Consider the following 1153433-nt stretch of genomic DNA (forward strand, 5'->3'; position numbering starts at 1 on the left):
CTTTTTGATTATCTCATGTGTCAATGGGTTCCAAAAATTTGTGGGTGGGGATTCATACTAAACTTATTTTTTATAATAATAAACTTATTTTACTTCCTTGACCCACAAACTTCTTGCAAGACTGCTTAAGCAAACGTTCATCAAAGGGACAACCAGGTCTCCCTAGGGAGCACAACTGGAGCAGGAATATGCCGTTCTCATAAAACAATGCCTACTGTGTGTAAACATGGGAATATTCGATGCCTGCACCCTAGCGGCTGCCCTCAGTGCCCATCGGGGCACCTCTCGGAGCACACCGCGCAGGCGCCACGCCTGGCCCCGCCTCCTGCACGTGCTGACGCGTCCAGGGGGCGCTACAGCCCTCTCCGGGTTCCTGAAGTTTCCACCGGACGACCGTGAGGGAAGTCCGTGGATCCAGATTCCAGCAGCAAAGAGCGGTCCTCAAGGTTTGTGAGAGGGATTGGGTGAGTAGAGGGGAGGGTGGTGTGTAAGCTAGCAGGGCCAGGTGAATCTAGGGTGTGGGTGTGTGGCAGGGTGGGGGGAAAGAATGTTAAGTTCAGGAAGTTTCAGCTGAGGCACACAGTTGCATGTGGTAAAGATTTTCTTGGGGGAGAGGAGGAGGACTAATTCCCACACATCCTCCCCATGCATATTCCACCCCACTACACCCCCCAGGTCCCGTGGGTCGTTGAGCTAGGAGCAACAAGGCCAAGGCTCGCAGCTGGGGGGAGGCCCAAGCGCCTGGAGGAGAAGCCCCTTCCCACCCCCACCTCACCCCATCCCCACCCCCACCTCACCCCATCCCCACCCCCACCTCATCCCCACCCCCACCTCACCCCATCACATCCCTCTCCCACCCCATCCCCACCCCACCTCACCCCATCACATCCCTCTCCCACCCCATCCCCACCCCCACCCCATCCCCACCCCCACCCCATCCCCACCCCCACCTCACCCCATCACATCCCTCTCCCACCTCACCCCATCCCCACCCCATCCCCACCCCCACCTCACCCCATCCCCACCCCCACCTCATCCCCACCCCCACCCCCACCTCACCCCATCACATCCCTCTCCCACCCCATCCCCACCCCCACCCCATCCCCACCCCCACCTCACCCCATCACATCCCTCTCCCACCTCACCCCATCCCCACCCCCACCCACACCTCACCCCCATCCCCACCCTCAGCTCACCCTCTCCCTATCCCCCACCTCACCCTCACCCTACCCTACCCCACACCCACCCTCACCTCATCCCCATCCCACCCCACCCCCACCTCAGCCACACGCCTACACACACAGCACCCCTCCTCACTCCCACCCCACCCACCCCCGCCGACCTCCGTGAGCCGCCCGTCTCAAGCGGCGGGAGGCGGAACTCACCAAGCGTCGTCGAATGTTCCCTGCGCCTCGTTCGTTCGTTCGTTCCAGGCGGCGGCCGCCCCGCCGGGGCTTTCTGACGCGGGCGGGCGCGCAGCTTCCCCGAGGCGCCGCCCGCCTCGCGTCCCGCCGGCTCCCGAACGCCGCCCAGTGCCTGAGGGCCCGCGGGGCCGGTGGGCGAGGGGCAGCCCGTGGGCGAGGGGCAGCCCGTGGGCGAGGGGCAGCCCGTGGGCGAGGGGCAGCCCGTGGGCGAGGGGCAGCCCGTGCGCTCGGACCATGCCGCCGGCGCCGGCCTCCCGCGGTCTCGCTGCAGCAGCCGGTGGACGTCGGGGCGCTCCGGTGGGTGAGCGTGGCCCCGCGGCGTGGGGCTGTGGCGGGGGTGCTCGAGGGGAGGATGCTCGCCGCGTGTGCGGGTCCCGGCGCTGTGGCCGTTGTAGGGGTCCGAGCGGAGGCTTTTGCGGGACTGCTCGCCCTGTCTTGAGTCGGCTGCGGAAGCTTCGAGAACCGCGTCAGGTCCTCGACTGGGGTCTGCGGACCGGCGGGTAGCGTCGAACGGGTGGCTTCCCGGAGCCCGTCCTTCCCCAGCCGCCTGTTCTCTGGGCAGGCTCGTCTTTTCCCACGCCTGTGCTTGAACTTGGAATGCTGCGTCTGAGGTACCTGGCCGCATGGAGGATAGGTGGTATCTGGGACTGTGGGGGGAAATGTGCAGTCCTAATGTTACGGAAAGTGGAAGGGTGACGGCTGTTTAGAAACTCCAAGGTTGGCTAAGATCAAGTGTAGAAACTCCAAGGTTCTGACAGGTACCGGCGGTCTCTGTCCAAGTTCTGGGTGTTCGTGTTTTACATGGGCTCCAAGTTGGGTGTGAAACGTCGGGACACTGTAAAGTGAATGATTTGGGGGGTGACAGATGAGTTTCAAATTTCCTTTTTGACAACTATTTCTGTTGCGTAGAGGAATTAGAAGCGCTCGTTTTCTTAAAATACTGTGGTGGACAAAGTAAGGTAGACAAAATCCTGTCGGTCTTACTGTCCATATATTTAAAAATCTGAACCTTGCTTGATAAAGATGAGAGTACCTGTGTTAAATACTCGGAATTTCCTTTTCGAAACAAACAAAAAGAAGTAGATAGAAAATTCATGGAAGTACTCAGAAAATACGGAACTGTGTGTAGAGGTCTTGATAAGGATAGTATAGCATTATTAAACTTTATCCCCAGTACCTAGTGATAATTTGGATATATATCTTAGCCATATTTTTTTTGAAGTTTAGTACATTAGAAGTGTTTACACAGCCGGTGAAATGTTATAACAATGCTTATATACAGATGGCTGACACCTGAAGATCACTTTTTCGCTCAGTACTTGGGTTACATGGGTACTTTTTAATTAGGAAGTTCACATTTTGCTATACTGAAAGGTGAGATGTTGTGGCTGGATTGTAAAATGTTCCAAGTTAGGGAACACAGTCACTGTTTTCACTACCTAGAGTTTATTTTTAGAAAATTGATAACTTTTGGTAAATATGCTACTTTATTCTGTTTTTTTGCTGAGTTTCTGTTATTTCACCTTGCCTTGGTGAAGGATTAGTTAAGGGATTTGAAGTACTTGCATGGATTTTTTTTTTTAAGATGTGATGGAATCTATTTAACTCTGCAATCCCTGAATATGTTGTGAAGTTGGAATTAGTTTTCCTCTAAATATACAAATATTGTACCGCAGAGGGAAAGTAGCCTTACCTTTCTGACATTCATATTTTGTTACTTTATCAAAAATAACCTTTTAGTTCAATTCAGACAGAGCACCAGAGTTTCATGCTCGATTTGAAGTTTGTGAAAGTGATGCTGTAGATTGATTTTCATGTTAGAAAGCGGTGAGGTGCAGATGGGCAGAGCTTTCCCTCCTGCGGACTTTCTCCCCACATGCACCGGAAGAGCTGGGGTGAGCCAGGCTAAAGCAGGGGACACAGAACTCAGGCTGTCCCTTAGAGGTGTCAGAGACCCAACTAATTGAACCATAACTTGCTACCTCTGAGGGTGCACATCAACAAAAAGCTGGAATCAAGAGCATAGCTGGAAACCAGGGACTCCCAAACCAAATCCAGATTGCAGTATCCCACGCCTTGACTTAGTGGCTAAACCAAATGCCTAGGGTAATTTATTTTTGCTTTTAATGTTTTAGCAAGTTAGCTTAGTAATGGGGTTAGATTATCAGAGATTAATTTTAGGGGAATGGCTATGTTTTACAAAGTGAGGTAAAGTTACATAGTAAACCAGGCAGTAATCCCAAAATTTTCAGCACACATACAAATTAAATTTGATGATACTTTAATGAGCAACTTTACCTATAAAGATAGTCCCCATAGTCTGGTGGTAATTCTATATCCTTGGAATGTGTGAACTGCATATTAGGCAGTCTTTGTAATTACTGCCCCTTAAACCTAATACTAACTACTCCTGAGGGACGTCTGTCACTAATCACAGCACCTGAGACTTGAGCAGAACTGCAGCCACTGCTTTCACCAGCACAGCTGCAACTCGGTCCGTGCTGAAACAATTAAATTACCTGGACTTGAGTTTTGCTTTGCGTGGCTTTGTTAGTGTCTGTAATACACTAGATATGTAAAATATACTTTGATTTTGCTTGCGTTCTCTAAGAGGCTTAACTTCTGTAACTCTATTTGAGAATTTTAGAGGATGCTGATCAGATAGAAAAAAATTGATGATCTGAGTATCTGGCTTGTCAGGACATCAATGTGAAACTGTAGGCTCACTTTTGTATGCCTTAAGAGAAGCAGTTATTTGGTTAATGAAGATAGAATTTCATTTCTTTTTCACTTTGGTAGGTATGCGTATGTTAGCATTGGTACATTTATGGAATGAAGAGGAAGATTCTGTGGCAGGAGGAGAATGAGTAAATGTCATTTTTAGTGTTAAATCAACAGAAACTGTTGTCATTCTCTTGTCTGGAGATTGTAAACTTGGGAGTACAGACTTCAGAGATTGTGGGCAAAGAAAAGTGCGGTCCTTTTTTTTTTTTTTTTTAAGATGGCCTTAGCTACGGTGGCCGGGCCATGCCAAAGTCAGGACCCAGGAGATTGGTCTGCATTCTCTATGTAGGGGCAGGAGCCCAAACACTTTGCCCATCTCTGGGTGCTTTTGCCAGCAAAGAGCTGGATTAGAAGTGGGGCAGCCAGGACCCAAACAGGTGCGCACCTGAGCTGCCACTGCTGCAGGACAGTGCTTTACCTGCTGTGCCACAATTCCCAATCCATGACACGTTTTCTCACCCATCATAGGGGTCATGGTCTACGCTTCTGTGATGGAAAAACAGGTTCATGTGAGGAAAAACATGACATATTCCTTAATTCTGACTTGAACATGACTTGAGGATTTTCAGAGAGGGAGACCCAAAGGGTCCAGCAAAAACTTCCTGCTTAGGTTCACTGAAGAATGTACAGCCATTTGGAAATGCTAATAAGCAAAGGGGCATGATATAATGAGAATAGACTGAGGGAAGAAATCCAGCAAGACCTGTCTTGGTCGCAATGCACAGTATTTCTTCTCTGCATATACTAGTCAGACGAATCTGGAGTTGGTCTTTAAGGTGGATGCGGAGAGGGGATGGTGCTTCTAGGTTTTATGGCTTGTTTTTGAGAAGAAGATTCTAGTTTTTGTGACGCACTTGACTGGAGAAGAATTCTGATTTCTGTGACACGTCTAGGTGAGAAGAGAAGGTGAGGGACAAGAGCAGAGTACAGGATTGGCAGACTGCTTCTTAGGCTACTTCTGAAGCCTTCCAAGTCCCCTTTAGTTCAGAGAACTCACCATGGCCCTATTGCAAAAGGTGTGGATTGTATTCATTTATGTTGAGGAAAAGGTGTGTTACTGCAAGTTCTCTTAAATATTATGATACCCCTCCCACCAGAAATGAATTTAGCAGTAATAACATTGATAGTTGTTTTTAGAGGAGCACATTTTAGTTTCATACCAGAATAGCTGTATAGTAGCAAAGCAGGACTCAAAACACAGATTTGTGGTTGCCTGTCTAGTTCTTCCATTATTCCTTATCTGTTGGTCCTTGCAGAGACACTCTTGATAGCACTGTGTTCTCTACCCTGTGGTTTAAAAATGAAGCCTTAGACAAGGTTTCCAGCTCAAACTAATGCATGGTGTTAGCAAGAACTATGAGCAAAAAATTCTTCTCTAAAGGAAAGATATGGACAAGTGCTTCTTAAGTGAGTATTGAAGAAAACATTGCCATTTTATGTGGCTGATACAACAGAACAAATTTCAGAATGGAGAAAGGTTGTTTTTTTTTTTTTTTGGCTAGTATAATTAAAGTAGGGTAGTGTTGGTTAGGGAAGTCTATAAACCCGTAGAGCTTAACTTTTACGTCTTGTGCTCTGTGTATTGTATGAAGTCACATTTAGCCAAGTAATAGGTAACAGCGTAAGTGAAGAGTGAAAGAAAATTTTAGGCAAAGCCTCCATGAACCCATCTTTTCCATTGTGTGTGTGGTTGGAGGGAGATCTTTCAAGCCATTCCAGTCAATTTTAAGCTAGTGTCTTTCTGTATTTTAGTGCTTTCATGTGTGAACTGGGGAAAGAGCAGAACCTACTTGGACTTAGCATTCTGCTGCTACATCAGTGCCTTTCAAAACTGTTCTAATCAATTAAGTCTAATATTTGTAGGTTTTCCAAATTAATAATGGCCCATCTGGTCAATTACTAATGCAAGTACTTTATACATGCCTATTCTTTATATATGCCTATTCCTCTCTGAGGATTTATTTTGTTTATGTGAAAGACAGAGTTAGGGAAAGACAGAACTCTTTTCCACTGATTCACTCCCCTAAGTGACTACAACAGCAAGGGTTAAAGCCAGAAAAGCCTGGAAGTGCACCCAGGTCTCCCATGTAGATGGCAGGTCTAAGTACTCAGACCATCTTCCACTGCTTTCCCAGGTGCACTGGCTGGGAGCTGAGTTGGAAGTGGAGCATCTGGGACTTGAACGGGCACTCTTGTAGGATGCCAGCAGCGTTTCAGGCATGAGCCTTTGTGCCACCTTGCTATCCTTGCTTGTTCTTTCATAAGGCAAACACAGTAAAGGGGACTTGGAAATTCAACAAATATTAAAAACTGAAAAGAATAGAAATGTTAATAAACTGTACCTGTTAAAAATTTACACCACCGTTTGAATAAACATGCACTAATAATAACTGATGCTTACATGGCACTTAATGGGTTAATCATTGTTTTGTCTCCCGTGTGTTAATTCAGTTAGGCAACATAACAAGACAGGGTGAATTAACATACTAAATAGTTACTCTTATTTTCCACCATTGTATGAAGGAAAAAATCAAAGAATAGAGTTTTAGATAACTGATCCAAAGTTATTAAAGAACAGACTGAATTTGGGATTAGGAAGACTGAGTTCACCAAAATGCCACCAAACATACTGATTCTTATCTATGGCAAGTACTTTTCTATTAAGGATAAACTATCTGAACTGTTTAGATAGATCTGTATTAAAGGACTGATGTTTCCTTGCTACAAATTTGTTGAGTCTGGAAATCATTCTGGTTATTTAGTTAAGCATTATAATAATAAAATTTCCATAATTAATATTTATTCTAATAATTATTCTATTATTTAGTCACCTTTAATGGGACTCTCTAAAAGTAAGACTAAAATTTTTGGTCTGCAAAACTAATAATATCACAAGAGTCGAAGAAAATACTTCTAGTTCATATCTGTATTCAAGAAGTTATGACCAGTACTTCAATTATTTTTTTGCCATGGATTCCATAATGTTTGTATTTGGCCTGCATGTTTCTTTGGCATTTGATGTCTCTAGTTGGTCTAATTTCTGTAATCGCCATAAGGTTTATTTTAGACACTGCATGATTAAACTGCATCTGAAGACTTTGAGAAGTCTGTTTTCTGTTAATGATAGATAGAATGTTTTTAAAGATTTATTTACTTTTATTGCAAAATCAGATATACAGAGAGGAGGAGAGAGATAGGAAGATCTTCTGTCCATTGATTCACTCCCCAAGTGATTGCAATGGCTGGAGCTGAGCCAGTCTGAAGCCAGGATCCAGGAGCTTCTTCCGGGTCTCCCACATGGGTGCAGGAACCCAAGGCTTTGAGCCGTCCCCGACTGCCTTCCCAGGCCACAAGCAGAGAGCTGGATGGGAAGCGGGGCTGCCGGGATTAGAACCAACGCCTACATGGGATCCCTGCACATTCAAGGCGAGGACTTTAACTGCTATGCTATCACACCAGGCCCAATGGAGAGAGTCTTAAAATGAACATAATGTTCAAAAATAGACAAAATATATTGAAATTTATTCTTAACAAGAAAATTAGTAAACATGCACGTTATTAACTTGTTACTGATATAAAAAAAGATTGGTAGTTAGCTTTTTGTCTCTCAATCTTTTCTGGGTTTGGTTTTTTAAAAGATTTATTTATTTGAAAGGTACAGTCACAAAGAGAGGAGAGACAAATAAACATCTTTAATCTGTTGATTCACTCTGCAAATGGCCAGGAGCTCCAGCTGGATGTCCTGTATGGGTGGCAGGGGTCCAGCTGCTTGGGCTGTCCTCTGCTGTTTTTTCCAGGCCAGTTCAGGGAGCTGAACCAGAAATAGAAACAGCTAGAACTCAGACCAGTGCTGATACAGGATAGCATCCTTGCAAGCATCAGCTTTATTGCTATGCCATGTTACTGGCCCCTGTGTTTAGGTTTTAACCAGGAAATAACCCTGTAGTGGAAAAAAAACATTGTTCCAGTGTCACTCAGTCCTAGTTAAAAATCTGTCAATTTTAGTTAGAAATTTACTGTCTAGTTATTTTTTCCCTTGTTAATTAAGACAAATTGTGTGGATTTTTCAGTGTTAATTTCAGAAATTACTTTGTTGAAGGATATATCTTTTGCAAGGATTAAATAAGATACCCTTATTATTATTTTGCCGTTCCAAGAGATGGATGTTATTAATTTCCCCTAAAAATGGTGTCATTATCTTTAATCATCTGATTATTCCTCTGTATTTCCCTTATGTCTTTAAAAGTCTCATAACCATGTAGATTAGTGACTAATCTTATCCCTGTGCATTTGCAATAATGCCTGACTCTTTGCATGTACTTTTTGTATGTGTAGTAGATAATGCACAGTTTGGGGCTGTGGTGATTGATCGATTGATTGATTTCTCATCTTTCACTGCCTGGCAACACAATTCACTCACGTTTTACACCTTCCTAGCAACACGTCTAATTTCCAGGACCTTGGACAGCTATTACCTCTCTGTTTATAAGCTCTTTAGGGAAGATAAGAGGCTTTAAACTGGCAACCTGGTGACTCAGTTCTTTCCTGTGTTTTAACTGTTATTATAATACAGTGAAGTATTTGTTATAACTAGTACTTGTACTCAAAACAACATGATTTATAGAAAGGTAGGTAGTTCAAGTAATACCACTCATTGTGGAATCTGCAAATTATCCTTTACTAGTTTACTCTAGGTACAGTGGTCCTATTATAGTAAAATCATTCACAACTTGTGTATTAGAGAAGATTTTTTTTAAAAGAACTAGAATTGAAGTATTGACTCAATGAAGAGTTAAGCTGTTTTCTCACCTTTGTCTGTAGCCAGATGACCTAGGCCTCATTGTGGAACTTGATATATTTTTACCACAGCTCCTAGACTCCAAAGGGAAGGAAACCAAGAGAGACCTAACCCTTTGGGGCCCCTTAACTTTAATTATTCCCCTGATGAAAAGCAGCTGGACTGAAAATACTCTTTCACATAACATACGCTCTTGGGACAGTCTTTTAAGCTTGTAAATTACTTTTAACTTTATTCTCATTTGGTTATGTATAATTAGAGGTAGGATTCTCCTTGAACCTTGAGGAGAGTCTGCCCCACATTTTTAGAGAAATCCATCAATATAGTAATGTTCATTAAAACAAAATTAGCACTTTCGTTTTTTAAAGGCAGGAAATTCAATTTTTTCATTTTGAATTGTTTGTTTCTGTTTCCTTTGAGAGTGGTTGAAAAGCGCTCTGAGCTAATAGTTTACCCACTGAATGCCCACAAAGGCCAGGAGTGGACAAGGCCAAAGCCAGGAGTCCAGGATTTAGTCCTTCTCTCCTGAATGAGTGACATCACCAGTGTCTGCCAGGCTGAGTACAGCAGGAGGCTGGGATCAGGAGCAGAGTTATGAGAGGAAGCTAGAGTCACCACAAAATCATGGAAATCTTTGGGTATAAGATATTGCTTCTCGTTTGGGAAATACTGCATGTTGAATGTTGATTCAACATAGGCAACTACACACAGGCTATTGTGATGAAAGTTAAACCACTTAATTTAAAAGTATTAACCTTCCCTTGACTGTTCTCTTTGCCCTAACGGCAAAAGACAAAATCTGTGTAAAAAATACAAAAGCCTTGAGAAATGTATTGGCAACCATAAGAGTTCTCCTTCCTATGAAATCAAAATTTTATCTTGCCTGGACAACTATATTGTTACTTTTCAAAATATAATCCCTCTCCTAGCAACATCACATGAGAATTTTTTAGAAATAAAAATTACTAGAATTCATTCTCTGGAGCTGGGACCCAGTAATCTGTATTTGATAGATAAGTTGATTGATTTAAAAGGCAGAGTTAAAAAGAGGAAGAGAAAAGAGAAATGTTTCCACCCTGTGATTCACACCTCAAAAGGCTGCATCCGTCAGGACTGCACCAAGAGCCAAAAACTCCATCCTGTTCTGTGGTGTGGGTAGCAGGGACTGAAGTGCTTTGGCCATTCTCTGCTGCCTTCCCAAGTGAATTAGCAGGAAGCTGATACAGAAGTGGGACAGACAGGGCTTAAACCAGCACCCAGTGGGGAATGGCAGCATCTCAGGCATTCATAATGTGGAACCTGGTAATCTGCATTTTAATAAATCCTTTCAGAGACTCTGGTAATATACTAGATGGTTGGGATGGGGCTCGAAGCTTTGCCTGTAAAGTTTCTGTGTGATACTGATGTTGCTGGTCTAGGGAATCACTGCTGTTAGTTCACTAAACCAGAAATGGGTGGTGTCGTAAGTATGTTGGGTTCTACTGCTTGCATAGCCCATGATCTCTAATTAGAAATCATAGTATGTACCTGGATAATAAACTTTCTGGATAATACAGTTTTCCTAGCTTTGTTTCATTCCACATTCTGGAGCTGTTAAGATATTCTCTTTCAATATATACTCTAATTTTTAGAAGATTTCTAAAAGAAAAACTAGCTCAAAACTCATGTACATTACTGAATTTAAGTATTTCATTTGAGATAGGCAGAAGAGGGAGAGAGAGCTTTCCATCCACTAGTGCACTTTCAAATGCCATGCCTGGATGTCTTCCACCTAACTCCTGCCACACTGTAATCTCTGCTTCTCTGCATCTTTTCCTTTTAATCCTATGTAATTTTCTAATATAATTTCACACTTAAACCTATGCTGCTTATTTGAAGTTGGCACTGCCTTTTTAGCTTTTGTTGTCCTATACAAATTTCTGAATAATGAAAAATTGATAGTTACTGTAAATCTTTTCTCACAGCTATAGTTTTTTTAGTTTTGTCACTTTAATTCTTGTTATCTGACACATTCTTCAGAATTTTCACTGGATAGTTCACCTATGAAAACACATTTTCTTAACAAAATAATTAGTACTGTACATTGTATATTTAAAACTAGTAGATATAATCAGTATTCTAAAATTGATGTAAGTTCAATATTGTATAGTTTTACTCTAAAGCTAATTATAATAGTGTATTGAGGTTTGAACTGAGTATCATTATTTAATTAATGTTATAAATGTTTCCATGGTGCATATGAAGAGACTTAAGGTTTAAATGACCATAAATTAAAACCTAGATTTTGGATAACATCATGATTTAAAATCCAGACTTGGGTATCATGACAGTCCAGACTTGAAAAAGAACTTACCAGTTTGGTAACTGTAGGCAAATTACTTAATCCTGCTGGATCTATTTTCGCATCTGAAAATGAGAATAGTAATACCAGCCTGTGCAGATAAAATAAGTTACTGTATGAAGTAGTTATGTAGTATATAGTAGCTTGTCTCCTGTTGTCTAATGATTGGTAATTAAAATTTTGCCAGCCCCAAAAGGACAAATATCATATGTTCTCTCTGATGTAAGGCAAACCAGCATGCACAATACAAGATCAGTAGATAAATAGGTAAATATGCATGTATAGAACAGATAATAGAGACTATCATACTGGAAAGTGAAGATACGTTGTAGTATGCATATATCTCTACTTCTGAATAGAAGATGGTCTCTGTGAAACTGATAAATATATATTGATAATAGGATATTGGATTTTCTGTCATTTTCTATACCTGCAAAGTCAGGATACAGCTAAATAGCAGAATGATGGACTTGTGACTGTTTTTGAAGGACTATCTTATTGTAATCTTATAACAGAAATCAGTGGATGGATGAGAAATGGAGACAGCCTGTGGAATTGTATCATGAAAAAAAAGTGAAAAAATTGGTGTCAATGTTTCTTAGTTTGGGTCTGGTTTTCTGGTTTGTTTTGCTGAATGAAAAGACTATAACAAGCTCTATTTGGGAGTAGGGGTGTATGCATTCTGCAATGTATCTTCACTTCTCAGTATGATAATCTTATTATATAGTTTCTCTAGATGAATATATGTGCATGCATTTTTACCTATTGCTGAGGTGTCACAGCATCATTTCTTCTCCCTAAGGCTGCTTGAATTGCAAGGAGAAATATATTGAAGGGAGGAAAAAGAGGAGGAAAATGAGGGAAAAGGAATGGAACAAAAGAAAAAATGAGAGAGTGTAAGAGAGTGGGGATTGAGATATGAACTAAGCAGACATCTCCCAACCAATGAAACAGGCATCAAAGGGCAAAAATGAGAGGGGAAACAGTGAAGGGAGTGAACAATAGAGGTAATTCTGTAGGAAGGAGGTTCTGACCCTAATTCTCTACCTTTTTTTATTTTTTGTAGCTATTCCTTTATCCTTTTTCATGAATGGAGTGAGTCCTGATGTCATCTGTATAATGCTAGATACTGTTGAAAAGTGGTGAGTATTTCAAGCAGTGAGCTACTGCTTCTGCCGTAATACTGCATTGATTTTTTAAACTTACTTTATAAATAATTTTGGAAATATGATAAAGAAGATTGTGTTTTATCACAAATTGAAATACTGTTAAAGTGTATAAACATTAATCATTGATAGTAAATATTTATTTAATTGTGGTTTTGTCCATTGAGTCATCTATAATAAAATACCATAAATTGGCTAACTTGTAAACAATGTAAATTTACATCTCCTGGTTCTAAAAGCCGTCAGGTCCAAGGTCAAGTAACTGGTAAGGGCTGTCTCTGTTTCCCTCCCAGGAGAAGGGGCTGCCTGGCTCCCTTGTGCCTGTTTGTGAGGGTACTAACCATCATACTAATCACTCTCTAAAGGCTCCAGCTCTTAATACCATCATGTTGATAAATTAGGTTTGCATGCTTGAATTTGAGGGTGCACAGTCAGACCATTGCAGAAATTTACTGTATAAAGCCCTATATCTTGTGCTAGAAATAGGAAAAAGGGAAGATTATATATTCCGGTGGAGAAGTTGGGCCCTTATGCAAGTGATCTTAATGACTTGAACCTTTAATAACTAACTTGAAATGTTACATTGATATGCAAGTATGGCTTAAAATGTTTGTGACTTGCAAAGCTTGAAATTCAGATGTTGAAACTATCAGAAGTTTTTAAACAGATGAGAAGGGATTTAAAGTAAAGTGTAAGATACAGATTTTTCAAAGAACAATTTGTAGTTCTTATAAATGACAATAACAATCATTGAAATTTGAAGAGCTGGGCCTAGCACGGTGGCCTAGCAGCTGAAGTCCTCGCCTTGAACACGCCAGGATCCCATATGGGCATTGGTTCTAATCCCAGCAGTTCCACTTCCCATCCAGCTCCCTGCTGTGGCCTGGGAAAGCAGTCGAGGACTGCCCAAAGCCTTGGGACCCTGCACCCACATGGGAGACCTGGAGGAAGTTCCTGGCTCTGGCTCCTGGCTTCGGATCAGCACAGCACTGGCTGTTGCGGTCACTTGGGGAGTGAATCATCGGATGGAAGATCTTCCTCTCTGTCTCTCCTCCTCTCTATATATCTGGCTTTCCAATAAAAATAAATGCATGTTTTAAAAAAAGAAGAAGAAATTTGAAGAGGTTAGACTAGCAGCAAGTAGGACCTGGGTGAAGAATTGGTAATCCAGATATGACATGAACATCATGATGCAATTATTAGATAAGAAAGATGTTTAAATAAGGGAGTTAGTGAATAATAAAATTTTGAGCATAGATAATCAAAAGTTCTATATTAACATAAGGCAATGATGTAACAATATTTGATGATTCAGTTGTTGAGAATTCATATAAATTTTAAAACACACCAGATCTTACATATAATTTCATGGAATACTTAGTTCCAAATGTCATCATGAAAGTGCAGATACCAGTGATAATGAGATTTTGAAAGCAACCAGATAATAGCTTACCCATAAATTAAGGACATATTAAATATATTATTTTTTAATTTTAAGCTCTTTATTTGAAAGGCAGAGTTAAGAAGAGAGTGAAAGGGAGATCTATCTTCTGGTTCACTTCCCAGGTAGCCAGGCCCAAGAGCCTGCAGCTCCATCCTGGTCTCCCATGTGGTAGCAGGTCTCAACCACTTGAGCCATGTACTACTGCTTCCCAGACTCCCAGGGAGTTGGGTTGGAAGAACAGCTGGGACTTTCATATGGAAGGCAGGCATCACAAGTGGCAGGTTATAAACGCCCTAAGCCACAGCACTGTTCCCTGGAGGTGATTTGTTGACAAACAGTGGATGGTGATACAGAGTGAAAATTATATCCTCCGTGCTTAGATAGCATAGTGGTCAATCTACAATTTTCAAACCAGGAAAATCCAAATAATACATTTTTCTAAAATAGAATTTATTATGCCAATGTGTCAAAGCTTTAAAACATTCCATTTAAAATCAGGGACAAGACTAAGACGGCTGCCTTTATTATTTGTATTCAACTGTACTAAATGTAAAAGAGAAATGGTATAAAAATTCAGGAAGAAATAAATTATAAATTATTACATATTTATTATTTAATTCTGTGGGATGTTATTGGCACCCCCATCTGCAGATGCTCTCAAGTCCCTTATTTTAAAATGATGTATTATTCATCCACATGGGACCCACATACATCCTGTATACTTTAATCATCTCTGGATTACTTGTAATACTTCATACTGTGAAAATACTCCACCAGTAGTTCGTGTGCTTGACAGTTTAGGGAATAATGGCAAGGGAAAAAGTAGATTACAAACAAAGCTGTAACATTTAAACTCTGTAATTGATTAAATTCACAGGCCCACAGATACAAAGGGCCAGCTGTATTCCTTCCTTACTCATACAGGATATATTTGTTTATGAAGACTTTACCAGAACTTACTAAGTGCTTAAAGTGATTACTGTTTACTCAGTGTTCATGGAGTATCAGTGTACCCACTGGATAAGTGCATTCAATCTGGTGCCAAGTTCCCTGGCTCTGAGTTTCAGAGTCAACACTACTTTGGTGTGTATTCTTGGCTTTGTTTAGTTTCTCTGTACTTAGGTTTTCTAACTTAAAATAAGGGTATCTTATAGGGATATTAGGACTGATCTAGATTAGTACATCTGAAACACTTAAAATTATGTTATATGTTAACCATTTTTTCTTTTCAATACATTTAAAATGCATTAGTAAATAAAATAAAACTTTGAAAGATATACTACAAATAGTAATATAAAGCAAAATACTTCATAATTTACTCTTTTAAAATTCTCATGGAAAGAAAGAAGTGATATAGATCAATAGAGAACTATACCATATTCCCAGGTAGTAGAATAATGTTATTTCTTCAAAAATTGATCTCAAGATTCAATGAAGTTTCAGCCAAAATCTAAACAAGATTAGGACAGGCTTGATTTAAAATCTGTTATGGTAAAACAAGATTCTTTTTATTTCAATTTTTCCAAATATTCTTCTAATTAGATCAAGTTTTATTACAGTAGAATGTTGGTGAAGAGATGCAGACTGAAGAGCTAAGAATTTATGCATGTATGCAAGGTTAAATGTTGTCATCACACACACACACACACACAAAACAGGAAATGTTACTGAAATAAACGTGAGCACACTTGGGTACTTGAAAACTTGAGCTTTCTTAATGTGAATTTGAGAGAGTGCAAAGAAATAAAAGGCAAAAGTGTAGAAGGTTTAGGAAAGAATAACAGGATAGTACCTTTATGTCATGGGAGACAATTACTTATTAAAATTGATCAAAATTGGGCCCGGCGGCGTGGCCTAGCGGCTAAAGTCCTCGCCTTGAACGCGCCTGGGATCCCATATGGGCACAGTTTCTGGTCCCGGCAGCTCCACTTCCCATCCAGCTCCCTGCTTGTGGCCTGGGAAAGCAGTCGAGGACGGCCCAAAGCTTTGGGACCCTGCACCCGCGTGGGAGACCCAGAAGAGGCTCCTGGTTGCCGGCTTCGTATCGGCGCAGCACCGGCCGTTGCGGCTCACTTGGGGAGTGGGTCGTCGGATGGAAGATCTTCCTCTCTGTCTCTCCTCTCTGTATATCTGACTTTGTGGTAAAATAAATAAATCTTTAAAAAAAATTTTTTTAAAAAATTGATCAAAATTGAAAAAGCACAAAATACAAAATAAAATGTTCATAATTTTTACATCAAATATTTCTGATTTAAAACTGAAAAGACAAATTTACTGAGTGAGGGAAGTTACTTGTAACAAGTATAATTGGCAAAAATATTATACCTGATAAAACAATTTCTTTCAAAACAATAAACAGGTTCATGGGGGAAAAGAAAACAAAATCACTAACAAAATTCACAGATGTGAAAGTACAAATAGCTGATAAATGTACCCAGCAGATGATCCATCTCATCAGAAATTGGGGAAATGTAAACTACTCGAAAGGAATGATTATATTCAACTATCAACTTGGCAGAAAGTGAATTATGTTGACATAAGTATTGGTAACAACATGGAACTCAGGCTGTGGGTGACATAGCCAGTAGACCCACCACCTGCAATGCTAGCATCCCGTATGAGCACCAGTTCAAGTCGTAGCTGTTCCACTTTTGATCTTGCTCCCCACTAATGAACATGGGAAAGAAGAAGATGGCCTGAGTGTACGGACCCCTGCACTCAGTGTGGGAGTCCCAAATTAAATGCCTGGCTTTGACGTGGCCTAGTTCCCATTACTATGGCCATTTGGATAGTGTACCAGTAGATGGGAGACCTCTACCCATTTCTGTATCATCTACCTTTCAAATAAATAAATCTTTTAAAAATATGGAACCGCTGGCACTTTTGTGCATTCCTGATGGTAGCACATAATAAAAGATGCAAAAATTAGGTTATGGGACTGGTTTATGGAGTAGCACTACAATGCTAGTGTCCTGGCTGCTCTATTTCCAACCCAGCTTCCTGCTGATGGCCTGGGGAAAGCAGGGGAATATGGCCCAAGTGCTTGAACCCAGCTACCCATGTGGGAAGCTTAGAAAAAGAACCTCCTTGCTGCAGGCTTTGGTCTGGCCCACACCCGGCCATTACGGTCATCTAGGGAGTAAACACACAGGTGGTAAATCTGCCTCCCCCTCTTGCTTTGTTTAACTGACTTTTTAAAAAAAGATTTATTTTATTTTTTTGGAAAGTCAGATACACAGAGAGGAGGAGATACAGAGAGGAAGATTTCCGCTGATGATTCACTCCCCAAGTGGCTGCAGCAGCCAGAGCCAATCTGAAGCCAGGCACCCGGAGCTTCCTCCAGGTCTCCAGCACGGGTGCAGGGTCCCAAGGACTTGGACCATCCTCGACTGCTTTCCCAGGCCACAAGCAGGGAGCTGGATGGGAAGCAGGGCTGCCGGGATTAGAACCAGTGCCCATATGGGATCCTGGCGTGTTCAAGGCAAGGACTTTAGCCACTAGACTACCATGCTGGCATTGTTTAACTGACTTTTAAATATAACAAATATTTTTGAAGATTTATTTATTTTTTAAAGATTATTTCTTTTTATTACAAAATCAGATATACAGAGAGGAGGAGAGACAGAGAGGAAGCTCTTCCGTCCGATGATTCACTCCCCAAGTGACTGCAATGGCCAGTGCTGCACCGATCCGAAGCCGGGAACCTGGAACCTCTTCCGGGTCTCCCACGTGGGTACAGGGTCCCAAAGCTTTGGGCCGTCCTCAGCTGCATTCCCAGTCCACAAGCAGGGAGCTGGATGGGAAGTGAAGCTGCCAGGATTAGAACCGGCACCCTTATGAGATCCTGGCGTGTTCAAAGCGAGGACTTAAGCCGCTAGGCCGCGCCACCAGGCCCAGATTTATTTATTTTTATTGGAAAAGTAGCCATATGGATAATAGGAGGGACAGAGAGAAAGATCATCCACTGATTTGTTCAATCCCCAAGTGGCCGCAGTCGCTGAAGCTGGGCTAATACTAAGCCAGGAGTCAGGAGCTTCTTCCAGGTTTCCCGCATGGGTGCATGCTCCCGGCTTTGAACCATCCTCTACTGCCTTCCCAGGGCACAAGCAGGGAGCTGGATGGTAAGTAGAATAGCTGGGACTCAAACCGACAGCTATATGAGATCCTGGGGTATGCAAGATGAGGATTTAGCAGCTGAGCCATTGTGCCAAGCCCAATAAATCTTTTTGAAAACTTGGTCATAAAACTACTGTTTTTATACAGAAGTAAGATGCTATAAACAAAATTAAACACAAAATATTATAATACATATGCATATGACAGACAAAAATAATGTTTCTGTACACATAAAGTCTTTACAAGTTATTAAGATACTCCCCAGCTGTAGACAGTAGCCTAGGTTGCATTGCATCTGGGCAGTTGTTACACTGCTGGAAGGAAAGCAGCCAATAGCTGGAGGGCATCCTGGGCCTGTTAATGCCAACATTGTGTAAACTGTATCAATGTGCCAGCATAGTCACTTTTTATAATCTATTTTTAAAAATACATTTGGGGGTGTAGGGCAGATACCAGCATGCCAACAGACAGTCTGGGGCCTGTACATGAGTAGGTGTGACCCTTGAGTAGGCAGGCAGGGAGGGCCCAAGGCTGGCACTGCACACCACTAGAGGACCCAGCATGGAAGGCAGTGGATTGCTCAGGGAAGCAGGTCTGGAGAAGTGTAGGAGGAAGGATTGCTGAGGGAGAATGTGACAGGTCAGGAGTGACTTCTGGGGGACTTCCGCCAACCTGGTTATTGTACTTACACGTTTACAAGGGGGCTGAGACTAGGTGGGTTAGAGAAAGGAAACCAGAGGACCTTTTGGAGCCAAACCGGTGCACCCACCCAAGTGGGAGACCTAAGCCGGACCTGTTGGTATCAACCACCACCTATGAGCACACACAAAAGCCATAGCTGGGGGCCCTGCCTGGCAGGGTTCGACCTCTGTATCTGCTAATGAGTGTTGGGGCAGGGACTGGACCATATTAGGCTGGGCCATGAGACTAACCAGCATGAGAGAAAACTGGGTCTGGGAGCAGATTGTGTGAGGGATTGTGGGCTCACCTCTGCACGACTGCCATACCAGCTGGTTTGCTCAAGGCCTGTGAGTGTTGACAGGCTATGCTAACCATGACCATGAAACTCACTGACATGCATGGGTGCTGAGGTTGGAAACAGACAAGACTGATCCAGTCCGTGGCAAAAATTGGGTGTGGAGTGGGCCAGGCTGCAACATCTACTAGCACACTGAGACTGTGGGGCAGACTGTGCCAGGTAAGGGCCTAAAACCCGCTGGCATTCGTGAGATCTGTGTCTGGGAGTGGGCCTGGTGGGGGAACTTGGGGAACTCCCCTGGTGGGCTGTTGCTCGTACTTGTGAGCATGAGAGTCAGGGCTGGGTGTGTTGGTCAGGCAGAGCTGCTTCACTTGTCGGCAGGTTGACTCTGGGGTAGGGTGGGAGAGTGGAGGCCAGGTAGCATTAGGCCAGCTGTAGCATACTGGCCTGTTGGAGTGTGGATCATGCTGGGCTAGACTAGGCTATCACACAAACTGGTTTGCATGAAAGCCAGGGATGGGAGCAGGCTGGGCAGAGCTAGTCTGCAGCACCCACCAGCGAGAGCTGACTGAAGGCAGGCCAGGCTAGGCTGCAGCATCCGATATTAAAGGCCAAGCTGAGTGATGGGTTATGTCAAAATGGATTAGAACAACCACTGGCATGTGCAAGATCTGTGGCAGGGAACAAGCTTGGTCAGGGAGCTAAGGGGACACGTCTGCTTGGCTGTAGTTGTCACTGGTGAGCACGAGAGCTAGACCAGGGCCACAAAGTGTGCTGAAGATTATTTCAGTATCCCTCAGCATGGGTGTGAACTGGTACTGAGGTGTGCCAGACTGTGCTAAACTCCAGCACCTACTGGTGCTCACAAGAGCCAGGGTGGGTGTAGGACAGGCTGTGTTAAGTCTCTATATCCCCTGAACATGCAAGAGCTGAGCCTGGGGGTGGGCCAGGCAGGGCTGGGCTGTAGCACTCAACAGTAAGAGCCAGAATGAGTATGGGCCTGCCAGGACAGGAAGTAGGCAAAATCAGGCTGGCCAAGGACCCATCTGTGTGTGTGAGAGATCTGCTACTGGGAGGTGACCTGATAAAGGAGCATGGGGAACTCCTCTGTTAGGATGTAGTCCCTGCAGTTGAGCACAAGAACCAAGGCTGAGAGTAGGCCAGACCAGGCCAGGTTACAATACCCTCTAGCATACATGTGGGTCAGGATTGGGAGCAGGCCAGGCTTGACAAGTTCATAGAACCCACCAGCAGATCAGAGAACCAGGACAGGGTGCAGGACAGGCTGGGTTGGGCCTCAACACCAGCCAGTTCACGTTAGGGCCAGGACTGAGGTCTGTCCAGGCTGTAGCACTCGCTGTTGGATGCTGAGGTTAGGCAAGCCTTACCAGTCTGGACCACAGCTCCCACCAGCACATGTAAGACCTGGGATATGGGGGGCCAGACTCTGCTACTGGGCCACTGCTCCTGCTGGTGAGTATAAGACCTGGCATTTGGAGCAGACCAGGCTGGGCAGGGCTAACACCCATTGGCTTGCATGTGAGCTGGGTTGGGGGAGTCAGGCTGGGCTAAGTAACCATATCCACTGGTGCATGCTTGATCCAGAGTAAGTGCTGGTGGTTGGGCCTTGCCGCAGTATCAACTGGCAAATGCTGGGACTGGGGACAAAACTTGTCAGACTAGACCATAGAATCACCTGGCGAATGCATGATCCAGTGCTGGGCATAGGCCCAGTGGGGAAACTGTAGACACCTTTATGATGGGCTGCCACACCCACTGGTAAGCATGAGAACTGGGGCTGGGGGACAGGCCTGCTTGGACAAGCAGTGGCACCCACTGGCATGAGTGTAGGTTGGGCAGTGGTCATTTGGGTTGAGCTAGGCTCCATTGCCCATTGATGTGTATTAAGAGCTGAGTGGACTGTGGGACAGATTGGACCAGTCTGCCGCACAAAGCAGCATGCCTAGGATCCAGGGCTGGGGGTAGACATGGTGAGGGTTATTGAAGGTTGCTCTGACTAGGCTAAAGTGTTCCTACTGGTATACAAGGGGGCAGAGTATGTGGTCTGCAGGGTTGGACTGTGTTGCATCATCCATTGGTTTGTTTAAGAGATGGGGCTGAGGACCGAACTGATGCAGTTACTGCAACCATCAGAGTGTATGTAGGCTGATGTGGGTGATGGACTGAGCTAGATTCCACCTTAGTTGGTACACACAGGAGTCAGGTGGGTCACCTCTTGCAGAGCTTCTTTGGTGACCCCCAAACTGGGTAACTGAACTCAAAACTCCAACCACAGTGAACATCACAGGCTATGTGGTCTAACTGTAGAGTGCATGTGTCAGAACTGAGCCTCTTCATTGCTGAATATGGTACGATGGATGTCATGTCCAGATGCTCTTGGGGAACATGACAACCAGTTCATTGAGGCCTGCAATGGAATTGTAGTACCATAAAGGGCAAAACAAATTGAACAGCTCTCCTGGTCAAAGGTTTGACAGTATCTGGGTGACTTGAGACTCTGAGGTGGACTATGTCAGCCAATGGACCTTGGAAGGGATCCTTAACCTTGGAGCAACAAAATCAACAGCATCTCAGAACTATCAAAACCATTTAAGCAATTTCCGCAGAACATGCTGCTCTTCGGGGAACCTGAGATGACATCAAGTGGCTATCTCCCATTCCTGGGTACTGATGCATTTGGATTGCTGGGAGTGGCCTTCTCCACTTTTCTACCTACTTTCCTCTCCACTTTCCTCACGTACCAGAAGAAAAAAGGAGAAAGAAGGCAGTTGTCTCTTCTACTTTCCCTCTTTCCTCGACCCTCCCCACCCTGCTTGGCGATCCATGGGCATGCATCCCTTTCAAATATGTAAATATCATCAAAAATGAAATGAATAGATTATTAGTAAATCAATTTTTAAAAGATGCTATCTTCCTTGTAAAAAGGAAAAGGGGGGCTGGCATGATGACTCAATAACTAAATCCTCACCTTGCAAGCATCAGGATCTTGTATGGGTGCCATTTTGTGTTCTGGATGCTCCATTTTCCATCCAACTCCCTGCTTGTGGCCTAATAGGGCAGTAGAGAATGACCCAAAGCCTTGGGACCCTGCACCTGTCTGGGGGACCCAAAAGAAGCTTCTGGCTTCAGATTGGTTTAGCTGTGGGCATTTCAGCCATTTGGGAATGAACCAGAGGTTTGAAGAGCCTTATGTCTGTGTGTCTGCTTCTCTGTAAATCTGTTTTCCAATAAAAAAAATAAATAGATCTTAAAAAAAAAAGAAACGTTTTGACAGTAACACAGAGAGAATTTTAAAAAAGGATAAGTTAACAGCAAATGATTCACAGATAAATGGCTAAAATTCAGTAATAATAAAAAGTGCAAATAACAACATGAAGTTTTGTTTTTTTCCAAGTTTGAAGATACTATATTTGATGATTTAAAGACAATGCGTCTAAGCATAAATTAGTGCAAGTAGTAGTAATAAACAGATGAGAATAATGAATTATGAAAGTACCACTTTGCAAATAGCTGTGAGGTCAGAATTATGATGTCATAGAAGTCTGTTTTAAACTGTATTACTTCAAGGGAAGATTTGCATTTCTAATATCAAACACAAAGAGTGAAAGTAAATTATGAGCCAGAAGTCTACACATGGGAGTAAGGAACTGATGCGGATATTTATAATGATCTTGAAGATTACTGTTTAGGTAAAGTAACAGGGTAGAAATGAAAGTAAACTAAGAGAGAGTACAAATGAGCTAGAAAAGAATGAATATGAACTTAGTAAGTTTTATTTATTTTTTTAATGATAAAGTTCACATTTGCTTAGTGCTGTTGGAAAGAAACCAAGAAGCTGAGTGATGAAATTCAGAATTATCTGTTACAACAGTTAGTGTAGGAGAAAGAGCTCTGAAATGGAAATGATGAGACCCATACTTATTTATTCGGACACTGATACGTAAATTACTTCACAATGAAAGGGTTGGCAGGCTTTTTCTGTAGGGACATAGATACTACATTTTTTTTTTTTTTTATCTGTGGACCACCAACTGAGTTTTCTTGGTTAGTAGCCATAGATAACAGGGAATGCCTAGGCGTGGCTTAGTTCGTTCTACTCAGTAAATGGAGTACACTGAAATTTGAACTTCACATAATTAAATTATATAAATCATTCTTTTTTAGTCATTTCAAAACGTAAAAACTGCTACTAACCAATCAGATCTGCCAAAATGCTACATAGTCCATTGGATATGACCAGCAAGCTATAGAATCTGATACATAAAATGGAAGGCTGGGCTGCAGTACGTTTCTTTTCTGCATTGTGTAGTCTTGAGAAATTCTTGTAGACTTAATTTAGCTAAGCCTGTATGTTTATCATGTAAAGTCTGAGTTATGTTGAGCAGAAGTTGTTCTGTCCCAGTCATTTAGAACTCTGCAGAACTTAGAATTTTGTGTTTGTGATTAAAGTTCCAAGAATATTTCTTATGTAACAGAAATTCTTCTGAGATTACAAGAGGAATGAATTTTTCCTGTGACTAAACTATAATGATAATTTTTCAGTCTTTTTAAATAGAAATAGTTTGTTAAAACTGGAGTATATTTTTTAATAGAAAGTGTTACTTGGCGCAAATAAAAGGAAATTGAAACCAAAAAAAGGAATAACAGAATGGCGATATCTGCTAGAAGACCTTGAAACTTACTTCTTTTTATTTAAAAGGAAGATTAGTAAACATTTAGCAGTGCTAAAAGGTAAATGGAAAAAACCATTTATGTGCAAAATTTATATAACTAATGCTTTGTATTTTTCAATTTACCTAGAATTACTTCATATTAAGAAGCTTGTCACAACTGATTATAGAATTTTATTAAGGGAATGCTGGAATTTCTTACGTTGACTTGAAAACAGTTGTTTCTAAAGTTTCTGATAATAATCAGATAAAACTCCATTTTTTAAATTTTAGTAATATGTAACCAAGTGGTCTCAAGTGCTTGAGTTTTTAAATTCTAGGAATATTCCTAGGAAATTCGCTATAAATATTCTCTTAAAATAGACCTTGGGGAAGTTAACTCTGCTTTGACATAAAATTTGGTTTTCTTTGCTACTATTTTCTGCAAAATATATTATTACTGTTTTCCTAAATATTAGGAACAAAATTAGTGAATTTCAGAAATGTTTCTTTGTATATTCTACTACAGAAATATAAGATGCCATATGGTTGAAATCATCCAGCTTTCCTGAATATAGAATAATAAATGATATAATTTATGATTGAAGACAAAAATGAGGATTGTCTCAGCAATTAGCTCTAAATGAAATCTTTTCATATTAAGTCTCTACTTTTTATGCTATTGTAGATAAAGTCTTCTTGGTAACAAAGTTATTCTGAAGTAACTGGGTTCTCCTCTTCCACCTCCTATAGTGCCACATGAACAGGGCAGTCTTGACAGTTTTCTCAGGAAGCTGTTAGGCAGCACCCCACTACTGTCTGCTTGTGTGGCTGGATGAAAGGAGAGCTGAATTTCTATTTGTATCTGGAGATCTATTCATTCCCGCTTCTGGTTCATATTTGGCTATGAGATTTCAAGATCGCCTTACATGAAAGGTAGATAAGAACGATAGATTGAAAAAATCCTTTGTGAGCATTAGGTAAAATCTTAGCCTTTGTGACCATTCTGTAGAATGTTGTCATTGTGATGTGATATTTAAACTAAGGAGTTAACAGCTGTCCAGAAGTCCATGAACTATATTCTGAAATGGTATGAGAAATGCCACTGGCATGTATATCAGAGCTCTATAGACAGCTCTCCTTTGGTGCAGTTTGAAATCTATTGAGAAGTTAAGAATTGTTTTGTGAAAAATGAGGAAAAATGGGGTTGTAGGGAGAAGGCAGGAAGAAAAAAGGAAAGCAGAGGAATATCTTTGTTAACTGCCAGTGTAAGTAGTGTATGATAACTTAATTTGTAAAATGGTGTTTGGAGCAAAAGTTGATGGGTAATTGTTGTTGCCCATTAACTGTAGGAATAGTCGTATAGTTGGTTATTCCCAGGTTTTTCTTAAATCCAGAGATGCTGATTAGTTACACAACTGTATAGAAACAATACTAAATTATTGCCAAGTACTTTTTAAAAAATTTGTGAAAACTGTTAGTGACTGGAATTTGAGCTTTCAGGAACACGAATTTTTGGTGACTTAATTACAAGCACATAAATTACAAGGAAAAGGTCTGTTAACTAGAAAAGTGTTAAGATTATCTTTAAAAATAAAATTGTGGATTCATTTTCTATTTTGGGTTATCTGGAAAACTGAGTTGAAACCTACTGATAATGTGACCAAGGATTATTTTTTATGTGGTTCCCTTTAAGAACCTCTGTCATTGATTTTTTTTACATTAATAACCTTTTTACTTAAAAATTTGGATTGGTTTTAGGCCACCCTCAAAATGGAAATGAATGGGACTGCTAAAACCAAGAAACCTTGGAAAATGAACTCAACCGGTGAACCTTTATCACTTAATGGTATAGAAGCCAATCCTTTAAAAAAATTTACCATTCCCAAGATCAGGAAGACAACTGAGAAAGGTAAAAATTATGTGAACAATGGGATATTTATAAATAACTAACATTGTACTTCTGTGATTCTTAGTTTATGTTCCTCTTCTATTTTGACTCTTGTAAAATTAGATTGCGTTTTTAATCCTTTAAATGTACACATGTACTTCTGGTCTTGCACAAAACGGAAGTTCTTGTATGTGTCTCAGTATGTCATAGAATCCCTAAACATTAGAGGTGTAACAAAGAAGACTTTTCAAACATGAGAAAACAATAAGTCACCCATGAAACCTGGGATTGGTTTATGACCAGTAAGTTGCCCAGATTTTGTCTCCTTCTTATCTCAGACTGTATGCTCATAATACTAAATGATGCAGAGCCTTTCCACCCATTATTACAGAAAAGACCTGCTGTCTCTGCCAAATAACTGAGAGGAGCAGCCTATAAAGACAGAAATGTGGCTGATATTAATCACCCTGCTCTTGCAAAACATGGAGGTGGGAAGAGAGAAGCGGAGACATGGCCCCAGCAAATCAAAGGCAAAATTCAGGGCAGAGAATTGTGCTTTTGTTTTTTCTTCTCCCTGCTGGGGTAATGTGTAAGGAAGCCAAGTGGAGAGCATGAACTGCAGCAGGTACCCAACAGCAACAAGGTCCCCTGGCACTGATAACCAAGTAGGGAACATAGGTTTCTGCCATGACACAGCAATAATGTGATCCCCTCCTTGCCTGTCTCCAGTCCCTGTATGGTCTGTAGATTTCCATACCATTCTGGTGCTGAGTTGCCTCTTCCCACCAGGGGTAGAATCAGCAAACACAGTTAAGAACCTGGATTTGACCCCACACAGCAGGAACAAGACGTCTTTCCCCTACCACAAAGACAGTGAAGATTCCCCTCCTAAATGCTAGTGGAGACTGGAGAAACGGACTTCTGCCTCTCTGCAGAGTGGCAGGATTGCACCTAGGTGTAAATGGAAATCCAGGACTTCAGCACTGCTGGTAGTATTGAGCGTTGTCACTTCCCTACCAGCAGTTCTCTGCAGCAACAGTTCCTCCTACCAGGACAGTTTTAGTAACAGCTCGCTGAAACTCAAGATATTAAGTACAGTCCAGATTCTCAGGTTCCAAACTGATCAGAAGCTAGTAAAAATCACCACAAACATGAAAAATCTCAAATAAGATTCAATATTTGTATTTTTAAACAAAAGAATTATTTTCTTTTTTAAAAAAAATTTTAAAGATTTCTTTTTTAAAGATTTATTTATTTTTATTTGAAAGTCAGATAAACAGAGAGGAGGAAAGACAAGAGAAGGACATCTTCTGTCTGATGATTCACTCCCCAAGTGAGCACAATGGCCAGAGCTGAGCCGATCCGAAGCAAGAAGCCAGAAGCTTCTTCCAGGTTTCCCGCACGAGTGCAGGGTCCCAAGGCTTTGGGCCATCCTCAACTGCTTTCCCAGGCCACAAGCAGGGAGCTGGATGGGAAGCAGAGCTGCCAGGATTAGAACCGGCTCCCATATGGGATCCCACAACACCCATTAGGCTGTTGTGCCAGATCCTAAAAAATTTTATTTTCTTTGGAAGCCAAGAGCTTCTTTTGGATATCCCAGGCAGGTGGAGGATCCTAAGGCATTGGGCCATCTTCTACTGCTTTCTGAGGCCACAATCAGGGACTTGGATGGGAAGCGCAGCAGCGGGGACACAAACTGGCACCCATATCAGATGCCAGCACTTGCAGGGGGAGGATTAGCTAATTGCAATTATGTTGGGCCTAATACTCAATATTTGACAACACCAAGATAACAAAGGAATTAAAATTGGATCACAAAGCTTTTTTGTTTTTGTTTTTATATATTTTACTTGATGAGAGAGTTCAGAGAGAGGGAGAGACACAGAGATCATCGTTGCTGATTAACTCCGCAGATGATCACAATGGCCAAAAAGTTAGACTGATCAGAAGCTGGGAGCCCAGAGCTCTTCCCAGTACCTCAAGTGGGTTGAGGGCCCAAGAACTTGAACCATCCTCTGCTGTTTTTCCATGCCATTAGCAAGGAGCTGGATCAGAAGTGGAGCAGCCAGGATTCAAACTGGTGCCTGTGTGGAATGCCGGTGGCAGAGGCTGCGTGCAGTCTACCCTGCTACACTGATGGCTCTGGCCCCCAGATGACGTTTCTAGGGCAGCTCTCACAAGGATCTTTGGACAAACAATCACACTCTTGTAATAAACAGAAAACAAAAAAATGCTTCTAAGAAATGAAATATTTAATATGAAGACCAAATAAATATTTAAAACTAAAGATAATTGAAATTAAAGCTTAGTAAGGCAAAAATTCACAGAAACACAAGGAGAAATAGATAAATCCACTATAACATGCATAGTTGGAACACATACTTATTAGAAATAGACATTCACAATCCACAATAGCACAGACATGGAAACAATTTAGATACTCAATGAAGAAGGACTGGATAAAGACAACTGGTACATCTACTCCATGGAATACTACTCAGCTATTAAAAAGAATGAAATTTTACCATTTGCAACTAAATAGTTCCAAAAGGACAAATATCATATATTCGCTCCAATATAAGACAGCCGGCATCCAAAATACAAAACAAAAAGATTTAAAGGTAAATAAACATACACTTGTAATCTCACAAATTAGGGAAGTCATGGAGACCAGAGTAACAGGAATCAAAGAAAATTAACAGAATGCATATATACTGCTGAATAAAAATAGTCCCCCAGTGGAACTTATATCTAGAGCAAAATATTAGACATTCTACCATTGCTTAAACCAACAATGTCAACGTCATGACCCATGTAAAGAGCAGAATGCTGGAGTCCAGATTACACCTGATGGACTATTCTAATATAAACACAGGGGCAGAGCATGGGATTGGGGCAGGGAGGAATCCCTATACTACAAAGTTGTAAAACAGAAAATAAGAATTAAAAAGGAAAAAATAGTCATAAAGAATAAATTTATAAATCAAATTGGTTTAAAAAAACACAACAGCAGACAGAAAATCATGAAAGTTGAACCAGTGGAGGTGTTTATGGTGTTGTCTGTTCCACTGTTAAGTCAGTCCTTGCAGATTGATGTGGTGGATGGTCTACTACTGTGGACTTCATCTTCAGCATCATCCCATTCCTGGTGCACTGCAGTGGCTCAGTGGCTAAACTCCCACCTTGCATGTGCCGGGATCGCTCATGGGCGCCGGTTCATGTACAAGGTACCCCTCTTCCCATCTAGCTCACTCCTTATGGCCTGGGAAAGCAGTGGAGTATGACCCAAAGCCATGGGAGACCTGAAAGAAGCTCCTAGCTCCTGGTTTTGGATCAACTCAGCTCCAGACATCATGGCCGCTTTCGGAGTGAACCAGCAGATGCTCCAACCAGCAGAGCCAGTAATGTGGAGAGGGAGAGGGCCTGGGGATGAAGCACCAATAGGAGAACAGTGATGGTAGAAGTCTGTGAAGTCTCGCTTTATTGCTCCTTCACCTCTCCTTACATACTCCACCCCCCCCACACACACATCCTCATTTAGCAGGATATTGGATACAGATGAGTCAATTAGTCTAGGTGTTTTTAGCCATAAGCCCAGTTCCTGTTCCTGCCCAGGCTAATGAACACTAATCAACTCCTTAGCCCACAACAAGAAGACAGAAGATCTTTCTCTCTGCCTTTCCTCCTCTCTGTAGAGTTGCTTTTCCAACATAAATAAATAAAATAAAAATGAAAATAAAACAATAAAAATAATCAAAAAATCCCATTCCTTGCTAAAACAGATTTTCCATTTATAAATGACAGATTTATTTAAGGAAATCTTAAATTTTATTGAAGTATCAATGATTACACTATTCTTCTAACCAAATTTTATCATCAGTTTGATATATGTCCTTGCTCCAATTTTAGTAGAATTCATATTGCTTTATTTCAGATCTTTTTTAACCTTGTTAGTGTCTCAAACCTAGTTCCTGTCTAGAATGTATAATAAATAAGCAAGATTTTATTCTGATGCAAACATTTCTGAAATCTGTGCAGGTTTTTTTGGTAATACACATTTTCTTGGACTTTTTTAAGATCCCCAGTGTAGTAGACTGTCAACTTGAATTTCCTGGTTAAAGCTTCATAGTTATGAACCAAATTATAATAACATTCTGTATTTTGTAAATAAAGGAAATATCTTTGCAGCCCTATGGGATTGCTTTTTATCTTAAAAGTTCATATGCATACTATTGTGTAATAGTATAATACAATATAATAGTATAATATATATAACAAATTATAGCATAATCAAAATGCATTTTAAATATATTCAAATAACTTACAGGAGAATAGAAAAACTGTATAAAGAGAAAAGCAAAACATATCAAATATCAGTAATAAAACCCAACATAGCACCACTTAAATGTAACAGTCATAAAACATATTTTAAAGAATTGAAAACATATCGAGTGTTTTCTGATGACATGTCAGAAGAAAATTAATAGAAAGAAGCAGTGAGTTTCCCATTTTTTTCCACTTAGAAAATAAGCCATGTGTTTCTTAATATTCTCAAGAGCTTTAAGGCAGATAAATACCTATACTGAGTAAAAATGAAAATGCATCATAAAAAATTTGAGAAACAGTAGAACATTGCTAACAAGGAAATGATTGTGGTACAAACCGGGAAGAGTTGCAGGTCTCTACTGTAATCTGCCACCTTAAAATACAAAAGAAATGAACAAACACCAGAAAAAGATTAACAAGATAAGTCCCAAAGGAAAAGATAAAAGGAACCTCAGTGAAATAATAATGCAGGTTGTTTGAAAAGGTGAAGAAAAGTGACACATTTCTTGCATGGACAACATAGGAAAACAAAACAGTACAAGCCATAAATTTTCCACTATCAAGAACATGCTTTACCACTTCTGGTTGGAAGGGTAGGAAAATACTTTGAACGAATATTCAAGCCTAAACTTGAATATTTAGATGAAATGGATTATTATGTTGAAAAGTACAAACTACCAAGTGAGGAGGTTACGATTGTTATGGAGAATTTACATGTTAAGTCGTCATCTTTGAGGCTTGAGTTCATTGTTGCTGAGTTGGCAATGTAGTAATCCAGAAAAAGACACAAAATTCTTAATTTGTTAGGCCTCATAAAAAAAGTTTTTTGGTTTTTTTTTTTTATTATTATTACAAAGTCAGATATACAGAAAAGAGGAGAGACAGACAGGAAGATCTTCCGTCCGATGATTCACTCCCCAAGTGAGCCACAACGGCCGGTGCTGCGCTGATACGAAGCCGGCAACCAGGATCCTCTTCCGGGTCTCCCACGCAGGTGCAGGGTTCCCAAAGCTTTGGGCCATCCTCGACTGCTTTCCCAGGCCACAAGCAGGGAGCTGGATGGGAAGTGGAGCTACCGGGATTAGAACCGGCAACCATATGGGATCCCAGGCGTGTTCAAGGCGAGGACTTTAGCTGCTAGGCCACGCCGCCGGGCCCCATTAAAAAAAAAAAAAAAGTTAAATGTTTATAGTGCCTCATGGGACTAGAGAAGATGAGAAGCAGTTAAATCAAGTTGGATTAATGAGATGCTGCCTGATTGAAAACAGCAGACAGGCAGCATTGTTATGAGACAGAATACTAAAGAAACATAACAGCATTACCTAGATTAGAAAATGAAGCTCTTTTTGCCTAGGGTTTGCCTAGCTCATTTTAGACAATGATACTATTGGAAGAAATGTTGACCTTGCAGGAAAATTGGTTCTACAGATTAGGTTTGTGACGAAGATTTTAAATGCCTGAGGAGACCTCTACACAAATGTCAGATTAAACTGTATAATGTAAAAGGCATTTGGGTTGTTAAGGGTTCAGTTGCTCACTAGAACCTCTTTCCCCTAAGAACAGTAGTTCAATACTCACTAACTCAGTGTTTACTGTGATCCTTTAAAATAAAATGTCACAAATAACAGAAATTTACTGTATTGCTCCCCAACTTAGACTCATCTTCCCCAAGGGACCTTTTTAAAATCATTTTATGCATATGGCCAAAATAACGTGCCTTAAAATAGCTCATTATCCTGAGAAAGCTTCCTCCTACTCAGGCCTCTGTATTAGCCATTGACAAAGATGTTCTGGTGTCTGCAAAGCAAAATAACTATCATTTTCTAGTTTGTAAATTGTCTCTTTGCTTGGGAAATACAAGAAATATTCATGTGTTAACTTTTGTAATGATATGCATTGTAGAATTGGTATATATTTTAAGTTGAAAACAAGTGATTGAATCCTAGGACTCTTTGATATCTATGTCAACTTTTAAGGACTTTAACAGGTATGTGGAGTGAAAATATGAGTAATGTTTTGTTCATGAAAATTTTAAGTACTCGATATACTGTGTTTTGTTTCAGAATCATTACTGCCACTGCGCAGATTACATTGTAGTGTCATTTTACACACAAGTAACTACTTTCCTCTTTATCTTTCTTATCTCTAGTTTACTTGTCACCTTGCTGCACCAATACTAGAGAGTACAGTTTCATACATGATACTCTTAACCAGTGCAGGCTTGATCTGAAGTGTAATCTACAGTTGTCCTGGCAGTTTGGGGATACAAAACTTGTTCACAATGAGGATCTGGAAAAAAAATTTACTGCTAAGAGGTAAGCTACCATGCATGACCTGACAAGTTTGAGATTTTCTTTATTTTACTATGGAGTCTTCCATTTGAGATTTAGTATTACCAAGAAAATAAATAGAAATAATTATTTTGTTGCCTTCTTGTAGCTCTTTTACTATCAAAAAGGTGAGTAAAAAATTATATTAGTAAGTTTTCTGGTAAGATTTCAATCTCAATAAATTTTTTAAGACATACATAAGTACATTCATTGAGCAGCCATTTTGTAGATCCTTGACCTCCTGAATAATTTAAAGCAGCAGGTAAAATATTTACAAAGTCACTTTTTTTTTCTTGCCCCAACCTAAATTAAGGAATTTAGTTGGTTTTTATTTTAAGATTTGTTTTTATTTACTTGAAAGAGTTACAAGGACAGAGATCTTTTATCTGCTGGTTTACTCCTGAAATGTTAGGACGCAATAAGAGTTGGACCAGATCAAAACCAGGCACTTCCTGTGGTTGGGTGAAGGACCTAATCACTTGAAGCATCTGAGACTCCAGCAAGTACCCGTAAGAGATGCCATGTTGCAGGAAGCAGCTTATTCTACTGTGTCACAATGCCATTTTACTTGTATTAAAAGTGTATTTTTGGGCCTGGATTGGTAGCTTAGCGGCTAAACTCCTCGACTTGCACACGCTGGGATCCCAAATGGGCGCCACCAATTCTTATCCCAGCAGCCCCACTTCCCATCCAGCTCCTGATTGTGACTGGGAAAGCTTAGCTCTGGCCATTGCAACTACTTGGGGAGTGAAACAGCAGACAGAAGATCTTCCTCCCTGTCTCTCCTTCTCTATAAATCTGACTTTCCAATAAAAATTAAAAATAAAAAAAGCTTAATAAAAAGATTTATTTTTTTCTTTTTATTGGGAAGGCGGATTTACAAAGGAAAGACAGAAAGATCTTCCATCCACGAGTTCAGTTCCCAAATGCCTACAATTGTTTTCCCATGCCATATGCTGGGAGATGGATGGGAAGTAGAGCAGCCAGGATACAAACCAACAACCATTTGGAATGCCAGTGCCTGAAGGTGGAGGATTAGCCATGGTCCTGGCTCAAGAAAGATGCTTTAATTTAGGAGGATTTTACCTGGTTTTTTCCAGTTGTTCCCATAAGACCTTTCTTTCTGGGTTGCTTTTCCTATTTTGGACAGTTTTGAAGTTATTTCTTTACCTTTATGTTATGTTTAATCGGAAGGAGTAATATGCAAAAATTCCTAGTATAAACTTTTTATTTTCATAGACTAGATCTTGTATGAGTTCAGTTTAGGTTTGTGTTTTTCACTTTTTCTATCATTTTTTGCTGTTCCGCTTACAGCCTAATTATAGCTTACTGAGCGCACGTTTTGAGTCTTTTGGGGCTTGTTTAGGGTTTGGTTTGTTTGAAAATCAGTTCTTCTTGACTTAGATATGCTGTTTACTTAGTATCAGTTTGGAAATTGGAAATTTGTGAGCATGAAAAAATTAGCTGAGGCATAATTTTGTTCCTCAAACCACAACTTTTTTAACCTGCCTTTTTTAAATTATTTTTATTTTGATGATTTTTACATAGTTGATTAGGGTAATTAAGGTCAAGGGCTACAGGAAGGTGGATGAGGTCACTATTTCCACATTCTCTTTTGTTCCTTCCTGTATCTGAGGGAAGCGGGGAGACAAGGAGAGAAGCCACACCCAGCCTCCCAAACATCTCTGCATCCTGAGATGGAGGACAGCCACCTGACACCACCCCAGGGTCCCCAATGTGAGGCATGCTCTGAGGGTCCTTCTCAAGAGGTTTCGGTAGTTCAGCAGTTCCGAATTACTGCCACTCCAAGTACAATGAAATCTCTCCAGACTCCACTGGCTGACATAGTCCACCTTAGAGTCTCTGTTTGCCCAGTTATTCATTGCCAACAGTTGGCTGGGGCAGTTGATCAATTTGTTCTGTCCTCCATCCTCTGTTGTGGTGCCAGGTGTCCTCTGTAGGCTCCGGTGTACTGCCATATCCTCCATGTGCACCTGGATATGCTGTCTACTGCTCTAAGTCACTGAGGAGGCCCAGCTTATGCACTCCATGGTTAGACCACAGGACCTGCAATTATCTCTGTGGTTGGGGTTCTGAGTTAAGCAATTCAGTTAAGGGGATCTCCAAAGAAACTTCATCTGAGGTAATCCCAGGTCTGATTCTTGTGTGTGCTTGCCAAATACAGGGTCTGACACAGTCCATAACCCCAATCAGCTTATGTACATGCTGGTGGTTGCAATTGCTGGGTCAGTTCTGCCCAGCAGAACTTTTACACAGACCAATTGGTGTTGCAGCCCAGGATGATCCTGCCATCCACATACACTTGGCCTTCATGTACACTAGTGGGAGCTGCAGCCTAGTCGGAGTGACCTGCAACAACCTCCACCAGGCCCGCCCCCTGCCCTGGTTCCCATGCTTGCCAGTATGTACAACAGCCTGGTCCTGTCTGTCCCACATCCTACTTAGCTCTGATATGTGTCAATGGGCATTGAAACCTAGTTCAGCCCAACCAGCTCCACTATCCAGCCCACAGACGTGCAGATGAGTGCCACTCTCTGTCTAGTCATGTGTAGTCATGTCTGCCCCACTCCTGGTTCTCATGCTCACCAGTAAGAGTGACAACCCAGCAGGGAGGTGCCCACTCTTTCCCTGCTGGGCCCCATTCTGGATCTTGTACTCTCCAGATGGTTCTAATATTTAACTTGACAGAATATACCTCCTGTGCCAGCATCTTCCAGTTGATGCTGCAGCAAAGCCCAACCAGCCCACACTTACTCTGACTTAGGCATGCACTGGTAGAAACAGTCAACCCAGCCTGGCTTTCCCCTAATCCAGCCCACAAGAGGCCAATAGGTGTTGTAGCCCTGCCCAGCCTGGTCTGCCCCCATCCCAACTCACACTCTCTGGTGGGAGTGATGGTCCAGCAGGGAAGCCCTCCACAGCCGCCCTACCAGCTTCCCTCCCTCCCCACCTGGGTCTTATGTGTGCTGGTTAGGTACTGCGGCCCAGTCTGGTATGCCCATCTCACCTTGGCATTTGCCAGTGGGTGTTGTAGCCTGGCTGGCCGGCCCACCCCCAGTTCCAACTCACGCTGGTGGGGGCTACAGCCTAGCCCACCCCAGCTGGCCCCCAGGCCTGCCCTCATGTGAACTGGCTTGTGTTGTGACCCAGTCCGGCCCAACCTACACTCCATTCTGATGCCAGTGGTTTGACGTGATTTGCCAGCAGGTGATGTGAACTGGCCCAGCCTGGTTCACCCCCAGCCTGCACCAAATGTATGCCAGTGGGTACTGTTCCTTGGCCTGCTCTGGGCTGCTCTCTACCGTGGTTCTTGCACTCACCTGCTGGGACTGTGTCGCAACAGAGGAGTTGCCCAAGCTCCTCCGTCTGAACCTGTCCTAATGCCAAATCTCATGCACACTGATGTGCCCATGGTCCAGCCCTACTTAGTCCACTTCCTGTCCTAACGAAACAGTGACCTTTCCTGACTGGCCTTCACCCATTCCAATTTTGACTGTTAGACATTACAGCCCAACTAAGCCTGATCACACCCAGACACAACTCACACATGGCTCAGCAGGGGCAGAGACCTAGCTCAGCCCATCCTACACCTACCCTGGTTCTCAGCAACATCAATGGGTGTTGGAATCTAGCCCAGTCTGGCATACCCCACACCCAGCCCACACTTGTGCCAAGGAAGACCACAGCCATGCCCAGACTAGACAGCAGCCCCCATTCTGACCTTCACACTCACCAGTTCCCACAGCTCAGCCAGGGCATCCCCCTTTGCTCCACAACCAGGCCTGTTGCCAGCCATATATCTTGCTCTTGCCATTGGTTGCTCTGACCCAGCTTTGGATAGTCCCTCACCTGTCCTGGCCTTTGCCTTTGAATGCTGTAGCCTGGCCTGACCTGGTCTGCCCCCAGTTCTGACTCTCGCTGGCAGGTGCTAGAACCTGGCCCTGCTCAAACCACAACTTTTCAGTGACAACAGAATGGATTGAGTGTATCCTCTCAGTTTTAGGCTGAAGAACAGTTTGTTCAAAAAATGAGTTTCTGGCACTGCTTTTTTATTTCACTTCTTTTAGACATTTAAAATTTCATCCTTCAAATTAGTTACCTATCCTTAATAGTACTATTAAAATATTGCAATAACTACGCAGTGGTAAAGGACATGTTGCAGTAGTCAGTTTGCATTTGTTATCTGTCCACTTCATTTATTTTTATTGGAAAGTCAGACTTACAGAGAGATTTACAAAGAGAAGGAGAGCCAGAGAGAGAGCTTTCATCCACAGGTCATGCCCCAAGTGGCCACAAAGTTCTGAGCTTAGCTGATCTGATACTAGGAGCCAAGAGCGTATTCCGGGTCTCCCATGCAGGTGCGGGGTCCCAAGGCTTTGGCCCGTCCTCGACTGCTTTCCCCAGGCCACAAGCAGGGAGCTGGATGGGAAGTTTGGCAGCTGGGATATGAACCAGCGCCCATATGGGATCCCAGTGCATGCAAGTTACTGATTTGTGTGTGTGTGTTGGTTTTGTAGTTACTGATTTGTGTGTGTGTTGGTTTTGTTGGTTTTTCTTATTAATGTATAAAGTTACTGATTTGTGTGTGTGTGTTGGTTTTGTAGTCTGCACTTTTACAAAATTTGTTTATCAAGTTTGGTAGGCTGTTAGTGAAATCTGCAGGTGTTCTTGAATATAAAATCGTATCTGTAGTCAAGAATGACTTGACTTCCTCCCTGTTTATTTGTATGCCTCATTACTTCATTCTCCACCCATTTGCTCTGGCTGAGATCCCTTGTACTGTGAAAGTGGTAAACGTGAACATTTCTACTCTTGTTCTAGACACAAGAGACGTCCAGCCCACGAATCATGTAAGGCCCATGAAATCATTTGGTCTGGTCCTGCCAAGGCGATCAGAGGCTGGACTTGAAATTCAAGAAATCTTAAGAGTTTAGCAGGCTAATCTTTTCTTGTTTTTCTATGATTTACTTACTTGTTTTCAGTTAAAAGGCATATTCTTAAAAAGAGGCGAGACAGAGAGGTCTGCCATCCTCTAGTTCACTCCTGAAATGGCTGTAACGACCAGAGCTGAGCCAGTCCACAGGCAGAAGCTTCTTTTGGATCTCAAATGTGGACGTAAGGTCCAAAGAACTTGGGTTATCTTCCACCACTTTCTCAGGCCATGAGCAGGAAACTGGATCAAAAGTAGGGCAACTGGAACTCAAACCAGTGACCATATGAGGTGCCAGTGCTTGCCCCTATAGCTTTAGCTTATATTGCCATCATGCATACCCTAACAGGTTGATAACTTTGTATGGCTGGAAAATTATGCTGTGAATATGAAAATTGACTTTGGCATAAAAAGGGTTCTCCACTGACGTAGAAAAAAATTATTTTGAGCCTTTCTGCGTTCAGTATAATGTTGACTGTGGGTTGATACAGCTTTTGTAATGTTGATATATATTCCCTCTGTATCTAATTTGTTCAAAATTTATATCATGAAGGGATATTGAATTTTATTGAATGCTTTTTCTACTGTGTAAATAATCATGGCTTTTTGTTCTTTATGCTGTTGTATTTCATCTACTTATGACATGTATTGAACCATCCTTGCATCTGTGGGATAAATCCCACTTGACTATCATGAGATTTTTGTTGAGCTGTTGGTCTCAGTTTCTATCATTTTGTTCAGAATTTTTGCATCTAGATTCACCAGGAATATTGAGATGCAGATTTGTTGTTGTTGTTGTTATCATAACATGTGTGATTTTAGTATTAGATTATGCTGACCTTGTAGAATGAGTTTGGAAGAAGTCTTTGCCCTCCTATTTTTTGCAGTCATTTGAGAGTTAGTATTAGCTCTTCCTTTAAAACCTTGGGGAATTCAACAGTAAAACTGTCTGGTTCTGGGCATTTCTTTGTTGGGAGATTTTTCATTACGACTTCAGTATTATTACTACATGTCGTTCTGTAAACTTTTTTTTTTTTTAAGATTTATTTTATTTTTATTACAAAGCCAGATATACTGAGAGGAGGAGAGATAGAGAGGAAGTGGAGCTGCTGGGATAAGAACCAGCGGCCATATGGGATCAAGGCGAGGACCTTAGCCACTAGGCCACGCTGCCAAGCCCGTTCTGTAAACTTTTTAATGTGTTCATGGTTCAGTTTTGGCAGGTTATAAATTTCTACAAATTTATTCACTCTGCACTTCAAAATTTGTCGCCACATCGTTGATCATAATATTCCACATTATTGTCCATGATATCTTCTACTAACATTTTAGACTTTCGTATTGTTAATTTTAGTTTCTGCTTTTCCATACCTAGGTCTATTTCAATTTTGTTTTTGCTGGTTAGTCTAGGTGTTTGTTGATTTTGCATATTCTTTTAAGAAAACAGCTCCTTGTTTTTCTTTTCTCAACTTTTTTCCTCCATTTTTATTTCTTTGATGTTTGTTATCCCTTTGCTTCCACTGAGTTGGGTTTGGTTTTCTTCTTTATTCTTACTTCCTTAAGATGTGTAATTTGATTTATCACTTGAAATCATTCCCTTGTTATTGGCTGTTTATTCCTGTAAACTTCCATGTTAGTAATGATTCATTATATCCCATAGGGTTTGCATGTTGTTTTTCCATTTTCATTTATTTCAGGAAATGTTTTAACTTGAGTTTTTATTTCCTCAGACACATTTCTTGTTCAGTAACATCTTTTTCCATCTCAATGCAACTGAATAATTTCCTGAGGTTTTTTGTTGTTGTTGTTGTTGTTGTTGTTGTTGATTTCTAGTTTATTCATGTGGTCAGAAAAGATATGTAATATGATTGAATTTCTTTGGATTCGTTGAAGCTTGGTTTTGTTTTTAAGATTTATTTGAATAGCAGTATGACAAAGGGTGGGAGACATGAAGGAGAGGAAAGGAGGGTGAAAAACAGAAAAGATCTTGCATTCTTTGGTTTGCTCCCCCAAATGGCTACAATAGGTAGGACTGGGCCATACTGAAGCCAGAGCCTGGAATCCATATGCAGCTGGCACGTAGGTGTCTGGGGCCCAAGCACTTGAGCAATCACTCAGTGTTTTTCCAGGTGCAATACCAGGGAGTTGAATTGAAAGCAGAGTAGCCAGAACATGACCTGTTGTTCTGATCTAGAATGTGGGCATTACAGATAAGTTTAACCTGCTGTACTTTAACACCAACCCTGACAGATTTTTCTTTATGTTCTAATATAATCTATCTCATAGATTGTTCCGTGTACTAATGCAGAATAATGTACATACATTATTATAGGTTGAATAGTCTGTGTCTATTAGAGCTGTTTAGTCTGTAGTATACTTCCCTCTAATGTTTCTTTGTTGACCTTTTCGCTGATTACCAAAATCGAGGCATTGAAGCCTCTTAGAATTAATGTGTTAGAATCTGTTTCTCCCTTTAAAGCTATTGGTTCAGCTTTATAAAGTTAGGTTCTCCAGTATTAGGTGACCTCATCACTTTTACAGTTTTTATAGTTCCTTTTCTCTGATTTGTATAGCTACTACTAATAATTTTTGGATGTCCATTGGCATAGAATATCTTTTTCTTTCCATCTTCTCACTTTCAGTTCATGTGTGCCTTTACTGGGGAAGTGATTTTGTTGTAGGTTGTGTATTGTTGTTATCTTGTCATTTTTTAGGCCAGTCTTTATCTTTGAATTGATGAATTTAATCCATTTGCACTTAGATTGCTGTGTTGCAAATTTACTTCTGTTATTGCCTTATTTCTCTTTTGCTTATTTTGAGTATCTTTCTTCCCTTCATTGTTTATCTGTTTGGTTAGGTAGTTTTATATATTGATAAGATTTAATTTTTGTACCTATGTTCTTCTGCTGGACTTTATACTTTCACATGTATTCATTATGATAGTTTTGCTTTTGTTTCTAGTGCTGGACTAGCTTAAGCATTGCTTACAGGGCCAGGTTGGTCATTCTGAATTTCCTTGTTTGTTTGTTTGTTTGTTTTGTTCTGTTTTGTTTTTTTATAGGTAGGTACTTTTTCTTTTGAAATTGCTAACCATGTCAGCCTATCCCTGTCTGGCCTGTAAGGTTTCTGATAAGAAATCTGTTAGACGGCCCAGTACAATGGCTCAGTTAGCTAATCCCCAAGCACCAGGATCCCATATGGGTGCAGGTTCATGTTCCATGCTCCATTTCCCATCCAGCTCCCTGGTTGTGGCCTGGGAAAGCAGTGGAAGATGGCCCAAAGCCCTGGGACCCTGCTCTCGTGTTGGAGACTTGGAGGATGGTTCTGGCTCCTGGCTTCAGACCACCCTGGCTCCAGCTGCTGCAGGCTGTGTCTCTCCTTCTCTCTGTAAATCTGCCTTTCAAATTACATAAATATAATTTTTTAAAAGAAAAAACAGAGCCAGGCACAATAACCTAGTGGCTAAATCCTCGCCTTGGGACTGCCAGGATCCCGTATGAGCACCAGTTTGTGTCCCAACTGCCACACTTCCATCCCACTCCCTGCAGTTGCAGCTGCTTGGGGAGTGAGCCAGGAAATGGAAGACATGTCCCTCATTTACTGGATCTGGAGTTAGATGTAGTGATTAGATGAAGCTTTGGATTTCTTCCCTTTTTGTGAAGTGAACTGAATGTACTTTGTATTAGCATGAGAATTTTATAAAGTATCTATGTTGAAAGAAGGGAATATATAAATAAGGCTTAGCTGGATAAGTGAACTGTAGTAAACTGCAGTATCTCTGACAATTCTGTCTATGTAAGTGATGTAAACCATTTTTTTCCATTTCCCTTGCTTTATTGGTTTACTGACATAAAGTACTAGTCCATATAGTTCAGTAGAACACAAATTGGTATTTTCTTGGAAGTTTTAGAAAGTAATTTATGTCATGTAATGTTTGTCCCTTAGTAGCTGTGAGCAAGAAAGAAGCCTTTGGCTGGTCTCTCTTAACACCCTGACAAGGGCCAGCCATGGAATAAAAGATGTAGACAGTAAAATAGAAAATCAGAAACAAATAGGAAAAAACACTTTTAAGTTCTAAATACCATTAAGGGACTGAGTAAATGCACAGTCTGTTCCCCAAAGATGCCTACATCCATTCTCCAGAATCTTTGCATATGTTAACTTACATATCAAAAAAGACTACATATGTAACTCGAAGCCACAGACTGCACTAGGTTTTTCCTTACCACAGTGAAATACCTAAGGTAGGTAACTTACTAAGAGAAAAGGTTTTATTTGATTCCCATTTTTGGAGGTTCCAAGTAAAATGGTGTAATGTGAGCTTTAACAAATATTCTGTGGCAGTTAAGTATGAACAGAGGAAAGGTCACACAGAAAGCAAAGACTACCCAAACACAGGCTATTGTAATAACCTGCTCATAAGAATTACCTTCCAAGTCCAACACAATTTAGTGGCTAAATCCTTGCCCTGCACATGCCAGGATCCCCTGTGGGCACTAGTTCATGTCCCAGCTGCTCCACTTCCCGTCCAGCTCCCTGATTGTGGCCTGGGAAAAGCAGCAGGATGGCCCAAACTTGGGACCCTGCACCTGCATGGGAGACCTATAAGAAGCTCCTGGCTCCTGACTTCAAATTGGCTCCAGATGTTGTGGTCACTTGGGGAGTGAACCAGTGGATGGAAGATCTTTCTCTCTGACTCTCCTCCTTTCTGTTTATCTGTCTTGCCAATAAAAATTAATAAATCTTTTAAAAAGACAAATAATCTGATGAACTTGAAAACTGATGAGTTATCTTTCAAGCTCTCCAGAGAAATTGCCGCATATTTTTATTTTCTAAAAATCCTGAATAATTTAATTTTTTAACTTGAGATACCACTAATAGCTAAATACATATTTGTATTTTTTTCCCAGTTGAACCTAGGAATAAAATATTTCTGTGTTTGATTTACTCACCTATGTATTGATTCCATATTTTATGCAGATTACCTTGGAACCTGTTCTAGGTGATATAATTAAGTTTCAGTAGGGAGATAGTATGGTAGCACAAAGTTAACTGAAAGTTCAAGATCTTCGGAAAGATGTACAAGCTCTAAGTCCTATTTCTACCACTAATTGTGCTGTACCATAATTTCTTGATAATTTTATAATTTCTTGATTTATTTACTGAATATGAAAATAAATAATAGTTTATAATATATTGACCAAAATGAGAAACCCACAGACAAGATTATAAATAGAAATCTCAAAACCTAAATACTGGGCTGATTTTACTGTTTCTAATCCAGAAATTTAAAAGCTGTAGGTTTGCAGCACACCTCCCACTGGGTTAAGTGAAGGACGAGTGTGATGGGCAGAGCCGGGAAGGGCTGCAATACTCAGTGGTTCCAATGGAGGTCGGGGCTGAGAATAGAACCAACCCAGTGGTTGCAACCACCAGCTGATGGGGTGATGGACTGTGGCGGGCACTGTGCTTACCTAGTACATGTAGGAGCCTGGACTGGGAACACCTCAAAGTTTCTTTGGGGATTCCCTTGATCAAAATGCAGGAATCAAAGCATTAACCAAGAAAAGATGGAAGATGGAGTAGATCAATCAACTACCTCAGCTATATGTTGGCAGCGAAATACTGGACAAGGGGAAACTCTATGATGGACTGTGTCAATCAGTGGACTCTGCACCAGCCTCATCGTACCTGGATTGTTGCTGATGATATGTTGGACCTTCTAATTGATCGGGAAGACACTCTGCTTGCTCTGCCTTCAAACCTGAGAGGGCCTCCCTAAGAGGCCGTTGAACTTGACTGGACAATAGGATGCTGGACTCTATGTATGGTATATGCTTGCAATGAGGGAATCCCAACGGAACTTGAGCTGTGATTATGCATCAAGATGAAGGAATCCACCATGGGGGGAGGGTTTGGGGTGAAGGGGGAGAATCCCAGTACCTATGAAATTGTGTCATGTAATACAATGTAATTAATGAATAAATGAGTAGGAAAAAAAGCTATAGGTTTGGGCGCTGCATAGTAGCCTAGTGACCAAAGTCCTCACCTTGGCACGCCAGAGTTCCCATTTGGGCACGGTTCGTTCCCGGCTGCTCCACTTCCCAGCCAGCTCCCTGCTTGTGGCCTGGGAAAGCAGTCGAGGACAGCCCAAGGTCTTGGGACCCTGTATCCATGTGGGAGATCTGTAAGAAGCTCGTGGCTCCTGGCTTCAGTTTGGCTCAGCTGTGACCATCGTGGCTGCTTGAGAAGTGAACCAGCAGATGGAAGATCTTTCTCTCTGTCTCTTGTCCACTCTGTAAATTTATCTTTCCAATAAAAATAAATAAATCTTTTTTTTAAAGTACATGTTTGACATGTAATTTTCACTAGTATTGCTGTATGGAACATGGAAAAAATAAATTGGCAATGTGGTTAAACCACCACCTAGCACACCAGCATCCTGTTTTGTAGTCCCGGTTAGAGCCCTTGCTGTTCCACCTACAATCCAGATTCCTTCTAATGTGCACACTGGGAGAAAGAGGTAATGACTCAAGTTTTTGGGTCCCTTCTACCAATATGTGAGGCTCAGACTGAGCTCTTTGGCTCCTAATTGCAGCCTCTCTTAGCACTGGCTAATGTGGGCAACTGGGATGTGAACCAGCACATGGAAGATCTCTGTCTCTCCCTTTCAAAAAGTGAAATGAAAATAAACATTTTAAAAGATTAGAAGCTGTCTGGCTTAGTAATAAAGATGATAATTAGAACATCCACGTACTATATTAGAGTACCTGGGTTGGAACCCTAGCTCTGGATCCTGATTATAGTTTCCTGTTATCTGTACACCCTGGGAGCTAATGGTAGTAGTTGGGTTCCTACTGCCCACATGAGATACTTGGTTGAGTTCTCATCTCCTGCCTTCAGCCTCAGGATTCAGCCCAACCTCAGCCATTATGTGCCATTGTGATAGGAACCAGCAGATGGGAGCACCGTATTGGTGTATGTTTGTGTGAGTGCACACATGCATATGTATCTGTCTGTGAAATAATTTTTTCAACATGGGAAAGAATTTCTGAAAAATTATTTTTAATTTTTTAATGTAGGTAATATAAGTATGCTCTGAACATAGACTCTTGATACTACTAAGGTTTCTTTATAGAGTTATCTTGTATATGCTAGTTCTTTGTAAACTCATCTGATACACAAGTTTACTCAGGTTCACTTTACCTGTTGCCTCTGAAATGGATGTCTTGAGACAGAAAAGTTCTGTCCTTTTACATTCATAAACCCTAGTATCTAAATAATGTTGGAAAGCACAGTTTTTATAAAGTCAGAGGTAGTAATGAAAGCTAGTTTTATATTGGTCATTTTAAGTTCTAAATCATATTTTGGTTTAAATTTTTTCAAATGTAATTCTGAAAACATTGATTGAAATTTTTAAAAATATTTACAGATTTTATTGCCAATTTTAAAGATTCCAGAGCATATTTCTTGCTTTAATTTACAATGGTTTTTTGTTGTCTTGAGTCAGACTTTTTATTACGTTTTTTAGATCCCCCCCCAAAAAAAAATCCCAGTTGAGCAATCAAAAAATAAAAATGAGGGAGTGAGGAATATTATAATCCTGTCATGACATTAAACTGTAACAGTCAACCTAAAGATCTTAGGTGTTCACAGGATCTGTGATGCTTAGTTAAAAACAAGAGCCAGAAAATGCTGCTGTTTTTGATCAAAGATTGACAAAAATTGGCCTGATCATTGTGTTTGCTTCTGTTGCTCTATACTTGTGCTCCTGTGTATTGTTAACAGTCACTGTTGAAAATGAATCAATTATCAGTATGCATATGTGCCTGGTACATGTAATGCAAATTGTGTGGCAAGTGCTCTAGGAAAGAAAATTTAGAAATAGACAGTTTTCCTGGTAGTACTGCAAGCATTCTTTTACTAGGCTCTGTAGGTTCTAATTGCCAAAAATGATTTGGACTCACATTGTGGATACATGATGTCTGAACCTGTTAGATTACTTGATTTGCCAGATGATACTTCAACTACTACTGAACAAACCATGTAGATAGAACACCCCAGCTACTCTACCACTGTGGAGCAGAGATTTATATTTTATGTGTTTAAATGGATCTTACCAGGAAAGTACTAGAATTAGGAGTGTCAGATAGGAGCTTATTTCTTCACCCATTTTCTAGATCCCTGAGAAATGGACAATATTCCTAGTAAATGATCATACACAAATACATAAATACATAGTTAGGACATCCATGATCTTTCCTCCATGGTAAGTTAGCAAGAATTTGAGCTTGGGAACCTGACAGGCAAGAGTTAATACATGCAGTTCCTACTCTGTTGCTTTGTTTCTTTGGCAAGTATTATCTTTTTGTCCCCTGCTTTTTAAAATACACATATCAACAGTTTTAATAACTTCTTGGGCAGTTGAAACTTTGTTGAAAATGAAAAAAGCTGCAGACCTTGTGATGGGTACATTAACAGCTTTCAAGAAATGTTAGCTCTTTATTTTTACTGACTTGTATAGGCTATGGCAAACAAATCTTGACTGATCTTAGATTTGTGCTTACCATGTCAGAGTATTTACTGTTCTTAATATTACCATATGTTTTATTGCTTTCTAATTGTGATGAGCTGAGATATTTACTTTCTCCTTAAAACTACTGTTGGTATTCTCTTTAAATTATATACCTTATTTGTCTCGTTTTAGGTCGGAAATGAGAGAGAATGGAAGGCATGGCAGAGAACTTGAGGAACATTTCTGTTTTTTGGCACTTCCTCACAGTGATGTCACAGAGATATATCGGAATGGAATAAGTACCAGATCATCAACGTTGAAGATTCTAGGAAATCCTCTTCTTGGAATTTACATGTTTAGACATGTTGACATTGCCTTGAATTATGCTCATAGTCGAAACATTACTGTAGAAAACATTGTAATGTTCAAGGTGAGTAATAGTTACTATATGGACAGTTTGTTTTAAATTAACATGAATCTATTTTCTTTATAATATGGTTTCTAAATTATATTAAGTTCATTATTGTCATCATCGTTCAAAGTTCTCCCCTATTTACTTCAGTTTGCAACACAGGCAAAGCTCCCAAATAAGCAATGTCAGCCTTTATCATCTTTGTCTTCTTAAAGTATGTATTTTTCTGTCCTAATTGACACTCCTTTATTTCTCTGTTTGGCTTATACCATAATTAAAACCATAGAGTTTTAAGCTCTCTCCTGTGCAACGTTGTATTACAGTCATTTGGCTTAAGCTAAAATTGTGAAGCTCTTCCCATTCAGTTTAATAGTGTTGTGCCTTCATTGTTTATTGATTTTGATAATTGTGCTACTCTCAACAAGGATGTGAACTTCAGAGACACCTGGGTACTGGAAACAGGGCCTCTGAAACGTGTGTGTGTGAAAGAGAGAGAAACAGAGAGAAAAAGAGACAGAGGGCAGGGAGTAGGGGGCAGAAAGAGAAAGCACTGGTTTAAAAACAGCTGACATGTAATACCCAACAACAGTGCATCATCAAGCTTAGTGTACATTCTTTCTCTAAATTACAAGAAAGTGAAATTTTTTGTTTTTTTGTGTTTTTTAATATTTATTTAATTTTTTGTTGAAAAGTCAGATATACAGAGAGGAGGAGAGACAGAGAGGAAGATTTTCCATCCATTGATTCCCTCCTCAAGCAGCCACAACGGCTGGAGCTGAGCTGATCTAAAGCCAGGAGCCCCCAAGCCTCTTCTGGGTCTCCCATGTGGGTGCAGGGTCCCAAGGCTTTGGGCCGTCCTCAACTGCTTTCCCAGGCCACAAGCAGGGAGCTGGCTGGGAAGCAGGGCTGCCAGGATTAGAATCGGCTCCCGTATGATATCCCAGTGCGTGCAAGACGGGAACATTAGCCACTAAGCTATCGCGCTGGGCCCTAAAGTGAATTTTTATTTTGCTTTTTTTTTTCTCAAGGTATTTTAGTTTTTTTTTCATGTCACAGTTCTATAGTCACAGGGATTATTCCCTATATCCCCCATTCTATCTCACTGTCTCCCTCCATATAATTACAGTAGTATAGTCCTCTCATTTGCTTTATTTCTTAGAGCCTTACAGTTGTTGTACCTCAAACAGTGTTGTTTTGACTTTTAAATAAGTGCGTTGATCTGCTAAACTTAACAGTAGTATTGGTGGCTTTATGTAAAATATGTGTTCTTTTTAAAATGCGTATTCTTGTGTTATTCATTACACTTTGTTCCAGCTTTTCTTTTGCCAATTATTCTCATGATTTCAATTTTCTAAAAGTTTTTGGTTGTTTTCGCTGTATACAAAAGTTCTAACATAAAGCAAAATAAATTTGTAATGATTTCTTGGAATTCGTTGTTAGAAAAGAATTTCACTTTGTGACTAGGTGAATGTTTTATTTCTTACTATGATTTTTCATTGTATTTTTAATAATTAACTATTTAACTTGTTTGATATTTTGTACAAATTAAGAGTGGAATTAAATTTTTTGTCCCATACCATTCTTTGAATAATAGATTCTTCCTTCACTAATATTTTAGTAATTTAATTTGTATGCTGTACTTTATTATATGTGGGTTCCTGGGTGTTTTAATTTTGTTACAGTTTTTATTTTTTCCTTAGCCTTTTCTTAAATGTTAAATAAATGTTTTAACATCTGCAATTCTAATTCACCTCTCCTGTTCTGTCATTCTCTGTAACCTAAATTAAAAAAAATGTGAGCTATTGTTTGTATAATCTGGAAGGTAAGCTTTTGAACTAAAACTCATTTGTAAAAGATTTTCTGAAACCTGTTAAATCATCACATTCATCTAGGACATGGATCATCTTTCCATTTATATTTCTGCCCTTTTTGAACAGCCATACTTTTCTATTTAAAGAGTGATTTTGAAAGTATTTTGATATATTCTTATATTTTTAAGGTTCTGTTTGGAAAAGTAAAGAAAATCCAACCTTCGGTGGATAAAAGCAAAGTTTCTTTAGATCCTTCTCCTAACTTTGATTGTCATATGTCAAGAAATGCACCTTCTCTGAAAGATACTCTTGAACTCCAAGCTTACAGTTCAGTGGTATGTTGACAGTCATGGTTCATTTGATTATTTGAAAGGCATACACGTCACATTATGTAATGCAAGAATTTGAAAGCACAATAAGGTGACTGTTGTTAAAAACAATGTGTTGCATAATTCAAAACAGCCTCACCATAAATAATGATAATTATGTTTTTGAAATATACATATTTTGCGCTTCATAAATATATAGTTATGATTTATCAGTTAAAATAACACTAACCTAAAAACAGCATATTGGGTATTTAACCTAGAAGTTAAGATACATGTATCCCCCATTGGAGTACCTGGGTTTGATTCCTGACTCTAGCTTCCTGCCAGCACAGACCCTAAGAGGCAACAATGATAGCTCAGATACTGGGTTCCTACCACCCCCAATGAGACAAACACTGTTACATTTTCATTTTCTAGTTTCAGCGATGCCCACTGCTGCCATCTGGGAAGAGAAGCTGAAGGTGGGAGGGATCCCTCTCTCACTTTTTTTCTTTCAAATAAATTAATCTTTAAGGACACAAAGCTGTATGTTATTGATCCTTTGTAAAAGGAGAAAAATGTTTTATGCTTTAGCCATTAAGTGAAGTAATAGTCTTTTGTTTTAAAAATCATTTGAGAGATGGGGGGGAAAGGGGGAGGAAGGAAGGAAGGAAGTACAAAGAATAGAAGGGACAGAAAGGAGGCACTCTGAGCTGGCGTTATGACACAGAAGGCAAATCTCACCTGCAATGGCAACACCTCAAATGAGTGCTGGTCAGCATTCTGGCTGCTCCACTCCCAACCCAGCTCCTTAATAAGCTGGAAAACTCAGGAGATGGCCCAGGTGTTTGAATCCCTGGTACCCACCTGGGGAGTCAAGAAGAAACTCCTTGTTTCAGCCTGGCACAATACTAGCTGTTGCAGCCTCTGGAAGTGAATCAGTGAATAGAAGATCTCTTCACTCTGTTTATTCCTCTCTGTCTCTGTAACTGTGACTTACAAAATAGATCTTTAGGAAGTGAGGAGTAAAGAAAGAAGAGGAAAAAATAAAGAAATTGCTGTGGTTCATGCCTCATATGACTGTAACTGGCAGAATTGGGCTGTACCAACGCTGGGAGTGGGGAACTCAATCCAATTCCACAGAAGTAGCAGGAGTCCATTACTTGAGCCATCGCTGCTGCCTCTCGGGGTGTATGCAGACAGGATGATGGAGTGAGGAGCCAAAGATACATACTAAGCCGAGGGACACTGTTACGGAATGCAAGCATCTAACCGGTGTCTTAACCCCTAGGCCTAATACCTGCTGCAGTTCTGTGAAATCTTGATTAGATACTTTGTGAATCTGTAGAATTTTTAATAGTTTTATCTATAATCATGGAACATTAAATGAAAATGAATCTTCTATAAAGAAGTGTGTATGTGCTCCTGTATGTAAAATGTATTAAGCAATTTTTATATTCCTAGTTAATTTTCCCATAAATAAAACATAATGTGGTTCAGATTTGAAAACTTTTGTACTTTTTTTTAAAGATTTATTTATTTTTATTACGAAGTCAAATATACAGAGGAGGAGAGACAGAGATCTTCTGTCCGCTGATTCACTCCCCAAGTGGCTGCAACGGCCAGAACTGAGCTAATCCAAAGCCAGGAGCCCGGAGCCTCTTCTGGGTCTCCCACGTGGTTGTAGGGTCCCAAGACTTTGGGCCGAATTTTTTCACTTCCAGTGGAGAACTGTTTCTTAACAACAAATTGGGTCTGCTTTTGAGAACAGTAGTAACCTATCAAGAAAAAAAATATGGTATGAATGCAACAAGGTGGAGGAATCCACCATGGGGGCGGTTTGGGGAGGGGTGGGGGGAATCCCAGTGCCTATAAAACTGTGTCACATAATGCAATGTAATCAATAATAAAAAAAAGAAAAAAATATGGTTTGGAAAAATGAATTTTATATATCACCACAAATATTAACATTGAGAAAGACAGAGGGAGAAGATGCATTCAGTAAATAACATTGTGCAGTTTGTTTTTAAACTATGAGCTTATTCTAGTATTACATCAAAATTAATCAGCCTATATTTGATCTTTTTTTTTTTTTTGCTTATCTTCCAGGTTTACTTCTATGAATACAATCTTTTTTCAAAGCCAGTAGATAAACCTAGGCAGTGTCTTCCATATGCAGTAGTAACAGTAAAATTTATTGGCCAGAGAGTAGATAATGGACACCTTATGACATCTTTGCGAGCCTTTTCGGCAGGATTGCCTAAGAGGACTGGTAAGAGACCGACATTATTCTACTTCAATTGCATTTGTACTGGTTTTAAATTTCTGAATGTTATCCAATGCACTTGTATTCTGAACAAAATAGTTCTTAATTACTTCTTTTCCATTTTGTATATCTAGAATCATACTGTAGCTATTCCTGTGACTTTTGCTCAGTATTTGTGTGATTTTTCCATATTGATATGTTTAACTGTAGTTTATTTTCGTAGGTAGGTGATGGATGGTTGAAAGTATAAATGGAGAGGATTTCATTATGTCACTGGACATTATTCTGTGGATATTTGAGCACTTTACAATTTTCTCATTCTAAATGTTTTTAAACATTTATGCAAGAATCTCAGTGCATACATGCAAGAGTTCTATAAAGTATATATTAATACTGTGTATGTGCAAATTAAATAGGGTGTCAAGTGGCTTTTTTTCAAAGCATAATATATGTTGGCAAGTATGTAGAGTTATAAAATCTGGTACAACAATAAAAATAAATCTTTAAATTTTTTTTTGTATTGGAAAAGCAGATATACAGAGAGAAGGACATAGAGAAAGATCTTCCATCTGCTAGTTCACTGTCCAATTGACCGCAATGGCCAGAGCTGAGCTGATCCAAAGCCAGGAGCCAGGAGCTTCCTCCCAGTTTCCAATGCAGGTGCAGGATCACAAGGCATTGGGCCATCAGCTACAGCTTTTCTAGGCCACAAGCAGGGAGCTGGAAGGAAAATTGAGCTGCTGGGACACAAGCCAGCACCCATATTTACAGTTTACGAACATAATGGGGCCCAGCATGGTAGACCTACCAGGTCTCACATGAACTGGGCAGGAACCCAGCTACTTGAGCTGCTTCAGGTCTGCATTGACAAGAAGCTTGAATCAGCATCTACAGCTGGAAATCAAATCCATACACTCTGATATACGATAAAAATGTCTCAACTGGCATCCTACCGCTAGGCCAAAAACCTAAAACTTAAGTAATACCTCTCTGAGGTTTTGTTTTATTTATTGTTGATAATGTATCAGTTCAGTGGCTTTTAGCACATGAACAGATTGTCAGCAACCAGCACCACAATTTTACAATCCTAAAGCATTTTAAAGAAACTCTGGACCCAGCACAGTAACCTAGTGGCTAAATCCGTACCTTGCATGCTCCAGGATCCTATATGGGTGCTGGTTCATATCCTGACTACTCCACCTCCCTTCTAGCTCCCTGCTTGTGGCCTGGGAAAGCAATCGAGGACAGCCCAAGACCTTGGGAGCATGCATCCACATGGGAGACCCAGAAGAGGCTTTGGGCTCCTGGCTTCAGATCAGCTCAGCTCTGGCCATTACGGCCACTTGGGGAATGAACTAGCGGTTGGAAGATCTTCCTCTCTGTCTCTCCTCTCTGTAAACCTGACTTTCCAATAAAAAATAAATACATCTTCAGGAAAAAAAAAAAAACCTCCGTATCCTCTAAAAGCTGTCTTATTATTTCCTTTCATGGCACCCATTTCTAAGCAGTCATTTAATCTGTTCAGCTGTGTTAATAAGCTTTTAATTACCTTAAAATGCCTGAGGAGAGCAACTTAGGAGAGAAAGTTTGTTTTGACTGATAGTTTGGAGATTCACAGTTCATGATCAGGTGGTCAGTTCCACTCTTCTAATCTCTGATTGGAACTCCATGGCAGCGTCTCTTCAGAGATGATTACGTGAAAACGCAGGATATAGAGACACAGAAAATGTGCTCCTCCTCCATGCCCATGTATGTTTCTTTATATAGCATTCATGATTTAGTCATAAGGCTCCACCTAACAGTCTGATTCAGTTTGCTCACTTCCCAAGGATTCTTCATACATAGTAATTAGATTGGATGTTCACCCTTAATCCGTAAGACTTAGATATTTAAATATACGTATTAATTTGGGCAACTAAAATTTATTTAAACCATTATATCTGGACATTTCATGTGAGTGAAATAATCTACTTTGTTGCCTCTTGTGTGTTACAGTGTTTTGGCAGTTTATCCGTATTTTACTGTGTATCAGCACTTCAGTATTTTTCATGAAATAATATTCCATTGTGCACATGTACCACATTGTGTTTACTGTTTAAACAGTTGATGGACAGCTTCATTGTTTCCATCTTTGGGCAGTTACAAATAACTCTGAGAATGATTATTTACAAGTTTTCATATGCATGTGTGTTTTCATTGTCTTGAATGTATTGTACCTAGGAATAGAATTACTGGGTCAAATGATAATCAAATAAGGAGGTACTAGACTGTTTTCAGAAGGGACTATACCAGTTACATTGACAACAGTAGTGTCAGAGAATTAGAATTTCTCCACAACTCTGACCTTTTGACCATAGTCATCCATTTCAGTATGAAGTAAAGTCTCTAAGGTGTAAGTTTTATGTTGTCCATTGTAACTGTGTACAGATACAGATTTTTATATTGATCTTGCTGAATTCATTACTCTAGTATTTTTGGTAGATTTTTGTGTGCTTCTATATTTAAAATCATATCAATAGGGTGACTTGGTTTTGCTTTTTCCTGTCCAGTTTGGGTGCTTTTTATTTATTTATTTATTTATTTTTGCCTAATTGCTATGGTTACTACCTCCAGTAGAACATTTAAGTGGTGAAAGCAGGCATTCTTGCTCTTACCCTAGAACTTCACGGCAATATAGTCATACTTTCATCACCCCCTAAAATATCAGTTGTGGGATTTATTTTAGATGACCTCTATCATGTTGAGGAAGTGCCTTTCTGATCCTAATTTATTGTTTATTTGAAAAGATATTGTATTTTGTCAAAATATTTTTCTCTCTTGTGGTGAATGTGGGGTTCTGGTGTGAATGACATTGCTTTTCAGATGTTAAGGGGAAAAATTTGCATTCCTAACCTGAGATACACACACACACACACATATACGCACATATACCACTCTATTAGTGGTATATTTATTTATTTTCTGTTTCCGGTATCATTTTGCACCAATGTGGTTAATGATTTTGAGCCCATTTTCATGATAATTAACTCATCTATAGTTTACTTGTAATGTCTTTGATTTGGTGTTAGTTGGAAATAGGTTCTCATAGAATGTGTTAGGAAATGGGCTTTTTTTTTTTTTAGCAAAGTTTGTGAAGAATTGGTATTCATTTTTAAAGCTTTTGATATATTTTATTCATGAAACCATCCGGGGCCTGGGTTTTTTATTTTAATTAGTGTTTTGTGATTACTAATTCAGTTTCTTTGCTGATTATAGCCTTTTACAGATTTTCTACTTTTTATTGATTTGATATTAGTAATTTGTGTTTTTGTAAGAGTTCATTTCTCTCCACTTACCTAATTTATTGATATACAATTGTTCAAAGTACTCCTTTATAGTTCTTTTTGTCTCTGTAAAGTTACCTTTTTGTATGCAAGTCTACTGATTTGAGACCTTTTTTCTTGATGTAGTTGAAGGTTTATTATTTTTTTTCTAACAAACTACTTTCTTTTTTAAGATTTATTTACTTTTCCGGAAAGAACTACAGAGAGGAGGAGATATAGGTCTTCTTCCATCCATTGGTTCACTTCCTAAATAGCCATGGGAACTTCTTCCAGATCTCCCACATGGGTTCAGAGGTCCAAGCACTTGAGCCATCCTGCTGCTTTCCCAGTTCATGAACAATGAACTGGATTGGAAGTGGAACAGCCAGGACACAAGCATATCCATGTACGATGCCAGTGCCACAGATAGAGGCAGGGCCAAAATGCTTTTATTACTATTTAACTCGGCTATTATTTTTTTTCCATTCATGTTTTCTAATAGCAACTATATTTTTTAGTGTCTAAGATAGAATTTCATGTTGAATCATTTATATTTTGTTTTGTTATGCATTCTTTTTGCTTTTTCTGCTGAGAATATTTTAATCACCATTTGAATATGAGGGGAGAATCAAGGTGGTGGAATAGGGTAAGGATGCATTTAAACACATGCAGAAACATTAGCCAGAGTGAGCAGAGAGGTCACATTCCAGGAAATAGGAGAGGACAGAATGATGGCAGAGAAGCACTGGAGACTGACGCACATGGAAAAGCAACAGCACAAACAACAGTACTAGGTACCCCAGCAGATTTCAGCCAATGGCAATCTAACCTTTGCCTGCAGCTCCCCCAGCAGCCAGGTGGGAAGGGGAGTTCACTAGGGGCTCAGGAAAGGAACTGAGACAAAGAACTGCCCATTGTGTTGGTTTGTTTGCTTTGACCAGAAGCAGACAGAGCAGCAGATCCCAAACAGGCTGTGAGGGAACAGGGTAAATTTCACAGCCAGAATGTCCACAACAGCCACTTTGGGTGCCTTTTTGTGCAGGGAGGCAAAGGTTACAGGAAAGGAATGCGCATATACTGAGCTGGGAGCTAATTAATGTCTGGCTCAATGCATTACAAACATGTGGCATCCGATAAATTCCACCCAAAGTAGGTCTGGGTAGCCCCCAGACCTAATGGCCAACAGATCCAGAACTCAATGAGTGGCACATCAGGTACCATTTTGTACAGTGTAGTAAAGGCTTTGAGACTGCAGGGGCAACAGTGAGCTGCACAGGTGCCGCACTGGGAATGAGCTCACTGAGCTAGCTCAGAGCATTACACTGGTCCCACATCAAAAACAATACCAACTTTGACATCTTACGACTCAAAATAGGTCCATGTGGCCCTCAGATATAATGGCCAGCAGATTCTGGAAAGATCAGCACTAACAACAACCTAGCTATTTAGAGCGTTGGTGTCTCCCTAATCCTGGGAATTGCTCATACCAGAAATGGGAGAAAGGTTGTTCAGACAACGGTGCAGTCTCAGCACGGGAACACAGGAGGTAGAGAGTGTTGAGCCAAGAGCCAGGGCTCAGAGATTGCGGTGGAAGTCTAACACAAGAGCCAAGATCTAAAACTTGCTGGAGTGAGTAGCACAAGTGATTCAAAGACCCGTGTACCAACCATAATAAGTAAAACAGAACTGTAGACCTGTGGGTGACACAGCTTAGAAACCTGCCCTGAGGAGAATTTGCTAACCAAAAGTATAATGACCAAGAGCAAAAGAAGAGGCAAAGGCACAATGAATATTACTGAAGACTCCCCTGCAAAGAAGCAAAAGCCCTTGCCAACCTCAGAGTTAACAGAGGAGTACATCGAGAAAATGGGGGATGCAGAATTCAGAAAACTTACTATTAACCTTCTTATCAACTATGAGAAACACATACAGGAATTCAAGGAATTTAAGGAGTATGTCACATAGGAAATAGCAACACTGAAACAAAATCAAGATAAATTATTGGAAATGAATGATGCAATCAAGCAATTTAAAAATTCAGTGGAAAGTCTCAATAATAGGCGGAAGGAGGCAGAAGAAACAATCTCAGACTTGGAAGATATTTATTGTCACAATGGGGAAACAATCAAAAAGCCGGAAGTAGAGCTGGGTCAAGCTAAAAAAAAATTAAAGAATTAAGAGACACTCCAGCAATAGCACTCCTAGGAATATATCCAGAACAATTGTTTTATGAGAAACCAACATGCACTCCTATGTTCATAGCAGCACAATCAGTAATTGCAAAAACATGGAAGCAACCAAAATGCCCATCAACAGAGGACTGGATAAGAAAGCTATGGTTCATCTACTCCATGGAATACTACTCAGCTATTAAAAAAAACAAAATGCAGTTCTTTGTGGCCAAATGGGCCAAACTGGAAACCATAATGCTAAGGGAAATGAGCCAATCCCAAAAGGTTAAATACCACATGTTTGCCTTAATTTAAGATGATATGATGTTATGTATAACATGTTATGTTATGTTATGTTATGAATGTTATATGTTGTGTATAAACTAAAATTGAAATGTAAGTGAGGTGGTCACAGAAGGTGGCTAGGAACTCGCATTTACTTTTAACATATTGGTTACTCATTACTATGTCAATTAATTCCATAATGATGTAAATTTTTGCTGATGGTATGTTGGAGCTTTCAATTGACTGGGATGATACTCTGCTGGCTCTGTCTTCAGACCAGAAAGGGTATACCTAAGAAGCCGTTGAGCTCTATGTTTGGTATACGCTTGCAATGGGGGAATCTCAACTGAACTTGAGCTGTGGTTATGCAACAAGGTGGAGGAATCCACCATGGTGGGAGGGTTTGGGGAGGGGTGGGGAGAACCCAAGTACCTATGAAACTGTGTCACATAATACAATGTAATTAATGAATTAAAAATAATAAACAATAATAAAAAAGAATTAAGAGACACTACTAAAAGGCAAAATATAAAAGTTATGAGAGTTCCAGAAGGCACAGAAGGAGAAGCTGGGTTTTAAAATGTATTTAATGAAATAATAAAGGAAAACGTCCCTAATCTGGAGAAAGAATTGAGAAATAATATCCAGGAGTGGCACAGAAGTCTCAACAGAGTTAACCAAAAGCAATCTTCACCACGGCACACAATAATCAAGCTCTCTTCAGTCAAATATAAGGAAAAGATCCTTAAATGTGCACAGGAAAAAAAATCAATTGACCTATAGAGGAATGGCAATTAAATTCACAGGAGACCTCTCACAGGAAACGCTACAGGCCAGAAGAGAATGGAGCAACATATTCCAGATTCTAAAATCAAAAAATTGTCAGCCCAGAATAACATACCCAGCAAAGCTTTCGTCTTTGAAAATGAAATAAAATCTTCCACAATAAAGTTTTAAAATGTGCCTTTTCAAGACCTGCCCTACAAATGATGTTTAAATATGTTCTCTTGACAGAGAAGACGAATAGCACCCGTCAAAACCAAAGGCAAATGTGAAGAACATCCCAGTAAAAGAACAACAGAAGACTAAATCAGTGAACAACCCACTGCTAAAATAACAGGACCAAATTACCACCTATCCATATTACTTCTGAATGTAAATGGGCTTAAACGCATCAGTCAGATGCCATAGGTTATTAGACTAGTTTAAAAAACAAAACCCATCTATTGCCTGCAGAAGACACATCTCACCAACAAAGATCAGTGGAAACTATATCTCATGGATTTTGATGTTTTTATTTTTAGTTTCATTTCTTCAAAACAGTATTTTTTCTTATTAAATTCTTTACTAACTGATAGATCATACAGTAGCATCATTTTATGCAGAAGGTTCTTGATTTTAGAAGGTTCTTGATTTTTTTTCATCAACTATACATTAGTCATTCAGTAGTATGATATCTAACTTCATGTTATTTTTAATTCCTTTTTTCTTCCTGTTGTTGATTTTGTTTTGTAGCTTTTATTTAAGGAGATTTATAGTAACTGTGTAATGGAGACTATCATATCCAGATGTGAGGATACAATGCAGTATACATCTCTACTTCCAAATCAGAGATGAACTCCCAATGAAGCTGTTTACTATCTTGACAATAGGATGTTGGACTCTCTGCCATTGTCCATTGCCTGCAATGATGGACTTATGACTGTTTATGAAGAACTATACTATTGTAATAATACAGGGGAACTCAGTGGGGAGAGGGGGGATTTCATGAGAGGATAAGGATAGCTTATGGAATTATCAGATGGTAATAAGAAATGACAAAAACATAGTATAAACTTTGACTTAAAATTATTCATGAGGTGTGGGTGTTTGGCACAGCTATTAAGGTATGTTCCAGGATGCTTGCATTCAGGTTTATCGTGCTTAGGTTTCAGTCAAGGCTTTACTTCCAATTCTAGCTCAATGGGAGACAGCAGATGATGGCTCAAGGTCTCAGGACTTATCCTGTCATGTAGCAGCCCAGATTGAGTTCTGGGGTTCAAGCTATCACAGGCATTTAGAAAGTGAACCAGAGGTGAAAAATACCGTTTTCCCACACTCTGTCTTCATTTAAATAAAATGAAAATAATCTTAAGTAAAATCAGATTATTCAATGATACTTAATTTGTATTAATGGAGTTGTTTATAAACTTTTTTTCATGTTTTTATTGTTTCGCAGAAAGACCATGTTCTCTGAATAACTGTACGGTGGCCAAAAGAATTGGAAAAGGAAAAGATGCTACTGTCATCTTTGAGCATTTCAGGAAACCTGCAGATCCATTTGTGCAGGAGAACTGTTCATGTAATCCAGTAAATTCAGAGAAAAATCTTTCCAACTCAAATATTACTAATTCTTATGGAAATACACAAAATGGAAGCATTCCCATACTTGAAACAAATAGTGTACAGACAGAGCATGATTTCGCAGAAATTAGAGGCACTACTCAAGTAAATGTACATGATTCAGATCCCTCATCTATGTACAGTGATAACAGAGAAAATGTCAATGGTGACCTTTTGTTAAATTTGACGTATCTTAAAAGTATTTTAAGTGGTATCTCTACCACTCTTCCCATTCATAACAATACTGGCTCCAGCACAGTTATTACTTCAAAACTCATCAAAGATCCAAGATTGACGAAGAGAGAAGAAAACCTAGGAAAACAGAAAACTGCTGCAGGTTTTAGTGACATTTTGCCAATTGAGAAGAGTTTGGGTTGTGTTAATTCAGAAACAAGTCTGTCAACTGTGCCAACAAATTCTACCATCTCATCTGAAGTTGTGTCTGGTGATCATGCTGTTGCTACTAATTGTTTGGCTATCCCATGCTTCAGATTTTCTTTTGATGAAACACAATCTCAGATTCACCACATGGACTCTGAGAACTACCATTGTGTTACTCCCAGTAAAGCTACCACGGCAGAATCATGGAAGGACCAACTTCTTCCAGTTTCCTGCCCAATTTTTCTGTCAGATGTAGTTTCAGACATGGGCAATCAAAAGCACAGTGAGGAAAAAGCCCAGAGTGCCCAACAGAGAAGCAGCATTGAATTTTCAATTGAACAAGACAATCAGGCATATGAGTCAATGAACCCTTATGCAGAAGAACCTGGTGCTCAGATCTATGAAAAATCACAGTCTTCAGATTTGAAAACTGACTACCAGAGTGGTCACCAATTACCTATAGTTTTTCCACCCCAAAAGAAAGCAAGCACAGATGAATACATTCAAAATATTGGAAAGTTGAGAAGCTTCACTGAATCAGAAGACAATTTCAATCAAGGAGAAAAGCATTCTTTCTGGAAAGAAATTAACTGTGTTTCTAATGGAACCAAAATCAATCCCATAGATAATTACATTTCATTAAACCAAAATTGCAAAGAGACTGACTGTCTTAATTCTGTTGGGGAAAACTGTGGCAATGTGATCATTTCTCAAGAGTTAGACATACCAAAATTTCTCACATCTACTACAAAGGATACAGTTAAACTAGATCATCTGACTTTAGAATCACAAAGTAATCTTACTCCAAGTGTAGAGTGTGCTTCACAGAAACTTCCTCATCACTCTATGAAGTATGATGATGGCATTCACACAAGTTTTCCTCTAACTCAAAAGCTAATGGAATTGAATTTGGTAAAAACAAATCAAAATTGTGTTAGTATTATGAGTGATGATTTACAGGAAGTAGAAGACATTGCCCAAGACAAAAAAGAACTCGTTGATGGAGTTATTTCAACTAATGGCATTGAAATAGTTCATGATTATTCACATTGCAACGTAAATAGAGAACACATGGGTTTGCATGAAGAAACTGAAAATACATCGGTGTCATTAGAGAACATTCAGAAAGACTTTGAACTAACTCCTCGTGTTGAAGATCAAAGTCAGGATAACACTCTTTTTGGTAATGCACAGTTGAACATTGATACATACCTGAATATTAACTGTGGAGAACAGAGAGACAATGATAAAGAAAATAAAAATGAGGATAAAAAGGAAGATAGTGCATCATTTCCAGGAAACAACATAGAGAATGTATGTGTAGACAAAAAACAGAGTTTTCTTACAAACAATGACTGGACCAATATAGATGAAAAGAGAAACAATGAAAATGGCAACAAAGTAGAAATGTCTAGTACCGAAGGACTTTCTTCTACATTTAACTTGATTTGGAGAGAAACATATGTACCAACAAAAACTACATTAAATGATACCGACATAAAGCAAAAGGATACTGAAAATACTGGAAGAAACATAGAGCATTTGGGTTCTCCAGCACTTCAAGAAATTACAGGTTCTTCAGTGTGTGTGGCCTCCAGTGCCACCACAAATGTAGCTGTTACTACTGTGCCTGTGTTGGACACAAATCATGACCATCAAAGAGACCAGCTTAAAAAAACATATTCTGAGAACGCAGATGGTTGTGAATTTGACATAGATAAAAAGCTACAAGATTCATTTCATCACTCAAAAAATGAAAATTCAATTCTTCCAAATTTCGATTTGGAAAATGAGATTGAGTTAGAATCAGAATCAGGTGAGAATAGTAAACTTGGGTCAGAATATGATGATGATACTTTTACGTTTCAGCAAGATGCACAAAGCCATAGGAATGTGCTTTATGAAGAATTTGAGGCCTCATACAAAGCTCTGAAATCTCGAATTGATTGGGAAGGTTTATTAGGAAATAGTACTGGGGAAATAGAAGCAATGGAAAACAGTGCAAGAAGGGAGAAGCGTGATCAGCATTACTGTAAGGAGACTAATTGTATTCATTTCCCCTCACAAAAACACAAAATAGAGATGCTCAACCCAAGTTTTGTTCCAGATCTAAAAGTTAGAATTACTAACATATTTAAGCTAGGGTTGAGCCACACAGCTGACTCCTTTGTGTTTGAAGATAACTTTTACAAATCTCCAACTAATTCCCCAAAACAAGAAATAAATAAGAAGGGGGAAATTCCAAAAACTGAAATTTATTCCCAGCCTTCTGGTGAAAATTCAGATTCTCCTGGTAAAGATAAATCTGGTACCATAAGGCAAGAATCAGGACTGCAGAATAAATCTGAAGGCTCCCTTTCATCTGATCTGAGTGCTGATACGCATGTGAGTCTCATATCTGAAAGACATAATAGCAACTCTTCAGTTATTGAAACTTCTGATGTCACAGTAGTAAATTATGAAAGTGAATGTTCCTATAAAAAATCAAAAACTGATTGTAATGAGACAAAAAATGAGGACATGAAAAGAAGAAATGGCAAAAGAAAGCAACACTCATCTTTTAAAGATCAGAACGTAACACATAAAGATTCCAGACAGCATGAAATTTGTCAGAAGAGGAGGCGGCTGGCTGGTGAAGATTCATCTGAATGTTTTTCTTCATTATCCCAAGGACGGATTAAAACATTTTCACTGACAGAAAAGCACATTAGGAATGTCCTGAATATTCTAAACAGCGAAGCATCCCTATGCAAAAGCAAACGTCTTTCCAAAAAACTTGATAGAGCTGTTCTTCACTTAAAAAAAGCTCATAGAAGAGTTCACACATCTTTACAGCTGATAACTAAGGTGGGAGAACAAACAAAGAGTCCATTACCTAAAGCATATGCAATAATATGCAATAGTTTCTGGGAAAGTTGTGATCTACAAGGTTATACTCCTGTGCCTGAAAGAAGATATGGTTCAACTAAGCATTTGCTGTCAAAAAGGAAACACAAAAAACAGGAAGAGAAAAAAGCTATAGAATTTAATATTAATAACTCAGTAAGCAGTGTGTCAAAGCATAAGTCTTACAAAACAAATGGAGAAAGAGTCACAAAGTACCTTTCCAGGAAAAGTATGAGCAGTGTCTCCAGAAGCCACACCACTATTCATGTGACAGAGTTTCGTAATCAGAAACATCGCAAGTCGAAGTTCCCTCTATGTTCTGCAGCCCAAAGTGTAAGTCAATCAGCATGTATTAATAACAGTGTGAGAAATCCTTTTTCATCAGAACTTCAGCCCTTTTCTGAAAAAACCACATATTTGTTTTCCTCAGACCATCAGGATGATGATCTAACTGAACAAGAGAATCTTATTGACATAAAATTTTTATCTAATATTAGTGAATATGAAAATGTTACAAACCATTCACCACCTAATAATGATGCCACAAAAGAAAAAGAAAAATTTGAAACTAACAAAGGAATAAATGAATGTAATTCAGTATCATTAAGTCACATGCAAGAAAACAACACAGACAAAAATAATGGTGAAACTTGTGTAGCTCACACAAAGGTGGAAGCTGACATACTTATTTCAGTCTTAAAATCAAATGTGGAGCAGGTTTTGAATGACACCTGCAAACAAGATAACCTTATTTTATCTGGTTGTGAAACAAGCCTGAAAGTAAATTTTCCTGTAGAACAGTGTCCTGCACCTTTCAAGAGTTCCAAACCAACATGTATCACAGATGATTTCCTTATGGATCCATTAAACTTAACTCTGATAGCAAGCAAAAATCACAATATTCCTCAATTGTTAGCAATTACTCCAGTAATAGAAGCTGATGAATATTCCAAGTCTCATGCAACATCTGTGACTACTTCACACTGTCAGCAGGAATGTGGTGGAAAGGAGCTTGTAAAGTCAGGACGCTGTTCTTCGAGTGAGTGCTTCCATACAGATGGGAATGAAGCGAATGTTACTGAGAATTCTGAGTCGGGCCTAACATCAGCTACTGAAGAAAGTAAAAATCACAGGGGAAATATAATGAAGAAACTATCATCCAGTGATAGTTCTCTGCTCTTAAAAGATAATAACGAAGACTCTTTGAGACAATGTATTACAGAGAGAGACATTCAGGACAGAAAAACATGTGAAGTGGAACAGGCAGAAAAAGCAAAAAATTCACTTTACAAGAGAAGAATGACTAAAAGGTCAACTGTGGAGACTGAGTATCAAAATCAAAAGAGTAATATTTTAGAAGAATCCCACTTAAATGAGGAGATAACTAAAACTGACTTGCTTAGTTCTCATTCAAGCATTCAAAATATTACCGTACAAGCAGTTTGTGTGAATGACACCGTCCGTAAACAACTAAAACGAAAGAGAGAGGAGGACAACGAAGTTAGAAGTAATGACCACATTCATTCTGACTGTATTTCCCAACCAGGCAGTATAGACATTAATCATATGCCTGTTTCAATTGCCCACTCTGAAGCCTCTAAACTTGTCACTCATCAGACAAATCTTACGTCATGCATAGGTGGCATAAAAAAAAGAGAATGCTCAGTTAGTTATCTGGCTCCAATAGCTGAGCTCTCTCAGATTTTGCAGAGGGCAGATAAAGCAACATCTTTGCAAGTTCTCCAAGAAGAAACTAAGGTTTGTCAAAATATGCTCCCTTTATTTGTCAAGGCTTTTGAAAAAAAGCAAGATTGTTCACTTGAACAAATCCTCATTTCAAGAGAATTCTTAGTGGAACAAAACCTATGGAATAATTGCAAATACAAGTTAAAACCAGGTGCTGTTGACACTTTGGTAGAACTTCAAATGATGATGGAAACTATTCAATTCATTGAAAACAAAAAAAGACTTTTAGAAGGTGAAGTGACATTCAGAAGCTTACTTTGGTATGATGATACATTATACAGTGAGTTGCTTGGTAAACCACATGGTTATCAACAACAGTCCAGTTTCTATCCTGGTTTCCAAGGAAGATTAAAGTACAATGCTTTCTGTGAGTTGCAGAGTTACCATAATCAATTAGTTGAACTGGTCGCTGATACGAAAAGGAAAAATAATTCATATTATGCATTCTTAAAATGCAAACGACAAATCAGTGAATGTGAAGCCATAATGAAGCGTTGTTCTGATTGTTTTGACTTTTTTCTGTCTGTTCCGTTGACCTGTGGAGTTAATTTTGGTGATAGCTTAGGAGATTTAGAAAATGTAAGAAAGAATACTTTAAGGTTGATCAGTGTGTATGAGGACTCTCCCAAAGTTGATTTGTACCCAGAAAAACAAGACCATTTATGGATTGTCATAGAAATGATCTCCTCAAAAGTTAATTTTATTAAGAGCAATGAGGCAGTAAGTATTAAAATATCTCTTTTTGGTCTGGAACATATCTTTTTTGATGCTGCAAAGAATCTTGTTTGGAAAGAAAGGAAACAGTCTTCCAGCAAAAAGTTCTCAGAGATAAATGAAGTGAATCAGTGTGCTTTTTCTAAGCTGCAGAAGATATGTGATACCTTATGTGAAGATTTAAGCAGTGAACAACAAACTTCCAGTATGCAGCTTGAGGAGGGTACTGTGATGGCTTCCAGAAAGACAGATGAGGTAATAGACAGAGCAACAGTTAACATAGAGAACTGTAGGTTTAACAATAATTTGCTGTCATGCCTAGGTATTTCTTGTGTTGGTGAAATATTGGATCAAGCTGAATTTGCAGACTTCAGTAAATTGCAGGAACTCACTCTGAGATGTACAGATCACTTAGAAATGTTAAAAAAGTACTTTCAGATGACTCAACAAGAAAACACAGATAGTATCTTGGTTACAGAAGAAAATGTTCTGGATATACTAAAAAGTCACAAGCAGGGCACTGTAATTTTAAAATCTGAAGCCATTGAAACATATATTGAAATTGTCATGCTCTCAGAGACAATTCATTTTCTTAAAAATTCAGTTGCAAAGAAACTAGGCAAGCAGAGGTTCCGAGGTATGCTTTGGTTTGATTTGTCACTTCTTCCTGAACTGATTCATTGCCAAGAAAACATGGCTGCTTTCTCATTTCTTCGAGGTAACCCAGCAGATTGTCTTTGGGAAGTATTAGAGACTGACATTTCTGAAGTTAAAAAAGATCTGGATATTATCCACAAGTATAGTGAAGCTGTTAATTGCTCTTATGCTTTTCATTTATTCTCAAGAGAACTGGAAGAACTTACAGAAATAAAAAGTCTTGTGGAGAAGTCTGAATATTCCATTTCCACCTACATAGACTTTGTGCCGTACATAGCATCTGTAAACTATGGAAACAGTATGACAGAATTAGAATGCAACTATAGTCAGTTTTCTGCACTATTGAAAAATGTAATGGCTGCCCCACAGAAAGATTTGGGGAAAATGGCCCATATTATGAAAGTCATGAAAACGATTGAACATTTGAAGATTATTTGTGTTAAAAATGCAGAATTAACCAATTCCTTTACCCTGTGCCAAATGCTAAATAATAGAAGGAATATTCCCAAACTGAATAGAAATGGAAATACACAACCTGTTGAAAGTAACATTATTTCCTGTACTCCAATTAAAATGCCTTCAGTTTCAGAATGCGAAACTAAAAATGTCTCAAATTCCTCCAAAAAGCGATGTATCACTGTAGAAAGTTGTGAAGACTCCCAGGAAAAAGAGAAAAACACTGCTGTTTCCAGTTGTAAAAAGCAAAAGGTATGAATGTTTTAATACAATGTGTAAGTGCTCTTTTTGAGAATAGGTTTACTGTTTAAGCAAACAAGTAGTTTGCAGAATTATGAAACAGAAAGGCTTTAAATGCTGCCTTAAAATTAATTTAATAACAAAAATTTATTTTAGCTATAAAATTATGTGTGCTTCTATATTTATATGACATAACTTGCAGCATTCAGCTTTGTCTTTTATTTATATGAAAGGTGGAGGGTGAGGGAGAAAAAGGTCTCTGGCTACTGATCAGCTTCTCGGAAGCCTGTACTAGGACAAAGCCAGGGCCCAGGATCTCCATTTCTATATGATTATGAAGCAGTTGGAAGAAACCCTATGATTATGTTTTATCAAGTTTAACATGGCATTATGTATTTGGCATTGCTTTGTGGATTCTGCAAGTACTATTTTTTATCACAAAAGTTACAATAAATGAAGTATTATTTTCTTCAATGGTCAGAAAACTAAGGCATAGAAAGACTCAATTACTTCCCCAAGGTCAAAGAGATTGGTAGAGCCTAGAGCTAAAACCAATGAGTCTAGCTCCATAGCCCATATTAACAAGTGTTCTGCTTTGAGAGTCTTCTATTACAACTTTTCAAGAATTTCTGAATTCAGAAGTACAGAAATGGAAACCTGTATGCAGAATGAAAAGTAGGATTCATTCTTTGCACTGTGTGAAACTGTTTCTAGTGAAACTGGTTCTGCAGACTTGGAGTGTAATCACCATCCATTGTACTGTTACTTATGGAGAAATACTTCCAGCTGTTTGACATCGTTACAAAATACAACAGGAACACAAGTTGTGTACCACAACATGTAAGACAATAGGAGGTAGCTCAAAGTAGTTCTGTCACTATCAAACAGAGAGAAGACCCAGGTTGAGTTCTCGGCTCTTGGCTTAGGGCTGACCCAGCCTCAGCTGCTACAGGCATTTAGGAAATGAGATAGCAGAGGCAACATATTCATTCTCTCAGTCAGTCTCTCAGTTATTTGTGCTCTCATACTCTGTCTCAGAAAAAGTAATAAGTAAATGAGAGGGATGGTTAAAAATGGTGTAGATGCTGAGAAGAAAAGAAAGATTAGGAAATGTGTGGATTCCATGGAAAAGCAGCAAATCTCTGCTTTACAAGAAGCAGCACTGCCAGATGGTTAAACATGAAGAGGCTATTTCAGTTGCAGAAAATAAACCCAGTGCTTGTTTAATAACTTTTTTTTTCAGAATTGAGTTTAAATTTAAAATTATTTTAGCAGGCAAGAGCAAGCTAAGGATGGAAACAGTTGTTTCAGATTATAGACTGTTAAGCATAAGCCTATGGATTTTGAACTTCATTCTTTACATAATGAAGTGTAATGTCATATGAAGTAAGTTTTCTTTATTTGAAAGATAAGGTCCTTGCATTACACATGCCGGCATCCATATGGGACTGGTTCTAGTCCTGGCAGCCCCGCTTCCCATCCAGTTCCCTTCCAGTGGTCTGGAAAAGCAGTCTAGGACGGCCCAAGGCCTTGGAACCCTGCACCCGTGTGGGAGCCCCTGTGGGCTGTAGGCTCCTGGCTTTGGATGTGCAGCTCTAGCAATTGCAGCCACTTAGGGAATGAATCAGTGGATGGAAAATCTTCCTGTTTGTCCTCCTCTCTATATCTGGGTTTGCAATAAAAATAAATCTTAAAAAAAAATTTGGAAAAAGATATGAGGACAAGGAAATAAGGATTTTTTAATCCAACCATACTTGAAAATGAGAAATCCAGGAAAGTCATTTATTGAGGGGGAGTGGGGTTGGATGTGGAGAGGTCATAGTAAGAGATCATCATTAATTGTAGATAAAGACAAAACAAGTGGTTTAAAATGTCTGATTTTAAAATAGTATTTATATTTGTCATCACCATTACAGATTTTATATCTTTCAAATAGGTTAACATGAAAGATGATGCAAAAATCAACAGAGAGAAGACAACAGGCAAGCATCCGAGGTAAGAGTTGCCAAGAGCTCTGTCTGAAGAAAAACTATCTAAAAATGGACAATTATTAAGGAAGATAAAACAAATTCTTACTAATTTTGTTGAGTAATATGTGTAAGTTAGTAGATGAACTAAGGCAGTAAAAGAAATTTGACATCTTCAGTTCAGCCTAAGGAATTTGAATTGAATTCTATAAGTACTAATGGCATGTGAAATGTGTTTTTTTAGTGATTTATAAAAGGTAAAAGTGGTTCTCTGTACAGTGAAAAGTTAGCCAAAGCCTGGAAGTGTTATGGTTTTGCAGAATAAGAAAGGAAATTCATATTTAATGTGTGCTACTTAGTAATAAATTATAGGACTAGCCACTGGTTTATTACAAAGAATGTAGAAGAATAGGACATGAATATATTTGATACTTGAGTAGATTTTACAACCTAGCCAAGTTTCAAAATTGCCAGTTTATACAAATTATTGGGAACATTAAGTAGTATATTTTTGCAAACATACATATATTTTATGAGTGCAGACTTTTCATAAAAGGATATTTTAATACTGCAAAATAAGTATTTCTTTAAACTTAGCAAATTATTTTTTTAAAAACTAACCACATTGTTTCCATTATGTGTATCTTTTCCATTTGGACACGAAGTAGTGTCACTGGACTTGATGAACCTCTCTTGTTTCACCTCTGTAAAACTTTCAGTTTTATAACTAGCTTCATTTAATTCATTTTCTGAAAGGAATTTTTATTTTGTATAAAATGAACAAATAAGCAATCTCATTTTGTCTTGATTTTTCTTCCCTTAAAAGAACATTTTTTGGGACTAGTATTGAGGTACAGTGAGTACAGCCACTAACACACACCAGAATTCCATATGAATGCCTCCTGGCTATTCCACTTCTGCTGCAGCTCCCTGGTAATGCCCCTGGAAAATCTGCAGAGGATGATCAAAGTGTTTGAGCCTCTGTACCCAGACGGAAGATCCAGAAGAAGCTCCTGGCTTCAGTCTGCCCCAGTCCTGTCCATTGCAGCTCTTTGGAGAATAAATCAGCACGTGGAAGACTTTTTTTCTCTCTCTCTCTCCCCCTCTTCCCTCCCTTCCTCCATCCTCCTAGCCTTCCCCCCTTCGTCTCTCCCTTTGTCTCTCTAACTCTGCCTTTCAAATAATAAAATATTTAAAGAAGTTTTTACAATGTTTCTAGAATCCTTCTCACACATTTGAGTCTGAACAATTGTATGATGGCATAAAAATGAATAGGCTGCTAGAGGGATAATATAAACCACTTCCATAAGCATCTTTACTTACTCCTTGCTTCTCAGAGAATCAAACTGTTAGACTCATGTAGCACTGAAAATCTAATTTTATGTTGAAAAAGGATACTATCTTCACAGAAGTGTCCTCTAAACACAGAAGGGATAGAGCATCCAGGAGGTTGCAAATCTGTAAGGTAAAGATCATTTACCTGTCATTGTAAATATGGTAAAGTCAAAATGTTTAATACCTAAGGATTTTATTTATTTGAAAAGGAAGAGTTCCACAGAGAGAATGCTATGGAAGATAGGTGGAGGATAGAGAGTTCTGGATCCACTGTTCACTTCCCAAATGGCCACAGCAGCCAGGCTGGGCCAGGCAAAGCCAGAGGCCAGAACTACTTCAGGGTCTCTCAGGTCAGTGCAGGGACCCAAGGACTTGAGTCATGCTTCTCTCCTTTCCCAGACACATTAGCAGAGAGCTGGATAAAAGTGTAGCAACCAGGACTCGAATCAACACCCACAGAAGATGCCCATGCTGCAGTAGGCAGCTTAACTCACTGCCCCACAACATAAGGCCCAAACTTATACTTTCTGGAAACTTAAAGTATTATATGTTAATGGGTGACTGCTGGTAATCAAATGGCTTTTGAGGAGGCTGAGATCAGTGAAATACAGAATTTTAATTTCCTAATAGTAACATTCAAATTCCTTGCCAAGGATGAGTTTCTCTTGACTATGGATAAGTAAAACTTTTTAATTCTGAACATGCTCTTTTCCATCTGTAAAAGAACTTGAGTAAGTGCCAACAAATGATTATTACCTGCTGTAATATTTTATATTACTCATGTCATCAGGTTATTTGAGGGACCTGTATTAGCTGGTTCTAAACATTCCCTCAATGAATACATTTTACCTTACTTAAGACTGTTTAGGTAAGAATCTCAAATATATTAAACAGATAAAATATTTTGGAGGTTCACTTCTCCTGTCTCCAAAGAAAATGTTTGGAGATTTGTGAGTTAGAAACTACATAGAACTATCAAATAGTGTTAGTTTCCAGCTTTTAAAACCCTCTATCAGGAAATTGTCAGTGTACAAAATAAGTTACAATTTTGAAAGTAAATTTGAAATGTGTAATGTTAAATCTTTTTCAAGGAAAGCATTTAAATTCAAAGTAAGGGAGTAAAATTGGGGACATGTCCTACTTATATACTGCCAGGAAAATGAGAAAACTGTAATCTTAAGGACTTTCCTCCTGAACAGAAATTTCACATACACATTTCTGTTAAAATTTTGTGATTGTGTATACTTAAAGTTGTTATGTATGTGTGTGTTGTATTTATATTTAGGATTGCAGAATCTCATCCCAAAAGTGAAAGACAAACAGGGTCAAGTTTATCTGACAGCCAGAGAAGCAAACATGTACCTCCAGAAAAGGTCAACATGCAGAGGTCACCAGCTGGCTCACTTTCACCTCTGAAGAACCAAAACGAGAATTGCACAGCAACGTCAGCAAGAGGAACAGATTTAATGAATACATCTTTGGATGCTTCGGAACACTTGACTGAGCAACAGGGAAGCCTAAATGAAGTAAAGAGTTCCACTGCTGCCAAAACACAAAGTGATATGAAGGAATGTGCTGCTTTTGCGATTTGTGAGCAAAAGAATGGAGATGGCACATCTTTGAAAGACCACGAACTACCACCTCAGAAATTCCTAAAAGATTCCCCAAATCCTGCACATAAATCTTGTCTCTCAAACATAAAACCAGGAACGAATGATTCTCTTGAGCCTCATGCATCAGTGCATGCGAAGCCTTTTGTAGAGTCTGATATCCATAGCAATCCAGAAGTGAATGACTCTATCTTTGAATCTCAAGGTATAGAAATAATAAACACACCTATTAAAAGTTCTACATGTACCAACTCTTCGCAACTCGCCTGTACACAGGACAAAATTCCTGTTCTGCAAATAAGTAAAAGAAAGCCTGCAAAAATTAAGTCAGAAGGAAGATATCTTAGAGATACAGTGCATGCCAGAGCCATACCTTTTGGAGCATCTGGGGATGTTACACGTGACGTGAATAAAAGAGCAGAGTGCTTTTTTTCTGAGCCGCAGAATGATGAGAATGCCAGAGTCCCAGCTCAGCATGCTACCACAGATTGGAATGAACTTCCGCAGTCAGCATGCACCCCGGCGTATAATTCTTCTGAGCATTTTGGAATTTCATATCCATATTATGCTTGGTGTGTGTATCACTATAGCAGCAGTAGCAGTACCATCACTCAGACATATCAAGGGATAACATCTTACCAAGTACAGCCAACTCCTGGGATGTTCACTACAGTAGCAAATACTGTCCAGAGCACACATTCTCAACATTTTAGTTGTTTTGCTGGGACACAAGCAAATGGTTTAATGCCAGTGGGTGGCTATTTATCTCAAATGCCTATTTCTCATAATTTTCAGCAGCCTGTTTTTTCACAGTATGCTTCTCATCAGCCATTGCCACAAGCTACATACCTGTACCCTCCTAATACACATGTGCATCCAGAAGTTCCTTGGAATTTTGGTGAGTTTCACAAGCTTGAATATGTCATCGAATTCGTATTTTTAACTTTGTGCATTTATATTATATGGAATTCACAATAGATTGTGATACATGTATCTTTCATTATTCTATATACGCTTTTAGAATTGTTTATGTGTCAGGAAGAGTTGAATTGTATTATTTTGGTGGAAATTTAGTCAACGATTAAGGAGAAACTAATATCATTATATCCTGCTTAAGGAAATAGCTAAGTAAATCATAGTTAATCTATATAGTGAAACATAATGCAACTATTAAAGGATTTTTAGTTTTTAATGACATAATACTTTAAAAATTTTTTATTTTTACTAGAAAGGCAGATATACAGAGGAAAGACAGAGATCTTCCATCTGCTGGTTCACTCCCCACATGGCTGCAAGGGAGATGAGCTGTTCCGAGACCAGAAGCCAGGAACCTCCTCCAGGTCTCTCACCAAGGCATTGGGCTGTGCTCTACTGCTCTCCTAGGCCACAAGCAGGGAGCTGGATGGGAAGTAAAATGGCACACATTTGGAATCCCAGGGCATGCAAGGCAAGGACTTTTGTCACTAGGCTAGCAGGCCAGGCCTGACAAAACACTTTTAAAAGCTATATCCTCTCTGTAATTCTTACAAATAAATATTTTAAAATGTCCTGTTAACTTATTTACGAAAGTGAGTAGAAAATACAAAGATTAAATATATCAGCATTGTAATTTGATTACCTCCAGTTGATTGTTTAGTTTTGTTTTGTACAGTTTTTTCTGTATTCTATACAGTGAAATACACATTATTTTGATGATTGGAAGGGAAAGTAAAGTTAAAAAGCAAGGTAGCTGGCCGGCGGCGTGGCCTAGCGGCTAAAATCCTCGCCTTGAACGCGCCCAGGATCCCATATGGGCACCGGTTCTAATCTCGGCAACTCCACTTCCCATCCAGCTCCACGCTTGTGGCTTGGGAAAGCAGTCGAGGACGGCCCAAAGTCTTGGGACCCTGCACCCACGTGGGAGACCCTCCCGGCTTCGGATCAGCACAGCACCAGCCGTTGCGGTCACTTGGGGAGTGAATCATCAGACAGAAGATCTTCCTCTCTGTCTCTCCTCTTCTCTGTATATCTGACTCTGTAACAAAATAAATAAATCTTAAAAAAAAAAAAAAAAGATGAAGGTACTTAATGGTGGGTACCTAATAAGTAGCCTAGTGGTTAGGTACCAGTGAAAGCACTGTGGCCCAAATCCAAGTGCCACAGGTCCTCACCCTTGCTGATGCCAGAGGCAGTGTGGTGGCTCAAGCAGTGGGTTCCTGCCACCCACACGAGAGACCTGGATTGAGTTTTAGGCTCTTGAATTTGGCTTTGCCCACCCCAACAATTACAGGCATCTAGGGAGTAAACCAGTGGTTAGAGCATTTTTCCTCACCAACCCCCCACACAAGCTTTCCCTTCCTCCACCTCCCTCCCTTTCTTTCCCTCTCACCACCTCCCACCCAGTCCTTTCCATCTGCCTCTCAAATAAATAAATGTTAAGGGAAAACGGTGACAACTCCTTTGACCCACTTCATCTGTTGCAAGTAAAGTGCTGTATGCCCTGTTCCATCTAGTTCCCAAAAAGATGACTAAGCTGAGGAAGGGACTCCTCAGAGAGCCTTAAATAACTTGGGATCTGACAGCAAGGTTTGCCTATGACTTAAACTCTAGTTCTTTCCACTGTACCATTATACACCGTTGATCTGCATCATTCATTTGTCTCCAATTTTTGTTTTTTGTTTTTTTTTCTTTCAGCTCCGTGGCAACAAGAACCATTTCATCCAAGACACTAAAAGTAGTCTTCTGTCAACTGAAATAAAGGAGATTTAAGAAGTTTTTAAGTATTTTTGCTTATATATTTTTATTGTTAACATTTTAAGTGTAGGTAAATGTGGTAGAAAATATGCAGCTCTTTATAAAATTATAAATGTAACAGTATATTGCATACATAACAGGAAATCAAATACTAACATCTGAAACACTAAAATTACTTACATGTAATATAAGGGGAGTTAATGTAACATTTAAAATGAAGCATTTGATGGTTGTAAAATATTTAAAATCACAATTTTGTTCTGTTACTTTTTTGTTTGTGGTGCTGTGTCATTTGGTGTGAAATAGGAATTATTTTCTTGAATTGGTCATCAAACCAACAACTTTCTTCATCGTTTATTCATGTAATTTATAATTCTGTCAGGCATGGTTAATTATTTCAATTTTAAGATTTTACAATTTTTGCTTGTAAAATGTTTTAAGTAAAAGAATTGATTTTCATATTTTTGGTGCTTCCTTGAGTTGATTTTTTGTTGTTTTTTATGGTGGAAGCAGTTTTAGTTCCGTGTATTGGAACTAAACACTTTTATTGTCCTGTTCCTCAACAGCTTTCCTCACCAGATTATTCCTGCAATCAGTTATTTTATTTCACAATTTAAGTAGTCCTTTTAATGATTTTATAGCATTTTAGTTGGAAATTTTTTTTGTAGTTGCATTGCAATAACTTTTAAAATGCAGCGTAAATACTAAGTTTTTAATGCCCTGGTGTTTTTTTTCTTTTTATATACTCAGCAAAAGTTATTACACAGGTCAACATAATAAAGTGTGAAACTACAGCTTTTATGATTCCAGTCAGAAAGTTTTGAGAATAGAAGAGGCCTTTTTTTTAAGCACTGGTTAGTCTTAAAACCTGAAAAGAGATTTGCTTTGACTGAAAAGCTAGCAAAGCCTCCATGTTTTTATGTCAGCTGATATGTTGTTACCTGGCACAGACCTCCAGAAAATGGAGTACTGCCCGTTTGATGTAAAGTAACTTTCAATTTAGGGAAAACATTAATAAACTCCCCAGAGTAAGGCTCTTCAGTTACATTAACCAAAGTGAATGCAGTTCAGGATGCTTCGTTAACTTTCAGATCTTTTACAAAAAAGGAAAATATTGTCACTAAAGGAATTTGAAAAACAAGAATTGAAGCAATATTAAAATAACTTGTAGAAGGTGGTTTTATTCATGTACAGTCAAAATCAGAACTGAACTGGTATGAGAGCATTGGTATTAACTGTTACTCAAAAAATTACTTTATCTCAGCTGCTTGATTTATGTTTGGTTATGGACAGGTGTTACAAAATTTATTAAGAACTTCTATGATGTAAACCAAAAATTAGACATTCTAATGAAGAATTCTTTGCCTTCAAATTTTGTTAGCATTCTTTCTGATACTTTTATTTGTTAGGTTTTAATGTATTCAGAATAAAAATTTTAAATATTTGATTTCATTTAAACATTCTGACAACATGAAAAATTTGTATTTCCTTTTTCTTTGAATATTTTTTACTCTAAAAATGGAACAAATTAAAATTGAGCAGACCTTTTAAGCAACAGTGTAAATATTGTTTTGGAAATTAAAGAATTATCTAAACAAATTGCATTTCTCTTCATTTCAGAGGTTCCCGCCTCTTTTTCTTCATTTCAGAGGTTCCCGTCTCTTTTTTTTTTTTTTGGTTTCTTGAGGAATGGGAATGTTTAGGAATGGTGCTTACCTTATACACACTCATTGCACAAAAGGAAAGCACACAAACCAAACTTGACTGGCTAACTAGACTGCTGAGGCACCCTTCTGTTCCAACTGGCTTGACCTTCACCTCCATGCTTCTTTTTCTCATTACTTTTAGAAACTTCATTGGTGTCTGCAGTTCATATAACAAAGTGAAGATACGTTTTAAAATTATTAAAATGACAAATTTTAGTGTTTTACTGCACTCACCAAAGAAATTGTTTGGAAAGGTTTATGTAGTAGAAAATGGCAGTAAACCTTGTATTTCAGATATCTGTTTATGTAGAAAGCACAACAGTATATTCATATAGGGTTGAAAGGCACTTGCTAAATAGGCTTGAAATTATCAACAGGATCAGTGAAAGAGGAAGGGAAGTGGGATAGAATATGGGGGTCAAGAGCATAGGCTCTGGAGTCAGGCTGCTTGGCTGCTTTCCTCAGCCCAAGTGGCCTCCAGCCAGTCATCCTCATCTCAGTGAGCAGAACACAATAGCAGCACTAAGTGTAATGGGTTGTTAAGGAAATCAGTAATAATCTGAGCTTTAGAATACCAACTGACTACTGTGACATAAGAACTTGGTACTTTTAGGGGTGGCATAATGCTTCAGTTGGCTAATCCTCTACCTGCAGGTGCCAGCATCCCCTATGGGTGCTGGTTTGTGTCCAAGCTGCTCCACTTCCATCTAGCTCCCTGCTTATGTCCTAGGAAAGCAGCTCTCCTTAGACCTCAAATCCTTGGGCCGCTGCAGCCACATAGGTGAGCGACATGAAAGCAGCTCCTGGCTCCTGGCTCCTGACTCCTGGCTCCTGGCTTTTAATCACAACTCCAGCTGCTGTGGCCATTTCGGGAGTGAACCAGTGGATGGAAGATCTGTCTCCTCTGTTTAAATTTGCCTTTCCAATAAATAAATATTTAAAAAAGACATTTGATACTCCTGTAAAATAGAGCCCATGAGCAACAAAAACCCAAGTCATTAACTACATAAAATGCCTGAAACTAACCAGAAGAAAATTGAGATGATGATTATGAAAAATATATGAGAAACACTCAGTTCACATATAAAATACCCTAACTGCGGTGAACAGCGGGGTGTGTGCTGTGAGCAGCTGTGTGTGTGCTGTGGCTAAGCAAAGGGTGGAGATTCTAATGCCTCTTTTGGGGGTCACTGTTTTTCAGTCCTACCTCCACTGCCAATTCCAATTTTCTGCTAATGCATACCCAGGGAGGCAGCAGTGATAATGCAAGCATTTTGGTCCCTGCCACCCATGTGAGAGACCCAGTTGGGTTCTAGGCCCCTGACTTGAGCTTGCACCAGCTCTGGCTGATAACAGACATGTAGGAAGTGAACTGGTAATAGACTACTCTTCTTTTTCTTTCTGCTTTTCAAATAAAATGAGGTATTATGTGCCTGGCATGGCAGGCTAGTGGCTAAAGTCCTCACCCTGCATGCGCCAGGATCCTGTATGGGATCCCGGCTGCTCCACTTCCCTTCCAGCTCCCTGTTTGTGGCCTAGGAAAGCAGTTGAAAATGGCTCAAAGCCTTAAGGCCCTACACCGGCATTGGAAACTCAGAAGAAGCTCCTGGCTCCTGGCTTCAGATCAGCTCAGCTCCAGCCATTGAGGCCACATGGGGCGTGAACCAGCAGATGGAAGATCATTTTCTCCATCTCTCCTAGTTATAAATCTAGCTTTCCAATAAAAGATATCTTTAAAATGTAATTTTAACAAAAAAATTATTTTTGAATATATGAACACAGGCCGGGGCATTAGCTCAATGGTACGGCATCCCCTATGGGCACCAGTTCTAATCCTGGCAGCCCCACTTTCCATCCAGCTCCCTGCCTGTGACCTGGGAAAGCAGTAGAGGATAGCTCAAAGCCTTGGGACCCTTGGAACTCTTCTGAAAGACTAAGAAGAGGTTCCTAGCTTCTGGCTTCAGATCAGCTCAGCACCATCCATTGCAGCTATTTGGTGAACCAGCAAATAGAAGATCTTTCTGTCCTTTTGTAAATTTGCCCTTCCAGTAAGAATAAATCTTTAAATATATACATATATATGAGAACAAGCAAATTCCTTATGAACAGTGTTTAACCTCTGTTCATCCAAAATTTTCAGTTACAATTTGGTCAAAGCTTAAAATGAATAGTTTCTGGTTGAATCAGTTGGGCATGTGTTTAAATGTAAATAATTTTTTTTTACTTTTTAAATTTTTTTTACATTTTAATTTTTCTCATGATGACACTGGAAGAAGGAATGCCAGAACTCTTGATCTGGCTCACAGTGCCATCAGGACCCCAGTTGGAGTGATCTTTCTTTCTTGATCATCCCTAAGATTTTTGATTCATCCTTTTTCTGGTAACCTCAACATAACTGTTCATCTCCAGCAGTAAGCTCCAGGCAAAAGCATTTTAGCTTTAAAACCGCTCCTGTGAAGGCCCTGTTTAGCTGCTTCTCCCTACATCCCTTCACTAGAAGTGTACCATGTGCCCACTCCCAGGTGGTTTTGTAGAGCCCAAATTTAACTCCAACAAAAAAAGGGTCAATAGAATGCCTGCAGGCAGAAGACCTTGTGAGATAAGGAGCAGCAGAAGACCTTGCAAGATAGAGAGCTAGGAGCCGTTGGGTACTTTCCAAGAGCTAGGAACAGTAAGCTTCAGTTTCCCAAGTTTCCATTTTTACAAAAGAAAGATAAGTTTCCATTTCTCAGACATTGAGTCATTCTTGAAGACTACTTTGAGCAAGGGCAGCTCCTGTACCAATCATAGCCTTGTGTAACTTAAAGGTGCCAATGAGATCCCTGTAACTATGCATCTGCTTCTGTAACCCCGCTTCCTGCTTCCCATATCCTATAAAAAGTCCCAGCTTGTGCGGCTCGGCGCGACTCCCTGCTAAAACGCGCGGGAGCGTCCACAAACCCGTGTGAAATAAACCTTGCCTCATGCGTGATTGCATCTCTTGGTCTCCTGTCTCGTGTCTGCCGGAGGGCTCCGTTCGTCCGGGGGTGAGGGGCCCCTGGCCCCTGCCCACTCGGGTTTAACATTTTCTCAAGAATATTTTTCACTCCCATCGCAGTTGTTTAAAAATCAAAACATACTGGTTCAGCAACTAGAAATTTTTGCTCTGATGATAGTTGGAATTTAAAATGTGATGTTGGCACAAGAGTTTGACACAGTGGTTAAGACGCTGCTTGGAGCACCCACATCTCCTGTCAGAGTACCTGAGTTTGAACCCCGGCTCCACGGCCCATTCTAGGTTCCTGCTGGTGAGCACCCTACCAGGCAGCGGGTAACGGCTCAAGTGCATGCAGTCCTGCCACTCGTGGGGAAGAGCTGGGTGGGCTGCGGGCTCCCGGCTTTGGCCAGGCTCACTCCTCTTGCTCTCACTCTTTTTCATCGCTCCCCTCTATGCCTTTCAAACAAATTGAGGTAAATAAAAATGTTAAATAATATCAACATCATAAAGCATAAATTAACTTTTAAGAGAAGCAGCAAATATTGAAGCTTCCTCAGATATATAAATCCTGAACATAGAAAACAGCTGTTTAGGGTATTTACTGTAAGTTCACCTGCTTTCTTACAAATTCTGCTGTTTTCCTGAAATTTTCCCAATAAATATTTATTGAAGCACCTACCCTCCAAAGTGCTATACTATATTGTGGTCAAGAAATTTGTAGTCTATTAAGAAAAAAAGCCATACAAATTACTAAATGAGAAACTATCTGGTAGGACATTTTAAAATGTGCAGGTATGAGTTCATTTGGTTTTAAAGAGGAAGGTCTTAATTTAAAGAAAAAAAAAGATGGTGCTAACGTTTGTGAAGTTTGAAGCTTTGATCTACTTGGAGGAGGAATAAACATATTTCATGTGGATGTAAAGCATGAGTTACATCATAAGACCAAGAATGTGTGGGGTAATAGAACAATAACTGTCAGTAAAATATATTACACCACTGCTTGGGAAAAGCTTCAGTTCCTCCCTGCAGGATTCATGTGTCCTGATGAGGGTGGTGAGAGGTGGGCCCGGTTGGAGCAGCTCTCAGACTGTTAATGGTGTGACCCATGTGGTTTTCAGGTGACTCCAGTTAACTCCTGTATGGCTGCGTCGTTAGGAAAGATCAAGCCCGATTATCCCTGCTCTTGGGCCTTCTGGCTCCCCGTGATGTCTCCCTCTGTCCCACTACGTGAGGCAGCCTCCCAAGGTCAGCATTGTGGCTGGGGGTGGAGCTGCTGCCTGTGACATCAGCATCATGTATCAAAGAGTTCTTGGTGGGGCTGGAGTCCTAATTGCTCCTCTTCAGATCCAGCTCCCTGGTCATGGATCTGGGAAAGCAGAGAAAGTCGGCCCAAGTGCTTGAGTCCCTGTCACTTGATCATGAGCCTGGGAACGCAGCAAAAGATGGCTCAGCTCTTCGGGCCTCTGCCACGCACATCAGAGACTTGGAAGAAGCTCCTCTCCGGCCTGGCCCAGCCGTGGCCATTGCAGCCAGCTGGGACGTGAACCAGTGGATGGGAGATTTGCACACCCCCTCTCTTTCAAACTAAGTATAATTTTTTGAAAATTTCAGTTCCAATGCTACGTTTCTAAAGCACTCTGAAACTTCTCCCCAGGGAGAGAGAAAGGGGTCAACACCCGAATCCCACACTGTACTACAGAAACAGACCTTTCAGACCGCTAAGCTTCACAACCTGTGGAAGGTTGACCTTACTAACAAAGGGAAGAAGCTGATGTTTGGGGAGATGTAGGACTGGCCAGTCCAGGAACACCTGCCCTCTAGCCCAGGATGTCACCTCCCTCTGGGCTTCAGCCCAGCAATGAGAAGTACTATGGGAGGGAGTGTGGTTGGTTAGCATGTGCCCTGCGAGGTACCTGGCAGTCAGCCGCGGCTCCGTGAATCTGTGTTGGATAAACAAACCATTACCAACTCTGTAACATGGCTGTTAAAACTGTCAAGAATGCTGGAGCTGGGAAGGGCCTAGATTAGCACACAAAACAATCTTCTTCCCACTGTTGCAAGAGAGCATTCGAAGATATCAGATCCCACCATGAAATTCAAGGCTAGAAAATAATCATTCATAAATATTGAATGTTGGCTGTAGAGGAGTGGTAGACTCTGGGGAGGAAAAAAACTGTCCAGAGCGCTGAAAAGGCACCCTGGAAACTCAGAGTGAGGACGAAGTTCCTCTGGGTCCTGGGTAGGAGAGAAGGCGAGGGGCCAGAGGCGCCACCGTTGGCTGCCTGGGCCGTTTTCTCCGCCGAGCCACGCGGGGGCGCTGCTCCGCCCTCGCCGGCCTTGGCCCAGCGGCGACGCCCGCTCACCGCTTCCCGGCGGAAATGCCCGGCCGATGACGGAAACCCTCAGGGAGGGGAGAGAAAGGGCGAGAGAGAGAGAGAGAGGAGAGAGAGTGAGAGTGAGAGAGAGAGAGAGAGAAGGTTCGGCGGAACCGGGAAAGCGAGGCAGCGAACAGCCACCGGCCGGCGGAGCTGCGCCCTTGAGGGCCCGCGTCACGCCACCCGCTTCCCTCGCAGGCTGCCCCGGCGGGCGGAGGGCTGCCCGTCGTCGAGGCCGCGCGCCCGGAGCCGGCCGCTGGCCTTGGGCGGGGTGCGGGGCCTCGGCGACTCGTTGCCGTCCCGCCGGGGGCTGCGGCGGCTGAGGGCGGCGGCTCCCGGGGCGGGGCCGGGGGCGGGCGGGGCGGGGGAAGGGGGCGCGGGCCGCCATGGACGACAAGACGTTCACCAAGGAGCTGGACCAGTGGGTGGAGCAGCTGAACGAGTGTAAACAGCTCAACGAGAACCAAGTGCGGACGCTGTGTGAAAAGGTCGGAGCCGCCCGGGTGGTGAGGGGAGAGAGAGGGAGGCGGGGAGGGACGCGGGCCGCCCGTGGGGACGGTTCGGAGCCCGGCGAGGACGCGGGGCGTGCAGGTGGCCATCGCCTGACCGGGAGGGAGGTTCCGAGTGGGGAGACCCGTGTGGGGGATGGGGGACGGGGTGACCCGCCGAAACCTCGGCGAACACGCCGAGCGTGTTAACGAACTTGTCCGTGTTTCGCCTTTTACCGAATCCTCCTAGGTGGTGCTGGGGGCGGGAGTGATGGCAGGTGGGTTTTTTGTTTTTGTTTTTGTTTTGATACAGAGGCCCCGGGAGGGTACCTAGCCCGGGGGGTCGGGGCGACTTCTTGCCAGCCAGAGGTGACTGGAGGAGCTCGGTGCGAAGTGGGCTCGAGGTCACGGAAGAAGCGCATGGTCAAAGAAACCTGCACGTGGGTTTACACCGAAGCACGTCTGAGTGCCGTGCTGTGCATTGCCGTACAGGATAGCGCTTTTCAGAAAGGTCTGCTGGACCTGCTTCTTTCCCTTCCCTCCCCCACCCCCAGCCTCCCCAAACGGGAATAAAATCGGCCGGCGCTGAATTGGATTAAGTCGTTCCTGCTGCTTGCGATCTTAGCTCGCTGAATTCTGTAGTTGTGCTTTTCTGAACTGTGGGATTCCCGTCTGGCTATGTGACTGACTGCAGAGCCTCCGGTTTCTCCCCATTCATCTTGGGCCTGTGGACTACATCATTTTCATGTGTTTTTACGTTGAGAAGTCCCCCCTTTGAAGTCACGTTTGAAGTTGTCCTGCCCGTGTTTGCCAACTAGGGTGCCCCAGAAATGCACTGGAGAAGCAGCGACTTTTATTTGTTTGTTTTTAAGATTGAAAGAGTTCCAGAGAGGAAGAGACAGAGATCTTGCACCTGCTGGGTTGCTCCCTGAACGGTGGAGCAGTCTGGAGTTCCCAGGTCTCCCGTGTGGCTGCAGGGTCCCTAGCACTTGCTCCATCTGCTTCTTTCCCAGGTGCACCAGCAGGGAGCTGCACAGGAAGACAGTTTGAGACCTGGCTGTTTCAAACTGCAGTGTGGCAGGCTGTGACTGTACCCACCAGGGCCCCAGTGGGTAATAAAATTATGCAAGTTCAGTGTGGAGGAGGGATAGCCAGTGGTTTTAGCAAGTTTTATATTGTCCAGAGACTTCATTAAGTAACTACTTGTTAATATAGGGAAATTTATTTCTGCAGATAGGAGTACCACAGAAAGAATGTTTTTCTCCTCCTGAAGCCAACTGTTTGCCTGTAACTTCAGCCAGCATTCATTTTTCTCATGATAACTTGTAGTTTCATGGATCTTACAATGTATGTTTTACTTGTCTCTCAAAGTTTAGCATCAGGTAGCTAATATTGAAATAAGCTGAGTCAGCTAACCTCACAGTTTTAATATTATAGACAAAGTGATATTTGAAGCCGTTTTTTCCTCTGACTCTTTACTAATTTAAAAGATGCTTTCCTAGCAGAGGCTGCTGTACCAGCATGTTTAAATGTTACACTCATCTTAATCACCCCAGGAAGCTTTCTGTTTGTCAAAAGAAAGAATTTTTATTCCAGCTCCTAAAAAGAAGTTGGAGCTACTTGGGATCTTATTTAGATTTTACTTATTTCTTACCTGTTAAATCATTTATTGTAGTTGTCCATAAATGAATTTGAATGTGGGATTTATCAGCTTATCTGTGCTTTCTATCCCATTTGATGGAACAGAGCAGAGAGGAGAGTGTACCCTGCAGCGTTCTGTTTAGCTGCCCTGCTCTGGCAGCGGTGACGAACCCCGGAGAGCGAGGGCCAGCTGTAACCTAGACTCTGTCTCTAGCCCCCTGTTTCCATCGTATATCACTGCCCGTCGTTATTGTGCATAGCAGGGACAGGCTTCCATCTTCGTGGATGCTAGCTGCTTTGTCTGCACTTGACTTCCTAGCTGCAAGGCAGGGATCTTACTTACTCATCCCTTGAATTTATTGTGGTAAGGTAGTACCCGTGTGGGGCTGGTGGTGTGGTGTGCAGGGTTAGGCTGGCATCCCATGTCCGCACTGGTTGCTTGGGCCTTCTGCCATTGACCTGACCCAGCTCAACCTTTGCAGGCATTTGGGGAATGAGCCTGTGGATGGGAGGTCTCTGTTTCTCTGTCACTCAGATCTTTTTTTTACAAAATACCCATGTTAAGTCCTGAGAAAGAGCACTCAGTGAATATTAAATGAGGAAAAGCTAAAATATGTGTGTTCAATGTCTTCTCATTTTGTTTAGGAAAGAAGTTTTAAATACACGATGATAGCACTTTTGTGATGAATCCAAGTGGACTGTGTATGTAGTGGCTATGGGCTCAGTTGGCTAATCCTCTATCTCCAAGGAGCTGCTGTCCCGGCAGCTCCACTTCCCATCCAGTTTCCCGCTTGTTGCCTGCGAAGGCAGAAAGCCTTGGGAGACCCGGAAGAAGATCCTGGCTTCAGGCTTTGGATCAGTCGGATCACCTCTGGCCTTTGGCAGCAACTTGGGGAGTGAACCAACAAGCGGGAGATCTTTCTCTCTGTATCTCCTTCTCTCCATAAATCTGATTTTCCAAGAAGAGCAAATAGAAATCCAGACTAGCAGTAACTATTGCTGATGATTATTAAGTAGACTTTGTTAAATCACATCAGCATTTCTGTATGTGATCTGTAAAATTACAGGCATTGGTAGATAAACTGAAAAAGTTTATACCTTTTTATTCAGTAGTTTTATTTGTGGTATGTGCTTTTTATTCTGATACGAAGATCTTGAAGCAATTTTTTTCTTCAGAATAAATGAGATGAATGATTTGAGAAATGAAGTTTTTTGAAAAGAAAGCAAAATGCCAAAAATTTAAGATAAAGTAGCATTCAATTTTCATAAATTCTATTTTCTGAATTTATTTTTTCTAAACAAGTGTTATTAAAACTATATACAATGTAGTATGTGCTTCATTTCTTTGTATTAAAAAGGTCAATTGGGCCCGGCGTGGTGGCCAAGTGGCTAAATCCTTGCCTTGAACTCGCCGGGATCCCATATGGGTGCTGTTTCTAATCCTGGCAGCTCCACTTCCCATCCAGCTCCCTGCTTGTGGCCTGGGAAAGCAGTCGAGGACGGCCCAAAGCCTTGGGACACTGTACCCGTGAGGGAGACCCAGAAGAGGCTCCTGGCTTCTGGCTTCAGATCGGCTCAGCTCTGGCTGTTGCAGCCACTTGGAGTGCTGGACAGATCTTCCTCTCTATATTTGCTTTTGCAATAAAATAAATAATTTTTTTAAAGTGGGTGCATGATTCTATCCCAGCCACTCCAGCTTGGGTTGCAAATGGCTTAGACAGCAGCCCACGCCACTGTACCACAACTCCTGCCTTTCCATTTTTAATGTGATTTTTAAAAATATTTTATTTGAAAGGCAGTGACAGAGATCTTCCATCTGCTGGTTCGCTCTCCAAAATGATCACAAGAGCTGGATCTAGGCCAAACAGACATCAGGAGCTAGCAGCTCCGTCTGAGCCTCCCCCGTGGGTGATGAGGGCACAGGAAGTTGCAGTTTCTCCAGGCGCATTAGCAGGAAGCTGGACCATAAACAGCCAGCACTCCAGTATAGGGTGTTGATATCGTAAGCAGCAAATGAGCCTGTAGTACGGCACCGGCGTCTCCGTGGGTTTTTTCATTTTCAAACCTGGCTTTTATTTATTTGAGAGAGTTAGAGCTAGAAGCTCCATCCAGGCCTTTGATACAGGTGACAGAGGCCCAGGCACTAGGGCCGTGTTCCATTAACAGGGAGTTGAATCAGAAGTGGAACAGCCAGGATTAGAAGCAGTGCTCATGTGGATTGCATGGGGAAGCGACTTACCGCACTATGCTACAACAGCAGTGCCTCTTCCACAAACTTTGAAACCCCCTCATATTAATCTTCTAGGATTTTTAGCTTCATTTAATCTCATCTGTTCCAGGTAACACTTTACTCCGGCTTGCTTTAGTTGAGTTTGCCTAGAGAGTGAGAGTGAACCTGTATTGTCTTACAGTAGATCTTTTATGTGTAATTAGAGGGGAAGGGAATAATTTGTGTGCTGATTCTGTTCAACCCAAATACTGTAGCCTTTTGGTTACTGTTTATTTGTTTTAGCACTAAGCACCAGCACAAACATAGAATGTCCCTTTTGGAAGGTGGGGATACTCTGTATTTGTGCATTCTGCATTCCTGAAACTGGGGCAGAAGAGAAAGAAAATTCTTTGTTCTTCCTATTATATGGGAATGTCATTCCCTTAGCTTCATTGTTTTCAACTCTTTCTGATGGATATGATTTTACTGCAGCAAGAAAGCGTATCTTTAATAGGTGAGAGGAAATTGAGTTTGAATGTGTAGGTAGGCATTCAGCAATGCGTGTAGCAGTAGCGACTTACTGCCTGGGTAGATCTCCGCCAGGTGACAGCATCATCACAGTGCACTCGGAGGCTTTAAACTTGGTTTTATCTGTACCCCAGAGATAATTAAACTTTGTGTTAGGTCACACTAAACATTCAGATGTTCGGTCTCGTGGTTAAGATGCACCCATGCCATATTTGCCAGGCTTTGTCTCGGCAGGGAGTGACTAGCATATGGAAGCTCTGCCTCCCTGCCTCTGGGGAGGGGAAGACCCTCATGAGAATCACACACAGAATCATGGACTGTGTAGAGTGAATGTAGCCGTCCTGAGGCTTAGAGTCTAGACTCCAAGTACTCTGAGTACCTACCCAGCTAGCCCTCAGAAGCGCTGGGCACAGTCTGTGATGCTCCTCCCTGGTGGATAGCACTTCACATATCGTAACTGAGGCCAAAGTAAGTGCATTCAATCTGACTGCCTTGGGAGAGGAGTCTTGGAAGTTTGTGTGTGGGTCCCTTAGAGCTTTTCCAGTACACTTTTTCGTTTTGTGATGGTTTTGCTTCGTGTTCTGTTAAATCATAACCATGAGTTGGACTATATCCTGAGTTCTATGAGTCTTCTTGGTAAATCACTTTAGTTGGAGATGGTCTTAGGAATCCCTGACATACAAGAATTTTCACATTGAGGGCCCAGTGTTGTGGCACAGCAAGCTAATACGCTGCTTGTAATGCCAGCATCCCAAAAGAATGCCAGTTCAGATCCCAGCTTCTCCCATTTTGATCTTGCTCCCTGCTAGTCGTTTTTTTCTTAGTTTATGAGTCAGTGTAAGTGTCAGTTTGTCCCCATCATGATTTTCTGTTTACCTTGTCACAGACTCTGAAACTAGATAAATGGCTCATTGTAGTTTTGCCCATAGAAAGTAAACATACCTCTTACTGAGGAGGTCCATTCATATTGCTTTGGCTTCTTCTTGTTGTTAAGATTTGTTTAGTTGAAGACAGAGTTACAGAGTGAAAAAGTGACAAATAGCTTTTCTGTCTGCTGGGGCACTGCAAAGCCAGGAGCTTTATCTGGTCTCCCACATGAGTGCAGAGGCCCAGGGGCTTGGGCCATCTTCTGCTTCTTTCCCGGGACCATTAGCAGGGACCCCCTCCTGTGCCCATATGGGATGCCAGTGCCACAGGCAGCAGCTTTACTTGCTATCCCACAGTGCCAGCCCCCTGTACACTTTCTTAATATCATACTTTAGGGACCTTTTTTTTTTTAAGATTTATTTTATTTTCATTACAAAGTCAGATATACAGAGAGGAGGAGAGACAGAGAGGAAGATCTTCCGTCCAATGATTCACTCCCCAAGTGACTGCAACGGCCGGTGCGCGCCGATCTGAAGCAAGAAGCCAGGAACCTCTTCCAGGTCTCCCACACGAATGCAGAAACCCAAGGCTTTGAGCCGTCCTCGTCTGCTTTCCCAGGCCACAAGCGTGGAGCTGGATGGGAAGTGGAGCTACTGGGATTAGAACTGGCGCCCATATGGGATCCCGGTGAGTTCAGGTCAGGGCAAGGACTTTAGCTGCTAGGCCACGCCGCCGGGCCCTAGGGGCCTTTTTTGTGTGTTTGCATTTTCTTTCCTGTTGGTAGTTATTAGATACATGAGCTGTTAAAAAGTTTGAGTTTATTGGGCCCAGCGTGGTGGCCTAGTGGTTAAAGTCCTCGCCTTGCATGCCCAGGAAGTAGAATTGTCATGAGCCTAGTAAACAGCTTCCTTATTTCTCTTAAGTGTGTACCTAGGAATGAAATTCTTGGGTGGTTCGGTAACTTTAATTTTGAGGGAGTATTCATCAGCTGATTGATTTCCCCCATATGGCTGCAACAGCTAGGACTGAGGTAAGCTAAGCCCAAGATGAGAACCAGGGACTCATTCCAGGTCTCCCACGTGGCTGGCAGGAACCCAGGCACTACAGAATGAAAAATAGCCATTATTTTTTTTTAAATATGTTTACTTGGAAGACAAATGGCCATAACAGCCAGAACTGAACTGTTTTGAAGCTAGGAGCCAGGAACTTCCGTGTCACCCTCATTGGTGCAGGGGTCCCAAGGCCATGGGCCATCGGCCATCATCCTTTGCCATCTTCCAGGTCATTAGCAGGAAACTGGATCAGAAGTAGAGCAGCCAGGACACAAACCAGTGCCCATATGGGTGGAAGATTAGCACACTGTGCCACCACACCCCCCCCCCCCAAATGATCATCTTAACCACTAGGCTAAATACCTGCCCTGTGTTAAGTTTAATTCTGTTAGAAGGGAGTGAATGAAAGCTGGGTTGGATGTGGAAAAGCCGGGACTCCGGCGAGGCTCTTCGATATGGAATGTGAGTGTCCCAGGCAGCAACTTAACATGCTCACCCCATGTTTAGCTTCTTGAGGGACAGCCGGGTTACTTCCACTAGTGGCTTGCACCATTTTACATTCCCACCGGTACTGTAGGAGGGTTCCAGTTTCTCAACAGCCCTGGAAACTCTTCTGTCTTTCATTAAAAACTGTTGTAGTAAAGTGGTATCTCATTGTGGCTTTTATTTAAACTTCTGCAAATGACACTTCACATGTTTTTCCCCCCAGATTTACAGAAAATAAATAAGTTTGTGATAGAATTTGTAAGCTCTTTTATTTTTCAAACAGGCTAAGGAAATTTTAACAAAAGAATCAAATGTGCAAGAGGTTCGTTGTCCTGTTACTGTCTGTGGAGATGTGCACGGTCAGTTCCATGACCTTATGGAACTCTTTAGGATTGGTGGGAAGTCACCAGATACAAACTACCTGTTCATGGGAGACTACGTTGACAGAGGTTATTACTCCGTGGAGACTGTGACCCTTCTTGTAGCATTAAAGGTATGATTAATGGAATTCAGTTTTGCTTTTTTGTTTTACTTTTCAGTCTGTTTATAAGCCAGGAAATAATTGCAGTATTGAATGTCATATCTAGTATCTTATAATTCTGTTTCTGGCCCCTTTAAAATAGTTGGTTTTATGTCTTTTAAAGAGAGAGGGGTGAAAATAATACACTGACCTTGTCCTGTCTGCTGCTGTGTCATCCTCTTGAGTATTCCATAGCTTATGTCTTGGAACCATGTTTGACTTAGACATGTGTTCTTCATATTGAGTCACTAAACGAGTCTTTGTTATTGCTTCAGAATATCTGCTGTTCCAGTCTTTGTGGTTTCACTACACCGCACAATCATACTTCACATCTCAATTGCTACATTAACTGGGTAACTGATATCTCTACCCTGATGATCTGATCTTTCCAAACCTCCCTTGTCTACACTGCCGATCATATCAGTCTACTCCCCGAACTGGCAGTTATTCGTGTTGCCTGTAAATGGAACTCAAGCTCCGTGTCTGGCCCTCTGTCCCCTGAATTTGCCTGTCGGGGTGCGTTACCTGGCATCCTTTACCTCAGACATCTCTGTGAGATTAGTCCCTGAGCAGCAGAGGCCAGGTATTGCACTAGGTTGGGCTTGGCGCCTGCTCCATCGCCCCGAGCTTAGTGCTGCATGCACACTAGATGCTCAGTGAGCCCACATGTGTGCATGTGGTGCATGGAAAGGGAGATCATAGAGATGAACCCAGCTTTGGCAAGACCCCGAAGTTGCAGAAGAAACAGGAACTTAACCTATACAAGAGTTTGTCTCAGGTTCAAACTACTGAGAAACAGCTTCCATTCAGCAGTAAAAAGTGATCATTGAGTTACGCTTCTTATTAATCATTTTTGTTACCTTCCTTATTGTTAATCAGATACAAACCTAGTTAAAGATTCGAATAATACTCGTTTGATTTAATGAGGGATGATGGGGAAAAAGTTCAAAGGTTAGCAAAACCTGGTTATGAATGAAAAATATTTTTACAATGAAAAAATTAAACATAATTAAACATTAAATTTATCAGTGGACACAAAGGGTCATTTAAAGAAACATGTCAGGTTGACGTGCCTAGTTAACATGATACTATTAAAAAATATCCTTTGGATTTCTTTTCCTTTTCTTCCAGGTGCGTTACCCAGAACGCATTACAATATTGAGAGGAAATCATGAAAGTCGGCAGATTACCCAGGTGTATGGCTTTTATGATGAATGTCTACGGAAGTATGGAAATGCCAATGTGTGGAAATATTTCACAGATCTATTTGATTATCTTCCTCTTACAGCTTTAGTAGATGGACAGGTGTGTATGTGTGTGCTTAGATTTTGCAGGGGAGGGCTTAATGTGGGTGGAAAGATTACGATTAATAACATAGGGGCTGACATTTATATGAGTTGTTTCTGTGTTTCTTTGGATTTTTCTGCCTCTTTTTTAATTGTAATGTTATGAGCAGGCTTTGTGGGACAGCAGAGTAAGCTGTCATGTTGGGTGACTTAATCCCATTCCATGTGGGAGTGCCTGGTTTGTGTCCTGGCTGCTGTACTTTTCTGCTCCAGTTTCTTGCTAATGTGCTTGGGAGTCAGCAGATGATGGTCTGCATAACTTGGTGGCTGCCATCCATGTGGTAGACTTAGCTGAATGGCTTTCAAGGCATTTCAGATAAGTGGATAAATTTTATGCACATTTGAAACATTTCCCTGTCGTTACATACAAATGTGAGTGTGTTAACCAAAGAATATGTTAATATATTTAAAAATCTATGACAAGATCTTTAAGATCCTGATGTACAAGTACTACTAAAACAAGATGTTAGTTTAAAACTATGTCCACACATGTTCACAGTGTCCGCTAGTTACCGTTATAAGTTTTTCATTCCTGTTCTACGGTAGTTATATTACAGTATGTTTTATACCTTCTTCCCTAAAGTAATGCTTTGTTTCTACTTGTGACAAATATTGTTAACATACTCTAAAAATTAAATTTGAAAGAAAAAGTTATGTGGATATTCTGTGGTATCACTGTAAGCATGAATTGACTTCAGTTTAAGTAAAACATGATAAAATTATGGATGCAGTGTAGTTGAGTGTGTGATGCAACTGCAGTTTAGTTATGACCTTTTGTAATTTTTCTTCCTTCTGTCCTCTCTTCAGTTTAAATGATCACAAATCCAGGGCTCGTCTAGACCAAAGCAAGGGTTCTGGAGGTTCATCTTGCTCTACCATGTGGGTGGCAGGGACGCGTGTACTTGGACCATCACCCACTGCCTTCACAGGCACATGAATTAGCTGGAAGCTGTGCAGGAAGTGGAGCAGCCAGGGTTCAAACCAGCTGTTCCATATCAGATGCCAGTATTGCATGTGGTGGCCCTGCTCACTGTGCTATAATCCTGATTCCTTCTGTAATCTCAACATTGAGCGTTTTCCCAGCCAGGGTTTTGGACACTGCAGTGGTCAGTTTCAAAAGTTAATACTTGGGCCCAGTGCAGTGGCCTAGAGGCTAAGGTCCACACCTTGAACTCGTTGGGATCCCATATGGGCGCCAGTTCTAATCCCGGAAGCCCCGCTCCCTGCTTTTGGACTGGGAAAGCAATCAAGGATGGCCCAAAGCTTTGGGATCCTGCACCTGCATGGGAGACCCAGAGGAACCTCTGGGCTCCTGGCTTTGGATTGGCTCAGCTCTGGCCGTTGTGGTCACTTGGGGAGTGAATCATCAAACAGAAGATCTTGCTCTCTGTATGTCTGACTTTGCAATAAAAATAAATCTTTTTTTTTTTTAAGTTAATACTTTACCTGAACTTAATAAAATAAAAAAAAAACCCTGAATTTTAAAGTTTACTTAAGGTGTTTCGATTTTTTAAAACAACATAGTCTTCATTGAAATTAGTGGGCAGTTGTTTTAGAAAGTCTTCAGTGTTTGTGGATTCAATTTTTCAAATCAGTGTTAGTTGAGCTTTTGTGTAATTCCCAACTCTGTCTATCTAACTGGTCATCTTCTGTGGGCCTCTGATCTTTCCTGTTGCAAACTTTTAAGGGCTAGAACATACAAACACATACTATTGGTGACATGTTATTGAATATAAAATGAAACTGTTACTGGAGCAGGCATCATGGTGCAGATGGTTAAACTACTGCTTGAGATTTCCGCCTCCCATGTTGGAGAGCCTGGGATGAAGTACTAGCTGCTCCACTCCTAGTTCAGGGTCCTGCACACCCTGAGAGGCAGCAAGGGTTGGCTCAAGTAATGGCATCTGTGCCACCCATTCAGGAGATGTTGGAGTTCCTGTCTTTGGCCTAACTCTGGCTGTTGCAGGCATTGGAGAGTGAACCAGTGGAAAGAGAATCAACCCGTTTTTATCTAAAAGGCACACATACACCCAGAATTTATTTTGAAGGTCAGAGTTAACAGAGAGAGAGGGAGCGCTCTCCCCAGTTACATCAGCCACACCCAGGCCAGGCTGAAGCCAGGAGCTTCATGCAGATCTCTGGGTGGCAGGGTCCCAGGTTATTCGGCTTCCAGTGCTTACCTAGGTACATTAGCAGGGAGTGGAGCAGCCAGGACACAAACTGATACCCTTATGGGTGTCAGATTCAGTGATTTTACCCACTACGCCACAATACATCCACATCCTCACCTAGTCCTCTAAAAATGTTACTGAAAAATAAATGCAGTAGACAAAGTTTATCTGGCAGAAAAGAACAAGAGGACATAAAACACTAGGAATTAATTTTATCAGCTAATTCTACTTGACTTTTAAGGCTATGCCTCGTACAACTCCCAGTACCAGAGAAGTAATGGTAAAAGCAGAACCATTTAGAAAAAAATTCTATATTCATGATTTAAAACTCAGTTGTTAATATAGTAATATTAAGTGGATAAAGTTACACTGAATCTGCTTACCTGTAGAACATTAAAAAACCTCAAAAATTCAGGAGTATACTGAATAAACTTACATTCTCTTGTTCAGAATCCTCAGGACATAGGTATCAAAAATAGAAGGTTGTGAAGCACAGACACACTTGCATGACCTAGTTTTTGTTTAAGAATTTTAGCCAATGCATTAAGCAGTGAAAATAATTAAAAGGTATAATTATTAAGAAAAAATATAAAATGTTTCTTCCAATGATACTGCATACTCAAAATCTGAAAAAAAGCAAGAGACTACTGTATCCAATAACAGGAATCAGAACCAGTAGAATGTTTGCCATAAGAGAAACAAAATGTCATACATGAGCAGTGGCCACAGGCAGTGCAGTAGACTGTCACAGTCATGGGGCTCCTGGTGATACAGTCATTGCATGTGTTTGTGTAGTATAACATGGTAATTTGATACACAGGTATAATATGTAGTGGTCAAGCCAGTGTAATTATCTTTAAATGTCTCTCTCCTAGTTCTTAGTAAATATAAACTACTTGTCCTACTTGGCTACAGAACACTGGAACTCATTTCTCCTACCTAATTGTGTTTTGGTACCCGTTATCCACCCCCACCCCAGTTCCTTCAGCCTTCTTTCACCCAATTCCTTCATTGATAGCAAGTAATAAAACAAGTTTTGTTTTTTAATTGGTGAACAGATATTCTGCCTGCATGGTGGCCTTTCTCCGTCCATAGATACACTGGATCATATAAGAGCTCTGGATCGTTTACAAGAAGTTCCACACGAGGTAAACTTTGTTGAAAAAAATATAGACACATGAGGGGAAAACCATTATTTGTTAACTAACTGTTAGGAATTTATACTTTATTTTCTTGGCCAGGGCCCCATGTGTGATCTGTTGTGGTCTGATCCAGATGATCGTGGTGGCTGGGGTATTTCACCACGTGGTGCTGGCTACACTTTTGGACAAGACATTTCTGAAACATTTAACCATGCCAATGGTCTCACACTGGTCTCACGTGCTCACCAGCTTGTGATGGAGGTAGGTGCTTTCTCACAAGAACATCTTCATGCTGGATTAGTCCGTATGTCTGTAATAGGTTTCAAGATTGAAGCTATAACAATTACTCCCTCTTTTTACCAAGTAACAGGGGGGAAATGCTGATTTTACCTAGGAAGAAAGTATCCAGAGCAGAGGTCTTTTTTAGAATTAAGACTTAGAGAAAAGGCAAAAAAGCACCCCTAAAATATATCACAATCTAGAGGTAAGAGACAGAAAACAGTATAGTGTTGTATCAAGTAAGTAATTATTAAAATAAAACTAATAATAGAGACCAGAACAGGCGCTAAGACAGGTCATTTGAAATCAGGTCATTGTTAATGGAAATTGAGTCACAGTTGGGTATCACACAAGGCAATTTAGATGTCAGTGTTTTCATGGAGAATTATTTGTAATATTTAGGTTAGTTCTTCTAATTTATCTATGTTAATATTGTACTTTCATGATGAAAATGAATTTTTTTTAATGCTGCAGGGATACAATTGGTGTCATGATCGGAATGTGGTTACCATTTTCAGCGCACCTAATTACTGTTATCGTTGTGGAAACCAGGCTGCTATCATGGAATTAGATGACACTTTAAAATATTCCTTGTAAGTAACTTTAAATTTTAATTGTTATAACCACTGGAATTTCTTAATGGAAGATGTAAATAGAGGTAGAAGATTACTGCTTCCAGAATGGCCGAATGAGAACATTGGCAAACCTCCCCACAAAAACCATTTGACTACATACATATGTTTTGGGGAATTACCCCAGGGAAATACAGCAAATGGATAGACAGTTCTTCCAGAAAGCCTAGTAGTGATAGTCAGACCTTGCTCCAACTGCCTATTCCTAATCCTTCTTACAGAGACTGTATCAGGCATTCTGTTCTGGGTGGGTATGATCAGAGAATGGGGGTGTCTCCTTCCCCACCTCACGACGTAAAGCTGTAGTTCCATATTGGATCCCAGGCACTAGCCTGTCTTCACTTGGCTACTGGTAGCTTCTTAAAGCTCTGTTCCTGAGGGACAGTGTCAGTGATCCAGCCACACCCCTTTCACTGACCTGGCTACAAGGGTACATGCTCCATTTCAGATACAGTCACGGCAGGAAATTGCTGAATTCTCATTCTTACCCTAATGCCTGCTCATAGAACAGAGGGTGTCTGAAAGTAGGTCGCCCGAGTTCTGCTGAGAGAGAGGCCAAAGAGGTTCCTTAACTCTGCAGGAGGGAATTGACCTTGCTTACAGAACAGAGCAGAGACTTCCAAGCCTGAGTACTTTGTTGAGAGCCATGATGTAGACCAGCTAAAAGGAAAAGACCATAGCAACCATTTTAGTAGCAACAAGAAGTTCAACTCATAAAGCCAAGGAAAAACCTGTCTAACCAGAGGCTCCAAAATTGGAAAATAGTCTTTCCAGATGTAATTACTTAAAATGAAGTTATATGTAGTTAGAGTGGGTCCTAAATCCAGCAATTATCATTCTGAGAGGAAAAGAAACACACAGTAAAGAATGCCACTTAAAGACAGATTGGAGCCCTGCGAAGCTGAGGATTGCTCAAGCCACCAGAAGTAACGGAGACAAGGAAGGACTCTTCTACAGCCTGCAAAGGGAACATGGCCCGGTGAACAGCTTGATTTCAAATTTGTATCCTCCAGAATGCTGAAAATAAATTCCTGTCATTCAGTCCATGCAATTTATGGTAATTGCCAACAGCAGCCCTAGGAAACTGATAAATATGAATCATCAAACAGCATAGCCCTCACTGTACTGCTCATGTTAAACACAACCTGTGATGAAACACAGTTTCAGTGAGCTGCTCTGACTCAGCAGCAACTCCTAGCAACTAGGTTACTAGAGCACACTCCGCTTTGCCGATGTGGAAGGGCGGGCATGCTCAGGGCTAAATGGAGACAAGTTGTTGGTCCCTGGCTGAATAGCAAACTGAAAAGCAAGCTCCTTCAACTCTCCTAGCAATCCCCACACGCCGTATCAGTAGATGGAGCATCACATCACAGGCCAGGGTGCACTCAGTTCCTCTGCTGTCTTCAGCTTCCTGCTAATGTAAACCCTGCCAGGACAACAGGAGATGGCCCAGGTACTTGGACACATTTCACTCATGTGAAAGATTAATTTCCTAGCTCCTGGCTTTCACGTGGCCCATCCCTGGCTGTTGTAGGCATTTGGGCAGTGAATTAGAGGAAGAAAGGGTTGTTTCACTTTGTCTGTCAGTAAAACTAAAGATTGCTAAGTAAAGCTAAAGATTCTTTTAAGCAAGTTAGAAGAAATCCAATTCCAGCTAAAGAAGCTACTCCCCCGGTTGCTGATACATTTCAGAGTTACTTTAGCCAAGTCATTAGAAAATAGTAAATTACTCAAAAAACCAACAAGATCAGTGTTCATGTAGATCAGTAGTCAGAATTAATAATGTCCAGTTTTTCAACATTAAATCATAACATCCGGAATACGAACCATTGTGATATGTACACAAGAACAAAGAAGCATACAGTGGAAACCACTTGTGCATGGAACAGCTAGACAGAAGACCAAGGAAATAGAAAACGTGGCAACACTGTAGCATAAATACCCAGCTCTACAAACAGCAGCAAAATACACAGTATCAGTGCCCCTTGTGAGTATAGATACAAAAAGCTTCAATGAAGTACTAGCAAATTCAGCAATGCATAGGGAGGGTTATACCATAACCAAGTGGAATTTGTCCCAGGAATGTAGTTATTTTAAGACATGAAAAGTCAGTGTGGCATATTAATATTAAAAAAGCAAAACAAAACAATCACATGGTCTCACCAGAGGCAAAAGTCGCTTGATAAAGCCTAATACCTTTTCATAATAGGAATACTTCACAAATTAATCAGTGGAAACTGTTGAACCTGATGAAAGATGTCTGTGAAATACCTCACCGATCATTTCATACTTAGGAAAAGCAAATTGCTTTCCACATAAAATCAAGAACAAGAGTAGCATGTGCATTCGCATTAATTCCACTCATCTGATAATAGTATCACGAATCTTGTGCTGGACACCAGACCATACATTTTATGTGCTTAAATGCTTAACACCCTTCTGAAGCATTGTACTGACTTGGCTCAGTTTGTTTTGGCAGCAGTGACAACAAATCAGGACCTTTCCTGTGACAACGTCGTCTTTATCAGTGATTGGCTTGCTTGCTTGTCCAGTTGGTCCTTTAGCTGTTTGTTTTTTACCACTTACAGCCTTCAGTTTGATCCGGCACCTCGTCGTGGAGAGCCTCATGTTACCCGGCGCACCCCAGACTACTTCCTGTAAATTCCTCCTGGGGAAACCTGCCTTTCTTTGTGGAAGTATACCTGGCTTTTTAAAGATATATATACATATAAATATATATATATTTAAAAGCAAGCAAAACAACAGTAATCTCTGTGTTTCTGTAACAAATTGGGATCTGTCTTGGCATTAAACCACATCATGGACCAAAATGTGCCATACTAATGATGAGCGTTTAGCACAATTGGAGACTGAAGTTTAGTACACTACGTTCTAGATTGGTCAGTCTGACAGTTTTCCTGCTGTATTTGTGGTAACCATTTTTCTCTGGACTATTCACGCAAAAAAGGTAACTAATTTGCTTCATCTCCTTTTGAGCTTTTGGGGGAAGTTTAGTTATAGTGTTTTACTGGCATGGATTAATAGAGTTGGAGTTTTATTTTTTAAAAGTCCACAAGCTAATACCTAATTAACCCAATACCTTTTATTTTATTGAAATGTGTAATTAACTGAAGAAACAGTCTTCTTGGGAGTATGTTGTCATAACATTTAAAGAAATTTCCCTTCACTTAAGCTGTTTTATGTTGATCTGCATATTTCTGTATATTTGTCACAACAATGCTTGCATCCTGTTTGGTGTACTGAGCAAATAAACTTTCCATTTTAAACAAAAGTATTGATTTACTGTGTTGTACAGTAAATGTAAGTGTTACTGCTTTGAACATGTGTAAAATTTGTTCTCTTGTAATATACAATTTATTGAGTTTGTTTGAAATGTAGTGGCAGAGGGCTCCATCTCCGGGTCCATTTCCCGAATGCCTGCAGTGGCCAGGGTGGCAAAGCTGGGAGCACGGACCCCAGTCTTGGTCCCAACTGCTTGAACAGTTAGCACTGCCTCCCCTGCCCAGCTTAGCAGGAGGCTAGACAAGAGCCAAAGCTTAGGAATCAAACCCAAGAATTCTGATGTCACACACAGGCATTCCAGTACTCATCTCTGTTGAGGAAATTTCAATTTCTTGGTAGAGGACTTAATTTCAGAAGAAATTTAAATTAACTGATACTACATAGTCTATGAAAAACCCGTTTTGAACAGATAAAAAATAAATAAAGTAAATAATATTTAAAAAAAAAAAACCGTTTTGGGCGCAAGTGTTTGGCATAGTTGTTAAGGGTCTGCTCAGGATACCAGCCTCCCTAATTGAAGTGCCTGTTTGAGTCCCGGCTACTGCGCTTTCATCCCAGTTCCCTGCTGATGGAGCCTGGGATGTCTGGACCACTTAAGCCTCTGCCAACTATGCAGGAAACACAGACTGAATTCCGTACTCCTGGATTCATCACGGCCCAATCTGGTACTGTGAGCATTAAGGAGTGAATAGGTTTATGGAAGATCTGTCTTTCAAATAAAAATGACAATTTTTTTTTTAATTTTTATTTTTTAAAGATGTATTTTTTTATTGGAAAATCAGATTTATGGAGAGCAGAAACAGAATGATCTTTAATCCACTGGTTTACTTTTCAAGTGGCCACAATAATCGGAACTGAGCTGATGCAAAGCAAGGAGCTTCTTCTGGGTCTCCCACGTGGGTGCAGGGTCCCAAGTCTTTGGGCCGTCCTCAACTGCTTTCCCAGACCACAAGCAGGGAGCAGGAGGGTAAGTGGGGCCGCTGGGATTAGAAATGGCACCTGTATGGGATCCTGGCGCCTTCAAGGTGAGGACTTTAGCCAGTAGGCTACTTCTCTAGGCCCAATATTGTGCTTATGTACAGTAGCCATACTGTGTGTGTATGTGTGTATATGTATGTATATTGGGTTGTGGGACATACTAGTCCAGTCTGCTGCACATACCAGCATGCACAGGAACTGGGGCTGTGGGTTGGCCTGGTGGGGATTATTGGGGGTCATTCTGACTAGGCTGCAGTTCTCGCTGATGTGAATGAGGGCCAAGTGTGTGGTGGGCAGGGTTAGACTGAGCGGCAGTATCCATTGGTTTGTGTATGCGATAGGGCTGAGGACAAATTACCAGGTGACTGCAACCAGCAGTATGTGTGTAGATACATGGGTGACAGACTGAGCCAGACCCCACACTGGCTGGCACACAAAGGAGTCAAGTAGGGGTCACCTCTGGCAAGGTTTCTTTGGGGCCTCCCCCAAATGCATCACTGGACTCAGAACTCCAACCACAATGCATATCACAGAAATCTGTGGTCTGATTGTGGAGTGCACAAGTCAGAACTGGGTCTCTTCAGTTGTTGAAGATGGTGCAATGGACGGCATGCCCAGATGCTCTTGGGGAATGTGACAACCAGTTCATTGAGGCCTGCAGATGACTTCTAGTACCATGGAGGGCAGAACAAATGGACCTTGGAAGGATTTCCTCAACCTTGGAGCAACGAAATCAACAGCATCTCAGAACTTTCGAAACCACTTAACTAGTATCTTCAGAACAAGCTCCACGTTAGGATGACATCAGATGGCCTTCCCCCATTCCTGAGTATTGATGCTGCCGAGTTGCTGCTGGGAGTGGCCCTCTCCTCTTCTCTCCCGTTTCCCCAGATACCAGAAGGAAAAAAAACTGGAGGTGGTTGTCTCTCCCCTCCCCCCTTGACCCTCTTCAGCCTCCTCAGTGGTGCATATCAGCTTGCATCCCTCTCAACTACATAAACATAAATAAAATGAATTTATTATTAATAAATAAAATTGTATTTAAAAGAGTGACAGGCAGGGAGGGTGATCTTCCATCAAATATTGTTCCCCAAATGGAGACAATAGGCTGGCCCAGGGTCTCCCACATGGCTGCTTTCCCAAACACTGGGGCCGTCTTCTGCTGCTTTCCCAGATGTGTTAGCAGGGAACTGGATCAGAAGTAGAGCAGCTGAGACTGGTGCTCCTATGTGGGATCCCACTGCTTGAAGCGTAGCTTAATCTTCCGCACCATGACACAGGCCCGACGTTTTTGGACTTACTAGAAATTGGGGCCAGTGCCATGGTATAGAAGGTTAAGCATCTTCTTGTATTACTGGTATCCCATATCAGCGCATGTTTGAGTCCTGGCTGCTCCACTTCCAACCCAGCTCCCTGTTAATGTGTCTGGAAAGATAGCAAAAGATGGCCTGAGTGCTTGGGCCCCTGTACCTGTGTAGGAGATCCGGGACAAGCTCCAGCTCCTGACTCCAGATCAGTGCAGCTCCCACTGTTGCAGCCATTTGGGGAGTAAACCAGCAAATGGAAGATCCCTTTGTCTCTGTCTCTCTAGAACTCTGCCTTTCAAATGAAAATAAGTAAATCTTCTTAAAAAATTACTTCAATTTTTTTTAATGTTTCTAAAAAAAGTCATGTTTCCAAAAATACTTGGGCTTCTATACCCACATGGAAGAAGCTCCAGACTCCTGGCTTCGGCCTGGCCCAGCCCCAGCTGTTGGGTGCATCTGGGGAATCAACCAGCAGATGGAAGATGTCTCTGTCTTCCCCCCTCAGTGTAACTTGCCTTTCAAACAAATCTTTAAAGTGAGGGGAAACGGGGGGCCCGGCACAATAGCCTAGTGGCTAAATCCTCACCTTGCATACTAGGATCCCATATGGCCACTGGTTCATATCCAGGCTGTTCCATTTTCCATCCAGCAACCTGATTGTGGCCTGGGAAAGCAGTTGAGGATGGCCCAAAGCCTTCGAACCCTGCACCAAAGGAGGCTCCTGGCTCCTGGCTCCTGGCTTTGTATTGGCTCAGCCCTGGCCATTGCAGTTGCTTAGGGAATGAATCATCAGATGGAAGATCTTGCTCTCTGTCTCCTTCTCTCTGCATTTCCAAGATAAATAAATAAATAAAAAGTCATGTCTGTGGATACAGTTTTTTTCTTTTCTAATCTGTGACTTTGTACATGTTTCCTGCTGCTGCAAGTAGGACAGGTATTATTTCCCATTAGCTTCAAGTTGCTGTGATTTTTGTTTTGAGATTTACTTCTTACCACATCTTTTAAGATTTATTTGAAAGTCAGTGTTAGAGGAAGAAAAAAATTATTTTTCCATACATGGTTTCACTATTTAAATGGCCATAAAGGCCAGAGCTGACTGGGCCAAGTGAAAGCCAGGAGTTCCACTGGAGTCCCTCTGGGGCAGGGCCCAAGTGCTTGAGCTGCTTCATCGGCTACTTTCCAGGGCAAGTTACCAGGGGTCTGCATCGGAAGTGGAGAGGCCCAGCTCTAGCCAGAGCAGCTGGGACACGAAGCAGAGCTCTGCTTGTCTCATCATGCCCCTCACCTCTTTGTTTTATTTATTTATTTATTTATTTATTTATTTATTTATGTTGAAAAGGCAGAATTACAGAGAGAAGGAGAGACACAGAGGAAGATCTTCCATCCACTGGTTCACTCACCAAATGGCCACTACAGCCAGAGCTGAGCTGATCCAAAATAGGAACCAGGAGCTTCTTCCGAGTCTCCCGCACGGGTGCAAGGTCACAAGGTTTGGGGCAGTCCTCTACTGCTTTCCCAGGCCATAAGGAGGGAGCTAGTTGGGAAGAGAAGCAGCCGGGACACGAACCGATACCTACATAGAATACCAAAACTTGCAGGTAGAGGATTAAGCCAGTTAAGCCATCATGCCAGCCCCTTTACTTCATTCACTGTTTGTGGTACACATTTTCAATTCCAGGTTAACACTACATCACCTCACATATGGGATTGGAGCCTTGAAACAGCCCACTTACCCAACTGTGAGTGATTGTGGTCACTTGGATTTTGTTATTGTTGTTACTGATTTATTTATTTTTATTGGAAAGGCAAATTTAAAGGAAGGAGAAAGAGAAAGATTTTCCATCTGCTGGTTTACTCTCCAAGTGGCTGTAACTGCTGGAGCTGAGCCAATCCAAAGCCAGGAGCCAAGAGCTTCTTCCAGGTCTCCCAGGCAGGTGGAGGGTCCCAAGGTTTTGGCCCATCTTCTACAGCTTTCACAGGTCACAAATAGGGAGCTAGATTGGAATTGGAACAGCTGGGACACAAACTGGTGCCCATACAGAATTCCAGCACATGCAAGGCAAAGATTAGGTAATGGAGCCATTGCGATAAATGAGTCATTCTGTATCTGTAATAAATGTATACGTTACTACTTTTGTTTGATCAGAAGATTCTCATAGAGATTTAAATAAGAAAACCTTGTTTACTTACATGAAAACATTTGGTGGATATATCCACTCTTCCTTGAGAAGGAACGAGGAAGAGTGAAGAGAGGGAGGGAGAGAGCGAGAGTGACAGCCAGTGCCCCCAAGAAAAACCCACCCTCCTGTTGTAAATGTCTTAACACTGGCTGGACTGAGCCAGGTTCCCCCAGAATTGTCAGAAACTGTGAGCCACCTGGCTGTCTTCCCAGGGTCTGCATCATCAGGAACTTGCGTCCAGGAGCCAGAACCGGGAGACAACCTCGAATACTTGGTGTACGACCTGGACCTGCACACCAGCGTCTTACTCGCTAGTCCCACATGCTGGGAGTTCCTGCTGCCGTCAGCTTCCAACACTGGCGTTGGCGGGTAGAGAAGAGCATTTCTTCAGGGTCTAACCGGCTGCAGCCTGTTCCTGCGGGCTGGTCTCCTGAGCTCTCAGCCCAGGAGGGTCCCTTTTGTGTAAATACAGCCACTCTGGCTCAGGCTGGTCCTCCTCCTCCTCCTCCTCCGTTGCTCCGTTGCTCTGTTGTAAGGGTGCCTCTGCCTTGGGGCTGGGAATTTGTGCTCCACCCTACTCCTGGCAGGTTTTGCTTCTGCTGCTCCAGGGTGTGGTGCTCTGCTGTTGCAGTCTTCAAAGTCTTCATTCTATGAGGAAAAGGTTTCCGTTTTCATGATGCCTTAATGATAAGTCGCCAGTCATGCTCCAAACTGAGGTAGAGGCCTATGCTTGGCTTTTAAAAGTGTGAAAACTTAGTGCAGGCAGATACAGGCATCCCATAAGAACACCTGTTGAGGTGCCCGCTGGCTGCTCCACATCTGGTCCAGTTCCCTGGTAATACACTTAGCAGTAGAAGATGGCGCCGGTGCTTTGGTCCCTGCCAACCACGTGGTGGATCCAGAAGAAGCTCCTGGCTCCTGCTTTCAGCTTGGCCATTTGGGGAGTGAGCTAGGATCTCTCTGTGCAACTCTTTCAAATAAATAAATACACTTGTCTCTAAAAACATAAATGAAAATCTTAACTCATGCAACAGCTCCCTTTTCTCCCATGTTTGGCTAGGAGGAGGACAGTTCTGCATTTGGTCTTTCCATCTTTGGCACCCAGCTTGCAGGCTTAACTTTGCAGATTCAGCTTGCCAGCGTTCACAGTTCTGAGTGTGTGTTTCCCCCAGCTGCTCCCTGTGGACAGGGAGGACAGCAGGGACAATTTTTTGTAGCTTTTTTTTACATCTTAGATGGAAATCCCAAAATGTGCATAACTGAGAACTTGCTATTCTTAGGACCTTAATTATCATTGTCAAAACAATTTACCGATCAGTTGCTTTTTCCCTTCAAAAAGGACATTTCACCAATTCTGATCATGTAACATTTTCCTTTACAAAAGAGTTCTCAGGGCTCAGTGTAATGTCTCAGCTGGCTAACCCTCTACTTCCTAGAAGCTGGTGTCCTGGCTGCTCTACTTCCCATCCAGCTTCCTGCTTGTGGCCTGGGAAAGTAGTCAGGGATGGCCCAGGGCTTTGGGACCCTGTTCCCGCATGGGAGACCCGGAAGAAGCTTCTGGTTCCTGGCTTCGGATCAGCTCAGCTCTAGCTGTTGCAGCCACTTGGGGAGTGAACCAGCAAATGGAAGATCTTCCGCTCTGTATCTCCTTTTTTGTAAATCTGCCTTTCAAATAAAAATAATATTTTTTAAAAAGCTCTTTTTTTTTTTGTCTCACAACAAAATAACATTTAGTGCCCTAGCCTAAATGATTTCACAGTATCCTTCTAATGATGGACAGTTATTGCATTACTCCATGCAGATGACTGGAGAGTGGTTGGCCCATAGACACAAGTCAGGGCACTACGGCACGATAGAGATTGCAAAGCCAAATTCCCTAGGTCAGAATCCCCGGCTTGAGGCCGGGGTGCTGCTGAGCTCATCCAGCTGCTGGGGCTGCCCCTTGATCTTTCCATCACGTTCTCTCTGGAATGTTCTTTGAAGGCAAGTCTACAGCTTCATGTGTGTGGCTTTCACATTTTCAATTTCACTCCTTTGCTGCAGCATATTCTTAAACAGCAGCACGCGGGCTCAAAGGGGCCATGGCCAACAACAGCTCAGGTTTCTGCAGTCTAATTCCCCTCCTGGGTCAGTTAGCTTCCCAACTCAGTTATCTTTGGGCAAGCTGGGTGGCGTCTCTGAACACTTCCTCATGGAAGAAAACAGAAGAGTAGAGAGCAACTCAGGCACCCATCACTTCACTTTATCATTTACTTGGTCTTATCCCTTCACCTGTGGCCCTCATGCCAGACTGAAAAAGTACATTTCGGGGCCCAGGATCCCATATGGTCGTCGGTTCTAATCCCAGAAGCCCTGCTTCCTATAAAAGGGAGAGTTTTTCTTAGAAGGCTTGGGGTAGGCTTCGGACATGACTCTCATTCACCCTGTATGTGCTGGCAGGCTTCTTCTCCTTCAGGCACCTGGCCAGTGCCGGGAGGAGAACAAAGTCTGTATGTTTTTAGAAAAAGATAAGACACTGGTGCACATCCCCGCCCGGACCCGGGGCGAGGTCACGCTGCCAGCTGAGGTATGTAAATTTTTGGCATTAAGCCACCTTTGTCCGAATTAGCCTAAAAGCCCCACAACCGCGCAGTAGGAGAGCTCTCTCCTCTCTCCCAGGAGGCTGTCCGGTTGCAGAGAACGACTGAAACAACCCCGTGATGTCGAAGGGGATGATGTGCTGGGTTCTCCCCTTCACTCCGGTGATGTATAGAATGCCTGGGAATCTTTGATCTTGCTTCTCTATAACTTTCCCGTGAGTTAAGGGGGATGCTGTGCTGAGTTCTCCCCTTCACTCCGGTGATGTGCGGTATGCTTGAGAATCTTTGCTCTCATCTCTCTACATTTACTTTTCGCTATTCTTTTGTGCTTAATGTTTAATAAACATTTAAGTTTATATGTACTGGAACGGCTCATGGACATTTCTCCTCTAACGAATCCAACCCTCAAAACATTAAAGACCATGCACGGCTCCAGCCAAAATTATATTGCTGGGACACTTTCCATCCAGCTCCCTGCTTGTGGCCTTGAAAAGCAGTCCAGGACGGCCCAAAGCTTGCGACCCTGTACCCGTGTGGGAGACCCAGAAGCGCTCCTGGCTCCTGGCTTTGGATCGGCTCAGCTCCAGCCGTTGTGGCCGCTTGGAGAGTGAACCATCAGATAGAAGATCTTTCTCTCTCTCTCCTCCTCTCTGTATATCCACCTTTCCAATAAAAATAACTAAATCTCTAAAAAAAAAACCACACACACATTTCAGCCATAGTTTTTATCACATTGTGCTGTACATGGGGAGATCAAAGAGTTCATGGGAGACCTATTTAAAACTATGTTGGGGGCAAAAAGAGTTTGAAATGCATGCTTATCAGGGATCTTAAAATGGTCACAAGGTGCAGGTGGTCAGTGTAGTAATGACACCACTATCAGAGTAGCTATTGAGTTACTTGGCTCTGCCTTTCTGCTCATGCTCTCTTCCAGGCAGAGATGATGGCTCAAAAAAATTGGGTTTCTGCCACCCACACGGGAAACCTGGGTTAAGTTCCTGCCTCCTGGCTTCAAACCAAGGCCAGCCCTGCCATTGCAGGCATTAGAGTAAGCCAGCAGATGGCAGATCTTTCACTCGCTCTCTGCTGGCAACATAGATTTCAAGCATTTATTTAGTTAAACCAAAAGGAACTTTTTTCTTGGGGGGAGGAGGGTGTGGAGAAAGAGCACCACCTGCTGGTTCATTCCCAAAGGCCTGCAGGGCCCAGTGCAGCAGCCTAGTGGCTAAAGGCCTTGCCTTGAACGCACCAGGATCCCATATGGGCGCTGGTTTTAGTCCTGGTGGCCCCGCTTCCCATCTAGCTCCTGCCAGTGGCCAGGGAAAGCAGTCGAGGTGGCCCAAAGCCTTGCGACCCTGTACCCACGTGCAAGACCTGGAAGAGAAGTTCCTGGTTTCTGGCTTCGGAACAGCTCAGCTCCACCCGTTGCCGCCACTTGGGGAGTGTACCATTGGATGAAAGATCTTCTTCTCTGTCTCTCCTCCTCTCTATATATCTGCCTTTCCAATAAAAATAAATGAATCTTTAAAAAAAAAAGGCCAATAGCCAGGCCTTGCCAGCAACTGGGAATGCCATCCAGGAATCCAGGCTACCCATGGGTATCAGGGATTGCCTTGACAGGACACTGGTGGCTGGAGCTGAATTCGCATCCAACCCAGGCACTCCACGCATATTTTTAAAAATTACTTATTTGAAAACCAGAGACACACACACAGAGTCATCTTCCTTCCAATGGTTTATTCCCAAACGCCCAGGCAGGGCTGAGCCAGGCTGAAGCCAGGAACTTTGTCTGGGTTCCACCCGAGCGTGGCAGAAACCCAAGCACTTGCCCATCGCCCACTCCTCCCAGGGAGCACATTAGCAGGAAGCTGGATCGGGAATGCCGCGTTGCCAGGGTTCTGTTCATTTTATTTTCCTGCAAATATTCTGAGCTAGCCTCACATATCCTCAGAGATACTCTCTCGCTCGCTGTTAACCACAATGCCATTATCACAGAAACATGTAAGAATCCCTTAATCATTTCTCATGTTTATCGACTGAGAATCTATAGCATGAAGGCATCCAAGGAAGGCCAGAGCAACAGTATTGCCTTTGTCACCAAGGGAACAATGCAGCACCTATTTTTAGTCTACTTGTGCATGCAACTGATCACTTTCTCTTTGTGTTAAAGAAAAATGCCAGTGTTACCATGCCAAGAAATGTCATCGTCGTCTTTTTTTTTTTTTTTTTTTTTTTTTTGCTGTAAACTAGAGGCTTAGGAGAGACCCTTTCATTCTTGATAATAAATTTTAGTTGTTTTCAGTGTATGAGACAATGACCGAGGCAAGAGAGGGAAAGATCATTCATGCGTTGGTTCACTCCTCAAATGCCAGCAATTGCCAGGGCTGGGCCAGGACCTCCATCCTGGTGTCTCAGTTGGGTGTGGCAGGACCCAGGTAACTACGTCACTGCCAGCTGCCTCGCACGGTGCGCGCTAGCAGGAAGCAGCCATCAGGAGCAGTGCCAAAAATGGGTTCCGAACACTCCAGTCCAGGTGCAGGCATCCCATGTGGCGTCTCACCCAGCTCGCCAAATGCCTGCCCTGAAGGAGACCTCTTGCACCACTGATTACAGGTCAAGCCATTCTTGAAAGTTTAGCTACTTACAAGATTGGGTTTTTGAAGGTAATAAGCATTTTTTGGACTTCAAACCATTAGAAAACTGTGTGGATGTGTGAGCTGGAAGCAGAGCCGCTGAATGTCTGCATTCACAGCAGGTCCTCACTGCCTTTCTTCTCCTTGAGAAAGAACAGTGCAATAGTACTGCATCTTTGAAAGGGGCCAAATTAAATGGTATCCTTGGGATCTTGTACCTGCGTGGGAGACTGGGAGGAAGCTCTTGGCTCCTGCAGCTACTTGGGGAGTGAACCAGCAGATGGAAGATCTTTCTGTCTCTCCTCTCTGTAAATCTGACTTTCCAATAAAAATAAATCTTTTTTTAAAATGCTGGATAAAAAAAGACAAAACCAACAACCACAAAAGGATATCAGCAGACACACCTTAGCACTTAGCCAGTTAAGGCGAAGGCATTCCTCAGGACCTCTGGGTGTGTGGCCAAGTGGGGATCAGAGAGCGTGGACCATGTCTGTGGCCTGGCAGCATGCAGGAGGCAGTAACCTGGCCAGGAGCTGCAGGATTACCACAAGCTCACGCACAGGCCTGCAGGCAGAAAGCTCCGTGCACAGCCTTGGCACTTGGTCCTTTGTTAACAACCCAGTCTCCACCAGAGCCTGTGAAGTCAGGGCAGAAGGACCCAGGGAACCAGGCCTGGCATGCTGGCCTTCATAATCTGAGCAGGCACAAGTCAGCCTGCTGGTCCCACTTACGGAGTCTAGTGCTTGTGGGCAGGGGCACGCGGGGCGTGGACCCTGGGCAGACACTGCCTGCTCCCGTGTTCTCTGCCCCAGTGACTCAGGTCGCTTTCCTGAAACACACCCATATTCCCAGGAAGCACTGGAGCTAACCACCTCGATGCAGTTTCACCCCCTTTTCACAGGCGCTCAACCACCCGGCTAAGAATTCTGTAATCTTTTGAGGCATTGTTGTTTGCCCTTGTGAGATGGATTTCACAACTGATGTGAGCTGTGTCAGGAGCTAGTGCTGCTGACAGTGTCTTGATGAGTGGACCTTTAACAAAAGACACACAGGAGTACAACTAAGCCTGTGCCATTTCTGGACACCTTATTGTGTGCCTAACTGTTGCTCCGGAGTCTGGCCCAGGCACGTAGCATGCCTTCTGGGAAAGGTCTTGATAAGTATCCTAAAAATAAATGAAAGTGATGGGAGTATGAGCTGAAAATGCTATGGCTATAAATACACAGTTACTGTGACCTTAAAGGCTAGCGTGTCTTTGTAATTTCTTTGGAACATAGGAAATGTAGCTGTTTTAGCTACTTTCATAATTTTTGGCTAGAGGAATTAAATGATGCTTTTTTTAATTTTAGAGAGATGCTTTTAATTATTTTTTTGTGGGATTGTAGAGCCTGTAGTTGTAGGGGTATTTAATATTTGAAACTTTGTCTTGGATCTTCATGTTTTTCCCTTGTGACATATTTTCTCCCATTAAGTGATTGATAAGTTGTAGAAGTAGAAATGTAGTAGGAATGTATTACTGATTAGTAGGTAATTGCATATGCCTTTGCCTTGGAGTCCTGGCTTGGTTTTCTTAATGATCTACAATTGCATCCCCACTTCCTTGTTTTATTTTTTTCATTCAAGCTATACAGAGAGGGACTTAACATCTGTGAACTTCACGGACCAAAGCTTAGAACTCAATCCAGCTTGCTAAAGTGGGTGGCAGGGACCAAACAAGTCTTTGAGCCATCCCTGCTGCCCCCCAGGGTCTGCCTCAGTAGGCACTGGAGTCAGCAGCTGGAGCAGTAGCCAGGCCTGCCTACGTGAGACACTGGTTTCCTAACTGGCATTTCAACCACTAAGCATCTGCCCCGACACTGTCCTCTCACCTCACAAATCCTGAGGATCAACACTGGAAGACCATCTTCCTGGGCCACTGCCCCTTTGGAGGCCTCATGGAGGCACACTCACAATTACCGGCCACAGCTGCAGCCCCTGAGTTAGTCATGTTCATTTCTGAGTGCTGACATTATTTATTTGTTTGTTTGTTTGTTTCATTTGATGACACAGTTTCATAGGCTCTGGGATTCCCCCAACCCTTCCCCAAACCTTCCCCCCATACTGAATTCCTCCATATTGTTACAGTAGAGTATTGATGTTATTCAGTATCAGAATATCCTTGGACCACAGGGCTTGGCCTTAAGGAATTATGTATCTCCAAACACAAATAAATAGCTAAGAGCCCAGCACAGTAGTCTAGTGGCTAAATTCTTGCCTTGCACGCCTTGGGATCCCATATGGGCACCAGTTCATGTCCCCACTGTTCCACTTCCATCTGGTTGTCTGCCTGGGAAAGCAATGGAGGACAGCCCAAAGCCTTGGGACCCTGCCCCTGTGTAACAGACCCAGAAGAAGCTTCTGGCTCCTGGCTTCAGATGGGCTCAGCTCTGGCCATTGCAGTTACTTGGGGAGTGAACCAGCAGATGAAAGATCTTTCTGTCTTTCCTCTCTCCAAATCTGTCTTTCCAGCAAAAGTAAATCTTTTTTAAAAATTAATAAATAGCTAATAACATGATGTGAAACCAATTTTGGGGTTAGCATTACGGTGCAGTCAGTAAAGTTTCTGCCTGCAATGCCAGCATTCCACAGGGATGCCAGTTTCTGTCCTGACTGTTCCACTCCCAATCCAGCTCCCTACTAACGCACCTGGAAAAGCAGTGGAGGACGGCCCAAGCACTTGGGTCCCTGCACCCACATGGGAAGACCCTGCTAAGGCTGCTGGCTGCAGCCTGCCCAGCACTGCCCACCCCAACCACCCGGGAATTGAAGCTCTTGTGAATTTCTCCTTCTCTGTATGTAACTCTTTCAAAATAAATTCTAAAATCTTTTTTAAAATGACAAGATAAATGTTACTCTAAAAGTATATATAAGAGAAGTAAAAATGGGCAGGTCACAGACGAATCAGGTGAGCAGAATTCAGACAGACCATGAGAAAAAGAAAAAGCAGAATTAAGTTAACAGCTGTTCCTACCACACTTGGATTTTGAACTTGGTGTTACAGGGCTTGAATACATTACCCATTTATAAGCAGGAAGAGGAAATGTGTGTGTTTTAATGCTTTCTTTTCATTAAAGAAAATACTGATTCACGGAGACCTTTTCAATGCCACAGCTTCATATGGGCAAAAATCAAGTCAACTGCGGTCATCATTGTAGAAACCGCCACACATATGAACCAAAGGCGTCACAGCTACAGAGAGTGTCGGACCTTCTGTAAGACGGACAATTCCCGCGAAGAGGCTGAGGCGTTTGACTGATCCGGCAGTCACTGCCTGGCCACAGGGGCTGGGGACGCTGGAAAGAGCCCAGGACCCTGTGCTTCAACACTGAGAAGTGTCAGCTGGGCCACCTCCCTGAGTAGGGGCCTCGGTACAGACACGGCCCGGGAAGGAGACGGAGGACACACAGCGACCCTTTTCTAATCCTTTATGTTGACGGATCCCATCCCCACGGGCAGCCCCGGCCACCTGAGGCTCGGACAAGCAGAGGCCCGATGTCTGCGGGGTTCCTTTCTTGTTTCGGGAGGCGCAGCGTCAGCGGTTTCTCGGAGAGCAGGGGCGGCTGGGTTTCCCCCTAGTTGCTCTGTTCCTTCTCTTCCACGTTGAGCATGGTGTCGGTACTTATCCCCGCGTCCTCCAGGGACCAGCCTCCCACCACTTCCAGGGACTTCCTGGGAAAGGAAGTGGACAGGCCGTACAGAGATGTGTGGTAGCCGACTCTCACCATCCAGTCCAGCAAGACCTAGAAGACACAGGCTGGGTCAGCAGCGAACGCAGTGTGCGTGGTGCGCCTCTGCGCCCGCACCCTCCCCGGCTCGGCTCTGGAGGGCAGCGTACAGGGAAGGCGCGTGCCAGGAGATCCTCCAGGCGCAGCACAGGGCCAGGCAGCAGGAGGCGCCTCGTTAGGAAAGCTCCAACCATAGAAAGCAATGGAGCGTTCCTGCAGTGAGTTGAGAACCACAGTTTGGCACTTAGGAAAGTATTCAGGGAGAAGTCCCTCAGGAACCTTGTCAGCACACAGCCTGCCTTAGCACGGCCTCATGGCCACCATCCTGTTCTTTCTCTTTCTTTTTCTCACTTATTTGTGAAGCAGGGGGAGGAACAGAGGCGGCAGTGCTCCCACCTGCGGGTTAGCGCCACATGCCTGAGAGAGCTGGGATGCGGCTGAGGTCACAGCCAAAAGCCAGGAACCCAATGCGGGTCTCCCAGGTGGGGACCAGGTCACTAACTCAAGCTCTCGCTGTTTCCCAGGGCTGCCGTGAGCAGCAGGCCGGAGGAGGAGCAGGAGGCAGGTAGCAAGTCCACGCAAGACAGGAGCAGCAGGGCTGCCCAGATTAGAATAGTGTCCATATGGGATTCTGGCGTGTGCAAGCTAAGGACGTTAGCCGCTAGGCTACTGCACAGGCCCCAACCAACTTTATTAACCAGTTGTAAGAATCCATTTTAGGGGCCTGGCGCAGTGGCTTAGTGGCTAAAGTCCTTGCCTTGAATGCTCCGGGATCTCATATGGACGCCATTTCTAATCCCAGCAGCCCCGCTTCCCATCCAGCTCCTTGCTTACAGCCTGGGAAAGCAGTCGAGGACGGCCCAAAGACTTGGGACCCTGCACCCATATGGGAGACCTGGAGGAAGTTCCTGGCTCCTGACTTCGGATCGGCGCCGTTGTGGCCACTTAGGGAATGAATCATCAGACGGAAGATTTCCTCTGTCTCTCCTCCTCTCTGTATATCTGACTTTGTGATAAAAATAAAATAAATCTTTCTTTTAAAAATATTTTTATTTTGAATTTTGAATTATGTGGTACATTTTTGGATAGGCTGAGATTCCCCCTCCCCCTCCCGCCAAACTCCCACAGCGGCACTATGGTGTTGTGGGTAAAGCTGCTGCGTGAGACACCAGAATCTCCTATAGACTCGGGTTTGAGTCTTTACTGCTCACTTCCAATCTAGCATGCCCGCTAATGGGAAGACGGGGGAAGACAGCAGAGGACGGCCCAAGTCACCGCGTCCCTCTACCCATGTGGGGGGCGTGCAGGAGACTCTCAGCTCCTAGCTTCAGCCTGACCTACCCCTGGCCATGGCAACCATTTGGGAGTAAATCAGAGGATGTAAGATCTTTGTCTCTCCAGCTTTCAAATTAATTAATTAATTAATTAAAATCATGATAACAATCCACCAGGATAACAGGTACAGAGCCGACACTGGTTGCTTCCTGTGGGTTTAACAGCACAGTACTACCAAACTGTGAACATGTAATCAAGGACAACAAGCAGAACACATGACGAGAGCAACTGGACAGCACTGGAGTGCAGAGGTCCCCGATCAGGAAAGCCCAGCCAGCCCGTGACCCAGGCGTGTGGCATGCAGAGCACACGCCTGCATCCTGCGTCCTCCTCGGATGTGCGTGTCAGGGACACACTGCAGTGTACGAACCACTGCCACGCTCTGCAAACGCCTTTCTCCCAGCAGGAGCAGCCTCACCTACCTGCGCACTGCAGGACTTAAGGAACCTCCTCCGCAGGACACTCCCACTCGGACACCGGAGCGCCACAGTTACCACCTGTGGGATAAAAATAACTCCACTTAGAATCCCAATCAGTTGATCTTTGCAATTCCACCATTACGCCGTCATGGAACTGTCTGTAATCACACATGCAGAACTATAGAAATAACTCCAAAGTGGAGGAGGTCCCATTGAAAATTCATCCTGAACACCAAAGTAAGAAACGGAAAAATGGGGCACGGCCTGGTAGCCTTGTGGCTAAAGTCCTCGCCTTGCACGTGCCAGGATCCCATATGGGCACTGGTTCTAATTCCGGCAGCCCCGTTTCCCATCCAGCTCCCTGCTTGTGGCCTGGGAAAGCAGTTGAGGACGGCCCAATGCCTTGGGACCCTGCACCCGCGTGGGAGACCTGGAAGAGGTTCCAAGTTCCTGCTCCAGGCTTCAGATGGATGCAGCTGTGGCCGTTGCAGCTACTTGGGGAATGAAACAGCAGACCCAAGATCTTCCTCTGTCTTTCCTCCTCTCTGTATATGACTTTCCAATAAAAATAAATAAATCTTAAAAAAAAAAAAAAAAGAAGCGGAAAAATGGATATTGGCCTCCTGACCACCTGCTGATACACTGCAGAGCATGACACCAAGATGAAATGATAAATTACTAACTGATTCTGATGTTCAGCATTTACCCAACAGGAAACCCTTCCCCATAGCTAACAGGGTCCTGAACTGTCCTGAGAGTCCTGCAGACCTCACAAAGACAGCTGCAGTAGCTGCAGTAGCTCATGGAGGCACTGGCATTGGTGGTGTAGCACGTTAAAGTGTCACCGAGACACTGGCATCCCATTTGACCAGGGTTCAAGTCCTAGATGATGCCCTTCCCATCCAGCTCCCTAACGATGCACCCAGGAGAGCAGAGAGGATGGCCCAAGTACCTGGGTCCCTGGTGCCCATGGGGGAGACCCACATGGAGTTCCTTACTCCTAGCTTTGGCCTGCCCCAGTCCTAGCTATTGTAGCCATTTGGGGAGTAAACCAGCAGACGGAAGATCTCTCTGTCCTTCCCTCTCTATAATTCTTTCAAATACATAAATAAATGTTATTTTTAAAAAGTCCATGGAAGGGACCTGGAGGAAGCTCTGGCTGCTGGGTTTGGATCAGCTCAGCTCCAGCCATTGCGGCTGCTTGGGGAGTTAATCAACGGACAGATCTTCCTCTCTGTCTCTTCTCCTTTCTGTATAAATATGACTTTGCAATAAAAATAAATAAAGTCTTTTTTAAAAAAAAAAAAGTCCATGGAAAACCATGAATTCAAACCTTCCTTCTTTACCAAAATAAATTTATACTTAATTTTTTTTTTTATCTGAGAGGTAGAGTGTAGACAAAAACATATAAAGAGGACTTCCCAGAGGCCTGTGTGGTTGACGCTGGGAGCCAGGGGCACAACCCAAGGCCCCCAGCTGGGTGGCGAGGCCTGAATTACCCGAGCCATCATCACAGTCTCCCAGGATCTGCATTAGTAGGAATGTGGAGTCAAGAGCCGGAGTCCAGTGTAAAACTCGGGTACTCTAAAGTAGGATGCAGGACACCTGGTCCTTTAACTGGATTCCTTTTTTCCACAAACTTTGTGAAGTACCTTCAGATAGAGAGAGAGAGAAATCCTCCATCCAATGGTTCACTCCCCAAATGCCTGCAACAGCCAGGGCTCGGTCAGGTCTCAGTCTCCAAAACGAGTGGCAGGAACCCAGGTCCCTGAGCCACTACTTGATGCCACCCAGGATGCATCCACAGAAGCGGGACAGGAAGCAGAGGAGCCAGAACTCAGACCAGCACCATGACAGGCAATGCAGGTGTCCCATGGGGTAGTGTGCCTCACTGCACCACCACATCCGCTCTGATATATGACATTCCTAGAATATAACTTCTACCAAACAGAAGTTTTATAATACATTATAAAATATATCACTTATTTTTAAAAAAATTATGTTTTCCATTTAGTTTTGTTTAAGCTACAATGATTAGCAGAATTAAAGGCAACTGCCAGGGTTAGAGTTGTGACATAGCTGGTTTAGCCACTGCTGTTCCATGTTCCCATCAGTGCTGGTGAGAGCCCCAGCTGCTCTGCTTCCAATCCAGCTCCCCGCCAATGCTCCTGGCAGTGCTGTGGAGAACGACCCCTGCCACGCACGTGGGAGACCCCAAAGCAGTATGAGGCTCCTGCTTTCAGCTTGCCTCAGCCCTGGCCATTGTGAACTTGACGAAAGTGAACCAGTGAACAGAAGATCTCTCCTTTTCTGTCTCTCCCTCTCTCTCCTCCCTCTCTCACTCCGCCTTTCAAATATATATATATATAAATGCAGTGAATTTTTTAAAAAGATTTATTCATTTTTATTGGAAAGGTGGATATACAGAAAGGAGGAGAGACAGAGAGGAAGAGCTTCCGTCCGATGATTCAATCCCCAAGTGACCGCAATGACTTGGAGATGAGCCCATCCGAAGCCAGGAGCCTCTTCCAGGTCTCCCACGGAGGTAGAGGGTCCCAAGGCTGTCCTCGACTGCTTTCCCAGGCCGCAAGTAGGAAGCTGGATGGGAAGCGGGACTGCTGGGATTAGAACTGGTGTCCATATGGGATGCTGGTGAGGATTTTAGACACTGGGCCACGGCACCGGGCCCTACAGTGAATGATTTTAACTATAATGTAAATACTAGAAGGAAATCAATTATCCCTGTTTAAAACATGACAAAAATCCTGCCACTCTGTATGCTCTGAGGGTTGGCTATGCAATTGCTCCCCATGCAGACAGCAGCCAAGGGCCAGGCCAGGGGTCAGAAATTTCATCAGGGTCTGCCACATGGAGCAGGGGCCTAAGCACTTGGATCATCTTCTGGTACTTTTCCAGTACCATCAGCAGAGAGCTGGGTTTAAACTGGAATAGTAGGGACATAAACAGGTGCCCATATGGGATGCTGGCATTGCCGGCAATGGCTTAATATGCTACATGACAGTGCTGGCTCCTAGTTCTAATCATCTTGAAAACAAATGCTAGTCCGTTCTCCTAGCAATACAGAATTATAAAGATGGACCATTAGTCTGTAAGTGAGGCAACGTTTAGTAGGTTTCATATTAATAAGAAAATAGAGAATTTTCTGAAAATACTAATTTCCAGTATTTCTAAACATGAACTTATTCTTTTATATATGTACTCATGAAAGTTGTATGGTTGAGGGTTTTAAATAAATTTGTGATAGCAGCAGTCTTACATGTTTCATGATAATATAATGGTTATGATATCAGAACAAAACTATATTGATAAAATAGGAAATAGTGTTTTTCAGAAACCCAGACACAATATAAATAAATAATTTACAAAAATAACATCCCCTGGACCTAGCGCAATAGTCTAATGGCTAAAGTTCTCACTTTGCAACCATTGGGATCCCATATAGGTGCCAGATCGTGTTCTGGATGCCCCACTTCCCATCCAGCTCTCTGCTTGAGGCCTGGGAAAGCAGTAGAGGATGGCCCATTGGGGCCCTGCACCCACATGGGAGACCCAGAAAGAAGCTCCTGGCTCTTGGCTTCAGATCAGCTTAGCTCGGGCCGTTGTAGCCACCTGGGAAGTGAACCAGTGGAAAGATTTCTCTGTCTGTATCTTCTTCTCTCTGTATACCTGCCTTTCTAATAAAATAAATAAACTAACCTTTAAAAAAATTACATCGCCACATTGTGGCTGACTATAGCATATCACACTACCTTATCTACGTATATCTCCTTGTCATTTTGAAAGTGCCTTTCTTAGTAAAGATTTATTTTATTTACCTGAAAGAGTTGCAGAGACAGAGAAGGGGAGAGAAAGAGAGAATTTTCTATCGGCTGGTTTACTTCCCAAATGGCCACAATGGCCAGGGCCAACCTGGGCTAAAGCCAGGAGCCCAGAACTGAGCCCCATGTACAGGAGACACAGCACTTGGCGTGTCCTCCACTGTTCTTCCCACACATCAGCAGGTAGCTGGATTGGCTTTACGGGCAGCGGCTTAACCCATCGTGCCACCACAAAGTACTTTTGTTAGGATGATAAGCTGGAAGCTGGCTGCAAAGGTTACACTTCCCAAACAGAATGCTACTCCTACTTTGTTGTTGTTGTTTCTATGCTTTTCTTTTTTAAATATTTATTTATTTTTATTGGAAAGTCAGATTTACAGAGAAAAGGAGAAACAGAAAAATCCTCTACCTGCTGGTTCACTCCCTAAGTGGCCGCAACAACAGCCAGAGCTGAGTGAATCCAAAGCCAGGAGCTTGGAGCTTCTTCCCAGGTGTTCCCTGTGGGTGCAGGGTCCAAGGCCTTACGCTGTCGCCTACTGCTCTCCCAGGTCACAAGCAGGGAGCTTGGAAGGGAAGTGAAACACCTGGGATATGAACCAGCACCTAGATGGGATCCCAGCGCATACAGGGCAAGGAGTTAGCCACTAGACTATTGCACTGGGCCCTCTATGTTTTTTAATCTTTACATTATTGTAAAAAAAAATTGCTACAATGGAGGCAGAGATAGATGGCCAGGCCTGGGAGATCAGCACATCAAAAGTAAGATAACAAGGCTGAGAGCAAGAAAATTATGGAAAAGATACAATGGGGCATTTGAAGCCATCCAACTCTGTGAATGGTTAGTGGGCAACTTATGCATAGAAGCCTATGAGCAGTGGCGACTGTACAGAGGGTTCCGGTAGTTTCTAAACATTCCATTCTTAGTTTCTCTCAATTAGCACAGAAGAGAATGAGCAGTGAATGTACCAAGAAGCACCACTTACATATTAATGATGTTCATTACAAGACTTCATTATGTGATACAGACATTGCTTGTACCAACTAATTCAGTATCTAGAACTTATAGAGGGCAAATATTTGAGGTGTATCATTTTTGAGGTGGTAATATTTACTGTAGATCTACTGGCATTATTTGACAAAAACAAAGCAGACAGAATCAGTCGGAGAAGGGAAAAGGCGGTGGGATGAGCACTGCTTACGCAGTGACTAAGGGCAGAGGACCAGTGAGAGCCCAGAGCCTGGGATTTAATCCTGGTCCTGCCAGCAGGGCCTGGAGCCCTCGTCCCCCTGTGGCATTGGCCTCAAGAGAACAGATGGAAGGAGACTGCTCTGAGGCTGGCTCCAGCTGCACAATGCCACTCTTCTCACACACACTGAGAAGAGCCTTAACACAGTATGCCAGCTACCAAGCCTGGGGAAGGTGGCAAGGCAGCATCGTTACTAATAAGTAATGATGCTCATAAATACCACCAGGAGGACAGCAGTGCCAGCCGGCGATGTCACCAGCCTTGGCTGCAGTCACTTCTTCACCATTCAGGGTCACATACCCAGCCGCTCTGCAGGGAAACAGTCCTTTCCCATCACTGCTATAATTCCAAAGGATTCGCTGACACTCGTATCTGTACTCCATAGACCTTTGGTAATCACATTGTGTATTGCAAAGCCAGGGCAAATTCATAAAAGGCATTTCCTGTCAAGCCTGTGCCATATGTAATGAATTCCTGTATTATACAATGGTTGTCATGGATACCAACCCAGCACCTAATGAGAAGTGAGCATCGCGACAGGACACAAAGAGGGAATCAGAAGTCTTATCTACTTCTGCATGATTTTCAGATTTTCCTCAGAGAGTCCAAGCCCTGGTCGTAAATTTTACAGATGAGTTATATTTTTAAAAAAATGAGATAACAAAAATGAGACCCTCCTTCTGGTGGTAGCATTTGATGGGGTGGTTAAGCTACTGGGATCCCTGCATCCCGCATTAGAGCTTCTGGATTCAAGTCCCATCTCCTCTTTTGATTCCAGCTCCCTGCCAATCTGCATCCTGGGAGGCAGCAGTTACCGGCCCAAGGGCTTGGGTCCCTGGCACCTTGTAGGAGCTGCATATTGAGTTCCGGGCTCCTGGCTTTGAGCTGGTCAGTCCCAGCTATTGTAGGCATTTGGCTGGGGAACCAGCACTTGGAAGATGTGTGTCTCCATCTTTCAAATAAGTAAAGAGAAATAAGTGTTTTTTAAAACTAAAGAAAAAGGAAACCCTCCCAGCTGTTTACATGGCTGCCACACAACGAATCTGAGTGTAACAGTATAGTAGCTACAGAGCCCAAGAACCTGAAGGCCACGTGGTCTCTCCTGGGTCACTGTCTGGATGACTTCCTGGCCCTGCAGACAGGTGTTCTCCGCCCAGCAGCTATCTGGGAACAGACTAACAAAGCATCTTGGGAGGAAGGCAGCCCAGGGCAGAGGCCCAAGGTAAACCATCTACGAGACAGCTCACAGCCTTCACGTGGTGGGCAATTTGAAGTCATCGCCCTGTATTCATTTTGTTGAGGTAAGCACCACATCTGCTGTGTGCAATCTTACCTTGGCCTGAGGCAGTGAGCGAGGAAGCTCTCAGAGACAGCAGGTGGCAGGAATCCGAAGCAGGAGCCCGCAGAAGGATGGGACAGGACAAACACCCAGGACAAGACCCGGTCACGGTGCCACTACAGGAGTGCTGATGCTCTTCCTGTCTATGTCCACGTACAGACAGGATACGTACGCCCGATGTTAAACAAAGAAAGCACGGGATAGATGTAGATTTTCAAAGAACAACAAAAAAAACCAAGCTTACTTCTTCAGCTGTTGCAGAAGGTTCTTCAGGTAGATCAGGAACCTAAAGAAAAGCAAGCACTGGTGATTGGAAGGGCAACATTTTTACAGAGCAAAAGATGCTGTACGTAGAGTTTAGGCACACTGAAGCTTAACGAAACCTGTTCTCTCAATATATTTGTAGAGTTAAAGTAGGGGCTGCTGCTGCGATGCACCTAGCCACACTTCCAATGCCAGCACCCTGCAGGGGTGCCAGGAGCAGTCCAGCTGCCCCATTCCCAATCATACGAGTCATAAAATGGGATTTGAGATGGCAGCTACACAATTAAAAATTTTTTATTTTATGATATTTAAACCTAGTTGATGAGAGTGCTTCAAATCCACAGGAAATGAGACAAAAAGATAAAGTTAGGCCTGGGGATTTAACCTAGTAATTAAGACACCAGTTAGAATGCCTGAGTCAGCACCTGGAGTGGTGGCCTCATGGCTAAATCCTTGCTTTGCATACACCAGGATCCCATTTGGGTACTGGTTCATGTCTTGGCTGCTCCACTTCCCATCCAGCTCCCTGCTTGTAACCTGGGAAAGCACTCAAAGACGACCTAAAATCTTGGGACTCTGTACCCACGCGGGAGACCAGGAAGAGGCTTCTGGCTTTTGATCAGCTCAGCTCCGGCCATTGCCACCACTTGGGGAGTGAATCAGTGGATGGAAGCCCTTCTTCTCTGTCTCTCCTCTTCTCTGTATATCTGACTTTCCATTAAAAATAAATAAATTTGGGCCTGGCAGCATGGCCTAGCGGCTAGAGTCCTCACCTTGCACGCACCAAGATCCCATATGGGCGCCGGTTCTAGTCCCGGCGGCCACACTTCCCATCCAGCTCCATGCTTGTGGCCTGGGAAAGCAGTTGAGGATGGCCCAGAGTACTGGGACCCTGCACCTGTGTGGGAGACCCGGAAGAGATTCCTGGTTCCCGGCTTCGGATGGGCTCATCTCCAAGTCATTGCGGCCACTTGGGGAGTGAATCATCGGACGGAAGATCTTCCTCTCTATCTCTCCTCCTCTCTGTATATCTGACTTTGTAATAAAATAAATAAATCTTTAATAAATAAATAAATAAATAAATAAATCTTTAAAAAAAGACCTTCAAGGTGTCTAAGTTCATACACTTTATCTCTTCAATATGAACACAGTGTTTTTCTTCATTGGCACTCCTAGGAGACTGGGAAGCAGCTATTCACTTTGATTACTGTTCTCACTTATTTGCATTTCCCTATTTCTGTTAATTTATTAGAAACCAGATGTTTAGCTCCATTTTCTCTTATTAAAACCACTGTAGGATTCAGAAGCTGTGGCACGGTAGCTTAAGTCACCACTTGCAATGTCAACGTAACACATCACAGTGTCGGTTCAAGTTCTAGTCAGTCTGCTTCTGATCTTGCTCCCTGCTGCTGCTCCTGGGAAGGCAACAGAAGACAGCCCACGTGCTTGGGCTCCCGCGCCTGTGTCTACATGGGAGACCTGGAAGAAGCTCTGGGCTCCTGGCTTGGACTTGGTTGAGATCTGGCTGCAGCAGATTCATTTGGGGACAGAATCAGCATTTGGAAAATCTCTCCATCTCTGCCTCTCCCTTCCAAATAAATAAACGCTTGAAATAAAATGGAACAGAACAAAAACATAAAACCCCTTATTATGAACATCATCATCTCTAGGGATCCCTTTGTACTTAAATACCTCAGACTATTTATTCTAGAACACTTAAACAAAAGCTAATTGCATTTATTAAATAACGTTTTCCTGACTGTGAGAGGCAGCAATGATGGTTCAAGCAATAGGATCCCTGTTACTCATGGGGGAAGACTAGGAGTGAGCACCCCTGGCTCTAGTCTCGGCTGGGGCCTGTTCCAGGGGGGAACTCAATCTCTCTGTCCATCTGCCTGTGTCTGCCTGTGAGAGAGACCAGAAAAGCACAATAAGAATGTCTTCCTTGAGTATCAAAACTATATGTGTCAACCAACATTTTTCAGCAGGAGCAAGTGCTACCAACCAAAAACTAAGGAACTTGCATTGAGTCTATACAGTGTACTCTTGGTTTGTGAAATGCTAATGGTTCAGGAACCTGCTTAGCCCTCTCAAGCTCTGCTCTGGGAGCAGGGCATCTCCACTGGAAATGTCCACACACAGGGATGGGACAGCCTCCCTGCCTTGCCGGACCGTCAGAACAGAGGTCTCTGGTCCAACCTTTGTCAGCCCCAAGCTAAAACCCACACAGGGATTAAAGAGTGCAAAGAGACGCAGGACTAATAAACCTGGGCACTATTCCAAAGTGACTGATGGCTACTCTCCAAGGGCTAGTGAGGAAAATTACACCCTTAAGTTAATTACAGGAAGCAGCCTCTTGCAAAACAGAGCTTAATAACATCTTAAATCCCCTAACAGGCACACTGCCCTGAGTACACATTACATTTTCCCTTTCTACATAACAGCACTTCCTCAAAAAAGAATTCTTCTCTAACCATGCTATTATTTATCGTCACAGCTCCCCTTTAAGATTGGTTTCCAAGATTAATATAAAGCATTTTATTTACTACTAAGCATTACCAGGAAAACTAAAATACTAAGCCTCATTCCTAGTGAAGCAGCTCACTCTGGAAGGCAGTGGAGTTTAAGCCCCTGGGTTAAAAGGCAGCCCCCCGCACCTCACCAAGCTGCTTGCCACCTGACTCTATTCCGACTGAGCCACAGACCTCCTCCTGTGGCTGCGGAGCGGCAGGCGGTGGAACTGTCCTCAGAGGCTCGCACAGGTTGCGTCTCCTCGCTGCTTCTCTGCCTGGTGTTTCTGAAGACGTGTGACTTGCATTGTCGAGCACCAAATCTTCATCACCCTGCTCAGAAACAGACAACCTCTGAGACAGATGCTCTCTGCCAACCTCATTCTACTCATGACGGCCACTTCTTTTGCCCTGCTGGTATTTCAGTAGAAAACGGGTGAGCCACGATGAAAGGCAGGACATTAAAGCATTGTCTCTTTGGACAAGAAAACGGTGGTTTTTGTGTTGCCCAGAAACTCCCCTCGCTCTGCTCTGGGAATCCTTCCCTGATAGGAAAATGGTTGCTCAGGGCCCTGCCCCTGGCAGTGACCCCCCAGTCTCTCAGTAGAGGGAGAAAGGCAGGGGGGGTATGAAGGACAGCCCTTCCAGCTTGCAGCAGATGAAGCAAGAGACAGCATGGGTTTGGTGTCAACATTTTCAAGGTTCCAAATTCAAACTCTCATCTGCCATTTTGATGAATTGCTCCAGGAGGCAAAGGCTTTGATTCCAGGGTATAATAAGCAGTACTGCAATAATCACATTAGTATTAGCTACTACCACTTTCTTGTTAACAAAATAATTAACCAAATGTCAGTTCTCAGACACAAAGACCCCTGTACTCACAGAGTTAACCAACTGCCAGCTGAAAATACATTTTGAAACAAGAGTGTGTTCACTTTTATTTTTGGACATCATTCCTCATATGATGTACTATAACAATTACTTACATAGCATTTACATTGCATTAGGTCTAGTAGATAATGTAGGGATGATTTAAATTCTATGGGGGAGGTCAGCATGATGGCACAGCGGGTAGAGCAGCTGCCTACAATCCTAGCATCCTGTCTGGGCACTGGCTGCTCCAGTCATGATCCAGCTTCCTGTTCATGGCAGTGGGAAATGGCCTGAGTGCTTACAAGACCCAGGCTAAGCTCCTGGCTCATCTGCTTCCAATATGGCTTACTTCTCAGGAGTATGGAAAGGCACGAGATGATGGCTCAAGCAATGAGGACCCCGCAACCCATGGGAGAGTGGCAAATGTGGACAAGGGGTCCTGGCATCGGCCTCACCCAGCCCTCGCTGTTGTGGGTATTTCAGCAATGAACCAGCAGGTGGAAGGCCTCGCTCTGTCTCTCGTTCTCTGTCACTCTGCCTTTCAAATACATAAATAAATAAATCCTAAAAGCAAAACAAAAATAAGCCAAAGATGTGAGCTTAAAGTCTGCGGGCCTTCAGGAAAGATCAGCTTTTCCTCACAGAAGAAAACAGGGATTTCAGACACACAGCCAGCATGTCTGCTAACCCCAAGTTTGCGTCCACTGCTCAACTTCCAGGTTTCCCCCATCATTTGATAAAAACGCTCTTGTAGTTTTTTCAGCTTCATTTCTTGTCGAGGTTTTAAAACATTCTCCACATATCTGCTAGCCTGTTAAAATGAAAAAGAATAAAGTAGGTGTTAGTATGATACTTTAATGTTTATACAAATTTGCACTCCCTATAAAGCTGTAAATTTCAGGTAAGAAGTTTTCACACTAATTCAGTTTTGCCAGAAGTGTGGCTTCCTCCATTTCTGCCTTGCTTGTGTGTAAAGCAAACATGTATGTGACACAAACAAAAGCTACAGTTCTTCACCCAATGATTATATAGTAGTGTGCTGTGTACCCTTTATGTGTATTTTATATTTTATTATCAGTTTAATTATCTTTCTAAAAAAAGAATTTACTTATTTTTACTGGAAAGACAGATTGTATTTATAGAGAAGGAGAAGAGACAGAGAGGAAGATCTTCCATCCACTGATTCGGTCCCCACGTGGCCACAACGGCTGGAGCTGAGCCAATCTGAAGCCAGGAGCTTCTTCCGGGTTTCCCACGCAAGTGCAGAGTCCCAAGGCGTTTGGAGATTCTCAACTGCTTTCCCAGGCCACAGCAGGGAGCTGGATGGGAAGTGGGACATCAGGGACAGGAACCAACACCCATAAGAGATTCCAGTGCATTCAAAGTGAGGATTTAGCCATTGAGCCATGTGTTAGACCCAGTTTAATGATCTCTATGTGATACAACATGATAACTCAAGGAAGACAGTGAAGAATGATTGGATTAAATCAAGTTAGTCAGCATTTAGCTCCCTAACCATTTACAGATGTTTCTTTGATAAGCACTTCATATTTGCGCATGTTTATGAAACACACTCTGCTAGTTCAATAGGCACATACAAGTGCTGACCAAATCAGAGTAAATGATGGTTTCATCTCCTCTTGATTACTTTGTGTCTGCTTAGAGCCTTCCTGCTCCAATGTTTTCCTAGACTAAGCAGTGGTTAGTTGGGTCACAGCACCGCTGCCCACCATGCTGTGGGACAGGAAAACTTACTCCTCTCATCTGACAGTGCCAACACCCACCCTTTCAGCCTCTGGTCTCCACTAGTCTAGTCTACATTGCCATCAAGTTCTTTTTCTAGCTGGCAGTCTTCGTCTTTCCGTGTCTGAGTTGCTTTGTTTATTAACATGATGCCCTTCAGGATCATCTATTTTGCTACACGTACTAAAAAACTTTGGGCCCGATGCAGTAGCCTAGCAGTTAAAGTCCTTGCCTTGCATGTGCCAAGATACCATATGGGCAACAGTTCTAGTCCTGGCAGCCCTGCTTCCCATCCAGCTCCCTGCCTGTAGCCTGGGAAAGTAGTCAAGGACGGCCCAAAGCCTTGGGACCCTGCCCATCTGGGAGATCTGGAGGAAGTTCCTGGCTCCTGGCTTTGGATCAGTGCAGCACCAGCCGTTTCAATCACTTGGGGAGTGAATCATCGGACAGAAGATCTTCCTCTCTGTCTCTCCTCTCTGTATATCTGACTTTGCACTAAATAAATCTTAGAAAAAAAAGTGAGAATAGACATTTTACCAAAGATACATAAATGGCAAATAAGCACACCAAAAGAAGCTTAAAATGTTAGTCATTAGAGAATTGCAAATCCAATCATGAGAAACTACTTAGCAATCTTAACAGGAGGGAGGGGCCAGCTCAATGGGCTAATCTGGCTGATCCTCAGTGTGTAAGCATCAGCATCCCAAGGACGCAAGGGGCACAGGTGCATGTCCGGCTGCCCCCCTTCCCATCCAGCTCCCTGTTTATGCCCCGGGAAAGCTGTGGAGAATGGCCCAAGTCCTCAGGCCAGCCTGAGCTCAAGTGGGAGACCCAGAGGAAGCTCCTTGCTTCTGACTTTGGATCAGCTCAGCTCCGGCCACTGCTGCCAGTTGGGCAGTGAGCCAGCGGGTGGAGGATGTTTATCTATCTCTCCTCTTTTGGCCTTCTTAATAAAAAAATAAATCAATCTTGGGGGTACTGCCTACAATGCTAGCATCTCACGTAAGCCCTGGTTTGAGCTCCTCCATTTCTGACCCAGATCCTTGCTAATGCACCTGGGAAAGCAGTGGAAGAAGGCCCAAGTGCTTGGGCCTCCGCACTCAGGTGGGAGACCTGCACGGAGTCCGAGGCTCCTGATCCAGCCTGGCCCTGCCCCAGAGGTTGCAACCATTTGGGGTGTAAATCAGATGAAAGATCTCTCTGTCTGTTTTTCTCTGACTTGTACCCTCCACCATCACCCCACCTTTCAAATAAGTAAATGAAAGCAATCATTTTCTTTTAAAATAATTAAGGTATATAAAATGATGTAAAACTAGGGAAATAATTTCAGCAGTTCCTCAAAAAAGCTAACCACAGAATTATCATGACTCATCAGTTCCACTGATACCAAAATATTAGAAACAGGCACTCAGGGTGAGCACTTGGCCTGCAGGTTCAGGCGTGGGTGGGAAGGCTGGCATCCCCTAAGGAGCGACTAAGTTCAAGACCCAACTCTGCTTCCCAATTCCAGAGGCAGCAGGGAACAGCTCCAGGACTCATCACAGATGTGGCTTGAGTTTGTGGCTTCTGGTTTCTGTCCTGCCCACTCCAACCACTGTGGGCACGTGGGGAGCGAACAGAGTATGGGAGCTCCCTTGTTAGACTCTCAAATAATGAAATAATTTAAACAAATGGTATTCAGTACTCACATGCAAACATCCACAGCTCTTCAGGGATATTCGCAAAAGCTATTAACTAAAAGGCAGATACAACTGATTTATCTGTCAACAAATGAACAGATCCAACTTTGGTATATTCATGCAACAGTCATTTATTCAAAGGAAGGAAGGCCAGGTACAAGCTACAGCAGGCATGAACCTGGTAAACGTGACGCCAAATGAAAGGAGCTGGACTTGGACAGGTCATTTTTGTACAAACCCATTTATAGGAGACATCCACAACGGGTAAATCCACAAGCAGAAAGCAGACTGGTGACTGCCAGAGGCTGGGAGACGGGTAGGTGGAAGTGACTATCTAAGGGTTATGGGGTTTTTTAGGGGGTGATGAACAACATTGTGGAAATAGAGAGTGGTGATCAATACACAACCCTGTGCAGTGCTAATGCCACTGAACTGTCGACTCTAACATGGCTGATTTTACACTCTACGGAGTTCATTGCCATCATAATTATAAGCAACCCTGGAACAGGCACAGAAGCCTCAGACCTTAATTTTAAATGGCCCAGATGTCTCCGTATTTCTTCCCTCTAAAAAAGCCACGCTGTACCTTTTCTCCCTGCGCCTCTTGTTGCTGTTTTCGAACAAATTTTTGCCTCTTCTCATTCTCTTCTTCTTCTATGGGATGAAAAAACATAAAAGTGTGTTTTAATCTCCAAGTACCAATGAGTCAAAAGCTCAGTGTTCTCAGAAAAAGTCTACATTTCAACATTGTGGGAAAGACAAGAAGACAAACAAAAAGAGAGGATTCTTTTTTTCAAGTAATGCAAATGAAATACAGGCAAAAGCAAAGAAATACACAAGAAAAATCTACTATAGGGCCCAGCATGGTAGCCTAGTGGCTAAAGTCCTTGGTGTGCACGCACCAAGATCCCATATGGACATTGGTTCTAATCCCGGCAGCCCCGCTTCCCATCCAGCTCCTTGTTTGTGGCCTGGGAAAGCAGTCGAGAATAGCCCAAAGCGTTGGGACCCTGTGCCTGCATGGGAGACCCAGAAAAGGCTCCTGGCTCCTGGCTCCTGGCTTTGGATTGGCACAGCTCCAGCCATTGCGGCTGCTTGGGGAGTGAATCACTGGACGGAATATCTTCCTCTCTGTCTCTCCTCCTCTCTGTATATCTGATTTTGCAATAAAAATAAATAAATGTTCAAAAAAGAATCTACTACAAAATGTCTGTTTTTTCTTTTAATTGAAGTCCAAAAACTATTGAGGAGTCTGAAGGGGTGGTGGAACCTGGAAGTCACGTTGAGGCTGAAGGAAATCCGAAGTCTGCGCCCAGGACCTTCATCCTGCCGCATCCCCGAAAGGAAAATGTCTGTTCTGAAACAAACATTCTCTGTCGTGCACCAATGTTCTAAGTAATGGCTTTAATAAGGAGGTTTCAGAAAGTTCTGAGTGAGGGGAGAGGGACTGCACTTCTGGGCCTGTCAGGGCTGAGGCAGCTCCAAGGCATACCATAGAAGCCGACCGCTGTGTGCGAAGCAGGGAATGCCACACTCCACACAGGACAGAGCTGTCCCATGACTCCAACAGGACAACAAAAGCAGCATGCCTACCCCAAAGGGGGGATGCGCTTAGCAGCTATAGGCCGCTACCTAGTGCCTAGCAAGAGAAAGGATTTTGCTGTAATACAGAGCTGGTTTTACACTGGGTATAATAAACATTGCTTTGGTATCTGGCTTGATCCCTCAAATACTATTTGAAGCATGAATTTTGTAGTCCTGCAATACACACAAAATGGCTCATATGTATTAACAAACAAGTCAGAAACTAATTATTCCTTCTGGAATAATCCATCCTTTAGAAAACACACATACACACACACAGTTTGAACTTGAAAAGGAACATGGACTCATGCCCATAATTTTAGCTCTATGGCAGTAAATGCTCCTATTTCTTCAGTTTGCTATGGCAGTAAATATTTATATTCCCTCAAGTTTATAAAACAAAGATTAAGGCAATAGAGCACAGTGAAAAATGGGAAGGACCAGTTGCCCAATAACTTGCTTCTGGCTGGGTTAGATTCAGTGATATTAAAATGCTTTCCAAACTCTAAACCAAAGAATATACGTTTTTTTTTCTATACATGGGAAATTTGGGTTGAGTTCCTGGCTCCTGGCTCCAGCACTGGCACAGCCCCAGCCACTGTAGACATTTAGGGAGGGAACCAGTGGATGGGAGCTGCTATTTCAATCTGCTTCTCAAATAAAAATAAGCAACCAGGACAAAAGTTGCAATAATTACTCCTCCTTGAAATTAAACATCACAAATCGGTGGCAAAATAGTTCTTAAGGGGCAAAGTTCTGGACTATAAGAAAGAAAGTTGAGCATAAAAATATGAGGGTAGTATAAATATTCAGCTTACCTTTCAAACAAACTTGAGAAGATTTAAGTGAGTTAAACCATGAGGTAGTCACAGAAATAATTAAAGTAAGAAGAGCAAGCAGAAAGAAAATCCGGCCACACAACAAAAGGAAATCTTTAATTCCTTAAAAAGAAAAGAAAAAAATTAAAATTAAACACATTTTTGTTTATGCTAAAAATAAATAAAAACACATCAAAAGGTTATTTTTACTAGAAAAGTAATAGAAGTTAAGAAACTAGGATAGTATTGTGGTATTGTGGATAAAGCTGACACCTGTAATGCCAGGATGTCTCATGGGCACAGACCAAGTCCTGGTTTCTCACTTCTGACCCAGTTTCCTGCTAATATACCTGGGAAAGCAGCAGCGGATTGCCCAAGTATCTGGGTCCCAGCACCCATGTGGGATACCCTGAATAAGCTCCTGGCTTTGGACCAGCCCAGCTCTGCCCATTATATCATGTAGGAAGTGAGGTACCAGGAAGATGTATGTCTCTCCCTTTCTGTCAGTACACCTTTCAAATAAACAAATATTTCAAAAGTAAATTCAAAAATAAATAAAGATACAGTACAGATGAAAGAAGAGGTCTGGGAGTCCCATTTTATCCCAGGGAATCCAATTAGGAGTTCCCCTGAGAATATTCCAATCTATAAGCATTATTCCAGACATAACCCAGTAGCTGTCACACTGTGAGGCATGGTTTGTAAACCAGACTTAAAATACTGGTTGAAAGCCCACCATCAAGAGATCCAGGCAAGCATGACCAGCTCATGACAGTAGATTCCAGCAGAAAGGATAAGGGAAAATTTCACTAACTACACGGAGATGCTGCTAGGGGCTAAGTGGCATTTTCTAGAATCCTTGGCCTGGACGGCACATGGAACAAATAAAAACAAATTACATGTGTACCCTGTCCTGTAGAAGCGTGTTTTCCTGCGATCAGAGCTGCCTGGGGCAGAGTATATCTGCAATTCTCAGACAGAAGCTTCTCACAGAGCAGTAACTCAAATGTTAGTGTAAAGAGATTCTAGCCAAGCAGTAGGGGCTGCCCCAAAAGGAAGGGAACAAGTGAATTTCAGAACACATGAGCCATGAGCTTGAATTTAACATTTCAGTGTAACACCTAGACCCAGATCTTGCTGCATTTCAACAGTGAGGGTAATAGGTTTCTGCAGGATCTTAGTAAATTTTCTAAAAGCATTCTACCAGGCCTGGCACAATGGCTCAGTGGCTAAATCCTCGCCTTGCACATGCCAGGATCCCATATGAGCACTGGTTTGCATCCTGTGTGCTCCACTTCCATCCAGCTCCCTGCCTGTGGCCTGGGAAAGCAGTATGAGGACAGCCCAAGGCCTTGGGACTCTGCACCTGAGTGGGAGACCCAAAGAAGCTCCTGGCTCTTGGCTTCAGATCGGCTCAGCTCTGGCTGTTGCAGCCGTCTGGGGAGTGGATCATCGGACGGAAGATCTTCCTCTCTGTATCTCCTTCTTTCTGGGTAAATCTGCCTTTCCCATAAAAATAAATAAACCTTTAAAAGGGGGGAAAAAAAGCATTTTACCTTCTTTTTATCATTTCAGGCAACATTTCTGGGCCCCCAACTCCATCTCAGGCAGAGCAAAGAGAGCAGTTACACAACTACTTTCATCCTGGTCTCTAACTTCAAAACTGAGTTTGAGGAAGACAGACATGTAAAATGAACTCCTGAAGCTCAACCTCGCCACTATTTACCTTTCAGTTTTCCTTTTTACCAGCAGCACAATACATCAGGAGCCACCCAGAAATCCTTCCTTTCCCCTGACTGCAAATGCAAACCTTCAACAAATTCTGCCATCAACATCCAGGCTAGGGCAATAGCTCAACAGGCTAATCCTCCACCATGTGGTGCCAGCATCCCTATGGGTGCTAGTTCATGTCCCGGCTGCTCCACTTCCCATCCAACTCTCAGCTTATAGCCTGGGAAAGTAACAGAGGATGTCTTGAGCCCTTGGGATGCTGCATCTATGTGGGAGACCCAAAAGAAGCTCCTGGCTTTAGATCAACTCAGCTCAGCTTTGGCTCGTGTAGCTATTTAAGGTGTGAATCAGTGGATGAAAACCTTCTTTTTGTAAATCTGCCTTTGAAATAAAAATAAATCGTAGGAAAAAAACCTTTAATGTCATTAATATCTAAATCCGTCCACATGTCACAGGCTGTGTTGTCATCTGCCTCCAGGATATGGCCACTCCTGCCTACTCTGAAAGCCTCCCTTGCCCAGCTGCTTCCATTATACATGGCTCCCTCCTCCCAAAACATTCTCCACATGGTACCCTAAAACCCTGGGGGAAGGGATGGCGCAATGGCTCAACTGGCTAATCCTATCCATACAAGCACCAGGATACCATAAGGGCACCAGTTCGTATCCTGGCTGTTCCACCTCTCATCCAGCTTCTTTCCTGTGGCCTGGGGAGGGCAGCAAAGGACGGTCCAAAGCCTTGGGACCCTGCACCCACATGGGAGACTTAGAAGAAGCTCTGGGCTCCTGGCTTGATTGGCTGAGCTCTGGCTGTTGCGGCCTCTTGGGGAGTGAATAAACGGACAGAAGATCTACCTCTCTGTATATCTGACTTTACAAAAAAAAATTCATAAATCTTTAAAAAAAAATTCTTTAGGAAGGGGCAGGTATTAGCGCTCAGCCAGTGGGACTACCACAGCCCACAGCCCATGCCACAAGGCGTGGAATCCAGTTCACCTACTTCCGGTCCAACTGTGACAATTAGATGGGCTAATAGGTATCAGGGCCACCTCTCTGTTGGAATAAGAAAAGGGGGAGTCTCTTTAAAAGTGTACCAGAAGCTTGGTTCTGCCCAGAAGGCACTTTAGGAAAGACAGTCATTCCATCCTTCCAAGTCACACCCTTCTCATGGCTTTTGGTTTATCAAGAGCAAGCTATACAGTATTACCACTGTAGCCTTTTTTTTTTTTAAGATTTATTTTTTCATTACAAAGTCAGATATACAGAGAGGAGGAGAGACAGAGAGGAAGCTCTTCCGTCCGATGATTCACTTCCCAAGTGACTGCCAGCGGCCGGTGCTGCACCGATCCAAAGCCGGGAACCAGGAACCTCTTCCAGGTCTCCCACGTGGGTGCAGGGTCCCAAAGCTTTGGGCCGTCCTCGACTGCTTTCCCAGGCCACAAGCAGGGAGCTGGATGGGAAGTGGAGCTGTCGGGATCAGAACCGGCGCCGATATGGGATCCCGTGGCGTTCAAGGCAAGGACTTTAGCTGCTAGGCCACTCCGCTGGGCCCCACTGTAGCCTTCTACAGGCTTTGTCCCTGCCCTCTTGGTGATTGCTAGCCACTGTTCTGCTCAAAAGACACCACTTCCACCATCTTCTCTGATCTTTCCCTCTTGAAAATCCCCTCATGCTATGCAGGGTTCCATCTTACACATCTTGCTTTGCACACTGAAACTGTCCACATGAAAATTCTTCTTTGGTGTGATAAGAACTAAGGTTCCTTTCATAGTTTCCCTTGAAGTTCCCTGCAGCACCACTTCCTACTACGGCGCATCCTTAGAGGTGCCCCTGATGGCTCCCGTGCTTGGTTGGGTCACGGTCGCCACCTTGAAGGACCTGCACGGAGCTCCCGAGGTCTGGCTTCAGCCTAGCCGAGCTCAGGCTGTTGGAGGTACTTGGGAAGTGAATCAAAGGGTTGCCAAACATCCCAAACTGGTTGGAGGCATTGTTGTGGAACCCCAAACTGAATCTGCACACCTAATAATGTGCAGAAAGCCAGTCACTGACATCGGCATGGTGGAAAAGTAGGTCTTTTAAGATTTATTTTTTATTGGAAAGGTAGAGTTACAGAGAGGAAAGACAAGTTTTGAGGGTTCACTCTTCAAGTGGTCCCAACAGCCAGAGCTGAGCTGATCCAAAGCCAGGAGCCAGGAGCCTCCTCTGGGTCTCCCATGTGGGTGCAGGGTCTCAAGGCTTTGGGCCGTCCTCTACTTCTTCCCAGGCCACAAGCAGGAAGCTGGATGAGACATTAACAGGTGCCCAAACAAGATCCTGGTGTTTGATGGGTATTTAGGCATTGAGCCATTGCACTGGGTCTTAGGGCAGAGCAAGGAGCCAAGCAGGTTCTTATAGACAGACAACTGGGGCTGAGAGGTAGATAAGCACAGGCTAGGATGGTCTGGAGGGCTCCAGCCCTTGCTGGTGGAGTGACTACCTGCAGGATTTCTCTGCAGACAATACAGGACATTAAAGTTCTCATCCACTGGAGAAGCAAATGACTCCATGGGATTCACTCCCTAAGTCAGAGAACTCCTTTTCATAAAGGGCAGGAAGGAAGGCCCGGCAGCATGGCCTAGCGGCTAAAGTCCTCGCCTTGAAAGCCCCGGGATCCCATATGGACGCCGGTTCTAATCCTGGCAGCTCCACTTCCCATCCAGCTCCCTGCCTGTGGCCTGGGAAAGCAGTTGAGGACGGCCCAAAGCTTTGGGACCCTGCACCCGCGTGGAAGACCTGGAAGAGGTTCCAAGTTCCTGGCTTCGGATAGGCGCAGCACCGGCCCGTTGCGGCTCACTTGGGAAGTGAATCATCGGACCGAAGATCTTCCTCTCTGTCTCTCCTCCTCTCTGTATATCTGACTTTGTAATAAAAATAAATAAATCTTTTTTTTAAAAAAGGGCAGGAAGGACACCTGGGGCTAGGCCGAAGGGCATGGGTCTGGCTGTACTTGGTTGCAAGAGAATTAACTTTGTTACTCTGCCTTTCAAACGAGGGAATAAATACTTAAAAGTCTTTCGGAAAGGTCACTTAACCATCCCAGCTCTGTTTCCTCAACTCTACAAATCAAAATATGTAAGTCTCCACCCTTTATGGTTGCAGACTCCTAAGCATCAGCTGGCGGCTGGTGTAAAACAGGTGTTCAATACAGGAACTTCCAGACTCTTCCGGGTCTTCATCCTTTTCTTCCAGATCGTCACAACCCCGCCCCCCCGCCCGCTGGAATATCCTTCCCCTTCCCGGTCCCTCATCACTCCCGCCCCCACGATGGGCGGTTTATCATGTAAATCTCGGCCCATATTCTTTAGGAGATCTTCATTCTAGAACTTCTAGATTCTCTTTTATTACGCTTTGAAAATACTGCCTTCGATCGTCACCGCGGTGCCGGCTCGTGATTCCCCCCGGCTCAGATCTGTCAAAAGACATCAGATGCGGTAAGGAACCTCGGGCCGGAAGAGGCAGGCTGGCACGTTGCAGCCTGGGAATTGTAGTTCGAGCCGCTGAGAAGCGTCGCGGCAAGTACATGCAATGGCAGGGCTGGACAACACCGAGAAGAGAAAATCGCACTCACCTAGGCCGGGGATCCCACGCCGCAGTTCCAGCCACAAGATGGGAAGAGCAGAGAGGATGAAAATGCCCAGCACACCGCGAGACGCCATGGCAACGGAAGCCCGACAAGTTAGGGAGTTAATCCCGCCCCTTCCGTCCACGCGCTTCTGGGAAGGTGGAATGGAACCCTTCCTGAGGGGGCGAGGTCGGGCAGACCCCAGGAGGGTCTTTGGGCAGCTTGTGAGCTCAGTCTGTGGCCCTGTTTGAGTACAAGTCTGCTGCCTGCTTCACATAATGTCCACCAGAGCGTGGGCTCCAGGGCGGAGGGGACACGGGACACCCTTGGCCTTAGGGTCCTGCGGAGTGTGTGAGAAGGAGGCAAGGGGCGAGGCAGCGTGCAGGGGCGATTTGTGCTGTGAGGAGGCAGGCTGGCGGTGGGCTCCCGGGTCCGGGCCGCCCAGCGCTTCGCTTTTGTGCCTCTTGCTTGCTAACCCCTTGGGCGGCCTCTGGATCCGGTAGGAAGTCGACTCAGAAGCCGGGCCTGCCCCCTCTTCCCCCTACTACACACCCCGGAAGACTGAAGACCCCTCCCTGTCCTTCATCGTCTGTGACCTCGTCACCATCCCGCAACTCCCCACCTGCAATTCTGTTTGGCGACTAGAGGTCCTTGGGGCTTAGCTTTACAAGTTAAAAATTCTCTTTTCTAACCCATTGGTCAGTAGACCCACTTTCTTAAGTTTAATTCAACTAACATGTTTATTGAGGCCAGCCCCCTCACCCGTGTATCTGGTAACGTGGATTCAATTATGCGTTCAATTTGGATTTGTCTTCAAGAAACTCAGCTTGCTGGAAAAGACTGCCCTGTAAACAGGTAAATGCAATATGAGCACAGCCTAAGTGTGGTGAGAGGATATATACAGGCCGTCTGGGGGCTGGACTTACCCCTGGTTCCTGTTGCTGGTGTACATCCTATGTCTGTGACACACGAGAACAGGAAGTTCCACGGTTCTCACACTTGATATGATTTCCTCCTCTAAGTGTTTGTTTGTTTGTTTGTTTGTCTCCTCCCTGGTTCTCTGCCTTACCAGAGTGTAATCTGTTGATAGAGCCAGTGAATCTCTGCCTGAAACATAGACTAGGAGATCCCAACCACTGGAGCCTTGTTGATTGTAGGCTCTTATCTGCAGTTGCCATGTGCCACCAAAGGCCGTGAGAATAGCCTGCTCATATAACTTCAGCCGGCTTTCTTACTGCTTTAAAGGAGGCTTGTACTCTGATAAAAATCATTGTAGTTTCTCAGAGCAGAAGTCTTGGGAAATATTGATAGGATTCTATAGTGTGGGTTGGAAGGAGTTAAGATAGGTTGCTTTTGCCCTCTCCACTATGGGGCTTTCACTAGGTCTGGACAAAGTTCATGTTACAATAGTTGGAATTTATACACCAGACAAGGTGAAGGAATTGAAGGCAGGTTTGGCTCTGTATGGATGGAAGGAAGGTTTCCCAAAGTAATCAGTGCAACTTCTCAGTGCTTAAGAAGAAGTATTATTGCCAAACAACTTATTATTTGGATAAATGGATTTTCAGTAAGCTTATGAAGCTGACGATGAAGGGATGTATTGAGTTACAGCCTATCTTCATGGGCAATAAATTTTTGGATTAGTAAAGGATTGAGCTCTTTAAAAAATGGAAAAAACATTTATTTGAAAGGCAGAGTTATACAGAGACAGACAGAATCTTCTATCCACCGGTTCACTTTCCAAATGGCATCACAAATTCACATCAGTGAACGCCAGGAATCGAGATCTTCATCTGGCTTTCCTGTATGGATTCAAGGGCCCAAGGACTTGGGTCATCTTCTGGTGCTTTCTCAGGTGTATTAACAGGGAGCTGGAGGGGAAGTAGTGGGACTAGAACCAGAGCCTCTATAGGATGCTGGCGCAATACCAGTTACACCACAGGCCTGGCCCCAAAGATTTGCTCTTGGTGGTGATAAGTAAGCTATGAGCTAGATTTCTGTGTGTTCTTAATCAAATCTTACGAGCACCTCTTGAGTGTGAGTTATGATATCTTAAAAAGCTGGAGTTTATTTTAACCCATTCTCTGAACAAACATTTTTTAATTATTTGACAAGTGATGCCACCTGCTTTACATGTAAAGACAGGTGAGCCAGCAGAGCTCAAATAATTATTTGAGCCAACAGAGCTGCCCTCCACAGTCTGCATTATCAGTGAGCTGGAGTTGGGAGTGGAGCTGGGACTTTCACCCAGGCATTGATATGGGCTGTGGTCACACACACTGCCCCACCAGGCTACTATTTTATGGCTACAGACAACCTCCCTCCCGTCCTGTCCCTTACCGCCAACCCCCAAGCAACCACTTGCCTGTTCTCTATCTCCTTTCCCTTCCAATTTTATTGAGATATAATTGACAAGATCCATCTCTTTAATTTTGTCATTTTAGACTATTGTATTAGCAGAATCATAAGGAGTGGCTTTTGTTCTCAACATGATCTCAAGACGCATACAGGCTGTTACATGAGTCAATATTCATTCCTTTTTATTGCTGAATAGCGTTCCTTGTTATAATTAGCCATCTACCTGTGAAGGACGTGGGCTGGTTCCAGAACATCCTGTTACAAATGAAGCTACTATGAACATTTGTGCACAAGTGTTTATGTGAACCTAAGTTTACATTTCCTTAGGATAAATGCTCAACAATGCAATTATTGCATCATAGTAAGCATGTGTATAGTTTTTAAGAAATTGCTCTGTTTTTTCAGAGTGGTTATATCATCTTTTTTTTTTAAGATTTATTATTATTGGAAAGTCGGATATACAGAGGAGGAGAGACAGAGAGGAAGATCTTCCATCCGATGATTCACTCCCCAAGTGAGCCGCAACGGGCCGGTGCGCGCCGATCCGATGCCGGGAACCAGGAACCTCTTCCAGGTCTCCCACGCGGGTGCAGGGTCCCAAAGCTTTGGGCCGTCCTCAACTGCTTTCCCAGGCCACAAGCAGGGAGCTGGATGGGAAGTGGAGCTGCCAGGATTAGAACCGGCGCCCATATGGGGTCCCGGGGCTTTCAAGGCGAGGACTTTAGCCACTAGGCCACACCGCCGGGCCCATATCATCTTTAAAAAAAAAAAAGATTTATTTTTATTGGAAAGCTAGATTTACAGAGAGACAGAAAGCTCTCCCATCCATTGAATCAGTCCCCAGTCGACTGCAACACTCGGAGCAGAGTCAATGCAAAGTCAGGAACTAGGAGATTCTTCTAGGTCTCCCATATAGGTGCAGGGATCTAAGACTTGAATCATTCTCCACTGCTTTCCCAGACAATAAGCAGGGAGCTGAATGGAAGTGGGGTAGCCGAGACATGGAACCAGCACCCGTATGAGGTGCTGGCACTTAAAGGTGGAACATTAGCCAGTTGAGCCATCACACTGACCCCTGTAATTATTGTTTTCCATGTTCTATCTAAAAGGAAAAGAAAAAAAAACAAAAAACAAAAAACAACCATCCTTTGCCAGGCCCAGCAGCTAGACTAGTAGCTGGAATCTTTACCTTGCACACACTGGGATCCTATATGGGTGCCAGTTCGTGTTCTGGCTTCTCTACTTTCCTTCTAGCTCCCTGCTTGTGGCCTGGGAAAGCAGTCGAGGACGGCCCAAAGCCTTGGGACCCTGCACCCGCGTGAGACACCTGGAAGAGGATCCTTGCTCCGGCTTTGGATTGGCTCAGCTCCGGTTGTTGTGGTTTCTGGGGAGTGAACCAGCAGGAGGAAGATCTTTCTCTCTGTCTCTCCTTTTCTCTGTAAATCTGGCTTTCCAATAAAAATGAAATTATAAAGAAAAGAAAAGGCTCTGCCTCACTGCCTTAAAAAAAAAAAAGGAAAGAAAAACTGCCCATCCTGAGGCAAAAAAATAACAACAGGGCCCAGCGTGACCTGTATTTGCTAAAGTCCTCAACTTGCTTGGGCCAGGATCCCATATGGGTTCCAGTTCGTATCCCAGTGACCCATTTCCCATCCAGCTCCTCGCTTGTGGTCTGGGAAAGTAGTGGAGGACGGCCCATGGGATTGGGACTCTGAACCTATGTGGGAGACCCAGAAGAGGCTCCTGGCTCCTGGCTTCAGATTGGCTCAGCTCCAGCCATTGTGGCCACTTGGGGAGTGAATTATCAGACAGATCCTCCTCTCTGTCTCTCTTCCTCTCTGTATATCTGCCTTTCCAATAAGAAAAAAAATCAGTCTTTTAAAAAAAGACAAAAACAAACCCCCAAACACAGCTATTTATAACTGGTGAACTATCAAAACCACTTGAGCAAGAATCTCGGAGCATGCCCCACATCCGGGACTTGGGGTGGGTGGGAAACTGGGTGGGGCTTCTCCCTCAATATCCCCCTTTACCTCAGATACATGAAGGAAACAATATGGAAATAATAGTCTTGCTCACTTTCCTATAACCCTTGAACCTTTTTACCCTAATTACGTAAAGATTGTCAAAAAATTAAAAACAAACCCCAAAACAACAACCTACCATTATTCCACAAACTGTATATCTAGCTTTTATATTTACTTTTAAAAATTCTTCTTTGTAGTTTCTTCCTCTCCCCTAATAGCTACATAAAAAAAATTCACTCTCCATGAGACTGTTGGATGTATCCTGACAATAGAAATCTGGATTGTCTGCCATTGTCTGTACTGGCAATGTCAGGACACACTTAAATAGCAAATGGTGTACTTGTGACTGCTTATGAAGGACTATATACTATTGTAATAATATGTGAGAAGTCAATTGGGAGGATTTGGGGAGGGAGTAAGGGAAGTTCATGAGCCTATGGAATTGTATCATAAACTTAAAATAGAACGGAAGAATTTAAAAATAAATTTTAAAAAATTTCAGGAGGAGACAGAGAAAAACAAGTATATATTTCTGTTTGTTGGTTCACTCCGCCAACGCTGGCTCTTTAATATGGGATATGGACGTCCCTCATGGCCGTGGAACTGATGCATCCAATTTCCACCCCTCAGGAAGAATTTCGAATGGATGAATGCAACCTTGTGATTTAATAGGGAAAGTTTTGTGCATTTACAGATTAATATTTTCATGTCCTCTAACACTTTAATTTACATATCAGTGTTCTTCAGCTTCTTGTGTTCACCCACTGCCCCATTATATGTATAAATTAAGTAAAAGATCAACTATTCATGAGTGTAAACTGTTCAGAAGCCTCCAGAGTGGCATCGTGTTCATCAACCCCAGAGAACTTGCCTTCCTCAGACCTCTTACCACTCAATCTGTTCTCCATTTATTGCAGTTTCTTTTTAAAAAAATTATTTATTTGAAAGGCAGAGTTACAGAGAGGGAGGGAGAGACAAAAAGAGAGATTTACATTGCTTTAAAGATTTACAACTTTTTGTTATCAGAAAGGGAAATTTTTTCAAAAAATCTTTATTTTTTGTTGGGAAGGCAGAGATACAGAGAGAAGGAGAGACAGAGAAAAAGATATTCAATCTGCTGGTTTACTCCCAAAGTAGCCACAGAGGCCAGAGCTGAGTTGATCATTAGCCAGGAGCCAGGAACTTCTTCCAGGTCCTCCACAAAGGTGCAGAGTCTCTAGACTTTGGACCAGCCTTGACTGCTTTCCCAGGCCACGAGCAGAGAGCTGGATGGGAAGTGGAGAAGCTGGGATACGAACCAGCACCCATATGGGATCCTGTTGTGTGCAAGGCGAGGACTCCAGCTGCTAAACTACCACGCCGGGCTGAGCCTAACATTTAAATCAATGAAACAAGTATTTTTAACTTCATATGTTTGAGAGAGGGAGTAAGAGAGAAAGAGAGAGGGGTTAGCTCCATGTGCGAGGTCTCTCTCCAAGCACCCACAGAGGGGAGCTGTGTCAGTCAGGGGCTGATGCATCCCAGAGAAGGCATAGTGATGGCTCAGCTAATTGGGTCTTAGCTACCCAAGTAGTAGATCTAGGTGAGCTCCTTGCTGCTGACATCAGCAGGAAGCTGGAATTGGGAGCTGAGCTGGGACTTGAACCCAGGCACTTCAATGTGGGATATAGGTATCATAACTGTTACACCAGATACTTGCCCCTAAGCCAGTGATGTTTTGAGTAAGGAGATGGCTGCCCATAATGCAGCATGCCTCACCAAAACAACTGAGGGCCTAAACAGTAAAAGAGATCAGCTTCCTGAAGTAAGAGTGGATTCTCCAACAGATGGTTCCAGGACCATATCTGCTGCCCCGATTCCTCAGCCTCCTGACCCACGCTACAGATTTCAGACTTGCCAGTTTCCATGGTTGCACAAGCCAGTTAAAATAACTCTCAGGCCCCACGCAGTAGCCTAGTGGCTAAATCTTTGCCTTGCATGCACCAAAATCCCATATGGGCACAAGTTTGTGTCCTATCTGCTCCAATTCCCATCTAGCTTGTGACCTGGCAAGACAGTAGAGGACGGCCCAAAGCCAGGGACCCTGCACCCGTGTGGGAGACCTGGAAGCAGCTACTGGCTCCTGGCTTTAGATCAGCTCAACTCTGGCTGTTGTGGCCACTTAGGGAGTGTCTCTTTCTGTATCTCCTTCTCTCTTTAAATCTGGCTTTCCAATAAAAATAAATAAATGTTTTAAAACAATAAACTCTTTCACTGGCCTGGTGCAATAGCCTATTGGCTAAGTCCTTGCCTTGCATACACCAGGATCCCATATGGGTGCCAGTTCATGTTCCTGGCTGCTCTGCTCCCTGCTTGTGCCTGGGAAAGCGGTCAAGGATGGCCCAAAACCTTGGGACCCTGCACCCAAGTCAGAGACCTGGAAGAAACCCCTTACTCCTGTCTTTACATTGGCTAAGTTCTGGCCATTGAGGCCACTTGGGGAGTGAATGAATGGAGGGATGATCTTTCTCCCTGTGTCTTCTTCTCTCTGTGAATCGGCCTTCCCAATAAAAATATAAAAAATAAATCTTAAAATGATTGTTCTCTCTCTCTTAATCCTGAGTAATACTGAGAGAGTGTAAAAGAAACCACCATAATATCTTCAGATACTAATGAAAACCATGGAGGCAAAATGGTAAAGTAATAAACAATGTAATGGAAGGGGGTACTTTTGTTTTTTTAGATTTTATTTATTTTTATTGGAAAATCAGATATACAGAGAGGAGGAGAGAGAGAAAGGAAGATGTTCCATCCGATGAGTCACTCCTCAAGTGGCTACAACGACTGGAGCTGAGCCGATCAGAAGCCAGGAGCAAGGACTCTCCCCACCTCCATTTGGTTGCAGGGTCCCAAAGCTTTAGGCCGTCCTTGACTGATTTCCCAGGCCACAAGCAGGGAGCTGGATGGGAAGTGGGTTTAGTACCGCCGCCCATATGGGATCCTGGTGTGTTCAAGGCGAGGACTTTAGCTGCTAGGCTATCGTGCCGGGCCCAAAGGGGGAACATTTGAGGTTATTTTAGATTTGTGGTTTTTAAAATGAGGTCCTATCTGTCGATGTAGCCAAACTCTTAACCTTCATGCCTTTGATATTCACTCTTATCAGTTCCCAATATCCCTTTCTTAGCTTGCTTTCTTCTGTCACAATTAAGTCATGAAGTGACAGGAACGACACAAGAGGAAGAGACCCTGGACTGCAGACTGGAATTGCCTTTTTGGCTGGCATCTCCATGGCAGCTTCTATTCACAGAGCTTTCAAGGAACACCTAATCCCTGATTGAAGAAACAAATACCCAGCCTCCCCTTACCCCACACAGATTGGAGCCCACCTTAGCCATTGCAGAGGAAACATACTGGCCCTGGCCACTAACCCTTCATCAAAGAAGTGCTTGACCTACTGTGAACCCACCAGAGGCCCACATACAAGCTGATCACACTCTGCTAATCCCCAACCTTGAACTCATTAAGATTCTCTGCCTTGGGCCCGGTGGCGTGGCCTAGTGGCTAAAGTCCTCACCTTGAACATGCCGGGATCCCATATGGGTGCCAGTTGTAATCCCGGTAGCTCCATTTCCCATCCAGCTCCCTGCTTGTGGCCTGGGAAAGCAGTCGAGGACGGCCCAATGCTTTGGGATCCTCTACCCATGTGGGAGACCTGGAGGAAGTTCCTGGCTCCTGGCTTCGGATTGGCATAGCACCGGCGCTGGCAGTCACTTAGGGAGTGAATCATCGGACGGAAGATCTTCCTCTCTATCTCTCCTCCTCTCTGTATATCTGACTTTGTAATAAAAATAAATAAATCTTAAAAAAGATTCTCTGCCTTACCTTCCAGAAGCTTAATTTTATCTTCCTTTCTCCTTGTTCTGCACTGTGAAGTAATTGGTTGGTTGGTTTGTTTGTTTTTGTTTTCCTGTCACCATGGTGTGACTGGTTAGCTATGTACCAGGTGAACAGATCCAGTTTGTGGATTCTGTCCCAAATTTTAGGGGTATAAGATAAAATGGTAACCACCGAGGCACGACAGGCCTGAGTCGATGTCTTGTCCACTGTATAGTGAACAGCCTGGCCAGCAGGCACCATGCGAGTGGTCTAGTGGCTTGGTGAATGCCTTCTGCTTGGTAACTGTTGAGCGGATGTACTGGCCTAAGGTACTTTTTAGGTAGGAAACACTAGGCCTACATTTGGCTTGGAATTTGGAGCTTTGTCCGTTTGTGGCCATCTCTGCATGACAGTGTGAGGTAACAGCTCTTGTGTTAACTTGGACTTACCTGGCAGCTACAAAGAGACTGCTACTTTTAAGAAATTGCTTTGCTGGGCCCAGCACGATAGCGTAGTGGTTAAAGTCCTCACCTTGAACGTGCCGGGATCCCATATGGGCACCAGTTATAATCCCCGCAGCCCTGCTTCCCATCCAGCTCCCTGCCTGTGGCCTGGAAAAGCAGTCGAGGACGGTCCAAAGCCTTGGGACCCTGCAACCACATGCAAGACCTGGAGGAAGTTCCTGGCTCCTGGCTCCAGATTGGCACAGTACTGGCCGTTGCGGTCACTTGGGGAGTGAATCATCGGATGGAAGATCTTCCTCTGTCTCTCCTCCTCTCTGTATATCTGACTTGGCAATAAAAATAAGTAGATCTTTTAAAAGAAAAAAAAAATAAAAGGAAATTGCTTTGCAACTTGACAAACTGGTTTTTGTAACTTGGTTCTGGCTGAGTGATCCTCAAAGCTACTTTGGCTCTCTCTTTGCCTCTCTGATAAGTTTTTCCATAGATTATCCTTTAAAACAAAACAAAAAGATTTTTAAAAATTTATTTGAAAAATAGTTACAGATTGAGAGACAGAGTCTTTGATTTGCTGCTTCGCTACCCGTAAATAGCTCCAAATAGCCAGAGCTGGGCCACACTGAGGCCAGGAGCCTGTGACTCCATCCGGGACTCACAGGTGGGTGAGAGGAGCCCAAGCACTTGAGCCAGCCTCCACTGTCCTCCCAGGTACATTAGCAGGAAGCTGGATAGGAAATGAAGCAGCCAGGGCTCCAACCAGAGCCCACATGGGAATCCGGCATCACGGGTTGGGACTTAAGTTACTGTGCCATAATGCTGGTCTATTTTCCGTAGAGTCTGACTAGCCTCTCGGGTGTTGTGGGTTTTGGAAAGTTGGTGCTTTGGGCCGGAGGGTGGCCGGCAAGAGATGAGGAGTAACAGGTCCCAGAGGCAGGGCTGACCATGGTTGTAGAGGTGCCCTTCAATAAGCCTGAGGCTCATGTCAAGTGTACTCTGCTATTTGTTATTTGTCTAGGAGAACCAGTGATTTGTGTTGTCGCTGTTGTGTTTGTAATTGTTGTAGAGAACTTTTCTGTGTGGTTTTGCATTTGTTATGTTATCTCTCAGGGCTGTTGTTGTGGAATAGTAGAAGCCACTGCCTGTAATATGAGCAGCCCTTATGGGCATGGGTTCAAGCCCCAGGTATTCTGCTTCCAATCCAGTTCTCTGTTAATGCGCATGGGAAAGCAGTGGAAGATAGCCCAAATGCTTGGGCCCCTGCACCCATGTGGAAGACCTGGATAAAACTCCTGGCTCCTGGCTCCTGGCTTTGGCCTGACAGAGCTCTGGCTAGTGCAGTTATTTGAGGAGATACATCCCTCTATCTTCTTGCTCTGCCTTCAAAACACATAAATCCAAACTTAAAAAAAAAATAAGTATGAAAGATAAATGTTTTTTTCTCCCTAACCCAAAACCATCCATGAATTCATGGATTCTTGACTTCTTAAATTCTATACAAAGCATTGAATCTGTTAGTGTTTTTATAAATTGTTGGTGTAAGACAGTTCAAACGCTCTTATTACATTTTCATGAAAAATTACTACAAGTTGGAAATAATTTTAATTAATATCTGGTAAGTAAAATTAGAAAACAAACAGCAAAAGAAACTCTTTATGTCCGAAAATAAGACATGGTTCTGGTAAGTGAAGCTGTGGGACATGAGAGATGGGTTTGGGTTAAGGAGAAAAAAATCATGTTTGTCCTAAATAAAATGATTAATGTTCCCAAAGAAGAAAGAGGCACAGTTTCAGACAAAAGATTGAGGGAATATGAGAATCTTGTGTGAGGTTAGGCAGGCTGAGAGTAGAATGGAATTATTTAGGGTTTCCTAAAAGTTGAGTATTAATATCAAGAGCACACTGACACAAAGTTAAAAGTAGTGATCTGTTGGTAAAACGTGCAGGATGTTTTGATATTTGGTTTTGGAATCTGGTTACTTCCCATCTACTGAACTGTTGTTTCTCCTTTTTGATTTGTGTTTGGTTACTCTTTCTCAAGCTAGACTTGCAGGGAAGGAGACCATCTAGGTCATGGGCTATATAAGGCTGGCAAAATCATGTGGACAGGCCCTGCCAAGCCAACCACAGGCGAGACTCAATGCAGGAGAACTACAGCAGCTGAATTGTTTTAAGCTGATAATACTGAATGGCCTGCAGATGCTCTAAGTGTCCAGATGGCAGTTCTGGGTTCTAGAGAGTTCCTGGGAGCTCTTTTCTCCTCCATAGCTCTGACTGTTAATGACCTGACACTAAAAACGTAAAAATCTAGGATAACAGGCTAATTGGATTTTTAAACTTCTGCCTTTTCTTGATGTATGTAATTATTTAAGTCCTGGGAGGGTTTCAAGTTTTATTCTATTGGACATTTTGGGTAATTGATCAAAGAACGAGCAATGTGTTTTGTGTGCTCTACTGTCATCGTTTGGTTCTGGTTGGTTGAGAAAATGCGAATCTTAAATTTGCCTTGGGTATCTGTTATTTTGAAATATTTCAGGTCATTTTATACTTCTGATTAAATCTGGCCTATCATTCTTAAAAACTCTGAATGGATGATTATCATTTCACAAAATTCTGGGATCCTATCTTGATGAAATTTTTTGAATTTCTGACATTTTGAATAGTCCTTTTCATGTTCATATATTTTTAAATGACATCTTACTTTTTTCAAAAAATTTTTAAAAGATTTTATTTATTATTATTGTAAAGTCAGATATACAGAGAGGAGGAGAGACAGACAGGGAGATCTTCCATGCGTTGATTCACTCCCCAGGTGACCACAACAGCCGGAGCTGAGCTGATCCGAAGCCAAGAGCCAGCAGCTCCTGTATCTCACACACAGGTAAAGGGTCCCAAGGCTTGGGGCTGTCCTAGACTGCCCTCCCAGGCCACAGCAGGGAGGGAACTGGATGGCAAGCGCGGCTGCAGGGATTAAAACAGGTGCCATATGGGATCCTACCCCTATGGGATTCAAGGTGAGGACTTTAGCTGCTAGGCTATCGCGCCAGGCCCATGTTCAGATTCCTAAAAATGTATTTATTTATAAGCAGGATTACAAAGTGAGAGGGAGAGGTCTTCCATCTGCTGGTTTACTCCCCAAATGGCTGCACTGGCCAGGGCTGAGTCAGATGGAAGCTAGGAGCCAGGAATGTAAACGAGGGCTGCCATGTGGGTAGCAGCAACCAAGGTCATGGTCCATCTTCCACTGCTTTTCCAGGCTCGTGAGCAGAGAGCTGGATCAGAAGTAGAGCAGTCCTTAGGGGATAACCACACAGCAGGCAGCAGCTTAATTTGCTGTGCCACTGGGCTGGCCCCTATGTTCAGAATTCTAGCCCACAGGTTTTGGCTTTGTGATTTTGAGTTGGGCCCATGGAAATCTTCAAGGAATGTATTTTATCTCTTTAGACACAATTACTTAATTGGATTGTATAGAATATATTGCCAGGATATAAAATGATGTAAAAGTTATGCTTATAAAGATCTGTTGATATGATAATATTCTAGAAATTACATGAAATTTAGAGAGATTTGGTATTTCTGGTGGGACTTTATACCTGACTCATAATTTAATTTTATTTTATTTTTGATGATGTTTACATCATTGGGAGGAAGGGTTGAGGCTTAAGGGAAAATAGCTGAGACCATTGTTTCCACATTTTCTTTTTCTTCTTCCTGTATCTTGGAGAAGCCACACCCAGCCTCCCAGGTGCCTCATTAGCTGGGGGTGAGGAATGGATGGCCACCCGATGTCATTCCAGGGGTGCTAACCTTGCAGGCAGGAGCTAAATGTGCTATGCCACAACACCAGCCCCAGGATGGAATACTTTTGTAAGTGAAAACAGTGTCCTCTCATAAGTTGCTGAATTGTCATCCAAATGTAAATTGTGATTTCATGTCTATTCTCATCCACAATCATTATAAATGTCCCTGGAACATTTACAGTCAGAAAAGATGCTAAAAAATATATAAATACAGGTTTCTGACCGAAGTTCAGTAGACAAACCAAAACTTCCTAGAACTCTGAATTAAAAATAACAGTCATGAAACTGCTACTAGAGCTCAGACTGGACAAAGATTACACAATCAACTGGTAAAATCGGTGGGGTTGTCTTTTACTGAAAACATTTTTTAATATTTTTTTAAAAAAGATTTATTTATTTTATTGGAAAAGTAGATTAACAGAGAGAAGGGGAAAAAAAAACAAAGATCTTCCATTCACTGGTTCACTCCCCAAGTGGCTGCAATGGCCCAAGATGAGCCAATCCAAAGCCAGGAGCCAGGAGCGTCTTCTGGGTCTCCCAAGCGGGTGCAGGGTCCCCAGGTCTTAAGCCATCCTCTACTGTTTTTCTAGGCCATAAGCAGGGAGCTGAATGGGAAGTGGAGCAGCCAGGACACGAATCTGAGCCCATGTGGGATGCTGGCGGTTGCAAGGTGAGGATTTAGCCATTGAGTCATTATGATGGGCCCTTCTTAACAGATGTTAAAACTTAAAAGATTTGAAACTATATTTCAAAAAACGTAAGTGCCCTTGGGAGTTTTCTGAATCTGGATGCCTTCCTGGTTAATCAGCATTTTTTACTGTGCTTATGCAAACAGTCAGCGATGATAGGCCTGCTATTGGAGCATGACTGTTCACTGTTTTTTTAAGATACAAACTTGCATTACTGTATTCTTGTTGGTTTTAGACTACCTGCCTGTCAGAATCCTGCTGAAATACAATGCCCAGTCAGGTAGTGCCAACTCAGCACTTTGCCCATAGAGCTAGGAAAGCTAAACTTGACACTGAATCCCAGGTGACACTTAGGCCAAGAAACCTTCCTTCTAAAACCCCCCTGTGGCTCAGGAATGACTGGCAAGATTTATGACACCGACTCTGAGTTGTCAATCATTTCACACCTGCTGTGGGTCCAGATCAGGCCAGGACAAGTTAATCGTAGCAATGAGGGACAAGCAGCACCTACTCACAGAATGACTGATCAGCAACGTCTTCAGAGTAAGATGAATGTTCAAGGTAAATTGGGGCCACTGGGGTCCACCCTAAGCTAAAATACTTAGAGCTGAAGGGTATTGAGAAGGGATTCTTCTATATGATTAAGTGATCATAACTATCTTAAAAGACTCCATGACAGCCACAAGCACTGGACAGGGCCATAATTTCAAGATGCGCTAACTAGCTAGCTATGATATCACCATGCTCACACCATATCCCAGGACCTGTGTCTGGTACCCACACTGGCTAGAGTTGCCAGACCTGACAAAATCCTCCAACTGCATTGCACTCATAAACCAGGGATTAGGATTACGATTGAGAGTCCTGCCTAAAAAAAATAAATAAACTGTCAAATGGTGTTTTTTGGGGAAAAATGTGGACATTGGCATCCAAAGGTGCCCGACTTGTTTGAACAGCAGCCACTTGTGATGGGCTGCAGAAGACAAAGCAGGTCACGTGGGTATCCCACCTCACTAGGAGCTGCCTTTCGTGGGACCACAGGGACTTCCAACCATCTGGGGGAACACCACGTCCAACACCCAGTAACCACAATAATACAGTAAAAATGGTCTCCACTTCAAATCTAGCGACCTTGTGTCTAGATCCCTCAGAAGTGAGGCATGACAGCTTATGGGTTATTGAACAGGATATTCCAGTGTCCCTTTAGAGATTCCAGATCCAGAGTTCTTCATAGATGGAAACACTTTTATGGATTAGGGAAATGAAAATGCTAAATACTGAGCAGCGACCATTTGAGACACTTGCAAAGGGAGAACATCACCATCAGGTACATGGGCCCAAGAGGCTCAAGTCAGAAGCCTCCTCCATTTGGTATGCCTTAGGAGAGGTAAGAGAAGGAACAGTCACCGTAAGTATGCTTTTCCTCTAGGTCATGCCTGCAGGGCTGTTTGGAAGGAAACAAGATTGTCCTCCTTAAATACTAAGGTTCATCCGCTGAGGAAAGCAGTCCTCCAAACCACATGACTTCAAACACCCTCCCAGCCAAACAGGGAAATTTGTGCCTTCTATACAACAGGATGTATTAACAGCTCTGGAAACATTTTTTGTAGCTCTCTAAGATATGCCCACCCAGATTCATGCTGCATCTGAAGCCACACCGAGCCTTGATCAGTAGTTCTAAGCCCTGGTTTGGCACTGAAAGTCCCTGGGGACAAAATGCTAATCCTCCTTGCATTCTGGCTGTAGGGATATCAGCAAATTGTTGCACTGAGAGTTGTTATGAAATCAGGAAAGACCTATGTTGGACCTAGCTCTTCTATAACCTTGCTCTGCATGTCTTTGTATATAGGGATTCAGCCCTCTCCCACTTCCTAGTGGTTAGTCATGGTGAGCTTGCTGCTTGGTCATGATGAGGCAGGCAGTCCCAACCTGGGCTAGATGATTTGTATTGCAAGGGCTTGCAGCCTGGCACGACACAAATTCAAGGCACTAATGCTTGTTTAGGGAGCTGGTAGTTGTCGATACCCTAATGTCCATGGCTTGGGAAGATAACACTTAAAAATATTTTTTCCCTTATTTATTCAAAAGACGGTGACAGGCAGAAAAATCTTTCAGTGACTGGTTCATTCCCCAAATGGCTGCCAAGGGCAGGAGTTGGGTCAGGTCTGCCAGAAGCCAGGAACTCCATCCCAGTGGTATAGTGGGTGGCAGGGGCACAGGCAGGCACAGGGCTTTCTTCCACTGCCTTCCCAAGAGCATTTGAAGGCAGCCGCTGGGGTTCCAACTTGAAGTCCAAGATTTATTATTTTTATTGGAAAGGCAGGTATACACAGAGAAGGAAACACACAAAGATCCTCCTTCTGCTCGTTCACTTCCCAAGTAGCCACAAACGCCAGAGCTGAGCCGATTCCAAGCCAGGAGCCCGGAGCTCCTTCCAAGTCTCCCCTGGGGGTGCAGAGTCCCAAGGCTTTGGGCTGTCCTCTACTGTTTTCCCAGGCCACAAGCAAGGAGCTGAATGGGAACCTGCGCTCATATGGGCTCCTGGCGGTTGACAGGCAAAGATTTAGCCACTAGGCTATCCCGCCGGTCCCCACTCTTACTCTTTTTGCAGACCACAGAAGTCGTTCATTTGTTCAACCCACTATTTCAACGTTTCTTTAAGGCCCAGCTTAAGGCGGGGCAGTTGTACTTAGAACTTTACTTTCCGGAATCCTGTCCCTAAGAGAAAACGATGAGGTCCAGGAATGAGCCTTGCAGGTGACACTTCCTCCCACCCCATACAAATCGGAAATAAACTCCTGAAAATAACCGGGAACAAATCTCCCTTCTTCCAGAAGCAGGCTCCCAGGCAAACGCCCACTCTCTGGAGAGGCTACGAATAACAAGATGGGGTACCCGTCCACTCCCACCTCACCCCACGCGCCTCCAGAAACCTCGGTCCGACCCAGTGCCGCGCGGGTTTCGGGGCGGAGGCGGCCCAGGGCTCCTAAGCGGCGGCAGGTGCGGTTCGCTCGTGGCAGGCCAACAGGGAAGCGGCCCCGCCTCTCGGCGCGCGCCGCCTGGCCACGGGGAGCCCCAGCCCCGAGCGCGCGGCCCTGTCCCCTCCCCCTGCCGGAGGGTGCTTAGTCATTGTGAGGCTGCGCTAGCTCGGGGTCCGCGCCCCCGGTCGCCGACGGGATCCGCCCCCGGCCGCCACTTCCGCGTGCATGGCCCCGCTGCCCTGGGCCCTGAGCGCGCGCACGGGGCCCGGCTGCCAGTGCTGGGCGCGCGCCTGCTCTCTCCGCCCGCTGCCTTTAAGTGGACCCGCCGCCTGGGCCCTGCGCACCTTCACCAGAGCCATGGCGTGCACCCCACGGGAGCGGCGTCCGCCGCCCGCCGGCGTCACCTCCTACGACTACCTGGTGATCGGGGGCGGCTCGGGCGGCTTGGCCAGCGCCCGCAGGGCGGCCGAGCTCGGCGCCAGGGCCGCGGTAGTGGAGAGCCACAAGCTGGGAGGCACTTGCGTAAGTACCAGATCCCTTCCTGGCGCTGCTTCTCATGCCTCGGGTTCTGCAGCGCACATCCCGCAGCCTCACTTTCTGCGGGCCTCTCCTGGTGGAGACTTTCCCCACCGCTGTCCTACGCAGCTGGGTTGCATGGGCTTTCGGCGCTGCGTCCTCTGCCTGCCCAGCCGGCGTCTGAGGCCAGAAGCCCACCAGGCGATACAGGCCTGGGTCGGTCAGCACAGGTGCAGTATGCAGAAAGGTATGGCTGGCTAAATGTCGCAGAACGCACCGGCATCGTCAACTCTCCACGTAGGGAAGTGATGCATGTCGTGCTTGATCGCGTGAAATTGCATGTGGGAAAATTTGCCGGAGAGTGGCGGTGAGGGATGTAGATTCCCTGACTGTCCTTCCATGCACCCACGAGGATTTATTGCAGTACTTTTCAACCTTGGCTGAACGGTCAAAATCACCCCAGGAGGTAAAAGTTCAACTTGGTGCTATCAACCCTGGAGTAGTTAAGAAATGGCAAGCGATGTGAATTGCAGTGTGGCCCTGGGATTTTGCTTTTACTTACCTTCAGGTAGATTTCTATGTATCGATTTAAAAGGAGAGACTTAGAGAAAGGGCTCGGGGAAGAGAGAGTGTGAACGTTTCCATCAGTTTGGAGCTCCATCTAGGTCTCCCACGTAGGTGACAAGGACACAGGTACCTGGGCCATCCTGCACCACCTACCCAGGACCATTCACGGAGCTGGATGGGAAGCCTAGCCCCTGGAATTCAACGTTGGATACCTGCACCACAGGTGGCTGCTTAAGCCACTGCACCACTACACTGGCTCAGAATGAGGGTTGTAAGTCTTGATGCTGAAAAATGCTAATGTTTATACTCAGATTTGTTCGGTGGTTAAAAAAGAAATTGTTAGGCAGAGAATTTCTGTCTATTGGTTCACCCCCTAACCCCAACGCCCACCACATCAGCGGCTAGGGGAGGTCAAACCCGGAAGATAGGAACTCCATCTGGCTCTCCCACATGGTTGATAGGAACCCAGTTACACGAGCCTTCACTCCTCTGTATTCGCAAGGGAGTGAGGGGCTGTAGGCCAGTTGTCCCAGCTGCATGCTTGGATGTGGCGCGTGGGTGTCTGCACTGGGGAACTCAGCCTCTACAGCAGTGCCTGTCCCCCCTTGAATTCCCCTCTTCACAATGTGACACAAAGGCTGTCCTCCCCCAGCTTTGATCTTTGCCTTGTAGCTGAGGTTGTAGGGGAAACACAGAATATCAGAGAAAGAGCAGGCCTAATTTAGATTTGCTCAAGGACTGCAGGGTATCCCCTGTGTAAGGTGACTTCCAGGCAGGTCCAGGGAAAATGGGGACTTGCCAAAACAAGACATTGTCTTGATTCGTTTCCATTGCTTGCGTTGAGGCAGACAGAAACATTTGTTAAGATGAGAGTCCCTTCTCTCAAGGAGTGGACTGTTTCTTTGAGGAGACAAAATATGGACCGTTAACAAGAGAGAATGGTCTTCAACCGCCAGTGGTACAAACCACTTAAGTAGGGCCAGTGTTGCGGCTCAGCAGGCTAATGTTCCATCTTCAAGTACTAGCATTTCATATGAGTGGTGGTTCATGTCCTAGCTGCCCTGCTTCCTGTCCAGCTCTCTCCTTGTGGCCTGGGAAAGCAGCAGAGGATAACCCAAAACCTTGGGACCCTCCCATGTGGGAGACCCAGAAAAGGCTCTTGGGTTTGGGTCGGCTTAGCTCTGGCCATTGCAGCCTTTTGGGGAGTGAACTGGAAGATGTAAGATCTTTTATTTCTTCTCTCCATAAATCTGCCTCTGCAATGAAAATAAACAACTCTTGGAAAAAAAAAGAAAAAGACAACCACTAACGTAGCTCAGAGCAAAGCTGAATTTTTCTGTCGGCCCCGGAGATTTAAGGTTTCATAGAGCAGATAGTACCTTTCTGAACTTCGGATGTCATGAAATTGAATCTGATTGGAGCAAAGGGTGTCTCTTCAAGAAGTGGGAAATAGGAACCAGCAGCTAGATTGGGGTTACAGAAAAGCATGGGGGTGGGAAGTCAGTCAATGACATATCACAGTGCCTGGTTTTGGATCCTGGCGCTGTCCCCAATTCCCACTTACTGTTGAATGCCCTGGGAAGCACTGGGTTATATATGTGGGAGACCCATACTGGGTTTTTATTATTTATGAAGATATCCTTCTTGTTAAAAATGATAGAAAGTGAAATGTTTTATCAGTGGTTATTATGCTTTTTAAAAATGTGCAAGGTGATGTTAATATTCTCTTTTTAAAAGATTTATTTATTTGAAAGAATCACAGAAAGGGAGGGGGAGAGACACACAGATCTTCCATCCACTGGTTAGTGCCTAAATGACCATAATGGCCTGGTTTGTGCCAGGCCGAAGCCAGGTGCTGGAAGCTTCTCCCAGGTCAACCACTTGGGTAGTAGGGCCCCAAACCCATGAGTCTCCTTGCACTGCTTTCCCTGGTGCATTTACAGGGAGCTGGATCAGAGGTGGAGCAGCCGGGTCATCAACTGGCACCCACATGGGATCCTGGCGGTTGCAAGATGAAGACTTAACCACTAGGCTGTCGTGCCAGGCCCTCTATTATTTTTATTATTATTGTTATTATTATTATTATTTTAATAAAACTCTTGGCCTTCCAGGAGTGTCTGTCTGTCATACCCACTTGCTCGGGCTCTCTGGCTCCTTGTAGAACTCCCTTTTCTAGTGAGTTTTCTCTTCCTGTGATGTGAGAAGAACAGATGCTTATCTGGGAGACAAATGTAGATTCTCTCCAGAAAATGGACACGTGTGGGTGGTGGGGCACTGGGGAGCTGAAAGGCTTTGATGAAGACAGGAAAGGGGGCCTCCTGTGGGGTGTGTGTTGGAAGAGGAAGGGGCTCAGAGCTTGCTCACTGTCTGCCCGGGTTCCAGTTCTTACTTCTGATTCCTGCTTCCCACTAATGTGCATTCTGGGAGGTAGCAAGTGCTGGCCCAGGTAGCAGGCTCCTGCCACCCACAGGGGAGACCCAGATTGAGGTCTAGGCTCTTGGATTTGTGTTTCAAGATTTCTCGCTGCTTGGTGCTCCACCTCTGGCTGTTCTAGGCATTTGGGAACTGAATCCGCAGGTCAAAGATTGCTTTGTGTCTGTGTGTCTTTCAAATACATAAAAATAAATCTAAAAATTTTTAGTGGCAAGTCACACGTCAATGGCAGATTACTGCACAGTCTGCCTGAGGCTGGGATGGAGTGTGGCCTCTGGGAGTCTGGTGTGTGCCGTGTGGGACTTTCCCAGGCAGACCTTGGACAGGATGGCTTCAGCAGTGGCTCTTCCTAACCTCCTGCCCCTTTGCCCTGGGGCCTGCAGGGGCAAGTGTGCCCATGTTCCTGATGCGTGTTCTGATTCTCCGATAAACCTTGCCAGCTTCCTGTCAGTGGGTGAGCTGCTCTCGCCCAGGAGGGGTTGAAGAGTGAGGGTGGGCAGTGACAGACTGTCCTGGACTGGGCTGCACAGTGCTGGCTGGACAGCCCCGTGGGACCTGGCGAGGTGTTAGAGAGATGTCTGGGAACCGGGCTGCTTGCTGGATTATTGTTGATCTAAGCTGCACGCAGTGACTCAGCAAGGATTCAAGCATAACCTGGCTGGGGGTGATGGCGTGTACTTTGGTATTATAGTGTTTGCATCTCGATAAGGCTGAACACGCTCTTGTGTCTTTCACTTAAAGGAGCTCAGTTCAACCTGTTCCTTCAGCTTCAGCCGGTATCTTAGGACCTCAGGAAGTCACCCTAATTTGATTTGTGGGTTTAGAATTTCATAAAATGGCATCCACTTCCTTCGGACCAAATAAGGGTTTGATCATGCAGGATGCATTTAGGTAGAATATGTAAGCAGCGACTTGAAGACTGTCATCCTGCATCCAGCACCACTTTAAATACCTGTTCATCTGGTACTACCTTAGATGCCCTAGATCACGGTCCCCTTAAGACCCACTCACCTGAGTAAGCTTTGCACTGTTTAGATTTGAACTGTATTCTCCAGCCCAATGCAATAGCCTACTGGCTGAAGTCCTCACCTTGCATGCCCTGGATTCCATATGGGTGTGGGTTTGTATCCCAGCTGTTCTACTTCCCATCCAGCTCCCTGTCTGTGGCCTGAAAAAGCAGTCAAGGATGACTCCAAAGCCTTGGAACCCTGTACCTGTGTGGGAGACCCAGAAGAAGCTCCTGGTCCTGGCTCCTGGCTTTGGATCAGCTCAGCTCCAGCCATTGCGGCCACTTGGGGAGCAAACCAGTGGATGGGATATCTTTCTGTCTCTCCTTCTTTCTGGTAGATCTGGCTTTCCAATAAAAATAAAAAGCCTTTCAAAAATATATATTAAAACAATAAATAAACTTTGTTTCCACCAATCTGCTGTATTTCATGATGGCCTTACTGACTGATCACCTGAGGCATTTCTCCCTATTGGGCACGGACAGTGGCATGTGCCAGTCCCAAGACCCCACACTCCCAATACTCATCTCTTGGCTAAATTGGTGCCTTTTCACTTTGTTCTGTCTCTGCCCAGTGGCTGCCTCTCCCGCTGAAATAAAGGCGTCACATGTGGTTTGCTGATTATATCTGACATCTAGGTCTTGTGGAGAAAATAGCTAACAGAATAGGCAAACACTATGGTGCACTTTACCTTTGATTTATGTAGTTGATTGTTTCATTTGTTTTTGTACTGGTGTCAATGATACTGCCGCCTTAAAAAAATTATCTATTGTTTTGAAATTCAGAGTTAGAGAAGCTCACTGTTCACTCCCCAAATGGTCACAACAGCTACAGGCCAAGCTGAGCTGATCTGAAGCCAAAAGCTACAAGCTTCTTCCAGGTCTCCAATGTGGGTGCAGGGTCCCGAGGACTTGAGCCATCCTGCATTGCTTTTCCAGGCCACAAGCAGGAAGCTGGATGGGAAATGAAGCAACCTGGGCGGGAATTGTTCCCCATATGGGATGCAGCCACCACAGGTGGAAGATTAGCCTGTTACAAAACTACATGGGCTGTAATGTGTGTTAAAAACCCGCTAAATTTCTGAGTCCATAAAGAAAAACTGTTTCTAAATCCCTCAATAGTTTCTATTTTTGTTTTTTTAATTTTGCAAAATGTACTTCAAAAAAAGCACAGAGAATATTTCTGGTTCAATTAGTCATGGTTAGTAGCCATTCATTCACTGAGTTCACAGAAAATTAAACAAGCAGATATTTACTTTGGGGTGAAGCGGGTTAATCCACTGCTTGGGCTGTGCACTTCGCATGTCAGAGCACCTGCAAAGAAGACAGAGGAAGGAAACTGTAGGCAACCATGGTCGAGGGTGGCTGGAGGAAGCCAGAGTAAGAACGTTGGGTCACTGTTTCATAAGCACAGCGACGTCCTCGGCAGGAGCATGCGTACGTTCCCACCCTCCTGCCAGCATGGGCAATGTGAGGTTTTTACGTTGTCACCTAACACACACTAACACACATTCGCCAAGTCTCTAATTATCCCCCTACCCAAAGGTCCCTTAGTCTCAGGTCAGAGGGCACATCCTGAGACCATGGGACTTGCTTACTCTGTGGTCCCTGGATGGAGTAGGAGAAGAACGAGAGAGGAGGTTGTCTCCCAGGTGAGGGTGGCATTAGAGCGGTGCCGCGCTCCCTCTAGCTGGAGCTAGGAGCACCCAAGACAGGGTCTCGTTCCTCAACCAGCTAGCTGAGAGCAACCTGCCTGCTCAGCTGAGCCCCTTTTTATACTCACCGGGGCTTTGTCTCCAGCTTCTCTTGTATCTTCCCCCTCACAGATTAGTGAGTGGGGCTAAACATGATCCTGTGTTACACACCTTACAAGCCAATCCTAGTTCACCAAACAAGTCCTCACAAGCCTGTTAACACCACTCCTTACTCTAAGTTACACACATTTCACATGCAAGTTAAACATGTCAGTTAATATTGCACACATTTGGAGGGGAGTGCTACATTCAGAGGTTTTTTTTTTATGTTTTATTATCTCATCACAGTGACTCAGCGCACCTCTAATCCCTTCAAAGAGGTATCAGAGGTCAGGGGAGGAGTCAAGGGCTTCCTTCCAACCCTTGCCCCGGGGCCCTGGCATGTGCTGCCCATTGCACAGCCGTGTGGAGGCCCTGCTGTCATAAGGCCACAGCTTTCGCCTCTGTTTTGGATATCTGGCCCAAGACCCTTCATCTTAGGGGTTAGTAGGGATTCTGCTGCTACCCCACGAGTGGGCATCAGGTATGGCTCCAGGTCTCCCTCAGCTAGCCCAGTAAGTTCATGGAAGGCAGGGACTAGGTCCATGGCGCTTTACTTGGCACAATGCTTGGCACAAATGGGTGCTTAGTGCTCCTGAGGGAATAGATGGTTGGCAGGTAGAAAAGCCAGACATTTCTAAAAGTTAATCCATGAGACTGGCATTGTGAAGCCGTGGGTAAAACTACCACCTGCAACACCAGCATCCCTCATGGGTGCTGAGTCTAGTCCAGGCTGCTCCACATCCAGTCAAGCTCCCTGCTAACATGCCGGGGAAAGCAGCGGAATGTGGCTCAAAGTGCTTGGGTTCCTGTTACCCGTGTGGGAAACTGATGGAACTCCTGGCTTTAGCCTGGCCCAGCCTGGTTGTTGCAACCATCTGGGGAGTGAATTAGCAGGTAGAATCTGTCTCTTACTTCCTCTTACCCCTGTTTCTCCCTTTCAAGTAAATAAGTTTTGTTTTGAGTAAGTGCCAGTAGGCTTTTCAAATCATGGCACTTTAAGCTGCTGCGTCCCAATTCCCATGGTGCTGCCTCAGGTCCCACTTCTCCATCAGGCAATCCGACTGAGTCTGGTCCTAACGCTACAGCATCCCCGAGCCTGCGGCCATGAAGCCAGTGAGGGCTAAGACACCTAGAAAACCCTTATGAAAGAAGGCAGCTGCCTGAATAGGCAAGTGCTGGAGGAAAAGGAAAAACAGCCAGTAGCTGGCGGGCATTTGGTCCTGGTTAATGCCAAATCTGTGTTAACTTTACCAGTGTGGCAGCAAAAAAAAGAAGTAAAAAAGCAACTCAAGTTAGTCATAGCCCTGGCACCAGTACATGTCAGACCATCTTGGCCTTTAGAAGGAGCATTTTCTGACTTTTTAAAAAAGATTTATTTATTTTTATTGGAAAGGCAGATTTACAGAGAGAAGGAGAGATAAAGATCTTCCATCCATGGTTCACTCCCCAAGTGGCTGAAAAATAAAATAGTTTGCTGAAAATAAAATAGTTTGGCCAAATGGGTTGTGCTCACTAATACTATTTACGGTCAATCTGCGGAGTTATGGGTTACCTATCTGATATAAGGAAAGAATGTGATTTAGATAATCTTTTACCTTCTTTAAAAAGGTTTTTCCTAGTAAGTCTATTTTTTGTTAAGAGGTGGAAGCAGAGGGTTCCCTTCTGCTGGTTCACTTCCTGAACACCTGTAACAGCTGGAACTGGACCAGGCCAAAGCCAGGAGCCTCAGTGCAGGCTCTGGGGTGGGTGACCGGGACCCCATACCCAGGTGCCTGAACCATTATGTGCTTGCAAGTGTGCACATCAACAGAAAGCTGGATGGGAAGCAGGATGAACAGAAATCAAACCAGGCGCTGGCAGGGCTTGCGAGTGTCCCAAACAGTGGCAGCTGTGGCTCCACTCATTCGCACCGTAGAACAGCTCTTTTGAAAAGAAACTGTGGAAAGTAATCAATAGGGAATGAGCTGGCGTGACCACAAAATGCTATGTAAGGACGCCCTCTGAAGCTTGTTACACGGCTTCCTGAGTGGCACTGCTCACTCTCCTTACCTCAATGAAGAGTTCTGTTCCTAAGAACCTGGTGAGCTTCGGTTTGATAAAACCTTGCAACCACCCACATTACCCATAGGCTGAGAGTCCTATTTCTGACCTATCGCCGGGACTAAAACTTGGCAGCCTGAATCACACTAACTGCTTTGGCCCACAAGGATGATGTCAGTTTCTAGTTGTTTGTTCAAAGTGGGTGTCTTGGGTGTTGTATCCAGAATCCACAGTAAATTTCACAGAAATGTTTGTTGAAATAGCAGTTTAAGAGATCTGATTGTTTTTGTTCTGCCTCATCATGTAAGGGAAATAATGTCCTGTTTTTTTTTTTTCCAATCTATACTAGAACCCTAAAGGTCTAGTTCACTGCGACATACAATTCAAGACCTTTCTTGATGCTTAGAGCCGATTTCTTTCCAGCTTGTTTGATAATTTGAGTTTAATATTCTCACAATATTTATTTTCTGTCCCTCCTCCAGGTGAATGTTGGATGTGTACCCAAAAAGGTAGAGTTTTCATTTTTCTTTCCCTCCACATTTGTTTTTCATATTTGACAAATCATTAAAGAATGTTTATAAGTGTATTAGTTAAAATTCTTTTTGCCATAAATAACTGAGAATTCATCTAAAAGTGGTTTATGCAGTAGGGTGATTTTTCTTGGTGCTTTTTAATATTCCTGATATTGGCTCAGCCCTTAAGAAGATCTGACAGGGCCCTAGCTTTGCCCAGTTCTCCATCCTGCCATCCTAGGTGTGCAGTTAGTGGGAAGCTCCAGGTAGGGTGTCTGCAGGTCCTGCAGGTGGCTTGCAGTCCCCCTGGCCAGGGTTGAGCTATCCTGGCAGGGGAGACTGGACGAGCAAGTGGCCTTTTCAGCCAGGAAGAAGGGGGGGGGGATGGGATTGCTGGGGTGATAAGCACAGAAATATCAGCTCCTGGATGCTAAGCACGTCACCCGGACCCAAGAAATTCATCCTGAACATTCCCAGGCACTGAGTTCTCATAGTGATGAGGTCCCAGTGCTAGGCAGGCACTGTGCAGAGGGTAAACCAGGAATAGGACACAGTGATCTGAAGCTGCTCATGGCCATGCAGGAACAAAGACCCCCAAAGTACCTGTTGATGGCGTGGAAGTGAAGCACCATCGTGTACACAGGGGGACTTTTTCTCAAGGGAGGTCCAGCCTGTGTGCTGACCTGAGCAGGTGGCAGGTGACTGCTGGCAGTGGGTGGATGCTCCTGTCTTACCCTGGTGAGTAACTCTGCAGGGTGTCGCCTGTGAGCGTCTCCCACCATCTAACAAACAAGTCAGTGTGGGATACCATGGTGCTGTGTTTATTAGTGTGACAGTCAATTTGTGGTATTGATAAGTCTTTCATATGAATCAAGAATTCAGACTAAGTGGTTGATTCCATGTTACATGGTTTCATCTGGAATAAAGAAATCTCACCCGAGTCATCAGTTGATTCAGCCAGGCCTGAAGAGTGAAAAGGACCAAGAAAGATTCCTAGGCTCTTCAGAGTCTTGAGTTTGTTTGACAAATAAAGCAGCTTGTCATTTGGAGTTCTCCATTGTGATTCAGATGTAGCTATCTTGATCTGTTGGCACAAAAGGCCTCGAAGGCTGTTAGGCTGTGTGCTATGAGGGAAGGACTCTTTTTTTTTTTTCTGGATGACTAATTACACATGTCCTTGGCAAGGCTTGTTCCTTGTGAATGCATGGAGGGAATTTGTTCTCTTAACAGTTTGAGCCCGGCTGTATCTAATAGCTCCCCTCAAAGCCCCTGCCTATGAAAGTGACCTGTGCAATGCCATCTGCTGAGCCTGAATCCAAGCAGGCTAGGCTCAGAGCAATGGAAAACCTAACACATGAATCATATGATGGTGAAAGTCAATTTTGCTGCACTTCAGCAGCCTTGTGCTACAGTATGTCTGTCAGATCTCTGGGCCTCTTCCCTGAATGTGTATAGTTCTGGGTTTCAGTTCAGGGTCAGTGTTGCAGTCTGCAGCTGCACACACAGTCACCAGTTTTCATGATTTCTGTCTTCCCCGGGCCTGTCTTGGGTGCTGTTCTGCAGGTGATGTGGAACACGGCCATGCACTCAGAGTTCATGCACGATCATGTTGATTACGGCTTCCAGAGCTGCGAGGGCAAGTTCAACTGGCGGTGAGTGAGTGCTCAGAGGGGTCACTGGCCAATATTGATAGTTTTCTTCCATAACTAAGTAAGCCGTATGCCTTTTCCAGGAGGCAGGTAGAGGTATATTATCGCTTGGAATCCACACAGTGAAAAAGTTGTCATTTAACCAGTTTGAAGTGTACAATTCAGTGGCATGAAATACAGTCATAGTGCTGTTCAGCCCACATCACTGTCCATTTGCAGAACTTTCCCACCAATTAAAGAGTAGCTCCTCATTTTTCCCCTCCCACTAGCTTTGAATACCTCCATTCTACTCTTTCTCCCTGAATTTGATTACTCTGGGTGCTTCCTTCTTAGTCTTGTTGTTGCTAAGAAAGCTGGAGCCAGGAGCCTCACCCAGGCATTCCAATAGGCAATGCAGGCATTTTGGCATCTTTACTAGGTTAATCACCTGCTCTAGGATTGCACTTTTTTCTTTTAGATTGATTTATTTTTATTGGAAATGTAGATTTTACAGAGAGGAGAGACAAAGATCTTTCATCTGCTGGATCCCCTGCTAATGGCCACAATGGCTGGAGCTGAGCTGATCTAAAGCCAGGAGTCAGAAGCTTCTTCTGGGTCCCCCACTTGGGTACAGGGTCCCAAGGCTTTGGGCCATCCTCCATTGCTTTCCTAGGCCACAAGAAGGAAATTAGATAGGAAGTGGAGCAGCCAGAACACGAACTGGTGCCCATATAGGATCTGGCACTGCTGGTGGAAGGTTAGGCTGTTGAGCCACTGCACCAACCTTGTCACTTTTAGTGTGGTTTGTTTCTGTTAGCATAACATGCTCCAGGACTTCATTATAAAGTGCCAGTGTCCCACATTTGTTTATCTGCCCTTCTGTCAGGCTCCTGAGTGCCTCCACCTTTTAGCTACCATAAATATTGTAGCTACAAACATCAGTGCACAGACACCTGTTCAAGTGCCTGCTTTTGCTTCTGCACCTGGAGGTTGGATTGCTTCCTATGATAGCTCTAGGTTGAGCTTTTTAATAAACTATCATAAAATTTTTGAAGCTCTCCATTTTTCAAAGAATCATAGCAAGCTCCTTCATTTATTCCACAAGTATTTGTCAGGTGGGCACCACGTACTAAGCACCTTGTCAAAGCGGTCCTCCTGTTTGTTCTACTGAAGAGTTTTCTGTGCCATGGCCATCAGCCATCATCCAAGAGCTCCCAGCAGAGTGACAGAAGGATTTGCAGGATGTCGGGGGCAGGTGGCTACCAGGGAAGGGATGAGGGTCTTTCTAGATGTTCCCTTGCTCAATTTCTGCTGGCATTCAGTGATTCTGCTAGGGATATCTGGGATCACCCACCCTCACTCCTAGCCTAAGGAGCAAAATCCTGTGGCTGAGCACTGACTCCAGTTTCCTCACAGGGTCATAAAGGAGAAGCGGGATGCCTACGTGAGCCGCCTGAACACCATCTATCAGAACAACCTCACCAAGGTACGAGTGTGGGCTGAGTCTTGAACTTTAAGAAGCAGCTGTTGACCACTGAACTGCATAGCCAAGTTTGTGTGGCCCCACAGAAACGTTGTCGGTGGTTCTGCCTTGTCGCTTCAGTAGTTACGGTTGCAGTTAATGACTGTGCAAGGGCTTCTGCTCTCCCAGAGCCAGGCTGTTTTCCTGCAGTGTAAGCCACCTGCGTGTCAAAATCCACAGAGCAGGTCTAGCCTGCTGGTGGCAGCTTGTGGCCCTCTAGCTGTCTTCAGGCCTCAGACACTAAAGACTGCACGGTGCAGCCAGGGGCCAGTTTGTTGGTTAGAATCAGGGGCACTAGGAGGGGGCATTGGGCCTAATGGTGAAGATAGCCACGTCCCCACATAGGTGTGCCTGGGTTTGAGACCCAGCCTGTTTCCAGCTTCCTGCTAAGGCGCACCCCGGGAGGCAGTGGTTGAGTTCCTGGTTTGGCATTCATTTGCTCAGAACAGCCTCTGTGTTGACTAGACCTGCACAGAAGAGCAGAGTAGGATCCAGATGAATGGTTTTGCGCATAAATCCAGTCAAGAAGAGCAAGTGGAGGTTTACCTACAGCAGACAGCTGTGGTGCTTCGCGCGCTGGCAGCTTTTGTCACCTTAGTGCCTAGTGCCGTACCCTCCCTACCCAGAACCACACTGACGGATGGCGTGTTGTCCATGTCTCTTTCTCTCCGATTTTCTAGACAGGTTCTGTCCCACTTTACTTTGTCTTTACAGTTTCTAAGATATCTATCTCCATAGCTTACGTTATAACAGGTCAGTTGGCTTTTGATGATATTGCAGCCAGCACAACCTTACGTAATCCAGTTTGTAGGGTGAGTTACTTCTACAGTTCGCTAACTTCATAGACTTGTATCTTGGCACTTACCATTCATTGGATGGGTGTTGGAGGATATTTTCTGATTCTAAACCCGCATCTGGGAGCAAAAGTTTTAGGGACTTACAATGCTGCATTCACTGATGGCAAGGGACTTCAAAGGCTGCCACACGTGCACACTCAGGGCCAGTACTGTGGTATAGCAGCTTAAGCTGCTACCTGAACTGCCAACATCTCATAGAGGCACTGGTTCAAGTTCTGGCTGCACCACTTGTGATCCAACTCCCTGCTAATGGTCTGGAAAAGCAGTGGATGATATGATATGATCCAAGTGTGGGCTTCTGTACCCACATAGGAGATCCAGATAAAGCTCCCAGCTCCAGGCTTCAGCCTGGCTCAGCCCTGCCATTTCAGCCATTTGAGAAGTAACCCAGCTGATGGTAGCTCTTTCTCTCTCTCTGTTTCTGCCTCTGTCTCTCTCTAACTCTGGTGGACAAACTGTGTATGGGAAGGGAACGTTGCATCTTCTATGCTAGAAACCAAAAATAAAAATTCGGTCATTTCTTCCCTCGGACTGTTTTCTGTACTGTCGTCATTCTACCCACAGGCCTTTTGTCTGGCACCATACAGGAAATCATAACCTCCCGAAGCAAGGTTGTTCTGGAAGATTGTGGCTTTTGGCGTCGATCTTGACTCAGTTTATTGAAGCCAGGCACCTGCAGGAACAGGCCCAAGGGGGTGGTTGAGAGAGAGATAACTCAATTGAGAAGCAAGTCTGTTCTGAGATGTCAAAGCATTCCATTCCACAGTCCTCAGGGGATTCCATTATCCTTGCACCTTGTCCGTGTTGGCGTGCCAATGCACATTTCTTGGCTGGCAGACACCTGCTGGCAGTCTCCAAAACTGAGGTCATGGCACCAAGGATGCCAGTTAGAGCAGATCATAATCTGAGTTCCCAATCTGTAAATCAGAATTTTTTGATGTTGATGCTTTTCACGTTGTGATAATCAAAACAGGAGCCAGGCATCCTCCTTCATCTACCAGAGTATTTCTCTTTTGCCTCTACTCTTAAAAAAGTTATTTTTTTCAATAATTTATCTGAAAGGCAGAGTTACAGAGACGAGGAGGAAGACACAGATCTTGCATCTGCTGCTTCACTCCCCATGTGGCCAACTGGCCAGCCATGGTGGGGCCAAGCTGAAGTCAGGCCCTAAATCCATCCTAGGGTCTCTCATGGGTAATGGGGGCCCAAGCACTAAGGTCACCGCTGCTGCTTTCTCAGGAACATTGAGAGGGAGCTGGATTGGAAGTGGAGCAGCTAGGGCTTAAACTGGTGCTCCTGTGAGATGGCTGTGTTTCAGGCAGCAATGAATGCACTGTGCTGTAGCACCATCCCCTAGCTGTTTACTGGAGAGCCAGAGAGATCATTCCCGTTTGCCAGCTTCACTCTCATGTGCCTGTAATGGTCCCGAGGGGCCCAATCCAGGATCTGGAAACTCAGGCCAGGTCTTCCCATGTGTACTACCCATCCGTTATGGCTGCTCCCAGGACCTGAATGAGCGGGAAGCAGAGATGAGCAGGTGGCATTAGGACTCCAGCCCAGGCACACTGGTTGGGGATACATGCATCTTCCCTGGAGTCTTCACTTCCTGGTCTATTACCCTTCCCTACTTCGTCATGTGCATGTCAGTCTTGGCCCCTCCTCCAGACACATCACTTTCCTCCACTGCAAGTGTAGAAGACTTTCTCCCTCAACTCTGGGGTCCAAGATGTCATCTTTTCCCTTGTGCAGGTGACTTACATGTATTTTTGGAGGTCTCAGTTTTGTTCCAGAATGGTACCTTTATTTCTCATAGTGTCTGTTGGTGACCCCAACCTGAGGATCAGGGACCAGTCCATAGTTCTGCTTTAACTCAAGCAGCAGAGCCCAAATATCAGAAATCATAATCTTCAGTAGAGGTGTAGGGGGCTGGCATTGGGCACAGTGGGTTAAGCCACTGCCCGTGCAGTGCCAGTGAGACCCTTCTGATCCAGCTCCCTGCTAACACACCTGGGAAGGCAGCAGAGCATGGCCCCAGTACTTGGGTCTATGCCATCCCTGAGAGAGACCTGGGTAGCATTCCAGGCTGTGGCTGTTGAAGCCATTTCGGGTATGAGCATATTCAACAGAGAAATGAAATAGCTGATGAGTTGCCACAGGTGTTTTTAAGAACGGACTAATGTTGTCCTGATTCCTTCTCCAGTCCCATATAGATATCATCCATGGCTACGCAGCATTCACCAATGACCCTGAACCCACAGTAGAGGTCAATGGCAAAAAATACACTGCCCGTCATATCCTGATCGCCACGGGGGGTGTGCCCTCGGTTCCGCACGAGAGCCAGATCCCTGGTGAGTCTCTCAGATCCTAAGAAGCGCCGCTGCACAACAGCCAGAGCGTTGACTGGTGGTTTCTAGTGTACACACCAATGCTGGGAGGTCTACCCCTTCACCTTTCTCTCTTGAGAAAGACTGTGGCAGAAGGCCTGTGGGCCCTAGCTGCAGTTGGCCAAGTGGCAGCTATTGAGAGGGCAAGAAGGATATTCCCTGCAGCCCCATGGTCAGAAGTCCTGCAGGTAACAGGAAGAAAAATCAGCCGAGGGCCTCAGTCCTCCTCAGCCTGGCAGAGATGATTTCCACCTTCAGTTGGCCAGTGGGTGTTGGTTTTTGTTTTTTTGGTTTTTTTTAAGAATCATTCTGCATTTAATGTTTAAGGAAAAAAAATCTGTAAATATGCAACATAATTGGCTGTGCCAGGAAGCTTTCCTTACTTGCATATTTTTCTTGCTGTAGATTATAGAAAATTAAAGCAGCAAGGAGTCTCACACAGGATCATGTCTACCTTTTCATGCTTTCATCCCTGTGGGCCTAAGCCCCGGGGGTGAGTCATGAACCAGTGAGCTTATTTTCCCAAAGCAAACACCATCCATGTCTTTCCCCCCAGCCGGAAGACAAGGGTTCTGAGGGTGGGGAACGTGGTTTGTATATCCTTTGTATTCTCATGGATTGGATTTTATTTCTTTTTAAATATTCCATAGCAATTTTTTAAAAAGTTTTATTTCAAAAACTTTTTAAAAATAAACTTTTTTTAAAGATTTATTTATTTTTATTGCAAAATCAGATATATGGAGAGGAGGAGAGACAGAGAGGAAGATCTTCTGTCTGTTGATTCACTCCTCAAGCGGCTGTAATCCGCTTGCTGTGTCGATCCTAAGCCAGGAGCCCAGGCCCTCTTCCAGGTCTCCCATGCAGGTGCAGGGTCCCAAGGCTTTGGGCCGTCCTCGACTGCCCTCCCAAGCCACAAGCAGGGAGCTAGATGGGAAGCGGGGCTGCTGTGATTAGACCCAGTGCCCATAAGGGATCCCGGCGCATTTAAAGGTGAGGATTTTAGCCACTAGGCTACCACGCCAGGCCCATAAAAATAACTTTTTAAAGCAGATGGAAGACCTTTCTCTCTGACTCTCCTGTCTGTAAATCTGATTTTCCAATAAAAGTAAATCTAAAAAAAAAGTTTAATTTGAAAGCCAAATTTAAGAAGAGAAGCAGAGTGAGAGAGATTTCATCCATTGGTTCACTCCCCAAGTGATCACAAAGGCCAGAGCTGAGCCAATGTGAAGTCAGGAGCCAAGAGCTTCTTCCCATCCTCCCACACAGGTGCAGGGTCCCAAGGACTTGGGCCATCCTGAACTGCCTTCCCAAGTGTATTAGCAGGGAATTAAATCAAAAGTGAAGGAGCCAAATCTTGAACCAGTGCCCATGTGGAATGTTGGCACTATACTCAATGACCTCGCGCCGGCCCCTCGAGACATTTACAACCAGTCTCTGCCACCTCTGAAATGAGGACATGGCATGTAATTAGGGGGCTGGGAGTAGGTCACGTGCAGATGTTCAGTAACTGATGAGCTACGGGATGAGGGACGACCTAGGCTCAGTTAGTGGCAGAAGGTGTTATTTTTATGAACAAGGAAATTTGAGAATGTGGTTTGAAGTTTGAGTTCTTTATTAGGGCTGAATGTCCCTAATCTGAAGTTAAAAACCTGAAATACTTCAAAACCTAGAACTTTCTGAGCACCACAGTGGCCAGGGCTAGACCAGCCTGTACCCAGGGCCTGGAACTCCATCAGGGTCTTATACGTGGGTGACAGGGGTCCGGGTGTTTGGACTCGCTTCACTGCTTCCTCAGGTGCGTTAGCTAGATTGCAGGCAGAGCAGCCAGAAATCGAGCTGGTTTTCAGTGTCACGGGCAGTGACTTGACCCACCATACCACAACTGGCCCTTTTTTTTGGTTTTTGTTTTTAAGATTTTTTGTTGTTGTTTATTTGGAAGGCAGTTTCAGAGAGAAAGGGAGGTCAGGGAGAGTGAGCTTCCCTCTACTGCTTCCTGTCTAAATGACCATCATAGTCTGGGCCAGGCCAAAGCCAGGAGCCTAGAACTCCTTCTGGGTCTTCAGCATAGATGACAAGGACCCAGGTACCTAGGTCATCTTCTGCTGCTTTCCCAGGCATGTTAGCAGGATAAGTAGAGCAGCAGGGACTTGAACTGACGCCCATCTAGGATGCCAAAATTGTCAGCAGAGGCTTGACTTGCTACACCACAATGAAAGCCTGTCAAGGAATTATCTAAAATTGTGTAAGATTATCTTCAAGCTTTGTATATGTGGTATACACAAAATGCAAGTGAATTCATGCTTAAGCTTCAGTACTTTCCTTAAAATAACTTCATTATGGGGACCCAGCTCAATGGCTCCACTAGCTAATCCTCCCCCTGTAAGTGCCAGCATCCCATATAGGTACTAGTTCTGTCCCACTTGCTCTACTTCCCATCTAGCGCCCTGCTTGTGGTCTGGGAAAGCAGTGGAGGATGACCCAAAGCCTTGGGACCCTGCAGCTGTGTGGGAGACATGGAAGAAGCTCCTGGCTCCTGGTTTTGGATCAACTCAGCTCCAGCCATTGTGGCCATTTGGGGAATGAACCCAGCAGATGGAAGGTCCTTTTCTCTCTCCTTCTCTGTGTAAATCTGCTTTTTCAGTAAAAATAAATAGAACTTTTTTAAAAAGAAAAAGCTTCATTTTTATATGTAAATATCCCAAAATCCAGAAAAAAAATTGGAAACACTTGTGTTTCCAACCATTCTAGATACAAGATCTGCAGCCTACATTGAATTGGAGGCAGAGTAGAATTGTGTGGTGCAACAGTTGGAAATGCGGAACCAGAACTTTGGATAGTGGGGGTGGAGGGATGTCACACACCTGGAGTATGCACTTGGAGGTTTTCCACAAGGAGGCTTGAAGCCTGGAAGGATAAAGCAGAGAGGGGAGGGCGCACTGGGGGGATCCCCCGCCACTGGGCAAGGCAGGGCCAGTGCAGAGGGTTCCCCAAAACCGAGGCATGTGGGGGTTACTCGGCTGGCACTGCTCATCCCTTGTCAAAGCACAGGGTGCACTGGCTGACAGAGCGTGCGCTTGTTGCATAAAAAGTGAGCGTTTAGCAAGGGAGAGGCCAGTCTTGTGTGATCTGTTTGCGTTTTTCTACACAGGCGCCAACCTGGGGATCACCAGTGATGGATTTTTTCAGTTGGAAGAGCTGCCCAGGTGAGCCGAGCTGCTTGTTCATCCTGCCGCAGTCTCCTCATGGTGCTGCATCTCCTGCCCTTCCTTAAGTTATTTCTCCCAGCTCTGACCTTTCCATGACCTTGGGCATCTCAGCCATGTGTGGGCTCCTCAGTAGACCTCTCCGATCTTTTATGCTGTGGTTTAGGGGCCACTGCAGAGTGTTTGCTTTTTTAAAAGTCTTTATTATTATTACTATTATTCATTTATTTGAAAGTCAGAGTTCAAAAAGAGTCAGAGAGAGGTCTTCCATCCATGGTTCACTCCTCAAATGGTCACATCAGCTAGTGCTGGGCTCTAGCTGGGCTGATTTGAACTGGGAGCCAGAAACTTCTGGGTTTCCCATTTAGGTGCAACGGTCCATCTACTTGGGCCATCCTCTGCTTTCTGAGGCGCATTAACAGGGAGCTGGTGTGGAGGTAGAGCCATCTGGGTCTGGACCCAATGCCCCTTTGGGATGCCAGTGCTGCAGGTGGCAGATTTAAATGCTGTACTACAGCGTCAGCCACTCTGTGATGGTTTTTAAGCCAAATTGAAATACCCAGGGCAGATTTTAGGAGTGGGTAGTATGGCCCTGAAACTGTCTTCTGTCCAGTATGATAGGGTATCAGTCAGTGATATGTCCAAAGTAGCTGAGCCTGTGTTGTTCAAAGTGGTGGGTGATCACTGTCATCTGGGTACCCTCCTGCTGTAGGCTGGGGTTCTTAGAGGGAGAAAAAGAGAATGAGGACCATGGTTGCTCTGCTTGGAAGGTGCTGTACTGTAGGTTGGCTAGGCTGGGGGGACGCTCCCCTCCTCCATGGTGAGCGATGAGCCCTAGGAACAGGAGGAGGACTGAAGGCCGGAGCTGTCCCTCTCCCCCGCCCCGGTCTCCTCCCAACGTGTTGCTCACGTTTGCTCTTCCCCATGCTGTTTGAGGTCCTAACCCTGTGTTTTTGCAAGGGTGTTCAGGGAGGGAGACATAATCCATGGTTCTGGTGTTCCCTGGCTGTACCCAGGGCCCAGCCAGCTAGCAGAGCCGAGAAAGGCTGCCCAGCGCATGCACACCACCAGGGGAATTGTCCCACGAAGACGGGAAGAGCAGGGGGGCGTCTTCCGACTTGAGAGAGGTTTACTATCAGTCTGACAGCCTACCTTGCCCCCTGCCCTGTTGGGAGGGTTGATGATGTAACACACGTGGGCCAGCATCAAGGAATGGGATCCTGACCCTTCATGTTCAGCCAACACGTTTCTACCTAAACACACCCTGGCAGCACGCTCCTGGTAGGTTTCTTCCCGTTTGATGTTCTTAAGTTATTTGTCGAACGTTGGTGCATAATTAGCTTAATGTGAATGTAGGTATGTCATAGAGCAAAGAGAGTGGAATGTGGGGCAATGAATGAACAATCAGTAGGTGATTTTTCTTAAAATTTTCTTACTTATTTGAAAGTAAAATATCTATAGATATCTATATATAGAGAGATATGTATAGATATATATATGTATGTGTATATATATCTATGTGTGTGTGTATATATATGTATAGATAGAGAGCGCACACAAGAGATCTTCCATCCACTGGTACATGAGCAAGGAGGTGGATTAGAAGGGCAGTGTTCAGGACTCACACTGGCACTCATATGGGCTGCTGATGGCACAGCAAAGGTTTTACCTACTCCAGTACAGTGCCGGCCCCAATAGGTGATTTTTCTTTTCTTGTCAGACTCCTTCCTCATTGTTGCAGTGTGGCTGCATAAGCAGATAATGAGGGAAAGGGTGAGTTCGGTGGGCGGGGTGCCATGAGCTGGGCACCACGAGCTGGGCACCATGTGATTCCCTTTGAGCCCCAGAGCGCCTCTGACTGGTGGAGGGTGCCGTTGACCTCAGTGTTGCCAGCAGTTCCGAGGACCCGGATGGGGCAAGAAGAGGCGTCTTCTGGGCATGGCAGAGGGGAAGGTCATTGCGGTGGACATTTTGTGGTCAGTGATGTGGTGAGAGCACCCCGATGGAGCTGAGGGGTAACAGGGCTCTCTGCCGTTCTCTAGAAGCCACAGCGTTCAGTGCTGGGTTTCTGGGTGCCCCCTCTGTCTGCCTGCTCCCTGGAACGCTTCCTGACCTGACTCCCTGGGGGACTCCCCCTCAGCAGTTCCTCTTGGGCATGAAAACATTCAGGCTTTGCAGAACATCACCCCACTTCTGCCTGTGGCAGTGTGTGAACAGAACTGGAATGAAAGGTGACATGCAATTGAGAAAACAAGAAATGAGACAAACATCAAAATAAAGACTATAAAAGTGGGGCAGGCAGAGGGAACCCCCCGTCTCTGAGGAAGGAGGTCGACCTATAGGGTTCACTGCCTCAACCTTTTATTGAACTGCTCCAGGAGTCAAATTGCAGGAACTGAGGTGGCACAGTTGTGTATAGCCATGCTCACTAGTTGATGCTTGATGAACAGAAAGCAACACTGTGGGGCTTGGCGGCGTGGCCTAGTGGCTAAGGTCCTCGCCTTGAGCCCATATGGCCGCTGGTTCTAATCCCGGCAGCTCCACTTCCTCTCTGTCTCTCCTCCTTCAGTATATCTGACTTTGTAATAAAAATAAAATAAATCTTAAAAAAAAAAAAACACTGTGACGCAAGCACAGGAGTCAAGGATATCTTTTTTTTTTCCTAAAGATTTATTTATTTTTATTGCAAAGTCAGATATACAGAGAGGAGAGACAGAGAAAAAGATCTTCCGTCTGATGATTTATTCCTCAGGTGACCTAATGGCTGGTACTGCACTGATCTGAAGCCAGGAGCCAGGAGCTCTTCCAGGTCTCCCACACAGGTGCAGGGTCCCAAGGCTTTGGACCGTCAACTGCTTTCCCAGGCCACAAGCAGGGAGCTGGATGGGAAGCGGGGCCACTGGGATTAGAACCGCGACCATATGGGATCCCAACGTGTTCAAGGCAAGGACTTTAGCCACTAGGCCACCGCATCAGGCCCAGTCAAGGATATCTTAAAACATACAGTTCTTTGGCTTTGGACCATGGTCCAATTGCGAGCCCTCACCTACAGGCTTTGACCTCGGTCTTGGACTTTCGTCCACTCATGGAGTTTGATCTCCATCTCTGGCACCAGAAGTCTGTAAAGTCAAGATTCCAGGCACAGTGTGTCTGCTCTTCCTTATCAAGGCACACTGTTGGGTTTGGCCAACTGCCATAGCACTCCCTTCTCAGGGGATCTTCAGGGGTGTGCTCTGAGGCCCTGGGCCAGTGTGGAAGCAAACCCCACTTCAGGGACAGAATCCTCTTCACTTTCTACTCAAATCTTACTGCAAGGGGAGGATCTGGTGGCTAAAATGTACTCCATGAGTTTTATCTGTGTGCACACTAGCCTGCAGGTTGGAATGGTTGGCTCTGGTGGCCCTCTGGGCGATGTCGCACAAGTTGACAGAGCTGATTGAGGGGACACACCAAGCACAGGAGCAGGAAGCTGCTGGGCACCGCTGTCCTGGTTTGAGTTTTAGGCACAACCTTCATCACAGCCACACCTCTGGTTTCAAAAGTGTGTGTTTCTGCTCAGGAGAAATGAGGCCAAGGCAACCCTAAAATAACACATATCTCCTCTCTACAAAGACAAGTTTTCCGCTTCAAATGGCATCCCAGAGAAGACTCTAGGGGAATGGTAACCTGCTAACATTTGACAGCTAGCTTAAGTCACCAAGGTAGCAGTGTCAGTGTCCCAGGTGTGACAGACCCTGTGGCGATGGAAGACGCTAGCTGCAGTGAGATGAGCCCCAGGCTGCAGGGATGCACCCACACTGCCTTCTTGACTCGGGGCATCTGAAAGGGCTCCAAGAGGAGTCCACATAACAGTGTGAGCGTGTGCTTTTCCCCAGGCGGAGCGTCATTGTGGGTGCCGGTTACATTGCTGTGGAGATCGCCGGAATCTTCTCAGCCCTGGGTTCCAAGACGTCACTGATGATCCGGCAGGATAAGGTAAATTCCATCCTTGGTCCCTCTCTGTCCTGCGTGCTAACTGACTTCTTTTTAAAACTGAGGGGGGATCTCTTATGATGTTATCATTACCTACCGAATCGAAAAGCAGGTCAGCTGGGTTGTTCTACCAAGGGGTGCGTCTGAGTCCAATGTGTCCCCTCCCAGCAGCTAGGAGATAAGTTTTGAAGTGATCAAACCAGCTAGTGTTTTCATAGATGGTTTATCAGCTACCCTAATACAGAGCAAGTATGCCTACATACAAATACTAAACATACTGTCAGGTTAATTTCGTCTCTTAAAAAAGCAAGTTTTATAGGCTCAGCATTATGACTCAATGGCTAAATCCTCACCTTGCAAGTGCCAGGATTCCATATGGGTATCAGTTTGTATCCTCGCTGCTCCACTTCCCATCCAGCACCCTGCTTGTGGCCTAGGAAAGCAGTAAAGGATGGCCCAAAGCCTTGGAACCCTGAACCCATGTGGGAGACCCAGAAGAAGGTATTGGCTCCTGGCTTCAGATTGGCTTAGCTCTGAACGTTTGGCCATTTGGACAGTGAGTTAGTGAATGGAAGACTTCTCTCCCTCTTTCTGTAAATCTGATCTGCCTTTCCAATAGAAATAAATATTTTTAAAAATAATTTTATTTCTTTTTATTGGGAAGGCAGAGTTACAGAGCTGAGCTAACGTGAAGTGAGGAGACAGAAGTTTTCTCTGGGTCGCCCACATGAGTATAGGGGCCCAAGGCTTGGACCATGCTCCACTACCTGCCCGGGCCATAAGCAGGGAACTGGATGGAAAGTGGAGCAGCTGGGACATAAACTGTTGCATCCACTCAACCCCTAAAACAGAATGTTACATTCACCAGTGACAGTCACAACAAAGTTTTGTTATAAATGACAGGCAAGGCAACCAACTGACCGACCTACCCATCGGCCAGCCGGGACCAACACCCCTTATCAGAGTGCAGCCCCGAACAGTACAATTACAAAGTTTTTATACGGGGCAGTTGGCCACAGCTTCAAGGGGCGGGGCACAATTTACAACAGCTCGAGAGGTGAGTGAGGAATGATTACATATTCCTTGCTTATCTCAGCTTGCCAGCCCCTGCCTGCTCTCCTCAGGTCTGGGCTCCAACCTTGGCGTCACCTGTGACAAGCAGACCCCAATCTTGAATTATCTATGGGTTAATAAGGCTGGGGCCTTGATTTATGGGGATTGGGGCCATTCACTCTAAAGGTTGTGTTGGCCATTAGGCCTGTAAACTTACACAGTTTGTTAGCCAAGCAAGTAAAGCAGAAGTTACAAAAGCAAGAAGAACTGCAGTTAGCAATGAGCCATGTTTACTCCATTTTGACTTCAACTCTACAAAACCAGCGCCCATATGGGATCCTGTTTCTTGCAGGCAGAGAAATTAACCAGTTGATTATTGCATTGTAGTCTGTAAATGCTTATTCCATTGCACTGACCCCAGGGTAGTTTTTTAATGGTGGAACCCAATTCCCCATGAGCAGGTAGTATTGAATTGTTAGCACTCAATGGAAAAGCTTCACTGATTCTTTGTGTTAAAAGGAATTTTAAAGATGAACCACTTGAATTTTATTTGAGAGGCAAGAGAGAGAGAGAGAGCTCCTGTCTGCTAGTTTACTCCCCAAAGGCCACAACAGCTGGGACTTGAGCAGGCTAAATCTGGGAGCCGGGAACTCCATGCAGGACTTTCATGTGGGTGCCAGGAACCTAATGACTTGAGCCATCATCTGCTGCCTCCCAGGGCCGGCACCTTAGCAGGAAGCTAGAATCAGAGTGGAGCCAGGACTTCCACCCAGGGACTCCAGCATGTGATGTAGTTGTCCGAGCAGGATCTTTACCACTAAGCTACATGCCTGCCCCTTTGGACTTCATTTTGTAAATGAAGCAATGCAAACCCAAGTGAGGTTTTGTGGCTGCTGTAGTCAAAACCAGGAAATTACATTGTGGCATAGCGACATAAGTCGTAGCTTTCATAGCTACCCTCCTATATGGGAGCACCATGGAGAATCCCAGCTGCTCTACACCCAACGCAGCATCCTACTTGCGTGGTTCCTGGGAGAGACCAGCAACAGATGGCTCAGGTGCTTGGGCCATTGATACCCATATGGGAGACCTGGATGAAGTTCCAGGCTCCTAGCTGTAACCTGGCTCAGCCCCAACCATTACAGCCACTTGGGAATGAACCAGTAGATGAAAGAGCTCTACCTGTGTCCTGCCCTCCCACTTCTCTGTGTGTCTGTGTGTGTGTGTGTGTGTGACTCTGCCTTTCAAATAAACAAATAATTCTTTAAAAAAGAGTCACCTGAAAGTTCATGGAATGTATATTATGAGAAAAAAAAATGCATGGATTTCAAGCTTTTTTCCGCCAAAACTTTTTTAAGTTAAAAAAAATTTTTTTTTGAATGTGCTAGAGTTCCCATCCACTGCTTCATGCTGCAGATACCTGTGATGGACACACAGTCAGAGGGTGGAGCCAGGAACTTCATGTAGGTCTCTTGCATGGGAAACAGGGACCTAACATATGAACCATCACAGCTGCCCCCCCAGGGTCTGCATTGGCAGGATGCTAGAATCAGGAGCCAAGGACAAGGAATCAAACCTAGGCACTGGGGGCTAGCACTGTGACCTAATGTGTAAATCCACCGCCAACAGTGCCAGCATCCCATATGGATGTTGGTTCAAGTCCCAGCTGCTCCACTTCCCATCCAGCTCCCTGCTAAATGAGTCTGGGAAAGCAGCAGTTAATGGTCCAACTTCTTTGGCTCCTATGCCCATGTGGGAGATCCAGAAGAAGCTCTTGACTTTGGCCTGTACTTACCCTGACCATTGTGGCCATTTAGGGGGTGAACCAACAGCTGGAAGACACCCCTCCCCAACAACTCTTTCTCCGTAGCTGCCTTTCAAATTTAAAACAAAATAATAAAAAACAAAAACAAAAATAGGCACTCCAATCTCGGACATGAGCATGCTAAGCACTGTTTTTTGGTGGTGGTGGTTTGCTTGTATTATGTGGGTGAATGTGTGTGTGTTTTGTTTGGTTGGTTTTGTTTTGTTTTTACAATTTGGTTATTTGAAAGGCAAAATTACAGAGAGGGAGAAATAGAGAGATCTTCCATAGATTGGTTACTTCCCACATGGCCACCATAGCCTGGGCTGGCCTAGGCCAAAGCCAGGCACTTCTTCTGGGTCTGCCACATGGGTATAGAGGCCCAAGCACTTGGGCCATTTTCTGTTGCTTTCCCAGGTGCGTTAACAGGCAAATGAACTAGAAGTGGAGCAGGCAGGACTCTGACCTGGTGCCCAAGTGAGATGCTGGCCTTGCAGGCGGCAACTTAATCCACTCTCTTGTTTTAAAATTTTTATCCACTAAAGCCTTTGAAATTTTTTTGTTTTATTTATTTGAAAAGAGGGGCAAGAAAAGAGTTCTTCCTTCCCCTCGTTTGCTCCCAAATGCCCACTGGCCAGGCTAAGCCACACCAGAGCAAGAAGTAGAAAGTCCTTCGAGGTCTCCATGTGGATAACAGGGACCCAAATACTTGGGTCCTCACCTGCTGCCTCTTAGGGTGCAAACTAGTAGCAAGCTGGTATGTGAATGTGTTGGCAACGCCCATGTCGCCGCGTACCCCGAGCCGAGCAGAGGGACTAAGGTTACAAAAAGACAACACAAGACAACATGCAGTGGATCATTCTTGTAAAGAGAATGCCATTTATTTGAGGTTAGCCTGCCACTTTTATAGTCTGCCTGGTTCCTACCAGTACTATCCCAAAGCTCAAGCAACTCCTAAGCTCCCCCGAGGGCATCTTAAAAAAAGGGGAAGCATGGAAGAGGAACTTGCAGTCAAGCCAGGGGCTAAATGTATCAGGCCAAGATTGCCCATTCTGTTACCCCTTAGAAACAAGCTAAGCTGTGGAGTTAACCCTTGGGAGACTGGGGCCTACATGAATGGAGCTGGGACTGGTACCCAGGCAGTCTGATATGAGAGAGTGGACATTCCAATTGGCGTATTAATCACTATGTCCAAGACCTGGCCCAAAACTTGTGGAGCCTGGCACAGTGGCAAGCCAAGCCAAGCTTCCACCTGGGATGCCAACATCTCATATGGGAGACAGTTTAAGTCCTGGCTGTTTCACTTTCCAACTAGCCCCCTGCTTATGGCCTGGGAAAGCAGCAGAGGGTGGTTCAAGTCCTTTGGTCCCTGCACCCACATGCGAAACCCAGAAGAAGCTCCAGGTTCCCAGCTTCAGGTTGGTCCCACTGCAGCCATTGCAGTCACTTGGGGAGTGAACCAGTATATGGAAAACTTCTTTCTGCCTCTCCTCTCTCTGTAAAATTTGCATTTCAAATAAAAGTAAATAAATCTTTAAAAAGAACAAACCCTTACCTTGTAATTCCATTTGCATGAACATTTTGAAATTTCCCGGTGTGTCTTGTTGATGAGGCCTCAGCGGCACCGCATTAGAGCTTTCAGAATTGTGAATGCTGGCCCAAGGGTCTGGTCCTGCCGCTGACTGGCTCCAGGAAACATGTGACTCTAGCAGACCACATCATGCCATGAGCAGGGACAGGATTGGTCAGACTCCTGCGCCCTTGATTGCTGTGACTCCAGTGCTTACCTGAGCAAATGACAGGAGACGGGAGATGCTGGCAGTCCTTGTTGGTGTGGGCTCCCAGGAACTGTGTCCTTGACTTTGAAATGTGTCCTGTCATTGACACCCAGGAGATTTTCATTCTGAACAGAGTTCTCCATCGGAAAATGTTCTGTTGCTTTGCTGGACTATCCCCCACAAATAGGGGATGGCCAGCCTGAACTTAGGAAGTCAGCATGTTGCAGTAGTGTGTCTGGAGCATGGCTGGCTCCTGTGCTTAGAAAGTGGGCCTGTTTGCAGTGAGCCACACAGAGGCCTGCTACCTCTCCAGTTCTCTCCCAGCACAAGAGATAACTCCTGCCTCTTCGTTCAGTCCGTTCTAGAACTGCTGTGTGGATTTCTTACAGCTTCTTGCCTTAACACCCTGCCCGGGGTGTGCTGCATGTGGGCTGTCAAAGTCCTGACAGGCTGTGCTGTATGTCCGGCTCCATAAAGAGGTTTTTGATCTAGGTTGTAAAAGTGGGACATGACTTTTCCCCCCTGAAGTTCCACGAAAGAGAAGCAAGCCACAGAAAGAGGTGATAACAGAGACCAGGGGTGCCAGTCCCTTTGACTCTAAAGCAGGAGTTGATGAAGTCACGTGTGTACTGTAGACATGAGTGGCAGTGTCGGGAAGTGAGGCATTTCTGAGAACTCTCCCGTGGCTTAGGGAGAGGGTAGTTCCGACTGAGCACCTGGCTAGTCTATGATCAGCTGTGCCTCGTTTCTCACTGCCTTCCCCTCGGCTGCCCTTTGTGCACAGGTGCTGAGGAATTTTGATTCTCTCATCAGTTCCAACTGTACTGAAGAGCTGGAGAATGCCGGCATAGAAGTCCTCAAGTACTGCCAGGTACGTGGGCCATGTCCAGGACACCATGCAGTCTTCCTTCCTCCCTTTGTGGCCTCCTCCAGCAATGATGGAGATGCAACGCCTGGGTCTACCCCAGGCAGTGCCTCCTGCTTCCTAGTGTTTCCTCCTCTTTCTCCTAAGCTGTATTCCACTTGATTATGTGAAGGAAATCAAGACGTAAGATTAGAAACCTGTGAGTTGGTGCTGTTCTGTAGCAGGTTAAGCCTCCACTATAGCACCGACATCCCATGGGGTACCAGTTCATGTCCCAGCTGCTCCACTTCCGATCCAGCTCCCTGCTAATGCTCCTGGGTACGCGGCAGAAGATAGCCCAAGTGCATCCACAGGGAGACCCAGCAGCTCCTTGCTTTGACCTGGCCCAAACCCTGGCCACTGCAGCTGTTTGGGCTGTGAACCAGCAGTGGGAAGATCTTTCTCTGCCTTTCCTTCTCTAACTCTGCCTTTCTAGCAAATCAATCATGTTTTAAAAAATTAAAAACCTGGTAGTGAATTTAGAATTTAAGCTTTGATTTTTGTGCTCAGATGCCTTGTTGCATGACCTTACTTTTTTTGCATTTTTATTTATTTTAAGGAAATGTAGACTCTAAAATATTTTTTTTTAACTGAATGAAGAGAGAGTTGCCTTCTGCTAGTTCATTCTTTGCAGATGCCTGCCATGGCTGATATGAGCCAGGCCAAAGCTAAGAGGAACATGAGCCAGTTCTCCAACAAGAGTGGCAGGAACCCAGCCACCTGAACTACTACCAGTGCCTCTCAGGATGTGTGCATTATCAGGAAGCTGGAGACAGGAGCCCAAGCCAGGTCTTGAACTCATGCCTCCAATAGGGGGTGCAGGTGTACTTACCCCTCAGCTAGATGCCCACTCCAGAATCTATATGTAAAATACTCCTATTTGAGCTTGGCAGATGGAATTTCAGTGTACTCTAACTCCTCAGTAAATCACTTAAGTTTCCTAAGAAATGGAGCAAGAATTAGCCTTCTGAAACTATTTCCCCTACAACTTGGTTCAACATAAACTTCCTGAAGCACAAGGATAAATATGACCATAGGTTGTGAAGGCAATGTTGCAAGACTAGTGGTTGGGGTATAGTCAGAATCACCATAGGGAGCCCTATACAGTGGCTCAGTGGCTAAATCCTCGCCTTGAATCTGCTGGAATCCCATATGAGCACTGGTTCATGTTCCAGCTGCTTCACTTCCCACCCAGCTCCCTGTTTGTGGCCCAAGAAGGCAGTTGAAGACAGTCCAAAGCCTTCGGCCTCTGCACGGGCACGTCCTGGCTTTGGATCAGCTCAGTTCTGGCTGTTGTGGCCACTTGGGAAGTGAGCCAGCAGGTGGAATATCTTTCTCTCTGTCTCTCTTCTCTGTAAATCTAACTTTCTAATAAAAAGAAATCTTAAAAAAAAAGAAAAAAAAAGGAATCACCATAGGACTTTCACTGAATTCCCAAGCTTGTCCTTACTCCACTCATTTCCATGAAAAATGGCCAGGGAGAGACAAGTGGTTACTGCTGGGAAGTTACTGCTGGGAGGTTTCCTGGCGATGCTGCTGCTGTGTTTATATGGATTTCATTAAGTTCTATTCAGATATTTATGGAGCACACTTTAAAAGAACTGGATTGAGAATCAAGATGGCGAAATAAGGTGAGAACATGTTTAATCAGATGGAAACTTTAGCCAGGGTGAAGCAGAGAGGGCACATTCTAGGAAATAGGAGAAGACAGGCCAATGGCAGAGGGCACTTGGAGACTAATGGACACGGGAAAGCAGTGAAAACAACAGGGTGGTGTTGCAGTGACCAGACATTGCAGTAGCGTTCAACGAGTGGCGATCTGAACTGCACCTGCAGCTGGAACTCCACCATCAACCAGGTTGGGGAAGGGGAGTTCACTGGGAACTCAGAAAGTAAACCCAAAGAACTGCCCATTCTGCTGGTTTGTTTGATTTGACCAGGAAAATAAATAAAGCAGCAGATTCCAAAGAGGTGGTACAGGAATAGGGTGAATTTCACAGCCCAAACCTCCAAAAGAGCCAAACTGGGTACCATAATGTATAGGGAGACAAAGACTAATGGACAGGACTGCACATGCATGAAGCTGGGAGTGAACTCATTTCTGGCTCAGTGGATTGCAATGACAGGGTATCCTACACGTTCTTCATAAAATAACTCTGGGTGGCCCTCAGACCTAATGGCCAGCAGATCAAGAACTCCATGAGTGACACATCAGGCATCATTTTGTACAGTGTGGTAAAGGCTTTGAGACTGCAGGGACAACAGTGAGCTGCACATGCACTGACCTGGGGAGTGAGTTCATTGAGCTCAGTGCATTGTACTGACCCACATCGAAAAATAATACCACGTCTATCATCATATGGGTCAAAATAGGTCCGTGTTGCCCTCAGACCTAATGACCAGCAGGTTCCCGGCAAGATCAGTACCACCAGCCTTGCTATTTAGGACACCTGGTGTCTCCCAAATCCTTGGAACTGCGAATTAGAAGTAGGAGAAACAGTGTGCAGACAACGGTGCAACAACAGCATGGGATCACAGAAGGTGGAGAGTGGTGAGCCAGGAGCTGGGGCTATGGAGACCGTGGGAAAAATCTAACATAAAAGCCCAAATCTGAAACTCGCTGGAGTGAGTGGCACAAGTGACTGCAAACAAAGAACAGTGTACTAACCACAACAAGTAGACCTGTGGGTGACACAGCTTAGAAACCTGCCCTAAAGAGAAGAATTTGCGAACCAGAAGTATAATGATCAAGAGCAAAAGAAGAGGCAAAGGCACAATGAATATTACTGAAGACTCCCCTGCAAAGGAGCAAAAGCCTTTTCCAACCTCAGAGTTAACTGAGGACTACATTGAGAAAATGGGGGATACAGAACTCAAAACACTTGCTGTAAATCTTCTTATCAACAATGAGAAGCACATGCAGGAATTTAAAGACTTCATCACACAGGAAATAGCAACACTGAAATAAAATCAAACTGAATTATTGGAAATAAAGGACACGATAGGCCAGGAACCTGGAACTCAAATTTAGGTCTTCCACGTGGGTAGCAGGGGCCCAAGTGTATGAGCCCTCACTCCCTTCCAGGGTTTGCATTAGCAGGGAGCTGGAGCTGGAAGGAGAGCCAGGCTCAAACTCGCTGAAAATACTTTTTTTTTTTTTTTTTTTTAAGCAGAATCCTTATGAAGACAGCAGCTGACATTCCTGGCTGTAAGCTGGGTGGAAGATCGGGGGCGACCCAGGAAGCAGGCTTGGCCCAGGGAATTCTAGGGTCAGCCCAACTGGGATCATAGTGTGAATGGCCATGTCAGCATACAGAATGCAGTGGGCATTTTTTTTTTAACATTTAAGTTGTAATTTCCTGTGTCTGTCACACATTTGTAACGATTTTTTTTTTTTTTTTTTTGGCCACCAGGTTAAGGAAGTTAAACAGACTTCCTCCGGCTTGGAAATCTCCACAGTCACTGCGGTTCCTGGTCGGAAACCCACCTCAGCTGTCATTCCAGATGTTGACTGCCTGCTCTGGGCCATTGGGCGGGACCCAAATTCTAGGGGCCTGAATTTAAAGAACGTGGTAAGCTGGTGCAGTCTGCTCCCAACCTTCTTGTATCCAACTGCCCTGTGTTTGCCCATCACCCCTCCGCACACGCACACCCAAAACTTGGATGGGTTTTGGCAGATGCTTTTCTCCTTATTTTCTATATCCAGTCAGTTGTGAAATCCCATTAGCACTTCCTTTGAAATGACAACACCTTAATATGGAGCCCTTCCACCTCTGATCTAGTTCTCTCAATGCTGTGAGTCTGGGGACGCTTGGGTAGCTACCCCTCTCTCAACCCAGCATTGCTTATAGACAGTTAACATTCCTACTTTTCCTTTTCCATTTTGAAATGAAGCCTGATAAAGTAGCCTGGGATGAGGTACCCAGAGTTTGAGCCTTCATTACGTAGCTTGCCAGTTACAATGGCCTTGAACAAGCAGCTTAGTTTCTTTTTTTTTTTTTTTTAAGATTTATTTATTTTATCACAAAGTCAGTTACACAGAGAGGAAGAGAGACAGAGAGGAAGATCTTCCGTCCGATGATTCACTCCCCAAGTGAGCCCCAATGGCCGGTGCTGCGCCAATCCGAAGCCAGGAACCTGGAACCTCTTCCGGGTCTCCCACGCAGGTGTAGGGTCCCAATGCATTGGGCTGTCCTCAACTGCTTTCCCAGGCCACAAGCAGGGAGGTGGATGGGAAGTGGAGCTGCTGGAATTAGAACCGGCACCCATATGGGATCCCTGGTGTGTTCAAGGTGAGGACTTTAGCCACTAGGCCACGCCACCGGGCCCCAAACAGCTTAGTTTCTTGAAGGTTGTGAAGGTAAAAAGAGTCTATGAGAAAATGAGGGCAGAGTAATGAGCCTTGGACCTTGGCTTTTAGGATGAACACGATGAATGTTAACCTGCTGAGGGTGGCCGTCACAGCGGTCTCTGCTGCTCTACTGCTCTGGGGATACTAACTGGATGTTCTGTGTTTCAAGCTGGTGTATGATGGAGGGGGTGGAGTCTCTGTGAGCAGTGTGAGCCATGCAGTTGTGTTGTGATGTGGACACTGTTTTTCATTTCTGTAACATGCTGGTTTTTTGGGGTTTTTTTTGTTTGTTTTTTGCATTTTAAAGAGTGAAATATCTAGGGAGATATGTGGCTTGCCTTTAATCCTACAGGTCAGTGAAATTTAGTGAAACTGCTTGTCTGTGTTCATATCAACAAAACCAAGGCACTCAGCTTCTCAGCTTTCAGTAGCTGTTTTGCCGTCGTGCATGTATAGGCCTTGGTAGGTCTAGTTTTTAACCATATTTGTGGCCTTTTTCAAGAATGAGACAAAAAGATTTTCAGTGCCCTTTGATGTTAAGGTGTATTTGCATTGTGCAAACCGAATGGCAGCTGTGTGCTGGGGCCTGTCCACACCTGATTCTAATGTGGCTTTGCCTGGCCAGCAGCTTGAGGAGAGCAGGCGCTGAAGTATGCCGACTCGTTCATCAGGCTGGGACCTGGGTGGTAGGGAGTGTGTCCATTTTCCTGCTGTTTCCCAGTGACTGGATTCAGTAATAGATATATTACTTTTAGTATCTATATAAGAGCTCAAATATATGTTAATAAATACTGGTTCATAATGTTTCCTAGCCATTAAGCGATAAAACTGGGATTTGAACTCTGATTCGTCTGGCTCCAAAGGTGGTACTTTTTTCTTTTGAAAAATTAATTCATTAATTGGGCCTGGTGCAGTAGCCTAGTAGCTAAAGTCCTTGCCTTGCATGAACCAGGATCCCATATGGGCACTGGTTCGTGTTCTGGCTGATCCACTTCCCTTCCAGCTCCCTACTTGGGGCTGGGAAAGCAGTGGAGGATGGCCCAAAGCCTTGGGACCCTGCACCCACATGGGAGATCCAAAAGAAAGGTTCCTGGCTTCAAACTGGTTCAGCTCTGGCTGTTGTGGCCAGTTGGGAAGTGAACCAGCGTGTGGAAGATTTTTCTCTCTTTTTCCTCCTCTCTGTAAAACCTGCCTTTCCAATAAAAATAAATCACCCGGACATGCCTGGGTGCGGCCTGCTTCCTTCTGGGGTGAGTACGCCGAGGGGGGAGGCCTCCGTGACTGGGCATGTCCGGGACCCACCCAACACCCTCATTGGGTGGTGGGTGAACGGGATTGGGGAGGGGCGCAACCTCGGGCCTGCAGGATTTAACTTCCGGCTGCCAGAGGCGAGCCGAGGGCTGCGGGAGAGGACGTCTAGCTCGGATCCCGAACCCAGTCCGCCATGTGCCCATGGCTCATGGCGGGCTGGGGCCGGGCAGGCTGTGCCTGCTGGCCGCCCGGCCGGGGAGCTCTGGGGTATTGGACATCTGAATCGCTGCTGAGATAGCCCTAGAGTGACCCCACTGTTTCTGGGATCTGAGTCAATCCTAAAGATTCCCAATGCCAGTAACTCTTCCTTTGAAGAACTTCCAATCCCTTAACAATGCTGAGCTTTGAACACCTATCAAGTAAAAGATAAGCTCCGGCTTGTGTAGCAGGCTGGCACCTAATGGTCCTCGGAGCAACCACGTGCAGGTGTGTGATTTACAGCTAGGAACGGTCCCAATCTGGGAAGCCACAGCTGGGATGAGGTTCCCACCAAGGGGTGTATGTGCTGGAATGGGGGCTGCGTTCTATCTAGGAAACAGTTGCAGTCACCCGAGGCACTAGTGTGGGCTGGGATTGGATGCACCAGGCCGGTTCAGATCCCAGCACCATCTGGTGTTATGGAGAAACAGGGTAGATGTGGGACTGACTAGGCTGGGTCTCAATCCCCTTCTGAGCCATGTGTGAGCTGTATGTGGGTATGGACGAGCCATGGCTGGGCTGAAACATCCAACAACAAGAGTCAGAATGAGGTGAAAGCCAGCCAGGAAAAGCCACTGTTCCTGCTAGGACAGGAGGTGAACTGAGTAGGGTTGGCTCAAGAACCCCCTGGCAAGCGCAAAATCTGGCATTGGGAGGGGTTCTGATGGAGGAGCCTGGGCAACTCCTCTGGCAGGACACAGTCCCTGCAGGTAAGCGCGAGAAGCATGATTGGAAACAGCCCAGAATAGGCCATGGAAAGTTTCCCACTGGCATGCATTCGGCATGGGTCAGGAGCAGGCCAGGCTGAATCAGTTCATGTCATCCTCTGGCAAATCCGATCACCAGAACAGAGTGTGGAATGGGCTGGGTTTGGTTGCGACAAAACCAGTACACATTCTGGAACGCCAGGGCGTGGTTGCCTGTACTGGATATGAATGCAACACCCATCCAGCACAAGTGAGATCCAGGAAGGGAGGGGCAGAGCTGGCGGGGGGGTTAAGGGGCTGGTCCCCTCGCTGGACAACCACTCCCACTGGAGAGTGTTGGCTGGGATAGAGACAGACACGACTAAGCAAGGCTACAACACCTGTGCGCTGCATGTGGACAAGATCAGGGCCACAGCATCAGCTGGCAGAAGCGGGCACTGGGGACTAATTCTGTCGAGTCAAATCACAGGACCACCTAAAGAGTGCATAAACCGGGACAGAGAGACCTGGGAGGGAAAAAGTGGGTTCCCCCTTCCTGGGTCACTATTCCCGTGGGAGGGCATGAAAACTAGGACGGGGGCTGGGATGGCTAGACAGAGGCACTCAACAACATCTGTGAGGGCTGGATGGTTGAGTCGATTAGATAGAACTAAGCTTTAATACCCATTGACAAGTACCAGAGCCAAATGGGATGGGGGACAGACTGGTCTTCTGCTACACAAATTGGCAAACCAGGGTAGGGGGCAGGCTTGGCGGGGGTTATTGTGGGTCGCCCCGACTAGGCTGCAGCTCCCACTGGTTGATGTAAGGGCCGAACCAGACTGGACTGCAACACCCATTGGTTCCAGTGCAACTCGGGACTGAAAACAGAACCAACACAGCAATTGCAACCACCAGCTGATCAGGGTGATGGACTGTGCCGGGCCCTGTGCTTGCTAGAACATACAAGAATCTGGTCTGGGAATACCTCAAAGTATCTTTGGAGATCTCCCCACTTGAACTGCTGGACTCAGAATTCTAACCAAGAAAAGACAGAAGACAGAATAGGACAATCATTCATCTCAGCTACATGTTGGCAGCGAAATATGGGACAAATGGAGACTTCATGATGGACCATATCAATCAGTGGACCACCTCATCGAGCGAAACTGGCAGTGACTCATAACTGGAGAACTATTCACTCCACTTGAGCACATATCTCAGAGCATGCCCCACATATGGGACTTGGGGTGGGCGGGAAACCGGGTGGGGCTTCTCCCTCAATACCCCCTTTTACCTCAGATACATGATGGAAACAATATGGACATAATAGCATTGCCCACCTCCCTATCCCCCTGAACCTTTTTTTTTTTTTCCTTCTCTTTCTTGATTTTCCTTCAACTATAGTTAACTATGTAAAGATTGTCAACAACAATACAATAAAATGGATTATACATAAAAAAAAAAAAAAAAAAAAAAACAAATTCATTGCTTTTCATTCGACATGAAAGGCAGACACACACACACACACACAGTGACCTCCCAGACACTGATTCCTTCCCCTAATGCCCAGAATAGCCAGGGCCGAACCCCAGAACTCCCTCCAGGCCTGCCACGCGTGCTGCCGTCTGCTGCTTCCCAGGGCTGGGTTGGGAGGCAGAGCAGCCAGGCCTGAAGCCAGCACGCTGTCTGCGACGCAGGCACCCCGGGAGTGGCTTACCCACTGGGCTGTGCACTTGTCGTGTCTACTGCGTGCCTGCCTTCACACACTGCATTACGTGCTGCTGTGACCTGAGACGCAGGCGCCTGCGCTGTCATTTCCTGTCAGAGGCTTGATGGGGCCTCCTTTTGCATTTTCAGGGGATTCAGACCGATGACAAGGGTCACATCATAGTGGATGAGTTCCAGAACACCAGCATCAAAGGCATCTACGCAGTCGGCGATGTGTGTGGGAAAGCCCTTCTGACCCCAGGTAGGAGGGGCGCTGCGTGTGACATAAACTGTAAAGCGTGACCCAGTCGGCTCTACCTGGACAAAGTAGAGGGATGTGTGTCTTCAGGGTAGCAAAGTGTCGGTTTGCTGCCTGGCACTTTCTGAGTAATACTCCATTCTACTTAAAATGTTTTGTGTAGACGAAAAGCTCTGTCCAGTTGACATGATGCCCCTCTGACAAACGGTATGTTGGACTAGGTTTGTGTATAGTATAGTAAGAGGGAAAACGGAGGTTTTGGAAGAAGCAAGTGAGGCTGATGTTCTTGGGTGACTGTATGGTCCTGACACAGCCGCAGTAGACTCCCTGCCCTCCCCAGTCCAGTCCGTGCCCAGTTAGGCTCCGTCCCACCTCCGGCAGTAATGTCACATCATCTGCTCTCCACCTGGGAGACCTCCCCTGCCTTCTCCAAATGTTCTGGGATCTTACCCCAGGGAGGAAGCCCACCCAAAGCCCTTTAGCTCCTTCAGGAAGTTCTCTGTCTCTATTTTAGAATTAATTATGTAGTTAAATAAAAATTTTATGTATTTATGATATATGACATGTTTAGAAGTAGTTGTATATTGCAGAATGGCTAAATCAAGCTCATTAGTAGCTACCTTACCTGATGCATTTCTGTTTTGATGAGAAAACTTAGAATCTACTTTTTTAGTAATTTTTAAGAATACCAAATGTTCTCGTTGACTATAGTCACCATGTTGTATAATAGATCTCTTGAACTTGTCATGTCTAATGCAAGTTTTGTATCCTTTGACAAGAAATGATTTTAAAAGCTAAGTAGCAAGTTAAAGTTATGCCAAAGCAAATTTATGTGTCCTACTGACCATCTTATTTGGAGGAAAGACTGACATCTTGTAATTAATAAAAGTAGTAACTTGCTTTTATTAAACTCAGATTTGTTTGTTTATAAAAAGAGCTATTAGGAATACAAATGCTAAAGAATAATTTGTAAAAGACTTATTTATCTTGAAGATAAGTTACAGAGAGAGGGATAGACGAGAAAGATTGATCTCGTATATGCTGATTCACTACACTAGATGGCCACAGAGGTCAGGGTTGGGCCAGGCCAAAACCTAAACTCCATCCAGGTCACGCACATGGGTGGCAGGAGCCCAAGCGCTTGGGTCATCCTCTGCTGCTTTCCCAGGCCACAAACGGGGGCTGAACGGGGAGTGGAGCAGCTGGGATTGTAACTCGTACTCCTACAAGGGTTACTGGTATCACAGACGGTGGCTTAACCCACAGTGTTACGACACTGGCCCCAGGAGAATAAACTTTTGAGTAAAAACACAGACAGATCTTACTGAGAAGTAACTCGGGTTATAAAGTTGAATTGAAGATGTTCGAAATGGATATAGTTTGTTGCATAAAAATGCTATCAAAAAGCTAATATCCCCATTAAGTAGATGAACTGCCAAATGACTGGGAACTGGTGAAGGCATTTTTTTCTTTCTTCCCTTTTTTTGGGAGAAAGGGGGTCATAATACAATGTGCAGAGTTCCCATATGCCAGTAGTTTGAATTGTTCACTAACGCACTCATACATGTCTTTATTATATTGCGTTTACTATTGTGAGATCAACATAAAACTTGATCAGAACTGGCTTTTGTGTCAAAATAATAGGGAATAGGGTAGTTTTGTGACTTTATGAACTTGAAGATAAACTCCAATTTTAAACATCTCTGTAGTTGCAATAGCTGCTGGCCGAAAACTTGCCCATAGACTCTTCGAATGCAAAAAGGATTCCAAATTGGACTATGACAACATCCCCACTGTGGTCTTCAGCCACCCTCCCATTGGCACAGTGGGACTCACGGAAGGTAGGTATTTAAAGCTGAATGTTGTTTAAGATTTTTTTAAGGTTTTTTTTTTTTTACATTTATTTAAAGGGCAGAGAAAAATCTTTTATCTACTGGTTCATTTCCCAACTGCCCAGAACAGCCAGGGCTGGGCCAGGCTGAAACCAGGAGCCCAGAATGCCCTCAGACTCTCCCACTTTTGGTGGCAGGGACCCAAGCACCTGAGCCATTATCTGCTGCCTCCTGGGGTGGGCATTCACAGACCAGATGGGAACCAGAGGAGCTGGCATGTGCCCCAAGCACTCTGAGAGAGCATGCAGGGACCCCAGGTGACATCTTACCCACTGTGCCTGGCACCCAGCCCTGAAGGGCATGTATGGCTGCCTCCTCTGGGTCTCTGGCAGTGACTGAGTCTGCCTCAGGCCCTGAGTGGCACTCCATCTCAAGCTGTCTCCGAGCACCGGTCCAAGTTGTTTGCTAACTGCTGATACTCTAAGAATACCGGCTCTTTCTCAAATACCACTGTCATCTCTTGATACTTTTTTTAGCCTTTTATTTAAACGCATTTCAAACTCTGAATAAGTTGCAAAAGTAGTTCAGAGGACTCCTGTATGCCCTAACACCTTTCCTTTATTGTTTTCCCACTCAGCATACACACGTCACCTGCATGTGTATTCTTGATCACATGTTGTCTGGCAGCTAGGCTGATCTCTTTGATAATCAGTGTGGCCTTGACAATTTCAGTTGTTACAATATTATCTAAACCGTAAGCCTTATGCAGACTTGGCCAAATGTCTTAAATAGTGTCATTGTTTGCTTTTTTTTTTTAAGATTTATTTTTTTTTATTACAAAGTCAGATATACAGAGAGGAGGAGAGACAGAGAGGAAGATCTTCCGTGTGATGATTCACTCCCCAAGTGACTGCAACTGTGCCAATCCGAAGCCGGGAACCAGGAACCTCTTCCGATTCTCCCACGCGGGTGCAGGGTCCCAATGCATTGGGCCGTCCTCAACTGCTTTCCCAGGCTACAAGCAGGGAACTGGATGGGAAGTGGAGCTGCCAGGATTAGAACTGGCGCCCATATGGGATCCCAGGGCATTCAAGGCGAGGAATGTAGCCACTAGGCCACGCTGCTGGGCCCTGTGTCATTGTTTTCAACATTTCCTTTCAAGTCCAGATTGTCTTCCAGGTTACTGTACTATGTTTAGTTTTCATATTTTGTTGGTGTCTCTTTAATTTACAGACAAAATTCCATTTTTTAAGATATTTATTAATTAATTTAAGATATTTTTAAATTAATTTATTAAAGATTTATTTATTTTTATTGGAAGGTCAGATATGCAGAGAAGAGAAGAGACAGAAAGAAAGATTTTTCCATCTGCTGGTTCACTCCCTAAGTGGCTGCAATGGCCAGGGCTGAGCTGATCCAAAGCCAGGAGCCGGGAGCTGCTTCTGGGTCTCCTATGCAGATAGATGCAAGACCCAAGGCTTTGGGCCATCCTCTACTGCTTTTCCAAGCTACAAGCAGGGAACTGAATGGGAAGTGGAGCAGTCAAGACATGAACTGGCACCCATTATGGGATCCCGGCACATGCAAGGTATGGATTTTAGCCACTAGGTTACCACAGCAGGCTCTCTTTACTTATTTTAACAGCAGAGTTACAAAGAGAGGAGGCAAGACCAAGATAGATAATAGCCTTCTATTTGCTGATTCATTCCCCAGATGGCCACAGTGGCTGGTTCTGGGCTGGCTGAAATCAAGAGCCAGGAGCTTCTTCCAGGGACCCAGGGCCTTGGGCCATCTTCAGCTGCTGTTCCAAGTACATTAGCAAGGAGCTGGATAAGAAGTGGGGCACTGGGACCAGCACATCAGACTAATCCTCCACACTGTGGTGCCAATATCCCATATGGGCACCGAGTTCTGTTCTGGCTACTCCACTTCTAATCAAGCTCTCTGCTTATGGCTGGGAAAGCAGTGCAAAATGGCTCAAGTCCTTGGGCTTCTGTACTGACATTGGAGACTCAAAAGAAGCTCCTGGCTCCTTGCTTCAGATCAGCTCGGCTCTGGCCATTGTAGCTACTTGGGGAGTGAATCAGTGAGTGGATGGAAGATTTCTCGATCTTTACTTCTCTCTCTGTAAAATCTTTCAAAGAAAATAAATAAATCTTAAAAAAAAAAAGTGAAATACCTAGGACTAGAACTAGCGGTCCTGTGGTATGTTGGCATTGCAGGAGTAGGCTTAACATGCTGTACCACAATGCTGACCCCAACCCTTTTAATTAAATGACATAGGGATTTATTTTCTATAATGTCTCTCATTTGCATATCATCTGACATTTTCTTGTGATTTGATTCTGGTCATCTTTTTTTCTAATTGTTTTGTTGTTTTGATGGATGCTTTTTAAAAAATTTATGTTTTAGATGAGGCCATTGCTAAATATGGAAAAGAAAATGTGAAGACCTATTCTACCTCCTTTACCCCAATGTATCACGCGGTCACCACCAGGAAAACAAAATGTGTGATGAAAATGGTTTGTGCCAACAAGGAGGAGAAGGTAGGTGGCTCTTCAGCCATGCTGTCAACGTTGGCAGTGATGGTGGGGTGGACAAGGAGGAGACCAAGCAGTTAAAGCTTCTCACCCCACTGGACACCAAATATTTTTCTTAAAAGAATTTGTTTTCATGTGAAAGGCAGAGTTATAGAGAGAAGGAGAAACAGAGAGTCTTCCATCCACAACAGTCGGAATTGGGCTGGTCTGTAGCTGGGAGCCAGAACTGGGTTTTCTATGTGGAAACAGGGGAGCAAGAACTTGGACTATCCTCTGCTGCTTTTCTAGGCCTTTAACAGGGAGCTGGATTAGAAATAGAGAACAGTTAAAGAAAACAGAAACAACAACCAAAAGAAGTAAAAGCAGATTGGTTGTTTCTAAGTTACTTTCTTTGTAAGGCCTGACACTGAACGATAGGGAAATAACGGATTAAGTTCATAATAAGTAATTTCAAACAACTTCTGTGTATAAGATGAAGTCAGTGGGAATTTATATTATTATGCCAACTGAAATTATTCTGGAATGTTGAAAGGCAGAGACACAAAGATGTGGACAGTGAGATAGCTCCTGTCTGCTGGTTTACTACTCAGATGCTTGTAGTAGACCAGGGCTGGGCACAAGCCAAGAGCCAGAAATTCAGTCCAGATCTCCCACACAGATGAACAGAGCTCTGTTACTTCAGCCTACTTCCCTGCCTTTTAGGGTCTGCTTTGGCAGGGAACTGGAGTCAGAAGCCAGAGCTCAAGCTAGAATGCAAACCTTGACCGTGCAAAATAGAATGTGGATGTCTTAAACACAAAACGAAATGGCCACTCCTTTACCAGTGCTCAGTGTAACTGTCTAGATTGTTTTTATGGCTTTGTTTTCTATTCTGCTACAAATCTTCATTTTGTGTTTTCAGAGGCAGCTGGGAAAAAGGGACTGACCAGTCCCCACAGCTGTCTTCTCCAGCTTTGCTTTGCAGTGGAATGTCTACCCTTGGATGTACTTGTGGAAAACATGTCAGTGGTTTTTAGGGTTGGTCAGGGAAACCTTGCTGAAGAATGTAATTTGAAACAAACACTTGTTTGCCCTTAATGTGTGTAGGCCAGCAGTTGTGTGTAAGAGGCACCAAGCACCTCCTTGGTGCCAGTCTGCATGCTTGGTCCTGGCACTGGGGCAAGGAAGAGGAGCAGGAAAGGTCCCCTGTGCAAAAGGGAAACTGTAGTTGTCTGGCCTTCCACAAAGTGTTATATCACAGCTCGTCCAGAACCGCAAAGGAGGGATGGCTGTACTGAGACCACACATGAGGGAGAATTTACCTTGGTTGGAAGACACAGGTGTGTGGCTTTAACACAGAGACAGACAGCTTCTGAGCCAAGAAGGCTAGAGGTGGACGGCAAGGCAGGCCTCTGTGCAGGGCCACGGAGCTGTGTTAGGCCATGTTTGAGATTCAGTAGGTAAGGTTCTTAGGGCCTTTCACATGTTACATGTCTGTCACCACTGCCCACATGATGAAGACTGACCCTTTAGAACCATACCCCTTCTCTCGCAGGTGGTTGGGATCCACATGCAAGGAATCGGGTGTGACGAGATGCTGCAGGGCTTCGCCGTTGCTGTCAAGATGGGAGCCACCAAGGCCGACTTCGACAACACGGTGGCCATCCATCCTACCTCTGCAGAGGAGCTGGTCACTCTCCGCTGAGCAGCCAGGCCAGCATACATGCCCAAGTGAACCAAATCTTTCTGTTGACAGACTGTCCTGGTTTTGTGTCTGTATTTTCTTTTTTAAATCAGGAGCTTCTGATAGTGGAATTTGGGGGGCATAGATCATAGAATTTGTCAATGTAATTAGAAATGTGTTGTTTCATACAGGATTGGTTTTTATTCGATCATCTCTCACAATAATGAAGTTTCAAGTTTTTATTTCGTTTTGTTTATTTTTTTAACAAAGAGTTCTGTGCTGGTTTGTTTTATTTCAGCCTCATCCCAGGTATAAAAACTATGTGAAGTACAATCACGTTAATGTACTTGAGTAATTATAACTTGCTAATTTTTCCAGAGGAAGATGACACCATTCCCGATGTAAGTAATGCAAGGGCACACAGACTCTTGATATGAGTTGGAAACCAGTACTAGGTTCTGCGTATTTTCACAAGGCTGCTTTGAGAATGCTCTTACCCTAAGAGCACACAGCTTGAGAACTGCCACGTAATTTTCTCCTTTCGTTTTGTATGACTTCCGGTGGATTGTGTAATTTTTAGGAGATGAAATGCATCAAACTTGGGAAAGATCTGAGGAGCTGGTCCCCCCAAAAAGGGGGACATTTTAAGTGGTTTCTGCTCCCAAAAGGTGGTGGATTCAAGATTCTAAAAAGCTTTCCCTCTGCTGAGAGTTCACAGTTCAGTGAGCAATTTCAGTATTTTGATATATCTTTTTTATTTTGCTGAAAATGATTCCAAATATTTGAAAATAAAACCACAGCCTTTCCTTCTTATGAAATGGGTTAGTATTAACTAAACTGGTACCAGTTTTTTTTTTTAAAGGTTTTATTATTATTGGAAAGCCGGATATACAGAGAGGAGGAGAGACAGAGAGGAAGATCTTCCATCCGATGTTTCACTCCCCAAGTGAGCCACAACGGTCGGTGTGCGCCGATCCGAAGCCGGAAACCAGGAACCTCTTCCGGGTCTCGCACGCCAGCTAGGCCACGCCACCGGGCCCGGTACCAGTTTATTTTTGAAGAATAATCTTCTCAGGAGGATCAGATGCCCACATATGTGGGGGAGGAAAGAAACATCTCTTAAAAATCAAGACCAGGGCCCGGCGCCATGGCCTAGCGGCTAAAGTCCTCGCCTTGAAAGCCCTGGGATCCCATATGGGCGCCGGTTCTAATCCCGGCAGCTCCACTTCCCATCCAGCTCCCTGCTTGTGGCCTGGGAAAGCAGTCGAGGACGGCCCAAAGCTTTGGGATCCTGCACCCGCTTGGGAGACCCGGAAGAGGTTCCTAGTTCCCGTTTTCAGATTGGCACAGCACCGGCCATTGCAGTCACTTGGGGAGTGAATCATCGGATGGAAGATTTTCCTCTCTCTCTCTCCTCCTCTCTGTATATCTGACTTTGTAATAAAAATGAATAAATCTTTAAAAAAAAGAATCAAGACCAGAGGGCCCGATGGCATGGCCTAGCGGCTAAATTCCTCGTCTTGAATGCGCTGGGATCCCATATGGGCGCCGGTTCTAATCCCGGCAGCTCCACTTCCCATCCAGCTCCCTGCTTGTGGCCTGGGAAAGCAGTCAAAGATGACCCAAAGCCTTGGGATCCTGCACCCGCATGGGAGACCCTCCCAGCTTCAGATCGGCACAGCACCGACCGTTGCAGTCACTTGGGGAGTGAATCATTGGACGGAAGATCTTCCTCTCTGTCTCTCCTCCTCTCTGTATATCTGCCTTTCCAATAAAAATAAACAAATCTTTTAAAAAAAAATCAAGACCGGAGCTGGGAAAGAAGCACTTAGCAGATCAGTCATTGAGTGGAGGGAATGTTAGAGTCCGGGCCAAAGCCCCCGGACCTCAGGGTGCGAGCTAGTCAACCCCCAGAGAATGACAAAGAGTCTTGCTGGTAATGCAAACAGCAAACAGAGTTTATTGCGCCAGCATGCTGGAGTCAGACCGCACTTGGGGCACGCAGGCCAGCCAAGCCGGGCGGTCGGACCCCGAACAGCCCAAGACAGTAGCTTATATAGGCCCTTTGGGGCTGGGAAATACATCAAAAGTAACAACCTTAGACATGTTCATTATTTTATGGCCTTCAGGCACAGGGAGCCTGTTCCGTTCCCATACCCACTATCTTTATGGCTCATCCCATTCTCACACCCTTATCTTCCTCCTGTTCTTAGGACCGGAGAAGAACTGTGCCCTTGCCTTCACAAAGTTGCAAGGCAGCAAAGAACAGATTTATCGCTAAAGCGGAATCCTCCCAAAGTCCAGGCACCTCCTGGCCTAGCAAAGTAGCAGTTTTCTTTAGCACAAGGGAATCTCACACTGCCCAAAAAAACATACTGTTTTAGCATACTAATATACTATCATAGCATTAACCTATACTCCAGCACGAACAGACTAGAAACCTTCTAGGTTCTTAGCACGTTATTTCCCTTGGCCTTTAACAAGGCAGGCTGGTTAGAAATTTCTGTCATTTTCATTAGTGACACCATGCTACTGGATTCTTTCACTTAGGCTTTACAGAATTTCCAGTCTGTCATGGGCAGTTGCTGTGCCAACTTCTGAGGTAGGCCCAGTGCCAGTCAAAGAAAAGAAAAAAATCTCACCTTAGTAACCAGGGAATAGGATCCCCAAACCTGGATATGGACTGAGGTAGCCATTCTTTTCCCGAAAGGTAGTGGACCAAGGTTCTGGGTTCCACTGTCCACTCTCGCAGGTCCCAAACTTGGGGAGTGCCATGTCAGGAAAAGGGAAGGTCTCTGCAAATCTCATTCATTCAACACACACGGTTATATTTAGACAACATGTATTCTTTTGTAGACACTGAAAAAAATTTTTTTTGAAAGGCAGAAAAAGAATGAGATATATCCCACAGATGAGTCCATACCAGATATTTGCAAGAGGCAGGACTGGGCCAAGGACCCTACTTTAGCCATCAGCTGCTATCTCCCAGGGTACCTGCTACCAGGAACCTGGAACAGAGACCAGAAACAAACACTCTAACACGAACCGTACACATCCCAAGTGTGACTTGACTGCTGTGCCAAATGCCTACCCCCACTGTATGATCTTGATCTTGGGTACCCTTTGTGCTGCCTGACTATTGTCATGTGAAAGTAACCTCACCCACGTACCAGTCTACATTCACATTGGTCAGATTGGCACTTTCATTGAGTTTCTGTGGCCTAACAGCAAAACTCAGAGAAATATAAAGCTAGATGAGGCAGCCCATTGTATGTTGTACATAAACACATATAGCACATGTATATTATAGGTGTTCAGTAGGTATTTATTGAAGGAAAGACATAACTCTCCTATAGTCTAGAATGAGAGAAGAGCTTTCTATACAAATAAGGTGGTTAAGCACAGATTCGGTCATAATGGGACATTTGCCAGAGTGAAATGAGCACTATTGGTAATTAAGACAGTAGACAGGTATAAATGCTTGTCTCAAACAAATGGGACATTGCTGACCTAGCTACACACTTGTAGGGAAGAAGGAGGTACAAATTCAGAGGAGATGTAAGTTCCCAGTAGTTGGGGAATCTTCAACAAGCAGGAGCAAGCCAGGTGTGAGTTCTATAGAGGAGATCTGAGCAGCCAGAAAGCACAGTGAAGGCAGGATTGGACAAATTACTGTTTTCTTATACAACAGACTATCTGAAACAGTAGTGGGAGTCTCATGATATTGTGGGTCACACATAGGCTCAGCTTGGTGATTCTTTGGTTGCTGTCAACAGGGATGGTCTGCTCAACTGCAGATGGACTGATCCGGAGAGATTGAAAGCCATTTACTTTTTTATCTGAAAGGTAGAGTTACAGAAAAATGGAGAGATAGCAAGGCAGGGGATCTTCCATCTACCAGTTCACCCCCTAAATGTCTATGATGCTCAGGGCCTGGCCAAAGTCAGGAGCTTCTTCTTGGTCTCCCACATGGCTTCAGGGTTCCAAGCCCTTGGGCCATCATCTGCTGTTTTCCCAGTCACATAATCCGGGGGCTTGATTGGGAGGAGTCAGGCATGAACCGGTGACCACATAAGATGTCAGTGCTGCAGGTGGACTGTCACCCAGGATGCCGGCATGGTAGTTAGGCCTTACATGGAGACTCAGAACCCACAAGGTTCTAAGAATCCCAGGCACATGCCACACCCTTATGATCTAACCTTGGCAGTTCTAGCTAGAACATTCCTTCTGTCCCATGATATTGGTGTAGGTCACTAAAGCCAGCTCAGATGGAACAGAAAATGAATTCAACTTCACCTTTCAAGGGAAAGAAGGTAAAGACTTTAAAGCTATCTTTAACTGCCTATTCCTGGCAATTTGATTTTACAAAACTTGACTTACAACATCACCTCTGGGCCCAGCATGGTAGCCTAGCAGCCAAAGTCCTCACCTTCCATGCACCAGGATCCCGTATGGGGATCTTCTCCTCTTCAGGGAGAGCCATCTGGTTTACCCAAAGTTCACCAAGTAAAGTACTCATCCATCCAAAAACACCCACCAAGGTAACACAAGATTAGTTATTATAAGTTTTCTTGTCAGTGTGGCACCTTTACACATCCTAAATCACATTTGTCATTCAAGTAAAGAAAGTACAAGGTCATACTTTAACTGAACATGATACAGTTTCCTGCATACAACTAAAGATAAACCCTTTCCCTAGAAGAAGATGATGCAAAGTTTGTGGTTAATGTTTACTCTTCTTCCTATCCAATGATTGAAACTCTGATGTAAAGGTGGTGATACCAAAATACTGTGCTTACAGCTTAGTGCAGTTTATGTTATGTGGTAAGTAGGCAAGTGAAGGGGAAAGCAGATGATGCCTATGTCATGTGCACGCACAGTCACAATAAGGAAATACGGCAGAGTGCTTGTTTCTGTAACTGGTCACAAAGCTGCAATTAGCCACCTTCTTCCACTACCACAGTCCCTGTGCTTTCCATAAGAGGCTCAGCTCACCTTGGTTCTTGATGTGATAGGTGACCCGCATATTCCTGAAAGCATCTGTGCCTTCAGTAGTCCTGCTTAAGCTCAGTTGGGGTTGTATACAGCCTTTCCAGCAGGGCATGGTTACACCAAGAAATACCATCAGGAATCTCCTAACTTCCAGACATACTCACCTTAACTTCCACTGTAGAATAACAGTTCAACTTCCTGTTGGCAGTCAGGGACAATCACCCCAGCCAACAGCATAGTCCCTGTTTTGTCTGTTTTGTCACAGACGTAAACAGCCCAAACCATCCAAGAGGGCAGCGGATCTTCCACTTCAGTGGAATCATTGTTGGGATAAGTTGCCAACAATTGGAACCAAGACTTCAGGGTTCATAAAATTCAAGACCTCGGGAACAAGAAGCATGAGTTCTGTCAGTGGGTCTCTTAGACTAGTACTGAGTGCTGCCACTCATTTCATTGCATGGCTGTGATGGAACAGAACCATATTCTGGATGCTGATTAAGCGCATAAAGAGCCTCCTGGAGAAGCGTGCCCCACCCCTCCAATGTATTATCAGGCACTGTCATTAAGTCTTCAAAAGGCAGTCGCCCTTCTTTTCTTGCAGAGCCTTCTCTTGCTGGGCTGCTATCAAAGCCAGCAGCTTTTCAGTTCACATGGTAAATGAGCTGGAGTAATGCATTCAGATGGAGACTATTTCCTCCAAAGTTTTGTGGTTTTTTAAAGATTTATTTATTTTTATTGGAAAGTCAGATATACTAAGATGAAGATAGAGAGAGAGGAGGATCTTCCACCCATGATTCACTTCGCAAATGGCCGCAATAGCCAGAGCTGAGCCAATCTGGAGCAAGGAGCCTTTTCTGGTCTCCCACATGGATGCAGGGTCCCAAGGCTTTGGGCTGTCCTTGACTGCCTTCCCAGGCCACAAGCAGGAAACTGGATGGGAAGCGGGGCTGCTGGGATTAGAACCGGTGCCCATATGAGATGCTGGTGCCTGCAAGATGAGAACTTGAGCAGCTAGGCTACTGTGTTCGGCCCCCATCTGCTGCATCTTTGCCGTTTCCTGCTCAACCTGTGAGCGGGAGCTCGTTCCTCAGAGCTGAACGCATTCCACTGCCCTTCCCCTGCACCGCAAAAGCAAACTCTGTCCTTGTGCCCAAGCATTTTGATTCTATTTCCTACACCTGTCACAGCTGGACTTGTACTCTGCATCTTTGGGAAGCTCTTTCCTCTACTTGCTTCTGAACTCCTTGAAGACGGAAACTGGTCTTAGCCACTTTGGTATGTGTTTGTTTATCCTCTCATTCAAGACAGAAGAGAGGATCCCTGAATAATTGTGGAATTAAAAAAAAAAAGCAACGATTCAAAGGCCAGTGATGACTGGAATGGAGCCATGCCGAAGCCAAGAGCCAGGAGGAACTCCACCCAGCTTTCCCACGTGGTTGGCTGGGGTTCAATGTCTCACTCCCAAGGTGCACATTAGCAGGATGGTGGAATGTGGAGAGGAGTTGGGACTCAAATCCTGATACTTTGATATGAGATGTGGGCATCTCAAGTGATAAGCTAAACGTCTGCCCCCAAATGAACATTTTTTTGACAGGTTGGAGTAATTTTAAATAAGTATAGTCTATGTAGCTGAGTAGGTGCAAGGGTTCTGTATAAAGCAGACATACATGTTCCCGAATTTGGCCTGCACCAGACTGGATTGTTGCGGGAGGTGACCCTGAGGGCAACTGCCACAAAGCCTCCAGTATTGCCACTGGGCTGTAAAGGTTGAAGCCCTGACAGTGTAAAGGCTTCCCTTGGGCACAGATTGCTTTAAAGGACATCACTTTCCAGATTCTCAAATCCCTTACATATTCTGAGCACACAGCTTGGCTTGAGGTGGAAGACTCAGGTCTGCAGCCCCCTCTGTGGTAGTCTTCTGGTTCTGAATAGGAGTGGGTGTGTTCCGTCACCCCTGGACACCCCCGTCTATATCCTCCCCCACATAAAAGGACAGTTCACAAGTTGGTGTCAAGTATAAGGGTCAGGAGGCCTCTTTTAATAAATAAACTGCTATGATCCTTCCCCAGCCCAGAGGAGACAGTCTGTTGTGATAAGTAGGCTAATGTTCCCCCCGAAGTCGCCAGAGCTTATGAGTGCTGCCTTAGTGGCAGAAGTGGCTAAAGAGATCGACATGGGCAGAGAATTGTTCAAGTGTGTCTAATGCCTTTGTAAGGTTCTTAGAAGCAGAAGAGACGAGCAGAGGACCAATGCCACATGGATGAGGTGAGAGGAAGACTTGATAGGCAGTGCTGGCTTCGGATGTAGACTCCAGAAGGAAAGTCAAGGAATTGGCTCCACCCACAGAGCTTCTAGAAGGAGCACAGCCCTGCTGATACCTTGATTTTAGCCAAGGAGACCTATGTGGGGCTTCCCACTTCCCTTACCATTGCCTGCAGCAGTGGTGAGGGTTTAAGAGGGGACAATGTGCAAGGTAAAGACTGTGAAAGCAGGTGGTCAGAGGGAAGTCCCCTTCTTTGAGGAGAGGTTATCCTAGAAGGCCGCTGCCTTAATCTTTTATTGAACTGCCTGGAGAATCCAATAGGAATTGATGTCGCACAAATGAAGATAGATATGTCCCATACTGATGTCAATCAGCCAATGCTTGATAATCAGGAAGCAACATGACCCAGAAGTCAGTGTGTGACTGTCTCAAGGATGTCTTAAAGCACACAATGTGGCCTTGGTCATTGCCATCTGTGGATCTTCACCTGCACGCCTTGACCTTGGTCTTGGACTTTGCCTACTCGCAGACCTTTGCCTGCAGAGTTTGACCTCAATCTTTGGCACCAGCTGTCAGTGAACTCAAGATTCCAGACACAATCTGCCTTACTCCTCTTGATCAAGTTATGCTGTTACTTTACAAGCTGCCTGCAGCACCCTGCGTGTGAAATAACAGTTATGTTGTCTTAAAGCATCAAATGTGTGTAGTTTGTTATAGAAACAACATGAACCAAATACACGCATGGTATATGCATCTAACATGATGTTAGAAATAAGACAATTTGATGTGGGCAGGGAGTACATTCATTTCCAAGCCAGATTGTGTCTCCTGCAGAAATTAAGTGGAAACTAATGAGAACAATTTATTTTAAAGTGAGGGAATAAACATATAGGCCTGTGTGAGTGTAGCTCACCCCATACTGAGAAAGACCTATCATGAATAGGCCAAAGGAGAATCTATGCTGAGAGGAATATATATTAAGTTATGAATATGTTGAATCTGAGTGGCTGTGGACTATTCAAAAGAGGGATTAAAATTCAGCACCTAGGGACTGACGTGGCAGTATGTCAAACTAATCTTCTGCCTGCAGTGCTGGCATCCCATATAGGTGCCTGTTTGAGTCCCAACTGTTCCACTTCTGATCCACCTCCCTGTCTGTTGTCTAGGAAAGCAGCAGAGCATGGCCCAAGCCATTAGGTTCCTGCACCCATATGGAAGACCTGGATGAAGCTTCTGGCTTCTGGCTTTGGATCAGCTCAGCTCTGGCCATGGCAGTCATTTAGAGAGTGAATCAACAATGGGAAAATCTCTCGCTCGCTCGCTCTCTGTGCATCTCCCCTTTTCCCCTATAAATCTACCTCTCAGATAAAAATAAATAAATCTTTTTTCAAAAGTCAGCAACTATTTTAGTTGGATGTGGACATTTAAGTGTTATAATAGTAGACGAGATAGTCGCAGGTAAGTTAATCTGATGATACACACTTCTAATGAGATTTTTAATAACTTCTTCCTAAATGAAATCTGCTTTTCCCAACCTAATTTAATAACAATTTTAAAACTAGGCTCATACTTTATTAAGTCTATCTACACATCCCATGCAATAATGAGTTAGATTACATAGCTGCAGTAGCAAGTAGTGCAACTTTTGTGAACCTGTTGGGTAACATGCCTGTGCCTTCTTCATAAGTGCACAATTTAGTTTCTGGGAGCAAAGTTTGAAAGTTTTCTAGTAAATGGACCCCTAGTCACCAGAATTTGTTGGACAGTGAACATGGGATAAGGGAAGCCAGTCCATGATGACAGCCTCTGCTTCAACAAGAACGACAGCTAGAGCCACCTGGCACCATGCTGCCAGGGACCACGGCTCTTATTTCCCAAGATACCGTGCAGTAGTAAAGTGAAGATGAAATGAAGCATGAAAATATTTTGTTTTGTACAATATCCCATCTTTCATATTCTAAAATGAAAATGTTGGACCCAGCAAGATGGCTCAATGGTACTGGGATTCCATATGGGTGCTGGTTCATATCCCAGCTGCTTCACTTCCCATCCAGCTCCCTCTTGTGGCCCGGTAAGGCAGTAGAGGATGGTTCAAAGTCTTGGGCCCTAGCATCTGCATGGGAGACCCGGAAGAAGCTCCTGGCTTCTAGCTTCAAATCCACTCAGTGCCAGCTTTTACAACCATTTGAGGAGTGAACCAGTAGATGGAGGGTCTTTCTCTCCATCTCTCATTCTCTCCATAAATCTGATATGCCTTTTCTTTTTCTTTTTTTTTTTTTTAAAGATTTATTCATTTTATTACAGCCAGATATACACAGAGGAGGAGAGACAGAGAGGAAGATCTTCCATCCGATGATTCACTCCCCAAGTGAGCCGCAACGGGCCGATGCACGCCGATCCGAAGCCAGGAACCTGGAACCTCTTCCAGGTCTCCCACGCGGGTGCAGGGTCCCAATGCACTGGGCCGTCCTCAACTGCTTTCCCAGGCCACAAGCAGGGAGCTGGATGGGAAGTGGAGCTGCCGGGACTAGAACCAGCGCCCACATGGGATCCCGGCGCCTCCAAGGCAAGGACTTCAGCCGCTAGGCCATGGTGCCAGGCCCAATATGCCTTTTCAATAAAAATGAATCAATCTTTAAAATAAAATGAAAATGTCCAATTTGAATTTTACAATTTATTGCCTGACCCTTTTTATTTACTTTTTTTTTTTTTTCATTTTATTTGAAAGACAGACTGAAGGTAAACATACAGAGATCTTCCATTTGCTGCTTCGCTACACAAACTTCCACAACAACCAGGGCTGGGCGAGGCCGACATCAGGAGCGCAGACTCTGTATGGTCTTCTCTAGGCACAGCTGTCACCTGCTACTTAATACGATGCACTTTAGTAGGAAGCTGGATTGGAAGCTGAATAGCTGGGACTCAAGCCAGGCACAATGATGCAGGCGTTCTAAGTGGAGACGCAAGCATTGTACCACCTGTCCATCTCCTCCCCCCCACCGCCCAAGTCATATTTTGGTTGTTTTATTTTTTATGTTACTAAATAGTACTAATGTCTGGCACTATGTTAGGTCCTGTGAGCTAGGGTGGGAATTTGGACTTGACCACCTGCCGTTCAGTTGACTTCCACTGCTATGGTAGTTCCAACTGCAGAGGCAGACAGACCTGGATGAGGACCCTGACTCCTGCTGATCCTGACACTTAGTCTTGTCTGTACATCCTTGGAAAAGCTCTAGAATATTTCTCTGCCTGTGCTTCTTCTTTTGTTGAACATTCTTACCTACCTCAAACCATTGGGGAGGATACCGTGAGAAAATCCTAACAAAATCACTATTATTCAAATTAAATATTAAAATCTTTGCTGTCCGTGTCATTCACAGTGGTAGAAAAGTTAGTATGAAATTGCTATTATCTTGTCTTTATATTAGCTATGTGGAAAAATTAAGCTTTAGCGTATTACTTTTTCCTGCTGGAAAGTTAGTAGTACCAGCTAGTTAATCATTAAAGAATGTCAAGTGTTTACTTTGCGAAGAGCAGCAGGCTAAGTACTAAGTATTGAGTTTATGGAGCGTGTCTGTCACTTCCTGTCTGTGAAGTACTGAGCAGAGGAACCAGCCTAACAATCCAGGAATTGCCAGGCTATCCAGGAATAACTCACAAGAATGGCTGGGTTGGACTGTACAATCAGCAGAGTGGAGGAGGAATATGTTTTTACTCAACATTTATTAAATCCAAAATAGGATACCATGTTTTCTGGAAAATCATGCCTTTTTTATTTTTCTTGAAAACAGAGGTATTAATATCACAGGGTGAGGGATTCACAATGATGATCATTAACATGGGGAAAGGAGCATGTATGGTCATTTATGTTAGGATTTAAAAAAAAAAAGATTTATTGGAAAGGCAAATTTACAGAAATGAGGAGAGACAGAGAGAAAGACCTTCTGTCCGTTGGTTCATCCCTAAGTGGCCACAAAGCCAGGGCTGAGCCAGAAGCCAGAAGCCAGGAGCTTCTTTCAAGATCTTCCACGTGAGTGCAGGGTCCCAAGGCTTTGGGCCGTCCTCAACTGCTTTTCCAGGCCACAAGCAGGGAGCAGATGGAAAGCAGGGCTGCCAGGATTAGAACCTGTGCCCATATGGAATTCCGGTGGATGCTAGGTGAGGATTTTAGCTTCTAGGCCATGGTGCTGGGCTCTATGGTAGGATTTTGAGGAGCAATATTCATAACTCGATATCCAACAATACACTATCTATGCATTTGGCCATTGTGTCTTTCAAATGGGTTCCAGGAAGTTAATCAGGTAGGGTTATCTGATGGCAAGCCACAGAAATCAAGTCTGGCCCAGGCACTGACTGCCAGGAGAGTAGCAGGAGCAGCTTTTAGAAGGGAGGTTAAGATGAAGTTGGGGAAGAAGATAAACTGAGACACAGCAAAAGATCTCTGCTTGGGGACTCTAAGACTGTCTCAGGTGTGATTTGGCACCAACTGGTGAAGTTCCTGGGTGCATCTGGGCTGCCATTCCCAGTCCTAGGAAAATATCAGATTGGCTAAGCCTGGCTCACATCAGGGGCCAGTGATCAGAGGAGCAGTACCCTCAGAGTAGAATCAGTTGTCTAAGTGGCCAAGAAGGTACTATTACCAGAAGAAGAGGGTAGAAAGATGCTGAGCAGGTGATACTGTCAGACACCCTCCAGGGCAGTTTTGGGGCTGCTGGCAATTTCCCACTCAGAAGGGCAGTGGTCTGTCCCACCGTTCCCCACCCCCAGTCCCTCCTCCTGGAAGATGCCCTGCTCTTCGCTCCCCATTCCCTGGCCCTCCAACAAGCCTGCACTGCTGACTCAAAAAGCTAGACATCCCAAGCTTTGTCCTTGCAAAGAGGGGTATTCTGATTGAGAAATGCATTCTTGGTTCTAAAAACCAGATCTTACTCTCCTGAATGCAGAACAAGCGGAGAGTGAGCAAAAAAAATTTGAGGATTGGAGGTATGTGTGCAGATGTGGTGGGGCTGCTGGTCCCAGCAGGCAAACCAACTTCTCGCAGAGGACTTTCGGGGTCAGCCTCTTACTGCGGATTTAAAATGACCCGTGTGTCTTTCTTGCCTGTAAGGAAGATGAGACATGGAACACAGCCTTGCTCAAGGACTGCTACTCTTCAGTGCCCCTGAGGCTTGAGGGGTGCACAAGATCTTAATGGAGAGTTAAGATTGATTGGTTTATAAATCAGGAAGAGAGGCAAATAAAAAGAGGCAGAGAGCTGCTACCTGCTGGCTTACTTCACCAACACCCAGGGTTGGAACACTGAAATCTGGGAACTAGGAACTCAACCCAGATCTCCCACGTGGGTGGCAAGGACCCAAGAATTTGAGCCATCCCTCATTGACTCCAAAGGTACACATTAGCAGGAAACTGGATCACAAACTCTGCTAAGGTACTCAAGCATCTTAATTAAACTTTCAATGAGGTCCAGGAAACAAAGAGGGGTTGCTACTGCGGTAGTTACAAGCAAAGGACCAAGGAACGGAGGACAGAATCTTACCAGCAGCAAAATCTGGCCGCACATGGAGACAAAACCCTGGGACTGAGAGAGAGAGAGATGTTCCTGCCTTTGAACTCTAAGTTAGGAATTCCTGTTGTGACTGTAGGTAGAAACTATGGAAGGCTTTAGGGAGCAACTGTGTGTGCAAGCGAAGCTGTGGTGCCCAAGATGATGAAGCCGAGCCACAGCTGACCACCGCTGCTTGGTCAGACAGGAGTAAACAGATGCTTTTTCTTAAACAAGTGAGCACCACCTTTCTTTTTTTTAAGATTTATTTATTTTTATTGCAAAGTCAGATATATAAAGAGGAGGAGAGACAGAGAAGAAGATCTTATCTGATGGTTCACTCCCCAAGCAGCCGCAATGGCTGGAGCTGAGCCAATCCAAAGCCAGGAGACAGGAGCTTCTTCCAGGTCTCCTGCACAGGTGCAGGGTCCCAAGGCTTTGGGCCATCCTGGACTGCTTTTCAAGGCCACAGGCAGGGAGCTGGATGGGAAGCTGGGCTGCCGGGATTAGAACCTGTGCCCACATGGGATCCTGGTGCATTCAAGGCGAGGACCCTAAGCGCTATGCTATCATGCCAGGCTCACGAGCACCATCTTGTGGGCAGCCATTGGAAGCAAAAATTCGTGACCTCAAATGTGTGTATCTCTAAGAAAGTCCACTATATAGGACTAGAGCCACATCAATGGATCAGAACATAACCAAATGGTTGTGTTTGGTGTAGTGGTTAAAACTCCCACAGCCAACATCAGAGTGTCCGATTTTAACTTTTAGTTCTGTTTCTGTTTCCAGCTTTGTTCTAGTGAGTACCCTGGGGTGCCAGCACCTGATGGTGTAAGTAACTGGGTGCCTATCATCCATGTGGGAGCCCTGGGTTGAGTTTCAGTCTCCTGGCATTGGCCTGGCACGGCTCTAGCTATGGAAAGTGAACCAGTGGATTGAGGTATCTCTCTCACCCCATCCAGTTTCTGCCTTTCCAATAAACCAAAAATAAATACATGTTTTTAAATAACTGAATAAAGGAATATAAGATTTAACAAATGAAAATGGAGGGGTAGTTGGCCAGCTCTTTAGTAAAGAAAAATTCTATTCCATACCTTATATCAACATTAATTCCACATTAATTAATATCTGAAACAGGAACTATGGAGGTAGTTCTAGGAAGGTCTTTCTGAACAGGAAATCATGGACAAAAATCATAAATAACGGGTGTTGGTTCGACAACAAAGAAGATTACACATTTTTCTGTATTGTAAAGACAGAGGGGCAGAAATAAATACATGATAGAGATCTTCCATCTGCTGGTCACTTCCCAAATCCTGGCAACAGCCACGGCCGAGCCAGGCTAAACCAGGAGTCCAGAATCAATCTGGATTTCCTACATGGGTAGCAAGGACCCCAACTTGAGTTATCACCTGTTGCCTCCTGGGGCATGCATTAGCAGGGAGCTGGAACTAACAGAGCAGCCAGGATTGGGATCAACCACTTTGATGGGGATCTCCAGCAACAAATTTATGCTGTGCCGACTCTGACAGCACAGAAGCATAAACCTTCCAGAGAGGCGAGCTGGTTTATTCCTTTTTTCTTTTGAAGATTTATTTGTTTTTATTGGAAAGTCAGATATACAGAGAGGAGGAAAGACAGAGAGGAAGATCTTCTGTCTGCTGATTCACTCTCTAAGTGGCTGCAATGGCTGGAGCTGAGCCGATTTGAAGCCAGGAGCCAGGAGCCTCTTCCAAGTCTCCTGCACAGGTGCAGGATTCCAAGGCTTTGGGCTGTCCTAGATTGCCTTCCTGGGCCACAAGTAGGGAGCCGAATGAGAAGCAGGGTTGCTGGGCCTAGAACCTGTGGCCATATGGGATCCTTGTGAATGCAAGGTGAGGACCTTAACCGCTAGGCTACCGTGCCGGGCCCTGCCCTGCTCATTTCATCATGCCACTTTTCACAAGTGCATGAGCCTTGCTTACAACCCCTCTCTGTTGGGACTGGAGTGGTGTTGTAGTAGGTTAATCCTAAACCGGTGACTCTTGTATCCCATCTGGGCGCTGATTGTCCAGCTGGTGTTCACAGCTGTTGCACTTCCCCTCCAGCTTCCTGTTTATGGCCGGGCAAAGCAATGGAGGACGACCCAAAGCCTTGGGATCCTGCACCTGTGTGGGAGACCTGGAGGAGGCTCTGGCTCCTGGCTTTGGATCAACTTTTAAAGATTTATTTATGTTTATTGGAAAGACAGATACTGAGAGAAGGAGAGACAGGAAGGTCTTGTCTGCTGGCTCACTCCCCAAGTGGCTGCAACGGGCAGTTTAGCTGATCCAAAGCGAGGAGCTTCTTACGGATCTCTCATGCAGGTGCCGGTCCCAAGGCTTTGTTCTGTCCTCGACTGCCTTCCTGGACCACAAGCAGGGAGCTGCATGGGAAGTGGACCAGCCACTTGGCGCTCATATGGGATCCCGGTGCATGCAAGGCAAGATTTTACCACTAGGCTATTGCCTTGGGACCAATAAATTTTAAACAAGCAACAAAAATAATGCCAAACTGTCATCTAAAGAAAAAAGTTATAACAATTATCACCTTCGGGCTTCATTTCCAAGTTTTGAATGCAATTTCGTATCTCATTTAATTTCCATCCCAGCTGGAGGTACCCATCATCGTGGCACAACGGCTGTCCTCATCTCCTATGCCAGAAAGTGAGTTGAGGAGTAACCAGCAGTAGTTAAAGGCCTGCGCTGGAGTCGTGATGCACTGGCCACGCAGCTGCCCTCAATTTTAAGAGCAGGCAAGCACAGCTGCAAGTGTAAGCAAGGCTAGTCGCTTCTGTTTTGTGCGCTGTTTCACTTCCAACCTCTGCAATCCTTTTCTGTCCCAGTTCACAGGTGCGCGGATGTTGGGAGCACGGAGGCTGCCTTCGCCCTGGGTCAGCCTCCTCTGCAACCAGGCGTTTCATTCCCCAGAGCCTTAAGGGCTGCGCCCCGCCCCGCCCCGCCCCGCCCCGCCCCGCCCCAGCCGCCTTCCTGTTGGCATGGAGACCCGACGCGCCCGCCTGCTGGCTCCGCCCCCGCCGTTCCGCTCGCGGGGTACGTGATGACGCACGCGCATTGGGGGCAGCAGAGGCGCCGCGGTGCCTGCCGGGACGGGTCGTGGTCGTCCCGTCAGGAAGTGGCGGGCGGAGAGGAGTCGCGGCCGAGACGGCGGCCGCTGGTCTCCGAGCGCGGGAGACCCCGACCCGGTGCGGGTCTGCGACGGGTCGCTGAGGTGAGAGCCACGTCGGCCGGGGGAGGGACGCGAGCCCCAGCCTGTGGCTCCCGAGACCGAGCCGCGCCTCTCCCCGCGAGGGTCTTCACTTGGTGGGGCTGGAGGCGCCGCGGTCGCAGCCTGATGGAAACCCTCCGACACGCTAACCCTTGGGAGCCTCAAGGCCGGAGGTTGCTCGGCTTAAACTTTGGGGTGAGAAAGAGGGAAAAACAGTCGGGTAACAGCTGGTGCACCTCCGTGGCCGCCCGAAACTGGGGCCGAGCGAGGTCGGGGTGTGTGTGTATGTGTATAGCGCGGCGTCTGGCCAGCTAAAGGGCTGTGATTTCTGTTTTTAAATTGCTCGCACCCGGACCGGCTGCTCAGCTGTTTGTGGTCTTTAATGCTGGTAGTTTTTCTCGGGGTAGTTCACGGCATGAACTCCGTGGTCCCCATGTCCAAGGCGCGGGGCGCCCCTAAGGCTGGGGCAGGGAGAGGGGCGAAAGAGGGAAAGCAGGGGTTGAGGTAGCTCGGATGGGGTGCGAAGTTTTGAATTGTTTACCTCCCAGTTTCTCTCTGTGGAGGCACCCGTCGGGACCGCGGTGTTGGGTTTGTGTCTGGGTTTCAATGTAAAATGCGGATGGTGTTGGCGTCCTTGTGTTGCCTGCGTGATTCGGTTTGGAGATGTCGAACTCGGGACCGACGGAGACGGGCTTGGGGAAAAAGATGGGAAAGTTAGGCGGGGCGGACACGGAGCTGTGAAGCTGGAGGTGTGGGCGCCCAACCTCCTCCGTCTACACACAGGTCGCCTTTGTCTGCTGAGTTGAGGGAGCCTCCCAGGTGTGGTTGAAGGAGTCAGTATATTGGAATCTTGTTTGGGATTTCACATACTAGAATAGAAGGGCTGTCGTCTGTCCTCCCTCCCGTAGTCCCAGCAACCCCAGACGGTGGAGCATTTGAGTTTTGATGAGTGTGGCGTCTTTATTTACATGGTGAAGTTCTTTTTGAAAGCCTGGATGAACTACCTGTTGGTGTGAAGAAGAAGCTGAGTGTTTCCTGATAGAAAAGTTTGCAATTCTTCTCCCCGCTTGTGACTCCCACCTTCCTGATGTCCTCGCCAAGGATAGGTTTTTTTTGTTTTTGTTTTTCTTTTTTTTGCAGAAATCTAATAGTATACCAAAGTAGCATTTTTATATGGCTTTAAAAAATCTGTGGGACCAGTGTTGTGGCGTAGTGAGTTAAGCCATCACCTACCGCCTCAGCTGCTCCACTTGCAATCTAGTGAAAGATGGGCTAAGAGCTTGGGTCCCTGCACCCACCCTCCTGGCGTCTGCCTGCTCCGTACTGGCCTTTTGGGAAGTGAACTGTCGGCTGGAAGGTCTGTCTCTCGGTAACACTGCTTATTAGCTTTTCCATTTCACATTTCCTTTTTTTTTTTTTAAGATTTTATTTATTTGTTTATTTTTATTGGAAAGTCAGATATACAGAGAAGAAGATCTTCCATCCGATGATTCACTCCCCAAGTAACTGCAATTGCTGGAGCTAGGCTGATCCGAAGCCAGGAGCCAGGAGCCTCTTCTGGGTCTCACGTGGGTGCAGGGTCCCAAAGCTTTGGGCTGTCCTCAGCTGCTTTCCCAGGCCACAAGCAAGGAGCAGGAAGGGAGTGGGACTGCCCTGCCGGGATTAGAACCGGTGCCTACCTGGGATCCTGGTGCGAGCAAGGCAATGACTTTGGCCACTAGGCTACCACACTGGGCCCCCATTTAACATTTTCTCATTTTCTTCTTACAGTGGGCTGGATGTAGGCAGCATTTGTCCTCACTTATCAAGTTGATTTAGAGAGGTTTTATGAATTAATTGCCTAATCCTGTGATTGTTAGCAATCAAAACAGAAGACAGGTGCTTGGGTTTTACTACAATGATGACTCTTAAGTTCACTGATTGTTTCTTACCAAAGCCATGTAAGTATTTCCAAATTATTTTTCAGTGATGTTTGTTTACCTTTATTTGAAAGGCAGAGTTAGAAGGGGAGACTGATCTTCCATCTGCTGGCTTACTTCCTGAGTGACCACAGCCGTCTATTTGGAAGGCAGGAGCTAGAATCCTTTTTTTTTTTTTTTTTTTTAGATTTATTTATTTTTACTGGAAAGGCAGATATACAGAGAGGAGGAAAGACAGAGAGGAAGATCTTCTGTACAGTGGTTCACTCCCCAAGCGGCCGCAATGGCTGGAGCTGAGTCGATCTGAAGCCAGGAGGCAGGAGCTTCTTCCAGGTCTCCCGCGCGGATGCAGGGTCCCAAGGCTTTTGGGCAGTCCTTGATTGCTTTTCCAGGCCTCAGGCAGGGAGCTGGATGGGAAGAGGAGATGTTGGGGTTAGAACTGGCGCCCATATGGGATCCCGGTGCGTTCAAGGCTATGAATTTAACTTCTATCATGCTGGGCCCGTCCTTTTTTTTTTTTTTTTTTTTTTTTAAGATTTATTTATTTTTATTGCAAACTCCGATACATAGAGAGGAGGAAAGACAGAGGAAGATGTTCCACTGATCCAAAGCCAGGATCCAGGAGCTCTTCTGGGTCTCCTTCGCAGGTGCAGAGTCCCAAGGTTTGGGACTGTCCTCGACTGCTTTCCCAGGCCACAAGCAAGGAGTTGAATGGGAAGCAGGTCTTCCGGGTTTAGAACCTGCGCCCATATGGGATCCTGGCAGGTTCGAGGCAAGGACTTTAGCCACTAGGCCACTGCTGGGCCCAGGAGCCCCCTCTTGATCTTCCACGTGGTGCAGGGGCCCAAGGGTCTGGACCTTCCTCTGCTGCCCTCCCAGACCATTAGCAGTGAGCTGGGTCAGAAGTGGAGCCGCTGGAACTTGAACCATCGCCCATGTGAGCTGCCTCTTGGCACTGTAGACGGAGGCCTAGCCATCTATGCCGTGGTGCTGGCCTCAGTATTTCTAGTTCTTAGCACTCCCGTTCACATTCATTTATTCATTTTTGTTTGTTTGTTTGTTTTTAATCTATTTTATTGTATTGTTGTTGACAATCTTTACATAGTTAATTACGGTTAAAGAAAAAAAAAGGTTCAGGGGGTATAGGGAAGTGGGTAATACTATTATGTCCATATTGTTTCCATCATGTATCTTAGGTAAAGGGGGATATTGAGGGAGAAGCCCCACCCGTTTTCCCACCCACCCCAAGTCCCGGATGTGGGTCATGCTCTGAGATATTTGCTCAAGTGGTTTTAATAGTTCTCCAGTTATGAATCGCTGCCAGTTTCGCTCGATGAGGTCGTCCACTGATTGATATGGTCCATCATAAAGTCTTCGTTTGCCCCATATTTCGCTGCCAACATATAGCTGAGATGAATGATTGACCTGTTCTGTCTTCTGTCTTTTCTTGGCTAGAGTTCTGAGTCCAGCAGTTCGATTGGGGAGATCTCCAAAGAAACCTTGAGGTATTCCCAGACCAGATTCTTGCATGTTCTAGCAAGCGCAGGGCCCGGCACAGTCCATCACCCCGATCAGCTGGTGGTTGCAATTGCTGGGTTGGTTCTGTTTTCAGTCCCGAGTTGCACTGGATCCAATGGGTGTTGCAGTCCAGTCTGGTTCGGCCCTTACACAAACCAGTGGGAACTGCAGCCTAGTCAGGGCGACCCACAATAACCCCCACCAGGCCCGCCCCCTGCCCTGGTTTGCCAGTATGTGTAGCAGTAGACCAGTCTGTCCCCATCTCATTTGGCTCTTGTACTTGTCAATGGGTATTAAAGCTTAGTTCCATCTAACCAACTCAACCATCCAGCCCTCATGGATGTTGTTGAGTGCCTCTGTATCTAGCCACCCCAGCCCCCGTCCTAGTTTTCATGCCCTCCCACGGGAATAGTGACCCAAGAAGGGGGAACCCACTTTTTCCCTCCCAGGTCTCTCTGTCCCTCATGTGGTGCGCTTTACAAGCTGTGCTGCAGCACTCACCCCTATCCATTGTTTTTAAAGCAAAGTGCTCAATATTTCATCTCAAATCTAAGCTTCTGGAAGGCAAGGATTTACCTTCCAGAATCTTTCAAAGCTTGGTGCACAGTGCCTTGCAAGCAGAAGACATCTGATAAGGACTTGTGGACCCAGTGAGGACAGAGCAATCTACTGGTGTTTTTTCTATTCATTGTTGATTTAGCGAATGATAAGATCTGTGCTTCAAGGCTTTCGGAGTGTGTCCTACATAGGGACGTTTCACTCGTGACACATCACCCATTCGGCAGTGTCCATAAGATGTTAAAAATTCCTTTTGCTTAGTAATGGCAAATGTCACAGAGCAATGCTACGCCTGTGTGTGGTAGTACTGACCTAAAGACATTTGTGTTGCCGGTTGTATAAAAATGACAGATGCAATTATGTATGGTGTATAATCCTCAATTATGTGTGCTGTTTGTATCTTCTGTTGTTATTCATATCATTTTACTTAAAATCTGAAATTTTGCTGACTTGGAAAACTCCCAGCCACTGCTCACTCCCTAGTGCTCATTCTGGGTCTCCCACGTGGGTGGCGGGGCTCCAGCTCTCGGCCGGCTTGTGCTGCTCTCCCAGGTGCGGTATCAAGGAGCTGGAATGAGGAATAAAGAGCTCAGTCAGGCCCGATGCCCTTGCCTATCACTTTAAAGTGTTTTTTCTAAAAAGTTGACTGTGGGAGCTGTAGCACAGTGTGTTTCAGCTTGTTGCCTGTGGTGCCTGCATCCCATATCAGAGCAATGGTTCAGATCCTGGCCGCTTTGCTTCCAGTGCAGCTCCTTAATGCTCCTGGGAAAACAACACAGGATGGCCCAAGTAGTTGGGCACACATTGGGCGACCCATATAGAGTCTCGAGCTCCTCACTTTGACCTGGCTTAGCTCTGGCTGTTGTGGCTGCTTGGGGAGTGAACCAGTGGATGATAGGTAGATCTCTACTCCACATGTATGTTTAACTTTCATCTGTCTATTGATCGATCCACCCATCCATCCATGCATATAAACATTTACTGCTGTAACTTTAATTATGTATGATTACTTTAAAATTTACTGTATGTGTTGGGCCCGGCGGTGTGGCCTAGCGGCTAAAGTTCTCGCCTTGAAAGCCCCGGGATCCCATATGGGCGCCGGTTCTAATCCCGGCAGCTCCACTTCCCATCCAGCTCCCTGCTTGTGGCCTGGGAAAGCAGTTGAGGATGGCTCAGTGCATTGGGACACTGCAACCGCGTGGGAGACCTGGAAGAGGTTCCAGGTTCCTGGCTTCGAATCGGCGCGCATCGGCCCGTTGCGGCTCACTTGGGGAGTGAGTCATCGGACGGAAGATCTTCCTCTCTGTCTCTCCTCCTCTGTGTATATCTGGCTGTAATAAAATGAATAAATCTTTTAAAAAATTTACTGTATGTGGTCATTTTTCGATTCAGTTATTGTGTGTAGCTGTTGTCAACATTTTTACTAAATTAGTAAATTAAATTACTAAATACCTAATTTGAAAGGCAGAGTTATGGTGAGGAACAAACAGATCTTCTATCTGCGAGTTCACTCCCCTAGTGGCTTAGCCTGGAATTGCATCTGGTAATCTCATGTGGATGAAAGGGGCCCAGGTATTTGGTCCATGCTCTGCTGCTTTCCCTGGCACATTACAGAGCTGGATCAGAAGTGGACTAGCTGGTGTGCTGGCATTGCAAGTGATGACTTAACCTACTGTCCCACAATGCCAGCCCCCACTAGGTATTTTTTTTTAATAAGTGAATAAGTACAAGTACTAGAGAACTAGTAATTTTATTTGGGAAGTAAATTGTGACTTGGCATATGGCTTTGGGTGAATTGAATCTGTCTTAATGGTGTTTATTCTTTGCAGCATTATGGATCCAAGCCTTTTGAGAGAACGGGAACTGTTCAGAAAACGAGCTCTTACTACTCCCGTGGTAGAGAAACGCTCAGTATCCTCTGAGTCATCGTCATCATCGAAGAAGAAAAAAGCAAAGGTAGAACATGGAGGATCATCAGCTTCCAAACAAAATTCTGGTTAGTAGAATTGTTTAGGGCTCTTCAGGGTTCAGTTTCTTTTTCTTTTTCTTTTCTTTTGTTTTTGCAAAGATTTACTTATTTGAAAGGTAATGTGAGAGGTAGGGAGAGACAGAATCTTCCATCTGTTGGTTCACTTCCCATGTGGCTCGATGTTGGAGCGGGTTAGGCTGAAGCCAGCAGTGCAGGACTAGGGGTTTCCTGTGTGGATGGTAGGGATCCAAGCACTGGGGCCCTCCTTCACTGCCTTTTCGAGGAGCTGGGTCACAGGCTGGAGCAGGGGGGCTCCAGCCAGTACGGGATGCTGACATCCCAGGCTATGGCTCAGCCCACTTTCATAATAGTTCCAATCCCCCTCCCCCAGCTTTTATTTTTCAAGAAGGCATTAGTAATGACAGGTTCATTTTTCAGCTCAGTTTTTTTTTTGGGGGGGGGTGGATATTTTGTTAAATATTAAGGATGGGATGATAAGTTCTTTAAGTATTAGTAGTCCCGTATTGCAGTTTAAATTTGGATTAATATTTGTTAAGGGCTGGGCATTAACGTTAATAAAAGGCCTGGTTCAAGTCCCTGGCGTTTCTACCCAAGTCTAGCTTCTGCACGTGCTAGGGGCAGCCTGTAACGCCTCAGTCCCTTGGAGGCCTTGATGAGAGTCTCGGCCGCTGGTCTCAGCCTGGGTGAGCCTGGCTGCCTGCAGGCATTTACTGAAGCAACAGATGAAACAATCTGTCTTCCTGCCTTTCAAATCAAAGGAAAATCTAAAAACTATTAAAAAATGCCTTAATTGAGATTTAATGTATATGTTCTATCGTTCACTCATTTGAAGTGTGCGGTTCACTTGTTTTTAGTGATGGTTGTGCAGCTTTTCCTACAGTTTGTCATCACCATTCGCAGTGAGTGAGCGCACTTCAGCCGCAGATGAGCAATCTTTTTCTGCTTGTTTATTTGCCTTTTCTGGACATTCCCTGTAAATGGCATTATGTAATAGCTTGTCTTTTGTCTGGCTTTCTCATGGAGCGTGTTGAGTGTCATCCGTGCTATAGTTTGCATCAGTACTTCATTGCTAGAATAGTTTGATACGAATGTAGTACAGTTTACTTACTCATTTGTTGTCTAATGGACATTTGGGTTATTTCCACTTTTTGGCCATTTTGCATAGTATTGCTGTGATTTTTGTGTAATTACTTGGGAGGCTACGAAAGGGGCTGATGTAGTGTGGTAGGTAATGCTGCAGCCTGTGAAGCCAGTGTGCCATCTGAGTGCTGGGTTGGTAATAGGCTGGCTGTTCTAGCTCGCTGCTGATGGCCTGGAAAAGCGGGGAAGATGAGTCATGTTTGGACCTGCAGCCCACATGGGAGATGCCATAATGCCAAAAGACCATTATGGCCATTTGAAAGTGAACTGTTGGATAGAAGATTTCTGTCTCCCTTCCTTTGTCCTTTCCCTACTCCTTTTTCTTTCATTTTCTTTTTTGTTTCTTTAAACATATTTATAGGAAAGGCAGATTTAAAGAGAGGAGAGACAGAGAGAGATCTTCCATCTACTGCTTTACTCCCCAGGTGACTACAGTGGCTGGAACTGAGTTAATCCTGAGTTAGGAATCAGAAGCTTCTTTGGGGTTTCCCACGCGGGTGCAGGACCCACCCCAAGGCTTTGGGTCATGCTCCACTGCTTTCCCAGGCCACAAGCAGGGAGTTGGATCAGAAATGGAGCTGGAACACGAACTGGCACCTGGATGGGATGCTGGCGTTTGCAGGTGGAGGATTAGCTAGTCGAGCCATTGCACCTGATTGCCCTCCACTCCCTGCTTTTCATATACATATATATTTTTTTAAGAAACCACAAAAATGACTATCATTTTATGATCTCAACAGCAGTATTTGTTGGTTTCAGTTTTTCCCAGGTTGGAGCCGGCTTCCAGTCAATTTCTTTTGTCACTTGTGTTCATAATAGCAAGTGTAAGAAATCTTTGCTGATCCTTGTTTTCTTCTAAGAATTTCATAGTTTTAATTCATTATATTTAAATTCATTTACCTTTAGATCTCCTGTGTGTCTGAGATGGGTTTTATTTATGATTTAACCTAAGGTCTAAACTATTCTTTCGTATGGTTATTTAGTTGTTCTGTTGCTACTTTTTTGAAAGACTATCTCTTCCCCATTGAATCACATTGACATCTTATCAGATGCCAATTGGTCATAAGAGAATTTATTTCTGAAATCTGTTTGGTTCTGTTGACTTTGACTTGTGTGTCTCTCCTGACAGCAGTGCCACACACTCTTGACTAAAGGTGGCAGCTTAACTTGCCACCCACAGTGCTGGCATCTTGATTTTTACATGCTAAAATATTTGCATTTTCAGAATGAATCCATTTTAGTTATGATATGTGATTCTTATTTGTTGCGATACAATAAACTGTTACAGCTGTTGGCTGATTTTGTGTTAAGATTTTTTTTTCAGACTATTTATGAAGAGCATGGTCCGCAGCTTTGTGTGACATCTAATAATTTTAGTCCCATAAAATGATTTGTGATGTGTACTCTATTTTGTGAAGATGTTTGTAAAGGTTTTTGTTTAAATGTTGGATAAGAATTCATTGTAAGTCTATTTAGATATCTACGTCTTACTTATTTTTAAAGATTTATTCTATTGGAAAGGCAGATATACAGAGAAGGAGAGACAAAGATCTTCCATCCAATAGCTTACCATGCTGGGCCCAGATTTCTGCATCTCGAGTTAATTTTCGTTTTTCTTGTCTTTTTGGGAGTTTATCATTGTCTACATTGTGTAGAGTTTTTCAGTTTCCCAAAGTATTCCCTTATAATCCTTTGGATATGTTTGTTTATTTGGAAGAGTTTGAGAAGGGGGAGTGGGAGGGAGGGAGGGAGAGGCTGGCTGGAGCTCACCGGTGCCAGTGAATGAATCAGTTTTGTATTTAGTGGTTCATGTCTTCAATGTCCACAACAGGCTGAAGCCAAGAACCCGTAATTTCTTTCACTTGGGTGCAAGGATCCAAGCACTTGGACCATCTTCTGCTTTCCCAGGCCAGTAATGGAGCTGGATAAGAAATGGAGCAGCTGGGACACCAACTGGCACCTATTTGGCATGTCAACGGCTTTATTCACCACTCCACAATCTGGCCCTGAAGTTTGTTTTCTCTATTTTTCTTGGTTAGCATAGCTGAAGGTTTGTCAATTTTGTTTTGAAAGCACCGGCTTTCAAATAACCAAGGTTTGATTTGTCTACCTTTTTCCTTATTTTTAAAATTTGAAAACCAGGGTCCAGCACGATAGCCTAGCGGCTAAGTGCTTGCCTTGCACATGCTGGAATCCCATATGGGTGCCAGTTCATATCCCGGTGGCCACATTTCCCATCTAGCTCCCTGCTTGTGGTTTGGGAAAGCAGTTGAGGACGGCCCAAACCTTTGGTACCCTGCACCCACGCTGGGAATCTGGAAGAGGCTCCAGACAGGCTCAGCTCCAGCTGTTGCAGCCGCTTGGGGACTGAATCAGTGGACAGAAGATCTTCCTCTCTCTCCCTCCTCTCTGTATAATGACTGCCCAATAAAAATAAATGTTAAAAAAGATTTGAAAGCCAGAGTGATGGATTGAGAGAGAGAGAGAGAGAGACTTTCTGTGTTTTCATCCACTGGTTCACTTCCCAGATGGCCGCAGTAGCCTGGCTGTACCAGATCACGTCAGGATCCTAGAACTCCCCTCAGGTCTCCCAGATTGGTGCAAGGGTCCATGTGCTTGGGCCATGTTAGGCTGTTTTCTCAGTTTAGTTAGCAGGTAGCTGGATTAGAAGCAAAGCAGCCAGAACTTGAATCCCTGCTCTGGTATATGGCATGCTGACATCATGGATTAAGTGGTGACTTATTCCATTGTGTCAGACACTGGCCTCTAGACTGTTGTGTGTGTGTGTGTTTTTTATATGTATATATATATAAAGACTTACGTATTTGAAAGGCAGAATTGCAGAGACGTCTTCCATGTGTCGATTCACTCTCCAGATGGTTGCAGTGGCTGGGACTGGCCAGGCCAAAGCTAGGAGCCAGTAGTTTGTTCCAGGTTCCCACAAGGGTTCAGGGAGTCCAGGTGCTTAGGCCATGCTTTGCCAGGCCATTAGCAGGGAGTTCTGTTGGAAGTGGAGCCTGTCTGGGCCGGTGGCACTGCCGATGGTGGCTTATGTAGTTGTGCCACAGTGCTGACCCTGACAAGCTTTCAACAATGTAAATTTAGCTTAATTAGTAGCAGAACTTATTTTACCTATAGCATTTTGTGAGATATCCTTGAAGCTACTTGAATAACTGATGTTAAGGCAAAGCTGATTTATCAAAGTAGTCCTGTATCATTCATATCAGTATGTGCATTCAAGTTCATCTCTCATTCCAGTGAAATTTACATCGAATGAAAGCTTAGACATAATTTTCAGAACTAGTTTTAGGTCTAGTTTCCTTTATCTTAAGAACCTGTTGGCTTTTTGTAGTGTTGACTTCAAGTGGGGAATTTTATGTGCATTAAGTAGCAAGAAGAACCTGCTAAGGCCTTGCTTCTCTATTGGGAACAGTGAGGACAGCGTAAGCTGTGTCATGGCAGCATCTTGAAGCAACAGAGGCTGTTTTTCTGTCAGCTTGTTGGTATAGGCCTATTATCCGCTGCCTATTCACAGTGTATGGCCGGTTTACAAGGAGAAGGGGGGCTTTGTTATTCACGAATAAGGAATCGGGAAAAATGTCCCGCCTGCTTTGCTGTTTAGGAGGTTGGCAAAGCTTTTTAAGTGAGATAGGAGAAAGCTGGTGATACAGAGATGCCTGCAGGGCAGATCATGTTTAGAAAGGCTTTGAGTCCTCCCTTTTGTGCCCATGTCCAGGCCATGTGACTGGCGCTCCCTGCTCTGAGTTCCCTCTGTGCATGTGTGCTCATGTCTTCATGAAAACAGACTTAAAATGATCAGATCCATTGGTAAGGCATAAAGTGGGGAGCCATTCAGAAAAAGAATGGGAGTGCATAACCAAGTGTTGGGAGTGTTCAGTGGAGATCTGGTGTGAGGGCAGTGTGATACCCACAGGTTTGTCATTATCGACAGTTTTTAGCTCATTCTCGTCATTTGAAACTAGCTTGAATATGGTTGTTGATGTATTGAGTGGTTTTGCTTTCCCTACCAGAGGACAGAAGAACTTCAAAATCTTACACTGGCAGTTAAAGGATGTAATCTGGAAGTGACAGACATCACTTGCTGTTAGAGCTGATTGGTTCCAACTGATCACGAGCTCATACCCGACCCTGAGGACTCCTCAGCTCGGTCTTCCCTAGTGCTGCTTATGAGGAGGACTGGGTGTAACTGTTAGCACTGGAGTTTAGGTCACTACTCTTGGATTGCCAAATTGGCTTCTTACCAGGGCTCCTGCTTTAGATCTTCTCCGATCGGTTCTTCATACAGCACATAGTGCTTTTTCTGGTCTGATCACATCGACTCACCTTGTGAGGCAAGGACTTTGGCTGCTAGGCTACTGTGCTGGGCCCCATAGCACAGTTTTTAAAGTTTAATTTTATTTTTTACTTCTTTGAAAAGCAAAGAGCATTATCTTTAAGCTTCTGTTTATTCCCCAAATGCCTGCAGTAGCCAGGGCTGATCCACTGTGAAGCCAGAAGCCTAGAACTCCATGCGGGTCACATGGGTGGCAGGACTGGAGTCCTTGGACCATCATCCCTTGCCTCCCAGGTGCATCGGGAAGCTGTATTGGAAGTGCAGGTGGTACTGAACCATGTGTCCAAGGTGCTGGGTTACCTGACTGCATCCCAACAGCCAGCCTCGCTCTGGCTCACTCTGGCAAACCTGTAGGGTTCATTATTGTAAAAGCGTGATAACCTGTTTGTAATTGCCTCCCCAGTGTCTGACCTGCTGTCTTGGTATTCAAAATTATTTTTTGTATGGCTAAATAAATTACATGGTAGGATGGGAAAATTTGGGAAGTATGCATTATCAAGAATTCTAGTTATTAAAAGACTACTTCCCATCCGTGGTAAGCCAAGTTTTGAAGTGAAGTTTTTTTCTTTTCTTAAGATGTATTTATTTACTTGGAAGACAGAACTCTTCCAACTGTTAGTTCACTCTCCAATAGCCACAACAGCCAGGGCTAGGTCAGACTGAAGCCAGGAGCCTGAAATTCCTTAGGATCTTCATCTGGATGACAGAAGCCCAAGCAGTTGAGCCATCTTCTGCTTTCTGAGGGCATTAACAGTGAGTTGGATTGAAAGTAGAGCATTAGGGCCCAGCATAGTAAGTAGCCTAGCAGCTAAAGTCCTCTCACGCGCTGGGATCCCATGTGAGTACCAGTTCATATCCTGGTGGCCCCACTTCCCATCCAGCTCCCCGCTTGTGGCCTGGGAAAGCAGTTGAGGATGGCCAAAGCCTTGGGACCCTGCACCCACGTGAGGGACCCAGAAGAGGCTCCTGGCTCCTGGCTTTGGATCAGCTCAGCTGCAGCTGTTGTGACCACTTAGGGAGTGACTTAGCAAATGGAGATCTTCTTCTCTGTCTCTCCTCCTCTCTGTATATATCTGACTTTCCAGTGAAAAATAAAATCTCAGAAAAGTAGAGCATTAGGCCTGATGTAATGGCTTGATTGGCTAATTCTCTGCCTTCAAGTGCCAGCATCCCATATGGGTGCTGGTTCCTGTTCTGGCTGCTCTATTTTTTTTCCCTGAGTCTCCCACGTGGGTGCAGGGTCCCAAGTCTTTGGGCTGTCCTTGACTGCTTTCTCAGACCACAAGCAGGGAGCTGGATGGGAAATGGGACCACGGGGATTAGAACCCATGCTCATGGGATCCCAGGGCATGGGAAGTGGGGACTTTAGCTGTTAGGCTATTGTACCAGGCCCAAAATTTTGTGCTTTAAAGTTGGTTACTCTTTTTTTTCTAATGTTGACGAAACATAAATGAGTAAATGGTGGAAAAGTGATTTCAGACTGACAAATATTTTTCTTTAAATTGAGTGTGATGGATTTCTGTTTCTCTTGCTTTACCACATTGTTAATTATTGCACATTCTACAATTTGTTACTTTCCCACACAACACTGTCATATACTGGCTATTCTAGTTTTTCTATAATTAATGTTAGAATTAACTGTGTAATTGTCTGAAAAAAATTTATATTCTGAATTTACATTCTTAGTATACTAAATTTTCAGTGACTTTTAAAAATGTTGTTTATGGTGAGGGGCATGCACGTACATTGTATTCACTAGTTCATGTCCCAGATGCCTGCAGCGGCTGGACTGGCCTGAGAATTAAGCCAGGAGCCAGCAGCACATTGTGACTGTCCCAAGAAAGGAAACAGGAACCCAGCTACTTGATCCATCATCGCTGTCTCCTAGGATTCATTTTAACAGGTACAAAGATGTGCAACGTGAACGTCCTGATGGCTTAATTGCTGCTCTGAGTACCTGTTCTGTTAGCTATCCATCAAGTCTGTGTGTCACATTTAGTTTAAGGCTCTGTTATTTCTGATTTTTTGTTTTTAGTAATGCTGTCACAAACATCTTTTCACCTTGGGCCTGCCATGGTAGCCTAGTGGCAAAAGTCCTTGCCTTGCATATGGCACCGTATATTGGTGCCAGTTTGTATCCCGGCTGCTCCACTACCTTTCCAGCTCCCTGTGTGGGACTTTGGGAAAGCCCAAAGCCTTGGGACCCTATGCCTATGTGGGAGACCTGGAGGAAGCTCCTGGCTCCTGGCTCCTGGCTTTGGATCACTGTTGCTGCCACTTGAGGGCAGGGAGAGTGAACCAGTGGATGGAAGATCTTTCTGTATCCTCTGTAAATCTGACTTTACAATTAAAAAAAATATATATATATGTGTGTGTGTTTATGTATATATATATATATAATCTTTGTGCCTAGAGTTTTTCTTTTTAACTAATTTTTCATGATAAATTCCCAGATATGGTGTTTCTGGCTTAAGGTAGTGTAATAATTTAAGAGTGTGCTTTGGTGTGTTACAAAGCGATATTAAGGCTGTAAATTGTATTTATCCAGACGTTAGAATTCAAAGCAACTAAAAATGCCACATTTCTTAACTGGTGGTGAGTGGTTTGATCCATTGAAACGGGGTGTGACAGTAACTTTTAGTTTCAAAATTAGCTGAGCCTTTCTGGAGCTTACGTTTCTTATTAAACAGTGATTAAATGTTATGAGATTTTTATGGAGATACATTTATTGTAGCTGTCTTGGATATTTAAGACTTTTATGTAAAACTTAATGGATTAAGAGCAAAAAGAATACATATATGTGTATATATAACATATGTCTGTAACGTTACCTTTATATAAATTATCTTCAGTATACTGGAAAATACTGATTTTAATAAATGGGACTTTCTATGTATGTGGGATTTGGTTTTAGACACAAATAGTAGGGCTGGCAACATGGCATGGTAGATTAAGCCTCCGTCTGTGGAATCTGCAGAGTATATGGTGCTGGCTCGAGTCCTGACTGCTCCTCTACTGATCCAGCTCTTTTCTAATCTGCCAAGCAAAGCACCAAAAGATGGCCCGTTCTTGTGCCCCTGCATTCATAGGGGAGACTTGGAAGAACCTTCAGGCTCCTGGCTTTGCACCTGCCCAACTCTGGCTGTTGTAGCGATTTGGGGATGAAAATTCTCTCTTCTGTCTTTGTGGCTCTGCCTTTCCAGTTGGAGAAGGAGAGATAAAGATCTTCATCTGATGGTTTACTCCCCAAATGGCTACAAGAACTGGGACCGAATGGATCCAGGAGTCTCTTCAGGTCTTCCATGTTGGTGCCAGGTCCCAAGGCTTTGGGCCATCCTCCGCTGCCTTCCTAGGCTGTAAGCAGGGAGCTGGGTGGGGAGTTTAATAGCCAGGACACAAACCACCCATACAGTATGCTGGTGCTTGAAAGTTGAAGACTAGTCTATTGAGCTATAGCACTAGCCCCCAAAATAAATGTCTTTATATTTTTAGGGCACAAATAGCATTTTTGTTGCAAAAAAAACCCTTTAAGATATAAACTGTTATCATTCACCTTGTGTTTGCAGTTTACCTTTTGCTGATCATTATTCTAGAATTCGCTTATCCGGTTTTGAAGTGTTGTATTAAATAGATTGGTAGATTCACATTTATGGAGTTTTACTTAATATTTAATGAAAGGAATACACACAAAAAGTGCACATTTCACTTGGGTTTTCCTTCCACTCGAAACCTTTTGAGTGTTCAGTGTCAGATCAGTTTTGTAGTGGCGTCCGTTTCCCAGAAGCCGTCAAGGCTGTGTTCAAAGGCTGGGCTCAGCTTCAGCAGGCGGTCACACTACTTCCGTTTCCCTCTTCCTGATGTTATTCATCATGCTCCTGAGAGGGTTAGGTTCGTGTTTGAAATCTTTGACGGTTTTGTTTTTTGCACAGCAGCAGCAGTCAAGTACTTCATAAAGGAAAGCTAGCACCACCAAAGACACTACTGTAAATATAAATAACAGCAGGATAACAAAGCAGGCAGTGTTCCAGTTATCATGGAAAGGGTAGATCTTCTGAACTTGAAAGCCAAGATACTGATAAACAGAGGTAGTGGTTTCGTTCCAGTGGCTGGATGCCATTTTTAGAGATTCCACTTCTTGTTTTGTTTTTTTAAATCTGTTAAGAAAGAAAGAATGAATCTGCCACCAACTTACAGATTTGCCCATTCAGATCAGAGTAAGACTATTCTATATAGTCTATCAACATTGTGCCTGGATGGTATTTAAGTTTCTTTATATATCTATGCCAATGTTCTCTATAAACCATACGCTAATTTTTAATGTAACTTTTTTGTTGGATAAATATCTGTGCTTAAGAGTTGTACATGGAGGGGCTGGCACAGTGGCATACCAGGCTGATCCTCCACCTGCTAGCACTGGCATTCTAGATGGGTACTTGTTTGTGTCCTGGCTGTTCTATTTATTCAGCTCTCTACTTACGACCTGAGAGAACAGCGAGGATGGCTTAAGTCCTTGGACACCTGTACCCACTTGGCTCCCAGCTCCCTACTGGCCCAGCCGAGGGATCCGGGAATTCAGGACTAGTCTCCTACAAGGGTGGGAGGGTCCCAGGTATTTTGAGTCGTCACTGCATGCTCCCAGGATGTTTATTAGCAGGAAGTTGAAATTAAGAGTAAAGTGAGATTTGAACTCGGGCACTTTGATACAGGATTGGAACATGTCAACTACTAGGTCTAAGAGCCACCTGCTCAATTGTAGCAGTTTTAAGTAAAATCAAAAGTTCACCCACAGTTTTTTCTCCCTAACATAACCACTTCCTTTTTTTTCCTCCCCTTTTTGTTTTGCTCTGGAAACTGGCTCTGTAAATCCAGAACTGCTACTGGATTGAAATGATCACTGTGCGCTTTAATTATGAGGAGGCTTGTTTTTATTGACTTTAAAAGCAGAGAAATTATAAAAACTAATAATGTAAGCCGTATTTTCAAAAGTAAATATTTAAATTATTAGGAAGCTGGTTTACAGAATCTTGTATTTTGCTGATTTTGAGTTTGAAGTTAACTGCTTTAAACTTTTTCAAGTTTTCTTCGCTCTAGAAACATAAATAAATAGACAGGAAGAGGCAGTCAGGAAGGCAGACACGCAGCCCTGTTCAGTTATTGGAGGTTGCTTGTCCCCATCCAGATGAGGCATTCTGATCAACCTCATGTGGCTGTACAGTTGAATCAATTAACTGTTGCTTGTTTCTATACACGTATCTTGGGTCACCCGGAGACTAATAGCAGTGATTATGGTCGTGGGAATGGAGGACAGGGGGGACACAGGAGGGATGTGTGTGGACATGACATACACTGTCACTATTTTGGTTTCTGGAATACTTGAGTTTACTTAGATGTTTAAAACCAAAATAAATATCTATCTAGAAGCCTTTGGCTGTTGAAAGTATTTGTGTTATATATCTAATACGTTCGAGTGTTCTGTATTACTTTTACACCATCAAAGTTAAAACAATGGGGGTGGGTGGGTGCTGTGCGTGGAGCTGGACTGCTCTGTGGAGTGCTTACGTCCCATGTCAGGTGCCAGTTACTCTGCTACTGATCGGCTCTTGGCTAATTTGTCCCAGAAGCAGAGGTGATGGCTCAGCTACTTGAGTTCCTGCCATCCTTGTGGGAGATCCTGATGGAGTCCTGGCTCATGGCTTTGGGCTCTGGACTGGCCCAGCACTTGCTGGCCACTTGAGGTGTGAGGCAAGGCTGAAAATCTCTGTCTTGACCCTTCTGTTAACTCGGCCTTCAAATAAATGCTTAAAAAATTATAACTAGGGGGCCCGGCGGCGTGGCCTAGCGGCTAAAGTCCTTGCCTTGAACACAACAGGATCACATATGGGCGCCGGTTCTAATCCCGGCAGCTCCACTTCCCATCCAGCTCCCTGCTTGTAGCCTGGAAAAGCAGTTGAGGATGGCCCAATGCTTTGGAATCCTGCACCCAAATGTGGGAGACCTAGAGAAGGTTCCTGGCTCCTGGCTTCGGATTGGCACAGCACTGGCCGTTGCACTCACTTGGGAGTGAGTCATCGCACGGAGGATCTTCCTCTGTCTCTCTCCTCCTCTCTGTGTATCTGACTTTGTAATAAAAATAAATCTTTTTAAAAATTATAACTAGGCAGTGACTGTTGGATTATAGAACAAGCATTTTCTTCAGATGGTACTTTAGTAGTTATACTTGGCAGAAGTGACTTTGAATAGCAGTGAAAGATACCTCCAGAAACTTTGCTGGAACACCAGAGCAGTTTAAGAAAGTGCAGGATATTCACAAAGTTTTCCTGGAAAAATGCATGTTGTGGTAAAACTTTATGTGGATTCCAAAACTGCTTTACATCAAAATGAACTCCACTTTCCACAAATTGAATCGATTTTGTATTTGTTGGGTTTATATTGGAAATGAAAAATTTTTATATCAAAGTTAGCTTTTTATTCCACTTTGTTTCACAGTAAATTTTAAAATGTATTTGCTTATTCCACAAATTAAAGTAATCTTATTTATGTCAGGTTTGTGTTGTTACCCCTTGATGTTGTATTGGCTGCTGATGAGCAGCTCAAACATCCATGCTTTCCTTAGCTTCTTGACCTACTTGGAACAAAGTCAACTCTGTAATTTCGAGTCATTTTCCTCCTAAAATTTACTGTGATGTATCTTTCAAAATGAGGTAGAAGGCTAGTCATTTTTTTGTGCTAGGTTAAAGACTAAATCTATGATAGGTTAGTCATAATGTGACAGGAAAAAAGTGTACCACTAGAATCTTTTTGTATTCTGAGACTTTGTTTTTAAAATTAAAGTATAAGTTTATGTCAAAAAGATACTTTTTAGGGCCCCTTGCAGTAGCCTAGTGGCTAAAGTGTTTGCCTTGCACATGACGGGATCTCATGTAGGTGTTGGTTCTAATCCCGGCGGCCCTGCTTCCCATCCAGCTCCCTGCTTGTGGCCTGGGAAAGCAGTTGAGGACGGCCTAAAGCTTTGGGAGCCTGCACCTGCGTGAGAGACCTGCAAGAGGCTCCGGACTTCGGATCAGCACAGCTCTGGCCGATGTAGCTGCTTGGGGAGTGAGTCATCGGACGGAAGATCTTCCTGTCTTTCTCCTCTATGTATATCTGACTTTCCAATAATAATTAAAAAAAAAAAGCAAAGACAAGATAAAGGAACATTAAGGCACACTTTTCTGAATGCTTCCTTCTAAGCTTTCATTGTTCTGTCATTCTTTTAAATAAAAATAAGATACGTATGTTTTTTTTTTTTTAAAGTGAACCATTATTGTGGCTTTGTGGGTTAAACTACTGCTTGTGACACCAGTATCAGAGTTGGAGTCCCATCAGCTCACCACTTCTGATCCAGTTCACTTAGCAGTGCTTGGGAAAGCAGTTGATGATCCAAACATGTCAATATGGGAGACCAGATGGAGTTCCTGGCTCCTGGTTTTCATCTGGCCCAGCCTTGCTGCTTGCGGCCATCTGGGGAGTATACCCGAGGGTGGGAGTATCTTTCTCATTGTCACTCTGTCTCTAAAATAAATATGTATTTTTTTTTTAAGTAAAATTTCAGTGTAGAAAAGGGGCATCTCAAAGTAAATAACATGATTTTTAAGTATATGTTTTAGAATAATTCATGTGTTTGTTTTTTTTTTAATACTTCCTTCATTTTGAAAGGGCTCAGTAGACTATGGGCATGGGATTTAGAACTCTTGTGGAACTTTGGATTTCCAGATCAGAATAAAATTACGTATTTGTTTTGCATTTGTTTTGGATTGAATCCTTTGGTACCTTTAAGTGTATCACTGCGCGATACTGTCAGTCAATAACCAGATGACAGGCAGCTTCTCTGGGTCCCGTGCTGGAGCTCTGGGGTAGAACAGGCCTCGCGTTTGGTGAGACAGCAGCGAACCTCGGTTTGTGCTCACTCACAGTAGTCGCATTGTGAGTAAAATGTAGGCTGATGATAGTGTTGAAACAGGGTGAAGGGAAGGAATTCTTCTTGCAGTTTACCTCAATTTTTATTTGTAAGTTAACTTATTTGTCAACATTATTGCATCTGAGGTGTGTGTGTGTTGTATGTGTGGGGGTAGCGGGGTGGGCTACAGTACTTTGTAGGCAAGCAGGCATGGTTTCTAGGTAATTAAATCCATTGTGCTGAACCAGAGAATTCTAGTATCTTGTTACAACCTCCATGGGCTTTGCAAACGGTTATTTTTCTCATGTTAGCTGAATGCTAAGAAATAAAATTAGGAAGGAAAAAAACCCCAGACTTAAAAGAAACAACAAAAACCCAGACCTTTAAAAACTAGATAAATTTACTGGTAAGATAAATCTGAATTCTTCATATTGGTTTATATGATAAATATACTGGAGTTCTAGCTTTCTCTTAAAATAATGGTATTTTTATGCTTTAACACTGCAAAACTAGAAATTTTGTCAGCAATTGATATTAAATCTTAATAGACAATAGGGGACTACTGTGAAACATGAAGACCATCTAATTCTCTAGAAAGATACAGTACCTCTTCCCTTAACCAGTTCTTCTTAGGACATTTCCTTTCAAAATGTTGTTTAAATAAGATTGATCATGTATTTATCTTGAGGACCAGATAAGAATAAATTCACCATTTTAATATTTTTGAGGTTTATTAAAAAAGGAAGGTAATTTGAAAAGGATTTCCTTTAATAGCCTGGCTTGCTATTGTAATATAAATTTCATTGTGAGGAATTATTTTAATTAAAGCATTAGGACTTGGTTGTAGTAATAATGGCAGTCCACATAATTATATCCTTTATGGTCCTTTTTTTTCCTGCAAAAATAAATCATGATTACAATACTTTTGGCATTTTTCTGCATCTGAACTGCAAGTCCAATAGTTTTGACCTATTTTCTCAAATTTATTAGAATGTGGTAAGCTTTCTTGTACTCCTTTTAACCAGGCAGTATAATTTACACACAGAATCAGAAAGCGTTAGTACAGTATTTTTTTTTAGTCTGGATTTTTTCCTAAGAAAAATCCTTTAATACAGACGAAACTGATTAAATGAAATTCCTCAGAGAAAATGAATTTTGTAACAAGTAAACATCAAATGCTTTTGGTTATTCTTTCTCTGAGTATTGATACATTCATTTCATATAAAACAATGAATTTTCCTCTAAGGCACAGATAATAAGGGTGCTTTTCAGATAGCACAAAGCAGTCTTCATATTTTCATAATAAAATCCCTCCAGACAATAAAATGAACACAGTGCCATTTTTTGGTCTTTAGTAGTAACAAAGGTTTCTGGTTGATTTTCATGGTAAAATATTTTCATACTGCATTATAAGGACATGTACTGTTAAATAAAAAAGATCATTTAAGCCTACCTCTTGCGTGAGAGCCTGCTGTTGAAGCGATGGTATCCTCTGTTTGGAATGCAGTCTAGCGCACAGCCAAGATGGAGCTGAGCTTCTATTGGTTGAACCACAATGCAGCTGACAGTTTCTTTATGCTCATTTGCATTAAGATTAAGTCCTGCCACCCTGAAGAGTAAATCATTCATAAACTTGAATAGAGCCGTCTGTATATTAGCTGTCAAGCCTTTTCCTTAATTTTTTTTGTGCCTAATTTAAATTCTTAAATGGGAATTTCTGAGTTGCTAGCAAATTGATCTGTTTCACTATCCATTTCAGATCTTTGTGTGAGTCTTTCAGTGCTGGGGCTAGAAGGTAATGTCAGGGGAGGTAGTAAACTAGGAAACAAATAGTCTAGGTTTACCAGCTTGGTGTTTCTTCTAGGAAGTGTACATAATGTCTCATTAATGAGGTTTTTTTTTCTTACGTTCCTTATAGAAATCTTGATCCTATTGATTTAGGGAGAAAAGGAGTAATTTATTTTTTTTCAGCTCTGAACGTTGTGAGGGTTGGTTTAAGGTGTATGTACTATCTACATTGAAAAGCAGTCGCATTTATTTTTTAGAAAATATTTATTTGAATGGCATAGTGATTGAGATCTTTTATCCAGTGGTTTGTTCCCCAAATGCCTGCAGCATCCTCCCCTGGACCAGGCCTAAGCTGGGAGCCTAGAACTCCAGCTGCGTGTCCCACATGGGTGTTGGGCTCAGTTTCTTAAGGCACCTCCTCTCTCTCAGGATCTGCATTAGCAAGAAGCTGCTGGAGCCAGGAATTGAATGCAGGCACCCTGTTGTGGGATATTGTAGGTGACTTAATGGCCAGGATAAATCCCCACTCTCATAAACTTACTTTGTAAACTTTTGTGTAGAATAGTGTGCTGTTTTCTAGGGTTAAAAAGGAGTATGTGAAAATATCCTTATTACATTTGTTCTCGCAACACACAATATTTTAATGTTTACTGTACTTGATCAAGATCAATTTTGGTACTGGAGACTCCTTGACAGGCCAGCATGTGTATGGATCATAGTTGATCATTTCTATGGTGTTCCTAACAGGTTGTTATCTTTTCATAGTTTTGCCAGTTAGTTTTTTTATACAAGTAGTGTAGCATGAGCTTACGATTTTTCTAAAATTAGAAAAGAACTTACTTAAAAGATCAGATTGAAAAGATTTTTCATCTGCTGATTCCATCTCCGAATGCAAACAGCAGCCAGGGGAGGAGCAGGCTGAGGTGAGGAGCCGTGAAGTCCGTCCAGGTTTCCCTGTGGGTGGCAGGGACCCAGCGCTTTGTGCCGTCGCCCGATTCCTACAGGGTCTTGGTTGAGAAAGCTGGAATTGGGAGTAGAGTTGAGACTCACACTCAGCTCTGATACAAGATGTAGGTGTGGTGGCTTTTTTTTTTTTTTAAACAATTTGTAGTGCTTAACCACTATGCCAAACATGGGGCCCATCTTCCTTACTTTAATCAGGGAAGCATTAAGTGTGCTTTTGTGAATTTCTGTATTGTGACATGGTTGCCAGTGTCAGATGAAATACAGAAAGGATTTGCAGCTGGATTTGAATTTGTATTGTGCCAGTTACTACCCTTTTCTTGTGGTCAACGAGGATAATAATACCTTTTCAAATAAGATGTTTTGGAGGGATTGAATGTGAATATCATTTTAGTAGTGTTGGACAGATATTCAGTAAATGTTGCTATTCAGTAACATTTAGTAATTGTTAAAATTATTATTACAAGTGTCCTAACTCCTTGGGAACACACACAGAAAGAATTCTCTTTCTTTTTGAAAGTATTTATCTATTTGTAAGTCAGGATTACAGAGGAGGAGAGAGAGAGATCATCCATTTACTGATCCATTTTCCAAATGGCTGCAACAGCGGGAGCCAGGCCTATCAGAAGCCAGGAGCTTGCAGTTCTCCCATGTGGGTCCAGGGGTTCAAGCTCTGCTCTGGGCTATTCTCCACTGCTTTTTCAGGTCATTAGCAGGGAGTTGGGCTGAAATGGAGCAGCTGGGACTTGAACTGGCACAGCAGGCAGAAGCTTAGCTAACCACCCCAGGGTGCTGGCTCTGTAAAGCATTCTTTTTTTTTTTTTTTAAAGATGTATTTTTATTTGAAAGTTAGATTTACAGAGAGAAGGAGCAGAGACAGAGAAAAAGATCCTATATCTGCTAGTTCAATCCCCATGTAGCCACAATGGTCAAAGCCCATCTGAAGCTAGGAGCCTGGAGCCTCTTTTGGGTCTCCCACGTGGGTGCAAGGTTCCAAGGCTTTGGACTGTCCTCTATTGCTTTCCCAGGCCACAAACAGGGAGCTGGATGGGAAGTGCAGTAGCAGGGGGTTAGAACCGGCACCCATATGGGATCCCTGCGTGTGCAAGGTGAGAATTTAGCCATTGAACCATTGTGCTGGGCCCCTTATAAAGCATTCTTAACATTATTTTGAGGAGCATAATAGACTTTAATATAGCAAGTTTTTGTCAGAATTACCACCAAGGAGTTTTTTGAAAAGAAAACTACACAGAGATTTATTTTTGTCTCAAACATGCTCGTAAAGACTTTTCTCTCATCCCAGAGGAATATCATGTTGCCATCTAGGAGCTGTTCTTCTGGATCCCTGACAGCCGGTACATTGGACTTGTGGTTGTTCTAATGCAATCTTTTGTTTAAATTATTACTGGCCTGTGCCAGAATTTGACCTGCCTCCTCGCCTTTAATTTAACCTCTCTGTGGATCAGCCACATGGGAACTTAGCAGTTTCTGTGATCGGATGCCTTGGTAGAAGAATGTATACTTTGGGAATGTTTTTTAAAGTATGATAATTTTTTATTTTTTTTTTGCTATTTTTGCCAGTGTCCCTGAATGTATTTATGATGTAATAATGGCATTAGGAATTCTGCCTGTAAATATGCAACAAAATCGGGCATGTTCTGAAATAAATGATTGTTGCTGTAAATTTTCTCTAACTTTTGGGGAGGATGGAGGTTTTTTTTTTTTTAAGATTTATTTCATTTTAATTGAAAAGGGAGATTTACAGAGAGAAGGAGACAGAGATATTAAGATCTTCCATCTGCTGGTCCACCCCTCAAATGGCCACAAAGCTGATTCAAAGCCAGGAGCCAGGAGCTTGGAGTAGAGCAGCTGGGCCATGAACTGGCCCCCATGTGGGATCCCAGCACTTGAAGGAGGAGAATTAGCCATTGAGCCACTGTGTCAGGCCAGAAGGAGGTTTTCTTAAAGTGAATGAGCAATGCTTTTTTATTTTTTTTTTAAAGATTTATTTATTTTTATTGGTAAGACAGATTTTACAGAGAGGAGAGACAGAGAAAGATCTTCTGTCTACTGGTTCACACCCCAGATGGGTACAGTGCCTGGAGCTGAGCCCATCCAAAGCTAGGAGCCATGAGTTTCTTCTGGGTCTCCCACATAGGCTTAGCGTCTCAGAGCCCCCAGGTCACACTCTGCTGCTTTCCCTGGCTATAAGCAGGGAGCTGGATAAGAGGTAGAGCAGTTGGGACATGAATTGGCACTGGTGCCTATATGGCATCCTGGCGATTTGGAGGTTGAGACTTAGCCAACTGAGTCTGGCTAAGCCAACTGCGTTCTGGCTCTTTTTTTTTTTTTTTTTTTTAAATAATTTGTGTTATTCCTAGTTTATTTTACAAACTTTGCAAGTTTAAAGAAATTACTGAATAATTTTCTGCATGTTCCATTAAACTTGGTATAATAGGGGATGAATTTGAAGTTTTTAATCCCTCAGAAGTGATGTACTGATTTCATTTAAAAACTCTTACTAGAGAAGCCTTGGGGATTAAACTGAGGTTTATATTCATACTTTGTCTGATCATGGGTGTGTGATAGTGTTGAGGAATCCAGTAGAGTTAAAATAGGACTGAGATAACGATACTTATAAGACTTATAGTTTAGCAGTTTTATTTACAATTTTTTAATTTTTTTTTTTTGAAGATTTATTTATTTATTGGAAAGGCGGATATACAGAGAGGAGGAGAGACAGAGAGGAAAATCTTCTGTCTGATGGTTTACTCCCCAAGTGGCTGCAACTGCTAGAGCTGAGCCAATCTGAAGCCAGGAGCCTGAAGCTCTTTTGGGTCTCCCACGCCGGTGCAGGGTCCCAAGGCTTTGGGTCGTCCTTGACTGCTTTCCCAGGCCACAGGCAGAGAGCTGGATGGGAAGTGGAGCTGCCGGGATTAGAACTGGTGCCCATATGGGATCCTGTTGCGTGCAAGGCAAGGACTTTAACCACTATGCTATCACGCTGGGCCCATTTTTTTTTTTTAATTCTTAGTGAAAGTATTGATAATACTAAAAAATGTTGGTACTTTTTGAAAAGATTCATTTGAAAGGATGAGTTAGATGATGGGGTTGGGGATGGGAGGAGAGTTTCTCCATCTGCTGGATTCCTCATAAAATGGCTGCAACAGCTGGAACTGAGATAGGCTGAGGCAAGAGCCTGGAATGCTGTTGGAGTCTCCCTGGTGGTTGGCAGGGACCCAAGCAGTTTGGCCATCTTCTGTTATTTTCCCAGGTGCATCACCAGGGAGCTGGATGAGAAGTAGGTCAGCCGGGATTCAAGCCAGTGTTCATATGTGATGTTGGCGTTGTAGGCTGTGGCTTAACTTGCTGTACTATGACATCTCAAGTTTTTATTTTTCAATGGAATTTAAAAAAATTTATTTTTGATTTGAAAGGCAGATTTACAAGAGAGAGTGAGAGAGACAGACAGAGCTCCCATCCAATGGTTCACTCCCCAAATGGCCACACTTGCCAGAGCTGAGCTGATTTGATCCAGAAGTCTCTTCTGGGTCTCCCATGTGGGCACAGGGTTCCAAGAACTTGAGTCTTGTCCACTGCCCTGCCAGGCCACAGACAGAGACCTGGAGTGGAAGTTTAGCAGCTGGGAAATGAACTGACACCCGTGTGGGATGCCAGTACAGCAAGGCAGGGGATTAGCCTGTTGAGCCACCATGCCAGCCCTGCTTGTTCACTGGAATTTCAAAGAATAGAATTTATTAGATGAAAAAGTCAAACAAGAAACACTTTACCAGAGTTAAAGTAATCTTAGCTGCTTAAAAGTCCTGATTATGTGTATTAAATTCTTAAAGTTGTTTTTTTGAACTTTATTCCCAGATCATAGCAATGGATCATTTAACTTCAAAGCTCTGTCTGGAAGCTCTGGATATAAGTTTGGTGTTCTTGCTAAGATTGTTAATTACATGAAGGTAAGTACTTTGCTTAAATAACAGTAATTCCCTCTCTCTTTTTTTTTTTTTTGGCTGAAAAAGAGAATCCCATTTTGTATACATACATCAAAATTTATTGAACTGAAAATTGTATGTGCAGTTCATAAGTTGATTTTGTCAGTAACACTAAAGGAAATGTAGCTTTTCAAGTGTTTTGTGTTATTTTTGTGTTCTTGCAAGTCATGTAGGTGTAGATGCACAAGTTACGCTAATCATTTCACTTAACAGAAGTGTGTCAGACAGATACCTTACCTTTTTTATTTTTGAAGTTTTATTTATTTGAAATTAGTGATGGGCAGGGGGTGAAGGAGAGAGAGAGAGCCGGGCTGAAGCCAGCTGCTTGGTACTCCATCCATGTTTCCTGCATGGTTGGCAGCAGCCCAACTACTTGTGCCATCTTGTGCTGCTGTGCCAGGGGCTTGGGAAGTGGAGCAATTGGGACTTGAATTGGCAAGGCCATTGGCATCTTTTTTTTTTCTTTAAAGATTTAGTTATTTTTTATTAGAAAGGCAGATATACAGAGGAGAAGAGACAGGAAGATCTTCCATCCGTTGAGTCACTCCCCAAGTGACTGCAACGGCCGGTGCTGTGCCGATCCAAAGCCAGGAGCAAGGAGCCTCTTCTGGGTCTCCCACACTGGTGCGGGGTTCCAAGGCTTTGAGCCATCCTCGACTGCTTTCCCAGGCCACAAGCAGGGAGCTGGGTGGGAAGCAGAGCCACTGGGATTAGAACCGGCGCCCATATGGGGATCATGGCACATTCAAAGTGAGGACTTTGGCTATTTAGCTACCGCGCTGGGCCTGGTCGTTGGCAACTTAATTGGCCGTGCCACAGGGCTGGCCCTGATATCTTACCTTAATTCATCCATGTGATAACAAATGATTTTTCAGAATATTGTTACATTAGTGTAAGAAGTGGAAAGTGCGTAGTTTAGGCAGATACTTGTGATATCTTCTCTGTGACCTGAAGGAGAAAATGAGATAATTTCTGATGGTCTTAGAAAAACATTGATTTAGAGAAAAATAGTATCCAGGACGTGATGAAAGAGTGTTTTTTGAACACTTCATTCTTTTTTGAGATTTGTTTATTATGTAGGAGCTACAGAGAAGATACGTAGAGAAATTTTCTGTCTGTCGGCTCACTCCCCAAATGGCTGCAATGACTAGGGCTGGCCCAGGCTGGAGCCAGGAGCTTGGTTTGTGTCTCCCACCCTGAATGCAAGGACCCAAGTTTTGGCCATTCTTTGCAGCTTTCCTAGGTGCGTTCTTAGCAAGCTGGATTGGAAATGTAGCAGCCAGGACTCAAACCAGCACTTACTGCATGCAACCCTGCTACACCACAGTGCTGTCCCCTGAACACTCTGTTTTGATGATTCAAGATTTTTTTAAACTTTGAGTTTTATTTTATGTCTGAATTTTATTTATGAATAAGATGGATAAATGAATTAAATCTTCCTCTTTTGGGCTGGCATTGTGGTTCAGTCAGTTAAGCTGTTACCTGCAGTGCTGGCATCTCATGGTGGTACACTGACTCCAATGAGTCAGAGCTACTCGGCCTGAGTCACATCCTTGCTAATACACCTGGGAAAGTGGGTGAGATGGACCAAGTACTTGGGACCCTGCACAGCACCTGGCAGACTGGACGGAACACAGCTGTTTCGGGGGTGAACCAGTGGAGGCAAGAGTTCCTCTGTGTGTGTCTTCTTTTCTCTGTCATTCTGTCTTCCAGCTAAATAAAGTAAATCTGAAAAATTAGAGACTAAAGTAATTTGTCCTTTCATCAGTCACATTTATTTGCTAGTTGTATCTTGTTTGAAATATAAAGCAGACTTCAGGCTACAATAAGACTTGTTCTGTAATTTAAGAGATTTTGTGCCTGGTAATACCTGAATTTGGAGGTTTGTATGTGATTTCTGTTGTAAATATTAGTTGATAATTTTACTTGATGAGTTAAAAAATGTAAGATGGTTTAATATTTGAAAATAAATTTGAAAGTAATAGTAAGAGGAAATAAAAATACCACAATAGATAAAAAGTTTATGGTAAAATTTTATATCCACTTGTGATAAAACTTGTAAATTAATGGTACAAAGTTCCCTAGTCCATTTTACTCTCAAATGAAAGAGTCTATTTTTAGCTTTTTATATCATACCATAGAGGAACTCTTATTTATTTATTTATTTTTAAGGATTTAGGAAACCTGGGGCCTGATATGATAGCCTATTTGTTAAATCCTCACCTTAAATCTGCCTGGATCTCATATGGGTGCTAATTTATATCCCGGCTAATCAACCTCCCACCCAGCTCCCTGCTTGTGGCCTGGGAAAGCAGTCGAGGATGGCTCAAAGCCTTGGGACCCTGCACCCGCGTGGGAGACCCAGAAGAGCTCCTGGCTCCTGGCTATGGATCAGCTCAGCTCTGGCCGTTGTGGTCATTTAGGCAGTGAACCAGAGGACAGAAGATCTCTATCTCTTCTCTGTATATCTGCCCTTCCAATAAAAATAAATAAATAAATCTTAAAAAATATTTTAGGAAACCCTTATAATAAAGTTGTTAAAATTCCAGCTCGTGTGTGTGAAACACAATTAGTGATTTATGGGTGTAAGTCAGTAATCGTTAGCAATGTTCTTTACAGTAGAAAAGGATGTATTGCAATTTTGTTTCTTGGTCTCTTTTTTTTTTCCTTTTGATTGTTCCTTTTCCCAGAATGGTTATCAATTTTAGCATAAAGTCAGTAATATAGATTGAGTAAACTTCAGGTTTCATTTTTATTTTTTGTAAAGATTTATTTAATTTATTTGAAAAGCAAGAGTGACAGGGAGAAACAGTCCTAAATTACTGTGACAGCTAGGGCTGGGCCGGGCTGAGGCCAGGAACCCAGAATTTGAGGTCCTTCAGGAGGGTTGCAGGAGCCAACCACATGCCTGGACCATCATTGCCGGATCCAAAAGAAGAGCAGTTGGAACTTGACCTTTTACTTTGATATGTGATTCTGGCCCCATCTTTTTTTTTTTTGAATCTTCCAAAGATTTACTTGTTTTTGAAAAGTAGAGTGACAGAGGAGACACAGAAAGATCTTCCAGCTGCTGGATCACTCCCTAAATGGCTGCAGTGGCCAGGGCTGGCCAGATGGAAGCCAAAAGTCAGGAACTCCATCTGGGTGTCTCATGCGGTTAACGAAGACTCAGGTGCTTGGGTCATCTTCTGCCGCTTTTGCAGGCACATTAGGAAGGAACTGGATCAGAAGCAGAGCCTCTGGGACTTGAACCGGGTGCTCCTGTGAGCTGCTTGCATCACAGGTGGCAGCAGCTTAACCTAGCATACGGCAGTGCTGGCTCCTAGGAATTTTTGTTTTGTTTTGTTTTGTTTTCTTTCCGTTTAAATTTTCTTTTTGATTTCCTTACCAGAGTAGGCACTCTATTTGTAGTTGTACCCAGATGAGCATTAGATTGTAGGAGTTTTTTTGTATAACCCAGGTTCACATTTGATTTGAAAGAAAGGAAAAATACTGTTAAATTTTAATACAGGTGGTGACAGTATTCCAGACTTGATGATATCCTTTACTCTTTTTTTTTTTTTTTTTTTTTTAAAGATTTATTCATTTTATTACAGCCAGATATACACAGAGGAGGAGAGACAGAGAGGAAGATCTTCCGTCCGATGATTCACTCCCCAAGTGAGCCGCAACGGGCCGATGCGCGCCGATCCGATGCCGGGAACCTGGAACCTCTTCCGGGTCTCCCATGCAGGTGCAGTGTCCCAAAGCATTGGGCCGTCCTCAACTGCTTTCCCAGGCCACAAGCAGGGAGCTGGATGGGAAGTGGAGCTGCCGGGATTAGAACCGGCGCCCATATGGGATCCCGGGGCTTTCAAGGTGAGGACTTTAGCCGCTAGGCCACGCCGCCGGGCCCGATATCCTTTACTCTTTTTAAGTATAACATTCCTGATCTTTTAAAGATTTATTTATTTTTATTGGAAAGTCATATTTATAGAGGAGACACAGAAAGAAAGATCTTCCATCTACTGGTTCACTCCCCAAGTGGCTGCAATCGCTGGAGCTGAGCTGATCCAAAGCTAGGAGTCTGGAGCTTCCGGGTCTCCCACGCGGGTGCAGGGTCCCAAGGCTTCAGGCTGTCCTTGACTGCTTTCGCAGGCCACAGGCAGGGAGCTGGATGGGAAGCAGAGCACATGGGGTATGAACCAGCACCCATGTAGGATCCAGGTGCGTGCAAGGCAAGGACTTCAGCTGCTAGGTTACTGCACCGGCTCTGATATCCTTCACTCTTCAGTCCAAACAGCATTAAAGAAGTTCCTTCCCTGTATGCTTTTTTCAGAAAGTTTTCCTTTGAAATCCAAAATTCTTGTCCCTTGAGAGCAAGCTATTTCTTCTGACCTCATTTAACTGGTCCGTAATATTTAAAAGAAAAGGCTCACTCCTGCAGTCACCCTTGGTTTTAAAGTACTGACTGAAGTATTGCCTGCTGTTTTCTTGAAAATACTCCTGTAATTCACCTTACAGCTTACTTGTTCTGCGAAGAACACTTTCTTCACTAAGCCGCTGGATTTCTGTATACCACAAGAGATTTGTGTGCTCCATTGCACTGGTGTTTGTTTAGTAAAGCGAGTCGTTTTTGTAGTACCATTGAAGACAATTTTCAATTCATTTTCAAGGGTTTTTGGTGCTATAGTCTCTGAAGAAGACCGTTTTGTGACAACATTGAATCACGAATGGCAGAGGGTGCTACAGGGTATAACAGTGATCTAGGCAGAGTGCTTACTTTAAAAAAAAAAAAGATTTATTTATTTTTATTGGAAAGTCAGATATACAGAGAGGAAGGTCTTTCGTCTGAAGAAGACAGGTCTGATGGTTCACTCTCCAAGCAGCCGCAACGGCCAGAGCTGAGCCATTCTGAAGCCAGGAGCCTCTTCCAGATCTCCCACTCGGATGCAGGGTCCCAAGGCTTTGGGCCGTCCTCAACTGCTTTCCCAGGCCACAAGCAGGGAGCAGGATGGGAAGCAGGGCTTCCGGGATTAGAACCAGCAACCATATGGGATCCCAGCATGTTCAAGGCGAGGACTTTAACTACTATGCCACGGTGCTGGGCCCAGTACTTGCCTTTCTAACAAAGCCACTCCTGGGATAACTGATCAGCCACTAATCAATTCATGAATGGATTAATTCAGTCACCTCCTAATGGTCCCACTTCTTAATACCTCACACTGGGAATTAAACTTCAACAAAAGTTTCCAGAGCAGATGCCAATAGGCTCTAAGAAACTTGTTTTCAGATGGGAAGATACCATGCTAAGTATGCCCTGCCCTTTGCTTGTTTGTGTTAATTCTTTGTGCAGAGAAGGTTTTCTGTGATTGACTATCATTTAGAACTTGACAGGATTATGACATTCATGTGTTGGTTTGTCAGCCTGCATGGACAAAGTGTTGTCTGTGTTTTTTTTTTTTTTTTAAGATTTGTTTTTTATTGGAAAGATAGTTTTATGGAGAAGAGAGACAGAAAGATTTTAGATCTGCTGGTTTGCTCCCTGAGTGACCGCTGTAGTTGGACCTGAGCTGATCTGAAACTGGGAGCCAGGATCCCAGGTCTCCCACGTAGGTGCAGAGTCCGAAGGCTTTGGGCCGTCCTTGGCTTTCCCAGGCCACAAGCAGGGAGCTAGAAAAGAGGTGGATCAGCCAGGACAGGGATCGGTGCCCATGTGGGATCTAGGCGCCTTCAAGGTGAAGATTTAACCACTAAGCTATTGTGCTGGGCTCTTTTTCTTAGTTTATTACACGTCATTAGTCTCATGACGTGGAATGTGTTTGCTGTTTGGGAGTAGAGTCTTTATATGCTGGTGGTGGTAAATTCTCAGTAGCTGAATGATCTCTGCTCCTTCTCCCTTTGCTAGGCAGTAAATTCTACTAATAATGTGCTTCCCAGGGTGGATATTTGGCCTGGTGGTTAAGATGCCTTATTGAGTGGTTAATCCCATGCTAGTGTTCCTGGCCTGAAGCCCAGTTCTGGTTTCTGACTCATGCATACCCTGGTGATGGCTTGAGTGGTTGGATTCTTGCCATCTGTTGGAAGGCCTCGATTGAGTTCCTGCCTCTAGTCTTCATCCCTTAGGCTGAGTGGAAGCTTACTCTTTGCTACTCCTTCCCTCACCACTGTTCTCCCTCCTTCTGGGTCTCTTAAGTAAATAAATAAAATCTAAAACTTCATTCAACAAGCAGACAAAACAAGAGCACATGTTTGACTCAGTGGTTAAGATGCTGCTTGGTACGCCTGCATCTCATGTTCAGAGTGGCTGGACTCTTGGCTCTGCTTCCAATTCTAGCTTCCTGCTAATGCGCACACTGGGAGGCAGCAGGGGAACGGCCCGAGCACTTGGGTTCCAACCCCTCTTTGGAAGAGCTGGCCCGAGTTGCAGGCTCATGGCTTCAAACTAGGCCAGTCCAGTCTGCTGTTGCAGGCATTTGGGAAATGAAATGGTGGGGAAGATGTGTTTCTCTGCCTTTTGAATAAAGTAAAAATACTTTATTCAAAAAAAAAAAAGTTAAACAACAATACTAATGCTGTAATTTGAGATTCTGTTAAATGCCTTGATATATTTATTGGCTGATTTTTTTTTTTTTTTCAGTTTCTGGAGCTGTTGTAAGTTGTTTGCAATAGGTGATACACAGTTGATTTAGAGGATTCAGCCCATTTAAAACGCATAATAGTTTTTTAGGTTTGGGGCTGGTGTTTGAAGCATGATGAGTTTAGCTGCCTAACCCACCACCTACAGTGCCCACATCCCGTATGGGTGTCTGAGTCCTGGCTGCTCCAACTCAAATAGAGCTCCCTGCTAATGTTTTGGGGAGACCGTGGAGAATGGCCCAAGTTCTTGGGCCTTTGCATCCATGTGGGCTATCTAGAGGAAGCTCAGGACTCCTGTCTTTGGCCTCAGCCTCACTGTTGTGGCCTTTTGGGGAATGAATCAGTTGATGGAGGATTTCTCCCTCTGTCACTCCTTTTCTTTAGAGATTTGGGCGTTCAAATAAAATCTTTAAAAATTTTCCTTCATAGTGGTAGCTATTGTTTTATATTCTCCCACATATTGTGCCCCCACCCCCCCCCTTTTTTTTTTTAAGATCTACGTATTTTTAGAGACACTGAAGAGGCTGGAGGTGAGGGATGGAAAAAGCAGATATGTTTGATCTGTTGATTCACTCCCTAGTGGCAAAGAACCAGAAACTCCTTCCTGGTCTCCCAGATAGGAAGCAGGGGTGCAATACTTGGGTCAGTTTTCACTGTCTTCCCAGATGGGTTAGTAGCTTGAAAGCAGAATAGCTGGTTCTTGGGTGGGCACTCCATTATGGGATGCCAATGTCACAAGCAGTGGCTTACTGTACCTACTCTGTTAAAACACAATCCCAGGGCCTGGTGCAATAGCCTAGCGGCTAAAGTCCTTGCCTTGAACATGCAAGGATCCCGTATGGGTGCCAGTTCTAACCCCTACTGCTCCACTTCCCGGTGGCCCCATTTCCCATCCAGCTCCCTGCTTGTGGCCTGGGAAAGCAGTTGGGGACAGCCCAAAGCCTTGGGACCCTGCACTCACGTGGGAGACCTGCAAGAGGCTTCGGGGTCCTGACTTTGGATCAGCTCAATTCTGGCCACTGAGGTCACTTGTGGAGTGAATCATCAGATGGAACATCTTTCTTTCTATCTGTCCTCCTCTCTGTATATCTGACTTTGCAATAAAAATAAATAAAGATTGGGCCCGGCGTTGTGGCCTAGTGGTTAAAGTCCTCGCCTTGAATGCACCAGGGCCCCATATGGGCACTGTTTCTAATCCTGGCGGCCTCGCTTCCCATCCAGCTCCCTGCCTGTGACCTGGGAAAGCCGTTGAGGACGGCCCAAAGCCTTGGGACCCTGCGCCCGCATGGCTCAGCTTCAGCCATTGCAGTCACTTGGGGAGTGAACCACCAGATGGAAGATCTTCCTCTTTGTCTCTCCTCTCTGTATATGTGCCTTTCCAATAAAAATAAATAAATCTTTAAAAAATAAATCTTTAAAAAATATCAGTCCCAGTTTGTATTTCTTGCTACGCTGATGTAGTAAAATGGCTTACAAGATTGTAGTTCCCTATTACTAGCTCATCAGTCCAGATTTGGAGTCTTCTTCCATCACAAATCTCATCTTTGAAAGTCACGTTGGATGTTGTTGAAACAGATGCTTGGGAGAAGTGTTTGGTGCAGGGACATCCACATGCCGTATCAGAGTGCCTGGGTTGAAGTCCAGCTCTGTTGTCTATTCCAGCTTCCTGCTGATGTGTGTCCCAACAGGCAGTGGTGATGGTTCAAGTTGTTGGTGCCTGCCACCTATGTACAAATCCCTGAGTGAATTGGGAGCTCCTGGCTTCAGTCTCGTTTGACCCCAGCTGCTGTGGGTATTTGGAGGAATGGGAGATGTGTGTCTCTCTTCCTTTCAAGTGCGTTTTAAGAAATGCTCATGAATTGTTAAGCCAAGATAGTAACAGAGAGAAAGTTACCAAGAAATGAAGTTTGCTTGTGTTAATACGTGATTCATGCTTTGTCACATCCACAGCAGCAGCGCAGATGATGCCTGGTGTGTGAAGATGATGTGGATCATTGCACGTGTTCTCAGATTTCCAGTTAGACCAGTAGAGCTTGTTTGTCACTGGAGTCAGCACTGTGTAAAGGGAGGTTGGGGTGCAATTTAGAAGAGTTTATGACGTTAATATCCTTCCATGCTCCCATTTGGGAGGTGCATTGTTTACCAGTTATGAAAGGCCTCCCCTATGTTGTATCAAAAAAATGACAGTGGCCTTGGCAATGTGAACATGCAGCTATTTGTGCGTTGCCACTGCTACTGAAAGACTTCTAATGAAATTGTTATTGCCTGTTAACTGTAAGATTTGTATTGTGTGGTATGTGAAAGTAAAAAGGATCTGTTTCTTGAAATCATGATTTCCTGTTTAAGCCTAGGACTTTTTGGAATGTTATTTGAGATGTCATGAAGAGTTTATAATGAAAACATGATACTTCCAGTAAAGAAGCAAGTGCTTTTTTTTTTCCTAAGATTTATTTTTATTGGGAAGGCGGATATACAGAGAGGAGGAGAGACAGAGAGGAAGATCGTTCTTCCGATGATTTACTCCCCAAGTGGCCGCAACGGCTGGAGCTGAGCCAATCCAAAGCCAGGAGCAAGGAGCTGTTCCGGGTCTCCCACGTGGGTGCAGGGTCCCAAGGCTTTGAGCCGTCCTCAACTGCTTTCCCAGGCCACAAGCAGGGAGCTGGATGGGAAGTGGGGCCACCGGGATTAGAACCGGCGCCCATATGGGATCCCAGCACGTGAGAGGCAGGCAAGGACTTTAACCACTAGGCCACGGTGCTAAGCCCAGCAGTTGCTTTTACATTAGGTTGGAGAAAGACCCGGAAGTCTAAGTGTCACAGCTTCTGTACTCTGAGTCCTATCTAGTGCAGTAAGATAAGAAAAAATAAGTGGAAAGGAAGAAGTAAAAGTATAAATGATTGAATTAAGGGCATAGAGCAGCCACAAGACTGTAGCTGTTGGAATTAGTTAAGTGTGAAGGGTCTTCAGAAAGCTCATGTAAAACCCAGGTTATGGAAAACCCATAGATTTCAAAGTTTGTTCATCTCCAGATAAACTTAATCTCTTCATTTTTTCCTTTTTTTTTTTTTTTTTTTTTGCTTTTGTGTTTCTTAATCTCTCTTTTTAAAAGATTTTATTTTTATTGGAAAGTCAGGTATACAGAGAAGAGGAGAGGGAGAGGAAGATCTTCCATCCATTGATCGACTCCCCAAGTGATCGCAATGGCCGGAACTGTGCCAATCTGGAGCTAGGAGCCTGGAGCCTCCTCTGGTTCTCCCATGCAGATGCAGGGTCCCAAGGCTTTGGGCTGTCCTAGATTGCCTTCCCAGGCCATGAGCAGGGAGCTGGATGGGAAGTGGGACTTCCGGGATTAGAACCGGTGCCCATATGAGATCCTGAACTTGCAAGGCGAGGACTTGAGCCACTAGGCTATCATGCCTGGCCCTTAAACTTAATCTCTTATTGCTATTTTGTATGAACTGTTTGAAGTATATTTGTATCTTTTACAAGGTCACCAAATGCAAAGTTATTTTAGGAAAATCAATTTCTACAAATTCCAACAAAATGGAACAAGAATACAAAATGCAGTAATATCCAGGAAAAATTTAACAATGATGTCTAATAGGTCTTCACTGTAAACTAAATAATGTTTAATGAATGAGTGTTGTGTAATCTCTTTAGGTGCTTTTCTGTTTTTCATATTTGTTCTTTAATAACGAGGAAGAAGTAATTGTTTAATTTCTCTTGCTCTTCGGGCATTTTATTGTAGCCTTTTCCTTGACAGTTGGCTGTGCATCTGTCCCTCTTTTGTAGGTTGGTGGAAGAGATTAGGGTTTTCATAGATTATTGCTTCTGTCTTTGAGCTTGTGATTCTAAAAATCTCTTTTATTTTGACTACATAAGAATAATAATGAAGATAGGATTAGTGCTTTTTTTTCCCCTTGAGCTGTATGTATTCTTACATTTTCAAATTAAGTTGGTCATTTGTTGTATATTTGATTAAAGGGGGATATCTTCATCTTCTTGATTGATAATTTAAATGGCTACAAAGACTGTGCTGGGTCAGGCTGAAGCCAGGAGGCAGGATCTTCTTGCTTGTATTCCCATATGGGTAGCAGGAGCCCAAGCACTTGGTGATTTAATGGGGAGCTGCATTGTAAGTGAAACAGCTGGGGCACAAACCAGAACTGAGAAGGAAGCTGACAATGGAGGTGGCTGTTTTGCCTGATACATCAGGCTGTTAGAGCAAGGGATAGGGAGAGAAGTCTTGAATCTTCTGGTTCACTCTAAATGGCCACAACAACTGGGGATGAGTCAGGCTGAAGCCAGCAATCAGGAACTTCATCCAAGTCTCCCACATGAGTGGCAGGAGACTAAGCACTTGGGCCATCATCTGCTGCTTTCCCAGGTGCATGAGGAACTGGATTGGAAATAGAGTGGCTAGACCTTGAGCTGATGCCCATGTGAGATGCTGGTGTTTAACCTGTTATGCCACAATGTAGACCCCCCCCCCCCCCCCCCAGATTTTTAGTGTGAAGGAAGCAGGAAAATTGTAAGTTATCTAGCAGATTTGAAACATCTGTCTTTTTGTGGAAAGAAAGTTACGGAGCCAGAAATGTTACATAGAGGGTGAAGCTGCTGCCTGCATGCTGTTGGAGTTGTAGCTGCTTCACTTGTGAATGCAACTCCCTGCTAGTGTGCTTGGGAGAGTAGCAGAGGATGGCTCTACGTCCTTGTGCCCCTGCACACGTGTGGGAGACCTGGAAGAGGCTCTTTGCTTTAGACCAGCACAGCTCTGAAGGATATGGCCATTATGGCCGATTAGGGAGTGAACCAGGAGGTGGAGAATCAGTCTCTCTAAGTCTGCTTTTTAAGTAAATAAATAAATCTGCAAAAAAAAATTTCCTAAGTCAGCTTAAGTAATCATTCTTTAGCTGTAGTGAAAGTACAAAATTACATTTTAAAGACCTTAGCTTTTTTTTTTAATGCAACACGATTTGTGAGATAGTGAATTAATCACGGCTTACTGCAGAATGCTGGAAGTGAAAAGTGGGTAAAGATTGGGTTGACAGTCCAATGTCCTTTGTCGTGTGGGTTTCCCAGTTTGCCCTCAAGCATCAAATGGGGTTACATGACATGAAGCTGAAGAATGTACTGATATCAGCCCATCTTAGTGAAGTGTAATATTTGATGGGATTTTAGCTTAAAAATTTGTTAACGCTTCTAAAGAGTCACCCAGATTGATTTTTGTATCCTTGGAGTGTCCAGACCACTTCAGAGACCAATATGCTGTATTACAGCTGTTCCTTAGCCTTTTGCCTCTGTGTTGTAACCTTTTTAAAATTGTTACATTTTATTTTAATATTTATTGCAAAAGTGAGGAGTTGCAGACTCACACAGGCATCTGATTAGGTTGGAGAGGGTAGGGTTTTGGGGGAAAATTGATGAGATTAATGTTTCAGTTCTCCTTCACATCTGTGAGGGGAGGGGCGGTGGGGAGGAAGGGGGAGAGAAAGTATGCTGCTCCTTGCCGTCAGAGATAGTGTAGTCCTTCCCAAAGATCCAGTCCCATATGGTCTGCCCTTTCATTTATTCTGATTGAATTTGCCCTCCTGACACTACTATAGCATTACTTTCATAGATGAATGAAAAAGTAGCAGTAGTTTGCATTTCATCTTGGTATGGGGCAGGGGGAAGGAATAGGCCCCTGGCTGCTGATTGCTTAGGGCCAGTTATCAGAGACAAGGTGATGCAGGAAAATCGAATTTATTCAGGTCTTTTCATGGAAAAGCAGACACTCCTGATTACTAGGAGGATTTTTTTAGAGGAGGAAAGTAGAGTGGGAAGGTTAGGAGAAGTAGCTATATAACTTATTATCAAGCTTTAAAGTGGTGGGTTGGGGATGACCTGGGTGGAAGGCTTGGCTGTTTACAGTGGTGGCAGTGAACTCCTCCTCAGGTGGTGATCCACCCTTGCCTTTGGCCATGATGGGCCCAAATTCCTCCTTACCTGAGGTCTGTAGTTTGAGTAGTTTCCTTACACTTAGTCCCTGGAACTATGAGGCAAGCACTATTTGTTGAATCATGTGTGGATCTGATAAGACAGTCACCAGTTGTTTGTTTAAATAGGATTTATGTATACTTCTCTTTGGGTCATTTCTCTCTTAGGGTATTCAGAGTTCTTGAAACAATAGGATTAACTATTTGCAAATATGGATTATTTATATTTTTAAAGATTTATTTACTTTTATTGGCAAGACAGATATACAGAGAGGAGGAGAGACAGAGGAAGATCTTCCGTCCGATGATTCACTCCCCAAGTGACTGCAACGGCCAGAGCTGAGCTGATCTGAAGCCAGGAGCCAGGAGCTCTTCCGGGTCTCCCACGCGGGTGCAGGATCCCAAGGCTTTGGGCCGTCCTTAATTGCCTTCCCAGGCCACAAGCAGGGAGCTGGATGGGAAGCAGGGCCCCCGGGATCAGAACTGGTTACCATATGGGATCCCAGTGTGTGCAAGGCGAGGACCCTAACCACTAGGCCACCGCGTCGGACCCTATGAATTATATTTTTACCCTTGTTTATAATTCAATCTTTATGGAACCAGTTCTGAAATTTATTTAATTGCATTATAGTTCTTCAATACTATAGTTTTACTGCCTTTTAAAGTTCACATTTACACTCCTGAAATACTTGTTTATTGGCATTTTTTGTTCTGTGCATTCATGCATTTAAAGCTCCTCCAATGATTTCTTCCTCAATAGACACGACATCAGCGAGGAGACACACATCCTCTAACGTTAGAAGAAATTTTGGATGAAACCCAGCATTTAGATATTGGACTGAAGCAGAAACAATGGTTAATGACCGAGGTGAGGAAAAGCTAAAAATGTTATAAAAATAATTGGTTGATTTTACAAAAGATGTTTTTTAATATTGAAATTTATTGTGCCTTTTTTTCTTAGAAGAGTTGATATAATGCTTCAGTTTATATTTTAAAGTTTTTTAAATTAATTTGAGAGAGACGGAAGAGTCAGAGAAACTATCAAGTTCAGTCTACAAAAGGCTGTGTTGACCCAGAACTGAAGTCGGGAATAACTGAAGGGCAAGAACCCAGTTGCTTGAGCCATTACCTCTGCATCCCAGATGGAAGATTTCTCTGTCTGTGTAACTCTGGCTTTCAAATAAAACAAAAACGTTGTTGAATACTGTGTGTGATGATTATTATTTTTTTAATGTGAGCATTGTGCTGATGGTGGTGTTCAGGACTTTACATCCTCTGGTGGGTCTTCACAAGATAGTTTTAATTGGCCTCTGCATTGGGTAGTGTTATAGTTAAAATATTGAGAATTTGATAAGCAGTTTTGTTTTTATTAATATATCCAAATTGTATCATGGTTACAGGCATTAGTCAACAATCCCAAAATCGAAGTAGTAGATGGGAAATATGCCTTCAAGCCAAAGTATGACATAAAAGATAAGAAGGCCCTCCTGAGGCTCCTAGATCAGCATGACCAGCGAGGATTAGGAGGAATTCTCTTAGAAGACATAGAAGAAGCACTGCCAAATTCCCAGAAAGCTGTCAAGGTAATCTGTTTTCTTTCTCTTAATAAGCAGTTTGAATTAGTGTCTTGGTTTTGGGGCCAATGTTATGATATAGAAGGTTGTACCACCTGTGATGCAAGCATCTCATATAGGCATTTGTTCACGTACTTGCTGCTCTACTTCCTACCAAGCTCTTTGCTAGTAGCTTGGGAAAAAAACCAGCAGAAAGTGGCTCCAGTCCTGGGCTCCTGCCCCCACACAGGAGGCCTTCACGAAGCTCTTAGTGTCAGCCTGGTCCTGCCCTGGTTGTTGTGAGCATATGGAGATTGAAAGAGTAGATGAAAGACATCTTTCCCTGTTCCTCTGTAATTCTGACTTTCAAGTGAATAAAAGTGTTAAAAATTATGTTCTGGTTTTAAACATTTTTAACATAATTTTTAAAGATTTTTGAAGTATCCTTCATGTATGCCTGGGTAGTGGTGAGCCTCTTTCTGAAGAGGTTATGAGAGCATATAGCCTTTCTTATTTTCAGGTAGGAGTTATTTCCAAATTATTTGAAACTCTGAATTCTTTATTCTGTTTTTAAAAAAATGAAGCTGTGTTTTATCCTAAGTAATTTCTCAGTTAAATCTCATCTGTATAACCTTTTCAGTTATTGGTGGAGGTGGAAGCTATCAATGTCATTTTTTTAAAATTACACTTACTTTGAATGACTAGCAAGGAACACAGAAGATTATGCAAAAGTGAGAAAATTAGAATGAAGAAAACCTGTGACTATTCCAGATTATTCATCTCTTAGTAACTGTTACCTGGGAATTGTCTGGTAATAAAATCAATTGCCAGTACACTCTATTAGGCTGCTCAGCATTTGTGATGTGATGTTTTAATTTTAATTGTTGTATTGAGAGAATCAAGATGGACTCCCAATGGAAACTGTTTACTATATCTTACAATAGGATGCTGGACTCTGCTGTTGTCCATGCCCGCAGTGATGGACATATGACTGTCTATGAAGAACCCTACTTTAGTAATAATGTAGAGGAAATCAGTGGGTTGTGGGAGGAGATTTGGGGAGAGGGTAAGGAAAATCCTGGGGCTCATGGAACTGTGCCATAAAATGATAATTTTAAAAAGTTTAAAAAAAAAAAGATCTTTCTGAGGACAGGACAGAAATTGTATGAGAGATTTGTGTCAGCTTTATGCTTATACTGATGTTAGTAGTATTTTTTTGTATTAGATAGATACCTGCAATAAATATGGTTCCGTAATTGAAAAAAAGAAAACAACCTTTTCCTACATACATTATGTTTCTAAGAAATTTTTTTTGCCATTTTGTGTAGTAAGCCAAATAAATGGTACTTCTAAATCTGTTAAAAAAAATTGTTGTGTTAATCATGTACTTTTTAGAATTCTTTTTAGAAACTAAAAAGATGTAGCAAATTTTAAGAGCCTAATCATTTTTTAAGTTTATAATTCATCAGTGATAAGCATTTATATTGTGATGCAGAAAATCTCCAAACCTTTTTTGCTTTTACAAAACAAACTCTGTACCCCTCATACAGCTAGTCCCTTCCTTCCCTTCCTACAGTCTCTGGAAATCACCATTCTATTTGAGTTTGACTACTACAGATACTTTTATTAATCTTAGTGGAATTATCTTGTGTTTGGCAGCATAATGTCTTGAAGGTTTCAGCAATGTTATAGTGTATGTTGGGATTTCTCCTCTCCCCCCCTTTTTTTTAAGCTGAGTAATATTCCATTTTGTGTATATGCCATATTTTGTCTATTCATCTTATAGGTGGACATTTCGGTTGCTTTTACTGCTTCGGTAGTAATGCTGCTGCCAACATGAATGTATAGATATCTCTGAAGATTCAGTTAGTTATTTGAAAATCCAAGAGAGAGGGAGAGACTTATGATCCATGCACTGGGTTACTCCCCAGATAGCCATAGTGACTAGGACTGGGTGCAGTGAAAGAAAACTAGTGACTTTCTTCTTGTGTATCTTCTGGAAGGATTATGTAGTGCTTTGGTTGAAACAGTAAGAAAACTGAAGGATACAGCCTGGTGTTTGTCATAGCTGGTTAAGTCTCTGCCTGTTAGGACAGTGTCCTGGCTGCTGCACTTTCCATCCAGCTCCTTGCTAATGTTACTGGGAAAGCAGTGGGACATGGCCTAGGTACGTGGGCCCTGCTCCAATGTGGAAGAACTGGATGAAGCTTCTGGCTTTGACCTGTTTGGGAGTGAGCCTGGGAATGGGTAATGCTCTGTGTCTGCTTTTCTCTTCATTCTGCTTTTCAAAAAAGTAAATAAATCTTTTAAAAAGAGAGAAGATGGTTGTTTAGTTACTGTTGTGTCATACTTTTAAAAAGGTGACTTAATTCTTTCAATTTTTTAAAAACTCTTTAAGCTATTTTAAAGTATAATTGAAAATAATTGATATGTAAGTACCAAAATGTTTCAAGGTAGAGATAAAAGTAAGAACACTAAAATCCCATAGTGTATCTTAAATTTAGTAAGCATCTTTGTAATTTGCAGTGTATCTGAATAGTAGTTGCAGTAGAGATTAAGGTTTATTTATTTGAGAGGCGGAGGCACAGCTCCCATCTGCTGCTGGTTCACTGTAGCTGCTTGGGGCCAGGCAGGAATGGCATCCAGGTTGCCAGCATCGGGGAGGCAGGAACCCAGCCATATTGAGCTGTCCTCTCTGCCTCTCAGGGTCTTTATTCTGCATCAGCAGGAAACTGGAACCCAGAGGTGAAGCCTGGAAGGAACCCCCATACTCTGCTTAGTGAGTGTGGGATGTGGGTATCCCAGCTGCTGGATGCAGCATATGGTGCAAATTTTCTTCTGTTAAAAAAAAGGGGGGGAGGGAATAGAAAAAATCCAAACTTCAATTATTTGAAAATTGAAAAATTGAGGTTGTGTTCCTACAGACCCTTATGGAACCCTGAGGTCCTGTGCAGCAAGTGAAGTCTTTATCTTCCTGCTTTAACTCTTTTTTTTTTTTTTTTTTTAAAATCTTTCAGGCTTTAGGGGACCAGATACTTTTTGTAAATCGCCCTGATAAGAAGAAGATACTTTTCTTCAATGACAAAAGCTGTCAGTTTTCGGTGGATGAAGGTGAGCCTTTCTGTGTAGAAACGTTAGTTAGCTTACAAGTATGTTACTTTAGGATGATAGCATTTCTAATTTGCTGCTTTTTCTTTTTTTTTTACAGCATTATCTCCTCTTAGAGGCAGTGTCCCCTGCATCTAATTTGAAATATTGATTAGAAATATTTTAGGGTGATTGTATTTGCAGTCATAGTATAGTAGTTAAATTTATGATTCCGTTTGTACAAAATAGGGGTTTATTTCTTTATCAGCTTTGCAAATGTACCATCATATCCTGATACGAAAACTTGATGCATGACAGTAGATAGAATAGGCTTGTGTTGGTGAATGGTGTTCTGATTATGTAGGAATCTTGCAGTTCTCAGTCTGGGTAAGAAAGGAGTAATTTTTTTCTTTCCAGCATTTATAGAGTTGAATGCTAAGCTGTGTGCTGTCTCCTACTAAGTGTGTGATGACTGTGTTACAGGTTTTGGTTTTAAAGACTTGATCAGTATTTGTCATGAAAAATGTTAGTAGTTTCCTGATGAGAAATTTGTTTATTCAGGTAGTTTAGTGCAAGGATAAGCAAATACAGTAGTAATTTACTGTACATTTATGTTTTTTTAAATTTAATATTTATTATGAAGGTGAAGATAGGGGGAGAGGTAGGTGAGCTAGATTATTCGGTTTTCCCTCCTGTGTCCTTTGGGGTGGGGAAGAAAGTGCACCACTCTTTGCTGTCATACTGCACTGTCACCCAGGATGGAGATGGTGGTTTGCATTGCATTTCAGGCCTTGATGTGGGGAAGACTGTTCCAACTATGTTATTTAAGTGATCATGATTGTTCTGAGAAGTTCATTACACCAGAGGTGAGGAATTCTTTCTAAGGCCTGTTGACTATCCTTATCTACTTCAGTGTGCCCTCAGACCCAGGTATTTGTAATAGAGCCTGGCCTGCAATGTTGTTCAGCTTGTCCTCCTTTTTATCTTTTGGTGAAGTACTCGAAGTTTTTTGTTGGCTCAGTGGAGCTGGCTGGCTTTCATGTTCATCTGGGTATGGTCTTTGTTCTTTTTTTTCTATATTGGACGGGTAATGTGCTGACATCTAACAGGTCGGGAGGGTAGCACATGTTATCACACAGCCATGTGTCAACCCAGTCATCCTGCTTATGAACAACAGAGGATCTTTTCTTTTTTTAAGATTTATTTGAAAAAATGGTTTATTTAGTTTTCATTGGAAAGACATTTACAGAAAGGAGAGAAAAATCTTCAATCTTCAATTCCAATTCTTTTTTTCTCCTGTGTCTAGGATGGGAAGGAGGATGTTGAAATATATCAGCACCCTTGGGATTGGGGGGCCATCATCTGATGATGTCTTAGAGACCCTGATGTGAGGAGAAGAAGAGTGTCCCAGAGCTGTTACTTGAGTGGTTTTGATAGTTCTTAGGTGTCATTGGCTTTGTTTCATCAGGGTTGAGAAAATATTTCCAAGGTCTGTTGGCTGCCAGAGTCCACCTTAGTGCATCCATAGGCCCAGGGACATGTTAAAAAGCTTGGCTGGGAGTGTGGTCCAACTGTTCTGTTTCTCATTTTCTGAGGAGGCATTCAACAACGTCCCTCTGATATCCCAGATGAGCTGGCTGTCATGTCCCCCATGTGTATCTAAAAGTGTTGTCCACTTCACAGGCATCAGTCCTGACACATGCACTGCAGGGTCGGACCACATACATTGTCGTTTTCTGCATGGCCGGGGTTTGAGTCAAACCATGTAGTTGGGGTGTGCCCCCAGAAATCTCGTCTGGGATGACCTCAGACTTGACTCTTGTGTGTGCCAGCCATTGCAGAATCAGGTTTGATCCATCTCCTGCACCAGCCAACACATACTGGTGGGTGCAGCTGCCTGGTCAGTTCTGCCTATAACCCTATCTTTCACACTAACTGATGTGCGCAGTGGCCCAGCCCAGCTCAGCCTGCCACAAGCCCTGTGTTCACACACCAGCAGGTGCTGTGACCTAGTTGGGGCGATCCCCAATAATGTCTCACCAGGCCCGCCCCCAGCCTTCTTCACATATCTTTAAAAAAAAAAAAAGAAGAAATAGAATATGCTGGCACACTGGTACAGTTAACAGGGTTAGCTTTAACCAGGTCCAGAACGCCCACCAGCCTTAGCTACTTATCTCCCAGCAGTGTAACACTTACCTGTGTACAAAGGCAGCCTCGGCTGGGGATACAGTAATCTTTAGCTTTTCTTGTAAATGTTTCATGGCTATGTATTATCAGGCTTGTGATGCTAATGCTTTGGGCTTTCATTGGCTTAAAGTGACTTTGGTGACCATAATTTTTTTTTGGGTGGCCATAATTTGTTTCAGGAAACACACTATTGTGTTTTTTTGTGGAAATCCTGATTTAGTACCTTGAGTTAGTTGGTTCTCAGTAAATGTTTATTAATTTCAGTTCCTCTGTGTTCCTTTTTCTAATAATTTTTTGATAAGATTTATCTATTTTTATTGGAAAGGCAGATATACAGAGAAAAGGAGAGACAGAGAGAAAGATCTTCCATCCACTGATTCACTCCTTAAGTGGCTGCAACGGCTGGAGCTGAGCTGATCTGAACCAGAAGCCTGGAGCCTCTCCTGGGTCTCTCATGTGGGTGCAGGGTCCCAAGGCTTTGGGCCTCCCTCAACTGCTTTCCTAGGTTACAAGCAGGGAGCTGGATGGGAAGTGGGACTGCCGGAATTAGAACTGGTGCATGTAAGGCGAGGACTTAAGTCTGTAGGCTTCTAGGCCAGGCCCTAAATTTTTTTCTTTTTCAAGCAAGTCATAAGCCTTTTCTGTATATGGTAGTAGTAGGTGCCTATTGAAAAGTTTGAGGTGTACTATTCAGCAAATTTGTATTGCTTTTAGTATCCTATACTAGATATTTTGCTTTTTTCTTTTAAAACATGAAAGATTTTTCTAAGTTCATTTTAATCCTCTACTGTTGATTTTTTTTTACTCTTATCTCTGTTCCAGCACCTCTCTCCCTTCTCTTGATATACTACTCTTAGTTTTGATTCTGTAGTTTAGCACAGCACCTTTAATAGAAAACCTTTAAATATCCTCAGATGTTAGTGTAAGTCTGCTCGGGAGGTGGCAGCATAACGCAGCACATCTGCTTAGAGTGCAGTGTGGACCTGGAAACTCTTCATAGTATTCCGTTGGAACACTTTGGGATACACGTTGCATTCCTGATCCTCACACCAAGTCATTCTCATTTTCTCGGTCTCTTTGTTGTGCTTCTTGTGAATACTGTAGTTCTAACTTCACCCACTTTTGTTCTGTTTGTGTATCCTTCACCCATGCTTCTGTTTCCTTAACATTGCCCACGGAGTGTGTCATTTTGTATGGTCTTTGTTGGTCTCAGCTTTTCTCCATTTCCGTATAACTTGGCTGATAGGGACAAAATGAGAATCTTTACTATCCTTGCTGCCCCTGCTCCCCAATTTTAAGATGTCACATATTAAAGATATTCTACGTATTCTTGTGTTAAAGCAGCCATACAAATCAGGAGGATGTTTATATAATGATTCTGGATTGATCCTTGTTATTGAATTATTTAATACATGGTGAAGTATGTTATTAAATTTATTGTGCCAGCTTATGCTTACACTCCTGGAATGACCTTTGTTTCATTATATATGTTTCTTTTTTCTTTAAAGATTTATTTATTTTATTGGGAAGTCAGATTTATAGAGAGAAAGAGAAACAGATCTTTTGCTGGTTCACTCCTCAGGTGGCTGTAATGGCCAGAGCTGAGCTGATTTGAAGCCAGGAGCCAGGAGCCAGGACCAGGAGCTTCTTTCAGGTCTCCATGTGGATGCAGGGTCCCAAATCTTTGGGCGTCCTTGACTGCTTTCCAAGACCACAAACAGGGAGCTGGATAGGAAGTGGAGCAGCTGGGATTAGAACTGGTGCCCACATGGGATCCCAGTGCGTGCAAGGCAAGGACTTAGCTGCTAGGCTACCGACCAGGTCCGGCTTTATGTGTTTCTAAAATAGATTCTTCATGCTAATTTATTTAAGGGTTTTTGTTTTTGTACAGTTTTCCTTTTTGTATGCTTTGTTTAGTTTTTTTTGTTTTGTTTTAAGTAGATTTTTAAAATTTCATTTTGTTGATGATGTTATATAGTTGATTAGGGTGGGAAGAGTTGAGATTTAGAGGAAAGTGGGTAAGAGCATTGTCTCCACATTTTCCTTCTTCCTCTATCTGGGGGAAGGGAGGGAGATAAAGGGAGAAGCCATACATAGCCTCCCAACCACCTCAGCACCTCGGGATAGGGAATGGTCACCCAGTATTATCCCAGGGTCCCTGGTGTGGAACATGCTCTGAAGGTTCTGCTCAAGTGGTTTCGATAGCTTGATAGTTCTGAAATGCTGTCAGTCTCACTGATCCAAGGATGAGGAAATTCTTCCAGGGTCTGTTGGCTGACACAGTACACTTTAGAGTCTTCATTCATCCAGATGTTTACTGCCAACAGCTTGGCTGGGGGAGTTGACCAATTTGTTCTGCTCTCCTTTCCCTATGGTACCAGATGTCCTGCACAGGCTCCAGTGGACTGCCATGTCCTCCATATACATCTGGGTATGCTGTCTACTGCTCCACCTAAGTCACTGAGGAGGCCCAGCTTTGACATTCTTCACAGTCAGACCACAGATTCTGCGATTCTCCCCATTGTTGGAGTTCTTGGTCCAGCAGTTCAGTCACGTGGATCCCCAAAGAAACCGCTTCTGAAGTGATCCCAGACCTGAGTCTTGTGTATTCCTGCCAGTATGGAGTCTAGATCTGTCCGTCACCTGCATCAGCCTACGCACACACTGATAGTTGCAGTTGCTGGGTCAATTCTGTCTACAGCTCTGTCTCTTATGTAAACCAATGGATGCTGTGGCCCAGCCCAACCTGTCCACCACACACTTGGCCCTCATGTATACCAGCGAGAGCTGCAGCCTAGTCGAAGCAACCGCCTCCCCTCAATAAGGCATTGAGACATTGCCCCCAGCCCTGGTTCCTGTGCTTGCCAGTATGTGCAGCAATTGGTCCAGTTTGTTCCACATCCCATTCAGCTCTCGTACACATCAGTGAATGTTGAAGCCTAGTTCAGTGCAACCAACCCACCCCACTATTCAGCCCACACTAATACTGGCAGTTGCCACCACCTGTCTGCCAGACCCACCCCCAGCACTGGTTCTCATTCTCACCAGTGAGAGTTGCAGCCCATCAAAGAGGTGCCCACGTTTTCCCTACTGAACCCACTCCCAGTCCTGAATCTTGCACTCTTCAGATGGTTCTGCAGGCTAGCTTGACAGGATTTGCCTCTACTCCCACAACTTGCCAGCTGATGCTGCAGCAAAGCCCAGCCAGCCTGCACTTACTCTGGCCACGAATACACCAGTGGGTTCAGTCGGTTAGCCCTGGCTCTCCTCCTAACCCAGCTTACATGCAGGCCAGCAGGTGTTGTAGCCCTGCCTGACCTGATCTGCCTCTGTTCTTAGTTCTCACACTCACCAGTGGCAACAGTGGCCCAGCAACGGAGTCCCCCACAGTCCTCATACAGGGCTCACACCTATCACCTGGGTCTTAATGTGTGCTCTTGGGTGCTGTGGCCTAGTCTGGCATGGCCTTCCTCACCTTGGCAATTGTCTGAGTGCTGTAGCCTTGCCTGGCCCGGTCTGCCCTCTTTTCCGGCTCATGCTCATGGGTGCTGCAGCTTGGTTTAGTGCAGCCAACCCTCAGTCCCTGCCCTAATGTTAACTAGCTGTTGTTACGGTTTGATCTGGCCTCTCTGCACCCTGTCCTGGTTCTCATACCTGCCAGTGGGTGTTATGAACTGGCCCATCTTGACCTGACCCACATGTATGCTGGCAGACCTCGTCTGCACTGCTGTCAGTCTTGGTTCTTGCCCTTACCTGGTGGGATTGCAACCTGACAGAGGAGTTTCCCAAATTCCTCTATCAGGTCTCCTCCTAGTGGCAGATGTTGTGCACTCTGGTGGTCCTTGGCCCAGCCTGACTTGGTCCACCTCCTGTCCTGGCAGAAACAGTGACCTTGCCCAGCAAGCCCACACCCATTCCGGTTCTTACTGTTGGTTGCTATAGCCCAGCCATACCTGGTCTACATCTAGACACATCTCTCGCAGGGTTCACTGGGAGCAGAGACCTAACCCGGCCTGTTCTGTACTCACCCTGGCTGACACAAGCACCAGAGGGTGCTGGAGTGTAGTCCAGTCTGGCACACCCCAGGTTCAGTCCACACCCGTGCTCAGGCACACTGCAGTTATATCTAGCCCAGATCACTGCCCCCATTCCAGCTCTCGTGCTCACCAGTAGGAGTCACAGACCAGCTAGGGTGTTCCCTTAACTTTCTTTTTTTTTTTTTTTTTTTTTTTTTTTTTTAAGATTTATTTTATTTTTATTACAAAGTCGGATATACTGAGAGGAGGAGAGACAGAGAGGAAGTGGAGCTGCCGGGACTAGAACCAGCGGCCATATGGGATCAAGGCAAGGACCTTAGCCACTAGGCCACGCTGCCAAGCCCTCCCTTAACTTTCAATCAGGCATGCCAGTGGTTGCTCTGATCCAGCTTGGCATAGCCCATCTTCTGTCTTGACTTTAGCCATCTTATAGCTTGATCTGTTCCAGCGCCATCCCAGCTCTTGCTGGCGGGTGCTACAGCCTAGCCCTGCCAAGTTTGATCTGATCCCTGGCTCATGCAAACCGATAGGTGTGATAGTCTAGCCTGGCATGACCCATACTCCAGGCTGGCTCCTATACATGCCAGTGGACTAAGGCTGGCCCAGTCCTGCCTGGTCCACCCCTCCAGAATCACATCACACTCTTGCTGGCCCGATCAGCACCCAGGCCTGAACCACTTTCTCATCAGCGGGAGTGATGACCCACTAGGGGAGTTTCCCAAGTTTGCCCACCAGGCCCACTCCTAGACTGAGGTTGCACATGTGCCAGCAGGTGCTAGGCCCTTAGCTAGCATAGTCTGCTCCCTCCATCCTGGCCTTTGTATGAGCCAGTGGGGGTTGTGACCCAGCCCACCCCACGCCCTATTTTTTTGGTGCACTTGAGGATGCTGCAGCCTGGACCTGCCCAGCCTGTTCCCAGCCCCAGTACTCATGAGTGTTAGGTGGTTCTGTGGTCATGCCTAGCTCAGTCTGTCATTATCCCCGGCTCTTATTAAAAAAAAAAAAAAAAAGATTTATTTTTTTATTGGAAAGGCAGACTTACAGAGAGAAGGAGAGCCAGAGAGAAAGATCTTCCATCCTCTGGTTCACTCCCCGAGTGGCTGCAGTGGTCGAAGATGAGCCAATCCATAGCTAGGAGCTTCTTAAGGGGCTCAGCTCTAGCTGTTGTGGCCGCTTGGGGAGTGAACCACTGGACGGAAGATCTTCCTCTCTGTATATCTGCCTTTCTTAAAAAAAAAAAAAAAAAAGATTTATTTATTTTTTTGGAAAGTAAAATTTACAGAGAAAAGGAGAGACATAAAGATCTTTGATCTACTGATTCATTCCCTAAGTGGCCGCAACAGCCAAAGCTAAGCTGATGCCAATCCGGAGCCAGGAGCTTCTTTCAGGTCTCCCACGTGGTTGCAGGGTCCCCAGGCTTTGGCTTGTCCTTGACTGCTTTCCCAGGCCACAAGCAGGGAGCTGGATGGAAAGTGGAGCAGCCCGGATTCAAACAGCCACTTGTGCATGCAAGACGAGGACTTTAGCCACCAGGCTACCGGGCTGGACATAGTGTGTGTCTGTTTTTGTTTTTACAGCATGTGCTGTGTTAGGTCATCTCCTGTGTACTGTTACTTTGTTTACTTCAGCTGAGCAGTGCTGGAGAAAACAGTAAAATTTCCAGCAGATTTTATTCTTGTTGATTTATCTCAGTATTTCCTGCAGTTACTGGTTAATATACTCTAGTGCAGTTTTTAATTTATAAATGTTATTTGTAGTCATATTTTAAGGATCAGATGTGTAGTCATCTGGGTCTTTATTATTTGAAGTTCAACTTTGTCACAAATTAGTGAAACTGCTTTCCTTTCTTTTGAAATATTTGACCTTTACTTTGTGCCTATATCTTTTCTTTCAGTTGTTTCTTTGTAGATAACATAGAATTGGCTTTTAAATTTATTTTGTCTTTTAAAAAGATGTTTACTTATTTGAAAATTGGGGAGAGTGAAAGAGAGAAAAGGAGGGAGAAAGCCAGTATTGGATTGAGTCAAAACCAGGAGCCAGGCACACTATCTGGTTCTTTGTTCCATGTGGTGGTTGTGACCCACGCACTGGAGTCATTATCTGCTGCTTGCTGGGTGTGTTAGCAGGTGGCTGGATCAGAAGCCAAGTAGCTGGAACTTAGACCCGTCCTTTGATATGTAATGCCATTGTCCCAAACAGTAGTTTAATGCACTGCACCAAGATGCTGGCGCTATTGATTAACTTTTTAAAACAACTGTGTTCTTTTATGTTGTCTTTATTGTTTAGTGTTCTGTTACTTGTTTGAAAATTGTGTAATTCACTTTTATTCTTATTCTCTACAGTCTTTTTACTTCTTAACACTTCCTTTTAATACTTATTGTGAGTCTATTTATTTCAAGTTTAAAAAAAAAAGGCAAACAACAAATCTCGAAAGGCAGAGGTGGGGCCAGGGTGGGGGCCAGAGAGCGCGAGCCAGGGTAGAATTTGTGGAGAGGGAGATGATCTTCCCTTTCTGTTTGCCTGCCTGGCTAGGGCTGGGCCAGGCTGAGCACAGGCTCCTGCAATTCCATCCGGGTCTCCTTACGTAGGTTGTGGGGTCTGAGACTTCAGCATGTTCCACTGTTGCCCAGGTGCATCAGCAGAGATGGGTATCTATCTGTAGGTCGGGGCCGTCAGGACTCACTGACACCTGCATGGGATGTTAGTGGCCGATTAACTCACTGTACCGCAATGCTGGCCCCTCAATAAATATTTGAGAGGGGAACTGAGAGAACACCTCCAAAATTTAAAAAATGTTATAGTATATGTAAAATTCTAGGAGGGATATAAATGAACTGATGCTGTACTTGTGTAGCAATGGGAAAATGGATCGATTTCGGAGACAACATGAAAAGATGAATGAGTTAAGGCCCAATTAAGGTGAAGCCAGCCTTTCAAGGTATATCTGAGTAATCCACATGTATTCATTAAGACACTATATGCATTTCATAATTCTTCTGCATCAAAATGAGATTCCATTATCATGTTTTCTTGAACTCCCTGTCATCCACTTGTATGAGTCACCATGAGTGTGACAGCTACAAGGTGGCTAGTACAGGTTTGGTGTGTTGGCAGCTTATATACCATAACTGTTGTTTGTCTTGAATAGTGCAGAAATCTTGTGGAAATAAAAAAATATAAAATGCAATTTATGGTTGATTTCTAAAGATAAAAAATTCTATATTCTATGCAGAATATAATTATATTTCCTAGAAAATTCTGTATGTATTCAAACAGTGCAAAACAGACTTTGCTTGGTAGGCTGTTATTGTAAATTAATGTTTTTATCAGTGTGGTGTTACAGAAAAGATGGTGGAGGCTAAACAAGATTGTTTTAGAAAAAAAAAAGAGAGGGTAAGAAGAAATTAAAGCAAGATCAAGCCCCTCCCTCTGCTGGTTCTTTCTCTGAATGGCCGCAGCTGAGGCTGGGAATCTGAAACTCAGTGAGTGACCAGGGCCCAACCACTTGAGCCATCTTGTCTTAATCCAGGAAGCTGGACTCGGAAGCTGATGCAGGCACGGAGATACGGCATGCATGGTCATTCTGGCCAGCAGCCTTACACCTAAGCAGGGTTTTCAACTTGGTGGTTTTGACATTGGGGCTGAAGTTTCCAGGATGAGGGTTGACTATGCATTGTGGGATGGGTATCCAACATCTTTGGGGTGGTTTGGGTGCCAGTAGGACAGCGTCCCCACAGTGTGACAACCAGGCTTATGTCTGGACATATCTGTCCCTTGGAGGACAGGCTTGCCTTGGTTGAGAACTGGTTTAAAGATACAATTTATCTTTATAATAAACAGAAAATGAGATGTTTTATCTTCAAGTTCCATTTTATTGTCACTTGACACTCGGTGCTGCAAGGAATATCAACATGAGTAAGGTTTTAGTAGGCTGAGGGGGTGGAATATTTTCTTCTTGGGTCTGGTATGATTGCCTGGTGGCTAAATACTTGTCTTTCAAGCACCAGGAATATGGACTCTGGTTCATGCCTCAGCCACAGCACTTCCCACTCAGCTCCCTGCTTGTGGCCTGGGAAAGCAGTAAAGGACAGCCCAAAGCCTTGGGACCCTGCACTCATGTGGGAGACCCGGAAGAGCTCCTGGTTTCTGGCTTCAGATTGGCTCAGCTCTGCCCATTGGGGTCACTTGGGGAGTGAACCAGCAGATGGAAGATCTTTCTGCTTTTATCTCTATAAAATTTACCTTTGCAATAATAATGACAAATCTTAATAAAAATATTTTCAGCTTATGGTGGGTTTATTCGTATGTCACCTAATAACAAATCAAGGAGCATCTGTCTGGTATAACATGTTGGATAGTGTGTATTTGGTGTTCTTGTGGTGCTGTAGAGCACTGGAGGGAAAGCAGCCTTTTACAGGCATCTGAAAGATAAGCCAGTGAAGTGTCTGTACTATATAAATTACTAATTTAGAAACAGAGTGAGTCCTGTTCATGAAGTCCGGGGAAGACACACTGAAAATGGGTTGTTTTTTAACATTGTTTTTCTCAGAGTGCTCTGATTGTAATGTGGAACATTTTTGCTTTTGCTCACTAGGTGGCGGTCTTCACCATAGAAATGTTGAATGAGCAAACTCTGGCATGCAGATGTATTCTTGACTCATTAAAGTACTTATTCTAGAATGAGTTGTAGGGAGAGCGTTTATTGTACTTATCTTTTTTAAACATTTATTCATTTTTATTGCAAAGTCAGAATTACAAGGAGAAGGAGAGGCAGAGAGAAGCATCTTCTGTCCGCTGGTTCACTCCCCAAGTAGCTGCAGCAGTCAAGAGTTGAGCTGATCCAAACCAGGAACCAGGAGCTTCTTCCAGGTTTCCCATGCAGGTGCAGGGTCCCAAGGCTTTGGGCTGTCCTCAACTGCTTTCCCAGGCCACAAGCAGGGAGCTGGGTGGGAAGTGGAGCATCCGGAACACAAGCTGGCGCTCATATGGGAACCCGGCATGTACAAGGTGAGGATTTTAGCCACTAGGCTATGGTGTCAGGCCCATGTCAATTTATTTTTTTTAATTAAATAGAGACGTAATGATGGAGTGATTGGAAAAATTACAGAGAGGGGGAGGGAGGCAGAGAGAGAGAGAGAGAGAGACCGGTCTTCTGCTTGCTGCTTCATTCGCCAAATGACCACAGAGTCCAGAGCCGGGTCAGTTCAAAACTGGGAGGCAGAAACTTCCCCCAGGTCTCTCATGTGGGTCCAGGGACCCAAAGTCTTGGGCCATCCACTGCTGCTTCCCCAGGCCACAAGCAAAGAGCTAATTAGGAAGTGGGGCAGCTGAGACGCACACTGGTACCCCTATGGGATGCGGGCACTACAGGATTAGCCCAAGCCGCTGTGCTGGCGCCATGGTTAATTGTTTTGAACTATCTTGAGCTGTCACCTTCTACCACCCAGGGTGTACATTGGCAGGAAGCTGGAGTCAGGAATTGACTTGGGGTTCAAACCCAGACACTCAGGTATAGGATGCAGGCACTCCAGGCAGTGTCTTTAACCACTACACCAAATGCCTGATCAGGCATACATTTTGAGATAATAATTTTTTTGCTCTGTTAGAGTTTGAGTTACATCTGTTTGTTTGTTTGTTTGTTTGTTTCTTTCTTTCTCTTTTTCTCTCTTTCTTTCCTTTTTTCTTGTCTTGTCTTTCTTTTCTTTCACTATTGGAAGGGCATATTTACAGAGAAAGATCTTCCATCTGCTGGTTCACTCTTCAAGTGGTCGCAGTGGCTAGACCTGAGCCAATCTGAAGCCAGGAGCCAGGATCCTCCTCTGGACACTTGGGTGCAGGGTCCTAAGGCTTTGGGCTGTCTTTGACTGCTTTTCCTGGGCACAAACAGGGAGCTGGATGGGAAGTGGAGCACCTAGGACATACAGGATTAGTGCTTATGTGGGATCTCAGTGCTTGAGGGGAAGGATTAGCTACTTGAGTTGCTGCACTGGGCCCAAGAGTTAAGTCTATTGGGGAGTTTTTTTTCCCTCTGCATCTGTAGCAATTAGAACTAGTCACTACCTCCTAAAATGCAGACAGATGAGAACTTGTCTTTTTTTATTTAGAATGGAGAAAATTTGAAAAAGCGTAGTTCATATCCCTGTTCTGCCCCCACCCCCATCCCCACCCCCAAGCACAGACGCTGGAAATCTGCGGAAGTTGTTGCAGTGACACCTAGTCCAAAATTCAGTGAGAAATGGCAATCTTGTGAGAAGATGGGACAGGCTCAGTGAACACCAGTGAGAAGAGCTAAGTTAGAATTTGTAGTGAGCTAAGCGCTTAGCATGGAGTGGCCTGCAAGTGTAGATCTCCTGCGGAGACTGCAGACACAGGGAAGTTTGCACTCACTTGGGGACCTTATCCCCAGGTGTTGCTGGATGCTTACGAACAAGGTTGGGCCTAAGGTCAGGTACTGAGTGTCCTGCACGACAGGCTGGAGAGAACAGTAGATAGTTAGGGAAAGAGAGGAAGCTCTGTCGGAATCTACCTGCCCTCTTCTTTGAGACAGAATTCTTAAGCCACTATGAAAGAGAAGTTAATGAAAATCTTCGTTGCGCCTACAACCTCAGCAGAGAATGTAGGAGCCCTGAGAAGGCAACGTCCTGGACACCATTGGCGCTGGGTGTTTGCCTAAGACCAGGGCTTAATCAGAGTGTCAGAGGATACTTGCCCCTGCACCCACTGCACAAAGCCAGCACCTGCGGAGTTCTGAGAGTGCTGCAGAGGCATGGAGGCAGACACCTGAGATGCAGCAACCAGACAGTGGGTAAAGCCCTCAAACCCCAGCCTGCTTCTTGCTGCACTAGATAAGGCTAGGGGAGCTTGAAGCTGGTGGTGCTTTGTGGTAACCATAGCAGCCACAAATTCCAGACCTTACTCAAATGCTGACAATAGGTTGACTCAACCTCTACACGCTAAGGATTTGGCAGAGGAAAGGCGTGTCCACTTCCAGGCATAAAAGCTATTTAGTTCCAGCTGTCCTACAAAGGATATCCTGTTTTCAGAAAAAAAAAAAATAGACATAAAAAGAAGCAAAGAAAAACAATATACTATTGAGATATGACATTAACAGAACCAAATCCTTAGGACACAGTTGCTAAAACCACCAGATGTGGAGTTTAAAATAATGAATTAAAATATTAAGGTCTCTAGTAGAAAAAGACAGACAACATGCATGATCAGTTAACAGTATTTCAGCTGAGAAAGGCTATAGGAAAAGTAAATGAAAATCCTCAGAGTGAAAAAGCAAAATAACAGTGATGAAGAATGCCTTCATTCAGTAAACTCATCAGTAAACCTGTAGCCAAGAGAAGATCTGTTGCTTGGATCTGTGAATACAAATTATCCTGAAATGTAAAGGGAAAAAAGATGTGGAAACTAAACTAAGTAGCTTCTGCAAGCCATGGGATGATAACTAGTGGTCTGGGTGTGTACCTGACGTCTCAGATGAAAGGAGGGCACTTGTGATGTTTTCAGGGTGGGCATTGTAGTGCCAGGGGAACCTCTCATCCCATTTCACTAATCCGGCTCCTGCTAATGCACATCCTGGGAAGTAGCAGGTGATGGTTCAAGTGCTTGAATCCCTGCCATCGCTGGCCTGACCCAGCCTTGGTTGGGAAGTGGACAGTCGTTTGATGTCGCCTTAGAGATCCTGGAGAGTGATCAGCAGATGGAAGCGCACTTCTCTCTCTCTCTCTCTCTCTCTCTCTCTCTCTCTCTCTCTCTCTCTCTCTGTTACTCTGCCTTTCCAATAAATAAAGTAGCTACACTTGAAGGGAAAATAGTCCTGCATTGGAGAGCCTTGGTTTTATACTTGCATCTGCTTCTGACTCCAGCTTCCTGCTAATGCAAACCCTGGGAGGCAACAGTGATGGTTCAATAGTTGGGTCCCTGCCATTCATGGGATTATAGTACAGATACGTTGATTAAATATGCTTTGGAAATGTTTTCTTCCATTCTTTGATTTAAAAAATTTAATTTTGATGAAATCCAGTTTCTTTTTTTTTTTTCTTTTACCTATGCTTTGGTGTAATAAATGATTGCTTAATTAAAGGTCACAAAGATTTATTCCAGTTTTTTCTTTCAAGAGTTAGTTTTAGTGATTGTATTTAGATCTTTATTTTTAAGTATCACTATGTATTAAATGTAGATCCAGTGTTCATTCTTTGGAAAGTTAAATGAATTAATGAATAAAAATATACATTCACTATAATATATTAGAAATGACCTAATCATCTAACCCTTAGCATTTTCTTAACTCGAAATTTATGTGTATTTATCTCTACTTTCTTTGTAAACAACAAAAAGTAGAAACATCTGTTTCTTTTTTTTAATTTTAAATTTATCTTTAATATTGTCTACATAGCTGAGAGTGACAAACGCCCATGTGAGCCTCTGATGATTAGGCTGGGTATGGTTGAGTGGGTGATATAAATGTTTCAGTTCTTATTTTTTTCCTTCCTCTTGTGTCTGCAAGTGGAAGGTAGGGAATGTGGAAAGGAGGCCTGTTCCTTGCTGTCCAACTGCATTAGCACAAGGAGAAGTAGACAGTCATTTGATAACACCTTAGAGATCCTGATGTGGGGAAGAATGTTTAGAGAGTGCTGCTTCAGTGGTCTTAATAGTTCTGAGATGTTGTTGGTTTCGTTGTACCGGGGTTGAGAAAGTTTCCCATGGTCCATTGGTAACCAAGTCTACCTTTAGTGCATCCACAGGCCCAAACACTTGCTGCGGAACTTGGCCAAGAGAGTTGTTCAATCTTTCCTGCTTCCATTCTCTGGCATTCAGTGTCCTCTGATGTTCTAAATGAGCTGGCTGTTGGGTCCCACATGTGCTTTTGGCCATGGTGTCCACTGTGTGGACATCAGCACCTGAGGAGACCCAGGCCTGATACATGTGTTACAAGTATCTTGTGATTTTCCCTGTGCCTGGGGTTTGAGTCAAGCAGTCTAGTTGGGGAGTTCTCCAAGAAACCAAGTCCTCAGACTTGACTCCTTTGTGTGTGCCACCCAGTGCAGGATCAGGTTCAGTCCATCACCTGCACTAGCCAGTGTGTGTATCAGCGGGTATAGCTGCCTGGTCAGTTCTGCCCCCAGCTGCCTCTCGCAAAAAGTGTAGGGTGATATGGCCTAGCCCAGGCTGCTACAGGCCCGGTTCTCACACACATTAGAATGTGTTGTGGCCACCTTGGGGCAACTCCCAAACCCTACCCCCCAGCCTGTCCCCAGCCCTGTTTTTGTGTGCTTTGGCCTGCCTCAAGTCCTGTGCTTCCTTGCCTATCGGTGCCGCTACCTGGCCCCGCTCCCAGTTCCAGCTCTTAGCAGCAGATGCTCCAGCCTTGCCTGCCCCTCAGCTCCAGCTTTCACGTGAACTGCTATGTGTTGCAGCCCAACCCTGTCTGTAAGCTATCATGACTTGCTCACGTGCTAACAGGTGCTGCGGACTGGCCCGGTTTGGCCTGGCTCATCCTCGGCTCACACGATTAATAGTAGGAGAGTGTCCAAAGTTCCCCTACCAGTTCCACTTTCAGCCCCAGATCTCACATGTGCCTGTAGGTGCTGTGGTCTAACCTAGCCCTGCCTGCCTCTGGACCTAGTTCTTGAGTGCACCTGTGGGTGCTGCAGCCTGGCCCAGTCTGTCCTGCTCTGAGCCCTTGATCTTGTGAGTATCTGTAAGTTCTGCAGTCTTGCCTGGTTTGGCCCACCTCCAGCCTCAGTTCTTATACACACCAGTGGGTGCTACAGTCTTGCAAGCACAAGTCGACAAATCCCCCACAGAATCCGCCTTCTGCTCCAGTTCTCTCACGTGCCTGTGGGGGCTGTGGTCCAACCTGACATAGCCCGTCCCCTGCCCTGACTTTGGTCAGTGGGACCTGTGACCTAGCCATGCTAGGCCTGTCCCACAACTCCAGCTTTTAGCATGTGCTGGCTGCTGGTGGGCAGTGCTACCTAGCTTAGCCCAGGTCTCCTGTATGGGCAGGCTTGGCCTGACTCAGACATGCCCTCCGGATTCTCCTTTCTGAACTACCCTGTGTCAGCTCCCTTAATTACCTGTGTGTATAGTGGCCTGGTCCATGAAAGCCCTCAGAAGTCATTCCACACCTCTCAGAATGACCCCAGTATGTGGCTAGATCCCTTTCCCAGGCCATCTGCAGCCCCCCACGCCATGCAGCCCAGCACGATCTGTTTGTGAGATTCAACCTGGCGCTCCCCTCAGCTCAGGAGCAAAGGAACAAAGTGGGAGGGACCTTGTGTTGCAGCTTGCTTAGCTGCCATGTGAGATGGCTGCATTATGTAGTGGAGTGTCCAGTTCAATTCCTGCCTGTTTCCAGTCCAGCTTCCTGTTGATGCACATCCTAAGAGAGCAGGTGATGGCTGAGGTGCTTGAGTCCCCGCCACCCATGTAGGAGACCCGGATGGTATGTTTTGGTTCTTAGGTTTTGTGACCAACCCTGGCAGACATTTGGGGAGTAGTGAACCAGTGCATAAAAGATATGCATCTCCAACTTTCTCAGCTCCCTTCTCAAAAGGGAAAAATAAAAAGGCTATACTTAATGAACGAATCCAGATGTAAAGGGTACTTAATGAACGAATCCAGATGATATATAAATATATGTATTTGTGGGATTCTTTCTTACCATGCCTATTTTATTTTTATCTTCTACCCATTGTTTACTCCCCAAACATCTGCAGCAGCCAGTTTTGGGTTAGGTCAAAGCCAGGAGCCAGAAGCTCCACCTGGGTCTCCCAAGTGGGAGGCAGAAATCTAGTGACTTGAGCCATCATTTGCTCACTCCCGCGTGTGTGTTAGGGAGCGGATTTGGATGGAGGAGCTGGGACTGGAACCTACCTAGGTACTCTGGTATAGGGGACCAGCATCCCTACCAGTGTGGTAATTGTTTCTCTACAACTCCTGTCCTAAAAATATTATTGAGAAACAGAGTATAAGAGAGAGAGGTGCGAGATGATACCCTGTTGTGATTTTAATTTGCGTTTCCCTACTATGAACATATTTCATATCTCTATTAGTTTTTTTTTTTTAAATAAATGTCATATTGCGTTCTTTGCTCAATTTTTAGTTAGGTGGGTTTGTGTGTGTTATGTGTTTCTTGTATGTTTCAGGTATTAACCCCATTCAGTCTGCAGGTTGTGTGTTGACTGCTGCTTTTGCTGTGCAGAATCTTTTTGGTTTGATTTAATCCTATATGTGAAATGTTGGTTTTATTGTCTGTGTGATTGTAGTCAAATCCAAAAAAATCTTGGCCAGACCAGTGTCATGAAGTTTGTTCCCTATATTTCTGTCTAGTGCAAATTTTCCACATCTTACAGGGTTACGTTATGACGACCCAACATAAATTGAACGTATCTTTTATCAGAAGTGCATTTAATCTGCTTTCCCTGCCAAGTATGTAGGTTGGGAACACAGCCCTCCGTTGTGTATGGTTGGTTTTCCTTGTGGTCACTAGACTGTCTAGAACTTGCAACTCAGTCCTGCTGTCCAACATCATAGGAGAGTGGGAGGAGCAGGGCAAGATCAAAACTCAGTGTGCTGTTTCTGCTGAGTGTGTTTCAGTTTCATGTATCCTAAGGCCCCCAAATCTCAGGTCAGGAAAGGTATTTTTATGTTCAGGTCTTAGCTTTAAATCTTTAATTCTTTAAAAAAAAAGATTTATTTATTTTTCTTGGAAAATCAGATTTACAGAGAGAAGGAGAGAAAGATCTGCGGTTCATTTCCCAACAGCTGGAGCTGAGCTGATCAGAAGCCAGGAGCCTCTTCTGAGTCTCCCACGCGGGTGCAGGGTCCCAAGGCTTTGGGTCATCCTTCACTGCTTTCCCAGGCCACAAGCAGGGAGCTGGATGGGAAGTGGGGCAACCTGGACACCAGCTGAAACCCATATGGGATGCTGGTGCTTTCAGGTGGAGGATTAGGCGATTGAGCCATCACAATGGTCTGTTTAATCCATTTGGAAGTATTTTAATGTGGTATAGGATAAGGGTCTAATATCACTTTTCTGCATGTGGATATTCAGTTTTCTAGTCCCTTTTATTGAAAAGAACCTGTGACTAGAAATGGGCAGGTTTGTTTAAGGTCACCGTATTCCATAAGTTGTGTGTGTATGTGTGTGTGAATGTGAGTCCCATGCTGGTTTTTTTTTTTTAAAGATTTTATTATTATTATTGGAAAGCCGGATATACAGAGAGGAGGAGAGACAGAGAGGAAGATCTTCCATCCGATGTTTCACTCCCCAAGTGAGCCGCAACGGCCGGTGCGCGCCTATCTGATGCCGGGAACCTGGAACCTCCTCCAGGCCCCCCACGCGGGTGCAGAGTCCCAAAGCCCTGGGCCGTCCTCGACTGCCTTCCCAGGCCACAAGCAGGGAGCTGGATGGGAAGTGGAGCTGCCAGGACTAGAACCGGCGCCCATATGGGTTCCCGGTGTGTTCAAGGTGAGGACCTTAGCCGCTAGGCCACGCCGCCGGGCCCTCCCATGCTGTTTTAATTATGGCTTTGTAATGTAGTTTGAAGTGAGTGTGGTACTTCCAGCCTTGTTCTTTTTTGCCTAAGATTAGTCCATTTTCCACTGCTAATAATAAAATATTAGATTGGGAAAGTTATATGAAAAAGAGGCTAACTTTGGTTTCACAGTTGTGGTTGAGATAGAGTGACACAGTTCTGTATCACATGACAGGAAATGCTGTGGCAGAAAGATCCAGCTACATTGGCTTCCATAAGCTGACCTACACTGGAGGATAACAAATTGACCTGTGACTTCATGATCACATGAATAGACGAGGAAGGACATAGTCACCTTTTGAAGGCCTAACCATAATCTCGCTTTTTAATATTTCATAGTCGGGCTAATTCAACCTGAGTTTTGGAGGAGCCAAACCAAACACATAACCATGGTAATCACTTTTTTGCCTGTCACCCACTTTTGTGGTTCATGAATTTTATGTTTTTTTTTTATACTACTGAGAAAAATGACATTGGAATTTTGATAGGTTGAATTGGGTCTGTAGATTGCTTTAGTTAGTGTGGCGAATAGTGCAGAGTGGTGATTTTTCCAGTTCTAAATCCAGATCTCGAGATAGTCTGCTGACCTCAAGATTCCTGACTGCATATCCGTGTCCCTGTCACCATCTGTGTAACACATTCATAGCTCCTGGGGGTGAAGATGTGGACATGTCGGAAGCGGAGTTTTTCTCTCTGTCACCGAAGACATCATTTTAATAGCATCTGAAATTTTAGATTACTGCTTTAGAGGATAATATAAATTTCATGATGTTCTGTGGAATATTCTATTTTCTGAAACTGCAGAATGAATAATAAAGGGTAAAGGAAGCAGGTTAACAAGGAATCGTAAGTATGTTATTAGTAATTATGATTCTTCTCAAGATTATTATTTAAAATGTTACATTAAAAGAAAATTACTTGGGCCCAGTGTGGTAGTCTAGGGCTGAGGTCCTCGCTTTGCATGCGCCAGAATCCCATGTAGGCACCGGTTCTAATCCCAGCAGCCCAGCTTCCCATCCAGCTCCCTGCTTGTGACCCGGGCAAGCAGTCCAGGACGGCCCAAAGCCTTGGGACCCTGCACCCACATGGGAGATGCGGAAGAGGCTCCGGGATCCTGGCTTCAGATTGGCTCAGCTCCTGCTGTTGTGGCTGGTTAGGGAGTGAATCAGCAGATGGAAGATCTTCTTCTCTGTCTCTCCTTCTCTCCATATATCTGACTTTACACTAAAAATAAAAATAAATAAAAACCTTAAAAAGAAAAAGAAAATTATTCTAGTAATATAAATACTTTTGCACATTAAATTTTTTCTCAAGAATTATATACAGCAGATTTATTTTTATTTTTGTCAAGAACTATATAAGGAGGCCCTCCCCTCAGCCTCACTTTGCATGCACCAGGATTCCATATGGGTGCCAGTTCGTGTCCTGGTTGCTTCACTTCCCATCCAGCTCCCTGCTTGGGGCCTAGGGAAACAGTAGAGGACAACCCAAAGCCTTGGGACCCTGAACCAGCATGGGAGACCCAGAAGAGAAGCTCCTGGTTCCAGATCAGTTCAGTTCTGGCCATTACAGCCACTTGGGGAGTGAACCGGTGGATGGAAGATCTTTCTCTTTGTCTCTCCTTCTCTCTGTAAATCTGACTTTCCAATACAAACAAAACAAATCTTACAACAGCAGCAGAGAGGGCAAAATATCTTCCAGCTTACTGCTTGTAGCCTGTGAAAACAGGTCCTAAAGCATTGGGCCGTCCTCGACTGCTTTCCCAGGGCACAAGCAGGGAGCTGGATGGGAAGTGGGGCTGTCGGGATTAGAATCAGTGTCCATATGGGATCCTAGTGTGTTCAAGGTGAGGACTTGAGCTGCTACACTAACCAGCTGGGCTCTTTCTTAAGTATTTTATACTGCCTTTATTAAAAGATGTTGGCATTCAGAAATAGGAAATGATGGATATTTGATGTTGCTGATGAGAATAATAGAGAATAGAAATTGCTTTTCCTTTGCAGGCATTATAACCCTGCTTTACTTATTTTAGTTCACTTAATCTCCACTGTTCTGTGAGCAGATAGTATTTGTATTGATTCCTGTAGCTGTGGAACATGAGGCTGATAAGCTGTCATTGGCTTCACACCCAGCTCCAGTCTGCAGCCCACTGTTCTATCGTTTTGCCTGAGGAACTATTACAATAACCCAAACCAAACACCATTGTTTACTTCTTCAAGATTTATTTGTTTCTTTGAAAGGCAGAGTCTTCCTTCTGCTGGTTCATTCTCCAGGTGGTTGCAGTGGCCAAAATTGGCCCAATCTGAAGCAAGCCAGGCACTTTCTCTGGGTTTCCCACATGGATGCAAGGATGTAAATTGTTGTGCCTTCCTCTGTTGCTTTCCCAGGCATGTTAGCAGGGAGCTGGATTGGAAATAGGGCATCCAAGGTTTGAAATGGTACCAGTGTGGGATGCTTTTTCGACACATGGCAGCTTTACCTGCTATGCCACAGCATCAGGCCCCTAAAGGCTATTAAAAATAACAGATCACAGGCCCAGCACCATGGCCTAGCGGCTAAAGTCCTCACCATGAACGTGCCGGGATCCCATATGGGTGCTGGTTCTAATCCCGGCGGTTCCACTTCCCTTCCAGCTCCCTGCTTGTGGCCTGGGAAAGCAGTTGAGGATGGCCCAAAGCTTTGGGACCCTGCACCCACGTGGGAGACCTGGAAGAGGTTCCTGGTTCCTGACTTCAGATCAGTACAGCACCAGCCATTGCGCTCACTTGGGGAGTGAATCATCGGATGGAAGATCTTCCTCTGTGTCTCTCCTCCCCTATGTATATCTGACTTTGTAATAAAAAAAATAAATAAATCTTTAAAAAAAAATAGCAGATCATGGCCCGGCTCAGTAGCCTAGTGCTTAAGTATTTGCCATGTGAGTGCCGGTTCGTGTTCTGGTGGCTCTGCTTCCCATCCAGCTTCCTGATTGTGTGCTGAGAAAGCAGTTGAGGACAGCCCAAAGCCTTGGGACCCTGCACCCACCTGTGGGAGACCCAGAAGAGGCTCGAGGCTCCTGGCTCCTGGCTTCAGATCAGCTCAGCTCCAGCTGTTGCAGCCACTTGGAGAGTAAATCAACGGACAGAAGATCTTCCTCTCTCTGTTTATCTGACTTACCAATTAAAATAAAATAAAAAAAAGCATCAGTACTGTTCTTAAGTGTAATGGTAAAAAGAAGGAGAGTACACTTAATGACGGGAAGAGACAAAGGACATGGCAACTGAATTCAATGTTGGACCCTGAAGTGTATCTGGAAATAAGAAAAGGATGCAGGTGGTCCAGTGAAAGCCGAATAGGATATATTGATTCTTCATAGCATTATATCATGGTTAATAAGCTTTAGTCATAAAATTATGTGCGTCATTAGCATCAGGGGAAGTTGGATAAAGGGTATAAAGAAATTATGTACTAATCCAGCTTTTTTGATAATATAAAATTATTTTAAATTAAGTTTAAAAATATAAAAAAATTATTAGGCCTGATGTGGTGCAGAGTATAAATTACTGCAGAAATACGCAGTATCCCATTTGAGTGCTGGTTTGAGTTAACACAGTTAAATGTTGCCTGCAGTGTATTCACATGAAGTCTCAGTGTGTGATATCAAGAACCTCCAGCATACCTATGTAAATTAAAAAACTTCTTAGGAAGGGATATTTGGGATTTCAGTAAATTTGTGTCCAGATTGAAATCTTTATGCTATTTTTACATTTGATGCTCAACAGCCAAAGCCTAGAAATTGTATCAGTGACCAACTTTCCAGCTGTTTGGGGCATCATTTATCTCATGCAGTATATATTTTTTAAAAAGAAACAAAGAAAACAAAAAGCCTAATATAGAACTGGGTGGCTGTTACCTTTATGGTTTCTTTAAGGATAGAATTGACAAGCTAAGGGAAAATGAAGAGAGGAGAGGCCGGGTGTCCCTGGTGAGAGTCTGTGATAGGAGGACGGGGTGCATTGGGAACTGTTAAGGCAGGAGGTCCCAGTGAACTTGTGACATACTAGGGAGGGCTGTTCTCTCCCCACCATCCCCCTCTCTTTTCTCCCTAACTGAGTTCATAGGTCTTAAGGTTTTAGTGTCACAAGGGTTTTGTTAGAGAATAGATGCTGGGGCAGGCATGTGGCGTGGTGGTTAAGAGGCCGCTTGCGGTATTTAAGTGCTTGGTTTGAGCTCTGGCTCTATTCCTGATTCTAGCTTTCTGCTGATGTGTGCCCTGGGAATCAACAGGTAGCTGGGTCTCTGCTGCCCGCATGGGAGAGTGGGCGAGTTGGATTCCTGGCCCTGCCTGCTGTGGGCATTTGGGTAGTGAATCAGTTGATAGGAAATCTCTGTCTCTGCTGTTGAGATGTAAAATAAAAGAAAATGGGTACTAGTGTTGTCGCCCCAGTGGGTTAACCTTCCAGTTGTGGTGCCGGTATCCCAGATAGGTGCTGATCCAGCTTCCTGCTACATGTACCTGGGAAAGCAGCAGAGGATAGCCCAGGTTTTTGGTCCTATGCACCCATGTGGTGGGAGACCTGGATGGAGCTAGAAGATCCTTCATACCCTTGTACCTTTCCAATAGATCAATAAATCTGGCAGAAGTGGGGGTAAGGAGGAGAGAGAGAGGAGAGGGAAGGAAGGGAGGGAGGGAGGGAGGCAGGCAGGCAGGCAGGCAGGCAGGGAGGGAGGGAGGGAAGAGTGAAATCTGGTTGCTAGGATCTGTCTCTAGGAGCAAGCTTAAGATGCAAGTGACTGGTTTTGGACATGTTCCAGTTGTGATCTTTTAGTTGGAAAAAATAAAATGGGGACATAAGCCAAAGTTGGCTTAGTTTTATGGGAATGGAAGGTTGAGACTGTTTCTGTCTCAGCTTTCCTTGCTTTTCATACTTCAATGTCCAGTTCTCAAGTTGATTTTGAAAGTCTTTTGCAAATAGACTGTTAACAGCGTCTTATTTCCATATAAACTTGGTTCCCTGTTTCCCTCTGTGTTTCAGTAGTTATTATCAGTGGGAGAGGAAATGGAGTAAATTGAGCTCAGAGAACTTGAGGAGGCATTTTAGCTGCTTTTAACGCAAGATGGAAGGAACTGAGTTTTGGAATCGAAGTGTTGACTGCCTTTCTTCCCCAGGAAAGCAGGGAGGCCTCGGTGACATCGCCTTTCCCTTGCTGGCCCCTAAAATAGATTGCTCTGCGCTGATGCCGTTCTATTCCCAGGCCCTTCTGCTGCGCAGTGTCCAGCACTGGAATGTTCTTGCCTCACTGCTTTGTTTTTCTAATGAAATCTCAGATGTGCTAAGATAGACCCAGAGGAGATAATAATGAAGCCTGGATTTTGATCACTAGGATACAGTAGTTGGTAAAAATGGGTTGTAAAATAACTACTCTCTTGTTGGTGCAGAATTTCAGAAACTCTGGAGGAGTGTCACTGTGGATTCAATGGATGAAGAGAAAATTGAAGAATATCTGAAGCGACAGGGTATTTCTTCCATGCAGGAATCTGGACCAAAGAAAGTGGTGTGTATTCTCTAGAAAAGCCGTTTAATCTCCCTCTTCCTCTGAACCGTTAACCTGCTTCCTGTTCCTTCTGAGGAGCGGGTCGTCCTTCCCCCCGTGGTTATGCTCCTGGCTGCTGCTCCCCGAGGCTGGCCTCCCGTCCTCTGCTGTTTTCAAGTGCCAGCCATTCTTTGACCTTTAACTCTCTTTGCATACTCCTCCCACTTTCTATGAGGAAACTGATCTTTATCTGCTAGGTCTGCTGGAATTCAGATTTGTTCCCCACACTCCTAGTTCTACAAGCTTGGTGATCTTGGTGAAGATCTGGTCCCGTTGAATTGTCTGCATTGATTTTCAGGTCCTCTGGAAATCAGATATTTTTGTCTTTTTCATCTCTGGAATTTTGCTCATCAGAGACCTTAGTGACAACTTGAAAGTTGCCTCCTTCTGGCTAATCACAGTCTGTGTAGTCCGAGAACAAAGCCAGCACAGGGCGTGATCCACAACCACATTGATGTGGCTGCACTGCCTCTCAGGGCCTAGGCCCCCTCACACATTGTAGATTGATTTTGTCGCTTTGGTGGGGTATGTGTTTGTTGAATGAATATTTGAAACTCGGAAACGGAAGATTTATTGCCAGCAGTCTTTCCATGGAGTGATGCAGTTGCAGCCTCATGAATTCCTATCACTAGCATAATCCGTCAGTAGCATACTGTGTTAAAATGGCATTTCAGAAATGTATTCTGAACCATTTCCTCTTTTATACTGTAAAACACCTTCAGTATGATGTTTGAAATAGAGCCACATGAGCACGGTGGTGCCCAAACCAGCTTGGCTTTGAGCTAGTCAGGCTTGTCATTTGGCCATTTCTTTGAGGACGTAGAATGATGAGGAGTCTCTGGCGAGTCTGGCAGGGGCTGGAGCCATGAGAAGGAGGGCACAACAACAGATGCCACCATCTTGCCAGGCCCACTGTTGAGTTCCTTTCATTTGTGACTGGTGTTAATAGTTTAAATATATAGAACAGAAGAGACAGTAACCTTAAAAGTTCTCCTATGTCCATCCACCACTCAAATTTGCCATATCTCAGTAGTTTGTCATATGTACTTCTGGTTTTTTAAAAACTGGTGATAGTGAATGTATCTGTAAGCCTAGACCAGGTACAGATTTTCACTGACTCCTACCTAAACCTAGCTGGCAGGTTTTTGTGCAGCCTACTCATTTCCAGGGAGGTTTGCATTGTGTCTCAGGCTAACGGAAAGTACCTGTGTGGCTTCAGGTGGGGGTGGGGGTGGGGGTGGGTGTATGCGGTACTGAGCTGCATTACAGGCAGGTAGCTCTAGACCCTGCATCCCCTGCTGTGGGGTTCTGGGCACCCCAACCCTCGGAGTAGCTGTGGTTTCTAACTGTTTTTACCTTTTCTTGTAGGCTCCCATTCAGAGAAGGAAAAAGCCTGCCTCACAGAAAAAACGACGGTTTAAGACTCATAACGAGCACTTGGCTGGAGTGCTGAAAGATTACTCTGACGTTACTCCTGGGAAATAGGGATGGATTTGTTCTGAACAAAGAGTTACAGATACACAATCAAGATCTGTCTTGTCAACGCTTGGGCTCTGAAGACTCACTGTCTTCCGTTCTGCTGCTTAGGGCTGAGGAGAAGATCAGCTCAGTTTACAGAACAGGTGCAGACTTACCAACCTCAAACTCAAGCTTACCGGGTAGGCTAAAGAAAATGTGACGTTTCCTGTAACCGTTATGTCCTGGGAGGAAGACACTTGGCGTGGCATGTAGGTGTCTTTGCTATTTGTCTCTACTTCCACATGGTTCCTGGTTCCATTTTTTTCTTGTTTGTTACTGTAGAGCAGGTTGGCAGATAGTCCTGAATGCAATATTTGTTTATTCCAAAAGACATATTTATAATAAAATCATTGTAGAAGGGTTTCAAAGATGTGAGTGAATTCTGCTTAATTCTTCTGGTAATGGAGTTGGTAGGAAGCAGTGTGGCCTGACTTCTAGGGGGCTATCTGGGTTTCCTAAACTCTGTACTGTGTGCTCAGGATGTGGGTCTCACAGTCGGAACACAAGTTAAGCAGCAAAGATGCACTCACTGCTATTGTTCATGGCTCCTTCCAAAACTATAGCCTCATGGGTAACAGACATCATGCCCTCACCCCATCTTGAATAAACCTGGTGGAAATGTCCTCTGTTGTCCTGACTCTTCTCTGCTGTGAGGCCGTATCACAAATGTGTGGGTTCTTAAGAGTTAGGATGACTTACAAGAAATGGATGTGGCCATTTGTGCCTTCTGTGGCAAACCACTTTTGGATAATTTGCTGAGGTATTTTGCATTTATTTTTTTTTAGGCCTCACATCACAGAAAAAGCTTGCTTCTCAAGTTTGCAGTTAGGGTGCCCTCCGTACATGTTGAACCACCTTGGTTTAGTTCCTGGCTTCAGCTTCCTGCTAATGCAGACCTTGGGAGACAGTGGGAATGGCTCAAGAAGGTTGGGTTTGTGCCAGCTGACATGGATGGGGTTGGATTGAATTCCCAGTTGCTGGCTCTGGCCTGGCCTGGCCTGGCCTGGACATTGTAGCCTTTTAGGGAGTAAATTGGCAGATAGACTTTCTGCAGTAGTAACCTCCTTTCTATTTCCAGATGCCAAAACATGGAATGAGAGGTTATAAAACTGAGGGGCTTATGGTAATTTAGAACACAGGAAACTCAGATTTCCAAAGGATTTCTTTTTTTTAACTAAGGATCTTTCTAATGTGTTACTGCAAAAAAGTGAGTTTTCCTCTGAAAAAAAAAAAGGCTAAAGCTAGTTTTATCTCAAAACAGATGTCTACCTTAATAGTTTTAATTATTTATTTTTAAATAGAGTGTGAGCACATGCTCCTATCCACTGGTTCACTACCCTGATGCCCACAATGATCAGGGCTGGGCTGGGCTGGGCCAGGAACCAGGAATTCAGTGCTGGTTTCCCAGGGACTCGGCCACTTTTCCATCACCACTGCATCCCAGGAAGCTAGAGTCGGGAGCTGGAATATCAGACCCAGGCACTCCAGTACAGAATGTGGGGATCTGCCTGCCCTCAGGTGAGTACTTGAGTGGTGCCTGCACTGGATCCTGCTTTGTGAACCAGGCCTGGAGACCTCCAACACTGCCCTTATTTTGCAGATAGACCTCAGGGCCTCCATCTCAGGCTCTAAGAGAAGTTGCTTTCCTGCCCAGTGGGTATTATTAGTGACTTTTCCAGGGAAGCCTAAGCTTACCAGGTCTCCACGGACAGAACTGATAAAGGACGTGTCTTGCTTATTTGTGACACAGGGAAACTCCATAGCTTTTCCTTGTTTGTTTGCATTTTCTTGTGTTCAGGATTACCCCCTTTGGCTACTGCAGGTAAGGCATTACCTCCTTCAGATTGTGTTGTCTGGTGACTTGTGTGGGGATGCAGTCAGCTTCTCTAAAATACCGCCCCAGGAGCCTAGTTGTGATCTGCAGTCATAATGAAATGACTCTCTTAGCAGCTCTCCTGGATGTCTGGAAACATTTACCAGAAATTCAAAGTTGAAGTTGGGTTCTTACCTCTGCCCGTTCCTGCTGGGTCTGCAGCCATTTAGAGGTGAGTGGGAACGGGCATGGCTGGGGTGAGGTAAAAGGCCACGACAGTTGGTAGTGCATTTGATCTATAATTCATCACAATCATGGGAGGCTTTTAGAGCCTAGGGGAGAGAAATGTACTTGAGCTGAGGCAGAGCGTAAAAAATGAACATTTGGCTGTTGCTGTCACAGCCTGTTAAGTGCATCCAGATGATGGGCATTCCCTGGGAACAGAGCAGCACTCGATACCTGCCTAGCAGAGCATTAGCGGAACGGCCGTGCAAGAGCACTCGTTCGTGCTGCCCCAGTGTTTACAGGAAGAACTGGAAGTCAGCTCTGCCTAGCTTCTGTGAGCTGTTTGAAGTCATATAGTAGGGGCCAGCATGTGGACTTCTCAGATCCCTGTGGATCTCCTCAGCTGCTGTTTTACTTTGAAATGCATTCTTTCAGGGAGAATATGGGGATATCTTGAGGTCTGTGTTATCCAGTAGATGCAAGCATTGTGCTTGGATGACACGGAGGACTCTGGTGACACACCAAGCTTCCTGTGGAGCAACTCAATGCCCAGCGTGTGCCCTGTGGTGTGGTCCTGGGACATGGTGGGGTCTGTGGCAGGCAGGGTGGTGGCAGAGGCCTTTCCTGCCCACGTGTGGGGCAATTTGTGCTGGAAACGCAGAGTATGATTTAGAAATGAAGGGGCGTCTTCCCTCAGAAAAGGATTTCCAGCAGAGATAACGTGGCCTGTCACTGTTGAGGTGATTGGCCAATACCACTGTGAGACTGGTGAAAACTCTATGACTACTTTTTTTTTTTACATTTTATTATTATTATCATTTTATGATACAATTCTATAGGCTCCTGTCATTTCCTTTATCCCCTCCCCAATTCCCTCTCCCCCACCTAGTTCCTCTATATCATTACTAAAATATAGTTCTTCATACACAGTCATATGTCCATCATTGTGGGACATGGACAGTGGCAGAGAGTCCAGCATGCTGTTGTCAAGATATAGTGAACAGTTTCATTGTAAGTCCATCTTTGTCTGGAAGTAGAAATGCATACTACATTGTATCCTCACATCTGGATGTTAGTCTCCATTTCACAGCTACTGTACATCTCCTTAAATGCAGTCAAGATTCAAAATCAACAATAGAAAGAAAAATAGAAATTTACAATGCCATGAAGTTAAATGACATGTTACTAGATATGACAGTCTCCATTACACAGCTACTGTACATCCCCTTAAATGAAAAGCCACAAAACAAAATCAACATCAGGGAGAAAAAAGAAATTAACAACACCATGAAGTTAAATAACATGCTGCTAAATGACTAACGTGTAGCTGAAGAAATGAAAATCAAGAACCTTCTTGAAGAAAATGATGCCACTGCATGATCTACGAGTCAGTGAGTGATTTAATCAGAAGAAACTGTTTTGAAGAGATGAAACTGACAGAAAACACAAAACCCATGCAATATAGTTTCCGCTGATTTTTGTTGGTGAAGTGTGTCTCTTCTAGATAATAAATAGATGGGTTTTGTTTTTTAATCCAGTCTATTAATCTATGACGTTTGATTTAGCTTAAGTCATTTACATTCAGGGTTAATATGTATGGATGGTACTTTGGTCCTGTCATTTTAGGAATGGGTTGTTCACTGGTTTAGTCTTCTATTGTCATTTTACTGAGATGTTCTTCCCATTTGCGTTTGGTTTTGGTAGGTGCTATTCCTCTTCTCTGTCAAGAGAACATCTTGAAGTATCATTTGTAGGACAGATTTGGAAGAGGCAAATTCTTTTAACTTTTCCTGACTGGAAGAATTTTATTTCATTTTCAAAGGCAAAAGAAAGCTTTGCTGGATATGTTATCTTAGGCCGAAAATTTTTTTCTTTTAGAATCTAGAATATGTCACTCCATTCTCTTCTTGCCTATAGAGTTTCCTGTGAGAGGTCTCCTGTGAGTTTAATTGGCATTCCTTTATATGTCAACTGATTTTTTTCACATGCACATTTTTTTTTCAAAGATTTATTCATTTTATTACAGCCAGATATACACAGAGGAGGAGAGACAGAGAGGAAGATCCTCCCTCTGATGTTTCACTCCCCAAGTGAGCCGCAACGGGCCGATGCGCGCTGATCCGAAGCCGGGAACCAGGAACCTCTTCCGGGTCTCCCATGCAGGTGCAGGGTCCCAAAGCTTTGGGCCGTCCTCGACTGCTTTCCCAGGCCACAAGCAGGGAGCCGGATGGGAAGTGGAGCTGCCGGGATTAGAACCGGCGCCCATATGGGATCCCGGGGCTTTCAAGGCGAGGACTTTAGCCGCTAGGCCACGGTGCCGGGCCCTCACATGCACATTTAAGGATCTTTTCCTTATGTTCAATTGAAGAGAGCTTGATGATCATGTGTCTTGGTGAAGATCACTTTTGATCAAGCATGTTGGGAGTTCTGTGCCCCTCCTGGATCTTCTTTTCCAGTTCTTTCTGTAGATTAGGGAAATTTTCCTTTGTTATTTCATTAAATATATTTGTAAAACCAGTTTCTCTTTCTGCACCTTCTGGGACTCCCATAAGTCTTAGATTTGGCCTCTTAATAGTGTCTTTCAGTTCTTGAATACTGTTTTTGGCTTGATCCAGCTCTGCTTCCAGCTTTTTGTTTGCTTCCCCCTAATGACAGGAAATATCTTCCAATTCTGAGATTCTTCCTTCTGCTTGTTTGATTCTATTTTGGAGACTCTCCATTGTACTTTTAATTTGTTTCACTGTGTTCTTAATTTGTGATATATCAGCCTTGATTTGCTTTATTGCTTCCTTAAATTCTTTGAACTTGTGTATGTGCTTCTTCTTGTTGATCAGAAGCTTTAAAATGAGTTTTATGAATTCTGTGTGCCCCATTTTCTCGATGTCTTCCTCAGTTAACTCTGAGGTTGGCATAGGGTTTTGCTCTTTTGCAGGGGAGTTTTCGGTAATATTCATTATGCTTGTCTCTTCTTTTGCTCTTGGTCATTGTACTTCTGGTTAGCAGAGTCTTCTCCTTGGGGCAGGTTTCTAAGCTGTGTCACCCACAGGTCTACAATGCGATTTTACTTATTGCAGTTGGTACACAACTCTTTGCTTGCAGCCACTTGTGCCATAACCTCCAGCAAGTTCCAGGTCTGGGTTCTTATGTTAGATTTCCACCGTGGTCTCCACAGCCCCAGCTCCTGGCTCACCACTCTCCACCTCCTGTGATACCGTGCTGAGTCTGCACCGTTGTCTCTGCAGCCTTTCTCCCACTTTCAGTTGGAGCAGGTCCCAGGATTAGAGAGACACCAGGTGTCCTATATACTTAGGTTGTTGGTGGCGCTGATCTTGTAGGAACCTGTTGGACATTAGGTCTGGGTGCCACACGGACCTATTTTGACCCGTACGATGCCACAGTCGGTATTGTTTTCCTGCGGGACCAGTGCAATCCATGGAACTCAGTGAGTTCTCGCGAGCTCAGCACATGTGCAGTTCACTGTTGTCCCCTGCAGTCCTAAAGCTATTGCCACAGTGTACAAAATGGCTGTACAAAATGGCGCCTGACATACCACTACTAGAGTTCTGGATCTGCCTCCCATCAGGTCTTAGGACTACCCAGACTTGTCTTGGGTGGAACCTGTAGAATGCCACATTGCTGCAGTTCACTGAGTCAGAAATGAGCTCACTCCCAGCTCAGTGTATGCTCTGTCCTTTCCCTTGCCTTTGCCTCCTTACGCAAAATGGCACCCAATTCAGCTCTAGGGGGCTGACTGGGCTATGAAATCCACCCTGTTCTTGCACTGTCCATCTGGGATCTGCTGTTCTGTCTCTGCTCCTGGTCAAATCAAACGGACCAGCAGGACAGACAGTTCTTTGTCTGGGCTCACCTCCCAAGCTCCCAGTGAAAGTCCCTTCCCACCTGGTTGCTGGTGGAGTTCAGCGCCATTAGCTGAATGCCGTTGGAGTATCAGTCACTGCAACACCATACTGCTGTGTCCGCTGCTTTCCTGTGTCTGTCAGTCTCCAGGTACCCCTCAGCTGTTGTTCTGTCCTTTCCTATTTCCTGGAATGTGTCCTGTCTGCTTCATCCTGATTAAATGTTTTTCCGTCCGTTTAAACGTGTCCTTACCCTGTTCCGCCATCTTGATTCTCCTCAACTCTATGACTTCTGGTAGCCATTCTCTGCAGCCCCCAACTTCCTGGGATATTTAGTGCAGACTTCTCTGATTATTGTTATTATTTAATTTGAACCCTCTTTTGTTGTATATAGGCTTCTTCCTCAGAAGACAGGTTTTGGTTGAAGTTGAACACCTGGCCTGATCAAGTTCTAATTGGGTATTAATGAGGATGGTGTAAGAATTGCACTTAATATTTCTCCATGGACAGCTAGAACCAAGGGACCTATTTTTTCTCTATCCTCAGGAGTGAGACTGTATGTGTGAGAATGGAAGGCTACACAGTTTTGTTTCTGCTCACCTGGGAAATTATGGATCATATGTGTGAGCCCCTCAGCCCCTCCTCCCCAGCTGCAGTAAGGCGGGGACCAGTGCAGTGTAAATTGCTGAGGTGGAAGCAGGAGCATTTGTGGGTGTCTCAGGACAGCTGCAGCTAGGGGGTCAGTGAGAGGAAGCGGTCTTCTGGTATACTGGCATCTCTGGGACAGAGCTAGACAGCAGAGCCAGTACCACCGCAGGTTCTGTAACAGTGGCAGATAGAAGTTTGTGGTAGTTGAAGAACTGTTGGGGCAGGAGGGAGCTTAATCAAATTGCCGACTAGGTAGTCAGTAGCCCAGTGTTAGTGGAGCTGTTTGAAGAGTTGTGTTTCAGTATACCTCACATTGTTCAGCCTTCTAAGAATGTTGCAGAATGTCACAAGACAACATGTTAGGATGCTGATGAGTTGTGTCATATGGTGATGCCTGGGTGAGGGAGCCCTTTTCACCACTGGGTGACAGTTGCATGAAACATGGAATATATGCCTTTGTTCTAAACACTCAGAAACGACCAGTTGATTCCTAAGTCTGCTTGTCACAGGCACTGAGAATTCTTGTGTACTGAATGGAGAATTTAGTTGTGCCTCTGTCATCTTAAGAATGTTTCTTAGGGCTCGGCAGCGTGGCCTAGTGGCTAAGGTCCTCGCCTTGATCCCATATGGCTGCTGGTTCTAATCCCGGCAGCTCCACTTCTTCTCTGTCTCCTCCTCCTCTCAGTATATCTGACTTTGTAATAAAAATAAAAAAAAAAAATAAATAAATCTTTAAAAAAAAAAAAAAGAATGTTTCTTAGGGCCTGGCATAGTGGCCTAGTGGCTAAAGCCCTCGCCTTGTGTGCACCTGGATCCCATGTGGGTGCCAGTTTATATCCTGGCTGCTCCACTTGCCACCAACTCCCTGCTTGTGGCCTGGGAAAGCAGTTGAGTTTGCCCCAAAGCATTGGAACCATGCAGCTGCATTGGAGATCCGGAAGAAACTCCTGGCCCCTGGCTTCAGATCAGCTCAGCTCTGGCTGTTGTGGCCACTTGGGGAGTGCACCAGCGGATGGAGTCTTTCTCTCTGTAAATCTGACTTTCCAAAAAATATATATAAATAAGGTTTTTTTTTAATAATTTTTTTAGGCTTCATTACACAAGTACCAATGCTATGTTGGGGGCTTGGAGGGACTTCCGGGATGCTGCAGTAGTAATTTTGAGTTAGTCCATGGAAGCAGGGCTGGTATCACACAGGCACTGGGTCCAGGGACGGAAGCTTGGATAAATGGAGGCGTCACTGGGTTTTACTTTGATTATCTGAAAGGTAGAAAATGACAGATGTTCCATCCACCTGTTCATTCCAAAATTGCCTCCAACAGCTTGGGGCTAGTTAGGCCAAAACCAGGAGCACAGAAGTCAACCCAGATCTTCTGCGTGGGTGTCAGGGACCCAAGCACTGTGGGCTATCTTCCCACTGTCTCCCCAATGCTGTACATTTTCAGGGATCTTGATGGAAAGCAGAGGCAGGACTCAAACCCATGCACTCCAAGGTGAGCTGTGCCAAGTGACCCAGGAGGTAAACTTTGACTCTAAGGATTTGGTAAACTGACTCTAAGGATTTTAAGGTTTTATACCCAGATTTCTTTAACTGTAATTACATTGCAGAGGTGGAATGCAGTTTCTTAATTACATTGGTTCTGTCTTTGCAAGTAGTTCATTTTGTCATGACCCGAGGTGATAGATGGCTTGGTTGCCATCTTTCGGAGCCCACAAATTGGGACACGTTGTATGGAACAGATTGGCCTTTTTGTATATCAAATTCCTGGTTCTAAAGGAAGCGCTGTACACATTCAACAGGTAAGTATTATACTGTAACACAGCTCACGTTCACCTGGCTTGTTAGTGGGAAGCACACACTAGGTTGGTGTCACCCAAGGCGTCTCTTGCATGTCACTGATGCCCCTGAGTTTGGGAATGACTGGAGGAACAAGGTTCCAAACTGGGATCAAATGAATAATTCACACTTACGGAATTGAAGTTTGTTCCTAGATAATTGTACTAAAGTATACCAGAAAAAGCCAAAAAATCACAATACTTAACAGGAAATTGTTCTGAAATATGCACTAAAGGGGAAATGAAAGCATTTCCAAGTCAGTTGCACCTCATAAATTAGGCCAAATACAAGTCCAATTTAAAATGGGGAAAAATAAAATCATGGATGTGACTATTGAGCCAGAGACCAGCAGGGATGGGAATGTGGCCAGGGTGTGTTGGTGGAAATGGACACTCACAGAGCCCTGCTTGACGTGGTGTTGAGGCCCACAGCTAGATGCCTTGAGCAGCTGCATGTTTCCTCAGGTAGCCATCAGTCCGAGGGCATTACAAGACCATGACTGTGACCAGCTTGGCGGGGGTTGGGGGGAATGCAAGATCCCAGCCACAGAGCATGTGACTCCAGTCAGTGCCCAGCAGGAACGTGAGCTCCGTGCAGCCGTAGCCGTGGCCGTGACTTGGCAATGGGCAGTCTGCTCAGGCTCCTCTGCTGAGGGAGGACAGGTTGGGGGAGTGCACATAGATGCTGTTATCTTGGCAGTCATTTATCACAGGAAACATTTCTTTTCCATCAGCAGAATGTTCCAAGTGCCACTTTACTAGAATTAAGATTTTTCGCTACAACTTGTAGGCGGTGGTGGATGTAGCAGCGAGCTCTGTACAGAGGCTTAGCAGAAGGGTATGCAACTCCACCCGAAACTCCTGTGGCGTCTGAGCAACCACCAAGTAAGTGCCTGCTGTCATACAGAGGGGTCTGTCACCCTTTGTTACTGTGGCTCTGTGCATTAGCCCAGGAGTGAATGCTTAGCTCTGCCAAAGCCTGAAATGGAAGGAAGTCAGCCAGTCCCCAGTGTACATTGTGGGACGCCCTTGACTGACCCTGCAGAAAAGAATTTGCCACGCAGTGGTACAACTGGAATAAGCACTTTATTTCTTTTAAAAATGACAATAAAAAAAAGTACCTTTTACCAGTTTAGAAAAGCACAATAGACCATGAAGTGGCTGTTTTCCTTAGGAATAATACAGGACTCTCCCCAAGATCTCAGTGGTTCCTGGGATACCTGAGCGGGCCTGTCAGAGCCCCCAGGGGCTGCCTGTCCTTCCTTAAGAAAGGTTTCCTTGCTTCTGGCCTGGTTTTGTTTGTTTTTGGCAAAGACCTTTAAAAGCTTCTTAACATCCTTTACTTCTAATGAAAGATAATGAAACAACCCCACACCAACTCTATAATCATTAAAGCATAGAAGTTTTCAACACAACGTGAGCATATCAGTAAGGAGGCTTGTGATCATATTTAACTATGTCAGCAGTCGAACATTCTTAGAGCATTATAGTTGTACACGTGGCTTTGGTTGGGGCGGGGGGGGGGGGTGGCCATGTTCTCATGGGACATGGCAGCACAGCACAAGAGGCACTCCTGCTCCAAGGAGGTCCCAGAGCAAGCTCAGCAAGTGCTCATACCACAGCCCCCGACAGCTTGGTCTCTACTTGCTGGGCACAGGGCATCTCTGGGCAGCAGGCCCCATTGAGGATAGGTGCTGGTGGGCCCATCAGGCACCAAGACTTAGGACCCCGGCTCAGACTGATGGTTTGCAAAATCCCATTGGAGATTCGTGCTGCCCGCAGGGCTGCTCTCCCAAACCACGATGTCCTCCCAAACGAGACGGGACTAAGGGAGGTGAGTTATACAGGAGGGTCACACACACAACAAAATGCAAAAGCTGGCACTTGGCACACAGTTTGGGTGATGCATCTGGGGCTGCCAGGGCTTTCTGAACCCACGCTGTGGACAGGAGTTCTCCCCATTACCCGGCTGCGAGTACACTGGACGGCAGAGGCCCCCGGCGGCTCCCGATTGCCTTGCATGGACATCCTAGCTAGAGGGCTGGGATTAGAGGGAGAGACTTCACACTGCAGAAGCAGTTCCTAACACCTAACATAGCGTCACTAAGCTACCCTGGACTCCAGCCAGGCAACAGGGTCCTAAACATATCCACAACACAACACTGGACATTTTGCTAATATTTAGAAGCATGCCTCAAACATGCAGCTTATTTCAGAGGGAAAAAATAGATATTCTTAATTATAAGCATTCAGAAAGTCAAGCACAAAAACTGTGATCCAACCAGTGTGAGATCATCCATCTGGTCATACGTAAAAGGTTTGGTATAAAAATACTCACTTTCTTGGTTACTGTTGACTTCTTTTACGTTGCGTTTGAAAATACCTCAACTGTACAGAAATGAATGTCAGACCATGCATTCACAGGTAACACACTATTTCTTAGAGTTATACAGTGTAAAAGAGTAAAACATTTTTTATTATATTTTTTTTCTTCAAGAAAAACAGATGTGTGATAGAGGCTGTGGCAAAGTCTTGACGGGCTCAGTACTGGGCAAGGTCTCTTGAAGCCTGAAAGAAAGAAACTCCGTGAGGAGAGTGGATCTCAGGGCCGCGGGCGGCTCTCCTGGCTGCGTCGCTGTGGGTAAGAGGAAACCCGGGGGACTTGAGAAAGGAAAAGTTTATTTTGGTGCAAAAGATTGTGAAACCCAAGCATAGAAGGGGTCTTTAGAAGGTTAATGGGAAAAGCATGAGGTTTCATGGGGTTTTTTTTTGGCACCAAAATAAACTTACATTTTGTTTTCCACAAACTTTTTTAAAAAGATTTATTTATTTTTATTGGAAAGGCAGGTTTTACAGAGAGAAGCGGAGACAGAGGAAGATCTTCCATCTGTTGATTCACTTCCCAAGCGGCCTCAATGGTCAGAGCTTCGCCTATCTGAAGCCAGGAGCTTCTTCCGGGTCTCCCATGCAGGTCCCAAGGCTTTGGGCCATTGTCCACTGCTTTCCCAGGCCACAAGCAGAGCTGCCAGGAATAGAACCAGTGCCCATATGGGATCATGGCACATGCAAGGTGAGGACTTTAGCCACTAGGCTACAGAGCCAGGCCCAATTCCACAAAGTTTTAAAATCACCATTCCCTGATATTGTAAGGAAAGGCTTCTAATTTATTTTCTTTTGTGGCAGGAAAAAAAATGACTCTGAGGGTATCATTGAAGTCCTTCAATGGAACTGGGCTGAGATTTCCTTAAACACAGCTCAGTTCATTGCCTCGGTTTGTTGAATTGCAGTAAAGGATGTACTATAAAACATCTAGTACTCTGTCAATCCCTGTTTTTTTCTCCAGCTCCTAAACCCCTTGTTTTCCTGACATCCTGCCCAGATTTCAGACTCGACGTTACATGTAGTTGTAGCAAAGGTAAGTAAGCATGTAGAACTCTGTATAGTTTCTTCCCTGTGCAAATAAACCTTTCCCTATAAAGACTGTAATAACCCATGTGATTCTGCAAAGTCAAACTCACCTAGGGGAAATGTACGTTTAGCAGTGAATCTCCAAATTTGAGTCCTTCCTTCAGGCGAATCCTCAAATACAGCTACCTGGCTGCTGTTACACAAACTGCCCTCCAGTACAGTGCTGGCTGCCTGTGGGGCTGAACTGTGTGATTCCTGCATGATAGTATAAACACATAGAAACAGCCACAGCCTAAAAGTTCTGGGCCCCAGTGTAAGGATCATCCCTGCAGGATGGAGCAGCTCAGCGGCTAGCCTGAGGTGTTAATAAAGCGTGTCTGATGATGCCCACCGCAGAGAGAGGCCAGACTGAATGTTTCCACTTGGGTTGCCTGAGGCCTGACGCCAGGCACCCTCTCTGTGACCAGCTGCTCCCTGTACTTGCTCGGGGTCTTTGGCAGGGAACCTGGCTCTGCTGCTTCCTTTGCCTCCCCGGGGCATCCATCACACAGTGGAGGCCGCCAGGCTCAGTGCGCAGGGCCTCTTGGCAGTGTCCATCTGCTGCACCCGATCTGCCCCTGGGTGTGAGCAGCCTGACACAAAACAGTGACTATGCCCCAGGGTGACAGGGGACAGGTTTGCAGAAGCTGCAAGCAAAGCCTCATGCCTCAGGTGACCATACCTGTGAACTTGAGCGCATGCTCGTTCTGGCCACCGGGTCCTTCAGTGGGTGTGGATTGCTGACATGGAGCCACCTCCATGCACCTGGCTCTGTGCCGCACACGGCTTGCTCGCTCAGATGCCCCCCACTGCCAGCACCTCCTGACTCAGGCTGCTCCAGGCAGTAACGGCCACTACACCTCCTCCTGCACAAACGTCTAATGGCTCCCCAGTCCCCACTGCCTAATGCAGCCTTCTAGCCTCTCAAAAGCCGGGGTGCACCCACGAGTGCATGAGATATACTGGAGCTGACTGCAGGTGCTTCTCTGGCTTTCGCTGTCCTTGTCCTCTCCAAAACCAACTACCTTCTTCAGCCCCAGAAGTCATCCCTTGCACACAGAGCAACAGTCCAGATGTCTGGATTGCAGGTCAAATGAAATGGGTGGGGGGAGAACCTGAAAATGTAAGTGGTCAGTGCTGTGACCCGAGAGCCAGGAAGCTGCCTGGGTATACCTGGGTGGCCACCAGCCTGAAGGTACCTTGAGCACACCCAGTTCCGCTTATCAGGGCGGGAAGTAGCCCAGCCTGACAGGCCAGACTGCTCCCTTCTCCTGGACCTTGGGTAGGAAGGGTCTCCCTAGTTGGGCTGATCAGAAAGGCTGCTGCTTTTTTCTAAGTAAAAACTAAAACCTGAGAGGGTGGGGGAGAGGAGGGAGCCTGCAGTCCCTGGAGTTCTACGTAAGTACCATGTAAACGCAATTCTCACATGGGAAAAGAATGCATTCCAAGAGCCATAACCGTTCCCAGACTGAACAAAAGGTCAGAGTGTGGCTATTTCAGTCCCTGTAAACAAGGAAAAGTGTTAGCTGGAAATGGGGTTCAAACCCTGGAATGCATTCACAAGGACATTTTAAAGAGCATCCAAAGACACCCGTCAACACGGAGCACCGCAGTGGGCCAGGGAGGCCTTCCCCGCATGGGGCCAGCTGGGACATGCAAGAGCCACTGCTGGGAAGGTGGGGACCAGGCCTTGTTTTGGGCCATGCTGGCCTGGTTCCAAGTCATGGAAGATGTCCCTGAGGCTTCATGGTATGCTGTGGGAGTCTGCAGTGCCTGACGTCACGTGGGCACCCAGGTGCTTACTGGTGACATGGCTGCTCTGCTCCTCAAGCAAGGCAGATTGTCCAGGTGACCCAAAACAATGTGCTTGCTCTGTCCCAGCCCATGGCTTAACCTCGTTACCAAAGTTGTCTTCCTCAAGGCCCTCCTTGACATTCATTCCCTTTCACCAAAAGTCAGGGGGGGACCTGGTGCAGTAGCCTAGCGGCTAAAGTCCTCCCCTTGAAAGCCCCGGGATCCCATATGGGCACCGGTTCTAATCCCAGCAGCCCCACTTCCCATCCAGCTCCCCACTTGTGGCCTGGGAAAGCAGTGGAGGATGGCCCAAAACCTTGGGACCCTGTACCCGTGTGGGAGACTTGGAAGAGGCTCTGGTCTCCTGCCTTCAGATTGGCACAGCTCTGGCTGTTGGGGCCATGTGGGGAGTGAATCATGGGACAGAAGATCTTCCTCTCTATATATCTGACTTTCCAATAAAAATAAATATTTAAGAGGGAGCAGTCGCCTCCATCCAAATGCAGATAAGCACAGTGCATGACCAAGGATCGTCCACCTTTACAGCTGTACACTGGCACTCATCTGTGATCACACAACGGGGGAGCAGACATGAAGGCTGCTGTATCCCTGGCTGCGGAGTCCACCTGCTAATTCTGTGTAGCACCGGCCCAGCCCAGCTCTCCTATTCTGAGAGCCCATCAGGTTCACACTGACTCAGGTCCTGGCGACTGGGGGCCACGCTGGACTCACTGAAGTCTGTGCTCGGCTTGCTTGCCACCACCTCTTCACTGCTCAATGAAGGGCGTGGGGGTAACTACCATCCCTGTCTTCCTCCAGTCTAGGAGGCTCTTCCAGTGCATGGACTGGGCTGGTGTGCCTGAGCCTTGCGTGGCTGATACTACAGCTGCTTTCCCACACTCCCCATTCACACTGCCTGACATGCTGCTTTCCAGAAACCTGCATGTGTGGCTTGGAAGTGGTTTTTAAGTTTCCCCAAACTCTGTTTCTTGAAGTTTTACTGTGGGGCCAGTGTCGTGGGAAGCCAGCTTCCCATATGGGTGCTGCATCATGTCTAATCCAGCTCCCTGCCTTATGGCCTGGCAAAGCAGCAAAGATGGCCCAAGACTTTGGGTCCCTGCACCCACATGAGAGACCTGGAAGCAGCCCCTGGCTGTGGCCTGGCTGCTATCTGGGGAGTGAACCAGCAGATGGAAGATCTCTGTTTCTTCCTTTTTCTGTAACTGCCTTTCAAATATTTTCACTCTGATAATATCGAATGCACACAAATAGCATAAACACCCAAACCCATGCTGTTCCTGACCAGGTGGGCTATGAGGGCGTGCCACACTGGCCACGGTGCACACTTCTGAGGACAAGCAGAGGCAAGCACTGTTCTCGGTGTGCTGCTGCTTGAGCCCCAAATGCAGCCACGACCTGGTTGGCTGGAACTGTCTGCTCCTCTGTCCCGAGCAGGAATCCTGCCCTAATTTCTGACTCATCTGTACTGGGCCCTCACGCAGATGAAATTCGCCACCTTATTTGGGCTGAGACACAAACTGCTGTTTGCCTGGCCCTGGCATTCTCTGCTTGCAGCTGGGCCTCCCAGAGACTCACAGAAGGCCACAGGCTCACCCTACTCTAAGGGGACCACAGCCAACAGGACATATCACCAAAGTGCTGTCCGCCCAAATGCCCCAGGAGTGGTGCACTGGGGGCCCTGGGAGTCCCACAAACTCAGTCCTGTGCAGGGAGAAATACTCCGTTTGTGATGAGGCCCACATAGCAGTCTCCCACTCGGCCATCAAGAAAGGGCTGTGCCCAAATCACAATCAGATGAATGAGATGGGGAGCAGACCACCTCTGAAATAGCTTCTCAACAGAGCTGTTCATCTCCCAATAAGGGTGCTGGGATGGGAAGGGACGAGCTGCTGGTTGCTGGGAGGCAGCTTCCATTACCTTCCTGGTTGACCAGATGCACAGCTTCCAGGCTTTCCTGGGAGGGTCCCAGGGAAACGTACCTGTCACTAGCCTGGGATGGCCTGCACTGGAGGATCTTGCTGGTGGGCATCAGAAGGAGCTGTCATGACGTCACCTGGCCAGGGGCTGCTCCCAGATTTCCCAGGTGTCACTGGCAGGGGTTTGTTATGCTCAAGCCAGGGCCCTGCTGCCTCACCAGAAGGCTTGTTGTGCAGTGAACTTTGGAACTCACCAGTACGCTCCAGTTTCGCAGAACAGCTGGAGCACAGGAGCCACCATGGAAGATTGCACTAATACCCACAAGACAGATTGCAGCCGCCATCACACACCTGGGAACTAGAGCGGAGAGAGAGCACGCCTGTTAGTGTGGTAGCCTCCACAGCAGAGCACTTCGCTCTGTGGGCACAGAGCTGACAGCCAGAGCTGGAGGGATCCAGGCCCTCCGCCACTGAGGCCCAGCTTTCGCCTGCCTGGGATGGTGTTTGGCACAGGAGTTCAGATGCTGCTTGTGAAGCCGGCCTTATTGTGCAACAAGGCAAGCCACAAGTTAGGACGCTTGGAATACCTGTAGGCAGGTCTCACCTCTTCTGACTTAACTCCCTGCTAATGCTTCGGGAAACAGAGTGACAGCTCCAGAGCCTGGGTCCCTGCCAGCCACACAGGAGACCCCGACAGATCTCTGAGCTATTGGTTCCAGCCTGCCCCAGGCCTGGCTGCCACAAGCATTTGGGGGAGTGAATCAGTGAATCTTTTTCTCCCTGTTGCTCCACCTTTCAAGGACATAAAAATAAGATAACACAGCTAGGATGCCCACAGCCCTTATTGCAATGCCTGGGACTGAGTCAGTTCTACTTCTGATCCAGCTTTTGTTAGTGTTTTAATGAATTATCTATTAATTTGAAAGGCAGAAATGGGGAAAGACAAAGACCTTCCATTTGCTGGTTAAACTCCCCAAATGGCCACAGTGACCAGAGGTGGGCTGGTCCAAAACCAGGAGTCAGGAACTGCACCCACCAGGGTGCAGGGGCCCATGGATTTGGGCCATGTGCTGCTGCTCTCCCAGGTGCATTAGCAGTGCTGGATTCAAAGTGGAGCACCCAGGACCACTGTCTGTATAGGATGCCGACACCACAGGTGGTACCTTTACCAGCTGTTGACCCAGTTTCTTCCTAATGTACACCTTGGGTGAAGTTCCTCGCTCCTGGCTTTAGTTTGTCCCAGCAATTTGGAACAAACTCGAGGATGTAAGATTCTATCTGCCTTTCAAATAAGTAATAACACAAACAAAACCAAAAACACTTTTTTAAAGGAAAACAATTACTTAAGAAGGAATGACCTTGTATTTGGAACTAGGAGTGGAACTGAGGACTGAGTGGAGTGAGCAAAGGGCGACTCTGAGCGCTGGATGGGAGGCTGGACCCAGAGACAGGCACTGGCCATGCTCCCAGGCTGCCTGGCCCACCGTACAGGTGCTCACGCCCTGCGGCCCCGTGACTGTCCAGAAGCCCCCCAGAGGAAGGCACATGAGCCTTCTCCATCCCCCAGTAATAGTATGGGGACCCTGTGCTGCCACACGCACCAATGACTGGAGCTTGCTGTAAGCTGTTTCTGGAGAACAAAACCCCTGCGGCATAACATGTGTGAGCATAGCCCAGAGTCCCTGGGGTCTGAGCACGTGGGAAGACTGGAGGTGCAGGGGCCAGCGAGGCATCCATTTTTCATATTCCCCCTGCCGGGATGGATGCCTCCCAGGACAGCAGTGGTCCTCACGGACGCTGGGCCCTGCTCTGTGCTGCTATCCCTCCAGCACCCACTGTGGCTGCACAGCCTCTGCTCCTCCACCTCCACCCCACTCACCCCAGCCCTGCAGGCACAGAGGTGTCACCCCCAGACCCTCCCAGTGAGTCTGTGTGCCTTCCCAGCATGTCCCTCTCAACAAAAACAAAACAGCTTTACCCAAAACAAGAATTGATGTGGTTCACAATAGAGGTGCCACCGCCCCATCCCACCACTGATCCTTGCAGGTGCCTTAATGTGGCTCCCTGGTCCACTGATGTTAATTACTGTTACCAAGCATCTGTCAACTCAGCTCCACTGTGTTTCTGTCCCAATTGAGAGGCTGACCTTCACAGAGCAAAGGGGAACAGCAAGTCCGTCGTGAGCACTTGGCCTGGTCTCTGGGCACAGTGCAGCATGAGAACACAATACTTGGGACTCCAGAAGGCAGAGACAGTGGCAGGAGCCACAGCAGCTATCTGGGATGACATGAAGACCCTGAGCCTCTCCCACCCCCTGGGGTCCCCCTTTAGGACAAGTCTGCTGGAGGGACCCTTAAGCTCACAGCCAAAGATGGGCGAGACTGTTGCTCTCCAGGCAAAAAACAGGGAACCAACAGTTCTAGACACTTCAGTGTTGCCACTCACCCCACCCTTCTAAGTCTGCGGCTGTAAGGACATGTGGTCACAATCCATGGCCAGGGAGAGGAAGAGGTGGAGAGCCACGAGTGCCATGGTGGTAGGGGCCTCCCCAGGTCTTTAGGACAAACTGACTTTGGGCTCACAAGTCCATTAGCTCATTGGCACCACTGTGTCCAATGCAAATTTACATTTCCCCAGATTACATCACCTGTTAGCTAGCTGTCCTGGAAAGGATTTGATCCAAGAGACTAGCAGGCCGGAGCCACACTCAGCTGGTTCAGCTCAAGACAGGATGAGAAGCTACCCCCTGCTCCTTCTGACCACACCCCAGTGTGGGAGGAGTCTGTCCCCGGTCCTGTGTGGTTCAAAGAAGTGCATCACCGGCAGGTCACAGGACACAGTTTGGGGTAGGTGCTTTTAAGGGTGAGGTGGCTGCCAGCCCTGCATCTCTGGCTGAGAGGCAGCCCACCAGGAGACACTGGCAGCTAGACTGATGGGAGGAGGCCTGTGGCTCTGAATAGAGCCTCCACAGCTACCTCAAGATGACCCACCTTCCCTTGGGCCCCTGCCACCCTCTGGTAACCTCTAGGCCAACGTGAAGGTTCCCCCATCTCTGCAGCTTCCCTGGCACCCTGTGCTGCAGTGGCTTTGACTGCCAGGTCTACACCACGAGCCATCAGGGCCACATGGACTTCAGAGCTCAGGGTGTTCTCAGGGCAGCCACCTCTAGCTCTACCCCTCCCAGCCTCTGTGGGCCCAGGCGGGATGTCATATAGCTGGGGTAGGTGTTTAGAGTGAGGGCTACACAAACAGGAGAGGGAAGGCAGGGCTGGGCCTGGCCTAGGCGATGATGGAATCGAAGCATGGATCAGCTTCCACATTGACGCTCACCAGGAGGAAATGGCCCTGGAGCAGGACCTGGCAGAGCCTTGACAACACCCCAAATCCTAGAGATGGTATCCCAGGGCAGGTTGAATTCTCTGAGAAAGCAAACTTTTGCATTTTACACAATGATAAATCGTGAAAACACTCTCATGGATGGGTGGCTAAGTATCCATTCTAAAGACACTTAAAATACGACTGCCAGGGCCCCGCGCCATGGCCTAGTGGCTAAAGTCCTCACCTTAAATGCGCCAGGATCCCATATGGCACCAGTTCTAATCACGGTGACCCCACTTCCCATCCAGCTCCCTGCTTGTAGCCTGGGAATACAGTGGAGGACGGCCCAAAGCCTTGGGATCCTGCACCCACATGGGAGACCTGGAAGAGCTCCAGGTTTCTGGCTTCGGATTGGTGCAGCTCCAGCCATGGCAGCCACTTGGGGAGTGAACCAGCGGACGAAAGATCTTCCTCTGTCTCTCCTCCTCTCTGTATATCTGACTTTGCAATAAAAACAAATCTGTAAATAAAATATGACTGCCATTGGCTAACGCTGGTGCTTCAATTCCAAAGGATACCTGCATATACATCTCACAGTAAGGAACAAATTCAAGTATCTCTAAGGAAAGAACCTGCCACACAGGCTATGATAACCACTTGTTTCCATTGTGGCTAAAAGTATAGGACACGGCTTCTGAATGCATGCTTCTTGTCTTTTAAGACTTTGGGAAAATAACAGATTCCGCAGTCCCACACACCTGAAAGGAACTCCACATACCACAGCTTCCTGCTTGGGAACATTTGTGACATGTGTGGCGTAATAAATGGGGAATCTTGCAGTAACTAGGACCATGACCCCTTAGATTCTGCCTGTAGTTATCCAAAGCCCTACCATGAGGCAAGCCGAGTCTGGGGTCAGGGGGTATCAGACACAATTCTGATTGCTAGAAGTTGATGGCTGATGTCGGAAAGTGCACAGCATGTCAGCCTTCAACCTCTTTCTCAGTGCCACCCGAGCCAGAATGCCAACCAGCCAGCTTCTCAGGCTGCCAGATGGGGTAATGCAGCTGCTGCTAAGCAGCCCTCCCCACTTTAAAGATTTATTTGAAAGGCAGAGTTACACAATGAGATCTTCCAACCATTGGCCCACACCCTACATGACAACAAGAGCCAGGATTGTGCCAGACTGAAGCCAGGCACCCAAGGATGAAAACCACCCTGTGCTGCTCTCTCAGGCACAGAGCGGGGAGAGGGCTTGGAATTGGGCAGTGTTCGGAGTCCAGGCTGCTCCAATTCTGCTCCCTGCACGCACATGGGAGACCTGCATGAAGCGCCTGCCTTTGGCCTGGCCCCACCCTGGCCACTGTAGCCATTTGGAGAGTGAACCAGCAGGTTTTCTGGAAGACCTCTATTTCTGCCTTTTAGATAATCTTTAAACTTTTTAACTTTGGGTGGTCCTTGTCCCCAGTTCATACACCAAACTGAGTTCAGAATAACAGTGTTTGGTTCTTAATAGAATTTCAGTCAAAATACCGATGGACAGAGCCATTTGGAAAAAAAAAAGGCTCTATGAAGCAAAATGAGGCCTAAAGTGGCTCACAGATATGAATTAGGATACTGAGTCCCTTCAAGGGTAGGCTGCTGGAAGCAATGCATTGCTTTCACTATAAAAAAAATCAGTCAGATATGTGTGAACGCAAGGGATGTTAATCTAACACACCTCTAAGACCCACAACAGAAACTACCAGTATGTGGAAGATCTCTCTTGTGCTTATGTAAAGCTGGGTGGTTTCTGCTTGAGGAAGGTTTTAGTTTAATGTTGGCAGCAGGTGAACCACAAAGTCAGAAAAAAGTCTGACCTCTTCTGGAAACCAGCATGCCCCAGTCTCCGATGCAGAGGCACACGCCGGCCATGGGGAAATTCCTCTGAGCTCTGCCAAGGCCAGCCATCAGCGAGGAGCATGAAACGTGGGAGCACAAGGGAGGAGGGCAGGTGCAAGCAGGTTCCCTGCCCCTTCCCAGTTGAGACCAGTTACTCACACAGTATTCAGCAGAACTGACGGGACTTCCAGCCCTGAGAAGTAGCCTCGGAGGGAGGGAGCCAGCGCATCTGCAAAGACAGGTGGGCAGAAGCTGTGAGCCAGGAGCCTTAGGGAACATCAAGGCCGCCTCCCGAGAGCTCCCACACACCCAGATGAATACAGGGGCGCCTCTTTGCAAGGTCCATGGGGGTCAGGCCACTTGATGTGCTGGACCAATGGATTCCCTTCTCCAGACTCACCTTGGGAGAGGCTGCCTGCTGGTTTTCAGAGCAGGATGTGGATACATGTGCCTTCTTGGCAGCACTCCTGACCCTTTGCCCACTGTACCCTGGCCAAGACTACTGAGACTACCACTCATCTTTTAGAAAAAGGGTGTGGCTTCTCAGCATTGTGAGCCCTTGCCTCACTGCGTTGAGCAGAGACCTGCATCTCTCCTAGATTTGCTCAGTGGGAGGCCTGCCCCCCATACAAGCATGTTGGTGAGGGACAGAGTGCACCTGCCAATAGTGGGGAGTGGTGGCTTGACCTTCAGACCAAGATGAGACACCCATGTTCCACTGCTCCTCTTTCACTGGGCGGATGCCCCTACCTGCACAAAGATGAGCAGCCCAAGGGCAGAGAGCTAGCGACACCTTAGTGGGGCAGTGGGCACAGGGGAGGGCTGCAGGGCCCCCAGGATGCATGTGGACGAGTCATCCCCTCCCCCAAAGTTGCCATGGACAATGTGGAGAGGAGGTCCGTGAGGCCACTCGGAGCCCACAGGCTTTGCAAGAATACAAGGAAAGGCTCAGAGCCCACCTATTTTCCAAGTAGGCAAATGGGCTGCCATCTAGGTATTCTAGAGCCCAATGGGCCACGCCTGGGAAAGAGGCTAGGACCAAGCTCTGTGAGATGCTCTGCCTTGACCAGGAGAGCTGGCATCTCCAGAGAACGGGCCCTTGAGAAAGCTCCCATGGCCTGCCTGACCTTTGGCCCTGGTCCATACGCACAAGTCCTTGCCATTTCTTTCCACCCTTTGGGCCTCTGCAGCGAATGCAGTGCAGGGTGGAATGTGGCCCGCATTTGGGAAATGAGGCTTAAACAGACCAAGGACTTCAGTTGAGCTTCTGTCTCTACCAGAAATCCACCGGAGGCCTTTGGTGTACCATGTCTCCTCCAGGAACCACGTTGGCTGTCACGATGGCCTGTGGGGTTTTCCCTACTCACGGGAGTTGGGGAGTCAGAAATGCACAGTCCTCTGGGAACTGAGGGGCTGGGTGGTGCACATGACCAAGTGAACAAGAGAGGAGAGCTGTGGGGTGCAGAGGGGAGTAGAGGAGAAAGGAGATACAGGAAGAACGAAACATGTACCTACCCATGACTACGGCTTTGTGCATCTGATCCACTTGCTCACTAAGCACAGAGCGGGGTTGGAGCTGCCTTCCTGAGACAGGTGGTAAAGGATGGGCCAGGGGCACAGAGCTCCTGGGGCTGATGGGGGACTGAGCACCTAAACACACAGCAGTGGGGAAAAGGGGGAATGGGGCTGTGTGCACCAGGGTCAGGGTGGAGCGCAGGTGTGGCGGTGGGTGGGGCCCTGGGCGCTGAGCGCTGGCCAGGCCAAGCCACGATGGTGTGGAGAGGAGACACAGGAGGAGGGTGGCCGAATGGAAAGGTGAGCTGAGAGGTGGGGGAGCTGGGCAGCTCCCTGGCCACACCCAGGCCACCTGCTGGCAGGTACCTAGAGCCCAGGCAGCCCAGATAGCTCCCAAACATCACACCAGTGTGCTTGGCAGCTGGGTGTCGGCAGCCCCCAGGGCTCCCTCCCTTGCCTTCCAGCCCCAGCAGGAGGGCTCCGGCCATACCTCTTACCAGGCAGCTGGCCCAAGGCAAGGAGCCACTCTGTGCTAAGCTGTCGAGGAGAGGACTGCTCTCTTGACTGCTTTGGGCTGGTTAAACCACAGGAACCCAGAGGTCCGTCCGTGGCCATGGTACTCAGCAGGAGTTACGTCTACTTATTTGAACCATGTTAGTAAAGGCTGCCCTTTAAGGCAACAGTCCTCCACATTTCCTTATCCCGTCTCTAGAAAAACACCCAGTGTGCCGTGTCTGCTCATACACACATACATACACACACACATGCATGCGCACACCAACATCTCATACAATGCCAGGGGCTTCCCTTCTACTGTGGTTCATTCATGGTATGGAAGGCCAGGATTTGGTGTGCCTAAGAGGCTGAGGCATGGCAAGGGGACACCCAGATTCCTGGCTCAGCTCATGATGGATCAGAGCTGAGAGACAACCACAGTAGGCTGGGGCCTGCATGGGTACTTTCTAGGGAGCAGCTGTGTGCACCCAAATTCAGGTTGACCTCAGCACCAGACTCCAGAACCAACCCATTCCTCTTGGAACACAAACAACAGCCACTTGAACCACAGGCCTTTTGTTTTAGTGACAGCAACGCCATCTCAGAAGAAAAGGATTAATCTGTTCTTAAGATACAGATTCTTAAGCAGGTTTCCACCACTATGGCCAGAAGGGAGCCCTGAGTCCCCCGGACCTATGGAGAGACTCATACGAGTTTGTAACAACTCTGCTCCCCGATTCACACCTGACCCAGCATGGCACATGCTGGTCTGAACAACAGCCCCCTCTCCCCATGTTTGATAAAGCAGACACCAAGCACCAGGAGCTTGCTGCCCAGCTCAGCCATCCCCAAACCTCTCCATCTCTGAAGCTGGCACACCCAGGGCATGAAATACAACTAGCAGCCTTTGCTGTTAGCCTGATAACCAGGACTCCTTGCTCGGGGCAACAAAATGAGCCAGTATTATCTAGGCCAAAATGTCAAGACGATGAAGGTGACCTGGGCCACTTCAGCCACACCAACCCCCTGGAAGAAGTGAGCTGTGTACTCCACAGGGGTGCGGTACTTGTTGGAGCTCCCCTTTGGGGTCTGGGCAGAGACAAAGGCCACGTGCTCTGTCCTGGAGGTGATTCTCTCTCTGGGCCATCAGCCTTCTCTTCTGCATGGCCCCAGGCACTGCACAGCTCCTGGCTCCCACGCAGGCATGTGGAATGTGCTGGAGACAGCCCCAGAACTCCTCAACACGCACTTGGGTCAGGGGTGGGGGGTGCGGCCAAGCGTGTGTAACACCCTATGTCAGATGGAGTCCATGGTGACTGTTCACCATCCATATTTAATTCTGCCAGTCTGTTAATTTTTAACCATGTTTGCTAACAAGGACCATTAGAGGTCTCCAGGAGCTGGGATCAGTGAAGCGAGCAGACCTCTGTGGCACAGTGTGGGAGGCTGCAAGTTGGGGCGACCCACTTTCCCGACGTGTCACTGGGTGCTGGCTGGCCCCATCAGCAACACAGCTTCTGAATAAAACATCATCTCGCAGCAGAGTTGGCGTCCCCTTTTTCTCCCTGTCACAATGGGTTTTCTTCAAAGGAAAATAAGTTCACTTCCTCCTCTTAGGAAGGCTGTGCTAATTCTAAAGTTTCTTTGCAGTCCAGGTACTGTTTCCAAGGCTGTCAGGCTTCATGGATTTGGGGGTGGCACCTGTACCAGGCTCTGACTGTTGATAAGTTTGGGGAGGAGGGACAATAGACACAACGATCTTAGGGTTCTGACCTCATCCAAAGGGGTGCACATTGGGAAACTGGGGGAAACAGCCCTCGGGTGAAAGGACAGCTGACCCACCCTACCCTGTAGCAGACTCCAAAGCCCAGCTGCTCACCTGACCCCAGACCCGGCTACTGCGATCAACAGGGAAATAGTCCTTGGGATCGGGGACCAGCCAGGGCCGCATCCCAGGGCACTGACCTAGGCTTCTAAAGGACACCTGCTGCCTACAGCTGCCCACTTTGGCCAGGTGTTACACTGTTGTGCTTCAACAGCAGTAGCACCAACTGTCCCTTCCTACTGTGACTGAACCATTTGAGGCTGCTTCTTGGGTTGCAAATGTGTTGAGGCTCCTCCTGAGGGGCTCCCTGGATTCTCACAGGCCACCAGGATCATGAGGAGCAGGGTTAGGGGTAGAGATGAATGAGAGAGGCAGTTGGCCAGCCTGAGGGGAACCTCCGGGTCTTGATCCAGACTGCAGAGAGGAGACTCTCCAAGGGCAATTGGAACCCATTTCTGGGAAGGAGATGGGGTGGAATCCTAGCAGGGGGGGGGCGGCGTTTATGGGAAGGAAGCAAGCAAGCAAGCATGGGAAAAAGGAGGGAGGTGTGGGTTGGATGACTGGGATTTCAGTAAGTTCCCATTCCTAACGCACTTTCACATAGCCGGGGGTTTGACTGGCTGCAGCTGCTGGAGGGAGATCTCCCCGAGGGTACAAACCTCACAGAAGCAACAGTGTGGGTGCAAGCTGCAGAGGCCACTAGCTAGAGGTCAGGTTCAGCCCTCGCTCCTTCTTTCCAGCCCCTGCTCCTCACCCTGGCTTCCAAACTGCCTCCCCCAGCTGCCCACTACTGCCATCCCCTAGCAGTAACAACTCCCCTAGCAGTGATGTCCATCCCCTAGCAGTGACAACTCTGGGCAGACAGTAGGCATGAAGCCCACATAAGCCCCATAGCAGGAGTCAACTTGTGCTGGCACCCTGTTCTTCCAGGGCCGCCACCTCCTTCCTGGAAACTCACACACTCCCCAAAAGGCCCCTTGGAAGAGCTGTTTCCTCTCTCTTCCATTTAAATGTTTACTTAGCACCCTTGCTGAATGGCAGATGCTTTGAAGCCTTCTGCATGAGGAATTATTGACCCCATTTTCCTTAAGCCCACAGGGCTTACAGAACTTTCTTGGCCCCAGGCTGCACAGCTGGTACATGGCAGAGTCCATCCTGCATGCCTGGTCCACAACTTCCCCCACCTCAGGGCTGGCTCTGGCTTCAGGGACAAGCAGCTCATCCCAGTGCTAGTGGAAAGGTCTCTGCAGCCACCCACCTGCCCCAGCCTCCTGCAAGAGCCACGTCAAGAAGCTTCAAGAAAGGGCAACCAGAAGCAAGGCCAGGCCAGGGATGTCACTTCCAGGATCCCACCCTAGGAGCTGTGGGAATGGAAGGCAAGATCGAGGCCATGGGATTAGTTCATCCACAGCCAGAAATGATGCCAAACCCTCTTTTTGGAACTGGGGCTCCCACTTTGTCACAGGCCAGCCCTGGGAAAACCAGGTCACAGGACCAGGAAGCCAGGGTGACTGTGAACTCCGCCCATCCCGCTGAGGTGCCTGAGCCACTGCCTGAGGGAGGGAACCCACCAGCTAGTTCACAGTCACTATGACAAAGGCCAACCAAACAGCACATCCCACTGTGGTGGGGCAGGAGGCCTTGGCAGACTCAGAATACATGGCCCACAGCACGCCATAGCAGAAACCCTCAAGTCAAGTCTTCTTCAGTCTCTACATTCCCTGCAGGGCATACTCTGAGATCCGAAACGTTAATGCAGTTTGGATTTTAAACACTGTGGAGGTGTCCAGTTATCAGGGAAGATAGCCTAGTGTGCACACACATGTGCACATGCCCACCGTTGGCCAAGGCCTCCTTTCCCGCAGTCCGGCTCTGTATTGGTGTTGGAGCTCGTCTTCTGCATGCTTTCTTTTCCCACACGATGTGGAGGCACAGGGAAAGTGTCCCATGTGAGGCCCTCAGAACTGCTGTCACTCAGGGCTGCCAAGGCTGCTGGAGAAGACACAGGAGCAAGACCTTGGCTCTCGGACGTCCTCCCACTTACCTGCCCTGGAGGGCCTCGACTCTAGAGGTGGCATCCTTCTGGAGGTGTGGTCAGCGTGCTCTTCCTGATGTCTTCTTCCACCCCAGAAAGTGAGCCCAGATAACATGTGAGGACGGGGGATGGTAGGAACCGCGGTGTAACATCGGCCCGAGCTGCTGGGCATGCAACCCATAGTGACTCGCTCCTTCCGTTCTGTCTGTTCCAGAACCGGGTGACTTTGGTGGCTCCTGAAAACTCTGAATGGCCCAGAAATCGGCCTTCCATCACACACGGGGGGATTTTTCTGAACAAAAGCTGGTGCTGGGGCTGAAGTTCCTGCTACCACAGTCCAGTGCTTTGCCACAAGTTGAACTTGTGCAGCTGGGAAATGGGGGAGGCCCCCCACCCCAGTTCCTGAGTGAAGCTGGGGCCCACCTACCTACAACTGCAGCCCGACTTCCTGCCTCCCAGGGTTCCCCCTTCCATGGGTTGCAGGTGACTCCACTCCTGGTCAATGTCGGTGACCCACAGGGGGCTGCAGGCGCAATCTTCCAGTGGCTCAGGAGTTCAAGGTGACTCTCACAGCAGCAGCAGACCTCCGCCCTGCTGGTGGGCCTCCCCAAATCTCCGCCAAATGAACACGTTCCATGCACCACCAGGAAAACAAACGCTGCAGTCGGCTTCAGATAGTTTTCACTCTGAGTACAACTTTTATTGAAATCTCTCAAAGGTGGCCAAGAAAGTTTTTTTTTTTTTTTCTTCGCAAAGTATTTTTTTTTTGGAAGGGGTGGGGTGGGGTGGTTGGGGAAATGCCGTGGGGAGGGGGGATCACTAACAGATTCAACATGGGAGCTCCCTCTGCTGGTCTGCGGTGGGCTGGTATGTTACAAACACATTCCCAGAGACAAATCTAATTTGCTGGAGAAGTGGACAAAACACAGGAGTGTTGGGCTTTGCCTCAGGAGAGAAACACTAGAAGAAAAAAAAAATCCAGGTCTCAAAACAGAGCACAATATTGCCGAGAAAAGCAAGAAATCATTTCAAAGCGTCTCCAAAAGACATAGGATTTCCAAAACATAAAAACCACCAACGAGCCACTATTGGGGGGGTAGCATTCTTCCTCTGGGGAAGGGGGGGTTCCCCGCTCTGCTCTACTTGAAAGTTGGTTTCCTTAGCCTTCCTGGTGATGATTAAGTGCTGAGTTCCTTGGCATGGCCTCCAAGTCTCTTCTTACGGGAGAGGTCCAAGGAGCCTGTCCAGCATCCCATCAAAAAATTAATGTTTTGGTGAGCCAGCACCTCTGAGTGGCAGGAGCCAGGCCTGGGAGTCGGGTGACCTGGCTCTGGTCACCGTGGAGCCACAAGCAGGTATTGGAAGAGGAATCACCCTTCTGTCTTCGCGAGTACGTTTCCTGCCCTGCAATGCCTCTCTGATGGTTCACTCTATGATTTGCACAGAATGGACAACATCAAAGTTGAAATAATCATGTCTGTCCACGAATTATGAGGGAGTGGCCTTGAGCACATGGTCAGGGGGACTGCTGGTACCAGACGAGAGTTCCACCAAATCTAGAGCTGACGTGGCAAAGCCAAGCACGTGCCAGGTTGGAAAAGTCTCCAGGTCAAAGAAGAACTCCCAGAGTGGGGAGCTGCCCAGGGCAGTGGATCACATCAACCGGCTGTGGACACCCCATGCATGGCCCCGACTCTCTAGATCTTAAGATGGTGCAGGTACGGGGGTTCTGATCTCACCACAGCACCCCTTCAATCACTACATGGAAGAAGCAAGGGCAGCTGCTGTGGTTACCATGGCCCTCTTTCCCAGGATTCCAGTTGGTGTCCACTCTCGTTTAGCCAGGGTAACGCTCTGTCCTAGTTAACCATGGATATTCGTGAGACTCAGGCAGCCTGTACCGTTTCAGAGTGTTTCACAACACAGGCCTCAACTGCCAACGGATCTAAGTGTGGGCAGTGCATTGAGATCTCCTGTGCATCTCCTATGGATAAGGCAGAGGGATGCACACAGATGGGGGCTCTTGTGGTTTCCCCATGTCACCTGCAGCACACTGCAAATGCAGTGGGGACCCAGCAGGAGACAGACACCCCTAGATGACAACGTTGGCTCCCTGTCCCTCCCGCAACGCCTGCCCGTTGTTATCCAGGATGCCCATGAACTCGAGAGGTGGGGGGAAGGAAAATCAAAAGGTCCAGTGAACCTCGTCCCGCACCAAGCACCCTCACCACCACTACCTATGTTGACTTCGCCACTTGGCCACTTTCTGTCTCCTAGGGCCAGGGGAGTATTGAGGGCTTGCACCAGCTCTGCCCAGGCCTCCTTCCCCCTGCCCGCAGCTGGGGGCGGCATCTAGCTGCCTCCATCAACATGGAGAGCATCAAGTCGGAAGGAAGAATTTTCTAGAAAGCTGTTTATTCCATCCAGCCTTACAAATACGCACTAAGAAAAACCAACAAAGCATCCCCCCAGCCCTCATCCCGCCACCTGCCTAGCTCAACAATGGACCATTCACACAGGCAGTTAGGACCGAGGAAACATATCAGGCTGTGCATCTGCTCCTGAGCATCCCTCTCCGCAGGCCAAGGAACAAGTGGTTATTTGCAAAGATGAACACTAACATGGATGAGCTACTACGGGGCCATGAAAAGTGGAGCTAGGAGAAACCCTGACCCCCGAGGGGAGAGGAAGTGTCCGCCAGTGGATGGTAATCTGTACAGAGACCTGGGCGTTTGTTTACAAACCTCAGGCTATTCTTAACCAAGAAAGAGAGGACTCTGCCTCACCCTGTCATCATATTCTAGACAATGTGCTATGTCTTTTTCGCCGGGGCTTCCTACAACTAGGCAGTGGACACCCATGATCTTTCCTGTAAAATACGGGTGACACAATTGCAGTAACCCCCACCCTGGAAGCACCCCATTTGGCCACACACACACACACACCCATCAACACAGCAGCACACATAGGCACACACGACTCTGGCCACACGACCAGGCACACATGGTGCCACCCTTCCCTGGCTGGCTGGCTGGCTGGCGAGGGCAATGCCGCCCCCGCAGGTCTCGTGTGTGTGTGCCATGAGGGTGAGATCATGAAGGCAGGGAGAGGTGCTTGTTTGGGGGCAGACATCAGGCAGTGGGTGATCATTGCTTTTACATGGTCCTCGTCAGTCCCGGGTGGTAGTGTCAGCTTTGATGGAGAGAGGGGTCGTTAATCTCTCGAAGGTGGCTCTGTTAGCTGGAGGTGTTAGTGGTACGGTGTGCTCTGAGGGACTGGGTTGGAGCGGACTGGTGCCGGAGGGAGTGAAGTCGTGGCCAATGGGGATAAATTACCTGGGCATGCAGTGAAGCGGGATAGGTGAAAGCAGGAGGAGGAAGAGCAGGCGCTAACTCCGCTGGGTACAGAGGGTACGGGGCCCACACTTCAGGGCTACTGGGGTAAAGTGCAGGCACTGTGAGCTCATCTGCAAGAAAAGAATAAGGGGAGAGTTAGTGGGTACCACGCGGCTGGATTCCGATCAGAAAACACAACACCCCACAGTCCCTGGCACCAACTTAGGACGTCAGCCGCCGTGCTCCTCTCGGGCTTCGACAACCTGCCTCCCCGGTACCCCCATTCACAACTCAAAGGATATGGGATTGGAACACATAAACTTGGGGGGAGAGGAGAAGAAAGCAGTGAGCATCTTTCTGCTGCCTGTCCAGCCTGCTGGTGTCTTCCAAAGGCAGTAGGAGTTTGCTGCACAAACCAAAACGTGGCTCTCTCTGGAGGAAAAAGAGCGAGCATTTGGGAGGACAGCAGCTGCCCTGCTGGGCTATTGGGCCAGCAGAATCCTCGGTCTGTTCTGTCGAATGGAGCAATAGGGGAGTGTTTCCTGCTCGGCTTTTAGGAGTCCAAGGCCAAAAACCCTGTGGCCACAGGTGCGATTAGGGTGTGGAAAATTCAAAGAAGGGAAGGAGAACTCCAGGATCTGTGTTCCAGTTTAGTAGTGTTTGGGGTGCTACTGACACAGACTGAATTTTCCAGGGAGATGAATGAGCCACAATGCCGACCCCTGGAGTGCATCCTGCTCCTGCCGCTCCAGCTATGGTCAGGTCCAGCTGCAGTCAGAGGGCACAAGACCAGGATGACTGGGAAAATTCACCATGAGGAAGAGGCAGCTTCTCCGTGACAGTCGAAGTGACACCAGTCAAGAGCTATGAATGTGCATCGCGTGCAGCGGGCCATCTCAAGATCTGCTTTTACCACCTGTCAAAATCTGAAACTCAAGATCCCATCCGGGACTGCCAGGAGTCAGAAGGAGGTAACCCAAACCAAGCCACTAATAACCCGCAGGCTCAGGACTTCCCAGAAGCCTGTGGTGCCCGTGACCCAGGGATGACAGGGCCACCCTGCTCCTCCCCACCCTCGCCATCTAACTAGCCACCCCAGGCCTGCGGTCGCCTTCAACTCAGGTTCTCTGCAGGGTTTTGTATAAGGGAAGGGGCAAGCTGCTATGTGGGGAATCCCAGGATGGCGCGAAACCTGTAGGCGTGTGCCCCCCACCGATCTGTGTGTGTGTAGGATGGCACGACCAGGTCACAGGAGTGAGTACCAGGCTGGTGGAATGGACCAACAGCAAGCAGGAATCAAGGGTGTCCACACCACCTACTTGAGTTTCTAGGCTGCAGCCCAGGGTTTAAGAGGGCTGCAGGGTTAAGAGAATGCTTCAGAGCCTTCCTACCCCCACCGTGTGTGTGTGTGTGTGTGTGTGCGCGCGCGTGTGTGTGTGTGTGTGTGTGTCCATGTCCTGCTATGACGAAATCATCCAATTCCCATTAGAGAAACTCGGTGGGAGCCCGGCTAGTGGAAACTTAACTGCTGCCAGAATCAGTGTCATGGGTTTTAAGCAGACCCCCATTCTCAGGCATGGCAAGCTATTATTGTTGTTGTTATTTTAGCTACCAGACTATTTTAAGACATTCTGAAACCTTTCCCTTTTTTTTTCCTCCCTTTAAAAACAAAGTCAAGAGAGTCTCAAACCCCCAGCACACTCATCTCTTCTAGCCCACGGCTGTGGGTCCCTGCTGGGGTGGACAGCACACCTTCAATGACACACCTTCAGAGGGGACCCAAGTGACCTGTTGTCTAGCAGTGGGCCACCTGCATAGAAGGAACTGGCTACTTGTAAGGGTTGCATCTGCCTCCCCTGTGGAGGCTTCCTTTAAGAATTCTTGTAAAACAAGAGGAGTGTCCATCAGGATATCTGGCCCGAAAGACATCAATAACAGATAAAACTTTAGAGCAGGCTTTCATCTCAGCCTGAGGGGTGAGCTCGGTCACTTCTAGTCCTTCTCATTGCTTATCCTAAAGTAATACTTCCCATTAAGTTTCTGATGTTCAGAGAAAATTCACTCACTAACACCTGCACAAAGCCCAGTCCAGCAGAAATTTGCTTCAGAACCTCCCAAACACCAAGCTGCTCAAGTGAGAGCTGCTGAGTAACAAAACAGTAGGTAATAAAACAGGGGTCTCAAAGAGATTAGGGTGAGAGTACAAGTAGGAAATCCCTTGGCATAGTGTATTTTTAAGTTATTTGTGTATTTGAGAGGAAGGGATGGGGGAAAAGGAAGGAGGCAAGACAGGGAGTACTTCCATTAGTATTTTATTCCTCAAATACCCACAGTGGCCATGAGTGTTGGCCAGATGGAAACCAGTAGCCAGGAACCCAATTCGGGTCTCCCTGGTGAGTGGCACCTTTTATCTTCTAGGCCATGCACTGGCAGGAAGCTGGAGCCAGGAGCCACAGCAGGGTGTGGAACCTCAGAGCTATGCTGGGGGAGGTGGGCTGCCTGTTTTTCTCCCAGCTTCACCCAGAGGGGCTGAGCAGGTCGGGGCTGTTGGCCAGGCACAGGCCTACCTTTCAGTCAGTGGCTGAAAACTCTCCTAACGCGCACACGCGCGCACACACACTCTCTCTCACACTCTCAAATCTTTGTGGTCATTGGTGTGCACTTGAGATTAAGGAGGTACAGTGACCACAGCCGGACACTGCACACAAGACAGAAAGAATGGGCAGGGCGCAGAGGAAGGCTGAGAAAAGCGGGTCGGGGAGGGCTGCTGGGGGAAGAATGGGAGTCCGGGAGGGAATCTTTTTGACAAAAGGGCACTTGACCACCCAGAGTGAGGCAGGTCCCAGAGCAGGCAGCATGGATCAAAGGAGGCCCAGGCGTTTCTGTCTGGGCCTAATCCCACCCTCCAGAGGCTCGGTAAATCCCTTCCCACAGCACTGGAAGGGCTGCATCCTAGCTCCTTTTGCACCTTAGGAAGATAATTGTTGTCCAGGGCACCAATATACATCTGAATAGGGCTTTTTCTTGACAGCCAGAAGTGCTCAAATTGTGCTCTGAAAAAATAACCCAGGACTGGAAGCTCCCGCCTCCACCCTCAGATTTCAGCCTGCAGGGAGCTGGGCAGATGCTCTAAGAGCACACCACAATAGAGGTGAAGACACAGAACTCCCAGCAACAAGCCTGGAGATGGAGTGACAAATTCTCAGTGACCCATAAACCTGACGGTAGCTGAGAACAAAAGGAATCCAAGTGAAGTGTCCACGTTGTCTCCTAGAACGCACAGGATGGAAATATTCCACAACAACCTCCGATGCCAGACATACTCCTAAGCCACGTCTGTCCCTCCTTGGCCCCCGTCAATGAGGTGGCCCTGTACTGTGATGTCCTTCACAGCCACCCTTTCACTCTGGTCCTGCTCAGTCTGTCCACTCCCTGGGACCTTGATCATCACTCCTGGATCACTGGAAAGGCCCCAAGAGGCCCCCTGAGAACAGTATGGGAGCACGGCAAGTCACGCTGCTGCCCCCGACAGCGGCATCCCTCATGGCCCTGGTTTCAGTTCTGCCCACCCTACTTCTGATCCAGCTCCTGGGAAAGTAGCCAAGGATGGTCCAGAGAGATGCTTGAGTCCCCGAAAGGAGCTCCTGGCTCCGGCCTGGCCCAGCCCTGGTCCTTGTGGTTATTTGGGTAAAGAATCAGTGGATGGAAGACCCCTCTCTCTCTCCTTCTCTCCAACTCTGCTATTTATGTCACCATCCCACGCACCCTCTGATTGCTTTCTGCATCCTGGAGTCTGCATGCCACACCTGTCAGCCGCCATGGGAGTTGGCCCTTGGACATCCCTGCAGCACCAACTCTCCCCTAGCCTCCCTGGTGATCTGGGATCAGTCTCTGCTGTGGCTTGACCATACCTGCTCCTCTCCACCTCCAGGCAGCCCAGGGCCACACACTGGTCCCTCTGTTGTTCTGGACAAGGGTCTCCTTCCTCTCGCCCTGACCCAGTACCTCAGGAGTCCTGTAGGGTCCTAGCTTCACCCCTTCCTTGTGTGTGTGTGTGCTCAAGATTTATTTCTTTTTATTGGAAAGGTACAGAAAGAGGAGGGGAGACAGAGAGGAAGATTTTCTGTCTGCTCATTCACTCCCCAAGTGGTCACGACGGCTGGAGCTGCCCCATCCGAAGTGAGGAGCCAGGAGTTTCTTCCAGGTCTCCTGCACAGGTGCAGGGTCCCAAGGCTTTGGGCCATTCTTGACTGCTTTTCCAGGCCACAAGCAGGGAGCTGGATGGGAAGCAGGACCGCCGGGATTACAACTGATGCCCATATGGGATCCCAGCACATGCAAGGTAAGGACTTTAGCTGCTAGGCTATCATGCTGGGCCCGTCACCTCTTCCTTTCAACACAGCCTTCCTTCTCTGCACACCACTGTACTGCACCTGCCCAATCACGAGAGTTCCTTCCCAGACTGCTTAAAAAAAAAAAAAAAAAAAGCGGAGAGTGGGGTGTCTAATTCCACCCTGCCTGTAGAGGAACAACCAAATTGTGAGTTAACTCTGTGAGGGAGGGAGACAAAGGCACCCACAGTCGGCCCAGCACCTGAAGCTGACCAGGAGCCCAGGTCTCCCAGCTCAGAGCTGCTACCACACAGCAAACACCTGTGCTTCCTTGGCTGGGAGCCTCACAGAACCCCTAGAACGCAAACTTCTAGCTTTTTACACACTCAACTTCCTACCATAAACTCAGGAACAGTCTTCCAGGACAGCCTGTCAGGTGAATGAAGTGTCCGTTTAGGGAAAACCAGCAGTTCCAACACAAAACACCCAAACATAATGAAAAATTCCATTTTTTTACATAGAAAGAAAAAAAAATTGACTTTGAAACAACAAAACAATCTGTGATTCTATTAGCAGGCGATTCAAAAGAAGTGGCTGGGACAGGCCTGCTATGTACACTTTCAAGGGCAGCTTCAGGGGCCCTCTGAAGGCTTACCCTATTAGGCTGCAGTCTTCTGCAATGAGGGGTAGCAGTGTAAGCCAAGCACTCGGTGGGCTTACAATGGCTGGCATCCCACATCAGAGGGTCAAGTCCTCATTGTTCGGCTTCTGATCCAGCTCCCTGGTGATGCGACTGCCATGGAGGTAGAGGAAGACCCAAGTAGTAGGGCTCCTTCTATCCACATGGAAGACCGGGGTAAGCCCCTGGTTCCCGGCACTTGTCTGGTTCAACTCTGGCTTTTGATGGCTGCCCAGGGCACTGGAGATGAGGGACTGGTCTACACTGGACCCGGCATGTCTCCCAGGCTTCTGCATGGAACAGGAGGGGCCACATGGAGCCAGTTACATCACTGACCTGGCGGGATTCCAGTTGATCAATGGCACACCTGAATGGACATTCCTTACATAGGTGGGGCACAGACAGCCCCTTTGTCTGCCCATGTGTCCAGGAGTATAAAACTGCTCAACACGTATCTCAGCTGCCCTTTTTGCCTCCCTCTTCTTTCCCCTCTGCGCGAAGGGGGCCCAGGAGCGGATTTTTCAATAAAGCTTCCATTACAACGCTGAACAACTTGCTGATATTATTCCACCAGCGGGCGGGCGGGCAGTGGTCATCATCTAACAGCTTTTGTGGCCATTTGAGGAGTGAACCAGTAGAGCAAAGATTCTGTCTCCATGTAACTCCGTCTTTCAAATAAATAAATAAATAAATACATTTTTAAAGAATTATTTATTTGAAAGGCAGAGACAGTGAGTCCTCCCCTTTTGCTGCTTCATTCCCCAACAGTCACCAGGTGTTGGGAGCGGGGAGCAGGCCACGTGTTACCCGCGGGTGTCTGCTGAGGAGCTGCCCCTGCTGACCAGCGCTTCCAGGCCCTGGCCTCTTAGATGAAAACACTTAATCCCTGCCGTTCTGAGCCACCTGCTCCACACTCCTGGAACACGAATACAAGGTGTAGCACTCAGTAGCAAGCAAGCCTGTGTGTAGGTTCCCATGCATTCCACCTGCTCCCATCAGACCCGGATCCCTTCCTGGGCCTCAGTGACTCATTTTGGTTAATTCATAAACCTATAGCCTTGACTTCTACTCAAGACCCCTGAACATCCTAAAGTAAACTCAACTCACCTAGCAGTGACCTCACTCGTAAACAAATCCCTGTACCTTCCAATACTGACCTCTATCCCATTTTACATTTGGGTTGAACGCCCCCTTGTAGGGAGGCCAAGCAAATGCCAAGTCCAAAGAGCAACAGAGTAACAGCCTCTAGCATGGACTGAGCACATCCGGTCTGCGTGCCAAGGCTCCGCGCAGCAGGTGTCAACAGCCAGCCCACTCACAGCTCCAGCAAGCAAGGTAAAGGAGTGCCCAGCAGGCGGCAGCCCCAGGGTGTGCACGCAGTGAAGGTCTTCTCACGTTCGCACTTCCCAAGAGAGGGTTTCCATTTAGCGATGATGAAGATGTGACCTATTTCTCCCTCGTTTTCTCTCCATCCCACCTTCTCGTGCCCCAATGCCAGCTCTCACCTATGTGGTCTGATCAGCTGCCCTCACTTCCTTCTCCTTGTGGAGCTAGTTCTCTTACTGAAGCCCGAGAAGGGCCAACACCGACACAACAATAAGGATGGCAAAGAAATCCCACAGCACAATGGCCTTCAGTGGCTTGGTCCAGTCACCTCCTCTTGAGCTGAGGGTTTTCTGCCTCGCCTTCCTCCCCCAGCCAGGTCCTACTCTTCCGGCTCAGCCATATGATGCCAGGAAGGGCGTGAGCGACCAAGCAATTACTGCTCTGAGAGCTGTGGGGAGCCCTGAGCAAAGCAGGAAGAAAGCATGCCTCTGGGGAGGCCAGTCACCTAACCCCATTCCTCACTATGGGCTATTTCCGGCCCTTTCCTTCCTGTAGCATGCAGCTGCAGCAACCAGGGTCATCCCAGTTCTCGTGGTGAGTTCTTTCCCAGCATGGGGGCATTACGCATGCACGGGATTTATCAGCCTCCCTGTGAGCCAGGGTCAGATGCACAGCTCTTTGGAGAAGGCGCCACATCTGTACCACAGGACCAGCCTCAGTGGTGTAGTAGGCTAATCTGCCCGCAGCACCAGCATCCCGTATGGGTACCAGCTCATGTCCCGGTTGCTCCACCTCCAGTTCAGCTCCCTGCTTGTGGCCTGGGAAAGCAGCAGAGGCTGGCCCAAAGCATTGGGACCCTGCATCCACATGGGAGACCTGGAAAAACACTTGGTTCCTGATCAGCTTAGCTCTGGCCATTGTGGCCACTTGGGGAGTGAACCAGCAGATGGAAGATCTCAAATAATAAATCTTTTAAATTAAATTACTGGGGAATGGAACGAAGATAAATTTATTTTGGTGTAGAAAATCTTCTAAATCTATATATAGTCATAAGAAATGCCAATGATTTGTGGTTTACTGAGAACATGAAAGGAAGTATAAAGTTAGGAAAATAAATAATTGCTAACATTTGCAATTGTATCCCCTCCTAACATAGTACAAGCTATACACTATACAGAAGTCATAATTGTTAGTAAGTGTTGTGTTGGCAATAAATCTTGCAATGCATTTCATTTCAGATAAATTCTAAAGAGTGAGTATTTGTGAAATTAAAAAAGATTTATTTACTTCAAAAATCAGATGAGGGCTGGTGCTGTGGCTCAACTGGTCTAGTTGCATTTGGGTGCTGGTTCATGTCCCAGCTGCCCCACTTTCCTTCCAGCTCAATGGTAATTAATGCCCTGGGGAAAAAGTGGAAGTTGGCCCAGGTCCTTGGGTTCCTGCACCCATGTGGGACACTCAGAAGCAGCTTCCCGGTCGTGGCTTCAGATGGGCTCAGCTCCAGTCATTGCAGCCATTTGGAGAGCGAACTAACCAATGGAAGATCTTTCTGTTTCTGTCTCTCCTCTCCATAAATCTACCTTTCCAATAAGTAAATAAACAAACAGGTTTTAATAGAGAAAAGAAGAAGAAAAGCAGAGAAATAGAAGGATCATCCATCTACTGGGTCACTCCTCAAATGTCTGGAGTTAGCCAGGGCTGGGCCAGGCCCAGCGTAGGAGTCTGCAATTCTATCTTGGCTTCCTATCTGGGTAGCAGGGAACCAAGTTACTGAGCCACCCCTGCTGCCTCCCAGGGTGCACCGAGGCAGCAAGCTACACTGGAATGAGAACAGCTGGGACCTGACTTGGCATCTGATATAAGATGCAGGAACCAGAGGCCACACAAGGTGAGCACTAAGAATCTCAAGGTATCAAGGTATCTACTGTGTTGAAACATTGTTCTGATGTATGGATGAAATAGTCACATATTTCTGGGGGGAAAAAAGGCATTTAGCATCCCTGAGTCCGCAGGTTTGAGACCTTGGCACCTGCCTCCAGCTACCTGCCAGGGCAGGCCTGCACTGCAAGTCCAGCTCTCAGCCCACCCCCAGAGCCAGCTAGTGTAGGAACTTGGAATATTATGGACGGGGCCGCCATCTCTCACACTCTTAAGTAAATACTGTAAAAAGCTAAACAAAACTGCAGTTTTGTAAAAGCAACTGAAGTGTCTGCGTCAGTGAACCTGTCTTGGAGAGTTAATGATGCTGAACTGCTGCCCTTCTGGTCGGAGCTGGGACAGGTGCTGCCTGGAGCGTCTTCTCTCAGGCATGTCTCGTCCTCTCGTGAAAACTCAACATCCTTTCCCAGAGCTCCCCTGCAAGCCAGTGTGTACCCTCCTCATAGCACCTAATCCATTCGACTAAAACTGCCGATAGGACACAGAAGGCGGACAACGCAATCTGCTCAATTTAACTGACAGCAGGAGCCTGCAAGTTACAGTGAGCAAGAGCATGCCAACTCAAGAACAGTATAATCACCTCAAAGATCTACAGGTCAGCACGTTCTTTGCCTTGTAAGAAAATGTCAGCTTAATTTGCAAAGGTTTCAGCCTCCACGAAAAAAGCAGAAACTTAAAGAACTTGCCACGGGTACCAAGCTCTACAAACATTGAGATGGACCTAGTAAACTGATGAATCAGGACCCCAAAATATATTCCAGAATACAAATAATACAAATCCAGATGCAGGCGCAAGTGCAGAAACACATAGTGTTCATGGGCAGAATTTCTGGCTCAAGTGGTGTCTGAAAATGGAGTTCAGAGTCTGACCCATTTGCCTCTGTTAGGGCTCTGCAACTCTATACGCTATTTCTTTGGGGTCACCAATGGTGCTCCCTGGATGAACATGGGCTCCTTGTTTCCAATGTAATACACTCAGAAATGTCAAGAACAGTCTCACGTTGTTGGCAGAGCACACCTGCCAGCCGGCAGAGCATTGGGAGAGGAGAGGTCAGCAGGTCACATGGACAAACTGGCAGAACCTGCCAACCCCACTGCCACGTTGCTCTGGGGCTGTTGGGTGTTACACAGAGCCAGGTTCATAATCCACTGCTGACGAAGTGCTCCTGATATTAGTGCCACATCAAGACGTTCCAGAGGGGCCTGGCGTGGTAGCCTAGTGGCTAAATCCTTGCCTTTCATGTGCTGGTTCATGTTCGGACAGCCCTGCATCCCATCCAGTTCCCTACTTGTGGCCTGGGAAAGCAGTCAAGGATAGCCCAAAGCCTTGGGACCCTGCACCTGCATGGGAGATCTGGAAGACACTCCTGGGTCAGGACTTCAAATCAGCTCAGCTCCGGCCGTTGTGGCCACTTGGGGAGTGAAAAAGAGGATGAAAAATCTTCCTCTCTGTCTCCACCTCTGCGTGTCTGACTTTCCAATAAAAATAATAAATAGGGCCCAGTGTGGTAGCCTAGTGCTAAACTCCTTGCCTTGCAGGTGCCGGGATCCCATATGGACACCAGTTGTAATCCCAGCGGCCCCACGTCCCATCCAGCTCCCTGCTTGTGGCCTGGGAAAGCAGTCGAGGACAGCCCAAATCCTTGGGACCCTGCACCCACGTGGGAGACCCGGAAGAGCTCCTGGCTTTGGATCAGGACAGCTCTCGCTGTTGTGGCCACTTTGGGAATGAATCAATGGACGGAAGATCTTTCTGTCTCCCCTTCTCTCTGTATATTTGCCTTTCCAATAAACAGAAATAAACCTTAAATAAATAAAATGAAGCTATATATAAAAAAAGATGGTGTGGAGAGCACACTTTTTGAAGCTCAAGACCCATCTTCATGGCAGCAACAACAACAAAAACAGCCTGCACGTCAATTCTCTAACATGTGGGATGCTGAGGAGCCCCTCCCACCACTGACATGGAAGTAGTGTCACAGCTGACGAAGACCCACCAGAGTAGAACAGCATTATTTTTAACAGAAGCCTAGTTTACAAGTTTTAGGCTTTAGCTGACCTGATGCAGCCAGGGCAGGCTGCTGCTGTACCTTGCTCTGTGCCACCAAGCTTTTATATCTCTAAAATAGTCATGGAAGTCCGACTCAGAAGCTTCTGTCGCCATCTCAAAACTGCTCTGCTGGGCTCTCAGGCTCTTGGAGGACTGGCTCTACGGTGCCACTGCAGAATTCCACCGAGGGTTGTGGGAGAAACACCTGTTCTTAGAGGGATGAATCCCAAGGCTGCAGGAGGATCAACTTACAGGTGGTCTCCAGATAAGAGAAACAGAAACTCAACCAACTTCTACAATAAAATGCAGCTCAGCAGCAGCAGCAGACAAAAAAAAAGCCCACAGGGTGCTAACATATTGATTTCAATTCTACCTCACTTTGTCAGTGCATTCACTAGCCACGGACTCATGGAGCCCCTGATGAATGCAGGGTGAATGCCAGCATCTTTGCTTTTCTCAGAGCACACTGGATTCAATGATGCTAAACCTTGGAATATGGCATCCCATACCTCCGTTATCACAGCCCCGGAGTGAATCCTGGCTGCTCTCTTTTTGATCTGGCTCCCTGCCAGTGCACCTGGGAAGATGGTCCAAGTGCTTGGGCCCCCGCCTCCTTTGCAGGAGACCTGGAGAGGGGTCTGGGCTCCTGGTTTTGGCCTGGCCCAATCTCGCTGCTGTTACAACCATGTGCGGAATGAACTGGTAGGCAAAACATCTCTTTAATATTTTCTAAGAAAATTTAGATTTGACAAGGAATCTGATTTTCTCAAAAGGTCTATTCTGTTATTGACAAAGGTGGTGTCGATTCATGGTCCAACTGCTCCACTTCCAATCCAGCTCTCTACTAAAAGCCTGGGAAAAGCAGTGGAGGATGGCCCTAGCGCTGGGTCCCCTGCACCCATGTGGGAAAGCTGGAAGAAGCTCCTGGCTCCTGGCTTTGGTCCGGCTCAGCTATGGCTGTTGCAGTCATTTGGGGAGTGAACTAGTAGATGGAACACCTCTCTGTCTTCTATGCTGCCTTTGAAATCAATCAATCTTAAAAAGAACACAACTAGCCAAGTGCTTTTCTACTCTGTTATTCTTCACTCCTGGGGCTGGAGCATGGTTGGCATGTTTGCCTGGGTTACCGCAGCTGCTCCAGGCCATTCAGTCCTCCACAGCCTCAACTTCACAAAAAAACAGAAGATATAACTGAAAGTTTAAAAACCACCTTGGCCAAAGCCTGGGTTTTAATTATGCGGGAGGTTAACAGTTACACTTGTTGACTTTCCCGGGAGATAAATAATGACCATTTGGCACAAACTGACGTAAACCACCATCCCCTCTGGCCCTCATTCCTAGTGACTGCCACAGAGGAGAGCAGGGCATCCTAACCCGGGGGGAAACGCACTGAAACACCCAACAGAATGGAAGCAGCTGAGGCTGAGCTAGGGGAAGTGGGAGAACGGTGGGGGAACTCTTCCCCCAATTAACCATTGCAAAACCAAGCAAATGTGCACACAAGGCTTGGCGGGGAGTTTGATGGCTCTGGCAGGACTTCTGGCCTGCGGAGGGGGATCCACACATTGTTATCTCCTAGGCCCAGCACCAAAACACTGTCGAGTAGGAGGCGCATGTCCAAGACAATTTAGGGCACAGGGAGTGAGTCCCCCAGGAGCCCAGAACTAGCAGTTGCTTAGGCACGAGATACTCTTTAAAGACTTATATGAAAGGCAGAGTGATGGAGAGACCTTGTGAAGGCGGTCATGGCCAGGATGTGTGTGAGTTCTGCTATGTTGTTGGTTTCTTCCAGGGAAAATGTCATCAAGGGAGGAGAAGGATGGCAAAAAGAGGAAGAGTAAGAACAGTGGCAGAGCTTTGCCTAGGGGCTACTATAGGAACAAAATGAGATGAGCAAAGGGCTTAGGAAACTCACAGATCCAGTGTCACCATTCTCCTGAGTGCTGGAAAGGTGTGCATTTTACACATTCTTTTTTGCTCATTCTAGTTTCTCACCTACTATCATGATAATGATCATGTCTAACTTTTCTTGTTGAACTTGACCAGAAAATAAAATAAACACACCAAAGTATGATGGGATTATAACAGCCATTTGAGGATGAAGGGAAAGACAGCACCTCCTCTTGCGTGGACGTATATGGCCTCAAGGGAAACAGCACACAGGCAGAAACAAGTACCCTTCCTAGATGAAGGGATAAACAAAACGGGGTTTATCCTGGGGTCAGTGCAGTGGCATAGCAAGCAATTCCTCGGCCTGTGGCGCTGTCACGCCGTATGGGTGATGGTTCAATTCCTGGCTGCCCTGTTTCCAATCCAACTCCTTGCTTGTGACTTGGGAAAACAGCAGAGGATGGCCCAAAGCCTTGAGACCTTGCATCCACATGGGAGACCTGGAAGAGACTCCTGGCTCTTAGCTTTGGACCAGCCCAATTGTATCAGCGGATAGAAGATAATTTTTAGCATTTCCCTCTTGAACTCTTTCAACTAAAATAAATAAGTCTTGCATAAAAAAACGGAGATTTATCCAGACAGCAGATTGCCAGTTGACCATCAAAAAGATGGTGCTTTTAACATCTGCCACACCGCACAGGCGATTATACAAGTACAAAAAGCAGACACAAAGGGACAAATTTGTACAATGCCATTTTTAAAAGAATCAGGGAAAGATAAATTAATTAAGACATAAAGTAGATTAAAGGCTACATTGAGTTGAGGGCAGGAGGAGATGGGGAACTATTGCTTAATGACCGAGTTTTACTCTGAAGTGATGAAAATATTTTGGAAATAGATAGTTGTCATGGTTGCAAACATTCTGAATGTAATTAATGTCACTGCCTTGTACGCTTAAAAATGGCAAACCTTGTCATGTATTGTAGCTCACTTTAGAAATTAATAGGATACCAGGGTCGGGATGGTGGCATAGCTTGCTAATCTTCCACCTGCAGAACTGGCATCTCATATGGTGCTGCTCCATTTCCAATTCTTCTCCCTGCTAATGGCCTGGGAGAGCAGCAGAGGATGGTCGATGTCCTTGGGCCCCTGTACTCAATGTAGGAGACCTGGAAGAAGCTCCTGGCTCCTGGCTTCGGATCAGGTCAGCTCTGGCTGCTGTGGATCATTTGGAGAGTAAACCAACAGATGGAAGATCTCTCGTCTCTCCCTCTCTCTGTGTAACTTTGACTTTCAAATAAAAATAAATCAATCCTTAAAAAAATAGGACACCAAAAAAATACTGAATTTTCACTTCACATAAGTGTACTGTTCAGCACATAAATTATACATCAACAGAGCTACCGAAACAAACAAAAAAAATCTCCTCAGGCTGTGTGCCCACCCAGACGCGGCTTTCCATCCCAGAAGGCAGCTCTCACACATGTGAACATGATAAACACATCCAACAACAGAGTTCATAGACCCAAAGTCTATAGCTGGAGGCACCCATACAAAAACAAAGCCTAGACTCAGAATACTCGGACTAACATCAGTTGCTATTCTCCTCTTTCTCATCCCCATCTTACAGCATCCCACTCTGGAAGATGCCTGAAGGTCAGACAAGCACTACTCACTGACCTGAGGCCTCACCAGTTCTCACCTGTGTGGAAGCTCTGCGGACACCTTGGGTGAGTGGGGGCTCTCGGACACACACACACAAACGCAGATCTCTCCCTAATGTGTCTCAGGAAAAAAAAAAAAAAAAAAAACAACACTTGGCTCTGCCCCTGGTCTCGTGCTTTTGACGGGCAGAGCCACACAGTTCGGCAGGCAGCCAGACGACGCGGTGCACAACACCCTGTAGCAGAGGCTGCCGGGGCACCTTGGCCCACTAAAACACAGCCAGCATCTTCAGGCACGCCACTGCACCTCCGATGCAATGACAGCAGCGAAGGAACAGACCACCCTTTTCTGACACTCTTGTTGGAGCTAAACCTGCCCCGTTCCTCCTCCCCTTTTCTCTAGTCTCTCACTTGCTGCCCACACGCTGGGTTCCTTCCAAGCCATCCTCCTCTCCCCTGGGAAGGGTCCCCGAGATGGGTCGGAGAGCTAATGGGAGGCGCGCGTGTGCACACACACACACACAAACACACACCCCTACAGCAGGGACTAGTGCGGGGCAGTGGCTGTGGGCCAATTTGCCACTGCTGGGATGCTGCTTTACAAATGCCTTCAGGGCAGGAGAAAACTGTTTTACAAAGTTGTATGCTACAGAGGACTGCAGGATAGGCAGCCCGGGTGTGAACAGAGCCCATACAGAGGAAGGTAAGGCTGCCAGGGGCAGCTGGGGCCCGGCAGCCCAGCAGGGCCCACCTGCAGGTGGGCAGGCTGCGGAGGCTGGCTCTGCCCCCAAGGGTTGGCAGGGATGGGTCTGGAAGTCCATATGGAAAGAGTTGCTTTTCTCTGGGTGTGCACGCCTGCTTCCTACACTAAAGTAGCTTGGATGGAAAGCCAGGCCCAGAGGGGTCGATGGTGTTACAGATAAAGAAGTGGCCCTGTCTTGGCAGCCTGTGGGGGGCTTCCTGGGTCGCCGTGGGAACCACTCGCTGGCAGGAGTGTGTGTCCCTCCTTCTCTGTGTCCCTCCTTTTCTCCATGCCCCTGGGTGGGAAAATCCCCCAAGTCAGGCTCTGTCTCCTTGCTCTCTGCTGCATATGGCTATACTTGCTTAGCTCCAGCTATCTTCTGGATGCAACGTCTTTCCTAGCTGCAAAGAGAGTTTCTGGCACTTTTATTTTCTTTGCAAATCCATCACACATCTCCAAGCTGCCCTTGAACCAGGGAAAACCGGCTATGGTGTCTGGATAGAAGTCTTTCTTCCCACCCAACTTTTCAATTTGTTCTCCTTGCCTAGACTGTCATTTGCTGACACCCAAGGTAGCTGCAGAAACTCCTGAGTGGGTCTGCTCAGGCCTTCGCAGCCTGGAGAGGCTTCAGCACTGAGTCCCCACATTTCATCTCAGCAGATGCTCTGCCCGCCTTCTAGAACACTGCATTGTGGGGCACCAGTTCCCAGACATCAAGATGATGCAGGGCTATCAGGTGAACACAGGCCAGGCATGTTCCTCTATGCCCTGGGAGACAGAATTAGGTCTTGTGAAGGCTCAAGCTCTACAAATTTGGGTCAGTTAGTAGCCAAAGTGGGTCGATGCTTTATTAATGTATGAAGTATTCTTTATCTAGGATGCATGTGACACTATACTAAGGCTGGTCTTATTTCTCAATGAGCTGCAAAATGAACAAGTAACTGGCTAATTCCCTCATGGATTCCCTTATGGATAAGAAAGACAATTATGCCAGGGTTGGAGAGGGAAAAAAATGCAAATAAAAGGCAAGCACCAGCAGCTAGCCTGAAAAAGGAGTGGAATTGATGGCCAGGAAACAGGCACCCCGTGCAAGCAGCACATGATGACCTTCAAGAGGCGCCCCCAAACTGAGCCTTGTTCGAGGACAGCTTTGGAGAGAGCTGTGGCTGAGCACAAAGGCAGAGATGGAAAAACCTGACAGGCGTGCGTGCAACAGTTAGCAGGTGAGACTCGAGCCAAGAGAGCGGAGAAACAGCATGCCAAGTTTGCCCTGTCTAGCCAAAGAGTCACACCCATGGCATGCTTCCTGCAAGTGAAGAACACCTACTTCTTGCACTGTTTGAATTCAACAGCAAAGTGTGAGAAGCGAAGTGCCAGGGTAGCCAGGTCAGCCAGGCCAGCCAGGCCAGCTAGGGGAGTCCCAACCAGCAGCAGGTAGAACAACACCTGGGTGGTGCCTGCCACCAGTACCTGGCTGGGTCTGAAGGCCAGTGCTCAGAACATACCCTTTACTGCACCATTACTCCCCCGTTTAAAGATTTATTTGTTTATCTACTTATGAAAGGCAAAGTTAGAGAGAAGGGAAGGGGGAAGATCAAGAACTTACATCCACTGGCTCACTCTCAAAGTGGCCACAATGACCAGAGCTGAGCCAAACCGAAGCCAGGAACTTCCTCTGGGTCTCCCACACGGGTGCAGGGTCCCAAGGCTTTGGGCCATGCTCTGCTGCTTTCTCAGCCCACAGGTTGGGAGCTGGATGGGAAGTGGAGCAGCCAGGATACGAGCCAGTGCCCATCACATATCCCTTTCCATTTCAGGATTTAGCTTTATCTCTGGTCCTGTCCAGGAGTTTCCATCCTTCTGGCGTTAAAATCTCATGACTGACTGACCGAAAAGAATCACACAATTCCTTCCAGAAACCAGCAATAAGGCTCCTCCGGTTTCCATTTCAGCCCCTGAAAGCAGTGACTGTAGCTGCAGCATGAAGTCCCACACCTGATGGCTCGCATTATGCCTCCAGGATGTCAACACAGCTTGAAGCAGTGAATTCGGAAAGGTCATCATCTACAGGTGCTTGCCATATCACGTAGCACTTAAAATACATTCGTGGGGAAGAAAAACAAAGATTTCTAAGGTTTCTACATACAGATCACCCCAGATTCCTTCTCCTGGGGAGAGGAGAAAGAAGGGTCAAGTGGAAAAGTGATTATATGATGTAAAGCATTTTTAAGAATCACACAGCTTCCTGTTTGTGCAGCTCAACTGGCATTTGTTGCTATCAGAGTGTAGGTCTCGGGAGAGGCCAGGATATTTTAGACTTGAAGAAAAGTTCACTTGGACTTAAACTTGAAGTGGCAGACTGCTAATTACTAAATTTAACTTCTGCTCAAAATTGCTGCATTAAAAACACAGCTCAACCTTTGTATATCTATAAGCCAAAAGTCCAGCTAAATGGCTATTTTAGGAAAAGAACTTCAGAGAGTTTGAGAATCGTTTGTTACCCAATAAAATGGCTTTGGGAATAATTTGCTGACAGGGTTTATCAAACACATCTAGATTAACTTTCTTCATAAATATATCCAATGATAAATTAAGAGAAAAGTGTTAGGAAAAAAAAAAGGGTATGTTTGGGTGAAATGACAGATTAAACACGGAACATTCCCACAGGATTCCAGCTTTGGTCTTTTTCAAAGATAGCACTAATCATGATCTTTAAGGGACAGTAAGGGAAGTTGCTACAGAAATGTAGTATAACTGGCAAAGTTTAAAAGATGTGGCTAAGTATATGCTGCGAGAAATACATAAGATGAGAATGAATTAGGAGATTGTAGGAGACAGAAGCAAAACTTATACACTTGAGTTCTTGGTGCTGTCAGTACATGCGCTATGTTGGGCAAACTGCAAATCTCCGTGAACCTCAGACATCCCCTGCTTGCACCAGCAAATGAAAATGTGGCGACTTCAACACATGGTTATTGGCTATGTAAATGAATACAATCTTCACACAATTCTACTGCGTGAATGTTAGAAACACATTAAAATAGCCAAAAGACAAATAGAAAAAGGAATGGGCACAAAGCAGATCTCAACTTGCAAGGGTTATCAACACGAAAAGGACAAGTTCCAATTATGTGCCTTCTGATGGATACATTACTCAGTATAAAGCAGTTTTGCAAAAGAATAATAATAATAAAATTTGCTTCTGACCAAGATTTTATAATTACTAACTTACGGAAAATTTAGAAATAGGACATGATAAACAATCCAAAAGAAAAAAAAAAACCACAATCAACATCCTCTGCACTACAGAGAATTATGACCAACAATCCGAGTGTGGCAGCAAACTGCAAAGGAAAAAGGAGAGAGTCAGAAGGAACAACCTTCTAGGAGACTCGAGAACACAAGGACACACACACACACACACAGGATGGATTTGTGCCTGGATTCAATCAAATTTAAAATTACAGTTAAGATCTTTCTGTGTTTGAATATATTAGTAATGTTTCACATGTCTCCAGGAATTTAGGAAACCTTCATTACAAACAGCAAGACAATCACCCATTTATAAACCTTCCTATCTTGCCTGTTGTCTTAGTTGTTCACCAAGGGTGTCACGATAGTCGCCAACGATCTGTGAGGGTTAGTATAAAACCCCAGTGGATAGCTGAAAGCATACACTCACTGCGCTGATTCCCCCTTCTCACACCCAGGGTACACCTGGAAGGCTGCATTAGGCACCCGAGATGACAACTATACTAAAACAGAGTAGTAGTACGCACACACAGTAACAAAAGCGCATGTGGATGTGGTTTCCCTTTTCAGGTCTTCCTGAACCAGATACACCGTTCCTCTGGCAACCTGGGAGGTCGTGTGGCTTATGGGGTGACACTCAGTGGGATGAATGAAGTGACACTGTGACTTCATATAAAGATAACGTAAACACACACAGGCAGTACATAACAGGTGGGACGATGGAAGACCAAGGGATCACTGCCTTTAGGGATGGAGGGGGAGCTAGCGGGGAAGCATGGCTGTAGATCTCATCATGCTGCTCAGAATGACAGGCAAGGCAGATACCAGCAAGATTCTGGTTGATTCTAAGTAATGGAAAAATCTCAGAAAACAAGATCCTGGAAGGAGAGAGGCATGCTAACATATACACATGAAACCATCACCACCAACAGTACCAATGTGTTTCTTATTCATTAGTTCCAAACTGTTGAACAAGCCTATATATTTACGATGTTTTCAAATACGTATATGCCGAGAAATATTGGCATTACCTCACATATTTGACTTTTTGTGAAGAACACTTCAAATCTATTCTCACAGCTATTTCCAAGTGTCCAACACATTGCTATTAACTATAGTCACAGTGCTGAACTACAGATCTTTGCAAGTTCTTCTTCCTAACGGAAATTTGTACATCTCTCCAACACCTGCCACCAACACAATCCTCTTGTCTCTAAGCGAACTTTAAGTATAGAGAATTGGATGTGCCCTGTGGTGCATGGGGGTTAGAACATAGCTTAGAATTCCTGCATCGCACATGGGGGGATCAGGTTAGAGACCTGGCTACTCTGCTTGTGAGCCCATTTCCTGCTGATGGCAACCAGTGATGACTCCAATACCTCAGTCCCTGTTACCAACACAACAGCTAACAGAGGGCTGGTACCCGGCTTTTGGCCTGGCCCAGCATTAATTGTTGTAGACACGTGAGGAGTGAATCAAATGGACGAGTCATTATTCTCTCTGTGTCAGTCCTGTCACTTTTTCAAATACATCAATCTTATACCAATACATCAAATATAAATCAGAATCCCAGTCTGAATCTCATCTGCATTCCCATGATCATTGTAATATCATAATAATCACAAGATGAGAGGCAACCTAAATGTTCAGCAGCAGATGAATGGATACTGGAATTGTGCTGTCTGCACCAGAATGGAAGATACAATATTATGTTCAGTAAAATAAGCCACACTGATCCCACAAAGCAGTTTTGAGTAAGACATCACCATTGATTGAGGGAGAGAGCCCTCCTACGTCCCCATCTTCACAGCAGGCACTATAATTGTTGATGAAATTCATCTACTCTCCACAAACACAAGATGAGAGAATCAAGTAAGTTCAACCAGAGGCTAAAGTGCACTAGTCGGTTTTTTTTTTTTTTTGGGGGGGGGGGAGGTCAGTGAACCCAAACAGATCTGTAATGTCATGATTCTAAAATGCCATCAAATACCCAATCATATAAAGAAACAACTAAAGGGCTTGTGCAAACAGAGAGAAAATGTCAAACAAACCCAATGATGTCACCGAATGTCTTCCTGTCTGCATAGCCCCCTTTCAAGAACCAAGGTCAGGTGTTAAACAAGCAGAGAAGACAAGACATGTTCCAGGAATAGTCTCTCAATGGCACATGGCTACAAAGTTAACATTTCACACTAATCTAAATATTTAACTTTCTGCCCCCTTGAGCTTATTTTAAAGTATTTAGTCAGTATGTCCGCTCAGTCTACGTTATGTTTACTTTATACCCAAAGACACTCTTTTTATGAGAATAATTTGTTAGTTTTTCAAAATTTGATGAACATGCTGGCTATAACATGTCTCGCCTTCCCACTTCTGACTTCACTGAGGGGAAATTACTTGGTATGGAAAACCAGTTTCCATTACTCCTCTGCTGATACAACCCCAAAAATAAGAGGACCTGGGGCAGAGCGCATCTATTCAGCAATCTCGATGATACCCTACAGTATCAAGAACAGTAATTCTTAACAATCTGACAACTTGCCTCATTTCTGAAAATCTTGCCCCCATCTTCTCTGTGGATGGAAGAGTTGGTTTTAACCTGATAAGCAGCCAAAGACATGTGCTGTACTTTTGGCAATGCTGGGCCATGCTGGGCCATGCCGGGTACCTGGTGAAGCACATTAAAACTGGCCTTAGTGCACACATGATGTACATGGCCAGGCTCTGTCCACTGAGGTGACTTCGCTGTTGCTAAGATACCATCCCTGCCTTGGCCCTGGGCAAGCAGAAAGGAGAGTAATAATTTGTACTACTACTTTTTCAATATTCAAAAACAAGGAAAGGGAATGAATAAACAACTGAAAAGTTAACAACTGTACCCTTCCCCATACACATATAATGGAAATAACCAGATACCAATCTCTTGAGCTGAAAATTTGCAATAAAAGGGAAATAATGAAGCATGCATCCCACTTTCTTAGGGGATGCTGGCAGCTGCAGGCAGAGGATTAGCCAATTGAGCCATCATCCAGCCCCAGGAATGACACAGTCTGAAACTCACCATTTTGCAGCTGCTACTGGATTACTAAGGAAAAGACCAATGAAGCATTGAAGGGAGGTTGGCAGCCAGCTTGCCATGGAGGGATTTCCCATTACCATCTGGACCCCGGGGATCCATTCTAGCACCAGCAAGTGTAGAGAAAGGCCCAAGTTGCTTACTCCATCAAAGGATGCCTTAGGAAAGACATACCACTTGTGGAGATGCATTCTCAGCCCAAAACCGCACACTCAAATTTAGCCCAATTTTTCTCACTGGATTAAGTCACTGAACTGACAGAATGACACAGGAACAAGTCAAAGGGTGCAAAAAGGAAGAATACAAACAGATGCAGAAGGAAGGCTTTTTCCCAGAAGGTTGAGAGTTTCTCAGCAAACCAAAGAGCCTCCAAAAAAAAGAGGAGGAGGAGAAAGAGACTGCATAGATTACAGCACACTTAAGACACACAAACAAATGCAACGCTTGGACCTCCCTGAGAGGCCACAGGCAAACAGGCCATTTAAAAGGCAACGGTGAAGCCTTGGTAAACTACCTACCATGAATACAGACCTCTGGGATTGACTGTTGCAGTGTCTATATGCTAGCTTCCTCAAACATAGATGATGAGCAAGGCAAAGGGTGAAACACGCCCCTCCCTGCCAAACAGAACTGAATCGCCAACCACAGAGATGCCCACCTCCTCCACAGCACGACTTTAAGAACCATTTCCTGGGCCCGGCGGCGTGGCCTAGCGGCTAAAGTCCTCGCCTTGAAAGCCCCGGGATCCCATATGGGCGCCGGTTCTAATCCCGGCAGCTCCATTTCCCATCCAGCTCCCTGCTTGTGGCCTGGGAAAGCAGTTGAGGACGGCCCAATGCATTGGGACACTGCACCCGCGTGGGAGACCCGGAAGAGGTTCCAGGTTCCCGGCTTCGGATCGGCACAGCAATAGCCGTTGTGGCTCACTTGGGGAGTGAGTCATCGGACGGAAGATCTTCCTCTCTGTCTCTCCTCTGTATATATCTGGCTGTAATAAAATGAATAAATCTTTAAAAAAAAAAAAAAGAACCATTTCCTTTGGTAAACTTGACAATCAGGCAGATTGGGTTGACAGATCACCGCCATCCCAGGTGAGTTCTGGGGCTCACGGAATGTATTCCCCAGCAACGCTCGCGATGCAAACACACCTCATCTTCTTCCTCCAAAATAGAAGAGGTTCTGAATACAGGCTTTCTGATTTAGCCAGACTCAGGCTTCTGGGAGGGACACACAGGTAGGCAGCATCTGTGGAGAAGTCCTTCCTGTGCTGACCAAGTGTGTGTATGTGTGTCTATGAGAACCAGGAAGTCCCTTATTCTCCATATCATTTTATCCATTCGTCACATGAAGGAAATTCTGCCTTACTCAGCTGTCATAGGGTATGGGCACCTGTCAAATGGCTCAGTGAAAGGACAACTTCAAAAAATCATACTTCTAGCCAACTGCCTAAAGCTAACATCCTGAAACCCACCACAGCCACATTAGGCACGGAAGCACAGCAGGGATGGGGCTGGTACCGTGGCTTAGTGGTGAAAGCCACTGCCGATGATACAGCCTCCCATACAGGTGCTGGTTTCAGTGCTAGCTACTCAACTTCCAATCCAGCTCCCTGCTCATGCACCTGGGAAAGCAGCAGAGGATGGTTCTAGTACTTGGGCCGCTGTACCCACATTGGGGACCTAAAAGGTGCACCTGGCTCCTGACCGGTCCAGCTCTGGCCATTACAGCCTTTTGGGGAGTGAGCCAGAGGATGGAAGATCTATCTTTCCCCCTGTCTCTCACTGTAACAGTGTTTTTCGAATTCATACATAAACCTAATTTTCAAAAAGTTCAACAGAGAACATCCAAGTCTGGCCACCACATTTCTTTCAGCATTGCGAGACCATGCATGAGCAGAAACAGGACACAGCAAACCTGTGCCTGGAACTCCCACCTTCAAAATCGAACATAACAAACGTATGTGGCTTCAAGTCAAAAGAAAGAAGTGATCAAACAGAGCCCCTCCTAAAGCCAGAAACAGCCTCCAGCTCCCACCAAAGAGCACAGAAAGCCGATATGCTCTCCTGTATGCTAAAGTATTCTGTTTGCTAATTCTGAAACTGTTTGTCTCAAGTGGCAAAGGCAGCATGCACATGAGATGTGTTCATAGTGGAGGGAAGAACTGGCGACGGTTTCCTCCATTCCCACTGGATCCCCCAGATTCAGCTTAACACCCGGGCCAGGTGGTGTCACTTTCTGTTTCTCTGCACTCTTCAGCTTCACTATGCCATGTGGTCTTTTGTGACTACTTTCCTTCTATACTTTGGCTTCTGATCCTTTTAAAGGGTACCACGTCAGATCCTCTGCAGTCTTTCTCATCTTCAGCTAAGGGGTTAACAGGTCCCCACCAGACAGGCCTCTTCCACATGCCTCCAGTAATCATCACCCTTGCAGACTTCAGTCCTTAGACTGCATTCCATCAGAGGCCCCCTCCCACTGCCACCAGTTAACACTGGGAGCAGCACTGATGGTGCCTCATTCAGCTTTTAATCTCTCATCTCCCTCAAATGTTTGCTAAACTCAAGACAGAAAATTAGAACAGGAACTCACCACAACTTCCTGTATAGCATTGTTAATGTTTGACCAGCTTGGTCTCCTTGACCTTCAGAGGGGTATTTAATGCAAATAGAGACAGGCACTCCCCCATCTTCAGCCACTAATTAACTTGCTCTGTGTACTGGGCAACACTGTGCCTTCTCATCTCCCAGCACAGCTAAGACACACACACAGTGCAGAATGAACAGGGTAGTGACAACGGAGCTGGGCTTGCAGCCATGGTCAGGCATGAGCATTGCACCCATGCCTGACCACTGTCTACCTCCTTTACTCTGCAGGTAACCACTGCTGTACCTTCCTTCAGGCACAGAGCCTGGGCAACATACCTGCCACTGTGGGGACCTGCTGCGCAGATGCCGATACACAGAAATGAAGCCTAGGGCTGAAAGTAAGATTAGCTGCCAATAAACAACCTGGAATGTACCATCCCACTCACAAACATCTCTGCGGATCTATGAAGCTAATCAACTCAGATTGGTAAAATGCTCAGCTCAGAGTAGCTAACAACTTTCTGCAATTTCTAAAACCCAAAGATACTATGTCAAATCAAGCTTTTTTAAATCAAAGAACACAAGGAAAAGCACATGTGTTTATTTTGTACAGCCCTGGGCACTTGGCCTAATGGTCACGTTGTCCTCAACGAACTCCGAGCCTTGCAGTAAAGCTCTGAATGACTAACACCAGACATACAACCTATTCCAAATCTCTCCCAGACATCTAACTTCAAATGGCATTAAGAGGAAAGGATTTTAAACTGTGTGGCTCACAACACCTTTACAACTGTAAGAGCCTTTAAGGACACCAAAGAACTTTCGTTTATGTGGGTTATGGCAATTATTATTCACCAAATTGAAAGTTAAAAATGCTTATGAATTCAGAGCAGGAGTTTGGCATACTGGTAAAGTCACCATTTGGGAAACTCATATCCCATTACCAGAGTGCTTGGTTCAAGTCCCTGCTGCTCTGCTTCCAATCCAGTTTGCTACTACTGCAGACCCTGGGAAGCAGGCAATGATGGCTCAAGTACATGGGTCTCTGCCACCCACATGGGAGACATGATTTTTTTTTTTTTAAGATTTATTTTTATTACAAAGTCAGATATACTGAGAGGAGGAGAGACAGAGAGGAAGTGGAGCTGCCGGGATTAGAACCAGCAGCCATATGGGATCAAGGCGAGGACCTTAGCCACTAGGCCACGCTGCCGAGCCCCGGGAGACATGATTTTGACCTGGCTCAGCCCAGGCTTTTAAGAGCATTTGGTGGAGTAAACTACATGAAGACCTCTCTCTCTCTGCCTTGCAAATAAAATGAAAATAAATGTTATAAAACAGTGTTTATTAATTCATTTAAAAAGTCCTATTATGCAGGGTAGCCAACTGGCTAAAGTCCTCGCCTTGTATGTGCTGGGATCCATATGGGTACCATATGGGTACCTGTTCATATCCCGGCTGCTCCACTTCCCATCCAGCTCCCTGCTTGTGGCCTGGGAAAGCAGTCAAGGAGGACCCTGCACCTGCGTGGGAGACCCGAAAGAAGCTCCTGGCTCTTGGCTTTGGATTGGCTCAGCTCTGGCCATTGCAGCCACTTGGGGAGTAAAGCAGAGGATGGATGCAAGATTTTTCTGTCTCTCCTCCTCTCCGTATATCTTAACAATAATAATAATAATTCTTCTTCAAAAAGTCCTATTATGTATGAATGTAAAGAGTAGGTATTTTAATGACAAATGAGACATCCTAAAACAAAAAAGATAAAACCTCTGATCTGTACCTTTGCAAATCTCTCTAGTAAGTGGCAATAGGTAACAACTGAATCCTTGTATCTGCTACTTTTTAACCGGTTCTCTGTTAACAGCATGCTGGTGTCACAACTGGCATCTTCACCTGCAATACCTAATGGCTGGCGCTTCCTCAGGCACTGCATCAAACCCAAATTGTACAAGTCTGCTCAGAAGCTGACTCATGCTAACAGACAAAAAGTTTTCCAAAAAAAATTTTTTTTTTTGCTTGGAAACCTCAAATCTTATTATTGGCAACAAATAAACTGCTACTTTGTACTCAAGAGAAAGTCTGTTAAATACTCAAGCCTGGATAACCACAGCCTACCAAACTATCAAGCAACAATGGCACAAGGCAGTGGCTCTCTCCACAACTACAGGAGGGCCTGACACACCCACCCTGCCGTCACACCAAATCGGTAACATACCAGAACTGAGACGGAAGAGGTTTTAACTTGCTCATCAAGAACATTCCTGGAAAAATTGGCCTATTTTGACTCCCAAACACAGACAAGGAAGCAGTAAAGGAATCCAATGATTACCACTGCATTTTTGCATCCTGCATTATGAGGCCAGTGTTTGTGCCCAACACTACAAGGTCAGAGAGCAAACTCTTCCCGTGAGAAAAGTTGAGCCATCCTATCCAAGGAAACCAGCTGTTTACTTGGGGATTACAAGTGGAGAGAGACAGCCAGGGGGAAGGAACAGGGCACCTGCCTGGGATACCCAAGCACAGAAAGAAAGGAAGAATGAGCAGGTGAGGCGGCCACGTGCCCTCAGAGAGTAACGCTTCTGCTGCGTGCTACTTCTGGACCAACTCGGTACAATACCCCTTCATTCCTTCTTTCACTTCTTTGCAGAGGAAGTGAACAGTCTGAGTTTACACAACACAGGTTAGGGCGGTTGTCTGCATTGCACCAGAATTATGGGATTTGCAGGAGATCTGAATTCTTAAGTCATCTGTTTATGGCTGATCCAAGGCTTGAAAAAGAGAAACACAGAGCCGTGCCATAGCCACATTAATTAAACATTATCCACTAAATCATGATGCAAATTATATCAATGGGATCAGCTGAATTGATCTAAACCGTGTTGCACTGGTTTTACTCTCACATAAAACAAGCTACATCTATAGTTGACCAGCTCCATTGCCTATTACTGCTACTGTTTTAAAAGGACTTATCTATTTATTTGAAAGACAGAGTGACAGACACACAGAAAGAGAAACGGAAATCTTTCACCTCCTGCTACACTCTCCAGATGGCAACAATGGCTGGGGCTGGGCCAGGTGGAAGTCAAACCTTTGGCTCATCTTCCACTACTAACCCTGCTGCATTAGCAGGAAGACGGTTAGGAAATGGAGCAGCTGGGACTTGAACTGGCACCCAACAGTGGCAGGGGCTTAATTTGTGCCTTAGCACCAGTACTTGCCTAATATTATTTTAACATATTGTTAAGCTATTAAAATTACAGAAATTAAGCAAACTCTAGAATAGTTAGTTTGCAGGACTGAAAGGAGGATTTCACTTGTTTTCTACACTGTTACAGTGAGACCCAGGTAAACACTAGCTTAGGTATCTAGCAATCCTTGCCTTTGCTGGTGTCTGAGTCCTGTTTTCATTTCTCAGAATGTCTGGGGGCCTTCAGACCTGGCTGTCTTATGCCTATGCAGTGTCAAGCACATGTCCCCAACTTCTGAGAACAAGTCCTCCCCTCAGATGCATGGGCTGAGGTGGGTGGGTGGCCAGAGAACGCCTCCCAAGCCGTTCCGCCATTGCAAGTCTAACCACATTGCCTGGAAAACCTGCACAGGGCTGAAGCTGCGTAGCTTCCCTTTGACCACGTCAGGGACAGAAACCTCCCTATAGCTGCAGTGGCCTCTGTCACGTTGGGTCAGCCAGCTGAGCACCACTGCAGGCACAGCAGCACACGGAAGTCCATCTCTCCTGTCCCTGCCTGTCTCCCAACTCCTGCTCTCTGCTCTCCACCACTTCCCCACTTCCCACAGCCCCAGCAGGGGCAGGACGTGTCCAGCCCACAGACAACCTGTGAAATCAAATTGGGTTGGGTTCTGTCAAAGTAACTACAGGTGGGACTTGGAACTCAATACATCTACAGCAGGTTTTTTTTTTTTTAAGATTTATTTACATTTTGTTGGAAAGGAGAATTACACGGAGCAGATAGTTTACTCCCCAAATGGCCGCGATGGCTACAGGTGAATTAATCCAAAGCCAGGAACCAGGAGCTTCTTCCAGGCCTTCCATGCAGGTGCAGTGTCGTAAGGTTTTGGGCCATCCTCTGCTACTTTCCCAGGCTCTAAGCAGGGAACGGAGTCAGAAGTGGAGCAGCTGGGACTCGAACTGGCACCTATATGTTATGTCAGTGCCCATAGGCAGAGGATTAACCAATTGAGCCATCATGCCATCTCTGGCAAGTTCATTTTTAACTTGGTTCCGCCTGCCCCCAGCCCTAACAGCTCTCTGTGGTCACTTTCTGTCACAACCTCTTCTTCCCACTTGAGCCCTTCCCATCAAAACCCCTTATTCCCAGGACTTAGGACACAAGCAAAAGGGTGTGAAAAATGACTGGTGATCTTTCCACCACCTCTTCCCCCTACCTGGGGAGATGTGGCAATGGTACCCTCCCACTCCGCCACCACACTTCTTCCAGGTGCCAGCAGAAGACCCTTCAGGGCAGGTTGATTCTTAAGTAACCACCTCTCACTCGCTTCCTCTCCACCCAGACAAATCTGACTGTCCTGTTCCTGCCTTGCCCAGAGCAAACAGAGGGAGGTTTCTGTTCCACACGCCACGACCAGGCTCAACACTCTCCATGCCCTCCTAGCAGTTCATCCTGCAGAAATTCTTCAGGGTGGCGCCTGGGACCCCCATGCGAAATACATACCACCTGCACTTTGCCTAAAAGAGACATCCTGTTCTCAGTATCCATTCTGCACAGAAGTGTTCACGTGGGGAGAAATGATGCCTACGCGGTATGGTTTCATGACCACAACCAAACTAAATCAAACAGTCGCACTACTGGGTGCCTTGACAGGCAAGCACAGGTGTACAGAGATGTTCCCAGGATACACAAAAGGCCCTTACTGGTGGTTATCTCTAGATGCAAGGGACACTGGTCACTTTCCACCTGTGGCCTCACTTTTTTTTTTTTTTAAGATTTATTTATTTTTATTGGAAAGTCAGATATACAGAGAGGAGGAGAGACAGAGAGGAAGATCTTCTGTCCGATGACTCACTCCCCAAGTGAGCCACAACGGCTATTGCTGTGCCGATCTGAAGCCGAGAACCAGGAACCTCCTCCAGGTCTCCCATGCAGGTGCAGGGTCCCAAGGCTTTGGGCCGTCCTCAGCTGCTTTCCCAGGCCACAAGCAGGGAGCTGGATGGGAAGTGGAGTCGCCGGGACTAGAACCGGCGCCCATATGGGACCCCGGGGCGCTCAAGGCGAGGACCTTAGCCGCTAGGCCACGCCGCCAGGCCCGTGGCCTCACTCTTTAAAAGTTGTATTGCATACCTGAAAGGCAGAGTTTATGTGGGGTGGAGGGAGACTGGGATAGGGAAAGAATGTGTGCATGATTCCATGTGCTGGATTGATCCCTAAAATGGCCACAAGGAAGCCAGGAGACTGGATCTTCATCCTGGTTTCCCAAGGAGTGGCCGGGACGCAATCTCTGTGGCTACTCTCCATGGCTCTCTCCATCGTATTAGCAGGGAGCAGGATCAGAAGAGAAGCAGACAAGACTCGAACCAGTGCTCCACTACAGAATGCTGGAATGGCAAGTGGCAGCTTCAATGCTGCACCACAACCTGCCAGATGCCACAGTCTGTCTTTCACAATAATAAAGTGGGTAGGACATAAGCGCTTCTGCAAAGGGCATTGAAAACACAATTTTAGAAGGCTCTGGAGAGAGTTCAGGGAAAGGAAGATACAGCCTGTTTCTCCACTGTGGACATCCAGATTGCAATCACGTGGTAATCACACCCACCTTCCGATTTATTCTCTTAAGGGGGACTAAATCATTTCTCTCTCTAAATCAGAGACCCAACTTTCTATCAGGTAATCCCTCATTCTTCAACTTCCTTCCTTCCTTTTTTAAATTGTAGGACCAGATCATGCTTTTAAATATGTATCTGAAAGGCAAATTAAGAGAGGTCAGAGCTAGGAGACAGGAACTCCATCTGGTCTCCCGTGTAGGTGGTAGGTATTGGGCCATTTTTTGTGGCCTGCCAGACATATAAGCATGAAGCTGCATTAGAAGTACCAGGGTTAGGGGTATGGGGCAGGGTGGGAGGATGGTCCAAGCCTCTAACTCTCCACTTGCAAGCACCAGGATCTATGTGGGTGCTGGTTTATGTCCCAGCAGCTCCACTTCCCATCCAGCTCCCTGCTTGTGGCCTGGGAGTGCAGTGGAGGACAGCCCCAAGGCCTTGGGACCCTGCAGTCACATGGGTGGCATTGAGGAGGCTTGGGGCTCCTGATGTAAGCAAGGCTCAGCTCCGGTCATTGTGGCCATTTGGGGAGTAACCAATGGATAGAAGATCTTTTTGTCTCTCCTTCTCTGTTTAGATTTGACTTTTTAATAAATAAATCTAAAAAAAGAAAAAAATTTTAGAAGCAGAGGTGGGACTTGATGTTCAAGCACCTCAACACAATCGGTGGGATAAGCACACAATGCCTGCCACAGAACCATGACCCTTAATCCAGCTTTAACATACAAAGCAAGAACAGCTTTTTACCGTTTCTCTCAAAACTAAAGGTAAAAAAATCGCTTGTCAATTCCTCATGAAGCTTTTGGGACTTACCTATTTATTCCCTTTATGCTAGTTTCACAGAAAGTATGTCTCCAGAATAGTGTACAAATGAGGCATTAGGGTCTCAAACCTCAAAAACCAGGGCCATATAACTTACTGCGCCTCTCACTTATGCTCATTCCTATTTGAACAACTTGAAACAACCCCAAAGTGAACTGATACATGTTCTCATCTTGGCTACTGGTGACACTTGTTATAGAACTAAAATACGTGAACAGTTGAAAGTCACCGGCTGTATGCCCCATTTATGGCAACTCAGATCACAACAGCAACAGTATGGAATTCACCCTGATGTCCACCAATTGATGACTGAATAAAAAAAATGAATTATGCATGTATGACGAAATATCACTCAGCCACCAAACGGGAATGACATTCTGGCATCTGCAACGAAGCAGATGCACCTGCACATGCCAGAATCAGTGAAACAAGCCAGACCCAGACAGGCAAAGAGTATGGATACAGAGAATATAAAAACTGTGTGGACACCATATCATTTGATGTTTATCATAAATATTGCTTTACTGACTATTTCATGTAAATGACAAAATACTCTTCCTTTTCCACATTAAAAAAGGTAAATGAAGGGGACTCGTGAGAACTCAGGGCAACAGTCATATATCACTCTTAATTTGGCTGCTAGCTATGGATGTGCTCAGAAGACAAAAACCTATTTATACGCACACTTACACATATTTCTTGGTATATATACTTGACACCATTAAAATGTCTACCTTTTTTAAAACAATGGGTCCCAGTTGTTCTTGAACTGTCAACCTCCAAAATTCACACCTTGATGATGTTAGCTTGCCTCAGGCATTGCATTACAGTCATGAAAAGTTGACAAATACAACTGGTCATTTCAATTTTCGAAGACTTTTTAAAAACAAATTGGAGAGAGGGACAAAGCAACTGCCACCTGCTAGTTCACTTCCCTAACTGTCTGTAAATATGGGGGGCTGGGCCAAAGCCAGGAGCCCAGAAGTCAATCTGGGTCTTCTGTGTGGCTGGCAGGGACCCAAGGACTCACCTTAGCACCTATCTCGGCGGGAAGCTGGAATTAGCTTTTGCATTAGCTAAGTGATGTCCTTGCAAGCTCACTGGCTAGCTCCTTCAAGGGCCTTTCTGGAGGCCAGGATCTTTTGAGACAGAAGGCAGAACACTCAACTGTGGACAGTGAGGGTCAACATCGGACAAGCGGGAAATTCCTGGCCTGTGGCAGGCAAACAAGGAAGTGGTGTGATTATTCACCAAAGGGGTATGTGCTCACCAGGTATTTGAGAGCACGGACCCAGTGGAGCATAATTTTTTGTTCAGAAGGGAGAAGAGGTACACAGAATGGGGGAAGGGAGAAGGGAGGGATGGAGTGGGAAGGGGGAAGCAGGGATGAAGTGGGAAGGGGGAACAGAGTGGGTTGTGCAGCAAGCGGAGATCTGTCTTACAATGCAGCGGTACACTGGCGAGGCTCAAACATAACCACATGTCAGAATCGCCCATGCAGCTTTGAAGACTCCAAGAGCCCAATTCGTGGCCCAGTCCCTGGCCCGGGATCAAAAGATTGGCCCCTTACAAAGTCAGGGTTGCTGGGGGTGGATGAGCTACAGGAATCCGGAACCCTGCAAACTTCTGGAGCCCTTTAGCAGATACTCTGCAACGTGAGAACTGCAAGCCAAGGATCTGTACCCGCTGAGGGGAGGCTCTGGGGAGTGCTGCTTATCTCCACCTTTAAGACCAAGTGCTGCCACAACAGGTGAACAAACTGATCGTTAGTGAAATGTGCATGATAACGAAACGCACCAACCTAGAAAGCCTAAACAGATATGCCCTACTGCATCACAATCGGTACACCCTCCCTCACACTTCCTGGGATTGAGACCAAATGTAAGCACACAGACAAATCCGCAGCGTCCTCCAAACATTTCACCAAACATTCCACGCTGAGTCTGCAGGAGCTAAACTTACAGACGCAGAAACATGGCAGGCCTCTCAGTTCTGAGGGAAAAAGGCACCCAAGCACCGGGTTAACAATCTTTGGGTGCTGGGTGTACTCTTCGCTAACTTTTGCACATCAGTCATCAAATCTCCCCAACTGGGTGGGCCTGATTCGACCGTGGCATTCTTATAGCAGAGAAATTAGACACACCCAGAGGTTAAGGACCAAAGTCAGGGAACTGGGAAATGACAAGTGGCGATTTAAACCCAGGTTCTCCCATCAGAAAGCCAGAGTGTTTTTAACAACGGAAATTTACGTCACCTACCTTCCAGAGGTTCGAAGGTTTTCTTTCTCCTCTCTCTGTGTGTCCTCAACATGACGTCTTTCCTGGAGTCACCCATACCTGGTGTCCGTTTTAGGTTTTACAGGGACATTCCTCATGCTAGATTAGGTCCCTGCACTAGCAGCCTCATTTGAACTTCACCTCTTAAAAATCCGATCTCCAGGGTCCCATGTGGTAGCATAGTGGCTACAGTCTGCGCCGTGCATGTGCTAGGATTCCATATGGGCAGCGGTTCATGTCCCAGCTGCTTCACTTTCCATCCAGCTCCCTGCTTGTGGCCCAAAAGCCTTGGGACCCTGCACCTGCATGGGAGACCCAGAGAAGGTTCCTGGCTTTGAAATTGGCTCAGCTCCAGCCATTGCAGTCACTTGGGGAGTGAACCAGCAGATGGAAGATCTTTCTGTCTCTCCTTTTCTGTAAATCTGCCTTACTAATAAAAATAAATAAATATTAACAAACAAACAAAAAAATCTGACCTCCAAACAGATAATCTAGTGGTACCTGGTTGGGATTTCAACATATGAGTTTTAGGGAACACAAGTCTATACTACTTGCTAAAGGAGTAAACTCAAATGTTCTAGGCCTTCCTCAATTTTTTTGATTGTCATACTGCTAATCAGATTAGAAAACTCAGGCCACAATATCTATCAGGGTTTCTGACACTTAGAATCCTCACATAATAGATGATAACATTTATATTGGGGAAGTGGTGACGCAGGCTATGGCATCTTACAGGCTAAGAGGCGGGGGCCAGCAGGGGGAATATGGGGGGTTCCCTTGCTGGATAGCTACTCCCACTGGACTGCATGAGCTGGGATGGGGGTAGACCAGACTAAGCACAGCTACAACACCTATGGGCCTCATGTGGACTAGATCAGGGAAAAGCCAGGCTGGAATGATTGTTCCTACTGGTGCAAACTACAGTTAGAGTGGGTGAGGGTTGTTTGGGCTTAGCTGCAGCATCAGCTGGCAGAAGCTGGCACTGGGGATTAATTCTGTCAAGTTAAACCACAGAGCCACCTGGAGAGTGCATAATCGGGAGTGGGAATGGCCTGAGAGGAAAATAGTGGGCTCCTCCCTCTTGGGTTACCACTCCCACAGGAGGGCATGAAAACTAGATCAGGGGCTGGGGTAGCTAGACAGAGAGGCACCGAACAACATCCACTGGGGTGCATAGTGGAGCTGGTTAGATGGAACTAGGCTTTAATACCCATTGACATGTATCAGAGCCAAATGGGATGTGGGACAGACTGGACTAGTCTGCTATACATACTGGCAAACCAGGGTAGGGGGGCGGGCCTGGTGGGGGTTATTGTGGGTTGCTCCGACTAGGCTGCAGTTCCCACTGGTTTGTGTGAGGGCCAAGTGTGTGCTGGGCAGAACCAGACTGGACTGCAACACCCATTGGTTCCAGTGGAAGACAGGGCTGAAAACAGAACCAACCCAGCAATTGAAACCACCAGCTGATCAGGGCAATGGATTGTGACGGGCCCTGTACTTGCTAGAACATACAAGAATCAGACAAAGTTTCTTTGGGGATCTCCCCAATTGAACTGCTGGACTCAGAACCCTAACCAAGAAAAGACACAGGACAGAACAAGTCAATCAACCACCTCAACTATATGTTGGCAGTGAAAAACTGGGCAAATGGAGACTCTATATGATGGACTATGTCAATCAGTGGATTTTTCAACGACCTCATTGTGCTTGAATGGCGAGACTGGCAGCAATTCATAACTGGAGAACTATCGAAACCATTTGAGCAAGACCTTCGGAGCATGCCCCACCTCAGGGACCTGGGGAGGGTGGGAGACTGGGTGGGGCTTCTCCCTTAAAATCTCCCTTTACCTCAGATATATGAAGGCAACAATATGGAAATAATAGTCTTACCCATTTTCCTGTAGTCCTTGAACCTTTCTACCCTAACTAACTATGTAAAGATTGTCAAAAATATAATTTAAAAAATGATGTTTACATAGTCAATCAGGGTAGGAAGGAACTAGGGTTAGGGAGAAGTGGGTGGGATCATTGTTTCCAAGTTTTCTATATCTTCTTCCCATTTCTGGGGACAGGGGAGAGATAAAGGCCTAAGCCATAGCCAACCTCCCTACCATCCCAGCACCCAAGCATGGAGAAAGACCACCTGATAACAACCTGGTCACAATGGCAAACCAAGATCTTAACCACCTTCTGCACCATTAAGGAGGTGTCTCCCTGGTCATTTCCCCACGTCTCTTACTAAAAGCTTTCTCAATTCCCTTCAAACTTCATAACATACAGAAGAGGTGAAGTTCAAATTAACCAAAATCTAGCTCAAATGGGCAGAAGGAACTATTGTCCAGGAACTACATCTCAATTTCCTTCATCCATTCTGCTACCTTGTAAACACACCTGGCTGTAGACCCACAGTGATGACACCTCAGAAGAGCAACACCTGTTTCACATAATAGGACTGAAGGCTTTACAAAAATGGCACTGCACCGTACACATACCTAGGACAAGGCATGCTTCCAAGCTGTTTCATCGCCAATGAAGCCCAATGATATGGCTGTGCTAGGTCTCTACACAGTCACCTGATGAAAACTTTATTTGCAATTTACAGGCGAGCACAGCAAGGCTAGACGTGTCTCCCTCAAGGTGGAAGTTTGCGAATGACCCACAGAGCCAGAAGCCACCCTGCTATCTCTTTTGGCCTCCCCACAAGAGGCTACCATGTTCCTGGCACTCTCACCTTTGTGCATGGCACAGAGCAGGTGCCAGGTAGAAGCAGCAGGATGATCTGGGAGACACTTAGCTGTAGAACTCCTTTGTTATGGTGCCGAGCCACCCTGGCACCTGAAGAGCATCCACTCCCAGGGCCAAGTGCAGTGACGGCATCCGTGGGGCTTCCTGCCTTCTCCAGCGTCTTGCACCCTGGCTGTTCACTGAAGATCAGCGGGGGTTTACTGAGAGTTCAAGATCAGTCAGATCACACAACATTCCTCCTTTTGTGACAGCAGACAGTGCTCCTCAGTCACTGCCAGATGAGGGACATCAGCAAGAAGGGGTGAGTGGCAGTGTAAGAACTCTGGTGGGCCTGGCACACATACTGGCAGGGCAGGTAAAGTTGTTGCCTCTGGTGCCGGGATCCCATATGGACACCAGTTCAAGTCCTGGCTGCTCTACCTTCGATCCAGATCTTTGCTCAGATGCCCAGCAAAGCTGTGGGAGGTCCTAGCCCACTAGGACCCTTTCTGAAGGGATGTGGGAGTCCTGGATGAAGTTCCTGGCTCCTGGCTTCAGATGAGCTCAGCTCTGGTGATTACAGTCATTTGCAGAGTGAGCCAGCAGATTTCAAATGTCCCCGTCACTCTAACGCGGCATTTCAAGGATATCTTCATTTGTATGTATACATATATCATTTCTTTTCCTACTCCCTTTCCTTTCCTTTCCTTTCTCCTTTCCTTTCCTTTCTTTTCCTTCTTTTCAAAAACAAAAACAAACCCCTCCTTCCCTTGTGGCCTTCCTTCCAAGTTTTTTCAATTCCAGAATCCCATGCTTCAATCAGAGTCCCCACCTGCAAGGTGTCTAAACTAACCACCTTGGGTACCAAACACGGGCACCGCACATCCGGACTTGCCAATCAAGACCCATCACAGTGCTAGCTTGCAGTGTACTTCCAGCAAAACCACTCATCTATGCCTGTGACAGGAAATTTCACAATTCCCAGGAGGAAGGGAAGACAGCTAGTAAGGAAGCTCTGAGTGACCGCCCCTACCCCCACCCCCACCACATCATCAAATGGAGGAGGACTGTAATCACAGAGATCAGGAGGGAGACCCCGAAAGACAAGACCGAAATACTGCGACCAACTACATGCCACTCGGGCTTCCCAGGATGCCCCGCTCCACTGACCACTCAGGGCTGAGGGGGCAAATGAAGAGCTCCTTGATCAGTGATTCCAAGGCCAACGCTGAGGTCTGCACACTTAGCTGAAGCAGCTCATTCAGGTTTGGCATTTCAGCCGATTAACTTAAAACAGGAAGCCCTGAATTTCTGTAAAGCTTTGCTAAGTGTTTGTTTACCAGGATTGATTGTTCAACTGTATGCATTCTTTGTGCATGATTACTTTTCCCTTGAGAGTTATAGCTAAACTGTTCTCAAAAACAGCACTTTGAGACTGACACTTTCACTCCTCCCATAACCCGTATTGATTTGGAAGGCAAAACAACAGCGAAATCTTCTGCCTGTTGGTGCCCTCCCCAGATGCACACAGTGCATGTCAGGGATCCAAGCACTTGGGCCATCTTCCATTGCTTTCTCAAGTGCATGAGCAGGGAGCTGGATTGAAAGTGGAGCAGCTGGGATTCGAACCAGCACTGCTATTGGATGCCAGTGCTGCAGGCTGTGGCCTTATCCACCGTGCCAACGAGTCAGCCCTGCCTCTTTCACTTTCAGTCACATACTTTTCCAAACACACATAACTGATGCCTCTGAGCAAAGGGAGGAAAGTAAAGCCTGAGAACCAGAGTAAAGGACTCATCTATTGTAAAGCCAACAGAGGCTATGCACAGCGCTTGGCGTCACACCCAGGAAGCCTACCACCCAGTGAGAGGCAAGTTCTGGCTTCTGTCCCAGCTGAACCAGGAGGAAGCAGCAGCTTCTTCATGGAGTGGAAATGGAGACACGCTTAGCGGCCAGCTCCCAGCCCATGCTGTCATCTCACTTCCAGTCCGGAACAGCCCTGGTTTCTCCCAGTTCTCCGCCCCTGCCCGGAAATCGCAGAGGAATGACTTACATGGCTCTCTGGCAATGAACTGAGGTACAGTGTTGGGCACGGGAGCACTGGGGTTTGGCGTCCCTACGAGTTTGTTCTTGGCCATCTTCGTGTTTGCCTTTGCAAACTCTAGTCGTAGTGTTTGCGGTATTTCAGGGTCGAAGCGGATGCCCTTTGGAAGAAAGAACAAAATGCAAGATGTGACTGTGATGCTTTCATTTCCTCCGCACTGAGCTGGAATGGCAACAGAATAAACACACCCAGATATTCTGGCCTGTCAGTGAAAAAAAAGGAGGTCACCAAGCGCCCTCATTCTCACTACAGTCAGGGAAAATCCACAACACATTACGCCCATGAAAACCAAGGGGCTTTAGCTTACTTCACTGCAAACTAATGAGGGCGATTTTCAAAACTAACTCTTATTCTTAGGGGTGTGTTGGGGGTGGTTTGGACCTTTCTGGTTCAACTTTCAAATTCCGGGCCAGCAAATTCCTAGCACTAGAAACTTGAAATATTCAGATCAAATGGCCACCAATGAGAATGAAAATTGTGACTGGGATACAAAGAACATAAAACACTTGGCATCACTGGAGCCTGACACCAGAAATCCCAGGAGGCCTTGAGCTACGCCCAGCGCCGTAACACGGCAACCTGTGCCATCGTCCATGTGGTGAGTCTTACTCCCCATGCATAGAGAACCAGCTTCCACCCGCCCAGCTTCCCAATCACAGTTCATTGTAAAGGTAACCTAAGCACCAAGTGTTTGGCGGGAGACAGAAATTAACCAGCTTGAAGATTTCAGTGTAACCAATATTCTTTCATTCCAGTTAGCTTGTGAATGTTAGGAAAACTAAACTCCTTGATTCCGTCAAGTTCTGACTTTGATTACAATTGGCTTGCTAGCTACATAGAGAAACAAGGATTATACAGGCCAAAGAACAAGGTCAATTACCCTCGATCCTATTCTTGCAGTTCACATAAAACATAATTAATCACTAGCACTGTCGAGGACAAGATTTGGTTGCAGCACGTCAAGCCCTCTGCTGCCTGTGTTGCTGGCATCTCTTGTCAGATCACAGTTCAAGTCCCAGCTGCCTGATCCAGCTCCTTGCTATTGCCCATGGGAAAGCAGGACAGTGTAGGCCCTTGGGTCCCCGTCACCCATGAGGGAGATTCAGATGGGAGTTCCAAGTTTCTAGACACTGCCTTGGCCCAGACCTGACTGTTGTGACCACACAGGGGAGTGAACCAATAGATGAATGGTCTCTGCCTTTGAACTTCACAGGCTGAGCATGTGAGAGGCTGTGAATGGATGCTAAGAGCAATGAGAAAGCAGTCAGAGGTGAGGAAGGCAAGGCAAGAGAAGGGCTGCCCAGCCTCTCTCCGGGTGCCTGATTCATGCCTCCAGAGATGGAACCACAGAAGAGTGCACTTGCTTGGGGGAACACAAGAGGAAATGTTTCGAGGAGATGCTGGGGAAGCCCTGCCGCCTTCTCCACACAGACGTTTCGCAGGGAGGAGACAGAGCTGGCCTAGGATGCAGCGGCAGCAGTCCCTGCCCACGGCCACGGATGGGCACCTCCTCATGCGGAGCCCTCTTCCTAATAAGGAGCTGGGAGCTGTACCGAGCAGCCCCTGGCCATCACCTCGAGGTCCTCCGGGGAAAGGCTTGTGCCTGCGCTCCATTCTCCGACCCACAGAGGCCTCGGTGGCATGCAACTCCACCTGCCGGCTGGGGAATACACCACTTTCCAAGACCAGGACCCACCTGTCCGGCAGCTGCGCATCCAGGAGCCTGGCTGTGGTCCCCCAGAACACCCAGCCTCACCCAGTAAGGTCACAAGTCTGCCATGCCACAACCTATTTGAAGCTCCACACCCAAGCTCCCCTCCTACAGAATCCGGGTTGACGGGTTGCATCCACAAACAAGCTGAACCGAACCCCCAACTCCCCTTCTTACACCCCTCATCTTCTTTGAGCTAAAATAACATCAACTTTATTTTCCAAAGCAAGGATCCAGCATCCCTGTTTTAACAAAGAAGAAGAAAAGAAAACAAAACAAAACAAAAAAAACCCTCAGAAGTTAAAATGACCTAATTTGTTTGGCAGCTTATTCATAGGCAGAGGCTTAGATTGCAAGCCACATTCCTCTAGCATCTTTAACAGCAATACCATATTTGGTAATCAATATCCTGAGCAGCTAAGTTTCAGTCCACAGAGATTAGTGAAGCCAAAAACAGTTTAAATGTTAAAGGAGGAGGAGGTGGGGGAAGAAGAAGAGAGAGCAGTTACATGGGAAGGGAGAACACCAGAAAGAAAATCAGAGAGAGAGATGAATAAGAGATTGGAAACAGTCAGGTGCGGGGTATGCCTTGTGCTTTTAATTAAAGCCTAAAAAGATGCTTCTCTGGCTACACCGTGTTCACGTGAAATGTTGTCAGGATATGAGTACCAAGCGAAAGCCTGGCACCGTTGGTCCCTCTCACAGAGAAGAGCCTTCCTCTTGCAAGTGTCGCACTGACACGGAGGAGAAGGGCCCTTTCCGCATATCAAGACAACGTTCATTCGAGGAGAGTCAGGTTTTTGTTAGCTAGCAACACTGACTGTCAACAGCATCAAGCCAACTCAGGCTCTGCGCTCCCCACCTGGGGCAAATACTTGGAGGGGAAGGTTCGAGAGTTTAGGGCTGGCTGGCTGCTGGGAGAGCAGTTCAACAGGTGGCAGTGCAGGAAAGGTCTCAGCAAGTTTGTGTGGGACAGGATAGGGAGGTGTATGCTGCAGGTGAGAGGCAAGGGCCAGGAGAAGGCCACCGCACAGGCAGGGGTGAGGAAAGGCCTTGAAGGGCCCAGGGGTGGGCTGTCTGGCTGCACCGAGAGCCCCTGGGAGACCTGCTCAAGGATGGTTGGAACCACCCTCCAAAATGCAGCTTGAAGAACCTGCAGTTCTCACAAGTTTCCAGGCAATGCTGATGCTGCCTGGGCAGGGGCCACAAGGAGGGAGCCCTGTTACTGGCAGATTAGCAGTATGGGCATTAGGAAGGAGGAACTTAGAGCTGTTGGGGTGGGGCTTTCATCCTGCTGGTCCTTCGAGAGGCAGGGCATGGGGGTGTTCATGCTACATGCCTACCCGTTTCATCAGTTACTTTGTGTGGGCCAGAAGCCACTCAAAGTGATGACACATGTTTTCTCCTCTGGGAGAATCAACCTTGACCGTCCAGAGAAAACAGGGATGGTCAGTGCTTAGTCAACTTCTTCCCACCCAGCTTCCCGCGAGGGAGAAGGCCTCCAAGCACCCATCACTGGGCTCATCAGAGCACCCTGCTGGCTACTGGAATCTTCTGTCTTGGGTACAAGTCTGCCAGCTAGCTCAGGGTCTTTACAAATGGCCAGCCCATCAGTCTTGGACAATGAGTTTCAGGGGCAACAGAATCATTCATTTACAGGGTGAAAAAATGGTGGAAAATGAGGCAGATCTATGCATATTTACTTAAAAAACCATAATGCTCATGCCTATACCAGGGTTCTTTTTTAATTTAACCATGTGTCATAGCACGGATAGGACAGGTACAGTTCCCTAAGTCTAGAAAATATAAAAGGTCATCTCGACGCACCCAATGTGTTAATGGTGATGACCTTGATGAGGGGAAAGGGGACACAGCAAGCACACATCTCTACAATTTTGCCTGAAATTTTTACGATTACATATAATTTTAATAATCTCTTATGTATTAACTTGAAAGTAGAGTGACACAGTATGAAAGAGAGAGAGAGAATCTCCCATCTGTTGGTTCACTACTCAGATGGCCACAACAGCTGAGGCTGGGCTGGCCACAGAGAGGAGCCTGGAACTGTCTGCGCCTTCCATCTGGATGGCAAAGTACTTGAGCTATCACCAGACGCCTCCCATGAGGCACCTTAGTAGGAAGGTGGATCAGAAGTGGATTGATTTGGGCTGGTGCAGTAGCTCAACAGGCTAATCCTCCACCTGTGAGGGCTGGCATGCCCTATGGGCACTGGTTCATGTGCCGGATGTTCTACTTCCCATCCAGCTCCCTGCTTGTGGCCTTGAAAAGCAACGGAGGACAGCCCAAGGCCTTGGGATCCTGCACCTGCATGGGACACCAGAAACAAGCTCCTAGCTGTGGTCAATGGGGCCACTTGGGGAATGAACCGTTGGATGGAGGATCTTTCTCTCTGTCTCTCCTTCTCTCTGTATATCTGCCTTTCCAGTAAGAGGGAAAGAAAAACCTTAAAAACAAAACAAAACCTGGGGAGTGGAGACTATCCTAGACATTTACATATGGGAAGTTGGTGTCCCATTAGTGACTTAACCCTCTGTACCACAGCACCCCCTTTACTTCCTAAAGTCCTAATTGATGCCAATAGAGATTAAAAGTTAGAACAAAAATGATTTTCTACGGAGAGGTAGCAAGCAAGACCAGTGGTAGAAAAGATACCCCAGCAGCCAGCCAGCTGTGTTTGTCTTTTGGCAATAACATCAAAGGTACAGACAAGTTGCAGGCTCTTTCTATTACACATACAGAGCTGCCTGCCCTTGTAACTCGTGGTGGTCGATCATAAGGATGCTGCCTCCTTACCCTCTTCTTCAGCTGGCTTCCCCAAATCCAGGACATCTCTGTGTATTCCTGTTCTATGATCCAACCCAGAATCACACACAGCATTACAGTTGCCACATCTGGTTAGTCTCCTTTAATGTGGAAAATTTTTTTTAGTCCTTGTCTTTTGTGACCCTGGCATTTGAGAAGAGTACAGGCTATTTATTCCTCAGAATGTCCCTCAATTTGATTCTATCTAAGGTTAGGCATTTTTGGCAGGAATATTACAGCAGAAATTCTGTGTTCTGTTTGGCATGTCCTATTGGAAGGCACACATGACTTCTGTCCTCTGACTAGCGACAAATTTTCATTTTCAAACCAGCATGTGTTATCACAGAGGACTCTTTAAGATGATGTGAACTAGGGCCTGGCATGGAAACCTCACCTTGTATGCATCGGGATCCCATATGGGTGCCAGTTCATGTCCCAGCTGCCCTGCTTGTGCCCTGGGAAAACAGGAGAGGACTGCCCAAAGCCTTGGGACTCTGCACCTGTGTGGGAGACCCAGAAGCAGCCCCTGGCTTTGGATCAGCTCAGCTCTGGCTGTTGGGGCCAACTGGGGAGTGAACTAGTGGATGGAAAATCTTTCTTTGTCTCCTTTCTCTCTGTAAATCTGCCTTTCCAATAAAAGTAAGTAAATCTTTAAAAAAAGATGATATGAATACCTTCTCATCAAATCTACTCTTCTTGACACACATGAATGATTCTCATTATCACAGCTGCAACATGGTCCCCAGAGCATCCCTCTTACATACATCACTCTTCTACTTCGTGGAAAAGCTTTCACTTCTCCCCTGCTCGCTTACTCATTGATTATTCATACACATCAGTCTTGCGATTTATAATTCAGTACTATCATTACTGTCAGCTCGCCTTATCCCTGATTTCCAAATCCATGGATCCAACCAACTGCACTGAGAAAATTAAACCACTGCACCTACAGGGAACAAGTACATTCTTTTCTTCTCCTTATGACCTAATCACAATGATTTACACTGTGGTAGGTATTACTGTGAATGCTCGAAAAATGATATAAAATATATGCAAGGAGGAGGTGGCTGACCCTCATGGTTGGGACTACAGCTCACATCCGGGTGCCTGGGCTCAAGTCCCAGTTCCCTCCTGTTTCAGTTTCTTGCCTGTGTAGATGCTGGGGAGGCAATGGCGACAGTTCAAGGTTTGTGCCACCCATTGGCGGACCTGTAGTGACTTAGTACCCCCCAAGTTGTAGGAATCTCAGGAAAGTACCAGTGCATTGGAGCTTTCTGTCTCTCTCAAGTAAATGAAGGACACAGTAGGATGTGCAATGCAAACATCACACACCTTTTTACATCACGGGACCCTCAGGGACCCTAGAAAGGATCCCCCACAGGGCAGAAGGACAAGTGCACTCTGGTGTTCAGACTGTATCATAGAGACTATGCACATACAGGTACATACAAATGCTCAAATTCCTATTTATTTCTCTGGATCATTTAGGTATAATGTATTTAGATACTGAAGTTCACACTGATAGTACCTATTCCAGGCCACAGCCAATGGCTGGTGTGTAGCTTCTTAGGTTATCTTAGATGCTACAAATTGCCAAACTCTCATTGTCCACTACATTAATTTAACCTGCAGAATAGAAGAACGCAATTAAATAGTTTCATATTTGTTAGCCAACACCATTACACAAAATATACATAGTAACTGAAATTCAATACGTCCTTATAGTTCTTGTCACTAGAATAAAGATGAGCCAAAATGAATAGTGGAGAATTTGGGGGGTTCCTTCCCCCCATTCCTCCTCTCAGGGACTGTGTTATTCATTTGAAGTACAGTTTGAGTCACTGATTTCTTCGTATTCAGTTTTGGGTCTCTCACTATCTTGCAGTTTCAATTTTATCTATTACATAGTATCCAGTGAAAAGGTTTCATCATTTCTAACGTGTTTCCATCACCCCATTCACCAATCTGTCTACGCCCATTCACCAATCTGTCTACCCATTTGTTAGCATATTTTAGTGTGGACACAAACACTGAAGAATAGCTATCTGAAATCCTCCCTCTTCCCCCACTTGCTTTGACTTTCTGAAATACTGCTGCTCTTCAAGGATGATTCTAAATAACTGAAGGCTTTTAGTAACATTTATTATAGCTATTTTGAAATTTCATTTAACTTTTCATGGATATGTGGAAACTTAAAAATGAAGATGGTAGGGGCCTGGCACAGCAGCCTAGAGGTTGGAGTTCTCGCCTTGCATGCACTGGGATCCCATATGGGTTCCAGTTCTAATCCCGGTGGCCCCGTTTTCATCCAGCTCCCAGCTCCCTGCTTGTGGCCTGGGAAAGCAGTCAAGGATAGCTCAAAGCCTTGGGACCCTGTACCCGCTTGGGAGTTCCAGAGAAAGCTTCCGACTCCCTGCTTTGGACCAGTTCTGCTCTGGCCATTGCTGCCACTTGGGAAGTGAATCAACAGACGCAAGATCTTCCTATCTGTCTCTCTGTATGTCTGACTTCCCAATTAAATAAATCTTAAAAAAAAAATGAAGATGGTAAAAAGAAGTGGAGCTACACATGCTGTACAGAACCCCACTACAAAACAAAGTCAGGTGAACTCCTATGCTGGAGCTGGGATGCACACTCCCCAGGCTGGGTGGTTTGGTGCCTCCCTCATCCTGGTGAACTGGTAGTTTGACAGTCTCAACATGGGCAAACGCCAACCTCAAGGCACACTGCTCCGTGAGGCGAAAGCACATGATAGACACATCTTTTCTCCTTGACAGTAGAGTTTCACTTTACTGTCCATGGGCTCAGCTCTCTTTTGAAACACAGCCGTGTCATTTCCTTCTTCCAGTGAGACAGAAGGCCATCTCCTAGTGAAAAGGCCCTGAGTGTCACTCAGCCCACTCAGACCTGGTGACCAAGCGGATCTAGTACACGCATACCGAACTAGGTGACAGCATCATAGGTTTTTTTTCCCTTCAGGAGAATAAAAATAGTCAAGCAGCAGCAATACCCTAAGAGGCCACCTAGCAGGTTGCCAAGAATTTCCTGGTTGTCTTCCTTCATGGCTAACCTCATAGGAAAATCTACTTCAGCTTGAAGGAACGCACAGGCCTAGTCACTCCAGCCCAACCAGCTGTTCACAACGCAAAGGAGAAACAAACGTGAAGCCTGAAGCCTTCAACCAGCTCGCTCTGACCTCCTAATACCCAAGGACACAGCTCCATCATCAGAAAGTAGCCAGGTCACAACCGTACGGCAAGCCACCTGCCTTTGTGATCACCTGCTTAGCTCTTCCCCAGTTCTCAATCTACTGATCACTATAAAGGTGTGATGACCTCAACAGAATTCCTCATGCCAAGGTCAGACATGGCCTAGGTCATCAGAGATGACCTTGTTTTATCTGACCCTTTCCCACCCCTACCTTATCTCTGTTTCTGGTTGTTAGCTATCTATTCGGCCTTTCCCAAGCAGATTCCTCTGTAAATACACAGAATTCCCTCACAATCTCTCCATCTCGGATCTCCACCATGTGGGAGCTGAGCTATAATTGAGCCTGTGTCACAAGTTTTTTTAACCTCCCCCCGCCTTTTTTTACAGCAAGGCCTAGCAAGTGGGACACCACTGTAGGGTTTGGGGTTACTGCAGGTCGGCGAGTTTTTTTCCCACTCCTCTAAACTACCAAGAATCAATGGAGAGAGCTAACCAAACACCGCCTATTACCATTAGCTGTGGGGCATCCTCACGAAGGCATGTAAGGGCAGAAGCAACCCAACTGCCAGGGGTCCTGAAGAGGATGATCTGCTTACTGGAATGCATGGGTGAGAGAGTGGGCAGCTCTGCAAGACACTTCTGCTCAAGTGCTCAGATGTAAACTCAACGGCTCTTGAGTCAAAAGCCACCTGAATCTCTAAGCAACCATTTCCCACAAGAAACACACAGCACTGGGCCTGGCGGCGTGGCCTAGCGGCTAAAGTCGTCGCCTTGAACGCCCGGGGATCCCATATGGGCGCCGGTTCTAGGTTCTAATCGCGGCAGCTCCACTTCCCATCCAGCTCCCTGCTTGTGGCCTGGGAAAGCAGTTGAGGACGGCCCAAAGCACTGGGACCCTGCACCCGCGTGGGAGACCTGGAAGAGGTTCCTGGTTCCTGCCTTCGGATCGGCGGGCACCGGCCCGTTGCGGCTCACTTGGGGAGTGAATCATCGGGCGGAAGATCTTCCTCTCTTTCTCTCCTCCTCTCTGTATATCTGACTTTGTAATAAAAATAAATCTTTAAAAAAAAAAGAAAAAAAAGAAACACACAGTACTCCAATACCGTTTCCCTCCCTTATGGCTGACCAAGATGGGTCACCAACACGTTAGCTGAGAAAATGGCTTCTATCACCCAGTCTTCACGAGTGTTAAACTGCAAAACCTGGCAGCCCAAGCTGTAGATGAAGAAATACTAGAACGTCTCAAAAATTTGAGTCCTTCACCACTAAGCAATCAAATACCGAGGTCTATTTTATCTAGGAACGACACTCATAATGAGCTGCTTTAATGTTAGCTGGAAAAGCAATGGTGTATTTACAAAGCTGATGAACGATGGCAGGAGATTACAGATCCTTTAAATTACAACTCCGAAATACAGTTCACACACAATAATACACACCCTTTCTAAAACAGCACCTTCCAATGCTTCCTAGTATCATCACAGAATTGTGCAACAACATTTTAAGTTGAAATCTTCTCAAAATGAAACTTACTCTCACTGGTAGTTCCTCCCCGTCTCTCTATCCTTCTCCCTTTTAATCACTAACTCACATTTAATCTGAATTTCTTTACATATTCTGGGGATTAAATAAAAATGAAATCATACAACACAAGGCCTTTTGTGACAAGCGTCCTTTACCTAATATGTTAAAAAGATTTATTTTTATTGGAAAGGCAGACTTATAGAGAGAACAAACAGTGAAAGATCTTTCATCCAATGCTGGTTCACTCTCCAAATGGTCACAATGGCTGGAGCTGAGCCAAGTCAGAGCCAGGAGCCAGGAGCCTCTTCCAGGTCTTCCATGCTGGTGCAGGGTCCCAAGGTTTTGAGCCGTCCTCGACTGCTTTCCCAGGCCACAAGCAGGGAGCTGGATGGCAAGTGGGGCCACCGGGATTAGAACTGGTGCCCACAAGGCAAGAAATTTAGCCACTAGGCTACTGCACTAGGCCCAGGTTTTTTTTTAAGTTGGTATGAATGTCACATATAAGCTTTTGTGTGCATATATGTTGTCAATTTTCAGAATTGGAACTGCTGGATCCTAAGGTATTTAATGCCACTTGTGTGGCGGAATGGGGGTGGGGATAGAAATGTGCTTAATTTCTTAAGCAGCTGTATCATTTCATTCCTAATACTAATATACGAGAAGTTCACTTTCGCCAAATCTTTGTCATGCACTTATTCTTTTCTGTTATTTTTATTTTAGCCACCCTAATGGGTGTGAAGTGATATCTTGTTGTGGCTTTTCTTTACAACTCTGGCTGCTCTTCAATTCTGAAACATTTTGTAAAGAGGACCAAGCATGTGGAGACAGAACCAACCCAGCAATTGCAACTACCAGTGTGTATGTAGGCTGTTTTGGGTGAAAGACTGTGCCCAGCCCTATATTGGCAAACACACACAAGAATCAGGTCTGGGATGGCCTCAGATGAGGTTTCTTGGGCAATTCTCTACCAACTCAACTGCGGGATTCAGAACCTCAACCATGGAGAGAATTGCAGGTTCCATGGGCTGACTGTGGAGTGCAAGTGTCAGAGCTGGGCCTCCTCAGTGGCTCAGACAGAGCACAGGACAGCATATCCAAATGTACATGGAGAATATGGCAGTACATCGGAGCAGAGGACAGAACAAACTGATCAACTACCCCAGCCAATCATTGGCAGTGAAGACGCAGACACTAAAGTGGACCATAGCAGCCAGCGGATTTGGGAGAGATCTCATTGTGATTGGAGTGGCGGGATCGCAAGCAATTCAGGACTGCTGAACTATCAAAACCTCTTGAGAAATTCATGGTGTTATAAATTTCTATTTTTCTTCCTGTTGTTGATTTTGTATTGTGGCTTTTCACTTAAGAGGGATGTGTGGCGACTGTGTAATGGAGACTATCATGTCCGGATGTGAGGACACAGTGCAGTGTGCATCTCTACTTCCAGGTCAAAGATGGACTCCTAATGAAACTATTAGCTGTATCTTGACAATGGGAGGCTGGGCTTTCTGCCACTGTCCATGCCCGCAATGATGGACATGTGACTGTTTATGAAGAGCTATACTATAGTAATAATATAAGGGAATTTGGTGGACAGGGAGGGGATTTGAGGATGAGGCAGAAGAAATGATAGATAGATAGACAGACAGACAGACAGACCAAGCATGAAAGCCTTCTGCTGTCCTTAAAGAGCATTTTGGTTACAAAAAAGGGGACTATCAAGGGATGGCTAATCTCTCAGCAATACAGAAGGAAACAAGGTTGAAAGAACTGATATGCCTTTCAACAGTTAAAAAAAATAAAGATGCTAGTTAGACATAAGTAGCTCCCTGAAAATTACTGGAAGACATGTCATTTCCATCAGGAATCAGGAATATTCTGAGGACTCGCAGGAACTGAAATACATCTGCAGGTTTCTGAGTACTGGCCCTCATGAAACAGATTAGAAACAGACACTAAGCAAGGTATACTCAAGTTTCCCCCACGCCTGCTCCTGGGTCTGGGAAAACAATTGTTCCATTCAGCCTGAGCCTTCAAGGACTCCGTGGTGCGCAGAGTACACAAAGGGGCCTCTGGGTATCGTGGTACAGTGGAGGTGACTCTAGCCATTGGAGGCAGAGGCTTGGACTAAGTGAGCAGTGGGGCCGCAAGGCAGAAACATGAATGATGGTGTGACAAGAGGAGGAATCGGGAAGGGAGGTGGGAGACCAAAGCCACCATTTCCAAAATGGCTGCTAACACACTATTTCTGGACGTGAAGGAATTGAAACGTTCTAAAATTGATAACTACACCATCGTCAAGTTCTCAGATGGGTTAGAAGCAGAGCGTTATTGCAACAAGCGGCAACTGACAGGATTCTAGCACTGTCCCTTCTGGAGAGATAGGCTTCTCTGTCCTACTGTTGCCATTTCAACCTTCAGAGTATCTGGAAGTACCTAGGCGGGCATGCAGTTCTATGGTGTTAGACTGTATTGGCAGGACAGGCTGACAGTAAGGTTGTACGGCACACATGGCGGTCCCTTAGAATCTAACTGCCTTCCCTACACATTTAGAAATGAAGTCTCTTGAAAAGCAAGCAGCCTGCCAACATTTCCAGTTAACTACGGGGCGGCTCCACATCAGAATTCAATTTTCTGAATCCCCGACGGGGGATGTGCCTGCATGAGGACAAGACAATTCTGTCAAGTTCATGATTTTACAAAGACGACATTGTTTTCACATAAGAATCGAGCCTGTTGTTCAGTTTCCAGTGTGCTAAGCCTTAGGTAGATGTGGCTTCCAACAAAGAATGAACAAGGGAGCGGAAGAATCCGTCAGATGTAAACTGTATTTCATACTTTTCCTAAATAAGGACATCGCTCCCAGAAACATTGGGACTGTTAGTACAACAGCCTGGGCTGCTGGGCCTCTGCCCATTGAGAAACAACACTGGGCCCATTACGTCTTGTTCTTTTTCTTACTCCAGCTTCTTTCAAGTGCTTGCCCTGACTTTACCTTAGAATCATCTGATTTAATGCTCGGGAAACTCCTCGAGTAATTCAGGGTCATGTGTTGGTAGGACAGTTAGGTAAGACGTCAAGAATGCGTTCCCTCTCCCAGAATTCTCTATGGCCACAGAGCCATACATGTCTGGTGGATGCCAGGTTCTGAACTGAGGTATAACTCCTTGTTCTAGAAAGCACTGTATGGTAAAAATATTTTGTATTCCACTTTCCTGGTTTATGGCACACAAATTTTTAAAAATCTGCTTTATTATTTTCAAATCAGATGCTGCATCAGACAAAATGAAATAGTCTTACAGGTTTTTTTTTTTTAAGTACAGAAGACATTTCCTTACCTAGTCTAGAGTATTTCCCCAGGCTTAGCCCTAATCTTAAACCCATGAAATTTCTCCCCTGCTAGTATCTGTGACAAAGTTAGGTTTGAGGGTTGCAGAATCTGCTTGGTTACCACAGAGAGGCCCTGCCTCATCCAGCCTTAGTTGCAGGCTTCAGGCACAAACTGTAAACTGACAGCAGGGGGAGAATGTATTTGCTATGTTTAAAAAACAGGCAACATCTCATTTGTGCAGACATCCAGAATAGTTAAAGGAACTGGAAGAAGGATGGTATCGGTTGATCAGCCCTCTTCTACATGCTGACATGAAGTGGAAAAGACATTGTGGGAAAGCCAGCTGTCCAGAAGTACACCACTTGCTGTTAGTCACAAACACATATTTAAAAAAAGTTAGTGAAAGGACTTTTTAAATCCATGTCACTTTTTCATAATATGTATTTTTCTATGAACTTTTTGGAAATACCTTCAAATGGTGACAATTGCACAGGAGATACTCCAAGGTGATCTCCACTTTGTGGAAGCCCCAAGAGTCTTAAGTTGCGGGGATCTGGAATATGGACTGTGGACTGACTCCCTGGCTTCAGCATGCCTCTGCCTGACTTTGGATATGCAGCCTGCGGCTCAGTTCCTTCAGCCAGAAAGTGGAAAGAAAAGTGGTGCACACCTAATGGGGGTGGACAGTAAAGATGAACTGGGTTCTTGTGAACGGCTGGAGGGCACTGGGCATAGGATATGCATTAATCCTGGTGGCTGGTGCTTGCCAGCTAGGAATCACCTCTCCAAGGAGGAACTGATCGGGCCGTCTTCCCCTTCACCTTTTGAGAGAGATGTCTCCCATTCGGATGAGAATCACATTCAGTTCTGTGAATCCAACAAATGGGAAGGGACAGCCTCAGAGGACACATTCATTTCACAGCCGTCATTTCCATATATCCTGCCTCTCTCACTCCATTTCTGCTGGCCAGTTTCAGGCAGCTTCACTGGCTCGCTCTTGGAAGTGGGGGCTTTTTTGCAGGAATTGCCTAAAACTGCAGCACCTTCATAGGAGAACCAGGCAAACACACTGGGCAGGCGTCTGGGTCTCCACCCGACTTGCTCCTTCATGTCAGCCACATAAATTTCCACGAATGCACACTTGCTTTCTGTGAGCCAACCACCACTGTGTACATAACCAGGTCTCCGGAGAATCTGCTTTGTATAGGACGACTATAAAGTCATGACAGGGCCTTTGAAGCAGCTATGAACTCAATCCTTAACATGTCAACAGAATCAAAGACAGGCCGAGTTTATTTTTGAGAAGGGTTGAGAGGGCATGACGGCTTGAACTTCTGCCACTGTGTTCTTCAACTACCCTGAAAGGAATGATGGAAAGACCTGGGCCCTGATCATGATAGAAAGGGTTAGATAGCCGAGCCAAGCACAGGCAGCTATCCACCAGGGCAGTATTTCAGAGTGACGCTTTGAGATAGAAGATATCAGAGGGAAAGAAACACAGGCCCAAGTGCAGACGATGCTGCCTTACTCAGGATTCCTGATGTTCATGTTTCCAGCGTTGAGGACTTCAAAGGTAAACGGGGGGTCAACCGCGCAAGGGAGGACAAAGTCATCTCTTGGAACTCATCCTGGATAACTGCCACCCAGCTGGCTTTCTCCTCTTGTGGTTCACAGTTGGGAGAACACAATGAGCCAAGGGCTTCATTCCATCTTTTGTTTTAGCATAGAATGTCTTTCACTCCCGTCAACTGCGCCACACAAATGTCAGTCACAGGAAGTGGACTCGGGCACTTCAAGTTAGTCAAGTGGCTGACTGTGCAGGTCTTAGGGTGGCAGGGGGCAAACCTATGAACAGACTTGCACCTGGTTATGGTTGGGCTGAGAAACTAGACATCAGACCTCTGAAATGGCTACCGTCAGGATCACTTTTTTAGGAAACTAACAATGAGGGTCTGCCCCATCATGTACTTCCTTGTACCTGGCGTTAAGAGTGTCACAGCAGACATTTCAGAGGCTAATTACAGCCCAAAGAGAGAATGGAAGTTGCACTCTTGTCGATGTGACCTTGAAAATGATTTCGAGACAATGTGGTTCCTCTCTATAAAACTCATGTCATAGGCTTAAATCATCGAGTCTCGAACCCAGGAAAAAGCAACAATAAAACCAACGAACAAAGATATCAAACCCTTGTCCTGGGCCATTTGATAGCACTGAATCAGGTGAGTTTTAAAAAATACATGCATTTCATCACATAGCAATCCTGATGGAAAAGCAATGGTGCTCAAGTGTGAATTTATCATAACTGACAACCAAAAATGTAGCTTATGTTTTATTTGCTAATTATAACAAACGAAAACCACTTCATTTACAAAGGCAAAATATGCTGACACATATTGTTTAAAGTCACAACCCAGGACCACTTTGGGAAGGGTAGGCTTAGAAATATCAGCTCACAGCCCCTGAACAGCTCTGGTCTACTAACAAAGGAGTATCCTCAAATCCAAAGTATTGCTTTAAAGAGGGGATGAGTCCTCCAAGGAAAAGACAACAGGCAATTAGATTCGTCTTCTACATACAAAAAAGCAGATGGACCTGTTTCTTTGTCTACATACACAGTGCAAATCCCAGGTCATGAACACAGTTTTCAATGAAAGTGCTTTAGGAACTTACAAGGTGCACTGAATAACTAACACCATGCCTAGTAAGAGTATGTGAACCCTACAAACTCATTGAGTGAGTCTTGGTCCATGTAACACAGGCTACTTGCGAGGTAGGCAAGGAGAGAGAACGCAGGAAACGTGCTCTCTGACCTGCGCCCGCAGTGCTCGCTAGGTCATTTGAGGACCCAGCTAAAAACTTCATAAATGCCTTCAGGATCATTCCACACAGGTTTACCCTGAGCTTTTATTAGCGGCTGGTGTAGAAGAGAGTAGGGGAGGAGGAGAGAAAAACAGCACTGACATAAACAAACTCTACAATTGAAAGAAGACAGTTGCCTGAATTTTCCAAAATCTTTCTGAAAAGACTTCCATTTAAAGATGAGACACAGACAACATGCTTCCCGGTATATTTTTACAGCCCTGTTGTTTCTCTCTCTCTCTCTGTCTCTTTTCCCCAGCAGTGAACTCCCCATCCCCAAAAGGATCCAGCCACATCTCCCAGTGTACACACCACCAACTCCGGGGAACACTCATGAAGCCAAATGCTGTGAGGAGGAAAGCATGTACATTCTAGCTGCTGTCAAGCTAAAAAAAAAACTGAAAAAGGACAGTGATTTAGAAGGAAAAGGCTGTATTTCCTTTTAAATATTATCATCTTTTTTTAATAAGTCATAGGCTTCTAACCTTGACATCGCTCATGATAAAGATGAATTCTCAGGCCAGAACCATGGCACAGTAGGCCAAAGTTCTTTCTTGCTCTCTTTGTAAATCTGCCTTTCAAATAAAAATAAATAAATCCTTTTCAAAATTTTATTTTCCTTTTACTTGAAAGGCAGAGAGGGACAGAGAAGGATCCTTCATCCACTGGAAGGCATTGTAAGATAAAACCAAAAGACAGACAATATCTCCCTCTCCCTCTGTGTCTAGCTCTCCTCTTTGTTATCTCTGCTTTTGAAATAAAAACAAACCTTAAGAAAAAAAAAAGTTCCATCAAATATTAATACATCTGTATTGGTGCCTAGAGCCATGTCTCATATCACTCACAGTGAATTCTTCTATGGAGGAGAGAATCTCTGATTTTAATGGACAGCTGCCATTGATGGTTCGCACTGCTTGTCAGGTTAACTGAAAGAGGACAGGGAATGGAAATGGAGTTTCCGCACCCTGCCCTTCCTAGCTCCTCTGGCACCATTCAAAGTAGTTGAATGGCATGAAAAGTGCACCCTCCCCCTCCTGCCTTCTGCACCATTCACAACAACTGGCAGCGCAGAAATTACCCCGGAGGCTCCGGGCACCTGGCCCCTCCTGCCTCCTAGCATACTAGGAAAACTTTGGGCTCTGGTAACTCCTTACGTGCCTGGGGCTTTACTTCTACTGTGTGGTTCTCAATCTGATTAGAGGGTGAGAGCCTAAAATCCCCCGACTTTGGTGGCTCTGTGCAGTGGCTCCTGGAGTGCAGCCAGAGCTGCTGTCACCAAGCTTGGGAAATAAAGACTCCTCCTAACATCCTACATTCAGGTCCAGTGTGGCCTCTCTCTCTCTCTCCACAACATGATGAACCCAGTAAAAACACAGAAATAAAGACAGAATCTACTCCTTAGGTCTAGCTTTTTTTTTTCTTTAAACTAGTTTTTAAAAAACCTTCTAACATAGCCCATCAGATGGCTCACAGTGCCTTCCAATCCAGAATTGGGGGCTTAGGAATGGGTTAGTGGAAAAGAATGTAAACAGTCAAATCCAACCTGCAGAAGTTCACTGTGAAGGACTTCCTGTGCTGCATAGGAAGCCAAAGCACAGGGAGGGACAATTTCCCCGACCCCCAGAGTGACTCAAAACGATGCTCTGACTGCTGTCTAAGGCATCAGCCCAAGACATTCACTGTGATCTCTCCAGGCTGAGGCTCTCCTACAAAGTCTCACTGGTTGCTAAGACAGACAAGTCTAATGACTGGGTGTGTGTGCGTGCGTGTGTGTGTGCACCAGGACACCACCACGCACCATTAACAACGCAGAAGAGCTTACAGGCTTGAGGATATTCTGCTAACACTGCAACTCCAGATAAGCAGGATGAACTGACTTAGTGTTCATTATCAATTAACGTTCAGAAATTCTCTGAACCCAAGGATGTTTGGAATTCTTAAGAGAAACAAGTTTGGCACTAGTCTTACAAAGAGGGAATTTTAGGGGCCTAGTCTAGCAGAGTTAAGCTACCCGCTTGCTGCTCTTTCAAGTTCTAGCTGCTCCACTTCCAATCCTGCTTCCCACTAGTGCAACAGAAAAACAGCAGCTGGCCCAAGTCCTGGGGCGCCTGCTGTGCCCAGGAAAGCTGAGCTCTTTGATCTAGCAGTAGTTGTTACAGCTATGCAAGGAGTAAACCAGTGAATGGCAGACCTCTAGTTCCCCCCAAGTCTATTTATATTTTAAAGTCAAATTTACAGAGAATGAGAAACATCTTGCAACTATCTGCTGGTTCACTCTCCAAATGAATGCAATAACTGGAGTTGTGCCAACCAGAAGCCAGGAACTTCTTTCAAGTCTACCACATGGGTGCAAGGGGCCAAGTCTTTGTGCCATTTTCTGTTTTATCAGGCCACAAGCAGGGAGCTGGATGCGAAGTAGAGCAGCTGGGATGCAAACTGGAGCCCATATGGGATTGTCGTGCTTGCAGGGGCAATATCTTCCATTTGAGCTGGCTTTTAAAAACAAAAACAAACATTTTTGTTGGTGTTGAAAAGTGGATGATGGTAATAACGAGCAATCATATCCACCTCAGGGACACTGGGTGTTCTTACCCTTTGAGTAGATGGTCACCCACAGCACACGAATGGGGGAGGAGAATGGCAAATGAGCCTTCAAGAAGACCCTCAGGTCAATAAGAGGAAAGACTTGGACTTAGAGCAGGAGTCCGCCACTTCTTTTTTTTTTTTTTTTAAAGATTTATTCATTTTATTATAGCCAGATATACACAGAGGAGGAGAGACAGAGAGGAAGATCCTCCGTCCAATGATTCACTCCCCAAGTGAGCCGCAACGGCTATTGCTGTGCCGATCCGAAGCCAGGAACCTGGAACCTCTTCCGGGTCTCCCACGCGGGTGCAGGGTCCCAATGCATTGGGCTGTCCTCTAATGCTTTCCCAGGCCACAAGCAGGGAGCTGGATGGGAAGTGGAGCTGCCGGGATTAGAACCGGCGCCCATATGGGATCCCAGGGCTTTCGAGGCGAGGACTTTTAGCCGCTAGGCCATGCCGCTGGGCCCTCCGCCACTTATTGCTCTGCTCTCAGCCTCCCCTTCAGACAGGTGCAAACTCATCAACATCAGGTGCTATGCACATGAACCTTGCCTACCCTGACACAGCAAATCCAGCACACAATCTATTTTTACTACGTGTCAATTAGTCAATTCAAAATTTTTAACAGTAGTGTTAAGTTTACCTTCAGATTTTGGTGAGCACCCTTATAGATAAATCGAGACACGAGTGTGAAGTGTTGCAAATTCCAAAAGTTTGCTGCTAGTCACCTAGCCTATTTTGAAACATAAAAACTTTCCTATAAGTTTTGTCACTCACCTGCTTAGCATCCTAAGACTTGTCAACAGTCTAACATCTCCCATAACTTGGTTGGTTGCCTATTTTAGATGTATTTCTATGACTGGCAACCTTAAAAAATTCTTTTTGGCTTTTTGATCCAAGTTGTCTTTTGGGGGACATCACTATATTTTGACATCCAAGTTTTCAAAGTGTGTATAGAAATAATGTTTTAACACCTGATCCTTTATTGTATATTTCAGAACATAACATGAACTACATCCTATCTAAACTTCTCATATGCCATAACATGCTTCAACATTTAGGTTTTTTCTCCATGCATTTAATCATTCAATTTTGATGTCTTCTGTATCACAGATGAATGCAAAAGTGGTTTAGAAACTTGAAAATACAGGACCATTGATCACCAGGTTTACAACAGGAATTTTTGGCCCAACCATTTTTTTTTCTGTGATTTATTTCCATCTTAAAACATTACTCTGAGCCTGGCACAGTAGCATAGTGGCTAAAATTCCTCACCTTGCACGCACCAACATCCCATTTGGGAACCAATTAGTGTCCTGAATGCTCCACTTCCCATCCAGCTCCCTGCTTGTGGCTTGGGAAAGCAACAGAGCATAGCCTAAAGCCTTGGGACGCTGCACCTGCATGAGAGACCTGAAAGCAGCTCTTGGCTCTTGGCTTTGGATCGCCTCAGATCTGGCTATTGTGACTATTTGGGGAGTGAACCAGCAGATGGAAGATCTTTCTCTCAGTCTTTCCTCCAATCTATATCTGCCTTTCCAACAAATGAATGAATCAGTGAATAAATGCCCCGCGTGTTTACTCAATTGGCAAATCCTCCAACTTCAAGTGTGGGGTGCTATATGGGCATTGGTTCAAGTCCCAGCAGCTCCACTTCCTAGCCAGCTCCCTGCTTATAGCTTGAGAAAGCAGCAAAGCACGGCCCAATGGCCCAATGTTTTGGGACCCTGCACCCATGTGGGAGACCCAGAAGTTCTTGGTTCCTGGCTCTGAATTGACCCAGCTCCAGCCATTGTGGCTATTTGGAGAGTGAACCAGTTGATGGAACATCTGTCTCTCTCTCTCTGTAAGTGTGCCTTTCTAATACAAAACATTAAGTAAATCTCTAAAAAAAAAAAAAAAATTAAAAAATAAACTAACAAAAATCATTACCTTGAAAACTCAAAAGTGTGCAACAGCCTGGAAAGAAAACAATGTTACATCCTTTGGGGGCAGTATCCAAGTGTTCAAGTCATCACTTAATTTCTTCTAAATGTCCTCTTTTGCAAGTGGTGCTGTGGTACAACAACTGAAGCTGCTGTGTGCAAGGCCAGCATCCCATATGTGTTCTGATTCGAGTTCCAGGTGCTCCACTATATATCCAGCTTTTCATCTGTGGGCCTAAGAAAGCAGTGGAATATGGCTCAAGGTTGTGGGTTCTTTCCAGTAAAGTGGGGCAAGCCCAGATGAAGCTCCTGGCTCTTGGCTTCACCCTGACCCAACTCAGGTCTTGAGGCCATCAGGAAGTAAGCCAATAGACTGAAGACCCTATCTCCTTCATCTCTGTTCCTCTGCCATTCAAGTAAACAAAATACATCTTTCTTTTAGAAAAAAAAAAGGGGGGGTGCTGGAGGGAGGAGCAGACACATCAACTGGCATGCATATAGGATGCTGGCTGTGCCTCAACACTGTTCCCTTGTAACTGCATCTGAATTGGTGGTTACAACACCTACACCAATCCTAAGGTTTGAAATTTTGTCAGTGTGTTACAACTGCAGAGTAAGACCAAGGACTTGACTTTAAAGATCAAAGGTTCATCCCACCTGTAGGCGATAACAATCATCCGGTGCAAAGTAAAAACACAGCCAAGGCTGAAACCCTCCTGGGCTGCCCTCCACAAGGAATTGAATGGCCGAGAGAGCCAAGATCTTCTGGTTCTATTAGTAGCCTGGCATCTTAACGATGGACGCACTAGCCAATCACCCCATGCGTTTCACGTTTTACAACCTCCAATTGATTCTATCTACTACTTATGTTTACAAGGCAGATACAATCAGAGGCTCCAGATTTCCTGACATACCTGAAGAGTCGTGGAAACAGAGTAAGGCCAAATGAAACAAGCATTTTTCAAGTGGAGGCAAGGGAAGCTGAAGTAAGTAGATCACCCCCCCCCCATGAAAATTCTAGAAGTAGTATAGCAGAGCCGTGCAACACCCAATGAAATGTTTTATCTGGAGAAGAACAGTGCGAGCCAGAACTATCCACAGCCTAGTCACTGGAATAGTTTGTGCGTGGGAAACTATGGTGCTTCCTGCCCATTTCCCTGGGGGACGCAATGATGATTCTGTTTGTCTCCATTCGCTGCTGCTTTCCATTTGCACTAGTGTTGTGTTTTCCAGTTTGCTGTCTGTATTATGCTCAGTCAACCTGACCCTCCCTTTAGGCACTTGACTAGTGACTAACTACACAACACAACTTGTAACATAGGTTATATACCACCTAGGAAGTTTTTATTATCATCTTTCTTTGAGAGGCAGACAGTTTGGAAGAACGTCACAGACAGCTTTCATCTATGCATCCCCAGATGCATAAAACACCTATGACTGCCAAGTCAGGCGAAAGCCAAGAGCCCGACCTCCACCTGGGTCTCCCACTTGGTTGGCAGGCACACAAGGAGTGGAACCATCACTGCTGTCTTCCTGAGTCTGCACTGGCAGCAAGAAGAACAGGAAGGGCAAGAGCCAGGAATGGCACCAGGCACTGCCTTGAGATTTCAGCATCCTAACAGGAGGCTCAGGCACTGCACCAGTACCCCATACCTAAGGTGCCATAAAAACCCCCAAAGCCCAAGGGCTATCTTAAATGACTGAAGACAGATTGAAGAAGTGGACACTCACACATGGTACCCTTGTTAGGAGTGTCTGTTTTCCAATAGTACTAGGGTGGTGGTCTCTCTCGAGTACTGTCTGCTTAAGCACTTTTTCATGGCACCTCTATACTGGCGTAGGCCTCATTACCAATGTAGTGACGTCAAATGGTTCCCTTAAAACTCTGCAAGCCCAGAGCAAACCGTTATAAACAGACTGAACAGATAAACACGAGTTCAGGCTCATGATCTCATCTGGCAGTCTTGCACGTTTCCCATCCAAAAGTCCCAGCTGGGATCCGGCTAATTGGACCTCTTCAACCACTTCAGAGCAGCGAGCGAGGAGAAACTTAGCAGAGAAAAATTTCAAAACTGATAAGAAACACATCGACACGGTGCCTAGCGGGGCTAGGCCATCTGGAGACATGCGCGTGTGAAAAATGATGTTTGGTAGACATAATTCACCTAGCGTACAAGCTGTACAAATATTAAGATCAAAATGCCTGACTCACACAAGCTGTCAGGGAAATGTGCATTAAAGCAAGCACAGATTGTCCTCCAGGCAGCTAGCTGGTGAACCAAACCAAAATGTCCGAGGCTGGCCTGTTCTGGTCTACCCGCTCCCTGGAGCGTTTTGACAGTAAGGTGGTGGGTCTGTCTTTGGGTGAAGAGAGCATGTAATTATACTGTAAAGGAACTCGAGAGCATTTGCAAGTGCTTTTGGCTAGTTCGCTTCCCTTCAATGTCTCTGGTTTACAGAGGAGGAACCCAGCACAGGCTCACGAAGCAACGCACAACTGCTCAGAAAACGCCACCCTTGGAGAGCATGGCTGTTAAATCTAACTGAAATTACACTCAAGCCTGCAATTGCCATGGTCTAAGGGAACTGTACCATCTATTCTGAATGCCAGGAATTTAGGGGAACTTTAAAAAAAAAAAGCTTTCCTGATCATACCACTGCTTTTACAGCCTGACGCTCATATACTTTCTACACCAGCTTCGTAAACTCATCCTCAACACTGTCTTTATCACAAAGCACTGTTGAATCAATTTGATCCATCACTAACAAATGACTTTGCACCTTCAGTTTCTCAGTGTTGCCATGTTATGAAAGCTCTTTCAATTGCAAGTCTGAAGGCTGGCCCTCCTGCTCTTCAAAACCAAAGTGTTCTTCATCTTTTCATTCCAAACTGTAAACCTCAAGAAAATACCTTTCCTTCATGACTTATTTCATTATTATGCCAAGGGCTAGGCTCCCTCCCTTCACTCTGTTATTTATTAATAGGTAAAACAAACTATTTCAAAAGTAACACAGTCCCCATTAATCTGAATCAGAATAGCAAGGAAAAAATATTCTTTCAATCTCAATTGAAAGAAACATTTCAGAAAATCAAATCTACCACTGAAATCAGGCACAATTTCTTGTATCAGGTGCAGGTGTGCCGGTTACAGGTGGATGAAGCTGCTGTTCATGCCGTCTGTATCCTACAAGGCACAGTCAGTTCAAGTCTTGACTTCTGTGCTTTCAACCCAGTGCCTTGCTAGTGCACCTGGGCATGCAGCAGCGGATGGCCCAAGGGTTCAGGCCCCTTTCACCAATGTGGGAGGCCTTCACATTGGCCCAAGCCTTTGAGATCAAAAAGAGACTGAACCAGCAGATCAAAGCTTGTCTGGCTTTCAAATAAAATAAATCTCTTTAAAAATAATAAAGATGTAGGCCTGGTGCGCTAGCCTAGTGGCTAAAGTGCTCACCCTGCATGTGCCGGGATCTCATATGGGCACAAGGTCGTGTCTGGCTGCTCCACTTCCCATCCAGCTCCCTGCTTGGGGCCTGGAAAGGCAGTAGAGGACAGCCCCAACTTGTGGGACTGGCACACACACGGGAGACCTGGAACAAGTTCCAGGCTCCTGGCTTTTGACTGACTCAGCTCTGGCCATTGTGGCCACTTGGGCAGTGAACCAGTGGATGGAAAATTTTTGTCTCTCCTTCTCTCTATAAATCTAATAAAAATATATATGTAATAATAATAAAGCTGTTACCAAGCACTCAATAACTACTTCAGAACAATTAGACTAGTTATAATTTTAAAAGATGGTAACAAGTATGGTAAAGATACAGAAAAACCGGAACCATTAAACATGGCTACTTGAGAACGTTAAATGGTGCAAGCACAATGGACAACAACTGGATAGTTGTTTAAAAAGCTCAAGGGGGCAGGAGACACGACACAGCAGTTTAAGCCAACATCAGCAATGCAGCCATGCCATATAAATATTGGTTCAAGTCCCTGCATCCCCTTGATAATGAGCCTGGGAAAGCAGCAGACTATGGCTCACATGGGAGACCAGGATGGAGTTCCAGGTTCCTCGCTTCAGCCCACGCCAGTCCGGGCCACTGCAGCAATTTTGGGAGTGACTCAGCAAATCAAGATGTATCTCCCTAGCTCTTCCTCTCTATAACTTTCCACATTTTTAAATTACAAACAAAAAAAATTATTTTTATTTGAAAGGCAGATTTATACAGAAGAGGAGAGTAAGATCTTTCATCTGCTGGTTCATTCCCCTAAATAACCACAACAGCTGGGGGTGGGCCAGGCTAAAGCCAGGAGTCAGGCACTTCTTCCAGCTCTCTCATTGTGGGTGCAGCGGCCCAAGGACTTGGGCCATCCTTCACTGCTTTTCCAGGCACATTAGCACGGAGGTGGATGAAAAGTGGAGCATCCAGGACCGAATCAGCACCATACAGGATGCCAGCACTGCAGGTAGAGGCTTTCCTTGATAAACCATAAGTGGTGAACTCAACTTTGCTTTTCAATTAATTTTGTTCAAAGAAAAGGCTAACTATATTTACCATACAATCCAAAACTTCTATGTCTAAGTGTACACTCAAAAGATTTGAGAAAAAGGACTGAGATAGGTACCTCTGTGGCAACGCCCACTGCAGTGTCAGGTACAACAGCTCAAAGGCAGAAACAGCCCAAGTGCTCACCAATGGCCAAAATGTATGTCCACGCAATTAGACACTACTCAGTCACAGACAGAAATTACACTCCGATAAATGTCACAGTGTGGATGAACCTCAAAAATCATCATGCCACGAGAAGTTAGAAACACAAGGAAAGCCTTATCAACACTGAGGACAGGAAAAAAACAGACTGCAGGCTACTGAGGCGATAAGCAAGAGAGAACGGGGTGGTGCCGCTTCACGACCCTACAATTTCTGCTTATGTAAATCAAAAAGGGTTGGAAACAGCGGTGACAGTTATTTAACAACCAGTACCAATGAAATGCACATCATACAACTGCTGCTCTCACGGAATTGTGATATATGTATCTTATCACAATTTTTTAAAATACTGTACATACCTAAAAAGCCTTTGGGCTTTCTTTACACGTTAGAAATGGATGAACTGCATGTATACAAACAAAGCTTTAAATAAGACACTGACTTTGGAAGGTACTGATAATTTAAGATCGCTTAGGTCAGCAAGAACTTCAGGGTAAAGCACGTTACGTGCACTAGTCGAAAGCAACAATTCTTTGTGAAGGTAATTCGCATGAATTTATATAACTTGATTCAATCAGATTTCTCTACGATGGAGATAACTTATTTTTGGGTCTAAGATAAAATCAAGCCCAACCATAATTATTTAAAATCAGATAAGGAGGGGTGACGAATCAAACAGCATTTAACAAAATCTTTTCCAGTACTGTGGGTGAGTGCTTTCCAAACACCCTGATGAAGACAATTTCCATGTGCTGTTGTCTGAAGTTAGCTTCAACCTAGCACATGCATTAAAACACGATTTCTGCTGGGCAACCATGACGATTTTGGGGTCCTCAAGATGTCTGGAAATGTCCCCAAAGTGGCATTTTTCTGCAACTGTTCAGGGTCTGTGCTTCTCCACAAAGCAGAATATTGACTAACCCAGCCCAGCCCAAACAGTGTTACATTTGATTTACCTTCCAGAAGTGCCAAGAAACCCCTGAACTCAGATGACAGCTTTATGTTTTCAGCCCCTCCTCCCACTGGCATGGAAATGAAAGAACTGGCAGTACAGACGTACAAATATGTTTGAAGGCACACCAAGAGATCGGATGCCTTGTTACCCGGTTAAAGAATGCATGTGGTTCCTAATCATGTGGATTAATGGCACCACAGATAACACAGAGCGAAGTCTGGGTTCGGCTTATTCTTAACCTAATTTGGGAGTTTCACTATAAAAACTAAACCGTGCTGCATTTACTTTACAAGGTCTGAGCAACGTCAGGAAAACAAGCTCAGTGCTATCACCAACTTCAATCTGGGCATGTTTTTCCATAAAGTTATCAAACAGACCTGGGCACAGCCCCAAAATGAAAGAAAAAAAATCCACTTTAATGATTAAAACTGATAACCGAATAAGCCAGTAACCAAGACAGAGGAACCCTGATCAGAGAAGCAGCTCCACACATGGAGAGGTGGCCTTAGAACTTTGTGAAATCTGCATGCAGCGATTTACTGCAGTGGGACTTTCAAGTTGCTCAACAGTGGAAAAGCAACAAAACATTACAACACTCAAGTCTTTGGAAAGGAATGCAAGCAACAGCTTTCAAGAGACGCCTGGTGTTATAACGGCTAGAAGCATCCTATGTTTGTAACTTATCCATTAGAAAATATGACCACGAGAAGGTCAAACCCGTTGGGTCAGAAGAAACAAATACAAATTTCATGATTAAATATATTACCTTGAACAGGGAGGTGCAGGGGTGCAAGGGGCGGGGGGCGGCGGTGGCGCAATTCCTGCAAAGCAAAGAAAGCCCGCTCCTTGCTCGTACACCACACTTCACTGTGGTCACAGTGAGTTACACAGACTGCTGCTGTAGCCTGGAGAAATGGAAGACCGCACCGGAAACAAAGCATCTTGCCTGAAACGGATGAGGGTGACACAGCTGGCTTCCTTGCAGCAGGCTCCCAGATGTGGCTGCTGTAAGCCCTCCACCAGCCAACTGAACCACACACAGAACTCTCTAGGTCTGTTTCTGCAATGGGAACATTAGCAGCAGTCCTGAAGCTGGCAACTCCGCTATTTTCTGGGCAAAAGTCAAGAAAGACACTCTAGCCAGAAGCTCAGGAAACTCTCTCCTCCGCACACAACTTGCCCGCGCAGGAGAAAGCCCAGGTTAAACCGTGAGGAGTTCCCTCCCAATCCCTGCCCCTCATACACAAACCGAACAAGGGCTGTTTTAGTTACAGCAAGAACTGTATTAATGTGAGCTTGCTGCCAGTGCAGGCAGGCGAAGCGAAAAGCAGGCGGACTAGCAATTCCGGCAGCGGGCACAGGGGCACACGAGCTTAAACACCTTGGCGGGTAATGAGAACCCCTGGATACTGGGAACATTCAAGTTTGTTGTCTTCTGTACAGTATGGCAAGGATGCAGTTTGTGAGTGGTACCATTTAAACACTTTCAAAGGCATTACTTTCAGGACCTGGGGCACCAAAAACAAGAAAAGACAAAACCACCTTGCCCCTAAGGAATGAGGGAATATTGCTTTGTGAGACCAGAGGTCATTCTAAAAGGCCTATTGTTCTCAGAGAGTGAGCCTGTGACAGCTTTATTCTCATGGCAGGAATAAAGCAAGGCTTCATTAAAACAAGGAAAGAACACAGGGAGCTTTACCTAGTGAGACAGGAAGGGATCTGGCATAGGTTTGCATTGAAAAAGATGCCCACGCAGCTAAAACAACATAGAACACTGCACATGCAAACTCCAGCTGAATGGGTAAGAGAAACTTGGGGTCTTATTCATGAGATATGAGAATCGACAATGCATGCTTCAGTGCACTGCTGGGGGTCTGGCTAACATTTTGTCTTGTCGCACAGGAACAGAATGAGTGTGCCAGCAATGGTTTATCCAAATCCAGGAAAAACTCTGGGCCCTGTGGAGCTCTGGGTGTCCTAAAACATTTCGGTATGTTTTACATGAAAACTGAAGAATAATGATTCAACTGAGTTTTTGGTTTCAACAGTGTGTCACAGTAACACCATCACATCACATCAAAGACTCAGATGCAGGCTTTTTTCCATTGGGCCTCAAAGTCATCAGAATAACCAACTCAAGGGGCAGCTGGCAGGTGCACCTGCAGGTGCCACAGTTGAACCAAGTACCCAGAAACCTGCGCGGCACCACTTGGGTTATGACCTCTCAGGTGGTTTCTCTGCACTGCCTTAGTGAACACTTACTTCTGCCTGGAGCGTGTCAGAGCCTGACTCCACCGAGACTGCTAACCTGTCCTCAGCACCAGGAACTGCACTCTGCTTCCTCATTCCTTCCCTGAGTTCATGCTCTTCGGTGCTTTGTTTTTCAACAAGGTGGAATGATTACTAAGACCATGCTGATGAAAACCTCAAAACCGGAAGACAGGCAAAAAGCCTACAAACCAAACGCAATTGACCAGCCTCACTCCTCATGACAGATTATAACTTATAATGTTACAACGCAGAATGGCTTTTGGGGAAACCATACATGCCAATCTTTAATCAGTCACAAAGACTATTACCTGATTTTTTTTTTAGGGCCATATAACTCAAAGGAAAAGTCCATGAAACCAGAAAAATCAAGACCTTAATCTAGGCTGGATGTGGACACTCAGAGGAAGACAATAGCTTAGGCAGACCTGGAGCCCACACTCTGCTCTGAGATGCAAAATCAAGGTCATAGACCACTGTGGTGACAGGTGGGATTCAGACACTTGTTGCATTTTCAATGCAGGCCCACAAAAAGGGAAATGTTATTTAATAATGTACACATCTGACCCAGATCCTTGGAACAAAGCTCTTTAGAGGTCTGAACAGAGGACCCCCTTCCTGTAACACTTCAGAGTCACTTTGTTCCATTTCTTTTCTAGAAGGTTCTACGCTCCCCTCCCCCCACCTCATCAGCAAACTCCCTTAATCACATAATTAGTGCATACTCACATTCAAAGCATTCTTTGCGGCTTCTGCTTCTGAGCGACTGTCAAAACTGACAAAACCTACAGGCTGAGAGGAAAGAGAGAAAGAGAGGACATGAGGGGGAAAGAAATCAGGGGCTGTCCCTTTTTGTGAGCCGAGAGTGACGTCAAACCCCAGAGCCGAGATATTGAAAATGACCACAGGCAATGGGCAGGTGTAAGAAAGCCAGTCCCCAAGAACCAGGATGGAGTGGCTTAGCCAAATCTCTACCAAGTATCAAAGGGATGGTGAGGGTGGTTCTTCAGGGGGCACAGCCAGGAGAATCATAAAACAAATCGAGAAGTGCTCGCAAGGTGAGTAGCAGTGAACGAGGGAGGAGAGGAAGCCTGGGTCGGAGAGGCTCTACTTTCCTAAGTCAAATTCACTGTACCTCCGTTTTCTTCATCTTTTAAAATGGAAAGAGAACCCAGTCACCTTTTGGGACACTGTAAGTGCAAGGAATACAATGACACAATGACAAAAGCCCGGCCCTCTCACTGCATGATAAATGGTAACATTTCCACCTCAAATCCCCTTCTACAGATACATCCTGTAATTAGGCCTCTAGACCACAAGGTTGCCAGCAGATGGAGGTCACCATCCCTTTGTGGACTCTTCTCTTTGAGGGCAGAAGCCTGCCTGCAAAGTAGCTTCATTCTGATGAACCCTGGAGAGATGGTGAGTGACTGAGGAGAGTATGTCAAGTGTTCAGCTTACTTAAACACAACAGGGGTGGGCGCCATGGCATAGCAGGTTAGACCACAGCCTACAGCACTGACATCCCACAGGACACCGGTTCCATTCCCAGCTGCTCCACTTCCAATCCAGCCCCGAGCCTATGCTTGGGAAAGCAGCAGATGATGGCTGAAGCCCTTAGGTCTCTGCACCCACGTGGGACACCCAGAAGCTCCTGGCTTCAGAATGCTTCAGCACTGGCCATTGTGGTCATGTGGGGAGTAAGCCAGAGACTGAGGGAATCTGTCTCCCTTTCTCTCTCCATAAAATCTACCTTTCAAATAAAAATAAATATTTTTTATTTCTTAAAGAAGGAAAACAGAAAGAAAAAGGAAAGGAAAAGCTATCTCCACTGCCTACCAAGTCCATTTCAGCACTTTCTCTGCTCTGCCCTGTTTTAGACTTGGGACTTGGCCTCTGGTTATTAGGGCTTTGACGGCACGATTTTTCACTAGCCACCAGCTGGTAGTCATTTAGATTGTAACGTTCACCTATTTAATATCACAACAAGGAACAGTAAGAAGAACTGGGAATAGAAATGAATTTGGATAACAACCCATCATTTTGTTTGAAACAAGAAATCCACCTGCTTCTGCTGGGACAGCCTCAAACATCATAGGCGGCAAAAAGGAAAGCCAGCATCATTTTTCTATGAATACCTAACAGGGGTTCACCCTTCATTTTAAAGCAACAAGCAAAAAAATCAAACACTAACTGTAATTTTAAAATATGCCCAGCCACTGTGACACTGCTAAAGAAAGTCAAAGTGTGTTCATTTCTATCGAAGTTCAAAATCCTTACCTGTTTAGATGTGAGCTTTATAAGAGATCCCTCATAGCCCTGAAAAGAAAGAGAAACCAAGTTTTAGATTAAAAAAAAAAGTACTGGGAGATGGGGGGAAAGCAACTGTAATACCATCTCGTAATTATTGGCTACCAAGCTCTCCTCACACGTTTCCAAAGTTAGCTGGGGGCAAGCAGCTCCTAACCCCGCCCTGACACACAGGCCGCGCTGAGCGTCCAAGGCCAGCCCTGACACTCCCCTTTGCCTTTCTCATATTCTTCCATGACATTACGCAGGAGAACAGGAGTGCGTGTGTCAACAACAGGTCTTCGTTTCTTAGTCTAGGTAAATGATGGGGATTTTAGAAAATGACAAGAGGAGAAAGGACATGGGATAACAAACAGGAAGGTGGGAGCCGGCCGGATTCAGTGACACCCAGGCTGGCAAATGATGACAAAGAATACCAAGAACACAGGAGGCACGGTTGCATTCTTGCCACCGGAGCAGGTGCAGCAGCCAGTGACCATGCACTGCGTTTGTTTTGGGTGTGTATGTGTTGTGCACCCACCACAGCAGCCGGTCTTACACAGTGGCTTCTGGCCTCCAGAGAGGGACCTGTGCCCTATGTAACTTCCTTGGTGTTTTTTTTTAAACTTCCAGCTTACTTCCTTAAAGAAGTAGGGAATCACTCAGTCTCGGTCATTTTCTCTCTCCAAACCTAGCAGGGCCTCAGCATCAAGGGAGCTGAAGTGTGTTTCTGAAAAATAATCAACATCTGTTGGCTGGAACTGATGGATAACCCCGGGAAGGGGGGTAGACAAACACCACTTGACGTGATTGACCACTGCATACGTCAGCCCGCAGGCAGATTTGTAGGCAAGGGTCACTGTGCAGTGACTTTAATTCAGAAAAGGTTATTAGGAATGCAGCAGGGTCCTGCCTTCGGCATTGAGGTTTCTGGGCAGGAGGCTGGAATTGATTCACTCACATCTCCCTAGCAGAGGCCAGCGCCGTTACCAGTTACCTACAATAAACATACTGCCTAAGTGGCCTTGGGCTCTGCCAGCCACAGTCACAATGATTCACAGCTCTGCTGCTTCTTTTTCTCAAGGTGTTGTCTTTTTAAAAAGATCTGGAGACTCTCAACCCGGAAGGCCTCGATGGTAAGGGAGCATGCTGTTCTCAGATGAGACGCTTAGTGGTAATGAACACAGAGGTGCCGTCAGGTGCTTTGTGTTTGAGTTCTGGACCCATCTTTTATGATGAGTGTAAACTTGGGCATGATTTAGACAGTTGCTCCAAGTGTTATTTCCTTAATTTTTTTTTTAATAAAGGGAAGGGGGGCTAACCCACTTCAAAGGACTGTGATGATCAATGAGATCATCCCTACTAGGGCGGGAGGCTGGTTGGCTACATGGCTTGTCATCGTTGATGGATTTTGTCTGTTGCACTGACAAAGTCCTCATCCATCCTGTGCAGAGAGCTGCCCCCTTTGTGCAACTGCAGCCCTGCCGAAGGAACTGACGCCGGCCCAAAAGCTGCCACCTGATCCACCATACTCTTCCTTTCCCACTTCCTCTAAACGCAGCGGATTATTCCTTATCTCCCCCAGTGAGGTTATCAGTTTCATTCCCTTAAGGGGACAGCTATCAACGTAGCTGCAGCCATCGTGGCGTGGCCTTTCTTGGTACAGGCTTCCCATCAAGTGTTAGCAGGAAGAGCTGCTCCCCCATTCTGCTTCCTCATCTCCAATGCAAATGTTGGCATCTGTCACATCCTAGTGCTGCCCCAGTCAGGATCCTGTCTGTGAACCCATCTTGTCTTGCCCACCGAGGTCCTGCTACCACCAGGATGGATCCTGTGGCAGAAATCAGGGGTGCCGGTCATGTCATCATTGAGGCAGCCATAGGTTAGACACTGCTGCTTGACCTAGCCACACTGATCTACTCAGACTGCCTGGCCACAGGTCCCAAACTCATGACTCTGCCATCCATGCCCATATTCTGAGCAGCTCTAGCTTTCTCTTACTCCTGAAGGCTTCTTCATGGATAGCTGTGTTTTTCTTTTCTCATTTTGTCTGTTTTTAATTCCTGCTTTGCCCAATTTCTTGTTAAGGTTCAATTCCTGTAACATCAAATATCTTTACAGTGATTTTATTCTAAAATAAGCAGCAACTGTGTTTGAGACTCCTTTAGATGGCAGAACATGCTATCCTCAGCCAGATGAGGCTATCTTTGATATTTTATTTTACTTTAGAACTCATGACATTCTCGTGCTGGAAAAAATACTAGTGGGCAGATTCTTAACCTGGATTATAGGTTGTTTATGCCTAAAATTTCAGAAGCACTCTTGGAACCAACAAGTCAGACACTTAGGGATTGGGGCTGACTTATTGCATATGAACTTGAAGCACACAGAAAAGACTTCATAACTTTGTATCTGTATGTAGCACTTCAATCCCCAGGTGCAGCTGGACAAATGGGCTGTTCTAGAGTTGATAATACATCAGCTAGCAGTGGTATGGCTACGTAGCGCATCACCTGTTAAGAGGCAGTTTCAACCCATCATCCTAAATGGCAATGTACCATGCTCAATGGGAACGCACCTTAGAACCCAGTTGTTAATTCTCCTTTACTCCCTAAAAGTTGGAAAGCATTATTCTATCAGGATGCTTACTCTAACAGTTTACTTCATTCCTTCACAAAGCCTCTATGAAGCCAGAAAACATCTAGTCTTTTTGCCTCCTTTAACAATGTCTTAAAATACAGAAATGGTACCTTGAATGGTCTGAAAAGCAGGTAGAGTTCTCGAGGTTTAATATCCAGAGGCAGACCACTGACAAACAGCGTTCGGACCTGAAAAAATAAACTTAGGTGAGCAAGGCTGTGGACCATGTGAAGTATGGTTTTCACCCAGACTCTCCCAATATCCGTGCTCCCACCAAATTCAGGCTCTTTCCTTGGCATGGAATACTGTAGTGTTCAGATGCTGCTGAAACAAATTCTGCAAGTGTTTCTGCAGTTGACTTCACAGACTCATCTTGCCTCTCCCAGGTGGTCATCTCCCAGTTCCAGGGACAGGCGGAAGGAAGGAGAGGGGAGGCTCCACGGCATGCCAATGTTAGCTCAACTAAAAAATGTTGAGGGGGACAGAGACTCTTACCAGTCATCTGCCCTGACAATACAACCACACAACGTGCTCCAAAAATAAAATCAGGACAACTGCTTTCTCCTGTTGGCCTTATCACTGCTTTCCTTCCTGGGCATGAATCATGACAAAATAGAAGCGAAAGCAAAATCAAACGTATCTAAGCAAAGCCAAAAAAAAAAAGATGCCACAATCCACCTGTTCTGTTCCGAAACTGCCATTATCTCGCACTGCGTTGTTCCTCTATGGCACAACCGACCAACACACGCGGTCATGACTACCCTGAGCAAGGCTCCCTGCTGGCTGCCACAGGCAGGGGTCACTGCAGACAGGCAGTGCCAGGCCCAAGGTACAAACTACATGCCCAGTGTCCACTCGGTGACAGAATGTGGCTCACCACTGCTGCCTGAGACACAGGATAGACACTGATATCTGAATAGGATACTTCAAGGTTCGGTAGGATTTTTACCCCCATAGGGCAAAAAAAAAGGACAGGTGGAGCAGGTGAGAACAGCACAGACCAGGCAGCGGAGCAAGGAATAGCACAGTGCATTATGGGAACAGGGTGTGCCAGGCAGCACCACGGGCTCAGGGTAAAACCCTATTTAACTCCCCAGGCCAGGGAATGTAGTGATGCCGATTCCAGTGGCAAGCAAACGCCACCGGGTTCACATCATCACATGTTCTATTCCTCCGAATTCAGGCCGAGTTCCTCATCAGAGGTCCTCTTACTATACAAATTTCATCGATTAACCAGGCATAATTTATTCTCACTGAGAATTTTAAAAATTCATAGTATCTTCCATTGGTGCTGTGAGGATGCACAAACCCGCAAACGCGGCCCTTTCATTAATCCATGGTAACACGTTATGTCCTTCGCGTGAAGATGCTAGATGATCTCATTGTTTATTTAAACAAGGGTATCTCAAAATGTGTGTGGAGGAGCAAGCCTTCACCAGAGCAGTTTTGAAGTTCATGTTCCACAGGGAGGGCCCTTGGATTTTAAATGGGTTTGAAATCCAGGCAGGGTTATTCCGGAACATACATTTTCCATGAAATTTCGCAAAGTCCTGCACATGCATGGAAGTCAACCCTCTTACCAATAGTGTGTTGATTTCTGCTACGGTCAGATTATGTAGTTAGATACTTCTATACACTTGAAAGGTGCACTGAGAAAGACACGAAGGCCTTCCAAATGCCCACCAATAGCCAGTGCTGGGCCAGACACAAGCCAGGGGCCGGGAACCCCAGCCAGGCCTCTCACACGCACAGCAAGAACACAAGCACTTGAGCCATCATGTGCTGTCTCCCAAGACGGTCTAGCGGGGCCTGCCAAGCCACGGTCCGATCTGCTGCAGCAGAACATTCTCCCCCAAACTGGACTTGCTGCTGCATCAAAATCAATGCATCCTTTATGTCCATTTTTCATTAACTTTTTTTGGAGGTATCTTCACATTTTAAGTGCCACTGAGGTATAACTGATATACAATAAAGTATACATCTTAAAAATAGACCACTGAGATAAGTCAGCACCTCCAATGCCTGCTTGGGCCCTCCAGGATTTCCTGCCATCCCCAGGCCATCACAGAAGTGCCATCTCTCATTGCAGGCCAGCAAGTACACTCTAAAGCTTCATACAGACCCTAGGGTGCGTAGTATTTTGGTTGGGATTCATTCATGTTGGTATGAAGCAAAATCTACGGCATCAGTGTCACCGAATGTAGCAATAGTCTATTCCTCTTTGAATTGAATAATATGTTGTTGGCATCGATATGTAAGTTTATCTATTTACTTACTTGAAGTACATGTGGAGTGGTCCAGTTTCAGTACAGAATGGAAAATGTCTGTCACCTGACTTGCAGATATAATACAATACATTAGGCAAACAGGATGTTAGGAAGAGGGAATTAGAGGGAGGCCGCCCTGTAACTTAGGTGATACCCGGGAGGACTGTACAACCCATAGTATTCAGCCAATGAGAGACAGGGGAGGGGCTGTGTGCTTAGATACATGTTATTTGCTGTAACCACTCTGGGTGTGCTTGCTCAGTCACCCCATCTTGCAAGACTGATAATAAAAAAATGTCCCTTTCACAGCACTTTCTGAGTCTGAGTCAATCTCTTGAATGGACAAGAGAGGAAAATCCTTACACTTAAGGACGGGTCTGTGATCTCTGTGCCTGCACAGGGAGGGCTCCAGCAGCAGGGGGGAAGATGTGTGCTCTCCAATGTCAGGTGGCCTATTCTGCTGGGGAGCCCATCTCCCAACAGGAACCATGGAAAGGCTCGAAGTTATTATTTGGAAGACGGCGGAGGCAACACAGAAAAGAAAGGGCAGGCCCTGCAGCAACCTGGTGCAGGAAAACTGGATGGCGAGTACTGCCCTGGTGCCTGGCTATCTTCTGAAATCAAGTATGTCTGTGACTGAGATGTATCCTGGATATGAAATGAGTGCAGAGTCTGTGTCCGTGGGCACAAATGTGGGATTTCAGAGAGCCCAATAATGAAGGCAATCAATAAATCTGCACTTGGGTCATCAAATCTCTTTAAGGCATTTGAAATTCAACAGGAAAAAGAGGAGATTTCCCCACTTGGCTTTTCAACAGACTCAGCTCAATTGTAAAAACACTCTGCACTGGCCCCAGAGAACCCAGTGGGATTTTCAAAGTTAATTTTGTTCATGAAGGGCTGGTATGACATCACAAAGATATGATAAGAAATTAATGAGTGGAATGAAAATCAATGAAGGAACTACTAAGGGAAGCTCAGAGAGTTCTGGTGAGAAGACACCAGGTACAGTGAAGTTGCCTGCACTAAAACACACACACACACACACACACACACACACACACACACACACACACACGGATCTCAGAAAGTTTTGCGGACTGATATTCTACAACACCAGACTAGGGTCAGGCTACATCTCAGGAAGCCCCATTAAGTGACAGGATGACACTGTTCATGGATGGTTCATCCTGAGTACCAGTAGAGAAAAGAAACTGGTATGTGAGGAATTACTAAAGTGAGTTCTGGAAAGCCTCTGGCTTCCAAAAGTGGAGAGTTCATGTGTTAAATGTTCATCAAAAGAGCAAATCCTGTGAAAGTTATAAGAAACAAACCTGCAGATGAACTTGCTAAGCCAGCCTCCCCTGGCAGAAGAACGACTCATTCGGATCCCACACATCCCTAGACTAATGCTAAGACTCAGGTTTACTACAGAGCAAAGAGAGTTAACTACAGGCCACTCAGACTAGTCAGGGGGTGCTCGTCGATAGGAGAGAAATGAGTAAAGCCAGGATGAGGGAATTAATGTACCTATCACATGCGATGCAATACTTCGAGACTATGGGTGTGTGGAAACCTATACCACTGTGGTCCAAATATCTAGACACCCTATAAAATGTCAGAAGATGAATGCAGGAGGAAGACCTTCTAGACGAAGACTAATTCAAGAAGAGGAAACAGATTTGCTAAATTAGACTCAGAAACTAAATACTTTGGATCAATCGCTTCCCCATAGAATTCCCCTAGGGTTAGAATGACAAGGGAGGTGGGACTGTCCTCATATAAAGTGTTACATGGGCTCCCTTCCTTAAGTAGGACTACAGCTCTCCCAATCTTGGAAATCAAAGGTCAGGTTCTGAGGAACTATGTACCGGCCAGATCATCCCAAAGGTAACTGGTCTCCTTTCCAGCTTCTGGTTTATCAATTTCAGCCCAGTGACCTGTGTTGATCAAGATGTGGGAGAAAAGTAAGAAGACCGGTACTAAGTGCTCCTCGCTACCAAGCCGTGGGAACAACAAGCATGGGCCTCTGTAACCCTGCCTAAAGGGCCAGTGAAAAAACAAAACACTGAACCCGATGGGAAGGGAATCAGTGGGAAGTGTGGGACTCATCTAAGGGATCCTTAACGCTCACTAAAAAGAACTGTAGTCCCTTCCCTGGAACTTCCACTACCAGAACAGAGGACACAGAACTCAGCTAGGGGAGATGGGATGGACCACTGGAAAGAGAACCCGTGTATCCAATATACCCTGGACGCCCTCTGAAAAAGGTTGTTAGGAAAATGCTGCATTCCAAGTAATGCTGCTCCTGATAAAATCATCACAAAAGCATTACAGGAGCTAATTACTACAGCCAACAAAGTGGCAGAGAATGCTGGAACTTAGGATCCTTTCCCAGGCTGGCTAAAGAGGCATTCTGAAAAATGGAAGGGTATGGTAGCTTCGATCCTCACCTCTCATAATCATGGCTGGAGTCTTAAACCAAACCAGAAGAGAGAAATGATTCCTGAACAAAAATAAGCAAAAATGGGATTAAATGGTATAAAATCCAAATGAAGAAGGATTTTTAAGAAAATGTCTGGTGGTCCATTTTCAACAGAGTGGAAAATTACTGCTAACCAATTTGCAGGTACAACAAAACTCATTAGGTAAACAAGATGCTATGGAATTAGCAACTCACACACACACACATAAAAATTAAAGGACAGGGAAGAAAGGAGAGTTACTTTGTAATTTTGGGACCATTACATGCCTCATGGTGCTCAGCCAATAAGGAAAAGAGGTGGTACCTGTGGGCTAGGATATAAATAGCTTGCTGTACCTGCCCCAGGTTTGCCTGCATTCTCACCGGACACGCCAGCTTGCAAGACTGTCAATAAACTCTTGCTCTCACTGCACTGTTTATTTCACGTGGACAGGTGCAGACATTGTCCACATTGGCAGACATTTAAAAGATTCTCCTTTTGGACTTTGTATAGGTCATTTATTTTTTTCTATACTTACTTTCCTAAATACCAGAAAGAAAAATGACTAGGTAACATAGGCGTAAGCTTAATCTTTAAAACAATTGCCATTTAGCTTCTGGTCTTAGGACTCAGAGACGGTAAATGTTCACTGTGCACTTGAAACAACCGTGCTGCTGTTGCACGGAGTGATCGCAGAGTACCAGTCGGCTCTGCTACCCCCGTTTTGTTTTACTTTTCCACCCCTCCATGGTTCCCGCAGGTAAAAGGAACATGAATTGAGCAGGATTATGAAATTTGAATTGCTGAATCTGCCAAATCCACGTTCACGTGTGAGTGTCTTCCCATAACTCAGAATGTTTACAGCATCTTTCCAAGTTAACTATTTTGGCTAGGGCATGAATCCCATCACCCGCCTATGCATGGAGATTCTGCTGGGTTGCTGTAACAACCCTGACATGGTGGCAGGTGCTACTTGGATTACAGATTTCCACAAAAATCATGTAGTCAGAAGATGCTGTGTTATAATCATTGGTACAGCTTAAATTTCACGAACAGGGATTTCAGGAGTTAATCTAGGAAATAAACAAACTGTCACTGAACAATAGCACTCTTTCGCAAAGGACCTCACCAACTTGTAAGGCAAGCAATTTATCAACAAAAGAACTAGAAACTTCGGGGATTGTCAACAAAAGATTACTATACATCCAATAAAGATGACGGCTCAAGGGCAAACAGGACGTACTGTTCGGCTGAATTCTGTAACAGTCAACATACCTATGTACTTGGAGAGGGAGAAAATGTTATGTAAGTTATACACAGACATCTTTATATTTACACAGCTTAGTCCTAATGGTGTTACAAGAAGATTTTTACAATAAAAATTTAATCAGTTTATTCCTATTTTCTTTCTTCCTATAGTAAGCCTATATTGGATATTAAGTTTATTTTGTTAGGCTGAGCAATGCCTCATTTATTACTTTCCTTAGGAAACAAGGGAAAAAGTCAATATTTAAAACACTATCAATTGTAGACTTCATAGAGGAAATTCTTTCTTAGGTAAATAGTGCAGAAGGAGAAGTGAGATTCTTATCTCTGAGGCTCAGTAAGGAACTGTGAACCCAGGGGGAATCCAGCTCTGCTCGGGCTCAAGTGTGCCACTCAGCCCAGGAGCCAAGGCTGCTGCAAGCACCTGCGAGGCTTATCGGATTGTACGTAACTAAGACCTTCGGCGTCTCATGTTAACGTGGAAAAGATTGAAACTTCCTAGGATCCTGAAGCCCACACGAGCTCAGCAACACAGTTCGTCTCACTTTAGAGATCTTTGCTGTTCTGATAAACACACAGACTGAAAGGGGGAAATAATTCCTGAATATTTAGGTTATCCATCTGAGTCCAACCCAAGGTCATTTAAATCCACTGGAATTCTTTTCCAGGTTTCCTCAGACCAGAAAACTTAAGCAACTTTAAAAAAAATCATGGAAAAAATAACTTTCTAAAGACTGATACTTTTCTGTGGCACCTGGACATCTAAAAACACTGCCATTACCGCTACACTTTTCATCTAAGCTATTAAACAGAAATGCACTCTGGATATAAAATCACAAAGGCAAGAGGCTTGCCTGCAAGGAGCTTACTGCCCCCGAACAAATGTGGACATGTAAACCACCCTCTGTGATAACATGACTAACTCATTCACAAAACCAGCCCACGAGGACTCCAAGTAACACCAAGTGTGAGAGACACATAAATATGTTTTCAAATACCAGTAAAAACTGGTCTTTCCCAAGATAACAAATAAATGACACTGACCGGGAGGCTTAGTCATTCTCTAGGTGGCCCTAATTTACCGACAGAGTTTGGGGACATAGGTGCACCTGACAGCGTGCCTTTAGCCCACACAGATATTTATCAAACCCTTGAGGGGACCCATTTCTTGGTCAAGGACACAATATGTCTTATCGAATCACACGAGATGCTAATGCCGAAAAGCTCCATCCCAGAGGACCTGATGGGACTGAATGTGACTGATAGCTTAGCCATTATCTGGTGCTACTGTGGAAGCCACAGTCAGATCATGGACCAAATGGGTCATCCTTCAAACAAGATATTTCTTTGAAAAGCAGAGTTGTGGTGGGTGTTGGGGAGACAGAGATAAATAGATAAATCAATCTTGTGTCTGCTGGTTCACTCCCAAATGGCTGCAATGGCTAGGGCTGGGTCAGGCTGAAGCCAGGAACCTGAAACTCTTATCAGGGTCTCCCTATGGGTGGCATGGTTCCAAGGACTTGATCCATCTGCTGCTGCTTTCCCAGGTCATTAGCAGGGAGGGAGCTTAATGGGAAGTAGAACAGCTGGAACTCAAACTGTTACCCATGTGGGATGCCTGTACTGCAGGTGTCAGCTTAACCCACCACTGGCTCCAAGGACACTGGTTCTTACATGGTCCTGCCAGTTCCCAGCAGGAAAGACAACACTGCACTTCCATGACTTGCTTTGTATTTAATAAACTCCGATAAGAAGTCATATTAGTTCTGAGCTTCCCTGGGGAGAAAGGTCAAAACAGGCTTCAGGGCCCAGCTGCGTGGCCTAGCGGCTACAGTCCTCGCCTTGAAAGCCCCGGGATCCCATATGGGCGCCGGTTCTAATCCCGGCAGCTCCACTTCCCATCCAGCTCCCTGCTTGTGGCCTGGGAGAGCAGTTGAGGACGGCCCAATGCATTGTGACCCTGCACCTGCGTGGGAGACCCGGAAGAGGTTCCTCGTTCCCGGCTTCGGATCGGCGCGCACCGGCCCGTTGCGGCTCACTTGGGGAGTGAATCATCGGACAGAAGATCTTCCTCTCTGTCTCTCCTCCTCTCTGTATATCTGACTTTGTAATAAAATAAATAAATCTTCAAAAAAAAATTCTTTAAAAAAAACAGGCTTCAACACGGCTTTATCAACATAAGTCATCTAGACGCGACAATAATAAGAAAAATGTCTAATTCAGTCTCCAGCTAGCAGTCTTGGTTCCTCCTGCGAGCACACACATACAGTGTCCCAACACTGGGCAGTTTCTGCTTCAAAGTTTTAGTTAGACAATGGTTTCAGGAATTTGCTTTATGAGCTGGTCTCATGAGGCTCCTCTTAAATCAGGTAACAGGAAAAGACCATGTGTCCTTTGTTTAATGACTCATAACTTTTCATAATTATTGTGGAATAAAGCACTTGGTAGTGTGTCTATATTCACTTAGCCACCCACCAGCTCTCTCTGCATATATCTACATCCTTCTATGTGCAAAAGAAGATTTCCAAAGTATTGCTATGTTTGAATCACTTTTGGAACAGTCACACTTTGTAACACATCAGAAAATCCAGATGATCTGTCTAAAGGCAGTTGAGTTCAGGAAGCCCTTTCTTCCTGGGGTGTGTAGTACAGCCATAGGCACAGACTGCACTTCACTTCTCTGTAGAGCTCTGTAGGTTCTGTTGGATACCCACAGGAGGTTCTGAGTGCTTGTCAACAGATCTGGTGATGAAATGGGAAACAAAGGGAAAGGACTACACTTCCCTGGTCAGTCATAGAGCTTCAGTGCAACTACTACAATATCCGGAATATGGCAAAGGAGCAGCAGAGGAATGTTCCAGGAGATAGAAATTAAGAAATGGAAAAAGACCAGTTCTATGGCAGAGTGGGCAAAGTTGGCATTCCATTGGTATGCCAGTTCGTGCTCCAGCTGCTCCACTTTGGACCCAGCTCCTTGTTAATGCACTTGGGGAAAGCAGCAGCAGCTGGCCCGTGTGCCTGGGCCTTGGCCACCCAAGTGTGATGAAGTTCCTGGTTTCTCCCTGGCCCAACCCTGTCATTGTAGCCATCTGCAGAGTGACCCAGCTAATGATAACATTTGTCTCTCATGTTCTCTCTCTGTAACTCAAACAAACAAATAAATCTCTCTCCAAAAAAAAATTGGTAGAAAGGAGACCAAAAAACTAATCAGGATCAAAGAAAAGATAAACACTAAAGATTTTTTTAAAAATCCCCAAAACAGAAAGAAACCACACAAAAATTCAGTAATATACAGATCCATTAACAAAGATAAAGTGATCAAAATAATTCCCTCACGATAATGTAAGTATACTTACACATAAGTAACTTGAATTTAAACAAAGGTAAACTAATAGTTAATAAAGTTTTTGAAATACTCAAACTCACTTGCACAATTAAGAGTGAGTCAGAGACATCTGGTGCCACGGAACTCGGTTCCTGATTGGTCAGTGAAAGGACCCATATTTCCATTTGAGATCTTTCAACATTTTTGCATTTGTATGTCCTCAAGCGGAAAACAAGTAACTGAAAGAATGTATGCCAGATAGCTTATGTGTGAAATAGCAGGGAAGAAGGTGGAATCAGAGAAATTTCATTTGACATATTCATACAGTATGGCCTTCAAACATCTAGACACATATACTGCTTCTTTTAGGACAAAGAGAACAGGCCTAGTCCCCAAACACATCTTTGCGCAAATAAGCCTTTTGTCCTGCCAGTCTAATCTGTCCTGAGACGTTTCTCTTTTTCCTGCCAGTCTTACTCTATTAGGGACAAACCTGATCCAGCAAAAACGTTTGTGTCATTTGTTTCATGTTTCAATTCTCACTACAAATCAATGTTGCTCAGGACTCATCGCTTAGAGAAAATAATTTAACCAAATAAGGTTACAACTAACTCTAAGGTGAGGCCGTGGGGGAAAGGCTCACACTGGTTTCGGTCCAAGGGTACTTAGCGGCCACCTGCCTTCCCAAGATGGGAACACAGGCAGGCTCACTCTGCAACTGTCTACTGAGACCACAGAATAAAGACTTGGCATTTGGGACTAAGAATTTAAAAAGAGCTCTGGCTATCCAAGAGGCAAATTCCAGAGTGCTGGGGCAGCATCAGACCTTGTGTATGAAGTGCTATACATCGGTTAAATTAAGGGTGGATTCTGTCAGTTGAGACATGACATCCAATTGCCAAGACTGTACCTTGCTGAAAACTGCTGATCATCTATCTCATTTCCAGCAAAGCCTCTGCTGGGTCCATACAAGTTTCCCATTCATGTCTTGACATCATGAAAATAGATTACCATGACTTCTAATGTGGTCTGCCAGGCATTTAACTCTGGCTGCCAACTCAGCAGAAACCTACCAACCTTTGGTCAAGCTCCGATTTCTTGTTGGCACCAGCTGTGAGATGGAGCAGGTAAGTGGTCAGGTTCTTTCTTTCAAACCATGCCCACATACTGAGCCCCAAGGCTCGTTCTTGCGCCTCAGCAGTTAAGTTCCTGGAGCATTCTGGGTTGCTACAGATACCAAGGACTGACTCATGACAGGATAAAAAGTTCATAAAGCTACACTGTCGTTACAGTGCTCCAGGTTTGTTTTAGTTTTTAATCAGCAATTTTTCTTTCTAAAAGAAAAAGCCACAAAGGTGGCTGCAGTGAATGCCTTCTTAGTCTTAGAGGATCTGCTGGTCATACTGGTAGGCTGATCCAATCTGTAGAATAACAAAATCCATATCCTGATTTAGAAACTGTAGAAACCAGGATCGTTTGCCAAGGGGCCTAGTAAGGTTCCAGTGCAATCAGAAGGAGGAAGAAGGTGTGTAAGGATGGTGACCGCTAATATACATAGAGAACAGGGACCGTAGGTTAGTACCGAGTAGCCCCAGCCGTTGTGTGCTATTTCTGGGGAGCCTATCCCAATAAGATCCAATGGCAACTTAAAACCAGATCATTTCATAATCTCATTCTGAAAGCATGTTTCCAAACCAAACTCCAAATCAGGCCATTCTCACGTCCGTTACACATTCAAAATATATTGGAACTATCATTCATAGATAAGACGCATGTCTGGCATGGGCCACACAGCCTCGTTGTGAGACACAAAGGAAAGTGTAACTACCAGAGGCAAATCAAGAATTTGAGATCTGATAATGTCTAGATAGGAAGATTAGATGATTTCGCATGTACATGTCAGAATGTAATCTCATTATTAGAAAACTGACTGAGGGCTGCCAAATACAAAATACAGCTGTCAAGTCCCCAGGAATTAACAACAAGCTCCTTATAAAGGCCGGAAGTTTTCTCTCTTGACTCTGCTCCTGTCCTGTCCTGGCTTCCTTTAGTTCTTTCACCCATCTTGGACAGCTTGCTCCATTTCAGAGCTGGAATCTCACTCTTTACTCAACTACACAGCCAAGCCATTAAGTCTTAAAATATCCACATGACTTCAAGGTATCATAGGCAGAGGTTTGCATGCTAATCCCCTCAGCTGCACTTGCCCTTATGACATCAAGCTTATAGCGTATGGTGAAGTTCACGGTTGGGAAGCTCACAATGCAGACTTTCCCACAGAGAGGGACAAAATGAAATATCAGGAGGAAATACAAAAAAAGATATGATCAAAATTCCTTTGCCTTTCTCTTTCCTGCATAGTGTGGATGACTGCTATTTTACAAAGAAAAAGGGCATGCCAACTCCCTCCAGCTACACAAAGAAAACGAACCCAGACAGCACACAGTTCTTGATGACGACTTAAAAACACCAAGAGAAAAACAAGAACTTAGACATGGAAAGAGGATTTTCCCACCACTGCTCAATGCTGCTAAAGTCAGCAACGGACAGATTTCAGTCCAGAGCCAACTTCAGTTTGCCCTGCAACCTGAACTCCACCTGCGATCCACCATCCTAACAACGTCTGGAAAGGTTTGTCCTGGGAAACTCTTGCTGGAAATTCTCTGGGGTCAGGTCGGCTCACCTTCCAACAGATTCTGTCGCCCCAGAGAGCATCGCAACACAGGAGCTGGTGAGGAAGTGCCCGTGCAGTGGATTCAGTGAACAAACACAAGTACTCTGAGCAGGAATGGGGCATAAACAAGGGACCGCCATCCACGGCTACCTAGATGCTAACAGATACACACAAAGAAACAGTAACACCCCTGTCACTTTTTAAATGCATTGAAGTGGTTCAGTGCTCAAGGTAGATGGCTTGAATTTTTTTAATTAATTAAAAAGTCACAATGGAACCATGATGCGGGAGTTCCAAGGCTGGTTCTGGAACTTACTACCTGTATGCCTCAACCCTGAACTGCATTTCCTCATCCCAGAACATGCTCACACTCTTGCACGCTCCTTCCCACTGCAAGAGGTGCAGCAAGATACAACTTCTCTTCTGCACGGGCTTCCTTTCCTAACTCACTTCTACTGAGAAGAAAGTGGCAGAAGTGTCTGCTCTGGGACCACCCACTCTGAGAAGAACAAGCTTCCATGTTGCGGGGTTCCTCTGGGGAAAGGCTCCAAGCAAGGAACCTGGGTATCTAGCCAAAAGCCCCTTTGAAGCAAAACTCCCCAGCCCTTGCTAAGAATGACTTGCCCACTTCTTTCTCTCTATCTCCTCCTCTGTGTATCAGCCTTTCCAATTTAAAAGAGTGCCCAATGCAATAGCCTAGTGACTAAATCCTTGCTGTGCATCCCATATGGGTGCTGGTTCATGTCCCAGCTGCTCCATTTCCCTTCCAGTTCCCTGCTTGTGGCTTGGGAAAGCAGTTGAGGATGGCTCAAAGGACTTGGGACCCTGCACCCATGTGGGAGACCGGGAAGAGGCTCCTGGTTCCTGTGTTCGGATTGGCTCAGATCTGGCCGTTGAGGCCCCTTGGGGAGTAAACCAGCGGATAGAAGATCTTTCTCTCTGTCTCTGCCTTTCCAATAAAAATAAACATGCCTTAATAAAGAAAAAAATATTGTCTTGCTTAAAACCTTGACCCTAGCCTAGATTCACCTCCTGGCTAGGCTGCTCCTAGGTTCCTGACCCTAGGAAAGTATAAAATAATGCATATGTCTTCAGGTGCTAAATTTGGGGCTAACTCTGCATCACTGTTGCAACAATTAAATGAGTTATACATGGAATGTAGGCAGCCTTTAGGGCTTGGGGCTACACAAAGGGCTCAGTAAATGTTATCTGCATGAAGGTGACTTGAGACATTCATACACCAAAGGCAATCCTAAAATCAGCTGCACGACAGTCATGCAACTGCCATTGGCTTAAAGTGGGCAAAGCGAAGAGTGGGTCTTAAATGGAGAGAGCAGGTAAGAGTACCTGTAACACTGTGTGTGAGACACACATCTCTTCCTTCTCATCTTTCCATCTTCTGAGACAGCAAGAGGCAAACCCCATTCTGGCCAGTATCCACCCTTCAGTTGCTCATACACACCCTCCTAAACACCTTTCCTCTTTGAACCATCTCATCTCATAAAACAATACAATGCCAACACTAGCAAAGACACAGAAAGAGAAATGACATACACAAGCATTACTGGTGAGAATGCAAAAAAAAAAAAAAAAAGAAAAGTCTAGAAAATGGTTTGGCAGGTTCTTATCAAAATCATTGCAATCAAGATACAAGAACTAGCAACTGTGTTCTGGGGCACCGATCCCAGAAATGAAGACATCACATTTACATATAAATGTTCTGAGAGGTTTTATTTCCCACAGAGAAGAACACAAAGCAACTTACAGGCTCTTCCATGAGTGAATGATTAAATTCTCTGGTTTATTCCTACCATGGCATATTACACAGCTATAAACAAACAAGCTCAAGGGTCTGCGTTGTGGGACAGCGGATAGAGTAACGTCCTGCGATGCCAGAATCCCATATGAGGACTGGCTGCTCCACTTCTAATCCAGCTTCTTGCTAATGTCACTGGGAAAGCAACTGAAGAGGGAACTCGTGTTTGGGACCCCAACCGTCTATAGGGAGACCTGGAAGAAGCTCCTGGCTTTATCCTGGCCCAGCCCTGGCCATTGTGAATTTGGAGAGTGAACCAGTGGACAGAGATCTCTGTCCTTCCTAACCTGCTTCTCTGTTTACTCTGCTTTTCAAATTATATTCACAGAGAGAGAGAATTATGTAAAATATATAAACACATAAAATACATTTTTGTAAAAATAAGCCTCGGTAACATCAAGGGCATTATGCTTAGCCAAAGAAAGTCCACCTCTAAAGTCTAGAGAATGTGCTTAACTCCATTTATCTAACATTCCTGAAATGACAAAAAGGAGGAAAGGAAAGCCCAAGTACAGCTTTCAGAGTGGTCATGTACAAGCAGGCATTGAGTAGCAGCAAGAAAGAGTGCCGGATAACCCCAGGGATCCTGTCCTGGTAAGCAGTTCTGTAACCTGAACATGGTGACACACACACAGCAGAAACTAGGCACAGTGACACAAAGGCAGGGAATGGTTAATAGCCAACTTCTTGTGATATTGTGCAGTAATCTTATAAGACAACATCATTGAGGAAAGCAAGATTACATGGAATAGAATCAGTGGATTCTGCAACGACCTCATCATGCTTGGAGTGGTGAGAGTAGCAGCAATTGAGAACTGTTGAACTATCAAAATCACTTGAGCAAGACCCTCGGAGCATGACCCACATCTGGGACCTGGGGTGGGTGGGAGACTGGGTGGGGCTTCTCCCTTAAAATCCCCTTTTACATCAGATATATGAAGGAAACAATATGGAACTAACTGTCTTACCCATTTTCCTGTAGCACTTAAACCTTTTTACCCTAATTATGTAAAGATTGTCAAAAATAAATTTTAAAAAAAGATTACATGGAGTTTCTACTATGTCTTAGACCTATGTGAAGCTATGATAATTTCGAATTAAAAAAGGTTAAAATCTAAGCGTACATAAAGGACCCAATGAAACAACCATGACTTTAAAAATTCTATGTCAAAATAATTTAAGCTTTCCCAGGCCATGAGCAGCTAGCTGGATAGAAGCAGAGGAGCCAGATATGAACTGGTGCCCATAAGGGATGGTGGTACCTCAGACTCACACCTACCCTACAATTTGCAATTTTGCTAACTTCCTTAAACACCTCCTTATTACAATGTAATTTAGCTATCTTCTACTTTAATTCATATCTGTATCTCAATCCAAATAGAACTCATGCAATACAGAAAGTAAAGCAGCAAAAAATCTAAACTTCATACATCTTTGGAACTGATACAGGGAGGCCCATGGGAGACAGGTGCGTGTGGGCTCCATGTCAGGGCATCAGGGATCTAGGCTCCTCCTCCGAACCCATTCCTGCGGGAAAATTTCGTATTTGTTTGCATTTGAATACCACATAGCTGTGATACCAAGTTTTACAACACAACCTATTCTGAGTCAGCTACTTCCTCCAATTCACAAACTAGCTGACTTTTCATACTTCAAGGCACGGTGCTTACAGGGAGTACTTCAGTGCATGCTCAGCTTCCACTCCACAAGTTGAGATCTTCTCCTCACTTTGCCAGCTTCAGGACACACTCAAAACATCATTAGGCTATAAGGGATATATCCCAGTGCACTGCAGAAATTGCTCTCAGCAGAAGATGTATTTGATCAACATGATAGTGACCTAAAACTATGCTTGCCATAAATCAATATTTTTATAATTTCTCACCTGGATATGAAATTATGTGAGGGGCACACAGTTCTACGGAGACTTGACCTGACTTACAAGCAGCAATAAACAAATCAGCAGAGCATCACAAACTCAGAAAGCAAGAAATGGTGCAGTTCAAGTGAACAGGAGCACACAGGTTGTTAAACAGATCTAAAATACTTTCAGTAAGGTCCAGAGAGAGGCTTAACCTGGGTTCCCATAGCACTGTGTACATTTTCCAAGACAGACATGGACGACAAAGGCCATTCAATTAGTTTGATGGTTTAAATAAGCTTCTGCTTCAAACAAGCTGTTCGGAGCTTTTTTCTTTGCATCCCAGTTTCCTTCCATTTAAAGCATGAGTCTCCCAAACTCCAACCCCCAAAGGTATAATGAAAAGGAAAGGTTATGTTGAAAGCATACTGGGGTCACCGGACGCCAGTCAAAAAGACCTAGTTCTGGCCACCAAAAACTTCTCCGTATAGTCATTTTGCATTACTTCTCCACGAAACATGAAAACTGTGTATTTCTAGCTGTGGTTTGTGACATCTTAAGCCACAGAGCAGAAGAACTGGGCATAGGGTCGCCTGTGTAAAGCAAGGAAAATGGGCCACAGTGATGGAGGCGCAGCCAGCTCACCACAGACACTGGGACCCAAAAACCACAAATAAACCAGTTTGACTCTTGCTATCCCTTGTGAAAGAGCTGCTTAATGGAGCACAGAGCTTAAGCATGCAAACCCAACTGAGCTCCAAGGTCCACCAGCTGAATGGCCTCAGACAAGCTATTAACAAATGGAAACCTCAGTTGTTTTATCTGCAAAATGCGAAAAACAGTAAAGCCTGCCTCTCTGAGGGTGGCTAACATGACCAGTGTACCAAACATCTGTAAACAAAAACAAAAATTCTTTTTATAAAAAGGGTCTGATACCAAGAAAACACGGTACAAGGTTTTATTAAATAAGTAAAATAAATGTAATTCCCCAATCACTATCTTGTGGCAGTTTCTGTTGGCAAGAATAAGGAGAAAAACATTAAGAATGAAAACTTTCAAACTCTAAAACTCAGGATCTCATCTAGCCAGTTAAAAGATATTTGCAAAAGTTACCCATAATAAATAAATAGCTCTTCAGACGCTTTTTTTTATCACCTCCATCCCAGGCTCCACGGACCTAGAATTCCTCGCCAAGGTTTAACAAGCGAGTTACGTATTTGTAACTGAAAATGTATGTAAGGAAGACAAGCAACCATTTTAGGCATGCTCCATCACTTCCAGTTCATGAATGTCAAGGAGTTTACGAAGAAGTTTCCAAAACTTCCCTCTCCCACTGAGAAAAAGAAAATTCTCTAAACAGTCAGAACCTCAGGGCATGTGGGAGATCTTTGTGAGTGGACATGACCCAGCCTGTCAATACTCGTTCTCTCTGGAACCTGGTATGCCACCAGCACTGGCCAGAGCACACGATGTGAAGGCAAAACAGCCCTCAGTGCCAGAGGGACCAAATAAAGAGCCAATCAACATCCTAACTATGCAGGTCCAGTGCGGCAAAGCGTCTCCATCTGCCTTCCAATTGGCTGCATCCAAGGCATTCATTCAGGTGTTATTTAGGTAGATCTGAGTGGGCAGAATGTTAAACACAGGAGAATTCTAAATGAGTACAGGGTATATATCAAACTACTGCCTTTTAGAGTCATGATTTTTTTAAGTTTTAGTGTGGTTAATACCATACAGCACTGACAATAATCTTTTGTGCTGATAACTGGATTGAGTAAAAAGTATTATGCATCCAGCTAAGTTGAAAATAAACCCATAACCTCAACCTTGCAGTGTCCCAATTTAAGCAGTGCTTGGACAAACGGCTCAGAATTCTCTTGCTGCACAGTTTTGTAGGATTTTATCACCCCACACCCTGTCTGAACAAGTTAATCTCTGTGAGAGTCAGAATTTCTCAACTTGAGACATCTTAGGTGGCAAAACCCAAAGATGTTAAGAAAAAAAATATAGCTGATACATACACACATAAGCAAAGACAACAACACCTGGACCTGACATTTTATTAAAATTCAAAAATACTGCTTTGTTCATCTTCAAACAGCACAGCTAACCTGCATCCGTCTCTCTTTCAACAATATCAAAATAAAGCTCTCAAGCCCCTGGCCTACACGGCCTTCCCGCGCAGGACAAGGTCACCCCTAACAGTCTTCTGCATTATTTACTTCTGAAAAGGGCTCTCTTCCACCCTCAGAAGCGTACATTAAACTCTCCATTTTTCTCCCAGAACGCAACTTTCCCCAACTGCTCCAATTCATTCTTCCCACCTTTTGTGTTGTCCTGCTTATACCACAGTTAGGAGTGCCTCTTCTCTGACTCCGACACCAGTTCAGTCTTTTCCCTTAAGTTATTAAAAACTCCTTCAGAACAGCCTCCATCTCAACAACCAGCCACTGTAACTTTGAATTAGGGATCGAAGCTTCCGTGCAGTTCCGTTGACCCAAAGTGAAAAAGGCTTTAACTAATGCTAAACGAATGGTTTAGATGCAGAGGAGGCTTCCTTTATACCCATCAAAACAAGAATTTAAACCCATGAAATGGCTTGTAAAGAAGAAATCTGAGAACCCAAGCCAGCTAGCACTATCTAATTAACCACAGATTCAGTTACAGATTCAAGGCTCTATAAAACAGCACCCTACAACATCTGGTAACTTATCTTGTTCTCTTAATATTCAGCACAAGAGGGTTAGCCTAACTCTAGAACTCAACCCTAAACGTCTCTTTCCTAGAGCCAGCTCCCTTCCGCAAGAATGCCACCTGAACCAACTAACTGCAAAGAAAAGAAAGCATTAACCATTTTTCCAAATGACAACAATGACTCATCCCTGAGGTTAAAGCCCATTCAAGAATTAAACACAAATCATCACAGAAAAACCTCTCCACAATTTCCTCCTTTTTCTTCCAACTCTTCCTCCTGCTCAAAGTTTCACTATCTTGGATCTTATTTCCTCTATGTGGGGAATGGATACAACACTTGCCCGGGACAGGACATTTTCAAAAGCACAAAACAGAAAAGTATGAAATAACTTGTTACTCCAGTGTTGTGAAGTCTTGAACAACTTCTGTTCGGCAACACTTTACTCATCCGTGTTTCTGATTTCTGATCTCTAAGGCTATACCAGGAAACCTGAGCTGCCTCTTTATTGCTTTCACGGCAAAGCATGTTCAAGAAAATAAATGCGAAGATACGGTGAGTTCCAAAAAATATAATTAGAAAAGTAAATTGCTGGGGGGAAATATCACACAATTTAGTGTTTTAAAAACATGGTCAATCACAAGAATGTCCACAGTGTGTGTTTAAAAAAAAATATTGCTAAGGTTCTCCCCCAGAAACTCCAGTCCAGTTGATACGGGGACAAGGCTTACACGTGGACATTTCCAACGAGCAACAAGTGATTTTCCTAACCAGCACATCGGGAAACACACAACACACTTCTGAATCCACAGGAAGGTTGTCTATAGCTTTACAGAAGAATATGCAAGGGTGGGCTTGTGGACCAGCAGATGGTCATGGATTACAACGCCTGCATCCCACACTGCAGTGCCCAGCCTGGGCCCCACCTTTGCGTTCTCATTCCTGCCTCCTGGATGCAGACCCCAGGAAGCAGTCGTGATGGCTCAAGAAATGGGGTTCCAGATTCCCCACTTCGACCTGGTCCGGACCTGGCCATTACAGGCAACTGGAGATGAAATCAGAAGGTAGGACAAACTGGTGTGTCTGTCTCCGCCTCTCAGCCAACGTAAAGAAAAAATTAAACTTTTTAAAAAATACAAACAGCATTCGATGAGACTAATTTGCTGCATCTACAGCGTTTCTCAGTGCCCTGCTGCTCAGTGCCATTGGGTCTACTGCAGAGCTGAGACAGCTGCAGTGCGCTGCGCTGGCCTGTGTGTGCAGCCCGAGTCTCACACACACAGGTGGGGCAGAGGCAGCGATGACCTTGTGCAATTATGCAAGAGGAAGTCGCTACAGCTGTGCTCTGGCCAGCACTACCACGACCTTTCACTGTTGTTTTGTACTGACATAATGTAGAAAAGGAGTAATGCTTCGGAGACACTCCCTGGATTTCTGAGAAGCTATGTATGTGAGCTAGCTCTCTCGCTCACTCACTCACTCGCTCTCTCTCTCTCCCTCCCTCCCTCCTTCCTTCTGTGTGTGTGTGTGTGTGTGTGTGTGTGTGTGTGTGTGTGTATTTAAGAAGTAAACTGAGAAGCAGATCTGCTAATGAACTGCCAACAATCAATTAATGAGCTTACTATTTGTAAGGAATTGTAAAGCTATTTGCTTCAACCTGACTGTGTCTATTATGCTTGGTTTTATTAATTAATTACAAGGCGGATCCAGCGTGCGGCCCGTTTCTATACTTTTGACTAGCTGCCAAGTCCACAGAGCATATTAGCCAGACCATACAAGGATAGGTGCCCAAATTCAACATGTGGTAGGAACATGGAACAATGTATATGATGGTTATTTAAAACGAGAAGTACTGGTCTCCATTCCTGATGTTCTGATTCAGTGAGATAGGCTCCTGCAATCCATGATTTGAACAAGATCTCTCCATGACAATGACACGGACCCACAGGACCCGCTCTTACATACAATTTGATTAGCAATCAAATTCACTATCTCATTTACACCAGTTTGAGATTCCTAGGAAGGACAGTAACTCACTTTTTTTTTAAAGATTTATTTATTTTATTGGAAAGGCAGATGTACAGAGAGGAGGACAGACAGAGAGGAAGATCTCCCCAAGTGTCCGCAGCAGCCAGTGCTGCGCCAATCCGGAGCCAGGAGCCAGGAACTTCTTTCCAGGTCTCCCACACAGGTCCAGGGTCCCAAGGCTTTGGACCATCCTTGACTGCTTTCCCAGGCCACAAGCAGGGAGCTGGATGGGAAGTGGAGCTGCCGGGATTTGAACTGGTGCCCATTTGGGATCCCGGCGTGTTCAAGGCAAGGACCTTAACCACTACGCTATAGTGCCGGGCCCAGTAACTCACTTCTTGCTCTAAAATTTAGGAGCTGCTGACATTTTAGGAAGAAAACTCCAAAGGAAAGACTTCGAAAGTTTTGATGAGTACACAAAAAGTTTCTATTAGGAATGAAGCACATAGTTTTCACACAAATCATTTCAGTCTACCCTCAGTGGACAAAGGCAGCCTCCCACATTCCCCCTGCCATCATGGTTTTGTGCTAACACTGGCTGTCTTGGCACAGCCCCTGCTGTAGAGACCACTACAAACAATTCAGGGACTGGCAGGCATCTAAGGACCTCACAGATGTCAACAGGGGGAGGGAATGGCAGAGACATAACCAAAGTAGTAAGAGAAGCATCATCCCTCTGCATTCACAGTTTAGGAGAGGACGTGTGAGAGAGCAGAGGTGTTGGGAGAGTTAAGAATACAGCCGCAGGGCCCAGCGGCATGGCCTAGCAGCTACAGTCCTCGCCTTAAACGCCCCGGGATCCCATATGGGTGCCGGTTCTAATCCCGGCAGCTCCACTTCCCATCCAGCTCCCTGCTTGTGGCCTGGGAGAGCAGTTGAGGACAGCCCAAAGCCTTGGGACCCTGTACCTGCTTTCGCTCTACAACTGCCATCTCTAAATGTGATGACTATCTGAGGCTGCCTAAGGTAATACTGTCACTAAAATAATGATGGACAAGAAAGAAACACACAGATACCATGGGGTTCCAGGCTAATGGCAATTTCTGGACTAACATTGATAATTAACAATTTGATTTTTCCCAAGTGAATTTCAGGTCTACTTCAATGTGTTCACAAAGCCTGGGATGAAACTTTCAGTTTCTCACCCTTCATCCCTCACAGTGTATCCATCACCAACAGCCCAGCTCCTCCTGGGAAGCCTCAGGAAAACACAGTTCTGCCTGTAAAATAGCCCCATTCACACTCCCAGGGAGCTTCAAATGGCAAGAGGGGTTCGCAAAAGAAGAGATGATAATCCATAGCAAGCAGAGTCTCAACTCAGTGCAAGCGCAAAGTGGTCTGGCTTTGCCGGACTGGCAACCTACTCCATGACACATGATCACATGCAACCCAATGAAAAATGAAGGACATCTCAGCAAAGCCTCATGCAAACAGACCCTGTGGCAATGGCTGAAGTCACCCCTGATTCGCAATTATTACTCTTTGGCATAAAGTTCATGAGAAAAAGAATACTTAGGACACAATTCAGAGTTTAGCTTGGGGAGTTGCGCGCGCACGCACACACACAGACACACATACACACACACATACACACACACACAAACACACACTGAGCAGTAGGGCACTGGATTGGCAGGTGTCAGCTTGATGACCTCCCGATGGCTCCTGACCTGTGAAATGTTGCGGCCATCTGCCTGTTCTATAACATAGCTAGTACTGAAAAAGAAAAAGAAAAATAGAGTGTGTTGGGGCACCCAGGCCAGGGCAAGATTCCAGAAAGAAAACATTTCTATTAGCATTCAAGGGATTAAACAGTCCTCCCCTCAGGGCTTATAAGGCAGCCCACTCAGAGAAAGAATCAAGAGTCTTGCTAGTTAGCATGTTTGTTGATTATTCTCTGCTCTTTTTCACATACACCTGACTTGCCTCTTTCATAAATGCCTAAAAAGTAACTTCATTCTGAGGTTTAATTTTTAAATAAGACTTTCCTTTAGTTAACAACATTTCCTTTTTACTGCTTCCAGGTGATAGAAAAAAAAAAATCAAACCAAAAGCATCAAGTAGACTAATTGCTGTATTCATCTGTGTTATTATAAATGATGGTGCCAGCTTTTAATTCTGGAAACATGTACAACTTCCATCCACTCATGTATCATATACTGCAAGACAGGAATTGGGGACTGAAAGCCTGAACTGGTTGGAAGCTTCAGTTGGCTCATGACACGGAAGCGCCCAGTTGGCACATGCGTGGGCAGGCCTGGGTTACTCCTTTTCACATCCTCCAGCCCCTACCCAAAGCGATCTCCTCAAAGTGACCTCCCAGGGTGTCTGTTGCGACCTCCAAGTCCAGTTTTGCATAGAAAGAGCAAAAGCTGATAGGTCACATTAAAATAAATAAATAAATAACGAGTTCCAGCAGTCTAAAGCCAAATCCACCTAGCCGGGAACACCAAACCAAGGTGGTTCCTTTCTCAGTTCGTTTCAAGCTAAACTGCTTAATTATTAATTCTTAGGAATTAGCATACAAGAGGCTCCAGGGCTTTTATGACTGTCTACTGTAGAAGGACATGACGACCCTGGAAGGTCAGCAAGCACAGGATTACAACTGATTGGATAATATTTGTGTGAGAACAACCGAATGGATACCTTTTGTAGAACTGATTGGAGATCATTTGTATGAGAACAGTTGAGTGGACAGCATGTGAATGAGAACACTTGGTAGAATATACAAAACAAAAGGAGTTCCAAACAAAAGTATAGAAACAGTTGGTGGGTTTGTTGATAAGCTCAATACTTCCTCCCTTATCCCGTATGACTCTCAGTGTATAAAGCCTGATGCCACTAATAAACTTCGGCTTTTGACCATCAGTCAGAGCCCACGCGTGTTATTATCAGCTCCGTGCACCAAGTCCATCGCTGCGGGACAGCGACAGTCTACTTTCAGGCAAATACTAAAATGCTGGTTAGTCAGTGTTCCTTGACTTGACACTGTCTAGAGGCAACAGTCTAAAATTCAACATTCTCCTATCCCCTCACTTTTAAGAGGAAGGTTATTTAAGAGAAAGGAAACGGTGCATTAATTTATTTTGATGTAACCTGCCTTCCATCTGTGTCCCCAGTAATACCTCCGTTTGTTTAAAAGAAGGATAAACTGTTCTTTAAAAAGGTTCAGAGCCCTGCTTCTAAACAGGACATCCTAGTTGACTTGAAATGTAACTAAAAAGTAAATGGTCATTTCTCATGATTTTCTGTTGAAATCAAATGCTAACCCATAAAACCGTAGAATCTGGCCCGGCAGTTCATTGTTTCTGAAACAATGGAAAAGTACTCTGAAAGACAACATGCATGAACGGTTTTCAGAAGCAGAAAACCCTCGCACCTGGCCTCACAGCAATGTTCCTCTAGTGAACCATCCCAAGGCCTCCCTTGCAGTGTAAGGTGGAGGTGACAGAGCTGCCTTCTGTGTCCAAACAGCAGGAGGTGGGATGAGAAAGAGGACCCTCCCCACCCCACCACCAAGAACTGGGGAGAGAAGTGGGTGGGACTTGACCAAGGTGTTCTATCAGAATATGGAATAGTGTTCTAGCATTTTAACCAAGAAAATTGTTCCTTTTCAGGTTTTCACTTGTATTTCTCTCCTTCATTCGCAATTACATTCACAAAGTATTTAAATATTTACATGCCAGAGCTGTGGCTGTGGTTCGAAGCTACTATCTCTTGGGATGTGCACATCACTTCTCAGAGTGCTGTTCTGAGTTCTGGCTCTGCTCCATTTCAGATCCAGCAACCTGCTAAAACTGCACAGGGAGAGCCAGGACAGATGGGCCAAGTAGTTAGGACCTTTTCACTCTTGTGGGAGACCAGGATGGAGTCCCAGGCTCCTGGTCCATACTTACCTGGTTCAAGACATTTGGGGAGTAAACAAGTGGATGGAAGATCATTCCTCCCACCCCAGACCTCAATGCATCACACTGCTTTCAAATAAATCCTTAAAAAAAATTACATTCTCAAAAGCCTGAGAAGTTCCTTTGTTCACACCACTGTTTCCTAGCTTTGAAAGATATTGTGGCAGATGACCAAATTTCTAAGCCTCACTTTAACTTCCAAGGGCTGGGCAGGCAGGTTGTCCAGGATGAAGGGAAACGAAAAAGTTCCTCCCTGTGTGTATAAGTGAATCACTTGGACAAAGAGGAGAGGAGCAGCAGCAAAGAACACACAATACTTGTCAAAGAAACCCTACCAAGCACTTTACCACATGCCTTCTTCACGTAACCCTAATTCCAACTAGACAAATGAGATCCTATCTCTGTCCTCACTTTATAAAGGAAGAAAACAGGCTGAAGAAACAACCAGCTCAAAGTTGCAAAACTGGAAGGTGACAAGATCAGGCTTCGAACCTGGAACAAACCCAGACTCAGAGCTGTCAACCATTAGACCCATTCTACTCATCACTAAAGATTCCTCTGCTTTTCATATAAAGTGGGGTGGGGGGACATTTTTAAAGAGAAAATAATGCCAACACATCTACAAACAGACCATATGTTATTTACTTCTTCAATGCTACTCTCTGGATTTTTAACAGTGAGCACTGCAGTTTTAAGCCATCTATCTCAGTTTGGGTGGCTCACCCTTTGTATCAGAACCCCTTCACTTTTAACAGCCTACACAATCTTAACAGAGAAAACTTAGTAACATAGCAAGGCCAGGCCACAGATTGTTGAAGAGGACAAATGCACTAAGAGGCTTCAGAAATCTCCTGTTTATATCAGGAGCTGTGCCTAATTCATCATTTGCAAAAAATGTAATCACAAATGAAATATGTGACAGTTATATTAACAGTATTGTTTAAAAACTCCCAAATAAACACTATATAGAATTTTTTTAAATGAAGTAAATCCATATGGTTGATATAGAAAGTCTAAAATTTATTATAAGAGGGGAAAAAAACACATGCAACCTTGAGTATTCATGCAATACAATTTTAAAGTTGAATGAAAGTTGAGGAAGAATTTCAGCTTCTACTTGTTACTGAACTTTTGCTATCATGTTTTATTTTTTAAAATAAGAAAAGTCTAAATACAAAAATGTAAAGTCTAAACTGAGAATCAGATCTTATTTTTCACAGATTACAGACTGGAAGAAAATATATATACATATTTTTAAAGACTTATTTATTATTGCAAAATCAGATATACAGAGAGGAGGAGAGACAAAGATCTTCCGTCCGATGATTCATTCCCCAAGTGACTGCAACGGCCGGTCCCGCATCAATCCAAACCCAGGATCTCTTCCAGGTCTCCCACGTGGGTACAGCCTCCCAAGGCTTTGGACCATCCTCGACTGCTTTCCCAGGCCACAAGCAGGGAGCTGGATGGGAAGCGGGGCTGCCGGGATTAAAACTGGTGCCCATATGGGATCCTAGTACATTCAAGGCAAAGACTTGAACATATTTTTGTAGCAACTGCCCATTGTCTCCATTCTCTAGTCTTCCCGTTTTACACAGCAATAGATTTGAGCTGGGCACATGGTTTTTCACACTTCGGAAGTGATGCCTGGGGCCCGGGCACTATAGCATAGTGGTTAAAGTTCTCGCCTTGCACGCACCGGGATCCCATATGGGCACCAGTTCAAATCCCGGCAGCTCCACTTCCCATCCAGCTCCCTGCTTGTGGCCTGGGAAAGCAGTCGAGGATGGCCCAAAGCCTTGGGACCCTGCATCCACATGGGAGACCTGGAAAGAAGTTCCTGGCTCCTGACATTGGATTGGCTCAGCTCCAGCCATTGTGCTCACTTGGGGAGTGAATCATTGGACGGAAGATTTTCCTCTCTGTCTCTCCTCCTCTCTGTATATCTGACTTTCCAATGAAAATAAATAAATCTTAAAAAAGTGATGCCTGACACTTTGGTTGTGCTGGAAAGGGAGCCCGCCTTTCGTACCTCCTACTGTCCACACATGACCACAGTGACTGCAGCAGCCATCTGAGGTCCTGAGATAAGTGATGAGGCCAGCCTGCTGCTCTTCAGAGTCGATGAGAGAGGAACAAATGCTAGGTGTAGGCCACATTACGTTATTTTCCTACTGCTGCAGCATTGGCTGCACAGGTGTGCACACATGAGGCTACTGGATTGTTATAATTAAATACTGTCTCATTTTAAGAGCGAAGCTTATTATAACTGATGATTGAAAAATCAGCCTTATTATATTAAGCCTTAAAATAGAGAACAGTAGAACTTACATCTTAGCCTCGCAACCCTCTTGGATTTTTGAGTAGCAAGTTTGAAGAACAGCCTCACCTATGATGGCTAGACCGAATTCTTACTTCCTAAAGGTATAAAATACAAGATGGAAAATATCCTTAGATGGCAAAAATCAAATGTACTAAATGACCCAATTTCCTTCACTGCACCAACACAACAAAGAAGAATTAGAGAAAAATCACTGGCCATAATAAATCATAAAATCATCTTCAAAATTGACATCCCCCCAGGGAGAACAAAGTCTTACTAGAGATCAACTAAGAAACAAGGTCAACTTCAAGAAGGTGATGTTTGGGCAACTTTAAAAAAAAAAAAAACGAGTTGTAATTTTATGTTAAAGATTTATTCATTTTATTACAGCCAGATATACACAGAGGAGGAGAGACAGAGAGGAAGATCTTCCGTCCAATGATTCACTCCCCAAGTGAGCCGCAACGGGCCGGTGCTGTGCCGATCCGAAGCCGGGAACCTGGAACCTCTTCCAGGTCTCCCACGCTGGTCCAGGGTCCCAATGCATTGGGCCGTCCTCGACTGCTTTCCCAGGCCACAAGCAGGGAGCTGGATGGGAAGTGGAGCTGCCAGGATTAGAACCAGCGCCCATATGGGATCCCGGGGCCTTCAAGATGAGAACTTTAGCCGCTAGGCCACGCCGCCGGGCCCTACAACTCGCTTTTAGTGTATCAGATTGGTATATATTAGGGAAATTCTTGAATAATCAAACTAAAATGATAAACAGAGAATCATTTACTTTAGGAATTAATGTGATACAGACCTAGGGTAAAAGTGAAAGTCAGTTTAGAGTAGACAGGAACTTTCCAGATACCTAGTTTGTCTTTCTTGTCCACGTCTGTTTTGTATACAGAAGGACTCACGATTTCCCTTTAAATCTTACTTCTCCCTCCGCTAAACCCTGCATCCACCATATGGTTTTCCTTTTCAAACGAACACATTGTTCTGCTCGGATATATGCACATCATCCTTTCAGTGAGGCCTTAACTGGGTCAATCATGTGTCAGGTGAGAGGATGAAAATCAAGAGGTCTAATTATCTTCATTAAGGGCTACACTACATTTTCAGTGGATTTTAAAGAGTCATGGGATAGAATGTTCCAGATCAGTGGACTGTGAAGCCAACCAAAGCATGAGTTCACTGAAAACATCTCCCCTACGGTTCTAAATTTACACAGTTCCTTTCTTTGGTAAGCAATGATAAAATCTTTGGAGCAAGTTGCTTAAAACTTATGAATTTTGTACACCATCAGATGTTCCAGAGATGATCCACTGGTAGCAGAGTGAATCAAAGATCAAGAGTACGCAAGGTGACTTTCCATTCTCAAAATGTGCTTAAGACGAGGTGCAAATCAAGCACAAGTCACAAGTTAACAACAAAGGAAAACATCTTAGAAATTCCTCTAAATCTCGCGTGTAGGTATAATCTTTCAGAAATTGTTCTTGGATAGTGATCCAGTTGGCTAAGCAAGATAGAGTTAAGGGGAACACGGAACTTTTCTGTTCCACCTTCTTGGCTTGCTTTTAAGCAGAGACCTAAAATCCAAATGATACCGTTACATGAAAAATCACACACTGATAGTTATGTCTACTTTAAACTTTGTTTAACTATTCTTTCAACTAATGGCAAGATGAAAGTCACAGAGCATAGGAAGAATTCTATCTTGGACATAACATTTATACGGTCCATGCTGTATGGCAGGCACAGTTCAAACGCTCCTACTTGCACACCTCCAGTCCACAGTTCCAAATCTAAACACTCCGAAAGCCAGACAGTATGTCTGAGGCAGGGTTGCAGGTGTGCAAACTCACTGACGACAAACTTGACCCGAAGACATGTGAAACTACTTGTAATTTTAATTTCTCCTAGTATGATTGCAGAAAATGCTAATGTTTATTAATAGGTACTTAGCCACCACCATAATATCTATAGGTATTATCTATAGGTTATGTAGCACTAGTTTTTAGAATCTGAGAAGTTCTGAAGGACATTGGTCCCCAGGATCTTGCGTAAGTATTGATCTGTTGCAACAATCTCATGGGATGAAATAGTTTTGCAAATGAGGAACCTGAGGGTTTAGGAATCTAATATCACAGCAGCTAGGAAATGTTAACAGCAGGTGAATCTGAACTTGAGCAGAACGCTGAGCTCCCAACCATCTATAAGCACCACACTTCCTTTCTACATGATGAGATCTTTACACTCAATGTTCTACTCATAATTACTGAAAATCCTAAATGCAAGGCACCTAGTTCAAAAAATTCTTTATAACCTGAGGCTTTGCAGAAGGTATTCTATGCTTCAAGGGGAAACCGGTCTAGGGGAGGAGCTTCAGAGCTTGAAGACTACTCCATCACAGCGGCTGCGGATGGACATGCAGCCCAAGAACACTGGAAGCACTTGTACTGTTCATCCACCATGCAAGCTTGTTTCAGAGATCAATATCAAAACCACGACCTTAACACAAGCCTTCACACCCACAGACAGAACTAATGGCCAAGTTTTTCTATAGCCCCTCAAGCCTAATTCAATCTCTAATGTTACCCAGAATGCCACTCTCTGACCTTCCCCTCGGCCCCTCCAAGCCATGGGACGACTTTTGAATGGGTTTCCTCCAGGTGTTCTGTCTCAAGGTGTCCTCCCACTTCCAACCCTGAGCCGCAGCACAATGGCGGCCACAAGTGAGGCTGCAAGCCCCACCAGGGCAACTTCAGGCCGGCTCCTGGGTCAGCCCCATGCAGCAGCAGGCAGGTGGGAACCCCAGAAGAGGAGGGAAGTCCTACCGTGAGCAAAACAGGAAGCATTCCAGGAAGACTGCCGGGTGGGGGTGGGGGTGCGGGAATGTAAATGGAAAAGGCTGCACCAGCAGGGGAAGCTTTACAGAAGACAAAGTGCTACACAGAGGCAATCCTAGCCAGGGGTGGGTGGGTTGAGGGAGGAGTGGGAGAAAACAAGGAAAGCCAGAAAGGAAGACTGCTGAGGCAGCAAAAGGAAAAATGGAGTGTGAAGAATTTGAAACGTTTTGTGCCATTTCTTGGCTTAATTTTTGCCCGTACCAGAGGAAACACTTGACCAAAAGGTCACTACAGGTTCCTAGGCTGAAAAAAACGTTGATTCTCTGACAAGTGTATGTAGTCCAGAGGAGGCAGGCTGCAAAATCATCTCTGAGCAGATTCTAACAGAATATGCGAATGAAAAATGACACAGTCATTCAAATTTACAAGTCAGACTTCCTATTTTTCCAATTTAAATTAAAGGAAACTTGTGCACATTGTAGTGAGGCAGGCAGCTAGGTCCAGGTTAGGAGCTTGGAAGCCACCCCCCACCAACGCCACCTAGGTGGTCCCTCCCGCCCACCTGTGACTCTCACTTGGCATCTGAGAGGAGCAGAACTGCATTGTGTAACAATGCCCCTCTCAAGCCTTTGCTCATGATAGGGAGCGGCTCCCTCTCCTGGTTGTGTGTTCCATCTCTGGCACTCCGACTCTTGGCCTCCCCAGCACCTGCTTGCTCTCTGGCTTCCTGTGGACAGACTCTGAGGACACTGAGCATGGCCCCTGTGTGTCTGTATTCCCTACCCTCTGTGCACTGCTTGGGCAGGACAGTGAAGATAGCAATGCTAAGATGTTTTGTATTTCTAATGTGTGTGCTATCAGGAGTTCCAGGAGGGGTGAGGCCTAGCAGTAATGGAATGTGGGCAGAGAAGCCAGGAAAGGTGAATGTCTGGAGCTTTGTAAGTATGCCCAGGTTATTCGTTGCATTCTCTCTTAGGATAGTTTACACTGCTGGGGAAGCTGGGACGTAGGTCTTCAGTTTAACGGATGGACCTCTTGTGGTTATGATTGGCTGGACTGCCATGTGGACTTGTGATTTGCTATTTCTAGTGGGCTCTGTTATCACCAAGCTGGTTAATAACGACTGCTTAATAAACGTTAGACATGTCTAGCATGATCTTGCTCGCACCCCGCAACACATTTCTAGACTCCCAACCAGAGAAGAAAGTTGGCAGCGTGTAGGAAGAAACGAAGGGGGCAATCCTCCCTGAGTGTATGGCCTCTGGTGATCATCCCAATGATGGGCAGGAGGCATCCTAGGGTACTGCTCACCTGTTACCTGCAAACTCTGACATCAGTAATGCTTGCCCCACAATCTGTTGTATGGCACTTTCTTTTTTTTCCAAATTGGAGATCTGCAATTTTAGTTGCCACAATTTTTCACTACTTTTTAAACCGCTATGAAAAATCTTACAGACTGTGCTGAACCTACTGTCAGTCCCCAAAGTTTTTAAAAGCAAACAAAAAGGGCAAAATCTTCAGTTTTGCAGATGGCACATGAATCTCACAAGTATTGGAACGCCATGATCACATAACAATACTAAGTAACAATCATAACTTTAAAAAAATACAAGTGTTGGCAAGGATGTGAAAAAAAACTGGAATTCCTAGGGACCACTGGTGGGAATAGGAAATGGAATAGCTGCTACAGAAAGCAATAGGGTATTTGACAAAATACTAATTACTACATAGTGCGTTGATCTCACTGCTCGAGACATATTCAGAAGAACTGAAAGCCAAGCTCTCTACTAGTGTAACTGTATATCCGTAATCATAGCAGCTTGGTTTGCAACAGCGAGGAGACGGAAGCAACCCAAACATGAATGAATAAACACAAGCGAATATTAGTCAGCCTTTAAAAAGGGAGGAAATTTTGACACATCACGGATGTACCTTGAGGAATATTAGGTTAACTCAAAGCAGCCCAATAAAGAAAGAACTTCTGTTGGAGGCATCTAGAGAAATTCATAGATTCACAGTAATTCCTAGAACAGAAGTAGAGTCTTGGTAGTATGTGGCTGGGCGTGTGATACAGATGGATATAGTTTGTTTCCCACAATGTGAAAATTCTAGAAATCTTGCACAATAATGATCATGCATACACTAAGTTACAATTAAAAATGGCTGGGCCTGGCACAGTAGCCTAGTGCCTAAAGTCTTTGCCTTGCATGTGTCAGGATCCCATATGTGTGCCAGTTCGTTTCCCAGCTGCTTCACTTCCCATCCAGCTCCCTGCTTGTGGCCTGGAAAGGCAGTTGAGGACGGCCCAAAGTCCTGGGACCCTGCACCTGTGTGGGAGACCTGAAGAAGCTCCTAGCTCCTGGCTTCAGATCAGCTCAACTCCAGTCACTGCGGCCACTTGGGGAGTGAACCAGCAGAGAAGATCTTTCTTTTGGTCTTTCCTTCTCCCTGTATATCTGCCTTTCCAATTAAAATAAATGCTTTAAAAATGGTGGAAAAGTGTCTACGTTTTATGTTGTTGCCATAATTATTTCTGTTTGTCATAACAAGATCAATTATAAAGGTAAAGTTTTTCCTTGTAGGCTGTAGAGAACCACCTTTGGAATGTCAATGATCTTCTTGCAACTCTGACCCATACAGCGCAGATGCAGCCTACTGAAGGTTCTCCGGTGCTGAAGTCCCTTGTAAACATCACCTTACCCTGAAAAAGGACTCTCAAGGAGTCAGGTTTTGCTTTATGAGCAATTTCTTTTTTTTTTCTTTGCTTCTTTGAAACTGCCCATTTGACGCCTGCAACTCAGCTGTGAGGTCAGCCAGGAAATATGGAAGAAAGAGAACAAACACATCCCTTCTTCTGGCTTTGATTATAGAGGCTGGCTTTTCCATGCTGCTGGGGTGCCGGGAGGAATTTGGGGGCCGTGGGTAAGACACCACCTAGGATGCCTGCAGCCCACAGGGCGGGCCTGAGTCCTGGCGCCACTTCCCATCCAGCTTCCTGCTCGGGCGCGTCCCCAGAGGCACCAGGTGCCAGCTACACTGCTTGGCTCCCTGCCAGGCTCCAGGCTTCTGCCTGGCTCAGCCCTTGCTGTCCACAGGAAGTGAACCAGCAAAATTCAGCACGCAGCGCCCTCTTGCTTGCTCGTTTGCTCGCGCGCCCATGCACGCTCGCTCACTCTCTCTCTCTGCCTTTAAGTAAATAAACATTTAAAAATAAAAACATCCTGTAAATGGCATTTGGAGCTTCTATTGTTTTCTTTAGCCCTTGCAATAATTCCCACCATCACTTCCTGGTTCCATTCACCATCGGTTGCCTTGGCTGCTTAAGGAAGACAGAGGAGAAAAAAAATCCACTTTTCCTTTGTATCTGATATAAAGGTTACAATGACCATCCTAAACTTGGAAAGTGAGCTCAGTGCTCTCACAAAGTAAATTATTGAGAACACCCTATTGGTTAGCTGTCAATTTTACAAAAAGCCACCAAGCTATTTACCAGCAGCAGTAAGATGGGAATGGATGGTAATAAACCCCTACAACTCTGCCTTAGCACACACACATCATGTCGTTCCCTAAGTAAAAACAGATTCTTCCGTTTAAAAAAAAAGAACACACACAGCTCAACACAAAACTATACTAAAGTGAACTTGTTTTTCCAAACGGCAAGTACTGATAAGATCAATTTAAAGTTTTGCCCTATAATTCTGACATCTCTAGGTCACATTGCTCCCCATAACCACAAGGAAATATAAACATTTAAAGGCTTACTACTTATTCAGTTACACTCAGGAAATTTATTAAGTGCCCGTGAGCAAGGACCTTGATAGTAGAAAATCCAATCCTAAGAATTCTTCAACATATAGTTTAAAAACACAAGCAAACCATAACTCCGCTGAAGGATGGAAGGGTTCCAGAAAACTGTGGTCTACCGTGCAATACCAGCCTTGGAGAAAGAATGAAACATGGTGTCAGGGGATGTAGTCCAGGGGATATTAGCAAAAGGTAAAGCAAGGTGATACTGTCAACCTATTCTGTCTAGAACAGGCGAGTACAAAAATTCCACTTGAACACTGGCAGAGATAAGCCACAACTGAGCAAGAGCAATCAAAGCGTATTTAAGAAATTGGAAACTGTAACATACAAAAATGATTGAAAATAGACATGGTTAGCCTGAAAGAGGATGTGGGAGGAGAATCTGACACCATCTTTGAAATACTTTTAGAGCTGACCTACAAGTGTAGATTCTTCAACAAGGCAGAAATTTTTACCAAGCATGGAAGTCACGGCAACTAGAAATATATAACCATTGGAACTGTTTGAAGGAAAATGGGCTAAATTGGAGAGTATGAAGTTTACAGGGAAAAAATGCAATGAAAAGAGAAGCTAAGTGGGTGGCATTTAGTCTAGTGGTTAAGGGACCAGTTAAGAAGGCCACATGGCACGTGTGTGGGCTGGATAGTGGGGCTGGTTGGGCTGAACTAGGCTCCAGTGCCCATTGACAAGTTTGAGAGTTAAAGAGAATATGGGACAAACTGGACCAGTCTACTGTACATATCGGCAGGCGCGGGAACCAGAACTGGGGGTAGGGCTGCTGGGGGTTACCGTAGGTCGCTCCAACTAGGTTGCAGTTCCCACTGGTTTTCATGAAGACTAAGTGTGTGGTGGGCAGGATCAGGATGGCTTCAACACCCATCAGTTCGTGTAAAAGAGACAGGGCTGGAGACAGGACTGACCCAGCAATTGCAACCACCAGTATGTGCATAAGCTGATTGGGGTGACGAGTATGCCGCATCCTGTATTGGCAAGCACACACGAGAATCAGGTCTGGGATCACCTCAGATTAAGTTTCTTTGGGAATTACTCCAACTGAATTGCTGGACTCAGAACCCTGACCATGGAGAGAATTGCAGGTTCCATGGGCTGACTGTGGAGTGCAAGTGTCAGAGCTGGGCCTCCTCAGTGGCTTAGATGGAGCAGTGGACAGCATGTCCAAGTGCACATGGAGGACATAGCAGTACATTGGAACCTACAGAAGACACCTGGTACCATAATAGAAGATGGAGGTCAGAACAAACTGATCAACTGCCCCAGCCAAGAGTTGACAGTGAATACCTGGGCAAACAGACTCTAAAGTGGACTATGTCAACCAGTGGATTCTGGAGAGATTTCATCGTGCTTGGAGTGGCAAGATCGGCAGCAATTCAGAACTGATGAACTACCATAACTTCTTGAACAGTGCCCTCGGAGCATGCCCCACATCGGGAACCCCGGGGTGGTTTGAGTGACTATCCCCCATCCCATGGAGCGGAGGCGGTTGGGAGGCTAGATGTGGTTTTTCCCTTTATCTCCCCCTTTCCCTAGATGCAGGAAGGAAACAAGATTGTGGAAATAATGGTCTCACCCACCTTCCTGTAGCCCTCGACCCTTTGTACCCTAATCACCAATGTAAAAAGCCATCAAAAAAGTTGTTTTGTAACTCTAACTTAGAAAATCAGTTATTAAAACAAAATCAGCCCTCATTCTACCTCAGAGTACCCAACTACATCTCCTGACTCTAAATGCAGATCCAGGAGGCCCAGAGAGGAGGGCTCAGGTGTGTGGGTTCCTGTCACCCATGTGGGAGACCTGGATTGAGTTCCTGTAGCTTCAGCAGTCCCGTCCAGACCTCTTGGGCACATGGAGATGGCACCAGTGAGAGGCAGCACCCTCTCAGTCGATCTCTAGCTATGCCCCCTCCCCCAAAGCAAGCAGTGAGATTTTTGTGTCACCAAAGAAAAAATGAAATTCATACACAGCTTTTTTCATGACACATACTGTCCCAAAGGCCTGTCCTAGAAGGCTCTTGATATCAGGAAATGTTTAAAAGCACAAGGCCAAAGTAGCTAGTTTAAAAAGGGAGACACAGAAGAGAGAGATCTCCCATCCGCAGGTTAACCGACCCCACCCCCCAACTGACTCCAACAGCTGGAGCCAAGTCAAGTTCAAACCAGGAGCCCAGAACCTCTGAACTCTGTCACCGCCTCCCACGGGGTGGCAGGGAGGGTGCAATCAAGCCACCACCTGCTTCCCGGGATGCAAGGGCAGGAAGTTGACTGCAAGAGAAGGGAGCAGTGCCTGAACTGTCACTCCCCTATGGGCTGCAAGTGTTTGCAGGGTGGCCTCACCACTGTGCCACAACAGCTGCCCTACTTCTTCTTTTTTAAGTACAGGACTGCCTCACAGCAGTCACTGCCTTGGCTTACAATCATCAGAAAGGAATGACTACCAGTAACTTTACTTTCAAAATAACTCCTCTTTGGAAGTCATCACTTAGATAACATATGCATACAATAATGAGAGACCCAAGAACCAGGATACTTGGAAGGTTCTGTGGTGAAGCTGGTAATGCGAACAAGAAGACCTACCATTCCAGGAATTCATGTGCAAGGCAATTCATCAGATCCTATGAATATAGCAGAAGCATTCCAACAATTCTGCCACAGCAGGAATAAACACCGCTGCCTTCCAGCTAAAGACAACAGGGTTCATTCTGTTCCAAGACAAAGTCTCAAAAGTACCAAGCGTGGACTTTTTTTTATTTTTATTGGAAAGTAGATATACAGAGAGGAGGAGAGACAGAGTAAGATCTTCCGTCCGATGATTCACTCTCCAAGCGTTGACCCAAAGCCGGGAGCCAGGAGCTCTTCCAGAGGCCCAAGGCTTTGGGCCGTCCTCGACTACTTTCCCAGGTCACAAGCAGGGAGCTGGATGGGAAGCGGGGCCGCCAAGATTAGAACCAGCGCCCATATGGGATCCCGGCAGGTTCAAGGCACGGACTTTAGCCACTAGGCCACTGCACCGGCCCCTGTGGACCTGTCTTAACTCCAAAGCCTGTTGTCTCTCTGGAGTGCTACTCTACACAATGTCTTCCGGTCTCTCAAATTGCCAATTCTCCAGGAGGGAGGTCGTGAGGTTGACTGTGAGGAGGATGGGTTTTGGTGGTAGATTAACCCAGGGTGCGGAAACCCTAGTGCCATCACTTGCTGGTTCTGAATAATTAAGACACAAAGGATGAATTTTAAGAATTTATGTCTTGTGGAATTACAGTGATTCATTAATTGTTGTCCTTAAAAATGCAGCATACAATTTTTGGATGGAACCTCATGAATTATTTCAAACTCTAACATAAGAAGCCTAGAAAGAGAAAACTTAGTCACCTCCTTGCCCCACCCCAACACAAGATACTTGAAAATGCAACATGGAGAACTGCTACATTTTGCCTCCCTTGTGGGTGTTTATCTTGTTCCACGATTAAGTGGCCATTGGAAGAGTAAGGTTTTCTCAAAGCTTCTGGAAAGTCATCTTAAATTAGGTTCCAGCAAGAAATGGAATCTCTTCAGTAATGACTCTTGTTTTCTTTGAAAGTTCATGCTTGGGTCAGCCAAGTTTTAAATGGTAAAATTATATTGCTGTGTTGTTAGTCAGGTTTGGGGGTAGGAAGGGGGTGAGGCCGCAGGCTATTCAGATCACTGTAGGAAGGCTTATCTGGTTTCCATACAAAAAGGTCTGTTCTTAGCCAAAAGGCATCATCATTTTAGAACAGTGGAAGCTGGCAATGGGTTTCTCTAGAAAGTTCACACAGGGAGAGTTCTGAAAAATCTAATTCTCTGAGTAAAAGCTGGTTCCAGAATTTGTGTGTTCTTAGGGCTAAAAGAGTTTTCTTTTGTTATCCTCCAATGTTGCAATTTAGGCAGACAGAACAAAATTGTGTAATCACTTTTTTTTTCCATTTGCTTAATTATTTGTCTTCTGCCTTGTTCTAACAAAAACAAAGCAGTGAGTAATAACAATAAATTTAAACTATTGCTGACTTATGAATAATCCAGAAACTTTGATTTCATTACATCGACTTACGGCTCCTAATTTTATATAAACCAGCACAGCACATTATTACCACAGCCTAGCTGACTTTAATATAATCATCTTCCTTTAGCACAAGCACCTTCATGGATGAAGGTAAGCAATGGCTGTAATAGGACAGCCAAATGGACGAATGATACAAGTGAAAACAACAATTCCCAAGAGAGGCAAGCGGTCCAGCTAGCAGTGGAGATGCTGGGGAAAGATCCTGGCATCTTGAGATTGGAGCAGTAGCTTAGTGGTTGAAGTCCTCACCTTGCACACGCTGGGATCCCATATGGGCGCCGGTTCTAACACCAGCATCCCGGCTTCCCTTCCAGCTCCCTGCTCATGGCCTGGGAAAGCAGTCGAGCACAGCCCAATGCCTGGGAACCCTGTATCCACGTGGGAGACCCGGAATAGGCTTCTGGCTCCCGGCTTTGGATCAGCTCCACTCTGGCCTTTGCAGCCACTTGGGGAGTGAACCAGTGGATGGAAGATCTTCGTCTCTGTATATCTGACTTTCCAATAAAAATAGTATTAAAAAAACAAATAAATGAAAAGATCCTAGTGTCCTACATCAGAAGGCAGAGCTTTCATCCGCACCTCCTGCTCCAGAACCCAGCTTCCTGCTAACACAGACCCTGCGAGGCAGTGGGGAGGGCCCAAGTCACTGGGTTCCTAGTAACTAGCTCTGGGCTCTAGCTTCTTTTTAGCCCCAGCACCAAGGGAGCAAACCCTAAGAGGGAGTATTTTTTTTTCCTTCTCTGCCTCTTGAAACAACACCAAAAAAGGTTTTTTTAATCCTTATAAGTAATAATTCTCCAGAGATAAAAGCATTCAAGTTAGGCAACGTGGGCATCAGCATCCACAAGAGAGCCAGAAGGAACAGCTGTGTGATCACTATTGTAGGAGACCCAGATGAAGATTTCACGCAAAGTGGAAAAATAAAATGCAGGGAGAAGTCGTCTGCAGCTTTCCATTTAACATGACACAGCACCAACTCATCAGACCATGGCGCGAAAACATTAGTTTTCTACAGCAAAGTCACTCCATTTAAGCACCTGTGGTGTTACTTCAAACTTACATTAGTAAGAGATCAGATCAAAACAAAAATGTGTTTTGGAAAGTAAAATTAAACTCTTCCTTAAGAGCTTAAGCAGTGACAAGTTATACTGATAAGTATTGTTATTGAAGAAGGGAAGAGATGTGAGAGTGAGTGTGTGTGTGTGTGTGTGTGTGTGTGTGTGTGTGTGTTGGCACTGGGTCCAAGTCAGGGAATCCTTCCTTTGAAATTGCAGCTGGAGGTTCAGGTGGTACTGCTCCTGCGCTCACTAGTTCAGCCACATTTGCACTACCTGTGTCCCTCAAGGGAGAGCTGGGTTCAATCCTCAGATCCAGCTCCCTACTGATGCTCACCCAGGGAGTGACAGCCTGCCACGAACATGGAAGAAGTGGAGTGAACTCCTAGTGCTCAACTTGAGCCTGGCTTAGTCTCAGTCACAGGAGGCATTTGAGGAGTAAACCAACTGGGAACTAGTTCTCTATCTTTACACCTTTCAAATAAATGTTTATTTTTTTTATTATTGGGTTGGCGTTTTACTCTGCTGAGACTGAAATGGGAAGAGGGTTTGGGGCTAAGACTGCAGCACACTGAGTTAAGCTGTGGCTTGGGACCCCTGGATCCCATACTGGAGGCCAGTTCAAGTCCTAACTCCTCCACGTCCCTTCCAGTCTCCTGCTACTGTGACTAGGAAGCAAGGAGCAGGTGATGGTCCAAATACTTGGGTTCCTGTTACCCAGGTGGGAGACCTAGATGGGACTTGTTGCATTTGGCTTCAGCCTGGCCTAGTTCCAGCTATTGGCAAGACCTGGGGAGCAAACTAGTAAATGAAAGCTGAATGATTTATAAGAAATTTATTTCTTATAGTTCTAGAGCATAGGAAGTCCAAGGCCAAGGGACTACATGCGAGAAGGACTCTTGGCAGAGTCCCAAGGTGACCTAGGTCATCACATGGCCAGACTCAACCAGCACACCAGGGCGAGCCATTCCCTGAATAAAACCTGAATCTACCAGTGGCCAAATCCTTCCATGAAAAGAGCTTTCATGACTGAATCACCTGCCAAGGGTATCATCGACACGTGATTTTGGGGATTCAGTGCCCACACATCCTAGCCCCAACACGGAAGCCATAGCACCTAACTAGGTGCCAACCCTATGCCAAACAAGAAAATCAAGGATTCATATGCCAGCTTTCTCTACTTGAATAAGCTAGGCCAGCTACACTGACTGCTGAGCTATGCGTAGAATAATGTATAATTTCCAATGAAACTGTTACCAAACCACACCTTTTTCTTCCATTTCCTTCAAGAAAATGCAGAGCAACCAAAACTATACAAGCATAAATTTCAAAACAGCTTTAATTTTATGTTAAAAAAATCAATCACATGCAGTGATAATTCTTGATTCTCCTGTCATTGTATGTCCTACTTTTGTCATTCTCACCAAATAAGAGGTCTAATTCTAAATTCTAGTAGTTTTGTAAATGTCCCAGCGTACAGCAGGCACTTTAGTAAATCCTCTTGGGGAAAAAAAATGAACTATAAGAGACAGCAATTTTTAAAATTCACAGCACTTTAAAATTCAGTAAAAATTTGGTTTTCTTAAGATCTGAAAAATGCACCAAAATTATTATTATAAAGCTGCATCTTTTCTCTCAGCTCACAGATAGACCAGAATCAGGATAGCTAAGTGTCCAGTAGTATCATTGTCTCTGAAACTGGCAAAATCACTCCTAGGGCAAAGCTGCATCACCTGCCGTGCATCCCACATGGATGCCAGTTCCTGCCCCTGCTACTCCACTTCCCATCCAGCTCCCTGCTTATGACCTGGGAAAGCAGAAGATGGCCGAAGTGCTTGGGTGTTGGAACCCACATGGGAGATCCCGAAGGAGCACCTGGCTTCAGCTTCGCCCAGCCCTGGCTGGTGGGGCCATCAGATCATTACTTAAATGAACAAGCAGATGGAAGATTTTTCTAATTCTGCCTTCCAGTAAAAAAACAAATCTTTAAAAAAAAAAAAAAAAAGGCACATAGGTGCCTTCAGATTACTTAAGAAAACTGCGGCTACCGCCAGTACCCCAAGTCGTTAGAGTTTGGATATTTTACTACTAAATTACTACTGTTTAATTTCTTCCAAAGCATTGTTCTTTCATTTTGAAAATAATTATTCACTTTAAAAAATAATTAACAAGTCACAAACTGACCTACATTTTGAAAGAAGACAACAGCAAATTACAGCATTTTTAGAAACACTTGAAGGTAACTGTAATTGGTGCAGGCCGATGGTATTACAAACTGTATATATAGACACCAAGAAGCCAAGAGGCAAAAGGAAATGGCTGCAAGGAAGTTGATAAAAGGGACCTTGCAGGATGACGTGACAACCTGTTATAATGGGTTACTCTTGGGATTACAAAAGAAGATGACACACTGTTCCTGAATTTCCCTATGAAAACTCAGGGGGCCTGGAGGAGTGGTTACAGCAGTCATTAGCTTACATGCACTGGTGTTTTGTGTGTGTGTGTGTGTGTGTGTGTGTGTGTGTTTTTAAGGGAAAACCAAATCTCTTTCCAGCAAGCTTGAATTTCATCACTTTCAATTTCAGCAACATTCAGTTACAAAGGCACAAAGGAGATATGGCCCCTGGGGACTCCAAGAAAGCTTGTGCTGAAGTTGTGTGCTTGCAGACAGACACTTGCCCTGCACACAGAGAAGACAGAGGACCAGAGCCAGCGACCTGACCACGCACATGACCATGCACGTGACCACACTCTCCTCACCCCCCCACTCACCACCTCTTTGGCCCTCAGTTTCCCCATTCGTAAAGAGAGAGGAGACTGGGCTGGGAGTCCCTCTGCTTCTCAAAACAGATGAGGACATTTATAAACCAACATTTATAACCAACATTTATAAACCAACATTTCAACCAAACTACGAGGACCCCTTCCCAAACACCTTCTTCTCTGATCACCTCTGATCTGTCTGAGAAGCAGCAGGGAACATTTGTGACTTTTTTCTTTTTGAAGACTTATTTTACAGAGAGAGAGAGAGAGATCTTCCATCTGCTGCTTCATTCCCCAGATGGCCACAATGACCTGGGCTGAGTTGAAACCAGGAACCCAAGGTTCCTGAATCAAGGGCCCAAAGACATAGGCCATTTTCTGGGCTGCTTCCCCAGGCAAATTAACAGGGAGTTGGACGGAAAGAGCAGCAGCAGGAGAGTCTTAATAGGGGACCCTAAGGGATGCCAGGATCACAGGCAGAGGTTTAATCCAATATGCCACAACACCAGGCCCACAGTCATGATTTTTCTCCTGGATTACTATAGGATTGAATGGAGCTGATAAAAACCACACACACACACCCCACACACTCTGCGCCTTGCTTGCTGGGGCTATTCTGAATAATGTTTTGCAAAAAAAGTAAAGAAAAAAAGAACAGGTTTATAATGCATTCAATGGTAACATCAAGCTAGTGCAAACAGGATTTCTCACCCATTAAAAAAAAATAACTTTCTTGTCCCATAGTATCTACTTCTAAATGGTTCACACATGACGGCTCGCTTCAAAATAAGAGTTAGTGGTGGATCACAGAGAAGGTGCCACCAAGCCTTTCTGGGAGCTTTACAAATTTGCCTTCATTTGCTCTGTGAAGGAAGTTAAACTTGGGGAAAACAAGCAGAACTGACAGCAATGTTCCTTCTAACTATGCTGATTCTTTTTTTAGATTTATTTATTTTTATTGGAAAGGCAGATATACAGAGAGGAGGAGAGACAGAGAGGAAGATCTTCCGTCCAATGATTCACTCCCCAAGCGGCCACAACGGCTGGAGCTGAGTCAATCCGAAGTCAGGGGCCTGGAGCTTGTTCTGGGTCTCCCATGCGTGTGCAGGGTCCCAAAGCTTTGGACCATCCTCGACTGCTTTCCCAGGCCACAGGCAGGGAGCTGGATTAGAACTGGCGCCCATATGGGATCCCAGGGCGTTTCAGGCAAGGACTTTAACCACTACGCTATCACGCCGAGCCAAAACTATGCTGATTTCTAAAGAGTTTCTCATCACTCAATACTAAGAGTGCTCGGGACTATTACGAGCATCCCACATCAGAGTGGGGAGTACTGGCTGCTCCATTTCCCTCCAGCTTTCTGCTAATGCAGCTGATGGCTCAAGTCCTTGGGTGCCTGTCACCGGCCTATGAGACCTGGGATGGAGTTCCTAGCTCCTAGCTTTGGTTTGGCCCAATCCTGGCTGTTCTGACAATTTGGAGAGTGAGCCAGCAGAATACAGAGATCCATCGCTGTCATTATGCTTTTACAATAAATAAATAAATCTTAAAGATCCTGGGGCATGTGTTGTGAGGCAGCAAGTTAAGTCACCACCTGTAGCATTAGCCATCTGCTGTAGACAATGGTTCAAATCCCAGGTGCTCCACTCCCAAACTCACACATAGGAGATGAAGTAGAAGTCATTTACCCAAAGCTACAAAGCAAAGATCTGAGTCCCGGCATCCTAACCCCATGCCTCACTTGTTTTAACTCTGGATGGTCACCCCACCGCCCACCTGACACCGCATTCAGGTGATCAAAGATGATTAAGAGAAGCACTTGGTTTACAGACTGCAGAGGCGGCCAAACACATAAAAACTAATTACAACATGCCATGCGGGCCTCATTGAGGCTTTTAGAATTGCTATGGAAACCAAGAGGCGGCCAGGGAGGTTGCCAGGGCAGCCTGGTGGAAGACTGAAAGATGAGCAGGCATTCCTTAGGGTGAAGGGCGGAAGGGCACTCCAGGTGGGGAACAGGTGGGGCCAAGGAGTGAGCTACCAAAGGCAGCAAGGCAGAGAAGGGGGACACTTAGCTGATGGAGTCAGAAGGGGAAGTATTCCTTTCCCTTTTGGAACTCACGTCTCCTGGGTCAAAAGACTTTATAAAAATCCACATCATGCATCCTGCTAGGAAAGGTGCAAGCAAAAATATTAAGCCCAGAGTTTGCAATTTTATGATGATGCAAAAGTGATACCTTCAGAAGACAGTGTTCTTCAAAACTTAGATTTTAATCCTTCTCCCAATCATCTCTCAGGATTCTGGGCACGTGTAGGTCCTAGGTGTGTGCAGGTGGGTAGTGCACTGTGTTGTTAAGCCAAAAGGGACTGTGGGCTAGATATAATCAGTATCTTTTTACCCTACAGTGGGCTTATGAGAGCAGGGCAATCCAGAAGGAGGTTGGCATACAGAACGGAACAGAGGAGAAGCAGGGTTCAGGAGAGACTTGTCATGTCCTTCGAAGCCCTCAGACCACTGAAGAGGTTATGAACAAAACTGTGTGTGTGTGCATACCTGAGTGCAGGTACAGATGCATGTAACTTGTGTACGTTCTGGGGACTGTGCCTATAAGGTTTCACCAGAATTTCCAAATGATCAATGAATCCCTCAATTCACCTCTGCCAAAAAGCAGAACAAATGCACACACACACATTAATAACCAAAGCTCCTAAGCTGGCCAGAAGCCAGATCTCTTAGCAACTTGTAACACCTGGAAAAACCCAAAGACATAGCAAGCAAAAGAGAAAAACAAAACATGGCCAGCTAAAGAAGTCCTCTCCTTGGGGACTTATCTGAAGGGATGACAAATACTTTGACCTGAGCCTGTTAAACAGGCCTTTCAGATCTGAGATTGCCATGTCTGCCTACCTTTCCTTGGGTTCTATCACGCAAGCCAAGCCTGCCACCTGCACAGGACCCCAAATGTTTGCGATGTGCTGATAAGCTGTGCACTCCTCCAGTGAGTCATCTAATAGTCTTACAGAAGTCTTCCCTCTACACAGTGCGAGCAGCAGGAAATGCAGGAAGCTGGAGCGGCAGGGCAGACACTTCTTTAAACTGATATTTTAAAAGAAAAAACTAAACCATGGCAATGAAATTCACTTTAATTCTTTACCCCAAGATTAAAAGGATGACTGCTCCCCCAGGGAAAATAATCTTGCAGGCGTCTGGATGCAAGAAACCAGCTAACTTCTCTCCACCCTGCCCTGCTACATTACATCACCAACATTTCAACATCTCCTCGCTCTACCGCAGCCTTCCTTAGTGCTGCCATGGCCAGAGTGGTGCAAGAATCGAGAGAACCATTAAGTAACTTTTGGGGGATTCCAAGGAGGAAAGAGGCCTCAAGGCGAGGCCTGAGAGGAACAGAAGGAGAACAAACCCACGTCCATCCCTGTGACCAGCAGCAGGCTGGGTTCAATTGACAAATGGTTCATCGCTATACCTCAATACATCACTCTAAGAATTCAATGTGTGTGGCTTAGTAAGCTAAGTCTCCACCTACAGCACCAGCATCCAATATGGGCAGCAGTTCAAATCCTGACTGCTCCACTTCCAATCCTGTTCCCCGTTAACGGCCTGGAAAAGCAGCAGATGACTCAAGTCCTTGGGGTCCCTGCACCCGCATGGCTGACTTGGAAGAAGTTCCTGGTTCCCAGCTTTGAACCATTTCAGCTGCAGCCTTTGTGGCCATTAGGGAGTGAAGCAACAGATGGAAAATCTGTCTCTCCTCTAACTTAACCTTTCCAATCAAATAATAATAATAATAATAATAAATCTTTAAAAAGAGTTGACCACAGTGTTTGAGGGTTCAGGAAGAAAGCTGAGATTGTTGTACACAGAAGATACACACATTAATCACAGATGCATGCCCAGATGAGGAACTAGGACCCGGGTGATTTACATGACACATAGTAGGCCACAAGGACTGAGGGATTCGATGTATATCTTTGGAAGGAAGTCAGAAATTCCGCAGAAGCAATAACAGGTAAAGAGACCATGTAGAAAAATAGGCTGATGCTAATGTTGTATTTTCACTGGACCAATAAAACACATTTAAGTCAGAAGGTTTGGAAACAGGGGCACTGACACGATAGCCTAGTGGCTGAAGTTCTCGCCTAGCATGTGTCAGGATCCCATATGGCTACTCCACTTCCCATCCAGCTCCCTACTTATGACCTGGGAAAGCAGTTGAGGACAGCCCAAAGTTTTGGGACCCTGCGCCTGCTTGGGAGACCCGGAAGAAGCTCCTGGCTCCAGATCGACTCAGTTCTGGCCATTGTGGCTACTTGGGAAGTGAACCAGCAGATGGAAGATCTTTCCCTCTGTCTCTCCTCTCCGTAAATCTAACTTTCCAATAAAAATAAATCTCAAAAAAAACCACAAAAGTTTGGAAACAGAATAGCTACTGAGCACTAGTTGATTTTACCGTACTTAGAGGTCAGCGTGAACTAAGTTGCTGTTCTACATCAGAGTCTGCCCAACCCCCATGCCACTACATCTCTCTCTATCCTCACAACTGTACCAGGCAGAAACCATCCTCAGCCCCTTCCAACAGATGAAGGACCTGAGATGGAGCCAACAAGTGGAGCAGAACCTCATCGGGAATTCAAAATCATCATGAACCCGAAGGAACTGATGATGAGATTTCTGATTATCATACGCGCTGGGGTATATGCACCGATTTCTATGTAACCTGCCCTTATTCCAGCCTCAGTGTTACACACTTTCAAATAATAATCATAATACTAGCCACAGATTTCCATTTGAGTATATTAGTTAAATCTGGCATCGTTGTGTAGCGAGGCTAAGTCTCTATCTGCAGTGCGATCATTTGATACGAGTCCAACTGCTCCACTTAGAACCCAGCTCCCTGCCTGTGGCCTGGGAAAGCAGTCAAGGATGGCCCAAAGCCTTGCGCCCCTGCACCCATGTGGGAGAGCCCCCCTCCCCCCCCAAAAAAAGCCCCTGGCTCCTAGCTTCAAATTAGCTCAGCTCTGACTGTTGTGGCTGTGTGGGGAGTGAACCAGCGTATCCTTCTGTCAATTTGCCTTTCCAATAGAAATAAATAGTAAGCAAAACGTTTTAAAATGAATTGTTTAGTTTTATTTGAAAGGCAGAATTTTAGAGAGAGAGATGACACTTCCATCTGTTGGTTCACTGCATAAATGGCCACAAAGGCAGGAGCTGAACCAGTTTGAAGTGAGCAGCCAGGAGCTTTTGGGTCCCTCATGTGGATGCAGGGTCCTCAGGCTTTGGGCCGTCCTCTGCTGCTTTCCCAGGCCACAAGCAGGGAGCTGGATGGGAAGTGGAGTAGCTGGGACAAGAACTGGCACCCATATGGAATGCTAGCGCATCAGGGAGAAGATTGGCAAATTGAGCTATTGCTCCAGCCCACTACATCAATCTTTTTAAAAATCCTAATGTGACTCCATCTCTTTAATAACGGCTGAAATCCGTGTATAATTCCATGTAGCTTTTATTCCGAATGTAGACAGGGAGACCCAGCTTCAGAGAAATTAAATCACTTGTCCAAAACACTGCAAAAAACGGGGGACAGGAAATCATGCTATTGAATCCACAGCTGGCCACACTCCAAAGTCCACTGTGCTAGGAGGGCATTAAATGCCCACGCCAAGTCTCTGAAAGTGGACCCACGCTGAACTTGGCCATCATGTCTCTTCTTCCCCAAGATACTCCTTCTCTCTTCTCAACAGACCCCACTCCTGAAAAACTAAGATATTCCCTTTCCTGCCTCACCCCCTGACATCCTTGTTCCTAATGGACACTAGTGGGCTTGCCATGTTAGCCCACGTGGAGGACCACCTAAGGGGGAAGAAGGCATGGAAGGGAAGCAGCCCTTTGCCCCCACTTCAGTGCCTCCCTGCATTCCCCATCACACAGCCCTGCCCTCTGTCCCCTGGAGGTAGCTAGGCAACCAGGTCCAGCACACACTAAGAGGAAAGAGGTGCCAAGCCCTGTCAGACAGGTCTTCAAAGGAAAGCAGAACTGGTAGCCTATAAATATCCACAAGGTGATACAAAGAGATAAGGGGCAAATACTACAAATGTTTCCGAGTCTCCATCTGCAGCTGCAGTAAGAATTACAAGAACCCTGGTGAGTCACTTGCAGATAGAACTGGTAGGCTGGGCTGCGAAGCCAGATAGCCAAAGCTGTGCTACCCCCATGGCAAAGCAAGCAGGCAGGTTATGTGAGGCATAGCAACTCCGCTAGCCAAACAGCACTGGAGCCAAGGCATAAACTCCGTGAGAAAAAGGGGCTTCCGAAAGCCAGTGAAAAAAGTGGAATGAGAACTAGGCTAGGATCCAGCTCCCTGCTTGTGGCCTGGGAAAGCAGTCGAGGACGGCCCAAAGCCTTGGGATCCTGCACCCATGTGGGAGACCCGGGAGAAGTTCCTGGTTCCTGGCTTCGGATCAGTGCGCACCGGCCCATTGCGGCTCACTTGGGGAGTGAATCATTGGACGGAAGATCTTCCTCTCTGTCTCTCCTCCTCTGTGTATATCTGACTTTGTAATAAAAATAAATCTTTAAAAAAACAAAAAAAGAAAAGAACTAGGCTAGGGCAGATGGCGCCTGGCTCTAGATCCCAACGCCTGCCTCCAGCTCATTCAGACCCTAAGAGGTGGCTGCGACAGGGCAAACAATTGAGTTTGTGCCATTCACATGGGAGACCCAAATGGGTTCCCAGTTCAGCCAGGCCCTTGAGGGCATTTGGCAATAACCAGCAGGTGGAATCTCTCCCTTCTCTCTTCAACCCCTTCTTCCCCAAATAAAAGATTGTTCTCAAATATATTTAAAGATAGAAGATTATTTTGACGCCAAAAACTCCATTAAGTTTTTCCATAACATGCATTTGACGTGGACTTTGTGAAGACTCCTTGATATATTTCAAGTACTCAGAAGCCTGGGTCCAGGTCTTGCTTTTGGATTTTATTTTATTTTTTTTTTTTAAAGATTTGTTTATTTTTATTACAAAGTCAGATATACAGAGAGGAGGAAAGACAGAGAGGAAGATCTTCCGTCCAATGATTCACTCCCCAAGTGAGCCGCAACGGGCCGGTGCGCACCGATCCGAAGCCGGGAACCTGGAACCTCTTCCAGGTCTCCCACGCGGGTGCAGGGTCCCAAATGTTTGGGCCGTCCTTGACTGCTTTCCCAGGCCACAAGCAGGGAGCTGGATGGGAAGTGGAGCTGCTGGGATTAGAACCAGCGTCCATATGGAACCCCGGGGCGTTCAAGGTGAGGACTTTAGCCACTAGGCCACACTGCCGGGCCCTGCTTTTGGATTTTAAAATGAGCAGATGATCTCTGCAAATTCAAAGTAAAGGGACTTGTGGCACAGCACATTAAGCTGACAGTTGCCACGTCCACACAGTGCATGCAATCGAGCACCAATTCCTGTTCTGACTGTTCCCCCTTCCAATCCAGCTCCCTGCTAATGTCCCAGATGAACACAGTCCAAGTGCTTCAGTTTTTGCTCCCACATGGGAGACCTTGATGAAGCTCCTGGCTCCTGGTCTCCTGCCAGGCCCAGCCCTGGCCATTTGGGGAATGAATGCATTTCTCTCTCTCTCCATTTGGGGAATGAATGCACTCCTCTCTCCCTCTCAATTAACACTTTTTTAAACAGCAGAAGTAAAAGAGCCAGACTTACTGTAGCAATAGAATTCCCTGCTTTAGAGTTCTCCAAGAACAAACAGCAGAAACAAACAAGAGGTCATCAAAAAAGTCCAAGAAAAATGTATATACAGGTTTCTTTTCTGCAGCAGAATAAATTGAAATTTTAGTCTCATGTTTTTATTAAGTTGACTTTTTCAAGCATCCTCCAACATTTGAGATGCAGGTCACATCTCACGCTCAAGTCCAAGTCCCAACTCCACTTTTGAGTCCAGCTTCCCGCTACTGCGCACCCTGACAAGCAGTAGGCAACAGACCCAGTAACCGGGGACCCTTCCCCTCACACGGGAGACCCCGAGCGCTCGTTCCTGGCTCCCAACTTTGGCCTGACCGAGCCCCAGCTACTGCCTACACCTGAGAAGCAGAGCAGCAGCAGGAAGCTCTCTCCGCCTTGCAAATTAAAAGTTTGAAATGCCAACTTTGTCTCAGTAAAACACATTCACAATACCATTCATTATGACATTGTGATTTTCTTTTTTTTTTTTTCAGGAGTTCATTCGCTATGGGTTTTTCCTTTGACTTCTTTGGTGTGTGTTAGATTACGTAAGAGAAAAAAAGGAAGACAATGAGCCAAACTGAATGTTTTCTAAACTCTACCCTCGGATATTTGTTTCGATTTCAAAAGCGGACATGGGGTTTCTCCTTGCACATTGTTAAATTCCTTCAAAGGAAGTGCTGTGAACATTGTCAAGCCTAAACAAAGCCCAGATTGTGTATACAATAACAGTAGATAATCCTGTGCACCCCAGCCCCAATGCTACTGCTTCTAAAAACCTTTCCTCAATTTCCTCCCCATGGTAATTACTTAACTCTTGTGTCTTTAACTGTGACCTTATACCTGGCTCATAAGGCATCAGAAAGCATTACATAGTCTTTATCACACAGTAGGCCTCCAGGAAATGCTTTTACACACTATGCAATATTTTCAAATGTAAGACTATATATAGCATGGAGGCAGACGTGTGTGTGTACACTTTATGAAACTTTTGCAAGAAACATATAGACAAAACACATACTATGGAAGAATCACGAAAGCATTACAAGAGAAAGCTGAACAAACTTAAGAAATGTTACTGAAAAATGATTGTTGCACATTTGCCTGTCCAAAAACAAAGCGAAACCAGCTAGCGACTCTTTTCCCAGGGCCAGGAAGCTGGTGAGGCTGCGATTAAACCGGCTTCCCCACTTAGCGCCACCCGAGATGCTATCGGGCTTGCTCGACAGAAGGCTCCACAAGTGACCAGTTCACAAGCAGCACACGCAGAAACACCCCTGAGAAAAATGAGAGGAACGTGGCCTCATGTGCACGCAGGTTGTTACACATCAATCTGCATCTCTCCCAACCGCTGTACTTTGGTACTCATCGTCTTCAAAATCCAAGACACACTTCAGATAAACATTTTACACTTCTCACGCACTACGGCACTAATGTACTAATAAGCCTGACAACTGATTCCAAGTTTCTAGATCCTTCCCTGATTTGCCCAAACCTTCTACCCTACCCTTCACCTGCGAACTGTTTATGCTGCTACAAGTATGCAGGAAGTATTGACAGGAAAAACACTGGAACAGGAAAACACACCGACCAGGAGATTTGCATTAACCTTTTCTTTTAACCTCTATACTCATGCTATGTGACTGAGCAACAAACCAATTCCTTAGGGAAGTAATTTTCTCAAAATACACTATCTCATTGCTCAAGCAACAAATCCCCAGAAGAACCTATAACCTTGCTAACCGAATCCTAACTGCAGTCAGTCCAGCCAAGACTCCACCAGCCCCACACCACACTGCCCATCTAATGGTACGGCTTTGGACTACTCATTTCACCTTCCCGTGCTTCAGTTTTTTTCCATGGCACGGTGTCTTCTTTGGATTGCAACCTTTTGCTGTGGTATCCGCTAAGAAATGTTCTCCTTCACAGTTTTTCAAAACTGTCTTGGTTTAACACACCTTGGTCCATCTGACGGACAGAAATCAGCTTGTCCAATTTCTTGTAAACTGGAACACCTCGTACTGCAGTTAATATCCAGCTTAGGATGCCCCCCTTCAACCCAGTCCAAGCGCCTGGGTTCCAGTCCCAGTTGTCACTTCTGATGCCAGCAGCAAGTGCAAGTGATGGCTCAAGAAGTTGGGTCATGATCCCGGCACAGTGGCCTAGCAGCTAAAGTCCTCACTTTGCATGCCCCGGGATCCCATATGGATGCTGGCTAGTGTCCCAGCAGCATGCTTCCCATCCAGTTCCCTGCTTGTGGCCTGGGAAAGGAGTCAAGGATGGGCCAAAGCCTTGGGACCCTGCACCCACATGGGAGACCCAGAAGGAGCTTCTGGCTTCAGATCAACTCAGCTCTATCCCTTGCAGCCACTTAGGGAGTGAATCAATGGACAGAAGATCTTCCTCTCTGCTTCATCTCCTCTCTGTATATCTGACTTTCCAATAAAAATAAAAACAAGCCCTTAAAAAAAGTTGGGTCCCTATCAACCAGGTGGGAGACCCAGTTTGGGTCCCAGGGCCCTAGCTTCCACCAGGCCCAGCCTCAGCTGCTGTGGGTATCTGGGGAGTGATAGCTGGACAGAAGATTCTCTGCCTGCCTTTCAAATAAATGTGTGAAACATCATCTTAAGAAATACTTTGGAACTTTTATTGGAATTGTATTTCAATTTGAACATTCCTGTGGAGAAAATCACCTTAAGATCCATTCAGGAAAACAGGCTTTAGTGCTATTGTATGGATGCCTTCAACACCCACTCACAGTAGGGTATTCTTGTGCTCCTGGCAGGTGTACTGTTCTTAATTCCAAGAACGGTATCTTTTCCATTGTATTTTCTGCAGTACCATCTCCTTACACTGGTTTGTTTTTTTTCTAAGTCCTATGATTTTTGCGTTGATCTTACCAAGCAACTTATCAAACTTTCTTGTTGATTCTTTCTCCCCTCCCATTACTAAAAGCAAGCAAAAGATTTGGGAAAATATTGGGCCCAGCAGCGTGGCCTAGCGGCTAAAGTCCTCGCCTTGAAAGCCCCGGGATCCCATACGGGCGCCGGTTCTAATCCCGGCAGCTCCACTTCCCATCCAGCTCCCTGCTTGTGGCCTGGGAAAGCAGTCGAGGACGGCCCAAGGACTTGGGACACTGCACCCGGAAGAGGTTCCTGGTTCCGGGCTTCGGATTGGCGCAGCACTGGCCGTTGCGGCTCACTTGGGGAGTGAATTATCGGACAGAAGATCTTCCTCTCTGTATATCTGACTTTGTAACAAAATACATAAATCTTTTAAAAAAAAGATTTGGGAAAATATCAAATATACTAGAGACAAAACAATCATGGTCAAAATAAATAGTGCCTATAAGTCAATAAAAAATACAAAATCTAATTAAAATTTAACAAAGAACATAAATTACTAAGTTGTTGGATATCTAAAGAGTGAATTCAAGACAATATTAGCCTTCATTAACAATAAGATACAAACTAACATGATGGAATGCTTTCTTCCAGCCAGTAATTAAGAAAAGATAACCAGGGCCCGGAGGCGTGGCCTAGCGGCTAAAATCCTCGCCTTGAAAGCCCCGGGATCCCATATGGGCCCGGTTCTAATCGCGGCAGCTCCACTTCCCATCCAGCTCCCTGCTTGTGGCCTGGGAAAGCAGTTGAGGACGACCCAAAGCTTTGGGACACTGCACCCGCGTGGGAGACCTGGAGGAGGTTCCTGGTTCCCAGCTTCGGATCGGCGCGCACTGGCCCGTTGCGGCTCACTTGGGGAGTGAATCATCTTCCTCTCTGTCTCTCCTCCTCTCTGTATATCCAGCTTTCCAATAATAATAATAAAATCTTTAAAAAAAAAAAAAAGAGAAAAAAAAGAAAAGATAACCAGTGTTAGAATACCAAAGGTACAAGCACTCTAAGTTGCTAAGTCTTTATATAGAGTTCTGCAATAAATTAACTAAATGCCCATCCCCTCTGAATCCAGCAACTCCATTGCTAGCCATCTATATTAAACTCAATTTCTAGAGTTAAAGAGTAAATTATACCGGCTAGCATTATGGCATAGCAAGTTTGATGCTCTCTGGTACACAGATCTCCCACATGGGTGTCAATTTGTTTCCTGGCTGTTAATTCCAGTAATTCTGTACTAATGGCTTGGGAAAAGTAGCAGAGGATGGCCCAATGCTGGAGACCTGGAAGAAGTTCCTGGCTCCTGACTTCAGCCTGGCCACTGCAGCCATATGGGAGTGAATAAGGGAATGGAAAATCTCTCTCTCTAACTCCCTACAATTCTGACTTCCTAATAAATGATTCACTCCTAATAAATCAATCAATCTTTTAAAAAATGTGTAAATTATTAAATGACATATATGGTTTTAAAAATTCTTCAATACCCCTTAAATTGCTCAAGTGTCAGTCGTTTACATAAACTGAATAATATAAAAAAATAGATCATATTCACCAATACACATGTATCACAAAAATACAACCAAATTACAATGCACATTTCTAATTAAAAGTAGTATACATAGCTAACTTCTGGTAAGTCACGTGAATAAAATGTAACTATCCACACTATTAGAAACACCAGTAAAGACTTACATTGATATTCCCTGCCAGTGGCATTAGCGAAAGCAAAATCACTAAAAATAGCCCTAAGGCCAACAAGCAGGAAATGGTTTATATATCTCAGTATATCCATACAATAAAATATGCTGTGTGGCTAGACAGAACGGGCTGCAGCTGTATACAGTAACAGGGGACATCCAAGATTTCCTGTGAAGTTAAAAATAAAAAGCACAAAAGAAAAGTTTCATCAGCAGGTTCAGTGCGTAAGTGCATAAGAAGGTGCATACTGAGCCATAAACTGTGATTATAATTATGGGACAGGAAACAGAATGGGGATAGGAGATGGGAAGTTACATTGTTTGTTGTAGAAACGTCCATATTTTTACACTTGTAAAGTCACAAGTTACTTACTACTAATTTTTTTTAAAGATTTCTTTATTTTTATTGGAAAGGCAGATTTACAGAGAGAAGGAGAAATGGCAAGAAAGACCTTCTGTCCGCTGGTTCAACCCCCCAAGTGGCCACAATGATCAGAGCTGAGCTGATCTAAAGCCAGGCGCTTTCTTTGAGTCTCCCACAAGGGTGCAGGGGCCTAAGACTTTTGGCCATCCTCTGCTGCTTTCCCACGCCACAAGCAGGGAGCTGGATGGGAAGTGGAGCAGCTGGGACACAAACTGGCAACCATATGGGATCCCGGCACTGGAAGAGGTAGGATTAGCCCGGTGAGCCACCATGCCAGGCCCTACTTTTGAATATTTTAAACACAGAAAAATGAGGTCATGTACAAGCTGGCTTTGGTTTTCCAAAAGTTCATCCAAAAACAGGGTGCCAAGATGCCTCCAGCTTGGTTTCAGCCACCCAGATCAGGTACTTGCTACTAATTAAAGAGTCACTGTGAGTCAGTATTGTGAAGAGAAACAACACAGTGTCTAACCGCTCCCAGCTCTCTGCGAAATGCTCAAACACCCAGACATGGTGATGTTTCTGGCTGCTGCAACATCATAAAATATCTGGGCATTTTGACTAACTTGTTGGTGATATAGGACACCGGGGACTGCACTTCTCAAATTGGGTACAAATACAGATCTGTCCTCTGCAAGAGTAAGCTCCCTCCAAGAGGATAAAAACATCACAGGGCTCAGAGTGAGGGTGAAAAACATCTGTGGGCCTGGAGGGCCAAGAGCAGTCTATCTCCAATGGGTTAACGTTCACACTAACATCATCTCCACTAATGCAGGGCCTGTGCACTCCCTTATCATCTTGTCTAGTTATCTGGCAGGCAGGATGTAAAACAAACCCAACAAGCAGTGGAGGACATTCCTCCGAATTCCTGGGTGACTGGTATATCCTGGCTCCTCAAAGGGATTTCCCAATCCTGAAAATCCCACATTGCCACACAGCTTTACACAATGAGAGAATGAATCTACTTATGTGAAAGGCAGAGTTACAGGGGCAGAGAGAGGGGATGGAGAAAGAGGGATGGAGGGAGAGACAGACAGGGAATCTTCTATCCACCAGTTCACTCCCCAGATAGCTAAAATAGCCAGGGCTGAACCAGGCTGAAATCAGGGACTTGTAACAGTCTCCTTTGGTATACCCCTAGCAGCAGGTAGCATAGGTCCACCCCAGACTCTTCCCCAAGGCTGTATCTTGCCAACCATCCAGTCAAGCCCATGCCCAGGTTTACACTTGCCCTCCAAAGACCCAAGGGCTCCTTGAAGCCTAGTTCCAAAATCTGGTGCCTGCCATGGAGGATACTCAATTGAAACACAACCAAATGAATGGACCACTGAGTTCCTGCTATAGTGAATGGCACTCAGCACTGCACAGCCAGGGTCAGGGCTTGTGCAGGTCAGGCCTGAACTAGGAGAGTAGCAGGGAAGGTGGAGGTGAGTGGACCGATTTGAGTGATGAAGGGTCCTTTCCCACAAGGAAACAATTTTGAGAGTGAGAAAAATGGAACGAGTTCCAGGCCCCAGGAAGTGCGAGAAGCATGGAGGACACTGGATATGATGGAGTCACGAGGATTTCAAGCAGCTAGGGCTGAGTTTGGGAATGTTTCTTGAAGGCTCAAACTGGGGAAAAACCAGGTGGGGTCCAGAATGGAAAAATATGGGGCTGGATCATTGGCTTAACTGGCTAATCTTCCACCTCCAAGCACCAGCATCCCATATGGATGCTGGTTCATTTCCTGGCCATTCCACTTCCCATCCAGCTTCCTGCTTATGGCCTGGGAAAGCAGCGGAGAACAGTCCAAGCCCTTGGGCTCCTGCACCTGTACAGGAGACCCAGAAGCTCTTGACTCCTGACTTTGGATCAGCTCAGAGCCAGCCACTGCAGCCATTTAGGGAGTGAACCAGTGGATGGAAGCCCTTTCTCTCTGTAAATCTACCCTTCCAATAAATCAATCTTTAAAAAAAAAAAAAATCACATGGAAAAATTGTTTCCTCCCTCAAACCTGCCTGTCATTTCCCTGGAGCCTTTCTACACCATGTATTTTGCTGTTTATCTAGAGTCATCTCTAGAGAAAACTGAACTCTTGTGGGGCATAGGTTTTGAGCACATCCCCCTCTAACCCCAAGGGATCTGGTGTAGATTTGTACCTGTCTAGTTCTGTGCTGCTCCCTCGTGACCAACAACACAGACCATGCAGCCTCTGGGCCAAGGTCTGAGACCCCAAGCAGAGCTGGCCTTGGGTCCGTTAGCACGCGCTTCCACTTAACCTTGGGTCTGCAGGCTCTGCCCTACTTCCCACCAACCCTGAGATCAAAGTTCCTCAGCCTGGCACCATTTCAGAGAGCGCAAGCGAGCGAGAGAGAGCGAGAGAGTGTGTTAGGGAGCCCAAAAACATTCACACGAAAAGAGGAGGTTCAAGGCTCACCAATGGTATTTGTTCATTACCTCTAAACAGGGTTTATGTTTACCTACATGCTGTTTGTCCCGGCAAACAAGAGTGTATTATTAATGAAAGTGCATGGGGCCACTGAGCCAGCTCAGATGGTAACCAATGACCCAGGTCCCGTTGTTCTGATGACACTGGAAAGGGTGGAAAGAAAAGGCATGACCAAAGTATTTTGCACTTGATCTTAGCCAAAAGACCGAGAAGTGAAGACCAAAGTACTTTGAAAGTCCACCAGGATCTAAGAGATGACATTTTGACCCTCCCCTCCCCCCACAGTCCCTTCTCTACTGGGTTCTTCGCTCACAAACTCCAAGGATAATGGCATATTTCTTGGAGGAGGCCGAGTCATTCTTATTTTCTCCACTCTGTGACAGTCAGTGTTTGCTTGACCTTAAGGGAATCTAAAACAGAGGAGACAGCTCTCCTTCCAGAGAGCAACCTGGACCCACCAAGCTAGGAGCGGGATAGAGACTCCAAGACCCAACTCTGGCTTTGACTGCCTCACCGCTCAGGTGAGGGAGGCCGCCCAAAGGCAGGTTTCCTGCAGCTCACCAAAGCCCGGAACAGCACAGAGCTGTGCCACTAGGGCACCTTCACATCTGGATTTAGAGGAGGTGAGCATCAGGCCTGGTGGTTCCAATGCCACCTGGAGCACCCACACCACACATTCAGAGGTCCTGGCTTCCAGTGCTCATCCTGGCCTCTATCCCAGCTTCCTGCTCATGCACATCCCAGGAGGCCATGGTGATGGTCCAAGAATTGGGTACACTACGCAGGAGGGAGACCTGGATTGAGTTTCCAGGGTCTCACCTGGCCTAGCCCTGGCTGTTGTGGGGGCATGTGGTGAGTGAACCCGCACCCAGAAGATGCCCGAGTCTTTTAACTTTTCAAATGAATTAAATTAACAAATAAGTAGCATAAATATTTTTTTAAGTGGAAAACTATTGGAATGTTTTCTGTGCTTTTTCAAAAGAAACATAACATTAAAAGAAGAAGAAAACGAATGAAATATACTTCACAGAATTCTTTGGATAAGCAGGCTATCTTTCTATGAAAAGAAAATTTAAGAACCCAAATTCTGGAATATTTCTGTTCAAATGGATTTTTTACTATACTTGGTTTTGAGGAGCCAGAGTGCTAAAAATAGAGGTAGCAAAACTTGAGGGAGGGCAAATACGTGTGAGAGGGCGAGCTCACAATGAGCAAAAAATGTGGTATCGCCCTGTATTAAAATAGGCAATCTGAGCCCATTCCGGGAACAGGGTCGCCGCCTGCCAGTCATCCGGGCTCAGGGCTGGCCCAGCTCCCCCAAAAGCAGTCCCTTGGTGTAGTGCATCGCCTTATAAGGCAACTGTGCTGGGAGAGAAGATAAGAACACCATCAGGCACTTAACATTTCCAGAGGCCTCCACAAATACCAGCTCAGGGCGCTGGGGCAATGGTGCTACCTATTATTTCCAAGGAGCTGGACAAGAAAGGTGCCCCACTCATTGCCGTTAGTTCCCTCGAGGTGGGTGAGGAGCCGGCAGCCCCACTAAGGCGCCCAGCGCCCCGCGCCCCCTCCCCCCGCCCGTTTAGGGCCGAACCAGGCTCAACTCTGTCAGCACTAGGGCAGATGCTTCGCTTCTAATGAGCAGGAAAGAGGAGGGAAATCTGACAACCAGTAAGAAACAGACTGCTCCGCCCCTTCTCTCCTCCTTATCTAGGTCTCCACCAGATTCCAATCCCTGAAATAATCAAGACTCCTACATAACAGCCTAAGAGAAGGGAGGGAGGCAGGCGGGATCAGACAGAGTAGGACGAGATGTGCTGTAAGCGGGGGATGCACTTAACAGGAGTTCACCTTGGCAACAAACTCCACAAGGGTGAATCCTATGCCAGGAAGAAAATTCTTCTGAAAATTAACAAAATTCCAATGTGAGTTATCAAATGTTTATAGAAGATCCTCACTAGCTAATCAGGTGGCAGCCACTTACACACTTAAAAAAAAAAAGTCGTCCACAGGGTCAGCTGTGCTAGAACAGGGGTCCCCACTAAGGCAAGACTCATAACTTTGTTCACTATTTAGCTCAACTGAGAGTGAGGTGCCATAATTAATGTACATTACATAGTTGGATGAATTAGCAGGGAAGAAAAAAAAAAGAGAGCTCAGGAGCCAGATAAACATGCAGACTGCCACAGTCCATTGTGGGTTGCTACAACTAACCGGCTAGGTAACTTATTAAACAGTTTCTTTGGCTCATGACTCTGATGGCTGCCTCCACATGGCAGGGCACCTGTGTCACACAGCAGAAAAAGAAGCAGTGGACTGCAGAGGGCCAAGCGCGCAAGGTGGCCCTCTCATAGCAGAGCCCCCCAATCCCAGCTGAGGGTGGAATGGGGGTACTTCCACCACCCAATCCCCTTCACCTCCGAAAGACCCACCACCTCTCAGCACCACTGGAGACCGAGCAGCCAGCACATGGACCTTAGGGGGTTTCACTCAAACCCCAGACAAACCTGCTGTAGGTGCAAAGGATGTAAGAGGAACTGGTAGGTGTCACAGTCAGTAGGTTGGGGGGAAGCCTGCACTGCAGAAAGAACCCCGAGTGATACAGAGATCCAGAGGTTGAAATGGTTTCCTTAGCAAAGGGTACAACAAGCGCACCAACCACCTGAATGGTCATCAACAGACGAATGGAGTCACAACATGGCGGCGTCAAGCAATGGGAATATTACTCCATCATCAAAAAGAGCAAAGTCTTGTCTGCAGGACAACATAGCTGACCCCAGAACGCACCATGCTGAACGAAATAACAGTGGACAGGAAAGGCTGGTATTGCATCATTCCATTTTTGCAAATTCTCAGTAACGGGCCAATCCACAGGGACAGAGAAGGGTCTATTAACATCTCCCTTGGCTAGGCAGAAGGGAAAACTGTGAGGGACCAGCTAATGGCTCTGGGATTTTTTTTTTTAAGAGTTGACAGCATGTTCTGAAATCTGTGATAATGATCACACAGCTCAGAACACATTACAAATTATTTCAGTGTGCACTTTCAGGACCCTACCCTAGGACAGGCACTGAGTCACGGACCAATGGGCCTATGAACGCCACAGGTGCTACCTCGGCAGGTGTTACGTTGCACTAAGGTTCTTTTTTTTTTTTAAGATCCATCCATTTTTATTACAAAGTCAGATACACAGAGGAGGAGAGACAGAGGAAGATCTTCCGTCTGATGATTCACTCCCCAAGTGACCGCCTCGGCCAGTGCTGCGCCAATCCGAAGCCCGCAACCAGGAACCTCTTCCAGGTCTCCCACGCGGGTGCAGGGTCCCAAATGTTTGGGCCGTCCTTGACTGCTTTCCCAGGCCATAAGCAGGGAGCTGGATGGGAAGTGGAGCTGCCGGGATCAGAACTGGCGCCCATATGGGATCCCAGGGCGTTCAAGGTGAGGACCTTAACCGCTAGGCCACGCTGCCGGGCCCTGCACTAAGGTTCTGAGGGTGCAAGCGAGAGTTCAAACGAGAGAGATGCTGAGTGTGGGATAGACTAGAGAGTGGGACAAGAGGAAGGCGAAGGGCATCAGGGCTTCTGAATCCTGACCTTCTGTAGCTGGGTGGCTCACCTCATGGACAAGCAGCTGGCACATCACTTATGAAAAGCTCACACTTCACTCTCCTCTAGGAAGGAGCACCCCCACAATCGATTTTCAAAGCCTCACTAATTTCTACGCTTAAAAGGCTGACAAGAAAAAGGAGAGGGGGAGGAAGGGGTGACTTGTACCTACCTCACAGTTAGCAAAGGTTAGTAAGTTAGCACACATGAAGGGGAACAGTGCCAAGGTTAGCCAAGTTATAAGGTCCCCTGGTACCCAGCAGTTGTGGTTTCACATCAGCAAGGCTTCCCTTCCATGACCTGTATCGCAGCTTGTCCTGTCCTATTTACTTCTGCTTGTTGCAAAACTTTGACTTCACTAGGCATTTATCACAGTAACTTCCTATTTGCCCAAGCTTTTACAAAATTCCTATTCAATTCATTTGAAAAGCAGAAAGAAAGGAAAAAAAAAACCAAGAGCTCCGGTTCACGGGCTCACTCATCACAGGAGCACAGGAGCAGGGGTGGGCGAGGGCACCACAGCCTCCCAGCGTCAGCATTAGCAAGGAGCCAGAATCCAGAGCCTCCAGCCCAGCCTCTGGGATGTGGGTGCTTGTAGCGGCATCTTAACTGCCGTACCTACATCTGCCCCATTTCCCCCATGCTACTTTACAGCATCTCCTTATGTTCCACCTTCAAGACTCAGAGGCACCAGGAGTGATAAACAGCCTAGCCTTCCAAAGGACACGAAACAGCCAAGTACCAAAGGTAGTCATCGAATAAGATAAGAGGCTTCAAGGAAGTTCAGAGGAAGAGTCAGAGAAAAACGCCTTATTGTTCCAGTCTGCTGATCTGAGCAGTATATAAGGAGCTGCAAACCCCGCAGAGTTAAAAAAAAAATAAACAAAAGACAAAAATGAACAAGCGAACTTGGCACATTGGCACTGCATTCTGCAGGTGCCTAACTTTCATCAGGTTATACATTGGTCACTTGTGGAAGGAACCCGATTGGGAAAGCAGTGACACAACCAATAGAAATTCTTTAAAGCATCCCCAAATATATATCCTTCATTTACTCTTTCATTCATTCACAGTTAACAGCCAGAGATACAGCCTCCCTCCACTCTGCCAGTATGCATATTCAAACCTTTATGATGGTGAAATCTCTCAACTCCAGGAACCTCTCTGGTTCTATCTGTTCACATCTTTGGGACCTATCTGCATACAGAATTCAGTACTGCATGATCACAACGGGAATTCACCCCCCAAAATGCTGTTAAGAGGAAAAGCTGGGCCCGGCTACGTGGTCTAGTGGCTAAAGTCCTCACCTTGAACGCCCCGAGGATCCCATATGGGCGCCGGTTCTAAGCCCGGCAACTCCACTTCCCATCCAGCTCCCTGCTTGTGGCCTGGGAAAGCAGTCGAGGATGGCCAAGAGCACTGGGACCCTGCACCTGTGTGGGAGACCTGGAAGAGGTTCCTGGTTCCGGGCTTCGGATCGGCATAGCACTGGCCGTTGCGCTCACTTAGGGAGTGAATCATCGGACGGAAGATCTTCCTCCTCTGTATATCTGACTTTGTAATAAATAAATAAATCTTAGAAAAAAAAAAAGAGGAAAAGCTAAGAAAGATGCAAATTCCACTCAAATGTAACAAACGGGATGACTCAAGACTGAGGTTTCCATTACATCTGCTCATTTCCTCGAGTCACACTTAGCAACATGTGTGCTGGCTTTGTGGAGGGCAGGCGCCTCCCGAAATGTTCTGTTAACAATTAAGCAGGCCTGTGGGCTGGGGCTAATGGTGATTGCTGTGCTACAGGGGGAGACCTGAACTGCACACTTCCCCTAGGCAGCATTTGCTGCCTGGCTATGTTGCGGGCATCTGTGGTGCAAACAAATCTTTCAGGAGAGGATAAGAATACGGAGTGAGTGTCTGAGGTATACTTGGGGAAGCTTACATTAGAGGGGACCAGGCACTCCTCCCTCACTTTGGAAGTGAAGGGAACATTTTCACAAGTAAATGCACACCATGGTTTGCACCCAATAGAAGCTGGTGTTCTTCCAAAAATGCAACCCACTAACCAAACTGACCATCAAGAGTGCCTATGCCAGCACCTCCCCGGCAGACCCAACAAGCAGATACAAGCAGGTACACACCAAGTCTGAGACGAGGATATTGTTATATAGGACCAGCCCAGGATGCATCTGACACTACAAATGAAGGTGCTTGAGAAAGTTCCTGGAAAAGTAGACTTCAAAGAGAAATTGATCATGGTACAGAAAAACTTCTGAAATCCCCTCCCCATGAGGCATTTGGAAAGCGCTTATTATGAAAATGGGGATTGGTGGGGGTGGGAACATCTGCATTGAATGTCAAAGAATTTTTTTTTTTTTGCATTGAAACCAACACCTTTTAATCAAGTCACTCTTGCCAACTTTTCTGACGTTTCACTGGCACTGCAATACACTGCAGCCAAGTCAATGAAATCCTGCACAGCCCACTGAACATACACCCCACGCTTGGCCTCACCATCACGAGTGGCTAGCCAGGAAAGTGGAGCAAGCACTCCATCCATATGACCATAAAAAGCAACACTTTTCACAGCGCATTCAATGAACTCAAAATGGCATCTCCCAACTTGTATCTGCTGAGCACTTCAGCACCTAACAACGTATCAGAGACCACGGGGGATGTGTCTAAAATGGGGTTTTCAGTCAATACTTGACAAGCAGGTGCTGCACAGGACAGGCCTGACAGCCGATGTAGGAATCGAGGTCTGAATCACAGACAAAACACAAACATGCAAAACCTTCAGCGTGCAGTGGCCAGGAACACAGCCAATGGCTGAGACTCTGGGCTGGGGTCTAAGGGAGGAAACTGTTTCCAGAGATGTGTGGCCACAAACAACAGCTGGCTTTTAGAAGAATTCCTGCTCTTTGACCCAGAGATTCCTCTGACCTATGCTATTACAGTCAGCAACACAAATGATTTTCATGCCAATTAAAGGCTCGTGAGGCTTCCTGGAACAGAAAGGCAGTTAATTGATTCAAACGTCTTGGCTTACATATGCCCAAGTCACTGAATCTCAAAGCACTTGCTAAGGAGTCTCTGCTCCTAACCCGGGGACTTTTGTGTTTAAGAAGGGGAGGCAGTGGGCTGTGCACACTATGGCCAAATGACAACAGAAGCCAAAGGAAGGGGACACTTTGCTTTGATCATCTAAGAACATGGAGAGAATGGACCAACATTCCAGATCAGAACATCTCCACTCTGGAGCCGCACAAAGATAAAAGTTCCAGGAAAAAAAACAGCTCCTGCACCCAATAAAATCAGACAAGGCTTTCCCACACACACCAACCACAACAAGTCACCAACCACACAGTCCTAGCTGGAACTCTGTCTTCTTGGACATTTTGCCAAGGCAGATACTCAAAGGGTACCCAACACGGAAGACTCCAGGTGCCACTATTCTGTTGATACTGCACAAGGGGTAAGCAGCTTAGAGTGGCACACAATGGGATTCCTGCCTTTTCAAATTTGCAAGTGATAGACCCTGGCGCCATAGCCTAGAGGCTAAAGTCCTCACCTTGCATGCACTGGAATCCCATATAGGCACTGGTTCATGTCCCCGCTGCTCCACTTCCCATCCAGCTCCCTGCTTGTGGTGTGGGAAAGCAGTGGAGGATGGCTTTCCCACTGCACCTTCCTGGGAGACCTGGAAGAAGCTCCTGGCTTCGGATTGGCTCAGCACTGGCCACAGCAGCCACTTGGGGAATGAACCAGCAGATGGAAGATCTCTCCTTTCTGACTCTCCTTCTCTCTGTAAATCTGATTTTCCAATGAAAATTTTAAAATCTTTAAAAAAAGAAAACTGCAAGTAATAGCTTCATAAACAATAGCAACAGATACCCGAAGGGTGAAAACCATGTGTTGATTGTTTACCAGATATACAAGTTCCTCCCAATAAATCTAGGTGGATTTCTACCTCTATATTTATAACCTTGCAAGCTCAGGACTTTCTTAAAAAACTTGGGGGAAGGGAAAAAATGCATAAAGACAAGGAGGGCCACCCAGCACCTCCTCAGACACTGGAATTGTCAATGAGAATCAGTATTTGCCCCTGGGAATTTCATAAGTGACCATGGTAAATGTCTTCTGAGCAGCTCAGATACAGCCTTCCAGCACACTAAACCAATCTGCCATCCCCTTTCATAATGGGATGCCAGGGGCTGCTTTAAGCTTATCTCTGGGATTCCCACTATCTATGCTGTGAAGTAAACAAACCACTCCTCCACCCCCCACCCCAGCACACACAGCACCCCCAACACCCAGCCAGCCTTTCAGAAGTGGCAGCTCTGATAAAAATCTTAAAAGCAGGGATGTGTTAAACCATGCCTTTTCTCAGAAAGAAAAAATGCTGTCATTCTCGAGTGTTCTGAAAACTAAGGAAACTGCATTTAAACAAATTGTGTGTCTCTAATTATTAGTGAGAAGATTTATATTCCTGCAGGCAGGAAAAAAAAAAGTTATGTCCTAAGAACACAAGTTCAAGGCTTCAAGTCAGCAAGAATTTGGAAATGCAAAATCATTCTGATAAGACCTCACTCCTTCACCAGCAAGAGAGAAGCTAGTATCCCGCTGTACAAACACAGAAATAATGAATGGTCACTTTGAAGCGAAGAGAGGGAACATTCCAACACGGGGCAAGATGACACATCTCCACAGCGAGTCCACTGGACTTCATGGGTGAGTAATGATTACCAACTCCCTTTGTTAGTCAAGAAACTGCCTATCACAGTCACGACCTGCTATGGGGTCAGTTTCCACCGAGAAGTTGGTGCTGGATGCAGGAGGTCAACTCTATTTGCAGGGCACTTGTCAGCAAATCCCAGCACCCAGCTGTCCCAGGACCAATCATCCAGGATCCCTTTCCCCAACTCTCGCCCTTGGATGCATGATGCATTTGGTTGCCTGGTGGAAATAGGTAGGTTTAAGTCTGCCAAGCAGGTTCTCTCCCTTTCTAGGGCATGAGAACACACTCTCCATGGAGAGCCACCCAGGCTCCTCTGGCTTTTTTTTTTTTTTTTTTTTTTTGCTTCCCCCATTTCTCCCAATCCCCCACCCAGGTCACTTAAGACTCCTAGAATCAAGGTTGGGATTTGTTCCTCTCTCCCCTCCCCCATGAGAATGGCTAAAGAAAAACTTCATTTCCGGGCTCTGGTTTTCAGCAGCAGCCCTCTTCCCAAACAAGAAAACTCAAGAGTGGGCTTTCAAGAGTCCTTTTGTTTATCGAGAGTCATTTCCTGCTGTGAGCTCCCACCCAGAGCCACCACACCCCCCAACCTCAGACAGGAGAACCAGGCCCAGGAAAATCTTTGAGCAGGGGCTGCACCAACTCTTCCTTCTTGGTGAAGATAACAATCAAAAACTATAACAAATGACACAGAGGCAGTCACTTAGAAAGCAGAAACACACACCCTGCCCCAACCCAAGGCCCACCCAGGCATGTGGCACCAACTTTGGGATGAGAGTGGAATGCAAGTTATGATTCTTTCAACGTGCAGCAGGCATAGTCCATTCCACCACCCTTGCCACTTTTTAGCTAATTTAGGAGGCTTTCATGATATGTCCCCTGCCCCCCCGAGGTAACAAGGAGATAACAAAACAATGGGAAGGGTGGAAGAAGGAATGTCTAAGCCTATAGAACTGTTATCACTAAAAATAAAAATTAAACAAACCAAGGAAAAAACATACAATGGATGAAGAGTACTGATCATTCCGGTTAAAAATGACTTCTAGAAGGAGAATGATCCTAAGACTATCAGACAGTGGAAGACACTAGGGTTAATTAGGTTCATTCAAGGTCAAATATTGACATGGATGCCAGGGAGGCTGCATTTTCTTGCTGCTGCAGCCTGCCCTCTTGGCAGGTGGTTTCCAAGTCCTGTACTCTAAACAAGGATGCCTTCCATTTATTTCATCCTGAAATGTCTGTCCTCTGCACTGAAAAACACAACAGCTCCTGAGGCTGCGGGGGCTGAGAAGTGGGTACAAACCACTGTGACAAGTGTCGGCCCAGGAGGGCACAGGCAGGACACTGGTCCTGCACAGTCACGCTTCCAGGTGCTTGTGGTCCCCCTCTAGCCAGCAGGAGTTTCCTGGGCCTCAGCTGGAAGAATGCAGCTGAAGTGGAGGCTAGACAAAATCAAAACACTAGAAAAGTTAAATCTCTCTGCAAATCAGTTCCACCTGGGCTAGTAACCTGACCCGGTCCCAAGTGCAAGACAGGAGTCAAGTCCATCTTGCCCCGTGCCAAGTCCAGCCTCTCCTTGCCAGGTTGCATCTCTCCCCTGGTTTAGGCTTTCATTCGCACTGGACAAGAGGGAAAGATTCCTGTATGTGTGGGACACACAGGAGACAGAGCACCAACACACACACACCCAATCTCTAGACAAAAGGGTCTGAGACAATGCTTGCGATCTGATGGCACAGAGTGGGGCTGAGGGTCCAGCATGGAGCATCTGTGAAACAGACATTTATTCCGAAAGCTGCAGACAAAGTTTATGATGATCATGCAGAGGATTTCAGCTGGCTTCTCTTGGGGTCATTGTAGGCAGTGGGAGATTTTGCAGTGTGAAACAAGAAAGAAGGTGCCCTGGGCAAGGAGTTACACTCCAGAGGTGCCAGAGAAGTCTGATATAAGAACTTAGGGAGAGCCCGGCGGCGTGGCCTAGTGGCTTAAGTTCTCCTCTTGAATGCGCCGGTTCTAATCCCGGCAGCTCCGCTTCCCATCCAGCTCCCTGCTTGTGGCCTGCGAAAGCAGTTGAGGACAGCCCAAAGCTTTGGGACCCTGCACCCGCGTGGGAGACCTGGAAGAAGTTCCTGGTTCCTGGCTTCAGACTGGCACAGAACCGGCTGCTGCGCTCACTTGAGGAGTGAATCATTGGACGGAAGATCTTCCTCTCTGTCTCTCCTCCTCTCTGTATATCTGACTTTGTAATAAAAATAAATAAATCTTTTTAAAAAAGAAAAGAACTTAGGGAGACAGGGGGAAGAGTACTAAACAAACAAACAAAAAGAGGGATGTAAACCCACGGGACTACTGTAAAGGTGACATCAGAACTGGCTGCCCAAAGAACTGCAAGGATCCTGGGGTTCTCCAGGTATGTAAATGGCTGGCACAAAGGCCCTGAGGCAGGAACAAGTTTGGCAGCCTGGAGCTAGCCACCAAGTGAGGCCCAGGCGGTTGACATGAATGAGGCCGTGATTCCTGGCAGATGAGGTCAGAGAGCCCAGCAGGGCCCAGATCACATGAGCCTCGTGTGCCACTGGAAAATTTTAAGCTCCTCTCCACCAGCTGTAAAACCTCAGACAAATTACTTAATCTCACGGCGCCTCAGTTTTCTTATCCCTAAACAGAGGATGGTAACACTTCACTCCCGGTTAAATGTTGAAAGCACCAAGAGACCAGAGCTCCAAAAATATTCAATGAATTCATATGCAAAAAAAAAAAAGCCACCAGCGATTTGCTAAGTTGGACTGTATTTGCAGCACACCTGATTTTCAATTCTCCCTGCCAATTTGTGCTTAATAGGTACTTTTTAAAGATTTTCATATATTTTTTTTTATTGCAAAATCAGATATACAGAGAGGAGGAGAGACAAAGAGGAAGATCTTCCGTCCGATGGTTCACTCCCCAAGCAGCCGCAATGACCGAAGCTGAGCCAATCTGAAGCCAGGAGCCAGGAGCTCTTCCAGGTCTCCCATGAGGGTGAAGGGTCCCAAGGCTTTGGGCTGTCCTCAACTACTTTCCCAGGCCACAAGCAGGGAGCTGGATGGGAAGTGGAGCGGCCGGGAATAAAACCGGCGCCCATATGGGATCCTGGCGCTTCAAGGCAAGAACTTTAACCACTATGCTATCGTGCTGGGCCCTGTCCTTTCCTTTTTAATCCTTAAGATAAAGACGGAGTTCAGATTGTCCATCCCACTGTTTCACTTTATGAATGTCTGCAGCAGCAAGACTGGAGAGAGCAAAAAACAAGGAGCTAACAGCTGAATCGAGACCTCCCCGCCTGGCAAGCAGGGGCCTTTATCAGAAAGCTGGATTAGAGGGGAAGGAAGTAGGGCTCAAACTTTGGGATACAGGATGCCATATACCACTAGGAAGGTGTGGAGTCACAACTACTGTGCCAAATGCCCTCAACTCCTTCCAACATACTAACACAAGTAAGCTTGAAAACGAAGGCTCTGCCAGGAAAATGCCTGGAGGTCCTGGAGAATGAAGCAGCCTTAGGAGCACAGATGGGAGAGAGGGAGAACACCAACAAGTGGTGGATGATCTGGCTGCATCCTGGTTGACAAGCCTGCAGCACTTGCAACCATCCTCTGGTTCCTACTATTCTCACCTAGCAATCCCCCCACCCCGCCTCCACTTGCTGTCTAGCAGGTGACAAGAGCAGCCAGGAGCAATGATTTTAGCGACTGGTCACCACCCAGCATTCAAAGGCAGGCATAGTGCATAATTCTCCCTACTTCCTCCTACCCTGTTCCATCCTGTCAGGCTGGGAAGGACACTGTATTTAAAAACAAATGCCCTGGGCCTGGTGCAGTAGCCTAGCAGCTAAAGTTCTCACCTTGCATGCACCATGATCCCATATGGGCACTGGTTCTAACCCTGGAAGCCCTATTTCCCATCCAGCTCCCTGTTTGTTGCCTGGGAAAGCAATCGAGGATGGCGCAAAGCCTTGGGACCCTGCCACCCGCGTGGGAGACCTGGAAGAAGCTTCGTGGTCCTGGCTTCAGATCAGCTCAGTTCCAGCCTTTAGGGCCACTTGGGAAATGAACCATTGGATGGAAGCTCTTCATCTCTGTGATATCTGATTTTCCAATAAATAAATATATGTATTTATACATATACATACATATATATATATATACACACACACACACTATATAATTTTTAAAAAAAACAGATGTCCCTAGAAACTCACAAGTCTCCAACCCAGTAAATCACAAATGCTGGATGAAGTAACTGCACTTTGGGCTCCCCTCCCCCTGCAAGCACAAAGGGAATTCTGCTACTTGTCAAACCAGGTAGCTCTTTGTCTCTAGAGGCCTCCCCTGGCCACCCTCTAGGTGGGTGTTGGAGGAATGTCCCTCCCCCTCCAAAAAAAAGTCCCAAAGATTCAAGAAGAACCTGTTAGGGTCCGGTTAACAAAACTTCTTTGCAATAGATTTCAGGAGAATCAGAAGAGCACCCCTTAAGGGAACAAACTCGGGAGGAATAAAGATTGTTACTGAAAAGTGAACCTCGGCCTCAGCTGGCTCTTAACCCTCTAGGGTAAAGCGCTGTAATTTGGAGATTCTCGGATTTGCTAAACCTTGGTGACGGCAGAGCTTGGCCGGTTGGATTTGTGTAACAATACACGACTACCCACCTGGAATCTCAATCAACCCCCTTGGGAGGGACCAGCATTTATTGCTGCCATTTCCGTAACTTCTTGAGCTCCATAATAAGCATCATAATGTTTGCATCAGGGTTCAACTCAGACAAAGACAAATACGAGTTGTTTTCAGTTTCTGCACTACCAGTGGCTCAGCTGACCCAGCTGGAGGGCGGGAAGGCCTGCAGATCTTTCTGAAAGCATCAATTGGGTACACTGAACATCTGATCCACAAAACTGATGACTTGGGGTGGCTGGCCAAAAGCTAGCCCCCACTCCTCCTCCTCCTTTTTCGCCAAATCAAGTCAAAAAGGAGTCAAGCAACCTTGAAGAAATTGGGTCTGGGAGCAACCAACTCGCAGGTCTCTCTGGGTTTAATGCAAGTTTGCTCTTCCCTTCTTGGGGAAAGAAAAGTTGCACAAGAACCGGGAATTGACAATAATTTTCCAAGGAGAACTAAGTTCCTAAAACTTCAGACAGAAATCAAAAGACACAGGGCTGGGTAAATACAATGTATAAATAACATTACTGCAATGTGTTCCCAGAAGTGAATTCAGAAGTCAGCTTATTTGGTGGCAAAATGCATGTTTTCCACAAATTCTTGAAGGACCTATGTATACACGGGTTTCAAATTGTTGGTTTTTTGTTTTGCCACCCAAATTTATCATTTACTTGTGTTTTTTTTTTCCATGAACTTTAGAAAATACTCTTGTAGGGTGGGTAGGTATACCAATCGCTATCTGCAACTAGGAGGATCATATAATACATCTTTACAAACCTAAATGTAAAGGTATTTTCTTTAAGAAAAAAAAAAAAAACTTTTGATTTTTCTGATTCTTCCCCAACCCCTCAGCCTGCTTTCATTGATTGATGGATTTACCTGAAGGGCAGAGCATCAGAGAGCAAGAGTGAAAAGCATCTGCTGGTTCATTCCCCAAATGGGTGCACCCGAGTCAGTTGGAAGCCAGGCATCTGAGAATCCAGCCGCAGGGCTGGCAGGAGCCCACTGCACTTGAGCCACCAGCCTTGGCTTTCCCAGGCGCATTAGCAGGCAACTGGACGAGAAGCCAGAGCAGCTGGGACACTGCACTACACTGCCCCAGTCTTTTTTTCTATTTTTAAACGCAACCTCCAATTTCAAGTAAACTTACTCTTCTTTGACCAGGTTTCTCACCCATTTTCAGGGCACTCACAGTACCCATGGTTTTGATTACTAGTTCCGAGCGCACAGCCTGAAATTGTCCTGAAATTTGTTTTTTTTAAAGTCAGATCTCTCCTCCTCCACAGTCTGGTTGCCTCCTGGTTGCCTTCTCCCTCTGAACAATGTCTCTAGCACCTAGCATCTAGCATCTTAGCAGGGCATCCAGAACAGAAGCATGAAGACTGTCTCCTAGCCTTGTGTCCCACACAATTAAGTCAAGGCGACCTTGAACCAGGGCCTCTTGTGTCCATGTCTCAGCTTCAGCTGCCATTGACACCTGCATTCCTACAGCAGCACCCTCTCTCCCTGTTAACTCTCCCAATGCTCCTGCTCTCCCTCTCCCATCGCAGTGTCCCCCGAGGCCATCTTCTGCTGCCTTCCCTCGCCACCCAGCTCTCCCTCAGACAGGACAGACCCCTTCCTTCAAGCTTCCTTGGACACAGCTTCTCCACTAGCTGCTCCTCACTGAAGGGCTGGCTCACTGCCAACTCAAAAACAGCTACCTCGACTCTAACGCCATGTTTTATTACACCTGTTTGTTTGCATAGGGCCACCAAACTCAACACTCAGCAGCCAAGAGTTTTAGAGTCTGACCTGCTTCTCTGACACCTTAGCATCCCTAGAACCTACATGTGAAGGCCCTGGTCACTTAACCTGGCAGCGTCCAAGTGGCTTCCCCATAAAATGAGGATCATCAGCAGTCACCTCTACAACAGCCTGTCTAGAGGATGGAGCAACATGACAGAGAGCACAGTAAATACTCAACAAAAGCCAGTGATTGTCATCAGTTGAGTGACTGGATAAAATCTTGTAGGAAAAAGATTTCAGGATGTTCTTTGTCCTAGGATCACAACAGGGACAAATTATAAAACTATTCTGATAAGTTCAACCCCTGAGGGCGAGGTAGATAAGACATTTGGAGCCCACAGTGGAGCAACTCTTGCTCCGGATTCCAGCTTCCCAGCACCCCTTAAGTGGGTGCTAGCCATGTTGTGAGCTCCTGGCTTTCAGCTTACCCCAACCTTGCAGGCAACGGTGGCGGGGGGCACACTAACGTGGTGGCTGGGGATTCAGGGGGGAGACTCAGAGGAAGCTCCCGACTTCAGATTAGCTCAGCTCCAGCTGTTATGGCCACTGGGAAGTGAACCAGCAGACGCAAGATCTTTCGCTGTCTCTTCTCTCTGTATATTTGACTTTCCAATAAAATAAACAATTCTTTAAAAAAATTTTTTAAATGAAAAATTTTTTTAAATGCTTCTAATGTACCGCATAGTGAGTTTTAAGTTCCAGGTAATGTTAAGCACCTATCCTACTCCAAACAGAAATGTCCTGAAAAGAACTGAGGAGTGTGGGTGGGGAATGCAGACAGGAGGGAGGGCGATCTGGGAAGCATCACTGAACCCCTAAATCTGTGTGGTGATAAAGGTCAACTCTGTCCACTTCAATAATTTTAAATTAATGGGGGGGGGGACTTGTCCCTCAAAAGGTTCATGCAAAGTGGAATTAAAAGGTATACAGAACAGAAAAGTTTCAAGTTACATATAGTAGGGGGTCTTCAAGGCCAACAGGTGTCACAAAATCACAAAACAACTTGCCCCGTGGGTTTTCGTTTTGTTTTGCATCAAAGCAAGCTTTCTCTCCAACTTTCAATGTGCACGCCGTACCCTGAAGCAGTTTCAAATAGCCTCCTGGTACATTTCACACATGTGGACATGAGCAGCTACACCCAAGCCATCTCCATCTATCAAACAAGCCCCTGCCCGCCAGGGGCTGACATGCCATCCTCTTATCAGCCCAACATCCATTTAAATACCTGCTCCCAGGTGGCCCCAAGCCCAAGGAACTATGCAACCACTTCTACTCCAGCTATTAAAGTTCATTCTCCTCATTCCTTCTCCAGGTTTTTTTTTTCCCCTTTGACCAAAAGCAAGCACTATTCAAGAGGAACATTCACATTCCCTTTCCCCTACCCCCAGGCAGACATGAAGGTGCCAAATGATACTGAACACAAACATTCCAAAGTGGCTGTCACACAGAGCAGGCTTGTTTGGGAACATGGGGAGCTCTGGGCTCAGCCATCTAAGCATGGCTTCCAGAAGGCCCTGTCCAAAAAGGTCAAGTGGAGTTCTCAGAGGCTGGGACCCCAAAAGACCAGGCACACTCACCTGTGCTCCCAGGGGCTGGGATGTCCCATCTCTCCTACCCCTGGATGGTGGGGGTAGGAGTGGTCCACCCATGACTCCTCGAATCCCCAAAGGGCACATGACCCTCAGTATCAGACCAGTGGCTACTGCTTTTTTTTTTTTTTTTAAAGATTTATTTATTTTATTACAAAGTCAGATATACAGAGAGGAGGAGAGACAGAGAGGAAATTCCTCCGTCCAATGATTCACTCCCCAAGTGAGCCGCAACGGGCCGGTGCGGGCCGATCCGATGCCGGGAACCTGGAACCTCCTCCGGGTCTCCCACGCGGGTGCAGTGTCCCAATACATTGGGCCGTCCTCAACTGCTTTCCCAGGCCACAAGCAGGGAGCTGGATGGGAAGTGGAGCCGCCGGGATTAGAACCGGCGCCCATATGGGATCCCGGGGCTTTCAAGGCAAGGACTTTAGCCGCTAGGCCACGCAGCCGGGCCCGTGGCTACTGCTTTTTAAAAAATTCATTTTGTGAAGTGGCTGAGACTCGAACCCACACCCAGTGGGAAGCTGGTGTCTCCACTGTGTAGCCCCCAGTCAGCGACTGCTTCTTCACAACTTCCCTACCCAAGTTCAGCACATGGATGCTGCCAACAAGCACATTCCACAAAGTCCACCAACTCTGTTTTAAAAAGCGCATGTGCAGAGAAGTACTTAACTGCTGTCTTTGGGGAGGTGCTGTGTAGTGGGAACATTATAAAATGGCCTACAAGAAATGGTCAACAAGAAACGAAAATAAAGGTAACTACCCAGGAAGTAACTACCCAGGAATTACACGGAGAGATCAGAAAGTAACTTCTTCCTGGGATTCTGAGCAAAATTTTCTAAGGGGAGGTAAATTTTCTAAAATGGGATCCCCGTCCAGAAAGCAGCAAAAGCTAAACCCAGCGAAGAGAGAGGAAGAAAAGTGGTTTATGCCGATGACTTCCCGTATGTAGAGGCTGACTTTGGGCAATCACAAATGTCAAACTTGGATTCCGTGGGGGAAAGAACAGAGCAGCGCTAAAGGATCTGGGACAGAACAGGACCCAGGAGCCTGGTGGAAGGATGGAAGGACGGAGGGACGGAGGGACGGTGGGATAAAAGGAGCAGAGTAGGGAGAACTGAAGATCACTTAAGTGGCTGAGCCAGATGTCAATGCCAAGACGAGAGATTCAGAGGACAGAACGGGCCACACAGAGAGTCAGGAGTGTGAGCAGACCCACAGGGGACCCCAATCAACAAGGCCTTGTGATAGCTTCAGAGACAAGAGGGAACTAAATGACATCTCCAAGGTAAAGTCCACAGGGTCAATTTAGAAATTCTGAAAAAAACAAAAGCCCCGGAAAGTGACAATTCTATATATTCTGCACCCATCAAATTTCTTTTTCACTGATATTTGGTTTTATCCACTTACACATTTTCATTTTAGAGAATTGGCATTTTTATTTTAGAGAGCTTGAAAATGCTGTTCTTTTCACTAAATGTTGTAACATGAGAATTATTCCCTCCATAAAAACACAACCTTCCAGCGATGGGAAGCATCAGAAGCTGAAAGAGGCAAGGACGGGGTCCTGGCAGCCTCGAGAGGGAGCATGGTCTGCCGGAGAGCTGACCGCAGGTTTCTGACACCCGGAACTGTGGAGAATAAATCTCTGTAGCTCTTGCGCTCGCAGGTGCTCTCTCTCTCTCTCACACAGACATGCACTTCCCCCCTTGTAAGAACACAGCCTTTAGCAAGTGCTAATACTCTTTCTGAAATCACACAATGATTGACACAGCCATGTCCTCCAGTTCGCCATAGTTGTGGTAATGTCTTCCTCTCCTCTGCAACTCCGTAACAATCAGATGTAGGAACAAATACTCATCATGCTCTACTGTCCTTGGAGGAAATTCTTAAGTCTACCAAGTGCTCCAGCAGAGGGTATGACCTTGTGGCGACAGTGCCTGAGCCCTTCAGCCAAAGCTATACTGCATCACCATGGTCGCCTATCACTGGCTTGCAACTGTTTGATGCTTGAAGAATCTCCCAAGGATCTCTGTCATACAAAAGAGCAAATACTTCTGGGAGACTCCTCATGCACCTCAGAGTTTGCCAGGGGCATCTGAAAACTAGTGCCGGGAAAATTTTTCCCAAGCGGACACACTGGCTGAGGCTTGGCAGCCACTTCCTAGGAGACTACTACGTTTTCTTCCACATCACCAACACCAAATTCCATCCCAGGAGTCAATTACCAGCTTACTGCATTAGAGGAAATTGGGAATAACAGCCTCCAAAGTTGGTTAGATAAAAAATTATTCCGTACCTTCCAAAGCCAAGTAGATTAATGGTAACACATACAAAGATCTGAGAGTGCCACATCAATCTGACACTTTTCTCTCTGCCACTGTAAACAGTTTCCCTTTATGCCGCCAGTACTTTGGCAAAACTTATGCAGCAAAAAAGAATGCAAAGCAAAAATTTGTATTACCGTTGTAGAATCCACTTTATATCATTTCTGCCTAACATCTTTTCATTGACTATCCCAACAGTGCCAAGGTTTTTGTTTAAGTTTAAGGACCAGCCAATTCAAACTAGGCAATTTTGGAAATAATTATTTAGCAACAGCGCCTTCATATCATAGAATGTCTTTCAGAAATGATTTCTAATCAGCCTGACATACACAGAAAAAAAAAAAAATCCTATTTCTCTGATACCCAAAGAAGAAAATTCTGCTTTGAAAATTCAGGTACTCATTATTTCTTCTAACAAGACCGAGTCTTGATATATTTGAACTCATGACCTTTGTGACTGATCCTAGATTAGGTACGGGGCTGTTAACCATATAGTTAACAACTTAAATAAAATCTTTAGAACTACAAACTCTTTAAAAGATGACCTGATAAATGTGCTCCCTTCGATCCCAGGGACACCGTGCTGGCCGGGTCTCCTGCAGGGATAGCCTCTTTGGGAACACACATGAACGGCATCATTAGAAACCAGAAGGCCAGAAGTCCTGCTCCATCTTACACAGCTGGCTAGCCAGACAGGATTATTCCCCCTCGACTTATCAATGATATCCAAAACATAATCTGCTCAAGTTCTCATAAACTTCCAGTCCTAAAAAGCCACAGAAATCTCTCCTAAATGTGGACTGTTCATTCTTTCCAGCTGGGGAGTCTCTTTCAGGGTGAGGATCAGGAACTGTTACTAAGGGTTAAAATGCCCTGGGCGATAAAGCAAACGCATGTCAGAAATAGCAAATGACACCATTTGCATTCTTCCTCAAAGGTGGCAAGAACATCCATGCACCCAGACAATTAATAATATCCAATGAGACATCCAATGACATCAACTCACCCATGAAAGTCACCAAAAACAAAACAGTTTTTCTCTATGTCATGTGTATGCATACATATCCATCTTACCTATGTGTGTTCTGTTTCCTGGAGTCCACTGCCAAGATTTTGGGGGAACAAACGGCTGATCCTCTGGGTGGGCTGCAGGGGACTGACCACACTGGTGAGCCACACTTTTTCGTTTTTTGGTTTTTTTTTTGCAAATGCTGATTGAAGAGCACTCACCAAATGCCTTATTTATTTGTCTTGTGGCTTTCGGGGATGGGCGGGGGAGGGAGGAAGAGGTTAGGAGTTTTCAAAACCAAAGCATAAACCAAAAACAGGGAAACATGGCGAAACTGCCAGGATTGGGTCTGATTTCTGAGAAATGCTAAACCCTTTCTTCTCTCCCCGGTGCATCCTGTGTTGTGTACTCTCCCTCTGGCACAACTCAGGTCCTGAAATTATCCTCCCTCCTCTCATTTTCAGAAAAAAGACAAGTGTTTTGCTCGAAAGATCGGCTCTCAGAGGTGCCACCCACCAAGGCCACCTGAGAAATACCACCACAGGAGCAAACGAGACCAGAGGCAGTGCCTGCGACTTCAGGGCCTCTGCTGTCAGGGACACACAACCTCCCAGGGGCCCAGCACAGGCAGCACCGCAAATCCTGGCAGTTGGCAAGAGCAACATCCTGCCTACCTGATTCTAAGTTGAGCACAAATGGTTGTGGTTTTAGAGGCTCACAAGGCTATGTGCTATCACCCTCTCCAGTCCGGCCAAAAAAAAAAAAAAAAAAAAAAAAAAACACTTTCAGCTTGTCTGATTAACTTTCTCCTAATTACCTGGCTTCTCAGGGGTGGGTAAACAAAGATGGTTACAAGGTATACATTCTAACACTTGGAAGCAAACAGAAAGGTACCCAGATGGGGGTTAGGGATGTAGCCAGTCGGGAACACAGGGAAATGTGTCATGTTGAAGTTTTACATGACAGCAGAAATTGTCAGATGGCTAAGCAAACAGAAAAAAAAGTTCAAAACAGAGAAGTGGAATTCCAGCCCCAGCCTCTCTCAAAAAGAGATGTCACCCGTATTCCTGCCGTTGTTACACAACACCAAGCCAGAAAACCGCTTTCCCAAGTAATACTTGGCCATAAAATAGGCAATTCCCTTCAGGAGGCAATTCTCGGCTTACTAACCCACCTGGGTTGCAATACCCTCTCCAAGGTGTTCCCAATAAACCCGATCTCCTTGCCTTGTTTTGCAGAGTCTTCGGTCTGTCTCTACCTTCTCTATTTCAACAGGTCTCATTTTCCAAAACTTCAATGTGCCAGTGAATTCCTCCTCAAGACTCAGAATTGCAGTATGCCCACGACACGGGGTTCTCAACAATAACTTCCAACACGCTCAGCGCGGTGGAATCGCTTGGGCGTGTTAGGGTTCCCCCGGAATACTGTCGCTCCAGCTCACACTATCCAGTTGCTTGCAGAAGGCTTAGGAACGTCACGAAGAAAACTTTGAAAGTCGGGAGAAAACCCTGTTTCTAGGATGGCAGATGGTATACCTGCGCGAAGACTAGCTGGATGGCAACACCCAGTTACCCTAACTCCAAAACTCAGAAACGCGCGTCTCGCCCACCCCTGCCCCACGCTGGCTCAGCTGCGTGTTCGCCCGAGGCAGGCCCCACAGCTGCAAGTTGTTGACCGTGGTGGTGGTAGGCTGATTTTTTTTTTTCTCCAGGATTCAGGACGCACCACCTAAAAATGTTCACTTCCCTAAATAAAAGTATTATTTAAACATCCTGGCCGAGCGAGCACTCGCGGAGCTCACACGTGGAGCCCCCACATCCACATCCCCCCGAAGTCTGCAACGACCCAGGGTCGGCGGGGGCTCTGACTCAGCAGAAAAGAATGTGGCTGATGAGTTATCTATTAATCCACAACGCCTCAGCTGAAGACCGATTTCCCCCAGCAACTTTTTCACGACGGAGGGAGGAGGGCGCAGCAGCCTGAGTCGTCCTGTAGCCAAAACTTTTCCCCAAAACTTATCCATAGCACCCCACTACCTCCACACCACACATACACACACACAGCTCTCTCCAAGACGCAGAACGCTAAGCCCTGACCCCTCGGTCCCAATCATTTGGGGTCACCCAGGAGTCAGCTCTCGATTCCGCTTTTAAAATCCTGGGCAGACAAAGCTGAGCAGTATACATAGAGGAGGAAAAAGTTCAAAAAGTCCTCCAAGTTGCGCAACGTGAGGCACACAGACCAACGCGTTAACACTTATATTTCCTCCCACCCAAAGCCACCTCACCTCTCCGCACCCACTCGGGGTTTCCGGGCTGGGGCCACTGCCGAAGCCGCCCCGCGGCCCCGGGTCCCCAGGTCGCGCCCGTCCCAGCGCCACTGCTCACCTCTTCCTCCTGGAGGTTGGCCTCGCTCGGGGTGTTCTCCTTCTCGGCTTTGCCGCCGTTGTTCATCTTCCCGGTCCTCGCTGGCCGGCCAGGGAGCGGCTGGGGGCGCGGGCGCGCTCGCCCTGGCTGTTGCCTTCCCCGGGGCGCCGGGGGTCCCCCTCGGCCGGGCGCCGCACGGGCTGGCTGTGGGGAGACTCTGCGGCTGGGCTCCCCGCGGCGCGCAGACGGCGACGGGCCACTCAGGAAGTGCGGGCTCCGGACGCGGGCGCGGGGCAAGCGAGACAATCGCGCCCGGGAGGGAGACCTGGGAGCGGGAGGGCGGGCGCGAGGGAAGGAAGGGAGGGAGGAAGGAAGGAAGAGAGGATGGGGCGAGGACGCGCGTCCCAGGAGGGAGCCTGGAGAGCTTGGACTGGGGGGCGGCCGCAGCCCGAGCTTAGCACGGCTGAGAGGAGGGGATGGGGCGGCCGGAGAGGAGGAGGAGGAGGAAGAGGAGGAGGTGCAGGGCGCCGCAGCTGGGACGCTGGGACCCGGAGAGCCGCTGAGTGCGCGCTCCTGGCCGGCTCTGGGAAGTCCGAGCCCGCAGCAGCTCCCTTTCTCTCGCTTTCCTCCCTCCCTTCTCCCCTCCCTCGCCTCCGCCCTCCCTGGACGTGGGCTACAGACTTTACGCCGGCTGGGATGGGACGGGACGGGAGCCGGCGAAGCCCCTGGCGAAAGGAGGGGCCGGATGGCGGGCCGGGGAGGGGGGATGCAGCGCGGGGCGGAAGCGGTAGACCCCGGCCCGGACTCTACGGCCGGCGTTGGGACGGGAGGTGGGAGGGTCAGGTTCCTGGGCGCACGCGGCGCACCTCCAGTCCTTGCCCCTGCTGCGCGCCCCGACTGGGAGAGGGGCTTCGGGGAGCCGGGCTGTGGGAAGTGTTAACTTTTTGCTTGCTTGCTTTTCACGCAAGATTTGTGCACTCCGGTCCTCTTGGTCAGTCCCTGGTTCGTCCCCTTGAAGGAGACGGAAGGGGAGAACGCGAGGGGGCCGGCAGCAGCGGACCTCCAGCTTTGGCGCCTCCGCCGCCGGGCAGCCCTCACCGGCCCGCTCTGGAATGAATTGTTTACCTGGCCCCGCTCTTGGGGAGCTCCTTCCTGCAAAACAAGCCAGTGCCTTGTTTATCTTTTTAATCCCACGGCTATTTAAATGAGCTTCCTGGTATACAGTAGGCACTCTACAAATATTTGTGGGCCCAGCCGGTGTTCCTGGCTGCCGGCCTCGCTGAAGGTCGATACCGTTGAACTTTAAATGGTCAGGGGCGTTTTGCAGGGAGGCCCTCCCTAGCTGTTCTGCTGCAACCTCGAGAGAATCGCCGGCCTTGCTTCTCTCTTCTGTGAAGTGGGTGCAGTTACGTTTATTTGCCGGAGTTCGGGGTGTGGATAAGCTGTAGATGATGGAACGGTGGACACGTGATTCCTATTCCCAGCACTTCTGACCATCTGAGGTCGAAACTCATGGCTGCTAACGTTATGATGAAGGAAATTACCATCTTTCTAGGCCTAGAGCTTTTGCTATTACTGCGGCTTTTGCTCTTCTAAACTTGACTGCTACATATTTTGTAACCTTAAAATTCCAGAGCCGGGGGCCCTGGCGTAGCTAGCTAAGCCTCAGCTTGCAGCACCAGCTGGGTGCTGGTTGGAGGCCAGGCTGCTCCACTTTGCATCCAGCTCCCTGCTTATGGCCTGGGGGAAGCAGAGAGGGATGACCTAAGTCCTGGGGCCCCTGCACCCACGTTGCAAACCTGGAAGAAGCTTCTGGTTTCTGGCTTCCTATCAGCCCAGCACTGACCCTGGTGGCTATTTGGAGACTGCACTCTCTCGCCTTCTCTCTAACTTTGCCTTTCAAATTAAAACAAATCTTAAACAAACAAACAAACTCAAAATACCATGCATGGTTCCCCCTGGGGCTCCCAGGAATTCTTTGCCAAGGCACTTATCACCAGTTCTATTTATTGACCCCCTTTAGCTCCTCTCCCCTCCCCTCAAGTGCTGTGGGGGTGGGGGTAGCAGGATAAGATAAGACCAGGCTTTTAGGGAGTTCAAAATGGTGCTATGGAGACCAGACACCCTGAACAGCTCTGTAGAAACCTGGTTCACATTGCAGAGAGGAAAAGGGTTGGGGGGAAATCTTCACTTCGCTGAAGGGCATCAGAGAGGGAACTACAGTGGGGACCCCTGGATTTACAAGAGATCACCACAACATTCATGGAGGAGAACGCTTACTGTGAAAAAAAAAAACTATGCAGAGATTTCCCTCACCAAGTTACACTTCAATGAACTTTCAGTTCCATCATCCATCCCATGAACTTTTTGAAGTACCGTTGTGCGCATACTGCATGCTTCTTGGGGGAATCTGCAGATTGGGGGAGAAACGTTTCTTTGGGGAAAAAAGTTTTTAATGGTTATATTTGCATATAAAACATCCCCAAAAAAAGTTTTTGAAGTGCTGTCACCTAACCTTGGTTTCTCTAGCAAGGGAAGTTGTGTCCCAGAGAGAGGATGAGCCAGGAGTTTGTTGCAACTGCAGCTGAAGATGTTCAGCACTAGAAGGTTTGTGTCCTGCTCTGCTGATGGCTTGGGGCTGTCCCCCTCTCTGTTATATGAGGAAGTGGGAGGGGACGGTGGTTGGGTGGTGCTGGTGGACAGGTATGGGCCGGGAGGACAGCTCTTGCCCTCCTTATCCACACTGCCTATTCCTGCATACACACTCCAGAAAGGCATTGTCTCACTGAGCCCCGAGACAGATGACCAGTAGTCTAGTCCTTCATGTTTGCGGGCAGACCTCACTTCCAGGTTGGAGGGTTATGCCCTGTGACTTCAGGATGCTGGAGAAGCTCCTGCCTCCTTGCAGCCGCACGTGGCTTTCTTCTCAATGCAGGAACTGTTAACTTCTGTCTTCCAGCCTAACCAGGACATTGTCCTGCGTTGAAGGCAAGAACTTCTAGAATAAGAAACAAAACTTAAGTTCTAGGAGGGGATCTTCCTCTGGCTTGCTTGTTTTTGCTTTCCCAAGTTCTAGAAAACACCAGCACCTAGTAGAGGCGCTATTGCTTTTGAAGGGATTAAGTGGGAACAGTTATTGGGTCTCCGGTTTGAATTACGTTGGGGCCTTATGATCCCATCAGAAGGACTGAATTAGTGGAGGCATTTCAGAACAGAGAGCCAACTCAAGGGACCCAAGTTAGGTTGTGCCAGGGGTCTTTCTTTATCGAACAGGTCTGTGCAGAATGGAGGAATAACTGATGAGACAGGAAGAGAAAAAGAATCACCTCATCACCCCCATTGAATGGACATTTCTGGCCATGAACTCAGCAAACAAGGGCACCTGCAGTGCACACAGCCAGTGGTGACCAGGCATTCCACTGCGTTCTCAGAAAAGCATTGTGGATGGGAAAACATGCCAGGAAAAGAAGGATTTCTGCTTTCTATCCTTTCCGCAAAGAATGGTTTGGACTTATTTGGAAGAACAATCGGGTAATATATTAGCAACAAAAACCCAGGAAAATCTATAAACAGACTTTCACTATTTATAAAACGCCGTGTGACTGGGGGATGAGGGGAGCCAGTCTGAGGGAAAGGAAGGGGCTGGACATTTGGGCAGGATATAAATGATGTTTATGATTTGTTTACTACTTCAAAGAAAGTGAGGTTTCAAGAGTGAGAACTCCTTGGAAGCGATGATTTCCAGGCATGCCCGGAGTTAGAAAACCGCAAAGGGATTTGATATTTGGGAAAAATAGGGCCAGTGAATAAGAGTGCTATCTGGTCTCACCCCGGGCCCACCAGCTTCTGCACGGCTGGCCGACTGAGGTTCTAGGCCAGATCAGGACGGAACTACCACAGGCACCTGTAGCTTTTATTACTCATCATGGTCTTCTGGCAGTTTCTTCGGAGGCTCACTTTAAGAAATCCAAACCCGTAATTATGTCTTAAATGTTTGTCTCTGGAAATTGCAGACATTAAAGGGCTATTCTTAGGCTATTTGGTGTGGGCTTTGCCCCTGACCTAGCCTTGTGGCAGAACACTGCAGTATCCAATGCATGAGCTGGGATGATGGATGCTCCTCTTGGAGCCCCCGGGGCTGTGTTTTGGTGTTGTTTGCCATTTTTGGCAAGGGATTCTCATCGCCCCCACCCCACCTTCCTTCAGGCCATCACCAACTTCCCTGATTGGCTGACTTTAAGCAAGTGGACACTTGTCTTATTTTTATATAATCATTTGAGGGAGCGTGTTTCCATCTACAGGTTTACTCTCCAAGTGTCCACAGCAGCCAGGAGCCAGATCCTCCCCATGGGTGGCAGAGACGCAGTCCCAAGAACTATTACCGCTGCCTCCCAAGGTCTGTGTTAGCAGTCAGCTGCAATCAGCAACCATAGGTGGGTAATTAAACCGAGGCATTCTGATATGGGACTCAGGTGTCCTAGCCACCAGCTCAACTACCAGGCCAAATGTCCGCCGCCTTTTACCTTTACTTGTAGCAAAACGCATAGCAAGCATTGACCACTGTAACCATTTTTTTCAAAGACTTATTTATTTACTTTTATTGAAAATCAAATATACAGTGAGGAAAAGAGACAGAAAGATCGTCCGCCCATTGATTCACTCACTCCCCAAGCGATCGCAATAGCCGCAGGTGAGCCAATACAAAGCCAGGAACCTCTTCCGGGTCTCCCACACAGGTGCAGGTGTCCCGGGGCTTTGGGCCAACCTTGACTGCTTTCCCAGGCCACAAGCACGGAGCTGGATGGGAAATGGGGTTCCCAGGGTTAGAACTGGTGCCCATATGGGATCCTGGCACGTTCAAGGTGAGAACTTAAGCCCTAGGCCACCATGCCAGGCAGTACCATAACCATTTTTAAGCATGCGGTTCAATAGTGTTAAATATACTCACATCATTGCAATTGTTACCTCCTAAATCCTTTTAAGAGTGACTCACTTCCCCTCTAGTCCTTTGAAGAAGCCATGTGCAGAAGCCCAGGTGGGAGGAAATGGAGGAAACCAGCTTATAGCCCCAGCAGGACTCCCCATGGGCAGCCAGTGCTGCTTTGGGAGCGTCGGGAGTGAGCAGGGAACGGACGCTGCAGGACCCACTGAGCTGCCCCAGCTGATGCCACGTGCATGACAGATGAGCTTGCTTCTTCAGCAACCATGCCCAGTTTGCAACGTCCCCAGCAAATGCATAGATGTTGTTTTAAACTCCTAAGTTTGAAGGGGGTTTCTTATTCTACAAGCTAGAAATGACACAGAACTGGGGACCTGAAGTGAGGGGCCTGCTGTAATGGAATCCTAAAAAGTATGGCCGTAGTTTTGGGATTAGGTGCTGAGTGGAAAGAGAGAAAGCCCTAGGGAATCTGCCAGTGAAGAACACTAGGTGTATGAAAGGGCAAGGAGGATGCTGGGCGGAACCCAGCAGGGTTAACTATTGGGAGAAAAATTAGCAAAAGCAGCCTGCAGGTGTACGGAAGAGAGGAAAGGTACCTTATGCAGGTCCAACTCTGGACAGACTGCCGGAAGGGGTTGAAAGTTTTCTTTAGACGTTTATAATATAGAAGAAGAGCTACAACAGAAACTGCTCCTTTTTCGTTCCTTATTTAGAAGACACATAAAGAAGCTAGGGCTTAATGAGTTTCATATTTGTGGTACAGCAGCTTAAGCCACTGCTTGCAAGTCCAGTATCCCAATTGGATGCTGGTTCGCATGCTGACTGTTCCAGGATGAGATCTCCAGAGACACAAAATAGTTTCTCATTCTAAACTTCTCCAGAGGACAAAGCTCTCGTAAAAATAAATGGCCTGGGAGCAAAGCTCAAATCCTGGATGCTATGCCCAACACCATGGCTCAGTGGCTAAAGTCCTTGCCTTGCAAGTGCCAAGGTCCCATTTGAGCACCAGTTCTTGTCTCAGCTGCTCCACTTCCCATCCAGATCCCTGCTTGTGATCTGGGAAAGCAGTCGAGGATGGCCCAAAGCCTTGGGGTCCTGTGCCCACATGAGAAACCTGGAGGAGGCCCCTGGCTCCTAGTTTCAAATCAGCTCAGCTCTGGCCATTGCAGCCACTTGGGGAGTGAACCAGCAGATGGAGGACCCTTCTCTCTGTCTCTCCTTCTCTCTGGAAATCTGCCTTTCCAATAAAGATAAGTAAATCTTTAAAAAAAAAAAACAAAGCAACAACAACAAAAACCTCTTGCATGTTAGGGGGTAATCATGGCAATTCAAGACAAGGGCATAGCTGAAAACCACTGGGGTTGGCCATCTCCCAGATCTCCCAGGAATGCCTCTCCTGCTCAAATCTTCATGTCATCTCTTTCCCCTTGACAATGGACTGGACCTAGTAACTTGCTTTTTAGGAATTAAGCACAGCAAAAGTGATGGCTATCTATCTCTGATTAGCATTAAAAGGGCTTACCCCCTCCTGCCTGTCTTACTTGCTCTCATTTGTCTTCGGTAGATGCCAGCTGCCCAAGTGGCCAGGGACTGAGCAACTTGCCTGTGGGAGCTTGTAACACAATGACATTCAGATCTACGGTCTACAAGGAACTGATTTCCACCTGTGACCATGTGAGGAAACTTGGAAATGGACCCTTGTTGGTGAAATCTTTGGATGAGATCTGTTGCAGATACAATGTGTGTGTTGATTAAAAAAAAAAAAAAGGCAAAAAAGCATCTGTTGTAGAGCCCTGGCCTCTAATGGGATGGCATCGAGAGGTCAGGCCTGAGGAAGATCAGGGTTACCCTTCTGATGGGATTCATGCCGGTAGAACAAGAGGAAGGGACACCAGAATCCTTCCCTATGCCCTGGGTCCACACCGTGAGAAGGTGGCTGTCTGAAGTCAAGAAGAGGATGCTTGCCAAGGAACCAACTGGCTGCTAGCTCTGGAGTCATGGGCTTCCTAGCCTTCCAAACTGCTAGCAGTCAGTGTCTGCTCTCTATTGCTCTCTCTCTTTTTTAAAGTTTTATTTTTATTGGAAAGTCATATATAGAGAGAGGAGGAGAGACAGAGAGGAAGATCTTCTGTCCGTTGATTCACTCCCCAAGCGGCCGCAATGGCCAGAGCTGTGCCAATCTGAAGCCAGGAGACAAGAGTCTCTTCTGGGTCTCCCACACGGGTGTAGGGTCCTAAGGCTTTGCACCATCCTCATCTGCTTTCCCAGGCCACAGGCAGGGAGCTGGATGGAAAGTGGGACTGCCGGCATTAGAACTGGTGCCCATATGGGATCCTGGCACATGCAAGACAAGGACTTTAGCCACTAGGCTACAGCGTTGGGCCCTCAGTGTCTGCTCTTATCACTAATAACACTTGGTTAAGACTAGTAATAAAGGACTACTTACCAGGTGCTACTAACCAGGAGAAACATGGGAGCAGTCTTGGAATTGGGTAATGAGATGAGGCTGGAAGGGTTGGCAGGAGCATGACAGGACAAGCTGACATTGCCATAGGTAGTTCTGACGTTGGGCCCAAAGAAAAATGGAGTACTGTCCAGAAAGACAGTGTCCTTCATGGTTGAGAAGACAGAAATCATCAGGAATAGAAAGCTGACAGAATAAGGACAGTAAGGGCTGGTGTGGCAGCATTCAGGCTAATCTTCTATCTGCAGTGCCAGAATCCCATATGAATGCCAGTTCTAGTCCGGGGTACTCCAATCCAGCTCTGTTTATGAGCTTGGAAGGCAGTAGAGCATGGCTCAAGTTCTTGGGATCCTGAACCCACTTGGGAGAACCAGGAAAGAAGCTCCTGGCTTCTGGCTTCAGGTTAGCTAAGCTCTGGCAATTGTGGCCATTTGGAGAGTGAACAGATGGAAGATCTTTCTTTCTCATCTCTCCTAGGAATCTTTCTAAATCTGCCTTTCCAATAAAAATAAATATTTTTTTCAAAGAAATATGGACCATGAAGGCCATTCTGTTAAGTTTTCAGACAGAAATAAAGAGATCAAATTGAAGACTGGAGGAAAGGCAAACCCTGCTGTAAAGTGACAAACAACCTATCTGAATTGTGTTCATACAGAACCTGCTAAAAATGAAACTGGATATTGAACTTCATAGATTCCCACGCAAAATGTGGAAGGAATGTCTTGGTGTCTCTTGGCTGCTAATGAAGTAAAATATAAAGAAGAAATGAGAGGCAAGTGTTTGGCATGCTTGTTAGAACATATCCCGTGGCCCAGTGTGACGGCTCAACTGCTAAGTCCTTGCCTTCCAAGCGCCGGGATCCCATATGGGCATTGGTTCTAATCCTGGCTGCTCCACTTCCCATCCCGCTTCCTGCTTGTGGCCTGAGAAAGCAGTCAAGGTTGGCCCAAAGCCTTGGGACCCTGCACCCATGTGGGAGACCTTGAAGATGCTGCTGGCTCCTGGCTTCAGATCAGCTCAGCTCTAGCTGTTGCAGCTACTTGGGGAGTGAACCAAGGGACAGAAAATCTTTCTCTGTCTCTCCTCCTTCTCTCTGTAGATCTGGTTTTCCAATAAAAATAAATAGATCTTAAAAAAATAAAGACAACCTGGATGCCTACAGTCCATGCTGGAGTGCCTGCATTCAAGTTCAATTCCTGCTCTCTGCTGATGCACACCCAGGGAGGCAGTGGGTCCTGGCTTAAGCATTTGGGTCCTCCTCACCCGCACGGGAGACCCAGATTGAGATCCGGGCTCTCGGCCTTGGCCTGGCCTTGCCCCAGATGTTGTGTGGACCCTGAGTGAGCAGATGGAAGATCTCTCCACTCTTGCCGCCCCTACTCTGCCTATCAAATAAAATAATAAATGTCATAAGAAGCTTTTGTAGATTTTTTTCTAAATGAAGACATTCCTAAAGCTCTGGAAAATCCTCAGCATGTCCATGTTAGAAGAAAGGAGAACGTACTTTCAGAAAAGAAAGTGTGTGTGGCTTACCAGCCATTTGATAAGGAGATTAGCGGTGCATGTGAGCCTCAGAGCTAATCAGCCATCTCCTAGAAGCCGTGGATTAGCCCAGCAGAAACACTGCCAGCTGGAACTCAAGGACACGGATGGAATGAAAGAAGGCTGCAAGCATATGTTATCCTTCAAGCCAAGGGAACAAGGACCCACACAGCCATTCAGAGCTGCTCCTCCAGCACAGGCCTAGGGCCAGGCTGTCCCCTGTTCGGCAGGCTCACCCTTTGTAGAGAGCCACCAGGGAGCAGAGGGAGCAAGTCCGCCTGTAGAGCTGAACGCCACTGGGTCCAAAAGGGAGGATGGCCATTCCAAAGGGGGAATGCGGAAGAGCCTCAAACCAACAAGGATCCGAGAGTCTTCATAGCCCTTGTGGGACCAGCTTTGTGGCACAGTTAAGCTGCAGTTCGTAACGTGGCTATCCCAAGGGAGTGTCAGTTTGAATCCCAGCTGTTCTGCTCATTCAACTCCCTGCCGCTGCAGCACCTGAGAAAGCAGCAGCTAATGGTCCAGGTGCTTGAGCCCCTACACTCACAAGAGAGGCCTGGAAGGAACTTCAACCTGGCCCAGCCTGATCCCTAGCTGTTGTGGCCATTTGGGGAGTGAAACAGTGGATGGGAGTGTTGCCTTTCAAATAAATATTTTTTAAAATGTGCTTTTAGAAAAATATCTCATGGTCTTTGTCCTGTCAGGTTTTGGACTTGGGATCCATCCAAGCAGTATCATTCCCATTTTCTTCCTTATGAAATGGAAAGGCCTGTGCAATGCCAGGTCCCACCAGCATATTTTGGGAATGCATAATGCACCTGTTTTACAGATTTATAGCAGAGAAGAATTTCACTTCAGCATACATGATACCCTGAGTCCCTCCCATATCTGATCTAGATGATAGTAAGATAAGACTTTTCATTTCAAATGTTAGAGTTGAAATAGGGATAACTCTAATAATTGGGGGACTAACATTTGGGGGGCTACTGGGATAGAATAAGTGCATTTGGCATGTGAGGAAGATGTGCATCTGGAGGGGGCAGGGGCAGAATGACTAGAGACCAGACACAGCCCTGGCTGTCACCTTGCTGTCAACCTTTAGGGAGCTATGATATGCAGCTCAGCAGAGCCCCAATTCCTAACCACCAGACATTGGGGTAATGACAGTGTGTTGCTTTAAGTCATTGAATTGTATGGATAACTTGTTATACAGCAGTAGGTAAGCCAATCTCAGAAAGGTAAAGTAATACAGTCATGTGTAGCTTAAAGACATTCTGAGAAATACACTGTCAGGCTGCTGTAGGGTGTCACCATAGAGTACATAATCCAAACTAAGATGCTACACTGTCACTGGATGGCGTAATCTTATGGAACCACCATCCTATATGCTGTTCTGTGTTGGCCAAAACGTCCTTATGTGATGTACGCCTGTGCCTCGTGGGCCTCTTCAACTAGAGAGGATTCTAAAAACCTAAAGGGAACTTCCCCATAAAAGGATCACATGGTTTCAAGGCAGAGCAGCATCTGTCTTGGAAAGAAATATCAATATGGCTTTTTAGAAAAACTGGATCTATTTATTTGAAAGGCAACGAGACCTTCAGTGCTCTGGTCTCCACCCCAAATGTCCACAACAGGGCAAAATCAGGATGTGGGTGGCAGCAACCCAAATACCCGGGCCACCTCCTACTGCTTCCCAGGAGGATTGACAAGAAGCTGGAGGGGAAGAGCTCTAGGACCTGAGCCAGACCTGCTGCTAGCCACTGCCACAGCACTGGTCCTAACCTATGTCAGCATGCTTATCACCAACACCTGTCTGAGGAAATAGGTATGCTAATGACCTTGGTTTAGTCACTCCACCTTGTATAGCTTCCTCAAAGTATGTTGTCCATGATAAGTACATAATTGCTTCTCAACTAAAAATAAACTTTAAGAAGGTGAGTATTCTAATTCAGCATAGGACATGTAAAATGTGACAGATGTGTGTATGGCTGTCAATAAACTCGCTCTATTACAGACCCCAGCTGAGGGCATGATTTTCTGTTGTAGCAGGTCAAGCCACCACTTGGCAATTTGAGCATCTCACATCAGAACACCCATTTGTGCCTTAGCTGCTTTGCTTCCTGTACCCAACTCCCTGCTAAGGCACCTAGAGAAGCAGAAGAGATGGCCCAAGCACAAATGCACCTGTCAGCCATGTGGGAGACTCAGATGGAGTCCTGGCTCCTGGCTTTGGCTGGGGCCCACCTTGGCCATAGCTGCCATTTAGTGATTGAATCAACTGATGGAATCTCTCTCCCTCTCTCTCTCTCTCTCTCTCTCTCTCTCTCTCTCTCTCTCTCTCTCTCTGTTTCTCCCTTCCTCTCTATAACTCTGCCTTTCAAATAAATGAATAACTATTTTAAAGAATAGGTTTTTGGGTGGCTATGGTGATGCTGATGGCAAAGCTGCTGCCTGTGTTGCTGGCATCCCATCTGGGCACTGGTTTATTTCTCGGCTGCTCCACTTCCAATTCAGCTCCCTACAAATGGCCTGGGAAAAGCAGCAGACAACCCAAGTGTTTGTGTCCCTGCTACTCTCTTGGAGGACCCGATACTCTGCCTTTGGCCTGGCTGTTACAGCCTTGCAGGGATGAATCAATAAATATAGCCTCTCTCTCTCTCTCTCTCTCTCTCTCTCTCGATTTTTTTTAAAAAATTTTGTTACAAAGTCAGATATACAGAGAGGAGGAGAGACAGAGAGGAAGATCTTCTGTCCAATGATTCACTCCCCAAGTGACCACAATGGCCAGAGCTGCACGGATCCGAAGCCCGGAGCCAGGAGCCTCTTCCAGGTCTCCCATGTGGGTATACAAGGTCCCAAGGCATTGGGCCATCCTCAATTGCCCTTCCAGGCCACAAGCAGGGAACTGGATGGGAAGCAGGGCAGCCGGGACACGAACCGGCACCCATATGGGATCCCAGATGTGCAAGGCAAGGACTTCAGCTGCTAGGCTACTGTGCTGGGCTCCTATCCCCGCTCTCTTTCTCTGTGTATCATTCCTTTCTCTCCCTGTAATTCTGACTTTCAAATTAAAAAAAAGACTTTTTTTTTAAACACCTTACATTCCATTTTCAGTGAACTTCAAAAAGTTCGTATTTGTTTTCATTTTATTTGAAAGGCAGAGACAGATAGCAGTGAGAGATTTTCTATCTGCTTGTTCTCTTTCTAACTGCCTATGACAGCCTTGGCTGGGTCAGGATAAAGCTAGACACTGGGAACTCAATCCAAGTCTCTTATGTAGGCAGCAGGGACCCAAATACTGGAGCCATCATTTGCCGCCTTTCACGGTGCGCATTGCAGGAAGCTGGCATTGGAAATGGAGCTGGATTTCAGGCTCAGGTGTTCTAATGCAGGATGCAAGTGTCCTAAGTACACTTATTTTAATTTTTATTGGAAAGGAAGATTTTACAGATAAAAGGAAAGGCAAACAAAGATCTTGCATCCTCTGGCTTACTCTCTCCAAGTGGCTGTAACAGTCAGAGCTGAACTGATCTGAACCCAGCAACCAGGAGCTTCTTCTGGATCTCCCACTTGGGTGCAGGACCTCAGGGCTTTGGGACATCCTTGACTGTTTTCCCAGGCCATGAACAGGGAGCTGGAAGGGAAATGGAGCAACCAAGACACAAAAGGGCAGTCATATGGGATGCCAGAGCTGCAAGATGGAAGATTAGCTAGTTGAGACAAACACCCATTCTGCTATCATGTTTTTTAATGGTATCATTATATACTAATATTCTATTAATGCTTTTTCTATTATTACTATAAGTGTCTATTTTATGGACACTTATCTGTAAGAGAGCATCTAGACAGTTATCCAACCTCATCTTTTTCTTTTCAAAGATTCATTTATTTTTATTGGAAAACCAGATTTATGGAGAGACAAGAAAGATCTCCTATCTGCTGGTTTACTCCCCAGATGGCTGCAAAGCCCAGAACTGAGCCAACTGTCCCAGAGCTAGGAGCTTCCTCCGGGTCTCCCATGTAGGTACAGGGTCCCAAGAATTTGGGTCATCAGCTGCTGTTTTCCTAGGCCACAGTCAGGGAGCTGTGGAGCAGTGGAACAGCAAGACATGAACTGGCACCCATATGCAATTCAGGTGTCTGACGGTAGAGAATTAGCCAGTCAAGACATTGTGCTGGGCCTCCAAGCTTATCTTTTTGTAGGAGTCTACTGTATGTGTTCCTGGACAATTAGATTGTGACAGTTTTTAAAATACTAAATCATGCTGTGATAAATATCTTCGTACAAACATCTTTGTAACAACCTGATTATTTCACTAGAACATGTGTGAAGAAATCACTAAGTTAGCTGGCAGTCATGGGGTAAGTGCTAATGTTTATGGTCAGGAGGTTGATCTAACAGGGTGTGAGGACACCTGTTTCATTACAGCATTCCAAACACTGGAGAAATCATCCTCCTTTGGCCAGTTTGTTGGCAAAACATGATAGAACTTCATCCCTAAGGGCTGGTGCGTTGATTCAACTGGCTAATCCTCCATCTTCAAGTGCCAGCAACCCATGTGGGTGCCAGTTCATGTCCCAGCTGCTCCATTTGCCTTCCAGCTCACTGATTTTAGCTTGGAAAAGCAGCGGGGGACAGCCCAAAGCCTTGGGACCCTGCACCTGCATGGGAGACCCGGAAGAAGTTCTTGGCTCCTGACTTCGGATCAGTTCAGCCCCAGCCATTGCAACCATGTGGGGAATGAACCAGCAGATGGACGATCTTTCTGTCTGTCCTTCTCTCCATAAATCTGCCTTTCCAATAAAAATAAATAAAATCTTAAAACAAAAACCATCTTTTTAATTCACATTTCTTCATTCTTAGCAGGGCTGACCATGTTTCCTTCAGTTTATGACTGTTTGGAAATAACCTATGATGTCTTAGTTCCTTTTCTATTGGGAGATCTATTATTTTCTTTTTAATTTATTGTAAAAGCTAAGAGAGAGCAAGTCAGAAGAGTGAGAAAGTATCTTCCATCTGCTGGTTTACTTCTCCATATCCAGGTCACCCAAATGGGTGGCAGGGCCCTAAGGACCTGGGCCATCACCCACTGCTTTTTCAGATGCATTAGCAGAGAGAGAGCTGGATTAGAAGTGGAACAGTCAGAACTCACACCTGTGCTCCAATGTGGGATGTCAGAGTCACAGATGGCAGCATAATCCATGTGCCACGATGCTGTACCTTTGCCTTTTTCAACGTATGTGTTCCCAAAATATTCACTTATTTATGCGGCAGTCAGTGCTACACATATAGAGATCTTCCATCCTCTTCTTCCAGATGGTTGAAACAGCCAGCACTGGGCCATGCTGATGTCAGGTGCCAGAAACTTCATCTGGATTGCCCACACAGATGGCAGGGCCCCAAGCCTTTGTGCTTTTTCAGGTAGATTAATAGGGATCTGGAGTGCAGGTAGAGGAGCCAGGCCTGACCGGTGCTTATCTGGAATGCCAGTATCACAGAAGGCGATTTAATCTCCTGTGGAACAACTGTGGCCCCAAGAATTAATCTTTGAAATGATTTTGCTCCCAATATCTCACAACTCATTCATGTGTTCCACAGATCAGACTGCTAACTACCACAATAGGTTCTTACAGTAAAATAATAGGGTCTGGCACCATAGTCTAGTGGCTAAATCTTTGCCTTTCATGCACCCAAATCCCACATGGGCACCAATTTGTATCCTGACTGCTGCTCCACTTCCCTTCCACTTCCCTGCCTGTGGCCTGGGAAAGCAGTCGAGGATGGCCCAGAGCCTTGGGACCCTGCACCCGTGCTGGGGATCCAGAAGAAACTCCTGGCTGCTGGGTTCAGATCAGCTCAGTTCTCGCTGTTGTAGCCACTTGTGGAGTGCACCAGTGGATAGAAGAGCAGCCAGTGGATGAAAGATTTTCCTATCTCTCCTCTCTGTAAGTCTGACTTTCCAATAATAAATAAGTAAACCTTTGGTGAAAAAAAAGAATATAATAATAAGCAAGAAAGATGCAGAGCCTATTTACCAAAGCTACCCAAATGGTGAGCAAGTTATATGTTATAACCATGTAGGTTCAAAATGTTAGGGACTTCAAAAGTGTGTTCTCGGGCCCGGAGGCGTGGCCTAGTGGCTAAAGTCCTCTCCTTGAACGCCCCGGGATCCCCTATGGGCGCCGGTTCTAATCCTGGCAGCTCCACTTCCCATCCAGCTCCCTGCTTGTGGCCTGGGAAGGCAGTCGAGGACGGTCCAATGCTTTGGGACCCTGCACCCGTGTGGGAGACCTGGAGGAGGTTCCTGGTTCCCAGCTTTGGATCGGTGCGCACCGGCCGTTGCTGTCACTTGGGGAGTGAATCATCGGATGGAAGATCTTCCTCTCTGTCTCTCCTCCTCTCTGTATATCTGACTGCATAATAAAATAAATCAATCTTTAAAAAAAAAAAGTGTGCTGTCCTTATAACTCACTGGGTGGGACACAAAGATTAGTTACTCCTCACTGGGGTATGGAAGATTTCTCTGTACACCCCTCCTAAACATGCTCACCTAAACTGTTGACATATATCCTGTAGAATTATAGAGTTAGACCACCTGAAAAACAGCCAGGTTCAGCGAAAACGTGCTTCAATGCTATAAACTGCTAAATACTAAAATTAAAATAGGCATGAGACAGCTGAATAGCAATCTAAGCCATTTTAAGGTGTATAGAACACGGTTGAATATAAACCAAAATTGAAATGTCTATGAAGAAGCCACAGGTTGTGGTTGAGAACCTGCATTTTCCTATTAACATATTGGTTAATCAATACAATGTCAATTAATGCCACAATGTTGTAAATGGTTGGAAATATTATGTTGGGGCTTTTAATTGATTGGGATGATACTTTGCCGGCTCTACCTTCAGACCAGAGATGGTCTCACCAAGAAACCATTGAACTTACCAGGACAATAAGATGCTGGACTTTATGCTTGGTAAATGCCTCCAATGAAAGAATGTCAACTGAATTTGAACTATGGAAATGCAACAAGGTGCAGCAATCCGCCGTGGGGGGAGGGTGTGGGGAGGGGCGGAGGTAATCCCAGTGCATAAAAAATGTATCACATAATGCAATGTAATTAATTAAAAAAATGAAATGCAATAAAAATATGTTTAAAAAAAAAAAAAAGAACCCTGGCTGTGGGAAAGGAAGAAAAAAAAAGTGTGCTCTCAATCTGTCTCTCTCTCTCTCCACACACACACACACACACACACACACACACACACACACACACTGAGAGATCAATAGACAGACGGAGTGACACTCAAGAGTCCTACAGGACAGACAATAGTTGCTGGTTAACGTAGGTGTGGCAGGAGTGGGAAAGAGAGGGTCCTTTTGGCTGATGAGATGAATATAATAACAGGGCAAAATGCAAAAGTGATGACAGCTACAATGAGGGCTCATTCTGCTGGGAGGTTAAAGGCCTCAGGAGTTTAAAGGAAGTAGCTTGGACTTTATCCAGAGGCAATAATAACATATACACATTAGAAGACTTTCAGATGCACCCAAATAAAATAAAATTAAATAATAATTAAAAAGACTCTCAGATGCAAATAAACAAAGAAAACTGGACCAATGTAGCCTTAACAAGAGAAATCCTATAAACTGACACAGAATGAGATGAATGGCGCCTGGGCTGATTCCCCCATGTGGCATTTCAATTCTTTTTTTTTTTTTTTAAAGATTTATTCATTTTATTACAGCCAGATATACACAGAGGAGGAGAGACAGAGAGGAAGATCCTCCGTCCGATGATTCACTCCCCAAGTGAGCCGCAACGGGCCGGTGCGCGCCGATCCGATGCCGGGAACCTGGAACCTCTTCCGGGTCTCCCACGCGGGTGCAGTGTCCCAAAGCATCGGGCCGTCCTCGACCGCTTTCCCAGGCCACAAGCAGGGAGCTGGATGGGAAGTGGAGCCGCCGGGATTAGAACCGGCGCCCATATGGGATCCCGGGGCTTTCAAGGCGAGGACGTTAGCCGCTAGACCACGCCGCCGGGCCCGTCATTTCAATTCTTAAAGCATGTGGTCCCTCTTCTCCTGGCCTTGTGACACGTTACCTCATGGTCCCAAGAGAGCTGCAGTAGGTCCAAACATCCCATCCTCACACAGTTCTGGTCAGTGTCCTGGAAAAGGTAAGCAGTCTCTCTCTCTCTCTCTCTCTCTCTCTCTCTCTCTCTCTTTAAAGATTTATTTATTTTTCTTGGAAAGTCAGATTTACAGAGAGGAGAGACAGTAAAAAAGATCTTCCATCCCCTGCTTCACTGCCCAAGTTGCCACAATGGCCGGAGCTGAGCTGATCCGAAGCCAGGAGCCAGGAACTTCTTCCAGGTCTCCCATGTGGATGCAGGGTCCCAAGGCTTTGGGCCATCCTGTAATGCTTTCCTAGACCACAAGCAGGGAGCTGGAAGGAAAGTGGAACATCTGGGACAAAAAAATGGGATTGTGGTGCATGCAAGACAAGGACTATAGCCACTAGGCTGTTGCGCTGGGACCAGCAGAGTTTCTCTCAATGGGGAAGAAAGTCTTTACCAGCTGTTTCTTGTGGAATGCATCATTTCTTCTTTGCCAGTGCCAGATTGCTAGGAGAGGGAGCTTTTGGTGCCTTTGCCCTGGGTGACAGGAGGGGACTTCTATGAGCAGGTGTAACAGCCTCTGGGAGAAACGTTTGACCCCAACTACCCATCCCGCCTTCTTCCAGTTCTAGGAACCACTTGTCTACCTCATTTCCCCATCTTTTTATTATTTGTTCAAGTATAAAACCTCTGCAGCATCTTTAAACACTCATAACTCTGTTTGATTTTATTCTGACCTGACAATTCTATCCTTAGCATTTGACATGGATACTTCAGAAAGTGCTCCAGTTCATCTAAACAAAGTGATCTAAAACCAATATTTGTGGTTTTGAGTCTGCTCAGGTATGCCTGGTATTGCCGCTGAAGGGTATGTCAAACAAAACTTACATCATTCTCTCATGATTAACATAAAAAAAGATCCGTCCACTTGATTGCATGTGTGGTGTGTCATTGATAAATATTTATGGAATAACTCACTCTTGAATTAGCAATGCTCCCCAATCCACAACTTTACTTCACCACCTTTAAACAAAAACGAGCACAAGCAGATGAATTTTGCTGGAAGAACCAAATGGTGACCCAACCTTCCCTAACGCTCCCATTTCATCTATTCCTGCCATCTTTAAACATGTGGCAGTTGTTATGGCCAGATAGGGCCAGATGACTCCCACCAGTGATCAGACCCACTGGGTTGTCTTTCATGTTTGATGCTCCATCAGTTAAATGGTCTAGCAAGCAGTGTTTGGAAAGTGGTGTGTGTGTGTGTGTGTGTGTGTGTGTGTGTGTGTGTGTGTTTCTTCCTGAAGCTATCTGGAACTTGGCTTCCACCTGATCCAAGATACTTAGAGCTGCTGTCACAGATCTGGCCCTGACCTGGTCTGACTTCATACGTTTTCCCTGTGTCTTCAATGTTACACTGGAAGCGGTGGGATATCTGTGTGTGTCTTGTGGAAGATATATGTACCTGTTTATGCACAGACACTTAAAGCACCCATTGACGCTCCCAACAAATGTTTTAGAAACCAGTTATGGGGCCCGGCGGCATGGCCTAGCAGCTAAAGTCCTTGCCTTGAACGCCCTGGGATCCCATATGGGTGCCGGTTCTAATCCTGGCAGCTCCACTTCCCATCCAGCTCCCTGCCTGTGGCCTGGGAAGGCAGTCGAGGACGGCCCAAGGCTTTGGGACCCTGCACCCATGTGGGAGACCTGGAAGAGGTTCCAGGTTCCCAGCTTCGGATCGGTGCAGCACCAGCCCGTTGCGGCTCACTTGGGGAGTGAATCATCAGACGGAAGATCTTCCTCTCTGTCTCTCCTCCTCTCTGCATATCTGACTTTGTAATAAAAATAAATAAATCTTAAAAAAAAGTTATGTATGAATAATTTACACTAGCTACTATGAATGAATGAGTCTTTGATCCAGACATGAAAAGATACAAACAATGGTTTGAGATCACTGGGTTACTACTTTATGGTGATTTGTGATTCTTTTGAATAAGCCCAGTGTCCTAGAAACTGCAGAAAATTTAGAGACAGGACATTCATGTTGAGTCTGAGTCCTGCCACATACATCAGCTTTGGCAAAGGCACTTCATCTTGCTTAGACATGCTTTCCTCTGGTCACTCTCTGTTCAGAGCTACTGTCGAGCCTGTGAGAGGCTTCTCATGTGTTTCTTTTAGCAGCAGCACACATTGACGTCTGTCTGTAACTTGCTCCCTGATTGGTGTGTATCCGCACATGACGTAGCACATGCAATGGATATGTCATAAGCAGTGTGTTTGTGCTAGGCAGAGCTAAAATAGAGTCCGCTTCTCTCGAGATGAACTCAGCCAAGGACCCAGTGTGCTTTCTTCCTTCTGTAGGATGGAATACAGACCTCTAGTTAAAAGGGGTAGCCTTTATTTGAAAAGGTTGACTACGATGATTCTTAAAATAATAAAAGGAAAGTTCCAGGTGGTTAAATATAGATACTGAAACCAATTCCGAGAATATTCCCTGGCTCTAGGCCCGCAGTGTTATATTTTTCATTGGATTGTATCCTGTGTGTGATTTTATTTACTTGAACTCCAATTGTTCATCAGACAGTTGTTTGTGAAATTGTGACGGTAATCACGCTGAATGTGTTGGGCTGTTTTTCTGATAGACACATTTCCATGTTTGCTAATTAACATTGTATTTGTTGCAATATTTTCATGAAAGTCCTAGGTAACTAATGGTGGCCTTTCACAGTCATATTTATCTTCTTTCTCCTTTAGTTTGAGGTAAAGAATTTTCTTTGATTGGTGCCACAAAGAGGTTTTTTTTCTTGCTGTTCTGACTGTAAATCAAGCACTTGTTTGACTTGCCTCTGCTTATGACATGTTTCTTTTTCTCTTCTTTCCTTTCCTCTTTCCCTCTCTCCTTCCTTCCACTCTTTCTTTCCTTTTCAAGGTGGAGAGATAAAGAAGATAGAGGGCACTCCCATCCACTAATTCAATCTTCAGATACCTGTAACAGCCAGGGCTGGGCCAAGCCGACACTGGGAACTGTGGCCTCTCTCCCATGAAAACCAGGGAGCCAGTCACTTGAACCGTCACCTGCCTTATGCCAGGCTGTGCCTGGCAGGAAGCTGGGCTCATGAACCAGAGCTGGAGCCCTGAATGAAGCTGGGTACTCCCAAAGCAGAGCACAAGGGTCTCAGTTGATGTCTTTACTACCATGCCAAATACCAGTTCCTCTTGTTACTTTTATTTTATTTTAGGGTTCGTTTATTTTGAAATTCAGAGTTAACAGGGCATGAAGGAGAGAGAAATCTGCCATCCATTGGTTCGCTCCTCTGATGACCACAATATTCTACACTGGATCAGGCTGAAGCCAGGAGCCAAGAGCTTTATCCAGGTCTCACATGTGGGTGGCAAAGGGTTCAGACACTTGAGCCATGTCCTACTGATTTCCCAGGTCATTATCAGATACAGAGTAGAAGTGGAACAGTCAGGTCACAGGCTGGCACCCATATAGCATGCCATGATACTTGGAAATCATCTCAAACCTCTAGAAAAACTGCAAGAGTATTAGAGAAAATTCCCAATGACTGTTCATCCAGAGACATCATCAAATTATGCCAATTGTCCCAATAGTGTCTAGGGTTCCACATTGTGACTTGTCTTCAGTTTCCTTTGAGCCGGAACAAGCCCTTGGTGGTTTTGTAGATGGCTCCTGTTGTTTCTCTCCGCTTTGCGTTAAGGTCGTGCATTTTAGGCAAGAAGATCAGAGAAGTGATGCTTGACCCTTTCTTACTGGGGCTCTTTAACACATGATGTCAGTGTGTCCAAAAAGGAAGTCATTAGTGCCCGAGAGCAAAGTGCTTTTGTTCTTTTGTACATAATAACCACATCAGGGGGAAGAACTCTGAAGCCAGGTAAACACCCTGCCTATCATTCAGGTTTTGTTCTCAAGGATTTACTTGTTTGAAAGTCAGAGTTGCAGAGATAGAGGCAGAGAGAGAGAAAGATATTCTTCAGTTGCTGGCTTACTCCCACAATACCAGGGCTGAGCCAGGCTGAAGCCAGGAACCAGGAACCAGGAACTTCATCCAGGTCCCCCATATGCATGACAGGAGCCCAAGTACTTGCGTGGTCTGCCACTTTTTCCCCCAGGCCTTTAGCAAGGAGCTGGATCAGAAGTGGCACAGCTGGGAGACAAACTGGCACCCATATGGGATGCTGGTGTCACAGGTAGTGGTGTTACAATGCTGGTCCCATCATTCCATCTGAAGCCTTTTAGTTTTAATATCAGCCTGAATTAGTTTTAATTTCACGCTTGAATTAATTTTTATTATAATGGTAGAAGTGGCAGTTTTCTAATTCCACACCTCCTTTTATGCTTGCTGATTTACATTCTACTCGGAGGAGGAGTTTTGTCTTCTTTCCACGTGTTCAATCACTTACTTATATGGGCATGGATTAATGGATTTTCACTTTATTCTATGGGATGTAATCTATCATTACTTTCATTTCTACTTTTCTGAAATTTATTTTTATTTGTGCTTTTTACAAAGTTCTTTTTTTTAATTAAAAGAGTTGCAGGGGTAGAGAGACAGAGAGAGATAGGTCTTCCATTCACTGGTTCACTTCCCAGATAGCCAGGGCTGGGCCAGGCTGAAACTAAGAGCCAGAAGCTTTTTAGGGTCTTACAGGTAGGTGGCAGGGGCCTAAGCACTTGATCTGTGTTCTACTTCTTTTCCCAGACTGCTAGCAGGGAGTTGGATTGGAAGTAGAGCGTCTGAGTCTTGAATCAGTACCCATTTGGGATGCCAGCAACATATGCAGCAGCTTCACTTGCTATGCCACAATGCCAGCCACTGATTTGTATTATTTGGAAGGCAGAGAGTCAGGGAGGCAGGAAGGAAGGAAAAGAGAGAGAGGGAGAGAGAGAGATATCCCCATCCACTGGTTCACTACCCAAAGACCCAAAACCACTGGACCACTGAAACTGAGCTGGGATGAAACTAGGAGCCAGGAACTCCATTGAGGTCTCCTGTGTGGGTGGCCCGGATCCAACTACCTGAGTCATTACCACTGACTCCCAGGGTTCACTGTAGCAGGAAGCTGGAATTGGAAGTGCTCAACAGCGTGGTGAATCCCAGATGTATGAAAAGGAGCCAGGCTCGGTAAGGTGTCCCAGTGTATGCATTTATGTGACATTCTGGAATGAGGACAGACAACTGACCAGTGGTTACCAGAGGAAGGAGGTGGAGGGGAAGGTTCATGATGAAGAGGTGCCAGGAGATTTGGGGGTGACGATGTAGTGATAGAAATTTGGTACCATTTATAATTATATTTTTCAAGCTCAAAGACCATACTTCTGTGTAGGCGATTTGGGGATGAGGCATTTAGCCTCACACTCAAGGTACCCACTTCCCACATTAGGTTATCTGGGTTCAGTTCCCCAAAATGGCTCCTGACCCTTCTTCCTGCTAACACAGACTCTAGGAGTAGGTGCTGATATCCGTACAGTAGGTCTGCCACCTGCATGGGAGTCCTGACTGCATTCCCAGCTCCTTGTTCCAGCCCCTGCCCGTCCCAGTGATAGCAGGCACTGGGGAGTGAGCCAGCAGGTAGGAGCTTGAGCACACACACTCTGTGGATCTTCTTCTCCTTGTTGTTTCTCTCTCAGCCTCCCACACAAGTGAATAAAAGGTAAATAATGGTGACTTTTACAGCAAGGAAATTATACCAGCATTATCAACATCATCACATGCGCTTACTATGTTTCCTCAAATCAGTTCCCAAGGGAAGGATGTGGGAGTAATTTATTAACCACTGGTTGGTGGGGTGAGGAAAGAACGCTCATCCCCACTGGGGTCCCTTTGAGATTCCAGAATGAACATCAGGATTGTGCCACCATGGGGAAAGGACCATGGACCACTGATCCCCCAATTCCTGTCCCTTGTTGGTTTACATTGCTCTTGGGGGTTTTCATGAGCTGGGTGCTCTCCTGCAGCCAGAGAAAGCCCTTAGGGCAGGGGACTGTGTTAGGGCAAGTGATCCAGGAGGGGTGTGGGGGCTGAAGGTATGTGGATGGACACAAATTGCATCTGTAATTGTTTCCATTGATTAAATATTTCAGAGAAGACTCCGGTGTTAAAGCAGGATCTTGTACGACTCAAGAGCATTAAATCACCACTTGGGGGCAACCTTTGAGATAAATATTTCTCTGTCCATCCTGATGTCAGACTTGCAGGATTGCAGGTGACACACCATGGGTTATTCCAGAGAAACCTGACTCAATTTCACATGTATTGCCTCTTACAATCTATGAAATGTTTGCTACAGTGTGAGCAGGAAGTACTAAGAAGCACAGAGGCAGCTTTGCGCGGTGGCAACATGGCAGTATCATAGCAATGAGATTGATCTGAGGCATGATTATTGCTAATTGAAAAACAAAAAGCATGTAGGCTTTGTGAACAACTGGAAGTAGAGTCTTAAAGTATCTTCACTCAATCCTCTTTGCAGACCTACTTTTCTCGCATTACTGGTGGCAGTTTCCACTTTTATACCCTCGAGCTCCAGTTGCTAGAAAAATCTCAACTGACTCTTTTGATACCAAGTCAAAGATTACAGGGAGGAGCTCTGTGCCACAGCTTGGGCCAGGTGCTCCGGGCTGGTCATCCATGGGCTGTAAGAACATGAGTTCTCCCACAGGATTCATGCTTTTAGAATAGGGGTATTTTTTAAAGGATGATGGTGATATATGGCAGGCAAAAGAAATAAGAGCAAGAGAAAGAGTGTAAGAGTCAAGAAATAATGCATTTTTATACTGTCTTAGAAAAGTCTATATTCAAAAGCAGTAAGCTGGGCTCAGTGTGGTAGCCTAGAAGCTAAAATGCTTGCCTTGTACATGCTGGGATCCCATATGGGAACTGGTTCTAATCCCAGCCATCCTGCTTCCCATCCAGATCCCTGCTTGAGGCCTGCAAAAGCAATTAGGATGGCTCAAAGCCTTGGGAGCCTGCACCTGTGTGAGAGACCTGAAAGAAGCTCCTGACTTCTGGCTTTGGACTGGCTTAGCTCTGGCCATTGTGGCTGCTTGGGGACTGAGTCATTGGACAGAGGATCTTCCTCTCTGTCTCTCCTCTTCTCTGTATATCTGACTTTCTAATTAAAAAAAAAAAAAAAGCTATAAGCTAGTCAACTCTGCAAAAATAAACCTTTTGTCAAAGTTCTGTTGTTTATTTCTCCTTCACGTAATATGCAAGGAGGTCAGGATGGTCTTCCATAGTGTAACAGCTACACCACCTTGGCAACCAGGGTGCCATGGTCTTTGAGTGTTGAACAGGAGAAATCACAGCCACTCCTCACTGCCTTAAGTCCCAAGGAGACAGAAATCACACCTTCCTAGAACTCTGGCAGAACTAGTTCTGTGGGAACCAGTTATATGGGTATTTGGTGAGCACTAAGTGTCAAAATCAGCATTTCAAAGTGGGCATTTGACCATAGTGATTAAGATGCCCACATCCTACATTGGAGTCCCCTATTAGAAGGTTTGATTCCAGTTTCCTGCTGATACAGACTATGCAAAGAAACAGGTTAAGGTTCTAGCAGCTGGGTTCCTGCCATCCATGTAGGAAACCTTGGCTTGAGTTCCTGGCTCCTGGTTCTTCAGATCCACCTAGTCCCTGTCACTGTGGATATTTGAGGAGTGAGCTAGTGAATGGGAGTTCAGTTCCTCCCTTGCACTATCTGAGATTTAAACAAATACATTAAAAAAATAAATTGTAAGTCCATCATGGCAGTTCAACAATCAAAGAGTTTATAAGGGTTCAGAATGATGGGGCTTCATGTCACACATTGGGAAGAATGGTTTTGCACCTTTGCTTGGGTAACTGGAGGGAAGAGGAAAGTGCTGAATTCTTGGTGCTCTCAAAGGAAACCGACGTGTCCAATTTAGTGGGGTGGAAATTTGTGTAAGAGGCAGGTGGCACAACAGGATTAGGACGAGATTGTAAAAGGCCTTGGATGTCTAGCCAAAGACATTAATATGTAGGAATTGAAAGCTTTTCAGCCAATAACTAACATGAACAAGATGAAGCGTTCAGGATGATTAATTTGGCATCGTTATGTGGCTTGGCCTATATCATTCTATACATAGTCTAATTGAGAGCATTCTGTTGACCTTCAGGCATCCTTTGGAGGACTTCATTTCTGATAAAATAGCAGGCAAAGCAGTCTAGAAAAAGACCCCATTGCAAAAAAACTATAGACATGAGGAGAGAGAATCTAAATGGCTATGCAAGCTCATTTTCCCTACCATTTCTATAGCTTAGCAAGGAACTGGCTTAGCAAGGCTGTGTCAGCTCAACAGAACAGCAATGCTAGTGGCTGAAACCCAGAGCCTTCTCTCTTAGAACAAGCTAGTTCCATTGGCCAGGAAGCTCCTGCTGTCATGGTCTAATTTCTTAATACATTAAGCTATACCCTGTACAAGTGCACCTGCCCACAGGATAGGGAGAGGTGGAGGCAGGTACTGTGCTGACTTAGTGAGTTCCCCAGCACATTGACACCACATGTTGACAGCAGTGTGTCTATCTGTGTCTTTGACATGGCACAGTGGCCATCTATCTAAATGTATGCCCAGAAAAGTAAAGGAAATTCTCAGAGGATTTTTTTTTTTTGGTTCATAAATTAGTTTATAAATTACAAATTACCAAGAGCCAGCACAGACTAAGACAAAAAGAAAACTCAAGTATCAAATGAGAGGTGAATGAATAAATCTACTGTGTTCTAGTCACATTCTACAGCTCCATAGGACAATGAAGGAAGCATAGCTCCCTTTATGAACTTGGATGAGTCTTACACGATTAATAAGGTACAAAAGAACACTACAATAGTGTCACTAATTAAAGTTCCAAAATATGCAAAATAGAATCATGTCTTCTAAGTGCATTCCCATGTATGGTCAAACTAGAAAGCAAGTGTGTGGTAAGGGCAATGCTAGGCACAGTGTAGTTTAATCAGGGAAGGGCCTACAGGCCCATCAACATTCCTGATAATATTCTGCATGTTAGGCTGTATGATGGAACGTGGCCTTTTATTTGATTAACATTCTGCAGCCACATGTGTGTTATAGTCTTACACTTACAGAAATATTCCCTAGTAAATTCTTTTTCTTTTGGCCTTTGGAAGTCTTAGCTCCTGGCTTATGGGTGACAGAGTGGGATATGCAGACTGCTGGTCCATGGAAATTAGGGAAGTCTGAACTTTAGGCCCAGTTTTACCACTAAGCAATCCTGTGACATAGCACAAATCGTTCATCTTCTCTTAACCCAAGTTCCCTTGTCTAGAAGATGAGCAAATCAGCACTGCCCAACTCTGGTCTTCAGAACATAGGTTCTAAGACACAGTAAATATTTTGTGGAAACCCGAAAAATGTTTTGTGGTCATGTCAAAGGATCTCTAGATTAAGCAAGGTTGAGAGGACATTCCCTAAGGCCTCGAATGGACAGCTGTAAGTTGTCAGTCTCCAAGAGGGAATTCAAAATTTTCACAAGTAGTTTACAGAATCATGCGTGTGTATGAGTGTGTGTGTGTGTTTGTGTGTGTGTGTTGTGCTGCAGCTTTTAAAAGGAACTCAAGTTTGAGAAATCTTGGAGATGTATTTGAAGATCTTCTTTTAACTGAACTTCAGTTAATCTATAATTCTTATACTTGACTGCAAAACATACAGGGAGCTGGGATGCCCAGGGCACTATGACAAAGGTCTCAAGATGGACACAGCATTAATGGGGAGTGGAAGGAGCAGGCATAATCAGGACTCGTCACCCTGCACAGTGGGCAGGGCTGAGCGCAAGGCTATCTCACGTGGGTGACTTCTGAACACCAACATGGATTCCTGCTGGTCATCAGCTAACCACACTGAATGTAGCTGGGACTTGGCAACATGTGGCCTCTTTTTAGGGCAGGAAGTACTCTCGGGCTCATCTCATCTAATTCCTACATTTGCATGGGACCTACTGCATTCCAGAATTTAAGCGACTTCTCCAAGGACACCTAGCTCATTAGTGCCAAAAGTAGAACAGCTCAGGTCCCCTGTCCCCAGAACAGCTACTGAGTGGACTGTGAGCATCTCAAGGAAAACTTGACCAAGTGTTTCCTTACTTCAGTTTGAGTAGCCATGTTGTGCTCTGCAGCAACTGTAAAGTGTTGCGGGTGTTAGGAATTCAAGTATTTCAGATCCCAAAGAGGATAGACCAGCTGCTGCAACCCTGGATAACAACCTTATAGTTGCCATTAGTAGCAACAATTTGAGAATGTGCATACATTAAGGAAAATCCACAGTGAGCTGCTGCCACTGAAGACCAGTGCTCAAAGTGCTAGTGTTGGTGTTGATAGACCATTCAAGTGCTACTGTAATACCTGGGGAAACCAATACAAACACTATACAAAGAGATACAATTCAAGAACACTAATAAATAAATCAAGAGGGAGGAAGCAGTGTTGTGGCACAGTAAGTTAAGCTGCTGTGATACCAGCACCTCATGAGTGCCAGTTTGAATCCCTGTTGTTCCACTTCTGATCCAGCTCCCTGCTGATAAACCTGGGAGAGCAGTGGGAAATGGCCCGCGTGCTTGGGGCGCTGCCAGCCATGTGGGAGACCCAGATGGAATTTCTGGCTTCTGGCTTTCACCTTGCGTAGCTCCTGCCCTTTGAGACCAATAAGTAAGTGAACCAGCCAGCAGACAGAAGAGCTTTTTCTATGTCCCTGTAAATCTCTTTCTTTTAGTCTCTCTAACTCTAAAATTCAAATAAATAGATAAACATATAGAAACCCTAATGTATTTTCAAGTAACTTGCAAGAAGTCAGGAAGAGAAACAGGAATGAGAAATCAAAGGCAACAGTGGAATCCCAAACTGGAGTTCTACTATATCTATAATGCTGTTAAACGTAATGACGAAACCACCCCAATCGAGAATGGACATCAGCAGAGTGGGTTAAAAAAAAGTGAATATAATTATCCATTACTTAAAAGAAATGCACTATGGAGGGTGGGAATTTAGTCTACTAGTTTAGACAGTTGTGTTAGAGCACCTGGTTTCATTCCCAGCTAACTTCAGCTTGCTGCTAATGCAGAATCCAGGAAATAGCAGCAATGAGTCAAATAATTGAGTTCCTGCCACTTGCTTGAGGGACCTGCATTGAATTCCTGACTCTCAGCTTCGGCCCAGCCCAGTCCCAGCCACTATGTCCATTTGGGAAGTGTGAACTAGTGAATGGGAACTCAGTCACTCTCGCCCTCTCCCCACTTCTCTCTGCCTCTCAAATAAATATATTTTTCAAATATAAAGAAGAAATTACAAATTCAACAATATAGGTTGAGGCGCTGGTTCTAATCCCGGCAGCTCCACTTCCCATCCAGCTCCCTGCTTGTGGCCTGGGAAAGCAGTTGAGGACGGCCCAATGCATTGGGACACTGCACCCGCGTGGGAGACCCGGAAGAGGTTCCAGGTTCCCAGCTTCGGATCGGCGCAGCATCGGCCCGTTGCGGCTCACTTGGGGAGTGAATCATTGGATGGAAGATCTTCCTCTCTGTCTCTCCTCCTCTGTGTATATCTGGCTGTAATAAAATGAATAAATCTTTAAAAAAATATATAGGTTGAAAGCAAAAGAATGGAAAAAAATGTATCATGCGAACAATCAAACTGCCTGATGGCACAGAATTAAAAGCAGGGGGGAAAAAAGGAGCAAAACCAAGGAGAGACTTACATAGCAGTGAAAGAATCAATCCTCCAGAAAGACTTAGCATCTGAAATGTGTATGAACCAAACAGCAGTCTTAAAATACGTGCAGCAAAATCTGATAGACCTGAAAAGAGAAACAATCAAATCCAGATTGTTGTGAATATCAGTATTCCATCACTGGCTGACAGAACCATTGTACTAACAGGAGAGTCAGTCAGAATATGGACAGTCTGAACACTGCAGTCAACCAACAAGATAAAGTGGGTGAGGGTTGGTTGGGCTTTGCTGCAGTATCAGGTGGCAGATGCTGGCATGGGGGCTAATTCTGTCAAGTTAACCTGCAGAACCACCTGGAGACTGCAAGATCTGGGAGTGGGAGTGAGCTCAATGGCCCTCAGAGCTGTGGTCAGGGCACAGAGCAGGGCACTGAGCAGACCCACTGCATCCTGCAGGGGTGGGATTTCTGGGCACAAGTGTTGGAGGTACACTTACTCACTTTGTAGTATCCAGAGAAGTTTCCTTCTGCTCCTTGGGCAGTGGCCCCAGTGGCAATGACCAACATGCATGGCTGGAGGATCAGCCTTGAGGAAGTTTCCTTTTGCATCTGTCAGCACAGGCTGCCGAGTGACCAGGCATAGGTGCCAGCAGAGCCCTTTCATACCCAGTGGGAAGTGGATCCGGTTCCAGCTTCTGTGTAACAGCCCTGGCTCTGTGGCTCCCTGTGCCATAGATCTTGGGATAACTTGTGCTCACTGGTGCGACCTGGAGCACCCTATCCGCGTTGTTTTGATTCAGCTGGGCAGCTTCTGACCCACAATCCTCAGCATCAACTAGTATCCAACTTCTAAGACCTGGTTAAGGAAACCATGGGTTCTGTTGGCGCTGTAATTTCCAGGGATACCTGCACTCCCCAGTGGGACCTGGGGACAGTATTATTGGCATTCCTGTGCCCAAGGCCTGAGTGTGCTAGTACATTGTGCCCCACAATGATACACAAGTGTCATGGGGAGTGGGGTAAAAGCATACTGTGGCTCCTGTAGCTTTGGGACTGTGACCCCCACAGCTATGTTCCACAGAGTCACTAAAGTTCTCCCTGTGGGACTTGTGGAGGATTTCTCCTCTGTTCCAGTGCTGCAGAACCATACCTGCCACAGTGCAACCCACAAGATAACCTGTGCAGGAAACACGAGAGCTGGTTAGAACCTATACCATGTCCTACAACTCAGGGACTGAGACTGTCTGCTCTCTAAGTTCTGGGAACAGCTGGACTTGCCCTATGGTACCAGAGGAAGGCTCTGTTTCCATTCCATGGTTTCTTGTGCATAATCCCCAGCATAAACTACAGTTTTCCTGGGCAAAATGGGTAATGTAACCTTCCTGCCCTGTTACCAAGGGCTGTGACTAATTGTACTGTATCTTCAGAATCATCATAATCTCCCCTGTGGGACAAAGAGAAGATGCTATGTTCATTCTCCTGCCAAGCACCATATCTGCTAGGGAATAATCCTCAGCACAATTGGAGCCCACTCTGTGAGACTGGAGAGAGGTCACCATCGTATCCCCTTGTTGCAGGACTAGGACTTTTGGTGGTACAAGTGCCAATGTCACCCATGCCAACTGTATATTGTGAAGATCTTATCCACATCACAGAATGCCAGTTATTGGTAAAATAAGACCCCACATCATCCAGGCTTGCCTGGTTGGACAAGGGACATGACACCTGCTGTGTCCAACAACACCAGGAACCCAGCTGTGCTTGACATCCAACTCTGGGCCCTGAAGGTACACACCTGGGAAGCCCATGTCTACTTCAAAGTCATACTGCTATCTGCATGAACTTCTGCTGTGGCACTCATAGACATGGCTGGCCCTGATTATAGTGGAAAAAAAGAAACCTACTAAACTTTTGGGCTCACCTAGAGCCAAAGTCAGTTACTCAAATGTCCTCATACCCATCTGAACAAAAACATCTTTTCTAATGAAATCTGCTACATTCAAAAGAAGGAACTGTTACACAGAGGTACATCAACTAAGGGATGCAGCAGGGAAGCATGACACACCCAAAAGGACCTACTAGTGCTCCAGAAATAGACCTGGTTTGAAGGAAATATACCAAATGCCTCAAAAAGAACTCAAAATAATGATCCTAAGGGAACTCAAGGAGATGTAAGAAAATACAATTTAGAAAAACGAGAAAAGACAACACCTGGCACCAAAGAGAAACTCAGTGAAGGCATAGAAATGAGTTTTTAAAAACACGAAAGATTTTGGATCTGGAAACTTCATTCAATGAAATTAAAAATACAATTGAGAGCTTCAACAACAGAATAGACCAAGTAGGTGTAAGAAATTCTGATCTTGAGGCAAAATTATTGAAATAACCCAGTCAGACAAAAATAAAAAGAACTTAAAAGAAAGAGGAAAGCCTACAAGACATATGGGATAGCATCAAACAAACAAATCAGTCCTATTACAGAGATATCTGAACGAAAATGAGAATAAAAAGGCACTGAGAACATAACAAATGCAATATAAGTTGAAAACTTTCTAAATCTTAAGAGATGTGAACTAGATATAGGGAGCTCAGAGGACTCCAGTCAGACTCAAACAACAAAGACTTTCTCTAAAATTATTATATTCAGATTATCACAGGTAAGCACAAGCAGAAAAGCCTGAAGGCAGTAAAATATAGCATCAAGCTACATATAAAGGAAAATCCATTAACCTGGCAATAGACTTGTATGCAAAATCCCCAGATTAGAGTGGGATGATTCATTCAAGATCCTGAAAGAAAAAAAAAAGAGCTTCTAATTATTCATTAGAAGTGAAGGGAAATAAAATATTTCCCAGATGAGCAAAAATTGAGAGAATGTATCAGCAGATAACTCCTATTGGAAGTTGGGAAGGGGAATCCCACATTGGAAGTAACCTGGAAAATCAGCGAGAAAACACGTGACAGTGCAAATCCCTCCAATAGAGACAGCAGAGAAGAGAATCCATCCCTACCATGGCAAAAAGCTACCAGAACACAAACGTAGATAGTGAGAGAGGCAGAAAGAAGCAGAGAATGTATAGAAGAACCTGGAAACAATGAAACAGCAGGACTTGGTTCTTATCTGTCAACATTTACCTTGAATGTGATTTCAGTCCTCACTTGAAAGATAAGGGGAAAACAAACAAGACTTATCCAGATGCTGTCTGTAAGGAACTCACTTCACAGGGTAAAGACCCACACAGACTGAGAACAGAGGGTTGGATAAAGATATGCCCTGCAGGGGCAGGCACTGTGGCTTAATGGGCTTAATGGGCTAATCCTCCACTTGCAAGTGCAGGCATTCGTGTCCTGGCTGCTCAACTTCCCATCCAGTTTCCTGCTTGTGGTCTGGGAAGGCAGTGGAGACTGACTCAAGTTCTTGGGCTTCTGTTTCCATGTGGAAGACCCAGAAGAAGCTTCTGGATCCTGGCTTCAGATCAGTTCAGCCCTGGCCATTGTAGCCATTTTGGAATGAATCAGAAGGAAGATCTATCTCTCTGTCTCTCCTTCTCTTTGGAAATCTGTCTTTCCAATAAAAATAAATAAATCTTAAAAGAAATGATACACCCTGCAAATGGAAGCCAAAAAGGAGCTCAAGTAACTACTTTCATATTAGACAAAACAGACTTTAAATAAAGAACTCTAAGAGACAAAATTATATGTTGATAAAAGAATATATTCATTAAGAAGGTAGAATCACCATAAATCTACATAACCAGATAATATAATGCCTATATTGTTAGAGCTATGGGAAAGTATAGTTCTAGAATAGTGTGGAACTTCAATACTCCATTGTTACTAATGGATAGATCGTCCAGACAGAATATAAAGAGCTGAACCAGGATATAGAACAAATGACTAACACATTTAAACAACATTTTATCCAACAGCTGCCGAATACATTGTCTTCTCATCAGTGTATGGAACATTAGTTAAGATACACCACATATTAGGTCAAGACTCAATTCCAAGTTAAATTTTAAAAACTGAAATACATACCATGTATCTGCTAACTCCACAAAGGAATAAGACTAGAAATCAAGAAAATTCACAAACACATGTTAATTGAACATGTTACTGAATGAGCGATGGATCATTGAAAAAGTTGAAAAGGAAATGATGCAACAGCTTGAAGCACATGAATCGGAAACACAATTTAGCAAAGACTCTGGGTTACCACAAAATTAAGAGGGAAGTTTATATCAAGTGCATACATTAAAAAAAATATAAAGATTTCAGGCAAACATTCAAATGGTGCATCTGAAGAACTTAGAAATATAAAAATAAACCAAACCCCAAATTAGGAGGTACTAAATAACAAATATGAGAGTAGCAATACATGAAATTGTAAATAAAACTCACAAAAACAAATAAAAAATGTTTTTTAAAAGATGTACATAATAGACAAACTTTCAACCAGACTAACAGCAAGATGGAGAAAAAAATTCAAATAAAACTAAAGAGAGACACTACAACTAATACCACAGATATAAGAGGATTAAGAAGCTTTTATGAAAAACTATATGCTATTCAATTTGAAAACTCAAAGAATTGGATGAATTCCTGGATACAAAAAACTACCAAAATTAAATCAAGAAGACACAGAAAATCCAAACAAGCTCATAATAAGCAGGAAGTTTCAGGGAGTAAATTAAAGTCTCTGTCAAAGAAAAGTCCATAACTAAAAGGAATTTGAAAAAAAAAGATCTATTTGGTTCTTTGAAAGGCAGAGTTACAGAGAGAACAGTATTCCTTCCACTGGCTCACACTCTGTCTGCAATAAGGGCTGGGTCACATGGACGCCAGGAGCTTCATTCAGATCTCCCACGGGTAGCAGGGAACCAAACCCTTGGACTTTTCCCAGATGCATTACCAGGGAGCTGGATCAGAGTAGAGCAGCTTGGGCTCAAACCCGTGCCCCTTTGGATGCCAGTACTATAGATGCCTAGCTCACTGTGCCACAGCACCGGCCCTGACTTAATGGCTTTTCAACTGAACTTTACGAAACATTTACAGAGGAACCAATTATGCTACTTCCTAAACTATTCCAAAATTTTGAAAATGATGGAATTCTGCAAAACACATTTAAACATGGCCTATATTACTCTGGCACCAAACCCAAATTCTGACAAAACACACAGAATCCACAGAGTAATATCCTTAAAAAACAGATGCAAAAAATCTCAACAAAATGTTAGCAAACCATGGTGTCTGACAGCCAGCAGCTTATATGAAAGCTCAAATTTAATGAAGATGGACAGTTCAGAGGTAACATAACCATATGTGCTATGTTGGAATTTGTGTTTGCAGTTTGAGCACTAATGCTGTGTGCCTATGAACCTTCTGCTGGTAATTGTTCCATTTTATTTTAACTTCCTGGAGAATTAGTCTAACCTATTAAGCAAAGGTATGTAGTTAGTTTTCCATGAAGAAGTTAAATTTTGTTTTCAGTCTTTAGTTAAAGACTTTTTTTCCAGTAGATGTGCAGCTACTTAAAGATATTCCCAAGTTATCATCCTTCAACAGCTGGATTGCTGCTCATTTTGTAACCTACTAAAATGGATAGGGTGTTGTACTTTGCATATTCAAAAAAATTATAAGATGATGAGGAATGAAGGATCTTCACTGTTTGCCTTAAGGTAAGATATAAGAAATTCTTGATTTTAAAAAAATTAATAAACCAATTCCATCACTATTTTTAGAAAGATCAGACATTATGGTCAAGTGGGATATACCTCCGGGACGTAAGGATGACTGAACATTTGTAAACCAATACGTGTAATAAATCAGGTCTGGTGCTGTAGAATATAGGCTGAGCTTCTGTCTGTGAAGCCAGCATCCTGTACGTGCATTGGATGAGGACCAGCTGCCCCACTTCTGATCCAGATGCTTGTATGTGACCTGGGAAAGCAGGAGAGGATGACCCAAGTCCTTGGGCTCCTTCCATCCATGTGGAAGACCAAGAAGAAGTTCCTGGCTTTGGGTTAGCTCAGCACTGGTGGCCATTTGAACCAGTGGATGGAATACCCAGCTCTCTCTGTGCCTCTGACTTTCAAGTAAAACTATAATAAATTTAAAAAAAGCTAAACATAATAAATCACTTAAGCACAATGCTGAAGAGAAACTATACAACAATCTCAACAGAGAAAGTATTTGATCATACTCAACTTTGATTCATGATAAAAAAATGCTGAACAAATTAGGTGCAGGAGGAGCATCTCAAATTTATAAAAGCCATATTTTATAAACTAATAGCCAACGTTATACCTAATGGATGAACGGTTTCCTCTTATATCTGGAGCAAGACACTTTTAACATTCTTTAACATGTGTTGGAAGCATCAGCAAAAGCAGTTGGGGAAGAGAAAGAAAGAGTATGGAAATTGGAAAGGAGGAATTCAGGATAAACATGTTGGCAGAGTACATGATTTTTTACATGGAGAAATGGGAATGCTCCATCAAAAAGCTGATAAACCAATTCAGTAAAACTGTAGGATACAAATCTATATGAAAAACAAGTGGTATTTTAATACCCAATAATAATACTGCTGGAAGACCTACCCAGAAGGAAATTTCATGGATAAGAGCTACAAAAATTAAATATTTAATAAAATTTACAAAGAAACTCAATCTTGACAAAGAATAAAGCAGAATGAATCACTGTACTCAATATTATCATTTAGTGTGTACCTGCAAAAATCAAAACAGTGTCATACTGACACCAAGTTAGACACATGGATTAATGGAACAGAATACAGTTTCAGATATAGGTCAAAAGAAATGTTGCCTACTTGATTTTTGGCAAGGTTAGCCTTTTCAACAAACGGCACTGGACCAACTGAACATCCATAGCGGAGAAAACAACAACAAGATTTAAAAATCCAAATCAACAATCAAACCTTCAACTAAATTTTACAACATGTGCAGTTATTACTTTCACAAATGAATCACAGACTTAATGCAAAATGTAAGACTATTAAACAGGATAAATTCATCATGATACAGGCTAAAAAAAGCTCTGGGTTTGAAAGCAAATGCATACCCCATAAAAGGAAAACCTGACAAACCACTTTTTTTTTTAAAATCAAGAACATTCATTCTGCTGAAGATCCTCTTGAAAAGAAGAAAGGCAAGTTACACAGGACTAGCATCTAGATTACCTGAAATCTCTTAAAGATGAATTAATTACTGAATTCTGTCAAACATTTGAGGATGAGATTTTATCAGTTCTCTATAATCACTTCCAGAAATTAAAAGCAAGAGAACACTTCCTAGTTCTATAAAATCAGAATTATTCTCATACTTAAATCAGAAAAAGACATTACAGTAACAGAAAACCATAGACCAATTGCTCATGAATACCAATGGAAAAAAAATCCTCCACAAATTATTAACAAAGTGAATCTAACAATGTATATCAAGAATTACATATTATAACGAAGTAGGATTTATTTCAGGTATGCAAGGCTGAGTCAGTATTCAAAAACCAATGAATGCAATTCATCATATGAACAAACTAAAGAAAATCAAATGATTATAACTATAAAGAAAACCATTTGAGAAAACCCCACATGCATTCATGATTCTATGAACAAACTAGGAAAAGCAGACAATTTCCTCAACTTGCTAAATAATATCTATAAAAGCCTACAGCAAACATCAATCCTAATAGTGAAAAACTGGAAGCTTTTCCACCAAGACAAGCACAAGGCAAGGATGTCCCCTCTCACCACTGACTGTGAGAAGCTCCAGCACTTGCTGTAAGACAATGAGAAGCAATAAAAGGTATTGCAGTTTGGGAAGAAACAAATAAGACTGTCATTAGTTATAGATGACATGATTGTTTAATTGGAAAATTCAAAATAATTGAAGAAAAAGCTCTCAGAACTAACAAATTATTATGGCCTGTGTGCAGAACACAAGTTGGTATACAAAATCAATCACTGTACTATACCAGCATTAAAGAAGGAATTTGAGGGCCCTGTGCAATGGCCTAGCAGCTAAAGTCCTCGCCCTGAATGCGCCAGGATCCCATATGGGCACTGGTTCTAATCCTGGCAGCTCCACTTCCCATCCAGATCCCTTCCTGTGGCCTGGGAAAGCAGTCGAGGATGGCCCAAAGCCTTGGGACCCTGCACCTGCATGGGAGACCTGGAAGAGCTGCTGGCTCCTGGCTTCAGATTGGCTCAACTCCAACCGTGGTGCTCATTTGGGGAATCATTCATCGGACGGAAGATCTTCCTCTCTGTCTTTCCTCCTCTCTGTATATCTGACTTTGTAATAAAAAAAAATCTTTTAAAAAAAAGGAATTTGAAATAAAAAATACAATACCATTTACATTCGTATACCTTAAAACGAAGTACCTGGGCACAAATTTTTAAAAATGTGTGTATAAGGGCCCGGCGGCATGGCCTAGCGGCTAAAGTCCTCGCCTTGAAAGCCCCGGGATCCCATATGGGCGCCGGTTCTAATCCCGGCAGCTCCACTTCCCATCCAGCTCCCTGCTTGTGGCCTGGGAAAGCAGTTGAGGACGGCCCAATGCATTGGGACACTGCACCCGCGTGGGAGACCCGGAAGAGGTTCCAGGTTCCCGGCTTTGGATCGGCGCGCACCGGCCCGTTGCGGCTCACTTGGGGAGTGAATCATCGGACGGAAGATCTTCCTCTCTGTCTCTCCTCCTCTGTGTATATCTGGCTGTAATAAAAATGAATAAATCTTTAAAAAAAAATGTGTGTATAAGACCTATAGGAGGAAAAGTACAAAATTCTGCTTAAACAAATCAAAGAACCAAATGAATGAAGAGGTAGATGGCTGCAACAGCCGATGCTGGGCCAGGCCATAGCCAGGAGGCAGGAACATCCTCTAAGTCTCCCTCACAAATTGCAGGAGCCCAAACACTTGGACCATCTTCTGCTCGGTTTCTCAGGTGTATTAGAAGGGAGCTGGATTGGAAGCAGATCAACTGGTACATGAAATGGCACCCATATGGGCTGCTGGTATCATAGGTGGCAGTTTTATCCACTACATCTTACTGCCACCCAGTAATGATCTCATGTCTTTTGTGAATATACCAGCAGTGGGATTGCTAGATTACATGGCAGTTCTACTTCCAGTATTTTAAGAAATCTAGACTATCCACAACAGCCACAAAATCAAATATTCAGAAATAAATTTAACTGAAGAAATCAAAGATCTCTAAAATATGTTTTTAAAACATATTTTTTGCTTGTGGATTGGTAGAAGCAATATCATTAACATGCCAATAGGATTCAAAACAATCTCTATCAACATACCATTCTTTACAAGAATTAGAAAAAAATCCTAAAATTCATGTGGCATCACAGGATTACACTGTGCAAAAAATCAAGCTGGAGGCTTCACAATAGCTGACTTCAAAGCCTATTACAAAACTATCATAATTTAAGCAGCATGGTATTGGCATGGAAAACTGACACATATATCATGGGACAAAACAGAGAGCCCAGAAATCAGCCTATGTATACCTGGCCAACTGGTTTTTCACCGAAGCAGTCAGACCATACAGTAGAGTAAGGATAATCTCTCCAATATATGATGCTGGCCAAATGAAGTGTGAATATGTAGAAGAATAAATGAGATCCAGACCATATAAAAATCAACTTAAGATGGACCAAAGACCTAAATTTAAGACCTGAGACTACAGTAGCTGTGAGAATATGTAGAAGAAATGTGCCAAGGCACTGGTGTAGGGAATGACTTCCTGGAAAATGCTCCTGAAGTGCTGGCAACAAAGTCATAAAGGAATTTTATCAAACTCAGCAGCTTCTGCTTAGCCAAGGAAGCATTAGAGTGAAGAGACACCCTAGAATGAAGAGACAATACTTGCAAGCTACTTATCTGATAAGGAATTCATATCCAGAATAAATCAGCAACTTTGAAATAACTAAGAATAACAAAATAACAATCAAATCAGTTAAGAAATGGGCAAAGAGGGCCTGGTATGATGGATGAATTGGCTAATCTTCCCCTGTAGGTGCTGGCATTCCATATGGGAACCAGTTGATGTCCCAGTTGCTCCACTTCTGATCCAGCTTCCTGCTTATGGCCTAGGAAAGCAGCAGAGGACAACCCAAAGCCTTGGAACCCTGCACCTGCATGGGAGACTTGGAAGAAGCTCCTGGCTCCTGGCTTTGAATCAGCTCAACGCTGACTGTTGGGGCCACTGGGAGAGTGAGCCAGAAGATGGAAGATCTCCTTCTCTCTAGATCTGACTTTCAAATCTAAAAAAAAATTGTGCAAAGAACTTCAGTAACAGTTATCAGAAAGAAACAAAAATAGAAAAGGCCAACAAATACTAGCCATCAGAGAAATTCAAATCAAAACCATGATGAAGCATTACCTCAAACTCGTCAGAGCAGCTAAAAGCTGAAACAGAGAGTAACAAATACTGATGAGGGTTGGAGAGAAAGGAACACTTATGCACTACTGGTGATGTAAATTAGCATGAGCGCTGTGGAAAACAGTGTGGAGACTTCTTTATTTTATTTTTCTTTTTTAAAAATTTTTAGTGATACGGCTTCCATACACACAGGAATTTTCCTCTCCATTACCTTGTTCTCTCTTCACACACTATTTCCCCCATATTATTACAGTACTATAGCCCTCCAGCAACAGTCACAAGTTCATCATTCTGCCATTTATATGTATCATGACATTGTAGGTATGGACAATGGTGGCAAGTCCAGCAATCCATTGTCAACGTATATGTAACAGTTTCATTTAGAATCCATCTTCTGGGCCCGGCGGCATGGCCTAGCAGCTAAAGTCCTCGCCTTGAACGCTGGGATCCCATATGGGCGCTGGTTCTAATCCCGGCGGCTCTACTTCCCATCCAGCTCCCTGCTTGTGGCCTGGCAAAGCACTCAAGGATGGCCAAAAGCTTTGGGACCCTGTATCCGCGTGTGGAAAACCCGGCTTTGGACTGGTGCAGCACCCAGTCACTTGGGGAGTGAATCATCGGACCTTTCTGTCTCTCCTCCTCTCTGTATATCCATCTTCTATTTGGGATGAGAGATGCATACTGCAATGTATCCTCACTTCCAGATGTGCTATGATGTTTCTATGATGCAGTTTCTTTCAGTGAATATATGTATATACATGTTTACTTAAATATTTATTGACCTTGTATTTTGCATGAAGTTTGCCTTGTATCAGAGAAGACATAATAATTTGTCCTTTTGGGATTGGAATTTCTTTTAAAATATAATTAGAAATAGACTGGCTGCATGATCCAGCAACCGTACTACTGCGTATTTTTCCCAGAGATATGAACTCAGAGACAACAGTTCCACCATGCTTACAGCAGCCCTGTACACAACAGCCAAAATGTGGGTTCAGCCAAGGTGTCCATCATCAGATGAAGGGATGAAGAAAACATGATATATATAGACAACGGAATATTATTTGGTTATAGAAAGAATGAAATTCTACCATTTGCAACAAGATGGTTGCAACTGGTGAAAGCAGGTTGAATGAAATCAGTCAGACACAGAAAGACAAATATACTACGCTCTTCCTTATAAGTAGGAACTGAAACTTAAAAAAGGAGAGGGGGATTTAAAACAAAAAGACAAAATGCCTGTATCAGTACTGTTACAAATACGGTTTTGTAAGGCTTTGTTTTATATCTATCAAACCCATGGTTAAGAATGTTATACTAGGAGCTGTCATTAGGGCCTAACAGGTCAAGAAACTGCCTGTTCTGAGGGCACCCAATACGGTCTCAGTTTTAATCCCAACTGCACCACTTCTGATCCAGCTCCCTGCCAATGCATCTGGGAAAACAACAGAAACTATATCGAGTCCTTGGGCCCTTGCATCCTCTCGGGAGACCTGGAAGAAGCTCCTGGCTCCTGGCCTTGAATCAGCTCAGCTCTGGTCATTGTGGCCATTTGGAGAGAAAACTAATGGATGGAAGACATCTCTGTTTCTCTCTCTCTCTCTCACTGTAACTGCCTTCCAAATAAAAGTAATCTTTAAGGGCCTGGCGGCATGGCCTAGCGGCTAAAGTCCTCACCTTGAACGCCCCGGGATCCCATATGGGCGCCGGTTCTAATCCCGGCAGCTCCACTTCCCATCCAGCTCCCTGCCTGTGGCCTGGGGAGGCAGTTGAGGACGGCCCGATGCATTGGGACCCTGCACCCATGTGGGAGACCTGGAAGAGGTTCCAGGTTCCCGGCTTCGGATCGGCGCATACCGGCCCGTTGCGGCTCACTTGGGGAGTGAATCATTGGACGGAAGATCTTGCTCTCTGTCTCTCCTCCTCTGTGTATATCTGGCTGTAATAAAATGAATAAATCTTTAAAAAAATAATAATCTTTAAAAAAGAAAGACTATTGTATTATGAGAATTTAAAGATCTGTGATTATTTCAAAATTTACCATATACGGGTGAAACATTTTCCAATTAATTATTTTTTAAAACCATTGTGTAGATTCCCATTAAACTAGTGTCTTTTTGCTTTTTATTTGTTAAAACTTCTTATTTAATGAGGCATTAATCATTTTTATTTTAATGTAAATTTACAGTGCTATCTTATGAGCCAAAAAAAAAAAAGAGGAAGGGGATATCATTATATTCTTAGAATTATATCTACAAATTATATTGAATCTGCTAAAAGCTAATTTTAAAAATTTAAAAATAAATCTGCATTGTGTCTTCCACAGCACTGTACTAATGTATGTATTTAAGATATTGGCTTTGAAAAGCAGAGAGAGGAAGACACAGAGATCTCTCGTCTGTAACAGAGCTGGGTCATGCTCAAGCCAGGAAGCCAGGAGCTTCATCCAGGTCTCACATGGGAGGCAACCAGAACTTGTTGCTTTCTGTCTTTTTGATAGCAGCCATTCTTCCAGGGGTGCAATGCTATCATTGTGGTTTGAATTTGCATGTCCCTTGTGGCTAGCGATCCTGATTTTTTTTATTTTCATGTTTGTTGGTCTCAGTATTTAATCTTTTTGAGAACAAGAAAATTCAGGTGCTTCACCCATCTCTTACTGTTTTTCATGATTCCAATAAATTTGGTCATAGTTACACAATTTTGTTTTAAACACATATCCTATAATGTTATCAAATTTGGCTTTCTAAACTAAATTACATTGCCAACAAAGTTCATTTACTTTTCTGTTGCAGACAGCAGTGCTGTAACTAAGAGTCACAACTTGCAACTCACAATTTGTCCTTATATGTTTCAAACAAGAAAGAGGTGGAAAAATTCGGTCCTTTCCAGGAAAGTTAATTCAACATTTCTAAATTTCAGCAGATTGTAAACTCTTTGAATTCAATGACAAGCTTTTCTGTAGAAGGTCCAGTGTTGACAGAAGACCCAAGTTTCTCATTAAACGTGGTTTTAAAGGCCTTAAACTTCTGCGACAGACTTTTGGTCAAGTTATTTCCATTGGAAAGTACTGAGTTTAAGAACTACGAACTTAAAAATCGCCATGCACACACACACACACACACACACACACACACACACAAAATGGTCCACAAAACATTTTTCTTTCCCCCTGAAGGTTTTGCCATGCGTCATTATCATTAACCAGTCTTTAATTGTTCAACTTAAATGGACAATTGAGACTGAAAGCTCTGAGGCCATTCTTCCATCACTAATTAAGACTGGGGTGACAATCATTAGGGATGATACTCATTTTTTTTTAAAGATTTATTTTTATTTTTATTACAAAGTCAGATATACTGAGAGCAGGAGAGATAGAGAGGAGTGGAGCTGCCGGGACCAGAACCAGCGGCCACATGGGATCAAGGCGAGGACCCCAGCCACTAGGCCACGCTGCCGAGCCCATGATACTCATTTAACTTTCTGACTTGGTGATCTTGCCAGCTCCAGTGGCTTATTTGCCCACTGCTTTGATCACATCCACAGCAGCCTTCTGTCTTGTATCTCAGACAACAAGGCGATCCAGAGAAGGAAGGTTGGACAAGGGCTGGCTAAGAACCCTATCAACAATGGCATCATCATCAGATTTAAAGACCTTAGAGAGTTTTTTACCAGAAGGACCATCAATCTACTACTCCAGCTCAGCAAACTCGCAAGCTATGTGAGCTGTGTTACTGTCTGACTTAGGGGCACAACCAGCTTTGATTTGGCTGGGACAGTTCAGGGTGATTATTAGAGCAGTGAAGCCAGCTAGCTGCTTCCATTGGTGGGTGGTTTTTGCCAGCACCAGCCATCTTGCCATGATGAAATCTCTGACAGGTTTATTTGACATTGAAGCCCACCTTGTCCCTAGGGAGTTTCCCTCAAAGATTCATGGGGCATTCCAACAAACTTGACTTCAGTAGTGACATTGACAGGAGTAAAGATTACCAGCATGCAAGATCTGAGGCCATTAGTCTTCCCTGGGGCCTGCTGGGACAGCACTGACAACACCAATGCTGTAGACATCCTGTAGGGGTAGGGGTAGGGGCAGCAGCAGATGCAAAGGCTTGTCATTTGGTCTAGTGTGTGGGAGGATGCAATCCAGGGCTTCCAGCAGTGTGGTTCCATGGGCATTGTCACCTTTGCAGATGACTTTCCATTCCTAGAACCATGGCATATTAGCACCTGGCTCCAGGGTGTTGTCACTGTTCCAGCTAGACATTGGTACAAACACTACCATGTCAGGGTTGCAGTCACATTTCCTAATGTAGGTGCTCACTTCCTTCATGATTTTCTTATAACCTTTCTGGCTCTAGGGTGCCTCAGTGGAATCCATTTTGCTAACATCAGCAGCGAGCGCTTATATGCTCAGTATGTAAGCCAGAGGGGCATGCCCATTCTTGGAGAGGCCAGCTTCCAATGCCGCAACACCAGCAGCAACATGCAGAACTGCACAGTCGGCCTGGGATGTACCCGGAGTTGCCTTTTCGGTATAGTCTGTGGGGTCCTGGAGCATCAGTGATAGCCAGGCGAGGCTTGCAGGTCTCAGATGTTCACAGGAAGATGTTGATGATGATAGTACACTCCATCCATTCAGGACCCAGGATACTTGAAGGATTCCTTACCTACCTCAGCAACCTCCTTCCCAAATTTCTCAGTGGCCCTTTTTGTTGATGCCACCACATTTGTCCATCTGTGAAACAGTCTACTTGCTTCTTCTCTGAATTAGTTATTTTGTAATTATTGAGGTTTTTATTAGAATTCATCCTATTTCCAGATACTGCTGCTTTATCAGATAAATTGCTTACAAATATTTTTTCCCATTCCGTTGGTTAGACTCACTGTATTGATTGTTTCTTGTGCTGTGTGGAAGCTTCTAAGCTTGAAAAAATCCTGTTTTGTCTCATTTTGCTTTTGTTGCTTGTACTTTATCTAACAGGCCATCATCCACACCATCATTTTGAAATGTTTCTCCTATTTCATAGTGTCAGGCCTTAAATTTAGCTCATATTATTTTTTTATTTTTATTTTAATTATTATTCTTGTTTGAACAGCACATTTATTTTATTTTTATTACAAAGTCAGATACACTGAGAGGAGGAGAGACAGAGAGGAAGTGGAGCTGCCGGGATTAGAACCAGCGGCCATACGGGATCAAGGCGAGGATCTTAGCCACTAGGCCAAGCTGCCAAGCCCTAGCTCATACTATTTTATACTCCAGTTTCCCTAAGCCATCTCATTGTTCTAGCTTCCATATTTTTTTAAAGCTTTTTTTTTTTTTTAATTTGAAGTTAGATTTTACAGAGAGAAGGAGAGACAGAGAGGAAGATCTTCCATGTACTGGCTCACTCCCCATGTGACTGCAGTGGCCACAGTTGAGCCAATCCAAAGCCAGGAGCCAGGAGCCTCCTCCTAGTCTCCCACGTGGGTGCAGGGTCCCAAGGCTTTGGGCTGTCCTCCACTGCTTTCTCAGGCCACAAGCAGGGAGATGGAAGGGAAATGGAGCAGCCAGGACATGAGCTGGCACCCATATGGGATCCTGGCACATGCAAGGTAAGGATTTAGCCACTAGATTGTCATACCAGGCCCTTAATTTTCGCGGTTTCATGTATCTTGAATTGATTTTTAAAAAATATTTATTTGCTTATTTGAAATAAAGAATAATAGAGGCAGGAGAAGACAGAGAGAGAGAGAGAGAGATCTTCCATCTGCTGACTCAGTCCCCACATGGCCACAATGACTGGTACCAAGAACCTGAAGATTTTTCTTGGTCTCCTATGTGGATGCATGGCCCCAAGCACTTGGGCCATCTTCTGTTGTTGTACAAGACAGAACAATGGAGAGTTGGATCAGAAGCGGAGCAGCCAGTTCTCGCACTGGCACCCATATATAATGCGAGCATTACAGATAGAGGCTTACTTTGCTGTACCACAGTGCTGACCCCATCATGCTCTTTTTAATGACTATAGCTTTGTAATGTGTTTTGACATCACGTATTGTGATGACTTCAGCTTGATGTTTCCTTCTTTCCTCCTTCCTTTCTTTTCCCTTCCCTTCCCTTTTCGTTCCAACCCCTCTCTTTCCTTCCCTCCAGCCCACCCCACCCCAGCTTATTCTGAGTCTCCCATATGAGTACAGAGTCCAAGAACTTGAGCCATCCTCTCCTGCTTTTCCAGGCCATAAGCAGCGAGATGGATTAGAAGTGGAACAGCCAGGACACAAACCAGCAGCCATGTGGGATGCCAGTGCCAAAGGCAGAGGCTTAGCCTACAATGCCATGGTGCTAGCCCCTAGTTTCTGGTTTGTGTACTATCAGGAGTTTCAGGAGAGGTGAGATCTAGCAGTAATGGAATGTGGACAGAGAAGCCAGGGAAAGGTGAATGTTTACAGCTGTGTAAGTGTGTCCAGGTTATTCATTGCATGTCTCTTAGGATAGCTTATATTGTTGGGGAAGCTGGGACATAGGTCTTCAGCTTAACAGATGGACTTAAGGGTAATGACCGTTTGTTCCTCTTGGGGTTGTGTTTGGTTGCGTTATGATTGGTTGGATTGCCACATGGACTTGTGATTCGCTATTTCTAGTGTGCTCTGTTATCACCAAGTTTGGTTAACAAAGACTTCTAAACCTTAAACATGTCTGGTGTGATCTCGCTAGTACCCGTAACAGTACTGAAAAAATAATGTATTCTGTTGTGGGTGGGTGGCACATTCTGTCAAGGTCTGCTAAGTCCATGCATTCTAGCATATCTGTCCAACTCTTGTATCTTTGCTGATGTTCTGCCAGAGTCCAGCTCCAGCAGAGTTCGAAGGGTGCGTGGATTAGGCATAAAGAAGGAAGAAATGGACCACTAGGATTTCATGATCATAATGGACAAATGCAAGAAAGCTGTCCCCTTTATTTATACAGAAACCCCCACAAGTTCTGGCACAGACTTTTGACCTCATGGTCAAGTGGGTGTATCCAAGAATAATACTGCCTTTGTTTCACCTAAAAACTCTAGAAGTTCCTACTACAATTCTTATTCTACAACTCAATCTTGAATCAGATAAGGGATGAAATGTATCACAAAGAAAAGGAGAACCTAAAGATCAAGGAAATAATGAAATCCTAAACACAGATCCTTTGATTAGCATAAGGTCAATGGGGACAACCAAGACAGCATGAATAAAATGCCCTTTGGCAAGATGTTATTATTGACATTGACCTTCAAGCTCACATTGAGTAAAAAGCCAACTCCACAGTACAAACAACGCCTGAAGTGATTAGAATTTCTCCACAGGTTGGTCTGGTGTCCACGCAAAGGAAGGTGATACTGCATTCAGGGGGCCGGGCCCTGCCATGCAGCAGGAAATTCCTTGCAGCTCTGCCTGCAATGGAACAATACTCTTCACACCATCCTGTCCCCCACATCCACTGCGCAGGCCTCAGCATTGTTCTTTCTTGATTGTCTTTCCATTGAGAACAGTGGGAGGTTGAAGTCCCTCACAGTTCTTGTATATGAACTTCTCTCTCATTTTAGGTAAAAAATATTTATGTATTTGTGTGATCTGGTCTTGTGTGCCTATATATTTATGATTATCATGTCTCCTAGTTGAATCAATTTTCCAATACACAATGTATTTCTTTGTCTCTTTCACAGGTTTTTATTTAAAGTTTGTTCTATCTGATATGAAAACAGCTACCCCAGCTCATTTGGGGCTTCCATTAACAGCTTGTATCTTTTCCCTGTATTTCACTTTCTTCTTTTAAATTTTTTTTCATTATTTCATTATTTCTTTTATTGATTACATTGCATTATGTGACACAGTTTTATAGGCCACACCCAAAGTCGGAACCAGGCAAGGACCAGAGAAAGCTCCTTTCCCTAGTCCCAAAGGAAGTTTACTGTTCTGTTTCTGTGGGCCGCTCAGGGTTCCTAGCTATTGTTCCGATGACCTTGGATCCTGCAAGGCAGGATTTGGGCTTCTTCCATCCCATGTGGTAGACCCAGATGAGGGGTGAGTGACCTCAGAGTTCTCGGTCTCCGAAGGCACTCCAATTCCCCGTGGTCTCTTTGGCAGTTGGGATGTAGTCCTTGGTGCCCATACTGATAGTCCTTGGTGAGGATCCGGGAGTCTTCAGGGTTGGGATACAAGTCTCCTCCTGTCTGCCTGCTCCACTCTGGGGTCCCCCCCGCTGCTCTATGCATAGGACCTCCTGTTAAGAGGTTGTTAGGATCACTCCTGATTCACTCTGTATGCCTTTGTAGTTTTGCTATTGTCTAATGCTGATTCGAGTCTGTTGTCTATGAGTTACCAGTTATGATCCTAATAGGTTATAATTCCCATCTTCCTCACACCTTCTAGGGTGATACAAAATTTCTCTGTTCCCCCCTCCATTTCCGAGTAGCATAGGACCTTACACGTATATTAGGTTTTACAATTCTTTGATGTAGATCATAAGCAGTCTGACTCATATTGATTGTTGGTTCATTGGATACTTCACAATATCTTATTGCATGAGATACAGGCTGTTTGGGGTTGAAACAATAGTACTGTTTTTTTTCGATTGGCATTATTTCATAACAGCCACATCAACAACAACAACAACATCAACAACAAATTATATCTCCAAGGTCATCAGAACGACAGCCAGGAGCACTGAGCGGTGTTAGTTATTTAAAACAATGGTAGAGTTCTAGTTCTAGTTCATACGATATTATGATATTATCACACACAGCTAATTCCTGCAACCCGGTTCTTTACCGTGAGCTAAAAACACCAGAGGCAATGAGGTATCTTAGGAGGTTTATTCCAGAGGGGTAGGAAAAGGGAGGAGGGGAAGGGAAAAGGGAGGAGGGGAAGGGAGGCTGGAAGGAGAAGAGATAAAGCTGCACCTGGGGGCCTTTTTGTCTGCCAGGTGTGGGGTGTGGGGATTGGGAGGGATTGAGGGCAGGCCCCAGGGGATTGGCAACTGCAGGTGAATGCTTAGGGATGATTGGTGAGTGGGCGGGGTTGGGGAAGGGGCTGGAAGATTGGGGGTGAGCTGTGAGGAAGGAGAAATGGCACCTGGTCCAGGGTGGGATATTCGAATAACTCCTTACAAGCGGTCCGCAGAAACAGAAGAACAGTAAACTTCCTTTGGGACTAGGGAGAGGAGCTTTCTCTGGTCCTTGCCTGGTTCCGACTTTGGGCCCCACCCTCTCTCAAAATGACCATCAGGGTCGCTCCAGAAACCCCCCAAAACAAACAAACCAAAAAACCAAAAAAACTAGAATAGATAGAGAACAACAAGGAAAGCTTAGAAACAGACAGGAAATGGTCAGCCGTGATGCACTTATAACTCACTGGGTGGGACACAAAGATTAGTTAGTCCTCACTGGGGTATTTTTTTAAAAAGATTTATTTATTTTATTACAAAGTCAGAAATACAGAGAGGAGAGACAGAGAGAAAGATCCTCCGTCCAATGATTCACTCCCCAAGTGAGCTGCAACGGCCGGTGCTGCGCCAATCCAAAGCCGGGAACCAGGAACCTCTTCCTGGTCTCCCACGCGGGTGCAGGGTCCCAAAGCATTGGGCCGTCCTCGACTGCCCTCCCAGGCCACAAGCAGGGAGCTGGATGGGAAGTGGAGCTTCTGGGATTAGAACCGGCATCCATATGGGATCCTGGGGCTTCCAAGGCGAGGACTTTAGCCACTAGGCCACGCCGCCGGGCCCCTCACTGGGGGGGCACACCTAAAACTGTTCACCTAAACTGTTGACATATGTCTTGTTAGAGTTATAGAGTTAGACAACCCGAAAAACAGCCAGGTTCAGCAAAATCATGCTTCAGTGCTATAAACTGCTAAATACTAAAATTAAAATAGACATGAGACAGTTGAATAGTACCCTATAGCCATTTTAAGGTATATAGAAGCCAGTAGTATATTAACTAAAATTGAAATGTCAATGTAGAAGCCACAGGATGTGGTTAAAGACTTGCATTTTTAAAAAACATATTGGTTACTCAATACCATGTCAATTAATTCCATAATGTTGTAAATTGTCGTTGATGTTATGCTGTGGCTTTAAATTGATTGGGATGATATTCTGCCAGCTCGGCCTTCAGACCAGAAATGGTCTCCCCAAGAAACTGTTGAATCTGTTGGACAGTAAGATGCTGGATTCTATGCTTGGTATACACTTGCAGTGAAAGAATCTTGACTGAATTTAGAATGTAATTCAGCAACAAGGTGGAGGAATCTACCATGGGGGGAAGGCACGGGGAGGGGTTGGGGGAATCCCAGAGCCTATGAAACTGTGTCACATAATGCAATGTAATTAATAAAAAATATATATATTTTTAAAAGGGAGTAGCTAAAATAAATCCAGAGCAAGTATCAATAGTAACATGCACATACTTTAGTGTCCCAAACTCTGGGATGTGCGTCACGTCCATTTGCAAATAATCTTAATATAATTCAGTCAACTTGATTAACTGTCTCCACAAAATGGAAGACAATCCATTAGCATTCTTGAGGCCTCTTAAGAATACCAAGGGAGGGCCCGGCACGGTGGCCTAGTGGCTAAAGTCCTTGCCTTGAATGTGCCAGGATCCCATATGGGCGCTGGTTCTAATCCCAGAAGCTCCACTTCCCATCCATCTCCCTGCTTGTGGCCTGGGAAAGCAGTCGAGGACGGCCCAATGCATTGGGACCCTGCACCCACGTGGGAGACCTGGAGGAGGTTCCTGGTTCCCGGCTTCGGATCGGCGCGCACCGGCCGTTGCTGTCACTTGGGGAGTGAATCATCAGACAGAAGATCTTCCTCTCTGTCTCTCCTCCTCTCTGTATATCTGACTTTGTAATAAAATAAATAAATCTTTAAAAAAAAAATACCAAGGGAAACCCTAGAATTTGAAACTTTTGAATTCTTGGATGCCTTTTTAAAGATGGCTAAAAACATCTGGACCATGGAAGTTTGGGGGGTTTTAATACAATTCTGACAAAGTTGAAATTCCAAATAATTAAACAGAGAAATGTTGTATTTTGTCTGGGGCTATTGCTAATCTTGCCTCAACTGAAGGGAAAGACGCTGAAGTTGCTCCTGTAAATCTTTTACAGCTGCACTCAGATTTAATGCCGCCGATGCATAGGCAGTGCAGAGGGCTCTGTGCCTGGCCAAAAGAGATTTTTGCTTGGCACACGCTCTATGGGCACATGCTCTACGGGTGGAGGATCCTCAACAAACTCACTTCTATCCTCTTCCCCTTCCTCCTCAGAAGAGGACTCTGAATCTACATTGCGCAGTTTCTCCAGATTTAGTCTGGTCTGGGGTTCCTTTTCCCTTTTACCCTGGTTTGGGGTCCTTTCTGTCTTCCTACTTTGGCTTGGGGTTCTTTCTTTCTTACCCTGATTTGGGGTTCCTTCTTTCTTACTCTGGTTTGCAGTTCCCTTCCCCTTTTACGGATAATTTTTCAAAGAAGGGATGCACCTCTGCTTGAGGGGATGACAAAGTACTTTTTACCAAGCACCAGAGGAAAAAGGTGGCTACAAGGAGAGCAAACCATGGGGATATGTCGCAGACGGTTTGAACAAACTTCTGCGAGGCCGTAAGTTCAATGTCGGTGCCTTGTGGCTGGAGCAGATCTCTGGTTCCCTTAATCATCTGCACGTTATCGAGTTCCTGCTCCATGATAAATTTTACTTATGCCCCTGCAGAATTTTTAAACTTGCCTCCGGATTTCCTGGGTCCCTCAGATTGTCCCTCGTGCCCCAGGACGGGGAGAAGGTCTGGGGATGAAATCATTAATGCCCCTCCAGAGTTCCAGGGGTCCCTCAGATCAGCGCTCATGCCCTAGGACTGGGGGAGGGTCTGGGATGAAATCACTTATGCCCCTGCAAAATTCTTAAATTCTAAACTTACCTTCGGAGGTCCAGGGGTCCCTCAGATTGTCCCTCGTGCTGTGCCCCACGTTAGGTGTCATTTGCTCCGACCAGCAGAGGCAGTAATGTGGACACGGAGAGTCTGGGGAGAAAGCACCAACAGGAGACCAGCGATGGCAGAAGCCTCTGTGAAGTCTCTCTTTATTGCCCCTTCACCTCTCCTTATATACTCTTCCCCCCACATCCTCATTTAGCAGCATATTGGATACAGATGAGTCTAATTAGTCTAGGTGCTTTTAGCCACAAGCCCTGTTCCTGTTCCTGCCCAGGCTAACGAGCACTAATCAACTCCTTAGCCCACAACAGTCCATATCTTTTTCCAGACTTTGAAATATTTCAATTGTTATTTCATTCCGTACTTTCTCAATGCCTTTTCACTTGTCTTCTCATTAAGGTATGTTCATGTAGGCTGTATGTCTTTCCTCACTTTTTTCTCTTCATTTTTAAACACAAAAGTCTAATCCTTGAGATCAAAACCTATTTGTTTAAAACTATTTTAATTTTCTTTGAAAGGCAGAGTTAGAGAGAGAAGGAGATACACACACATACACTCACATGCAGAAAGAGAGAAAGAAGGGGGGCGGGAGATATATTCCTTCTGCTACTTCACTGCCCCAAATGGCCACAATGGCTGGAATTGAGTTGATCTGAAGCCACTTGGAGAGTGAACCAGCAAATGGACGATCCATCTCCCTGTCTTTGTCGCTCTTTCAAATAAGTAAATACATTAAAAATACAGGTTACATAATGTATGGTTCCAAATGTAGGACTCTCTGGTGAAGTTAAACTACAGAGACAGTAAAAAGTCCAGTTGGCATGGTGGCTCAACAATTAATCCTCTGCCTGACAGAGGCAGCATCCCACAGGGACCAGTTTGTGTTGTACTTCCCATCCAGCTCCCTGCTTATGGCCTGGGAAAACAGAGGAGAATGGCTCACATCTTTAAGCCCTTGCATCCATGTGGGAGATCCAGAAGATCTTGGCTCCTGGCCTCAGATTGGCTCAACTTTGGCCATTGTGGCCATTTGGGAAGTGAACCAGCAGATGCACAATCTCTCCATTTTGCCTTTTCTTTGTAAATCTGTCTTTCATATATATATTAAAAACATGTGTTTTGCAGTCCAGGGGAGCAGGCTCTTTTGCTAACTGCTAAGATACCATCATCCCTTGTGGGGGTGTTTGAGTTTAATCCTGGCTCCATCATGCTGGCCATGTGGACTTAGTGAGCCAGCTTATGCAGCTGTGTTCCTGCCATCCGTGCGGGAGACCTGGCTGAGTCTGTGTGCATGTGTGTAACAACTTCATAAGATAATTTTTAGAATAAATTAAAATCTGTTTTAAAAAAATCCTTAATGAGATATAATCAGCATATGACTGTCAGAATGGCTTAGATAAAAGAGCAATAAATGCTTATGTGGATGTAGAGAAACCAGAACACTCAAACATGGCTGGTAGGAATATAAGATACATGACACGTCAGAAAGCTTATGAAAAATGGAATAAAAAGATATGTTTATTTTGAAATCCCAAAATTTGATATGCTTGTACATGAGAGAGCATCAAGTTCATTGGAAATGTGTCTAATGAAAAAGTTTCATGCAGCTTATAACTTTTGGCACCAAAATAAATTTAAGCCAAACAGGTCGTGGTGCAACAGCCTCGTGGCTAAATCCTCAGTTTGCAAGTGCTGGAATCTCATAGAGGTGCTGGTTTGTGTCCCAGCTACTACTCCACTTCTCTTCCAACTCCCTGCCTGTGGCCTGGGAAAGCAGTAGGGGCTGGTCCAGATATCTGCAGGATCCAGTATCTGCGTGGGAGACGTGGAGGAAGTTCCTGGCTCCTGGCTTTGGATTGCCTTAACTCTGGTTGTTGCAGCCACTTGGAGAGTGAAATAGTGGACAGAATATCTTTCACTTTGTCTCTCCTCTCTGTATATTTGCCTTTTCAATTAAAAAAATAAATATTTAAAAAATTTAACTTAGGGCCCGGCGGCGTGGCCTAGCAGCTAAAGTCCTCGCCTTGAACGCGCCGGGATCCCATATGGGCGCTGGTTCTAATCCCGGCAGCTCCACTTCCCATCCAGCTCCCTGCTTGTGGCCTGGGAAAGCAGTCGAGGACGGCCCAATGCATTGGGACCCTGCACCCGCGTGGGAGACCCGGAAGAGGTTCCTGGTTCCCAGCATCGGATTGGCGCAGCACCGGCCCATTGCGGCTCACTTGGGGAGTGAATCATCTACCTCTCTGTCTCTCCTCTTCTCTCTGTATATCTGACTTTGTAATAAAAAATAAATCTTTAAAAATAAATTTAACTTAAACTCTAAAAAATACATATTATTTGAGAGTCAGAGCTCCTTTCTCATCTGCTGGTTCACACCCCAAATGCCAGTAATGGTTGAAAGGTGAGACTCGGCACCCAGTGTCGCCACCCTGCAGCAACACTAAAATGACGAGGAATTTCGAGGGCCTGGGAAAAAACAGGAACCGCCCCTGCAGCCGGCACACACACACCGAACGAACACACACACAAACGAATGAACGAAAAGCCGAACCAAAAAGGCAGTGAACGAAAAAGGGGCAGGTGAACCAAAAGAGGGAGGCAAGGGAAAAAGCCGAACAAAACGGGAGCAAAAGGAGAGCGGCAAACCAAAAGGTTTATTGCCGAAAGTGGGCTGCTTATAAATCGTTCTCCACCAATCACTTCTGCCCGTGGGTCCACGGGGCGCTATCTGATAGGCCAGCAAACGCAGCGAGGGAGCATTAGCCTATCCTTGTGACTTCCTGCCTGCCTACTGGCGGGACAAATCCCGCCTCCTGGCACTCGGCCAGCCGCCATCTTGCAGCCCCTAACTCGTGGGGTTGGCCGCTCCCCACAATCCAGAACTCAATTCAGACATCCCAAATGGCTGGCAGGTAGCCAGTGAATTGACCCATCGCCTGCTTCCTGCTAGCGTCTACTTGAGCTGGAAATTTGAGTCAAGAGCCAAAGCTGGGAATTCAAGCTAGCTACTCCAACCTGGGACACAGGCTTCTTAACAAACGTCTTAGCAGCTAGGCCAAATGCCAGTTCATACTTATCTTTCAAGTTTATTTTTTCCACAGGCTTTTTGAAGATAGTGTAACTACCCTGGAAAAGAATCTGGCAGTTTATTCTAAAATTAAACTACAATTAATAATTGGCTCAGCAAATTTACTCTTTGGGCACCTCTCTGAGAGAAATGAAAGCATTTGTGCTTTTGCACAAAAATTTACACATGAATGTTCATCAAAGACTCCCATACTCACAATGGGGAAAAACAAATTAATTCAGATGTCATTTTTTTAATTATAGAAATTTTATTTTTGATATTTTTTTACATATTTGATTAGGTTGTGAAGGGTTGAGGGCTAGAGGAAAGTGGGTGAGACCATTGTTTAAGCATTCTATTTTTTCCTTTCTGTCACTGGGAGGAGGAGAGAGATAAAGGGAGAAGCCATACCCAGCCTCCCAACCATCGCAGGGTCCCCGATGTGGGGCATGCTCCGAGGGTCCTGATCAAGTGGTTTCGATGGTTCAACAGTTCTATGTTGCTGCCGATCTAGTCACTCCAACCATGATGAAATCGCTCCAGAATCCACTGGTTGACATAGCCCACCTTAGAGTCTCTGTTTGCCCAGATATTCACTGCCAGCTCTTAGCTGAAGTACCCACTGTTTCCCCAGTGGGCTCATTCCCACTCCTGGATCTTGCACTCTCTAGGTGGTACTGCAGTTTAGCTTGACAGAGTCTCCCCCCAGCCACCCCTGTGCCAGCTCTGCCAAATGATCCTGTGGCAAAGCCCAACCAACCCTCACCCACTCTGGCTTATGCATGTACCAGTAGGTACAGTTCACCCAGCCTGGCTTGATTCTGATCCTGCCTACATGCAGGCCAACAGGTGCTGTAGCCCTGCCCAGCCTGGTCTACCCCTAATTCCAGCTCTCACGCTCACCAGTGGGAAAAGTGGCCCAACAGGAGTGCTCCTGCTTCCCCCCCCAGGTTTGCCCACTGTCCCAGGTCTCATGCGTGCTGGTTGGGTGCTGCAGCCCAGTATGGCACAACCCCGCCTCACCTTAGCATTTGCCAGGGGGTGCTGTAGCTTGGCCGGCCCTGGCCTGCTCCCAGTTCCAGCTCAGACAGGTGTGGACTACAACCTAGGCAGCCCAGCCAGCCCCCGGTCCTTGTCCTAATGTCAACTGGCTGGTGTTGCGGCCTGACCCAGTCCAACCCATATACTATTCTGGCTCTTGGATTTGCCAGGAAATAATATGGACTGGCCCAGTCTGGTTCGCCCCTGACCTGAGCCAAATATATGCCGGTGGTTACTGTTCCCTGGCCTCATCTGGGCTGCCCCTTTTCTTGGTTCATGCACTCACCTGCAGGAATTGTGTCCTGACAGAGGAGTTCCTCAAACTCCTCCGTTAGAACCTCTCCCACTGCCAGATCTCACGCCCATTGGTGGGTTCATGTGCCAGCCCTACTCAGTCCACCTTTGTCCTAGCAGAAACAGTGGCTTTTCTTGACTGGCCCTCACCCATTCTGGTTCTTACTATTGGGTGTTACAGTCAAGCCAAGTCTAGTCCACACCCAGACACAGCTCGTGCATGGCTCCACAGAGGCACAGACCTATCCCAGCCTGTCCTACATCCACTCTGGTTCTCACTAACACCAGCTGATTATAACAAGATTGGTAACTTGGTTGTGATATTACACTGTAATTTGATCAAATGTTAGCATTGAGGAAAATGGGCAAAGCAAAAGGGATATCTCTATTGTTCCTTGGGATAAATCAACAATTTTTAGAACACATTTTAAATTAGAAAGGTATTTAACCTAGTGATGAAGATGCTGGGTAAGACATTCACACTCCATATTGCAGTGTACAAATTTCCTGGCTGGCTCCTGCTCCTAACTCCACTCCTGGGAGGCTATGGCAATGCCTCAGGTAGCAAAGCCTCCAGGTGGGACACCTGGATTGAGTTCTCAGCTCCCAGTTTTGGTCCAGTCCAGCCGTGGCAGCTCTGGCTTTGGAGAGTAAAGGGCAGATGGGAGCTCTCTTTAAGGATCTCAAACAGAAAAAAAAAAAAAAAAAGTAAATGAGCAAGCACTTTTAAAAAAGATTTATTTCTTTTTATTGAAAAGTCAGATATACAGAGAAGAGGAGAGACAGAGAAGATCTTCCATCTGATGATTCAATTCCCAAGTGACCACAATTGCTTGGAGCTGAGCCAATCCAAAGCTAGGAGCCTGGAGCCTCTTCCAGATTTCCCACACGAGTATAGGGTCCCAAGGCTTTGGGCCATCCTCAACTGCTTTCCCAGGCCACGGACAGGGAGCTGGATGGGAAGTGGAGCCACCAGGATTAAAACCGACGCCCATGTGGTATCCTGGCACGTGCGAGGCAAGGTCCCATTAGGCTACTGTGCTTGGCTCAAGCATTTTAAAAAAAAAATGTGGAAATGCCTAGAGATCATGATTGCAGCAATAGGGATGATCTTGCAATTGCTCAGAAATATGTAAAAAAACAAAAAAGGAACCTGGAGAAGGCAGTTCAGGAGAGAAAGGATGGGAGAAGCTACGAGAAATTCCTAACACCATCTCTGAAAGGTGGAACTACAGATAACATCCCAAGCAGCTGGAAGTACTGGAATTCTCTCCCCATGCATCGTCTTCATCCATCTCTGGCTCTTAGCACAGCTTCAGCAGTAGCAGTGCACAGGTGTGGCAATCTAAATGCTCCCGGATGGGATTTGATGGAATTGTCTTGATTTTGTGATGGGTAAATCTGATTCCCATGACTTTTGGTGTACAGCTCCAGCAGTCAGAAGCATTTCTGGCAAGGCTTTTGATTTGTCATGTGAAATACTGTAATTGTAGATTCTCCTTCCACCCTTTTGACTACTTCTGGACAGTTTACCTTGAAAGCTGTCCAGTGTTTTGTGCATGTACCCATATTATGAATGATCAAATGTTCCCAAATGTTCAACTTGCTCGTCAGTGATTGGGCATTTTCCAAAAAGAAAAAATTGCTCTTTGATGTTCCTGGTCCTAGGGCTGAAATTACATTACAGACCCATGGTTGGATGGTAATTAGCAAAGTGATTCCCCAGCTGGCCCATGCCTCACAAGCCCATGCCTCACAAGCTTACAAGCAGTCACTGACTTTTTGCTGTTAACAACTCTGTAAGGAGGTGACTGCTATTGTCGCAACTTGATGGATGGGAATGTAAGTGGCATCCCTACATCTCTCCTATATTAATCCAGGGAGCTGGGTGCAGACCTGGCCACCTCAGCCTCACACACTTCCCAGGTCAGAACCAGCTCTGAGGATCTGGTGTCTGACTTTCTCTTATTTTGTAAAGGAAATAAGTCATGGACCAGGGAGGGCCAAGCTTTGCACCTGAAGGTTAAAAATTCTTCTGACATGGCTCCCAGGGTAGCCTAAAAAGCACACCAGGATCCCATATGGGTGCCAGTTCATGTCCCAGCTACTCCACTTTCCATCCAGCTCCCTGCTGTGGCCTGGTAAAGCAGTCGAGGATGGTCTAAAGCTTTGGGACCCTGCACCCGTGTGAGAGACCCGGAAGAAGCTCCTGGCTCCTGGCCTCAGTTCCATTGTTGTGTCTACTTGGGAGTGAAACAGAAGATGGAAGATCTTTGTCTCTCCCTCTCTCTGTAAATCTGACTTTCCAATGGAAAAAAATTTTCTTAAACACACACACACACACACACACACACACACACACACACACACACACACAAACCCACTCCTCTGACCAAAAGGTAGTGATCATCTGTTAGAGACTGAATCTCCTCTACACGTGCCAATGTCAGTCCCTGTTCAGTCCTCGGACACAGCACCCATATTCCACGTCTCCAGGGGGAACCGGGTCTTCCTCCTAATCATGCACCTGTCCTGCTCACTCTGGCCTGCTGTGCATTCTCCTCTCCTTGACAACGTCAGACACCATCTGCTCAGAAGACAGTGGCCAAAAGTCCTCAGTGACTTCTAGGGGGAACCAAGACTTGTTGGAACTAGAAAGGGGACAGTCCAGCCTCATCCCTGGCAGAATTCTCTACCTGGCAAACTTTCTCCTGGATGCCTTCCCAACCTCTCATTTTTAGGAACTCTCCTCATTCTTGCATTTTTCAAGGCCAACCTGAGCCTCTACATACTACACTTGACATGGCTGCTGGGCCCAATGTGGCTGATTTCATAGATGAAGACATGCAGGCTTCACACTGTCACTTGCCCCAAGTCTCTCTCAGCTAGTAATGGCAGCGGCAGAATTTAAACCCTGAATCTTCATTAATCTTAACCTTCACTAAGATCTGCCCATCTTGATTGACTGGTTAGAGCACTGTGCGTAAGGAAATAGGTAAGAGCAGCTCCCCGAGGTACTCTGCAAATCAACTATAGACAGGATTCACCTTTGGTGCTCCAGGGAAAAAGCTAAAATTTAATGGAATTAATAGAAACTGTCTAATAGAAACTATCATAACCAGTTGTGACAAGACAATGCAGTATGCATCTCTACTTCCAAATCAAAGATGAACTTGCAAAGAAACTGTTAAATGTGTCTTGACTATAGGATGCTGGACTCTCTGCTATTGTCCATACCTACAATGTAAGGATACACTTAAATTACAGAATAACGGACATATGACTGTTTATGAAGGACTAACCTACTGTAATAATATGGAGGAAAAGAGTGAAGGGAGGGGGCCCAGCGCCGTGGCCTAGCGGCTAAAGTCCTCGCCTTGAACGCCCCAGGATCCCATGTGGGCGCCGGTTCTAATCCCGGAAGCTCCACTTCCCATCCAGCTCCCTGCTTGTGGCCTGGGAAAGCAGTCGAGGACGCCCAGAGCACTGGGACACTGCACCCGCGTGGGAGACCCGGGAGAGGTTCCTGGTTCCCGGCTTGGGTTCGGCGCGCACCGGCCCGTTGCGGCTCACTTGGGGAGTGAATCATCGGACAGAAGATCTTCCTCTCTGTCTCTCCTCCTCTATGTATATCTGACTTTGTAATAAAAATAAAAAGTTTGAAGGGAGGGCATAGGGAGAGGATGGAAGGGAAATTCCAGAGCCTATGGAGCTATATTATAAAATAATAACTTAAAAAAGAAGAAAAACAAAAAGGAGAAAATATTGTTAGGCACATTATTTTAACTTGAACTAAAAATAAGTAAATATTCCTTTGTTTTCCAAACAAGTAACATGAAATTATGCTTTTGAACAATTCATTTTTTAACAACTTTATGACCCTGAGAAACTATCTTTTCTCAGCCTTTACTCCCATGTACACGTACACATATACATATAATACATAACATGTACATGTAAATGCAAGGATAATAAACATAACTTTCCATAAAGAGTTATGTAAGGAAAAGATCGATAATACTGGGAAAGTGCCTAGCTTGCAGACAGTGCTCAGAAAATGACAGCTATGATTACTAGTGTGTTTGCTGAGCTCATTGACCAACAGGGAAAGAGTCTGAGTCCTTGGTGGTCAAATAGTTGCTATTTAGTGTCACATTGTGCCAACATCACAACCCTCAATTTCTAAAACTTTGTCTTCATCCCAAGCAAAATGCTACACCCAGTCTACAGTAACTTGCTGCTTACGCTTTCCCACCACTAGGAAGCTTTTACTCGACTTCCTGTTTCTACAAATTTGCCTGTATCAACAAGTGAAATGAAAGACAATTTGTTCTCTTCTTATTTCAAATTCATGCATATTATAGCATGTATCAGAACATTCTTAAAACTGCCTAATATTCTCTCATATGTATATCCTACATTTTTTAATACTCAAATGAATGCTGAACACTTGAATTGCCTCACTTTTGGGCTGCACTGAGCAAGACTGCTATGAACACTGATGTCCAAATGTTGATTTGATTCCTGGTTTTCAATTACTTGCTGTATATGCCCAGGAGTGTGTTATAGGCAGCATGCTTCTCTCTTCCCAAGATACACATGCCTAAGGCTGACACCCTCATGTGATGGTATTAGCAGGAGGGATCTCTGGAAGGTCTTCAGGGTGAGATGATATCATGAGGATGGAACCCACATGAATATAATCGGTGTCCCTTCAAGAGTCCCCACAGGGCTCGCTTTTCCCTCTACCATGTGAGGACACAGGAATAGGACTGGCGCCTAGGATCCTGGAAGCAGTTCCTCGCTAGACACTAAACCTACTGGCACCTTGACTTTGCATTTTCCAACTTATAGGATGCAAAGAAGAAATGCTTGTTATGTAACCTACAAGATTCATGGGATTTTGTTAGAGCTGATAGAACTGAGCCACACAGAATGGAATTGCTGAATCTCATGGGAAAATAACATGTTTCTCTTTTTTTTCTTCTGACTCTCTCTCTTTCTCCCTCTCTCTTGATTTGAGGCACTGTTGGCCTATTCTCCACAGTGACTCTACTATTTTACATTCCCACCAGCGATGGACGCGGGTTCCAAATTCCCCACATCTTGACCAACACTTGTTACGCTCTGGTTTTTTGTTTTTTGCTGTTTTTTCAAAATTAAAGCCACCCTAGGAGGTGTGAAGTGATATGTACGTCCAAACGAGCTCGTGATGAATAGTTTCTCCCTTCTCTGCCCAAGTTGTAGACAACTGGGCAATTGAGACAGAGTCAACACAGTGGCCAAGATTTCTACTTTACCAATAGATGTCTTGGACACTTAATTCAGTGGAATGGCATCCAAGCCACAATGGAAGGCAGACTTGCCTGGCCACCATCCTAACCAGTGCTTGTGGCTGGGTCAGTGTCAGAAGGACCTAAAGTGAATCCCTGTTCAGAGCAGCTCACCCCAAGGAGCAGCAAGACCGAGACAAACTCCTAGCATGGGAAGAGCCATTGGAATTGTGGAAGAAGTCTTCGATACACTCTTGTCTATCCCCAAGCACTGACTCCCATCTTTCACTTTCAGTATCTCTCACATCCATTCAAGGTCACCACATCGCTTACCTAGATCAGTGTGACTAATTACCTCCTAGAGGCCTGCTCCTGCTCCAGAGCCCTATAATCCATTGGAACCTGCTCTGTCTGGGATAACGATTTCATACAAAGAATCTGATCATCTTTCCGAGCAAGCCCCTTCAGGAGATTCTCATTGCTATTAGAATCAAGACTCAAGTCCCCACCAGAGTCTACCAGGCCCTGAGCGGTCTGACGTGAGTCTTCCTTCTTTCAGGTTTGGCTCCTCCTCTATGGGGCATTGTTGATTTTTCAAGTTGCCTTGCTTATCTGCTGAACAACTTTGCATGGGCATGTGCTATTAGCAGTCACTAAAATGCCCACTCCTCTCTCTCTCCTTTCTTTTCCCTGTTTGTCCTGAATAACTCTTACTCATTTATGTATCTCCACTTTCACATTCTTTCATAGGGATGTCTTCCCTGACACCCTGCTTGTGTGTCCTTATAGGCCTCTCCACTTTCTTCCTTCAACTTCCCAGGAGTCATTATTATATAATTATGTGATCATCTGATTAGCCCCCATTTCCCCCTCTGGGCTTCCCTAGGAGTCACAGGGCACATCAGCACTGCCCCTTCTTGTGTTCCTCAGCAGTCAGCCCAGCACTCAGTCCAGTCCTCGGAGCTACTCGGTATTTACCATTGAGTAAGTGAAAGATAGACTCCCCTCGAGCTTCCTCCGTGAAGCTAGATTTGTTGTCCCTCCTCTGAAATCTTGTGTCTCTTGAGATCTGACCATTCACTCACATGCCTTCATGGCACACCACCTGCTAGTGGCTGACTCTCGTGCCTTAGCTCCCCGGCTATCCTATGAGCAACTGTGTGCCTGGGATCCTGGCTTCCACGCATCTCTCATCGTGACAGTGCCTTGCTCAATTCCCAGCACATAACATAGATGCAGCTACAATTTATATTCAAAGAATTAATAAAGATGTTGGCTTTTCTTCTGTTGTCTGTAGTAGTGTTGGTGGTGATGGGAGGAAGTTATAATTCCCTGATGCTTGGAACCACATTAGAGGCAGCATTTTATGGCGTAGAGTTAGGAAAAGATATTAGGATGTTGTGTTCTTTTGTTGCGAGAGCATTTTCCCTGCCAATTTTCTTGGCAAAGCAAGGCCATGTCTCTACAGTAACAACTGCTTCTAATTTCATGTGCGAAGAGGAAACTAACCCACAAGCTCTGTGTACACACAAAGGTGAATCCTTTTTATGTAGCCATTTGGTTTATATTTTATTTGCTAATGATTATGCACTTTTAAAATATTTATTTTCTATTTGAAAAGCAGGTTTAGAGAGAGAAGGAAATGGAGAGAGAAAGATCTCCTGTCCCCTGGTTCACTCCCCAAGTGGCCACAATGGCTAGAACTGAGCCAGTCCGAAAGCCAGGAGCCAGGATCTTCGTCTGGGTCTCCCACATGGTGCATGGTCTCAAGGCTTTCAGCTGTCCTTGACTACTTTCCCAGGCCACAAGCAGAGAGCTGGATGGGAAGTGGGACAGCCAGGACATCAACCAGCACCCATATGGGATCCTGCAGTGTAAGGCAAAGATTGGAAACTAGGCCATCATGCTGGGCCAAATGTTATACTTTCTAATGACAAATGTAACTGTTTCAATGCCATATTTCATTTATTTGCATAGTGGAAGATAAGGGGACAAGACTGTTGGCAATGTGGAATCAATAGGTCAAGATGAAGGGTACAGATAAAGTAAGAATGACCAGGTTACTTTCTAGGACACACAGGGCCAAACTCGCCTGCAGCAAAGCACAGAGATTCGGGGGCTGAGTCAGAAAAACAAAGAGCAACTTTTCCTATGGAGACCAGAAAATATTGGGCTGGGAGGGAGGAGGAGAGAAACTGAGGTGGTTGCCTGACAGAGTTAAGCAAAGGGCAGAAAGAAACAGCTTGAGCTGAGAGTATCTGGCGGTACCCAGTTCAGTGAGAGCCAGGTGACTCCTGTAGGGATGCCAATGGAGACAATCTTCTAATCCATCCTGCTACTGAGATGCTCTCTCTCTAAGTCCAACACCCAGCTGTGGTCTGGATGCTTCTTCCCTCCAAAAACTTGTGGAAACATAATAGCCTTTGTAGATACCTTCTGAAGGGACTACCACTGCTCTCAAGGGAGTGATGGCTTTTTCTCACTCTCTGCCCTTGGTCTTTGTGATGCCTTCTGTAGAATGGCCAGAACCTGGCACCTTAAGGGAGGACTTCCCAGTCTACCCAGGTGTGGCCCAAGAATTTTTTATTCATTGTAATTACCCAGCTGGGGGCATTCTGTTACAGGAGCACGAATATCCTGGGGCACACTCTACAGATAAAGAGAGGCTGCAGGGCTTCTACCAGAAAAGGAATGTGTCACTAGAGGAAGTTGAGGGGAAGTCCCCACTCTTTCTATCCCTGCTTATTCATTGAGCCTGCACTTCTCTCTTTCTTTCTCTCTTTCTTCGTCTCTTTTCTCTAAGAGAGGGAACACAGAGGAGTGGGAGAACTTGAGATACATTTCCTCTGCTGGTTCATTCTTCAAATGTTCACAGTGGCCACTGCTGTGCTGCGAGCCGGGAATTCAATTTGGGTCTCCCACATGGGGGGCAGGGATCAGAGTGTCAGAGCTACCACTGTGGCCTTCCAGCATACACAGTAACAGGAAGCTGGAATCAGATGGAGAGCTGACACTCAAACCCAGGAATGTGGGTGTTGCAAGCAGCATCTTTTCTTTCTTTCTTTCTTTCTTTCTTTCTTTCTTTCTTTCTTTCTTTCTTTCTTCCTTTCTTTCTTTCTTCCTTTCTTTCTGTTAAATATTTTTGACAATCTTTACACAGTTAACTAGGATAAAAACGTTCAAGGGCTACAGGAAAATGGGTAAGACTATTATGTCCATATTGTTGCCTTCATATATCTGAGGTAAAGGGAGATTTTAAGGGAGAAGCCCCACTCAGTCTCCCACCCTCCTCAGGTCCCAGATGTGGGGCTTGCTCCGAGGGTCTTGCTCAATTGGTTTTTTTTTTTTTAAAGATTTATTCATTTTATTACAGCCAGATATACACAGAGGAGGAGAGACAGAGAGGAAGATCCTCCGTCCAATGATTCACTCCCCAAGTGAGCCGCAACGGGCCGATGTGCGCCAATCTGATGCCGGGAACCTGGAACCTCTTCCGGGTCTCCCACACGGGTGCAGTGTCTCAATGCATTGGGCCATCCTCAACTGCCCTCCCAGGCCACACGCAGGGAGCTGGATGAGAAATGGAGTCGTTGGGATACGAACTGGTGCCCGTTGGTATCCTGGCATGTGCAAGGCAAGGACTTTAGCTGCTAGGCTACTATGTGGGGCCTGGCATCAGCTTTTTATATCACGAAGTTCAGGAGGGCCATTATCATTGATTTTGCATTGTCCCTTAGCCAGTCAGATGTCTGGTTGTCCGATGTCATCCTTATGCAGCTACCTCTTCAGTCTCTGCCTCTAGTGAGGATCTTTCATTGTGCCTGGTGAGTTTGTGTTCAAATACACTACTTAAGAAGTTGGGCAGTTCCCAAACCAAATTCACTGTCCTTGGTTCTTCTATTCCCACCATTCCTGGCTTTCGTCTTCTCAGTCCATATACCAACCCAGGAAGTGTTGTGTTAGAGTTTCCAGATTTATAGTCAAACCTGACCCCATGAATCTCCCCAGTTGCCTGGGCTCAAAGCCTGTGAACCCAGTTGATGCTTTGTGTCCTTGGTTTGATCTGAAAGTAGTGTGATTACTCTTTATTCACTTGAGAGATAAAGCATGTCAGTTACTTATATAGAGAGAGCCAAAGTGCTTGGAGACTGAGCTACCCAGTGATGGGGTTGGTGATGCTGCAAATGTGAAGTAACGTGGAGCACAAATGGGCTGACTGAAGCTGTGTGTGAGCTTTCTGACTGGATGCATATCCACATTCACACAGTAAAACATATTTTGAGTTTCAGAAGAAAATGAATTGGGTAATTGGGTTTTAAAAATAGATCCTTTTGCAAGTGAAATGACACCATATGGCTATTGACACAGTTGTAGATATGAGCCACAGTTAGAGGAATTGTCTGGGGGTGGGGATAGAGAAGGAGCACCAGTTAATATGAACTTTGGGAAAAGGACTTATAGGACAGCTTCATTAGCAGACAGCTTCCCATGGAGGCAAGTGGCTTGGACTGAATGAAGAAAGGGCCAGCGCAGCACAGAGAGGACCTTGGTGGCCTCTTCAGAAGGGTCAGTAATTTTTGGAAGGTCCTGGTGTCTCTTTCTATCTCCTGAACCTTGTGGTCTGCACAGCCAGTCAGTACAGACGCGAGCATTGGCAGCACTTTGCAGCTTTAATTCATGCAAGGTGTCTCCCAGTCAAGGCAGCTGAAGAAGAGGTTTATAACTGTTGTCTTTATTGGGAAGCTCTGTTTATTATAAAATACAAGAGAAGGGCTGAGATACAGAAATACTGATAGGAAACTTCTAACAATAGAAACCCAGAACAGCCTTGGTTTGCAAGGCTTATGTGCCCAATATGCCTTCAAGTGAAAGTCACATGAATATTGTGTTTGCAACAATATACTTTATATAACAACCAATATACTTACTCATGTTTTGGGGTGGGGGTTAATTCTGAGCCCAAGAGAAATGCTGACTTTGATTTTTTTTCTAAACTGGCATCAAATGAGGCTATTTCAAAAAGCTTTGAATTTGAAGAACTTTCTTTTGGTTGCAGAAAAAATTTAAAATTCACTCAAAAAAGTCTTTCAAAAATTCACAGAAATGGGTATTTTGAGAAAACTAAGTGGTTCTCAAAATTTTTTTTGCAGTAAAATAAATTTGTCTTTTAATTTCATTTCCTGCAAACTTTTTGAAGTATCTTTATCTATATTTGAATGAAATTTTCTCAAGTCCCAGATTCTCTTATATTTAACATTAGCTTACTTCTCCCTTTCTCTTGTGTTTGGAAAACTCCCTAAAAGTCCACTTGGCTTTTTGGATCCCTTTAAGAATGAGGACAATGTTTTCTTTCTCTTGTCAAAAAAAAAAAAAGCTTTTCATATTAATTTAAAAATGGCTTAGTCTTTGACAGCTTTGACATGGGCTTAATTTGGCTCTAAATGAGGAATAAAGGCTCATTAAAAAAATAAAGCAGATTGTTTAGCTTCTATGTTGTGGATGTTTTGAAATGTCTTTCTGCAGACTCAGCACCATTTGCTAGTTTCATAGTATTGTTACTTTCCTTGTAGTTGTGGTCATTGTGACTCAGGCACCCTTGTATCTTTAAACAGCACATTTCAAAAATGTGGCATCTGGGTCAATTTGAATGTGATTTTTTTTTGAGTGACAGTTTTATGATCACACATAAGAGGCAGCCAGTGGTGTTTTCTGGTATGAATTCACGAAATAAGACTATACCATATCTTTGACTACATGGAGAGGAAAGAATTGCTTATCCAGTATGAAGTACAAATGGCTTGATGATTAGGGGATGAATACTTTTTATCACTTAGAGTGTGGCAAGTAGGGAGCTGCACTGGAAAGTGCAGATAATGTTCATCGTGTGGACACCGAAGCATGTGCATTTCCCACACCTGGCCTTTACCCTCCAGATCTGCTTAGTTCCTTGCTTGCCTAGCCTTGTGGGGTGGGGGAGTGTCATGCAGTTGTGTGCCAATCACAGCAGGTCAAGTTCTGAGGGCGGGGTGGGTTTCCTTCTGCAGGTGCCCAGGTTTTTCAGGCTGCTGTGCTAAGCACAGCCCAGGCCCACCTGCCTGCTAGAGGGCCAGAGCCAGGGGACAGAAGTCAGGACAGGGCACAGGTGATGAGAAAACCCTGGGGAACATTGAACACAGAACACTGCCACTCCATGGAGGGTATGACAGACTTGCACCTCATTAGGAATCCAGCTTCACTTAGCAGCACCTCTTACTTTCAGGACACAGAGTGTTTGGGCAAACTCTAGCTGGGTGCAGTCATTAGCTCTGTTACATACTAGATAATTTAGTTCTGTAGTTTTAGATTGCATGCATCTTTTTATGAACATTTTGTGTTAATTTGAGAAACAGAGAAGTAGGCATGCATGCATTAACATGCATACGCATGTGCAGATGTGCGTACACACACACACACACTCCCAGCCATTGGTTGATTTTCCAAATGGCCACAACAACTGGAGCTAGGCCAGAATGAAGCCAGGAGCTGGGTATTCAATCATGTTCTCCCATATTGAAGGCAGGAACCCAAGCACTAGAGCTGTCACCTGTTGCCTTGCAAGGGGATTACTACTTGGAACCTGGAAGTGGGAAGAGTCAGGACTCCAGTGCAGGCAATCTCTATGTGATATGGTCATCCCAAGTCATGTCTTAACTACCTTGTCAAACGCCTGCTTTATGTCTGTCTTTCATTTTTTTTTAAAGATTTATTCATTTTATTACAGCCAGATATACACAGAAGAGGAGAGACAGAGAGGAAGATCTTCCGTCCGATGATTCACTCCCCAAGAGAGCCGCAACAGGCCGATGCGCGCCGATCCGAAGCCGGGAACCTGGAACCTCTATCCGGGTCTCCCACGCAGGTGCAGTGTCTCAATACATTGGGCCGTCCTCAACTGCTTTCCCAGGCCACAAGCAGGGAGCTGGATGGGAAGTGGATCTTCCGGGATTAGAACCGGCGCCCATATGGGATCCTGGGTGTTCAAGGCGAGGACTTTAGCCGCTAGGCCACGCCGCCGGGCCCTATATCTGTCTTTTTAAAAGCAATCTCTTCATGCTGAATTTATAGCCCATTTAAAAATTCAAGCTTTAAAAAACAAATTCTAAGTTGGTATTGGATTAACCCTTCCCTGTTCACCTCTGATTACTTTAGATGAGGTGTGTACTGTTTCCATCACATGTTCTCTGGAATTTTCAAACTTATTAAGCTCAGCTTTTGAGATGACATTGAATCTCAGCTCTTTCTTACAACTAGAGGAAAGCAATGCTTATTGAAGCGCTTGCTGGAATATTTTACATCAGTTGTGGAGTTTCATTCTCCCAAAGCCTCAACTGGGTAATTTTCCTTTTCCCAAGACTGAAAGAAAGAAATTAAAGTTCAGAGAGGTTCCTGCAGCTGGTGAAAAGATGAAGGAGACCCGCGTGGTGCTTCCCAGGATGGCAGCTATGCCTTACAGTATGGGGCCAATTGCGCTGCAGCAGATAAGGCTGCCGCCTGCAGCATGGGCATTCTATAGGCGTGCTGGTTTGAGCCCCCGGCAGCTCCACTTCTCATCTACATCCCTGCTGATGTGCCTGGGAAAAGCAGCAGCAGATGGCTCCTGTGCTTGGAGCCCTGCACCCACATGAGAGATCTGGAGGAAGCTCCTGGTTGATTTTGGACTAGCTCAGGCCCAGCCATTGTGGCCATTTGGGGAGTGAGTCAGCAAGTGGAAGACCTATCTCAGCCCCTCCTCTCTCTCACTCTGCCTTTCAAATATATTAACCTTTAATAACAACCACAACCACCACCACTACAACACGTGGGCCAATTGTAAGCCCAATAAACTGGTCTCCTATATTTCCCCTGGGGTGGCTGATGAAGCCACTTTGGTGCACAGGACAGTATGCATAGCTGCTTTGACCAAGGGGAGTCTGGGGGGATTTTTGTAGACTTTTATTGCAAATCAAGACACACACACACACACACACACACACACACACACATCTCCCCGTTGTGTTTTAATTAGCCACTGACATTTCTTTTCAGAAATGGTTTGGCTGCATCTTTACAATCGTTTCTTTGCTCAGCATGTGTGTGTACCTGCGTATCACTTGCCAGTGACAACATCAAAGTTGAACATTTTTTTGAATATTCTCTTCTTTCCATGTTGAAGCTTGGCACAAATGGTTGCTACCTGTCTTAAGTTTATAAACAATTACTGAGAAAAAAAAGGGGGGGATCAAATTACATTTCTATAGAACCATGGGCTAGATTTCACATTATTTTGAAGTAATTTAAAATGTTTTATTGTTCTACTAACTTCAGAGTTCTCTTCTCTAAATAAAATCAGGGAACATTCCTCCTTCACTGAGAGCCGTGGTGATTGTGCTTGGTCTTCCATGAGATCTTTGAATTTGAGGCAAGTCTGCCTTTAAGGGCAGATTTGCAGTTCTTACGATGTTCCAGGTGATTTCTCCCCAGGCTTCCTCTCTCTTCTAAGCACATTTAACAGCTAGTGATATTAAGCAGCAGCAGGCTGGTGTTTTCAGCATTCCAAGCCTGCCAGGGACAGGCCTGTGTAGAGCTGCCACCGCCTGGCCTGCCTCTGTATCTGGATTCACTTTTTAGGTGCCATCAGCTCTTATCAGCACCCTGGCTGTGGCAAAGTTCTGCCTTTCATTCCTGACAGCACTTGGCTTGAGCTAAGGGATGGAACGTGACTCCTGAGATGTTGCTGCCTCATAAACTGATTCAGCCCCCCAGACATGAATGTCTTCCATGGGCACAGGTTTATGTTTTGAGAAAAAGAAAAACACTTTCTGGGAATTCGAATCATCTTAGAGCAAACACTTTTCTTTGCTATGTCCAAGTGTGGCTCATGCAGCCTATTCTAGCACTTAGTGTTGCCAGAATGATGGGCAGCTTGTCTGTGTACAGAAGCGATGCTTTCTTGCCTCTGCACCCGTTTATGCTGGCCAGCAAGCCCTTGCTGAGGACGGGAGATGAACCATATGCTGCAGCAAAGGGAGGTGTCCACTGCCCAACACCAGGAGCACTGGTTGCTTACCCAGGGCACTGGGCAAGTGAAATGATGCTCCGTGCCAGCCTCTGTAGAGGGCATCTTTATGTGTACAATGGGCTGTGGGATGTCTGAACTGCTAACTGGAGTTTGCCCTCCAGCGTAGGGTACCCACCAGGTTCTGGTGTTTGGCAATGTGCTGTAATGTCACCTCCTTTTTGGGATGGCAGGTTCTGTTCTGTCCTCAGCTCTCGGGACAGATGGAGATCTGCTCTGAGCACCTTATCTTAAGTAGTCACCTTTCTCCTCCAGCTGCCCCCTCACACCATCACGCCAACTTACTTACTTCATAGTATGCTTGCAGTTTGTAATTATGGGTATTTTTGGTTGCATGTTCATTTTCTGTCTCACATGTTTTTTCTGTTCCACACATGGCGGTGTGCTTTGGTTTGGCCTGACCCTGTCTGGTCCACTCCCTTCAGAGCCAACCTGCACACCTGCCAACAAGTATAGCAGCTCTGCCTGGCCTAACCAGCACACACCCGATTCACGAGCTCGACAGTGGGAATGATGGCCCACCATGGGAGTTCCCCTACCAGGCCGACTCCCAGATGTAGATCTCAAGCATGCCAGAGGGTGCCAGGCCCTTACATTGCAGTTTGCCCCCTGCCAAGTGTTGGCCTTTGTGTGTACTGCTGGATGTTGTGGCGAAGCCTACCACACACCCTGTTCTTTGGTGTGCCTGTGGGTGCTACAGCCTGGACTGGCCCGGACTGTTCCCAATCCTAGTACCCATGAATGTTGAGTTCCATGATCATGCCTAGTTCAGCCCATAACCATCCCAGCCCTCCAGCCAACCAGCTGTTAGGACAGTCCCACCTGGGTGAGCCCACAATCCCCACAGTATCTGCTTCCAGACTCAGTTCTAACATGACCCAGCCAAGAAGGCTCCCCAGCCATAGGTTTTGAATGTGCTGGTAGATGGTGGTTGATGCAAAGTCCAGCTAATGTCTCTCAAATGGGGAGGCAGAATATTCATTTGGCCCAGAAGTCACTCCTCACCTGTCACGTTCTCCCTCAGCAATCCTTTCTCTTACACATCTCCAGCCCCGCTTCCCTGAGCAACCCACAGCCTCCATGTCTGATCCTCTCAAGGTGTGTTGTGCCAGCCTGGGCTCTGCCTGCCTACCTGGGGCCCTGACTGCCCACTCAGGACCCATGCACATTTTCACACGGGGCCCCAGACACTGTTGGTGTGCCGGCTTCTGCCTCCACATATCTTAAAAAAAAATAAGAGGGCCTGGAGAGTAGCCTAGCAGCTAAAGCTCTGAGCCTTGCATGCGTCGGGATCCCATATGGGTGCCCGTTTATGTTCTGGCTGCTCCACTTCCCTTCCAGCTCCCTGCTTGTGGCCTGGAACAGCACTAGAGGACAGCCTAAGGCCTTGGGACCCTGCACCCACGTGGGAGACCCAGAGGAGGCTTCTGGATTTTTATCAGCTTGGCTCTGGTATTGTGGCCAATTGGGGAGTGAGTCAGCAGAGGGAAGATCTTTCTCTCTGTAACTCGTTCTCTATGGTAAATCTGCCTTCCAAAAAAAAAAAAAAAATCATAGAAAGGAAAAGAACAGGTGGCTATACTGGCATACTGGTATAGTTAGTTAACACAAATTTAGCATTAACCAGGCTTAGGATGCCTGCTGTTTTTTTTTTTTTTTCCAGCAGTGTAACACCTAGGTACAATGTAACCTAAGCCATTGCTTATTTTTGAATAACAGAGAGGCAGGGAGAAGAGAAGGAGAGATCTTCTGTCTACTGGTTCACTCCTCCTTCCCACAGCCTACCCCCTCCAATAGCCACAGCAGCCAGGAATAGCCCAAGTTGAAGCTAGGAAGTGAGAGCTCTATGTGGGTCATCCATGTGGGTACAGAGAGTCTCTAAGACATCTTGCGCCACTTTTCTAGGCATATTAGTAGGGAACTGAGAATGGAAGTGGAACAGATTGGACTTGAACTGGCAAATATATGGGATTCTGGTACTTCAGGTAGCAGGCTATTGTCGTATGGCAATGCTAGGTCTTGCATGTATTTTATTCTAAGATGCTATTGGTTCTTCTTCTAAACTGGCTGGGGAAATTTGCTCAAATTACAGTTCCAATCTCTACCAATAGACCTAAACTTGTTCACAGGTGGAGGTATCAGAGATCCGTTCTCCCAAATCCTGAAGGCTTGTTGCTGTTGTAGATGTTTCAGCATCACTGGACTTGCCACTCAGCGGGCAACAGTCATGGGTCTAGAACAAGACCGAGATCCAGAGATACCCAGTGAAGTCTGAGAAAAGCAAACTATAACTCCTGCTTCTATCCTTTCTAAAAACAGGACATGTTTGCCCTTAGAAAGTTTATTTTATTTCAAAGGCAAAGCAAGAGCAATAGTATGAGAGCAAGAGAAATCCTCCATCTGTTGATTCACTCCCTAAATTCCAGCAATTGCCAAGGTTGGGCCAGGTTGAAAGCAAAAGCACAAAGCTCCAATTAGAGTATACCAAGTGTGAAGAGGCATCCAAGAACTTGACCTATTATCTGCTGGTTCTGAGGTTTGCATTATCAGGAAGCTGGAATGCAAGGAGAGGGGCACTTAACCAAGGGCACTGTGTGTGGGATGTGGGTGTCCCAAGCAGTGAATAAACCAGCCATACCACAGCATGTAACCGGCTTCTGCACGTCCATCCAAAGAAAAAGCTACACTTGAAAAAGCATAATTCTTTGACAGAGCCTATTTTCAATTATTTATTGTGACATCAATAAAATACACAGTAAGATTTGACAACTCGTTGAGCTGGACAGCCGATAAACCTGGAGCTCGTGGAGGGACAGAGCATGGAAACAGGATAGCCGCTAATCTTAGAGGCATGTGGGAGCTGAGATTACTGACAGACCCAATGGTCAGGTTGGACGCCAGATGAGGAGCATAGGGACAAAACAGCCCTGCTGGTCACCCTGTGGGCCTAAGGAGGAGCGTAAGTTGGAAAAAAGAAGAAAAAAAAAAAAAAAAAACACCCAGTGGTTACCCTGCATTCCTGTGGAGGAGCAGCAGGCAAAAAAAAAAAAAAAAAAAAAAAAAAGCGGTTACTATGCAGCATGCAGGCCGATGGAGCCACCTAAGGTGGTAAGGGCCCTGACCTATGCAGGAGGCTAGGATGGTAAGTGGCCTGCAGGTCATGATACAGGCCTATGAGAAGCCCAGGATGGAAAGAAGCCTGCAGGGTAATCTATAGGCCTACGGAGGAGCCTACGATGGCAAGAGGACTGAAGGTCAATTTACAGGATTATGCAGGAGGCTAAGGTGGTAAGAGGCCTGTTTGTGAACCAGGAGGCCTAAGGAGGAGCCTTCAATGGTAAGAGAATTGCTGGTCACGTTACAGGCCTATGCAGGAGCCTAGGGTAGTAAGAGCACTTCTGGTTACTAGTCAGGCCTATGTAGGAGCCTAGGATGGTAAGAGGATTGCTGATCACTGTAAGGGCTATGCAGAAGCGTAGGATGGTAAGAGACCTGCTGCTCACCTTGCAGGCCTGTGGAGGAGCCTAGGGTGGTAAGAGGATTGCTGGTCACCTTACAGACTTAAGCAGGAGCCTAGGGTGGTAAGAGGCATGCTGGTCACACTGTAGGCCTAGGGAGGAGCCTAGGATGAAAAGAGACCTGCTGGTCATCAGGCAGGCCTGAGGAGGAGCCAGAATGGTAAGAAGACTGTTAGTGAACCAGCAGGGCAATGGAGGTGCTTAGGGTGGTAAGGGACCTGCTGTAACCAGGTAGACCTATGGAGGAGACTAGGGTGGTAAGAGGCCTGCTGGTTACGATACAAGCCTACGAGAAGCCTAGGACGGTAAGAAGCCTGTTGAGCTATCAACAGGCCTATGCAGAAGCCTAAGATGATAAGAGGACTGCTGGTCACATTGTAGGCCTAGGAAGGAAGCCTGCTGGTCACGCAATAGGGCTATTAGGAGCCTACGATGGTAAGAGGATTGTTGGTCACCTTGTAGGCCTAGGGAGGAGCCTAGGATGTTAAGAGGCCTACAGGGTCCCAGGCAGGCCTTTGCAGGAGCTTAAGATGGTAAGAGGCCTGCTGGTCACTGTGTAGTCCTATGCATGAGCCGAGGGTGGTGAGAGATATGCTGGTTACCAGGCTGGCCTATTTAGGAGCCTAGGATGGTAAGAGGCCTGCTGGTTAACTTACAGGCCTATGCTGGAGCCGAGGGTGGTAAAAGGCTTCTTAGGGAACCAGCAGGGCTATGGAAGAGCCTAGGATGGTAAGAAGCCTACTGCTCAACTTGTAGGCATATTAGCAACCGAGGGTGGTGAGAGGCCTGCTGGTTATCTCAGAGGCCTATTCAGGTGATTAGGATGGTAAGAGGCTGCAGGTCATCTTGTAGGCCTATGCTGGAGGCCAGGATGGTAAGAGGACTGCTGGTTACCAGGCAGGCCTAGTGAGGAGCCTAGGATGGTAAGAGGCCTGCTGGTCACCTTACAGGCCTATGCTGGAGCCTTGGGTGGTATGAGGCTTCTTAATGAACCAGCAGGCCTGTGGAGGAGCCTAGTGTGGTAAGAGGCCTGCTGGTCACCTTTTAGGCCTATGCTGGAGCCAAGGGTGGTAAGAAACCTGGTGGTGACCATACAGGCCTGTGGAAGAGCCTAGGATAGTAAGAGGCCTGCTGGTTACCTTACGGGAATATTCAGGTAACTAGGATGGTAAGAGGCCTGCTGCTCACCTTACAGGCCTATGCTGGAGCCAAGGGTGGTAAAAGGCCTATTAGTGAACCAGCAGGCCTGTGGAGGAGCCTAGATGGTTAGAGGTCTGCTGGTCACCTATTAGGAGCCGAGGGTGGTGAGAGGCCTGAAGGTAACCAGGCCGGCCTGTGGAGGAGCCTAGTGTGGAAACAGGCCTGCTTGTTACCTTACAGGCCTATTCAGGTGACTAGCAGGGTAAGAGGCCTGGTGGTGACCATGCAGGCCTATGCAGAAGCCTTGGGTGGTATGAGGCTTCTTAATGAACCAGCAGGCCTGTGTAGGAGCCTAGGATGGTAAGAGGCCTGCTGGTCATCTTGTAGGCCTATGCTGGAGGCCAGGATGGTAAGAGGACTGCTGGTTACCAGGCAGGCCTGTGTAGGAGCCTAGGATGGTAAGAGGCCTGCTGGTCACCTTGTAGGCCTATGCAGGAGCCGAGGGTGGTGTGAGGCCTGCAGGGAACCAGGCCGGCCTGTAGAGGAACCTAGTGTGGAAACAGGCCTGCTGGTTACCTTACAGGCCTATTCAGGTGACTAGCAGGGTAAGAGGCCTGTAGTGAACCAGCAGGCCTATGCAGAAACCTTGGGTGGTATGAGGCTTATTAGTGAACCAGCAGGCCTGTGTAGGAGCCTAGGATAGTAAGAGGCCTGCTGGTCATCTTGTAGGCCTATGCAAGAATTAGGATGGTATTAGGCCTGCTAGTCACCAGGCAGGCCTGTGGAGGAGCCTAGGATGGTAGGGGGCCTGCTGGTCACGCTACTGGCCTAGGGAGCAGCCTAGTGTGGTAAGAGGCCTGCTGGCCACCTTGTAGGCCTAGGCTGGAGCCTAGGATAGTAAGAGGCCTGCTGGTTACCTTACGGGAATATTCAGGTAACTAGGATGGTAAGAGGCCTGCTGGTCACCTTTTAGGCCTATGCTGGAGCCAAGGGTGGTAAGAGGCCTGTTAGTGAACCAGCAGGCCTGTGGAGGAGCCTAGATGGTTAGAGGCCTGCTGGTCACCTTGTAGGCCTATTAGGAGCCGAGGGTGGTGAGAGGCCTGAAGGTAACCAGGCTGGCCTGTGGAGGAACCTAGTGTGGAAACAGGCCTGCTTGTTACCTTACAGGCCTATTCAGGTGACTAGCAGGGTAAGAGGCCTGGTGGTGACCATGCAGGCCTATGCAGAAGCCTTGGGTGGTATGAGGCTTCTTAATGAACCAGCAGGCCTGTGTAGGAGCCTAGGATGGTAAGAGGCCTGCTGGTCATCTTGTAGGCCTATGCTGGAGGCTAGGATGGTATTAGGCCTGCTGGTGACCAGGCAGGCCTATGAAGAAGCCTTGGGTGGTAGGAGGCTTGTTAGTGAACCAGCAGAGATTGCAGGAGCCTAGTGTGGTAAGAGGCCCGCTGGCCACCTTGTAGGCCTATGCAGGAGCCTAGGATGTTAAAAGGCATGATGGTCACCTTGTAAGCCTAAGCAGAAACCTAGGGTTGTAAGAGGCCTGTTCGTGAACCAATAGTCCTACAGATGAGCCTAGGGTGGTAAGAGGCCTGCTGCTGACACTGCAGGACTATGGAGGAGCTTGGGGTGGTAAGCGCCCTGCTGACCGTACAGGGCTATGGAGGGTACCAGGGTCGTAAGAGGCCTGCTGCACACCCTTCAGGCATTCTGGAACCCTGGGTGGTACCTGGCCCGTTGGTTACCTTGCATGCCTGTAGATGAGTCTGGCGTCAAGAGGCCTGCTGGTCATCCTGCAGGACTGTTGAAGAGCTGATTAGGGTGAAAGGCCCTAAATGTATCTTGGAGAAATATTACAGTTTATGGTTATTAAAGGGGATTGTTGTCAACATGGAGGCCTGGTGAAATCTATGGTAATTACTGTCCCTGCAGTCAACCAAGAAAGCTATGGTAGAATGAACAGTGTTGCAATGTTCTGAGGTGAACCTGGCAGGACGTGGAGGTAAGGAAGTTGAAAAAGGCACATGGATCATTCAGGAGGTCTGTGTGGGAGTCGATCATCGTTTAAGTCCCTCAGTAACTGGAAAGGCTGTTGAAAATTGAGGGTAATAAAGGCCAACAGGACAACCAGCAGGGCTGTTGAGGGGTCCATGACGGTGCAAGACTCTGCAGATACCTTGGAGGCTGTGAGTAGGTCAAGTGTGGTATAAATCCCTCCAGTAATTTTTTACCTGTCATATGTTATAACAGCACCATGAGTCATTCAGAACGGCTGGGGAAGTGTCGATGGTTGAGTAAATTGTACCGACAACAAGGAAGGATGTGGAGGAAAGCGATGGTGGTGCAAGTCCTTCCAATAACATGTCGGACTGTTTAGGTGTAGAGGGTTAAAAAGTACCACAGGTCAATCAGGAGAGCTGTGGAGGAGTTGATAGTGGTGTAAATTGCTCCAGGAACGTGCAAGGATGTGGAGGAGCTCATGGTGGTGTAAGTCCCTCCAGGAACCTGGAAGTACAAGGAGGAGTTGATGATGATGTAAGCTGATCCAGGAACTGGACGGACATGGAGGAGTTGATGGTGGAGTCAGTCCAGCCAGGAACCTGAATGGACATGGAGGACTTGATGGTGGAGTCAGTCCAGCTATGAACCTGGAAGGACGTGGAGGAGGTGATGGTATTGTAAGTCCTTCCGGGAACCTAGAAGTACTTGTAGGAGTAGATGGCGGTATAAGTCTATCCGAGAACCTGGAAGGATCTGGAGAAGTTTATACTGGTGTGAGTCATACAAGGAGCCTAGAAGATTTAGAGGAGTTGATGGTGAAGTCAGTCCAGCCAGGAACCTGAATGGACGTGGAGGACTTGATGGTGGAGTCAGTCCAGCCAGGAACCTGAATGGATGTGGAGGAGTTGATGGTATTATACGTCCTTCCAGGAACCTGGAAGTAGTTGGAGGAGATGATGTCAGAGTCCCTATGGGAACCTGGAAGGACGAGGAGGAGTTGATGCAGTCTTTCCCTATGGGAACCTGGAAGCATGAGGAGGAATTGATGGTGTTCTAAGTCTTTCCGGGAACATGGAAGGACAAGGAGGAGTTGATGGTGATGTAAGTTGATCTGGGATCCTGGAAGGACGTGGAGGAGGTGATGGTATTGTAAGTCCTTCCGAGAACCTGGAAGGACGAGGAGGAATTGATGGTCGTGTAGGTCTTTCCGAAAATGTGGAAGTAGTTGGAGGAGATGATGGCAGTGTCAAGGAGGAGGAGTTGATGTCAGAATTTGTACGGGAACCTGGAAGGGTGAGGAGTTGTTGATGGAGTTTTAAGTCTTTCTGGGAACCTGGAAGGACGAGGAGGAGTTGATGGTGATGTAAATTGATCTGGGATCCTGGAAGGATGTGGAGGAGTTGATGGTGGAGTCAGTCCCTCTTTGAACCTGAAAGGACGAAGAGGTTTTGATGACATTGTAGGTCTTCCGGAAACTGGATGTATGTGGAGGAGTTGATGGCAGTGTCAGTCCTTCCCGAAACCTGGAAGGATGTGGAGGTGTTGATGACAGTGATGAAAGGGCAGCGGGTCTACCAACATGGCTGTGGAGGTGTCCACAATCTCTTTACTATGGCTTAAGGCTGTGGATGTGCCGATAGTGCTGTAAGTCTCTGCCGTAACTTCCAGGGTTATGGGCTTGTCAAGGGTTCAATAGGCCCACAGGTCAATCATGAGGGCTGTGAAAGAACTGATTGCGGGTTTTGTCCTTACGGACCTGGAAGGCTGTGCAGGAGCTGATGGCTTGTAAGTTTTCTGGGAACTTGTAAGGCTGTGAAGGGGTCGAGGGTGGTATAAGTTCCTGTGGCAACTTGGAAGGTTGTTTAGTTGTCGGGTGTTATGAAAGGCACACAGGCAACCAGGAGGGCTGTGAAGGAATTGATGGTTGTGTAAGTTCCTTTGGTAACAATTCGGGCTGTGGAGGTGTCATGGATAAAAAGGCCCATGGGTCAGCCAGGAGTTTTCTGGTGGAGTTTATGGTTATGTAAGTCCCTCCCGTATCTTTGAGGGCTGTGGAGGTGTCGAGAGTGGTGTAGTTCTTTCCAGTAACTGGAGGGCTGTGGAGATGTTGAGGGTGAAAAAGGCCCACAGGTCAATCAGTAGTTCTGTGGAGGAGTCGATGGTGGTGGTATTGGAAGACATTGTGGTAACCTGCAGTGCTTTGGAGGACCTGAGAATGATGAAAGGCCCACCAGCCAACCTGGAGGCCTGGGGAGGAATTGAGAACGGTAAGGCCCACTATTCATCCTGGAGGGCTGTGGAGGAATTGATGGTGCTATAAGTACCTTCTAAAATTGGATAGCAGTGGAGATGGCGAGGGTGGTTGGAGAACCCCTGTAACCCTGGAGGGCTATGTAAGTTGAGGGTTGAAACGGCCCAAAGATCTCTGATCGATTGATCTCCACAGTGCTCAAGGAAAATCAAAAGGGCCTGTAACCACAGAAGCTCCACCACTGCTCTCTGTATTGATTGGAAGTGACTCATACCATGCTCAACTCCTCCACAAGCCTCAAGGTTGACCAGAGGGTCTTCTACTAACATCAGCTCCTCCATAACCGTCCAGATTGATCGGGGTCTTTCATCACCCTCGGATCCCCCAACCTCTCCAAGTTGACCAGAATGGCCTTTCACAACATGGGATCCTCAACATTTCTCCAGAAATACCATCAGGGCCTTACACAATTCTCAGCTCCACCATAGCGCTCCAGGTTGACTAGTGGGCCTCTTACCACCCTCAGCTCCTCCATAGCCGAATTAGAGTATTGTGGAGCAGCTGAGGTAGTGAAAGACCCTTCTGGTCAACCTGGAGGGTGGTGGAGGAGCCCAGGGTGTCAAAGGGCCCACTAGCCGACTGCAAGGCAGTGGAGGAGCCCAAGGTAGTGAATGGTCTGCTGTTTCAACTGTTGGGTGATGGAGGAGCCTAGGACAGTCCATCCACCTGGAGGTAGTCGAGGAGCTGAGGGTGGTGAACAGCCCATCAGTCCAACTGGAGGGCAGTAGAGGAGTTCAGGGAGGTGACTGGCCCAGCAGTCCAATTGGACAGTGATGACTGGCTTGCCATTCCAACCGTAGGCTGGTGGAGGAGTTGAGGAGGATGAATGGGCCCACCAGTGGACAGTGGAAGAGCCCAGGGTGGTGAATGCCTGACAGTTCAACTGTTGAGTGGTGGAAGAGCCGAGGACAGGCAGGTGAGGAGTTGAGGGTAGTGATCTCCCCGCGAGTTCAATTGGAGGGTAGTAGAGGAGCCAAGATGGTGAACAGCTCACCAGTCCAACTAGAGGTGGTGCAGGAGCCAGGGTTGGTGAAGGTTGAGTTCAGTGCGTTACCCTCCAGCCCTTCAGTTTCACTGAGGGCTGCTTACAACCTTGGCTTTCTTCACCACCTTGGCTCCTACACTTCCTTTCAGTTGTACTGGTGATTGACTTGCCATTCCAAAGAACGGTGGAGCAGTCAAGGGGTGTGAAGGACCTACCAGCCCAAACAGAGGGTGATAGAGGAGCTGAAGGTGGTGAATGGACTGCAAGTCCAACCAGAGGGCAGTCAAGGATCTGAGGTGGTGAACAGCTTGCCAGTTCAACTAGGGGTGGTGCAGGAGCCCAGGTTGGTGAAGGGTCACTCAGCACTCCAGTCAGACTAGCAAGCCGTTCACACCTCTGCTTTTCCACCGCCTAGTGGTGGACTGCCTAGCCCTTTACTACCCTCGGCTACCTTCTCCACTTTGGTCCCTACACTGACCTTCAGTTAGAATGGTGATGATCGGTCCGGCAGTCCAACTGAGGGTGATGTTTGTCTTTCCATCCCATCTGAATGGCAGTGGAGGAGTTGAGGATGGTGAAAGACCTGTGGGCCAAATTGGAGTATGGTGGCGCAGCAGAGATAGTGAAAAGCCCTTCCGGTCAACCTGGAGGGTGGTGGAGGGGCCCAGGATGGTGAACAGCCTGCCTGTCCAACCAGAGGGTGGTGGAGGAGCAGCCCAGGGTGGTGAACACCTGCCTGTCCAACCAGAGGGAGGTAGAGAAGCATAGGGTGTTTGATGTCCTGCCAGTTCAACTCTTGGGCAGCAGAGGAGCCTAGGATGTTCAGGGCCCACTGATCCACCTGGAAGGCAGTCGAGGACAAGGGTGGTAAACAGCTTACCTGTCCAACCAGAGGGTGGTGGAGGACCCGAGGGTGGTGATTTGCTAGCCAGTTCAACTGTTGGGTAGTGGAGAAGCCTAGGACAGTCAGGACCAGTCAGTCCACCTGCAGAGCAGTTGAGGAGTCGAGTGTGTGAAGGGCCCAGCATTTGAACAGGAAGGCGTTGGAGGAGCTGAGGGTGGTGAATGACTGGCAGTCCAACAGGATGGTGGTGGAGGAGCCGGGTGGTGAAAGCTCAACTGGCTGCTCTTGGTGACTGGTTGGATCAGAATGCAACAGAAGTGACACGTCTGAGGTGAGGTCATAAAGCAGTTTTTACATTCCATCCAGGTGTCTTGGAGCACGTTTCCCAGGAGACCTAACCACATACAGGATGCCTGGCCATTGATACTGCCAGTTTGTATAGTTCATGAGTTGCTGTCTAGCCTACCACAGTTCTAGAGATGTTCTGTGTTTCAGTTGGAGCCTCCAGAGGAGACCACCCAGCAACTCATTCCATGGCTGATGGCACACAGAGTAGGCTAGTCTTCTGGTTGAACTTTGTGAATTCCTGATACACAAAATCACAGGATAGGATTTTTTTTTAAATATGCTAAGTCCAGAGGCCACATTTAGTATAGTGGTAGGCGACTGACTGTCAAGGCTGCCTGGCTGGAATGAACTTCTGCCTAGCTCCATTTCCTTTACTCAGCCCTGCTCAGCAGAGCCAGTCCTACAGTTTAGCATATCTCTTCCCATTGTTTGGACTAAATATCAGAGACCAGGCAGAAGTCACTGACATCAGTGGTTCTGTATGACAGGATTCCCCAAGTATATTGTTGTGATCCCTTGGTGAAGTTTATAGTCAGAGAGGGCAGGAAGTGATGGCACTGTTCCACAATACCACCTAAGTGGTTTCTTTCTGTTGTGTTTAAAGAGGAAATAACAAAGTAAAATCCTCCAGAGCTTTTCTTGTTAGACTAAGCTCCCCAGTTCCACGTGGGGTTACCATGAAAGCATTACCCCAGCCAAGGGTCTCAAATCCAAAAGGAGGACGTGCTTAGGGTACCCAGGTACTACCCCTGTCCCTCTTCAGGGAACTAAGGAGATTTCACTTAAATCAATTTTATTTGAACTTGCTTAATTTCTTAAAAAGTTTTTTTTTTAAGTGGTTAAGAACTTGCATTTTTTAAAAACATTTTGGTTATTGGATACTATGTGAGTTAATTCCATGGCATTGTAAATTGTTGCTGATGTTATGTTGGGGCTTTTAATTGATCGGGATGATACTCTGCTGGCTCTACCTTCAGACCAGAGAAGGTCTCCCCAACAAGCTGTTGAACTTATCTGGACAATAAGATGCCGGACTCCATGCTTGGTATATGCTTGCAATGAAAGAATCTCAACTGAACTTTGTCTGTAGTTATAGAAGAAGATGGAGGAATCCACCATGGGGGGAGGGTTTGGGGAGAGGTGGGGGGGAATCCCAGTACCTATAAAACTGTGTCACATAATACAGTGTAATTAATAAAAATAAAATAAAATAAAATAAAAATAAATAAAAATTTCAACACCCCCCCCCCCAAGTGCTTTTTGCTGCTAATTCTTCCATGTGATGCATGGTGACTAGAACCAGGACATAGAAAGACAGGAGAGTCCTAGATGATGAAATAATAAACATTTTTATTCCAGTTTCTCTTACTACACGTCAATTATTAACTAGGAAATTAATCATTAAGGTCATGGATGAATTTGGCCCAACTATCTTTTGGGTCACATTTCTCCTTACACAAAGGCACTAGCTAACTTCAGTTCTTCCATGTCTTCCTCTGCAACTTTGTGTCTCTGTCCTGTGAGCTTTTAAGGAAGTCCAGATTTTTACTTCCATCTGGTTCCATGTGATTGCTGGAGCCATCAAAGCCAGAGCCTCATCTGGTCCTTCAACTTTACCAAGTAGATTTCTAAAAGATCAGTACTTCTTTATGGATTCACTAACTCACCCCACCCCAATCCATGCATTTATGTTCTCAGCCAACTGTGATTTGATGTTTAAGATACACTAGATAGAACTCTAAGCATCTTGGATGCTGGTTGGAGAACTCACGGTTCTGCTTTACCTGGGCTTGTTGTACCTAGTAAGTGCCCAATAAATAGTTGATGATGAAGCGACCCCCTGCCTGAGACCAGTGTGGGAAAAGCAAAGCCCAGAGTAAAAGCTGCAGTAAGTAAGGTGTGTTTGTACATCCTGACCATATCCCAAACTCCCCAGCTCTACTCCTGCTGCTCTTGGTCTCTGACTGATTCAAAGCAAGAGAGGTCAGATGCTTGTACTGAGAAGTCTTCCTCTGTATTGACCACACAGCCATCACCTTGCTTCAGGGCTATGCTTATGGGAGAATCCGACTGCTAATCAGAGAGCATTCTCTTCCAATCAGTTATGGAAAAACAAGGACCATATTCTGATGAAAGCAGAAGATGATTCAGGGGAGTTTGGGCCCACAAAAGATGCCACGGCCTCTCTCAGAGGGCAAGCAAATACCAATACTTGTCTTTTGGAGCCAGTGAGCCAGCTGACATTAAAAGCCTGATGAGGGGACTTTCATGCTAAGAGCCTGGAAGCCCTGATGACCAGGGCAGGCATGAACTGTGAGAAGATTCTGGAGAACTAAACAATAGTTTGAAATACAGCCAGTTCAGTATCAAGTGCAATGCTATTATATTTACTCCTCACCAGAACTCCCAGTTAACAATAAGCAATTCTTGTTTTAGAGCCCTCTATTCCTTTTTCATTCTAACTGGAGGCAAAGCCAATCAAGGTCAAGGTTGATAAAGATGGGAATGCTTGGCTCATAACTGGACAAACAGAGCAAATAGTAGCTGTAGCAACTCCTAGAGTCAGTTACTAAGCGGGGGGAAGGAAGGTAGCGGGGTGTTCGAATGGTAGATATTTGTTATGGCTAACTCTCCAACTGTGGTTCAGCAGCTCAGAATGCTGTATACGATCACAGAAAGTACACAGGAACAAATTCTTGAGCTTCAAAACAGAGACCCAAGGCCCTATCTGGCAGGCCTGCTGGACCCTGGTGTCTAAATGGACTCTGAACTTTGATCTGTACCTTGCCTATGTCCTTTGTTCCGCCCTTCAGTAACACTGAAACTTCCACCCATATTGGATTTTCTAGTCCCCAGTTTGTGTACTAACAGCCAGGCATTCAGATCGAAGGAACATTGCTGGTGAAGGTATACTGATATCAGTCTGCCCTCTCACCCAGTCTCCAGTTAACCTTCTACAGGTTCTCCTGCTCTGTTTCTTTTTTTTCAAGATCAATTTATTTTTATTGGAAAGGCAGATTTGCAGAAATAAGGAGCTAGATGGATCATCTGTCTGCTGGTTCACTCTCCAAGTGGCCACAACAGCCTGAGCTGATCCAAAGCCAGGAGCCAGAAGTTTCTTCTGGGCCTCCCACATGGGTACAGAGTCCCAAACCTCTGGTCCATTTTCTACTGCTTTCCCAGGCCACATCAGGGAGCTGGATGGAAAGTGGAGCTGTCAGGGTACAAACTGGTGCCCATATGGGATCCTAGCGCATGCAAGGCGAGGATGTAGCCACCAGGCCATCGTGCCAGGTCCTCCTGCCATGTTTCTTGCTGATGCAGCTGTCCAGTGTTAAGGTCCCTCTCAAACTGTTTAGTCACTCACTGTCCTGGACCTCATTCTGTCACTCCCCAGATCACTCAAATGGCACCTATCTGCTATGATGCCTCACATCCTCACACACTGGTCTGAACCACGTTAAGAAATGCTGATGGGTGAAGTGAAAAAAGTCTGTACATATAGAAAAAAATTTTTGTTTTACCAAGGAAAAAGGATACAAAAGCGTACAACATAATACAAATTTATACTTGAGAAGACAGAAGAAATAATAATCCTCAATGTACATACACCTAAAAACGGGGCGCTAAAATACAGGAAGCAAGACTGATCAAACCACAAGGAGAAACAGAAGAATCCATGATTACAGTTGAAAACTTCATCACCCTTTTCTCAGGAATGAGCAGATTTAGCAGGCAGAACATTGGTAAGTTGCACTCAATATCACAATTTACCACTACAGACCACTTCATCCAACTCGAGTTGTATATACATTCTCTTCAAGTACAAGAGGAAAATACGCCAAGATAGATCACTTTCTCAGCCATAAAACATTTCATAAAAAGTGTAAGGGGGGCTGGCAATGTGGCATAGTGGTAAAGTTGTCATCATTTATGCTACTGCCATCCCTGTATGCTCACTGTATCATGGCAGCTGTTCCACTTTTGATCCAGCTCCCTAATAATGCTGCAGCAAAGGCAGCAGATGATGGTCCAAATGTCTGGGTCCCTGCCACCTGCGTGGGAAACCTGGAATGAGTTCTTGTCTCCTGACTTCAGCTTGGTCCAGCCCTGGCCACTGCAGCCATCTGGGGAGTGAACCAGTGGATGGAAGATCTCTGTCTCTCACTCTCTGTAACTCTAACTTTCAAATAAATAGATACATATATTTTAAAATTTAAAGGAATAGAAACCAAATAATGTCCTGTCTGCAAGGAGACTAAAATAGAAATCAATTCTATAAATGTAACTGCAAAATTCCAAAATATTTTGAGACTAAACATTACACTTCTAAATAACAAGAAGCAAACAATCTCAAAGAAAGTTTAAAATATTTTGAACTAAATTGAAGATGAAAATAGAGTTTATCAAAAATTTTGGAACATAGCCAATGTAATGCTTAGGGGGAAATTTATGGCATTGAGTTAATTAGTTAAAAAAAAAAAAAAAGAGGCTGGGGGCCCAGTATGTAGCCTAGTGGCTAAAGTCCTCACCTTGCATGCGCCAGGATCCCATATGGGTGCCGGTTCTAATCCCTGCAACTCCACTTCCCTTCCAGCTCCCTGACTGTGGCCTGTGAAAGCAACAAAGGATGGCCCAAATCCTTGGGAACCTGCACCTGCCTGGGAGACCTGGAAGAAACACCTGGCTCTTGGCTTCAGATCAGCTCAGCTCTGGTCATTGAAGCCACTTGCAGAGTGAATCAGTGGATGGAACATCTTTTTCTTTGCCTCTCCTTATCTCTGTAAATATGACTTTCCAATTAAAAAAAAAATCTTAAAAAAAAAAGAGGCCTAAAAACCAAGATTTTAGGGCCAAGCGTGGTGGCCTAGCAGCTAAAGTGCTTGCCTTAAAAGCACTAGGATCCCATATGGGTGCCAGTTCTAATCCCGGCAGCTCCACTTCCCATCCAGCTCCCTGCTTGTGGCCTGAGAAAGCAGTCGAGGACGGCCCAAGGCCTTGGGATCCTGTACCCGTGTGGGAGACCTGGAAGAAGGTTTTGGCTCCTGGCTTCGGATCAGCTCAGCTCTGGCCGTTGCAGCTCATTTGGGAAGTGAATCATTGGATGAAAGATTTTCCTCTCTGTCTCAACTCCTCTCTATATGTCTGTGCAATGAAAACAAAAATAAATCTTTTAAAAAAAAATCAACAATCTAGGCTTAAATTCTACAAAACTGGGAAAAATATGTTAAAATTAAAATCATAGTAACCAGGAGAAAATTAATTAAAGAGCAAAAATCAATGAAACAAAACATTGGATATTGACAGGGAAAAATCAATAAATTAAAAATGTGGTTCCTTTAAAAAGTGAAAAAACATAAATTGCTAATCAGAAATGGAAAAAAGAAATCATTATATAAGCTTTGGACATGAGATATTCAGAGAAACTTGCATTAAAAAATTTGATAATGTGAGTGAAATGCACAGACTCCTAAAAATACATAATTTAGCAAAATTCACACAAGAATAGATAATTCAAATATATCTACATCTTTTTGAAACTGAATCGATAATCAATACTCTTCCAAAACAGAAAGCACTAGGCCAAAATGGGCTAACTAGTGAATTCTTTTAAACTGTAAGGGAGAGATTATACTAGCCGTCTACAATCTTTTCCAGTAGATGCTGCTTAATTCATATGATGCCTACATTACACCAATTCTAAAATTAAAGACATACAAGAAAAGTACAAATCAATATATCTAATGAATATAAATACCAAAAATCAACAACAAATTATTAGCCAATTGAATCCAACACTGTATCAAAGAATTATAAGCACAATCAAATGAGACTTATCTCATGTGGGTAAGTTGTGTTCAAAATTTGAAACGCAATCAGCATAATTCTTCACATCAATAGGCTTAGAAAAAAAATCACATGATCATGTCAACAGAAACAGAAAATGCATTTGATATGGGTCTAGTGCCCATTTACAATAACAATTAATTTAAATTACTCTGTGCAAACTAACAGTAGAGAGGAGCTTCCTCAGCTTCACACCAGTATTTACTAACAGCTAACAACAAGCTTAATGAGAAACTAGAAGCATTTCTATTAAGATTGAGAGCGCCCAGCACAATTGATTCAGTGGCCAAATCCTCACCTTGCATGCGCTGGGATCCCATGTGGGTGCTGATTCATGTCCTGGCTGCTCCACTTCCCATCCAGGTCCCTGCTTGTGGCCTGGGAAAGCAGTCGAGGACAGCCCAAAGCCTTAGGACCCTGCATCCACATGGGAAGCCCGGAAGAAGATTCTGGTTTCCATTTGGCTCAGTTCTAGCCATTGTGAGCACTTGGGGAATAAAACAGTTGAAGGAGGATCTTTCTATCTATTCTTCTCTCTGCAGATCTGGCTTTCCAATAAAAACAAATGAATCTTTTTTTTAATCTTTTATTTATTATTATAATTCTATGATACAATTCCATAGGCCCTGGGATTTCCCTTATCCCCTCCCTAAGTCCCTCCCCATTGAGTTCCCCTATGTCATTCTTAATGTTGAGAACCTAAAACTAAAAAGTAAAGCTTGAAAGAAAAACAAAAGCAACAGCAGAAAGTTTGTCACAAAACACTGCAACCAAGAATGGAGAAAAGTATACTAACATGTTACAGCTTAGAGCCACTAGATGGTGGAATTATAGGGGATTTTTATTTTAGAATTGGTGTTATCATTGCCAGATTTTCTTTTTTTACCATCTATAGTATTGTTTGGCAGGCAGAGTGACAGAACGAGAGAAGCAGAGAGCTCATGTATCCATTGGTTCCTTTCCCAAACAGCTGCAATTGCCAGCTCTGAGCCAAAACCATGTGCCAGGGATTCCATCGAAGGCTTCCACATGGGTGGCAGGGACCCAAGCACTTGGTCTTTCTGCTGTTGCCTTCCCAGGCACACTCACCCGGAGGAGGATGGGCAGTGGAGCAACCAGGACTCAACTTTGCACTCTGATAGGGGGTTTGCTAACTCCTCCAAATTCTATAAAGTCTCTGTATTACTTAACACATTCAGAACAACAACATTGATTTTTAAATAAGACAAGACACCATGATCACCCCACTGGATCCTACCCCTTGCCTAGTGCTGTGGCTGGACAAGCAGCACTGACAGCCTCTGCATCCATAAAATGAGCTTAAGAAAACCTACACCACAGGGGGTTTGGTGTGTGAACACAAAGTTAGGCACTGAATCTGAATGTGCAGGGCTCACTGTGAACTGCCTTCTGAACCCATAAGGTTATTTGGGGGTGAAGGGCTCCAAGGAGACTTGCTGGGGACACACAGGATCCTTTGTTTGGCCTTCTGCATTTCCAATCCTGTGATTCCTGTTAATGCAAACAGGCCCAAAGCTTATTCCATACATCCACCAGGCCCCTCTATTTTGGAGGAGAGATTGGATCACCCCTCTTCACCCCACCCCCAAAAGTAAGCTGTCAGAAAACCCGAGACTGTATAAGCGTCTCCAAAGCCAGCTGATGTTTGGTCGTTTTTCTCCCTTCCCTCCACCCTTGCCATTCTTCAAGCACTTTTGTGTGCTTCCCGTCCCAGCCTGGGGAAGAATCCCCAGGTGCACACCACCAGAAAACTGTCGTGCGGTCAGAATCTAACAGGAGGATTTGGATTCAAAACAGGTATTCGACAAGGAAGAGACTGTCACAGGAATGGGGCAGCGGCAAGGATGCCCACAGCACAGAGAGGACAGGAACAAAGGACTTAGTTTCAGCATAAGACTGGGCTGGATCAAGCAGAGTTAGGGGAGGCACTGTGAGTGGGGGACAAGTGGGCCCCTGCAGGTAAGGGTGAGGTGTGGGAGGAGAAAAAAAGGACTGTGGTTCTCAGAGGCATTAACTTTTCAGCCTGTTTGGAAAGGGTCCTTATCGGAGGCCAGAGCTGGCTGGAAGGAACAGGGGAGAGGTGGGGGGGCTAGGAGTGGGATGTTGGATGCTAGCTGAAAAGAATATTCTAGCTTAGAGAGAAATGAAGGCCGAGGTCAGGAGTGATGAGGGGAGGTCTAGAGAGCTGCTGCTTTCAGCCAAACCCTCCCCCATGTGGGGTAAAATGAGACAAACCAGACAGCACCTGGGATACTGCCTTGGGGCTCTCTCTGACCTGGAGGACATCACTGATTGCTAGGGGGTCCATCAAGCAACTTCTCTTAATGTCGACTTCAGTGACAAAACTTTATTCTCTGTTATTTTCAACTTCTGTTACTTTTAACAGCAACTGAAAAAGAACACTAAGAAATGAGGCTGGCACCATGGCACAGCAGGTTAAACTCCAGACTGTGATACCAGCATCCCTTACAAATGAGGCCTGGCTGGAGTGCCAACCACTCCACTTCTGATCCAGTTCCCTGCTAAGGTTTCTGGGAAGGCAGCAGAGCAGATCCTGAGTATTTGCACCCCTGTGCTAAGGTGGGAGAACCAGATGGTGTTCCTGGCTCCTGGCTGTTGCAGCCATCTGGGGTGAACCAGCAGATGGAAGATCTCTTTCTGTTTCTCCCTTTCTGTCACTCTGCACTTCAACTTAAATAAATATTAAAAAAAAGAAAAGAAAACTAAGAAATTTTGCACTAAAACTACCAATAATCCCCTTCAATGAACTGATGGCCATTTCCCTGAAGTTGAGTGTGGTGAGAGCATAGCAACACATAACAGAATTCCCCAGGCACTTCACAGTGACTGATCTGCCTCCAACGCAACTGCTTTTGCACACAAGCCTTTTCCTGGGTTGGAGATGAAGGATGTGGGCAACACCTACGCCCTCAGCATCACCTGTAGGCACTCAGGGCTCCCTTGAGGGAACGAGAAGTGGAGGTTCATTCCCTGTGTGCCATGACCTTGCACTGCACCTGCAGGAAATGTAAGGGTCTTTGGTTGTTGTGTGCAATGGGGTACCAGCTTGTGGAAGACATCAAAAACCAACTTATTTTGAAATGTCTAAGAGGCAAGGGGCTCATTTCTGAGCCTGGTAAATCATTCCATTGTGCGTGCACGTCTGTCTCTCCCTCTCTCTGCCTTCCACTACCCCAGCTAGCAGCGAGCTTGCACCATCATCTGCTCTGCTCTAACTCCCTTCCCCTTGACCTCAGCATGGCTTACTCCCTTATCTTCGCTGCCTTCAGACCTTCCCTCAAATACCATCCTCACAGCTGCTGGGGAGTCCCACAAAGACATCTTGGATTTTCAATCCCCAACGTGAGCTGACCCAGAGGTTGGATCTCTACAGGTCACCACGTTAAAAAAAATTGAGGTGATTCAGGGATCCACTTCCCAGCCCTCAGAAGGAGCAAACCCTGTGAGCCAGCCCCTTCAGGCGACATCACACATTCCTGTGACTCAAGCCACCCAGCTTGTGAGGTTTGCTGCTGTCAGCTGCTGTGGACATTACCTCCTTTGGCCCATGCTGTTGACAACTTCCTGCTCTACTCTTTTCCTCCACAATGATTTATTGGGCTATTTGATTAACGTTTCTCAAAGATCTATTTATAGTCTGATACTGGCCACTGGAGCCCAAGCCCCAGGGTGGTGGAAATGAGTGTACAGTTTCTTCATGAATCCCCAGCACCTAGCAATGCCTCCATGCCTAGTCAAGGCCCAAGGGGTCATCTCTGGTTCCCGCTCCCCCTGTCTCATCTCCCCAGGTGAGGCATCTATGTGCCCAGGTGGGAGTGCAGCATGCTCCGGGAAGCCACACCTTGCATTTAGCTGCACAATGCACCCACCCCAGCCCTTCCTGGTCCACTGCAGGTCTCTTAGGTTACTTCTCAGGTTCATTTTCCTTGGGATTTAGCTAAAGGATGTAGACAGAGATAGGGCGGTTGACTGGGTATTCACAGTCTGCACATGGTTCCTGTTGGTGCAGATGAAGTGGGGTCAGGGTTGAAAGAACTGGGGGTGGGGTGCAGATTTCTCTGGATCAGGGTCTCCTCCCCAACTTGTCCTCCTGCCCTATATTCCCCACCAATGCTAGGGGTTCAGCAGTGAATTGACCTGAACAATGCCTAAAGGATAGTGGGCCCTCAATGAATAAGAGCAGATAAGTGATTAAATGTGCCAGTGACTTTTCAAAGAATCACAGAGGGGCTGGCATGGTGGCTCAACAGGCTAATCCTCCGTCTACAAGTGCCAACATCCCATATGGGTGCCAGTTCATTTCCTGGCTGCTCCACTTCTCATCCCGGCTCCCTGTTTGTGGCCTAAGAAAGCAGTAGAGGATCAATCAAGTTCTGGAGCCCCTGTATCCAAGTGGGAGACCCTGGCTCCTGGCTTTGGATCAGCTCAGCTCTGGTATTACAGATATTTAGGGAGTGAACCAGTAGAGGGAAGCTATTTTTATGTCTCTCTTTCTCTCTCGCTTTCAAGTGGAGGCCCGAACATAAATAAATCTTTAAAAATAATAATAAAATAGGGCCCATAGGGAATAATACAGTATCTTTTCTGATCATTACTTTACACTAAAGAGTGGAAAGTAGCACTCCACCTGTGCAGTATCTGCTATCATTTGACATTGTATCCATAGGCTATGATCGGACAGCTAATGCTTTGCAAAAAGTAACAAAGCCAGCTTTTAAAATTTTCACCAAAGTTTCATTTTAGTTCAGTATTATTCAAAACACAGACAAGAAAGAGAGCTTGGTTTTTCACGTGCTGGTACATCAAATGCCATGCTTGGAAAACTTCACATGCCCCTTATGTTTCTCCAGGCAAACCCAATGGCATCATGCACTGTGAACTCCTCCCAACAATCAAGTTTATTGCGGGATTTCTTTCCTGTTCCATCAAAGCCAAATCCCAACCTGTCTGTATCTAGGTCTAAGGGACCTCATGGTGGACCACCTAACTCTGCATGAGCTCTAGACATGACAGGATGTGTTGTGGTTGTGCTTTCCTTTCATCAATGCTTCATAGCTCTACACCCATGCCATTCCTTTATTTCTCTGTTTTGACAACAAAGTCCATCTGACCCAACTGCAAAACCAGGCTCTCTTTTGCACGGGCTCACCTGCCACTTGTTAAGCACTATAGGGCTGATTTTGTTCATCCTTTTCCTTTCCTTTTTTTTTTCTTTTCTTTCTTTCTTTTTTTTTTTTTTTTGGCCTTCCTGCCAGTCTTTCAAAGTTTCATACACTTCTGCTTCCTGTTTATGTCAACCCTGAGTATGTCACCTCCTCTTAGGATCTACAGAGCAGCGTCATCCTGAATAGCAACTGAGAGAAGCCAGTCTATTTCCTGCACAGCTCCTGCAATCTCAGGCCCAGCACAAATGTCGGAGGAGGCCACCATTTTTGCTCTTTCATGACTTCTCTTCCTCTCTCCCTTTCCATCATTTTCTAAATTTTGTTTAGTTTTTAGTTGAAGGATTTGTATGATATTTTTCTAAATACTTCTATGCCTTGGTCAGGTGTCTGTGAGAACACTAAATGATTCATTTGTGCTATCTTGACATGCAGTGAGTTTTCTTAAAACAACTGCTTTGAGATCTTTATCCGAGTATTTGAAAAGTTTCTCAGGTGGCTGGTATCTTCTACCTTACCTTGTTCGTTAGGTAATGTCAAGAATGTGTATTAATGTTTGTTTGGTATATGATGTTGTCAACACACTGAAGGGCTAGCTGCAGTGAAATGACTTTGTTTAGAGCTGTTCTTCCAGAAATCCTAGGCAGCCTGTTCACGTTCTCTGAGCCTGAGGACACATCTACCATGTTAGGACTGCACAGTCCTCTCAGTCAAGGTGGGCCACAGGTCCACCGCTGATGTGCTTTACTGTCTCAGTCCTAAGATGTGTCCCAAACTCAGATTTGTCACAGATCCAGATCTTTTCAAAATTAACTGAAGAAGCATCTAAAAAGTGACATTCTATCCCTATGAACCTGTTCCTGGGCACTTGACCACCAGGCCACAAGGTTAGGTCCTCCCTGGAGCCCACAGCCTACCGAAACCAGTGCAGCCTGGAGGGAAGACAGAAGCCCACCCTGCTGTAGTCTGTCACTGAGATAGACTCACACCTAACATCACTCTACCAGCTACCAGTGTTGATCCACAGGGCCACAGAACCCTAGCTGGCACCAGAGCATGCCCACAGGCATGGTCTTCAGCCACTGGCCTAGGAAAAGGGCCACTGCTACCTGCTTGATGTGTGCCTTCTTTCTTGTCAAGTACTGCTCTTCCTCACCTTGGGAGTCTGACAAGAAAGACACTGTGATCACACGCCTGACCTTTGTGACTGTCAGATCTTGAACTGTGAACCTCCAGAACATAGAGTCCAAATGAATCTTTTGTCTTAATAAAGTCAGCTTCCCTCAGATATTTCACTGTACCCACAAAATCTGGTGAATGTGAACAGAATAGGCAAAGAAGGAATAATGTAAATAAACTTGAACTGTTATTGAAAGTATGACAGAATAAACCCTGGTAAGTGGGATAGAATGTGCATCTGTGACACAGCTTAACCTGCCTCGAGCGGCAGGGCCAGGTTTGGATTTCATCTCGATCCACCACGCAACCTCTTATTGTTTATTTGCTGTGCTGGGTGCTGTGGAAATAATCCCCCCCCAATCCCAAGATCCCAAAGGTTTAGTCTGAGAGAAAGCACACACAAATTTATAACATATTCTACCCAAGAAACATGAGTGGGGAGCTTTTCCCTGCAGGAAACTCTCCCTGTGTGGCCTCAGGGTGCTTCCTTCTTTAGTAGATTTGTGCACTTCTTCTGTGTTGTGTGCTGGGAAGTCTCACTCTGTGTATAGCAAGTTTCAGAGAAACAGCGTGATAGGCAACATTCCTTAGAGTTAGCATGCAAGATAGACTAATATGGAGAAAATGCCAGCCTCCTAAGTCCAACGTGCTTATCATGTTCTTCAGAGGAACTAAAGGCTTAACGGTACGATGTATTATTCAAATGTAAGCTCTAAAATGTGCCCTGGAGCTTCTAGGAGATACTTCTGAAATATTTTCCCCTGGGATAATTAAATATTTTCACATGAGATAATGTCTTGTAAGAATCCTTCTTCCTTCCTTAGTTTGAAAATAGTCTTCTTGGCTGATGTTATGGTGCAGCACATTAAGCCTTCGCCTGTGATGCTGTCAACCCATTTGAGTGCTGGTTCAAGTCCTGAATGTTCTATTTGGAGCCAGCTCCTTGCAAATGTACCTAGGAAAGTAGTGGAAGATGACCCAGTGCCAGGAAACCTGCACTCATGTGGGAGACTAGCTGGTTATCTTTGGTACGTGTGGTTTTCATCCTCATCAAGAGTTACATGCTTGAGCACCCAGCTGAATAACCTAGTAGCTAAATCCTCACTTTGCATCTGCCTGGATCCCTTGTGGATACTGGTTCATGTCCTGGCTGCTCCACTTCCCTCCCAACTCCCTGCTTGTGGCCTGGCAAGGCAGCAGAGGATGGCTCAAAGCTTTGGAACCCTGCACCCACATGGGAAACTCACTCCTGGCTTTGGATTGGCTCAGCTCTGGCCATTGTGGCCACTAGGGGAGTAAACCAGCAGCTGGAAGTCTTGGGGATCCCTCTATGGGAACCACAACTTCTCTTGCTGAGAAGAAACTTGGGATAAATTTTGGGGGGGGGCAATGCATACCAATTTTTTGCAAAGCAAACAGGTTGGTAAAAGTTAAAAATTAACTAAACAATAGCATACAAGCTGCTTCTAGTGATAGATCACAAAGGATCAGGGGAACAATAACCAGGCTCTGAGCCACCATAGGAGCAAACATGAGTTACAGGAATCAACACCAGTAAACAAACAGATGTAACTGGAAAAGGAATCTGACAGAACTTTGTACTCCATTACGTTCCAGCCACAAAAAGAAGAGGAAGATAATGAAGACATCTCCTACCTCCCCAGGCACGCTGTGTCAACAAGGAGGTCCGCAATCTCAGTAGGAATTCTGCCTTCTGCTACATTCTCAGTCTGCTGAGAATGTTTGAGATTCGGGGTCCCTTGGACATTTGGTGGTCTGGTTCAGGAGGCAAATATCCACAATTAATAAATCTCCACAGAAGAGTTTTCTGTCTCTCCTTCTATCTGTACATCTGCCTTTCCAATAAAATAAAATCAATCTTGAAAAAGAAAGAGTTACAAGCTTGAGTAGTTACTGCAGCCAAGCTGGGAAAAAACCAGTACAGCAGTGAAGACTGGCCTCCCCTGGTCACTCTCTTACCTATTATATTCACTGCTTCTCCAAACAGACAATCTGACACAGTGATGAGAAATGGGTCATCCATTGAACATTCCATGGGAAGACAGGGCGTGAGCACTGGAACATCAGTTTCTTTCTTCTCTCCCTGCCCTCTCCCTTTCTTGTCTGCCCTCTTTTTCCCACAAAGCCTTGATGTATGTCACAGTCCAATCCATTGCTAGAACAGGATACCATGGGCTGGGAGATATATCAAGAACAGCTGTGTATTTTCTCAAAGTTCTAGAGCTGAGAAGTGCAAGATCAAGGTGCTGACAAGTTTGCTGCTCTCTGCTTCCAAGGGGTAGGGCTGGCTGGGGGTCAGCGCTCCAACACTGGGAGGAGAGGGAGGCTGTATCTTCACATGGCAAAAAGCAAAAGGGCTGAACTTCCTCCATCAATCCCTTTTCTAAGGACACTTAGTCCTACTGTGCTCCAGTACCTCCCAAATGCCACACCTTCCATTACTGATGCATCAGGGGTTATGGTTCAACATGGATTTTGGAGTGGACAAAGACATTCAAACTCTAGCAATACGGTCTAGAACACTCCTAAGCAGAGGGAGAGAAGTTGACTTCATGAGATGTGTCTGTCTGTCTGCCTTGAGGTTGATGCCACTCTTGAAGAACCCCCTCTATCCTAAGGGTTGGAGGCCAGGTGCCTCCACTTGCCAGGTGTGGGGTGCATCCATTCTGTGCCCAGTAGAAGCAGCATTTCAAAGTCCCCAAAGTGGAATGTCAGCCCATCTCTAAGACCTTTTGGAATTGTCTGCCAATTACCTCTGTGTTCCAAGGAACACTAACCTCTTGGCTGGCATGGAGCAGACCCCCTTCCCTTGTGGTACAGGATAGGTGTTAATGTTTCAGACAGGTGAAGCTGGCTGAAGGCCCTGGAGCCTGCGTTCTCTTTGTCCTGACACGTTCTTCACGGCAAGTCAGGCCACTGTGGCTAAGAGAACTTCAAAATGATATAAAAAAATATAAAACCAAAAACTTATATTCTGATAGTATTTGCCAAACTTGTCTCAGGTACTGAGCAGTGGCTTTCACACTCTCAGGGAATGGGGCAAAAATCAAAGCCCAGGGCCCTGTGCAGCTAAAGCCTGAAGGGGCACCTCCACATGCAGCGTGACTCTTTTCTCTCTCATGTGAACCCTCCTTCTACCCTCCACGAGACTGGAGACACCCTGGGCAGAAGAAGCAAGAAAGAGACAAAATCCATGACAGTGGGGATGACAGGCAGAGCAACCTGTGCTTACATTCTGCAGACTCTGGCTGTTCAAGACATCTTGAACATGGAATGAGGTTCAAAGTGGTACGGGAGACAACTGGAGCCCATCATGCTCGTGAAACAAGCCAATCCCAAAAGGACAAAAATCATAGGTTCTTTCTGAGACATGGCAACCTTTACACAAAATACTAAACAAAAAGATATATAGATAAGCAAGTACACACTTATATTCTCATAAACGAAAGGTGTAATGGAGACTAGAACACCAGGAAACAGAGAAGTGCAGGATGCATCTCGACTCCAAATAAAAGGATCTCCAATGAAATTGCTGAATATGCCCTGACAATAAGACACTAGATTCTCTCTTACTGTGTGTAGCTGCAATGTCATGATACACGTAAGAAGTGGAATGTTGGAATCATAACTGCAGCTGAAGAACTACACTTTTGCAAAATACAGGGGAAATTAGGAGAAGCTGGAGAAAGGGAAGGGAGAAAAGAAGGGGCTGGGGGAAGCCCTAAACCTATAAAACTATATCATGGAAAGTAATAATAATTTTAAAAAAGTTTTAAAGTGGTATGGGAGAGAAGATACCTAGGTATTTAACAAAGCAAATGAAAATTCTCTTTGAGTAAGGGAACCTTCATTCTAGGCCCCAGAGCATCCCCCAGTCAATTTTTCTAAGACAATGAGCAGTGTTTAATTACAGATATCTAAGCATACAGGAAAACCAAGATGAACAACAGCCAAGAAGTCAACCATGTAGACATTAGGTTTAGCAATTATAAGTTATAACATATCTGTGCTAACCATATAAAGAAATAAAATATAAATGTTAAAGTATCTGCTAGAAATAGGATACTATAAAATGTGTCAATGGATTTAAAAATAACTAAGATTCATTTTCAATAACAATTACAATCTGGGGTATGAATTAAACACACTGAAGAAGTAACAAAGTTACCATTTTCTTATTTTATTTTATTTTATTTTATTTTATTATTACAAAGTCAGATATACTGAGAGGAAGGGAGACAGAGAGGAAGTGGAGCCACCGGGATAAGAACCAGCAGCCATATGGGATCAAGGCGAGGACCTTAGCCACTAGGCCACGCTGCCGAGCCCAAAGTTACCATTTTCTAAATGTAATATAGAGTCCATAAGATGAGAATGCATCAGGGGTTTCTGCACATGAAAGAATGTTCCAAGGAATTCCAGAAGAGGAAGAGGAATAGTTGGGCAGAAGCACTGTATGAAGACAAAGTAACTGAACACTCAGAACTGGTCCAGAAATCCGGGAAGCCCATCTAATTCCAGACAGGTAAGCAAAACATGTGCACGCAAAGAAATCATAATGCAGCTTCAGAAATGCAACGGAGAAAAATCTTTTTTCAAAGATTTTTTTTATTACAAAGTCAGATATACAGAGAGGAGGAGAGACAGAGAGGAAGAGCTTCTGTCCAATGATTCACTCCTCAACGGCTGGTGCTGCACCGATCTGAAGACGGGAACCAGGAACCTCTTCCAGGTCTCCCACGAGGGTGCAGGGTCCCAAAGCCTTGGGCCATCCTCGACTGCTTTCCCAGGCCACAGGCAGGGAACTGGATGGGAAGTGGAGCTGCCAGGATTAGAACCGGCGCCCATATGGGATCCCGCTGCATTCAAGCTGAGGACTTAAGCCGCTAGTCCACGCCGCTGGGCCCAAAGAAGAAAAATCTTAAAAGAAACCAGGCGAGAAAGAGAGGGAGAGTGTGTGAGTGTGTGTGTGTGTGTGTGTGTGTGTGTGTGTGTGTGTGTGTGTGTGAGAGAGAGAGAGAGAGAGAGAGAGAGAGAGAGAGAGAGAGAGAGAGAGAAAGAGACAATGCCTTCAAAAGGAGTGCTAGGTAAGCTGATAGACTTTTCAGCAACAAGACCTAGAAAAACAGGGTTATGATATCTTTTAGATTTTATTTTTATTGGAAAGGTAGATTTACAGAGACAAGGAGAGACGGAAAAATCCACCATCTACTGCTTCACCAAGTGGTTGCAACAGCCAGAGCTGAGCAGATAGGAAGCCTGTAGCCAGGAGCTTCCTCTGGGCCTCCCATGTGGGTACAGGGTACGAAGGCTTTGGGCCATCCTCTGCTGCCTTCTTTCCCAGGACATAAGCAGAGAGAGCTGGATTGTAAGTGGGGCAGCTGTGACACAAACCAGCGCCCATATGAGATGCCAGCACTGTAGGAGGAGGATTAGCCTATATGCTATGGTGCCAGCCCCCTTTTTCCTCTTTTTTACAGGCGTATTGTACTTATTTGAAAGGCATAGCTATCAGAGGCAGGAAGATTCTACCTGCTGGTTCACTCCTCAAGTGGCTCCAATGGTTCTCACTAGGCCAGGCCAAAGTCAGAAACCTGGAACTCCATCTGGGTCTCCCATGTGAGTTCAGGGGCCCAAACACTTGATTCATCATCTGCTGCTTCCCAGGTGGTTAGCAAGGAGACCGCCAGGAAGCAGAGAAGCTTGGAGTCAACTTGGTGCTCATGTGGGATGCCAGGAAGCAGAGAAGCTTGGACTCGAACTGATGCCCTTATGGGATGCCAGCGTGGCAGGCAGCAGCTTAACTTGATGCATAACAACAGCACCTGTTCTGAGTTTCTACGACAGACTCCTCCAGGGCTTTGCTACTCCAAGTGTTGTCTGCAGTTGAGCACTGGTGTGCCTAGGCTAGAGAGGCTGACTCCAAGGCTCCTCTGGCCTAATGAATGGGGACCTGCTTAGGTACCAAGCTGCCCAAGTGAGCCATGTGCATGCTGGAGGCGAAGAAGCCACGCTGAGAAGCAGCTACAGAAGCCTCAGCACAACATTATAGTAGGTAGGAGGTGTGGATAAGGGAATGGACTCCACACCCTCACAATGCTGGTGGGCAGTGACTGGCAGGGAGGTGCAAAGCTGACCACCCCCTGCATTTCCCTGGTTCCTGTCCAGTAAGGCCATTACTATAAACAAACAGGCAGGCAGACATTGAAACAGCAGCTGTGACATTGGGAAACATGAGTGTCAGAGCCCACGGTTTCCCCAGGCAGGTTAAGTGTGCATCGTGCCCATGACTGCATGTGAGTGTGTGTTTGTGTGTGTGTGTGTGTGTGTGATTAAGTAAGCACATCTCCCAATAACATGCTTGGCCAGGAGAAAGATCAGCTCTTCCCCAAACAGAACAAAATATAGTAATTTCCAGTCTGACTTTTTATTTCTCTGAGATAAATGGAGTGTAGTACTGTGTGCAAACAGGGCCACAGCTTCCTTAACACTGAGGGAAAAAGTCACACATTTGTGCCCACAGTGTGGTTTGCCCTTCATAGAGAAATACCCAACATGAATAGGCCAATAAGTAGCCGATAAATGAAAGAGAAAATGGAATGGTACCTCTATGTGAGAGCAAGAGTGGTCGGTCCAAGACTGGTCAACAGCAGAGAGAACTAGTGCAGTGCTTCCAAGTATATCCAGTGGTGTGAAAAGACCTCCTTCCTGCCTTCTACCTCTGTGTAAAGGAAGGTGGTGGTTCCCCAACAGGATATAAAACTGGGGTAGGGTCTGAGCATGCACCCTGGTCCTAGATGCTACAGGTGCAACCTGGGAAGGTAGGCGTATCAAGCCAACAGTTAAAGAGACAACACTGCAGGGATCCAAGGGTTCCAGCTCACCTGCCCTCTAAACAGTTGCATCACATCAGAATCACTGTGGCTGCACAAAAGTGAGATACATTTTATTAAAGGAACATCTGATGGGGCTGGTATTGTGGCACAGCAGTTAGGCTGCCACCTGCCAACACTGGCACCCCATTTGACTATGGATTTAAGAGCTGGCTGCTCTGCTTCTGATCCAGCTCTCTGCTAATGCACCTGGAAAAGCAGCAGGAAGTGGCCTTGTCAACCATATGGCAGACGCCAATGCAGTTCAGGCTCTGGCTTTGGTTTGGCACAGCCTTTGCCATTATAATCACTTGGGTGGGTGATTCTCTGTTTATCCCTCATTGTCATTCTACCTTTTCAAATAAATAAAATAAAATGCAAAAGAGAATTTATCTGAGGAGCAAAAGCCCTCCATCTTTAAACAGAGATGAGGCAGACAGAAGAAGGCAGGCAGGTGTGCCGTTTACAAAAGCAGGTAAAGGCTTCATGTATCTGGGTATGATGTGCAGATAGGCTGTCGGCATCCAGCTGCTCGCGTCTCCTGCCTTTCCCCCGTGGAAAGTTTTTTTCAACAAGGAACACACTTTTCCAGCCAGCAGAGTCTGTGCTTGGCTCCCTCACTGCATGTTACCCAAGCTAAAGCACAGCAGTGAGAGGATGCTGTGATCCGGGCCTGTGGCTGCGCCCCTGAAAGAGGCAGGCAACACCGAAGGAACAGCTCTGCCCGAGCCACCCTCTAAAGCCCTTTGCTCTCAGAATCTGCTCCTGCAAGAAAGGCCAGGAGATGCCCATGAGCCCAGGATGGGATCCTGTCCAGCCCTGTCCATCAGCACTGCTCCCAGGGCTGTCTCCTCAGTCAGGAATGTAGCCAAGATAACACACAGGGTGGAATGCGGGCACCGGACCCAAATATCCAGGCATGGCAGACCCAGATCACGGTGGGGCACCAGAGGACTCGCATGCAGCTCGCTGGGAACCCTGGAAATGGCAATGATTCTGAAGGTGTGGGGAGGTGTGTGGAAGTGGTATGTGTCTCTGGACATTTGCTAGTGCCTCGGATACTTTCTCTGAGATGCCTTTGACCTGGAACTGCAAACAAACACTCATTTCCCCACCCGGTTTCTTCTATTAGAATGACCCTTTTGGGGCCACAGATGACTCAATAGTCTGGTTTAGCAAAGCCTGGGAGGGACTGGACCTTTCCGGTCAGCTAGCCTCTCTTCAGAGACCCTGAATTCCTTGTCTTAGTTCATTGCTGCCACCCTCCACTTCCTTCCCGCTGGCTGACTTAGAACCCTTCTGCGGCTTCAGGGTTCCCCCGCAAAGGCAAACAGAAAGGAGGGGCTGCATGTCCCAATCCCCAAACTTCTCCCTCCACAGCCTGAAATTATACTTCAACTTCTTGCGTGAGTCCTGAGTGTTTCTGATGACCCACTGTTGGATAACACAATTACGCAAGTATCCTTGGGAAGGGAATGCAGCCAACTGCAGAGGTTCTGATAATGGGAGAAAGTCAAGACTCCGGAGGAGAAAAGCTGACTGTGGAAGGAAGAGGCTGACTTCTGGGGAAAACAGGAAACTGATGACTACTCCTAAGCCGGGAGGGTGGAACAAAGCAACGGGCAGGGGAAAAAAATGAACCGACAACAAATGAACAGAAGTGTTCTCTGGGTTCATCTGTGAATGAAATCAAAGGTCCTCATTTAGGGGAACGCTGAGTGTTGATTTAATCAAAACTTTGAATGGGAGGAAATGTATGGGGGGCATAGGTATAAAAACAAGTTCCTAACAGAGGGGATGGTTAGGTTCTAAAGACCATCAGGTCCTACTAGCCAAACTTCCCTCCCTTGGCTTAAAGTTTCCTCAAACTGCTCTTCATGATTACAAGTCAACCAGTTGCTAAAATTAAGCCACCATATTGAGGGAGCGGTGCAGCTGGTTGGTCGGACAAGGTCCCTAATCATAGGTCCCACAGGGTTCTAATCACTGGACTCATGAGGTCATTTGTTTTTGTGATAGATAACATCTTGATGTTCAGCTCTGTCTCCAGGGGATTCTTGTCCAGGAATTCCAGGCTCAGAGTCAGCAGTAACTACCACCTGCATGTAGTCCCCAGAGGGCCACTTTGCAGATGCATAAAAACTATCCCTATCGGACAAACTATTGCCTACCAGCCAGAGGAAAGTTATGAGCACAGCCAGCCAATCAACGACCTGGATATGTGCTGACTAGGAACCTCTCAACCCCAATTTCAGTCTGTGAGAACCTTCATCCCAGTCCCTCAGAGAGCACTGGCATTAAACAGTAGCTGCTTATTCCTTGCTCTGTGCTTTGTAACCCACACCTGTCTTCCATCACTCCAGTTTTGTGCACATGTCATCTAGAGCTCAGACTACAGGCTACAAGACATGCAAATAAAACTGGTTGGAAGAGTTGGAATAGAACCCGCCTCCACATATCCCAACTGGATTCTATCACATAGACCAAACCAATCCCTGACTTTGGGCTGGTTGCAACAGCCAGGACTGGCCCCAGCAGAAGCCAGCAGCCTCATCTGGATGGCTGACAGGAACCCAAGTGCTGGGGTCATTTTTCTAGTGTTCTCCCAGTCTCATTAGCACAGAGTTGAATCAGAAGTGAAGCAGCCAGGATTCAAATGTAGGCTCTGATATGGGATAATGGTGTGGCAGACTGCAGCTTCATCAACTACACCACAGTGCTGATCCCTGATAAGTAATGTCAGAGTCACAACAGGAAAATACTGAAGGAAAATGAAAAACATTTTAAATACTACCCCTTAAGAGTTGTACAAATTTATTTTCTCATTGGGAGTTTTCATCAGAAGTTCTCATGTCACTGAAGGCTTGCTAGCATTAAATACTATCATTTAATGTTGATTATGGGAGAATCAAGATGGCATAATAGGGTAGGGACACATTAAAACAGACAGAAATATTAGCCAGGATGAAGCAGAGAGGGCACATTCCAGGAAATAAGAAAGGACAGACCAATGGCAGAGGGGCACCTAGAGACTGATGGACATGGGAAAGCAGTAGACACAACGGTGTGGTGTTGCAGGGACCAGGTACCCCAGTGGCATTCAACGATATTAAGACCAGCAGCTACAGCTCCACCAGCAACAAGGTGGGAAGGGACGTTCACCAGGAGCTCAAGAGGTGAAACCAGACAAAGAACTGCCCACCCTGCTGGTTTGTTTGATATGATCAGGAGCAGAGACAGAGCAGCAGATTCAAAATTGGTGGTGTGGGAACAGGGTGGATTTCACAGCCCAGACTCCCACTAGAATAAAATCGAGTGCTATTTTGTGTGGCGAGGCAAAGGCTATGGGACAGGACGACACAGGCACTCTGCTGGCAAACTCATTTCTGGCTTAGTGAATTGCAACAATGCGGTATCCTACAGGTTCCACCCAAATTGGTCTGGGTAGCCCCCAGACTTGACAGCCAGCAGACCCAAAACTCCACAAGTGGCACATCAAACACCATTTCATATGGTGTGGAAAAACTTTAAGATGGCAGGGACAACAGTGAGCTGCACATCGCTGAGCTGGGAACGAACTCACTGAGCTCAGTGCATTGCACTAGTCCACAGGGAAAATAATACCGACTTTGGCATCTTATAACTCAAAATACATCTGTGTGGCCTTCAGATCTAATGGCCAGCAGGTTCCAGCAACATCAACACCAATAACAACCTAGATATTTAAGACACCTGGTGTCTCCCTAATTTGGGGAACTGCTCCAACTAGAAGTGGGAGAAAGTTTGTACAAACAACAGTGCAGCCTCAGCATGGGATCACAGGAGGTGGAGAGTGGTGAGTCAGGAGCTGGGGCTATAGAGATCTTAGTAGAAGTCTAACATAAGAAGCCAGACCTGCAACTCGCTGGAGAGAGTGGTACAAGTGCCTGCTAACAAAAAACAGTGTACCAACCACAATAAGTAAAATTGAATCATAGACCTCTGTGTGACACAGCTTAGAAACTTGTCCTGAGGAGAAGAATCTGCTAATCAGTAGTACAATGACCAAGAGTAAAAGAAGAGACAGAGGCACAATGAATATTACTGAAAACTCCCCTGCAAAGGAGCAAAAGCCCTTGCCAACCTCAAAGTTAACTGAGGAATACATAAAGGAGTTCAAGGAATTTAAGGAGTATGTCACACAGGAAATAGAAATGCTGAAACAAAATCAAGCTGAATTATTGGAAATGAAGGATGCAAAAGAGCAAATTAAAAATTCAGTGGAGAGTCTCAATAATAGAATGAATGAAGCAGAGAAAAGGGTCGCAGAATTAAAAGATATTTCTAGTTACCATGGAGAATCAATAAAAAAGCTGGAAGCAGAGCTGGATCAAACTAAAAAAAAAAAAAAAAAAAAGGATTCAAGAATTAAGAAACATTAAACAACATCCAGAACGGGCACAGAACTCCCAATAGGGTTGACTAAAAGCCATCTTAACCATGACACATGATAATCAAGCTCTCTTCAATTGAACATAAGGAAAAGATCCTTGAATGTGCATGTGAAAAAAAAAACCAACTGACATACAAAGGAATGCCAATTAAACTCACAGGAGACCTCTCACAGGAAACTGTACAAGCCAGAAGAGAATGGAGAGACATATTCCAGATTCTAAAAGCAAAAAATTGTCAGCCCAAAATAATGTACCCAGCAAAGCTTTTGTCTTTGAAGATGAAATAAAATTCTTCTGCAGCAAAGAAAAGCTCAAACAATTGCATCTTCCAAACCTGCCCTACAAAGGATACTTAAAGATGTTCTCTTGACAAAGAGGAATAGCACCCACCAAAATCAAAGGCAAATTTGAAGAACATCCCAGTAAAATAACAACATAAGACTAAATCAATGAAATGAGAGGACCAAATTACCACCCATTTATATTATCTCTGAATGTAAATAAATGGCTTAAACCTATTAATTATCATAGATTTTTTTTTTTTAAGATTTATTCATTTTATTACAGCCAGATATACACAGAGGAGGAGAGACAGAGAGGAAGATCTTCCGTCCGATGATTCACTCCCCAAGTGAGCCGCAATGGGCCGATGCGCACCAATCCGAAGCCGGGAACCTGGAACCTCTTCCAGGTCTCCCACGCGGGTGCAGGGTCCCAATGCATTGGGCCGTCCTCAACTGCTTTCCCAGGCCACAAGCAGGGAGCCGGACGGGAAGTGGAGCTGCCGGGATCAGAACTGGCGCCCATATGGGATCCCGGGGCGTTCAAGGCGAGGACTCTAGCCGCTAGGCCACGCCGCCGGGCCCAATTATCATAGATTATTAAACTGGACTAAAAAAGCATCTGTTTGTTGCCTATAGGAGACACAACTCACCAACAAAGATTAGCGAAAATTCTATCTCATGGATTTTGATGTTTTTGTTTTTAGTTTCATATCTTTGAAACACTTTTCTCATTAAGTTCTTCACTGACTCATAGATCATACAGTGGCATCATTTTCTTCAAGAGGTTCTTGATTTTCTTTTTCATTTCTTCAGTAGCATATTAATCATTCAGTAGCATATTATTTAACTTCATGGTGGTGTTAATCCCTTTTTATTCCTGTTGTTGATTTTGTTTTGTGGCTTTTCATTTAAGGGGATATATAATAACTGTATAATGATAGGCTATCATATCTAGTAGCTTGTTATTTAACTTCATGGCTTTGTATATTTCTATTTTTCTTCCTATTGTTAATTTTATATTTTTGCTTTTCATTTAGAGGGATGTTAATAACTGTGTAACGGAGACTATCGTACCCAGATGTGAGAATACAATGCAGTATGCATCTCTACTTCCAGATCAAAGATGGACTCCCAATGAGACTGTTAACTATGTCTTGACAATAGGATGCTGTACTCTCTGCCATTGTCTATGCCTGCAATGATGGACTTAAGACTGTTTATGAAGAATTATACTATAGTAATAATATAGGGGAACCCAGTGACTGGGGAGGGAATTTGGGGGAGGGGAGGGAAATTCCAGGGCCTATGGAATTTATCATAAAACAATAATAATGATATAAATAATAACAAAAATTTAAAATAAAAATAATGCTGATTATTTTAAAAGTATACATGGCATTTTCTTTTAGCTGATGCTGCCTAGGTTGCTAGTGAGGTTGAACATTTTCTTCTTTGCCTGGCCACTGGCTATATTTCTATGTGATTTTTCTGTTTCATATCCTTTAATGGTGCCTATTTAGAACCAAATATGGCAAAATTAAATATTAGTTGTCCAGTCTCTAAAATTCACACCTTTAATTACTCAAGTGCTTTTGCACTTTTCTGACTCCCAGTGGAAAGTGGTAAATTGCAGACTAAAATCCATTAGCAAGGATGAAAGTTGTAGCCCAGGAAGCCTGACACCCAGGAGTATTCATTCATACAAGTCCCATTCATACAGGTTCCAAAAGAGGCAAAACTGTGGTGATACAGTTTCAAGTAATAGTGGCATGCCATTTCTGGGGGTTGGGACTGGTGGTGGGAGGCACGAGGGAATAGTTGGGGAAGCTGAAACTCTTCTACATGTTTGACCTTGATAGTGAATATATATAAGTATATGTATTTTTAAAAGTTCATCTAAGATTAGTACATTTTACTTTACACTCTCTTTGTGTGTGTATACACACATTTACATGGATATGTGTATAAATAAACTTCCCCTCTCTAAACTTATTTTCATAATGAATCCTGAGTAGCCCAGGGGGCTGCTAGTTCTAGCACTATTTAGGGCACAGCAGAGCACACCTATGATTCTCCTCTGTGGGAAACTAAGAGGGAAAAAGGCCCATTGTGAGCACAGAGGGGAAAAGGTAGACTCCCATGAGGCTCTGACCTGGGAACCAGGAGACCTGCAAGATTCCCGTGCCAGCTGACCAAAGACCATGTGGCCCAAGGTCTGGAGAGTACAAATGGCTGGGAGGCTGTGCTGCCGATGTGTTAGAGACCCAAGATTTGTAGACGAGGCCACTGATCTTCCTGGTAGGACCCGAACATCCCCTCCAAAACAGGAGAATGAAGGTTGAAGATGGTAGCCACATGTGCACACAAGATCCTCCATCAGAAGAAGGCATCCAGGCCTGGCGTCATGGCTCAGCAACTAAAATCCTCACCTTGCAAGTGCCAGCATCCCATATGGGCACTGGTTCATGTCCTAAAGACCCCACTTCTCGTCCAGCTCCCTGCTTGTGGCCTGGGAAAGCAGTCAAGGATAGCCCAAAGCCTTGGGACCCTGCCCCCGTGTTGGAGACCTGGAAGAAGCTCCCATCTCCTGGCTTTGAATTGGCTCAGCTTCAGCTATTACAGTCATTTGGGGAGCAAACCAGTGGGTGGAAGATCTCTCTCTCCCTCTGTAAGTCTGCCTTTCAATTAAAAATAAATAAAGCCTCTGTTTTGCTGGATTTAGGCAGGAAAAGTGATACACTAGGAGAATTTCATTAAGAAAGAACCTGAGAGTTCAGTCAGCCAGGTAATTGAGCCCCCTTTTGGGGAGTGCAGTTAAGATGTTGGCTTGGAAACACCTGCATTCGTGTTTCACGTGCCCGGGATTGAGTTCTGGCTCCACTTCCAATTCCAGCTTCCTGCCAGTGGGCACCTAGGAGGGAGCAGGTGATCGCTCAAGTAATTTGGTTCCTGCCACCCATGTGGAAAAAGTGGGTTGAGTGCCGGGCTCCTGCCATTGACCCTGGCTGAGCCCCAGCTATTGTAGGCATCTGGGCAGTGAGGGGAGCTCCCTTGGTCATCTCTCTTTCACCTACATAAATGGAATTTAAAAACCGCCACCACTGATGTTACAGAAAAAGAAACTTCCATCCCTGATAAGTGACTGGATTCCCATGTCCCAGGTCTCCTGTTCTGCCTATCACCTTGAACTGCCACTGTACTCCTAGGTGTCCTCTCCTTCACGTGTAAATATATAGGTTTGGATAAAATAATGTCTCCAGTTTGGTTTAGGTCTTCTCATTTTGTGTGTTCTATTTTTAAAAAAATTTAATTTGAGAGGCAGACAGACACACGCAGAGCTTCCATCCCCTGCTTTACTCCTGCAACGCCCTCCACATCCAGAACCAGGGAAGGGTGAAACAAGGAACCAGGTCTCACATACGTGTGGCAGGAACCCAATTATTCAAAACATCACTGGCTGCCTCCCTCTGTTAACACCATCAGGCAGCTAGCGTTGGGAGACACAGACTGGACCCTTTAATAACCCAGGCACTCTGACATGCAGTTGTCTTAATGGGCATCTTGTCCTAGCCCCATCCTGTGGTTTGATGTGACACATTCCTAGAGACGTTCAGGATCTTGGCAGGTGTGGGATGCCACAGGGACTGCAGTGTGTTTTGTAACTATAATCCCACTTATTATAAAAGTCCTAGATAGAGAAGGCAGGGAGAAAAACTTTTCTGGCTTCCCATGACATACTTTTTTTCTGGTGGCTCCCAGTTTAATATGGTCTTGAAAATGTAAGTCTGGGAGATTGCAGTCCTTGGAAATTTTACAAAACAGTAGATCCTCTCCACAGACAATCTTTCACATACTCAAAATTTGCATAGTATTTCAGCAGCTACAAAGTGAAGCCAGGTTTTAAAATGCCTTTGTTGAAAGGATAGATGGTAGAAACAGCTAATCTCAGGCCTATTTGCTGTAGCTCCTGCTCTATGTATTAATCAGACACCAGAGAACAACATTAAGTTCTAAGACTCATGTGGTCAGGTGGGTCTTCAGCAGCATTGTTTTGTAGCTCAATGGTACATACTGGGGCCTGTTGTACAGAGCAGTGGTTTAAGTTGCTGCCTGTGACAATGACACCTCATACTACAGTAACAGTTCGAGTCCCAGCTCTCCCTGCTAATGCACCTAAAGAGGCGCATGATAGCCTGCCACCCACGTAGGAAATCTGGGTGGAATTCCAAGCTCCCACCTCGACTTGGCTCAACACTGGCTGTTGTTAAATCAGCAGAGGGAAGATCTCAGTCGATCTCTCTCTCTTTCTCTCTCTCTCTCTGTTGCTCTACCTTTCAAATAAATAATCATATTAAAAACTACAGTTTTGAACAGAATGAGTAAACAATGTTAGCTAGAGGATGAAATTAGTATACTGTGTCTGGGCAATATGAGATTAAGAGTCAACATCTTTAAAATCCGAAAAAAATTTTTAGGGACTGGCACTCTGGCATAGCAAGTTAAAGCACCATCTGGCATCTCATGGGTGCCAGTTCAAGCCCCAGCTGCTCCACTTGCAATCTAGCTCCCAGCTTTTGCCTGGGAAAGAAGAGGAGGATGGCCCAAAGCCTTGGGACCCTGCACCTGGAAGATGCACCAGACGCCAGTGCTTGCAGCTGGAGGTTTAGCCAATTGAGCCCTTGCAGCAGCCTCTAGGTAAGATTTAATAGGGTGAAAAAGTATGGTTCAACACATGAAAAACCGTCAGTGTAACATACTATAATAGCAGGATAAAGAGAAAACACCCACATAGTCATATCAAGATAATCTAGAAAAAGCTTTTGACAAAATTCAACATCCTTTCATGATAAAAGCATTGAATAAAACAGGAAGACAGCAGAACTTTCTGAACATGATAAATGCCACATATGGAAAACCCACAACACACATCATACTCAATGGCAAAAGCCTGAACGTGTTTTCACTAACATCAGCGACAAAACAAAGATGCTTGTTTTCACCACTTTCATTCAGTACAGTGCTGCAAATTTTAACCACAGCAGCTTGGCAAGGAAAAGAAATACAAGGCACTGAGGTTGGAAAGGCAGAAACAAAATGATCTGTGATCTCAGATGACTTGATCTTATATGTAGAAAATGCTAGTAATTATACACACACACACGTGCGTGCATACACACAAACCTGTTAGAATGGGTAAAGAATTTAGGAAAGTGGCCAGATAAAATTCAAGATACACACACACACACACACACCCTGTTGCATTTTTATATGCTAGCAATAAATAATCCCAGAATAAAGTTATTTCTTGACTTTTCCACTTACAACAGCATCCAAAAAGAATGAAATATTTAGGAATAAACATTGGCAAGAAAAAGACTTGAATACTGAATAGTTCAAACATTGCTGAAAGAAACTAAGTAAGATGGAAATAACATCCATCTTCATGGATCACAAGACAATGTTGTTAGGATAACAATGCTGTCCAAAGCAATCTACCCATTAAGTGCAATTCCTATTGGTATCCCAATGCCTGCCCCCTCTTTTTCTGAAACAGAAAAATCCATTCTAAACGGACATGGAACCACAAGGCTCTTGGGATTCATATAAAATCTCAAGTAGCCAGAAACAATTGTGAAAAAGAACAACAGTATTTGACTCTCATTTCCTGATGTCAAAACTTTCTATAAAATTGGAATAATTGCAATGGTGCCACTGATATGGGCAGTGCATACATAAATTTTTAATCCAGGTTCTTACCTCTTGAAGAGGTAGAAATATTAAAGCAGACATGCACATATTACATGCATATATGAACAGAATTTATTTAACAGTGAGAGAATTAACACCCATTCACCAGCACGTGTGAAAATCCCCATGCAGAGAAATACCCAGCATGAGTGGGTTGAAAAGTACTTAATGTAATAGGTCCATCTGAGAGTGGGAGAGCGGGAGAGTGGAAAATTCTGACCTATGGTGCAGTGAGAAAAGAAGATTGGTATCTCTAAGTGGAGCCCATAGCAGAAGGAGCTGTTTTGCACATCCCAGCTCTCTTTTTAAAGTATTTATTTATTTGAAAAGCAGAGTTACAGGCAGCAGGCAGGAGGGGCACAGACAGAGAGGTCAATCTTCCATCTGCTGCCTCACCCCCAAATGACTGAAACAGCTAGGGCAAAGGATGTGAATAGATAATTCTCCAAAGAAGACACAGGAATAGTTATTAACATGTGAAAAGATGCTCGGCATTGTTCATCATTACAGAATGCAAACTGACATCATGAGATGCTATTTGAAACACATTAGGATGGCTATACTCTCTTTTATTTCTCTTGTAATGATTTATTAGTTTAAAAGGCAGAGTCACAGAGAGAGGAAAAGGAGAGGGAGAGAGAGAGGCAGAGAGAGAGAAAGAGTTATCCCATCTGCTGGTTCACTCCCTAAATGGCCACAATGGCTGGAGCTGTGCAGGTTTCCTACAAAGGTTTAGGGGCTCAAGTAGTTGGACCATGCTCTACTGCTTTCCCAGGTGCCGGACTGAAAATAGAGCAGATGGGACTTTAGTGCCCAAATGGGATGCTGGCACTGAAGTCAATGGCTTTACCCACTATGCCACTTCACCGGCCTTGACTTCTGTTGTATTTTTTAAAAATTTTTAAATAAATTTTTTAAAAGATTTATTTATTTATTTATTTATGAAAGTCAGATATACAGTTATACAGAGAGGAGAGACAGAGAGGAAAATCTTCTGTCCGCTTGGGCCCTGGGGCAGTGGCATAGCAGTCCTTGCTTTGAGTGCGCCAGGATCCCATATGGATGCCAGTTCTAATTCCGGCAGCTCCACTTCCAATCCAGCTCTCTGCTTGTGGCCTGAGAAAGCAGTCGAGGATGACCCAAGGCCTTGGGTTCCTGTACCAGTGTGGGAGACCTGGAGGAAGTTTTTGGCTTCTGGCTTCGGATCAGTGCAGCACCGGTCATTGCGATCACTTGGGGAATGAATCAGCGGACAGAAGATTTTCCTCTCTGTCCCTCATCCTCTCTGTATGTATGACCTTGCAATAAAACTAAATAAATCTTTATTTTAAAAAAAAGAAAGAAAGAAAGCCTGGCTTATTCCAGAACTGAAGTTTTCTTCTTAGGTATTCCTCTAGGAACTTCTATGTTGGATTGTAGTTTTTCTTTCCTGTGTAGACTTAGAGTCACTTTCAATTTCATTGTCATCTCTGACTTGAAGTAGAGGTGAAGATTTACGTTATCTTTTTAATTTTTATTTTTCCTGACACCATTTCCCAGGCTTAGGGATATGGTTAAGACATGGAGTATTGGAGAGCTTGCTCCTGGCTGGAGAGAATGTCAAATGATATAGTTTCTGTAGAAATAAGTTGGGGTTTCCTCAGAAAGCTAAACATTCGCCAGTGCCATTCATACATACATACATACCCAGAATAATTAAAAGCCAGACGCAAAGATACATGCGCACTAATATTCTGAACAGTGTCATTCACAACTACTCACAAAATTTGAGAGCAACCCAAGTGCTCAGGGCAGACAGAGGCGAGTAAGACGCAGTCTATTCATGTAAGAGGGAGGAGCTTTCAGTCTTCATACGTTATGAGGTTGTGACATGTGATACAGGATGGGGAAGCCTTAAGAACCTCAGCTAAGTGGGCGAAGCCTGAGCACAGATATTGTATGATTCCACATAGAGAGGCAGAACATAGGGTGGAGGTTACTGGAGACTTGGGAGGGAGGAATGGGAGTTGCCTGGTGGGAGTGGAATTTCATTCCAGAATGATGAAAAGGTCCTGGCAACAAGGCGATGTTTGCATAACCTTGCATGGACCACATGCTAAATACCCTTAACAGTATACTGAAACAATTAAAATGGTAAAATGTATGTCAAACATTTTACTACAATAAAAATGCTGAAAATAGCAAGTTACATGGAAAAATTGCCTTAGTTTAAAAATAGATGTCCTTGGAGAAAAGATATGAATAATATGGTACATCTAGATACATTCAGCATTTTCTTTGGAGATTATGATTTTTATTTTATTCCTCTTTTTTCCTACTTGACTTCGATAAATTCATGTGACTTTGTGGACTCAACTTTTTAGATGAAGAAGTGTAAACTAGCAGTCAAAGTGACTGTCCCACATTAAATAATTAAAGACAGAGAAAAATGTAAGAAAAAAGCAAACCATTGTCAGGCATAGAACCACAGGCAATGCATAGCGGGGGTCTCAGAGAACAGAAACAGCGGAGCAGGCTCTGGTACTGCCCAGAGAATTGCATGGAGTGTCTAAGCCATAGGGCACGGAGAGGAGCCCACACATAGCTCGGTAGTCTCCCTAGCTGAGGAGACAAGAATCGAGGACTTGGGGGCAGCCAAGGCAGCCAGAATTTGCAGGACAGAGAATTGCAGAGCAAAAGCCACAAAGGGAGAAATGAAATGTGTAGATGGTTCCCTTTAGCTTTCTCCTGAATGCTAACTGGTATACACATGGCAGGCTGGGTGGCGGGTGCAGGAGAGGTGTAGGAGAGATCCTCTTATGCGTCTTGCAACTTCTCTGCAAGTTTGAGACGATGTCTACAAAGGAAGCTGTGACTCTGTGAGTGTTACTGTCTCACACAAAAGGGTGCTAAACGCTAACAGCCATCAAAACAAAGCTGGAGTGGCTTACGTGATATCAGGGTAAGTACTATCAGAGGTGAAGAAAAGAGAGCTCTTCGGAATGATATTAGTGTCCACCCAGCAAGTCAGAGCAGTCCTCCTCCTGTGTGAATGGATAAAGATTTAAGTTGTGTTCGATATTCATGTATTACAGACTTCAGAGGTGCAGATTTTTGTAGATGATGGCATTCACACGCACCATGAAGGCAACTTTATTTTTCTGAATTTTTGTCTCTGACACGAAGAGACAGATCTCTCAAACACTTTCAGTCATTTTGGGTCTCACCTCAACCCTTTCACAAATTTCTAGAACTCCCCTCCATCAGAGCTATTTAGGAGTTCTGTAGTATTTGGTTACTCTTCCAGGGTGCACCATTTTCCATTTGATGTTTTTAAATGCTTATTATCTGCTGCCCCCAAAGGTGCACATTAGCAGGAAGTTGGACTGCAAGTGGGAGCAGGATTCTAACCCACTCTGATGTGGGATACAGGCAAACCAAATGTCAGCTTAACCTGCTGTGCTGAAATACCCAACTTCTTCCTTGCTCTACCAAAAGGGATTACTAGGAACTTCCAGATCACACACAGGGCTTGTGCTCCAGCTTGACTTCCAAACTCATGTGTTGTCAATGGCATGGTAACAGGCAGGAGGCGGGCCATGCCCTTAAATGTTAAGAGAGCACAGGAACTCCTGGCATAATTAATGTTTTATTTTTCCAAGAAATATTGCTTGATATATAAATTATAGAAAAGGAAGGAGGAAAAGAGAGAGAAATCATCCATTTACTGCTTCACTCTCCAAGTGGCTACAACAGACAGAGCTAAGCCGATCTGAAGCCAGGAACCAGGAACTTCTTGCAAGTCTCCTCCCAAGTAGGTTTAAGGGCCCAAGCACTCCGGTCATTCTCTGCTGCTTTCCCCAGTCACATTAGCAGGGAGCTGTACTGGAAGAAGAGCAGCCAGGACTCAAACCTGCACCCACATGGGCTGCGGGCACCGCTGGCTTGCCAGCTTGCTCCCTGTACCTTCTGCCCAGTGAGGATGCTATGTTCTTTCCCTCCAGAGGATGCAGCTCTAATTAGACAACCAAACCTGCTAGCAGCTGGACCTTAGCTTCTCAGTCTTGGGATCATGAGAGAAAGTAAACTTCTGTTCTTTACCAATGTCCCGCACTGTGGCATCTTCTTCTAGCAGTATGTAATAGACCACAACAGCTTGCAGGAAACTTCTAAGGGATTGCACTGTTCCAGATGACACAGTGAGAGGATCTGAAGTCTGGAACCACCATGGCAATCTCTCTCTCTCTCTCCCCCACCACCCCACAAGTATGTGAAAAAGTAAGTTTTGAATGAAGCTGAAAGGCCCAACATGAAGGCTCAGTGGCTAAGTCCTCACCTTGCATGCCTTGCATGTGCCGGGATCCCATACAGGCGCCAGTTTGTGTCCTGGCAGCTCCACTTCCCATCCAGCTCCCTGCTTGTGGTCTGGGAAAGCAGTCGAAGACGGGCCGAAGCTTTGGGACCCTGCACCCACATGGGAGACCCGGAAGAAGCTTCTGGCTCCTAGCTTTGAGTCAGCTCAGTTCCATTCTGGCCAGTTGGATAGCAAATCAGCAGATGGAAAATCTTTGTCTCTCCTTCTCTTTGTAAATCTGCCATTCCAATAAAATAAAATAAATCTTTTTTTCTTAAAGATGAAGGTAAAAGTGAAGAAGGAGAGTGATGGAGAGATAGCAGTCTGTTGTTAACATCATTGGGCCACATGTTCATCCAACCACTATCTTCCCAGTCTAAGGAGATAGACTTTCTTTTTACTTTAGTCCTCTAATTCCATGCTTCACAAGGCATGCATCCTCTCTCTGAAGTTTCAAACACAAGTTTAAATTAATCTTGGAGTAATTACAAGCCTTAAAAAAACATAGTGCCTTAAAAATGTTATAAAAGTAGCACAGATTATATGCAGATGACATGATTCTTTATGTAGAAGAGCCAAGAGACTCAATACAGAGACTGCTAGAACTTGTACGAGAGTTTGGTAGAGTGGCAGGGTACAAAATTAATGAACAAAAATCAACAGCCATAGTGTATGCGAACAGCCCCAAGATGGAAAAAGACTTAACCAGCAAGATACCATTCAAAATAACAGAGAAAAGTATGAAATATCTGGGAATAAATCTAACCAAAAATGTAGGAGACTTATTCGAAGAAAACTACAAACTACTTAAAAAAGAAATTGAACAAGACCTCAAAAGATGGAGTAACATCCCATGCTCCTGGATAGGTAAAATCAATATCATTAAAATGTCTATACTGCCAAAAGCAATATATACATTCAACGCAATCCCAATCAAATTGCCCAAAACATTCTTCATGGAACTGGAAACAATGATCCAAAGGTTCATCTGGAAGCACAAAAAACCACGGATAGCTAGAACCATCCTGAAGAACAGGAAGTTAGCAGGGGGAATCACAGTTCCGGACCTCTGGACATACTATAGGGCAGTGGTTATCAAAACAGCGTGGTACTGGCACAAAGATAGAGAGGAAGATCAATGGAACAGAATAGAAACACCAGAAGGAAACCCACACAAATACAGCCAAATAATCTTTGACAAAAAGACAAACGACAATCCAGGCAAATGGGAAGGTCTGTTCAATAAATGCTGTTGGGACAACTGGTTAATAGCCTGCAGAAACAAAAAAATAGATCCACATCTCTCACCATACACTAAGATCAGATCTAAATGGATAACAGATCTAAACCTACATCCAGAAACCTTCAAACTTTTGGAAGAAAATGTTGGAAACACACTGCAACACTTAGGGGTAGGCCCTCACTTCCTAAAAAAGACTCCAAATGCAGTAGAAATCGAGACCAAAATAAACAATTGGGACCTCATCAAACTAAGAAGCTTCTGTACAGCTAGAGAAACAATCAACAAAGTAAAAAGGCAACCCACAGAATGGGAGAAGATCTTCGCACATGACATAGGTGATAGAGGGCTGATCTCCAGAATATACAAAGAGCTACAAAACAACCAAAATGTCAAAACAAACAAGCCACTCAAGAAATGGGCACGGGAAATGGGCAGACACTTCACAAAGGAACAAACCCAAATGGCAAATAAACATATGAAAAAATGCTCAAGTTCCCTGGCAATAAGGGAAATCCAAATTAAAACATCAATGAGGTACCACCTAACGCCAGTAAGACTGGCCCACATGAATAAAAGCACCAACAACACTTGTTGGCGAGGTTGCGGGGAAAAGGGAACCCTACTCCACTGCTGGTGGGGCTGCAGGCTGGTACAGCCTCTATGGAAATCAGTATGGAGAATATTCAAACAACTCAAATTCAACATACCGTATGATCCAGCAATAGCACTCCTAGGAATATATCCAGAACACTTGTTTTATGAGAAACCAACATGCACTCCTATGCTCATAGCAGCACAATCAGTAATTGCAAAAACATGGAAGTAACCAAAATGCCCATCAACAGAGGATTGGATAAGAAAGCTATGGTTCATCTACTCCATGGAATACTACTCAGCTATTAAGAAAAACAAAATGCAGTTCTTTGTGGCCAAATGGGCCAAACTGGAAACCATAATGCTAAGGGAAATGAGCCAATCCCAAAAGGTTAAATACCACATGTTTGCCTTAATTTAAGATGATATGATGTTATGTATAACATGTTATGTTTTGAATGTTATATGTTGTGTATAAACTAAAATTGAAGTATAGGTGAGGTGGTCACAGAAGGTGGCTGGGAACTCGCATTTATCTTTAACATATTGGTTACTCATTACTATGTCAATTAATTCCATAATGATGTAAATTTTTGCTGATGGTATGTTGGAGCTTTCAATTGACTGGGATGATACTCTGCTGGCTCTGTCTTCAGACCAGAGAGGGTGTACCTAACAAGCCGTTGAACTTGACTGGACAATAAGATGCTGGACTCTATGTTTGGTATACGCTTGCAATGGGGGAATCTCAACTGAACTTGAGCTGTGGTTATGCAACAAGGTGGAGGAATCCACCATGGTGGGAGGGTTTGGGGAGGGGTGGGGAGAACCCAAGTATCTATGTAACTGTGTCACATAATACAATGTAATTAATGAAGTAAAAATAATAAATAATTAAAAGAAAAAAAAAAAGAAGTTGAGGAGCTATTGGAAATAAATGTTAGCACTTTGAAACTCAAAAAAAAAAAAAAAAAAGTAGCACAGATTCATCGATCAATACAATCAACAAGAAAATCTCATCAACCTGCCGCCCAGCGATCACCTGTGCCAATGTTTGTTCTTCCCAACTTGAAGCAAACATTTAATTCTGCAATGTGTAACGGAAATCGGGTTTCAGTCCAAAAGTTTGGTAATCATGACGTCAGCCAGGAAGCCGCCGCATCCAGAATGTGTTTGGCTCCCAGGCCACAGCTGGCTGGAGGGATCCAGAGGCACGTGCTTTGCCTTTTCCAACTGCTGGCAGCATCTCCACCTCCGCCTTCCCTCTGTCCACTTCCCAGGCTGCTGGGGCTTTGGAACCTTGCTCCCAGGCGTTCCCAGTTCCTGCTCGCAGCACATGCCTGCCTTGCCAGGAGCTTCCCAGCTCTGGAGCCCCTCAGCTGCCATCTGTGTTGTGACCTCTGTCACAGAGCGAGCCAGTCAAGTGCTTGGGGTGCTCAGGCGTGTGGGATCAGCACCAGCCCGAGCTGCTCCTAGAAGCTTCAATCACAGTAACCTCTGCTTCCAGGGCCCACAAAGGCTGTGCCCACTGGTACTAGGAGATCTTGGCAAATTGTGCAAGATTTTTAAGCTCTGGAATGAAGATTTGGCAGAAATGACTGCAGAGATGGCATAGGCACAGAGTGAGAAACAGCAGGAGTAGAAAGCGAAAGACCCATCAGAACGACCACCTACCAGCAGGGCACTCTTGCTTCTAACAAGGCCTCCCAACCCCGAGCGCTCCGTGGCCTGGCTCCAAGCAGCATGCAACATTGTCCAAGTCTCTAACATTGTGTTGTGCATGAGCCTAACATTGACCCATTTCACATTTTCTTCTACGGCACTGTTTTTTATTTGTTTGTTTGTTTTTAATAGGAGTAATGGTTTGGGATGACCTCTGAAATAAGGATATCCTAAGACTTTTTTCTATCCAATTGCATGCTATTTTTTTAGCTAGAACTTTTACACTGCTTCTTAACCATCTGGAGATGGCTTGTCACAGATTAGGTGAGCATTAAATTCCAGTTATGTGAAGCTTGGCACAGTGAGCCATGGGTCCATGTGCAGTCTGTAACACTGGCATGTTGCGTTGGGGTGCCAGTTAGAGTCCTGGCCACTCTGCTTCCCATCCAGCTCTCTACTAATGTGTCCAGATAGGCAGAAGAAAATGACCCAAATGCTTGCCCTCTGCCACTCACATGGGAGACCTGGATGAATTTTTAGGTTCCTGGCTTCAGCCTGGCCGCTGCTGCCAATTGGGTAGTGAACCAGCAGATAGAATCTCTCTCTCTCTCTCTCTCTCTCTCTGCCTTTCAAATGACAATTGCTGCCATTGGGGGGGGGGGGGTGAATCAGCCAATGGAACCTCTCTTATTCTCTGTCTTTGTGTATGTGTGTGTGTGAGTCTCTTGCTAATTGCACCTTCTGCTCAAATACATCAATCTTTGAAGTACATGATAAAATGCATGTAACATTTGTCATCCTGGCCATGTGTGGCTGCACAGGTCAGTGTCACTGACCGCAGCACCAAGTGCAGCCCTCCTCCACATCCTGCCCCAGCATACTCTCATCATTCCAAGCTGGAACACTGTACCCAGCGAGCAGCAACTGGTCTCCAAGGTGCAAGAGGGACATACAAGTCATGCCACCTGTGCTCCTTGGAGGAAGCCAGACAAAGTTGAAAGAACTGCCCCACGCCTGGGTTGCAAGGCTGGCACCTGCCTGGGATGCTAGGGATGCTGCGCTGCCTCTCTGAGCTTCAGGTTCTTCACCGGGGGCTAAGAGCTCTCGACCCTAGATCTTCGTGAGATCCAGGCAGGGGAGCCGGGCCCCAGCAGTCTCCGCAACAGTTGTTCCCCACTGTCCATCCAGGGCTCTGTACCCCTTCTAGGTGTTTCCAGGCTTTTGAGATAAATCTCTGAGCTGCTTTCTTGCCTTCTTTGCAGGGGATCTAAGATCTTGGGATGTCCTGTCCTGCTTGCTCAGGCCATTATCAGGGAGCTGAATCCGAAGTGGAATGGTGTCCACTTCATGCTGGTATCCACACGGATGCTGGCACCTCAAGTGGAAGCTTTACCCACAATGCCACAATGCGGCCCCTTCTTTACCTTCTGACTTTACTTTCCTTACTTGCTCAGTGGAGGGGTCTTGTAAAGCAAGTTGGGATGCAAGTTAGCTGTGAGTATGAAAACTAACCACCCTTCTGCTGCAGGCCTTCTAATGTGGCCAGCAACTGTACCAAAGAGACATTTGGCTGGGGCAAAGTGAGTGGGAGCGGGGGGGAATTAAGGGCAAAGTCTGAAACTCATTAGAAACCTGCATCAGCTTCCTGGAGCTATGGCCTAGCCTCCCTGAACTTGGTGCCATTGAGTCCAGTGGTACCAGCAGGCCCACTGGCCTGCCTACAGGTTTCCTGGAGATAAGATCCACACAAGCTGTAGACCATCTGGAAGGTGGCCAGTAAAATCTGAAAGGAACACTAGCTCTTGGAGCCTCCTGTTGGCCACAGCCTGCTGGGTCATCAGGGGCAGCTCTCGCAGGCTTTGCAGGTGCTGGGAAACTACGGAAGTCACACTATGTCTGAGTTCCTGCACACAGCATCAAGTTCATGGTTAGGCCTGTGATCTCGTCACACTGAAGGGTAAGCAATGCCTCTAAACATACTTCTCATTTTTCTATGCTTCCTGCAGATGGCAAATTACCACTTTAAATCTGAGTTCTTTTTTAGGAATAGTCGACAAAAACGACAGAAAGCTACCCCATTTTCCTATTGGACTTCATTTTTCCTGTTGCATAAAAGAAGACTGCTAAAATATATCACGTACAAATTGCTGGAGGTGCTATGCTCAGGGTGAATTTCCATTTAATATTTATTTATTGGGCTGGTACTGTGGCTCAACAGGCTAATCCTGCACCTTCAAGTGCCAGCACCCTATATGGGCGCCTGTTTATGTCCCAGTTGCTCCACTTCCCATCCAGCTCCCTGCTTGTGGCCTGGGAAATCAGTCGAGGATGACCCAAAGCCTTGGGACCCTGCACCCACATGGGAGACCAAGGCTCTTAGCTCCCAGCTTTGGATTGACACAGCTCCGGTTGTTGTGACCATTTGGAGAGTGAAGCAGTGGATGAAAGATCTTTCTCTCTGTCTCTTCTTCTCTATCTGAAACAGAGAGAACTCTTTCATTAGCTGGTTCACTCCCCAGATCCCTGCAATGGTGAAGACTGGGCCAGGCTGAAGATTGTAACCAGGAACTCAGTGTAGGTCTCTTCCATGGTGAAAGGGAACCAATTACGTGAGCGACCCACTGCCTGAAAAAGGACACTGCGCTTGGGAGCTCTGCGAGGGCATTAAAGCCAGCACTTTGAGACAGGCTAGAAAAATTTAACCAGAATCCTAACCAAAATAGACTAAACATCCCTAATTTTTTAACGCTCAATTGTTCAGTATCTCTGGAGACAAAACCTGCCCTCTCCTGTGTTTTTTAATACATTTTCTTGGGGATAAATTACTCCAATTGTAGAAAAAACAAAACAACAACATTAGATGCTGTAGATCAGAATTGGAAGGAGTAGAAGTGAGAGAACAGAAGGCTGTGCATTTGACTGGGACTTTTCCTGTGGGCTTTTCAAGTTGTAGAAATTATTGGAGAAAAAACATTTAAAAATGAAATAAAGATACAAGGAGTACAGGCTAAAATAAATTACGAGAAATTTTCTAAATGGAAACTCAGCAGGAGTCAATCAAATTTGAGAAAGCACAAATCAATGTTATGAGTTTTTATGACGTCCATAAATTTTGACCCATTTATTCAAGAAAAACATCTGCTTCCACAAACTCCTTACTCTTCAAATGTTCCACAACTCACTGTTCACCCCATGGAATGCCTCCCTCCCTGATAGCTCACTGATGCTCTGGGGGAGCCTGGCCGTCCAGGAAGGATTCCTCTCTGGCCTCGGAGGCCTCTGCCCATTTACTCGTTCAACACCCACATGTGGAGAGCCTGTTACACCCTGACAATCCTATGAAGCAACGTGGATCCAGCTGAGGAGGTGCTCCTAAGAGCAAAGGGCAGGTAGTCCACGGGTAAGAACTGTGGCAGAGAATCATGTAGGAAAGATTGGGGGACTGCGGCTGAGCATCCACGAAGCTGCCACTGAGACTGCGAGGCGGTTCAGCCACGAAGATGACAGCTGAGCTCTTGGAACAGCGTTCTGGGCGGGGGGGGGGGGGGAAGGCTGGCATTTGGCTTAGCATCTAAGACACTGGAGTCGAAGGGTTCAGCTCCTGCCTCCGGCTTCCTGCTGTTGCACACCCTCGGAGGCAGCAAGCGATGGTTCAGGTAGTGGGCTCGCTACCACGCACACATGAGAAACTGTGATGAGATCCCAGTGCCTCGCTTCAGCTCCCAGCTTCAGCTTGACCCACCCACCCTGGTCACAGACATATTAGGGAGTGAACTAGCAAGTGGAAATGTTCTCTTTCTCTCCTTCACTTTCTCTCCCTGTGTGTGTGTGTGTATGTGCAACTTTGCCTCTCAAAAAGAAGAGAAATTTGAAATCTCAGCCCACATTATCTGACTCATTCCTCATCTCCTTTATAGGAATAGAAGCAACAGACAGCCTATTATATTTTCCTTGAGATAAACACGTGGGGTGGAGTGTTTTCCGAATTGCACCCCTTTTCCCATCCCAGGTCTTCCCAGACGAGGCTGTGACTTGCCGGAAGGGAGGTCACAGTTTGCAGTATAAACATTGGACTTTCCCATCCCTTCACTGCTATGGACCTTAGGCAACTAATCGCACTGGCCTCCATGGCCTTGGATTTCTCCCTCCACTATAAAAAGGGATGTCAGATAAAAACCGAGTGTCAGTGTCAGCGATAACATGGATAAGCCACAGACAGTTACACTAAGGGCTCTCCAGGAGTCCGGCCGTTGGCATTTATGGGATCTGTGCCCTTGGGTAGTCTCCTCCCACACTGACTCTGGACTGGGCTCCCGTGACTGATGAGATGCAACTGTGACCCAGCCAGAGGCTTGGTAAGTGCTGGCACACTGCGGGGCCCATTCCCTTGGCACCCAGATGCCACATAAAGCAGCTAGGGCTATCCAGCTCCTGACCCAGCTTTCTGTTCATGCAAACCCTGGGAGGAAGTTATGATGGCTCCAGTATCTGCATTTCCTTCACACGTGGGGGAGGCCTGAGAGAGCTCCCAGCTCCTGCTGGTCTAGGCCCAGCTCCTGTGGGCATTGAGGGGGTAGGCCAGTAGATGGGCATTTCCTTTCTCTGTCTCTCTCTGCCTCTCGCATAAATTAAAGCAAGCGAGCAAACAAGAAAAAACCTACTTAACAAAAGGAGCTCAAGCTGCTTTACCTGAAAAGGGAGTCCCCATCTTCCAGGCTGCCCCCACAGGTGAGATCATTCTAAGTTTTCCAGCTGCAGATGACCAAACAGCCATCTCCTGCCTCCTCACTCAGCCCAGGCAAGACCAATGGAAGAGTAGCAGGATATAAAATTAATGAACACAAATCAATGGCACCAGTGTACGCAAATAATTCCATGGCTGAGAAAGAAATTGTAAGTACAGTCCCCTTTAAAATAGAGGAGAGGAATCTTAAATACCTAGGAATTAAGCTAACTAAGTATGTGAAAGACCTCTATGATGAAAACTATAAATCTTAAAAAGGAAATAGAAGAAGACCTTGAAAAATGGAGAACCTTACCATGTTCTTGGATTGGCAGGATCAACAATATCAAAATGACCATATTACCAAAAGCAATATACAGATTCAATGCAATCCCAGTCAAAATCCCAACAACCTTCTTCTTAGAAATAGAAAAGATGATACAAAAGTTTATCTGGAATCACAAAAGACCACGAATAGCTAAAGCTATCCTGAAAAATAGAAGTCAAACTGGAGGAATCACAATTCCAGACCTAAAGACATACTACAGAGTAGTGGTTATCAAAACAGTCTGGTACTGGTACAGAAACAGAGAAGATGATCAGCAGAACAGAACAGAAACACCCGAAGGGAATCCACACATGTATAGTCAACTCATCTTTGACAAGAAAACTGAAAACAATCCAGGTAAAAAGCCTAGTCTATTCAACAAATGCTGCTGGGACAACTGGATAGCAGCTTGCAGAATAAAAAAGCAAGACCCACACCTGTCCCATTATAAAAAAATCAGCTCTAAATAGTTCAAGGACTTAAATCTACACACAGAAACCATCAAACTATTAAAGGTAAACATAGGAAACACACTCCAAGATAAAGGAACAGGGAAAGACTTCTTAGAAAAGACGCTAAAAGCAAAGGCAATCAAATCGAAAATGAACAAATGGGACTACATCAAACTAAAAAGCTTCTGTACAGCAAAGCAAACAATTAACAAAGTGAAGAAGCAACCAACAGAATGGGAGAAAATTTTTGCATACTATACAAGTGCTAGGGGACTAATATCCAAGATCTACAAAGAGCTTCAGAAACCCAGGGACAGAAAAAAAAAAAAAAAACCCTGTAACAAAATGGGTGAAAGAAATGAACAGACATTTCTCAAAAGAACAGGTTCAAATGGCTAACAGACATACGAAAAGATGCTCAGGATCCCTAGCCATCAGAGAGATACAAATGAAAACCACCTTGAGGTACCACCTAACTCCAGTGAGACTGGCCTACATTCAGAACTCGACTAACAACACCTGCTGGCGTGGATGTGGCAAGAAAGGCACCCTCCTTCACTGCTGGTGGGAGTGTAGGCTAGTACAACCACTGTAGAAATCAGTATGGAGAGTGCTTGGAAAATTGCAAATAAACCTGCCATATGACCCAGCCATCCCGTTCCTAGGAATATACCCAAAAGAAGTGAAATCTGCATGTGAGAAGGGGATCTGTAATCCTATATTTACAGCAGCACAATCTACAATAGCAAAGACATGGAAACAAACCAGATGTGCGTCCAAGGAAGAGTGGTTAAAGAAACTGTGGTACATCTACTCTATGGAATATTATTCAGCTATTAAGAAGAATGAAATTTTTCTATTTACAACCAGGTGGTTCCAACTAGAAACCATTATGCTCAGTGAAATGAGTCAATCACAAATGAACAAATACCAAATATTCTCTTTCATATAAGGAAGACACCATGGAAAGTATAACTCCAACAGTCCAATCTATACTGTTTTTTCGATTGTTTGCTTCTTTGGCTGTATCCCATGTGTTTTGATATTTTTGTTTCAGTTTGGTTCCTTCCAAATAATCTCTTTTCTCTAGTAGAATTCATCACATGCTCATGAAGTATACGATGGCATCATTTTTCCCAAGAGACTTCTGTGTTTCCTTTTTGTCGCTCATGTGTTGGTTACTCAGTGGCGCGTTATTTTTTCAAGGTGTTATAATTTGTTGTTGTTGTTGTTGATGATGTGGCTGTTCTAACTCATACCAGTTGTTGACCTCATTTCATGGCTCCTCACTTATGGTAATGTATAGTGATGGAGTACTGGGGTATGTATATACAGACGTGGGGGTACAATGGAACATGCATCCCTGCATCCAGACGAAAGATGGATTCCCAATGAAACAGCTGGACATGTGTAGAATCAATAATTGCAAAAACTTGGAAGCAACCAAAATGCCCATCAACAGAAGACTGGATAAGAAAGCTATGGTTCATTTACTCCATGGAATACTACTCAGCTATTTAAAAAAAATGCAATGCAGTTCTTTGTGGCCAAATGGACCCAACTGGAAACCATTATGTTACGGGAAATGAGCTAATCCCAAAAGGTTAGATACCACATGTTTGCCTTAATTTAAGATGAAATGATGTCGATCCGAAAAACAGTACCTGTAAACTGTAACATTATTTCAACCCCAAACAGCCTGTATCTCATGCAATAAGATATTGTGAAGTAACCAATGAACCAACAATCAATGTGAGTCGGACTGTTTATGATCTACATCAAAGAATTGTAAAGCCTAATATACTTTTAAGACTCTCTGCTACTTGGAAATGGGGAGAGAGAGCAGAGAAATCTTCCATCTCCTTAGAATGTGTGAGGAAGACATGAAGTATAACCTATCAGGAACATAACAGATAACTTATAGACAACAGACTTGAATCAGCATTAGACAATAGTAAAACTACAAAAACATATAAGGGAAATCAAAAGCGATCCTGACAACCTCTTAACAGGAAGTCAGATGCACAGAGCAGGGGCGGGGGGACCCCAGAGTGGAGCAGGTGGACAGGAAGAGGCTTGTATACCAACCCTGGATAACAGAGCTTGTGACTTCTCTCAAATAAATGGACATCCTTCTCTGCCAGTTTGTCTCCAGTGTTTCTGCTGCAGAAGAGTACTGTCGTCTCACCCCTTGGTGGTCTGAGGGCTTGTTGGACAGAAGACCCTGAGATTCAGGAAAGAACTGGGCCTAGGGATTGGAGACTGGGCAGAAACCCAAGAATGCCTTTACTGATGAGCCACTCTGCATGGCTCTGCACAGCTGCTCCAGCCCTCTGTGCTCTGCAGACCACCTCTGTCCATGCATTCAGATAGTTCATGGGGCTGCCCCCAGTTTCCAGGGTACTCCCTACAGCCCTAAAAACCAACAAGCGATGACTGTGGTTCCTATTTTTGTTTTTAAAAACCTTTATTTGGGGCCCAGCACAATGGCTCAATTGGCTAATCCACCCTTTGCAAGCACTGGCATCCCATATGGGTACGAATTTGTATCCTGGCTGCTTCACTTCTCATCCAGCTCCCTGCTTGTGACCTGGGAAACTAGCAGAGGATGGCCCAAAGCTCCAGGGTTCCTGGCTTCAGATCAGCTCAGCTCTGTAGCCCCAGCCATTGTGGACATTTGGGGAGTGAGCCAGTAGATGGAAGATCTTTCTATCTTGCCTCTCTGTAAATCTACCTTTCCAATAAAAATAAATCTTTAAAAAGAAATCCTTATTTTATCTGAAAGTTAGCTAAAGAGAGGATATCTTTCTTTTTTTTTAAGATTTATTTATTTTATTACAAAGTCAGATATACAGAGAGGAGGAGAGACAGAGAGGAAGATCTTTCGTCCGACGAATCACTCCCCAAGTGAGCCGCAATGGGCCGGTGCGCACCAATCCGAAGCTGGGAACCTGGAACCTCTTCCAGGTCTCCCACGCGGGTGCAGGGTCCCAATGCATTGGGCCGTCCTCGACTGCTTTCCCAGGCCACAAGCAGGGAGCTGGATGGGAAGTGGAGCTGCCGGGATTAGAACCAGCGCCCATATGGGATCCCAGTGCGTTCAAGGTGAAGACTTTGGCCGCTAGGCCACGCCGCCGGGCCGGAGAGGGTATCTTTCATTCATTGCTTTGGTCTCTAAATGTCAGCATCAGCCAGGACTGGGCGAGGCCAGCACTAAGAGCCTGTAACCTAATCAGGGTTTCCCACGTGGGTGCAAGAACACAAGTACTTAAGCCATTACCACTGCCTCCCAGGATGTGCGTTAGCAGGAAGCTGGATTGGAAACACAACAGCTGGGACATGAACCAGGCACTCCAGTGTGGGATGCAGATGTCACAAGCAGGGATTTGACCCACTGCACCCACGCCCTGCTCTGTGACGACTGTCTCAACTCCACCTTCCAGTTCCTGAGAAGGACATCATTGGCCTTCCCCGGGTCAAGTGTTTATCCTCAGAGCTGCCAGTCAGCTAGGAGGAAGAGGAGCTGACCCACAGGGAGTGATGGGTATCTGAGCCCATGGATGTAGATCTTGGACCAGGAAGGTGCCCCTCATTTCTACTCTGCAGGGCGAAGCCCCATGCTTTTGTTTGGTGCATAAGGCCGGGAGCGATCCGCCTCCCCTCCATCTCTGCAGGCTTCCCCCCTGCCCCGTTTCCGTCCCACCAATGCAAATATGCTTTGTGACCACAGGCCTCTGCAGATACTGCTCACGCTCTGCAGAGTTCTCCCTCTTCCACCTGCATAGCTGCTGCTCATGTTTCCAACGACCCACAGGCATCACATTCCCATGGAGTAGAACAAGTGGATTCTAAGTCTGACTGTCCTGGAAATTCATCCTTTCAGTTGTCACTTGGAATGCCCTTGTCCTCATGGAGCACCAGCCACAGAAAACACATGAATATATAACACGCATAGTAAACTGCCACAGATAGTCCCACTGGTCAGAAATCCATAGGTACTGGCATTTCTAAACTGTCACTGTGTGATTGATGCCAACAGAAGATAAAACCTTTCTCATGTACCAACTAAAATAATGTTAGGTTGTGGAGAGCAGGGGTGTGGGACCAAGAGACATCCTTGATCAGGATGCCAGCTGCTCCATGCTATTAGCTCAATACACCACGGCCAAACACAGACTACATTTGCCAGCTGTGGCCATGTGACTAGGTCAGTGCTTGGGATGTTTGCATGGCTATTGTGCTTCATGTTTCAAAGGAGATGGCTTGACCTTCATTTTTTCTCCTTCCCTTTCGCAAGCTGATGCAGGCAGTGATCATGACCGCACTGTGACCAGGTCACGGAGGGCAACATCCTAGGAACCGTGATGCAACAGGATGCAAGGAGCAGGAACCAAATCCCCAGCTGATGTGCTGGGGCTGAGCAGGTCTCCTTCCTGAGAGGTCAATTCGGTGTATCTTCTGTAAGCCGTTCTCTGTGTGTGTGTGTGTGTGTGTGTGTGTGAGAGAGAGAGAGAGAGAGAGAGAGAGACAGAGAGACAGAGAGACAGAGGGAGAGAGAGAAAGATAGAGATCATAGCAGTTGGCCCCCTCCCAGGCACAGTAGGCAGAGAAGCTCTCAAGAGCAGCTATGAAATCTCTGGTCTTTTTTTTTTTTTAAGATTTATTTTATTTCTATTAGAAAGTAAGATATACAGAGAGGAGGAGAGACATAGAGGAAGATCTTCTGTCTGATGAGTCACTCCCCAAGCGGCCACAATGGCCAGAGCTGCGCCAATCTGAAACCAGGAGCCAGGAGCTTCTTTCAGGTCTCCCATGTGGGTGCAGGGTCCCAAGGCTTTGCGCCGTCTTCAACTGACTGCTTTCCCAGGCCACAAGCAGGGAGCTGGATGGGAAGCAGGGCTGCCGGGATTAGAACCGGCGCCCAAATGGGATCCCAGTGTGTGCAAGGACTTTAGCCACTAGGCTACCATGCTGGGCCCCATTCTTTTTTTTTTTTTAATCTCCAGCCCTCCAGAGTAACATCTCACAAATATGAATGTTTGGGTCTGGTGTGGTAGCCTAGTGGCTAAAGCCCTCACCTTGTATGCACCAGGATCCCATATGGGCGACGGTTCACGTCCTGGCTGCTCCGCTTCCCATTCAGTTCTCTGCTTGAGGCCTGGGAAAGCAGTGGAGGACAGCCCAAGCCTTGTAACCCTGTACCCATGTGGGAGACCCGGAGGAGATTTTTGGCTCCTGGCTTCAGATCAGCTCAGCTCCAGCCATTGGCAGCCACTTGGAGAGTGAACCAGTGGATGGAAGATCTTACTCTCTGTATCTCCTCTCTGTAGATCTGCCTTTCCAAGAAAAATAAATAAATAAATCTTTTAGAATATACATATATATGAATGTTCAATAAACCTCTGAATGCATGACTGAACTGACAAGAAATGAACCCATAAAAGGGGATTTGGGGTGGCCTGGGGTGATAGCGTAGTGGTTAAAGTCCTCGCCTTGCATGAGCCAGGATCCCATATGGGCGCCAGTTCTAATTCCAGCAGCCCCACTTCCCACCCAGCTCCCTGCTTGTGGTCTGGGAAAGCAGTCGAGGACGGCCCAAAGCCTTGGGATCTTGCACCCATGTGGGAGACCTGGAAGAGCTCCTGACTCCTGGCTTCGGATCGGCATAGCACTCACCGTTGTGACTCACTTGGGGAGTGAATCATCTGACGGATGATCTTCCTCTCTGTCTCTCCTCCTGTCTGTATATCCACCTTTCCAATAAAAAAAATCCTTAAAAAGGGGGGGATTTAGGGCAAATCCCAAGGGTCCAGGATGTCCTAATTAGGAATCCGAACTTTCTATTGACCACTTTTAGATTCTTTGGAGGGAAAAAGAACCTCCCTGCTGAAGGCCTCCCTGAATTGTGTTTGCTACTGACACCTGCTGGCCTGTTCAAATACTGCAGCCCATGTGGCCACAAACGCATGCCCATCCTTTCCTGCTTCCCTCTGACTCTTCCTTATCTCTTTGCATCAGTTCATATTTCTTCACCTCTAAAAGCAGTTAGTGATCATGGTAACAGAAAGATATTTGAGTCAACTTGTAACTTTGATTATTAAGGAGAGAAACTAGCATCCCAAAACAAGCAAACAAACCCTCCTAAAAGCTATCACAAAGAATTAGCAGTCCTCTGATGAGATGATACAGCTGGGCTCTCAGGCTGGGCACGCTGAGAAGAGCCACGCTACAGCCCAGTTTTGAGAGATGTAAAGAGGTTCTCTGTCTAAAACCTGGTTGGCTCACTCCCTAGACCCTGAGCAGCTTCAAACAAGGACATGCATAAAAGGCCTATGCAATCCTTTGGTCTGGCTCTGCCACGGCAACCGCAGGTAGGACTCAAAATTCATTAAGTCCATAGCAGATTAATTTTTATTCTAACAAATTCTTTTTTTGTTGTTTGTTTATTTTGGCCCAGCATGATAACTTACTGGCTAAATTCTCACCTTGCAAGTGCTGGGATCCCATATGGTCACCAGTTCATGTCCCAGGTGCTCCACTTCCCATCCAGCTCCCCGCTTGTGGCCTGGGGAAGCAGTGGGGCGAGACTGACGCTGACCCATGGGTGGGCTCAGTGCATCATCTACTCTGCACCTATCACTCAGCGCTACTCTGGCCCTGTACTCGGCCCAAGTCTGGGCCACCCCAAATCCCCTTTTATGGGTTCATTTCTTGTCAGTTCAGTCATGCATTCAGAGGTTTATTGAACATTCATATATATGTATATTCTAAAAGATTTATTTATTTATTTTTCTTGGAAAGCCTTGGGACCCTGCATCCACGTGGGAGACCTGAAAGAACTCAGCTCTAGCCAATGCAGCCACTTGGGGAATGAACCATGCAACAGAAGATCTTTCTGTCTCTCCTTCCCTCTGTAAATTTACTTTTTCAATTAAAACTAAAATAAATCTTTACCAAAAAGTTTTGTTTACTTAAATGGCAAAATTAGAGAGGGGGGAGGGAGTTGTATCTGCGGATCCATTCCCCAGGTGTTGTACGGGCCAGGACTGAATGAGGCTGAAGACAGGAGACTGGCTATCTATCTGGATCTCCAAGGTGGGTGTCAGCGGTTTAAATATTTTGTAAAAACAAATATGCATGGGGCTGGCACTGTGACAAAGTGGATTAAGCCACTGCCTATGATACCAGCATCCCAGGTTTATCACTGCCTGTGATACCAGCACCCCGGATTCCTATCCTGACTGTTTCACTTCCAATCCGCTCCCTGTTCATACACCTGGCAAAGCAGCAGAATATGGCCCAAGAACTTGGGCCTCTGCCACGCATGTGGGAAACTGGATGAAGCTCCTGGCTTCTGGCTGCAGCCTGGTGCAGTACTGGCTATTGCGGTCATTTGGGGAATGAACCAGTAGATGGAAAACTCTCTGTCTCTCTTCTCTCTGTAACTCTTTCAAATAAATCTCTTTTTAAATTGCATTTCCTGTAGGCTCTGAAAACTTATACACATGACAATGACATGTTTTTGCAACAAAATAGACATGCCTTTCAATTCTATTTTGCATGAACTTTTGGACGCATCATCACGGAATGGAAAGATGTGGAAGAACATGGAATGCTAGGAGAGGGCCCATCCTGGAGAAGAGGGGCTTGGCTGGCCTCTTGGGGCGAGACTGACGCTGACCCATGGGTGGGTTCAGTGTATCATCTACTCTGCACCTATCACTCAGTGCTGCTCTGGCTCTGTACTCGGCCCAAGTCCTGGGCCATCTTCCACCACTTTCCCAGGTGGATTGGCAGGAAGTTGCATTGGAGGCAGAGCAGCCAGGACTGGAGTCTGTGTTCCAATAAGGGATGCTGGCATCGTAAGGCGGTGGCCTAACCTGCTATGTCACAACATAAATAAATAACTTTTTTTTAGAAAGATTTATTTATTTTTATTACAAAGTCAGATATACAGAGAGGAGAGACAGAGAGGAAGAAAATAAATAACTTTTTAAAAAAGATTTTATTATTTATTTTTCTTGGAAAGGCAAATTTGCAGAGAGAAGGAGAAACAAAAACTTCCAACCATTCAGTTCATTTCCCAAATGGTCACAACAGCCAGATCTAAGCTGATCCAAAGCCAAAATCCAGGAGCTTCCTCCAGGTCTTCCACGTGCATGCAGGATCCCAAAGCATTGGATCATCCTCTACTGCTTCCTCAGGCCACAAGCAGGGAGCTGGAAGGGAACTGGAAGGGAAGTGGAGCATCTGAGACATGAACTGGTGACCATAAGGGATCCCGGCATTTGCAAGGTGAGGATTTAGCCACTGAGCCATTGTGCCAGGCCCATAAGCAAATAGCTTTTTAAAAGATGATACTGGGGCCCAGCAGCATGGCCTAGCGGCTAAAATCCTCACCTTGAATGCGCCAGGATCCCATATGGGCGCCGGTTCTAATCCCGGCAGCTCCACTTCCCTTCCAGCTCCCTGCTTGTGGCCTGGGAGAGTAGTCGAGGATGGCCCAATGCTTTGGGGCCCTGCACCCGCGTGGGAGACCTGGAAGAGGTTCCTGGTTCCCAGCTTCGGATCGGCGCAGCACCGGCCCTTTGCGTCTCACTTGGGGAATGAATCATCGGACAGAAGATCTTCCTCTCTGTCTCTCCTCCTCTCTGCATATCTGACTTTGTAATAAAAATAAATAAATCTTAAAAAAAAATAAAAGATGATACTGGAGAAACTAAACATGGACTCTGCCTTAGATAACGCTATACCCATGTCAGATGTTGTGAGTATCAGAATAGTATTATGGTCATGGAGGGGAATACATTTGTCCTCAAAGCATTCAACAATGAATGCCTTGACATCCACAACTTTCATATGGTTCAGTAAAAAAAAGAGGAAGGGAGAATAAGAGCGAACATGGGAGAAGGCTACCAATGAAAACCCTTAGGTCAAGGGGTCCATGTAGTGTTTTCCAGTTCTTCTCTAGGCTTCAAAAGGATTTTAAAATTATTTGAGAAGCAGAGAGAGAGAGAGAGAGAGAGAGAGACAGAGAGAGAGAAATAGATAGACTGACCCAAGGGCTTCCATGAGCTAGTTATTCCCCCAAATGCCCATCCTGGCTAGGGCTGGGCAGGCCACAGGCAGGAGAAGAAAATGCCATCCAGGTCTCCTATTTGGTAGCAGATGCCCAACAATTAGCATCATTACCACTACATCCCTTGGTCCACATTAGCAGGAAGCTGCATGGGAAGCACAGAGTAGCCAGGACTCGAACCAGCACTCCAACATGGGCTGTAGGTCTCCCAGTGGCAGCTTGACCTGCTGTGCCACAATGCCTGTAACTGACAAGGATTCTGGAATCCCTAGCCCCAGAGTTGGTTCTCCTCTGCCTACAGGCCTACCCATGGGTCCAATGATGGAGAAACAACCATAGCTCAGTCCTGTGGAACAGGTGGTACCTAGCATCCAAGATAGCACCCAACGGGCATCACTTCCTGGCTTTTGTCTTTTGTTGTGTTGTTTTGCTTTTGTAGAATCAGAAATAGAAGGAAGGAGAGAGTTGCAAGGTAAGAGAGAGAGAGAGCGCGCTTCCATCCACTGGTTCACTCCTCAAATGCCTACATAGGTTGGGGCTATGCCACAACAAAATTAGGAACACAGAACCCGACCTGAACCTGCAGGTGGCAGGAACCCAGCACTTGAGCCATCACCGCTGTCTCCCAGGGCCCCCGTTAGTAGGAAGCTGGAATGGGAGCCTGAGCTGTGTATCACACCTAGACACTCCAGTGTGGAATACGGACATCTTAACTGCTAGGTCAGTTGTCCATCCCCACCCCCGTTTTTCTGGATGTTGTCACCACTGTTGCCAACACACACAAAATGGAGCCAACTTGTATATGAAAACGATACAGTGGGCTTGCTTCTGAGATGAGGGCTGCTCACCCTGGATCACCTGCTGTAAGGGAAGCCAACCCCGTGAGGGTTCACCTGGCAAGGCATTGCGGCCCCCTTGTAACAGGCAGCAGCAGCACATTGCCAGTTTTGCGGGTCAGCTTGGAAGCTGCACCTGTAGTCCCAGGCCCTGTTGCACCCTGTTGTGACCTCAGCCTCGTGAGCTATCCCTCACCAGTTGCTGCTAATCCAATCCCACATTCCTTTGCCAGCTGAGACTCGGAGAGGACCACCATTGTGCCAAGCAACCACATTTTCAAGTTCTGTGGCAACAACTAACAAATACTGTACAGAAGGGACCTTCAGAGACACCAAGGGCGTCAGCCCCTCTGGGCGGGTGGAAGCCACCTTCCAGGGGGAATCACACAAACACTGCCTTCCATCCATCAATCTCAACTTCCAGCCCAGCTTTATATTCACAGTTGTCCAAGGCGAGGCTGCAGAGTGAGCTCTGCTACCGTTTTTGTCCCAAAGCTGCCCTTGAAGTCATCACAACCCTCTGAGACTCCTCTGCGTGACCACTCCACTCCAGACGAGGGCAGTGAAGCCCTTCCCACACCCTGACCTCGGACCTCATGTCACCTCCCAGCACTTTAGAGACCTCTCTGCTAGAACCAGAGCATCCTCATGTCTTCCACACAGCCCCTCCCTCTCCTAGGGGAGCCTCTCCACTCACACTCAACTGTGTGGGCACCATCCATTAAAGTTCCCAAAAAAGTCAACATGAGAAGAAGCAATACCCACTGGTTTTAGAAAAACTGGAAAACACACGCACAGGAGTCACTTTTAAGGTGTTCCGTGTGTGTGTATGTGTGTGTGCACATGCCCACATAGGCACCTGCTCCAAAAGCAAATATACATAAAGAATTTAAGCATAAAGAAAATGCCAAAGTAATTTACTGTATCGTGAACAGAGCTTTGCAATTGCCATGTTTTAAAATAATTTCTTTGAAAGGCAGAATTTCGTCCAAGCTCTGTGGCACTCCACAAACGCCCACAGTGATCAGGACTACACCAGCCAAAGGTGGGAACTGAAAATGCCATCCAGGTCTCCCACGTGCAGCGTCACTGATGCCTCCCAGGATCTGAGCAAGAAGCTGGCATTTGGAGCCCGAGAACTCAAGTACGCCATGCGCTGAGGTTCATACAACCCCTGGGTCACACCACATGGATGTCAGACTCCTTTATCGTGAGAAACAATGACAAGGAAAGAGGTGAAGCGAGGAAGCTGCTACACCCAGATTGCAGAAGCGCATTTGACCGAGAGAGTGTGTGGCGGCCCCAGGAGAGCATGGATGAAGACACAGCTGGGAGAATACAGGGGTGTTCTCTGCGAGAGGAAACACCCCAGGACACGGCCATGAAAGCAAAGCTGCCAGAAACGAAGGGCTGGATCCACCTTGACAGAGGGTGGACAGCCTGTAAAATGGTCTTTAAGAAGAGTTCTTGGGCCCGGCGGCATGGCCTAGTGGCTAAAGTCCTTGCCTTGAAAGCGCCAGGATCCCATATGGGCGCCGGTTCTAATCCCGGCAGCTCCACTTCCCATCCAGCTCCCTGCTTGTGGCCTGGGAAAGCAGTCGAGGACGGCCCAAGGCTTTGGGACCCTGCACCCATGTGGGAGATCCTGAAGAGGTTTCTGGTTCCCGGCTTCGGATTGGTGCAGCACTGGCCGTTACGCTCACTTGGGGAGTGAATCATCGGATGGGAGATCTTCCTCTCTGTCTCTCCTCCTCTGTGTATATCTGGCTGTAATAAAATGAATAAATCTTTAAGAAAAATAAAAAGAAGGGTTCTTAAGGACATGTAAAAAATGCGTATGCTGTGCCATTAAACAAACAAACAAAAGCAGCAGCCGCCAACATTCAAAACTGTATTTGTATCTGCAACATGAGTTTCACTACGCAATAAAGAGGGAACGTTCCCAGAAAATCACATCAAGGCCAACTGTTAGACGGGGAAATGGAGTACAGAGTGGACACCTTTCACTACCCACATGTTCATAAGGCGTGAATTTTTTTCTCCCCCATTCTTTCTAAACGTCAACATCTGCTTTGAGGCTAGTTTTAGCTTCACAGGAAACTTACAAAGACGAGGAGTTTGAGACCCCACACCTGGATTCCCCTGTTAACATCTTGTATTTGTTGTAACTAATGGACTAATATTGATATGTGATTGTTAACTGATAGATGTTAAAATCACAAGATTTTGAAAGTCTTCATTCGGGGCTGCTTTCTGGCCTAGCACCCCACCCAGGATACCACGTGCCCAGTGTCTGGCAGTGCCCCCTGGGCTCTCCTACACTGTGACTTCCTCAGACTCCCTGGGTTTTTGATGAGCTTGATGGTCTGCAGGGTTCCTCTCAGGTATTTTTTGTAGGAACTCTCCCTCAATTTTGGCTTTTCCTATTATGTTTTTCTAAAATCGGTTTGGAGTTATGCAGTATTGGGAGGGGGAAGTAAACCTGCTGAGGTTAGATATGGTTTTCACCACATCATATCAAAGGCTACATTACTTTTATAATGAAACACACAACACAGAATCTTTTTCTAAATAAAACTCATGACAGAAAAACTTGGAGGGCTTGACCCAGGGTCAGGCCCTAGGGAGTGACTTACACGGACTCTTCCTAATGTTTTGCTTTACAGCTTTCTATAGAAAATCATAAAATGTATTGAGTGGTTAGAAAAAGAATGACTGTTTAAAAAAATTAAAATCCTCTGGTGATGAGCCAAGCAGGGCTGCAGCTGGGCGTGGCTGCAGAGGCAGGGGGAAGAAGGGAGGGAGGCAGGCAGGTCCTGGTGGGGCCTGGCTAGGGACAGAGAGTGTCAGGAGTGATGGGGAACAGGCCAGGGCCTGGCTGTGCTGGAGCACTCAGGATTGCTCAGGGCAGGACGGAAAATATCAGCAACAAGAGACGAGCAAGCGGGTGAGCAAGGAGCCAGCGAGGGCCGGCCTTGGAGACAGCTCTAATGAGAACACAGAGATGCATTCCAGGCAAAAGGGTAACCCAAAAATGTAAGCAAGCCTGGAGCTGAGATTAGTCCTAGCCAAATAAGTCATGCAGGATTAGAGGGGGCCGGCGGCTGGCTGGAAGCGCAGGGCACCTCTGAGTCGCGGAGCACGGCACCATCAGGCTTTGTGTAAATACTGACTTTTTAGGGAAGGCAGACAGGAGTCTCTGTTTCCACTGGAGGGATTAAGCCAAGTTTATTGATCTTTAGACAGGCTGTTTTTAATCAGGGTTTCCTTTAGAGCTGATATGTCTCTCAGTTTTCTTAATTAGGTGTGGAGAGGGAAGTCGGTGTGGGTCTCTCGGTAAAGTACTTGTAATTGCTTTGGAAGAAGCATGAAGGTCACGTGTGGCATCCGGGACACTGGCCCCAACAGGATCTAAGACATCCCCAGTGTGTCTCTCTGCTCTCGGTCCAGTACTAAAACGAATGGGCAGACATAACGGGCAGAAAGTGTAATTCCAGTCATGATCGGAAAGCTTCTACCGTTGCTTTAGACCAAAAGCAGGCGCTTTCTTCGCTAATTCTCTCAGCTATCCCAGTAGGGTCACCCTCCTTCTGCTTCCTTTATGAAAAGCTGTAGCTATGATTTTTTTAAAAAGATTGAATTATTTATCTGAAAGGCAGAGTGGCAGAGAGGAGAGAGAGATACTCCATTTACTGGTCCACTCCCCAGATGTGCACAATAGTTATGAACTGGCCAGGTGGGAGCCAGGAACTCGAGGGTAGCAGGGGCTCAAGCACTTGGGTCAAGTTCTCCACTGCCTTTTCAGGCACATTAGCAAGAAACTGGATCAGAAGCACAGCAGCTGGGACTCTAACCTGCACTCCAACATGGGATGCCGGCATTACAAGTGGGTGCCTAACCTGTGCTTCAAGGACAGCCCCTGCAGTTATTTCAAGTATTGATCACCTGTACTGACGTGGACAGTGAATATATTAATTTCCAATCCAACATTCTTGCCTCCCAGAGGTAAAAACACCAAGCAGAATCTAGGATTATGTGTAAATGGGAACAGAGCCTACTCAGCATTGAGGCAATAAACTGAACATCTGTGCAAGAGTGTGGGCTGCCCCACACAGAGAAATAACCAATGTGAGTGGGCGGAGGGGTTGTGGGTAAACAGGGAGGAGAAAAAAGTGGAAACAGTACCTCAGTGGGAGCTGTCCACCCGCGGGTAAGAGCACGGAAAGAGGTCACCTGAGATAGGACACGGGGGAAGAGCGTTCTCACCCGCCTACACCTCTTTTTATAAGGAACAGGGTGGCTCCCCAAAGAATATACAAATAGGGTGGGGTCTGAGCATATACCCTGGTCCTGGCTGGGACCGGTGTGTCCTGGAAAGGTGGGCTTAGCAAACCTGCAGTTACAAACACAGGCTTACAGATCAGGCACAATAGCTCAATGGCTAAAACCACACCTTGAAAGTTCTGGGGTCACACATGCCTGCAGGTTGGTGTCCGAGCTGCTCCATTTACCATCTAGCTCCCTGCTTGTGGCTTGGGAAAGCAGTGGAGGATGGGCCAAAGCCTTAGGACCCTGCACCTATGTGGGAGATCCTGAAGAAGTTCCTGGCTCCTGGCTTTGGATTGGCTCAGCTTCAGCTGTTGCATCCACTTGGAGAGGAAACCAGCAGATGGAAGATGGCTGTCTCTCCTTCCCTCTGTAAATCTGCCTTTCCAATAAAAATAAATAAATCTTTGAGAGAGAGAGAGAGAGAGGAAATCATGATGTGGAGTTAAAAAGCAACATGAACACTCATAATTATCAAAAAGCTATTCAAACTTAAGTGTGCCCATGCATGGTAAAGGTGGTACCCAGGGCCCAGCATGGTAGCCTAGTGGCTAAAGTCCTCGCCTTGGCTGCTTCATTTCCCATATAGCTTCCTGCTGGTGGCCTAGGAAGACGGTACAGGACGGCCCAAAGTCTTGGGGCTCTGCACCTGCATGGGAGACCTGGAAGAAGAAGCTCCTGGCTCCCGGCTTCAGATCAGCTCAGCTCCGGCCGCTGTGGCCACCTGGGGAGTGAATCAGCAGATGGAGGATCTTTCTGTCTCTCCTTTCTGTGGATCTGACTTTTTAATGGAAGTGAATAAATCTTTAAAAAAAAAAAAGAAAGAGAAAGAAAAACAAAGGAAGGAGGGAAGGGGGGAAGGAAGGGAGCAAAAGGTGGTGCTCCTGCATCCATGTGGGAAACCCAAAAGAAGTTCCAGGCTCCTGGCTTTGGATCCAATCCATTGAGCTCCAGCCATAGTAGCCATTTGGGGAATGAACCATAAATGGAAGACATTTTTCTTTCTCTGTCTCTCCTTCTTTCTGTAAATCTGCCTTTCCAATTAAAGTAAATAAATCTTGGGCCCGGCAGCGTGGCCTAACAGCTAAAGTCCTTGCCTGGAACGCACCAGGATCCCATATGGGTGCCGGTTCTAATCCCGGTGGCTCCACTTCCCATCCAGCTCCCTGCTTGTGGCCTGGGAAAGCAGTCGAGGACGGCCCAAGGCTTTGGGACCCTGCACCCATGTGGGAGATCCTGAAGAGGTTTCTGGTTCCCGGCTTCGGATTGGTGCAGCACTGGCCGTTACGCTCACTTGGGGAGTGAATCATCGGATGGGAGATCTTCCTCTCTGTCTCTCCTCCTCTCTGTATATCTGACTTTGTAATAAAATAAATAAAAATCTAAAAAAAAAGTAAATAAATCTTAAAAAAAAAAACCAAGCAAGGGTGGATGGGGATGATAAGGATCGTGCAGGGGGGATAGCTGGCCTCAGGACCGACTGGATCTAGTTCATCAGGGCAGGCTGGGATCAAGAATGGCTGCAAACAGCCTCCCCCCAACATGAAAGACACAACCCTGGATGGCGCTTCCTTACCAACTCCTACACCTGCCACTCACTGACCATGGAACAGATCTTGGGATGGTGCTAGACCTCACCTGTCAATTGGACGTAGCGTTCAGCTTCCAGGGTTATTCCAAGGGATAAGTTAGTTGCTATTTATGGAAGTGTTTGGCAGGCAGTGTTAAGGGGGGTGTTGGTATATTGTGGTAGGCGGTTAAACCGTTGCTTGTGACACCAGCATTCCTTATAAACATTGGTTCAAATCCTGGCTTCTCTGTTGCTGATCTAGCTCCCTACTAATGCTCCCGGAAATGCAGCAGAAGATGGCTCAAGTACTTGGGTCTCTGCCACCCACATGGGAGATCTGGCTGCTGCCTTGGCCTGGACTAGCCTCAACAGTTGTGGCCATTTGGGGAGTGAAACAGCAGATGGTAGTTCTCTCTGTCTCTTCCCCCTTCTCTGTCACTCTGCCTTTCAAACAAATAAATCTTGGAAGGAAGGAATGAATGAAGGAAGGAAGGAAGGAAGGTAGGAAGGAAAGAAGGAAGGAAGGAAGGAAGGAAGGAAGGAAGGAAGGAAGGAAGAGAAAAGTTCTTCCCCACTTCAAAACTCTGTGACAAAGTCTTTATATGGAATCAAGACTTGCAATTCGATTATTCCAGGTGCAAAGACCTTGGAGGCAAGGTTCCAAGGAAGACAGGAAACGTGGGGCTTAGGTGTGGAGGAAGGGACAAGAATGTGGCCAACAGGTGGTAAGGAACAGAACACACACATGCATGCGGAGAGAAAGATCCTAAGGGTCTGATGGCACCCTGGCCTTCCTTCCAGGAGCCAACTGCCAAGGGCTGAAGCGGCCTGGTTTGCAGTCTCAGGCAGCAGCTGGAAGTGGGCCTGAGTCCTGCCCCCCCATGCAGAGCCTCCTCACTCTGTTTGGAAACACTTTCAAAGTTACCCGTGTCCAGCTTTCCTCTTAGGTTCACAGAGATGACAAAGCTCTATATAAACAGCAGCTGCGATTGTGTGACAGGAGGTGGACATAAGCTTTTGCAGGTGAGGGGTGCTGAAGAACCAGAGGACTGTGCAACGGAATGCAGGAAGTAACGTAGACACACGCCTTGGGAGACACAGCCACCGCCACTTCAAACTCCTGCCCAGGACAGTGACTTTGTGGCTGGGTCCCAGCCTCCCCGCTCTCCACTGCAGCAGACAGCTCAGGAGATTCTTCTCAGCCCCATCAGGGCAGGTGGAGGAAACTACTGGATCCAGTAACACTGTGCCAGGGAAGCACTGGGGAGTAGAGATGGGAATGCCTCACCCAGCAGTCCCTCTGTCCAGCATGAGAAGGGAGAGGGAGGAGGATGTGGTGGGTGTACCCATATGTGTCTCTGATTCACATCTGAAATGCTTTTCTAACAGGAAGGTGAGGACCATCTCCAGGCACATTATAAAGCTCTCCGTGTTTTAACTGTTTATCCCGGAAGACTTCCAGGAGGGAATAAGTTGACTGACCCTGACAATTGCTCATCAATCTTAGATTCAGCACTTTCCGCCTGTGCTCCTGGTGGTCTACATCTCCGACTCAGAGCTCCCTCTCCTCCCCAGCCCTTGCCAGCCTCTGCAGCTGCCCAGCTGTCCTGACACCTGTGCTTCTTCAGGGCCCCTGGGAGGAAGAAGGGAAGGGCGAGAAGTCCCTACCAGAACATGAGTGCCTGCCTCCCCACCCAAGCGCTTTTATCTGATCACCCTGTCCTTCCTTCTCTGTGCTTTATTTTGTCCACCTGCTTCTCTGTTGGCCTCACTGAATTGCACAATGCAACACAGATGGGGGGTTCAATTCACTGTTGGGGGCTCAGAGTTCTCTGGAAGTTTCCACAACACTCTTCCATTTTTTTCTCTTCAGAAAGACACATTTGATCTGGTCAGGGTCTACTGCCACGAAAAAGACTTAAGAAGCAAGTGGGTTTTCTTCGTTTTCAGTTTGGGGAGTTTGAGGAGAGAAGGGCACAGTCCAGGTGCCAGGTGAGCCTTTGCCATAGCTTGAGCATGGTACAGATGGCAATGACAGAGGGCAAACAAGCAAGACACCGCATCTCCGAACGGGAGCCCAGAGAGCTGGTGGGGTCAGGCTTGCTCCTTTGGTACAGCCTCTGGAGAGAACTGCAAAGGGCCTCCTGCTAGAAACTCCACTGCCTGCTAAGGCTCCATCTTTTCCCAGTAGGATAATCCTAGGTATACAGCTGCCAAATGCGGTGGACCCTTGGGGATCCGCCAACCACACCCAAACCTTAGCAGGCATCATACACTCTGTGTTTAGGAAGACAACCAGACAGAACACAGAGAGAGGAGTGAGTGAAGAGCCTCAGCCTGCCAGTGGCTAGGGGGTGAAGCTGTAAGGCTGTGACATGGAGATAAGGGGCAGCTACAGGAGCTAGTTAGGTGCTGGGGCAGAGCTGAGCAGGACAGGACAGCACAGGATGGAGTGTCAGGGCTGAGGAGAGCCGCCCACTGTGCGTTGTGCTGGGACACTGAGGAATCAGTAACACTCTGTCGGGTGCCTTCTGGTTCCTTTGAGGGGAACAAAGAATGGAGTTGACTAGCGGGGCAAAGGAAGAACATCTGGGAGGTGTAGGAAGAGAGGCTTGGCTTTCTTGGCCCACAGGGAAGCTGCTCACACTTCCTAAGGTCTGCAGGGATGCCACGGATGCCACCAGTGTCTGCTGTGGAAGTGGGGCTTTCCCTCCAGACACACACCTGAGCACTGCCAGCCGACTGGCAGAGGAAAGCATCAGACGCAGGGAGAGGAAGGCTCGGAGGTCAGGAGACAGCAGGGTCGGAAAGCTGGCTGCAAATCAGAACATGCTGGAGGCAGGCGGAGCTGGGGCTTTGGGTGGGATCCCCTAGGGAGGACTCTGGAAATGGGCAGAGGGAGAGGACTCTGGAAACAGAGGCAGAGGGAGTTGCTGAGGAATGGGGAGCCCTGGAAACCAGGACACAAGAACAAAGAGACAGCAGAGGCTGGAGAATTGCCCAGGGTTCACCACACTGGTTGAGAAGCGAGGGGGAGTCCCTGGAGGGGACAGTGGGCACAGCAGCAGCAGAGGGAGCGGGCAGACCCAGAGAGGTGTCAGCAGTTACTGTGTGGTCACAGCATTCAAGTGTGTGTCACTCACAGTTACTTCCTCCCACTGCCCCAAAACTTCTTTGAGTCTAGACCCAGCTGAGTTTGCTATTGGCCCAAAGAGAGGCCACAGCCTTGACCTGGGGTCCATGCCTTTGGCATCAGAAAGCAAAGCAAGAAGGTGAAACCTCCCTTCACTTGGCTCTGGAGCCCTAAGCCCAGGCTACGTTCTTGTTTTTTGCTGAGAATAAAACATCAGGGAAGATGCCACGTGGAGATTTCTCTGAGCTTGGCTTTGATCTTTGGGGCAGGAACATTCCAGGATTAAAAAAAAAAATTTTTTTTTTAAAGCTTTTTCAGGCTCTTCTCCTTCCTGGGTAAGAGTGGGTGTTGGGCTGACAGATGAAGGTCATGGGGCAGCGGTTAGGGAAAGCAGCTGGCTTCTCGCAAGACAGGAAGAAGCACATGATGTGCGGAGAACTGCTCGCTCTCCAGCTGCCTGTGTGGCTAAAGGCCTCGGAGCACTACTGCGTGTCTGCTGGACGTCTCACCAAACCAAGCATAGCACCCTGCACAAGAGGGCCAAAGGAGGGGGCACCTCTAGCATCTCACCCACAGACACTTATCTCTCATAACTCACCCTTGTGCACAAGCAGACCTTGAATCATAAAAAGACAAAAACAATAACTGTTCAAAGGCGGAGTGTCAGAGCTATCACTAGTTCATTCCTAAAATGACCACATGGCCACGGTAAAAGGCTAAAACCGAGAGGCTAGAACTCCATCTGGGTCTCCCACATGGATGGTAGAGCCCCAAGGACTTGGCTGTTTTCCCAGGCGCATTAGCAGGAAGCTGGATGGGAAATGGAGCAATTGGGACTCAAAACAGCATTCTTTACCTGATGCCAGCACTGCAGGAGGTGGCTTAAGTCACTGTGCTATATCGTTGATCCCTAAAATTTTTAGTGAAATTATTATTTATTTGAGAAACAGGGAGAAAGAAAGTGCCCTAAGTTGCTTACTCATGTCCTGTAATGGATCAAACTGAACCCTTAATACTCCACCCAGGTCTTCCATGTGGATGTCAGGGATCCAAACTACTTAAGCCATCACTACTGCTTCCCAGGGTGCACATCAGCATTTTCTTGAATTTATCTCAGGTTAGTAGTGACCCCATTTTGTTTCATTCATAATTAAGAATCTGTAAACTCTAGTTTCAGTCTATTTATCAATAAATGAAAGAGATAAACATTACTTGAAAATTACTCAGGCTTCTTCTGTCTGAGGCATTGGATCCCATCTGGAGGCTGGTTCAAATCTTGCCTGATCCACTTCCCATCCAGCTCCCAGTGCCTGGGAGAGCAGCCAAAGGGGCCCCAAGTCCTTGGGTCCCTGCACCCATGTGGGAGACCCAGAAGAAGCACCTGTCTCCTGGCTTTAGACTGGCCCACCTCTGGCTGTGTGGCCATTTGGGGAGTAAGACAGTGGATGGAAGATCTCTCCTTCTCTCTCTGTAAACCTGCCTTTCAAATAAAATAAGTCAATCTTTTAGAAAGAAAGAGAAATGAACATTAACACTAATGGGTCTGTTGTTAGCAGGTGATCATGAAGAAAATGGTATTCATTTTGGAGACTGATACCAAGTGAAGATATTCCAAGAAAAAGTAGAGATATTTAACCTACACATGTTGAGCCACCACTTGGGTTGCCCGCACACTGGAGTGCTAGTTCTGCTCATGCTCCTTCCTTCCTTTTTTTTTTCTTTTTAAAGATTTACTTATTTATTATTGGAAAGGCAGATTTACTGAGAGAAGGAGAGACACGTCAATTCACTCCCCAAGTGACAGCAACGGCCAGAGCTTAGCCGAGCTGAAGACAGGAACCAGGAGTTTCTTCCGGGTCTCCCACACGGGTGAAGGGTCCCAAGGCTTTGGGCCGTCCTCTAGGCCACGCCGGTCCCAGGTTATCTTAGTCTTTAAAAAATATATTATTTTTGGACCCGGAGGCTAAAGTCCTCGCCTTGAACGCCCCAGGATCCCATATGGATGCTGGTTCTAATCCCAGCAGCTCCACTTCCCATCCAGCTCCCTGCTTGTGGCCTGGGAAAGCATTAGAGGACAGCCCAAAGCTTTGGGGCCCTGCACCCGCGTGGGAGACCTGGAAGAGGTTCCAGGTTCCCGGCTTCGGATCGGCACAGCACCGGCCGTTGCGGCTCACTTGGGGAGTGAACCATCGGATGGAAGATCTTCCTCTCTGTCTCTCCTCCTTTCTGTATATGTGACTTTGTAAAAATCAATAAATAAATCTTTAAAAAAAAAAAGAGTAAGATAACCATTTAAGTAAAGTCTTCTTTCTTAATTGTCATCTCTATAAGCAAGGAGAATGCTTCAGATTCAGAGACTCTGATATAAATTAAAACTTCCTGAAACTCAGACAAACTTAAGCAAATTCCCTTTTGGAGCAGATGACACAGATGGTGTCCTCCAGCCCCTGCCCCTCTCTGCACGGAGCTGCCCTTTTTGTTCCCAGCAGCAGCGATCAGCCCTGCACGCCAGGACTTCACTTCTGGCTGGAGTCCCGAGGGTTTGGAAGCCGAGCTAGGAGCTGCTGCTCGGCCATTCGAGCAGGTCAGACAACAGTGGACATGTGATCTAGGGAGGGGAGAGCGACCATACGGGGGATGGTGCGTGACACGCAGTGATCTGCCCTGTGCTATTTTGCTGAGAGACCAACAGAGCAGACAATTTCTGGAGACTGAAGCCGGCTCTTGGCTTGCAGCTCCCACACTCTGTGAAGCCCCGCTAGACTCCACACCCTCACATTCCATTAACCATCTCAGGGGCTTCCCTGCAAGATGCCTTTTTGCTGGAACTTCTATGAAAGTCGTGTTTTCACTTGTTGACCCAAAAAAATCCTTGTCTAGAAAAAATGGTAACCAAGGCAAATGCGTGACTTAACCAGTAATTAACATGGAGAAAAAAATGCAAGTGGAAGCAAACATTAAAAATGCATTAGTTGCTTCTCTCTGTTGACAACCTTGGAGCTGTCATTTTTATCTTTTTATGGGTGGTAGTAGTTAGAATTCTTTGATGGGAAGTTACAAACCCTCCTTTTCAGTAAAAACATGTTGTGTATAATCTATGGACTCTAAGGTAAATCCTTAATTAGCAGTTTGATTTGAGCCTTAGCATATGTACAGTTTTACCTTTTATTCTTACTATGTCTCCTATGGAGATTATGAGCTTCTTTCTAAAGGATTAGATTATCATTACTGCAAATGTCCTTTTGTTCCTTCACTTGATGGCTCAATCAGAATTATTCAAGGAAGTTATTATCATCCACTACTTATTACATGCATTTAAAAAACATCTAGAATTAGTTAAAACTTTACCATTGTATATTTTGTTATTATATTTTTAAAAAGATTTATTTATTTTCATTGCAAAGTCAGATACATATAGAGGAGGAGAAACAGAGAAGATCTTCCATCTGCTGATTCACTTCCCCAAGTGGCTGCAATGGCTGGAGCTGCACTGATCTGAAGCCAGGATCCCAGAGCCTCTTCTGGGTCTCCCACAGGTGGGTGCAGGGTCCCAAGGCTTTGGGCCGTGCTTGACTCCTTGCCCAGGCCACAAGTAGGGGAGCTGGATGGGAAACAGGGCCACCAGGATTAGAACCAGTGCCCACATGGGATCCCGGCACATTCAAGGCGAGGACTTTAGCTGCTAGGCTACTGCGCTGGGCCCTTGTTATTATATTTTATTATTCATTACAATGAAGAAATTTAACTTTATGATTAAAATGCCTTTTGAGGGGCTGGTATTGTGGCCTAACAGATTAAGTTGTCATCCACAATGCTAGCATCCCATAAGGATGCCAGTCCAAGTCCTGGCTCTGCCAATAACATAGGAAATGAAGAGGAAAATGGCCCTGCCACTCGTGTGGCAGACACTGGTGAAGCTCCTGTCTCCAGGCTTTGGACTGGTCCAGCCCCGGCCACTGTGGCCATCCGGGGTGTAAACCAGCAGATGAAAGATCTCTCTTTAACTCTGCCTTTAAAAATAAATACATAAACCTTATAAAAAACAAACAAAAAATCCTTTTGAATGTAAATCACAATCTGTGCCCCAAACATTATAAATGTTCTTTTAAGGTGGACTAAGGCTATTTCACATTGAAACTGGATAATCTCTGCTGCAGGCTACCCTTCTGTTGCTGCTACCAAACTTGGAAGTTACCGAAGAGGGCCGAGGTAGGCATAGTCAGACCATTAGTCTTTAAATAGTCTAGATAACCCTGGACAAGTTATTCAATTCCCTGACCAAATCTTTTCATTGACAAATGAGTTTAACAGTGGTATCTGTGAAAACAATAGGAAATGATCCAAGTATCTGAGCCCTTATCACCCATGTCAGAGATCCTGATGAAGCTCTGGGCTCCTAGCATCTACCTGGCCCAGCGCTGACCACTGAGGCCACTTGCAGAGTGAACTATCAGATGGAAATCTCTCTCTGCAACTTTGTCTTTTCAAATAAGTGAATGAGTCTTCAAAAATAATAATAAAAAAAGAAAAGAAATGGAAGATCCTACACACTTAGGGAAAGACTGACTACTCTGTAGCTAGGTAACAAGGAGCTTCAGAATCATATTTCAAATATTTGATTGATTTGTTAATTTTTTTTTTAAGATTTTATTATTATTGCAAAGTCAGATATACAGAGAGGAGGAGAGACAGAGAGGAAGAGCTTCCATCCGATGATTCACTCCCCAAGTGAGCCACAATAGGCCGGTGCGCGCCGATCCGATGCCGGGAACCAGGAACCTCTTCCAGGTCTCCCACGCGGGTGCAGGGTCCCAATGCATTGGGCCGTCCTCTAATGCTTTCCCAGGCCACAAGCAGGGAGCTGGATGGGAAGTGGAGCAGCCGGGATTAGAACCGGCGCCCATATGGGATCCCAGGGCATTCAAGGCGAGGACTTTAGCCGCTAGGCCATGCCACCAGGCCCGGTTTGGAATTATTTAAAAGGCAGACAGAGATAGACACGAAGAGATCTTCCATCTGCTGGCTCACTCTTCAATGCCCACCACAGCTAAGCTGGCCAGGCCAAGGCCAGCCGCCAAGAACTCATCTGGGTCTCCTCCATGGGTAACAAGAACTAAAGTCTTTGTGCCACCAAAGTTACTTCCTAAAATTTGCATTAACAGTAAGCTGAAATCAGACGCAGAGTGGGATTCGAACACAGACGCTCTGCTATGGGATGCAGGGATCCCGAACGCCTGAACTCCTGAGCCCAATGTGTGCATCCTCCCCGAGTCGTTTTTAAATCTGCTCAGTTGGCGACAATTAGCTTCAATAGACATGCTCCTGCAAACCATGGTCTCTGCTTTTGAAAACCAGCCAGAAAGAATAGGCTTGATTCAATAAAAAACGCCTCCCAGTGCCAAGAAATGACTAAGTCTCACCCAAGTAACCACACATCCACAAATGATGTCAACCCACTTACATCTTTGAGAAAAATCTGCCAAGCTCCGAATCCCACACTTCTTGAAAATCCTATATGAGGTCTGAATTCAGCTGTGTTCAAGGAGACCAAGGCTGACCAGCAAAATTCTCCTTTTGCTAGAACAATCTATAAATTGTTTTGCACTTATTTCAAATGTCGCCTGGCAATCTCACCAATCTTTGATCATTTTTTCTGTTGAGAACAAAATTTATGTAACAAATGCCTCAGTCTTTTCAGGCTGCTGTAACGGGACAGTTTGCACTGGGTACAGCATACAGAGCACACATTTCTTCCTGTTCTAGAAGCTAGGAAGTCCAAGACTGATGCCTGACGAGGAGGGGTCCTTCTCTGCTCCATGGATGGCACCTTCTAGGTATCCTCGCTGCGGAAAGGGCAAACAGGTTCCCTCTAGACCTTGTATAAGGGCACTAACCCACTGCAGCAGGCGGAACCTTCACCATCCAGCCCTATCCCAGAGGCCTCATTTCCACCCCATTGCACGGGGGATCGTCTATATATGAATTTGGGGATGCACATAAATTGGGACCACAGTGACAAAGTTCACTCCTTTCAACATGCTACCGTATTTAATTCAATGATTCTTAAAATGTACTCACAAGGTTGTCCACACCAACCCTACATAATTCCAGAACATTTCCTTCACCCAAAAGGAAGCCTTCTACTTCCCAATCCCCTATTCCCTTCGAACCCTGCCGAGCACTATTTTTGTCTCTACAGACATGCCTAATCTGAAACTTACCAATGCTGCTATTCATCTCCTGCAACTTTTTTCTAGTTTTCTTGCATGTGTGTCTGTGTAAAATTTGTTTTTTACTTTGAAAGGCAGAGTGATGGGGTGGTGGAGGAAGAAACAGACATAGAGGGAGATGTTTCCTCCACTGATTTACTCCCTAAACAGCTGTAATAACCAGGGCTGGGCCAGGCTGAAGCTAGCAGCCCAAAGCTCCTCTGGGTTCATTGGCGAGGACTTCAATAACCGCTACGCTATCGTGCCCCCTCTTTTGTCTTCTTGATAACAGCCACTAGGCAGAGTGGGATTAAATCTTAGAGGGGTTTTGATCAGCATTTCCATGGTGATAAGGGATGTGCAGCAATTTTTCCTGAGCCTGTTGGCCATTTGCTGTCGGCCACCTGTCTTCCATCAAAAAATGGTTTTTGGGACCATCTGTCCATTCTTAGATCAGACTGTTTCTTTGCTGTTGAGTTCCTTATATCTTTTTGAATACCAACCCCTTGTCACATGCATGGTTTGCATACATTCTCTTACACTCTAGGCTGTTTCTTCGCCCAGTTGATCATTTCTAGAGCTGTGTAGACATTCTTAGTTTGATATGCTTTCACTAGCCACATTTTATGAGTTTTTGTCCAGATAAATGTCTGAAAGCATATTTGCTATGTGTTTTTCCACTAGTTTCACAGTTTGGGGCCTTGAGACCTTTGATCCATTCTGATTTTATTTTTTTAAATGGATAAAAATAGGAGTCTAGTTTCATTCTGTGAATGGATCCAGTTCATGAATATTAGTTATAGAAAAAACTGTATGTTTTTGGCAACTCTGTCAAAGATTAATTGGTTGTAGATACATGGATTGATTGATTGATTGATTTTGTCCTAATGGTCTATGTGTCAGAATTTTTATTGTTTTTTTATATTTATTTTGATTTTTGAAAGGTAGAGTTGGACAAAGAAGAAGAAATACAGATAAAAGAGCTCTTCCATCAGCAGATTCACTCCACAACCACCCACAAAGTCTGGGGCTGGCTCAGGCAAAAACCAGGAGCCTGGAGCTCCAGCAGGGTCTCCCATGTAGGTGGTGGGGACTCATAGCCACCATCCACTCCTTCCCGGGTGTGTTAACAGTGAGCTGGGTCAGACGCGGAGTGCCTGCAACTTCAACTGTCGCACTGATACCGGATGTGGGCTTCCCAAGCCGTGACTTAACCCACTGTACCTCAACACCCAATCCTGAAACCTTTCTTTCATCTGACAGGTACAGATACATAGAAGGTGTTTAGGTTATAAAACACCATTAAAATCAAACACATCAAGTTAGAGAAAAACCTATAAACTGCAATTTTCCTGAAAATGAGGTTATTCTCGTAAAATGATACACAAGCTATGAGGAGGCCCGGAGGCCCTCTGTTCGGCAGCTGCTGCCTCTGGTGGAAGCCCTGCTGCCCAGTGCAGCCACAATCCACAGCTCAGCAGGAAAGAGGAAAAGTCAGCTCAAACAAAAATTAGTAAAATTACATATAACATTAAAATTCTTTTTCTTTTTTAAGATTTAGTTATTTATTGTTTGAAAGGCATATCTGCAATTAGAGAAGGAGAGAGAAAGAGAGAGAGAGAGAGATCTTCCATCTGCTCTGCTAGTTTACTCTCCAAATGGCTGAGAGGGCAGGAGCCAGGAGCTTCTTCTGGGTCTCCCACATGGGTACTGAGGTCCAAGGACTTGGGCCATCCTCTGCTGCCCTCCCGGGCACATTAGCAGGGAGCTGGATCAAGTGGAGCAGCCAGGATTGAACCGGTGCCCAATATGGGATGCTGGCACTACAGAGACTTAGCTTGCTAAGCCACAGCACTGTTTCCTCAAAATCCTACTTTTAAAAAATGTTTTATTCATTTATTTTTATTGCAAAGTCAGATATACAGAGAGGAGGAGAGACAGAGAGGAAGATTTTCCATCTAACAAGACATTAATAAGTACCATTAACTGTTTCAGAGGAGTAAGGCTTCAAGGCACGTGTGAAGCAAAACAAGGGAAAATTCCTCATATCTTGACAGTCTCCTTCCCCACCCAAACTGTCAGCTCTTTTGCCCACACCAAATCCCAGAGCATTTTTTCTGCTTTAGTAACATATCTTTATCGGGTCTTTCCCAACCACTCAACCCGCTTGTGTAGAGATTTCAACTCCCTTCACGCTAGCAATGTTTGATTTTTAAAACTATCAAGTTAGGTTATGTAATTACTAAGTACAGCTGGCATAAACAAAGACAATGAACTTTTGGAAAGCCAGTAACTCAGGGAGAGAAGGGATGAGCCCAGCAGGGAGCAGGTGACCTGGCACTGTGGAAACAGGTGGGCTCTGAGCATTAGCGGTTCCTTTCCACAGAGGGCAGAGACGGGGTCAGAGGTTTGTGCCATACAGGCAGCGAAGGCAACCGAGTTGGTCAGGCACGGGTAATCCAAATTCAAGGGCCTTTGCCCCGACTCATGCTCACACGAAACCAAGGGGTACTGAAACGCCTTGGAGGGGCGTGATGACAATGCTGGTTTGATCACCCCACTCCTCTCTGTCTCTAGCGGTACTAACCTGCATCTTCATAGAAGACCAAGAACCCAAGCTTCCCTGTGTTTGGTTTTATGAACCTCAGCGCAGCTAATGTTCTAAAATATTAATGCCTATCCATGGAGGAGCAAAGAAAACCCTGTTTGAGAGGCACACAAAAGCTTTTCCTAACACTCGTTTACTCAAACTCAAACAGGTCATCCTGCGCTAGTCAACAGGGAAAGCAATGCTGTCTGCTGCTGCCCTCTTGTGGCAAAACAGCAGAGTGGGGCTATAAGACATTAAGATGGAAGTATCTGGAAGAGCTCTTCATCTGCCCATATCAGCGGGTGGTTTGCACACTAAGAATTCACCATCAAAATGATGAAAGTGCAGAAGTGAGAAAGCCCGGGGAATTAGACGTTTCACTTCCTCATCTCCTGAACTGTCTAAAATGTTATTCTCACCAGTAAAAATCCAAAACCAAATCTCAACTGAACTTGAGCTGTAGTTATGCAACAAGGTGGAGGAATCCACCATGGTGGGAGGGTTTGGGGAGGGGTGGGGAGAACCCAAGTATCTATGTAACTGTGTCACATAATACAATGTAATTACTGAAGTTAAATAATAAATAATTAAAAAAAAAAATCCAAAACCAAACCAAACCTGAAATGCCACACAGTTCATCAGCAGCAACAACAAGGCCCAGTAAAAACTTTGTACAGAGTGACCTGGAACCTCTTCCCGAGATCCTTCTTCGGGTAACTTAGACTGAATCTGATGTGAAGACCAGACAATTCTGCTTACACTCCCCTGTTTTGTCTCATGTGGACTGACACCCTTCAGGGAAGCACAGCTTTCGGGATGCCACCTTCACTTGTTTTCTTTTCTTTCTTTTTTAAAAAAGATTTATTTATTTTTATTGGAAAGGCAGATCATATAGAGGAGGAGAAACAAAGATCTTCCATCCGATGGTTCAATCCCCAAGTGGCCTCAACGGCTGGAGCTGAGCTGATCCGAAACCAGGTTCCTGGAGCCTCTTCCAGGTCTCCCATACGGATGCAGAGTCTCAAAACTTTGGGCCATCCTCGACTGCTTTTCCAGGCCACAGGCAGGGAGTGGGATGGGTAGCAGGACCACCGGGATTAGAACCGGTGCCCATATGGGATCACAGGGCATGTAAGGTGATGACTTTAGCCGCTGAGCTACCACACCAGGCCCTCTGCTTGTTTTCTTCATTAGCATTTAAGAAGCCCATTCCTTTCAGCCGGCTGGCAGCTATCAGGTGAGCCAGGATGGGTGCCTACAAGTACATCCAGGAGCTGAGGAGGAAGAAGCAGTCGGATGTGATTGGCTTCTTGGTTCGCTGCTGGCAGTACCACCAGCTCTCAGTGCTGCACCGGGTGCCCTGCCCCACGTGGCCCAACAAGGCGCACAGGCTGGACTACAAGGCCAAGCAAGGTTATGTCATCTATAGAATTTGTGCGTGCCACAGCGGCCGCAAGCGCTCCGTGCCTAACCGTGCGACCTACAGCAAGCCTGTCCATCAGGGTGTTAACCAGCTGGAGTTTGCACGGAGCCTGCAGTCTGTGGCCGAAGAACGAGCGGGGCGTCACTGTGGGGCTCTGCGAGTCCTGAATTCTTACTGGGTTGGTGAAGATTCCACATACAAGTTTTTTGAGGTGATCCTCATTGATCCATTCCGCAAAGCTATCAGAAGAAACCCTGACACCCAGTGGATCACCAAGCCCATCCACAAGCACAGGGAGATGCATGGGCCGACTTCTGCAGGCCGCAACAGTCGTGGCCTTGGCAAGGGCCACAAGTTCCACCACACAATTGGTCGTTCGCGCCGTGCAGCCTGGAGAAGGCACAACACGCTCTAGCTGCACCACTATCGCTAACACCAGTCATGTTTGTAAACCTCATACCTAATATAAACCGTTCAGAACAGCCACAAAAAAAAAAAAAAAAAAAAAAAAAGCCCACTGAATTACAGTCTCTACCTTAAAAGGTTGAGCAAGTATTCCAGGGGCCCATGGTGGGGCCATCTGCAATGCTGGCATTTCACCTGGGCACCGGCTGGAGTCAGTTCTGACAATGTGCCTGGGAAAGCAGCAGTAGATGACCCAAGTGTCGGGGCCCTGCCCCCACGCGAGAGGCTCAGGTGAAGCTCCTGCCTTCTATTTAAACCACGCTCAGCCCTGGCCTTTGTGGTCACCAGGGAAATGAACTAGTGAATAGATCGCTCTGTCTCTCCCTCTTTTTGCAACTCTTTCAAATAAATCTCTGAAAAACATACATGAAAAACCTTTGAAAAGGATACTGAAATTCCAGGTTGGGGAACACAGACAAGCTGGGAGGAGGATGGGCTTCAACAAGGAACGCAAGGTCTGTGCCAGCCCCAGCCCGAGGTACTTGTCTGTTTGAAAACTGAGTACACAGCACCACTGTGACAACCAGTAAACTACTTTCCTCAGTTCTGTGAATCATTCCAGGCATCTGAATCTGGGGTGGGAGGAGGCAGAGGTGTGTGTAGCTTCGGCACCCCATTTACCAGGAGCAAATGAAGTGGGGGACTGTACCTTTAGGCTGTGGGGTCTTTCTAACCCTGGTTAGTGTCAGAACCACACCTTCCACTGGACACCAGTGAGAACTGGGGGTTGCTGCTGGAAACAAGTACACACACCAGGTATGAAAAACACCACCCAATGAGGCTTCGAGGTCAAAGAGCTCTGACGATGTCACATTGCGCGCCAATGAATGCGCAGCAGACTCTAACAAGCAACCTCCCTGGCCCGGAGGCCCCCTAAGGGATTCTGACAACACACAGGGAGGCACTAGCTGTAAGTGGATGTGAGTGTGCTGGGGTTTCTCAAAGTGAACGTGAATTCTTTGATGTCTTCAAACAGTAGAGCCTCCTCCTCTTGTCTTGAAGTGTAAGATGGACTTGCTGACAACTTCTCAACAAATGAAAGTAGAAGGGACGGTGTGGGAAGCTTTAAAAAGGAGGCTGTCAGAGGTCTGTGGCTTCTGTCCTTTCTTGGGTAACTCCTAGAAGAAGCAGGCTGTCAGGTGGAGAGGCTCGCTGGATGCAGACTGAGGCCTCCTGCCCACCACGAGCAGGTCCTACAGGCGCAGGGAGTGGTAGCGCAGGCTGAGGGCCTAAGCACCATCTCATGTGAGTTTCCCAGAGTCTTGATCTTCAGGAATTACGGGAAATGGTGTTTTAAGCTATTGTGTTTTGAGGTATCCTGCTATCTAGCATGGATGACCAGTATCCTGTGCATTTAGATGCTGATTTAGTTAGTGTAACTCCCCTTGGGTTTCTTTCTTTTCTTTCTTAAGATTTATTTACTTTTTTTTTTTTTGATTTTTATTTATTTTATTACAAAGTCAGATATACAGAGAGGAGGAGAGACAGAAAGGAAGATCTTCCGTCCAATGATTCACTCCCCAAGTGAGCTGCAATGGCCGGTGCTGTGCCAATCTGAAGCCGGGAACCAGGAACCTCTTCCAGGTCTCCCACGCGGGTGCAGGGTCCCAATGCATTGGGCCATCCTCTAATGCTTTCCCAGGCCACAAGCAGGGAGCTGGATGGGAAGTGGAGCTGCCGGGATTAGAACCGGCACCCATATGGGATCCCAGGGCATTCAAGGCGAGGACTTTAGCCGCTAGGCCACACTGCCGGGCCCAAGATTTATTTACTTTCATTGAAAAGGCAGATTTACAGAGAGGAGGAGACAGAAAGATCTTCTGTCCGTTGCTTCACTCCCCAAGTGCATGCAACAACTGAGCTGAGCCAATTGAAGCCAGGAGCCAGGAGCTTCTTCTGGGTCTCCCACACGGGTGCCGGGTCCCAACGCCTTGGGCCGGCCTCAACAGCTTTTTAAGGCCACAAGCAGGGAGTTGGATGGGAAGCGGGGCAGCCTTGAGTTTCTTATCATCAAGTTCTCAGACAGTATCTCACTGCTGCCTCTAGATACTACCTAGATGCTATCCCAACAGTTTGGAGATGCCACTTACTGAGTGTATCAAAACTTGTGCAGAGAAATGTTCTAGAGCCCGTGCTGAATATTGCAGGTGGTTTGAGACTTTCTTTCATTCAGGAAAATGTTCATGATGAACAAAATTGTGGATAGACAATCGGGGCTTGAAAAATAAACAAAGAGCAAAGGGAGGGCATTTCTGTGACACTCGCCCTTTCAAAAGCCCTGCTTAGTCCATGACTGCAGCTTTCTAACCTGAGTCATAGGAGGGTTCTGACCAAAATAAAGCAATGCCGATCTGGAATAATTAGCCTAAGCTGAACTGTTAGTTCCAGGAATTCAAAAAGAATTTTCCATACCTAAAATTAAACTTTTGAGAAAACACCTTTACATTTTACATCTTACATACACTTTGTTACCTAGTATCTTCTGATTCAAAAGTTGTGCAAATTTTTCAAATATTTTAATCACAATAAAATCAGCAACATTTTGCCTCTCTAATCATATTTATTCTGTGTAATTAAATATATGGAATTATAGTAAGTTCAATATCAGGAGTCATGAATATGCCAAATAATTTCATAAACTGACATTTGAGTTTCATTGTCAGAAACCTCAGAAAACCACTCACTTACTTGTCCTTTTGATCAGAAGTCATTCTTTTTGAATTTTTATCTTAGTGAAGGTGGCTTTCCTTGATTACTTTCATTTTACTAAGAAGAAAAAAAAAATGTTTTAAAACACAGTCTAAATTAACAGCTGATGAAACTTCCCATTAAACAGTTACACATCCACAAGAGAAAAAGGTAAACACAGTAGTTTTAATAGTCAGCTCACAATGAAAATGAAGACAGCGATTTTTGGTTATAGTAATGAGTAGCAAAACTATTCTCCTGCAAGTCTTGTCCTCAGCATGTTTGATTCAGTGTAGTGTAAGCTAGGCTAGAGTTAAATACCCTCCACCCTCTCCCCTCCCCTCCTTTTTTTTTTTTATACCATGGGGCAGTCTTTCACATAACCAAAATTTGTGGTCAACATCTTATATAGCAAAGAGATAACTAAATATGTAAATTATATGAAAAGCAGCAAGGATATAGGAAAATAAAACACTTCATATAAATTATAGACAACAGTTAAAACAAAAATCCATTCGTTTCTTTTCTGACTCAATCCTACAAAATGAAGTCAACAGGTATTATTGTGTGAGCCATTAAGAGTGTCTAGAGACTGTGGTTCCTTCTGGTCGCAGCTGTCCAAGACGGACACATGGATGACGCACATCGTCTCAGTTCTTGACTGGAGTTGAGCTTCCTTTCATAGTCTTCTTTAGGTGGTGGTAATTTGGCAAGATTTTCATCAAGAAATCCAGCTGCAGTGTCTGGGGCTAGAAAGATTAGATCCTTAGTGGCTAGCACTGTGGTAGAGCCGTTTAAGCCACTGCCTGTAGCACCCATATCCCACATGGACACTGGCTGGAGTTGGAAACCAGCACCCTACGCATGTGCCACAGAAAGTAGTGGCAGGTGGCCCAAACGCATGAGCTCCTGCACCCAACTGGGAGACCTGCATGAGCTCCTGGCTTCCTCCTGGCCTAGTCCTGGGTGTTTCAGCCATGTGCGGAGTGAACCAGAAGACAGGAGATCTTTCTTTCCCTTTATGTCTCCCTCGCTCAGTTTGTAAGTCTCAAAATAAGTAAATATTTTTTGTTAAAAACAAAAAACATAATTCAGATTGACTAGCAGAAAGCAAAAAACAACAAACAAATAAAAAACAAAGGTGTCAGGAAGAAATGGGACTTGTTTTTGCCTTCCTGGGTTTCTTTTTAAACTCTGATAAAAAGACAAAGCAAAATGTTGTTTTGTTTTGTTTTTCTTTTACATAAAATCTACAGAGAAATCAGTTTTCATATTTGCTTTTGGAGATTTCATCTTGGCTTCCAAAATGTTAAAAACTTCCAATTCCAGAAGGCCACACAGGTTAAACACTAGAGTGCATTACTTCCTACACGACCTTCAGAGGCACTTGGCTGAGGCGGACTCGTCTGGTCTTCCCTCTGCACGTACCAGCTTTACTCTGCTCCTTCTTGTAAAGCTCAGGGAAGCTGGGAAAATATGATTTAAGAGCCTGGCCTAGCCACTGTGATTCCATAGGCCTGGACACTCCCTATTTTTAATAAAGACTTCTATGTAAGCCTTGTGATCAGTACAGTTTGGAGAATAGCACTGCCACCAGTAAAAAATAAACTTCTGATGCCCTCACTCATCTGGTTCTAACCTTCCTTCCCTAACCCCAGCTTCCTTTTCCCCCTCTTCAAACGTGTTTGCTGTGAGGTAGAAAGCAAAAGAAAATCACCGAATTTGTCCTTAATTTTTTTAGTCTAGATAACTAATGCTTCTTAATAATAACAACAATAATAAGCCAAACATAATAGAAATAGAGTAACCCAGACAAAACTGGAGTTTTAACATCTCAGAAGCTATGCCTCAGAACCAGAGTCAAGCATAAGTATCTTGAAAATATTTTCCTTTGCAGGACGGAAAGGCAGCTGAAAGGCTAAAGGAATCTAGGTGGGTACTTCAAAAACTTTTAGACAAATGGACTGAAGAGGCGGGTTCATTACCGCACAAACACCTTGACGTCCACGCAGTTTTCCCAGGAGCTTTGTGGGTAGCCCTTGTAGGCACTGCTTTCCACTTTCTGTATCAAAGTAAACGTGTCTTCCAATTCCACTGCTGCATCACTTTCAGGAAGCCCCTCAGACAGCGCGTGGGCCAACCAAAGGAAACGCCCAGCGTGCTACCTTTTTCATCACTCCAACATGAGACTTCATTTATTTACTCTTTATTGTTCTTGGCCGTTTTAGGAGAGAATCATTTCTAATACTCCAGGAAAATATCCATACAGTTGTGCAATTTATAAGCTGGAATTTACTATCGAGTTGTAATATTAATAAACTAACAGACCCGAGGTCATCTGTCACCTTTGAAGAATGGGACTTGAAGAAGGGAACCTGGCATGGTGTGTGATGCGCTGTGGGGACGCATCTTCTGTGAACACGCATGAGAGCAGGAAGCTCCCTCTGCCGCTCTCCTCTTGACCAACTTGCCATCATCAGCCATGTTTATATATCTGATATTAACCCAATCACAGAAGAATTAAAATCCTGCTCTTAGGAATATTTCTTTTTTATTGTAGTCATCTGCTTTTTAAATAAAGAACTTGTTCCTCATTAAGATTATTATGTGTAGAGCCTGGGCTGGCCAGGCCAGGGGGACAGAGCAAGAAATAAACTCTTGAGGCATCCCCCAAAGAAAGACTATTATGTGATTATGTGGAAAAATTAGCAGGGAAAAAAACCACTATTTTTATTTGAGAGGCAGAAAGGAGGGGGAGAGAGGGAAAAAGGAAGAAAGAGAGACAGAGATGCAAACACAAAGTTCAATATGCTGGTTTACTCCCCAGATGCCTGCAATGGCCAGGGTCAGGAAACCAACCTAGATCTCCTACAGGGCTGCCTGGGACCCCACTGCCTGACATCACCTGCCAGCTTCCAGCGCACACATTAGCAGGTAGCCAGAACCAGGAGCCAGAGCAGGACATGAATCCAAGCACTCTGACATTGGTGGCTGACCTGCTAGCCAAGCTGCTGCCCCGGAACCCCTTGGGCCGGGAAGATCTAGTACCTGTGGTCGCTCGGTCTGCACCCGACGGAGGCAGTCGGCACCGTAGATCACCGTGTTCTCCGGGATGACTTCAAAAGTGTTTAGGTTGCAACAGGCCCCGATGATGCAACCACTTGTCAGTATGACATTTCTACCTACATAGGCTACAGGAAAACAGATTTGCAATTGAAGACATCAAATGCTTTTCTAAGATGACTTATGATTAAAACTGCAGACTTGCCTTACAGAAAAAATTAAAGCAAACACTTCAGCTCTGAATGTGTGAGGAGAAAGAAAGGAAGAACAGCCCATGGTCAGCTGGATTTACAGCAGGGTTCTGCTGCCAACTTCTGTGACCTCGGACAAGAGGCTGGAAGAGCTCTGAGCTCGCACACTGACAAAATGGAAACCAGGGCACTTCACATTTTACTTCAAAAAATAAATGGGATAATAAATGTGAAGCGCTGGACACAAGTCAGATTCACAGTAATCACCCAATGCATAGAAAATGTCAATGATGATGCCTGGGAGTCCGAATTAAGATAAAAGCCTTAAGTAGATTAACAAAATGTGTTTTTACTTCTTTCATGCCAACCAGGATCAAGAAAGCAAAACCACCATTCTGTAAGAAGTGTCACCATTCAGGTTCTTTCTGGAGTTCATTTGCATGCGTGCTGGTGATGGGTCAGCGTGGTAGTTCCACAGGTTAATTCCCCCCTGCAAGCTCTAGCATGCCATGCGGATACCAGTTTGTGTTCCTGCTGCTCAACTTCCCATCCAGCTCCCTGTTTACAGCCTGCGAAAGCAGTGGAAGATGGCTCAAGGCCTTGAGACCCTGGAACCATGTGCGAGACTCAGAAGCAGCTCTTTGGATTGGCTCAGCTCTAGCTGTTGGGGTCATCTGGGGAGTGAATCACATGAAAGATTTCTCTGTCTCTCCTCCTACAAATCTGTCTTTCAAATAAAAACAAATACATCTTCAAAAAAAAGAGTTTGGAGACTTCAGAAGATCCTTTCCTGGCCCAATTGTGACACATGCATTTCTCTCTAAAATTTATTTACTTACATTTTATTTGAAACACAGACAAAGCTAAGCAACAGAGATCTTCCATCTGCTGGTTCACTCCTCAAATTCCCCCAATAGCAGGACTGCACCCAACAAAGCCAGAAGCCTAGGATTCAGTCTAAGTCTGTCATGCGGGTGGCCAGGACCCGAGGGCTTGAGCAAGCAGCTGCTGCCTTCAAGGCTCGCATTAGCAGGAAGCTGGATGTGACGTGGAGCTGGGACTCCAGGCAGACACTCTGATAAGGGATGCGGACCCAGTGCCACCTTAACTGCTATGCTGAACACCTGCTCCCGTTACATTTGTTTCTTGTCAGCTAGGGTAAACCGGCCTTTAGATTAAAGAAAGCAAACTGCTAGAGAGACTGTGCTTTTTAAAATGTTATAATACTTACCAATTAAAATGCCATGGAAACTAGTGTTTAGTAGGAATTGGTTTCAAATACTTTATTTGAACTTCACTGTTTGATTCTGACTTAAATGTACACAGGTAACGTTTTGATTTAGTCACATGACCAGATTCCCTTTGTTAGAGACAAAAAATCATCTGTGACATCTATGGTCACCGTGTCCAAGGCTGCCATCTTGCCAGATTCTGCACTTGTGTTTTTTCCAGTTACCGCAAAGAGAAACGAGCTAATCACTTTGATAATACAGTTCTGACCACGGCTTACCTTTTGATTCAATGACATTATTGTCCCCCATCTTCATAGCTTGGGAATCTGTGAGCTGGAGTTAAGCAAATACTGAGAAGGTGTTAACCTTCCTTCACTACTTACACACTGTGTCCCAGTTTAACACTGGGGTAGCAAGGTACGCAAGGCCCCGGGGGCTCACCTGGTCAGAACTCTGTGTATAACTCTGTTATAATTTACTTGGCTGACTCAGTTTGGCAAGCATTAGTCCAAGTTCTTAAAATCTTACAGAAAATTAATTTGTATTGACTGTTTAAAGGCCCTGGTTATTTCCTGTAGGCTTGTAGATTAGTTAATTCAAACACTTTGCTATTGTTGACATTTAGATGTTTTTTTTTTTCTACAAACATTTCCTGTTAAATGTCATAGTTCCACAAACACCACAAAAAGATTTTACTCTTTTCTTGGAGTAGAAAACCAAGCAGATGAAGTAGCGAACTCTCAGAGGGAATATCAGCACACCACGTAGGAAGCAGACGGACAAAGTGTGGTTCTGAAACCAGGCTGGAAGCCAGGGTCACCGCTCCAAGTCTCCTGCTGCTGAGCCCTCGTTGTCTGGCAGCGCAAGGCGTTTCCAGCACAAGCAGCAAGGCCATCCCCACACTGAGCCTAAGGTGCATGTGCTGCTAGCCAACCGCATGCAGGGCTCACTTTGCTGAGTTTGCAGAGACTGATCTGCTGCAAGGGCTGGCCGGCCTAAGTTTTAGACTATAACTGAGGCATACATTACAAATCTACTTGGTAGGTCAATTATGACCATTTTGAGTTGGGGAGCCCTGGATGTTTTATCCCAGATTATCGCACAGGATACAACAGCCAACTTCAAACACGTTGTTGGTGCCGATGACCATCGGCTTGGGTTCTGCATCCTCTGTATCTGGAGTTATGTTATCTGGGTACCTGTAAGAAAAAAGACAAAACACCAACATGTCAGTAGCATAACAACAGATTTTCCGTCCAGTTGAGAATCTGGTCATTGCTCTCCACTTGATCTAGAAGTCTTCTAAATGATTTCTTCATCCAAGTGAGTCATGTACCACCGGGACTGGAGAAGTCTGCATTCTGCATTGAAAGCAGCTCATGAAATGTGAGCAAGTCACAGGCCTGTGAGGACAGCCTGCCTTCGCTGTCGACACGCCAAGGCCAGGGGACAACAGACTGGCTACACTTTTCACCTGATGAACTGGAATAAAAATCTCATCTAACCTTGAAACTTTCCAACATTTATAATCATTTGAGATTGTGAAGTATAAATAGATAAGCACATAAAACAATTATTTCATTAGGTAGTAGCTGAAATATGTGGAAGAGTAAATGTTCATGTGCTAAAAGCAGGCAGCTATTCGAAACGGTGCTTTATCTGACAGCTGAGCTACTGCAGAGTAACCCCTGTTAATTGACTTACATCAAAAGCACCACGTGTTTTTAGAAAAGTAACTCCCAAAGCCTAGATAAGCATTAAAACAAGTCTGTCTTCTTATCATAGTTAAATATTTTCCCAAGATCTTAAAAATTCCATACATTGCTGTTATAAATTAGGTATAAGCCTGAATTGCCTGCCAAATTCTATCTAGAAAGACTCATACATGCTTGTAGAAATCACATGACAGTCTGACTCCTAAGGTCATGTATGTGTTCCAATATCTCACTAATTTATGCCTCTACAGTCTAAAAATCACTCATATGGTTTTTAAATCTCCAATTTTTCAAATACAATTGTGGGTGTTACCCATGCAGAACATTTGGAAACATGTGTCCTGGTTAAGTTCCCGTGTGTAGTTTCTGCCCAAATCGAGAGTCAACCAGGCACTCTCTTCTGCGTGGTCGGCAGGGTACTGGGAGGATGCAGGGGTGGGGAGATGCGGGGGTGGGGAGATGCAGGCTGGAGGGGGAGAGGCAATGAGGATGATCAGGCCACCCACGAGCTCCCTCACCTGGAGCCTTCCACTCCATCTGGTTTTAGGGTTGCCACATAACGTGCTGACAAAGATCCTAATGCCTCTCTAAAGCAGTGGGCCTTGCAGATGTTGCCTAGGAGCAGCTCGCTAACCAGCTGTGTGCAGGGCACCTCCGGAGCCTGTGGTGGGGGCAGCTGGGAGGCTCGTACTCACGCGTTTATGATGAGGGCCTGCTCTTCTATCAGGTTGCCTTCCCCAATCACTATGGGCCCGGCTTCGGCAATGATCCGCGCCTTGGGGTGGATCACTGTCCTGGGTCCTGTTAGAAACAGGGTTGGAGAAGATTCGTATGCTAGAGGGTGGGAGAGGCTGCGGGAGGAACATTTTCTAAGTGTATGCCAGGCACCATGTTGGTTCTTTACAAACAGTATCTTCTTGGCTGTTACCAGCAATAGTTAGTGCCAAAGCTTCAGCGAGGCGAGGGAAATGACATAGGCACAAGGGGCTGACGGCTCTGGCTCTCAGCTCCAATGTGCCTGTGATCTCAGGTGAAGGAGGCAGGCCTGCAGGGGGCACAGGCGAGGGTGCTGCAGGCGGGAGTGCGAAGGCTGAGTCCTCTGCCTTCTCTTCCCGAGAAGCTGGCAGGATCCCTGGAGTGGGGAGTGCTAGGGGATGCTGCAGGCTCCATCATGTCCACGGCACTGCACCAGCGCCCCGGGAGGCCCTGGAATGCTCACACACTCCCTCCCCAGTTGCTGCTATCTGCCCGCAGGCTTAGTGTTTTGGTGATAACCAAACCACCAGCGGGAAAAACATATCCTCCTTTTAGCCTCTCTCCAACACCCACCTCTCTCTCCTCTCAACACCAAGACTATTTTTATTGGTCGGCAAGTGAGCAGGAAATAACAGTCTGAAAGTGAGGGTGGACAGACAAGTATTGATGGAAGGTGGGGAGGAAGGTCAGGAAGGTGACACTCTCCCTGAAAGCCAGTATTTCATTGTATACAGCAGTTACTCAATAATCATCATTTACTGTGACAGGTAAGATGCAGAGCTATATGTTATGCGGAAAAGTAAAAAGAGTACAGGCTATTTTTGCACTTTTGAGCTTATCTAGGAAACCAGGGTGCTCCACACCCAGTCACAAATGCATGAAAATTAACAAGGAGGTTTGCCTGGTGCCCAGAGCATCTGAAAGCACCCTCCGTGCAGCTTATTCTTTTCCTGACAGTGAAAAGCAGAAGATTGATTAAGAGGGTGGGACCTAAAACAGGATGCACAGCCTGGGAAGAAATAACAAAAGCAGCTGTGGTATTTCTCAGTCACCTCTGGCTCCCCGAATCCTAGCTGTTAAAAGTCAAATCCCCCAGGCAAATTCTACTTGTAATACAAGAACTTGGGAGGAAAGAGGTTAGCAGAGTTCCCTGGGAAGCTTCGCACATTGACCTTATGGGTGAACATGCATACTTTTAGGAAACACACATATTCATGGATTCATGCACACATATATAAGGGTAATTCACAGTTCATGGAAGGTGAACATTGTGATGGGGGCAGAGAGTTGTGCGGGAGGAGAGCTCTGGCATAGCAAGCTAAGGCTCTACTTACAGCACCAGCAATGCCAGATGGATGCGGTTTTGAGTCCCCTGCTCCCCGCTAATGGAAAACCGCCAGAGGATGGCCCAAGAGCATGGGCTCCTGAACCCATGTGGGAGACCGGGAGAAGGCTCCTGGCTTTGGCGTGGCCCTGCTCTGGTCATTATGGCCATGTGGGGAGTGAACCAGTGAGGAAGATCTCTCTCTCTCCGTAACTCTGCCTTTCAAATAAATAAATAAAAAGGAAAAAGAAAAAAGAGACCTACCACTTGGGACGTCAACAATACATATGGAATTGGCAAGTCAAGTCTCAGATATGCCACTTTCCATCCCAGGATGCATCCTGGAAAAGCAGATAATGGCTCCAGAACCTGGGTCCCTATTATAAAAATTTCCAAGAAAGTGAAAAGGGAAGAGTCCACTCCTATCCCAGAGATAACATCCCTGGAAGTCTGGGTTCCATGTTGCAGGCCTCCATACTGAGCACCACCCATCTATGTCTCATTAAAAAGCTCAAAGATAAATACAACTGTGGAGTGAAAAACACACATTCCAAGGGCATACTTTAAAACCAAGAACAACACTTATTCTATAATTTGCAGTTTTCAGGATTTTTCCATGTGAACTTATACTGAAAAGCATCTCATAGCACACTGCTGTATCATCATTTGCTCAACCAATAGATCCCTTAGTGATGCATATTTAATATTGGAGAAGTGGCACACACTACTGAAAAGGACAGGATGCCTTTGAAATGTAAAAAACTATCTAAGTCTTGCAGCTGCATGAATCCATTGAAATCTGCAGCTTAGAGTACAAGCCCAGCTTTACACTCCATGTTCAGCATGTCCTGGGATCAAGCCACGTGATCGTCTGCTTCAGGCTCTTCATCCTGAGCCCTCGGCTGGCACGCAGGCCTGGTGTGGAGAGGTCAGCCGCTGGGCTCTGTCACGCAGAGGCCTACGTCCTCACCTACATACACACACACACACACGGGAACTGCACAACCTTCCTCACTGAGGTGAGATGGCCAAGCCAGGCTCCAGGGGGAGAGTCTGGGACCAGCAGTATTCACCACCAAGACCTCACCAGTAGCTTTTGCAAAAAAAGAAAATAATTTTACTTTAAAAAACAGAAGAAAAAGGACTATTTTCCTTCTCTACTCAAAAGCAGGGTCATCACTGATTTTAACCAAAGGGACAAAGGATCACAGAATAATACCAGGACTGATAAACATGTTTTCCATAACTGGCTTTACAGTATCTTGGGCAGGAGCAAGTGACCATCTCGGCCTTGGCAGCAAGCAGTTCCCGGACCGATGTCCAGTCAGCAGGCGGGGCTCCGGGCCCTCACATGGCCGCAGCCCCCAACAAACAGAGCTTCCCCGGAGCTGCTGGAGGACGGATTAGTCAGACCAAGGGACCATTGGGTCCCGTGCACTTCTTTAACAGTTCCTCTAAAGCATACATTTGACAACAACTACTATGTCCCTTTCTCCCTCTCACATATGACATAAGAAATCCATACTTATCACATAAAAACTCCAACACATATGTATAATTATTTTTTTAAATTAAATCGCCAGCCCCAATGTTGTGGCATAGTAAGTTAATCTTCCACCTGCAATGTCAGCATTCCATATGGGTGCCGCTTCCTGTCTTAGCAGCTCCCTGCTTGTGGCCTGGGAAAGCAGCAGAGGATGGCCCAAAGCTTTAAGATCCTGCACCCACATGAGACCCAGAAGAAAAAGTTCCCAACTCCCAGCTCTGGCCATTGTGGCCATTTGGGGAGTGAACAAATGGATGGAAAACCTTTCTCTGCCTCCCTCTCCCTCTGTCTCTCCACAATGCTTTCAAGTAAAAATAAATCTATTTTTTTAAGTGTCTCATAATATTCCACACAACATTGAAGAATAATTTCTTAGGTAGTTTATAGAGATGCATTATTATTATTATAATAAATAAATTACTTACTGTTACCATTTATAATACTGTTTAATAAATAACTGGAAAAGTGCTAATTATTATGGGCCTTCTACCGGGAGGCCAAACAGCAGTTTAGGTTAAAACACCTGCAATTGGGCCCGGTGCGATAGCGTAGTGGTTCAAGTCCTCACCTTGCACACGCCGGGATCCCATATGGGCACCAGTTCTAATCCCAGCAGCCCTGCTTCCCATCCAGCTCCCTGCTTGTGGCCTGGGAAAGTAGTCGAGGACGGCCCAAAGCCTTGGGACACTGCACCCTCATGGGAGAGCCGGAAGAGCTCCTGGTTCCTGGCTTCGGATTGGCTCAGCTCTAGCCGTTGTGGCTGCTTGGGGACTGAATCATCAGATGGAAGATCTTCCTCTCTGTCTCTCCTCCTCTCTGTATATCTGCCTTTCCAATAAAACTAAATAAATCTTAACAAAAACAAAAAGACCTGCTATTTAGACACCAGCATCACCTGCTGGCAGCATCCTCAAACAACAGGTCCTCCAGGCCAAAATGGTCAAATTTTTTCATATAATAATTCTGCTTTAAAAAAAAAAAAAAAACAGAAAGAAAAGGACTACTTTCTCCCCTTTACTCAGGAAACAGGGTCACGATTGCTTTTAACCAAAAGGTCAAAGTATCACAGGATGATACAAGGATTAATAAACATGTTTTCCATAACTAGTTTTACAAAATAAGCAGGTATTACAGGCAGTGATAAAATGCACACAAACCTCTTACAGGACTTTTTGGGGCAAACATGAGGGAAGCCGACATACACACACTTAAGGCAGGATGAGACTCTGTTTAAGTGATTTTTTCCCCACCCCCTCAAGTAATCTTCTTAAAGCAATGTTGTGACTGCAGAGAAGGACCCTGCTTTGTTTGGGCTCAGGGCTGAGCACAGGCAGGGGAGGGCTGGCGAGTGCAGCACTGTGAGTGATAGCGCACTGAAGCGTGGGCACAGCTTATCCACGCACCTCTGCGTGCCACAAGCACTTTACGGGCATTGGGGTTCAAGTGTTTTAAAAATACATTACCGCACAGTTTTTTGTCTGTGTTTTTAAAGCCTGTGCGAGCCTTCCTGGAGCTCTTTCTGGTTGTCTATTTTTTTTTTTAACCAAATGTGCCAAAATCCTTGTTGCCTTAGCTCCTTGCTTGGCTAACTGTGTGCAGAGTTGGAGCTGCACTAGCTGGCTGATGAGCTAGCTTCTTAAACAGTTGGCAGAGCGTGATGCAATATAGTCAGAAACACATTCCTTGCATCAAATTTCCATGGTCCTCATTTGGTAAAGGCCATTCTCCCTCTCTATCTTTGCTAGAGAAAGCAATCTCTAGCAAAGTGTTAAAAGGCCATTTTGAAAAGCTCCAAACTCCCTTGACAATGACACCACGCCCTGACTGTCAGCTACAACGCCTGCACGGGCAGCCTGGGCTATGCCTCTTCCTCAGATCAGTCACTAAGCAGGAACAGGGTGCCTGCAGGAAAGGGGAGTGGTCTGGGTGAACGCTCAGCGGAGAGGCTAAGTGGACCTGCACCTCCAGCACAGGTTTCTCTGCGGTGCCTAGCCCGGCCTTCACCGAACGTCCTCGGCAAGGCCCATCCCAGTGCTGGCAATCTGGGCTGTCCGCAGACAACAGACATGAACTGGTGTGCTGGGAAGACCTTCCAAAACGTTCTTCAGCTCTCAAAGCAAAGCTTTCCAGCACACGATGCGTGGCTCACACACTGAACTGACCTGCTGGGAAGCGTCTTTACTGATCCCAGGAGTAGAATGAACACAGAGCTCCAATTTCCCGAGGATCATCTCCAACAGTCCCAGTGGGGGCGGAGGGCTCCAGCACAGCTCCTACCGTGTGGGAGGGCTTCTAAGCCCTAAGGTCTTGGACAGGCCAAATGCCTGCATTTGCAGGAAAACAGAGCAATGGGTTAAAGCTCTACTGATCTGAGAGATTACTTCTTCCAAAAATATTTCAGGATGGAATACTCTGTAAAACAGTAGAAATGACTGGAGGATGCAAGCAAACAAAATATGCTGAGAGAAAGTCCATCCACCAAGGCCAGCCAGCACTGTGGTGCAGAGGGTTAACGCCAGCATCCCTATGCCGGCTGGGGGAGCGGGGAAGCAGCTGCTGGTTAATGTGCCTGGATGATGCCCTGGCCCCTGGCTTCAGCCTGGCCCAGCCCTGGCTGCTGCTGCCACTTGGGGGGTGAACCAGCAGATGGAAAATCGACTTGTATCTAACTCTGCATTTCAAGTAGATTAAAATATTAACTAAGCTACAATTAATTATTACTTAATCTTCATTATGCATAGCACAAGAGAAAAAGATTAATTATCCTGATAAATTAAATAAAAACAAAAACAATAAAAACCATCTCACATATGGGATACCATTGTTGTAGGAGGAAGTTTAACTCACTGCACCACAATGTTGGCCCCAGTTATGATTTAATTTTACCTAATTCCCGGGAAATTTTTAGTCTGATGTATTTATTACTTCAGAAAAATGAAAAACGGCCAAAGATTACAGACAGTTTGCACCAAATATAACAATAACACAGATGGTTATCTGAATACCTATTCTGGAAAATTTCTATATTTGTATAACAATTATCTTTAAAATTTATAAAGAATATCTTTTTTATTTAAAGAATATCTTTATCAAAAATTCTTATCTTTATAAGTAACAAAATTAAAATAAAAATTGTGGAAGACAAAATATTCTTCTGGACCTTTTCCTTAATAATTGAGCTGTCTCTGTGATTTGGGTAACTTCTGTTTCATTTTTTTTTCTTGTTTCTAATTTTATTTTTGATGATGTTTACATGGCTCATTAGGGTGGGAAGGGTCGAGGATGAGGGGAAAAGGGTGAGACCATTGCTTCACATTTTCCTTTTCCTTCTTCCTGTATCTGGGGGAAGAGGAGAGCTAAGGGGAGAAGCCACAGCCAGACTCCCAACTGCCCCAGCACCCGGGGATGGGGAATGGTCACACAGTGTCATCCCAGGGTTCCCGGTGTGGCGCATGCTCCAAATTTCTGCTCAAGTGGTTTCGATAGCTTAATACTTCTGACATGCTGTTCATCTCGTTGATTCAAGGATGAGGGAATCCTTCCAAGGTCCACTGGCTGACACAGTCCGCCTTAGAGTCTCTGTTCAACTGGATATTTGCTGTCAATGCTTGGCTGGAGTTACTGACCAATTTGTTCTGCCCTCCTTCCTCTGTTATGGCACCAGGTATCCTCTGCAGGATCCAATGGACTGCTATATCCTCTATGTGCATCTGTGTATGCCGCCCACTGCTCCGTCTAAGCCCCTAAAGAGGACCAGCTCTGATGCATGCACTCTACCAGTCAGACTATGGTTCCTGCAATTTTCCCCATGGTTGGAGTTCTGAGTCCAGTGGTGCAGTTAGAGGGATCACCAAAGAAACCCTGTCTGAAGTGACCCCAGACTTGACTCTTGTGTGGGCTTACAAGTATAGGGTCTGCCTTCGTCTGTCCCCCACATCAGCCTACGCACACACTGGTAGTTGCAACTGCTGGGCCAGTTCTGTCTACAGCCATCTCTTATGAATGCTGCAGCCCAGCCCAACCCTGCCCCCTACACACTTAGCCCTCGTGTATACCAGCAGGAGTTGCAGCCTAGTTGGAGTGATCCCCAATAACCTCCACTAGGCCCATCCCCAGCCCTGGCTCCTGTTCTTGCCAGTTTGTGCAGCAGTTTGTGCAGCAGACTGGTCCAGACTTTGCCACATCCTATTCAGCTCTCATACACGTCAATCGGCGTTGAAGCCTAGCTCAACCCAACCAACCCCACTCTCCAGCACACACTCATGCTGGTGGGTGCTATCACCTGTCTAGCCAGGCCTGCCCCCAACCCTGGTTCTAATGCTCACCAGTGGGAGCTGCAGCCCATCAGTGAGGTACCCACATTTTCCCTACTGGGCCCATTACCAGTCCTGGTTCTGCAGTCTGGTTTGACTGAATTTGCCCCTAGTCCCAGTATCTGCCATCTGCTGCTTTGGCAAGTCCAACCAGCCTGCACTTACTCTGGCTCATGAATGCACCAGTGGATACAATCGGTACCCAGCCTGGCTCTCCCGCTAACCCAGCTCCAGTAGGTGTTGTAATCCTGCCTGGCCTGATCTGCCCCCATCCCAGTTCTCATGCTCACCTGTAGAAACAGTGCCCCAGCAGGGGAGCCCCCCTGAAGCCTCTCTTCTAGGCTTGAACCCTTCTACCCATGAGTTTACATATGCTGGTGGGTGCTGCAGCCCAGTCTGGCATGGTCCGTCTCACCTAGGTATTTGCCAGCAGGTGCTGTTGCCTGGCCTGGCCGGGTCTGCCCCCCCCACTGCAACTCATGCTGGTGGGTGCTGCAGCCTTGCCCAGCCCAGCCAGCACCTAGTTCCGGCCCTAATGAGAACTGGCTGGTATTACAGCTCAACCAGTCTGTCTGCACCCCATCCTGGTTCTCAGATCTGCCAGTGGATGTTATGAACTAGCCCAGCCTGACCTGCCCCCAGACCTGACCCACATGCATACTGGTGAGTACCATAACCTGGCTTGGTCTGCGCTGCTCCCAGCCTTGCTTCTTGCACTTACAAAGGGACTGCGTCCTGACAGAGGAGTTCCCCAAGCTCCTCTATCAGGTCTCCTCCCAGTGGCAGATTTCATGTACACCGATGGGTTCTTGGCCCAGACTGACTTAGTCCACCTCCCATCCTGGGAAGAACAGTGTCCTTGCCCAACTGGCTCAAACCCATTCCAGTTTTTACTGTCAGATGCTACAGCCCAGCCACCCAGACACAACTCACACATGTCTCAGCACACGCAGAGACCTAGTCCAGTCCATGCTACACCTACCCTGGCTCTCACAGGTATCAGTAGGTGCTGCAGTCTTGCCAAGGCTGATGCACACCAGACCCAGTCCTCATCCATACCAAGAGACACTAAAGTCTTGTCCAGCCCAGATTGCCGCCTCCACTCTGTCCCTCACGCTCATCAATGGGAACCACAACCCAGCCAGGGCATCACCTTATCTCCCCAACCAGGCCCGCTCCCAGCCACAGATCCTGCATGTGCCAGTGGTTGCTCTGACCCAGCTTGGCATAGCTCATTCCCTGTCTTAGCCTTTGCCATCAGATGCTGCTGCCTGATCCAGCTGTGCCAGATCCAACTCCCAACTCGCGCTGGCAGCTGTTGTAGCCTAGCCCTGACCACTCTGCTCTCATCCCTCGCTCATGCAGGCTGGTAGGTGTGATAGTCTAGCCTGGCATGGACCTGCACTCCAGCCTGTCTCCTATACATGTCGTGGACTAAAGCTGACACAGTCCTGCCTCATCCGCCCCCCTCCAGAACCATACCACACACTTGCTGATAGGTGGAGCTATTTTGCCTGGCCTGACCAACACCCAGGCCCAATACCACATGTTCACCAGTGGGAGTGATGACCCACTAGGGGAGTTCCCCAAGTTCTCCCACCAGGCCCACTCCTAGACTCAGGTTGCATACGTGCCAGCAGGTGCTAGGCCCTTACCAGCATAGTCTGCCCACTCTGTTCTGGCCGTAGTATGAGCCAGTGGATATTGCGGCCCAGCTGCCCCATACCCTATTCTTGGGTACACCTGTGGGTGCTGCAGTCTGGAGCTGCCTGGCCCATTCCCAACCTCATGAGTACCCATGAGTGTCAGAGAGTTCCATGGTCATGCCTAGCTCAACCTGTCACTACCCCGAGCTCTTACGCAAAACAGTGGAAACTGCAGTTCACAGGGGTGAGCCCAGATATCCCCCACAGAGTTTGCCCCCAGACCTGGCTCTCTCGCGTGTTGGTTAGTATCATGGCCCAGACTAATGTGACCCGTCCCTTGTTCCGACACTCACATGCAGGGACTGTGATCTAGCCCTGCCAGGCAGGCCCTCAGCCCAACCCTTAGCATGCAGTGGTGAGTGGTAGTCTCCTTGGTCCATGGTAACTAGCCCAGCTGAGGTCTCCCGCATGGGCTGGTGCATCAGTCTGACCCAGTAAGTTTCTCCAGCCTCTGCCCTGCAAACCTCTGTCTCAGTCCCCTTGTTTACCTGCAAGTACAGAGGCCTTGTCATTGGGAGTCCCTCAGAAGTCATTCCTCGCCTGCAACACACGCCCTCAGCAGTTCTCCCTCTCCCGCCTCCCCTTTCCCTGATCAATGCACTTTCCCTGTGGCCAGGAGCACATGGGCTCCCCAGCCCAGCCTTCCAACTCATGGCATATGTGCTGGCCTGGGACTGTATCCCTCCACACACCCAAGATCCAGGTACATTCAAAGTTTCCTAAGCCCGGTTTGCCAGCCCACCAGGCCAGTGTGCTAACCTGGGGTTCTCTCCTTCCCCCACCCTGCCCAGGACCAAGCACCTGGAGAAATCCCACCCCACCCCGGCTCACTCTGCCTGCCTGGACATGAGCTCCCAGGGCCAGTGCTATGCCCCGGCCCTCTGCAAGCCTGCATCCCCAGGCCCCCATAAGCTGGCTGCCCCTGCTGCTGCAGGAATAATGGCAGTAGCCACCCTTGGCCCTGTAACTTCTGTTTTTTAAAAAAATAGGTCAAAAATAAATTTAACAGGAGCTGATGCTGTGGCACAGTACGTGATACCAGCATTTCCTTCAGAGTACAGAGGAATGGCCCAGGCGCTCTGTTGCTCACCCAGTTTCCCACTGATGTGCCAGGGAAGGCAGCAGATGTGGTTCAAACACTGGGGACCCTGCCGCCCATGCGGGAGACCAGGATTGAGTGCCTGGCTTCTGAATTTGGCTAGCTCAGACCTGGCTAGTAGGGCCACATAGGAAGTGAAGCAGCACACAGACGTTTGTCTTTCCCTCATTGTCTCTTGCCTTTAAAATAAACTGTTTTAAAAGGACAATAAATAAACAAAAATTAACTTGGAACTATCCTGTGACAAACCTCAATCATTATAGATTTCTTTCTTAAGGAATTTATAATCAAAGGAGCTGATGTTGTGGTGCAGTGGGTTAAGCAGCCTCCTGCAATTGCAGCAGCCCATATGGGTACACATTTGAGTCATTGCTGCTCTACTTCCAATCAAGCTCCCTGTGAATGAACCTAGGCAAGCACCAGAGGATGGCCCAAGTAACTGGGCCCCTGCCCACTCATGCCAGACCTGGATGAAGTTTCAGGTTCCTGACTTCTGCCTGGCCAAGCCTGGATGTGCAGTCAGTGAATGGAAGATCTCTTAGTGTCTCTCGTAACTCTGCATTTCTTATCTTTCCTTTTTTTTTTTTTAGATTTATTTTTATTGGAAAGGCAGACAGATCATATTTACAGAGAGATGAAGATATGGAAAGACCCTCCATCCACTGGTGGTTCACTCCCCAAGCAGCCGCAATGGCTGGAGCTGAGCCGATCTGAAGCCAGGAGCTTCTTCCAGGTCTCCCATGCGAGTGCAGGGTCCCAAGGCCTTGAGCCATCCTTGGCTGCTTTCCCAGGCCACAAGCAGGGAATTGGATGAGAATTAGAGCAGCCAGAATAGGAACTGGCACATGCAAGACAAAGATTTAGCTACTGAGCCATTGCACCAGGCCCCTAACTCTTCATTTCAAATAAAGTAAATTTTTTAAGAAAAAAAATTTATATTCACTTCTTATGTTATAATACATGACCAAAAATGTGTTGCACTGTCATTTTACTTGTTAAGTATTGGAATGGTACACAGCAGGTGGTCAAACATTGGGTAAAAAGGGGGTTTACACCCTGTATTTCCCGATATAACCTGAGCATTTAGGAGATTCAGGGAGATAACAGGAATAAAGAAGGGGGAGAAGCAGCACACAGGACAGAGAGCGCTGAACCCTGACACCCCAAGTCCCTGTGTGAGACAGGGGACCCCAGCTGGCAGCTCCTCTGTCTGCGATGACCAGAGGTAACTGCAAACACACGCACATGAGTAGACACATCTGGACTACACACACACACACACACCTGTGTAGACACATCTGGACTACTTTATTATCATAAAGCAAATATCACACACTCACTGCTTAAAACGCGAGGGGCATTTGACACTCTTCACTCTATTCCTGTATTTGTACTCGCCAGCCGGAAGAGCTGAGCAGTACTCCTTGACGCCTGATAAGAACCCTAAGGACACACAGGAAACTGAAACAGGCAGAAAGACTGTGGAAGAATACATTGATAAATATGTGGCCTTCATGATTTCTCCACAGGAGAAGGTGAAAGTGGTTGAGGTAATAGAAATGACAGCAAGTTAGTACGACACTGAAAAGAAATGGGGCTGCTTTCTACAAAGTTCCAGAATCCTGGCACAATCTTCGCTGATTATCTAAGATACAGTGCCAAAACTGGTTGGAAATCTACGGGGGGAGGGGGAGAAATGACACTTTCCTTTTTTTTTTTTTTCCTACTAAAGAAACTATTGTTATTGCTATTATTATTCTAAGGATTTACCTATTTATTTTGAAAAGCAAAGTTACAAAGACAGAGCGGGAGAGAGAGAGATCTTCCTTCCACTAGCTCTTTCCCCAGATGGCCACAAAGGCCAAGGCTGGGCCAGGCTGCAACCAGGAGCCCTCACAATCCATCCTGGTCTCCCAGGTCTAATTACTTCTCTTAGTCCATTAGCAGGGAGCTGGATCAGAAGTGGAGCAGTCTGGACATGAACCCGGGTCCACAGGGGATGCCGACACTTTAGGCAATGGCTTGATAAGCTACTCTACAACACTGGCTCCCTAAAGAAATTCTTTAATAGAAAAAAAAATTCTCTTTCAGGAAAATGTGGAGGATTTTGCATGTGATAAAAACTGTTAATTGTCATTTGCTTCTTTTTCCTCCAAAAAGAACCCTGATACTGTTAGAGAAAGCAATATAGCCAACTAGGACATTTCCCAACCTTCCCTGCAGCTTGATGTGTCCATGAGATGAAGTCACAGCTCAGGGACACAGAGAGGGGCTCTGAGGGACTCTCAGCAAGGCTATTTAAAGGCAGGTGACTGCCTTGGGCCAAGGTCCTTCGTGCCCACTGTTTACCTTCCTCATCCACAATGACCCTTGGTGTTTGGACCACGACTTTCAGACCTATGACGCCAGAGCTCCATGCTGGACACGCAACTGATCAGAGTTGAACTGCTTCCCTCCAGACTTCTGAGATGAGGCAAGAGCCCTGTCCTTGTTGAAGCCACTGCCTCGTGCTGCCGAACTGGACTCCACACAAAATGGCACAGACGGGGCAAATGAAGGTCAGAGAGGTGACAGGATCTGTCCAAGGTGACCAGCAGCTGACCAGCAGGGAGCAAGCAAAGCCCGCTCTGTGGACTCGCCGCGCTACTCTAGCTGTGGCCACCCAGAGAAATGCAAGCTGCACGAAGGCAGTGCCTTTGTCAGCTGTGTTCACGGCTGTCCCTGGTCCTGGCGCATGGCAAGCATCCGACAGACACCTCTCAGCCAATGAATGACTCCAATGCCGCATCACCAGCATTCCACATGGAAATCCAAACCCAGCCTCCACCCAGCATCTTCTTTTAAGAATGTCAAACACTTGTAGGAGGAACTACTTCAACAAAACCAGGACACTAGTGATACCGACACAAAGGGTGATCTCTATGGAGAAGCACTGACATTGATTAAGCCTCACCAGTTCTTGACAAGCAACACTAATAAACTCTTACCTATGGTCACATCTCCCCGGATTTCACTTTCCACACACACAACTGCTCCTGGGGCAATCTTCACACTGAAGGCAGAAAAAAAGTTACATTCACCATGGGCAACACTGAAAACATTGCTACAGAAATTATCCTGAAGCAGGTTTTAAAAATTGGTAAGAAAAGGGAAGGTTAACTGTGACAGTCAGGTTTTAACACAGTATAACACTTTCAAGCAGCACACTGTCCCTGAGGCTGAAGGCACAGGCGATCTGCCATTAAAACATACCAAAAGAAAAGAGCCGTGGGGTTTTTATTTTAATATCTGTATTGTTCCCTCATTCATTTCAAAGGGAGAGAGACAGAGAGAGAGAGAGAGAGGAAGAGAGAGGTCTTTCATCTGCTGGTTCACTGCCCAACTGGTAACAAAAACTGGGGCTTGTCTGGGCCAAAGCAAGGAGCTCCAAACTCCCTCTGGGTCCTCTACTTGAGGGTCAGGGACCCCAGCACTTGAGTCGTCACTGACTGCTGTTCTGGCACCTTAACAGAGGCCGAATTGCAAGTGGAGTGGCCAGGAATTGATTCAGCACTGCAATATATTTGTAGGAGTCCCCACATGACAGCCTGGTACTGTTTCCTTTCTAAACAGTTGTTACAGGACCAGTGTTACAATGGGGTGAGTTAAGCTGCTATCTGCAACGCCAGTACCGGTTTGTGTCCTGACTGCTCCGATCCCTGCTCATTGCCTCGGAAAGCAGCGGATGATGGCCCAGGTACTTGGGTACCTGTACCCACTGGGGAAACCCGGATGAAGCTTCTGGCTCCTGGCTTCTGCCTAACCATGGGACTCAAACTGGTACCATACAGGATGTCGGTGTTACATATGGCACCTTCACCTGCCACGCCACAATGCTGGCCCCTGCAAAGTCTTTTCAAAGCCCTAAGATGAATATGTATCAAAAAGAAAAGAAATAAAGAATCTGTGAGTCTATATTCAACCAAAGGCTGTGCACAGCTACCTGTGTATCCATCACTTTGTCAGGCACTGAAGTCGTGTGTGGCAGAAGTTAATGAAATCCCACCAGTGATTCTAAGTTAGTTGCCAGGCAACTCATCAAGAGTCAACCTGTCAGAATCACAGAAAATACCTAGGCTTCCTACTGACTGAGAGGAGAAAGAAAAACTTGTGAAACAAAAACTTCAGCAGGGCCCAGCACGATAGCCTAGCAGCTAAAGTCCTCACCTTGAATGTGCTGGGATCCCATATGGATGCCAGTTCTAATCCCGGCAGCTCCACTTCCCATCCAGCTCCCTGCTTGTGACCTGGGAAAGCAGTTGAGGATGGCCCAAAGCCTTGGGACCCTGCACCCACGTGGAAGACCCAGAAGAGCTCCTGGCTCCTGGCTTCAGATCACTGGTTGCGGCCACTTGGGGAGTGAACCACCAGACAGAAGATCTTCCTCTGTCTCTCTCTGTATATTTGCCTTTCCAATAAAATAAGTAAATCTAAAATATAATAATAATAATTTAAAAAAAAAGACACAGCAGAATTACCAAGCAGAAAAACCCCACCTGCTCCAAGGCTTCACTTTTACACATGAGGAAACTCAGACCAGAGATTGCCTCAAGCAAAATTCACTCCTGGAACAGAACTGTCCTAGCATTCATCTCTTTTTTAAGTGTTAATTGAAGGGCCAGCACTGTGGCAGAGCACGCTAAGCCTCCACCTATGGTGCCAGCATCTCACATGGACACCAATTTGAGTCCCCAGCTGTTCTACTTCCAGTCTGGCTCCCTGTTAAGGAGCCTGGGAAGGCAGCGGACAATGGTACAAGTGCTTGGCCGCTGCGCCCACACAGCAGACCCAGAGAAGCTCCTGGTTCCTGTCTTCAGACTGACTCAGCTCTGCCTGTTGAGGCCATCTGGGGAGTAACCAGTGGATGGAAGATCTCTCTCTCCGTCTCACCTTTTCACTGCGATTCTTTCAAGCTAAAACAAACAGAAAATCCTTTTTTAAAAAAAGTGTTAATTCAGTTTCCTGGACGCAGATGCTATTCTGTGACGACTGGGTGCTGCTGCCTCTAAGGGACCACCTTTTATAAAGCCATTCCTAACATTCTCCACGTACAGTTATCATTTTGGACTAAAATGCACAAGCTTTGTAGGCCCTTACGCCTTGGTAGAACACATTTCACTCCCATAACACATCTCTTGACACCTCTAGTTTAGGCCTTACTTCCTGTTGCAATTTTCCGGTTGTAGTGCGTGTGCCACTGAAGCGAGCAGTGTGTGATATTCCATTCCCTCAGCCTTGCCCATTAGGGAAAGAGCACCAGTTGATGTCCAACATGTTCCAGGGACTGGGAAGAGGACAGACTCCCAGGCACCCTCTTGCTTCACCCTCAGGTCCAAGAGAGAGATCTAGGAGAGCTCGTGTCCCCATCAACAGGCCTCCCCGTGCAGCAATCATCTCTACACCAACTACACTATCCGAACATTCAGGGACCCCACTGCATCCCAGAATGGGAAAAGAGCGCAGGACATGGGGCTGGGAGAGGAGGTGTCACCTCAGGCCTACTAAACTCACTTGGCAGTCTCTCATTCTCACTGTACTACTCTACACAACATTTACAGTTCGTTAGCACGGCCAGCCCCACGCTGACAAGGGCCACCCAGCCCCACGCTGTCCCCAGGGACACTGCCCACCCAAGCCCACACTGTCCCTATGGACACGGCCCACCCAAGCCCCAAGCTGTCCCTGGGGACACGGCCACTCAGCCCCACGCTGTCCCCAGGGACATGGCCGGCCCAGCCCCACGCTGTCCCTATGGACACGGCCGGCCCAGTCCCACGCTGTCCCTGGGGACACGGCCCACCCAGCCCCGCAGACGGCCCGAGAAGGGGCAGCAGTCGCTGTCCCCGCCAATCCCGCCCAAGAGCCCTCAAGCGCAGATCCTTGGCCAGCTGGAGAAGGGGCGGCCAGGACGGAGGAACCAACACCTTCCCGGCACGGATCCGCATCCCTTCTCAGCCCTCCCGGCCCAGGCGACGCCAGGCCCCGGGCCTTCGGCACCACCAAGCCCAAGCGCCCGGGATAAGACGCCAGCTCGGCGTCCGCCTTTGGCGAGCAGGACCGGGTTCCGCCCTGGCAGAGAGCTGAAGACAAGCTTTTACTTCAGCGCCGACCCACCTCTTCTGCGTCTTCTCCGCCATATTACTGCCCGGTATCCAATTGCAGCCGGGATCGACACCTCCGCCTGGGTAGACCGATGATTTCGAAGAGCGACTGGAGGGCCTGGCAGGAATGGATCGAGGGGCGGGGCGACGGGCGGGGCCTGGCCGGGGCGGGGCGGGGCGGGGCCTGGCCGGGGCGGGGCCTGGGCGGGGCGGGGCGGGGCCTGGCCGGGGGCGGGGCCTGGAGTCCTGTTTCATTGCTTTTCGCAGTTTCGTATTTGTCTTTTTGGTTTTTGTATTTGTCTTAAGACTTCGTTCTTCCTGCTGCGACCTGGAATAATCAACCCATCGCTTTAAAAGTGCCCTCTCACAGGTCGCCGCTTCTCCAACTATTTGTAGAACTTCCCATCTCTGAACTGTTGTTGATGCTAAGTTGTGGCTTTTAATGGGTCGGGCCAATATTCTGCCAGCTCTGTCTTCAGATCAGAGATGGTCTCCCCAAGAAGCTGTTGCATTTATCGGGACAATAAAATGCTGGACTCTATGCATGGTACATGCTTGCAATGAAAGAATTATGACTGGATTTGAACTGTAATACTGCAATAAGGTGGATGAATCCACCATGGGGGAGGACACGGGGAGGGACTGGGGGAATCCCAGAGCCTATGAAACTATGCCATAAAATCAAATGTAATTAAAAAAATAGTAACCTACAAAAAAAAAAAAAAAACTTCCCATCTCTGCAGTTAATTGTTCCTTTATCCACTAACAGTATACCCAGACACCCAGAGTTCCTCCCAAAAAGCTGGCGTTGTGCTGTGTGCCTAAAGCTACCACCTGCAACAGTGCCAGCTTCCCGGTTGGGCACCGGTTTGAGACTCACCTGGACCACTTCTGAGCCTGCTAATTCACCAAGATGGCCCAAGTCTGGCTGAAGCTCCCGGCATGGCACAGCCCTGGCAGTTGCAGCTATTTGGAGAGTGACGCAGTGGATGGAAAAATTCTCTGTCTCTTCGTCCGTCAGTGTGCCTTACGGAAAAATAAATAAATAAAGACTCTTTAAAAATAATCTTAAAAACAGACAGCATTTGCTTTCATTGCTGTCACTACGGTAGACTAAGACCCAATAGGAGAACAAGGAACCATATCTTTCTTAGCCTTTGCTCTTGGCTGGAGCCTAACATAAGTGTTAGCTGTGTTAGTCAGTTTTTTTTTTTTTTTTTTTTTTTTGCTAATTTAGCTAAAATACTCAAGAGGAGCTTCGTTTGTCCTGCATGTGGTCTTGTGAGGAGTTAGAAGGGTTAACTGGCAGTTAGGAAGGGCCCTCCCCAAGCCCCTTGGGAATAAGGAGTTTGTATGAAACCTGACGTCAGCTGATGGTACAAAAGACACTGGCCTGAGAAAATGAAAAGATTGGGCCCGGCTGCGTGGCCTAGCGGCTAAAGTCCTCGCCTTGAACGCCCCGGGATCCCATATGGGCACCGGTTCTAATCCCGGCACCTCCACTTCCCATCCAGCTCCCTGCTTGTGGCCTGGGAAAGCAGTTGAGGACGGCCCAATGCATTGGGACCCTGCACCCGCATGGGAGACCCGGAAGAGGTTCCAGGTTCTCGGCTTTGGATCGGCGCGCACCAGCCCGTTGCGGCTCACTTGGGGAGTGAAACATCGGATGGAAGATCTTCCTCTCTGTCTCTCCTCCTCTCTGTATATCCTACTTTCCAATAATAATAAAATCTTTAAAAAAAAAAAAAAGAAAGAAAGAAAATGAAAAGATTGATGCTTGGGAAATAGTGGGTCCCCTACCCACAGGTCACCACGTGGAAAGTAGGCTCTGGCATCACACCAGAGCACACAGCCAAGCAGCACGTCTCAAACACTCAGCGGCCAACAAGGTGGGCACAGCCCGCCTGAGACCTTAGCAGCTGACTGCGTGGGCACAGCCTTCCTCAAGCACTGAGCAGCCAACCAGGTGGGCACAGCCTGCCTAAATACTGAGCAGCCGACCGGGTGGGCACAGCCTGCCTAAACACTGAGCAGCCGACCGGGTGGGCACAGCCTGCCTAAACACTGAGCAGCCGACCGGGTGGGCACAGCCTGCCTAAACACTGAGCAGCCGACCGGGTGGGCACAGCCTGCCTAAACACTGAGCAGCCGACCGGGTGGGCACAGCCTGCCTAAACACTGAGCAGCTGACCGGGTGGGCACAGCCTACCTGAGGTTCTCAGGGCAAGTGTGTGTCTCAGCTGTCCCATCTTCCAGGGGGTTGACATGGTAACATGCGTTAACTGAGACATAGAAAATAACAAAGCAGACCCCTGACATATGGGAACAATGAATTGATCCATTGATATGCACTCGTGTGAAAGCTCCCAACACCCAGACCTGGGTGGGCCTCTCCCTCCCCTGGGGACCTTCCCAGCAAGCAGGGGTCTCTGTTTTTCAACAAAACCCACCCCCTCTTGCTCACTACCACCACCTTTACTGTCCATTCGCCATGAGGCCAGGAACTGACTCTGAATTTCTGTAACAGTCTCTCTCTGTCATACCATCATCATTTGAACCAAAGATCCAACCCTAACGCCCTCAGGCAGTGCAGTCACTTCTCCCTGGTCCTACACTCAAACACCTGAACTGGATCAATCCTCTACCCTTCACGTCAGACTTCGGGGCTTAGGCAACTTGAGTGGTTCAGGAGCCAAATCCTGGTCAACCCACATCAATAACCCAGTAATACTCACAGGTGTTATTACTGTATTATTAAACTTTCAACTACATTTAACCAACCAGCTTTTTTTTGGGGGGGGGGGGTTAGAGACATATTCAGCTATTTATTTGAAAGAATTACACAGAAAGAGGGGGAGACAGTGAAAGGGATCTCTCATGACTAGTTGACTCCCCAAGTGGGCTGGGCTGGGCCAAGCCAAAACCAGGAGTCTGGAGCTTCTTTGGGGTCTCCCACATGGATGCAGGGACCCATGCACCTGGGCCATCCTCCGCTGTTTTCCTAGGCACAGACTCAGAACTAGAGCATCCGGGACTCAAACTGGTGCCTATATGGGATGCCAGCACCTCAGGCAACAGTTTCACTTGCCACTCCACAGCACAGGCTGATGGAGGCCATGCAGTAGGAGTGTATAACACGAGGGTGTGAAGAGAACAGCTCCCTGACTGGCAGGGCCCGGGGAGCTACCAGCTGCTTAGCAGGGCTAAGTGGATTCATCTCTGACCACCTTGACGCAGTTTTCACTCCCCTTCGCATGGGCACTCAACCACCCCACTATGTAATCTATTGAGGCATTGTCTGCCCCTGTGAGATGGCTTTTACAACCAATGTGAGCTTAAGAGTTAATGTTACTGAGGATGTCCTGGTGAGTTGGCCTTTAACTACACACAGGAGTATAATTAAGTCTGTGCTGTTTACCCATTGCCATAAAATCTGGCCCAGATATTTATCATGCTTTCTGGGGAATGGCTTGATAAGAGGAACCCTAAAAGTTATCCTGTTACTGTGACCCTAAAGGTCATTCTGCTATGACAAAGAATATAGTTACTGTGACCCTAAAAGGCCATACTGATATGAAGAAGAATATAGGGCCCGGCGGCGTGGCCTAGCGGCTAAAGTCCTCGCCTTGAAAGCCCCGGGATCCCATATGGGCGCCGGTTCTAATCCCGGCAGCTCCACTTCCCATCCAGCTCCCTGCTTGTGGCCTGGGAAAGCAGTTGAGGACGGCCCAATGCATTGGGACACTGCACCCGCGTGGGAGACCCGGAAGAGGTTCCAGGTTCCCGGCTTCGGATCGGCGCGCATCGGCCCGTTGCGGCTCACTTGGGGAGTGAATCATCGGATGGAAGATCTTCCTCTCTGTCTCTCCTCTGTATATATCTGGCTGTAATAAAATGAATAAATCTTTAAAAAAAAAAAAAAAAAAAAAAAAAAAAAAAGAAGAATATAGCTACTGTAAACCTGAAGCCTATCCTGCTAAGGCAAAAAATATGGTTACTGTGGTCTTAAAGGTTAGCCTGTCCTTGCAATTCTTTAGAATATAGAAAATGTAGCTGTTTTAGTTGTTTTCATAAATTTTTAGCTAGAGGAAATACAGGGTGATTTCACTAACATCATAAAGAGATATTTTTGATTATTGTTTGATCACTTATGAAGTTGTAGAGCCTGCAGTTGTGGAGGAATGTAATGTTTATAACTTTTTGTCTTAGATCTTCATGTTTTTTCTCTCTTGATGTATTTCTCCCATTTAGTGATACATAAGTTGTAGAACAAGAATTGTATTAGGAGTGTATTACTGCATAAGATGTGTTGTCTACTAAGAAACTCTTGGTTGCAACGTTGGAATGGATAATGCCTTGTTTAATACTGAAACAATTTGTAGAATTGTCTTTGGAAACACTCACTCATCCATTGTAGAGTTGAAACTTAAATAGAGTAACTTAGCTCATTGCTAACTGCAATTCTTTCCGCTGTTATTTCCCTTGCTTTAACAAACTGTGTGAGCTTACAGACCTAATGGCCAACTAATGTCAATAACCCCGATCCCCATAGACCAAGGCCCCAGACCTTTTAACTCATACAAGATAGGGGTCTGGTTGATACAGATGGCGCCTAGGTTATAGCCCAGACCTGAGGAGAGCAGATGAAGACTGGCAAGCCAAGATAAGCAAGGAATGTGGAATCCTTCCTCAATCATTTCTCAAGAAGTTGTAAATTGTGCCCCCCTGAAGCTATGTTAATATGCCCCTAAGAAAAAACTTTGTACTGCTTCTGTATAAATAAAGCGGACAGCTTTCTCGCTTTGTCCACTACGATCAAGGAATCTGGTGGTCCGTCTCCTTCTTTCTCTCTTCACGCCTCATCCACGCACCCTTCCCGAGTTCCGGACTCAGCTGGAGCTGGACTCCAGCAACAGGCCCCAACAAACCAGCATTATACTCCAGGCTTTTTACATGCTTACTGGGACAGTTCTGTTGGGACAGCCTCTTTCTGTCTAATTTTAAGATGAAAGTCTCAGAGAGGTAAAGTGAATGCTCAGAGTCCCCAGAAAGAGGTGCTTCTTGCCCCAAGATGTTCCTCCATCAAGATATTATTTCCTCTGGGGAACTGGCATCGTGGTGTAGCACATAAAGTTCCCACCTGCAGTGCCGGTGTCCTGGAAACGCAGCAGAGGGTGGCCCAATTGCTAGGGCCCCTGAGCCCACTTGGGAGGCCTGGAAGAATTTCCTGGCTCCTGGCTCATACCCGGCCAACGCAGCCATTTGAGAAGTGAATCAGCACATCTAAAATGTTTTGCTCTGTGTCTCTCCTCTTCTATGTAACTCTACCTTTCAAATGGATACATAACTCAATTTTAAAAATGTATTTTCTTGGGGCCCGGAGGCGTGGACTAGCGGCTAAAGTCCTCGCCTTGAATGTGTCGGGATCCCATATGGGCACCAGTTCTGATCCCGGCACCTCCACTTCCCATCCAGCTCCCTGCCTGTGGCCTGGGAAAGCAGTCAAGGATGGCCCAAAGCTTTGGGACCCTGCACCCGCGTGGGAGACCTGGAAGAGGTTCCTGGTTCCCGGCTTTGGATCGGCACAGCACCGGCCATTGCGGCTCACTTGGGGAGTGAATCATCGGATGGAAGATCTTCCTCTCTGTCTCTCCTCCTCTCTGTATATCTGACTTTGTAATAAAAATAAATAAATCTTTTTTAAAAATGTATTTTCTCGGCTTTTACGTAAGGCTGCCTGCTCTTGCGTGTTCCTTTTGAGCTGACCGACACCAATCAGGGCCAGCCCTGTCATGCCCTGGTCCATGGACAGACCTTATTAGCCAAGAGTGGGTCTGCTGTTCTCGTCTTGTCTCTAGTGAAGGCTCCTCTGTATTACCCACATCCCAAAGAAAAAATTATTTTTCAATGATTCCCTCTGCACACTTTTGACTATATGGGTTGTCAGGACTATAGGCAGAGGCTTAGCTGGCTATGCCACAGTGCTGGCCCCCTACCCTTTTGCTTCTTCAAAACCTCCATAAGGTTAGCAAGTATTTTTTGAGTAAACACATGTAGATAGCGTTCTTTTGAGCAGGGAATAGAGCAATGAACAGTTCCTCCCTTGTAATTCTCACATCTGGCCTGAAGAGGGCAGGCAAAATAGACACCACTAAAGGCGAAATAGACACCAGGGCACTTTCATCCATGAAGACTGAAAGAACAACAGTTTATTGTAATATAAATATTGTTGAAACCTAAGCATATTTTATTATAATGGATGCTGGTATGAGAGGAGAAAACGAAGAGGAGAGTGGTGGTTAACAATGGGCCTCTTTGGTTCTAATCCCGGCACCTCCACTTCCCATCCAGCTCCCTGCTTGTGGCCTGGGAAAGCAGTCGAGGTCGGCCCAAGGCTTTGGGACACTGCACCCGCGTGGGAGACCCGGAAGAGGTTTCTGGTTCTCGGCTTCGGATCGGCGCAGCACCGGCCGTTGCGGCTCACTTGGGGAGCGAATCATCGGACGGAAGATATTCCTCTCTGTCTCTCCTCCTCTCTGTATATCTGACTTTGTAATAAAAATAAATAAATCTTTAAAAAAAAAACAATGGGCCTCTTTTTTTTGGTTCTAAAGATTTGTTCTCATTTGGAAAACAGAGTTAGAGGGAGTGTCAGACAGATACAGACAGATCTTCCATTCACTGGTTCACTCTTCCCAAATGGCTAAAACAGCCAGCACTGGGCTGGGCTGATGCCAGGAGCCAAAGCTCCACCGTGGTCTCAGACGTGGGTGGTAGGGGCCTAAGCACTTGGGTCATCTGCTGCTACCTTCCCAGGCACCTTAGCAGGGAGCAGGATTGGAAGTGGAGCACCCTGCACTGGGACTGGCTCTCACATAGGATGCTGGTGTCACAGAGGCAGCAGCTCCACCTGCCGTACCACAGCTCCTACCCTGAGCACCTTCATTTTCGGCCTCCAGAACCTGCCTCCTCTCCTCCTGCTCACCTCATTCCTCCTGTCCGTGCAGGGAGCTGCCCATCGTCAACTGGAAAATGAGATATTTTCCTAACCTAGTGAAGAGAAAATGGCAGGACAGAAACTGGAAAAACAAACAATGGCCTGTGTCAACGGAAGGTGGCCGCAACTTGTGAGAGCTGTGCTTTTAGTAGCTATTATTAAGTGATAATAACCCCAAAAGAGGCTTTGGTTTCCAGGGTGCAGTTCCCCTTATCAGAAAAGCCAGCTTCCATACTGCTTGTAGGCAATGCTTCTGTTCAGTTTTGTTCACCCAGACCTTCCAAACACACACACACACACACACCCCAACTGACCAACCTTATAAAAAGTCCAGAGAGCGCCTGGCTGATGTTTCTCTTGCAGGAGGCTGCGCTGAGGACTCTGGACATGACCGTGTCTTGGGTTCCAGTTCTAATGCATTGGCTGCAGGCACTCCCCCTCCACCCCATGTCACTCTATCAAGGAGCCGCTTTCCCTTTCGCACTGTTGTTTAGTCACCTCTGTAGCAAGGACTCATTTTCTGCCAATGCCAGGTAGGTAGGGGCGCGGGGGAAAGGGGAGTGGGGGTGCTGCCGACTTAGGTCTTTCATCCAGGTCAGAAAATACAACAGACCACAGGCCTGAAGACTGCCTGGTAGTTAAACATGCCGTTCACCTGTGTCACTGGCGGCCGGTTGTTTGCGAATGACCATGAATAACAGAGGAAATGAATGTGGTGCCTGCATTGACTCAAAGCTTGATCAGTTCACATGGAACAGGAAGTGAATAATAAACTCTGTGGATGGGGTGGATGCTGGGATGGCACAGGGCTCCCCCCGTGTGTATATCCGTGTTGACTCTAGATTCCAGTCCTTAGCAGTTCTCATGTTGGGGAATTTTATTATCCTTTTCTTCTTCTTTTTTTAGTAAAATTGAATTTTATATAAGGTAATACTTAAGTTACATAAGTAACTTGTAAGTAAATGTAAAATTACTTGTTATTTATTTGAGAGGCAGAAACAGGCTGGTGTGGAGAGAGAACTCCTAGCTGCTGGGTCACTACCCAGATTCCCACAATGGTTAGCACTGGGCCAAATGGGATCCCAGTTTCCCCAATTACTCAAGCCCCTACCACTGCCCCCTCGGCTGTGCATTAGCAGGAAGTTGGAGTCAGAGGCAAGAGGCAGGTGTTGAACCCAGGTACCCTGAAGTGCACGGGCACTTACAAAAAGATTTATTTATTTATTTATTTATTTAAAAGGCAAAGGTATGAGAGAGGGAGAAATATTCCGTCTACTGGCTCACTCCCCAGATGGCTGCAACAGCCAGCTCTGAGACAGGCTGAAGTCAGGGGCTAAGAGCTTCTTCTGGGTTTCCCACATGGATGCAGGTCCCCAAAAATACTTGCACCACCCTCTGTGCTTTCCCAGGCCATAAGCAGGGAGATGGGTTGGAAATAGGGTAGCCAAGACACAAAGTGGCAGCCACAAGGTACCAGTGTTGCAGGCAGCAGCTTTAACTGCTACACCATGGTCTGGCCTGGAGTCCAGGCACCTTAACCAGTGTCTTAATCATTAGGCAAAGCATCACCCCCATAAATGTATTTTTTAAAAAGTCTTTGTATGATTTCTCAGAGAAATGAAATAAAACAAAATTTGTGGGCCAGACGCGGTGGCCTAGTGGCTTAAGTCCTCAACTTGCATGTGCCAGGATCCCATATGGGCACTGGCTCATATCCTGGTGACTCTGCTTTCCATCCAGCTCCCTGCTTGATGGAAAGCAGTCGAGAACGGCCTGGGAAAGCAGTCGAGAACGGCTCAAAGCCTTGGGACCCTGCACCCACATGGGAGACCTGGAAGAGGCTCCAGCCTCCTGGCTTTGAATTGGCTCATCTCTGGTCGTTGCAGTCACTTGGGGAGTGAATCATCAGACAGAAGATCTTCCTCCCTGTCTCTCCTCCTCTCCATATATCTGACCTTCCAATAAAAATAAATCTTAAAAAAGAATCTTGTTAGGTTACCCACATCTCAATTTGGGCTTCAGAATTATTGTTACTAGAGATTCGACAAGTTTCTTAGAAATTTTTTAAACATCCAATAACCTCAATGCATTAAATGGTCTCACTTAAAAACAAAACAAACAAAAAAAACCTTCTCCAGAATACCCGTCGTAACACGGAAACCCACAGCCAAAGGGCCACCTCCTAATAATGTGCTTATTCTGGAAACTAGGGTTTTTATATATTGAGGTTTCTAACAATGCCTTGGTTGATGCACAGAAAAATCAACTGAGCCATAGCCTTGCCAGACAAGTCCTATATGTGCAGGAACAGACCGCAAAAGACATGATCTGCAGATAAGATGCAGACTTGCCAGAGAGCACGATTACATTTTAATCTAAAGCGCAGTGCAAGGATGTGGTCGATACAAAGACTTTCTAAGCACGGGTTGCCTTGGGTGGGCATGAAAGAGATGGCTTCCCAGAGTCACTGAGGCAGAAGCCACAGTATGTCTTCTGAAGGAACAAACTGCCCTTGGCTGGTTGTCCCAAAAGGTCAAAAAGAAGCCTTCCGAGTGATGCAGCATGGCTTCTGCAGGTGGTCGGCGGGGCCTTCCTCGCTTGTGGGCCGGTGGGGCTGCCCCTGTTCTCGCCAGGCTTTCCCCTTTCTTTCAGGTACCTCTTTCTGCTGACGGGAGGGGGCGCCCTAGCCGGGGCTGCCATGGGGCCGTACGCGGCGCTGGTCTTCATCCCGGCAGTCTGTGCTGTGCTTCTGGTCTGCTCGCTGGGCCCACAGGCTGTCCACAGGTGGACTTTCCTCTTCCAGATGAGCTGGCAGACCCTGTGCCACCTGGGGCTGCAGTACACCGAGCATTACCTGCAGGAGCCACCATCCACCGGGTAAAGCTACTTGCTGATTTGCTTGTCCGGAGCTGGGCAGGGATGAGCACACAGCATGATGGTCAGGGAGAGAACCTAGTGTTGAGTTTGAGTGGCCATTGCTTCTGGTGCTATAGCGTGACCTTGAACCTCTCTCAGACAATGACTTTTTTGGGGGGAAAAAATCAGGGCAGCTGGGATTTGAACCTCATATGGAATGCCATTTAAAAAATTATAAAATAATTAACATTAAAAATAAAATAATTTTAAATGGCATTATATATATATTTAATATATATTATATATATGGCAGGAGGAGAAGAGGAAACAGAGAGAAAGATTTTCCATCAACTGACTCACTCCCCAAATGGTCGCAATGGGCAGAGCTGAGCCAAGCTGAAGCCAGGAGCCAGGAGTTTCTTCCCGATCTCCGACGTGAATACAGGGACCCAAGTGTTTGGGCCATCCTCTACTGCCTTCTCAGGCCATAAGCAGGGAGCTGGATGGAAAGTGGAGCTGGGACATGGACCGGCACCCATATGGGATGCCGGTGCTTGCAGACGGGGGATTACAGCCACTGTATCAACCCCATAGGATGTCACTGTTGCAAGCAGTGGCCTAACCCAGCTGGCTGTGATTTTTTTTTTAAAGATTTTGTTTGAATGGTAGGGTTTGAGGGAGAAACTTTGACCCTTCAGCTCACTCCTCAGATGCCTGCAGCAGCTTTACTAACTGTAGCAAGAAGCCCACTCTTAGCAAAATCGGCAGCAGCATCTTTGACCATGATGCAGCAGGTGGTCATGGGATGGGTGCCCACACCTCACGCTATCATTGGCTCACCATGCATTCTCCTCCATGCCTCAGAACCAGCCCCGACCCAGGCAGAGTCCTACAGGGAATGCCATCTCCAACTTCCCATGGCTTCCTCGCCACCCTCAAGTTTTCTTTCTTCTCTGGCAAATCTCTCCCAAGTTGCTGGTCCTCATCTTTACAAGCCTTTCTTAGAAATATTATCCTCCACATTCCCCGACAATGTTTCTTGTCGTCCTTTAGCGTACGTCCCTGGCTCATGTTGAATGTGACATTTGATCCTGCCCAGAACTGAGCATGGCTCTCAGTTCATCCTAGTCTTAGAGCGGGCGCTATACCCCTTCCCTTTGCTCTGTGATCACACGTGACAGACTGGAATAGAAGAATAAACAGGGAGTGTTTTCACACTAAAAAAAAAAAAAAAATCTCTTTCAGGTTCTGCATCGCTCTTTCTTCACTCATGCTCTTGACGCAGAGGGTCACGTCCCTCTCGCTGGACATTGGTGAAGGGAAAGTGGAGGTGGCATCGGGCAGCGACAGGAACAGGTGCACTGTGTGTGAGCGTCTGTGTGTGGCGCTCCCCTATCTCAGCTACTTGATGTTCTTCCCTGCTCTCCTCGGAGGTCCTCTGTGTTCCTTCCAGCGATTCCAGGCTCGTGTTTACAGCTCCAGCTCTGTGGGCCTCAGGCTCTTGTTCCGGACTCTGTTCTGGAGAGGCCTACAGGTCCTGGGACTGGAGTGCCTCAAGGCAGCCGTGAGGGGGCTGCTGCATGCAGGGACTGGACTCGCCCAGTGCCGGCATCTCGAGTGCGTCTCTATCATGTGGGCCACAGCCGTGTTCTTCCGACTCACCTACTACTCCCAGTGGCTCCTGGATGAATCCCTCCTCCACACAGCAGGCTTTGGGGCTAGCTTGGGCCAGAGCACCGGTGAGGATGGCTTTGTCCATGACGCAGACATCTGGACGCTGGAAACGACGCACAAGCTAGCCTTGTTCACCAGGAAATGGAACCAAAGCACGGCTCTGTGGCTCAGGCGGCTGGTCTTCCAGCGCAGCGGGCTGTGGCCGTTGTTCCAGACCTTCGCCTTCTCTGCCTGGTGGCACGGACTCCATCCAGGGCAGGTGTTCGGTTTCCTTTGCTGGGCTGTGATGGTAGAAGCTGACTACCTGATTCATGCCTTTGCCAGTTCATCCATCAGGGCCCAGCCCCTGCGGTTGCTCTATCGAGTTGTCACCTGGGCCCACACTCAGCTCATCATGGCCTATGTAATGCTGGCCGCGGAAGGGAGGAGCCCCTCCTTTCTCTGGCTGCTGTGCAATTCATACAACAGCATCTTCCCTGCTGTGTACTGCGCGTTGCTTTTTCTGCTAGCAAAGAGAAAGCACAAATTGCACTAACTTTTAGAAAAACATTTATCTCTTTATTTGAAAGGCAGAGCTGCAGAAAGAGATAGGAAGAGAGACCTTCCATCCCCTGGTTCATTGCCCCAAATAGCCACAACAGGCTGGAGCATGGAAATCCCCATGGGTCTTCCCTGTGGGTGCAGGGTCCAAGCAGTTGTGTCATCTTCCATGGCTTCCCCAGGTGCATTGGCAGGGAGGTGGATCTGAAGTGAAGAAGCTGGGATTTGAACTGGTGGCCAGATATGGGCCACAATCCTGGCCCCCAAATGTAACTGGCTTCTTTCTCTGTGTGTGTCCGTTAGGCAGAGGTTAGAAAAGTGCCAGTGTGCATGTTTGAACTTCTCCATAAGGAGAGGCTGTTTCAGAAATTAAGTGGATAAGCCAGATGACCTGGCTTAGAAATTGGTGGGTCGAGGGCCCAGCGTGGTAGCCTGGTAGGTAAAGTCCTTGCCTTGCACGCCTGGAATCCCGTATGGGCGCTGGTTCTTATCCTGGTAGCCCTTCTGGCCATTGCAGCCACTTGGGGAGTCAACGGACAGAGGATCCTCCTCTCTGTATCTCTGCCTCTCTGTATGTCTGACTTTCAATAAAAATAAAATAAATCTTAAAAAAAAAAAAGAAATTGGTGGGTAACTTCAGGAAGTGATCACTGTGTCAGTCACTGGGGCATACCAAGCCCCTTCCTAGGCTCACTGCCTGCAAGCTTCTATTCCACGGGGACTAAGAATGCAAAACAGGAGGAGAAATGGTTTCTTGCCTCAGGGCCTCCTTTTGGGTAGGCAAAGTTTAAGGAAAGTGATACAGTAAACACAAGGCATTGTGAGTGACCAACAGAACATAGCTGGACACCAGGAAGCAGCCAAGCATCCTGTGGACCCACTTGATCCTGGAGCATGAACTTGAACTATATGAAAGTGAACACAAACCTCGGTGACATCATGATGTCAATATGTTACGTGAACTTAAGACCAGCTTATATGTTTGAACCTATCCTTAAATTTCAGGAATTTGAAACATCTGGTCAAAATTTTGAAATTTGAAAAAATGTGGCCTGAAAATAGGAAGGCTGATGTTATTTTTGGAAACCGTGTTGCTAGAGTGCAAATTCAAGTTTCATCGCTACTACCTACACAGTTCACATGCCACACTGACTCGTGTCTGTTCTACACAGTGACCAAGAACAGGACATGCATGCGCTTTCAGTGTAACTTTGACCGTGGCACTGATTCCTTTTTTTTGACATGTGCTAAATAACTCCTCCAGTTTCTTTCTCAGTCTATCTTAAAATAACACATGGGGTTAGTGTTGTAGCATAGCAAGTTAAGCTGCTGCCTTCAATGCCTGCATCCCGTGTGGGCGCCTGTTGAAGTCTTAGCTGCTCCACTTGCAATCCAGCACCCTGTTCATGTGCCTTGGAAAGTAGCAGAAGATGGCCCGAGAGCTTAAGCCCCTAGTACCCTTGTGGGAGACCTGGAAGATGCTCCTGGCTCATCCTTCTCACCAGGTTGCTATCTCTTCCATCCTAAGAAATACTATAATACGGGGCGGCTGCTGTGGCTTGGTAGGTAAAGCTGGCATCCCATGTAAGTAAAATTTTTAAAAATCCTTTGAGAAGCTGGCATTGTGGCACAGTGAGTTAAGTTGCCGTTTCTGATGCTGGCATCCCAAATCAGAGAGACAGCACAAGTCCTGGCTATTCTGTTTCCTTTCCAGCTCCCTGCTAACATACTTGGGAAAATAGTAGGTGGTGGTCTAAGTACCTGAACCCCAGCTCCCATATGGGAGATCTGGATGGCGTACTTGGCTTTAGCTGGCTCAGCCCTAGGCATTGAGGCCATTTGAGGAGTGAACCCAGCAGGTGGGAGAGTTCTGTCTTATAAATTAATCATGAAAGAAAATCCTTTGTAATGTACTCAGAATATGTGCCAGTTTCTGTAGACACTGGTGAACTGAAACCTTTTGACATGCAATCTGGCCTCCAGATCTCTCTCGTGGCTGATGGGCAGGAGTCATTTCTACTCCTCTGACTGGTTAAACCAGGCCGTCTACTTCCTTCCCTTTCTGATCGTATCCCACAGGGAGTGCAAACAGCAGTGTGATTCGAGGGAATTGGTCCGAGATGGAGACCACCTGTTTGTACAAGCGAAGGCTGAAAAGCAAGGTGGCAGAGAGCAGACACGTGGATACTCCCTGGGGTCTTGTTTTGGAACCTGACCCCTTCAGTTCCTGACTCCTGTCCCAGCTCCTCCCACAAAATGGCAACTTTATTTAGCCTGTCCTGTGCCCTACTAATTCTTTCACTCCCCAAACCCGCCCACTTGCCTCCCAAGCTCCTTTTGCCACATGTCTGGTAGCGCCTGCTTGTTAACCTTTCTTAGTAATTTGCTCTGACCTCACCACCAGCATTGGACTTGAGAATTTCTTTTTCTTGCTCCATCCAGAAGTGGCTTCCAGGTGACTCCTGCTTTCGGTCCCATTCTGGCCTGCTGTGGACTGCAGCAGAGAGGTATTTTAACATATCTTGTCATCCTCAAGATGCAAGTGGGCAGCAGACTGTCCTGCCAACCTGCCAACCTGCCAACCTCGAGTGTTCTTTCTCTCCCCTGTCCCCACTCTCTCTCGTCATGTGAGAGGCCCAGGCAGGACCTAAGAGAGATCAAACAACGAGCAGCTTGTTGATGAAGCAGGTAGGTTTGCTGGGTGTGAATGAACCCATTTGATCCCTGCGTTCATGGGTACATCATAAATACCAGCAGATGGGCTTTGCAAAGACCGTGGCCATAGAGAAGTTAAGTGACAAGCGTCAGTGATGATCAAGATTAAATCACCAACAGGAGACAGTGAATTCAAAGTCAAGTTCTTGGCTGGTCTGCAACATAGCCAACGGCACAGGAAGCTCAGTTCTTTATAGCCTGTGAGGTGATGATCCAGTGATCACATTTTGTGCAAATGTTTTTCCAAGCATTCAGTAAGCACCTATCTACAAAACATTTTAAAGGAAATGATGTAGTGACCCCTACTGCTTTAGCATTTTCTTTCTAATCATTGCAGACCCTACTGTAAGCAAAGCTGCCCCATGTGGTAGTGGCCAGACCCCTTCTCTGGGAGGCTGGGGTCTGGTGCAGTTCGTGCTAGCATCAACCAGCTATGTAACTGGAGTGTACCCTCTTATGTAAAAGTTTCCTCATGTTCCCAACCAGATGAATTGAACATCCTCTTGTTTAGCTTTAAAACGAAAGGTATTATACCCTGTCCATTAAGGATAAGCATGTTCCTTCCAACCTGCCCCTATTAATCTACTAAAGATTTTACAGGAATAGAAGAAAACCTGCTGAGCCCTTTAGATTCTTTATAAAGAACCGGCATTGGAGCCAGTTCAACTGGCTAATCCTCTGCCTGCAAGCGCCAGGATCCCATATGGGCACCGGTTTGTGTACCATCTGTTCCACTTCCCTTCCAAGACCCTGGTTATACCCTAGGAAAGCAGCAGAGGACGGCCCAAGGCCTTAGGACCCTGCACCTATGTGAGAGACTGGGAAGAAGCTCCTGGCTTCTGATTGGCTCAGTACTAGCCATTGCGGCTGCTTGGGAAGTGAACCAGTGGATGGAAGATCTTTGTCTCTCATTCTCTGTATAAATCTGCCTTTACAAATAACAATAAATACATCTTAAAAAAAAAAGAACTGGCATTTTATCTGATGCTCGTTTTACTTGTTCCTCACTATATAAAAAGAATGATGTGATATTTTTATGGCTCATCAAAATACAAAAAACACTCTGTTGCTAATAAAACATTTTAATGTCTTGCTTCCCTTCCTGAATAATAGCTTTAATTTTTTAGCAACTGATAACTTACACCAAGGCCTAGTTTCTAGCAATAATCATAATGACTGTTAGGAGCTTGTATTGTGCACAGCAGGTGAAACCACCTGTTTAGGACATCCACAGCCCATGTCGGAGTCCTGGTTTGAGTTCTGGTTATTCTGCTTCTGATCCAGCTTCCTGTGAAAGCATCTAGGAGGCAGAAGATGATGAGTCAAGCCCTTGACTGCCTGCCACCCCGTGGGAGACCCAGGCTGATTTCCTGGCTCCAGACTTAGTTTGGCCCAGCCATGAATGTTGTGATCAACCTGGGAGACAATCAGCAGGTGGAAGATCTCTCTGTCTCTATCTCTGTCTCTCTCTGGCACTCTGCCTTAAAAAATTTTTTTCTTAAGCCAAAAGATACCTAACGATGCCAGACTGTGTCTTCAGAAGTGTGTTTGCTCACCTCACCTGGTGTTTGCTGCACCTGTTTCTTCAGAAACACTTTTTAAGCACCAGTAATTGAGCTAATCACATGTTTATGTGTGTGTTCCTTGCAGGCAGTTGGTGTAGTTCATATGAGCCAGGTGTCCCCTTGGCTTAATTGCATGGTTTATCTGAGTACACTAACCTGAGTGCTTGGATGGATCCACCAGCCTGAAGGGATATGGTGGGGTCTCCCAGTGTCCTCTGTTTACCTAGAGTTGTTGCCCCACAGCTTTGCTTCTGTATTATCCAGAGCTTAGACTGCATTTCCTTATAGATGAGCATGGTGCTGGTTCCTATTGGTGACACTCATTTAATCCATAATAATTTAGTTTGAATTATTCTTACAGTTAAGATGGACAGGAGGAGCAAGGGCAATTGCCTAACCATATATGTACATATTTAAGGGTTTTTTTTTTTTTTTTTTGAAAGTCAAATATACAGAGAGGAGGTGAGATAGAGAGGAAGATCTTCCGTCTGATGATTCACTTCCCAGGTGGCCGCAGCGACTAGAGCTGAGCCAATCCAAAGCCAGGAGCCTCTTCAGCTCTCCCATGCGAGTGCAAGGTCCCAAGGCTTTGGGCCGTTCTTGACTGCTTTCCCAGGCCACAAACAGGGAGCTGGATGGGAAGTGGAGCTGCCAGGATTAGAACCAGCACCCATATGGGATCCTGATGCATGTAAGGCAAGGACTTTAGCCACTAGGCTACCACACTGGGTCCCCTACCCTTATATTTTTAAAAGGAATTTTTTTTTTTTTTTTTTTTTTTTTTACAAATATTTCCTTCCTTCTTTTAAAAGGAATTATTTACAAACCCTCCCTTCCTGGCTCCTCCCTCTACTTAAACACATAATGAACCTCAGGCACATTTTAATTTTATGTATTTTTCTGCTTATGTAGTTTTGTAAATGTGTGGACCTTGTGTAGTTCTTAACTCAAATAAAACAAATTTTGTAGGCCCAGTGCGATAGTGTAGTGGTTTAAGTCGTCTCCTTGAATGTGCTGGGATCCCACATGGGCACCGTTTCTAATCCCGGCAGCTCCACTTCCCATCCAGCTCCCTGCTTGTGGCCTGGGAAAGCAGTTGAGGACGGCCCAATGCTTCAGGATTCTGCACCTGTGTGGGAGACCTGGTGGAAGTTCCTGGCTCCTGGCTTCGGATCGGCACAGCACCGGCCGTTGCGCTCACTTGGGGAGTAAATCATTGGACAGAAGGTCTTCCTCTATCTCTTCTGCTCTCTGTTTATCTGACTTTGTAATAAAAATAAATTTTTAAAAATAAATAAATAAAAATAGAACATATTGTCGATTTATTCAGGGACAATAATTGATTGTTACTATATTTGGGAAAAAAAAGAATCAGGCTTAAGGTTGTCCACAGGTGAAATGATATGTCTTGGGTTTGCTTCAGAATAATGTGGGAGGAGACAGGGAATACATAGATGAAACAGATGCGTCACATACTAAAAGCTGTTGAACCTGGTTGATGGGAATTTAGTGGATTCTTTCTACTAGTGTATAGTTCTGAAAATTCACATGAAAACAAATAGGCCAGAGATCACTGGGTAAATATGACAAAATGAAAGCAGATTGATTGCTCTCCTCCAGCCCCACCCCCGTAGCCCCATGAAGAGAACAAGAGTGCAGATTGCTCGGGGCGGGGGGTTGGGGGGGACCCCAGGGAGCCTCAGCACCCAGGATTCCTACACTCCCACACCGAACCAGGCTTGGTCCAGGGGAAGAAACAGTGAGTCATGTGCTCAGAGTCTGCATCCCTGGCGATGACCAACTTGCAATTTTGTCTCCTGGAATCAGGTCTACATGTTGACATCTGTACTGAATGTGTGTAGAGTTTTCCTCTTCCTTATTCTGTAAACCAGGGGTGGGGACTACTGTTGGCATTAGGAGGCGGGCCTTTGTGAGTGATTGGGTCATGACGATGCAGCCCTCATCTATGGTGATCAGTATCCTCCGTGAAGGAGTGATAGCACAGTGGGATAGACAGCCCTCAATGCCACTCTCCCTGAGTGCCGGTTCAAGTCCCATTTGCTGCACTAACATGCCCAGGGACAGCACCCACAAGGAGACTAGATGAAACTTCTGATTTCTGGCTTCAGCCTGTCCCAGCCACCCATGAGGAAGAGACCCAGATGGCGCTCTAGGCTCCTGGCTTTGACTTGACTCAGCTCTGGCCATTGTGGTAATTTAGGGAAGAGCAGTGAATGAGGGCTGTTGCTGTTAGTCTGCTTGTCATCAGCTCCACACTGACATGGCCATCCAGGCCAGTGGGTGGCTCCTAGGTTAAAACAGTGCATGTGGCACATCATGTAGCACTCCTGAGTGACTTATGTCCTTCATCTGGGAGCTGGTCTTTGCACTGGGATTCCTGGGCCAGAGCACCTGCTGCCAGGCTGATGCAGCTGACTGACGGGAGAGGCCCAGTGTCTTCTAGGCACTGGGGAGAAGAGGGAAATTGGGGCCAGCCTGAATGTGACATCCTTACCTTTGCCACTACAGGACACAGGTCCCTATCACCTCAAACTGGATGCAGTGAGATGGGCTGCATGAAGGTACCAGGAGCTGCTGGGTGGCTGCTCCTAAGGTTGTACCCTGGATGTGGCCTCTGGAGGGCCGCTCTGCTCCTAGAATACATCCCTCGCCCAGGAGAGACAACTCCCTTGGCATGGCTCTCAAATTTTTAAAAAGATTTATTTTTATTCAAAAGGCAGATTTACAGAGAAAAGGAGATACAGAAAGAAACATCTTCCCATCTACTGGTTCACTCCCCAAGTGGCCATGTGGGTACATAATCTCAAGGGTTGGGCCATTCTGTAGTACTGTTTTCCCAGGTCACAAGCAGGAAGCTGGAAGAGAAGCGAAGCAGCCGGGACACAAACCGGCGCCCATATGGAATCCCAGTGGTTGTAACTGAGGATTTAGATCCTAGGCTATTGTGCCGGGTCCATGGCTCTCATTTTTGATGGTCAGAATCTCCCATGCATGCATAAGCATTTCTGTTAGATCCCACGGCTTCCATTTTCTCAGCGATTTTAGTTTTAGATCTGCCCTCATTACTTCCTTGTTTTAATTCAGCAATGCATTTCACTCTCTATATATTTTTAAAGGTATGTTTATTTGAAAGGCAGTGTGCAGGAGGATAGATTTTCCATCTACTGGTTCTTGCTACAAATGGCTGCAACAGCCAGGGCTAGGCCAGGTTGAAGCCAAAAGTCTGATAGGAACTCAATCTGGATTGCCCATGGAGATGTCAGGGACCCAATCCTATCGTCTCATGTGGCAGGAATGGGGTGTTGAAATCCCGTAGTGCAGTTGCTTAGGTTCAAGTACCAACTGCACTCCCCATTCCAGCTTCCTGCTAATGTGCTCCCTGAGAGGCAGCAATGACGGCTCAAGGAGTTGGGTTTCTGTCATCCATTTCAAAGTCATGGATCGACCTGGCTCCAGATTTTGGCTTGGCCCAGTTCCTGCTGTTGCTGAAATTTGGGGCTTGAACCAGTGAATGGGAGATCTGGCTCTCTTGCCTTTCAAATACATTTAAAAAACCGAATGAATGAAGATGCTTCTACCCCTTTTCTGCCACCTGCTACCCCAACAGCTTCCGGAATCCCAGGTAGTAGAAGCAACAGCGGAATGCCACTGCAGAGAGGCGCTTGGCTCTGCATGGCCCCTGGCACTCCATGGCCTGTCGCAAGCACAAGGCCTGCCAGCGAGGACTGAAAGTTGGCTCTTGAAAGGGTTTGTTCCTGTGTGACATCACTCACACTTCTCCTGGGACGGTTGGAGTGTCTTTGTGGCATCTCCTTAGGCTATTGGTTAGCTCTGTGCTCCAGGCTGCTCGTACTCAGAGCGCCTAGAATTTTGCCACTGCGAAGTTCCTAGATGGAACATTCAAACCAAATGTGGAGTTCGAGTATAACCATCTCAGTGACACAGCCAAAAGTCTGAACAACAAATTGTTTTCTAGCTAATTATTTCTCAGTGTCCGGAAAGTATTTTTAAATCACTGTTCCAGGCATTGGACTGTAAAAGTAACTACTAGGCCATTTACACTGACAAATGTCATTTCTATCATAAAGTACAGCTCAGAATCTTTTCTTCCTTTTCTTAATTCTTTGGAGACTGTGACAGTTTCCCTCACTGCTAAATGCATAACCAGATTTTGCAGCTGATTCTCACTCAGGTTTTCAAAGTTGATAGTTTTGACCATGGCAAAAATAAAGTCCATGTATTTTAGTTTAATCCTAGGTTACAGATAAAATCCTTAAATATTCAATGTAAGTAAATCTAGCTTGTCAGAAAAACATCTGTCCTGTATTTGGGAGGCTCACAAATCTACGTAAGTTTCAGTTCCGTTGTAGCTATATTTACAGGGCATTACGCAGTAACCTGATCTGCCAGGAGAAAGAGAACTTTTGAAATTAATTCCAGATGTCTAATAAATCAAGATAATAACTATTAATAGCAATGCGCTTGAAAACAGATTTGAAGATACTCAGCTTTCTTTCTTTAATTACTTATTCTTTGTAATGGTTCCTAAACTGCAACCATGCTTCTTTTCACAGTATCAGCCATCCCACTGGCTCCGGAATTAGAAATGGAATCCTGATCCTCCTCGGAGGAACACACACAAAACAACTCAAATTTAAACAAGAATGCTTTATGTTCCTAACAGTTTCTGGATTTTCTCAATCTCCCTCTACTGGAATTAATGTTTACAAATGAACGTTTGAGTTGTTGTCTAGTCCTCAGCCCAAGGATGGTTTCAAATAATCCTCCTGGGCCTGGCGCGGTAGCCTAGTGGCTAAAGTCTTTGCCTTGCATGCACTGGGATCCCACATAGGCACCTGATCTAATTCCGGCAGCTCTGCTTCCCATCCCAGCTCCCTGCTTGTGGCCTGGGAAAGTAGTCGAGGATGGCCCAAAGCCTTGGGACCCTGCACCCTCATGTGAGAGCTGGAAGAGGTTCCTGCTCAGCTCTAGCCGTTGCAGCTCACCTGGGAAGTGAATCACTGGACAGAAGATCTTCCTCTCTGTATATCTGACTTTGTGAGTGCAATGGCCGGTGCTGTGCCGATCTGAAGCCAGGAGCCAGGAACTTCCACCAGGTCTCCCACACGGGTGCAGGATCCCAAGGCTTTGGGTTGTCCTCAACTGATTTCCCAGGCCACAAGCAGGGAGCTGGATGGGAAGTGGAGCTGCTGGGATTAGAACTGGTGCCCATGTGGGATCACGGCACATTCAAGGCAAGGACTTTAGCCGCTAGGCACAGTACCAGGCCCTTCTGTGGTTTCTATAAAAAGTTTGGTAATTTTTCTCTGTAACTCTTCCAAAGAATCTTAAAAAAAAAAAAAAAAAAAAAAAAAACAAAGGGTGGGTGTGCATGTGTGGTGGGGGTTGAGGATGGGGCTGGTATTGTGGTGTAGCAGTAAAGTCATTGCCTGCCTACGGGCATCCCCTATGCATGCTGCTTCAGTTCGAGTCCTTACAGGTCCACTTCCAATCCAGCTGCCCGCTGATGTGCCTGGAAAAAGCAGTGGAGGATGGCCGAAGTCCTCGGGGCCCCTACACTCATGTGGGAGACCCACGAGGAGCTCCTGGCTTAGGCCTGGTCCAGCCCTGCCTGCTGTGGCCATTTGGGGAGCTTTTCCAGGGCCCAGCAGCGTGGCCTAGCGGCTAAAGTCCTTGCCTTGAACGCCCCGGGATCCCATATGGGCGCCGGTTCTAGTCCCGGCAGCTCCACTTCCCATCCAGCTCCCTGCTTGTGGCCTGGGAAAGCAGTTGAGGACAGCCCAATGCTTTGGGATCCTGCACCTGCGTGGAAGACCTGGAAGAGGTTCCAGGTTCCTGGCTTCGGATCGGCACAGCACCGGCCCGTTGCGGCTCACTTGGGGAGTGAAACATCGGACGGAAGATCTTCCTCTCTGTCTCTCCTCCTCTCTGTATAAAATAATAAAAATAAATAAAAATAAATCTTAAAAAAAAAATTCTGCTTTTCCGGTAAACAAGTAAATCTTTGAAAGAAAGGTTAGGCAAAAACTTTGTTTCTCTGGATTGTCACTCCTTTCACTGTGACTCACAATCAAAGGGCTTCATTGTGGCATTTATTATTATGGCTTCGATTTTAATTCTGCAAGTCTACTCTTGTAAGCCATTTCATATTTACTTTATTTTAATGAAAATGTTAATATGCTTTAGAAACTGAAGTGCAGTGTATTTTCATTTCAAAAACACCCATAAGCCAACAGATATTTAAAATCTTTATTATTTCATCAAAAATTTCCTTTCCATAGAAGAATGGCAATGTTGCGTCAGTGCATATTCTATGGAAAATTCATACAAGTCACTAGCCTAGAAACGAGACATGGCACCGGAAAGCGAGTGTGCCCAGTCAAAGATGGAATGCTGCCAAGGCGGTGAGGACACAGGGAGAAGATGTAGCTGGCAGGAGAGCAGGCTACGGTGGAGAGAATCAAACAGCAGTAGCGCACTGCACTGATGTTCTAGAACGAAGACTGGAGAAGTACCAAGAATGCACTTCCTGCAGAAACATCCAGTAGATCAGAGGCACGAGTTGCCTGACAGTATCCCCCGCGGTCTAACTCAGCTGTACCTGTACTTTCATCTCAAAGCCCAGAACACTGCAGCATTACAAGCCATGTTCGGACTCACAGGGAAATGGTATGGTCACTGCTTCCTGTCTCTTAGCCCAAACTCACGTAGGTCAGGCAAAAATAATGGTGGCTTTAGGCATCTTTAGTAAAAAGCTGAACAAATCCAAAATTTGTTCCCATTTTCTTAAGAAATAAACTTTACAAAACAAAAGACAGTTATTAGAGTTACTCAATTTTGGCTGAAGTCAAAATGATTTTTATGTGGATATACTGAATAAACATACACAAACAAGTGTCCCTAACAAAATACTGTGAGACCAACCTGAATGTTTTCACAGCCAGCTCCTGAAAAAGTACTGATTACTGTGACAGGCAGATGATCACGAAACTTGGAACATGCCTAGTTACTGGGAACTTTTTGGTCAGGTTTGTTTCTGAAGCTGCTACACAGCTGGAATTGGCTATTCTGAATTAATTCATGACAAATGCCTTTTCTAAGGAAACAGATCTACCATGATGAAATCAATAAAAATAACTGAGAAGTACACAGGAAACCTGTCTTAAATATTTTAAAGTTACATATGGTATAACCTTACAGAATAAGAACTATCCTTACCATGGTCTAAATCTTAAATCGTTAATGCATGACTTAATTATCTGCAAGACTAACAAGCCACTTGTTAATCATGTAAAGGCCTTGCGGGGGAGGAGCACTCAGAAAATATGGCATAGCAATTATTTTCCTGGTGAGTTAAACATTTCTGTCATTAAACTATATTTGAGATTATTTTACTAAATATATACAACATACAAAATAAGTTAAGAAGCAGGGGAAGGTTTTCTGGTGTCTTCGATGCAAACATACAACTTTTCCTTATCAACAGGAGTTCCTTGTGTGTCCATTTCGTCCACAGTAAAACACAGAAGGCTTGAGTAGAAATCAAAAATTTCACTCATAAATAGAAATAGCATTCCAATATCATTTCTTCCCACACTGCAACACACTCCATTTTAACTACCATAAACATAAATAAAAATTCTATCTCAACTATCTGCTTTTATACCCTTACCTTGAAATTTAACATTAATTCCTCTAACAACTGAAAAGAAAACCACTCCTCTGTGGCAATTCCGTAAAATAATTTTCAGTTCACAAAACACCTGTCTACTAGTAAAACCGGCAACCCTTACGGAGGGCTTGGGCATTACCACTTGGCCCCTCTGAGGTATAAATGCTGCTAGATTTGCACTGAGAGTATAAAGTATGCCAACGGTCTGCATAAAATTGGGAGTGATTCATTATAATTAAAAGTTTATAATTGTTTGTAATGGAATTTAACTAATTTTAAGAGAAAAGATGCATTTTAGCCCAGTAAAATAGCAGAATGCTGAATTCCTAACCAATACAAATGGTTACTACATTTTTAAAAATGTTTAACATTGCATACTATTTAAAAAAAATGAACAGGAAGAATACATGAATATTTAAATTCAGCAGGACACCACAAAAAGCATACCAGAGATAAATGTACAATCAGTTAAGCTTTTCCAAAAGAGAAAATCCTTTTAATCCTTCAGCAAGTCTCTGAAAATAGTACGCTTACAAGAAAAATGAGAAGGGAGTACCTAGAATACCCCCAGGAGGCTTGCTATACCATTCAGCATTACTGCCCCGTCTCCTGTGTGCATGGATGGCCAACAAATGACAAGAAGTCCATGTGACAATAGTTCAGTCATTTCTCTTCACCACTGCTGCCAGCTGAAGTCGTCGTTGCTTCCAAAGACCAAGAAAAAGCCTAGTATCGTTGCAAAGATGACTGTGTTTCCCGTGAGAACAAGTGCGCAGGCTCCCCATTCAATCTATGGAAAGGAGATAGAAACACTGTGCTAGCAGAGGCATGAAAACCAAGCAGAAAGTGAAAGGCAAACCAAGCTTCTAGTGACAAGCTAATCATGACAAGAACAGAGTACCTGCCCACACTGCACCCTGAACCCTGCTTTAAACGGCAGCTTTTAGCTACCCGGTGCTCCCTTCAACAGGACGTGCAGCAGAAACAGATGTTCAAAAACAAGCATGACTTCTGAGCTGTGAGGAAGCAACAGGGAATTCTAACACTTTTTAAGGACATTTCCTGCAGCACTGTCTTGGAGTGCGCTTGAAGCTACGTGGGTCAGATGCCCGGGTGCTGTACCAGAGTACCTGCATTGGTTCCCGCCTCCAGCTTTCTGCCAATGCCAGCCCTGGGAGGGAGGCGGCAAGGACGCCTCAAGTAATCCGGCTCCTGCCAACTGGGAGAGGAGCTACCTGGCCCTGGCTCAGCCTTGGCCACTGTGGGCATCTGGGGAATAGACCAGTGGATAGGAGCTCTGGCTTTCAAATAAAACACTGCTTTTTAAAAAATCTCTCTAGGGAGCAGACTGAAGTGTCAGAGATGAACACATCCTGGTCCATTCTTTTCCAAAGGCACAAGCAGTGCTCATTCTCCATGTGCAGGGCTAGGCTGCCTAGCCCCTGCGTTGCTTGCCTTCTTCTTGACTGACGTGACGTAGGGCTCATGATCTGTGGCGGGGAGAGCTGAACTCAGGTTGCCCAGCCTTCTCATTTTGGTGGTACGTGCCCACGTGCTTGGAACACACTCCGCGCAGCTCTTCCCTGTTTTGAATTTTACAGGGCAGCCTCTGAAATGCAGTTGTTCAGTACCAAGAGAGCTGACAGGCTGACCCACAGGGAAGGAATGGCCATGCACTCTAATAGTACTTCTATTAGTTAACAAGGACAAACAACCAAGATTTCCATTTCTACCTTCTAGGGTCCTGTTCTCACATCTCCCTGTCCTTAAATTTTTTATTTTTACTTGAAAGGCAGAGTTATAGAAAGGAGAGACAGAGATCTTCCTCTGCTGGTTTATTCTTCATATGGCCGCATCAGCCAGAGCTAAGCCAATTCCAAGCCAGAAGCCTCCTCTGGGTCTTCTACATGGGTGCAGGGCCCCAAAGACTTGAGCCACCCCTTGCTGCTTTCTAGGTCATAAGCAGGGAACTGGACTGGAAGTGGAGCAGCCAGCACTCAAACCAGCACTCATATGGGAGGCTGGTGCTGCAGGCAGAGGGTTAGTGCATAATAGCACCTTGTCACTCTCAACAAACTTTTTCTAGAGAACAAGTAGACACAGCTTGAAACAGAATCATGAATAGAAGGATATATTCACTTACTAGACGTGCTCTGGCAAATACAATAGGAAGTCCAAAAGCTGAGACAACAATGCCTGTTGTAAGAAATATGGCAAGTTCCTTGCAAGCGTTACTCATGGCATCTGTGTCATCCACTAGGCGTCTTGCTATGCAGTATGGAATAGGTGAAAGGACGTAGAAAAACAGAACGAACAGCGGCCAGTATTGGCTAGACAAAGAAAAACAAAGTCACTGTAGTTTCTACTACTTACGGAATTTTCCTACTTATAAAATATGCATTTCTTTTATGAAGCTTGTACTGCAAGCTACTAAATGTGCAGCAGCTGAAAACAAGCACCAACTTCGCACTGAGAAAGCTTCTGAGTCACAGTATCGCTAAAATCAATTATAACAGAATTCAGTGTTTTTTTTTTCATATTAAAAGAAAATGTTTTTTAAGAGCTGGAATCAAAGTTCTAAATTCAAAATATTTTTCATTTTGAGTTCTAAGTAGACTTTTGGAAGGTGGATATATGAACGCAATAACTTTTGAAAATCAAGATTCATGACTTTGACCTCTAATGAATGATATCTTTCCAAAATCATTTCCTAGTTCTGATAACTACAGCTGCGTAAGATTCCGTGACCGGGAGGAGCTGTGTAAGGGTACAAGTGACTTCGCTGGACTCTATTTGTTACTTCTTAAGAGTTTTTTTCAAACAAAAATTTAAGACATGATCTTTAAAATTGTCATAAAATAAAAAACACATAGCAGCACAGACTAATACTCAGAAGTTTATAATAAGTAATGATCTATTTCCTGCCCTCCCAAAATCTTAACTTATTTTAAGAGAACAAAAATATTAAAAAAGGAATCTATGCCTAAGGAAAAAAAAAATCCCAAACCATGAAAAAGCGTAAAAACTGAAACCTCAGGTTCCTCCGATCTGCTTTTCCCACTGTCCTTTTGAACTTTACAGCACCTGCCCTATCTCCACTGATACGTGTGACAGCTCATCTGAATGTGTCACTGTCATTTTTCACAAAGCAATGCAAATGGAGGATCTTACATATTAGCACTTGTAACTTTTACTCATTCTGTCAGACTTCCTAGGATTTTCATGGCTGCAGGTACCACAATATAACCAGGTTTCTTTCGAGAGACTTGAAACAAGCCTGCGCACACACCTATACCCTGTTCCTTTACATTATCTCTGCAAATATCTGCAAGTGGATTTCATGAGAAAAGTTTAAATGCAGGATTAAGTCAAAGAACGTGTATTTTTGAGAGCCACAGCAAACTCCTCTCCCTTCAACCCCCACGATATACAGAGCCGCCTTGACCTCACAGCTCTCCCTCTGCCAGGCGGCTTTCATTTCATTTCAAGACTGAGTGTATTTTTATGTGTTTATTGACAATCTGTATCTTCTTTATATTTGTTGTTCATTCTTCCATTGTTCACCTCGTCCTCTAAATACTAAAAAGTTCTTTCTATCCTAGGGAGAGTCATCATTTGCATCACGTGTTCTGTAGCCAACTGTATTTTGATTCTGCTTATGGCATTTCTTTCCAATAAGATTTTTAATTTAGTATCAAGAGGTGTTCAAAATCAAGCAGTAGTTCTGAGCTAACACATTACTATTTTGTTACTACCAAATGACAGGTAATAGCTAAAAAATTTTTTGCACCTTGGTGTCCAAAAATCTTCATAAACATACTAAGTAATGATTTCTAAAAAGGTTTGTGTTTCACACATGAACAACTCTCTGAATTACTTTATCAACAGTAAAGTCAAAAATTTTAAAAGCTCTAAAAGCAGAAAACAATTTACCCAAAAAGACAGTATTTTTACTTACTTGTATATTGGAAGGGCACATCCAAGCATCAAAAACATCAGCCCGATTGCTCCTCCAAAGGACAAACTGATCAAAGCTGCAAGGAATAAAAGTCCAACGGAAGCACTGGTTACTCCTACTCAGTTAACATGATTATTATTAATATGAGTAATCCCAGGAGAAACCTCCTCCAAACCAAAAAAAAATGCCAAATGTTTTAAAAGTAAGTTGTTGGGCCCAGTGCGATAGCATAGTGGTTAAGGTCCTTGCCTTGCATGCGCCAGGATCTTATATGGGCGCCGGTTCTAATCCCGGCAGCTCTGCTTCCCATCCAGCTCCCTGCTTGTGGCCTGGGAAAGCAGTCGAGGACAACCCAAAGCCTTGGGACCTTGCACCCAGTGGGAGACCTGGAAGAGCTCCTGGCTCCTGGCTTCAGATTGGCTCAGCTGTAGCTGTTGCGGCTCACTTGGGGAGTGAATCATCGGACGGAAGATCTTCCTGTCTCTCCTCCTTTCTGTATACCTGCCTTTCCAATAAAAATAAATAAATAAATCTTAAAAAAAAGAAAAAGAAAAAAGGTAAGTTGTTTCAGGGCCAGCATTGTGGCACAGCACAGTAAGCCACTGCTCACCATGCTATCATACCATATTGGGGCCAGGTTGTGTCCTGGTTATTCCACTTCCAATCCCGCTCCCTCTAATGGGCTGGGAAAGCAGCAGCTTGGGTCCCTAACAAATATATGGGAGACCTGGAAGAAGCTCCTGGCTTCTGGCTTCAGCCCGTTCCAGCCATGGTCACTGAGACCATTTTGGGAGTGAACCAGTAAATAGAAGAACGCTCTCTCTGTATCTCCCTCTTTCTGCAGCTGTCTTTCCAATAAATAAATCTACTTTTTTTTTAAAATGAGTTGTTCCTAAAAGTGTAAGTAACAGTCTCAGAATAAAGTCTTTTGTTGCACCTTCAAGGCAAAATTTTAATCTGGACAGCCCTACTGGGAAACTCTGAAATTAAAATACTTCACTGTCTGAATCTCAGCTGAGCAGAGATGACACATCAAGAGAGGAAAACTGCACACTATGAAACTGCTTCTGTACAAACTACTTGAAACATCGCATCAAACCACCCCCCAGGCTGCATATATGAGGTGTATATGAAGCAAATGAATTTCCTGTTTAATTTGGGTTCCATATCCAAGAACTATCATTATATTTATGCAAATATTACAAAATCCCAAAAAATTCCAAAACCCAAACATTTCTGATTCAAAGTACTTCACATAAGGGCTATCAGCCCGTGCTCATTTTCAGTCTAATATGCAACAAGCAAAGCACCACGTTCAATACTGCCTCCAGCTCCACTGTGTATCAGCTCACAGGATCACTGACCTTCTAGGTATCAGCGTTTTATTCATTCTACAGATCATTACATTTGAAAAGCAGCATGCACCACACTCACAAGTTTGCTGAACTTCAGGAAGCTCATCCTATGAGAAAATCTCTTCCAATTGTGCTCTGCTATTTGCGCGTGTGTGTGTGTGTGTGTGTGTGTGCGTGTGTGTTTAAGAAGATTGATTTAATGGGGCCAGGGCTGTGTTAGCCCTGCAGCACCGGAATCCCATAAGGATACAGGTCTGAATCCCAGATGTTCCCTGCTAATGTGCCAGGGAAAGCAAGTGAAGAATGGCCCAGGTACTTGGGATCTTGTACTCATGTGGGAAAGCCAGAGTGACAGAGTGACCTCGGAGGGAGAGACAGATCTCTTACCTGTTGGTTTGCTTCCCAGATGGTAACTTTAAATAGCTGGGGCTGGAACAAAGTAAAGCCAGGACCGCATCCTGGTCTCCCACAGGCGTGGCAGGAGCCCAAGTACTTGGATTATCATCTGCTGTCTTCAAGGTACATGAGCAGGGAGATCTATCACAAGTGTAACAGCAGGGACTTGACCAGCACTCTGATATGCAAAGCTGGCGTGCATGCGGCAGCTTAACTTGCCATACCACAACATTGGCTGACAGCTCCCGTTTGGAGCATGCATACTCTCGATGGACATTAAGTATGACTTTGGTCCAGTAATTAAGAAGCCTACAATTGGTTTCTGCTAATTTAGATCCAGAAAGAGTCATGAAGGCTTAGGTGATGTGGTTCCTACACCTATGTGGGAGACTTGGATTGTGTTTTTGGCATCTGACTTCAGCCTTGGCCAAGCCTCAGCTGTTGTGGATACCTGGGTAGTGATCCAGCAGATGGAAGCTCTTGGTCTCAATCTTCCACTCGGACTCTCAAAATAAATAAAAAAAATTTTTAAAGATAAGAAAAATGTCAAAAGAGATCTGTAGTTACATTTTATATATATATATATATACATATATATATATATAAAAGATTTATTCATTTTATTACAAAGTCAGATATACAGAGAGGAGGAGAGACAGAGAGGAAGATCTTCCGTCCGATGATTCACTCCCCAAGTGAGCCGCAACGGGCCGATGCGCGCCGATCCGAAGCCGGGAACCTGGAACCTCTTCCAGGTCTCCCACACGGGTGCAGGGTCCCAATGCATCGGGCCATCCTCGACCGCCTTCCCAGGCCACAAGCAGGGAGCTGGATGGGAAGCGGAGCTGCCGGGACTAGAATCGGCGCCCATATGGGATCCCGGGGCGTTCAAGGCGAGGACTTTAGCCGCTAGGCCACGCCACCGGGCCCTGTATTTACATTTTAATCTGTTCATTCTGCTACAGATTCTTATCTGCTTCACAAAGCTATACCTGGGTATCCTTCTCTAAAATCTGTAGGATACTGAGTACAACCCTTGCGTGGTGTCACTACTTTAAGTCATTATTACAAGCACCAAATGCATTCTACAGATGAAACAAAGTTTGTAAAGTTAGACATACATACACACACTCACTCTTACATAAAGATTACATATCCCAAACATCTCTGATTGATTGATTAATTTTCCAACTACTGGTTTACTTCCCAAATGGCCCAAACTGCCACAGCTTGGATGGCCCAAAGCCAGGAATCAGGAGCTTCCCTGGGTCTCCCATGTGAGTTCAGGAGCCCAAACACTTGGGCCACTATCTCCACTGGTTTCCCAGGCACATTAGCAGGAGCTGGACTGGAAGCGGAGCAGCAGGGACTCAAATCAGTGCCTCTTATGAGAAGTTGTGTGAGCAGATTTACATGGAACGAAGGAGTAAATCCCACAGTTGGGGTGAGCATTCCAGGCATGAGTGTCTCCTCTTGGCTGTTATCACAGCCCCAGTCTCACACTGATACACACGTGTCTGTCACCCCACCAGAGTGGGGAGTAAGCTTTCTGTTGTTGTGATGCTCACGCCCCAGTCCTTAACACTAACAAATGTGTGCAGAATGAACGCAGCAAAGTGGAAATCAACACTGAGAAAGGAGAGGCGCTGGATCCTAATGCCTGGCAGCCACAAATTAGTTGTCTAAATAATTTATCCACCTTTGCATTCTTTTTTCTTTAAAATGAGAGCTGGATCGGATGCAAGCAATTCTCTGAAGAGTAAAAATTCTGCTAAAAGGCATGCTAAAGAAGTAAAAATGCACCTCTACTTTTTGAGATGTAGTTGCAAAGAGCTAAGTTCACTATGAATATGATGTGCATAGTTAACCCCTCAGTTACTCAGAAGCTATTGATTCAGAACACAATCCTGGAGGAAAGAAAATGCACTAGATAAGTCAGCATTACAAAGGCCACACACCAAAGCGAACAGAAACTCTAAAGCTTGAAAAGCAGAAGTTACTCTTCAGAGGTTATGAACTCGGCTTTATGATACAGTTTCTGGGTGGAATTCAAATACAACATATATACATATATATATATATTTATTTTAGAGAATAATCTTTACTCATTTACACATTTTTTCCCAAAGGCAACTCACATCCAGAAAAAAAAAAATGAAAAGTAACTTTCACTTCTCAAAAGGCATCAGTGTTACCTCTAACCTGTGAAACAAAATTTTCTAAGTCTGATTATCACGTTTCCCACATGAAAGCCAACGAGAAACAGGAAAAAGAACCATATGTAAGAACTGTCCTCTCACAAGAGAGAAGAGACCGAGAAGAACTTTAAAGTATGTCTGTGATGTACTTGGCTAGAGGCAAGGAGCCTTAAGACTTGCAGTCTCTGAGGACAGCTGTGTTCTACCACAGAGAATAATAATCACCTGTGTTTTTCCCAAGAAGCAAGTGCAGGGGTCAGTGTGGAGGCCCAGCAGTGGGAGATGGCCCACGCGTTGCAGCCTTGTGAAGTTCCTGGCTTCAGCCTGCCCTAGCACTGGCTATGGAAGCTAACTGGGACGTGAGCCAGTGGATGGAAGATTTGTCTTTGTGTCTCCCCCTGTAACTCTGAATTTTAAAGTACACAAATCTTTAAAAGTTTGCAAAAGAACTAAAACTAGGTAAGGGTCAGGTACCAAAACAGATTGTTTAAACATAAACCAAGATTGTTTCGTTACCCACAGTGGATATTAATCCTGGAAAACAGCCGCTTAACTCTTAATATCCTAGTCTAATTCCTTTTAAATATTATTGTAAGATGGTAAAGTAAGGCCCTTGGAGTTGTTTCAAATCCAGATACCTGGGAATAATCCATCCATTCCATACTCAATACTGAAAAACACTTCAAAAACAACTTTGTGACATTTCATCTTTCAGCAATGCTGAGTAAAAAGAAAGCCACTGAGGACCAATGGATCATCCTCAGAGGAGCTCTCATAACTGCTGCTCTGTCTTGGGCTTCACAAAATCAGGGACATGGCAGGTTTATCTGCAAATGTCACCTGTATATAAACTTATTTCCAGTGACACATCAACAAGGTAACAATTTCCAGGGTAACTGAGTGATGCAACCTTGGGCAGAAAAAAAAAATCTTAACATGCACAAAGCGTCTACTCCGAAAGCCCCTAGGCTAGGGAGGGAGCGCCAACTCCAGGGACCAGGTGCTGCTTCTTTGCTTACATATTAAGAGAACAGCTGCCCAACTCGAGAAACCAAAAATCCAATCTATCACAAAATAGCAGGCAAAGGGTTCAGGAAATACCCACTGGCCTCTAATTACAGCAACCCTTTTTCCTACCATAAACATCACTGGCCAACAGGAAGAAGACAGCCTGATCCACAGCCGTGCACCACCTTAGATCAGGCGTCATCGTATGGATACTGAGCCTGGAGACGGAAGTCAGAGCAGAAACTGCAGGCTGAAAGGCAATGAACAAACGGGGAGGAACAGAGAAGCAGGCAGCATCCCCAAAGCCACTGCAAGGGGATGGGAAAGTATCTCACTTCCTCCTAAGACTAGGATTTAGGAAGGAAACGTCTTCAGGTCTCAAGAAATCAACCAGACACAGCAAAGAACCAAATAAACACGAGACCCTGGGAAAGAAGCTTAGCTCAAGTCGTTCTTTAGGCAAAAGTAAACAGAGAAATAATAATAATACTGCTAACTAAATTGCTCACTTCCGGCTTGTCTGGAGTTTCCATAACAGCAGCAGATAGGGAAATCTAGGTATAATTTGTTTAAGAGAAACTTTGGCTGGTCATCCCACTGACAACAAAACTACCAAGCAGTCGGGAGGAATGCAACATTCCTCATTTCTAAGGAAAACACAGGAGTCCACGAGAAATGCGCCTTATTTTATCTTATTTGTCATTAAGCTGTCCCATTCATCTTATCCTACCACAAAGAAAAGAATTTGGAAATATGGGGGGGGGGGTGCCTCAAGCTACGCAATTGTGGAGACGGGAGAGGTTCGGGGGCACCTGGGGGGTGTCTACTGTGGCGCCCTAACACCCCGTCCTGGCAGAGTGCAGGAGTGGGTGTGGGAAGCAGCGTGTCCCAGCACAAGAAGGTCGCACTTGGTGGAAAATGACTCTGACTTTTTTTCTCCAATCACGCACGGCCGGCGGCCTCAACCCCTCTCAAAAGCACACCGTGCTCCGGATGGCCCGAGTGGCGGCGGCGGGACTCCCTAACTCACAGCACGCCATTTGGGGGGGGCTGGTCCGGGGGGCGACGGGCGCCCGGCACGAACCCCAAGTCGTGGGTGGGTGGGTGGGAGAAGAGGCTGCCGACCCACAGCGGTGGCCCCGGCCCGTCCTTCCCCCACACAGCGCCATGCCCACCTCGGCAGGGGTCAGCGAGGGCGGCGGCGGGGTGCGTGGTGCCGGCTGCGGGGGGTCGCCGGGGCGCCCCTCGCCCCGAGCGCGGGAAGCCCGGGCCAGCGCGGGGCGGGGCCGTGCCGGACCCCCGTCCGCCACCCCCCTTTCCCCGGGCGGCCGCCCAGCCCGCCAGCACTGCGCGCCCCAGGCCCACCTTTGATGCCGGCCATGGCTGTGACGTCGCTCCTGCCTCCACGACCCAAAGGCAGCGGCGGCCAGGAGACCGGGGACGCGCGGCGACGGCCAGACAACACCCGGAAGTGCGCGACGCAGCACTTCCGCCGGCGGCTGGCGCCCGCGTGGGGGCGCGGGGAGCACGGGGGCGCTGGGGCGCGCGGTGCGGGGGCCGGGGGGTCGAACCCGGCCCGAGGGACCCCTGCCGTGGTGCAGCGAGGGTGAGACCACGTGCCGGCTCCAGCGTCCCGGCCGGGGCTAGCCGGAAGCTCTTTTCTGAAGCATCCATGCCTTCTGCAACCTCCTACGCTGGCTCGGGTTCTTGGGGGGCGGATGCGGCTTTGGGTCCCCAGGGGGGTGTACCTCGAATCCACCCCGAATCCACCCCGTGGGAGTCCGTGAGAGTCTTTTGGACTCTCACAGGACTTGGCCCAAGGCCTGGATTTATCCATCCTACAAATATCTACCAAACCTGGCTAAGCACAGAAGTGACCAAAAGCCAGGTGAAGAGAGCTACCCAGGCTAAGTGAGAGGTATTCTCACACACACACACACAAATGTAAAATTACAGGATTGATTATGGGTAAGTAGGGTCAGATCCTGCCACTCTGTAGTGAGCCACTTACGACCTGTCATGAGTGCAGTCATGCACCCAGATTCCAGGAAATAAAGCAGAAACACGCTACGGTCATGCGCTGCTCGGCAGACCACAGATGTGAAGATAGCATCTTGATGGAACTTGAGAGCCTGGTGACCTTCCAGCCCGCTGACCGTTGCAGCGTGTGGTGCTGCTGGTGGAAGCAGACCTGTGCTGCCAGGCTAGAAAAGTGCAGCAGTGCAGTCACAAGCAGTGTGTAAGACTTGATGAGGACTGTAGATGACTGAGCCTCATTTATGTAATGCCTGTCTAATTGTGAAACTGCATATGGCACTTCACCCCCCCCCCCCGCCTTATACATCTCTGGATGGCATCATTTTTCCTGTGCTAGATGGAGTCCTGTGTGGTTTTATTCACGGATGTAGGTGGGATAGGCTAAATCAATCTTTCTATATGTTATCTAGCCTAGTAGGACATACCATATAGGTTTATGTTAAATATATTCCTAGCTGCTGGCACACCACAGATTACAAAATGACACAATTCTCAGAATGGGTCCTGTTTGTCAAGATACGCTCCACTGTGTTGGCGTGCAACTACAGAGCAGCTGCACAGGCAGTCTCTGCTCCCTCCCTCTCTGCCAAAAAACATAACAACAATTTCCTTTTCTACAGGTATTAGATTTCTATTCCTAAAAAAAAAGTTATTTTCTTTTTACAAATTTTAGTTTTGATTTTTTAAAGGTTTATTTATTTTTATTGCAAAGTCAGATATACAGAGAGGAAGATCTTCCATCCGGTGATTTACTCCCCAAGTGATCACAACGGCAGTACTGAGTTGATCTGAAACCAGGAGCCAGGAGATTCCTCCAGGTCTCCCACATGGGTGCAGGGTCCCAAGGCTTTGGGCCATCCTCGACTGCTTTTCCAGGGCACAAGCAGGGAGCTGGATGGGAAGTGAAGCTGCTGGGATTAGAACTGGCACTCATATGGGATCCCAGTGTATTCAAGATGAGGACTTTAGTTGCAAATCTACTGCGCCAGGCCCACAACTTTTAGTTTTGTAATTAACATTTTTCCATTGGTGAATGTTAAGTAGTACTGTTTGAGTCTGCATAAGCATTACTAAAAATAACTATGATCCTCCATTAGTTTTTCCCATATATTTACCTTTGCATAATTTACTCACCCTAGAAGACCAACCCTCTGGGCTCAGCATGATAGTCTAGTCGCTAAAGTCCCCACCTTGCACATGCCAGAATCCCATGTGGGTGCTGGTTCTAATCCCATTGACCCTGCTTCCCATCCAGCTCCCTGCTTATGGCCTGGGAAAGCAGTCAAGGACGGCCCAAAGCCTTGGGACCCTGCACCTGTATGGAAAATCTAGAAGAGGCTCTGGGCTCCTGGCTTCAGATTGGCCCAGTTCCGGTCATTGAGGCCACTTGGAGAGTGAATCAACAGTTGGAAGATCTTCCTCTCTGTTTCTGCTCCTCTCTATGTATCTGCCTTTCCAGTTAAAAAAAAAAAAAGTAAATAATTAAAAAAAGAAAAAGAATCACAATTTTTCAAAACCCAGGTCACTTTTTGCAGTTTTATGGTCCAAATAAATTTAGTGGTATTTTGTGAGACAGTGGACTTTCTTTTTTTTTCTACTTAAGTTAGTGCAAAAAGTTCTATCATCTTCCTGAGCCAGGAAAACAGAGTTTCCGCATAGGACCATGGAAGCAAAAAATACAAGGTACAGCATATACCCTGGGATTGTGCGATCCTCTGGACAGGATCTGTGGGCTGCTAGCTCTCTTCTCCAAACCACTGAAGCCGATCCATGCATGCTCTCCCTAGCTGTCATGTATGGAGTAGGTAGAATTCCTGCAGAAGTGAATGATTGTATCCCAAATGTCACCATAGCACCCTCTCTTATTCTATGCTATTCCATCTGGGAAAGCAGGTATGTTTCAGCATGGATGATTTTTTTTTTTTCACAGTATTAGTGTTCTTTTTTTTTTTTAATTTTTTTCTTTTTATTGTATTGTTGTTGACAATCTTTACATAGTTAATTACAGTTAAAGGAAAAAGAAGGAAAAAAAAAAAGGTTCAGGGGGATAGGAAAGTGGGCAATGCCATTATGTCCATATTGTTTCCATCATGCATCTGAGGTAAAGGAGGACATTGAGGGAGAAGCCCCACCCGGTTTCCTGCCCACCCCAAGTCCCGGATGTGGGGCATGCTCCGAGATATGTGCCCAAGTGGTGCTAATAGTTCTCCAGTTATGAATCGCTGCCAGTTTCGCTAGATGAGGTCATCCACTGATTGACATGGTCCATCATAAAGTCTCCGTTTGCCCCATAATTTGCTGCCAACATATAGCTGAGATTAGTGACTGTCCCGTTCTGTCTTCTGTCTTTTCTTGGTTAGAGTTCTGAGTCCAGCAATTCGATTGGGGAGATCTCCAAAGATACTTTGAGGTATTCCCAGACTAGATTCTTACATGTTCTAGCAAGCACAGGGCCCGGCACAGTCCAGCATGGATGATTTTTAAATCAATGCAGAGCTTTTTCAAAATCCAGCTTTTCTATAAACTTGTGTATAGATTCTGATTTTTTTTTTTGGTACTAGAATAAACTTATTTATTTCCCTTTTCTGTGAGCTTTCAGAAGTAGCCTCGTATATTCTTTGGCTTCTATGGTCACAGAATCCTAAGAGATGGTGCACCTTTAGCTCTCCCATGAGATTCACAGTGCCTCTCCCATGAAAATGCTGGAAGGGCTGTTTTCATCTGCAGTTGTTACCTAAGGAACCGCGCCTCTAAACCTGAACAACACTGTTTTCAGGCGCTGTGTCTAGAAGACTATCTCTCAAAAACCAAATGCCCAGGTTTTCCTCCCAACTTTCTGAATTAGAAATTCTGTGGATGGAACCCAGACATCTGAACATTGAGCAAACGCCCCTAAGTCATGTGTCTGGGAAAGCAACAGAGGATGCTGGGGCCCCTGCACGCACGAGGGCTACCGGGAAGAAGTTCCTGGCTGCTGGCTTGGGACAAGCCCAGCTCCAGCTGTTGGGGCAATTTGGGGTGTGAAGCAGCAGATTGAAGATATCTCTCTCTCTCTCTCCCTCTCTTTCTGTAACTCTGCCTTTCAAATAAATAAATCTTAAACAAACAAATAAAATTACTTCCTCAGTAAGGCCCTTCTAGAAGTTATCTCCCAGTTTCACTTGTATGACATGGTTTTATTTTCACCAATGCACCAGTAGTCTTTTAATGCTTTTAATGTTGATGTCTGTGTTGCTTGCCTTATCCTATCTGAACCCAAATCCCACCAGCACAGGTTCTCCGTATTCTTCACGCCTGCAACAATGCCCAGTGCAAACGAAGCATTGAGGACATCCCAGTAGAGTGAAGGCAAGAAAGAAATTCAGGCCTGTCAGACTCTGACGCTGCAACAGTTATGTTGTGTCTGGCTGCTTCTTTGTTCACGCAAAATGAGTGTTTTTTTTTTTCCTGACATTTTTATACATTCCTTTGGCTTTTACATGTAAGGAAATAACGCGACCAGACAATACAGGTCCATGTTCCCGCGCTCTGTATGTAGCAAACAGGAACAGAACAGTAGCAGCGTGCTGGGCGTTCAAGGATGCACAGAGCTTTCCTTCGGAAATGCTCCTGAGGTTTTGAAAAGACCTGCCTTCTCTGCCGCTGCAGCACCTGCAACCCAAACCTTCCAGACAGCAGACACAACCAGCAAGCGGCCTCGCCACCGGCCGTGCGTGCCCAGGGGCGGGGCCAGCAGCGGCCACTCAGGGCCCCCCACGAGCCGCAGCGGCAGTGACGCAGGAGTGGCGCACGGACCTCCGCAGGGCTGCGCGTCTGGGGGCGAACGGTCGCTCTCCGCCGCCGGAGCTCCGGCCGTGGCTGCGCAGCGGCGCCCAGTGCCGTCGCCGGGGCCGGTCAGTGGGCTCGGGCAGCCGCCAGCCCTGTCACACCTGGCTTCACCGAACGCCATGGCCGCGGCCAGTCGCTGCCCGCTCCTGGGCCTGCTGTTGCTCTTGCAGGTTTCCTGCCCGGTACTGTGCTGGAACGACCCTGGTAAGTGCAGTCGGAGTCGGGAGGCACCCCAAGGCGCTGGGGGTCCCCCCGGGCGTTCCCCCCGGCGTCCTAGTCTTCTGCTTGTGTCTTCCTGAGCCCTAATTCCTCATTCCTGCCCTATCTGCTGTTCAGCGGTGGCCGCCTGACTTTGCGGACGCGAGGGGTGGGGCGGCTCTTCTGGGCACCCCCTTTTGTGGGGCTCCCGGATTTTGTCTTTGTTGTTGTTGTTGGGGAGTTCTGTCTTCACCTCCTCGGGGAGCCCGGTTTGTTGTCACGGCTGTCTGATGTCATCATGACTGCCTGTTGCTATGGCTGGCAGTTGCCGTGCCGCCAGCGCTTTGAGTCACCCTTGGTGGACAGTGCTGCAAAGGTGCTGGACGCGTTAGCCCAGGCACAGCTGGCACCATGTTTGTGAGCAGAACTTCTGCAGTGAAGTACCCTGCGTTTTACCAGTGTTTCCCCTTCCTTATTGTTCACGGTAGACAGTGTACAACTTATTAATCTTGCTACTTTTCTTGTGATGGTGAAGGAGATGATTTCTAAGGAAGAGAGGTTCTGTTATAGACCTCAAATGGAAGTCTGTGATGATGGGCTTGTCTTGGTGTAAAAATACTTTTGAAAACCTTGTATATATTTTTTCAATGTGCATTTTTCTTGAAGTGTTGGAGCCCTTGAAATTCATGGATTTCCAAATTGTCTTTTTTTTTTTTTTAAGATTTATTTATTTTCATTACAAAGTCGGATATACAGAGAGGAGGAGAGACAGAGAGGAAGATCTTCTGTGTGATGATTCACTTACCAAGTGAGCTGCAAAGGCCTGTGCTGCGCCGATCCAAAACAAGGAACCTGGAACCTCTTCCGGTTCTCCCATGTGGGTGCAGGGTCCCAATGCTTTGGGCCGTCCCAGGCCACAAGCAGGGAGCTGGATGGGAAGTGGAGCTGCCGGGATTAGAACCGGCATCCATATGGGATCCCGGGGCTTTCAAGGTGAGGACTTTAGCCGCTAGGCCACGCCGCTGGGCCCAGATTTCCAAATTGTCTTACACCAAAATGAACTTGAAATTACATTTTCCACAAACTCTTTGAAGTATTCTTGTATGTTATGAAAGCATGAAAAAATGGCTTTATCAATTCACCAGTTGAAACATCAAGTTTGGTGTGAGGAATAAGGATGATGAGATATGGAAAGCATACCAGTGTTCCTTTTATGATCGGATGACTAGCAGTGACTGCATGTATGAGTGTAAGTGACAGGCTTGCTCCTTCCTGATCCTGTTGTATTTTCATATGTGGAAATGAGAAGCTGCTACTTGCAGACACTCTGAGGAACCCATTTGATGTGGAAGGTTTTTTTAAGCCCTTCTTAAAAATGTATCATTATTATTTTAGTTGAAAGGATTACAGAGAAAGCAAGGAGGCAGAGATCTGGCTCACTCCTTTAAGTGGCTGCAGTAACAAGGTTCTGGTTTGAAAATGGAGCATCTGGGACTCGAACCAGTCACCCACATGGGATACCAGCATTGCATGGCCATGGCTTACTGTGCTGAGCCACAGTATGGGACCCTATGTGGGTGTTTTATTATGACTACACAAAAAGTAGTGTTAGGTTTAAATATGTGTTTTCCTTGAAGGTAGTATATACATGGGCAGCTCAAACAGAATTACAATTTAAAACCTGGAGTAAAACATTAATTTGTTGGCTCTCCAATCAATTCTTTTTTCTTTTAAAATTTATTTATCTGGAAGGCAGAGTTAGATAGATAGAGAGAGAGAGAGAGAGAGAGAGAGAGAGAAAATGAATCTTCGATCTGCTGGCTTACTCCCCAAACACTTGCAGTGACTGGAGCTGGGGCTGTGTGAAGCCAGGAGTTCCTTCAAGGTCTCCCATGTACGTGCTGGGGACAAAGCACTTGGGCCATCTGCTGTTTCCCCAGAAATATTAGCAGGGAGCTGGATTCAAAGCAGAGCAACCAGTACAAGGCTTGAACTGGTGCCTGTATGGGATGTTGGCACTGCAATTTACCTGCTGTTAAACAGCACCAACCCCTCCTTGAATCAGTTCTGAAATGACAAACAAAAAAAGGAAGTTTTCAGATTCAGGTTAAGAGAACTGTGTTTTTTATAAGTATGAAATTCAGATTAATAGTGAACTGCTTGCTAATGGAATAATACATGAATGCAGTAACACTTCTGTTTTGCAACAAAAAGCACAAACATAATTTGCAGAGTAAACTTGATTTTGATACATTTTTAAATTTCCCCTTAACTTTGCTATAGGTAGGGACTTGATGGGGGTAGCTTTTCCCAAGTCCTTTAGTAAAGCCAGCACATGCTTCCTGTTTTCTCTTTGGCTCAACTGTGAATGTCTTAGCTTTAGTTTTAGCCAACATAGAGCAACAGTTTGGGAAAATTGAGCACCATTCTAAAGTGCTAAGGCATTTTCAAAGTTGCACATTGAGCACAGTCTTGTATTTGCAGCATTCTTGCAGGTGTTGGGATGTCATTGAAACACCACAGAGTGGTTCACATCAAAGGTGTGTGTGTCTTTGGAGCCAAAAGAGAAGAGAATGAACCTGTGCGTAGCACCTGTACTGCAAAAAATGCCATTCGTGGTGAGACAGGGTTTTCAGGCAGGAGTGGGGACCTCAGATATGCGCTTTGGTCTGGAAAGAGGTCGCTCTAAGATGACGTTGAATCAGACACCTGAAGGATGAGGAAGAGTAGGTGACTGCCTTGGCTGGTATTCCTGAAGACTCACAGGGACTGCTTTCTGGAAAACAGACTGATGGGAAGCAGGGGCTAGACCAGGGGAGCGCCATGGTCGGGAGAAGGGGGGAGACGGTGACCTGAGACCAGGGAGCGCCATGGCCGGGGACGTGCAGTCATGCCCTTCTCAGCGGTTCTGGAGGTGGATCTGACATGATATTTGGCTGGATTAGATGCAGGCAGGGGAAGGAAGAAGACTCCCAATCTGTTTGTCTTGAGAAACATGAAATTATAACCATTTTCTGAGATTTGGAAGCGTGTGGGAGAATCAGGTCTGAGAGAGTTTGTTTTGTCTTTTTAAAAATATTTATTTAGGGGGCCAGTGTGATGGCTCAACTGGCTAATCTTCCACCTGCAAGTACCAGTATTCCAAATAGGTGCTGGTTCATGTTCTGCATGCCCCACTCCTGTCCTGGGAGAGCAGCAGAGGATGGCCCGAGGCCTTGGGACCCTGCACCCAGATGGGAGACCTGGAGGAGGCTCCTGGCTCCTGACTTCTGGCTTTGGATCAGCTCAGCTCTGGCCCTTGCAGCCATTTTGATGTTGAAGCAGCAGGTGGAGAATCTCTATCTCCCTCTTCCTCTCTGTAAAATCTGCTTTTCTAATAAAAATACATCTTTGAAAAATATTTAGTTCATATTGGAAAGACAGAATTGCAGTAGGAGAGGGAAAGAGACGGAGATCTTCCATCCCACTGGTTCACTCCCTAAATGACTGCAGTGGCTATAGCTGAGTTGATCGGAAGCCAGGTGCCAGGATCTTCTTCCAGATATCCCACAGAGGTACAGGGGTCTAGAGACTCAAAGACTTGGATCATCCTCTGTTGCTTTTCCAGGCCATTAGCAGGGAGCCTGATTGGAAGTGGAGCAGCTTGGATTTGAACCGGCGTTCATATGGGATGCTGACACACAGGCGGAGGCTTAGTGTGCCCCGCCATGGTGCTGGCCCTAGGTTTTGTTTCATGTGTCTGTGATAATCTAAAAGAACACTGAGCCTTTCCTCATCCTTTTTTTTTTTTCATCCAGGAATCTAAACTTAAGGTTATCTGAATTTGTTTATTTTCTCAAAATCTGACTCCTTCAGTATGTTATTCCTCTGACATTTTTACTGAGGCATATATCATGGACATTTTTTCATATTAACAAATATAAAACTGCCCTAAATGTGGCAGATCAAAAAACAATGTAATACATTCCACCAAGATGTATAGGCCACATTCTCTGATCCAAAATGCAGTATAACTAGAAAACAACCTAAAAGAATATGAAAATACAGATTTTGCATAATTTAACTTGAAAGTAAAAGCTAAGAAACATAATGTTCTCATCAATTGTGTGCCAAAATACATTAAGAGTTAGACTGGCAGAATCAAATGCCTTCAAGTGACCTTCAAATATCACAAATTTATGAAACGTCACTGGCAAAAGGTGGCTCGATAGAATATACAGGGAGAGGTAGGGCTGATGGTAAAGGCGGAATTCACGTCCCAAAGCAAGACTGGAATTTCAAAACTCTTCCAACTAAAATATTCTTACGAACATTAGGTTTTATAAAAAATCGAAATCTGTGGGAGCACAGAATATTTGCAAACTACAGGTTTTCTATTGTTTTACTTTTTTTGTTTTCTTTTTTTTAAAGATTTATTTATTTATATTGGAAAGGCGGATATATTCAGAGAGGAGGAGAGACAGAGAGGAAGATCTTCTGTCCGATGATTCACTCCCCAAGTGAGCGCAACGGCTGGAGCTGAGCCAATCCGAAGCCAAGACACAGGAGTCTTTCTGGGTTCCCTACATGGGTGCAGGATCCCAAGGCCTTGGGCCATCCTCAAATGCTGTCCCAGGCCACAAGCAGGGAGCTGGATGGGAAGCAGGGCCATTGGGATTAGAACCAGCGACCATATGGGATCCCAGTACGCGCCAGGCAAGGACTTTAACTGCTATGCTATTGCGCTGGGACCAGGTTTTCTATTGTTTTTAAGTTGAACATAAATGAACTAGGTAAAGAGAGAACGTGAATACAAATTAGGAGAAATAAAGAGAAAAATCTTAGAATTTTTCAAAGTGAAAAGAAAAAGGCTATTGAAAAAGGTGATGGGCTTATTTGAAAGGCAGAATGACAGAGAAGGAGAAATAGAAAACATTCAGAGTGAAGAAAATCACTTGGGCGGTGGTTGCTTTGTTTCCTTCACACTTGAATGTGAGAGACAGGAAGACAGAAGGAAACAGACAAGAGCCGCTGTCTGGGGTTTGCTGTCTCCCGCCCCAGCTTCCTGTGGGCCAGCAGTGCCTTATCCGGGAGTGACACACAGGGGAGCCTTATGTGTCAGTGTCACTTGGAAGCTCATTTTTGTACATGAATGTTGGACATAATTTCACTGTTCTGAGTTTTTAGTTTTACACTTCTTGGTCTGTGATTTTTAATTTTATAAATATTTTATAAATATTTTTCTTTTTTAAAACTGTGAAAGCTTTTGTTAACATTGTGGTGTAACAGGGTAAGCTGCCAGCGTCCTGTCCAGGCAAGCAGTTCAAGTAGTGGCTGCTGCACTTCCCATCCAGCTCCCTGCTGATAAACCTGGGAAAGCAGTAGAAGATGGCCCCGGTGCTTGGGCCCCTGCACCTGTGTGGGCAGCCAGGAGCAAGAGTGCATCAGCAGGTGGAAGATTATCTCTCTCTTTCCCCCTCCCATTCCCCCCCGTCTCTCTCTGTAACTCTGCCCTTCAATTAAATAAAATGAATCTTTAAAAAAATTTGTGAAAAATTCAAAACATTAATATCATACAGAAGTTTACAGTGAAAACTGTGTGCATGTGTACAGTGCACCTGGTTTATGAAGCCATTCCATTTCACCAGGCTGCTCTTTCTGTCCTCCTAGAGTTACTGTATGAGTTAGATGTGTCATCGTGTGTGTGTGTTGTCATACCATGGTATGTATGTATGTACACACTAATCAAATACAGTACTGCCTTGCTTTTTTCCAAGATGAATGTAAAGCCGTCATTAAACATATTCTGCAACTTATATTTGCTTCCGGTGTTTTACCTCTTTATCTAGTTTGATACATGAGTTCTAGTGGACTCATTTAAAAAAGATTTTTTTTGATTTATTTGAAAATTGGAGAGAGAGTGAGAGAGAGTATCTTCCATCTGCTGATTCACTTACCAGATGGCCACAATGACCAGGTCGAAGCCAAGAGTGGGAGCTTTGTCTGGGTGTCCCACATGTGTGACAGGGACCCAAGCACTTGACCAGTCTTCTGCTGCTTTCCCCAGGCCATTAACAGGGAGTTAAATAGGAAGTGGAACAGCAAGGACATGAATTGTCACCTATAAGGGCTGCCAGCATTGCAGGCAGGGCTTGACCTGCTGTGTCACAGTGCTAGTCCCTGTGGGGAGTCTACTGGCGGAGGTACTATAAGGATAGATCAGAATTTTTAATTTATTCACCTGTTGATGGATGGTTAAATCATTAAATTGTACTTCAAGAATATGTGTGTATACATTTTGCCATTTTAGTTGATCATTATAGTACACAGTAGTACAATTTTCAAGTTATTGAACTTTTTTCTTTTTCTGGTTTGGGAACAGTCATGTAGATCTTGGGTTATAGAAGCATTCAACTTGAAACAGAGATGTTGAAGGTTTGATCATGTAAAATTTCTACAAAAACTTCAATGTTGTTGGGATGGCTTTGAGACACCGAGTCCTCGTGCCTTAGTCACCTTCCAAAGGATACTTTCAAAAGGATTTATGGTGAGTGTGTTGTGAGTTTTGTTGGGATGAGCATCTCTGATGGGATCTTGGCTGTGTGTTCTTCCTGTTCCAGACAGAATGTTGCTGCGCGACGTCAAAGCCCTTACTCTCCACTATGACCGCTACACCACCTCTCGCAGGCTGGATCCCATCCCCCAGCTGAAATGTGTGGGAGGCACGGCCGGCTGCGACTCATACACCCCCAAAGTCATACAGTGTCAGAACAAAGGCTGGGATGGTTATGATGTGCAGGTAATGTCACGGCATTGGGGACCCGCTAAATGGCATTTGTACTCAATTCACTGTTTACTGGGGCGTTATTCAGTCCTTTTTTGGAAAATCTTCAGTCAACCTAAAGTAAAGAATTGGTCACTTTTCCTATGGGAAATCTTCCTTCACAGTGAATGAACTGGTTGTAAAGCATGGGAATAAATATTCATTGTGATTTTCATACCAAGACTTCCGCTGAAATGTTAGTAAATTGTAAAAATTTGTTTCCTACATTTGAAGGTGGGGTTGGAAGATCACTTGCTTGTCATTCCTCAAAGATACAAACAAAAACACCAAACACCTTTCTAAAGATGTACAGTTAAGATGCTGAGGAATCAGACTGTAAATGTGGGTGTAGTGGGGTACACGTATTCCCTACTGAGCTCCAAGCACTTGGCTCTGCAGTTGTTTTAGAACTCAGGATGGCTGCTGAGTGGAAGTATGTCAGTGGGCTTTATTGCTTGTGGAACACCGGCATTTTTTTTCCTTAACATTTATTTTTATTGGAAAGGCAGATTTACAGAGAGAAGGAGAGACTAAAGATTTTCATTCCACTATTTCGCTCCCTAGATAGTCACCATGGTTGGAACTGAGCCGATCCAAAGCCAAGAACCTTTACCAGGTCTCCCACATGGGTGCAGGGTCCCATGGCTTTAGGCCATTCTCTACTGCTTTCCCAGGCCACCAGCAGGGAGATGGATGGGAAGTGGAGCAGCTAAGACACAAATTGGCACCTGTATGAGATCCCTGCACTTGCAAGGGCAGTATTAGTTAATTGAACCATTGCACCAGGCCCAGTGCTGGTGTTTTGTACACAGGGGCAGAACACTTCCTGAAAGTTCTAAAGTTTAATAAACATTAGAGACATAATAGATTTTATCAAATAAGTTTGTTTTAAATCACTACTTAGGTATTTTAACTTTGTATTCTGTCTGCTTTCAGAAAGGACTTGAAGGCACAGATCGTTAGGCAAGAAGCTTGTGTTGATTTCTGCTTCCATCAGGATGATGTTCTGGTTTGGGAAGACCTCACTTACGTGGTCTGTGCAGTTCAGAGAGGAGTTCATCCTTATTGGGTGATAATCAGCATCACAACATTTTCCTCGTGTTGCTAAGTTATACTGTAGAATCTACAGACTAAAGCAGAAGTCTGACTCCTGCTTTAAATTACTTTAGTGTTGTTGGATAAAAACTAACGGCACACTAGTAGTGATGTCATCCACTAAGCATGTATTAAATGTATAGGATACAAGCTGAACAATATGGAATTTAAAAACTCTATTTCTAGTAGGATAAACCCTCAGATTACATGTTGATTCCAAAGTGTTGCAAAGTCCTGTCTATCTGAAGGAATTGGGAAGACTTGGAGGAGGAGATGTTTGTGCTGCGTTAGAAGTGGTGAGATTTTTAGAGGTAGAGAGAGAAGGGAACAGCGTGAGCTCAGAAGTGTAGAGTCTGTGATATGCTGAGTTATGATTCATAGCAGGAGGGAGCCTCTTCCAGTTCTAAGAGTTTTATTTTTAAATGCAGGTACAGCCTGGCGGTTAAGATACTCCCGTCTCCACATCAGAGTGCTGGGTTTGATTCCTTGCTTGACCCCTCACTCCAGCTGCCTGTCCCTTGCAGACTCGGGGAGGCAGCACTGATGGCTCAAGTAACTGGGTTCGTGCCACCCCAAGGGAGACCTGCCCTGCCTCCTGCCTCCTGGCTTGTGCCTCTGGCCTCAGCCTGGCTGTGGCTGGGCAGGACCTAGGAGTGAACCAGCAGATAGGACCACTCCCACTCTCTATCTCTGCCTTCCAAATAAAACAACAGTAATACTATGTAGTACTAAGAAGCTGCTTTTAACATACACTGTTAAGGAGTTGGCAGTCAATATGAAATAGTGATATATACATGTAGCTTGTTTTATTTAGAATCAGCGAACTTACGGTTATTCTTCCAGATAAATGCATTTAAGGAAATAAAATAGTGTAGTAAAGACAACCACAGAAATAGAAAAATTGCATATTTTTCCAATGAAAAACTTCCCAGGACATGCATCAAGAAAGTGAACATAGGGCCCGGCGGCATGGCCTAGTGGTTAAAGTCCTCGCCTTGAACACCCGGGATCCCATATGGGCGCCGGTTCTAATCCCGGCAGCTCCACTTCCCATCCAGCTCCCTGCTTGTGGCCTGGGAAAGCAGTTGAGGATGGCCCAAAGCCTTGGGACCCTGCACCCACGTGGGAGACCTGGAGGAATCTCCTGGCTCCTGGTTTCAGATCAACTCAGCACTGCCGTTGTGATCACTTGGGGAGTGAATCATCGGACGGAAGATCTTCCTCTCTGTCTCTCCTCCTCTGTGTCTATCTGGCTGTAATAAAATGAATAAATCTTTAAAAAAAAAAAAAGAAAGTGAACATAACCCACAGAATGAGAAGAAGCTTGTATCTAGAATATATAAAATATTACAACTCTTTAAGAAGGCAATCAAAGTAAAAATGGACAGTGTCTGAACAGACATTTCTCTAAAGGAGATATACGTACACCAGACAAATTCACAGAGGAAAATATTCATCATCATTAGACATCATAGAAATAAAAGTCAAACCCACAGTAAGACCCCTTCACACGCAGTAGGATGGCTGTGATAAAAAAAGATAACAAGTGTTTCCCAGGATGTGAAAAAGTTGAAATTTTGATACCATGTTGCTGGGAGTGTAAAATGGTGCAGCTGATTTGGAAAGCTGTCTGGCATTTCCTCAAGATGGTAAACGTGATATTGTATGCTGGGGTGAGTCCACTCCTACGTGTGTATACCCGAGAGAACGGAAAACACTGCCATACAAACACCTGAACACAGAAACTTCTAGCAGTCTTATTCACAGTAGCCAAAAAAGTAAAAATGGCCCAAATGTCAGTTACTTGTGAATGATAAATTAGAAAACATATCCATACAATGGGATATATTCTGTCATAAAACAGAGTTTGGAAAACATGCCAGGAGAATAGGGAGCCAGTTCCAAAGGACCACATGTTGTATGATTCTATTTAGAATATCCAGGATAGAAGATTCATGCAGGCAGGAAGTAGAGTGACAGTAGGACTGGGGGGATTGGAGTAGAGCGAAGGAACAGTGGCTGCTGATACTGAAATTATGGTGTTGGTGAAATGTTCTAAAGCTGATCGTGGTGACAGTTGTGCAACTCCGTGAATGGATTAAAACGGTTGAAATGGGTGAATTGTTTGGTATGTCAGTGTATCTCAATAAAGCTGCACTGAAAAAGGAATAGAGTATCTGTTTTAAAGCTTTTTTCATTCATTTATTTAAAAGGCAGAGTTACAGAGCAGGAGAGAGATGGAGAGAGAGAGAGAGATCTTTGGTTTACTCCCAAAATGCCCACAACAGCTGGAGCTGGGCTTGTCTGAAGCCGGGAGCCAGGAGCTTCTTCTGAGGCTCTTACCAGGTTGCAGGGGCCTAAGGACTTGGGCCACCTTCTGCTGCTTTTCCAGGCACTTGAGCAGGCAACTGAATCAGAAGTGGAGCAGCTGTAACTTGAACAGGTGTCCATGTGGGATACTGGCTTTGCAGTCCACAGTGCTGGCCCGCTGGGCTTTTTCTTTTTTTTAGGATGGAAACTTTGGTGCCAACATGGATTCTTTTTTAATTTTTCTGAATGTTCTTTAAAAGAAAAACTTAGTTAATTACATAGGTTGGACCCTGGAAAGTTAGTTCATGCTTTTATAACATTTGGCAAGTTTTTTTTCTCCCTTAGAGAATGCTGTATCTCTGGTGTTATATGCACCTACCAGATCATCACATATGATGCTGAATTTTGAGACATAACATCTTTAAAATTTATCTAGCCTTTTTTTTATCAGAAAGGTAAATTTACAGAAAGAAGGAGAGACAAAGATCGATCTTCCATTTGCTTGTTCACTCCGCAAATGGCTGCATCGACAGGAGCTGAGCTGATCTGAAACCAGGAGCCAGGAGCTTCTTTCAGGTCTTCCATGTGGATACAGGGTCCCAAGGCTTTGGGCCGTCCTCTACTGCTTTCCCACACCACAAGCAGGGAGCTGGATGGGAAGTGGGGCTGCCGGGATTAGAACCAGTGCTTATGTGAGATGCCAGCTCTTATAGGTAGAGCTTCCATGCTGACCCCCTAAAAATTACGTTTTCAAAGAAAGCATCTTGAACCACATTGACAAAACATCAGTATTTTGAGCATTTGCTTATGGACTATTTAATATATAGAATAGATAGAACAGGTGAGGAATAAATGATGGGACTAGAGTGGACACTGCGTACGTGCCACCCAGCTTATGGTTGAAGCCCCTAGTTTTCCTTTCAACAACACAGAAATGCACATCACACGGAATGTGGTCACTTCCAGGCTTCGTTTTGCACTTTTATGACAGACATGTAGTGTGAGTAGTACATATTAAATGGAAAAAATCTTTTGGTTCTAGTAACTTATTTCTGCTTTTTCTTCCCAGTGGGAATGCAAGACTGATTTAGATGTTGCTTATAAGTTTGGAAAAACCGTGGTGAGCTGTGAAGGCTACGAGTCTGCTGAAGACCAGTATGTGCTAAGAGGTTCCTGTGGCCTGGAGTATAACTTAGATTATACGGAACTGGGCCTGAAGAAGTTGAAAGAGTCTGGGAAACACCAAGGCTCTTCCTTCTCCGATTACTACCACAAGTGGTACTCGGCAGATGGCTGCGGCACCGGCGGGCTGATCACCGTCGTGGTGCTGCTGGCGATCGCCTTCGTGGTCTACAAGTTGTTCCTCAGTGACGGTCAGTGCCCTCCTCCGCCTTATTCTGAGTATCCAACGTACTCCAGCCGATCGCAGCGATTCACCAACCCGACAGGACCTGCCCCGCCGGGCTTCAAGTCCGAGTTCACAGGTGGGTGTCCCCTCCTTGAGAGCAGCACAGTGGGTAGGAGGGAGGAGGTGCTATGTCCTCTGCCTGTTTTTGACTTAGAAGATGTTTCTGTTAGGAAACCAAAGTAGACTTGTTTTCTTAATGTTTTGCTTTTGACTTCTTCTGTTTCCATGAGTACTGTCACCAGTTTTTTTAAGGGTGCCTGATTAAATTATGAACTAATTGGGTCTTGATGAGATATGGTGGTAAGCATTTAGGTTGCTTTCCTTGTCACAGTAGACCAAAATATTAATTCATTAGGTTTTAGAAGTCTCAACACAGAAGAGTACTTATTGCCCACGCCCTGATGTTAGGCGGAGATTCTTGAATAGGACACGGAAAGTACTAGTCATCAGAGAAAGGATAAACTGGAGTTCGTTTAAATTAAAAACATTTGTCTTTGAAAAGACCTCATTAAGAGACTGAAAAGGCAGGACACAGACTAGAAGTGTGTTTGCAAAGCATTTCCAACAAGAGGCGTGGGTCTAGAGAATATTCATACAAAGAACTCCCACGAATCTGAGAAAAGATGTTCCAGTTCTAGAATAAGCAGGAAGGAAATAGCTCTGAACTGTGGGCTCAGTTCCGAGGAGTTCATCTTGAGCAGGGTAGACCTGCAGGAGCATGCCTCGACCCTCAGGCCCCGGACACGGCCTCCTTCTCCATGCCTGTGGGAAATGTGCTTCATAGCAAGAAACCAGTGTTTTACAAATGCATTTAGAAATACTACTTGTGCATAAGTTAGTAAATACTATGATATAGATAAAATGATTGAAATGTCTTGTTTTTGCTGGTGATGTTAAAGTGAGGATACATACTAAGTCATTTTTTCTGTTTAGGGCCGCAGAATGCTGGCTACGGGGCAGCTTCTGGTTTTGGCAGTGCTTTTACAGGGCAAGGATCTGACACTTCTGGACCGGGGTTCTGGACTGGCTTGGGAACCGGAGGAATCCTAGGATACCTGTTCGGCAGCAATAGGTAGGTTCTGCATCAATCTCATTTGGCTCTTTAATTTAGCGTTTGTTTGGAGGCCTCCTTGTTTTGCTTACAATTTGACTACACTTTATTTGGGAAGATAAGATGGGATGGTACACTCAATCAGATCCAGTGCGGGTGGGAGGGTGCGCTCTGTGTGCTTTGCTTTCGGCTGTATATGTTCGTTCATTAGGCTGCCTCCTGTGTCATCCTCATACAGGAGATGGGGAAACATGTTTACTTGAAATTCAAGAGCAGGATAAAGACACTTGGGCTCCTTTCAGAGCACCTCAGTTTGCCATCTGCTTCTGGCTCTCTGGCTGCCAACCAAAAAAGAATTTTTTTTTTTGTTTAAATGAGAAGGCAAAAAACAATACATTTAGGGACTAATTAATCTGGGAGGAGAACAGTAGAATCAGAGCTGAAACAAGCTTGAGGCCTGGTTTTGGAATGTCCTGAGTGTTACTAGTAATTAAGTTTTATTTTCCTGTGAATTCATCCCTCTTGCTCTTTGTTTCTTCAGAGCAGTAAGACTAGCAGTAGCTGAAATACAGACAGTATTCCATGGTAGCTCTAGAACAGCCAGGGAAAGCAACCTTGGTAATGATGCTTGTTCCCAGTGGTTTAAAAGCAGGAAGTTGTTTAAAGGTGATGGTCCCAAGGGAAGCACTGACTCGCTTTTTGTCCCTAAAGAGCAGCCACGCCCTTTTCAGACTCCTGGTACTACCCGTCCTACCCGCCATCGTACTCCGGCTCCTGGAATAGTCGGCCTTACTCACCGCCCCGCGGGGGCTCAGGGACCTATACTGCGTGCACGAATGCAGAAACAAAAACCAGAACAGCGTCAGGTAAGAGCCAAAGTAGTAAATGCTATTTTATGTAGGAGTCAGGTACAATTAAAGCTGAAGAACTTAGCAGATTGAAAAACTATGAATTTAGCAATCATGGTTTAATTTGGCAGACTCACCAACAATAGTCACTGTACAATTAATTGTGATGGAAATATTCAGGTTGTTTCTTTTTCTTTTTTTTGATATTAAAAATTATATTGTAGAGATGTTTATAGTTTCCAGTTGGGGGAGGCAGGTGAAGGAGAAGACTCTTTTTAATGAATTGCAGAAATAGACTATTATGAGGTTTGAAAGTTGCCAAAAAATGCTATACAAGTTAATAGGTAACTTTATTTACTGACCCATGGTACCTGTTATTTAAAAACAGGTTCATTGTTTCTTACACTTGCACACATTCTTTACAAATTTGTTTGATTTAATTTAGAGCCCAATGCTACACTAACCAAGGTTTTAACTTGAGCCTTCCTAAATATTAGTTACATATGTATTCATTCTGTGATTGCTAGATCCTTTAAACTCCAAACCAGAACTTTTAAATAGGAGCCTGACTTTTTAAAATCCAGTAAAATTCAGCGTCCTTATTGAGCCATGCTTTCATCAGTTGTCGCAAATATGATGTCTACTGCAATGGCTAAGAGGATATTTTATAAAAACCAAATATAAAATATGTCGTTAAAAAATAGCCATGTGATGTTAAACAGTTATCACTACCAACAGATAATGAGAGGTGATAGGTAATTAATAGATTGCTTTGAATTTGATTTATCTTTTTCATGAGAAGGAAATTAGGTTAATTGTTTAACTTGATGGGAAAATGTTCTAAAAATGTAATAGGTAAATTCTCATAGTGTTTGGATATAATTTGATAGAATTATTTGAAAAAAAAAAACACACCTGCTACCACCTAATAAAATTGAGTCTAAGCTTTCCTGGGATGCAGCAGTTTTGTTCTCTGATAAGATTGCCTCTTGGTATCCATGGGGGCTTGGTCCCAAAACCTGCTACAAAAGCCGAAGTCTGTGGATGCTCAAGGATTTTATATAAAGTGATGCAGTATTTGTGTATAAGTACCCAAACACTTTAAATCATCTCTAGATTACTTATGGTCCCTAACACAGTGTCAGTAAATGGTTGGTGTGCTGTACTACACAGCGTATGATGGCGAAAAAGAGATTGTGTTTATTACAGATGTAGGGTTTTGCTTTTTTAACCCGAAGTGTGTTAAATCTGTGACTGATGGAAGACACAGATGTAGAACTCATGGAAGGTGAGGTCACAAAACAGTTAGAGTGTGTATGCTTGTGTCCTCACAGACAGGCACACGGATATTTGTAGCATCCCTGTTCATAATTGCCTCCCAAGTGGAAACTGCCCATCCACCCATCATGGATGAATGACTTTCCCTGGATGAATAAATTGGGTCATAGTGGAATATTGCCTCAAATGAAAATAAGCAGGTGTATGCAATATTGTGGGTGGGTTTGCCAAATCTGGAAAAGCCAGATACAAAATGTGATATATACAATATGAATATAATGTTTTTATTTATAGAGATAGATGTTTAAAAACATGCAAAACTAAATGATGATGTTAAGACTGTTGCTTTTGTGAAGAAAAAGAGGTATAGTGTTTGGGAGACTGTACAAATATGGCTTGTTAGGGTGTCTCATGACTGACAGAATCTCATGCAACATGGAAAGGAAACATGTTACAAAGTCATGACTAGGAAAGACAGGGGTCTCGTATCATGGAACATTACCAAAGAACCCAAGAGAAAATTTGGGAGGAGTCGCAAGACTCTTCAGATGAGGAGACAAGTTGTCTCACAGTGTGTCAGTACGCTGTGAGCCAGCACCCGTCTGTGGTCCGAGTGACACTGCCCAGTGTCTCACTTGTGCTTGTCCCTGAGGTTTTGTCAGTAATGGAGTGTGACTTTTGCAGCATTGGCCTCCCTGCCTTTTTGGCTTAGACTGGTTAGCAGTAGGGTGTTGGTGCCTTGCAGGTGTCATTTCCTGACTTAAAGCTGTTCCCAGCAAATTTGCCTTACCTGCCCTGATCCACCTAAAAGCTCATCCTTCCTACTCATTTGCTAACAATAAACATGTATTACTGTGTAATTTTATAAGCAATTCTAATGTATTGGAAAAAAACCCACTATTATAAATCTCTCATTCTAGGCTATGGTGGTACCAGAAGACGGTGAAGTAGAAAGTTGAAATCAAGCATTGGATGCAAACTGATTTTTCATCACTTTAACTTTTAAAAAAAGTGCTACCTGCTAACAACTGTGGAAAGGGAACTACTCAGAAGCTCTGTGGTGTTTTTGTCCCTCTGTTGCTTTTTGTATTCTGTTATTTGAGGTTAACAGTTGATACATGGCAAAATATTGTATGTTAACATAACATGCAGACTTGGATAGCGGTTTTTGAAAGCAATGATTACTGTAAAATGTTCAAATTGTGTTTGATTTCTAAAACCTGTGATAATTAAGCACCATGAATGAAGGCGTTACAGCAGTAGTGATTTAGTACAAATAATTTTGGTCTTGGTTTTAGCTGATGGCATCATTACTTCATAAAGACAAGAACATTCTGTTTGGTATTCTATTGTTTGGTGTTTGCTGTTCTTCAAACATTTAAACCAAGCTTGGGACTACTAATTACACTAATGTGTGCATTCTGATCCCTTCAGTGGCCTGGGAAGTATGAATTCCCTTTCAAAGTAAAAGATGGAAAATACGCTTCTGGAAGGTTGATGGGAATAATTGTGTGCTGACAAAAACGCTTCAAACCCTTTTATTTCTTTAGTCTCTAAAAAGTAAAGGTCAAAGTCTTCAACAAAGGTCTTTTAATGACAAAAGCATGCATTTCTATGTGGAATCTCAACTATTGTTTAACTGTTTCAATCCTATATTAAAGTGACAGAATAAATCAAAACAAACAAACAAGGGGTTTTATTATTCTTTCTGTTAACCTTGCCACAAATTAGTATTACCTTCCCTCCACCCCCATTCAAAAGTTCTGTCTCCCTAATAGTAATTCTGGACAGTATTAGTCATTTGGTATCAGATTTAGGTGTCAGTCATTTGGTAAGCATTTCCTGAGGTTACTTAAGACTGGTGTGGAAAAATCTGCTACAAAAATCACTTAAATACTTTTTTGCAGGTATTTGGGATGTTAATTGTAAAAAGTTAATCTAAAGAATTGACTGAATTGATGGCTTATGGACTACTAGGGAGCCCTTAGAATGTTCTCTAGGCTCTTTCAGGAGCAGGACAAAAAGCTGAGTGTAGCTCCCTTGCTTCCCACGGCATTCCTCTTTGCTCTGTTGTATATCTACACTTCCTTGCCATTTACAGAAGAGATCCCAAGGTACCACCTGCCTACATCTGAGACTTTCTGAGAGTTACAGGCAGTATAACCAGCTCCTTAGGGTACAAGAGCTATCGTGGCAACTGGGGACCCAGGGGAGCTTGCTGTACCCCTTTGGGAGGGCATGAAGAAGTGAAAGGGAGCCAAAGATTTGCAGGTTGAGTCACAGCAGAGTTTACCTTTCAGTAACAGGATAAGGTTTCTGGATTTTAGCCAGTTAAATGTGCTTGCATGGCGTCCAGCAGGCTTCTCTTTAAATCTGCTTGGTCACTTTGTTCTTGACCCTAATCCTGCAAGGCCTTCTTCTTCTTCTTCTTCTTCTTTTATTAATTACGTTGCATTATGTGACACAATTTCATAGGCTTTGGGATTCCCCCAACCCCTCCCTGTACTCTCCCCCCATGGTGGATTCCTCCACCTTGTTGCAGTATTATAGTTCAAATTCAGTCAAGATTCTTTCTTTGCAAACATATACCAAGCATAGAGTCCAGCATCTTATTGTCCAGATAAATTCAACAGTTTCTTGTGGAGACCATCTCTGGTCTGAACATAGAGCTGGCAGAATATCATCCCGATCAATTAAAAGCCCCAACACATCAACAACAATTTACAACATTATGGAATTAATTGACATGGTATTGAGTAACCAATATGTTAAAAAAAAACTGCAAGGCCTTCTTATGTGTCTATTTCATAGTGTATTGTATACACTTTTACTATTGCACTTCGTATATTGCATTATCATTAAATATAGGTTTTTGCCAATACCTAGGGGTGTTTACGTTCCCTCTTCTTGCCCCCTGCAGCTATGGCATGCTCATGTGACTGAGTTCTGCCAACCAAATGCTTCCATTAGGTTTTGGACAGAGACCCTAAGGATAGTCCAGTTATGCTCAGCAGGCTACGTTTATTGACATACTTCGGCTGGGCAGTGGTTCTGGATTCTGTTTTTGTTGTTGTTGTTTGGTTTTTTGTGGGGGAGGGAAGAAGAAGGGTATTAGAAAATAATCTCTTAACAGTTTAGTTGGATTCCGTGTTGGTTACACAAAATTCAAGATGGCAGAACTGCCTTGGTATACAATAGTAGAAGGGGTTCAAAAGCAAAGATTGGAATGGTAGTGCGGCCTTCTCATGGAAGACCTGCCCACTCACCCTGGGAGAGTGTGAGGGACATGCTTCACCATGACTGATGTCAACTTGTAAAGTGAGCCCCACAAGCTTTGTGGGTTTTCTTGGCAGGTTAAGATAGAGTGGGAACTGCTGCCAACCAACTGCTATCCCCGGATGCAGCGGAGTTGGTGTGATCTCAGGGTGTGGAGTCCGATGGCGTGGTTATTTCCACGGTTCTGGAGAACAGGAATGCATTGGTAGTTTCTCCTCAGCTTCCCCAAGCCACAGAGCAAGGGCTGGTAAGGTAAGAAAGTCCAGGGTGGAAATCACTGGAACTACATCTACCCACAGAAATGAGCAAGCAGCAGTGGCTGTGACAGGGCCACTGGGTTGAAGGGGTTGTGGGGATTCCATTGGAAGAAAGAACCACCAAGTTAGGGATGATGTCTGCCAGAGACACTCCAGAAGTGACTACGGTGACATCGAGGGTGACAGGAAATGTGCAATCCCCGTACCTCAAACTATGGCTTTCTTTGGAAATAGGGTCTTTATAGGTGAAACTGGTTAAGTGAAAATGACATTATGCCATAGTGGGTGACCCCTTATGACTCATATAATTTTGTTCTTTTTGAAAGCTTTGTTTAGTTGAAAGAGTTACAGAGCAAAGGGGGGAAACTATCTTCCAACTGCTGGTTTCTCTCAGCAGATGGCTGCAAATGGCCAGGACTGGACCAGGCCGAAGCTTCATCTAGGTCTCCTATGTGGATGACGGGAGCACAAATATTTTGGTCATCTTCCACTGCTTTTCCCAGGCTGTTAACAGGGAGCTGACTGGAAGGTAGTATAACTGCGATGTGAACCAGTGCCCACATGGGGTGGTGATGTTGCAGGTGGTATTTTTGCCTGCCATGGCACAATGCCAGCCCTGATTCACATCATTTTTAAATGAAGAAAGTTTGGACCCAGCCGCACTCGTAGGGGACCAACGTGGCCAAGAACCAAGGTACACCGAAGAATGCTCACCAGCCGTCAGAAGCTAAAAGACAGGGCTGCAACAGATCTTCCCGCAGAGGGACCATGGCCTTGGTCTCAGTTGTACATCCTATGGACCTGTGAGATGATATATTCATACTAAGAGAAGAAGAAAAACCAATTCCCTGTTGACTTGCAGGAGATGTAGGGTATAGTGATTCCCTGTCATATCCCAATTCATCTTAAGGAATGATTGTAGAGGATCATAAACTTAACTCGTGGTGACTCCAATTGCACCTGCTGTACCAGCTGTGGTTTTGTAGCTTAACCACATGAACACCTCCTGATGCCGAATAGGCTGTAACTGTCATGGCATATGATTTCCTCCATGCCTGATGATACAAACCGTCATCATCTGGAAAGGTTAGCAATGCACCTTTCTTGTCTCGTCGCTGGAGGAATGTCACCCCTGCCCCCAGCTCTGTGCTGTGGGTTCATCTGTAGGAGTCTTGATCTCCTTTCGCTTCATAATACCTCACACCTGTCCATGGTATTGGAGGGGCTGGCACTGTGGTGCTGAAGGCTGAGCCACTGCCTGCCATACTGGAATCCTATGTAGGCCTCGGTTGAATCTTGGCTGTTCCACTTCTCATCCAGCTCCCTGCTGAGGCACCTGGGAAAGCAGTGAAAGGTAGCCCACGTACTTAAGCCTTTGTCACCCACTTGGGAGATCTGGGTGGAGTTCTGGGCTCCTAACTTTGTCCTGCCCCCCCCCCCCCACCTTGGCCACTGTGGCCATTTGGCAAGTGAACCAGTAGATAGATCTCTGTCAAATAAATCTTTAAAAAGTTAATTGTAGCAGCTAACTAAGAATTAGCAATTCTTCTACATGTACAGAAATTTCTTTTGACTTTACAGTGCTGTGAGGATACTGATTCAGTGGAAACCACACTTCAAGTTTCAGTCTTTTCCCTTAGATGGTGATTGTGCTACAACACTCTCGTGATGCTGGCGGTCCGCTTCCTGAGACAGCATGGCATGCCATGTTGTCAGTGTTTTTGGATATTGTTTTTGCATGTTTTGGATTTTTTTTCACATCCATTGTGTCTTGTATAAACCACATGAGATAGTCAGCATCTTCTTGTAAGCTAGGCTTTGCATTGGATGACTTGCCCAACTATAGGCTAATGCAAGTGTTCTGAATGTGAATAAGGCAGGTTAGGTCAAAGGATAGGCATGCTATTCTCAACTATATTCAATTGGGACATAACCCTGTTGTAAATGAAAGTTGCATCTGTGTTGGTGAGACATTGGTGTGTTGGAGGGTGGGAAATGGATCTGACCACATTTAGGGGTTTCCACACCAGTGAAATCTCCATGGGTCCAGTGGTGGGTGGGTGGGAGGGGGGAGTTTCAAAACGTCCCTTATAAGATGAAGTTATTGCATCTGTCTTCTCTCCTCTCCCCCACCTTTACCTAAGGGCACGAAGCTGGTGGGCATCTGAGTTTTGGAAGCGACATTTTTGTTTTGTTTTGAGACCTTAAATTTATTTTTTATTTGAAAGGCAGACTCTCTCTCTCTCTCTCTCTCTCTCTCTCTCTCTCTCTCTCTCTCACACACACACACACACACACACTCTTCCATGTGCCAATTTATTTCTTCAAATGACAGCAATGACTAAGGGTGGGCCAAGCTGAAACTGGAGGTCAAGAACTCCATCCATGGGTCTGGTGCGGTAGCCTAGTGGCTCCTATGCTGGAATCCCATATGGGTACTGGTTCTAATCCCTGCAGCCCTGCCTCCTGTCCAGCTCCCTGCTTGTGGCCTGGGAAAGCAGTCAAGGACAGTCCAAAGCCTTGGGACCCTGCACCTGTGTGGGAGACCTGGAAGAGGCTCTGGGCTCCTGACTTTGGATTGGTTCAGCTCTAGCCGTTGTGGCTGCTTGGGGAGTGAATCAACAGATGGAAGATCTTCCTCTCTGTCCCTACTCTCTGCATATCTGCCTTTCCAAAAAAAAAAAAAAATCTTTAAAAAAAAATTCACCTTGGTGTATGCACAGACCCAGGAACATGCTGCATGGCTTGGCCAGAACAACTGTCCAACCTGTTCTTTGCATCCACTGATGAGGCAGTTGACATCCTTTGCTGGTCTAGATGAGCTGGCCGTCATGTCCCCTGTGAGCATCTGGACATGCTGTCCAATATACAGGCGTCAGAACTGAGGAGGCCCAGTCCTGATACCTGCTCTCCAAGGTTGAACCACACGTCCTGTGATTTTCTCTGTGGCCGGGTTCCGAGTCCAGTGGTTTCAAGTAGGGGAGTCCCCGAAGAACCTTACCTGGGGTGACCACAGACTTGATTCTTGTGTGCACCAGCTAGTGCAGGGCCAGGTCTGGTTCATCACTTGCACCAGCCAATGCACATACCAGGGCTGCAACTGCCTGATCAGTTCCACCCCAGCCCCATATCTCAAGCAAACTGGTGTTGCAGTCCAATCCAGCCAGCCTGTCACAGACCCAGTCTTTTTTTTTTTTTAAAGATTTATTTTTTATTTATTCTTTTAAAAGAATTATTTATTTTATTACAAAGTCAGATATACAGAGAGGAGGAGAGACAGAGAGGAAGATCTTCCATCCGATGATTCACTCCCCAAGTGAGCCGCAACAGGTCGGTGAGCGCCGATCCGATCCCGGGAACCAGGAACCGCCTCCAGGTCTCCCTCATGGGTGCAGGATCCCAATGCATTGAGCTGTCCTCGACTGCCTTCCCAGGCCACAGGCAGGCAGCTGGATGGGAAGTGGAGCTGCCGAGATTAGAACCGGCGCCCATATGGGATCCTGGGGCGTTCAAGGCGAGGACTTTAGCCGCTAGGCCACGCTGCCGGGCCCCACAGACCCAGTCTTTACACATTAGGGCAACCCCCAATAACTTCCACCAAGCCTGCCCCCAGCTCCAGTTTGTGGATATGCCAGCCTCTGCTGCAGCCTAACCTGACCCATCCAGCTCTTATGTACACTCATGGGTGTTGTTGCTTAATTCAGCTTGACTCACCACCAGAGTCCACACGTATCCCAACAGATGCCACCCTGTACAGCCTGGTCCACCCCAGCCCTGGCTTTTGTGCTCACCAGTGAAAGGAGCATCCTAGAGTGCAGCCTAGGTGTATCCACAATTCCTCTGCCAGGCATGTTCCCAGTGCTGGATCTTGTACCTGCCAGGGGGTACTGAGGTTCAGCCTGACATGACTTACATCCAGTTCTGGCACTTGCCACCTGGTGCTGCAACCTGACCTGGCTGACCTATGCCCATTCTGGCTCTTGTGCATACTGACAGGTGCAGCAGCCCAGCCCAGCCTGTCCCCAGACCAACCTGCCCCTATTCCCAGCTCTCACACTCACCAGTGGAAGCAGCAGCCCAGCAAGGGAGTCCCTGAAGTTCCCCTCTCAGGCCCACTCCCAGTTCTGGGTCTTGTGTGTGCCCTGTCTGAGATGGCCTGTTCACAGACTTAGCATTTGCCAGCAGGTGCTACAGCCTGGTTCAGCCTGATCCAGTCCCAGTCCCAGCTTTTGCCAGTGGGTGAATAGCCTAGTCCAGCCTGGCTCACCCAAGCCCTCATGTGAACTGGTAGGTGTTGTGGTCCAACCTGGTTTGGCCTATACTCTGTCTAGGCTCTCACTTTCATCAGTGTGTTATGAACTGACCCTGCTCATCCCATCTTCAGACCCGGCTCACACATATGCCACTAAGTGCCAGTTCCCCAGCCTGGTCTAGCTTACCTCCTGTCCAGCTCTGACACTCATCACTGGGAATTGTGGCCTAGCAGGAGAGTTCCCTAAATTCCCCTACCAGACCTGCTCCAAACCCTGGATTTCAGGTGTGCCAGCAGGGGCTGTAGCCCTACTGACATGGTCTGCCCTCAATCCTAACCCTTGCATGTACTGGTGGGTGCTCCAGTCTGGCCCAGGCCGGCCTCCTCCCAGTCTCAGGTCATGTAGACTCCTGTCAGGTGAGTTCTGTGGTCCATCCTGGCTTGACACATCACCATCCCCAACTCTCTGAGTAAACCGGCAGGTGCTGCAGTCCCACAGAAGTGAGCCCACAAATCTGCTACAGAATCTGCTCCCCAGATCCACTTCTGGTGGGTGCTGTGGCCCAGCCTGATGTCTCCCAACCCCTGCTCTGACATTCATGGGTGGGTACTGTGGCCTAACCCAGCCAGGCATGTCCACAACCCCAACTTTTCTGTACATGAGCGGGTGATGAGCTATGCTATTTTAGCTCAGCCCAGGTCTCCCATGTGGGTGGGTGCCTTGGCCTGACCCAGACATGCCTTCTGGTTTCCCCCTCTAAACTACTCTGTCTCAGCTTCTTCACTCACCTGCACAGTGGTCTGGTCTGTAGAAGCCCTCAGAAGTTATTCTTCCTTTGTCAAACATGCCCTCAGCCACTTCCCCTTCAACACATCCCCAGACCCTCTTTCCGGGGAATTCTGCAGCTCCCTTGCTGGAGGCCAGGGTGGCATGTCCCAGCCAGGAGTTCCCCACCTTCTCCACCCACCTTTTCAAAAAAGAAAAAATAATAACAAAAAAATAAGCAACTATGCTGGCATACTGGTATAGTTAACACAAAATTGGCATTAATCTCACCAAAAACAGCTACTGGCTGAGTTTTTCTCCTAGCAGTATAACGCTTGCCTTGGTACAAGGCAACCTACAGCCGGGTTTCCTTTGAATTTAAATGTACACATGTTCAGTCCCTGCAGTGTAGCCTTTAGATATAGCCACCAAGCCCTTTGCTCTGCTTCTTGTGGCCCTTGTTTTTTTCAAAAGACTGCTTGCCATTTCCGGAACCTATTGCACTTCCTACATTTTTTCTCCCCCTGTGAGTTTATCCTAGAAATCTTCCCAAGGCCCTAAGATTTTGAGTGCCCCCTCATGTGGGCTCCCATGGTTGGTCATGCTGGTATCTCCTGTATTGTGTTGTACTGAACACACATCTATTTGACATGGTTGAGGGTAAGCATCCCAAATCAGAAATCCAAAATGCCTCAACAGCTGAAACTTAAAGGAATCAAAACGTTTTGCATTTTGCATAATTTTGGACTTGGGGTGGTCAGTTGGTAACATTTATGCAGATACTGCAACATTTCAAAAATTTCAAAACACTCTGAAATGAGATACCATTCTGGTTCCAAGTCTCTCAAGAAGGCCTGTCCCCTGTGCTCTCTTTGCTGGTGTGTTTGTCCTTCCTAGGAGGCCACAGCTTGGAAAGCAGAAGGATCTCTGCTCTCTTCGTTATATCCCTAATACTTAGAAAATCAGAAAACCGATTAAATGCAGATGTAATGAAGTGACATGAAATGTTTGTGGGAAGGATGAAGGATTCATGGAACACGAAGGAATCCTTGTAGGGACCAGGCTTAGGTGTGGACAGAATTTCTCTCATCCATACCCTGCTTCTGGTACTAATCCCAAGACAGGAAAAGCTGGCTTTTGTCTCACTTACAAATCTTCAGGCCTCAGGTACTCCATGTCTGCAATCTTGAACTCTTCTCTGTTCCCTAGGAGACAAGAGTGAAAATTCCATGTAGAATCTTCCAAAGCAAGGACTTGTGCTTTCTCTCTCGTTCTGCTATGTCTGCCCGCCCTTCCACTTTGCCATGTTATGATACAGGGTGAGACCCTTGACGCACACAGTCACTCAGTATTGGATTTCCAGCCTCAGGAATTATGAGTCGAAAGAAATAGCATTTGGCCCAGCACGACGGCCTAGTGGTTAAAGTCCTCGCTTTGCACCCACTGGGATCCCATACAGGCGCCGGTTTGTGTCCCAGCTGTTCTACTTCCCATCCAGCTCCCTGTTTGTGGCCTGGGGAAGCAGTGGATGATGGCCCAAAGCCTTGGGACCCTGCACCTGCATGGGGGACCTGGAAGAAGTTCCAGCCTCCTGGCTTCAGATCAGCTCAGCTCTGGCTGTTGTGGCTACTTGGGGAGTGAACCAGCAGATGGGAGATTTTGCTCTCTGTATCTTCTCTCTGCCTTTCCAATAATAGTAATAAAAAATCTTAAGAAAGGAAATAGCATTCGTTTATAAGTTATCCAGTCTCAGATATTCTGCTGCAGCAGCAGATGTTCACTAAGATACAACTGTTTCCAAGGTTGTGGGCTGGTGGACGGAAACCTCAATGGTTAGTGCAGTAGAACACAGTAAGTACAATAGGGTTGTTGTACATGGAGATCTGGAGGGAATATTGAAAAAGGAGTGCTAAGGGACCTGGTTCTCCTTTTCGTCATTGAGTAGCAGTGAACCAATTTTTCTTTGATAACCAGAATGAATTTCCCTGGTCAATACAGGAATTCCCCAGACTCCCCTCTGCCCCCGTTTGTCGAGTAGCATGAGGAGCCCAAACTGGCCAGTAGAGAAATTCCTGTGTCCAGTTCATCATAACAGGGATCCTCCTGGAAGCCTGCCTTCCTTGGACCCATCCCTTCCAAAGCCACCCTTTCCATTCCACCTTGTGCACCTTCTCAGATTCTCTCAAGTGCCTCCTCCTTTCGCTTGGTCAGTGTCCCACCCACACTGGTCCACCCCTGTACTCGGATTCCAATAAAAGCCAGACACAGGCGATGGTGCAATGTCAGCAGTTTAGGGAATGAGCCTAATGGATTGAGCAATGACCAATGAACAGTAACATCTTTTTTCCCCTAGGAATTGCTACAAGCAGTATCTTCTTGCAACTCCTCTGCAGTCCTGTGTGGCGTGCCTGTAACGTGGTCTGCTATGTCTCCTCGGCTCCCAACGAAGCAGTGGTCGTTGTGACACACTGCCTGCCCCTGCATCACATCTTGGCCCACTCTTTTTCCCCTCACCCTTATGCCTTTAGACATGTTACCTAGCACTGTGATTAGTGTCCGTCTCCTAAAGGATCTCATGCTAACATCGCTTGCTATGAAAGCTGTTCAGGATGGAATTTCGGAACTGAATTGTTCCCTTGAAACAGAGGTCCTCAAACACTTCTGTTCTCTTCAGTTCTCCCTGCTGGCATAACAGCTTCCCCACATCTCCCCAACCCCAGTGCCGAAGTGGGTAGCTTCCCTTTGTTTAAAAACCATAACAGGGACTCCCCTGAAGCAAGTGTTTTGTAAGACAATATCTGTCCACAGGATTGGCCCTGCCACATCTCTTTGTTCCCAAACCAAGAGTGAGTGTCATATCTTGACCTTGAGGGGAAGAGACAATCATCACCTACCAGAGGAATGACATCACTTTGTTAGAAGGCACCAATGAGACCAGAAAGAAGGGATGTGTGGGAGTCCGTTTGGAATTAACTGGGCCATGGGACAGATGAGAAGAGAGGTAAACAGTCACCTGTCACTTCAGAGTTGATGCTGCAAGGACAGGTAGTACTGGTCCTAATAGGAAGGGGAGATTTCATGGAAAATGTGTATTGTGAACAGATAATGCATGGATTTAAAAATATATTTTTGGGGCCCGGCGGAGTGGCCTAGCAGCTAAAGTCCTCACCTTGAACGCGCCGGGATCCCATATGGGCACCGGTTCTAATCCCGGCAGCTCCACTTCCCATCCAGCTCCCTGCTTGTGGCCTGGGAAAGCAGTTGAGGACAGCCCAATGCTTTGGGATCCTGCACCCGCATAGGAGACCCGGAAGAGGTTCCTGGTTCCTGGCTTCGGACTGGCGCGCACCAACTGTTGCGGCTCACTTGGGGAGTGAATCATTGGACGGAAGATCTTCCTCTCTGTCTCTCCTCCTCTCTGTATATCTGACTGTAATAAATAAATAAAATCTAAAATATATACATATATTTGTACAAGAAGAAAATTAACTTCAAAATGTTTTTTTTTTTTTAATTTATTTGAGAGGCAAGAGAAAGAGGGAGCAGAGCCATCAACAGCAAACGCTCTAAACTAGCACTTAACTTCCCAAATGCTTGACTGAGGCTGGACTAGACCAATGCCAGAAATCGAGAACTCAATTAAGGTTTCCCAGGTGGGTAGGAGGGACACAATTACTTCAGCTATCCTGGTTGGTCTTGCCGGGAAGCTAAAATTCCAAGCAATCAATGGGTTTGGAACCATGGTATTCTGATAAGGATCATGGGTGTCCTAACCAATGTCTTAACCCATCAGGCTAATTCTCCTGACCCTAAACTTGTCTTAAAAAAAATCTTATGGGGGAAGGGTTTGGGGTGAAGGGGGGGGGAATCCCAGTACCTATGAAATTGTGTCATGTAATACAATGTAATTAATGAATAAAAAAATTTTTAAAAATCTTTCTTTCTCTCTCTCTCTCTCTCTCCTTTCTTTCTCTCCTTCCTTCCTTCCGTCCTTCCTTCTTTCCTTCCTTCCTTTCTTATTGCAAAGAGATTTACAGAGAGAAAGACAAAGAGAAAGGTCTTCCATCTGCTGGCTCACTCCCCAAATAACCTCAGTAGCCTGAACTGAGACGATCTAAAGTCAGGAACCTGGAGCTTCTTCCAGGTCTCCCACACAAGTGTAGGGTCCCAAGGTTTTGGGCCATCCTTGACTGCTTTCCCAGACCACATATAGGGAGCTGGATGGAGAAATGGAGCAACTAGGACATAAACTGGCACCCATATGAGAGGCCAGCTTTTTCAGGTGAATTAGCTAGTCAAACCATTGCACTGTGCACTCCTTCCCCCTTTTTAGCTTATCTTTGAATTCCATTTCCCCCACGTACTTGTTGAAGGAACCTCATACTCTGCCTGATGGTTCCCCAAAGCTTGGTTGGGTGTGTTGATGCCTACAGCCACTGAAATAAGGATGCCAGAATTCCCACGCACAATACTGAGTAAAGTTCCAGAAGACTCAGGCAGGTGGGATGCCGACATGAACTTCTGAGGATGAGACTGAATAGTCAAAACCCTCAAAGGGGGTTCAGAGCATCTCCCTTCACTAAGGGAGGAAAGAACATCCTAGTGAGAGGGTGACTGGTATTTCTAGAGTTCACTGACGGCTGTCCTTCATAGGAGATGCTGTCATAGAAATGGATTTCACAGTAGAAGCGGCAGGCTTTGGAATCAGCAGGCTGCAGTTCTTTCTTGCCAGAAGCAAGCAGGTTGACTCTGTCCAGGTCAGTAAGGCAGGGGCACTTAGTTTTCAGTGGATCTGCTTGATACACTGATGCTGTCCAGGAGGACGCCATGGGGAAAGCCCCAAGGTGGCTGGAATTTCGAGCTACGCCTCTGCAATGAGAGTTGGCAAGAGCTATGTGCCTATGCATTGTCATAGATGGTGGCTCCTAGCTTGCCTGGATGACAAACTCAGAGAAGATGTCAGATTGGAAAATTGATGACAAAGAAACCCGGAAAAGAGCAGGATGCAGGGTCTCTGGGAACAGATGAAAAATATGATATAAACATGATATAGACACAGAGGGCAACTTGGTAGTGGAGACTCAGAAAGTGACCTTCTATGTGTGTGTTATTCAGCTTTTCTTTTTCTTCCCAGCAGGTATAAGCAGAGCTTTTCAAAATGGCTTGATGAAGGCAAACTTCACAAGAATCACAGTGACATTGCCCGAAGTGGCAGAAAAGAAGTCCATCAAGAGGGATCATACCTGTAGCTACTCTGAAAGTATTGGGATTCTGGCTTAATTTAATCAGGCAAAATGAGCGCTACAACCATATTGGTCCCGTAGGCTGATACACCACACTGGTTGTATCAGCACAGAGGTCATGGGAGACATGCCTTCCGTGAGGTGGATAAGCATCTTCTTACTTCAGACCTCGGGGCAGCTACACCGCTCTAGTGTTTTATATCAAGCTCATGAAGACGGTTCAGGGTAAGGACAAGTTTCCCTTCACGTTTGCCATTTGTGCAACAAAACCAACCAAATTCAGGAACTCCTTGCTCTACTCCTTAAATGTCATCAAGTATGTCTGGCCTTTTATGTATCACTGTTAGTACTTGCTCACTCATATGCCTACAGTAACTGTGATGGCTTAACCAAGTCTGTTTCAGGGTTCTAACTTTCTTGGAAACTGTGCATAATTTTAAAGAGAAAAGCCAGATATCCTTCCTCGTATCAACTGCTCATAGTTTCTCCTCATCAAGAATTTTTATAGGAGGCTGGCTTGATGATTCAATTGGCATCCACCTGCAAGCACTGGCATCCAAAATGGGCACCAGTTCATGTCCTGGCTGCTCCACTTCTCATATAGCTTCTTGCTTGTAGCTCTAGCAAAGCAGTGCACAATGGCCTGAAGCCTTGGGACCCTGTACCCATGTGGGAGACCTGGAAGAAGCTCCTGGCTCCTGGCTTTGGATCAGCTCAGCTCTGGCTGTTGCAGCCACTTGGGGAGTGAACTATTTTATGGAAAATCTTTCTCTCTCTGTATCTCCTTCTCTATGTAAATATGCCTTTCCAATAAGAAAATCTTTCCGTTTTAAAAGTTCTTATAAAGCACCAAGAGAATATCTAGTTTCTAAATGCATGGTAGCATTGGTTGTCAATTCCAGTTTTCCATCACCAGAGGGCATACATGCTCCACTATTAAAAGGCAGAACGCCACGTAGGACAGGGAAATCTCTTTCACTTTAATACTTAGGTTCTTCTTGATGTTATTGACCTACTAGACAGATCATTTCTTTCCAGACTGTTGCCTGGAATTAAAGGGCTTTCCCCAGATTTGCTTTTTATATGAGAAGTCTCTAACAGACTCAGAACCATGACGGCCTGCTGTTAACTGGCCTCACGTTTTGATCACATGACCCTGACTCTTTTCTGCATATTGAGACCTGTCTACTTTCTGATAACTTCTCACCTCTTCTGCTTTTGTCGCTCAGGTTCAAGCCTCCATCCGCTGTGACTCAGTGAGGTCTACCTTGGCGGTTGGAATCAGATAGATTTGGCCAGGTTATGTTGCAGGAAACAAGCAACCTTCCAGGCTCTCCAGCTTCCTTAACATGTGGCTCACACTAAGTGTCTGACATTTGGCAAGGACTTCTGCTTCTCACAGATACTTACAGATTGTGCCTGCTGGAAGCTTTCTTTCAGCATGTTCTTCCACAATTGCTATGGCAGTGGGAATCGGGGCACTGCTCAGAAACCACACACGTTGTTTCTGCTCCCTTTTCCTTAGTCAAAGCAAGGCACATGGCCATCCTTAACTCCTCTTAAAAATAGTACTTATTTATTTGAAAGGCAGAATGAGAGAGAGAGAGAGAGAGAGAGAGAGAGAGAGAGAGAGAATCGTCTGTTCGCAGGTTTGCTCCTTCACTCCTTAAATAGCTGCAATGGCCAGGGTTGGGTCAGGCCAAAGCCACACGCCTTGAACTCTATCCAGGTCTTCCATAATGGTGACTGGGGCCCAAGCACGGGGGCCATCTTCCACTGCTTTCCCACTTGTGTTAACAGGGAGCTGGATAAGAAGCAGAGCTGTGATGCTTACATTGTAAGTGGCAATTTAACCCGAAGATGCCATAATTCTGGCACCTATACTTAACTTCAATATGTGACAGCAATACAATTTGCCTGTGAACCTGGGAATGAAAATCCAAATGTATCTGTTGAACAGTAGTAAAGAAATCAAGCCCATTTTAGAATTTCTAGTTAATTCTGCCCTAACACTTTGAATCTTCCTTATTCCATTGCAATTTCCCCATAACATTTATGTTATAACTTACATAATTTTGTTACTTTTTTTTTTTTAACCTCTTCTCATGGCAGTACAAGACCCACAAGGTAGGGCTTTTTGTTTATACTATTCTTTAAACACATTGTTCAGATGCCATTTGACCCTGCATCAATTTTGCCTTCCCCCATGTCCTTTTACACTGGCTAGAGAGAAATGATGACATCAGGCAGGGAAGTTACTTGCTGTGGGTTGGTCTAAACCGTGGTAGTTAGGAAAGTCTTAGAATATCTTATTGAGAGAGTAAGATTTATTTTGAACTTGAAAGCTTCTGAAGCATCATGACAATAGAAGATGAAGTTCTTTATTAAACATTTTCTTTACAGCTGGATGCGCAAACATTGTGGTAAACTAATTGTTTCACCCTTCATGCTGATAAAGACTGCAGAAGCAGGTGGGGCTCCCCATTCCTCTCCTGCCCTCACCCCACATCTCATATATACCTACACAGAGTCTGATTTGGATATTGAGGCTGTTGATACCATGTTTCCAGGAGGGTATGAATAGGTGGTGTAGAATGTTACATAAGTGAGGTTTTTGGGGAGAAAGTGATTGTTTTCAAGCTCAACTGAAAGGGTTTTAGAGAGCCAGGAAAGGTTGGGGTGGTGAAGGGATGGGGCTAGAGGCAAATGCCCCTGAGTAGGGGTTGGGCCAAAAGGGAGGACTTTATATTGGCTTGTCCAATGCATGTGGGATACATAGGGATGATGGAGGGGCAGCATTTGGTTAAATCATTACTTAGGATGCCAGATTGATTATTGGGGTGACTGGGTTCATGTCTCTGATTCTAGCTTCCTGTTAGTATCCGACCTGAGTAGCAGAAGGTTCGGGCTCAGGTACTTGGATCCCTGTCATCCACTTGGCAGATCTGGAATAAATTCAGGCTACTGGCTTCAACCTGATTCAGCTTTGGCTGTCATGGGCATTTGGGTCGTGAACCAGTGCATGAAGGAAAGATCTCTCTCTGTTTCTGTCTTTTTGGGTTTTAAATAAAAAATAGAGTCAGGCTCCTCATTGCATATGTGTTCTCTAATTAAAACTTTCATTTTTTATTTGTAAGATGAGGAGGGTAGAGAGAGAGAGAAAGAGAGAAAAAAAGATCTTCCATCTACTGGTCTACTCAATAGGTCACAATGGTTGGGGCTGGACCCACTAAAGCCAGGAACTGGGAACTCCACCTGGTCCCCCATATTGGTGGTAGGAGCCCAGGAACTTGGGTCATCCTCTGCTGCTTTCTCAGGCACATTAGAAGGAGGATATAAAATGGAGCCAATAAGACTCAAATGAGTGCTTCAACATGAGATTCTGGCAGAGCAAATGGGAGTCTTAAGCTGCTGTGCCACAATGTTGGCCCCAGTAACAAGATTTTGATACTAGAATCACAGGGATCCCATCTCTAACAATAGAAAGTTCTCCAGCTGTCGAATTTGTACCCATTTGAATTCCCCATTGACCAGGCATTTCCTCAATCCTATTGGAACTTAGTTATTCAACTTGAACTTGGTCTAACACAGCCTCAGATTAAGTAACTATGTAAATATCTGTAATATGTAAATATATGTAAATATATCAGTGTATATAGAATGGCTTGTGTATTTGAATTAAATACATGCCATTTTGGAAGAGATTAAGAGCTGGAGCGGGGCAGTTTGTTAGTTGGCATGAGGCTTTTTGTTGGCCAGGACCCTTCGTTAGTGAGCTCCCGATGTGGTCCACAAAATGATTAGGAGAGAGGAGAGTAAATTTGCATACGTCTATAGATATGATCTTCTTGTTAACAGTGGATATCCGATTAATAACTTCAGAGGAAATAAAGGGGTTGATGGGCGGCCCCCAGGGAGCAATACCCAATTACAGGGAACATCCCTTGCCAAACAGGGAGCTCCTGTGGGAGGGCTGGTGAATAATCTCCACCAGCCAGCAGTTGGAGTGGAGCCCACCTCCTGTCACTTTCTCCCAGAATTTGTGCAGTTAACTGACATGTAAAAAGCGGCTTGCAACAGTGAGTTCTGGTTGACACTTGACCATCCTCAGTGCTGCCTGACCCCGTCCAGATTCATGCTACTCTTTTAGAGGTGGCCATGAGGTCACCTCTCCATCTCAGATTTTAAGATGCAGGTAAATCTGAACATGTGTGGCAGCTCAGCTTCAGGGGCACCTTGCGCTAAGAGACTGCGAAGACACAGCTGAGACTGGCTGCAGCACTCCAAGGGTCTCCTGCCAGCTTTGTCCTACCCAGCTTCCTCACCAATGAGCAGAATTGAGTTTCAGCATGTTCTCTGAAAGATGACTCCGATGGCAACAGGGAGAGCTCTAAGCCTGTTGGGATTCTGGGGATCCATGATGACTTCTCCTTAAAATGGAAATAACAGATGGCTCATTGTCACTTGACAACAGTCCTGTTACACTTTGGGTTACAGCAAAGTCCCAAGGGGAGGGAAGATGTCATCCACAGCAGATCCAGAGCAATGGAGAGTACACGAGGGCAAAAGAACTTTGCCTATGAGACAGAAGGAACAGAATGTAGTCACAAATGGAGGCTGGAATACAAGGGATGACTAACTTGCTGATCCCAGCCAAGTGTGAGAAATTATCACCAATGAGAGTGCAGGGAAGGAGGAAGTTGGGAATAGAGGGATATGAAATAACACTGAAAGAAACTATTCAATGATCATGATACTGTTGTTGAAAACCTCTTGAAGTTGGTTTCTAGACTCCCAAATTTCTTCTACTGATCTGCATGTCTGTTTTTTTTGTTTTTGTTTTTTTTTTTAAGATTTATTTTTATTGCAAAGTCAGATATGCAGAAAGGAGAAGAGAGAGAGGAAGATCTTCGGTTCAATGATTCACTCTCCAAGCAGCTGCAATGGCTGATGCTGAGCCGATATGAAGCCAGGAGCCAGGAGCCAGGAACCTCTTCATGGCTTCCCTTGTGCCAAGGCTTTGGGCAGTCCTCGACTGCTTTCCCAGGCCACAAGCAGGGAGCTGGATGGGAAGCGGGGCTGCTGGGATTAGAACCAGCACCCATTTGGGATCCTGGCATGTTCAAGGCAAGGACTTTAGTTGCTAGGCCACCGTGCTGGACCCGCCACACTCTTTTGATTATTGTGACTTTGTAGTAAGTTTTGAAGTTGAGAAGAGCGGTTTGCCTATTTTCAAAAATAGTTTGGCTAGTCTAGATCCCAAGCAATTCCATGGTATAGTTGCTTAATTGTTCTATTTTTTTGTTAATCTTTTTTATGATTATATTATCTGCTACTGAAAGTAGGTTATTAGAATTTATGATTGGTATTGTTGAACAATTTATTTTAGTTTTTGCATCAAATATTTTGAACCTCTGTTTCTAGGTGCATATATGTTTATAATTTATATTTCTGGGTGCATATATTTTTATGGTTGATTACTTCTTTTATCATTATACTACCAACACTCAGTTCTGTCTTATAACAATTTTTTTAAAGGCTCATTTATTTTCTATTGGGAAGGCAGATCAGATTTACAGAGAGAAGAAGAGACAGTGAGAAAGATCTTCCATGTGCTGCTTCACTCCCCAAATAGTTACAATGGCTGGAGCTGAACAAATCCGAAGCTAGCAGTACGGAACCAAGAGCTTCTTTGGGGTCTTCCATGTGGATTTAGGGTTCCAAGGCTTTAGGCCAATCTCTATTGTTTTCCTAGGGCCACAAGCAGGGAGCTGGATGGGAAGAGGAGCAGCCAGGACATGAACTGGCACCATGTGGGATACCAGTGCTTTCAAGGTGATGATTTAGCCATTATGCCATTGTGCCAGGACCAACAATTTTTGTCATAATGTTTATTTTGTTTGATATTTGTCACTTCATTTCTCTTTTGCTTAATGTCTGCAGGAAATATCTCTTCATTTTCAGTTTGTTTCTGTCTTTGGTTTGTGTGCGTCTCTTTAAACACAACATACAGATGGATCATATTATTGAAACTATTCTGCCAATGTCTGCCCTCTATCCAGTGTTTTATCCATTTATTTCTAACATGAATATATATGGGGTTTTAATTTTTAAAAAAGATTCTTCTATTTTTGTTTGAAAGGCAGTTACAGAGAGAAAGAGAGACAGAGAGATCTTCCATGCAATGGTTCATTCCCCAAATGGCCACAATGGCTGAAGTAGGGCCAGTTCAAAGTCAGGAGCCTGGATCCTTTTCCTGGTCTCCTGGGTGGGTGTAGGGGTCCAGGGACTTGCACTCTCCTTCTGCTGCCTTCTCTGCTGCCTTTTCTTAGCAGGAAGCTGGACTGGAAGTGGAGCAGCTGGTATTCAAATCAGTGCCCCTAGCAGATGCTGGCACCACACGCAGAGGCCACTGTGCTGGCCCTAAATTTAAAAAAAAAAATTTTTAAACAACTGTTCCCATTCTATATAGCACCTCAGCTATTGGAGAGTTCTGAATTTTGTGAGATAAAGGCGAACTTTTTGAGCCAGTCCTTCAGTGAACTACCAGACAGATGAAAGCAAATAGCCATAGCCTTTTTAAGAGTAAGCTCTGCAGCTGGGGTTCTGGCACTGTGAGTTAAGCCTGTGATGCCAGCATCCCAGTATGGGAGTGTTTGAGTGACAGCTGCTTTTCATCTGATTCAGCTTCCTGCTAATGCACTGGCGAGAGCAGTGAAAGATGGTTCAGTCCTTGGACCCCTGACATCCATCTGTGAAACCTAGGTGGAGTTCTTGGCTCCTGGCTTTGCCCATTGCCCAGCACTGACTTCTGTGACCACTGGGAGCAAAGCTGTGAAGGCAGAATGGAGAACCATACACACACTCTCTCTCTTTCACATGAATAAATAAACAAATCTTGAAAAAAATAGAAAAAGGATCATTCAAAATCAATTGAAAAGAAAAAAGAGAGGGGCCCGGCGGCATGGCCTAGCGGCTAAAGTCCTCGCCTTGAAAGCCCCGGGATCCCATATGGACACCGGTTCTAATCCCGGCAGCTCCACTTCCCATCCAGCTCCCTGCTTGTGGCCTGGGAAAGCAGTTGAGGATGGCCCAATGCATTGGGACCCTGCACCCGCGTGGGAGACCCGGAGGAGGTTCCTGGTTCCCGGCTTCGGATCGGCGTGCACCGGCCCGTTGCGGCTCACTTGGGGAGTGACTCCTCGGACGGAAGATCTTCCTCTCTGTCTCTCCTCCTCTGTGTATATCTGGCTGTAATAAAAATGAATAAGTCTTTAAAAAAAAAGAAAAGAAAAAGAGAATACAGTTCTTCCTTTTCTGGGTTGCTATGCTGGGAACATGAAAGATTCCTTCAGGATCACTACCAACCTTAGGAGTCGGGGATGGGGCTGCAGTCAGTTAAAATGCTACAAAGCCTTCTTACTGAGATTCAGCCATTTTCGCCTTGATTAAGCGGTCCCCTGGTTGCCATCAAGCCGCTTAGATCTCAGCATTCTGAATAAGTTGATTCTGACAAATTTTCCCAGTTTAATCACAGCTTTTATGGAAAGAAGGACTTTCCTATTTTTCTTCTCTGCCACCTTCACTGATGTCATTCAGGAATTGAATCCTGTGGTCTATTGCCTGTCTCACGGAGCTGGATTAATAGCCAGTGTTGACTCAGGCAGTGTAGCTTTGAGTGACTGGGGGATTCTGCCACTGAAGTGAGACACAGCTTGGTCACTGCCTGATTTTATAGATCTGTCATGCAGAAAGGCAGGTCCATTTCTTGAATAAATGTGCAGAACATCTTTAATGTTCTAATCTGCTTCCAGGTGATTTGTAAATTGCTCCTGAACCAGTGAGGAATGCACATCACTGTGTGTGATGAATACATTGGTTATCTTTACATAGCATCTTACCACAGGGGACAGATATTTGCAACTGTAAGGCTGGGCTGCTATGATGATCAATGTCACTCATGGTAACCTTTGCTGGGTTAATCTTCATCACAGAATATGGTGCTATGTGGCTGCTGGTAGCTTTTGAGGCAGGGCTTGGAATTTACCAGAGAGTTGGTCAGATGCTTTTTTTTTTTTTGGTTGAGTCTAATTTTTCCGGGTTCCTCCTACCATCTGAAGAAGACTCCCATACTCATTATATCCCAGGAAATTCTACCGATGGCCCACAAAACCCAGGCTGTTTGGTGATGCTTGTCTCCTGGAAGGGGCTGCAGTTGGAAGTGAATTTTGGCTGCCGGTGGCTAGCTGGATTTTTCACACTCTGTACAGCTGGGGACACTCATCTTTTGCCTGAGGTGAACCTGTCAGAGGAGGGCAAGGGAGCCCCCTGAGAGTTCATAGCGTGAAGGCCGACTTACCTCCAGGCAACACTCTGCCTTAGGGAACAGCAGGTCAGAAGAATGGATGACAGCGGCAAAGACAAAGGCATGTTGAGTGTCATCTGTTAAATAAATTAAGCAGCTAAGAAACAAAAACAGGTTTCAAGACCGAGGAAGCAAATCCTAGAAGCAACACACTCCCCCTTTCCTGGCAGGCGGAAGTCACAACCCCCGCCCTTCCGGTCACGTGCCTTCCCAGGATGCCATGCTGGTGTCCAGCTCGGAGCGGGCAGGTGGCGGGAGGAAGTGGGGAGGCGCCCGCGGCCTCGGCCCCGCCCTGGGCCTCGCTTCGGGGCTGTGCAGACTGGATGGAGCTTCGGCTCCCGCTCTCCTCACGGGCAGGCAGGTACCCCTTTTCCCTCCTTGGTCCAGTCGCGCTGTGGCCTTCTCGGGGTTGGGCGGCACACCTTAGCGTGTGACGGTGTGTTGGTCCCCTGACTGCAGACGAATTCAGTCTCTGTGGGTTACGTGGTCCCCATCTCTCCTTATCTCTACCACGGGGTGAGATTAGAACTGGGTCTGCTATGGGGTGAAGGCCTCTCTCACCTCAGTTGGGCCACTCCATTTGAGTCTTGGGGCGGGGGGCGGAAAGGAGGGCCCAGTTGCCCTCATGGGTCTCTTGTGCATCAGGTCTAGCTGTGGAGGGCAGGGCTTCCTGTCAGATAACGGTGTCAAGACCACCTTACAAAGGAGTAGCTCAGATGCGGGTAACTGGAACCCACCTGGAGCCCAAACGGAGCCGCGGGCCCCAAGCAGCGGAGAGGAATGAGTTAATTGTCTTGCTGCTCAAGGGGCATTCTGACTGAGCTGTTTACCTCGGCTCTGGGCTTCCTAAGTCACTCCTTAGTTTAGATGTCTAAAAACAAGGCATTTCGGGCTGGCGCAGTGGCCTAGCGGCGAAAAGTCCTCACCTTGAACGCGCCGGGATCCCATATGGGCGCCGGTTCTAATCCTGGCAGCCCGCTTCCCATTCAGCTCCCTGCTTGTGGCCTGGGAAAGCAGTCGAGGATGGCCCAAAGCTTTGGGACCCTGTAACCACAAGGGAAGCCCGGAAGAGGTTCCTGGCTCCTGGCTTAGGATCGGCACTGGCCGTTGAGGTCACTTGGGGAGTGAATCATAGGACGGATGATCTTTCTGTCTCTCCTTCTCTCTGTATATCTGACTTTGCAATAAGTTGGGCTGATAGAATTAGATGAAGTGAGGCCAGGTGTAGAGGCTCAGTGGGCTAAGCCTCTGTGTGGGATGCCGTTGTTCCATGTTGGAGTGCTGCTTGACGTCCTAGTTCTGTGTCTGCTCTAGCCACCTTGCTGATGTGCTTGGGAAGGGAGCAGACAATGACCCAAGTCCGCTGGTGCCCCTTCCACCCCATGGGAGACCTAAATGGAGTTTTTGGCTCCTGGCTTTGGCCTGGCCCAGCTAGGCCTGTTATGATCAGTTAGGGAATGAACCAGCAGGTGGACTATGATGCTTTTCAAATAAATACATAAGCACTTCTGTAAGCCTACAGCAATTGAAAAAAATGTAGGCTGGGTGCCTTCATTCTGGGCATCTTGGGACACTAGCGTTTATGGTGGTAATGGAGCAAACGGGGCCGCTTTAGATGGGGTAGTCACAGAGGTGTTCGGCAGGGCTGCAGTTTCTAGCGCAGCAGAGAGAGATGCCATGGTTGAAGGAAGCGTTATTTTCTTTAGGAAGCTTGCCCTGATTTGTAACCTTTTGCTTCAACTTAAATTAAGATTTTATTTTGAAAAAATTCCAGTGTATTTGAAACAGAGAGATTGTATAAATCTACAACTTCAGTAATTATGTACTTTGGTCAGTGTTACTTCAATCATGTACCAGCCCAAGAGTATGTATTTTTTTAATGATTTCTTTTTTCATTAGAAAGACAAATGAGATTTGCAGAAGAAGGAGAGAAAGATCTTCCATCCACTGGTTCACTCCCCAAGTGGCCACAGTGGCTGGAGCTGAGCCAGTCTGAAGCCAGGAACCAGGAGCTTCTTCTAGGTCTCGTACATAGGTGCAGGGTCCCAAGGCTTTAGGCCATCCTCTACTGCTTTCCCAGGCCACAGGCAGGGAGCTGGAAGGGAAGTGGAGCAGCTGGGACACGAACCAGTGCCCATATGGGATCCCAGCACTTGCAAGGTGCGGACTTAGCCACTGAACCCTTGTTCAGGGCTCCACAGTATCTATTTTCTAGACTCTGTCATCCTGGAAGAGTCATCAGTTCAGACCCAGGAAATCTGCTGTGTTGTGATCCTGTGTGTCTTTGGAAAAATTACTATTGTTTTCAAGGATAGTTTCCTCTCTGAAGATCCAGGTGGCTGTGACTGATGAGCAGGTTACGTGGGGAAGTTTGTGGTCCCTCTTTTGCGTGCGTCTGCACCTCAGCTTCCAAACCAAGCGAGAAAATGTGTGGAACCTTAGTATTTACTCAGCCACCCTGTCTTTTCCTTTCCGCAGGCCTGCGAATGTGAGAACGGCAGTCTCCCACCCTGCAGAGCAGGGAAGTAGCCAGCTCCATGCTCTGCCTCAGTCGTCTTTGAGGACGTACGGGCTGAAATCTCTCAGCTTCTGAATTCAGTGTTGACTCAAAGGTCCGTTTCCGCTTCTGTGCTTCCTCCGGCAGTGGCGTCGAGAGCCCCGCCAGCAGGGGTAGCTGCCATCCTGCTCCACCTCCTCTTGGCACTTGGACGACAATTCCTTGCACAGGTACAGCCATGCAGCTGTAGTTGTGCCGGCTGCATGTTCGCCCTGGGGTTTAATTTGTAGAGCACATGCCAGTGGCACGCATGGGAGTATCCAGTTTGAATGATGGCTTGTTCCAGTCACTTGGCAAACATCTGTCAAGTGCCTGTGTGCCAGGGTGTGTGTGTGAGCTCCATGAACGATCACCCTCATGAGAGCTGTAGAGGTGGAAGGTGGTGCAGTTTGAATTTTTCCACAAGGTTGTGGGTGTTCAAGCCGTATTTGAATCGGACTATCAGATCAACACCTGTAACAGGCTTAATGATTGCTCACCTGTTGGCTGCTTTCCTGTGTATGGGTTTCACGTTGCCTTTCTAGACTGGACAATGGTAAAGAAATGAGATGCAGTTACTGTTGAATGGAATTCTTTTTTAAAATGTTGATGTTAGCTTGAAGCACAGACAGAACTCACGTACTCACCAACACAGAGTAAGCGAGCTCCTGTTTGCTGATTCACTCCCCAAATGCCTCAACAGATGAGGCGGGGCTGAACCGAAGCTGGGAGTTGGTAAATTGACTTAGATCTCATGAGGGTTACAAGACCCCAACTGCTTAAGTCATTGCCCCTGCGTGCCAGGGTCTGCATTAGCGGGAAGCTGTAGCAGGGAGTTGGTGCAGGTATCAGCCCAGTCACTCGGATGTGTTGCTCGGGCATCTTCACTGTGGTGGCAAGCCCACCCCTGACCATTAGTTCTTGAGAGGTGGTTTATAGCTGGGTAGGGGATTTTCAGCTACAACATGGCGGGATGGTATCCCGGGCCCTCTTGTGAATCTGACTTGGAAAGGTATTTATTTGGCCTTCTGATTGGGATCTACTTTTGACTTTTCTTTGGCTCTGTAGGAGTTCCCTTTTCGCTCACTGTGGATTCTATCCCAGTGAAAGGTTCCCACAGTCCTTGGAGGCAGCGATTCAGTGCATGGCGAGAAGGTGTTGTGGGAGACTCCCTTGCTGATTCCTCCAGGAAGGCTTCAACAGCGAAATCTTGGAAAAAGTGTGATAGAGATTTGTAGTACTCAGTGTCTCCCAGTTGTCCTCCTCATTGTGGCTATGTGGGAGGATTGCCTTTTCGTGTCGCGTTGCAGTGTGGCAGGGGTGTATGGCTGTTTCCGGTCAGTGGGCTGTGAGTGAAGGCCATGTGTGTCACTTCTGGGCTAAAATAGTTGTCTGGAAGCCGAACTCCTGGGTTGGATCTCATGTGCTGCTTTAACTTTGTTATCTCCTATTCTTCATATTTCATAATTTGTACTACAATTGTGATCAATGTGACATGTTAGAATCTGTTTCTCTATATCATTGCTGAATTTATAGGTCTTAAAAAGGTTTCTATTTAGTGGTTATTTGGGGTATAATTTTACATTTTCTTCTGTTAGCGAAATTGACCAACTTTTCACACATTATTTGGACTATGTTTTCTAGGAACTGTTTTTTTCTGTACTGATCATGCTTCACCTACTTTTACACTAAATAGGTTTTCTTTTTTAAAAAAGATTTACTTATTCATTTATTTTATTTGAAATATACAGAGAGAGGAGAGACACATCTTTCACCTGTTTGTTCACTCCCCAAATGGCTGCAATGGCTGAAATCCGTCTGAAGCCAGGAGCTTCTTCTGGGTCTCCCACATGGGTGCAGGGGCCCAAGGACTTGAGCCATCCTCCACTGTTCTCCCAAGCCATTTGCAGGGAGCTGTGTTGGAAGAGGAGCCACTTGGATTTGAACATGGGATGCTGGAGCTGCAGGTAGGAACTTAATCTTCCAAGAGTGATGTCATAAAATTTGTATCTCCAGGCCTTTTTGCATCTAGGGTGCAGCATACAACCTATATTTCTGCAATCAGATGGGCCCGTGTTAGACCTGACTTGGACTTGAGCAATGTGAGTGGTGCTTTTTGAGTAGCAGGCCAGGCACACACCCTTGGCACTGCAGCACAGTGAGCATTTGCTTGTTACCGTTGTGAGTCCCTGCTAGAGCAGCTTGCCACGGGTTCACCCAGCACCTCAGGATAGTTACCTGTTACAGCTCTGGCCTCTTCCAGGTTCTCAGAGCCCTCTCCATCAGGGCAGTAGAAGGAGCAAGAACCATTTGGAGGTTTTTATGATTTCCTTTTGGACAGGGTGAACTGCTGTTCAGTCTATATTCTATTTGTCGGAACTCAGTCCCAGGCCACACCTCACAATGAAGACTGCTGGGAAACGTGATCTAGTCTTGGGCCTTTGTGGATGCACAGGAGTTTCTGCTGCTCTGTGGAACTTTCTTTAACACGCTGACAGATGGGTACTTCCTTGGCAGAGCTTTGCAAGGGCACTGGGACTGAGCCGTCGAGGTCAAGCTATGCCACCAGAAGCCTCCACAGTGTGGCTGGGGGCTGTGCTTGCTGCATGTAGCTGCACTGCCTGGCTATTTAATCCTCCCAGGCATTCTGTGATCTGCTTAGCAACCTTGACCGAATTCCTTTTCTGATTTCAGGTGTTGCAAGTAAGAATTCCGAGGGCTTGTTTTTCCTGTTGCTTTTCTGCTTGATCATTTGTATCTGCCTTTGAGGCTGGGCCTTAAAAATATCTTCATTGAAAATGGTGTTTGCTTTTGTTTGCAGAATAATCTGTATTCTGCTTATGTTAAGAGCAAACCTATTGGGCAGAGGTAACCGAGTTGCTGCTTTGGCTGCCTGCATCCCATCCAGTGTTGGAAAGCCAGTTCAACTCCCAGCTTCTCTAATTCCAGTCCAGCTTCCTGCTAATCGACCTGGGAAGCATCAGATGACAGTATAAGTAGTTGAGTTCCTGCTGCCCACTTGAGAAGCCCAGATGGAGTTTCTGGCTCTTGGCTCCAGTGGATCTGAATGCAAACTAGGCTCGTTAGGGAATGAGCCAGAAGATGGAAGATCTGTTCTTGTCTTGACACTCCTCGCCCTGCCTGTTACGTTGCCTTTCAAGTCAATCAGTCAGTCACCCAGTCTTTCAATCACTCAGTCATTATGGTCAGCTTTAAACTCCTGTGCATACAAAAGCAGGGTCTGTAGCAAATCCATCCTACAAGTCTCAGGCCCAAAGACATCTCTTCTTCCTAAGCTAAATCAGAGCAAGTTAAATGTCCTTAATTCTTGTGCCAGTGAGGTGGGACAGTTTTATCTATTCTTTGACTGAAGAAGAGTTCATGTGACATCTCATTATTGCCCACTGTGAGAAGCGGGTGGTGTTGATAATGCAGTCCTGACTCTGTGGTCCTTGGGTCATACAGTAAGGTGTGGTGGTAGCTGGATGTCCAGCTGCGTGTTCCGGGATATCAGCCAGCCAGAAATTCAAGACCGACCACAAGGTCATGAAGATGCTTTATAGCTTCCTGAATTTAGGGAGAAGCAGGAATTGAAAGTTTAGGGGTGGAGCACAAATCCACAACTGAGGGTCCTCAGAGTCCATCCTTCCACTTTTTGGTGAGTTTGGATTTAAAATGTTGTCTGAAGGTAACCACTTTAATAATGGTATTGCCTCACTCTTGCAGCATCTGTAAGGTACTGAAATTTGATGGGTCTCAATTTCATCATAGGTAAATGTGAAGGGGGTCTTCCAGTCACCGCTTCCAAGGAGTGGGATTTCAGTGATTCTCACTTCTCTTGGTTGCTACCAGTGTCGTCCACCAGATGGCGCGAGTCCCTTTGTGTAAATCCACTGTGGCTTCCTTTTGAAGCAGCTTTGCTTTTGTGGGTTTCTTTCTCCTGCACGGTCAACTTATGTTCTTCTCCAGGTCTTAAAAAAAGCCACTTCATGTGATGGTGGTCGTTTCCATTTCTCATCTTGTCTTTCAGAGCATGCTACTCTTATTTTTTGAATCATGGGTCAAGACTCAAAGAATCCAGCCGTTTTCTTTTTATATACTTTTTTTTTTAAAGATTAATTTATTTGAAAGACAGGGTGACATGGGTGTGAGGAGGAGGGAGAGAGCGAGTAGGTGCTGTCTTAGGGAGCTATGTTCTATCTATTGGTTGACTCCTCAAACAGCCACAATGATCAAGGCTGAGTCAGACTGAAATAAGGAACTCAGAACTCCACCCAGGTCTCTCAAAAGGATGGGCCAGGGTTATTGCCAGGGAGCTGGATCAGAAGGGGAGCAACCGAGACTCTAGCTGACACTACTATATAGATGTTGGTGGCCTAACACACTCTGCCACGATGCTAGCCCCTCTCAGTTTTTATGAAGATCTATTTATATGAAAGGCAGACTGACATGCAGAAAAGGGGGGAAGAGATGGATGGATGGATGGATGGATGGATGGATAGATGGAGAAAGATCTTCTGTTTGCTGGTTTAAACCCAATGCCTGCAATAGCTGGGGCCAGGCCAGAGCCAGGAGCCTGGAACTTTGGATCTCTGACATTGGAATCCACATACTAGGGGCCATTTTTGTTGTTGTTGTTGTTGCTTTGCAGGAGGCTGGATTAGAAACAGCATCTGGGACTTCAACTGGCGTGTCAACTTGGGATATGGGTGTTGCAAGCAAGTGGTGGCTTGACTTGAAACGGTCATTACAATTTATTGTCTTTTTGAATGATACCAAGCCATTTTCTACCATAATGCCCATGATGGGCCGTGGCAGGCCTGGGGTCCCCAAACCATTCTTGTGGTGAGAGATAGAATGTAAATGTCCCTCTGACATTGCCAACGCCTACAATGTCAGGAAATATTGCTTTAGCGGAATGATGGACTTATCACTGTTCGTGAAGGATTACCCATTGTAATACTAGAGGGGAAATCAGTGTGTGTGTGGAGGGGGGACTTTGGGAGAGGGATGGGAAATTCCAGAGTCTGTGGAACTGTATCATAAAATAATAAAAACAGGATAAAATAATGATATTTTCAAAAGAGAATGTAGAAGTCTATATCTTTATATGCAGCAAGAGTTTTCCTAACAGTCCAAGAAACTGCCAGAAAGTCAATGAGCTAAGATTCTGGGCTTTCTGTTCAGGTGGATTGTTTTTTCCACTTGATCCACTGAAGCCTCTAACTTCTAGGGGTGCCACCACAAGCAGTTAGGATGGCAATGAAGGGTGTTATACTCCTTCGTATTCTTTTTGTTTCTGTTCTTCTCACTGCTCACTTGTTAGCTGTGTACGAATAGGACAGACAGAGGGACTCATCAGTCATGTCTGAACCATCAGCTGAAAGTCACCGAGTTTGACAGGAGCAGCTCTGGGACCTGCCCTGCGCAGCCCCTAACCACACTGCAGCGCTGAGCAGCTCTGTAGTCCTGGCGTGGCGGGCAGCTCTGCGGGCGGGCAGCTCTGCGGACTGGCAGCTCTGTGGACGAGCGTGTGTGCACGTGGTGAAGCAAGGGATTGCGCTTTTCTCTGCTGTGACCTTAGCCTGATTGTTTCTTTTCTTTTTTTTTTTTAATATTAAGATTTGTTTATTTTTATTACAAAGTCAGATGTGCAGAGAGGAGGAGAGTTAGAGAGGAAGATCTTCCATCCGATGATTCACTCCCCAAGTGAGCGCAATGGCTGGTGCTGTGCCGATCTGGAGCCAGGAGCCAGGAACCTCCTCCAGGTCTCCCATACAGGTGCAGAGTCCCAAAGTCTTGGCCTGTCCTCGACTACTTTCCCAGGCCACAAGCAGGGAGCTGGATGGGAAGTGGAGCCACCCGGATTAGAACCGGTGCCCATATGGGATCCTGGTGCATTCAAGGTGAGGACTTTAGCTGCTAAGCCACCGTGCCGAGCCCAGCCTGATTGTTTCAAGGACATATGTCCATCTTCTGTTCCTAAGATACACTGTTTAAAAATTTGGTGCTTTAGGGGCGAGGGGTGTTGGAGAAAGAATGTTTGCTAGTATAAGGAAAGAAGAGGAGGTTGAATACTTGATATTTTGTGACAGACACTTGTCACCAGCTTGTGCTGGGCACTTTCTCCGGTATGGATGTATATCAGCAATTGAATTGGCCAGGATCATTCTCTCAGAATTCGTGTCCTCTCGAGAGCATCGAATCCAGTGGTTGAGGTAGTCGTCACTGCTGAGGTAGCCTTGTGGGACTTGCAGTACAGCATGCGCTGTGGGAGCTGGGGACTGGGAGGGCTGTGAGGGCAGTGAGAGTCCCCAGGCTCGCACGGGTTCGGGGGTTTCATAAATAGTGGAGAGCTGAGCTCACTGTGGTTTGCCTTCTCTCGGGGTGGATGGATTTCCACAGGTAGCTGCTGCAGGGCTGTCTGAGTGCTGGTTGTTGAGGGACCTTGAGCATGAATTTGGCACAGACGGCATTCAACTGCCTGTCGAAGATTATGTGTTCCACACACCCCGAGCAAGGAGCAGTGCGTGGTGCAAGTTATTTTGGGGGACAGTGAGCAGAACTTTTCTTTTTTTCTTGATACCATCTAAGATCCATGGGGTTCTATGCTTATGGAAAGAGGGCAAGAACCTTCCAAGATAACAGACTCTAGACTTCCCATAAGCTTTGATCAGGAGTGGGGTCTCCTTAGATTTAATTTCACCAGCAAAGAATGACAGAAAGACATTTCTTCGTTTCTCAGCATCATGACACTGCATGAGTACTTAGAGATGTCTACTTAACTGTCCTATTAGAGCATCAGCAACTGGAGGCCATGCACTTGACGTCATATACAGGGAGTTCTGGTGATATATCATTTAACATTCAAAGGTCGTATAAGTACCAAATCTGTCTATCTATCTATCTGTCTTTTTTTTTTAAATATTTATTTATTTTATTGGAAAGGCAGCTGTACAGAGAGGAGGAGAGACAGAGAGGAAGATCTTCCATCCGGATGGTTCACTCCCCAAGTGGCTGCAACGCCTGGTGCTGCACCGATCCAAAGCCAGGAGCAAGGAGCTTCTTCCAGGTCTCCCACATGGGTGCAGGATCCCAAGGCTTTGGACCGTCCTCGGCTGCTTTCCCAGGCCACAGGCAGGGAGTCCTGGGAAGTGGAGCTGCCAGGGTTAGAACTGGCGCCCATATGGGATCCTGGCGCATTTAGGCGAGGACCTTAACCATTACGCTATCGCGCCGGGCCCTTTCTATCTTCTTTCAATTAAGTAGGCCTGTGCGAATGTGGGGAGAATTTGTGAAAATCAGGCGTTGGGGTGCCTAAGGTAGATGATGAGTGGTGGGGCTTGGGGCCTTTGTTGTCAGCCGGGGATGATTTTCCTCGCAGGACCTCCCCTTTCTGGGCTTCTCCCCTGTCTCTTTGTGGCTCTGTGACCTGGCAGGAGCTGGGCTGGGAGGGGTGGCCAGAGGTGTCTGTGACCTCTTGCCTTCCTGACAGATCCTGGCACTGCAGGGTGACACCCAGCACTGGGGGACCAGCTCCTGGCTCGGGAAGGGCTAGAAGGTGCCAAGGAACCTGCAAGGAAAATGCCGTTGCATCTGCCAGTCAGTGTTTGCCACCTGTTCCTGCATACGCCACTGATTGGCACCAGGGGGAAGCAAACGCAAATGGCACTTAGGAGGTGGCCTTGACGCCAGGAGCTAGTGCAGTTAGCTGAATCCTCTCCTCCCTCCCTTCCCCCAAAAACCTTGGCTTCCACAAAAGGTGCAGTGTCAGAACAGTAGATTGTATGCCAGTCCCTTGACTGCGAGCCAGTTTACTGAGTGGGCAGGTGTTGTTAGCTCTCAGAGCTGGTTGCTAAGGTTGAACCCAAACCAGGAACATGGTGGGAGTGGAGCAGGGCAGTGTGGAGAGGGTGAACAGCTGCAGGGTGGGGGGAGTGAGTCAGCCGGAAAGAGCGCCTCCCTCCTGACCAGCCCACGCCGCTGGCACTGGGGACCAGGCCAGCCCCACCTCCCAGGACTGCCAAACTTGACTGCCTAGAGCTCCTTGGAAAGGACTGGGCTGCTAAGGAGCTATTGAGATGCAAAGGCAAACTCAGTCCTCGGAGGCCTCTAAGAAGATCCCACCTTCTCTGTGCACAGAAAACTCTAAATGGTCCTTGGCTTGCAGCCCTGCCTTTGTCAGGTGCTTCCCCCTTCCTCCCTGAACTCCTGGCCCTGCACAGGGAGTCAGGGAGCCGAGGGGTGCACATTCCCACCCTGATATCCTCTGCCTTGTTGGGGAGTCAGCCTCACCTAACGGAGGTCATAGAGTTCCTTTCTCTGTAGCCTGTGAGCTTCCTTGGACCGCTGGTAGGGCTCAAAATACCAACCCAACTTGGTTGCTGTGCAGGTTAATGATTGCCTCGAGGCAGACCCAACTTGTGTCTCTCGCCCTCTTTCCAAAAGATAGAGCATCGCAAGGACTGAGATTTGGCTGCAGGATCGAGGGTTCTTCCTGTCAGACCTCCATGCGTTAGTCGTTAGCCCCTGGATATGTGGGTCTGTTTCTTTATTTGTGTGATGAAAAGGTTTTGGAAACATAAAGAGGTGACCATAATGTCTTTTATCTTTAAATTGTACATCTGTTTGGCTGATATGTAAGACTGGCATGAGCTTGCGGGTGACTGTCCCCGTTTGAGAAGTCACCACACTTAGCTGGAGTCAGGCTGGGGACAGCCGCCTGGGCCTTGGGAATGTGTGTTTCTGGCTGCCAGACTGGTAGCCCTCGAGCCTCAGCCAGATTGATCAGGTGACAGGAGTGCCAGCTCTTTGTGCTAATGTCTTTGGCCTCCTTGCATCCAAAGAACCTGGGGTTTTCTGCAGCACGTTACTAAGCCCACCCTAGAAAAACACCTGGCAGTGAGGTTTGCACATAAGTGTTTAAGTGCTCTGATTTATAGCCTGTTCCATGTGATTCCAGTGTGCTGCACTCTCCTGCTGTCTACTTCTCGACTGTCTACTGTGTGTCTCCCTCGTCTCTCTAACTTGGTTGGTAGTGTCTGAAAGGCCACCCACTGCCACAGGCTTCTGCTTCACGTTTCGCATGTTTCCGTGCTGTTCACCTCTGAGGTCTAAATAGCAGTGTGTGAATCTCTGAGCCCAAGGTATGCCACAGCTCAGGAATTCTGCAGCAGCTGTTGCTCCTTGGAAGGAGGCTGTGACAGGGGAAGAGAGGTGAGGCTTGACTACTCTGGACACATTTATGTCTCCACTCCTGCCCAGGAAGCATCTGGAATATGTATTCTTCCTCTCTTTGGGTGTCTGGGTCAAGGTGTTTGGCAGCAGCTTGAAGGAACTACAAGAACTAGGCTGTGGGAGTAACATGGTGGCTGGTGAAAGAGGTGAATATAATTCTTCAAGTCCCTGGTTAGGGAGAGACCTGTGGATGTCCCAGGACCCCCAGGGGGTGGGAGAGCTGCTGGAAGCCCAGGACCCTCTACCCTTGGGGAAGCCAGCCAAGTGGCTGCTGACTGCGCAGGTTCCCACTTAAAGAATATGGTGTTAGCAAGGTTATGTCTTCTCTGTACACACAGCAGAGAGGGAGCTGGAAGGTATGTGAGTTTCTTGGTGAGGAGGAAAGGCCAGCAGGATCAGGTGAGCAAGAGTACCCTGGGTGCCATGCAGGCAGGGGAGGAAGGTGGGAGGAAGGTGGCAGACATGGGTCAAAAGGAAAGCTCACCTACAGAGCTCAGAGGAGGTTATGCACAGAAACACTTCGGCAGTGGGAAGGGAGTCTTCCAGGGGAGATGCCGGCTGCCTGTGGCCGGGAAAGCAGGCCTTGCTGGGACAGAGGGGGACCCACAGCAGCCTTCCCAGCCGGAGCAGAGCCGCCCTCCTTTTCTTCTGTGGTGTGTTCATCCACAGTGGTTTGAAGGTTGCATCCACTTCTGTAGGGCAACTTCCTCTAATGCTTTGTGATTTCTTTGGGAAAGGATCTGTATGGAGAGGCATTCTTTTGTGGCCAACTCTAAGCTAACATAGAACACACATTGCAACCCAAGCACTTGACATTTGGTTGCAAAATGGCCTTGTCATGCTTGATGAAGATCCAAGGAGAGAGAAGTATTCCGTTAAGTTATACCTTCCACCTTCACATTTTCTGCTAAATTTTCTAGCTCATGTTACGGATTTGTTGGAATCCTGAAACTACACACAGCTGCTGTGTGATAGCCAAGAATATATCCAAGGAGCTTCCCACTCATTACTGCCACCAGCGTTCTCCTTCCCGTGTCTTTGAGGAGATGGCAGAAATCTTATTTCCGTTTATGGGAATAGGAAACATGTTAGAGAAGCTGGATCTGCAGCACGTTCAGGCGTGGTCTGCGTAAAGTCCACTTTCAGTCCGCTGCGGTCAGAGTCGTGGACATGCTGGATGTGCACTTCCACGTTAGAGCAGCTCCGGAGGAGGCCTGATGCTGGGGAGCTAACGATGCCAGGGGAGGAGCTGAAAATAAGTACGTAGCAGCAACTCGAGCCCCTTGGAGTTTGATGGTGCTGTAAACGTGTAGGTGAGCTTTCCTTTACCTCAGCTTCCATCCCTCGCTTTGCTGCTCTGCCTGGAGCACGGGCGGGCTGCCAGGGTCCCCGCACTGTTTGCTGCCCTCTTGCTGCTCTCTTGCCATTATGGATCAAGATGCCCTTCTCTTCTCGGTCTGTTTTACTCATTGAAATACGCATTGGTCACACTCTGTGCTCATCAGCCTGGGGCTTGCTGTTTCTGCAGTCAGCAAACATGTTTCTGCCCGTTGATCCTGTTCCCTTGTCCCTGCTGTGTCTGGGTAATGATGGAGTCAAGCAGAGAATGGTGCTGTTTGCTCATCTACTCCTAGGTGTCTTCCTGCTTTTTAAACTCAGTGTATGGAGCATGCTGGAGCAGACAAACTGCTTCCATCGCTTTTTGCGCTGGAGACAGCTTTGTGACTAAATTCCGGCCGAAGGATGTAGGTGGCAATGCTGTGCAGTGAGTTTTGGCCCCTTTTTTCCTGTTCTTCTTGGGAGGCACGTGCTGACATCTTGGATTAAGAGACTCCAGGCTTCAGGTTCCACCTGGTGGAGCAACAAGCTGGAAGGAGCCTACGAGTCATTTATGTGAGCTTCCATCACTTCCTGGGTTTGTAGGAGCCTCTGTTAACTTCGTGGGTCACTCCAAACAACTCCCCACAAAGAGAGTGCAGGTGAATAGCAGCGTATAGACTGGTGCTTCTGCAGGCTCGCCCGGGACCTGGGCATCTTTCTGCATTTCCCACTCTGATTGCTTTTGTGATACTGAGGTGTAGGACAGAACTAAGGCTGGGGTGTATTGTTGGATGGTTTATTCCCTGACTGGCCAGTGGGAGGAGTACTGAGTCACAGTTCCCAGAAGACCATTGTGCCCTCCTAGTGTGTGAATCAGATTCTTGTTCAAAGCATAAATTCCCTTAAGCTCCTATTTGGATTTTTCCCTTTGGGATGGAACCGATTCTTCTGTATGAAGTACAGATACCTTCCAGTTTTCTTTTGCAGATTGTTGTCATTGCCGTAAGAGGGACAGTTTGCTGCCAGGTCAGTTAGCAGTGGGCACATGCAGGTCAGCCTTCAGTTGCATTCTCTGTTGGTTTCTGAGGTCTCAGAAGCAAATCATTCCACGGTTTTCTCTCCCCCTACCTCCACTCTCTCTCATCTCAGCTTTCCCGGTGCAGTGGCCTAACGGCTAAAGTCCTTGTCTTGAACGCGCCAGGATCCTATATGGGCGCTGGTTCTAATCCCGGAGGCCCCGCTTACCATCCAACTCTCTGCTTGTGGCCTAGGAAAGCAGTAGAGGGATGACCCAAAGCCTTGGGACCCTGTACCCGTGTGGAAGACCTGGACGAGGCTTCTGGCTCCTGGCTTCGGATTGGCTCAGCTCTAGCCATTGCAGCCACTTGGGGAGTGAATCATTGGATGGAAGATCCTCCTCTCTGTCTCTCCTTTTCTCTGTATATCTGTCTTTCCAATAAAAATAAATAAATCTTTAAAAAAATGAATTTACTAACTTAATGCCATTTTTTCCTACTAGCCATCTTCATGCCCAGTGAAAGAAATCCTATGTGGGAAATCTTGTTCTAGACTTTCTATTTAACATTGCAGTTTGAGCCTGAAGCCACCTGTTCATCTGCTTAATCTCTTTGCATCAGCTCCCTGTGAGCTTTCCATGGTGTCATTTAAGGCCAGTGGGAACAGCTTTGCTGAAGACCCGAGTGTGCCCAGAAACAGCCCTGGCTGTAATTTCCTTAGTTTATTTTTGTTTTTAAAAAAGATTTATTTATTAAAGGCAAAATTAGAGGGAGAGAGTGGAAGAGGAGAGAGAGAGAGGGAGAAAGAGAAAGAAAGAGATCACCCACCTGCAGGTGCACTTTCCAAGTGGTCACAACAGTGAGAGGTGGGTCAGGGTGATGCCAGGAACCAGGAGACTTATCTGGGTCTCCTGCATGGGTGCAAGGGCCCAAGCACTTAAGCCATTCCTTGCATAAGTAGAGCAGTCCGTATGGGACACTGGCACTGCGGATAGCAGTTTGGCATGAGAGGCTGCAGTGCTGATCCTTGGAGTCCCTTCTTTTCAAGGTTTGGTTTATCAGAGGGAGGAGGCAAGGAAAGGAGGTATGAGAGCAAACCTGGAACTCTGAACATGACTCAGGACTGGAAGAGTGGGATTTGTTGCAACAAGAAGAAATAAGGCTTTATTTTCTCCTAAGTGTAACCTAAGGGGGGGGCTCAGATTCAGACCCTCAGCCTACGCTGTGTGGGAGTTGTACAGGCCCTCTGCCATGTCTGTAACGTTTGTGTTGGCACGTGGAAGGCATGTCCCCACAGGCTGATCTATTAATGCTTCCCTGGGGCTTTATTTCTTTTATAATATGTTTATCATAATGAAGCCTTTTCATTTACTTTGTGAATTTTCTTCATTTTTTCCCTTATCTTTCTACTGTTAAAATTAATTTGCATACAAAAAATTCAGCCAGGAAAGCATTTTGGGAGCATTACTCTTATTTACCAAGATTAATTTATTTTTCTAGGAACCATAATTTGGCCTGCTTCAAGGACATGCTTTGCATTTCTTTGTTCTGCTTTTGAGTGGTTTGACTGTTTAGAGAAACACTTCCTGGGCTGGATCTCTGTTTCCTTATCAGTTACTTGGAGATATTTGCAAAGTCATGTCACTGATGTTTAGATGATACTGGCATGACTGTGATGTCGTCTCAGGTCTGCCCTACTCCAATGGCTTAAACCAAACCTTCTTAGAGAGACTAAAATCTGTCTAGTATTTTATTGTCACGAATCCTCAATTGGATGTCCTTACGGATGTTGCAAGTCCAATATCAAGCTGTTTTGTAGATGATCGTATGGTTCTGGTGAATTAATTGGCTTTGTGTTATTACAGCAACAGTTAAGACAAGTCACTTACGACGGAAGGAAATTTCTTTTGGTTCCCAGTTTTGAAGATTCATAGTCTAAGATTGAGAGGTCCCATTGATTTGGTTGGTAATGGCCTCCCCTTATTGATAGCAATCTCTCAAGGGCACAGAGTATCCCATAGCAGGTGGGACTGCATGCTTGTCTCTGATTCTCCTAATTAAGCCATGAAGATCCCATCGTGGGGGCTCCACCCCTAAGACGTAGCCCAGTCTCATTACTCCAGAGGCCTTGCCGCTAGACAGCAGAATTGGCTTAAGTGTCCGTCTTCTTAATACCACTAACATAAGAGTTTGAAAATCATGCTTTCTGCACATTCAGACTAGTATCCAAACAACAGTATTTGTTTACTGCTTCCATGCTTCGGAGAACACTTTTAGTCACTTGGTAAATTGATGAGACCACAGAAATTCCTTCTCCTGCGTCCAAGAGCCAGAACTCTGCACAGATCGAGTTGACTCCAGCTTGCTTGACCTCTGAACTTGGTTGTGATAAAAAATTCTGAACTGTGGGAATTGATCTATGTCATTAAACTGCTGTTGGAACTGTGAATGTCCCGCTCTGAGTTCTTATAATCTTCTCGAATGTCTCGTTGTAGTTTGTGTTAGCATTGCACTTACCATAATTATTCTTGTAACTCATCTAACCGTCATGTAAGTCATAAAATATGGTTTTATTGACATGCTGTGATGTTTTTATATAGAAAGTCCTTTTTGACTTTGTGTTTGTTGTGTCTAATTTTCAGTTACTAAGAGTCTTAGTCTTAGCAACACAACCTGTTTGTTTGGCCCAAGCAAAAGTCTCAACCAGAGAAGGATCTGTAAAAGTTTTGTGCCATGCTAGGCATGTGTAATTAAGCCACTAAGAACCAGGATTTTTGTTTAAAAAGATTTATTTATTTTCACTGAAAGGAAGACTTACAGAGAGAAGGAGAGGTAGAAAGTTCTTCTGTCTGCTGGTTCACTTCCCAAATGGTCACAGTGGACAGAAATGAGCCAATCTGAAGGCAGGAGCCAGGAACTTCTTTCAGGTCTCCCACGCAGGTACAGGGTCCCAAGGGCTTGGACCATCCTCTGCTGCTTTTCCAGGGCCACATGCAGGGAGGTGGATGGGTAATGGAGCAGCTGGGATCCCATATGGGATGCTGGCACTTGGAGGTAGAGGATTATCCAGTTGAGCCATTGCACTGGTCCCCACGGTTTTTTAGAGAAAAAAAATGGAAGCAAGCCAACATGACAAAGCCATACAAAAAAGTATTTACATCCCATACTTTAACATAAACATTTTAGCCATTTTATATTCTTTTCTTTTAGAAATATTACTTTTTATGTATATGAAAGCAGAGTTACAGAAAGAGAGATTTTTCATTTGCTGGTTTACTCTCCAAATGTCCGTGAAGGCTGGGGCTGTGCCATTCAGAGGTGCGGGCGCCCAAGCACTTGAGCTAACCTCTGCTGCTTTCTCAGGTACATTAGCAGGGAGCTGCATGGAAAGTGAAGCAGCCAATTCTCTTAACTGACACCAGTGTGGTGTGCCAGAATTGCAGACAGTAGCTTAACTTGCTGTGTCACAATGATGGTCCCAATTGACGTTTTATATTCTAATCCCGTATATGTACATATCCACACAATCTACCCATTTCCAACACGTACTTATACTGCTTATGGAATTTACAGCCTATCTTTTTTTTCATTTTAAAAAAATGATTTATTTTATTTTTATTGGAAAGTCAGATATACAGAGAGAAGGTGAGACAGAGAGGATCTTTCATCCATTGATTCACTTCCCAAGAGGCTGCAACAGCCAGTGCTGTGCTGATCTGAAGCCAGGGACTTGGAGCCTCTTCTAGGTCTTCCACGCAGGTGCAGGGTCCCAAGGCTTTAGGCCGTCCTCGACTACCTTCCCAGGCCACAAGCAGGGAGCTGGATGGGAAGCGGGGCTGCTGGGATTAGAACTGGCGCTCATATGGGATCCTGGTGCATTCAAGGTAAGGACTTTAGCTTCTAGGCCACTGCCCTAGGCCCCCCCGCCTTTTTTTTTTATTTCATAACAAACTGTGCACAGTGTCTTTAAAACCATTTTTTTGAGTGAATGATGTAATAGCAAAAAGCTATCACAAATGAAGCTGTGGTCTACATTCCTATTCATATAATTAAAAAAAGAAACTCTACTGAATTATTTCCTGGAACCAGAATCAAAGGTAACATATTTCATGAAGCTTAAGTATAATGTCATGTCATTTCTTAGTATATACTGATGCCAGCAAAATATGAATTTGTCAGCTTTTTTATGATGTTGATACCATTGGATGTTAACATTGTGCCATTGTCTGGGACGAGCTTAATAGCTGTAAAACAGTAACTCTGTTCCATGATTAAATGTAACAGTTACTATTAGATAATGAATAGACGACCCAAGCCTTGCTTAAAAAGAATCTTTAATTCACTCAATATAATTCATCCAAGAACAGATTACCTCTCTTTAGCCAAAGTCAGTAATGGTAATGCAATCAAACATTCAGATCCTTCGAGGTAAATGAACTGCCATACAGAAAAAAGTATCTTCCCATTGTTGAAACTTGACTTGTGGGGTTGTGGAGGGAGTTAAGGATTCAAATTGAACACTAGAGGGTCTGGTGTGGTAGCCTAGTGGCTAAAATCCTCGCCTTGCACATGCCAGAATCCCATATGGGCACCAGTTCTTTTTTATTTATTTATTTATTTATTTTTTTTAATTTTTTTTATTTATTTATTATTTAACTTCAGTAATTACATTGTATTATGTGACACAATTACATAGATACTTGGGTTCTCCCCACCCCTCCCCAAACCCTCCCACCATGGTGGATTCCTCCACCTTGTTGCATAACCACAGCTCAAGTTCAGTTGAGATTCTAATTCCGGTAGCCCCGCTTCCCATCCAGCTCCCTGCTTGTGGCCTGGGAAAGCAGTCGAGGACGGCCCAAAGCCTTGGGACCCTGAATCCGCGTGGGAGACCTGGAAGAAGCTTCTGGCTCCTGGCTCCTGGCTCCAGATAGTCTCAGCACTGGCCGTTACTGCCGCTTTGGGAGTGATTCATTGGACGGAAGATCTTCCTCTTCCGTCTCTCCTCTGTATATCTGATTTTCCATAAAATAAATAAAGAGAAATCTTTCAAAAGTTGAACACTAGAGGGTACTCCCAGCTACTGAATAACTCTGCCCTATTTTTCATTCATTTTTCCTTAGCATTGTCTCAGGGAAGCCAGCAGTACCACTGCACATGGCTCAATGAGCGCTGCTTCATTCATCCCTGGTCTGACAGCCTCCGGTGACCTGAAATGCGAAGGGATGGTTATCACTTGAAGACGTGTGTCCCTTTTCTTGTATTAATACATGGCACTTCTTCGTCTTTTTTTTCTTAAGAGGAAAGATGTCAAAAGAGGTTTTGGTAGAGGCTGTGATCATGCTTAAAAGATTCCACAGATTCCACAAGGGATCCTTGCAGCAAACCCAGACAGCAGATATTTAGTGCCTGGGAGCTGAGCCCAGACCTCTGCGTTTGGAGATTTTCATGCTGGTTTGGACTAGGGTGAGGGTTGGCTTGGGAGTGGCCACAGGCAGGCCGGGAATAGATACCCGGGGCGGGGGATGTGGTGCTGGCGAACAAGAAAGGAGGACAAAGCCTTCAGCCCCCGGAGTCAGGATGGAGCATCCTGCAGCAAGAGCAGCAGCAGGGAGCCCGCTCACTGTGTTTTGGCTGGCATCTGATTAGCCCTGAAGGCGGCTCTGTGAGGTCAGTTCCCCAGGGGCCACCTTGCTTCCTGGACAAGGAGGCAAATCCCCAAAAGGCAAGGGCAGGCAGAAGCACTGCTGCATGTGCCACCTGGGGGTGACTGGAGCTGCCTCCAGGCTGAGAAGGGCTCAGAGAACCTGCATCAGCAATCTGGCCTTCTCCAAGGCCTCAGCCTCTCTGTTGAGCTCTCTTGGATCTGTCTTCAAACAAATGCAGTTTTCTCTTACATTCAAAACAAACACCCTCAAATTACTCTTCCTTCCACCTGCTATCCCTTGGAGCAAACTTCCTGTCTTTATCTTTCCTTCCAACATCAAGAAAGAGAGATCTTTATTTAAAACAGTACAAGCTTTGAAACAAACCTTGACTATCCTAGATGTTGGCATAAATTTGAGTGTAGGCAAAAGTTGGATTCCTACTAAAAAAATTAAAAACAGCATTTGAAGACTATTTAATTACATAGACAAATTCTCCAGATACAATTTAAGTGAAACAATCAGGAGTAAACCATCGTGTAAAGCATGCTTCCAATTAAAAAAACAACAACCCTCCCTAATTATATGCATAGGAAAATGTCTGCAGGGAACCATCCCAGGATGTTCGTCTTGCTTCTCTCTGAGGGTGGGAGTGCGGGGGGTGGAAGTTGCATCCTTTGTGCTTCCTTAAACACGTTTTACAATAAACTGATGTACATCTGTCCTATCTTTTCTCCGTCTTTGTTAACTAACTCTTGCATTTCTCTGTCCATCTTCACATCTGTGGAAGTTGTTCCCTCCAGGGTCACAAGTGTATGCAATTCAGTGTTTGTCTTTCCTTGTCAACTTCATTTAGCGGGGATCATTCCTACCTTCCACACTACCTTGGCACACGTGCAGAGGGGTGCCCATCAGGACGTCAGTCTCCACATAAATGCTCCTTGTTTACTCGTCTTGATCCCTCCCTGCTCTCCTCCCCAACGCAGATCTCCTTCCTGTATTTTCTTTCTCTTGATGACATTGCCTTTCCTCCATAGACCTGGACTTGGAGGAGCTGTCTGATGCTTCCCTTCTTCTTGATTCTGTTCCAGTTCAACCTGTTATTGAATGTTACAAATTCAGCTTCTCCAAGTCCTTCATATCCTCCACTGCCATGCTCCCTCTTTGTGTCTCGTTGTGCCTCTTCTATCTGTGAAGCTCCCTGTCTGCTCTCTGCATCATGCTCCTAACAGCAGCTTGGGCCAGCTCAGGTCTCTCCCATGTACCAACTAACTGGCTTGCCCACAGGAGACCAGTCACCAGAAATTTCTATGGGCTCCTCAGAACCTGCCAAACGCAAATCAGGTGTTCTTGGGCCTCACTAGTCCTGACTTTATTTTCTTCTGTGCCCCAGTCAAACACACCTTTATTCCGAACATATTCCTTTCAGTGTGCCATCCAAGGAATTGCAAACTCTGAAGGGACAAGCACAACACATCAAATTCCTGGTGTAGTCCTTCCTGGCACAATGTGTTTTGAACAAACTACATCTTGTTCATGAACCTTTAAACTTTGGTAGCCAGACCTAAGTTGTGCATTCTGAGTTCAGCAAGCTATGAGCTGGGTGTGCGGGTGGAGATAAGGAGTTGACGCTGGAGGCAGATGGTTTTCCGCAGCCCAGAATGTGTTTCCCTGGAAGAGGGCATGTGCCTCTGAGCTCCCCTCCAGCCCACGCTTATAGAAGCAGGCCTTGTAGGTTGAAACAGCTCAGACAAGGAGAATGAGGTGAAGACAAGGCAGCTGAGCTCAAAAGACCCTCAGTCAAGGCTAATAGGTTGGGATGAAGCCATCTTGACCTAGCCAGGCTGGGGTTACTTGAAATGGTGGTTCTGGTCCTACAAATGTGGATGACAAGATTATTTACAGAATTTTGCTGTGGAGTATACTATGCACAGGAAAGGCTTTTTTTTTTCATTTCACTTTATAAGCTGGTCATAGCATTGCAAGGATGGGATTGGCTTGGGTGGAAATTTTCTTCGCAGTTAGTACTAAAACCATTGGTTATAGAGTAAAGAGTAGAGATTGTTGGAGGTATGTGGGGAGATACACTAGGAACGGGCTGATGTCTGTCTTGTGAGACAGTCGTATGGAGGTGAGGGTCCCCAGGATCTGAAATAAAATTGTCAGGTGCTTTTTAGTTCCCTCAGGGGCTGCTGAAGCCTGGGGTCCTATTTGTACAAGCCTGATCTTTTTCTAAAACATTGTAGCTTTTGTGAGTATAGGGCTACATTCATCATTTTTATGGCTTTTTAAAGATATTTTTATTTGAAAGGCAGATTTTTAAAACAGATAAAGAAGTACACACACACACACACACACACACACACACACACACACACATTTTTCCATCCTTCAAATGGCTGCAATAGCTGGAGCTGGGCCAGTTCAAAACTGGGAACCATGAACTTCTTCCAGATATCCCACATGGATGCAGGGGCCCAAGGACTTAAACCATCTTCTCTTACTTTCCCAAGCCATAAACAGGGAACTGGATTGGAAGTGGAACAGCTAAGACAAGAATGGGAGCCCATACGGGGTGCCAGTGCTGCAAGCAGAGTGTTAGCTTGCTATGTCACCGTGCTGGCCCCCAATTTTATGTTTGATAAAATATTTGATTTATGCAAGAGGGAGGGAAGAGAAAGGATTGAAGGAAGAAAGGGAGAGAGAGAAAGAGAATGAATATGAATGAATAATGAAATAAAACTCCCATTTGCAGATTTACTTCCCAAATGCCTTCAGTGGCTGGGACTGGGGCGGGTGCTGGGAACTCAATCCAGGACTCCAGTGAATAAGTGCAGGGATCAAGCCACTTGGGCCATCGCCTGCTGTCTCCCAGGGTGGAAAAGCTGAACTCGGGAGTGGAGCCAGGGCTCAAACACAGGCACGTTGATTTGGGGTGTGGGTGTCCCTAGCAGCCTCTTTTCTATCAGGCCCAATGGTTGCCCATGTGCCTTTAAAGTGTAAGCCCAGTGCCTGACCCTCAAAAGGCATTTCATGGAAGCTGACAAGTAAATGAATGGTAAATGAACAAGTACTGTAGTCTCCCCTTATCTCAAGCTTTGCTTTCTATAGTTTCACTTACCATCACCTGAAAATGGTGAGTGGAGAATTCCAGAAGTAAACAATTTGTAAGTTTTTAATTTATGTGTTCTGAGTAGTATGATGAAATCTGCTGCCCTGCTGTCTCCAGTCCAGCTGCCTTCATGCAGTGTATCCACACTGTATGTACATCTCACCCATTTGTAGCACTCTCAGATCAGCTGCTGTGGAGCCACAGAGCTTGGATATGGAGCTAGTGCTCTCTGTGCTTTCAGACATCCACGGACGGTCCTGAAAATATCCTTCATGGATGGAAGGGGTGGTGCTGTGATCTGATTGACATATGAGAGATCACCTTATTTTGGAATCTATTGTGTTTAAGCAGCCCAAGATGGCATTGAAGTGTGTGGGTACCAGATTACATTCCTGGATCTGCTTATGCTCTGTGGTCCTCAAAGTGAGATGCATAAACACGTGAGACATTCCCAAAGCGTACAGGGGCTGGGCCTCCCGCATCAGCATCCCTGGTGTTGAGGAGGCCTCCTGTGTGCTGTTAGGTTTGCCCGGGTAGACAGTTGTGAAGGACTGAGGCACCTGTCTAGTCGTCACAGGCGTTACTGCTAAGTCATATTTCCTTCCTTCCTGTGTTTTTGAAGTTCAGCTTTTGGATTCATTTTATCTTGTCAGTTTTGGCTCATTGTTGTAGCTCATCAACATCTTTTTGATCATGTTTCTGTCGTTCATTATACTAGCTATTTTCCCTCGGATCTGTGTCACATGCAAATTAGATGAGCTTGCCTTTACCTTCATGTAAATCACTGGCAAACATGTGGAACATAAAAGGATTAGAGATGAAATGAATTCATCAGTTAACACTCAGAAGTAAAATAAGCTCAAAAAAATTTTTAGACACTTTGTTTTCAACCTCATAAATACAGTTTAGAGCAAAATATTGCTGGGACATACTGGGGAGATTTAATTTGTATGTCCAGCTCTGCCAATAAAAATTTCTGTGATTTTGGCCAAGTCACTTTTTCTGGGTCCAAGCTTTTTTTTTTTTTAAGATTTATTTATTTTTATTGCAAAGTCAGATATACAGAGAGGAGGAGAGACAGAGAGGGAGATCTTTCGTCCGATGATCTGCTCCCTAAAGGGACCACAACTGCTGGTGCTGTGCCGTTCTGAAGCCAGGAACCAGGAACTTCTTGTGGGTCTCCCACATGGATTCAGGGTCCCAAGGCTTTGGGCCGTCCTCGACTGCTTTCCCAGGCCACAAGCAGGGAGCTGGATGGGAAGTGGAGCTGCCGGGATTACAACTGGTGCCCATATGGGATTCCGGCGCGTTCAAGGAGAGGACTTTAGCTGCTAGGCCGCCGTGCTGGGCCAGGGAGGAGTTTTTAAAGCTAACTTTTCTAGTAGGAAAAAAGCCCCTATAGAACTAGAAAGGAAGCTATGTAAGAAATGAAGGGTATTATTCACTCCACAAGCATTTCTTGAGTTTCTATGCTGTGTCAACTGCTGTTTTGGGTTCTGGGGCTACAGTGAGGAAGCACAGTGCCTGCCCTGGTGGATTGCACATTCTACAGTTGGGGGAGGGGCAGCTCGTGAGCACATCATCAGATGCACTAGGTGGCTGGTGAACAGGCTTGGCATGAGAGTCTGCAAAAGCGATGGGGAGTGTGTGTAGGTAGGTGGCTACTATTTTCTGCAGGCTGGCTTCTCTTCATAAGCTGGCATATAAGAGAAATAGGGAGGACATGCAGGGAAGGGGAGAGAGCATTATGGACAGAGAACAGAGAAACCTTGAGGAATGAACACTACTGTGGGGTCTGGGAGCAGCAGGGAGACCTGGGCAAGGGGGGAGATCAAATTTCTGAGGGATGGGAGACAGAGGGAAGAGGCTGCAGAAAGGCAAGGTTGCTTGGGTTAGGGGCTTATATAGTTTATAAGGGTTTGGAACTCTGAGTAAAATGAAAAGCTGCTGGAAGGTCTTTGAACAAAGAAATACTAAGGCCTGAGTGAAGGTTTTAGAGGATGATTCAGGCTGCTGGCAGTAAATACTCTTTGGACAAGTGAAGAAGGCGGGGAGCATGTTCTAATGGGTTGGATGCAGGGTGTGTGTGTGTGTGCGTTAGGTGGGAAGAGGGAGGAAGATAGCTATAAATCAAAGAAATCCTAATGTTTTTCTTTGCTGAGCAGCTGGAATGATAGAGTTGTCATTTGTTGAGATGGGAAGGCTTGAGAGTGAACTTGAATTTGATTTTGGCTTTGTTAAGACCCAAGGAGATTTTCCAACATCCACATGAGTTGAGGTTTGATCTGAAAACCAGCCCCCTGTGGCTGTATCCGGGAGTGCCAGCATCTGGTAGAGAAGATTCTTCATGTGGAGTTGACAGGTTCCATGCCTCTAGGTTCTTGAGTGCGGCTGGGGCCCCGCATACTATGCCTGACCCAAGGACTGTCCTTCCTTACCAGTCATTCATCACCCACCAAGGGCTGGCTCCTCCTTTGGAGAACCACAAGTTTATCTTCTACTGTCAGGATCAAGAATCATCTCTGTCGCAGTGTTCTTTGCATTGGCCAGGCCGAGCTGCTGGCTGATGTAAGGCTTTTGGGCTGATTCCAAACTCAGAACTGGAAGTCGTTGCATGCCTACTAAGCGCTTGCTTCCACTTAGAGGATTACTTCAGTTGCCACCTCGTTTGCAGAGTGGAGATGACTAAGCTCCTGTGGGAAGGAAATTTCCAGAGGTAACCATTTGTTCAGGTTCCTTGTGGTGATTCAGAAAAGTGCCTTTCCCCTCCTGCCCCTCCCATGGCCTGCAAGAATGTGAACATAGCAGGCTTCTGACAGCAAGCTGCTCTGGACGGAGCCAAAGTCCAAAAAAGAGGAGCCAACCCATTTGAATTCCTTCCTGGAATTAAGTGAGGGTTATTATGTACATGGACAGCACCCCCAAATTCTGGGCACCTGCAGCCATGTGGTCCCACAGAACGCTAAGAAGAAAGGAAAAGAAAGAGAGAAAAAGAGAAAAGCAAGTGCTGCCCCTCACCTTGATTCTGTGGAAGGCTTGGTAGTTGGAGCTGCAGGATCCTTACTTCAGAGGATTCCTGAGACATCAGTGGAACCTCTACTTAGCACTTTCTTTCCGTTTCCTTCCTTTATTTTCTGCAAAGGTGTTAATGAACCGTTAATTGCGTAAGGGTGTGCTTACTGACAAAGAAGGAGGAATAAAAGCAGGAAACCAGTGACCACAGAGAGTGTCAAAAACAATTGGTAGCTAATCATAAATGAAATCATCTTCAAACCCTCAAATTAAACAGATTGAAGTGGAACTGCCTTGTCCTCTGGCTCCTCTCAGCTCTCCCACTCTTGCACCATCCTAGTCCTTTATTTTCACATTGGCTATTGATGTTTTCCTTGAAGACCAAAGAAGAAAGCTCTGTGTCCTATAATCATTGATTATTAATGGCAAAGAGACTGCTGTTAAATCCTGGAGGTGTTTCTCTTCATCAGAAATATATCTTTGAAGCTTAGAGCCTGTAACAGAACTTCGGAGCTGTGGACCTGAAGCCATGCTTTGCTCGTACCAACCTGAGAGTGAGAGTCTTGATTCCATTTGCCTTGTGACTGAGACTCTGTACCCTTGACCCCTGCAGGGGCTTTTGTCTTCCCCTAACTCCCCTGAGTTCTCTGTGCCCTCCCAACCCCAACTCTTCATTCCACTTATTTTTAACATGAAAGCATGCACATTGCCCCCAAATGGGGATTTCAGCTCATGTCAAGAAGGTGGCTGGTTGGCGGCAGCTTCAACTTTGAGTGATGGCGGGAAGGGCAACAGGCCATGACTCATCCTAGGAGTTTCCATCATCTGTACCAGCGAGTCAGCCCATCCATTATCTGTGGTTTGTCTCATCTGTCGTAAGCCTATTAGCTCATCTCTTCTTGCCAAGTTGACATTTGGTTCTCTTCCTTTGTTGGAACCCCTGGGACTGTCTGTCGCATTACTTTCCATGTGCTCATTGTCCCATACAGTGTCAGACGACATTAACGTGCCGCATATCCTTTCCTATATCACTAATAAGAATGTGAAATGAGTCAGAAGTCAACACCTTGCTTTTGCCATCTACAGCATGTCATTACCACAGACTGTGGCCTTTTAAGGTAGAGATCAGACCCAGCAACCAAAGCACTCTTCACTAGGCTGACTCAAGTTCACTGTCAGCATGAGCAGTGACAATACCCTCATTAACTATAGTCATCAGTAGCACATACCCACAGTATCTGTGTGGCACTCCATGAGCTGCCCAGAGTTGGGCAGGGGAGCAGGAGTGATGAAATCAGAGCTGATGTTGCCAGAGCTGGAGTTCAGTGGGTTTGGCTCTCTGGATACTGCAAGTCTGCAAGTGAACTCTAATAACCAGTGGTGGTTTTGCTAGGATCTGCTTGATGAGGGAAGTGCTGACCCAGGGCAAATATTGCTGAATCACTTGAGAAACAAAGCTGACTCTTAGGGGTTGGAATTATTTGGCTGTTCTACCCACAGTTTAGCATATACACAGCCCAGAAATGTATAGAATGCTAGTTATCTTTTATTCTTGGCTGAACAAGAGTATTTTTGGTTGAAAATTCATTTTTTTTCAGTTTTGTGATTTGACATTTTTATGTTATTCTGGTTTAAAAAATATTTTCAAAATTTCTTATTTACTGCTTTTTCTCAGATGTTGATCATATTTCCTGACAGGAAATTCTGCTTTTTTGTTTCTTTTAGAAAACTGAATGTATTTGTGTGTGTGTGTGTGTGTTTAGGTTTGGATCTTTACATTTGTAGGATATCATCTTCCAAAATTCAGAAAAAAGTATTGTTTGAAAAGTAGAGAAAATGTTGAGAAGGGGTTAGGAGGGGTGAAAGAGGGATTGCATCTGTTGACTCACTTTTCAGATGCCCTCAGGAACAAGGGTTGGCTTGGCTGAAACCAGGAACTCTGAGCCTTCTATATGAGTTGTAGAAATTCAACCACTCGAGCTGCCTCTTGAGGTAGTTATCACCAGGAAGCTGGAACAAGAGCAGAACTTGGATTTGAACCCAGACCCTTAGATCTGGGTTATGGGCATCCCAAGTGGAGGTTAACTTCTATACCGTACCCTGTCTTACCTCTTTTTGGTATGGATGATTCTGTGTTTTTCTATAGGGGTTTGAATGATCCTTCACAAGACTATGCTGTAGGCACGATTTCTCTAGAGAATGGAAATTTCACTCTGAAACATTCCAGTTTGATTTCTATACTGTCAGTTAACTCTAGCAGGCAGGGAAAGAAAAATTTTAGAATGGGTAGCCACCTGCATCTTGCTTATCATTCTTGGAACAGTTTCCTGGAAAAAGCGGTAACATAAGCAAGAGAGGGGAGAAAGAGCCACCTTTATGGACTTTCATCCCTTTATTTCACAGTGACTGACTGTGCCAGACACTGAGTTAAATGCTTGCCATGCATTAATGATAATAATAATTATCTCAATAATTATTGAGCATAATGACTCTTGGTAATCATCGCACCAGCCCCATTAGCCTAAGAGGGTAGGTCACTGACACTTCTCAAGGTCCACAGCTCATGAGAAGACGATCCAGGGCATCATCCTGTGAGGGCCCCAAGTTGGAGTTGTCATTGTTACTCTAAATGTCAGAGGTGCAGAATGAATCAGAGATGCTTGCCCTCATTGAACGTAAGGAGATGGGATTCATGTAAGTAAATTTTAAGCCTTCAGACAGTCGTCTGTGCACGGGGGTCATTGCTCAGTGAAGGGTGGCCTGTTGAGTCCTAAGTAATAGGGATATTGAATCAAGAAAGGAGAGGACAATGAGCTGACTTGAACTTCTAGCTTGTTTGGCTGGAAATTTCCCTCAAACTGTCTTTCTATACTTGCCTTTTACTCCTGAGACTCCAGGCAGTCCTGGATGGATGTACGTTAACAGTCGGGGGCATCAGTGCCTTCTGTATCACAAGGATTTACTCTGTACCTGCTGCATGAAAAGTGCTTTACAACAAGTTGAATGAGAATGTATTGAAAACCCCAGACTTGCTCTAGCTGTATAGTACACAATAAGGGATGTAGATATGCAAGCTCAAACCACTCATAGCAGGCAAGTTGGATGTGGGTAGATCCGTCCCAGAAACTTTTATGTGAAGGCAGCATCAGGTGTCTGACATGAGAGTGGAGTTGGAGCAGGAGAAGGGATGGTGTTCCTTGCATGGGGGCACTGTGTCTGCAAGGGCTTGGATCGAGGCTGAGCCTCCTGTGTTCAAAGGAGCAACAAGCAGCTCAGAAGCAGAGAAGCCTGGTTTTGGTAATAGGGGATAGTGGTGTGGCCAGGGGAAGGGAGCCTGCTTCTGCACATTCTTTTCCAACCTCCTGCTCAGGACATGGTTCTAAGGCTGTGCCACTCTCCAGTTGCCTGTGCTGCCACAGAGCTCATCACCAAAGTGGCACTCATGCTCCCAACTCTGCCTTTGAATTGCCTGACCTCTTTCCTGCCCACCTCCATTATTAGCTGTCACTCAGCTCCCTGATACCCAGGTTGCATTGTCACTGTCATCTTAGTCATTTCCAATGTGGATTCCATCTCTTCCGGGTTGGTGCTTTTTAGATCATGTATCTTGTGGTCTGACTTTGAAGCCTCTGTACTTGCCCTAGTGTCCCCTGGCTGCCTGAGCACCATGGTTTAGTTTCTCTCTCTCTCTCTCTCTGTCTCTTCCCCTCCACACTGCTCTTCCCCTCTCCCCCATGGTTATCTTTGGAGCAAGCATGAGCTCTGTGTACTATGCAGCTTGTTTGCCTCTGAGGATAAACAGGTAAAATGTTGATTCCTGATGGTAGGCTTTTTTGCACTTCTATTAGAATAGAGGCCAGGCAAGTTGCTGTACCCAGAGCAATTGCTTGCAGGAATGAATTTGCAGAAATTCTTTGTCTTTGGCCTATGGTAGTTACTCTTATTTTTAACCATAATTCAAAATATTTTTACAGAGTTAATTATCATTACATGCTAGGTCTTTTGGTTACCTCTATTTCACCCCTCTGTCTTCTAGAGGTTTCAAGTCTCCCCATAGGTGACTTTTGAAAAAAGAGGAGAAAGCTAGAGGCAATTTTAGGCAGTGCTATGAGAAGTGATTTTGTTCTCCTAATGGAATGTGCATCTTATACTTTTAGATCATTTTATTAAATGCAATCTCAGTGTCTGTTTCAGGCAATGAATGCCCTTTGTTGGGCCCTGCAGACAATGCCAGTGCGTATTAGTGCAGTCACTGCCTTAACCTGCTGTGAGACAAAAAGCCATATCATATTAGTAAAGCAGTGTAATGGTATGCATGGTGACACTCCATCGGACTGGTCCATGTCCTAAGCTGTGGAACCTGTGAATGTTGCTTTACTTGGAAAAATAACTTTACTCTTATAATTCAGTTAAGGTCCTCAAGATGGGAGATTGTACTGGAGTATTCATATTCACCTTAAATTCCAATACAAGTGTCTTAGGAGAGAAGGATGGGGGGAGATGGAAACATAGAGATGCTTCTGTGGAAACAGAGATTGGAATGCTGCTGCTACAAGCCCAGGAATGCTGAGAGCCTCCAGAAACTGGGAGAGACAACAGAATTGTTCCTGGGGTATTGGGAAGCCCTGCCCACCTACTGATTTCAGACTTCTAACTCCCAGACCTGTAAGAATGAAGTGTTTGTTGCACTAAGCCTGCAAGTTCATGGTCATTTGTTATGACAATCGCAAGAAATCATAAGCAGAATTTAGAAAGTGCAAGAGTGTCTCAAAATATTTGTGGAAAATGGAATCAAACATGGAAAGTTTAACTTCAGTAATCTGATCCGTACTGTTTTTTGGTTGGTTGGTTGCTTTTTTGGCTGTATATGTGTTTTGATGTTTTTTTATCTCAGTTTTGTTTATTCCAAATAATTCCTTTTCTCTTGTCGAATTCATCACTGGCTCATGGATTACACGGTGGCATCATTTTTCCCAAGAGATTTTTATGTTTCCTTTTTGTCACTCATGTGTGGTGTGTTTTTTCATGGTGCTGTAATTTGTTGTTGATGTTGTAGCTGTTCTAACTCATACCAGTTGTTGACTTGGTTTCATGGCTTCTCACTTATGGTAATGTAGAGTGATGGAGTACTAGGGTTTATCATATACAGATGTGGGGGTATAATGGAACATGCACCCCTGCTTCCAGATGAAGGATGGATTCCCAGTGAAACTGTTGGACATGTGTAGACAATGAGATGCTGAACTGCCTGACATTGTCTGTACCAACAATGTCAGGGTACACTTAAATAAGAGACTAATAGAATTGATTCCTTATGAAGGACTACACTATTGTAGTAAAATGGAGAAAATCTGTCGGGGGTAGGAGTTTGGGGGGAATCCCAGCATATACAAAATTGTACCACATAATTCAGAATTCAAAATAAAAATATATTTTTTAAAAGGAAAGTTTATTTGGCTCAAATACATTTTGGAGTGCATGCATAATTTTTCGTATTAAGCTTTTCCCAGGGACTCTTTGAAGACTGTTTTACTAAAAAAGCTTGCAGTGGCAGTTAGGTTATTTAATATGCCCAAATACTCATTATATTTAGTATGTTGATGTTTTGATACATAAGATGTAGAGCCTTCAAAACCAAGTTTTGTTGACTTGTAGAGCCCTTTTTACAAATGTTTACACTTACCATTCTAGTGTGCGTGTGTGTTTGCATAATAGCACAGTGTCTTTTAAATTAAAAAAAATTGATTCAAGAAGCAAAGTGAGAGCAGCAAGGAGAGGAATAGATTAATTTTCCATCTGCTAGTTCGCTCTGCAGTCGCTGGGCTGTGTCAGGTTAAAGCTGGGAGTTGGCTAACTCATTCCAAGTCTTCCACATCGGTGGGACTGAACTGCTTGAGCTATCACTTGCTGCCTCTCAGGATGTGCATTTGCAGGAAGCTGGATTGGAAGTGGAATCAGGACTCCAGTCCAGGCACTCTGATGGGGACTGTGGATGTCTCAAGGGCATCTTAACACTCACATCATATCGCCAACATAGTGTCTTGCTTCGCAGAAAAGATACTTGTGCTATGGGAATAGTCTCTGGAGAGGGACTTCGTGCCCAAAAGGATTATGTGTGGATGCAGGAGAGGAAGGTTTTTTTCCTTAGAAAAGGAGAAAGAGGAGAGTCTGGTCAAGTTGAAGGCTGATGATTGCTTTAATGTTAAGTAGCTCTCAGTACTTTTCCCAGCCCTGTGAGTTCTTGTTCATTCACAATTAGCTCCTGACAGGGACAGGAGTGGGAATTGTAAATTGTGTACCATCCCATACGCACAGTGGGAAGTGTGTGTTCATGGGCTGCAGAGTGGGGCTTCTCTGCATGTGTGGGAGGCAGAAGATGTGGTGGGACAGTGACCACCTGAAAGGTCCTCTGTTTGCTCCTGGAGCTCCCCAGAAATTCTCCCCAGAGCTATAGGCTGAGAACTGGCTTTCCACGATGGGGGGCTGGGAGAAAAGGCAACTGAGAGCCTTCTTTCTTGTGCTGATGATTCTTTATGGCCACTCAGCAGTCTAGACTGTTTTGGGAAAGTCACTTATAGGTTATTGTGTCCAGTGCCTAGGAAGGCACTGCTCCATCATGGATGTGCTATTGATTCTGGAGGAAATCAATTTGCAATGAACACACCCAAGGAAAGTAGTAACTCGTGTCTTCACTTGAAGGTGATGAAGCCACCAGTGAGACACCACTTGCCCTTGTGTGTTCTTTGAGATTGAGATGCACCCGGATAACATTGTCTCATAAAATACTTCTTTGAGCAACAGGTCCTCTAAGTTCAGTAAATCTCTCTCTCTCTCCCTCCTTCTTTCTTTTTTATCCTCGTTTTCTTTTTTCTCCACCTTTCTCTTACACAGGACTTACACTTGGGCAAATTGGTTAGGAAAGGAGCAATGCCACAGATAACCAGACAAAAGCAGTGTTGAGACCTAATGGGTGTGAGAGCATCTGTGGCTACCGAGAAGCAGGGCTCCTGATAATCAGCACAGCGTGAGAGTAGGAGTAACTCAGCTTACTTCTCTCTCTCCACAGATAGTAGACGTGGTGTTCATGTTGGAGTTACAATATCTATGCTTAACTCATCCAAGCAGCAAAAGCAATTCGAGACTAATTCTGTTATCTTGGAAACATACTATGATGTATTTCAAGGATGCTCTGCAGACTCATTGGGTTTGAGATCTTCTTTGAAGGCAGTGAGTCTTGGGAGGGCTCTGGACAAAGCCCAGGTAGTGTTGAACAAGAGTATAGCTCTGAATCCACATGTAATTCACTAGCATTTACAGAACTCCTACTGTGTGCTCAGTGTTATGCCAACACATGGGGTGTGTGTCATTTCATTGTGCAACAAGACAATGCTGTTAGATACTAAAGAGAAAGAATCTGGGGTTCGTAAAACAGCTAGATCTTCTCATGTGAGCGGCAGAGCTGGGATTTGAACTGTAGTCTTCTGAATTGAATTTGTGGATTCTTACTGGCTTATTGTGACTGCTTGGAGTTCTTTCTCAGACAATACCCATGAAAGTGCAAAGTTTTGTTCTTTTGTTGCATGTGTCACTTGTGGCAAAGGCAATAAATACACTTGGGGAAGAGAGCAAAAGCAGGTGGATTTGAAATGGCTGGGTGCATGAAACAAACAGTAAGATATAATCCTGTCTTCTTCAGTTATCAGACACTAGTCAGGAATAGAGAATAAACCTTTATAGTCTTCATGCAGCTACAATGGTTTGCAACATTGAACTTCAGCTAATAATGAATTTTACACTTACGTATGGTACCGGTTACAAATGGTGGGAACAGAGAGTTGTGATTGGTTTTTCCTTTTTTCATCTATTTTGTTGGCAAATCATGAACAAGCTGTGCATTCCTGTGACCTGAAAGCCTGTGATGGCCCGAGGCTTATTGGCTGTGGGAGGCTATACATGAGTGGTTTCAGACCCAGTGGCTGCTCAGGCCTAGCCAGAGATCCTGTGAGTTATTCCTTCTGGAGTCCAAGTGCCATTGTGTAAGGAGCAGTATACAACTACACAGCACAACCCAGGGATTCTGAAAAAGGCAGGTTGGGGAGGCTGCATGGCCTGCCTGTCTTCTCTGAGTGTCTGTTGCCGGGATGGCCTGATACTTACCCCCTGCCATCTCTTACTTCCCATCATCTCTATCTACAGCATGAATCAGAAAATGGATTTTCTGTGAGGGCCTGGCCTGAGGGACAGTGTTTACATTTGCCACTGTTATGACTCTGGGCCCACTCCCCTGTTCCTGCCTGCTATGCTGGCCAACAGCAATGAGCCAGAAGGGAGTTTCAAGGGCCAAAATGGGGAACACCAGCTTACAAGTCAGACAGAAGGTTCAGTGGATCTGAAATGTGTGCTGTGTATGGATATGGTTCACCTCTTCCAAAACTCTGTGGTCCCAGGGTAACAGTGTTGAGAGGTGGTGGGGTCTTTAAGAGGGATCGTGTCATTATGAGTGATTCCTGCATTCCCTATGAGGTGAGTTCAATCTTAGGACTGGAGTTGCTGGGAGAACTGGTTGTTATGATGCAGGTTTGGCTCCTTCGGCCCCGCCTCCTCCATCCCTCACACATGAGCCTTCCTTCTGCCGGCACATGCTCGCTCCCCATCTACTTCTTCACCATGCATGGGGTGAAATGTGGCTCACTAGAAGCAGAACAGATGCGTTTGCATTTCCAGAACTGTGAAGTGAATAAACCTCTCTTCTCTATAACCTTTTTGCTCAGCCCTGGGTATTTTGTAATAGCAACAGAAGCAGACATAGACCAAGTGGGACAAAGGTTGGAAGTGTGTGGAACTGGAAAAGGAGGAGAGCAAGGTCAGGATCCAATGATGCAAACTCTACGCCCTGTTGGTTGGGTTCCGCATCAGTCTGTTGCTGTCCCTGCTTTCTCCCCTCCACTCCAGGCGCCCCAGGCTTGCTTTGTGTCCTCCCACTCTGAGAGCCACTGCATGCGTTAGCCTTTCTGCTTGGAATCTTGCCCTTGCGATTTGTGTGACGGCTTTCTTTTCTGCACTTGGATCTCAGCTCAGATGTCACTCTCTTCAGGTAAAGGTGGTGACCCAACTCCTTAGCCACTCTCCATCACAGGGCCCTGCTTCCATAGGCCCAGGCATTAAGGTTCCCCATATATTTATGTGTGGATGTGTCTGTCTTCCCCAGTGATGGGTTCCAGGAGGGTGGAGACTCAGTGTTGGTCTTGCTGTATTCCTAATACCTGGAATGAGTCTTTCACATGGCATGCCCTCAGTCTATGTTGCTGAACAAGTGAAACTCCTGGCTGATGGCTGGGGCCGGTGGAGAAGGGTTAGTGGCTGTCTGATTGACTGCTAGCACAGAGAAGGATCCAGGAGACCTTCTGTAGATAGTGGGGAAAGGGGTGAGGGCAGGTCTTCCTCTCCACACCACAGTGGAAACAATCCCTGTTTCCACTGCAAAGGGGAATAGGAGGATCTGGATTGACAGAGGCAGACTCTGGGGCATGAATTGGGACTACCCCCACACTGTTTTGGTCTGTGTTGTGGCACAGTGGGTAGGAAGGTGGTTAGAGAAATTGGATCATGTAAGAGGATGTTGAGCAGGTGCCATGGATCTGAGAGCGCCTCTTCAGAAATGTTGGAGCAGTGTTTGCCTTTAGGCTTGTGTATCAGCATGTGAGAGCTCCTGCCAACCCCTCAACATTAGGAGTTAACTCCCTCTCACTGTGGTCCTAGGCAGCTGGCAGGGCCTGAGGGAAAGTCTCCTCCATCTGGGCTGCTTTCCCATGCAGTTCCCACGCTCCCATTCTGGGCTACCTCAAGATAGAAGAAAGGGAATGACGAAGCGGAGGAAGTCATATCAACTTGACACTGAACTCAGTCCAAAGTGGCACTGCCCCAGGTCTGCTTGTGTCCTTTGCCTTGCATGAGGAAGTTGGAAGTAGGGTTTTGACTAAGCAGTTACTTCCTAGTCACAATGCTACATCCTGGAATGGGAAACAGATGCTTTTTAATTAATTTGTTTTCATCATATTTTGAAAGAGATTTAGAGAGATCTTTCATCCACTGGTTCCTACTCAAGTGCCTTAGCCACCAGAGGTGGGTCAGGTCAAAGCCAGGAGACCAGAATTCAGTCTGGGTCTCACACTTGGGTGCCGAGTACCTGGGTTCAGGTCCAGCCACCTGCCGATCTGAACCCTGGGGCAGATACAGCCTCCCTGCCAGAGACTTACATGGAACTTCCCCCAGGGACTGTATTCCAGGAGTTTCTTAGAGACTGATGGCATCAGTTTGAACTGGACCCTTCTCTAGGAACAGGATCAGTGCTTGTGGGCTACATGACAAAGACTTGTGAGACAATATTTCTGAGTGGCTTAGCAGCTGGGGCTGTGGAGATTGGAGTGTAGGAGAGACACAGAGAAGAAAAACTCCTTCCTCCCAGACCACGTGTCTACCCCCCGACACTGGTCTGGTCTGCGTGTGGCATTTCTAGGTATCTGGTGCCACTCTCTGGAGTTACTTGAACCTCTGGGATCCCTGAATACACAGGTCATGGTCGATTCACTGTTTGTTCCCTCTGCTCCTCAACCCAGCTCCTACCCGCTGGTGTCCTGAGGAGAGGGCAGCTAGGACCTGCCAGCCCACACTGGAATGTGTGCCCCGAAAGGTCCAGGTGAGGGGTCCTTGATTCCTCAGTGCAATAGTTTTGGGAGGGGCCCGATAAGAAGTGTTTGGGTGATGGAGGTGGCACTCTGATGTGTGCCTTTCAGGTGGAATTGGGTCAACAAGAATACAGTCCCTTTTTTTTTTCTCATGAGTGTTTCTCCTTTTCCCCTTCTGGCTTCTGCCAGTGGCCAACAGAAACAAGATGGTTTATTTTTCTGTTTACTGCAGGTCTTGTTTATATTACATAACTAATATATGGGCAATGGCCAAATGCTATTCTGTACAGTGCTAACTTGTTAAAGCTCTATTTGTCTCTGGAATATTTTTCTAAAATAATCAATTGCAGAAATCAGTAGGCAACACATATATATTTTTAAAGATTTATTTATTTTTATTACAAAGTCAGATATACAGAGAGGAGGAGAGACAGAGAGAAAGATCTTCCGTCTGATGATTCACTCCCCAAGTGACTTCAACAGCCAGTGCTGCGCCAATCCGAAGCCAGGAACCAGGAACCTCTTCCGGGTCTCCCACATGGGTGCAGTGTCCCAAGGCTTTGGGCTGTCCTCGACTGCTTCTCAGGCCACAAGCAGGGAGCTGGATGGGAAGTGGAGCTGCTGGGATTAGAACCAGCGCCCATATGGGATCCCAGTGCATTTAAGGTGAGGACTTTAGCCACTAGGCCTTGCCGCCGGGCCCAGCAACATATATTTGCTATAAAACTTTCCCTTCCTTTCTTTGAGGGTTATTGAAACCTGGAAGTAATGTAGTCATCAAAACAAAGCAAGCACTAAACGTTTGGGTTAACCTTAGATAACATTAACAGGGATTATGGGTCCCAATCCTAAATTATGAAAAGTCTTGATAGCAGCTATCCTTTGTTTTTAATTGATTGATCTGGAAGGCAGAGCAACAGAGGGTGGGGGGAACCAGAAAGAGGGAGATGTTCATCCCCTGATTCATTCGCCAAATGACCACAACAGCCAGGGTTGTGCCAGGCTGAAGCCAGGAGCCAGAAGCTCCATCCTGGTCTCCAATGGGGGCACTAGGTACTTGGCAGGAGCCCAAGTACTTGGACAATCTTCTGTCCTCTTCCCAGGTGCATGAACAGAGAGCTGTATCTGACGCAGAATAGCCAGGACTGGAACAATCACTCTGCTATGTGATACAGGTGTCACAGGCAGCAGCTTAACCCTCTGCACCACAACATGGGCCCCGAAGAGCTCTACCTGGTAGAGATAAGTTCTGTGCAGGTTTCTGTGCAGACTGCTCTGTGGTGACTCAGTGAGGTGAACGAGAGGAAGGTGGAGTATCTTAACTGTTGAGTGGTGAAGGAGCTTCCTAGCCATTCAACTGGAAGGCCTTATGCTACATTTATACCTCTGTAATATACTCTATTGCTTGTCTTCATGGTTGCAGTTCCTTTCTTAACATTTGCTGAAAACAAGAAGGTGCATATAGGTTTTTAGGTCATTTTATCTTTTAGCCATATACTTTTTTTTTTTTGTGGGGAGGGAATATGAAGTAGTGTCTATTGAATATGAAATAACCTGAGCCCCCATGGGGAAGAACATTCTAAGGAGAAGAGAGAGTAACATGGATTTAGAGCTCACCTGTGCCTTCTTGCCTGCTTTCACACAGACATACACATATCACATATATCCAAGCTCCAACAGGGACAAACACCTGCTTCTTTCCAGCCCAAGTAAAAGCTGGTGGCAGGTGATTCAAAGGAAGCTTCAGGGTGAATTCTTTTTGTTGTTGTTGTTAAGATTTTATTTATTTTTATTGGAAAGGCTGATATACAGAGAGGAGAGACAGAGAGGAATATCTTCCATCTGATGGTTCACTCCTCAAGTGAGCGCAACGGGTGTAGCTGAGCCAATCCGAAGCCAGGAGTCAGGAGCTCTTTCGGATCTCCCATGTTGGTGCAGTGTTCCAAGGCTTTGGGCCACCCTCGACTACTTTCCCAGGCCACAAGCAGGGAGCTGGATTGGAAGCTGGGCTGCAGGGATTAGAATGGGCGCCCATATGGGATCCTGGTGCATGCAAGGCGAAGACTTTAATCACTAGGTTATCGCACTGGGCCCCAGGGTGAAATCTTATAGCAGCAGCCTTGTCCCTTCCCATCCCATGTCCTGTGCCTCCCCATCTCATGCCCTGTCCTGCTTCAGGGGTCAAAGCAGAGCTCGGCCACAGATGCTTCCTGGCTCAGACCTCACTCATGGCCTTTTTTTTTTTTTTAATTATTTATTATTTAACTTCATTGATTACATTGTATTATGTGACACAGTTACATAGATACTTGGGTTCTCCCCACCCCTCCCCAAACCCTCCTACCATGGTGGATTCCTCCACCTTGTTGCATAACCACAGCTCAAGTTCAGTTGAGATTCCCCCATTGCAAGCATATACCAAACATAGAGTCCAACATGTTATTGTCCAGTCAAGTTCAACGGCTTCTTAGGTATACACTCTCTGGTCTGAAGACAGAGCCAGCAGAGTATCATCCCAGTCAATTGAAAGCTCCAACATACCATCAGCAAAAATTTACATCATTATGGAATTAATTGACATAGTAATGAGTAACCAATATGTTAAAGATAAATGCGAGTTCCCAGCCACCTTCTGTGACCACCTCACCTATACTTCAATTTTAGTTTATACACAACATATAACATACATAACATAACATGTTATACATAACATCATATCATCTTAAATTAAGGCAAACATGTGGTATTTAACCTTTTGGGATTGGCTCATTTCCCTTAGCATTATGGTTTCCAGTTTGGCCCATTTGGCCACAAAGAACTGCATTTTGTTTATTTTACTAGCTGAGTAGTATTCCATGGAGTAGATGAACCATAGCTTTCTTATCCAATCCTCTGTTGATGGGCATTTTGGTTGCTTCCATGTTTTTGCAATTACTGATTGTGCTGCTATGAGCATAGGAGTGCATGTTTGTTTCTCATAAAACAATTGTTCTGGATATATTCCTAGGAGTGCTATTGCCGGATCATACGGTATGTTGAATTTGAGTTGTTTGAATATTCTCCATACTGATTTCCATAGAGGCTGTACCAGCCTGCAGCCCCACCAGCAGTGGAGTAGGGATCCCTTTTCCCCGCAACCTCGCCAACAAGTGTTGTTGATGCTTTTATTCATGTGGGCCAGTCTTACTGGCGTTAGGTGGTACCTCATTGATGTTTTAATTTGGATTTCCCTTATTGCCAGGGAACTTGAGCATTTTTTCATATGTTTATTTGCCATTTGGGTTTGTTCCTTTGTGAAGTGTTTGCCCATTTCCCGTGCCCATTTCTTGAGTGGCTTGTTTGTTTTGACATTTTGGTTGTTTTGTAGCTCTTTGTATATTCTGGAGATCAGCCCTCTATCACCTATGTCGTGTGCGAAGATCTTCTCCCATTCTGTGGGTTGCCTTTTTACTTTATTGATTGTTTCTCTAGCTGTACAGAAGCTTCTTAGTTTGATGAGGTCCCAATTGTTTATTTTGGTCTCGATTTCTGCTGCGTTTGGAGTCTTTTTTAGGAAGTGAGGGCCTACCCCTAAGTGTTGCAGTGTGTTTCCAACATTTTCTTCCAAAAGTTTGAAGGTTTCTGGATGTAGGTTTAGATCTGTTATCCATTTAGATCTGATCTTAGTGTATGGTGAGAGATGTGGATCTATTTTTTTGTTTCTGCAGGCTATCAACCAGTTGTCCCAACAGCATTTATTGAACAGACCTTCCCATTTGCCTGGATTGTCGTTTGTCTTTTTGTCAAAGATTATTTGGCTGTATCTGTGTGGGTTTCCTTCTGGTGTTTCTATTCTGCTCCATTGATCTTCCTCTCTATCTTTGTGCCAGTACCACGCTGTTTTGATAACCACTGCCCTATAGTATGTCCAGAGGTCCGGAACTGTGATTCCCCCTGCTAACTTCCTGTTCTTCAGGATGGTTCTAGCTATCCGTGGTTTTTTGTGCTTCCAGATGAACCTTTGGATCATTGTTTCCAGTTCCATGAAGAATGTTTTGGGCAATTTGATTGGGATTGCGTTGAATGTATATATTGCTTTTGGCAGTATAGACATTTTAATGATATTGATTTTACCTATCCAGGAGCATGGGATGTTACTCCATCTTTTGAGGTCTTGTTCAATTTCTTTTTTAAGTAGTTTGTAGTTTTCTTCGAATAAGTCTTCTACATTTTTGGTTAGATTTATTCCCAGATATTTCATACTTTTCTCTGTTATTTTGAATGGTATCTTGCTGGTTAAGTCTTTTTCCATCTTGGGGCTGTTCGCATACACTATGGCTGTTGATTTTTGTTCATTAATTTTGTACCCTGCCACTCTACCAAACTCTCGTACAAGTTCTAGCAGTCTCTGTATTGAGTCTCTTGGCTCTTCTACATAAAGAATCATATCATCTGCATATAGTGAGAGTTTGACTTCTTCGTTTCCCATTTGGATTCTTCTGATTTCTTTTTCTTGTCTTATGGCCTCAGCGAGTACCTCTAGGACTATGTTGAATAGTAGTGGAGAAAGTGGACATCCCTGTTTTGTTCCAGATCTCAGTGGGAAGGGTTCCAGCTTTTTTCCATTCAGTATGATGCTGGCGTTGGGTTTTTCATATATGGCTTTAATTATGTTGTGGATTTTTCCATCTATGCCTACCTTGGTTAGGGTTTTTAGTAGGAAGTGGTGTTGGATTTTGTCGAAAGCTTTTTCTGCATCTATTGATATTATCATGTGATTCTTGTTTTTCAGTTTTTGGATGTGGTGTATCACATTTATGGATTTCCGAATGTTGAACCATCCCTGCATTCCAGGGATGAATCCTACTTGATCTGGATGAACGATCTGTCTGATGTGTTTTTGAATTCTGTTGGCTAGGATTTTGTTGAGAATCTTAGCATCAATGTTCATCAAAGAGATAGGTCTGTAGTTTTCCTTCTCTGTTAGTTCTCTGTCTGGTTTTGGGATTAAGGTAATGTTGGCTTCATAGAATGAGTTTGGAAGGGTTGCTTCTTTTTCTATTGTTTTGAAGAGTTTGTAGAGGATTGGGGTCAGTTCTGTTCGGAATGTTTTGTAGAATTCTGGAGTGAAGCCGTCTGGGCCTGGACTTTTCTTTGTTGGGAGGTCTTTAATCACTGATTCAATCTCTACTTCAGTTAAGGGTTTGTTCAGGTCGTTTGTTGCCTCTGGGCTAAGTTTTGGCAGGTGGTGGAAGTCTAAGAGCTTTTCCATTTCTTGGTGATCTTCTGATTTGTTGGAGTACAGTGCTTTGTAGTAATTTCTAATTATGGCCTTAATGGATGCGGTGTCTGTTGTTATGTTGCCTTTTTCATCTTTGATGCTGTTAATTCTTGCCTTCTCTTGTTTTTTCTTTGTCAGTCGGGCCAGTGGGGTGTCTATGTTGTTTATCTTCTCAAAAGACCAGCTTTTTGATTCATTGATTTTGTGTACGGTTTTTTTTATTTCTATCTGGTTGATTTCCTCCCTTGTTTTGATGATTTCTTGTTTCCTATTGTGTGTGGGGCTCTTCTGCTGTTGTTTTTCCATTTCCTGGAGGTGTGTGTTTAGTTCCTGTATTTGGCGCCTCTCTTGGGCCTTGACATGAGCTCCAATTGCGATGAGTTTACCCCGTAGCACTGCTTTGGCAGTGTCCCACAAATTTTGGAATGTTGTGTCAGAGTTTTCATTTGTTTCCATAAATTTTTTGATCTCATCTTTAATTTCTTCTCTGATCCATTGTTCGTTTAATAGCATATTGTTCAGCCTCCAAGAGTTTCTGTATTTCCTGGGGCATTTTGAATTGCTGATTTCCAGCTTCATTCCGTGGTGGTCTGAGAGGGTACATGGCATGATTCCTATCTTTTTGAAGTTATTTAGGTTTGCTTTGTGTCCTATCATGTGGTCGATCCTGGAGAAGGTGCCATGCACTGCTGAAAAAAATGTATAATCTGTGGCCTTAGGGTAAAAAATTCTATAAATGTCAACCAAGTCCAGTTGTTCTATTGTTTGTATGAGCTCAGTTGTTTCTTTGTTGAGTTTTTGTTTTGTTGATCTGTCTATTGTTGTTAGTGTGGTGTTAAGATCACCCACTATTATTGTGTGCATATCTATGTCTCCCCTTAAGTCCGTGAGTAATTGCTTCACGTAGCTAGGTGCGTTTGAATTTGGTGCATATATGTTCACAATGGTAATTACTTCCTGATGGATCAGTCCCTTCACCAATATATAATGTCCTTCCCTGTCCTTTTTGATGTGTGTCAGATTGAAGTCCACATCATCTGAAATTAAGACAGCTACCCCAGCCTTTTTTTCTCGTCCATTGGCATGAAATATCTGTTTCCAACCTTTCACTTTCAGCTTCTTCGAATCTCTTCTGGTTAGATGTGTCTCTTGTAGGCAACAGATAGTTGGGTGCTGTTTGATAATCCATTCTGTTAATCTATGCCTTTTGATTGGTGAGTTCAGGCCATTTGCGTTAAGAGTTAAAATTGAGAGGTTGTGATTATGCCCTGCCATACTTGTTTTTGTGGGTGTTGATATCTGTGTAATTGCCCTTCCTTGTGTGGACTTTAGTGGGGAGATCTTCCTGTTTTCCATCTTTGCTTATGATTCACCTTCTTTTTTTCTGGATTTAGTGCATTTCTAAGGAGATTTTGTAGAGCTGGTTTTGTGCTGGCATATTCTTCTAATTTCTCTTTGCTGTGAAAGTATTTGATTTCGTTCTCAAATACGAATGAGATCTTTGCTGGGTACAATATTCTTGGTTGACAGTTGTTCTGATTCAGGATTTGGAAGATCCTTGTCCATTCTCTTCTTGCTTGTAAAGTCTCTTCAGAGAAGTCAGCAGTGATCCTGATTTGTTTTCCCCGGTATGTGATCTTTTCTCTGCTTCGTACTTGTCTCAGGATTCTTTCTTTGTCTTCATTGGAGTGGAACTTGAGCACCATATGTCTGGGTGAAGATCGCTTTGGGTCATATCTGCTGGGAGTCCTCTGACCGTCCTGGATTTGGGCTGGGTTCATGTTCCAAGTGTTTTGGAAGTTTTCCTGTATAATTTCGTCGAGCACCATTTGCATTCCTGACTCTTTTTCTGCTCCTTCAGGAAGGCCAATAATCCTAATATTCGATTTTCTGAGGTTGTCTTTCATTTCTTGTATGGTCTTACTGGCTTTGTTCAGACTTGTCTCCAGCTGTTTAATGAACTGGGTATGTTCATTTTGTGTGCCTTCCGTTTCAGAGATCCTCTCTTCTGCTGTATTTGTTCTGTTGGTTAGGCTCTCAATTTTGTGCTCTAAGTCAAGGATTTTACTTTTCATTTGCTGTATTTCTGAGGCTATGTGGTTCTTGAATTCCTTGAAGTCCTCCCAATTCTTCTCATTGTCTCTGACATATTTTAACATTATTTTTTTGAATTCCTTGTCTGGTAGATCTTCTGTGTCTTCATCTCGCATCTCCGAAATAGACATTGGCTTTTGATCCTTTATTGGTAGGGTGTTGGCACTCTCATCTGGATCATTACCTTTTCTGGTATTTCTTCCCATTGTGTTAGTGTTTCTTTTTTGAGAGACCTAGGCACCAGTGTGCTGAGGGGTCTCCAAGCACTATCCTGTAGAGATCGGAGTCTGCAGGTGTGGAGTAGCAGGGTGTGGGAATTTTCAAGGCACTTTTGGTGCGTCTCCAGAACACTGGACCTCAGGGCGCCACTTCCAGGGCCCAGCGGATTCAAAGCGCACTCTCAGCTCGTCCCCTACAGGTATGCTACCACAGGGCGTGGGGGAGTGAAGGCACTCTCTGTGCGCGCCCCCTGTGCGCGGGATCACAGGGCTCGGAGGATTCTAGGTGCTTTCTCGGTGTGTCCCCAGTGCCAGGGACTGCAGGGCGTGGAGGTTCCAGGTGCTCTCTGAGAACGCCTCCTGCACGCGGGTCCGCAGTGCTCTCCTGGTTCGTCTCCCAAGCACGGGACTATAGGGCGTGGGGTGTTCCAGGTGCTCTCTGGAAGCGCATCCTGCGCAGACCCGCCCAACCCCAGTGCTTGCAGGGGACCGACTGCCCCAGCGCTAGCATGGGACTGCCCAGCCCAGAGGCGTGCTTGGGTTCCTGTGGGATAGCACCGCCCAGCTGAGTGCCAGACCGCAAAGGCACGGGGGAGTATTCAGTGTGCCTTTTGCCTTTCTCCCAGACACAGTTTTGGCAGTTTCAAGGCACTCTCCCGGTGTCTCTAGACGCTGGAGTCTGGGGGGGGAGGGGAGGGGAGACGAGCACCAATTGTGTTCAGGCTCTGTGTATGCCCCTGGGGGGCCAACTCCCGAAGCCTCCAACCCACCACTGTCCCCACCCAACTCACTGAAACCTCAGGTTCTTGCAGTCTGCCTCTTCCTCTGGTGGGAACCCTAGCCGCGGGTGCGTCTCCCGGCTACTGCGTCCGTTGCTGGTCCCGGCGGGTGCAGGCGGCTGGAACCTGGAGGCTGCGGCTGGAACCTGGAGGCTGCGGCTGGTGCAGGTCACAGCGGGGCTTGGCGACCAGGGTGGGCGGATGCCGGCACTTCCCGATGACTCAGGGTCCTGGTGTCCGCAGCGGGTGCAGGTCCTGGCAGGTCCTGGTGACCAGGGTGAGCAGATGCCAGCGGGTCCCAATCACTGCCGGTCCTCACGGCCACAGCGTCTGCGGGTCGGTCTGTGGGTCGGTCTGCGGGTCGGTCTGCGGCTTTCAGCGTCTGCACTCAAAGGTGACTCAGCAGGTCAGGAGCGGAAAGTCGTCTTCCCTGCCCTTTGTTTTGTTTTTCCCTGGTTGCTCTTCCGAGTTGTGTGGATTTTTTTGGTTCCACACTGTCCAGGGAACTTCACGTTCTTCTCCCTGTAGTTCTATGCTGCTCCACTTACGCTTTTGTTGCGTTCTAGCCCTCTCTGTCTGTGAGCTCTCTCACAGTCTTCCTCCTATGTCGGCCATCTTGCGAGTCTCCTCACTCATGGCCTCTTCACTGGAGGGTGTGTCCTCCTTCGCAGTCACCTCCTAGTGGTCCCATCACTCTCCACTCTGATAGGAGCCCAGCTCTTCATCTAAAGGCACAAGCTCCTTTTGGAAGAACACAACAAAGTGACAGTTATCTTCCCTGGAGGAGAAAGAGGTTAGGCTAGCCACCTCCACCACACTGGGTGGGATGCCCTTATTTATCTTGTTTCTAGATCTGCCCACTAGCTTGATGAAACTGGAACTTCTTTCTTGATCCTTTTATGAAGCTCTGCTTTCTGTTGTTTCTCGTGAGCTTGTAGATTGTTTGGGTGGGTAGACTAGTTGCTGGCCTTGTACAAGTCTCCTGGTCCCTGGGGCCTGGGCAGCTTCTCCACAGAGCTCAGGTTGGAACCTAAGAGGCCCGCCATCTTGGGAGTGCTGGAGAACAGCACCTGCACAGTTTTTATTTTACTTCCTGGGAAAGCAGAACTTTAACTGAAAACTTCTGATAATTTAATTTAAAATATTGAATAATGTGTTTGCTTTTGAAAACTATTGTCCTTTACTTAAATCATAAATCATTTGTGTGGAAGATTGAATTAGCTTATTTAAGATAGAGATTATGAACATCCCAATCCAATGCTGATTAGCCTGCCATTCTCATAAATGAATTTACCAATTTTATGTTAATTGACCTTCTACTGGATATATTGTGTGTATTTTTCTGTTGGAGAACATAAGTTCTACTGTAATTTTCTCTCTGCATGTCCATTTGTAACAATGGGTGGTTCTTGCAGCTTAAATTATTTTTTATAAATTTACAATAATTGTACACATTTCTGAACTATAGTGTGACATTTCGGAGTGTGTATACAACACAATTCATGTACAAACAGGCAAACAACACGAGCCTTTCTTTGACATTACTTTGTGACTGGGGACTTGGAGTTTCTTTTTGATTCCATCTGTATCGGTTTATTGTGAGTTCTAGTTACCGCACTATGCTGTGTGACTTAGGAACTTACTTCTTCAGTCTGCCTCAAAGTTGACATCCATCATACAAACTCCTTCTATGATCCCAGTCTGTAGTTATCACTATCTCATGTTGTTTTAAATTTCCACAAACAAGGAAGAATATGCAATACACGTCTTGCTTACTCCATTTAATACAGTATTCCGTTTAGCTGTAATCGTAAAGGGTTTCATTCTTTTTATGGCTGAATAATATTTCACTGAGTGTGTATAGCAGATATTCTTCATTTGTTCATCTGGTGATGGGTATTTTGTTTGATTCTATGTCTTGGCTATTGTGAGTGGTGTGGCAATTCACATGGGGAGCAGGTGTCTTTGAATGAATGATTTTATTTCTTGGATATACACACAGAAGCGGGATTGCTGAATCAGTTCTGTTTTTATTTATTCTTATTTTTAAAAATTTTTTTAAAGATTTATTTATTTTTATTACAAAGTCAGATATGCAGAGAGGAGGAGAGACAGAGAGGAAGATCTTCTGTCCGATGATTCACTCCCCAAGTGAGCCGCAACGGCCGGTGCTGCACCGATCCGAAGCCGGGAACCTGGAACCTCTTCCGGGTCTCCCACACGGGTGCAGTGTCCCAAAGCCTTGGGCCATCCTCGACTGCTTTCCCAGGCCACAGGCAGGGAGCTGGATGGGAAGTGGAGCCACCGGAACTAGAACTGGCGCCCATATGGGATTCCGGGGTGTTCAAGGCGAGGACTTTAGCTGCTAGGCCACGCCGCCGGGCCCTATTTAGTATTTTTTTAAACTAACACCTCTGAGAGTGGCACTGGGGTTCTAGCTTAAGTCTAGTTGTTCCATTAAAAAATTTTTTTTTTTAAAGAAGTCAGATATACAGAGAAGAGGTGAGACAGAGAGGTAGATCTTCTGTCCGTTGATTCACTCCTTAACCGGGTGCAATGGCCTGAGCTGCACTGATCTGAAGCCAGGAGTCTGGAACTTCTTCTAGGTCTCCCACACTGGTGCAGGGTCCCAACGCACTGGGCCGTCCTCAACTACTTTCCCAGGCCACAAGCTGGGAGCTGGTTGGGAAGCAGGGCTGCAGGGATTAGAACTGGCACCCATATGAGATCCTGGTGTGTGCCAGGTGATGACTTAAGTTGCTAGGTTACCATGCCAGACCCACTGTTTTTAGTTTTCAAAGAAATCTCCACACTCTTTTCCCTAGTGGTTGTACTAACTGGAATTCTCACTGATAGTGTCTAAGAGTTCCCCTTTCTCCATAGTCTCACTGGAATTTGTTACTTTCTATCTGGTAAGTAGCCATGCTGAAAGCGTGGGGTGATATTTCACTAAGGGTTTTATTTGCGTTTTCCCACTATGGCTTTTATTTGCATTTTCCTGTTGACTGGTGATACTGACTAATTATTTTGTATATTTACTGTCCATTTACATTTCTTCTTTTGAGAAGTATCTTTGAAATTGCTTGCTCATTTCAACTGATTTTTAAAAAAATTCTTTATTCGAAAGACAGAGGGACAAAAGGAAAGCTGGAGAAGGGGTGAATTTTCCTTCCATTAATTGCCTCCTCAAATGGTCACAGCAATTGGGGCTGGGCAGGTAGAAGTCAGGAGACTGGAATCCCATCCAGGTCTTCCATGTGTGTGGCATGGGGCCAAGTACTTGGGCCATCCTCTGCTGTTTTCCAGGGCATATTAGCAAGGAAGCAGATGGGAAGTGGAGCGGCTGGGGCTCCAACTGGCACTCTGCTTTGGAATGCTGGCATTGCAAGGGGGAGGCTTAATGTACTGAACCACAATCCCAGTCCTCATTTTAACTGCAATGGAAAAAGGATAGTCTTTTCAATGAAAGGTGTTGACAAAACTATATATGCAGATATGGATTTCTACCTCTCACCATGTATAAAAATCATCTCAAGGTGAATCAAAGACCTAAACGTAGGACATGAAATTGCTGAAAGAGCTTGCTCAATCAAAGACCTAAATGTAAGACTGTGATTGCTGGAAGAAAACATAGAGGAAACACTTTAAGACACTGATACAGACAATTTTTTTTTTTTTTGCCAAGATCCCCTAATTTCGTGTATCAAAATCAAACCTGGACATAAGGGTTTGTATCAAACAGAAGATTGTGTACAGCCAAGGAGACAGTAGAGTGAAGAGATTTCTGACAGTGTGGTGGAAAATACTTACAAGCTTTTTAAACCTACAGGATTAATGTCCAGAATATATCAAGATTTTTTTAAAACTCAACAATGATACCAAAAATTCAGTTCAGAAATGAGCAGATTTTGCCCTAAATATAATGCAGAGCCCTATTCTTCCAAGTACTCCCTTAAGCTACTAAGTGCCTTTTTTTTCTCTTCCATGTACATCAGTTTTTGTATTTCTAGGTCAATGGTCATTAATGCTCATAGCAAAATATATTTTTACACAGTGATTGCTCTACTATTCTACCCTGAGTTAAGTATATTTTGCAAAGCAAAAACTGTTTACTGTGGCTTCTCTTTCTGCCAATAACGTTGTATTTCAGTGAACCGTCCTGACCCATACTAAATTGTAAAATATGTGTGAATGCCGGAGGTAGACCCATGAGTCAGGGGAGAGTGTCAGGTGTGAGGTTAATATATAAGTTCCAGGTATTAGAATTTATTCAAAGACAACATTAAAGTCACAGAAGATAAAGTTCAGTGAGCAGTTTGGAATTTGTGGACATTTTTTGATATTATTCGCAAAAACACAGCTACGTGGGAATTCATGGTCCTCAATTGAATGGGTGGTCAGGAGAAGTTAGTTGAAGAGAGACCTGTTCCGTCTTCATGGGATTTAATATATTGGAGCTATGAGTGCTAGGAACACATCTTCAACTGGGTGATGTGCAATAAGCTTGTGACTGACAGCATCACTGTCCCAGTTTCCAGGAATATATTCCCCTGTTACCTCCAGCAGGTTAAAGGGGGGTATTTATGTTGTTACATGTAAATGAAGAATAGCCACAGAGCGAGGAAAATGAAAAATACAAATCTTTATCAGTTTTATTCCTGGGTGGTGGTGGTTAGGGACCATTGTTAGCCATTCAGAAATTTTTAATGCAAACATCTACCTATTGGTGGGTATAAGTAAAGGTAAATTTCATACATTCAGGGGACAGGAAATGTAATTTTTTCTATAACAAATTAATTCTATTTGTAAGCTGCCATTAGGAGCTGTGACCTTGAGAACAGACACTTAAGAATTTCCTTTTGCTTTTCCCACAGCTGTGGCTCAGCTTTGAGGGTGGGTGGACAGAGATGCTAGAGGAGGGAGGTGTGAGGCAGAACCTGCACGTTCTCTTCAGGGCTTGTGGCATAAATGATATGCATCTCAAAAGGTGCTTCCAGGAACTCAGAAGCATCTGCTTTTGCATCTCTCAAAAACTCTTGTACAAGCAGACAAAGTTTATTTAAAACCTTTAAAGCCTGATGCTGCTAGCTGTATGTGACCTCGGGGTAGTACTTCCCTCAGGCCTGAATGGTTGCAAGCGCAGGGAGACTGGGAAAACATCAGGAACTAAGGTCACATCCCTGTTAAAACAGTTCCTTAGTGTACATGTGGATCCTTTGAGAAAAAGCTTATGGAAATGATATTCTCCTTCTTTTCATGTTTCTGTATTATGTATTTTGGAGACATTTCCAGACTGCTGCCTATAGATTAAGCTCATTCTGTTGAGATTTTGCTTAGGTTGATTTTGTGTGCTTGTGTCATCATGTACTTAACATGGTGTTGTCTGGTTTTTTCTTTGATAGGTTGGTTTGCTGTTGTCAAGAATGCTCTGAGGGGGCATGGCCACACAGGTCCCCTCCCCAAGGGGACTTAAATTCACATTATGTCAAGCCCCTTTATTTCTTCTGCCATTATTTGAATTTTCTGCTCACTAAGGGCTATTCTAGAGCAGAGAAGTGGTGCCTGCTGGCAGCACTGGGCTCCTCTGCAAGAGGTTCAACCACTGTTGTAAATGGTTTTCTACACGTAGTGATTGTTGGCCTAGCAGTTAGTTCTGGTATGGATATTTCTGTGGGTTATGTAGAGAAAGGTCTGTCTGCCCAGGCTGGGTTTGGCTCAGCCCTGCAAAGAGCTCAGTCCAATGCTGGCCCAGGGCCCGTGGCCCATTCCAAAGGCTGTGGAGGGGACAGCACCACAGGGCTTTTCACTGGACACAGGCGTCATTAAGCCATCAGTGAGACTCATTGACCTTCTGGTGGGCTTATTAAACGAAACCCTCCTCACCTGTGAGTGCCCTTCTCAAGCTTTCTGAACGATTCTGCAGGATCCTCTGTAGAAAAGAATTAATTGGTTAAATGCAACCTCAGTACCTACTAGTGAAGAACCTCAGTATTGAAATCCCAACCATTTGTTTCTTTTTTTTCATTTTTTATTATATTTTTGACAATCTTTACATAGTTAATTAGGGTAAAAAGGTTCAAAGGCTTTAGGAAAGTGGGCAACACTATTATTTCCATATTGTTTCCTTCATGTATCTGAGGAAAGGGGGATATTGAGGGAGAAGCCCCACCCAGTTTCCCACCCACCCCAGGTCCCAGATGTGGGGCATGCTGTGAGATACTTGCTCGAGTGGTTTTGATAGTTCACCAGTCATGAATCGCTGCCAATCTCGCCACTCCAAGCACGATGAGGTCGTTGAAGAATCCAATGATTGACATAGTCCATCATAGTGTCTCCATTTGCCCAGCTTTTTCACTGCCAACATATAGCTGAGGTGGTTGATTGACTTATTCTGTCTTCTGTCTTTTCCTGGTTAGGGTTCTGAGTCCAGCATTTCGATTGGGGAGATCCCCAAAGAAACTTTGAGGTGTTTCCAGACCAGATTCTTGTATGTTCTAGCAAGCACAGGGCCTGGCACAGTCCATCACCCCGATCAGCTGGTGGTTGCAATTGCTGGGTTGGTTCTGTTTTCAGCCCTGTCTTCCACTGGAACCAATGGGTGTTTGCACTCCAGCCTGGTTCTGCCCAGCATATACTCGGCCCTCACATAAGCCAGTGGGAGCTGCAGCCTAGTCAGAGCAACCCACAATAACCCCACCAGGCCCACCCTCTACCCTGGTTTGCCAGTATGTGTAGCAGACTAGTCCAGTCTGTCCCACATCCATTTGGCTCTCGTACATGTTGATGGGCATTGAAGCTTCGTTCCATCTAAGCAGCTCAACTATCCAGCCCTCACGGATGTTGGTGAGTGCCTCTCTGACTAGTCACTCCAGCCCCTGTCCTAGTTTTCATGCCTTCCCATGAGAGTGCTATCCTAAGAGGGAGGAGCCCACTATTTCCCTCTCAGGTCTCTCTCACTCCCGGATTATACACTCTCCAAGTGGTTCTGTGGTTTGACTTGACAGAATTAGCTCCCAGTGCCAGCTGATGCAGCTGATGCTGCGACTAAGCCCAAACAACCCTTACCCACTCTAATTATAGTTTGCACCAGTAGGAACAATCAGCCCAGCCTGGCTTTTCCCTGATCTAGTCCACATGAGGCCCACAGGTACTGTAGCCCTGCTTAGTCTGGTCTACCCCTATCCCAGCTCATGCTCTCCAGTGGGAGTAGCTGTCCAGCAAGGGAATCCTCCCTTATTTCCCCTGCCAGCTCTGTCCCCTCCCTTCCTGGTTCTCACATGTGCTGGTTGGGCACTGCGGTCACATCCGGTACAGGCAACCTTACCTTGGTATTCCATAATGTACACTGGTTTTTGTTGCAACCGAACCTGGCTCATCCCACACTCTGTTCTGGTGCTCGGATTTGCCAGTGGATGATGTGATCTGATTCAGCCTGGTCTGCCTCCGACCCATGCCAAATGTATGCCAGTGGGAAACTTTGCATGGCCTGTTCTGGGCTGTTTCCTATCATGCTTCTTGCGCTTACCTGCAGGGACTGTGTCCTGACAGAGGAGTTGCCCAGGCTCCTCCATCAGAACCCCTCCCAATGCCAGATTTTGCGCATACCAGGGGGTCCATGAGCCAACCCTACTCAGTTCACCTCCTGTCCTAGCAGGAACAGTGGCTTTTCCTAACTGGCCTTCAACCCATTCTGGTTCTTGCTGTTGGATGTTTCAGCCCAGCCATGGCTCGTCCATTCCCACATATGGCTCACACATGGCTCAGTAGGCGTTGAGATCTAGCCTAGTCTGTCCTACATCTACGCTGGTCCTCTGGAACACCAGATGATGTTGGAGTCTGGCCTGGCTCGGTGCGTCCAGTCCGAGTCCACACTTGTGCCAAGGGAGACCACAACCGTTTCCTGATCAGAATGCAGCCCCCATTTCAGCCCAAGCGCCCCTTTATGAGAACCTCAACCCAGTTAGGGTGTCCCCTTAGCTCTCCAACCAGGCCTGTTCCCAGCCATAGGTCACGTGCATGCCAGTGGTTGCTCTGACTCAGCTTGGCACAGCCCCTCACCTGTCCCGACTCCTGCCTTAGACACTGGCTTAGCATCCCTGGCTCATATAGACCACTAGGTGCAAGAGCCTAGCTTGGCATGACCTGTGCTCCATCCTGTTTTATAATTTTACTTATGGGCTAAGGTTTGCTCAGTTCTGCCCAGTACATCCCATTCCATTCCCAGTTCACACACTGGCCAGCCATTGGAGCTACTTTGCCCAGCTTGTCCGACCCCCAGGTCTGGACCACGTGTTCACCAGCAGGAGCTATGACTCGCCAGGGGAGTTTCCCAAGTTCCTCCACTTGATCCACTCCCAGACCCAGTTCTCATACATGCCATTGGGTTTTAGGTCAGTGCCCGGTGTAGTCTGGCCTTCCATTTGGCCTTGTATGAGCCGGTGAGCATTGCAGCCCAGCCCACCCTATCCAGGATGCACATTCGGGGGCTACAAGCAGCATCTTTACCCTTGCACTGAATACACCTGTTCTTCCCTTTCCTCACCCTCCCTTTCCTTCTAACTTGATGTTTGCCCCTTCCTGGCCTTCCACCGCCTCCTAAGACTTTCTTTTTGAAGAGTTATTACTTATTTGAAAGGCAGAGTGGAGAGAAAAGATCTTCCACCAGTTGGTTCACTGCTGAAATGACTTCCAAGGCTAAGCCTGGGCCTGGCGAAGCTAAGAGCCTAGAATTCCATCTTGGTCTCCCATGTAGGTGACAGAGGCCTAAGTACTTGATTCATCTTCCACTGTTTTCCTAGCAGGAAGCTGGGTGGACGCAATCATCAGGATTTGAACTGGCACTCTGACATGGGGTTCAGATGCTGCATTCAGTAACTTAACTTGCTGTGCCGCAACACCAGCACCACTTCTATGACTTTCATTAGTGCTGGCTTTGAGGGGCTTGTGGGGTGGGGGAAGTTACTCTAAGTACCGCCTCCACCCAGCCTTCACATTAGGATGTGGGTCCTGTCAGACCCTCTCATGCCCAAACTCAGGCCAAACCAATGCATGTTTGGATAAGGACTCCACATAGGAAGAGCCTCCTTGCAAATGACATTGAACTATCTACTGCTCAAAATGAGATAAACAGACCCATTCATAGCCTCTGTGAGGACATCAGCTTTTTTTGTTTTTTGTTTTTTGAAATTCAGACATGCAGAGAGAAGGAGAAATAGAGATAAAGATCTTCTGTCTGCTGATTCACCCCCCTAGCGGCCACAATGGCTGGAGCTGAGCTGATCCAAAGCCAGGAGCCAGAAGCTTTCTCTAGGTCTCCCACGCGGGTACAGGGTCCCAAGGCTTTGGGCCGTCCTCGACTGCTTTCCCAGGCCACACGCAGGGAGCTGGATGAGAAATGGGGTCGTTGGGATACGAACTGGTGCCCATTGATATTCTGGCATGTGCAAGGCAAGGACTTTAGCTGCTAGGCTACTATGTGGGGCCTGACATCAGCTTTTTATATCATGAAGTTCAGGAGGGCCATTATCATTGATTTTGCATTGTCCCTTAGCCAGTCAGATGTCTGGTTGTCCGATGTCATCCTTATGCAGCTACCTCTTCAGTCTCTGCCTCTAGTGAGGATCTTTCATTGTGCCTGGTGAGTTTGTGTTCAAATACACTACTTAAGAAGATGGGCAGTTCCCAAACCAAATTCACTGTCCTTGGTTCTTCTATTCCCACCATTCCTGGCTTTCGTCTTCTCAGTCCATATACCAACCCAGGAAGTGTTGTGTTAGAGTTTCCAGATTTATAGTCAAACCTGACCCCATGAATCTCCCCAGTTGCCTGGGCTCAAAGCCTGTGAACCCAGTGTTGATGCTTTGTGTCCTTGGTTTGATCTGAAAGTAGTGTGATTACTCTTTATTCACTTGAGAGATAAAGCATGTCAGTTACTTATGTAGAGAGAGCCAAAGTGCTTGGAGACTGAGCTACCCAGTGATGGGGTTGGTGATGCTGCAAATGTGAAGTAACGTGGAGCACAAATGGGCTGACTGAAGCTGTGTGTGAGCTTTCTGACTGGATGCATATCCACATTCACACAGTAAAACATATTTTGAGTTTCAGAAGAAAATGAATTGGGTAATTGGGTTTTAAAAATAGATCCTTTTGCAAGTGAAATGACACCATATGGCTATTGACACAGTTGTAGATAGGAGCCACAGTTAGAGGAATTGTCTGGGGGTGGGGATAGAGAAGGAGCACCAGTTAATATGAACTTTGGGAAAAGGACTTATAGGACAGCTTCATTAGCAGACAGCTTCCCATGGAGGCAAGTGGCTTGGACTGAATGAAGAAAGGGCCAGCGCAGCACAGAGAGGACTTTGGTGGCCTCTTCAGAACGGTCAGTAATTTTTGGAAGGTCCTGGTGTCTCTTTCTATCTCCTGAACCTTGTGGTCTGCACAGCCAGTCAGTACAGACGCGAGCATTGGCAGCACTTTGCAGCTTTAATTCATGCAAGGTGTCTCCCAGTCAAGGCAGCTGAAGAAGAGGTTTATAACTGTTGTCTTTATTGGGAAGCTCTGTTTATTATAAAATACAAGAGAAGGGCTGAGATACAGAAATACTGATAGCAAACTTCTAACAATAGAAACCCAGAACAGCCTTGGTTTGCAAGGCTTATGTGCCCAATATGCCTTCAAGTGAAAGTCACATGAATATTGTGTTTGCAACAATATAAATTATATAACAACTAATATACTTACTCATGTTTTGGGGTGGGGGTTAATTCTGAGCCCAAGAGAAATGCTGACTTTGATTTTTTTTCTAAACTGGCATCAAATGAGGCTATTTCAGAAAGCTTTGAATTTGAAGAAGTTTCTTTTGGTTGCAGAAAAAATTTAAAATTCACTCAAAACAGTCTTCCAAAAATTCACAGAAATGGGTATTTTGAGAAAACTAAGTGGCTCTCAATTTTTTTTTTGCAGTAAAATAAATTTGTCTTTTAATTTCATTTCCTGCAAACTTTTTGAAGTATCTTTATCTATATTTGAATGAAATTTTCTCAAGTCCCAGATTCTCTTATATTTAACATTAGCTTACTTCTCCCTTTCTCTTGTGTTTGGGAAACTCCTTAAAAGCCCACTGGGCTTTTTGGATCCCTTTAAGAATGAAGACAATGTTTTCTTTCTCTTGTCAAAAAAAAAAAAAAAGCTTTTCATATTAATTTAAAAATGGCTTAGTCTTTGACAGCTTTGACATGGGCTTAATTTGGCTCTAAATGAGGAATAAAGGCTCATTAAAAAAATAAAGCAGATTGTTTAGCTTCTATGTTGTGGATGTTTTGAAATGTCTTTCTGCAGACTCAGCACCATTTGCTAGTTTCATAGTATTGTTACTTTCCTTGTAGTTGTGGTCATTGTGACTCAGGCACCCTTGTATCTTTAAACAGCACATTTCAAAAATGTGGCATCTGGGTCAATTTGAATGTGATTTTTTTTGAGTGACAGTTTTATGATCACACATAAGAGGCAGCCAGTGGTGTTTTCTGGTATGAATTCACGAAATAAGACTATACCATATCTTTGGCTACATGGAGAGGAAAGAATTGCTTATCCAGTATGAAGTACAAATGGCTTGATGATTAGGGGATGAATACTTTTTATCACTTAGAGTGTGGCAAGTAGGGAGCTGCACTGGAAAGTGCAGATAATGTTCATCGTGTGGACACCGAAGCATGTGCATTTCCCACACCTGGCCTTTACCCTCCAGATCTGCTTAGTTCCTTGCTTGCCTAGCCTTGTGGGGTGGGGGAGTGTCATGCAGTTGTGTGCCAATCACAGCAGGTCAAGTTCTGAGGGCGGGGTGGGTTTCCTTCTGCAGGTGCAAACACTTAGAGCAAACACTTTTCTTTGCTATGTCCAAGTGTGGCTCATGCAGCCTATTCTAGCACTTAGTGTTGCCAGAATGATGGGCAGCTTGTCTGTGTACAGAAGCGATGTTTTCTTGCCTCTGCACCCGTTTATGCTGGCCAGCAAGCCCTTGCTGAGGATGGGAGATGAACCATATGCTGCAGCAAAGGGAGGTGTCCACTGCCCAACACCAGGAGCACTGGTTGCTTACCCAGGGCACTGGGCAAGTGAAATGATGCTCCGTGCCAGCCTCTGTAGAGGGCATCTTTATGTGTACAATGGGCTGTGGGATGTCTGAACTGCTAACTGGAGTTTGCCCTCCAGCGTAGGGTACCCACCAGGTTCTGGTGTTTGGCAATGTGCTGTAATGTCACCTCCTCTTTGGGATGGCAGGTTCTGTTCTGTCCTCAGCTCTCGGGACAGATGGAGATCTGCTCTGAGCACCTTATCTTAAGTAGTCACCTTTCTCCTCCAGCTGCCCCCTCACACCATCACGCCAACTTACTTACTTCATAGTATGCTTGCAGTTTGTAATTATGGGTATTTTTGGTTGCATGTTCATTTTCTGTCTCACATGTTTTTTCTGTTCCACACATGGCGGTGTGCTTTGGTTTGGCCTGACCCTGTCTGGTCCACTCCCTTCAGAGCCAACCTGCACACCTGCCAGCAAGTATAGCAGCTCTGCCTGGCCTAACCAGCACACACCCCTGATTCACGAGCTCGACAGTGGGAGCGATGGCCCACCACGGGAGTTCCCCTACCAGGCCGACTCCCAGATGTAGATCTCAAGCATGCCAGAGGGTGCCAGGCCCTTACATTGCAGTTTGCCCCCTGCCAAGTGTTGGCCTTTGTGTGTACTGCTGGATGTTGTGGCGAAGCCTACCACACACCCTGTTCTTTGGTGTGCCTGTGGGTGCTACAGCCTGGACTGGCCCGGACTGTTCCCAATCCTAGTACCCATGAATGTTGAGTTCCATGATCATGCCTAGTTCAGCCCATAACCATCCCAGCCCTCCAGCCAACCAGCTGTTAGGACAGTCCCACCTGGGTGAGCCCACAATCCCCACAGTATCTGCTTCCAGACTCAGTTCTAACATGACCCACACCCTGCCCACACTGACAGGTACCATGGTTGAGCCCAGCCAAGAAGGCTCCCCAGCCATAGGTTTTGAATGTGCTGGTAGATGGTGGTTGATGCAAAGTCCAGCTAATGTCTCTCAAATGGGGAGGCAGAATATTCATTTGGCCCAGAAGTCACTCCTCACCTGTCACGTTCTCCCTCAGCAATCCTTTCTCTTACACATCTCCAGCCCCGCTTCCCTGAGCAACCCACAGCCTCCATGTCTGATCCTCTCAAGGTGTGTTGTGCCAGCCTGGGCTCTGCCTGCCTACCTGGGGCCCTGACTGCCCACTCAGGACCCATGCACATTTTCACATGGGTCCCCAGACACTGTTGGTGTGCCGGCTTCTGCCTCCACATATCTTAAAAAAAAATAAGAGGGCCTGGAGAGTAGCCTAGCAGCTAAAGCTCTTGCCTTGCATGCGTCGGGATCCCATATGGGTGCCCGTTTATGTTCTGGCTGCTCCACTTCCCTTCCAGCTCCCTGCTTGTGGCCTGGAACAGCACTAGAGGACAGCCTAAGGCCTTGGGACCCTGCACCCATGTGGGAAACCCAGAGGAGGCTTCTGGATTTTTATCAGCTTGGCTCTGGTATTGTGGCCAATTGGGGAGTGAGTCAGCAGAGGGAAGATCTTTCTCTCTGTAACTCGTTCTCTATGGTAAATCTGCCTTCCAAAAAAAAAAAAAAAATCATAGAAAGGAAAAACAGGTGGCTATACTGGCATACTGGTATAGGTAACACAAATTTAGCATTAACCAGGCTTAGGATGCCTGCTGTTTTTATTTTTTTTTCCAGCAGTGTAACACCTAGGTACAATGTAACCTAAGCCATTGCTTATTTTTGAACAACAGAGAGGCAGGGAGAAGAGAGGGAGAGATCTTCTGTCTACTGGTTCACTCCTCCTTCCCACAGCCTACCCCCTCCAATAGCCACAGCAGCCAGGAATAGCCCAAGTTGAAGCTAGGAAGTGAGAGCTCTATGTGGGTCATCCATGTGGATACAGGGAGTCTCTAAGACATCTTGCGCCACTTTTCTAGGCATATTAGTAGGGAACTGAGAATGGAAGTGGAACAGATTGGACTTGAACTGGCAAATATATGGGATTCTGGTACTTCAGGTAGCAGGCTATTGTCGTATGGCAATGCTAGGTCTTGCATGTATTTTATTCTAAGATGCTATTGGTTCTTCTTCTAAACTGGCTGGGGAAATTTGCTCAAATTACAGTTCCAATCTCTACCAATAGACCTAAACTTGTTCACAGGTGGAGGTATCAGAGATCCGTTCTCCTAAATCCTGAAGGCTTGTTGCTGTTGTAGATGTTTCAGCATCACTGGACTTGCCACCTAGCGGGCAACAGTCATGGTTCTAGAACAAGACTGAGATCCAGAGATACCCAGTGAAGTTTGAGAAAAACAAACTATAACTCCTGCTTCTTCCTTTCTAAAAACAGGACATGTTTGCCCTTAGAAAGTTTATTTCATTTCAAAGGCAAAGCAAGAGCAAGAGCAATAGTATGAGAGCAAGAGAAATCCTCCATCTGTTGATTCACTCCCTAAATTCCAGCAATTGCCGAGGTTGGGCCAGGTTGAAAGCAAAAGCACAAAACTCCAATTAGAGTATACCAAGTGTGAAGAAGCATCCAAGAACTTGACCTATTATCTGCTGGTTCCGAGGTTTGCATTATCAGGAAGCTGGAATGCAAGGAGAGGGGCACTTAACCAAGGGCACTGTGTGTGGGATGTGGGTGTCCCAAGCAGTGAATAAACCAGCCATACCACAGCATGTAACTGGCTTCTGCACGTCCATCTAAAGAAAAAGCTACACTTGAAAAAGCATAATTCTTTGACAGAGCCTATTTTCAATTATTTATTTTGACATCAATGAAATACACGGTAAGATTTGACAACTCGTTGAGCTGGACAGCCGATAAACCTGGAGCTCGTGGAGGGACAGAGAATGGAAACAGGATAGCCACTAATCTTAGAGGCATGTGGGAGCTGAGATTACTGACAGACCCAATGGTCAGGTTGGACGCCAGATGAGGAGCATAGGGAAAAACAGCCCTGCTGGTCACCCTGTGGGCCTAAGGAGGAGCGTAAGTTGGAAAAAAGAAGAAAAAAAAAAAACACCCAGTGGTAACCCTGTATTCCTGTGGAGGAGCAGCAGGCAAAAAAAAAAAAAAAAAAGGCGGTTACTATGCAGGATGCAGGCCGATGGGGCCACCTAAGGTGGTAAGGGCCCTGCAGGTGACCAGCAGGCCTATGTAGGACTAGGATGGTAAGCGGCTTGCAGGTCACGATACAGGCCTATGAGAAGCCCAGGATGGTAGGAAGCCTGCAGGGTAATCTATATAGGCCAGTGGAGGAGCGAACGATGGCAAGAGGCCTGAAGGTCAATTTACAGGCTTATGCAGGAGGCTAAGGTGGTAAGAGGCCTGTTTGTGAACCAGGAGGCCTGTGGAGGAGCCTAGAATGGTAAGAGGCCTGCTGGTCATCTTGTAGGCCTATTTAGATGACTAGTGTGGTAAGAGGCCTTCTGGTCACCTCGCAGGCCTATGCTGGAGCTTTGCGTGGTAAGAGGCCTGTAGTGGACCAGCAGGCCTGTGGAGGAGCCTAGTGTGGTAAGAGGCCTGCTGATTACCTTACAGGCCTATTCAGGTGACTGGGATGGTAAGAGGCCTATGGTTACCAGGCATGCCTATGTAAGCGCTTGGGTGGTAAGAGGCCTGCTGGTTAGGAGGCTGGCCTATGTATGAGCCTACAATGGAGAGAGGCCTGGTGGTGACCATGCAGGCCTATGCACAAGCCTTGGGTGGAGGAGGCTTGTTAGTGAAGCAGCAGGCCTGTGGAGGAGCCTAGGATGGTAAGAGGCCTGCTGGTCACCTTGTAGGCCTAGTGAGGAGCCTAGTGTGGTAAGAGGCTTGCTGGTCACCTTACAGGCCTATGTTGGAGCCGATGGTAAAAGGCGTGTTAGTGAACCAGCAGGCCTATGGAGGAGCCTAGGATGGTAAGAGGCCTGCTGGTCACACCTAGTAGGCATATGCAGGAGCCTAGGATGGTAAGAGGCCTGCTGGTCACCTGGTAGGCCTATGCTGGAGCTTCGCGTGGTAAGAGGCCTGTAGTGAACCAGCAGGCCTGTGGAGGAGCCTAGTGTGGAAAGAGGCCTGCTGCTCACACCTAGTAGGCCTATTCAGGTGACTAGGATGGTAAGAGGCCTGCTGCTTACCAGACAGGTCACCTGGTAGGCCTAGTGAGAAGCGTAGTGTGATATGAGGCCTGCTGGTCGCCTGGTAGGCGTAGTGAGGAGCCTAGTGTGGTAAGAGGCTTGCTGGTTACCTTACAGGCCTATGTTGGGCCTAGGATGGTAAAAGGCCTGTTAATTAACCAGCAGGCCTGTGGAGGAGCCTAGGACGGTAAGAGCCCTGCTGGTCACACCTAGTAGGCCTATTAGGAGCCGAGGGTGGTGAGAGGCCTGCAGGTAACCATCCCAGCCTGTGGAGGAGCCTAATGTGATAAGAGGCCTCCTGGTTACCTTACATGCCTACTCAGGTGACTAGGATGGTAAGAGACCTATGGTGACCATGCAGGCCTATGCACAAGCCTCGGGTGGTAGGAACCAGCAGGCCTGAGGAGGAGCCTAGGATGGTAAGAGGCCTGCTGGTCATCTTACAGGCGTATTCAGGTGATTAGGATGGAAGAGGCCTGCTGATGACCAGGCAGGCCTATGCACAAGCCTCGGGTGGTAGGAGGCTTGTTAGTGAAGCAGAAGGCCTGTGGAGGAGCCTAGGATGGTAAGAGGCCTGCTGGTTACCTTACAGGCCTATTCAGGTGACTGGGATGGTAAGAGACCTATGGTTACCAGGCATGCCTATGTAAGCGCTTGGGTGGAAAGAGGCCTGCTGGTTACCAGGCTGGCCTGTGGAGGAGCCTAGAATGGTAAGAGACCTGCTGGTCATCTTGTAGGCCTATTTAGATGACTAGTGTGGTAAGAGACCTTCTGGTCACCTTACAGGCCTATGCGGGAGCCGAGAGTGGTAAAAGGCCTGTAGTGGACCAGCAGGCCTGTGGAGGAGCCTAGTGTGAAAAGAGGCCTGCTGGTCACCTTACAGGCCTATGACGGAGCCTAGGATGGTAAGAGGCCTGCTGCTTACCAGACAGGCCTATGCTGGAGCCTAGTGTGGTAAGAGGCCTGCTGATTACCTTACAGGCCTATTCAGGTGACTGGGATGGTAAGAGACCTATGGTTACCAGGCATGCCTATGTAAGCGCTTGGGTGGTAAGAGGCCTGCTGGTTTCTTGGCTGGCCTATTTAGGAGCCTAGGATGGTAAGAGACCTGCTGGTTACCTGGTAGGCTTATGCTGGAGCCTAGGATGGTAAGAGGCCTGCTGGTCACCTTGTAGGCCTAGTGAGGAGCCTAGTGTGGTAAGAGGCCTACTGGTCACCTTAGAGGCCTATGCTGGAGCCGAGAGTGGTAAAAGACTGTTAGTGAACCAGCAGGCCTGTGGAGGAGCCTAGGATGGTAAGAGACCTGCTGGTCACCTTGTAGGCCTATTAGGAGCTGAAGGTGGTGAGAGGCCTGCAGGTAACCATCCTGGCCTGTGGAGGAGCCTTGTGTGGAAAGAGGCCTGCTGATTACCTTACAGGCCTATTCAGGTGACTGGGATGGTAAGAGGCCTATGGTTACCAGGCATGCCTATGTAAGCGCTTGGGTGGTAAGAGGCCTGCTGGTTAGGAGGCTGGCCTATGTATGAGCCTACAATGGAAAGAGGCCTGGTCGTGACCATGCAGGCCTATGCACAAGCCTTGGGTGGAGGAGGCTTGTTAGTGAAGCAGCAGGCCTGTGGAGGAGCCTAGGATGGTAAGAGGCCTGCTGGTCACCTTGTAGGCCTAGTGAGGAGCCTAGTGTGGTAAGAGGCTTGCTGGTCACCTTACAGGCCTATGTTGGAGCCGATGGTGGTAAAAGGCATGTTAGTGAACCAGCAGGCCTATGGAGGAGCCTAGGATGGTAAGAGGCCTGCTGGTCACACCTAGTAGGCATATGCAGGAGCCTAGGATGATAAGAGGCCTGCTGGTCACCTGGTAGGCGTAGTGAGGAGCCTAGTGTGGTAAGAGGCTTGCTGGTTACCTTACAGGCCTATGTGGAGCCTAGGGTGGTAAAAGGCCTGTTAGTTAACCAGCAGGCCTGTGGAGGAGCCTAGGACGGTAAGAGGCCTGCTGGTCACACCTAGTAGGCCTATTAGGAGCCGAGGGTGGTGAGAGGCCTGAAGGTAACCATCCCAGCCTGTGGAGGAACCTAGTGTGGTAAGAGGCCTCCTGGTTACCTTACATGCCTACTCAGGTGACTAGGATGGTAAGAGACCTATGGTTACCAGTCATGCCTATGCACAAGCCTCGGGTGGTAGGAACCAGCAGGCCTGAGGAGGAGCCTGGAATGGTAAGAGGCCTGCTGGTCATCTTGTAGGCCTATGCTGGAGGCTAGGATGGTAAGAGGCCTGTTGATTACCAGGCCGGTCTGTGGAGGAGCCTAGGATGGTAAGAGGCCTGCTGGTTACCTTACAGGTGTATTCAGGTGATTAGGATGGAAGAGGCCTGCTGATGACCAGGCAGGCCTATGCACAAGCCTTGGGTGGTAGGAGGCTTGTTAGTGAAGCAGAAGGCCTGTGGAGGAGCCTAGGATGGTAAGAGGCCTGCTGGTTACCTTACAGGCCTATTCAGGTGACTGGGATGGTAAGAGACCTATGGTTACCAGGCATGCCTATGTAAGCGCTTGGGTGGAAAGAGGCCTGCTGGTTACCAGGCTGGCCTGTGGAGGAGCCTAGAATGGTAAGAGACCTGCTCGTTACCTGACAGGTCTGTGGGGAACCTTGGGTTGTAGAAAACCTATTAGTGCACCTGCTGGCCTGTGTAGGCAGCTAGGGTGATAGAAGCCTGCCACTAATCTTGTAGGTCTATGCAGGAGCCCAGGGTGGAAAGAGGCCTGCTAGTGACCTTGCAGGTCTATGCAGGTTCCTAAAATAGCAAGAGGCTTGTTAGTGTACCATCAGGACTATCCAGGAGCCTAGGATGATAATATGCCTTCTGGTGACCTTGCAGGCGTCTTCACAAGCCTTGGGTGATAGGAGGCTTGTTAGTGAACTAGTAGAGATTGCAGGAGCCTAGTGTGATAAGAGGCCCGCTTTTCACCTTGTAGGCCTATGCAGGAGCCTAGGATGTTAAGGGGCCTGATGCTCACCTTGTAGGACTAAGCAGAAACTTAGGGTTGTGAGAGGCCTGTTCGTGAACCAATAGTCCTACAGATGAGCCTATGGTGGTAAGAGGTCTACTGCCGACACTGAAGGATGACTATGGAGGAGCCGTGGGTGGTAAGCCCCCTGCTGACCGTATAGGGCTATGGAGGGTACCAGGGTCGTAGGAGGCCTGCTGCACACCCTTCAGGCATTCTGGAACCCTGGGTGGTACCTGGCCCGTTGGTTACCTTGTATGCCTGTAGATGAGTCTGGCGTCAAGAGGCCTGCTGGTCATCCTGCAGGACTGTTGAAGAGCTGATTAGGGTGAAAGGCCCTAATTGTATCTTGGAGAAATATTACAGTATATGGTTATTAAAGGGGATTGTTGTCAACCCGGAGCCTGGTGTAATCTTTGGTAATTACTGTCCCTGCAGTCAACCAAGAAAGCTATGGTAGAATGAACAGTGTTGCAATGTTCTGAGGTAAACCTGGCAGGACGTGGAGGTAAGGAAGTTGAAAAAGGCACATGGGTCATTCAGGAGGTCTGTGTGGGAGTCGATCATCGTTTAAGTCCCTCAGTAACTGGAAAGGCTGTTGAAAATTGAGGGTAATAAAGGCCAACAGGACAACCAGCAGGGCTGTTGAGGGGTCCATGATGGTGCAAGACTCTGCAGATACCTTGGAGGCTGTGGGTAGGTCAAGTGTGGTATAAATCCCTCCAGTAATTTTTTACCTGTCATATGTTATAACAGCACCATGAGTCATTCAGAACGGCTGGGGAAGTGTCGATGGTCGAGTAAATTGTACCGACAACAAGGAAGGATGTGGAGGAAAGCGATGGTGGTGCAAGTCCTTCCAATAACATGTCGGACTGTTTAGGTGTAGAGGGTTAAAAAGTACCACAGGTCACTCAGGAGAGCTGTGGAGGAGTTGATAGTGGTGTAAATTGCTCCAGGAACGTGCAAGGATGTGGAGGAGCTCATGGTGGTGTAAGTCCCTCCAGGAACCTGGAAGTACAAGGAGGAGTTGATGATGATGTAAACTGATCCAGGAACCTGGAAGGACATGGAGGAGTTGATGGTGGAGTCAGTCCAGCTATGAACCTGGAAGGACGTGGAGGAGGTGATGGTATTTTAAGTCCTACCGGGAACCTAGAAGTACTTGTAGGAGTAGATGGCGGTATAAGTCTATCCGAGAACCTGGAAGGATCTGGAGAAGTTTATACTGGTGTGAGTCATACAAGGAACCTAGAAGATTTAGAGGAGTTGATGGTGAAGTCAGTCCAGCCAGGAACCTGAATGGACGTGGAGGACTTGATGGTGGAGTCAGTCCAGCCAGGAACCTGAATGGATGTGGAGGAGTTGATGGTATTATAAGTCCTTCCAGGAACCTGGAAGTAATTGGAGGAGATGATGTCAGAGTCCCTACTGGAACCTGGAAGGACGAGGAGGAGTTGATGGTCATGTAAGTCTTTCTGGGAACCTGGAAGTACGTGGAGTAGCTGATGCAGTCTTTCCCTATGGGAACCTGGAAGGATGAGGAGGAATTGATGGTGTTCTAAGTCTTTCCGGGAACATGGAAGGAGGAGGAGGAGTTGATGGTGATGTAAGTTGATCTGGGATGCTGGAAGGATGTGGAGGAGTTGATGGTGATGTAAGTTGATCTGAGATCCTGGAAGGACGTGGAGGAGGTGATGGTATTGTAAGTCCTTCCGAGAACCTGGAAGGACGAGGAGGAATTGATGGTCGTGTAAGTCTTTCTGAAAATGTGGAAGTAGTTGGAGGAGATAATGGCAGTGTCAAGGAGGAAGAGTTGATGTCAGAGTCTGTCTGTACGGGAACCTGGAAGGGCGAGGAGTTGTTGATGTAGTTTTAAGTCTTTCTGGGAACCTGGAAGGATGAGGAGGAGTTGATGGTGATGTAAGTTGATCTGGGATCCTGGAAGGATGTGGAGGAGTTGATGGTGATGTAAGTCTTTCCAGGAACCTGGAAGGACAAGGAGGAGTTGATGGTTGTGTAAGTCTTTCTGAAAACCTGGAAGTAGTTGGAGGAGATGATGGTGTTCTAAGTCTTTCCAGGAACCTGGAAAGACGAGGAGGAGTTGATGGTGGAGTCAGTCCCTCTTTGAACCTGAAAGGACGAAGAGGTTTTGATGACATTGTAGGTCTTCCGGAAACTGGATGTATGTGGAGGAGTTGATGGCAGTGTCAGTCCTTCCCGAAACCTGGAAGGATGTGGAGGTGTTGATGACAGTGATGAAAGGGCAGCGGGTCTACCAACATGGCTGTGGAGGTGTCCACAATCTCTTTACTATGGCTTAAGGCTGTGGATGTGCCGATAGTGCTGTAAGTCTCTGCCGTAGCTTCCAGGGTTATGGGCTTGTCAAGGGTTCAATAGGCCCACAGGTCAATCATGAGGGCTGTGAAAGAACTGATTGCGGGTTTTGTCCTTACGGCCCTGGAAGGCTGTGCAGGAGCTGATGGCTTGTAAGGTTTCTGGGAACTTGTAAGGCTGTGAAGGGGTCGAGGGTGGTATAAGTTCCTGTGGCAACTTGGAAGGTTGTTTAGTTGTCGGGTGTTATGAAAGGCACACAGGCAACCAGGAGGGCTGTGAAGGAATTGATGGTTGTGTAAGTCCCTTTGGTAACAATTCGGGCTGTGGAGGTGTCATGGATAAAAAGGCCCATGGGTCAACCAGGAGTTTTCTGGTGGAGTTTATGGTTACGTAAGTCCCTCCCGTATCTTTGAGGGCTGTGGAGGTGTCGAGAGTGGTGTAGTTCTTTCCAGTAACTGGAGGGCTGTGGAGATGTTGAGGGTGAAAAAGGCCCACAGGTCAATCAGGAGTTCTGTGGAGGAGTCGATGGTGGTGGTATTGGAAGACATTGTGGTAACCTGCAGTGCTTTGGAGGACCTGAGAATGATGAAAGGCCCACCAGCCAACCTGGAGGCCTGGGGAGGAATTGAGAATGGTAAGGCCCACTATTCATCCTGGAGGGCTGTGGAGGAATTGATGGTGCTATAAGTACCTTCTAAAATTGGACAGCAGTGGAGATGGCGAGGGTGGTTGGAGAACCCCTGTAACCCTGGAGGGCTATGTAAGTTGAGGGTTGAAACGGCCCAAAGATCTCTGATCGATTGATCTCCACAGTGCTCAAGGAAAATCAAAAGGGCCTTTAACCACCAAAGCTCCACCACTGGTCTCTGTATTGATTGGAAGTGACTCATACCATGCTCAACTTCTCCACAAGCCTCAAGGTTGACCAGAGGGTCTTCTACTAACATCAGCTCCTCCATAACCCTCCAGATTGATCAGGGTCTTTCATCACCCTCGGATCCCCCAACCTCTCCAAGTTGACCAGAATGGCCTTTCACAACATGGGATCCTCAACATTTCTCCAGAAATAGCATCAGGGCCTTACACAATTCTCAGCTCCACCATAGCGCTCCAGGTTGATTAGTGGGCCTCTTACCACCCTCAGCTCCTCCACAGCCAAATTAGAGTATTGTGGAGCAGCTGAGGTAGTGAAAGACCCTTCTGGTCAACCTAGAGGGTGGTGGAGGAGCCCAGGGTGTCAAAGGGCCCACTAGCCGACTGCAAGGCAGTGGAGGAGCCCAAGGTGGTGAATGGTGTGCTGTTTCAACTGTTGGGTGATGGAGGAGCCTAGGACAGTCCATCCACCTGGAGGTAGTCGAGGAGCTGAGGGTGGTGAACAGCCCATCAGTCCAACTGGAGGGCAGTAGAGGAGTTCAGGGAGGTGACTGGCCCAGCAGTCCAATTGGACAGTGATGACTGGCTTGCCATTCCAACCGTAGGCTGGTGGAGGAGTTGAGGAGGATGAATGGGCCCACCAGTGGACAGTGGAAGAGCCCAGGGTGGTGAATGCCTGACAGTTCAACTGTTGAGTGGTGGAAGAGCCTAGGACAGGCAGGTGAGGAGTTGAGGGTAGTGATCTCCCTGCGAGTTCAATTGGAGGGTAGTAGAGGAGCCAAGATGGTGAACAGCTCACCAGTCCAACTAGAGGTGGTGCAGGAGCCAGGGTTGGTGAAGGCTGAGTTCAGTGCATTACCCTCCAGCCCTTCAGTTTCACTGAGGGCTGCTTACAACCTTGGCTTTCTTCACCACCTTGGCTCCTACACTTCCTTTCAGTTGTATTGGTGATTGACTTGCCATTCCAAAGAGCGGTGGAGCAGTCAAGGCGTGTGAAGGACCTACCAGCCCAAACAGAGGGTGATAGAGGAGCTGAGGGTGGTGAATGGACTGCAAGTCCAACCAGAGGGCAGTCAAGGATCTGAGGTGGTGAACAGCTTGCCAGTTCAACTAGGGGTGGTGCAGGAGCCCAGGTTGGTGAAGGGTCACTCAGCACTCCAGTCAGACTAGCAAGCCATTCACAACCTCTGCTTTTCCACCGCCTAGTGGTGGACTGCCTAGCCCTTTACTACCCTCGGCTACCTTCTCCACTTTGGTCCCTACACTGACCTTCAGTTAGAATGGTGATGATCGGTCCGGCAGTCCAACTGAGGGTGATGTTTGTCTTTCCATCCCATCTGAATGGCAGTGGAGGAGTTGAGGATGGTGAAAGACCTGTGGGCCAAATTGGAGTATTGTGGAGCAGCAGAGATAGTGAAAAGCCCTTCTGGTCAACCTGGAGGGTGGTGGAGGAGCCCAGGATGGTGAACAGCCTGCCTGTCCAACCAGAGGGTGGTGGAGGAGCAGCCCAGGGTGGTGAACACCTGCCTGTCCAACCAGAGGGAGGTAGAGAAGCATAGGGTGTTTGATGTCCTGCCAGTTCAACTCTTGGGCAGCAGAGGAGCCTAGGATGGTCAGGGCCCACTGATCCACCTGGAAGGCAGTTGAGGACAAGGGTGGTAAACAGCTTACCTGTCCAACCAGAGGGTGGTAGAGGACCCGAGGGTGGTGATTTGCTAGCCAGTTCAACTGTTGGGTAGTGGAGAAGCCTAGGACAGCAGAGCAGTTGAGGAGTCGAGTGTGTGAAGGGCCCAGCATTTGAACAGGAAGGCGGTGGAGGAGCTGAGGGTGGTGAATGACTGGCAGTCCAACAGGATGGTGGTGGAGGAGCCGGGTGGTGAAAGCTCAACTGGCTGCTCTTGGTGACTGGTTGGATCAGAATGCAACAGAAGTGACACGTCTGAGGTGAGGTCATAAAGCAGTTTTTACATTCCATCCAGGTGTCTTGGAGCATGTTTCCCAGGAGACCTAACCACATACAGGATGCCTGGCCACTGATACTGCCAGTTTGTATAGTTCATGAGTTGCTGTCTGGCCTATCATAGTTCTAGAGATGTTCTGTGTTTCAGTTGGAGCCTCCAGAGGAGACCACCCAGCAACTCATTCCATGGCTGATGGCACACAGAGTAGGCTAATCTTCTGGTTGAACTTTGTGAATTCCTGATATACAAAATCACAGGATAGGATTTTTTTTTAAATATGCTAAGTCCAGAGGCCACATTTAGTATAGTGGTAGGCGACTGACTGTCAAGGCTGTCTGGCTGGAATGAACTTCTGCCTAGCTCCATTTCCTTTACTCAGCCCTGCTCAGCAGAGCCAGTCCTACAGTTTAGCATATCTCTTCCCATTGTTTGGACTAAATATCAGAGACCAGGCAGAAGTCACTGACATCAGTGGTTCTGTATGACAGGATTCCCCAAGTATATTGTTGTGATTCCTTGGTAAAGTTTATAGTCAGAGAGGGCAGGAAGTGATGGCACTGTTCCACAATACCACCTAAGTGGTTTCTTTCTGTAGTGTTTAAAGAGGAAATAACAAAGTAAAATCCTCCAGAGCTTTTCTTGTTAGACTAAGCTCCCCAGTTCCACGTGGGGTTACCATGAAAGCATTACCCCAGCCAAGGATCTCAGATCCAAAAGGAGGACATGCTTAGGGTACCCATGTACTACCCCTGTCCCTCTTCAGGGAACTAAGGAGATTTCACTTAAATCAATTTTATTTGTACTTGTTTAATTTCTTAAAAAGGTTTTTTTTTTAAGTGGTTAAGAACTTGCATTGTTTTAAAACATTTTGGTTATTGGATACTATGTGAGTTAATTCCATGGCATTGTAAATTGTTGCTGATGTTATGTTGGGGCTTTTAATTGATTGGGATGATACTCTGCTGGCTCTACCTTCAGACCAGAGAAGGTCTCCCCAACAAGCTGATGAACTTATCTGGACAATAGGATGCTAGACTCCATGCTTGGTATATGCTTGCAATGAAAGAATCTCAACTGAACTTTGTCTGTAGTTATAGAAGAAGATGGAGGAATCCACCATGGGGGGAGGGTTTGAGGAGAGGTGGGGGGGAATCCCAGTACCTATAAAACTGTGTCACATAATACAGTGTAATTAATAAAAATAAAATAAAATAAAAATAAATAAAAATTTCAACTCCCCCAAGTGCTTTTTGCTGCTAATTCTTCCATGTGATGCATGGTGACTAGAACCAGGACATAGAAAGACAGGAGAGTCCTAGATGATGAAATAATAAACATTTTTATTCCAGTTTCTCTTACTACACGTCAATTATTAACTAGGAAATTAATCATTAAGGTCATGGATGAATTTGGCCCAACTATCTTTTGGGTCACATTTCTCCTTATACAAAGGCACTAGCTAACTTCAGTTCTTCCATGTCTTCCTCTGCAACTTTGTGTCTCTGTCCTGTGAGCTTTTAAGGAAGTCCAGATTTTTACTTCCATCTGGTTCCATGTGATTGCTGGAGCCATCAAAGCCAGAGCCTCATCTGGTCCTTCAACTTTACCAAGTAGATTTCTAAAAGATCAGTACTTCTTTATGGATTCACTAACTCACCCCACCCCAATCCATGCATTTATGTTCTCAGCCAACTGTGATTTGATGTTTAAGATACACTAGATAGAACTCTAAGCATCTTGGATGCTGGTTGGAGAACTCACGGTTCTGCTTTACCTGGGCTTGTTGTACCTAGTAAGTGCCCAATAAATAGTTGATGATGAAGCGACCCCCTGCCTGAGACCAGTGTGGGAAAAGCAAAGCCCAGAGTAAAAGCTGCAGTAAGTAAGGTGTGTTTGTACATTCTGACCATATCCCAAACTCCCAGCTCTACTCCTGCTGCTCTTGGTCTCTGACTGATTCAAAGCAAGAGAGGTCAGATGCTTGTACTGAGAAGTCTTCCTCTGTATTGACCACACAGCCGTCACCTTGCTTCAGGGCTATGCTTATGGGAGAATCCGACTGCTAATCAGAGAGCATTCTCTTCCAATCAGTTATGGAAAAACAAGGACCATATTCTGATGAAAGCAGAAGATGATTCAGGGGAGTTTGGGCCCACAAAAGATGCCACGGCCTCTCTCAGAGGGCAAGCAAATACCAATACTTGTCTTTTGGAGCCAGTGAGCCAGCTGACATTAAAAGCCTGATGAGGGGACTTTCATGCTAAGAGCCTGGAAGCCCTGATGACCAGGGCAGGCATGAACTGTGAGAAGATTCTGGAGAACTAAACAATAGTTTGAAATACAGCCAGTTCAGTATCAAGTGCAATGCTATTATATTTACTCCTCACCAGAACTCCCAGTTAACAATAAGCAATTCTTGTTTTAGAGCCCTCTATTCCTTTTTCATTCTAACTGGAGGCAAAGCCAATCAAGGTCAAGGTTGATAAAGATGGGAATGCTTGGCTCATAACTGGACAAACAGAGCAAATAGTAGCTGTAGCAACTCCTAGAGTCAGTTACTAAGCGGGGGGAAGGAAGGAAGTGGGGTGTTCGAATGGTAGATATTTGTTATGGCTAACTCTCCAACTGTGGTTCAGCAGCTCAGAATGCTGTATACGATCACAGAAAGTACACAGGAACAAATTCTTGAGCTTCAAAACAGAGACCCAAGGCCCTATCTGGCAGGCCTGCTGAACTGAACTCAGCCTGTGTGGGTGATTTTGACCCTGGTGTCTAAATGGACTCTGAACTTTGATCTGTACCTTGCCTATGTCCTTTGTTCCGCCCTTCAGTAACACTGAAACTTCCACCCATATTGGATTTTCTAGTCCCCAGTTTGTGTACTAACAGCCAGGCATTCAGATCGAAGGAACATTGCTGGTGAAGGTATACTGATATCAGTCTGCCCTCTCACCCAGTCTCCAGTTAACCTTCTACAGGTTCTCCTGCTCTGTTTCTTTTTTTTCAAGATCAATTTATTTTTATTGGAAAGGCAGATTTGCAGAAATAAGGAGCTAGATGGATCCTCTGTCTGCTGGTTCACTCTCCAAGTGGCCACAACAGCCTGAGCTGATCCAAAGCCAGGAGCCAGAAGTTTCTTCTGGGCCTCCCACATGGGTACAGAGTTCCAAACCTCTGGTCCATTTTCTACTGCTTTCCCAGGCCACATCAGGGAGCTGGATGGAAAGTGAAGCAGTCAGGGTACAAACTGGTGCCCATATGGGATCCTAGCGCATGCAAGGCGAGGATGTAGCCACCAGGCCATCGTGCCAGGTCCTCCTGCCATGTTTCTTGTTGATGCAGCTGTCTAGTGTTAAGGTCCCTCTCAAACTGTTCAGTCACTCACTGTCCTGGACCTCATTCTGTCACTCCCCAGATCACTCAGATGGCACCTATCTGCTATGATGCCTCACATCCTCACACACTGGTCTGAACCACGTTAAGAAATGCTGATGGGTGAAGTGAAAAAAGTCTGTACATATAGAAAAAAATTTTTGTTTTACCAAGGAAAAAGGATACAAAAGCGTACAACATAATACAAATTTATACTTGAGAAGACAGAAGAAATAATAACCCTCAATGTACATACACCTAAAAACGGGGCGCTAAAATACAGGAAGCAAGACTGATCAAACCACAAGGAGAAACAGAAGAATCCATGATTACAGTTGAAAACTTCATCACCCTTTTCTCAGGAATGAGCAGATTTAGCAGGCAGAACATTGGTAAGTTGCACTCAATATCACAATTTACCACTACAGACCACTTCATCCAACTCGAGTTGTATATACATTCTCTTCAAGTACAAGAGGAAAATACGCCAAGATAGATCACTTTCTCAGCCATAAAACATTTCATAAAAAGTGTAAGGGGGGCTGGCAATGTGGCATAGTGGTAAAGTTGTCATCATTTATGCTACTGCCATCCCTGTATGCTCACTGTATCATGGCAGCTGTTCCACTTTTGATCGAGCTCCCTAATAATGCTGCAGCAAAGGCAGCAGATGATGGTCCAAATGTCTGGGCCCCTGCCACCTGCGTGGGAAACCTGGAATGAGTTCTTGTCTCCTGACTTCAGCTTGGTCCAGCCCTGGCCACTGCAGCCATCTGGGGAGTGAACCAGTGGATGGAAGATCTCTGTCTCTCACTCTCTGTAACTCTAACTTTCAAATAAATAGATACATATATTTTAAAATTTAAAGGAATAGAAACCAAATAACACTCTGTCTAAAATAGAAATCAATTCCATAAATGTAACTGCAAAATTCCAAAATATTTTGAGACTAAACATTACACTTCTAAATAACACATGAAGCAAAGAATCTCAAAGAAAGTTTAAAATATTTTGAACTAAATTGAAGATGAAAACAGAGTTTATCAAAAATTTTGGAACATAGTCAATGTAGTGCTTAGGGGGAAATTTATGGCATTGAGTTAATTAGTTAAAAAAAAAAAAAGAGGCTGGGGGCCCAGTGTGTACCCTAGTGGCTAAAGTCCTCACCTTGCATGCGCCAGGATCCCATATGGGTGCCGGTTCTAATCCCTGCAACTCCACTTCCCTTCCAGCTCCCTGATTGTGGCCTGTGAAAACAACAAAGGATGGCCCAAATCCTTGGGAACCTGCACCTGCCTGGGAGACCTGGAAGAAACTCCTGGCTCTTGGTTTCAGATCAGCTCAGCTCTGGTCATTGAAGCCACTTGCAGAGTGAATCAGTGGATGGAATATCTTTTTCTTTGCCTCTCCTTCTCTCCGTAAATATGACTTTCCAATTAAAAAAAAAACTTAAAAAAAAAAAAAAAAGAGGCCTAAAAACCAAGATTCTAGGGCCCGGCGGCGTGGCCTAGCAGCTAAAGTGCTTACCTTAAAAGCATTGGGATCCCATATGGGTGCCAGTTCTAATCCCGGCAGCTCCACTTCCCATCCAGTTCCCTGCTTGTGGCCTGAGAAAGCAGTCGAGGACGGCCCAAGGGCTTGGGATCCTGTACCCGTGTGGGAGACCTGGAACAAGGTTTTGGCTCCTGGCTTCAGATCAGCTCAGCTCTGGCCGTTGCGGCTCACTTCGGGAGTGAATCATTGGACGAAAGATTTTCCTCTCTGTCTCAACTCCTCTCTGTATATCTGTGCATTGAAAACAAAAATAAATCTTTTTAAAAAAATATGAACAATCTAGGCTTAAATCCTACAAAACTGGGAAAAATATGTTAAAATTAAAATCAGAGTAACCAGGAGAAAATTAATTAAAGAGCAAAAATCAATGAAACAAAACATTGGATATTGATAGGGAAAAATCAATAAATTAAAAATGTGGTTCCTTTAAAATGTGAAAAAACATAAATTACTAATCAGAAATGGAAAAGAGAAATCATTATATAAGCTTTGGACATGAGATATTCAGAGAAATTTGCATTAAAAAATTTGATAATGTGAGTGAAATGGACAGACTCCTAAAAATACATAATTTAGCAATATTCACACAAGAATAGATAATTCAAATATATCTACATCTTTTTGAAATTGAATCGATAATCAATACTCTTTCAAAACAGAAAGCACTAGGCCAAAATGGGCTAACTAGTGAATTCTTTTAAACTGTAAGGGAGAGATTATACTAGCCGTCTACAATCTTTTCCAGTAGATCCTGCTTAATTCATATGATGCCTACATTACACCAATTCTAAAATTAAAGACATACAAGAAAAGTACAGATCAATATATCTAATGAATATAAATATCAAAAATCAACAACAAATTATTAGCCAATTGAATCCAACACTGTATCAAAGAATTATAAGCACAGTCAAATGAGTCTTATCTCATGTGGGTAAGTTGTGTTCAAAATTTGAAACGCAATCAGCATAATTCTTCACATCAATAGGCTTAGAAAAAAAATCACATGATCATGTCAACAGAAACAGAAAATGCATTTGATATGGGTCTAGTGCCCATTTACAATAACAATTAATTTAAATTACTCTGTGCAAACTAACAGTAGAGAGGAGCTTCCTCAGCTTCACACCAGTATTCACTAACAGCTAACAACAAGCTTAATGAGAAACTAGAAGCATTTCTATTAAGATTGAGAGCGCCCAGCACAATTGATTCAGTGGCCAAATCCTCACCTTGCATGTGCCGGGATCCCATGTGGGTGCTGATTCATGTCCTGACTGCTCCACTTCCAATCCAGGTCCCTGCTTGTGGCCTGGGAAAGCAGTAGAGGACAGCCCAAAGCCTTAGGACCCTGCACCCACATGGGAAGCCCGGAAGAAGATTCTGGTTTCCATTTGGCTCAGTTCTAGCCAATGTGAGCACTTGGGGAATAAAACAGTTGAAGGAGGATCTTTCTCTCTATCTATTCTTCTCTCTGCAGATCTGGCTTTCCAATAAAAACAAATGAATCTTTTTTTTAATCTTTTATTTATTATTATTATTATTATTCTATGAAACAATTCCATAGGCCCTGAGATTTCCCTTATCCCCTCCCTAAGTCTCTCCCCACTGAGTTCCCCTATGTCATTCTTATTGCTGAGAACCTAAAACTAAAAAGTAAAGCTTGAAAGAAAAACAAAAGCAACAGCAGAAAGTTTGTCACAAAACACTGCAACCAAGAATGGAGAAAAGTATACTAACATGTTACAGCTTAGAGCCACTAGATGGTGGAATTATAGGGGATTTTTATTTTAGAATTGGTGTTATCATTGCCAGATTTTCTTTTTTTACCATCTATAGTATTGTTTGGCAGGCAGAGTGACAGAACGAGAGAAGCAGAGAGCTCATGTATCCATTGGTTCCTTTCCCAAACAGCTGCAATTGCCAGCTCTGAGCCAAAACCATGTGCCAGGGATTCCATCAAAGGCTTCCACATGGGTGGCAGGGACCCAAGCACTTGGTCCTTCTGCTGTTGCCTTCCCAGGCACACTCACCTGGAGGAGGATGGGCAGTGGAGCAACCAGGACTCAACCTTGCACTCTGATAGGGGGTTTGCTAACTCCTCCAAATTCTGTAAAGTCTCTGTATTACTTAACACATTCAGAACAATAACATTGATTTTTAAATAAGAGAGCACCACCTTTGGACAAGACACCATGATCACCCCACTGGATCCTACCCCTTGCCTAGTGCTGTGGCTGGACAAGCAGCACTGACCGCCTCAGTGTTTTGCATCCATAAAATGAGCTTAAGAAAACCTACACCACAGGGGGTTTGGTGTGTGAACACAAAGTTAGGCACTGAATCTGAATGTGCAGGGCTGTGAACTGCCTTCTGAACCCATAAGGTTATTTTGGGGGTGAAGGGCTCCAAGGAGACTTGCCTTGCATCAGTGCTATCTGAACACATTCTGCCTCCAAAGATGGGAAGGACTTTCTAAATAACAAGAATAGAAAGCACTTTCGCTTAGACAACGGGAAGCTGACATGTCCAAAACTTTAGCAGGGGAGTCTGTGTGTAGCACAGTGGCAAAAGTGCCATTCATGATGCCTGCGTGCCATATTGGATTGTTTGGGTTCAAGTCCTGGCTCCTCTCCTTGGATCCAGACTCCAAATATGCATCCTGGGAGGCAGCAGATGATAGCTCAAGTCCTTGGGACCCTGCCTCTCACGTGGCAGGCCTCGGTAGAGTTCCTGGCTCTTGGCTGTGCCTTGGCCCATCCCTGGCTTTTGTGAGCGTTTGGGAAGTGAATGGAAGATCTCTGTCTCTGCATCTCTGCCTTTCAAATAAAATTAAAAGAAAACATACAATTTAGCTTGGAGAATATTCACCTCCTTTTGTTTACTGGCTTTTTTTCATAGCTAATGGTACCTATACATAATTTAATACTACAATTTTAATATTTTAAAATATAGTTTCATAAAAACATTAAATAAAAGTCATTGAATACAATACTTTATTGCAACAGCATAAATACAATATGCATGTGTAGCTGATAGGCATGAATAAAAATAGTAGCTACATAGAATAAATGATTGTTTTTTTCATTTCAACATTTATTCATCTTATGTTGGGTGGCTACTTTCTAGACCAGTGAAAACTCCCAGAGGCTATTCTTCAGAAGGGAAGCTGTGGCAGAGAAGTTCAAGATTAATTTGACACAGCTGTTTATCAAGCGAATGAGGCCAAAGGAGCAGGAGAGTTCTATATGAAAGGAGGTGTGAGCAGGGACAGCGCATATCTCCTCGCCTTCTCCCTGACCTTCCTGGCTGCAAGAAAAGCCGTAACTGTAATTACCTTAAGAGGCTGAACTTTAATTCACTTAGGGACCCCAAAGTGTAATAGACTACTAAATGCAGACAGAATTCAATTTCAAATTTAGACCCCTTTCTGAACTTGCTGACTAAGAGATTCTGTCTCCAGAATCTTTGGTCAATCAATAGACTGAATTTCCCCTGCACCAAAGTGCTCGTGGAAGATGTTCTTCCCTGCTTTGATTTTCCAGTTCTCCCTGTTTTTACCCAGAATCTTCCTGAACGACCTGGTCTGGTCCTGGTTCCTTTTGCTTTAGAAGCTCAGTCAAATTGGAGGTGCTCTGGAGTACAATCCCATCCTGTGTTCTCAAATAAGGGAGATGATGGCAGTGACCACGACCTCTGTTCTTGCAATTTGCCTGCATTAATTTTCACTGGCTACCCCATCAAGATCGGATGTTTCCTTTAGAGGCTAGAAGGCCAAGTTCAAGGTGCTGCAAGGGATGGTTTCTGGGGAGGGCCCTCTTCCTGACTTGGCATTGTCATCTCATTATGTCACCATACTGCTCTCCCACATGTCATGTTATCACGGAGAACGCACTTCCTTTACGTACAAGGAGGGAAGTTCTCTCACATTAGGATTCTACCCTCTGACCAAGCTCAGCTGATCTCTGTCAGTTCTTAAAAGGCCCTTTCTCCAAATACAGCCATGGTGAAGCATTTAGAAGTCCTTCAGAGGTATTTACTGACAAGCATGGAAAAGCAGGCTGTAATTCAGGACCACTGCTACAGGTACAGGGACCACTGCAATTGGATTTTGCTGGGGGGTGGGGCTGCGTGGGGGAAGAGGCTGGGCCCAGCCCAGAATATGGCATATGTGGTTGGGAACTGACTCTTGAGCAGCCGGCTGAGGGTCAGTGCAGGGAAAATGACTGGAGGGAAAATGACTAGGAGTCAGGTGGATGGATTCTGAACCCAGGCCAGAGGGCGTGGGGATGAAAAGCCTGAACAGACATGGAGGAGGGTGGGGTTCCTGGCTGAACTGACCTATCTGACTTCGTGTGCCGGTACTGAATTTTACAATGAGGTGCATAGATGGCAGAAGGTTCAGAAACTCCTGACTAAATTTTGGTCACATAGACAGCCTTTGTCAGGGCTTAGGACTTCAAGATAGAAGGTTTTTTTTTTTTTTTTTTTTTTTTTGCGGGGGGAGAGGGGCGAGTACAGTTTAATTCATAACTCCTTGTAAGTCTAGTGTTCATGCTTTCTTGTACTGGATTCTTTGGTCTGTCATTGCTCTGTAGTAACTACCCTGTTTTACACAGTGGCTCCGTGGCTCCAAACAGTGGTCAAACATCAGCTCTCACATACCTGAGTCAGCTGGGGCCCTGCCGATCTTGACTGGTTTATTCCTCACTTGACGTCAAGTGCAGGTATCTGGGACCACTCTTTTGGGATCAGCAACCTGGCATGCTCTCCTGGTGAAGGCAGTTGGCAGTGCACAAGGCACAAGCCCCAGCCTGTGACTCACCTCCTGTACGCCGTTGGTTCAAGCAAACCACATGGCAAAATCCCAAGCTGAGGGGTCGAGAAATGTGTTCTGTCTTGAGAGGATCGTAAGTCACCTAACAAAGGGTATGTGTGTATAAGGAGGGGCGAAGAACCAAGGCTAATCACGAGCTCTGCCACAGTCATTCCCACTCTTCCCACACACAAATGTGCCCAACCCTTTCTCAGCTCCTCTCAAATAGGAAATGGGATGAGCAATCTACTGACTACTAAAAAGGGACATCATAAGTTTTACAGGAATGGTGGGAAAAGGAAGGACATTGTGTGCATGGAGGCTGGTGGATAAGAAGGCACTCCAGGGAACAAGAGTAAGCAGGGCATGTTCCCTGCCTTTGGAACGGGGACCAGAACATTTCAGTGTTTGTGGACTAGTGACTGCACTGTGGCTGCCATTCCCTGCTCTTTCTAAAGGAAGTGTGTGTTGCAGTAGCTCTGCGGAGTACAGGGACTTGTAAGCCTCTGACTCAGGAGTCATCATATCCAAACCAGATAAAGAGCACGTGATCTCAGACTTTAAGCCTGAAGCTCTGGTAAGATGTAGACTTTGGAGTCATTACGGCAGGGAAAAGGAGTTGGAGTGAAAAGTTTTATTTAGTACAGCAGCAGGGAACTGGGGTTGGGTGTGTTTTTTGTATTATCTTAGCAGACGAGTATCCTTCCCCTAGGAGCCCATCCTTCTGTTATCTGTGTGAAAGAAATTATAAGCAATACTAACACTGCCCTCAGTGTGTATTTGCTTGACATGCGAAGTAGTGTTTTAAAAACGTCAGAGTGAGTTTTATTTTTAAAATTTTTATTCATTTTATTTGAAAGGCAGAAAGAATGAGAGAAAGAGGGAGACAGAGATATAGAGAAATGAGCTTTCATCTAGTGGTTCACTTCTGATGTTCCTTCAACAGCCAGGGTTTGCCTGGCTGGAACCAGGAGCCATGTACTCCATTCAGATTTCCCACGTGAGTGGCAAGGGCTTAAGTACTTGGGGTATCACTTCTTGCCCCACCCACCCCTTAGAGTCCAAAGAATAGTAGACAGGAGCATGATGTAGGCATTCTGATACGGGATATGGTATCTTCACAGCTGTGCAGAATGCCCACTTTCATGTTTAATTTTATATATTTTGGTTTTAACTAGGCAATGCATAGCTTTGTCTTTTTATCCTTTGTTTGGATGGGGCCTCTCACCACTTTGCTACTCACCCAGATCAAGTTTTGCATGCTGATTTTCCCTTCCAAACCATGAATGTGAGAATATGAAGAAACAGGAAAATCTAGGTATTTTTATTTCAGGAATGGGGAACCTTATTTTCTGATGAGACTCATTTGGATATTTGTAATTCCATTTGTTGGCCATATATGATTATTAAAAATTATAATTAAAAAAATTAGCCTGCCTGTGGTTTTGCCTTAGCAAGGGCAGAATGGCCTTGTCTTGGGCCTTATATGGCCTGTGAGCTGGACATGCCCCACCCAAGATTGGGAGAAAGAGAGAGAGAGCTCTTCCATCACTAGTTCATTCTACAGTTGGCAGTGACAGCCAGGGCTGTGTCAGGCTGATGTCAGTGCCAGGAACTCCATATTGGTCTCTCATATTGGTGGCAGAAACTCAAGCACTGAAACAATCATTATCGGTTGCATTCTACTAACACTAACAAGGAGTTGAATTGAAAGTGGAATAGCCAGGACTTAAACTGATACTTAACTTGCTGTACCACAACATGCACCCCTGTTAAACTTTCTCAATCTATCGGTTAAACAATCTATATGGTTAAACTTTCCATGAAAACTTTCATATGCATGGAAAAAAGCATAAAGTATTTAGGAAGCAGTACCTCGGTAGTTGTAGGCACTGGTACATTTGCAGTTTTCGGCATCTACTAGGGGTCTTGGGTGGTGTTGCCCTGTAGGTGCTAGTCATCCCAAGCCCTATGGCAAAAGTTGTTACGATAGCCTGTCACTTTTATCTGCCACCTGGAATCTCTCTTACAAATGTGAGTATCTTCTAAGAAAGTCCAGGTGCACTCTGGTAAGCTACAGACCACCTTTGTGTACAAGACACCTTCCTCCCTTGTTGTCTGGGAATACACTTGGCTGAGAACCATCCGTGACTACATCTTTGTCTCTAAGCTGCTAATAAGCTGCATTCTGCATAGATTATGGATTTATCCTGGTCTTTCTTTGGTTTTATGATACCTTCCACCTTTGGTGCTGGTTCTTTTACCTTGAGTTGTTCCAAAACAACCTTATACAAGGTACAGATTCATGCTTGGCACAGAGTAAGAACTATGCAGTAAGTTGTTATGTTCATTCCTAAATATTAGAAGATTTATTTTGCTTGGTCTTTGAGTTACATACAACTAAAGTTGTTCTGCTGATATTCTTTCTTCTGTGTGTTCATGTAATATATATATTAGATTATTTTTAACTGTAGTCTCCCCAGTGTCCTGATTAGTAACTGATTCATTCATTGCACCTCTGATCTCCTGCCTTATTCAATGTTTCTATAGTCTCCCATGCCTCCCCATCTTCTGATGACCACAATTTTGTGTTCAGATTGAGTTTCTTTAGCTTCCATGCCAATGGGAAAGTATGTGGTATTTATCTTTCTGTATTTAGCTTAGCACTGTGTCTTCCAGTTCCGCCCCATTCTGTTGTAGCTGGGTACGATTTTATTCTTTTTTTTTTTTTATGAGCGAGTAGTATTCAATTGTGTATGTGCATCACATTTTTTTTTTTTATCTGTTGATTGCCACTTTTATTGAATCCCTACATTGGCAGTTGAAACAGTGCTGTAGTAAACCTGGTGGAGTAAGCATCTATTTAATATAATCATTTTATGTCCTTTGGATAAATACCTGGAAGAGGGATTGGTGGATTACTTGGAAGTTGTATAGTTTTTAATCTTTCAGCTTTGTTAATATATAATGACAACATTTGTGCATATTTTGTTTTTTTTTTTTTAGAGATTTATTTATTTTTATTACAAACTCAGATATATAGAGAGAAGGAGAGACAGAGAGGAAGATATTCCATCTGATGATTCACTCCCCAAGTGACCGCAATGGCCGGTGCTGCACCAATCTGAGGTGGGAACCAGGAACCTCTTCCAGGTCTCCCATGTGGGTGCAGGGCCCCAAGGCATTGGGCCGTCCTCGACTGCTTTCCCAGGCCACAAACAGGGAACTGGATGGGAAGTAGAGCTGCTGGGATTAGAACCAGCGTCCATATGGGATCCTGGCGCGTGAGGACTTTAGCTGCTAGGCCACGCCGCTTGTCCCCATATTTTGTTTTTTTATTAACATAAAGATAGCAGATTTCATGTATTTTATAGATATAATTTTTAATAAATTTATTTATTTTTATTTGAAAGGCAGATTGCATGGGGGGAGGGAACATGAAAAAAGGGAGGGGGAAGAAGAGAGAAAAAGAGAGAGAGAGAGAGGTCCTCCATCAGCTGATTTACTCCCCAAATGACTGCAACAGGCATTGCTGAGCTGATCTGAAGCCAAGAGCTTCTTCCAGGTCTCCCACATGGGTGCAGGGGTTCAAAGACTAGAGCCATCCTCTGCTGGATTTCTCGGTTATAAGCAGAGAGCTGGGTCAGAAGTGGAGCAGTCAGGACATGAACTGGCACCCACATGGGATCCTGGCACCACAGACGAGGCTTATCCCACTGTGCCATGGCAGTGGCCCCTTGTGTTTTCTATTTGATTATCGAATCCTTTACTTCTAATATGTCAGCTTGATTCAGTCATCTGTTCATGTTCTTTGCCCGTTTCTTAACTGGATTAGGTGGGTTTTTTTGTTTGTTTGTTTTTGGCTTAACATTTGAGTTCTTGATATTATCTGGACATCAGTCCTTTTTCAGATGAGTAGTTTGCGTTAGCCAGAAGCTAGGGTCAAGAGTTGGAGCCATGTGTAAAAGCAAGGTACTCTGATATGGATTGGGGCACAGACACTTTTGCCTGTTTTGAAATTTTTTGTTTGTTTAGTTAAGAGGTTGAAAGATGAGCAGGAAGTGAGAGAGAGAGAGAGAGAAAGAGAGTAGATAGATGATAGCTAGATGGTAGATAGATTGATGGAGTAGATCCTCCATTGGTTGGGTTCACTCTGCCAAATGTCCAGGATTGCCAAGTTTGGGTTGAGGTCAAGGCTTGGAGCCAGAAGCTCAACGCAGTTCTCTCCCATGGGTGGCAGGAACTTAGGTACGTTGGACATCACCACTGTCTCCCAGGATCTGCATCAGCAGGAAGCTGGAGTCAGGGTCTAGAGGCAGGAGTCTCATCCAGCTGCTCACCCACCCTTGTCACTTTGGGTTTTACACTTCTATATGAGTTCAGGGCAGGGAGGGCAGATATTCAAATTACAATGGTAGCTGATATCTAAGTCAAAATAAAGAGAAATCAATTGTATCTGGATAAGATTCAAGGTACACAGAAAATAAATGTGGGATAATATTTTGTGCATAAAAAGGAAAAAAAGATTTGGAATATCATTTAACAATGGCTGCCATTATCATTCATGCAACAATGTGCAAGGTTCTTTGTGTATATGTTCTCAATGAGCCCTGATCCTGCCTCTAATAAATTTCATATAGTAGGCATTAGCTCTGTTTTAAGGTAAACTATAGTATGGTGGAAACAGCTAGTTATCCCCTAACAATTTTTTTTTTCCAGTCTTCTACAGCAGTAGATATTTTTAGCTGGGGACATGACTGCTCAGCCTGAAGAAGACCATTTTCTACCCTTTGTTGCAGTTAATTATTCTTGCGATGTATGGCCAATAAGGTTTAGAGTACAAATATCAGATGACAGCTTATGGCAGACTTCCCCAAGAGGTAATTGGCATCGTTAGCTTTTTATCCTTTATCCCCATTTCTTTTTCCGCTTTGCTGCCTGGACTGTACATGTTGTGTAGGATGTGATCATAAAACCAGGTTCTAGGGCAATGTAATTGAGACTGAAAGTAGCTGAAGCCCTGAGGTCTTAGGCCAGCCACAGCTTCATGCCAGCATCAACTGGGTCTCTCTGAAGTTTTATATTATCATACAGAAAAAGAACCTTCTCTTCTCTTTAAGGTACTGTTATTTATTTGTATTTTCTAGCCCCGAAATCTGCCATCAGATTTAATCCTAACCTGGATATTGGGGCTGTGGAAGATTATGTGACTTACACTAAGTTTTATGTCTGGGCAGAGTTTGAACCTAGTGCTTTGCATTTCTATCATAATGACTGATTGAATGGATGGCATTTGGTAAAATGGTTGGCTTTTAGTCTTGTTGCTGGTTTAACTGATGCTTCTGCATGCAGTCTAAAGTTTGAATACTAGCCAGTCCTTGAAAGACTAAGGAATATTTCAAGCAAGAGAGAATTAGAGGTAGAGCTTAGGGATATACAGGATTTGAATGGATGGGGAGCAGGAAAAGAACTAAAGACACAGAGGTCCTAATAATTTTCCATGCAAGATGGGTCCGTAGGCAATATATTATATCTCCCAGTAATTATATATTATGTGCTAGGAAAACCACATTAACATCGTGAAAGAGAGCAGAAGTGGGCCATTCCTTTAAGGGTAATGAAACCTTTCAAAAGTTCACTTTGCCTCCGTTAAGTCATTTCAGAGGCTATGAAGATAGCATAGATTATTGCCGCACGATATCCTGGACTTTGCCCTTACAATTAATTTCATGCTAAAATGGATTTCCGAGCAGTATTAATATGAATTGGTGATTTAAAAATCCCCTTTCCGCCATCTATTTCATTTCTATCTATCATTCTTATTTCCAGCTTAAATACTACTGTACACATTGATGGCTGAATCGTTGGGCTGTACTTTTAAATGTAGAAATGGAAGGAATTATTTCTAGTTGATGTCTTTTTTTCTAACTATTTGTTTCTCCTCTTTAGATACAACTCCTTAAATAATTAAGGTAATGCTGAGATCTGATGTCTACCTCTATGCATGTGTGGGTGTGGCTGAAATTTTAAGAGGATGACTCTCCTGTTTCCCCACAGTTGTAGGTTTTGATAGGATAACTTTGAAAGGCTTATTTAGGTACCAACAGGTGTAGCTCACATATGTGGCTCTTTGCTGGCTGCTGTTCTTTGTTGATGGTGTTTGTAGCTCAGAAGGAAGAAAGGAAGGCTTGACTTTAGAGGGAAGATGTGTGATTTTTGTTAATTCAAATGATTCCTTCACAGAGTGGGACTGTTGACCCACATTTGGTGCAAGGAGTCATATTCCGTTTACAAGGTGTTACCCCCCAAAAAAGCAAACTAATTTCTTGGTTATGCAGCTTTCGAGAATCTGTAATGTGCTCACAGGTATTGTGACTAATTTGAACGGAGGAAGGACCTTTCTAGACTTTGACTCCCAGGCTCATTTTTAAACAAGAAGCTCACAAGGAAACTTCTTGCTTAACACTGGTCCAGGTGTGATAAAGAAGTTGCAGGGTATGTTGAAATGAAGACTTAGAGGCTAAGCATATGATTAGTTATTTCAGTAATCTGATCTATCAGACCTGACCACCTCTGAATATAGATAATTTCAGTTTTCAACAAAGATACCACATAGATCCCGTTTCAACACTTTTATGTTATAGGTCATGGAAGACAGAGGCAGTGAGGTTATATTGTTCAAAGTTGTGTAAATGTTAGTGATGAGCTGAATCTCAGAGTCCACTAGGCTGCTTCACTGGGCCTGGTGGCCTACAGGGGACACAGTGACTTAGGCTAATGGAGTAAATGTTGACAAAGTGAACAATGGGATGTGCTAAATCAGTGTTGGTTCACCATATCTCTGTTCTCTTTTGTCAGGAATAACTTAGGCAGTATAGTCCAGATGCCTTATCTGCTTGGTCATCGAAATTTTGGCATATGCTAGTTTGCAAATTTGCTCTTAAACATGTATCCCACTTTTGGTTGTTTTCAAAAACAAATTTTATTTATGCAATGTAGACAAGGCAGGACAGAGAGAGTGAGTTCATACCCTCTAGTTATCCCTTTCTTTTTCAAAGATTTATTTATTTTAAAGGCAGAATTACAGAAACAAGGAGAGACCGAAAGAGGGAGAGGTAGAGAGATACTTTGCATCTGCTGGTTCACTCCGCAAATGACCACAGCAGCGGAGGCTTGTCCAGGCCAAATCCTGGGGCCAGAAACTCCATTGTGGTCTCTCACAACAGTGGCAGGAGTCAAGATACTTGAACTACCATCCACTGTTTTCCCAGGTGCAATAATAAGAAGCTGGGTCATATTTGGATCAGTCTAGAATGACAGCATTAAAGGTAGACATTCAACCTACTGGACCACAGCGTTCAAGTTCAACCTCAGGTTCACTCTCCAGATGCCTGCAGCGGAGTGGTGCTGGACTGGGCCAAAGTCGAGAGCTGGAAACTCAGTCTAGATCTCCCACCTGGGTAGCAGCAATCTAGTGGGGACATCACCACTGCCTCTTTTATACTTAATTTTATTTATTTAATTAATTATTTTATAGTACAGTTCCAAAAGGATTTCCCTTCTCTCCCTTCTCAAATCCCCTCTCCCCACAGATTTTCCCAATGTTATTGCAATAGTATAGTCCTTCATAAGCTGTAGTAAGTCCATCATTCTGCTATATAAGTGTATCCTGACATTGTAGGTATGGACAATGGCACAGAGTTCAACATCCAGTTGTTAAGACATATTTATCAGTTTCATTGAGAATTCATCTTTGATTTGAAAGTGGAATGGCATACTGCATTGTATCTTCACATCTAGATATGATAGCCTCTATTACGCAGTTACTATACTGCCTTAAATGAAACCTATAAAAAAACAACAAGAGGAATAAAAATAGAAAATTTACAACATGAAATTGAGTGACACACTACTGTATGAGCTATGTGTCACTGAAGAAATTAATAAGAAAATAATGTTTTAATGAAATTAAAATAAAAACAAAAATATCAAAACCCACAAGATGTAGCAAAAAACAGTATTAAAAGGGACATAATATCAGATGCTCACAAACAGTTGAAATATCTCAAATAAATGAACTAATAATGCATCTTAAGAAGGACTTATTAAAAAAAGAAAAAATGAACAGGCAGCAAGAAATGATAACAATCACAGCAAAAATAAATGGAACTGAAACAAACAAAAAATAAAAACTACAAATTGTAACAAGGAAGAGCCATTTTTTTAAAAAGAGGATGAGCAAAACAAACTTTTAGCCAGATTAACAAAAAAAAAAAAAAAAAAAAAAAGTGAGAGAAAAACCGAGTAAAATTGGAGATGAAAAAAGACAATATCCTAAGAAACTAGTAAGGTGATCTTTGCTGAATGGATCCTTTGATCGTTATGTTGTGTCCTTCTTCATCTCTTTTAATATTTTTCATGTCAAGGTCTATATTATCTGATATAAGAATGGCTTGCACCAGCTTGTTTTTCTTTTCCATTAGTCTGGAATATCTTTTTCCATCATTTCACTTTGATTTTCCACATATCTTTGTTGGTGAGACTGTCTCCTGTAGGCAATGGAGGGTTTTTTTTTTTCTGATCCCGTCTGCTAATCTATGACATTTAATTGATGAGCTTAAGCCATTTACATTCAGAGTTAATATTGATAGGTAGTAATTTGGTCCTGTGATTTTAGCAATGAGTTGTTTGTTGTTTGATTAAGTCTTCTTTTGTTGTTTTATTGGTATGTTCTCCAGGTTTGCCTTTAGTTTTGGTCATGTAGAGCTTTACATTAGCTGTATTTGATTTATTTCTGTAGTTTTGGATGAGGTCTCATGACTCTCATGGATAATTCTGAATCTTGACTCATCATCTTCCAGCTATTTCTTCTGGTGCTGCCACTGTAGCAGATGTGATATGTGCTCCTCTGGTTTGTTTGTTTCTCCCCTGGACTATTGTTCTTTAGAATGTTTATTTAGCACCTGTTATTTACTAGGTGTTAGTCCAGGTGCTTTTTTTTTTTTTTTTTCTGTTGCAGACAGAAAAGTTTATTTGCGAAGGGACCAGGTGAGCAGGGAAGGGAGGGAAGGGGAAGCACCTCCGAAAAGCCAGGAGGTGGGGTGCCTCTCGAAAGAGGAGGGAGAGAGACACCAAAGGTCTGAGGAAGGGTCTTGGGATTTTAAGCCTTCCTTGACGTTGGGCGGGGAACCTACAGGTAAGATGTTCCCCATTGGTGGTCTCTTTAATTAATTAGAAAATGGGTGGGCAATGCTGGTAAGGCCCACCTGAAGGTGTGGCCAAGACCTCAGCAGGCCTGGATGGGCTCAGACCCCCCCTCTTGAAATCCCACATCCTACTTCTGTAGGGGTAAGGGGCGACGATGTCTTCTGGCTGCTTCCTGCTGAACTGGGACGTCGTTTGGGTAAGGGGCCCCTAGAGGTGTGGGATCCAGAGAGATCAGGTCATCCAAGTTGCCACGGCAGAAGTTGGTCTGGTTGTCATACAAGTTTGCACGTTCAAGGCCAGTCCAGGTGCTTTTTAAAAAAAGATTCATGTTTATTTTTATTTGAAAGATAGAGTTAGAGAAGGAAAGACAGACAGATCTTACATCCACTTACTTAATAGTGGCAACGGCCTGGAACCGAACTGATCTGAAGTCAGGAACCAGGAACTACTTCTAGGTCTCCTATGTAGGTGCAGGGGCCCAAGGACTTGTTATATTTTGCTTTTTTCCCCAAGCCACAAGCAGGGAGCTTGATAGGAAATGGAATACCTGGATACAAACAGATGCCTATATGGGGTGCTGGCACCACAGGTGAAATCTTAGTTACATTATGGAGCCAGGCCCCATTAGGCGCTTTTATACATATTTTGTTACTTAATATTCATAGAAATTGCATGAAATTTTAATTTTTTAAAAAAATATTTATTTATTTTCTATTCAAAAGGCAGATTTACAGAGAGGAAGATTTGATTCACTCCTCCAAGTAGCCATAATGGCTGGAGCTGAACTTATCTGGAGACAGGAGCCAGGAGCTTCTTCCGGGTCTTCCATGCGGGTGATGGGTCCCAAGGCCTAAGGCCGTCCTTGACTGCTTTCCCAGACCAAGCAGGGAGCTGGATGGGAAGTGGGGCTGCTGGGACACAAACTGGTGCCATTTGGGAACCTGGCATGTGCAAGGTGAAGACTTTAGCTGCTAGGCTACTGTGCTGGGCCTGACATTTTAATTTTACTTTCTGTAAAACTAGGAGGAAATTTTTCATTTCAGAGTTTTAGAGAATAAATCTGACCTTTTATACTATGTACTTATTATAGTGCTGGTAGCTAATTAGTTTCCATTATCTTTGCTCCTCTTTCATTTTCTTTGGATGAGTCAGAGACAAGGACATGTTGACACCCCATTAAAGAGCCCATGGCTTGATTACCACAGCATACTGCTTAGCATCTGACTAGTATTGTCAACAGATTTCCCACTGTGGATTGCTTGTTGCTCTACCACAATTAATGTCAAACCAGCACACATTTATTTTCTTACTGTTTTTGTGGGCCAGGAAATCTAAATGTGGCTTAACTGATTCTTTTCCTTTAGGATATTTGTTTAGGTTGTTGTAACTAAATGATAGGATCTGGTGGCTTAAAAACAGTACCACTTCTTTGTCACAGTTCTGGCAACTTGGAAGTTCACGATCAGAGTGTTGGGAGATTCAGTGTCTGGGGAGAGCTCACTTCTTTGTAGAGGATGACCTTTTTTTTTTTGGCTGTGTCCTCACTTGGCTGGCATCACCTTTATAATCCCACTTATGAAAGTTCACATCCAAGAACCATCATGTTGGGTGTCAAAGTTCAACATTTAGATTTTTGAGGGGACATTCAGTCTGTGACCTGGGCTCTTGCAAGATTTCATTCAGGGTGTTGACCAGGGCTGCACTCTTTTTTTAAAAAAAATTTATTTTTTGATGATTTTTACATAGTTGATTAGGATGTAAAGGGTTAAGGGCTAGAAGAAAGTGGGTGAGATCATTGTTTCCACATTCTCTTTTTTCCTTCTTGTATCTGGGGGAAAGGTTGGAAGGGCTGCACTCTTACCCGAAGGCTGGACTAGGAAGGCTCCTCTTCCAAGCTCACTTGTGTGGTTTACTGGATGAATCACCTTCTGGGGAATTGTTGGATTGAGGGTATTTGTTCCTGGCTAGTGGTGTAGGTTACTCTCAATTCCCTAACATGCGCACCTCTTCCATTTGCCTCATCAGAGCAAACACACAGCAAATGAAACCATTGAAAGCCAGTCTCACAACCAATCCCATTGCAGAAGTGGCTTCCCACTTGGTGTTTTCTCTTCATTAGACGTGAGTCATTAGGTACAGCCCACATATAGAGGAAGCAGTGAAAACCAGGAGGCGGATGATGGAGGGCTATGCCAGCAGCTGCCCACCACATGCCACTGTCTTCTTAATAAAATAGCTCATAAAATGTCTTCGTCTAGACTTCCAAGTTCTTGCTATTCGTGCATAAACCTTCCCAGGGAGAAATCCTGAATATGAATTGTATTCATAATCATAACTACTGTGACTATATGGTCAGTTGTCATCATTTGGTTCCCCCCCTCCCCAGGTTTGGAACCAGTGCGATGAGATTGTAACTAACTTAGGATGGCAAAGTAGGGGTGTCCTTTCCATTAACTCTTCATCCCCCCCCATTCCCTCATGTACTATCTGAACCTCTTGTAAAGCTCAGGCCTTCAACTTTCTTATTCTCAGCAAATAACTTCTCTTGTTATTGCACAGAGAAAGTAGATGATAGAAGTTGCGAAAACTTGGAACTTCTGTTTCTTCACCTATGTTTTGGTTGGAAAGGAGGGAAATCATTCCTCCTGTTTATCTCTTCTCTCGCAAATTATCTCCTCTTTTTTCTTTATATCCCAGTGAATCAGTTATCTCTGAGGACACAAATGGGTGCTGAAGAAGTCAAAAATAAGAATTAAGACAGAAGCTGCAGCGTTATTGTGGGCAGAGCTGAGTTGGAGGGTATGACTGTGTTGGGGTCAGGTGGACCTGTGAAGCTGAATGCCAGAGCCAGTACTCGACATTGCTAGCTAGAAGTCTTCCCAAAGAGAAATGGCAGCCGGGAGGAGCAGAAGAGAATTTGTGCTCTTTGTGGATATGCTCACTCCCAAGAGGACAGAGGGCAGAACTGGATCATGGTGGCCAGCGTCTAAGCTAATTAATCAGGTTAGTTGTTTGTTCTCTGTAGAGATGAAAGAAGTAAAGAGGTTAAGGGCAGCTTACAGGTATTTCTAAATTGATACTTGCTTATAGGAAGGAAACACTTGGAATCGGGAGGGCTACTCCATCAATGTCTTCTCACATCTTTTCCATTTCATTAGCTTCTTTTTCTTTAGTCAATAATTATACTTCTGTGTTTTCCATTTTAATAAAAATACTTCCCTGAGCTATCCTTTGCTGCTCTGTCTGTTCCCTCCTGCTCACAGTGTGATGTGAGTTTCAGAATCCTCTTCGCCATTTCTCACACATTTCTCAAGCCAATGAGTTCTGACTTCTTTTATCAGGACTGCTAAGAAATTGCTTTGGCAGCACCCACCAGTGGCATCCTCCTTGTCAAAACCAATGGACGTATGTTCGTCTCAGTTTGACGCTGCTGCTCTTCATTGTTTGATAGTTAACCCGTCCCTTGAGAAAAGAATAATTTGTTTTCAGGACTAACTGCTAGCTTCTTTCCCTCTGTTCAGTAGTGAGGCTTCCCAGGGCTTTTCTCTGTATTTTGATTAGTTCAATTTCTCCTCTGTGGGTGTGTTTGTTTTCTTTAAACTGTGTCACCTCTGTCTACTCATGCCTGAGTCCAAACTTCTGTCCTGAAATCTATACTCATACAGTACATTGCCTGCTGGGTATCTTAAGTTGAACACTCACATGTTTTTCATTTTTTGGAAAGATTTATTTATTTTTGTTTGAAAAGCAGATTTACAGAGAAAGAGGGAGAGGCATAGAAGTTTTCGATCTGCTGGTTCATTCCCCAAACACCAACGAAGGCCAGAACTGAGCCAGTCTGAAACAAGGAGCCACGAACTTCTTCTAGGCTTCCCACTCGGGTGCAGGAGATCAAAGCTTGGGCCATCTTCTATTTGGTTTCCTAGCACATAAGCAGGGAGCTGATCAGAAGTGGAGCAGCGGGCCCGGCGGCGTGGCCTAGTGGCCGAAGTCCTTGCCTTGAACGCCCTGGGGTTCCCATATGGGCACCGGTTCTGATCCCGGCAGCTCCACTTCCCTTCTAGCTCCCTGCTTGTGACCTGGGAAAGCAGTCGAGGATGGCCCAACGCCTTGGGACCCTGCACCTGCGTGGGAGACCTGGAAGAGGTTCCAGGTTCCTGGCTTTGGATCGGCACAGCACCGGCTGTTGCGGTCACTTGGGGAGTGAATCATCGGACGGAAGATCTTCCTCTCTGTCTCTTCTCCTCTCTGTATATCTGACTTTGTAATAAAATAAATAAATCTTAAAAAAAAGAAAAGAAGTGGAGCAGCTAGGGCAAAAACTGGTGCCCATATGGGATGCTGATGCTGTTATGTCACCACGTCAGCCCCTCACATGTATATATTTTTTAATATTTGTTTTTTTATTGGAAAGGCAGATTTACAGGGAGAAGGAGATACAGAGAGAAAGATCTTCCATCTGTTGGTTCACTCCCCAAGTGGCCACAATGGTTGGAGCTGAACTGATCTGAAGCTAGGAGCCAGGAGCTTCTTCCTGGTCTCCCATGCGGGTGCAGGGACTCAAGCTCTTGGACCATTCTTGACTGCTTTCCCAGGCCACAATCAGGGAGCTGGATGGAAAGTGGAGCACCTGGGACATGAATCGGCACTGATGTGATCCCGGTGCATGGAAGGCAAGGACTTAGCCATAAGACTACTGCGCCGGGCCCCCCTCATATGTTTTTCAACATCTATGGGCCAAGATAAATGTATTTTCTCCCTCTAAAATATGTTCATCTTCCTGATTCCCCTGCTTTGGGTTGGTGCTGAGGTACTGCATGTTAAGGTGCCTTTTAGGAAGGCTGCATCCTACACTGGAGTGGTTGGTTGGAGTCTTCATTCTGCTTTAGTCCAGTTCCCTATTGATGTACACCCTGGGAGATGGCAGTGATGAGTCAGGAAACCTGGCTTCTGCCACCCACATGGGAGAACTTGATGGAGTGAGTTCCTGTGCCCTGACTTCAGCCTGGCCCTCTTGGCTTTTCCAGGCATTTGGGGAAGGAGCCAGCAAGTGAAAAAATTTTTTTCTTTCTCCTTCCTCCTTTTAAATGAATGAAAATTAAAAAGCCAACATAAAAGAGTAGCAGAAATCATTGAGAGAATCATTCTTCACCCCTTATTGATTGTGAGGTCTTATGAGTTCTGCTAGTCAAATTGGTTCCAAGTTAATCTTTATGTCTGCCCTACCTAACCCAATGGCTAGCATTTATCTCATGGGCTCATCAGGGAAAATTAGAGGATGCCATATAGCTCTTCGCAAGAATCTGACTTAGTCTGTGGGAGAGATGGATTTTCCCATAGGAAGATGGCTTTGAGACATGATCTATAGGCTGCGTGGACATTAAGAGATAAAGGGAGTGAGGTAGAAGTCACACGCTTGCCTGCCAAAAAGTATGCCAGGGGGACAGGCCCTGAGACTAGAGGAAAGGAAGGCAGTACAGTCGGGCTGGAAGGTGGAGTGAGAGGTAGCCTGGCAGGGGAACTGGTCCATGAAGGCCTTCAGTATTCTGCCCAGAAACCTCTGACTCAGAGGTAAAGCTCATTGATTGTGTGGGCACACTTAGGTTGATTAGAGCTGATTGTTTCATGGACCATGAATAGGGTTTGGTGTATGACTTAGCCTGGTTACAGATGTGCTGTGTTCCTCACAGTGCTGGAAAAAAATCAGGGGTGATGAGAGAGGAAGTAGAGTTTCACTTTTCAGGTGTGGATAGTTCAGAATCTGAGAATTCTGAATTCAGGAATACACGTCGTGGTCGTGGTGGATGCACTACTGTGTTAATTAGTGATGTTAGCTTTACAGGGGCTGGCATTGTGGCACAGCAGGTTAAGCCCTGCTGACAATGGCAGTGCCCCATAGTGGAGAGCCAGTTGGAATCTTGGCATCTCTGCTTCTGATTAAGCTCTTTCCTAATGCACCTGGAAAAACAAAGGATAGTTCAGTTACTTGGGTCCTCTTGTGCCTGCGTGGAATATCTGGATAGAGTTGCTGGCTCCTGAATTTGGCCTGAATTAGCCTTGGTCATTGGGGCCACTTGGGGAGTGAGCCAGCCAGAGGGAAGATCTCTGTCATAGTGCCTTCCAAATCAGTCAATCAAAAAAGATGTTAGCTTGATATATAGCTTTAAAAATATATATATGGGGCCCGGCGGCGTGGCCTAGCGGCTAAAAGTCCTCGCCTTGAAAGCCCCGGGATCCCATATGGGCGCCGGTTCTTATCCCGGCAGCTCTACTTCCCATCCACCTCTTTGCTTGTGGCCTGGGAAAGCAGTCGAGGACGGCCCAAAGCTTTGGGACCCTGCACCCGCGTGGGAGACCCGAAAGAGGTTCCTGGTTCCTGGCATCGGATTGGCGCGTACCGGCCCGTTGCGGCTCACTTGGGGAGTGAAACATCGGATGGAAGATCTTCCTCTCTGTCTCTCCTCCTCTCTGTATATCCGGCTTTCCAATAATAATAAAATCTTTAAAAAAATATATATATATATATGTAGGTTTTAAGCATTTAAATGTATAGCATATGAGGGATCTTCAAAAAGTTAATGAAAAATGTGTATTATTTTAAAGTTATGAATTAAAAAATAGAAATTATGTATAGCTTTTGGTTTATTTTAAATCAAAATCAGCTTATCTTCTAATTTCATTTTTTCCATGAATATCCTGGGCCAGTTCTTTGCCAGCCTTAGGGGTGAACCTGGCTCCAACAAACCTATTTGTGGAGCAGCTGCTGCCCTCGCCTTCTCTGTGTGTGGATGCGCTGACTCTGGTGTTTTGTGCTTTTGAAAAAAAAAAAGTTGAATATTTTAGATAAGTGATGTCTTATCTGAAGCCTAAGTATGTGGATACAGAGGTGTGGATTACTCAACTGCAACCAGAGTGGAAGGTCTCTGCTAACTCAGGGCTCCTCCACTCTCTGCTCCATGGCTTCCTTGAGGCACACCATGGCTTTCAGTTCGCTTCTCACGCTGATGTGGAATATGTCAGTGGTCAGTGCAGTGTCCTGGAGACCAGTTTGGGAAAGCAGGCACTGTTGGATCTCTCCAGAAATCTCAATGCACAGCAAAGTGAACTTTGTGCGGCAAAGGGACTTGTTTACCTTGGCACACCCAGGAAGTCTCAAGCACATTTTCTTCCTACGGAGGCCCATTTAGTAACTGTGCCACCTGCTTGGGGAATTCCCTCACATGGAACAGAGTAAGAAACTCACAAAACCCACTCATAAAAACTTAGTAATTATAAATGATGGATATAAACTTTAGATGCAAAAGAAAATAGCCCTTATTAAAATACTATGCTAAATTTCTCCTGACAGCAAAACTATGCATTTTTCACCGCCTTAATTTTATGTTATGTGTTCTGATGATGTATTTAAAATGCATTTTGCTTTAAGGGGACTCATTAGCTGTTATTCATTCAAGGTGTAAAAAGACCCTAAACTATATTCACAGCCCCTCACTTATTCTTGGAACCACCTTCTGTTACTAGTGTTAAATAAGTCTTTCCTGCAAATTCTAGTGCTGATAGCAAGAGATCCAAATCTTGTGTTCAGGTTACTAACCTTTTTGAATATTCTCTAGCTGTGTGAGAACTGATTTTCCATTCAATCAGTTGCTGTCTGCTTCTTTCAGTTTGGAAGATACAGACTAAGCGCTGTATTGAGTCCACACTGATTGGCAAGTGGGGCAAGTGAGACTTCCTCCTGTCTCCCCCAGATTAGAAGACTGTCACCTGGTTACTTGTTATACCTGCAGTGATGTTATTCATTCATTTCATTTATGATTTCTGTCAGACACTGCGAGGTATCTCCCCTCTAGCTCCTCTGTAAGTACTAATTATTGTCAAGTTTAGTATTTAATGTTTTTAATCTGACCAAAACTTTCTATGCAGACTTTCTCTTGTTTCTAAGGCAGATCAAGAATAACAGAATACAGTTCTTTTATTTCTTAGTTTTTATGACCTCTGAGGTATATGCTGAGACATTGTGGACTATCAGCTCTGCCAGGATCTGACCTACTTCCTGCAGATGTGGCTGGCTTGTTACTACCACCTTTAAGGTTCCGCCCTATCACTCCATTGATGTTGCTGCCTGGGTGTCATGGGAACCCACTAATGACTCACTTGCACAACCAGGAATACCTGGGTCAATACCACAGGTAGGGTGAACTCTGATCAGTGGGATTTAAAAGTTTTTAAATATGTAGAGTACATTGTAGAATGCCTAACACAACCTGTTAACTCTACCTCATAAACTCGTTTATTTTTTTGTTGTGAGAACACTTCAATATGTACTCTCTGAGTAGTTTCCAAGAGTGTGACACACAGCTATTATGTAGAATCACTATGTTGCACAGTTTACTTCTCCCTGTTGAACTGAAATTTGGAGTTGTTAGACCAATGCCTCCCGATGCCTTGCCCCTTCCAGCTTCTGATCATTGCTGTTCCTCTAGCTCTGGGATTGAGTGCTTTAGCATACACCATGAAATGAAGTCATGCGGTACTTGTTTTTCTGTACCTGGCTGATCTCCCTGGCCAGATTGTCCTCAGCTTCATTCGGTTGTCACAACTTGCTGGATTTCCTTCTTTCTAAAGGCTGCATAACGTATAAATCACATGTTTTTTACTCACTCATTGATGGAGACTGAGGATGCTTTCATACCTTGGCTATTAGGTATAATGCTGCAATGAACATGGGCAAGCAGGCTTCTCAATAAAACATGTTTCATATGGCTTGTCAGATAATTCTTTAGGACTAAGAAGGCCTTGACCTATAGGGGACACTATCTTAAAAATGCATATCCTCAGGGTTTGTTCCTTTTTACCTAATTTGCTTAGGCTGCCACTTGTACCCTTTCCTTGTAATCAAGTGTTTCAGTAAGGGATTCATGCATACAACTTTGTCTCCACCCTGCTTTTAGGGGAATTATGCTAGCTTAAGGACTGTGTTATCACTACATGAACCGTTTAACAAAAACACGTTTAGCAAAAAGAATAATTGTTTTATGAGTTTGAGTACTTTTATGAAGTAAGCTAAGAGAGGTGTAAAGATTGAGTCACATTTGCTTTTGTGGTTAATAATTCTGTCAAGGGTGGGGAACTTTTTTTTTTTTTGTCTGCCAAAGGCCATCTGGGTATTTATATCATCACTCACAGATCACACAAAGCTATCAACTTGAAAATTGGCTTGCTACAGATTCACTGAACTTTTCTTCGCTGCCTGCAGTTGCCCTGGCAGGATCAGATAAGATCATTTCCCAGGTCTTATGTGGCCCACAGGCTGGTTGCTCCCCACCCCTGACACGATTGCCTCAAAAGTGTCTCCCTTAATTATTCCTTCCACTCCCGATCTGCTAGAGCCTTCTGAGAAACCACAAGGTGGATGCTGCTGGAGGCAATGCAAAAGACATCGAGTGGAACTCAAAGATTCAGTTAATAACCATGGCATGTGGACACTGGAATCAGATTTCCTGGGGACTGTCAATAAGAAATGATAAAAGGCCAGTATTGGAGTCAGTGTAAAGGAAAGGTGAAGGCAAAAACTAAAGAACTTAGGTCCTGGGCAGTGACGAAAAGAACACTGTAACTTAAGTTGTGTTCCTGGCAGCCAAAGAAAAGAGGCAAACAGGATGAGTGACAATCGTCAAATTACCCATAAAATAAAGATTTACCTGCTTCTCAGGTGGTTAAGAGCTTGTTTTTCTTTGTTTTAGATTTATTTTTATTTATTTGAAAGGCAGAGTGGCAAGGAGAGAAGGAGACAAGAGGAAGAGATCTCTCCCGTGTTGCTTCACTCCCCAAACAGCCACAGTGCTTGGGGCTGGGTCACATGGAAGCTAGGGTTCAGGATGTGAGTGGCAGGCCCACGTGCTTAGGCCATTTTCTACATCAGCAGGGAGTTGAAAGGGAAGTGAAGCAACCAGTGGACAACCCAGATGCTGTAACAGAATACTGGCATCACAGGTGGGGCTTAGTGTTTTGCACCAGATCACTGGCCCCTCAACTTGTTTTGTAACCAAATCTGAATGTAACTTTTCAAGATATCCCATGATATTTCAAGATATTACATGATTGAATGACAAACATCCTCTGTGAAAGGCCAGCAGCAGAGGCAAAGAGGACTTCATGGCATCAATCCATTGTGGCCAACACAGTCCTTCTATGGTCATAGCTACTGAGAAGTGATGTACACTCATTTTTGAGGCAATTTTTGGCAAGCATAACTTCTCCAAGATGAACCTTTTTAAAGGTTTGTTTATTTTTATTGTAATTGCAGATTTCCAGAGAAAGGGAGAAACGGAAAGATCTTCTGTCTGCAGGTTCACTCCCCAAGTGGCCACAATGGCCGGAGGTGAGCTGATCTGAAGCCAGGAGCCAGGAGCTTCTTTTCTGGGTCTCCTGTGTGGGTGCAGGGCCCAAGGCTTTGGACCATCCTCTAATGCTTTCCCAGGCAGCAGACAGGGAGCTGGATGGGAAGTGGAGCAGTATGAACGTGAACTGGTATTCGTATGGGATCTTGGCACTTGCAAGGCAAAGATTTAGCCACTAGACTATTGTGCCAGGCCCAAAATGAACTTCTGATACCAACTGAGCAGAGCTGAAGTGTGCCCTGGGAGTATATCTTAAGTCCCCCTGGGCACAGTAGCATTTAAATATGCATCTTTTTTCATATGAGATGGGCATAAACCCTGTAATGCTCTCTCAGGTATTGGATGCAAAAGTTAGTGACCACATTCAACAGCAGCAATCCCTGTGTTCCTGTTAGTATCACTCAGATTCAGACAGATACACTTCTGTTTACAAGTGTCAGCATGCTTTTGTCTTTAGTCGAATGTTCTTTCTCTCTGCTTTGTGACATACATGAAGCAGAGATTCTGGACATCTGTTCATGGAAAATAGAACACTTAACTTTATTAAAAGTTATATTTATTTTGCTATGAAAGATTTTGAAATCCATCCGTGATCTTTCCATATACGTATTTTCTGCTAACTCTTTTGAGATCCCTTGTATGTGGGGATCTGTCTGCCAGACGCCCTCACTATTTGAAGGGCTGTTTGGTTGAGGGGGTCCTTCCTGATGGTAGGAGAGTCATCAGAAGGGATGGAGGTGGTTGCCTGGTAGAGACCTGTGACCTCAGCCTCTGCTGTGAAGCACACTCCCAGCAGGAGTGCCAGTCAAGAAGTGTGGAGACAGTACCTGTTCCTTGAGGAACCCAGTTGTGCTTACATTCCTTATGAGAGAGGAAGTAATGGTGTCTGCCTCATCGTGTAAATGGATAAACTGAGAGATGTTCACGCGAAGAGTTTTAATGGCAATCCTCTCATTGAAGAATTCATTTGTTTTTCCATATAACTGTCTTCTTGACTCTATCTGTGGCTTCAAACTCTATAAAACTAATGCAGATCTCAGGCTATCTGTAAAGCGCCCTCTGAAGTCTCCTGAAGGAGCCAAGACTTTGTTTAGACTCCAAAGAACCCCAGTGCGGGTTTTTTGTTTTTTGTTTGTTTGCTTGTTTTTTAATTTGTTATAAGTATTTGCTATCATGAAATCTTCTAGGTCAGGGGTTGATGCCTGTTCATTCTGAAAGTCTTTTTTTTTTTAAACAAAAGTCCATTAAAGCTCTTTTATGTGACTTACCCTTAGTGGTTAACTCATTGTAGAAGTTTTCTTGCGTTGCAAGTAATTACCACATGTATGGGATCTCACTTTTTGAAACAGACAGGATTTCTATTTTTGAGGGACAATGAAAACCATATTTAACATCCCTTATCCTTACAAGAAACTAAGAAATTTTACTGCTTCCAAGAAAACCCTAAACAATTACAAATGAAGTCATCTGCTTGTCATGGGTTGGCCAATCCATGTTGCTTTTCTGTCTCGTTTAATATCTTAAAAGCAGATGTTAGCAAAAACAAAAATACTGTTTTGCATTAGTATGCTAGATCTTTATTGTGTGTGTTGGTGATCTTAACTCTCATCTTTGCACAGGTGCTTAGTTGATCCTGCTACTGGGAGTACTCCAGCTCCCAGCTGGCCTAGGTCGAACAGTAAAGATAGTCTTAGTTGATGATCAAAGTCTTCGATCTGCAGTAGTTGTATCCATCTTTCCCAGCTTCTGCTACCAAGTACAATAATATAGGACTAAAACTATCAGAATGTGAATAGTCATTCTAATTGGTGATTATGATCTTTCAGACTAAAAAAATTGGGCTGATTAAATGACTGGTTGTTGTTGGAAAATGGAAAACTGAGATGAAAGAGACAATTTTCATGAAGGAAAATGGAAAAAGGCATTGTCTCTTGATTGACCTAAGTCTCAGCCTCTGACTCCAAGGGCCGAGACAGCTGGAAATCATTTAAAAGATTCTTGATAGCAGAGCTGTGCTTTGCTCTCCTCTGAATCCCTGAGAGTGGCTGAGGTGTCCAACCAGATGGTAGAGAATATGAGCTTGTATGAAATGGTACAGTGGAAATGCGTCAGCATCAATCAAATAGAACCATATTCATATCTTGGCTCTCCCACTTGTCTCTCTCTCTGTCTCTCTGTGTGTCTTTGGAAAAAGCACATATGCAGAAGCTTTGTGAAGAATGCGTGAGATCTTGTATGTATTGTTCCAATTTACAGGTGCTTACTAAATGATAATTTATTTGCTCAATCATTTTGCAATAAATACAGAACTGTGTCTTATATTTTTTCTTCTGTGAAATATGTTCTCTTACACTTTTTAAAAACCATAAAATAGTAATAAACTTGTCTGTATAGGATCTAAGGTACCTAAAGTAATGTTAAAAAAGAATGAAGTGGAGGATTCAACTAATTTTAAACTTATGTGAAATATCTACTACAATTAAGCCAGTGTGATATTGGCACAGAAATCACTGGAGCAGAAGAGAGGATTCAGAATTAGACCCCACACAAATGTGTTTAGCCGATTATTATTGTTATTTTTTAAATTTTTAATTGTTTTTAAAACACATGTAATCTGTCATCCAAACTATTTTAAGTGACCAGTTATGTGGAATTACTTACATTTCTGTTATGCTGCAGAGTTCTGTAACTTCAGTCCAGGAGGTCAGAAATGCAGAAAGCAGTACATTGGAAGAAAATAAGTCTTCTAAGCAAATGGAACTGGAATAGTTGGACATTTGTTAGTGTAAAAATGGGCTTGACTTAAACTTTACACTTTATGCAAATATTGACTCAAAAGGGACCATAGACTATGCTGTAAAAGGCAAAACTCAAACCCTTCATGAAAAAAATGAGAGATACTCCTTAGGATCCAGGGAGTGAAAAGGATTTCATAGACCTGCTACCAAAAATATGAACTGTGTAAAGAATTCTGCATAACTCAGACCTCATATGAATTGAGAACTGTCTGTGAAAAAAATCTACAAAGAGAATGTAAAGTCAAGCTACTGGTAGGAAAGCAAACATTTTCAAACCATGCATGTTTCAAAGTAATATTATTTGGAATATCTTGAAGACTCAAAATTGGCTGTAAAATAACAAATCCAATCAGAAAATGGGCAAAAGGCAAAATAGGTATTCACTGAACAGGCTACACAGATGACAAAAACATAGAAAAGATGATCAGCAACTATAGTCATTAGAAAATGCAAACCAAGGCTTGGGCAAGCACATGAGAGCACCATCTGGTATTGCGAGCCTTCAGCCCAACTCGGACCAGCCTGTGAGAGTGCCATTTGTCACTGCAGGCCCTAGCCTGGTTAGGGCCAGATCTGCAACGCCATGCAGTGACCGGTCCACCTGGCACCCCGTGCACTCCTGGGTGCAGGGACTGTGGATTGATCGAGGAAGGGGGCAAGAGGATGTGTAGGAGGGAGGACCACTGAGGGAATATGTTGCAGGTGAGGAATGACTTCTGAGGGACTTCCATCAACAAGGCCACTGTAATTGCAGGTAAACAAGGGGGCTGAGACCAAGCAGTTTGGGGGAGAGAAGCTAGAGGAGCTTTATGGTTCAGACCAATGCACCAGCCCAAGTGGGAGACCTGGGCTGGGCTAGTTAGCATGGATCACCACTGACTACCACTCACCAGCACACACTGAAGCTAGGGCTGGGGGTCTACATGGCAGGGCTGGACATGGAGCATGATCAGAGCAACCATTGGCATGCGCCAGATCAGGCCTGATTGGACAGCTAAGGGGATGCACCAGTTGGGTTGTGGCTTCCACTGGTGAGTGCGAGAGCCAGAGTAGGGGTGGCAATCTGGGCTGGACATGGCTGCAGTATCCCTTGGCATAGGTGTGGACTGGGTCTGGGGTGTGCCGGATTGGGTCTGAAGTATGCATGACTGGGCCAGACTCCAGCACCCACTGGTGTTTGTGAGAGTCAGGGTGAGTGTACGATGGGCTGGACTAGGTCTCTGTCCCTGCTGAACCATGCAAGAGCTGTGTCTGGGCATGGGCCAGGCTTGGCTGGGCTGTAGCACCCAAAAGCAAGAAGCGGAATGGGTTTGACCTGGTTGGGCGAGGCCACTGTTATTCCCAGGACGGGAGGCAGAGACTGAGTCAGTTTGGGCCAAGGACCCACTTGTGTATGTGAGATCTGCCACTGGGAGGAGACCTGATAGAGGAGCTTGGGAAACTCGTTTGTCAGGATGCAGTCCCTGCAGGTGAGCTTAAGAACCAACGCTGGGGGCCCGGTGCAGTGGCCTAGTGGCTAAAGTTCTCGCCTTGAATGCGCCCCGGGGTTCCCATATGGGTGCCGGTTCTAATCCCGGCAGCTCCACTTCCCATCCAGCTCCCTGCTTGTGGCCTGGGAAAGCAGTCGAGGACGGCCCAAAGCTTTGGGACCCTGCACCAGTGTGGGAGACCTGGAAGAGGTTCCTGGTTCCCAGCTTCGGATCGGCATAGCACCAGCCGTTGGGGTCACTTGCGGAGTGAATCATCGGACAGAAGATCTTCCTCTCTGTCTCTCCTCCTCTCTGTATATCTGACTTTGCAGTATAAATGAATAAATAAATAAATAAATAAATAAATAAATATATCTTTAAAAAAATCTGAAAGAAAATGAGGTGTGTATTTATCATCCATCTGGAAATTGTATTTGCATGTGTTTATCTCAGAAATGAAAACTCTAGTCACATATAAACGTTACTCCAGATGCTGATAAATGTTTTCCACATAGTCAGTAAAAACTGGAAACAGCCCAGATATCCTCTAGTGGGTAAATGGTTAAGCTCTGGTGCTATCCAGGCTATAAAATACTATTAATCAATAAAAAGGAACAAACTGTTGATGTAGTTAGTAGCAGATGGATTGCAAAGGAAATTATGCAGAGTGGAAAAAAAGTCAATTTTAATTTGTTAAATACTGTACAATTCCACTTATATAGCATTCTTGACATGAGACAATTACGGAGATGGAAACAGATTAGTGGTAAGTAGGAGTTATTGAGGAAGATGGTTATAATCACAAATGTTAGCAGAAAATATTCTTATGATGGAACTGTTCCAAATCTCCTTCTTTCAAGATTTACTTTACTTATCTGAAAGGCATAATGATTACAAGTGGGGCTCAAACTCAGGTACTCTGTTGGAGGACATAAGCATCATAAGTATAGGGCCTCCTGCTGCTTCTCTAGAACCTTATTATGCAATTGTTAGCCACGGCCACACGTACAGTGTAAATTTAAGTGTTAATTACAATTAAGTAAGACTAGAAGGTCAGTGCCACATCACATCAGCCGCGTGTCAGTGTGCACTGTCCGCGTGTCTTCAGTGGCTGGCATACCAGACAGCACACAACCTGGTTATCCTCATGGCACCGTCTGGGAGCAGTGCTACTCCGGAGCTGTAGACTTGCTACCAGCAAGACTGAATTTCTTAATCTTCTCAAACACTGTGGCTCTGATATCCAACTGGGTAATATTATTATACCCTGCTAGGTCTGCAGTATATTGGTAGTGGAGGAGTTTCCACAACCCAGATATTTTTTAATGGTTTATTTGGAGACGATTCTAAATTCAGATGCGGTTGTAGGAAACGATATAGAAAGATCCCATGTTCCCTTCCCTGAGTTCTTTCAGTGGTACCTTCATTTTTAAAAAAGACTCCTTTATTATTACTTTTTGTTTGTTTAAAAGGCAGATTCACAAAAGCAATAAGGGCTACAGAGAAAGTTCTTCCATCCTTAGGTTCACTCCCCAAATGGTTGCAGTAATTGGAGCTGAACCTATCTGAAGCCTGGAGCCAGAATCTTTCTCTGGGTCTCCTACATGAATGTAGAGGCCCAAAGACTTCAGTTATGCTCTCCTGCCTTCCCGGGCCATTAGCAGGGAGTTGGATCAGAAGTGGAACAGAAAGGACTAGAACCAGCACCCAGTGACATGCTAGCGTTATGGTATGTAGGTGGAAGATTAGCCTACTACGCTAGGTTGCCATCCCCAGCATCTTATTTAAATATAGTACAATTTCACATTAGGAAGTTGCCATTGATATAATACTTTGTTCAAGTTTCACTAGTATTATGGGCATTCATTTGTGTCTTTATCTGTGTGTACTCAGTTTCATGCAGTTTTGTTACATGTGTAGATTCACAGGCCATCATCACAGTCAAGATTCAGATCAGGGGTCCAGTTTTGTGGCACAGCAGGTATAAGCCATGACCTACAATGGCAGAACTGGGGTTGGATATAACGGCGAGTTCTGCATGAGTACTGGAAAAGGCCGTGCCTACATTCTGTAAAAGCCGCTCTGGTCCAAGTGGACTAGCATGGCGCCTGCTTCTTCATTGGTAGATCGGTGTCCTGAGACTGCCGAGTCCTATCATGGTGAAGTATGATGCATAGAAACGACTCTGATCTGTTGAACTGAATCTAGATTTCAGGTGTTCTCACCTTACATATGAAATGCAGGGTGCCTGTTTGGGCTTCAGTGCGTTGTTGGGCTAGCAACTTGTGGTTCTTCTAGTTCTCATGTTTGTACAGTGTAGCAATTGTGCTGTGTGGAGGTGGAATGCTGTACTAGCAGTAAAGACACTAGATGAGAAGACTTCTGTTTGGGGTCTGATCTGGATTGTGATATCGTGAATGCAATGCTTGATTTCTTAAAAAGAAATGTAGGACTGGAAAAGCCAGAATGGGTTCAAGGATGATTTGTTTCAAATAACTTTTCCCTCTAGAACCTTTGAGAGTCTTGGCTCCATGGAGAAGTGCTAATTAAGCTTGCTAGACAGTTTGCATATGTGGGGCATAATTAAGGTGCTTTGGATAAGAAGCCCTGCCTCTGTCATTTTAAATGCCTGTAATGTAGCTCTGAATAAGATAGTTCCCTCCGTTTTTCCCAGATTGATAGCACCATGAGCCATCTTACCAGTTCTTCTGGTTTCTGAAGTGACATTTCTAGGATTTGATTTTCAAAGCAGACTGCTTGCTAAAGAGAATTTGTGCCTAGTCCTCCTTCTTGCAGGGGCCTGACAGCACTTTTCACTCTCCTGTGAACTGAAGCTTGTCTTCCCACTGTGCACTCAAGTGCCCAACACCCAGGCTGAGTTACTCATGTATCCTTGGCCCTCTCCTGCGTTGGAAGCAGTATTCACCGATGGAATGGTGAGCAGATGGAATACTGATGAAGTCCTAGAGATCCCCAAGGGATGTTTGGTGATTAAACTGGCTAGTACTTGGGCGTGAGGCTAATTTCTATTGCAGTTTGCTGGATAGAACTACTTACTCATGGGACAGCTGTAGGCATGGTAGTTGTGAATAAAGAGCAGGGTATGTGTAGATTCCACGTGCATGGCATGTTTACCTCCTCACCTACAGGTGAGCTTGGATTACTCTAAGAGCTTGGCATTGTCCGCTTCCCGCACGGGTGATATCATTTGCAGACTGCGCTTACATTTACAAGCTTACTTTAGCTTCAGTCCAAAACAACTGTTAGAGTGAAATTCTTATCCAGTTCGATGATTCTACCCTCAAAACAGGATGCCTTTGAGTGAAGAGAAATTACTAAGATTAGCAAAACCCATGGTGGGACTTGACCTCATGTGTCCAGTTGTGTTTTTTTGAGGAGCAAGCTATGCTCTAGACAATGCCCCAGTCAGCCAAAACAGCTGCTGCTTTGTTGTTTCTGCCCTTGGAATTTGAAGGTCTCTTTGTCTTGCACTTGTACCGTGCAGTGTGTGTGTGTGTGTGTGTGTGTGTGTGTGTGCGTGTCTGGGTGGGGGGGGGTAGGTGGAGGATGAGAAGTGGCCTCCCTGAGTTTTCCTCCGAGTTGGTTGGCTTTTATCTGCTGACTTATTTATTTCTTCAGGCACATTTCTTTTGGGCCCATGCATTATCTCTGTTCAGCAGTCTTCGCAGGACATGGAGGCTGCTGCAGTGCCATGACAGAGCCCAGTTATCTTAATAGTACCCAAACCATTTGAAGACCTGACTTATTTTTCATGAAGTTATTCTAGGGACCTAAAAAGAGTCTATGTGACTGCTTGAGATACCCTTAACTTGCATCATAACTATAAATTTTATGCTGAAATGGGCAGTGGTAATACGCCATTATGAACTGTGGGTGTATGTGTGCATATTTTCTGCTGGTTGCTGTTTTATGCTACTGTCATGCATCCTAATATTTAAATTATTTATGTATTTGAGAGGGATTGGAGAGAGAGAGAGAGAGAAACACACATTCGTTAGTTTATTACTCAAATATCTACGACCCTGAGACTAATCAAGGCCAAAGTCATGACCCAGGAACTCAGTCCAGGTCTCCCCTGGGGGTCACTACTTCTTCACAGAGTCTATATCACCAGAAAGCAGAGCCAAGGTGGGCATTAAACCCTGGTGCTCTAAAACGTGTTGTGGGTGTCTTAGCTGGCATCTTAACTGGGTGAATGTCCACTCTTTCATGCATTCTTCCATGCGTCATGGGAATAGTGCTCCAAAGGATCATACATTGTGTTTGCAAGCCATTAATTTTTATGGATCTTGAACTTAATTAATCACAATTTTAAGAAGTGAATTTTCTCATGTCCACTTCTAATCTTATAAAGAATTTGTAAATGAACTCTTTGGAAAAATTTCTCAGTTGTTTGGAAGATATCCAAATGCAAATGCTGAAAAAGTGTTTGTCAGCCATTCAAAAAATTATTCAGATCCTCTGTTGTACTCAGAAAGCTTGAAAATGGATTAATTTACATATGACATTTATTACAGTTATTTATAGTTTGATTTACAAAATGTGCTCAGCATGCAAACTTGCTGGATGCATACTGAAAAAAGTGAATACTTACGAGAAATTTTTAGCTGAAGTTAAAATTTAAGCTGAACTTTTGTTCAGTTCTCTGACAATCACTGTTTTTGGATAAGAATCCATTATATGTATTTGAAAGGCAGGGCAAGAGTGATAGCGAGGGGTGGTAGTGGTAGAAAGATTCTCTCTCTCTCTCTATATATATATATATATATTACATGTATATATTATATAATAGTTTGTGCTTGGGCCCCTGCACCAACATGGGAGATCTGGGAGAATTTCCAGTCTACTCACTTTGAACTGGTCAAGCTCTGGCGGTTGCAGAGAGAGAGAGAGAGAGAGAGAGAGAGAGAGAGAGAGAGATAGAGAACAATCTTCCATCTGCTGGTTCACTTCCTTAATAGTTGCAGTGGCTGGGACTGGGCCCAGCTAAAGCCAGGAGTCAGGAGCCAGGTGCTTCATCTGGGTCTCCCACATTGGGACAGGGGCCCAGGGACTTGGGCCATCTTTTGCTTTTGCAGGAACAACAGCAAGAAGTTGGGTTGGAAGTGATACAGCCTGACTTTGAACTGGTACTCATACAGGATGTCTGGAATGCCAGCATCACAGGTGTCTGCTGGACTTGTCACACTGCAATGCCAGCCCTCATAGTCACATTTTAAGCATAATTGTTTTTATGAACCATCTTCTGTTACTTTTCTAGGTGCATTAAAGGGAGCTGGATCAGAAGCAGAATAACTGAGTCTTGAACCAGTACTCATATGGGGTGCTTGCATTGCAGGTGACAGCTTAGCCTGCTGTGCCACAATGCCTGTGCCACTTCTGTCAGATTTTTAGGTGGGGAGGGTTGGCATATCATGTGGATGGTAAAAACTCAAGCTGAGCGCCTGTGAGCAGTTCGGACTCAGATAAGTGCACTCTTAGGGAAGAACGATTTTTCTAACTTCGGTAGGGCCTGAAACAGTTGTCTTGATTGTCTCACTGAGTTGCTGGCTGGTTTTCCTCCTAATCCATCCTTTCATGAGGGTGTATTTTAAAGGGTCCTTGCTTTAAGCTCTTGGAGTACCAGGAGCAGTGGAGCCTCCTCCTGCTTCCCTGGCTGCTGTGATGTCCTCAGCTTGGAGGCATCCTGCTCTGGTTTTCAGCTCCTCTGTTTCTCACATGTGAGAATTTAATTTTCTTACACATCCACCTACAGTTTTAAAGAACGGTTACTATATTTTACCTGACACATTTAAATAGCATTGTAGAAGAAAAGTTCTCAGGATGTTTTTCTTTCCTTCCCAGAATCACAGATCCTTACTTTCTTACCATTCTCGCTACAATAGTTATTAGAATCTTTATTCTGGGGCTGGTGTGGTAGCATAGCAAGTTAGTCCTCTGCCTGTGAATCAACATCCCATATGGTGCTTGTTAGATTGCTGACTGCTCCACTTCCCATCCAGCTCCTTGTTAATGGCTTGGGAAAGCAGTGGAGGATGGCCCACATCCCTGGGCCCCTGTACCCACATGGGAGACCTGAAGGAATTTATAGGGTCCTGACTTTGGACTGGTCAAGCTCTGACCATTGTGGTCATTTGGAGAGTGAACCAGTGGATGGAAGAGCTGTCTTTCCCTCTCTCTTTTTGTTTCTCCTTTTCTCTCTAGTTCTATCTTTCAAATAAAATGAATCTTCTTTTTTTTTTCAAAGAATACTTATTATGTTGAACTTTGGTTTTTCTATTGCCTGCCAGTGTCTAAAATTATCAATCGCTCTCTGTATTTCAAAAGCAGAGTGACAGAGAGACACATATAGAAAGAGAGATCCTTCAGCTGCTTAACTCCCCAAATTCCAGCAACAGCCAGGGCTGGGTGAAGCTGAAGCCAGGAACCTTGCAGGTACCCAAGTGCTTGAGCCATCACCTGCTGCCTCCCAATGTGGGCTGTGGGCTGTGGGAAGGTGCATCAGGAGCAGTAGCAGGACAGGCTTGATACCAAGCAGTGGTTCAATGTGCTGTGTCACATGCCTGCCTCACGCTTAGCCATTTTGAAAATATTTTCACTTCTCTCTCTCTGTCTTATCTCATTTCTGCCCTCATTCTTCCCTGCTTAACACAATTGAAGACATTGATGGAGTGTCCCTATGAAGATGTTGCCAAGTGCCCTGATTGTCAGCTCTGATCTGAGCATCTTGTATTTCATCTCTAACAGTCCACTGCAGCACTACAGCGTCTGTCACCGGTGAGGGCATAGCTGCTGTAACCGCAGGGATTTTCTCCGCCCTCGGCTTTGTACTGTCTTACTTTGCACAAACTTGTGTGTGGATCCTCTCCTGCTTTAAGCTCTGTTCCTCTGAGACTCATGTCACACCGCTGTCCTGATTTCTTCTAGGTCTCCTCCAAAGACTCCTCTCCTCTAACGTCTTCCTTGATTTCTCTCCTTGATTTCTTTCCTGGAGGTGCCGTTTCCCTGCTTGGTCCTAGGTTCTCCTTCCTCTAGATACTCTATTTCACATAAAAAGTTATTCACAAATCTGTATCTTAAACCTTACATATCTTGAATTAAAATGCCTATTTTCAGTTGCTTGTTAGATGGATTTCTCCTAGAAATTGTGCTAATCTTTCAAAGCTATTACACATAATTTTACATTCATGCTTTCTTTCCTGAAACATCCCATTCTGATTTTTCAACTTTGCTATCACTGTTGTTCCTCCTGTGATTAATAAGTGCTTCATTTTTTTAAAATTTTATTTTCATTTAAACTCAGAGTTACAGAAAGGAGATGTGTGTGTGTGTGTGTGTGTGTGTGTGTGTGTGTGTGTGTGTGAGAAAGAGAGAGAGAGAGAGGGAGAGAGAGAGAGAGACAGAGAGAGACTGATCTTCCACTCGCTGGTTCAATGGCCAAATAGCTGCAATGGCCAAAGCTGAACTGATCCAAAGCTGGGAGTCAGGAGCTTCTTTCTGCTCTCCCATGTGAGTGTTGGGGGCCCAGGAACTTGGGCCATCCTCCACTGCTTTCTCAGGACATAAGCAGATTGGAAATAGAGCAGCTGGGACTCAAACCAGATGGGATACCAGCACTATAGGTGGAAGCTTAGAGTGCAGTGCCAGGGCACCGGCCCAAAAAGTTTTTATCCTTCACCATTTTTTCCTGTGAGTCACTTCCCCATGGATTTATCTTCTTCCTGTTTTGTCTGGTAACTATACTCCATCCTTTCTACCATCTTTAGGGTTGGCCTAAGTAATTCACCATTGTCATTATTATTACCCAGCTCAAAACCCTAAAGTTATCATCAAATACAAAGGACTAACAGCAAACTCTCATTCTGATGGCAGCAAATGCCTGTAGGTCCTAGCACCGCTGCTGTAATTGTGACTAGCTCTGTGACTAACTCAGTTTGTAAATATGGTGAAATCATTACTCATTAAGGAAAAGATTTTTTCTTTATTACTCTTTTTTTAAAAAAGATTTATTTATTTTTATTGGAAAGTCATATATACAGCGAGGAGGAGAGACAGAGAGGAAGATCTTGCGTCTGCTGCTTCACTCCCTAAGTGGCTACCATGGCTGGTGCTGAGCTGATCTGAAGCCAGGAGCCAGGAGCTTCTTCCAGGTCTCCCACGCAGGTGCAGGGTCCCAAGGTTTTGGGCCGTCTTCGACTGCTTTCCCAGGCCATAGGCAGGGAGCTGGATGGGAAGCGGGGCTGCTGGGATTAGAACCGGCGCCCATATGGGATCCCGGTGCATGCCAGAGCAAGTATTTTAACCACTAGGCTACTATGCTGAACCCTCTTTATTCCTCTTAAGTGAATAGCTGCCAAAAGAAAAAGGAACCAAAGATGCTTTTCTAGCAGATGCTAATCAAATGGTCAATAGAAGATTAACAGATACTCAGTCTCAATGAAATGGTTGGCAAAGTGTTCATGAAAAATGCATATTATGAAAACATGCGTGAGTTTCAAAACTTATCGTCATTTCTTATTTTTTATATTGTAAGGTGTATAAAGTGAACAAATTTCGCAGTACAGATCTAGAAGCACAGTGATACTTCCTTTCCTATATCCTCTCCTACCCACATTGTTCACCTACTCTCTTCCTTGCTTCTTTCTCTCCCGCTCTCTTTTTCTTTCAATACTTTCAGTTTACTTTGCAATAATAGACTCAACAGTCTATGAAGTAAAGAATTGGGTACTTAGCCAGCAAAGAAAATAATGAAAAACCACTGTTCCTCAAGATTACAGAAGTTATAAATAATTGAATCTCAAAATATTAATCTCACTCATATAGATTACATTTTTTTTGGTACTCTGTGTATTAGTTACCACAGATCAGAGAAAATGTGATACTTGTGTTTTTGGAACTGGGTTTTTCCATTTTGTTGCAAAAGACAGGATTTTATTCTTTGTGACTGAGTCATATTCCATAGTGTATACATATACCAGCCAAATATCCACCGATGGATGATAGGATAAAGAAAGAAAATTTCTTTTTAATTCCATTTTCTACAGACTTTAGGACTCCTTTGACTAAACCACCAGAGTAGACAAGAAAGATAGGTAATATTACATTTTGATGAAGATATGAAGTGACAGGAACTTTTTTATGATTTTTGAACCAACCATTCTACTTCGAGGTCTATGGCCTACAGAAATGTTTATTTACTTTTCCACAGGTCATACGTAGGAGTGCAGCAGCACTATTCAAATTAGACCAAACTTGAAGTCATGTCACATACCAACACACAGGTGAATAAATTGTTGTATGCTCATAAGTGAAATGGTATTGGGCACCGAAAATGAACAAACTATACATTATGGATGACTTTCACAAACATGGTGAGACAGACCAGATGCATAGCATGTGTACCATTGGATTTTATCTCTAGAATGTACAAAAATGGACACAACTCTTATGTGCTGTAGTTGCCTTTGGCCGGTGGCGTAGGTGGGGCTGGCACATTCTTTTCCCTTGTCCTGGGGTTGGATTCATAGGTGTGTGCAGTTTGTGAAAAGTCACTGGGCTGTATTTCCTCATCTCTACACTCTCCATATACACACTGTGCTCACATGCATGTTTTCAGAGCGGGATTTGGGGTGTGGATAGATGGTACTTATGTGGTGAACCATCTCCCCAGTTTTGTTGCTCAACTGATATGAAATAGATTTACATTGATGCAGTTTCTAGGACAGTCATCTTTCAATGCTAAGATCAAAGCTGAAGCTGAAAAATGCTGTGAGTAAAAAGAAAACAGAAACAAACACCAGGGTGGTGGTCCAGTGTGCTCCCCTCTCATACCAGGAAGTTTTGTGACAAGCAAAAGAATGCCAGAAGGGACCATGAGGGAGAGACACTAGTGCCATGGCTTAGTGGTCAAACAGGTACAATGCCTCTCTCTCTCTGTCACACACACACACACACACACACACACACACATCCCGAATCTGGAAATACTAAGAGGATGACAGCAAGGAAAGGGTGAAAAGGATCGGCTCTCAAAGGATCAGATACCGTTAAAACAAGACCAAGCCTACAGTGTAAAGGAACAGCCTCTGTTTAAGGAGAAAAGCCTAAGGGTGTGCACTGTGGTGTAGCTTGGGAAGCCTGCATCTTGTGTCCGAGTGCCTGAGACAGAGTCCCATCTCCACCTCTGATGTAGCATCCTGGTCGTGTGCCTGGGAGGCAGCAGGTGTTGGTCCCTGCCACCCACATGAGAGACCTGGACTGAGTTCTGGTCTGCTAGCTTTGCTCAGGCCCAACCACAGCTCTTAGGCTACTTGGAGAGTGAACTGGAGATTGGACTATCTCCGTCTCTTTTTGCCTCTGCCTCTCTGTGTCACTCTGCTTTTAAGATAAATACATATTTAAAAAAAGGTGATCTTTTGGGGAGACATTTTTCTAGGAGATCCCAAGGCAAAAAGGAGTGCAGAATGATCCTTTGGAGATTGGTGAAGAAGAGGAAAAGGGGACAGAGCTGCAGGGTCATGGCAGAGAAGGATAAGCAGGAAACAAGCACCCCCACCTTTCCAGCACCGGCAAAGCAGACAAAAATCTCACTCAAGGACTGGGCTTCTCTCGACAGGAAAGGAAACTAGGAATCTTCTAAAACACTACAGTGTCAAAAAAAAAAAAACACTAGGAAAGTTCATCAAAGTATATTTCAGCGAATCAGGAAGTTGATTTGCATGCAAATCAAATGAGGAAAATTCCCTTCCTGAAAAACAGCCTTGAAGCTGAAGAAAATTGCAGGTCTGTACTCCCCAGAGGATGCAGCACCCTGAGCGCACATCCAAGGATGCAAAGTGCAAAATCTGAAAGCAGCAATGGACCCAGGAAGGGGAAAAAGAAAATGTTGATTAAACTCAGGGAAGAAATGTGTGAAAAAGAATTCTGTGAGAATGAAGAAGAAATGAAGTTGCCCAAGGGAGAATAGACCAAATGCAAATGTCATATGGGGGGGGTGGATAAAAAATTGGAAGAATGGAAATAAGTTTAAAAAAAAGAACTAGATGAAACAAAGCAGTGAAAAGACTCAGACGGTAGAAATGGAAGACAAAGATAGGATGATGTTCAGGTTTATCTGAGTCCTTAAAGAAAAATAAAGCAGCAGGTCAAAGATAATATCACAAAGTTTCCAGAAGCAGTAAGGGACCAGAGTCCCCTCGCTGAAAGGAGTCACGTGGCAAAAGCAACCCAGAGCAGTTGATTCTCAGACATATCCTGGTACAACTACCAGTTCTCAAAATAAAATCCTCGGGGTCTCCAGACAGGAAGTTGTAACCACTTACGAGGTGAGAGAATTACAACAGCATCACCTTGAAAACCGACACACAAAGCAAGGCATCAGTGGCTGTTTTTGTATTCCTATGCATCCCTGAGAGCTTTGTTGTGGGAGCTAACTAAATCAGAAATAGCTTGATCCTTTCTGAGCTTGCTGTATAAATCTGTTAGCTGGATGTGAGCTTTGCTCAGTCAAGGTTAATGTTTTTCACTACTGAGGCAAGACCTCAAACAGTCTCCTTAAAGCCCATTGGGTCCTGACCTTATGTTGTCCGCTTGGCGGGCACAGGCCTCCCTGGCAGCTTTGTGTGTGGGGTGCTTCCTCTGCTCCTGGGGAGACCTTTCCACCAACTCTCATGTTCCTGGCGTGTAAGCACTCATCACTCCTTTGCTCAGTGTACAAAGGGAACACCCTGCAGACTTCTGGGTTCTTTCTCAAGGTTGGAATAAGGCCAGAAGGAGGTTGGGATCAAACTGGACAAAGGACAAATGTTTTTTGTTTTACATTTGTAAAGCAAGTTGCATAGGTTTGTAAAGCAAGTTGCATAGGTTGTACAGTACTAGGTCCTGAATCCCCTCTAGATGGGATAGGGTGGTGAGGAAAAAGGATGTGGATTTGAGGTGCTGGAAGTACTTTTCCTCAAGTTCTGAATGCTTCGAATCTTTGAGCTGCTTACAGATTTGGACTGCCTCCCCTCCCTGGAATGAGGTCTCCTTGTTATCAGAATTCCTCGTCTGTTTATCCAGACTGTTTTTCTCCGAAGGAGACATGGTGTTGCGTGCTTTTGTTATGGCTAATGCCATTGCTTCCTCAGGACAGCAGCCAGAGAGATAAATTAGCTTAGTTTACTGAGCTGGAGCCAGTGAAATCTGTTTGTCAAGCCCATGTTTTCTCATTCATGCCTTCCCCCTTCACTCAACAAAGAACTATTGAGCTGCTAGCATGTGCTAGGAAATGTATTCAGCATCAAGAATATGAAGATGAATGACACCAACTGTGCCTTGAGGTGCCGGCAGTGACCCACATTCACCCTCTAAGAGCATGACTCCACCACGTAGCACACGTGCAACAATGGAGAGGGTTTTAGGGAAAGGATCTCAGTTTGGGTTGTATTGTGGACAGGTCAGATCATTGTGTGCTAAACTTTGGGGTTGAAATATCCCTACATTCTACCCCCTCCCTCTATACCATGGAGACTTTTTTTTTTTTTAAGATTTACTTATTTATTTGAAAGAGCTACTGAAAGAGGGAAACACACACACACACACACACACACAGAGTGAGAGTAAGTGAGAAAGACTCTCCCATTCACTTGTTCACTCCCAAGATGAGTGCAACGTCCAGAGCTGGACTGGACCAAAGCCAAGAGCCTTCTCCAGGTATCCTGTATGGGCGTCTGGGATCCAAGTACTTGAGCCATCCGTCACTACTTTCCCATGTGCGTTAGCAAGGAACTCTATCAGAAGCAGTTCAAATGGTACTCCAGTGTGGGAAGCATGCTGTGCCACAAGGCAGGCTGTCCATGGCCTTTCGAAGATTCCTCTTTTATGACCTTACTTCTTTCAATGGCATTTGAAACAAGTATGAATTAAGAGGAAGGAGGGCAAGCTCAGGTTTGTCTGGAGTAGGGAGAAGGCTGTGGGAAGGGCAGACTTGGGCCAGGTGGTGTCTGGGGCTTGTGTGGCTCTGGACCACAGCTGAACGTGAGGTGAATGGGGAAGAGGAATGAAAACACTGTTCATAAACGTGCCTGCTTCTCAGCACTTGTGGCTCAGTGTTTTCAGCTTCTGATTTACACCATCCTGGTTTCTCCCAGGAGTCAGAAGTGAGATACTTCAGTCCTCTACAAAATGTCCTTAGTGCCCAGGGAAGGGAGACAGGAATGGGCAGCTCAGGTTCTGCTTAGGTGACTCAAGGCACCACTACACCCCAAATTGAGATCTACTTTGATATGTCAAAAAAGTGTTCAAAACTCTGAGTTTATACTTATAAATCCCATGAACTGAGTGAGGCATTTCATTCAACCCAATTTGTTCATGCGTGAAATGGGAAGTATTCATATGTTGGTAAGAATTACTGTAAAAAGTAAATGAGAGTGTCACTATATAGAGCCTGGTATTGTGCCTAATTCAGAAGACATTTGCTTTACACATCCCAAAGGACAAGCATTGAGCCATGGAACCTGGCCTTGAGGCCTCTGCAGTGCCAGCCAGCAGCTCCTTCAAAATTTCTAGGGATGGAATCAACTGTTCTCTTGGCGAGAAGGGCTCCCCAGACAAGTGGCTTTTAGCAGAAATGGGTTATCTGCTCTTGCTTCCACTGAAGTGGGCGTCTTGCTCAGGGTACCCCATGATTTCCCAGATTAAACAAACATGAATGATTGTTTTCTTCAAATGCTCCTCTGTCTTTATTAGTTGTAAGGTGTAGAATGGTGGATCTGAGTGGATGTTAGCATGGTGGGGATGTTCTAAATATTACTATTTCCTGAAAGCATAATACACTGAAATAGGCTGAGAGTCTGGTTGGGGTTAGAGAACAGGTTGGCTTATTCCTTATCTGGCATGGAACAGAAAATTCATCCAGACTACTTTCCAACTATGATGTTTTTGAGGCAAATAATTTGAGATCTATTAGGCACGAGAGGGGGAAATTTAGTTATCTATTGAAAATATCTGTTATGTGAAAAAATACTATAGTCAATTTTCACTCAGTGAATAACATTTTTAGAATGTTCATGAACTATCTAGGTTGTCACTTTTGAAGGGTATCACATTTAGTGAGAAAAATATTTCCACAAGTGCTGTGCAAGTTTTCTGATATTTCAGCACTCAATCAAGCTAACCCTTGAGGATTTTGCTTCTGATTAATTTCACTCCTGGGTTCATCCAGAAGGCAGTGATAAGTTGCTTCTGTCATCTGAAAAAAATGTCTGTAATGTCTAATGCAGGGAATCAGCCAGTGAGAGCAGGATGATGGATTTGGAGATAGGAGTTTTGAAATGATATAAATGGACTCAGACTTTGACAGATCACGTCATTTGGATATCACACACATAAATATTAGTTACCTGTAAATGATGATGAGTATTGCTCGGCTACCTTGCTCAATAGCATGACTGTCTGATCAAACAGACCAACCTGTGTACAAGCTCCCAGACTGTACGGGTTGTGATTGCTATGATTACAGCTGCAGACGCTGAACAACGCAATGACTACACACACACATTAGCTTTCAGCCATGCTCTAGTATCCGTGGGAAGCTGGACACAGTTTGGTTTAGTCTCTTACATTTTATTGATTTCTGCTCTTAACCTTAATTATTTTCTCCTTTTGTTTTTTATTTGTGTGGTAAGGGGTGACCTGTTGTCCAATAGCACCTGGACTCTGAGCTGATTCTGGTTTGTTTTGAGTGTAATTTGGTTTTGGTTCCTTAAGATGGTACATTTGATCATTTAAGACCTTTCACATTTTCTAATAAAAACATTTAATACCATGGTTTTTTTATTGAACATTGTTTAATTTGTATGACATTACTTTTGGCATATTTATTTTTTATCAGGACAATTTTTCAAAAAAGTATTTATTTGAAAGGCAGGGCTATTGAGGGTTGGACTGGAGAGGAAGGGAGGAAGGAAGGAAGGAAGGGAGGGAGCAGGTGACTGAAAGATAGCAGAGATCTTTTATTTACTTTTGACTTCCTAAATGACTAAGTGGCTGGGCTTGTACTTCATCCAGATCTCCTGTGCGGTGGCAGGGACCCAAGTTCTTGAGTTCTCTTTTGCTGCTTTCCCAGCTGTGTTAGCAAGGAGCTGGATCAGAAGCAGAGCAGCTGCAGCCCAAACTACTGCTCCTTCGGATGCCAGTGCTGCAGGTGATGGCTTCACTTGCTGTGCCACAGTGCCATCCCCAACACAAAAATTTTTGATAACCCTTGTTAGGTTCTTATTTAAAAGTGTGTTTAATATTCAGATACTTGGCCAACACATTAAAAAAATGCTCAGGATCACTCGCCATGGGGAAATGCAAATAAAAACTACAGTGAGGTATTGCCCTGTCTCCGTTGGAAATGGATATTATCCAGTAATTAAAAAAAAGGCTGATGAGGGTGTGGAGATTATGAGGATAAAAATGATATGTATGTCAGATCATTTGGTGTATATATGGTTATAAATGTTGCTTAACAGAATCATACCATGTAGGTGACAGTGTGTATACTGTTTGTTTTTAAAGATTTATTTTATTTTTATTGGAAAGTCAGATATACACAGAGGAGGAGAGACAGAGAGGAAGATCTTCCATCTGATGATTCACTCCCCAAGTGGCTGCAATGGCTGCAGCTGATCTGAAGCCAGGAGTCTCTTCTGGATTCCCCACATGGTGCAGTGTCCCAAGGCTTTGGGCCGTCCTCTACTGCTTTCCCAGGCCACAAGCAGGGAGCTCGGTGGGAAGTGGGGCTGCTGGGATTAGAACCAGCGCCCATATGGGATCCTGGCGAGTACAAGGCAAGGACTTTAGCTACTAGGCAACTGCGCTGGTCCCAACACTTTGTTCTTAATTTGGGTGTTATAAGTACAATCAGATGCAATAAACTGCTTTATTTGGATTCCCCAGTGTGTAACTTGGTATATATACTATACTTTAATACAATTTTTTCTTACACAATTTTGAGTTGACTGTAATGCAGTATACTGTGTTACTCGGCATCTTATGCTCACCACATTTTCTGATTGCCTCAAAATGCTACCTTGATAGGTTAACCTGGTCTATCCTGGTCTGCCTCAGTACACTGTGTGGTGATTGCACAACAAGGGCCTTACCATATGTCATAGTTCTCAGGGCGCAGCCCAACGTGAAGTTAGATACATATAATTGTATTTTATTTTTCCCATATTTTGTGTTTCCTTTGTCGTATACTTTACTTCTATATAAAGTTTAAAATACCATGCATTATTTTGCTTAGTGAGTTTTAGTTATTTATTTAAAGATTTTATTTATTTTATTGAAAAGTCAGATCTATAGAGAGGTGGAGAAACAGAAAGGAAGGTCTGCTGTCTGCTGATTCACTCCCCAAGTGACCGCAACAGTCAGAGCTGAGCTGATCCAAAGCCAGGAGCCTGGAGCCTCTTCTGGATCTCCTAAATAAGTGCAGGGTCCCAAGACTTTGGGCTGTCCTTGACTGCTTTTCCTAGGCTATGAGTAGGGAGCTGGATGGGAAGCAGGGCTGCCGGGATATGAACCTGTACTCATATGGGATCCTGGTGTGTGCAAGGCAAGGACTTTAGCTACTAGGCTACTGCGTTGGGTCCTAGTGAGTTTTATTTTAAAGTGATTGGAAAATAAGCAAAACTTTGACTTCTTATATATACTCTGATCATGTCCATTGCATTCTTATTTCCTTTCATATATTTATTTTTATGGATGGAAGCTTCTCTTTTTATTATCTTCATTTTGTTTATGGAATTCCCTTTGCTTCATATTGTTTTGAGATATTGATTTATCCGCTCCAGAGAGACACACATAATGACACCCAGAGAGATTTTATCTGCTGGTTCACTCCTCCGAGGTCCACCGCAGCCAAGGGTGTATAGGCTCAAGTCAGAATCCTGGAGCTCCTTCTGGGCTTCCACGAGGGTGACAGGGATTCCAGTTCTTGAGGCAGCACCTGCTTCTCCCTCAAGTGCACATCAATAGGAAGCTATTTTGGAGGTGGAATGGGGACTTGAATCCAGACACTGCAACACAGATGACAGGTGTCCCACGTGGCACTTCAGCTGCTAAACAGTGCTTCACCCTCTTCTTTTAATGCATCTATGTTGACAATGGATTATCCTTGGTTTTGTTTTGCATAAAATATTTTTATTTTGCCTTTATCTATAAAAGGTATACAGGTTAACACAGAAATGGATGCTTTTTTGTGTTTTTTTTTTAATATTTATTTTTATTTAAAAGGCTGAGTTACAGAGAAAAGGAGAGACAGAGAGATTTTTCCATCTACCAGTTCACTCTCCAGTTGGCTGCAGTGGCCAGAGCTGGACCAGTTGAAAGCCAAGAGCCAGGAACTTCTTCTGGCTTCTTCTCAAGGAGATTCTCAGGAGCTTCTCATAATACAGGGGCCCAAAAATTTGTGCCATTCTATGATGCTTTCTCAGGCCGTAAGAAAGGAACTGATCTTGCAATGACCACCAGGATCGCTCCGGACACCCCTCAAAACAAACAAATAACCAACCAACCAAACAAAAAAATCTAGAATAGATAGAGAACAACAAGGAAGCTTAGAATCAGACAGGAAACGGTCAGCGTGGATTCACTTATACCTTACTAGGTGGGACACAGATTACTTACTCCTCACTAGGGTATTGAAGATTTCTCTGCACACTCTTCCTAAAACTGTTCTGCACCTCAACTGTTGATATATGTCTTGTTAGAGTTGCAAGCCAGTTTAGACCACCCGAAAAAAAGCCAGGCTCAGCTGAATTGTGCTTCAGCACTATAAAATGCCAAATATTATAGTGAGGATAGACATGAGACAGCTGAACAGTAATCTGTAGCCATTTTAAGATGTATAGAACCAGGTTGTGTATAAACTAAAATTGAAATGTCAATGAGGCGGTCACAGGATGTGGTTAAGAACTTGCATTTTTAAAAACATTGGTTGCTCAATATTATGTCAATTAATCCCATGGCGTTGTAAGTTGTTGCTGATGTTACGTTGGGGCTTTTAATTGATCGGGATGATACTCTGCTGGCTCTACCTTCAGACCAGAAAAGGTCTCCCCAACAAGCCGTTGAACTCATCTGGACAATAAGATGCTGGACTCTATGCTTGGTATATGTTTGCAATGAAAGAATCTCAATTGAACTTGAACTGTGGGGGGAGGGTTTGAGGAGGGGTGGAGGGAATCCCAGTACCTATAAGAAAGGAACTGAATTGGAAGTAGAGCACCTGGACACAAGCTAACGCTCATGGGGGATGCTGGCATCACAGGTAGACGCTCAGTCTACCAGGCTACGGCACCAGCCCCAACACTGTTTTCTTTCAGCACTTTAATGGTGTCACTCTCTTGCATTTTAATTTGCTTTAATTTGAGATAAGTCTACCTGGAACCTCTATCTTTTCATACATGTTATTTGCCTATTTTAGTGGGCATTTAATATGTTAATCCTCGTTGTTCTTAAAATTCTGTCTGAAAGTGCTGACATGTGGGTCATCGCTGGATCTTGTTCCATTGGTTAGTTTTTCGCTTCATGCTGATCACTGTGTCTGATGGTTTTGGTTTGTTTCATTATTTTTGATTGACTTCCAGATATCACATGTAAAAGAATAATATTAGTATTTATATCTTGAAACGGGCATGACTCTCCACTCTCCTTATCTCGTGCTAGTAGAGTGGGGGCAATAAATATGTTGAACTAAGGTTTTTTTCTTAAAAAGATTTTATTTATTTAATTTGACAAGTAGAGTTACAGAGTGAGAGAAAGGAAGAGTCAGAGAGAGAATGAGAAAGATTTTTCCTCCATCCTTGATTCACTCCCCAAGACGGTGACACAGCTGGGACTGCATGCCAAGACAAATCCAGGAGCCAGGAACTTCACCCAGGTCTCCCCTGTGGGTGGCAACTTCTGTTGCTTTTCCAGGCACATTAGCTGGGAGTTGGATTGGAAACGGAGCAGCCAGGATTCAAACTTGTGCTTTGATATAGGGTACTGCAAAACCACAAAGCCAGCTCCAGAGGCTCTCTTATCTTAGTAGAAAGAAGCATTTCCTTGTTTTCTTAAGAAGTAGGAATCTTCGTCCTAGCTCTAAAAAGTGGGGTTTTTCTTGGAGATTGATTCTTTTCAGGTGAAAGAGTTACCTAAATGAGTGAGATTATGGGCTTACAGCACAACAGTGCCAGATGCTCATACCAGAATATTGGCTTCATTTCTCATGAGTATCCACTAAAGATTCCTGGAGGAGAGCTGCTGAGTCGCTGGAGAGTGGGATTGTGTATGGGGTTCCGGGAATTCTGTACTACCTGTTAGCATGCATTGGATGATTAAACATTTGTTTACATCCTAGCTTATTAAAAAGGCAGAGATAGGAAGGGGGAGAGGGAGAGGTAGGGTAGAAAGGGAAGGTGGGAGGGGGAGAGAGAGAAAGAAAAAGAGAGTGAGAAGGAAAGGGAGATCTTACATCTTCTGCCTTCCTCCTAAAATGCCCACAAGAGCAAGGTTTGGGCCAGGCTGGATTTATGCAGCTGCAAAGTTAACTATGCACATTTCTTGCAAGTGGCATACACTCTTAGAAAGATGGCAAAGTCAGTAGACATGTGCTTTTGTTCAGTTCTGCATTGACTTGTTGTGATTGATACTCTTTCCACATCTGTAGGAATGGATGAACTCAGTAATTTCTGTGATATCCTCTTGGTCCGTGTGGAGCATGCAGGAACAAGTAGCCATAATCAAAGAGAGCTAAGATAAATTCTCTGAGATTCATAACTGGAAATGTTTATAATTTTCAGCCAAGCCCAATGAAGAAAGCTAACATGTTATTGATGGCAACTGTAACTCTATAGACTAGCTGTGAACATTTTAAAAAGTGATGTGTTCAAGTCAACAGTGTCTTTTGAATTTCTGGTCAAGTGGTCTAGGTAAGAGAAAAGCTGGATTTCAAGCTAATGCCATTTACTTTTGTTAAACACACTGCTTGTTTGTGGTTTTATTTTTTCTTTTTTGAGGTACACTTTCACTATAGAGATGGAGAAGTAGACAAAAACAGATGTGCATACACAGTGACAAAGGGAGAGAGGTATTGGGAGAGAGGAAGGGTTTTTGTGTTTGGTCTTATGCATTTTCCAGTAACCCAAGAGTCAAAAGGTTGCTTATTGATTTTCCTTTGGCCTTTGAAGTTGGAGGTATTCTAGCATATGGGCTACAGAATTTGTGTTATGGGGATGCCCCAGGGGGCTCCGACATTGCTGATCCAGATGCTAGAGCCAGCTTGGAGCAAAGGCTAATGATCCGGTAATGTTACACATCATACGTGGACCAGATGGAATTAGTTTTCAGACTTCCTGGTTTCTGCAAGGTGAGATTTTTCCAAGATGACTTAGTACCTAATTCAGAAAGGCTCCTCTCATCACACAAATCCTCTGTTTTCCTTTTCCTACTGCTCTCAAAATATTCCCAGTAAACAGTGAATCTCAGATGACCTTCTGGTGTCCACCCATTTCTCAAGGCAGGAATTAGAAGACTTCAAATATGGTGGCATGGGGAAGGATAGTCTTCTTTAGGAAAAGACAAAACTATCTAATTCGTGATACTTGTTTACGAAGGAAGATACAGGACCATGCAGCTTTTTTGGTGTTGTATTGTAATGGGTCTGTGATATGTGGGTGAACACTGGATGCCTGCATGGTAAGAGATGCCCTGGAAGAAGGCAATGGGATAGGACATGTTGGCACTGGCACAGGGTTAGGGGAAAGTTAGAATAAGGAAACCAAGAGATCCAGGGAAGGTGGTAGAACAAGGGAAACATGATTCAGAGGGTGGCTGGCAGTAGTGAGGAAAGAGTCTACCCATCAGAGAGGGTTTGTGTTTACTTCCAGGAAATGATGTATTTGCAAAGTCTGAATTAACCCAAGGAGTATTAACCAAGAGATCTCTGGATAGAACTCTATTTTAATGTACTTTTCCTTTTGCAACCCTATGCATATTAAAAACGATATTCTGCAAAAGAGACCCATGACACACAAGGGTTAAGAATTTCTGATGTAGGAAAATGAAAAGGCACATAGGTGGACTGATGACAGTGTTGTACCAGCGAGTAAACTGAGGCCGGAGCTAGCAAGCTGCACCACTACAGGATCATCATATAGCATAGCCTAGAGCTGGTCAAGATTGGGGTGGTCCAGGAAACGTCAGTGTGTTGCACATCTCTGACACATCAACAAGTGATTTGTGCACAACATATGATCTTCAATATTTGGACTTAGCAGAGTTTCCTGCTAAGAGCTACAGTTGCACCTGGTAAAGCTTGATATCTACTTCCTTTCTTGTGCTAAAATCAATTCCAGAAGGACAAACTGTTTAAATAAAAATATGGATCTATAAAAACACTAAAATAGATCATTCATACATTTAAAAAATGAGAATGACTCTTTTAAGCATCATATAAAGCTTAGAACCAGAAAAAAGGGATAAACAGATTTGCTGCTACAAAAACAAATGTAGAATTGAGCTTGAGAAAAATATCTTAAGAAAAGTCAAAAGGCAGTCTGAAAAATGATAACAGCAACACTTGTACCAAAAGGACTTATCCTCTGTAATACTGTAAGAAATCCTAGAAACAGAAAAAACAAGACTAAAAATTTCAGAGAAAAGGGGGGACATAAAACGTAAAGAGGAAGATTATGTTAAAAATGAATCTGTCTTACAAAGAAGTGAAAAGACACATGTGATCAGTTACAATGAAACAAAAAAATAAATGAACATATTAGCGCTTACTCTCATTGGATTGGCAAAGATTAAAAAGTCTGATAATCTTCTCAGTTGGCTAAGACACATGCAAACACATATCCTTTTACACTGTTGTTCCTGGGAGAACAAGTTGGGATAGTGTTGCAAGATAAATTTGGCAGTGTCTGTAAAAATTTGAATATTGTTTCTTTGACTTGCCATTTCTACTTTTGTAAATTTGTAGATGAATTCACATAAATTTGCAAAGCTATGTGCACAGGCTGTTCCTTGCTGCATTCTGGTAATAACACACAAAAAAGAGTAAATGTCCAACTGGAGGGCGTGATGTGCATTCATTAAAGTTTGTTCATTCAGTGATTGATTGCTAGTAAAATGAGGTAGATACCAATTTATTATATGTGAGGTGGTCATGATTGTTTATATATACATATATGTGTATGTATATGTTGTTCATATATGTGATATATATGTATATATATACATATATATATATATAGAGAGAGAGAGAGAGAGAGAGAGTTTATATAGAGAGAGGGAGAGGATTTTCCATTTGTTTTTTCATTCCATAGATGGTTGCAGTGGCCAACCCATGATCCTGTTGATACACACTTGCATTTCAGGTCCTTTCCACTACATTTTATAGCCTGCAGGGCATTGTGGGAGAGCACTGAATACATAGAATGAGAAATTTCAGGTAGTGGGAACCCTTCATAGGGTTTTGGTGGGATGGTCTGCTCCAGGAGCCATGGCCAGTTTCTCAAAGCTTTGGGCACTGTGGGAAAGCAGACCTGTGGTTGGGTTTGAATGCCTCGACAATGGCTCCCTCGCATAGGCTTGGTGCCTAGGGTGGTACTCTGGGAAAGTGGACCTGTTAGGAGATGGGTCCTAGCAGGAGGTCGTCTGGTTATCTGGGACTGTTGTTGAAAAGCAGTTCTCATGCAACTTGTTGAGTGCTTACATGAAAGCTATTATGAAAACCAAACATCAGCAAGGAGAAGTGCATCATGGCTCACCTTGCAACCATACTTTTTAAAATCTTTGTTACAGCATCATCGTGCCTTTTGGGTTTTCATTCTCCAAAAAATATGAATTTCTCTTTCTTCCACAAGTAGTTTGTCTCAGGTATTTTGTTGTGGTGACAAAAAGCTAACACACCAGGACAATGAACACTTTAAAGAGAAAACAGGTAGGCAGGGCTGTCATTGTGGCTCAGTGGGTTAAACTGTCACTTATGCTGCCTGCATCCTACCTCAGAGTGCCTAATTCCAGTCCTGGCAACTCTGCTTCCGATCTGGTTTCCTGCCAACGTATATGGGAAGGCCGCAAATGATGTGTCTCTGCTGCCCGTGTGGGAGACCTGCATGTAGTGCTAGGTTCCTGGCTTCAACGTGACTGTTGCAAGCATTTAAAGGAAGCAGGGGTTGGAAGATTTCTGTGTGTCTCTCTGCCTTTCAGATAAATAAATCGTAAAAAGAAAAAGCAAGATTGCCGTTCGGTGCCTTTTGTTAGACACAGACCCTTTCCTTTGTTCCGGAGGCATCTGAGTTGACTGTGTTGAGTTACCTCAGATCCTACACTGCAAGTCCTACACTCAGAAATACCCTTCTGTGGTGTGAGAACTTAGACCGGTTTTGGAGCAAGGGCAGCATAAGGGAACTTTAAATTAGCTTTCTCTAAACAGGATTCTCTGAAGAGAGGCTGACAGAAACGAAGAGAACCTAAGTGGGTTTTATAATGGTTATAATATTTGTGTTACAGAAGCAAACAAAGAATAGGAATCTTGGAGTGTATTAGGCTTTAGTAAGAATCTTTGAGACAGACCTACCTGAATCTTTGTGAGTAAGGAATTCAAATGGAACAAATGCCTATTTTCTTAGCAAAAGAGAAAGGGGGTGGGAGAAAGGCTGAATTAGCTTCTTATTCCATCTAATTGCCCCTTAAGCAGTTTTTGTCAAGCATCTGCAAGTTGACATAACGTTGGTCCGTTCAATCTGGTTCTAAATTGTTCTGTTAAATGCCAGACAACTTTTGTCACAGAAGCTGTCCCCCCCTCCTTCAGAGTGATTGTCTGTAATTAAGGAGGAAACCAGAAAATAATGATAGGGTTCTCTTTTGCCTTTCTAATGGCTTTCTTATTAAGCATGTCTGAAAAAGCTACTGAGATGTTGATTTTGCACATAACCAAAAGGAGTCGGATATTACATAATTACTTCTTTTTAAAAAAACTACAAAGGGAAATGTGTCAGAAATGCTTTCATTGGGATAAAGACACCATGAAGCACACATAAAAAAAATTCTTCCCCAACAAAAAGAGCAGTGGATAAATGAGTTATTAAAGAGGCATCTTGCTAACTGCACTGAAGTACCGATCTACATCACCCATGGTGTGATATAAATGTGATGGTGGCAGGAAAAGGGAACAGGAAGTGGGAGGGGAGTGTGGAAGAAGGCAGTAGGGCTGGGGGCAGGATAATGGTATCTTTGCCCTTTAGTGTGAAGAGAACATTCGTGTCCATTTGCGTACTGGAGGAGATCAAGGTGTCTACAGGTAGAGATTCATGCACTGTTATCTTATTCAGTGGGAAATGCTGAGGGCCATGCTCCCTGACTAGCTGCTTGCTACTGTCCTGGGTTTCTGAGAGTTGGTGACAAATAGCCTAGAAGTGGCTTCTCTTCTCATCTTATTGCCCTCTTTCTCCTTCATTGCAGGGCCCAGTCTCCCAAGGGTTAACTCCACAGTTTAGCTTGTTTTTTAAGGGGTAACAGGATGCATAATCTTGGGCTGATACATTTAGTTCCTGGCTTAACCACCTGCCCCTGGGGGTCTTAGGAGCTGCTTGAGCATTGGAAAAATACTGGGAGGAACCAGAGACTATAAAAGGCAGACTGCAGTTCAATAAAGCGGCATTCTCTTTGCACGAATGGTCCAGTGCCTGTTGTCTTCTTTGTAACCCTAGTCCCTCCGCTTGACTCCGGTACACGGTGACGCAGGCTTTGCCGACACTTCATCTCCCCCTAAAAGGGACAGACCATTAATATAATTCTTAATAAAGCTACTCAAGGAAAGGTGGCCAATATCAGCAAGAATAAAATTTTTCTTGTAGATACTTTAGTGTGTAAGGCGGAAATGTGTGTTGTATTAGTCGGATTTTCATCACTGTAACAAGATACTAGAAGCAGTCTAATTTTATTTTAAAAAATTTATTAAAATTTTAATTTTATTAAAAAGCAGTCGAATTTTATTTGGCTTAACACTTCTGAAGTTCAGGAGTTCGCATCTGGTGATGGCTTGTTGCTGGCAGAGTCTCCACACAGCACAGTGGCTCACATGGCAAGAGGCCGAAGCACCTGTGTATATGCTACATCTGTTTCTCTCTCTTATAAAGGCTCTAGGACTCGATCATAACCTTGTCTAACTCTAAACCTTTCCCAGAGCCCTGCTTCTAAATGCCTTAGCTGGGCTGTGTTCACGCCCTTACTATCTCATAGGGGAATTTAGCCTTCAACCCATGAAACCTTTGGAGGATACTTAAATTATAGCACGCCCAAACTATAGCACTTGTCTAACCTAGAGGTTACTTCAGATCAAGGTCATGTATTATAAATGGCTTGGGGTCCATTTCTGAATTTTTCTGTAATTTCTTCTCCAGTGACCTAAGCTCTTGCTGAAATCTTTCTCCCGAAGCTTGTTTTGAGCATGACTTCAGGCTAAGATGAGAGAATTAAAGAGCATCTGTGCTCATGCAGCCCCATTTGGTTCCTGGAGTTCCTGTGTAACTTACACAGGAGCTGCTCCTCTTTGAAAGTGCCTGGGAGGCAGGCTTGGACTGGTCTCAAGAAGTGATAGTATGTGAACAGCAGTGGTCTTCAAACATCTTATTGACATCTTGATTGGATTGTAGGGGAAGAGCCTGAAGTAGGAGACATGAGTTATAGTCCTAGAAAAAGGTCTCCAACTTTTTAAAATCTGGAATGAGAGAGGAATGATTTTTTTAATATTTGAAGCTGCTTAGAGTTAAAGGGAGTTTCCTGGGAGGGGTGCTGATATAGCAGTTCAGATATACTTAGGATACCTTCATGTCCTATCAGAGTGCTTGAGTTTGAGCCCTGGCTTCACTTTGGATTCCAGTTCATGCTAATGCACACCTTGGCAGGCATGAATGACAGTTCAAGTAGTTGGGCCCCTGCCACCCACTGGGAGACATGAATGGATCTGGGCTAGCTGTTACAGGTGTTTGGGGTGTAGACCAGTGAGTGAATGGAAGATTTCTCTCTGTCTCTACTTTGCAAATATTAAAAAAATGAATAAATAAAAAGCATTAAATTAATTATATAAGGTAGTTTACATGAATTAACTACTAAAAATATACTAATAGAATATTAGAAGCAGTGGACTATTTGGAGATCACCAGAAGCCTTGGTGGTCAACTTTCTATGTAGTGAAGTTTCTTCTTTGTGACACTCCTAATTGGTGATCATTCAGCATTAATTAGAATGTTCCAAGGACAAAAGATACAATCTTTTAAAAATGTTTATTTATTTATTTATTGGAAAGGCAGATTTACAGAGAGAAGGAGTTACAGACAGAAAAGCTTCTGTCTGCTGTTTCATTCCCCAAGTGGCCACAACTGAACCAATCCAAAGCCAGGAGCCAGTAACTTCTTTCAGTTCTCCCTTATGGGTTCCAAGACTTTGGCCTGTCCTTGAGTGCTTTCTGAAGGAAAGGAGCTGGATGGGAAGTGACACAGCCAGAACATGAACTTGCACCCGTATGGGATCCTAACACTTACAAGTTGGGAATTTAGCCACTATGCCATTGCACCGGGTCCTGAAGATACATTCTTTTACAAGGGAATTATCCCAATCTTTATGAATAACTCCATCAGATGACAAAATGTTCATCCTTTTCCTACCTACTCTTTGATCCAATTCTTGCTGTTCCATGAGCCCCATAAGCTGAATTTTTATGGTCCACCGTGACTAGCACATTGTACTGAGCTACTTGGTCAAATAGCCAAGTTATTGGTGTGAAGCTATTTTTATATGAGATTAACATGTAACATGTAAACTAGAAGAGTTTGAGTATAATACACTCTTGATGATATGGGCTGGCCGTATCCAGTCCATTGAAGGTCTTAGGAAAGCATAGACTGACTTGCCCCCAGGAATAGGAAATTGGGTCTGTAGACTGCTCTGGCGGTTGCTGGTGTCAGCCTTCCTGTAGTTCTCCAGCCTGCTGGCCCACACTGCAGATTCTGGATTTGAAAGCCTCAATGATTGTGTGAGCCAGTTACTTAAATGTGTCTATCAGAAGCTACCCATCATCTGTCCATCTTTCATTTTTCATCTCTTACTGTTTTTTTCTCTGCAGAAGCCTAAGAACCTAAAGAGAGTCTTCATACCACCTTACGCTGAGTGGAGAATAGGTGGCTGGTTTGTGGAACTTTTTCCAGGCAAAGCCAAACATATGTACTTCTAGAGTCAGGAGGGGCAGACATACAATGCCAAGAGATAAATGAGAAAATAAAAAATGCAAAGTGCTGGAGGTGTTAGCACAGAGCTTTGCCTCTGCAAGACCCTCCTGTAATGAGAGCTGATGTGATTAATAGAGACACACCAGGCCATGCCAGACAGCTGGCCCCAACCAGTGTATCCTCTATTATGGCCGAGCTTGTCAGGATATCAAAATATTTGCTTTCACGCTTGGGAGATAATTGGCACTTAGCTGTTAGAGCTACAGAAGTAGGAAAAAAAAATCATGCGAGGAAGGGGTAGGTCTGGTTTTCATCTGCTAGATCCGGCACATGCCCATGTGAATGAACAGTGGCAGCCATGGGATGGCTCCGTGCCTGGACAGCTGTCGGCACCCTGTCTGGTAGCTGTACTTTTCTTCCGTAACCAGAGTGAGGTGGCTGAGGGGGAACTGGAAAATCCTTGCCGTGTGGGAGCCAAGGCCAGTGTCCCCTGAGGCCACACTGTACTTGCCTGCAGGCTGATTTCTTTGTGTGGGAGCACAGGGTGGAGCCTTGTACTGGAAATGAGAAACGTGGCTGTTTTTGCTCAAAGCTCAGTGGTGGGTTTTTCTAGCCCTAGTCGTGTCTATGGTACCAACATTCTGTGACATTACAGAAAAAAAATTGTTTAAATAGGAAACGTACATGCCCACCACCCAAGTACAACTATTTCTGTTTTGTTTTTTAAGATCTCATTCACCTGCTAACAAACTTAGTGTGCCTATAATCAGTGCACGAATAGAATTGTGTTTCACTTATTTTTCTCACTTGAAATCCTATGACAGGCTCTTGTATTGTCTGTCTTCATCAGGACTACTTTAAAGCTGTGGTATTAGAATGGATGTACCATGGTTAAGTTAGCGATTGTTAAGCATTTCCAATATTTATTATAGAAAACTCTACAATGAATATCTTTTTGTGCATGACTGTTTTCTTCTGAATAAATTCCTTCAGCATTTCCAGACAATGACTCAAAGAGATGCATTTTTATGTCTTGATATAGATTGCTGTATTATTCCTAAAAGGGCTTGTGTTGGCATAACTTGCCAAAAAATAAACAAACAAACAAACAAACAAACAAACAAAAAGCTATTCAGATGTGTCTCTTCTGCCAGAATGTTGCAATCTGGGTATTAATCATAGTGAATACAAAGTGACATTATAACTCTCCTTAAAATTTTTATTTTATTGTTTATTTGAGAATAAAAGCTAGAGAAGGAAGCCTCTACTGGTTAACTTCAAATGCCTGCAATGACCAGGCGGCCTCAGGCCAATATCAGGAGCTGGTTGCTCAACTCCAGTCTGCCATGTGGATGGCAGGGCTACAATTCCTGAGCCGTAACTGTTGCTTTCCAAGATTTGCATTAGAGGAAGCTGAGATTTGGCGTGGAGCTGAGAGTCAGACTCAGGCACTCCACGTTGGGATGTGGTGTCTTAACTGCTGAGCCGATTGCTTACTTCCTTCTATTTAAAAAAAGAAATAACAGAGAAAGTCATTGTTCATAGAATGTTTACAAATTAAATTTTTCTGTATGCATGGCTTATGCTTATTGCTTCCATTAGGGTGCTGATTTTTACAAATTAATTTCAACTACTTCTTTACAATTTAATCAGAAACATTTTCTATTTTATAGCTTTATTACTTCTGTTTGTGTGATTTTTTTTAATGTTAATGGCCTTTTCAATCACCTTTACTGTCTAGAAAAGCCCTGTAGGGGCAGGTGTTTGGTCTAATAGTTGAGATACCAGTGAAGTTGTGGAATCTTATATGGGAATATCTGGGATTTAATGCCCTTCTCTAGCTGTTGTAGACAACTTCCTGTTAATGTGGACCCTGGGAGGCAGAAGGTGATGACAGTGGTAGTGGCTTAAATAGATTTCTGCTACCCAGCATGGGAAACAGGTTGAGTTTCTGGATGCTGGTTTTGTTACAGCCCAGCTATTGTGGACATTAGGCAGTAAACCAGGGAATGAGCACTCTATACATCTCAAATAAATAAAATTTAAAAATTACTATATTCAATCCTATGTTCTATTTGCATTCTACTTTATGTGCAAATTTTACTTGGTGGATTATGACCTTATTTCTAAGAACACTTTGATTTTCAAGGTTAGTTCTGATTCAGGGTGGTTCTGGCTACCCCAAACATAGTCAATAAGAAAAAAAAAATAAACTTTGCCTCATGTTGTCATTCAGAACGTACAAAATTGATTGTTGAATTTCTGCATAGGAGATCTATTCCTTTAATTAATTTTTTATGAAAATTCTTCAATGGCTATAATATCTTTCCTTTTGCTCCATATGTATTACATACTAGAGGGAAAGTCCTTGGAAGGCAGAGTCTGTGACCTCACTTTACTTGGTTTTGAAGCTTATCACCACCCTCAGTTGTTGTTTAGCTCTTCTATCATCCTGACTGTATTTTGTGCATGTCATTTGCCCTGATTACAGTTGAGGGTAGGCCTGTCAGTTGCCCTGGAGCAACCATAAGTTTGGGACTTGATGTTAAATTCTATTTGGTCAGTGGCTTACACCGTTCCCATGTGGGAACTGTGAGGTTGGACAGGAATTCTGGTCACCTTGATGGACTTGTGCATGGCCCTTCCATGCACAGGACCCAACTTTTCTGGGTCCTGGTCAAGACGCTACCATTCACAGCAAAGACTGTGGCTCGTATGCAGTATGCTCAGTAATAGAGGCTGAACGAACAATGTCTTACAGTGTTATAAGCTTACATTGATTCTTTTTATTTTTAAAGATTTATTTATTTTTATTACAAAGTCAGATAACAGAGAGGAGGAGAGACAGACAGGAAGATCTTCCGTCCGATGTTTCACTCCCCAAGAGAGCCGCAACGGGCCGGTACGTGCCAATCCGATGCCGGGAACCAGGAACCTCTTCCGGGTCTCCCACACGGGTGCAGGGTCCCAAAGCTTTGGGCCGTCCTCGACTGCTTTCCCAGACCACAAGCAGGGAACTGGATGGGAAGTGGGGCTGCCGGGATAAGAACGGTGCCCATATGGGATCCCGGGGCGTTTAAGGCGAGGACTTTAGCTGCTGGCCACGCCGCAGGGCCCCAGCTTACATTGATTCTTTAGCGTGAAATATGCATTCATTTCTAGAAAATCTTCAAATTTTCTCATGTTTGGGTCTGCAGGCTGCCCTTGAATCCTACTGTTGGTAAACCTGGATTTAGAAAATGTTGATTTTTTTTTTTAAGAAGTAAAACATTACTGATACAAATTGCAAGGGTTATTTTTATAATAATTTTTTTGGACTTTCACTGTAGGGGCTCTGTAAATGTTTGACGGATTTGGGAATTAAAACAAGTAGAAGACTTGAAGAATGAGTGTTTTTCCTAGCCCAGCAAACTTGGAGTGCCAGGGTTTGATTTCTGGCTCTGGCTCTGGCTCTTGGTTTTGAGCTAACTGGCTCTATCCCCAAAATGAGTTGGAGGGCAGACTCTTGGAAAATTGGGAGTCTATCTATTAGCTGGTGCCATTTGTTGTACTTGCTCGTGCCACTGCAAGCAAAAGAGGAGGGGAAGAAGGGAGCGGCCCTGAGCAGCATGTTCAGGGTGTTTAACCAACGATCATCCAATCACCTAAGAGAGCACTGGCACATGATAGGAATCGGTCAATCAACCAAGCTTTCATCAATGCACAATACAGATTATCCTATCAGCTGTAGTGGTGTGAAACACAGATAGCCAATCAGTTTAGACACTGAGTAGTTTTAAACTATCCAATCAAAAGCAGCTGCAGCCTGCAACTGAACCTGGTAAACAGGTCCTTCCAATTCCATGTGTAGAAACCGGTTTGAGGCAATCAGCTTACCATGTGAGCTGTAAAAGAAAAGCATGATCTCATCTTGGAATGAGGTATTTTCTTTTTTTTTTTTTTTTTGAATGAAGTATTTTCTTGCAATGAGTATTCTCATTTATGTTCCTGGGATTTTTTGAGAACCCAGGGTTACTGACATGTCCCAGAAATGTTTACTGTTGCCATTTTCTATTATCTGGGCTCTCAGATCTTGGCTCTTGGTTCCTGCCAGTTCGGACTCTGTGAAACAGTGGTAATTGCCGGAGTAATTTGGATCCTGTCATCCTCATGGAAGGCCTGGATTATGTTCTTAACTACTGGCTTCAGCCTTAGCTTCAACTCCATTTGGAGAGTGAAGCAGCAGATAATTTTTCTCTCTTTGCTTCTCAGAAAAAAATAAAATCTTGATCTCTGAGAATAATCTCCCCAGTATTGCCATTTCTGTTTCTTCTTCATGTGGACTTAATAACACGCATTTGCTGCATACTCTTACAAAGTAGTATTGATTTGGCATCCTTGGGCTTTGTGTACAAATCATGTCCAACTTTAGGTCTGGTGTTGTGGGCTAAGTGGATTAAATCAATGACTGACACTCCAACATCCCAAATCAGAATGCTGATCAGGTCCTTCTGCTTCCTGCTAATGTGCATGGGAAGGCAGTAGTGATGGCGTGAGACCCACATGGAGCTCCGGGCTTTGCCCTGGCTTCATCCTGGTGTTGAGGCCATTTGGGGAGTGAACCAGCGGAAAGAAGCTCTCTTTCTATCTTCCCTGTTTCTGTCACTCTGCTTTTCAAATAAATATTGTGAATAAACAAATCTTAGGAAAAGGAAATATGGCCCACCTTAAGGAACTTACAATGCCTACAAAGACCAGCTTTATTTCTTCAGAACTCATTTCCTATGCAAAAAGAGAGAAAAGAAAGTACGTGTGGAGCCATGCAGTGTATTAAAGAAGAAACCAACTATTGCTTCTCGGCCTTTTGGCTAAGATCGAGTGTAGCAAGAAACCAACTGAATGAATGCCATTAGAAACAGCCTACATTGAATTAGAGTGGAAAATGTTCTAGACTGTTAGTTCACATAAGACCTCATCAGGAAATGTCTGTAGCTTGATCTATACATATGTGGACAGGTGGAAACTTTCTCCCTCTCCCTCTCTATCTCTCACACACATACATACCCACAGACCCCTCCTGTGATCATTGGTGTTTCTTCAGTGAAACCTTCTGAGGGATTTTTGAGACCGGGACAGGTTGTTGTAAAAAGTAGCATTCTAGTTTTTGTTCTAGAAAATTTCCAAGAGTGACTTAATACAGTCACCCGCCAAACACGCACAGGTTCTGTGGGTCACCATCAAATTTTTCTGAGTTCCCTTGGCTTCTTAACCACCTGTTTCCTTAATGGAAAGTTATGGGTGTTTTCACAGATTTGGAGCAAAAAGGCTTTTTTTAATTCACTTTCTTTTCTGAATGAGTAAAGCTTTTCAAAATGAACACACTGAGCAGCAAATTATCATCTCATTAGGTGCTTAACATTACAGGCAGCTGAGCCAAACCTGCTATCCAGCCCCAGTTCCTTGGATACAGCCTAACAAGCCAGCTACAAATTCCAGATGATCAGTCTGCGTAACTGTGATGGTAATTTATGAAGCTCAGTGTTTTGCTACAAACTGCCGAGAGGCAATCTTGAATGGTAGGCTTTGCTTCAGGCACTCCTTGGCAAGAGGTTATGTACTTGGACTCAGGTTTTTCATGGTTTGGGTGTCCAGTGGTTCTAGGGGTCAGAAAGGAACCTAGTACTGTTGGATTCTGCCATACTGCACAATGACAGTTGCTGATTCCCCTGATGCTTCTATTACCACCACCCTTGCCACCAGATACAGTGACTCTCCACGTGAAATGTTGTTGTTGTCCAGGGCCTTCTGTACAACACAGGTGATGCAGAGGAGTAGGGATGCACCATCCTTTGCAATAGCTTATGTATTAATGACATCATTCAACAATCACGGGACCTTCAGCCTGTTGTGGGTTAGAAGATGAGTAAGAAACTCATTGCCCTCCTGGATTTCAGTCTAGAGAAAGAGAGAGAAAGAGAGAGGAGACATTTAATCAAAGGATGGCAATGCAATGGCCTTTAATTGGAACAAAGTGCCACTATTGAATCTGCATTGATCAAGTAACTTCTGAACAGCAACAATTTGTATCAATTTTGTAACAATTATGTATCTTCCATTCTCCCAGCCAGAGGGGCTGTGTTACAATTTTTCTGCAAAGGTTAAGCGAATGCCCATTCATGATGGAGTATCCAGGCGTGGAACCTTCCCAGTCCTCCCTCTGTGCTCCCACAGGTATAGTACACACCAGAGGGGCTAGATTGATTTCCTATCCCTAAATACGGATCTGCCTGTTTTCTGCTCATGCCTGGAATGCTACCTCCCACCTCCTCTGTTTAGAAATCCTGGTACTTTGAGGCCAGACCATCTTTGCTCAGAGCTCCTGGAGCCCATGGTGCTGTTCCTATAGTACAAAGCACACAGAAGCCCGTAACCTTGCTAAAGTGGGTTAGGCTCATCCGAGTCCCCGGGGTAGATTGGAAAGCCTCAAAAGCCCCTTGCAGTTTTCAGTAACCTCTTGATAGTCAATAGGAAAGTTTCAATACTTGGAAGAAAAAATCCAGTTTCAATTTTCCTGCCTGAGCCCTTCTCAGAAATCTCCCAGGCTCTCAGCTGGGTCCCAACCCCTTGAATGTGAGAGATATTTACAAGAGTAAGGACAAAGTAGGCTTGTCTGGAGGGGAGACCCAAAGGAGAGCAGAAAGCTTTGTTTTTGTGTTCTTCACTTTCGGTGGAAAATATTCCAGGCTTTTGTTTTTGTTTTTGTTTTTGTTGCTAGATCAGAAAAAAAAAAAGAGCCTCTGATTAAATATAGGTTCATATCTCCAAACAGAGGTGCTGCTCACAGATCTCAAGCCACCAGCATTGCCTTGGAAAATCTCCTCAGCTGACTTGTGCAGCACTGGGTCATTCTCTCAGCCAGAGAGTGCCGTTGGAGCTTGGCAGCGGAGGCTGATGTGTGGAGGCAGAGTCGTTCCGTCCTACAATAGGCATGGAAAGGGGCCAGTGTGGTTGCTCAGTGGCTAAATCCTCACCTTGCAATCACAGAGATCCTATATGGGCACTGGTTCGTGTCCTGGCTGCTCCCCTTCCCATCCAGCTCCCTGCTTATGGCCTGGAAAAGCATCAGAGGATGGCTCAAGGCTTTGAAACCCTGCACCTACATAGGAGACCCGGAAGAAGCTCATGATTCTTGGCTTTGGATTCTTGGCTCAGCACTGGCTGTTGCATTCATTTGGAGAGTGAACCAGTGGATGGAAGATCTTTCTCTCTGTGCATCTGCCTTTCCTATAAAAATAAATGAATCTTAAAAAAACAGAAAAGAATATGCATGGAGGACGGTGTTGTGGGTCAGTGAGCAAAACTTCTGTTTGCAATGCTGGCATCCTGTATTGGAGGGCCAGTGTCAGTTCTGGCTGCTCTGTTTCTGTTTCTAATTTCCTGCTAATGCACCTGGAATAGCAGAGGAAAATGACCCAAGTACTTGGGATCTTGTTGTCCACATAGGAGAACAGAATGGAGTTCTCGAATAATAGTTTAAGCCTGCCCAATACCTACCCCTTCCAGGCCATTGGGAAGTGAACTAGAAGATGGAAGATTTTCTCTCCATTTCTCTTTTTTCCCCTTTCTTAGTTTCCTATCTCCATCTCTCTGTTACTGACTATACCTTTCAAACAAATAAGTAAGTTAAGAAAAAACAATAACAGGCAAGATCTTGATTGTGGTCTTTATTTGACTGAGGCCAGACTTTAAAAGAAGGAAGGGATGTGTCCATGGGGGCAGGAGGACCACAGGGGAAGGGATGCGTGTTTTCTAGCTGCCAACTAGGAGACTGGTCCAGAATGCTGCTCCGTTCTTCTGGGGTAAATGTGGGATGTCAGACTCTGCCATATGGACCACTTAAAAGGCAATCTGGGAGGTGGCACTGTCATACCAAGAACAGGGCATTCGCCTCTGCTCTTAAAAACACTGTCAGGATTTTTTATTTGTCTGAACTGTTAGTTAGCAAGATTGGACAATGCTCTTGGCATACCATAATCAAGAGGAATCTCAAAAACCTACTGCATTTAAGAAATTATATTTGAAATTCTGCACAACTTAAATTAGTTTAAAGTCCATCCACCCCAGAGAAATGGGATGTGAGCTTGCAAACCATACACTGTAGCTCTTTAAAGGCAAATTATGCCATAGGCAGTGATTATTGGAATGAACAGTGACATCAAATGAGACACAAAGCAAATCCATGTAGGTTTTATTGGATTGCAAGTAAGAAACAGAGGCTGAAAATTTATCTGAATCTGATTAGGGAAATGAAACCTAAGACAGAGAAATGATGGATGGCATGAGCTGGCTAACTTGAGCCCTGTTGGGTGGTAAATATCCTAAAAGACTGTTCCAGGAAGTTTTAGAACTGGAGGGGATGTGGGCATTTAATCGAATATTGTTCTTTTTGACAGAGGAGAACATTAAGACCTGAAAGGAAAGGTTGGTCTGCTCAGAAGGGAAAGTGTGTAAATTTGAATCCAGATCTTCTGTTTGCTAAAAGCTCTCGATAAATTCTTATCAGGTCATATGAGTCCGATTCCTTTATACCATCTGAATTCCTCTCTCACCTTATCAGGTACATGGGGAAGCCTGTAGGAGAGGGGCAACTCTGTGTAGTACCAGTGTACTGTTCTGTGTTCCTCACTCCTTTACGTGTGTGGTAGGACTCTGACACAGGTCTGGAGTCTTGTGGTTTTCAAAGCGCTCAATATCCAGGTTGATTCATATGACTTGGTTCCATGTCTGTGTGCTCAGAAGGTCTCTCAGCATGGCTGAAATGCCATCAGCTCACAGAGGCAATATAGAGAATAGGGTTTTTAATCTCTCCCCTCACTCTTGTTGCCGTGGTATAGGTGTGGCTTGAATGTATCCCCCAGGGGGTTCAAGTGTTGGAAGTGTAGTCAAGTGTGGTAGCAAGAGGGAGGTGCTGTGGAACATTTAAGAGGAGTGGCTTTGAAAGGTAGGAGGTTCTCAGATCATTGTGGGGGACCCCAGCCTGTGTTTAAGAAATGACCTCTTCCTTCCCCACATACTCTCACCATAGTGATGCCATCTGCCATGAGTTCCCAGAAGAGCACATGCAGTGCTGGCATCTTGCCATTGAATCTACAAAGCTGAAAGCTAAGTAAACCTCTTTACTTTGTAAAGTTATCCTGCATCTTGTGTTTCATGGTAGTAGCAAAAGGAGAACCACTCACGGGGCCCAGGTTGCTTCTTTAGCCATCAGTTCTTTCACTTTTCCACAGTGATAAGCCAGGAGATTTGCAGACATGTTTACAATCCTGTGTCTTTTGTTGTATACACAGAATGCAACGCTACCCCAGAGTCATGTTAAAGTACACATTTGGTGTTACCCTTTCTTCTATTTCCCAGACTACATTCTTAGATCAAATCCTTTCTCCCAGAAACCTATCTTGCTGTTAAGGAAATAATTTTCTGTGCTATGATTGATCTGACTGTTGCATCTTTTTTCATTAGGCCAAACGTGGCTCTCTTCTCCCTTTTGGATCAAGTCTAACATTTTCCTTTTCAACTTGTCACCTTTCATACTGTGTTTCAATGTTTTAGAGTGTACAATGTGGCTTGTCAATATACTAGCAGGCTCAAACCATGGTGACTGCTGAGTTTCCTTTCCAATTTGTGACACAACCACATTTCTTTTTTTTTTTTTCCCAATTTCTTAAAAGGGGTCTCTAGAAAATGAGAAACAGTTGGCTTTCTATTCATGGCACTTTATCATCTCTGTTTTGATAAAAATGACTTACTTTTAAAAGGTTTCAAGTAAAATTCTACTTTCCATGTGGTCTGTTTTTGTGCTTGAAGATTCTTTCAGGTTTTTTGGAATCTTTTTAGTCCCCAGAAATATATATTGGAATGTGAAGTGACTATTTTTCCCAAGATGACATCCTAGAGTGGTCAAACAGAAGACCCAAAGCTCTGGCTTCCGGTTGAAGATTAGGGAGTGGATGAAGTTGCCTGTGTAGCAAGTGGGCAGCCATCAGAGGTCAAGCACTGATATGGCATGAACTGAGCTTTTGCCAATCATGGCTTCGAAATGCTGTCTTGTAAGTTCATTCTGACAACATGATTAAGGATTAACTAAGTTCCAAGTGCTATGTGGGGGGCTAGAGATTTAAAATCAAATAAAATCCTACCTTTCACTGTGCACACAAAGCAATTCTGGATGTGCTTAGGATCCAATTGTGAAAGATAAACAAATAAAGCTTTCAGAATGTAGGTAACCATTTGATGACTTGGATTAAGCAGTTTTTCTTTCTTTCTATCTAAGATTTATTTTACTCGAAAGGCTGATTTACAGAGAGAAGGAGAGGTAGAGAGAAAAATCTTCCATCTGCTGGTATACTCCCCACATGGCCAAGACTGCTGAACCAAGCCAATCCAAAGCCAGCAGCCAGAAGCTTCCTTTGGGTCTCCCACTTGGGAGCATGGACCCTTTGCTGCTTTTGCAGGTCATAATGAGGTAACTGAATGGGAAGTGGAGCAACTGAAACATGAACTGGTGCCCATATGTCAGTACTGCAAGGTGGGTGGAGGATTAGTCTATTAGGTCAGCATGCCAGCCATGGCAACTTTCTTTTTAAAAAAGATTTATTTGTATTGGAAAGTCAAATATATAGAGAGGAGGAGAATAAAGAGCAAGATCTTCCATCTGCTGATTCATTTCCCACGTGGCTCGATAGTCGGAGCTGAGCTAATCTGAAGTGATAGGGAGAGGAGGAAGAAGTAGATTAGGAGAGAGCATAAGCAAGAGAGAGCAAGCTTCCATCTGCTGGCTCGTTTTTCAAATTATTTCAACAGGTGGGTTTGGCTGGAACTAAGAACTCCATCCTCATCTCCCACTAAGGGGCTAAGGGACCCACGTATCTAGGTTGTCTTCCATTGCTTTCTCTTGCATTAGCGTCTTGACCAGAGTCAGAGTAGCTGAGAATTGAACCTGCACTCTACTAAGGTGTTGTGAGTGACAGCTTATGCTGCTACGCCACAGTGGCAGTCCTGAGTTTTAATTTTCTTATTGTAATTATTTGAATGGAAAGTGACAAGGGAAAAAAGCAAACAGGGATAGAATATGCAGTTTGGTGTTTGAAAAGATTGGCTGCTTAAGGTGGGAGAGCTGGTTAGCACCAGGGGAACTTGAGATTGAAAGAGGACATGGTAAAGGGGATGGGATGAAAAAACAGGCTGGAAATGCAGGCAAGGCTGATATGATCTTATGGTCACAGTCACAGATGAGAAGAGGTTTTAAGTTAAGAAGACATGTCTGAGTGACTCAATAGAGAAGTATCTCTCCTACCCCCCGTCTAGGAAGAAATGAGAACTAAGGTACAAGAAGAAGAATTACCCGAAGTGGGTGTGTGTTGAAGGAGTTTTTTTGTGGATAGCATCAGTTTTCTTTTTATATTTTATTTTCGATGATGTTTACATACTTGAGAAAGATGCATGCCCACGTGGACCACTGATTAGGGAGAGAAGGATTGAGGAATAGGGGAGAGTTGATGAGACCATTGTTTCCAATTATCTTTTTTTTTCTTTCTCTATCTGGGGGAAGGGGAAAGATAAAGGGAGAAGCCACACCCAGCATCTTAACTACATCAGTTCCCAGGGATGGGGGACAGCCACCCGATGTTATCCCAGGGTACGTGATGTGGAGCATGTTCTGAGGGTAATGTTTAAGTGGTTTCGATAGTTCTGAGATGCTGTTGATTTTATTGATCCAAGTGTGAGGAAATCCTTCAAAGGTCCATTGGCTGACACAGTCCACCTTAGAGTCTCTTTTCACCCAGATACTTGCTGTCAATACTTGGCTGGGAGAGTTGTCCAAACTGTTCTGCCATCCATCCTCTGATTTGTACATGAGGTCCTCTGCAGGTTAAAAAGAACTGCCATATCCTCTATCTGTGCATGCCATCAGCTGCACTGTCTTCAGCAACTGAGGAGATCCAACTCTGACATGAGCACTCTACGGTCAAACCACAGATTCTATGATTCTCCCCATGGTTGGAGTTCTGAGTCCAGGGGTTCAGTTGTGGGGTGCCCCCAAAGAAACCTCATCTGAGGTGACCCCAGATCGGACTCTTGAGTCTTTTAGCCAGTGCAGGGTCTGGCTCAGTCTATCACCCACATCAGCCTACACACACACTGGTTGCTGCAGTTGCTGGGTCAGTTCTGTCCTTAGCCCCAGCACCACCTTTTATGTAACCAATGGATGCTGCAATAGTGGGGTTGGTTGGGCTGAGGTGGGCTGCAGCACCCATTGGTGTGTACAAAAGCTGAATGGGATGTGAGACAGACTGGGCTAGTCCGTTGCACATACTGTCACACACAGGAACCAAGGCTGGGAGCGGGCCTGGTGGAGGCTATTGGAGCTTGCTCCAACTGGGCTGTAGTTCCCATTGGTGTACGTGAGGGTCAAGCGGTGAAGAAGATGCTAGTTTATTTGTAGAACTAAGGACTTTAGCTCCTCTCCCTTGTCCTGCCACTGCTATCGCCCTGAAAATTACCATGTCCAAGGGGATGACCCAGCTGATGGTGTGGGTGCAAACATCCTTGATCCCCTGACCTCAGTGAGAGTTCCCCATTCTCACAGCTAAACCTTTGACCTTATTAACATGAGAAAGTCAAGACCAAATGCCCAGTTTCAACCTGAGTCATTTGTACTAGGCTGTCCAATCTACCCTTGTAATTACATCGCAGGTATCCTGGCATGAGACTACAAGCAGCTCTACCCACCACAGCACAATGCTGGCCTGAAAAAATTAGTTTTTTGCTTGGTCTTCCATAGATGTGCTGAGCTGCGGAGGGGAAAAAAAACCCTGGGGGAGCACCGAAGCCCTGTGTGCATTATGACACATTAATGGGCCACTTTGCCCCCTGACATGCAAAAGTGGTGTTTGACTGAATCACAGTGACAGATACCGAAGGGAAGGTGCTACCCGGAGCCTCTTTTGAACGCTTCTTATGCAGATGGCTTCAGTTTCAAGGGAGATGGAACCTTGTACCTTGAGAGTGTGGCCATTTGCTTCTGAATATTTTGCGAGATGGTTTACAAGCAGATGGAGCAGTGATGTCTACAGCCACAGCATAATCTCTTTCATTCTGGTCTAACCCTGCCCTTGAATCTCCTGGAGATTTTATTACCACTTAGGAATACTGACAATGTGTGGTGTGCCCTTAATGATCTCCCAGACAAGAATGAGGTAATGGCACAGTAATTTCAAGTATTTCCGGGGTCACGGGAAACACTTATGGTTTCCTTTATCACAGACTGAATGGACTTTGTCAGTCAATCATTGAAGCCACAAACGATGTGGATCCTGCATATTATCCCGTAGGAGGCTGCGCCACTTGCTTCTTTTCCTAGGTGCTTTGGGCATTTGTCAGGAACACTGGAAAGTCAGACCAGATGGCACAGATTATTATTGGAAGCAGATTGTTGATTCATGTGTGTCTTTCTTCTTCTCTCCTTCCTCTTCTCTGTCCTGAGTTCTGTCAGCACAAATGGTAATTGGCTATCTGGAATAGAAGAAGGGAAGTGGACCCTGTTGAGCTGGTCGAGTGCATGAAAAGGTGCGCCTCCTCGTCTCGTTGACCAGATGTGGACTTCGTTAGAGGTTCATATTGAAAACATCAGCTTTGGTGGGTCATGTGGTGGGGTGCTGAGGACGAGCAGGGGGATGTGAAGGTAACTTCAGGGGCTTGGAATTTACCCTTAAACCTCTGCAAGCGCAGGCTGACATGTGCTAGGATGAGATGGAGGAGGTGGATTTTTTTTTTTTGCCTTTCTCATAAACATTTTTATGAACAGAAAGGTGTTTATTAAGTAGGTCATTCAGGTCTCAGATGGCAACTTTTGTGAAGGTACAAGGAAGGTATGTGCTTGAGAGGCACGTGGTCTGGTTGCTCCTACGTACTGGGTGCTTTTGAGCATCAGCAATAATGCTGTTAGCATAAACAGAGCTAAAGCTTTTTGGACGCTTGCCTGGTTGCTGGAAGAACAGGATTTTTCAAGATTAACACTGAGATCAGGTAGTGAGTTTATGAGGCAGAGCAGTGCTGACCACCTACACCAATTGGTGGCCGAAGTAGCAGCTTTGGGAGCTACTTTCAGAATCCCATTTTCAAATGCTTTTATGTATAAAACTGGTGTGTAGTGGTCGCAAGGGATGGGCAACAGAAAGTCCAACACAACTCGCAATTAGAGGCTCCAGCTTGCTTGTGGCTTTACAGGTCACTGTGGTGGGTAACTTTGTGCCAGGGCTTCTTGACTGGAGCCAGGAAGGAGGGCTGCCCTGCAAGGGCTGTGTAACTGTGCTAAGCATTTTCTAGGGACCCTCTCCTTTCACCTCTCCCGGCAAGTGGAGTGGGAATTGTGAGAACACACATTCAGTTGATCCAGTCCGAAGTTCCTTGGGTAACTGAGGGAAAGGAGTTGAGGTGTGGCTGAGTGTGGGCAGACGCTAACCATAGGGTGTCTCTACCATGACCCCAGTTCCCTCCTCCATCTTGCTGTCTTCACAGAGAACGGACTTGTGAGGGCTGCCTGGGGGACCTGTCCCATCTGGATTCTCCTCTTCCACCCCCAGACTTGTGCGCTGTGTGCCATCTGTGCATGTAGGAGCTGCGATGTCATCTCCAGTCGGTGGTGACAAACCACACTTCCTCTGCCTCTGATCAGAAGACACTTCGTATCTGAACAGCTCTGCAGGGCCTACATGCTATTTTCCTGCCTGGCTGACACCATTTGCTATCCCGGGAGCACAAAGGCCGTGGCTGCAGCGGGTGAGAGCTGATCACGGCTGCCCTCGGTAGAAGCAGTGGTCTCTCCTACGGGAGACTGAGGTTGTGTCTTCCCAGGGAATCTGCTGCGGTGGGGCCAGGCATGTGGGTGGTTTTGAGCTGACAAGGCCTGAGCTGCTCATTTAGATTTGTCTGATCTGGAAGCCAGCCTCTCTGAGTGGGTGGTGGCTGCAGGGGAGGAGGGGAATATTTGCATTTCTGACCTGCTGCATGCCTTTGCTGAATGAAATTCATATAATTACTACACACCATGACTTCCTCTAGATTTGTATCCGTTCTGGTTGGCTTTTTTCCTTCCTCCACTTCATCAGCATCCAATTAATTAACTGTTGTCATAGTGACTGTTGCCACGACAGCATAAAATTCTCCCTGAGGGCTTCTCATTCATATTCTAATGCATCGCATGCACAGAGCTGTATTGGGTGGCTGGAAAAAGTGGTCAGGAGGAGTGAAGGCACACGGAGGGGAAAGGGAAACCGGGCTGCGTTGTCCAGTGCCTCCCATTTCTGGCCGTCCATAGCTTTGGTTGGCTGTCCCTGGAGGAGGCAGAGCCATGCTTCCAATAGAGAAGACCCACTGTTGCTGGGGCTTCTTCTACGATGGAATAAAGTGGGCCTTTTCTGCCTTGGGGCCATGCTCTCTGTCGCTGTTTCTCTAGATCAGATGAGGGGCCACACTGATTTTCCTTTGTGTGGCAGGACAGGCTTGCTGGGGGTGGGGGTGGCGGCAGGGGAGGCGGGTGGGGGGGAAGGCTTCTAACGAATTCTCTGTAGGTCAAATAAAGAAGTGGGGCTTTGTCACTTGCAGTCAAGGACAGCCTCCACCTCTGAAAAGAAGACTTCTTCTGTCACCCGCTGACATGTAATATCCCAGAAAACAATGGTTCTAATGAGATACATTACTACCCTTACAAATGTGTGCGTGGATTACTTATATCCTTTTCAGTGTCTGATTATCTGCATTCATGCTCTGTTCCTCCAGAAAGGACTAAAAATCTCCAGAACTCTGCTTTCACCTCCATGTCTGGTATTTGGGCTCCACTGTGGTGACCTGGATCTGTCACCTCCTTCTCACTGGAACTGGTGTGTGTCTGGGACCTTAACTTTCAGTCCAGGTTCTTAACTCTTACAGAAATCAGAATTCTTAGTGGAGGCATGTATATAATGTGCACTGTGGGAACAGGGACTTGTGCAAAGGCAAGAGACTGAACATACAATCACTTGTGAGTGAGGGCTGCCCCATGGGGAGAAACACCTGTTACAAGTAAACTGGAGAGTTGCTGATAGAGAGGTAGGTGGAGGGGGTGGGGAGAGAACCTCTCAATATCGTCTTGAACTGTGTTGAGGGGCAAAAAGAGGGCTCTGCCACCTTCTCAGTCTCTTGTATTAGGGAGGGGATAATGCTCTAATTGAATAAACAAGCCTGGCAGGGTCTCAGCATGTGTGAAGCCATCTGGGATTTTAACGGCACCTCCATGAGGACTTTACTGTCTGTGTGGTTATCATGATGTCTTGTCCTTCCTGGTCCCAGATGAGACACATGCATCATGCCAACGTAGGCATTTTAGTCTGACAGGTAAAGAGATAACTTGCCAGTTCTACCACCTAGGCCTAACCAGCTGCCTGCCTATTTACATTACAACAAAATGCCTTCCGGCCCTGAGGCCTCTGCTGTAGTTCATTTGGTCCTCATTACCCTGTTCCCATCCTGCTTTCATGCATCCTCAGGTCTTCCTATTTTTAAATTACAGTTTTGATTAGAACCTTCCACTCCCTCAGTGGTTCAGAAGGTCCCTAGGTTCTCTTAGCAATGATCTTCAAACTTGAGAATGTATATCACAGTCACCCCAGAGCTGGTGGAACAAATGGATGCCTGGAGGTAGTGCTTCTAGAAGTTGTTTCAGGGAGTTGGAGGGGAGCCAGGCACCTGCTGTTCTAACAGACACTCTAGTTTATTCTGGTGTTGAGTAACTTGGAGAAATACTGCCCCAAGGGTGAAACCCACATTAGTAGCATGGCAGGCAAATCTTGCTACAGTTTGATATCACTCTATTTCTGCCTCTTTAATTTCTCTTCTGGAAGTGATTCTTCCTCAGTGTTTCCACTCCTGTGCCTTGAATTCTAATCACATCATATTTTTTATTATTCGTCCTGCATGCTACGTGCAACTGCTTTGCCTAGAGTCCTCCTTCGTCTGAACAACCTCTCTGTTTCTCTGACCCTGTCATATGCCTCAACCCAATGCCAACTCCTCCTTGAAGCCTCAGTCTTTCACAGATAAGTACACTTTGTATTTCATAGCACCTGATAAAGCACATGCTTGTCACGTTTTATTTTAATTCTCTTACTAAGGGTATCCAGTCCTCGTTTCTTAAAGATTTAGTGCTAATGAGAAAAGAAGCATTATCTTGAATCTAGTGCCAAGTTAACTACACTTTTCCTCATAAACATCTTAACAAAACTTAATAAGAACAACAGACTCACTATCTTAATTCTTTTTTTCCAGGAAATATTCCAGGACACACAGACATGCACACACACATTTATTCACATTTCACATTCACAGCAATCTCAGGAAACTGTCATTATGATACTTTACATTTTGTTGTTATTGTTTATTTGAAAGGCAGAGTTAGAGAGAGATGAAGGTCTTCCATCCACTGGTTCACCCAGTTGGCTACAACCCCTGGGGCTGGGTCAGGATGAGTCACGCTGAAACCAGGAGCCTAGAACTCCTTACGTGAGTGGCAGAGTCCCGGGTGCTTGGGCCGTCCCCAGGCGTCCTGGCAGGGACCTGGATTACAAGTGGAGCGGCCAGAACTTGAGCCAGCATTGTCATATGGGATGTCGGCATGTGGCCCCTGATACCATTTTTTTTTTTCCAGTGTTGTCTGCCTCTCAGTGCCTGGAGTGTCCAGTAAGGGAAGCATCAGGACTAGGGAATTCCAAAGCCTAGGGGGTAAGATACCCCCTTTTTAAAATGAGGCTCATTTTTTTTTATTGATTACATTGCATTATGTGACAGTTTTATAGGCGCTGGGATTCCCTCCTCCTCAACCCCCCCATAGTGGATTCCTCCACCTTGTTGCATTACCACAGTTCAAATTCAGTTGAGATTCTTTCATTGCAAGCATCTACCAAGCATAAAGTCCAGCATCTTATTGTCCAGATAAGTTCAATGGTTGCAAGATACCTTTTGAATTGAACCTGCACATCTGGTGTATGGCCCACTGGTTGACAGAGGCCTGTTGGGTATTTGCAGGATTTTTTTTTTTAATATGGGAAAACATCTTCTTCAGCCAGGACTGTGGAAGTGGACAAACTCTAACCCAAGTGCAGCTTCCACTTTGTCCTCAGAGGCTTCCTGATGGAATGTTTTGAATGTGGGATCACAGTCATCTTCCTCAGCAGTGATTTGAGGGAAAAGCATGCTTCCTGGGGCTGTGTTTAAGACCCGTGGAGTGAGTGGAGTGAGCACCTGGACCTTGGGCCCCTTGGAGGCTCCTCCCCTCTCATAGCGTGATTCTATGGCCTCAGAATGGGACTGCTGCCAAATATTTACTACTGAGTCCGAAAAAAAAAAAATTGGAAGTGGATTCAGGCCAACTGGGTGGCTGATGAAGAGCGGCCTCTCATCTCATTTTCACCAAATAATTTCCGTAACCTCTCCTCCATACTTCTTGTTAGACACAGCTCTGCCTGCACCCTCAGGGGAGCTGAAAAAAAAAAATCACAGTTAACCCCGTAGCTTCTGTGCAGAAGGGCAGCTGGGTGTCAGCTCATAGCTGGAGACTGTTGTAACAGGTGCTCGTTGGAAAGGCTCAGGGATTTTCTTTCCTCAGGAATTTAATAAGACAGCCATCCATCTGTCTGCCATGCACCTGAAGTCAGCAGGGCCCTCAGCGTTGGCACCCAGTGCTGTTTTTCCACCCTGAGCTCCACGGCAAAGCAACTTAAAACAACAGCCTGAGTTTCCCCCAGCATTTGCTCTGGCTGGGTTTCTGGGCAAGTGCAGGACCCAGGTCCCCAGGAGAGAAAAGCTCCCTGTGTGTAGGATGGAGCTTCATTGATTTCCACCTTGCCCAGCTGTGTCACTCAAGTGCACCTGCTCTTGGCTGCCCAAGTATAGCAGCCCCTGCTGAGGAGTGAGGGGAGGATGCTGTGAAAAATACATCTCCCGAATGACTCATCAGGGCTGTGCTTCCTGCCCCCCTCCCCTGATCCCTCACCTTCATCCTGATGTTCTCAGCAGGAATATCAAGGCTTCTGATTTTGACGAGGTGAAAGTCAGAGGGCTAAATTATTAACCCTCACATCGGTTCTAATTAATGCAGCGAGGCACCTGGCTATTCAGCGGCTGGAAATGAAATCAATTTGAGTTTTCAAGTTTAATCTACGTACAGCTGGCACAATAAACCAGCAACACATTGTAGGTAACTCGTTTTCTGTAGTTCACGGCAAGAATTTCTGTGCCCTCTACTACCTGGGTAGTTTTGCAGGTTCTTGGATGAATCCAGAGCCTTCCAAAAAAGGGCTTGCTGGTGTTATGGCTTTGAAAGGCTTAACTCTCATCATAGCATGGATATGAAGAGGAAATGTCATGTCTATGTTTTGCTTATAGCTGTTTTAGTTTAATTCAAGATCTTATTCCTCTCCTTCATTCTAGTCCATTCTAGTTCACTCAGTCACTCAGCCCCAGCTGGGGGCGGGGGGAGAGGGAAAGAAGGGGAGAGGAGGAAGGAAGGGACAGAGAAATGGAAGAGAGCAGGCTTGTCAATATCACTTATTTATACTCTTAAATGTTTCAACTTGAATGTTCTCTCTGTAGGGAAATATATCAAAGATGTTGAACATCTTGGATTAAATTTATAGAAAGAACATTCAAGTTGAAACATTTAAGAGTATAAATAGGAGATATTGACATAGTCCCAGTGGTATCTTGTCCTTAACCACTACCCCCACCTCCCTTCTCCACCCCTCCTTAACTCTTGTCAGTCACTAATCTTCCTTCTGCTCTGTCATTGCAAGGATTTTAGATAGTGTGAAAACTTCGATGTTGGCATTTTTCCTGCTCAGCCTAATTCTGGGGCTTCTGCTCTTGGCAGTGTATGACTTTTCATTCCTGAGTAGTAATCCATGTATGGATGTACCACAGTTGGTTTAGCCATACCGTCATTGAAGGGTATCTGTGCAGTTTTTTTAAGCTGCCAAACTTCCCCATTTTCCACTTATATCAGCAATGTATGGGTGATCCAGTTTCTCTGAGTGGTTGTAAAGGGACAGTGGGAGAGAAAGTTGCTATTTGATGAAATCCTCTCGGTGGTGCCACTTTGACCACTATAGATAGCCATGTCACCCACTAAAGTGCAACAGGGGTTGGAGGCTGGGACCTGGATTTTCCTACCCTCCTTGGCCAGGGTACAATGCCTGGAACTGGCTAGGGAGGCACCCCAAGGTTGGGAGACTTGTCAGATAGCCCTGTGCCTTCCAGGTGGCTCTAACATACGTTGGCAGTGTCCTTGGATTTGTGCTACTTTTCCCATTATGGAAACAAGAGCGTGTTTTTGTTTGTTTGTTTGTTTGAGCACAGATGTTACTATTGAAAGCTATAGTCCCTTGGTGGTCTAGAAGTGGTGATTCAGAGAAACCTTTTGTCTTCCCACCCCTGAGGGTGCCAGATGCAGGAGCTGGGTGGAGAATGGAGAGGGAAGAGCTGGGCTGAGTCAAAGTATGCAAGGGGGCTGCTTTTTAGTGAAAGCCTCATGTTGGACAGTTCAGCTCCTTACTTGCTGTAGCACAGTGCCTTCTGTGAATATCAGTGCTCAGGGTCTACAGCTACATGCCCTCTGTCGTTGATCTACTGCCTGAGCACCCTTAGCCAAGTTGTTTTAAGACCTCTAAGACTCAGAGACCTCTTGTGTGAAATCAGGGAGTGGATAGTGAGTGCCTCACTGTTTATTAGGAGGACCCAGTGGGATAACGCGTTCAGAACCTTAAAACTGGGTTTCTCAAGCTTGGCTGCCCTTTGGCATCACTTGGAGATCTTAAGAGATTCCTGCTTGCATCCCATTCCTGGAGATGGGGATGGCTGCATCTGGTTATAGTCTATAGATCATGCAGTGGATGGAACTGTGTCCTCCTAAAGCCTCACAGTGGGCTCTCATTGGGATGTGGGCCCATTGGGAGCATACTGAGGTAAGAAGAGGTCATACTGGAGTGGAGCGGACCCTTAATGCAATATGACCTGGGTCCTTACTAGAAGAGGAAGAGTAATGCAAAGGTGGACAGCTACAGAGACAAAATCATGAAGGCTTTGCCCTGGGGAAGGCCATGGTCAGGGGGAAGGAAGTTGGAGTGGTACTCCTACAAGCCAAAGAATACCCTGGAATAAAGTGCCCATGCGTAAGCAAGGACGTGAAAGGGTGGGTAGCTCTTAGAGAGCAGAATTGTTTGGTGTTCAGCAGGATGAGGATGGGTTCTGTAGCCATCAGAGGCTATGGGGGATGACTTCAGCTGTCCTTCCTCTTTATGGAGGGTTCCTGGGAAAACAAAGCAGAGAAGCTCTGTTAGACACAGGAAGGGCTTGCCAGTAACTAACGCAGCTTTGAAGTGGTAAAGCTGGGACTCCACGCCAGGCCTTTAGCCCTAAATTGTCTCCTTTCTACTGTGGGATGCTGCAGAGTGGTTTAATCTCAGTTTAGAGACTCAGACCTGGAAAAACTGCAGCCATAATTTTTCGTGACTTAACAGCTATTTCCGATTTCCGTTGTGACCAGGTGGCAGAAACTTAGTCTCGGTTCGCCTTGGAGTTGCTGCTGCTCTTGGGGCTGTGCCCACTTGGGGACCCTAAGGGGCACAGCAGGGCTGTGCTTTTCCCTGCTTTTTATCTGTGTAGGTGTCTTCTGGGGCTTCCACCTTCCTGCCTCGTTTTAAGCTAGCTGTTCTTGGAGATTATCCTGGCTCCTGCCACCTTGGCCACTCCAACTTTGGTAGCTCCACTTCTGACCTGGGCGAGGGCATGGAACTCTCTGGTGGCCTGACACTGCTCTTGCCAGCCTGGACCACTTACTTGGTCTTCTCTCATGCTCTCCTGCTGCCTCTGCATGCCTGAGCCTCTCTGAGACGCAGGGCCACAGCCTGGATTCCTCTTCCCTCCGCTGTCTTCTGAAGGCCAGTGCCAAAGCCAGGAAGTTTATTTTAGTGCCTTGTGGTTGGTTTGTCCTAGCCTTCTGCTCTTCAAGTGAATCAGGAGGGCTAGGGGGAAGAGGGTAAGGGAGCAAAAGCCACAGGCTCTGGGAGCTCCCGGGCCTCAGAAAGCAAAGGCCCCATCACTGGGTGTCTCAGTCTCTGGGTTCTGCCGGAGCCCTCTCCTGTCACAGCAGGCTCCGAAGAAAGAGTCAGAGTCTCCTCTTTCCCTGGTGTGTGTACTTGAGCAAGTGCCTGGGCTCTTCAGCGTTGTGCAGGGTCGAACAGGGTATGCTGCCTACTGTCCTGACCTGTAGTGTCTTGGTGTTGGAGAGCTAGCCAGGCAACTGATCTTAGGACCAACGGGTTTTCTTGGATTTTGAGCTTTATTATTTCTCTTTGAAGATTCATTTTATTTGGGGATCTGGTGCAAAAGCTCAGTTGCCTAATTCTCCCCTTGCAAGTTCCAGGATGCCATATAGGTGCTGGTTCATATCCCGGCTGCTCCACTTCTTTTCCAGTTCCCTACTTGTGGCCTGGAAAACAGTCAAGGACGGCCCACTGGACCCTGCACCAGTGTGGGAGACTTGGAGGAAGCCCTTGGCTCCTGGCTTAGGATTGTCTCAGCGCCAGCTGTTGTGGCCATTTGGGGAGTGAAACATCAGATGGAAGATCTTTCTCTCTGTCTCAGCTTCTCTCTGTAGCTCTCCATTTTCAATAAATATAAATAAATCTTTTTTAAAAAATTCACTTTAGGGCCCGGCGGCGTGGCCTAGCGGCTAAAGTCCTCGCCTTCAGCGCGCCGGGATCCCATATGGGCGCCGGTTCTAATCCCGGCAGCTCCACTTCCCATCCAGCTCCCTGCTTGTGGCCTGGGAAAGCAGTTGGAGGACGGCCCAAAGCCTTGAGACCCTGTACCTGTGTGGGAGACCCAGAAGAGTTCCTGGCTCCTGGCTTCAGATTGGCACAGCTCCTGCCATAGCGGTCATTTGGGGAGTGAATCATCAGACGGAAGATCTTCCTCTCTGTCTCTCCTCCTCTGTATATCTGGCTGTAATAAAAATAAATCTTAAAAAAAAATTTCATTTTAGTTTCAAGGGATAGTTACAGAGAGAGAGGGAGGGAGGAAGAAGAAAAGAGAAAGAGAAAGAGAGAGAGAGGTCTTCCATTTAGTGGTTTAGGCTATGTGGTAGCCTAAAGCCAGCAGCCCTGTTCAGGTCTTTATTTAGGTGGTGGGAACCCAAGCACTTGGACCATTTTCAATTGCTTCCCCAGATGCAACTGGATCAGAGTGGAACGTCTGGGACTTGAAACAGTGCTCATGTGGGATGCTAGCATCATAGATGATGGCTTAGCTCAACTGTGCCAGAATGCCTGCCCCAGGACATGAGACTTTCATTGTTGAATTTGATTAAGTTTGAACTAGGTTAATTGGACATTAAGTAAGTTAATTAGAAATCCTGTAAGACCGGTTCACTGTTTTGCTCTGGAACTAACGTTCTTTGATTATTATTGTTCTTATTAACTTGACAGAGATCCAAACTTACTGGTTTACTCCCCAGATGCCCACTGTAGCTGGAATAGGCTGTAGTTTATTGCTGGGAACTCAATCCAGAGCTCCCTCATGGGAAGCAAGGGCCAATGACTTGAGCCATTCCTGGGGTGTTTCCAGGGGTGTCCCTTAGAAAGCTGGCTGGAGTCAGGAGCTGGAGCTAGGTGCTGTACTGAGGTGCCGCGTTGTGGAGCCTTAGCTGCAGTGCTAAACAAATTTCTGTCCCGGGGCTAAGAGCCTGACCCTCTGAGTTAAAACCTTGAACTTGTCCACCCTGGGGAGCGCCCTCTGTCGGCAGCCTCGCTGGAGTGGGGAAGGTCCTTCAGAAGGTCAGTGCGGACTAAGAATCAGACCCTTGTTTCCCAGATGAGCTCTTCTCTGGCCCCAGGTTGGATTCACCTTACAGAGCAAGTGTGCTGTGAAGTCCGCCTGCTGAGAGCGCTGCAGGGCCCTCCGTTTATCACTGCTCATTAACACCAACTTGCTATGAGCCTCTCATCTGTTTCAACTCAGATAATTACTCAGTGCTGCATGTGCTTATGCCCATGTCAGTGGATGGTTTTCCAATTAATCCCTGGAACTGGAGAGGACACAGATTTTCTCATCATCAGATCTGCTGTCAGTACTGACAGGCAGCAAGGGCTCTTACAGGATGGGGGATGGGAGGAGGGTAGCACCGTGTGTGTGTGTGTGTGTGTGTGTGTGTGTGTGTGTGTGTGTTCGTATGCATGCACATGTGTGAATGGGTGGGTGGGAAAGTGTAGGGAAGAGAGAGGAGTGCAGTGGAAAAGACCATCTGTTCTTTGCAGTCAATGTTAACTCTCTCCTTTTCTTCCAGTCTTTCTCAATTTCCCTGGTTACCATTGTCTGACGACAGACTTTCAGTGTCAGATATTTCTGACTTAGTGAGCTGCTGAAAACACACAGTGCATCCAGTTCCCAGTTCTTGCATGTTTAAGATCCCTAGCTGTTACCTGGGAGGTGCAAATCCTACTGTTGAGGCAATCCTAGATATTGCTGTATCTTTTAACTTCCTAAATCCCATTCCTATTGATTTACTTTATACTTCTGAGGAAATCAATTCTCCTCTACAGTCATCTATTGTTTGTAATAAAATGAGAGTCCTGGATAGATTGACATATTCGTAACAATATGATATTGGTGATGCTGATTGCAGAGCCATTTTATTGTACTATTTCTCTGCACAAAGATCTAAACAACAGGCTGAGAATGTCCCATTGCCTGTAGAATCAAACCTGAGCTCCTTACTATGCCAGACGGTGTTCCTCACAGTTTGGAGTCTGAAGCTGGAGTTCCCATCCCCTCATTTGGATCTCTAGCTTTGATTAAACTGTTTCATAATTATTTTAAATCTGTGTCTGTTTTGCTTTGTAATTTAGTTAAAAATTCCTTGACAAGCAAACTGCTTTTTACCTTTTTTTCCCCCAAAATTACATTGAAACTCTTTTGAGGATATACAAATTCTTTTTAAAACTAAAAATAGCTCATAGATTGTTAAAATTTATCTTGTACTTATTCCTAACCTTAGGAGGAATGTTCAGCATCTCATCAGAAAACACTGTGCTAACAGTAGATTTTTCATAGATATCTTTTATCAGAATGATAGATTCCCTTCTGTTCCTGGCTTAAAGTTTTCATTAAGAAGGAATTTTTAATTTTGTCAAATACTTTCTCTGGATTGATTGAGATAATGGTGTGCTTTTTTCTCCTTTATTTCATTATTTGATGAATTGAATAGACTGGTTTTCCATTGTTGGACCAATCTTACATTCTTGGAATAAATTGTATTTTATCATTTCCTATTATCCTTTGTATATGTAAAGATATTGGTCTATCATTTCTTTTAATATCCTTTGCAGGTTTTGACAGTAAGCTTATTCTGTCTTTGTTATGTGATTTGGAAAAGATGTTTCAGTTTTAAACAAAGTTTTAAGAATGTAACAGATAGGGCTCGGCGGCCTGGCCTAGTGGCTAGGGTCCTCGCCTTGATCCCATATGGCCACTGGTTCTAATCCCGGCAGCTCCACTTCCTCTCTGTCTCTCCTCCTCTCAGTGTATCTGACTTTGTAATAAAAATAAAATAAATCTTTAAAAAAAAAAAAAGAATGTAACAGATAATATCAATATACTCTTTAGCCCATGTTCTCTACTGCTAATAATCTATATTAATACATTAGTCGAAAAAGATGAACAAATCTATTTATAATGTTATGATTAGTTATCACACTCTCTTCATATTTGCTTAGTTTTTAGCTAACATCTGTCTTCCATTTGAGGAGCTCCTCTGGAATTACACATTACATTTGACTGTTACATCTCTTAGTTCTACATGGTGGCAGTTTCTTAGATGTCTCTGCTTTATTTTTATCTTTATTTTTTCCTTTTGTTCATTTATTATTATTATTACTATCATTTTATGATACAGTTCTGTAGGCCCTGGGATTTCCCCTCCCCCTCCCGAAATCCCCTCCTCTTCAGCCTCCAGGTGCCCCTCTGCCTTCAGTCTGTCCTCTCCTATTTTCTGGAACGTGCCCTCTCTGCTTCACCCTGGCTAATGTTTCTCCATCTGTTTAATCCTGTCCTTACCCTATTCTGCCATCTTGATTCTCCTGATGCTGAGAAGTTTTTGAGATGTCTCTATTTTAATATCTTTCAAAATTTTATTAATATCAGCTATTTGTTATTTCCTGTTTCCACTTAAAGAAGCAGAGAAACTTAGATAATTGATTAAAAAAAAAATTTTTTTTTAATTGGAAAGTCAGGTTTACACAGAAAATGAGAGAAAGAAAGATCTTCCATCTCCTGGTACACTCTCCAAGTGGCCACCACAAGCACAGCTGAGCTGATCCGAAGCCAGGAGCCAGGAACCTCCTCTGGGTCTCCCACGCAGGTGCAGGGTCCCAAGGCTTTGGGCCATCCTCTACTGCTTTCCCAGGCCCCAAGCAGGGAGCTGGAAGGGAAGTGGAGCAGCTGGAATATAAGCTGGTGCCCATATGTTATCCTGGCGCATGCTAGGTGAGGACTTTAGTCATTAGGCTACTGCACTGGGTCCAGATAATTGATTTTTAAACTTTTTCTATTCTAAGTGTTTAAATCTATGTTTCCCCTCCAATAGCCTATACTCCATTAGAAAAATTCTGATGTGCTTTTAAAATTACTGTCATTCAGTTACAAGTACTTTAAATACCATGTGTGATTTCTTTGACTGATAGCTTATTTACTAATGTGTGGTTTTATTTACAATTTTTGGGGGAGATTTTCTGACAATAATTTTTGTCAATGTGTGATTCCTGTACATATTTGGTATATTTTAAATTTTTGTGAGACTTGCTTCACAGTTCAGCATGTGGTCTAACTTGGTGAATGTTCCATATGTGTTTGAGAATAATCTATTTTGCAGTTGTTGGGCATAGTGGTCTGTGAATGTTGCTGTGACCAAGTTGGTTTGATATTATTGTTCTAATGTTTTAAATTCTTGCTGAGTTTCATCTTCTTGTTCTATCAATTTTCTGATACAAAGGTATTAAATATTACTGTGTTTGTTAGTTTTTCTTTAGTTCTGTCAACTTCATTTCGTGTAATCTGAAGCTCTGTCATTAGAAAAAATAATTTAGGGTTGTTATGTCTTCCTGCTGAATTGATTCTTTTAGCTTTTGGAAACACCCATCTTTCTGATAATGTTCCTTGTCTTGAAGTTTGCTTGGTCTGATATTAAGTACATCTGTTCCCATGACATATGTTTCTCCTGTTTTCCAGGCATATACTTTTCATCCTTCAACCTTTTGCTTCCTGCTTCCTTATGTTTTTGTTTAAAATATGTCTCTTGTATAAACAATATATTGCTAGTCTTGCTTTTAAAAAAGTCTGTTCTGATAGAATTCCCATATACTCTGTCATCTTCAACCCCAGCTTCTTTATTTTTAACATCTTGTATTATGTGATAACATTTATCATTGTTGAAACAATATTTTTAACATTATCATTAATTAGAGTCCATGGTTATGAAAGGTTAACTCTTGGTGTTATATAGTCCTTGAGTTTTTAAACATTTTTATATTTCAGAGACAGACATGCATGAACATGCATGCGTGCGCACATACACACACACACGCCGCACTCCCAATTACTGTTTTATTCCCCACAGTAGGATGACTGGCATTGGGCTGAAGGCAGGAGCTGGACTCAGGTTGCGCATGTGCGTGGCAGGGACCCAATTACTCATGCCTTCAGCGCTGCCTGCTAGCATCTGCTTGATCAGAAACCTGAGTCAAGCGCCAAAAACAGACGTCAAGCCCAGGCACATAAAATGGATTTGGGCATCTTACACAGCTTCCTAACTGCTAGGCTAAACACCCACTCCTATTCTATGAATTTTGACAAGTATGTGATGATGTGTTATTCCCATTCTGCATCATAGAATCATACAGATGAGGCGACTGCCTTGGGATTCACTGTGTCCTGTCTACTCGTCCCTTCTTCTGCACTAGTGCTGGGAACCACAGAGCTTTTCACTGCCTCCATAGTTGTGTATTTGTCCAGAATGTCCTTTGGTTGTAATCATATAGCATGCATCCTTTTCATATTGGCATCTCTTACTTGGAAATACAAATTTAAGGTCTGTCCATATGTTTTTGTGACTTGATGTATCATTTATGTCTTCTCAATAATATCCGTTATTACTGTTGTGGGGCAGTAAGTTCTCCATGTGAGACTTTTTTTGAAGATTTATTTTATTTATTTTTTTAATTGTAAAGTCAGATCTACAGAGAGGAGGATAGACAGAGAGAAAGACCTTCCATCCTTTGATTCACTCCCCAAGTGGCTGCAACGACTGGAGCGGCACCAATCCCAAGCCAGGAACCAGGAGCTGCTTCAGGGTCTCCCACGTGGGTACAGGATCCCAAGGTTTTGGGCTGTCCTTGACTGCTTTCCCAGGCCACAAGCAGGGAGTTGAATGGCAAGCAGGGTGGCCAGGATTAGAACTGGCGCCCATATGGAATTCTGGCGCATGAAAGGTGAGGGCTGAAGCTGCTAGGCTACCACGCCAGGCCTGCAAGTGAAATCTTTGATGAAGATTTGGACACTGCTACAGAAATTAGCCTTGGAAAAGTGTTTGAAACTAAAAGGATTTTTATCCTCATGGGTTCCAGCTTGGAAGCAGGCTCTACCTTGCAGAATGGAAGTTGAGAATGAGGGCCTATGGGGAAGTAGCTTCACTGGAAGTAAGGGGTCACGCATGCAGTAGGTCCAAGGGAGTTTTGTTGGTGTGTTTGGAGGTCACTGGGTCACAGCTATTGGAGGGCAAGAAAGGGAAGTTGGGACAGGGCCCAACCACACAACACTAGTGTGCCTGGGCCCAGTGGGTTGTCCCCGTCTATTCATGGGGTCGTTGAGGTGTCAGGAAAACAAGCTTTAAAAATCTGCGATGCATGTTGCGTGTATGTTTCACAGTGTGTAAGTGTATATTGACTCACCTACCCAAGAACATCTTGATTGCTTCCGGGTTTTGACAGTTTCCAATAAAATGGCTGTAAGTATTTTTGTTTAGATATAAGTTTACAGTTCACGTGGGCAAACTCCAAGGATTATGATTGCTGGACTGCATGGTAAGGTTAGATGTGGTTTCAGAGTGACTCTATCCTCATTCCTGCCATCAGCAAATGAGAGCTTGTAGTGTTCCAGAGCGTCACCAGGATTTTGTGCTGTTGGGGTCTCAGCCTTCAGCCATCCCAGTACGCATGTATGTAATAGGTGTCTGTCTCATTGCTTAATTTGCAACTCCCTAGAATGTTGAGTATCTTTTAATATGCTTATACACTATTTCGTATTGTCTTAGATGAGGTGTCTGTTTAGTTCTTTTGCTCACTTAAAAATCAAATTGTTTTCTTATCATTGAGTTTTAAAAATTATTTTGCTTTGGATCAAAGTCCTTTGTCAGAAATAGGTTTGCAAGCGATTTTTAATAGTCTGTGACTTGTCTTTTTAAGAATTAAAAAATTGTTATTTTAGAAATTTGTGTGTATGTGTGTGTAAGAGAGAAAGAAAGAGAAAAAGAGAGAGAGACATCTTCTATCTGCTGATTCACCAATGCAAATGCCTGCAACAACTAGGGCCAGATGCCTGGAACTCCATCTGGGATCTCCCATATGGGTAGCAAGCACCCAAGCACTTGAGCCACAATTTACTACTCTCAGAATGCTGTAGCAGGAAGTGTAGTAGCTGAGTCTTGAACCCTTACTTTGATATGGAATCTGTGTGTTCCAGCTGGCACTTTAACCCACTCTGCCACAATGCTCACCCTTGTAACTTATCTTGATTTTGTGTGTGTATCTTTCACAGAGAAGATTTTAATGAAATCCAACTGTTAGATTTTTTATGCATCATGCTTTTGATGTCGCTTTTAAAAACATCAACAGTAAATCCAAGATCTTCTAGATTTTTTTTTAATGTTTTATTCTAGGACTTTCATGGTCTTGCACGTTTAGATTTATGATCCATTTTTGGTGTATTTCTATTAGGCATGTAAGGTCTGTGAATGTGTCTTTAAACAATTCAGGTGTTGAAATTTCGTGGCCAATGTAATGATGTTAGGAGGTGGTGGCCTTTAAAAAGGGATGAAGTCATGAACATTTTCCCTCTGTGGATGAGTTTAAGGCCTTAGAAAGAAGGTTTCAGTAAAGCATCTGGCTCTGCTTGTCTGTCCGCCTTCCGTCATGTGCAGGCGCTCTGTTCCTGTTCTCCAGAAGATGCAGTCAAGAGACCCTCGGGAAACTGGGAGCTGCCCACTGCAGTCAGCACAGCCGCTGGCTGCTTGAGCTTGGACTCCTTGGCCTCAGAATGAGGAGAAACAATTTCTATTCCTTAGACACTGTATAGTTTCAGATTTTGTTATAGCAGAGCAAATGGACTAAGATGGTCCGTGTAGATTCTTATTTTTTTGTGCATGTAGATTTTCAGTTATTCCTGGACTATTCTCCGTTATATTGCCTTTGCTCCTTTGTAAGGCCTCAGTTGATTGTGAGTCTTTTTCAGGGCTCTGTGTTCTGTTCTGTGGATTATCTGCTTCTTCGCTGATGCCACAGTGTCTTGATCATCAGATCTTAAAATTGGGTGGTGTTAGGTCTCCAGCTTTGCGCTTTTCTTTGACTATCATGATGACTATTCTGTGTTATTTGCCTTTCTATTTAGACTTTGGAATCAGTTCATTGATATCCACAAAATAGCTTGTAGGCTTCTTCTTTAGGATTGCATTGTATGTTTACATCAACTTTCGAGAAACTGACATGTTGACAGCATTGAACTTGCCTATCTGTGTATTTCTCCGGTTGTTTGGATCTTCTTTCATTTCTTTCACAGTGTGATAGTACTCACATAAAGATTGTACATGATTTGCTAAATTCATACCTAAGAATTTAATTTTTGGTGTTAATGTAAAATACACTATGATATTAACTTTAATATTCAGTTGTTTGTTGCTGAAAACCAGTCTACTCTTTTTGTATCTCATAACCTTTTCTATAATCACTTATTAGTTCCATGAATTTGTTTCACTGTTTTGGAGATTTCTATGTAGACAGTCATGTCATCTATATACAAAGACAGCTGTAGCTCAATCTACATGTTTTTCCTGTCCTTTTCTAGTCTGTATCATTAGCTAAGACTTATAGTGCATTGTTGAGTTGGTGAGACTGGACGTCATTGCCTTGTTCCTGATCTTAGCAGGAGAGCATTCAGTTTGTCACCATTAAGTATTACTGAATCAATCAGATTTTCATTATTTTAAACTATCTGAGAGGAGTGTCTTGGGAAGGAAAGGGTTTAAGCATGGTTTCCGGTTTGGAGGTTCAGAGTTTAGGATTGGGTAACCCCATTGGTCTGGCTGGCAGTGGTTGAGTGTGTGGAGGAGAGGAATGGTCAAACGGTGAGCCCAGAGCTGATAAAGAAGCCAAACCAACCTTGGCTTCAATAGCCACACCTTGATAAGAACCATCTTGCAGGGGCAAACCCACAGTGACCCAAAGATCCCCTACGTGCCCCACCCCTCTGCTGTAATTAGAGGAAATCTCCACCCTAGCCCATCAATCATTAGCATTAATTCATTAATGAGAACTGGGCCTTGAACATCCACATGAGTTTAGGGAACCAAGCATTGTGCATTCCTTAAAAGTGATGTCAGCTCTGGGTTTCTTGCAAATGTTTTTTATCAAGATGACGAAGTTTCTGTTTATTCCTAGTTTTCTAAAGGATGCTATTTTTTTAATGAATGCATGTAGGATTTTAAATGCTTTTTTGCATTTATTGATATGCTCATGTGATTTTTCTTTTGTTTGTTGATATGATTCATTAACTGATTTTTGAATGAAGAGCAACCTCACATACACAGAATAAATTCCTCTTGATCAGCTGTATAATTTTTAGAAAGATTTATTTACTTATTTATTTTTTTATTGGAAAGCCAGATATACAGATAGGAGAGAGAGAGAGAGAGGAAGATCTTTTGTCTGTTAATTCACTCCCCAAGTGAAGCTGAATTAATTCGAAGCCAGGAGCTTCTTTCAGGTTTCCCATGTGAGTACAGGGTCCCAAGGCAAGGAGTTTAGTCACTGCCATGCTGGGTCCTGTGTATTAATTTTTATATGTTGTTGTATTCAACAATGAAATATTACTCATCTCTAGAAAATGAAAACCTGTCTTTTGAAATGGATGCAACTGGCTAAATGAAATAAGCCAGTCCTGAGAGGACAAATATGTTTTCTCTTATATGTAGTAGCTAGAGAATACAAAAAAAGTGAATGAGAATCAAACTTGTATCTTATGATTTCATCATTGATAAAATTCATCTCCTAGTGGCTAAAGTCCTTGCCTTGCATGTGCTAGGATCCCATATGGGTGCTGGTTCATATCCTGGCTGCTCCACTTCCCATCCAACTCCCTGCTTGTGGCCTGGAAAAGCAGTAGAGAATGACCCAAAGCCTTGGGACACTGTATCCACAGGAGAGACCTGGAAGAGACTCCTGGCTCCTGGCTTCGGATCGGCTCAGCTCCGTTGTGGCCACTTGGGGAGTGAACCTGCAGATGGAAGATCTTTTTCTCTTTCTCTCCTTCTCTCTGTAAAATCTGCTTTCCAATAAAAATGAATATATCCTAGAAAAATTTATCTCCTGTGTATTCTCCTGTATGCAGTGATCTTTCTACTTTTTTACTTAGTGAACATGATGGTTGGCGGTGCTTTCAGCCTGTGATTATAAACTAAAATGAAAATGTACTGTTGCAAAAATTAAAAGGGAAAAAAGGTAGGAAAAAGTGGGAATTGAGCAATGCAGCATGAGAGGGAAGTGTGGTTATCTTGTTAGTATTGTATCTGTGAAATACATGGAATTGTTCCCTTTATATTACTAAAACATCTTTATGCATTTTATATATGGGGCAAGCCTTGAAGTACAGCAAGTAAGTTGTTGTTTGGAATGCCTGTCTCCCATATCAGATTGCTGAGTTCAAGTCTGTCAGCTGCTTCTGAGTCCCTTTCTGCTACTGCATCTCTATTGTTCTACCTTTCAAGTAAAATATAATTAATTAGCATATGTATTTTAAATTTTATTTGCATTGGATAGGTAAATAAAGAACAGTACCATTTACTAGTTCATTCCCTAGATGTTGACAGCAGTGAGGGCTGGGCCAGGTCAAAACTGTGAATTGGAAACTCAGTCATGATGTTCCATATGAATGTCAAGGACCCAATTACTTGAGGCATTGAGTAGACCTGCTGCCTTCCGGGTTGTGCAGGAAGCTGGAATCAGGAATTGAGGTGTAATTTGCAAACCCAGGACACTTTGATGAAGGTGTGAGTAATCGCCAGCCTTTAGATCAAATGACTGACCTTGGTGTTACTGATTTGTATTCTCTCTCTCTCTCTCTCTCTCTTTTTGTTAGCCTGGTTGGTGATTACCATTTTTTTTAAAGTAACTTTTGGCTTTATTGGTGTTCTCTATTGATTCCTTGTTTATAGTTTTATTCATTTCTGCTCTTTCAAAAATTTCCTGTTTATTTTGGATTTGATCTGCTTTTTCCAATTTTTCTCATTTAAGAATTATTTTAGGAAATAGCTACCTCTTTTTCTAACAGTTTATTTGTTTCTTTGAAAGACAGAGTTACAAAAGGATAGACATAAAAAAGAAAGAGAAAGAATCTTTCATCTACTGGCTTGGTTCCCATATGACCATAAAAGCCAGGGCTATGGCAGGCTGAAGCCAGGAGCTTCATCTGGCTCTCCCGTGTGGGAGCAGGGCCCAGACACTTGGGCCATCTTCAGCTGCTTTCCCAGGTGCATTGGCAGGAAGCTGGGTTGGAAGTAGAGCAACCAGGACTTGAACTGGTACCTGTGTGGGGCTTAACCCATGGCTGGTAGGTGCATATATTGAGGATCATCATTGTCTTCTAGGAAAATTCCTTTCTTTATCATTAATGGGATGCCTCTCCTTATCTCTGATAATTTTGTTTTCTCTGAAATGCTTTGCCAGGAATTCATATAGTACAACACTCTTGTTATTCTGTTAATATGGATTGCCTTTATTTGCTTACCTATAATGCATCTGTTTCTTTGTATTTAAAGGGGGTTGCAACATTTGCTTGGATCTTTTTAGTATCATTCTGTGGGTCTCTGCATTTTAAAATTAAATTAAATTGAATTCAGGCCTGGCGTGATAGTGTATTGGTTGAAATCCTTGCCTTGTATGAACCACAATCCTATATGGGTGCTGGTTCTAATCCCAGTGGCCCTTCTTCCCACCCAGGTCCCTGCTTGTGGCCTAGTAAAGCAGTTGAGGATGGCCCAAAGACCCTGCACCCAAGTGGGAAACCAGGAAGAGGCTCCTGGCTTCGGATTGGCTCAGCTCCGGGTGTTGTGGCCGCTTGGGGAGTGAACCATCTGACGGAAGATCTTCCTCTCTGTCTCTCCTTCTCTCTGTATATCTGACTTTCCAATAAAAATAAATAAATCTTTTAAAAATTAAGTTAGATTGAATTAGTTTATTTGAGAAGCATGTATATAAACATGCCCATGCATATGTGCACACACTAGCTCACTCCCCAAAAACCTGTCATGGATGGGGGTTGGGATGTGTTATTACTTACCTGCATAGTTGCTGGTGTCACATGTTAAAAATTCCCTCTCATGTCTTTGTTTTTGTCTCATGTTTTGTTTTCCCTAGAGACTTAAATGAAACTTGAGTTTTACAGTTCTTTCCATTGAGTTCACCATGAATATCATAGAGGAGCCCTGTGATGTAGTAAGGAATGGGAGATATTTCTTGTTTCTATGACTAGGTCTCAGTTCTTTAGTGATCATGCACCCCTGGACTGTGACCTTCACAAGTGCTCCAAAACTTTTGTCTTTCCCTCCCCCACTTTAGTTGGGTAGGAAAGTTTAGTAGGGTAGGCTAGAGTTGGGTGTAGGTGGTCCTGAATCATGATTTTTTTTTTTTTACTTTGTGCTGCTCTGAAAGCAACAGGCATTCAATGGAAGGTATTCTTTGCATTCTGATCTTGCCCTGGGCTCTTATGGTCATGCTGGGTGGCTCCACTACACGCAAGAGGGGAAGCATATGGTGCTCTACAAGGTGCTACAGGACTGAGCTTTGGCATTGAAGGGATTAGATGTGTTAAATGCACTTGCAGTAGACAGTTCCTTCCTTATATGATGGCTTATCAGGCATGGCTCTGCGGTAAGTCACGGAACATCTGGATTTCCCTTTCCCAACATGTCTGTGATGTGGGTAGGCAGGTAGTTTGTGAGCAACAAGGAGCTGAGAGACTTCCAGCAAGATTTGTGCTGCAACTCCACACCGCTGAAAACCCCACTCTGTTCCGTGTTGATCCAGCATGGCTTCAGGCTGGGCTTGTCCATTCCGCATACTGCACCTGAGCCTCACTTCCCTCATGTGCAAGGTACCATGATGATCATATTTGCTGGTCCCTTATAGAGATGCCATGGCACCTTCCTGGAGTTCTTGCATACATTTAAGCCCCACCAAAACTCCATCCTATTTAAGCATTTGACTGGGCTGTACAATTCCCTGTCCTATATAAGGGGGCAACCCCAACTTTGAAGGGAGTAGCCCATCCTTCCTAATGGAACGGCTTCCTACCACTTCCTTCCTGCACCTCTGTCTGTGCCTCTGCTTTGGATTCTTCTCTTGCGCTGAGACAAGAAGTCAGAATGAATCCAGCCAGGGACCCTGGACGTATCAGGAGTTTGCTACTTTTCTTTCCCAGGGCTGACTAGGTTCTGAGAGCCCTGGTGGGCGAGGCTTGGTGCCACAGCTCCTGTTGAGGCCAGGCTTTTTTAATAAGAACAAAGTACCGCGGGCATATTTCAAAGCTTCTGCCTTTCCCCTCCACCTGCCACAGAAGTGTAGGGAGATTTCTCTTTGATACTCATTTTGAGAAGCTAGTAGGGCTCCAGGAAATAAAGCTTACAGCAGCGCAGTGACCTCTAAAAACTGTCCTTCCTTCAAAATTTCAAACTCAGGTCTGTCCATGCTGATCCTCCAGCAATTCATTGATTACATTTCAGGATTTCCTGTCCTAGTCCCGGTTCCCATGGAGATTTCTGCCCCCCAGCTTCTGCTCCAGTGCATTTTGATTCTCTATATCCAACTGTCTGTCTGTCTAAATTTAGAGGAGTCAATTTGCCTTGTGACCTCAATTTTCAGATGCGTGTAGGAAGAGTTGTCAATTTTCAGTTTGTTCAGATTTATTCTGTTGCGAGGAAGAGAATGACATCTTCCAAGCTCCTCCTGTGCTGTGTTCCAGTGTGGATGCTGTTTGCTTCAAATTTTGTGCTGTGCTTTAAACTGTTTTCAGTGGGATACATAGTTGATGCAAGCCATGGTATTGTTAATAGAAATCACTTGCCTCCAGGATTAGGTTTTGCTCATTCGTTTGGTTTAGAGATTTATTGATTTATTAATCTCAAAGGCATAATGACAGAGAAAGCGGGAGGAGAGATGGAGAGAAGAGGCAGCGAAAGAGAATGAGAGCTTCCATCTGCTGGTTCACCTTCCCAATGGCTGCAGCTGGGTTGGGCTGGACTGGTGATAGGAAACCTGGGGTTCCATTTACTAGTTTCCCATGGGGCTAGCAAGGACCCAAACACTCAGGCCATCAAGTACTGTCTTCCTAGGGGCATGAGTGGAAATGTAGATCAGAAGTGGAGCAGCTGGGACTTGACGCTGCACTCTAGGATGCTGACATACAGCTGGTGGCTGTTAAAGTTACGGCCGTGCCGCAATGCAGGCGCCCAGAATTAGGCTTCAGTGATAGAAATTCATCCTACTCAGGTTTCATTAATTGTTTTAACTAGCACCTTACAGTTGGACATTTTGGCTGGCTCTACTTTTGCTATCATAAATCCAGCTTAATATCGTTAAGTATGTTTGTTTTTAAAAATTGTGTCCTATAATTAATTCCTTAAAAAATAATTGCTGTGCCAAGGAATAGGCAATATGTTAAGAAGTCTGACATGCTGTAAATTGTCTCAAAATGCTTATAGCAACTTAAATTCCCAAAACTCATGTATGAAAATGTTTGATCTGAAATGGGTAGCATTATTATTTTTGTGTTTGCTGATTTTTATTTTATTTATTTCTTAAAGAGTTATTTATTTTTATTACAAAGTCAGATATACAGAGAGGAGGAGAGACAGAGAGGAAGATCTTCCGTCCGATGATCCACTCCCCAAGTGAGCACAGCGGCCGGTTCTGTGCCGATCCAAAGCCAGGAACCAGGAACCTCTTCCGGGTCTCCCACATGGGTGCAGGATCCCAAAGCATTGGGACGTCCTCGACTGCTTTCCCAGGCCACAAGCAGGGAGCTGGATGGGAAGTGGAGCTGCCGGGACTAGAACCGGTGCGTTCAAGGCAAGGACTTTAGCTGCAAGGCCATGCCGCCGGGCCCTATTTGCTAATTTTTAAAAGTTATGTGTATATGTACATATATCTATTTTAATTACTATTGTAACTAGTTTTTACTTGTGTTTTCTTTTTTCTGAAAGATCATTTATTAAAATGCAGTTTTTTGGGGGCCGGTGTGGTAATCTAGTGACTAAAGTCCTTGCCTTATACATGGTCAGATGCCATGTGGGAGCCAGTTCTAATCCTGGATGCTCCACTTGTGATCCAACTTTCTGCCTGTGGCTTGGGAAAGCAGTAGAGAATGGCCCAAGCCTTGGGACCCTGCACCCACACGGGAGACCTGGAAGAGGCTCCTGGCTTTGGGTTGGCGCAGTTCTGGCCTTTGTAGCCACTTGGGGAATAACCAGCAGATGAAAGATCTTTCTCTATGTGTGCCAATTTTTCTGTAATTCTGACTTTTCAATAAAAATAAATAAGTCTTGAAAAAAAAAGCTGTAGCAAGGAACACCTGCCTTCAATGGTCCAGGAGGTTGTCTATGAAGCAAGAGAATGGGAGGAGGCCAGAAAAAGACGCAAAGCAAAGGCCAGAAGCCAGAAAGCAAAAAGGCTGCTCAGACATTGTCAGTCCCTTTTATGAGGAAAGGGGTGGTGCCCTTGTTAAATATGCAAATGCAATGGAACAGTATGTGAAAGACTTTCTGGGAGTGTCCTATGCCTCCACATGGACCTTAGCATCCACTTGGTCATCATGGCAAGTCCTTTTTCTTGGTCCCAGTGGACACACAGGTGCATCAAGGGAAAATGGTATAGATTGCCACAATGCAGAATCACACAGAAACTATGCAAACAGTTCTTCCAGCTTCGTCCATCCCTACTTGTTGCCCTCCTTAACTCTCCCGTATCAGGGTGAGAGTAGTTTTGAGGCCAGTGCTGGCGACGTGAGGATTATTACCCCTCAGATTTCTTTCCTGATTTTTCTTTAGGGAAGAAATTCACCTGGCTCAGTCGGTCTTGGATGGCAAGATTGATCAATGACAGCCAGAAAAGTCTTGTCCTCCAAAAAGGATTTAAAAGATGCCCCTCCTGGGACATGCACTGCAGACTGCTTCTCTGGCTGTCATCCTGGAAGGACTCATCCCTCCCTGGGGGGTAGGGGGCTGTAGAATCTGGGGAGGGAGTAAACAGGAAGGGGCAGGGATTAAAGGCTTTATGTGCAGCAAAAGCTTAAGAGCAAACATGTGAGTGACTCTGACATATGGCTGCTGTCTCCAGAGAAATCTACCCTCAGGCTGCACCCCCAGCTCAGTATGTGTGTGTATCCAAGGCGCCCTGATGAACAGAGGCAGTCATTGGGCACTTGTCTGTTCTTCCAGTCAGGCCCTTCCCTGTGCCCTGGCCCAGCCTCAAGTGATTCCCCCCAGAAACCTCCCAGTGGGAATTCCTTGGCCATACCTGCTTGTCAGGAAGAAAACAGAGACTCACTCCAAGTGGCCTAACCCTCTCCTCCATAACAGGTCCCTGGCATGCTCAAGACCAGTCTCCATCTCAGGCTAATAAGTGTGATCTCAGTGTGAGGGGGTCGGAGGCAAGCCCATGGAGGTGCCCTGAGTCAGCAGCATTCTAAGGTGGAGAAAAGTCATTTTGGCATCATGATTCATTTGACATTTTCAGGTTGAGTGCATGCTCTGAGACTTTGCCCTGAAGCTCCTGTGATGGAGGGCAAGGCTGCTGATTGATGCATTGATTACTCCCACAGCTGGTAAGGGTCGTGCAGGGGCCTAGGCAAGTTGCAGTACATTGAAACCATAATATTCTTCCTGGAATTGATTCTAACAAGCTAGTTGGTTAGGCCAAAGATAATAGCAAGGGCAGAAATCTCACAGCAGGAAGAGTTGCTGCTGATCTCTTTTTTTTTTTAAGTTTTTTAAAAAATTATTTCTTTATTTGAAAGACAGAGTTACAGAGACAGATGGGAAGACAGAGGGGGGAAGGTCCTCTATCTTCTTGTTTACTCCGTGGATGGCCATAATGGCCAGAGTTGGGCTAGACCAAAGCCGAAGCCAGGAGCTTCCAAGTCTTCCACATGGGTGCGGGGGCTCAAGCACTTGGGCCACCTTACACTGCCTTCCCAGGCACATTGGCAGGGAGCTGGATCAGAAGTGGAGCAGCGAGATCTCGAATTGGCACCCATATGGGATGCCAGCAGTGACTTAAGCAGTTATGCCATAATGCCAGTCCCTATTTCTGGAAAGCTTACTACACAAGAGACATTGTCTATTTGCATTTGCTTGATGATACAGAGTGCAGGTTAAATTGTAGGCTTCATTTTCTACTGAATGAGGTGCCAAAGAGTCACTTGTCATCCTGGGCTTGGGGGAAAAAATAAAGAGGAGCCTGTGCAGGCTCAAGTCTGCAGGTTACCAGTATCTGGAATGGAATGCAAATTGGTAACCTGATCATGTTTCTATTATACCAAGCTTGTCAGATAACCCTGGGTGGTCTCCAGACACAATACCTTTCGGGGGTACTCAGCTTGATGGGACATCATGTCTTACAGACTCAATCCCATTATGTAATTGCAGATGTCTTAGCTAGAGTAACTCTGCCCTCATATTCTCTCTTTAAAGTCTTACGTGGAGGGCAAGGCTAAAGCACATGATACAGACTTCTGCGTTAGGGATGAATAGCAGCACTGTGCCAAATAGAGATGTCAAGAAGGATTCCATTCACCGCCAACTTTTCCACCCCAATGACGTGTTTCAAGGAAGTGAATTATCTACCCCGGGGAAGGACAAAAATGTATTCTTCCTTCAGGGCCAGCAGCATCAGAGGGCTGAGTCACACAGTCTGTGAAAGTGCAAGTCCTTAGTGGTTTCACGGTTTAATCTTCTCATTGGGATTTCAAAGGGTTAGGAGGAAGACTTGCATTCCTTTCTGAACTTTCACGTGGGTGAGCACCCAATTCCAGCCTCCTGCTCTTTAAGCTTACATCATAGAGAAGGCAAGAGTTGTGCACTGCGTGGAAGGGAATGCGTCTGACATTTGCACTGGTTGATTGATGGGCCTGGCTGCAATTCCAGCATCGAAAAGGTTTGAGATGAGAACAAAGTGAACAAATGAGGAGGGCGCAGCTGGGATCAGGTTCTGGACCTGCCACCTGCATGTGAAGGTACTTTAAAAAGTTTGTAGAGAAATGAAATTCAAGGTGAGTTCATTTCGATTCCCCTAAGTGTGACTTTTCAAATAATACATATTTTCCCTGAACTTTTTGAAAATACCTCATATGCATGTGTTTCAGAATATTTTGCAACAGAATAAACTCTTTTAAAAGATACACTTATTTATTTATAAGAAAGGCAGAGTTACAGAGAGAGGGAGAACTAGAGAGAGAGCTAGAGAGAGAGAGAGAGATTTTCCATTGCAGGTTCACCCCCTAAAGGACCACAACACCCATGAGTAGGCCGGGTAAGAATCAGCAGGCAGGAACTCCATCTAGTCTCCCACATGAATAGCAAGAACACAAGTACTTTAGCCATCATCCACTGCCTTCTTAGTAACATTAGCAGGAAGCTGGGTCAAGAAGCAGAGTAGCAAGGGCTCAAGCTGGCACTCTGAGATGTTGCAGGGGGAAACTTTATCTGATATGCCACAATGCTTGTTCCTAGAAAACTCCATTTTCGTGAACTTTTTTTTTTTCTTTAAAATTGCCCCTCAATTTTCTTATTCTGTAAAATCAATTACTTATTTTATTTGTTTTACAGGTAGAAAGAGACAGATTAGGTAGCTAGCTACTGGTTCATTCCCTAAGTAATAGCTGGGGCTAGGCCAGGCTGAACCAGCAGCTGGGAGCTCAGTTTAGGTCTCTCCCATGTGGGTGGCAGGGATCCAGCTACTTGGGACATCACCTGATTCCTCCAAGGATCTGTGTTAGCAGGAAACCAGGACTCAAACCCTGTTACTATGACAGGGTCTGTGGGTGTCCCAAGCAACTTCTCAACTGCTTTACGAAATGGCCACTCTTCCACAAGCATTTCAGTCTCCCTGAGCCTTGAACTTGGTGGGAAAAATAACAGCAGTAGCGGCAGCAACAATAGTCACTAAAATCCAGAGTATTTCCCGCCTCCACCCCGCCCTTCTGCTGCTGCTTCTAATGTGCCAGGCTGAGTAGTAGCCACTTAAAAAAAAAAAGATTTATTTATTTTTATAGCAAAGTCAGATATATAGAGAGGAGGAGAGACAGAGAGAAATATCTTCCGTCAGATGATTCACTCCCTAAGTGATCGCAACAGCCGGTACTGTGTTGATCCGAAGCCAGGAGTCAGGAGCCTCTTCTGGGTCTCCCACATGGGTGCAGGATCCCAAGGGCTTGAGCTGTCCTCACCTGCTTTCCCAGGCCACAAGCAGGGAGCTGGATGGGAAGTGGGGTCACCGGGGTTAGAACTGGCACTCAAATGGGATCCCAGCATGTTCAAGGCCAGGACTTTAGCTGCTAGGCCACGGCACAGGGCCCGAGTAGCTGCTTTTTGAATCACTTTAGTCCTTTCCTATATGCAACATTCCAGGTAATAAGGGACCCAGAGGATTAAGAGGTGTGCCACAGTGGATTAAGTTGCTGCCTGCAGTGCCTGCATCTCATATTGGAGTACTATTTAGTCTATGTCCCCAGTGTTCTGTTTCTGATCCAGCTCCCTGCCAGTGTGCCCAGGAAAAAAGCAGATAATATTGCAAAAGCTTGGGCCCCAGGTTCTTGGCTTGTGCCTGGGCTCCCTGGCTGTTGCAGCCATTTGAGGAGTGAACTAGCAGATGGGAGATCTCTTTCTCTCTCACTCCTTTATTCTCTGTCATACTCCGTTTCAAATAAATAACTTTTTTTTAAAGTGACTACTTTCAACTCCAGCTTGAAAGGGCTTTAATAAGAGTCACTGGAGCTTTATGGATTGACTGAGTTGATAAATATGAAGTATCTAATCAGTGTCTGGTACCTTTGAGAACACTTAAAAAAATTCATGGACAGTTGAGTTACAAGGTATGGTTGGGAGTGGATGTGGTTCTGCAGCAAGATAAACCACTCTTCGGATGCCCACATCCTGTATCAGAGTGTCTGGTTAGAGTTTCAGCTATTCTACTTCTGATCAATCTTCCTGCTCATGTGCAGTAGCGTGTTGGCTCAGGGCCTTGAATCCCCATCACCAACATGTGAGACTTGGACGGTGAGCCTGACCCATGGCTTTGGGCTCACCAGCCCTGGCTATTGTGGTCATTTGATGAGTGAGCCAATGGATGGAAGATCTCTTTTGGCTTGTCTCTGTCACTCTGCTTTTTCAAAAAGAAAAAATGTTTATTTTGGTGGGGATTCATGGATAGTTTTTTCATAATATACATTTTTTTTTACCTTCTTGTACAGTTTTGAAATACTTTTGCGACCTTCTGTTTTGCCATGAACTTTCTGAAGTGTCTGTGTTTTCCTAACTTGCTGTTTCTGAGACTGGCTGAGCTTTAATTACTTCTCCGGGCTGAGAGCAGGCAGGGCCTTCAGCCCAGCCCTGTTCCTCTGTCCACAGTTTTACCTGGCCACAGGCACTTGGTAGACTTGAGGATCAAAGTGATTTGGTTTGTTGTTCAATGATCTCAGAGGAGAAGGACATTTATGCCGGTTGCCAAACAATGATCGTGTTCTGAGCTGGCTTCTCCCAGGTCCTCAGACACTTCCCTGGACCATCCCAGCAGTGGCCCAGCAGGTGCTGAGCAGCCCGCCTGAGCTCTCCGAGCAGGACTCTCTCTGGCTTTGGCAAGTTCCATGCTCTTGGCTCACTCACTGCATCATCCCAAGTCTTTTGAGTAATTCTATTGAGTCTAACTAGATTAGTGCCTCTGTAGCTCTCAGATACCATAATTTTTGAGATCAGTTAACCTTTGGATGAACTTTGAGACTCCATACCTATCAGCAGCAATTTGTTCTCTGCTGGGATTCTGGTCAGTTCACGGAGGAGCTGGTCTCAGAGGTTTCTGCCTTGCTGGTGTAGTGCAGCTGGGGCTCGGGGCTCTTCTGTTTGTCTGATGGGAGCACAGACCTAATGAGTCCAGAAACAAGGATTCTGTCTTGAATGGGTGCTGTGAATGGCCACAGACTAACTGCTGCCTTACAGAACGTGTGGCAAGCAGAAATGGGTGAGCGCATCATCAAGAAGCATCAGCCAACTCATTTATTAATAACTTGAGGAATGTGGGCAGTTTGTCCATTTTGTGTTTTTAAACATGGTGAACTTAATTTGTGAGCAGTATTGAGAATTTTGGAGGCAAAAAAGTCAAAGCAATTTACACCTGAGTGTGAATTCAGATGCTTGAAAAATAAGCCTGCTCTTACTAAAGAATCCCAGGATTTTAGATTGTGTTTTGTACAAGGGACCAAATCAGATGGGATAATTCTGGATGTTACTGTAAGGTGACAGTAACCTAGAGGCAGGTGTGGACATGGCCATGGACTCTGTGCATTACCATGGAGGGAGATCTAGCAGAAATGTCATTCAGAAGGTGCCCTGTTCCTTGAGAGGCATAAGCATCAAGATACAGAGCAAGGAGCAGGTTTCTAGCTGATGGTTATCAGGGCAGTGTTCTACATCAACATGCCTATATTTGACTTCTGGTCCCAGCTCCTGACTCCAGGAATTGAGAAGCAGATGGGATGGGTCAAGATGGCAGGAACCAAATCATTTAGTCCCTCTCAGCTACGACTCACAAGGGAGTCCTGGATTGTGTTTCTGATGCACCCAGGTTCAGCTTTGCCTAACCTTGACCTTTGTGGGCACTAGGGGAATAAATCATCAGATGGCAGCTTTCAGTCTCTCTTTCCCTCTCTGTCATTGTCCCCCTCTGTCAATCTCTGCCTCCTAAATAAATAGAAACAATTTGAAAAAATATAATCTAACTAGGGCCTGTTTTTTTATTGCACATTATTTCCAAATTCTATGCTCAACTCCTTCTTGATAAATTTGAGAGGACAAAATGTTACTGTTGTTATTTATAGATTGCCCCTGCTGCCAATACAAGCAGATCCAGGGTCTTTGATTTCCTAATCTCTGGGCAAGAGAATTAAATGAGTTGAAGGCACTGGCTGAAAGAAGGGGATAGAGAGGCTCCAGGGAGGGCTTTGGAGCTAAGAGGCTGGTACGCTGAGGATGAAAGCCACAAGGAAAGACAGAGCCCTTGTTGGAAACTGGGGAGAAATCACACTGTAAGTGCGGATTCACTGTGGTGTGGAAATACAAAACTCCCCATGACATTTTCAATAGATTCCAAAGTACATTGCTGTTTAGATGTGAGTAGATTCTTTCTGGAGAGTGGAAAGTCTTGCTGTGTCCTGTATTAAGACAGGCAGAGAAAGCCATCATAGGGGAGTCACAATTGCTGCTCAGGCTGAAGGTACTTGTTTATTATGTGCAGCTGCAAAGACTCCTAACATTGTGAAGAGTGTGTGTGGTGTACAACCTTATTAGTGTAATGTACCCACATAACTGCACACACAACACTGGAGTGGGTTGGCTGAATTCACTAGCCTTTCTCTGTATCAACCTTTATTTTCCCTGCTTCCCTTTGTCCTCATTTATTATATATGGCAATTCACAGTACATTTCAGAGCCTGTTTTCAATGGTTTTGAGTGAATACAGTATATGTAGTGCCCATCATTCAAGTCCAACATTATTCCGCAGGTGTGATAATCACTATCATATGTGTCAAGTTCCTTGTCACTGTTGTGACTGAGGCTGTCAAAATCATGGTCCTTTCAGCCTTATTGCAACTGGAAAAACAGAATGATTACAAATGCACATGAGCCATACGACCATGCTCATGACTGTTCTCTCGTGTCCAGGACTGCAGGTGCTGCTTGCCACTCCATGCTGAGGTCCCTCTCTGGCCATGCTGCTTGTGGACCCTGCATCCTGAGCCTCCTTCACTTGCCTTACATGGACTCTGGTGCCTGGATTGAGGATGATTCAGTTTGCTCCTGCTCTGTCAAAATAAATTCCATCTTAGGCTACATGAAAGGGCCGGGTTTCTTCCTTTTCTTCTGTTGCTAAGGACTGGCTTTTCCTCCCATGTAGATTTTTTTCTCCGTAAAGAACACTTGGAAGTAATTTGAAGTGAACGGAAGAACTATAGCTCTTATTAGATGCATAAAGTAGCCTGCTAAAAGTAATGAGAGGTCACCATGGCCTGCCTTTTAACCAAACACCCAAGCTGATTTAGAACAAAGGAGACGTCTCCTCTTTGGCAAACAATAATGTACTTAGTGCTTGGTTTTCCCAATTATAGGCTGAGCTCTCCCTGCCCACGAGCCTGTGGGTAGACTTTTATTAGTCTCGCTACTTCCCGCCTAGGTCCCCGGCTGAATGCAGGCGTCTTTGGAAGAGGAGAGAATGCTTTCCCTGGAAGCCAGCTTCCTACTCTCAGCTATAAGTCAAGAATTATATTAGGCTGCTCACCTGCTGTGAAACAAAAATGCATTAAGCGCTCTGTGTGTGTGTGTGTGTGTGTGTGTGTGTGTGTGGTGTTCTCAGTGTGGACAGGTGGGTCAGCTGCGGGAGCTGGGCTGCAGAAGCAGCTGGAAGCAGCTAACCTAGGGCATGGATGCTGCCCCCACACAGATTCTCAGTGGGTCGTTTCTGCCTTTGCTCTCCCGCTAAGCTGTAGTGCCTACCTTAGGGCCACTATCAGCTCCTGTGGCACTGGGGATTTGGAGGACTTGGCTTTGTGACAAAATCAGATTCACAAAATTCTGCTGCTCCAAGAGCTTACTGAGTGGGAGCTGGGCTGGGGAAAGTGGCACTTGGAGAAAAGCACAGCTGGTTTGGGTGGTGGGTGGCCTTGATTAGTGCTCAGGCTCTGAGGGCGTCATTTTTGATCGGCACCATCTGGCCCATTAAGTCATGTCCTGCCTGTTCTCATCAAGAACTCTGCTAACACAGCTCACAGTACCCCAGTCATATGCAGAGGTCTTTGCTCTGTCCAGTTCTGGGCGCTCTGGGAGGAGCAAGGCCGTTCTTCTTCATCTCCATGTCTACTGGTCCCCAGGAAGCCATTTACTCAAGCTTTGCTGGATGTCTGGTAGAGAGGTGAGACAACACTGAGGTCCAGCTGATGGTTGTCAAGGCTAATTCTCCAGTTCAGTGATGGAGCAATTGTTCCTATGCTTCTGTCCTGTCCTCACTCAGTCTGGTTCTTCACTATTTGCAGAGCTCTTGTCCTTCCCCTTAACCTAGTACCCTGGGAGGCCTGGGACTGCTCCCCTACCCCCACCTGCCCAGATCTCACCCTGAGTCCCCGGGGTCTGAGTGCTACTGTGGGAGTCCTACTGCCATTGACGGGGAGCAGCAGGGTGCCATTAGAAGGAGGGGGCTGGACAATTTCCCAAAGGATCTGGAGTTGGAGCTGGAATTGAAGTGAGTTCTGCTCTGGAGTTACCTGGGAATGGTGCCTAGCATGGGTACATGATTAGATTGTCTATTCAGAGTACTTTTAGGCAGTGTGGGCATTTAGAGCAGTGGGTAAATCGCTACTTGAAATGCTCGCTTGCAGCATCCATGTGCCTGAGTTCAGGACCTGGCTCTGCTTCCATTACTGGCTTCCTGCTAATTGAAGCTCAGGCCAGGGAGTCCCTGCCATCCCAGCTGGGAGACCTGTATGCAGTTCCTGGCTACTGGCTTTGGTCTGTTTCTCCATCTCTCTGTCTTCCAGATAAAATTTTAAATGTGTGATATATCTATCTATCTATCTATCTATCTATCTATTTATAAATTATATAGAAAATATATAAAATGTACACACAAATACCTATCTGTTATAAGTACTTTTAGACTTCAGAACATGCACTGCTGTCAATTGTTTTGTCTTCTGTTCTATGAGAAACCGTGTTGATTGTGAAAGAATTGAAACAGGAAACAACCAGAGGGTGCTGCAACTTTTGGAAAACCCTGATACATTCAAGTTATCCTCTTTTAAAGCTCAGCTAAGTCCAAGTCTTTCAAACAAACAAACAAATAAATGCCTTTTCTTTGCAATATCCTGCACATAATAGTGGCACATTGTATTGCCCAACTTCAGTTGACGCAAGGAAAGAAGAGAAAAAAGGAAGAGGTGATGGATGAATCATGCGCTCTCAGCAGTGGCAATTATATAGGGCACAAAGAGCCAACAAGAACAGCTCTGCCATGCAGGCAGGAAAAGCAGAGAAACAAAAGCCGGGCGCTTCCGTGGGGAGAGTTTGTGTCCGTTGCTCCAATGGCCCCGCGTGGGTGGCTTATCGACAAAACTCTGCCCATGGAGACCTGCGCCCTTTGAAATTTTATACTCCGAAGTGATTTCAATTATGAGACAGCTCCTATTTTAATCATGTCCTTGGAGAAAGCAGGCTTTAAGATTGTTTTAAAAGACGATGTATTTATTTGAGATTCAGAGACAGAGAAAGTCAAGGCAGACAGAAAGATCTTCTGGTTCACACTCCAGATGGCCATGACAACCACAGTTGGGCCAAGTTGAAAGCCAAGTTCAGGTTTCCAGAATCCTCATTTGAATCCCTACCTCCTCCACTGCATGGGTGCCAGGGTCCCAAACACCTGGGCCATCCTCCACTGCTTTACCCAGTCCATTATCAGGGCGCTGGATTGGAAGCAGTGCAGCTGGGACATGAACTGGTGTCGTGGGATGCCAGCGTTGCAGGCAGTGGCTTTACTTGCAACTCCGAAACATTAACTCCAGCTTTAAAATTTTGAAATCAGAGATTGGTGTGATAAAGTAGGGGTTAACCCTCTAGAATTCACCAGTATCACATATGAATGCCAGTTCAAGTGCCAGCTGCTCCACTTTCCATCCAGCTCCCTGATAATGCACCTGGGAAAGCAGCAGACAATGGCCCCAAGTGCTTGGACCTGCGCCCCTCATGTGGGAAATCCAAATGGAGTGTCAGGCTGATGGTGAGAGGAATGGTGAGACATTTTTGTCTTTGGAAGGACCTAGAAGTCAGAGGGAAGTGATACAATGCAAGGCTGGTGTGACCCTCTCTGGGAGCAGCTCTATTCCAAGTACATCTAGACCTGTCTAGAATTTTGATCAGGTCTTAGTGATGACTGTGGGGGAAGTAGGAAGGGTCTCTGTCCACTCACTGGGTCATGGATGAAGGTTAGAGCAGTGGCCTCAGGCTGAGGGGACTCCCAGCAACAGATTGGTATTCCAGGGCCAGGGTTGGCCTTAGACATACGCCTCATCAGCAGTAACTTAAAAGTTATGTTAGAATTCTTAGTGGTAGTGGAGAATATCTCCACATCACATGAGAAAGGAAGCTGGATGGAATTGTGGGCTTCATTCAGTGAGAGTGGGTGGACATGCAGAGCTGGCAACATTTGGGGTCTTCAAAGCCATGTGACATTGCAGGCTAATGGTGTCCAGGGTTTTTCAATTGACTACAATTGCACAAGGTTTCTCATGGCCAGGCTTGGTTACCTGGAATCATCACTACCGCAGGATAGGGCAATTCCTTTCTTTCCTACAACTTTTTTTTTTTAAAAGATTTTATTATTATTGGAAAGCCAGATATACAGAGAGGAGGAGAGACAGAGAGGAAGATCTTCCATCCGATGTTTCACTCCCAAAGTGAGTCGTAATGGGCCGGTACGCGCCAATCCGATGCCGGGAACCTGGAACCTCTTCCGGGTCTCCCACGCGGGTGCAGGGTCCCAAAGCTTTGGGCCGTCCTTGACTGCTTTCCCAGGCCACAAGCAGGGAGCTGGATGGGAAGTGGAGCTGCCGGAATTAGAACCAGTGCCCATATGGGATCCCGGGGCGTTCAAGGTGAGGACTTTAGCCGCTAGGCCACGCCGCCGGGCCCTACAACTTTTAATTTGTTCTGAATTTATACCCATAGGTGTGTATTAGAATTTGGTGTGGTCTGTATTAAAGTGTGACACCTAGACAACATTTTAAAAAAAATTTATTCATTTTTCCCTTTTTTTTTTTTTAGTAAAGAGAACATTTGAATGTTTCTATTTGCTGATTCACTCCCCAAATGTCCACAATAGTAAAGACTGGGTCAGATTAAAGGTAAGAGCCAGGAACTCCATCCAGGGTCTTCCACAGGGGGTGGCAGGGAAGTAATTGAGCAGGAGCCATTGCCTTCCAGGGTGGATATTAGCAGGGAGCTGCATGGGGAGTAGAGTAGCCAGAATTTGAATCAGGTCCTTGGATGACGGAGGTAGGCATCCAGAATGGCATTCTCAGTGCCACGCCAAATGCCCATCTCTAGATCATACTTAAATAAATGGCTGGTGGGAGAGAATGACCATTGCACACCATGACCATTGTTTAGCTTGGGGACACATCTTACTGTGTGCCTCCTACTCTCGCCACAGAGGCCTGGCCCAGTGAGCAGATTGTTGACTGTGTGCTCTGTGTGCTGTCTATAGTGATGGTTATTCTCCCTCCAATTTCAAATTTCTCTGTTTTGCAAAAGCTGGTCCATTTGGGACAAGTGGGTCTCTGAGTCATCCCAGGGAGCCAAATCCCTCACCATGGAGACCCATTCCCAGCCACTGTCTTGCCAAAATTTCCACGTCAGAGCAGGATGAGCTGGTTGTTACTGAAGCTACATAAACACATAACATAAAACAATACCATTAAAAATAGCTCCTCTATATTAAGCTGCTTTACACTGGGCATAGTGCTGTGCAGTTTAACAGGCATGATCTCATGCAGTCCTTACAGTACCCTTGTTCCATTCAGACCGTGTCCTCATTGAGCAAAAGATCACATGGCGTGGTAGATGGCAGAGTGGGGGGCTCAGTCCTGGGAGTTGTTCAGTGATGGGAAGATCTCGTGCTTTGAGCCTTGGCTGGGCAAGTGGGAGTCAGCAGAGGGTATGAGCAATCACATACCAGCTTTGGAAGCTGGAGAGAAAGGCAGTGGCAGCAACACCTTTAGACTACAAAGGAGGAGGAATGGAATTTGCTAAAACACAAGGCTGAGTCAGCCATTGTGTTGAACCATATTAAGATAAAATTGCAGGCTAATCCATGCCATGGAGGCACAGCATGTGACAAAGTTGAAACATGACACCAATTTATAAAATTCACTATTTTAGGCTGCTGTTTCTTGTCAATTAGTTCCTCATCTTCTAATCTAAGAGTGTAGTGCTCCCACCAGCCACCTTGGATTCTGACAGCCCTCCATCTGCTCTTCTCTGGTCTCAGCCACTCCATTCTCCACTGAAAGTTATCAGACCAGGAGCATCCCATAGGAGCTGGCGGGAAGGAGAAACTCCCAAGTCCAGTTACTTAGACTAAGGAACAAAGGTCAAAGACATCCTTCTCCACCCAAAGGCAAAGGCAGCCCTCTGGTACCATCATTTCTAAGCACCTGAGGCTGCAGTCATCTGATGTCATCATTACTTGTTAGTTTGCTAGAAGGGCCTGGGAGATGAATACTAACAAAAAAATGACTCTGGAACAAGTTTGTGAAAATATATTGCTTAGTATCTGAATGCTTACTGTGGGAATGCCCAGGATGAGATGACCAGAGATGTCCTATGCAAATGTATGGAATGAACCATGACACCTGGACATTCTGTTGGGTTATGTAACCCTGGATTTTGTAAAGCTCTCAGGGACAGGATAGGTCAAAGTATGATAAACAGACTCTATGGAGGTTGCTCATATTGATTGCACACATACATACCTGCACGTGCATTTATCTCAGTTGGATTTTTGGGAAGATTCCTGGTAATAAACAATACCTATAATTATAACTACAGTGTTTAGTATTTGTGGAATGGTTGAATTTCATCTGCCATTGCTGATACTAAGTCCCCTCATAATGTGTCTTAAAACCTCACATGTTTGTCAAGGGGATCTGTGCTGTTTATTTTTATCTACTAGAGAGAGAAAGAGAGAGAGAGAAAGAGAGAGAGAGAGAACATTGATTCACTCCTCAAATGCCAGGGCAGGGCCAAGAAAAAGCCAGTAGCCCAGAACTCAGTCTGGGTTTCTCATGTGGGCAGCTGGGCCTCAAGCACTTGAACCATTGTCTGTTGCTTTCTAGGATGCATTAGCAAGAAACTGAACTTGACCCAGCACTGTGATATGGGATGTGGTTGTCCCAAGGGGCAGATTAATCCATTAACTACAACATTTGCCTTAACTGCAATCTCATGTTAACAGTTAATGGATTAAAGGTGAGGTGATGTCTGAGAAGTGAGTCAGTGGGATGTCTTCAAGCCATTGAGGGTTGCTCTTGGAAGGTAGTCCTTAGGAAAGGGTTGATGGTACAGGCAGAGCTCACCCCTGTGTCCAGCATGTGATGATCCCTCCGTCATCCTGAAGCCTCACCTGATCCTGGAGCCCATGTGGTCACGGGTCAGACTGTTAGCCAAAATAACTCTTCTTCCACCCTCAGAAGTTCCTTTCAGGTATTTTAGTTGAAATAATGAAGAGCTGACTAATGCAGGCATCAAGGGAGGCTTATTTTTAACTTCCCGGAGCTGCTGCTTGGCACCTGCTGTGCAGGAGCTGGGAGGAGAGGCTGCAGAGAGGCAGAACCTCCCTCATGAGAAATCTCCCCACATCGTGATGGAAAAGGAATCCATGCCCAGCAAGGAATGGAAGCAAACCAAGAGCTACTGTGTTTGTGGAAGAGTCAGTCATATATCAGTGAAGAAGCTCAAATGAGCAGGCCAGTCATCTATCCAAGAGTGTCCTGATTGGAAAGATCGGAGAGTGAAGTGCTTTCTGACTTGCTCCATCAGTTCAACCTTAGCCCTCAGCGGCCACATGGTATCCTTTGCTTGTGTTGGACTTCAAGAGGGGTCTATGAATTTTATTCTTAATACCTTTACTTGTATTTTAGGGGAAAAAAATCCTTCCGCAGTTAATGTTCTTCACTGTGAAGCCTTTGGCCATTTCCACATTAGTGGGGTCCTTATAGAGACTATCTTGTTGGGATGACCTACTTGCTTAGCACTGGGTCTCCCCAAATCCAGCCAGGACTGTGGGCTCCTCAGGGGCAAGGCTGAGTCTCCCCTGTATTCAGCACAAAGCACTTCTCCTGGAGCAAAAGAACCCTCAGTAATCATTTGCTAAACAAATACTGAATTGTGATGGATGAGTGTTCTATCTCTGTTGTGATTACGCAACATTTACCAGGGTTCCAAAGGGAGATATTTGTTTTTCCCACTGTGTTGTGTCAGTTAAAAGACAGCTAGCTAGACTCCAAATATATTCTGCCGCAGAACCACTTTCGGAATTTATCCCTAGGCTCTGTCCACTCCTAGTGGACATAATTATCCTGTGAGACAGAAGGAACAGAGTTTATTTCGCCTGGAGTGGGAGAAGGAAGAGGAGAATGAATCCATTGCAAAGTAAACTGAGTGGGATGAGATCGACTCACGCTGCTCTTCAGGCCTTGAGAGCTTCCGCAGAGTCTCATCGCTCTCCGCATCACCTTGAGAGGTGCTCAGACTGCCTCCTTGAATTTGCATTAGCGCTTTATTCCTTATCAACGTCTTTTGGAGTATCTTTTGATCATAGTTTCGTTTTTTTAAAAAAAGACTTCAGCTAAGTGAGCCACTTGAAAAATGGATCTGAACCATTTTTCTTAAAGACAAAATCTTTGAGCTCCTTCTTCACACTTTGTATAGAAAACAAAACTCAAGGCAGACAGAGCTAGATACTGGAGAGTTCTCCATGAGAGAGACACACATACGGTCAGAACTTAACACTGCACAGAGATTCCAGCCTCATTTCTCAAACCAGCATTTCAGAACCCAGAGTTCAGAACTGCTTCAGGTTTCGCCTTTTTTAAACCCACAGAGGTAGCCAAGGAGAGAAAGAGGCCCCCTTCCTGTTTGTGTTTCAATCCACATCTCCTCAAATCCCACACCAGAGATCTCCACCCCCGGGGAGAATGGGTATTGCCCTGGAAAATACCTGAGTTTTCATATCACCTTGAATAATTGGTTAACCACGAAGTTGGGTCACACCCTACACACACACAAACACACGCAGTCATATTTGTATGGCATCCCAACGGGCCTGGAAACCATATCTGTCTGTGTCGTGCCAGCAGCTCTTTGAGTTGGGAGAACCCAATGATTAAAAGAGAGATTTTGATCATGTACCTATTTTTGTGAGCTATGTTTCTTCCCTCCTTTATATTTATTTATTTATTTTTGGTCACCATGGGGAACCTACTGAAAATTTTTTTTCCTTTACCATTTTTCTCAAGTTGTGACAAAAAAGAATAAACGAATCTGCTGTTTTCTAAAATTGCCCCGACATGAAATGAAAGCCAGGTTTGCTGGTATCTTCTTGATAAAGTGTAATTCCTATTTTTGTCCAGGCCCCAAACACATGACCCATCTTAAATTAAAAACCTGCTCAAAGTCCAGGACAGGGAGGGAAACAGGAGGAAGGTTAGACCTCAGGCCAACAGTGGACTTAATTGGCCCAGCAGGAGTGCCATGGCTGCGGCTGCCTTGGGCTGAAGGACTTTTAAAAGCAAACAAGCAAGTGGAGCCATAAAGCTGGGGAGATTGAATTTGCTTTTGTTTGTTTTGTGTGCCAAATGAGATTGTGTGGGAAGCAGCGGCATTATCCATAAAGAATGTGAAGGGAATTTATGTGGCTTCCTCCCATCCATTGCATTTTGTGAGCTTGCAGAGGAACTGCATTCCATTGAATTACAGCCTGCACCGCCCGTCTCTATAGAAATGGCTCTCCGGAGTAATTCCATAACCTGCACTGACAAAGATATAATTCCCACTGTGCTGCCTTTTGTGAGGGCCTTCAAAACCCCATGTCGCATTTCACAGTTGCTGTTGTTGACGCGTTTAAGTTTGACCAAGGAAAGGAAAAGTACATTTCCCCCTTTCTACTAAATTGTAAAACCAATAGACTTAATAGGAAAAGGCAATATCAGACTTTCTGGTCTTGCTGAGAAAAATAAGAAAAATAAAAAAAATAAATTAAAAAAATAAAAAAGAAAAATAGTGTCTGAAAAACAATGGGACCACACTCAAACGTTTCTACCTTGAGTCTCCACCCTCCCAAAGTCTCTGAATCTCTGGTTCTGGGTTTGTGTGTGAAACCATCCCGCGCTCCCCCCCCATTCCTCGTCTGCCACCCCACCCAGAAATGTGGCTGCCCACTGGAGAAAGCAAGCTTCCCGAGGTTTTCCCTCCCACAAGAACACTTCTGCTGGCCGAGGAGTTCCCCAGGCGAGCTGGCGCTAAGGAGGGAGGGGTGGATGCCACTGAAGGACGGTTTGGGCTAAGCAGAGCATTCCCCTTTGGCAGCAGGCAAGAGGCAGGCAGGCAGAGGGGCAGAGAGGAACCCATAGGTGTGTGTGGCTGAGAACTGAGGCTGGAGCACAGGCGCCTCTGACAATGAGACAGCATCAGAAAGAGTGTGGGAGGTGGAGGACTGAGCCGCCCTGCCAGAGTCGGGAGGTGCCATGCACAGGGAGGATGCGGCCTGGGAGTGACACTGCCAAGGAAGCTGCGAAGCTGCTCTGCTGTGGCCACCCCAGTGCTGTGGGGTCTGCTGAAAACAGCTGCCTATGCAGTAGGAGGCTGAATGGCTTTCTCATGGTCTCGTGGCCTTTCACCCAAGGACAGAAGCTTCTCTGATGGATTACGGTTGGTGCCAGGCAGGCTTGTTCCGCAATCCATGAGCTATTGGCATTGGGCATTCCCAGTCTTTCAGCTGTCTCTGTTTCTAGACAAACCTCTCACATCCCCATTCTCTCTCCAGCATATTTAGAATCTTTCTGGGCCACAGACAGTCTAACTTTTGGATTCTGTCAAACAAATCCCAATAACTCATAATTTGCTCAAGAAATTGGCTACTCATTCAATTTACAGTTGACCATGGTTTTGCAGTAATCAACTGGCAGTCTGGGGAACTCTTGTGCAGTGAGGAAATGCAATCTAACGTACAATTTGTTTTCAGAGGCCATAAAACTTTATGGATTATAAACTTGACAATGAAGGAAGTTGACATAGTGTTATTTTACTTAATATTTGCCTGTTTGTTTTCTTTAAGTGTTATGAGGCCAAATTTTCACCACAAAACACAGATTATCAAATCCTGAGGCCCAAGTCTGCCAGAAATCTAAAGTACTTGCCTCAGTTTGTGGAAAATGGAATTTAAAAATAAATTTATTTTGGAGTACAAATTGTTTCACACTCATTCATATGCATATCTGAGGTGTTCAAAAATTCATAGAAATGTGCATTATAGAAAAAACAAATGTGTTTCAAAAAGTACCCCAAAACAGATTTATATTCTTGCTAATTCCATTTTTCTATGGGTAAGTTGTGTGTGGTTATTTGCTGCAGTGAGGGAAAACTCACACCGGGGGACCATGGACATCACCACCTAAGGGTTTTAGAAAGGACCTAGGGCTTGGCTCAGGTGGGTCTGGGGCTTTGCTATGGGTTCGAGGCTGTCAGAAAATGATTGTGTATCTTCACCAGTCCTTTCAAGGAAATATATCCAATATAAAGGACATAATGTAGTTAACAGGCACAGCAGCCATGATCAGCTTTGCCAGCTTGGAGTCTGAGAGAAGCTCTGAGACATTTCATGTTACACAAGGATTGAGTGCTGTCTGGGATTTGGCGTGCTTCTAGAGTGGTCCTTTATTGGTGTTGGCCCAGTGAGGTAACACAGTGGCCTTGCCTGATGTTGGTTTTCTGTGAACTTGCTGATGTTCAGATGAAGGTCATCACTGTGCAACTCACAGCCCCAGACTGGCTCCCAGATGTGGGAGGTGGCTTTTCTGTTTTCAAGGTAAACCTTTTTTTTTTTTTTTAAGGGACTCAAGCCGTTTGTGGGTCACTAAGTAGTTTCCAGGCTTATAGGTTGCACAATAGTGGTGCCTGCAGGGTAGAGTGGCTTTGTCTCCGGCTCTGGCTCTGAGAAGGCCCTGCTGCTGTCCCTGAGTGACACAGGCTTGGAGTCCTTTGGGGGAAGAGGTGGGAGGCCCTGGTGTGGCACAGCTGGAACGCTCAAGCAGGAACAAGTGCTGTTGTGCTGTGGAAGGCGTGTGGGCCTGGCGGTGGCCTGGGACATCTGGTAGGAGTTCCACCAAAGCTGGGATATAGCTAAGCCCTTTACTGCACCCAAACTGTTCCCTGCCATACTGCCTTTTGTTTGGAAAGAGACCAAAGTCCAAAAAGTTTCTCCAAGACACCGAGCAAGGCAAGAGCCTCACTAAATGTGTGATCTCCTGATCTTGGTCTTCCTCCTTTTTTCCTCTCTATATTTGCAAGAAACTGTGTTGTTTACTTCGCTTTTTATCACTAGTCTCCCTGCTCTATTGTTTATTTGGAAACTTTTTAAGCCTGCAGAAGAGTTGAAAGATTGGCTCTGTGTCTGCTTTGCCTAGATTTCACCCAATGTTAACAACTTGCTACCTTCTGTCTGTGCCGTATTACTTGAGAGTAAGTTTAGCTATCGTGATATTTTGCCCCTAAATACATAAACAGGTGTCTCCTAAGAACAGAGAGTGATTTTCCTACATAACCACAATGCCGTGCAGGTAGGTAGCTTGTGTGTGAGCGAGTGAATATGTGTGTGTGTCTGTGGTACAAAGACCCTTCTGAGCCATTTAAGTAACGAAGGGCCTCCTCAACCTGACTATTTTAGCGTGGATTTCCTGCAAACAAGCATGTTCTCTGCAATATGATGGTTAGTTACCAGAGATCAGGGTGTGAACAGTGTTGCATTCCCACTGCTGCTGTAACTTTGCTGGTTACTCAGCAAGTATGCACTGTGATAAAAAGGCCCAGTGCAAGAGGGCTGCTCTCCTCTCTGCATAGCTTTGATGTGGAATCATTCTCACTCTTTTTAAAAATATTCATTCATATTTTTTGAAAAGGTAGCTCTACAGAGAGATGGATCCTTTGTCCATTGGTTCACTCCCCAAGTGGTCTGAAGCCAGGAGCCAGGAGCTTCTTCCGGGTCTCCTCGTAGGTACAGGGTCCCAAGGCTTTTGGCCGTACTCTACTCCTTTTCCAGGCCATAAGCAGGGAGCTGGAAGTGAAGTGGAGCAGCTGGGACATGAATTAGCACCCATATGGGATCCCGGGCATGCAAGGTGAGGACTTTAGCTACCAGGCTACCATGCTGGGCCCCCATTCTCACTCTTACCTTGACTTTCGAGACCATGACAGTTTGGAAAACTACAGAAAGACTGTTTTGTAGAATATCTTCCAGTGGGGTTGTCAGAAAATCCGTCAGGATGGGGTTGGGGCTCCACATGTTTGGCAGGAGTGTCGTGGGTGGAGGTGAGGCCCCTCTTGCGGGATGTTCCTCAGGATGAGGTGTCCGTTGCTGAGGACGCTGGTCATGTGATGAGGTTCCTATTCTTCAGGCTGCTCTTTGTGCTGCTATTTCTTGTGGGGAGAATTCATGATTATTTATACCTTTCTTTCTCTAATTTTCGTTTTGTTTTTCCCTTTTATCATTACTCTTTTCCTTCCTCTTTCTCTCCCTTCTTTTTTTTCCTCAGCATGTACTACTATATTATTATTTTATTGACTGAAATGGAATGAATTCCTGTCTTCCCTCATTGGAGGCCTAACTTGACACATATTTGGCTGGTGGAACCCCTTCAAACTGATTTCTGGATCTTCCTGGAGCATCCCCATCAGTCTTTGAGCCCTTTATTTCTCTCTTGTAGACAAAGATGTTCACAGATTCTTTCACCTGCCCTAGCCTTGAAGTCAGCCCTTTTCCATAAAGTGTCACTGCTTCTTCTTAGTGATTTGGCATTTATATTTTTAGCATTTAGAAACAAAAATTTGGGTGCTGTGTGTGCTAAACGTTTTTGATGTATTGTTAATGCTTGCTGTGGACAGAACTGGGATACCAGTGTACATGCAGTGCAACACACACTGGGATTTTCTCTATCTACATGTATGTTTATATATTGTACATGTTAAAAACATAACTTCACATTATCTACAGTTCAACTCAACACCATTGGATTCATTCCCATTTCTTTGCAAATCCTTTGTCTGACCATGAGAACCCTGACTTTCACTTCTTTTTAAACGGGTTTTCTTATTTTATTATGGTCTTTGTGTAAGGAATTTGTTGCTGAGCTCTTGGCACCGGCCTGTGTGGGATGCCTGCTTGGGCTCCAGCTCCTCGTGGTGGGTTACTCTTTAGTCAGGATGCCTCTCCTCTCTGTTCAAACAAGCCAAGATGCTCTGGCTCCACAGCTGGAGTGTCTCACTCTGCCCAGGCTCAGATGTCCTTTCTGCCTCACTGGGACTCAGATCCCCTGAGCCAAGATATCGTCTTCAGCTCCCTGGCGCCCCAGGATGGGAACTCAACCCTCCTAGATGTCCCCCTAGTCTGGTGAGGGCTCCAACCCTTGCATTAGCTGCCTTCTGCCCAAATGCCTTTCCCCCACACTCAGACTCGAACACTGTACTTAACTCCTTCATCCTGTGTGCATCCCCAAACCCTGATCTATGCTGCCCTCCCACTAGCAGTCTTTGCTCACACTCCTTGGTCTCCACACCGCATCTCATAGGGCTCCCTTCATCCCACTTGGACTTGCACTCCATCTATCACCCCACATAGGGAACAGTGTATGAATGGGCTAAAGCCCAAAGCAATTTCAAACCAAAAGGGTCAGTGATGGGACACTGTCCAGCATGCTAATATTGCAGACCCAGGATCTGCAATTCACAATAGGACAAGACAGCTGTCACTGGACCCTGTGACACATCGGACCTCCTGAGTTGAGGCAATGGCAAGTGCTAGCATCACCTGGATGATAGTCCTGCCAAAAAAAGATGTAACCTGAATATAATTGGGAAGAAGCAATCAGAAATGGCCTTTGACTGATCTGTACTTAAAAAAAAGTTAAGGTCATGAAAGTGGAAGCAGGGAAGGGGATTAGCTTAGATTAATGAAAGTTGAACAAGCAAGATGGCCAAATAATATGAAAGTTTCTAAGAATTTCTGTAGTTGAAAGTGCAAATTACAGAGGGAGAAAGAGAGAGAAAAAGAGAGACAGATGCTGTAGGGTAGGGATCTTCCATCTGCTGGTTTGGCGCAACTGATGGGGTTGACCCCAGCCAAAGATAGGAGCCTAGAATGCCATCCCAGGTCTCCTACATGGATGGCAGGGTCCCAGGTACTGAGTCCATCATCTGCTGCCTTCCCAGGTGCATTAATAAGGAGCTGGATTGGAAGCAGAGCAGTTGGGACTCAAACCAGGACCCTGATATGGGATGCTAGAATCTCAATCAGCAGTTTGAGATGGTATAAATATTCACACTGGCCTGTGTTAAACCATTACACTGGATAGTGATACACTGTTTGCTATTTCTACCGTACAGATACAGTGGATGTGAATAGGTCCTAGGGCATAGCGGTCGTAAGATTTAGTCAAATAATTCAGATGCATACTATTTTGAACATTTATTAATTTTATTTTAAATGCATTTTATTTCTCAATTTACATAATTTAAGTTTTAGGAATGACTTTGATTACAAACCGGCTCACAAAATTCCTGAAAATCTAACAACAGGCTCTCATAAACTGAGTCCAACACATGACTGGTTCCGACTTAACAAACTACAGCATCATGGGCAAATAGCCAAGTGAGAGTGCCTAGAGGGGAGCCATTTCAGAGATTGCATCTCTAAGTGAGCTGCAGGGGTGCAGCAGGAGGATGTACCCTGGAGCCTGGAGTTGCAGGCTCCATCCATCTTGCCTCCTCTCACCCAGGGCTGATGATCTCACTGTTTCCTTTAAGGGCTGCATCAGCGTTTGCTTGGGTGAGGCTGACATTCCTGGAAGGCATGTTAACTTCTTCATATGGAAATAAATACCACAGGCCCCGTACATGTAATGTTATGAAAGGGCAAAGGGCTTTGTTCTTCTAAGGCCATCTGGACTGGAGAGTACACCCACACATGTGTTAGTCACGTGTTTAAGGCTGTGCACCTGGGGCTTTCACTTGGAGACAGTGAATGACTGGCCTGCGGGTGTGTCTTGTCTACACACACCAGCCACTTCAGGGCCCACAGACTGTCATATTGAACACCCGGATTTCCTTGCCTTAACCCACCAGAGCCAGCCTAGGGGGAACTGGGGAGAGCCTGCACCCCTTAGCACCCCTGCTAATCCACACAATTCTAATTCTCTGCACATGTGTCTGGTGTGATCGCTCTTGCTCTCTGCAACAACACATACATAAACAGATGTTTATTTTAATTTGTTTAAAGTATTTTTGAAATTTCAGAAAAAATTCCCAACAAATCACTCATTTTTTATATGAGAATGCTCATCAAATTTCACAAATATGCACGCAACTAAATGAGCATTTGTATCTTAAAAAAACACATTTATTTGGAAAATACAGTTAAATAGGGAGAGGGAGATACAGAGAAAAGAGAGAGGGAAGGAGGGAAAGACGAAGGAAGGAATGAGAGATCTTTCGTTTGGGTTCACTCCCCAAATGGTCACAGCAGTGGGACTGGGCGCAGTGAAGGCCTGGAAGTCTAATCCAAGGTGGCCAGGGTTTCCTGGCTGGTTACAACAGGTGATGAGTCATTGTCCTGGGCTGCTAGCTGCAGATCATGGGTCAGAGTTGCATGTGGGTGTATGATACGGTCTTGCCATTGTCCATTTGGATATTCAGTGTCAGTCACTTGACAACTAAAGAGCCTGCCCTTACTTCCCTCCGTGTACATGCGTGTGAGTTAGAGCTCTCTGGAGAAATAGCACCCATGGGTCATGGGTACAGTACCCTCACTCCACCTGGAGGAGGGGAGCAGAGGCAGCCTCATTTGGGCACATGCAAGGACAAGGGGGCAGTGATAGGACACTTTTACCTGTGAGACGACTTTTGGTCTCCAAGATGGTCCTGTGGTCCCCTTTGCTGCCTCTGGGAAGCTCTGAGTCTGCTGACAGTAGTGAGACACACGTTTGGAAACCTGTTGGAATTCCTCAGGAATCTGTGGTTTGCGGGGGAGGGGAGGACTCCCAGGGATCCTGGGGACCAAAGTATTGAGTAGAACAATCCAGCTCCTGCCTCCCTTGATTCATTGGAACTGATGAAAGAGAGGAGACTCCACATCGCAAGGTGGGGGGAGGTAGCAGTGTTGCAGGTAGCACGGTATCTACCACAAGATCCTTTTCAAACTCACATTTGAACTTTTCCCAGGTTGTTTTGATTCTCCCTTGTCAGTCCTGCATGTAAGATGTGGAGTCTTATCAGTAGTAATCACAGCAGGTTTACAATATAATTGCTTCTTGTACTCACGCAGTGCAGGCCAGCTTGTATCAGCTCATTTGATGTAAAAAATTATCTCACTGGATTAAAAGTTAAGCTTTCCCTCTTTGCTCGCACTTGCCCCCTTGTCTTCTTTTTTGTTTTCTCCTGTCTTTATTCACTTGGAATTCTTTACCCAAAATGTATTTTTTTAAATGTTGTGTCAATAGCTGGAGGGTATAAAGATGAATGAGAAAAGGTTCTTTCTTTTGAAATAACCCCTGTTTAGTGGGAGAAATAAGAATGAAAACACACCTTGAAATGCATTATGGCAAAAACCTAACTGAGCAATTTTGGGGGTAGCTGAGGCAGTATCCCAAAGAAGGCTATGTTCTGTGAGTTCTTAAACAGTGAGTTGGAGATTTCTAGATACCTGCACAACCAGAGGTGGGGAAACTGTTCCAGGGAATGGCACACCCAATGATGGTAGTGCTAGGACTCATAGAAGAAACCAAGATGGTATCTCTCCTGGAACTGCAGTGTGGCAATTTATGTTAGCATCCAAATCCTGCCTGGCCAGGCAAGAATTCTTGGTCTCTCTTCCCTTTTCTCAGCAGTCTCTCTTCAGCCTTGTCTGCCTTGCCAGCTCTTGGGCCGGTGCCTTTGCTCTCTGAAGCATCTTTCTGATGCATGGCAGCTTGTTTGTGTGGGCACAGCTGACCTTGGCCTTGTACAGCTCTTCATCTTCAGCTCAGTGCTCGGAGCAGTGAGTGATCCTCTGATGAATACTTACGGCCCAGAAAGAGCTTCAGCAAGAGCCAGATCCTGTCTGAGATTTAAGTGAAATATCGAGCCAGTGACTCACACTTACTCAGAACCCTGGCAGTCCATAAATTGGAAGCGACTGCATTTTCTTTGCTTTTGAACAGACCAAGCTGGGTGGTGTGTATAGATAGGAATGGTCAGGTGGGATAGCTAGTTTGAGCTTGTGGAGGTTCATTTCCCATCCCTGTGAGGAGCGAGTGCGTGGGCCTTTTTACACCTATGTAAGTAGGCTTGCTGATGTTCTTTGAGAGAAGTGGGAGTGTGAACATGCGGTTACACTACCAATAATATGAGCGAAGGATGAAAATAGCAGATGGATGTTGTGATTTTGGCCAGCCGAAATAGGAAACTGCTGCTGGGTCATTTGCCTGATCCTCAGCATTGGCCTATTAGCTGTCATTAGCCCTTATCCAGGAAACAATTTGCATCCGCTGAAATCTTTACAAAATTGGATTTCTGCCCACAGATCCAATCCCCCTGCTTTTTCTTGTGGACCCAAGAGAAAGTGACTTTTGACCTACCTCTTGTGGGTAAAAAGTGCTATCCTCTGGCTTAGGAGGCAGAGGGTAGGGCCACTCCTACAACCCAGAGGTGAGATCCTGCTGGCACAGAGAGTAAAGGATGGGCTGTATCATCTTCCTCCCAGCAGACTCCACCATTCTTCAGAGCAGCTGGAGTATTGCACTGTTCTGTTTCCTCTTCTCTTCTGTCTTTTTTTTTTTTTTTTTTTTAGATTTATTTAAAAGGCAGAGCCATAGAGAGAGGGAGAGATAGAGAAATCTTCCACCCATTACTTCAGCTTCCTAAAATCACAACAACTGAGACAGGGCCAGGCTGAAGCCAGGAGCTGGGAACTGCATCCAGGTCTTCCACATGGGTGGCAGTGACCCAAGCGCTTGGGCCATCTTCTGCTGCTTTCCCAGGTGTATTAGCTAGATTGAAAGTGGAGCAGCTGGGACTTGAACCATCGCTTATCTGGGATGCTGAAGCATCCTAGGTGGCAGCTGATCCACTGTGCTGGAACACTGGCCCCAACGCAGTTCCTGTTAGGATTTCACAACCTCCCAGAAAAATCCTTTCCAGGACAGCATCACCTTCAAGTTTAACATTTCTTGGTGTGTTTTTCTCTGGTTGTTCTCAGTCTTAACGTGGTTCTAAGAAGCAATGCGTGTTCTGGAGATTTTTATTCAAGGTGTGAACCTTCCAATCCTGGGGTATGTGCCATGTGAAACAGGTCACCCTCTGGGATGATGGCTGTGTGCCAAAACTCTGCCTCTGCTTCTGTCTAAACCTGAATTCTTATGGGTAATCCTGAATCTTCTTGTTTTTGCTCAGATCATTTGAATCTTGACTTTTCCATGTTTGAGGGTAGTCTGTTCTGTAGTTAGCAACATCATCTCTGAGGACTCCCTAAGTCCTTGGGGCTTTGTCTCTTTTAGAATGGGTGTTTGAGCACTGCTTACCTATTATTTCTGAGCTCCAAAAAGGCCAGAACTTTAGGACAGTTATCACCTTCTCCATCCCACACTCCACCTCGTAAGCTCCTTTCTCTCAAATAAGGTCTTTGTTTTCTACTTAACTGACACTGATGTCTTTCTTTCCTCTTTCCTGGTCCATAACCACAGGACATCATTGTCCTATGGTTGCTTTTCTCTCTGTGATCAGAACACAGCTCAGGTTTCACCTCTCTGAATGTGCTTCTGCCATTATTCTGGAATTTTCCATTTGGGTTCTGTTTTTCTCTAGGGTGTAGGTGCTTTAAGGGAAGGCAGGACAGGTTCTTCCTTTTCACATCTCTGGTTCTTCGTCCATCCTGGGTACCTGCAAATGCTTGTTGAACTGAGCTCATAAATTTGGTTGTACTTTTGCTGTAACCAAATGTGGGTTATGTGGCAGAAACTAAGTGTAGCTTTAAGAATCATATGAATTCTCTTTTGAGATTCTAGATATTCTCACAAACACAAAGGTAGCAGTTGTGGTCCCTGCTGCTGAAGACCCCAGCATTGTTTACTCTTCTTGTGATTCTCATATCTCCCACATGCTTCTATGACCTTGTAGAGTCAGAATAATACAGCCAAGAGGGTCTGGCCTTAATATTCATTCTTCTTGCCTCCATTAGATCAAAGAATTCTGCACTAGTCATGTAATCTCTCCAGCTCCGATAACAAGCATTTATGACTGTATGTCCCAGTTCTGAGGCACCAGTGCATATTCCCTCTAGAGAAAGAGGGTGGCCTTCATGCCCCCTTTTCCTGTTCCAGGTGTCTGTGATGGCAGAGAAATGGACAGGTCCCTGCAGCCTCAGAGAGCAGCAGACCCTTGTTACTCGGTCTTGGTCTCTATGTGAATCCTCTACAGGCATTGCTGTCTTAGATCTGCCTTGGAAGCCAGTCTTATGTGAGGGCCATGGAGAACTTTTGATTTTCTGTCTTGTCCTGCAGATGAGTAACTGAGATCCAGAGTGCCCAGCTTGTTTCCAGAGTGTGATCCTGATGTCCTTGTGACCAGGATCCCAATCCTGGCAATGATTAGCACATGTTCAAGGGTGAAACTTGGGACTGTGCCTTCAGTGATGGCAGGGCAGAAAGGGTCTCTGACATTTTGCAAATTACAATCTCAAAGAAAAATGTAAGTGGAGGCAACTTCATGACCCAATATCCTGTTTCTCTTGAAATTTCTAAACAGGCTTGAGTGAGCAGTGTAAGCAGTAACCCAGGAAGTAACGCAGCCACAGAAGGTATAGCTTCAGATGCCATGTATACTGATAGTGGCAGGTTTAGGGGTCAGGTAGCTGCTGTATAGGTACTCAATATCTGGGTTGATTTGATCTATACAAGTCCACTTCAGGTATTTTTTGACAAAGATAATGAGAATATAAGTTTATTTGGGAGATGGAGAAAGTTCTTTGAAATCCAAGTAGAGTTTTTTTTTTTTTTTAAAATATCTTTTCTACAAACGTTTGAAGACTTATGTATTCTCATAATTCAATACAGAAGACTGCTTAGCAGAGGGGGAGTCCTTGCCATTAGGGGAGGGGTCCAGGAACAGGACTTGGCCTCTGCTGGTATGAGCACCAGCATGGGGTGGGCCCATTGTATTGTGTGAGCAGGGTCGTGGAAGCCCCATTGCAGCAAGAGCTTGGAGGCAAGCACTTTCATACACAGTGGGATCTGTGGAGGCTCTTTTGTATATAAAAGAGAGAGGAGGCCCATCACAAGATGGTATAATAATAGTGGGTTATGTGCCTTATCAAGCTGGAAGTAGTGGAGGTGGACCAGACAGCTTGTCAAACAGAAAGGCCTGGTGGTCTGTGGGGGAAGCTGTGGGATCTTGACCATTGATTTGGGGCTTCTGTGAGTCATTATCCTCATTGCATCTGCTCTCTGTTGGTGATGGTTGCCTTATGGTGGCCCAAGATGGCTTAGAGCCTGCCAGGCAGCCAAAATCAAGGAGGAGTTCACCCAGCTGAACAACCAGGGACTTGCCAGAACCTCGTGGATATCTCTTATAACAGGAAAGAACCAAATAATTCACCAATTCCATCTCTTAGGAATGTAACATTTTCAAGTTTACAGAGCAGCTCAATGAAATCAAGAGTCAGGAGCCCCTCACTCCCAGGATGAAGGTTGCCATAAATGCCAAAAAGGACTTGTGACTATCAGTTTCGTAACTACCCAAAGTTCAGACTAGGGTTTATGTAGTAAACATAAATGAGTATCTAGACTAACATTGAAGCAAGGGGAATAAGCTTCTCCTGAGGCACATAATTTGGCTACTTGTCCAAGCTGAGTGTCCTCAGTCTATTCATGTTGATTGCCAATAATAAAGTTAACTGATCACACAGAGATGACAGCTGGGAGCCTGCAGCTCTCACAGTTATGTTTTATGCTTGTCTTTTTATTGTGGTAAAGTATATGTAACATCTACCATTTGAATCACTTTTAAGTGCACAGTTGAATAGCTGTAGGTACATTCATAATCTTGTGCAATCATCAACTCATGTCTTCCCCAAACCTTTTCATCCTCCCAAACAAACTCCATATGGCTTAAAAGGAAGTTCCCTATCCCTAGTGTGAGGAATCAAATGGGCACCAATAGGTAGTTAGGGTCTCTGGTCCTCGGTGAGGTTATATTTTGAAAATATGAAATGTTGCTTCCCCATTATTTTTGCCTCCTTTGGAAAGAGGAGTTCTTCCAAATTTTACCATAAGAATAGCAGCTGGGCTGCTAGGTGGAGCCCCTGTTGGGGTGTGAACTGGTACTCAGAGAGTACCAGTTCTACGTGAAATCTAAAAATGGCCAGGAGGTGCCATTGATCTTTGCCCAAATCAAAGTGTCACCTTGCATCTATTTGAAGTTATTTTGTTTTGAAGACTTATTTATTTATATTGGGAAGGTAGATTTATAGAGAGAAGAAGATACAGAGAGAAAGATCTTCTGTCTGCTGGTATACTCCCCAAGTAGCTTCCAGAGCCGAACTGAGCTGAAGCCAGGAGCTTCTTCCAGATCTCCTGTGTGGCTGCAGCGTCCCAAGGCTTTGGACCGTCCTCTACTGCTTTCCCAGGCCACAGGCAGGGAGCTGGATGGGAAGTGGAGTAGCTGGTACATGAACTGGCACCCATATGGGATGCTGGCAATGTAAGCAGAGGATTTAGCCACTATACCGTCACACTGTCCCCTCTCTTTTAATTTTTATCATGAAGAAGCAAAGAGATGTGGCCTGAGATTGCGGCTTATCATGAGAGCGGGAGGCGGGGGCAGCAAGTCCCATCTTTCTGACCATGCTATTCATTGTGAGTGAGTTCCTTTCTTTTCTCTTTTCCTCATCTTGTCCCCATCTCTGAGATGGCACATAAAAGACACCACTTCTGCCATTTTCTCGGGTCTTTCCTCACTTGGTGCCTCCTCCTATCACTGTGGGAGGAGACGTCTCTCTCTCTCTCCCTCTCTCTCTCTGTCTCTGTCTCTCTGTCTTAAATAAATCTTGCTTTGCACAGTGAAACTGTTTGCATGAAAATTCTTCTTCCACGTGAGACATGAAATGAGGTTGCTGTCATCTTTCATGGTGAATTCCCCACAGCACTACTCCCTGGTCAGCTTCATCTATTTTCTTGTGTTAATAGATTTGCCTGTGTTAAGTATTTCATATGAATGGAATCATATATCATTTGTCCTTTTTTAAAAAAAATTATTTATTTTTATTGGAAAGCCAGATATACAGAGAGGAGGAGAGACAGAGAGGAAGATCTTTTGTCCGATGGTTCACTCCCCAAGTGAGCGCAACGGCTGGAGCTGAGCCAATCCAAAGCCAGGAGCCAGGAGCTCTTCTGGGTCTCCCACGCAGGTGCAGGTGCAGGGTCCCAAGGTTTGGGCCATCCTCAACTGCTGTCCCAGACCACAAGCAGGGAGCTGGATGGGACAGCAGGGTCACTGGGAGTAGAACCGGCGACCATATGGGATCCTGGCACATGCAAGGCAAGAACTCTAACCACTGTGCTGTCACGCCGGGCCCTCATTTGTCCTTTTGTGTCACTGAAAATAATGTGTTTAAGGGTCATATATATTGTAGCGTGCATCAGAATTTTGTTCATTTAGTGATTAAATAATATCCCATTGTAGGCATGTGTCATGTTTCCCTGTCTATTGATGGACAGTTAGAGTATTTCCAACTGTATGAATCATGCTGCTTTCACGTCCTGTATCTGAGGACCTGTTTTCGATTCTTTTGGGTGTACACTCATAAGTGGAATGTAGGTTCACATAGTAAATTTATTATTATTTGAGAAAACAATAAAGTTTATCAGCACAGTAACACCCTTTTGCATTCTTACCTATGATGCCTGAGGATGTAATAGTTTATTTTTATTATTTGCTTATATCAGACAAGATTTGCCCAGCACAGAAGCCACATTATTTATTCTGTGTTTTAAGTGCAGTTAAGAGTTTAAATGTTAGTGAGAAATTGCAAGAAAGTGTTGGTGAGAAAAGCTGCCACCAAAGGCAGTAGTCTGTGAATAGGAGTTGACATGGGGAATCTCAGCCTGAAGTCTAGAAGTTACTCTCAGGAGCTTGCATGGAGTTCTTTTTTTTTTAATTAAAAAAAAAAAAAGATGTTTATTTTAAAGATAGAGCAACAATTAGAGGAAAGACCTTCCACCCATTGCTTTACTCCCCAAATGGCCACAACAGCTCCTTGTCTTGGCCTGGTTGAAGCCAGGAGCCAGCAACTTCGTCCTGGTCTGCCACATGGATGCCAGGGGCCTAAGCACTCTGTTTCCCCAGGCACATTAACAAGAAGCTAGATTGGAAACAGAGCAGCCTGGACTCAAACTGGCATTCAGAAACAGCATGCTGCTATCAGAAGTGGTGGCTTAGAATCCTGTACCACAAGGCTGACCCCTTGCCTGGAATTCTTGGGCTTCACCAGGAATAGGCTACACTAATGACCAGCTGCCACGTAGCCAACAGCCTGTCAGAAGACAAGCATTTCACTTCCTTTCTACCTTCCAAATCTCAAATGAGATCCTCTCACTGGAGAATCACGTAGAGGAGGAGGCCTGGGTAAGGAGAGTTTCCCCTCTGGGGAGGGTGGTATGCCTGCATCAGGGTTGGGCTGTCCACATTCATGCAAGTGTGAAACCCCCATGTCTGATGTTAATGCCTAACTGATGAGGATGGAGGCTTCATCCAGTGTGGTGTCTGAAGTTGGAGCTTTTGGGAGGTGATTATGTTGACTTTAAGAGCTGGGCTAGAGTCTCACAACTGGATTGTGCTGGCATTATAAGGGGAGACCACACAGACAGAGGTGGAGAACTGTGCTCTTTGGGTCTCTGTCTCCTAGCTTGCCATGTGACCCTCCCTCCATTGTCTTCCAGCCTCCTCAGGTGCCTGAGCCAATGCGGGGGGTGGGGAGGAATCTGGCTCTGGACTGTGAACCTCCAAAACTGCATTCTGAACTCTACCTCTCTGCCTCAGAAGCTCATCTTAGTTATTTTACTCGGAGTGCTGAAAAAATAATAACAAAGGGAGGGGAAGTGCCAGGTGACAACAGATAGATCAGCTCACTATGTACTCTCCTTTATCCTGGAAGGATTCCAGGCAGCTCAACAAGATGCATGAAATCTGACCAACTGACATACATTCAAAGCTGAGTAAATGGCAACAGAAAGGCTGGAGGGAAGAGGCAAAAATGGAGCCAGGATGAATGCTAAGCATGTCTCTCATAAATCCCCCTGGGGATGGATTTTTTTTTTTTTTTTTTTTTTTTTTTTTTTGGTGGCGCATGAGCACTTTTTTCTGGCAACAGGAAATCTTACCCTGAGGATATGAGTAGAAGCTGTAGGCATGAGGTGGCTTGGCTGAGGTTATGCCGACACGGTGGGAGCAGCGAGTGTAGGTCCAGGTGCAATTATACTAGGGCCTCCTAATCATTACACACATTACAACTGTTGAAGACCCACCCCACCGGGGAGCCCAGAATGTGATTGGTTTGGGAGGTGGGAATCTTTAAGAAAGCAATAAAGTTGGAATGCAGTTGTTATGGTAGGCTATGATGAGATTCAGTGCAGACATCTACAGAGGATGGAAGACGGAGAGAAGACACAGGGAGAAGATGGCCCGTGCAAGCCTCAGACTGAGCCTGCAGGACCCTCCCCCTGCCTGCTGACACGTTGGCCTTGGACATCTGGCCTACAGGACTGTGGAGAACTAGATGGCTGCGGGTTAAGTCACCCAGTCTGTGGCAGTTTGTAATGGAAACCTCAGGAGGCCAACACATGCCAGTGTCTGAATTGACATTATGTTCCAAGGTGGTGCTGTGCCCAGCGTTCTCTTGGGAATACATTGTCTTTGGTTTGGAATCTGACAAGTGTTCATGAGTCTAGAACTCTGCAGACCTATGCAAGGCTCAGGGGAAATAGAAACCTGGAAGAGATGAGGACTCAGACCTCAGAGGAGCTTCTGAGCCCCACCAGCAGCCAGTGGAGAGAGAAAGGAGGTGCTCTGGGAACAAAGATGGGGAACAGATGCCCAGCAGTGGAGAGGAAAGCCTCTGGGGTGGCAGCCATCTGACTTGGGTCTTGAAAGAGAATGAGGATGACCACTTTCCTGAATGTGTGGTATATATGGTTTGTTTAAGAGGTGTGTGTGTGTGTATGTGTTTCTGTGTTGTGTGCTATGTCTTTAGTTTTTACTGTAAGGTATATACTGTGTAGTGTGTATGGAATACATGGTTTTTAGTATGTGGTGCAGAGGTGGTACATAGGTTTATATGTTGTGTAGTGTGTAGTTTGTGTGTGTTGCCTGTACTGTGTGTTGTGTATAATGTGAAGTGTGGTGCGTGCTATGGATATCATTGTGATGTGTGATGTGCATATGCTGTGTATGTGTTTGGAATTGTGTTGTATATGTGTTGTATGTAGTAATGCCTCATGTGTGTTATATGTATACGTTGTGTTGTGTGTGCCATATACTCTTGTATATGTATTGTATGGTATCTACTATGTATGGTATGTGATGTATGTGTGCTCTGTGGTAGGTAGTCTTGCTGTATGTTGTATGTGTGTAGAATGTGGCAAATATTGTACTGTCTATATGGTGCACACACTATATAATATGTAGTGCTTGTATGTGTAGTATGTGTGTATTATGTATGTTGTGTGTGGTATGTGATTGTTAGCCATGTGTTCAGTGTGTTGTGTAGTTGTGTGATATGTATAGTGTGTTGTATGTATAGTGTTTATACATAGTATGTTGCATGTGTCTATGATGTGTGGTATGTAGTATGTGTGGTATGTAGTATATGGTATATGGTGTGTATTGTGCCTGGATTGTGTTGTGGCATATATTATACGTGGGGTTTATAGTGTGTGTGTTGTGTGTTTCTGTACATGTTTGTGTGCTGCTGTGTGGATACGTGTGTGCTACAGAGTATGTTCATTGTTTGGTATGTATTGTGTGGTTTGTGGTATATGTGTACAGTGTTTGTGAGGTGGGCATGTGTATGTGTGGCGTGTGGTATATGATGTATATTGAAAGTATAGTATGTCAAATGTGTGGTATGTGGGGTTGTATGTATGCTGTGTATGTGCATGAATTTTTGTGAAGTTTTGTAGTGTGTATGGTGTATAGTGTTTTGTTTGTGACGTGTGTGATATCTATGTTGAATGTCATGCAGTGTGTGGTTTGTGGCTTATGACTGTGTAGTGTTTGGGACATGTGTGCTTGTAAATGTACGTGGTGATGGCATGGGAGAGAGATTTGAGGTCTCTGTTCTTTGTGCCTGGCAGCCTGACCCAACAGAGGCCCTGTGAGTCTCCAGGGCCTGAGGGTGCTGTTGGAACTTTTGGACCCAGCATATACAGTGCTGGGCTTTCCTGAACAGGCACGGCCTTACCACCCCAGCATCTCTTCAGCAAGGGAGCACCAGTGACTAGAAGAGGGAGAGGTGAGAGTGTGTGCAGGATGAAATGAGTGGCCTAGGACCTCATCCCCCAGCCCCCTTTACCATGCACTGGAACTTGGAAAAGAGCCCAGGACTGTCAAGAGCCAGGTCCCAACCTCAGCGGGTGCTGATTTGGGACATTTTTGCTGGTTGAAAACAGGCCATGCCTGCTTTCCAGGGCCCTGTGGATCCTTCCAGAATGGGCGGCTTGTGCCCCTGCTCCCGCAGAGTCCTGTGATATATGAGCTGTGGACAGTGGCCCGAGGCTGGCAGCACAGTAATTAATGAGCGCACCCTCAGCTGACACAGCGGGGTGGGGGGGTGGGGGGACTGCTCTGCTCCCTGGGGTTGGGCAGGATTCGGTGAGGCTTGGAGACAGAATCTGTGAGAATGGGCTTCCTTCGCCTTGCGGAGGAAGAGTCAGCCCTTGTCCTTAAGACTGGGGCATGTCTGCTGGGTCTCTGTAATAGAGATGGCTGCTGTTTTCCTGGCATGGTATGCCAACAAGGAACGTATCTACTTACCTGCCCCACTCATGCATGCTAGACACACTGAATGTCTAATTTCTAGATGAAAGCTCATGCTAGTGGGGTGGTAGGGGCAGGGAAGGGGACCCTAGACTGCACATGCCGTAGCTGGTGGCCTGGAGTGAGGATCAGAATTAGGACCTTCGTTTTAAATGTCTGTTCCTTTGAGTGCACAGAATGGTGTCCTCCAAGTCTTGAAGTGAGAACGGAACAGCGGGGCTGCAGGAGACAATACAGCAGCCAACACAGGCATTCAGAGTCTGCGTGTCCAGCTTGCCCTCCACCAGCCACCTTGCTACTGAGCAGGGTTTCAGGACCTCCTGGAGGCCCCCGTGCCCTTGGGCCTCATGCTCGCCCACCGCCCCTCTCACAGCACTACCCCAACACTCCCTATGAACACATGGCATTGTATTGGACTTTGCTTGTGAGTGTTGAGATTTTTTTTTTTTTAAATCAAAGGTGATGGATTTTTTTAAAATTTGAAAGAGAGAGTGAGAGAAAAAAACTAAAAACATCTGCTGGTTAATTCTCCAAATAGCTGCAGTGGTTAAGGCTGAGATAGTCTGAAGGCAGAAGCCTGACTTGGGCCATTCTCTGCTGCTTTCCAAGGCACATCAGCAGGAAACTGGATGGGAAATGGAACAGCTGAGACTTGAGCCAATGTTCACATGGTATGCTGGCATCTCAGGTAGCAGCTGAAGCCGCTACTCTGAGCTTTATTTCTGTAATCACTTCTCCCCTCCCTTACCCTCCCTCTTCCACCAAGCATTCTCAGTACAGAGCTGGCCTTGTTCGGGAAAATCACCACCTACCGGTCTTTGTCTCTTTAAATAATTGTATTTTGTTTTATCTTATTTTATTTTATTTTTATTGGAAAGTCAGATATACAGAGAAGAGAGACAGAGAGGAAGATCTTCTGTCTACTATTTCACTCCCCAAGTGACCACAATGGCTGGAGCTAGGCCAATCCAAAGCCAGGAGCCAAGAAATTCTTCCAGGTCTCCCACGCGGGTGCAGGGTCCCAAAGCTTTGGACCGTCCTCGACTGCTTTCCCAGGCCACAAGCAGGGAGCTGGATGGGAAGCAGGGCTGCTGGGATTAGAACCAGCACCCATATGGGATCCCGGTGCATGCAAGGTGAGAACTTGAGCTGCTAGGCTACTGCACTGGGCCCAATAATTTTTATTTTTAATTGACACATAATAATTGTTTTTTTTTAAAGATTTATTCATTTTATTACAGCCAGATATACACAGAGGAGGAGAGACAGAGAGGAAGATCTTCCGTCCGATGATTCACTCCTCAAGTGACCCGCAACGGGCCGGTGCGCGCCGATCTGATGCCGGGAACCTGGAACCTCCTCCAGGTCTCCCACGTGGGTGCAGGGTCCCAATGCACTGGGCCGTCCTCGACTGCTTTCCCAGGCCACAAGCAGGGAGCTGGATGGGAAGTGGAGCTGCCGGGATTAGAACCAGTGCCCATATGGGATCCCGGGGCATTCAAGGCGAGGACTTTAGCCGCTAGGCCATCCTGCTGGGCCCGACACATAATAATTGTGCATGTTTATGAGGGATGGTAATTAAATTAATTTTCTTTTTAAATTATTATTATCATTTTATGATATAGTTCCAAAGGCCCTGAGATTTCCCTTATCCCCTCCCCAATTCCTTTCCCTCCCACTGAGTTTCCCTGTATTCTTACTGTAGTATAGTTCTTCATACACAGTCATAAGTCCATCATTGCGGGCATGAACAATGGCAGAGAGTCCAGCGTCCTATTGTCAAGATATAATAAACAGTTTCATTAGGAGGCCATCTTTGTCTGGAAGTGGAGATGCATGGTGCATTGTATCCTCACATCTGGATATGATAGTCTCCATTACACAGCTACTATACATCCCCTTAAATGAAAAGTCACAATACAAAATCAACAATAGGAAGAAAAACAGAAATTTACAATGCCTTGAACTTAAGTAACATGTTACTAGATATGACAGTCTTCATTACATAGTTACTATATATCGCCTTTAATGAAAAACCACAATACAAAATCAACAACAGAAAGAAAAAAACAAATTAAGAACACCATGAAATTAAATAATATGCTACTGAATGACTAATGTAGAAATGAGAAATGAGAAAGAAAATCAAGAGCCTTTTTGAAGAGGCATTGAAGAATTTAATGAGAAGTGTTTTGAAGAGGTGAAACTAACAAAAAAGATTTAAAATCCATGAGATATAGTTTCCTCTGATCTTTGTTGGTGAAGTGTGTCTCCTGTAGGCAACAAATAGATAGGTTTAGTTTTTTAATCCTGTATACTAATCCATGACATTTGATTGAAGAGTATAATCTGTTTCCATTCTGGGTTAATATGAGTGGGTGGTAATTTGGTCCTGTCATTTTAGCATTAGTTTAGTCTTTTGTTGTTATTTTACTGGGATGTTCTTCACATTTGCTTATGGTTTTGGTGGGTGCTACTCCTTTTCTCTGTCAGGAGAACATCTTGAAGTATCCTTTGTAGGGCAGGTTTGGAAGAGGCATATTTTTTGAACTTTTCTTGACTGTGGAAGATTTTTATTTCATTTTCAAAAACAAAGGAAAGTTTTGCTGGGTACGTTATCCTGGGCCAACAGTTTTTTTCTTTTAGAATCTGGAATATGTTGCTCCATTCTCTTCTGGCCTGTAGAGTTTCCTGTGAGAGATCTCCTGTGAGTTTAATTGGCATTCCTTCATATGCCAATTGGTTCTTTTCATGTGCACATTGAAGGATCTTTTCCTTATGTTGGATTGAAGAGAGCTTGATGATCATGTGTCTTGGTGAAGATCGCTTTTGGTCAACCCTATTGGGAGTTCTTGCCCCTCCTGGATGTTTTTTCCCAATTCTTTCTCTAGATTAGGGAAATTTTCCCTTGTTGTTTCATTAAATACATTTTTAAACCCAGCTTCTCTTTCTGCACCTTCTGGGACTCCCATAATTCTTATATTAGGCCTTTTAATAGTGTCTTTCAGGCCCTGCAGTGGTATGGGCACCGGTTGTAATCCTGGCAGCTCTGCTTCCCATCCAGCTCCCTGCTTGTGGCCTGGGAAAGCAGTCGAGGATGGCCCAGTGCTTTGGGTTCCTGCACCCATGTGGGAGACCTGGAAGAGGTTCCTGGTTCCCGGCTTCGGATCGGCGCGCACCGGCCATTGCGCTCACTTGGGGAGTGAATCATCGGACGGAAGATCTTCCTCTCTGTCTCTCCTCCTCTGTGTATATCTGGCTGTAATAAAATAAATAAATCTTTTTAAAAAATAGTGTCTTTCAATTCTTGAATATTTTTTTATCCTGATCCAGCTTTGCTTCCAGCTTTTTCTTTGTTTCCTCCTGGTGACAGGCAATATCTTCTCATTTTGAGATTCTTTCTTCTGCCTCCTTCATTCTATTTTGGAGACTCTCCACTGTACTTTTAGTTTGCTCCACTGTAGTCTTCGCTTCTGATATATCAGCTTCCATTTTATTCATTTCCAGTGATTTCATTTCTTGAATTCCTTGAATGCCTGCTTTACGTGCTTTTCATTGTTGATAAGACGTTTCATAACAAGTGTCTTGAATTCTGTATCCCCCATTTTCTCAATGTCTTCCTCAGTTAACTCTGAGATTGGAATAGGGTTTTGCTCCTTTGCGGGGGAGTCTTCAGTAATATTCATTGTGCCTTTGTGTCTTGTTTTCCTCTTGGTCGTTGTACTTCTGGTTAGCAGATTCTTCTCCTTGGGGCAGGTTTCTAAGCTCTGTCACCCACAGGTCTACAGTTCGATGTTACTTATTGTAGTTGGTACACAGCTCTTTGTTTGTAGTCACTTGTGCCACTCCCTCCAGTGAGTTCCAGGTCTGGGTTCTTATGTTAGATTTCCACCGTGGTCTCCACAGCCCCAGCTCCTGGCTCACCACTCTCCACCTCCTGTGATACCGTGCTGAGGCTGCACAGTTGTTTTTATAACTTTTCTCCCACTTTTGATTGGAGCAAGTCCCAGGATTAGGGAGACATCATGTGTCCTATATAGCTAGGTTGTTGGTGTTACTGATCTTGCCAGAACCTGTTGGACGTTAGGTCTGGGAGCCACACGAATCTATTTTGATCCGTACAATGCCGTAGTCGGTATTATTTCCTGTGGGACCAGTGTAATACACTGAGTTCAGAGAATTCTCGCAGAGCTCAGCACATGCACAGCTCACTGTTGTCCCCTGTAGTCTTAAATTCTTTGCCATGTTGCAAGAAATGGCACCTGATGTGCCACTACTAGAGTTCTTGATCTGCTGGCCGTCAGGGCTGAGGGCTACCCGAACCTATCTTGGGTAGAACCTGTAGGATGCCATGTTGTTGCAATTCACTGAGTCAGAAATGAATTCTCTCCCAGCTCAGTGCATACACAGTACTGTCCATAGCCCTTGCCTCCTTAAACAAAATGGTGCTCTAGGGGGTGGACTGGGTTGTGAAATCCACACTGCCCATCTGGGATCTGCTGCTCTGTTTCTGCTCCTGGTCAAATCAAACAGACTAGCAGGATGGGCAGTTCTTTGTCTGGGTTCACCTCTGGAGCTCCCGATAGATGTCCCTTCCCACCTGGTTGCTGGTGGAGTTCTGGCTGCCAGTGCAGTTTGGATCCTCACTCGTTGAATGCCGCTGTAGTATCAGTCACTGCAATACCACACCATTGTTTTCACTGCTTTCCTGTGTCTGTCAGTCTCCAGGTACCCCTCTGCTCTTGTTCTGTCCTGTCTTATTTCCTGGAATGTGCCCTCTCTGCTTCACACTAGCTAATGTTTCTCTGTCTTTATTCCAGCATCTTGATTCTCTATAAATTAATTGTCTACCTCCTTTTGCCACCAGCAGCATGATAGAAGCTGCTGAATGGGAGGTGATTGGGACCACAGTCAAGTCAGGCTTGGGGAAAAGGAAGGCACACACCTGTTCACCCGCTTCCTGTGTTCACAGAGATGCTGTCTCTTCATGAGGCGCCACTGGCTGAATGCATCACCCGAGAAGCCTGTTGACAGAGCATGCGTGTCCAGGAAAGCAGCAGGTAAGTGGTGGCTGATCCACCTGTGCTGACTTGTCAGGCTCATCTCCAGCAGCTGCAGCAGTGGCAAGATCCAACCCCACAGTAGAGCGGCTCACCACTGTATCCCGCCTCTGCCCTTAGCACCGTGCAGCCAGGGGAGGGAGGCACTCCACTGCCTTTCTCAGACACATCAGATGGAGGAAATTTGCTGGATCTTTGAATTACCTTGCCCTCTTCCATCATTGATGATCAGTGGCTTCATGAACTAAGGTGGGGGTTTATTCAGATCCATCAGAGGCACTGACTCCTCCTTATGGGAAACAGAAGAGAGTCTGAGTCTTGCTAGCCTTGATAAAACACTCTAACTCACAACAGAACACCACAAACGCAGGGCTACTCACCCTTGTTCTGGAGGCCAGGGAGCCCAGGATGGAGGTGGTGCCGGAGCATGGCAAGCACCTGTGTTTCAGAATCACAGACACTACCTGCCTTCCTGGCTACGGAGGTGAGGGCCAGGGGTCTCTGTTGTGCCTCTTTTATAAGAACACTATCCCTATTCATGATAACTCCACTTGAAAGCTTTCACCTCTCAATCCCATCATTTTGAGGGTTCAGATGTTAATTTACGAACTCCAAGGGAGTTACAACTATTCAGACCACCAGGGAGTCTTAACTGCATGAGTAGAGAGTGTTCATCCCATGGACCATTTAAAGCTTGTGAAATCATTTGGTGTAGCCCTGTCCAGGAAATTATAGGGAAGACTCAACATTTGACATATCTATAGCAGGCTGATATTTCAATTGATATTTTCATATGGCTCATGAATGATATTGAAAATATCCAAATGGCCCTTGGCAGAATAAAAGATCCCCTGCCTTATAGGGATAAGTCAAATGGAGGAGAGAGGAAAGAAGGGAGAGGAGAAGGGAGAGGAGAAGAAGGGAGAAAGAGAGAAGAGAGAATGGTGGGTCAGGGGGTAGAGGAGGTTTGGTGAGGAATGAGTAAAGCAGGGATAGATGTGCCCTGGGCCGATCTATATTGGTGTCTTATTCAGTCTCTATCAGTTGCTGCTTTTCTCTGATCTGAGAAAACCATTTAACCATTTGCAGATGGGTCCCGCGGGTCTAAGGGAGACTCCTAGGAGAGCTTGGTGGCTTATATAAATGCATTTCCAGCTCCAAAGCGGCAGCTCAAAGCTTGTCTTTTGAGTCAGGCCAGGATCTCAATACCAGTGGTAGCTCGTATCCATTGAGCACATGCGTGAATCAGACCCTGGCTTTACCTCTTGAACAAACACTAAATGTTCACAACAGTCCTCTGAGCTAGGTTAAATGATTATCCCCATTTTAGGCCTAGCTTGGGTGATTAACAAAGTCACTTGAGCTAAAAAGTCAACAAATGGATGCACATTTATCTAACTCCAGAGCCCAAGCTAGTATCTGTAACGTGCTTTAGGCTCTCAAAGCTAGAATTGTTACCTCTCTAGGGCAAGCCCAGACCTGACATAGTGTAAGTGATCACTGAAAAAATGAATGACTAGGAGGTCAGTGACTGTAAAGCTGGTAAGGAAATTTAGATCCTGATCCTAGAATCAAATTTCTTTAATTGATTCCCAAGGTAAACCCTATAAACAGGAAGGGTCTGGGTTTTTGGCAATGCCAGTGCATAAGTGCATTTTGTAATTTTTGCTTTTGCAACCTCAAAGGACCCCCAGGTTTCCTTTGTAAGTGAACTCAGCATCCTGAAGTTTCCGTAAAGAACCAGCCAACCCTTTGTCACAGTGGCTGTCTCCACAGCCCACCCTCAGTGTCTTCACAGCCCATCTCAGACAACCTGTGTCCCTGGGTTGTCCTCAAAGATATGCTGAGGAAATGCATTTTGGAAGGAAGGATGCAATGGAGCCCACAGGGTACAGTTCTGCATCTGGCGTGGCACTATGGGCCCTGTATACAAAGAAATAGGAGTTCTAATTTATTTCCTGGGATGCTGGTTTCAAAAGAACTGCCATTGTTGTCTGTTTACCACCCACCTCTTTGAAACCGCCTCTTTTCTGGAACCTTATGTTTCCCTAAGATTTTGTGTTTTGGTAATCAACTATAAGAATAGCTCTATACATAGATCAACAGCAAAAAACAAATTACCCCTGCCTGCATTCTTTCATTTCGCTTTCTTCTCTAATGATATTTTCTGTGCGATGACTAACCGAGACTGACGTAATTTATCAATTGATCTCCACTGTGCACATTAGAAAGCTCATGCTGCAGCCCCAGCAGGCAGCCCTCCCTGTGCGCCTGGCTGCTCTGGGAGACCTATTAATGCAGCAGCAGTATCTACAGCCCAGGCCTTTTTACCAAGAATACTAGAGCTGTGCTAATTACTTTATTAATCAAAAGGTGAAACAGCGGCGTTTATGTCATGGCAGTGGTAAAGTAAGTGGTTTTATGGAAAATGTAGTTAAAAAGAAATGGCAGGTGGGATTTATGGTACTCAAGAGTTAAAAAGGGGGAGGGGGCAGAAATCATGTGTACCAGCAGTTTTCTTTCTTTGGTTAAATGTCTACTCCTAAAAGCCATTTGCAACTAAGACTCTTGTGGGCTCATGTCCTAGTAGAATGCATTGAAAAATACAGATGAAGGCTTAACTTTGATTTTGTATTAAAAATAAGTACAGGGAGTCAAGATTTCATCTTCTAAGAGAAAGGGGAGCCGCACACATGCTCATGATAAGAGACCCTGGGGCTGAAATTTGGAGGCCTTGTTTTCCTGTGGGGTTCAGGCGGCGTCCACAGGGACAGCTGAGCACAGAGACTGTGTGGACTGAAGCCCAAATGCAGCCATTGTCCCAAGGAAGGGAATCACTGTGGCTTTGGATGAGCTTTTGGTTGTTGTTTGTATTTCTATTGTTTGTAGGTATCATATTTTCCTTCAAATCAGTATTGTCTATGAGTAAATGAGAGTCTTTGTTTTGAAATTTTAGGTAGTTGAAATGTGGAGTAACTGAAAGAGGGAAAGGCAGAGAGAGAGATTTTCCATCTGCTGGTTCAGTCCTCAAAATGATGCAACAGCCAGGGCTAGGCCAGGCTGAAGCCAGGAGCCTGGGACTGTATGAGTGGGTCATTTCTGGATAGCAAATGGAGTAGCCAGGAATTGAACTGGTGACTATATGGGATGCCAGCATTACAGGTGGAGGAGTAGCCTGAAACACCATGACATCAGCTCCTGTCCATATTATTTGATACTAAACATAGTTCAGTGTTCTAAGAAGCATTAATTAATATCTGTAGGACAAAACTGAGTCTCCAGTAATCTCTCTCTCTGAAGGTAACTTTGAAGCGGATGAAACTCAGATGTGACCTGAGGTTCAGTGTTTCTGTGCATGTCCTAGGCTCCCATCAGCCTCCAAATGCAAGACAGAAATTCAAAAATACCGAGGAATTTCTGGACAGTGACCTAAGAGTGTCACATGCCGAGCCACAGGCTGGAGACAACTACACTGGGCCCAGCTCAGATTCCAGCTTCGGCCTCTGGAGCTTCAGCGTAGATGCTGAACAACAGCAGGGCTTGGGCTGCGGGCAGGCCACGGCAGTGTTACGAACTGTGAATTCAACACTTTCCTTTGTCCGCACCCCTGCCAGGGTTCTGTGGCTGTCAAGGGATTTAGTGTGTGACCCTTGCTGAGGTTTCTCATTCTCTCCAGCACTGGTTGTGCCACAACTCATTTGCCCGTCTCGGGACGGATGGCAGCATTGCTGACCCTCCCCTTCCTCTGCCCTTCTCTCTCCCCCCTTCTCTAGGGTCCCAGCAACTCAGAGGCTTGTAAAACCGCCTAGCAGATCCAGACAACAAAGAACCTCGTTTCGATAGTTCACTGTGATGGTCTGTTCTTATTCTGCATGTAAGCAAATGGGCTGTCAGTGTTGTGTTTTACATCAGGTTTCAGGAAAGTGAGGCCCTTATGGAGTTATCAGCTAACGGAGTGGGGATACCCTGGCCCTGATCCTCCTCCTGTTAGCAGTGAACACAGCTTTCCAGTAGGCGGCATGCACTTCAAAGGACTGGGAAAGGCTTCAACATTCTGGGCACAGATAGTGAAAGGCCAACAAGTGCATCTCCAGGAAGCAGATGAGGGACAGGGCAACCGACAGTTCTGCTGCCCACGACTGTGTGACCGCGTTCTAGTCACCTTCTCTCTCTGGGCCCAGTGTCCCCATCTTTGAAATGAAGACCCTAGATGAGGTCATCTTCAGAATTTTTGACATTTGATGACTGTGAATCCACAGTTTCTGCCTTGTCAGTGGCCTCCAGGCGTAGGGATTCCAGGCTTCCTAGGACTTCCTCCAAACAGCTCAAGAGTCCCATTTCCCAGTCTGTTAGGGAGAGGAGAGGTCCTGAGGTACACTTCAGGTTCTGTGTGACCCTTACTTAGCCTGGAGCTTCCTGCGGGTGGGCTGCAGCCTCTGGGCCAGCTCTGATGCTTGGTGTGGTAAGGGCGCAGGAGTGAGAGGCAGCCCCTGGTGACTCAGAGCCTGCCCGGATCCCGGGCAAGGGCAGTCCTCCCCTGCTCCCATGGGCAGGGCTGTCCTGCAGATCACTGCTGAGTTCATTACTACAACAATACCAAGTCACAGCTCCTTCACACGAGCTTCTCCTCCATTCTCTTTTTCAAGCTGTCTGAAAAGACGTAATCATCCATTACAGTCCCCACCAGCCATGTGACTTTTTGTGCCTCTGATTGGCACTTTTCTTTTAGACAGTGAGGTAGCGTGGAAAATATGCTCAGGGAAGGGCCCGCAGCCTGATGTGCCAGTTCTAGAGCTCTTAATACTCCAGCATGGCACCCTAAGCAAGTCCCCTTCCTCTTAAGGGTCTCTCCGCTGTCCAACCACACAGGGCCACTGGAGGGGGCTAGCAAAGCCTGGCTTGGGTTGAACAGTCCTGTTCCCCATGTTATACTCTGGTTATCATGGATGACATGGAAAAGTAAACAGATACCCTAGCCTTGGTTTCCCAAAAGCTCCCACAGTTGGGAGACCGTAAAAGTACTTTGGGCAATATCAATGGCTACTACAAGAGCTTACGGGTCGGGGGAGAAGGGGCACAGTTGGTTTAGGAGCTGGAGAGAGAAGGAGGCCATTCTGGTTTCCTGTCTGGGGCCAGGATGGGGAGACTGCAAGAAAGAGAGAAGTCGGGCCGGAAGGGATCTCTGACAAAGGCACAGGAGTGTGTAGTTCATCTGTGATATGGAACCAACATAAACATTTAATTAGTGGAGTTGCAGCATGAGCTTGGCCTCTTTGGCCTAAACTCTTGGTTAGGAACGTTTTGGGCTGTGCCACTACCCACAGAGGTAGATTCTTTGACTTAACAAGCAGGAGGGGGCAGGTGCTGGTATTTGTTGAGCAATTAGGTAATTTCAGAGCTATTTCTGTGATTTTTTCCCCCTTACTCTCTGACTCATGGTGCCAAGATAGGTGCTGCAGCGCCTGCTCCTATCTCCACACGAGCAAAAAAAAAAGAATGGCTGCTATGGGATTCTTTCCCTTAATATCACAAAAACAAACATCCAAATAAAACCTCTAAGTCCAGACCTCAAAAAGAAAATAGATGTCTGTTTTGGTCTTAGGAGTCGTAGCTTGGCACGTGGCTCTTGCCACTGCCAAGGACTTTCTTTTCTCTGCAGAAAATCCAGGGCTCACAGGGCCGAGTCATTCTTGATCCCAAGTGGGGCCACGAGGGTGGGTGTGTGGCCTGAGCCAGCAGCGCTGCGTTGCCAAGCCTCTGCCTCTCTCTCTTTTCTCACATTACCGAAAGCTTTATATATTGGCCAGAATTTTATTATTCTGGCCCTATTCCAGCACTTTATTGCAGCCATTCAAATATAGGTTCTTAGGTTTGTGCTTATAAAACTTTATTGTCTTAATCCATTTATTATCATCCATTGGAAGCTGAGGTCCTGAAGAACAGTCTTTGCTGTCTTAGCTACACCTGCTGTAGCACACAAGATGGGGAGCTTCAGGGGACAATTCAAGTCACCCCACCAAGCCACACAACCCCTGGCACACTGGTGGATGCTGGCTGGCGGTGGTTTTCACTCTTTGGGGAATGACTCTAAGGTGTTCTTATCTTGCTTGAAGAACGCACCTTGCTCCATTCATAAATCTGTATCCTCTCAGTGGAGTTTAATTTATGAAAGAGCAGAAAGCTCTCCGGATTTGCTTGTAGACAGGTTTATTTGCCAGTCTTTTTTCCCCCTACTAGACTTCTTCCTTTCTCTTGACAAGTGTCTGCAGCATAAAGCCAGGATTTTGTATTTTATTCTTTCTTCTACTGACCACTATTCTAGGCTACATGCTTCCCTATAAATCCTAATTTTGTAATCTGGGAGCAATATAAATAATCGATGTGTTTCTTACTCCTTCCTCCCCTGGGTCTGGAAAGGAGCCTTTCTTCCTGTAGATTTATGATTGGGTCTTGCCTACCACGCTCTAATATTGCAGATGTTCTTTCTAAGACCATAATGGTCCATTCCCCAGCATTATATTTTGCCTCTTCCAAAATGATTTAATATTTTCTCCAATTTGTGAGCTGAATCTTAACTGCTGATCCAGTACTAAGATGCCCGTTTCTTTATGCCTAGGGCCTTATGCCTATTACTGCCTGTGAAGATTATTCACATTCTAATATGCAGATGAATCTCACTATGCTGTGGAACAGGTCCCTCCAGGGCTATGTCTCATTAAGGAGCATTGTCCCCTCACATGCTTTCTGAATGGATGGTCTGGCTATGGCAACTGCACATCACTACCGACAGCTCCATGCTAGATGTGGCAGTAAGCGTTGCACAGGTGTGGGTTCTGAGGAGGAGCATGAGTGAAATAAATCAGCACTGATCCTTTTGAGATGTGGATGTTTATGGAAGAGATTTTGTGTCTGGGTGTGACTTCTGGATGCCCTGGAAGCCTCTTCAGGTGCCGGCTGCAGTGATTAGTGATGGTAGAGTGGGCAAGGCAGCGGGCTGGGGGCACAAACCCAGATCTCCCAGCGCTTCCAGCGAGTGCTCTGCCAGGCAGTGGAGCTGCTTTGACAACAGCTGCAGTGCCAAATTCCATGTTTCTTTGTGCTCAAGCAGCCGCACGGTTCTGTGTGTCTCAGTAAATGGAGAAATCACAGTTTTATGAATGGAATTGGTTCACCTCCTGCATGGAGCGCAGACGCACTGGCAGAGCTGGTTGGTAATGCAGGAAGACCCTCCTGCTTGGCTGTCTTCCACAGCTATGTCTGCTGAGTTTTCACTCTGGGTGGAGACTTCACCCCTACTCCACCCCATCCACAGACCATACAGGCACAAATGCAGCTTGGTGCGTGGCCCTGCCTGATGCAAGCATCTAGTAATGTCCAAAATATCCTGAGACCCAGTACCGGGGGCCCATGTGCTTCAGCCCTGGGTGGCACTACCCTGTTCGGCAGTTGGAGCCAGACATTCACATATGCATGAAATTGTGTTTCCTGGTCCTGGGGGAGTAAGTGTGACTTCATTACAATGCAAAGGCAGAATTTCTGATACCTTCCATCCAAAATTTTTATGCCTTTGATTTTCTTTCCAAAAGGGCATAAATTTTGTACTGTGCATCTAATATGTTTAGTCGTCCATTGAGAAATTTGTGAATGGGCTCCTCTCAGCCCAGATGGGTGTCATTTGGTGTGTCTTATTTCTCTAAGATAAAAGCATGTCAGTCTCTCACCAGCTGCCACCTACATTGGTCAAGGGCATGGGCAGATAATAGGTTCTCACGCTACTTTCTACTGTTCCTAGAACTAGGTGGGTGTTATCCAGCAAATCTGTGATTTTAGGGGAAAAAGAGACAAGGAGAGAAGGGGCACTCACTGATGTGTGATGCTTCACACATATTCTCATTTACTCCACTCAGCCCAAACACATGATATTGTCCCTGATTTCCACACAAGGACACTGCTGTCAAGACAGCTGCAGTTGGGTTCCAGTTCCTATGTAGTACAGAGACTGTTGAAACTGCTTGAGCACAAATCTCACATGTGTCCTATCACCTGCAAGGCCTACAGATTAAAGCATTGGTATTCATGATGCACAGCCTTTGTGCATACTCACCTGTAAGAGTGTGCAAGTGGCTACAGCTTAGACAATGCTCTGTCAGGACTGTGTTTCAGTAGCACGTGACCTTTAAGTACAGTGGCTTCCATATACGCATGTTCAGATTCAACTTGCTGAGGAGCAACAGTATTTGCGACAGGTGGGGGCGGGGAGGAATACTGTGTCCATGCTAAGCATGCACAGATTGTTTGTTTTTAATCATTTTCTAACCAACATATTCAGCAATTGTTTACACAGCATTTAAGTTGTATAAGATGTTATAACTAGCCTGAACACAATTTGAATTGTATGGGAGGGTATGCATAATTACACGTCAATGTTTCATTTTATCTAAGGGACTTGAGCAATCGGGGGATGCTGGTATCCAGAGGTCCTAGAATCAACCCTCCGGTGAGCCGAGGACACTGTACAAAATAAAACAAGCTTTGAAAGTTCATTCATAGCCCTTAATTTTCTAGATCTTTCTATGTCCTTATAGCTCATTCTATTTCCTAATGTGGAAATAGAATCACTCCAGGCCTAACTGATTTTAGGTCATGAGACTCTTTATTTACTTCCTCAGAGAGCAGGCTTAACAAAACACTTCTCTGTATTTCCCTACATGGTGGAATTGAGCAGAGGAAGATGGGATGCAGTAAGGCATCCAGTTCTTTTGAGGACAGCACTGCCATGTTTGGGAGGTCTTGGGGGGTTGCACACAGGCTCATCTCAGACCTGAGACCACACCAGGTGCTGGACCTCTGTCTGCATCTAGGCTTCTCAGATGCACCTGCCCATTCACCGTGTCTCTCCCCACCATCCTACAGCTGTAATCAGATTACATCTGGATCCAATTACATCCCTGACTCTCAGCATCATCAGTTGATGCAATCAGCGATTAGTTAGGCAGCAATAGTCTGGTTCATGATAACACTAGGTCCTGCCTATCGTAATATCTAGTTGTCTGTTTTGGCTGATCTTTACAAGAACTAGCCCCAGAGTTCAAGCTTTGACTCCTCTAAATGCATCCACCATATGTGTGGGCTCAACGAGTAACCTCAGAGGACTATGTGTGTGGAAGGCCAGCTCTTGGTGCAGATGAATGTAACTGTCGGGAGGAACCATGGGCTGTGTCATATTCGTGTGAGCTTGCTGCTGCTTGATGGAGTACAGTGAATGGGGCCATGTGGAAGAGCTGCCATCACTAACAACAGTTGCATTAGGAATAAAATGGTGCCTCTGTGTGCTGCAACGTGGAGCGGGGAGATTGAACTATATCTTGGAACCATTTGGTGGAGAAAAGCAACTGGAATGGGTCACAGTGTGGCTTATCCCCTTCTTTCTCTTATGTGGCCCCATTGAGAGCTCAGGGATAGTCCGTCCTTTCAGAGCTGTGGTCGCAGGGCTCTTGCAGGTGTGGGCTATGTCCTCTGTGCTGGCATTGTGGTGGGAACCACAGATTGGAGGGCACATTGCCAAGAGGAAATGCTCAGGCCTGTATTTGGCAGAGTGGCTGCTCATGTGGTTGTGCATGAGTGCCAGAAGCTGAGGACAGGCTGTGGTTCGAGTCCTAAAGTGTGGAGCTTCTGAACTCCCTGGAAGTTTCTGAGGACATGGGTGTAAGTACAGGTTCATGATCAAGGGCAAGGTCAGGGCTGAACCAGTTGCACCATGCATCCTTAGCACTGCTCAGGGTATTTTGTCCTGCTGGTACCCAGATTAAATGGATACCTGACATGGCAGAAGGATCAGCCCCAGGAGTACAGCTGAGGCAATGTGTATGGGGAAGGGAGTTCATGTTTCTTGTCTGAGATTCAGCTCCAGGCCCACCTGCATTGCCTTGGCAAGGCTGCTGCAAGGGTAGAATTCACAGGTTCACTCCTGTGTGAGTACCCTTAAGTCTTTACACGTGCCTGCTGGCTCCTGTCCCTTCCCATTGCTTCTGAGTCACTGAGCAGGGCTCTAGGAAATGCTGTCTTCCCAGTGTAAGCCTTGGCATAGATCAGGAAACTTGGAAGGGGCTCATGGGACTGAAGGAGCTATGTCTCAGTCCCTGGGATGGCCATTCAGGGACCCGGATGGAAAAAGTGTCTTCATTCACCAGAAACCAGATGATCTGAGTGAGTGACCTTACAGACAGCTCAGAGAGGTGCTGGGGAATCAGGTGGTTGAGATTTCTGTTCTGAACAGTTCGAAGGTGCCACCGAGGTGGCTTGCACCTGTCCCATGTCTTCTTTTCCCAGGATATGAGCACTGATCTACCTGGCTCAGTTAGGACTTCCTGGCTCCAGCACCAGGCTTCTCCCCGCCTAAACACAGTGTATTTAAGAGCACAGCACCTGTTCCACTTCTCTTTGCCAGGAACTTGTAAAACCAAGCCATACAAGATGCCTTGTCAGCGCCAGCCGCCGGGAGCCTGGAGCCAGATCGCAAACCAAATTAGGTGCCAAAAACTGGAATAAACTGAACCAAGTGTTCAGCTCCCAAATTACATTTCTGAAAGGCCGAACTTAGAAACCAAGAACCAAACATGTGTTTTTTAAAAATAAAACAAGTCACTTTTTGAACTAGTTAGAACCAGAACTGGCTCGTTATATTTTCGAAAACTAATTTGAACACCAAAATATCCTTTGGAGTGAATCAAACAGATATTCCCAACAGTTTTGGTCTCTGGTTAAAAACAGACAAGCAAGCAAAGCACATGGAGCAAAAAAAGCTCTGTGACATTTAGAATGTATCTTTGTGTGAATAGAATCTGAAAATGATTTTTGAGTACACTTCTGTTGAGTGAACCATGTACTAGGTGGGGAAAATGTTGGGGACTCTGTTATCCAAATGACCAGGGATCTGTTTTGGTTCATGTCACAGCCACAGGACCAGAATCTCTGTTTCTCCCACACCACTTGCCTCTCTGCTCTTACCATTGTTGTTACTTTATTTTCTTCTTTTTAAAAAACGATTTATTTTACTTGAAGGTCAGAGTTACAGAGAGGGAGGAAGGGAGAGAGAGAGTGGATCATCTATCTGCTTGCTCACTGCCTAAATGGCAATAGCCAGAGCTTGGCTGGCACAAAGCTGGGGGCTTCTTGTAGGCTTCCCATGTGAGTGCATAGGCCCAATGACCTGGCCATCCTCTGCTGCTTTCCCAGACCATTAGTAGGGAACTTGATGGGAATTGGAGTAGCTAGGACATGAACCGGAATCCACATGGGATGCTGATCCTGTAGGTAGAAGATTAGCCTGATATATCACCATGCTGGTCCCACTTACTGTTATTTTTGAAAAATTACAATGATCATCAGCCACATAAGGAAAGCACTGATGGGGAGTCATCAGGATTTTTTAGGCAGCTTGGTTTATTCTCCAGAACAAATGACCTTAAGCCTGAAGCTGGTCATCTCAGATGACCTGAGCCTTGCAACTGGTCCCTGAACCTTGTAAGTAGGGCTAGTGTGGACCAGTGGTTAGACCAAATGATGACATTCCAACCAAAGCCTGTGTAGTTTGTGAATTGAGAAGAATTGGATGGATTCACTGAAATGATGCATGGGGGAGGTGCTGCTGGACATGGGCGGATCCCTGGGGAGGCTGGGGACGCTGCTTCCATGCTGCATTGCTGGCCTGACATGGGGCTGCTGAGTGCCAGGGAGTCCTGAGTGTTTGGTTTGCTCATATGAGTGTTCCTCTGGCTGTGATTTTCCATGAGCTTCACACACACTTTCCATCTGTCTCTTGTTGGGCCACTTGATCTGGACACTAGGTAAACCCCAGAAGTGGGCGGGACATTGTTTGGAGAGTAAATGTCACCTGCTATTTAATTGGAGTCGTACCCTGCCACCAAGTCTGGCAGGGCAGCCTCAGTTAGGAAGAAAATGGGTGCAGCTGCCAGACTTAATCTCAAAAGTGGCCATCTTTTCCCAAGAGGCTGTCTTTGAGCCACTCCAAGTCTGAGTAGACTTCCATCAACCCAACATCCTGCACCTGCCTTGGCATAGCATTTGTTCCAAATGGAGACAGCTTCTAAGTCTTCCCTGCCAAACTGTGCCCTGTGGCAGGCAGAGCTAGGTCTTCTGTTCACTGTTGTTCCATGGGCAAGGTGTGGGATACAACAGCAAGAAGGGCCCTGGGAGCGTTTGGGCTCTTTAGAAAGCACGGTGTCAACTTCTCGACATCCATAGAGTCTCTTTTCCCTGTGATAGAGAGAGAAAGAGAGACCAAGAAAGAAAAAGACCTTCTATCAACCAGTTCATTCCCAAAATGGCAGCAGTGGCCAGGGTTGGGTCAGGCTAAAGCCAAAAGCTAGAATTCCATCTAGGTCTCCCGTGTAGGTAGCAGGGAGCCAAGTACTTGGACCATCATTTGCTGTCTACCCAAGTGCATTAGCAGGCAGTTGAATTGGAAATGGTACAGCCAGGACTTAAACCAGCAGCTTAACCCACTATGTTACTATGTTGTCCTCCACTTTTGCCAACATGAACATTATCCAAAAGAATAGCTCACACTTTTTGAGCTCTAACTGAAGTATAGCACCCTCATATACTCACAGTTCTTCAACATTAGTTTTTTTTCCTTTTGTCAAACTTACATGTGCACATAGATGAAAAAGATCACTTCTCAAGATTTGTTAAGCAAAACATCAGTTCCAGTCTCCATAAATGTTTTCATTTTTCCAGAAGTAGCCATTTTAGTGAATATTTGGGTGTTAATTGGCCAAACACATTGCAATTTAATTTATGAAGAATTCTTGCTCTGAGAAGGGAGAACTTAATTTTTTTTTACACTGACATCCTCAATACACTCTCTCTCTCCAAATATCCTGCCTATATCCCCTACACCCCTCTACAACCTAAAACTCATGTATACCATAAATACTGCACACACACAGATGCACACAAACTTCACACTTCAAAAGCACACATCAGACATGCCACATACACACATGCCCCAAGCATAGCATGCACACACAAATATCCACATTCAACAAATGTATCACACACACCATACACACCCCACAAGTACCACTACCACTCCACACACACAAACACACCACATACAGAGAGGCACACATGCCATGGGCATGTGTACACACACACACACACACACTCTCTCTCTCTTTCTACTCTTCCTAGACTTCTCGTGTCTGCAATATGGTTATTTTGTGATATTGGTAGGCATAATTGTCATTGTTTGCATTTTATATATTTGTAATAGCTCTACACAACTAATCTATATGGTAAACTATGATTGCTTTTCTTTACTGCTTAATTTTTCTGTTTTTCTGGAGTTAATAATTAGCTTGGATTGTTGTCTCCCTCCCTCTGTGTGTGTGTGTGCTTAATACTTATGTTCTGTGAGTTGTTCCTAAATCAATTTTATATTCTCCTCCAGTTGCAAGATCTCAATGCTTTCAAGAACATGAGGTTTTCTACCTTGAAAAAATGAACTTTCTCAGTTTTATTTTGTAATGTGAAGCAAACTAATAGCTTTAGCTATTTTTCTAAAGATTTTATGAAGTCAAACCTATAAGGCCCATATCTTTTTAAGAGAGTTCATTTATTAGCCTGTTTAAAGTTGAAACAATTTCTTTGCCCTCCAGCCTCAACCAACCTGTAGAACTTGGACAACACTTGCAGAAAAGTAAGTCTAACATCGAGTATGAGAGCAGGTGTGCCCTGCCTGTGTTACCCTCTATCCGCTCACTACGTTTTTTCATTTTAAGTAAATCAGAGCTAAGCTGGGCATCAAAATCTCTTCATCTACACTTTGCATTGTAAGTGCCTGCTGATTCTAGAAATTAAAATGACTTGTGCTGTACCTTGAGTAACTAGGCAAGAACCTTATCTAAATTAGCTAACATCAACCTAAGAAGCATTTAGCACCTTTCTGATGATCTTGTCTAAGCTCAGGATTAAGTGCACTTTGGTTTAAAATTTCCAGAGACTGGAAGCCACATGGAAGAGAAAGCATGAATGAATACAGAAAGCCTTATCAGTGGATCTTTCTCTTGGGACCCATCTTACAGATCCAGGTCCTTCCAGTTGTAACAGTGGCCGCTCGCTCCACCCTCACTCTTTCAAGGAACATCTGGGTTGTTTTCATGTCTTCACTACTGTAGATTGTGCTACTGTAAATATAAGGTTGCAGATTACTATCTCATATGCAAATTTCACTTCCTTTGGATATATTCCCAGGATAGCTGGGTCATATGATAAATCAATTTTCAGTCATTATAGCATTCTCTATACTGACTTTCATAGTGGCTGCACTAACCTACATTCCTTTTTTTTCTCCCTCTCTTTTATGTCTCCAAGTTTTCTTTCTCTTTCTTTTCCCCCATTTTATCTTCCTTCTGTTTCTGTCTCACTAAACGAGGGTGGATGTAAGGATAAAATTGTAATCCTGGATTAAAATCCTTGGAAGTCTACATAGATTTCAAACCCCATGAGAAGTCTACATAGTCCCTTTAAATATCTCTTCATCTACATTACAGAGATGACAAGATATATCAGATTGTAATATATATTCATCTATACCATGCTAGATACTCTGTATTTATAATCGTGATAAAATGGAGGATTAAACAAACCTATGCATGAAAAGTACTTAGCACAGCACTTGGGATATATTAATTGCATAATAAATGTCTTCATAATATAGTGATGACCATATCTTAAAACTTTAATTCATGTTGTTTTCAGCACATACTATTGCTTGGAGGCAGGGTGGGGTTATCTGAAGTAAGAATCTATCTTTCAGGTCTGTAGAATAGCTAAATAGAGTAAAATGGTGATTTGGTTCAGAGAATGTATCTTGATTCCATTTTATTTGGGTTTAATAATTTTAGTGAATATGAAGGTTTTGCTTGAATTCATAGTGTGCCTCTATAAGTAATATAATTTGGAGTTTGGTTTGAGGTTTTAAAAATTAATTAATTAATTAATTTGAGAGAGAGAAAGATGGGGGTTGGTGAGAAACTGAATCACTCCCCAAATGCCCACAGTGGCTGGGATTGAGCCAAGCCAAAGCCAAGAGCCAAAAACTCCACCCAGGTTTCCCATATGGGTGGCAGGAACCCAATGACTGGAGCCACCACTACTGCCTTCCAAGGTATTCATTAGCAGGAAGTTGGAGTCAAGAACCAGAGCTGGGGATTAAATCCAGGCACCCCAAGGGGGATTGGCAGCATCTTAACCAGTGTCTTGACCACAAGGTAATCATGAAATCCTGGTTTGGGAGTTTTATCCCAATGTTTTAGTTATTGCAGTTTTGGTTTCAGAGCCTGGGGTTTCTATGTGTCTCCCAGACACCTGCTCAAGTCCAGAACAGAACATCCAGAAGTGATCATCCAAGGATTTCCAATTTAACAGCTCTTCAGCTCCCTGAACAAGTTACCACCTAGGTTAAGAGGCATAAAGAGTATTTGATAAGCCTGTCACCTAATCAGCCAGTGTCATTGTTACTTACCAAAGAGAATAGCTCATGCAGCCCTTGGGAAAGGCCTCTGAATGTGGTTGCTCCTGCAGAATTGCATCCAGCAAAGAGGAGTGACACAGGAGTGACAATGAAAGGTGATGGGAAGCAGGTATGCAAGGGCTTGTATCCACACAGCGCATCTCAGCTGCCATGTATCTGTAGAGTCTGTGTGTGCTGAGGGCATCTCAGGGGGTCTTGATTACACAAGGTGAGGGGTTGTCAAGGCAGCCTCCATGGGAGATTCATTCACGGGATGGAAGTCGGAATATTCAAGAAAAAGCCATAAATAATCGATGCATGGGAATTATGCACATCTAGCCAGCCCGAGCACTTGATAAAAGAAAGTATGACTGAGAATCTGGTAAAACCAGGCCTACTTGAAGTTTGCATTTTTTCATCTGTGAGTTTCAGCTGAAGAAACACCTTGACTCAGAGAACATCTCCATATCCCTCTTGCCTCTACAAGTGTCACAAATTGACCTTGTTGCTATGACAGTGTGGAGAAAACACACATAAGTCTATAATCCACAGAAAATCCTAAACATATGATAGCCGAATTTTCTGAGGTTTTATGGCTTGTTGGGTGTGGTGCCCAGTGGATTCTGTGCCTATGGTTTCCTTACTCATTCAACAGACATCCGTTTTGCGTCCACTATAAGCCAGGTTATGGGCACACTTGAAGCTATACTTCACAAATATTTACTGTGGAATAGAGTGACAAATTCCTGTGTCCCAAGCACAGGCAAGAAGAATGGATGTATACGCAGGGAGGCCTCAAGAGCATGTGTGAGAGAGGTAACCTCATGCAACAGCCCTTCTGCACAATGGGAACCAAGTCCTGTTACATGACCACGAAACATAGCTCGCTCTGTGGCTTCTTCTGAGCCTGGGCTTCTGCCTCAGGCAGAGTTACCATCTAAAAAAACAGATGATGAAACTCTTATCAGGAATCTGCCTGGATCCCATTCTGAACTCATCTGATTCATCCTGTGCAGTCTCAAAACCAGCACATTTTCCTTAAACACCGTTTCCCCAAAAGCCTCCACTAGCTCAAATGCAAATCACTGAACTTCATGTTCAAAGCTCCATCATCTACCAGGAGCCAGTGAACAAGTGTGATTTTGTTTCCCTTCTTAGTTGCCATTGCTAACAGGCTACATCCTCACCGTGCACCGGATGAACCTCTCAGCTCTCAGTGTTGAGGTCCATCCTGCTTCAAATGCTCCCGTGTCTTCCCCTTTCCCATCTACCTAGCCGATATGAATGGCCTCAGTTCCAGTCTTCCTCAACTCTCGAAGGCCAGGTGAGCCTCCTGCTTAGAGTCAGGATTATTCGAGGCTGTCACTGTGGCATAGCAAGTAAAGCCTCTGCCTGTGACTTTGGCATCACATGTGTGCACTGGTTCGAGTACCCACTGTTCCACTTTTTTTTTCCTTAAGATTTATTTATTTATTTTTGAAAGGCAGATTTACAGAGAGAAGGAAGACTATAGAGAGGGGGTCTTTCATCTGGTGGTCCACCACCCAAATGGCCACAATGACCAGAGCTGAACTGATCGGAAGCTAAGCATCCAGGATCTCTTCTGAGTCTTCCATATGGGTGCAGGGTCCTAAGAATTTGGGCATCTTCTGCTGCTTTCCAAGCACACTTGGGTACAGGATCTAAGGATCTGGGCCACCCTCTGCTGATTTTTAGGCCATCATCAGAGAGTTGGGTCGGAAGAAGGGCAGCTGGACACAAACCAGCATTCATATGGGATGCTAGTACCACAGGATTAGCCTGTTGAGCCAAGTGTTGGCCCCAGCTGCTCCACTTTCAATCCAGCTCTTTAGTAGTAGCCTAGGGAAGGCAATGTATGATGTCCCAAGAGCTTGGGCTCCTACCACCATGTGAGAGACCTGGATAAAGATCCTGTCTTTGGCCTGGCTCATCCCTGGCTATTGTGGCCATCTGGGGAGTGAGCCAGCAGATGGGAGATTTCTCTACGCTATTTCTCTTTCTTTCTCTCTCTCTCTCTCTCTCTCTCTCTCTCTCTCTCTGTAAGTGTGATTCCCAAATCAATAAATAAATATGTTTTCAAAGATTTAATTTTTCTAATTGGAAAGGCAGATAAAGAGAGAGGAGGAAATACAGAGAGAAAGATCTTCCATCTGCTGGTTCACTCCCCAAGTGGCCACCATGGCCATATCTGAGCCAATCCAAAGCCAGGGACCAGGATCCTCTTCCAGGCCTCCCATATGGCGCAGGTTCCCAAGTTTTGGGCCATCCTTGACTGCTTTCTCAGGCCACAAGCAGGGAGCTGGATGGGAAACAGGACCGCTGGGATCAGAACTGGCACCCATGTGGGATCCCGGCACATGCAAGGCGAGGAGTTTAGTTACTAGGCTAACATGCCTAGTTATTATTAGTTATTCTACAATATTCACTCTTCTTCCACATGAATAGAATTTTAGGTGGGGTATTGGTTGCCCAGAACAAAGACCACTTGTTCCAGTTTTTCTTGTGACCAGTTGTGGCACCGTGGGCAAGCTCTATTGATGAGCAGCTCTGTTCAACTGCCAGATCATATCTTTCCTGTCCTTTTCTGTGGGTGTGAACTATTTGAGAAATGTGGTTTCCCATTTGTATATTGACCACAGAGGAAGGAAAGCTATTCCTAGAGCTTGGCCCCTGCCACCCATGTGAGACCTGGGTGGAGTTCCAGGATCCTGACTTCTAGCTGGCCCCGCCCAAGAAGCTTTTCAGCCTCTGCTGTTCTTCTGGACTCTCACTATGACCATGAATTCTGCGATTCCCTCCCCTCCTTTTGCCTTTTGTTTCTTTATTCACTTTCTCTCAACAGTCAAGCTTTAGATTTTTAGTTCTTGAGGACAGGGACCTTGAATTATACCTCCAGGTGTAATTCAGAAGTGTTAATCAATGTAATTTGGCAAGATGAGTTAGAAATTAGAAGGTCTTTTAGTCTTTTATTCCTTCATTTTCCTGAGTCTCCATGTTCTCCGCTTGTGGAAGTAAACATAAACTGTATGTTTCAGAGAGATGTGAAAATACGTCATCATATTTTGTAAACCATAACATACAATGTCAAGACCGTAGATAGCCTTGCCTGGCTTTGACCTTGCAGGCCACACTGTGCACACAGTGGCTGCTCACAGGATTGGTTGGGTTGACAACTTGTTCTCTAGGTAACTGTGGACCAATTCATTATATGAATATATTTTAACAGTTCATAGGAAACTCTTAGCAATGTGAAGCAAGTTGAGTTTTCCTAGCACCTACCCTCTAAAGCAAGGATCAGATTCAGAGCCCCAGTCGGTTTCTGTGCACATGTACACTCCTGCTGTATAGTGACTGACCCAAAGCTATAGCGAATGCTGCATAAGCATGTGGGTGCTTACGATCAGGGAATGGATTGACAGAAATCACATACACACACACTCTCTCTCTTTCTCTGTCTCTCAAGTGTGCATCTGTCAAGTGCCTACAACATTTCTCCTTCCCGGTAGAGAAAGCAGCCACTTTGCTGCTCCTCCCAGGGGCTAAGAGGAGACTCCTGCTTCCAGACTTTTCCACAGCAGCTGTCTCGAGTGTAATGGCCTTTCACAATAATTAGAAATTTAATTAAGCTCTGCTTTTATCAGAGGTCTGTTTCTCATTACTTTTCCCAATGTCTGCTTCTGAGTCAAGAGCTCTTCCTGAACCTTCTCTTCTCAGCTATAAGTACTATTCATGCTTCATTTAGTCTGGCACAGCTGTAAAGAAAGCAGTTCTGTCCTGCACAGCAGCCTCCAATGACTCCCAGTAGACCACTGAATTAAGTACCAACTCCTTGGCCTGACATGTGGGCCTTTCACAACCTGGCCCCAGACCACCCTTCTAAATGCCATCATAACTCTTCCTGCACTTGAGCTTCATGACTTAAGGTTTCTCAACAGGCCCTTGGCTTCCTGCTTGGGAGTCAGTGCTTCTGCCACTCCTGCCTGGAACGCTTGGTCCCCCACATCCTGCACTTGAGTCTGCTGAATGCTTCGTCTTCCAGGAAGCTGTTCCTGCTGGCTTCCTCCAGTGAAGTCCCCACCACTAAGCATGAGGGTTGTGTTTGTTCCCCTTTTAAATTTGCACAGAAATTTAACACCCGCTTATAATCCTATTTCATGCCAGAGCCATTGTGCGTTCATCATGTTCTCTCTCTGGATCATAGATTTTTACTGGAAAGAAACACCTTGTTCATTTAATATCCTGCAGCACTTAACACCTCAACAATGATAATATGAACAGTCATTTCTTAGTTGCCATATTGGTCTAAACACCATGCTTGATATAAACAAATTCCCATATTTACCAGGTTGCGTTGGCAAATGCTGTCTCACACAGGCCAAGTGAGTTCCCCAAATCCATCGTCAGGAGACTTCTGCTCCACTGACTTGCAAACACAGGTGTCTAAAGAGTGAAAATGAGTTTACAGAGAACACACATGTCTGTGTGTGTGTCTATCTGAAGTCAAGTAGCTCAAACATTTCTCAGTCTCATAAACGAAAACAGCCACTTTGGCTGTACCTCCCCAGGGTTAAGAGGATAGTTCTGCTTCCAGACAAGCGGTTGGCCATGGTGATGTCACACTCAGAAGGATGGATGGCTATTGTGACTGCTGACCATGCTGCTGAGTGTGTGGACCATTGTTTCCAGTGGAGAATAATGGTGTGTGTGTGTGTGTGTGTGTGTGTGTGTGTGTGTGTGTGTGTGTGTGTTTCTGAGCCTCTGCTGGCATGGGGATCAATGCTCAGTGATAATTCATGACCCACAGTGGTGATGGTTTGCCAAGCGAACCCAGGAGTCAGGGTGTTTTATCTATAAGGATGTCTGGAGTGCTTTATCTATAAGGGTGTCTGCCCTTCTTGTCAAACACTTTGCTTGGGGTCTTCTGCAGTTTTTTTCAGCGACGTGCTTGGGGTTGGAAACCTCCTTCTGGAGCTCCCCACAGCTTCTGGGCTGCCTTCTGCATCTGACGCACTGAGAAAAGAAGATTCTTGCCATCCCAATGCAGTATCTCCTAGCTGTAGCACCCTTGAGAGCCACTGGAAACAGAAGTGTTCTGGGTTTAGCTCAGCCCTGGGCAGACCTGACCCCAGATCAAGGGCTCTTGAGGTGGCTGGACTCTGTCTTCTCAGACCTGAAGCAGAATGAAAGAAAGTTGCAGAATGCCTGGTTTGGGGTCACTCTGGAGTGGACTCAGAAGGTGGGGCCATGAGGCAGTCATCAGGAAGTATGACATCACACATCTCTTTGCTTTCTCATAGGCTCCTCCTTCCTGTTCATCTGTTTTCATTTCTCTTTGCTCTAACTGTCCACCGTTCCAGACCTACTGTGTCTGCTCTGCCTCCCTTCAGCTCTGCTCTCTCCTGTGTCCTGACTTGCATTTCAGTTGTGTTTCCTAGTATCCTGATGTACAAACCCATGCTGGAGCTGAGGGGCACTCAAGGGGAACATCAGGTGTCTGATGTGACAGAACCACATGGAAACTACCGGAAGAACATGGAGTCAAGAGAGACTCTAGTTCTTCCCACTCAAGTGTACCGTTTTAAGATTCAGCTATATGTCCCTGCCCAAGTATGGGTGAGGAAGTCTTTGGCATTGTGCAGGATATTTCCTAGCCAATTTGGGTGGGCTTTCTGCTCTCAGAGAGCTTGGTCTGGAACATCTATCTTACCCACCAAAAAACTACAGTTTGTGATTATCAGAATAGAAATTTAAAGAAAAAGACTTCAGAGAAGTACTAAGAAGATCCTCCCTAATGCCACGCCCACAGATCACCTGTTACCATTTTGAGGGTGCATTCCCTCCAGACTTTTCTGTCTCATGCACAGTTGTATCCTTTTTGCAGTTTTGCCTTCTGTCTTTTCCAGGTCAGAAGCGGGGCAGCCAAGAACCAAAATGGCACTCATATAGATATTGGCATTGCAGAGGCAGCTTTACCTGTTATGCCAATGGGCAATTTCTTGTATCATTAAAACAACATTTGCAAATATCAGACACTATACTATGAAGGTACTATGATTTATTAAACTGCTTTTCTGTTGTTGACTGCTTAGCTTGTTTCCAATTTTGTATCATGGTGAATGATGCTGTAAGGAGCTTTTTGGTGTAGAAATCTGTGCTCAAATACTGAACCCTTCTTTGAGAAACATTCCTAGAGGGGGACTTGATGGGCCAAAGATGTGAACATCAAAGATAGCTAATGGCCTGCCTGACAGGATGTCTCTCTGCACACGTCATCTGCAGTGTGTAAGAGTGTTTGCATGGCAAAAGGGAATCTTGCCCACCATGGCTACATCAAATATTATACATAATATTAATTCCTAATCATTTGATAACAAGCAAGTGCCTTCAATATATAGTTTTTTTTTTTAAAGAAAAGAATCTAGGGCTCAGCGGCGTGGCCTAGTGGCTAAGGTCCTCGCCTTGATCCCATATGGCCGCTGGTTCTAATCCCGGCAGCTCCACTTCCTCTCTATCTCTCTCCTCCTCTCAGTATATCTGACTTTGTAATAAAAATAAAATAAATGTTAAAAAAAAAGAAAAGAATCTATCAGTGCTGCTTCTTTGATGAATTATAATTTATACATTTATTTATTAAAGTGTAATGTTCCATTTGATTATTAAAATCATTGTTTATGACTTTTTGAGACTTCAGTCTGTTCATGTATCTGTTGGTCCACTTATGAGTAATGAGTAAGTGCCTACTGTGTGCCAGGTACTGTTTGGCCAGATCCTGGGGAAACTGCAGTGTTTTTAAAAGTCTGTCTTTTAGTGAGGGTGCAGGAAAAAGATGTTGAATGATAAAGAGAGAAGTAGATAAGGAAGGCCCTAGGGAGTACTGGGGAACACAGTTTGAAATCTTTGAAGTCTGGTTTGGGTGCTAGTTGTGGCAATGCATGTTAAGCTTCCAGTTGGGATGCCTACATCCCTTATGAGTGCTGATTTGAGATCTGGCTGATCTACTTCCAATCCAGTCCTGTCCAGGCATCCAGAAAGCAGCAGGTGATCGTGCCAGCTCTTGGGTCTCCATCACCCATGTGGGAGACCTGGATGGACTTCCTGGCTCTCTGATTTGACCGTGGCAGCTTTTGGGGGATTAAGCCAGTGGATAGAAGATCTCTCTCTTCCTCACTGACTCCCTTTGTCTCTGCCATACCACCTTTCAGAAAAAATTCATTAGAAAGTCCAATGATCAGTTGTGGAGATGACTTTCTTAAAGACTGAGAGGAATTAACATATGAATCATGAGTGAATTTGGACTAAGTATTCCAGGCATGGAGAACAAGTGCAAGCTTACAAAGCAGAGAATGATCAAAGAGGAGCAGAATAAGAAAGGAAGGAAGTAGTTGAAGGTGAAATTAGAGAGGTAGAAGAGACAAAAATGTGATTCTTGAAGTCATTGACGATTTTGGCTCTGCATTCCAAGTGAGCTATGAAGTTACTAGAAGTATATTAGTCAGCTGCTACTGCTGAAATTGCACAACAGACAATCCCAAATTTCCAATGGATTACAAGAACAAATTGTATTACACATAAGGATCTGTGGGTCTGTCCTGAGGCTCTGCTTTTAGTGGAAGACTGGCTTCCCAGCTGCCTCTTTATTCTGGGATAGTAGCTCTGGATCCTGTTTGTCTTCCAGTGGATGGCAGAATGGTAAGAGGAAGCCACACCCGCAAACAAGCCCCAAACCTCTGCTCACAGCCCACTGGCTACAGGAAGTCATTTGATCAAACACTGTGTTAGTGTGCAAGAAGTAGCACAGTCTTGTACAGGAAATTGTTGAGTAGAATAGTGAGCTGGCTTTTATGTTCAAAAGACTGCTCTAGAGTCCACATCCTACCTACCACTAGGCTAACCTAGGATTAGTCAACAGTCTGTACACAGTTGCTAGTTCTAAACTCTTCATTCATAAACATCTGAAAAATTGGTTTCTAGCAAAATAGAAAGTGTAAGATCAAAACCTTTGTCTTCCTTAATGCTTCCCTCATAGCTATTCTCTTTTTCCTTTACCACTCTCCTCACCGCACCACCAAACACATACAATAAGGAAATGAAAGGAAGACTAAAACAGGATCCGTGTTTTCTGTTAAAGAGTGATTGTTAAGAGCCCAGTTAGGAAAGTGAACGATGCAGCAGTTCATGCTGTGTGGCATTATATCATCCAAGCAGATACCACATTTGAAAGTAGAAGCTTGCTAGGGATCTATGAGTCTCTGGAACTGTGACCACAACGGGCCCAAGAGGTTAAGAATCATCCTATTGTTGGTGGAGTTCTGGAATGCAGTCCTGAGTTCTAGAACACAGGGCTGTTGTGCCATGGAAAGTGGAAGCTGTGCCCCTGAGTTGGGAGGTGAGAGTGGTTGGCATCCAGGCCTCTGCTCGGGAATTTTACTTCCATCACCTTTAAGCCTGTGATTTGGCAGGTCTCTCCCACAGTACAGCAGAGGGAGTTTTTCTACCCTACACTCCTAAGCCACGCCATCTCCTGCTTCTAGATCCTCAAGCCTGGTGCTCTCCCCACTCCCCACCCACCAAACCCCCAGCTTCCACAGAGCAGTGAATCTATTTTCTGTGTTGTTAATGACTGCAGCCTGAGATGACATCTCATATTTCCAGAGAGTGCTGAAGCTTGACGTCCTTATTTGCCACCATGAAAAGTGTGTGTGAGGGAGCAAGAATAAAGTTGATCGCAGAGAACTGTAGATCGATGAGTGGGATGGTAGAAGGCAGCCAGAAATGCAGGCACTGGCCTTTTCTGGCATACCTGCCTTCTCTCTGAGTCCGCAGATCCTACACTGAACGAAGCATGTCCACTGTAACAAATGGCACCAAAATAACTTTGCTTGACATCAGAACCTCCATTAGCTTTTTTAAAAAATTGAAGTTAAAAATGTCTTTCATTTTTTAAGTATATGGCTTAGTGGCATTAAGTACTCTTACATTTTTTGCGTCATCACCGCCCTGCATCTCCAGACATTTCTGTCAGCTGAAACCAAACCTCAGCTCCTGTGAAAGATCAATGGCCCACCTCTTGTTCCCATTAACTTCTGGTAATCTCTACTGTCTCCATGACTTTACTCATCCTAGTCACTTCATGTCAATGAATTTATATAGTTCATCTTCTGTATCTACAGGTTCTGTATTGAATATTCAACAAAGTGTGATAGAAGTTTTTGAAAAAAAATCTGCGTCTATACTGAGCATGCATAGGTACAGGAAGAGGTACATGGGGAATAATCCAACTACATATACCATTTCACTCAGGTATTGAACATCTGTGAATTTGTGCATGTTTACAGAGATCTAGGAAACCAAGTGACAACTATAATATTTGTCCTTTCATATCTGTAGTATTTCACTTCCTCAAGATTCCTCAATACTGTGCCATATCAGAATTTCATTCTTTTTTTAAGGTTAAGTAGTGTTGAATTTCACGTAGAAGCCATATTTTGTTTGTTCAGTTTTCTGTTGGTGGCCATGTGGGTTATTTCTACCTTTTGGCTGTTCTGAAAAAATGCTGTTACAAACATTGGTGTTAGTTTGTGTCTCTCTCCTCAATTCTTACATACTACTAAATAGAATTTTTGGGTCATATAGTAATTGTGTGTTCATTTTGTTAAAGTCAGTTGGGCAGGGAAAGGGGGAAACAGGAAGAGGAGATCTGGCTCACTCCCTAAATAGCCACAACAGCTGGGACTGGGTTAGGCCAAAGCCAGGAGCCAAGAGCTGCTTCCTGGTCTCCCATGTGGGTGTAGGGGCCCAAGCACTTGGGTAATGTTCTTCTACTTTGCTCAGACCCACTGGCGTGGAGCTGTATTGGAAGTGGAACAGTTAGGACATGAACTGGTGCCCATATGGGATGCTGGCATTGCAGGTGCTTCCAGTCTGCTTTTGAGCATCTGTTGGTTTGGGGAACTTAATGACAGTGCTAAGAAAGTTATTACTGAACCAGAGCAGCAAGCAGATTTTCCTGATTAAATAATTTTTGAAGATATTTAATATTCTGAATTAAAATAAATCTGACATCCACATATATTGATGCTTACTTGTTGGTGGTTATATAGTTTTCCTAAACACGTGCACTTAAATCTTTGATCACCTTGGGAGGTAGAGCGACTTCTCCATTAAGGAATCCCGAAACTGTCAGACAACTGCTTGGAATGCTGTAGGACTTTTGAAATGCTTGGAGCTTGTTCTGAAGAGAACAAGGAGGTGTTGAAGAGCAAGCATCTGGCTGCAATGGAAGTTGGCACAAATTCATTCTGCAAGTGTAATTCTGTCATATTGTCTTCATCATGATTATCTATACCTTTATTTCTTAGCTGTTGGGTATCTGAAGACCCACCAATTGCACTTTAATTTTTTTAAAAAGTTTTATTTCTTTTTATTGGAAAGAAAGATTTACAGAGAGGAGAGACAGAACAATCTTCCATCTGCTGACTCACTGCCCTAGTGGCTGCAACAGTGGAGCTGAGCCAATCCAAAGCCAGGAGCCAGGAGGCCCTTCCGGGTCTCCCCTTCCGGATGGCTCTGGGCCATCCTCTACTGCTGGATGGGAAGTTGGAGCAGCCAGGACATGAACTAATGCTCGTATGGGACTCCGGCAGTTGTAAGGCAAGGATTTAGCCCCTAAGCCATTATCCTGGGCCTGCACTCTAAAATTTTCAACTCAGTTTCTCATGACCACCCTTGGATATAAGCCAATTAGACATATATTTTGTAGGACTCAAGGCTCAGGAAATTGAGTGATCATGCCCAAAACTCACAGTCTGGTAGTGGAGGACCTAGAACATGTGTCCTCTCTTCTGACCCTGAGGCTTTCCTCTGACAATGCACAGTACTTGCTATTCTGGACATTTCTGGACATCATTTCTGGACATTTCTAGGAGTGGGATCTTGGCGGATTTTTCCCATCTCATGGAGGGATGACTATTGGGCAAGATGAAAAAGATGTTTTTACAGAGACTAAACGCAGTTTTCTTGTTACATTCCCATTATAACTGTCAGGTTAAGAAGTACCAAATATAGCCACAGAGGAGAAAAGGGCTTTGGCCCCAGACTGTCATTTCCCACAGGAAGTGTTCTGGTTTTACAGCGAAGTAGCTGGCAATGGGATGAACGAAGTTCCCATGAATCATGTCACATGTTGAAGGCAGAAAGCATCTCCATTTAGAATAGCTCTCATTTCCCAGATGAATAAGCAGGGGTGCAGGGAAAGGCACCTTACACAGGGTAAAGCTATTGGCTGCAGGATTCTGTTCTCATGGTTCTAGCACAGAACCCTCACAAGAGTGCATGGTGGTAGAACTACCTTCTTCCTTGTTTACATATCTGCATGTGTACTGTCATCTTTTTTAAAAGAATTTTTTATTTATTGTAAAGGCACATCTACAGAGAGGCGAGACAGAGTTAAAGATCTTCTATCTGCTAGTTCATTCAATGGCCAGAGCTGAGCTGATCTGAAGCCAGGAGCCAGAAGCTTCTTCTGGGTCTCCCACATGGGTGCAGGGTCACAAGGCTTTGGGCCGTCATCTGCTGTGTTTTTTTTAGGTGTGGGGACCAGAGAAGGTGAGGACTGAGAGGCAAATGAACAATGTTGCTGAAGTGGTACCCTTGGTTTTACTTTGTTCATCAACCAGTTCATGGAGCGTGTCCCATGACAATGAGACAGGGAGAAGCTTCAAAAACATTGTGATTTACAGTGTGACCCTTGCCAAATCGCTGATCACTTCTTGTCTCAGTGTCCTTCAGTTCAATGGACTATAAGCAGGGTTTGTGCGTGTGTGTGTGTGTGTCTGTGTAACTTTGAATTCTTCACATTTGCTAAACTCTAAAACCAGTTACTTCAAAGTAATTTACCCATGAAGGGTGTTTTCCTCTCATGCTGTAAGATTTTTGGTTTGTTTTTTGTTGTTTTGTATTACAAATTTGCCCCCTTTCCAAATCTGCTCAGAAACAGAACGTTCCTACCCATGCTGTGTTGTGGTTTTGATTTAGGAAGCATTAGAGATGTCCCATGTAGTGAGTGGTATCAGATTTACTTAGCTTTGAGAACTATATAAATGTAGTCCCCACTGACCTACAGTTTTGTTTCTTTTTTACTATTTTAGTTATCTGTCATCATTGGTGATGGCAGGAGGAGTTGCTCTCTGATATCATCAGGTCAGTGGTAGCTAACTGCTATGACATTATGTCTACATCATTCAGCCCACTTCATCTCTTTCAGTAGACATTGTGTCATCTCACCACCAGAAGTAAGTTAAGTACAATAGAATAGAGATTCTATTCACATAATTGTTCTCTTTTATTACCAGCTATTGTCATTATTGTTTCACTGTGCTAAATTTATAAACTTCGTTGTAGGCGTAAACATATGGTATATATAGGCTCTAGTACTATCCATGGTTTCAGGCATCCACCAGGGGTCTTAGAACATACCTCTGGTACATAGAGGGAACTGACTATATTTGAGGCGTCCTGGGGCTGATCTGGAAGAGGAGAAAAACCTTGTTTGTGTGTCTTGTGATGATTGCTAGGTGCACTAAAGACGATTCTCCTTCAGCAAGTGGGGTGCATAATTGAGGGTGTGCACAAAAATCCCTCCATTTTGGAAGTTCTAGTGAGGTGATTTGTTCCATATGTTTCTTGGTAAATATGACAAGCCTTTTCTCCTTCTCTGTTCACTGTCTAGATTGCTGCATTGTTGAGTAATTATTAAGGGACAGAAACTGGAGTGGTGGACACATGCCCATTAGCCTGTCACAGAGAAGCCTTGGTGATGCTGCAGGTCTTGCTAGTGCCTCTTTGGGAGTTGCAGAGCCGGTGAGACCTGTGCAGGCCGTGGAGTTATCATTGACAGCACAACAGGTGGTTTTTGCCTGAAGGGATTCCCACTCTCTGAATGGTGCTGAAGAGTCCTATGATAAGTATGCCTGGTGGATCTGATCAAAAGTCCTGCTGTTTGGCAGTCATGGATGAAGATGAGTGACTAAAACCTCCCAGACTCCATGCTTTATTTGTCTGAGAATGAAGAATTCCAAGTTCTTAGAGCATGGCAGTGCCAAACAGTGGAAGCGGCCTGGATCTGAGGGCTCCTCTTGGATCCACACTCATCTAGGCTGCTGCATGAACCAGGAGCCACCCTTTGTGTGTCAAGCAACGGTAAATTTTGACTTGTCTGTCATAGCAAGTGGCTCCCCTGAGTAAAACAAGGCAGATTTGTTATATAATGTCAGCTGTGCTGGAAGTGAAGTTTGTAAGGAGAATTATGAGTTATCAATGATGAGTTTAATGATGTGTAAGAAATAACTAACCAAGTGTTAATGAGTTCTGCCTAGGAAAATCAGAAAGGGCAGAAAGATGAGATGGTATATAAACTGAAGTTTGATGAACAAAGGAGTGTTTGCCAAATGAGAAGGATGCGGAGAAAGCGCTATCCAGCGGTCTGGTGTGATGAGTAAAGTCCACAGAGCCTGGAAATTCTCTGAGTTTGGGGGGTGTGGCGAAGTTCCTCCAGGATCTGGGTCTGGGGTGATTACCGAAGCCTGGGGAGGCAGAAGCAGGTTTCACCTGGGAGATAATGAAAAGCCGATTCAGGTGGGAGGCATGCATTAGAAAAATGGTGAGTATGTGCAGGACAGACAGGAGGGAACTGTGTGGGGACTCGGAGATCATGTAGAAGGTTGTTTCAGGAAGCTGGGGTTAGAGCAAGTGTTTGGCCTGATGGTTTAAGGGACTGAATTCCATATTGGAGTATCTGGGTTCAAGGCCCAGTTTTGCTTCTGATTTCAGTTTTATGTTTATATGGACCCTGGGGGCAGCGGTGATAGTTCAAGTGGTTAGACCATGGGAAATCTGCATTGAGGTTCTAAGTCTAGGTTTTACCCTGACTTAACCCTGGCCACTGCAGGCATTTGGGGAGTGAATCAGTGGCTGGGAGTTCTCTCTCTCTCTCTCTCTCTCTCTCTCTCTTTCTCTCTCTCTTTCTTACTCATGCTCTGTCTTTCTGCCTCTCAAAGCAAATAAAAAAGAGAGAGAGAGAGAGAGAGAAGACTTAGAAGATAATGAGCACAAGGAATGCAGTGCCTGGTACTAAGAAATATTCATGCCACTTGGTTCCCTTTCTTTAATGAGGGAAATGCCTGTGAGAAGTAGAAGGTGAATAGATGGCAGAGATATGTGGAAACTATAAGTCCTTGAAGAACAGAAACAAAAGATATGGTATTGTTTGGGTATTTTTTTTTTAATAATCTATTTTATTGTGTTGTTGTTGACAATCTTTTCATAGTTAATTACAGTTAAAGAAAGAAAAAGAAAAAAAAAAGGTTCAGGGGGATAGGGAAGTGGGCAATACTATTATGTCCGTATTGTTTCCATCTTGTATCTGAGGTAAAGGAGGATATTGAGGGAGAAGCCCCACCCGGTTTCCCGCCCACCCCGAGGTTGAACAGTCTTCCTTTTGGGATGACAGTATCAAATGACTGTCCCATGGCCTGTCCTCTCATTACAATTCTCTTAAAATTCAGAGATTGCATCAGAGATCAGTGGATGAGCTGATGTGCTGTGAGTGGAGCCCATGCCAGCATGAATGTTGAGCAGCACAGGCTGGGAGGCCTCAAGATTCAAACACCTGTGGGTGATGTAAGATTATCCAACTGGTTAGATGCCAATAAATTGTTGGTTGCTATCAAGGTTTCAGGTTGAAGAGGTGGGGAACCTCTGGCCAGTGGGCTGTATAAAGCCTGATAAATCATTTGGTCTGGGCATACTAAGGGAACTACAGATAGGCTATGAAACTCAACAAATTCAATAAATCCACAATAAATTCAATAAATCCAGGCTTATTTTTAAGTGGATAATTTTGCATGGCCCATGAATGATGTTATAAATATCCAATCATGTTGTCTGAAGGCATACTCCCCACCCATGATAGAGAGACTTCTCTAGAAGCATTTGGCTTGCTGTCCATCTGAAGGTCAGCTTCAGGGATATACCTCCCCAGTTAGAAGAGCGGGTGACACAGGCACTTCAAGGATGGGGGGCCCTGCAGCCTCAGTCATGCAGAGCACCTTTGCTGCAGGGGAACATCCTCCCACTTGCTCATAGCACCTGGATTCTTAACAGATTTTGATTAATTATTTTGAGTGGCAGAAAGACACTCTCCAGTTCACTCCCCAAATGCCCATGATAGCCAGGACTGAGCCAGGTTGAACTGGGGAGCCCAGAAGCTCCAGCCAGGTCTCCTTTGTTGGTGACATGAACCCAGTTACCCCGACTCTTCCCAGGGTGCACATTCATAGGATGCTTGAGTTGGGAGGGGAACAAAGGCTTGAGCCGAAGCTCACTGATGTGGGATGTGGATGTTCCAAGTGTCACCTGCCCCAGCGCAACCTCCCCCCCACCCCCCGTGTCCCTACTCCTGCCTCTGGCTCTCCTCTTCTTGGATAGGGCATGGATTGCCAGCAGAGGGCTTGGCAGTAAGGATTGGTTGAGGAAGAGTAAAGTTATAGTTGACTAAAATACAAACCTTGTCAGGTAATTATAGGAAGGAAGACAGTAATTTGATGAAATTGATAAGAATCCAGTGCAGGGTTGTCAGTCTAGGCCTGGGAGGGACACTGAGATTTCATTAGCTTTCCTCCTGAGCCGCTAAGAAGGACTGCAGTTCCAACCATGCCCAAGAGGAAGCTGTCTGCTCTTTCTAAAAATATCTTGAGATTTTGTTAACACATTGTCCGTTTCAATACACACCACTGTCTTACCACTCTAGGGAACAATTTATTTTGTTCTTTTGGATTAAAAAAAATCTAATTCCTTACAGCTGCAGTATAGTCTATTTTTCCTTGCAGTTTAGTGGCTATAAAGAGACTACTGGGCCACCCATATAGCCATTCCTTTGTGGCTGACAATGACACTTGTGAAGTGTTGCATGCATGAGAAGCAGGCATTTCATTATCTGGAGATGCCTGTGTGGTGGAAACTCCTTTGGAAATTTCATATGATTGCCAACGTTCTGCCCACTTGTGGGGGGCAGGGTGCCTGGAAAAGGAGAGGGTTAAAAATACAAAGCTGTTTAAGCTAGGTTGCTGTTCCAGTCAGCCCTGTCTGCTGACAGGCACATTCCAGCTGTGAGTGCATGCATGGGCCCCAGTGACAGCACACAGGTAGTCAGGAGCTGTGTGAGTGTGGGCTGGCTCTGCTGCAGCCAGCTGCGTGCCTCATTTTTGGCAACCCTGAGGACTGGTGCATTGGATTTGCAGCTTGAGTCTCTTGGGTCCATATTGTTGTTCTCCATAGTTTCTGGAACGGACAGTAGCCTCTAGTAGGGCGGCAACCATTGGAGCCCTTTACCTTGGTTGACATGACCCAGTCATGGTCTGGATCTGGCTGATGGGGTGATACAGAGGGTTTCCCTGTGACTTAATCCTGCTTTGTTTGGTATACCCCCTTTCCCATAATCAGAACACAAACTTAGAAATGTATCTGATGGTGGCTACAACTGACAGGGAAAACAGGGGCACCAAGAGATAGAGTTACTTGTATCGAGTCATGGTTAGGTGAAGTCCATTCTCTCTCTTTTCCTCTGGGTCTTCACATCTGCCCCTCTGGTCCTCTGCTTCCAGCTCCTAGTGCCCCTCAGTGTGGCCTCTCCATGGGTCAGCCTCAGGCCTTGTGTGTACTCAGTGCTTGCAGGTGTGGGTGGAGGTCCTGTCACAGGACTTCCTGTAACCTAGTGACAACTTTCTAGAAGTGGGGCTCTGACTGACCTGGGTTAGTTCAGGATTTTGGATCCACCTGTGCTCTCCAAACCCTCACTTCCCTTGGCAGGAACAATGGAGCAGATGTTTTAAGAAGCTGGTGCAGGTAAGACACGGACACTGGCTTTTTTCTTCTTTCTTCTTTCCCTGAGCTTTTTCTTTACACTGGGATGTGTCTGAATTATTCAGAAATCAGGTGAAAATTGAAGTCAAAATTTGAAACTGGGTTTGGGACATGGGATAATAATTTTTTGTTTCATGTGGACCTAAAACCTCATATGTGAGCCTGGGTCTCCCGTCTGGTACTCGTTTTGTTTCTCAAACTATTTAGAGGGATGCAGGGTGGGTGGCAGTTCATGTATTAAGTTCACCTGAGATTCTGATAGTTTGTTTGGCATTATTCTGGAAGCCTGGCTTCAGTGAAATGAATAAAAATGAGAATAGTCTTACTGCAATTCAACCATCTTCTTGACCCATGGAATCATAGGCTTGAGAATTAGAATGGAAAAGACACATTGAATTGAGTCTTCTGTACCCTTCATCTTAGAGATGTAGGGACTGAGACCCTGAAAGTTAAAAGGACCAAGGCAAGCCCTCTTAGAAATGAATGGCAGACGTTGGGGTCCATGAAGACGTTCCCTGTTCCTGTGTGCTTCTGCCTGAAACAGCTGCCGCTGACAGCTTCTTCCTTGGGTCTGGAAACCAACCCTGAGGACACCTGGAAAGTGAGAAGCCAGCCAGTGGCAAGCCCTTGCTGCGTGTTCCTCAGAGATCCCAGAGCCAACTGCTGTCCTCAGAGACAGACAACAAAGCCAGCCAGCCCAGAGAACGGCTGGCACAAGCCAGGCCTCAGAGGCTCCCGTCCCAGGCACGGCTTCCCCACTGCAGACAGGAATTGAAGGCAATTCCCACAGAGACCCTCCAGCGGCTGGGAACTCTCTCTCCAGTCTTCATGCATATTCTTGGCACAGAAAAACACGGCCCTCCTCACTGCTCGCAGCCGGTCTCCCTGCCAGTTCATGATTTCTTTGGTAAGACACAAATCTAAACATGAGCCATTGCTATTTTCCTAACAACAGCATTTCTAGTCTTTGCACAGCATTAGTAAGTTGCCTCTGGGGTAGGACTTGCCATGAGAGATTCCTCCTTTTTTTTTCTTCTGGGAAAGCAGGCAGGGCAGGAACTCCATTCAGATGAATAAGAGCATCATATTTTGATTTCTCCGGGGTACACCGAATGCTTTAAAAAACAAACAAACAAACAACAACAACAACAAAAAACCCTAACTTTACCATGTGTACTTTTTCCTTCTCAAATTCCTGTGTACAAGTTCTGTTTATCTACCTGCTGTTGCAAGGCCCACACTGCAGGACATTGGACAGTAGAATTCTGTGCAATGAGATTGCTGCGAGGCATGGATGTCCCTTGAACACAAGCCTTGACTTTTCCCTATAATCAGTGTCCTTGGGACAAAGCCATTTGTCTCTCAGAGTGCTGGTTATCTCACCGGTAAAAGCTGAAAAACAGAAATGGTAGGGTGACAGTGACGGGCAGCAGTTTCAGTGTGAGAGCGGCAGTCATGTGGAATATGATGTGGATGGCAGTCTTCAGAGCTGGCTGTCACACACCTGTATAGCCAATGCAAAGTGGCTCTGGCAATGGCACACTTGCTACTGGAATCTGAAGTGTCAAGGGTTGCCAAGAGTTCTCACTCCAGCCAAGGAATTCAGAATACCCACTGGAATGGCTGGTGGAGACTGTGCATTTGAATCTTAACTCTGCCCCTTCCCAGCTGTAAGAGTTTGTGCAAGTTAAATAAAGTAAGTGTTCAATACATATTTGCCCACTCATCAAATCATTCTTACTGTTATACATTTGCTTCCATCAGAGGCTGGCTTTATATTCATGGCTGTAGTCCTCCTCCTGGTTCTAATCCATGTTTGGGTGTGAGGTGCAGCGCCTGATTTTTGGGGCCTTGTACCTTTGTTTATTCTTAATCGTTGAACACAGAAACCCTGAGTCACTTCTCATAAACTTGATCACCAATCTTCTCCACGGCTGCTTAGCATCTTTTCATGGAACAGTGTTTAGGTGGTGTTTTGAATGATGAACTTAGCTGTGGAGCACCTGTGAGTAGGTGGACTAGATCTACAACGGCTCACAACACGCATGTTCATTGCAGCAATTAATTAAGGTGTCCAGGTCTTAAAACTAATCCAAGGTCCACTAATTGGGTTCTTGTTGTTGTTGTTTTGCTTGTCTTTTGGTGAAATTCACAGACAAGGCCTCCTCCAAACATTTCTGCCTCTGTTTGATGCTATTTTGAGTCTCTTCCATGTGGAACTTATTCCTATACTTAGCTCTTACACCAACACTCAAGAGTATTTAAAAATGTTTTCAATTGACCAACTGTAGTGTATTTAAAAAAAAGCCTTGCATATGCTTTCTAAAGCTACCGCTCCAGCTCAGTTCCACTTCTCCAGCAAAATATCCTGCACAGGCTGTGCTAACTGCACCTTTTGTGAAACTTGGACCAAAGAATGTTCCCACTTAAGAGATCGCCAGATCCCACAGGCAGCACTAAGACTCTATTAGTGAGTGAGCCATAGAAAGAAAATGTCACTGATGCCAGAATATGGGTTTCCAGAACATTTTAATTTTAGGAAAGTAGCAGAAATGAACATGATCAGGAGTATTGCCCGGAGTTCCTAAGCAACATAGAATTTTCTATCCAAAGCCCCATCCTTCTAGCCTAAAAAAGGCTGCCTCGTGTCAAGTAACATAGTGACAATGCAGTGGCTTCCATATGCCTGAGTGTAAGGGCCCCTGGGGCAGGTTCCAGTGTACTTGTTAAGATCTTGCATGGGATGCTTGCATTCCAGCAATGCTTGGGCTCAAGCACCAGCAACACTTGCAGTCTCAACCTCCTGCATCCTGGGAGGCAACAGGCCAATGGATTAAGTACTTGATTCCCTGCTGCTGATGTATGAGACCTTTCCTAAGCTCCGAGCTCCTGGCTTTGGCATGGCCCAACCCAGGCTTTCGAGGGTATCTGTAGATTTAATCAATGGATGAGAAATCCTTCTCTCTGTCTCTGTTCCTGTCTGTGCTTTTCATATAATCTAAGTAAGTAAATGTAAGTCTTAAGAAGTTCATAGAAAATAGAATTAAAAGAGAAGTTAAAACAGAATGTAACAAATGAGGTTGATATCTCCACTCATTCTTCTTTACTAATTAGTCAAATTTTTCCACGTTCTGACTGAATGTGATCGGTCCCAGGTCTAGGAAAAACAATCCCCCAACCAGAAAAAAAAGGTTGGGGAGCAGTGCCTTGTGGTGTTGCCATGTATGGCACAAGAAAACTGTCTGAAGTCCCCAAACCCTCTAAGATGCAGCCCAAATTAAGGCCTTTGTTTGCAGCTGATTGCCAAAATCCTTCCTCCTTTTATTTCTATTCTGGACTTGCACAGAGCTCACAAAAGGCACTTCTTTTTGTCTCTGCCCACAGTCTTCTCTGTAAATCCTTTCTAAGAATCCAATTCTGTCTCTAATATAAAGACTTTCATTCTCAGCTCTGTGTGCTGTTTATCTTGGGAATTTCTTGCCAGTGTAGAGGATTTTGTTCCCTCCCACCAAGCTAAGCACGTGGCTTGCCATGTGAGGAAGCTGCACTGGTCAGGTGAAGCCCACTGCTGTCCTGGTGCCCTGCCTGAGGCTCATGAGTTCTGGCCTTGAGTCTTTATAAACAAACTTGGAAGAGTAAAATACATTTGTACTAAGTTAAGAGGCAAATTCTTGTTATAGTTGGCATGATTAATCATCACTTAGTTGTATAATGGGGAGAGAAATGCAGAATTTTGAAGGAGGTAAAAGATGAAGCTAAGCATTAGCCAGTGAGGGGGCTAATGCTTGAGTATATATATCCATGATGTGTCTCTGTGTATTGCCCACGTGAACCACAAAATGTCATATGTAGATGTTTGCCAAAATAATGGGAACATCACCCATTTATAGCCACACTAACATCACCGTGATTAGCTTCTTTAACAAACAACCCTGGCCAGCTCAGGTTTTCTTAGCTCTCTTAAAAATGTTTTCTGTTTTGGGAGAAAACCTCATCTAGTGATGCTTTGCATACAAGTCTTACAACTGAATGCAAAGCGCTTCAGCACAGATCCAACATACAAGCACCAAAAGCAACATACACAGAATCAAAATTACATGAGACTACATCATTGCTTAAGGTGGTAGAATTTTTTAAATGGAAATAAAACCAATTTTTAATTTTTTCCTGTAAGCAATAGTTAACAGGCCAGTAATAAACCTTCTAAACTCCAAGTTGGCTTGAATACATTTTGTTAGAATGGAAAATGTCTTGGCACAGCAGATAACATGCTACATTCTGCAGTGTGGAGGTAGAAATTTGAGATTTTAAATCTTTGTCTGTCCTGGTCTGTAACAGTTACATCTGCCTACAAATTTGCTCCAAGATTGACATTCGTGGAGCCTTTGTTCCCCATCCTGCTTCCCTCCCACTGACCCATTCTGCATACTTCCCTATGTCTTAGCCTCCACATCTAATTGGCCATCAGGTCTTACAGTCACCTGTTTTCTTCTGGTCACTCTTGACCCTGCCTTCTCCTCTCCAGCTCACCAGTCACAGCCGTAGTGTTGCTTCCTTGGCCTGGGGAGCTCACCATGTTACAGTGCTGTGCATGTCACCTGCGGAGACACTCGCAGCAAGGTTGCATCTGGTGAAGATGGGTTAAGTAGTGAGTGCAGTTTGGCACAACAGCTGGCTAAGCTGCTGCCTGTGACAGTGGCATCCCACATGGGTGCCAGTTTGTGCTCTGGTTGCTCCACTTCTGATCCAGCTCTCTGCTAATGTACCTGGGGAAAGCGGCAGAAGATGCTCCAAGTGTTTGGGCCTCACCAGCCTTGTGGGAGACCCAGATGAAGCTCCTGGCTTCTGGCTTTGGCTTGGCCATTATTGCACATCTGGGGAGTGAGCCAGCAGGAGGAAGGTTAGTCTATTGGTCCCTCTGTCTATCTCTCTCTCTCTCTTTTTCTCTGTGCATCTTTGGCCCTGCCTTTCAGATAAATAAGTAAAATTTTAAGATGGGTTAAATCTATACTATTCTATATAATTAAATTCATTGATAAAATCTTTTGTAACTACTGAAAACAAGAACAAGGAAAATGTCAGAGTGAGGAAGAACACAGCTAATAGAAGGAGAGAGTCCCCAGTGTCCTACCTCACAATGGTATGTCTACAGTTCAGAAAAACCAGCCTTATATTTTTTGAGCAGGGAGTCTGGGAAGCTTCCATCCTTAGATGAAAGCAGGGAGAGAAGTGTTTTCGGCCCTATTTTGATCAGCACACATTGTACACAATTATTGAAATATCTCATTGTTCCCCATATGTATGTAAAGCACTATTAATCAAAACAAAGACAGTGTTTGAGGTGAACATGCTAGTCTGATTTGGTCTGTATGCTTTGAATGCACAGTGTGAAATTCTCACACTGTGCCCCACAGATACACATACTTAAAATAATTTTTAAACTGGGAACAATCCTAGTCCTGTGAAATGGGGAGTGCATGCAGTGGCAGGCACTCTAAAGCACCCTCCCCTAGCTATGGACCAGGAAGGAGGCACACCTGTTCGGTGTTAGGAAGATTTCAGAGGGAGTGTAAGAAAGGGTTCCTGCATGTTGTACAGGACCTCCTGGGTTGGCCATGAGCTGTCCACGCATGCACATGTCCCCTGACTGCTTGCACGAGACATTAGCAGGGATTTGGGGACTGGATGAAAAAGGGAGGCGAGATTAGAAGAACTGTCCATGAGAAGCATCTGGAATGGGGGCCAGAGCATTTGGGGTTCTTCACTGTCTGTGTTCTCTGTTGATGGCAGAGTTCTGTCTGCTTGGCTGACCTTCTAACTGCCCTGCCAGCAGCGCCTAAGCACCTGCCTGCTGCCATCTCTCAGCTCCATTAAAGGCTGATCAGGTCTCAGAGGAGCATTTCCCCCAGGGGCCCCGATGGCAGATTGTGCTTTCTGCATGCATTCTTTCTTTCTTCCATGTCAGTATTGTTTATTATTACTATTATTATTATTATTTCTTTATTATTTGAAAGAGTGACAAAGAGTGGGGAAAGACAGAGAAATTGAGAGGGAGTGAGAGAGAGAAATCTTCCATCCACTGATTTCACTCCTCAGATGGCTAAAATAGCCAGGACTGGGCCAGGCCACAGTCAGGAACCTGGAACTCAATCTGGTCTTCCATGTGACAAGGACACAAGCACTAGCTCATTAGCTGGCTTCCCAGGCTGGAAAGGTATAGCAGAAGTGGAGCAGCCAGGAGTGGAACTGCACTCACATGCAATACCAGGGTTGCAAGCAAGCCTTTTAACGTGCGACACCGCAACAGCTCCACAGGATTTCTCTAACAGTTGATTCCTTTCAGCCTTTCACTTTCCCTCCCATCTTGGCTGCTTCTGCTGATGGGAGGGTGGGTCAACCCCTTCAGGCTTTGGTGCCTCCGTCTTCATCCAGGATCTTGCTCATCTGTGTGCTCGACTTGGTGCTCCTGCTTTTTAAATTGTTGTTACATTGATGCCCTTGTGATGGGGTCCCAAATCCAAGGAGACAACATTGAGGAGCCCAATTAAGGGCTGAAGTCAGTGTATGTACATTTCTAATGAGACCTAGTGAGCTTACAGCACTTTGTATGCATCAATATTTTGATGTAAGAGGCTCATAGACAGCAATTGTTAAGTCTGAGCATCACAGCCACCATTACTCACGTTGTTGGAAGGACATGGATTGTGGAAAATGGAGGAATTGTGCTGTTGTGGGCAATAGGATCGCGGCTGGTTTTACTTCAAGTTCTTGTCTCCATGTGAGAGAAGAATCCAAAGCAGAGATAAAGGCACAGGAAAGAAAGATTTAGTTAAAGGATTTGAACACTTTTAGACATGTGTGTGGGAAGAATAACTACTGCCCACACCGGTTCCAGAGCTGCTCTTTATAAGGTAGGAGTGGTGCCTTAATTGAATAACCCAATGGGGGAGTTTGGGCGGGGGTTCGGGACAAGGGTGGTCTCCAGGAAGGTGTTGTAGCTGCAGCTTACACGTGTTTGTCTTGGTGTCTCTTGCATGGTGGGAAATGAGACTGTGGTGCAGAGCCTGCAGCTATGGGCAGGGAAGGGGGTGGGGTTTTAGGAGGTGTGGGACACCACAACAATGGTTGCAAGCTGTCTGTGAGCACCTCTGCTCTTTAGCTCCGTTCCTTGTGCTGTGGTCCGTGAGAAGGCTGTGTCTCTGATGTCACCTTTGCCAAGTGCCACCCAACAGCTCGTGCTCTGGCTGCTGCTCCAATCTTTGGAGCAGTTTCTGCAAGCTCTTTTTTAAACGAAATGAATCTTGAAATCTAGAATGTAGGGATTAGGATTCTACATTAGAATTAGGGAATATGAAATAGTTTGCACCCTTGAGCTTTCTCTTTAAAGAATGTTCCAGAAAAGCTTATCTAGTCCAGGCACTCCTTTAGAAAATCTTGACACACTGCTTCTCAGAGGGGAAGTTGATTTAGAGAGCTCTATCCTCCCGCCATCAGCTTGACCTGTCCCACGTGAGGAAAGCTCCCGTCTACACAACTCCTGCTTGGAGCTGATAATATGGCAAGACCCCAAGTGAATGGGCGCTTGTGCAGACAAGCAACTCCAGAGCCCTTGCTTGCTGAACTTGACCCAAGGTGGACTCCTCCTGAGACATCATATGTCTCTGTTGGGGTGCCTGGAAAACCTGAATGTGCCCCCAACTGAGGGGCATCCACAAACCCCAGAGCAGCTTTCAGAACCCTCAGCTTTGGCATCTGAGCGAACCAGATGGAATTGCAAGCCCTGATCTGCTGCCCTTCCTACTGCTAGCCCCAGCAAGCCAGTCATCTTCTCTGGGCTCCTCCTGTTGCTTCTCTGTCAGAGGGGCACAGCCATAGCTTGTGCATGCCTTCCCTTGCCTCAGTGTTGTGCCTTACTGGCGGATGAGCTGTGGTTTGTGTTTCCTGACTCTGGTTCCAGCTGTAACCACAAAGCCTCCTCCTGCCCACCCTCATTGGCTGAGTGGCTGGCGGCTAACAGCCCCTTCCCTTTCCTCTCTGGACTTGGAGAGGGGTGGCTGTTAGGATTGCACAGTTCATTAGCAGGTAGAAGGACAGGTGACGCCCCCCCTTGGGCAAAATAAGCAGCTGGAAAGAAGGCAGATGTCAGGGCATAGCCCCAGGGTGAGGCATCGAAGAGGGGAGGGAAGCTGTGGTTTCCAGAAAACTCAGGGACTTTCTTCTCTTAAATCTGACAGGTGACCCAACGCAGGGCATAAGGGAAGCTTCCTGGGGACGTAGCCTAACCAGAAAGTGTGGGGCATCGTGGGGACCCTGCGCAGTGTAGAAGGATTAGGTGAGGAAGGCAGAAGGTGGTGCAGAAAGTGAGGCTATGTCACCAAAAACCAGCGTGAGAGATGTACATCACCTTTCTGGTCTGTCTGTCTGACATTGCTCCCTTGCTATTGTCTCCAAAGAGGGAGTCAGCCTGGCAGTGGACACAACTAGTCCTTCCTGGCCTGCCGCAGAATAATCAACCTCCAGCTGCAGTGGCTTGAAGGAGAACTTAAGTCACTTGTGAGAAGCAAAGGACAGAGTGGGGAGATAAAGTTGCCTAAGGATCTGCCTGTCACAAATCCATTTACTGAAGACTTTTTTAAAAAAAAGATTTATTTATTTTTATTGGAAAGTCAGATACACAAAGAGGAAGAGAGACAAAGAGAAAGATATTCTGTCCATTGATTCACTCCCCAAGTGATCTCAATGGCTGGAGGTGAGCCAATCTGAAGCCAGGAGCCAGGAGCCTCTTCTGTGTCTCCCACGTGGGTGCAGCATCCCAAGGCTTTGGACCATCCTTGACTGCTTTGCTAGAAAGCAGAGAGCTAGATAGGAAGCAAGAGTGCTGGGATTAGAACCGTTGCCCGTATGGGATCCCAGCAAGCTCAAGGCGAGGACTTTAGCTGCTAGGCTGCTGTACCAGGCCCTACCAGAGGCTTTTAAACCAACATTACAAGTGGTAGGTTAATTGTGACGCACTGCTAGTCCCTTAGCAGAGCTTTGACTGTGAGAGTTAGTAAGATAGAGACAAAGGGGAGCAGGAGGGCCTTTCCTGTTTGCAACACACATGCTCCTTTGTTACGCATTTAAAGCTCCCACTCAGGACTCCTTTCTCAGAGCTGGACTCGGAAGGGATCTGGCCCTCTCAGTAATGAGCTCAAGCGAGTCAGCTGTTTGAGCATGTTCTGTCCCTGTCCTTGGGCCCTCCTCTTTGCCCCAGTCCTGCATTCTTGGACCCCACCCCTCCTCCCTCTGAGGGTTCCCAGAAGGAGGTTGTAATCATCCAACCAGGAAGCCAGCTGTATCCAAGAGGAGGTGAGGAGGCCAGGCTCCTCTGGAACTGCTTTTGTTGGGAATCAGAACCCCAGCTTCTACTCCCCTTCTCTGTCCCTGGGCCGCATCTTCCCCTGACCTGCCTTGTCCCCTGCCCCTGCAGCTGACCACCTGCTCTGCCATCTCCCCCTTCAGAGAAATCTGTGAAAGCTGCAAGACTAACGCAGGGACAAACAGAGGGCACCTGCTGAGAGACCAGTGGACAGCTGTCCCAGCTGCCTGCTCTTATGTGACTCCTGCCCCTGCCATCGGCCAGTGTGCGCTTCGCTGGAGGGTGCTGGAGGGGAGCAATAGTGACTTGCCAACTGCTGCTCCTGGGCTCGGTGGTAGAAATTGACTTCCTCATTTACTGAACCTGGAAATATGGCTGGAAGACAACATTTAAGGCATGAGACAAGGGACCATCTCAGTCTAACAGGAAGTCTACTTGGCCATTGTTTTTTTCTCACCATACACCTATCGGGAATTCCCCTGATTATCTGGAAGATTTGCTTCTGCCCTTAATAATGCCTCAGAGCTCGGGCAGCCCCAGCTCCGCCTCTGAGCTGTTGAAACCATCTGTTTGCTCTTGACACTCCTGTGTCCCCTAAAACCCACCCCTAAAACTTTCTGCCATCACGGGGTCCTGTGTACAGGTGCTCCTGCACACGCTCAGGTCTGCATCTGAGTGAAATGCAAGGAAACACGGTGTTGGTGTTGGGCTTTGTTCCCAACCACAGGATCTTTGGAGTCCCAGGTCCTGTGTTCTGATAGAGCTCTGTGGGTTCTTCTCCCCCTGGGTCCCAGACTTCCTGAAGACTCCTCTGAGCTATTTCACAAGCCACCCCAAGAAATATCCAAGATATTAAACAGGTTCTTTTCCTAAGCAATTTCCTGTAAGAAATTTTTAAAATATATATTATCAAAGTGTATGCCTCATTTTTTGTATTGCCTTGTCTTCATTAAGTTAAAGCACTGTAGTAGGGGAGGCTTACGGGTGGACTGTCGTCGGTCAGCTTAAGTATTTGAGAATATATGCACCTTCTCTTTCGAGAAGAACCAACTAGTTTTTAAGGATTGTCAGATGACTTAAACAAAAGTTGGACATTTTGAATAAAAACTATCTTTAGCTACAAAACCATGTATATGCTATTGCAAGTTTATTGGTTCTTAATATTTTCTGGTAGTTATATGGCTTTTGGCAATTTTTAAAGGATTGATATATTCATTTCAGAGGCAAAGTTATCGGAGGGAGGGAAAAAGAGAGAGAGATCAGAAATCTCTTCCATTCACGGGTTCTACTCCCCAGATGACTGCAGTGGCCACGGCTGGGCCAGGCTGAAGCCAGGAGCCAGGATCTTCTGAGTCTCTCACATGGGTGTCAGGGTTCAAGTATTTGGGCCACCTTCCACTGCTTTTCTCAGGCCATTAGCAGAGAGCTGGATCATAAGTGGAGCAACTGGGACTTGAACTAGTGCCCATGTGGGATGCCAGCGTAATAGACAGCAGCTTTACCTACTGTGCTGCAACACTGACCTTGGCAAGGTTTCTTTGTCTAAAAAGCAGCAATTGTTTCCTTCTGCTAGGATTCATTTTGTGTGTCAGCCTGACTAGCTCCATGTTTTTGTTCAGACACCAGTTTAGAGATTGCTGGAAGGCAATTTTTAGATGTGCTAAACTTTTAAATCAGTAGAATCTAAGAAAGCGGATCACCGTGGGCCTCATCCACTTAGTTGAAGAAGAAAAAAATGAGATCCCTTGAAGATGAAGCGACTCACTTCTGACCTGAATGAAAACATTAGCTCTTCCCCAGATCCCCACAAATTTTGAACTGACCAAACCTTACAGTCTTGTCAGTCAATTATTTAAATCTATCATCTATCAGCCATCTATACACACACATACACTGTTGATTCTGTTTTTCTATAAAATCCTGATTAAACAGCTGCCAATCAAGTAAGACATTTTAAAAGACATGTAAAACTCACTTCTTACTCGCTCATTACATATATTGGGTCTAATAGTGCATAGAACCCTGATGACACTAAAAGTTATTTTCATGTTGATATTCATCAAAGGAAATGAAAAAATATTCTTAAAAATCACTTTAGCAAGTCTGAAGTAAATTACTATTTGTGGAAAAGGTTACTTCTACTTCTCAAGAAGTGTGTTTCCTGAAGAATTAAGCATCATATTTAAAGGAAATTTGTGGGGAAGTCTTTTCTCCATGGTGATAACATTTAAATTAAAACTACTTCATCAAAGCAGGGTCTGTAATGATCAGCCAAAATCCAGATCCAAACCTGGTGTTGTAAATTTCCAAGAGCAAGCCTTGCTTTTCAATATTTGAGGACTGTGTGTGTGTGTGTACAGGGCCTAGAAGGATATCTAGTAATTGTCTAAACTCCTAAAAAGGCCTGCTACAATAGAAGGAGCTAAGTTCCTAATGATGGAGCATTCCGGGAGGCTCTTCTGGAAGGCAAGAGTGAGAGCCCAGATCCGGTGATGGTGGTGTGGATGTGTGGGCAGCTGGGGCTCTGTCAGTGCTAAGAGTATGCCCTTGGAAGGAGCTCATCAGAACTAGGGCCAAGCCTCATGTCTCTGACTTGGAGCACTAACAATGTCATTCCATTATAGCAATCCAAAGTGGGTTACAGGAGGTCTGCACCTCACAAATTAGCAAGAGACTCATCTTACCCACGGTAGCTTTACAACTCCCTCCAACTGTACATTCTAGATTTCTTGGATTATGGACCATACTCAGAGGTCCGCCAGCTCTAGTCATTCTCACTTCTTGGCTGGTTCTAGAATGCTGTTCAGCTTCGATGATACCACTACCCCACTGTTGGAATGTGCTGTGTTCTGCACCCCCACTCCCTACCCCAGCAGCCATCCTGGCCCATCTCAGTGCTGCCCGTAGATACACAGCATCTGTGTGATGCTCAACCAGGTTGGGCTTTTGCACTGGTGTGGGCACTCAGGGTTAACCCTTTGATTGCAGTTCTTGCTTTCCCTCACTCTGTCACTTCTTTGTGGGATAAAAACCCGTTTCCGTGATTGCTCTCTACTGGGAGGTAGTAGTGATTTTTATCTTGGAGGATCTTAGTTGTAAAACAATTTTTGCCAGCCATGATGGCTTCAGAGTTGACCACTGTGAACGATTATTTTAAAATTAGTTAGAACTTAAAGCTCTTAATTACATAGTGGAACGAATCATTATGTAATTTAACAGCATGTTACATATCTCATTATATGATTATCTGCAATCCAGTTTTAGAATAATGAGAATATATTTATCCCCTGTGGGACATCACTGGGGAAATTTGAGCAGAATAGATTATTTTCTAGATGTATGGCTGCAGTCGTTCATTGGACTTAGGTAATTTTGGAGGCCGATGCTCATCAGTAAATCATCGTTTATTCAAACTGTTCTTTTCCTTGTGGCAAGTTTGAGAAGTATATTGCAACAACATCAGCCAGCAGGTTGATGGTGTGTGATGCCTAACCTATTCCTATCCCTCAGAGTTGAAGTGATTCAGCTCCGTAACTATAGACACTTACACTGAGGAAGACCTAAGAGGACCAATGGCAGGAAGGTGGGGAGTGGGCCAGTTCCATTTTGCCTCTCTGCTATGTGCCATATCATGCTGCTTTGGGGCGTTTAACCCCAGACAGGACGTCCTCGGGACAGCAGGTCCTATTTCCGAGCTCTAAGTGAATCACACAACATGACCAGTCCTCAATGTTGCTTCTGAAACACATCAAACTTTCTTAAGAAAAGATAGGGTACCATGCACATGCGTTTATTTGTCTCTGTCGTTCTGAACATTGTTAGCATCCATGGGGAACTTCTCAATTGAAGTGTTCACAGGTGTGAATACATTTACTTCTTTTCAGTTTCCTTTATACTTGCTAATGTTAAGCAGGAGGTAGGAAGTATATGGTAGTCTTTTAATACCCAAGATTTTTTCCCCCCTACACTCCTGGCCTGTTTGTGGTCAGTGTATTTGGGCCATGGCTGATTCTTTATTCTTGGATTACATAGCTTAGTTTCTGCAATAAAATGTACACCAACAAAGTAACATCTTTTTGGAGCACGCCGGGGGACCCTCCTGCACCTGTTCCATCTTGGCTACTCCAGGGCCTTTCAGGGGTGGTCCAAGGTTACACTCAAACTCCCAGACCACTTTGACTCAACCCCCGAGCAGGGACTGGCCCCGGTACCAGGTCTCCTTCAGTGCATCACACCAGAACAATGCTCAGGGGCCGATGGCTGACCACCCAAGCAGCCTGGCAGGCATACCTCCTACTTCCTCTCAGCAATAACTTCCAGAAATTGGTTCTTTTCGATGATGTGACTTTCAAATCAAAACTTCTGAGGAGCTTTTGGCTTTGGCCTGAGCCCCAAGTCAGGAGCTCCTCTCAGGGACCCTCCCTTCGGTCTAAAGCTCTGCCCAGGGCTGGTTCAGGTTACCTGGAGCATTAAATGGCTCATAAAAATGAAAGTTAGACTTGTTTTAATACCAAACAAAAAGAAATCCACGCATAATTTTATCATAATACAGATTTCCATGAACTTTTAACAGATTTATTAAATGCATGGATTCCAGAACTTTTTACACCATTTATCTTTTATTAAAAGATTTATTCATTGTATTGGAAAGCTAGACTTACAGAGAGAAGGGGAGAGAAGAGAGAAAGATCTTCTGTCTGCTGGTCCACTTCCCAACTAGCTGCAACAGCCAGAGCTGAGCCGATCTGAAGTCAGGAGCCAGGAGCCTCTTCCAGGTCTTCCCACACGGTTGCAGGGTCCCAAGGCTTTGGGCCTTACTCGACTGCTTTCTCAAGCCACAGGCAGAGAGCTGGATGGGAAGCTGGGCTGCTGGGATTAGAACCAGTGCCCACATGGGATCCTGGTGTGTGCAAGGTGAGGAATTTAACCATTAGGCTACTGTGTCAGGCCCATAAAATTTATCTTTTTAAATTAAAAATTTTTTAATATTTGTCAACAGATGAGACAGAGAGAGACAGACAAAGACTGCATAGCAAGAGTACTCTTGGCCACTAGGTTACTCTCCACATGGTTGCAAAGGCCCAGACTGGGCAAACTCACTGCAGGTCTCCATGTCTGTGGCAGGGACTCTGCCTTTGGAGCCATCACATGCTTCCTCACAGATCTTAGTTGGCTGGAAGCTGGAGTCAAGGGCCTGAGCCAGGGCTTGAACCCAGATCCTTTGTCCAGTATGGAACGAGAGTATCTTAACTGGCATCTGACTGCCGGGCCAAACACATGTCCTACAAACCGATCATTTAATCCAATTTTCCACAGTCTTTTTGAAGTACACTTGTATTCTACTTTTTCACGTATCCAAGGGTGCTAGTTTAAAAGGACATTCAGATTTTTCTAAGGGACATAAATGTCTTTTTTTTTTTAAGGAGAATTCCTTGGTAATCCACTTGTAGTGAAGGGTAAATAGCGGAGAGAATGTTATCATCAGGCTCCCAAGACACAAAGCAATGCAACTGAGCTGGTGTGTGTGTGTGGGACCCTGGTGCAGTGGGAGGAAGGGAGAGGATCAGGAGAAAGGGAGAAAGACGGATCAGGAGGCACCCCCCAGACAGTTCGGGCTCCTTTTATGCTGGCGTGATGTCCTCTCATCAGCAAAGTTTAGACAGGGATGCTTGCTTTGTGTGAGTGCACTTGGTTGCTATAGAAACCAAGCAAGGACTGAGCTTTACAAACTGGCATAACCCCAAGTGTGTCTGTCCTTTCAGGGAAAGCGGAGAGGTCTCCTCTGTGACGACCCATGCAAAACAGGAAACGGAAGGAAGTTGAACAAAGGGAGTGTTTTTTCAAGGAGGTGGTCGAGGCTAGGGGAAACCTACAGTAGGAGGAAAAGCACCCTGGAACTAGGTGAGGGGAGGGGACAGGATCTAGAAGCTGGAGCTCTGGAGGGGCTCAGGGAAAAGGAAGGAGGATGGCTTTCCTAATCTCATTCTCTTCCTAGCCCCTCCTATCAGCTAAACCTAGCAGAAGTGGAAAGACAAGGGAGTCTGTGCATATAGCCGATGGATGTCAACAACCAGGGTGTGCAGCAGAGTAGGAAGGATGAGACGTTGACAGGGAGGGACCAGTAAAGCATGTCAGGCAAAACATGCCTTGCAAGCACGGGCTCTAGACAAAGGTGACCCATAACGTGATCCCCCTAGGAATTCCCTGAAATGTTTGGGATGACTTTGATATTCCGTTCAGCTGTGTTCAACCCCAACTAATTCCTAACACCCTAGTTCCCGTGGTACTAGAGAGCCCAGATCAGCCTGTTTGATGAAAGTGTATGGGAAGTGGAGCTGCCGGGATTAGAACCGGTGCCCATATGGAAATGTAACAACTTCAATCTCCCATCTGTTGGGAAATTGATGAAACATACCATTGCTTCTGGACACACAAGATTCTGAGTGTTGTCTTAAGGGTTCTCGACTCCTTGGTCATGCCATGTTGACTACTTCTCAATACCGATCATTAAGCCCTGCTAAATCTAGTTAGTGCCTTGCCCTGCATCTTACAATGAACAGTCCAAGGTTGCTGACAAGTTCAGCCTCTTCTTACCCATGGAGCACAGAGTTTCCCATCATTGGCTGCCTCACCTGTTCTAACCACATCCTTGAGAAGTATGGGTAAAATATGTATCTGGAATTAACTTCAGAGGCACACAGGATTTCCCAGGCAGGTGACTGGTTTATTTATTTGATTAATTAATTAGTTTTTATTTTCATTTGAAGAACAGAGAGTAAGGGAGGGAGAGAGATTCTTTACTATCTGCTAGTTGGCTCCCAAAATGCCTACAACAGCCTGGGCTGGGCAGTAGAAACCTGCAGCTTGGAGCTCCACCCAAGTCTCCCATAGATGGTACATGAGGATCATCATCTGTTGCCTCCAAGGATGAGCACTTGTGGGAAGCTGGATCTGAAATGGAGTAGCCGAGACTCAGATCAGGCACTCGGTTTTGCCAGTGTCCCAAAGCAATAACAACTATTATGCCCAAAGCCTGCCTTGCAAGTAGGTATTTTACAGTGGACCTTGCTGATTTCAAAGTTTATATTGATGTTTTTAAAGAACCCAAGTGGAGGATGACCTTGTGGCATAGTGGGTGAAGCTGCCACCTACAAAGCCAGCGTCTCATTTGAGTGCTAGTCTGTGTCCCAGCTACTCCACTTTTGATCCAGCTCCCTGCTAATACACCTAAAAAAGCTGCAAAAGATGGCCTGAGAACTTGGGTTCCTATACTCATGTGAGCCAAGCTTTGGCTTGGCTCAGCCTCGGCCGTGGCAACCACTGGAGAGTGGACCAGTGGATGAATGATTATTTCTGTCTCTCTGACTCTACTTTCAAATAAATAAAGAAATCTTAAAAAAAAAATAGATCCCAAACGTTCCTGCTGCATAGGAAGCCTAAGAGATGATATTCTGCATGTTTTGAATGATAATTCAGTTATCTAAAATTTGCTCTTTGGGGTTAATTATTGAAGTTACACATTTCCCTCTGCCTGCAAAAATCCTGTTCCAATCTTTCCTGCTTAACGTCTGGGCAAACGGAATGTTGCTTAATTCACCTTGGCATTGTAGAGCAGAACCGCAATGGTATTTTGCTTGAAGCTGTCTGCTTCAGCAGTAGCTTACTTAAGCAGAAAAACCCGTGTTTCAAAGACAGTACAAAGGCAACTGGCAAACACCTGCTTGCAGTATGCGAAGATGCTGCCCAGATGCTGGACTCGGGAGTAGGAGAGATCCTGTCTCTGCTGCTAGTTGTCCGGCTGAAGGTAGAAAGTGACCTGCGAGAAAGAGAGGGTGCTTGCTCAGACCTCATTTTCATGCTTGTTTTGGTAACAAATGATTCTGTATATATGCATGGTGTATTTTAACCTATTATCATATTGTGGCACACAGTAATTACTTGTATTTTATTCTGTAATGTAATGATGCCCTCAGGCTGTTTTTATTCAATGAGCATCTTCTGACAAGAGAATCATATCGAGATTAAGTGGAGTTGCATTTGAACCCTAGCAAAGTTTGAGAATATTGTAATATTGTAATATTGTCATTGTTGTAACACAGGAACCTGCTCTGTGGGCTGTCAGGCATTCTGGAAACTAAATGACAAAAGAATAGGCTCTGCCTTTGTGAGCTTACTTTCTATTTAAATGGATGAATGAATGATCTGATTTTTGCTATGCTGAAGTGTCATGAGCTGGCAGCAATGACGGGGCAGTGGAGATGTTGTGAAAGGAGGCACTGACAGTCCTGAAAGGCTGGGAAAGGCTTCCGTACAGAAATGATTTGAGCAGGAGCCCAATGAGGAAAAAGTCAAGGGGCAGGAGGCTGGAAGAGAACATTGCAGGCAGAACAGGGTATCACAAACACTAGAAAGCAGGGAAGAGACAAAGTGGCAGTTCCCCAAGGTCGCAAATGAGTCAACAGGATGAGCGTGGAGCAGTGGCTGGAGGGCAAGGCAGGAGTCTGCTGAGGAAAGCAGCACGGGGTAGGTGTGCCAAGTGCACTGGCGCGCAGAGGCCTGACTCCACAGCCAAGGTCATCTGGAGAGGAATGGGGACACCCGGACCATAGTGTTGATTTTGTCGAGTGAACTTGAATAAGTCCCCCTTTTCTCCGCAGAGTCCTTGCCTGTGATATGAGGCTCTTGGCTCCAGGGTCTTGTGATTTCTTTTGTCTTTTATTTATAGGGCTCAGGTTGGTTTCCCACTTGTCCCCTAGAAGGGATAAGCAAGTTCTTCCTCAGTTCCATCAACAAGGCCATCAAGGCCATGCAACCACTGACACGTGACTGATGATCATGTGGAGATTTTGGAATATCTGCTGCCTTGGCACTAGATACATTTCCAGGTTTTCCTATTGTCATCTTCAATGTCCAACTTCGTATTAGTGCCAATTTGAATAATCTCTTTGAAGTCTTGTGAAGATGGGCTTATTGTCTACACTGTTGCTCAAGGAAGCCTGCACTGTTGGCCAGCCTAGGTCCTTGGAAATGAATTTTTAGAGGTTCCATTTGTTCATTCTTGCAAATCCCTGTACCTGCTGGATACTTTCCTGCCCCTGTGTTCCTCAAGGTCTGATCATGGCTCTACTGTTGCCTGAGAAGCTCCTCATGAACATCTGGTTCACCCGTGTAAGATTAGGTCCTCTCTTCTTGGCCAATGTCTGCAGCCAGCATCAGAGTCACTGCTCACATAAAGCTGCACAGGTGCAACAGTTGTGCTGCTGCAAGTGTTTAGGTCAGTGTCCTGCACATCAACTGCACAGGGGATGGTGTAAGAACTGCAGGTGAGCATCCTCCTCCCCACTACCAAGGGCACTTTCTGTACGCTCAAGACACAGCCCCACCCCATCCCATCCACCCGAGGCCATGTGCCAAGTGAAGTGACCCAGTCTGTAAGGCCCTCAGCAGCCTTCAGGATGGAAACCGGCAGGCATGGGTGGCACAGGTCAGTACTGAGTTACCAGTCCCAGGGCAGAAAAGAGAAAGGATATCAGAGTTAGACAGTTTGTCAAGAACACATGAAATCAAAGAGGGAATGTTAGTGTGTGGGATTAAGACTTACCAGTGTGGGGGAGGCATGGCTCAACAGGCTAAACCTCCACTTTCAAGTACTAGCATCCCATATGAGCTTCAGTTAGTGTCCTGGCTGCTCCACTTCTGATTCTGCTCCTTGCTTATGGTTGGGAAAGCAGTGGAGGATGGCCTAAGCCCTTGGGACCCTGACCCATGTGGGAAACCCAGAGGAAGCACCTGGCTCCTGGCTCCTGGCTTTGGATCATTTTAGCTCTGGCCGTTGTGGCCATTTTGGGAGTGAGCCAGTGGATGGACGATCTTTGTTTGTTTCTCTCTGTAAATTTGCCTTTCAAATAAAAAAATAACAAATAAATCTTCAAAAAAAGACTTGCCAACTGAGAGCAAGACATTGCACTATAGGGTTTTCATTACATGGTGGTGATTCAGGGGTACCTATTGTAGTTTCCAGAGGGCCCAGACACCTGGTCAGGTGGTTTGGAACATTTGCAGTATGATGACTGTAAGGTGTCCTGTAGCTGCAAGTACCTCACCTGGCCATTGCTGACTGATTCTTGCCTTTCACCAGGTCCAACTCATTCATACATGTTTGAGTACACCCCTAATTCTCTATGTAATGTGAGCTCCATGTTAGATGACTGCCAGTTAATTCCTGTCTGCACCAATCTCATTCAGGTTCTGCTGACTCCCTGATTGGTTCACATAAACTACCTCATTAACATAGGCCTCAGCCAGTCAGGCAGACTTACTCTCTCAGACACACATCAACATCCAGAGTGATGCAGTTCTGGACAGCAACCCCATGGGGCTGCTAGGATGAGGCACACACCTGAGCCATTGGATCCCCTGTGACTCTTGCCGCCCCTGCAACAGTAGCACCCTACTTCATCTGACCTTAGTTCTGAGGTCTTCAACAAGCATCTCCAAGTGGCTCTGGTGAAGTTAAACAGAAACAGGCCTTTCATCAGCCTCTTTGAGAACTGAAACCCTTCTTAAAGGGACATTTCCTTTCTCCAAATCACACCAACTTAACGATCATTTGACTACCTGTTTGAATGTGGCCGTCCTTTCAGCTTGCTAAGTATGTGTGTCATCCATGGTCAAAGGCATTGCTTCCTGTGACCAGCTGTTCCATCCTGTTCTGCTCTGTTGCTTAGCAGTTATTTACATTGAGCTGTCATCGCTTCTGGCTACCTCTGGGAGTCAAAAGCAGTCTAGTTCCTCTTCTTTCTGATCAATAAAGCATTGACTGAAAGCCCATTATGTGAAGCAGCTTCCACAAGTGCATGGAAAAATGGAATTGAAAGATAATGCACGTTTTGCATATGTTTTTGGAGGCCCTTTCGAATGCTGAGGACACAGAGGATGTAAGCTACAGCCTTGCAGTGTTCCTAGTGCATATTGTCTTGAGGGCAGTGATGAACACATAGATAGACTTGTGTGTGCTGCATTAGAGAGAAGCACACTGTGACAGCATTGGAAATGGGACTGTAACCAGTCACGACAGGGGTGCTTGTTCCGTGTCCTTCCCCACTTCAGAGACAGTCCACGTCCTTCTACTTCTCCCAAGTCATTCCTTCATTTACAAGCATCTTGTCTTTCTGCCATACTAGAGTCTAAGGTCCATTAGCATTCCCTCACTGTCTGCTGAGCCCATTCTCTCTCTCGGTGTCCTATGTCCCTTTTAAACATGGTATAGGGGGAGCCAGACACAGGGCATGCTGTGGCCAGAGCTGAGTAGTGGGCAAGCTCTTCTTTCTAGATTCTTGTAAGTCTACAGAGTGTAGGAATGAATTCCTCTTTGGTGCCCATGGTGGTGTCAGCTCCCTCAGCACTCTTTACAAAAGGTACCACTTCACCGTATCCCTTCCTCCTGTATTTGAATCTACCATATATCCTTATTAGATGTCTTCATGCTACCTTCATCTCTTCACTTTGGCCTGTCAAGATCAGTTTAAAGCAGGAGTCTGTCATCAAAATATAATTGGCCCACAGGTTGGATGAGTTTGCTTTTTCTATTTTTACCAGTGCCAGCAGTTCTTAATCCTTTTTTCCACCCTAACGTCTGAAGGGTATGATTCTCAGTCATCAGTGACAGCGGCTAATTACTGAAGGTATTGGTATGACAGGGCTGTGGAACAGGACTCCTTAATGATTGGGTTAGAGGGCAGGTGTGAATTGAAACCCCCCATGGTCCTTCCCCACCAGTCCCTGTGATTACCCAGTTAGAATGGCTGGTTCAAGCTGCGTTAATAGTTATGTTCAAATGCAGCGGTACATGACTACTTATTATACTCCATACTGAACAGTTCACTGATGATTTACAAAAGTTGTGGTGTGTGTGTATGTATAAATGTGTGGATGTGTGTGTGTGTGTGTATAAGTGTATGTGTATATTTACCCAATGATGAATCTTTTGGTTACAAGGTGATCACAAGACAACTTGGTAAATGCCTAATACACACACACACACACACACACACACACACACACACACACACACAGTTACAGCAAATACCATATTGGCATGTAGGTAGCTGCCTAGAGTTCTTTAGTAGCAATGATGTGATCTGCTGTGGGATAGCTCTCCCACACTGGACAATAGAGCTGACCCCTGTAAGTGAATCTTGACAGCCCAACCGGCTGGGCAGCTTCCTATCTGTGTACCATTGACTTCTGTCCTCTCTGCACCAACAAACCCCCAACTCTATCCCATGTGGCAGAAACCTCAAGCTCCATAATTTTGCCAGCACTACCTGGAAATATGCAATACAATCGGCCGTGGGATGTGTTTCCACATGCTGTTTGATAGTGAAATTACCATAGGGGAGCACACTCACTCCCATCTTGCTCGTGACACCACAACACTTCTAATATTTCCAAAACAGAAGGGCACAACTAACCTTGCCCCAACGTCACTGTTTTTGAATATTCGATTAAGCTTCACTCCTAACAACAACCCATAATGCCTCCCAATGGTCTAAAAGCATGGCTTGAACCTTGCTGGGGAAGGGGAAGGAGCTCCTTTTGGGTGTTCGTCCTTTGTTTCAGCTTATCTCTCCAGTAGGTCTTATTTCTTGAATGTGTGCCTTGTTTTGCTCTAAGTAAATCTTGCTTCCTTGCACAGCTTTATGCTTCTGCTTTAAGCTGTTTCAAGCATGGAAAAAACTTAGTAGGGGCCCTACTTGCCCACAACACAAACACATACACACACACACACTCTGCCAGAGTAAAAATTTAGTATTGATCAATGCTTCTGAGATCTGGAAATCACAACAATGAGGGTACTCGTGTTTGGGAAAGAGGTCAGGCTTCTCCTCCCAGCCTCGCCCCCCGCTCTTGTCCCCTACCCAAACAGCTTGTGAAACTGCTTATGTAATTTCAGTACACTATCATAGATTTTCATGTTAGAGGTATTTGACCCTAGGTTCACATTTTCTCAGGACTTTTCCTGTGTTGGTTTATTACCTCTATTTCTTTCAGTCAATTATATGTTAGTCTTTTTCATTTCCTCTGAAAAGTCAATAAAAATATAATTACCAGAAAGTACTGGTAGCAAAGGCTATCATCCATTTCATTGTCTGGGTTGCCTAAGAAATGTTTATTTGTGAGCAGGGAACTTCTTATTTGCATTGGCCCTGCCTTTGTGTATGTATGCACTGCACAGCAGAATCCTCTTCCTGACTTGGTAAGCCAGGAGACCTTTGAAATGAAGGCCAAGTGGCAGCCACTGAACAGGTGGCCTCAAGGGCCCAGATTAACCCTTTCAGGTAAATGTTGCTCACTGCTTTCTGCAGAGCAGGCAGTAGCATTTATCGGAATAGTCCTGAAAACATGAAAAACAACTTTTAGTGATGACCCAATGTGTATAAGATGTGCCACAGAGTCTTTTGGAAAAGAAAGCAAAAAACCCAAGGTGGAAGTTGTGCTAGTGCTATCTACTACACTGAAAACAACAGCTAAAACCCCACAGAAATAACAGTGCTGTGGACGATGTGTTCAATGAAAATGCTCTCAAGGCGCTTAAAATCTAGCTAAGAAAACCACTATCTGTATTTTAGAAATATGCATTCTATTTATAAAGATGACATACATTTTTGTGGGAAATCTGAAAAGTATATTAAGATATAAGAAAGAAAATTTAAATCACCCATGTGCCATCATTATGAAATGAAGTCAATTAACATTTGGTAAGGGCTTTTCTTTTTAATGCCAGAGGCAGGTATTTTGGTGTTGTGGGTTAAGCCGCTGGCTAGCATGCCAACATCCCAGATCTGGTTTGAGTTCTAGCTTCTCCAAGCTTTAGACTCACCTTCTGGTTATTGTGCTTTGGATGCACCATACTTGGGCGCCTTTCTCCCACATGGAGCTCAAAGCATCTGGGCCTGTCATGTGAGTGCAGGGGACAGGCTGCTTGAGCCATCTGCTTCTGTCTTAGATAGATTAGCAGGGAGCTGGATCAAAGGCAGAACAATTAGGACTGGAACTGGTGTTCTTATATGGAATGCCAGCAGTGTGGAAATGCCAGCATCCTTTAGTCTCTCCTAAACGTGATTCTTGGGTCTATTTCCAGTGTATTCTAGTGTATGATGAAAAGTAAAATGTGGTTGTTTTAGCTTCATTCTGAATGATTCATCAGTTTGCCCTCATTCTCTTTCGTTTCTCTCCAAGCCATTTTAAGTAACATCTGAATCACACACTCAATTCTTGTGAAACACACTTAAGTGTGAGTTTAGTTTTCTGTTCCACTAAGTCTTTCTATTTGATCTTTTTGTAGTTGAATGACGTATCCTAATACATAATATCTTGTGTTTCATACTTTTGTTTGGTCTTCCAAATAAGTGTTGAAATCATTTTGTTAAGATATACCATTTGTAATTCATCTCATTAAGTTTGTAAGTTTACTTGGAAGGAACCCATCTCTTTTCTTTTTTTTTTTTTTTTTCATGTTTTCAATTGTATTTATTATGACATTCAAATAAAACATAAAATTACATTTTCAGCCTTAGAGTGTAGATACATTTTCAGATGTGTATTTTTAAACATTTTAAATATTGATGGGATAAAACTAAGGTGACCCATAGCGATACTTTCCAATTATTTAAAAAATTTTCATACAATAATAGCAGAGTTAATTTTTGTTTGTTTTTCAACAGGTTATATCTTTTAAAAATACACAGAGAACACAAAAGTGACTTTTTCTATATTTTACCTGAAAATTGTTAAAATCTGCTTTTGTTTTAACAAAATCTGTCTTAAATAAGTTCAGGTTTCAATTACTATGAGAATTATGTCATAAATGGTCAAAATTTGGCATAAGTATTTGAATTGTCAGTATTTTCCAAATGAGTAGATGCAATGTGCTGTAAAACTCCATAAATCTTTTTTCTAAAAACTGTAGCCAGTTATGTGAACACAGCTCATGTGCCTCAATTTTCTAGGAGTTAAAGGAAGACTGAACATTTCCTTCAAAAAATGCTGAGTTTTGTTAAAGTTAATTTGTGGTATTTGGGAAAACGAAATGTTTTATAAAGACATGTTTCCTAGAGAGAAATGTCCCTTTAGTTTCTTATTATCCTATCCATCAGAAAATGGCACATATTTAAAGTTTTGAGGCCCTTCCAAATGAAATAGACCAAACACACATGCAATTTTTACCTGTGATGCCACAATAACAATGGCAATGCAATTCAGATAATAGAAAAGGAAATGCAAGGGTGTAAACTGCAGTGAATCCCTGGAGGATGAACAACAGAAGCGAGTTCACTGTGTGTCAGTGTGTCCACTGTGCCAGAAGAAGGCAGACATGTCAGAGGGTGGAGTGAGAGCTGAGGAGGGGAATGGGTACTGACTGAACTTCCGTGAGTGGGCCGGAGAACTCCTGTGTACTTTCCAAAACACCACAGAAAGAGAAGCCCAAGGCTTCATCCTTAGGCCCAGAAAGAAGAGAAAGACCTTTTCTATGTAGTTGCACAAGTTGTCTTGGGACGCAAGTGTGACTTTGTGGGTTCCAGCAACTTCTTTTGAAGATTTAGTTCTGTTTCATATGGCAGATCTTTTTCAAAGGCAATCACCTTGATGCCTGTGTTGAAGACTACGTTCTATGTTAGCAAATCCTTTCCTTGAGTAAATATCGGTTTTTGTTTTACCTGTAGACAGAAGGTGAATTCTGTAGCTTGGTTACTCTCAGAATTTCCCTCTCATATATTACTTATGAGACATGGTTGCTTTAATTTCCTTTATTACCAGTGTTCATCCTTTAAAATAAAGGTTTCTGCCGAGGTGGATTCCAAGATCCTTTCTGACTTACAAGGTAGAAGATGAGAAACAGTGCTTCCTTGGTTTGCCTCTGTGTCCACACAGTATCTGGTGGATGTGCCAGTGACAGGGTCCACGTAGTTTATGTCATGAAAAGAATGCTTATCCCTACAAAACAGTCCTGATTTCAGTATTTTTACTGGGGTGGGGAAAACAGACTGTCAGACACCTGTGTTCACCTCTTCTTTCCTGGCAAGGTGAAACCAATGTATTTTTGCATGTATTCAAAAAATGTGAGCTGTGATGGGCACGGAATATCATGGGATACTTAACAGCTGAACAAGGGCTTGAGGATGGCTGGGATTCAAATGGATACATTATGAGGTACTTCCTGAGATGTAAAAAAGTATGAAGACAGAGTTGGAGTCAGAAAGAATGGCATCTTGCTCCTAGGGAGGACTCCTACAGGATGTCCATGGTAGATGAGTTTGTGTAAGATGGTGGGTAGGTGATTATTGACCTGAGTGCTGAGAAAGGGAGTTGGCATTAAGTGCCATAAATCACAATAACCAGGGGTGGTACATAGAAAGGTGTGTTCAGAAGGATTGAGACAATCCCCAAAGTGGATTATAAGGATGGCCAGCCCAGAGTTTCCAAGTGGTACCCATCTGTTGGAGAGCTGTTCCCTGCACATTATGGATCCAGAGTCAACTCCGAAAGTCATCATCTGAGCCAGTACCACAAGACAAAGAAAATAGAAATCCATTTAGATGACAGATTTTCCAGTCAGGACCGTGTGAGCTGAACCAGTTGACAGTCCACAGTGTTGGCTATTTTCTTTGCTGGTAATTGTTGGTCCTCTCCAATTAAGTTGTGAAACATATAGAATCTACTTTGTGAATTGATGTGGATGGTCTGCCGCTGTGGGCTTAACCTTTGATTTTGTCTCATCTTTTCTGCAGAAGAGATCCATTTGTACATTGTTGATATTTTTTGGAGCATTTCTCTCATGAGCTTTTCATAAAGCATTGAAGACTTTACTGTTCTTCCACCTAAGTTCTGCCATCAATTGAATGTTTATTTTTGTTTAATTTTTTTAATCAGAATTTATATGGTTCTAATAGGGATTCGTTCAAACTGGTTTTTTTTAACTTTCATTATTTTTTTGAAGATTTATTTATTTTTATTGGAATGGCAGATGTACAGAGAGGAGAAGAGACAGAGAGGAAGATCTTCTGTCCAATGGTTCATTCCCCAAGTGGCCGCAATGGCTGGAACTGAAACAATCCGAAGCCAAGAGTTTCTTCCGGGTCTCCCATGAAGGTGCAGGGTCCCAAGGCTTTGGGCCGTCCTCGACTGCTTTTCCAGGCCGTAAGCAGGGAGCTGGATGGGAAGTGGAGCCACTGGGCTAGAACTGGTGCCCGTATGGGATCCCTGCACGTTGAAGGCGAGGACTTTAACCACTATGCTATAGTGCAGGGCCCTTTTTAAACTTTATTAGCATTTCAAATTAGATACTTGTTGCCATGTTACAGCAAATTAGTGTGATTTTATTCTGGTGCAAAATAATTTAAATCCTCATATATAACTTTTTTCTTAGTATGAAATTTACTCTTTTTAAAATTATATATTTATATTTGAAAGACAGAATGACAGAGAGAGGGAAAGACATCTTTTGGTTTACCCCCACACCCACAATGGATTGCTGTAGTCAGGGCTGGGCCAACCTGATGCCCAGAGCCTAGAACCCCGATCCGGTAACCTCCATGGATGTCAGGGGCCAGGCACTCGGGCCATCAGCTGATGCTTTGCCAGGTGCATTTGCAGAGAACTAGATCAGGAGAACAGCTGTGACTCCATCTGGTGCTCTGGTATGTGATGCCTGTATCACAAGTGGTAGCCTAACCTGATGTACCACAGCACTGGCCCTCAGAGTGTTTGTTTTTCATGACCTTTTGAAAACCACTCGTCTGTGCTGATTGTAAAAATACAGTTAAAAATATTTTCACTATTCTCAAATATTATCTTTTTTTGAAAGATTTATTTATTTTTATTGGAAAGGTGACACACAGAGAGGAGGACAGACAGCGAGGAAGGTCTTCCATCCGATGATTCACTCCCCAGGTGGCCACAATGGCTGGAGCTGAGCCAATCTGAAGCCAGGAGCCAGGAGCTCTTCCGGGTTTCCCATGAAGGTGCAGGTTCCCAAGGCTTTGGGCTGTCCCTGACTGCTTTTCCCAGACAATGAGCAGGGAGCTGGATGGGAAGCTGGGCTGCTGGAATTAGAACCAGCGCCCATATGGGATCCTGGTGCATTCAAGGCAAGGACTTAAGCCACTAGGCCAACTATCCTCAAATATTGTCTTATTGGTATATTCTTTTTTCTTCATGTATGAATATATATCTTTATATAAACTAAGCAAAATATAAAATATATACACATGCATATATTAATGTATGCAATCACTGTAAAAAAAAATAGGGTTCTACTACACATTCTGTCTGGTACCCTTGTACAGTATAAATTCCAAGATGATAAAATAATAGCTGTCCTTTGAAAAAGCAAAACAAAACAAGGAAATTGTTAAAAATTCTTTCCTGTGGAGATAATAATAGCCATGTGGCGAGGTACACTGGCAACTGGGGCTGAGAGGCAGGCGGATGTGACTTCCCTGTAAGGAGTGTCCTGAGATGCTGCAGCACGCACGGAAAGCCATGCAAATGGTGTGGGTGTCCGCAGCTGCCAGCTGGAAACCACTCGTTTTGAGAACTGAGAAAGCCTGTGGTGAGCAGGGAGGGCTGCATCCGGGTACTGCAGGAAGACCGCCCCTCATAGGAAGAGGTTAACAAACCCATTGTCACTGTAGGACACTAGGAAAGAACCCTGGAATCCATTAGTTGACCATTGAACTAGGTGTAATTTGAACCTGTTCCTTCATTCTCAGCTGGTGGACATAGTGTTCTAGGTGTTGTCTAGTCGTATCTTCTTTGAGCTTACCTTCTAGTCACAGGATACAGAGAGTAAATAGAATTAAAATCTATTTGCAGTTTTTTTCCTGTAATACACACTTTCATGAACTTTTAAAGATCCCTCACATACGTAAATTTTAAAAAAATTTGGCACCAAAATAAACTTTCAATTCCATTTACATGAACATTATGATGTCTTCTAGCATCTGGTGTGTCCAACGGAAAAAAACAATAATGGAAAAAACTTACTAGAGAAGGTGATTAAGGGGTCCTCAAGGTAACAGGTGAGGGGAGTCCTCCTGGATTATTGCGACTTTCATGAAAGGCCTTCAGAAGTTGAGGGAGCAAGCTATGCAGCATTGCAGGCACTCAGCCGCAAATGCGAAGGACCTGGGGCAGAGCATGCCTGAAGATGTCAGGGAGCAGGAAGCTCATCACATAGTGGAACCAGAGGGAGAAAGGGACGATCAGAGATGAGACCACCACAGTGAGAACAGGGAGCAGGCTGAGAGGGTCTTACAAGCCACTGAGCAGTTTGGAAAAGCACTGACAGATTCTAGAAGGGGTGTGCCGTGACTCAAATCCCCATCCCTCTTGGAGAGTGCATATACATGTAGAAGCAGGGATCCAGGTAGTGCAGTCAGGGAGCAGTGCCTTGCAGGGAGATGGATCTCCTGGGAGGCGAGCAGGGACGGCATGGCTCCTCCTCAGGCCAACCTGCGAGGGAGGAAGGGCTCCAGCCCTTGACCTTGAAGCCCTTTGTAAGGCTTTCTGAAGTGTACAGAAACAGAATAAGGAGTATCGTGCTGATGGGAGCCACTGATTGGGGCAGGCCCTGGAGGGACACAGGCAGCCAGTGCAAGTGCAGCTCTGCCTGCTGTGTGCAGGCTGGAGGGCAGCGTACAGAGCCCCTTAGGGTATGAATGCCTGCTCTGATCATCTCCCCGATATGCATGCTTCATTCTGTCATCTGTATCCCTGGGGCCAGCCTGCTGGATGGTCATTAGGCTTACTTCTCTAGTGCAGCTTCAGAGCTGTAAGGAAAGACACAGTTTAATTGGTCAGTGTAGCTCTATTCTATCAGAGCTACCGGGATTACCTGGGCAAAGATGCTTAGGCCCCTTTTTTTCTCTATAGCCCACACCATTGATTTACTTCTCTTCAATATTTGCCATCTGCTGCAGAGCATGTACAAATGATAAAGGGAACAAGGCTTTAGCTGGGGCACGTTGTGGATGGAAAATGTGCAACTGTGATTCCTGTCTAAACTGATTACAGAGTCAACTTTCTGTCAAATGGAAAAAAAATATTATCTTCCCCTAGTCTAACACAGAGAGATCCATACTTACCCAAGGATCTATCCTCACCTTCCTGATTTGAAAGCATGCGCTTTCTGCATTCACTGGTCATTTGTCTCTGAGAGTTATTGAAGGACCCATGCGCTGTGTGCAAGGAACACAGAGGGATGCAAACTGGAGCCCCACTTTGGCCCAGTCCTCCAGTCCTGTCATTTCCAGATTGCAACCCTTCCTGGGCTGTGGCACAATGGCTATTTTTGTATGTTCCTAACAGGCCAGTTTTGACTTGTTTAGCTGCCACAACAAATTCCACAGCCTGGGTGGTTTAAACAGCACACATTTATTTCCACATGGTTCTGGAATCTAGGAGTCCCGGATCAAGTACAAGATTAAGGCATCCCCAGGCCTTGTTTCTTCTGAGCCCTCCCCTTGTACTTGGCTTTCTTCTTCCCCATGCCCTCAACACGATTTTTACTCTGTGTGCATGTCTATGTCCAAATCTGCTATAAGAATATTTCAGATTAAATTAGGCTCCACCCTAAATACCTCATTTTTTTTTAAAGATTTTTTTTTAAAGATTTTATTATTATTGGAAAGCCGGATATACAGAGAGGAGGAGAGACAGAGAGGAAGATCTTCCATCCGATGTTTCACTCCCCAAGTGAGCCGCAATGGGCCAGTGCACGCCGATCCGAAGCCAGGAACCAGGAACCTCTTCTGGGTCTCCCACGTGGGTGCAGGGTCCCAAGGCTTTGGGCCGTCCTCGACTGCTTTCCCAGGCCACAAGCAGAGAGCTGGATGGGAAGTGGAGCTACCGGGATTAGAACCGGCGCCCATATGGGATCCCGGTGCGTTCAAGGCGAGGACTTTAGCCACTAGGCCATGCCTCCGGGCCCTAAATACCTCATTTTTGACAAAGCTCTTAAAGGCTGTGTTTCATGAGAATTTGGAGGAAGAACAAGACCCAGGGCATAGCGTGGCCTAATCATCCATTTGACAAACATTGACTGAGCTCAGCTGGTATGGACATGGTCAAGGTCATATTGATCATGTTATGAGCAAATTGACTTTGGTTTCCTACACAGCCCTGACTAAGACAGAGAGTGTGGTGGAGCAGGGCAGTGCATCCATCACTGCTGAGTCAGTCCCCAACAGGTGCAGCAGGTGCAGCAGGAGAGCATTCTTTGGGATAGAGAGAGATGTACTCCAGGTAGACAGATGCTGTTGGGCACAGTGGGATGACCCAGGGCTATGATGTCCCACGAAGGCTAGCCTCCTTGGGCCACCACTGGGGACACAAACCACGGGTGTAGTGCTCAGAAAACACTTGGGGAATATGGAGTTAGGGGCCTTAAAATCAAGAACAGATTATAGTTGATGTTAAGTGATGCTGTGAGTCAGTCCTTGGAATGAATCAGCCATCACTGTGATCAAGTATCATGAGACAATGAACAGAGGAGGGGTGTCTGCTGGTAAGAGAAGGAAAAGAGGGGGTGCCCTGAGGATGAGGGGACTGCCTAAGTGAGAAGCAGAAGTGGATATATAGGCCAAAGCAACATTGGATACACAGTCATGGGCTTCATTTCTTAAGCTTAAACTTTTCATGTGCCAATACTATGAGGGAATTTTGAACAATTGGTGGAGAATGGAATGAAATATGTTTATCTAAAAATAAACTTGATTTTTAAATTATTGAAATCCATTCATAGTTATGCAAAGATTAATTGAAAGGCAAAACAACAGATAGAAAATAGAGACAAAAGGGAGGGAGCAGGGGAAGGGGGAAGAGAGAAAAAGAATGGAAGAGATCTAATCATTGATTAAATGACCACAGCAACCAGGAGCCAAAGAAATCTGTCCAGGTATACCATGTAGATTGTATAGGCCCAAGGACTTGGTCAACAGCATCTAATGCCTTCCCAGGCATGTTAGTAGGAAACTGGTTTGGAAGTAGAGCAGCCAAAACTCATACCAGTAGTCAAATGTGGGATTCTGGCATCTCAAGTGGCGGCTTAACCTACTGTACCACAATACTGGCTCCAGCTTTCAATTTTTTTAATAGCAAAATGAGCTATCTTTTAATTTTATTGTTCACAAGCTTTATGAAATATTTTCATGAATGTGATTTTTTCCTGCCAGCAGATTTGTTCAGTAAGTAGCACTTGTGTTATTAATCCTATATATTCACAGAGGCAGTGAAGTGACCAAGGTCACACACCAAATTAAATGGAAAATTATTTCCTGATTCCCTCCCCTGAGATCACTCATAATTCAACACTGGAACTAGTTGTGGAATTTATCAGCAGTCATCTAAAATGGAGCTCATCTAATCCTTTTAGGTTTCGTGTGGGAAGATGGCTTCCTGGGAGTGAGCCTGGCCCTGCTGTCTATTGTATGTCAAGAGACAGGTTGCAGGGGGTCAAAACAAAGCACCCCTAATCCCTGAACAGGACTCACACCTGAGTCATGGAAAAAGCAAAAGCAAGTCTTCCTCACTGCCTTTAAGGACAGTGTTTGGGAGCCTACTTTCCATTGTAGCTCCCAAGGGCCATTTTTTGGCCCTCTTTGTCTCTTTTCAAGTGGAAGTTTCTACCAAGCAAAAGAGACTCCCACATGTTGCACCTAACCCCAAAGCACAGATAACCAAGGCTGCTTCCTTGGGCCCCTTGACCCCCTGGACCAGGAACCCGTGCTTTGGCCCTATAGCACCTGCAGCTTGGTTTGCAGTTGCCCATTGACTTCCCTGGATTCCTAACACACTGTGCTGGTTCTAGGCAGTGACAAGTCAGTGTAGATTATCAGCCCTCCCTCCAGGGTGAGCATGGCTCTAAAGACTACTTGGAAAGAGGAAACAACAGATATACTAAGGTTTTAAAAGGTCTTCACTTCTGCTTGCCAAAAGTTGCACTCCAGCTGAAGGTTTTCAAAAGAAAGTGAGGGAGAACGGATTTTTGTTTTCTTTTTTCTTTTTGCTCAAGTTCTATGATGATCCCATTGTGATTAGGATTCCCAAGAAGCCTGGACCATTAAAAAAAGACTGGATGGGTAAAAAAAAAAAAAAAAAAAAAAAAAAAAACCTGAATGAACCAAGCCGAAACAGGGAATGCAAATTACAACAAGGGAGAAAACATGATGACCTTTATTCAAACTCCAAGGGAAACAGCATTTAGAGAGGACAGTAATCTATGTGATGGTGACTGCCGTTTCCTAGCTCTGAAATACAGGCTGTCCCAGCCCATCTCACACATGACTGTTATGGAGAATGAACCATAAAAAAATGCCAGGGGAGCACTCTGCACACATAAATTGCTACACAACTGGTACTTACCACTACTTCCCATCATTTAATATCCAAAAATAAATGTCCACCATTTATAATAATTTTATATGACTTTAATGGCTGTTGGGTCTTCCTAAGTATGGAAGGAGAATTAGACTAGGTGGAAGCCAGAGATTGCCTTGTGGGTGAAACTGCCTGGCTAGAATAAATTTGTTTTTCAGTATTTCACATTGAAAAGAATTTGTTTGCAGATCTGGAAGATTCTTAGGATTGGTAACAAAGGTAGAATGTTTTTTTTTTTTTCTCCAAGAATAAGTCCATCACATAGTTTATAGTTAATACAAGTTCATTGAACAAATCGATGACAATGAATGATTGTATGTGGTTCAAGATGAACTAAGGCTGCAAGCTTCCAGGTGGAGTGGAATCATCAAATATTGTCCCTAACCCTGATCCGCTGCTTTATTCCTGGAGTAAGGTTATTGACATTTAAGGAACTGGCCCAAGTTATTTCAATAAGGTGCATTTCTCTAAATGTTGGCACCATCTTTCCCCCTTATGCACTATATGTCCTGTGTTTTTTATCTTTTTAAATTGTTATTATCATTTTCTATGATATAGTTTTATAGGTATAGGGATAACCCCCTCCTCAGCGTCCCCTCCAACATCTTCCCCTCATATTATCACCATGGTATGGGCCTTAGTGACAGCTCTAAGTTTGACATTCTGCTGTTTAAGTGTATCATGGCATCGTAGGTATAGGCAAAGGTAGAAAATCCAATATCATACTTTCAAGGTATAGTTCACTGATTTTTGTATAAGTGGCTTATTTAGCCTTTTTTTTTTTTTTGACAATATCAGCTCTAGTTCATTGGGCATGGGCAGATTCGGATTCTCTTTCCTCCACTCACAAAAACAAAAACATACCTACTTTGCATCCTGTGGTCGCCAAGTCTCTCATCCCTAATGAGTACAAACTACTCCAAATGATTCTTTCTGATCTAATACACTGCAATTCTGTCTGGATGCCTAGAGCTAGTGCCTGCCAATGGGATGGATTCATTTTAAGAAGATATGAGTAGGGCAGGGGAGGAGCTGCTGAGCAACCTCAGCTGTTTCATTCTGTGCCTGACAATGCAATTCACCTTGAGTTCCTTCCTGAATCACGGCCTCCAATATGCTGCAACCCTCTGACAGCTGGGGCTCCAAGTGCTACACTGAGGCAAGATACATAGTTTATAACAGGAAATCACTCACCTTCTGCTGACCTAGCAAGCAAATTATGAGTTCAACAGAGAAACTGGAGGTAGTGGGGAAGCATCAAGAGGGACAGAACAAGCAGGCGGTCTGCAGGCTAACTGTCCAGATTGATGGAGGCTCCTCAGTAAAACCACCAGCCCACAACACACACACTTACATCCTACTGAGTGAGAAAGAGAGGATGATTTCTTTGAAGCCTTCAAATCCATTGCCTGTTTCCAAAATTTGATCAGAAATCTATTCAACGACTGTTGTGCTGTCATTCAAAGTATAGAGGAGGGAGCAGAATGTGGAGATGCCCTGCGCACTTACCGGGATTGCAGTCAAGAGCTAGGCATGGCTCTTCATTTTGACTTTAAAATAAAAACGAGATAAGATTGACAACTTGAAATATTCATATTGAGCCACAGCCAACAGGTTCATAAAAATTAAGCACTCCTTTTGCTGTCTGCCTCTTCTGCGTGGCCTCTCTTTGTGCAATCACGCTGGCTCTTCTTGTCATTAACCAATCAATCTGGCCAGCAGCGATCAGAGACACTTAGAAATGGCGTTGATGTGCTCTTCAGCAGCTCCCATTCATCTCGCCTGCCTTCTTAATTTCAGCTGAAATAAATGTGTGCTGCCACAAAAGGCTTGGATTTGTGGGACAAGGGCGTTGGGATTGTGTCCATTTGGTCTAGGTTTGGTGCTGTGGTGACATTTTAATGAGATTTGCTCCTTGTAAATGTTAATTTATGGGGCTCGCTGGCACCTGCTTCCCGTAACACTTCCTGGCACCATCAGAGTAGTGTAGTACAGGTACAGGGAGGGCTCTGAGAAGCGCTCAAAGGCTGCATCTGTGTGATGGGTTTGCTTTGTAGGAAACAATGTGGAACCAAGAATAGTGGGAAAAAAGAGCTAGATAAGGAAGGGGCTGAAAAGAAGGAGGGGGGTGAATGAGATAGCAGGAATCCCCTCTCTATTCTTACCTCCTGCACAAAGAGCTAGGGACCTCACTGTGGCCAGGGTCCCTGAACACACCACTTGCTGTTTATTTCTCCTGCACTGCATACTCCTTCAAATGTCTCCATGTGTCATGATTGACAGAAGTGACGTATGAGAGAGATTAAGGCATGAGGACCCTCTTGTCAGAGCTGATCAGCCACAGGCTTTCCAAGATGGGTGTGCTGAAGCTCCTTCTCCCCCATTCCTCCCCAGACTATGGGAGCCCAGCTGGGAAATATGCAGAGACTGAGATGACAAGATCCAACCTCATTTGCTACCCTGGGCACTGAGGACAAGCCCATCGGATCAGAGTCCTTCTCTAGCCTGTTATTGGCATTTTCCTTCAATTCCAACTTTGGGCTCCATTCATTTCCCCCTGGCTTTGAAGCCCTATTCTGAATGCTGGGTGAATAGGATAGGGCTGAACCATCACCCTGGCCCCACCCCGCCTGTGCCCAACCTCCAAGGGGCACACAACCTTGAAATGATAGGGATGCAGGACATTTAGCCTCACTAATTTATCCATTTTTATATTGTTACTCCATTTTGATGCCATCTCCACTGTCATGTGCCTCTGATGATCAGGAAAGTCTGCTAAACAGACACAAATAAGTTCCAAACTCAGGAGAGTAAGACTCCATCCCAGAGTGCCTTGAAGACACATGTGTCAAGTAGCTGAGGTCCTTGCAAGGGGGTTCAAATACCGGCACAGGATTATCTTGGTGAGTAATGTAATGTGCTTCATTCTGATCTCTGTTTCCAAGTAGATAATAACTGAGGTTTATGAAATAGGAAAAGCTAGCAGTTTTGAAAAGAGCCTAGCAGTGCTTTGGCCCAGGCTCTGAGCTGTGGAGCTGGGAAGATAAAGGATGCTGTAGGGCAAGACCAAGATTAGAGAATCCATCCTGGAGCACACAGCACAGGGTCAGACTGAGCCATGCCTTCTTGGCACCCTCTCATGCTTGGCTCAGCCTCCAAGGGTAGGGGTTGCCTCATCCCTGCCACATTGTGACTGCTCCAGTGAGACGTCCCTACGTCGGCTAGAGTAGGCACAGAATTCCCCGGATAGAGCCGGGTTCTCCCCAGGAGGCTTCAGACCCCAGCTCCAAACTGCAGGGTTCCCAAGCCCCCCACACTTCTGACTCACTGACTACAGATCTAGGAATCCCCACTCCCTCCCTCAGGCAACACATTTCATCCCAGTCACTCCAGATCTCGAAAGAATATTCCCTCTATGATAAAGGGCGGGACTCATGGTCAGTCCAGGAAAGAGACCCATGGGGACGTCTGGAAGGGTCCCAGATTTGAAGGGTCCTCGTTCTCAGAATGGATTCTCCCATCAGCCACCAATATAAGACTGGCACCCAGGAAAGCCCAGCCAAGCCTGGGTACCCAGAGTTTGTATGGGCATGGATGGGTCGGGGGAGGTTCATGATGAAGGTATGATTAACAGGGACTGGGGCCACAGGTTGGGTGTCATTCTGCTTTCTCCTCCAATCCTCTAATCACCAGTCTATATTTCCTAGCAAGACCATCCCCCATTTTAAACCTGTGCGGGCTACTTCATTAGTGTAAGCTTGGATATGAGCCAGCCAGCCCACCAAGAGTAACAAAGACATTCCCAGCACTTGGGACGTTCCAAGGATTTAGCAGTTCTCCTTGGGGACGCCAGGCAAAGACCAGACAATATCTCTATTGTAGAATACCTGCCTTTAACCTCTCCCTGAAAGACTAGGCCAGCACCCAGCCTCAGCCATGCACTCTTATCAGTTATTTACAAGTAGAAGTAGGCTTCTGTTTGGGCCGGCGCCATGGTATAGTTGGTTAAGTCTCTGCCTGCAGAGCCAGCGTGGGTGCTGGATTGAGTTCCGCAAGTCATTGGGTCCCTGTATTCATGTAGGAAACCTGGGAGAAGGTCCAGGCTCCTGGCTTCAGACTGGTCCAGCTCTGGTTATTGTAGCCATTTGGTGAGTGAACCAGCAGATGGAAGCTCTCTCTCTCTCTGTTTATCTCTCTGTTAATTTGCCTTTCAAATAAAAATAAATGCATCTTTAAAAAGAAAAATAGGATTCCTTTGTCAGACCCAAACTAACACTAAAAAGCAGAGGCGAAATCACTTTTATTTCCCCAATCTGCCTTACCATGGGGTTTCTTTCAGCTGAAACTCCCGAGGCATTTTGACTCTAATAATAGCTCATTTGCTTGCGTGCTTGCTGTGAGCAGTCGTGCACACGGAGGGCGCAGGCACTGACGGACCCAGCTGCGTCCAGCCCCAACCCAGCTGCTTCTCCGCGGGGGGGAACTAGCAGGCTACCCAAGGGTATGCAGCCCAGGACAAAAATTTTTATTTTTACAGGATCTGTCTCAACACAAACATCTGAATCACCTTCAAATTGTGCTGTCCTAGCCATTTCAGTGTCTTATGAAATCTCAGAGGATGCTCTGCTGGCCGGCAGGCATGATCCACTTGGGGTGGGAGTTGGTGGGGCGAGGAGGGAAAGTGTTCCTGGGATAACCAGCTGTGTGGGAGTTTGAGATTCCATGGGCAACGGATCACTCTCAGAAAGTGAAAAACAGAAAGTGCTGGGGGAAATGAGGACAACAGTTCTGACTATCCATCGCTGCCTCTGAGGTATGGGCGGGCCTGAGCATGGAGTGGAGTGGCCCTTCAAGTGGCCCCAAATGCCTTTAGTATGCCAGGGCCTAAGGTTGCTACTGGAAATTAGAAGAACTACTCAATGCTTTAGAGCCTGTTTCCTCATTCATAAAATGGAGACTCTAATCGCACAGATCTCTATAGGTTCATTGAAAGGCAGACTGATTTAATATAATGAGAAATGAATGGAGCTTACTACAGTACAGCTGCTTTTTTAGATATTGAGTCAGTTTGTTTTTTCATTTCATTAAATGTTCACCTTTAGTGAATTCATACAACTAGGTAAATTGCTATTTTAATTCACATTTTCTGGTGAGGTTTTAGAAAAGTAAAACAGTCTGCCCAAGCTCCTGTGTTAGTCAGCTTTTCATAACTTTAACAGAGAAACTTGAGGGAAGCTATTGAAGAAGGAAGAAAGTTCACTCTGGGCCATAGTTTAGAGGTTCACGGTGCATGGTCAGGCAGGTGGGTTAGTGTAGCTGGGGCTGTGGGACAGGCAGTAGTCTCAGCTCTATACTCAAGCTTCCAATAGCCAGCCTCTATCCCCAAAAGACCTCCCCCTAGGCCACAATCCTCCTAGATGCGATAGTCTGACAGTCTGATTAATCTCTACCCTACTCCATTGACTGTCAGCATTAACCCATTAACCAGTCATGTAGGGACTTGGAATCTGCCAAATCTTGTTAAAACCATAACAATTACACATCTATTGCCTTCTAAATGATTCAGGATTTGAATTCAGCTTAAAATGCCTCTCAGGCTGCTAATTTTCTGTATGCTGTGCCAGTTTTCATGTGTCCAAAAGTCAAACAAATGGTTTCTCTTAAAAGAAAATCATGACTAATGTATGCAAAGGGCCATTTTCATGGCCTGCTATCCAGGATGAGGTGCTTCCTTAGAGAGATAAAATCCAAACTTGTAAAGAATTTTCTACGAGTAGGTGCTATGTAGCAGAATAGAACCTGTAATTCCAGCTTAATCAACTAGCAAGAATGTAAGCACTAGGAGAGGGAGGCCACGATTAGTTTTCACTCTGGCCACCCCTGCCATATCCTGCCTTTTTTTAGGGGGCTTCCTTCTGCCTTCCCTGTAATCTCTGCCAGGCACTGGGGGCTCTTGTTTGCTCTGGAATTACCCCAATGCATGTTTCCACATCTTTTCTTCAGCCTTGACTTCGAGAGGGAGGTGTTTGCAAAGGGACCTCCAGGGAACCTGGGGTTTTGGGGAAATCACTTAGCAGCAGGCTTGTGACAGAGTGGAAAAAGAAACGGATAATTCCAGAAGTAACTTGAGGCCAGTTTCATTAGGAGAAAAGGCATGTTAAATGTCAAGGAGAGACACAGTTGGAAATCGGAACGGTTGGCATAAGTAAGATATGTCATGTAAGGTAGCATAAACCAACTGGCCCTGAGCAAAGCTAAGACTGTGCCAGGTGCAGAATTCTGAGCCTCATATTTAGAGATTCAGAGCAGGAAGACTAAGAAGAAAGACAAGGAAAAAGACTCATCCTCTGCAGCCACAAGGAAGTGACCCAACCAGAGCACTGCTGTTGGAAGTATTAGTTGTCCCAATGTCAAGGACAAGGCCTGTAAATTCAGAAATTGAGTGGCCAAGGAGGTGCTGGTATTGTAATTCAATCATTCAGTCACTGCTTGACATGCCAGTGTGAGTCCCAGCTGCTCCACTTTTGATCCAGCTCCCTGCAAATGTGCCTGGGCAGGCAGCAGAAGATGGCCCAAATCCTAGGTTTCTATGTCCACATGGGAGACCCAGATGGAGTTCCAGGCTATGATGGAAGCCTAGGCAAAGCCCTGGCCACTGTGGCCACTAAAGAATGAACCAGTGGATGGAAGTACTTGCTTTCCCCCTCTCCTTCTCTGTAATTCTGCCTTTCAAATAAACAAATAAATGTTTTTTTAAAAAATCAAGTGGCCAAGGCAATAGGATTCTAGTGGAAACATATTGTATATCAACAGAACTGGATACCCTCAGCTACGATTCTAAGGTAGTGACACACTTTTTTGTGACTTTGTGGAGTTTTTGTAGAGCAAAAGAGTTTGTAATGATTCCACGAGATGGAATAATTCCGCATCTACAAACTGAACGTAAGAACCTCAAAGACCCACTTAGACTTTCAAGCCACTGAGCTCAGTTTCATTGAGATTCCCACCATGTCAGGGTAAGAATGATCTGGCATTATTATTTTTGATTCCTGGGTGGCCATAGAGACCTTTCGAAGGGGTGGGAAATGAGGCTGGTGGGAACCACTGTGAATGAGCAATGTCAGGACATGGGAGAGGGTGCAAATGAAACAGAATGAAGCTGAGAAGTGCAACAGGCATTCCCACAGCCTAAGGGCATCTCACTCACTTTCACAGGTGTGGTGGTGAGAGTCCTGGGGAATTGGTCAAGGTCATGTTGTCTGGCCAGGAAGAGAAACAGGAACTGATCACCCAGTCTCCTTGCTGGCGAGTAACTGGATGAGTGGATGCAATCCAGTCCTGGACCCTGGAGGTCTCCAGCACCCTCTTTACTAACTCAAAACTGGGTGCCAGCTGTCATCTAAGTGGCAAGTGTCTTCAGGGTCCTTCGTCCTTTCTCTTTCAGTCCACCTTAGGATGCTGGGCTCCCACAGTGCACTTGGGCTTCCATTGGTGGAATTGTTTGACAAAAGCAATACGTTTGTACTGAAGTCTTCTCAGTGTGAAGCATTGCCTGCCTATCCCCAGTTGTAGCTTTGTTGTTGTTAAAAGCAGTAACCAAATAGCAAGGACCAAGCTTGTGTTAAAGAGGAATTTGAAGGGCTTTCCCTCTCCCCTTACATCTCCTTCACTTCTAGCATTCAGCATTCTAGATTTCCGCCATTTAGGAGGCCACATGGGCTGTCAGAGATCACTTCATTTCTCAGGGGTCTCTCTCTTTTTAATTATTCATTTTTATTGGAAAGGTAGATATACAGAAGAGGAGAGACAGAGAAGAAGATCGTCTGTCCGTTGATTCACTTCCCAAGAAGCCAAGCCGATCCAAAGCCAGGAGCCAGGAACTTCTTCTGTGTCTCCCACGTGGGTTCAGGGTCCCAAGGCTTTGGGTGGTCCTCCACTGCTTTCCCAGGCCACAAGCAGGGAGCTGGATGGGAAGTGGAGCCACCAGGACACGAACCGGTGCCCATTTGGGATCCCAGCATGTGCAAGACGAGGACTCTAACTGCTAGGCTACCACTCCAGGCCCAGGCTCTTTTCTCACATCTAAAATGGAGGTGGGGGAAGGTGGGAGGCACTGAGCTTAGTGATTGGGACACTGATACCCCACATTGGAGCACCTGGATTTGATTCCCAGCTCCAGCTCCTCCTTCCTGCTTCCTGCTAATATAGGACACTACAGTAATGATTCAAGCAACTGATTTCTACCAGCCCCCCATGGGAGGCCTGGATGGTGTTCCTGAATCCTGGCTGGGATCCCAATCCAGGCTGTGTTGTTGAGGGCATCTGGAGAGTGAACCAGTGGATAGATGCACTCTCTCTTATGTTTCTCAAAGGAAAAAAAATTAATTAATGAAAACTAAGATAAAATGAGGTTGGTGACATGATTTCTAAAATTCCCTGTGGATAATCATCTAAATTCTGTGACTGGCCCGTGTGTAGCGTCAATCCTCTTGTCCCCTCTTGGATCTCATGCCACAGCACAGCTTGGAGACTAGCAGTGTTCTTCATCACCGGGTCAGAGGGCTGAGGGCTGAGGGCTAACAGGGCAGGGAGAGCGATGAGAGCCAGTCCAGAGCCCACCACTCTGGCCCGGAGTGCAGGGACACAGGGGTACATGCGCAGAAGCCAGGGTTGTGGGTCATTAATGTGAGCAAGTATGTTACCTTCTCTCATAGACGGAAGGGATGGAGAGAATGGGGAGCCGGTGGAAGGGACCTCCCGGAAGGGAGCTGTGCTTGACCCAGGCGGTGATGTTGTGCTGCTCTCCCACCTGCAGATTCCCCAGGGCCCTGTTGGGCTTTTCACAGCAGTAGATGTTGAGAAGTCCTGGCAGCTGCTGTTTGTGATGTAAGTGAGGAGAGGCAAGCTGAAACAGAGTTGCTTGCGTTTTTTGTTCCTTACCACCAAATCAGTTACCTTGACTAGAATTTGGCCAATGTAAGAACATCCACATTAACAAAACCATTTTCTGGACTTGTGTTCGGACAAAAGTAGAAGAACCTGGGGAATCTTGTGCTAAGGAAGAGCAGAAAGCTCACTCTAGGTCAACCTACAACCAGGAAACCTCAGACTTCCTTCACTGAACACCCTTCCACCCACTGATCTGAACCCATGGTTGGGGCTACCAGGGAAAAGGTTTGTTATGGGAGTGCAGGGCGTGTCCAGTAACTGGTGCTGATGTCTCCCACTTGGGAAAGGCCCTCCTTCCTTGCCCAAATCCTTAAGGGATTGTCCTTGCTGGCAGCTTTGAATGCATCCAGGCACAATCTCCTGGGCACAACACTCTGAGCTCAGGCTAGGAGGGGGTCTTAACATTGAGTTTTGCCCCCCACCAACTCATCATTTCATTTTTCTCTGCAAGTCATTTCTGCTCTTAGTGAAGTCCTCTAGCACATGGTCATTCTGGGAAGACTTTCCTGTCCAGCCTGTGCAGACAATGGGCTGTGAAGTGCTCCCAGGGCCCAGAATAGAAACTCTGCAGCCTGGCTGCCCCCCAGGGGCAGTGGGGAGCCTGCGGGCTCGGATGCTCTGGGCACGGGCTGGGAGTGCAGGCTCCTCTGGGAACAGGGAATGTAGCTGTTGAGTCGCCACTCTCAAAGTTCTATCTGGTAAGCTCTTCCTTTCTCTGCTGATTGCAGCATTGTTACTAAGCCTTGAATTCACTGTCTTGACCCGGTATGAAAACAAATAATAAAGCCAATTGCTTTCTAAGATGAAATGAGTGAAACATGCTGGTTTTAGGATTTCTGAGGGTAAGAGATGTACGTGGGTGTTACCAACACCAGAACAAACTATGAAAAGGGAAGTGAGGGGGAAAGCTTTAAACAGGCAAAGCCCTTCTCTGGTTCTGCTAATCCACCTTGAGGTTTGATGACTCCTGTTGAGCTGCCTTGGTAACCACAACGAAGGGAGATGGTGTGTGTTTGTGTGTGCGTGTAAGTGTGTGCATGCTCTGGTGGGAAATCCTCTGCACACCTCCATTCCATGCCTCTAGGCCTCATCCTGGCAGGATTGAGAGCTGACATCACCTGCACAGCCATTGTCCCAATGCTGCTGGAATCACCATGGTGTGTGCATGATCTGACCATGGGCTGCTTGCTATAGGCTGTGTCCTTTGGGTAAAGCAATTCTGATGGGCAGGATGGCTGTGTGTTTGCTCAAGCACACACACACAGAGTGATCAGAGGTTTGGTTAGCTTCTCTATCCCCTCCTCAGTGCCCCTAATGAGGATTGTGGTTTGTCTGCATCAAACCAGGGGGGTGTTCAGTTCCCTGTGCAAGTTGCTCTTAGGACACTCACATCCCATATCAGAGAGCATGCGTTCAAGTCCTGGTTACTCTGCTAGCAACCCAGCTTCCTACTAATGTCCATCCTGGGAAGCAGTGGTGATGGTTTAAGTACCTGGGTCCTTGCCACTTATGGAGGAGAGCTGGACAGGCTTCCTGGCTGCTGACTTTTGTCCCGTCCACCCTTGGATATTGTGAGCATTTGGAGGGTGAACCAGTGGATGGAAGATTCTCTCTCTCCGTGTGTGTGTGTGTTTCTGTCTCTATCTTCTTTCTCTCTACCCTTCAAATAAGCGGAAATAAAGCCTGCTGCTGCTCCTTGCAGGCTGTGTGTGAGTCTGGCTCTGAATCATAATGGCCAGGTGACGTTTTTCCCTGGCAGTCCCAGAGCTGCCCATCTGCCCAGGACGTCAGCTGTTGGGGCAGGGTGGGTATACTGTGTGGCTCCCTGGCCTGCCTTTTCTGTCTCTAAATCTAAAGACACATTCCCTAACCACGGGTTTGCCCAGGACTGCCAGGCACAGAGAGATAGCTCCAACAGCAGCTTGTTGCGATGGACCCTGTTCTTTAAGGCAGAACTTGCAGCCTTGGCTAAACACTCAAAGTGAATCACATTACAGAGCACAGCAATGCCTCTCTGCTGGGTGTTTCTGGACCCCAGGAAAACTTCTGGAATCAGCAAGTCTCCGGCAGTGACTGATCCAGTGCAGTGACTGTTTTATGCAGTTATAGTCCAGTAACTGTTAACTGGCACTGCAAAAAGCTCTACAAAATTAGATTTGTGGAAGGGTGACTTGTATCTAAGAATGAGTGGTGTTGGTAAGAAGCAACATGGAGCAATTGAGAAACTGGACATTGACACACCATGACCGGGGATGAGTCTCTGTAATTCTGTGTTTGCAGTTTGTTTATCTTTCAGAATGACGCTTGGCACACCTTTCAGGGTCAAGGGGAGAGTTCGGGGAGAGAGTCTGAAACAGAGAGCTTTGTGAGCTGGCATGAGACAGCCCGGCAGAAGCTATTCATAGATTTGAATCCCAGCCAGCAAAGTACATCACAATGTTGGCGCTTGGCGTCATCTTGTCGTGAGATTTACAATGCCTGCCTTTAATGTTATCAAAACAGCCTTTAGAATATTTTTTCCAGCATTATCAAGGCATGATTGACAAATAGAAATCGTCTATATTTAAGATATATAATAGGACGATTCAATACGCATTTACATTGTGGCATGATTACCATAATTAAGCTAATGAACATATCTGTCACCTCAGACTCAACCCTTTTTCAATGAGATCTATTTATTTATTATCTGAAAGGCAGAGTTACCTGGGGGGATGGAAGAAACACACACATGCAGAGGGAGAGAGAGAAGGAAAGAGAGAGAAAGAGAGGGGGGGGAAGAGAGAGAGAAGGAAAGAGAGAGAGAAAGAGAGGGAGAGAGAGAGACTGAGATCTTTCATCCATGGTTCACTTCCCAAATGGCTGCAGTGACTGGAGCTAGATTAGGGGGAAGCCAGGAGCCAGGAACTCCATCTGAATCTCCAACATGGGTACAGGGCCCAAGCACTTGGGCCATCCTCTGCTGCTTTCCCTGGCACATTAGCAAAGAACTGAATCGGAAGCAGAGTAGTGCTCTAATATGGGATGCCAACACCACAGATGGAGGCTAAACTTGTTGAACCACAATACTGGCCCCTCTTCAGACATCTTTTTTTAAGGAAAAAAAAAAAAGGAAGGGTGGTGGTGGTGTAATGGCCTAGTGGCTAAGTCCTTACCTTGCACACGCTGGGATCCCATATGGGCTCTGGTTCTTGTCCCAGTTGCTCCACTTCCCACCCTGCCTCTTGCTTGTGGCTTCGGAAAGCAGTCGAGTACGGCACAAATCCTGGGGACCCTGTACCCATATGGGAGACCCAGAAGAAGCTCCTGGCTCCTGGCTTCAGATCTGTTCAGCTCTAGCCGTTGCGGCCACTTGGGGACTGAACCAGCAGACAAAAGACATTTTTCTCTGTAAATTCTCTGCCTTTCCAATAAAAATAAATACATCTTTTCTAAAAAAAGGAAAAAAATAATTGTTTTTATAGAATTGATTCTTCTTATAGAATCAAATTTAAGATTTGTTCTCTCAGCAAATTTCAAGTACACAATAGTTATAGTCATCATTGCCATGCATGAAATCTCCAGAACTGATTGCTGTTACAGCCAAAATATTGTATCTTTTGATCAATATCTCTGATTTAAAATCTCCAGTTTTCAATTAGAATCCCACACCCGGGGCTAGTGTGTGGCAGAGCAGATCCGGCTGCTGTCTGCATCGCCAGCATCCCATGTGAGCACTAGTTTGGGTCCCTGCTGCTCCACTTCTGATCCTTCTTCTTGCTAATGTGGCTGGGAGAGCAGCAGGAGATGGCCCAAGTGTCACGCCCCTGGCATCCACATGGGAGACCTGGATGGAGTTCCAGGCTCCTAGTTTCACCCTGGCAAAGCTCTGACTGTTGCAGCCATTTGGACAGTGAACCTGTGAATGGAAGATTCTCTCTCTCTCTCTCTCTCTCTCTCTCTCTATGTATGTAACTGCTTTTTCAAATAAATAAAGCTTACAAAAAGATTGCCATACTCAATGTATGTGATTTTCAGATTCTTCACAGTCATGCACGCAGAACAAAGTTGTGTGGTGAGGGGATAGAGTAGCACCCTGACCCCATACCTCTCCCAGGCTGCTGCTAGGGTCACCAAGTGGCCAGGTGAGGTGCAGGCCCTGGAGAGTGGACACGCCTGGGTTCCTGCTGAGCTCTGCGGCTGCCACTTCTCTGACATCATACGGGTCTCTGGACCTTTTTAGTCCTCTGTTGTGTCTTCCATGGAGTGACTTTTATAAATGAGCTGTAAGAATGACTCACAGATGCCTTGTGACATTAAAATAAGCTGAGGCATGTAAACACTTAACCCAATGACTGGTATGCAGTAAGCGCTCAAAAATGCTAGCTATTAATAATGCCCACAAGCACTTGGCCTACCTTGTCATTTACTGTGTCTTTTGAATATGGAACTTTGAAAAAAAAAAAGCCTACTCAGTCCTGGGTTTGTTTGGTTATAAGCTGAAGATACTAGAATACACGCTAGTGTACCATTTCTATTTATGACCTCAAGGGGTACTTGGGACACATGTCATGATGTGGAAGCACCTGGCACATGGGAAGGTTCTAGAAACTTCTCCAGAGGGGTGAGGATGTGGGTGGGGACAATCTGTGATGCCAGGCTCAGTAATTTGGACTTTGAGACATGGCATTGAGCACAATTCATATACACAGAGCAGCAGAGGCCATTCCTGTAGCCGGGCTTTAGGATGGCAACTCTTAGGTCAGGATGCAGAGTGAATTGAATTAAGAAGGTGTCTGAGTGCAGGAGGATCATGGCTGTGCTCCCAGAGCTGCGGCAGTGGGAATGCATAGAACAAGGTGCAGCTAGAGGCAGGACGCGGGGCGGGGAGGACCCAGCTCCAAGCCAGAAGGGATGCAGAGGAACGTGCTAAAGGAGTCAGTGTGAGGTCCTCAGTCCAGAAGTGGTCAGGTAGTCTCTCTGAAGACAAAGCCCTGCCTTCTGGAAGTTACAGAAAAGGCAGCTGTGTAATGAGAGGAGAGGGACCAGGACAAGGATGGCAGCCAGCCCAGTGTAGCCTGGGATAAGTTTCATTTGTCCTTTCACGTTCTGATTTCTACAAGGAAGTGATGGAGCTAGGTGATCTCCAGGGTGTCTTCATGCATGATGTGTTGCCACATTTCCTGTGGCAGGGCCAGAATGCAGTGAGCTAGGAGAGAAAAGTGACATCAGAGACAAAAACCCTGGGTCTTCTCAGGCTGGCCTCTCCTAAGTCTGTGTCCTGGCCAAATCACCACCACCTCTCACCTACCTGTGATTTCGGTTGTGGGGAGGGGACAGGGAACCAGTGTTTCTTGATCTTCATCTCACAGTAATTCTGCACAGCACAGAGAGAAGGTGTTGTTTTCCATACCTCACAGTCTGTAAAACCAGAAACAGAGAGGGCACATAGCCTCTCTCTAAACTCAGAGACAACTAAACATTTGCCCAATACCTCCGACCTCCTGTGCTTGGAAAGCAAAGAGAGCAAGGCATGACCTGGCTCTGTGGCCATGAGGGAATTACTGCACCTCTCTGGTTTCATGAGCTGCTAGGCCCTCACATTTCCAAGGGCAGGATCTGGTTGCTGGCACTTCGGGTCTCCTCCTTTCTCACTGGAGAACGCCGCAGGCTTCGTCTGGACTCAGACTTTGTTTGGAATGCGGAGTGTCTGGGTACAGACATCCAGGGCCAGAGCCGAGGGGTCAGTTTTCCTGCAGGCATTGACCGTGGACGGTGATGACACCTCTATATTTTCCAAGCATGGGAAAGTGGCAGCCCAAGTGAAAATACTGGGATTCACACCAGATGCCTATTGGCAAATTTATATTTAAGTCACCAGCACCTTTTTCCCAGCAGACTTGCTATCTGGGAGGTGTGTGTGTTGAAACAATTTACCTGAAATGCAGAATGACTGGGACACACACACACACACACACACACACACACAGAGCAAGAGCATCAACAAGAGAGAGAGGGAGAGTATTTCATCTATTGGATAAATCCCTAAATGACCAAAACAGCCAAAGCTGGGCCAGAGCCGGGAGCTCCATCTGGGCCATCTTCCACTGCATTAGCAGGGAGCTAGGTGAGAAAGCAAGCAGCAGGACTTGAATTAGTGTCCATATGGGACATCGGCATGGCAGACAGTGGCTTAACCCCATATGCCACAACACCCACCCCTCTGGGACATGCTTCAGTTTGCATCACCAGCGAAGGCCACTCTGTTATGTTCCCCCTCCCCAATCTGTTTTTGCTATTTTAGTCCTTGTACTTGAAAATGATGGACAGCAGTAGAGAAGCCAGACTGAGAAGATGCAAGTGTTAGTGTCCATATGAACATGTCTACTCGTGTGCAGGTACATGAATATGGTTCTTCAGGAATGCACTAGAACATTCTGCACGACCATCTTACAGATATGTGGGAAGTTCAGAGCAGGGCTTGCAGCCCGATTCTAACCCTTTCTAGCTTCTGTTATGGGTAATGGCTTAGCTTCTTTGAGTCTTGGTTTCCCAGGTAGAGTAGGGACAATCATAAGAACGACGTCACAGAGTTATTTTGAGGACAGAATGTCCTACTTCACATGAGATGCTCAGAGCAGTCCTTAGCACACAGTAAAAATTCAAAGCATACACTCTTTTTTAAAGATTTATTTATTTTTATTGAAAGGAAGATATACAGAGGGGAGGAGAGACAGAGAGGAAGACCTTCCGTCTGATAAACCACTCCCCAAGTGACCACAACGGCCGGTGTTGAGCCAATCCAAAGCCAGGACCCTGGAGCTTCATTTGGGTCTTCCACACTGGTGCAGGGTCCCAAGGCTTTGGACCGTCCTCGACTGCTTTCCCAGGCCACAAGCATGGAGCTGTGTGGGAAGCGGAGCTGCCAGGATTAGAACCGGCGCCCATATGGGATTCTGGCGCATTCAAGCAAGGACTTTACCCACTAGGCTACTGTGCCAGGCCGAAGGCACATATTCTTAATCAGTTATTATTCATTGACAATTAATGCTCAGCCTCACTCACTGTGTCAATGGGAATTCTGACTGTCATTCAATCGTTCTGAATTGAGTAACCTGAAAACCTGTCGTTAATGTCCTGCCATTTCAGGGACCACAAAATAATAGATTGTCACAGACTTTCTTTATAAATGAAAAATATTATTTAAAAAAAAAAAGCTGAAATGTCCATCCCAAGCCCCCTCCTGTGCCTTTAGCTGAGACAGAGATGGAATCCGAAGCCTCTGCCAGCCTGGCTCATCTTGCTGTGGGCCTGACCGGGCTGTGCAGGTACACGCTCAGCTTCTCACCACGGAAATTTGTCTTGGCATCCTCCTGACACTTACCCATGTCCTGGTGGGCCCTGACTCTCAGCCTGCAAGGTGGAAGTCAGCTGGACCAGTGCTGAGTCTCAAAAGGTCCAGAGCAGAGGAAGGAAGGGGCCGCTGCCGTTGCTCTCCAGGCCGGGAAGAAGATCCCAGCACCATGTCGGCCAAGGTGCCGCAACCTCGGAAGACCCGGGCGGGAAGGAGGCAGGAAAGAGGGGTTAACTAAATCTGGTTTTTTGATTGTTTGTTTTTGGTCCATGCTCATAGTAAGCATTTATTATAAGGAAATATGTTTGTTCAGAGACACAAAAAGAAATCAAACAGAATTGTACTTATAAAATAGTCCAGGGAGTGGAACAGCATCCATGGAGAAGGAGAGTGCTATACACAAACATTTCAGCTCTTGATAAAGTAGAAATTTCTAGCAGCAGAGAAGCCAGAGGAAAAGTCAGACCAGCCCTCAAAGAACTACGTGCCGAGTCCCTGGAGGAGGCAGAGCATGCCTCCATCATTATGGTCATGTAAGGATTCAAGTGAGAACGCTGCCATCGCTAGATGGGGTCTAGCCACGATGGCTCAAGGCACCCTCTCCACGGCCACATTCTGTCCAAGTATCCGCCTTTAGTGTTTCAGACTGGTGCCAGTGCCTACTGTAGGACACTGATCTTCACGGCCCCTTCAAGGAAGGAAGGATCCCTGTTGGCACTGGCGCCCATTCTGTGAGAGCAGTCACACCTGTGGCCCTTCGCTGAGTCCAAGGTCAGGGCCAGACACCAAGGGATGAAGAGTGCTAAAGGAGTTTCCTGTGCACAGGAAATGGAAGAGGTCAGTCCCCTTCTTGTTATAGTGCAATGCTGAGAAGCTACTGATAGGGCCAAAACGAGCTAGCAGAAGAGCTGGGAAGAGAATCTGGATGGTGCTTGGGGAGGGTGCAACTGAGATCAGAGGGGTCCCTGCAACAGATGGGTGGGCCACAGTCAGGATGAGCTTGGCTGCCGGAGCTCAGATGCCCTCTCTACTCCCCACCACAGTTGATTCTGATCTGGAGCAGCAAATGGACCTCACCTACACCACCTCCTGCTGCTGCTGAGTCCTGCTTGTTGGCTGGCACTGGTCACCATGCCCTCCTCGCACATCCTCAGCCTCCCTTTGATGGCTTGTACCCCACCCAGGCCTGCGCTACAGAAGGTCGTTTCACGTTCCATTTAGCAAGTCTAGAGAACTGTGTGAATTGGTAGATGAGAACACAAATCATCCGGCCTGCGATGGTGGGTGAAATACCATCTGATTCAGAGATACTTTCGTGACTTCCTCCAGAACCCACTGCTTCGCTCGTTATCTCCAAAAATAAAAATAGCAACGCTTAGATCCCTGTTCCTCGCCTCTTCCCTGGGGATGGTGTGATCAATGACTTTACCAGCAACACAGGGAGGCGACTGGTTGGCTTCCTTTGAGCAAAACCTGGAACAGACAGCACCACACTGCAGCAGGGTTATGGTGCCCTCTGAACTTTGCCCTGGGCTCCCCGGGGTGAAGGACTCACAGACCATGTGATCCAGCATTTTCAGCTGGCTCATCTCAAGTCTTTTCTGTACATGAGTTTGTGAGTAGGATCATTCTGTTAGCCAAGGTATGACCGAGGCAAGGTTAAAGGGGAGTGGGGGAACCTGGCGTGGTAGCCAAGCAGCTAAAGTCCTCGCCTCTCATGCACTGGGATCCCATATGGGTGCTGGTTCTAATCCCGGAGGCCCAAATCACCATCCAGCTCCCTGCCTGTGGCCTGGGAAAGCAGTTGAGGATGGCCCAAAGCCTTGGGACCCTGCACCCGCGTGGGAGACACAGAACAGGCTCCTGGCTCCTGGCTTTGGATTGGCTCAGCTCCAACCATTGCAGCTGCTTGGGGAGTAAATCAATGGATGGAAGATCTTCCTCTCTGTCTCTCCTCCTCTCTGTATATCTGACTTTCCAATAAAGGTAAAATAAATCTTTTTAAAAAGGGGGGTGGGGAGCGGGAAAGATTCCAGTACCTGATTTCACCATTAAAGATCCCTTGTACTGGATGCTGGTCACCGGTCCTTGAGATTCCTTCAAAATGTTCCTGTAAAAGAGAGTAACAGAGTGTCAGAAAGAGTCCATGGCAAGTCACAAGCCAGGGTGTCAGGGAGCTAAGGGAGTGGTTAGGACTCAGACAAGGGCTGCGACAAGAACATTCCAGGATCAGGAAGTTAGTTAGAAGCAGCAGGAATCTTAGACCTGGGAGGATGTGAAAACACCTGCTACTTCCTCGTTGGTTCTGGGCACTGTCCTCCCTCGCAGGGCTTTAGCATTTGGGAGTGAGTGGGTACTCAGCATAGGGTATGTATTAAAAATACATTCCCTTTGCTCCCATCGAAGAGATCTTTGTCTCAGTTCTGTGACCAAGTGTAGAGCCCAGACCACATCTAAATGTAACAGGAGAAGGAACCAGATTCTGTGCAGGGTGGGTGTGCATGCCTCGCATGGGGGCCTGCAGAGCTGGCAGCCTTTGCAGGAAGGGGGTCATTGCCGGGACCCCTGGCTTGGAGCTCTGTCCCTCAAAGGCACAGCTTGCCTTCATCATTCTTGGAACTCCTCTTAGTCACAAATAGCAGCCTTCATTTCAGCTCTCTTGTTCATCCAACCCAGTCCCTTCTACCATGCCCACTCGTGAGCATGCAGACCTACTGGTACCTCCTCATTGGCTCCTGCCCCAGACAGTCCCCAGGGATTCATGAGCAGTGTTTCATGGTGACCTTGAGATGTTGCTCACTCAGAGAGAAGTCCATCGCCAGCGCCAGCTTCATGCATAAATAGTAATTAGGCTTGTCTGGTGCACCCTCCCTGTGTGCCCTCTAACCCCCTCTAATGCCTTTCCTGTCTTCTCTCCTGCTATTAACACTTTTCTATTAACACTGTGCTGCTGAGTGCATTCCATTTTTAACCCATTCATCCGTGAGAGGCAGCAGAAACCATGTCTTATTCAGCTTCAGATCTCTAATTGTTAGTCCTCAATTTTTTTTTAATATTTAACAACTACCTACGGAGTCTGCCATCGTTAACTTGCTAAGCTTTACTTCTGCCCACATTCTAGCTGGCCAGAGTGAATGACCTGATGGAATAGGAATGTTCCTTTCCAGCTCCCCGTGGCTGGAGGGGAGGTGTTAGACAAGGCCCGATAAAAAGGAAGAGAGAATGTGAGCTTTCAAAACAGGGTGAATGAGAGAAGGCAGAGCAAGGGCACAGGTAGACATGAGAGAAAATATCCAAGACCCCAGCGTGAGCCCAGGGAAGCACAAAGGTACTCAAGTGTTGGCATCCTATGTGGGCACCAGTTCATGTCCTGGCTGCTCCTTTTCCCATCCAGCTCCCTGCTTTTGGCCTAAGAGTAGTAGAGAATGGTACCAGTCCTAGACCTGCATCCCTGTGGGAAACATGGAAGAAACGCCTAGCTCCTGGCTTCACAATGGCTCAGCTCCGGCTGTTGCAGCCATTGGGGGAGTGAGCTAGAGGATGGAAGATCTTTCTTTCTGTTTCTCCTTCTCTCTGTATATCTGCCTTTCCAATGAAAATAAATAATTCAGCAGCAATTCATAACTGGAGAACTATTAAAACCACTTGAGCAAATATCTCAGAGCATGCCCCACATCCAGGATTTGGGGTGGGCGGGAAACCGGGTGGGGCTTCTTCCTCAATATTCCCCTTTACCTAGGATACATGATGGAAACAATATGGACATAATAGTATTACCCACTTCCCTATACCCCCTGAACCTTTTTTTTTAACCGTAATTAACTATGTAAACATTGTCAACAACAATACAATAAAATAAATTATTCAAAAAAAAAGAAACTAAATAATTCAAAGAAAAAAAAGTGCTTCCAAAAGGTCATGGGGAAGTTAAAATATAAATATACTTAAGTGCAAAACTGTTGAATCCCCCAATTTTTGCATGATTCATTCATGTTTCCACAAATTTTTGAAGGCCTCCACATAGACATTTCCCAAATGCTTGACGCATGTGCTGTTAAGAATGCTGTAGGACAGGTGAGTCAGTGTGGATATTGCAGCAAGTGGAGCAAATTTGCAAGAGCTAATCCTGAAGCTTCCAGGAATATTGCAAGTCGGTTGATGTCATGGCGGTAGCTTGGAATTGGCTATGAGGACAGGACTTACACCATGAAAGTAGGCAAAGGCTAAAGAGAAGGAGTTGCCTTACCCTGGAGACCACGGTTAAATACCACCACATCACTAGGGGAATATCCCGGGACTGTGGAGGGCTCTGCTCTGTACCACACGTGATGGCCTGGGCTGTCATTGTGTGGAGCTTTGTCCACTCTGCTAGGGCGGCAGGACTGATACGCCAGCTGCCTTTCATATCCAGTGGGTTACTGACCTTCCTGGGATTCTGGGATGTGGTTGGCTCTCTCAGTCAAACGCTCACCCTGGCACAGAGTGAGAGAGTGAGGGCCAACCAAAGCACAGACCAAGGTCAAGGTCAGCCTGACACAAAGGAGCCTCTCATTGGCTATGAGTAAAGTGGGTGTCACGTTGCATTCCCACAAGGACATTTTGCTGGGAAAATGGCCCAGAACCCCCTCTTTGGTCACGTCCTAGGGGGAGGAATGCTGTCTGGCTCTGCTGGAATGAGCCCCGGAGGACAGCCCCGAGTGTAGGCTGGTGGGTGCTGGCAAGGCATTGCCCCCACTGAGGTGCATGGGAAGAGCGGACTTCTCCTTCGCAGGGCAGCGGAATTTCTCAGAGCAGAGTGCTTCCCCACTCTGTCTCATCTCCCTGGGGATGCCAACTGAGAAAAGGAGCCTTTGAGGTCTCAGGATCACAGGATGGCAGTTATGTTCTCTCCTTGGAGCAAGAATCCCTCCTCCTCGCTGTTGGGGGCCCTCTGGCCACGCCCCAGTGGTGCAAGACTCTAGGAGTGAGATGTAAGGAGGGCTCACTGGGTGCTAGCAGGAAGGGTGGAAAGACCAAGAGGACAATATCGTTCCTTTCAGATGCTGGGAACAACCTGCAAACCTCTAGCCCTTGCCTGGAGTTTGGAATAACCACCCTGTGGTTAACATTGCAGTGAACTCAGACTAGCAGGAATGTGTCAAGGAAAGACAGGAACGGGGAAGACTCAAGAAGCAAGCTGGAAATGCTAAAAGCCCAAGGAGTGGGAGTGGAGGTGGGCAAGATCAGGCTGTGGTCTGCAGAGAGGCAAGAGGACAATCCATGGTAGAGCATCAGGCCCCTTTGCCAAGCGACCTCTGAACTGCAGTGACCTGGAGTGCTCTCTCAGGATTTCTGCCACCTCTCCTTTCCACAGGATTGATTATTTATTTGAGATTTGTCTTTAAAATCATTCACTCAGGGGCAGGCACTCTGATATAGCAGGTTAAGTTGCTACCTACAAGGCCAGCATCCCATATGGCAACAGCGGTTGGAGTCCCAACTGCTCCACGTCCCATTCAAAGCTTCTTGCTAATGTACCTGGGAGAGCAACAGGGACTCTTGCCACCCACATGGAAAACCCAGATGGAATTCCTGGGCTTTGGCCTGGCCCAGCCCCAACCTTTGCAGCCATTTAGGGAGTGAACCAGAAAAAGTGGATGGAAGATCCCTCCCTGCTCCCCTCCCCCTGTGTGTGTGTGTGTGTGTGTGTGTGTGTGTGTACGACCATTTGATTTCTCTCTCTCTGTCTCGCTCTGCCTTTCAAATAGACACAATAAATCCATTAAAATTACTCATTTATTAACACTCATCCTTCCATTAAAAACATCTTCAACATCATGGATTTGCTAGTCCAGTTCTTAGTTTTTCTGGTATGTGTTGCTGTAGTCATGTGCCCAATAAAATGGAAAACTCTTCGTCCACCTGTGCTGGGGTTGCCCCGTGCTGCTGTGTTGTGCCTGGAAGGCAGCAGTGGCAACCATGGCATCCAATGGCACCAGTCACTTAAAACCCAATCCCAGAAGATGGCTGAGTTTGTGTTTTTGTAATTCCCTGACCCAGCTTGCACACTCCACCAAGCTTTCATTTGGTGTCAAATTTCCCCTGGTACAAGGCCTCCGACACTACCCTAATGAGAATGAGGAAAGCCCATTGCCTCTCTGTGATCCAGTGTTGGGTTGTGTGGCTGATTTCATTTATAAAGAGTGGAGTAGTTGGGGCCACTGTTGTGGCATGGTGCATAAAGTCACTATCTGTGGTACCTTCTCGGAATGTGGTACTCTTATAAGATTTCTCTCTTGCGCTCTCTCCCCTCCACTTTTATAACTCTTTCAAATAAACACTTAAAAAAAAGAGTGGAATTTTTGTCTGTCTAATGTTCTACAAGGCTCACTGAAAACAGGGTCCCTGGCCCCAGAATTATTCTAGACTAAGTAATTTCCTTTTTTTCTGAAAGTGTTTTGCCTCAAGAATAAGAGAAAATAAACTTAAGGACAAAAAATGCCAAGAAGAAAGACATACAAGTGTACTTCACTCAGTTCATGGAAAATTCAGTCAAAAGGTAAGTTCATTTTGGTGCCAAAAATATTGAAATTCACTCATATGCAAGACCTTCAAAAAAGCTTATGGAAATGCATATTAGAAAACAAAAACTATATCTGTTCATTTCTACATTTTGGCACCCAAATAAACTTATCTTTAATTCCATTTCTGACAAATTTGCCTGAGCAACCTGTTATTTCCATGTCATTTTTCTTACCTTTGCTCAGTTCCTTTTCTTTCCATGGCTTTATAATTTTCTTAACCCTTCCTTTAATCCAATACTAATGTATCTAGTTTCTCTTTTTGTTGTTCAAAACAGAACACGTTTACATGGTGGATGCTTTGACCAGGTATGCACTTTTTTGAGTGGCAAAATTGTCTGTTGGGTGAGGGTTCCTGGGAAGGGTTCCCCAGTAGGAGAGCTAACCAACAGCTTTAAGGGTGGGCCTGGCTGTCCGATTGGATTATGGATCCACCAGGGGGCGCTCTTCCCTTTCAATGTCAGGGATTCTCTTGGAAGTGTTGGGATAGCAACGGTGGAAATGTTGGTTTCCATTTGCAGATAGCTTCGTTGAGGAGACTGCTAAGGATATACTAGTGACAAAGCCGACGCTTGGTTTGTAGCACCAAATTCTCCTGCCAACCAGCAGGGAGGCAAGTGGTTGTGCTGGCTCTCCACTATGTAATGACTTGCATGAGCTCCTTTTCTATCCTTGATGTCAACTAGCAAATTTCTTTCCCTAAATCCAACTTGGAGTCAACAGCCTCTTCTTTACATTGTCCCCAAGGCATTGCCCGAGGCCTTTAATTCCTACAGGATTAATGCCAGGCACAGTTTGGTTTTAATTTATTTTAAGCCTAATTAGCTCTCAGTCATTACTTTTTCTAACCGTGCACTAACTACACAAACAGTGAAAGAGGCACAGACAAGCAGGAGCATTGATGGATGCAGATCTTCTAAAACCATACGGGTATTCCAGAAAGTTCATGGATGACAGGAATGAAAAGATAGATTTATTTTGGTGCATAAAGGTAAATGAAAGCTTAGGAATTTGATGGTAAAAAGTGGACTATGTTATTTTTGAGACTCACTGGGCACCTGTTACTGGGATCATATAGTCAGAGACCTCATATGCATTTCCCACGAGCTTTACTTTTTTAATGTATGTATTTATTTGAAAGTCAGTTATGGGGAAAGAGAGAGACATCTTCCATCTGCTGATTCACTCTCCATAGGAACACAACAGCTAGGGTTGGGCCAGTTTGAAACCAGGAGCCAGGGGTTTCTTCCAGGTCTCCCACATGAATTCCAGGGTCCAAAGCACTTGGGCCATCTAAGTGCATTAACAGGAAGCTGGATAGGAAGTAGAGCAGCCCTTTGTATTATCAGTGTTTGTGTATCTTTTTAAAGCATCTTCTCAATGGAATCTTGTGTCAACACAACTTTTAAGTCTTTGAGGAGCTGACTGCATTGCCTATAGCTGAAATTTTGTCACGTTTTACGGCAGACATTAGGCTCTCCTGGGTTATCTAGACTGTGTTTCTGATAATTCACACATACTGAGTTCTAAGGGAATGAATTCCACTGAGCCCTGGAAACATAAGCTACTATGATGAACAGATCCAGTAAAGGAGGGATAGAGACCCTCCACTGTCCCAGCATCCAGAGATGCCGGCCATGCCTTTAAGACCAGGTTACTATGATCAAAATGACTTCACCATCTTTGAGTCTTCCTTTCTTTTCTAAAAGACCTGGCCTGTAAGTGTATGGATGTGCATGGGTGTGTTTATTCCTCAAAATAACTCTCAGAGGCACCTTCTGGTATTATCATGCCCATTATACAGAAATGGAAACGCACCCAGAGAGGTCAGCTGTCTTCTCAGATCTCGCCACTGAGAGGGCTGAGCCGGATGGTGGGCCTACATCTCTTTGACTTAAGAGGTACCAGGTAGGGACTTCACTACTGGGTGATCAGTACTCATCGGGACTCTTCCCTGGACCATCTCAAACACTTGATGTTCGCATTTCCAACCACACAGACTGAACTGGAAGTACATGGAAACAAACAAGATGATGCTATCCAGGGACATGTGGCCATGATCTCAGGTCCTTCGCCACCCCCAACCCCCACCCCTGCTTTGCGAAACTTTGAACAGATCACTTGGCCTCACCATGCTTGCTGCCTCAACGGCACAGTGAGAAGCTTGGAAAGAACTCCAACCCCTGGTCGTGTGTGTGCCACATCAAAGGCAAAGCCACCGCTCTTCCTCCTCTGTGCAGGCTGCCTCTGCCCTCGCCCCCTCAGGTGGCTTTTTTCCCTCCTCTTCCTCCTCCTGTCCCAGAGTTCTCTTACAAAGGAAGTCTCAGTCACGGGGGAGACTCACCAGGATCTAACGTCCTGATGTGTGCTGGCTGTGGCTTGTGCAGCAACTGAGTGGGAGTGTGTGTACCACAGAAGAAAAGAATTCTGCACCCACCCAGTTCCATCAACTAACGCCCGTGGGGGCTGGCAGGTGGTGTCGTGTTGAGCATGCCCCTGGGGCTGTGACCCCTTTCATCGGACTGGTTGAGAATGCAACACTAAACAGAATCGAGGACCCTGTCTCCATCAAGCTGCAGTACTGGTCCTATTGTCCCAGTTTTGAAGTACGTGGTCGTTTTTCAATAGAGGCCCGTTATTATTGCCGATAACAACAAACATGTGGATAAACAGAAAAGGAGCTCCTGTTTTGTGAGAGAAAAGCAGAATCTCATTCAAACTGAAACAGAATGAAAATTGCTCTCCTTCCCCAAGTCCATGATTACCGCCCTCCCTGTCTGCTGGGAGGCTGAGAGGAAGCTGGTTTGACTGCCCCTCCCCTACCAACTAAAATAGAATAGCATTAAGCTTGAACATGAGTAGGCGCTCATTGCAACTGGCTAGCAACACACACACACACACACACACACACACATGCACACACACATCTGAATTTCCTTTTTATTATATAAAATCTCAGTCACTAAAAATGGGCAAGAAGAAAAACCCAAGACATCAATAGACAGTGAACAAAAGCATACGAACACATGATGCATAAAGGAGGAAATGCAGATGACAAAAAATCCCAGCAAATCATCAACCCGCAAATGATAAAAGCAATTGAAATTCAAATAACATGCTGTGATGTTCCTCAAACTAGCACAAGATTTAAGAATTATTAGCCACGGAGAGCCCTGTGTTTGTGTCATGAGCCCATGAAAAATATGTATGAAATTCAAATCTACAAGAAAACAGATCCTAATCGTGGCTTCCCATGTGCTACTGGTTTCCTGTTAGCCGAAAGGTGATTAACTCTACTGGAACAGAACTTTCCTTAGGTTTCTCTCCTGGTCTTCCTGCCCCGCACCCCTGTCATCAGTAGAGTCATGGGGACTGGGTGAGTAAGACACACAGGTCCCAGCCTGTGCGGTGAAATCCAGCCTCCCCTCTGTTTCTTGATTTACTCCTTAATAATAATAATAATAATAATAGTAATAATAATAATAATAATAATAATAATAAAGTAGTGTTCATTTTTAACTTAAATGTCCGAATTGTCCCAAAGCACTGTTCTACTTGGCCCCAAACCTTCAAATCTTCATTCAGACATGGAGACCCATTGTAAATACAGTTGAAAAGTGCAAAGCTCACATATTCTGAAGGTAGAAGCAGGTTCCCTCCTTCCCCACCACATTGTTTCAATTGTTAAAGTACCAATATTCACATGGCACCTGCTCAGTGCCTTCATGAGAAGACAGTACTTTACCATGGAGTTTAGCAGAAAAGAGGTATGGCTTCCCAAGTGTGTGGACACACAATGGCCTACTTGGATGAAAGAAAATCGTATTCAATGTTTCTGTTCTCTATTTTGTCTTATCCCTTTTAAATGCCCATTGTTAATACTGTGGCTATGTGTAGGTACACAGCCATTGACTTCTTGAAAGTGCACCATCAGCATTGCTGAGCTAGTGGGTAGTGGGATCAGAAGCGAACAGACACCTGGACAGCAGAAAGATGCTGGTATGTCTGGTCCTGCTCAGGTGGGAACTCCCAATCCTGCACTTCCGAGTGAGGGGAGGGGAGCCAGGCTGAGTGTGGTCCTACAGAACAACTACCAGGTGAGGGGTCACCACCACCCCTTCCCTGCCACAGGCCACAGTGGCTCTAGGTGCCAGAAATTGGCTTTGTGGCTTGTCAGGTGCACCACCAACTCCAGAAGTGGAGGACTCATGCCTCCTGTGGATGCAGGGAGCTGTGACCAAGCCCGAGGTCTCTTGGAGATGGTTGCCGTTGGGAGTCCACAGCAGGGAGGCCTGAAGAAGCCAAGGAAGGTAGTGTGGGAGCTCGTAAGTCATCCCCGGAGATCCAAGGTACAGTAACAGGTGAAAGCCAGAGTTTTGCAAGCTTGTCAGAGCAAAAGCATCAGAAGGGGCCAAGACACCAGCTTTGCAGCACAGACAGAGGAGGAGGCAGTAAGAACAGGAGATTGGACTCTCATTGTGGGAGTGCTTGGCCAAACCCTACTCAGTCCCTTGAGGAAGACTGCCACACTGCCCAGGTGTCTGGCCAGATCCACACACAACTCCGAGACTCTTTAATGTTTCTCTGAAGGCCCAAGAGCCCTGGGTGACAGGTCCCAAGTGCGTTGTCTTTCTTCACAAGAACAACTTTGGGGAGAGCATGTGGATAGCACTCAAGTCCATGACGTGTAAGAGGAGAAAGGCCGGATGGCCTCCCAGTAGTTTCTGGGTGGTCAGGGAGCCCCTGTAATGGGCATATGTGTAAATATTCTCCAGGTGTTTCTTCCTGGAGACTCCTTCTGACTATGTTGGGAAAATGCAGCTTTTCTAACCTTCCTCTGTACTTCGTAGCAGAGAGGAGTAGGGTTTGAAGGACTGGGCTGACCTCAGCCTTCTTCATGAGGAGACCACACACTCATAGGAAGTTGAGAGCCAAACGGAAACCAAACCGTCACTTAACTGCTTGGTTGGCAAGTGCCCACAATCCCTCCAGAGAACCACAGTGAACAGGGGAAGCTGGAGCAGAGGAAGTATGATTGGACAGGACAAAGACACCTGTCCTTCCTCTGATTGTAGCCCTAGACTGGAGGAGCCCACCTGAGGATGCGGCCGTGCCTGGGGCAGGTGCAGCGTGCAGTGCTGTACTGTGGATGTACCAGACCGCCAGAGGCTGACTTAATCACAAGCTCCGGCATCTGCTGTAACACACTAGAAATTCAAAGGAAGAGATGAATTGATTGAATTTACAGCTAATTTCCTTCACAAATATTTACAGAAACTGTGAGATTTGCTAATTATCTGAAAGTGTTATTTTTGTTTAGTTTTTGCTTTCTTTCCTTTGCGTTCATCTCAAAAATGAAAGGTTTTCTTTGGAGATGATTGTAGATTCACATACAGTCCTAAGAAGCTCGACTTCACTGTACCTTTCTCCCAGTTCCTCCCAGTGTAACATCTTATCGAACTGTTCTGCTGCACAGCAGGACACTGTCATGGACAACACCAAGGTTCAGAGCTCCTCTGTTCCTGCAAGGGTCCCTCATTCTGCCTCTGTGTGCCCACATCCATCCACTCCCCGCACCTCCCCACCCTGTCTTAATGGCTGGAGACTCCCAGTCTCCATCTCTACAATTTTGTCATTGCATAAATGCTTTATATACATGGACGTATATGAGATGTAACGTACGTGTGTGTGTGTGTGTGTGTGTGTGTGTGTGGTGAAGAGAGAAAACAGAGGGCTTCTATCCACTTCTATCCACCGGTTCACGCGCCAAATACCTTGACTCACCAAAGGCTGAGTTAAGTCGAACCAGAGAACTCAATCCAGATTCTCCAGTAACATAACTTCTGTCTTCCAGCAGGAAGCTGGAATTAAGCGTGGAGCCAGGACTCAAACCTTGACAATTTGATATGATATAGGGTGCAGTTATCCCAAACAACACCTGAACTGCTAAATCAAATCCACCCCTCCCCGACACCCCCAGGTTTCTGTGTTTTCTCAGAATGTTCATTCACATTACCAGTAGTTCGCTCACTTTGATTCGGGAATTGCAATCCGTGTTGTGGAGACAGCACCGTTTGTTTAGCCATTTGCTTGTTGAAGGCCCTCTGGGTTTTTAACAGGTTTGAGTTCTTAAAAAGATGACGTAGACACTGCTGTGCAGGCTTTATTTTTTAATGTTATTGTTTCTTCAGGATAAATTCCTAGAAGGGCGATCACCGGGTCGTGGGATAGTCACAAATGCTTTTAAAAACTACTAACGTGTCTTCCATAGTGACTGCCCTGCTGTATGTTTCCACTAGAAAATGTGTGAATGGTCCTCACCCGCATTTGGTATTCTCATTAATTTTGATTTTTAGCCATTCTGGTAGATGTGTAGTGATGTGTCAATGTGGTTTGGGTTTGTCCTGCCCTAATTGGTACTGATGTTGAAATCTGTTCATGTGTTGATTTGCCAGCTGCACACCTTCCGTTAAATACGTCTTTATGTCTTTTGCCATCTTTAAAAATTGAATTATTTTCTTTTTGAAGGTTTTGAGAGTTCCTTGTATTCCTGTATCAGGCTTGGGATTTACAAGCAATTTCATAAGACCTTTCACACAACAAATGTTTTTAATTGTGATGAAGTCCAATGTATTAGTTCTTTTCTTTTATAGGTGAGACTTCATAAGCATTTTTTCTAAATTTGTTATTTATTTCTTTATTTGGAAAACACGGAAAGACAGTAAGAAAAGGAGAGAGAGAGATTGATTGATTGATTGATTGCTGGTTCACTCCCCAAATAGCCTCAAAAGTCAGTGTGGACCAGACTAAAGCCAGGAACCAGGAAGTCTACTGTGGCTTCCCACCAAGGTGGCAAGGACCCTCTTTAACCTGAATGCTGGATGGGAAGCAGAGAAGCCAGGACTCAAACCAGCACTCCTCCAATATGGGATGCTCATTCCAAGTGGCAGTTTAACCCACTGTACCGCAACAAGGTCCCCCAAGACGATGAACTTATTGCCCAGACTTAGGTCTTAAAGATTTTTTCCTGTCTTTTCTTGTAAAGGTGTCATAAATTTACATTGTATGCTTAAGTTTGTGACCCATTTTGAATGAATATTTTAAATTAAGCATGACAACTGGATTGAATGTCTTCCTTTTTCTTCTATCTTTGCCTACAGATGTCTAATGAGTGCCACACAATTTACTGGAAAGGATAATTTCCTTTACTGAATTGCTGCAGTCCCTTGGCCAGAAAGCAGCTGGGCTTGTCTGTGTGCTGCTTTCTGGGTCTTCTCTTACTCTCTTACTCCATTGATCTGTTGATCTCTTCTTCCGCAGCGTTGAGCCCACTTCATTACTGTAGCTGTATAGTAAGTTAGTTGTGAGACCAGATAACCCGATCCTTCTCCCTTTGTTCTGCATTTTCAAGGTTGTTTGATATTCTCATTCATTTTCCTTTCCGCATAAATGTTAGGATGTGTTCTTTGTCCATACTGCAAAAAACATTGTGTTAGAATTCAGATCGGAATTGCATCAATCCTATATATCAATCAAAAGAATTCACATACGTATTGAATTGAGTTGTCCAATACATAAACTTGCCATGTTTGCCATTTAGTTAAGTCTTTGGTTTCTATCGGCATTTTGGACTTTCCAAGTATAGAAATGTATTCCATCATCTGCACTGTGTGCCTATGTCTTATTCTGATGGCAAATGATACATTGGGAAAATACTAGGCATTTGAGGAAAATTCTCACCTAAAAGAAGTCATCAAATATTTACCATAAATGTAGAATAGTGGAAACAATTTTAATCTAACAGAAAAAGCAGAGTAAAAAGAATTAAAGAGATTTTAAAATATTCTCAGAGAAAAGAAAGAACATATCATGTCCATGAAATTTAAAATAAAAAAGACTAAAGGGATAATTTTTTTCTTTTTTTTTTTAATTTAAGAGTAGCATTACAAAGTTAGGAAGAAACAAAGTAAGAGAAGGTTTGAAAGATAGCATTAATAAAATTTCCAAGGAAGTATGTAAAAAAGATTAAAAAATATATAAAAGAGAATCGGAGCTGGTGTTGTGGTGTGGTGAGTTAAGCTTCCATATGCAGTTCTAGCGTCTTCGTTGGGCACTGGTTCAAGTCCTTGCTGCTCCATTTCCGATCCAGCTTCCTGCTAATGTTCCTAGGAAATTAGTGGAAGATGGCCCAAATGCTTGGGCCCCTGCCACCCGTATGGAGACCAGAATGAAATTCCAGGCTCTAGGCTTCTGGCTCCTGACTTCTCCCTGGCCCAGCTCTGGCTGTTGCATCCAAGGGGAGGGAACCATCCAGTAGTAGATCTCTCAGTAACTCAGCCTCTCCAATAAATAAATAAAATGTTTTTGAAAATTTTTTAAAGGCAATCAAAAAGAAGTTTGCCCAACAAATATTTATATTACAGAAAGAAAAAACTAAGAGAGAGAGGAATTGCAGGAAAGAATGAAAGAAAGCTTCCCTGAGTTGAAGGGTAAGGGTTTCTGGAAGTGCCGGGGAGCAAGGCAAGGTGTTTCATCATCAAACTCCACAGAACCGCAGATGCAGAGGATCGTGGAAACTTCACCAGGGAAAGAAGACAAATGCATCTTGGCACAGAACAGGGCTTTTCCACAACAACGTTTCTAACAATTCTAGAAAGCAGCAGCAATGTTCCTTCAGAATTTGGAGGGGAAATGATTTCTAAATTAGAATCCTGTAGTCAGCCAAGCGATCAAGCGACAGCATTCTCCAATATGCAAGGACGTAAGCGTGTCACCTCCCACGCACTATTTCTCAGGAAGCTACCATGGTTGTGCTGCACCCAAACAAAAGAATAATCAAGAAAGAGGAAGAATTTAGGCAAAGAGAGGATTTGTATGAGGAACGAGGAGATAGTCAGCTCTGTTTGGGTCCAGGATGTTTGTGCTAACTTCGATGGCCTTTCTGCAGTTAATGGCGCTGTGTGACTTGCCCTCATGGATCGGAGTCCTGAGGGTCAGCCCTTGAAGGGAAGACAAGGCTAAGCCAGTGTGCCCCTGAGCCATGCCAGTCTTCCCCCCAAATAAGGCAGCAGCTGCTGAGTACTGGGAATAGGGATGAGGAAGCCATTTTAAACATCAAGACTTCAGCTAAAAATAAAACGATGAAAAAAATAATCCCAGGCTAACAGTAATCAAAGGAGAACTGGAGTGGTCATATTCATATCAATGACATATTTGCATATTTCAAAGCAAAGACTATTTCCCAGAGGTAAAGAAGGTCATTTTATAACTAATCAAAAATCAAAGGATGAATTCATTGGCAGGGGAATATCATTCCTAAATGTACATGCGCGTAGTCACTTAGCTTCAGGAGACTTGGAGCAAAATCTTAGTGTAACTATGAAGAACAGACACAGTTGTAATTGTAGTCTCTCTAAAAGTGGTAAAAATGGAGAGAAACTAGTAATAATAGAAAAGACTTGAACAATAGTGCTAATCAACATAACTGGCTCTGTGTGTGTGTGAGACAGAGAGAGAAAGAGAGAGAGAGAAGGCAGGCAGAGAAAGGAATCAAGCTCCAGTGTGCTGGGTCACTACCCCTAATGCTCATAAGGCCACAGCTGGACCACAGCTGGGCCACAACTCAATCCAGGTCCCCACATGGGTGGCCGGAGCCCCATCACTGGCTGCCACCCAGAGCTCACCCAGTGAGAGGCTGGAAAGACAAGCAGAGCTGGAACTCAGACCCAGACACTCTAATTTGGGATTCGAGCAGCTTAGCGGGTAATTTTTAACCACTGAGCCTAATACCTTTTTCTAGCCTGATTTTTTGGGAAATGCTCCATCCAATGATAGAATATGCATGATGTTCAAATACACTAGAAATGTTACCAATGTAAACTGTATTTGGTGAGATGAAAAAAACTTTAGGGGCCCGGCACCCTGGCCTAACGGCTAAAGTCTTTGCCTTCAATGTGCCGGGATCCCATATGGACACCAGTTCTGATCCTGGCTGCTCCACTTCCCATCCAGCTCCCTGCCTGTGGCCTGGGAAAGCAGTCAACGATGGTCCAAAGCCTTGGAACCCTGCACCTGCGTGGGAGACCTGGAAAGAAGTTCCTGCTCCTGGCTTCAGATCGGTGTAGCACCGGCCGTTGCGGCCACTTGGACAGTGAATCATTGGACGGAAGATCTTCCTCTCTGTCTCTCCTCTTCTGTGTATATCTGCCTTTCCAATAAAAATAAATAAATCTTAAAAAAAAAAGAAAAAAAACTTTATTAACAAAGATTCAAGTCATTCCAAGTGTCTTCTCTAACCACAGTATTATTACATTGCAAATCAATAATAAATGTTTAGGAAATTTGTTGTAATAAACTTTTAAATAATATGAATCCATGATAAAAATCAAAGAAGAAGTTAGAAATTAGTTTATAATGTGATAGAAGCACAACAGAACAAAGTTTGTGAAAGGTATCTGAAGCAGTATTGAGTGAGATTTATGTCTTTAAACACTCAATTCAGAAAAATATAAACTCAATGTTTTGTGCTCTAACCTTAAGAAACTTGAATAGGAAGAAAAAAGTCAAGTCCAAAGTAGGGAGAAAGGAGGAAATAATAAGAAAAATCAGACACTGATGAGACAGAAAAAAATCAGCAAAATAAATAGTTGTTTTGAAGTTAATGCACTAAAGTCTAACAAACTCTTAGACCGATTAAGAGAAAAAGAGGGAAATAAATAATCAAAATTGGGAATCTGAGACAGAAAACATTGGCATTCCTCTAGAAAATAACAAGATAGAAAATGCTACAAACAATTCTGTAATAATATATTCATTAATCAGATGGAAACTTGAAATTCCTTGAAAAACCACAACTTAACCAAATGGAAGTTGGAAGAAGTAAAAAAAACATAATCTGTTACCTATTACAGAATTTGGATTTATGATTAAATACTTCCTTATTAAAAATCTCTAGATTCAAATGTTTATTTCTGACAAACTCAATCAATAACTTAAAGAACTAGTTGAAGTCTTACATAAACTTTTGCAGAAATTAGAGGGCATGGGATTACTCCCAAATGGCATTTGAGACCAGCATAACCCTCATGCTTAAACCTTGCAAAGACGGTACACGAGAAAGAGAGTAAAGACCAATCCTGCAGTAGCAGATCGAAACGTTCCTTCAGAATATGAGACTCATCTATGAAATACTTCAGAAGAGTCATATCTCATGGTCCAACGGTTAGTTTTGTGTTCAGAGTTAATCAATGCACATCTCCACATGAGCAGATTGAAACAGAAACACCCTCGATCAACTCAATAGATGCATAAAGCGACGGACCAAACTCAAGACACATTCATGACTTAAAACAGTAACATCAGCCTAACGGGAAATCAGGGAAATGGGGGAACTTCCTCACCCCTTTACAGAGACTCTACAAAGCCCTGCAATTAACATCAAACTTCATGGCGTAAGAATAAATACTTTACCCCTAAGATCAAGAAGAGACAAGAGCCTTTCAGCTTCATTCAGGAAGTCTTAACCCATGAAACAAACCAGGAATGAGAGATAAAAGGTATCAAGATCTTAAAGGAAGAAGTAAATCTGTGTTTGTTTGAATCCACTAAATAATTCCAAAATTTGAAAAATGGTATAAATCACTGCAAGTAAATTACTTAGAAATAGATATAAATTTAAGATGAAAAATAGAACATTAATTGATTCCGGAGTAGAGAGTGGTGTAATGAACTGCCTGTTTGCTTTATAAGCTTTGTAGTGTTTCCTGATTTTTTAAAACTATTTTACTTTGATAAAAGCATAAATTAAATTACAGAGAAAAAGAGGAAAAGTCCTCAGCAGGCACTTAATACATTTATTGAACTCCAGTTATTTCTTCAAAGACCATTTCTTTATTTAATAAAGCCTATTCCCTTCACCAGTCCCCTAGCAAATTAAAGTGTTGACTGCGCTCTGCCCTCTGAAAACAAAGCTTGTGAAATTCAGAAATACTTAAAAATGCAGGCACATTTTCATTTATTAATAGACTGCAATCAAGGCTTGGAATAAAAATAAAATGTAAATTTTTGGCATAATTAACAGAGTTTTAAAATTGTTTTTCCTTTGGCAAGAATGAATAGTTTTTGGCTGTTAGCCCCAAGGGCAAAAGACTGTGCTAATAGCAATTTATTCATCTATAGGTCTATGTGCAAATGTGACCATGGATTTTCAGTTATTTTCATAAATATTTGTAAAGGTACATTCAGTCATATACATCAGCTAATCATGTGACATACAGGCAACTTTACAGGTATTTATAGGTTGTATAATTTTTTAAAATTTTTTAACTAGAAAAATTCTACTTTAGCCTTGCATGTAGGCCACCTACTTCTACTTTGAGTATCAGTGATTTGTTTGTGAATACATGGTACTTACTGGGCAAACATAGTACTTTCATCTCCATAAGTGAAAGTGTACAGTTCCTTCAGTCCCTGGCCAAAGGGGGGGAAAACAAACCAAGGAAAGGGAGTAAGTAGCATGTCTTAATTGGGAGGCTCAGTATCCCTTGGGTTCTCTGATTTGTCCCATTGCCTGCATTATGAATCAGTATATTGCTGCATTTGGTAGACGTAGCCCACAATGTTTATGTTTGCCTTTGCACTTACACAGATTGAATGGTTACCCCTCAATTAAATCACAATTAATATTTTATACAGAGAAGTCAATAGGTGGCAGTTACTCAATAACTCAAGCAAAGTTTCCCACTAGCTAGGAGCAACATCATCCTCCCAAGGAAGTGGCTCTAAGTTCCAGGACCATTCTCAGGGAAAGAGGACAGAAATGCTACACTGCAGAGCAGACCCATGTTGCTTCCTAAATGTCCTCCGCAGAGTCCTGCCTACTGTCCGGTGGGTCCTTTGTGAGTGAAAGATGCCTACTGTTCCCCAGCAGTAGGCAGCTGCCTTGGCTGCCTTGTACCTAGGCAAGTGTTACACTGCTGGGAGAAAAGCAGCCAATAGCTGGTGGGTATTCTGGGCCTGGTTAATGTCAAATTCGTGTTAGATATACCAGTATACCAGCATAGTTGGTTGCTTATTCTCTCTCATTTTTAAAATACATGTGGGGAAGGCTGGGAATGCCAGGCCAGGATACACCACCCCCAGGCCCTGAGTTCAGGGGCTGCGGATTTTCCCAAGGAGGGACATCTGGAGACATACTGAAGTGGGAAAGGCTGAGGGCATGTTTGACATGGCAGGAATGACTTTGGGGGGTATCTATAGAGAGGGCTACTGCACTCACAGGCAAGCAAGTTGAGACAGAGTGGTTTAGAGGGGTAAAGTGGAGGGCATATCTGGATCAGACCAAAGCACCTGCCAACGTGGGAGACCTGGGCTGGGCTAAACAGCATTGCCCGCCATCCTCAGTACATACAAAAACTGGAGCTGAGGGCACGCCTGGCTGGGCTAGGCCACAGTACCCACCTGTGTGTGTTGGAACAGGAGTGGGCCATGTCAGTTAGATCATAAAAGAACCAATCTGGATCACATTCTATAGGGGATTTATGGGTTCATCTCTGGGACTGTAGCACCCCACAGGTTTATGTTGAGAGCTGGGGTGGTGACAGGCTGAGCTAGGCTGGACCACAGAACTCACCTAACCCTAACCCATCTGACACTTGCAGGAGCTAGTGCTGAGAGGAAGCAAGGCAAGGCCAAGCTGGAGCACCATTGGCTAATGCAAAGGCCAAAACTAATGGCAGACCATGCCAAGCAGAGCACGTACACCTGTTGGCACCTGTGAGATGCAGGGCTGGGAACAGAACTTGGGGAACTCCCCTCCTAGGCTGTAGCTCCCACTGAGGAGCACAAAAGCCAGGACTGGGGTTGGGGAGGCTGCAGGCCAGGTAAGCTGTAGCATTCACTGTCGTTTGTGTGGGCTGGGGCTGGGGACAGACTGAACTAGGCCAGTATACAGCACACACTGGCATAACCAAGAGCCAGGACGGGGCACAGGCCAGACTGGGTGGACTGCAGCAATCGCCAGTTCACTTGATGATTAGGACTGGGTCAGACTGGATTAGGCTGCCACACCTCCAGGCAAGAACTGGGGCTGAGGGCGGGTCATCTCAGACTGAGCCACAGCACCTGCTGACATGCAATTGCCCCCAAAAATTTTTAGGGAAGAGTTACTACGTTATCTTTTCTATGAGAATTATACTGCATTAACTTTCCATAAAATTAAACCGGCTTTAAAGGAAAAACAATGTTAGTTATCAAGATTTTTCAGCCTTACAATAAGCTATTGATTCCATCTGGGCTACAAGTTTAGTAATCCGGTGACAAATGAGGAGTGTCCTGGTTTGATGAAGTCCTACCAGAATGTGGCCTTGAGTGCTCTAAATACTCTAAGATTCAGTAAAACACTGTCTAAATGTTGCTTTAAAAGCCATGCCCTGATACGAGAAAGAGATCTAATTAGAAGATGTTATCTTTCAATTTAAAAATTATGAGATTTGCAGAAACCTGGGAGTTCATTAATGATTGGAGAATATCATCACATTTGCACTTCAAGGGGCAACTGCCAGCTAAAAAGACATACCGTGCTTAGAGGTAGAAATCCCCTAAGGAGGTTAAAAATCTCTTCTCGGTGGGAAAGGTGAGGGAAGCAGATGTGAAGCTGGAAGTCTGAAGCCAGAAAGCCACCACCATTCCCATTGCCTATTCTGATGGTGTACTTGGGTGATCCATGGAAGTAGGACGAAGAGAAAGAAGCCTGGGAGCGGCAGGCCAGAGTCTCTCTTCAGGTTGCGGCCTCACCCATACCCACACCAGCAAGGAGACATGGGGAGTCTGGACTTCCATCCTGGAGGAGTGTAATGAGATCCTTCAAAGCCTCAGGAGTTGGGTCAGGGGAGACCAGGCAGAGAGCTGGGATTTCCAACTTAGGGAGTAATGAACTTCCTGCTCGGCAGTTACCAGCGAGACCACAAGGTGAGCCTGGGCTTTCACCCCTACCTGGTAATGAGTGAGTTCTCCCTTTCTTGTGGGGTTCTGAGCTTTCACCTCCAACCCAGTAGTAATGAGAACATCCTGTTGTGCTCTCATGGACAGTGACCACGCAAGGATGAGTCAGAAGGCACATTTATCCTTCCCATCCCGAGAGAGATTGGGGAGGCCTGGCAAGCAGTGGGAACTCCCACCTCTGCCCCTTGTGCCAGGGGAGCCTCTGCCTCATGGTGGCTCACGGAGTGGGAAATGTACCTTTGTCCCCACCCATCAGAGATGAGGCAGCCGTCCTTGATTCCCCCAAACGTCTGAGTTTCTATAGACAATCATTTATCACATCAAGAACCAGGGAGATCTCAAACGGACAGACAAAATACAGACTAGATATCAACAGTGAGATGACAGCTGTATATACACGGGGTACAGATTTTAAGGCATTCCACGCAAAAGTGCTATGACAAGCAACTACGAACACATTTGAAACAAGTGAGAAAAACAGAAAATTCTGATAAAGAAATCAAAAGGCTCAGTAGAGAAGCAGAAAATATGAAGAAGACTCAGATTGGAATTGTGAGACTGAGATGGGCTTAAGAGCAAAATGGAGTAGACAGAGGAACAAGTCAGTGACCTAGAGGGTAGGATGATAGAAATTACCCAGTTAAACAACAGAGAGAACATGATCTGAGAAACAAGGAACTCAGCAGAGTTACAGGACTCCGTGGAATGGCAACTACATGTCTAAGAGTCCTGGTAAAAGAGGACAAAAGGACAGGGGTGAAAAAAGTAGTTGAGGAAAATAGGGCTAATTACTTCCAGATTTTAGTGAAGGACCAAACCTATGAATTCTACAAGACAAAGAAATTCTCCAAGAGGGTACACCCAAGGAAGTCCATTTTAATATGTGTCATCATTGTACTTTTGAAAACTGAAGCAAAGAAAATATCTTACAGTGACAAAGAAATGACATGTTACCTGTAAGTGAAAACAACCCCAATGAAAATATGTTTTCCATCAGGAATTGTAGAAGGCAGAAGGAAGAAAGGAAGGAGAGATGGGAGGAAAGAAGATACTGTCAACCCAGACACCTGTATCTGGTGAAGATGTTCATACACTGAAAGAACAAAGGAGAAACAAAGACGTTCTCAAAATGAGGAAGGCGAAAGGATTTGTTACCTTCTACTTCAAAGTAATTGCCAAAAGGAATTCTTTTTTTTTAAAGATTTATTTATTTTTTATTACAAAGTCAGATATACAGAGAGGAGGAGAGACAGAGAGGAAGATACTCTGTCCAGTGATTCACTCCCCAAGTGAGCCGCAATGGCTGGAGTTGTGCCAATCCAAAGCCAGGAGCCAGGAACCTCTTCCCGGTCTCCCACGCGGGTGCAGGGTCCCAAAGCTTTGGGCCGTCGTTGACTGCTTTCCCAGGCCACAAGTAGGGAGCTGGATGGGAAGTGGAGCTGCCGGGATTAGAACTGGCAACCATATGGGATCCTGGTGCGTTCAAGGTGAGGACTTTAGCCACTAGGCGACGCCGCTGGGCCCCCAAAAGGAATTCTTAAAGCAGAGAAAAAAATAAAAGTAAGCCATCTGTTAGCAGCAGGAAAAAGAACACAGGAAGCAAAAATATTCGGTTAGTGTCAACTATTTCTTTTAGATCTCAATGTTGTTCAATGTTTGAAGCAACATTGTAACACTGCTAATGTAGTTCTAAGTGTGTTTGAGAAATATTTAAGATAATTGTATTATAAGTGAGGAAAGATAAAATTACATAAAAAGAAAGCAAATGGAAAAATGGCAGCAGACTGACAAGTTATGTATATGTGATATAATAGCTAGAACAATAATTTTAAAAACTGTACAGGTAAGTTAAAATAGAATCCTATCAAAGTTCAAGGAGCTCACAAGAAGGAAAAACAAAACAAGATTGTTGAGAGAATAGATGGAGTTGAAATAAATAGATAATTATGTACTTTGTCCCCAGAAGACATTGGAAAAACCAACCACATTTGAAGATCATTGATTTATTATTGCAACTATAAAAAATAAATCAAGGATAGGCATTTGGCCTACTAGACTCATTTCTCAGAACACTAGGGCTCAAGCCCCAGTTCCAGCCTGACTTTAGCTGGCTGGTAATGCGGATTCTGAGAGGCAGTGTGATGCTGAAGTGACTGGATTTCTGTAACCCACGTGGTAAACCTAGCTTGAGTTGCTGGCTCCTAGTTTTGGTTGCAGGTATTTGGGGAGCGGACCAGCAGGTGAGAGCTTCCTCTGTATACCTCTCTCTCAGAACAAAGGGGAAAGGAATCTATATGTCTGTCAGTGGAAACGAACAAACATCTTGAATGTACGAAACCCCCAGGCTCCTATCCCTGCTCTTAGGTCTAATCATTACGTCATCTGACGCCTTTGCAGTAGTAGCTTCAGTTCTCTTGGGAGAGTTCTTAACATTTCCGTGGAACTTCTGATCATGACCCTAAAAATCTTTGGATGCTAGAGAAGTTTAAAATTGAGCTTAGAGAGGATTAAGCATGTAAAACCTTTGGTATGATTATTTTCGTGTTTGGTTTAAGAGAAGTATAATAAGCTCTGTGGTTTTTGTAGTTTATAATGTTTAAGATACTGGAAATTAGTTGTGAGTCCTTTAAATTTACAAGAGTTGAGCTCTTGGGGGAGATATTAGCCAAAAAGGAAGAATTTGAAGGGCCTGTAAAGAAAATTAACATATAAGTGTATAAATAATACATAAAGTTTATACATAGAATTTAGGTATTTACTGATTGTTTGAAGGCATCTGATATGTAAGCTTTGAATTAACAGACATTCATTAGAGGCCAGCCTGAGAGTGGTTATTGAAATTTGCTAATTTAGATATAGAATTAAAGAATGTTAAATGCCAGTTTTGTGGAACAACAGATTAAGCTGTCACCTGAGACGGCAGTATTCCATGTGTGTGCTGGTTCAAGTCCTGGCTGTTCCACTTGCAGTCCCACTCCCTGATAATACCCCTGGGGAGGCAGCAGAAGGAGGTCCAAGTACTTGGGCACGTGCCGCTCACGTCGGAGACCTGGAGGAAGCTCCTGGCTCCTGGCTCCTGGCTTCAGCCTGATCCCGCCTTGCTAGCTGCAGTTATTTAGGTAGCAAACCTATGTAGGGAAGATCTTTCTGTCCTTCGTTTTATGTAACTCCATCCTTCATATAAATAGATAAATATTTTTAAGAAGGAAAAACAAATTTAAGTTGAAGTGTAATAGCTAGGAAAACTAGTGCGCTGGATGTTTCTTAAATAAATTAAATATTAAGCTAAAAAATTCAAACAGTGTGGGAAAAAAGGCCTTTTCTGAGACTGAAAAATCATCTTTACATTTAAAGGAGAGCACCCAAGCACACAAGGCAAACCCCCAAAATCCTCACATTAATCCAGAAGAGGAAACTAAACATTCATTTCTTCAAGGTCACAGAACATGTTAGCTGATACCTGCTTACTTCCAGAGTCAATATGCTTAAGCATCGAAATTTTACAACACCATTAAAATACACCTCTGAAATACTCTAAAATCCCCCCTTGAGATGGATGCGACTGAGTCTGTCAATGAAACTCAGCATATCTCAATTGTGGGAAGAGAAGTACAAGCAACCTCTATTTTACTTGTATCACTCTAAGTCCTGTACAAAAAGTACAAGTGTGACTTCATGTGTGCTTCCTTAGAGGTAATGCTGACCTGGATGGCTATTGTTGGAAATGAGCTTCCTGTAACCATTAGCATACCATACGTAAAGTGAAAAAGTAGCGCTTGGAGGACATGATCTATCTAAAACTAACACAAGTCAGTGAAAGTGGGAACAGAACAATTAGAACGTTGCTTAACTATTTCTGTTTATGCTGCTATCCTCACAATTTGCTGTTTAAGTAGAAGCCTCTTTGATTATTGTTGCAATGAATGAAAGTGTGCTCGTGATTCCCAACTAGATTGAAGTTTGTGAGTCTCCAGGCTTGCATCAGGGAGCCTGCGTCAGCAGCCCTTTTATAAATTAAGTCACTCAACACAGACCCTGGTTAGAAGACCATGGGCTTCAATTCTCGATACAAATCCCCAAATGGCCTCCCCCATCCCTGCTGTTACTTAAGTGATGTGACCCTGGTTAAGGAATTAGCCTTCACTCTCAGGATTTGTGAAACGTGGATTATGGTGCCTACCTTTCAGAACCACAAGGGTGGAGATGACAGTCATCTGGCCCAGGGTTTTGAACCAGCAAAGAGTTACTGTGAATGACAGCTGTTGCTACTGTTAATGTCTGCAACAGTGAAGGCCTTGTGACCAGGATAGTCAACTTGACAACCTGAATAAAATACAAAGCTGGAGCAGTTATCTTCTGTTGAATAATTCTCATTCTGCTGCAAAATATCATGTTAATGACTGGTGGCACCGTGATTAAATCGCTACGTGCGTTGTTGGCACCCCAAATGGGTGTTGGCTGAAATCTCAGATGCTCCCATTCTTTTTTTTTTTTTTTTCTGAAAGTGGGTAATACCATTGTTTCCACATCAGTATCATTTTACCCTGTATCTGGGGTCAGGGAAAAAACAAAGGGAAAAGCCCCACCCAACCTCCCACCCATCCCAGATCGCCAATGGGAGGCGCGCTCTGAGGGTCCTGCTCATACGGTTTTGATAGTTCATCAGTTCTGGATTGCTGCCAATCTCTCAGTTCCAATCGCAATGAACCCTATTCAGAATCCACTGGCTGACAGTCTCTTCATGGTTGAGGTTCTAAGATCAGCAGTTCAGTTGGAGGGATCTCCAAAGAAACTTCATCTGAGATGATCCCAGGCCTGATTCTTGCGCGAGTTTGCTAGTACAGAGTCCGACACCATCCGTCACACCAATCAGCTTACGCTCATGTTGGTCATTGGGATTGCTGGGTTTGTTCTGTTTCCAGCCCTGTCCTCCTCGTGAACCAACGGGTGTTGTAGTCCAGTTCGATCCTGCCCACTTCATACTCGGTCCTCACACAAACCTGTTGGAGCTGCAGCCTGGTTGGGGCGACTCCCCATAACCCTCACCAGTTCTACCCCCCACCCTGGTTCCCATGCTTGCCAGTACGCACTGCAGGCTTGTCAAGTCTGTCCCACATCCTGTTTAGCTCTCGCACGTGTCGATGGGCATTGAAGCCCAAGATGCTCCCATTCTGATCCAACTTTCTCTTCATGTGCTGGGGAAGGCAGATGAGACTATGCCCAAAGCTACTGTGCTTCTGCCACCTGGGCGGAGACCTGGATGGAGCTCCTGGTTCCTGCCTCAACCCCATTTGGAGAGTATACCAACAGATGGAATATTATCTCTTTCTCTAATAAGATAAGCTTTTAAAAACAAAAGCAAAATATGCAATGTTAATGCCAAAGATAATCTTATTTTGTTTGAGATACGTATTTGGAAGGCAGTGATCATTTACCAAGAAACTCAACCAGATTAAAAAAAAAAAAATGATTGGCCTGGTGCAATAGCCTAGCAGCTAAAGGCCTTGCCCTGAATGTGCCAGGATCCCATATGGGCACTAGTTCATGTCCTGGCGACTGTGCTTCCCAGCCAGCTCCCTGCTTGTGGCCTGGGAAAGCAGATGAGGATGGCCCAAAGCCTTGGGACCCTGCACCCACGTGGGAAACCTGAAGAAACTCCTGGCTTGTGTCTTCAGATTGGCTCAGCTCCGGCTATTGCGGCTGCTTGGGGAGTGAATCAGTGGACAAAAGATGTTCCTCTCTGTATATCTGACTTTCCAATAAAAATAAATAAATTTATTTTTTTTTAAAAATTGACTTCAATGTTCTGCACAGCATGAGTCAGATTTTGACAGATGAGGGTAATGATTCTATGACAATTCCTTTAGGACAGAAATGTTGTCATTTGAAGTGTGACAGAGAAAAAACCCCCAAGGCTCTGTCTCTGTCTTAGTTGGGTGACCCAGTCAGGGGATACATTTTTGGGGTTTTCTTTTTGAGCATATCCGGATGTTCTGCTGTTGCATTTCAGCCCTAACAGCCAGGCAGTTATGGGAAAGTCCTGTCTGGGTTTTCTGGTATTACTTTGAAAGTTTTTGCAATCATGCAATGTGTGGGTATTAAAGCTGGGAGATGCCCAGTGTATGTTGTTAATGAGTCTTGTTAGGAGAGAAGAGAAGGAAAGACACATGTGTGAACATGGGGGCACTTCTGACCTGATTATTAACTCCCCAGCCATTTTTCTCTATGAGTTCCACCTGTTCCTTAGCAAGCTCTAGGGACAAAACAACCGAACACAATGTCATTCATGAAAACATTTACGAAAATTTTTTTGAAGTCTTTTAATGAATGGTACCTCATAGACACCTGTGGGCAGTAGGGTGTGTGTATAAATATATATTTTTTAGTTACTGATTAGAAGAAATCTACCAGATCCATTAACTTTCAAAAGGAATGAATGTGGCATGATGCAGGACCTGATCATTCTGTAGGTGTGAACCTTCAGTCATGCTATCATAACTATGCAGATGGTATGTTCCAGTCACCTTGTTGAACTTTTCAGACACAAAAGCAATGTGAAGCAAGTACAGTCTTCAGGTGTAACTTGAGGAGTTTGCAGTGCAAGGGAGAGGCCAGATAGATAAACGAATCCATCAGATACAACGTGGGACTGGCAATGAGAAATGGTGTGGAGCATTTCCCAGGAGGATTGAATCTGAGCCAAGCAGCAAAGAGCAAATAGGGCCTCGTTGAGAAAACGGTGAGGGAGAGGCATTTCAGGTCAGCAAAAACAGAAAAGCACAGAGTAGGAAGAAAACAGACAGACATTTCCTGGGTTCTATACAGGAAACGTCAAGCAATTTTTGTGGCTGGAGAGGATTGGAGAGAAATAGGAACAGTGATGTTTTTCTGCCCTTTTAAGAAGCACCAATTTGTATCTTGGGAACACTGGGGAGTTGGGGCAAATGGGAACAATTATTCCCCTTTAGGACTTTCTTCTGCTAAGATAATGCGTAACTGCACAAGGGTACTTTTCATAGTACTCTATGTACGATAAAAGATTGTCAGCAATTTGTATATTGTCAGAAACTTACCAAACTGGAACATGGTGACTTAAATCTCAGGCAGCCATTAGACAGAAGGAAACGAAAAGATGTCCCAGAAGCACTGCTAGATGAAAAAGAAAAAATTGGAGAACAACGTTATGATATGCTCTTGTTTGAGTAAGCAAAAACAATAGAAGATTCTTTCTTCATATGACCTTTATTCATTTTTCTGTGTCAGTTTCATTCTTCCTCCTTTTTATCCTGACTACCTCAGCTCCTCTACTTATGAGAGCACAAAGCCTGGCCACCAAACTTACCCAATGTCGTGTCCTACATCTCTCACCACGAAGGGAAATCAATTCCATTCTCTGAGCCTGAATCCAAAAACCACAGGAAAGAACTCTCAACAGAAGCCAATTAATTGTGGCCAGAGTGAGGAGACCAAGGAAGGGAACAGGAGCTCCCGCGGAGGACTTTGTTATTGTCCAATAGTTTATAGGAGGCTATTGGTTTGGACTGTGGTCCTGCACTGGACTCCGCTGGCCAAACCACATGGGAGCCCTTCATGCTCGAGTTCACGTTCGCCAAGGCAAAACTTAGTTGGTTATCTGATCTGAGAAAACGGAAGCATGAGCGATAATAGCCAAGTCCCCAAACATGCATGTTTTAGCTGACATGTAAAAGAGTCCTCTATTCTCTCACCTGTAGCAGAAGGAAAATAATTTTGAAACAAGCAGTTCACCTTTTGGTTCTGTTTCTGCTTTCTTTGGCTGACTTTGTCTATAAAACTAACCTTCTCTGCTCAACTCCTCGAAATATTCATTTATTTCATGGAATGGGGTATTGCTCAATTCTGGAATCACCTATGAAAGCCAACTAAGACCTCTAAAATACATTTGTTCTAAGTTTGTCTTTTGACATTACAGAAATGAAGGAGAGGCAATTCTTGGAAGGAGAGGGAAAGAGGTCTTGGACAGAAGTGGGGAGAAAGCAACAGAGACTTCTTTCATTATTGTGTACACCTCCGTGTATACTAGCATCTATTGCCCAGAGACAGCAACATGGAGAAAATGAAAATTATGGAAAGCCAAGAAAGAGAATTTCTTTGAGCCTATGAGAGAGGCGGCTGCCATTAGGATGGCGGTGGTAGAGGTGAGTGGTAGGTCAAGGTACTTGATGTAAACAACATGGGAGTAGGAAGGAGGAAGAGAGGGAAAGACAAAGAAAGCCCGAAGATGACACCAAACTGACAACATGGTTCTGTCTGAGGTGATGGAATAGACTAGTGTGAGGCTCCTTTTCTCTGCCAAAGGCGATGTGGATATGTATAACATCATTCGTGGCTCACACAAAATTAACAACTTAAAAATGACCTGCTATAGATGTATCGAGTTTCAAGTCCTTTGGCAAGGCCATACCAAACGATTTCACTGGTCTTATATGGCCTGCAGGACATTCCAAGCCCTGCTGTAGATGATGGTAGAAGATTTTCCTGGAGACAGCTTCACTTTGGGGACACATGTTGAGGCTGAGGGGCCTGAGACACCTAGGCAGAGCATGAGTCAGATGCCCCCAGAGAGCTGAAGCAGACAACCAGATACATCTCATGGGGTACAGAGCATGTTTGTGAAGATTCAGCTTGACATGACTGTGGCTGCTTTGGGCACAACCATCATCTTGCCCTCTGGTAATCATGACAGCCATTCCAAGTCCAATGATAGGATGAACGGAGTCTTAATGTAACCTGCTAGTGGGAGCAAAGGGTGATTGATTCAGCAGTGATGATACCACACAAGATGTCAGCATTCCATGTCAGAGTGCCTGGTTTGAGTTTCAGCTCTTGTTTCCTGTTGAGCTTCCTACTGATGTGCAACCTGAGAAGCAACAGACACTGGCTCAAGTATTTGACTCCCTGGGAAACCCAGATTAAGGTCTGGACTCTTGGCTCAGGCCTGGCCTGGGCCTAACTTCTGCAAGCATTTAAGGAGTGACTCTGGAGGGGAGATCTCTCTGTATCTCAAGAAAAATGAAAATAAATAAGTAAAATTAAAAAACAAGCAAAAAAGATAACCTGCGAGGCTTGTTTTGCCCCATTGGGTACTAGATTGTCCCCTATTTAATCCCTGAAATGTTGACGTTTCCTGGGAAAGTTTGGGTATGCTTGGATTAGCTCTGGGCTACCTTAGTCTAGTTTAGCACTGACTCATGGTCACTCGAGACCATGTCTCTGTAAACCTCCCCAGTAAACTCTACCCTATTCGGTCTCTCTGCAATCTGTCAGTTCCTATACATTAGGTTTCCTCTAAATGTGCATGGCTCCCAGAAACACCCGGATAAATGGCCGCTGAGAAAAAAGGAGTTAGCTCCCTTCTTTCCTGTGCCGGTAAGGTTGACTGTGGAATGACAAAAGCCCAGTATTTCTTGCTTTTCATCATTACGGATAATAGCCAGAACTGTTCCACTCAGGACCTCTCCCAGGAGCAACAGGTGTTTAGAGTATCAACAGTGCCAAGCTAGAAAGCTGTGGGCATCGCAGGTGAGCAGTCACACAGGAGTGTAGGTGGCATGGAAAGAGCTCAATCCAATGAAGACTTCACCCTTGGGTTCCCACTTCACAGAATACAGCACACCAGCAACTGAACAAGCACTTGTGTTTCCAAGAACCAGCCCTGGAAACAACTGGCTCAGGTCAGGCTTTCTGGAAACAAACTCGAAGACAGAGATTTATAGGCCAGCATTTTAATAGGTAGTCATTGCGTAATAAAACAAATGTTCTGTGTTTCATCCAGGGGTCCTGGCGAAGAGCGTCAGAAAGCCTTGGAATGTCCTGCATGATAAGAGTCTTTGTTATGCCAAAGCAGTGATTCAGGATGGTCCCAGAGAGCTTCTGGGTGGGCAGTGGTCGACAGTCAGCAAGGGGTTGCAACTTGGAGTTCTGGGTATTCAGGGAAAAAATCATGCTCCATTTTTGGGTGCTGTAACAGAATATCTGAGACCTGGTAATGTATAAAGGAAGGTAGTTTGTTTTGGTGCAGGGTCCTGGAGCCTGGAAGTCCCATCGTCAAGCAAAGGCCTTGTGTTGTGGCCACCTCATGGAAGAAAGTAGAACAGGTGGGTGTGGGTGAGAGAGGGGAGGCCTGCTCTCGCAGCACCTGATCTAATCCCAGGAGAGTGAGCAAAAGGCACTGAGGCCTCTCAGCACTCTGCTCATATCTTCAAGGCCTCACCCCAACACCACAGCCATGGCAACCACATTTCCACATGAGCTTCAGAGGGGAACATTGATATCCAACCTACGGCATGAGGAAGGGTGCTAGAGGCTGACTTAAGACATGTGCACCATAATTCAACCCAATATTCCTATGTAATGACAACCACTAAAAAGAACCTGAAGTCAGTGGAACTTTCTGCTTATTGGATATCCAGGAGGGTGGTGCATCCTGGTCCCAAGGGTCCAGAAGCTCTGTGCTCCCTCCCTAATCTCACTCCATACCTGTATTCATTTCACTGCTCTTCCCCCATTTTGATCCTTAATAATAAAGCTGTAATCCTAGGCCTCATGTTTCCTTGAGTTCTCTGAGTCATTCTAGTAGATTATGGAAACCCCAGAGTTGTCAGTTATTCTTAAATGCAGGAAGGCTCCAGATGCTTACAGCTGTCATCTGGAGCAAGGCAAGTCTTGTGGAAGATTTGGCCTTAAACTTTGGATTCTGAGCTGACTCTAGGTGGGTAGGGAAATTACACCGCAGCCAATCAGGGTAGGAGCAGCCAGGGTATGAATAGAGTAGGGATGATCTTGATAACACCTGTGAGAATGAGGACAGAAGGACTGGGCAGGGACTCAAGTTCAACTGTAAAGCTCAAGCAGGAGACCCAAACTGATCTCTAAGGGAGCTCATTGAAGTAGCCACAGGCCCTTCTGTGATCTCCTCAACTGAGCTTAAAAGGGACGGCATTTGGACTTTTGCACTGAGCCTCTCAGAGAGAGCACAACCTTTGTCAGAGGACACCTTCTGGGGTGGGACTCAACTGCAAACCATCAGCACCCCACATTCCCGGCAGCTGGGTGAAGAAGTGGCTTGACCCCAAAGGCAGATCTAAGGTAATATCACACTGGATCCACTATGCTGGCTCAGTCAGTCACTCAGGACTCTTACCTGTACCGAATGTTCATCCTTGGATAGTAAAGCATCTGTGTATACGCACAGGCATCCACACACATATCTTATTAACGCTGTCTGAAACAAGACTGCAACTTACCTTGCTCTTATTATTAGAGTGCTGAGTCATCAAGAATATATGCGATCATTGCAGATTTTTCTCATAAGTCAATTATAATTGTACGTAGTTGAGCAGTTGTTACAGTTGGAGCTTCGGGATGGGACACAGGAGCAGATAAAAATACTTGCTGAGGCTTTACAAAAGGTGGGGCTATTTAGCATGCTCTCCAGAGGTGAAGTGTATGGTCATTTGCACAGTCTCCATCCTTACTTTTTAATACATAGGTTATTTCTTTCCGCTCACCTTTATTTTTTAGTTTTTAAATTCTAATAACTTTATTTTATGCACTATGACAATCTTTGTCTTTTAGCTGGCGCACTTACTCCTTTATAGTTAGTGTAATGTTGGTCTACTTTGTGCTCTATGTTTGTAATCGTGCTCCTATTTTTCCTTCCTGTTATGTTTTTCTTTCTTCGTGGCATTAACCTTTCTACACTAACTGGGAAGCCATTCACCCTGCTTGTGTGCTTGCAGCATGCTGACATTTATTGTAGTACCCTCTTTGACCCTTAGTCTAGATTTTAATTTTTCTTTTTTTTTTTTTTAAAGATTTATTCATTTTTTTTTTTATTACAGCCAGATATACAGAGAGGAGGAGAGACAGAGAGGAAGATCTTCCGTCCGATGATTCACTCCCCAAGTGAGCCGCAACGGGCCGGTGCGCGCCGATCCGATGCTGGGAACCTGGAACCTCTTCCAGGTCTCCCACGTGGGTGCGGTGTCCCAATGCATTGGGCCGTCCTCGACTGCTTTCCCAGGCCACAAGCAGGGAGCTGGATGGGAAGTGGAGCTTCCGGGATTAGAACCGGCGCCCATATGGGATCCCGGGGCTTTCAAGGCGAGGACTTCAGCCGCTAGACCACGCCGCCGGGCCCTAGATTTTAATTTTTCATCTGTGGACTGTAGATATGCAGAAAAGGATTATGCATAATCTTTGTTTTATGATACACTTTTGATGTTGGTTCTTCGGTAACTCTATTAATTATTTCATTAATTCTTAATCATGCAGTAAACTGCTGTCTGTAGTATGAACATATGACTTCCAGATTCATCCAGGAGTTTAGACCTTAAGTTATTGGAGCTAAGAATGTTTAAAGCAAATCTGATTTTGGTGTTTCAGAGGTGCTATCTAGTGGGAGGACCTTCAGTACTAAGGATGTGACCTCACAAAAGGGTTGGTTATAAAAGCCTGCATGGGGCACAACCTCTGTCCCTGTTTTTTGACTTACCATGTGCTCTAGGGGTGTGTTGCCACTGCCATCCACTGTCTTTTTTCCATTATTATTATTATTATTATTATTATTATTATTATTATTATATGATACAGTTCCATAGACTTTGGGGTTTCCCTGACCCCCTCCCCAAATTCCCTTTCCTGATACACTGATTTCCTCTATATTATTATAATAATATAGTTCTTCATAAGCAGTCATAAGTCCATCATTGCGGGCATGAACAATGGCAGAGAGTCCAGCGTCCTATTGTCAAGATATATTTAACACTTTAATTTGGGAGGCCATCTTTCGTCTGGAAGTGGAGATGCATACTGCATTGTATCCTCACATCTGGATATGATAGTCTTCATTACACAGCTACTATACATCCCCTTAAGTGAAAAGCTACAAAACAAATTTAATAACAGGAAGAAAAATAGAAATTTACAACACCATGAAGTTAAATAATATGCTACTCAATGACTAATGTTTCTCTGAAGAACTGAAAAAGAAAATCAAGAACCTTCTTGAAGAAAATGATGCAACTGTATGATTTATGAATCAGTGAAGAATTTAATATGAAAAAAATTGAAGAAATAAAAATAAAAGCAAAAACATCAAAATTCATGAGGTATAGTTTCCGTTAATCTTTATTGGTGAGTAATGTCTCCTGTAGACAACAGAAAATGTGTTTTTTTAATCCAGTCTACTAATCTGGATTGATTGATTGGTGGGTTTAAGCTATTTACATTCGGGGTTAACATGAAATAGGTAGTAATTCGGTCCTGTCATTTTAGCAATGGGTTATTCATTGATTGATTTAGTCTTACATTGTTATTTTACTAGGATGTTCTTTACGTTTGCCTTTGGTTTTGGTAGTACTGTTTTCTCTGTCAATAGAACAGCTTTAAGTATCCTTTGTAGGGCGGTCTGGAAGAGGCGTATTCTTTGAACTTTTCTTTACTGTGAAAGAATTTTATTTCATTTTCAAAGACAAAGAAAAGCTTTGCTTACTACATCATTCTTGGCCGACAATTTTTTCCCATCCACTATCTTCATCAGAAGCTTAAGCAATGGAACCACTCAGTCCTGGACTGTAACTGCCAAAATTGTGAGCTAAATAAACCTCTTCTCTTTCTAAAGCTGGTTGCTTCAGGTAGATTGTAAGATGAAAAGCTAACCAATACTCTCTGAAAAACTCCTTTCTGGAATAAACAGCAGCTTCTTGACAATGCCACGTGAGCTGTCCCCATCTGGTGCTCTTGCCTGCCCCCAAGAAGACATCATCCTGACACCCAGGATTAGTGTTCCAGATCTTTTCATATAGTTTCAGTACATCTCCTTGTATTCCTGAAGCATAGAGATTCATAAGATTTCAGTCACTTTTTTCTTTGAGCAAAGGACATTGTTGTGCAGATAGTCTTTTCAGAAGAAGCGGGCCAGTTCACTGTTGTAGCACTGTAGCTCCTTGGACAGTCACCATCCCTTTTTGTGTGACCGCACCGCTACTTACTCATCTACTCCGCTTTTGATGGTGTTTGAGACATCTGTGTTTTTGTTCAATCATACTGTTGTAGATGCCATCTATATATATTTCCTGGACAAGTGCAAGATTTTGTTTCAGTATAAGCCTAGGATGAATGGTTAGATTATTCAGTAGGACAACCTTCATTTTGGGAGTTAATTCTGAACTATTTTCTGATTTATACTCCCTTCAGTAACATACAAAAAAACCTGGAACTCCCAGGCCCTTCAATCCTTTGCGCTGTCCAACATCTTCTAGTGTTTGATTGTTGAATGAGTCTTGATTTTTTATTTCCCTGGTCTTTAATGATATCGAATATCCATTAGCTTTCTAAAATACTGTTTTACTGCTAATATGTGCTGCCTACACTTCATCTGTTCCTATGTCTTAGACCTTCCGATTAAGATTGCTTCCCATCTCTTTGAAATTCCTTCTTTTGTAGAAGAGGTCTTCTAAAACCACGGGAAAAAATGCATTATGATGAAACTGCATGTTTTTATTTATTTTTTTTACCAAGATAAACTTCTTCCTTATTTCCATTTTCTATAAACTTTTGAAATACACTCTTATGTAAATCAATTTAAAAAAAGAATCAACAACCCTTATAAAAACAAACAAGACAAATAAGAAGACAGTTCAGGAGACTGCCAGCAGTTTCTAATGAGATAAAAAAAATTAGTTGCAGTATTAATAATAATTTAAATTAAGAAAAAATATTTAGGGGGTAAAGAAAGCATGTAGGTCCTGGTACTATTTAAACAAGGATTGTTGTCCAAGCCCACACAGACACTGTTCCCCCAAAGTCATAAGTTAATGGTACCAAGAGGGTGGAAGAGGGTGGAAACTTCACCTGGCTGGTGTTTTGCAGGTAGACCTACAGAGATCCTTGGTTCCCTGGGTGTGGGCCCTCAGTAAGTAACAAGAGGGGTGGCTATCAAAGTTGCCTGGGGTCCAGCCAGGCTTTGCTTCCTGATCTGTCTCCCAGCTGACTCTCCTCCACCCTCTAGGTGCTGCCTCTCTCCTTGTCATGCTCATGTCACTTCAGGACCTTACCAGCAAAAATGTTCTCAGCAGACCCCACACCAGTGCTATGGATGCAGGTCACCTCTGGAATTCCATCTTAAGATGATGCCCAAACATGTGAAGAGAGCAGTTTAGCCTCACGATAGGCCAACAATCTATGGTCATAGACCAGGGTTTTTCTCCTTCAGACCTGGCCTCACCTTCAAATCAGACTTTCTTACCCATGTTTTGACGTCTCTGCTTGAGTCTCACAGACATATAATCTCACTCAGGTTCTCCATTTTCCCTGCACTCCTGATTCCCAAGCCTGGTATTTCTGCTTATACTTCTCATCCCAGACACACTATCTCATGCTTCCTTTGGTTGGCCAAGCCTCTCTTTTACTCCAGACCTTTGTGTATGATATTCCTTATTCCCACTTCTTGGCCTCCTCCCAGGCATCATGCAACTCCTGGCTAGCCATCTTGTTTCAACTCAAATGTCATCTCTCAGAGAGACGTCCCAGCCACCCCAGCTAGGGGATTCCCCTCCTCCACCCTCTCTTCCTGCATCCCAACACAGCCCCAGCCACTTGGCTGTGTCCTTCATAATGTAGATCATAGCCTGTAACTTTTAAGATTATTAATCTATTTGCATGTCATTTGCCTTTATTATTAGAATAACATCTGATGAGAACAAGGACTTCTTCCACTATGTCATGGTTAGGAAATGCTCAGTAAATGGTAAACTAAATGGAGAAAATGAAGATTTGGTTAAACATCAGCACTATGCTTTAGAATCACCTGCTTGGAATCAATGTGTCTAACCCCAGGAGCCTCACTCAGGATGGTTTGATATTTGTGAGTGGCTCGACTCTCCTGCACATGGGAGATGAATACCATTGACTTCTAGAATGTGTTCCAACTCATTCTTCTGCTTATTACAATTTTCCTAACTCCCAGCTCCTTTTAAATATGTGGGCTACTGGCTTCATAAAAGCATTTTCTATTTCAAATCTATTTTTCTTTTATAAGAGGAATGACTCATTCACCAATTTCTTTTGAACTAGCTTTAACAAAGATGCATCTGTTTTGCATAAATTTGTATTAAAAGAAAACTGAAACGCATTGAACTTTGATCTCCCAGTGGCCTTTGGGTGCTGTGTTCCTGTTTTGTTGTACAGGATGTTTGTCAGCATGCAATTCCAAATGCACCTGATCATCCCAATCCAGGAATAAAATTGAGTTTTTCTGTCCAACATGTATCCCTATAACAACTGAAATGCCATAGAAAGCAAAGGTGCTTCAGCAAAAGCCAAAAACTATATATATTTCTGATAAAGTGAGACACTTTCATTGATCACTTATGGTTCATTGTCATCCAACTCACTCTAAATCAGTTAGTGAATTCAGTAACTCTTTCTGTATCCACAACATCTTACCAACTCAGCGACAATCACCACAGTCACATGTCGACCAAAGCTGAGGCTTTCCCTTCACAATGCTCCCCCTTCCTCACTCTCATGACCAATACTCAGCCTTATCTTCCTGCCTCCAAACTCTTGGTCCCTCCTTGGACTCCTCTGACACCCGGCCTCCCACCAGGTTTGCTGCAGGCCCCAGTATTCCAACCAGTATTTCGAACCTTCGCCTTCTAGGCAGCTTCTGCTTACTCGGTGCCCATCCTGCCTTCCTCTGCTAATTGGAAGGAGCAGTGTTCATTCTAACGTGTGCCACAGAGTGCCCTCCTGCACTCTCTGGCTGCTCTCCTGGGCCCCGGAGAGAGACAGGCTCTTTTCCAGTTGTCGAGGTCAGAGCACTAAAGGAAGCTTCATCAGAATCTTTCATGGGTAGGGAACTGGTAAAAAGAGCTCGCCATTGCAAAGACACTTCAGAACTGAACAGAAAAATAGATGGAAACAAACTTTAGTGTTGGGGAATGAAGGCAAGACTTGTGACATTCTCCTCCATGTCCTGCAGACCCTTGCATTCCACTAGAAGAGAGAAATCTCAACGTCTACACAAAATAAAATGGCACGTCCATGTCAGTTTAGTCATTGGGTGAACGTCAGCTTAGTTATTTATTGGGTGAACGCCACAGGGGTGCCAGGCACTGGACTGGTTCCAACCATGTAAGACACTGTCTCTGCCCTTATAGGGCCCACAGTCTGAAGAAAGACAAATCAGACAAACCATCTCATTTCACTGATAGTTATCAGGAGAGAGACTTGTACCAAGAGTGACTGGAGCCTAAAGGAAGGAGTTGTTCATTTTGCCTGGGGTAAAGCTGAGGGGATCAGGCAAGGCTTCATTGGGGGGAAGGGACATTTGAGCAGGGTCTCAAAAAAAGTGCAAGAGTCTTTCAGGCAGAAGAAAGAGAAACAAATAATATGAAAGTGTTTGAAAAAGTTCCCAGAAAGTATATTATCACAAAACTATACAGAGATTTCAAAAAGATGTGACAATATGTACATCTCTTTATTTTTTATTTTGCTTATTTGACAATAAGAGAGTGGAACAGGGGGAGGAGAGGGAGTGCTCCCATCTGCTAGATCACTGCCCAGTTGGCTACAATGGCCAGAGCTGTGCCAGGCCGAAGCTAGGAGCCAGAAGCTCACCGAAGGGCCCACATGTGAAGTGAGGGGCAGGGTCCAGGCTACTTGAGCCATCACCTGCTGCCTTCCAAAGTGGAACTCAGCGAGAAGCTGGAACTGAGAGCAGAGCAAGGATTCAAATCTGGAAACCGTTTATGGGATACAAGCATCTTAACCACTAAGCTAAACATTGGCCTCAAGTCTATCTTTTAATTCCATTTCGACAAACTTTTTGAAATATCGTCATAGATCTAGAAGCAGGAGGAACTTGTGGGTTTGTGGTGTTCCAGCAGTGTTCCAACATGAGGCTAGGAAGGACATACCCGGGAGATGTTGAAGGATGGGCTGTGACGAGCACAAGGGAGCACTTCAAGAGCTGGCACTTTCTGTCTGAGCAGCGGTAGAGACGGAAGTCAAGGATTTCAATCAGGACAGTGTCATGGTCAGGTATAACTTTTAGCAAAGTCACTTAGCCAATAGTGTGGGGATAGGTCAGGTGGTTGGGGGTGGGTAGAGTGGAGCAGAAAGGAAGAGAAGACTAGAAGAGTATGGGGACTATTGCTTGGCTCTACCGAGCAATGCTGAGAACCTGACCAAGGGATGACGCGAAAGTGATGGGCAGAGCCCAGAAACAATGTACAAGTAGACGTGGAAGGGTGTGGTAGTGATTTCACACGGAGCAAACGGCAGATGGAGGAGCAGGGGTGACGTCATCCCATCTGTCCTTTGTAAATTGCTTTGTATCTCGCAGGATGCATTGATGTGCGTCATTGTTTTTGGCTTTTATTTGAAACGATCTCAAAGTTACAGAGAAGTTGCAAATAGAACAAAGAGATGCTTTTTTTCTGCAAGTCATTTGTGAGTAAGTTGTCAAGCTGATTTCCATCCAATTTGAACAGTGTCCTATTTCCTATAAGCAAGCATGTTGTCGTGCCTAAATACAACATAATCACCAAAGTCAGGAAATTAACAGTGATAGGAGGATTCTTCCAAAAGTTTATGGACCATGACATGAAAAGATTTTTGTTTAAAAATCAAATCAATGCGTATTTTTTCATAACTCATTTTTCCATGAACTTTTGAAGACCCCTCTTTAATTTACTACGACGTAATCCTTAGACCTATTTTGAATTTTTCTACTTTTCCCATGATGTCACTTAGCCAAAAGACACCATCCAAGGTTACACAGTGCATTCAGTTACCGCGTCTCTCGAGTCTCTGGTAGTTTGGAATGCTCCCTTGGCTTCCCATTATGACCAGGGCACTTTGGTAGGTGGTGGAGCAGTTATCTTGTAGAATGTCCTTCAAGGGGCTCTCACTGGTGGAGAGGGCATTATTTCTTTCTGCTTAGGAAAGGGGCACATGTCTTTGGCTGGAATGGCACAGAAACAAAGCTGTGGTCTTCTCATTACACACTATAGCCTGGTGCATCTCATAAGGAGCTTCACTGGGTAGGTGTTCACTCTAATCAAGTGGCGTTAGCTAGCCTTCTCAACCCCAGTCTGTCTCTTTCTCTGTACAATTCCTAATTATGCTTGTGAGGAGGTAATTTGGGACAGTGTAAGTATCCTATTACTCATCAGACCTTTTATCCGTTGATCTTGCTGGACCCATGGTTTCCTATTGTATTCAGCAGGGTTTAATTTGCTGCTGTCATTTATTTGCATGCTCAAACTCCCTCAGACGTGGCTCACGGGTGCTTATTCCAGCAGATGTTAGTGTCGGCATAGTTCTTAGAGCACTTCCTTATTTTCTCATACAACAAGACTCCTCTTGCACTTCCTGCTCCAGACGTGAGTCAGCAATATTTCCAAGAAGCACTTGATCCTGTTGTTGAAATACGGGATGTGGAAGTCAAGGCAGGATGCTAAGAGCCCTTGGAACATACTCTACAACGGGAATCCTGGGATGACTCTGGGTATTGATGTGGTTGGGAAACTGGGCGTGGTCTCTCCCATTGTTTTTCTCCTTCCCCCAGATACAGGAAGAAGAAAAAGAAAGCATAGGATGCTAAGTATTCTCTCTGCTCTCAGTGTGTTATTGATCCTTTGTCTGTCTACCTGTCTGTCTATCTCTTCTCTCTCTCCTTTCAAGAGGCAGAGAGACAGAGCGAGCTCCCATCTGTTGATTCACCCTGCAAAAACTTGAGCAGCTGGGGCCAAGTAGGAGCCAAGCCATAGATCTGAGAACACAATCCATGTGGTGTCAGAAACACAACCACTTCAATGGTCCCCACTGTTTCTCCCAGTCTACCTTAGCTGGAAGCTGCAGTCATAAACTGGAGTTAGGAATTGAGCCCAGGCCCTCTGATGCTGTGGGATGCAGGGGTCTGAACTGCCAGATCCAATCCCTGCTCTGCCCCCAGATCATCTGAGTCTAGGTCTCTGACCTCAGTACCACATTGCCCACGTTCTGGCAGTCTCCCAGGGGCATGTAGGTATTCCAAGAAACGAAAGTTAATATTTGGGTTAAAATGTGTGGTTTTCAGGAAATGTAGCTGTTGGCAGTGAAAATATGCCTTGACTGCTAATTCACAGATGGTGCTCTTGGGTCCTGGAGAGTTCCTGAAAGAAACGCACTGTTCATGGATCCCTGGGGGTTTTCCAGCATCTATCTGTCAAACCCTCCAGCAAAAGGATGAGCCTGTCCCCAAGGCTCCCCGCAGACAGCAGCTTTCCTTTAGATTTACCCCACTCAAGGTTTTTCTGGAATGTGTGGGTAACATTTTGAGCTCTAAGTGCCAAGAACAGTGGTACTCAATATTATCTAGTAGTGGCAATGTCTCCTGGTTAGAAACATAAATTCTTCAACTCCACTCAAAGCACTAAAACAGCATCATTTGGGATAGTGCGGAGTGACTCTCATGCTCACCTGCCGCGGAACTCTAGCCTGGGGCCTCACAGTTTGCATGTCTAACAAGCTCACAGGTGATATTAACGCACCCATCCAAGATCCACCAAATCACGATCCTCATTTTCTGTAGGTGAGTAGAATTCAAATGCCCAATGACATCTGAGAAACACCATTGTGCAGCTCTCCCTTCTGAGTTGCCTACACAGCCCTTGAGGCAAGACAGGCAGCAAAATGCCTCTTTGCATTATGTTGCTGCTGAGTGAAGTGGAAATTTTTTTGAAATATTTATTTATTTTTATTACAAAGTCAGATATACAGAGAGGAGGAGAGACAGAGTGGAAGATCTTCCATCCGATGATTAACTCCCGAAGCAGCCTCAACAGCCAGAGCTGCACTGATCCGAAGACACGAGCCAGGAGCTTCTTTAGGTCTCACACGTGGATGCAGGGTCCCAAGGCTTTGGGCCTTCCTCATCTGCTTTCACAGGCCACAGGCAGGGAGCTGGATGGGAAGCAGATCAGTCAGGATTAGAACTGGCAACCATATGGGATCCTGGCGCATTCAAGGCAAGGACCTTAACCACTACATTATCGCATCAGGCCCGAGTGAAGTGAAATTTAACAGGTGCCTAAAGTCAATATCATTTCAAGATTGGTCTGTATCATTTGTTTTAAAATTCACATTTTAAGAATATCAATCCAAACTGGGACCATTGTATTTGCTATTCTCTGCACAGAATTATTTTTGTGTGTGTGCCTTCTTTTTCAAGTTGACCCAAAATATTCACTGATGGCTGATTAGGCCATATCCATATGCTATGTATTCCTTAGTACCCTGAATTGCAATTTTACACTAATTCGTCCCATTTCCCCCTTTTAAATTTCATGCGGGTGAGCACCATGTCTCAGTTCATTAAGTTTGATATGTTTACTCCCATGGCACAATGCCTGGCAAACAGTGGACTCTTAATAAATATCCATTGAGTGAAAGAGCGTGGTAGGCAGCCTCTCATATGTCCCCTGGAGATCCCTTCCTCCTCTTCCTTATGCCCTTGTGAGACGGCTAGCCTTTACATGTGACCTGGACATTGTGGCTCTTTCCTAATAGAGTATGACAAGGGCCTTCAAGGACTGTACCAGGGCTGTAGCTTTATTGTGCCTGCCTACTCTTACTGCCTTATTTGGCATTCTTAGGGAAGCCAGCCCTTACAGTGTGAGCCACCCTTAACAATCCCACACACATCAAGGAAACAATGTCCTTAGCCGTAGCCTGTGAGGCATCCAGATGTTCTCCCTCTCACGTGAGTGAGCGCAAAAGCCAATCCTCCATCAGCTGGGCCTTCAAATGAAACTGCTGTTGGCTCGCATCTTGACCGCAGCCTCATGAGAAACCATGAGCCTCAGTTACCCAGATAAATGTGACCCAGATTTCTGACCCATGGAAAGTTTGAGATTGCAAGCATTTGTTGTTTGTAGCCATTGTGGTTTGGGAGAATTCTTTACACAGAAATGAATGGCAATGCAAAGTACATGAATCAATTTACATATTTAATGATGCACCTATCTTGGCCTTCTCCCCTCACTTAAATAAAATATGATATCCTTGCTTTCCTCCGTAGGAATAGCTGATCAGAGAAGCTAAGTGATTTGCCTGGATCACAGATTGTAAGTGGCAGAGGTGGGATTTGAACTCAGATCTGATTGACTCTAAAGCTGAGCTCCTCTCTACAGGCCATATTTTGCCTCAGACTTTCAGTTTTCCTTGTTAATTCCCAAGGCTAAAGAGGGGAAAGAAAACTACCCAGGTCTCCACCTCAAACGGCATGAGTCATACCCAGCTTTTCTAAGTACTTTTAGCTCACCCTGTTCATGAATCACTCTCAAAGACAGTCCAAATTGAATTTCAATCTTGTCTTAACGCCCGCCACTACCCGCTTGGGATCCATTCTCTTGATTTTCTCCCACCTCACCTTGGGCTGGCCACTGCTGTCGCTCAGACCCACCACCAATGACTCACTACTGAGAAGGCAGTTCTTTGGGGAGTGGTATAAAAGACAGGAGAATGGAAGGAGGAATGAGTCATGTACCACATTCTTGATTTTATTGTTTCTTTGATTAGCTTTCTTTGAAGACCATCAGAGCCACAGGCTTGGAGAGTTGTCTAAAGGAAAGAGACACTGGAAAAAAAAGTAAAGAAGGAATCAAGTGTTGGGACTTTTGGGGTTTCATTGCAATGACAGAGATGACGATGCAATGCAGAGGGTGAGGTCCAGGAATAGGGGTGCTCCCCTGATGGAGGACAAGGTGAGATCTGTGGTCTGGCAAGAGTTACTCCCGTGTTAGGATTATTTCACATCTCGTATTTACTTTTTTTTTTTTTTTAAAGATTTTATTATTATTGGAAAGCCGGATATACAGAGAGGAGGAGAGACAGAGAGGAAGATCTTCCATCCGATGTTTCACTCCCCAAGTGAACCACAACGGGCCGATGCGCGCCAATCCGATGCCGGGAACCAGGAACCTCTTCCGGGCCTCCCACGTGGGTGCAGGGTCCCAAGGCTTTGGGCCGTCCTCTTTCTGCTTTCCCAGGCCACAAGCAGGGAGCTGGATGGGAAGTGGAGCTGCCGGGATTAGAACCGGCGCCCATATGGGATCCCGGGGCTTCAAGGCGAGGACTTTAGCCGCTAGGCCACGCCGCCGGGCCCTCGTATTTACTTTTAAATCCGTTTCAAATATTCCCATTGTATTACAATAAATTCACATTTGCTTGATAAGAAAACTATGCGTGCTCCAGTTTTTCAAGTAAATTTATGTTCAGAGAAACACTCCTCACTCTGGCTTTATATGCATCTCCAACACTACATACATCTCCACACCCTTAAATGTAGGTAGAAAGGGAATTAAGAATCCCCATTGGGCCCAGCACAGTGGCCTAGCAGCTAAAGTCCTTGCCTTGCACGTGACGGGATCCCATATGGGCACTGGTTCTAATGCTGGCGGCCCTGCTTCCCATTTTTTTGGGGGGGAGGAGAGAAAAGCAATTTATTGTCCATCATTATATGTTATACAAAAATCTAGAAGTAGTATATTTGTACAGAAAAGAAATGAGTGCAACAAATAATAATTTAGGGTTGCATTTTTCCATGGTGTTAGAATACTGGGTGTCCCGAGGCATGGTACCCCAGTTTCCCTGCCCTACTGACTCTTGACAAAACTCTTGAGGTCCTCCAGGAAAGTGATTTACTGTTGGTGCTCCAGCGCCATGCTCAGCTCCACAAGCTCGTCCGCAAACGTGTTGTCCACCCCCGGTCCTCCAGGAAGTCCATCAGGCGGTCGTACAAGGCCCAGTCCAGGGAGTCCGTGTTGAGTGTGTAGTTGGTGTCCTTCCACTCAGACTCGCCAGTGGCCTGAAAGCTAACTTCCCGGATGGAGAAAATGTCACTCCGGCCTCCTCCTCTTGTCCAACCTCGTCCTCCGCGTAGTGACAGTCCAGCACGAGAGCCTTCTTGCCGTCATTCTTCGTAACTTCAACCACAAAATTCGGAGTTGACGTCAGTTCAGGCTCCTGCTCCTCACCCTTCTGTCCCCTTCGAGGGTGGGTGGGATGCTGTTGTTAATGTTGAAGGTGACAGTAATCTTCTCCCCGGCCACCTTCCGCACGAGCTTGGCTTCCGTGCCGTTCACTTCCAGCTCCCAGCCTCCGGACATCTTGGGGAGGGATTTGTGCTTCTGAATTTTCTTCTCCTCTTTAATCTCATCGGTCAGGAAATCCACAAACGCCTTGTCTCCTTCTGTGTGCAGCGCGCCGCCCCCACAGCCGCAGGCGCAGGGCCCGCGTGGCCGCAGAAGGCCCTGCTTGTGGCCTGGGAAGGCAGTGAAGGACGGCCTAAAGCCTTGGACCCCTGTACTTGCATGGCAAACCCAGAAGAGGCTCCAGGTTCCTGGCTTCATTCGGATCGGCTCAGCTTAGGGAGTTGCGGCAGCTTAGGGAGTGAATCATTGGAGGGAAGATCTTCCTCTCTGTCTCTCCTCTCTGTATATCTGACTTTCCACTAAAACTAAATCTTTAAAATAAAATGAATCCCCATTTTCCATAGTTTAGCTTGCTTCAAAAAGAGTTTTCCAATAAAAAAGCATCTTTTAGTGACTTCTTGAATAAAATGACAAATAAAACCCATTAAACTGTGTCTACCTGTTCAGTGACCTGAAATACACAATCAATTGTCAAAAGCTTCTGAAAAAAATTCCATATTTATGAAGTGCAAAAACTGTCCCTGGAAGATGATGCTTTTTTTTCTCTAAGCTTGTTCTGCTGCTGCAGGTGGCTCTGTTATTCAATACCCTCTGGGCACCTGGATAATTGCCTCTGAATGAGCTGTAATCCTCCTGCCTGGGTACTGTCCTTTCACTACAGGTAAATCAACTGTATCCAGTCATGGGACAGATGCCAAGGGAAGGCAAAAAGTTACAATTGCTTTGTCTGGCTCTATTCCTCATGCCTGGGGTTGAGAGGCCTCCATTTTTAAAAGTCAGAGGGCTCCAATCTCTCTAGGAAACAGATGGGAAACAAATGAAGCATTGATGGATTTGCAGATTCCATGCCTTTGCTCTGTGTCTGGCTGGGAGTGGGTGAGATGTAAAAGAATAATGAGGGCATGGGTGGGGAAAGATCAGCAACTTTCCCATTCTTCCTTGGACATGGGTCAAAGGAAGGATGTGGGGCGGAGGTGTTTACCTTATGGTTTGTACTCTGATGTTTCTCCAAGTCGCTGCACTCCTCACGATATAGAGTTGTGATCAGAGTCCTTAGCGGATAACACTGCAACGACACATCAACTCACTCAACAATTGCACACACGAATTAGGCATGAAGGGAACCTCGTGGCCAGTAATGGAGAAAGTGGAACACACCCACTGGGGGAGGGTTCTGTACTCTTTCCTGGGCTGAAATCATCCAAAGTATGTTTGACAGGTAACGTGGGGAGCCGGTAGACCAGCCAAACTAAATGAACCCAGGCTCAGAGGATGAATCAGGGGCAGGGACAGGTAAAGATTTGCATAATAAACACACTCAGCCTGACTGCAGCTACCTGCCACTACAGGGGTGATGGCTTAAGAAGTAGGCTGACTGCTATCCCAGCTACTGACTTTGCCCTAAACCAGGATAGCCATTTGTTGTAGCAGTTAAGTCACAGAGTCATGGAGTAGCGATCCTGCTAACAGGCATACAGGAGGGCAGGAGGTGATGGGGCAAGTGCGTGGGTCCTTGACATCCATTTGAAAGACCTGAATGCAGTCCCAGGCCTCAGTCTGGCCCAGACCTGATATTTCTCTCTCTCTCTCTCTCATTCTCTGTCTCTCCCAAATAAAATAAAGATAACCAACTAGAAGTTAAAAACAGACAAAGAAGTATCTTGCGGGGAACAGGCGGGCCACACCAGGTGCTTTTCCATTGACGACAGCTGTGGGCAGTTGTGTTGCAGGGGATGCTCTTTCTCCCTCACCTTCACTTCCACTCTCTTCTCCACTTTCTCTCCATTGCGTGGGACACTTAGTTCCATAATGCTTTGGTATTGTAGCAACCCAGCTCATCATAGCACCTCAGAGGGGCACACATAACAGCCCTGTGATGCTGGGTTCTCTGTCAGGGACCTACGAAGAAGAGGGACAACGGTCCTGACTCTCCTGGCTCCTGCCGGGTCTTGCTGCTTCTCTACCGTGGATGGATGATGTTGCGAGGATAGGCCGCTTGGTTTCTGTGAGAATTTCCTGGAAGAGGGAGGGGCACAAAGATATGCTATAAGCATTGGTCATCTCACCCCAGCCCACCCCACAGTGTGCAGCACTTCTCTGGAATTCACATTTCCTGTCTTTGGCACCCCTCCCAGGCTCAGGAAGTACAAGCAGAAATCACTCTCCATTTCCTCCTCAGCAACACTCATCAGGGCCCTGGGGGAGACAGCAAGATCCCCCAGGAGTCAGGGACCGCTGTAACACCATGAATCACCAACAGGTAGGGCAAGGTGCGTGACAGTCATATTTTGGAATGCCGGCCACACCTTTGGAACTGCACTGCCTTGGAGCTCGAGGGTCTGATGAGATTCAGGGAAAGCTGCGTGAGGAACCTCCAGAGAATGTGACTTCTCAGCATATACTCATACAGCCACCATTTCTGCCGTTAAAAAACAAAGCAGAACTATGTGCATGTCTGAAAATCATTTTTACTAAAAGCGACGTTGAAGCCAGAGACCATGAAAAATATCAAGCAAAGTAGAAACAAGTCCTTTCATAATTCCATAGCCCTAATCCATATAACTTCTCAAATATTAAAAGAAAAAAAATCAGGACATCAGTAAAACATAGTATATCCCTAATACAATTGATTTTGATGCATTTTAACAGAAGGGAATGAAGAATTTATGTTGTGCAATTTAAAAGTATACAAGGTTTATGAGCTGTTAAACCATTCCCCAGTAAAGTTGGGGAGTTATTTTTCACACAAACAGAAATAACATCTACCTAAAATGATCTAACTGTGTTGTAGAAAAATATATCCAGAAGGAAGGACATCAAAAGACAGGGAAAAAATTTTGCTGTTTTCTTGGTGGAGATGACCCACAGAAACAAAGGGACTTTAGGGATCCCTGATGAGCTTACAGAATGCAAAGAAATCCTGAGGTGGAATTATATGAGTGTCCTACCCTACACAGCAGGCTACTTGCTCAGTCCTCATTGTGCCCCGCCCTCGAAGCCACCCAGGGCCAAATTGGGAAGGAATTTTCTGCACCACGAGAATGGAGTGACAGATCATAGATCCTAGCTTATAACTCGCTTCTGGATTATGGCAAGGGCAAGTAGGATAATGTTGAGGAAGTGAGCAGACATTTGCGGGACCTTCAGGAAGAACAGCAGGGGAAAACTGAGAAAGAAGAGGAAAAAGCTGGGAGCAAACAAGGCAGCTCCAAGCCTTTTATTCTGCTTTCAGACCTAAAACATCCTAAATCAGCTGTAACTGGTTTGTCTTTAGCACTGAAGTCTTAAAGCACCACAGCTTTAGGGCACAAGGAAAGGCATCATGGCTCATGGAAATGTCACCCCGAAGTGTGCAACTCCATCTAGGACAGAGTGTAACATGGGCTAGAGATGAAAAACTCTAACATGGATTCCTTATAAAGAATGAATGCATTGAATTAGAGTCACAATGTACAAGCTGGATTGGCACATGAAATCACCTGGAAAAGCTGTAAAAGTCTGTATGTCCAGACTACTGCTAAGGGAGTTGGGGTAGGAATGGGCTTCAGGGGGGCTTAGGCTCTCTAATGCATATTCAGGATTGAGAACCGTGGGACAAGAAGGTGGGCATCCATAACGCAAATGGTGAAGCAGGCACTGTCATGCAGATGGGTGAGCTGTTGCTCGGGGTGCCCTTGTGTTTATGGGAGTGCCCGATTTGAGTTCTAGCTACTCTGTGTTTCCAAGCCAGCTTCCTGTTAGTGTACCTAGGAGGTGGCTGATGATGGCCCACGTGTTTGAGCTGTTACATCTTGGAGACCCAGATGAAGTACCTGGCTCCTGGCTTTGACTTGGCTCATGCCTGGCTGTTGCAGGCATTTGGGGAGTGAGCTAGCAGATGGAAGAGGTCTCTTTTTCCCTCCCTCCCTTCCTCTCTTTCTCCTTTACCCTTCGCCAGCTTTCAAATAAATGTGTTTTAAATAATAGAAATAATATCATTAATATGATGCCAGTCGCACCTGGTAATGACTGAAGCCCCTTGTTGCCCACAGGAAGGCAGACACGTGAAGGGGCTCCTGGGAGCTGAGGCTGACTTGACACTGGCCACAGGCCTGCGGGGTCTTCTCCCTGTCTGGGCAGTTGGGGGTAATCCAGACTCGAGTGCTGCCACCTGAGTCTTTTAGGCTGCCCAGAGAGCAGAACCCTCAAACTAAGAAAGGAGACAAAACTTCACAGTCTCCTTTCCAGCCCTTCAAATCAACCATTTTGGTCACAGATCTGACTGCTACATCCTTACACATCTGCAAGTTGGACACTATGATGTGTTTGTTTTTCTCTGCTGTCTGACTCACGGAGTGAGTCATAAGGAGCCTTGATAATCTCCACTGGATAGCAAGAGGCAAGGGCACAGGGAGGGGGCTCCATTTCTCGGTGAGGGTAGGGCTGAGCCCAGCAGCAGATCTGCCTTCTCAGCCCCCTGTGCCAATGCTGTGAGCTGTCCCCTGTGACTTCAACCTCTGCCTCCTTGTCTTCAGCAGAAATATTGGTAGCAGAATCCACAAGCCTGTGGCACTGGGTGAACTGTGGCTGGGCATCCTCCCACTGACTCGTTATCTCCGGAGGTTCCCAAAACAAACAGAAGGCTCTAAATCCTGAGGCTCAGGTGGACTTTGGGGTGAAGATGTGCACCCCTGGAACAGTACAGTCCAGCAAGCAGTAGCACAGGATCTGGAAGCAGGAAGCCTCCTAAAGTCTTTAGGAAGCTTGGATGTTCTTACTCTGGGTGGAGCCACAGTGCCACCACCTTGGAGTGTCCCTATAATCCTTACCCTGTCCCCTGGTAAGGAGGGACCAGGAAGAGCGACCTGACAGTCTGGAGGACCTGTTTGAGGTTGCTCAAGCTCTAACAGCCTGGTTTTCAATAGGGAGAGAATTGAGCCCACTTGTTTTATTACTCATTTGTTTTCATTTGCATTGACAATTGCCCATGCTGTTTTCTTGCTCCTCTTGCAACTGTATCTTGACACTCTGCAGGAACTATAACTCTTATTTCCAGGCTATGCAAACAGAGCCACAATCAGTTTTGTTTTTCTAGTGCAGATATTTTTTTCCAGATTTCCCCCTCTACCGCACTCTAGAGATATGTCTCTACTGCTGACAGTGTCAGGATATGGGAAAATCGGGGTGGTGGCAGGGAGGTGAAACCACAGCAGAATTCTGCTGGACGGAAATGTAGCACTTTCTCTAGTCCGCATCCCCTTGCTGACTCCTTGACCTGGCAACATCATTTTCCAGACCACAGACCTCTTCACCTCCCTTCAGGAGTCAGAAATCAGGGTTCCCACTTTACAGAGAGAAGAAAAGTCTAATGGATTTTGCTGAGAGTCCTGGAGGGGGAAAGACCATCTCTGAGTCCCACACATTGACAAGCACGAAATTCCTGGATAATGAGATAAATTCGGCAGTGTCTTAGCAGAAAACACTTCCACATGGCGTCCTTGAAACCTATTCCTAGTACAGATGGCCATTCTCCATTCAACAATTTTTACTTTGACAATTTCCTCTTTTTAAGGACATTTTACTCATAAGTGAGAATCATGCAGCCACATTACTTTTATAGCCAGAAATAGTGGAAGCCTATAACAACGTTTCCCTGACTTCTGTGCACCTCACACGTCCATCCTCAGCCCTGGGCAGTGTCAGCAGCAGCAGCCGCAGCTCAGGACTGCTGGGGCCTGTCCAGGCTGCCACAACTGTTTAACAGACAACACTCTTTGTTTTCTGTGACTCAGCGGTAGACATTTTAGACAACTTGGTTGCTCTCCAGTCATCTCAAGTTCAAAACTTCTTACTGAGGGAAGTTTCTCCATTTACCAGTGGGCCCCAGCTTTGACAGAATAGAACAGAAATAGCATCAGCATGGCTCCAGGGGCTTCACCACAGGTTGTAGAAGGAAATACAGCAAAAATGATCTTGATATCTGTGGATTAGAAAGTAAAAGTCCCAGGAGAGGGGGTAGGGGGACAGAGGGAGGGATAGAAAATTTGGCCTGAAACCACTTGGAAGGAGAGGCTAGAGGAAGTAGGAGCTTGAGGAGTCAAGACATGAGGCTGCTAGGAGGTGTCTCAGTGTGTAGACTCCTAGCCAGGTTCAGGAACTTGAGCACTGAAACATTCACTAAACAGCTGTGGAGTGGGCCTGAAGGTCATAGTCCTCCACATCTGTGGGTTCACCATCTCCTGTTTCAATCACTCCTGGTAAACCACGGTCTAAGAATATAAACTGAGGGGCCAGCCTTGTGGCAAAGTATTCAGCTGCCATCTGCGATGCTGGCATCGCATGTGGGTACTGACTCTAGTCCTGGCTGCTGCACCTGTGATTCAAGCTCTGTGCTAATGGTCTTGGGAAAACATCGGGCAATGGCCCAAGTACTTGGACCACTGAATCCATGTGGGAGACCTGGGTGGAATTCTAGGCTCCCGCCTTTGCCTGGCCCAGCCCTGGCTGTGGCAACCAGTTGAAGAGTAAGTAAGTAGGTGGAAGATTTTCTCTTTGTCCCTCTGTCTCTCTCTCTCTCTCCTCTTTCTCTCTCTGTAACACTGCCTTTACATTTTTAAAAAATATATTAAATCCAGAAATAAACAGCTCATACATTTTAAATTGTGTGCCATTCCGACATGAATGGGCCTTTGGGTCAGTGTGTCCATGCTGCACACAGTCTTAGTTATCAGTTCAACCACTGTTGCCACATTCCAGTGCTGATGTTCAAGGGAAGCTCATTTTACTAAGGCATGTCCCTGGGGTCCAAGAGAGGTGACTAGCAATTTTATTACATTGTATTGTTATAATTGGTGTATCTTATAACTAACTGGTATTGTTAAGCTTTTATTGTACCTAATTTATACATCAAGCTCTATCACAGATACAATTATATGGGAATAAAAATGATTTCACTGGACTGAATCCTCTCCTGGGACCTAGGCATTCACTGGAAGTCTGGGAACATATGCCCTGTGAATTGGGGGTGGGGTGGGGTTACATGTCTATGCTGTCTGCAATGGGTGTCCTCCACAAGCAAAGCCACAGTCTCCGATGGCCACTGTGACACCAGGAGTCCCACCCCTAGCTGGAACTCAGAGCAGAAGCTCTGGTGCTAATGCCCATGGCTCTCACGACAGGAGCACATGCTGTGATCATTGTATAATCTGCGTACCTAGCATCTCAAGGGTCGAAAGCAGCCAAAAGTGCTTGGAGGAAGGACTTGCGAGTTCTGAAAGATGCATGCCCAGGCATGGGAAAAGTGGGCCTGCTTCCGGTCTTCTACAGAGGACTCAGCCTCACGAGCACTTAGCTCTTCCTCATTCTTCTGCATGTCAGAAACATTTTTCTCTGCCCCCATTCCCTGCTCCTGTTTTTGCTGCACTTCCTACAACTATAATCAGAACATTAGCTGCAATTGGTTATTCATTGTGCCCTCTCTCCTCTCTGCTTTGTGACTACTGCCTTCATGTTATATAATGTTTTGTCAAAGGAATGAATGGTCACATCACATGCAAAAATCTCTATGACCTACAAAGGCGAACATCCAATGGAGACAGATGGAGAGAATTTTTCTTTGCTTCTAAGATCAGATCTCTCCTTTTGCCATTCTAGAAGCCCACATGACAAAGGCAAAGATGCACTGCCGAGAGCAGTGAGGCCATTTCTGGGCACATAGGTGTACTTAATGTATGTGACGACATTTGGTGGCCGCAGTGACTCAGCCTCTCTTTATTGCTCACTGAGATGGTTATAGATTTCTATTTAGAGCAAATGTAGCCCTAATGACAGCCGCAGTCATCACCATAATAACTAACTCAGAGAAGCAGCTTTCATCCCAGGCATGAAGTGGCTCTTATGTAGCCTTGCCATGCCTGTCTCCCTCCTCACTGCCCCGGCAGCTCCTGACCCACCGCCCAGCACCTCCTTGTCCTGCCTCCTATCATAACTCTCACTTCTCTGGCCCCTGTCATACCTGGAACCGCATGTGTGTGTCCATCAGCCGGGTGTTGCACAGAGCCTGGAGCTTGCTTCCATTCCTTTTATCTCACAGATGCCAGTCATTTGCCCGCAGGCTCACAGCGTGTTGTGGGGTGGGGGAAATGTGGGTGGAAGTGAGGGCTATGTCTGTTGCCATTTAACCCCCAGTGCACTGAGAACACTATTCAGTTATACAGTTAACCAAGGAGGTGACTTCTGTTTCATGACTCAGATTCAGTGCGTGGAAACTAGAACAAAATAATTCAAGCTTAAGGGGAGCTGATAGGAAACAAGTTAGATAGGGAATAATAAAAAGGGTATACTCAGCATGGGGCCAGCATTGTGGTGCAGGGGATTTAGCTGCTCAGTTGTTCCATTTCTGATCCAGCTTCCCTGCTAACATTCCTGGGAAAGCAGTGAAAGATGGCCTGAGTGCAAGGTCCCAGAAGCTCCTGGCTCCTTGCTTTGGCCTGGCACAAACCTGGTCACAGTGACCCAGTGGATGGAGGATTTTTTTCTCTCTCTCTTGCTTTCTCTCTCTAATTCTGCCTTTCAAATAAATAAAAATAAATCTTAAAAAAGAATAGATGACAGATACTTGTGTATTACCAGCGAGATCCTTGGGCAGGGATAAATCTAGTGCCACAGCTAAGGGGAGATGCATGTCTTTGTGTGAGCCAGCTCAGTGATGGAGTGAGGTGAAAAAGAAAGTCTTTCTTTCTTTCTTTCTTTTGTTCTTTTTTTCTTTCTTTCTTTCTTTAAAGAGCTACTGATTTATTTATTTATTTAATAAGAAGAATTACAGAAAGAGGAAAGGCATTTGTCTTCCATCTGTTTTTTATACTCCCTAAATGGCTGCAATGTTCCAAGCTGGGTCAGGCTGAAGCCAGGAGCCTGGGACTCTACCCAGATTTCGCTCATGGGTCCTAGTATCCAAGCACTTGGACCATCACCCACTGCTTCCCCAGGTGCATTAGCAGGGAGCTGGATTCAAAGTGGAACCGGCACTCATATGGGATGCCAGCATCACAAGCAACAGCTCAACCTATTGCACCACAATACTGGCTCCCAAAAGAGGACTTTCTTAGTCCATTTTATGTTGAGACGACAGAACAACACAGACTGGAAAACATAAACACAAGAAAATGTATTTCACATCATGCTCTAAGTAAGAAGGGCTATAATATCGAAGTGTTGGCTTCTGGTGACAGCCTACCTACTGCACTGTAGCATGGCAGGGCCATCATATGGTGAGGGCAGGGCAGGAGTGTGCCAGCCCGTGTCTCTTCTCATCTTCTTAGAAAGCCATGAGTATCTAAAATACCTCACCTCCACATTGCATTAGTGAGTGAATTTGAGGACCAAGCTTCCAACATGTGAATTTTCAGGGGAGGAAATTCAAGTTAACACAAGGACCCATTCTAGTGAGAGCAATACAAGACCAGAATGTGAAAATGGCAGAGTGACCTGAGAGATTAGATCCTAACGAATGATGCCACCCAGCTGGAGCAGGGCCACAGAGCAAAGTGGGGTTAAGGCACCAGAAAGTTCTCCCACATGCTTGGTCCCTCTTACAGGAGTGTTATATATAGGTCACCATGCTTTGTGCCACTTGCCAGTGCTGGCCAATTAAACTGGGAAGAGCACGCATGTCAAAGGTTGCTGGGTGGTCTGTGCGGCATTCCGAGAAAAGAGAACCTCTGTCGCCTGTGGGGCTGCTGCTGTCACCGACACTGCCTGGGACTGTCTGATCAGCCAGACTTGCCAGTCTTTCTGGGCTAGTCTACCTAACGGTCACATGGAGAAACAATGAGAAGGTGGTCCCCCTTTGTAGAGTTCATGTGGTGTTGGCTCACTAGCCAAATGAGCAGTAACTCCTGGACAGCCAGAGGAGTTTCCAATTGCTAGAAATCCACTGCAGGGGCATTGAGCACTCAGTTTTCCATGGCATTTATTGAATCCAAATCCTCTCCTCTCTTACTTGGTCATCTGAGCATATACCTATTTCCTGTATCCGCAAACAAAGTCAAGCAATAGAGGTCAAAAATGGGACTGTTCTCCTAGACAAAGCAACCTGTTACCTCCCAGCCAGGCTTCCAGTTCCAGTCTCAAGAAGGTAATGAACTTGACCCACAGAAGTGATACCACCAGAATTGGGAGAATTTTAACTCTCCCTATTGCTGGGCATTTGACTACGTCACTATCCTAGAACAGAGCATCTGAAGTTGGCCCTAGAAAATTCCAAAGACTATGAAGTTCAGTCTTTCTAGGCTCCTATCCAACTTATACTATGCTCTCTCTTGTCTAGTGAAATCCTTCTGAGAACCGCAGGGTTGAGCCAGGCCTCCCAGTCAGGAGCAGAGTCAGGAAGCACTGTCCAAACCCAAGCTGGATGGATGGAGCCCTGAGGTGGTGAGCAGGTGGGGGAACAGAGGGACTGTTTTTCTGTATCATGGGCAGCTAGGTCTCCTTTAAATTCACAGGAATCAGCAGTTAGAGGGCAGATATGTAGCACTGTAGCAGGGCAGTTCCTGTGGATTTCAAAGTTCAAGGCAAGAGCGGATGGAAAAGCAGGTCTCCATTTTAAACATTCTGCAGGCCCTTACGGAGGCAAGAGAGACATGGGGTTAAGTATTGAGAGACAAAGAGAAGGACAGGCTTGGTAAGCCAGGCTAAAGATCTAAATTGAGCACTATTTTGGTGCATAGCAAAGTGAACAACAAAGTATCTGAGATTGGGTCATTATTTACCAAGAATTGAGATTGATTTATCTCCTGGTTTTGAAAGCTAGGGAGTCCAGAAGCACAGCTCCAGTATCTGCTTGTCATCTGGTCAGGGCTTTCTTGCTGGGATGTGACACAGTGGCGGGTAGCACACGGTGGAAATAACAGGATTGCCAAGGAGAGATCGCTCCTGTAACACAGCCACTTGCTTGCTAACTCATCTGTCCATGAATGCACGAATGCATTCCTGAGGTAAGAGCCCTCATAACCCAGTCATCGCCCCAGGGCCTCACTACCAAAGACTATTAACATAGACATCTGAGAATGAACTTTGTAACTCATGAGATTTGGGGGATGCCGTTAAACCATAGCACGTGCACGTGTACACACACACACACACACAGACGGGTCAGATTAACTAGGATTATAGTCCTGTGGGGGTAAGAGTAAATGTAGGTTGGTCTTGGTTTTCTGTAACTGGCTATATATGTTCTCTTTCTTGCCATTGTTAGGAAGTTTGAATGAAATCTTTTTACTCCCCATTTAAACTGACTTCATTTTCAACTGCTCTTACAAGGTGTGTTGATGTGGAAGCAAGACCCAGGATGAAAGTCATGATAATTTATCCACTGTCCTGTGACATTGCCCTGCTTTGTTGATTTTTATAGATAATGACCATGGGAGTTTACCGTCACACCTTGCCCCCTGGCTTCAAGTAGGAGGACGAGGTAGGCAGTGGCTGGAAGGCTGTTCCAGGATGGCGAGAAGTGACACACATTCTGCCAGCCCCCTACTTACTCAGGGCAGACATTGCTCATCCATTAGGCACTTTTTCCTGCCACGTCATTGTCTCACCATCCTTTTCAATAAAAATTATGAGATGCCACCGTAAACTGATTGGCATGGCAGAGGAGATAAAACCTCTTTGCCCACTTTGTTGTTTTCCCAAAGCAGTTAGAAGAATCATGGCCAGGGAATACATTCTTCAGAGCAAACTTTAAAATCTTAGACACTCCACTAGGAGTGGATCAAACGCACTGAGAGAACTGAAACAACACCGCAAATAATAGTCAAACTTGCCTGTTAGGAAATTAAAGAGGAAACTCAAAATCTGCATTCAAGGTCTCTACCAGCTGAGTTGAAATGTTCTGTATTCTGTGACAAATTCCCTTCTGGTTGTCACCTTGGTTCTGGTATCTAGGAGGGGCAGACCAGAGAAGCAGCCCCCAACACAATTAGCAAGGTGTATTCTCGTCTGCGGTGCCACATGACACACACACCGCAGCTTATGACTCAGAAGGCTCAGCAGGAAGGCGAAGGCACTGGTGGGCTGGGACAGAGGCCTCCTCCGGGGAGGCATGAGTTGGCAGCGCCGGCAGAGGGAAGCAGCGTGATGATTCCGCACAAGAGGAGGATTCTGTGGCCACAGGTCAAGAGACCAAGGAGAAGCAGAATCTTTCCGCATCCCTCTACTGGCTTGGCAGAACAGACTGGTAACTTGGACACGAACTTGGACTCCCATGGCAATTATCAATGTCTTTTAGAAAGCAAAGGCAGGAAGCTCCCCCCAAAATACCTTACAGCTCCTAGAGTCACGTCCAGTGGCACTATGGAGTTTTCGAACTGAAACCTGTCTCAGTCAGTTTCACAGAATCCAGAAGCAGCACCTGCATCAGTAACCAAGTCTGACTTTTGATCCAAGGATCTTTCCTCAATTCCTTCCTGCCTTTTCATAGACGATGGCCTTGCAAATCCAAGAGCAGGGAGCACACAGACCAAGAAACTCAAGGCAAGTCCTGGGTCATGGAGTTGTCACTAGCTTGGGAGATATCCTTCATGCAGAGCTCCTTCTTGGCAACATCCAAGTACAGTCTCAGACTCCATCCATCCGTAATGAGTCATTCATGTCCACCAGCGCGATGGACATGAATGGTGCCGACGAGGTTCATGAAGAAGCCAACGAGCTGGCACAGAGAAAACTAAGAAGCATACTGATGTTTCCAATCCCTTGGATGAAGCACTAAACCTGGATTCTTCCAACAGCAAATGCTGAACTACAACAGGAAAACAAGTTGTGACTATTCATGTCCATCTTCATACAACCTTTTTTCATGAAGCCATTAATCACCAGCCATGAAATTTACTGCACTCTATATAGAACACTTTCTTCTTGCCCATGAATTGTTTTCCTTGGCCACAGGATTCCTCATAGGGAATCAAGATTGCTTCCAGAAACTGAGACCAGAAGTGTTCAGAACTCCAGTAGTGACTGTGTCTCTGGTCAGGATTAGGGTGTCTCCTCCCCAGGATTAGGGAGTCTCCTCCCCAGGATTAGGGAGTCTCCTCCCCAGGACAGGATTAGGGAGTCTCCTCCCCTTGCCGTGTCACCAAGGGGGATTATTGTTTAAAAAGATGAACCTCAATTGCTTCCCCAAAGTCCTGTCTTTATTTTGTATCTCCTGTTGACTCTCCCAGCTGGGATCTTAGATGGGAAGAGTTGGAAGCAGCCTAAGTAAAAGAAGGTGGGACATTTCACACTGCAAAGCCTGGGTGGGAGGGCACGATAGGGGTTTATATACCCAGGCAGTCAGGGTCCTGCTGCTTTGCAATCAGCCCCTGCAATGGAGGAACTTCTGTTGGTCTGCATGTAGGAGAGTGAACCCCAGGGAGAGCGTTCAAAGGCAGATAGTGGATGTCTCCCACCCGAGACTGAAGCATGAAGCTTGAGTGGAACCTTGGGACAACCAAGGGCAGGACAGGGCAGGGTAGGAAGATGTGTAACCCTAGAAAATGAGGTCAAGCAGGGAGGAGCAAAACTGAGTCCCCCAAGCCTGGAAACTGAGATGTGACAGAGAAGGACCAGCTTGCCAGATGAACTCACTGGTGAGCCAGAGGCACTGCAGGCACGAGTCTTCCTCTGGCCACAGCACGGCTAAGGGTGGAGGGGGCTGGAGGAGATGAGTCAGGCAGTCAGGGACACTCCTCCACCAGCAGTTTTGTTCTACACCAGTTGGTTTTCTGGTGTTGCTTTGAAACAAAGAGCCTGTCTCAGCCTAAGACTGGAAGCTTTGTTTAACATTAGAAAATACCATGTTTGAAGGAGTCTCTGCTGGAACCTCTGTATTAAAGAATTGAGGGGTGAATTGCAGTATTCATGAGTGGGCTTCTGTGGCTCTCCATGTCTCCTCAGCTAATGTGCAAAACTGGGCAGATCTGCTTTATATTAACAGAAAGGAGCATACACTGAACTCTAATGTTATGGACAATTGGGACATCAGAAGTACCCGAGCTCCTCGTTTGCAGAGGACAGTGAGGTGGAGAGGGACTTTGAGTTCCTTGTCATAGGGGCCTCTGTCTCATCCTAATATGTTTTCATCTCATTCAACTCACTCAAGGACCACTTAGAGAGAGACTGGAGGGATGAATGAAGGAATGAGGGCGCTCTGCTCCCAGTCTGTCCCATCCCCAGCACTTGGCAGTAATTCCTTTGTTGCAGGGGAGACCCCTGGCTAGGCGTGGTCTGGGCTCTTGTCTATGAAAGCAAGAACTCAAGATGGAGACATAGGTAGAGGTGAGCGGAGAACAAAATGTATAGGCAAAGACAAAGTTAACACCCAGCAGGGAGGGTGGGCCCCTTCCTGGGAGAGTGCTGCCTTTACCAAACCTTGGAGTTTCTAGGTCTTTCCATAGCACAGGGGTGGCGCCTGAGGCATGATTTCTTTGAATTTTCAAAGGAGGTAAAGTTTGGGGTGGGGCTTAAGTACTGCTCCTTTCCAGGCCCCCTTTTTTTGGAAGTGCCATTGCATCAGGTGCACACGGAGTTACAGTGCTCAAGGGAAGGTCTCAGACGTGTCACAGTGCCAAGTGCACAATGAGAGTGAGTGTGCAAATCACGGCAACTTCATGATCACTATGCCTACCCAGCCTGCTTGCAACCATGTTGAATTTTTATAGCCTGCATGATTCCAGTCACCGTCCTCCATGGGTGGGGGTGGGGGTGGGGTGGAGCACGGCTTCCAGGGCAGCAGCACAGGTGCTGGCAGTTCTCAACTCCTCCTCATCCACTGCCTCCCTCTCCACATCATCTCCAGCTCCAGTTTCATGTGGGCGTGATGATGCCAAGCAGGGCAACCTCCAGCACAAAGGGCACATGCACTTGACAGTGGTGCAGAGAGGCTGGGACCTCAGTTCACAGAGGCCTCCTCTCCAAGGAAGCACATTCAAACCGTTTCATCCCTCGGGACACCCACTGTCCTCTGCAGCCCAGCATCTTTTCAATGGAAGAGTGACTTGCAGTGCCCCAGGGAGTGAAACTGACCCCTCAGTCCTGAGCTCTGTGACTGCCAGTCCTACATTCAGCACTGTGGTGCTTTATCTTGTTTGTTTTTCTAGACTAAGAGAGGACAAAGAGTTTCATGTTGGAGGAGAGTGTCTGCCTTCTGGTAACGCTTACAAATGACCCCTTGACATGACAACCATTGAGTCCAGTACTTGGACTTCCTGATCTCTAGTTTCTACCTGGCAAGGGCAGGGGGAGGGTCCCAGTGGCCAGCAGGGGGAAAAGTTACTTCAACATTTCCATCGGTTTAGTAACTGACGCTGTCTTCTTCTACCCTCCCCTCTTTTTTCTTCTCTGCTTTTCTTTCTCCTTCCTTCCTTCCTTTCTTCCTTTCTTCCTTCCTTCCTTTCTTCCTTCCTTTCTTCCTTCCTTCCTTCCTTCCTTCCTTCCTTCCTTTCTTCCTTCCTTCCTTCCTTCCTTCCTTCCTTCCTTTCTTCCTTCCTTCCTTCCTTCCTTCCTTCCTTCCTTCCTTCCTTTCTTCCTTCCTTCCTTCCTTCCTATGAACCTCTGAACCAGGTGCTGCAGGTACTGAGTTGCTGCTCTTACAAAATTCTGCAAGTCTGGTTGTGGGCAGGATACAGAACCCTATGCCCAGTCCCCACCCCAGAGGGGGTCATCAGTACTGCCCAGAAGGTCAGGAAGGAGCCCACAGGCCAAAAGGAAGTAACAGCAGACATGAGACCTCAGAAAATGCTCCTGGGCTTTGGGCAACATAGGTTGAGAACACACAGCAAGGGGTGATGCTGAACTGTCCATTACCAGTAGTGTGTACTATGGGATCACCAACATCATCAGACATCACAGACGGGCAGCAGGCAGGAACCAGGAGTGTGTGGGGGCTCGTGGTTCCTGTTTGGGAGATGGAGTGTATGGTTTGGTCAGAAGCCAGATGCTCCTGTTTCTAACGGCCTTCTGCTACAGCCCTCTGCCCCGTAACATCCCTCCACTGTCAGTACAGTCTTCTGCAAAGGGAAACTAGATGAGGATGAGCTAATGTTCTTCAGGCTCGTAACACGGGCCAATGATGTAAGTGTGCTGTGCACATCCATTCCTTGGATGAAGGAACTTTTTTTTTTAACTGAGTACCATATACTGTGTTCCACATACCGTGCTAGCTATGCATTAAATTACTTCACAAATATCTGAGTTAGATCCAAATTCTTTTTAAAATAGTATTTTATTGTGTTTGTGCTTTTTATGAAGACTGCTGTACACTTTTATATAAGGAAGATTTACTTATGTATTAATTTGAGTGGCAGAGAGAGAGACAGAGATCTTCCATCTGCTGGTTCACTCCACAGGTGACCACAGTGGCTGGGGCTGGGCTGAAGCAGGGAGCCAGGATTTCCACCCTTGCATCCCATGTGGATATAGCTGTCCAGTAACTTGGACCACTGTCTGCGGTTTTCCCAGGTGAATTATCAAGGAGCTGGACCGGAAGTGGAGCAGCTGGGACTTGAGCTGATGTTCCCACAGGATGCCATTGTTGCAGACAGGGGTTATCATACACTGTGCTGTAATACTGGCCCCAATCCAAATTCTAATTGTATATTGACAGTACTGGAGGTGCTTGGAGATTAAGGCATTCACTTCAAGTTGCTAATAAATACCTGAGCTGGAATGTCAACTGAGATCCGCCCACTTTGGGCTGCCTCCCTCTGGAACGTGAGCCTCAGAGCCTGCAGGAGCCTTATGTGCTCCTGGGTTGGGTCATCCTTCATGGTGAGACTCTTTTCAGATTTGGGGATGTAGAGGAGCCCCACGGAAATTAGCACGGTGGGCCTCTGTAGTGTGCTGTGTAGGGCAGAGTCCCGCCGGCATGGTCTCTAGGCTTACAAAGGTAAAGAGCCTAAATGTGCAGGATTCTCATATGATCTTTACCCCTCACTTCTTTCCTCCCACCCAGAATTTCAAGAAGGGTTTTTCTTATTCTGTGTCTTGTTGCTTTTAGAAGGTACCTTGCTACTATTTTTGAAACCTCTGTTAAGAAAAATTCTTGGATGTTCTGCTGTATTTGGGAAATAAGAGGTAATAATAATAATCAGAAGCCTAGCATTCCAGATCCTGCGATTTGGTTTATTGGCAAGGTGACTGGAGACAACTCATGGCTCTGTGCCTCAGTTTGCCTATCTGTTTAAAAAAGGTTTCAACTGCATGATTTTAAAAATAAATTCTCTAAGTGTTGGAAGCCAAGAATGGAAAAACACCAAAGTGTATTTTGATCCATGTAGTTCTTTTTCCTGGGTTCCTCCATCCCCGGGGGTGGGAGGTCTGTGGGGTGGGGCTGTGTGTGGGGGCTTCCTCCAAGCACCCCTACCCCAAGGGCATTTCCTGTGGGAGGACTCTCTTGTCTTCTACAAGCCCACGTGGTTCTGCCCACATGAGCTTCCCATGCTCTTTCAGGAACCATTCTGCCTACTTCACAGCAGCTACCACAACTTGCCCTTATGTATTTATAGGTTTGTTTGCTTTACACACACTGCATCTCCCACGGGATTGCGAGTTCCATGAGAACCACGCCAATGCCTGCTTTGTTTCCCAACGCATATCCCATGCCTTAGCGTGGGTATACGAGATGCACAGGCCCCCTGGTTAACGCGTGTGAGTAAATGAGTCTACCAGTTCCCTTTTGATTCATCATGATCGGAGCTGTCCAATCATGTTACTAAGTTTATGACGGCCAGACAATGTGCGGGAGCTTTGTGCCCACAACCTCATGAATTCATTGTTAACAACCCCACAAGGTTGTGCCACCTGTTTTTTAGATGAGGACACTGAAGGTCATGAACTTGGACTCATACCACACAACTCACTTGGACTCTAGACACTGAGCTTTATAGTATCCTACCCTTGAGTCCTCAGTGCCTTGGAGCACTGGGCCAGAAATGCAGTAGGTCCCCAGAATGTGTTAAAAGGTTGAGTGCCTCCCTGTGAAGGATGACAGATGGTAGTCAGAGGGCAGTACTTATGACTCATGGGGACAGTCCTCCCAGTTGCAAGGCCTGGGGTGGAGGACTCTGTTATCTAGAAGAAAGACTGTTGGAGAAGAAAAATCTCTTTCTAACAATGAGATTCATTCTCATGTCCTGGGAGAGTTGAACAGGGATCCTTTCTTCCACTGTATGGAGGGTGTGACTTCCATTTTTTTCTCAAAATGCACATTTCTAATTAGAACACTTTGTGTGGGTTGCCAAGCTCCTGAGAACTAAAAGGACACTTGTGCCTGGGGAACAGTTAGACTGATCCCTCGGTAAATGCATCTCATAAGAAAATACACAGAGGACAGCTGAAATGCAACCCCCAGGGAACCTTTGCACTGTGTTTCAAATACCTGGAGAGTGACTTGGAAGCTACAGAACAAAAATCCCATGCAGATAGACTTCATCTTGGGTGTTGTTTCTGTTGTTTCCTGACAGCCTAGAATTGGCAGCCATGTCTGGAACCACCTCCTGTAGGCGGGATTATGTAGCCCCAGGAAGTTACAGCAAGGTCAAAGCAAGGTCAAAGTGGGACATAAGTGACGAAAGCAGATACAACTGAGTCCTACAGTGACACCTTTCATAGACATTCCAGGCCCTGCTACCAGTTAGCTGGAGATGGGAAAGAGAATGGGGTTAACAGAGGGGTGAGCAATATGACCCTTACTTTGTTTGCTATAAAATTGGAAGTGATTTGATAGGATGGTGAACATGCCAAGAAAATCAGATGCCGAAGAGTGTAAAGTTGCTTGTCTTTAAGACTTGTTACTGGGATAGGGAGGTCCCAAGTTCTTTGCTGTTTGGGTACGTGGTGGGGCTTCCAGGCCCTTAAAGCTTGGAATGGCACTAGTGAGACCTGCATCCCCCGGAGGAGGATGAACAAGAATCAGAGAAGCATTAATGTAAATGAAGAGAGAGTAGGTCTTTGGCAAGGAGGTTGTTTCTCTGTACATCAAACATTTCCAGGAATCTTCATTACCATATGTCAGTCCCCCTCAGTTTTACTTTTTTTTTTTTTTTGTCCCATAGATCATGAGTTTTATTTTATGAGACAAAAATCTGAGAGTTTGGAGCAATTTATTTTTAAAATATCAACAGCAGTGCAAATTGGGAATCTGTGTTTTCTTACAGCTTGTCTTTTGCCAGACCATAAAGTAGTCGTACTTGACTAAAAATGGGTATATTTACTTGATGAGAAAAGTTTTTGTGGCCGGTGATGTGATATAGTGTCCATTAAGCCATTACCTACGATGTCAACATCCTACGTCAAGTTCAAGTCCTGGCTGCTTTGCTTCCAAATATAGCTCCCTGTTAATGTACCTTGGAAGACTGTGGAAGGTGACCCAAATCCCTGGACCCCTGCCACCCCTGTGAGAGGAGTGAATCAGTGGACAGATTTCTCTTTCTGTCCCTCTCTGCCCTATCAAATAAATTAAATAAGTGAAAATGGGAAAAAAAAAAGTGTAGCTGTCTTTGTTGTCATAGTAACCAAGCATTTGCAATAGGACTAAATACCTTCCTAATATGGATAAGGCTCTGGAAGTGGTGGAATGAAAGAACACTGCTCCTCTGCTTCCTGGTGACTTACGGGCTCAGGCAGTCCCCGAGCTGGCTGCTGTGTGATCCCAGCCTGGGAGAATCTTCCAGCTCCTGTCCTTAAGGCAAACATGCTAAGAGTAAAATAATGCTCACACCGGGGCTACAGCTGCAAGGGATAAAACATACTTATGTAGTAAATCATGGCAAGAAAATAATATGACTCCCTGCTCGCCCAACATTTTTCTCAGTCCACTCTCTCTGTGCAGTTCATGGTGGAAAAAACACCCAGAAACCAAACTAGCATTCTTTATTTTTAGTCCATCCAAACTTTTACTCACTTGAGGCATGTGGGCAAGGAGTTATGTTTAGAACCACCAACCGAATGCCTCAGAATCACAGATTATTTGGGCATGGGTAATTCTCTAGATGATTTAAAGTTGCAGCCTGGGAACCCCCAATGTCAACCTCAGCTGGAATGGGAGCCTGAAGTCTTGCCAGATTGTCTGCCCCTTTTGCTGCTCTTTAGGCACTAGCCCGAAATCCTAGGGTCCCAAGAGAGTAAATGGAAAACCACTGCCCCAGGCCATTCCTGTCATTCTGAAGATGAAGGGATGAAGTGACTTGCTCAAAAATCCCAAAAGGTGATAGACAGAGCCTGTGGTGGGGGGGAAGAATTTGGGTCTCATTTTCTCTGCACAGTACTTAAGATACAAGCAGAATAAAAACTATGCCCACCCCGTATTTCCCACTTGTTTTCTCCTAGTCCTTTAAACAAAAAAACTTCAGCTGAGACGCAGATGACTGGATGGCAAAGTTTGCCTTCTGGCAGCATGATGAAGTCAGATGATGTCACTGGAGTCACGCAGCAGCTCTGTTCTTCCACTGAGAGGGAGTGAATAGTGCCGCAGGGAAACCAACGTAAGAACTGCCTCCTGGAAGCTCTCACACCAGCGTTTGCCAGGGGACACTGACATAGCTGCAGGCCACCTGCCTTCACTCACTCCCTGTGTGACCTCCAATGTGACCCTTGACTTCCCTGCATCTTGAAGCTCTTGGCTCCTCTGAGAGTGCAGCAGAGGCAGCTTGGCATGCCCCAGGTCTGCCACTCCTTTGTCTCAGTCCCTAGGCAGCCATCACATCCTTTGTCTCAGGGGTCTGTCTTTCTGCAGGTGTTTCGTACCTTGAGTAACTCTCTTCCCGATTGGATATTGAATTTAGGAGGGGATGGAGTTTGCTCGTCTCACAATGCTGGAACCTCAATCCTTGCGTAACATTATCGTCTGATATTTTCAGAAGCCTCAGATGGTCTCATGTGCTTCCTTACAATTAGTTCAACTATCCTTTGTTCAGCCTGTACTCTAGGACTCTCGATAGAACCCTGTGCACTCGGGACCTCCCAGCATTCAGTGCACTGGCATGTTCCCTCGCCTGTTTTCTCTGCCACTTCCACTGGGCACTGCTGGACCCTCTTGTCATCACTCCTGGTCAGTTGCAGCAATGACTCTAGTGACTGTCCACATCCCCTTCCTTTCTCCGATGTTTTGGGGGCATCTAGCTTCCATCCTCCTCCTCCCTTCCTCTGCTTTACACTTGGGCCCCAGGCCAAGGCATGGCTGGCTAGATGGTGAGTGTCCCACAGAGCTGGCAGCGTGACTCTCTGAGCCTTTTCTTTTACAGAGAAAGGGAAATATGTTTCCACTTGCGTAAGGATTAGTTACATCAGGTAGCAGCATGTTGTCACTGTCGTTATTTAAAAGTTTAATTATAGAAAGAAGGATATATATGGATATTAAATAATAAGAAGTGGAATATTGCTCACTCCAAACCCGTTCTAACCTCCTGGGCTTGCCTTCAGAATGGGAAGCTAAAATTAGATTTCTGTAATCCCATCCCAGCTGGGATGCTTGCTTGAGATATGGGGCAATGTAAGACCTGAAATTAAAGCTCAGTATTGTGTGCTATCTTGACTTCTAGTAAAATCAGGACATCCTCAAATGGCCTAATTTGCCGTCTCTTGCCCACTCTGCCATGATGAATAAGGTCCCTTAGCCAAGAGGCCTTCTTCTAATGGGGACCAGGCCCAGTGCCTGACTGTCCCCGAGGAGTGGGCTTCAGTCCCCCACCATACATGGAATCATTGCAACAACAAAGGCCAGCACAGTGGCTCAACTGTCTAATCCTCCACCTGCTAGTGCTAGCATTCCATACAGACACTGCTTCATATCCCAGCTGCTCCACTTCTGATCCAAATCTCTGTTTGTGACCTGGGAAAGCAGTAGAGGATAGCTCACTTCCTCAGGAACCTACACCCACATGGGAGACCCCAAAAATCTCCTGGCTCTTGGCTTCTTATTGGTTCAGCCCTGACCTTTGTGGCCATTTGGGGAGTGACCCACCAGGTGAGAAATCTTTCTCTTTGTTTCTCCTTTTCTCTGTAAATCTGTTTTCTAATAGAAAGAAAGAATTACTGCAACAATCCAAGCACAGCCTCCTGTAGCATCAGGAGGGAGCTGCCTTTCCTGTTACGCCCAGGCTCTGCTTGTTCAGCTGGTCCTGCCCCGGCTGTGCATACCTGTGACTGAGAGACTGCTGCTAGGCTTGGTCCACTGTGGCACGCTGTGTGTTGGTCCAGCCCGTAACTAGAGCAGCAACCCCTCCCTCATCGATTGAATGAAGAGGAAATGAATAAAATGCATGTGTCTAGCAAATATGGGTCTTGCAGGAGATTTCGATGCAAGTTATTGGAAAGGCAGATTTACAGAGAGAAAGATCTTCAATCAGCTGGTCCACTCACCAAGTAGCTGCAAAGGCTGAAGCTGAGCCTATCTGAAGCCAGGACTTGTTTTGGATCTCCCATGTGGGTGCGAGGTACATCTGTCCTTGTGGTTGAAAAGGTCATTGTTCCTCCCCATCCTCCTGCGTGCGTTTCAAGTTAGCGGAAGATATAAACTTCTTACAGAAGTGGAGACTCTGTATGCTACCAAGGGCTTCTTGGATGTATTTATAATACCAATTGTGGATCATACAAAATGACCAACTTAAAAATTAGCCTGCTATGGGTCCGGCACAATAGCCTAGTGGCTAACGTCCTTGTCTTGCATGCCCGGGATCCCAAATGGGAGCTGGTTCATATCCCAGCTGCTCCACTTCCCTTCCAGCTCCCTGCTTGTGGCGTGGGAAAGCAGTCAAGGATGGCCCAAAGCCTTGGGACCCTACACCCATGCAGGAGACCTGAAACAACTCCTGACTTGTGGTTTCAGCTCAGCTCATCTCTGGCTATTGTGGCTACTAGAGGAGTGAATCAGCGGATGGAAGATCTTCCTCTCTGTCTCTCCTTCACTCTGTAAATCTGACTTTCAATACAAATAAAAAATGAATCTTCGAAAAAATTAACCTGCTGTGGATTTATTGAATTTTGAGTCCTGCCTGTGGTTGCCTTGGCAGGACTGGGCCAACCAAATGATTTTCAGGCCTCCCACAGCCCATTAGCCAGTTGTCCTCCAGCCTTCAGTCAGCTGGGCAACTGTGCACCCCCAGGTTAGCTCACATGAGCTCTGCAGGCCTCAGACATGTATGTGTAGTCACCTGTCAGGTGGCTGAAGGTTGCTTGGTCTACTATGGCTCTTTCCACGCATGGTTGTTGGCATGTTGTTGACCAGGGCAAAGGGAATACCAGAGCCACGTGTCTGTCATCACATTGTAGGGCTGGTCCCGGGCCTTCAAGGCAGTCTGTTGTCCAGGAACCATGGGAGAGGGCAAACTCCAATGTGTGACTGAATTTCCCCGTCAGTTTGCATCTTGTTGGTCACAGTACCACTGGTTAATCCACGCCGTACAGCCAAGCAGAGTTGGGGGTAGAGAAAGAGTCTTTCAGTGGGAGGAGTTGCAAAAATCACTTCCAAAATGAGAGCAACGGGAAGCACCTTGCAGTCTACCATGGAGAGGCCCCTGCTCGTGTTAGGGTCCGGTTTTGTCCGCCCCACTCCCCAAAAACGACAAAGAGTCTCGTTGGTAATGCAAAAGCAAGCAGAGTTTATTGTACCAGCATGCTGGGGTCAGACCATTCTTGGGGCACGCAGGTCAGCCAAGGAGGGGTTGGACCCCAAACCAGAGAAAGGTCACTGATTCTATAGGCCTCTCTAGGGCGTTACATACATCATAGCCCGCGCAAATCCAAACACAGCAAACCAATGTAAAGAGTAACACATTATCCAATCAAAGTAACACACTTAAAGCACATCATAGCCATGGGTTCTGGGTATCAATAGCACATTCTGTTTCCTGGAACCGGACAACTGCCCTACTACCCGGGTGGATTCTATAGATAGGGCTCGTGGCACTGGTCACTATAGATAGGGCTTGTGACACTGGTCAGTAGCCCTGACTCAGCCTGACCAGGGTAGAGTCTCCCAATGGCCCTGGCTTATCCTAACTAAGCAAAGCAGCAGCTTCTTGGCACCAAGAGGCCTGACAGCCTGGCCTAGCATTCTACTATCCTAACATTATACTAGCACTCTAATACTAACATTCTAACATAATACTGACACTCTAACATTAACACTCGAAAGAGCCAGACTTCCCCAGAAATCCCCCCTGTGAATGTACAACCATTTGTTTTTGGTGCTTCCTGCGATCACCTGTATCAGCAAGGGAGGCTGTGCATGCAGAACTTTTAAAATGTAGGCTGCTTCTTCTCCTGGAACCAAAGTGTAGCTCTGTGAGCCATGGGAATGAGGAAATGGCAGTTAGACTGGATATTGGCAGTACTGTGGTGTGTGACATGAGGCGTTATCAGGGGACCACTCCTGTGAAACTGCATTTGCATCTTCTTGTCTCTCTGAAAGACTGGGTGGGGGACAGACACCACAGTGTCTGCCTGCCTCTCACCTCTCCTTTACGCCTCCACACTCAGGCATCCTGGTTGGTCAAGCTAGGCCTCTGAGTCCCCACAGCCACACAAAACACAGCTCAGTTTTACCCTCCCTCCCCTACACAGTAGTGCCAAGCAAATGACACACATTCTAGGTCTTGATGGACAACTATACTGCCAGTGCCCTTGGTGGCACAGGCCTGAGTCCACTGTGTTGCCATCAATGCTGTAATTAGATGGGCATAAGAGACAAAGTAGAAGTGGCAACACACGATCTTGCTAATGTCCTTAGGATCCAAGAACACGCAATCTGTGATCTTGTGTCCGAGAAGCCAGCCTCTTTCCTTGTGTGTTCTTTTGAAGACCTGCAATGTTCTGGAAGTCTGGGGACAAACTTCCAAGTGAACTGCATCTGAACTTCTTAATTTCTTTTTTTTTTTTTTTTCCTGGTTAAATCTCAGTGGAGCCAGAGACTGATCCTAATTTTCAGGAACACAAACCAAAGGTTTTGTTGCCCTATAGAGCACAGTAGCTGCTTCTGATGGCAAAAGAACTGATTCCTATTCTCATTGCGTTGGCGTTTTCATTAAAATTTGCATCATCCCCTTCCTTCTAGTGCAGTTATGGATGAAATTGTCCTGGCCACGCTGTTTGGGCAGATTCACTCCTGATGCAAACCACGCAGACGGGATGGAGGAGAAGAGCTACGCATCTCCAAATATAGATCTTTTTCGTCCAGAAAAATATTTTTGTTCTTGCTTTTATAATCGTTTTAGGTTATTATTATTGACTTCATTAGCTGTACCAGGAAAGGAAGAATAAAGCTGGGTTGAAACAGAATTGTAGAGTTCAAGGTTCTATAGAGTTTAAGGATGCTCTGACAATAAGGATAACCCAGGAGCCAGACTCTGCCCCACCCCAGAGCCCAGGTCTTGTGGCTGCAACCTGAGGCTCTCTTTGCATTAGATCTTGGCCTTTGATGGGCCTTGGCAGGGGCAGCCCTTTTAATAGCACAAAGGTGCCTAATCTGGCTTTGCCACAGGCTTGGTGACCTTGGCCAAGAACTTTGTTTTCTGAGCCTCACTTTTTTTTTAATCTGGAAACCAGTGCTGAGGTTAACACTAGCCATACCTCACTGTTCTCCCTGCTCCGCTTCCCCAGAAACCATTAAGCGAATACCTTTGAAAGTGCTTGACTACACTGGAAAGCTGTACCCCAGCAGGGAAAAGAGGGCTGCTAAAGGTCATAGAAATAAAAGTAAAAAGCTGATTTGTGGTCAGCCATTTCCGGTGTAGTGTGAGTCAAGTCTTGATCTTTCTCCTTCATGGGCAAATGACATGAGTCCTGTGCTCCCATGGCCTCTTACTGAGAAAATAGCAAAGTAAGCAGTAGACCCTCCACTTCATGCTTCCATACCATCACTAACAAAGGTGTTCTTAACATTTTATTAATTTTTGAGATATAGAGAGAGCACAAATGCTGTTAGCTCAGTGTCTGTGATAGCCAGGTCTGCATAGGGCTCCAGGTTGGTGGGTGGGAACCCAACATTTGAGTCATCTCTGCTGTGTCTTCTAGAGTCAGGCACTGGAGCCAGGATTTTAACTCAGGCATTTCTCATGAAGGATGCAGGTATCCTAACAAGTGTGTTAACCACCAGGAGAAGTGTCCCTCCCTTTTTATAGCTACTGTAAGTTACTGGGAGCCACACCAGATTATTCATATGCAGAAGCTCATAGAATTCTTGAAACAAACCCCTATAATATGAATAAGAACTTGAGGCTTATTGTCACAGAGCCAGGAAGAGGCTGGATTTCCAGGCCTTGTGTGCCTAACCCCGAAACCTTTATCCCTAACCCCATAAGATACAGCATTTATCTTTGGGGATTGGATTTAATGGGAAATAAAGAGGGGAAGACTTTTTGTCTATTTTCTCTGTCCTTAAATACTCTGAAATTTTTATGATGTGAGAATATTATTTTTATAATTAAAACAGACATTTAAATATCTTCTGCCTTCAGTGAAAATCTCATTACTTACAATGATGAGGATTCCAGAAATCTTGAGAAGATGCCCAGGGTGGCCATGGTTGTGACAGAGCAGGGGGCTGGGCCTCTCAGACAGGGGCAGCATTTTGGGGTCATGTTCTCCCCTCCTCCACAGCCCCCTCTTAGCTCCGTCCAGCTAGCCCTGGCTGCATTGCATGAATTTATACATACTACGAACCAGAGGACAAGTGGGAAAGAGTAAATCATGGAAGCTGCTTTTGTGAGCTCAGGCCTCGGGGGCCTCAGGGGTCTCAGGGGTCATTCAGCGCGGTCCTCACCCTAGCAGTGATTTCCCCGTCCGACAGTGATTTATCGACTCTGTCTCTCCGCTTCCTCAGGCTAAGGGAATGACCAGGCATGGCGTTACACAAAGCGGCCGCAGGGTCAAAGCCAAGGCCGGAATCGCCATTTCCTCCCCACCCCGGCCCTGCCCAGCCTCATGGTTTCCCCTCTGTCTTCTGTCTCGTGCAGGGAGGACCTGGCAGCACAAATCACCCTAGACATTTCCCATCTGGCAGCCCAGGAGCCAAGACAAGACACCCAAGCTGGGAGCCAGAACGGCAGGCGTGGCTTCCCAAGATAAACCTTGCTCTGCGCACGGCGCTTAGAGGAATGCCCCTTTCTGCCCAGCCGTGCTTTGCCGGCCTTCCTCCAGTCCCGCTCCAGCCACACCACTGTTCCCAGGCTCTCCAGTAACTGCTCAGATTGACACTTTTAGCTTCCATGTGTCTTGCGTAGCATGCAGCATTTTGTCTTCATGCCTGGCTTATTTCCCTTAGCATAATGAGCTCCATTTTCCTTAATTTTGCAGTAAATAAGAGGAGTCTAGACTTTTTATGGCTGAATAATATTCCATCACGTGTAAACACCTTGGGTATTTTTGGTTCATTCATGTGTTGATGGATATCTTCTCTCTTTTTTAAGATTGTATTATTATGGGGCCCAGCATAATAGCCTAGCAGCTAAGGTCCTCCCCTTGTACACACCAGGATCCCATATGGGTGCTGGTTCATATCCCAGCAGCCCCGTTTCCCATCTAGTTCCATGCTTTGTGGCCTGGGAAAGCCTTGAAGGACGGCCCAAAGGCTTGGGACTCGGTACCTACATGGGAGACCAGGAAGAAGCTCCTGGCTCCTGGCTCCTGACTTTGGATTGGCTCAGCTCCCATCACGACCACTGCTTTCCCAGGCCACAAGCAGGAAGCTGAATGGCAAGTGGAACAGCCGGTATATTAACCAGCACCAATATGGGATGCCAGCAATGCAGGTAGAGGATTAACCTGTTAAATCACCGTGCTGGCCCGGATGGACATCTTGCTTGGCTCCCTAAGGCAGCCACAGTGAACAGTGCTGCTGAACATGGAGGAGCAGGGAGCTCTTTTGCACACCTGAGGATGAGGCCGCTGGGTCTTTAGTTTCTGAGGTGATTCCGTAGAGGCTGTGCTAATTTGCACTCCTGCCAACAGTGCGTCAGAGGCTTCCTCCCTCTCCATCTTTATCCGCATTTGTTATTTTTGGTCCTTTTGATAACAGCAATCGTAGTGGTGATGAATCGCTAGTCCCATATCCTGGAGGGGTAACTGGGGTTCACAGTAACCTGAACAAAAATCATCTGGGAACACAAGGACAGGCTCAGGATCCAGGAGCCTGATTTACTGAAGTAGCATACGAACTGTCCATCAATATTTTAAAAAATAGTGAAGTGATGGCAGGCAGCTAGCCTCGTGATTCTGATGCCTGCAGGCCATATTTGAGTCGCTGGTTCCATTCCGGGCCACCCGTGTGGCACACCGCACACCTGCTCGTGCCTGTAACCAGATCCCATCCGTGATGTTGTGGACATTTGGGAGCATGAACAAGTAGATGTTTCTTTCTCTGTCTCTCTCTCAGACAAAATAAATAAGCAAATAAAGTGTTTAAGGGAACTAAAGTGCTATCTGATTTGATCTTCAGCCATTTGAAGTTTTAAGTATCACGATCTAACTCGTAAGTACATACAGTTTTCTTTTTTAAAAAGGAAAAGCGTAACTCAGATTTATTTGATAATCCCAAAGTCAGAGGGTTAAAGTGACTGAATTTTTCTACATTCTGGACCTTTATTGTCCATTGGACATTATCATCCTTTTTAGGCAATTTCTAAGTATGCTTAGCTATGGTTACCCGTTCAGGTTAAAGACTCTCAGCTCATTTTGTTCTAAGGAAACCAATATTAACTTCTCAGTGTTTCTCTGCGCATCACTAGATGTTCTATAAATGATCTTGGCTGTCTGGTCAACAAAAATCTTCTTACATGTCACTGTACCCCGAAGAAGCTGTGATCATGATAATGATGGCATACTGACTACTCTTTACCGAAAGATCAAACACTTGTAAGGACAACCTATTCTCTCTTGCCCTTAGAGTTCACGATTCCAGCCCCCCATCTGTCTTCATCACCCTTCCTGGCACAGACCCCTGTGACAGGTTCTCCAAAACTCCATGTCTATACTCTCCTGACCTCTCCATCAGAAATACCACTCCCCTCACCTGCCTGGGAACGACAATCCTCTTTGAGACAGCTCCAGCACCATACCATCTAAGAAGCCATCCCACTGTCTCGCCCTCCCACTGCCACCCCACCCGCACACTGTAAAACTGACACGTGGCTCTTTGTCTCCCTCCTCTATACACAAGGGGCGAGAACAAAGCCTGGGACACTCCCTTGTTGGGATTTCTTTCTGTGTCTCCCTTCAGTACTCAACTATGAGCCCTTTCAAGTCTTTGTGGATCATCTTTGTCAGTCTAGACAACCAGCTGGTACTCAACACATATTTCTTGCATGAACGGTTGGATGAAGAGAACAGTAAATGGGAGGTTGTCTTTCAGAACTTAAAGGCATAGCAAACAGGGAGTGAAGATTATGTGTATTTGCTATAATCTTTGGGAAGACTCAGTTCTGCCCTGGAAGAGAAGAAAGCCAATAAAATGGATGGGATGCATAAAATGTGTTAGTAATGATCGCAGAATAAGCAAGCCTCCTGAGAGACAGAAGCAGAATTCATAAAATGTGCTAAGTATAAATAAATAAGCCAGTAACCTGTGAGACAGGTTAGACATGGATGAAGTGAGTATGCAGGATGTAGAAAGAGCCTGGAAGACCAGGGGTAACCATTATTATCCACAAACCTCTAACTACACGAGGGATGTCATGACATCTGGCACTGCCCACCTGTGATGATATCACCGCTGGTATCATGTATGCACTGCCCCAACAGTATGAGTAAGAACCATTGCTGCTCAGAGCTACTGACCAAGGGCCTTGACCTTGAGTCTCTTTGAAAAAATGAACTTCCAGGCCCCTTCTGCCTGTTGAATTCTCTCTTGTTCAACCTTGTCTTTCACCTGGTAACCTATACACAGTGCTGAAGCCATGGAGGAGGCGGTTCCTTCCACCCACACCATCCCCTAGTTATGTCAGTCCCTTTGTGCTTCCTGCTGAACATTTTAAATCAATTCATTAAACCATGCATTTTAAGCATATTCATTTGGACTGACTCCTTCTTTCCTGTGACCTTGGGGGTAGATTACCTGCTAGTGTACTTGTAAGCTACCATCATATCCATAACATTCTCTAGTGACAAATGCATTTCTTGTCAACACCATTTTTATTCACTAGCGCTTCCCTCGTCATCAGGCCACATTTTCCAAGGCTACTTCCTGTCAGTCTGACTGATGTTTTCTCTACTTACTATTAAAACAAAAAAAAAAAAGAGGGAGAGAAAAGCCAAAGTGCTAGCATCTTCTATACCCAGAGTTCACACAGGAATGCTTAGAAAAAGCTTAGAAAAAAGCTGTGTTTTCCTACTTTCCTACTTTGTAACTCAGGTTTGAATTGTGCGCTTGTGACAAGTCTTAAAGGACAATTGCCCGGCCTAGAGGCTTTATGATTATCTGAGGCAAATGTGAGAAATTCTGAATCTTCCAAGAGGAAGAAGTAATTTAAATTTTCTCAGTGCCAGGGCAATACAAGCCCACCCTAACAGCCATTAGAGAAATTCCACAGTTGTACCCTATATATCTGGTTTGAGTGAAAATATGTATAGCCCAATAGAGTTATTGAGTCTCTGAGTGAAGTATTGGCTGTCGGAGTTGATTGCTAGTATGTGATAGTACTTCAGAGTTGCTTATTTATTATTATCATTATTATTACATCTGCCTATTGGCTATTATTATGTTATCAGTCCTGTTTATTGTTGCTGGTTTCACACAGCCCAAACTGATGTATAAGCAATTCTTTCTCTCCTGCGTCACATTTGAATGTTACTCATATTCAGTTCCATGTCTTTTCCTTTCTTTGGACATGATCTTTGCTAATGGAATCTTTAGACTTACTGGTTATTTTCTCTAACTCTCTCCAGTGATCCCTTACATTGTCACTGTGCTGCTTGGAAAACTTTAAAAGCCCCTCATAACTGAGATCAACTAATTCATAAAGCAAGGGAGAGAGAGAGAGAACAGGAAACGAGGGGAAGGGAGGGAAGAAGAGGAGAGGAAAGGAGGCAGGAGGGAGGAGAGGAAAGGAGAGAGAGAAGAGGAGAAAGAAATCCCCATTTGATGTGTAGTTTGTTGAATTTACTTTCCTTCGCCCAATAATGGGATGATATTTAATCTGCCCTAGAACATCGCTGTGCTACCTGTGACTTGAGAGATGTGTAGTGCTAAGCAAATAGCCTGACAAGGTCATGGAGATCATTAATCTTCTGATCCTGAAAACCAATTGTTGGCAGTGCACCAAGAAGTCAGGACTGTTTTAGATGTGTTGATGGAAATAAATAGCACTTGGTGTGACTCGGGACTTTAAATCCTCAGATGATCTGGAATTTTATGACTACAAATCTCCATTGGAAAGATTCCTCTCTCTTGGTCTCACTGTTACCTATGTACATTGAATGAAAATTCCTGCACCAGGAAAGAAGCCTGTGCACTCAGCTCCTTTCTGCCTGCCATGGATAGAATGTGGCAGCTGGCTCCTCCAGTAGTTACAGAGGGAAAAATGGCAACAGAGAAGCATCTTTCTATTCACCCTAGATCAGAGCATGAGCTGCCTCCTGTGTGGGAGACCCAGATGGAGTGTCAGGCTTTGAGATTCAGTCTCTCTCGGCCCTCTCCATTGCAGCCATTTAGCGAATGAACCTGCAGATGGAAGATCTCCATCTCTCTCTCTCTCCAGGCACAGTGCCTATCTTTCAAATAAATAAAATAAAATTTCTAAAAAGATGCAAATAATTGCCATCAGATGCTTATCAGAGAGCCGGTTGTGCTGGACATCTGGGTAAAGGAAGGAAAATACGGAAATGATGTTGGGGTCCTGAACAGGAATGTGAGACATTTGGTGTTCTCTTTGTTCAGAAATTCTTTGGTGTGTGGGTTGTGCTGCATAATGGCTACCGTGGGAGTCCGTCAGTTACTCATTCTTCCCCATATCGAAGGCTCTGTTTATGCTATAAATCACAAAACCTCCCTTTGAATCTCGGCTCTCCTTGGCCTCCTGAAGAGGTCATTTTTGCACGAATTGCATCCACCGCCCACACCATCTTTCTTCCTCTGGGATTTCCCTTGTTTTGGAGATTTACGGTTGAGATTTTTAGTTTGTTCAGGCAGAGGCTGACAAGCCTTGTCAGGAAGCAGGTTAGGTGTCAGCTCATGCCTGTTCCGGGAGAGCGTGGGGACAGCAGTCAGTGAGCAAGGGAGTGCCTCTCACTGCCCATCATGGCAGTGAGGAGGGCCTGAGGTCCTCACTGAGCTCACCAAGTTGAATATCTCCAGGGCAGGACACCCACTTTCTTCCAGTTTGCTCACAAAATGGAACCATGATTTTTTTTTTTTTAATCCTTTTCATGAACTCAAGAAACCAGCTTTCCACCAGGGCTGGCCCTGGAAGCTTTTGGGTCTTCCCAGTCTGTGTGTACTGTCCTCACCCCACTCATGCTTTCCGCCCTTGTGAAGCATGTGTCCTTTGTCCTCCGCCTGCTTCTGTCAAATTGTGCTTGTGGATGATGGCTTGAGACCCTCTCGTGTTCCATTACAAATAATTCAGGAGCTCTGGATTCTCATTTCTCCCAGGCTATTCCATTTTTTATGAAGGATCAAAGGTTTAAGTTTAATCTCTGCCTGAAGGATTTCAGCCACTGATTTAAAATAATATTAAGCACCACTACACTATCCCAATATTCCTAAAATCATATACTTTGAGGGTGACTTCAATCAAAGGAAGTTGAATTGTTGGATAACTATTCATAAGCCTATACAGCTGCTCTGATGTTCCAGTCACCTACACATTTTGCTTTACTGAAAAGTCATCTCATCCGGGCAACATTGAAGCCCTTCTAGAATATTCTTGACTTATGTTCAATCAATAATTTAAAAATGAGAGCATTTATTATCTTGCTAGATAGGCCAACCTGTTGACAGACATCCCTAAATGTTAATAAGTTCTCCTCTTTCATTTACTCTCTAGTTCTTGGTTCTAGAAGACTTGTGGGTTAAACCTGTTCTTGTGGGTTAAACCTGTTCTGTCTTGCATATGACAATCTTTCAAAGAGCTGCAGACAACAGTAACATCCTCTCTCTCCAGTTTTTTTCCTACTATAAATTGGGAATTACTCTGAAGGAAAAGGCCACCCAAAAAGTATAGCCCCATGGAGAGATGATGGTTCTAAAGTCTGGACACAAATTGTTTCATATATCACAGCTTTAGATATGGCCTGTGTTTTCTCCCCTTGAGTCTGGATAGGTTGCAACTATTTTGAGAAATAGAGCATTGCAAAGTTGCACCATGTCCCTTCCACCTTTTTTGCTACAATGCTGGTTCTTGGGGCTTCAAGCTCCTGCTTGAGTAACCCAAGTCTCCCAAGCTGCCCTTGTGTGATGGAACCCAAGCCGTGTAGAAAAGTTCCTGCAGGCATCTCACAGCAAAAGCTAATCTTCGCAACATCCCAGACCCAGTGCTAGAGGTGTGAGTGAAGAAACCTTCAGATGATCCCAGACCCCAGGCATCTGAGTTGACGTCCACCATTCTAGTCCTCCCAAATGAAATTCCACATGTTGCTGGGACACATCACTCTGTTGTGCTTTCCACAAAACCCAGAAGCACAACCAAGCAGTGTTGTTTGCCAGGAGATACCTGTAATGGAGATCAAACTCCTAAATCACCCTGGGCACTGCTGCTTCTTCCCAAGACTGATGTTAATGCTGAATTTCCTTACTCCTTAAATACAGCTATTAAATCTATTCATCTTGCGATTAAACTACAACTTCCTCCAGAGTACCATGAACTGCGGGAGGTTGTAGCAGAAATAGATAATGCATCAAAAGCAGCGCCAAGAAAATTTAAGTCACCACACGAATCTCAAACCTGACTTCATTAGATCTTTTGTGCAAACTCTTGGCTTGAGTTAGTTCATTTATCCAGAGAGTAAAGACTGGAAGCCTCCTTTCATTGTCCAGTGTTAGCTATGGCATCTCCAGCCTTGCGTCCTAAGAGAGAGGGAAGCCAATGTCGGCGTGGAGTCTGGATAAGTCCTGCAGTGTTCTTTGCCCTCAAACGCAAGTGATGATGGTAATTGCCTTGCAAGATTGTGGACAAGGGAACCCAAGCACCAGCATCCCATATGGGCACCAGTTTGTGTCCTGGCTGCTCCACTTCCCATCCAACTCTCTGTTTGTGGCCGGGGAAAGCAAAGGAGGATGGTTCAAAGCCTTGACACACTATACCCGTGGGCAACACCTGAAAGAAGTTCCTGGTTCCTGGCTTCAGATCTGCTCAGCTCTGGCCATTGCAGCCATTTGAAGAGTGGGCCAGCAGGTGGAAGATCTTTCTCGCTATGTGTCCTACTCTCTATAAATCTGCCTATCAAATAAGAATAAATTTTAAAAAAGATTGTGATGAGGGTGAGAAGCAAAACTGCCCAGCACTTGTCAAGTGTTCACTGTTGCCATCTGTGGGTTTGCTTAGCCCAGAACCTTCTGCACTTTCATCTGAGTTGGTGAATGACAGGACATGGCCCAAAACAGGTGCTCTACCAGTGACCACGGCTGGGCTAGTTATCAACTCCTCGGATTCAAGCACTGACCCAGCCTCCAGTGGGAACTCCGCAGAAGCAGGCATCCTAGTCTGTTTAGCTTTCCGATGTGCCTAGCACAAAGTAGATATTCAACAAAGGTTTAAAAAGAAAAAATGGGGCCCACCGGCATGGCCTAGCGGCTAAGGTCCTCACCTTAAACTCCCGGCAGCTCCACCTCCCATCCAGCTCCGTGCTTGTGGCCTGGGAAAGCAGAAAGAGGACAGTCCAAGGATTTGGGATCCTGCACCCATGTGGGAGACCTGGAAGAGGTTCCTGGCTCCTGGCTTTGGATCGGTGCAGCACCGGCCGTTGCGGTCACTTGGGGAGTGAACCATCGGATGGAAGATCTTCCTCTCTGTCTCTCCTTCTCTCTGTATGTCTGACTTTGTAATAAAAACAAAATAAATCTTTAAACTATATATATATATATATATATATATATATATATATATATATTTATATATATAAAGAAAAAATGGGGCTCGGCAGCGTGGCCTAGTGGCTAAGGTCCTCGCCTTGATCCCATATGGCCGCTGGTTCTAATCCCAGCAACTCCACTTCCTCTCTATCTCTCCTCCTCTCAGTATATCTGACTTTGTAATAAAAATAAAATAAATCTTTAAAAAAAAAAAAGAAAGAAAGAAAAAATGAAAGCACCTTTGTGATTGGCTCTGTCCTCAGCCACTTTTTTTGGAGCCCTAATCTTTTATGCCATGTTGCCCTCTAGCCCTGCCCTCTGCAGGCAAGAGGCTCAGCTCACAGAAGTAGGGAGTACAAAAAGGTCACACACAAAGTACAGGAAATGGACCGCTCCCTCTGCCATGGCTATTTTCCACCTCCTAATTACCAAGGTGTTTAAACTATAGCATGAATAGCTGCATTAAAGCCATTTGTTACATGGAAAGCAAGGGCATAGCACATTGACAATTAAGGTCTCTGTGCCAACTTACATGCTGGAGGTGTAATTAAGTGTAAGTACCGCCTAGTTTGTGAGCCATTGTTACTGGGCTTAAGCTTGCATTCAGCCAGCTATTAGCAGAATCCATAGTGTCCCAAGGAACTACTGTTTTCATAAACAGACTTGAAGGCTTCCAGGAGGAATAATACTGAGCAGTCCATTGGTGGTATGAATTTTTTTTGCATCTGCATATTGTCCATTTTTCAATGTAGAAAACTCCCATCTTGAATCCTAGTAGGATTGCAAGAATAGCTTCCCTGACTCCTTTCTGTTCACATTGGCTGGAGAAAATATCTTTCTTTTTTCTTGTGTTTCTTTCTCCTCGTATTAGCTGTTCAATGGTTTTCTACCCCATGTGCATTAACAAACACCCACAGGGCCTGGCATGGTAGCCTAGTGGCTAAATCCTCACCTTGTATCACCTGAGATCCCATATGGGTGCCAGTTCATATCCTAGCTGCTCTACTTCCCACCCAGCTCCCTGCTTGTGACCTGAGAAAGCAGTCGAGGATGGCCCAGAGCCTTGGGACCCTGCACCTGCGTGGGAGACCCGGAAGAGGCTCAGGGCTCCTGATTTCAGATTGGCTCAGCTCCAGCCATTGCGGCCACTTGAGGAGTGAACCAGTGGACGGAAGATCTTTCTGTCTGTCTCTCCTTCTCTCTGTAAATCTGACTTTCCAATAAAAATAAATAATACAATCTTAAAAAAAAAACCCACTCACAATCCCAGTCCTCTTCACATGGGTTCCAGAGATGCAAGAACTTACAATGAAGTAAGCAGTGCTTTTGTCACCCTGGACCAGGCATGTATGGGCATAGCATGTTCTGGACTCACACTATAATCCTGTATGGACTGATTTAAATCCGTCTTATTAGGAGGAGGCTAGGAAGTAAAGGTGGAGGCAGGCGGATGAGTAGTACCCTCATGCCAGATCTGGCTTCTCGTGGCAAATGGGAAGAGTGTGGCTCTGGAAGGAAGCTGCTCGTCCCCTGTTGACACTGGGCTTGTGTTCTCAGAGAGGATCAGCAGCAGCTCTGGAATGCCCCTGTAGGAGGGACTCCACGGTGTTTTGGGGACAGTGGCTTGTTTGGATGCTGCTGTGGTTGAAAAAGCAGCTGGGGTGGACCTGAAGCATTGTGTTGGACTGACTTGATTGGAATGAGGAAGTAACAGGTTTGGAAAGAGCTAAAAAGCGCTAAGGCCACTTCTTATAACAGCTACCACAGATCCCCTGCTGACTGGGTTAGGGGGCAGCAGGATGGACAGAGTCACTCATCCTCGGAGTCCTCCAGTCCCAGTGCCCAGCCCTGGGAAGCAAACATGCCTCCCATGAGCAGCAGAGCAGCAGCCTCTCTTCTGCTGGCCACGTGGGGATTTCAGACACGCAGATGTTCCACGGGAGTCTCAGAAAGCCAAAGGGGACGACAGGTGTTTGGAACACAAAACCCAGTAACATCTTGTTACTGGCCAGAAGGAAGACCAGGAGGACAGGCCTTGGAGCAGGAGCCATGCTGGATTCCAGGGTCACAAGGATGCTGCAAGAAGACTTGTAGCTCCCAGAGTAGCCTTCCCAGAAAACCCCCAGTCCATTACATTTGTCAGACCCCTGAATATCGCTATTTATTGCAAGCACTTTGTCAAATGTCTAGGAGACTAGAGATCCTCTTCAGGCTGCCTCCTGTAAATCAGAGTAATGGCCTGGAGAAACGGTCCTTCGGGGTACCGGAACGGTCCCAGCCTCCACCCAGCCCCGGCTGAGGCTGGCCATCCTGACAGGTCTTGGCTCTTTGGGCAGTCTCCACCAGGCTCCTGCTCTCCAGACAGCCCTCCCCTCATCGCTGTACTTCCCTTGCCTCTGCCGCTCTCTGTTTACAGATCTTTTCATCCAAGAGCTCAACTGTGTGTTGCCCTCCAAGATGCACTTGTTTCACAGTGAACTCTACAATAAGAAATTGATGGCTTGAGGGAGTGAGAGTGACCATGGGCGGACAGCTGACTACATGACAGTTCCTCTGTACTGGGACTTCTCTGTAAAGCCCTCTCTTTGATCCTCACAACAATCCTACATGCGAACCAGTGTCCTTGGATATATCAGAAACCTGAGGGTCAAGGAAATGACTGCTCTCAACCACATAACAAGTGTTTGTGGACTGCCTAAAGTGTGGCAGGCATGCTGTTAGGTTTTCAAGGGACAACTTTGAAGACAGAAATGGACTCGACATCACAAAGTTAGGATCTAGCAGGGATCCGGATAAGGAAAGAGACCATCCTGTCCGGTAGAGAATGCTAAATTGAAAGGGGAGCGCCATGGAAGGGGAACTGAGAGCATCAGAAAGTCTCAGTGACATCACAGGGAAGGCGTGGAAGAGCAGAAAGAAAAGAATAAATGTTCCAGACAAAGGAAATCTAATGTGCACAGATCCACAGGCTTGAAGGAAATGGGAGGACAGTGTGGCTCAGGCACCTTTCCTTCCAGAAAAGTCTTTCAGTCACTGAGATGCAAAAGCCGGAACAAGATGGTCCATATCAAAGAGAGAGACTTAAGAAACAATGGAGACAAGATGGGGCTTTCCAGTGCAGCCAGGAATGCTGCATACCGCAGTGATGGCTCTGCTTCTTAGCAGAGGGCTGCCAGTTTGAGTTTGAGTTTTCTGGAAATCAGCTCCAAAAGGATAAGCTGGGTCATGTCTCCAGCCTTAGACTTACTCGTGAAAGGAGCAACCGTGGGGCGAGAGAGGTCCATGGACTTGGGCCCTCTCCTCTGAGAAGGCGTTGGGAGCATCCATGTGCTGGGATGTCTTGTCCATCTCCCCAAAGCACCTTTTATGAAAGCAATCCAGCGGGGCGGAGGGAGCCATATAATAACATCCAGGGCCTCCTCTCAGTCCATGTGGCCTGGTTTCCTAAAGAGCGCATGACCTAGGGAAGCCTTGTTTTGACCAGCTTGGAGCATATTTAGACTAATTTGTGGTTGCAGTTGTTGCTCATGACATTACCTATGACATCACCATCTCATAGAAGCACAGGTTCAGGTCCTGGTTGCTCCGCTTTTTTTTTTTAAGATTTATTTTCATTGGAAAGGTAGATATACAGAGAGGAGGTGAGACAGAAAACATCTTCCATCTGACGAGTTACTCCCCAAGCAGCTGCAACAGCCAGAGCTGAGCCGATCCAAAGTCGAGAGCCTGGAACCACTTCCAGGTCTCCCAAGTGGGTGCAGGGTCCCAAGGCTTTGGGCCGTCCTCGACTGCTTTCCCAGGCCACAGGCAGGGAGCTGGATGGGAAGTAGGGCTGCCGGAATTAAAACTGGTGCCCATATGGGATTCCAGTACGTTCAAGACAAGGACTTTAGCCGCTAGGCTACTGCACTGGGCCCTGCTCCATTTCTGATACAGCTCCTTGCTGATGCCCAAATGGAGCACCAGGCTTTTGACCTTTGACCTTTTACAACCATTTGGAGAGGGAGCAAGTGGGTAGAAGCTCTCTCTGGCTTCCTGTCTCTTCTCTTTCTCTGTAATTGTGCCTTTAAGATCGATAGTGTTTTTTTTTTTAAAGATTTATTTATTTTTATTACAAAGTCAGATATACAGAGAGGAGGAGAGACAGAGAGGAAGATCTTCCGTCCGATGATTCACTCCCCCACTGAGCCGCAACGGCCAGTGCTGTGCCGATCCGAAGCTGGGAACCAGGAACCTCTTCCAGGTCTCCCACGCGGGTGCAGGGTCCCAAGGCTTTGGGCCGTCCTCTTTCTGCTTTCCCAGGCCACAAGCAGGGAGCTGGATGGGAAGTGGAGCTGCCGGGATTAGAACCGGTGCCCATATGGGATCCCGGGGCGTGTTCATGGCGAGGACTTTAGCCGCTAGGCCACGCCGCTGGGCCCGATATTATTTTTTTTTTTTAAGCCTAATTTGTAAACTTTGGTTCCATACATATACTTGTAATTGAACCTTGCTAAGCTGTCTGCTATATCTAGACCTCGCTGCCTCAACATTCAATCTTACTAAGTATAGGCTATTCTGGGAAGAAAAAACCGTTATCCTTCTCATTTCCTTTCTCTCTTCCTTTAACACCTGCTTCAATATCACCCTCTCCATGGAACACTTAACTTTTCCAAGTCAAAACTCACTTCTCAGTCCCCAAACCATTCAGCATGCTTCTCTTTGGAAGGTACTTATCGTAGTAGATCTGGTGGCAGGAACCTGCAGGTTCTCTCCTCTGGCTTGCCCTGCAGCATGTTACCCTCCTAAACCATGCTCACTAAAATCTCCTCTAATGAATCAACATTCTGCCAGTCAAGTCACGGAAAAAGATCTGTGCTTTAATCCACTCTTCTTTAGTAAGGAGGAGGATTCAGTCCTTATTCAGAATATGCACATTCGGCCTTCAGGTTTTATGTGTGCAAAGGTTTGTGTTACATGCTAAGCACCTACGTGAGACCTTTAGTGACCTTCCCATCTGCATAGTGAGGTCATGGTTAAAGGTCACATCCTTGGAGGAAATGTAAGAGCAGATGAGAGAAGGAACTGAAAGACATGTCAGGCAGGAAACAGCCTTGACCTCTGACCCACAGATCGACTAGATTAGAGATGCTTACAAGGCCACAGGATAGGCTGTGGTGGCGAAATACAAAGACTAACATTCACTGACCCCTTGATGTATACTAGGAATTGTTCTGGGCTTTTGGAAACTTTTGCAGTCATGAGTTGTGATGTTCAGCCATGTTCTATAGAGGTAGACCCCAAGCTCGGAATGGTTAGATAGAATGTTGGAGGAATCAGTCATCTACACAATGAGGATTTGACCTAGGAGCCATCTGACTTCAAAGCTCAACACTTGTCCAGCAGACAGGGGTCAAGCCCCAGTTCCGCCAATTTGGGACACTCAGGACTTAACCGTGTGGTTACCCAAACCTTGGTTTCTGCATCTAAAAAGTTAGATATGTTACACTAGTTTTCTTAAAGGATTGTTCTGAGGACACAAAAGAGAAGACCCTCACAGCTTTACCATAGTATAAGTAGTAAGCACGAGATATAATTTCGTTAATTTTTATTTCCATGAGGAGACTTTGATGCATTAAGCATGTGCCGTTTGCTCCAGAACTGAACTCCAAATGCTCAATACCTTAGAATACACGAGTTCACTAGAGCTGCCCTAGAGCAAAGGGCCACAGCCTCAGTGGCTTAAACAACAATAAAAAAGGATCTGTTTATGCTGTCTGGTTGAGGACACACTTATGTACACTACCAATGCTTTTCTACCTTAGGGTAGAAGTGTATTTCTAAGTAACTAGTGTTTGTTACATAGCAGTGTGACTACTAGTAACTTTGTCTTTAACAGATAATTGTTTAATTATAAATAGGCTCCATACAAATTGGCATTTTGTTGTCATTTAGCTCATTTGTGTCTATTTTTGCCTTATGTATTTGTAGCGTGTCCATGAGCCTGGGGTATTTTGTAAATAACAAAAGGTCACTAAAGGTCTTTTGTTTGTTTGTTTGTTTGTTTGTTTCAAAAAAAAAAGATACCCTGGAGGTAGGAGTGACAGGATCCGGGCATTCTGAATTGACTGGTCTCCTCAAGGTCTCTCTCTGCATGGCTTGTACATGACAATCTTCTCCCTGTGCCTTCACATTCCTTTCCTTCTATACAAATTTGCATCTCGATTTCTTCTTGTTTTAAATGCACCAGTCATATTGGATCATGGCCCACTCTACTGACCTCATTCTAACTTCATTATCTCTTTAAAGGATTTCTTTCCAAACAGTCACATTCTAAGGCAAACCACAGTACACAGCTCACCTCATGTCAGATGACTTTGGTAAAACTTTCCTAGAAATAGTGCACATATTATATTTTCTTCAGCTGCAGGTATATAAGAATGCCCTATGCTGGATTCGCATAAAAAACTCTTTGTACAGTTGACATGAGACAAAGTATTGCTCTTTGGAAAACGCAGTTGTCCATAAGGACTCTGATGGTTTGGTTTATTTGTTCATTTTTATTTTGGAATCCTTAGTATCGCATGTGGGAAAAATTATTCAGAGGAAAGCTTTATTGATTTGTGACAAGTGAAGTAAACCAGAGGAACGCCTGGTTCCCCTAAAGAAAACACCTCCTTTCCTATTGCTTTGCCTGTAGACAGGTGTGGGTGAGCCAGGTGGCTGTGCTCGGGGAGGTTATCTGACCTTTGCTGTCCTCCGCACTAAAGGCTATTGGCTTCACACACACCATTGTGACTGAGAATTGAATTTGCCAGGATCCTCCTCCACCACATGCCAGGTGCAGAATGGAAGAAAAAAACAGTGGTTTGATAGCATTGAGTGTTTTGTTTCTGGGGACAATGCTTATTCCTTTTAATCTCGGAAATAGGAGTAAGGTCACAGGTATGCTGGTGGGCACAGAGTAGACATACTGATTTACGAATAACTGCAATAATGTGCGGTGGCTTAATTAGATAGAGCATTTCTCACTCTGGAGTCAACTGCACTGATTACTCCAATTAAAGATCCTTTGTTTTGGCCTAATAACTTGAGAGTTTTGTTCATGCTTTCACTCTGAACAGGTCCTCTTGGGACTTGACCTGTTCAACAGAATGTAGCAGAAGTGGTAGAAATTTGTTTCTTTCTTTTTTTTTTAATGTTATGTTTACTTAAAAGGTGAGGAATCACAGACTGGATCTGAAGAGGAAAGATGGAAGAGAAGGAAATGTTTCTGCCTTTCAGTCTGTGTCCAAGGGGATGGAAAGATGGCCCCTTTGTGTTACTAGTCTTCACATAATCTTGGGAAGCAGAGTGGTTTCATGATACTGTTACAGGTCCACTTCTTTGGGAAGGGTAATTTGATTGATAAATAGGTAAGATTTACAAACAGCAAAGGGAGCAGGGTTTCCAGATTGTGACCCTAAGTTAGCTACCTACCTGTCCCATTTCATCCTCAGAGATTTCTGACTCTGAATTTAAGTGTTGCTGAAGGATACAGATTCATCACACCTTCTATAATTACTTCCTGTTGATTAGGAGCATGGTGTTTGTCTGTCTTGGGTTCAGAACTTGTTTTCTATCTTATCTAATGTACTCCTCTCACAAGCCAGAGAGATTCCATTCAATGCCAATGGCTATGTCCCCTGCACCTTCATTATTACTCTGAGAGGTTTGGATTCTTTGCACAGGAGTCACAGTATAGATGGTCTAAGCATGCAACATGTGTGCCAAAGCCAGATCACATACGCCTGAGTTCTGATCCCTGAGATCGAAAATCCTGACATGTCCTAAGCCAACCTGAAAGGAAAGAATAGGCTGCTTGCTGACACCAAAAGCCATCGATGGCCTTCTTCCACAGTGGGTGCTCTTGCCTCGCCTTCCCCCAGCCCCTTGCTGGTGGGTGGTATGGCCTGGCCTAGGTTTTGTATGGGGCTTTTGGCTTAGTCCTGGCTTGACCATGAATGTTACAGGCATTTAGGAAGTGAACCTGGTGATAGAAGACCGATCTCTTTTTCTTTCCCTGCTCTCTATATTATAAATAAAATGAAAACTAATTAATTGCAAAGTTTCATGTGAAGAGATTATAGGGAAGGCATATGGAATAAGCTCTAGATCATTCCCTCTTAGAGGCAGAAGAAGCCCCCATGAGCACTGAAAGGCCTTGGCAAGCTCAGAGTGTCCTGAACTGGACGTGGTGGCCCATCCTTCCAAGGGGGGGACCATCCTGAGCAGATATGGGTGGAGAGACCTGCTAGACAAATGAGAACCACACAGGCTCGTCTGGACTAGAACCAGGCAGAGGTCCCTGGTATGGTTTTGCTCCTCCGTGCTTCACCTGGAGATGCCCAGATCTACTTCTTCATGCGATAAGAGAGAAGGAGGTGAAAACCAGCACTCCAGATAATGGGTAAGGAGCTGGCAGAATGAAAATGCTAATGATAATGGAACTTATTCTGTTTACTGAGGACAAGAGAAGTATTTGTCTGGATAATATCTCTTACAGCTTCATCTGTTTTTGTTTTAGCTTTGGCCTTAAGGAAGCCTGTGCCCAGACAACCTACTTCTAGCAACTGTGTTACACAGTGTGCATTGCCACATGCTAATCCCACCCCAGGATGAGTGCTTTATTATCTTCATTTTTCCTTCAAACAAATTTCTTCCATGATTTTTGTTCTTTTGTACTGGAGGTATGTGTTTTATAAGATGGCTCAAATCCTTTGTCACATTCGAGAAGATATGCACATAACAGCATACATACACACGTACACATACACGAGTGTGTCACATACACAGATACAGGCACACATACAACCCACAGACACCCACATATATAAATACACAAACATCCATAATGTGATAATGATTTGCCAATGCCTTGCCTTCTAGGTGATTTACTCAGTCCTGATTTATAGAATCATTACCCACTTAGCCTCCTAAATTGGACTTTTCAGACTTGTGTACTTACCAGCACATTACATCTCTTATCATGCCTACAATACCTACCTCAGAAGTGTGTCTCCCCTCCCTGTTTCTGTTTCATACCATCTTCAAGCATAACATTATTATCTACTTTCTCCAAAAGACATACATAACATATTCAAGATCCTAAAAAGAAATTTTCAAGAAGATCAGAAACTCAATAGGAAAACAGGCCACAGTTTTACTTAAAAAAAGGATATCCTAAAAACTAAATCATAAAGTGGATGTGAAATAGCTGTTAAACTTAAGAACAGATGTTCAGTTTTACTCATAAAACAATTGAAAGTGAAACCTTGCTGAAAAGAATGTGTTTTCACCCAAACATTAGCAAAGATCAAAAGCTTTCGAGCCACTGCATTTGCATGAATATTGAGAAAGAGGCACCATGAGACACAGGCAGTAGCAGATGCTGGTGTAACTCTGAAGAAGGCTGATTGGCAAGATTCACCAGATTGCAAGCACCCATACCCTTTGACCTAGTATGGGGATTTGTCCAGTAGATACATCTGATTATAGGTGGAACAGTATGAACATTAATGGGCAATTATTTCCACTGCAAAATATGGGAATAATCTAAATATCCATCATTAGGATTCTTTTCAAATAAAAGACAGCAACACAATCCATAGAAGGCAATAGAGCTCTTTAATAAAAGAATAAGTAATCTTCTTGTGAGCAGATATGAAACAAACGCCACAGTAGATTCCTAATTTGCAGAAGGATTGGAGTTGAATGTAAGGCTTTCCCTCCTCCCAAGGTAGCTTCAGCCAGTGCAGAAAATTCCACAAAAACCAAGCAGGAGTGGGCGCTGTCCATCCCATCAGGAATGACTGGGGTCAGTGAGGAGGGAAACCGTGCTATAAGAGCTCTCCCACCTTTTAGATTTTGTGAACATTTTATTTATTTGAAAGGCAGAGCAACACAGAGAGAGGGAGACACACACACACACACACACACACACACACACGAGAATTCTTCATCCACTGATTCACTCCCCTAGATGGCCACAACAACCAGTTCTGAGCCAGGCCAAAGCCAAAAAGTCCATCTAGTTCTCCCTTGTGGGTGGCAGGAACCTAAGCCACTGCTTTCCTAGGCACGTTATTAGGCAGCTGGTTGGGAAGCAGAGCAGACAGGATTTGAACTGGCACTCACGTTGTACTGGTGTTGCAATCTGTGGCTTATCCCCTCAAGCCACAATAGCTGGCTATGCTTTTTAAATTTTAAGCAATACACATATATCAACCATTGAACAAATATGACTATGGTGTTGTTGCTTTTCAAACACACACACACATGCACACATGCACATCTGCCTTCCAGGTGCAGCACAGATTAGAGCATCTTAGCAGGCCCTGACCAGCCTGACCCCAGCTCACCTCCCAGTCTCTCAACTGCCACACCATCAACCTCATATTGAAATTCTCCCCATCTCTGCACCCTGCTATCCCAGCCCAGAGGGCAATGAGACACCTTAGAAAGCATTGAAGATGTTGAATCAAAAACAAAATGAAACAAAAACAAACAAATGAAAAACAATAACAGCAATAACAACAAAGCAAAACAAGCAAAAACCACATAGGGTTTAGTTCTTTCGTTACTAACTGCAGCTTTAACTTTGCTGAAGCTCAGCTCCTTCCTCTGATTCCTTGGGCCCTTGGAAAGTAAACAAGGTAGCCCCTGTGAAGGTTGGAGCTCGGCACGCCTTCACCCAGGACTTTTCTCCCTTCTACTGCCCTTCCCTTGCCTGCTGCTGACCCTGAGCTCACCACCTGCTGACCCTCAGCTCACCACCGCTCCCCTGCCTGTGATCCCTCTTGGCCGACTCTGATCCAGACCCAAGGTGAAAGTCAAATGTGCTCCCTCAGTCCTTGCTCTATCAAGATCATGGTCATTTTTCTGCTTCCATTTCTGTCTCTACCTCCAGACGGACAGATCCACACATGAAAGCACAAGGAAGGTGTCTCTTCATTTATGTTTTAGCATGAGAGCTAAACAGTATATCTGAGTGGAAGGAAGAGTTTGTCTAAGTTCCCAGAACAAAGCAGAAAGAAGGGTTGAGGAATTCTTGCTAGGTCTTAGCCATGCAAACCTCACCCCACCACCTTGGCTCGCCACACCAAATGCTGTTGCTTTGTAATGCTCTATTTTTCTATGAAATGGAAATGGATCTTAACACAGGATGAAAGGCTCATAAAATGCATGTTTTTCATCCTTACCACACCTGCTCTCTGCCCTCAGCTACCTGTGATGTAGGGAGAATTGCAGGTGGTATAGTACAGGGGAAGGTGAACTCACATTTAGTGCACTTAGAACCTGATTACAAGCAAACAGCACTTCTCATGCTATTCTGTCAAAGAAAATCCTAATATACCATCTTGCAATTATTAACCATATAGCATGTTTAGCTTACTGTGTAGTCGAAGTTCATCTCACTTGATCAGAAAGTGAATGAAAGCACAATTCCAAAGCCAAGTGGGATTGGAAGTCAAATGACTGGTGTGATGTTAAAGGATTGTTGGCCTGGGATTCAGGTGATGTTAGAGTATCTGACTTTTTGAGAAAAAACAATACATGTTAAAATTCATGACCTGTTGTGTTCCAAACCAATCTGCACAGATAAGACAGATGAGCTTCTGTTTTTCTTGATCTAAGACACTTGTGTGTGCTAATATTTCATCCTGTAATATAAGCTCTGCCAAGAAGGCCTATGGGGGATCTCAGGTAGGCTGTGTAGCCCAGGCCTGGGGGATCCAAAGAGACAATGGCAGCTGACCTGAAGGTGGGATGTGATTGACCTAGGAGTGCAGACAAGTGTGTATGTGTGTGTGTGTGTGTGTGACATCACACTGGGCCTTGGGAATCATGTCCATTCATTCATACAACAAATAGTTATTGCCCCCCATACAAAGCCTTACACTGTGATCAAAATTACAATAAGCAAGACTTCACTCTGAAAATAGGTGGTAACCACAATTCTAAATAGCCCCTTGATTTTGCCTTGTTTGTGTCCTAGTACCTTTGCCCTGCACAGAAATATGGTAGTAGGAAGGGACAACACTTCTGTGTGTGCTTGATTTCATCATGTGACATGGCAAAGGAGATATTCCAGGTGTGATTATGGCTGCTCAACAAGTGGCTTTCTGTTGATCGAAAGGGGAGTTATATGGATGGAGTGACCTAAACAGGTAATTGATCATTCTGTGTATCAAGGCCAGGAAGAGAGGCCTGGCACAGGAAAGGTATTCAAGAGAGTCTCTGTTACTGCCCTTGAACATGGAGGCACCTGACAGCAATGTGTAGGAGCCCATTCGGCCAATGAAGCAGCAAAGACCTCAGTTCTACAAGAGTACAGGGAATTGAACCCTACAACAGGCTTCGTGAACTTGGCCTAGGACCCTGAGCTTCAGATTGGTATGCAGTCTAGACTACACATTGATTTAGACTTTGTGATACCTTCAGTAAAGAATCCAGGCCCCCCAACCCCATCACTTCTGACCCAGAGGACTGTGAGTTCATAAAATGGATAGTGTGGTAAGCTGCTAAGCTTGGGATACATCAGCACACAGCGGCAGAGAAGTGGGTGTGCTATAGGACACCTCACCACAAATTCAGATTTGACCAGTTATGTTTGGTCAAACATGAGCTACGACTGTCATTATTCGGTGTGGGCTCAGTCACCCTCACATGCTGGGAAGCCAAACACCAGCACCCTTGTCTTTTTCAGAAAGCAGTGTGTGACAAGGCATCTGGCTAAGGAGCAAAGAGCGGTGCTCAAACCTGACTGCTCTAACACCTTTTGCAAGGGAAACCGAGGTGGGGATTAGGCCCAGCAGATGATTGACCACCAAAAGATGGAGAGATCTGGGCTAGTTCTGAGCTGGTACAGGTCAGTTATATGCCATTCATATGTCATGTGTTCAAAAAACCAGAAGCTGTAGCATGTTTGGTAGGTGGGAATTTTGTGTGTACTCTGTGGAGTGTCATGGTGCTGATTAGTTTCAGCAGCTTGGGAAGTTTTGACAAAGTTTGTTGTTGCTCTCAAACGTAAGCTCCAAAGTGTCAGTTAACTTCTCATCTTTTCCACATCACAACTTCAGGCTCCATCCTGTGCCTGTCTTTGTAGACACAACTACAGTTCAAAGAGAGCAGTGTAAGTGGGAAGAAAGCTTTCAGTTTGCTCTACTTCTCCTAAGGAAACAACAAGGGCCCTTGGCAGGCAGGTGCAGAATTGGGGCTCAGGGCAGCTCCAGTGAAAAGTGCTCCTTCCTCAATTGTCTCCACACCCAGGGAACCAGCCTCACCAGGAGTGAGCAAACAAAAGAAAAGGCCAAGGGAGATGCATGAGTAAGAGTCCCACTCTTTAGCAAGAAAACATCCCATTCATCAATGTCAAGACACCCCCACCTCCCACGGGGCTAGCATCTGAAACAAAATGAAGTAACCAAATGCAAGTTCCTTCCTGTCAGTGGATGGCAATAGTATTAGCAAATCAGCAAACATGTCAATCAGTGGTCAAAGAAAATCAATGGGTTTTGCAATTTTGCAAAAAAAAAAAAAAAAAAAAAAAAAAAAACAGGGAAAAAAGCTACAGCCTACAGCAGTAAGGTGCTCACCCCTCACCAAATTTGCTCCTTCTGCCAGGCCAGCTTCACAACCCCACAACCCCAGAGCCCCACAGGATTGGGCCATCACCTTCCTCCAGACATTGCAATGGCCCCTCCTTTGTTCACTGCTCCCAGTGCTGAGCCCAGAGCCATTGCTTTGCCTGCAAGGTGTGAAGGGCCAGAGCTCTGGCACCTGCTCCCAAGGATGCTCTCCTGTCGGGGGACATCCTTTGAAATCTTTCTAAAACAAGTGCAGGGTAAAAAAGGGAAAGTGTTGGCTGAAGGCCACTGATGCTTTCTTCTTCCAGCTGCTCCTCCCTTGTAATAAAAGGATAGATGCAGATAAGAGGAGTCTACAAATGACTAAGGTGGAAGGAGTGTACCAGGTTTTGCTTTTGGAAAAGTAGGAAGGACATTTGGACTGTACAGAGAGCAGTGACAGAATGGAGACTGCTGGTCTGACATTGTGGCACAGTAGGCTAAACTGATGATTGTGATGCTGTCATCCCATCTGGGAGTACCAGCTCAAGTTCCTGTTAGTGTGGCTAGGAAAGCAGCAGAGGTTGGCTCAAGTGATTGGGTCCCTGCCACCCATGTGGGAAACTCAGAATTCCAGGACCCTAACTTTGGCCTGGCCAAGCCCTAGCCATTTGCAGCCGTTTGGGAAGGGAACAGATGGAAGATATCCATCTCTCTCTCTTTCTCTCTCTCTCTCTCTCTCTTTCTCTCCCTCTCTCTATCTCTCCTTCCCCCTTTCTCTTACTCTCTCCTCCTCCCCTTTATCTCTCAATCTGTCTAAATAATCTGCTTATAGATTCCTATCCTCAAAATACAAAACAGGGGAAAAAATCATATTTTCCAGAGACTCATATACTTATTGTGAATCCAAGTACTCCCAAGAATCCCCTTGTCTTGAAAAAAAACTCACAGCACTGTGGAGACAGACCCATCTGACATCCTTGTCCACTGAAGAGCAGTGAAGGGCATGGCCCTGACACTTGCCATCGGGGCTGCAAAGGGTTGCTTTGTACATGGGATACACACAGCTGCCTTCTGACATCCGAGGTTCTAATAAGCTGAGACCAGGCAGGCAGAGCCAGACAGCATGCTCCTAGAAAAGCTTATTAATAAGCATCTGGGTCGATTTCCCAAGTATGCAGTAAGCACTCAATACAGATTTGTGAGAGCTAAGAGTCTTGTTAGCTAGCAGATGCCATTAGCAATGCTTATTGCTAAAAGGCCTCCCCCTCTGAGGAGTTTGGAATTGGAATTGTGCTAACCCTATGTCCCCCTTTTCTGCTCAATGGTCTCCTCCTTGCTGCTTTGGAAGCCTGACTTCAGTGGCAGGTGACTTGCATGGACCAGACAGCCCTGCTGCCTCCTGGGGTGCAGGGACGAGGGCAGCTGAGAGCTGCCAGCCACACACACGTCTCTAAGTCAACTTGCCTTTCTGGAATCTCGTTCATCATGAGGTACAAGTGGGGAGCAGGTCCCTTGCCCTCACACAACCCCAACTCTCTTGCCTGGGACGCAGAAGCTCATAATTCTTCCACTTGTCTGTGCCCCAGATGCTGAAGGTCCCTTCCTTTAGGGCAATCAACTATGTCCATGAGAGAGGTACCCAGACAACGTCCCCAAGGGAGTCTGCTCAGAACAGACTGTCTTGTCTGACAGCTTAGCTGGCCCAACCCTTCTCCTCTCTAGGAACATTCTCTTTCCTATAGAGATTGGGGGAGTGTACGGTAACCCATGCTCTCTCTCATGGTGGCCCTTGGGTATCTAGGTGTAGGAGCAGATGCAGGAAGAGTTCAAGTACCTTCCCTTCAAGGACCCACAGTGTACTTGCATGACTCAGCCACGAGGGTTCTTGCCTGCCTAGTCTTGACTAGGTACTCTGGAGGAGCCTTCATGAAACTGAGAATTCCCACAACAAGGTCTGCAACCTACTCCAATAACAGGTATTGTTGAGATGATAGAACATTAAGGCACAAACCTCCCTTGGGGTTTTCATTTGTTCGATATAGAGTACTGGAACCCAGGGCACTGGAGGAAGAAAATGTATATGCATCCTGGGCAGCTGCAGGCTCAGAGGCTGCAACTGGATCTCTGCCTAGGAGAGGGTTGGAATGAGCAGGATTAGAGAATGCTGGAGCAGCACAGTGCCAAAACGTGTCTAATACAGACAGGAGACCAGCCAGAAAGGGGAGGCTGGGGGCGGGGTGGTATCACAACAAAAGAATAGGGTATGGTGGACAAAACAGATCATGGTTGGGAGCGCATCCACACAGCCAGGGAAGCGAGTTCCTGCCCAGACATTCTCTGCCTGCCCAAGCAGTTTATCAAGCCTAAGCATTCACTGTGAATACAGCCTTTTTTTTTTTCCCAACCAGAAATACTGTTTCCATGTGAGTGGGAAATGAATGAATCGGGAGACAGGTTCATTTTGACAAAGACAATGCAGCTGGCATGTCTTCAGCAGAATAAAAGTAGTTCTAACACACAAGCTAAGTATTCCAAAGGAGTTTTAAGAAACACATCCCTTGTGATAGGGCCAACAGAAGAGACCAATCAGGAACCCAGGAGATCCAAGGCACGTGTTCTCAACTGAAAATGGCTGCCACCATGATCACCACAGTCATCTGGATCACATCAGGCCAAGCACAATTTCCTGGCTCACACACACACACACATACACACTGTCCATCTCTTCATCTAAAGTGTCTGCGTGGCTCCAGTCACTTCAGATAACTTCTTATTCTGGCCTACAGCTTTCCTGAAGTCTTTAGCTTAAAGATAACTCAACAGGCATTTAGCCTCATGATCAAGATGGCCACATCCTATATCAGAATTCCTGGGTTCAATAGCTAACTTGGGCTCCAGACTCCAGCTTCCTACTAGTGTAGGAAAGAGGGAAGGCAGTGGTGATGGCTCCAGCGGAGACGCGCAGACTGCATTTCCAGCTCCCAGCTTTAGCCTGGTCAGGTGGATTGACCCAACAGATGGGCGCTTTCTCTGTTTCAGTCCTTCTTGTATCTGTCTATCTAATTACTAACAATAATAATAATAATAATAATAATAATAATAATAATAATAGAAGAACACCAGGGCAGTGCAAGGAAACTTAGTACTCATGGTGTGTCTCCACTCAGAATGTGACTGGGGTATCAGGATTCTCCACAGAGACGATATGGACATAGGGCTGTATTGGGGACTTCCTGCAGCTTCTACCCTTGGCCAATGTGGGGTGTGGAAGAGGCCATGGCCCTCGGACACCTTGGAGCAGGCCTGCCACTACTAGTGATGACTGTCCACTAACCTGCCTAGCTTTCATTTCTCTTTCTCTTGATAGGCAACCCCGAGGCTTTCATCAGCACTGACTTTGAGAAATGAAAGGCTCTGTAGTCTGAAGAAGAAAGTGTGATTTGGATGCTTTTGAGGAGGTTTCCAAGGATCCTTGGGCTATTCCTGATGCCCAAATATCAACCACTTGTCTTGCACCAGGCATAGTGTATACGGGTCCAGGAGTGGAGCGACAAGAACTTTGTTTTCCAAGTGCTAGGAATCTAGCAGGGAAGATAGATAGGCAAGCCTGTATTTGTAGCATATGCTTTAACAAGGGATAAATGAAGCTTTATAAGAGCATGGAGGGGGAAGAACTTCTACAGGGTGACACTTTCCTCCAGAATGAGAGGCTAACCAGAGCCCAATGGGTAGAGGGGAGAGGGTGTGGGGCGAGCAGGTGTGGATGGAACGTGGAGTCCACGAAAGGGCACATGCAGATCCACAGAAGCACAAGGCAGCAGGAACGTGCGTGTGAGCCCTGCATCCTCTCAGCTCTGGGAAGCAGGGCTCACATATACCTTCTCTGACCATCCCCACCCAACTTGCTGGACTGCCTTCCCAGTCACAGCCCTCTCCTACCACTCCTGTCAGTTTGCTGGTCTGTGCTTCTCTGTGCTCCCCATGTGTTATAAATCTATGAGGACAATCAGTATTTGCTTTGTTCATGGTTTCAACCCTAGTGGCAACAAAATGCAAACAAAATTATCAATCATTTGCAACATTCATTAGTTGAGATCTATTAAAAATAAGAGATCTCAAGACTAAGCACAAGGAATATGTCCTGCTTCTGTCACAAAGTTCTTTTTAAAAGGGCTTATTTATTTATTTTCATCTATTTACAAGGCAGAGAGAGGGGTCCAGTATGGTAGTGTAGCAGCCAAAGTCCTTGCCTTGCACGTGCCAGGATCCTATATGGGTGCTGATTTTAATCCCAGCAACCCCGCTTTCCATCCAGCTCCCAGCTTGTAGCCTGAGAAAGCAGTCAAGGATGGCACAAAGCCTTGGGATCCTGCACTCGCGAGGGAGACCTGGAGGAAGTTCCTGACTCTTGGCTTCAGATCAGCACAGCTTTGGCCATTGTGGTCACTTGGGGAGTGAATTAGTGGATGGAAGATCTTCCTTCCTCTCTGTCTCTCCTCCTCTCTGCATATCTGACTTTGCAATGGAAATGAATAAATAATAAATGGATCTTTAAAAAAAGGCAGAGAGAGAAGAATCTTCCATTTCTTGCTTCACTCCCCAAATGTCTGTAATAACCTAGTCTGGCTCAGGTTTAAGTCAGAGTCCTGGAACTCCATCCAGGGATCACATGTAGATTTCAGAAACCAAGTACTTGGACCATAATCTGCTGCTTCCCAGGATGCACAAGCAGGGAGATGGATCAAAAGCGAGATCCAAATGAGGTGCCTCCAGATAAAGCAAGAAGGGCAGAGTGCATTATCATCAGGATTTGGAGCTAACAAGAACTCAGAAAATGAGATGATATTTGCCACATATAACCTCTTTCTAAGTGATCCAAGTAAAACTCATGCATTGTGGATAAAAATGGAATTTTTTTCAATATTAACTGAGGATGTAAACATTATATCCACCTAACTTATCTGAAAGGAAACCCTTCACTGAATGCAAAATGAGAAAGTTAGTATCTTCCAGATTGAAGCAGATCAGTGATAAGATGCAGCAGACGCTTTAATGCCTGGCCAGGAATACTGGAAAAAGAGAGATTGTCAAAATGTGTCAGTGTGTCACCAGCGTTGTGAAGAGCAGACCGATCAGCCCACCCAGGTCTGCATTCCCTTGGGTTAAAATGGGCATATGGAGCAATTGTAACTTTCATCTCTAACTTCTTCATGAAACTCGTAACTCATTGGGCTGCAGATTGGTACGAATCTAACTTCTGAAACACATTTCCATGCTGAGAGGAGAACGAGCTGATCTACCAATAAGAGCTTTCATGTAACTCCTTTAATGATCAATTTATCAATGAAAATTGAGGACTTTCCAACTTGGTCTGTTAGGCAATATTTTGTACATTGGCATGGCCCCTATGAGTAAATGGATTATTCCTAGGGAAGCTGAGAAAGTCTCCCAATCTTGGGGCAATGCCACCAGGAAGCCGGCATCCTAGGCAGCACACCCTAACCTACCTCCCCCTCGAATCCAGGGCTTCCAGTGGCCTTTGGATGAAGTGGACCCTCGGCGGGATGTCCATCTCAGTGTACTTTCACTGAGAGGAAGAACATTTTCCAGAAAATCATCCAAAAGGGTGAAGAAGAAAGAACAAGCTCCTGATAGGAGGAAAGATATGCATAACACTCATTTTAAGTTAGAAGTTTGGTTATTTTTCAAGGAAAAGATCAAGCCATAGCCATCATCACAGAGATTATGTAATAGTTACTTGCATAGTACCTTCCACGTGCAAGATAGTGTGAATGGTGTAGGGCACTGAAACTACCAGGCCAGGGAAGGAGAGGAGACACTTTGTACAATAGAAAGTCGAAACTGGTGTACATTATGAAGATACAACTGAACTGCTATTAAAGTTCAGAGGGGGAGATACCATTTATTTTATTTTATGTAATACTAGCTGCATGCCAGGCGCAGATCTAAGCACTTAACATGTATTCTGTCATTTAATCCTAATAGCATATGAGCAAGGGGCTACCCTTATCCTTGCTTTCCAGAGATGACACAGAGAAACAACCAGGGACCCATAGCTACAAGTGAAAGAGCTGGGATGTGAACTGCTGAAGTCGGCTCCCCAAATCCTTGGCCTCTGCTGCCATCCTGTCTTGCAGTTGGCAGCCAGAGGGACCCATAGAGGCTTTCATGACAATGAGATGCTCAGAGCCCTGAAGAGGGTGGGTGGGTGGCCTTGGGATATACAGACAAGGACGGAAGTACATTCCAGGCAAAGTAAACAATGGGGGGAAAGGAGAGAGGCCCGCATGTTAGGAACTATTGTTGGCTAGTGAGCCAACAATGGTCCCACAACCTTGGCACAGATGCCAGTTGAGAAAGAAAGAATAACTTGTCAAAAGAAAGAGTCTGAATCAAAGGTCAAGTATGAGGGGCGAACAATGGTCGAGAAACTGGCCCTTTAGAACTTGAGTTTCCACAAGTTCCATTCATTCTGTCCCAATCCACAGCTGAGTAATTGATTGAAAAAGAAGGCGTGGGTTTGATAACAGCAAAGTTCCACTAGGGCAATTCAAATCATATCCTGCCGTGGCATGGACTCAAGGGCTGGATTAACCATTGTGTCAGAACCTCAAAGGTCAGTATTTTTTTGTTAATCTTACAGGGAGGGAGCAAACAGGCTACATTTATTTTTATGCATCCTAGAGTGGAAGAGAAGGAAATTCTTAAGGACCAGAGGTCACATTTTCTTTCTTAAAAAGAAAAATCAATTGTATTTCAAAAGTAAAATCTCTTCTTCTAATGCAAGGGGACATATCAGGCTTCCAAAGCGACCCAGGCACACTGGAAGCACTCTTCAGGAGCAGTGAGTGATCACTCCCTGAGTACCGGCACCCAGTACTGAGCTAGAGAAAACTGATGGCTGCTTTGCTTCCTCTCGATCTCCTCAACTGGGATTCAAAGTTAGGAAGACTGCCAATCAGGTGCATGATCTGTTTGAAAACAGGGCAGGTGACTCCGTGTGCCCCATGTCCTGCAGCTTTCCCCACCATGGTGACTAAGAACAGATGAACTGCTTTGAACACACGCATCAGCTTCTGACTCCTGTCCAGGGCCACTGGCAAAAGGCGTGGAAAGGGAGTGTGTGGTGGTGCACATGGCTCATGCTTGAACCAAATGGAGTCCAAATGTCAGACCCTCAGGTTCACCACCCCCTTGTCAAGAGCTTGCCTGGTGAGCTTCAGTTCCAGATTCAGACAATGATGCAAATTCTCACCCCAGAGGAAGTTACTTACCTTCGTGAATCTCAGTTTGCCCACACGGAAACTGGAGATGATAATGTTTTATTAAAGAAGTGATTTGGGAAGAATTATTTAAGATGATGTGAAACTCTTAGCACAGTGCCTGATACACTGTAGACACTCAGAAAGAATTCCCTTGCTTCTGTGTTCTGCCCGGACAAACTCATCCACAGGTTTGTGATATCAGGTATTCTGGACACACACCATTGCTGGTGCTCCTCATGCAGTTCAACAGGAAGGCAATACGGACGCTCAAACCTTGCAAAACAGATAAGAAGCAAAACTGAAACCTGGAGACGGATGAGTAATTGGAAACTGAAGTTTTAGTTAGGAAATTCTGCCAAGGAGAGGCATTAGGTTCAAGGATATGATGAGGTCAACAGAGAAAAGGACTCAGGATCTCCTGGGATCATATTCTGGGCATTGCTTAGCAGTCGAAGTAGCCAGTAGTGTCTCTGGCTACAGGTGGCCTGAACAAGGTCTTGAGAAGTGAACTCTCAGGTCTCCCCTGCCTTCTCACACATAAGCCAAGGAGGCTTCTGATTCGGCAGACAAGGAACCAGCTATTGATAAACACAGCTTGTAAACAAATAAACAGGCAAGAGGTTCAGTTGTAAAAAAAAAAAAAGTGGGGAAAAAAAAGCTATCCATGCAGCTTTCTGATAGCAGTTTCTCAAATGGTTGTCTTGAACCATCTAGAAGAGTCACTGCAGCCCAGCCTTGGCAGTGAATGGAGCATGAGTGAGTGTGGAGGCGGGAGGCTTTGCAAATGACAGGATAACCCTCCCAGTCACCTTCGCCGCATCCCTCCCCTTTCCAGGGTCTCAAGCTGGAACAATAATGGGAAGTCTCCCAGTGCAACTCCTGCCATCACCTCTTCCTCCTGCTCCTCCTTTGCAGAAAGGGTGGGAATGTTCTCAGAGCTTCCTTGCCTGGCCGCAGACACAGGGCAGTGCTGCCCAGCTGAGAGCCAGGTTTTTTCCCACTCTGTTGCTCACTTGCGCGTATGTGGAAGCTGCTGTTTTCCCATGAGCCGGTGGAGCCTTGAGGGCTCTGACGGGTGACTGAGGTGAGTGTTGGGAATGCAAGGTCGGGCCTCCGGGGCTATAACTCTTCCAGCGTTTCTCACCCTCCCTAACCAGAAATGGTAGGAAGGCTGGATAGTTTCCGGGAGGGCGTCTTCTAGGCTTAGGAAAGGAAACACACTGAATGTAAAAGCAAAGGCGGCCCATTCTAAACACACTTGGATGGCATGCGAAGGTAGAGGATTCAAGAAACGTAACTGAATGAAGAATGAAGCAAACTCCAGCGCAGGTAATGCGGACCTGGGGCTTACAGCAAGTGGGAGGCCTCAAAGAATGCAAAAGCTTCGAATCAGAAAAAACTAACAGAAACGTTTGAATTTCCTGATTTTGAGGATACAGAAAAACTTAGAGTGATTAGGTAAGTATGAGAAAATAGCCGAACTTTCACTTAAGTATTTGGAGAAAGCAGTGTCTGAGTTCATTTACTGTTGCTATAGCAGGGTACTGAGACGGGGCCACTTACAAAGAGCAGAGGTGTAGTCTGGCTTGGAGTTCTGGAGGCTCTGGAAGTTCCAACTCAGGCAGTGGAGGCTGGGGAGATCCTTGGGAACCTGCAGTGGGGGAGAGGAGTTCACAGGCCATGGGTAAAGCGAGGAAAGGGCTCCGAACTGTATGAGCTGATCCACCCCTGTGAGAAAGGCATCGATGCACTCGCGAGGGCTCCCCCTTTGTGACCCACACTCTTCCCACAAGGCACCCATGCACCCCCACACTGCAACACTCAGGGACTAAAGCGCTAGCACCTAGGCTTGAGGGGTGCACTCAGACCACAGCAAGCACTGAGGAAAAATTTCAATCACCCTTAACTCTGTAATACCAAGATAGAGCCTGACTTGATGAGTCGTAGGTACACAAACACAATTACAATTAAATGTCCATGGAACCTCATCTCTGTGTTAGCCTGTCTTCTGTTACTATAACAAAGTAGCTGAGGTTGGGTGCTTTCTTTTTTTTTTTTTTTAAGATTTATTTTTAAATTTTTATTGGAAAGTCAGATAAACAGAGAGGAAGAGAGACAGAGAGAAAGATCTTCCATCCGATGATTCACTCCCCAAGTGACCGCAACAGCCAGTGCTATGCTGATCCAAAGCCAGGAGCTAGGAACTTCTTCCAGGTCTCCCATGTGGGTGCAGGGTCCCAAAGCTTTGGGCTGTCCTCGACTGCTTTCCCAGGCCACAAGCACGGAGCTGGATGGGAAGTGGAGCTGCCGGGATTAGAACCAGCGCCCATATGGGATCCAGGCGCGTTCAAGGCGAGGACTTTAGCCGTTCAAGGAGAGGATCTTTCTCTCTGTATCTCCTTCTTTCTGTAAATCTGACTTTCCAGTAAAAATAAATCTTGAAAGTAAAAAGTGTATTATTGTGCTAAATATTAAGACTATTGAGAAGAATGTATAAGGATCCACTTTTTTCCAATCTTGAGGGAGAGAAGGTCTTCAATTTGAAACAAAGGAAATATCTTATAAATCCTTAACTAAAATGATTCAAGAAAAGGAACAAAGAATATGAACAGAATTTTTCAAGAAGAAATAACTCATAAATATAAAGTGCTCTATCTTGTCAGTTATCCGACATGCAAATTAAATTCATAAAAGTACATATCATCCCCCAACTCCAGACAAGCCAGCAAAACCTTAGAAGATGAGGAATGATTGAGTGTTGACAAAAAGGGAGAGAAATTCTCACCTAATAAGAGTGAGAGAATCAATTACTGTCACCTTTGTGAAAGACGGCTAGTTAGGAATTATCAATATCTAAAGTGAATGTATTCTTTTGTCACGAAATTCCACATTAAAATATTTATCCAGGGGCCCTGCGCCATGGCCTAGAGGGTAAGGTCCTCACCTTGAACGTGCTGGGATCCCATGTGGACGCCGGTTCTAATCCCCGCAGCTCCACTTCCCATCCAGCTCCCTGCTTGTGCCCTGGGAAAGCAGTGGAGAATGGCCCAAGACTTTGGGACCCTGCACCTGCGTGGGAGATCTGGAGTAGGTTCCTGGTTCCCGGCTTCGGATCGGCGCAGCACCAGCCGTTGTGGTCACTTGGGGAGTGAATCATCGGACGGAAGATTTTCCTCTGTCTCTCCTCCTCTCGGTGTATCTGACTTTGTAATAAAAAAAAATTAATCCAGAGAATGCACACATTATTAACAAAAGGAACCAAGTAAGGTGCTCATGGCAGTTTTGTGGTCTGTGATAACAAATACTGGATGCAGACTAAATGCCTATCATATGAGAGTAACTGAGAGTAACAAAACAAGACAGAACAGACATTCTTTATTAATTTATTTTTTTATTTATTTATTTATGAAACAAAAATTGAGTGCTTTCTATTTCCCAAATGCCCACAATACCCAGGGCTGGGGCAGCTGAAGCCAGGATCCAGGAACCCAATCTGTATCTCTCATGTGCATGGCGAAAAGGCAAGTACTGGAACCTGCTACCTCCCAGGCTCTACACTGGCAGGAAACCAGACAAGTAAGTGGAGTGATAAACCTCAATCCAGTCACCCCTACCAGGGGCACAGGGTCCCAAGGATGATTTAACCACTGGACCACAGGCCTGTTCCTACATGCATACTTGGTAATTACACATAGTATAAGTCATTGTACAGCAGCTAAAAAGAACTCCAGTGTATTTTGTTAAATTATAAACAGCAAATTGCAGAACAGCATAAATGGACTAGTCTCATTTTGCTTAAAGAATACGCAAAAACAAGACTATGTCTGTCTATTCATATGTATGTGTTCTCGAAAAGCCAGAAGTGTGCAAATAAAACCTGAAAGAGCTACCTCTGGGAGGAAAGTCGGACTTAGTGGGGTTCATCGAAGAGAGATTGAAAAGGGAGTTTCTGCTTTTTAGCTATGTGGGGCTTTTTTAATAGTTTTTCAAAGTACACATTAGAATATATTCAAATGGTTTAAAAAATTCTTAATATGAAAATGAAAAGTAAGGGATGTGGAAGTGAGTAGGGAAACAAAGAATGCATTACATGGAGCCAACAGCTGACAGCCTCTGTAGCATGCACTCACTACACTCAGGGACCCAGAGCCACACTAGCTTGGAGTGCAGTGTGTTCATTTACTCACTCAGTAAGCGATTTTGAAGATCTACTCTATTTAAGTTTGTGGGGTAAATCAGTGCACTGAGAGTCCCTGACTTTATGCTGGGGGAAAGGTAACACCCAAAAGGTATAAAATTTCAAAGGGATCTACATGCCATGAAGAAACGAGAAGACATACTGCAGATACACCCAAATGCCATTTATCCAACAGTGTGGGAATCTATGAGTTACTAAATGTATATCCTTAGCAACATTTTTAATGGCAGCTCATTCCATTGTTTATATGTACTCTGGTTTATTTTTAAATCGATCATTGATGGATGCTTGAGTTGTTTTTGCAACTTTAAGTAATTTTATGCACTTGTGATTTTCTTCAGATAATTTCTTTAAACGAACAAAGAAGAATTTCAAAGAGAGGGAGAAACCGAGAGTTTGAGATCTTTTAGCTGCTTTTCACTCCCAACGAACACAATAGCCAGCATCAGTCTGAAGCCAGGTTTCAGGAGCCTCCAGCACTCTAACCAGAGCCCACCCAGGATGCCAGCATCAAAGACAGCAGCTGAACCCACTGTGCCACCACGTATACCCCTTTGAGCTTCATTTCTGAAACTGGAACTGCTGGATACCTCAGTGGTTAGCCTTTCTTGGTTCCAAAAGTGAAGCCAAGAACATATCTTTTTTTTTTTTTCCTAGTCACGTGAACCTTTACCCTGGGTCACCCTCACTGAGAAGAGAGACAGCAAATCCGCCTTCCTATCTTTGCAGATGCAGCTGCCTGGCACAGACGGGAGGGCAAGCCTGTCCAACCAGGTGTTTCTTTAACTAAGACCGCTGTCAGTGCGCTTCCAGAAAGCATTCAGGCTCTTCCAGGCTGAGGGGCAAGTACGCCACCACTTCTCTAAATGTCAGGGGTGCTTGAAGCAGCACCTGATGTCAAGCTGTGGCATCATTATCATTTCATATCATATTATAATTTAGGAACTGCTGGCTCAACTCATTTAGGCAATCATCTGGTGGGAAAAAAGCAGAAAAAAATTTTCCTTATGGGATGAGTTCTGCCTGAATGGCCCACAGATTTTAAAGAGGAGTTTTCACGAACATCGCTACCAATATATGAGTAGCAAATACTGACCATGTTGCATTCACTGTGGTCACTGTTTTTCCTCTGTGAATTCATTAAATCTCCATGATAACCCAATGAGGTAGTGATCAAATATCCTCAACCGATAGCACATGCAAAACACAAGACATACACATTTCCTAGAATCTCACAGCAAGGATGTGGCACAAGCAGAATTAGAACTTCGGGAAGCTGACACAAAGCCCCGAGTGCTTCCTCACTTGTCACGTGCTGCTTCTCAACATCCAGGGTCAAAGGCAGCTATACAAAATACTAACTTTGTCTGCATTTTGCCCACTGGCCCCTCAGGTACTTTATCTGCTAAAAACTCACAACAGGTGCATGCATGAATGTGCCCATTTTCCTGCCCCTCTTCAACTTATGAGTATTGTAATGCTGTTGTTTCCATCTTTGTCAATTGGATAGATTATAAAAATGATTGTTTAAAAAGCTCCTTTAGGCCCAGTGCGGTAACAGAAAGGGGAGAGAGAGAGAGAGAAAACGCTTGCCTGCCCCTTGCTTGCTCACCTCTTAAATGGCTGCAGTGGCCAGGGTGGACCAGGGTGGCCAGGGTGGGCCAGGGTGGGCCAGGGTGGGCCCAGGTGAAGTCAAGCTCCTGTAATTCAGTTCTGGTCACCTATGTGAAGGGCATGGATGCAGACGTGGGGCCATTACCTGCTTCTTTCTAGGGTGCACTTCATCCAGGAGCCAGAATTGAGATTGGAGTCAGGACTCAAACCCAGGCACTCTGAAACTGGATGCGGGTCAGTGATAGATAAGCACTGTGCCAGATGCCCTTCGTGACCACCGCACTCTATGTTTTTTAAAGTTTTTTTTTTTTTCGTTAATTTGAAAGAACTACAAAGAAAGAGAGAGAGAGAGAGAGAGAGAGAGAGAGAGAGAGATCTCATCTGCTCTTGCACTCCCTACATGGCAGCAACAGCCAAGGCTAGGCTAGGCAAAAGCCAGAAACCTGGAACTCTATCCAGACCTCCCACATATGTGTCTGGATCCCAAGTATGTGAGCCATCTTCTGCTGCATTCACAGGCACATTAGCAGGAAGCTGGATCAGAGTAGAGCAGCTGGGACATGAATTGGTGCCACATGGGATGGTGGCACTGGAGGTGGTGACTTAACCCACTATACCACAAAGCCAACTGTGACAAGTAATGCTGCACGTTATAAACTCTTGGGCAATCACCAAATTATTTTAGAAAGATGTAACTAATAAACTAATAAAATCCAACCATTACAAAATATCAGATTATTTCCAAGAAAGCAGACAATCAGAACTAAAAGAACAAAAGAGTAGAGGCACAAGCAGAAAACTGGTAGAAAGGAGGTACACGCTCTTTCTGTATAAATGTGAAAAAAATAGCAGAGTTGAAAGGAGAAATTAGTAAGTCCACAGTTGTGGTTAGAGAACTCAATATTTCTCTCTCAATGATTAGAAAAGCATTGAGATTGAAAATCAGCAAAGATCCAGAAAATTTGAACTTTGAGCTAATTAACATTTATAGATTACTCCGTCTAACAAGAGCAGGGCACACATGGTTTTCAAGTACTCAGAGGACATTCAGATTGACCACTTGGGGACCATAACATAAACTTCAACACATTTTTAAAAATAGACTTTATACAAATTATATGTGCTGAGCACAGTGGAATTAAATGAAAAATCGATATTATAAAGCTGTCTGGACATTTCTCAATTATTTGCAAATTAGATCATATTAAGCTGACTATCTGAGAGCAAACTGTCACATTATTTATTTAAGCCTTCTTTTATGCCTCTAGGCAGAGTTTTGCTATTTGCTTCATCTAGCATCAGGCACATACTTTTAAAGTTTATACTAGGATTTTTTAATGTTATTGCTGTTATTTTTGTGAATGGAATATTGTATCATGTTCTGTTGTCTAAACTGGTTGTTAGGTCTATGTAAGGAATTCAATTTCACATTCCTTAAAAAGCGGGCCACCTTACTGAGCCCAATGTTGACAATAATTCTATTTTCTTGAGTAGTTCAGTTATGTGTTCAAATCACAGGTATGAGGATTCTTGCTACCCATGTGGGAGACCTGCATGGAGTCCCCATAGCCAAGCTTCCAGCTGGCCCGGCCTCAGCTGTGTCAGGCAAAGGATGAGTGAGCCAGTGAATAGAATATTTGTATGTGGTTACATGTCTGTGTGTATGTCTGCCTTTCAAAGGAATGAATGAAGAATCTTTCAGGTAAAGAGTTTCTCATGCTTTGCTGTAATAGCTACATGATGTTAAGTCTTACGTTTGAATATTTAATCCATCCATTCTGGATTGATTTTTGAACAAGGGAAGAGATAGCGGCCTTGCTTCAGACTCCTACATATGGATATCCAATTTTTGCAGCACCATTTATTGAAGAGGCTTTCCTCTTTCCAATGAATGTTTTTGGCATCTTTGACCAGCAAAGATCAGCTGGTCATAGATATTTGGATTCATTTCTGGGATGTCTACACTGTTCCATTGATTCCATGTGTCTGTTTTCATGCCAGTATCACATTGTTTTGGTAACAATAGCTCTGTGGCGCATCTTGAAATCTGGTATTGTGATGTGTCTAGTTTTCTCGTTTTGTTCAGGCCCTCCGAGGGCCCAAGGGGAGAATAGATAGGCTCCAGACACTGTGAAAGGATAAAGAGAATGAAAGGCTGGTTGCCTGGTGTGGTTGGTTGATGTCATGTATACGTTTTGACATATTGCTTTGTGTCCCACCAACAAGTACAAGCATTACAAGGGAATCAAGAATTGTAAGTAAAATAAAAATCTTAGATTTTTTTGAAGATTTATGTCTATTTCAATGTCACATATACAGAGAAGAGGAGAGGCAGAGAGGAAGATCGTCCATCCGATGATTCATTCCGCAAATGACCACAACAGCCAGAGCTATGCCAATCCGAAGCCAGGAGCTTCTTCCGGAACCTCCTCCCACACAGGCACTGGGTCCCAAAGCCTTGGACCGTCCTCGACTGCCCTCCCAGGCCACAAGCAGGGAGCTGGATGGGAAGTGAGGCTGCCGGGATTAGAACCGGCACCCATATGGGATCCTGGCGTATGGAGGCGAGGACTTTAGCCACTGAGCCACCATGCTGAGCCCAAAAATCTTAGATTTTGACAGAGATTAAGGTTCATCCAAAACCAAAACTTGATTGCAGTTTTTAAAATTCACATGAAATGCAATTAAATGTAAGTTTATTTCAGTGCAAAATGAATGGAAAGCCATGCACATAAGGGTCTTCAATAAGTTTGTGGAAATGCATGCTTTGGAAGAATTATGAATCGATTTCCAAACCTTTTACATTGAAAAAACTTATCAGAAACTCTGGGAAATTCCACCCCTAGAACTCTGACTCCATAGCTTTCCAGGAAGGGCCTTGTTGACTCTGGAGGAGGGACAGGGATGAGCATGGGACCTAAGGGACATTGTGGACACTGCCTCTCTTGGAGCTTACAATTCCATGATTAGAAATGTGTGCCCTTTTTGTTCTTTGAATATCCTCCAGAACAAATAATTCGTTTCATCTTCTAAGTTTTCAAGGATTTGCTGCCTGTAGACCTGGGCTAAAAGGAGAGGCAGAAAAAACTGAGAGGCCCATGTTTCTGGGCAGCAGGAGTGGGGAGAAGGCTGGTGTAAGGAGTCAGATGCAAGCCTCACTCATTCCACAATTTTGTCCATGGCTCTGCTTCACTCCATCTTGGGGCTCCAAAACATTGTCAAGCTCTGGTGAAGTCAGCTCTCACTTCTGTGTGCTGGGAAGCTAGATGAACAAGCCCAATCTTTGGAGCCAGTAGTGCCTGTCTGATTCATCACAGGTGTGTCTTTGGCTCTTTAGCAGAGATAATAAAATCCATCTCACAAGAAAGGCACCAACGCCATTCCATACCACACCACCCAGTGCTAGGGGCAGCAACCCTTGCTGGTTTCTTCTTCCCTTGTTATATCTTTTATTTAATGGACATGGAGGTCTGGAGGGGACCATAGCCACCAGGGCTCTGTGTATATGTATAATTTGCTCTTCTGGAGTTAACTAGGATTTTGTACTACAGTGGTTAAGCTGATGCCAACCTGTGGTCATGTCTATAGTAATGAAGCTGTGCTGAAAACTCATGTGTTGTTCTGGTCTCTTCCATTGCTGCCTAGCATGATAGACTGACTATAGCAGAGTCTTTGAGCAACTCAAGTGAATAGAGTCACTGGAATGATCGCAGACCCAACTGTCATGTTTTCGCCTTAATCCACCAGGCTTATGGGGCAGACTAACTCTATACCATGAGGACACCTGAATAAAATGCTCAAATAGGAAAAGTTCAAGCTGTAGGTCAGACAGTTGCTGCATCTGACCTTGGCCTTGTCTCATTCCTGGCAGTGGCATTGTACTCAGAAAGAGGAACCATTGCAGTGGCTCTCCATGTGATGACCTAGAACTTCAACAAGGGATTGTGAACAACACCCTTATCTCCTCTCTCTGTAACTGATGAGGAAAAACATTACCAATCCAAAGTTTATGGTCCCTTAAAGAAGAAAATTGCTACGAGTGTTCAGTGAGATGATAGACATGGCTGCCTATTTGGAGCCCTGAAAATAAAATGCCAGCCCCATAAAAGGCACCAGGTCAAGTCGGTCTCAGTGCAGGATAAGGGGGCCTCATGTGATGCCCAGGCAGGACGCTAGAAACCATCACATTAGCCAGGGCAAGAGGGACAGAGCTGGGATGGTCACCTACACTGTACCTTGCTGTTGGGAGAAGCTGTGAGTCATTCTGTGGGCTCCACCCTCTTTGGAGGGTAGCTGTAGTAGCTGAGATTCCAGGGAGATGGGCGCAGATCAAAGACCACTGAACGCCCCTATTGCTCCTGTCTAGCTAATCTCACCTCAGATTACTTATACTTCATACTGACAAGAGCCCTTTGAACTTCCAAATGCCATCCATGCACCATCAATTTCTTAACTTCCTTGTGAAATCAGTTTCCATTAAAGTTACTGTCACCTGCTTTGCTCTTCCCTTGGCTAAATGTTGAATGAAGGCTGTGTTTGACAGGAGACAACCTCTACATTTTTTTCTTTCACACCAGAACCCAGGTACACAGAGATTAAAAAAAAAATTCCCCAACTAAGCCAAGATGCTACACAAATTTGGGCCACATCATTCTTATTTTTTAAAGCAGCTGAGCACCTGAGTGAGAATCTGTAGATGAGAAGAGCTAGCCTCCACCAAGGGACAGAAACAGAGGTGCAAGGAGGTACAGACTGTCAGCCGCAGAGACCTGTCTGTGCCTGCCAGGTGAGGGGTTCAGTGCTTTGCTGCCTCCATTCTAATGGCCAAGCTTCCCTTAGTGAATCCCAGGGAGTGGCTGGGAAGCTGGACCCACTGGAGTACAGAGAAAACTGGACATGCTGGAGCATGAGGCGGGCAGGTCATGAAATGACTTTGACCTTTTACACAGAGCAGCCACCTCCATGCCTAAAGTGAAGCCACCCTCAGGGTACCTCGCAAGAGGAAGGTTGAAATGGAAGGGACAACTCCTCTGAAATAAGAAACATGGAACGCAAAGCAAACCATTCCTCTTGCATAGGTAAAAACAATTGTTTTCTGCAATTTAGCCCAAAGTCTCGTCTTGCATTGGACTCTTTGCTTGCTTGAACCGAGGACAGGCACAGTCAAGGGCCCAGTGAACTCTTCAGCAGAACAATGGGAAGCCAGGCCCAGTAAATTCCTTTGCTGTGAATCTGGAATTGCAAACGAGAAAACTTAATCCTGTCTTCAACTTGGGATCAGAAATGAGGTGGAGAAAATTCTGGTGCTGTAGACAACCAGGAAACCAGAGAAGGAAAATAGCCAACCTCAAAAAGAGAACCAGAGAGCAGACATGTAAGAGGAGGCAGGTTGGTCCGGAAGGCCACACCACACAGGGACGGTACCCTACAACGTTCCAGTCCCTGATTCCAGGTTGTGTCTCTCCCTGGATTCTGTTTCATCTTGAAACCTTCTAGTAAGCAACTCTTGGTTGTGGTTAAAGTACATTTGGTTGGGCATTCTGCTGGTCACTTCCAAAAGGGCCTTCAATTAAATGACCCCAAGACACAAGCAGTGCATACACTACCACGTGCATGTGTGCCACTGTGCTCTAGTTCTTGTCCTGACAGCAGCTGGTAAAAGAATTCGGCCCCAGTGTTAGAGCTGAGCCCACTTAGAGGAGTGATAGAGTTGGAAGAGGAGTCCACAGTGCCAGATGTCAGAGCTGGTAGCCACATTATTGAGCCTGTCAGTCTCGATAAGCCCAAGTTCTTTTTTTTTTTTTTTTAAAGATTTATTCATTTTATTACAGCCAGATATACAGAGAGGAGGAGAGACAGAGAGGAAGATCTTCCGTCTGATGATTCACTCCCCAAGTGAGCCACAACGGGCCGATGCGCGCCGATCCGATGCCGGGAACCTGGAACCTCTTCCGGGTCTCCCACACGGGTGCAGTGTCCCAATGCATTGGCCGTCCTCAACTGCTTTCCCAGGCCACAAGCAGGGAGCTGGATGGGAAGTGGAGCTGCCAGGATTAGAACCGGCACCCATATGGGATCCCGGGGCTTTCAAGGTGAGGACTTTAGCCGGTAGGCCACGCCGCCGGGCCCGATAAGCCTAAGTTCTTAAAGTCATGATTTAAGAGTAGAGACAACCTCCTCACCTGTGACATCATTGAGAGCATGCAAGGAGACGCTTGTGTTGATGTTAAGTGATATTGTTTTGATAGCAATTTTTTTTCATGCTACCCTCGTATGTGCCAAGTTCATGTGGCGTGTTCTCTTTCAGAAGTGATGAGGACCCTCCCAGAAGCCCTTGCCTCCCTGGGGAGCAGCAGCTCCAGCAGTCACAGCAGGAGAGAGTCTGCGTGCTCTATAGGCATATCTAATCCTTGCACTTACCCTAGGAAATGGGTGCCAATCCCATCTGCAGTTGCACAGGGAGGAAGCAAATGCCAATGTGCCAGCTAACAACATCTGAATCTTCCTAACTCCATCAACAGGAAGCAATCTTTCCCCAGGAAGTGTTCACGGTCCTGCCCCACTCCATCCAGCTCCCTGAGGCAGTCTGCAGAGTATTTGAGAGGGCTTGCTGTGTCCTGGAGATGGCAGAAGTGACCCCTATCCCCGGGTGCCACACTGTCAGGAAAGCCAGCGTATAAAGCATGGCACATCTCCCCCGACTCCTGTCTTCCAGACCTTCTGATCTCATGGCAAAGGGTCTGTGGCGGCTCTGGGCAGCCAGGCCTAGCATATCCCAGGCTGACTCTGTCAGACCTGGCTCTCTCTACCAGGGAGTGCCTCCAGAAGTGGGCTCAGAGGGCTACTGGCCTCAACCCAAAAGACCCTCTTCACAGCCTTGCATGAGTTCAGTATGCAGTCCCCACCATTCATCCACTGCCCTCACCTAGGTAGGGACTCTTGTGCGCTTAGAAAGCTTAGAAAAGCCACCTACTGGGGCAGGGAGATCTGCCCAAAGGCAGCCGGCCTTTCATCAGTTTCACTCCCATGTAGTCACCCCAGAAATGCTTTGGTATGTCTCATGTGTCCCAGGCCCTGTGTTAGATGTTTGAGATCAGGGAACAAGGCAAAGGCTGTTGCTCTAGTGGGGCTGACATTCCAACAACCCTGTAACAGTGGAGGGCACACCTCAGCATGTTGACCTGACGTCTCCCCTCTCCTGGAGCAGGGCGTCAGCCACTCTGCCGCCAGCTGCTCCTCACCACAGGACGGGAAGTCAAAAGGTGTTGGCATTCCACTTCTTGGCCTCCGTGGCAACGACTTCTGCAGCTTCACTTCCATCCCCAACAAGGCTCTCTGCTCTTTCTATGACTCTGACAAAGGCTTGGTTCTTAAAGTGCTAAAGGGAACTATGAAAGATGTTGGGGATTTCTTCTCTCTTCACAAAGCCCAACTTTCAAGGCCATTGTCATGGTAAATTGACCCAGAACGTCAACTCTGGGACTCATGTCAAGGGTCAAAGTGTGTGTTCTTGAGGTCCAGCCCCAGGTACAGGCTGGTGCTCAGCCTCAGAGTTCAATATTGGAGGAGCAGCGCTGACAAAGAACAAAAGATAGCAGGTGAGAGTGAAAGAAAGCCAGCCATTTCTGCAAACAACCAGGAAACAGACAAATGAAATGGTCACATGTCCTATTGCACCAAACATGCAGAAGGTGGGTCAGTCCCTAATATGCGTCCTGCGGCTTTCACTGCAGCTCTTTATAACAGTGAAGCTCTTGCTTAATGAATAGACTATCCATTGGAGAACACACTTCACGCTGTGCTGCTCATGTTAGCAAATAAAGTCTGAAGAGCCTAGGCTGCCATCAAACCATCAAAAACACAGATTTAACTATTATAATGTGAATTTCAAAAAATCTGTAGAAAAGGCAGGTTAAAATATGATTTATTTTGGGCCCAGTGTGGTAGCCCAGCGGCCGGCTAAGGTCCTCACCTTGAACACACTGGGATCCTATGTGGGCGCAGGTTCTAATCCCAGAAGCCCCTCTTTCCATCCTTCTCCCTGTGTGGGGGCTGGTAAAACAGTAGAAGACAGCTCAAAGCCTTGGGACCCTGTGCCTTTGTGGGAAACCTGGAAGAGGCTCTGGGATCATCTCAGCTCTGGCTGTTGCAGTTTCTTGGGGGGTGAATCAGTGGACGGAGGATCTTTCTGTCTCTCCTCTCTGTATATCTGACTTTGCAATAAAAATAATTTTTTTAAAAGATGGCTTATTTTAATACAAAAACAAAATTGGAATCCACATGTAGTTTTTCATAATTCTTACCTCCTATGAAATTTTGAAGATGCCTTGAACTTGATCCAGGGCTTTGAGGAGTTTTCATGATGGCAGTTCTTGCCATTTGAGGAAGAAAGGCAGCAACAAAGTAGCAGTTACTCACCATTAATCCAGAGACGAGAGAGGTGTGTGGGATGCAGGTGTCTGTGGTTCTTCCCTAGAGAAGTAAGACAGAGATAAACAAGGCAGAGGGCAAGAGAAACAGCGAGTCTGAGTGGCACACGCGGGCCAACAGGGAGACAGGGGTGAGCAGAATGAAGAACACAAGGAGTGTGAAGTGAACCCAGAGACCAGACAGATGAGCTCATGCAAGGCCCACAACCTCAGGCAGAGGAATCTGGGTTTGACATAAGTCTGTTAGGCTAGGCTAGGTGATGGATAGAACTAAGCATTTTCCAACACAATACAAGTTCATTTCTGGTTGATGTAGATAGAAGTCCAAATTCAGTAATTCAGGAGCTCAGAGACTTTACTTTCCAGTGTTGCTATCTCAAAAAGTATTGTCTGCAAATAGTTCCTTTGATTTATATTTGGCTCATCAGAGTCAAACCTATTTATGGGGTATAATGTGAAAGTCTGATGCATGTATACAAGATGCAATCATCAAACCAGGGTTATTTAGGGTTCATTTCTATCTGATTAAACATTTATAAATTTTTAGTATTGGGAGCCCTTGGATGCTTCTAGTTGCTTATAAATTATATAGTAAATTTTTGGAACTGAAGCCACCCTACTATGAAGTAGAACACTAAATCATGCCCTCCCTAGAAGGAAGGGGGCATAGACGGAGTTTAGATAACTGTTGCTCTTAAGTGTTGCCCATACCATTCCACTGCCCAAAGCTGCTGCCTGCTACATCTAAATACTTGAGAGACTTGGCAATGTAGGGCTAGCCACATGCCCGGGAGAGGAAATGGGATTTGGAGCCTAGGTAGCAGTCTCTGGCATATAATAAATTCTCGAAGGAGCTGTGATGGCATTCCTGGGCACTGAGTCTCCCCCAGTGTGAGTCAGGAAGGTTCAAGGCAGAGAAATCCAGATACAGATTAGCAGCCAGGAGATAGTGTGAGACACAGCAGATTCACAGCTGTCTGACGGCAGAAGAGGGAGGAAGAAAGGTTTCCCAGAACAGTGGAGTTGGGAGGTGTGGGGCTGGTTTTAGGGAATACATAGAAGGGCACTCAATAGATCCACATTGGCTTCAGGGTCTGTGACTCCAAGCTAGGAAGGGATGGTGTCTGGGACAGAAATGCTGCAAGTCAACACTAGATGAGGCAGTTAACATGAGGGGAGAGAAGGATGATGGGATGAGAACCAAGAGGCTTACCAAAGTAGTAAGAGGCATTGCAACACATGAGATTCATGCTGAATTATCTCAGCTTTCTTCAAGGACCAGGGACCTCAGCCCTTGAGGGTTGTGCCCTGTCCTCAGCAATTGAGAGGCTGTAGGTCCTCAAGTCTTCAAGAGCCATCCTGGAATCTATTGTTAACACCCTAACTTTCACATTGACCTTTTGCCATTTTAGGCACAGGAGAACCCATGCTGTGTTTTTTAAAGGTTCTATAAAAAGAGCTGCTCTTTCTACCATGAAGTCTAATACCATTGCCCCACCAGCTGAAAAATGTAGTCTCTTCCCATGCGTCTGTTTCAAAGGCTGAAGGACTATAGACCAGCAATGGGGATGACACGCACAGGATTTTCACACAGTAAGCCCTCCACAGTCCATACTGATGATCTTTCATGATCCTAATTGGCTCTCAGTTTACTCTTGAACTATGATCATCCTTTTGGCTCTCTCTGATCTTACCCAGCCCCTCTTAGAGGGGGCATTCTTGTCCCCTGGGCTCATGACTAATGTTGGATTCAGCCACATGCAGTCTGAATGTCATTTTTTTTTTCCTGACAGCACATCCCCCATTCTTTCCTCCAAACGTCAACCTGAGGAGATGACTCAACCTGCTGCTCCTACCTCCTCAACTCCCACAGGCCGACAGAATTGGAGAGAAGGAGCAGAGGGAAGCTCATCAGGGAAGATGTGGTCCTAATTTCACCGGATCCAGGAGTAGAGACTTGATGGAGACAGGTGTGGTCCCAGACACAGTGGGGAGACCCAGGCGGGGGGTGGGGGAGAGGGCCCAGGAGTGGGCATGGTCACCCAGGAGAGAGCCTGAAAAGATCCAAGGCAGGGAAAGGGCTGCAGCCTGACCAACACCTGGTGTGAACATGGTTTAGTCCCTGCTGGGGCCTCTCCATGACACCCACAGCTTCAGGGAGCTGTAATTCACTGTGCACATTCACAAAGGCTAGAACAAAGGGAAAATCACAGGGAGAATGTTCTCATGCAACCCTGGAGGATGACCAGGCCTCAGGTAGTTACCTGAAGGTGACTTCGGTGCCACAGTTACCAGAGAAACCACAGATGATGCTTATTGTCCGAGAATAGATCCTCACGTCAGGCTCAAATACAAAGAGGCACATTGCTGCTCGCCTGATCTGGCCTCTTCAAGAAGCAAAGTCCTGGATCAGCATTATAGCATAGCAGGCTTAGTGCCTGCATGTCATGCTGGCATCCCATTTGGACACTGGTTTGAGATCAAGCTGGTCCATTTCTGATCCAGCTACCTGCTAATGCGCCTGGGAAGGCAGCAGAACATGGCCCAAGTACTTGGATCCCTTAACACGACAGACCTGAAAGAAGCTCTAGGCTCCTGGCTTCAGCCTGGCCCAGAATCAGGATTTGAACACAGGCTCCCACTCTTGGTGGTCCCCACTGTCCTGACATCCTTTAGAAAGAGAGGCTGAGTATGCCTTGAGAAACTGACCCTGCAGCACTTACGAGAACAGAAATGCTCAGGGCCCCCTTGGGGTGTTCGACTCAGCAAAGCCTAGACAGATGGATTTTGCTCCATTAGTCCAGATGTATTTTGTGCTCAGATACTGACCTAATTACACCTGACTTGCCATTTAAAAAAATATTTGAGGTGCTTGTTGCGGCACAGTAAGTACAGCCGTCTCTTGGGACATCTCCATCTCATATCAGTGTGCCTGGTTCAAGGTGTCGGTCTTGGTCTCTTGTGATCTTACTGTGTTATGGTTGGAATCGTCTCTGCTCCTCTCAGGTGCAAACCGCAGAGGGCATTTACGTAGAGTTCCAACCTCACTGGCCCCTTTCACTAACACTTCCCAATGAGGAGGGTAAGAATGCACCACTGCACTAAGGAATACTCACCTGCTGACAGCATTGGAGGGGCGTGAAGGCCCCGCTGGGGACCTTATTAATAAGGAGATGTTGTTGGCTGGGATGCTTTCTTGCAATCTAGAAGCAAGTCCCCTTGGCTGGAGACAGCTCCAACCTACCCCATATGCAGTTCTCTGCTGGAGTGAAACGTGTAAGAGGTTTCCTTGAAAAACACTCAGTCTCTGAGGGAGAGATCAGCTTCATAGTTCATGGCTTTTCTGGTGCTATTCAGGGAAATTCCAAAGTAGCACACATGTCACACACAGGAAACAGGAACCCAAACTCATAGCATTCTCAGCTCAGGCCCATGTGTGTTCCATCTTTGGGGAAGACCCACAGCCACCTGATGCTAATTACCCAGTCATACCCTCTAGCCCTCTTGGAGGAATGAGGGAAACCCAACCAAGAGACCATCTCTTTTATTTAATAAAATTCCTAGAACTCCCAATACTTAAAAGGCATAATACTGTATAAGGAAGGAATTTCCCACATCCTCCTTGGAAAACCAACCATACTACTCAAAGGCTGGTATATTGTGTCATCAATGGATACTCTTTTACCTTATCCTAGCTATCTGAGATGATCTGCTACCTCCATTCCCTTAGCGGAACACAAGAAGTCAGAAATGGTGGGGACTACAGCGACTGTCTCAGCCAGTGAACAGCTCAGTGGAGGCAGGCCACTGAGGAGTGAATCAAGGCAGCTGAGGACTTGCTTGTGGCCTAAAAGTTCATGCTCCACGTGAAGAAGTCAAATTCAGATAATCTTAGATCCAAGTGTTCCTGATATCCCAAGGCAACTGCATTAATGCCTGGAGTTGCCAAGACAAACTGCCATGGATTTGGTAGCTTAAGGCAACAGGGGTCAGAATTCCCACAATGGCTGTACTCCCTTCCAGGGAATGAAGGGGAGGAAATCTTTTCTTGTCTCTCCCAACTTATGATGAACATGGTCACTACCTGGGTTATGGTAGTGTAACTCCAGTTCTCACCTCTATCTTCACATTCCCATCTCTGTGTGTCTATCTCCTCTTCCATTTCTTATGAGGATGACTGTCATTGCATTCAGTACCCACTCAGAAAACCAGGATGCCCTCATCTCAATATTCTTAATGAAATTACAACTGCAAAGACTGTTCTAAAGAAGGTCGCAGTCATGGATTCTCAGGTGGGGATTTGCATATGTCTTTGGAAAGAAACAGTATTCAACTCACTCATTCTAACAGGCTGGAGTGGAGTGCCAAGATAACAAACAAGACCTACCAGGACTTGCAGGTGAATCACAGCACTGTTATGTCTCTTTGTCTGCTTTGCATGCACATTTGTTCCTGTCTGCTACTCATCCTTGGTAAGCAGGTGCTAACCAAGAATCCGGGCTATCCTAAATTGCTACAATCGCAACACCCATTGTTTGGCAGCCAGCATTAGTTTCTTTCCACAGAGTGGAACTTCTTTCTCTAGTCCACCCCCACCTCCCTGTGTCCCAGGACTGTCTCTTCCTTATTCCATGAATATTTCTCATTCCTCTCTTGCAGCTCCTTAATAATTATCCCTCTCAGGATTCTGTAACTCCATGATTCTCAAAATCTAACGTTCAGCTAAATGGTGGAAATTGAGGAAGCCACCCAAAACAATGGAAAGACCCCCTATGTTCGAGGATTGGAAGCATTAACATCACCAAAGTGTCCCTACTTCCCATAGTGATTCATAGATTTGATGGGATCCTCATCAAAATGTCAATGACATTCTTTACAGAACTGGAAGGAAAAAAAAAAAGAACTCTAATGGGATGGGAGTCATGGTGCTGTGAGTTAAGCTATCACGTTGGACATCCATATCCTGTGTTTAAGTGCCTGGGACTTTTGTCCACTTGCCCTTCCAATGCAACTTCCTGCTAATGCCCATTGTGGGAGGCAGCAGAAGATGATTCAGGTGCTTGAGTCCCAGCCACCTCCGTGGGAGACTGGATGGAGCTGTTTACTCCTGGCTTTGGCCCAACCCAGCCCTGGCCATAGAGGGCAGTTGGAGAGCAAAACAATATATGGCTCATATAACTTCATATAACTCTCTCTCTCTTGATCTCTCTCCACCTTTCTCTGTCTACCCTTCAAATGATTTTTTAACCTTAAAATTCATATGGAAACACAAAATATCCTAAATACCCAAAGCAGTTTTGAACAGTAATAAGCTGGAAGCATCATCATACCAGATTTGTAAGAGTGACTACAGAGTGTTATAACCAAAACAACACGGTACTGGCATAAAAATAGACCTAGACCAGTGGAGCAGAATAGAAGCCTCAGGAATCCACACATCTATGATAACTTTATCCTTGACAAAGGTGTGAAAAACACCCCTTGGAGAAAAGACCGTCTGTTCAACAATGGATTTCCACATGCAGAAACTTAAAACAAGATGCCTGCTTTATAATCTATATGAAAATCAATTCACAATAGATCAAAGACCTAAATGTAAAAGCTGGAACCATGAAACTACTAGGGGAAAATATAGGAGAACCACTTTAAGACATTGGCATAGCAATGTTTTTTTTTTTTTTTTTGGATAAGACTCCAAAAGCACAGGCAATAAATACAAAAAGTACAAACGGGATGACATCCTAATAAGAAGTTTTAGTACAGCAAAAGAAACAATCCACAGAGTAAAGAAACAAGTAACAGAATGGGAGAACATATTTTTAAACTACTTATCAGATAAAAGATTAATATCCAGAATCTGTAAGTAGTTCAACAGATTCAACAACAATGTAATAAACAACCCAATGAAAAAATGGACGAAGAATATAAATTGGTATTTTTCAAGAAACACATGAAAAATGTAGAGTATCACTAGCCATCAGGGAAATTCAAATAAAGACTGCAATGAGGTATCATCTCATTTTGATTAAAATAGCTATTATCAGAAAGTCAGAAAATGGTGTTGATGAATAGTAAAAAAAAAAAAAAAAAGAAACCTTTTGTGCACTTTTGGTGGGAATGCAAATTAGTATAGCCATTATGAAAAACTAAGAAGTTCCTCAAAAGGCTAAAATTAGATGTACCGTGTGACTTTTCTATCCCACTTCTGGGAAAATATGCAAAGGAAGTGAAATCAATATGTAATACAGATACCTGCACTTACGTTAATTACAATCCTATTCACAATAGCGAACATGCGGAATCCATCTAGCTGCCCATTGGTGGATGACTGGATAAAGAAAATGTGGTTCACATACCTGGTGGAATACTATTTAGCCATTGAAAGAATAACATCCTGGTATTTGCATAAAGGCTGGAACTGAATGACATGATGTTGCGTCAAATAAACCAAAACACAGAAATAAAAAAAACTACATTTATTTTCTTACTTGGAAAAGTCAATATAGATTTTTTTAAAAGTGCAGATGCCATATTATTTTCTAAATACACATTTATAACTGTTGTTCTTACTGAATTATAGAAGTTACATAATAGTATTCCCTTCTTACTTTATGTTCTTTGTTATGAATCCCACTCCTGCTTTCAAGAAAAATAATATGTATGTATGTATAATAAATACACAATATTCACATATGAAGCAAATGGCAAAAATGTTCATTATTTTTAAATCTATGTATGCTCACATTGAACTCTTTATATTTTTTTGTATTACTTGAAATAATTGTAAATAAAAATTTTAAAGGTGAGAAAACATTTTAAGACCCATTAACTTGTCTCTTTGAAACACAATGAGAGGGAGTGACAGAGATCTTCCATCTGCTGGTTCACTCCCATTTGGCCCCAACAGTGAGATGCAGGCCAGGCCGAAGCCAGGAACCCACAGCTGCATCTGGGTCTCCCATATGAAAGTCAGGGACTCAATGACATGGGCCGTCTTCCCCGCCAGGCACATAAGTAAGCCGCTGGATCAGAAGCAGAATAGCTGTGTCTCTGGCTGGCATCAGATCTGGGACGCCAGCATCACATGCAGCAGCTAAGCCACCAGCGCCACAACCCCAACCCTTCCCTCCGCATCTCAGAGTCGATCAGAACCAGATCAGGACTTGTTCAGCACAGATGGCTGGGCTCCCTTCTTCCCCCACCCCAGCGTTCTGAGTGATCAGGTTTGGAGGTGGGACTAAGGGTTTGTGGGCACATCCTGGGGAGAGGCTACAGCTTGTCCTCATCGGGCTTGCTCCCCTGCAGGTGTTCGTTTCCTGCAGCTGCCACAGCCCTGCATCTACCTTCCTCTGCACCAAGGGCCACCTTCTCAACCTCACTGCTCAGAGTTATCTCCAAACCACTGGAGTCCCAAATGTCCTCATTTCTGTGCTAAGCCTGTAGACTTCCGCCTCACATTCGTGTATCTCTGATGCTGATAAGAATCTTGCCTGGCTTAGATCTCTCAAGGGACTAACGTAGAAGGACTTGAGAGCTGGCTTCAACCCGACCAGGAACAAGTGCAGCAAAAACGTCCAATCCTAATTGCTGCCCATTCAATCCTAATTGCTGCTCCTCTGTCCTCAGCAGACCCATGCAGCCCAGAGTACAGCAACACTTTTCAAGGGTGACACTCCAGATGCCCACAGCTTGTCTTCCCAGGACATTAAGTAACCCTTGGCGAAGCGTTTCCAGCATGCATGCACTGCCCAACAGCCTGCAAGACTTTTTCTCTAAGGCATTTCAACACACATAACTAGCGCTTTGTTCCGATGTGAATGAGGGTTTGTCTGAGTGCCAAGGTTGCACCATACAGGAGATTAACAAACATGGGCTGAAGCCTTTTAGCAGACACGTTGCAGTCTTAATGATCTTTCTTCATACTAAGCACAAATGTCAAACCACTCTAGAAAAAAAAATGGGAGGGGGCATCAGCCCCATCTGAAGATCTAATTAATCTGGACGGTCTGGTGTTGGGAATCCTTTTAATGTCAAGTGCCCCCTGTCAGTTCTGCTATGGACGGCCTGAGCTGATCATGGCCATGTGTCCCTTCATCGCAGCTCTGCTAATAGAATGTTGACACTCAAAAGCACCTCACACTTTCCCCCTTTGCCCTCGTAAATGGATTTTTTTTAAATAAGAGGTCAAGTGCTAATGGTGGTGGTTCACATATAAGCTCTTCGGTCCCAAGGGAGCAGTTCATTGGCTTCTGCATGGAATCCAAGCGAAGAGGAGGCCTAACTTGGTCCTGGACTGATTGGATAGCAGGAGCGTTTGTGGCAGGTTTTTTGTTGAAATAGAATGATCGCACAGCTCGGCTCCTTGCCCTGCAGTCTTAGGAAGATTTATTACCAGATCTGCGCTGGTTTGCTCAGGCCAGCACAGTAAAGAACCACACACCAAGGGAATGGGAGAAACAGCACAGTACTTCCTTCCAGAAGCCGGAAGTCCAAGATCCAATGTTCTCTGAGACTTCTGTCTTCAACCCATGATGGCGTGAAGGCACCCAATAAAGTTCATGAAAATGGGATTAAAAGGTAACTTTATGGGCCTGGTGCAGTAGCCTAGTGGCTAAAATCCTCACTTTGCACATGCCAGGATCCTAGATGAATGCCAGTTCTAATCCCTGCAGCCCCACTTCCAGCTCGTTGCTTGTGGCCTGAGGAATCAGTGGATGGAAGCTCTTCCTCTCTGTCTCTCCCTCTGTCTATATATCTGATTTTCCAATAAAAATAAAAAAAGAAGTAACTTTATTTGGTGTTAAAAATTTTAAATTTGTGCATAGTTGTGTCATAACGCACATCTCCCATAAACTTGTTGAAGGAGACATCCGTGATAATTCACTGAAGCCACCGATTATAAAATGCCTGCTAGTGCACAGTATGAGTTCTGTGACATCATAGCATATCTGACAACCTCTGGTGTTCAGAGTTTAATTAGTGGACTTTTCTCTTTACTAGTGGTACATAGAGTATTGGTCCACATTACAATGGATGATGCTTGGGGCTTAGTAATCCATTGTAATCCTCACAATGCACCACTACATTAGGTTTCACATTTTTACCCATTATACAGATTAGAAAACTGACTTTCATGGATCAAACTGCTTGCTAAAGGACACAAGTTAGTATGTGGCAGACGTGTAGTTCAAAGCCAGGTCATCTGACCACAGGCCTACCCCACTGCAGGACAGAGCTGGTCTGCTGCAGGGTGTGGCCCTGACAGTGAAGGAGGGAGCAGTGGAGAGACACGGAGACCAGCGCCCAGAACACAGAACATGCATAGGAAGTGTTGATAATCATCCTCTTTGTCTGGAGGGATCATAAATGTTATGTGGGTTTAATGATGATCTCAGGGGGCCTGGCGGCGTGGCCTAGCGGCTAAAGTCCTCGCCTTGAACGCACCGGGATCCCATATGGGCGCCGGTTCTAATCCCGGCAGCTCCACTTCCCATCCAGCTCCCTGCTTGTGGCCTGGGAAAGCAGTCGAGGACGGCCCAATGCTTTGGGACCCCGTACCCAAGTGGGAGACCTGGAAGAGGTTCCTGGCTCCCGGCATGGGATTGACATAGCACCGGCCATGGCGCTCACTTGGGGAGTGAATCATAGGACGGAAGATCTTCCTCTCTGTCTCTCCTCTCTATATCTGACTTTGTAATAAAAATAAATAAATCTTTAAAAAAAAAAGTGAAGCTGGAGTCAGACAGCAATTAATGCCCAGACGTGAAAGTATCGTGTGAGAGGTGATAATGCAGTCTGACAGCGGCTGCCTATAAGGGAATCACAGAAGGTGACACTGGGAAAGCAGCAAAATGGACTGAGTACTTCTGTCCCTCTGAAATCCACACGTTGAAGCTCTGATGTGACAAGGCAGGCCATGCTTCCTGTCCAATCAGAACTTGAGGCTTGAGACACAATCATTTTTTTTTTTATGAATTACCAGATTTGACCTTGATAGGCTATATTGTACTTTTTTTCTCACTCTTTTTATGGTCCTGAAAGATTTCCCTGCACTCCCTCCCCATTACCGGTTAACATAGCGTATTGAGGGTATAGTAGGTTTTACAGTTTTACGATGTAGATCTTAAATATTCTGACATTAATTGTTGATTTATAGATTATATCACGTTATCTTATTGCATTGGATACAGGTTGTTAGAGATTGCACTAATATTACAATATACAGGTACTATCTTTCAAGTTGTCATCTTTTCATCTCAGATTAAGGCGAACATGTGGTATTTAACCTTTTGGGATTGGTTCATTTCTCTTAGCATGATGGATTCCAGTCGGGCCCATTTGTCCACAAAGAACTGCATTTCGTTTTTTTTAATAGCTGAGTAGTATTCCATAGAGTAGATGAACCATAGCTTTCTTATCCAGTCTTCTATTGATGGGCATTTTGGCTGCTTCCAGGTTTTTGCGATTGTAGATAGTGCTGCTATGAACATAGGCATGCATGTTGGTTTCTTGTGTAGGAGATGTTTCGGATATATCCCTAGGAGTGCTATTGCTGGATCATATGGTATGCTGATTTTCAGTTGTTTGAGTATTCGCCAAACTGATTCCCATAGAGGCTGTACAAGTCTGCAGTCCCACCAGCAGTGGAGAAGGGTTCCCTTTTCCCTACAGCCTCGCCAGCAAGTGTTGGTGGTATTATGTATGTGTGCCATCCTTACTGGAGTTAGGTGGTACCTCATTGTTGTCTTCATTTGGATTTCCCTTATTGCCAAGGAACTTGCGCATTTTTTCATATGCTTGTTTGCCATTTGGGTTTGTTCTTTTGTGAAATGTCTGCCCATTTCCTGTGCCCATTTCTTGAGCAGTTTGTTTGTTCTGGTGTTTTGGTTTCTCTGTAGCTCTTTGTATATTCTGGAGATCAGCCCTCTATCACCTATGTCGTGTGCGAAGATCTTCTCCCATTCTGTGGGTTGCCTTTTTACTTTGTTGATTGTTTCTCTAGCTGTACAGAAGCTTCTTAGTTTGATGAGGTCCCAGTTGTTTATTTTGGTCTCGATTTCTACTGCTTTTGGAGTCTTTTTTAGGAAGTGAGGGCCTACCCCTAAGTGTTGCAGTGTGTTTCCAACATTTTCTTCCAAAAGTTTGAAGGTTTCTGGATGTAGGTTTAGGTCTTTTATCCATTTAGATTCGATCTTGGTGTATGGTGAGAGATGTGGGTCGATCTTTTTGTTTCTGCAGGCTATCAACCAGTTGTCCCAACAGCATTTATTGAACAGACCTTCCCATTTGCTTGGGTTGTTGTCTGTCTTTTTGTCAAAGATTAATTGACTGTATCTGTGAGGGTTTCCATCTGTTGTTTCTATTCTGTTCCACTGATCTTCCTCTCTATCTTTGTGCCAGTACCACGCTGTTTTGATAACCACTGCTCTATAGTATGTCCAGAGATCCAGTACTGTGATTCCCCCTGCTCACTTCCTGTTCTTCAGAGTGGTTCTGGCTATTCGTGGTTTTTTGTGTTTCCAGATGAATCTGTGTATCATTTTTCCAGTTCCATGAAGAATGCTGTGGGTAATTTGATTGGGATTGCATTGAATGTATATATTGCTTTTGGTAGTATAGACATTTTGATGATGTTAATTTTGCCTATCCAGGAGCATGGGATGTTGTTCCATCTTTCGAGGTCTTGTTCTATTTGTTTTTTGAGTGTTTTGTAATTTTCTTCATAAAGGTCATCTACGTTTTTGGTTAAATTTATTCCCAGATATTTCATGCTTTTCTCTGTTATTTTGAATGGTAGCTTGTTGGTTAGATCTTCTTCCATCTTGCGGCCATTTGCATACACCATGGCTGTTGATTTTTGTTCATTTATCTTGTATCCTGCCACTCTGCCAAATTCTCGTATGAGTTCTAGGAGTCTTTGTATTGAGTTTTTTGGTTCTTCTATGTAGAGAATCATGTTGTCTGCGAATAGTGAAAGCTTGACTTCTTCATTTCCAATTTGGATTCCTTTGATTTCTTTGTCTTGTCTTATGGCTTCTGCAAGTACCTCTAGGACTATATTGAATAGCAGTGGTGATAGTGAGCAGCCTTGTCTTGTTCCAGATCTCAGTGGGAAGGGATCCAGTTTTTCTCCATTTAGTATGATGCTGGCATTGGGTTTTTCATATATTGCTTTGATTATGTTGTGGATTGTTCCTTCTATCCCCACCCTGGTTAGGGTTTTTAACATGAAGTGGTGTTGAATTTTGTCGAAGGCTTTTTCTGCATCTATTGATACTATTATATGGTTTTCGTTTTTCAGTTTTTGGATGTGATGTATCACATTTATGGATTTCCTTATGTTGAACCATCCCTGCATTCCCTGGTCTGGATGGATGATCTGTCTGATGGTTTTTTGTATTCTATTGGCTAGGATTTTGTTGAGAATCTTAGCGTCAACATTCATCAGGGAGATCGGTCTGTAGTTTTCCTTCTCTGTTAATTCTCTATTCGGTTTGGGGATTAAGGTGATATTGGCTTCATAGAATGAGTTTGGAAGAGCTGTTTCCTTTTCTATTGTTTTGAAGAGCTTGTAAAGGATTGCAGAATTCTGCGGTAAAACCATCTGGGCCTGGGCTTTTCTTTGTTGGGAGCTCTTTAATCACTGATTCTATTTCTGATTCGGTAATGGGTTTATTCAGGTCTTCTGTTGCTTCTGGGGTGAGTTTTGGTAAGTGGTGGGAGTCTAGGAATCTTTCCATTTCCAAGTGGTTATCGAATTTGTTGGCGTATAGTTCTTTGTAATAATTTCTAATTATTTCCTTAATGGTAGTAGTGTCTGTTGTTATGTTGCCTTTTTCATCTTTGATGCTGCTAATTCTTGCTTTGTCTTGTTTTTTCTTTGTCAGTCGGGCCAGTGGGGTATCTATTTTGTTTATCCTCTCAAAGAACCAGCTTTTTGATTCATTTATTTTCTGAATGGTTTTTTTAATTTCTTTCTGATTTAGTTCTTGTCTTGTTTTGATAATTTCTTGTTTCCTCTTGTTTGTGGGGTCCTTCTGCTGTTGCTTTTCCAGTTCCTGGAGGTGAGTGCTTAATTCCTGCATTTGTTGCCTTTCTTGGGCTTTGACATGCGCGCTAATTGCAATAAACTTACCACGTAACACTGCTTTGGCGGTGTCCCATAAGTTTTGGACGTTTGTATCTGGGTTTTCGTTGGTTTCCATAAATTTTTTGATCTCGTCTTTAATTTCTTCTCTAACCCATTGTTCGTTTAGTAGCATATTGTTCAGTCTCCAGGAGTTTACATGTTTCCTGGGACATTTTGAGTTGTTGATTTCCAGTTTCATTCCGTGATGGTCTGAGAAGGTACATGGAGACACAATCATTTTTAACACATTCTCTACCTGATTCTACTGCAGATGGTCCCAACATGGCCCTTTGTGGACCAGGCCTATGGCTGTGCAGTTAGAGTCCATGGTGTATATGTGCTGGTTGCCAGTCCCTGCCTGTCCCCTCCCACTCCCATGCTCTGCTTATTGGCCATGACGTATATACCCCAGCTGCTGAGCTGCCCACAGAGTGGTGGCCGAGCCGCCTCCTGCTCCCTGGACTGCCTGAGCCTCACACAGCCTAACACCCTGCTTCTGACCGGGAATATCCACTTAATTCCACAAACAGCTCTCCTGCCCTTGTCCATCCAATCCCTGGCTTTCCCCCAAATCCTCTCCTCTGTACTTTAAGGAGTATCCTAGGCAGAGCATCACTGAATCTAAGCTGGAGAAAACAGAACCTAGTGGTTCACTGAGTCGGGTCACCTGCTTGAGAGTGTTACTTCCATCAGTCACCAGAGCCACCAGAGAGGAGAGACTGAGAGGCAGCCCCAGCAAACACAGCTAAGTCATCTCTCTATGTTCTCCAGGGCCTGTGTGTTCAGCCCACCAGGGCAGATCCGGTTACCTGCAGCCCGCAGCCTGGGACAGACTGCAACATCGTGTGTGGGAAGAAGCAAAACAGCTCCACTGTTTCCTTGTCATCTGTGCAGAAGATTATCAGTCAGATGCATGGTCCACTCCGCAGACAGTCATAACAAACATGCATGCTACACCAGAACAGGGCAGGGAAGGAGGGCAACCATCCTTGCTTGTCCCAGGATATTGGTGAAGCAGTACATCAACAGTACACTGCTTAGCAATGCTCAGCATACAGTAACCATCTCACACGTGCCAGGAGCATTCTAAGGCTCCAGAACAACACGCTGTCTGTTGCTTTATATGAGCGTACACTGAAGAAGCTGAGCTCTCTAGTTGTCACTGAACTTGAAGTTGAATTAATCCCATTTTTGTCTTGACATCATGGAGTTCCTCTAAAAAGGCATCAGCATTCTGCTTTCATAGACAAAGCCTCTGCCCAAGGACCTCCTGTCACTCTGTGTGCTACCCAGAGGTGATGTTGGAGGTTATGTAGGGGTATTTCATTCTCAGCCACTGGGCTCAGATCACTGTGACTTAATTTGCTCATCTCATTTAATCAGCACACATGTACACTCCTGAAGTGTGAGAGACATCAATAAAGCACCCCCCTCCAAAAAAACCCTGCCCTCATGGGGGTTATAATCTACTTAGGCAGGCATGAGGGAAGAAAGGGGGAGACAAATGAGGAATAACTGACTAAATTATATCATTTGTTTAAAAGACCCAAGGACTAAATAAACAGAACAAGAAAGAGGATGATGTGAGCTGGGGAACAGTAGCATGCAATAATTTTTAAAAGAAAAGAGAGAAAGAAAATCTTCCATCTGCTGATTCACTCCTCAAATGGCCACACTGGCTGGGGCTAGGACAGGACAAAGCCAGGAGCCAGGAGTTTCTTCCAGAACTCCGATAGGTCCTAATGATTTGGGTCATCTTCAACCGCTTTCCCAGCTGCATTAGCAGGGAGCTGAATCAGAGGTGGAGCAGCAGGGACTCAAACCAGCATCCATATGGGATGCCAACAACACAGGCAGTGCCTTAACCTACAGCATCACAGCTCCGACCCCAGCATGAGACTTGAAATAGTGTCAGAGAGGTGGGCCTCACAGAAGACAACATCTGAGTGAAGATTTGAAGGTTTGGGGCCTGAACAAGCAGAAAGGTAACATGTCTGGCAATATTGGAGAACTTGAGCAAAGCTAACTTGGAGAGGAATCAAAAAGAGCTCTGGGTTGGAACATGCTACATCAACTTCCAACTGCTGGTGTCAAGAAGGCGTGGCAGGCAGGGGTGGGGAGGCAGTATTGAGTCTGAACTTCTGGGTCAAGGTCTGTGATACACTGACAAAGCTGGGGCCTTTGGCCTATGGGTGATATTTAAGGCTCTGACAGGTGATGAGATCACCGAGAATGGTGAGAAGCAGAGGAAGTGAGTCAGACTCAGGAAGAGAAGAGCTGAGCAGGAGCACCGGGTGATGGCAGCCGGGAGGTGAGAGCAGCCCTTGGCAGCTGGCTGAGCAGGTTCACGCCTGGAGCATGGAGTGGCCAATGTCAAATGCTGCTGCTAAGTCAGCCGAGATGAGAAGCACTGGTCGTTGCCAGGGTCAGCCACGAGGCCCCCTCAGCAAGTCCCTGTGATGAGTCATGGGCACAAACCTCTGTTAGAGAAAGAGAAACTGGATACTGGAAAGATAAACCATTCTTTCCAGGAACCCTCCTGCAAGGGGAGTGGAAATCACGACACTCACTGCTGGGGGCGGGCATGGATTCTAACTAGATTTGTGTTTATTTTGGTGATGCAAAAGGGAGAGGTGGAAAGTTTTAGAACAATGACTTGGAGAAAGCAAAAGAGGGAGTAAGATTTAGTTCCCAAGCAAAGAAACTGACCTCAGATGGGAGCACAGGGACCCCATAGGTGGAAGTGGGAAAGCTGGGGGTGAGGGGGGGCTGCATTTTGTAATTCTCTGTCCTCTGCTTATGCTTTATCAGGAAGTAAGAGGCAAAGTCATTGGGGATGGGAAGCCCAGGAAACAGTGTTGGAAGAGAGAAGAGGAATCGTGAATACGGCATGTAGGATCCTGGGAAACAGACCAGGAATGCCCTTTTACCTCTTTCCCTGGCTACATGAAAGTCCTAAGCAAGGACTGTTGTCGTAACTCTGAAGTGAACCAGTGAGCATTTCTTTCTGGCTGAGTTTAGCTGTACAGGTACAGATGCTGGAGTTGGGTAGGGCGGGGGCACATAAAAATCAGGCTTAACCTGCTGTTAATTAAGAAACAGGAGTTAAATAAGTAAGGAAATCTAAAGTTTCTACAAAGGATGGGTCCCAACAACTAGCCAATTGCTACAAGGAAGGCAAGGAGGAAGCAAGGGGAGAGAGCAGGTGACAGATGGAGAGTAAGTGATGGGAGACTCCAGCAGGGGCTGTAAAGCCTTGGAAGCAGGTTCCTAGCATGGGACAGAGAGCAGGGGATGGTATGAGACTGGGATACTTAAGCTGGGAGGATCAAGGAGCTGCAGTTCCTGGGGCCTGATGTCCAGATCTGGAGCACAATGTGGGACTGAATGGATGCGTACAATGAAAGCAGGAGCACTGGAGAACAGGAAGTCTCAGAAGGATGAGCTCAGAGCACTGGAAAGATCATCTGATCGAACCCTTAACTCAGAACCCAACAGTATGATAAGAAGAAAACTAGAAAGGGGAACAACAAACCAGAGCCAGAGCCAGAGACCCCCTTAATGCACAACACAAAGAACATGTGTTAAGCCGCATGCCGTATTACAATGTGCTGCGAGAGTCCAAGCAGGCTGGTGTCTGGGGAGGCGAGTGGAGAAAGGTCTCTAGCAGGCACTGAGATTCTGCCTGAGATTCAGAGAGCAGGTCTAATTCTTCTCCAGACAAGCACTGGGGTCCACAGGCTGCAAGAGAAAAGTAGCCACCTCCAAAGTGGTGATGTCCCTAGGAAAGATGAGGGTTCAGGGAGGAGTGGGATTTTAGCAAATCACAGAGCAGACATTATAGAGGGGCTTGGGCATCAGCAAGGGGAAAGAGGTGGGGAAAGAAGAGTGGGTAGGCACAGCCATAGAGGGTCAGAGGATGGCAGGTGAGAGTGCACCTGCAAGCTGAGCTTTGAACGGCAGCTGACCTAAGGAGAGGACTAACTGGGACACATCCTGCTGGCCTAGAGACAGATATTGCTGGTACAGCTCTAAATGTTGAATGATAAGGTGGTGCGTGCCCCATCTGTCTTGAGTTCCATAGATGTAAAGCACAGTGTGGATTCTGGAGCTCAGGGACTGCACTGAATGTCACCTGTCACTCACAGTCCTCCGCCTCCTTGCACTTTGTAAATGAGGCCACCGATGGTGGAGAAGACCAAGTGTTACTTCTAGACCAACTCCCAATTTGGCCTCCGTTACCAGAGGGTAGAAGGCTTAATGGTGTCTAGATATTTTCCAAATTTAATTAGCTTCTCTACATTGGATAATGTTAAAAGCTAGTAAGAATTTTGAAGGTCTTGGTAAGAAAAAAAATGCTATGGAAATAAACATCAAAGTTAAAAAATGGATAGTGGTGAGTAAATACCAAATGTTCCTTATCTGGAAACACTTGTAACTTGCCAACAATGAGATTTAAAATCTTGATTGGCTTTTAACCAAAGAAGCTTCAATATACCCCACAAATTCCCTCGTCAGTATTCTGAACATAATGGATCCTGCACGTAAGCTACACATAATAAAATATAACTGTTATTAGAGATAATGGAGTGTTCATTCCACATAACTCCTGCTTAAAACATTTTTTTCTGATGTTCATGCCATTTGAGGAAGAGAAGAAAGCCTGTTTAGATAGAGTATAGAGAGAGCTCCCAATGCTAGTTCATTTCCAAATGCTTGCAACAGCCAGGATTGCAGGGTTGAAGCCAGGAGATGCCAACATAGCCCAGATCTCCTGCACGGGGGGCAGGAAATCAATTTCTTTAGTTGCTACCACTTCATCTGTATTAACAGAAAGTTAGAGTGAGGAGCCCGGATATTGAACCCTGATACTCCCATGTGGAATGCCAACATCTCCACATCATCTTAGCTTCTAGGTTAAATTCCCCACCCACCAAACCCTTTTCATGTATTTATGTCTTTTTCTCCACATAAGGAAAATATTCTTACATTGTGCTATGTGACTCCTGATGTACAACAGACACCTGGAAGTTGATAAAATGGGTCTGAGCCATCCACACATTCCAAGGGACTGAGTGTGCACTGTGACTTTGTGCCTGCTTTACAGACTCCCTCTCTTGGACCCTGAATTTCTGTTGTTGATATAGACAACATTCGTCACCGATTTGTGTCCAGGGTTCCTGTCATTGTTTGGAGCACTGTGTCTGCTGGCCAGCTGGAAAGTGATTCTTAGCAAACACGAGCAACCCCAGAAAACTAGTAAGAGCTGTGCAGGGCCTCTGAGCCTTTGGAGCAGGCACCTGGCATGCACCATGCCTGGCGTGACTATCACTTGCACATGGCAGATTCACCCTCATTTGTGGAAAGGAAATGTTCAGATCTGTACTGCCATGAGTACCAAGGACAAGCACTAGGGACAAGGTACTACATCAGTACTTCACTAGACACCCCACTCCTCCTTTAGCTGACAGGGTCTGGGTCCAGTGTGTATCCCTCTGCCAGATCTGCTCTTATTTAGAGTCATGTTCTGCTTTCTAGAATAGTAAACTTGCGTACATCCCGGGTATGTCTGCGTGTGTTTTGTGTGTCCCAGTCTAGACCACAGACTCCCTGAGCACAGGTACTCTGTATTTTGTTTGATAACACTCCCTGCCCTGTTTCATCCTGTTGGCTTTAGAAAATCCTACTCCTGTCTTCAATGTAACACCTGCCTGAATACCCCATCCCTCTCTGGTTTGCATATTTCATGGGGTCCGTTGATCAAAGATGAATGATCTCATGATTCCCTTAGCTACAAATCTTTTCCGGAAAACCTTTGATAGACCTCCTCCTTCTATTTCTAACTTCCTGCCTGGTGTCTGGAACATATTAGGACCGAATGTAAAACAAAAATACTTGTTGATGGGAGCCGAGGAGGTTGCACAGGCAGCAGCCAGAGTAAATGAGGTCGGTACTGCACCAGGTGACTTTAGGATGCAGAGAGCTTGCTTCCCCTGCTATATCTTCTTTTTTTTTTTTTTAAACCTCCAACCAGGGCAGGAAATTGCAGCAGCAGGGCTTCATCTCTCTGGACTCATCTCACTGGGGCTCTACCGGGATGACCTTCTGTTGAGAGCTACCCCATCCAGGGCCACCCACAAGGTCATGTCTCAACCAGCTAAGGGTTCCTGAGCAGCCCCCACTGTGTGCCCATCACAGTTCATTGAAAGCATCAGAGCCAACCAACACTGTTAGGATCAGGGAGGGAGGCAAAAACATGGATAACTCAATAGGGAAAAATTTTTGAGGTCAGCCATGGGCTACCTGTGGAGAATGTAAGAGGGCCTACAATTAGTTTCCAGCCATGAGGCCACTCTCCCACCTGATCTTTTGTTTAAGTCCTGACATCCCCTGTGGAATCTAGGATTGAGGTCTCAGCTCCTGGCTTCAGCCTGACTCAGCCCTGACTGTTGCAGGCATCAAAGGGCAAACTAATGGATGATGATCTATGTCTACTTTATCTTTATCATATCTCTAGTATCTATCCACATCTCTTGGATGTTCAAATAACTAAAATAAATAAATAAAACCATACAGTGTATGATCAGGGTACATAGCAGATGTTGAGAAAAATTGATGCTTGCCCCTTCTGCAGTGCCGTGCCTTCTCATCCAGCAAATAAGCAAAGTTGCTAGGTTTCCAGGTACAATCTCAGCTTGACTTCCAGCTAGGCCAGACTTACAAGCACACCAAGGAGTTTTCAGTAGGTAAGTGAGCCTAAGACACTTCCATTAAGCCTGTTCAAACAGCTGTTTATCCCTGAGTGCCTCTGTGAGCATCATCACCCCAGCCCGCCTAGAGAAACAAAGGGATTCAAGAAAGAATAGGACACTTGTAAATCCCTGGCAAGTGCTCTGGATCGATGAGAACACTCTGCATGACTGGGCTGTCAGAGGACAATTGTTCCCAGTGCCAAGTGGTAAGGCACAAAAGGAAGTCCTAGCCAGGGACATTGAATGCCTCCTGGGCAGCGGAAGTACCTTGCCAGTACAGCCTTGGCACAGGCAGAAAGCCAGGTCAGCTCATTAGACCACACTCAAGTTCTTGATGTGCCAGAAACATGGGGCAGTGAATGAAATCCAGGTTATCCACCTGCACGACAGAAGGTGACAACCCTGAAGGCAGTCAGTGCTTTCCCCAAGGCTCTAGCATCCTTCCTGTCATTTATATCTCAGAGGTTTGAAGAGACATGAGTTAAGTTAGCTGTGAGTTATGCAAAACAGTAGGATGCTCTTAGCTTAAGGGGAGGAACTGGAAGTGGACCAGTATGGGGCAGCCATTTAATCTGCCACAAGGAGGCCTACCAGCTCTCAAAGCTACCCACAAAGGCTGTGTGATGATGGACAGCCACCAGAGGACTCAACTGGGCTTTGCAGCTGTCTCTTTGGCAGGCAAAACCTTGGGGAGGCAACTCACCAACATACAAGTTCAGTGACAACTGGAAATCGTGCCCTGAAACTTGAGCATCTTACAAAAAGCAATTCAAGGCATCCTTCTAAATTTCCATGATGGCCTGTTATCTTTTATGTTAACAGTCAAGCTTTTAATTACTCAAGAAAAGTACCAGTTCCTAAAAGAAAACCAAGTGCAAATATAGTTCAAATGAATCATCCTTGGTCACAGCTATCACCTTAATTTTAGCTCAGTTTAATTGGACCCAGACAAGTTAAAACTCTCTCTGAAATACATTGGTACCATTAAGCCATCAGATGCTTCTCCACAGACTTCTGAATCAACTCCTTTCTGTAGAAAGGATCCTTAAACAGTGCGGGGTGGGGCTGGGGGGCTGGAGTGATCTTGATCATGGAGAATGGGCTTAGGGCTTGGCATTTCAGAACAGGTTCTATTGGTATAAACAAGTCCTAATAAATAGTAAATCGTTCTTTACCTTTTTTTTCTTTGAATGCCAAGCAATAAAAGCTTCAAGATCAGCAGGCAAAGGAGTTTCATTCAGTACGTGTTAGACAATCCATGTGAAACAGGGAATACCTCCTTACCTATGCAGTCTCCGCCCTCCTACCTGTCAGATTGTGTTCTGTAGCAGGGTGGACTGCACAATTCAAAAGCACAATCATGTTGTGCATGAGGTCAGAAACTCAGCTGTGTCTCCATTCTTCCTGTCTATACTAAATCCTCAAAGTAATTCTCAGGTCCCTCTGTGTATGTTACCATCCTGGACTGGTTTCTCCTACAGGACCCTGCTGGCTGTCCACCTGGTCTACTGGAGCACCAGGAGCACTATCTGATGGAAGCACTGAATTGAGAGCACGTGATAGCATCTTCCGCTGTGAGTAGCCTATCCTTTCTGTTCTCAGACCTGCCGCCGCAGTGCTGCAGGTTAATCTGTATACGTCCATACTTCACTGTGCTAGAGTCAGTAGAAATCTGGAAATCAGAAGAATAACAACTTTCTTGAAAGAGTTGAAGTAGTCCTTCCTCTATTGCTTCAATTTCTTTCCTCCATGGTCTCAGTGTCTTGGTGCCTCAAACTTTCTTACTTGGGGATCTTCTTCCAGGTCTACATGTCTATTCTGAGATTATGCTCATCCGCCAGGATATTTCTGTGCTAAGAAACTCAACATACACACACACAGACACCAGCCTGCAAGACAATTTTAAAAATAATTAATTGATTTATTTGAAAAGTGGACAAATAAGACCCATGTCCAGAGCTCCCACCCACTGGTTTACTCCATTAACACCTGCAAGGGTCCGGTGTGAGCCAAAGCCAAATGCAGGAGCAAGGAACTCAGTCTAGGTCCTGACAAAGATGTTAGGAACTCAACCACTTGAGCTGTCCCTGATGCCTCCTGGGCAGCACTGGAAGGAAACGAGAGTGAGGAGCCAGAGCAAGAACCTGACTTAGGGTCCGGGAATCGCGACCACCAGGGTAAACACCAGCCCTGGCAGACACACCGGGAAGGGTTACAGAGCAAATTGGGCTGAGGTGCGATTGTGAAGCAAAGGCACCAAACACTGGGAAAGAAGGTAGGACAAAATTACAAGAGCTTGAAAATTCATTGTGTCTGTCTGGTTGCTCAAAACAAAACAAAACAAAACAAAAAACAGGAGAAGACTGAGAGACCCAACAGATCCTAGGGGAAGATCCATGGGCAGATTATTTCTATGGGTGCCACGTCATATCATCCTCAAAACAACCTATTCATTCCTATTCCTGGTGTTTTATGGAGGAGGAACCCAAAGCCCTGACAGATTCAATCACAGCCTTTGTTAAAAGCATAGATTGTACTTTGGGAAGTTCTACTTCAAGAAGACTTTCTCAGTTGGAGAGTTAGCATTGAGAAAAGCAGGAAGTGAATGTGGGTTAGAAGATGCAGGCTTTTTACTTCTTAGCTTCTTATAAGGTGGCTCCTTGGTCCATACCCCAGAGCTCCTTAGAGGATTGCTATATCTTAAAGATAATTGCTGTTTGTTGTACAGGCCAAGCAAGGGACAAGCTGCCAACATTACAAACAGGGAGCACTGGATTGAAAGTACTGGACTAAAAGCCTCTTTTTCAAAGAACAAACAATCTTGAGAAAAAAACAAAGGCTTTAACAACTGTGTTCCTAAGTATGGCTCACAATGAAGGGACACATCCTGTGGCTTTGGAGGAAAACTGAGGGATCACTCCAATTTACCCTCCTATCCCATTGATAGGAACAGAGCACTACAACACAAGGGACAGGGAAGCAGAAGTCTGGTTTCTTTATTCATCAAGGTAGCCAACAATGCCCTTTTTGAGTACCTACTGTAGACCAGCTCCTAGGGGCTGGGAGGAGAGCAAGATAAAAAGATGTTATTCAGAATAGGTGTCTTCAAGTTCTCTTTCCCTCTCCAAAATCAACTTGTTCCATCCTCAATAAACAAAAAAGATGATACATGATCCGTATCTTCTCCCTTGCCCCCATCACTTTTCAAGCTCTCTCACAGTTCTACTCCCACAGTCAAGTTGTGTTTTTTTTTAATGTTTTACCAATGGGTTAAAAAAAATAACAGTGAGTAAACAAGAAAATAGTTGGCCTTTGTAAATCCCAGTCACAGTTCTCTCTGTATACACATGAACTGGAACAACAATGACCCTATAACACCATCCTCTCTGCAAATTAGAATGTCATCAGTGGGGAGGTGCTCCTGGGCTAAAATTCTTATTCAGAGGAGTTGGGTCACACTTCATCCTCTGACTGTAATTTTGTTGGAGATCATCAACTGAGGAGCAGAATGTGCTGCTAGCAAAGAATCAAAATCAAGACTGGTTTTTTTGTTTTGTTTTGTTTGTTTTTTTCTTTAATGGCAGAAAGAAAGGGGCATCAGAATAGAATTCAAATAACATTGTTAAAACTTTAATCACAACTCTGCACCTTGCTGGATGTGAGTACCCAGACAACCACATAATCTGTGGAAGCGCATTTTGCAACCTGTAAACAAGGGATTAGAGTGGTCATAATACCAGGTGTGATGACCTCCAAGTAGTATTATGAAATTAAAAAGTTACATTTGAAACTGTGATGTAAGCTGCCTTGCACATCACAGATAACAAGAGACTCCCACCATTGTTGGGATAGTTTTCTACAGAATGGGATATTTCAAAAATCCAGTAATCCAGTTGTGATTCTAATTGTTTACTGCCATTCTCTCTCTACAGAAATAAAACAGGATCTCCTGGGGCCACCCTTGTGAGACATTGGGTTACACTGCAGCCTGAGATGCCAACACCTAATATGAAAGCATAGATATGAGTCATAGTTACTGCAGCTCCCTGATAATGCATCTGGGAAAGCACCAGAAGATGATCCCAAGTTCATGGGTTCCTGACACCTTTTCAGGAATCCAGACTTTGACCTTGACCAACCCAGCCATTATGGTCATTTGAAGAATGAATCGCAGCGGAAAGATCTCTTTCTCTGTTTCTTCTGCTTCTCCATCCTAACACTACTTAGCCAGGCATACAAAGTATTTCACAATTGCTCCCACTTTTGCTTTTCAGACCCACATCAAGTCACATCCACCTAAATATTGATGTCTGTCAATGGCTCACTCTTGCTGTCTATTTCGCTTTCTCTCCCTCTCTATCTTCCTACCTGCCTACTGTATCATCTCTGTGTCTATCTACTCACCCATCCAGCTATGCGAATAATCACAGGAGGGTGGATGATTCCAAATTCCAGAGAAACACACTGATGTCAACTGCACCTGCAGCAGTATACTGATTTATGTATCTAGTGACATAAATGTAAGCTTATTCAAATACAAAACATAAATGTCCAGATACTGTACATATACTCTCTCTCGTAGCTTTTTCTTATTTTAGAGGAGCTATATATTTTTTTGTTTAGAAAAATCAGATTTTGAGCCTTAAAAAAGATCATTTTGATTCATAAAGATCATCACCCACATCCTGTCCCCAAACACTCATCTATTGTTCATAATTTTGCATTTTGGATGTTCTCTGTCTTCATTTTTGTTTCTGGTGAGTTTACACCCACATTCAAATGGTCAGATAGCTACAGAATCTCCTCAGGAGGTGCCCTGTTTGCATGGCAATCCTGTCCCTTCAGGCTCTGCTTCTGAGTCCTCTCCAACCATCTATGTTAATTCATACTTTCATACTTTCCATCTCAGAAATATTTTTGGTGCCTACTGACCAAAATTTACTATGAATAAGTCCTTCTGCTGGTCACCACCAATGTCATGCTCATTGGAAGCTGAAATCGGCACCACCACCTGCTCTAGCTAGTTCCTTGTAGATACCTTAGTAAGCCTTGGGCCCCTTGATACTGCCTGGTACAGGTGTAATGTCTACCTGTGTTGCCATGCCTTGTCATCTTTGCTTTCAGACTCTACCCTCAGGAGCTGGCATCTAGCCCAGCAGTTAAGATGTTCATATTCCACATCAGAGTGCCTGTGAACCTGGCTCCAACTCCACTGAAAGACACAGAAGGCAATGAGTCAAGTGGTTGTACTCCTGCCTCTCAGGTGGGAGACCTAGCTTGTGTTCCCAGCCCTTGGACCTGGCCTGGCCCAGCATTGGCTGCTGTGGGCATCTGAAAGTTTAACTGGTAAGTGGGAACTCTCTTTAGTTCTCTCTCCCTGCCCTCTTTCAGGTTTGACTTAGTACCAGTAACCATAGCTCTTGTAATAGCCCCTGCTCTGGTTTGGCATCTGGTATACCACTACCCATTTGTAATTGTTTTTATTCCAGTGAGATCGTGGTGGTTGGAAGGCAAGTGCTGCCTGTGTCTGCTTGGCTCTTTGTTTTTAGGCAACTTCTCACTGCTCTTCTCTGGATTCAATGGCTCAGGAGTCCCACAAGGCTGGAAGCAGAAAATGCAGAAGAGAACATAGAGGCCACCTTAGAAACATGAGCTGTCCATTCCTGCTTTTATGAAGGATGTTAATTGTAGACTGCTCCAAGAACCTACACCATAGAAATATTTTTTCAAAGAATTATTCATTTTTTTTTCTCTTGAGAGTCAGATTTGCAGAGAGAAGGAGACAGAGCAAAGGATCTTCCATCAACTGGTTCACTCCCCCAAGTGGCCACAACAACCAGAACTGAGCCAATCTGAAGCCAGGAGCCTTCTCCAGGTCTCCCAAATAGGTGCAGGGATCCAAGGACCTGGGACATCCTCCACTGCTTTTCCAGGCTACAAGCATGGATTGGAGTGAAGCAATTGGGACACAAACCAACACCCATATCCGATGCCAGCACATACAGGTGGAGGATTAGCCTACTAAATCACCATTTCAGCCCCATCGGGAATATTTTTTTATATTTATGTAGGAAAAAGAGCATAAAGGAGAAGCAGAATGAGAGTTCCAGATGTTAGTGTACACCCCAAAGGCTTGCAACAGCCAGAGCCAGGCTGGTCAGAATGAGGCTGTGTCAAAAACAGGAGTCAGGAACTCAATCCTGGTCTCCCATGTGGGTAGCAAGGACCAACTATTTGAGCCATTACCACTTCCTCTCAGGGTCTACTAGCAGGAAACTAGTAGGACTCACATCAAGAGCACTTTGACAAGGAACAGAGGATTTTTTTTTAAAAGATTTATTTTATTTTTATTACAAAGTCAGATATACTGAGAGGAGGAGAGACAGAGAGGAAGCGGAGCTGCCTGGATTAGAACCAGCGGCCATATGGGATCAAGGCGAGGACCTTAGCCACTAGGCCATGCTGCAGAGCCCAACAAAGGTTTTTTTAACCATGAGGATGAATACCTGAAATTGGAGCATTGAAATCTTGACTGTATAGGGTTTATGTGTATGTTATCCATAAAAACTTCTCCTTTAGATCCAACGAGGATGCTAAGCTATGATAACAGTGAAAGGTTCATATTCAGACAACTAAATTGAATACCAGGGCTGAAGCTAGAAGAAAACAAAAAGCCAGAACCCTTTAGAACAAGCAGAACAAGGTTCATTTCCTTCAAGCTTGAGGATTCCAAGAACACCATTCTTCAGGCTGGTTGTCACTGTGCTCTGGGTACCTTTTTGTAGCACAAGCTCACTAGTCAAAGCCATGATGGGGAGAAAAATTGCTCAAACCCATCCAATCCCACTTCAACAAGTGAAACCAAATTAGCAGAGGCCAGCTCAGGCCCGTGAACCCAGAGATACAGTGTGGTCCATGGGAAAAAGAGCAGGGTCGACTTTCGGGATCTGCCCAGACCTGCTGTGTCAACTTGAACTACTTCCTCCCCTAGACAATGGCTCAGCCTGGCCTTTTCAGCTTGTACATTCTGACATCACAGTATACAGCTGACACAACAGCAAACCTTCAATCCTCTGGAAGGAGGAAAGGCCTCATGGGGCCCCAGCTTCCTGCTCCTCGGTTCTGAGACGAAGGGCCCTGGATGTGAGAAAGGAGATACTCCACACGTGTCCTCCTTGTCATTCCACAGTGGATCTTAACTTGGTCCACTTTGTGTTTTCTTCCTAGTTCTTATTTGGGGACGTGGTTGGGGTGTGGAAGGAAAAAGGACATGTTCAATGTAGAAGATGCATTCATTCATTGTGTTTCCCAGTACACGCCACATTATTCCTATCAGGTCTTTCTATTAGTGCCTCTGTCCAATCCTCTGTTGGCATTTGGCCCTACTGGCCACTGTTATTCCCCATCCCTTCTGGAAATCAATGAACAGACTTGATATCCATCAATTTTGCTCGAAGGTGCTCTGCTAAAACAAGCTTTTTCTCTGTGTATGTTTTTCAGTTTCTACAAATAATCCTGGATTGTATGTCTCTGTTTTCCTGGTGAGGCTGGGAAGGAGAAGCACTAACTCCAAGCTCCTTTATCTCCCTTCCACAGATGTCTCCAAGTGGAGGAAATCTGAACATGCCACAGAGTCAAAGAGCAGGTACCCATGGGCTGCCACACAAGGACAGGAAGTAGGACGTAGGACTTGGTGACTAAGAACACAGGCACCCAAGTCAAACGCACTTTTCATCTGAATCCTGTTTTTCCACATTTAGGTGACTTGGGACACATTACTCAACCTCCCAACAATCTCCACGTCTTCATGTGTAAAATAAGGGTAAATAAATGATGAGGTGATGGTGCAGATTACATCAGATGGGCTTGGAACAATAAGGGCTGGCACAGAGGAAAATCTAAATAAATGACAGCAGAAGTTAGTAATAAATACTTATTAGCTTGCTCATAGATGCCAAGCCTCACGCGTCTCAAACAGGTGGGGAGAGCTTGGGATGAAAGACAAATAGAAAGTGAGCAACTTTAGAGGTGTGGCTGGGATCAGAACCTCACACAGTTGAAACCGTCTAATCATTAATCCTTCAAGGCCTTCAGATAAAATACTCCAACAAAAAATACTGACTCTTTGTTTTCTACACAGGCACAAAGAAACAAAAGGAAAAGCAGTGTTTTTGCATAGCTGGACCAGTAAAAGAAAGAATCTGCCATCCACTGGCTTAAAGCCCAAATACATGCAACAGCCAGGGTTGGCCCAGGTAGAACACAGCATCCTGGAAGTCCATCCAGGCATCCAACTAGTTGAGCCTTCCCATGCTGCCTCCAAAGGCATGCACTAGCAGGAAGCTGGATCAAAAACAGTAACTGGGACTCTAACCTGCCCCTCCCAATGTACAATGTAGATGTCCCACAGAGCAGCTTAAGCCACTGCCCCACATCCATCCCCATAGCAGTTTTTAAAGGTTAAAATATGCATTTCCAAGTATATGTTTTATCTTAACCTAGCTTTCCCTACTCCCAAATGAGTATCTCACTCACATGTCAATTGCCGCCTGCCTGGTGTCAGCTTGGTCAAGGGTGATGTATCAGGACTATCTTTGTTCTGAGCTTTACTATTCAAGGAAACTTGAAGGTCCAGAAAGTCAGTCAGTGTCCCCGCCTTGGAGCTTGAGGAGGCTGAAATAAAGTCACTCTGTCACTTGTTTTGTGTGATGTGCTCTGACAGACATGCTGTGAATCCTACAGATAACTCCAGGGACTGATCCATGTTCTGCCTCCAAGTTCATGAGCATCTGCATGGAGGCAGTGCTGGAAGGCATGCTGGATCTGTCTTTAGGGTCAAGAAATTCTCTACAGTGATCTCTGGAATCCAAATCTACCAGGGCAGAGATGGCTTCAACTTAGGGAATCCTGTGGTCCTGCCACCCAAAGTCCACTCCCTCCCTGCCCTCCTCCCATCTCTCTCTCTCTCTCTCTCTCTCTCTCACACACACACACACACACACACACACACACACACACGCCAGAGTTCACCTTTAAAGGGCATGCCCTGGGGACACGGTGATCTCATCTGTCATTGCCCTGCAGCCACATGAACCCTGCACCATGTCTCAGGCAGCTAGGCCACAACCAGGTGAGTCAGAGAAGTGACGCCCAAAGCCACAGTGATCTGAGCATGATTGTGAAAACCCCAACCTATAACGTTAGCTCAGGGCCGAGAATTGCCTACTTCCTCAAAGGCAAGTCTCTCAACAAGCCCGTGATTCACAAGAGATCAGAAAACACGCCATGCTTCTATTTATACTTGCAAACTGGCTCAAGTGATCTCCTGCCAGGCTCTTACCACCTGAGAAAGGCATCTATTGACATTCAGTGGGAGGAGAAACTTCATTTGCCTGTTCCCTTTGTTCCATGGTGCTTACAGTGTTGTTGTTGTTGTTAGTTTTTTCTTTGAAATGTATGATCAGCTTCCACAGATGCTTTAAGTCCTTAGGTGGAGTTAGAAAAATCAACACCACACATCATTGACACTAAACAACTTTACTGTTGGACTTGAACTAGCTGGGAAGACATTTACTGCTCATGTTAAGGCCACCAGAAAGAACAGACACAAGCCATGTTGCGATCTGGAAAAAATGTGAAACTGGGGCCTACAGCAGTGTCCTAGCAGCTAAAGTCCTTGCCCTGAACTTGCCAGGATCCCATATGGGTGCCGGTTCTAACCCTGGCAGCTCCACTTCCCATCCAGCTCCCTGCTTGTGGCCTGGAAAAAGCAGTCGAGGACGGCCTGAAGCCTTGGGACCCATCACCCACGTAGGAGACCTGGAGGAGGTTCTAGGTTCCTGGCTTCGGATCAGCGCAGCACCGGCCGTTGCAGCTCACTTGGGAAATGAATCATCGGACAGAAGATCTTCCTCTCTGTCTCTCCTCCTCTCTGTATATCTGACTTTGTAACAAAAATAAATAAATCTTTAAAAAAAGAAAAAAGGAATGTGAAACCGATATGTGTTAGAGTGGTATATGCCTCAGCATTCTGCCTCTTTAAGATATACGTATAGAGTACGTAAACTTTCTCATAAATTCTTCTGATTAGTTGCAGGTTTGCCTATCAAATAAACAGCATTTGTCAAGGGGTAATTAACCTATTTTCAAATACTAATCATCTAAGACTTATTTAACTGTAATCACAGCTTCAAATCAGCATGATAATTGATGTTATCAAACTGAATCGATTTAATTCTAATCAAAAGCAAAAAATAGCATGACATTCTAGTTCACTCTTCCAATTTTAGTTTGGGAAATAGGCAAACTCTGTTCGACTTCTTGAAAAAAATGAGAAGAATTCAAAAATTTCTTTTGTCTGGGCCTGCTCTGTGGTATAATGGTTTAAAGTGCCCAGTTGCTGAACTTGAACTGTGGTTATGCAACAAGGTGGAGGAATCTACCATGGTGGGAGGGTTTGGGGAGGGGTGGGGAGAATCCAAGTACCTATGAAACTGTGTCACATAATACAATGTAATTAATGAATTAATAACAATAAATAAATTTAAAAAAATAAAAAATAAAGTGCCCAGTTGGCAACACTGCCAACCCTATGGCTTTGGTTCAGTTCCCAGCCACTCCATCTTCAATCCACTCCCTGCCAAACACATGGGGGAATAAGGGAAGGTAGCCGCATGCTTGGGCCTGCGCTCACAAGGGAGACCCGGATGGAACTTTCAGGTCTTGGTTCCTGACTTCGTTCTGGCCCAGCCTTAGCTGTTGTGGCCATTGGGTAGAAATCATTGAAAGGAAGATTCTCTCTCTCTCTCTCTCTCTCTCTCTCCTTCTTCCTTTGTAACTCTGCCTTTCAAATAAAATACACAAATGTTTAGGAAAAAACTGCTTTCAGTCTCCTTTGGAGACCCACCTGGACTCAGGCCCCAGAGTGTGAACCACTTGCTACTTTGGAGTCTCATGACAAGCCCAAGAGTAGAAATTGCAAATCCTTGAACTGGACAGGAGCCCCCATCTATTCTATCTCTGTTCTCCCAAACAGTTGTATGTTACCAAGACATAAGTACAATACTTAACTTTCCAACATTTCCATTTCCTCTCTGATCAGTGGAAGTGACTAAGAAACATCTTTAGAGCAAAGTAAGCAACTGAAAAATATGCAGTTGAGAGCTTACGAAGCACTCTACAGGGGAAAGCAGCATGAGTGTTCTGGGCTCAGAGAAGACCTTCTGGTACTGACAAAGCACCACTTCTGAATCCCAAACTCAGCCTGCTTGGAGTTTAAGGAGTTCCAAAACTGCAACTAGAGTAAACTATGTCCATTTCAGTTGATTGGAACCCAATATTAATCAGAGGAAAACAGGACAAGATCAGAATGACAAATGATTTTGGATTCTGGAGTAGAACATTTTTGGGATTCAGATTTCACTTCAGTTGGAGTAGCCACTTGTTCCAAGATGTCTTCATCTTCTGCTGCTCCAGTTTGCATTGTAGCTGTGTGGGTGACTTTTCTTAGTAAATAAAGCTGTACCTTGAGAGCCTGAGGGATGCTTTAAAATGCATACTCACATAGGGGCTGGTGTTGGTACATTCAGTGGGTTAAACCACCACCTGCTATACTGGTATCCTGTATAGGAGTACTGATTCAAATCCCAGCTGTTCCACTTCCCATTCAGTTCACTGCTAATGTACTTCAGAAAGTAATGGAAGGTAACCAAAATATTTGAGTCCACTCTTGTGGGAGACCTAGATGGAGTTTTATGTTTCTGGCTTTAACCTGGTCTGTTCACAGCCATTGTGGTGACTGGAGGAGTGAAATGTCTCTGCTCTCTCTCCCAATCCCATCTCTACACATTTCAAATAAATATCTTAAAAGTGTACTTCTATAAGTAACAGTCTCTTCTGACATCAGACTTTTCTGAAAAAAAAAAATCCTCTTCAAGTTAAAGCTAAGCTACACATGCGCAATTCCTATGCTAGTAGCCAAATATCCAAACCAGGAATAGAAAATAGGCAAATTCCAACACTAGAAGAAACATTTAATTTCCCAGAGAACTACAGCACTCTCAGCATTACACATTCATCTTCATAAAGTATCAGGGACTGAGTGGGTTGGAGCTCAAGTATTTCAGCCTGAAATTAAGTTGATCCAAGCAAGAGTTAATCATGTCTGTCCTTGATCCACATGACACATTGGCCAACACCTTCTTTAGAACAGTCTCCATCTTGCAGAAAAGCGCTCCTTGCTTCTCTGATGTCTTGATTCAAAAGAAAACCAGTGGTCACAGACTGTACTTCGTACTGTCTCCAGTGACTCCTGGCTTGCCATCAGTTGGTAATTCACATCACCTGAGATGATAACTATACAGACGCTAAAGAACAGCACACAGTCTTCAGCTCATTTATAGAAAATGCATATTGTAGAAAAACTAGGCATGGATTTCTATCTTTTTGCACTAAAATTTACCTTTTACAAACTGTACTGACTTTATTTATTTTCCTTTTATTTGAAAGAGAGAGGGGCAAACAGAGATTTTCCATCCACTGGTTCACTCCACAACTAACCTATAACAGCCAGGGCTGGGCCAGTTTGAAGCCAGGAACTAAGATCACAAGTGGAGTCTCCCGTGTGGCTGACTCATATCTCTAAGCCATCATCTGCTGCCTCCCAGGATGCACAGCTGCAGGAAACTGGATCAAAAGCAGAGGAGCTGGGATTCAAACTGAGCATCTAATGTGGGCTGCAGGTGTTTCCAGCGGTAATTTGACTGCTGCGCCATGCTTCCCATAGACTTGTTTTTTGATTCTGGTTTCATCATCTTGCTCTGTCCTCTCTATGAATGCTCTGTCACCAAGCCCTGGCTCCCCTGCTGGGTGTGTTCCCAGAAAACCTGCAACCTGGCAGGTAGCAACCGCAATCTTTGGCCCCCACACTCTTGCATGCTCTCTTTCCCAGAAAGGCTGGCTGTTCCTACAACTGCCAACAGCTTCATCTCTTCCACTGTGTCTGCTCCTCATCTGTCTGTATCCCTCACTGTCCTCTCCAAAGCCCAGTCTGTTCTTAATGAGCCCTGTTGACCATTTTCTCAATGACTTTCTTTCCACTGACCCAATACCACAGGATCACTCCCTTTAGGGCCAGTGCCACACTCACTAGCACTTACATACAGTTGTCCCCAAAGCCAACATACCACCTTACTGGACTTCTGCTACCATCTCCTAAACTCACAACCTCACACCTCACATTTTTGCATCTCTCTGCTAGCTTGCCTAGTAGCTGATTTGCCTAGGGTATCATGAATTAAGGATGCAGCCCACTCCTAATTAGATTGATTTTACAGCCCAATTTACAATACTTTCTCTGTGCTCTTGAGTTTACAACAGGCTAAGGGTGAAAATTAACTTTCCCAGATTAAAGTGATAGCGGCTTGTGTTGTGGTGCTAAACTGTCGCCTACAACGCTGGCATCTCATACACAATCACTAGTTGGACTCCCTGATGCTTTGTTTTTTATTCAGCTCCTTGCTAATGCACCTGGAATACCAGAGAAAGATGTTTCTACAGTTTGGGCCCATTTCACTCCCATGGGAGGCTTGGCTGGAGTTGAAAACCCCTGGGGATTGCGGATATTTGGAGAATGAATCAGAAGATGGTTTCTCTCTGTCATTCTGTCTTTTAAATAAAATAAAATAAATTTTTAAAATACATGAACAAGGTGTTCCCCACAAAGCTTCCAGGTGTTTTAGGGGGATCCTGTGGTGACTGGCTGTAGGACATTATTCTTGCCGAGATGGTAGTTACTATTACTTACCCAAACACAGGAGCGGGACCACCAGGGACGTCAGGGACAAGTTCATCACTCCATGGCAAAGGAGTCATTCTTGCTGTGTGTTCTAGTGGTTTCTTAGAAGGAATTTACAAAATTTAGATGTTAAGAGCACCTCTAGGGCCCGGCAGGATGGCCTAGCGGCTAAAGTCCTTGCCTTGAATGTGCCAGAATCCCATATGGGCGCCAGTTCTGATTCCAACGGCTCCACTTCCCATCCAGCTCCCTGCTTGTGGCCTGGGAGAGCGGTCGAGGACGGCCCAAGGCCTTGGGACCCTGCGCCCACGTGGGAGACCTGGAGGAGGTTCCAGGTTCCTGGCTTCTGGATCGGCACAGCACCGGCCGTTGCGGTCACCTGGGGAGTGAATCATCGGACTGAAGATCTTCCTCTCTGTCTCTTCTCCTCTATGTATATCTGACTTTGTAATAAAAATAAATAAATCTTTTTAAAAAACTTTTTTAAAAAAGCACCTCTAACTTGAGGCGCTACAGTCTTATTGCAAAGTCCCCTTGCATGCTGACTCCAGGGGGCAGTAATAAACAAACTGCTTCCTATTGTGCAGAACTATTTGTGCATGTCATCATGAAACACATTCCTGGCTTCATCAGGTGCTACACCTGCTCCCTTGGGGATAAACAAGACAAGACGACACTTTCTCCAGTTTGGGGAGCAAAAGAAACATCAGTAGGTTAATGTTGGCTGTGCAGCTTAAACAAATAATGACCAGCAACACTTAATGAAGCATTTGCTGTCAGCCAATTCTTAGCTTCCACCTCCATCCTTTGACTCAGGGGCATGAAAACAAGGCCTAGAAATCAGCTTTTTTTTTTTTTTTTTTTTTTCCAACAAGCACCACGGGTAATTTAATGCTGTAAGTCCCTAGTCACAGTTTTGGGCACAGCACAATGTATCAATTGGCTGATATTCCACCTTCAACTGCCGTGATCCAACATGGGTGCTGGTTCATGCCCCAGCTGTCCCACTTCCCATCCAGTTCCCTGTTTATGGTCTGGCAAAGCAGTAGAGGATGACCCAAAGCCTTGGGACCCTGCACTCACCTGGGAGACCTGAAAGAAGTTCCTGGTTCCTGGGTCTTGGTTTCAGATCGCGTCAGTGCTTGCCGTTGGGGCCATTAGGGTGGTGAACCAGCAGATGGAAAATCCTTCTCTGTCTCTCCTTCTTTCCATAAATCTGTCTTTTCAATAAAAATAAATAAATCTTTAAAAAAAAGTTCTAGGACCTGGTGCAATGGATCAACAGCTAAAGCCTTGCCTTGGGACACTGGTATGTCCTGGTTGCTCCACTTCCCATCCAGCTCCCTGCTTGTGGCCTGGGAAAGCAGTAAAGGATGGCCCAAAGCCTTGGGACCCTGCACCCGTGTGGGAGACCTAGAAGAATTCCTGGTTTTGTATCAGCTCGACTCTGGCTGTTGTAGTCACTTGGGGAGTGAACCAGTGGACAGATCTTTCTCTGTCTCTTTTCTTTCTGTAAATCTGCCATTCCAATCAAAATAAAGAGCTCTCTCTTTCTCTCCCTCTCTCTGTAAATCTGCCCTTCAAATAAATAAATCCCAAAGGAAGAAAGAAATAATAGAGAATGTAAGCCAAGATATAGAACCTCAGAAAAAAAAACAAAAGAAATTTTAGAACTGAGAACAGCTGAAATGAAATATTCACCAGGCAGATATGAAAGTAGGACAGAGATACCAAGAGTCAGTAAACAGGAAAAAAAATTGGAGTTATACAATCTAACAGAAAAGGCAGTGGGAGCTACAGATCCCTCGCCTTATGCAACCCAAGACGACTTCCCTTCCTGTGGCACAATAAAGGTTTGATGATCTTTAAAGACAACAGAGGATCTATGAACTGAGAGGCCATTGGCAGGCCAATAGTGCAAACACAGGAAAATAAAAGACAAGGCGAATATGGAGACAACCTCGCCCCCCACTCTCTTTCTCAGAGTGATGGCAGTCATGCTTACACCGTCACAGCAAGAGGGTAGAATGTTCGACTTCAGAAAATTGTACCAACCCAGGAGACAATACCAAGTATGCTTTCATCATAAATCTGAGAAGGCCACACTGGTAGAATCAAAGAAATACAATAGGGAATGCACAAAAGCTAAATGACAGCTATGAAAGAAATTAATAGATTGTGTCACAAGAGAATAAATCAAGAAATCATAGTATTAACCTATTATTAGGACTGAAGGGTGCATACCAGAACAGTCAGCAAAATGAAACAGTGGCTATCTCTGGAGCACAAATTCACGGTGTGGTTGTGAAAGTGGTAACTGCTATTTTCAGTAGTGGCCTTTAAGTATGAGAATTTCCGAAAGTCTGTGAAAAACGGAAATAAAAGTTTACTTATATTCCCCCAAAAAAACTTGAAAATGCAGCATTTTTAATGTACTTTTGATGACTTTTGTTTAACTTTATGTTTAAACAAGTGATGCATACTTCAATAAATATAAAGGTAGTGTAAAATAAATCAGGACTAGAAATAAAAACTAAAGTCCCATTTATCTGAAATATCTTAAAGAACAATTCAAAGGGTGGCAAAATAATAATGGAGGGTAAAATTCAACTCGTGTTCATGCTTGCCTAGGTTTTTCCAAGCAGTCAAGCAATAACTAAGCGCTGACTCAATCCACTTGTTGTGTTATGCTTCCAGTCTGCAGACAAAGAAACTGACGCAGAATGAAGATTCACACAATTTACATTGACTTGGAAAATTCCAGAATCTGAGCAATTTGCTACTAGTATCCCCTTTAGTGAAAACATTTTTTTTTTAAATTACTCTCTTCTCTCATCCTCTTTTGTGCTCTGTTTAGATCCAGAGTTCTCAGGGTACACAAAACATTAAACTCAATGTTTTAAAACTGTCACAAATATTTTATTTTCAAGGATTTCTCAAAAACAAATTTTATTGTAAATTGTATCAATTACAAAACGATGTTTAACCATTATGTGAGATTTCTTAAAAAAGAATG

General features: G+C 45.2%; 13 protein-coding genes, 3 long non-coding RNA genes and 1 other non-coding gene across 27 annotated transcripts in view; 8 read left to right on the forward strand and 9 right to left on the reverse strand.

The window, feature by feature from the left end:
- Positions 1–360: 360 nt before the first annotated feature.
- Positions 361–73426, forward strand: TEX15 (testis expressed 15, meiosis and synapsis associated). Of its 5 annotated transcripts, XM_058669841.1 has the most exons (12): positions 361–446; positions 12414–12489; positions 25484–25634; positions 32089–32254; positions 45928–46165; positions 48147–48293; positions 50376–50538; positions 58509–64654; positions 65684–65764; positions 67689–67747; positions 70340–71562; positions 73338–73426. In XM_058669841.1, exons 3-12 carry the CDS (start codon positions 25496–25498, stop codon positions 73373–73375), a joined length of 8400 nt encoding a protein of 2799 aa, XP_058525824.1. In that variant the 5' UTR covers positions 361–446; positions 12414–12489; positions 25484–25495; the 3' UTR covers positions 73376–73426. The 5 variants fall into 5 exon arrangements, with proteins under 5 accessions (XP_058525824.1, XP_058525821.1, XP_058525823.1 ...); XM_058669838.1 differs by having other exon boundaries at positions 58509–65764; XM_058669840.1 differs by lacking the exon at positions 361–446 and adding an exon at positions 1613–1721 and having other exon boundaries at positions 58509–65764.
- A 7038-nt stretch (positions 73427–80464) lies between these two features.
- Positions 80465–97108, forward strand: PPP2CB (protein phosphatase 2 catalytic subunit beta). The gene is made up of 7 exons (XM_004592696.3): positions 80465–80943; positions 88010–88219; positions 89378–89551; positions 92822–92911; positions 93005–93166; positions 93659–93777; positions 96405–97108. Exons 1-7 carry the CDS (start codon positions 80842–80844, stop codon positions 96475–96477), a joined length of 930 nt encoding a protein of 309 aa, XP_004592753.1. The 5' UTR covers positions 80465–80841; the 3' UTR covers positions 96478–97108.
- Positions 97109–110350: 13242 nt separating this feature from the next.
- On the reverse strand, positions 110351–134067 carry UBXN8 (UBX domain protein 8). 4 transcript variants are annotated; one of them, XM_004592735.3, is made up of 8 exons: positions 133548–134067; positions 128211–128333; positions 126395–126462; positions 123075–123197; positions 121709–121846; positions 118984–119025; positions 112318–112392; positions 110351–110575 (listed from the first exon to the last, which is right to left on the reverse strand). In XM_004592735.3, the coding sequence occupies exons 1-8, from the start codon at positions 133633–133635 to the stop codon at positions 110408–110410; spliced, it is 825 nt and encodes a 274-aa protein (XP_004592792.2). In that variant the 5' UTR covers positions 133636–134067; the 3' UTR covers positions 110351–110407. The 4 variants fall into 4 exon arrangements, with proteins under 4 accessions (XP_004592792.2, XP_058525825.1, XP_058525826.1 ...); XM_058669842.1 differs by lacking the exon at positions 128211–128333; XM_058669843.1 differs by lacking the exon at positions 123075–123197.
- A 12393-nt stretch (positions 134068–146460) lies between these two features.
- LOC131481363 (uncharacterized) lies at positions 146461–148828 on the forward strand. The gene is made up of 3 exons (XR_009246252.1): positions 146461–146708; positions 146963–147007; positions 147985–148828. It is a non-coding gene; the product is annotated as an uncharacterized LOC131481363 (long non-coding RNA).
- A 1008-nt stretch (positions 148829–149836) lies between these two features.
- GSR (glutathione-disulfide reductase) lies at positions 149837–192473 on the forward strand. The gene is made up of 13 exons (XM_058669846.1): positions 149837–150230; positions 158549–158575; positions 160142–160230; positions 161623–161692; positions 164786–164933; positions 168118–168172; positions 172048–172147; positions 177564–177650; positions 181097–181255; positions 186090–186201; positions 187908–188039; positions 190443–190576; positions 192105–192473. The coding sequence occupies exons 1-13, from the start codon at positions 149934–149936 to the stop codon at positions 192252–192254; spliced, it is 1560 nt and encodes a 519-aa protein (XP_058525829.1). The 5' UTR covers positions 149837–149933; the 3' UTR covers positions 192255–192473.
- A 15664-nt stretch (positions 192474–208137) lies between these two features.
- On the forward strand, positions 208138–277913 carry GTF2E2 (general transcription factor IIE subunit 2). The gene is made up of 8 exons (XM_004592695.3): positions 208138–208279; positions 214101–214267; positions 234319–234410; positions 247803–247910; positions 248443–248625; positions 251613–251706; positions 275877–275992; positions 277400–277913. Exons 2-8 carry the CDS (start codon positions 214105–214107, stop codon positions 277514–277516), a joined length of 873 nt encoding a protein of 290 aa, XP_004592752.3. The 5' UTR covers positions 208138–208279; positions 214101–214104; the 3' UTR covers positions 277517–277913.
- Positions 223585–223872, reverse strand: SMIM18 (small integral membrane protein 18). Its single transcript, XM_004592694.4, has one exon. The coding sequence runs from the start codon at positions 223870–223872 to the stop codon at positions 223585–223587; it is 288 nt and encodes a 95-aa protein (XP_004592751.1).
- Positions 252760–252864, reverse strand: LOC118760075 (small nucleolar RNA U13). Its single transcript, XR_009246358.1, has one exon. It is a non-coding gene; the product is annotated as a small nucleolar RNA U13 (small nucleolar RNA).
- A 10460-nt stretch (positions 277914–288373) lies between the features above and the next one.
- Positions 288374–456632, reverse strand: RBPMS (RNA binding protein, mRNA processing factor). Of its 3 annotated transcripts, none has more exons than XM_004592693.3 (9): positions 456077–456626; positions 377701–377778; positions 374942–374980; positions 373391–373453; positions 344710–344860; positions 307511–307641; positions 298465–298534; positions 293361–293464; positions 288374–288496 (listed from the first exon to the last, which is right to left on the reverse strand). In XM_004592693.3, the coding sequence occupies exons 1-7, from the start codon at positions 456140–456142 to the stop codon at positions 298472–298474; spliced, it is 591 nt and encodes a 196-aa protein (XP_004592750.1). In that variant the 5' UTR covers positions 456143–456626; the 3' UTR covers positions 288374–288496; positions 293361–293464; positions 298465–298471. The 3 variants fall into 3 exon arrangements, with proteins under 3 accessions (XP_004592750.1, XP_058525831.1, XP_004592749.1); XM_058669848.1 differs by lacking the exon at positions 288374–288496 and adding an exon at positions 299821–299955 and having other exon boundaries at positions 293427–293464; positions 456077–456632; XM_004592692.2 differs by lacking the exons at positions 288374–288496; positions 293361–293464; positions 298465–298534 and adding an exon at positions 304851–305135.
- A 1612-nt stretch (positions 456633–458244) lies between these two features.
- LOC131481367 (uncharacterized) lies at positions 458245–780531 on the reverse strand. The gene is made up of 5 exons (XR_009246254.1): positions 780446–780531; positions 780044–780148; positions 536789–537044; positions 536387–536491; positions 458245–458330 (listed from the first exon to the last, which is right to left on the reverse strand). It is a non-coding gene; the product is annotated as an uncharacterized LOC131481367 (long non-coding RNA).
- Positions 609014–609625, forward strand: LOC131481365 (large ribosomal subunit protein eL15-like). The gene has a single exon (XM_058669850.1). It carries the CDS (start codon positions 609014–609016, stop codon positions 609602–609604), a length of 591 nt encoding a protein of 196 aa, XP_058525833.1. The 3' UTR covers positions 609605–609625.
- Positions 612103–635558, reverse strand: DCTN6 (dynactin subunit 6). Of its 2 annotated transcripts, none has more exons than XM_058669851.1 (7): positions 635441–635558; positions 632275–632339; positions 619239–619344; positions 617939–618027; positions 617107–617154; positions 615391–615533; positions 612103–612420 (listed from the first exon to the last, which is right to left on the reverse strand). In XM_058669851.1, the coding sequence occupies exons 1-7, from the start codon at positions 635461–635463 to the stop codon at positions 612418–612420; spliced, it is 477 nt and encodes a 158-aa protein (XP_058525834.1). In that variant the 5' UTR covers positions 635464–635558; the 3' UTR covers positions 612103–612417. The 2 variants fall into 2 exon arrangements, with proteins under 2 accessions (XP_058525834.1, XP_012784562.2); XM_012929108.2 differs by lacking the exon at positions 612103–612420 and adding an exon at positions 612509–613091 and having other exon boundaries at positions 635441–635545.
- MBOAT4 (membrane bound O-acyltransferase domain containing 4) lies at positions 642828–647489 on the forward strand. Its single transcript, XM_004592733.2, has 3 exons — positions 642828–642957; positions 645077–645301; positions 646526–647489. Exons 1-3 carry the CDS (start codon positions 642839–642841, stop codon positions 647487–647489), a joined length of 1308 nt encoding a protein of 435 aa, XP_004592790.2. The 5' UTR covers positions 642828–642838.
- LEPROTL1 (leptin receptor overlapping transcript like 1) lies at positions 658052–669919 on the reverse strand. Its single transcript, XM_004592690.4, has 4 exons — positions 669769–669919; positions 663447–663522; positions 661632–661818; positions 658052–660278 (listed from the first exon to the last, which is right to left on the reverse strand). Exons 1-4 carry the CDS (start codon positions 669782–669784, stop codon positions 660162–660164), a joined length of 396 nt encoding a protein of 131 aa, XP_004592747.1. The 5' UTR covers positions 669785–669919; the 3' UTR covers positions 658052–660161.
- Positions 674259–690948, forward strand: SARAF (store-operated calcium entry associated regulatory factor). Its single transcript, XM_004592689.3, has 6 exons — positions 674259–674472; positions 681066–681244; positions 685743–686157; positions 687015–687153; positions 687844–687998; positions 690179–690948. The coding sequence occupies exons 1-6, from the start codon at positions 674388–674390 to the stop codon at positions 690202–690204; spliced, it is 999 nt and encodes a 332-aa protein (XP_004592746.3). The 5' UTR covers positions 674259–674387; the 3' UTR covers positions 690205–690948.
- Positions 780532–1045884: 265353 nt separating the features above from the next.
- C1QBP (complement C1q binding protein) lies at positions 1045885–1063395 on the reverse strand. The gene is given in 6 exon segments (XM_058670473.1): positions 1045885–1046163; positions 1046166–1046306; positions 1046309–1046458; positions 1046461–1046724; positions 1048579–1048630; positions 1063285–1063395. Coding segments are annotated over 6 exon segments (825 nt in total). The 3' UTR covers positions 1045885–1046056.
- An 85417-nt stretch (positions 1063396–1148812) lies between these two features.
- Positions 1148813–1153433, reverse strand: part of LOC131481368 (uncharacterized) — a 6373-nt gene continuing 1752 nt past the window's right edge. The window contains exons 2-3 of the long non-coding RNA XR_009246255.1: positions 1152662–1152780; positions 1148813–1148987 (exon numbers count right to left, since the gene is read on the reverse strand). This is a non-coding gene — a long non-coding RNA (uncharacterized LOC131481368). The remainder of the gene's footprint in view (positions 1148988–1152661; positions 1152781–1153433) is intronic.

Source organism: Ochotona princeps, chromosome 11, assembly GCF_030435755.1.
Source record: "Ochotona princeps isolate mOchPri1 chromosome 11, mOchPri1.hap1, whole genome shotgun sequence".
In the NCBI taxonomy this organism is placed as follows: Eukaryota; Metazoa; Chordata; class Mammalia; order Lagomorpha; family Ochotonidae; genus Ochotona; species Ochotona princeps.

Bases quoted from the DNA above. Each gene is read 5' to 3' on its own strand.
- GTF2E2 (XM_004592695.3), top strand. From the start codon at position 214,105: ATGGATCCAAGCCTTTTGAGAGAACGGGAACTGTTCAGAAAACGAGCT. The intron at 234,411-247,802 runs GTAAGTACTTTG...CTTCCTCAATAG, and splicing joins AGATTGTTAATTACATGAAG to ACACGACATCAGCGAGGAGA. The intron at 247,911-248,442 runs GTGAGGAAAAGC...TCATGGTTACAG, and splicing joins AACAATGGTTAATGACCGAG to GCATTAGTCAACAATCCCAA.
- SARAF (XM_004592689.3), top strand. From the start codon at position 674,388: ATGGCCGCGGCCAGTCGCTGCCCGCTCCTGGGCCTGCTGTTGCTCTTG. The intron at 674,473-681,065 runs GTAAGTGCAGTC...TTCCTGTTCCAG, and splicing joins ACTGTGCTGGAACGACCCTG to ACAGAATGTTGCTGCGCGAC. The intron at 686,158-687,014 runs GTGGGTGTCCCC...TTTTCTGTTTAG, and splicing joins CTTCAAGTCCGAGTTCACAG to GGCCGCAGAATGCTGGCTAC.
- TEX15 (XM_058669838.1), top strand. From the start codon at position 25,496: ATGGAAATGAATGGGACTGCTAAAACCAAGAAACCTTGGAAAATGAAC. The intron at 46,166-48,146 runs GTGAGTAATAGT...TATATTTTTAAG, and splicing joins AAAACATTGTAATGTTCAAG to GTTCTGTTTGGAAAAGTAAA. The intron at 67,748-70,339 runs GTAAGAGTTGCC...ATTTATATTTAG, and splicing joins ACAACAGGCAAGCATCCGAG to GATTGCAGAATCTCATCCCA.
- RBPMS (XM_004592692.2), bottom strand. From the start codon at position 456,142: ATGAACAACGGCGGCAAAGCCGAGAAGGAGAACACCCCGAGCGAGGCC. The intron at 377,779-456,076 runs GTGAGCAGTGGC...TTATTTTTTCAG, and splicing joins CCAACCTCCAGGAGGAAGAG to GTCCGAACGCTGTTTGTCAG. The intron at 373,454-374,941 runs GTAAGGATTTTG...CTTTCCTCTCAG, and splicing joins TAAAGCTCACATCTAAACAG to CCTGTAGGTTTTGTCAGTTT.
- GSR (XM_058669846.1), top strand. From the start codon at position 149,934: ATGGCCCCGCTGCCCTGGGCCCTGAGCGCGCGCACGGGGCCCGGCTGC. The intron at 160,231-161,622 runs GTGAGTGAGTGC...GTTTCCTCACAG, and splicing joins GAGGGCAAGTTCAACTGGCG to GGTCATAAAGGAGAAGCGGG. The intron at 161,693-164,785 runs GTACGAGTGTGG...TTCCTTCTCCAG, and splicing joins ATCAGAACAACCTCACCAAG to TCCCATATAGATATCATCCA.
- DCTN6 (XM_012929108.2), bottom strand. From the start codon at position 635,463: ATGGCGGAGAAGACGCAGAAGAG. The intron at 617,155-617,938 runs GTATCCTGTGCG...TCCAGCTCACAG, and splicing joins CGTGTTTGAAGTTGGCTGTT to ATTCCCAAGCTATGAAGATG. The intron at 613,092-615,390 runs GTACTAGATCTT...TAATCTTTCTAG, and splicing joins TGCAGACCGAGCGACCACAG to CCCCAGACACTGCAGCTGGA.
- LOC131481365 (XM_058669850.1), top strand. From the start codon at position 609,014: ATGGGTGCCTACAAGTACATCCAGGAGCTGAGGAGGAAGAAGCAGTCG.
- PPP2CB (XM_004592696.3), top strand. From the start codon at position 80,842: ATGGACGACAAGACGTTCACCAAGGAGCTGGACCAGTGGGTGGAGCAG. The intron at 88,220-89,377 runs GTATGATTAATG...CTTTTCTTCCAG, and splicing joins CCCTTCTTGTAGCATTAAAG to GTGCGTTACCCAGAACGCAT. The intron at 93,778-96,404 runs GTAAGTAACTTT...TACCACTTACAG, and splicing joins GACACTTTAAAATATTCCTT to CCTTCAGTTTGATCCGGCAC.
- UBXN8 (XM_004592735.3), bottom strand. From the start codon at position 133,635: ATGGCGTCTCGCGGTGTGCTGGGCATTTTCATCCTCTCTGCTCTTCCC. The intron at 128,334-133,547 runs GTGAGTGCGATT...TTTCTTTTTAAG, and splicing joins GCGTGGGATCCCCGGCCTAG to GAATTAAAGATTTCCTTTTG. The intron at 123,198-126,394 runs GTACAGCGTGGC...TCATTTTAACAG, and splicing joins AAGAGGCGCAGGGAGAAAAG to GCTAGCAGATATGTGGAGAA.
- LEPROTL1 (XM_004592690.4), bottom strand. The intron at 661,819-663,446 runs GTAAGTAAAAAT...TTCTTTGTCTAG, and splicing joins TGTGCCCTTCCAATATACAA to CCAATACTGGCCGCTGTTCG. The intron at 660,279-661,631 runs GTAAGTGAATAT...TCCTTTCCATAG, and splicing joins TATTTGCCAGAGCACGTCTA to ATTGAATGGGGAGCCTGCGC.
- SMIM18 (XM_004592694.4), bottom strand. From the start codon at position 223,872: ATGGCATCCAGCCACTGGAACGAAACCACTACCTCTGTTTATCAGTAT.
- MBOAT4 (XM_004592733.2), top strand. From the start codon at position 642,839: ATGCATTGGCTGCAGGCACTCCCCCTCCACCCCATGTCACTCTATCAA. The intron at 642,958-645,076 runs GTAGGTAGGGGC...CCTTTCTTTCAG, and splicing joins TCATTTTCTGCCAATGCCAG to GTACCTCTTTCTGCTGACGG. The intron at 645,302-646,525 runs GTAAAGCTACTT...AATCTCTTTCAG, and splicing joins CAGGAGCCACCATCCACCGG to GTTCTGCATCGCTCTTTCTT.